The 1,135,382-nt window shown below is 43.0% G+C and overlaps 2 long non-coding RNA genes and 1 pseudogene across 2 annotated transcripts; 1 reads left to right on the top strand and 2 right to left on the bottom strand.

The window, feature by feature from the left end:
* Window positions 1–93,203: 93,203 nt before the first annotated feature.
* On the bottom strand, window positions 93,204–93,520 carry LOC117363681 (annotated as a pseudogene).
* A 76,309-nt stretch (window positions 93,521–169,829) lies between these two features.
* On the bottom strand, window positions 169,830–718,185 carry LOC117364316. The gene is made up of 3 exons (XR_004540210.1): window positions 717,972–718,185; window positions 318,284–318,495; window positions 169,830–170,327 (listed from the first exon to the last, which is right to left on the bottom strand). It is a non-coding gene; the product is annotated as an uncharacterized LOC117364316 (long non-coding RNA).
* Window positions 718,186–826,648: 108,463 nt separating this feature from the next.
* On the top strand, window positions 826,649–831,619 carry LOC117363820. The gene is made up of 3 exons (XR_004540131.1): window positions 826,649–826,718; window positions 828,857–828,881; window positions 831,531–831,619. It is a non-coding gene; the product is annotated as an uncharacterized LOC117363820 (long non-coding RNA).
* Window positions 831,620–1,135,382: the final 303,763 nt, after the last annotated feature.

The following is a 1,135,382-nucleotide window of genomic DNA, read 5'->3' as shown; positions in this document are numbered from 1 at the left end:
AAGGAACTTTGACATGACGAGACCATAGCAATGCAGAAGCTGAGGATTAAATTCTGTTTGACCGGGATCCTATAGATCAAAAGCATAGCCATACTGTACGTAGGCTATGATCCTTCCACCTTGGAGATGGACCCAGCCATGTCAACCTCAAGTCCCACTGAAAAATAAGCCCTGGCTACACCACTGCTCTGAATGTTGACCTTCAATGATAGGACAGCTGTGAGTGAAGGATGAAGAATAAGGAATGTTCAATGTGTGATTTAAAAAAAAAAAAAACAACCAAACACCTTTCACCATTAACCTTGCAAACCAGATGTTCCTCCTGCTAGGCAATTAGCATTTTATTTTCTCACTGTAATAAGCTGTTCAGTAGATGTGCGAGTGCTGTCCTCTGGAATGGGGCTGAATTCACGTTGAAGGGAATATTCTCATAAAACAAAACAACAATTGAAATATGGGAAGTGTGTTTGTTACTCTTACCTCATGAGGGTAAGAGTTTAGGGTTCCGTTTAAAATTGCATGTATGGGCCATAAAGCCATATATGGAGAAAACTCAGCCAGTCTCACTTCTGCCATCCCAATCTTACAGTCCTTCAATTACTCGAGGACAACTCAACGCTGGAAGCTACCACTCCCCTCCCCATGCCAGGTCTGGAGGAAAGCTCTTTTCGAGACCGCCTTTGAATTCCAAGGACCCAAAGTCTGGAATGAACTCCCAAGCAGCCTACGACGACTTACCACACACTTCCAGTTCAGGAAGGCACTGAAAACACATCTATTCTCTTCACGTATTCATGTACATGTGGTGTACATATCTGTATCATTTCTAATATTATGTAAGCCGCAATGATTCCTAGTCAACATTTGCGGGATACAAGAATCTGTATGGTATGGTATGGACTCACATTTGTTTTGAAACTGAAAACCCACCTCTTCGACACCTAGTCTTTCTCTTCCGTTTCCCACTCCTCCTAACGTTTGACGTTCGACGTTCCTCCTCCGCTAGCTCCTCCTCCGCTAGCTCCTCCCTCCCACCAGCTCACCTGGAGGTTTGCCATTTATTTATTTTTTGAATCATGGGTTCCTGAGGAAGGGACGTGTTCCCGAAACCAGGCTTGGTTGAACTTGGTGTTGTGGTGTTCCATCTGCCTTGTCCTCGCTCCCCTGGATGCTGGATGAAGTTTCATTGAAGCTAAGTTGTTTGCTTTTGATTTTTCTGGGAGTTGGCTGGGGGGGTTCCCTGAGTGATTGCCGGGACTGAATTCATCTGTGTTCATTGTGCACTGTTTTTTATGGTGGTAGTGTTATTTTCACTTTTAGCACACCCCAGGTACCCAATGATGGTGTGAAGGCGGTGGCTTATTGGTCTCCACCTAGTTGCGTGAAGCTTTGGAGCATTGCTCCCGTCGCTGACCTCGTGCACTGAGGGTACCTAATTTCACTTTAAATACCTTTATGTTACTTATTGATTTGTAATTTCTTTTGTTAGTTAGTACTTCTGCGGTGTCTTCCTGTTTCTTGCAATCACTCACGGAACCCTTGACCATTTTTTGCCTTGCTGTTGGTCTCTGTCACATAAGTACAGCAGTGTAGTAAAGGGAATGGATGGGGTCGGATACCCAAGCTTCACCTGCTGAAGGCATCTCTCTTCTTTCGCCCCCAGCAATAAGGAGGCTCTTAACTGTCCCCGGTACCTCTTATCCTGTTATTCTTCACCAGCAGTGAGCAGAGACTCTTACCCACTGCTCATGTAGCCCCAAGCGGCCCTCTAATGTAACTTCCTGTCTGCAAGACCAGGAAGTTACATCAGAGGGAAGGTTTGCACTGGTGCGAGCAGTGGATAGAAATCCCTCCTTGCTGCCAGCAAATAATAGAACTAGGTCAAAAAATCACTAAAGAGGTAATTAACTCAACGGCTATATTATTATTGTTGAGTGACTAAAGAGGTATCTGTATTTCTCAAAAAAGTCACTACATGTAAAGAATAATAGGCATGGATTTCAACTCAATATTCATAAATTTGTTTGCATATCTAAATAGAACTCTGCTCAGAGACATGAAGGCTGATCTTTCCGCCTCACCACCCAATCATTGCAGTGTTCAATGCCAGGCTACTCCAGGTAGCATACATGTAAATTATTACATTGCTAGCCACTACAGCTATGCCAAGATTTCTTTCAAATAATTTGATGAAGCAAGAAGTATTAAAACTTAGCTTTGAATAAATGACTGGTTCCGACATGCCACGTTTCGGTACTGCGTCAGGGAACCGACAAACAAATACAGTTTAGAACTGGAGGTGAAGACTCACTAAATGTTAGACACGGTTTCAACTTGCCACTCAGTAGTTCAAACGTTTGAACTACTGAGTGGCAAGTAAACCAACCAGATCTACCAGTTTTATTTACCAGTGGTAAATAAAACGAACCAGATCTACAAATATTTTTCTTAGAAATAAAAAAATAGATTTGAAAATGAGAAACAAGGTAAGCCGGTGCTAAGCCAAATAAAACTTTAAAACAAATGCATCCAAATTTAAATAACACCCTAGACATGTGTAGGTCGCTGGGGAGTAATTTGAGGAAAGCATGTGAAACAGTGTTTTATGCATGGCAAAAGTTTATAAAATTATCTCCAGAGTGTCTGAATTTCACTGCTCTCCCGAGATTCTATATATGGTGTCTAGGATTGTATGCATATCTTATTCCAAGATGCAAGTGTAGCTTAATTAAGTAACGAGCCCTTAACCCTAAAAATTGGGGTTCCAACAACCAATTGATCATTTGCGCTCATTAAAAATTTGTACAAGCATCTTGCTGAGTGTTATCTTGCAAGGCATGGCGCCTAACTCACCCCCTCATACCACGCTAGCGTCTTTAGCATTGGCCGCCGCAGTAACTGCTCCGACACTCATACAATTCCTATGAGCATCCGAGCTGTTACCGCCATGGCCGACGCTAAAACTGTTAGTGCAGCTTTGTAAAGGAGGGGTCTACTAGCACATATGTCAAAAGGGCGCATGTCAGGGGCATTCAGAAAAGTTGCATGTGGAACTACAGAATACAGGAGATAAACAAGAAATGGGATGGGACAACAAACTTTCCACGGTAGAAAAAGTCAAAAGGATCATGCAAAACAAGCATTTATTATGGCCATCCACAATAGTATCAACCCGACACGGAATGGTGTTTTGATGTAAAATACACCTGCCTCAGGGGTCAAATGTACACTGAGCAAAAATGTAATGAATTAAATCAACACCGCTCATAAAAAGGAACCTTGGTAGACCTATAGAAATGTAAATGTTCACAATTTGCCCAGTAAACTTTGAAACACTGAACTTGGTTGGTCTGAGAAGTGATGATACCCTTATGAGTGTACATAAAGAGGGTTACATAAAATAATGAGAATTACCTGGCATAACTGTTTGTTTTGCATGATCCTTTTGGCTTTTTTTTACTGCAGAAAGTCTGTTGTCCCATCCCGCCTCTTGCTTATCTCCTGTTGCTATCGTGGGTTTGTCTTCTGCTGGACTCTTTGTGGAAGAACTATAAGAATACAGCATCAGTGCATTTAAATTGTATGCCAGCATTTGCCAATGTACAAGAGCAGAAGAGCTGGGTCTTCAAACTTTAATAGCAATAGGAGGACATTTTTTTTTCTCTCAGAGAATAGTTAAGCTCTGGAACGCGTTGCCAGAGGATGTGGTAAGAGCGGACAGCATAGCTGGTTTTAAGAAAGGTTTGGACAAGTTCCTGGAGGAAAAGTCCATAGTCTGTTATCGAGAAAGACATGGGGGAAGCCACCGCTTGCATGGAATGTTGCTACTCCTTGGGTTTTGGCCAGGTACTAGTGACCTGGTTTGGCCACCGTGAGAACGGGCTACTGGGCATTGATCTGACCCAGTAAGACTATTCTTATCTTCTTATGTTCTTAGTCAATCAATCAGTCATAAAAACCTCTGGCAGACAGCGGCACAGAGCTGATAGTGTTAAAACATTTTCTTAAAGTGATATTTGTGGACAACAACTGAATGGTGAATATGTTATACTTTTAAAACTACTTTGGCGAAGAAAGAGGAGGAGAACAGGTGGATTGGTGTCCCATGCATGCAGGACAGTTTCTAGGTAGCCAGTGAAGTGTCCTGTAGTAGGCAAAGATGTGGTCACGTTTCTTTAAACTGAAAATCAGCCTTATAGCAGTGTTTTGGATCAGTTGGAGTTTATAAGATTTCTGTATGGAACCCACAGTAGTTTGGTCTGCACTGGAGGATGACACGGGGACAGATATGTCCCCGTCACCACGATTTCTGTCCATGTCTTATTCCGAAGCTTGTGCAGATGAGGACAGAGCTTGCAGGAATGGGGCAGGGAGAGGGACAGAGCTCATGGGGACAGGACGGCGATAGAGGGATCCTGCAGAGACGGGGAAAATTTGTCCCCCCTGTCATTCTCTAGCTGCACCTCTAATTATGCATAGAATGCAGCAACTTTAAAAAAAAAAAAATTTCAGAAAAGACATATGGTGAGAATCGGTGCTGAATGCATAAACCACATGTCAGGGCCTGTGTTCCTTTGGCATCAGTGTTACTATATATATTCCTTAAGACTTTATATTAGCATAAGTAGTACATCCAGAAACAACCTACCCTTTTTTTTCAAGGATGAAACTTTTGGTTAAGTATACCCAGGGGGAAAACGATGTAATTAAACCCTTAATCAAATAACTCATGCAGACTCTTGTTATGTCAGGATAGCTGCTCTGTTGAGGCTTGGACTCATTTTGCACCTGTGAATTGCTCACATTTTCTTCCCATTAGCAACGTAAGAGCAAATAATAATAGCTAATGAGATGCAAAGGTGGTTTGGCATAGCTTTCTATGTACAGAAATAGTACACTAGAACAAGTGTTGTGCTCAAAAGAGATACCAAAGTAATATAATAAAAATAATAATTTATTTTTCTATACCGCCTAACCTGCAGTTCATAGCGGTTTACACAATTAGGTACTCAGCATACAATATAATAACAACATCATACATAATAAAATTCTAAGTAACTAATACAATATAAAAAAAACAATATAAACTAAAAACACAATATAAACTAAAATAAGTATAGATTAAAAGTACATTATAACTACATGATAACATGAAAATCAATAATGTATATTATATTGTTTAAATAAATGGGTTTTAAGATCTTTTCGAAATTAACAGTAAGTAAGAAATGGAGAAACAAGGGACAAGATGGCGGCGGCGTGATCGCACTCGGAACTGATGTCCCATCTTACCTTGCTGGTTTTGTCTTCTAAACGTTTTTTCCTCACTGAAAAAGGAAAATGCCCCATACTAAACACAAGGGCGTTCTCCGGGGGGGACTCCTCTGCCCCCGGACAATCGCTGATGGATCGGTTCCTGACGAGCTCCCCGGCAATAGAAGGAGGAGGAATCGTGCCCGCTGAAGCCCCGATGGAAGGAGCTGTCGGAGCGCTGGGCCTGGAAACATCTCTCTCCCCTCCAGCAGCGCGTTCACTTCCGAATCCGGCGCAGTACAGTGCTTTGCGTGAGAGAACCGAGCAATCGATGAGCTCGGCGTCCTCACACGGAGGGGGCTATAGCGCTGGACAGGACGCCGAGGCAACATTCTCTGGGGTCAAAGAGAACTCAGACACCTCTGCAGTGACTCTTGGAGCTATTTGGAAGAGTCTTCAGAGACTCGAAGTTGCTGTCACAAAATCATCTGAAGATGATTTAATCTTTGTCAGTGCAAAATATTCAAGCTGAAATGCAGAGAAAGTTTGATCTGGTGGATAAGGAGATTTCCTCATTAAAATCTTTATCTTCTACAATGGTTCAAGATAGAACTTATCTTCAATGAAAAATTGAAAATTTGGAAAATTTCAATAGAAGACTGAATTTAAGAGTTTTGAATTTTCCTTAATTAGCTCTTGGGACACCTACTGAAGTTTTCAAAAGATATCTTCTTGAGACTTAAAAAATTCCATCTAAATGTATTCCGCCTATAAATAAAATCTATTACCTCCCAAGAAAAACACAGAATTCCCATCCTCAAGAATTAGATTTGAATAATTTGACTACTATTCTTGAAACTACTCAGGAGGAAATTCTATATAGAGGAACCATGATTGTTTCATTAGTGTTTGAGCAGGACTTAAATATGATAATGAAGAACTATTTTCGTCTTTCCCCAAATTTGTTTCTTGGAGAAAAAATCTGGATTTTCCCTGATGTAACAAAGTCTACCCAAGAGCGGAGGAAATTATTCTTAAGTATGAGGGAAAAAATAACAAAAATGGAAGGGTCCTTCTTATTAAGTTATCCTGTAAATTTGTGATAAAATATGCAGGGAACAAATATATCTACTTTGCACCAGAACAACTTCGTAGTTTTCTGGACTTTCAAAAATTGATTAAAACAACTAAATAAATAAGAGCTGCTAGATAAGATTATACCGGGAAACTATGATAAGCCTTTTACCTAAAAAGTAGTCTATATAGTTGTGAGATCTCCTTATCTTTTTTATCATCTTGTCTTCAAAGAGAGTTTAGTAGTCTAAGAAAAAGTATATAATTGACTATTGGGAATATTGCATATCAAAATTTTTTCTTTTAATGTTTATTATCATTCTTTGTTATTCCTATTATAATATGCAATATCTATATTTCATATTTTTTGTTTAACTTTATCTCTGAATTTCTGTAACAAGAGGATTCTTGTAATAAGAATATTAAAACTTATAAATAAATAAAAAAAAAGAAATGGAGAAACAAGAAGATTCAAACATAAATTCATTAATCCTGCTTGGAATGCTAAGGTCCTATCCCCAAATTTTTTGGAACGACATGCATTTGCTGAAGGAAAATAAAACCAACCAGATCCACGAATATTTTTCTTAGAAATTAAAAAAAAAACTAAAATGAGAAACAAGGTAAGCTGGTGCTAAGCCAAATAAAACTTTAAAACAAATGCATCCAAATTTAAATAACACCTTAGCCTTAGTAAACTCTCACAAGTTACCTTTAAGAACGTATTGCAAAAAATGTCTGCATCAATTTTACACTCCCCCCCCCCTATTTTACTAATCCAAAGCAAAGGTTTCTACTGTGGCCCGGAGTGCTAAATGCTCCGATGCTCATATGAACATCGGAGCATATTGCGCTCTGGGTCATGGTTGAAACCTCTACAGTGGCTTAGTAGAAAAGGGCCTTAGGGCTAGATTCATTAAGCAAATCGATAATGAACCGATCGGTTTGTGAACACTTTGCGACCTGATTTTACTCTGTCCCGATTCATTTACCTCTCTATCGATCCGATTCCAATCCGCTTATGCAAATGAGGGGAACGGCATGCAAAGTAGGCAGGGATGTGATTCACAAAACAAATTTCGCGATCCGACTGGCCTGGCCAATCAACCCAAGAAGCAAATGTCCTTTCCAACTGTCCAGCTCCATTGCTGACCTGCTCTTTTCACGCCCTGCTCTCTGCTGCCCCGAATCTCTCCTGCCTGCCGCCCCGATGCTCTGCCCCGAATCTGTCCTGCCTGCCGCCCCAAAGCTCTGCCCCGAATCTGTCCTGCCTGCTCTGCCCTGAATCTCTTCTGCCTGCCGCCTCGAATCGCCGCCCTGCTCTCTCCCGAATCGCTGCCCTGCTCTTCCCTGAATCTCTCCTGCCTGCCGCCTGAATCTCTCCTGCCTTTCTCCGCACTGTAAGCCCTTGGTTTTAACCTGCGGGTTTATAGCAGGTTAAAATCAGGGGCTTGCTGGGCTACTAAAAGTAAAGTAAATTTTTTTTTTTAAAGTCACAGATCAGACGGGTCTTAGACACATATCCAGACCATCTACAGATGGTCTGCACATGCGTCGGGATCGCACACCAGCGATTCGTGTTGGTGGATGGGGGGTGTTCACCCATTTGAATATTGCTGGTTTGTGAATCCATTGGACTTGCCCGGATCTGACACGGATCGGTCACGATCGGGCAGGTTAGTGAATCTAGCCCTTAGTTTGGTGTGAGGGGTTGAGGGTGAGAAATTTGTCCATGTGTTCCCGATGCTTCTGTGCACGTTGTCCACTAAATCAGAGGGATTGTATTAACTGATGAGTTGGAAAAGTTTGACTCTGTTAGAAAGGGGAAAGGGAATGGGGACTTGTATACTTCCTTTTTGTCAATTTGGCATTTGAAAGCGGTGGGCACTGGAGGATTAGGTGACTTGCCTGGGGTCACAAGGAGCAGTACCGGGATTTGATCTCACAACATCCGGGCGCAGAGGCAGCCACTCAGCCAGTGAGCCACAGCCCTTCCATGCAATGATAAAATGTACTGAGGAAAACTGCAGATCCAGTCAGATTCCGTGAAGTGTGGTACCTCCAATTTATTCTGCGCTTCAAAGCTGTCGATTTTTGCAAAACAGTAGTTCTGCATTCAAGATGTAAACAGGAAAATTAGAGTCTGAGCACATCTTCTAAAGAAACCAGTTCAAGTCTTTTATTGTTCAAGAAGATAATTTCTACAACAGAAATACTGCATCCGTTAAGTACTGTTTCTTGCAAGAAGGTGGCTATTTGTAATAGAGAAAATTTGGGCTATGTAGTACAGGGTTATAATCAATAGCAAATGTAGAATGCTAGCATTCTTACACCGACAATGTTCCTTCCAAAATATCTGCACAAAATACATTTATCAGACTAGAAACTTGCTTTCAGAGGATTGATAAATGGATGAATGTCAAATCTCCTAAGAGAGATTCTATAGATTGGCAAAAAGGGATATGTGGTTCAAATTTTAAGAAATTGTTTTCTGTCGCATATGGTCCAAAGCTCAGGAGTTGTGATTGACTCTGCACTTATTATGGCAGACCAAGTATGTGCTGTCATTAAAATGGCATTTAATAATCCGTGTATAGGCAGATTAAACCTTTCTTTGTCAATCAGGCCTAAGGCAGATTATGCAGGCATCAATATTGTCTCATGTGGACAACTGTAATTTAGTCTACTTAGGTATTTCTGAAAATACATTAGCTGGGTTCCAGCTAGTGCAAAATACTGCTGCAAAGATCATTACTGGTGGGAAAGAGCTACCTTTCTCCTTTATTCCTTAAATTGGCTCCTGGTCTAGCACAACATTCGTTTTAAGCTTCTCATTATCGTTTTTAAACCTTAGAGGTATAAATCCTACAGTTCTTGGGCAGTATACCAATCAATAATGTATTCCTGCATGGGCCTTGAGGTCGCAACGAGATCTGTGCCCTACAGTAAGGGCCACCAAAAATTTTCATGATCAAAATTGCTCTAAGACATATTATTCAAGGATGAGCCTCACTGGTTTGAAACGTTCTCCTTTCTCATTTAAAGTCTGAGCTAAGCTATCTCGTTTTTAAGAGCAGTGAAGTCTCTTTAAAGTCACGTATCAGATAATGGAAGAGTTTAATTAACACTACCTGTTGTAGATATTGCTCAAGGGGTTTAATCTTTAGAGTTATTGCACAGGATTAATTATTGTGATTGTGGAATACAGAGCTGAGGATCGCTTAGCATAGGGGTGCCCACACTTTTTTGGCTTGCGAGCTACTTTTAAAATGATCAAGAAAAGTCCTGGACTTCATGGTATCATATCAGGAAAGAAAAAGGTCAGAAGAGATGGATCTAATGATCCCTATTAACCCTTGGTGTACTACTCTGTGCTGTTGTCCCTGTGTAATTACCACCACCTTACTTGATCAGACCAATGATCCATCTAGCTCAGTATCCTTTTCCAACAGTGGCCAATCCAGGTCGCAAGTAGCTGGCATAGGGTTACAAGATTTTATGTTTATAAAATCCGGACCCATGTCCCTGCCCCCAGACCCAACCAGTTCCACCCAGCCCCGCCCTGTTCCACCCACATCACGCCCCAGCCTCACCCCCTCAAGTGCTTGGAGCCGTGTCGGGAGGACATCCGCCATTGAGCAGGCCTGCCCCCGGAAGTAGAATGTCCTGTGGTTGACCTGCTCGTTGACGCTGTGCAGCGGCTGCCCCAAAAATTTAAACTACAACATCGGGAAAGGGGTGGGAGGGCGGGCACCAATCAGTGACCGCCAATTCTGGAGGAGGCCATGGCCCCTGTGGCCATGTCTGTTCCGATGCATATACTGCGCTGCACAGCGTAAAAGGTTTTACTGTCGGAGGTCCTGTGGTAAGTCTGAGTTTAGCGTGCACACTCCACGTGCTAAAAAATATTTTCAGGTTTTTCACAGAGAAGGTGGCAAGTGGGTGTGCCTATACTGATGAATTAGTGTACCATGCGCTAACTGATTAGCGCACGATTAGCTAGTGAGCCTTTGCCGCCTACAAAATAGGTGTCGGTAAGTACTCATGCTCTAATTTGTATTAGTGGGTGCATACTAACGCAAAATTAGCATGTGGCCACTGACTAAAAAGAATGGGGAATCAGTTATTTTATTGCTGTGAGAGAAAGCGGCGTTAGCGCATGAGATATGGGCACACTGAGGGAGGAATTCATCAAGGGACAGTAACTGATTCAGCGCATGCTAGCTGCATTAACATGTGGTAGAGATTATGAGGTGCTAAATGCTAAGATGTCCACAGGAATATAGCAGGCATCATAGTGCTGATCGCATACTAATCATTACCTGCACTAATGCGGTTAGCGCGCACTGAGGACCTCTTTTACAAAGGCATACTAAGCATTTTAGTACAGATTTAGCAAATGCTAAATCAATGCATTTATGTCACAATCCTGGCACCACCTACCCAAAGGACTAAGCCAAGTGTCCACCCACCATCTACCAAGGCATCTTATGCTCAGAGAGAATTTTTGGGCACCACCTACCCGAAGGACTAGGCCAAGTGTCCACCCACCAAGGCATCTTATGCTCAGAGAGGATTTTTGGGCTTACTGAGGATTAGGCACTAGGCCCACATTCCTCCCCTCAAGGTCACCCAGGAGCTCCTGTTTCTAGGAACTTCAACTATGCGCCTTTCTGCTGGGAGTCCATTAATGAATCCCCCCTGTCAGTTCAGGGTGAGGTCCTTCTTGACCCCCCCCCCCTCAAAATGTCCCCTCAAGGATTGAGGAGTCCAAGCCAGAGCTCCTCTCCCTATCAGGAGTCCAGTTTAAGGTTCTAGGAGTCTCTTTTCTTTACGAATCACCACTTTTCTCTACCACTTGATTCTTATGCAAATTAGGATGCAAATTAGTTATTCAAGTCCAATGGCAAGGTCATTCAGTCTTGACTATTGGGCAACAGAATACTCCGGAGCAATAGGGGTAGCTGGTTACTAACACCACCCACCTAGTCTTCCACTATGACTAGAACCACCCCAGTAGGAACTAGTTGAACCCAGCAATTCCCTGTTTAACCCCGGGTTACCTATTACCCATGGGCACGCTGGGGAGAGGTAGACTCCGATGTAGCCTTCCCTTGGGGCGGTACTCTCTCACATGATGGGACATACACCCCATCACAATGCGCTAACCACTAACGCATCCGTAGGATAAAATGTACACATTAGCATTTAGCATGTGTTTAGCGCACGCTAAAAATCTTAGTGCACCTTTGTAAAAGAGGGGGTAAATCGGTTAGTACCCCTTGATGAATTTCCCTCTTTAGGCCACTTTTTCCTGTACCTTTGTAAAAGGACCTGTAAAAAAAGTTTTTAGTTAAGTGTTCCTCCCTCCCCCCCACCACACCAAACAACTATTGTGCAGGATGGCAAGTCAAATGCGCGCAAGACAAATTCGCGTGGCCAATTGCGCGCAGACAATTCAGCGCAAGACAATTCAGCCAAGACAATTCAGCGCAATGACAAGTCAGCGCATCTGGTTACACAATTTTTAAAGAAGTCTGCCAAAGGCTATGTTTAGAAAGAGGATTGTCTTGTCAGTATGTAGTAGTTTCCCTTAAAGTTACGAAACTGAGTAGCTAAGATTCTTCCATCAAAAGACTGCATAAAAACAGTCAAAGTTATGCCTATTAGTATAACTCATTTAAATGGGATTTAAAGATTATAAGGCCAAACCTCTTCAGGAGATTTTAAGAAATGGATGGATTTTCTTTCTTTTTTTTTTTGCCTTGAGGGTCACAGGGAATGAGCAGGATAAGTCTGAGCTTTGACAGGTTTGGTCTTCTGAGCAGTTCGACGATGCTAGCTGCTCTGCTGCCCCTTGCTAGACAGGATTATGCTCATTTTGCTTTTGGTTTCTGTGAGCCGTGGCCTCTGAACATGTCTGCACAACTGATAGCTGAGCATTATAATATTACTGCAAAACCGCAGGTACCTAAGAGAAAATATTAACATAAGAGAAAATATTAATATGTATGGCCAGCATAGCATTATAGAGCTTGCTCTGTACATAAGGTACTAACACATACAGTACATTGTTTATTGTTTACTGAAAGCTTGTCTACTGCTACTAATAACAGGGGAGTCAATTCAGAGCGGTTTACATGAGCTTCTGTAATGGTGTTACAATACAGAGTTAACGTTTTCCAAGATGGTTTTCAATACAGACACAATTATACCATGGTTCATAGACAACCCCGCGAAAGACAAAGGCGCGCGCCGACAACTGAGCGCAAGATGGAGGCGCGCGCCGAAGAAAATTACAGTTTTTAGGGGCTCCGACGGGGGGGTTTTGTTGGGGAGCCCCCCCAGTTTACTTAATAGAGATCGCGCCGGCATTGTGGGGGGTTTGGGGGGTTGTAACCCTCCACATTTTACTGTAAACTTAACTTTTTCCCTAAAAACAGGGAAAAAGTGAAGTTTTCAGTAAAATGTGGGGGGTTACAACCCCCCACACCTCCTACAATGCCCCGACAACGCGGCGCGATCTCTATTAAGTAAAGTGGGGGTGTTCCTCCCCCCACGCCCCCCCATCGGAGCCGTAAAAACAGTAATTTTCTGCGGCGCGCGCCTCCGCGCTGCGCTCAATTGTCTGCACGCGCCTTTGTCCCGGCGCGCTTTTGACCTGACACCTTATACCATAGTCAATCATCCTACGTATATACACATACAATATTAGTATTGTGTACTCTGTTCATACTAAATCCTACTTATTTGCAGGTGGGTATACACATGGGTTGAGCAAGGGCATCCTCCACCCCAATTCTTCCTCTCTCCTTCTAAGCAGCAGCTTTCCTCTCCTCCCACCCATCCCCCTGTGCAGTATCTTACCAAGATAAGAATTTTCTTTTCTTTGAGGCTAAACAACTTTTAGAATTTATTGAATCAAAAGAAAGGTTGGTAACCATGTCTAGTGATGTATGACCTATCAGCTGTCTGTAATTCTGGAATCTAATGCCGTGACCTTAAATTAATTTTTGTTATTTCTGATGGAAGTTTATTTCTTTTTTTGATCCTCATTTTGGTGGACTAAATAAGAGATAGTTAATGTTTCCTTTATATGTTTTATTGAATATAATTTCTGGATCTGTAGCAATTTGCAAATGCAATGCTTGTATTAAAAATTGAAAATCTTATAAATAAATAAAATTAAATTAAAAAAAAAATTTTATTGAATAAATGCAAAAATAACTACAAAAGTGAACAAAGTGAAAAACAATTTCTGCTTGACCTTTTTAAAAAAATATATCTTTATTCATTTTAAAGCCAAAAATAAGTGCAACATATTATACAGATATTATACACTTGAACAGCACTTAAATTTTATCAAATTATATTTTATGACAAATACATATATCATCCCCTCTTTCTACATATCCAACAATTGCACTCAAATTAAAAGTATTTCCCCACCCTAGACGTGTATGATCAAAGGGCAAAATCAACAATCACTCCTTATATAATTTTGTCAATGGCTCCCAAACATCCATAAATTTCCTATAATGTTCCTGTTGTATGGCCATCATATGTTCCATTTTAAAAGTGTGGCATAGAGGTTCCCACCAGAAAGTATAATTTAACCGATCTCAGTTTTTCCAGTTCCTCAAAATAAGTTGTATGGCAACCCCTGTCATAATAAAGAGAAGTTTATTATTATGGGAAGATATTTGGCTTTTAGCCCTCATTAATGTGCCAAATAGCATGGTATCATACATCAATGCCACTGGATTTTCCATTAATTTATTCACTTGACCCCCAAATGGATCTCCAAAATTTAAGTATCAAGGGACAATAGAACAGTAGATGATCCAATGTCCCTAGACTTAGAACTATCCAATTTCTGTAAACGAACAGGGGTCCAAAAAGATCTATGTAACAAGAAAAACCATGTCTGTCTCAATGTCAATGTCAGCCTCCATTTGTCAGTCCACCTGCTTCATTATGCATAAAGCCTACTGGACACCTTCAAAGCTGGCTCAAATTCTTCATAACAACCCTTCCGATGTATGCTGGTCCTGCTCTATGGAAACTGGTACTCTTATGTATCTTCTTTTTTCTTGCCCAAATGTTCAATCCCATTGGACTGAGATGTGGATCAAAATTTCAACTTTATTGAATATAGGCACTATAAAATCATCACATTATGTTCCTCACATCCAAGATATTGAAATTCATCCATCATCTGTCGAGCTTTATAACATTATGATTGCCTTGGCAAACCACCTAATTATCTGTAATTGGAAAGACAATTCACTTCTTAGCTCTATTGAATGGTAGAATTATCTAAGCTCCATTAGAAATTATGAAGAAATAAGGGCAACTAAAAAATCATACTTTTTCCATTTTTTAATATTTTTTTTTAAATAAAATAGTATTTTTTCTTCTACAGAGCTCTTCTGATTAGATTAGTGCTTCCCAAGTTGGTGCTGGAATTCCCCTTTGCCAGTCAGGCTTTCAGGATATCCACAATGAATATGCATGAAATTGATTTGCATACACTGCCTCCACTGTATGCAAAATTTTCTTGCTTATTTCTTGTGGATATGCTTAAAACCTGACTGGCAAGGGAGTACTCCAGGACCGACTTGGGAAATCCTGGTCTAGATAACCAAATTTCCCTTTGGGTTTTCACTGTTGATTTCATATTTTTTTTGTTTACCTAAGATTGCCTTGAGGTTAATGCAGTAGGTTCAATCCCAGAGACATCCAGGTTGAAATCCTGTTTCTTCCACTGGGGCTTCTAGGTCTATGTTTTGTACTTGAGGCACAAGTTTACTAAAAGGTACTGGTATACATTACACTGGTCAACAAGCATTTTGCTATTGGAGTTCTGTTACCTGTACCTTAACAATGGCCACATTCTAACTTTAAATCTGAAAAACAGTTTTCGTCTATCACATCCTGTTTTTAAGTTATGCGTTAGTTTGTGTTTATATTATTTTTGTCAATAACGCTACCATGAAGCGTCGGTATTTTACTGTTTCTGTAACACAATATTGCATTTTAGGACAGCTCATCGATCACATAATACCAGTAATTTGAAAATTTATACTAAAAAGTGATTGTGCTGCTTTTTCTACCTGTGAATTTTTATATTTTGTTTGTTTTTGTCTAAGATATTATAATTATATGTTAACCATCCTGATTACTTCTGTAATGTCTGTGGACAAATTACTGCACAATCAGCACCTAAGGAGTACATTTGGTTTTGAAAAAAGTGAAGCCAAAATCAAAGAAGGTGTTTTTGTTGGACTCGAAATCCATGAACTGATCCTTGATGATGCGTTCAAACAGAAGTTAAACCCAGCTGAATCAGCAGCATGGGAAGCATTTGTGCTGGTTGTTCAGAATTTTCTTGGTAATCAGAGAATTATGCTATGCTTGTGGAGAACTTGCTGACAGCATATCAGCTAATGAGTGCTAGAATGTCACTTAAAATGCACTTCTTACATTCTCACCTCGACTTCTTCCCACCTAATCTTGGTGATGTCAGTGATGAGTATGGGGAAAGATTTAATCAAGATATCAAGTATAATGGAAGACTATTGTTGGATCTTGCATAAAAGCAAGTGCCTCAAGTGTCTCAAACATTTCTGAACCTACTGACATCACTTTTGTGTGCTGTAACATGTCTCCTTATTGTCTTCGTGTTTGTTTTCAGAGTAAACTCCTTAACACAAGTTTAGTGGGACACAGTTCATACTCGCAATATTGTGCCGATATGACAAACTGTCTAAAAAAAAATCAGTATTGTGTATCTCAGAATCCTGACGTGCTGGCTGAATTTCAATTGCAGATCTGAAATCAGCGTCATTAAATTAACTAAGAGCATAAGAACATAAGAAGTTGCCTCCACCGGGATCAGACCAGAGGTCCATCGCGCCCAGCGGTCCGCACCCGCGGCGGCCCATCAGGTCCATGACCTGTCAAGTGTTCCCTGCCCTAAAAAGCCTATCCTTACTTCTATCCGTATCCCTCAATTCCCTTTTCCTTCAGGAATTTATCCAAACCTTCTTTGAATCCCTATGGTGTCTTCTGCCCCACCACAACCTCCAGGAGTGCATTCCATGTGTCCACCACTCTTTGGGTGAAGAAGAACTTCCTGGCATTGGTTCTAAACCTATCCCCTTTCAGTTTCTCCGAGTGCCCCCTTGTACTTGTTGTTCCCCACAGTCTGAAGAATCTGTCTCTGTCTACCTTATCTATGCCTTTCAGGATCTTGAAAGTTTGTATCATGTCTCCTCTAAGTCTCCTCTTTTCCAGGGAGAACAGCCCCAGCTGTTCTAGCCTATCGGCATACGAAAGGTTTTCCATACCTCTTACCATTTTCTCTGGACCCCCTCAAGCAATGCTATGTCCTTCTTGAGGTACGGCGACCAATACTGGACACAGTACTCCAGATGCGGGCGCACCATTGCATGGTACAGTGGCATGATGACTTCCTTTGTCCTGGTCGTGATACCCTTCTTGATGATACCCAGCATTCTGTTTGCTTTCTTTGAGGCTGTCGCGCATTGTGCTGACGCTTTCATTGTTGTATCCACCAGCACACCCAGGTCTCTTTCAAGGGTACTTACCTCTAGCAATGTTCCCCCCATTGTATAGCTGAACATCGGGTTCTTTTTCCCAACATGCATGACCTTGCATTACTCTATATTAAAACGCATCTGCCACTTTTTGGCCCACTCTTCCAGCTTCATTAGGTCCCTTTGCAGGTTTTCACAGTCTTCCGTGGTTCTAACCCTGCTGCAGAGTTTGGTGTCATCTGCAAATTTGATAACCTCACATTTCGTCCCTGTCTCCAGATCGTTTATAAATATATTGAACAGGAGGGTCCCAACACCGACCCCTGTGGAACTCCGCTCGTGACCCGTTGCCAGTCTGAGTATTTGCCCTTCACTCCAACCCTCTGTTTTCTGCCCGCCAACCAGTGTTTAATCCATCGGTATACATCCCCCTCCACTCCGTGGTTCCACAGCTTCTTAAGCAGCCGTTCGTGGGGTACCTTGTCGAAAGCTTTTTGGAAGTCGAGGTAAATGATGTCTACGGGTTCCCCTTTGTCTATCTGGCTGTTTATTCCCTCAAAGAAGTGTAGTAAGTTTGTGAGGCAAGACCTTCCCTTGCAGAAGCCATGTTGGCTCTCCCTCAGCTGCCCATTTTTTTCCATGTGCTTGCAGATGCTGTCCTTAATCAGTGCTTCCATCATCTTACCCGAAACCGAAGTCAAGCTCACCGGCCTGTAGTTTCCCGGGTCACCTCTTGATCCTTTCTTAAAGATAGGCGTGACATTTGCTATTTTCCAGTCCTCCGGGATCTCCCCAGTTTTCAATGATAGATTACATATTTGCCGGAGTGTTTCCTTTCTCAGTTCTTTTAGTACCCTTGGGTGGATTCCATCCGGGCCCGGTGATTTGTCGCTTTTTAATCTATCTATCTGTCGTAGGATGTCCTCATGGCTTACTTCTATTCGCTCCAGCTTTTCATCTAGATCCCCACTTATGATCTCCTCAGGTTCTGGTACATTGGATGTGTCCTCGCTCGTGAAGACCGACGAGAAGAACTTGTTTAACCTGTCTGCTACCTCTTTTTCCTCTCTTACCACTCCCTTTCTGTTTCCATCTTCTTAAGTTCTCAGTAGCAAAGAAAAACTTTTTTTGTTATTGACCAGTGTTAACAGCTGATGTCATTTTGGACCAGATTCTGTTAACGATGCCATTTGTGGGTACTTAGATACGTCAATCACACATTAGGTGTCATTAACAGAATCATGCCTAGCACCACCTAAACTGTGCTTAGGCGCCGTTAGGCATCCCTATTTAGGCCAAGATTTTCTTAGCCTAAATAGAGATGATTAATGTAGGTGCCTACCTGCACCTAAGAATGCCTAGTGATGCCAAACTTTCAAATACGGCCCCAGTCCACCCATAACCATGCCTACTTGGTGGTAAGTGCCTCAGTGTAGGCGCCTACCTGAGAGGGGTAGGTGCCTCTGAGTTAGGTGCCTACTACCCAATTAAAATTAAATATTTTCAGACCCGGGATCCAAGATGGCTGCTGACCTGGTTAGCTGAGCTACACGCCACAGAGAGCTCGCTTAAAAAGCTTGTTTTTCACTGTAAGGCATAAATATTTACCTGAAAACATACCGAAGAGGAGGGGACGCAGTACCGCTGGTGCCTCACTGCGCTCCAGGATGACTGTCTTCAGCAACATTGAAGAGCCGATACAGTGAATGCAGAGTATACCAGCGGCATTGGCAAGTTCCCTGCTAGAGACGCTCCAGAGAGGCGGGAGGGATGCAATCTCATAGGGCTTGGAAACAACATTAAGCCACGACGCTAGAGCACCTCCCCCACTGCCTCAAATTACCAGCTGCCCGCGAGAGGAGGACCTTCTGGAAGGCGGCAGGCACCCTCCCTTGGAGGCACTGGAGACCATAGAGGGGAGAATGGAGATGGATTCCCTGCAACTGCAGGAGAGTCTGAAAGTGGATTCGGAGAATACAACAGCATTGGGGTTGAATAAACCCAGGAGAGTGAATACCAAAGGAAACTATCAGTTGGTGAGAAAACTGAAACAGGTAAATCTTTTCCTTTGATGAATAAGCCCCAAGAGGTAACTTTAGATTCCCTATGGGATCTCGTAGTGGGACTGGCTAAATCTATAAATCCTCAGCTTGTACAGCTGGAAATTAAACTTAAAGTTCAGGAAAATGATATTAAGAACTTAAAGGTCAAAATTGGTGATTCTAAGGCTTCAATAATGAGGAAGAATCAGGAATAAGACCTGCATGAAAATGTAAGCAATGAGGAAGAATCAAGAATAAGACCTGCATGAAAATATAGGCGAAGACCCCTGAGACCCCAAAAAGTTATACTTCTAAGAGAGACATTGTGCTTATGAATTCAAGCTTCTGGACAATACTATTTCTCCCTGTCAGCCGGAAACAATATGCTCTATGAGAGATTCACCCTTGCTCTTTAAACTGGCAGAGATCTGCTGACTGTGACATCATTGGATAAACTCAAGCAACAGTACAGGATAAAATGTCCTACCAAAGAATTATCAAAGCTATTGACAGAACATTCAATCAAGCTCAGGACAGAGGAGGCCTGCTCTCAGAAATTATTGACCTTAGTATTAAGAATGCAGTGTCAGAAATAGAAAGGTCAGTTTTGACACTAGGTGATGTCTTGTTTCAATATGGCTCCATGATAAGTGTATATAGACCATATAGCCAATAGAAATGATGCATGTGACAAACCAATGGAAAGTGAATATGTAATCTGTAACTAGGTTGTACCTTAGGCTACTGAACTAAAGTATATAAGTGGCATGCCAGCTGTCAAAAGTGGGGAACGGATCCATGAACAGAAGCTGGACACATGGTATGTATGTTATCCTTTTAGCCCAATGTGCTGTACTTTTGTTGTTTCATGTAAGCTGCCTTTTGTTTATTGCTAATAAACTGATATTATATACAGCAATTGGATTATTGCGAGGTCAGTCTATGAAAAGATCTGTAGCCTATCTTTTCCATAGAAAATGTTAATCAAGAATTAAAAGTTTTTAAACAAGTTACTGAGACATTAGTCAAGGATAATATCAGCCTGAGAAGAAAGCTAGAGTTGCTATAGAACTTTTCCCTTAATAATAACCTCAGATTGATTAATTTCCCTAGGGTTACTACGGTAACTCCTAGGGAAATGTTGAAACGTTATTTGATGGAGATTTTGAAGGTGTCTGAAGACTCATTACCACTGTTTACTCAAGTTTATTACTATCTACTAAGAAGCAAGAATCACCACAAGAGACTAATCAACAATCATTAAATATCTCAGCTATGTTGGAACTTTCTGGCAGCGGCAACGTTACTTCTAACTGTAGCATTGGCGCCAGATAAAAACGGGTTGCTCAGGATTTTCTTTAAAAATAAACAAAAATAATTTCTTGGCCTTAAGATACAAATGTTTCCAGATCTAGCACGGGATACTCAGAGACGTAGACGTGAATTTTTACTTCAAAAACCTGGAGTTATAGCTCTAGGGGCAACGTTCTATCTTCGCCACCCATGTAAATGTGTAATACATTATCATATGCAAAAGTATCACACCTGGATTCAGGAAAAACTTGAATGCTCTTAGAATGATTAGATGCTCACAACTCAGCTAACCTGTTCCTTTATCTCATTGCTTTGTTCCTATGTAACTCGCTTTAGTATACCTTGGATCCTAATTGAGGACTTGAGCTGAATTTAAGCGTAATATTATTATTTTTCTTCTTGTATGATAATTTAATTTAACCCTTTATCAAGATCAACTTTTCTTTTGTTGTATTTGGTAAATCTTTATATTTTCTTACATTTAAGGCTTAAAAAGGCTTTCTGTACAAGTGGATGCTTGATATATAATTTGAAAAAGTATAAATAAATAAAAATAATAATAAGTTTTTTCAATTATGAGCTTATTAAAGCTTATAATTGAAGCCTCTTAATCCAATTTGCTAATTGGTGGAGGCGCCTAAATTGAAGGCACCTACCCATGTAGGTGAATTCCCTCTGCTGCGAATTCACCGGCGGACAAGGCCGAAGCAGCCTGTTTAGAATGCTGCAGGCCCGACGCTCATTTGGAGGGTGGTACTGGTATGTAGGGCTCGCTCGCGGTTGGCAGTTCGGATGGGAGGGACGGGAGAAGCACTGCTGGCGAATCCCGACTAGGGCTTATTTTGGGGTAGGGCTTATTTTCGGGGAAACACGGTAGTACTATTTTATATTGTCTCAGGCTGAACTAGAAGCCACAGAAGGCTGTAGGTTCCCCATCACTATCCTTTAGGGATACAAGCAGACTGTAAATGTCTTATTTTAAAATAAATAATTCTATTTTTAAGTTACAGTATAATCTCGTTATAATGGATTTCAAGGGACCTGGAAAAACGGTCCGTTATATCCAGAGTCCGTTATATCCAGAGTTGCATTTTTTTAAAACTTTATTTAGGTCAACTTGAAACAACGTTCAATCAATGAATAACAGTCACTGCACAACCATATCAGCACCATCAAGAACAAAACTCAGCAAAACATTGGTATGGCACAAAATGATTGCAAAACCAGAACACTAAAAGATGGTCTAAAGCATTATGTCGTACTGTACTGGAAGTAAAAATACTCTGTCATTATCTTTTGGGCTGCATTTTGATACTATATCACCGGCATGCCACCCGCCTTGTAGGCGGAGCCTGCATGTCCATTATAGCCGAAGAAAACTACAGCTAAAAGCGGCTCTGGGGACCAAATTGGTTGCCCGTTATATCTGAAAGTCCATTATATGCGAGTCCGCTATATGTGATGATTTTCTGTATGTTTATAATGGTGCACGGCCGGGACCAGCGGACTTCATCCGCTATAGGCGAGATTCCATTATAAGCGAGTCCGTTATAACGAGATTATACTGTATTTTGTAAATTATGTTTGCATCTGCTTGCTTTGTTAGAGTGTCTTGTACAAAAGTGTAGAGTAATGACACCACTGTAAAATGATAATTAAACCAAGCATCTTAATAAAACATAGCATATGCACTAATACCATATTTGCCTGTGATAGTGTGATTTATTTGTAAATATGACTGATAATTTGGACAATATTAATCCAATTTCTCATTAAGCAATTTTGAGAATCTGAAAACTGTATTTCAGAAAAGACATCTTGCACAAGGCAGAAATAAAAACTGGAATGATTTGTTTTATAACATTTTTCCTTTCGCTTACAGTATCATTATTCACCCTAGACAATCTCTGTGCTACCTTCCCTAATTTGCATGAGTAATTGACATATTCTTAACAGCTCATTAAAACACTGGATGATACATAACAAAAGCATGATTCATAAGAGGGAATTCAGATTTCCCGTTAACTGTATTGAATATTCAACAGGATTCAAAGCTTCAGGTTACAAACAAAGCTTTTATATTTGCTTAAAAGAGGATTTAGGAATTTGTAGCGTGATGCATCGATATAAGGCTTAAGTTTAAATTTTCAGTAGCCACTTCACTACAAAAGTACATGTATCGTCTTCGGCTTGAAATTCAGCCAATTTTCAAATCTAAGGTACGTGCATAGATTGGAGGGTTATTTTAGAAGTCAATGTATTTTTAAAACACCGGCTGTGGCAGTCAAAACATAAAAAAGAATCAGAATATTCAGCACCACTTTCTGAAGGCCCTCTTTGCTAAGCCACGGTAGAGGTTTCTTTCATGGTCCGGAGCGCTAAATGCTCTGACGCTCATAGGAATCATATGAACCTCGGAGCAGCGTTGGAACATTTAGCACTCTGGGCCGTGGTAGAAACCCCTACCACAGCTTAGTAAACGGGGGTAAATTTAGGCAGCAACATACAAGTAGGAAGAGCTGTGGCTCATTGGTAGAGGTTGTGAGATCAAATCCCAGTGCTGCTCCTTGTGACCCTGGGCAAGTTATTTAATCCTCCAATGCCCACCACTTTGAATGTCAGCTTTGAAATGCCAAAGCCACAAAAAGGCCAGTATCCTGTGGCCAACCCAATGCCTAAGAGCCAAGCCCAGTATCCTGTGGCCAACCCAGGTCCCAAGTACCTGGCAGAAACCCAAAGAGTAGCAATATTCCAGGGCTGAGATTGTGATGTCGTAATGCCTCATTCCACCAATGCCTAAGAGTCAACCTCATCAGTGATGTCATAATGGCTTCATTATCCTATACTCGGCTCTCATAAGAACATAAGAATTGCCATACTGGGACAGAGTGAAGGTGTGGCTTGCTTGTAGAGCTGCTACCTCTGCACCCAGAGGTTGTTAGATCAAATCCCAGTGCTGCTCCTTATGACCTTGGGCAAGTCACTTAATCCTCCAGTGCCCACAGCTTGGAATGCCAAAGCCACAAAAAGGCAACATACAAGTTCCCATTCCCTTTCCATATAAATGAAAATGATATGGCTATGTACTATTCTGTAAGTGTTCATCAACCTTTGATGACATATACTTGGCTGGTGGGCATTCAGATGGGCAGAAGTTGGGCACCGTGGGGAGGGACAAGTGCATATATTATAGAATAATATGATTTCAATACATACTTTCCCAGTCTAGGTGTGAGCTCTATGACTGGAGAAAAGTGCTCCTCTTTGACTAGTTGCACTCAGTGGTGTCGTAAGGGGGTTGGGGATGGGCGGGGCAGACTGGCACCTCTTTGCTCCCCATGCCATCCTCGTGCCCTCCCTTCCCCACCCCCCAATACCTCTTTAAAATCTTCCCTCTGAAATCATTCTGGGTCGCGGGGCCAGGAAGTGACATTAGAGGCAAAGCCAGCATAAGCAGCAGGCTGAAGAAGTTGCTCATACTAGCGAAGATTTTAAGAGGTATGGAGTGAGAAAGGATGGCACAGTGTGGTGCAGGAGTATGGGTGGGTGGGTGTCTCCTACCCTCGCTATGCCACTGGTTACACTTGATATAAAAATAATAATAATAATTTTATTTTTTATATACCGCTCAACCAATAGTTCTGGGCGGTTCACATCAAGAAAACTGTTACAATTCAGTGAAAATACAGAGTCAGAGAATAAAACTATAAAATTAGCGTACAAATCTTTCAAACAAGTAAGTTTTCATCGACTTTCTAAATGCATAATAAGATTGTGTTTGAGCAATCAAAGAACTCATCCAAGAATTCGTTTTTCCAGCTTAAAAAACAAGAATTCCTTTTACTAAGGTGTGCTAGTGTTTTTAGCGCAAGCAGGATATTACCGCACGCTATGTGACTAGAACTAACGCCAGCTCAATGCTGGCATTAAGGTCTAGTGCGCGCAGCAATTCAGCGCATGCTATTCTGCGTGTTAATGCCCTAACGCACCTTAGTAAAAGGAGCCCCAAGTGTCTTTTCCAAAGAACTCTTGAAACGACAAGCTTTTGGAGTGGGATACATAAACATACCAGAATTTCTTGTATTCTTACTTGACATATACAGTGCTCCCCTGGTCATTCACGGTCGGCGGTTCGTGGTCCCGGTCATTCGCGGTATTTTCCGACCACGAACTGCTGACAAGGAGAGAACAGCTGGAGAGAGCAGCCGGAGCGCCAGTGAGTGCAGGAAATCACTCGCTGTATGCTTCGACCACCTCTTCCTGCACTAAGTCGGGCCTTACCAATCAGGAGCTGCTTTGACACGTGGTCTCGGGGATCCCGCAGGGTTCAATACAGCTCGAGCCATGAGGCTCGTCTTCTTTTCCTATCTGCCCTGCCGCAGCACACATAGCCGACCGGAAGTCTTCCCCGATGTCAGCGCTGATGTCGGAGGGAGGGCTTATGCAAAGCCCGACCTCCGACCTCAGCGCTGACATCGAGGAAGACTTCCGGTCGGCTATGTGTGCTGCGGCAAGGTAGGCAGGAAAGAGAAGACGAGCCTCGCGGCTCGAGCTCCATTTGGATGAGAGGTGGGGGAGGGAGTGCGTTTTTGGACACAAGACATGAACTTGGGAGAGAGGATGGAGGAAAGGAGGGAAAGAGGTGGGGGAGGGAATGCATTTTTGGACACAGAAGGGAGGGAAAGAGATGGTTGTGTACACGGGGAATGGAAGAAAGGATAATTTTTGATCACAGGGAGGGAGTGAGATACAGATGAGAGGGAGAAATATTGTGGTGGAACGGACAGATTGAAATGGATGCAAGAGGGAGGAATGTTGGACATAGTGGTGAAGGGAATGGAGGAAGAGATGAGGCATGGTGCTGGAGAGGGGTGATAGAAGGAGAAATGTTGGGCATGGGACTGGTGGGCAGGGGCGAAAGATGAGAAAGGGATAAATGCTGGACCATGGTAGGAGGAACCAATGAACAGCAACAGAAAAATTTACAGAAGATGGGAAAGCGGAAAAAAAGAAACTGGGACCAACTTTATGGAAAAATAAGTCTCCAGACAACAAAGGTAAAAAACAGAATTTATTGACTAAAATATGTTAGCTTGGGAAATGTATATAGCAGATGTCTTTGAATTGTGTTCAAAAGAAAAGGAAATGCATTTCTGGTTTTATTTCTACAGTGTTGAAGTACTTGCTGACCCTTGCTGTGACTGGTGGGGATCCCCAAGCACCGCCAGCAGAGGACCTCTTCTAGAGACAGCCAGAACTCCCCTCCACCAAGCACAACAGTCGCTGGCAACATCCATGAGCCACTGAGGTGCCAGCATCTGTGACTCAGGGATGCTATTGCTGCCTGCCAAGCTTGGCAAAAGGGACCCCCAGCCAACTGCAAAGGAAGTCCTCAGCTGACAGCTTGGGGGTTCTCATCAGCTGAATATTTATATTTTATATTTACATTAGAGGCTCTGGTAGAAACCCGTTTAAAAAGTATGTATTCTTCTCAATTAATATTTCCAAATTAATAATGTGTCTTTGCTTATTTGTAAATGGGTCTCTACCAGAGCCTTTAAATCAGTAGCATAATTAAATGAAATAACTATTTCTGAAGTTTATAGGGATGGGCGGGGATGAAGGGGATTCCTCGCAGGGACGGGTGGGGACGGAGGGGATTACTCGCGGGGACGGGTGGGGATGAAGGGATTCCTCACAGGGATGGGTGGGGACAGAGTGATTCCTCACGAGGACGGGTGGGGACGGGTGGGATTTCTGTCCCCGCGCAACTCTCTATTTCAGACTATCCTGTCTTCACTCACATTTGGTCCCTGCACTAAGGATTGGATTCAGTAAACAATCCTCAAAGCAGGGCACCGAAAAGATCCATAGTAAACTTGTATTCTATAAGGGGTGATCCAACCAAGTGGCATTTATAGAATAGGAATTAGCGTCGATTCCAGCATATATTCTTATTGGCCCCTTTAACCGGAAAAAATCTGGCAAGAAAAAAACTCCATACATCACGAGAAAAATTTCTCAGTCAAAACATTGGTTATGTGTAATCCAAGGGTTCATGAAAGTCACTGAACACAAAATACAAACAAAACATTATCAATCAGAGCTCTATGTAATTATATCCAGAAAGAGACTTATCTTGCTAACAATGTTCTTCCATGACAATTCAATTCGGAAAAGTTACCACCTATCAAACGATGATTGCAATCCAAAAAGTAGCGTATCAAAAAAGCCTCCAGTTTGCTCTTCTCAGGAGAAAAAACAAATCACACATCGATACAGCTCAAATTTCCACATTGAGATTCACAGCTGCTCCCTGGCACATATAGGCTTTGAAAAAGGCTCACTTTGACTAATTCTGTACATGAGGCATTTAGGGAGGTATCCTTCTTAATCCCCCATTGTTTATTCTCACCTCCAAGTTGAAAATAAAAATTGTACTTATGTTCTGAATTTAATTAGCAGCATTCATACATATAGATTTGGAAAATGGTCGACATACGTGTAGGTTGTGAAATACCAGCCTACATGTGTGCTGGCAGCAGCAGGTGTAAGTTGCTGTGTTTCCTTCACTGAATTTTTTTCCACCTGTATATTTGTAAAATGGATGCTTCTGCTGCACCTATCAGTACATATAAGTGGCATACCAAGGGAGGGGGGGAGATCAACCCTTGGTGCAGCCCTTAAGAGGGTGCTCCGAGCAAGGGCCGGTGTCATGGTCCGACTTGGGAACTTCTTCCAGCAGTGGCAACATTCAGAATTCTCTGTTCTTGCTGGCATCGGGCCTTCTTCTCTGCTGGGTCCTGCCTTCTTTTGAAAGGAGGGGAAAAGTGGTGTAAGACTGAAAGGGCTTCTTTTATCGAACTGCAGAAGAGCTTTTTACTGCGGGCCTACGAGGTAAATGCTCTGATGCTCATTCAATTGCTATGAGTGTCATGCATTTACCTCGATGACCTGTGGTAAAAAGCTCTACTGCGATTTGATAAAAAAAAGCCCAAAGTTAAGAGGTACTGTATGTTGATTGATGAGGAAAAAGCAACATTTCCTAATGAATTTCATGTATTTATCTACCTTATAGCCAGCCTTTCTAACAATTGAAGAGAGGTAATAAATAAAATATCTGAAATAATTGTCAGCAAATATAATAATATACTACCATATTTCTGTTTGGTATTCAGTGAGGGAGAGCCAGGGTCCGGATCACAAAATATGGCCACAAACAGAAAAGGAACGGATGTAGCCTTCAAATGATTTTCAAGAGATTGAGAGAACTTAGCCAGACTAAAAATAGACATAGCAAATGCGACTGGATGAGATACATACAAAGATTTTGAAGGAACCTGGGTTAGTTATGGCAGCTCTGCTGAATTTTTCAGTGCTTCGTTAGATTCAGGAGAGATCCTTTTGGTGAATAAGGATGTGCATTGGTTTGAAACAAAATGGATCAACATTTCCCCTCGTGTTTCTAATCCGAAATGATGGGAGAAAACCAAAACTTTTTTTTCGCTGTGCTAAATTTCAGGTTTTGTCTCCTCACTTCTAACAATAATTGTCGGGTTTGAGCCATATTCAAACCAGTGACGTTTGGTTTAGAGGAGCTTTGCCCAGGAAAATGGTGGAGAAGCAATTAGGGGAGCATTGATGCTGGATTTAGTACTTATGCACAGAAAAAAATGTGTCTAATGTCTAGGTGGAAGCCCACCTGAGTGGTATTGTCATCAAATAGTGTGGTTTGACATACAAACTGAGGTGGTGGAGTCCAGTTACATCATACTCAGTCCTGGATGTCAAATGCACTGAGACTTCAGCAAATTCAGCTGAAAAGTACCTGAAGGACAAACTGGCTGACTGTTCGGGCTGAATATCAAGCCCAAAAGAAATAGCAGTAGTATGCCCAGGCACAGTGGCGTAGTAAGGGAGGAGGGGGCGGACCGCCCTGGGTGCCGTCTTCATGGGGCGCTGGCACCTCTCCGCCCTGCCACACCATGCTACTCTCATGCCATCCTCCCCCCCCCCCCCCACTCCGCACCTCTGTAGATTTTTGCCAGCGCGAGCAACTTCTCCTGCCTATTGTTTGCACCAGCCTGGTTCCCCTCTGAATCACTTCTGAGTCACGGGGCCAGGACGTGACATCAGAGGGAAAGCCAGCGCTGGCGCGAACGGAATGCTGGAGAAGTCACTTGCGCTGGTGAAGATTTACAGAGGTACATGGGGGGAAGGGAGCGCGCAAGTGTGGAGTGTGGGGCACAGAAGGAGTGGGGGGGGAGGAGAGGATGATGTGGGGGAACACCACCTCCCCCCGGGCACCTCCTACCCTTGCTACGCCAGTACCCAGACAGATATTATAAAATTAACTAATGCACTCAGTGATATACGTACACCTTCCCATCCTGCCCTGGAGGCATATCTAGCCAATCAAGCTTTCAGGATTGTCACAATGAATATGCATGGGATAGATTTGCATATCCTGAATATGCAGATCTTTCTGGTGCATATTCATTGTGGAGATCTTAAAAAACCCTACTGGCTAGGAGTGCCTCCAGGCAGTTGCATAGCGAGGGTGACCGGCGGCCAGGACTGTGGCGCCCCTCTCCTGCCCTCTTCCTCACCTCCCCCCCCCCATCACCACAAGCACCTGCGCCCCTTCCCTGTACCTTTTTAACTTTAGTGTGAGCAGCGAAGAACTTGCTGCCTGCGTTGGCTTCAGAGCTCTCTTCAGGGACGGGGGGGGAAAAAAAAATTTGTCCCCGTGTCATTCTCTACTCTGAAAAACTACATCGTTGGCTTCAGCGCAATACAGACTAGCTTTTATCCAAAAAAGGTAAAGATGATGACTGTTCCTGCGATATGGTCACTGAACATTCCCAGCGATTTACAGGGGAATTCTATAAACAGCGCCAAAAGTTAGGCGCTACTTCTGCGCCAAATTTTCAGTGCAGGAAAGTGTTTTACTAGATGGAAGGTGCCTGTGTGTGCAGTGGTGGCTAAGAAAGCAACTAGAATGTTAGGAATTATCAGGAAGGGAATGGAAAACAAAGATGAAAATGTTATAATTCCTTTATATCGCTCCACAGTACAGCCGTACCTTGAAATAATGTGTGCAATTCTGGTCACCGTAGCTCAAAAAAGATATGGCAGAATTAGAAAAAATACAGAGAAGGACAACGGAAATAATAAAAGGGATGGGATGACTTCCTTATGAGGAAAGGCTAAAGCAGCTAGAGCTCTTCAGCTTGGAGAAGAGAGGGCTCTGGTGTGATATGATAGAGGTCTATAAAATAATGAGTGGAGTGGAAAGAGTAGATGTGAGTCGCTTGTTCACTCTTTCCAAAAGTACTAGGACTAGGGGGCATGCGATGAAGCTACTGGAGAAAATATTGCTTCACTCAATGTGTAATTAAACTCTGGAATTTGTTGCCGGAGAATGTGGTAAAATCAGTCAGCTTAGCAGGGATTTAAAAAGTCCTTAAACCATCATTGAAATGGCTTGGGGAAGTCCACTGTTTATTCCTAGGATAAGCAGCATAAAGCCTTTTTACTCCTTGTATTTGTGACCTGGATTGGCCACTGTTGGAAACTGGATACTGGTCCTTGATGAACCTTCGATCTGTCCTGGTATGGCAATGCTTATGTTCTAAAAACAAAAGGAATTGACCCCAAAATATCCACAAAGAAGAAAATCCAGAGAAAACCTAAAAAACTCTGTGGAGTGACGATGTTCCTAAATGGACTTTATTTGAAAGTATCAAAGTTCCAAAGGTACACTAAAATCATCCACATAAAAGTAAATCATCCACATAAGAGCCTTAAAGGACCTAGTCCGCTAGGGATACAGGACCCAACACGGTCCGCGTTTCGACAAAAAGTCTTCTTCAGGGGTCGCTGGGGGTCCTATAAAGGTGTGTACGTGGGAAACAATTGTGTGGTGAATCGGAAGCAAGCAGTGTCTCACTTCCGGTTCACCACACAATTGTTTCCCATGTACACACCTTTATAGGACCCCCAGGGATCCCTGAAGAAGACTTTTTGTTGAAACGCGGACCATGTTGGGTCCTGTATCCCTAGCAGACTAGGTCCTTTAAGGCTCTTATGTGGATGATTTACTTTTATGTGGATGGAATTATTTTATGTGGATGATTTTAGTGTACCTTTGGAACTTTGATACTTTCAAATAAAGTCCATTTAGGAACATCGTCACTCCACAGAGTTTTTTTGGTTTTCAATGCTTATGCTCTAAACAGGCATAGAATAGGCGCTTTATTTGGCATTTCACATAGGTGCCCTGCTATGTAATTTCAGCCCAGTGAATTATGAGATCATGCTTTTTTCTTATCCTAATTACATGACATTTTTGAGATGGCCATTGAACGAATATGGAGGAGAAACTCTTTTGTAATTAAAGGTTTTCCAATGTATAGTATAAATTTCTCAGTCAAATTCCATGGCTTTTAGGGTAAATGAGAGACAGGAGCTTTCCTACATTTATGTTGCTGAGATGTGATTGGAAAGAGAAATACCTTTGTGACTGGTAGACGCTTATTTCATGCAGGAGACTGTCTGTCTTGGTAATGTATGCAGGGAGATGTGTCTACCTCTATTAGTTTTCTGAAAGGAGGCAAACAATTTGCAGGTTTCCCTGTTTCCGCTGTACATTTGATTTGCACAGACAGCGTGCACATTATTATGTATCTTCTATCCATCCCCATACTGTTTTCCTGAGGTTGTTTTTCGTTGTTTTTTTTTTTTTTTTTTGCCTATTGAATTGAACAGAAGAAAAAAGTAATTTTACTTGTAAAATTAAAGTGAGGTCTAGTTAGGGAAACAATAGCGCTGCGGAGAATGGATAGTGATGAATCATTGCTGCTTGTGGTAACCTAATCTCCTTGCAAATAAAATTTTCTATAAAAAGCTCCGTTTTGGGAGTAGAGATACGCCGTTGCATCTGCTGGCTGGTTTGAAAGGAGGCTCAGATGTGCTCAGCCCTCAGCCGAGAGATAATGCGGTATGTGTGGCTTTCTTTTAACTCAAATTACAGTAAGATATGACTGTAATAAGAGCACATGAGCAATATAAAAAAAAAGACTAGAGTTTATTTCCACCCACTTGCTGAGAGACTGGTGCTCCCCGGCATTCATAAGACTGTGAATTTACAGTCTTAAGAGTGCTGGGCTCTTGGCTGTCTGACCAGTGTCATTTTTGTACAGAAATACAGCAGTCTGAATTGTCGGAAATTGTGATTGAAGGGGAAATGAATGACTTTCCATCAAGTCTTACAGTGGTGACTGACTGCGGCCTCAGACTATTACTTTTTAGTGGTAAAGTATACCCCCACGAATCTGCGGTTCGCGAATCGCGGACTCAGTCTTTCGCGGTAATTTCTGACCGCCTCTTCCGGGAACTAAAGCCAGGCTACACCAATCAGGAGCTGCTTTGACACGCCAGATAGCGCTATTCTGGGTATGCCACGAGATGCTGGCAAGGAAGAGAGGCACCTCTCAAAGCAAGAGGCATGTTCTGTACGCGGTCGGCTGGTAGATGTCCTCGTTGGCGCCTTTCCTCCTCTACACGCCTTTCCTGTTGCGGCAGCACCCCCCCCCCCCCTTTGCTGGCAGCTCAGGGCCCCATCTGGAGGGCCTTCAAGCATGCACAGATATCAACGTGATGATGTCACACATGTGCATGATGTCACCACGTCGACGTCCATGTATTTCCAGATGCCCTCCAGCCGCGGCACAGGGTTTAGTGTGCTGAGGCTTTTGGAAGTTTGCAAGACACTGATTTAATTGATGGATGGACGGATATATAGAAGTGTAAGCTTTGTTCATGCGGGTTCTGGATTACTGTAATACCCTTTTTATTAGGGGGGTTTTGGCACAATGTCTGAACAAATTTCATTTGCTGTAGAACTTGGCAATTTATAAAACCACAGTTAGCACTTTCTAGAATCACGTTTAGCACCTTTTTTTTGTTGACATCGTTTTTTAAGTGCCATTTGTAGAATTCTGTTCTAAACGGACACAAGTCCAACACAACAGAATTACCAGCTGATTCCAAAGAACAAGAAGGGAACCCCCCCCCCCAAAAAAAAATAGAGCTGTGGAGACAGTGTTCTTGATAGAAAAGTTTTAATAGCAGTAATTCTTCACAAATTAAAAGTGATGCAGTCAAAATAAGGTCAACCAATATAACATACAGCAAAGAGCTGCGGTGCGGACCCGGCACAGTCCGTGTTTCGGTTGTAATAACATTCATCTGGGGGGTCCTATAAAATAGGTGTTTATATATGAATGTACAAAAAAAGTCTTGATAATTTGAGATGGGACTGAGCAGTGATGGCAGCTCGCATTATGTTTGTTTAAGTAAATGCAATTTGAAGAGGCTGCACCTGATCCAGAGTACGAGGTACGAGGGAAGGGAAGAGGCGCACGCGTGTAACAGTGGGAGGCGGGAAGGAGGACGAGTGCCTGCACTCTTTACTGAGACCGCGCCCAGGAGTGGACCATCCCCCCCGCACCCCCCCTTACCACGCCGGCGAGCGTCTAACTTAAGTGCACACATTTAGGCCAAGAAAACCCTGGCATAAATTTGGGCATGGCTAAAAGCTAGGAAGTCTAGTAATGCTTAAGGCTACTTAGGTGGTGCTAAGCGTGATTCTAAAAAGTCCCCCTAATTTTTTTATAGAGCCGCACTTAGCGCCGCACTAGTCGGCATCAATTTTTGGAGCACCATATATAGAATCGAGCCTTGTGAGAACTTATGCATGATTTGGGGGCATCTCTCTTAGAAAGCGTGTACAGTGCTCCCCCAGAATTCACAGGGGTTCCGTTCCGGGAGCACCCGCAAATTTAAAAAAAAACATGAATGCAGTTTAGGAGCGGATCAGAGGCGGGAGAGGGCTGCAGGGGCGGTGTCGGGTGCTAAATGTGATTCTACGAGCATAAAGTGCTAACTGGGGTTGTATAAATTGCCAAGTTCTATAGCAAATGAAATTTGTTCGGACATTGTGCCAAAACCCCCATAATAAAAAGGCTATTACAGTAATCCAGAACCCGCATGAACAAAGGTTGCACTACTATATATCTATATATCTATATACACACACACATATATCATCTAGATCAGTGTCTTGCAAACTTCCAAAAGCCGCAGCACACTAAACCCTGTGCCACAACTGGAGGGCATCCAGAAATACATGGACGTTGACGCGATTACATCATGTGCATGTGTGATGTTATCACGTCGATGCCGTACATGCGTGAAGGCCTCCAGATGGGGCCCTGAGCTGCCAGTATGTGTGTGTGTGTGGAGGGGGGGGGGGGGTGCTGCAACAGGAAAGGTGCGTAGAGGAGGAGAGTCGCCAGCGAGGAGGAGATCCACCGGCCAACCGCGTACATAAAATGCCTCTCGCTGCGAGAGGCACGTCTTGTAGGCAGTCAGCTGGTGCCGGCGCCTCTCTTCCTCGCTGGCATCTCGCGGCACACCCGGAATAGTGTGCCGTGGCACACAGTTTGCGATACACTGATCTTGATACAGCTGAATTGATTGTTATCGGCGAAGATTCACCAATAGTACATCTGTTGTGACAAAGCTTCCTTGTAGAGTTCGTAAGATGTTGCTGTCCTATCTATGCGACTGGGATATTTTTGAGGCTTTTGCTGTCCTGTTCTTACAGTCTGTGTTTCACACAATAATGGCAGATGATCCACGTGGAGCAATTTTCTTATCTAAGGACGCCAGCTGTTTACTGAAGTTGAAGCTAACCTTTCCTGCTCAAATCTATGCCTGTCATTGGGAGGTTGAAATGTATATTTGACGATGATGATTTTCTCGCTCCCCGTGATGAATGCCGTTGAGATAGAAATATTTATCATAGAAATAGAGACCAGGCTTTGAAAACCAATTTAGAACTGGCATCCTTGTGATTATTGAAGGTTAATGAGCTTATTCACTGGTAGAGTCAATCTGTCCAGTGTCTTAAAACATTCCTTGTGTTAACTGTTGGGTTTCCTATTTGAATAACACGAGTGCATTGAAGGCAATAATTTTGTTGGCATGCATAATACCAGAAACGAGCTGAAAATAATGCTACTCTAGTCCCTTGGCTCCCAATTTAGAAAATGGTGATTCAGAACAAAGTAGAAAGAATGAATATATTAAACTGTGTTATATGTTCTGTACACAGTTTTAACGCTCATTTTGTAGTGACAAACTTAGGGACCCTTTTAATGCAGTGCATTAAGTTGCCAACAGTTCAGTGGCGTACCTAGCATATGTGACACCCGGGGCCCATCACTTTTTGCCACCCCCCCATTCAGCATTTGCTCTCCCTTCTCCCCACTTCCATCATCTGCCCTCTTCTCTCTCCCCCTTCTCTCCACTTCCATCATCTGCCCCTTCTCTTTCTTTCCCCCCACTTCCATCATCTGTCCCTTCTCTCTCTTTCCCCCCACTTCCATCATCTGCCCCTTCTCCCTCCCCCTTCTCTCCACTTCCATCATCTGTCCCTTCTCCCCAATTCCATCATCTTCCCTCTTCTCTCTCCCCACTTCCATCATCTACCCCCTTCTCTCAATCTCTCCATCCACCACAGACCCATCTTTCTCCCTTCCTCACCTTTCCGATTTTGGCAACAAGATCGGCAATGCCCCCCCCCCAACCCTCCCTGCGATGACACTTAAGATCGGCAATGGGCCTCCTTCTACCCCCGGCATCAACAGAACTTCAGATCGGCAACGCGGTGCTCAGTTAAAAGTGGAAACAGGAAGCTGAGTCAGAGGGAAGCTTTTGACGTGAGCACTACAGAATGACACGGGGAAAAAAATCTATCTCCGTCACTGCACCGTCCCCTTCACCGCTCTGTCACCGCCATTCCCTTCACCGCCCCGTCACCGTCCCCGCAGCATCCATACAAGCCTCTGTACTGCAATATTTAGCTTATTCCTTCCTTATAAATCAAAGTTCTGGCTGCTGAACTGGAGAAAGAGATGTTCAGCTGGCAGGGCTTTGTTTATAAATTTTTATCAACACAACTAATATACTACTTTATCCTGAAGCAAAAAAAAGAAAAAGAAATATAATTTTTTTTTCTACCTTTGTTGTCTGGTTTCTGCTTTCCTCATCTTCTCATTCAATTCCTTCCATCCACTGTCTCTCTTCTCTCTGTGTCTTCCATTTGCTCTGTTACTGTGCCTCTCCCTTTCTCCCCCCTTCCAAATTGGTCTGGCACCCATCTTCTTCCCTCCTCTCCCCCCCCCATAGTCTGGCATCTCTGTCTTCTTCCCTTCCAGCATCTTCTCCCCACTCTCTGTTCCCCATATCTCTTCAGCATCTTCTCCCCTTCTGTCTTCCCCATGTGCTTTCAGCGTCCTTCTCTCCCTCTGTCTTCCCCATGTGCTTTCAGTGTCCTTCTCCCCCTCTGTCTTCTCCATTTCCCTTCAGAATCCTTATCCCCCTCTGTCTTCCCCATGTACTTTCAGTGTCCTTTTCCCCCCTCTGTCTTCCCCATGTGCTTTCAGCGTCCTTCTCCCCCCTCTGTCTTCCCCATGTGCTTTCAGCGTCCTTCTCCCCCTTTGTCTTCCCCATGTGCTTTCAGCGTCCTTCTCTCCCTCTGTCTTCCCCGTGTGCTTTCAGCATCCTTCTCCCCCCTCTGTCTTCCCCATGTGCTTTCAGCGTCCTTCTCCCCCCTCTGTTTTACCCATTTCCCTTCAGCGTCTTTTCCTCTCCACCCCACCTTTCCTTCCTTTCTCCCTCCCTGCCCCTTACCTTCATGGTGTTTTCACCCCCCCTTACCTTCGTGGCACTTTCACCCCCCCCCCCCCAACAGGCCCGGGCCAACAAACCTCCATGCCCTGTGGCCGGCGATGTCTAAACTGCCTTCTTATGGCAGCCGGAGTGCTGTAGTTGCATAAGGCTGCCGTAAAGGTCGTTTCTGATGCAACTTCCAGTTGCGTCAGAGACGACCTTTACAGCAGCCATATGCAACTACAACACTGCGGCTGCCGTAAGAAGACAATTTAGACATCGCTGGCCACAGGGCAGGGAGGTTTGTCGGACCGGGCCTGGGGGGTAAAAGCGCCACGAAGGTAAGGGGGGGGGGGTGAAAGCGCCACGAAGGAGGGCGGCAGTAAGGAGGAAGAGAGCGCAATAGGGACCGGGCCGGCTGTGCACCCCCCCTAAGCCTGCACCTGGGGCAGACCAGCCCCCCCCCCCCCCCGCTCCTTCCCCTTGGTATGCCATTGCAACAGTTTATCAAATCTCTTTCGGCATAAAAATAGCTTGTACAATTCCTCCCCCCCCCATCCCATGTGTTTAATGCAGCAGTTAACATGCACTGCTAACATGTAGCTCAAAAACAAATTAACACACTGTGTTAACAGTATGTGCTAAAACTCATGTTAAGCATCTAACATGATTTAGTAATGGAGCTCTTAATATTTTTATCCTGATGTTTTCCAGTCTTCTTTCTTCCACAAAGTGATATTTTATGTGGTCAAGAATCACCCCTGTGTGAGATGAAAGACAGCATGGAAAGGTCACTGCTGCCTCAAGCAACTAAAATCCACCCACAATGCTTCCTATTGTGTGTTAAGACGAGGACAGTGTGCCCTGGAATGAGATGTTATAAATCTTGCACTGTGGGTAGGTATAATTATAAATCAAAACAAGCCCAAAAAGTGTCTGTTTTAGAAAGGCAAGGCGAGCGCTTATGATACAGACATGCACACCACAAACTCCACTTCTGCTGCACCCAGGTGATGTGCACGGGAATGCCTGCAAATAATCTGTGGAAAAGTGTGCACGGTGTTTTGATGCATGTGTTTTCTTGTGTACATGTGGAAAAACTTTTATGCAATGCACTGTATTAAAGTGGGCTTCTATGTTTATGGGAAAGTTATTACCAGGTTCTTTTATGAGCTTATTTCACGCAGAAGCAATTATTTTATAGTGGGGGGATCCAAACCCCTACCTGTCTCAAGTATGGACATATGGACAATACCTTGGACCACGCCTTTTGGCCATTCCCCACCATCAAGCAGTTCTGGACACGTCTCGTGCATTACATGTCAGCACTGTTGAAAAGGTGATGGCGAAAGCTAGAAGGATGCTAGGGGGCATAGGGAGAGGTATGGCCAGTAGAAAACAGGAGGTATTGATGCCCCTGTATAAGACTCTGGTGAGACCTCATTTAGAATATTTTGTACAATTCTGGAGACCTCGCCTTCAAAAAGAAGTCAGCCCAGAGGACAGCTTCTAAAATGGTACGTGATCTTCGCCATGTAGTGTATGGGGACAGACTTAAAGATCTCAATCTATATACTTTGGAGGAAAGGTGGGAGAGGGGAGATATGATAGAGACGTTTAAATACCTACGTGATATAAATGCGCATGAGTCGAGTCTCTTTCATTTGAAAGGAAGCTCTGGAACGAGAGGGCATAGGATGAAGTCAAGAGGTGATAGGCTCAGGAGTAATCTGAGGAAATACTTTTTTACGGAAAGGGTGGTAGATGCGTGGAACTGTGTCCCAGAAGAGGTAGTGGAGACAGAGACTGTGTCTGAATTCAAGAAGGCATGGGATAGACATGTGGGATCTCTCAGAGAGAGAAAGAGATAATGGTTACTGTGGATGGGCAGACAGGATGGGCCGTTTGGCCTTTATCTGCCATCGTGTTACAATGTTTCTATAACCATAAAGTTCTATGACATCACAATGCAGGTGTAAAGAGCCTTAGCCTATAGGAAGAGGAGATGCAAATGTTAAGAGCCTTAACCAATAGGGAGAGGAGGAGATAATAGTTACTGCGGATGGGCAGACTAGATGGACCATGTGGCTTTTATCTGCCATCATGTTTCTATGATGGGGCACTGCTTCTGAATTGGTGTTAGATCTGCCAGCAGCGTATGGACGCATGGATAGGGGACACCAGACACTCTGTCATAAAATGTGCTTACTTACAGGCGCCAATTTTTTAGGTGATGGTAGGCGCCCAAACTTGTTAAAAATAACGCCATTGAAACAACGTTTTCAACTGAGTTTCAAGGTGCCTACTGGTGCCTAAAAAGTCAGTGCCGGAATTGTGCCTACATAGGAGCTGTAGGCCACCTATCCAGTGACATAGTAAGGGTAAGCAGCACCCGGGGCGGTGGTGCCCCTCCCCTGCTCCCACTGCAGCACTTGCACCCCCTTCCCTTTCCCCATACCTTTTTAACTTCTCTGGCGTGAGCAGCATGCCCATCTCGGCGTCGACTCGACTTTTGACACCATTTCCTAGGCGTGGGTCCAGGAAGTGATATCAGAGAGGGCTCCAGTGCCAATGCGGGCAGCAACCTCATGCCAGAGAAGTAAAAAAAAAAACCTTAGCCTACATTTCCAGCGCCTACCTTTGCTGGAGGTGCGATTCTGTTCCTTGTGTGATTGACACGGGATCGGCGGCTGCTTTTAAGGCGGCCGCCAAAAATAGCCCCGGTCACAGAATCTGAGCCTCAGTTTCAGCAGCGATAGAGTTGGCATTAATGTCAGCACTGAAAAATGGCAGGGATGCAAATAATTTACAGTATTTGGCAAGTTAAAATGTCCCTTGCAAATACATGCTACATAAGTTAAGCAGGGTAGATTTGGGTAGGTTGGAGTAGGGCTTTGTTGACAGCTTCAGTTGTGGGAGAACAAGGCCGCGAGAGGCACATCCTGTAGGCAGTCAGCCGCCGCCGGCACCTCTCCTTCTCCCTAGCGTCTTGCGGCACATCTAGAATCTCGGGCTGCACACAGTTTGCGATACATGGCTTTAGAGTTTGTTGTTCTGTTATACTGTAGACTTGATATAATGTGGGTTTACTTGTAAGATGGCGAAAGATTTTCAATTTTGAACATCTAGCATTATAGCTACAGTGTATGCGATTATTCCCAAGGACTTTGCACCCGGCTGCATATTTCTAACATTCGACACTTGCATCACATCCATCATCATAAAAACATAAGAATAGCCTTACTGGGTCAGACCAATGGTCCATCAAACCCAGTAACCCGTTCTCATGGTGGCCAATCCAGGTAACTAGTATCTGGCCAAAACCCAAGGAGAAGCAACATTCCAGCATCTCAAAGAATAGCAAGATTCCGGAACCCCAATTAGAGCAACATTCTAGAGCTGAGATTGTGATGTCATAATGCCTCATTCCACAGTGCCTCAGAGCCAACCTCATCAGTGATGGTACAATGGCTTGATTGTCCTATACTTGGCTCACATAAGAACAGCCATACTGGGTCAGACCAATGGTCCATCAAGTCCAGTAGCCCGTTCCCACGGTGGCCAATCCAGGTCACTAGTACCTGGCCAAAACCCAAGGAGTCGCAACATTCCATGCTACCGATCCAGGGCAAGCATTGGCTTCCCCCATGTCTTTCTCAATAACAGACTATGGACTTTTCCTCCAGGAACTTGTCCAAACCTTTCTTAAAACCAGCTACGCTATCTTCTTTTACCACATCCTCTGGAAGTGCATTCCAGAGCTTAACTATTCTCTGGGTGAAAAAAACATTTTGTCCTATTGGTTTTAAAAGTGTTTCCCTATAACTTTGAGTGTCCCCCTAGTCTTTGTAATTTTTGATGGAGTGAAAAATCGATCCACTTGTGCCAGTTCTGCTCAGGATTTTGTAGACGTCAATCGTATCTCCCCTCAGCCATCTCATTTCTAAGCTGAAGAACCCTAACCGTTTTAGTCTTTCCTCAAACGAGAGGAGTTCCATCCCCTTTATCAACTTGGTCGCTCTTCTTTGAACCTTTTCTAGCGCCGCTATATCTTTCTTGAGATAAGGAGACCAGAATTGAATGCAATACTCCAAAGCGGGTAAAGCTTTGGATTCTTGCCCAGAAATAGCTAAGAAGAAAAAAAATAAAAAAAATAAAAAAAATTAAATTGAATCAGGTTGGGCAGACTGGATGGACCATTCGGGTCTTTATCTAACGTCATCTACTATGTTACTATGTCCAACAAACCTACTAGCAATAATTTGGTTGCAGCTTTATTTCATCACTTCAGCAAGAATTAAATATTACAATGAAATTCTATTCAACTCTTCCTCTCAGGTAGCCCCCCTCTCCCCCCTCCCCACCCCACCCCCGCTACCAACTACCCCTTCCCCATCAACTAGTCAGTAACGACATGGCTGTTCTTTTCAAACTAATCCATGAAATCACGTTCAATCTAACAAGTACCCCCCCTTTAGCAAGACCTGTGGTATAGCCTGGCCCCACTTCTACCTGTGGCGGTGTCACACACAAGTACACAACAACCATAATCCTTTATACACCTCACAGAGTATTGCCACCTGGAAGGACTCCTATTCTTAAACAGCTGCGACTTCCCCCAACCCCATCCCTAAAACAAGTGATAAAACCTCCCCTCCCCAACCTCTACACTCAACGCATGCCTCCAACAAAGAACCCTTCCCCCACACCCCTCCAACACAACAAGCAAGGGAGGGGCAAAACGGAAACAAATAAAACACCCTCCCTCCCAAAACCCCAAACTCCCTTGCTGCTCCCAAATCCCCTCCAACACCAAGCACACGATACACTCTCCTTTCCTCAAACACTGCTTCCCACCCAATCAGCAACTCCACAATGTCCCACAAATCCTAAACTATCTTTCCTTGCTAACCATCTAAGCTCCAAATTCCACCAATCACGTACCCTGAACCAAACAACCACACTCTCCTTTAACGTCCCCCCCTTCCCCCATTTTCACCAATCCCATCTGTGCTGTCAGTAAGCGTGGCCAATGTTATCAGCCCACTGTTCACTAGTACAGAGGGCTTCCCTAAATAATCTGCCTCTTAGAGCTCTTAGGAGTCCTGAAGAGCATTCTCAGCATATCACCAGATAAGATGCACATATCAGCCATAGATTACACAGTGGTCATGATTTCTCTGACACACTGAAGCTTCTGTAAATTTGTGACTATCTCATTTCCTTTAGAGGGATCTGGGACTCAGCTGTGATGTGTAGAACATTCCCTTGAAAAGTCATAACAATTATTAAGGCTGTCTGTCAAAAAAAAAAAAGTACTACACGGTGATCTCTGCAAGGTTCAGTAAAAAACTGTAAAAACAGTTATTAAAAATAAAAAGTCAAAATGTCATTCTCTGAAATATATAATTCTTCCTGTCAAAACTAAAGCAAGATATCTAACCTGAGAAGTAGGGGGCTAATGACCCAAGTATAACGTTTATATTTCTAAATTACTTACACATGAAATTCACAAAGGTCGTGTTTCATGAACCTTTATGTCTAATCATAGTCCACTGAAATATTTTAACAACCACTTACGTCAGAGAAACTTAACAATCTGGTATAACACTGCCGGCAGAGTACATCGTGGAGGCCTATTATAAACTTGTTCTAATAAAATCCTAATGCAGATATATAATCAAGAGAGATTCAGAGAGATGGAGGTACATTGGGCAATTTATAGAACACCTCTGTTTTTGTGTTGGATGAGCAAAAATTTCTGGGTGGCTCCACTCAAAAGTGTTTCTAGTTTTCTAAGTAAGTAGACTATGGGGCTCATTTTCAAAAAATATAAATATTCAAAAAGTGGAATAAACGGGCAATTCGCTATTTTTTTGAAACCCATACCTGTGCTGTTCATCTGCAGTATGTCTAAATATCAAGGGGAGGGAGGTTAGAGGTGTGGTGTGGGAGGGAATAGGGCAGGCTTATGACTTGGATATTGGTTCGAACATTTTAAGAATACAGTGGTGCCTCGCATAATGAACGCCTCGCACAGCGAACGCTGCGCACAACGAACTTCTTGTCTTGATCCGTACAACGGACTTCGTTTCACACAACGAAGTCGCCCGAGCTGCATCCGCGCCTACTGCTGATGCGTTGGGGGGGGCAGAGCTACTCTCGCCGCTTCCCCGATGCTAAAAAAAAAGAAAAGAAAAGTGGACGGTTTGCTCGTTAGGGAGCTTCGTTGCGTTTTAGACATAAAAGGCAGCCCTTCCACTCCCCGAGCAGGAAGTGAAGGGAGGAGCCCGGAGCTCGCGCCGCTCAGCTGATCCCACGCTCGCGCTCCGCTCTAGCCGGTGCAGCCCAGGGCCATTGGAAGAGAAGCAGCAGCCGCTGGCCGTCATGGAAGTGCAACTGGCTCCCTTCCGGGCCTGGGCCGACTTCTTCCCGGGCTCCGATCGCTTCGCCAAGCCCGATTTCAAGGACATCAACAAATGGAACAACCGAGTGGTCAGCAACCTGCTCTACTACCAGACCAACTACCTGGCGGTGGCGGCGCTGACGGTCCTGGTGGTGGGGTGAGTCTGATGGGCCCCGCCCTTTCGGACCCTCTCGAGCCACCGTTTGCTTTCTTCCCGGAAGGGTTTGGGGCTAACTTCAGCTTCTGTGTCTGGAGGTTTTCCAGTTCTAGCCCTATTTTACAGGGATGCTTAAATTAAGAACTAGGACTTCCAATAATGATTTAAAAAAATGGACGTTTAACTGCAGTATTGGGTCCCTTCCTTTTACTTTGCTGAACAGCAGAAGGTGGTAGATGCTGGATTTGGCAAGGCCTTAACGCATGGCACTGCCTGCTCACTCCATTAGGAAACATACAGTGAAGATGTGCAAGATTCGATAGACTCTACTTAGTCTGTCTTTAAATTTAAAAAATGTGTGTTTTTAGATGTATCTAAATGAAAATAATAACAAAAAATTTATCTTTTTTATGTCATCTTAGCATATTTTATGCTGCAGAACGAATTATTTTGTTTTACATGTATTGTTATGGGAAAACGCGTTTCACATAACGAACTTTTCGCATAACAAACTTGCTCCTGGAACGAATTAAGTTCGTTGTGTGAGGCACCACTGTACATCCAGGGCACAAGTTAGAAGTTTGGGACTAGACCTGCCCCCCCTCGACCTGCATGAGCAACGAGCGATGTCAGACGGCATTCATTCCTTCCCTGGTGTGACGCGATGATGTCACGTGCATGCGCGTGACATCATCACGTCGTTGCATCCACGCAGGCGCGAATGCCGTCCTGACATTGCTCATTGCCAGAAGCTTTTCAAATCATGGACAAAGTGCCTTCTGGAATCCCAAAGGCGTCTGGGGAAATCCGGACATCTAGTAACCCTACTCCCACCCCCCAAATATGCGAATGAAACAGTATATACCTGCCTGTTTGATGCTATGGCTAGTTCTAGTAGATAAGCAAGCAGGTTCCTGGTGGGTGGTGTAGTCAAACATAGAGATAGAACAAGCTCCGATCCCGTATAGGGAGGAGCGAGGCCAAATCGGCCGAAGCCGGAGCGAGAAGATGGGGGGGGAGGGGGAAGGGAGGAGGATAGGGAAACGCCAATCAGCGAGGGAAGCCGGGGGGAGGGGAGGTTAGGAGAAGAAGGGGAAGCGGAAGGGAGGTTGCCCCTTTTCCCGACGGCGATCCAGGGAGATCGACGCGACTTCCCTTCCGCTCACCCACAACAGAAACATTTGTTTTCTTCTCACCTTACTGGAGTGCTCCCGCGGAGCTAGAAGTCGAGAAGTCGGCAGCGCATCCTCAGGGCGCCTCCGGCTCCAGTATCCGTGAGCCAGTGTGGGCTGGGACGTTGGGCCGCTGCACACGCGGCCAGGAGCATTTCCCCACCCATCGGCAGCGGAAGGGAGGTAGCGGGAGACCTTTGCAGCCTGTCTCCAAAAAAATGTCTCCCATGGAGACTCGGAACCATACTCCACTCTGTCCACTCTAACCAACACACTTATGGTGGAATCTGTGAGCCTACCAAACTCCACCCTCCTACATCCCAATGGCTTGATTTGTGCATTTTTCATTTGAGGGTGGTTTGTTTTTTTTTGTTTTTTTTTGAATGGTTCCAGATGCACAAATCACATATATGGTATTTTTATTTTCCTCGTTCCCTTATTATGGAACGTCTACAGATTCTCCTATGCAAGAGGCATCCAGCAATTCAAACTTTCCCTTCCTTCCAGAAAAGGAATTAAAGGAGTTAAGATCTTTAGGGCTCCTTTTACGAAGCCGCGTTAGCGGTTTAACGCGCTTAATAGCGCACGCTATGCCGCCGGTCGCGCTAGCCGTTACCGCCTCCTCTTGAGCAGGCGGTAGTTTTTCGGCTAGCGCAGGGGTTACCGCGTGATGAAAAGTCGAGCACACTGAAGCCGCTAACGCGGCTTCGTAAAAGGAGCCCTTAGTCAATCTGTGGTTTTTAAACTTTTGCAGCTATGGAATGAACTCCCCTTAACTCTGAGGGGTCCGTGTCCTTTCCAATCTTTCCAAACATTTCTACAAACTTTTTTATTTGCTAAACATTTTGAAAATTAATCTCTTTTGAAACCTCTGTTCTTTCTTTTTCCAGTTCTTATTTAATTGTTGTAAACCGAGTCAAGCTTCCTTAGGTTGATGACCCGGTATATAAAGTTACGTTTTAGTTTAGTTTAGTTTTTTTTTAAAAACCCCACGATAGACATTTTACAGTTTTGAAAATGGTCATGTTTGCTACTGGATTTTTGTGCATATTCCGCAAAGCGTCTGTACTCTGATTTAGACGTCATATCAAAAATGCCCCTCCACATATGTAAGAGTCTCTTAGATGAAGATAGCAAGTGGCTGCCTGAATCAATACGTCGTGCTCCCTCCCTAGCAGCATTCAAATCCAAGCTAAAAGTCCACTTTTTAAAATCTGTTTTCAACTCCTATCTCCCACTCACTGTTGTCAGATACCTATACCCACTGTATCATTTCATTAACCATAATCTCCCCAACCCCGAAATGTCCTGTCTAAATTAGATTGTAAGCTCTTCTGAGCAGGGACCTTCTATTGTATGTTAAAATGTCAGATACCTATACCCACTGTATCATTTCCTCTACCATAATCTCCCCAACCCCGAAATGTCCTGTCTAAATTAGATTGTAAGCTCTTCTGAGCAGGGACCTTCTATTGTATGTTAAAATGTCAGATACCTATACCCACTGTATCATTTCCTCTACCATAATCTCCCCAACCCCGAAATGTCCTGTCTAAATTAGATTGTAAGCTCTTCTGAGCAGGGACCGTCTATTGTATGTTAAAATGTCAGATACCTAGACCCACTGTATCATTTCCTCTACCATAATCTCCCCAACACCGAAATGTCCTGTCTAAATTAGATTGTAAGCTCTTCTGAGCAGGGACCTTCTATTGTATGTTAAAATGTCAGATACCTATACCCACTGTATCATTTCCTCTACCATAATCTCCCCAACCCCGAAATGTCCTGTCTAAATTAGATTGTAAGCTCTTCTGAGCAGGGACCTTCTATTGTATGTTAAAATGTCAGATACCTATACCCACTGTATCATTTCCTCTACCATAATCTCCCCAACCCCGAAATGTCCTGTCTAAATTAGATTGTAAGCTCTTCTGAGCAGGGATCTTCTATTGTATGTTAAAATGTACAGCGCTGCGTACGCCTTTCAGCGCTTTAGAAATAATAAATAGTAGGAGGAGGAGGAGTTATGCTCCTAGTTTTGAGAGTTATGGTCCTTTTTTAAAAAAAATTTTTATTTATCAAATTTTACATTTTATAAATCAAGTATCCATTTGTACAGAAAGTTGAAGAAAAGCAGGAAAATAATACTCATAGGTAAAATACATAATAATCAAATCAAATAAAAATAAATGTTTAGCTTAAATTCAGCTCAAGTCCTCTAAATTAGATCCAAGAAGGATGAGGCGGACATATTAACAAATGCTAACAAATATCAATTCAAATATTAGGAAAACAAAATCCCTTAGCTGAGGAAGGATATCATTTATTCAATTGCACCTCGCTTGATTTCCCTTCATCCAGTCGAGTTCCTGCCAGAAAGGCTGTCAACTGGAATGGCTCAAAGAATACATATTTCTTCATATGGTACTGTATTACACATTTACAAGGGTGTCGTAGGAAAAAAGTCCCTCCAAGAGATATAACACCTGGCTTCATCAAGAGAAATTCTCGCCTTCTTCTCTGGGTTTCCCGTGCCAAATCTGGAAACATTAATATTTTATGTCCAAGAAATTCTTTCATTTTATTTCTAAAGTACAATCTAAGTTTTTATCTGGTGCAAGAGCCACCGTAAGAAGCAATGTTGCCGGAGATGCAAGCTCTCTATCCGAAAGTTCCAAGATTGCTGAAACATTAAGTGGTTGATTGTCCTCCTGTTGTTTAAGTGGTAATTTAGTAGTTTTCATTGGTAGGTAGTATACTTGAGTAAATGGTGGTAATGTATCCTCTGGAATACCCAAAATCTCTACCATATAACGTTTCAACATATCTCTAGGTGTCACCGAGGCTATCTTAGGAAAATTAATCAGGTGGAGATTATTATTACGAGAAAAGTTCTCCAAAGTTTCCAATTGTCTACGCAAACTTGTGTTATCTTTTACCATTGCTTCACTAAGCTGTTTTGATGCTTTTAACTCCTGTTGTATATTCACAATAGAGTTCTTGGATTCATCAATTTCAACTTTTATATTTTTTATCTCAGTTTCTTGAAGAGTAATTTTATTTTCCAGCTGCAAAAGCTGGGGCTTAACAGACTTGGCTAGGTCAGCAACTAAGTCCCAGATTGAGTCCAGTGTTACTTCTCTGGGTTTTTCAATAACATATGAAAGATTAGAAATTTGAATAGTCTCACCGGTTATCAGCTGTTTCTGGCAATCCTTCTGCTGGGCTGAAATGATCCCTGATGTTTCCAAATCCTCGGTACTTCTTGGACTCACTTGAAAACTCAGGGAGTTCATCTCCACGCTCCCCTCTCTGTTCTTCCTGGCCTCCGAGGGTAGGTGCTTGCCTTCTTCCGGGAGCTCCTCCACTCGTGGGGAGCTGGTAACCTGAGGAGGTGGGGGAGGTGCCCTAGCGTCGGGGCTCAGCGTAGTCTCTAGCCCCAAGGAGATCACCTCATTTCCGCCCCTCTGAGGCGTCTCCAGCGGGGGGGGGGGGGGGGGGGGGGTGCCGACGCTGCCGGGATATCCTGCATCCGACACAGGAGTTCTTCAATATTGCCGAACGAGGGGACCGCTGAACGCCGCGAGGCTCCAGCGGCGCTGCGGCCTCTCCTCTTCGGCATCTCAAGTAAGTAAATCACTCTAAAAGAAATTTTTCAAGTAGTCTTCTCCAGCGTGCTACTCAGCGTCTGGGACTGTCGGCCGAGAGTTATGGTCCTAAACTGGTTTCTGAAAATTTGTTAGGGCTGCATGCCTAAACGTATTCAAAATTTCACTAAACTCCTAAATAGGATCAGAAAAAGTAGGATGGCGGCACAGGCTGATGTAGGGTGAGGAAAGAATTTAGGAGCGGAGTACTGATTTTCAGCAACATGCTAATAAATTAGGTTCGTATATCTAGGCAAATAAATGACAGGCCTAAATTTATTTATAGGGGTAGGGATATCAAACGTCTGGATTTTCCCAGACATGTTCTCCTAGCAACGAGTGATGTCTGGATGGGATTTGCGCATGCGTGGACGCAACGCGGTGACATCACACGCATGACATCGATGTATCACACCAGCGCATGCGCGAATGCTGTCCGACGTCGCTTGTTGCTCATGCAGGTTGAGGGCGTGGGCCTGGGAGCGGAACGAGGCGGGCCTGTGGGTGGGGGCGTGGGTCCGGATTTTCCGTTTGGAAAATCTGGTAACCCTGTACAGGGGGGTCAACATTCAAAGGGGCTCAACTGGGCAGGAGAGGATCCTGACCTGTTAAACCTCATTAAGCCAGCCAGGTGCCACCATTGAGCAGCTTTAAACTGGTCAGTTCCGTTGGATTTTGGTATAACTGGCCATGTGCAAACCAGCTAGGTTGGGGGGGACGGACCACTGCTTAGCTAGTTAGTGGTGATATTCAATCCAACTGGCCAAGGAAGTGGCTAAAGTTAAGACAACAAAAATGCTTTCCTAACTTTGTGCTGAGTTAACCGGGCACTGCTCTGATTATTGGTTGGTGCCCAGTTAATTTCCTTGTTGTTGGACAAAGGGGTCCTTTTACTAAGGCGCGTTAATCGATTTAGCGCGCGCTAAATGCTAAGGCGCCCATTATATTCTATGGGCGCCTTAGCATTTAGTGCGTGCTCATCTGTAGCATGCGGTAAATTGGTTAGCGCGCAATACATCGGTTAGCATGCCTTAGTAAAAGGACCCCAAAATGAGCATGTTCATAGTGGGGGATGTAGGAGAGTCGATCCTCCTGTTTTACTAAGATGTGCTAAGCGTTATAGTGTGCGTTTACTGCGCGCTAAATCTATGCGCGTGCTAAACGCTAACACGTCCATAGACTAACATGCACGTGTTAGCGTTTAGCGTGTGATTAGCGCGCGCTGAAATGCTTAGCGCACCTTAGTAAAAGGAGCCCCATGAGTCTATTATATTGTTATTATTTATTTTGTATATTGTTTTGTAAACTGCCTAGATTTTAGGCAGTACGGAAATTTTTTAAATGAATAAATTCATCATGGGGCACTAATTCGATTAGCATCTGGTAACGATTTGCATGTGCTTAACACTAAGACGCTTGTTATATTCTTATGGGCATAGTAGCATTTAGGAGGACATTTTACAAACAATGCCTAAACTTAGGCGCCAGTAGGCACCTTACCGGTACCTTGCCGGCCTGCGCTAAAAAACACTATCACAGTTTTGTAAAAGGGAGGGAGGGAGGGGGGTTTAATTAAAAAATGCCTAAAAAAAGTGGCACCGGAATTGCGCCTCCGTAGGTGCTTTAGGCCGCGTAATGCCACTGTGGACGTGGCTAACACCGGAAGTGGCGAAAGCCCACTTTTCGAAGCTGCGTTCAAGTCCTAACTCTACCAGTCGGTAAAGCACCACATTTGTTTAGCATTCCCTCTGTAGTCCTCTACCCTCGCTACCTTTTCATCCCTTTGCATTTCCCTACATGAGCAGCATAAATTGATTGAAAAATCTTGCGCTGTAACTATGGCAAATTTAACCTGCATGCTGTATATAGCTGGTTTTAAGAAAGGTTTGGACAAGTTCCTGGAGGAAAAGTCCATAGTCTGTTATTGAGAAAGACATGAGGAAGCCACTGCTTGCTCTGGATTTGCAGCATGCAATGCTGATACTCTTTGGTGTTCCGGAATCTTATGTTGCTCTTTGGGGTTCTGGAATCTTATGTTGCTCTTTGGAATTCCATAATCTTGCTATTCTTTAGGGTTCTGAATGGAATGTTGCTACTCTTTGGATTTTGGCCAGGTACTAGAATCTACTAAATGAGCCTTAGCCTCACCACTCACCGCCTCAAAATCCTTTCATTGCGGCAAGCTTAACGTGGTATTTTCCTCATCGGCTCTTTACACTACTTAATTTTTATTTTGTTTTCAATTCTTTTTGAAAGTGCATATGTGCACTAATCCCTATGTTTAAATCATTATGTGTTAAAGTGCTCCGTGCTTACTTAACTTTCACTTTTATAAATATATAAATAAATAAAGCAAATAACTTAGCTTAATTTCATGCTGCTTAATTCATGCTTAGCTTCTTTCAACCTTCAATTTACTTTATTCGGCTTGGGAGGGCTAAACCCAACATGTTTCGACTGATGCTTTTTCAAGGGTCCTCCCTATTGCAAACAAAACAATACGTATTCATAAATTCTCTTTCATCATATACGTAAGCCTTCACCTTTTAACTATTATCTTAGCAATTTAAAACTAAAAATCTTTACCACAACCGCCGGCATTAATCCATCTTCTCTCGAACCTCAGTATTACAGATGGCCGCGGCGTCCTCTAACAAGTATATTTCAAGCATAGAAACATAGAAAATGACGGCAGAAAAGGGCTATAGCCCATCAAGTCTGCCCATTTCAATTATCCGCCCCCCAGCGTTCACTCTCCTAGAGATCCCACATGAATATCCCATTTCTTCTTAAAATCCGTCACGCTGTTGGCCTCAATCACCTGCAATGGGAGTCCATTCCAATGATCCACCACTCTCTCGGTGAAGAAGTACTTTCTGGAGTCGCTATGAAATTTCCCTCCCCTGATTTTCAGCGGATGCCCTCTGGTGGTTGAGGGTCCCATGAGACAGAAGAGATCATCTTCCGACTCGATACGTCCCGTGATGTACTTATACATTTCAATCATGTCTCCCCGTTCTCTTCTTTCCTCAAGTGAGTACAGCCGCAACTTTTTTAGTCTTTCTTCATACGTGAGATCCTTGAGCCCCAAGACCATCCTTGTCGCCATTCGTTGAACCGACTCGATCCTCAGTATGTCCTTACAGTAGTGCGGTCTCCAGAACTGAGCACAGTACTCCAAGTGAGGTCTCACCATGGATCTGTATAACGGCATCATTACTTCAGGTCTCCTGCTGACAAAACCTCGGCGGATGCAGCCCATCATCTGTCTTTCCCTGGAGGAAGCCTTCTCTACTCGATTGGCAGCCTTCATATCCTCACTAATAATCACCCCTAGATCGCGTTCTGCAGTGGTCTTAACCAATGTTTCTCCATTCAGTACATAAGTTCTACGCGGATTACTCTTGCCCAGGTGCATTATCTTGCATTTTTTAGCATTGAAGCCTAGCTGCCAAGTAGTTGACCATCTTTCCAGCAGCAGTAGATCATGTGTCATATTGTCAGGTAGTACGCATAGCTCATTAACAACTCACCCCGCCTCCTATGTTTCTTCTGGGAAAACATCAACCCATCAAGGAGCCCCATTCAACTTCTGTGTTCAAGCCCCTCTCCCCCCCCCCCCCCCCGATTCTACTGTTCCTAATTGGTAGATCCATCTTTGTTCTTTTAAAGTTCAACATTCTTTCCACGTTTCCTCCTACCCACCCTTCATCTATCATTTCCATTACCCTCCATCTCATGGCTTCTACCAGATGTTTTTTTTTTTTGGAGCTATGGTACAGACTTGCATGGTCTGTGTCTGTATATGGCCGTTTGGTGGAGGATGTGCTGGGGAAGGCTTCAATGGCTGGGAGAGTTTAGATGGGCTGGAGTAAGTTTTAATGGAAATTTCGGCAGTAGGAACCCAAGCACAGTACCGGGTAGAGCTTTGGATTCTTGCCCAGAAATAGCTAAGAAGAAAAAATTAAAAAATTTAAATTGAATCAGGTTGGGCAGACTGGATGGACCGCTCGGGTCTTTATCTGCCGTCATCTACTATGTTACTATGACATGCACACAAGTTACTCACTTATCCGTATGCCTAGACCACCCCACTGAATATCAACCTCTTACATTTTTAAATCTACTTTGGCTCAGATTAATTTGATGTTTTTCATATACTAAACAGCTTGTAATGGGAACAATCATTTTAACTGTCAGGATGGCAGTTTGCTAAATAAACATTTATCTTTCACCAGTCCAAGAAAAACTTCCCCTTGCTGACTTGCAATAAGCATCTAAACTGTCATTTAAAAACATACAAACCATACAAAACAATAAGAAAATAAAATGTTCTAAATGTAAAAAGCAAAGGGGGGATACAATGAAGCCACTAAGGGCTCCTTTTACAAAGATGCGCCAGGGTTTTTAGCGCACGCACAAAATTACCGCGTGCTATAGCGCGCGGTAGCCAAAAATCTACCGCCTCCTAAAAGGAGCCCTAAGTAGTACATTTACAACAAATTGGAGAAAATATTTCTTTACTCAATGAGTAATTAAACTGGCATTCATTGACAGAGCATGTAGTAAAAGCAGTTAGCTTAGCAGGGTTTAAAAAAAGGGTTGGCTAATTTTCTTTAAAAAAAAAAGTTCACAAGCCATTGTTAATTTATTTATTTTAAAAAATTTATGTACCGCATACAACTATGCAGTTTCCATACCACATACATAAAATCTTGTTTCCTTCCAGTTATCACAAATAACATAGACATGTCTAAACAACATTGTTAATCGTCCCTGTTATAATAGAGATAGAGCATAAATTCAATCAATTCAGAAATACAAGCAAGCTTTAAATCATACATTGATGTCAGAAAAATTATAAAAGACAATAATCAACTGAAATATACTGTTTATTTCTAAGATTGGCAGCATAATATCTGTTTTACTCTTGTTTTAGTATCTTGCCAGATACTTGTGACCTGGAACAGAATACTGGGTATGATGTACCTTCAGTCTATTACAGTAGGGCAAAGCTTATATTTTTATGTAACCCTCAAATTAGGAATACAAATGTATATTACCTTCAGTGCACTAAAATCCAAAAATGTATTAGATAAATTCCTGAAGACTGGCAATTTAATTTTTAAGGAGGAATTGCTTTCAGTTTCTTTCAAAATTGAAGCCAACAGGTACCTGCAGATTTTATATCTGGCTTATTGTAACTGTAAAGTATACACTGGGGAAGTATGTGTTGGAGTTTCAGAAAAGATCTATGGATTGCTATGTTGATTTTTAAATAAAGTCCATATCAGGAACATCGTCTCTCCACTGGGTTTCTTTGGTTTGTCTAGGCCAGTGGTAGGCAATTCCGGTCCTTGAGAGCCGGAGCCAGGTCAGGTTTACAGGATATCCACAATGAATATGTATGAGATGGATTTGCATGCTCTCTCTCCTTGAGTTGCAAATCTATCTCATGCATATGTATTGTGGATATCCTGAAAACCTGACCTGGCTCCGACTCTTGTGGACCGGAATTACCTACCCCTGGTCTAGGAGTTTCAGAAAGAAATCTGTGCACTTTGGCCCTGATTTTTGTATGGGGTGCGCTAAAGTTAGGCAGCTGTACGCACGCTATCGCTGCCTAACTGACCAATCACAGTGCACGTTTCCCTCCAGGATGTCTTGCAAAATGTATGATTATCCCTGTAAGACGTCCATGCCCAACCTGCCCTTGAGACTGCCTATAACACGCCCATCTCGTGCTCTGAATGTTCATAGCCCGGAGCACCTTGCTAGACGTACAGAAAACCGATTTTGATTATCGGCACTTGAATGTCCTGGCGATTAGGACGTCCAAGTGCTAATTTAGGATTCATTTTGGACGTTTATGGTTTTTGATTATGGGCCCCTTAACCTCTAGGAGCAGGCATTTCCAGACGCTAAGGGGTCCTTTTACAAAACCGTTCTAGCGGTTTTATCGCACACACACCGGATTAGCGTGCGCTATACTGCGCGCTAGCCAGAAATCTGCCGCCTGCTCATAAGGAGGCGGTAGCGGCTAGCGTGTGCGGCAGTCTAGCGTGCGCTATGCCACGCGTTAAGGCCCTAGCGCGGCTTTGTGAGAGGATCCCTGAGCGTGTTTTCTGCTCTTTGCACTAGAACAGAAAAATGCACAGCTGCTTTGTAGAACAGTCTCCAAACAGGCCCCCCCATAACCAGCCCCTGTGGCAGAAACTCTGTGCATGATGCCAAAAATTAGGCACTGATCAAATCTGACGTGCTCGTTATGGAAAGCATAGAGTTCCAAATTCCTTACTTAACTTTGGGTGTGAGAACTTAACGCCAGCCGAAACCTGGTCTGCATCCTGGTCGGTGAGTTAGGTGTAGATGCCTGCTATTCTGTGACACGGTGATCGCCCCCGCCACGGCCACACCTCCTTTCGAGTTGCACGCAATCCGATATAGGGCAATCATAGCAGCAGAATAGTGAGCAGCCAAATCAATGTCCACAGTTAAGTGCCTGTTAACGTCAATAAATTAAAATCACTGGAGCCCATCAACTAATTATTATGGGCCCTGATCTTGGATGCACGCCCAATTCTGGGCGACCTTTATCGAATTTGGTGGTTAAGGGGCATCATGTTGTAGAATTACTCTGATATGTCATTAACATATTTTTTTTTTTTTAAACGCATTATTAAAGTATAAGAACATCTGCTATTTCTTTGGCAGGGGGTAACGCTATGGAATATCTTGACCAGACCATTGAAAGCTCTCTTGGATTTTCCAAAATTCAAAAAGACACTAAAGACCACTTTGTTTGTAGAAAAGCATTTTATTGATTGCCCAGTGAGGCTTATGAGGATGTTATTGATGATAGGCAACCGTTTGCTTTATGTATCTGTTTCTCTGAATGTACTTAGGCCTAGATTCACTAAGGGCACGGATCCGATCCGTGTCCGGGAGGGAGGGGCTGATTCATCAATTGCCCTCATGCAAATGAGGGCGATCGGAATCACGCCCCCGACCGACTGAATCGGATCGCTGAACAGCGATCCTTGAGCATGCGCAGACCATCTGTAGATGGTCTACGCATGCTTAAAGAGCAGAGACCTTTTTTTTAACTTTTTGGTTTTACTTTTCTTCGCGAGTCTGTGGACTAGGCGCCTAGCTGAAAGTGGTAGACACCTAGAAAGCAATTAATTTTAATTTAAGCCAATTAAGCTTGTTATCAGCACTGATTAAGCTTTTTAAATAAGTTAGATGCCTAGACTGGCTAGGCACACAGATCTAGGCAACTATAGGTGTCTTTTATAGACTCAGGACTTAACCTCTAAGAAGCCCACTGCCTACCTATGGGCTTCTTAGAATTTAGCATGCGTTGATTCTGTTAATTCTAATTCATGCGCTAAGCTTTAATAATGCAGTCCTGACTATATGGCTGGTTTTCTACCTGCGCACGGTACTAGCTATCAGCCCTACATGGATAACTTCTGGATGGCACCAAACACCGATATTCAGTCCCAGTATCTGGATAGGTGCCAGCACTTAATACAGAAGTCTAATTCTGCCTAGAGCAGAGCTGCCAAGGAGGTCGACCTGCTGTGCAGGAGATGTAGGCCTCGGTCCATTCTGCCCTGTTCTGCCCATAACTGCCCCACCTTGCCTGCAGCTCTACCTAGTCCCGCCTATAGCGACACTACAGGTAGCCTCCCCTTCCTTCTTAAAATGTTATCTCCTGCTGCTCCTGGAAGGGGGAGGCCGCTCAGTGAGAGATTCCAACTCCTCAGCGGGAACACAGAAGATGGCCCCCAAAAGCCAGACAGGAGACTTTGGCAGGTCTGCTGGAGTGGTCAACACTGTCAAAAAAGCTGGCTGCTGCAGGCTCAATATCAACTGGATGAAATTTAGCTTTTATTTGCATTATGGGTGTTTAATCTATTTATTTTGTTTTCTATCACATTCTTTCCCAAAGAACTCAGAATGGGTTACATACATAATATACAGTTACAATTTGCCATAGTTACAGGAGAGTGTGGCGCAGAGGTTAAAGCTACAGTCTCAGCACCCTGGGCAAGTCACTTAGGGCAGGATTCACTAAAGTCCTGAAATCTATCCAATTCGTGTCCTATCCGTTTCTGAGTCATTGTAGCCGATCGATTCAGTAAAACTTGTCCATGCAAATGATCTAATCATAAACACGCCGCTATTAGCACAGAAACATCAATCGACGCGTGTGCGCACTGTACCCTTGTTGGTTTTGAAGCACACAACGCATGCGCTAGCTCTTTTGGACGTGATAATCTAGCTGGAAGGAAAGGGGGAGGGATAGCTGGCCCTTAAAAGTTATATTTGATTTTGGATTTTTTTTTTTATTTGCCATTGATTTTTGAAATGTATAATGCGCAAGGAGAGCATGGGGTTAATCTGTGATTTTCTCGCCCTGCGCATTACAAATCCGAGATTCACTCCGGCGCTCGCTATGTGCATTCCAAAAAAAGAAAAAAATATATTTCTAATGCTTATGTACATGAAAGTTTACATATATTTAAAAGTTTAGATATATTTTGGATTTTTGGAGGGGTAGATATATATTTTTAATGGGGTTCTTAACATGCACACGTCAGTCAGTCAGTCAGAAATAGTCGGCGAGGATGTAAACGACTGATCCTCAGCAGTCGTAACTTTTTTGGACAGGAAAGGCCAGTCGGTTTTGACGAAATGGTTCATGAATCGACGCGTTAAGAAATTTACATGCCTTTTTACTCATTTGCATGCGCAGATCGGATCGGGTGCAGATGTGGTCTGGAGGAAGGTTAGTGAATCGAGCTGGAGTCAGAAAGTGAGTGCAAACCAATCGGTACACGATCGGTTTGCTTAGTGAATCTAGCCCTTAATCCTCCCATTGCCCCAGGTACATTAGATAGATTGTGAGCCCACCGGGACAGACAGGGAAAAATGCTTGAGTACTGAAATAAATTCTGAGCTCCCCTGAATAGATAGTGTGAAAAGATTCTGGTAACCAGAGCTGATACTGTGAGGTCACAATGCCTCATTCCACCAATAAGAGCCAACCGCATCAGTGATGTCACAATAGCTTGACTGTCCTTTACTTGGCTCACTTCTAATACATTTTGATTTCTAGAGTGGTGCAGTGGTTAAAGCTACAGCCTCAGCACCCTGAGGTTGTGGGTTCAAACCCACACTGCTCCTTGTGACCCTGCGCAAACCACTTAATACCCCCATTGCCCCAGGTACATTAGACAGATTGTGAACCTGCAAGGACAGACAGGGAAAAATGCTTGAGTACCTGAATAAATTTATGTAAAATGTTATGGGAGAACAGTATCGAAATTGAATAAAAAATAAATACAAGTTTTTTTCGATTCAAGTTTTTATCCTAACGCGAGACATACCGAGGGTTCTAGAACCAAATACATTTCTGTGAATCCATTGGTCGTGGGAAGGGGAGTTAGGTGAAGAGGTATGTTTATATTGCTTTCCTTTAGCCGAGGAATCCTTCAAGGGCGGCAGTCGATTCCAGTGGCTCGGTATGAAGTGGGAGTAGGTACGTCGTTTGGCAGTTTGCAGTTGGAGGGCACAACCAGGGGGTGTAGTTCGTCCTGGGAGTGGAGGGACCTGTTTGGCACGCACGGGGGAAGCTTGGTGGTCACGTAGCCTGACGCCTAAAACCAAAAGCCCTGGTTGTGACCAAGTGCTTGTTGTTTATTTCCTGATGTCCTGTGGGTTCTTATTGTCATCTAATAAATCTGCCTGCAGGACGATGCCCTGATTAAAGACAGGATTTATGATTGCAGATGATGATTTTTCAGCTCACTTCTATCATTCAGAGAACTTTAAATTCATGTCTTCTCTAGCTTTAAACCATTTTTCCATCTCTAGCACACCAGATGTATTAGCATGAAGCTTCATTTCTCTTACTGATGGTGGCACGCCTTGAGCCTTGAGTTAGAATGATGATAATCCCATGTGCTTGGGGCTCTTCTGGTCTATGTACTTAGTTAAAATGCGTCTGGGAAGTTTTCCTTGTCTAAAATTGTGAATACACTCTGTTTGTGGCAAGAGGAAGTTGTTTGATTTCACTGTGGTCCCTGACACATTCTCAGCTCCCATACTTATAGACACAAAGTGCTTCGAGTACAAAAATTCATTGTTTATCATTTGGAGCGCAAGGCATATGGATAGCTGAATAGAAAATTGTTCTATCCAGCAATTTGTCATGAAAACAGAGAACAGAAAACTACTCAAAATATCAACAAAGTTGTTCAGAGTATCGTATATACTCGAATATAAGTCGAGACCCCCCATTTTCCCCCAAAAGGAGGAAAATGGTTGACTCGAATATAAGTCGGGTGGCTTAATATTCAAGTTCACTGCCCTACCAGAATCTACACCCAACGCACCCTCCCTCCCTGTCAAGCTCTGCACCCAGCCCCCTCTTTGCCAGGCACTGCACACAGCCCCCTTCCCTCCCTCCCAGGCTTACCTCCTTGTCCCCCATCCATGCCATGTCCGTTGTACCTCCTCTGCTGCTGGAATCTCTGGTGGTCCAGAGGTGTAGCGGGCAGGAACAAATTTTATGCCTCCTGCCTCACTGCTAACCCAGTTGGTCGCTGCCGCAAATTTGGCTTCAGCCATTGAACGGTACTGAGCAGGGGTGCACTTTGTCACTGCTGGTTGGTGCTAAGCAGCTTCCTGAATGGGTCCCGCAAATTCCTATGAGTAGCGGCAGAGGAGGTGGGCAGGGCAGGAAGGGGGACAGGGTGCAGAGCTTGGCGGCTGGGCGGAGGCCTGTCCCACTGCTAACCCGGATGGTCGCTGCTGCGAGTTCGGCTTCAGCCACTGAGCGGTACCAAGCGGTAGCTGCTGGTTAGCGCTAAGTGGCTTCCTGAATGGCTTCTGCAAATTCTCGTGAGTACCGGCAGAGGAGATGGGCAGGGCAGGGAGGGGGGACAGGGTGCAGAGCTTGGCAGCCTGGCGGAGGCCTGCAATAAGTCTGGGAGGGGGTGACAGGTATGCACTGGATGCTGGCCCGAATATAAACAGGGACCCCCATTTTTGGACCAGCTTTTTGGCCCAAAGATCCCAGTTTCTATTTGAGTATATTCAGTAAATCCCAAGAAGTGACAGAATTAACCTATTGACAAATGCTAGACAAACAAGTGGCTTGGACCCACTACATTATTGTTACATTTTTGAATCCCCACAAACATTAACCATCTAGTTTTGTGAGAGTCATCAGCCCATATGGTTCCAGCTACAAAGGAAAGCTGACTGTTAAGGAGGCAGTGGCAGTTAAGAAGCACTGCTCACCAACTTTTCCTGATGGTAGCTGAATAATGCCCAGGGAGCATGGAGAATAACAGAATTCTTTGGAAAAACAACTCTGGCTTGTCTCTGCTCTTCTCTCTGCCAGCAGCTGGGGGCATGCAATGAAGTTACTAAGTGGTAGATTTAAAAACAAATTGGAGAATATATTTCTTTACTCAACATGTAAGTAAATTCTGGAATTTGTTGCTAGAGAATGGTGTAAAAGCAGTTAGCTTAGCAGGGTTTAAAAAAAGGGTTGGATACCTTTCTAAAAGAATTACAAGACTAGGGGACACTTGATAAAGTTATAGTCAAATACTTTTAAAGCCAATAGGAGGAAATATTTTTCACTTAGAAATAGTTAAGCTATGGAATGCATTGCCAGAGGTTGTGGTAAGACAGGTTAACGTAGCTGGTTTTAAGAAAGGTTTGGACAATTTCCTGAATGAAAAGTCCATAGTCTGTTATTGAGACAGACATGGAGGAAGCCATTGCTTGCCCTGGATCAATAACAAGGAATGTTGCTACTATTTGGCTTTTTGCTAGGTACTAGTTACCTGGATTGGCCACAGTGAGGAAGGGCTACTGGGCTAGAGGGACATTGGTCTGGCTATTTTTATGTTCTTATGCTTTTAAAAGTTTATCAGCCATTATTATGATGGACATGGGAAAATCCAATGCTTATTCCAGGCATAAAATCTTGTTTTATTCTTTAGGATCTTGCCAGGTACTTGTGACCTGGGTTGGTCACCGTTGGAAACAGGATACTGGGCTTGATGGACCTTTTTTCTGTCCCAGTATAACAACTGTTAGGTTCTTCTGAGTTACTGGGGGCAAAATTCTGTTTAAATCCTTGACCTCAAAGAAATACAGCAAATTATCCCAGGAAAGCAGGCAGCATATTCTTAACGCATGGGTGACGTCACCGACGGAGCCCCGGTACGGACCTTTTTAACTAGAAAGTTCTAGTTGGCCGCACCGCACATGCGTGAGTGCCTTCCCGCCCGACGGAGGAGAGCGTGGTCCCCAGTTTCTTCGTTTCCGCGGAGCGAAGAAGACGCATGTGTTTCAACGGCCGTTGAAATTTCAGATTTTGCCTTCCCGCTCGCGAAATTCTCTTCTTTTTTTTGTTCTTTTTCCCTTCGGGTTTCTTTTTCGTTATTTTTTTGTAAAAAAAACAAAAAAAACCCTTTATTTTCTCTTATTTTTCGGGCCGGCCCCGGCAGGGCCTGTTGCCACCATACAGGCCTCCGGTTTTGATTTTGCGGAGGCCGTGTTTCCCTTCATGCCCCTTCAGCCGGGCTTTAAGAAGTGCCAGCGGTGTGCACGCCCGATATCTCTCACTGACCCACACAATTGGTGCCTACAGTGCCTGGGTCCAGAGCATCGGGCTGACACCTGCACCCGCTGTGCTACTCTTAAAAAGCGTACATTGAAAAATAGGCAGATCCAACAGAACATCCTGTTCGGTACCGGGTCTGCCATGGAATCGGCCGTGCCGTCATCGGCACCACAAAAGTCGGCACCGACTACTTCGACGACGCCTGATCCATCCTCGGGGTCGCTGGCACCAGGTAAGCCGGCTAAGAAGCCTTCCATTTCCCTTGAGCGCCCTCCTGCCACACCGGCGACGCCGGTCCTCCCGGCATCACGCCGACCCCGCAAACGCTCCGCCCCAATCTCGGTGAGTGCCTCGTCATCGGCCTCCTCATCGCCGGGGCATGGAGCGGCACCTATGGTACCGAAAAAGAAAAAAACGGTACCGGTGCCTCCTCTGGACGACCGCATTGCGGCCATACTCCATAGTCAATTGCAGGAACAACTTCAACAGCAACTCCAGCACTTGTTGCCTGCAATATTGGCCCCGCTCCTTCCGGTACCGGACTGGCCCGAGCCTCGCACCACACCACCGGTGTCGACACCATCGGTACCGTTGAACACCTCCGTGCCGGTACTCGCGGCTGAACCACTTCATCCTCCGGTGCAACCCCGCTCTGATGCAGACCCTCCCCGACATCGAGACCGACAACAGTCCCCCCGTGACCAGGACCGGCACCGGTCTTCTTCCCCCGGTACCGTCTCGATGCGCTCTGGCAAATCTCTCTCTAAGACTCGCCACACTGAGCCGTCCGCACCACCGTCCCGCCCCGTGCACACCGACGTCAGGGACCCGGACTTATGGGAAGAATCCCCACCCGGTACCGATGATGAGGCTTCATCAACAGATGAGGAACCCTCGATGGTCGATACCAGTTCCAAACCTGAACAGTCCTCGTTCACAAAATTTCTAAGGGAAATGTCGGCAGCTCTATCTATCCTTTTAGAGTCCGACTCTAAGAAATCCCAGGCTTTCCTTGATGCCCTGGACTTCGAACAACCTCCCAAGGAATTTTTAAAGTTACCCGTACACGACATCTTACGGGAAACTTTTTACAAGAATTGGGAAAACCCCCTCACGGTAGCGGGTGCCCCTCGAAAACTGGATAGTTTGTACAGGGTCATTCCTATCCCGGGGTTCGATAAACCTCAACTGCCCCATGAATCCCTTCTTGTGGAGTCCACCTTAAAGAAAACCCAGGGTTCAAGTGTCTATGCCTCCACACCTCCTGGCAGAGAAGGCAGAACGATGGATAAATTTGGCAAGCGCCTTTATCAAAATTCCATGCTTGCCAACAGAGCTAATAATTACACCTTCCACTTCTCCTTCTATCTGAAGCATTTGGTGCAACAACTCTCCTCCATCCAAAAGTACATCCCTGAGCGTAAGATCCCGATTTTTCAACAGCAAATTTCCAGCTTACTCCAACTCCGGAAATTTATGGTGAGATCCATTTATGACTCTTTTGAACTGACCTCTCGAGCCTCTGCCATGGCTGTCGCCATGAGGCGCTTGGCCTGGCTGAGGGTTTCTGACCTTGATATCAATCACCAGGACCGTCTAGCCAACGCACCTTGTCTTGGTGATGAACTCTTTGGGGAGTCCCTGGACTCAACTACCCAGAAACTCTCGGCACACGAGACCAGGTGGGATACCCTGATCAAACCCAAAAAGAAGACTCCACCTGCTCGCCCCTACAAACAGCAGTCTTCCTACCAACGCAGGTTTTCGGCCAGACCCCTCAACCCGCCTCAGCATCAACAGCCTCGCCGACCTCGTCAGCAGCACCAATCTCAAGCACGTTCACAGTCTCACCAACCGGCCAAGCCTCTCCCACAGTCAAAACCATCTCAGCCCTTTTGACTCTTTTCTCCAGAGCATAGCCAGTCTCCAATCCTCGGTGCCTCTTCCTCAACCTATCGGAGACCGCCTCACAATTTTTCTCAACCGTTGGGAGGTCATCACATCAGACCAGTGGGTACTCAACATCATCCGCCACGGCTACTCCCTCAACTTCCAGACTCTTCCACCAGACAATCCTCCCGTAGAGTCTGCTTCTCATTCCTCCCAAACTCCACTCCTCCTGAGGGAGATCCAATCCCTCCTTCTTCTCAATGCCATCGAAGAAGTTCCCCCAGACCAAAGGGGTCAGGGATTCTACTCCCGCTACTTCCTGATACCCAAGAAGACGGGAGACCTCCGTCCCATCCTCGATCTCAGGGACCTCAACAAGTGTGGTCAAGGAAAAGTTCAGGATGCTCTCCCTGGCCACGCTTTACCCTCTTCTCTCTCAACACGACTGGCTATGTTCCCTAGACCTCAAAGAGGCCTACACTCACATTCCAATCCATCTGACTTCACGTCGCTACCTCCGATTTCAGGTACAGCACCGCCACTATCAGTACAAAGTGCTTCCCTTTGGCCTCGCATCATCGCCCAGGGTGTTCACCAAGTGCCTTATTGTGGTGGCGGCCTTCCTCAGGTCTCACAACCTCCAGGTGTTCCCCTACTTGGACGATTGGTTGGTGAAAGCACCTACGTCTCCGCTTGTGCTACAAGCCACTCAGCACACCATCTCTTTCCTCCATCTCCTGGGATTCGAGATCAACTACCCCAAGTCGCATCTGCTTCCCACACAGCGACTTCAGTTCATTGGAGCAGTTCTTGACACCACTCTGATGAGGGCGTTTCTTCCCTCCGGCCGCCAACGGACCCTGCTCCATCTCTGCCGTCAGGTGCTCCTTTGTCGCTCTATTCCAGCTCGGCATATGATGATCCTCCTGGGACACATGGCCTCGACGGTCCATGTGCTTCCTCTGGCACGACTCCACCTCCGGACACCTCAATGGACTCTGGCCAACCAATGGTCACAGACCACAGATCCTCTTTCTCATCCCATCTCTGTGACATCGTCTCTTCAGCAATCTCTTCAATGGTGGTTGAACTCCTCAAATCTTTCCAGGGGTCTCCTCTTTCATCTGCCCCCTCACTCCAGGATCATCACCACGGATGCCTCCCCCTATGCGTGGGGAGCTCACCTGGGAGATCTGCGCACCCAGGGTCTCTGGACCCCTCAGGAGCGTCTACATCACATCAATTTCCTGGAACTGAGAGCCATGTTCTATGCTCTCAAGTCCTTCCAGCACCTTCTCTACCCTCAGGTTCTTCTCCTGTGCACAGACAACCAAGTCGCCATGTATTACATAAACAAGCAAGGCGGCACCGGATCTCCCCTCCTCTGTCAGGAGGCCATCCACATCTGGACCTGGGCCACGGCCCGCAGTCTCTTCCTCAAGGCCGTCTATATCCAGGGCGAACAGAACTCCCTGGCCGACAATCTCAGCCGCATCCTTCAACCTCACGAGTGGACCTTGGATCCTCCCACACTCCACTCCATCTTCACTCTCTGGGGCACTCCTCAGGTGGACCTCTTTGCAGCTCCTCACAACCATCAGCTGCCCCAGTTCTGCTCCAGACTCTACTCTCCTCATCGTCTGGCCCCAGATGCATTCCTGCTCGACTGGACGGATCGGTTCCTCAATGCCTTTCCTCCACTGCCTCTGATGTTGCGGACGTTATTCAAACTCCGCAGGGACAGAGCCACCATGATTCTCATCGCTCCTCGGTGGCCTCGCCAACACTGGTTCTCCCTCCTGCTCCAGCTCAGCTCCAGGGAGCCCATTCCTCTTCCTGTGTTTCCTACTCTACTTACACAGCAGCATCAGTCTCTACTACATCCCAACCTGTCCTTGCTCCACCTGACAGCTTGGTTTCTCTCGGGCTGACCTCTCCAGAGAATCTGTCTCAGCCTGTCCGTCGCATTTTGGATGCCTCCAGGAAACCGGCCACCCTCCAATGTTACCACCAGAAGTGGACCAGGTTCTCCTCTTGGTGTCTACTGCATCATCACGATCCCACCTCATTAGCGGTGGAAACTGTACTGGACTATTTGCTCTCTCTGTCCGACGCTGGCCTCAAGTCTACCTCAATCAGAGTCCACCTCAGTGCCATCACTGCGTTTCATGAGCCTATCCTTGGAAAACCTCTCACGGCTCATCCACTGGTTTCCCGGTTCATGAGAGGCCTCTTCAATGTCAAACCACCTCTGAAGCCTCCTCCTGTCGTCTGGGACCTGAATGTGGTTTTATCAGCCCTCATGAAACCCCCTTTTGAGCCTCTTGCCACAACTTCGCTCAAACTTCTAACATGGAAGGTGCTTTTCCTCATTGCCATCACCTCTGCCAGGAGGGTTAGTGAGATGCACGCACTGGTCGCCGATCCACCGTTCACTGTTTTTCACCATGACAAGGTGGTTCTGCGTACCCATCCTAAATTCCTTCCCAAGGTGGTCTCGGCTTTTCACCTCAACCAGTCCATTGTGTTGCCTGTCTTTTTCCCTAAACCCCATACTCATCCTGGGGAACAGGCGTTGCACACGCTGGATTGTAAGCGTGCCCTTGCATACTACCTTGACCGTACCAGGGCTCACCGCTCGTCCCCTCAGCTCTTTCTGACCTTCGATCCTAACCGTCCAGGTCGTCCTGTCTCTAAACGGACGCTTTCCAACTGGCTTGCTGCCTGTATTGCGTTCTGTTATGCTCGGGCCGGTCTCTCACTGGAAGGTGCTGTCACGGCCCACAGGGTCAGAGCTATGGCTGCTTCTGTGGCTTTCCTCCGTTCCACGCCCATCGAGGAAATCTGCAAGGCTGCCACTTGGTCCTCAGTTCACACGTTCAATACTCACTACTGTCTGGATGCCTTCTCCAGACGGGATGGTCACTTCGGCCAATCTGTGTTACAAAATTTATTTTCCTAATGGCCAACCATCCCTCCTCCCTCTCTGTTAGCTTGGAGGTCACCCATGCGTTAAGAATATGCTGCCTGCTTGTCCTGGGATAAAGCACAGTTACTTACCGTAACAGGTGTTATCCAGGGACAGCAGGCAGATATTCTTACGTCCCACCCTCCTCCCCGGGTTGGCTTCTTAGCTGGCTTATCTTAACTGGGGACCATGCTCTCCTCCGTCGGGCGGGAAGGCACTCGCGCATGCGTGGTGCGGCCAACTAGAACTTTCTAGTTAAAAAGGTCCATACCGGGGCTCCGTCGGTGGCGTAACCCATGCGTTAAGATTATCTGCCTGCTGTCCCTGGATAACACCTGTTACGGTAAGTAACTGTGCTTTAACCAAAAACTCAATTTGATTTCTACATGGCTTTATACCAATCATTTATCGCTAAAGTCTTAAAAATCTAAAGCTATGCTCTTTTGTACAAAAGATAATCAGGCACTTCCTTCTCCATTTTCTATCCCAAATTATCTTTCCAACCACAAACTTCCACTACTGTACAATGCAGCTATTACAAATTACATCTCATTGGCCCGATATCCCATCTCCTGCTTCACTCTGCTATTAAAATTATTGTCCATTTCTTAGTAATTAGTACACTCGATTACTGTAATTCTTTATATTACAGTATTAGACTCAAAGATTTACATTGTCTACAATTAGTCCAAAATACCTCTGTAAAACTAATAACCGGAGAAAAAAAAATGTGATCAGCTCACTGGTTACCTATTAACCACTGCTTAACGTATAAGATCTTGCTTTTGGTCTTTAAGACACTATCTACTCGATCTCCTTCCTACCTTGATAACTACTTGTTACTATACTTACCATCCATACACTTTGCTCCCTCCAACAAAATCTTCTCACAATTCCGTCTATAAAATATATTACTGTACATATGCATCCCCTGGAGAACGTATCTTCTCAGTCTATGGTCCACAACCTTGGAACGCCCTCCCAAATCACATCAGACTTGAATCCAAACTTTAACATTTTAAATCCCTTCTAAAAACCTTCTTTTTTTCAGACACATTTGGCTATCAGCCCTCTTTTACTCTCTCCACTTTGTTTCATATAGGGTCCAGCGGAGATGACTACGAATTTAGAAGTTTCAAGTTCAAGTTTATTAAAATTTGATATACCACTTATAAAAGTATCTAAGCGGTGTACATAAGCATAACATTAAAATTGTATAATAAAAGGTAATCACAAGAGACAAGACAAACTGATACATATAAAATCCTGTGAGAAGGCTAAGGAGTCCTTTTACTAAGGCGCGCTAACCGATTTAGCGCTCGATAAATATTAGCGCGCACTAAACGCCAACACGTCCATTATATTCTACTAGTGTTTAAGCCCGTTACATTAAGGGTGCTAGTAAAGCCTCCTTCCCTCACATGTCCCCTATTTTCAGCCCCAACTCCAAACCCATTTTTACCCCCCGCCCCTTCTCCCATCTTTTCCCTTTCAGCTTCCAGCCCCAGCCCCCTTTTCTCACCAGCAGCATTTCCCTCTCCCCCCCCATTTCCCTTGCAGCATCAGCATTCCCTCCCCCTCCATTTCCCTGTGCAGCACTATTTCTGTTTGTTTCTGGCTGGCTCCCTTACAGTCCCTTGCCAAAGTTATTTTTGAGTTTAAAGCTGCCGCCGCGGCTCCTCTCATGATCCGTGCCTGTGCGGAAGCCTTCTCTCTGACGTGACATCAGAAAGGCTTCCGACGCAGGTGCAGCTCGTGAGAGGAGTCACCATGGTGGCTTTGAACTTTAAAATAACTTCGGCAAGGGACTGTAAGGGAGCCGGCCAGACCACGGGCCACGCTGTGTTAGACGGAGTAAGATCGGGAGGTAGGAGTCGCCTCTGTGCGTCCTGCTTAAGGTGCCTCCGTATGCGCAGAAGAAACCACCGCTGACTCCTTCTACTGCACATACGAAGCCACGGAGCTACAGAGCACAGATCATGCAGGTAGGAGTGCGCATGTGCGCTTATGGTTTTATTATTAGTGATGAACACGTTAGCATTTAGCGAGCGCTAAATCGGCTAGCGCACCTTAGTAAAAGAGAGGGTAAGTTAATTAACAATCGAAAGCGTCCTTAAACAGGAATGTTTTTAAGTTTAATTTAAATATTATGAGATTGGAATCTTCCCATAGAGATGAGAGCAAAATGGGGGCAGTAACAGAAACATTTGATTTCCTGGTTGTATCATATATTATATGTTGAATAGATGGAATCTCCAATAGTTTATCAAGTTTATTTAAAATATTTGATATAATCGCAATATCCAAATCCAATGCGATTTACATAAGTTAAAAATTGACAAAATAAAATTCAACAAATAGGTCATTAAAAACAATTCAATCAAATAGTACAATTGAGAGAGAAGGGATTTTGATCGCTTGAGCGCAAGGATCATACAGGGGTGTATGGGATAAGATATCTATGGATGAATCCTGGTAGCTGTATCATTCGGGTTTTAAAAGTAAGGAGTAGACTTTTATAAATGATTCTATGGGAAATGGGGAGCCACTGCGCTCTGATTAAGAGAGGTGTTACTTGATCGAATTTAGTAGCTTTGAATAATAATTTGACGGTGGTGTTCTGAATTAATTGTAATCGCCGGAGTTCTTTTTGGGTGATATCTTGATAAAGGGCATTACAATAATCCAATTGAGATATGACCACTGAATGTGTAAGGATGTTAAGAGATGATGTTTCAAGATGTTTACTATTACTATTAATTATTTCTATAGCGCTACCAGATGCACGCAGCGCTGTACAGAGTCACAAAGAGTAAGAAAACAGTCCCTGCTTGAAAGAGTTTACAATCTAAACAGGCAAAACAGACAAACAGGATGTCATGGATAAAGGTTAAGGGGAACGGTTAATCTGCTGGCTGGGATGGAGGGCAGAGGGGAGTACAGGACAATCAAGCCATTGTGACATCACTGATGAGGTTGGGGGTTATTGGTGGAATGAGGCATTATGACATCACAATCTCAACTCTGCTTCCCAAAGACAAACAGGATGTCATGGATACACTTAAGGGAAACAGTTAATCAGCGGGCTGAGTTGGAGGGCAGAGGATTAGAGTTATGGGTTGAAGGCTATATCAAAAGGTGGGTTTTCAGTCTGCTTTTAAACAAGGAAAGGGGAAGGGGCTTGATGGACAAACTCGGGTAATTTATTCCAGGTATAGGGGGCAACTAGATGAAAGGAATGAAGTCTGGAACATAACATAACATAATAGCAGATTTCTAGACTGCATAGCCATAAGTTCAATGCGGTTAACAAAAGATTATGTTATGAGAAAATACAGGAATTATATGATATACAGAAATCTAATTGACCAGAAATTTAGGAAAAAGAAAAGTTTTCAACAGTTTTCTGAAATGTACATAAGACGTGGATCTAATTAATAATGGACAGAAATCTTTGTCACAGTAAGGAAAGACAATGCCCATGATGTTTCTTACTTTTACAGCCCTTGGCTGAAGGGAACGTAAATAGGGCATGAGATTTTCTACTATTCTTATGTGCCACAATAGCAAATCTGTCGGCAAGGTATACTGGGGCAACACCGAAAGCAACTTTATAGTATAAGCATCCCAACTTAAAGATCACCCGGGCCTCAACCGGAAGCCAACGTATCTCACAGTAATAGTGGGTTACGTAGTCATACTTCCTCAGACTATAAATCATTCTTACTGCTGTATTCTGAACCAGGGTCAATCTAGCCAACTTTTTCTTAGTACTTGTCAAATATACAATATTACAATAGTCCAGTATACTCAGAAGTAGTGTCTGAACTAAAATTGTAAAAGCAGGGGCATCGAAATAGGATCAGATGGTACGTAATTTCCATAAGGAGTAGTAACCTTTTTGAACCACAGCATCTATCTGATTTTTCATGGTCACGCACTGATCAAGAACAACTCCCAAGATTTTAATTGTAGGGCTTATTGTATATGGCATTGAGGAGAAGAAGGGTATTGCTAAGAGTGACTTATCTGAGGAACAGAGTTCTCTGGGAGGTGTATAAGGAGAGAGATGGAGAAGTTTAGAGATGGAATGGATCATACGAAGCGATTTGCTGATGATAAGATAATCCAAAGTCTAATGTCACGCCCAGAAGCACACTCCTGACTCTCCACTATATTTTATTCATCTTTACTACCAATTATGTAGTTCCATTTCCACTATTCCTTCCTACTGCAACCTAATTCTATCCCTCCTTCTTAAATTATTACATTACCTTATTGAAATGCAAACTGCATAGATGCTTTTGCCAATGCGCTATTTCAAACTTTAAATAAACTTGGAAATGTGCATATCAGTTAGGAACTGCTTAATTAGCATGTTTAACATAATTTCCCTAAAGGACTGGGCCCACGGTATGTGCCTGGTTGTCAATGCCTTAATCCAGCCCAAATCGGGGTATTTCTATAGGGGGGCAGATAAATATTGATTTCATTTTCAAATTCCCTGGTGGTTAGAAATAGCATGTTGGGGTTTAATATTAAATGATTGAACCAATCAGAAATGGCTTCTGGCCAGTAATGTCACCTGTTTGGGGCTAACCACTAATTTTCTGCAACTCCAATTGGCCAGATCCCTTAAGCCACCATGGGAGTGGCCTATGGAATCTGGCCAATCGGAGTCCTAAGCCCAGGCCCAGGCCAGAATGCCCTGGGACAGAGGCCTAAGATTCTGGTTGGCCCCTCCCTGATGCAAAGGCCCACTATTCAGTGGAGGCAGGCCTGCTGGCTGGAGTAAGCATCCCTCCGTCTGGCCAACTGAAGAAGGTACTGGTGGAGTCTGGATGGGGTCGGGATGCTGGGTGATGTCTCGGGAAGGTGAGGGGTTCCAGCAGGAGGGACTGAGCATCACTCCTGCTGATGATCTTAGGAGGGGTAGGGGATGGCGCTAGGAGGGACTGGGCATCCCTCCTGCCAGGGGATGTCTCAGCGGGGTGGCAGCAGGAGGAATTGAACACTCCTGCCGCAGACATTTGGGGGTGGGGGAGGTGGTTTTAGGGTTTCCAGCAGGAGGGACTGGGCATACCTCCTGCCAATAGTCTTTGTGGGGGGGGGGGGGGGTGATGGGTTCCCTGCCATGGCCACTAAACTGATTGAGGCAAAGAGATTACCTTGCCGCAATCAGCTCAGCAGCAACCCAATTCTCTAACTGGCATCTGTGACATAGATGCTAGTTAGAGAATCATGGTGTTAGGCGGGCTTAGACGTTTGTCCATGAGGACAAATGCAATTCTATATAGGACGCTTGTGTGTGATTCTCAAAAGCCACTAGGGCAGGAGTATGTTTATAGCCCAGAGAAGTGTTGCTAGAGAGACTTTTCCCTGATGCAGCGGGGGGTGTAGTGTACCCCACGTTGGATGACTGAAAGTAACAAGCAACGGCCTTGGTTATTTAGAGCAGGAGCTAAGCACTTTAAGCTACAAAAGCTGGAAATGATTTGAAGCAGTTTGCAGCACGAATGCACTTTTCAATATAGCACTTAAAAGCACCAGTGTACTTTTTCAAGATAACTACAACTTTTTATCTGTCGGTTCTGTGTTCTGAAATGAGCTGTGAGGTTCTTTAGTATTAAGTATTTAAGTGGTTGAGTTTAGTATGAATTGAGAGATCCAATTTCGATGAATTTTACTATAAATTAATAGAAGATTAAGAGTAATTAATTAAATTAATTAATTAATTAATTGAGTTAAAGGTAGGGAGGATGGGTTCAAGCCAGTGATGCAAACAGGAGTAAGAGAACAGATTTGTTTGTCTCTTTGAGAAAACCCAGAATGGGTGAAACTCCATGATCTGAGGCTTGTTCCTTTATAAAAAATACCTTGTGTCATTTTGGTCTGTATTGGTGGTTTACATATATGTTCTGTCATTTTGTTCTTTATAATAGTCTCTACAATTTTGACTGGTCTATAATTTCCTGGATCACCTCTGGAGCCCTTTTTAAAAATGGGTGTTACGTTGACCACCCTCCAGTCTTCCGGTTTGTTGATTTGGAGATATGCCTAATGAATGAGAAAACTCTGATAATCACCTTTAAGATCGCAGTACGGGCATCTCCATTAATTCTTTTCCTAGGTGGTTTTCTTCCCTGAATGTGTACGTAAGGCACCCAAGTACTCTTGCAGCCGTCCTGAATACATTCTGTCTCATAATATGTTTTTAAGGCTATGATTGAGGTACCTGCAGTGACGTGCAGACAGGGCCTTCAAGGGATTCACCCAACCCCCTGAAGGACCTGAGGGCACTGCTCTGAATTTGATTGGTTGAGCAGGCAGCAGGCAGAAGCTCCTCAGCCTATCGAATTCAGAGCAGTACGGTCAGGGGCCTTCAGGTGGTTGGATGAATCTCCAGCCCTAGAACCCTGCTTTTTTTTTGTTTACTTTTTGCTTGATGCAATTTGACTGGATGAGCAGGCTGCCTGCTCAAACAAATCAAACTGCATCAAACAAATAATAACAGAAAAAAAAGCAGGGCTGGAGAGTTGGAGATTCACTGAATCCCCTGAAAGCCCTGACTGCACGCCACTGAGTACTGTGTTAAAGGACAGATGAATAGCATTTTGTAAAGCGAATAGAACAGAGGACATCTTTGAGGTTAACTTTTACCACTGTATGGAAGTTTCATGATGTCTCATAGGAACTCTGCCCTGATCCATTGAATAAAAGGCCAATAAGCTGGTTAAAGCTCCTTTAATATGACCATTGCAAATTGAACACCATCTTTCTTATGTTCTTAAGAAGGTGACAAATTTATGGTCTTTATGTAGAAAAATGAAATATATTTCCTGTGCTAGAAGTTTATTTGTAATACATCTATCATTTTATGACATGAATTCAATATCTGTAATATGCAGACAATCTTTCATTGTTAAGACAAGAAATTTACGGAGGATTATAATAACTTACAGCTAGAAGCATCCACATATTGTCCTCTTGTTATTAAATGATATATAACTTGGAAAGAAACAAATTATTTCCAATTCAGAAAGACTTTAAATGTTTAACTGGTCTCCAGGGAAACACTTATACAGTAGCACCTTGGTTTTTTGTTTGTTTGATTTTTATTGATTCAATATTTTTAATTGCATGTATTAAGGGATTAATTAATATAGAGTTCTATATATATATATATATTTTTTTTTTTAATGATGCCACTGAGCAGGAAGGTTGTTCAGATGTTCAGCAGAATTTTATTTATTCAATTTGCGATACTGTTCTCCCAAGGGAGCTCAGAATGGTTTTACATGAAGTTATTCAGGTACTCAAGGATTTTTCCGTCTATCCTGGTAGGCTCATAATCTATGTAATGTACCTGGCGTAATGGGGGATTAAGTGACTTGTGCAGGGACACAAGGAGCAGCATGGGTTTGAACCCACAACCCCAGGGTGCTGAGGCTGTAGCTTTAACCACTGCGCCACTCTAGAAATCAAGATGTAGTAAAAGTGAGCCAAGTATAGGACAATCAAGCCATTGTGACATCACTGATGAGGTTGGTTCTTAGGCATTGGTGGAATGAGGCATTATGATGTCACAATACCAGCTCTGGTTATTAGAGGCTGAAACTTTTCACACTATTCAATTTGCTATACTGTTTTCCCAAGGGAGTTCAGAGTGGTTTTACATTAATTTATTCAGTATTCAAGCATTTTCCCCTGTCTGTCCTGGTGGGTTCATAATCTTATGTAATGTACTTGGAGCAATGGGGGAATTAAGTGACTTGTGCAGGGTCACAGGGAGCAATGTGGGCTTGAACCCACAACTTCAGAGTGCTGAGGCTGTAGCTTTAACCACTGCACCACTCTAGAAATCAAAATGTAGTAAAAGTGAGCCAAGTATAGGACAATTAAGCCAATGTGACATCACTGATGAGGTTGGCTCTTAGGCACTGGGATGTTACAATACCAGCTCTGGTTATCAAAGGCTGAAACGTTTCTCACTATTCAATTTGCTATACTGTTCTTCTGTGCTCAGAATGATTGTACATGAATTTATTTAGGTATTCAAAGCATTTTTCCCTGTCTGTCCTGGTGGGCTCATAGTCTATGTAATATACCTGGAGCAAAGAGGGGATTAAGTAACTTGTGCAGGGTCATGGGGAGCAATGTGGGTTTGAACCGACAACTTCAGAGTGCTGAGGCTGTAGCTTTAACCAGTGTGCCACCCTCTCCCCCCTTGTGAGTGACACTGAATATACCCAAGTAAAGTTTATCCTGAAATCTTTAGGACAGTGCTATTTTACCAGCTCGACATCACTTCCTAACTTGATCCAGTCAGCGGTAAATATCAGCGCTGACCAGATAAAGTTTAACCATTCCCTGGAAACACCCCCGTCACCTCTTTAAATCCAAAGTGAACTGTGTGTTCCCTGTGGCTTACAGGGCACTGGGAGGGGGAGTTTGTCCTGCATGCCTTTTGAATTGGTGCCTTGGAAGACTTCACCTTACTGAATTCAGTGATTACGGCATTTCAGAAATACATTTAATAAGAAAAACAGTAGGAATTGGTGGATCAAATCCTCCTTTATGACACTGGGAGGTCATAAAACATCTCAGTGCAATAAATATTTGTATTAGACATTAAATAATCAACATCTTATACAGATTCATTGTACTTTTGATAAGCTGTATAGGTAGAGAAGATTTTCAGCTGTACAGTATATATATATACTAGTGTATATATATATATATATATATATATACAGTATATATGCAGAGTGAGATAAATTAATATATGCACACAGATCAGACAGTTTAAACGTGCTATACTTAAGGCACAGTTACTCTATAGTGTGCTATGTTTGGTGGTGCAAAAAAAGGGAGATACCTCTTCTCCCCCCCCCCCCCCAATCTTATTACCAGCATTTACCTGTTTCAATTAATTTTGGTACTGTGCTTTTTCTTTCCTTCACACCGACAGTGATAGCACAAGTGCTTTTTAACCACAATAGATAACAGTTCTTCAGCCAATCTGTGATTTTTTTTTTTTAAGTATTTGTGTTGGGGGGGGGGGGGGAGGCGGTGATGAAATCACTATGGAAACCGCAGGAAGGATTTAAAGCTCTCTTTATAAAGTAAACGTCTACTGTTTGACTTCAGGGGTAAAAACAAAACAATCCTAAATCTGTGCGCTGCTATCATTTCTGGTTTGTTATCTCAGCAAACGCCAAGCCTTAAACAATCTGACCTTAGCTTTCTTGTGTGTGTTTCTTTTCAAAAAGAGCTACTATTCGATGGTAGGAAGACTGGAATGCTAGAAAGGGGGGGGGGGGGGGGAGGAAGAAGAAAAACTAATTTGTGTTGTTTTTTTTTTTTTTAACCAATTATTTTCCAAGATCCCGCCGCCCTCGAGTGTGGCGGTAGGAAGGGCACAGCGCGTTCTGCGGCGAGGCAGCGACCCGGGGAACGGACCGGGAAGCCCAGAACTCTGATCTGTCCAATTGCACGCCCGCCTGACATCTTGGAACTGAAACCCTCACCCACTCCCTCCAATCCAGAGGCGAATAAATACTACAGGAGCAGAGAGGCGTCCGTTGAGTGCGCGCGCCGGGGCCTCCGAGGCGGAGAGCCGTTGGTGACTTGTCAGCGCGAGAGCTCGGCGGCGAACCTGTCTAGGGCTGCGCGCGGCGCTCAGACCCGTCTCGGCGGAGGCGCTCGAGCGGGCGGCCGGTCGCTGTGCGCACCTGCGGCTGCGGAAGACTAAGGCGGGCGGGAAGACCCTCGGATGCCTCCTGACTCTAAAAATGCGTCGCAGCGCTGAGAAAGACGGTCAGGAGGAGGCTCCGGGTAAGTGTGCGAACACACAGCTTTTTTTTTTAATTACACCGCAATTATGTCCATTATGTATAAACAAAAAAGCATGTGCGTAGGTAGCATGGCAAACAGAATACATGGTTTCTTCCTTTCTCTCCATATTTCTTTTATCTTTTTAGAATCCTAGACGCTGATGATGGGTATAATTCACTAGTAAATTCTTCTCTTTTTTTTAAGACAACACAAATTTTGCTGAAAAGTACATGAGCTAAAACCGTGCAGAGAAGGCGTAACAACAGTGGAGAGAGAGTTTTCTAGGGTTTCTTTTATCATCTGTATTGTAGGTCGCTTCAGAAAACCAATTATATTCAAGAGTCTCTTTATCAAATTGCCAACCCTTTGGGTAGAGTTTGGAGAGGAAGTGTTTTGAATGTTATCATGTTGCATTGTACGTAGTCACAGGCTTATTCAGAGCAGAAAAAGGGAGCTGTAAAATCCTCGCCCAAAAGAAGCATCTAAAAGTATTTTTACCAAAAAGGGCAACATGGATTACACATTTCTATTTTGTTGCTGGAGTAGATAGTAAAGCTTAGAGAATGCTGTGGCTGCGTGGACTGATGAGAATGGGGGGAATATATATATATATAAGTTGTAAGTGGGTTATATATATATATAGCCCACTTACAACATCAATGCATCTGAGTCCCAGAAACAGTTAAGCGTGTTTGCTCTCATTGCATCTCGTTATATACATAAAGAAAGCCAATTATGTGTGGGGCAAAATGCAACTGAGTGAAATGAAAAATAATAATAATTGCTTTTTAAAGACTTCCTTCAGCAGCCTAAGCCAAAGAGATGCCCCCAATCAGTTTAGCTGTGGACGCTTTAGCATCTCCACTAGTAAATCACCCTGCGTTCTTACCTTTATCAAAAGATTCTGATGAGGAAGACTGCACACGGCTGGATGAAGCCACCCGGGCAGCTGCGACTGTGACCCTCCCCTTCCCCCATCAGGCTACTCTACTCATGGCCTTTCGAGACCAGCTTCACCTACAGAGCAGTGCTTATAGAGGTAAGTGAGAATGGCATTTTTGGCAAAATGTATTCAATTAAACAAAGTGTCTGCCTATTTGTATGAATAAGCTTAATAAATTCTGATTCTACCAATAGTAGATAGAATATTTGTGGCGCTCACAGATATAATATTGCCTTAAAAAAAAAAATCAGTTTTGAGTTCACAGACCGGTAGAATGATGGCAATTGTGGGGTTAATGGGCGCTTACTTCTAAAACAATGATTTAATTGTGAGTATAACACAGAGAATTCAAATACCGCCTGTTCTGTATCTTGTAACTAATGTAACAGCATTGTTGATGCTATAATGTTTTCAGTTTGTGAGACTGGAAGGTCTTTATTTATTTATTTATTTATTTTTAGCTCTTTCAGCAACAAGTAAATGCCAATCCTCCCCAAATTACTCGGAAACCTCTTTTTTTTTTTTTAACCAGGTCCGTAATGCAGTCTGCTCCGTCTAATGGATCTTTCCCAGTAGATAATTTGTTTTCTGCGTCTGACTTAATTGTAACAAAACACTGCAAAGAATGTGAAATGGTGTGAGACTGGTGTGCTTCGCATTCAAATGTCCTGCCTTTGTCACAGGGCTGCTTAGTTATAACCTTCTGCCATTGTCTTGCAAATATATATATATATGCTCAAGCTATCTTTCAGCAAATGTTGAAATAACACCGTGTACGAGAAAGATCATACATTTTGGCACATTGCACTGCTAAAAGAAAAGAATGAAAGAAATATGTTGCTGTTATTTCATCCTTTCAGTTCTGTATTCTGTCTTAGAATGCACAGTTTAGTCAAACGAGACCCAAGGTTTAGACCCAAACAGTCTTGCTTCCGAGTTTTCCTTTTCCTCCACATATCTTACTTCTCGAGCGTCCACACAAAACTAATCCAGCCCCTCCATAGTATTGAAGTATGATGTTTTACCTGGAGTTTGTTGTCCAACATATTCTTAATCCTTGTGTCTTTGTTTTATAGTAAACTTAGCTGATCACTGAGTGCAGAATTCCTACTAAGTAATGCAGTGGACTTGTTCGTAGGGGGAACATGAATTTAGGACGTACCTAGGGAACTATCCTAAAGTTACCTATTCTATATCTCAATTTGTTAAACATTAACACATACTGCACTTACCTGCTTTGTACCCTGATAAAAGTACATTTGTTTTTTGCTTTTCATTTAAAATGTCATATACAGAGTACGCCAAACTTACAATTTTGGTCCAGGGACACTGTGAGCTGGAATGAATGTGCATATATATTGGAAACAATTTTCAATCTGACGCTTAGATTTAATACATGGAATCCAATTGTATCCTAGCAGGATCATTTACAGCAAGAGATGCTGCATTTAAAATAAACATTGAATCTCAAGAGGGCAGAGGGACACCTGATACCAGTATGTGCTTTTATTTAAAATCTGAGGTTATGACATTTTTGAATTAGAAGATGCTCAATGTATTCTCAGGTGAACGTCCCAGACTCCATGTGCAGAGGAGATGATTTAACCTCTTTGCAGGAAAAAAAAAACAAATTTTTGAGTCTCTCAGGTTAAGTATATTAGGCATGCTACTGTATTTCTGCTTTTATGAAGCTGTTAATGTGATTGAAGATAACTGAGGACAGACTAGGTTTCCCCCCATTGGCAAATTAATCTGAATTCTAACCTTTTTTTTTTTTAATGTATTGTGCAGTGCCACAGTGCATGACCAGAGAAGGTTGCTTATGGCCATCCTCACTAGAGGGAGAGGTAAAAAAAGAGGGTTCAAATGGAAGAGCTCAAGCGAGGCTCGTCAAACAGCACGAAGCATTTCATACCATAGAACAGGGATGAGCAACCGTGGTCCTCGAGGACCACAACACAATCAGGCTTTCAAGATTTCCACCATGAATATGCACAAGATCTATTTGCATGTGATGGAAGCAGCGCGCGAAAATCAATCTCATGCACGTTCATGGTGGAAATCTTGAAAAAACTGACTGGTTTGTTGCCCTTGGACTACAGTTGCCCTCCTCTCCCCCGCCCCTCCCTGCTATGGAACAAATTACTAGAACAATTCAGAACTAAAACTGTCTTATATTTGGTGCCCGGAGTCCCCTTTGGTTGGTGTGTATGTTTTCTCTCCCTCCCCACCCCCACCTTTTTAGCTGTTGAAAAGCTGTTTGATATCCCCTAGCTAAGGGGGAGGGGGTTTAAACTCCAGTCCTTGAGGGCCACAGACCAGTTGTGTTTTTAAGATATCCATAATGATTATGTCTTGCATGTACAATGCTGCGTGTACCTGGTAGCGCTATAGAAATAATAAATTGCTGATGTTATTTAGGAGATTTGCTGCCACTGTTTGCAAATCTCCCTTTTCTATATCCCTAGGGGATAGCCTAAACACCCAGAGTTTAACATCTGCTTTAGGTTTTTTGAAGATACAGGTGATCACAAATGCATTGTATATAGTAACGTGATAAATGACGGCAGATAAAAACCTGAACAGTCCACCCAGTCTGCCCATTAGTTATTTCATTAAAAATACATGATTAAATTAACTTGTCCCTTCTTTGATATTTCTGGGCTATAGACTAAAGTCCACCTGGCATTCTCCTAGGTTCCAACTGCTGAAGTTGCCGTCTAAGCTCACTCCAGCCTATCCAACCATCCCGTTGTTTGCAGGATATTTACTCTAAAGTCTGGCCAGTGAAGTCCTCACGTTCCAAGTTAGTGGAGTTCCCATTGATACCCTCCCCAGCCCAATCTATACCGAATCACCATATACAAAGTACTTTGTACCCCCTCATCAAGCTTCAAAGCAAAAAGTACTTAGGTGCTTCCACTGTGTAAAATTATGGGCTAAGAGTCTCCGTGTGGAGAGTCTGAAAATTGACCCCTGTGAGTTTGATGTGGATGAACATCTATCATAATCAGATGAAGATTCTGAGAACTAAAGGTATTTTAGCAACTGAAGAAGAAAAGTGATGAGCGATTTACTGGACATGTTTCATATTCTGTCCACATTCTTATGATTTCGACTTAACATCATAAATGGGAAGGATCCTTAGTACTATAGTATTTAAAATCAGCATTGAAGCATGTGGGAGTGTGTGGTGCAGTGGTTAGAGCTATAGCCTCGGCACCCTGAGGTTGGGGGTTCGAATCCCACTCTGTTCCTTGTGACCCTGGGTAAGTCCCATAATCCCCTATTGCCCCAGGCACATTAATGGGAGGCCACCAGGACAGATAGGGGAAAATGCTTGAGTACCTGAATAATTTGTAATCCACATAGAATTGTAGGCTATGCAGAATATAAATTAGTTTTTAAAAAAGAAAGAATGTTTTAGAAAATGGCACAAGACAGTGAAGTAACACTGATTCTGATTTCAGTAGACTCATAGTCATCAGCTATAGCTGATGGAAAATTTTGCCGGTGCGCCGACATCTGCGTGCAGGACCAATGCGCACCGCCGGTTTCACGCCTTAGCGGTAGTGTTATGGTGGGGACCAGTACACTTAGAACTGGTCGTGCTCCCATTGGAGTGGGGGGGGGGGGTTGGGAGGGAGAACTTCTCCAGTACACTAAAAACTTCTGTTCTCTCGCTGTTCAGGAGTTTTCAGTGTAGTGGGGGGGTTTCCCACACACTCCCCCCCTCAGAACACTAACGGTAAGGTGTGAAATCAGCGGAGCCGGTGCCATGCATTGGTCCTGCGCGCAGATGTCAGTGCGCCAATGTCTGACGCGCTTTTGACGTGCCACCATTTTGCCAGGTAGTTTACCGGCCACCACGAGGAGCAGCATGGTTGAGGCTTCACATTGTGGCCCGTGATATACTACAACTGTCCTGTCTGTCCTTACTGTTGCCCTTTTGTTGCAGTGTATTTTTAATCCTCTTCGTTTATTCTGGACAATTTTCAAAAACCTGGGAAGATTAATATCTAAGCATTTTCTACCCTTTGCCCAGGCAAAAGAAGCACAAGGATCAACAAAGCATTATTATTATTTTTCTTTAGCTGGGGAAAAAGTAGGTGAACCTGAGGATGTGTGTAGGGAAAGGCAATACATGCCTAGATTTCATTTTCCAAACTGCATGTTATTTTTGAATATGGAAAATATCTGCAGAAAAATAGGTGCATAGCACTTCAGGAGCTTGTCCCGTCGGCATTTTTCAAAAGAAAAGTATATTTGAACTTCCCCCAGTACAAAACTCACCGATTAAATACCTGTAGACTTTGCACTTGTGCAGGCACGTCAGAAAAAGACCCCAATGTGTTTAAAGCATGAATTTGAAGAAAATTGCCCATGCTAATTAACGATAACAAAATATTTTTTTCTTAACATGAGGATGTTATTGGCCAGACTTATGCAAACAGGATGGTTGGATTGGCTGGAGAGAGCTTGGATGGCAACTTCAGCATTTGGAACCTAGGACAATACCAGGTGGACTTTACAGTCTACGACTCAGAAATATCAAAGAAGAGACAAGTTAATTTAATCATGTATTTTTAATGGGAATAACTAATGGGAAGATTGGATGGATCGTTCAGGTCTTTATTTGCCGTCATTTACTATGTTACCTGGTAGAAACTCAAAGAGTAGCAACATTCCAGAGCTTAGATTGTGATGTCATAATGCCTCTTTCCACCAATGCCTAAAAGTCAACGTCAGCAGTGATGTCACAATGGCTTGATTAGATGACAACTTCAGCAGTTGAAACCTAGGACAATACCAGGTGGACTTTACAGTTTACGACCCAGAAATATCAAAGAAGAGACAAGTTAATTTAATCATGTATTTTTAATGGGCATAACTAACAGGCAAATTGGATGGACCGTTCAGGTATTTATCTGCCGTCATTTACTGTATTACTATGTTACTATGTAACATTGAAACGGAATAAAAAATTACAACTTTTCATATTTTATTTTGAGACATGGTCCCCTTTTCTCCAACAGCTGCTGCCTGTGAAAAGCGGGTGATGAGTTACCATGCATAGGAGACCGAAACAAAAATGAGAACAAGAATGTCCATTTCCAGTAAAACGTCTTGGGAATGATTGGCAATGACTAGTCTAGACATTTCAAATGATTCGTATCTTCAGTGGCACTACGCATGCTGCTAGCCGTACTGAATTTGTTTAATATAAATTACATGTAGACGTATACCCGAGATGGGCAGCCAGAAAAGTTTGATTTTTTTTTTCTTATCGTTCCTAAGCCATTTCAGGGAATGTTCATTTTATTTTTGTTTACCCGTTTTTTTATCTCACAGGAGCAAAGTCATTGGAGTGCGCACACTTTCTGAAAGAGTGCCGACTATGCGTGCTTGCGCAGTGGTTTGTGTCAGCGCGATTGCACATGTGCTATAGGCACCTTCTTTGAAAATAGCACACACTCTTGAAAGAATGCATTTATTATCTGCGGACAGTATACATTAATTCGTGTGTGGGCTTTTTCTGGTCATGTTCATTTGATAAAGACATGCAACAACTCGGGATATGTTTTGCTGCAAAGGAATGCCCATTCCTAAAGTAATACATATATGCATATGTTGAATCTCTGCATATTGTGGCTTCTATGTATAAGATATACCCCTCTCTTTTACTAAGACACGCTAGCCGATTTAGCGTGCATTAAATGCTAACACGTCCATAGAATATAATGGGCGCATTAAATCAGCTAGCACGCCTTAGTAAAAGGCCCCCATACAGAAAAGGCCCTGAATGTTGGCACTGTGGGAAAATTCTATAAATGACACTTACCCCCTCTTTCACAAAGGTGCGTTAAGTTTTTTAGCGTGCGCTAAATATTAATGCACGCTAAACATGCGCTAAACGCTAACATGTGCATGTTATCTTATGGACGCATTAGAGGTTAGCGCACATGTTGATTTAGCGCGCGCTAAATCTGAGCTAAAATGCTTAGCGCGCCTTTGCAAAAAGGGCCTTAAAAATGCGCACTGAATAATATCAGCATTAAGCGTTATTCGACAAAGGGTGCACAACATCTCCTATGTATTCCATCTATAAATCGTATCAACACAATGCGCACATCTATAGTTCCAGTAACATCACCCTCCCTATGGAATGCTGCGGCTTTGGATTTAAGGGAGGAAACGTCCTTGACTCGATTTAAATTAAAATTAAAGACGTTTTTATTCAAAGGCACCTTCAACAAATAATCGTCCTATTAAGGACGCCCTGTGAATAGTTCACATTTTTAACCTGATTTTTAACCCCTTACCTTTTTTGGTTTTTTTTTTAACCTTATTTGTAACTTTTCTATAATGCAGTTCCTGCCCTTCACCTATTGTTCCCGTTGTATGTGAGTTTTATTTAAGTCCTTTGAACATTGTATATGTGTAAAACCAAAATTTTATTGTTCACCACTTAGAAACATTGTATAGACAGTAGGTAGGATCTATCATTTGACATTTTCCCTTGTAAAAATTTTGAACAATCTTCTCTCAGAAATTAGACTCCTTCCCTCTCTGATAATTTTTTGGAAAACTTTAAAGACTTATCTATTTCAGAAATTTTTAAATTGTAAATAAGGGATTGCAATTGATGAGTTCTTTGTCCAACTATTCGCTTTCCTTGTCTTTTCAATAACTTTTTGTAAACTGGATTGAGCCCCTTAGTCAGGATGACTTGATATATAAGACTAAGGGCTCCTTTTATCAAGCCGCGCTAGCAGTTTTAACGCGCGCTAAACCGCGGGACGTGCCAGCCGCTGCCGCCTCCTCTTGAGCAGGCGCGGGGGTTAACACGTGATGAAAAGTAGCCTTAAGATTTGGATTGGATTAACAAATTTTTAAATAAACTTGAAAACTTTAAAGAACACTCAAAGCCAATTCCTATGCCTACCTGTAGTCAACAGACTTATACATGCTGAAATCTGGTATAAATGCTGGCACTCAAGTTAGACACGCTGGGGCAGTATTCTGTAAATATGAATGCAACTTTTCAGAATGCCGTTGACTTGTCCCCTTTTGAATTATGTGCGAGCAGAGTTAGGTGTCTTGCCTTACACGAGTGTGTGCAGCCAGATGCATGCACAAACGCGAAAATGATAACAATGGCTTTCAATAATTGGCTTTTAGCACCCAATGATTGGTAGTTAAGGATAGGGAAAATCCAGACGCCTAGATCTGCCCCAGACCCACCCAGTTCTGTCCATCCCTGCCCTGTAACGCCCTAATCCCGCCCCTAGTCCCGCCCCTAGTCCCTCCCCTTGCCTGACCTCCACAGCTTGCTCTTGTCTGGCAGGGAGGAAGTCCGCTCATGCACGGACGCCATGTGATGATGTCACGCGCATGCACGTGATGTCATCATGTGATGTCCATGCATTCGCAGAATTCCTCCCTGCCTGACGCAGTTTGAGGAGTCTTTTCAAAACCTGGACAAAGTGCTGGGTTTTGAAAAGCTGTCTGGGAAATCCGGACATCTGGTAACCCTAGTTAAGGATTACTTAATCAGTTTGAATGTACATTTTAGGCACTTGCGAACATTTGACACAAATTTGTGTGCCATATATAGAATCTAAGGGTATTCTTATACGTTATACATTTGGTTCAGATGCCTCATGTTAAATCTGGTTTTGAATCAAGCCTATAATCTAGAGAAGAACGACTCTATAACTAGTCATTCATGCAAGGAAAGTTGGCATTAGAGAATTACAAGGGGACAAATTTGTCCCCATCTCTGCAAGAACTTAATTTCTCCGTCCCGTGAGTTTTGTCGCTGTCCCTGCCCCATTCCTGTAAACTCTGCCTTAACTGCACAAGCCTCGAACACTTATGATTTTAAAGTGTTTGAGGCTTGTAGAGGTGAGGCCAGAGCTTGCAGGAATGGGGCAGGGACAGGAAAAGAACTCGCCGGAACAGGACGGGAAAATGAGTTCCTGCGGGGATGGGGAAAAATTTGTCCCCATGTCATTCTCTAATTGGCATCTATGAGTACAAGCACCCTAGATGGTTTACTATAGGTGTGTGCATAAGTCCTATGGCATGCAACTGTAAGGAGGAGGAGGCGCAAAAACGTGGGTGGAAATGGGCATGGTTCCGCGTTCAGTGCTTACTTTTATACAGTACTATAAATTGTGTGTGCCCTTGCAGTAGTTAAGCCCCTGAATGTACGCAAGTGTATGTTCGATGCAACCGAACATGCCTAGATGTAAGGTGTACCTATACAGTGCTGTGTTAATAATCTATAATGGCACCTTGGCATTCAGATGCTGCACTTATAGAATGCCACCTATACATATAGAGACTATACTATAATCTAAACACAAAAACCATCCAATAGAAAAATAAATCATGATGAGGACAAAATTCAATAAACCACAGCAGTCAAACTTAAAGATGAAGAAAAGACCTCAGTGTCATCGGGGTTATAGAGAGCAGCTGATATCCCACAGATTAACCTGTTTGAACTAAGCCACAAATTTGGTCTTGGAGGATGAGATGTACAGTGTCTGCATCTATGAGACAAACTTGGTTCTTTTTGTTGCATAGAGCATTTTGGACCCCAGTTCGATTACAAAAGTTTGATAGCTCTAAGTCTAATAGATGCTGGCACTGTAATCTTGAAGCAGGGACTCTAGATCATTTATTATTTTATTGTCCCTTTATTATGGCCTTTTGGAAATCAATTTGGCCCCAAATTAATTGTTTTTTGGAGAATCATGTGGCATTATCCTATGATACGATTTTATTCGGTATGTCAGTGAGAACAAAGAGCCAAATTTCATCAAAGAATAATAAACTTTTAATGATTATGACAGGAGTCGCCATGCAACAGATCACAAGTAATTGGAAAAATTGGAATAGACTTAATTATAAATTCTGGTGGAATTCGATATGTCACATTTACAAAATGGAAAGAACAATAGCGGTACAAAAAGGGAATTTTAATAAATTTGAAGAGATATGGGGGCCATTAACAAAATATTGCAATGAATAGATACCATTTTACATTATAAATATAATTTAAGGTAGAGGGGATGGGAGGGGGGAATTTGAATTTATTAAATGATTGGGTCATTAGGAAAGATTATTTATGTGATGGATTTGATTGAATGTAAGATTGGAAGGGTGGGAGGGATGGAATAAAATTTTTTATCTATTAGTATCATAAATGATAGAATTTCAAATGATGTATTCATTGACAAATGTTTAATATATGTACTTGTTGTAAGATGAAAAATGAATAAAGATTAAAAAAAAAAAAAAAAAAACCACCCTAGAATACTGAAGCAAGAAAACACATCCCAAGTCTGAAAAACTCCACCCATTCTGTTTACGTGTTCTAAATTTCTCAAAGCACTATTTCTTGTGAATTGCAAAGTACAAAGAGCAAAGAACTTACACTTCCCCCTCCACATTTGCAGTGATAGGGGAACGACAAGGCAGCGAATAGAGAAAAATCGCAAATAACTTTTCATATGCCATTCGCGGTTTTTCTGTAAAAAAAACCCAAGCAAACCACGAATAACCTTACCTGTTCCAGTGAAGAAAGTGCAGCTGGGAGCAGCGACTTTTCTCTGTGCAATGCCGGGAGCAGCGATTTCCTGTGATGTAAATTTGGGGGCAGGGCCTTCGATCAAGAAACCGCGGACCGTGAAGCTGCAAATACGTGGGGGAAGTGTATTTGTCTGGAGTCCACTGTACCATGGCGCTGAGCAGAGGGTAGCAGAATTCTAGATCCCGGAGCATGCGCAAAAATTTTTGCAGTCAATGACTACCACTGAAATTAGATTTTCCAACTCCGCAAAATGGGATTCCCAACAGGGTCCCTATTTCCCATTCAGTTTGTATATAGTGATCTTATACTACAACCTATACATATTGACTATAATCTGTACATATTTGTGACCTTGCTCCTGCAATGTCCTCACCCTAGCCTTTTTGCTTTATGCATTGCTCTGTATTTACAGTGGATTTATATGTCTAGCATAAGGCACTATGTAGGATTTACCTGGTCATGTCCTCTTTTTAGAGAGCAAGTCTGGACATCCAGACAGCTTATCAAAACCCAGCACTTTTTCCAGGTTTTGAAAAGCAAATCGCGTTGAGATGAGCAGGCTGAAGTGGGGCAGGACTAGGGGGTGAGGCTGGGGTGTGACTGGGGGGGGGGGGCGGGCATAGGGGGGGGGTCTGGATTTTACAAGTGTAAAATCTGGTAACCCTAGCATTATGAATGTTTAAAAAAGCATTTCAACGTTGTGTAACTGTTGTTTGAGGCTGGTGTAAACATGTGCACATGTTCTAAGAAAGTACACATGTATTTCATAAATTATGGCATATTGTAAACTCTCTCCTCAGCCTCTGGAACACCAATGCACTCTGCGTGCAAAGGTTCAGGGCTTTGATATACTGTCTTTTTGGTGTACAACCAAAACAGTTCTGTTTTTATTATATGTAGGTAGTTTCTCTGTCTCTGCTGGGCTCACAATCTAAGTTTTTGTACATGGGGCAGTGGAAGGTTAAGTGGCTTGCCCAGTGTCTCAAGGAGCCACAGTGGGAATTGAACCCAGATACTCAGGCTCTCAGCATTATTCATGGAGTGTGTACACGTGGAGGGCCATTTTCAAAAACACCCCCATTTAAGTCTGATTTGGTCGTTTCCCTGCAAATCATCCAAAATCGGGGGTGGAGAAATGCACATTTTTGAACGTGGCACCGCTAGATGTTTAAAAATATTTTGGGGAAAAATCATCTATTTGCATTTCTATGTCGCTGGGATGTCTAGGCCGCCAGAATGTCCAACTTTATACCCCATTTTCGACCACAGAAATACCCAACTTAGAAGCTTCCACATGCTCCCATTTAAATGTGGGAGGGGCCAACAATCTGATGGACTGGCCATAGGGTTACCATATGGCTCCAGAAAAAGGAGGACAGATTGAGACATCTGGGTTTTACTTTCATTAAAAGCAATGGAAGTAAAATCCGGATGTCAATCTGTCCTCCTTTTTCTGGACCATATGGTAACCCTAGCCATAAAGATATGCACTTATAATTTATGGTAAGCCCTCCACAGCTCCCTCAAATCCTACTATACCCACCTGCCTACCATCCCAATAGCCCTTATGGCTGTAGGTGGCACCTACAGGGCAGTATAGTAGGGCTTTGGTAGGTTTTGGTGACCTCACACTTTCCACCATAAATGTAGTGGTTAGAATGGCTTATGGGCCTGGCTCCTCCTCTCTTTGGCTCAGTAGCCCACCTACCAGGCTACTTAACACACCTGCAAAATGCTCTATTAGGGTTTCCCATACCAGATGATGCTGTTCTAGACACAGGTAGCTACTATTTCATTCTGATTTTGGGTTGGGTGGGAGTGGGTTAGTGATCAGGGGGGAGTATGCGGGATCATTACTTTATCCCTCCAGTGGTCATCTGGTAAGTTTGGACACTTTTTGGGCACTTTAAGTGCTTGTAAAACAGGTCTTGCCTGAAACCTCTAAGTTCCATCCAGTACGTGTTTGGAAAAGTTTGATTATAGCCATAAGACGTCCAAATCTAAGCCCGCCCAGAACTCGCTCATAGTCGGTCTCTAACACACCCCTTTCCCGCATAGACGTTTTGAAGGGAGAACGTCTTGCAAAACGTCTAATGTTTTTTGTTTTAATTATCGGCACTTGGACGTTTCTGTGAGAAAAAAGTCCAAGTGCCAATTTATTCATTTAAAAAACAAATATTTTAGAATGGCCTTTTTATATGTGTAAGAAAGGCTTCATATGGGAACAACCTTTCTAAAATGATCTCTATAAGGAACAAATATCTTGATTACCTACATAAAAAACTGAAATCCCTTATCTGCCCTCTCCCCACCCCCCAAAAAAAAAATCAAATTGATTTCTAATGTGACAAAGCTCAAAGCAAGAGCCACAGTTTGCTAATTAATCTGATTTTTGAATAAATATTGCATCTCACTTTGGACTTGTGATTCTCATTGTTCGAAAACCTTTCTGTTCACTGTTCCTTGCCGTGCACGGATGCCTCTCATCAAAACTGAATATCTCTTTCATTCCTCATGGTCTCCTTCAGGAATATGACTCTGATAATGTATAAACAAAAAGTGTTGGGTTTTTTTTAAATCTACAAAACTGATAATGAAAGGAGTAGCATAATCACTATTTGAAAGTGATATACAGATAGATATGTATGTGTGTGTGTGTGTGTATAGAGATAAACACATACGCACGTACATGGTCTGTAGTTTCATATATGTTAAAATAAATGGTTTATAATCAAGTGTGCCTTCATATACCGTATTTCCTCAACGATAAGCCGCCCCACATTATAGGCCGCCCCATTCTATAAGCCGTATAAAATGCTCCTTTATGTTTTAAAACTCCAAGATAAGCTGCCCCGTGTTATTAAGTGCAACGTTACTGAAGCAAAAAGCATCTAATTTGGCACGCCTCTGAAACAATGATGGCATCATTCTTAATTGACATAATTGTTTTATCTACTGGACAATTAAGAGCAAATTAAAAAGCTTTCTTTTTAAGGATGCATTTGATAATTAGAATAGGAGTCTCATTCCAATTCCATTCTATAACTTCCCTGAAGTACAATGCTCTCTCCCTTCCTATTGTTTTTTTTTCCCATAGCTGTCTTATCTACTATCATCAATTTGTATTTCTTTTCCCATTCTTTCCTTTTGTAAGGTTAGTCTTTAATATGTTTTGCAAGGTTTAGTTCTTCGTTTGTTTTGTTGCCCCCTAAAATTTTTGTAATTCTATTGATGTGTACATCGCTTAGAATTTCGAATAAGTGATCAATCAAATTTATAATAAAACTTGAATTCATAATTCATATGTTTTTCGAATGGTGGTCTTACTTATTTTAACCGTATCTATGAACATTGTCGCTATCTGTGATTTCTTTTTTTTTTTAAGTAAACAGTACATTTAAATTCAATGAATCATTTGGGTATGTTGTCTTTTTTGTGCACCGAATTATACTTTTAGCAAACGAGTTTTCATGTTTTTAGTTAGGCCACCCCATTTAAGCAAGCCGCACCCAATAAGCAGGTTTGTACAATTTAAATGTATAAGCCGCGGCCTATCGTTGGGGAAATACAGTATACATGCATTATGAAAGATACTTTTTTTTCCCCAAGAAGAGTCAGCAGCTGAAGGGTTAAAAGGAAGGCATGCTCACTGGCTTCCTAGAATCTGTCAGAGTGCTGAGTGGTTGGCTACATGTCTCTCTCTCGAACAATAGGTACCTGTATTCAGCGCAGACTGCTTTGCAGGCACCAGCTATCTTCTTGAAGGCCTGCCTCTGTCAAAAGGTTTTTAGCGAGAATCCCTGATGACAGTCCTACATTATGGTGGTTAAAAAAAAAAAAAAATTCTATCTGCTATCCTGTTGAAGGACAGAGCTTTGATGCCTTTGCTGTTGCCATTATGATTCAGTGGTGGCTTGGCCCGAGGTTTCCGTTCCCAGTCTAGAATTCAGCCTGCTCTCCTCTCTCTTTTTCTCTCTTTCTATCCCTCCCCTCACAACTCTTCTCCTCATTTCTGGGCTGGTGTGAGCGGGCAGATTAGTGTCACAGCTGTGACTGAGGCACAGAGCATAATCGTAGCAGAACCAATCTCCATGGGGGCAACAATGGAAAACGGTCTTTCCTCTGGCATATTTTAGGTAAGAGAATATTTATAATCTGTTAAGCATTTTTGCATCCTATTGAATGAGTTAAGTCGGTTAGGTTTAGAATATACCTCGTTATAAAAAAAATAATAAAAATTGAGTACAATGGTAAAGAGAACGCATAAATGAAATCCATCACAACAATGTAAGTGCACAGTTCAACTCTACAGACATCCAAAAAAATCATAATGATGCTGTTCAGACAGTATGTAATACGCTACTCTCCACACACCAAATTTTCATTTAAATAAACAGTCTCTCATGCTAGCCCTCCTCCCACACACACACACTCTAGTCCCCCATCTATCAAGGGCATAGCCATCATCCACACCACACAAACACACACTCCCTACTCCCCCCCCCCCCCAACCACACAGTGTTAATATCCAAACAGTTACTACTCTGCAGAAAGGCAGCCCGTGACTTTTGTGCAAGTTAATTTAGAGAATTAATTGTGACTTCCCCCTATCCTGATAGCATTAGCTGACCTACTTTTTGGCTGCATTCACGTAAGGTGAAGGTGGAGATTGTTTTGTCCCAGAAATGTCTTGACAAAACAGTTTCCTGGGACTAATGTGACAACACACGGTGTTGAAAACAGCACATTAATGCATAATTATTTTTCACAATTTATTAGCTGCACTTGCGGGGGTCACAGAATTGCAAAAACTAATGAGACTCCCTACTATGCCCACACAGTAATGATCTACACAGGCTGTTGGAGAAAGATACAATTATTCCTGCATAATTCTAATATCTGATTAAGTATAGCTGCCGTAGGCTCCCTTTTATAAAGACGATTATCACGGTGGGCTGTGGTAATCGCTCCAGTGCCCGTAGGGATTCAACAGGCATTGGAGTATTTGCCACGCAGCAGCCGCTACTGCGCCTTTGTTAAAAAAAAAAAAAAAGGGGGTTGTTAGTTCCTATATACTGGTCTTTGATCAATGTTAACTAATGAATATAACATGAATAGGTGACCCGTCAAATGAGCGCAGGGCAATTGTGCCCTGACAATTACGCGCACGGACAAGTGCGCGCACCAACAATTGCACACATGGACAAGTGTGTGCATGGTGGATAATATTTTGGCTTTTTGAGGGCCACTACACTTTAAAACTACACCTTAAAAATTCATTTGCTACTACAAAATTACAAAAGTATATAACAAGGCACAAAGCTTAAAGGAAATATATATATACAGTGGAACCTCGGTTTGCGAGTAACCTGGTTTGCGAGTGTTTTGCAAGACGAGCAAAACACTCAGCAAACTTTTGCCTCGCAAACCGAGCATGTTCTGGTGTATGAGCAACCCCCCCCCCCACGAATAGGCTCCAAGTTTAAATGATGCCAGGAATTTTAATGGGATATAGTTAAAAAGAACTTTAGGCCCTCTTTTACTAAACTGTGGTAGAGTTTTCTACCATGGTCCAGGGCGCTAAATGCTCTGACGCTTTTCGAACGCTCATAGGAATTCTATGAGAATTGGAGCTGAGTCAGAGTATTTAGCATCCCAGGCTGAGGTGGAAATCTCTATTGCAGCTTAGTAAAGGATGTAGGGTGGTTGGTACACCGATGAAAGCACATTGGTGCATCGACACCTGTGAGCAGGACGAAAGCGCATCACCGGTTCCGCCGCTTTTACACCTTACCGTTAGCATTCTGAGGGGAGGTGGGGGGGTGGAATTCCCCCAGTAAACTTATAACTGTTCACGCTCCCGTTGGGAGGGGGGAAACCACCCCCCCAGTACACTGAAAACTTCCATTTTTTGCTGTTCGGGAGTGTTCAGGAGTTTTAAGTGTAGTGGGGCATTCCCAACCCCCTCAGAACGCTAAAGGCAGGCACACGATTGTCGGCGCATGAATGACCGACACGCTTTTGACGTGCCACTGGGGTGGTTAGTGTTAAACTCTCTGTTGGATGAATATAGGGGAAATCCTAAAAACTCTTTGAACTTGAATACATAGTAATACATGATAAATACATTTTATTCAAAAGTCTACACTTTACAGGATCCTTTCTCAGCTTCCTGTGATATTGTTATGTAAATACAGCATAGCAATGGAAAGCAGTGCTTCAGAGATTCAATTTACTTTGAAGGATGTTCATTATGGAAAGGATGAATGTTATTTATTTGATGCGATTCTAAGGGTAGAAATGATTTTTTTCCCCCCATTATGAAGTCCTTTGTGATAGATGCAGAGCGATCTTATCTTTTAAATTTTGGCTTTCACGCCAGTGGAGATGGAAAAAAAAAATAAAAAATATGAGCTCATTTATTGGTTGCTAAGTCCTTCTGGAGACCTAAGTACCATTCTTGGTTGCCATGGCCCATATGATCTCAATCTATGCAGTTTAGGGGCTTAAGTAGCCCCTTTCTTTTCTTTTAATTTAGAAACATGTATCTTGAATTGTTTCCAAAATTGTGCCCAAATGTCTTTGTCTACGAGTGATAAATGGTGAAGTGCAATTCAGCTTTTACAGGTAAACACTTGTCCCACTAGAAAATGTTTTGTTCTGTGTTAATGGTGTGAAACGAGTTGGTTTCCACAAATGGGCATCTTTTATTGTACATTTAAAAATAAAAGAAATAAAAGACACTGAAACTTGGAGCAAAGTGGAGGAAATTGGCATTCATTTTTTTTGTGCATTAACATTTCATTTGCAGGACGGACTGAACGCAGACTGACAATGAAAAGCTAGCCTGCCATGTCCCCTGCCCCTTTTTCATTTTACCACTGAATATATAATGGGTCAGATAAGAATGCATTTATTTGACGAGGGCAGTAAAAGTCATGAGTGGTTTGTCTGACACCTATGTACAAGTCACAACATTATTTATAACTGTTGGAGTGCATTACAGCAAGTGTTCTGCAGCATTCGGTGAAGGAAATTTTGGTTTCATGCACATTTGTGCCCTTTCAATTACAATAATGATAGTTATTAGTTGCTACTTAAGGCAAAGGGATTTTAGACAGTTCACCACTTTCAGTTGTACCTCGAGGCAAGTTACATTCAGGTATAGTAGGTATTTTTCTGTCCCTGGAAGGCTTACAATCTAAGGGTCATAACTAGTTATTAATGTGGTGTATCATTAAGGGATCCTTTTATTAACATTTGCGCATGCTCAAAGCCTTCTGGTCTCGCTCTCTCCGAGATTCTGACAGTGCCAGACCGGGGGGTGAGTTAAAGTTTATTGGGCGGGGGGTTCCTGTTCTCGCTGGGTGGAGTACCGATTCGGGGGGGGGGGGGGGGAGCGATGCCGGTTCTCGTGCCGGTGCAAGAGGGGGGGGGGGTGAGTTCAAGATGGTTGGGCAGGTGGTGCTGGTTCACGTGGGGGCAGGGAGCAGCGCCACTGGCCTCAGGGGAGCGGGTGGGAACGTATCAAAGTGAGTTTCCATCATTTCCTATGGGGAAACTCTTTTTGATATACGAGTATTTTGGTTTACGAGCATACTTCTGGAATTAAATATGCTCGTAAACCATGGGTCCACTGTATATATATATATATTTTTTTTTCTGAAAACTTACCCCCTGTTTTACTAAGGTGCGCCAACCGATTAGCGCGCGCTATATGCTAACACGTCCATACACTAACCTGCACACGTTAGCGTTTAGCGTGCGCTAAATGGTTAGTGCACCTTAGTAAAACAGGGCCTTAGTCTTTATTCTGCCAAGACACAAAAACTGGCTGTACATTAACATGTGAATTCATGAAACAAGAATGTTTGTTTTGAAATTGGTCTTCCTTACACAAAGAATGCATCATGACACAGTAAATTAAGAAGTATGTCATGAAGATGTTGCTTTTTTCAAATATGCAATCAGACCTGCTCGTTCCTCTTTCTTTTCAAGACCCGAAAAAAATCATTTTAGTTCCAGGAATATACTTCTTAGGATTCTCCAAGTACTTCATTAGTGTACATTCTCCCCAGACAATACTTTTGCTCTTGTTTGCATCTGTGTAAGTGAATCCTGTAGCTTGTCCTGTTTTGCGTCCAAACAGACCCCAAAGGTTTGGGCCTGCTTTGTGTTTTCCACCTTTTTTAACTGTGAAACTGAGCACATTTCTGTACAAATAATTTATTTCCTCTTTCAACATCACCCATTTTGTCCCAATAAGATCACCACCAGTAGTTTCCTATGTTCTCACCCTTCTTCCTAGTTTTGTAAATGTAAATTAGGAAAAGGGATCCCCTACGAGTGTCACCCAATCATCATATTTTAAAGGGTAACTTAACCGCTGCAGAATTAGCTAAATATGAAAAGGCTTTCTTGGGGTATCTTTTAAAGCAGGGGTCCCCAAAGTCCCTCCTTGACAGTCGAATCCAGTCGGGTTTTCAGGGTTTCACCAATGAATATGCATGAGATCTATGTGCATGCACTGCTTTCAATGCATATTCATTGGGGAAATCCTGAAAACCTGACTGGATTTGGCCCTCAAGGACGGACTTAGGGGACCCCTGTTTTAAAGGATGCTCTTAGGCAATCTCAAGAAACCAGATGTATGTTTGGACTTGTTTTTTGGCCTTAACAATACCTGTGAAAGGCAGCTAGTGCTAACGACCACTGGGGAAGAGAGACGTAACGAAGACATATTTAATAAATGAGCCAAGTATAGGGCTATCGAGCCATCGTGACATCACTGATGAGATTGGCTCTTAGTCATTGTGTAGGATGAGGCACTATGAAATCACAATGTCAGCTCTGGTTACTAGGGAGTGAGAGCTAGATGCACTAAACCAGTGGTTCTCAAACCTGTCCTGGAGAACCCCCAGGCCAGTTGGGTTTTCAAGATAGCCCTAATGAATATGCATGGAGCAGATCTGCATTCCTGGCATCTCCATTTTATGCAAATCTCTGTCATGCATATTCATTAGGGCTATCTTGAAAACCCGACTGGCCTGGGGGTCCGCCAAGACAGGTTTTGGGACCTTTGCACTAAACAGTATTGGCAATACCGCGTGGGTCTGCTTTGATCCAATTTTTGGCCGATTCCAAAAATGCGATTGATGCACAAAGTTTACATGCAAATGATTTGCACAGAGCACCTTAATCCCCATCTCTCCCATCCAATAGATCATTGTGAGAGTGACTCTCACACATGCGCAGAGTCGGCAGGGGAAGCCCGAACAGCTGAGAGGCAGGGGAAAGCTGTGTCGGGGCAGGAAGAATTTTTTTTTTTTTTTTTAGCGAACACAGATGTTGTGCGTGTTACCCATGCACAATATCTGTTCCCTTTTTTTTTTTTTTAAGTCATGCCAGCCCCCGCTCCTGACCGTAGCCGTTGCAACCCTCCTAACGACACCCATGGGTTCCCAAACCCCCTGATGATGATGGTTGTCCCCACGAGAGACAGAAAGGATGCCCTCTCCCTCCTGCCAATGGAGGCCTCTCCATACCAGGCACCATCCCTTCCCCTTTCCCACCTGCCACCTCCCTCCTTCCATCAGATGCTCACACGACCCCCCCTCCCCTGTACTTTTGTCAGAAGTTAAGAGCAGGAGGGACGCTCAAACCCTCTGGTTCTGAGGCTCACCTGTCCAAAATGGTGGGCCTTCCCCTCCCAGTGTATCACGTGTCATAGGTGTTCTCCAATTTATACATGCAGTTATAGAATAAGCAGATCCATTCCTACTTTAGACATGAGGATTGATACCACATCTATAAAACAGTGCCTAACTTTGAGCGGCATTTATAAAATAGTGATAAGCGCTATTCTTTTGAGTGCTGATTTTTGTAGATGCCATTTATAGAAAGTCCATAATGTCATGTCATATGTAATTTTACTTGCTGTAGGGGGAGGCATTCCTTGGGATGATGTTGGGTCATAGTTTGGAACTGTATGCATATTCATTTTAATTCTAAAAGCATGAGTGCATTTATTTCAGTAAAAGGATTTACACTTTTTCTTTTTCAAATTATTTATCTTTTCCAAGTCCAACCAAGTCATATATTCAGATACAGTCGGTAGGTTCCTGCTCAAGAAAGCTTATAAGTACATAAGTAGTCGCCTCCGCCGGGGCAGACCAGAGGTCCATCCTGCCCAGCGGTCCGCTCACGCGGCGGCCCATCAGGCATATTGCCTGAGCAGCAGTCCCTGACTAATTTTATGCCTACCTCTACACTTATCTCTAAACCTTCCACTGCTCTTATCTGTACCCCTCAATCCCTTTGTCCTCCAGGAACCTATCCAGGTCTTCCTTGAAACCCTGTACTGTGCTATTTCCTATCACGGCTTCAGGAAGGGTGTTCCATGTGTCCACCACCCTCTGTGTGAAAAAGAATTTCCTTGCGTTTGTTCTAAACCTGTCCCCCTTCAATTTCATCGAGTGACCCCTTGTTCTTGTGGTTTCTTTCAAATTGAAAAATCTGTCCATGTCAACCTTTTCGATGCCCCTCAGGATCTTGAAGGTCTCTATCATATCTCCTCTGAGTCTCCGCTTCTCCAGGGAGAACAGCCCCAGCCTCTTCAGTCTGTCAGTGTATGTAAGGTTTTCCATACCCTTAATCAGTTTAGTTGCTCTTCTCTGGACTCCCTCAAGCATTGCCATGTCCTTTTTGAGGTACGGTGACCAGTACTGTACACAGTACTGGTTATAATCTAACTTGTACCTGAGAATGAGGTGACACCCCTGAGACAACATGGGTAGATGTTGACATGAGTAGATGCTACTTCTGTACACCTATTTGTGGCAGAATCTTCAGGTTTTACATACTTATATGTGGGAAGAAAGCATTGGGAAAGCACAGGATTTTACTTGTATGTTCTGTCATACATGTGTAAGTTGCAAAATAGCCCCCCTCAGCTGTTCTGAACCATCTTCTCACCCCCTGGCTGCCTTAGACCACTCACACACACTTATGACTTACCTAGAAGGGATACTAGTGGTCTAGGTGTTGGGGGTCAGGATTGGTTCTCCTATGCTTCTGCCTCATCTGGCACAAGGAGCAAAAACTGGCACCCAGGACCCCTAATGGTACTCTCACTGTACTATCAATAGGGACCAACCTTATCTGGAGGGCCTCTTAAGGTTGACTCTTAAAGGACCTGAATTATTCAAATATATTTATCTATCTATCTATTCTTCTGCTTTCTCATGGTGCCCTATTTAAAGGCACCCCACTTTGTCTTGCGTGACATGAACTCCAGAACCAAAAGTTCTCTATCATCCCAGAAGACAGATGCCAAGACTTTGCATGCAGATTTTTCTGTCTTGAACTTTTTTTGGGGTGGGGGATGACTTGTGCTTTCACTGCACTGACTCGATTTTGGAGTCAGGATCTCTGTGATAGTTTCACCTCCAGTCGCCAAACAATAAAATAAATTCACTTGATCTTCACAGAGCCTCTCCAAGCTTTCATGATAGCACTGGAGACTCGTGGCCTTCTTACATGGCATCAGCATTCTTGGAACCCATCTTGCACTAACCTTGGGCATGCCCAGCTTTTCATGAATTATTTTCCAACTTGTACCTGCCAAGATGCCCATTTCTTCATCTATTCAGGAAACCTTAATTCATCTGTCTGCTAAAATTAAATCCTCAACATTTCTGTGGAAGTTGTTTTCCTCAGGCCATCCAGTGTGAGGTCATCTTCACTGGACTTTCTACCCCACTTAAACTGCTTACTCTAAAATTTTACTTTCTAGCATGATGGGAAAACTCATCATAAACTGCAGTCATGTGTTCATGGATCACCTTTGGCTTTTTCCCTTTCATGAGAAATTTTATCCCTGAATGGTGCTCCAAATCTAGTAGTTTCTTACTTGATTTGCACGAGGACTCTCCTGACATCCTGTCTCTTGGAATGTTAGACTCACACTGAGCTGCAACTGTGCATGAATAACCTTGAGACATGTCATAGCATGCACAGACTTGTTTCAACATACTTGCTACTTTCTTTAATACTCGGGTACATTATTGAACACCCCTCGTACGAGGTTGATGTCCACAGTTCATCCCTGATCCTATCTAAACTTTTCTGTACTTTGAACTATAACAACAAATAAATTGGTGCACAATATTATAGACATTGTCATTCTCATAAGTCCCCATGCTCTAATTCAAGCCATTTATGTGGTTCTATCACGTTATAAGCCTTGAACCAATATTCATTGGTATATATACCACAAGGAGAATGTATGCCCCATACTCTTTATTTTTAATTTACCTAGTGTAATATGGAGTACGTTTTTTTTCCCATAGGAATTTCATTGTTCCTTTGTACAACTTTATAAAAGGTATCCTTAAATAGTATAGGTATCTTATTTAAGATATATGTTATTTTGGGAATAAGTGCCATTTTTAATTATTTCAGTCTTCCCTGCCAGGAAAAGTAGAGGGGGGACCAGCAGTTAAGTATGTCTGTCGAGATAGGAATAACAATCTCTTCATTATGTGCCATTGTGCCCTCCATTGAGTTGTAAAACTAGACCCCTAAATATTTAATCCACTAGGGAATCTAACATAAAGAATATTGCTGTATCTGTTCTTCAACACTGACACAGTTAAGGGTTAAGACCTCAGTTTTATCCTAATTAACTTTATAACATACTACCTGCACATAACTCTGAATCATCTCCAGGATGGATTCTACTGCCACGTAGGCTAAGATCTCACTATCTTACAAAGACGACTTACTGTCCCCGGTTTTTAATGGAAATCCTTTAATGCTGTCATGCTAATTGCTATGGCTAAAGATTCTCATGACAGATTAAAAAGGAGTGCTGAGAGAGGACAACCTAGTCTAGTTTCTCATTTTAATCTGAAACCAACAATGAAAAAAAGTCATTGACCAAAGCTGGGCTGCAGGAGAAGTATAAAGAATGTGAACCTGATAAAACATTCCCACAGTTCAAACCATGCCAAAATGTGAAATAAATAACCCCATTCTACTCTGACAAAGGGACATGGCTATTAAGGGAGTATCTGTCTAGCTGCTTGAATAGTATTGCAAAAGAGCCTAATACAGCTTCTCCCTAGCATGAAACCCTTTTAATCATTATGGATGTGCTGGCCAATGAGGTTTTGTAAGTGCAGGGCCAGAATCTTAGCATAAATGTTTGCATGAACATTTAATATAGGGTTACCAGACTTCCGGATTTACCTGGACATGCCCTCTTTTTAGGGATGTCCGGATGGCTTTTCAAAACCCGGCATTTTGTCCAGGTTTTGAAAAGCTTCTTCTTTGGGACCGCGTCAAGAAGGCATATGCGCATGCGCAGATGGAACATGGTGACATCATGCACACACATGTGACACCATCACGTTACATCTGTGCATGCACAGATGCCCTCCCGACGAGAACAGGTTGAGGGGGTGGGGCTTGAGGACCGTGATGTGGGCGTAATGGGGCAGAACTGGGCGGGCCTGGGAGTGGGCCATGAGTCTGGATTTTAGTCAACTGAAATCTGGTAACCCTAATTTAATAACTAGATTGGGTATAGTTCTGCGCATACAAGGGGTCTTTCCTTGGTCTTGCAAGTTTCACAATACCCATCTCCATAAAGAAATCGGAGATTTCTTGTGTAGCGACAAGTGTATCATATAAAACCTTCAGCCTTTTAATCAATGTGTACCGAAAGCTTTGATAAAACTCTACAGTAAAGCCGTTAGGTTCTAGAAACGCATGCATTTAATTGCTTGCCTGATCTCCTCTAAAGTTATATCCTGTCCTAATCACACTTGATCCTTTGGTGATGGTGTAAAATGTTGGAGATCATCCAGGTATTGACTGACCTTATCTGTATCATAGAAAATATCAGATTGACAAAGTGATTGAATAAATTCCCTGTAATATTTTCATCAGTGAACCCTTTTATCTCCCAGAGGGCTGCAAAGGGCCTTGATTCTCATACTGTTCCTTCCGTTCTTTAAATATTGAACCTGCAGTTAGCCACTCTTGTTGGAATCATAATATCAAACCTTTTGAACAAATACAACTAGATGAGTCAACACTATATTATATTATACTTCTATTTTGCAAGTTGTTTAACATTTTGATCTTATATATTGCCCCTCAGCATTTACTACATCTTTCTAGCTCTTTCAAACTCTGTCTATCCTTATTAATTCCTACCGAATAATTAAACTGCAAGGTGGCTTTTAATGCATCCCACCTTATTGCTGGAGACATATCAGTAGATAAATTAAAGGTAAAAATTGTAGCTGAACTTGATATTCTTGAAACGTGGGCTCTTCTAGGAGCTGAAGCATCATTAAGGATTCCTACATTGTTTAGTAAGTCCCCAGGATGACAGTTCTGTACCTGTATGATCAGAGACTATGGCATCCGTAAACTTGAAAATAAGGATATAGTTGATGCAAGTATAGTTTGGTGAGGAGGGAGTAATGCGTACACTGGCCCTCAGGCTATATTAACCCTCCAATTCTATAAAAAGTGCTAAATATTGAGCATACAACTTGGGCATCTGTCCAATTTGCACATGGAATTTAATTTAGTGATGAGCCAATTAGCACCAATAATTGATGCTAATTAGTTTAATTAAAAGCTGCATCTGTAAATTTAGGCACAGGATCCATGCCTAAATTATATACACAAGTTAAAAATGAGGGGAGTGGAAATGGAAGGGTCGTGAACAGATTGGAGGGGCTCCTTGGATTTATATGTTTTGTTATAGCATAAGAGGGATCCACATCTAATTTAGCCATGAGGATTTGCACCATGTTTCAGTTGGTGCAAATAGATGGTTCTTGGGTATAAGTGTTATCCTATAAACCAAGCCTAACTTTAAGCGTGATTTATAGAATGTGCTCAGCCTGGTTTATTTTCTTAGGTTCAGATTTTTTTTTTTTTGTAGGCACCATATATAGAATCTAGCCCTAAATGCCACAGGTCTCAAAAAATCTGTTTCAGAAATAAGGGGCATTAATGAGGCATAAGCTCTTGTTTACCACTTGTACAACTTGATCAGCAATTTAAGTACACATCAAGGGATAGAGTAAAACCATCAACTAATAATGGAAGTATCTTCCTTGTCAACTATTTGGAATGCTAAGTTAAAGAAGCTGGGGGAATCAGCAGTAGGTCATAGATACTGATAATGCAATATCTAACTGTTCTGTATTCTACTGATACTTTAAGCCATCACCCCTCATGGTCTGATTTCTGGGGCACAACTCCTACTTTAGAGTTGTTTTCTTTTAAGAATTACTCTTTTTTATTCAAAGCAACAAAAAACAAAGTTTTGGCAGTCCACTTGGCTTTTAATTTCCACCTACAGTATATTTCAATTAAAAATGCATCTCTTGGAAAGAATTACGAGTATTTGCTTTCTGCTTCTGAACAAAATTTAGGCCTGGTGTCATAGAATAGGGGTTGTTTACACACCCGACCGCTATTAGTTGTGCACCAGAATTTACACCAGGTTTCAGCAGGCAATCTGGCTGACATTTGGCTCTATTTAACTGGCCAGATGGCCGCTGCATAATAGTGCTTAGTGTCTAGCTGGCTAGCTGCAAAATTTAAAGCATTAGTCAGCTAAGTTTAACTGCGTAAATAGCTGGTCTGTCTTTGCCACTATAAACTTAGCTGGCTAGTACTGAATATTAGCCAAAAATAAGTCTAATATTTAGTGCCAGTCACCAGAAATGGGTCTAACCGTGGTAGCCAACTAACTCCCCCAGTCTAAATATCGGCCCAATAAGTACAGCTCCCAAAGTTAGGCCAAAGATCTGCAGGCTAGAGAATGACATGGTAACAGAATTTGTCTCTGTCCCTCTGGATTAACCACGGGAAACCATCCGGCGTCATTCTTTAGTGTCTATCTCAATCTCAGTCCTTCTATACCAGCATTCTTCAATGCAAGGCATGAGGGTGAGTGGTTGAGCCCATTCATAATCTAATTATTATGTGATCCAAGTATAAGATAATATGCCATTGTGACATCACTGATAAACTTGGCTCTTGTTGGTGGAATGAGACATTATGACATCACAATATCTGCTCTGGATACCAGAGACTGTCATTTTTTAGCTTCTATCTCAACCTCAGTCCTTCTACACCATCATTCCTCAATGCAAGGCTTGAGCTTCAGTGGCTGGACCCATCCATACTCTGATTCTTCCCTCTCTCCTTAACCTTTTCCTATCGTGTGTCCCGGATGATGGGACATTCCAAAAATGTTGTTGCCATCATGGATAAATAGTCTGTATGGACTAATAAAGAGCCAAGAACACAAAATATTTGAATTTACAGACTTATGACTTATTTACATTATGTTTACAATAGCTGTAAATAATAATGGTGAATAATACAAAACTTTGCTAAAATAATTACGATTGGAACCAGCGTAACGTAAAATTTATTACGATAGGAAAAAGTTAAAGAATGACATGGGGATGGTTTCCCGCGGTTATCCACAGGGATGGTGACAAATTCTGTCACTGTGTCATTCCTCTGCACTAAAGTAGTATTCTATAAAGGGTGCAACACTTTACCAGCAGTTACGGCCTGAATTAATACAAGTTTTGGTGGCAGCATAATAACTATCACAGCCATTTTCTAAGGGCTCCTTTTACAAAGCCGCACTAGTGGTTTTATCGTATGCACCGGATTAGTGTGTGCACTATTCCGCACGATAAGGCCTTAGCGCGGCTTTGTAAAAAGAGCTCTAAGTTTCCATACTCAAATTCACTCCAGCATATATGAGCAAAAGGGCCCCTTAATTTGATTAATTCAGAATGAATGAGTTGCTGTGATGCAAGATCATGCAGAGTAGCTCGTTAATCTTTAATGTTCCTCAAAGTTGACTCTGTTCTTCACAGCGGTTATCACAAATTAAGTTGACATCTACTAGGAACAGAGTTTTTTGTTATGTTGGCCCCGTATTACAGAATTCCTTGACTGTTGAAATAACTGAGATCTCCAGTTATCTCAGCTTTTTCTAACGCTGTGAAAACTTGGCTTTATACAAACTCATATGCTGATGATTTATTGTAAACTGCTTTGATACTTTGTGTTAAGTGGTGTATTAAGTGAATAAATCATCTGAGGGATTATAAGAATATCTTTGAAAGCTGGTTTTGTCAAACACCTCAGTAAGGTATAAGAACATAAGAATTGCCATACTGGGACAGACCGAAGGTCCAACAGTAGCCATCCCAAGTACTTAGTTAGATCCCAAGTAGTAAAATAGATTTTATGCTGCTTATCCTAGGAATAAACTGGATTTCTCAAGACATCTCAATAATGGCCAATAGACTTCTCTTTTAGGAAATTATCCAAACCTTATTTAAACCCCGCTAAGCTAACTTATTTCACCATATTCTTTGGTAATGAATTCCAGAGTTCGTACATTATCTAAATAAATATTTTCTCCAGTTTGTTTTAAATCTATTACTTAGTAGCTTCATCGCTGCCCCCTAGTCCTAGTATTTTTGAAAAGAGTAAACAAGTGATTCACATCTACCCTTTCCACTCCACTCGATATTTTATAGACCTCTATCATATCTCCCCTGAGCCGTCTCTTCTCCAAGCTGAAGAGCCCTAGCCGCTTTAGCCTTTCCTCATAGGGAAGTCTTGTCCCATCCCTTTTATCTTTTTTGTTGAGCTTTTCTGTACCTTTTCTAATTCCGCTAAATCTTTTCTTGAGATATGGTGACTAGAATTACACACAGTATTCGAGGTGTGATACATAGAGCGATACAAGGGCATTATATCATAGTTGTCTTTTTCTGGTCTACAACCATGACTTACTATCAGACTTAGCTGTTGGGTGGGAACTTCTTGAGAAAGCGTTCCTGTGGGTTAGCATATCAGCCTCAAATGGTGGGAGCAGAGCAAAGCGAACAGTGCTGGCAAGTAGTGAGCAAGTGACGCTGAAGAGTGTTTTTCAAATATTAACTTTAAATTATACCATTGCCTTCAGCCTAGGAAAGCACAAAGCATATGATATTGGCTAAACTTAATTTTATGTTTTTAGAGGGCTGTGCTCAATAAGAACGGTTGCCATAGGCAAAAATGAGATTGAACCCAAAGTGCAATTTCTCCAACAAAAATGAGCCATGTATCACTTACATGTGTTCTAAACTGATTGTACTCGATACATGACATCACATTATTGAGTACAGTGGTGCCTCACACAATGAACTTAATTCGTTCCAGGAGCAAGTTTGTTATGCGAAAAGTTCGTTATGTGAAACGCGTTTTCCCATAACAATACATGTTAAAAAAAATTATTCGTTCTGCAGCATAAAATATGCTAAGATGACATAAAAAAAGATAAATTTGTCAAAATGGTGAAAATGGTGGTCTTGCTGAGGCCAAACTCTTTGACGAGGTCACACTGTTTTACCCCACATTCACTCCTTCTAATTATTTCCCGTTTCATTTCAACAGAAATCACCTTCCTGCTTTTTTTAGAAGCCATGATATATAAAAAATATTGAGTTTATCTTAAAAGGACGACTGCCGTGATACGTGCGTGCGTGCGTGATTTAATTCGTAATGAAGAACGATTGCCGCGATACGTGCTTAAGTTAAGCGCAGTGACTAACGACTGCCTGCAGTGCCTGCGCGGAAGGATGCAATACATCGGCAGCGATCGTGGAAGCTCGGGCGACAGTCGTTGTGTGAAACGAAGTTCGTTGTATGAATCATGACATGAAGTTCGTTGTGTGCAGCGTCCGCTGTGCGAGGCGTTCTTTATGCGAGGCACCACTGTATTATAAAACAAATTACATTCTGTCCTTACAAAATGCTCCCGTGCTCAATATCATAATAAAAAAAAACAGTACACATGTAGGTAATATATTCCTTTTACATTGCTGTAGAAAAAAATGCCACTTTAAGAGGGCAGTTCCATAAAGGCAACTAATACTTATGCGCACAAAACTTTTATTTATTTTTTAATGTACAACTTGCTGTTTTATTCCTATTTGGCACTCAACAACCATTATCATCTGTTTCCGTGCCTACAGTTGGGTGCTGAATTTATCGCACAATACATAGCATTACCCCCTAAGTGTATACAGTGCTCCCCTGTGAATTCGCAGTCCCGGTCATTCGCGGTATTTTCCGATCACGAAGGGGAGGCAGGAGAGGGAAGCTGGAGAGGCAGGAGAGGGAAGCTGGAGAGGCAGGAGAGGGCAGCCGGAGCGCCGGCGAGTGAAGGAAATCACTCGCAGTATGCTTCAACCGCCTCTTCCTGTACGAAAGTTGGGCCTCACCAATCAGGAGCATGCCGCGAGTGATTTCCTTCACTCGCCGGCACTCCGGCTGCCCTCTCCTGCCTCTCTGGCTGCCCTCTCCTGTCTCCCCTGCCTAAAAACCGTATTCACGGTTTTTCAACATTCACGGGGGTTCCTGGAACGGAACCCCCGCGAATATCGGGGGAGTACTGTATTTGTTTTTTTTAGGGCCCTCTTACTAAGTTGTGCCCCCCCCAAAAAAAAAAGTCCTAAGCTGTGCCCCCCCAAAAAGTCCTTTGCGCCCTTGCAAGGCTTTTCCCATGCACTAAGGCTATTTTTGCCACAGCTATAAAATGGCAGACTTTCTTTTTTGCCTTTAGCACATGGCCCTTAACGTAAATTACTGTGTGCATGCATACCGCCACTTATTTTGCAGGCAGTAAGGCCCTGATTCTGTAAATTTATTTATTTATTTAATTTGTTTTCTATCCCGTTGTCCCCATAGAGCTCAGAACGGGTTACAGATTCAACATACATAATTTCAGTACATGTTTACGATACAAGTTTTTATCCTAACTTAATACATACTATGGTCAAATATTAATATACATAGAGGGGCATAATCAAAACAAATGTCTAAGTCCGATTCAGACGTATGGTGCTAGATGCCCAAAGTTGGCAATGTGGAAATGCCCATTTTCAAAAAAAAAAAAAAAAATAAAAATGCAACTAGAATATATACATATATTTTTAAAATTTGTGGCTTCTAACTCATAGGCACTGTTCAACATGGTTGTCAATCATCAGTTAAGCACTGTTTATAGAATCACGTCTAGCAGTGCCTAAGCAGACTTAAGTGCCGGTAGGCATGGAATCCTTAGGCGCACTGCTATTTAGGTCAGGGTTTTCTTGGCATAAATAAGTATGCCTAAGGTAGGTGCCTAGCAGTGCCTGTCAAATCATGCCCAAAATCCATTCCGAATCCACCCCTAACCATGCCTACTTTCTGGTAGGCACCTACTGAAAATTTATTAATTTGTTTTCTATCCTATCCTCCCCAAAGAGCTCAGTTTGTAATAGTTTTTTTTAGTTTTTTTAATGATGTTCAATTGTCAGCACTGATTAAGCCAATTAAAAAATGAAGTTAGGCGCCTAGATCAGCTAGATATGCTGAGCTAGGCACCTAACTTTAGGCATCACCAAGATCCTATGGGGCTCAAAATCAAAACAAAAATACATCTAAAATCCTGCCTAAATTGGTACTTGGACGATCAAAAAGACAGGTTGTCCAAGTGCTGATAATCGAAACAGGTTTTAAACGTATCTAAAAACAACTTAGGCCTTTTTAATTTTGCTGTACGCCCAGAGCTGAAAGGGGCATTTTAGGAGGAGTTGTGAGGGCTGGATTTGGGCAGGATGTGGGCCGACCTAGACTTAGTTGTACTGCAAGCATAACCAAAAGTTTTAATGAGACTGCATAGGCAGAACATATACATAGTGACTTAGGTGATCTAAAAACAGGTCTAAGTGCCCAAAAGGTATCCAAAGTGACCAGATAACCACTTCAGACACAAATTACAGACACCCACACACTCCCCCAGTGATCACTGACCTCTGCCCTGCCATAAAAATCAGAATAAAAATGTACGTACCTGACTCCAGAACATCAGCACCTAGCATAAGAAAGTCTAGTAGAGCTTCACAGAAGTGGCTTAAGTAGTCTGGGGGATGGGCTAGTGAACCATAGAGAGGAGGACCAGGCCCATAAGCCACTCTAACCACTGAATTCATGATGGAAAAAGTGAGTCCACCACAAACCCTATTGTACTGCCATATAATAATAACTTTATTCTTATATACCGCCAACAATCTTGCGACTTCTAGGCGGTTTACAATGAGGTGAAACTGTACAGACAGCGAATTACAGAGTATAACAGTGAACATCTGATATTAACAACATTAATAATAACAACAATTTATATACTGCCGGACCGGGAAGTTCCGTGCTATTTACAATGAGTTAGAAAAGTTTCATAGATTGATTGGAACATTCATTGTTTAGAGATTAGAGGTTAACAGTTTGCAAGATCCGATATGGGTGGAATTACGAAGGGGGCTATGGTCCTTATTCGTTACCTATGTAATTCAAGAACAGGTATGTTTTCAGGTGTTTCCTAAATTTGCTATAGTTGTTTGAGTGTGTGATTAGTTTTCCTAGGTCTTTGCCCCATAAGGCTGCTTGGTACGATAGAAGTTGTTGATGATGTCTCTTATATCTGCATCCTCTAGCCGGTGGGGAAACGAATTTCAGGTGTGTGCTTCTTTCATGTCTGTTAGTTGGGAATGAGAAGAGGTCTATTATATATTTAGGGGCTAGACCTGATAATACCTTAAAGCAGAGACATCCTAGCTTGAACTTCGTGCGAGCTTCCATTGGCAGCCAGTGCAGGAGTCGGTAGGAAGGGGTTATGTGATCGGACTTCTTCAACCCGAAGATCAACCTGACTGCTGCATTTTGTATAAGTTGTAGTCTCTGCATTTGCTTCCGAGAGATTGCCAGATGGGTAATGTTGCAATAATCAAGGTGGCTTAGTATTAGGGATTGTACCAGAATTCTGAATGCTGATGTGTCGAAGTATGCTCTAATGGACCTAAGTTTCCAGAGAGTAAAAAATCCTTTTCTGACTAGGGAGTCTACATGGTCTTTCATAGTTAGACCTTGGTCCAGCATTACCCCCAGAACCTTCATTGTTGGTTGAATAGGGTAGTTGAGTTTGTTAATGCGTAGTGATTTTGTCGTGATATGTGGGTGTGGCGAGGCTATAAAGAATTTAGTTTTATCTGAATTGAGTTTATATAGGTGGCACCTGCAACTATAAAGGGCTATTGGAGTTATAGACAGGTGGGTATAATAGGTTTTGGGGAGCTCACCATGACCTATAAGGAAGTTGTGGTGAAATGTTTATGTGGCACCCTTTTTGTGAAATTCACAGCATTGCCCTGTAAGGTGCCTCACTACTGTGTTGCCATGTCTGGGTGCCAGTCCATCACTTTTCTGAACCCTCCCATATTTAAAAGGCCTTGTTCTAGGTGTTTTTGACTTGGACTATTTTTTGGACAAGAATGGGATATAAATATAGATGACTTAATGGGCTGGACAATCAAACGACTGGACGTACAAGTAGATGATTCTTGAAAAACAAAAAAAGTTGAATGTATTTTTTGAGAATGGACTTTGGACGTGTCTGACTTTGGGCGACTGGCAACTTAGGCCCAAAACGGACTTAGACGTATTTTTTATTTTGTCCCTCCACTTATCCGGTGCCTTAACCATCTTTCACTGTCACCTGCCTCAGCACATTTGACTTTGTCAGTAATGAAGAACTTGGCACTTGAAGGTTTTTGGCTCAGGATCACTGACACTTGCTTGAGAAGCATGTTACTTCTCGCTGGATTCTTCCTCAATATTTTAGAAAATAGCCCTCAAGTCAGATGAGAATGTCTTCATATAGTTGGTCAAGAAGGTCTTTTGTGGCTTGCCCATCAGTGAAAGTTCTCCAGGGCCAATTGCCTCTGATGCATACTGAGTTCAGTAACTAGATTCTTCATCCTATATCTAAGATGTGTGCTGTTCAAAGGCTGAGCCTTGCTTTCCTTGACTAGACAATGATTGGCTGAGTGGTAGACTTCAAAGGGTGATGGTAAACGGTACCCTCTCCAAAACATCGGAGGCGACCAGTGGGGTACCGCAGGGCTCGGTCTTGGGTCCGATCTTTTTCAACATATTCGTAGGGGACCTAACTCAGGGGCTTCAAGGTAAAATAACATTATTCGCTGATGACGCCAAATTATGTAACATAGTAAGTAAATACAATCTGTCCGACAGTATGACGCAGGACCTGCTTTTGTTGGAACATTGGTCCTCAACCTGGCAGCTGGGCTTCAATGCCAAAAAATGTAAGGTCATGCACCTTGGCAGCAAAAATCCGTGCAGAACTTACACCTTGAATGGTGAGACCTTAGCTAGGAGTACAGCAGAACGAGATTTAGGAGTTATCATTAGTGAAGACATGAAAACTGCCAATCAAGTTGAGAAGGCTTCATCCAAAGCAAGACAAATGCTGGGTTGTATCCGCAGAAGTTTCGTCAGCCGGAAGTCCGAGGTCATAATGCCATTGTACAGAGCCATGGTGAGACCTCATCTGGAATACTGTGTACAATTCTGGAGGCCACACTACCGTAAAGATGTGCTGAGAATCGAGTTGGTTCAACGGATGGCCACCAGGATGGTCTCGGGGCTCAGGGATCTCGCATATGAGGAGAGGCTGAATATATTGCGGCTATACTCTCTCGAAGAACGTAGGGAGAGAGGAGACATGATTGAGACTTTTAAATATATCACTGGTCGCAATGAGGTGGAAGATGATATCTTCTTTCTCAAAGGACCCTCGGCCACAAGAAGGCATCCGCTAAAACTTAGGGGCAAGAGATTTCATGGCGACACCAGGAAGTATTTCTTCACTGAAAGAGTGGTTGCTCATTGGAATGAACTTCCGGTGCAGGTAATCGAGGCCAGCGGTGTTCCTGATTTTAAGAATAGATGGGATCTCTAAGAGGGCAGGGTTAAGGGGATGGGTCATTAGGGGAGGGATGGGTCATTAGGGGAGGGATCTCTAGGAGGGTAGAATTAGGGGGGTGGGTCAGTAGAGTGGGCAGACTTGATGGGCTATGGCCCTTTTCTGCCGTCATTTTTCTATGTTTCTATGAACCAGAGTTGGTGGTTCTGCAGCACCAATACTTTTCAGTATCCAGTGATATGGAAGAGGTTCTTCTAGACCTTCTAATAAATCTAATCAAGGAAGGTTCTTTCCCCTTTCAAGAAGTCAGTGAGCCAGGGGTAGATGTCTTTGGACTTTTGCAATATTTAGATGGTCCAAAGGAGTCAACATCTGCTACAGATGCACTACTACAGAAGTTTCAAAAGTGCGACAAAATCCAGCATCATGCCTACTAGTGAGGAGTCTGAATCTTAAATATGGAATCTAAGTCTGTCTAGTGTAACCTGCACATTTGCAGTTATAGATGCAGTCCTGAAGAAAGAAAAACAGAACTTCCTTGATAGCCATAAGGGGTAGAATGTTAGCTTAGTTTAGATCAACAAGCCTCCCTGGTGATATTCATAACAGGCTTGCAGATATCCCTGTATAGGTTAAAATCTGTTTGACAAAAAGTCAAATAATATGGTTAACTTAATAAAGGTGTTATTTAAAACGAGGAAAAGACCTCAAGATTATGATTGCTTTGCCTTAGTGTCAGAACACCACATTAGGGCATGGATTCTTATCATGTGTCAAAAACCTCTTATATGTGCGTACTTCTGTTTTTTTCTTTTTGTGTTGCTATTTAAAGAAGTGATATCAATATCAAGCAGCTTCATTAACAAAAAGAAGCTGCTCGAGACTGATATCACTTCTCTAAATAGCAACACAAAAAGAAAAAGAAATAAAAAATAGAAGTATGAAAAAATGGGATTGCACACTGTGGCGGGGGCGGCTTGCCAGACCCCTACACCCCCGACATAGGCACCAGGCCGAGCAAACCTGGAGTGGCCCGGTGGAACTGGAGTGCAATATTAAAACTCAGACACTGAATCTAGGCCAAACTTCCACACTGGGTTTATTTGCCAGGTTTATTTGCACACCACTTTGAGCCAATCAAAGTCCATAACCAGGTCCTGTGCAGTCACTTAGATACATCTTTTACAAAATTATTATTAAATGGATGGAACTCCACTAACAATATATCCCTCTCTGGCTTAGAGAAATATATAGTATAAAGAACTATTAATTTGGGGAAAGTTAGCTCGTTTGATTAAAACTTAGCTCTATAACAATAATTAAATATATAATATATGTGAATATTTATTCAAGAACTAAGACTCAGAACATTTATAAGCAAACTGAAAATGTATTTAAAAGCATTAAAATCAAGCAGGTAGAGCAGTAGGATCATTAAGCAAAGATAATTGTATTACGCAAGACAAATGTTGCTAAAGCAGAAGGATCAATTTATCTGGATTCAAAAAGTTACTCACAATCTGAATTGTCCTTAAAATGGAGAAGAGGCCGCCTGGTAGGCCCGAGAGTGATGTTGCAACTTGATCCAGGGAGAAAAAGAGTTGTTGCAGCTTGATCGAGGGCTGGTTCCAGAGAGAGAGTGAGCGTGTTATTAGAAAGGATTTCCCCTCAAAGTTATAGGGCTGAGACATGTTCTAAAAATAGAATCTATTCTCTAGACCCATGATGCATAGCAGTTCAGCCTTTTTCTCTCTTCATCTGATTGAATCTTCTTTGAGTGGCTTAAAATGGTTTAAAAGAGCTTCTAGTCCAGAGATGAATTTGGTGTGAAGAGCTACTGTTGATCTTGCAGACTGGAGTAGTCTAGAGATGAATTTGGTGTGAAGGGCTTCTGTTTAGCTCTGGTATCTACTCAGGCCATGTCTTTGTCTTATCTGAATAGGTGTACTTTACACTTTCTGAAGGTAAATGGCTCAGTTCTTTCTTTTGTACTCCATTGAATGGGTGCATTTAACACTTTTCTGAATGGATGGCTGTGCTGGCTCAAAGACCATATCAGAAATTCACTTTTAAATCCATCAAATTAATATACTTTAACTCCAAGCAGAATTATAAAACCATATCATTTTTACTTTAAGTTCCTCTGAATTAATAATCTCTTGGGTCAGGCAATAATTCAAATTCAAAATGAATAACTCCAGCAACATTAACTGTTACATTACAATATCATGCTACATATTTGAACTCCAAGCAGAATTATAAAATCATTTCATGCTACACATCAATCCATTCAGCATCAAACAAGTCCCAATGTGCAGCAATGTTCTTTGGCAAAAATCAGTCCTAAGACTGTACTATCAATAGGGAGCTTCTTAGACTAACCTCTTCCGGTTTTCTTAATCCGGCTGCTTGGGCTATGAGCCCTGGGCTCCCACCAGGCTCGTGGGGTTTAAAATCCTGCCTTAGTAGATTTTGAGTCTCTCTCTTATTCCCGCATTGCTATGAGCTGTAAGCCCTTTCTCTCTTAACTTCTCCAATAGCAAATCCTCCCGCCCTTTTGTGAATCTCCCTGCCTTCAATGAAGAATGTGGTGAAAGCTAAATTCCTACTTCCCAGCTAAGGATGAGAGAAAAACCTTAAGAAATTACAGGTACTCCAAAACACAGCAGCAAGATTTATCCTTTGCAAAACTAAATATTAGAGGGCAAGTCCATTACTTAAGGAATTGCACTGGCTACCAGTCAAAAGCAGGGTTCAGTTCAAAATTGCATGTATGGTCCATAAAAGCCATATATGGAGAGAACTCGGCTAGACTCACTTCTGCTATCCCATTATTACAGTCCTTCAATGACTCGAGGACAATTCAACGCTGGAAGCTACCACTCCCCTCCACTCGCCAGGTCTGGAGAAAAGCTCTCTTTGAGACTACCTTTGAATTTCAAAGACCCAAAGTCTGGAATGAACTCCCAATTCAGGAAGGCACTGAAAACACATCTGTTAACTTCACTGCACTGACCTGTTATAACGTATTCGTGTGTATGTGGTCTATACCTCTGTATCATTTCTAATATTTTATAAGCCACAATGATTCCTTGTTGACCTTTGCGGGATACAAGAATCAGTATGGTATGGTATGGTAGAATTTTTTTTATTAGTGAACCAGCGGCACCATAGGCTGTGAAAAAGATTTTTTTGTGAAGCAGCAGTACTGAAGATATCTCACTGATGCAGCAGTTTGTATTGCTGCAAAATGCTGCACCGACAAAGGTGGAATTATTGTGGTTTATCTGCTCCTGATAGCCACGAGGGGGATGTCAATGAGGAGTGCAAAATGCTTGTTTGAACTAAGTGGACTTTTTTTTATGTTATTCATTGGCTGATTATGAGTTTTTAAAAAGAAAGGAAATTACATATTAGGAGGAGAGTCTGATATAGTGATTAGAGCTACAGCCTCTGCACCCTGAGGTTGTGGGTTCAAACCCTATACTGTTTCCTGTGACCCTGGGCAAGTCACTTAATCACTACAAAGATATGTCAACCTACTCCCAGCGTAAGTGAAAGTTCTCTTCAGGCGTATCACTGTAGAGTCCTCTACGCTGGGCGTAGGTTTACATATCCACAAAACCTTTGGAGAGACTAATTGGGACCCCCGAGGAAGACCTTTTTGGTCGAAACATGGATCGTGTTGGGTCCTCTCCAATAACCCAAGTTGTGGATGAACTTTACTATTTTAAAGATTGAATATACTTCTGAATTTTAATAAAGCCTGTATCAGTAAACATCGGACTCCACATTTTCTTTTGTTCTAGGTTGGGATATGAGCCCAGGTCACCCTTTCTATGATTCACTGCACCACCACCAACCAGGCTACTCTAGATACCTGTTTGCTTCTCTACTATGATTTCCTGTACCAGGGTGAGAGCGAGTCGTTGACCACTGGGGGATTGTGAGAGATTATGATGTAATCCCTCCAGTGGTCACCTGGTTAGTTGGGGTATCTTTGTGGCACTTAGATACTTTTAAAACGGGTCTGGCTCAGGACATCTTGTATGTCTTGGGAAAAGTTTGATTATCACTACAAGATGGCTAAACGCTAAGCATCCCACCCATAACATACCTTTATCATGCCCCCTTGAAATTTGATGCAAAGTGAGCATAAAGCGTAGCAGGACGTCTAGGAAGTAAGCTTCGAAAATCAGCCGGTTTTTTGGGATGTCTTTTTTTTTTTTTAAACGAGGCCCATAGATTTTTATGAGATATCTGATTCAGAGGTAAGACAAATGCATATCAGGTTAGAAAAGATTCCCTGGGATTTTTATACCCTTTAAAGTTATTAAAATACAGGGCTCTGGTGATGTACCTCTGGGTTTTTGTCTTGTTATGTTTTTACTTGTCTTCATATGTTGAATTGTTAGCTAGTTTTGTATAAGGAGGTTTTCCTCCACAATTCACCTTATTTTGCATTCTACTTAGAACTGATGACTTGTGGAATATAACCCCCTAATTCTATAAATGGTGCTTTGAGTTGTGCTTGCAGATCTGGGCATTTGCCCAAATTGCATGTGCAACTTGATTGAATAATGAGCAGGGTCAGCTCAAGGGACTATGGTGCCCTGAGCCAACTTTTACATTGGTGTCCCCCCCATCCCATAGCTGTCCCCACAATCTGGTACCTCTCTACTTCCCTCTCCCAACCTGTAATCTGGTATCTTCCCATCTCTCTCAAGTCTCTCCCTCCTGCTGGACCAGGTGAGACATGGACTCAGGGCACTGTTGCTAACAAAATGATAAAATTCCAGTCTGCAATATATCCCTCTAGAAAAAAGATAGCTGAGAGATATGATTGAAGTTCACAGAATCCTGAGCGGTGTATAAATGGGTACAAGTGGATTGATTTTTTTACTCTGGCAAAAATTACAAAGACTAGGGGCCCTCGATGAAGTTACAGGGAAATGCTTGTAAAAACAATAGGAGGAAATATTTTTTCACTCAGAATAGTTAAACTCTGGAATGTGCTGCAGGAGGTTGTGGTAAGAGCAGCTAATGTAGCTAGTTTTAGGAAAGATTTGGACAATTTCCTGGAGGAAAAGTCCATAGTCTGTTATTGAGACAGACATGGGGGAAGCCACTTCTTGCTTGGAATGTTGCTACTACTTGGGTTTTTGTCAGATACTAGTGACCTGGATTGGCCACTGTGAGGACGGGCTACTGGGCTAGATGGACCATTGGTCTAACCAGTATGGCTATTCTTATGTTCTAAAGCTAGACGGTAGACCGGACTGGGATTTTGGAGCCCTTATCATCAGTTCCCTAGGCCAGGGCCTCACCTGGTCTATAGGTTGATCCGTCCCTGATAATGAGCCAATTAGCTCTGATAATTGGCTTAACAAACAATTATTGTGGTTAAATATTTTTAATTTAAATTTATGTACATAAATTTAGGCATGGCGTCAAAAAGGAGGTTCCGGAAATGGGAAGTTCACGGGGGCATTTCTCAAAGTTATGTGTGTACTGTGATTACAGAATAAGTGTCATCTGCACCTAATTTTAGATTTGAGGTTTTGCATTACGTTTCCGTTGGCACACATAATCGAGCATAAAGTTTAGGGGCCATTTATAGAATATTACTTAGGCATTTTTTGGCACCAATTTTTTAGGTGCGGTCTAGAGAATTGAATATAGTAAATTAGATATGGTGTATTTAGATTTTAACATAGCCTTCAACAGTGTTCCACGCAGATGTATAATAAACTGAATGCCCTTGGGTAGGGCCCTAAAGTGACAGATTGGGTCAGAAACTGGTTGAGTGGAAATTGACAGAGGGTAGTGGTCAATGGAGATTGCTCTGAGGAAAGGGATGTTACCAGTAGTATGCCTCTAGGTCTGGTTCTTGGGCCTGTTCTTTTTATTATATTTGTAAGCAATATTACTGAAGGGCTTTCTGGTAAGAATTGTCTCTTTGCGATTGATACCAAATTCTGCAGTAGAATAGGCACCCCTGATGGTGTGGATAACTTGAGGAAGGACCTTGTGAAGCTTGAGGAATGGTCTGAAATTTGGTAGCTAAGATATAATGCTAAGAAATGCAAGGCCATGCATTGGGCTGCAAAAAAAAATCCGAGGAAACGGTTCAATTTAGGGGGTGAAGAACATTTGTGCACGAAAGAGGAGAGTGTTGTGTTAGTATGTGATGATCTAAAGGTGGCCAAACAGGTTGAAAAGCTAGAAGAATGCTTGAGTGCATAGGGAGAGGAATGCCCAGCAGGAAAAAGGTGGTATTGATGCCCCTGTATAAGACTTTGGCGAGACCTCATTTAGAATATTGTGTACAATTTTGTAGATCACACTTTCAAAAAGATATAAGCAAGATGGAGTCGGTCCAGAGGAAGGCTACTAAAATGACCAGTAATCTTTGTCATAAGGGATACAGGTACAGACGTAAATATCTCAGTATGTATACTTTGGAGGAAAGGCAGGAGAGGGGAGATATGATAGACGTTTAAATACCTACATGTCATAAATATGCATGAGGCAAGTCTCTTTCAACTGAAAGGAAATGCCAGAGTGTGAGGACATAGGATAAAGTTAAGGGGTGATAGGCTCAGGAGTAATCTAAGAAACTACTTTTTTTTACAGAAAAGGTAGTAGTTGTGTGTAATTGTCTCCCGGTAAGGGTGGTGAAGACAGACTGCGTCTGAATTCAAGAAAGCATTGAACAGGTACAATGGGATCTCTTAGGGAGAGGAAGAGATAGCGAATGCTGGAGATGGGCAGACTGGATGGGCCATTTGGCCTTTATTTGCCATCATATTTCTCTGTTTCTGACTTCTATGTAATATAGGGGTCCTTTCACTAAGGTGCGCTAACCGATTTAGCGCACGCCAAAGATTAATGCACACTGAATGCTAAGGCGCCCATAGAATATAACGGATGCGTTAGCATATAGCATGCGCTAACTCGGTCAGCACGCCTTAGTAAAAGGACCCTCTAGAGAAGTAAATCCTAAATGTTTTCAATTCAGTTATATATATATATATGCCCCGAGTGGTATGAAATACAATATCAACTATAAATAGCAAAAAACCACTCAACAGAAGTGCACTAAACAGGAAAAAGGCCTCAGAGATGGAGCCTACGCACAGTCATAGACTGGGGAATTCAGCGTAGTTTGTCAGCTCCTGGCTCCAATCATTGGCCAAAAAACCTCTATTTTATTTCCTAACTTTTTAATTAATTATTCATTTAAAACAGTTTTAATTTATTTAGTTTTTTTAGATTTTTTAGTTTTTCAATAACCTTAAAACCTTATCTATATTTTCCCACCATTCAAAGTGTTAAACATATTGCAAAACATTTTCAGATGAGTTTTGCAGTAAGTGTTTTCATGCGAGGTAAGCGCGTGTTAGGGTTTACTGCTCTTTAGTAGATATTTCCCATAGCAGGTCTGCTTTAGAGCTGGTATGAATTAGTGCATTTGAATCTGTGCACTCCTGGGGCAGCTTCCGGGGGCTCTTTTTAAAGAGGCATAACATAGGCAACCTAATCTCATTTTTAAAGGCACACATAAGAACATAAGAACATAAGCAGTGCCTCCGCCGGGTCAGACCATAGGTCCATCCTGCCCGGCAGTCCGCTCTCGCGGCGGCCCAAACAGGTCACGACCTGTCTGAATCACCAGAAGGGGCTCCCTTGCCACCTTGGTTTCTCATTGAAGTCCTATCTTCCCATCGAAGTCCTAACCCTCTGGTCTTGCGCATGCACGACCTGGTTGGGTTTCTATACTTATTACCTGGTTAGCTTTCTATACTTGTGTTACATCCCAGCTCCTCCCTCAGTATCCCACGATCCCTTTATCCCTCAGGAATTCGTCCAATCCCTGTTTGAATCCCTGTACCGTACTCTGCCTGATCACTTCCTCCGGTAACACACTGTTATGAAATTCTTCTTTAAGCATCATTAGTCCAGGAAATGTATCCAGTGGTTGTCATTTCAGGAATCTGATAAAGTTCTAAGATGTGATAATGAGGAAGACTTGCAGTTTCATTTCAAAGAACTGTCATTCTGTCTCATTTGCGTTCTTCTGATGTGGTGTATTTGAAGAACGCATTTTCTCTGGCAAGAGGCAAAATACTTTGAAATAGGATTTTTATTAATGTGTAAAAAATCTTTTTTTTATTCCTTTTTAGTTAACTTGCTCTTTCTATAGCTTTACTGCTACTTAGGCACAAGGATAATTTACCCTTTTGTATAAAATTGTTGACCAGCAAATTAAGCTTAAAGGCCTTGATTCTATCCAGTCCGTCTAAAGTTAGACACCGGTATTGGGACTGATTCTATAAAACTTAGGTGCCCATCATAGATGCATACTTAATGTCAACTAAGCTTGCTTAAGCAGTGCTTGGTGTCCTAACATTTAGGCTTTCCTAAACAGTTTAAGCCAGGGTTTTCTTCACCTAAAGGTAGGCGCCAATATCGGAGCCTAATGACACCTGATCCACAAAGAGGTACCTAACTTGAAAACACAGCCATGATCCGCCCCCTAACCATGCCCACTTTTAGTGTAGATGCTTTGGGCTATGCACTTACTATTTAGAGCAGGGGTGCCCAAAACGTTGATCCCAATCGACCGATCAATCGCTCAGGCAACGCGAGTCGATCACGGAGCCATGTGGTTTCCCTTCTCTTTTTCCCCCCTCCTGACCGGCGTGCAGTTAATCCACCTCTTAGAGAACACCGGCCAGAGTGCTGGTAGGGCAGGGTTAGAAGGTCAGTGGTGGATGGAGCTTAGTGCCGTAGTACACGAGACAGAAGCGTTGCGCAGGTGTTTGGGCAACCAGGTGAAGCACTTCCAAGCTCTGGGCATTTGTTGCCTGTTTGAATCCATGTAAAAATAAAAGAATTGGCCTCCCGATTTGGTGACTGACCCTCCCCCCTTGCCCCCTAAAGCAGGATCGGCAGCATTGCCTCTTGCTCCTGCTTTAGAGGGCGAGGGGGGAGGGTCGGTCAGGAAGTGCTGTGGTGTCCGGCTTTCTCTCTGGCCTCCCACACATCCCTTTACCTAATTCCAGCAGGAAGCAGCCTCCAGAGAGGATCGCCGGTACTTTAGCGATCCTTGCAGGTTGCCATAGGCCTCAGAAGCTGTCTTCCTTTTGATGTCAGAGGAGGGGCAGGACCGCAGCAGAGGGAAGACAGCTCCTGAGGCCTCTGGGAACCTGCAAGGATTGCTAAAGTACCGGCAATCCTCTCTGCAGGCTGCTCCACTGCTGGAATTAGGTAAATGGATGTGCGGGAGGTCAGGGAGGAACATGCAGGCCTTCCAAGGGGGGTGGGGGAGGTGCAGTCCTTCGGGGGGGGGGGGGTGGACAGGCCTTCAGAGGTGGTGGGTCAGGCCTTCAGGGGGGTAGTGCAGGCCTTTGGGTGGGGTGGGTGCAGGCCTTTAGGGGTGAGGTTCAGGCCTTTAGGGATGGGGACAGGCCTTCAGGAGGGACGGTGCAGGCCTTCGGGGGGGGGGGACAGGCCTTTGGAGGAGGGGGGCCCTGGTGTAGAAGTACACGGAGGGAGGGAGGAAAGGGGGTTCAAAGAGACGTGCCTATGATGGACTTTGGGGGGAAGAATTAATGGGTCTAAAAATAGAGGAGAGGGAGAGAGAAGAAGGACAATGGGATTTAGGGAGGGATAGGAACAGAAAGGGAGGGAAGTTGGACACAAGGGATGGTGTGGAGGGGAAGATAGAGATACTGGATAGGAAGATAGTTGGGAAGAGAAAGGGAGAGATGGTGGACCCTGGGGTGGTGGAGAAGGAGGGAGAGATGAAAGATGAAAGGGTAGTTGAGAAAAGGTGGATCTGGGAATGGAGACGAAGAAAATGAAAGATGCCAGACTTCCAGGGGAGGGAAGGGAAACAGAAGGGGAGGACAGAGATGGAAGATGGATGATTAGCACAGAGAAAGAAGAAAACAACAAATGGGCAGGAGACCCTGGCAAGCAAGTTATCAGAAGACAACCAGAGCCTGGGACCAAAATGTAGAAAAAATAATTTTATTTTTTATTTTGTGATTACAGTATGTCAGATTTGAAATGTGTATTCTACCAGAGGTGGTTTTAGACCGCAAACGTGAGCTAGGATTTAACAGAGAGGAAAAGTCTTTTGTTTTGTTTATTTTGTTTACACCACAGCGCCAGTGTGGATAAGAGAGGGCAAAGGGGGGTGAAAAGACTATAAAAGGGGTTAAGAGGCTATAAAATAAACCCACCAGGATGTTTGAAAAAAAACCACCCACTTGGGCAGGAAAATTGATTTGAACAGAATTATAAAGTACACTTGGTGTGTGTGTGTGTGTATATATATATATATATATATATATATATATATGTTTATGTATATGTTTAGCATTTTTATTGCTGGAAGATCATTTTGACTTGGTCATTTAAAAAATAGCTCGCTAGCCAAAAAAGTGTGGGCACCCATGATTCAGAGCATCAACGTTTTCAAGTTAGGTGCCTAACTATCAGTTAAGTCCAATTAAAGCCAATTGTGAGGTGTTGATTGCCATTATTGGCACTGATTAAGCCTATTGCTCTTTGGTGCTTAATGTTAGACGGATTTTATAGCATCAGGGCCAAAGTGCCTTGTTTTCAGCCATGTCCAATTTAAGATCTTATTGCTGACCTACAAGTGTGTTCATTCTGCTTCCCCTCAATATCTCTCCTTGCTTCTCTCTCCTTATACACCTCCCAGAGAACTCCGTTCCTTAGATCAGCTGCTCTTAGCTGTACTCTTCTCCTCCACTGCCAATTCCAGACTTCGTTCCTTTCATCTAGCTGCCCCTATGCCTTGAATAAATTACCAAAGTTTGTCCGTCAAGCCCCTTCCCTTCCCTTGTTTAAAAGCAGACTGAAAACCCTCCGTTTTGATATAGCCTTCAATCCTTAGCTCTAATCCTTTGCCCTCCAACCCATCCAGCAGATTAACTGTTCCCCTTAACTGTATCTATGACATCCTGTTTATCTTTGGAAAGCAGAGGTAAGATTGTGATGTCATAATGCATCATTCTACCAATAAGAGCCAACCTCATCAGTAATGTCACAATGGGTTGATTGTCCTGTACTCCCCTCTGCCCACCAATCCAGCCAGCAGATTAACTGTTCACCTTAACTGTATCCATGACATCCTATTTGTCTCTCTTGGCTGTTTAGATTGTAAGCTCTGTCGAGCAGGGACTGTTTTCTTCTTTGTGACTGTGTTAAAGGGAAGCAGCCGGCAAGGGAGGAGGTGGGACCGCTGGATGACAGAGACAGGAAAGGAGTGGTGAAGGAGGAAAAAGAAGTGGCGGATAGACTAAACATGTTCTTTTCGTCAGTATTTACAAAAAAGGACACATCTAACATGCCGGAACCTGAAAAAATCTTCACAGGAGATCAAGCAGAAAAATTAACATCAATGGAGGTAAGCCTCGAAGATGTACATAAGCAGATAGATAGATTAAAAAGTGACAAATCTCCGGGCCTGAACGGAATCCACCCTAGGGTTTTGAAGGAACTAAAGGAGGAAATAGCGAACTACTACAGCGGGTTTGTAATCTATCCCTGAAAACAGGCACGATCCCGGAGGATTGGAAGATAGCAAATGCTACATCTATCTTTAAAAAAGGATCGAGAGGTGACCCGGGGAACTGCAGACCTGTAAGTCTGACTTCGGTTCCGGGGAAGATGGCGGAAGCGCTGATAAAAGACAGCATCGATGAGCATCTAGAAAGAAATAAACTGATGAAAACAAGCCAGCATGGCTTCTGCAAGGGAAGATCGTGCCTAACGAACTTATTGCACTTCTTCGAAGAAATTAACAAACAAATGGACAAAGGGAACCCCATAGACATCATATACTTGGATTTCCAAAAAGCCTTTGACAAGGTACCCCATGAATGTCTACTACGGAAACTGAAGAACCATGGGGTGGAAGGAGAAGTACATAGATGGATCAAAAATTGGTTGGCGGGTAGGAAGCAAAGGGAAGGAGTAAAGGGCCACTACTCTGACTGGAGAAGGGTCACGAGTGGTGTTCCACAGGGGTCCGTACTTGGGCTGCTGCTGTTCAATGTATTTATAAATGATCTAGAAACAGGGACGAAGTGCGAAATAATAAAATTCGCAGACGACACCAAACTATTTAGTGGAGTTGGGACTAAAGAGGACTGTGAGGAACTACAAAGGGACCTAAACAAGCTAGAAGAGTGGGCGATGAGATGGCAGATGAAGTTTAATGTTGAGAAATGTAAAGTCTTGCATGTAGGGAACAGAAACCCGAAGTACAGTTATACGATGGGAGGGCTGGTAATGGGTAAAAGTACCCAAGAAAAGGACTTGGGGGTAATAGTGGACAACACAATGAAGCCATCGGCACAGTGCGCAGCGGCCTCTAAGAAGGCGAATAGAATGCTAGGTATTATCAAGAAAGGCATTACAACCAGATCGAAATAGGTCATCCTGCCATTGTACCGGACGATGGTGCGTCCGCATCTGGAGTACTGCGTCCAATATTAGTCGGTGTACCTTGAGAAGGATATGGCGATACTCGAGAGGGTTCAGAAAAGAGCGATGCGACTGATAAAAGGTATGGAAAACCTTTCATATGATGAAAGATTAGAGAAACTGGGGCTATTTTCCCTGGAAAAATGAAGGCTTAGAGGGGACATGATAAAAACTTACACGATCAAAGAGAAAGTGGAGAGGGACAGGCTCTTCAAACCTTCGAAAACTACAAGAACAAGAGGACATTCGGAAAAATTAAGAGGGGACAGATTCAGAATCAATGCTAGGAAGTTCTTCTTCACCCAAAGGGTGGTGGACACCTGGAATGCGCTTCCAGAGGGTGTGATAGAACTGGATACGGTATCGGGGTTCAAGAAAGGATTTGATGAATTCTGAAGAAAAAAGGGATAGAAGGGTATAGATAGGGATCACTATACAGGTCCTGGACCTGATGGGCCGCCGCGTGAGCGGACTGCTGGGCAAGATGGACCTCTGGTCTGACCCAGCAGAGGCACTGCTTATGTTCTTGTTCTTATGCACCGTAGTAGTAGTAGTAGTCCTGAGTAGATTGTAGCTTGCCTAGAGAATCAATGGCTGAGGGGGGTTCTTAAACCCAGAGTGTAAAGAAATCTGTCACTGTACACATTGAAAACAGATCAGACATTTTTCCTGCAAACTGCATTGTAATCATTTCATCTGTCACCCTAAGTGCAGAAGTCTGGCGTACTCAGCTTTTATCATTCTTTTTTTAGTTTTCATTGTATACAAACAATGTCATATGCAAATCTCAATCTAGTACCAACTCTTGATAGAAGGGTAATTGAACTGCTCTTTTTTTATCCACAAGCTGAAATAAAATGTACATTGTGTGGTCCGAGGTGAGAAGTAAAAGTGACTATCATGTTGGATTTCTTTAGTAAATCAATTAACACACCTGTCTGTAAATGAGCGGTTCCCAGCTAAATGATATCCTGGAAGTAGATGCATAAATGCAATTGGGCTTACTATGCAGGTGGGAGTTCATATGGATAGAGCTCACAATTACATATACCTGACAAAATTCAGCCCATGCTAGTCAACTTTTTTTTTTTTTTTTAATAATACTGACTTCTGCAGGAAGAATCAGCCCTGGATATTCAATGCTGGCCCATATACAGGCATGAGCATTGAATACCCAGAGATAATTTGGTAAGCGCTGGTCCCGGCCGATATTCAGCTGGAACCTACATAAGACATGTGGGCCCAGACTGAATATCAGCTAAGACCTATATTAGAAGAAGCAGGTCCTCCCCTCCTTCCTATCCCCCGAAATCAATTTTTTTCCCTCCCCCCACCCCAAGATATCGCAATCCCTGGCCAGACATCTCACCTGTGTAGACTCCCCAGCCTACCTTTAGCATTTGTTGGTACAGGAGTTCAGCGACAGGAGTGATGCCCAATCGCTCCTGCCTGAAAATGGCTGCTGCGACCTCTAGTGGCAGTTTCTTGGTACTAGCACTGCTCCCAGAGGTCACAGCAACCATTTTCAGGCTGGCAGCATGAGGTAGAAAAAGTAAGTGGGTATCATTCCTACCTGCTGGATCCCTATACCACCACCAATACTAAAATTCAGGACAGCCTTTTTTCTGGACTAACCTTTTACACTTATTGACTGAATTTTGCCATTAAACAGCTAAGTCCTGGCTCCGCCAAAGCTCTACCCCCAGACCACCTCTAACCTGGCTGGTAAGGGAATAGTCAGTAAGCAGTGATATTCAGCATCACTACCTGGTTAAATGCCACTAAATACAGTGGTGCCTCACACAACGAACTTAATTCGTTCCAGGAGCAAGTTTGTTATGCGAAAAGTTCGTTATGTGAAACGCGTTTTCCCATAACAATACATGTAAAACAAAATAATTCGTTCTGCAGCATAAAATATGCTAAGATGACATAAAAAAGATAAATTTTTTGTTATTATTTTCATTTAGATACATCTAAAAACACACATTTTTTAAATTTAAAGACAGACTAAGTAGAGTCTATCGAATCTTGCACATCTTCACTGTATGTTTCCTAATGGAGTGAGCAGGCAGTGCCATGCGTTAAGGCCTTGCCAAATCCAGCATCTACCACCTTCTGCTGTTCAGCAAAGTAAAAGGAAGGGACCCAATACTGCAGTTAAACGTCCATTTTTTTTAATCATTATTGGAAGTCCTAGTTCTTAATTTAAGCATCCCTGTAAAATAGGGCTAGAACTGGAAAACCTCCAGACACAGAAGCTGAAGTTAGCCCCAAACCCTTCCGGGAAGAAAGCAAACGGTGGCTCGAGAGGGTCCGAAAGGGCGGGGCCCATCAGACTCACCCCACCACCAGGACCGTCAGCGCCGCCACCGCCAGGTAGTTGGTCTGGTAGTAGAGCAGGTTGCTGACCACTCGGTTGTTCCATTTGTTGATGTCCTTGAAATCGGGCTTGGCGAAGCGATCGGAGCCCGGGAAGAAGTCGGCCCAGGCCCGGAAGGGAGCCAGTTGCACTTCCATGACGGCCAGCGGCTGCTGCTTCTCTTCCAATGGCTCTGGGCTGCACCGGCTAGAGCGGAGCGCGAGCGTGGGATCAGCTGAGCGGCGCGAGCTCCGGGCTCCTCCCTTCACTTCCTGCTCGGGGAGTGGAAGGGCTGCCTTTTATGTCTAAAACGCAACGAAGCTCCCTAACGAGCAAACCGTCCACTTTTCTTTTCTTTTTTTTTAGCATCGGGGAAGCGGCGAGAGTAGCTCCGCCCCCCCAACGCATCAGCAGTAGGCGCGGATGCAGCTCGGGCGACTTCGTTGTGTGAAACGAAGTCCGTTGTACGGATCAAGACAAGAAGTTCGTTGTGCGCAGCGTTCGCTGTGCGAGGCGTTCGTTATGCGAGGCACCACTGTATTGGCATCTGACCAGCTGAATGAGGGGTTTCCAGTCAGGAACCTATGGTTAAACCCTTTTGAACTTCAACACATATGTTTCTAAAAAGGCTGATGTAAAATGCTTGCGATCTGGCACAAAAATGTTTATTTTGCTATTCCATAATATTAATGTGTATCTTATGCCACATGATAGTTTTTGCCCACATTGGTCTGTTGATATTTTAGATGCTAATGATTCTAAATTGGGTGGTCCTTCCACACGTAGCTGGTGTATAAACATCCGTTTCTCCAGGCTGGCTTAACCATTAGACAAACTAGGTGGTCACCAAAGGTGACACCTTCAATGGGGTGGCAAAGCACAACTTTTGGGCCCCTTTTATCAAACTGCAGTAGAGCTTTTTACCACGGGCTGGTGAGGTAAATACATTCAATTCCTATGAGCGTCGGAGCATTTATCTCGCCAGCCCACGGTCAAAAGCTCTACCGCGGTTTGATAAAAGGGGCCCTCTGAGAGCAAAATGGATCCCGAAAGCCCACAAATTCAGAGAACCATCAACCTGTGCTTGTAAGTGTTTAATATTTCAAGTATAATGTCTTGTTCTTGGAGGGATGATATTACAGTGATCATCACTATTGAGTTTCATTATTAAAATCTTAGGGAGGGGGCCAAGCAAGGCTGAAGGTTTGTCTAATAAGTCTAAGCCCACTAGGGACAGATATAATGTGTATAGTGCTGCGTATGCCTAGTGGGAGTGTGTGGCGCAGGGGTTAGAGCTACAGCCTCAGCACCCTGAGGTTGTGGGTTTAAATCCCTTACTGCTCCTTGTGACCCTGGGCAAGTCACTTAATCCCCCCTCATTGCCCCAGGTACACTAGATAAAGTTTGAACCCACCGGGACAGATAGGGAAATATGATGGACATGACAATGAAGCCAGCGAATAGAATGCTAGGTATAATCAAGAAGGGTATTACTACCAGAACGAAAGAAGTTATCCTGCCGTTGTATCGGGCGATGGTGCGCCCGCATCTGGAGTACTGCGTCCATTATTGGTCGTCGTACCTTAAGAAAGACATGGCGTTACTAGAGAGGGTTCAGAGGAGGGCGACACGTCTGATAAAAGGGATGGAAAATCTTTCATATGCTGAGAGATTGGAGAAACTGGGACTCTTTTCCATGGAGAAGAGGAGACTTAGAGGGGATATGATAGAGACTTACAAGATCTTGAAGGGCATAGAGAGAGTAGAGAGGGACAGATTCTTCAAACTTTCGAAAAATAAAAGAACAAGAGGGCATTCGGAGAAGTTGAAAGGGGACAGATTCAAAACAAATGCTAGGAAGTTCTTCTTTACTCAACGTGTGGTAGACACCTGGAAAGCGCTTCCAGAGAGCGTAATAGGGCAGAGTACAGTACTGGGGTTCAAGAAAGGATTGGACATTTTCCTACTAGAAAAGGGGATAGAAGGGTATAGATAGAAGAGTACTGTGCCTGGACCTGTTGGGCCGCCACGTGAGCGGACTGCTGGGCGCGATGGACCTCGGGTCTGACCCAGCAGAGGCAATGCTTATGTTCTTATATGAAAAAGTACCTGAATGTAAACCACTTAGGATATAAGTGGTATATAAAAAATTAAATAAAAAAGTAGTGCTATAGAAATGATTAATAGTAGCAATAGTGGCTGTCATTATTACTGACTAGACAAATACACATGGGGTCACTTTTGAATATATTGAATGCTTTCTTTTTTATAAAATGTGGTTATATACAGTATATAGGCCCTCTTTTACCAAGGTGCGCAAACCGATTAGCACACGCTAATCAATTTAGCGTGCGCTAAACGCTATGTGCATGTTAGCCTATGGACGCGTGAGCGTTTAGTACAGGGGTAGGGAACTCCGGTCCTCGAGAGCCGTATTCCAGTCGGGTTTTCAGGATTTCCCCAATGAATATGCTTGAGATCTATTTGCATGCACTGCTTTCAATGCATATTCATTGGGGAAATTCTGAAAACCTGACTGGAATACGGCTCTCGAGGACCGGAGTTTCCTACCCCTGGTTTAGCGCTTGCTAATCAGTTAGCACACCTTAGTAAAAGAGGGGGTTAGAGTTAAAAAATATATATATATTATTAAGTGTGAGTGGGGGATTATCCACAGAAAATTCTTTGAGAATTGCCTTCATTACACACAAGAAATCTTTTAACTAAAAGTAAATTCTTTCTGTATTTTGCATCTGCTTTGGAACTATGCATCCTCAGATGTCTGGATAAAATTCAGATGGACTACAGAAAGAAAGAAAAAAACCCAACAACACATTTCTGCTTTTTATTAACTCACAAATCTGTTCTACTACTGACCCTAAAGTCACTTGGGTTTTCAAGATATCCACAATGAATGTACATGAAGGAAAAGTGAGTGTATTGGGGGGTCCCGGTGTACTCCAATATAGCTCATGTATATTTATTATGGGTTTCCTGAAACCCCATCTGGTTGTAGGGTCAGAAGCGCTTTGGAAAAGACTGAGATACGAAGGGCCGCTGGAAAGTTCTCAGCCCAATCAAGACAAGACTGATGTGGAGCCTTTGCTGACTTGGATACGCGACTGCCATTTGTGTGCGAACAGCAAGCGATGGTCATGTTCACGTACTTATTGATATGCAGATAATGTGTGTTATGTCTGACTGTTTTATGGAATTTTGGGGTCCGTCTACTAAGGCACGCTAGTGCGTCTTATCACACTAAATATTAGCATGTGCTAAATGCTAACACGTCCTAAAGCAGGGGTGCCCAACGCGTCAATCGCGAACGACAGGTCGCTCGCTCAGGCGACCCCAGTCGATCGCAGAACGGGTTCCCTTCTTCCCTTCTCTTTTTTCCCCTCCTGACTGGCCCGCTCCTGAATTCTGCTGCTGCCTCCGCTGCTCAACATTAAAAAAAAAACAACAAAAAAAGGCTTGGAGAACTTATGCTCCGGGGGCTAACATGTGCTTGTACGGCTTCCCTTCGCTTCCCTCTGAAACCGGAAGTTATGTCCGGGGAGGGGGAGGGGGTAAGAAGGGAAGCCGGCACGCACATGTTAGAGCCCTGTTCGCGGGCTAAAGCGGGAGACAGGTCAGTGAAGCTTGCGATTTGCTCTTCTTGCTGCCAGGTCCTGCCTACTTTCTGTTTCCTCAAAGGCAGGACCCGGCAGCATTTTTCCTAAAATGTCGATCTTGGGCCGATCAGCCTTCCTCTTCCCGACCTCAATTGTGCCGTCGGAGAGGAAGTTCTGGCCAGCGGAACTTCCTCTCCGACGGCAAAATTGACGTCGGGGAGAGGAATGCTGGTGGGCCCGAAGCAAGGAGAGCTTGGCCGGCGGCGGGTGGCTTTGGGGGCCTGTTATCCGATGGCAGCGGCAGAAGCAGTGGCTTGTGGGTGGGCAGGGAGGGAGAAAGAGGGCAGGCAGGGAGACAGAAGGAAAGAAGAGAAACAGAAAAAAAGAATGGGGGCACGAAGAGAGAAAGAAAGAGAGGGCAAGGAGAGAAGAAGAAAACATTGGGGGGGGGGGGAATGAGGTCAGGAAGAGAGGAAGCATACAGGCTAAAAGAAGGGAAGAAAGATTGGATGCACAGTCAGAAGAAGAAAGTGCAACCAGAGACTCATGAAATCACCAGACAAGGTAGAAAAAATGATTTTATTTTAAATTTAGTGATCAAAATGTGTCTGAATTTATATCTGCTCTCTATATTTTACAATATGGTCCCCTTTTACTAAACCGCAATAGAGGTTTTTAGCGCAGGGAGCCTATGAGCGTCGACAGCAGCGCTGGGCATTCAGCGCAGCTCCCTGCGCTAAAAACTGCTATCGTGGTTTAGTAAAAAGGGAGGGGGTAGGTATTTGTCTAGTTTTGTATGGTTGTTACTGAGGTGACAGTGCATAGAGTCATCTCCTTTGACCTCTTTGAAAAAACCCCAGAATAGGAATGATAATTAACAATTGTATGCGTACAGTGTGCGTTGTGTTTTTTTTTTAAATTTTATTGTTGGTAGATCATTTTGACTTGGTCATTTTAAAAGTAGCTCGCAAGCCCAAAAAGTGTGGGCACCCCTGTCCTAAAGTGTCCATTATATCCTATGGACGTGTTGCCATGCGTTAGCATTTAGCGTGCGCTAAGACGCACTAGTGTGCCTTAGTAAAAGGGCTCCTTTACGATTGTTTTTGGTACTGGAAACTGCCTAGACTTATGATGGTATATAAATGTATTAAATAAATAAAATAAATTTATTCCACACCTTTCTTGATACTTTTTGTTTTGATGATATGAAATGAAGTGAAAAGTGTGGAATAACTTGTATGTTTCATGGATCAACATTATTCTCTTCTTTATTTTATTTCTATACCACTTAGTTATACCACTTATTTATATATCACTTATTTTATTTATATACTACTTATTTATATACCACTTAGCCTAAGTGGTTTACATTCAGGTACTTAAGTATTTTTCCCTATCTGTCCTGGTGGGCTCACACTCTGGGCTCCTTTTATGAAGCAGCGTTAGCGGCTTTATCGCACGCACCTTTTTAGCATGCGCTAGCCAAAAAACTACTGCTTGCTCAAGAGGAGGAGGTACCGGCTAGCGCAGCTGGCAAATTAGCGCGTGCTATTATCCCAGGACAAGCAGGCAGCATATTCTTGACTGATGGGTGACGGCACCGACGGAGCCCCGGTACGGACAATTTTAGAGTGATTGCACTCTAAGAACTTGGAAAGTTCTAGTAGGCCGCACCGCGCACGCGCGAGTGCCCTCCCGCACGATGGAGGCGCGCAGTCCCCAGTTTCTTAGTTTCCGCAGAGCTAAGAAGACGCGTCTCTTTCAACGGCTGTTGAAAGATTTTTTGGTAATCGCGTTCCCGCTCGCGTAAACCCCTTCTGGAAATAAAGTTTCCTTTATTTCTTTTCTTTTCTTTAGTTTAAAAAAAAAACACTTTACTTTTTTCTTCAGTTATTTCGATTCGCCCCGGCGGGGCCTGTTGCCACCATCGAGGCCTCGGCCTTCGATTTGGCAGAAGCCGTTTTCACTTTCATGCCCCCTCAACCTGGTTTTAAAAAGTGCCAGCGGTGCGCTCGACCAATTTCACTGACAGACCCACACAACTGGTGTCTGCAGTGTCTTGGTCCTGACCATCGAGAGTCCACCTGCACCCGCTGTGTGACTTTAAAGAAGAGAACTCTAAAAAATCGCCAGATCCAACAGCGGTTGTTATTCGGCGCCGAGATGTCTGACTCCGCAGCACCGGCACCGACATTGGCCCCATCTCAGTCGGCACCTACTTCGTCGACACCGCGCGATACCGCGCCGGCGTCGCATCCCGCAGGTAAGCTGGCTAAGAAGCCTTCCCCGTTGGAGCGTCCTCCAGTCTCAGTAGCAGCGAGTCCAATCCTGCCGAGCTCGAGGCGCCCACGGAAGCACTCCGCTCCTATTGAGGTGAGCCCCTCGACATCGGGTTCCTCATCCTCGGAGCGTAGAGCGGCACCACAGGTACCGCAGAAGAAAAAGGCGGTACCGGTGCCTTCGCTGGACGAGCGGATTGCTGCTGTCCTGCAAGTGCAACTTAAGGAGCAATTGCAACAACTCCTTCCCGCACTTTTGACACCGAGCCTCCAGTCCCGGTCCGGTCTGAGCCACCGGTACCGGCAGTGGAGCGCCCTCTTTTATCGGCATCCACTTTGTCGGTACTGGTTCACACCTCGACTTCGATGCCAATCTTAGCACCGGAACCGAGAGCTCAAAACCAGGCGGTGCAGACCTCGGTACCAACGCAGCATGTCACATCTCCTGGTACCGTGTCTATGAGGTCGGGTAATTCGGCGCGCAAAACCCGACACCTGGAACCCTCCACTCCAGAGTCTCAAGACCGTGGCTCTCAGATTCGGGACCCTGATTTGTGGGGTGACTCTGAAGAGCCCTTTCTGTCTGAGGGTGAGTGTTCCTCTGATGAAGAGGATCAACTTGTTGCTGATCCCTCTTCTAAACAGGATTCCACATCTTTTACTTCATTTTTAAAAGAGATGTGTGAATCTCTTTCTATTCCCTTGGAGGCTGAGTCAAAGAAATCCAAGGCATTCCTTGATGCTCTGGACTTTGACCAGCCTCCAAGGGAATTTCTCAAACTTCCTCTCCATGACATCTTACGAGAGACTTTTTATAAAAATTTAGAGACTCCCCTCACTGTACCAGGAGCTCCTCGTAAACTGGATTCCTTATACAAGGTTATCCCTATTCCTGGTTTTGACAAACCTCAGTTCCCGCATGAGTCTCTTTTGGTAGAATCCACACTTAAGAAATCAGCGGGAGCTAGTGTGTATGCCTCAGTCCCTCCTGGCAGAGAAGGAAAAGCCATGGACAAATTTGGCAAACGTTTATATCAGAATGCCATGTTAGCCAATAGGTCAGGGAACTACGCTTTTCATTTTTCATTTTATTTAAAGCACCTCATTCAAAACATGGCTGCTTTTGAAAAGTACCTCCCTGCCTGACCATAAGAAACCTGCTTTTCATGCCTGTTCTTCCTCTCTTCTCCAGTTACGCAAGTTCCTAGTTCGGTCAATTTATGACACTTTTGAATTGACTTCTAGGGCCACGGCTATGTCTGTTGCCATGCATCGGTTGGCATGGCTCAGGGTCTCAGAGCTCAATGTAAATCATCAAGACCGCCTGGCAAATGCTCCCTGCTTGGGGGATGAGCTCTTCGGTGAGTCCATGGATTCCACTACACAAAAGCTTTCTGCCCATGAGACTCGGTGGGATACTCTCCTGAAGACTAAGAAAAAGACCCCTCCTGCTCGGCCTTTTCGCCAACAATCGGCCTACCAGCGCCGCTATGCTGCCCGTCCCTTGCCACCGGCTACCCAACAGCCTAGACGTCAGCGCCAGCAACAGCGACAACCACCTAGGCCAGCCCAGCAGTAACAGGTGAAGCCTCCTCCACCACAAAAGTCTACCCAACCCTTTTGACATGATTCTCCAGGGCATAGCCAGTATTCCATCTGCCCATCTCCCTCGACCCATAGGAGGACATCTTTCTTGTTACATCAGCCGTTGGGAGAACATCACATCGGATCAGTGGGTCCTCAACATCATCCGCCACGGCTACTCTCTCAACTTTCAGACACGTCCTGCACAAAGTCTGCCAAGAGAGTCTGCTTTGAACACCTCTCAGTCTTCTCTCCTTCTTCAGGAAGTTCAATCCCTCCTCCTCCTGAACGCCATAGAAGAAGTTCCTCTAGATCAGAAGGGGCAGGGATTCTACTCCCGTTATTTTCTGGTCCCCAAAAAAACAGGGGATCTCAGACCCATCCTAGATCTTCGCGATCTCAACAAATGCTTGGTCAAGGAGAAATTCAAGATGCTTTCTCTGGCAACCCTTTATCCTCTTCTCCATCAAGACGACTGGCTATGCTCCCTCGATCTCAAAGAGGCATACACTCATGTACCCGTCAATCAGTCCTCCAGACAGTACCTCCGCTTCATGATCAATCACTGTCATTACCAATACCCTTCGGTCTTGCCTCCTCACCAAGAGTGTTCACCAAATGTCTGATTGTGGTGGCTGCCTTTCTACGCTCTCACCATCTTCAAGTCTTCCCTTATCTGGACGATTGGTTAATCAAGGCCAATTCATCTCAAACAGTGCTCCTGGCCACCAACCAAACCATCCTGTTTCTACAACTTCTGGGGTTCGAGATCAATCTACCCAAATCTCATCTCATACCCACTCAGAAACTTCAATTCATTGGAGCGGTGCTGGACACAGTCCGCATGAGAGCATTTCTGCCGTCCAACCGTCTTCAAACTCTTCAATCTCTATGTCAGCAGGTGCTTCCACAAAGTTCCATCTCTGGCAAGCAAATGATGATACTCTTGGGTCACATGGCCTCCACAGTTCATTTCACACCCCTCGCACGTCTTCACCTGCGCACTCCTCAATGGACCCTAGCTACCCAGTGGTCCCAAGCGACGGATCATTGCTCACGACACATATCTGTGACATCATCTCTTCGTCAGTCTCTACAATGGTGGTTGATATCCTCAAATCTCTTCAGAGGTCTTCTGTTTCATCTACCTCCGCATCAACTTGTTATCACCACCGACGCCTCCCCTTATGCCTGGGGAGCTCATTTAAACGAGTTCCAAACTCAAGGACTTTGGACAGCCCAGGAAATGAAACATCACATCAATTTCCTAGAACTCAGAGCGATGTTTTATGCCCTCAAGGCCTTTCAACATCTACTCTTTCCTCAGGTCCTTCTGTTGTGCACAGACAATCAAGTTGCGATGTACTACATCAACAAGCAGGGTGGGACAGGCTCTCGCCTCTTGTGCCAGGAAGCCCAGAAGATTTGGGCTTGGGCCACAGATCACCAACTATTCCTGAAAGCTATCTACATTCAGGGAGAACAGAATTCCTTAGCAGACAAGCTCAGCAGAATTCTCCAGCCTCACGAGTGGACACTCGATCCCTTGACTCTTCAGTCCATCTTCGATCAGTGGGGCACCCCTCAGATAGACCTTTTTGCAGCTCCTCACAATCACCAGCTGCCCCTCTTCTGCTCCAGGCTCTACTCTCCTCACCGTCTGACAGCGGATGCATTTCTCTTCGATTGGTCCAATCTGTTCCTGTACGCTTTCCCTCCTCTGCCTCTCATGTTAAGAACCTTGTTCAAGCTCAAGAGGGAACGAGCCACCATGATTCTGATTGCTCCACGATGGCCCAGACAACATTGGTTCTCCCTTCTACTTCAGCTCAGTGCCAGGGAGCCTTTTCTTCTTCCATTGTTTCCTTCGCTGCTTACGCAACATCAGGAGACCCTTCTGCATCCCAACCTTCAGTCTCTGCACCTGACAGCTTGGTTTCTCTCGGGCTGACTTCTCATGATACTCTTTTGTCTCAGCCCGTTCGTTCCATTCTGGATGCCTCCAGGAAACCGGCCACTCTGCAATGTTACCATCAGAAGTGGACACGGTTTTCTTCCTGGTGTCTTCTTCATCATCATGATCCCACTTCCCTTGCAGTGGAGACCTTGTTGGATTATCTTATTTCTCTGTCTGACTCTGGCCTCAAGTCTACTTCAATCAGAGTCCACCTCAGTGCTATTGCTGCTTTTCATGAGCCAGTCCATGGAAAACTCTTCTCAGCTCATCCCTTGGTGTCCAGGTTCATGCGGGATCTTTTTAATGTGAAACCACCTCTTAAAGCCCCTCCTGTTATCTGGGATCTCAATGTAGTTCTTTCCGCCTTAATGAAGCCTCCATTTGAACCTTTGGCTCGGGTTTCTTTCAAGTTTCTCACTTGGAAGGTACTTTTCCTTATTGCTCTTACCTCTGCCAGGAGGGTCAGTGAGCTACATGCACTAGTTGCGGATCCACCTTTTACAGTCTTCCATCATGACAAGGTGGTTCTGCGTACACATCCAAAGTTTCTCCCTAAGGTTGTCTCTGAATTCCATCTCAACCAATCCATTGTTCTGCCTGTCTTCTTTCCAAAACCTCATTCGCATTCTGGAGAACAGGCTCTGCATACTTTGGACTGTAAGCGGGCTCTAGCTTACTATTTAGACCGTACTAAGCCCCACAGATCATCTCCCCAACTCTTTCTGTCCTTTGATCCGAATAAATTAGGACGTCCTGTTACTAAACGTACGTTGTCAAATTGGCTTGCAGCGTGCATTTCTTTTTGTTATGCTCAGTCCGGACTGACACTGGAAGGTTCTGTCACGGCCCATAGAGTTAGAGCTATGGCAGCATCTGTGGCTTTCCTCCGTTCCACGCCTATTGAGGAAATCTGCAAGGCTGTTACATGGTCCTCAGTTCATACTTTTACATCTCACTATTGTCTGGATGCATTCTCCAGACGGGATGGACACTTCGGCCAATCTGTTTTACAAAATTTGTTTTCCTAATGGCCAACCTTCCCTCCATCCCTCTTTTTGTTAGCTTGGAGGTCACCCATCAGTCAAGAATATGCTGCCTGCTTGTCCTGGGATAAAGCACAGTTACTTACCGTAACAGGTGTTATCCAGGGACAGCAGGCAGATATTCTTGCGTCCCACCCACCTCCCCGGGTTGGCTTCTTAGCTGGCTTATCCTAACTGGGGACCGCGCGCCTCCGTCGGGCGGGAGGGCACTCGTGCGTGCGCGGTGCGGCCTACTAGAACTTTCTAAAGTTCTTAGAGTGCAATCACTCTAAAATTGTCCGTACCGGGGCTCCGTCGGTGCTGTCACCCATCAGTCAAGAATATCTGCCTGGTGTCCCTGGATAACACCTGTTACGGTAAGTAACTGTGCTTTATGTGCGTAAAACCGCTAATGCGGCTTCGTAAAAGGAGCCCTCTATCTAATGTACCTCGGGCAATGGGGGATTAAGTGACTTGCCCAGGGCCACAAAGAGCAGCATGGGATTTGAACCCACAACCGAGGCTGTTGCTCTAACCACTGTGCCACACACTGCCCCTTCTTGGTTGGGCTGAGAACTTTTCAGCGGCCCCTCGTATTGCGATGTCATAATGCCTCATTCCACCAGCGCCTAAGAGCCAGCCTCATCGGTGATGCCACAATGTCTTGGTTTCCCTATACTTGTTTGTGTCCATTTACTAGATGCTTTTGCCTCATTGAAACGAAAAGTGTCTTGTAAGTTTCATGACTCCACATCATTCTCTTCTTGTTTGGGCTGAGAACTTTTCAGTGGCCCCTCGTAATGACTTTTTCTATCTGCAAAGGCTGCATATTTCTAAATAATTGCAATGTATTCATCTTGTACAAATGAATGCAAATTCTGTAACAAACAATTATCTATTAGTGGTTTCAGTGAAATTAGATGGTAACTAATACTTAGAAAATAAAAGTGGCAAAGTCATTTCATCCTAAATCTATTCATGACCTTGTTAGAACTCTACAGTTGGTCTCGGGGAAGATATTGATCTTGCATGGCATCCTTCCCCCTTTAATTCCTCTCTCCTGGAATTCTGTAAGATCTGATATTACCAGATCTAGTCAAAAATTTAAATTGTCCTTTCCAACGTCGAAAGGCGTTATCTACATTGGCAAACTAGGGAAATCTCTACTTCTCAAAATTACTGAGTTGTGGAATCATTTTTCTGTTCAACTGCGCGATCTGGACTCTTTCCAACTATTTTGAAAACATCTGAAAACTTGGCTATTTTTAAAGTTGTAAATTCAACTCCTCTCCATACTTTTCCAAATTCATATTGTACTTGTTCTTTTTTCTAATTTTTGTAAACCATGCCGAGCTCTATTGTTATAGAGAAGATGTGGTTAATAAGCCTAAGATTTAGTATAGTGTAGTTTAAAAGCTGTTTCTGTAGCATTAGTAACATCCACTTTATGGTAGAATATGACGTCAACATAATGGATGAAGGCTATAAAGCACAGACAAAGAAACCTTTTGACTGCTATTATCATAATGCTGTGTATTCAGATTATTTAGATGTATTCTTGTCACCTTAACATTGACGCTCTCTTTACAGAATTTCTGTACCCCCTTATTGTGTAAGTTCATGGGCCTGCCAGCAAAATTCAAGATTCAAGGGACACTACTAAAAAATCGTGAATAATAGGTCTTAAAGACATATGGGCAAGTGAATTGAACACACCAATTTCTGAGGAACAGTGGAATTTTATTCTACTTAAGCTCATTAGAGGCTGTTAATTGGCGTCAATGAAACAATTTCATGACAAGAAGAGTTAACTGGGCTTTTGTTTTCCTGTTATGCTGTTGATTGCACTAACAATAAAAATTCTTAAAAAAAAAAAAAAAAGAGTTAACTGGACCCCTGTTAAGATAAATAAGATTAATATAGAAAACTCCTTTATGTTGATCATGCAGGAGTGAAAAAGGAACATTAGATTATATGCTCTTCCATTGTTCAATAATACAATCCTTTTGGTGACAGATCTGGAATCATATTCAAATTTTATTATCTATAAATATACCCTTAACATATGCAGGAGCAATATTTAACAAATTTGACACTTCTATTGATATAAGTAAGAATAATGTAAGATTGTTAGCGATATTAACAGCTGTGGCCATTCAGTCTATCTTGAGAGTATAGAAAGATTCTTCTGCATTTTCATTTCAATTCTGGTGGAACTCATTTTGTTTAATTTGAAAATATGAAGCAACTGTACGGTAAAAAAGAGGGAAAAAGGGAAAACTTGATAAAGTATGGCTACCCATTAAAAAAATATGTGGAAAGTAATAAGATTTGAATGGTATAGCTGAAAATGTATGATTTTGTGTGCCCTCTCTGTATGTGGGAAAGGGTGGGATGGGTTATGTTTGAGTTGCAAGTGTATCCCTTGCATGGGATGGGAATATTATAATTATAAAAATATTTGGGATGTATATTCTTCTGTTCTAAATATTTTGTTGGAAAAATGTTTTTCAATGAAAATCTTTGAACTTAAAAAATCGTGATTGGGAAGCCTGGAGAATACAGTTCTGTCCGTGTGATGCAGTGGTTATAATATGGTATTATTATAGCAATCTCAGTGCAAATACTGTATACTTACAAAACATTAATGAACACATTAAAAATGAGCATAAAACAGTTTGTATCCAAAAAGGTTAGAGAACCCGGACCCGACACGGTCCGTGTTTCCAAGAAACACTCCTTCCTCAGGGGTCCAAAAAAGTGTGCTATGTACTGGGGAACCTTATGGGTAACAACTGGAGACAACAGTGTCTTAAGCTGGGTGAGCTTCTTCGCAGTGCAGGTGCAAAAACGAAAGTGAAGAAGCTCACCTAGCTTGTTTTTTTTTTTTTTTTAAGACATCGTTGTCTCCAGTTGTTATCCATAAGGTTCCCCAGTACATGACACACTTTTTGGGACCCCTAACGAAGGAGTGTTTCATCGAAACACGGACTGTATTGGGTCCGAGTTCTCTAACCTTTCTGGATACAAACTGTTTTATGTTCATTTTTAATGTGTGTTCATTAAAGTCTTGGCGTCTTGTACACCATTCCTGCAGTTTTTTCCTTTGTTCCTTGTTGACATATCACTGCAGTTCTGTTGGAATTTTTGTTTGTCTACTTACAAAACATTACAATGTAAAAAAAAAAAAAAAAAAAAGGCCTGTTATAAAACCAATGATAGCAGACTTTTGTAAGTTACATTCCAAACCTCCAGTGTATTGCCATCAATTGTATAAAATAAATGTATCACTGTGTCTTCTGTGGTACAGTAAATCGTGTTTAAATAAGTGTTACCTGTAAGAGATTTGTATGACACAAGCAAGCAAATATACTGTAGTGGAGTATTTCTCCTGGGAAAATGAAAAGTCTACAGTGCATCAGTGCAAATTGTGTTGTCAGCTAGGAATGAAGAACTAATGCATGAAGGGAAAACAAAGATTTCTTTTTATTAAGATTACCCAAATGTCCTTCCATCCTTTCTCTAGTGGCATGTGGTTCTACCTCTGTTTTTAAAACCCTTCTGTACACGCCTGGGGTCATTTTGACCTCAGTCTGACAAATTAGTTTAGTTGCTTACTTATAAATTGTAATTTTGATTTCAAATTCCAGGTATCTTTCCGATAGTGACAGACAATGCGTTTCCTGTAAGCTGTGATAAATACAGCTTTTGGTTTTTGTTTTTTTTTAAGCTAGTTTAATGTGAATATACTGATTATACACACCTGGGGTCAAATTGACCCCACAGCTTTATGAAGGCAACATTGTCAGCAATGGAATATAGCACTGAAAAAGTCATACTGTATCTCCAAATCGCCAAAGTAATGCCCAACAAATGAGATCTGAGAAGTTGAAAATTTTGAAAATATTTTGTTAGGTTTTGTTGTAAAAGAAACACTGCTAACAGCCATTTTTTACAACATTTGTATAGCGATTGTGCTGAATAAGAGAAGAAACAGTTTTAAAACATTATCGGAACATCAGCGGTTGTGCTGTAGGCCTAAATATACATTTTATAAACATAAATGTTTCACTTGAGTGCCATGACAATGAGAATTTGCTAAATTATTAAGCTGAATCAACTTTCAGCGCTTATAAGTGATGGGGTCAAAATGACCCCAGGTGTGTAAAGTTTTCGATAATTTAACTTATGCATGGAAGGGTTAAGTGTTACAGGCATTAAGTCCCAAATTCTGTAACCAGTACCTAATATTAGGCACCTATTTTGGAAGCGCCCATCTAGATAGGTGCCTATCTAAATTGATTAACAAGCTCAATTAAGCTTTTTAATCAGCAATAATTGAAACTTGGGCGCCTTTCAAGAAAGAACGATTCAGCAACAAGGTGCCTTTAAAAATTTAGGCGGCCTTCAAAAAAAATAGGCACTATGCATGTTAGGCGTGGGCGTGGCTACGTGTTAGGCGCTTAATCGCTCTCATGGGTGCCTAAGTTTTAGTTGTGCCTGGGTGCCTCCAAAATAGGTGCCGCTCAGCATGATTCATTAAACAGCACCCAATTTTACTTGAATCGCGCTGAAAAATGCATGTATCGGTGCCTAACTTTTGGGTACTTCTTATAGAATTTTCCCCTAAGTAATGTTAGTGAGGAAGAACACAGGAAATAATTTTACTTTAACTAAGAACAAATTATAGATAATGATGATGACTTTGCAATGCTAGGCACAAGACTTTTTACCTACAAACGTAGATAGTAGCATACATGGGGACTGAAACAGGGGAAAGAGAACTGGATCAGCAGGATGAGCCGGTCTGTATAAATTTGCTGCTGTATCACCATTTTAAACATATCCGCTGAAGTGTGACGTACTTTGATGTTAAATCTTTCAATGGTGCATTAAAAATATATAATTCATCTTCTGTTATTAATTCTTATGGGGGAAAAAAATGGTCCAAACTAAGCAACATAAAACATAGAATTTTGTCTGCTGGAAATTCCTATTTTACCTACCCTAGCTGTGTTCTTTTCAAAGTGAACCTAAAATATACCCATTTGAGGACCTAAAATGAACCTAAAATATACCCATTGTAGGTTACAGCGACTGGCATACTGAAATAATTTATCTGTTCACTGTTCCATTTAAGAGTACATTAAATTATGGTGGCCCAAAATACCATCATCTTGAATGCTTATCTTTTGTTCAAAGAACGGTTTCATACTATTCATTTCACAGTATCAACAATCTATCTGATTCATTACTTTAACTTCAACAAACACTGAAGGTTCCTTTTACAAAGCCGCAGTAGAGGTTTCTACTGCGGGCTGGTGAGGTTAAGCGCTCTGATGCTCAGGAATTTTATGAGTGTTGGAGCATTTACCTCGCCGACAGCTTTCTTAAAAGCCAGTGTGAGTCTAGAGCTAAATTGTAGGTAACTTCCTAAACCAATTTCAACATTTAAAAAAAAAAAAAAAAATGCCCTTTTCTGTCAAAAGCCTTCATCTCGTGTGCCCCCTTTGTATTTTTATTCTTGCTCTTAATAAAAAGGCAATGGATAAAGCCTGAATAATTCAAAAGTAATTTTGTAGTCTTCTGAATCCTTTTCTCAATTTTCTTTGCAATTTACTCGCTTCGAGTGTGTTTCCCCGACTCCATGAATCCTTCCCATCTCACATTTCATTTTGCTGCTCTTCACCTCTGCTTTGATTTTCTCCCGTCTTGTTCATTTTTAATCTTCCGCTCATGTCCTACGTTCCCTCTCAATCTGACTTCCATCTCTCTGTCTCCTACCCGCTTCTTTAAATTCTTACCATTCTCTTTTTCTCAACCTGTTTACATATCACATCTTGGGCCCTTAACTGCATCTAAGCCTTCTACCTTCTTTCTCCCTTTCGTAGTCAATCTTAGGGCCTGTTTTACAAAGCTGCGAGGCAACAGCACTGAAGCTCTTTAAATCTCTATGGGCTTCGGGGCCGTTACCGCGCTGCAGCCGCTAGCGCGGCTTTGTTAAACAGGCCCTTAGTGTTTCATCTTTCCCTTGGAGAATGCACTCGAATCTTTTAAACTGAGGTCAAACTTGAATATCTCCATTATGAGTACTAATTAAAGTACAAACATTAAAGACCTCTTCATAGAAATTTCAAACCCAGATCCTCGGCGACACTGCACTAGGCTCAAAAAAACTTTCATTTGCCTAGAGATTCACGTGTCAAATCCTCACTGGATCTAATTATTAATCAGGTGTCCTCCTCTCTTAATGCCCTTCACGTTGTTCTGTCCCAGTCTCACTCATCATTCCCTGCTGTCCCCCTGCCCTAGCCTCTTTCATCCTCGTCCAGTAGGAATTGCATTCATTTTAAATGACATTTCTTGCGTTTCATGTCACTGGGGAAAAAAACAAAACAAAAATGAGCAGAAAAAATAGTTAAAAAATAGTTTTTGCTAAAAGTGAGCAATTTTCCCAATGAGCATGCATGCATTCAAAAGAGCACACACACTTTTTGCAAAGGGTATGTTTTGTTCACAAATTCACTGATTCTATAAAGGATTGTGTTTGGGCACCCAAATTTGTGCATGATTGGGATTTGCTCATATAACTAGGCTCCCCCCCTTTACAAAGCCGTTACCGGCAATAAAAAAGCCTAATGTGGCTTCATAAAAGGGGGGGGTGTAACTTAGTTAAGAGCCATTAACAACCAATAATTGCTAACAATTAACAGCTTACTATAGAGTTCAATTTAAAAACTTGAAAGTTGTTCAACAAGGCATTTATGGTACCTTGCCTGATTTGAACAAGTGCTTGGCGCTGTATAAATTTCTTCCTCTGAATCCACGGGTTGAGTACCCGCAGATTCGGTTATTCGTGATTTTTTGCCCTGGACCTAGTATTTAAAAGCCGAATCACCGCATCCCGGACCTCCCCAGACCTTACCTGGTGGTCTAGTGGTAAAGGGGGGATAGGAGCGATCTTCTTACGCTCCTGCCCCATGCAGAGCTGTCATCAAAAATGGCTGCTGTGAGTTCCCATTGTAGTCTCGTGAGACCACGGGAACTCATGGCAGCCATTTTTGATGACGGCTCTGCACGGGGCAGGAGCGTAGGTAGATCGCTCCTGCCCCGCGTCACCGCAAGACCACCAGGTAAGGTCTGGGAGGCAGGAGAGAGGCGGGGTGGGTCAGAGTCAGCCTAAAAAGTTATTCACAAATGTTCCATATTCACGGGCTGGCTCTGCCCCTAATCCTCATGGATTTGGAGGGAGAAGTGTAGTCTAAATAGATCTTTGAAATTGGAGAATTATATGTTATTAGACTGTAAAAGGATAGCAGTGAAATATGCTGTGACCAGAAAGTCTTGTTTTTCATTGACAGGCCCAATATTATGGAATGGAATTTCAGGAGTAATGCGATTGTGTAAAAATGTTCAAAATTTTCAGAAATTGCTCATCCGCATAGGTAGCATAGAATCAAAGAAAGCAAATGTGGATATTATCATTAATGTAAATGTGCACGAATCGAGTCTCATTCATTTGAAAGGAAGCTCTGGAATGAGAGGGCATAGGATGAAGTGAAGAGATGATGGACTCAGGAGTAATCTAAGAAAATACTATTTTACAGAAAGGGTGATAGATTCATGGAACAGAATTCTGGAAGAGGAGGTGGAGACAGAGATTGTGTCTGATTCAGAAAAGTGTGGGATAGGCACGTGGGATCTCTTAGAGAGAAGGAAGAGATAATGGTTACTGTGGATGGGCAGACTGGATGGGCCATTAGGCCTTTATCTGCCATTATGTTTTTGTGTTTATCCAAGGACAATCAGGCAGCATATTCTCTACATGTGGGTGATGTCACCGACGGAGCCCCCTAGCGGACGTTTTCGCAAGCAGACTTGCTTGAAGATCTTCAAGCTTGCGACTGGCCCGCGCATGCACGCGTGCCCCTCCCACCCGGTCTAGGGCATGCGTCTCCTCAGCGTGTCCTCAGTTATCTGTTTTGTGCGGAGCCAGAAGCACTGCTCCCTTGCCTCACGCGATATCGTTGTCCCTCTTGCATCGCGGTTTGTTTGGTTAGTTTCTTTTGAGTTGCTGTGCTCGCGTCTGTGTTTTTTCTTCTTTTTATTTGTTTTTCGGTTCGTACCTTTTTGACCGGGTTCTCGGTCTTACTCTGGCTGCCTGGCCTCGTGGGGCCGCGGCCGTCTTTTTTCTTATGTCCCGGCCTCGTTCCGAGTTTAAAAACTGTGCTAAGTGCAACCGGGTTATCTCCATCACCAACCCTCATCATTGGTGTGTAGAGTGCCTGGATGCAGAGCACCGCGCTGAGTCGTGCCCCCAATGTGAGACTTTGCAACCGCGGGCTCTTCGTCGGAAGGTGGCCAAGATTCTCCAACTCTTTGATCCCATGGATCCTGCGGGACAGGCCTTGAGCTCGGCGCCCTCATTGGGCGCTTCGGCCTCGAAGTCCTCGGCCTTGAAGTCCCCGTCGGCCTCGAGGGCTCCAGCCTCGGCCCCTCCAGTTACTCCGGCCTCGTGTAAGTCTCCTCTTTCCTCCTCAGGTGTGCCGGCAAAGAAGCCTACCTCCGAGTCTCATGCCAGTGCTGCCTCGTCGGCATCTTTGAGACATCACTCTAAGCGCGCCTACTCACATAGGGAATACTCTTCCTCGAGGTCGCCTCCGAAGGAGCTCATACCTGCACCTAAGACCCAACCACCGTTTGATCTCGGTGCCTATGTTCGAGGACATGCTTAAGGCTATTCTTACCATGCAGCTTTCCTCGGTGATGAGCCGACTGGTGCCGACTTTGACGCCTCTGACCTCGGTCTCGATCCAGTCTCGGTCTAACCAGCCTGAGCATCCCCTCGTTTCTCGAGGCCCTGCCTGCAAGACTCGCCGGGTTCCCTTGAGTGATTCTTCATTCCCCAAGTCATCTGTAACTTTTTGGGGTTCCAGACCATGGAGTCGTTTTTCTCCGCTACTTTTTCGAGGTTTGCCCCTCCTAAGAAGCCCTGGGTTTCTCCGCCCGCAAAACCTTCTAGACACATGCTTGTCCTCGAGTTGTGTTCCCCATCGAGGCAACTACCAGCCATGGCAACAAGAGGGCATCCGTAGAAAATCAGGGGCGGGAAATAACACGGTGACACCAGGAAATACTTCTTCACCGAAAGGGTGGTTGATCGCTGTAATAATCTTCCACTACAGGTAATCGAGGCCAGCAGCGTACCTGATTTTAAGACAAAATGGGATCGTCACAGAGAAAGGTAGGGGAGGGTTATTGGGGTGGGCAGACTTGATGGGCCGTGGCCCTTATCTGCCGTCTATTTCTATGTTTCTATGTTAAGGGGCCTTCTTCGAAACCGGTGAAAGACTTCTCCTTTATTCAGTCTTCACCGAGGCGTCGCCAGTTACTTCCTCGGACACCGGGGTCTTCTCTGGCCCACCTAGCACGGGGTCGTTCCTCGACGCCCCCCAGACACTTTAGTCTCCCATTCGCGGGACTCCGAGGCCCCGGCTTACTATTCGAGAGAAATTTCTCCCTCTTTCTCAGCTGCCCTCAGATCTCACTCGGGTTCTCCTCAGGAGGATGAGTCTTCTTCTGGAAACTCCTCCTTTACTCGTTTCATCTCTGACATGGGTAGGGCCTTGAAACTGGACCTCCAGTCTGAGTCCCGTTATACCCAGGAGGAGATGGGTGTTGATCATCTGCCCCGCGAGGCATTACGCTTGCCTTGGCACCAGGTTCTCCGGCAAACCTTTCTCCGGAACCTGGAGACCCCTTATGCAGTCACGGCCATTCCTTCCAAGTTGGAGTCCCGTTACCGGACGATTCCGGTTAAGGGGTTTGAGAGTTCTTAGCTTTCTCATCAGTCCTTGGTGGTTGAGTCTTCCTAGAAGAAGTCTAACCTCTCTAAAGTTTACGCTGCCGTCCCTCTGGGCCCTGAGGGCCGAACGATGGACAAGTTTGGTCGCCGTCTTTACCAAAACTCAATGATGGCGAATCGTGTCCTCAACTATAACTTTCTCTTCATGTCCTACCTCCGGTTCTGTGTGGACACCCTCCGCTCGTTCTGGGAGGACGTTCCTGGAACCTCAGCGTCGGAGTTTTGCCTCCTCGAGGAGACCCTATCCCAGCTCCGCCTCTATATGTACCAGGCGGCCTACGACGCCTTCGAGTTGTCCTTGAGGGTCACAGCCTTTGCAGTCGCCATGCGTCACTTCGCTTGGCTCCGTCTTGTGGATATGGATCCGAATCTACAGGATCGTCTTGCCAATCTCCCATGTGTGGGTCATGAGCTCTTCGATGAATCTATCGAAGCGGCCACCATGCGCCTATCAGACCACGAACTGTCCTTTGCCTCTCTGGTGAAACTTAAACCAAAGGCTCCCCCGGCTCGGCAATACAAAATTCCTCTCCGGAAGTATCCGCAGAGATCTACTCATGCGTTCTCTCGGCCTCCCCCGAAGCGGCCTCAACAACAGCAGCAACATCAAACTAAGGCCAGCCGCCGGCTCCGGGGAGGACTGGGCCATCTTTATGACAATTCCGGTCCTAACCTTCAGGCTCCCTTCCTCATGGAGCCTTCCCCCTTCCCCATCGGAGGTCATCTCCATCATTTCTATGCCCAGTGGGAAGGTCTTACCACTGACAGTTGGGTGCTTTCCATCATCCGGGAGGGGTACTCCCTTCACTTCAGTCACGTACCCCCAGACCTGCCTCCAAGAGAGTTTCCTTCTGCTCAGTCTCAGCTGCCTCTCCTTTTGCAGGAAGCTTAGGCCCTTCTTCGCCTTCGGGCAGTCAAAGAGGTTCTCCCGGACCAATGGAACACCGGATTTTATTCCCAGTACTTTCTGGTACCCAAAAAGACGGTGGATCTGCGTCCGATCCTGGACCTCTGCGCTTTGAACAAGTTTCTGGTCAGGGAACAGTTCAGAATGCTCACCTTTCCTACTTTGTACCCCCTCTTGGACAAAGGGGACTGGCTGTGCTCACTGGACTTCAAGGAGGCGTACACGCACATTCCGATACACTCGGCCTCTCGCCGGTATCTGAGATTCCGGGTGGGGGATCTCCATCTCCAGTATCGTGTTCTTTCCTTTGGCCTGGCGGCCTCTCTGAGGGTTTTCATGAAATGTCTAGTGGTGGTGACTGCGGCCCTGCGTCTCCACGGCCTGCAGATGTTTCCCTACCTCGATGACTGGTTGATCAAAGCGTCCTCTCGCCACGAAGTTCTGCGAGCGACGAATCAAACCATCTTGCTCCTTCAGAGCCTCGGCTTCAAGGTGAACTTCCCCAAATCTCAGCTCTGTCCGTCCAAGTCTCTGGCATTCATCGGAGCAGTCCTGGACATGGCTCGTCTCCGCTCCTTCTTACCTCGGCCTCAACAGGAGACCCTTGTTCACTTATGCCAGAGGGTAGCCCATCTGTCTTCGGCCCCGGCTCGGCTCATGATGGTCCTCCTAGGTCACATGGCCTCCATGGTTCATGTGACTCCTTTTGCCAGTCTTCACCTCCGTATTCCTCAATGGACTCTAGCGTCCCAATGGAACCAGGATCGGGACCCTGTCTCTTGACTCATTGTTGTGACTCCTTTGCTGAGGCAGGCTCTCCGTCGGTGGATGCTCTCTTCCAATCTTCCCAGAGGTTTTCTGTTTCATACTCCTCCTCCACAGAAGCTCCTGACTACGGACTCGTCGGCCTACGCTTGGGGGGCTCATCTGGATGGTTTTCGCACTCAGGGTCTTTGATCCAGTGCTGACCGACTTTTTCACATCAATCTGCTGGAGCTTCGAGCGATCTTCCTCGCCCTGAAGGCTTTTTGTCACCTGCTTCGCGACCGAGTGGTGCTGGTCCGCACGGACAACCAGGTCGCCATGTATTATATCAACAAACAGGGGGGAACGGGGTGCCGGTCCCTGTGCCAGGAGGCGATGCGGCTCTGGGATTGGGCCATTCGCTGCAACATATTCCTTCGAGCAGTCTACATTCAGGGCCAACACAATTGTCTGGCGGACAAGTTGAGTCGTCTGCTGCAGCCTCACGAATGGTACATCCATTCGTTGACCCTGCATCAGGTATTTGCTCGTTGGGGGACGTCGATCTGTTCGCGTCCCCCCACAATCACAAGTTGCCCCGCTTCTGCTCCAGGGTCTACACCCCACTCAGACTCGAGGCGGATGCTTTCCTGCTGGATTAGAGGAACCTGTTTCTGTATGTGTTCCCTCCATTCCCTCTGATTCTGAAGACTCTCGTCAGGCTCAAGTCCACGAGTGCCACCATGATCCTGATAGCTCCTCGGTGGCTCAGACAGCCGTGGTTCTCCCTTCTGTTGCAACTCAGTTCCAGGGAGCCTCTTCTGCCTGTTTTTCCTTCTCTTCTTACACAGAGTCGAGGTTCTCTGCTTCATCCCAACCTTCAGTCTCTGCACTTAACGACTTGGTTTCTCGAGACTTAATGCCCTCATTCCAGTTCTCACATCCGGTGCTGGATGTCCTGGAGGCGTCTCGGAAGGAGTCCACTCGCCATTGTTACCATCAGAAGTGGACCCGTTTCTCTTCCTGGTGTGCTACCCGATAGCAGGAGCCGTTGTCTGCCTCCTTATCTGCTGTCCTTGACTATCTATTACACTTGTCTGGCGCTGTACTCAAGTTTTCCTCGGTTCGAGTCCACCTTAGTGCGATTGCTGCTTTTCATCAGCTGATTGACGGGAAGCCTATCTCTGTTCATCCTTTGGTTTCCCGCTTCATGAAAGTCCTTTTCTACGTTCATCCGCCCCTTAAACCTCCTCCTGTGGTTTGGGATCTTAACGTGGTCCTTGCTCGCTTAATGAAGCCCCCGTTTGAGCCGCTAGCGTGGGCTCACTTGAAGTATCTTACTTGGAAGGTTGTGTTTCTTATTGCTCTCACTTCTCCTGTCGGGTCAGTGAGCTTCAAGCCGTGGTAGCGGACCCTCTTTTCACTGTCTTCCATCATGATAAGGTGGTGCTCCATACCCATCCTAAGTTCTTGCCTAAGGTTGTTTCTGAGTTTCACATCAACCAATCCATTGTTCTTCCTGTGTTTTTTCCGAAGCCCCATTCTCACCCTGGAGAAGTGGCTCTGCATTCTCTTGATTGTAAGCGTGCGCTGGCCTTCTACTTGAAGCGCACCGCTCCTCATCGTTCTGCTCTCCAGCTGTTTCTCTCTTTCGACCCTAATCGTTTGGGTCACTCTGTTTCTAAGCGGACCATTTCTAACTGGTTGGCTGCTTGTATCTCCTTTTGTTACGCTTAGGCTGGTCTCTCCCTGCCGGGTCGCGTCACAGGCCACAAGGTCAGAGCGATGGCGGTGTCAGTTGCTTTCCTCTGCTCGACTCCACTTGAGGAAATCTGTAAGGCTGCCTCTTGGTCCTCAGTTCATACCTTTACCTCACACTACTGTCTGGATACTTTCTCCAGGCGTGATGGCCATTTTGTCCAGTCCATTTTGCAAAACCTGTTTTCCTAAATTGCCAACTCTCCCTCCATCCTATTCTGGTTAGCTTGGAGGTCTTCCACATGTAGAGAATATGCTGCCTGTTTGTCTTGGAATAAAGCACAGTTACTTACCGTAACAGGTGTATCCAGGGACAGCAGGCAGATATTGTCGCAACCCACCCACCTCCCCATGGTTGGCTTCTTTGCTAGCTATCTGAACTGAGGACACGCTGAGGAGACGCATGCCCTAGACTGGGCGGGAGGGGCACACGCGCATGTGCGGGCTAATCGCAAGCTTGAAGGTCTTCAAGCAAGTCTGCTTGCGAAAACGTCCTAGGGGGCTCCGTCGGTGACATCACCCACATGTAGAGAATATCTGCCTGCTGTCCCTGGATAACACTTGTTACGGTAAGTAACTGTGCTTTCTAATCCTTTGGAAAAATAGAAATTGAGGTGATTAAATTTGACACTAAACTGTTCAAAGTTGTTAAAACACATGCAGATTGTGAAAATTGCAGGCAGACCTTAGGAAATTGGAAGACTGGGTGTCCAAGTAGCAGATGAAATTTAATGTGGACAAATGCAAAATGATGCACATTGGGAAGAACAACCCAAATCACAGTTACAAGATGCTAGGGTCCACCTTGGGGGTTAGTGCCCATGAAAAAGATCTGGGTGTCATTGTAGACAATACAATGAAACCTTCCGCTTGGTGGCAGCGACCAAAAAAGCAATCAAGATGCTAGGAATTATTTAAAAAGGGATGGTTATTTCAGTCTTGTTGTTAATTCAGCTTATAGCCAGAGATACGAGAATATTTAGCCATGGTTTGAAGTAGAGATGGGATGGAATCCAGGGAGATGGACAAGAGGATGTCGTCTGCGTGAGCAGACAATTTTTTTTTTCTATAGTGCCAAATTTGAATCCAGAGATAGAAGAATTGTTACGTATTGCTAATAGCAGAGGTTCAAGGTCTGCCTTATTCTCCTATTGCAAAACTAATTCTAATATGTGACCTTGGTGCTGCTATACTTTCTCAAATTGTAGTGTACTAATTCTCATTTATCTTGTCAACCTCATGTTTTACACTTTACTATATGCAGCTTGTTATAAATCTGTTTCTTGTGATGATCTCTCCATAATACTATGTTCCATAGCACTCTGTTGTGACAACATGTTCCCTTACAATTTATGCATTGTTCTTTTTATATTAGCTCAATAAATAAAACTTTTTGAACTTAAAAAAAAGGGATGGTTAACAAGACTAAGAACAGAGCCTAACTACACCCTGTTCCGGAAGAAACTGAAAATCCTTCTCTTTGACACCTGAACTTTAAATGAATCTAGTTAGACACTTTCCGTTCCTCCTGCTCTTTCCCTTCCTCCCTATCCCTGCTCTGCTCTCTTACTGCCTTCTCCTCTGTAAGTCGCCTTGAGCCTGCATAGGTATGCGTGACACCCAAATAGATTAGATTAGATCATGCCACTGTATCGTTCCATGGTGCGACCTAACCTGGAGTATTGCGTTCAATTCTGGTCTCCTTATCTGAAGAAAGATATAGTGGTGTTAGAAAAGGTTCAAAGAAGAGTGACCAAGATGATAAAGGGGATGGAACTCCTCTCGTATGAGGAAAGACTAAAATGGTTAGGGCTCTTCAGCTTGGAAAAAAGATGGCTGAGGAGCAGATATGATTGAAGTCTACAAAATCCTGAGTGGAGTAGAACGGGTACAAGTGGATCGAGTTTTAACTCCGTCAAAAATTACAAAGACTAGGGGACACTCAATGAAGTTACAGGGAAATACTTTTAAAACCAATAGAAGGAAATATTTTTTCACTCAGAGAATAGTTAAGCTCTGGAACACATTGCCAGAGGTTGTGGTAAGAGTGGATACTGTAACTGGTTTTAAGAAAGATTTGGACAATTTCCTGGAGGAAAAGTTCATAGTCTGTTATTGAGAAAGACATGGGGGAAGCCACTGCTTGCCCTGGATCGGTAGCATGGAATGTTGCTACTCTTTGGGTTTTGGCCAGGTACTAGTTACCTGGATTGGCTACTGGGCTTGATGGACCATTGGTCTGACTCAGTAAGGCTATTCTTTTGTTCTTATGAATAAAAAATAATCAGAATAAGCACTAAGAATGATGTATTGTATATAAAAAAAACCACAACTAAAAACATCAGAAATATAGGAAGAAAAATGAAATAAGCGATGCACAGACCATTATAAAGAAACATTGCAAAGAATATTATATGAACTGATGAAAACAGAGTTGTAATGAAAACCTTATATCTGTAAATTCTGCCGAACATTGAGGCACATAGGTATGCATTTTGAATGGAGCCAGAGAGGGGTGCTGCTAATCAGAGTGAGTACAATTTAAGCTATCTTGTCCATCTAGTAAAGGTATTAAAAGAAAAAAATCTTTTGGTCAATCTCTGTCCTTCAAGTTCACCCAACTTTGCGAAGTTTTAGTTCTCTTTCTTCTTTTCGCAAATCTTTGAAAACCATTGTGTTCACCAAACACTTTGGTAATTAATTCCTCTCCTACTTCTGCTATGTTACTATTTGCTTAATTTAATTACTGTTTCATATTTTCATTACCTTATCTAACTACTGTAAACCAAGTCGAGCTTTCTTGGATTGAAGACTCGGTATACAAAACTAAGCATTAGATTAGATTAGATTAGATTAGTACTAAACATACTGCTGAAGTGGCAAAAGAACGTTGCAAAAAATAAACATTGTGAAGATTGCGTTGAGAATTTGCCAGTGTCTCTACCTAAAATCCAGTTGGTGGATACATCAAGTGCCAACAAGAAGTATGCCTATATTCATATTTGTAGGACCCCTGAGGAAGACATGTTTGTCGAAACATGGACCATTTTTTACTCTGCCTTTTTGCTTTAAGCACGTTGGATGATACCGCTTCTATTTGGTTTGCAGTGCTGAGGTTCCTGAGGAAGGGGGAGTGGCCTTCAAAACAGAACTCCGTTGGACTAAACACGGCATAGACATAGACCTGAGATTATTCAATCATATTATTGAGATAAGCATGATTTTTGAAAAATTATTTTCCTGCCTATTACATCAGTGATTTTGATAACAACTGCAATTGGCATAGATATGATAATGGATATTAAGATGTTTGATAGATTTCATTGAATATTGGATTGTAGCGCTTGAAATTTGCTTCGATGAGAGAGAAAATGTACATGGACTTATTTTTTGTCATGTTGTTAGTACACGCAGCACTATTGCACATTTCAGAGCGATCCTGGGATGTTTCACACGTCGATACCCTGTTGGATTTACCGAGTGCTAACTCCAATTTAGGGGTCCGTTAGACTTTCCTCTTTTGTGAGTTGTGAATACTGAGAACTCTTTAGCATCAAAAATTTATACATATATAAATATTTATATAAATATTCACACATTTCAGCCGGTCTACTCTCCATTATATAAAAATTGGAAGAATCTTTAGTCCATTAAGTTCTTATTTTATGCATATGTAGATTCTCATTGGATTTGGATTTTTACTACATTTTAGGCACCTAGGTTTTAGTTAGGCACAATTCTGTAATGAGAAGGCCCGAGGAGAAGGGGGTACAGCCGGTACATCCCTCCAGGGCCTATGAAGCACAAGGGGGCCAATGAAGCCCAAGAAACATCATGGAAACTGAAATGTGTAATTGTCTTGAGAAGGAGACGTCCTTACAAACTAAGACAAAGAACGGCAAAAGAACTTTCGTGTGCAAGATTGTGAAGCGTTGAGTGAGCACGAAGCAATAGAAGGCCGTCACAATGATAAAATACTTTTAAGTGACATAATACGGTGCATTCAAGATTAATTCAGATTAATTTTAATTATGTAATTCAGAGTTTCGCTAGGAAAAAGGCCAGGAAAGTACCTTTGTTTGGCAGACAATAAATGCTATTATAAACGTCTCTTACTATTATAAATATATTAATTATTATTACAGTTACTAGTGTTTAAGCCCGTTACATTAACGGGTGCTAGAATAGATGTCTGTCTGTCTTTCTCCTGCCCCCCTGTCTCTTTCTTCCTTTCTTTCTGTCTCTCTCCCTGCCCCGTTTATCTTTTTTCTTTCTGTCTCTCTCCTTCTATCTTTCTTTCTCCCTCCCGCTTTATTTCTTTCTTTCTATCTTTTTTTCTTTCTGTCGCTCTCCCTGCTCAGACCCTCACTGAATAGGCCGTTACATTAATGGGTGCTAGAATATATATGTGTGTCTGTCTTTATTTATTTCTCTCACTGTCTCCTTAGCCGCTTTCTGTATTTCTGTCTTTCTTTCTTTTTGTCTTTCTTTTGGCTGTCCACCACCACCCCTTGCATGCTCCCCCTGTCCATTCTCCCTTCCTTTTATCTCCCCTGTGTCCACCACCACCCCTTCACTGCTCCCCTTATCCAGCAGCAGCCCTTCTCCCTTTGTTTTACCTCCCCCCTGTCCATCAGCACATTTTCCTGTTCCCCCTGTCCAGCAGTAGGCCTCCCTTCCTTTCCCCCCCCCACCAAGCAGTCTGCAATAGTTACATTTGTGAACTTCAAAAAAGCTGAGAACATTGTTATCGAGAAATAAATGCTTCAAGTCAAGCAGACCTTGAAAATCCAGCCCTGTTCCATTTCTGCTGGCATGTTTGTGTTGGGAGTGGCTGCTCCCTGTCGCTTTCAGGCCTTTCCTGGGGCGCTTTAACCTGTGGTAATGTGCGCAAACGGCTCCAACACCGGCTTCTCCACCCGGACCCTGGGCACGCACCGCGCCCCTTAGCTACCCGGAAGTACCGGGCTTCACTCGCCTGCTCCCGGATAATAGCCCGAGAGGGTGGGAGGGGGGAGCGGCTGCCGTGGTGATCTTGCCGACTCCCTTGCCGGAGTTATTTTTCAGTTTAAAGGTGCCACGGCGGCTCCTCTAACGATCCCCGCCTGCATTAGAAGTGTTTTCTGAAGCAGGTGTGGCTGGTGACAGGAGCCACGGCGGCACCTTTAAACTGAAAAAATAACTCTGACAAGGAAGCCGGCTAACTGGCAGTTCAATTGGGAGCTTCGGTCTGGTCTTGCCTTGCCGTATTTTTTTTTTAGTTGAAAGACGCGGTGGTGGCTCATCTCATGATCACAACCTGCGTCGGAAGTCCGACGCAGGCGGGGATCGTGAGAGGAGCTACCACTGCGTCTTTCAACTAAGAAATACAATACGGCAAGGAGCAGCAGGGAGCAGGCCAGAAGGAAAAACGGAACCCTAAGCAGCGCATGCGCACTCCTATCTGCGGGTCGCTACAGCTCACGGAAAACAGACGCATGCGATGGGAGTGCGCATGCGCGGCCTAGCGTTTTATTATATTAGATACCTATGCATACTTATCTAAATGTATCAATGTAATCTATGATTGTTAGAAATAAATAATAATATACATACATACATGTGTGTAGAATTTTGTATAAGGTCCCGCACACCTTCTTTGAACCGGGGCCCGGATTTTCTCTCGGCGACCCTAGTAATGAGTGCCTAAGTGTGATTGACATGGAACAGGTGCCTATCTTTTTAGGCATCCAATTACAGAATCTGTCCCCAAAGCTAGTTGGGTTGTCAGGATATCCACAATCAATATACACAAGAAACTTCAAGAATACGAAGGCAGAAAATGTTTGGGTTTTTTTTCCATTTCATAGTTGTGTTTCAAATAAATCTTTCCATATCATTTTGTAATAGGTGTTATAGTGTAAGCTATGATGCAGTAAGCCTCACATGCAATTACTATGTTTCTTAGGGTCAGATGCTCGAAAATGGGTGAAGGGAAATATCAGCATTAAGCACTGTTCTGTAATGGCATGTACCCTTTATAGGACAGCACTTACCCTGAATTCTATAAAGAACACTAAACATCGCACATTCATATTGGGCACATTCTCAATTTGTACGTACAATTTCATTGTATAACAAGCCCATTAGTGCCAATAGTTGGAATGTTAATTAGCAATTCTTGGCACTAATTAGTTTTAATTACTTGGTTGCTGGTCTTACTGCATGGAAAATGTTGACAATAAGGTTATGTTGACAAAACAGCTTGGCTGAGTTTAAGTGTCTTTGGAAGCAGCATCTGTTTATACAGATATTGATGGACCACTGAGATCCGAGTTCCTCTAATGTTGATCTGTATACTTGTTTTGTAGTATCTGTTTTCTTATGTACACTCCTCCCTCAATATTCACGGGGGTTAGGGGCAGAACTGGCCCGCGAATATTGAAAATTTGCAAATAACTTTTGTGCCGACTCTGACCCACCCCCGCCTCCCTCCCGACTTCCCCCCAGCATCCTGAACCTTACCTGGTGGTTTTTCGGGGCAGCCATTTTGGATGAGTGATCTGCATGGGCAGGAGCGTAGGAAGATCATTCCTGCCCCCGAAAGACCGCTAGACCACCAGGGGAGATCCGGGAGGTGGGGATGATTCCGGTTTTAAGAAATTGTGAATAATTGAAATTGCGAATCCTAAAACCGCAAAATTGGGGAGGGGGAAGTGTATTTTTATATTAGGGCTGCAGGAAGATTAAAAATTGTAATTCTGATTTATTGTGTTGTGGTGTTAGCAATTCATCACAATTAATATCTAAGATATTTTTTATGAAAATACTGTACAACAAACACAAATCAAAACAAATCCTGAGATCAAGCCTAAACCACTTGTTTATCTGTAGTTTTCTCTCTATCTTTCATCTACGACCTAGTCCTCCATTTCCTTTCACCCTCTCAGCTCTTATCTTGGTTTCTCCTTTCTCTTGCCTCCAGGCCAGTGTGTCTCTTCTTTTCCCCACACACCTCACATAGTAGCTGCAACCTTAATGTGGCATCTATAACGGCAAATGCTGGGAAGTCCCCCAACAGTTGCCACACTAAGGGCTGATTTTATCGAGCAATGGTAGAGCGTTTTACCGCAGGCCGGTGGGATTAAGAACATAAGAATTGCCACTGCTGGGTCAGACCAGTGGTCCATCCTGCCCAGCAGTCCGCTCTCGCGGTGGCCCCCAGGTCAAAGACCAGTGCTCTAAATGAGTCCAGCCTCACCTGCGTACGTTCCAGTTTAGCAGGAACTTGTCCAACTTTGCCTTGAATCCCTGGAGGGTGTTTTCCCCTATAACAGACTCCGGAAGAGTGTTCCAGTTTTCTACCACTCTCTGGGTGAAGAAGAACTTCCTTACGTTTGTATGGAATCTATCCCCTTTCAACTTTAGAGAGTGCCCTCTAGTTCTCCCTACCTTGGAGAGGGTGAACAATCTGTCTTTATCTGCTAAGTCTATTCCCTTCAGTATTTTGAATGTTTCGATCATGTCCCCTCTGTCTCCTCTTTTCAAGGGAGAAGAGGCGCAGTTTCTCCAATCTCTCAGTGTACAGCAACTCCTCCAGCTGTACACTGAGAGAGCGTCAGAGCATTTACTTCGCTAGTCTGTGGTAAAATGCTCTACCGCTACTTGATAAAAGGATCCCTAAATTTGCAGCTACTGTGCTCTAAAGCCCTGCATTAAGCCACGATAACGTCAGACCTTACTGCAGTATAGGAAATGGGTCCCATACGCTGTGCTATTAAGAAAAGTAAACAATATGTAACGAAAATGCACGGCTGTACTAAATTTGAACATGCCGAGTCTCCACTGTATATATTCACTGTGGATATCCTGATAACCCGATTAGCTGTAGGGTCCCCTGGACAGTTTTGGAAAGCTGTGGAATAAATTTATAAAGTAAACATGTATTAGGAGAATTTTTTTATTTTGATATGGTTGTAACATGCATGGAATGGGGATTATAGCCTTGATCACCTTTGTAGGCAGATGGGATGGGCCAATGCGGTCTTGATCTGGTGTCATCTGCTGTGTTAGTATGGTCACACCATTGCTAACGAAATAGAGTTTATTGCTTTAAATCAGTGTCCCATAAACTTTTTGATGCCGCGGCACACTCAACTTGGGGCCATGGCTGGAGGGCATCCATAAATGCACGGACATTGATGCGATGATGTCACATGCATGCATGACTTCATCACGTCAACTTCTTCGCATGTGCGGAGGCCCTCCAGACGGGGCGCTGAGCATTCTATCACTACAATGCTGGAGGTTGCTGAAGGAGGAGAGGTGAGGAGAGGCGTTGGCGCCGGCTGACTGCCAACAGGACATGCTTCTCGCCGTGAGAGGCACGTCCTGTAAGCAGTCAGCCAGTGCCAGCGCCTCTCCTCCTCGCCAGTGCCTTGTGGTCCACCCGGAATCTCACCATGGCACACAGTTTCAAGTTTTATTAAAATTTGATATAGTCACCTATTAAAATATTTCTAGGCAAAATACAAAATTAAAAATTTTACATTGTTAACCCCTGCAAAAACAAACAAACAAAGAAACAAAAAACACCATAGACATAATGCCAAGCAAACTAGACATACTGGAACATGGAGGGAAGAAGAAAATGAATAACATTTATTATAGGATAGTTGAACAATTAAGGTAAGAACGACAATGTAAGGGAAAAAATTAAGGAGAATTTTAATTTGTTTGTGATGCACTGCTTTAAATAATATGGAGGTTGTTGCCAGGGCAATGCTGTGGGGAGGAGCTAAAAGTTTTCTGCATGCCAGTGACGGTTTCAAATCTTTCTCCATTTAAACAGAATAGACTGGTCTGAAAATTCAACATACAGAGAAAACGCTCGAGGGCTTATTTATTTTTCCAGCAGTCTCATTTAGTGTCAGTCAATAGGAGTTCGATTGGAAGACACAATGACCTTTGATGCAATGAAGTCCCAGCTGTCCTTACTCGCAGTTCTTGTGGCTAATTGGAACCTTAACAGCCAGCCAAATCACATATAAATGAGACTTTATTGCACCTGTTTCATAAACAATCATATTGGTAGAAGGAAGACATGATATGTTGCGTTCTTAATCAGTCTTGGTACTATGTAGGTGCATATACTGTTATTGCAATATAATATTGTATATAGATCGATAGATATATCTCCCTGCCCATCCATCTACTGTATGTACAACATTTTTCCACATATAATAGCTGTGTGAGCTCAGCAATCACCATTTATTATTTTTATTTAAGCAATCATTTAAATACACTTTCACAGGGCATTACATAAATTTGCTTGTACATATATAATGTGTAGGGCTCATTAACTGTCTTGTAAAATCCTTTTCTTTGACCAACCATGAAATGAGCTTCCAGGAAGCATTAAGGAGGACTGCTAGAAATTCTGGCTGGAATAGTTTGGTCAGTGGTAGGATTATAACTGTGGAAACCTAGAAAGATGTCCTGTTTTTTGACATTTTTTTGAGAAGTTCACTCAGTAGGAAGAAATGTATTTTGAGTATGCCGCCTATATGGAATAGTTTTTATTGATAAAAGGGGTGAAAATGTAAAAATTCTTCAATTTTTCTGTGTTCAGGGATATCTTTTTTTTTTTTTTCCCCCTTTTTAATGTACAAAGCACTTAAAACTTGGCACTACATTAAGTAATAGGTATATTTTGCCATTCTCTGCATTTCACATTGAACTTTTCCAATTATGGCCGATCATGGATGAAATGAGTTTTCAAATTTGCAGAATGCTTATAAAAGCAAAATTAAACTTTACTTTTTAAGCATCTTTATCTGCAACTTGTTTGCATTCCCAAGGAAATAGATGCAATGGGTACTTATAGGGTATAAAGCCATAAAACTGCTGCTTGACAGCTATAATCCTTGGAGACCCAAAACTTGTCGGGCCTTCAGAATAACCCTTACGAATTTGGGATATCCTGAAAATCTGACAAGTTTAGGACTGCTGAGGAAGTGATACCATTCTTCCCTACCATACACGAGTTTGGTACAAGTACTGATCTATTTGATTTATTACATGCATAATAAATCAGGAAAAATTATAGGCATATGCTGATACCTTATGAAATCACTTGCTGATGTTCAAGGCAATTGTATACATTGACATTTAGGACTCCTTTTACTAAGCTGTGCTAGCGGGCTTAGCGCACGCTAGACGCCAGTGCCTCCATAGAGCTGGCGTTAGTATTTTTCGCGTATCAGGGAGGGGGGTTAGCGCGCGCTAAAAACGCTACCGCAGCTTAGTAAAAAGAGCCCTTAAAGTTAGGTGTTAATAGTGCACCTGGTTTATAAAATACTAGTGCCTAGGCGTTTGTTTGATGCCAATAATTGGCAATTATGTGCTTAAGTGTCAAGAGCTGTTCTATAAACATGCACTTAAACCACCTAGGGGGTAATTTTATCTACAGAGCCAAAAATATCAGTGCTAAGCCCCTTTTCTATAAAGGGTACCCAAAACTTTAGGTTGTGCCTATGATTTGATGCTGCCGATAGGCATGCTATAATTTAGTGGGGGATTCATTAAAGTGTGGTAAAGGTTCAACCTTTACCGTGCCTTGATGCCTCACAAGATTCAGCAACCTGCGGTATCCCAGTATTGCGGGCTCTGAATCCCATTCTATAGGAATACCGCTGTCAGTGAGCCACCTCACAAGCAACGTTATTCCTGTGCCCAGGAGTATCGGACCACACAGAGCTGTGGCCTGATGCTCCTGGATTGCATCCTGAATTTCCCACTTTGTTAGTGACAGCCCCCTCCACCAGAGATACCCCACAAGAACCCCCCCCCCCCCCGGCAATTCCCCGTTGACAGTAAGCTCCCCTGCCAAACCCTCCTGCAGAGCCTCCCCCCAGTCCTCTCTGCCCCTGAACCCTCCTGGATTCAGGAGGAGGTTGCCAGGAACAACTTCCCATCGCTCCTGACCTCTCCAGCATTGCTACCAAAATAGCGCCCCTAGTGGCCATCTCACAAAATGGCCGCTAGGGTTCATATTCCCATATAAGGAAACATTTGCATGTTTCACATCTCATTATTGAGTAACATGTGGAAACTTAAAAATAGCTGTGCAATTTTTAGCCCTGCAGTGTTAGGGCTGTTTAAGTTGTGATAAGTGATATATACCGTGACTTAAAACCCTAACGTTGCTTGATGAATTTCCCTCTTAGGCCCAGATTCTTTAAATGGCACCTATATTTGAGGATGCCCAGTGACGCCTAACAAAAATCCACATGCAACTCAAATAGTGTTAATTAATTTAAATGGTGTGGTAATTGACCATGCCATTGAAGTAAATGGAAAAAAAAAAATTAATCAATAATTAGATGCAGAACTCAGAGTGGCGCCTAGCATTGCCTAAGTCCAGACACCCTCTAATGCTTAAAGATTTCTACTTGAAAAGTAGGTGTGGTTAGGGGTGGAGAATGGGTGTGGTAGACTTAGGCCTAATATACTGGCACCAACCTCTAGAAAGCCTAGCTCGGCTTAACTCTGCTTAGGTGTCGCTAAGCTGGATTCTTTAAGTGGCGCCTAATGATTGATTGTAAACTACACAGAGTGGCGGCTAAAATGTAGGCGCTGTTTATAGAATCTGGCCCATAGCATCTAAATCTGTGAATGCCCATGACCCATCCATGCCCATCCAATGGCCACATCCACTTTTGGGATGTGAATGGGAACAGTTAGGTGACAAGTTATAGAATACTGCGCCCAACTTGAATCAAGAACCAATTAATTGATCAATTAGTGCTCATTCCCTATCTGTCGGCGCTATATATAGAATCTGGGTCTAACATGCAACTATCGGGGGGGGGCATACATGAGGGCGGAGCAAGAGTGTGTCACCAATTGCCATGTACAAGTGAGAGAATGTCCATCAGTTACATGCATTGCATGACCCACTTAGGCACGCCCATTTCTGCCAGCCTTTGACCTATCCTAAGTAAGTGCAGCTTTGCACTTAGAATTCTATAATGGTGTAGGTGCTCCCTTAGGCTGTGTTAGATTTGATGCTAAGTGCATCTTTTGCCACCAGTGTGTATCTGTGTCATGGAGAAAGATCCATCAAACTCACTCTCCTATCTTTTTAGACAGACTGTTAATTCTCTTTTCCATCTCTAGAGCACTACATTCGAATGCTCATAATCTCCTTTCAGTACCTTCATTTAAAATCATCAGCACCAGGCGTAACGAGATCTTTTCTATTACCGCATCCCAGCTGTGGAACTCGCTCCCAAATCATCTTAGAGAGGAATCCATACTAGGAAAATTCAAGAGTTCCCTGAAAACTTTTCTCTTTAAGGACACGTTTGAAACCTAAACTTTCTTACCTCAGCACAGCTAAACAACTGTTTGGTTAATCATTCAATTTCCTCTATTTCCTTAAAGATTTTTCCAGTCATGTCCCTTTCCCTTCGTCTTATCATAAGAACATAAGAATAGCCTTACAGGGTCAGACCAATGGTCCATCAAGCCCAGTAGCCCGTTCTCACGGTGGCCAATCCAGGTCACTAGTACCTGGCCAAAATCCAAAAGTAGCAATATTCCATTCAGAATCCTAAAGAATAGCAACATTCTGGAATCCCAAAGAGTAACAAAAGATTACGGAACCTCAAACAGTAGCAACATTCCATGCTACCGATCCAGGGCAAGCAGTGGCTTCCCCCATGTCTTTCTCAATAACAGACTATGGACTTTTCCTCCCGGAACTTGTTCAAACCTTTCTTAAAACCAGCTACGCTATCCGCTCTTACCATATCCTCTTGCAACGTGTTCCAGAGCTTAACTATTCTCTGAGTGAAAAAAAAAAATTTATTTCTATTTTAACTCTATTCCTTCTTAATTGTTAACTTTTCTGTATACCATTGTAGTTCTCCCCCTCTGTTCCTTCTGTTCCTGTAAGTTGTTGTCCATTGTTTGTCTTGTATGTATGTCTGTATGTTTTTGTACCCCATTTTTTTTTTATTATGATCAGTGCTTAGAAAGTTTTATAAGTGTTTTTATCAAATTTTAAATAAACTGTAACTGTAACATATAGTAATGTAATGTAATTTTATTTCCTATATACCTAGTAACATAGTAGATGATGGCAGATAAAGACACGAATGGTCCATCCAATCTGGCCAACCTGATTCAATTTAAATTTTTTTTTACACACTCAACTTTGGGCAGCCTATATAAAATCCGGCTAATATTGATATTGTGCATTGCCTAGGACACGTTACATAGAAACTGGTATTATAATAATCATGAAATAATATCACAGAAGATCAGGGCGCCCCAAAATATGTATGATGTGGGTGCATCTAAAGACTGGTTAGATTCACTGTGATCTTAGAACGTATACAAAGTGTTTTCAGTAAGACAGGTTTCACATTCACAGCCTATTTATTCTGTTCTTCTAGTCTGCTTTTCTCAGCTAAGTTTCATGGGTCAGATCCTCTGCCCTAGATTTAAACCTATGAACTGTTTCTTCTTTCCAAAATTGTGCTTACTTGCTGCTTTTTCACTTGCTACTGAGTAACAACCTTGCATTCTGGTGCTAGTGTGTTCTAGTGACCCTGGCCAAGATGTCTGACTTTATTAGCACTCCCAAATAAATCATTCATTGTGCAGTCTGTTTTGGGATCCATGAAACAGCTATACTGCAGATTGAAACTTATTTTTAAGTATTTCGTATTTATATACCACTTATAGCCTAAGTCAGTGTTCTTCAACCTTTTTACACCTATGGACCGGTGGAAATAAAAGAATTATTTTGTGGACCGGCAAACTACTAAGACTGAAATAAAATAAAACCCCATGCTTGTGAACTCGTTTCCCATTTCCATCCCATGTACAGGGAGTGGGGAAAGAGAGAGAGATTCATGGTGCATCTCTCCCACTCCCTCTACTGCCATATCCAACATTTTTCCCTCTCTCATCCCCCGGATCATATGCAGCATTTTTCACTATTGCCCATCAGCCTCATGCCCAACATTTCTCCTTCTATCACCCCTCTCCAGCACCATGCCACACCTCTCCCTCCTTCACGATGTCCAACATTCCTCCCCCTTGCATCCCTTCAATCTGTCCCTCTGTTCCCTCTCCACCACCATATCCAACATTTCTCCCTTTCATCCTTCTCTTCCCCATGTATCTCTTCCTCACTCTTCTCTCTCTCTCTCTCTGCCCAATGATTTTCCTCTTTCTTCCTATCCCCCATATGCACCATCTTTTCCTCTCATTTACACACTCATTCCCAACAATTCTCCCTTTCTAACCACTCCCTTGTGTCCCAAGTTCATGCCTCCTCTTATCCTTCTGTGTCCCGAGTTCGTGTCCTCCCTCCCTGCCTTCCAACCTTTGTCCCAAATTCACTTCCCTCCCTTATCCTAACGCCCTCCTCCTCCCCCTTTCTCGCTTACTTGTTCAGGGTCGTCCAGCTTCTCTCCCTTGTTCAGGGCCATCCAGCCTTTGCCGACGCTGGATCAGTGTCCCCTGCAAGCGCGTATCCGTCTTGGCTGCTCCTTATCTTCAGCGCCAGCTGCACTTGTTTGCCGGGACAGCGCGCAGTGGCTCGTGCATGTTGCTGACCCGGTTCTGGTTCCGGGTCAGCCACGTGCAAGAGCCACTGTGCACGGTCCTGGCAAACAAGTGCAGCTGGCGCTGAAGATAAGGAGCAGCCAAACCGGAAGGAAGAGAGACATGCGCTTGCAGGGGACAATAATTGTTCACGGTCCGGCAGGAAATTTTTGCGGACTGACACCGATCCGCAGACCAGCAGTTGAAGAGCACTAGCCTAAGTGGTTTACATTCAGGTACTCAAGCATTTTTCCCTATCTGTCCTGATGGGCTCACACTCTACCTAATGTACCTGGGGCAGTGGGGAGTTAAGTGACTTGCCCAGGGTCATAAGGGACAGCATGGGATTTGAACCTACAACCTGAGGGTGCTGAGGCTGTAGCTCTAACCACTATGCCACACACACCCACAAACTGGAGCAGATTTTGTCAACGTTCCCAGGCTGCAAAACTGAAAAACAGCTGAAATCTACAATGTGTCTCGTAGTCATGTTTTCACTACTCAGCATAACTTACAAGCACAGAGATAAAGAAAGACATGAGCAATTAATTATACAAAGGTACTAGATCAAAGAATTTAAAAGATTACAACTTATTCAAAATACCACTATAAAGCTAATAACTGGCATAGGAAATTTGATCATGTTATCCCTCTCCTGAAATCATCCCATTGGTTACCTATATCATATCGCATTACCTATAAAATCCTTTTATTAGTTTTTAAAATTTGCAATGCTGATGGCCATCTCAGTAAACATTTAACAGGGCCTGATTCTGTACAGGACGCCGGTCTCGGCGGCTGCCTAAGAAGTGGCTGAGAATCGCCCATTGGCGTCCTATGCAGAACCACATCTACCCTAACGAACAGATGCCTAACCCCCCTGATTCTCTAGCCGGCGCCCATGTCGCAGGCACTGGTTAGAGAATTGCGCCTTAGCCTGATCGCAAAGATATGTGGCTCGGTGGATCACGGCAAGGGAATCCCCGATTGGCTGAGCAGGCAGGAATCCCTGGAGTTGGGCCGGAAAATACCCTGTCACAATCAGCTGAGCTGGCTGTGGCAGAGGACCCCCTACACCAGGGGTCTCAAAGTCCCTCCTTGAGGGCTGCAATCCAGTCGGGTTTTCAGGATTTCCCCAATGAATATGCATGAGATCTATTTGCATGCACTGCTTTCAATGTATATTCATTGGGGAAATCCTGAAAACCCGACTGGATTGCGGCCCTCAAGAAGGGACTTTGAGATCCCTGCCCTACACCCACCCACCGAAATCGGCAAGAGGGATGCCCATTCCTGTGGTATTTTTCTGCTCTGTGGAGTACAGTTCAGGAGTACTAAGCATTGGCCCGTGAACCATTTAGATTCTGTGCCTGTGTTGCCTGTCATTACCAATTTGATTACCCCATGACATATAACAAAGCAAATATAAGATTACATTCACCAAAATGCTAAAATAAACAAGGTTTTATTCTTCAGAATAATATACATACAGAAAGCAATCCAGATGGGAGCTGCCAAAGTGCTGTAAAGTGTTCAATACGAGTCTCATGTGGGGAGACTTAAGGACCTAATTTATGCCGTAGAAGAGAAGTTGACATAATGGAGACATTCTGATGTGCGAACGATAAAAGCATAGGACACAAACATTTTTCAGTGGAAAGTAAATTGTAAAACAAAAGATCCTCTTAGAAGGCTGGAAACAAAAGACCCAAGATAGCAGTTCTTCACAGAGGCAGTGGCAGGTGCATAATAAATCCCCCCCTACACCTCCCCTTCATCCCAGTGGATGTGATGGGGAAAAGTTGTCAGGCAATTAAAGCGACTACAAATGATACTTATTGGTGAGGAAAATGAGAGGTCAGGTAAGGTCTGCAGCATTGCAGCAGGAAGGGCAACCAGGCAGGATAGATGTGCAGACATACTGTATGGCTCTGTGTCTTAAAAGATAGGATAGATATCAATTACACTGGGAAACATTCAGGTAATTACTGAAGTGTAAAAATTAATCATGTCTCCCATTTTGATTGTGTTTTTAGGTTTCTTAATTCTAGACCAGTGTTTTTCAACCTTTTTAAAACTATGGACCAGCATAAATAAAAGAATTATTCTGTGGACCGACGGTTGAAGAACACTGGGCTAAGCCGTGGGCCAGACCCTGCCCATCTCTACCCAATCTCCACTCCAGACCCCGCCCCCATAATAGTACTAATTGTAACACTATTTTTTTTTTTCATTTTTCACAAATACATTTTCACAAATACACAATATAATTTTTTTAACAACACATAATGGTTAATCATAAAATTAAATTACACAAAGCACACTGACAGCAGATGTAAATTCTCAAAATTGACATAATTCGATCACTAAATTCAAAAATAAAATAATTCCCCCTACCTTTGTTGTCTCCATCCATCCATGGTATGCCTTACCTTCTGGCCTGTTCCCGCCTGGCCATTTTATGCCGCCCCTGGTATTATCTTCAGGCCAGCTCCCTCTTCCTCACTGATGCTGCTGCTGTAGGCAGCAGTTCCTTGCGTGTCCCGTGCCTCATCTGGAAGCCTTCCCTTTGACGTTGCAACGTCAGAGAAAAGGCTTCTGGTTCAGGTGCAGGACGCGTGTAGGAGCCACTGCCTGTGGCTTTGTGCACTGAATCAGTGAGGAAGAGGGAGCTGGCTTGAAGATAACGCTGCATCGATGGCACCATGGACTGGTGGTTGAAGAACACTGTTTTGTGCCTGATGCATGTGCTGGCCCTGTGGACCAGCAGGAAATTTCTGTAGACCGGCACCGGTCCACGGATCGGTGGTTGAAGAACACTGTTCTAAGCCTATTTAGTTTAGGCTTTTGGGAGTGCGCTTCCCAGTCACTAGCGGTGACTAGCGGTGTACCCCAGGGCTCGGTTCTTGGACCCATCTTATTTAATATTTTCATAAATGACCTGGAAGAAGGAACATCCAGTGAAATCATCAAGTTTGCAGATGACACAAAGCTATGCCGGGCAATCAGATCGCAGAAGGTCAGCGAGGAGCTCCAGAGCGACTTAAATCAATTGGAGAAGTGGGCGGATAAATGGAAGATGAATTTTAATGTGGAAAAATGCAAAGTGATGCATTTAGGCAGAAAAAATAAAGATCATAAGTATAGTATGTCAGGTGTAACTCTGGGAAAGACCGAACAGGAAAAGACCCTGGGTGTACTGATAGATAGAACCATGAAACCGTTGGTGCAATGTGCGGCGGCAGCGAAGAAAGCAAATAGAATGCTAGGCATGATAAAGAAGGGAATTATGAGTAGATCAGAGAAAGTTATAATACCGCTCTACAGAGCCATGGTCAGACTGCACCTGGAATACTGCGGAGGAAGCTGAGGGGGGACACGTCCAGGATGAATATCAGGAAGTTCTGTTTCACGCAGCGAGTGGTGGACACCTGGAATGCTCTCCCAGAGGAAGTAATTGCAGAATCCACCGTTCTAGGATTTAAGGGTAAACTAGATGCACATCTCCTTAAGAGTGGCATAGAGTGATACGGGCAAGGGTAAATTAAATGCACATCTCCTTTGAGAAGCATACAGTGATATGGGGACTAAAACTATGCCAGGGTACATCTGGCGGGGCCTCCGCGTGTGCGGATCACTGGACTTGATGGACTCAGGGTCTGATCCGGAGATGGCAATTCTTGTGTTCTTATGGATTTATTGTCCTTGATATACTGCTACAACAGATATATTTAGTGATCTACAATGCTAAGCGAAGAAAAATTACCATTATATTACAATTTTAAAAAAAAATGCAATATAACTGTTTCAAAATAAAGTAACAAATACTCCTTTATAAACAACCCTAATCCTTAACACTCAATAGGTTCTGGTTCTATAATATTGTTGGAATGAAGTAGACTTCAGTAATTTAGAAACTGGCCTCGCCACATAGGAAAGTCAGAAACACAAATGGGCAGTGGCCTGGCACTTAGCTGGGGATAGAGTTTGGAGGCGGGTAGAAAATAAGGGGCTGGGTAGATCTAAGAGGATAAAACAGGAATCAGAAAATGGGAGGGAGCTAAAGGTATTTGAGGGGGACGGGTAGCTGCAATCAGGAATGAGGGGAAGTCTAAGAGGCGGTGTCAAGGGTGGAGACTAGTAGCATGAAGAGGGGCGTGGCTTTAACACTCAATAGGTTGTGGTTCCATAATATTGTTGGAATTCAGTAGACTTAAGTCGTTTTTAGAAGGCACAATAAACTAAACTAAAACTTAGGCCCTCTTTTACTAAGGTGCACTAAGGGCTTCCTTTACGAAGCCGCATTAACGGCTTTATCGCACAGGACTTTACATCACGTGCTAACCCCTGCGCTAGCCAAAAAACTACCACCTGCTCAAGAGGAGGCAGTAGCAGCTAGCGCAGCCGGCAGTTTAGCACGCGCTATTACGCGGCTTCGTAAAAGGAGCCCTAAGTGTTTTAGCGCGTGTTTAGCATGTGCTAAATCAATGCATGCGCTAACTGCTAATGCGTCCATAGGATAACATGCACGCATTAGTGTTTAGCGCGTGATTAGCATGCGCTAATATTTATCGCGTGTTAAAAAGCATAGTGCACCTTAGTAAAAGAGGAGGTTGATTTTGTATACTCGGTCATCACCAAATGAGGAGCTGAACTCGGTTAACAATAATTGAAAAAAAGGTAAAGAACGATAATAGAAAGAGAAAAAAAAGGAACCAAAATAAAAAAGTGAAAGACTAATGAGAGTGATTTCATGAAAACCATTCAGCAGTAAATTCCAAAGAGCTGGCCCAATATATAAAAAAAAGCTCTATTTCTAGTAAGCTCAAGTTTGACTTCTTTTGGGCCAGGCGCCCTGAATAAATCTCTTTGTGGAGACTTCAAAGGCTTCCCAGGCAGATATCTAGATAATTTCTTACTCAGGGGATAAAAGATGCCATGCTTTGAAAAGTAAACAGAGCAACTTAAACTCAATACGTTTGAAGGCCGGCAACCAGTGCAAATTTGTATAGAACTGGAGTTCTATGATCATTTCTATGTACAGCAGTCAATAGACTAGCAGCTGTATTTTGGATCAGATGCATGTGATATAAATTGACCTTGCTCGATCCCAGAAACAAAGTATTACAATATTCTAAATGAATAGTAATAAATGCACGAATCAGGCCTATGAGCACCATATTCCCCAGCTAGAACCCTTAGATCAGCAGATCAGTACTTGTTGACCATTCCATCATTGAAAATAATTGGCACTAGAAGAACTACAACTTTTTCTATCTTGGGACCCCAGCTTTGGAATAAACTTCCAATTTTTCTGCGCGCTGTAACCTCCTTAGAAAAATTTAAAATCAAACTAAAAGGCTATCTTTGTAAAGACTCATATGAATCTTAAATCAGATAATCTTCTTTGATTTTCCTATTAAGCCTTTTTTTTTTAAAACATTTTTTCCAAACCAAGTTTCATTAAAAAAATTTTTAATACACTTCCTGATGTTGCTCTTTTCCCAAATGTTTTTATTTTCGTTTTTTTTCTTTTAAAACAAATGTAGTTTATCCTTATATTTCTTATGTATCTTTATTAACTATGGATAGGTTTTGTATGTTTTTTTATCTCAAATGATTTTATTTGTTCCCCCAAATTTTTAATATTGTTATACGCATTGAAAATATTTGATATTGCGTTTAAATCAAAACTACAATAAACTTGAAACTTGATAGTCTAAACCAGCACTAATTGCCACAATAAACGAAGAGGAGAAAAACAAGATTTCACAACGTGATGGGGTCATTTTTGCTGAAATGCAGTCATGAATTAGTTGTTGGTGCATGACCATTAATGTGATGATTGAAGGAAATCCAATAAAGGTCATCCAATGTGGAGAAATACGGTAGTTTGTTTAAAATAGTTTGTTTATTATACCACAACAACCGTACAATTAAAAACGGTTTACAATTAAAATTTAAAGAACAAACCGGTAATCACTGGGAACATAACAAATAATTACACAGCACACAAAACAATATTGTCAAAGAATTCACACTATCGGTTCTCACTGTGAGTTCTTTGACAAGTTTCTTTAGAAGCTTGACTGTCGGTACTTTTTTCAGTACGTTCCTAAAGGTCTTTTGCAAGACTACCTGGAATAGAGATACTACTGTAATATCCTGTTATCAGTTTGGTATGTCCCCTGAGGAAAGCAGTGTTCTGCCGAAACCAGGATCCTAGTTGGGACTTCCCATAGGAACTTTCAATAAAATCCCTTGTGTTGTATTTTGACATCAGCCTTGCCTTTCTTTTGATTTGCTTCTTGCTGTGCTGGGGCAAAGGAAGGCACCTCTTTTTCTGTCGTATCATTTGTTCATGGCCATTAATATGAGAAACAGAAAATTGCCCCATTTTCCAGCTTTGGTTATCGAACCGGGTTTTAGACGTATCTCAAAACGGCTTAGGGCCTTTCAGTGCTGCTGTACGCCCAGAGCTAAAAGGGGCGTTTTAGGAGGAGTGGGGAGGTCGGGATCTGGGTGGGATGTGGGCCGGCCTAGATTTGGTCATACTGCAAGTATAACCGAAAGTGTAACAAGACTGCCTAGATGGAAATTGTGCCTTGTGACTTAGGCCATATAAAACCAGGTCTAAGTGCCCAGAAGGTCTCCAAAGTGAGCAGATAACCACTGTAGACACAAAGTACAGACCCCTACACACTCCCCCAGTGATCATTGAGCCACCCATCTCCATAAAAAAACAGAATAAAAAATTTACATATCTGCCTCCAGAACATCAGCAGCTGGCATAGGAAAGCCTAGTAGAGCAGCACAAAGGTGGCTTAAATAGTCTGGGGCATAGGAGCCGGAACGGAGGGGGGGGGGCACAGGGGCCACGGCCTTCACAAAAATTTGATCCCTGGTGGTCCAGGGGAGTAGCGGGAAGAAGCAAGCTTTCCGTGCTCCTGCCCGCTGCTAACCCAGTCGGTGGCAGCTGATTTCTTCTGCCACTGAGCGGCAACTAGCAGGAGCATGCTTTGGCACTGCCTTCTTGGCTTTCAGCGACTTCTTTGATTGGCTCACACGAATTCTCGCAAATCGCAATCAAAGAAGCCGCTGAGCACCGAGCAGGCAGCGCCAAAGCACGCTTCTGCTGGTAGCCATTCAGTGGCAGAAGAAATCAGCTGCCACTGACCGGGAGGAAGTAGGAAGATGGGCAGGGTGTACTGCAGAGCTTGGGAAGGAGGGGGGGGGGGCTAGGTGCAGAGTGACAGGGGTTGGAAGGGAAGGAAGGAAGGGGGCTGGGTGAAGAGCCTGACAGGAGTTGGGAGGGAATGGAGCTGGGTGCAGAGTCTGACAGGGGTTGGGTGAAGAGCCTGACAGGGCAGGAAGGGAAGGAAGGGGGCTGGGTGCAGGGCCTGATGAGGGAGGGAGAGGGCTGGGTGCAGGGCCTGTCAGAAAGAGGCTGGGTGCAGGGAGAACAGATGTTCAGGGGGTTGGGAAAGACAGATATTGCACGTACTGGGAGAGGGTTGGGAGGAAAATTACTTAAATTAACAGTAAAATAATATGTCTTAATGGTAGCCCATGTTGATAATATCCTGCTTAGTTAGGTATACACTATCAGTTTTCCTAGCCTGTATTAATTTCCATAAATACTTTTCCCTTTTCCAGCCTTTGTTGCTCCTTTCTTCCTTCACCATTTCAGTTCCTCTCCCTTACTTCACTACTCTTTTGTGTTAATGTTCTGGCACAGGTAGAGCAGGAGTGACTGGAAATCACTCTACCCACCCCCTTGCAGGCTACAGATATGGAAGGCAGGAACCGGAAGATCCAGAGAACTAGGAAAGGGAATGACAGCAAGACTGGAGACCCTTTTTTGTGGTGGTGGTTTGATGGTGGTAGACCAGAGGAAGAGGAGGTAGCTGGAAACATGCCTAAGAGCCAGAAGAAAATCCAGTCTAGTCCATTTTTCTTCCATTTCCTAGTGAAAAATGAAATAAAAAGGACATCAGATTTTTTCCAAGTTTTATTTAAAATTTGATAAAATGCTTTTATAATAAATTCAAAGCGATATACATTAATAAAATAAGCAAATAGAGACGTAAAATAGACAAACATTAGACATCACAAACTAGAAGGCATTTTCATTTTCGTTTTGAATGAAACTATGTTCCTGTTTAGTGAGGGTTACCATATGGCTCCAGAAAAAGGAGGACGGATTGAGACATCCGGATTTTACTTCTATTGCTCTCAGTGGAAGTAAAACCCGGATGTCTCAATCCGTCTCCTTTTTCTGGAGCCATATGGTAACCTATGTTCAGGAGAACACCAAGGAGAAGTGAATGTGGGAGTTCTGCTTACCACCTAAATAATGTGCTTGCCTTTTGGGGTCTTTATTTTCTGCCAGTATTTGAATGAGCTTAGCGGGGTTTAAAAAAGGCTTGGATAACTTCCTACAAGAAAAGTCCATAGGCCATTATTGAGATGGCTTGGGGAAATCCACTACTTATTCCTAAGATAAGCAACATAAAATCTTTTTTACTACTTGGGATCTAGCTAGGTGTTTGGGACCTGGGTTGGCCACTGTTGGAAATAGGTGGCTTGGTGGACCTTCGGTCTATCCCAGTATGGGAATTCTTATGTTCTTAAGTTAGTTTACTTTGGATTACTAAGCTATAACTTACCAATAAGAACATCGCTGCTGCTTCTGCCTTGCCTCTTTGGAAGCTCTTGTGGAACCTTGGCACCAAAAATGTTTTGTTTGACCTGCTCCCTTGCCAAAGGTGCTTTGTGAACCCAGATTGCTATTCTAAAACAAAATATTTTCCTCACCTTTAGTTTATCTTCACTCTTCTTTTCTGTGAGCTCAAATTTTTTCATCATTGTTTTCTGCTTTTCTTCTTTTCACTGCTGAACTGGTTGGCTTTCAAATTTTCAGTGGCATAAGGGTGCACAATGTGACAAAATTTTTTCTTTCTTTCCTGGCCTGTTTGACAGGCCGACGGGATCTGACAATCAATCATGTCTCTTACTTTTCAGAAAGGAATTGTTTACCTGTCATTCAGCTGCCACATTCCATTATTTATTAATTATTTTTCCCATTCCCGCTGTGCCTTATCCAGCTGTGCATGCAGACAGTCCTCAGCTTGATAGTGCTATATTAGCAATAATTTCAGGATTGATTTTAAACCAGGTGAATATCGTATCTCTCAGCATCATTTGGAGAAGAAGCCCACTGGGATCAACGGAACTGCCCTGCTGTTTATTTGTGTGAAGTGCTTAAAACAGGGAAATGATAAAAGGAAGCTGGGCATCAAAATGGCAGATGGACATTTAACATGAGCAAGCGGGAAAGAGGACCTCGAACTATAGCTACAAGACGTTAGAAGTCACTGCCCAGAAAAAGGCTGTAGGTTGGAGAATGACACGGGGACAAATTTGTCCCTGTCTCCGCAGGAACTCATTTTCCTGTCCCTTCCCCATTCCTGCAAACTCTATCCTCATTCGCATAAGCCTCAAACACTTTAAAATCATAAAGCAGGTGGGATCTCTCGGAGAGAGAACAAGATAATAGTTTCTGCGGATGGGCCGACTAGATGGGCCATTTGTCCTTTATCTGCCATCATATTTCTATTTTTTTTCATTCCAAAGAGAGTGCATTATTGACAGCACACAAAAATGCAAATTTTTGTGGGCTTTTTTCCCTGCTGGTTTTTGTTTATCAATGACATAGAGAATATCATTGATATTTACTATATCAAATGCACACCCTTATGTGTCACTGTGCCTACTTTTATGCAAATTACTTGGGAATAATTTTATAAAATGTCCTTTACACAGGGTTTACATGCAAAAATCCTTTATAAAATCACTCGCTCCCCCCAGGCAAATAAACATATTTGTGTAGTGTATCTATGTATGCAAGTTTACTTGCAGTTGAGAGATTTTTAAGAGTGGGATTGGAAAGGCACATATGGAGATGCTTTTGAATATGCATGTATTTTTTTTTTTTTGTATTTGTTTTAAATTTTGCATGTATTTTTACCCCATGAAAACTATCCTTATAGGCGGGTAGGTGTAAACATATGCTAATTATTGACCTGGGGTAATTTTCAAAACATAATTGTGTATAGTTTCACTTTAAAAATCCAGCGGACCTCACAGGGAAATGTATGTGTGCACTTTCATTAATATAAGCACTTATAACATTACTGCTGAAGGAGGCCATTTAAGAAATGGCTGGTGGAAGTGGTGGAGATGAAAACAGTGACAGAATTCAAAAATGCACAAACCAAACTTTAAGGCCCTGATTCTATAAAGGTCGCCTAAAGTTAGCTGCCTAGATCGGCGTGGGTAGCTGACCTAGGTGCTTAATAATTATTTTAAAACTTAATTGGGGCAATAACAAGCAATTAGCAGTTCATAATTAGCTTACATTAAAATCAATTGGTTGGTAGGCGCCCAACTCAGTAGGCGCCTAAAGAAAGCATCTGTGGTTAGGGGAGGATTGTGGGTGGATCATGGGCATGTTTTCTGTGTAGACACCTAAAGTGGGCGGATCCTGGATATGTTTTCTGTGTAGACACCTAAAGTGGGCGGATCCTGGACGTGTTTTCTATTTAGATACCTGAAATGGGCGGATCTTGGGCGTGTTTTCTGTGTAGATACCTAAAGTAGATGGATCCTGGGTATGTTTTCTGTTCAGATACCTAAAGTGGGTGGATCTTGGGCGTGTTTTCTGTTCAGATACCTAAAGTGGGTGGATCTTGGGCGTGTTTTCTGTGTAAACACCTAAAGTGGGCAGATCTTGGGCATGTTTTCTGTGTAGACACCTAAATTGGGCGGATCCTGGGTGTGTTTTCTGTGTGGACATCTAAATTGGGCGGATCCTGGGTATGTTTTCTGTGTGGACATCTAAATTGGGCGGATCCTGGGTGTGTTTTCTGTGTGGATATCTAAATTGGGCGGATCCTGGATGTGTTTTCTGTGTAGACACTTAAAAAGTGGGCGAATCCTGGGCGTGTTTTCTTTGTAGACACCTAAAGTGGACTTAGGCGCCAGTGTTTAGGCCAAGAAAACCCTGGCATAAATAAGGGGTGCCTAAGTTCACTTTAGGCACTGCTAGGTAGGATTCTATAAACTGCTCCTATCTGAAGTTTGACTGGTGCTATGCACCACGTTCCTCGGCACCTATGTTTTAGGTGCTGTTTATAGAATCCAGATCTAACTGCCCAGTATTCCGTGTTATTTAACTGACCACAGTGGCATAGTAAGGGGGTGGGGAAGTTCGTCCCGGGTGCCATGTTGGTAGGGGCACAGGCATTCTTCCTTATCTCCGCCCCCGCCTCTTCCCACTCCTCCCCTCGCCATGCATGCGCCCCCTTCTCTTCCCTCTAGTTGTTCATCGCTGCAAGCGCCAACTTCAACGTGCTCCTCGTGACTGCATCATCTCTCCTGCTGATTTCATTTCCAGGTGCCACGCACAGGAAGTGACTTCAGAGGGAGAGCCGACGGGGTCACAAGGAGCACGTTGAAGTTCTTGTTGCTTGCGGTGGTGAACAACAAGAGGTACGGGGAAGGAAAGGGGGGAACATGCGCATGGTAAGGGGGATCAGAGAAGGAGCAGGGGGTGGAGATGAGAGCAGATATTGCCGCCTGGATGTTTCATCGCCATCTAAAACTGAATATGGCTAAGACTGAGCTCCTTATCTTCCCACCTAAACCCACTTCCCCCCTTCTCTATCTCTGTGGACGACCCTTTACTCCTTCCTATCTTGTCAGCTCGCAACCTCGGGGCTATCTTTTCTCCATCTCTGCTCTGATCCAACAAACTGCTAAAGCCTGTTGCTTCTTCGTCTATATTACCAAAATCCAACCTCTCCTTTCCAAGCACTCTGCCAAAACCCTTAGCCACAGTCAACACCTCTTGCGTAGACTACTGCAACTTGCTTCTCTCAGGTCTTCTGCTCAACTCTCTCTGCTCCCCTTCAATCCATACAGATTTCTACCACATGACTTTTTTTCTGTGAGAGCCACCACACTCATATTACCTCTCTCTTCAAGCCATCTCAATGGCTCCCCAGCCATTTCCAAAAACAGTTCAAACTCCTGTTACTGACCTACAAGTCTACATACTCTTTAGCCCTTCAATATCTCTCCACATTTCTCTCCCCTTATGCTCCCCTCCATGAACTCCATTCATCAGGCAAGCCCATCTTATCCACACCATTCATCTCCCCTGCCACTTCCATGCTCCTTCCCTTCTATCCTGCTGTGCTGTATGCATGGAACAAATTCTGACAGTATTCAAATCCAAGCTAAAAGCCCAATTTTTTCAATGCTGCCTTCAGCTCCTAACTCCCGCTCACCATAAAATTAATTGTCCATCCTATCATTCTCTGCAATAAACTCCCCAAACCCTATATGTCCTGTATGTCTGTCCAAATAGATTGTAAGCTCTTCTAAGCAGGCACCGTCTATTGCATGTTGATTGTACAGTGCTGCGTATGCTTTTCAGTGCTATAGAAATGATAAATACTATGGTCTGTGCCTGGTATATCCTGAAACCACTGATTGAGTGGGCCTCGAGGAATGGGTTGAAAAGCACTGGTCTAGAACAGGGGTAGGCAATTCTGGTCCTCGAGAGCCGGAGCCAGGTCAGGTTTTCAGGATATCCACAATAAATATGAATGAGATAGATTTGCATCTCAAGGAGTCAGTGCATGCAAATCCATCTCATACATATTCATTGTGGATATCCTGAAAACCTGATCTGGCTCCGGCTCTCGAGGACCGGAATTGCCTACCCCTGGTCTAGAACATCCAATAGTCTTGCACTGACCCCAGCTGAATATCATTGGTTGCAAAGTAACCCTTAAATTGACAGCAGGGAGAAGAAATAATTAGCTTAATTTATAATAGGCTGCAATGGAAGCAGAGCTTGTGACAGTGAAAGTCAATCAAGGGAATAACAAGTGAAAGCTGAAATGTGCAGTTAACTGTATTTGGCAGAATAGCTGTTTGTGCAGGGTTCGGACATGTCATGTCTTGGCAATGAACTTGTCATAGCCTAACTCTGGCTGTATCATTTTAAACCAGGGTGTCACATGCATTACATAAAGCGATCCTTACGGAGCGCCTTTTCGTTGTTTCTCAGGATTTGCTGACAGAGCGTCGGAGGTGCTGAAATTCTGTGCTGTGCTTTCGCTTCTGCAGATACCCAAGGCTTATCGAGCAATCTATCGACCCCTTTGCGGTGACTCCATTAAGTGAAGAATGGCTACAGGGAATCGACATCCCCAGAGATCTACAATGTGGGAAGAATCCCTTTAGGTCTTAACACAGGTGTGTGTGTATGGTTTCCAAAACATGGCTTAATGTTGTCTTTACATTCGTGTTTGGCAGGCGAGCTGGGAGAATTATGCCAATGAGTTTTGCCCTCGGCGCACGCACTGTGCTCTTCTGTCAAGTAAATGAGAGGGCTCTAATTATTTCTTGACAAATAGCAATTAACACAGTTTTATAACTGAGTAAGTATGTGTGTGTGTGTGTGTGTGAGGAAATCATGATTTGGTCATATTCTTTTTAGGTTGAAAAGGGATAAAGGTAAGGTTATTTTTTTTTTCCTCTGGTTACATTATTTATGGAGGAAAAAACAAAGACAAATTTAGAAAAAATGAATGGTGAACAAATCTGGATTTACTCGCATAAACATTCCCCTCGAAGAGGAGAATTTTATAAAGTCATTTTATTTTTATTTTAAAAATGTCTTTTTTGCATACAACCTAGGCGGATTACAATAAAACAGACACAGAATATTTCACATAATCTTCACAACTAAACTGCAACAAGTAAACCTATATCATTCCCTCTTCTAAAATTTCAAATATAAAATCTCACAGAGCTATTTAAGTCAAAAAGGAATATTTCACAACATTTCACTCTAGAAAAAAACTTGTATAAATAAGTAAGTTTTCAATTCCTTTTTAAAAGATTTTGACTCCCTACATAATCTCAAATGAGCTGGCAACTGGCTCCACAATCGCGGACCTGCAACTGAAATTGCTGTTGTCTGTGCCCTTTTATAATAAGTCTCCCCAACTGACTCAAATCGACAATCGCATCACTGTTTCAGATCTTAACGAACGTGTTGGCAGGTACTTCCTCCGTGCATGTGTTAAATACCAAGGTGTTGTGCCGTCAATGATCAGAGTCACAGCTGTCAAAACTTTATATTCAATCCTAAACTCCATCAGTAACCAGTGTAGTTGTTTTAACACTGGCGAAATACGCTCATAGCTAGGTACCCCAGAAATCAATCGCGCTGCAGTATTTTGCACAACCTGCAGAGCTTTCACTCTGTATTTTATGATACCTAAAAGCAATGCATTATGGAAATCAAGTTTTGTAATTGCCAAACTCTGTGCCACCATCTGAAAATCAGACACATCCATTTTCATGCATTTGTGTCGTCCACTTAAATAATGGCTTATAAAATAGTGCAAGGTGTAAATGATTGTGTGCTGGCATGACACTATATACTTTTGCTGTAGGTACTGCTAGGGCTGCTGGCTGTGTAATGCACAGGAGGTGTTCTCAGGTACACATAGCAACATAGTAGCATAGTAGATGACGGCAGATAAAGACCTGAATGGTCCATCCAGTCTGCCTAACCTGATTCAATTTAGATTTTTTTAAAATTTTTTTTCTTCTTAGCTATTTCTTGGCAAGAATCCAAAGCTCTACCTGGTATTGTGCTTGGGCTCCAACTACTGAAATCTCTGCCAAAGCTCACTCCAGCCCATCCACACCCTCCCAGCTATTGAAGCCCTCCCCAGCCCATCCTCAACCAAAAGGCCATATACAGACACAGACCGTGCAAGTCTGCCCAGTGTTGGCCTTAGTTCTTCAATGTTTACTATTATTTTCTGATCCTCTGTGTTCATGTTGATTTATAAAATATCCTGTTCTAACTTTACGTGCAAACACTGACACCTGCTCTTGAGCTGGTTTAAGTGTTCATATCTGCACCGGAGATACAATTTCTGCCAAAATAGAATTATATAAAGGCAGATAAGTGCACGGCTATTATTTTGCAACTATATCCATATGTAAATAGTGGCATTTGGGAGGAAAATTTTATTAACTGCTGTTATTTATTTATTTACAGAACTTATAGCCTCCACTATCCAACGATCTAGGTGGGTTAACAGGATATACATACACAAATCGAAGTAATAAAATAAAAAAAAAAACAAATGAATCCATAAAGGACAGACCATTAAAATATGAAAAATATAATGACTATCGATTATAAAATAAATCTGTATGACAAATGAAAACCCCATAGTCAAAGTCAAAACTGCTCAAGAAGAAATGCCATATGAATAGCAGTTTTGATTTCTCTTTTAAAGGACTGAAAACTCGTCAGAGCACGAGTTTCTCGAGAGAGAACATTGCATAACTCAGGCCCTCTATCTCCAGAAAAAGATTTTGTATAACAATCTAAAGGTATGAAAAGTAGGAACTTCCATAAAGAGAGCATCAGAAGAACAGAGAGACCTAACAGATAAAGCTTCAACATAGATGTCAAAATTGGAGAAGTCATTCCTTTCAGAGATTTAAAAACCAAACAGAGAAGCTTGAAAGTAACCCTTAATTCAATAGGAAGCCAGTGTAATGATATCAAAACAGGTGTAATGTGTTCAAATCTCCCTGTACCAGTCAGAATCCTAGCTGCAAGGCTTTAAGGTATTTATTTGGTAAGCCTATCAAAAGGCCATTACAATAATCAAAACAGGGATATATTATTATCCCAGGACAAGCAGGCAGCATATTCTCTACATGTGGGTAATGTCACCGACGGAGCCCCCTAGCGGATGTTTTCGCAAGCAGACTTCCTTGAAGACCTTCAAGCTTGTGATTGTCCCGCGCATGTGTGTGTGCCCCTCCCGCCCAGTCTAGGGCATGCGTCTCCTCAGCGTGTCCTCAGTTCTATGTTTTCCTTGGAGCCAGAAACACTGCTCCCTTGCTTCGCGCGATATCGTTGTCCCTCTTTCACTGCGCCTTGTTTGGTTAGTTTCTTTTGAGTCGCTGTGCTCGCATCTGTGTTTTTCTTTTTTTATTTGTTTTTCAGTTCGTATCCTTTTGATCGGGTCCCGGTCTTATTCTGGCCGCCTGGCCTAGTGGGGCCGCAGCCATATTTTTTCTTATGTCCCGGTCTCGTTCCGGGTTTAAAAACTGTACTAAGTGCAACCGGGTTATCTCCATCACCAACCCTCATCGTTGGTGTGTGGAGTGCCTGGGTGCAGAGCACCGCGCTGAGTCATGCCCCTATTGTGTGACTTTGCAACCATGGGCTCTTCTTTGGAGGGTGGCCAAGATTCTCCAACTCTTTGGCCCCATGGATCCTGCGGGATAGGCCTCGAGTTCGGCCTCGGCACCCTCGTTGGGCGCTTCGGCCTCAAAGTCCCCGTTGGCCTAGAAGGCTCCAGCCTCGGTCCCTCCTGTTACTGTGGCCTTGGGTAAGTCTCCTCTTTCCTCCTCAGGTGTGTCGGCAAAGAAGCCTACCTCCGAGTCTCATGTCAGTGCCGCCTCATCGGCATCTTCAAGACATCACTCTAAGCGTGCCTCCTCACATAGGGAATACTCTTTCTCGAGGTCGCCCCCGAAGGAGCGCACTGCTGCACCTAAGACCCAACCACCTTTGGTCTCGGTGCCTATGTTCGAAGACATGCTTAAGGCTATTCTTACCATGCAGCTTTCCTCGGTGGTGAGCCAACTGGTCCCGACTTTGACGCCTCTGACCTCGGTCTTGACCCAGTCTCGGTCTGACCAGCCTGAGAGTCTCCTCGTTTCTCGAGGCCCTGCCCTGCCCGGGTTTCCTTGAGAGATTCTTCCTTCCCCGAGTCACCTGTAACTTTTCGGGGATCCAGACCAGGGGGCCGTTTTTCCCCCGCTACTTTGTCGAGGTTTGCCCCTCCTAAAAAGCCCCGGGCTTTTCCGCCCCTTTGGGGCAGGTCTCCGACCGCAAAACCTTCTAAACACATGCTTGTCCTCTAGTTGGACTCTGGGTTGTGTTCCCCATCAAGGCAGCTACCAGCCTCTAAGGGGCCTTCTTCGAAACTGGTGGAAGACTTCTCCTTTACCCAGTCTTCCCCGAGGCATCACCAGCTACTTCTTCAGACCCCGGGGTCTTCCCCGTCCCACCTAGCACGGGGTCGTTCCTCGACGCCCCCCAGACACTTTAGTAGAGCCTCTTCAGTCTCCCATTCGCAGGACTCCGAGGCCCCGGCTTACTATTCGAGGGAAATTTCTCCCTCTTTCTCGGCTGCCCCCAGATCTCGCTCGGGTTCTCCTCAGGAGGATGAGTCTTCTTCTCGAAACTCCTCCTTTACTCGTTTCATCTCTGACATGGGTAGGGCCTTGAAACTGGATCTCCAGTCTGAGTCCAGTTATACCCAGGAATATCTGGAAGAAATGGATGTTGATCACCCCCCACGAGGCGTTGCGCTTGCCATTGCACCAGGTTCTCCGGAAAACCTTTCTCCGGAACCTGGAGACTCCCTATGCGAACACGGCCATTCCCTCCAAGTTGGAGTCCCGTTACTGGACGATTCCGGTTAAGGGGTTTGAGAGTTCTCAGCTTTCTCATCAGTCCTTGGTGGTTGAGTCTTCCTTGAAGAAGTCCAATCCCTCTAACATTTACGCTTCCGTCCCTCCGGGCCGTAAGATGGACAAGTTTGGTCTCCGTCTTTACCAAAATTCAATGATGGTGAATTGTCCTCAACTATAACTTTCTCGTCCTACCTCCGGTTCTATGTGGACACCCTCCGCTCGTTCCGGAATCTCAGAGTCGGGAGTTTCACTTCCTCAAGGAAACCGTCTCCCATCTCCGCCTCTATATGTTCCAGGCGGCCTACGACGCTTTCTAGTTGTCCTCGAGGGTCATGGCCTTTGCGTTCGCCATGCGTCGCCTCGCTTGGCTCCTCCTTGTGGATATGGATCCAAATCTACAGGATCGTCTTGCCAATCTCCCATGTGTGGGTCATGAGCTCCTCGATGAGTCTATCAAAGCGGCCACGAAGCGCCTATCGGACCATGAATGGTCCTTTGCCTCTCTGGTGAAACTTAAACCAAAGGCCCCCCCGGCTAGGCAATACAAAATTCCTCTCCGGAAGTATTGTCAGAAATCTACTCCTGCATTCTCTCGGCCTCCCCCGAAGTGGCCTCAACAACAGCAGCAACATCAAACTAAGGCCCAGCCGCTGGCTCCGGGTAGGACTGGGCTGTATTTTTGACAATTCCGGTCCGAGCCTTCGGGCTCCCTTCCTCATGGAGCCTTCCCCCCTCACCATCGGGGGTCATCTCCATCATTTATATGCCCAGTGGGAAAGTCTTACCACCGACAGATGGGTGCTTTCTATCATCCGGGAGGTGTACTCCCTTCACTTCAGTCACGTACCCCCGTACCTACCTTCAAGCGAGTTTCCTTCTGCTCGGTCTCAGCTGCCTCTCCTTTTGCAGGAATATCAGGCCCTTCTTCGCCTTTGATCGGTCGATGAGGTTCCCCCGGACCCGTGGAACACCGGATTTTATTCCCGGTACTTTCTTGTACCCAAGAAGACGGGGGATCTGCGTCCGATCCTGGACCTCTGCGCTTTGAACAAGTTTCTGGTCAGGGAACAGTTCAGAATGCTCACCCTTCCTACTTTGTACCCCCTCTTGGACAAAGGGGTCTGGCAGTGCTCACTGGACCTCAAGGAGGCATACACGCACATTCCAATACACCCGGCCTTTCGCCGGTATCTGAGATTCCGGGTGGGGATCTCCATCTCCATTATTGTGTTCTTCCCTTCGGCCTGGCGGCTTCTCTGAGAGTCTTCACAAAATGTCTGGTTGTGGTATCTGCGGCCCTGCGTCTCCACGGCCTGCAGGTGTTTCCCTACCTCAACGACTGGTTGATCAAAGCGTTCTCTCGCCACGAGGTTCTGCGAGCGACTAATCAAACCATCTCGCTCCTTCAGAGCCTCAGCTTCGAGGTGAACTTCCCCAAGTCTCAGCTCTGTCTGTCCCAATCTCTGGAATTTATCGAAGCGGTCCTGGACACGGCTCGTCTCCACTCCTTTCTGCCTCGGCCTCGACGGGAGGCCCTTGTTCGATTATGCCAGAAGGTGGCCCATCTGTCCTCGGCCCCGGCTCTACTCATGATGGTCCTCCTCAGTCAAATGGCCTCCACGGTTCATGTGACTTCTTTTGCCAGACTTCACCTCCGTAATCCTCAATGGACTCTGGCATCCCAGTGGAACCAGGTTTGAGACCCTGTCTCATGACTCATTCTCGTGACTCCTTTGTTGAGGCAGTCTCTCCTTTGGTGATGCTTTCTTCCAATCTTTCCAGAGATTTTCTGTTTCATGCTCCTCCGCAAAAGGTCCTCACGATGGACTCGTCGGCCTACGCTTGGGGGGGGGGGGCACATCTGGATGGTCTTCGCACTCAGGGTCTTTGGTGCAGTGCCGACCGCCTTTGTCACATCAATCTGCTGGAGCTTCGAGCGATCTTCCTCGCCCTGAAAGCCTTTTGTCACCTGCTTCGCGACCGAGTGGTGTTGGTCCGCACGGACAACCAAGTCGCCATGTATTATATCAACAAATAGGGGGGAACGGGGTCCTGTTCACTGTGCCAAGAGGCACTGCGGCCCTGGGATTGGGCCATCCGCCACAACATATTCCTTCAAGCGGTCTACATTCAGGGCCAGCACAATTGTCTGGCGGACAAGTTGAGTCATCTTCTACAGCCTCACGAGTGGTCCATCCATTCCTTGACTCTGCGTCAAGTATTTGCTTGCTGGGGGACTCTGGACGTCGACCTGTTCGCGTCCTCCCACAATCACAAGTTGCCCCGCTTCTGCTCTAGGGTTTACACCCCGCTCAGACTGGAGGCGGGTGCTTTTCTGCTGGATTGGATGAACCTGTTACTGTATGCGTTCCCTCCATTCCCTCTGATTCTGAAGACTCTCGTCATGCTCAAGTCCACGAGTGCCACCATGATTCTGATAGCTCCTCAGTGGCCCCGACAACCGTGGTTCTCCCTCCTGTTGCAACTCAGTTCCAGGGAGCCTCTTCTTCTGCCTGTTTTTCCTTCTCTGCTTACGCAGAGTCAGGGTTCTCATCTTCATCCCAACCTGCAGTCTCTGCACTTAACGGCTTGGTTCCTCACGGCTTGATGTCCTCGTTCCAGTTCTCCCAGCCTGTGCTGGATGTCCTGGAAGCTTCTCGGAAGGAGTCCACTTGCCAGTGTTACCATCAGAAGTGGACCCGCTTTTCTTCCTTGTGTGCTACTCGACAGCAGGAGCCGCTGTCTGCCTCTTTATCTGCTGTCCTGGACTATCTGTTACACTTACCTGGTGCTGGACTCAAGTTCTCATCGGTTCGAGTCCACCTTAGTGCCATTGCTGCTTTTCATCAGCCGATTGACGGGAAACCTATCTCTGTTCATCCTGTGGTCTCCCGCTTCATGGAAGGCCTTTTCCACGTTCATCCGCCCCTTAAACCTCCCCCTGTGGTTTGGGATCTTAACGTGGTTCTTGCTCAGGCTCACTTAAAGTATGTTACTTGGAAGGTTGTGTTTCTTATTGCTCTCACTTCTGCCCGTCGTGTCAGTGAGCTTCAAGCCTTGGTAGCGGACCCTCCTTTCACTGTCTTCCATCATGATAAGGTGGTTCTCCGTACCCATTCTAAGTTTTTGCCTAAGATTGTGTCATTGTTCTTCCTGTGTTTTTTTCGAAGCCTCATTCTCACCCTGGAGAAGTGGCTCTGCATTCTCTTGATTGTAAGCGTGCGCTGGCCTTCTACTTGAAGCGTACCGCTCCGCATCGTTCTGATACCCAGCTATTTCTCTCTTTCGACCTTAATCGGTTGGGTCACTCTGTTTCTAAGCGGACCATTTCTAACTGGTTGGCTGCTTGTATCTCCTTTTGTTACGCTCAGGCTGGTCTCTCCCTGCTGGGTCGAGACACAGGCCACAAGGTCAGAATGATGGCAGCGTCTTTTGCTTTCCTCCGCTCGACTCCAGTTGATGAAATCTGTAAGGCTGCCACTTGGTCCTCGGTTCATACATTTACCTCGCACAACTGTCTGGATACTTTCTCCAGGCGTGATGGCCATTTTGGCCAGTCCGTTTTGCAAAATCTGTTCTCCTGAATTGCCAGCTCTCCCTCCATCCCATTCTGGTTAGCTTGGAGGTCTCCCACATGTAGAGAATATGCTGCCTGCTTGTCCTGGGATAAAGCACAGTTATGTACCGTAAAAGGTGTTATCCAGTGACAGCAGGCAGATATTCTCGCAACCCACCCACCTCCCCATGGTTGGCTTCTTTGCTAGCTATCTGAACTGAGGACATGCTGAGGAGACGCATGCCCTAGACCGGGCGGGAGGGGCACGCGTGCATGCGTGGGCCAATCGCAAGCTTGAAGGTCTTCAAGCAAGTCTGCTTGCGAAAACGTCCGCTAGGGGGCTCCTTCGGTGACGTCACCCACATGTAGAGAATATCTGCCTGTTGTTCCTGGATAACACCTGTTACGGTAAGTAACTGTGCTTTACATGTAGTAGCTTAGCACTTGGTCGCAGAATAGCACTTGGTCGCTCTTCAATGAAGACTCTCGAGAATGTATTCAAAGACAAGCAGGTAACACTCCAAACGAAGATCAGACTTGTCCACCCTCATTTTCTCAGTGGTCAGTTAAGGATGCAAAAGCTGGACACTACGGAAACAAGACAGAAAGAAGATTGACTCATTTGAGCTTTGGCGCTGGAGAAGGATTTTAGGCGTACTGTAGATTGCCAGAAGAAATAACAAATCGATTCTGGAAGAGAACAAATCGGCTATGTCACTCAAAGCCGAAATAATGAAGTTACAACTGTCTTATATTGGTGACACCATGAGGAAGAGTACCTGGTAGAAACCAAAAGAGTAGCAACATTTGAGAGCTGAGATTCTGATGTTATAATGCCTCGCTCCACTGATGCCTAAGAGCCAACCTCATCAGTGATGTCACAATGGCTTGACTGTCCTATACTTGGTTCATATAAGAACATAAGAATTGCTAGACTGGGACAGACCAAAGGTCCATCAAGCATTGTATCGTTTCCAACAGTGGCCAACCCAGATCCCAAGTACCTAGCTAGATCCCAAGTATCAAAACAGATTCTATGCTGCTTATCCTAGGAATAAGCAATGATTTCCTCAAGCCATCTCAATAATGGCCTGTGGACTTCTCTTTTAGGAAATTATCCAAACCTATAAACCCTGCTAAGCTAACTGATTCCACCACATTCTCTGTCAAAAAATTTTCAGAGTTTAATTACATGTTGTGTGAAGAAATATGTTCTCCAGTGGACAAACTGTAGCTTTTTTCTAAACTGCAGGTACGCATTCTTCCTCAAAAGACTTATTAACAATGTAAGTGAAATAAGACACACTCACATCTTTTAAGGCTTTAACAACCATGGGGAGGGGGAGGGGGTTTCAGGAATCCAAAATACAGTAATAATTTTTGATCTGAGAAAATACTTGTGCAATATCACCCAACATTACCTTTTGAAAACAATCCCAACAAATGTTCTTAGCAGATAATATAGAATGTGGGCGATTGTTAAGATGTACTGTATTATTTTATGAACCCTGGTTATTAATGACTAGGTCTCATTCCATAAAATGGGAGTACTACGATAGCACGAGTTAAGGTTACCAGACGTCCGGATTTCCTCGGACATGTCCTCCTTTAGACACTTTGTACAGGTTTTGAAAAGCTTCTGGCAATGAGCAGTTACAGTTTTTAAAAAAATGTTAAAAACTCAATTTTACATGGAGGCTTTTCTTTAAAGTTTTGTCGTAGTGAGATACCCAATGAGAAACTTGAACAATGATTGTCGTTCTATAATTACTGAGGTTGATATGTAATTCCCTCCAGTTTTCAAATGCTATTTTTAGTGGGCTAATGTGTAACATGATTGCGTTGTACTGAAAGTATTTGTCATGTATGTTGTCCTCTGAACCATTGTGAATGTTTTATTTATTAACCTCTTAGCTTCAGGTGGTCAAGAAATTTTAGAAATAAATAAACATTTGCGCATGTGTGGATGCAATTCGGTGATGTCACATGCATGCGTGTAACATCATCGCGTCACACCAGCGTATGTGCGAATGCCATCCAACGTTGCTCATGCAGGTTGACGGGGTAGGGCATGGGGCGGGCCTGGGGGCAGAATGGAGTGGGGCAGGCCTGGGGGCAGGCCATGGGTCCAGATTTTCTAGTTGGAACATCTGGTAAACCTAGCAAGAGTTAGTTGTAAAATAATGCATCATTAACATAATCTACATTGATAATTTCTCCCCTTAGTGTGAAGAGTTTCAGTCTCTGGTAACAGAACTGATATTGTGATGTCATTGGGTCAGATTCTATAAATGGTGCCTCAGTGTGCCTACATTATTTTCACAAGTAAATTATGAAAATACAAGGGTATCTGCAATTCCAATGACAGGGGTGTCATTGTGGAATAAATTGACAGGACCATTAAGAGCACTTTTGGATTTACAAAAGTTTAAGAAAGTACTGAAACTTACTTTGTGAAAGCTTTTAAATGAATACACGTCCCCCTACGAATCCGCGGATTTGGTTATTCACGATTTTAAAACAAAAAAACCATTTAAATTTTTCAGGCTATTTTAAGCCCTGTAAGCCCTCCCTTAAGCCTTACCTGGTGGTCTAGCAGGTTTTCAGGGCAGGAGCGATCTTCCCACGCTCCTGCCCCGTGCAGATCACTCATAGGAAATGGCTGCCTTGAGCTCCCGTAGTCTCTTGATCCATTTACTGTGAGCGATCTGCACGGGGCAGGAGCGTGGGAAGATTGCTCCTGCCCCGATAACCCACTAGACCACCAGGTAAGGCTTAAGGGGGGGCTTACAGGGCTTAAAATAGCCGGGGGGAAGCGGGGCTTAGGGGCAGAGCCAGCCCAAATATTATTTGCGGGTTTTTTAATATTCGCAGGCCGGCTCTGTCCCTAACCCCCGTGGATACAGAAGGAGAAGTGTAGTAATATTTTTATTGAGACAATGAGATTATTGCATCTTTTATATATATATGTATGTTTTAACATTATGATTGTATTTTGTGAGCTGCTTAGGTATACGTGGGTACGAAATTTTTTAAATAAATTGTTGGCGCCATTCAGCATGGGTGTCATTTATAGAATCCCATCTAGCAGCCCCTAGGTGTTCTAGAGATAGGTGCCTGTATATTAGGCCAGGTTTTACAAGCACATAACTCGGACCTTAGCGACACCTAAGTGGAAGCACCCTCCAATGCCTAACGATGCCTACCTGAAAAGTAGGTGTGGATAGGGCCAGAGAATAGGCATGGTTGACTTAGGCCTCTATTCACTAAACCATGTTAAGTGTTTAATGCAAGTTTTAATGCACATTAATTAAAAGCTGAAAATACAGTTAATATGTCAGGTTAATAATTAGCATGCTAACATAAAATTTTTCTGTTGATAGCAAAAGTTGGGGAGTACACCTTGCAGTTAAAATGGATGTTAATGCATGTTAATTGCTAAAATGGTTTATAACATGGAACAATTAACTTCATCTTCAAAGCTGGCTTTGTGTCATACTTCCTTAGTGGCCGTATAGGTGGAGAGTAGATTCATCAAGCAGCGCCTGATTAAGAGGACAAGTCGGATTCCAAGGAAGAAGACTGGACAATCAGCGAATTACAAATAATCAACGAATTACAAACAATCCAAAATATAGCTCTAAGACTCATCTACTCATTGAGAAAACATGACCATATTACAGAAGCATACATCAACTCACATTGGCTACCAATCCAAGAAAGAATACTATTTAAATTCTACTGTATGTTATTTAAAACCTTAAACGGAGACAGCCCAACCTACCTGAACAACCGTCTCATCCAAACTACCTCAGTCAGACACAGAAAAACACACACCCCATTCACACACCCTTCGATCAAAGAAGTAAAACTATACGATGGCCTCCTAGTCACTCAAGCAGCTAAACTAGATAACCAAATCACCAATCTACTGATAACGACCCCAGACTACAAGATGTTCAGAAAAGAAATAAAAACTATACTCTTCAAGAAATTCCTGAAACAATCCTAACATCAAACTTACCGTCCTTCCTCCCTCCTTCTTCCCGCCACACAGAAACTACAAGACCTACTCTTTACCTCTCTAGAAATGACAAACGATCTTCCATTGTAACCACCATTTTTAACTCTTTTGTAATCTGCCTTGAACCGCAAGGTAATGGCGGAACAGAAATCTCTAATGTAATGTAATGTAAAATACAATTTTCTTAAATATACTCAATATCAGATTATCATGACTACAATATCCACATTTTAACACTCATAAAAGATATGTAAACACACCATGCCAGGATACCCCAAAGCACCAAAACCAACAAGAGAACACTTCTGAAGCTCAAGTATGGATAACCATCACAGAAACACCCTAATTCTGTACTAAAGCTCATATATCATAGCTTAGAAACATAGAAAATGACGGCAGAAAAGGGCCATAGCCCATCAAGTCTGTCCACTCTAATGACCCACCCCCCTGACTTTACTCCCCTAGAGATCCCACCTGAATATCCCATTTTCTTTTAAAGTCTGACACGCTGTTGGCCTCAATCACCTGCAGTGGGAGTTTGTTCCAATGATCGACCACTCTTTCATTGAAGAAGTACTTTCTGGAATTACCATGAAACTTCCCTCCTCTGATTTTCAGTGGATGCCCTCTGGTGTTCGAGGGTCCTATAAGACAGAAGACATCATCTTCTGCCTCGATACAGCCCGTGATATACTTAAATTCATGTCTTCCCTCTCTCTTCGTTCCTCAAGTGGGTACAGCTGCAATTTATTTAGCCGTTCATCATACGTGAAATCCTTGAGCCCCAAGACCATCCTGGTGGCCATTCGCAGCACATCTTTCCGGTAATGTGGTCTCTAGAATTGAACACAATACTCCAAAGGAGGTCTCATCATGGATCTGTACAATGGCATTATGACTTCAGGTCTCCTGCTAACAAAACCTCTACGGATACAACCAATCATTTGCCTTGTCTTTGAGGAAGCCTTCTCTACTTGATTGGCAGCCTTCATGTCATCACTAATGATCACCCTTAAATCATGTTCTGCCGTGGTCTTAGTCAAGATCTCACCATCTAGTGTGTAAGTTCTGCACGGATTTCATTACCTTACACTTTTTAGCATTGAAGCTTAGCTGCCAAGTCGATGACCACTGTTCCAGTAGTAGTAGGTCCTGCGTCATACTGTCAGGCAAAGTGCTTTTACCTACTATGTTGGATAGTTTGGCGTCGTCGGCGAACAGTGATACTTTTCCTCTAAGCCACAGGTGTCAAAGTCGGTCCTCGAGGGCCAGAATCCAGTCGGGTTTTCAGGATTTCCCCAATGAATCTGCATGAGATCTATTTGCATGCACTGCTTTCAATGCATATTCATTGGGGAAATCCAGAAAACCCGACTGGATTCCGGCCCTCGAGGAGGGACTTTGACACCCCTGCTCTAAGCCCTTGGGTCATATCTCCTATGAATGTTGAATAGAATCGGGCCCAAGACCGAGTCCTGTGGCACTCTACTGGTCACATTTGACGTTCTGGAGTGGTACTGTTTACCACCATCCTCTGAAGTCTATCACTCAGCCAATCCCTAACCCATGGAGTTAGTGTGTCCCCTAATCCCAGCGATTTCAGCTTGTTTAATAACCTGCAGTGTGGGACGCTATCAAAAGCCTTGCTGAAGTCCAAATATACCATATCCAGGGACTCCCCGGCGTCCAGTTGTCTAGTTACCCAGTCAAAGAAGCTAATCAGATTAGATTGGCAGGACCTGCCCTTGGTAAATCCATGTTGGTGGGGATCACGTAGGTTTTCTTCGTCCAGTATTGTGTCAAGTTTCTGCTTGATCAGTGTTTCCATGAGTTTGCTCACTGGTCTGTAATTTGCCGCCTCTGTCCTGCAGCCCTTTTTGTGGAGTAGAATAACGTTAGCTGTTTTCCAGTCCAAGGGGACTCTTCCCGTGCGTAGGGAAAGATTGAAGAGCACGGCTAAAGGAGCCGCGAGGACTTTGTTCAACTCCCTGAGCACCCTGGGGTGTAGGTTGTCTGGTCCCATGGCTTTGTTTACCTTGAGTCTTGAAAGTTCGCATTAGACGCTGCTGGACGTAAACTCGAAGTCTTGAAACGGGACTTTCTGGCTGTCTCTTGTCCGTAAATGTGGACCGGCTCCTGGCGCCTCACAGGTGAAGACTGAGCAGAAGTATTCGTTTAGTAGTTCTGCCTTAGTAGAATCCGATTCTGCATAGTTTCCGTCCGATTGCCTAAGGCGTTCTATCCCATCTTTGTTTCTTTTCCTGTCACTAATATATCTAAAGAAGGATTTATCCCCTTTCTTAATGTTCCACGCTAGATTCTCCTCTATTTGGAGCTTGGCCTCTCTGACTGCCTTTTTGACAGCTTTAGATCTGTCCAGATAGTCTTCTTTCGCCTCCCGCTTCCCTAAATGTTTGTAGGTGATAAATGCTTCTTTTTTCTCTTTAACGAGGTTCGAAATTTTGGTACTGAACCACTGGGATCTTTTGTTTCTCTGGCACTTGCTTACTGTTTTTATGTAGCGGTTAGTTGCTTCGTGTAGGGTGGATTTCAGAGTTGACCACATAGCCTCCACATTGTCAGTTTTTGCTTGGTTATGCAGCTCCTGATGGACAAAATCTCCCATGCGGTCGAAGTCTGTGCCTCTGAAGTTGAGGACCCTCGTCGCTGTGTTTGATCTAGAGAAATCTTTCTTGAGGTTAAGCCATACCATGTTTTGGTCACTAAAGGCCAGCGTATCTCCTACTGAAACCTCCAAGACGTTGGTGAGTACCAGGTCCAGTATCGCCTGGTCTCTAGTGGGCTCCAATACCATTTGTTTGAGTCGTGCACCTTTTCTTCTGCTGCCACATGTAGTCGCGGAGAATGTGTTCCAGTCTGCATCGGGCATGTTGAAGTCCCCTAACAATACTGTGTCCCTGCGCAAAGTGATGTTCTCTATGTCTTTGATTAATTCCATGTCTTTGTCTTCCTGCTGTCTTGGAGGTCTGTATACCACACCAAGGTATAGGCATTTTCCATTTCCTCTGGCCAGGTTCACCCAGAGGGATTCTCCAGTGTATCTAACATCTGTGATTCTGGTAGTTTTGATGTTTTCCTTGGTATATAGTGCTACCCCTCCTCCTAACTTGCCCTCCCTGTCACAACGAAGTAGGTTGTAACCTGGTATAACCATATCCCACCCATGTGAGTTTGTGAACCAGGTCTCGTATATTGCCATCACGTCTAGGTCGGCGTTCATTATCTTCGTCTCTAATTCCAGAATTTTATTGCCTAAACTGTGTGCGTTAACATACATAGCCTTCCATACCTGTGAAAAGATTCCCTTTTGGAGTGGCTCCTAAATTATCGTGTGTAGTTTGTGTATTTACCTTAGACTCAGAAGTGTGGGTGCGGCTCGCCTCCTCAGGGTAGTTTCTTACCGCTCTGGAATGTGAATATATACCCTCCCCCAACTTACCTAGTTTAAAGCCCTACGAAGTAGACGGGCTATATGTACTGTAACACCTTTACTGAAGCTCGTGTATTGTAACATCTTTATAAAATCTCTTAAATTGTAACTCAAGTATTTTAACACCATTACAGAAGCTCGTATATTTTAAAATCTAAGTGGTTTACAATAAAAAATGGGGAGGGGGAAATGACCGCAAACAAATAAACAATAATACTGACTGGACAAGCATGTCTTGAAACATTAGGAAAGAGAAGAAGGGCAAGTTACATTTGTGCAGTGGGAAAGTGAAGGGATAAGAACATATTTTGCTTTAACAGCTGCTTTTCTTTGCTTCTCCAGAGGCTGCCATCCAGGGCAAGCACCTAGACTGCCTATCGATTCATCCAGCCCTGATTATATTGTTGCTTTTGTTCGTGGGTATTTGGTATGGGAATTAATCACTTTGCTGGGACTATGAATAGTCACCATTGTAGAAGTGCCTGTTTTATGGGGTTAGAGAAAAGAAACCTTTCAGAAATGTTTTACATTTCACGTCTTTCAGTAGTAGTAACAATCTCTGGGCCAGACATGCGGCCTTTATTGACAGAACAGTTGAAACTCTCCACCTAGTCAATAGCTGCCAAGTGATGCCTGGAGGTCTCATTGGCTGAATACACAAGAAAGAAAATGATCCTAAGAATCTTTGCTACAAATCAAAAGTTAACTTTTAGCATACAGTTTGTATTTAATCATCTTTTACAATTGGTTTTTCTTTTTAAATGAAAATAGCTCTTGTAATTCTTGCATCGAATGCCAACCTTTGTGTTACTATACTCTATGCTAAAGGAGGCAAAGGATGTATAAATTCTCGCCATGCGGCAATCGATATCTCTTTTGAAGCTTAATTTTTCATAGAATATTGAGATGAGACATTCTTTGATTTTGCATCATTTAGACTGTTGGTCCAGTCGCTGATCCTGAGCTCACTGGATTACTGCAACATAATCTACCTAGGGTTGCACAAAATATCCATCAAGAAACTGAGGCTAATCCAAAACACAGCTGTTCGTCTAATCTTTGGCCTGAAAAAAATCCAACACATCACCCTATATTACAAGAAACTTCACTGGCTACCCATTGAGGCCAGAATAATCTTCAAATTCAGCTGCCTCTGCTACAAGGCACTCTTCGGCATCACTCCCACCTACCTTCTGAAACACTTCGTCATACAGGACAAACTCCGCTTCCCACGCAGAACATTCCTGTTTACATTCCCCTCCCCCAAAGGATGCCGATTCAAAAGATTCTTCAACAGGACTCTCGCCTTCCAAGCAGGGATATGGAACACCCCCCTAAGCGACCTAATCCTGACTTCACTAACATACCACATATTCAGAAAATCACTAAAAACACACTTATTCGACAAATTCGTCTGAACTGCCAAAATAGTTCAACACCTACCTCTTCTTACACGTTCCCCCTCCCACCCAATATGTTGCCTAACCACTTACCCCTTCCCAATTCCAACTCGCTGTTATCAGCACCTCTTATTGTACACCGTCTTGAACTGAAAGGTATGATGGGATATAAATAAAATAAAATAAAGCTATTATTATCAGGTCAGGTCAATTTCCTTGGTATTTTACGAAAGGCTGTGCAGGAACACAAGAGTGCAGGTATTATCTGCCGGCACATCCAATGGTAGGAGGAAATGGGATCCGTGTCCTGTCCTCAAATCTCCATGCATGCAGATATTTAAGGGGGGTCCTTCTACTAAGGCAAAGTGGCTTAGCGCGCCGCTTACATATGTCTTTCCAGTGCATTAAGGTCACTTGTGCTGTGGCCGAAAAATGGCTGACTTTCCCATATTCTACATTAATGGCTGCACACCAATTTTGCCATTGGCATGCGGCCATTAAAAAGAGTTACTGCGTGAGCTCTTACTGACATCTGTTTTATAGGCAGTAGGAGCCCATGCGCTAACCCCCTGCTAATCAATTAGCGCATGGCAATGCATCACGTGCTAACTGATTAGCACTGTCATCCCCATTCTCCACCCCCCTTAGAGAAAATTCAGATAACTTATTTTAGTGCACAGTGTACTTCCACAGATAAGCAACTTTACCATAGGACGTACGGTAAACAAACACTAGTGTTTATCGCAGTTTAGTAAAATGACCTCCCAAATTGCTGCATGCTGCAGCATTGATCCTCTCTCATTCCCACACTCCAAACAAATTAAGAACCCCCTGAATTCCCTGACACATTGACATTGATCTCCTGTTCCCTCAAACCCCCTGACATAGAAACATTGATGGCAGATAAAGGCCAAATAGCCCATCTGCAGCATTCACTATCTCTTCCTCTCCCTATTGGCTAAGGCTCTTTACACCTGCATTGTGATGTCATAGAACTTTATGGTTATAAAAACATTGTAATATGATGGCAGATAAAGGCCAAATGGCACATCCTGTCTGCACATCCACAGTAACCATTATCTCTTCCTCTCATTAAGAGATCCCACAGGACTATCTCGGGTGTTCTTAAAATCAGACACAGTCTGTCTCCACCACCTCTACCGGGAGACTGTTCCATGCATCTACCACCCTTTCTGTAAAAAAGTATTTCCTTAGATTACTCCGGGGCCTATCACTCTTAACTTCATCCTATGCCTTCTCATTCCAGAGCTTCCTTTCAAATGAAAGAGACTTGATTCATGCACATTTGTCACATAGGTATTTAAACATCTCTATCATATCTCCCCTCTCCTGCCTTTCCTCCAAAGTATATAGATTGAGATCTTTAAGTCTGTCCTCATTTGCCTTATGACGGAGACCACACACCTTTTTAGTAGCCTTCCTCTTGACTGACTCCATCCTTTTTATATCTTTTTGAAGGTGCGGCCTCCAGAATTGTACACAATATTCTAAATGAGGTCTCACCAGAGTCTTATATAGGGGCATCGATACCTCCTTTTTGCTACTGGCCATACCTCTCCCTATGCACCCTAGCATCCTTCTAGCTTTTGCTGTCACCTTTTCAACCTGTTAGGCCACCTTAAGATCATCACATGCAATCATATCCAAGTCCCACTCTTCTGTTGTGCACATAAGTTTTTCAACCCCTAAACTGTACCGTTCCTTCAGGTTTTTGCAGCCCAAATGCATGACCTGCATTTCTTAGCATTAAATTTTAGCTCCTAAATTTCAAGCCATTCTTCAAGCTTCACTAGGTCTTTCTTCATGTTATTCACACCATCTGGGGTGTCTACTCTATTGCAGATTTTGGTATCATCCGCAAAGAGGCAAATCTTACCTGACAGCCCTTCAGCAATATCATTTATAAAAATGTTAGAAGAAACAGGCCCAAGAACATCCCTTTTCTCAGAGCGATCTCCATTGATCTCTATCATCTGTCGCCTTCCACTCAACCAGTTTTTGACCCAGCCCTTCACTTTGGGACGTATCCTGAGGGCACTGTTTCTTTATTAGACGTCTGTGTGGAAAACTGTCAAAGGCTTTTCTAAAATCTAAATATACCACATCTAACGCACTCCCTCTATCCAATTCTCTGGTCACCCATTCAAAGAAATTGATCAGCTTTGTCTGACAAAACCTACAGTATCTCTAGTGCATCCATGTTGCCTCCCGTCCTGTAATCCAAGATTCCAGAAACTTTACCATTCTCTGTTTTAAAAGCTTTTCCATTAATTTACTTACCACAGAAGTCAGACTTACCGACCTGTAATTCCCTACTTCTTCCTTACTTCCACTTTTGTGGAGAGGGTCTACATCTGCCCTTCTCCAGTCCTCCAGTACCACTCCCGACTCTAGAGACTCATTGAAAAGGTCAGTCAGCGGAGCCACCAGAACTTCCCTAAGTTACTTAAGCACCCTCGGATGTACACCATCTGGGCCCCATCACTGTCTAAATATCCATCACTTGAACCCGTGTCTCTTGAACCTCTCCCAACAGAGTACATAAGCAACATCAAGAACTTCTAGAGTCCCTCCATTGACATGGGCAACTATCCTGATAGATCCCTAGCCTCTACCTAGGTCTTACCTAGGTAACGAATCTGGACAATAGACCCCATCACAATCCCACCCCCAAATCTGATCTCGTAAACTGTTAACCACTAATCTCTAATTATGAATGTTCCATTCAATTTGTAGAATCTTTCTAATTCATTGTAAACCGCATAGAAGTTCACGGTCCTGCGGTATATAAACTGTTATTATTATTATTATTACCTGGAGTCTCATTGATGTCTAGTTGGGGTCTGAAAGGATCCCCAGTCTCATGAAACCAGAGGATCTACTGCCACCATTTTTGAACCTGGTAAGACATGGGGAAGGGTTAGGGATGAGGATCTTTTTCATGGAGGCTCAGAAAGAGGATGTTTATGTATGTTGTCAGCTGGTGGACTTCAGGGGAGGAGAAAATGTTTATATATGCTATCAAGGGGTTTGCAGGAGGGTGGAAATCAATGCTGTTGGAAAGTTTGGGGGAAAGATGATTATATAAGCCGTCAGGGAATTGGAGAAGGAGGAGGTCAATGTTACTGATGTCAGGGGGGGTTGAGGAAGAGGAGGAAATCAAGATTGTTCGGGGAGAAGTTTCTGTTAGTCTGTGCAGCTGTTGGGTAGGAGTAAACTGTGATGTGGAGGTTTTTAGATCTCCATTCCTTTTGTAAAATGGGGAATACGCATGTAAATTATCAGCATGACCAAACCACACCCATGCCACACCCTTAAAATCTGTATGTGCTGTGGCTCTTCGCCTGTAAATAGCAGTTTTCTAAAATCTACACAAGTAAGAAGTATTTACACACAAAGTTGCTTCTAAAATAACCCCCTATTTACTATTTGGGCCCAGTGGAACAGGAACATTTGGCACTGAAATACCTCTAAAGGTGGATGAAACAATTCATTTAAGCCCCCTTTTATGAAGCCACATTATCGTCATCGGTGGCGGTATTAGTTCTGATGCTCATAGGAATTCTATGAGCATCAGAGCTTTTACCGCCATGGCCGGAAATAAAAAAGCCTAATGTGGCTTCATAAAAAGGGGTGGGGTAATTTGTTTATTATTTCTTTACAAATATTGCTTCAACACAGACCTCACACGGCTGAAATGACTCTGCTTTATCTTTCCTTTGGAATTAGCTGCATTAGGGTTTGGAAAATTTTATTTTGAAAATAAAAATCAGAGGAAAGTAAACAGACATAGAGTGGAACCTTGGTTTACGAGCATATTTCGTTCCAGAAGCATGCTCGTAAACCAATTTACTTGTATACCAAAGCGAGTTTCCCCATAGAAATTAAGGGAAACTTGCTTGATTCGTTCCACCTCCCATCCCCCCCCGGCCACCGGTGCTGCTGCACCCCATCCCACCACACCACATCCCCAAAGACCCCCCCCTGTCCCCGAGGCCACTAGTACGCTTTTACATCTCCCCCCGCCCGAACTGGCATCCCCTGCCCAAACTGAAAGCTTACCCCCCAATGTGGCACCGGCACGCAGCACCAACCCACAGGAAGTGCCGGTGCCCGAAGATCATGCCTCTCCTCCGACTGGGCCTTGAACATCTGCGCATGCTCAAGGCCTTCTGGCTCCTGCCTCTCTCCAAGATTCTACAGCAGTCAGCAAGTGTTTGGCCCTTATAAGGGCAGTTAAGTATCAAAGGAATCTTGGAATAGAAATGTTTTCAGCTTTGTTTTAAAATGGAGTAGAGATGATTCTTCACGAAGGTAATTAGGAATTGAATTCCAAAGAGATGGGGTAAGTGGGTTTTCAGCCTGCTTTTGAGCAAGGTAAAGGAAGGAGTGTGACGGACGGACTCACGAAGTTTATTCCAGGCATATGTGGCAGTGAGATGAAAGGAATGAAGTCTAGAATTGGAAGTGGAGGAGACGGGTACAAGCAATGTGCCTGAGAAACTGAGTTCTCAGGGTGGTGTAAAAGGAGAGACAAGAGAGGAATGATACTGAAGGGCTGCAGAATGAACACACTTGTAGGTTAGTAATAGGAGTTTGAACTGTATGTGAAGGTGGATTGGGAGCTAGTGAAGTGATTTGAGGAGAGGAGTGACATGAGTGTAACGAGATTGGCAGAAGATGAGTCACGCAGTAGAGTTTTGCATAGACTGCAAGAAGGAGAGGCGGTTCAGCGAGAGACCTGTTAGAAGTAAATTGCAGTAGTCTAAGCATGAGGTTACGTGAGTGTAAACAAAGGTCCTGTTAGTGTGCTCAGAAAGGAAGGGACATATTTTGATGATGTAGAGGCAGGAGCGAAAGGCTTTAGCAGTCTGTTGGATGTGCATAGAGAATGAGAGGTCGGAGTCAAAGATGACTCCAAAATTACGAGCAGAGAAGACAGGAATGATAACAGTATTATTTACAAAGATTTATTTATGTTTTCATTTTTATTTATAATAAACATTTTAAATCAACTTATCTTTGCTGTATTAGTGTATTGCTTTCTTCTGGTCCTGGTCAACAGGGGCCATGTTTCACCTACGCTGCCTCAGGGCACAGAAATAACAAAATAACTGCTGTCTCCTCATATTTGTCATGCAAACATGTAAATGTTGATGGGGAAATGTGAACTATATATGCACAGTATTTCCGACTTTAGCAAATACCGTATTTGCTGGCGTATAGGATGTAGCGGTGTATAAGACGTATCCCCTTTTTTATACACATTTTTAAGAAAAAAAAATATGCGTGTGTACGTCCCCCTCCACTGTCAGGCTTTGCACCCAGCCCACTCCCTTCCAGGCACTGCATACAGCCTCCTTCCCTCCCAGGCTTTCCACTCCGTCCCCCCTCCCTGCCCTGTCTGTCCTACCTCCTCTATTCCTGGTGGTCCAGATATGAAGGAGCGAGCTTTCCGCACTCCTGCCCTGCTGCTAACCCGGTCAGTCAGTCGCTACCATGGCGGTCCTGAGTTCTGGCTTCTTCAGCTGCTGAGCGGTACCAAGCAGGGGTGCTGCTCGGTGCTGAGCAGCCTCTTGAATGGCTCCTGTGAATTCTCATGAGAATTTACAGCAGCCATTCAGGAAACTGCTCAGCGCCGAGCAGCAATGCCAAAGCACTCCCCTGCGTGGTACTGCTCAGCGGCTGAAGAAGCCAGAACTGGCAATAAAAAACTCCACCAAAAAATCTTAACGGGACAATCCCCATCACTGTGCACAGGGTATAGTTTTTCAAAAATATAATATAAATCCACTCATCTTAAGCGTTGGCGTTGTTCACTGTGGCATCACCTGGTCATCATTCATTCCGGGGCGTCCTCAATGCTGAACGTTCCACTATACTTCAAGCCTAAATCCTCCAAGCCTTTCCGACAAGGCCCTTGTTTTGCCACTGTGTGGCTGTGTCAGGGAAAAATTGCTAAAGCTCAGGAGCTACAGGCGGGCTGACCTTGCTATTCTCTATATGCCCGTGCACTGCAATGCAATGACATCAACGCATATGTGCATATGACATCATCATGATGCCGGCCACACGTGCGCAATTGCTTCCAGATGCAGCTTCGAGATCAGTACTTCTAAAATGACAAGCTGCCAGGTTTTGGAAATCCCTCTGGGTGCCCAGACAGTCCTCTAAAATATAAAATGAAGAGGACATGTCCGGGTTTTCCCGGACATCTTGTAACCCTAATCATAGGTACAGGCAGTCCCCAGGTTAAAAATGAGTTATGTTTTTAAAGCTGCTCTTAAGTCGGATTTGAATGTAACTCAGAACTTGTAGATTTTCAGATTCTTGCTGCTTACCTCTGCTCCCAGTTGTCAAAAGGGCCAACTGCCCCTACTAGTGTTCCCTCTAAGGCAGTGGTCCCCAACCCTGTCCCGGAGGACCACCAGGCCAATCAGGTTTTCAGACTAGCCTTAATGAATATGCATGAGAGAGATTTGCTTATAATGGAAGTAACAGGCATGCAAATTCATGCATATTCATTAGGGCTATCTTGAAAACCTGATTGGCCTGATGGTTCTTCAGGACAGGATTGGGGACCACTGCTCTAAGGTACAGCAAGCACAACCACACACTGTTCTTAATGTGGCCATGCATCATTCTTGAATCTGCCACTAGAAATATTGCTCAGTGAAATCAAATGAAGCCACAACCTCGTTCTTAAGTACGACTCGTACTTAAGTCGGGTGTCTGTAACTCAGGGACTTCCAGTATATATATGTAAGCAGCAGCTTTTCTAAAAATCATTACTTAGGGCTCCTTTTACTAAGCTGCAATAGCGGTTTTAGCGCGCACTAAATTGCTGCGCGTGATAAACGCTTATGCCAGCATTGAGCTGGCATTAGTTCTAGCCGCATTGCGCAGGTTTAGCGTGCGATAAAATTCTGCGCGCGCTAAAAACGCTATCGCAGCTTAGTAAAAGGAGCCCTTAGTCTAAATCAGTTTTTTCCACGTGTGAACGGTGTCTACCACTTTTCAAGTGATCTCCAATGTGCTTAACTCAAAATTTACTTGCATTAATTTGCATTAACATGTGGTAATTCATTAACTCACATTAGTAAATGAGGCCCGTTGTAAAATATGGCTATAAATTTGAAAATTAAAATAAATTAAGTTAAATTATATGAAAACCACTCGGAGATATAATCCTGTAAGGTTTTCTATAAATTTTCCAAAGTAAGACAGGATAGAGAATTTATTAATTCATTTATACTATATCATACAGTAGGTCCTGAATGCGTACTAATAGCACAGAAAGGCCTATCAAACAATATTGAAATGCCATAGAAATGTGTTACCAACTTAATGTAAAGAATCAATTACTATTACATTGGGCGAACGATTGATAATTTTGAAGGTCTTTTCAGCAGAGTCTATTGTGAAATACTGGGAGAATTGTGGTCATTGAAACCCAGACATGGGCAACTCCGGTCCTCGAGGTCCGGATTCCAATCAGGTTTTCAGAATTTCCCCAAAGAATATGTATGAGATCTATTTGCATGCACTGCTTTCAATGCATATTCATTGGGGAAATCCTGAAAACCCGATTGGAGTCCAGCCCTCGAGGACCAGAGTTGCCCATGTCTGTTGTAATCTGAACATCCCTATTCCTACCTAGACATACTATACAAAATATGGCTTCACATGTCTTTCTTTTTTTTTTTTTTTTCCAGTGCTGTAACTGCTCATCAATGATTTCAAGCTTTATTTTGAAATGCTCTTCTGAAATGTTCACCTATTCCGTTAGAATAGTGGTTCTCAAACCTGTCCTGGGGGTTGGGTCTTCAGGATATCCCTAATGAATATGTATGAAACAGATTTGCATGCCTCCCACCTCCATTATAGGCAAATCTCTCTCATGCATATTCATTAGGGATATCTTGAAAACCTGACTATTTGGGGGTCACCCAGGACAGGATTGTGAACCAATGGCATGTCCAACCTCAGCCCTCACCAGGCCGGGTTTTCAGGATTTCCCCAATGAATTTGCATGAGATCTATTTGCATACACTGCTTCAGTTGCATGCAAATAGATCTCATGCAAATTCATTGGGGGGAAATCCTGAAACACCTGACAGGATTGCAGCCCTCGAGGACCGATTGACAACCCTGCTTGAGAAACTTTTGTGTCTGCAAGCAGATTCATCCATGCTGCTTTTCTCTGCTTTACAGAGAAAATAGATTAACTACAGATCCACTTTATGTATAACTATAATCTGTCTGCTATTCAGTGCTGTTTAGCTGGCGAGGAACAGCTGCTGACAGGCTAAATAGTGCTAAGCTGGCTAACCGCTAATATTAATTTATGGTTATCATATGGCTCCAGAAAAAGGAGGACGGACTGAGACACCTAAGTTTTACTTCCACTGAAAGCAAAAAAATCCTTGGTATAATACATCACTTCTTCTTAAACATCAATTACGTTCCCTAGAACGGAAATGGCAAGCAAATCTCACACTATCCAATCTTGAAAAATACAATGAACATTCAAAATTTTATAAACAATGAATCTGGAAAAGAAAAAATATTACAAAAAATGTATTTCAAAAGCAAAAAACTCCTCAGCCTTATTTTCCATCCTAAAAAATCTGACACATTTCAAACAAAAACAAAACACTAAAAGTTATTCCACACCCACAGTCCAAAGCCTGGCAAACTTTTTCCAAGCAGAAATCCAAACCATAAGAAATTCAATTAAAAAAAAAATAATAATAAATTTCAAAGCTTCCATAATACAGAAGATAATACTATAAATCATCTATGTGCAACATGTTCTCATTTCAATCTTCCTTCTCTAAATGACATTCAGCGCATTATGCACTCTTTAAACCCTAAAGGTTCAAATTCTTATTCCATCCCATCATTTATCTTAAAACACCACTTCTCTATCTTTGGCCCATTTATACTCAAATTAATTACCAAAAGCCTTACCACTGCAACAATGCCATCAGCCTGGAAACATTCTCAAATTTATCCTATAATTAAAAACAGTATAGGCCGGTGCCGAGTTCGCCCTGCTTCTCTTCCCCGGGGGGCCAACCAACTCTCGCCACCCGACGTCAATTCTAATGTCGGAGAGGACGTTCTGGGCCAGCCAGGCAGCGATTGGCTGGCCCAGAACGTCCTCTCCTACGTCAGAATTGATGCGGGTGGCGAGAGTTGGTCAGCCCCGGGGAAGAGAAGCAGGGCGAACTCGGCGCCGGCCTGTTCCCAATGGCGGCGGTGGCACTCAAGTGGCTAAAGAGACGCAGTTTGCCGGCCTAGGAAGAACACTGTAGGGTGGCCAGCTGTGCACCCCCTTGGGGCATAAACCCGGGGCGGACCACCCCACCCCACCCTGGTATGCCACTGTCTGTACCTCACTCCCTCCCTATGACCAAAAATTCTCCTTTCTTCTATTCCCCGTGTACACAACCATCTCTTTCCCTCCCTTCCTCTCTCCCAAGTCCATGCCTTCTTGTCCAAAAACACATTCCCTCCCCCACCTCAGCATCTCTTTCCCTCCCTTCCTCTCTCCCAAGTTCATGCCTTCTGTGTCCAAAAACCCATTCCATCCCCCACCTCAGCATCTCCTTCACTCCCAAGTCCATGCCTTCTGTGTCCAAAAACACATTCCCACCCTCACTTCAGCATCTCTTTCCCTCCCTTCGCTCCCAAGTCCATGCCTTCTGTGTCCAAAAACGCATTCCCTCCCCCACCTCAGCATCTCTTTCCCTCCCTTCCTCTCTCCCAAGTTCATGCCTTGTGTCCAAAATGCACTCCCTCCCCCCTTTTATGTTCTGCGTGTGCCTCCCAGCCCATCTTAGCAACTTTCTCAGCAAAATAGAGCTTGAGCCGGGAGGCTTGTCTTCTATTTCCTGCCTGTCCTGCCGCGCACACAAAGCCGACCGGAACTCTTCCCCGACGTCAGCGCTGACGTCGGAGGGCAGGCTTTGCTTAAGCCCTCCCTCCGACGTCAGCGCTGACATCGGGGAAGACTTCCGATAAGCTATATGTGAGCAGCAGGGCAGTAGGAGCAGAAGACAAGCCTCGCGGCTCAAGTTATATTTAACCCCGCGGGTCCCCCGTCCAGCTCTCTCATATGCACCCCCTTGGGGCGTGCACCCGGGGCGGACCGTCCCCCCCTAGGTACGCTACTGCTATGATGTACAGTATTCCTACAGGAAATTTGCATTCAGTCTCAAGCTTTCTAATTTAGAGGTGTTACAGTTCTGCAGCACTTGCGGGCTCATGCATGCTCACTAAAGCATCCTAATTTTTAACTTTAAAAAAAGCACCATTAATCAAAATGGTTAGTAAAAATCTAAATTGAAATTCAGACTACCTTCTTTTTATATTTGGGTACTGTATTTTTCGCTCCGTAAGATGCACCTCACCGTAAGACGCCATTCTGAACCAAATTGTATACTAATATATACCCGACACCTTTAAATTCTACACCCTGCTCCCCCAATCAATCATCACTTTTATATACCCCCAGCATCTTTAAATTCCATCCCAGCCCCCCAGCACCTTTAAATTCTAACCCAGCACCCCCCAATCAATCATCATTTTTACATAACCCTCAGCATCATTAAATTAAATCCCAGCCCCCAGCACCATTAAATTCCATCCCAGCCCCCCCCCCTCCCCTCGCGGTACCTTTAAATGTTGGAGGTCAGTGGACGGCTGCCTGCTGCTTGTCAGGGCCTGCGGCGCACAAGCGCGTTAATGCCTGGGCCCGGACACTTCCCTAATTGGGCCGGTCGCTGGTGCTTCGCAGGGCTGCTGCCTGCTTATTACCGGCACATCGGGGCCAGTTCTACTGAGGTAGCCATTTAGAAGTGGTGCCCGCCCACGCAGCAGCGCACTTGTGTGCTGCTGGTCCTGACGTGCCGGTAATCAGTAGGTAGCAGTCCTGCAAAGCACCAGCAACCGGCCCAATTAAGGAAGTGTCCGGGCCCAGGCATTAGCGCGCTTGTGCACCGCAGGCCCCGACAAGCAGCAGGCAGCCATCTACCTGTCCTCCAACAATTAAAGGTACCGCCGGGGTTTGTTTGTTTTTTTGTATATTCGCTTCATAAGACGCACCCTTATTTCCACCCACTTTTTTGGGGGGAAAAAGTGCGTCTTATGGAGTGAAAAATGCGATATATGTATGAAAGCAGAAGGTTCCCCCTCTATCCACCCCCTTTTCTGGAAGTTATTCCTTTCCTGTTGCTTGAATTCAGTTTTTAGAGCTTCAATAGAAATGATTTCTTCAGGCATTTGTAATAGCCATTGGCTTAATTTGTGTGCTGTGATACATAGAAGCGATGAATGTGACAAGGGCATTTCATAAAGCCTATCTAGTCTTCCCATCTTCACTTCCTTTTCTCCTTCAAAGACTATTTGTTTTTTTTTTAGGTCTCCACCACCTCTGAGAAGCTGTTTCACACTTCTACCACTCTCTGCTATAAAGAAATAATTCCTTAGATTCCCACTGAGTTGTTCCCTTTCACCACCATTACTGTGTAATGTGCTGCTTTGCCTTGAGCTGATGTTACAGGATCATGTGACGGGTCCTGCCAAAAACATTGAAAATGGTCCAGCAAAAATAAGCTTTACAAAATTAAAAAAAAAGAACAGTCTCTAAGCTAGATTTCTGAGTGAAATGGTGTGGTGGCCATGTTTGTCCACTTTCCAAGGTGATATATAGAAATAAAACAAAAAAACAAAGGAAATAAGGTAATAAGGGAATATCTTTGTTATTGGACTAGCTCAATGCATTTTATGATGAGCTTTTGAAGGTAACCCTTCTTCAGATCAGAAATAAGCAATGTACTGAAGTTACAGAGAAATACATTTAAAACCAATAGGAGGAAATATTTTTTCACTCAGAGACTAGTTAAGCTCTGGAAAGCATTGCCAGAGGTTGTGGTAAGAGCAGATAGCATTGCTGGTTTTAAGAAAAGTTTGAACAGTTTCCTGGAGGAAAAGTCCATGGTCTGCTATTGAGAAAGATATGGAGGAAGCCACTGCTTGCTCTGGATCGGTAGCATGAAATGTTTCTACTCTTTGGGTTTTGGTCAGGTACTAGTGACCTGGACTGGCCACCATGAGAACGTGTTACTGAGCTTGATGGACCTTTAGTCTTACCCAGTAAGGCTATTATGTTCTTAAATGTTGATAAATATCAGTATATAAGGAAAACATTTCAGGGATAGTTTCACAGGAAAAGGGAGGGGTGGGTGGGTGAACAGGAGACAGAGAGGTGCCAAAGCAATTTTAAATGTCTTTGGGCTAGATGCACTAAAGTTAGCGATCGTTGCTAAACCTGTTTTCACAGCTTTAGCGATAATCGCTTTTGCTGACTCGATGCGCAAAACAGCTTACAGCGTGTTTTTCCACTCAATCACCCATTTTTCGATCCGGCCATGCAAATTAGCTAACACACCATGCAAAGTAGCCAAGCGATTGATGTACTAACATCGTTTGGCTATGAAAACCCCCCTAAAACAAAACAGGGATTTTAGCTATCGGAAAAAACTGACCGGTCTGATTGGCTCAGATGCCTAAAGCCCCTTGTAAGGGAGCCAATCAGGGCCTTAGGCTCCTCCCCGTGCATCACATGGTGCACCGGGGAGGGGAAGGCCCATCATTTTCCATGGGCGGGGCTTGGAGCTGGAGAGTTGTGCTTCCCTCCAGCTTCCAGCGTTTAGCAAAGGTGTGTGTGTGTGTGGGGGGGGGGGTGTTTCAGGGGAGCATCTGGTGGCAGGAGGGAGTGGCCATCCCTCCTGTCATTTTTTTTTTCAGGAGGAAGGGGGAGGGTAGGGGATGTTTGGGGGGTTGGTGGCATGGGGCTTCAGGACTGGGTGGGGGCATGGCATGGGGATATTTGGCCAGGCAGGAGGGAGTAGGATCTAGTCGGTATTACCGACCGACTTTAGTGTATTTAGCCCTTTGTAATGGCAAAGGAAGCCCAGATCTTTGTTAAGCCCTGTCTGGTAGGTGTCAAAATATTTCAGCATTTTCATTTGAAAGGTCTTACGTTCTCGGATTGTCTTGAAGTTCCCTTTTACCGTAGTATTCTTACCCTAAAGTCATTGGTGCAGGGGTCGGCTTTTCCAAAGTGTTCCAAAATGATGAAACATTTGATACCTACCAGACAGGACTTACGATCTGAGCTTCCTTTCCCATTTTGAGGGGGGAACTTTCTCTGACTAATCTGGCCCATTTCTTAACTTGGTGGAACTTTTCCATGGCTTTTTTCCTCACCAGATTTGTTGCTATTCTTCAATTATTTTGACCCCTGACAGATGGATAGGCATTCTTAACCCCTTATGTATAATTTATTTCCAATATTCCATTGGGTTGGAAACCATAAAATACCCTGGCTTTTCCCCTCTGTTCTAACAATGTCATGCACAGTGGCGTAACGAGGGTGAGCGGCACCCGGGGCGGTGACGCCTCTCCCCTGCCCCCTACGCTGCAGGCGCGTGCTCCTGTTTAACTTTGGCGCGAGCAGCCACCAACTTACTGCCCGCGTCGGCTTCAGAGCTCTCTCCGATGTCACTTCCTAGGTGCAGGTACCGGACGCGACGTCAGAGAGCGTAATGAAACCAAAGCGGGCGACAAATTGGTGGCTGCTCGTGCCGAAGTTTAAAAGGGGCGGGGGAAGGGAAAGGGCACTCACATGGCAGAGGGAGGAGTGGTAAGGGGGATCGGAGGGGTGCCGGTGCGCCCCGAACAAGATGGCGCCCAGGGTGAATTGCTCCTTCGCCCTCCTTTACTACACTACTGGTCATGCACCCCTGAAAAAGAAGGGTATCAACCGAGGAGTTGGGGAAACCTATTTGTCCCTTCTTAGTGCTCAAAAGAAACGATTGCCTTACTCTTAAAAGTTACTGCCTTCTTTCTACTTTTCACATCTGCAATCTCTGTCTTCTATAAATTCTAGTGTCATTGCTTTTGTATGTACACTGGCTTTTTCCCAGTCTGTTTTGAACCTCCATAACCTGTAACCTCACTTCTCAGATGCCTACTTCACACATTCCTCTGACGGATTGTTTGCCCTGCTATCTCCACTTTGCTGCACCCGCTGAAGTATTGATTTTCACAGCAAGAGCTGCTAAAAAAAAATCAATTGCTAGGAAAGCAACATAGAGTGATGGTAGCATAGTGTAGATAAGGGTATGCTCCTGTATTTGTATCCGCAAAGCCTATAGCTTTCTTACTTCTCAAATTGATCACGCTCTTTGGAGACCCTTTACTAAAGCGTGGTAAAGCTGTATTCTTACTGCAGTGGTAGAGATTGAGGCCCTGGTCCTATAAATGTCATCTAACTCGTAGGCGCTCTTCTGCACAGTTGTTAATCAACCGCCAGGTGCTGTTTATAGCATGGCACCGGTAGGCATTGAAACCTTAGCTGCGCTGCCATAGGCCCACTTGCCATTTAGGCCAGGGTTTTCTTGGCCTAAGGTAAGCGCCTACAGGCACCTGAGTCAATCCATGCCCAAACTCCATCTCAAATCCACCCCTAACCGTGCCTGTTTGCTGTGTAGGTTGCCACTAGGCTCCTCGGTGTAGATGCCTACCTCAAAGTGGTACGTGCTTACCGGCAAATTAAGTTTTTTATCGTTTTTTTTAATGGTACTTTCAATTATCAGTGCTGATTAAGTCAATTTTAAAAATTAAGTTAGGCACCAAGATTGGCTAGGCATGCCGATCTAGGTGCCTAACTGTAGGCGTCTTTTACAGAATCAGGGTCTAAATCTATAAATGGCTGCCTATTTTTAGATTATAAACAAAAATTGATAGAGCCAAGACGCCTATACTCTTCTCAAATCAGATGACTAACCTTAGTGTAGCATAAATATCCAGCATTAAATAAGGAAAGGAAACTCAAACTTAGCTTCACTTTAGCGCTGTTCCGTGGTGCAGTCCTTTCCAAATAGACGATTCAACCGACGATTGTAATCCACACTTAGGCAAAAACTTACTGCTAACTCCCTGGAACATAAACTTGCCTCTTTAGTTGTAAACTTGAAATTCCTTTAGTGTTGGGTGATCTCCTTTTGTGGTTATTAAACACCAAATTTATCCCGGGTCTGAGCCAGAGACCTTTCCGCCCTAAAATCAGGTTAATTCCTTTTGTAGCCTTTTTGGCTCTGTGAGTGATATCCTTTGGATTCTGAGGTCTGTTTGAAAAATAAAGTGTGTTTTTTGGATGATCTCCCGACACTGAGGTTAGACATCTGATTTGAGAAGTGCCTATTTTTAGATGCCATGAGCACATCTATATGGAGTCTGTTCTATAAAGGAAAGGAGGCACCTACTTTATAGAGTACTAAGTATGGGCCGCTCCAACACCACTGTTTTCTTTTTTTCATTTCAAAATTAATGTCATTAATAGTGTGCTCTATTTGCGTATACCCCCAGATTCTCTAGGTTTCCCACACGGGGGCATTGATCGCAGGTCTACGTGTAAATTCATTAGTCAAGTAGGCACTAATAAGAACATAAGAACATAAGAAGTTGCCTCCACTGGGTCAGACCAGAGGTCCATCCCACCCAGTGATCCGCTCCCGCGGTGGCCCACCAGGTCCTGTGAAGTGATTTGACCATTTTTATATCCTACCTCTGCTTCTATCTGTACCCCTCAATCCCTTTATCCTTTAGGAACCTATCCAAACCTTCCTTGAACCCCTGCACTGTGGTCTGACCTATCACAACCTCTGGAAGAGCGTTCCATGCGTCTACCACCCTCTGGGTAAAAAAGAACTTCCTAGCATTTGTTCTGAACCTGTTCCCTTTCAATTTCTCCGAGTGACCCCTAGTGCTTGTGGTTCCCCACGGTTTGAAGAATCTGTCCTTGTCCACTTTCTCTATGCCCTTCAGGATTTTGAAGGTTTCTATCATGTCCCCTCTAAGCCTCCTCTTCTCCAGGGAGAACAGCCCCAGCATTTTTAACCTGTCAGCGTATGAAAAATTTTCCATACCTCTTATCAGTTTTGTCGCTCTTCTCTGGACTCCCTCGAGTACTGCCATGTCTTTCTTGAGGTACGGCGACCAGTACTGGACACAGTATTCCAGGTGCAGGCGCACCATTGCACGATACAGTGGCATGATGACTTCTTTCGTCCTGGTTGTGATACCCTTTTTGATGATGCCCAGCATTCTGTTTGCTTTCTTTGAGGCTGTCGCACACTGTGCCGATGGCTTCAATGTTGCGTCCACCATCACCCCCAGGTCTTTTTCAAGGTCGCTCACCCCTAGCAATATTCCCCCCATTTTATAGCTGAACATTGGGTTCTTTTTCCCTACATGCATGACCTTGCATTTATCCACATTGAAACTCATTTGCCATTTTTTTGCCCACTCCTCTAGTCTCGTCAGGTCCCTCTGCAGGTCCTCACAATCCTCCTTGGTTTTGACCCTGCTACAGAGTTTGGTGTCATCAGCAAATTTAATGACCTCACATTTCGTCCCCGTCTCCAGGTCGTTGATAAATATATTGAACAGGAGTGGTCCCAACACCGATCCCTGAGGGACTCTGCTCGTGACCCATTGCCAGTCTTAGTAATGCCCTTTTACTCCAACCCTCTGTTTTCTGCCTGCCAGCCAGTGTCTGATCCATCGGTGTACATCCCCTTGCACCCCGTGATTCCACAGCTTCTTAAGCAGCCTTTCGTGAGGTACCTTGTCAAAGGCTTTTTGGAAGTTGAGGTAGATGATGTCTATGGCTTCCCCCTTGTCCATCTGGCTGTTTATTCCCTCAAAGAAGTACAGTAAGTTTGTGAGGCACGACCTACCCTTGCAGAAGCCGTGCTGGCTTGCCTTCAGTTGTCCATTTTTTTCTATGTGCTCGCAGATTGTGTCCTTGACCAGTGCTTCCATCATCTTTCCCGGGACCGAGGTCAAGCTCACCGGCATGTAGTTTCCCGGATCTCCTCTTGATCCCTTCTTAAAGATGGGCGTGACATTTGCTATTTTCCAGTCCTCTGGGATCTCCCCAGTTTTCAAGGATAGATTACATATTTGGCAAAGTGTTTCCGCTATTTCGTTTCTCAGTTCCTTTATTACCCTTGGGTGGATGCCGTCCGGGCCTGGTGATTTGTCGCTCTTCAGTCTGTCTATCTGTCATTAATCATTGTAGCTAACAAACACTTAATTTGCAGTAATTAGGAGTTGCGCATGGATGTGGCCTGTGCCCTATTCTATAACATGAGTGCCTAAATTCCAAAGCACACAGCTCAAAAGGGGGTGTGGCCATTGAAGGGGCAAGGATGGGTCTAGGGCACTGCTAGAAATTAGGCATGATGTTATAGAATACCTGCATTTGTGAACATAACTGAATCAGTTGGGTGCCAGCATTTACCCAACATTTTGGCAGGCAAAAGTGCTTGCGCCCAGATTTAGGTATGAGAAGCACACCAAGGTAGTATTGTGTAAAGGGTGTCATTTATTGGATCTGCACTTTTCATAAAGACTGTGCACTCTTTCCCGCTAATGCACACATGAGTCAACCATTATACATGTGCGAACAATTGCACATGCCTCTCCGTATGTTCACACTTTTGTGAAAGAGTGTACACAATGGCCCTGATTCTATAAATGGTGTCTTAACGACTAGGCACCTTTTGACATGGTTGTCAATCAACCACTAGGTGCCTAGCAGCGTTTAAGCGTTCTTAGGTGCTGGTAGGCGTTAAATCCTTAGGCACACTGCATGCAAATCCATTTCATACATATTCATTGTGGATATCCTGAAAACCTGACCTGGCTCCGGCTCTCGAGGACCGTAATTGCCTATCCCTGCACTATGCTTACAGATTGTGGACCGATCAGTTTGCGACCCCTGACCTGATTCCGATCCGTGCATGCAAATGAGGGGAAACGTCATGCAATGCAATTCACTAAACTTTTTCAGGAACACCGACTGGGCTGGCTGATCAAAAAAAAAAAAAAGTGACTGCTGGGGACTCATGACCTTTTCTGCTCTCTGCCAACTTCTCCTGCCTTGCCGTGCGCACTTTTCCTGCCTTTCTGCCCCAACTTCTGCCTTTCCGCCCCGACTTCTCCTGCCTTTCCGCCTGCACTTCTCCTGCCTTGCTGCCCAGACTTCTCCCTCGCCGCCCTTCACCCCGAATCTCCTCTTGCTGCCCAGATTCTCCTGCCCTTTCCCCACAGTGTGAGCCTGTAGTTTTAACCCAAGGGTTAAAACCACGGGCTCACTAACTGTCAAAAAAGTAAAAAAGAAAAAAAAAAGCAGCTTGCAGCTCTGTAAGCATGCGCAGACCATCTACAGACAAAGAAGATGGTCTGCGCATGCTTCAGCGATCCATGTGGTTGGTGGGGGGGTGTTCCTCCGATTGCCCCCATTTGCATGCTGACCCTTTGTGAATTTGTCGGATCAGGCACGATCAGGCAGGTTAATGAATATAGCCCAAGGTCTTTCTGCCCCCTCCCCCCTTATAAATTGTTACACTTGAAAAGATATTTAACCAAGTCATTCTTAGGTCCCCAGGAGGCAAAAGTTGAATAAATCCAGTGCTGCAGAGATTGGACCATAGTGCAACTCTTTAAACCTTTTATGAGAGCACTATTACAGAAGGATGATTGGAAATGCTTGCCCTTTTTTCGGTTGATACCAAAAACTGTAACAGGTTGGAGACACTGGAGGTACAGAAAATATGAGTGTGTGGCACAGTGGTTAGCCTGAGTTCACATTCCACGCTGCTCCTTGTGACACATAATCCCTCACTGCCCCAGGTGCATTAGATAGAGTGTGAGTCCACCGGGACAGATAGGGAAAAATGCTTGAATACCTGAATGTAAACCACTTAGGCTATAAATACTAAAAATAAATAAGTGAATGAAGAGGCACCTATCAAAATGTGAAGGATTGTCTTAATGGAGGTGTCAAACTGCAATCCTGAAGAGCCCTGATATTCATGAGAGAGATTTGCATGCTATGTCTCCATTGTATACAGATACATCTTGTGCATATTCATTAGGGATGTCTTGAAAATCTGACTGGTTTGTAGTCTTCCTGGATTGTGGTTTGACACTTCTGATATAGAGTTTGATAGCTAAAATGTAATGCACAAAGTACTGGCTCATCCATTTGGAATTCAAAAATCTAAGAATGGTGGAGTCCGTGGTATAAGGTTCTGAGCAAGAACAAGATTGGGATCTGATTGTAATTCAATCTTATGACCATAAGGTAGCCAAACAGATAGCTACGAGGGGGTGCTGAAAAGTTTTCAGACCAACCAAGAAGGGAATGACATGGAGCTGTGAAACTTACAAGTTAATCCACATATTTGCCCCTAAGTTCAAAACACTTGGCACATTGTTTCTGTAACCCTTCCAAAAGATACTCTGATATCTAGTCACTGAAATACTGCTCCACTGCTGCAACCATTTCCAAATCACTCGAAAATTGTTTTTAAGGTTCCAAATCACTTAAAATTATTTTTAAGGTTTGGAAACAGAAAATAGTCAGATAGAGCAAGATCTGGTGACTAGGACAGATGGTCTACGCACTGAAACTCCAACTGTGTCAAAACATCCATCGTATTGCCAGCCTTGTGAGTAGGTGCATTCTCTTGAACCTTCCCCCCCCTCCTTTCTGCAGCTTCCCTCACCTTTTTCTTTTAATGCCTCCTTTAATCAACACAGCAAGTTACCGTAGTATTCTGCATAAACTATTTGACCCCTTGTAAGATGGTCATTACAACACCTTCCTGATCCCAAAACACTGTGGCTATGACCTTTCCTTCTGACTTTTGTGTCTTGAATTTCCCTGGCCTTAGAGAACCTGAGTGCTGCTATTGCATGGATTGTTGTTTTGTCTCAGGATCATAGTGGTGTAACCATGTTTCATCAACAGTAACTAGTTGTTCCAAAAGGTTGACACCATCTCACTGAAAATACTGCAAAATCATCTTGAAAATGTCTACTGAACTTCGTTTCTCGTCACCATTCAAACATTTGAACATCCACTTGGCTGACAGCTTCTGCATATCCAGCTGCTCTTGGATTATGCATCCAACACATTCCCTGGATATCCGTAGTGTCTCAGCAATTGTTTTAGCTGATATTCGCCAATCTGCCAAAAATCAGGTCGTGGACATGGTCAACAATTTCAGGAGTTTAACACCGTTCGAGGCCTCCCAGACCTTGTTGCATCTTCAGTCTAGAATTCGCCACACTGAAAGTTTGCAACCCACTTCTTCACTGTGGAGTATGATGGGCATTTGTCACTCAATGTTTGCATCATGCATTCATGGATTTCCTTTGGAGCTTTCTTCTGCAGGAATAGGAACTTCATGACGACTCAGTGTTCCAAACTTGAAAATTTCACACTTTTTGCTAACATGGTTCATTCAATAGTCACTTTTATCAGCTACAGTAGGAAAATAACACTCAGAATTTAGAAAGTTGGTTAGACTGAGAACTTTTCAGCACCTCATAAGACAAAGATGATGGCTAGAAGGACGTTTAGAGGCATAGGAAGAAAAATATACAACTGGGAAATAGAGATGGCATTGTCTCTGTATAAGTGTCTACTGAGAGCTCATTTGGAGTACTTCGTAATATTCTGGAGACTACACTTTTGAAAGGATATAAATTGAATGGAGTTGTTCTAGAGGCTGGCTACTAAAATGGCATGTGTGACTATGTCACAATGGGTAATAGGAAAGACTTAAAGATATAAAAAGGTTTATATCCTGGGGAAAGACAGGATAAGAGAAATATGATAGATACTAGTCTTTAAGTCCGTTACATTAACGCTACAATAAATGTGTCTGTCTTTCTTTCTGTCTCTCTCTTTTTTTGGCTGTATACCACCACCCCTTGCCTGCTCCCCCTGTCCAGCAGTAGCCCTTTTCCCTTCCTTTTCCCTCCCCTGTGTCCAGCAGCACCTCCTTTCCTGTTTCCCCTGTCCAACAATAGGCCTTCTCCCTTCTTTTTATCTTCCCCTTGTCCAGTAGCAGCCCTTCTCCCTTCGTTTTACCTCCCCTTGTCCAGCAGCACCTCTTCCCTGCTCCCCCTGTCCAGCAGTAGGCCTTTTCCCTTCCCCCCCTGTCCAGCAGCACCCCTTACCTGATCCCCCTGTCCAGCATCCAGGGGGTGAGAAGAGGCATCCTGGCAGCGGCAGCGCAGGAGTCAAACCACCACCACTGCTGAAATGGCTGCATGTGCTGCAAGCCGGCGCACGCACCGCAAATAGAACACGGCACAGAAGCAGAAATCACAGCGTCAGGGATTAATTGCGCATGCGCGGGTAAGAGATTTATTATAGAGGATTTGAATACATCCAAGGTATAAATGCACTAAAGGGAGGCCTTTCACTGGAAAGGAGGCTGTGAAAAAATGATCATGGGATGAAGGTAAAGGAGGCAGAATCAGGAATAATCTAACAAATTATTTCTAAACAGAAAGGTTAGTAGATGAATTGAACAGCCTCCCAGTGGAGATGGTGAAGAGTGGTAAATAGTTGTTGTAGATGGGTAGAATGGATAGGTTCTATGATATTTAATAATAATAAATTTTATTCTTGTACTAGTTATTTAGCCCGTTACATTAATGGGTGCTAGAATAGAATTGTAGACTTAGGCATTTCTTTCTTTCTCCCTGGCCCCATCTGTCTGTCTTTCTTCCTTTCTGTCTCTCCCCCATGTCCAACAGCACCCCTTCCCTGCTCTCCCTTCCTTTTACCACCAATCACACCCCTCCCCCCCCCAAGGAAAGCAAGATTGCTCCCTGGGCCCCTTCCCCAGCACCCCCCCCCCACTCTGTCATTTACCTAAATCAATGTACAATAGTTAACAGCTTCCCTAGCACACACCCTTCACCCAAAACAAAATGCAAGTATTTTTTTCCTGCCCAGCAAACTGCTTTTTTTTAAAAAACAACAAACAACCTTTTCTTCAATGTCAGTGCCTTCGGCAGCAACCGTTGAATGCACATGCTATTACCACGGAGGTGTTCCAGCTGTAAGGGTATTATCCCAGGACAAGCAGGCAGCATATTCTTGACTGATGGGTGACGGCACCGACGGAGCCCCGGTACGGACAATTTTAGAGTGATTGCACTCTAAGAACTTGGAAAGTTCTAGCAGACCGCGCACGTGCGAGTGCCTTCCCGCCCGACGGAGGTGCGCGGTCCACAGTTTCTTAGTTTCCGCGGAGCTAAGAAGACGCGTTCTTTTCAACGGCCGTTGAAAAGATCTTTATTCGCCTTCCCGCTCGCGTAAATTTTGTTAGGAAGAGTATCTTCCTTCTTTTATTATTTTTTCTTAGTTTTTTGAGTTAAAAAAAAAACAAAACTTTATTTTTTTCTCTCGGGTTCGCCCCGGCGGGGCCTGTTGCCATCATCGAAGCCTCGGCTTTCGATTTGGCAGAGGCCGTCTTTACTTTCATGCCCCCTCAGCCAGGGTTCAAAAAGTGCCAACGGTGTGCATGGCCCATTTCTTTGACCGACCCGCACAACTGGTGCTTACAGTGTCTGGGTCCGGATCATAGGGCGTCCACCTGCACCCATTGTGTCACTTTAAAGAAAAGAACTTTGAAAAATTGTCAAATTCAACAGAAATTACTGTTCGGTGTCGACATGGCTGATTCTGCGGCATCGACACCGGCATCGGCTCCTTCGCAATCGGCACCCACTTCTTCGACGCCGCGCAACACCACGCCGGCGTCGCACCAGTCAGGTAAGCCAGCTAAGAAGCCTTCCCCGCTCGAGCGCCCTCCGGTTGCTATGGCAGCGAGTCCAGTCCTGCCGACCACGAGGCGCCCATGCAAATGCTCCGCCCCCATAGAGGTGACTGCATCGTCATCGGGCTCCTCATCCTCTGGGCGTCGAGCGGCACCACAGGTACCGTGTCGGGCAGAGCAAATCAGGGCAGTAGCAGGCCACGAAGCAGCGTGTTTAGAGTGCTGCGGCCCCTGCTGGAGTAAGGATGTTTGTCGGGACCGCGGGGCGGGAAGAGAAGAGGAGCGGCAGCAAGGGACTAAGGGAGCCGAAGGTAGGGACAGATAAGAGGCTGAACGGGGGTTCGGGTGTGCCGGAGAGAGGAGCGAAGACGCCGACAACGACCAGCCAGAGAGAGAGATTTGCGCACATGCGCACTCCTACCTGAGGTGCCCTACAGCTCACGGAAAACCGGCGCACGCAGGTTTTATTATATTAGGTACCACCCAACCATGAGTTCCGGCCGGTTAACAATCAAGAAGAACTGTACAATCATTGAAGCATACATGTAAACAGGTTAAGAAAATAATCATGATACAAACTTATCAAACAAATAGGTTTTCAACAACTTTCTAAAGGCATGATACGATTGAGTTTGAGGAACCAAAGAACTTAACCAGGAATTCATCTTTCCTAACTGGAAAGCGAAGGTCTTATCTAAAAATGTTTTGTAACGACAAGCTTTTACAGATGGAAATAAACATACAGACGTTACAAATATTTTTATTTGACATATATTTTGAATTGGGAGGATAGATATCCTGGAGCCAGACCAAAAAGAGCATTAAAGCAAGTACAGCCAAATTTAAAGAGAATTTGCGCTTCGAATGGCAACCAATGTAGTTGGCGATAAAAAGGACTCACATGATCATATTTTTTAATCCAAAGATCAGGAGCACAGCCATGTTCTGTATTACTGGAATACAATTTAAAGTTTTCTTATAAGATGCTAAATAGATGATGTTACAATAGTCAAGAGCAGATAGAATTAGTGATTGAACTAATAATCTAAAGGAAACAAAGTCAAAATACTTTTTTGTTGTTCGAAGTTTCCAGAGGATTGCAAAGCACTTTTTTATCATCAGATCAATATGATCTTCTAACTTTAAATAATGATCTAATGCCACCCCTAAAATCTTAATTGAGATGGCTATATCAAAATTCTGATTGTTAATTTGAAGTTTTTTGTCTGTAATACTATCGTTTGGACTTGCAAGGAAAAATTTAGTTATTTCTGAATTAAGCTTAAGTTTAGATTTAAACATCCAGTGTTCTATCTGCACTAGAAGAGCAGCAATCTGATCTTTTAAGCCATCTGGATTTACTAATCTAAGATGAACTATCTGTAGGTTATAAATCCTTGCTCTGTATCTGCTAATTTAGGATGATCAATTGTATGAGATGAATATCACTATAGTCTTATTGCCTTAATTATCTGTATCTCATAGGTTTATTTATGTTACCTTGTAATCCATTCTGAGTGCTCTGGGGAGGATGGGATATAAACCGGACTTAATAAATAAATAACTGGCACTAATTACATTTACCCCCCTCTTTTACAAAGGTGCGCGGTAAATAATATTGCATGCTAAACACGCGCTAAATGCTAATGTGTGCATGTTATCCTATGGACGCGTTAGCGGTTAGCGCACACGTTGATTCAGCGCGCGCTAAATCCGCACAGTGCGCCTTTGTAAAAGAGGCCCTTAAATCCTACTATCTAAAGCTCCACTCTTCCTGGATAGAGCCATTATCCCGTATAATCCTTGCCATACTTTACGATCAGAGGATAAAAATCTTCTCACAATCTCTCCCCTACAAACTATAAACACTAGGTGAATCACACTTTTTTCAGTTACTGCTCCCCCAAATCTGGAACTTACTACCGGCTTTGGTAAGGGAAGAAAAATTAAATCAAAATGAAAAAGCTACCTATACAGGGACGCCATTAATCAATCCTATTTTTGGAGTCCATCTGACATCTCCACTCGAAGCCTATATGCTTCTCCCTCCGTATTTGCGGTTTCAGCATTCACGATTTCGATTATTCACAGTTTTTTAGCTTGCTGGCTCCTCCCCCCCAATTACATCAGCTAGCATAGAGAAATCGCTGATTCCAAGCGTTTACAGAGAAAATCGGTGATTCCCAGCACTTTCTTCACCGTGTTTTGCCTCTCCATCAGGAACAGGCCAGGTCTCCCACCATGTTATTCACGGTTTCACCGTATTCACGATGTTTTTTAATAGAAAACAGCGAATAACATATGAAAAAAGTTATTTGCGGTTCTGTTAATCCCTTATCACAGCGAATATGGAGGGAGAAGTGTAATGATTTGTAGTTTCTCCCTCCATTTCCCTCGTGGGAAGTATGTCTGTTATTCCACCCCCCCCCCCCCCCCCCCCATTTTTTATTGTTCATTGCTTTGTAATCTATGAAAAAAGTGATTTTATCAAAACCCAAATAAACTTGAAACTATAGCCCTCAACTTTGTCGGTTGGGCTGCGAACTTTTCCAGTGGCCCCTCGTAGATTTCAATGTCTTAACAAACCCATTGAAATTATGAATTGCTGGAACCTGAAAACCTAAATATATCAGAAACACTGACTGTTCCTACATCTTTTAGAAAGGAGGGCATGCATTTCTTTTCAAAATAGATTTTCCACCAGTAAAAATCCCAATTTTTTTTTTTAAGTGCTTCCTTCACTTTCTATTTTATCCAGAATATAAAAGAAGGAGATAGATTATTTATTTAACAATGTAGCTGCACTTATGCTTATCTTCTGAATATAATGAAAGACTCTCTTGCTGACATGGTTACCCTGAATAAAGTATATTCCAGTGGAAATCAGAAGAAGAGAATCTGTGTGAAATTCGAGGACATTCAGTTAAATCTCATCTCATTTTAACCTTCATGGTATGTTATATTTCTAGGTTGGAATGTTTGGAAACTATTTTTTTCTTTTCACATGAGCATTTGCTCATGAAATAAAAATTCAGTTATCAGTAATGCACAAATAATGTTAAAGAACCACAGGAAAAATCAATGTGTCTCTTTCTCACTGGGAGAGACGTGTTGATTTAAAAAAAATAAAAAATATATATCTTAATGCTTGATAATGATCCCTTGCATGTCTTCAAAACGGGGCATAAAAATGTAAATCTGTCTTCTACATTTCAAATGAATCAATAACACGCCAGTGTTTAGAATTCTGGTCTGCTTCTGAAGGCATTAATTCTCGACTATTGTCAAAAGCAGCAGGGAAAAAAAAGATATCTGAATGAAAATAAGTGCATAGACTCTTCCGACAAATTGTGTTTGAAAAATCAGACATGCAAGACTTGATAGCAACAAGTGAAAGCTGCTGTTTTGTGAAATAAGAGTTAATGATATTCCTCTTTCTAATAACACTTCATCCATCCTAGCATGAATTGCACGTGAAATGTAGAAATATGTGTGCTCACAATGTCAAGTAACACCTAGCGCTTGTCATTAGTGGCACCTTAGTACTACATGTGAATAAATAAGTGAGATTTCCTTGTAAAATAAAAATTATAGATTTCTGGTAAGCATGCGTATGCTTTTTTTTTTTTTTTTTTTAGTATAGTAACAGTTTAAGTAATTTATGATGTCTTTATTCTTAACATAACTGCCATGTATTAGTGGTTTTTTAAATATTTAAGTATTTTTAGTCTATTTATTTTAATGCATCCCTTATCTAAATAGAATCCCCAAAGGCTTGCATGCCAGAAGCTGTTCTGTTACAAGTATCATTACTTATTTCTACAATGCTCCCAGACATAATGCAGCGCTGTAGACAAACACATAAGAGACAGTCTCTGCTCGAAAGAACTTACAATCTATTTAGGACAGATAAACGAGACAAATCAGGGATTAGGTAGTCACATTTATTCTGATAATGATTAAAACAACATGGGTATTGAACAGGTAAATAAGGGGTTAAAGTGCCCTCTAAGTAGTGCAAAAAAGTGTCAAACACGTGTCTTTCCTGCATGCTAAGGCCCATAGGTAGCAGAACGCTGCTTTGTTTGGGAGGGGGACCCAGGAGCTCTGGCCTAGCGTACAACCTCTCTACAGCTCCCGAGTGCCCCACCCACCTCCTCCCAGTGCTCTAGTTTTAAATCTTTGGGCAGCCGCCATGCAGCGTTTGCAAGCGGGCCTGCCCCTGGAAGTAGAATGAAGGGTTCCAGGGCAGGCCTGCTGTTTGACGTTGTGCGGTAGCTGCCCAAAGATTTAAAATCTAACACCAAGAGATGGGGAGGAAGGGCAGGCAACAATCAACAACCAAACATTTTTGGGGAGGTTGTGGCCCCTGCGGCCTCCCCAGTTCCAACGCCTATGCTAAGGCCACTTTTAGCACTGCCGGGAAATGGCTGATTTTTCTGTTTCTACAAAAATGGCCACCATTAGCACATGTTCTTAGAGAAACAGGGGATGACAACTTCCCAAAGAATGGAAAGAAAGAACAAACAGCAAAGGAGACTCTGGTGTCTAATCACCTTTATTGTATCTCAAGACTCCACCCAATTGTGCTTCGGTCCCAACTGGGCCTGCCTCAGGAATCTGAAAGTTTTTTTCAATGTATTATACCTTCACCAATCCTTTGACAAAAATGGAACGCCTATATGCAGTCCTCTGAAATATAGCTCCGCAATCTGACATGAACACCTTTCTCAAAACCGAATGGCCTGCCCCGTTCCGACGCCTAAGCTAAGGCCACTTTTAGCGCTGTTGGGAAATGGCCGATTTTTTTGTTTCTACAATAATGGCCACCATGGCCATTACCATTCTGTAAGGCTGCCTGCCGCATGTCAGTCACAGACAGGTGCTGCTTACAGAATCGCGGCTAGCAAGGACCCCAGGCCCTGGAAATGTAAGCCGAGGTTTTAGAGACCTACATTTCTAGTGCTTAAGGGCAATGCAAAATTATGGCAAGCGGTGCCTAGTGACCCCGAAGTCTGGCACCACCTCTACTCATGCCCACTTCCAGGCTTCCGCATCACTAGGCGCTGCTAGGCCCAGAGTCCACCTAGTACTGCCTAATTTTTTTTAATAGGTTTTTAATGGCACAACCAATTATCATGCCACTTAAAACCAATTAAAACACTTAAGTTTGGCACAGTTGGGTGCGATCTAGGTGCCTGTTGGCACCTAACTTGGCAACTTTTTGAGAATTTGGCCCTAAGGGTCACGTGCTAATTTGGCCCTAAGGGTTGCGTGCTAATTGGTTAGTGTGCGTCAATGTAGGCGGGTTAATTGATTAGCGCAGAACACACCTACTCCCTGCCCAACGCTAAAAATAAAAACTATTTTTAACCCATAGGTATCACGCACACATACAGAAACCACCACAGGAAACCCGAGCACACCCCAAGATAGTGCATTTTAACCTGCGGTGAGCATGTGTAAATGCTTACCACAGCTTAGTAAAAAGGCCCCTAAGAGCTTTTAAGTTCCTAGGTTGCTTTATGAATTGAAAAAGAAAGGAGGTGATGCTGATAAAGAGCCTCTTTTACAAAGCTGCAGTAGTGATTCCGGCAGAGCAAATGAGACATAGCCCATTCATTTCCTATGGGCTGCATCGCATTTTCCGGAGACCCGTCAAAAGCACGCCTGACATTGGCGCCCTGATAATCATGTCCTAACATTTGCACGCAGGACAAATGTACGCTGCCGCTTTGACCACTCTGAGGCCTTCCCGTTTGCGCTCTGAGGGGAAGGGAAACATCCCCCCCCACGTCATATACAACTCCTCACAGTCCCATTTAGGGGAGTGGGGGGGGGGGGGACCCCCACAGTACACTTAAAAGTCACGCTTTCCTTCCGAAGCTCAGCTCTTCTGTGTGTGGGGGGGACCCCCACTACAATTACGCTCTCGTTCGGGGGATGCCGAACCATTCTCAATTTCAACATTGCCGCAAATCCCTCCCCCCACTACACTTACAATTTTGCCCCGAAAATCCCGTTCCCTTCATGTGCACACTTGTCAGTGCGCGCATTTGACGAAGCAGAATTGTATGGGCGCAATTGTCCTGTGCACTATTGACGGTGTACCCATTTACCACACCGGGACTCGATACCGCGGCTTTCTAAAAGGGGCCCAAAATTACTATACCTAGGGCAGTATGAGACCCAAAGAAATAAAATGATTCTTTCAAGTTCTCATATAGGCCGAGTGGCCAAGATTACACAGGGTGACATTAGTCCTAATGCCTATGTTCTAATTACTATTGTCACTTCTGATTTGTTTTTCTAAGCAATCTCAAGGCAAGTGTTGTGTTTTAGAGTTTTGAAGAGAACTTCATAGGTGTTGTTAATTACAAGGGGCCGCTGAAAAGTTCTCAACCCAGCCATGAAGAGAAGGATGAGGAGCCCTGAAACTTACAAGTTATTCCACACTTCTCTTGACACTTTTTGTTTCAATTAGGCAAATGCATCTATTAAATGGGCACAAGTATAGGGAAACCAAGACATTGTGGCATCACAGATGAGGTTGGCTCTTAGGCATTGGTGGAATGAGGCATTATGACATCACAATACGAGGGGCCGCTGAAAAGTTCTCAGCCCAATCAAGAAGGGAATGATGTGGAGCCATGAAACTTACAAGTTATTCCACACTCTTCTTGACACTTTTCGTTTCATTTCATATCAACAAAATGAAAAATGTCAAGAAAAGTGTGGAATAACTTGTAAGTTTCATGGCTCCACATCATTCTCTTCTTGGTTGGGCTGAGAACTTTTCAGCAGCCCTTCATATACATGAGTTACTAAAAATATTGTATTTCATGTTTAGTTTTTAATGAAAAGCCTAAGAACATAAAACAGGTGTGATTCGGGTTTCAGTTAGCATTTCTTTCCCACTGAGCTCAGCAATCATATGGGGATAATGTACATAAAACATCTAGCTTTAAAGTTGCTCATGGTTTCATAGAATGGTATGTTGATTATATGAGTTTCAAGCAAAGTCCTGGAAATGATTTCTCCCATATATAATCTTTTAAGGCCCTATTCACTAAAGAACTGTATTCGCTGAAGGCACAAAGTCATAGAACACATTAGTAACTTAACTAGAACATTAATTTCTCCCCACTGCCATCAAACACAATATCTATTTGCATAGGAAACTGATTTATAATATGATCCTTTTCCTTTGACAGTTCTTCTCCGAAGCCTTTATTGCAAAGAATGTTTGAGAAATAGAGTTCACCTGGATTACATTCATTCCTCCTTCTGAGTTTTAGATGCATAATCATGAATAGAAAAGCCTGAATTATAATCAGGGCATGACTTTAAAAGGACAAGTGTGCCTTTGTGTTTGAAAGTTAGAGAACTGCCTGTCTACTCAACAAAATGTGCAAGGGCATTTCTTTGCGATGGTTATTCATCCTACAACCCATGAACCTATTTTCTCATAAATGGCAATCTATTCAAATGCACAAATATTAATTTGTGAAGCTTACGTTGTATGATATATTTCATCTGCCAACCTTCGGTTGATTTTCTGGTTTTCTATTAGCTTGCCTGAAATTGCTAGCAAGCTAAATTTCTCTAACAGGCTTCAATTCTCTGCATTAAATGTCTGTTCTGCTCTGGAAGATATATTGATTATTTTTTCTCTGCAAAGTGACAAATACCATTTTCATGACTATAATAGAGATTGATTACAATTTTATGAAACAGAAAGAGAGCTGATCCCGCTGAGGCATCCTTGGAGCACACAAAAATAAAAAAATAAATACATTTCATTTGAATTAATACAGCAATTAATGAATTCATCTTTTGCAGGTGAAGTCTAAGAAGCATTTGTTGGATAATGAAAAAATAGATGCAATCTCATTACAGAGTTTTTAAAGGATTTTAATAGTTCGAGCAGGTCACAATCTCAAACTAGTTCTAACTTAACTGAAAGATCAAACTAAGAGCATATTTTTAAAAAATATTCTTTAATTAAAGGAACACAGCCAGTGTTAATGAACTGGAAATGGTTTCTTTTCTGATTTGTTGTACAGAAGCAAAATTATCAAAATAAATGCACATACATGGTGCCATTTCATCAGAAACTAGCGAGGTAGGATTGACCAATCCAACTAGTCACTCACACTTCATCAGGACTGGTTTGTCACACACCTTCTACCTTACTTGAATATATTTATAGCTTAACCTCAAGAAAGCTATTATGGATGTGCAGGCAAAAAAAAAGGGGGGGTTAGTTTCAGGGTTTTTAAATTTTGTTTTATTGCTTTTATAAAATTTTGTTTCATTGCTTTTATAAAAAAAATTTTTGTTTTTACATAATTTATAGGGCACCAACTGGATAAGAACAATATTGAAGCAACAGGAAAAAAAAAAATCACAGAGTTGAGGCAGAAATGCTCAAGCCTGCCCTGAGATGGTTCTTCCTGGGCCAAAAAGGAGACGAGAACTAAGATTTCCAGAAACAGAAGACACGACTAGGAATGGGCCAGCAATAGGTTCTCAAAAGGCAAGATAGCTTCTTCTGGAAGGTAGGTGTCTTCTAATCTGATGGTTACAGGTTCAAAGCTAGCTTGTTCATGATACTGGAAAAAATGACATTATAAAATACCTCAATTATATAAATAACCGATTCCCTCCCTATATCATTTTAAACTTAATTTGCCATCCCATATTTGCAGGGTGGAATAATGTTGATGGTTATTACATGCTCTACTTTTTCAGTTGCTATCTGCAACTCAAAATTGCTTCTTATGCATTCTCTTGTCCATCTGTTATGGTATTCTCCAGTTTATTATTGGCTATTTTACACGATTGTTGCCTTCTACTGGTCATTTAGCATCTATTTTTATGTATTACAAATCTGTATTTTTATGCCTCTGTCTTATGCATATCATATGTCTTATGGTTCTCATGTTACTTTGCCTCTTCTATATTGCCAACATTGTAATGCAAGGTTTATTTGTTTCATGCAACGTTACACAATATTATGGTTGACTCAATATATAATGTATGTTGTTATACAGTTCGATTTTGTAAGGTTCTTCCATATTAGCATACTGTTTTGTTCTGACCACAATACGGTTCTGTATGCTCTAGATCCAAAATCTAAGGTTTATTATCTCTTTCTCCACTACTCTTCCAGATTGTTGGTGGGAGTCTTTGTTGCCCCGCTGTTTCTGGTTTGGCAAACTGGATAGTGCTTCATTCTTACCATCCTCCTGGAGAGGGCTTTCTACTCTTTTCCTCAATTTGGCTACTTACTACTCCTATTTTTCTTTTATAGCTTTGTATTGGCTGGACATCCTTTCGAAAACGTTTTATTTGGCTCTCTTACTATCATACCATACTGACGTCACTTAAATTTGCCTCATGGAATGTCAACGGTATTAACCAATCCCTTAAATGCAAGAAAATAATGGACTATCTTCGCTTAAAAGATTATGATGTTCTTCTATTACAGGAGACATCTCAATTCCAGAGATTGCTCCCTTCTCAAAGTACCTGGGTACAATCTACATTTCTTCTCTCCTGCTATACATAAGAAGAGAGAAATCTCTATTCTGTTCAAAAATTCCATTAAGATCCAAATTCTCCACCAATCCTCTGATCTGGAGGGTTGATGGGTTGCTGTCACTGTTCTGTTGGGGTCTGTACAATTTTCAATTGCAAATCTATATGCACCTAATATTGATATACCCTCTTTTATGACTTCTCTAAGAGAAACTCTTTTGAATGTGTCCGACCATCCTATCTTGGTTGGGGGTGATTTCAATCTTCCGCTTGATGTTCAAAAAGACAGACAATCTTTTTCCCAATTCCATGTCTCTAACATGTGGACAGAACTTCACCATATTATCCAAGACATGGGCTTATGTGATCATGGAGATTACTTCACATAGAGGAACGTTCCTTTACTTTTTATTATGCTCCTCACCGGTCTTATTCCAAAATTGACTACTTCCTTATTTCTAAGTCCTTACTTCCAAGTCCTTACTTCCCTTAGTTCGTGCATCCCAAATTCATCCAATCATTCTTTCGGATCACGCCCCTGTTGGATTACACATTGAATTGCACCATTCATGTCCTAGACGCCAGTGGAAGATGAACACTTCCATTCTTTCTGAAACCACTTTCTTAGGTAAAATTCGCAGTTTCATCTCTGATTTTTTTTCTCATAATGCCAATTCTGTGTCCTCCTTCAACTCTATTTGGGAAGCTTTTAAGGTGAGCCTACGGGGGGAGATCATTAGTTATGTATCATGGAAAAAGAAGACTGACTCTTCTAGACTAGTTGCTTTGGAACATGAAATTTCCATACTGGAAGCAAACCAGGTTTCTGCTAATTCCCCACATATATCTTCTGACTTGATAAAGAAAAAGGTTGAATATAATCTACTCTCCCGAAATAGGGCACAGCAGGACTTTTTAATCTCTAAATCGGGTACATATGCTTCTGCTAATAAATCCAGGCGCTTTCTTGCTAGATATCTTGCTAACCGCAAACAACTCTCCAGAGTTGCAGCTATTATTGGAGATGATGGTAACCCTGCCACTGATGATTCCTCTATATCTCAAGCCTTTGCAACCTTGTATGAGAAACTGTATACATCCTCAGCGGGCTCCTCATCTCTATTAGATACACAATTCTTTTGTGATCTCTCTCATCCTTCCCTGTCGCACTCTCAAGCGTCTAATCTTGGGGGTCCCATTGACGAAACTGAAATATTGGAAGCAATTAAATCTTTGGCGTCGCATGAATCCCCTGGACCTGATGGGTACCCCACAGAATTCTATAAAGTGTTGACTACTGAACTTGTACCATTATTGAAACAGCTATGAGACTATCTTTTCTCCTCTCCTGATGACCAGAGTCATTTTGCGGAAGCTCATATCATAGTATTACCCAAACCTGGTAGGGATGATACTAGGGTAGCGAACTATAGACCCATCTCACTTCTTAATACGGATTGTAAAATACTAGCAAAAGTACTATCTTCCAGACTGGACAAAGTCCTAGGTCTTCTTATTCACCCTGACCAAATGGGATTCATGAGAAATCGCTTTATCTGAGATAACGCTCGTACCTTTCATGCAGTCATAGATGTTGCTCACTCATCTGCCGCACCGAGGTGGCCCTTTCTCTAGATGCGGAAAAGGTTTTTGATATGGTAGAATGGGCTCATTTATATCAAGTTCTTCATTGGTTTGGTTGTGGCACTAATTTCGTGCAATGGGTCCACCTGCTGCATGCCAAACCCTTTTCTAGATTGCGAATTAATGACTCTCTATCCACGCCGGTATATCTTCACAGAGGCACTCATCAGGGATGCCCATTGTCTCCTCTCCTGTTTAAATTGGCCCTTGAGCCTCTTCTTCTGGCTATTTGTCAAAATTCAACTATTGCCAGTATTCCTGTTGAACCCTTCCAGGTCAAAACCTTGGCGTATGCCGATGATTTACTCTTATTCCTATCTAGTTCTGCCACCTCTATTCCTGTAATCTTACAACTGGTCTCGGAGTTCTCCAGATGTTCTGGATACCGTATCAACTGGGACAAATCTGAAATTATGCCATTAAATGATGTTACTTCCATATCAGATTGCGGCCCCATTTCCTTCAAATGGGCGCATTCATCCTTAAAGTACCTCGGGACCCTCTTCCATCGGGATAAAGATGTTATGATGTCTCTTAACTTATCGGCCATATCAGATAAAATTGATGTCCTGATGAGGAGGTGGTCCCCTCTGTCCCTTTCATGGTGGGGCCGCCTGGAGGCGATTAAAATGACTATTACCCCAATTGTTAATTACTATCTGTCTATGCTTCCCAAGTTGGCGCCGAGAGCATTTTATAAATCTATCGAGAAAAAGTTGATTGACTATCTTTGGTGTAAAAAAAAACCCCCGTATTGCTCTGACTATACTCAAAGCCTCAAAAGAGGATGGGGGAATGGGTTTCCCCGACTTCTATCTTTATCATATTGCTACTTTTCTTCGATACGGCTCCTTTTAGACTCAAGGTTCACACCCAGACATTCGTCATTCTGCTTGGATTGATCTAGAACAATACCCGCTAATCTCATCACTATTCGTGACACTATTCTTGCAATAAAGTATTTTGACTCTGCTCTTCAATCTAATCGATGGCTTTCCACCTCCTCACCCCTGTGGTACAACTCTCATTTCCAAATTGAAAATCACCCGATTCACTGGCAGGCTTGGATGAACAGGGGAATATGGACACTTTCTCATGTTTTGTCTGATGGTTCACTCTTATCCTTTTCTCAGCTCATGGAGACCTATACCCTTCCCCATCAGAATGCTATCACTGGATCCAACTCTCCCACTGTCTAAAATCATGTTCACCTTCTATTTTTGAATACCCCCATATGTCTACTTTTCTCACTTCAGTTTGCTTAGGATTAGCATCAGGTCATACCATGTCCTTCTTCTACAAACAAATGAGATCCCATGTATACCCCAGGTCTAAAAGATCCACCGATATCTGGTCAGCTGACACTGCCTGGCGAGGCTCAGATAGGGATTGGGATCACTACTTTAGCAAAATTGTTCGACCAACGGCTTCCTCTAGTCTTTCCCAATCTTTGTATTTCTTTGCATACAAGGTTTTTTGGACCCCTAATAAACTGTTTCAAGCAGGATTAAGGGACTCTAACCTGTGCTGGCATTGCTTGTCGGCTCTGGGGGATCTTCGACACATGATTTTTGATTGTCCCCTTCTGGTCACAAGTCTGGAATATCATCAAACTCCTTCTTCCGATCCGCTCTGATATATCTCTGGACGTTATTGTGTTTCGAGCCTCGGCTGTTGATGACGCCCTCAGTTCCAACCAGAAATCTCTCCTAAATATCTTACTTGCTCTAACAATACAAATTATTTTACATAATTGGAAGTCGCAGATTCACTAAATATCACTTTTTGGTGGAACACTGTACTTATGATACATTTATATGAGTCGAAGGCAGCAGAATTTTCCAATAGAACTGCTACCGTATCCAAGATTTGGGATCCTATAAGGTGTTTCCCCCATGACCGTTGACATATCCTATGGCTTTTTCTACCTACCTTAATTCGCTTACCCAATTTGCTTGTCTTGGAAACTCTCTCTGGTTTCGGATGTCTTGCCGGTATCAGTCTGCCTTAGTCTTCATCCCTATTAATTGTTCTATATGTCTATAATATTTTCTTATTCTTCTCTCTTCCCTCTCCAGGTTGCCTTTAGCCCCTACTGGGGCTTTCTTGTACATATTGACTGACTTTTTGCATTGTCTATGGTTCACTATACTGCTTTATATTGATGACAGGTCCTTTCTGGACCTTATATTGTTTGTCCATTGATTTTTCCCTTCCCTGGTTTTCGTTTGTAAAACTTTAATAAACATATTTGAACGCAAATAAAAACATAGTAGATGATGGCAGATAAAGACCCGAATGGTCCATCCAGTCTTCCCAACCTGATTCAATTTAAATTTTTTAAATTTTTTCTTCTTAGCTATTTCTGGGCAAGAATCCAAAGCTCTACCCGGTACTGTGCTTGAGTTAGCATTTTCTGAGACGGTTTTCAATACAGGCACATAGGATCTCTTAGGGAGAGGAAGAGATAATTGTTATTGTGGATGGGAGGACTGAATGGGTCATTTGGCCTTTATCTGCCATCATGTTTCTATTAATATCATAATCAATCATCCTACTTATATACACATATATTACTAGTACAATGTACTATGTTCATACTAAATCCTACTTATTTGCACACAATACCTGTATCGTGTTCTATGTTCATCTTAGATTTACATATATCCTGATAATTCTAGTTATCTGTACTTTGTTTATCATATCCTCAACAGTTCTGAGTATCTCTACTGTGCTCCTCCTATCATGTTCCTAGTGGGGACTAGCCCGCTATCTCCTCTATGTTACATTATTAAAGTAGTCTGTGAAAAAAAAAAAAAATATATATATATATATATATATATAAACTAACTTCGGAAGTGCTTAGAACTTGCAGGTAGAGAAGCCGCAAACAGGGACAAGCCCCAAAATGCAAACCCCCTTGGTCTATCACTATACTTCCTCCTACACTGACAATCTGTTTTATTAATCTTATTATATTATTTTATTGTGATTTTCTTCTTTTATATAAAGTGCTTAGTGCTTGAAATTCATGCTTAAGATTTCAATCATTTCATATGAATGCTAAAGAAGTCCATAGCCTGGTGAAGTCAATGAAGCTGATTGTGATGGTACTATCAGGTTCTGACGCATTTCGCCCTCGCGGGCTGCCTCGGAGAACCCGCCACTTCTTGTGACAACCAAGAAGACTACTGCTTCTCCTTCTGTTCTTCAGTGCTGCATTTCCTGTTAAGATTAATTAAACAGATTGTCAGTGTAGGAGGAAGTGCAATGATAGACCAAGGGGGTTTGCATTTTAGGGCGTGTCCCCATTTGCGGCTTCTCTACTTGCGGGTTCTGAGCACTTCTGAAGTTAGTTTACATATAATGTATTAAGTTTAAAATGATATAGGGAGGGGATTGGTTATTTATATAATTGAATTGTTCAACATTTGGATCCACCAAGCATTAGATTTATATACCCCGAGTTTGATTTTAGGTCATTAGAAAGACACCTGCCATTTTGGTTTTTTTCCCCCTATCTTTCAGTTTAAACTCAAATTTAGATGAATTCTTTTATCAAATTTTTTTATATTTAGGTGACTGAGCCAATCTTTCAGTACCTTTACTTTGGCTGATTCGTTCTGTCACAATGGGCAAGATTCTACAAATGGCGCCTGCATTGAGGATGCCTAGCAATGCCTAATGAAAATTAGCTAAAATGGCATGTAATTGACCACCAAAGGCCTGCCTCAGGAGTCTAAAAAATGGAACAGGTAACATGATATATTGATGTTCATCTTTATGTTTCTATGAATGTCTCTTTGACTATTCATGTAATATGTTTTTAAAGGATGCTGACATATTTGTGTATATTTCTGTTACATGTTCCATTTTTTAGACTCCTGAGGCAGGCCCTTGTGAGCCGAAACACGATCGTGTCAAGTCGATCACAATAAAAGAGACTGAACACCAATTGGTCACCTTTGTTGTTTTGTTTGCTGTTTCACTGGTGTGAAGGCAAGTTCTCCTGTTTGTTTTTCATGTAATTGACCACGCCATTGAAGTTAATTGAAAAAAAAAATAAAATAAAAATTAACCAAATAAGTTTGATGTGGAAATCAGAATGGCACCTAGCAACGCTTAAGTCCAGGCTCCCTCCGACACTTACCTGAAAAGTAGGCATGGTTAGGGATGGAGAATAGGCGTGGTTGACTTAAGTGTCACTAGAGCTGTTGATTGACAACCATGCCTAGGCACTGCTTGTAGAATCTAGCCCAGTGTATCTAGCAGGGACTCCTGGAACTTGAATACTAGTTTAAAATAAAAGAGGTTTGCTCTGGTCTAGTGTTCAAGCTTCAGGAGAACACAACTAAAGGAAACTGGGCAAAAATATTCAAACTTGTTTTTGAGCTGATTCCTGCTGGGCCAGCCTGGAGACAGAAACTAAGATTACCAGAAATATAAGACACAGTTAGACATAAGCTAACTATACTAGACTCTGAATGGCAAAATATCTCCTCCTGGAAAGAACTGCCTTCCAATACAAAAAGCATAGTTTTGAGGGTTGAGTTTTTTTTCCCCAAAAATATTTTATTAAAATTTAAATAGAACATTACAAATAATACTTACACAATCTAACTAAATAAGAAAATAATGATCAGAGTTGTCATAACTCAATGAAAACAGAAAAATTACTCCATCATATTCAAAACACAGTTCCAAATTTTTTAAAATTTCCGTACACTGCCACACTTACACCCCCTTTTATTAAACTGCGCTAGCATTTTTTAGCTTGGGGAGCCACGCTGAATGCTCCACGCTGCTCCTGATATTCATTGAGTTCGTATGAGCATTGGGAGCAGTGTGAGGCATTCAGCGAGGCTCCTGGCGCTAAAAACTGCTAGCACAGTTTAATAAAATAAGGCCTTAATTGCATATATTTTCTCATAGTTATTATATAAACATACCATATTCCACCAATTTAGAGAAATCCTTCCAGTTAGATAAAATTGTTTTGATAGCTAGCACTAATAAATTCTTAAGTAATTGTTTTTTATAGGGGCTTAAAGTAGATTTAAACCCAAATTCTCCCAGAATAATTATCGAATAAGTTAGTGGTTCTGTTATGAAAAGTAAATTTGATACTGTTAACCAAATCATACTCCAATACAACTCAACAAAATCATAGTTTTAAAGCTGGATGGAGCCTGATAGCCAGTAACACTGAGGAAAAATGTGGAAATTTAGCAACACCGGAAAAAAGCCTACCAGTTCAGTGCTCATCATTTCAGATTAGAAACAACATAGAACCCATTTCCCATGATTTAAGCAAATGCAGTTCAAACCTAAAAGAACCAAAAATAAGCAGCACTGCCAATCCGGACAAGCAGAGACCCACACATTAGCCACCAAATCTTTCCCTGTCCTTTAAACACTCCAAAGCAATCTAATATAATAAAACCCTAAGCCGCGCATGCGCACTCCCACCTGCGTGCTCCCGTTTTCTGTGAGCTGTAGGGCACCGCAGGTAGGAGAGCGCATGTGCGCGAATCTCTCTCTCTCTTTCTCTCTTCCCCCCAGGCGGATGTCGGCCACCGCGACTGTCGGCAGCTGCAGACCGCGGAGGCTGTCGGTGGCTTTTAGGCTGCGGTGGCTGTCGGCGGCTGCAGGCCGCGGCGGCTGTCGGTGGCTGCAGGCCATGGCGGCTGTCAGCTGCCGGTGACTGCAGGCTGCGGCGGCTGGTGGCAGCTGCAGGCCGCGGCGGCCGAGCACGCAGCACGGAGCCACCAGCAGCGGGTGCCAGTCAGCCCGAGAAACCCCTGACAAAATGAAAACCAGAGGACTGAGACAGAACAGAAATAGTACCAAGACAATCAATTAAATTACTGGAGACCATCCACAATTATGAAAAGAAGATGAAAGATGTTCATGGATTCCAGCTGGAGCAATTATATCCAGCTTTAAAATAGGACACCAGATTAATAGTTGCACAGGGAAGTAGGGAAGGAGATAGGAAAAAAGACACAGGGACAGAGGCAGGGAGAGAGACAGAAAGACAGACAGACAAAGGGGGCCAGGGAGGGAGAGAGACAGAAAGAAAGACAGCAGGAGGAAGAGAGAAAGAAAAAAACAGGGGTAGGGAGAGAAACAGAAAGAAAGACAGACATATATTCTAGCACCAGCGGGAGGAAGGGAGACAGAAAGAAAAGAAGAAAGACACAGGGACAGACAGACAAAGGGGGCCAGGGAGAGAGACAGACAGAAAGAAAGACAGCGGGACAGAGAGAGACACTGAAATAAAGACAAACAGACATATATTCTAGCACCCGTTAATGTAACGGGCTAAAATACTTGTTAAATAATAAATGTCTAATAAGTGAAGACGTTTCCTCAGTGTGACTAAACTAGCATAAGGAGTGGAGAAAAACCGCCATTCCAGCGCTGATTAGCGGCTCAAAAGATGGGTCATAAGCCTCGCCTGAACTCGCACGCCATCATAGGAAACGTCATGTGACTGTGCAATAAAGCAATAAATTTAAGCATACCTGTATACAAAATAATAATCACGGGAGCGATTTGGTGGTTGAGTACCAACACACTTTCAAAATGTGAGGCTCAAAACAAGTCCCGGCCCCATCCAAAGGGTTGAAAAAATTAACAAGTACTTAGCTGGATTGCATAGAAGATTTAAGCAGTACAATGTTGTACGTGACTGAGGTTACTTGTAACAATCAAAGACCTCATAGCAGATCTGACCGAGCTGGTTTCAGGGCAAAAAAGCCCTTTCTTCAGGAACTGACGTTGTCCACATAGCACCTCAGGAATTTTTTCAATCCTTTGGAGGGGGCCGGGACTTGTTTTGAGCCCGCTCCCCTTAACTGTATCCATGACATCCTGTTTGTCTTTGGGAAGCAACGCTGGGATGGTGATTTCATAATGCCTCGTTCCACCAATAAGAGACAACCTCATCAGTGATGTCACAGTGGCTTGATTGTCTTGCACCTCCTCTGTCCACCAACCCAGCCTGCAGATTAACCATTCCCCTTAACTGTATCTATGACATCTTGTTTGTCTTGTCTTGCCTGTTTAGATTATAAGCTCTTTTGAGAAGGGACTGTTTTCTTATTCTTTGTGACTCTGTACAGCGCTGCGTGCGTCTGGTAATGCTAAAGAAAGAATTAATACTAGTAGTATCTCAACTGAAAACATCCCTTCTGCTGCTTATGAAGAGGTTTTCTTGTATTGTGCTGATATTGCAAGAATCATATTCTGATTATACGACTATACTACTGTGCTATTTTAATGTGTATAGTACTGACATTGTATCAGACTGTTGCTTCTAGTATAATTTAATTTGCCTGATTTCAAGGTAACAGAAACATGATGCCAGCTAAAGGTCAAATGGCCCATCGAGTCTGCCCCTTCACAACATGCACTATCTGCGGGTTTTGTCGCTTTCCCTATCTGTGTCCCATTCCTGTAAGCTCTGCCTTAACTGCACAAGCCTCAAACACTTATGATTCTAAAGAGTCTGAGGCTTATGCAGATGAGGACGGAGCTTAGGCATTGGTGGAATGAGGCATAATGACATCACAATCTGAGCTCTAGAATGTTGCTACTTATGATTTTAAAGGGTTTGAGGCTTGTGCAGATGAGGACGGAGCTTGCAGGAATGGGCAGGGACAGGAAAAGAACTCATGGGGATCGGGATGAGAAAATGAGTTCCCACGGGGGACGGGGAAAAATTTGTCCCCGTGTCATTCTCTAATCCCATGTCTTCTTGAATTCAGGCACAGTCTGGCCTATCTTCTCTAAATAGCACCTTAACTTAGGTGCCAGTAGCCTCCCTACGGCCGCCTAAGTTAAGTCCATAATGCTGTTTAAAATGGTACTTAAAAGAAAAAGAGAGCAGGATCGCGCCTACAGAGGCGCCTACTGGTACCTAATACCACTCTAGCGTGACTAATGCCGGAAGTGGCATTAGGCGCGATTCACATCAAAGGTAGGTGCCCAGAAATGTAGGCCTTGAAAACCCTGGCCTACATTTTTGGTACCTACCTTTGCCGGAGGTGCAATTCTCTAGTCGGCACCGTCACGTTATTTACATGCAATCCGTGGCTGCTTTTAAGGCGGCCGTTCAGAGAATCTGAGTTTATCTCAACCACCTCTACCGGGAGACTGTTCCACGCATCTACCACCTATTCTGTAAAAAAGTACACTTCTCCCTCCGTATTCGCGGTTTCGATTATTCACGTTTTTTAGCTTTCTGGCTCCTCCTCCCAAATTACATCAACTTGCTTAGAGAAATCGCTGATTCCAAGCGTTTACAGAGAAAATTGCCAATTCCCAGCACTTTCTTTACCGTGTTTTGCCTCTCCTTCAGGAACAGGCCAGGTCTCCCACCGTGTTATTCGTGGTTTCACCATATTCACGATGGTTTTTAATAGAAAACAGCGGATAATATAGGAAAAAGCTATTCGCGGTTTTTCTGTATTTGCAGCTCTGTTAATCCCCTATCAAAGCAAATACGGACGGAGAAGTGTATTACCTTAGATTACTCCTAAGCCTATCACCTCTTAACTTCATCCTAGGTCCTCTCATTCCGGAGCCTCCCTTCAGATGAAAGAGACTCGTTTTTGTGCACATTTATGCCACATAGGTCCTTCAACATCTCTATCATATCTCCCTTCTCCCACCTTGCCTCCAAAGTATACAGACTGAGAATTTTAAGTCTGTCTCCATATGTTCCTCTGTTCTAACTATGTAATATGCTGTCTTTTTTTTTTTTTTTTTTTGGAGGGGGGAGGATGGATCTGGAGTAAGGTCACACACTTTTCTCAAGGTGAGTGACATTCAGGTACAGATGATCATTTTACAAGTACTTACACTGTCAAAATACTATACAAGCTGCTTATATAAAACTGTACCTGTGGTATACAGGCTTGGGTGACTCTCTTCATAAAGGGGTCCTTTTACTAAACTATGGTATAAAATGGGCTTAGCGGATCTTAACGTTGAACTTTCCTGTTTAAGTCCATTTTCATTGTGGTTGTAAAATAGTTTGGGGCTTTCTTTTCCTCTTTATGGTCAAACAATTTTTATTGATGATAATGCCATTACATGCAGTGAACTGAACCAATAGTACACAAATGTCACAGAACATAAGAACAGCAAAACAGGGCTATGAAGATTATCATCATCAAGTTTTACAATATCAAGTACAGCGCCTACCACCCCCCTCTCCTCCCAGTCCCTCCCAAAACCCCACCACCAAACACTTCCAAAATACAGTGGTACCTCGGAATCCGAACTTAATCCGTTCCAGAACCCCATTCGAGTTCCAAGACAATTTTTCCCATTGAAAATAATAGAAACTGGATTAATCCGTTCCTTGATCCCACAAACTCAGATTTTCCGCTGAGGCCTGAGGGCTGTGCAGGAACAATGTGCTGCGGCATAGATAGCAAAATCGGGCACCCCAACTGGCAGATACAGCAAGATTGGGCCCCCACCGGCAAAGATAGCAAGATTGGGCCCCCGCCGGCATAGGCAGCAAGATTGGGCCCCCGCCGGCATAGGCAATAAGATCAGCAATGGCAACTGAAAGCGGTGCTCTGCCCAAAGATTCCCTCTGACGCGAATTGCCCAGGCGGAAACAGGAGGCTGTGTCAGAGGGGAAGCTTTGGGCTGAGCAACGCTCGCAGTTTCCGTACGTTTGGATTCACAAGCAGCGTTCAGATTCTGGGGCAAAATTTAATTAAAAAAAAAAAAAATAGTCTGGATTCCAAGTTGTTCAAGTTCTGGAGCATTCAGATTCCGAGGTACCACTGAACCCCTGAACAGAACCTTTAGCAAAAAAACATCCACTTCCCTCCCAGGTCCTCATTCCCCCCTCTCCCTTCCCCCCATCCCTTCTATCCCTCATCCTACATCAGGGATCTCCAAGTCCCTCCTTGAGAGCTGCAATCCAGTCGGGTTTTCAGGATTTCCCCAATGAATATGTATTGAAAGCAGTACATGCACATAGATCTCATGCATATTCATTGGGGAAATCCTGAAAACCCGACTGGATTGCGGCCCACAAGGAGGGACTTTGAGACCTCTGTCCTACATCAATTGTCAAGTCCTAGGTACAGTGGGAAGAAGATGAAGAAGCAGTGGAATGCGTAGCAAAATCGCCAAACTTATTGAAAAAATAACTGCCTGTATGTGGAGGCAGCCTATGAATATAAGGACACCAAATAGAATAAAAACGTTTAGAGCATTTAAAGGTGAGGTTCAAAGCCCGAAATTCAAAAATTTTTGGTGGCCCGTTTTAATTTTTGCATTAGTCAAACATACCATGCTCAGCCCTGTTGATACCAGTAATTGTGGTGCAGCAACTTTTCCTAATTGTTAACCATAATCACTTTATATAGACTTCGGTGGTGACTCATTTCACATTAGTACTACACAACTGCTTCGTAACTCTCCAGTATCGTCATATTTTATTCATACAAAATAATTTTTTCTTTGTTTTCGGAAACAAAACAAATGTTCATGTTGCCAAATATGTTCCTTAAAAAAAAATGACTATGGGGTCCTTGACACGCACGTGCTCATTAAGATAAGTGCCATTTTTAAAGGAATATATTTGGCAAAATAAACATTGTGGTTTCTAAAAACAAAGAAAAAAGTTTTGTATGAAAGAAAATGTAATATTTACCGTTAACGGCTGAATTGCTTGAGCAAGCACAAGCAAAGAAGAAGGACCTAGAGATGAAACTGAGGTACGAAAGCACAAAGTAGAACGCAAGTCTCTCGATGTCCAGGAAAAACTGTTTACTCAAATCGTCATTAAAAGTCATTTAAAAGTCAAAATAAAAATAAAATCAACTTCAGGATATATTAGGTACAGAACGTTTCAATGATGGTGCATGCTCACAAAGGGGAGACTCAGACCCCACACGGTCTGTGTTTCGGCGTGTGATCAGCCTTCCTCGGGGATCCTAGACGGTTGGACACAATGTGTGTGGTATCTAATGCCTCAGATAAACTTTGGAGATGATTAGCATAAGGAGATGTCCTCCTATAAAGTGTATTCTTTCCATTAGAGCAGTGTTTTTCAACCTTTTTACATCTATGGACAGGCAGAAATAAAAGAATTATTCTGTGGACCGGCGGTTGAAGAATATGGGGCTAAGTCGTGGGCCAGACCCCGCCCATCTCTACCCAATCTCCACCCAGACCCCGCCCCCATAATAGTACTAATTGCACCTTGCACATCCCGTGCCTCATCTGGAAGCCTTCCCTCTGACGTTGCAACGCCAGAGAGAAGGCTTCCGGTCCAGGCGCAGGATGCCCGTAGGAGCCACTGCCCGTGGCTTTGTGCACTGAATCAGTTAGGAAGAGGGAGCTGGCTCGAAGATAACGCCGCATCGATCGTACTGAGGACCGGCAGTTGAAGAACACTGTTTTGGGCCTGATGCACGTGCTGGCCCTGTGGACCGGCAGGAAATTTCTGTGGACCGGCACTGGTCCATGGACTGGTGGTTGAAGAACACTGCATTAGAGCATAAGACTGACAAGAATATTCATGCAAGAGCACTTAGGACCAGATTCTATAAACAACACCTAAGCATGCCTAATTTGTAGACGCCACACAGCGTGATTGTCAATCAACCACTAGGCCAGGGGTGGGCAAACTGTTTGACGCGTGAGCCACAATGGGTTCTTAAATTTGACAGAGGGGCCGGGCCCGGATGGGGGTGTCTTCAAAGAAGATTAAAGGGAAAAAAAATAACCGGCCGCCTCTGTCGTCGACTAATTTTTAAAAAATGAGTTCCCCCCCCCCCCTTGCTTTGCCGGAGGTGATTAGGCTGTGTTCACTCTGGGACAGGTGGCAGTGCAGGTACCATTGTCCCTCTCCTCTTAGCCCTCCAGCTCAAGGTTATTTGCCCTTGCAGTTAACACAGCAGTGGAAATAGTTTGGAAAGTTAAGTTTTATAGTCCGGCCCATGTGCCAAACGAGCGCTCTGCGGGCTGGATTAAAAAACTAAATGGGCTGGATAAGGCCCGCGGGCTGTACTTTGTCCATATCTGCACTAGACACTGCTTATAGAATCCTGCCTAGTAATGCCTAGGCATCGCTAGACATTCTAGAGGTAGGCGCCGGTATATTAGGCCAGGTTTTACTTGGCCTAATTTATTGCCACCTAACTCGGACACCTAGTAACGCCTAAGTCAACCACGCCAACTCTTCGCCCCTAGCCATACTTACTTTTCAGAAGGGCATCAGAGGGCACCTCGACTTAAGCTAAAAACTGGTGCAGTCAATTAGCATGTCAATTAAGCCAATTTAAAAAAAGGTTATGCACAGATTCCAAAGTTTGGCTGTTGGACTCTCTTTCTGATTGCCTCTTTTACAAAGCCATGGGAGTGAGTCCCGGCATGGCAATTATGAAGCAGCCTATAGGAAATGAATAGTGTGTATTGCATTTGCTGCAAAGGAATCATTACCATGGCTTTGTAAGAAAGGCCTATTGTTAATTAGCATGGGTTGAAAACAAATTTCATTGTACATTCCATAGGCAACAGAATGCTTTTTTGTTTGGGGGGGGGGCTAAAAGCTCCACCCAGCAGGATCCTGAAGCACGACTTCTTTCTCCAGCTCCCGACTCCCCCACTCACCTTCTCCCAGTTGCTGTAAGTTTGAGTCTCCAGGCAGCCGCTGTGCAGGATCATCGAGCAGGCCTGCCCCAGAAGTGTTTATTCTGCAATGATACTTGTTGATGCTGCTTGGCGGCTGCATGAGGACTTAAAATTATGGTGACTGGGAGGAGGTGGGTGGGGGAGTAAGGCCGCCCACAACCGACTCCTCCAGCTGCCAATTTTTTGGAGGCCTTGGCCTCTATGGTCTCCCCGTTCCGACACCCCGAGTACATTCATAGATTTCTTTTTAAAGGAATGTGTGAAATAAAACAAAAGCTGAAATCTGGTAGGGGAAAACCCATTAAGAACATAAGAATTGCCACTGCTGGGTCAGACCAGTGGTCCATCGTGCCCAGCAGTCTGCTCATGCGGCGGCCCTCTGGTCAAAGACCAGTGCCCTAACTGAGACTAGCCCTACCTGAGTACGTTCTGGTTCAGCAGGAACTTGTCCAACTTTGTCTTTACCGTATTTTCGCGGATATAACGCACACCCGTGTAAAACGCGCACACGGGTATAGCGCGCGGGGAACACAAATCTATGTAAAAAAATTTAATATAGCGCGCACACGCGTATACCGCGCATGCTAAAACCTCTCCCGCCTACTCCGAACCGACATCCTCCCCCCCGCTAGCTTACCCGCGTTTTACAACTTTTTTTTTTCAATCCGATCCGGCATCCCCCTACGAACCGGCATCCTCCCCCCCCGCTCACGTCACACACCCCTCCCCCGCGATCCTACATCCCCCCCCCAGCACCGCAAAACATGTCTTACCCGATTGGGCACCGGCACCAGCACCAATGCACAGGATGTGCCAGTGCCAGTGCCCGAAGATCCTCCCTCGTTGGTTTGGGCTGGGCTGAGCTGGGCGGTGCGGTGCAGGAGAGATCCTCCTTCTTCCTGCGCCGGGCTGGACTAGGCTTTGAGCATTTGCGCATGCTCAAAGCCTTCTGGTCTCGCTCTCTCGAAATCTCGGAGAGAGCGAGACCAGAAGGCTTTGAGCATGCGCAAATGCTCAAAGCCTAGTCCAGCCCGGCGCAGGAAGAAGGAGGATCTCTCCTGCACCGCACCGTCCAGCTCAGCCCAGCCCAAACCAACCCAAACCAACGAGGGAGGATCTTCGGGCACTGGCACTGGCACATCCTGTGCATTGGTGCTGGTGCCGGTGCCCAATCGGGTAAGGCATGTTTTGCAGTGCTGGGGGGGGATGTAGGATCGCGGGGGAGGGGTGAGCGGGGGGGGGGAGGGGAGGATACCGGTTCGTAGGAGGGATGCCGATCGGATTGAAAAAAAAAAAGTTGTATACCGCGCTCACGCATATAACGCGCGAGGGGTATGCGCGGTAGGTAAAAACGCGTATAACGCGCGCGTTATATCCGCGAAAATACGGTAATCCCTAGAGGGTGTTTTCCCCTGTGACAGACTCTGGAAGAGTTTTCTACCACTCTCTGGGTGAAGAAGAACTTCTGTATGTTCGTACAGAATCTATCCCCTTTCAATTTTAGAGAGTGCCCTCTCGTTCTCACTACCTTGGAGAGAGTGAACAACCTGCCCTTATCTACTAAGTCTATTCCCTTCAGTACCTTGAATGTTTCGATCATGTCCCCTCTCAATCTCCTCTGTTCGAGGAAGAAAAGGCTCCGTTTCCACTGAAAACAGCCTAGAGATTTTTTGCCCTGTGAATATCCCTAATGCATATTAGCAAAACTTTTCCTGAGGTCATATTTGTAGACTAAATTTACAGCATTATCCACAAAACAACAGCAACAACAAAAAGTTTGCATTCTCCTAGCTGTAATGAAGCAAAACAAATTCCAAGGGCACTTAATTATTTGTTCCTACAGATTCTGACAAGACCTGTCTAGCAGGCTGTAGGCAAGGCAGAATTTTAAATATGGCTCTCAGTTGTCATGGCTGCCTATTAACTTTCAAAGGAACAAGAGCTGAAAATTTTAAGAATACAGTTTCAGTAAGGATCTCGATCTCTTAATGATTTTGTTCACAATTTTGTGGGCTAATCAGGCATCGACAATTAAACTCAAGATTAGTGTAGGTTCTGTAGGTTCTGCCGAGCAACTCGGCACTAGGGGCCAGCACGCACAAATCGAGTATGTCCCTATTCTGGGTAATCTGCATCTTCTAATTTTTCAAAATTCAATAATAAAAATAATTGTAATAATAACAATTCTATAGCGTGCTGTTATATACAAGGGCTGATTGAAATGTAATGAGACAGCCTTGTTTTCTGAACCTGCAGTTGGACTGCCATAGTTTTCATTGTTGGGTCACAGCGAGAGGAAAAACGTTGTACATTTCATCATGGTAGATGAGAAAGACATGCGTGCGAGAGTACTCCAGAGGTGTGTGATTGAATTTTGTGTTGAACTTGGAAAGAGAATCACCCCCCTCCTTTACCAACGCGTAGCATGGGCTTTAGCACTGGCAGTGGCGGTAACTGCTCTGACGCTCATAGAATTCCTATGCATGTCGGAGCAGTGACTACTGCTGCCGGCGCTAAAACTCGCACTATGCATTAGTAAGGGAGGGGGTTAATGAAGCTCTTGAAATGCTGTGCGCTCTCACAGACACGTCTTTTTCATCCTTCCTCTTGCTGTGACCCAGCAACGAAGGCTACAGCAGTTCAAATGCAAGTTCAGAGAAACAGAGGCGGTCTCATTACTTTTCAATCAGGCCTCATATATGGCAGTTCTGACACTTGGAATAGCAATTCTTGTGTTGAGAAGACATAAAACAGTGAGTGGTGGTGAATCTGGACATTGTAAGGCAAATTGTTTCATGAAAGTGAGAAAAGTCCATGTTTTCAGCTTGTTCAGTTAGATAGAATTATCAATCATTCAAACGCTCAGCACTGTTGATATATTTTTTTTAGTACAAGAGCATTTCAAAAAGTAACAGCAAATTGAATATTTTAAGATATATAATTCAATTGAGATACAAATTATATGTTATTTTCTACATAATCACCCTCCTTTTCAACACACTTCTCACACCGTTGTACCAACTTCTTTATTCCACTGGGACCCCCCCACACACACACACACACACCATTTTTGGTTGTGCCTTCAGCCAGGAATGCACAACTTCTTTGACCTCGTCATCGCTTCCAAGTCTTCATCCTCTCTAAGCGTCCTTCAAGGGCCCAAACACATGATAATCAGAAGGAGCAAGATCTGAAATTTCAGTCTCTGAATGGTGTCAAGAATTGCAGTGGCTGTGTGAGGGCATGCTTTATCACGCCATAGTCTGTTTTTCAGAAAGATAAGGGGGAAGCCACTGCTTGCCCTGGATCGGTAGCATGGAATGTTGCTACTCCTTGGTTTTTGGCTACCATGAGAACGGGCTACTATGCTTGATGACCATTGGTCTGACCCAGTAAGGCTATTCTTAATAGCACCTTTAGACAAAAGTCCTCTGCAACGGCTCCATATTTTTGGCTTCAGCTCCTCTTCCAAAATTGCACTATATCAGGTACTATTCACTGTTTCACCCTTTTCCTGATAGTGTTCCAAAAGTGGTCCATTCATATCCTGGAAGAGAGCGAACAAGACCTTTCCAGCAGGGAGTTGATACTTGAAATTCTTCTTGACTAGAGATGATGTGTGATGCCATTACGAAGACTGCCTCTTGCTTTCTGGCTCATAGTGATGCACTCAGGTTTCATCCCCTGTTATGATATAAGCCAGGAAGCTAAGGCCACTTTTACCATAGAGGTAAAATGGCAGTATTTGCTACTTTCTCTTTTAATGACCACATGCTAATTTTTCCATGAGTGCATTTCCATTATAATGTGAGCCACTAGTGCCACATATAAGTAGTAAGGGTTCAAGTACTAACCACATGCTAATCGGTTAACATAAAAACATAAGAAGACTAATCAGAATAAGATGTTGCAATTGGAAATTTGTATAATTGGTTACTTGTATGAGTGTGAACTTTACTATAATTTATTGGTGTTCCTTTAATTGATTTTAAGTATTTATTGTAAGCTGCCATGACCACCTGCACTGGCGGGGCATCAAATAAATAATAACCATAAACATAAGAATTGCCATACTGGGACTGTCTGAAGGTTTCATCAAGCCCAGTATCCTGTTTCCAACAGTGACCAACCCAAGTACCAAATACCTGGCAGAATCCCAAAGAGTAGCAACATTCCATAGCTGAGATTATGATGTCATAATGCCTCATTCCACCATCATTTAAGAGCCAGCCTCATCAGTGATGTCACAATGGCTTGATTGTCCTATATTTAAGAACATAGGAGTTGCTATGCTGGGACAGACCGAAGGTCTATCAAGCCCAGTATTCTGTTTCCAACAGTGGCCAACCCAGGTCCCAAGTACCAAGCTAGATTCCAAGTAGTAAAACAGATTTTATGCTAATAAAGAAAAGGCTGAATTGCTTAAAAAATATTTCTGTTTTGTGTTCATGGCTGAAACGCCGGGATCAGGACTGCAGAAGACAAACATGAATAGGGATGGAGGAGTGGTCGATTTTCAGAGGGTTGTGGTTTATGAGGAGCTAACTAAAATAAAGGTAGACAAAGTGATGGGGCTGGATGGTGTACATCTAAGAGTGTTGAAGGAACTTAGGGAAGTTCTGGTAGCTCCGCTGACTGACCTTTTCAATGAGTCTCTAGAGTCGGGAGTGGTACCGGAGGACAGGAGAAGGGCGGATGTGGTCCCTCTACACAAAAGTGGTGGAAGTAAGGAAGAAGTAGGGAATTACAGGCCAGTACGGTAAGTCTGACTTCTGTGGCAAGCAAATTAATGGAAATGCTTCTAAAACAGAAAATGTTGAAGTTTCTGGAATCCTGTGGATTACAGGACTGGAGGTAACATGGATTCACGAGAGCTAGGTCTTGTCAGACAAATCTGATCAATTTCTTTGACTGGATGACCAGAGAATTGGATAGCGAGAGTACGCTAGATGTGGTGTATTTAGATTTTAGCAAAGCCTTTGACAGTGTTCCACATAGACGTCTAATAAATAAACTGAGTCCTCTCAGAATGGGTCCCAAAGTGATGAGCTGGGTCAAGAACTGGTTGAGTGGAAGGCAACAGAGGGTAGTGATCAACGGAGATTGTTCCGAGAAAAGAGATGTTACCAGTGCTGGGCCTCAAGGTTTTGTTCTTGGGACTGTTCTTTTAAACATTTTTATAAACGATATTGATTAAAGGCTATCGGGTAAGATTTATCCCTTTGCGGATGATATCAAAATCTGCAATAGAGTAGACACCCAGAATGGTCTGAAATTTGGCAGCCAAAATTTAATGCTAAGAAATGCAAGGTTGTGCATTTGGGCTGTAAAGATGCAAGGGAACAGTATAGTTTAGGGGGTGAAGATCTTATAGGCATGACAGAAGAGCGCGACTTGGGTGTAACTGTATGTAATGTTTATAAGGTGGCAGCGAAAGCTAGAAGGATGCTAGGTTGCATAGGGAGAGGTACAACCAATAGGAAAAAGGAGGTATTGATGGCCCCGTATAAGACTTTGGTGAGACCTCATTTAGAATATTGTGTATAATTCTGGAGGCTGCACCTTCAAAAAGATATAAAAAGGATGGAGTTGATGCAGAACAAGGCTACTAAAATGGTATGTGGTCTTCATCATAAGGCGTATGGAGACAGACTTAAAGATCTCAATCTGTTTACTTTAGAGGAAAGGCGGGAGAAGGGAGATGCGATAGAGACGTTTAAATACCTATGTAATATAAATGTGCATGAGTCAAGTCTCTTTCATTTGAAAGGAAGCTCTGGAATGAGAGGGCATAGGATGAAGTTAAGAGGTGATAGGCTCTGGAATAATCTGAGGAAATACTTTTTTTTACAGAAAGAGTGGTAGATGCATGGAACAATCTCCCAGAAGAGGTGGTGGAGACAGAGACTGTGTCTGAATTCAAAAGGACCTGGGATAGGCATGTGGGATATCTCGGAGAGAGAAAGAGATTACGGTTACTGCAGATGGGCAGTCTAGATGGGCCATTTTCCCTTTATCTGGCATCATGTTTCTATGTTTCTTGCATATGCACATTTTTGTACTGTAGACCAGTGTTTTTCAACCGCTGTTCCGCGGCACACTAGTGTGCCGCGAGATGTTGCCTGGTGTGCCGTACGGTCAGGGCCGCCATCAGGGCAGTACCACTAGTCTAGGGAGAGGGGCGATCCGCCCCACGTGGACAGGAGAGAGCTGGACGGGGGACCCGCGGAGTTCAATACATTTCGAGCCGCGAGGCTCGTCTTCTGTTCCTGCCTGCCCTGCAGCTAACATATAGCCGATCGCAAGCGTTCCCCGATGTCAGCGCTGACGTCGGAGGGAGGGCTTAAGCAAAGCCTGCCCTCCGACGTCAGCGCTGAAGTCGGAGAATACTTCCGTTCGGCTATTTGTGCGCGGCAGGGCAGGCAGGAAGCAGAAGACAAGCCTCGCGGCTTGAGCTTCGTTTTACTGAGAAAGTTGCAAAGATGGGCTGGGAGGCAAACACGGAACACAAAAGGGGGGAGGGAGTGCGTTTTGGACACAAGGCATGAACTTGGGAGAGAGGAAGGGAGGGAAAGAGATGCTGAGGGGGGGGAGGGAATGCGTTTTTGGACACAGAAGAAATGGACTTGGGAGAGAGGAAGGGAGGGAAAGAGATGCTGAGGTGGGGGAGGGAATGCGTTTTTGGACACAGAAGAAATGGACTTGGGAGAGAGGAAGGGAGGGAAAGAGATGCTGAGGTGGGGGAGGGAATGCGTTTTTGGACACAGAAGAAATGGACTTGGGAGAGAGGAAGGGAGGGAAAGAGATGCTGAGGTGGGGGAGGGAATGCGTTTTTGGACACAGAAGAAATGGACTTGGGAGAGAGGAAGGGAGGGAAAGAGATGCTGAGGTGGGGGAGGGAATGAGTGTTTGGACACAGAAGGCATGGACTTTGGAAAGAGGAAGGGAGGGAAAGAGATGGTTGTGTACACGGGGAATAGAAGAAAGGAGAATTTTTGGTCATAGGGAGGGAGTGAGGTACAGATAGTGGCATACCAGGGTGGGGGGGGGGCGGTCTGCCCCACCCCGGGTTTACGTCCCAAGGGGGTGCACAGCTGGCCACCCTCCAGTGTTGTCCCTAGGCCGGCAAACTGCGTCTCTTTAGCCACTTGAGTGCCACCGCCGCCAACGGTGTTGTTGGCGGTGGCAGCATTATAAAATACTTTCTTTGTGTTTATTTGATTCCTATTCAAGAGAATTACTTTATATATAGTCAATATAGGCACAGAGTTAAATTTTTTAACATTTTCTAATGGTGGTGTGCCTCGTGATTTTTTTCATGAAACAAGTGTGCCTTTGCCCAAAAAAGGTTGAAAAACACTGCTGTAGACATTATAGTTCAGCTTTGTAAAATTGAAATTTAGTTATGTATGTTATATACACATTTAAATTAGGTTATGTTCATGTCTAAAACCTAAATAGGGTTTCTAAATAAGTGCCAATATCATTTTCAGAGCTGAATTTTTCTTTCTATAGATGTCAATCTTGATTCAGCCCTAGATAAAAAAAAAAGAAAATACTGAAAGTGTCATATTTTAAGATCCTGTACTTTGGTACAATCGTCAAATGAGAATGTTTCCCCCAACTGTTAATTAAGCATGGTGGGGGCTGGAAGGAGGAAGAAAAACAACAGCTGATTGTACTTTACACTACAGCTGGTTTAGAAATACTAATGTAAAACAGTTGTACAGTGTTATCAAAAATGCATTAAAGGACAGCCCCAAAACAAAATTGATATATCACTGATACTTAACTGTTGTTTAGATTAATGGATCATTTTAATGTAATCTGCATGACAAAATTGGACCAGAAAGATAAGATATTTTTAATTTTTTCAGTATGGTAGCTATAATATTTTTAAAATTTATTTTATTAAATATTTATATACCGCCTATCAAGGTTATCTAAGCAGTTTACAATCAGGTACTCAAGCATTTTCCCTATCTGTCCTGAAGGGCTCACAATCTGTCTAACGTACCTGGGGCAATGGAGGATTGAGTGACTTGCCCAGGGTCACAAGAAGCAGCATGGGATTTGAACCTACAACCTCAGGGCGCTGAGGCTGTAGCTCTAATCACTACTAGGCCACTCCTTCCTATATTAGAGCCCAATATCCCTATTAAATGGCTTTAAAATTTGTGTAGTAGCCTTCTGCCATTTTAGTGTGCACTATTCCCCAAATTCAATGACGTCCACCTAAAGTTAGGTGCCTACATTGGCGCACTTAGCCAATGTAGGCGCCTAACTTAATTGATAGACTAAATTGATGCATATAATTGGCAATTAACACCTAATAGGTATTAGTTGGACTTAATTGAACATTAGGGACCTAACTTGGTAGGGACCTAACTTGGTAGGCACCTGGTCCAAAGCGCATAGTAATAAGTGGGCGTGGATAGGGGGGATGATCGTGGTTGTGTTTTTGACTTAGGTGCCCTTGTGCGCATAACTTAGGTGCAGGCATGTAGGCCAAGAAAAACCCCTGACATAAAAATGGTACGCCTAAAAAGTTAGGATGCTTAGCAACACCTAACAGTGTGATTCTATACAGTGCACCTAACTTTTGTAGAATCACAGCACCGCAGTAGTCGTTACTGATTTTTTAGGTGACATATATAGTTTCAAGTTTCAAGTTTATTGGTTTTTGATATCCCGATCATAAAACAAATATCTGACCGGTTAACAATTAGAATAAAAAAAATTGTAATTTTAAAATAAGGGAATAAGAACTAGTTATAGATGTGTTAGAAATAGATTAACGGAACATATTAGACATGTACAGACAAACGTGACTGTGAGGTAAAAAAAAAAGAAAGGGAGGGAAAAGTTACATAAAATAAAAGAAAGTGAGGTAGGGAGGAAGGGTAAAACATAAGGACGGGGAGCTTGGTATAAGAAATATGCTGAAGAATAACTGGGATGTAAAAATAGGTGGTTAGAGAAGATTAAGATTTATTAAAAGCATCTTGGAATAAATAAGTTTTGAGATTCGTTTTGAATTTAGCTAAATGGATTTCATCCCGTAAGAATTGAGGGAGGGAGTTCCATAACGTAGGTGCTGTTATGGCAAAGTTGGTCTTTCTTGTATAATATGATTCTTTGAGGGAGGGGATGAAAAGAAGTTTTTGGTCTGTGGATCGTAGAATTGGACCATATTATTCTAGATATGCAAATGAGCCCCAAAGCGCAACAGAGACTTAAACATGTTCTCCCATAGGTTTTCAGCTCTCAACGTACCTGGCCTCATCTCCACCCCTCCCCTGTTCCAGCAGGGGAGAGAACTAAAGAGCACTCAGCACTAAACGGCACTCAGCACCAGCGGCCAGTTTCAGGAGCCCTTTCCAGCAGGGCACCTGGCCTCATCTCCACTCCTCCCCCGTTCCAGCAGAGGTGAGATCGAAAGGGAAGCAGGGGAAACTTTTCTCCCTTCAAACTTTTCTCCCTTCAAGCGGCCAGTTTCTCCCTTCAAGCAGCCAGTTTCGGGAGCCCTTTCCAGCAGGGCACCTGGCCTCATCTCCACTCCTCCCCCGTTCCAGGAGAGGTGAGATCGAAAGGGAAGCAGGGGAAACTTTTCTCCCTTCAAGTGGGCTATCGCCAACTGAAACCAGCGGCCACATCGGCGGGTCTCAAGCACCGCTCCGCCCACCCCCCGAGCCAGCAGGGGAAACTTTCCCCATGTTTAAGTCTAATTGTGTAATCTTTCATCGTTAAGCATAATCGTGAACCCATCCAACTGTAAAGTTCATTTACTAGCTCTCAAAAAAATATATATATATACATAAAGCAAAAGTAATCAAAAAATTATCTTAAATACCTGTTGAATCTTATAATCTATTAAATGCTTGCTGTCTTCTTAATTTTTGTCAATTAATTGTTGTCAATTCTTAACTAATTTGTTAAATGCCTATTGTATCCAAAAATCTATGCTAATTTGAATACCGATTTGATAGCCAGATTATCTTCATCCCCCTTCCACGAGATCATTTTCAGAATAACTCCAATTCAGAAACGCTTTACTAGATCTGTCCAATATCGTTTGTGCTGATACCTAGTACGTTATTACCTAGTCGCTCCTCCATCCTTAACCTACTCTTACTCGCCTCAAACAGGCCATCTAACCCATAGATCTCTAATCTCTCATCATGAAGCCACCTTCATGGCTCCTTCTTCTCCTACTCTGCTCTTTTCTCAAACTCTTCCCCTGTCTGACATCCCCTGCCCCCAACCTCCTCGACTCTACAAATGCTCGTAATATCTGCCCTGGCCTCAGAATTCCCACGCTCATTCGCCCCAAACACCACCCATCCTACAAAAACCCTCGCAAAGTCAACCATGCCTCTCTAAAACCTGTCCTCGCTTCCACTCCCCCCAACCTTGCCTCACATTCTCTCACCCCAGTCCCAACATTCTATTGCAATGCCAGATCCGCTTGCAATAAGATACAAATCTTGAAGGACCTACTCGAGGATTCTGACCCCAGATTCCTATTCATCACAGAATCTTGGATCACAAAAAATGACCAATTTACTCAAAATGAACTCTGTTCCCACGGCTACCAAGGCCTCTTCTCTCCCAGAACCAACCGAAGAGGAGGCGGCCTAGCCCTCCTTTTCAAATCATTCTTCGATGTCCAACTCCTTGAAAAGGGCAGCCACTCCTCATTAGAATATTTGTTAGCCTCAGTCAATGACGAATTCCACCCTCATCCTCTGGGTATTCTGCTTCTATACTGCCCACCTGCCCCTTGGAACAATTCCTCCGAACTCGTCTTTGAAACCATAACAAACACCTTCCTCAAATTTCAAAGATTACTGATCATCGGAGACATCAATCTCCACCTTGACGATGTCACCAACAAGGATACATCCAAATTTAATAGCTTTCTCTCCGCTTTAGGCTTTCCCCCCCCCCACACACACTCTCCCCAACCCATGAAAAAGGCCACACACTAGACCTCATCAGCTTTCTAGATCTTACTACTCACAAAACCTCAACTGACGACATTCGCTGGGAAATTGTCCCCTGGTCCGACCACTACCTATGGGCCTTCTGTCTCCCCATTTTCATGTCACACCTCAGGCCCCCACCTTGCACCTCAAATTCCATTACCTTCCGTAAAAAAATCTCGAGCAATCTGTTCTGGATCAATTTTCTCGACAAATTTTGCCCCATCTCTAAATCTGCAGAACCAGAATCTAACTGGCAAAACTGGGTCGCCCTCTCCGAGTCCACCTTCCATTCCCTCACCCCTCTTTCCACTAAAACTATTTCCTACTCCCGTAAGGCCCCTTGGTACCTCCCATACAACAGAGAACTGAAACAGAAATGCCGTGCTCTGGAACGAAAATGGAAAAAATCTAAATCCCCTATAGACAGACTCTCCTGGAGGGTCAACATTAAAATCTATAATACTGTTCTAAAAAAAGCAAGGAAAAACTTCTACGGTGACAAAATCTCCAAATCCAACAATCAGAGTAGCACATTATTTAACATCTGGCGTTCCTTAACCTCCAAAAATGACTCCATACTTCCCTCCTCCCCCTCAGCCGATTCTCTAGCAAACTTCTTCAACGATAAGGTCTCCACCTTGAGGCGCTCCTTCCCACCTGCAATCTCCTACAAATCTCTGATTCCAATTGACCCCAACCCTATCCCAACAGACTCCTACCCTATCCCAGCAGACAGATCCTGGTCTTCCTTCGAACTTGTTTCCGAATTCCTGGTCTATAATCTCTGCCTCAAATTGAAATCCTGCAACTGTACCTTGGATCCTTTCCCCTTCTACCTCTACGAGAACACTCCCCCTCAGGCCATCTCATCTCTTACCATTCTCATAAACTCCACCCTCCATTCGGGTCTCTTCTCCCCAGAAATGGGCCATATTTCCTTAACCCCACTACTGAAAAAACCTGAGCTTGACCCCTCTACACCATCCAGCTACCGTCCAATAGCTAACATTCCCCTTCTTACCAAGATGCTAGAGTCCATCATATCCACTCAACTATCTTCCTACCTTGAGAAATTCACCATTCTTCAACCCTACCAATACGGCTTCCGTCCCAATTTCAGCACCGAATCCCTTCTGACCTCCTTAATCTCAAAAGTTCAATATCTCCATTCTCGCAACAAGTTCGCCGTCCTTCTTCAATTCGACCTCTCTGCAGCTTTTGATGTCGTCCATCATGATATTCTAATTTACCAGCTCACCGAGATAGGCATAAACTCCACAGTCCTTGACTGGTTCTCGAAGTTCTTACGCTCCCGCTCCTACATAGTCAACATGAAGGGCACTTCTTCCTCCCCCTGGAACCCGATCTCACCTCTCTCTCCTATCCGCTTCAACATTTATATCGTAGACTACTGCAACAGCCTTTACCTACCTTGCCCTATCAACACAATAAAAAAAGTACAGACCGTCCAGAACACAGCCCTCAGACTCATATACTCACTCAGCAAATACGACCACATTACCAATGCATACTTAGAATCTCACTGGCTACCAATAAAAGCAAGAACACAATTCAAACTCTACTGTCTCCTATTCAAAGTAACCCCGGCACGGCACCCAGTTACCTAAACAACCGTTTTCACTACTACCTCTCACCCAGAAGAAGGAGAACACAGAACCTTTTCACCTACCCACCTCTCAACGGTACTCGACGTAAGAAACTTTACGACAACCTTCTGGGGACACAGGCAGCTAAAATTGACTCTAACATCTCAACACTACTGACCAAAACAACAGACATAAAAGAGTTCCGAAAAGAAATAAAAACACTACTGTTCAAAAAATATCTCCCATCACTCTAACCACCATCTAATGAGTTTCCAATCAACTCCTTTGGGAACACCCACCTATACTATCTCTTTGTTCAACCCAAGCTAAACACTCTACAGTCCATATCATCAACATTAAGTAACCAACATCATACAATCATCAACATTATAAATACACCTCGCTTACAGTTATATGATGCTACTCTCCACCTGAAGAAACTCGATTCAGTTCATGTAACATCTTCTGTGATCTAGAATGTATTGCAATTCTTTTATTCTCTTGATTCAGTTGATTCTCTTGATTCAGTTGATATGTATTATCTTCTGTGATATTGAAGTATCATAATTCCTTACTGTTCTTGTAACTTACTCTTCTCCTGTAATGTAATTCTACTGGAAATGCCCAGATATCTTCTATTTTGTAATCCGCCTAGAACCGCAAGGCACAGGCGGAATAGAAATCCCTAATGTAATGTAATGTAATGTAATATGTCCTCCCTTAAACTCCTCCATCTCTCCCCCCTTGAAACATTCTACACTTATGCAGACGACATCTTTGTCCTCCTCGAGACTGACCGGAACCTCACCAACCTCTCGGCGAACATATCCTCATGTATATCGAATCTTCAATCCTGGGCCCACACTGTGCAGATGAAACTGAACGAATCTAAAACAAAACTTCTCTGGCTCGGCCCAAAATTGGACCAACTGCCCACCTCCATCCCACTGTCCTCTGGCCCCACTCTGCATCTTGAATATTCTAGTAAAGTTCTGGGAGTGATCATTGACTCTACACTTTCCTTCAATGACCACCTCAACTCCCTAGTAAAAAAATGTTTCTTCAGCCTTCATATGCTGAGAAAAGTGAGATCCTGTTTCCATCAAAAACACTTTGCCGTCCTTGTCCAATCCACCATCCTTTCCAGACTGGACTACTGTAGCTCTATCTACCTTAGCCTAAGAAAGAAAAACCTTCAAAGACTCCAGCGGATTCAGAATACCACTGCTAAGCTTATCTTCGCAAAAAGCAAATTCGACCACTTCTCGACGCTTTTATCCAAGCTCCACTGGCTCCCGATTATCTCCAGAGTCCACTTCAAATGTGCCTGCCTCACTTTCAAGATCCTACACGGTATCCTCCCTCCCTTCATTCCTCTTTCTTGGAACTCCTCTAACCCCAGTTCTGCCAGATCCACCCAAAACTGAAACTTTCCTTTCCCTCTCTAAAAGGCGTTTCATTTGTAGGAAAACTAGGTTCTTACCTCCCTTTCAGAATCACTCAGCTCTGGAACAACCTTACCTCCCCTCTTAGGAATCTGAGCTCCCTCCAACTCTTCCGTAAACATCTGAAAACATGGTTATTCTCAAAAATGTAACTCCTCCTCCCTCTCTGGTTATTCTAGTCCTCTAAATTTTCTCTTCATTTTGCCTCTTCCCTCCACTGGAGTTCCTTTCTACCCTAACTCTTGTTAACTGTGTCGAGCTTTACGAATGTAGAGATGATGCGGTATACAAACCTAAGGTTTAGATTAGATTAGATTAGGTTTATATACCGCCTCTAATTTGCCAAAGTTAATGGAACGGAGTGAAGGAATGACCTAGTGATAAGAGCAGCTGCCTCAGCACCTTGAGGTTGTGAGTTCGATTCCCACTGCAGCTCCTTGTGGCTCTGGACAAGTCACTTAACACTTCATTGCCCCAGGTATAAAATAAGTACCTGTTTAAAATATATAAACCACATTGTAACCACACAGAAAAAGCAGTATATCAAATCCCATCTCCTAATGGGATAGAACTGATTGAACCTGTACCGCAAGTCTTTAACTATGAATCAAATTTTACCAGTAACAAAACTGTACTAATCACATCAAGAGGTTCATAATTGAAAAAGAAATACTGTACATCTATAAACACGCCTAAATCAGCACTTGAATCAGCACTTGACCTAAAAGACAGGTCGTCCAAGTATCGATAATCGAAACGAGTTTTTAGACATATCCAGGGACTTTTTAGGTCTCTGAATGCCGCTGTATGCCCAGTGCTGAAAGGAGCATTTTAAGAGGAGTGGTGAGGGCCAACCTAGACTTAGTCGTACTGTAAGTATAACCAAAAGTTTTATGAGGCTGCTTGGATGGAACATATACATTGTGACTTAGGAGATCTAAAAACAGGTCTAAGTGCCCAGAAGGTATCCAAAGTGTCCAGATAATCACTGTAGACACAAAGTACAGACCCACACACACTCCCCCTGTGATCACTGACACCCCCCCCCCCCCCACACCGCCATAAAAATCAGAATAAAAACGTACATACTTGCCTCCAGAACATCAGCACCTGGCATAGGAAAGCCCGGTAGAGCTATGCAGAGGTGGCTTAAGTAGTCGGGGGGGAGGGGAACCATAGAGAGAAGGACCGAGGCCTTTAAGCCATTTTAACCACTGCATTCATAGTGAAAAATGTGAGCTCCCTCCAACCATATAGGTGGCACCTGCAGCAATAAGGACTATTGGGGTTGTAGACAGGTGGGTATAGTAGGTTTTGGGGGGGCTCACCATTACCTGCAAGGGAGTTGTGGTGAGATGTTTTTGTGGCACCCTTTCTGTGAAGTTCACAGTAGTGCCCTGTAACTTGCCCCGTTACTCTGTTGTCATGTCTGGATGGCCAGTCCATTACTTTGCTGGTCCCTCCCACATCCAAAAGGTCTTGTTCTAGGCGTTTGGGACTTGGAAGATTTTGTGGACCAGAATGCGGTATAAAGATAGATGACTTGGCAGTCTGGCCGATCAAACGACTGGACGTAGAAGTAGACATATATATATTTTGGACATATTTTTCAAGAATGGACTTTAGACACTGCCAACTTTGGGCGACTAGTGTCCTAGGCCCAAAGCAGACTTAGACATTTTTTTTTATTATGCACCTCCACTTGTCCAGTAGGTAATGCATAATACATTTAACTATACATCTAGAGTGGCTGAACTGCTGTGCATTATTTACTGTGTTGACAATTAACAATAGTTTTGACCCACATGTTAGCTATAAGATGCACTCCCAGCCCTAACGAAGAATATGGAACACTTTGCAAACGATCCCTCCTGAACTAAAAGCCAAGCCAATGTACCTCAATTCTGATAACATGCACTGCTCCAGGATTTAGCCCAGAAAGTCCTGTTTGCAGATTTTCTCCACATTTCGGTACAGTGGCCGCGTTGATAAACTAGTTCTTGAGAAATAAAAGTAAATTTTTATAGATAGTCATTTTGCTGAACTGAGAATCTCTTGCCAAGCTAAAAGGTATGCATTTGGGACCTCTTTGGTTCTTCTGAATGATAGCTATTTAGTCCATTAGTGGAATTTATTCTACTAGGCTGGCCTCCTGTTGATTTGACTATGGAGAAGCAGGTGTGCACTTCCAAAGTGTCTTTACAAGTGGCTCAGCAGGGCTCCTCAGCCGTACGTTGGCAGGCGAAGGCTCTTCTGTTTAATCCTTATGTTTTTGTCAACCTTTCTTATTATGCAGGCAGAGTTCCTGAAGCTCAGCTGGATTTTGACTCTCCGAACGAATTGATGGAGCTCTTTGATCTTAGCTGTATATTGCATCGGTCTCATCTTTCATCTCAATGCGTGATCTTCACAATTTTAACCGGTGCCCTCTTTTCTTTTATGAACTCTGCCAGCCTTACTTTGTTCTCCTCTTCGGCAAACGTATTGTCCCTTTTTTTCATTCTTTTCAACGAACTTGATTGCAAAACTTTAATTTAGCTTCAAGTGGCATCAATTACGTACAGGCTGTGACGGAAAGAAATATATCTGAGCTACACATCTAAATACAGTAGAACCGGGTCAATGTTCAAAACGGTTTAATCAGGTGGAAGAGGCTTCTCCCTGACTGAATCATGCTGGGTATCCCAGTTGCCAATGTTCAGCGGCGTGTACCCAGATCTGGCTGCCAAAGTTCCCTCTAAAGAGTTGCTTGGTGCATGCAGATTGTTTTCCTTGTAAGCAGCAAGTTCTGAAAACCAATCATTTTTGGTCCCCCCGAATTAGCAATGCATTTCTGTATAAGGCACTAAAAACCATCACAGATATGGTAATTGATGTAGTTTAGTTTAATTAATTTTTTAGTTTAAATTTTGGTTGAAAGTCAGATTGGATCAGGATTTTTGCGAGTGACCACGTAAAATGTATGCAGTGGCGTAGTAAGGGTGAGCGGCACCCAGGGTGGTGGTACCCCTGCCCCCCCCCCTGTCGTGTGCATGTGTGCCCCCTTCCCTTTCCCCATACCATTTTAACTTCTCCAGTGTGAGCAGCAAGCTCATGCAGGTGTTGGCTCACCCTTTGACGTCATTTCCTAGGCCTGGGTCCCGAAAGTGATGTCAGAGAGCGCGCCAATGCCAACGCGGGCAGCAACCTCGTGCCAGGGAAATAAAAAAAAAAAGGTACAGGGGAAGGCAAGGGGCATGCACGCACAGCAAGGAGAGGAACAGGGGGGCGGAGAGGAGGAGGGGTTCTGCGTTCTGCACCATTAACATGGCGCCTGGGGGCGGACCGCTTCCCCCTTATTACGCCACTGAATGTATGAGCAATTGCTCGTGTACTCTACTTAGAAGGAACACAGCTGGCTGCTAAATATTATGCACTGTCCACTACAGCACCTGTTAGTATTGGTGCAATCTGGAAGCAGAGTTCGGACAGACCTAGAAATTATCTGGGCATGCAGAATCCAGTATCAGTGCCCGGATATATATAGCATGCTTTTAAGGGCAACTGAGTTCAACATTATTTATAGCAGCCCCTCCTATTGTTTTTTCCTTAATTGTTCTCTTTTACTTTGACTATTGTAGTTCTTGCCTTTTTACTTTTTATTCCTGTTTATCTTTGTTTTTAAAAATCTTCGAAAGTTAATGTTACAGTTTGGTGATGCAATGTCAGCTTAAACTTGTATTTTAGCTAAAGTATGTTTTATGTTTTTCTGAATTTGTACACCGCCTAGAAGGCTGATTGGGCAGTATAAGAAATTTTAAATAAACTTGAAACATGACTGCATTAAAAACAATCCTAACTGTGCCCAGTTAGCTTCTGGCTATGCAACTGAAGATCAGTTATGCCCAGATAACTTCTACAAAGCAAGAAATAATGGCATATTCAGTGCTGGGACCTGGATAGGTACTGACCCTGAATATTCATGCCTAATTTAGCCTGTGAGAAATACACCAGAGGGAAAAGGGTAACACAAAGGCCCATACTCTAGAAAAAAACATATGAAAGGCTGCTGATGGAACAATGAGGCGGACCCGACACGGTCTATGTTTTGGCAAATGCCTGTGTCAGGGGTTGAATTGTTGCCAACCAATATATGAACTCTTTCAACAGAGAAATTTTTAAAAAAGGAAAACAATACTGTCTATTGGACTAACTTGAATGTAGTTTATGATTAGCTTTCGAAGGTAACCTCTTCTTCCTCAGATCAGAAAAAGATCTGGGTGTCATTGTAGACAATACAATGAAAACTTCTACCCAATGTGTGGCAGCGGCCAAAAAACCAAACAAGATGCTAGGAATTATTTTAAAAAAGGGATATTTAACAAGACTAAGAATGTTATAATGCCTCTGTATTGCTCCACAGTGCGACCTCACTTGGACTAATGCATTCAATTCTGGTTTCCTCAGGAAAGATATAGCGGAACTAGAAAAGGTTCAAAGAAGAGCAACCAAGATGATAAAGGAGATGGAGCTCTTCTCATATGAGGAAAGACTAAAATGGTTGGGGCTCTTCAGCTTGGAAAAGAAACAGTTGAGGGGGGATAAGTTTGAAGTCTACAAAATCTTGAGTCGTATAGAATGGGTACAAGTGGATTGATTTTTTACTCCGTCAAAAATTACAAAGACTAGATGACACTCAATGAAGTTGCAGGGGAAACTTTTAAAACCAATAGGAGGAAATATATTTTCACTTAGAGAATAGTTAAGCTCTGGAATGCGTTGCTAGAGGTTGTGTTAAGAGCAGCTGATTTTAAGAAAGGTTTGGACAATTTCCTGGAGAAAAAGTCCATAGTCTGTTATTGAGACAGGCATAGGGGAAAGCCACTGCTTGCCCTGGATCAGTGGCATGGACTGCTGCTACTAGTTGGGTTTTGGTCAGGTACTTATGACTTGGATTGAAGAAGGGCTGAGAGCTCATGGCGAAGGAGGATCCATTGGTGGGAGTTGCAAAGAGGCTCTTTTGGGAAATGGTTTGGAGGTGGTTTCAACAAATGAAGGACATAGCCCTGTTTCATTATTTGATGGACGCAAAGGTCCAATGTGATCAGGGACCAATGCTGATTATAATGGGTGAGGCGACCTCCAATGGGTAGAGTCTGAGGTGAAGGGCAAGGAATATTGGCTATGCTCTCTAAGACCATGTCGAAAGGACTGCTGTGGTTTAGATTGCAGTGGTACTAAAGGTTTCTGAGATCTCTGATGTCTGGAACATTGCTAAGTTCCTGGATGAGCAGATGCAGAAGACTGTTTATAATCTGGACTAAAAGAAGGAGCATTTTTAATATTTGAATACCTTCTGGGCAGCTAAGACTGTCGCCTTGATGAGGATAATGAAATCTGGTCTCTGAATAAATCACCCCCCCTACACACAGGATATGTTATTGAGACAGTATTGAACATTACCCTTACCGGTGTCGGTAAGGGTAGTGATTGCACTGGGACCAGTGTTGGTAGGTTTCATTGGGTGTCAAAGCATCGATAACCTCGCTATGGAGGTGCACCTCAGAGTAGCCACCAGTTCACTCTGCAACTGCTCTCTCTGCTGGTTTAGCAGTGATAACGCTGGTACCAATGGAGGCGCAGGTTCTATCGGGTGTCAAAACACCAGTAACTTCACTATGGAGGCACGCTTCAGAGTTGACACCAATTCAGTCTGCAACAGCTTTTTCGGCTGATCCTACAACAATGGTACCGGTACAGAGGACACAGGTTGTGTCAGGTATCAAAGCATCAGTAACCCCACTAAGGTGGAAGATGGTGAGGATGACTGGGATGATGCCAATACAGGTCTGGAGGGGGAAAACATGTCTCTTCTCTTTAGTTCTTTTGCGAGGTTTCCCCAATGGAGGCAATACCACCGAAGCTCAAGAATGGTGTGTGTTGGCATCAGACATGACCCGAACATTGCTCGCCTGGGAACAGGCCCAAAAGGGAAGCACAGAAATGTGGAAAATGGACGCACTTAGAGGGAGACTAAGAATGTCTTCTTCGCTCCGCTGGAGACAAAAAAACTGAGGACCTTAAGGGCCGACAGTGGATATAAGGGCACAGGATCAATGACATGCCAGATAGAATTTCTTTCTATTATTTTTAACTTAAAATGAAAATCAATTCAGTAGAAATTATGATTGGATTTATTGTGGATGCTTGCTATTCAGTATTTAAATGGTAATTGTTTAATACATATGATATATTGCAGATTCATTATCAACATCTATTCGTATCAGTCTAGCTATCTATAACTATGGGGCAATTATGAAAATAGCTGCGCCCATCAGGGAAAAGTATGCACACCCATTTCCCTACCTGGATTTAGCTAAATTTTCAAAATGAATGTGTTTTTACTTCAACTTTTGGTAATTATCCATGGCAATCTATGGACACATTTACACTTGCTGGGGGAGGGAGGGGAGATGACATCGTTTTCTGTAAGACCATACGCACACATTTTTTAATTTTTTAAAGTTTATGTATAAGTGAAAATCCCTCCTCCCATCCACTCTGGGAATGTTTTAGTTTGCTGTAGGAAAAACATGTACCTATAGGGCTGTATGTATACACTTTCACCTCTATGTCTGGCAGACAATTTTGTAAAGCCCCTTTCTGTTGCTTTTATCCAAATAAATGGTAGGAACAGAGGATGTGGTAAGAACAGTTAATGTAGCTAGTTTAAAAAAAAGGTTTGGACAAGTTCCTGGAGGAAAAGTCCATAGTCTGCTGTTCAGACCGACATGGGGGAGCCACTGCTTGCTCGGTGGCATATGCTGCTGCTAGTTGAGTTTTAGTCAGGTACTTATGACTTGGATTGATCTATGTGAAGTAAAGAAGTAAAACGGAAAAAACTACATGATGGCCTCCTAGCCACTCAAGCCGCAAAACTAGATAACCAGATCTCTAACCTACTGATAACCACCCCAGACTACAAGATATTCAGAAAATAATTAAAAAACATTCTCTTCAAGAAATTCCTGAAACAATCCTGACATGATCCACTCTTTACAACTCTTGAATTGACAAATGATCTACTCTTTACAACTCTAGAAAGGACAAATGTTCTTCCATCGTACAACCTGAAAAACAACAAATGATTTTCCCTAGTTTCCCTTTCTTCCTAAATTTCTACCTACATTTTTTACCATTCAAATACTAACAAATGTTCTACTCCATACAACTCTTGAAATGACAAATGATCTACTCTTTACAACTTTAGTAATGACAAATATTCTTCCATTGTAACCCCCTTCATAAATCTTTTGTAATCCGCCTTGAACCGCAAGGTAATGGCAGAATAGAAATCTCTAATGTAATGTAATGTTATATTACTGGACTGGATGAACCATTGGTCTGATCCAGTGAGGCTGTCAACATTGAAATATTTGCCTGTGGTATATTCTCTGTTCGGTGTGATATTTGTTCATTTTAAATAGAAATTTGAGTGTATGGAGGGGAATCTGTTTATTTCAGTTTTATTTATTTATAACCCACCAATTGAGATTTGTAGGCAGGGAGCAACATATAAGAAATAATAAAATACAAAATAAATATGCTAAAAAGACAAAAGTTAGACATTTCTCTGCTATAATGGAAAAAATCCTAAATATCCGGGGCAAAACTTGAAATGATTTTATTTAGACCAGTGGTTCCCAACCCTGTCCTGGAGGACCCCCACGCCAGTCAGGTTTTCAGGATAGCCCTAATGAATATGCATGAGAGAGATATGCACATACTGGAGGTGCCAGGCATGCAAATCCACTCCATGCATATTCATTAGGGCTATCCTGAAAACCTGACTGGCCTGGGGGTCCTCCAGGACAGGGTTGGGAACCACTGATCTAGACTTCTTTTGAACATGACTAAGTTGCAAAAAGGTGCCCTAAATGATCCAATGATTACTGAAGAAATTAAGGAATGACCCCCCCTTAATTCCACAGTGGTCACTGACCTCTTTCCAACCCCCCAAATATGACTCAGAGGTCTGTATTGCTATAGCAATGAGTACATCTATTTACTTATTAGATGAAATAAAGCAACTGACCTCCAAATAACTATTTTATAACTCAAATCAGACCAAATACTCCCCCAAAACAGGATTCGCTCTCGAAGTCTATACCAGCCCATCCAGATCTGTCGTCTGGGCAGAGACCATAGAAGTCTGCCAGACACTGACCTTTATTACCCAGTTAGTGTTTAAGCACCACTAAGGCCTCCTCTTATGAAACTGCGATAGCAGTTTCTAGCGCAGGCAGCTGCGATGAATGGCCCGCACTGCTCCCAACATTCATTGAGTTCCTATGAGCGTCAGGAGCGACGTGGGCCATTCAGCGTGGTTCCCCGCACCAGAAACTGCTATTGCAGTTTAGTAAAAGAGAGAGTAAGTTTTGTTTTGTTTCCGTTCTTTTTCCATAAAGGAATCCTTTGAGTTTATCCCGTACATTTTTTAATTTTGTTACTGCATTCGTCTCTACCACCTTCCATGGGAGGACATTCTAGGCATCTACCACTCTACGTGAAAAAATTACTTCCTGATGTTATTCCTAATCACCCCCCCCCCCCCCCAAACACACACAACCTTAATTTGTGTCTGCTTCCCCTTCTATGGAAAAGATTTGTTTGCATATTACATAGTAGCATAGTAAATGACAGCAGATAAAGACCTAAACAGTCCATCTAGTCTGCCCAAGATAAATTTATGATTAAATTGTCTTTTTTTTTTTCTTTGATATGCCTGAGACATAGGCTGTAAGGCCCTGATTCTGCAAAGCGCGTCTAATGTTAGGCATCGTTTAGATGTTTAAGATAGGCGTTATGTAAATGAATCAAAGGACGTCTATATTGAATCATCGCCCAAACCACGCCCACACCTATTGTGTTAGGCACGAGTTTTAAACATGGGCTTTCATAAAATTGTGGATACATTACATTACATTAGGGATTTCTATTCCGCCATTACCTTGCAGTTCAAGGCGGATTACAAAAGAATTATCCAAGATGTATTACAACAAGAACTTACAAAAAAAAAAAATTGGTCATTTTCAAAAAGAGTGAGAAATGGGTAAGGTTATTTGTTTGGGGTAGTTGGCTTTAGTGAGAGGTGGAGTTTGAGACTTGCGGTATTATTTCTTTTTTCAGAGTTTTCTTGAAGAGTATGGTCTTTATTTCTTTTCTAAAAGTCTTGTGTGGTGTCCATGTCCTTTGGATGCCTAAGTACCAATTATCGCTCATTAAGGCTCTTAAATGGTTCATTACTCACTTACTTTGGATGCCTGCCTAAGTCATGCTCAGTGTTAGGCGCGATTTAGGCGCTCTTGATAGAATCAGGGCTTTAAAAGTCTACCTGGTACTGTCCTTAGGTTTCAACTACTGGAGTTGCTGCCAAAGCTCACTCTAGCCTATCCAAACTATCTTATCATTTGCGGGATACAAACTATAAAAGACTGTCCAGCACTGCCCTCATGTTCCAAATTTCTGGAGTCTCTGTCGAAGCCCTCCTCAGTCCATCCTCAACTGCTGAAGCCCTCCTCAACCCATTCTAAACAAATTGCCAAATAAGGGACATAGACTGTGCAAGTCTGCCCAGTATTGTCCTTAGTTCTTCATTTTATACCATGCAGTGTCTAATTAGAGAGCCTCTTTGTTCATCCCACACTTTTTGGAATTCCCTCACTGTTTTCATCTATACCATCTCTCTTGGGAGGGCATGCCAGGCATCCACCACCCTCTTTGTGGAAAAATAATTTACTAATGTTACTCCTAAGTCTACCACCCCGCAACTTCAATTCATACCCTCTAATATTACCATTTTCTCTTCTCTGGAAAAGATTTGTTTCTATATTAATACCTTTCAAGTATTTAGACATCTGTATCACAGCTCCCCTGTCCCTCCTATCCGCTAGAGTATACATATTCAGGTCTTCCAGTCTCTTCTCGTATGTCTTTTGGCGCAAACCTCATACCGTTTTCATTGCTTTCCTCTGTATCGCTTCAAGTCTTTTTATATGCTTAGCCAGATATGGCCTCCAAAGCTGAATACATTATTCCAAGTGAGGCCTCACCAATGATTTGTACAAGGGTATCAACACTTCCTTTCTTCTGCTGGTTACACCTCTCTATATTAATACCTTTAAAATATTTAAATGTCTGTAGCATATCGCTTCTATCCCTTCTTTTTTCTAGGGCAGGGGTAAACAACCATAGTCCTCGAGAGCCAAACCAAGTTGGGTTTTCAAGATTTCCACAAAGAATATTTATGAGCTCTATTTGCATATAATTGAAACAGTACACATGCAGATCAATTTCATGCATAGTCACTATGGAAATCTTGAAAACCCTACTGAGATGTGGCCCTAGAAAATCATGGTTGCCCGCACTTGCTCTAGGGTATACATACTCAGTTTCTCAAGTCTCTTCTCATATGTCTTTTGGTCCGAACCTCATAACGTTTTTGTCACTTTTCTTTAAACTGCTTCAAGTCTTGTTACGGTCTTAGCAAGTCACAGCCTTCAAAACTGAATAAAGTATTCCAAGTGGGGCCTCATCAATGACTTGTACAGGCACATCAAAACCTTTTTCTGTGTAATCTAGCATCCTTCTGAATTCAGCTACCACCTTTGCCAAATTGTTTTGCCACCCTGAGATCCTCAGACATGATCCCCTAAGGTCCCTTTCCTGAGCTGTGCTGATCCGGCTCTCCCCTCCAATCTGGTATGTCTCCTTTGGATTTCTGAATTCCAAATGTATCACTTTGCACTTCTTTGCATGAAATTTCAACTACCAGTCCTTAGTATAGTACTCAGTAATATTTCAGTGTTTGATACTACCCCCTCATGATCTACAACTTCAACTTAATACTTAGGCCCTCTTTTACAAAGGTGTGCTAAGCGTTTTAGCACGCATTTAGCGTGCACTAAATCAACGCATACACTAACCACTAATGCGTCCATAGGATAACATGAACGCGTTAGCGTTTAGTATGTGATTAGCTCGCGCTAATATTTACCACACGCTAAAAAGCATAGCTCACCTTAGTAAAAGAGGGGGTCAGATAAGAGAAAAAGAGAGGGAGATACCCTGCTAGCACAGCCTTACAATTTTTTTAAAAAACTGAATATGTAGACAAACAGTGTAGCTGACCAAGAAGACAACGGTGCTATTTATTTCAAAAATGCATTTTTTTATTATATTGGCTCAACACATGTTTCAGCCTGTCTGGCCTGCCTCAGGATCCTTATACTTGTCAATGTGTATCTTTTGCAGTGTAAATTATATCCCACTAGTATTTTTTTAGCCCGTTACATTAATGAGTGCTAGAATAGATGTGTAGAGCTAGGCATTTATTTCTTTCTTTCCTTCTCTTTCTTTCAGTATGTCTTTCTTTCTTTCTCTCTCCCTGCCCCCTTTCTTTCTTTCTGTCTCTCTCCCTGGCCCCCTGTCTGTCTTTCTTTCTTTCTGTCTTTCTCCCTGCCTGTCTGTCTGTCTTTCTTTCTGCCTCTCTCCCCCTGTCTGTCTTTCTTTCTGTCTGCCCCCTGCCTGCCTGTCTGTCTTTCTCCCTGCCCGCTGTCTGTCTTTCTTTCTTTCTGTCTGTCTATCCCCCCCCCTGTTCAGCAGCATGCCTTCCTTGCTCCCTCTGTCCAGCAGTAGCCCTTCTCCCTTCCTTTTACCTCCCTCCTGTCTAGCAGCACCCCTTCCCTGCTCCCCCTGTCCAGCAGTAGCCTTTCTCCCTTCCTTTTACCTCCCCCCTGTCCAGCAGCACCCCTTCCCTGCTCCCCCTGTCCAGCAGCAACCCTTTCCTGCTCCCCCTGTCCAGCAGTAGCCCTTCTCCTTTCCTTTTACCTCCCCCTGTCCTGCAGCACCCCTTCACTGCTCCCCCTGTCCAGCAATAGCCCTTCTCCCTTACTTTTATAACCCCCCTGTCCAGCAGCACCTCTTCCCTGCTCCCCCTGTCCAGCAGTAGCTCTTCTCCCTTACTTTTACCTCCCCCCTGTCCAGCATCTGCTAGCCTGGGCAGCCTCGGGGCTTTTGCTAGGCCAGCCTACCTCGCATTATCAAGGTGGGCCGGCCTAGCAAATGCCCTGCGGTTGCTTGATGAAACTGCGGCTGCTGCCACTGCCGGTCCAGGGGTGAGAAGAAGAGGCGTCCCGGCAGCGTAGTCAGAATGCAGAAAATCAGCCGGCGTCGGAGATTGGGGCAGGAAATCAGCTGAGGCAGGCACTGCGCATGCACGGCACGGAGCATGGAAGCACAGAGATTGAAGTGCGCATGCGCGCAAAGGGTTTTATTATAGTAGATTGTAGGTGAACATCCAAATGATACTATAATATGACGGTTTTGCAAACCTGCTGTGAACCAAAATCCCAGCCCCACCAATCCTCCGCTATGTTACTTCATACCTGCGGGAAGAATTAAGTGGCACTTCATCATTGGCTGTCCATACACGCTATTTTATTTCTTCCATAAATAATTATAAATAATCTTATATCTAATATAATAAAACCCTAAGCTGCGCATGCGCACTCCCACTGCGTGCGCTGGTTTTCCGTGAACTGTAGGGACCCGCAGGTAGGAGTGCGCATGCGCACTTAGGGTTCTGTTTTTCGTCCTGTTTTTTGGTCTGGCCTGCTCCCTGCTCGCCTTGCCGTATTGTATTTTTTAGTTGAAAGACGCGGTGGTGGCTCCTCTCACAATCTCCACCTGCGTCGGACTTCCAACGCAGGTGGGGATCATGAGAGGAGCCACCGCCGCATCTTTCAACTAAAAAATACAATATGGCAAGGCGAGCAGGGAGCAGGCCAGACCGAAGCTCCGACTTGAACTGCCAGTTGGCTGGCTCCCTTGCCGGAGTTATTTTTCAGTTTAAAGGTGCCGCGGCGGCTCCTGTCACGAGCCACACCTGCTTCAGAGAAGACTTCTAATGCAGGCGGGGATCGTTAGAGGAGCTGCCGCGGCACCTTTAAACTGAAAAATAACTCCGGCAAGGGAGTCGGCCAAATCACCATGGCAGCCACTCCCCCCTCTCGCCCTCTCTCTGTCTGCTGAAAAAAAACCCCAAAAAACCCCAACAATCGCTGGCATGTAGGGGGAAAGGGGAGCTTGCAACAACAAAAACTCCCGATGCCCGCGACTGTGACTCCCCCCCCCCCAAAGTAAGCTCCCCTGGAGCACGGGGGGAGAGGGAGATCATTCCCATCTGTCCGAAGAAGGAACCGGCAGGTTAGACGGTTAGTTGGGAGCAGGAGCAAGGGAATCAATCATGAGATGAGGGTGGAGGACAAGGAGGAGAATGATAGTTGGGTGGGGGCGGAAAGAGATACCTGATTGGGAGTTGGGGCCTGGGTTGGTGAGGAGAAGAGAGACATGGGATAGCCACTAGAGAGAGAGGCTTTGGGCGGGTGAGAGAAGCAGGTAGGAGAGAGAGAGTGCATGGATGGGGTGGGCCACCACCACCTCAGCGAACGAGAGCTAAAGGAACCCCTCTCCCCCCCCTCCCCGCCAGGAGTGTGCGGGCAAGGGATCCCTTAGCTGGCACCGCTGGAAGGCAGCTTCAGTGAGGGTCTGGGCAGGGAGAGCGACAGAAAGAAAGAAATAAAGATAGACATCGGGAGGGAGAAAGAAAGATAGAAAGAAATAAAGAAAGATAGACAGGGCAGGGAGAGAGACAGAAAGAGAAAAAGATAGAAGGGGCAGGGAGAGAGACAGAAAGAAAGAAAGAAAGAGACAGGGGGGCAAGAGAAAGACAGACAGACATCTATTCTAGCACCCGTTAATGTAACGGGCTTAAACACTAGTAGAAAATATAAAATGGAAATGGCTAGAGCAATAAATAGGTAGGGACCCAGACAAACTAGGCTTTGAATCTCACTTCTTTCACTAATGCTGCTCAATACCTTAGTAACTGACTATATCTGAGCAAATGAGGGTTCAAACTAAAGGCTAGATTTATTAACGTGTTAATTTGTGTATTACTAGTTTTATATATTTTTTTCTTTTTATATATTTATTTATGGAAGAAATAAAATAGCGTGTATGGGCAGCCAATGATGAAGTGCCACGTAATTCTTCCCGCAGGTATGAAGAAACATAGCTGAGGAGTGGTGGGGCTGAGGCTTTCTCATAAGTCTACTAGCTGATAAGATTCTTTAATATCCAGTTCCATATGATAAGGACGACATACGAGTGATAGGACTGGAAATAGACATATATTAAAATTATTGCCATAGATTTTTGGGCTTATAGTGAACCAAAATCTAGCATCCAGCCTTTCAACGCAGTTTATAATCACAGTACGCCTATCGGAGAGTTTACAGCTGTAGTGCAGGCGTGGCGTGATTTTATGTCACACGCTTAGGCGACGGAGTTTCTAAACTATTGAAAGGTTGGTTGCTGGTTTATGGTTTACAGCAGATTTGCAAGACTGTCATATTATAGCAGTGTCTCACAAACTTTCTGGCCAGTGGCACACTAAATCTGGTGCCCCGGCCGGAATGCATCTGGCAGTGCACGTATGATGATGTGATGACATCATGATGATGTGCGTGCATGCGCGGAGGCCCATCTGGCCATGACCCGCTTCTGTGGAGGGATCCTGGACTTGCGGTGAGAGGAGGAGAGTCATCTGCGCCAGCTGACTTCATACAGGACGTGCCTCTCACCATGAGAGGCACATCCTGTAGGCAGTCAGCCAGCGTGGACGACTCTCCTCCTCGCTAGTGTGTGGCGGCACACCTGAAATTGAGGCAGGTTTGCATATAATAGAGGCGTGCATTCTTGAGCAGTAGTAAGCACTACTGGGTATGGTTAATATGGTGAACTATTTACACAATGGTATACACTAGAGAATGACGGGTCAAATTTTTCCCCATCCCTGCGGGAACTCAATTTCCCTGTCCTTGCCTCATTCCTGTAAGCTCTGCTTTAACCGCAGAAGCCTTTAACACTTATGATTTCAAAATATTTGAGGCTTGTGCAGATGAGGACAGAGCTTAGGCGTTGGTGGAATGAGGCATTATGACATCACAATCTGAGCTCTAGAATGTTGCTACTTTGATTTTAATGTGTTTGAGGCTTGTGCAGATGAGGATGGAGTTTAGGCATTGGTGGAACGAGGCATTATGACATCACAGTCTGAGCTCTAGAATGTTGCTACTTTGATTTTAATGTGTTTGAGGCTTGTGCAGATGAAGACCGAGCTTAGGCATTGGTGGAACGAGGCATTATGACATCACAGTCTGAGCTCTAGAATGTTGCTACTTATGATTTTAAAGTGTTTGAGGCTTGTGCAGATGAGAACCGAGCTTAGGCATTGGTGGAATGAGGCATTATGACATCACAATCTGAGCTCTAGAATGTTGCTACTTATGATTTTAATGTGTTTGAGGCTTGTGCAGATGAGGATGGAGATTGCAGGAATGGGGCAGGGGGAGGTAAAGAACTCGTGGAGACAGGACAGGAAAATGAGTTCCTGCGGGGACGGGGAAAAATTTGTCCCTGTGTCATTGTCTGTACAGACTATTGACAACACAGAGAAAAATCTGAAATTTCAGATTTTCCTGTTGTCATGGCTTAAAAGCAACATGAAATGACATAAAAATTGTCCCTGACATTTCCATGTTGTTCCATGCACATCCATACTGTTCAGTCACATATTTTGTACATGCACCTTAAGATGTTGAAGGTGGGGGAATATTGACATTTTTAACATTTTGTAGCTAGACCTTTCTCTAATGAAAGTAACAAACAGAAGAAGCTGGAAGTGAATTGTCATTTAAATTAATATGTAGTACTCAGGGGCATTCAGATAGAAGCAACAAGATTTCTTCTATTTTGAACGATTTTAGCTTCATGTAAAAACAAAGACTTGTATTGCAAGAGTCAGCTGTCTTATGGTCTTTAATTTAATCGAGTTGCATATTATACATTTTTTAATATGCCAAGTTACAATTCATTCTAATTTCTTAACCTTCTGTAGACGTGCTCTTTGGGTGTACATACTTTTAGCCTGTTGAGGAAAATGATGTCCAGAGATCAGTCGTTAATGGCAGCTAACGGCTTCTTTGGGCCCAATTAAGACTGCCCTACTGTGAAACATATTCCCGTGAGGGATACTATAACGAGCTTGCCCATAATATTTTTGATAATACCTAATGCTATTTTAAAATTGAAGTTTTCTAATTTTCTTTAATTTTTAAAATTTGTCTTTAATATATATATATTTATACATACACACACACACACTTTTTTTTCTAATATTAATATGCATTTACAATAAGGTCAAGCTTGAAACCCCTTTGTGTGGTTTTACATATGCACCACAGACTGAACTTGGAATCCTCAGTAATTGTGCCTGAGATATGGATGTGCTCTTGGTCCCAAATCAATCTTGTCACTCCTCAGAAAGCAATGAAAGATAATAAGTAGTATTCACCTGATTGCCTTCTTGCTCTGAGACAGCTGGTGACGCTTGTCTCCCTGATAACCAGGAGTTTCAGATCTAAGGCAGGGATAAACTAAAAGCTAGAGCTTGCTGAATCTAAAATTGACAGTCAATGGCTACAGAGAGGGTCAGGAGGGGGGTAGAATCCGTGACACATATAAGAAAGGAGCAAAAATGTATCTGTCTCATTGTCTGGCTCTCTTACAGCGGATGATTGATCGTGCCCGCCAGCTGACTAATATCATAATTAGCGAAGTTGCTGCGACATCTGAGAAGTTTAATCGAAAAAATTTACCAGCACTGTGATAGCATTGTCAGTAGGATTGCAAGCGTTGCTGTGTCGGCTTCTTCCCTGGTGGAACGGCAAAAGTATCTAGCCAGTTGAAGGAATGCTGAAATTGCACAGTTGAAGGTAGGTTTTATGCACTTCTCCACCTACTTTGTTGGGGTGTGTGTTCGTAGCATGGCAGAGGTTTCTTTGAGTTGTTTTGGTCTGAGCTAAGAAACCAGTGCAGAACTTAGGACGTGTAACAGCAGGCTGTTTCTCCTGAAAAATTGAAATGTATTATCGTGGACAATCAAAAAAGAAATGTAAAAATGTGATCAGGTACATAAATGGACAGCATTAGGAAGGCAGTCAGCTATTATTGCTCTCCTCGTTTTCTTTTTAAAAACAATGAATGTTGCAATTATGCTTGCAAGCGTTTTCCTAAATAGCTATTAGTGGCAAAAAAATAATTTCATAGCTCAGTGCCTTGGCGTTATGTTGTTTTCTGTATCTATCGCTTCCTCTTGATTTATTTTGCCAGTGCCTCCTGGTTATGAGAGGAAGAATAAGCATCAAAAGCAGTCGTCTTTTCAATTTTGCTGTAATTAAATAACATTTTAGTCAATTGAAGTGATTTAGAGGCGTTATTAAAATGGGCATTATTGAAGACTTCTCTATCTGGTTCCTTAATTATTCCTTTGAATATTGGTGTACGGCATTCTTCTGAAATCTGAATGACCCACGGAAGCTTTTATGGGTTATGAGTGTTTGTCTGCTCTGTGCAGTTCTTGGTTGTGCAGATATCGCTGCTTAATATGTGATGAAAATGCCAACCTGACACATTGTCACATTATTAATGAAGGCAAATGTTGACCATAACGGCTGTAGAACATGTGGCATATTTTAGAAAAAATAAAATAAAAGGGGGAGGGAGGGGATGAAGCATATCTTGTTTTGATTTTGTCAAAATGCTTTTGCAGGTATAAATATGATATGGGGTATAAATAGGGTAACCCGTAAAAAGTTCTTCCACTTACTCTAAGAGGTTACCAAAGCTGCTACATCACAGCAGAGAAGGCTCATTTGTCTCCTGTCTGTGTTCGACTTGGTGCCTGTGTGACGGTAGCTTTTGTGCGCACAACTTTGCAAACAAATTTCATTGTGCTGCGCTCTGTCTTCTCGTTGGCATTACACTTACAGAGGTTTTGCGCATATCACTTGATTCATAAAAGTAAAGATTGTGATGCGTGTTCTTATTTGTAAAGTAAAAGTTGATTTAACCATGTCAGGTGGTGCTGTAAGGATGCGTAAACTGCGCAATCATTTAAATGAAAAGATTTTGACAACCCTTTCTTTTTAACATTCCGGCTTTGTAAATAAAGTTGTTAGCTGATCATTTAAGGAACTCGCAATGCATAGCACATGAGTCAACTTTTCAAAATCATGGGGGGGGGGGGGCGCTAAACCCAATGAGAATTGCACCTCCCTTGACCCTGTCATGGAATTTACTAAATATTTGGGGTGCTCAAGCATCAACAGAGCTAGTTGCTATGGTTAGCATTAAAAGGACATCATAATTCTAAATAGTGCCTTTCTATGCTTTATCTGAAGATTGCTTTCTCTTTTAAAAGTCAGTCATATTCTTTTCTATTCTTAGTAAAAAAATAAGAATTTGCAGCAGAAAATCCTTTTTCCTAACTGGGCTATGCATCTCTGTCCAGGGGATAGCATTCTTCATGGAATTCTTCTGGCCAGAGAGGATTAGGAATTAGACTAATAATCTGTATGCTTATATGAACATTTTTATGGAAAAAAAAGGCCTGCGAGTGAAGTTAATTAACTATGTCACTAAAGGCATTAGGGAAGATTAAGTTACTAAAACACTTGAATGGGAGATGTTCTAAATCCTAATATTTTCGGTAATGAGTTTTTGTGTACAGTTACAGCTCAGAGTATGAAAACTGTCGAAGAGTCCATGGAAGCGGTCTCTCGGTAGATGTACCTAGTTTTTATCCGGATTATGTCTTAAAATGGGCAGAGATGGACGCTAATAATGGTTTCCCTGAATTAATAAGTTGAATACAGTGTTAATGGTGGCAGTGCTGCTGTAAAGAATTAGGAGATTAGTGATGGATAATGAAAGTAAGGCACTCTTTTTACATGGACGTGGTAGTTTAATATTGAAGCTGCAGCCATATTTTTTTATTAAAGATTAACATTTGATTGACCTATGTTAGAGTGATTAACCCTTCTGAAATAAAGAAACTGAGCTAAATTATTCCACCCAATTGAAATGAAAACCACGAGAAGAGAGATAAGCCATTCAGTCACATTTATTTTAAAATTACTGTTCTTATCATTTTTGCACATTCCAGCGAGATGTGATTGTATAGTGTGGGCAGAACTGGGCACATGACTTTAGGAGGGATTGAGACTTAACCACCTTTTCTACTTTTGCAACTACATTCAAAGTGGTTTACATACAGACACTTCATGCATTTTCCCTCTCTGTCCTGGTGGGCTCACAGTCTATCTAACGTACCTGGGGCAGTGGAGGGTTAAGTGACTTGCCCAGGGTCATAAGGACTAGCATGGGATTTGAACCCACAACCTCAGGGTGCAAAGCCACACTCTCCTGATATAGCTGTCATGGGCAAGAAATTACCAAACAGAAAAATCTAGAAGTTTATGGAAGTCGAATGAATAAAACCCTATCCTTAAAGCTCATGGTGCTGGTATGTCCCATTTCAAATGAGTATACAATTTGTCAAAATACTTCTTTAAAAAAAACAAACACATCTGTTAATGATGTGCATTCTTCCTTGATACTTTATGTAACCACAGCTAGGAAAACTGAGATGGATTTGGTTCTCTTAGAAAATAATAATAATAACTCCCACAAGATTTTGGAAATATAAAATATATTGCTTATTAGGGATTAAACACCATGGTCTCCTGTATGTTCTATTGTACGGTACATGATTTTATATATCTCATGAAATATTTACTATTCTGGAACACCGTAAACATCTAATTTTTTTTTCTTGATAAGTCAATCTGTCATAATTTCTGAAATTCTCCTCTCCATCCCATAGCTCTGCGAATAAGAATAGTTTCCTTGTTCACTGTGTGCGTTACATTGTTCTCTCTAGTTATTATTCTCTCGTGGCAAAAGAGGGGACTCCTGAGAAATGGAGCACTGTATTTAGAGTCCAAACCACATTCTGTCTTTGCAACATTCAATGTCGGTCAAAGGAAACGGAGAAGCTTCCTACAGGACTCCTTGCGAAAACTGGAAATGAAACTTGCTCAGCTAAACGTCTGATTGAGAGATGCAAATTGAATGGCTGGTAGGAAAAGGACTAGATTAATTTTCTCCAGCCTTGATTTATTTCTTAAAGCTCCCTCTGTGGCATGTTCAGCTTCCAGTTCCATTTATGGAACGATCACTGTTTAACTGTTCTTGATGAGACTGTTGTTCTGCTATATGTTTGTAAGCATATGAGCCATACAGCATCTAGCCTGGTGGGAAGGATGCCATTAGGTTTTTTGGTTGTTTTTTTTTAAGTTTCAGGCAGCTCCTATATCAAACTTTAAACACACTGAAACATGACGAGCTCCATTCTCATGGAGATGATGCGGTATATAAACTTAAGGTTTAGATTAGATTAGATTAGATGACAAGACTCTTTTACTAAGCTATGCTTAAAAAAAAAATAGCCATACTTGGTCAGACCAATGATCCATCTAGCCCAGAATCCTGTTTCCAACAGCGGCCAATACACAAGTACCTGCCAGAAACCCGAATAGTAGTGACAGTCCAGAATCCCAGAGTTGCAAGATTCCAGAGTCCCAAAGAATGGAAAGATTTTGGAATCCCAAATGGTAGCAGCATTCCATACTACCAATCCTGGGGCGAGCAGGCAGTGCTTTTCTTGCATGCCGAGACCATCAAGTTTCAAGTTTATTAAATTGTTTGATTAAACGCTTTTCCAATTTCAAAGCGTTTTACATAATTAAAAACAGAGTTTAAAAAACAAAACTAACTTTTACATAATGTTATACTACACAAACTAGGGTAACATCCTTTGGACAAAAAGAAAACTAGAAACAGTGGGAAAATAGGGAAGAAATGCAATTTTTGTTTAAAGAGAACATAAAAGGAAAACACATTAGGGAGGTAAGGAAAATAAAAAGGCCTAAAAAATGTCATTATAAAAGTATAAAGGTATATATTTAAGGGAAAAGAAGTTAACTGATATTATTGCTCAGGAATTAACTGATATAATTAAAAAAGAGAACTATCAGTTAAATGCTTCATTAAAAAGAAGACACTTTAAGTTCTTTTTAAAAGTTTGCAAATCTTGTTCTAATCTTAAATACAAAGGGAGAGAATTCCATAACATTGGGGCAGTAACAGAGAAAATTGAAGCACGGCGGGTTCCGATGTTTTAGCGCAGCTGTAAAATGGCCTCGTTTCCTGGTTTTCTTATCAATGGCCATCTGCTAATTTCCCTATTAGCAGATGGCCCTTACTACATGAGTCCTTACCGCCACCTATATTTCAGACGGTAAGGGCTCCCATGTTAATCATTCAGCGCGTGACAATTTACCCGCATTAACCGATTAGCGCAGGGCACACCTTCTTTCCACCTCCAAATGCCCCAGTGCTAAAAAATATCTATTTTTAACATGTGGGTAGCACGTACCAACCACAGAACTATCACAGGACATCCAAGTGCATCCCACGGTAGTGCCTTACTGCAGTTTATGGGTCCTTTTACAAAGGTGCACTAGTCGTTTTAGCGTGTGCTAAATGCTAACGCATCCATTATATCCTATGGATGCATTAGCACGCGTTAGCACTTAGAGCTCGCTAAGACGCACTAGCGCGCCTTAGTAAAAGGACCCCTTAGTGAAAGGTCTTTAGTTAGGCATGACAAGTAATCTGAGTAAGATTTTTTTCAGGGGGGGGAAGTTAAGTGGTAATTGAAGTTCAGAGCCAGAATAGTATTTCCATGCATAAACAAAATCTTATAAATGGAAATGGTGTTTTTGGAAAATTGCTCACCCAAATCTGTGTCTATATTTTTTAATGTATAGCTGATATTTTGCATCTGTGCACTGGGGAGGTTAACCTGGGGTAGGGTTGGAGCTGTGAATGCAGGCCCATTCATTCTTTTGTATTTTCAAAAAAATATGCATATTGGTATTCATGGAAAAAGTGGCCACCAAAATAATAAGATTTTTGCATGCACTTTTCCCGTGCCAATTTTCAAAACTGGAAATTGCTCTATCTTCTGTAGGTTTAATGTACTCACAGATTTAACACTTGCACATACTTTTTGAAAGTTGCCGCTTTAGATATAATTATGGTATGAATCAGTCTATCTGGCATTTTCATCACTTAGGGCCCCTTTTATCAAGCCGTGGTATAGTGTTTTAGCGCAGGCGAGAGAGGTAAATGCTCTGATGCTCATTCAGTTCCTAAGAGCATCAGAGCATTTAGCTTGTCAGCCCGCACTAAAACGCTCTAACGCAGCTTTATAATATGGGGTCTTAGCTATTTATCTACCAAATAGAAAGTCTTTGCTATTTCTAGACTTTAAAAATGGTCTCTTACTTCAAATCTGAATTAGTTTCATAAAATTCCTTAACCTTGCCAGTGGTGGGCACTTAACTGGCTGTTTTTATCATAACTTAGCCAGAAAAGTAAATATCCTAAGACGTAAGAATGACAGATTTTCCAATTGCACATCACTGTAAAGCACAATGACATATCGTAATAATGCTCTGGAAATCGTACTAGAAAATAAAAGGCTAAAGCTGGCCTAAACCCAAGTCATTTATTCAGTTAATACAGCAGTTTGTGTCAACATATTTTTTTTGTTGATCTATATTGGAATGGAAAGTGTTCTTGCCAGATACTCAGCTGGGGGAGTTCCAGACCCCCCTGTTTGACAGTAGAAGCCTGTTGGAGTTTCAGTTTAAATGACAGTTAACAGAAAAAAAAAAAAATTTTTAAAAATGTTCTTACCTTATTTTTTCAAATTGATTATCGAGAGCTTCTATACCGCTACTAATGACTGGGGAGTCAATTCATGAGCCTCTGCAAAGGCGCTACAAGACATGAGCTTCTGTAAAGATATTATGATACATTAGCTTTCTGAAACCTATAGTATATCAGGGTGAGGACTATTACCAGCATAAATTATTTTGGCCATGAAGAATGCCTTCTTTTTTGATTAAGGACTTCTAGTCGGAGTTGAAGGCAAATATATGTGACAAGACTTCCCACTGCTCCTGGGATTACTACTACTTATCACTTACATAGTGGGAGTTTGTGGTGCAGTGGTTAGAGCTATATCCTCGGCACCCTGAGGTTGTGGGTTTAAATCTCACACTGCTCCTTGTGACCCTGGGCAAATCACTTAATCCCCATTGCCCCAGGTACTTTAGATAGAGTGGGAGCCTGCCAGGACAGTTAGGGAAAAATGCCTGCGTACCTGAATAATTTTAATCCACATAGAATTGTAGGATATCCAGAATATAAATTATTAAAATAAATATAGCACTGAAAGGTGAACACAGCGCTGTACATTATGACAATTATAGATGGTTCCTGCTCGGAAGAGCTTACAATCAAACTTGGACAGACATGTTATATAGCGTTGGGGATGCAGAACCCAAGGTGAGAGGAGTTAGGAGTCAAAAGCACTCTTGAAGAGGTGGGCTTTTAACTGGGCCTTGAACATTGCCAGAGACGGAGCCCGCTGTAGGGATTCGGGCAGCTTGTTCCAAGCATATGGCGCAGTAAGGCAGAAGGGATGGAGTCTGGAGTTGGCAGTTGAAGAGAAGGGCGCAGATAGGAGGGACTTACCAGCTGAGCAGATTAGTACCTTAATAAAAGCTCACTAAACTGAAAAAAATCCCAGAATATTGATATCATATTTATTGTGCATACTCAAATAAAGGGAATAGTCTGAAAAATAATTATCCATACTTCTGATCAGTGAAACAAAAATCAGACCTTTTTATTGGTAAGCTCACTAATTTAATGCAACAGTCTATAGTAAAAGACACCGCTCCCCACAATCAGCATGAAGTATTTATAATAGAAAGCTTTACTAAGTATAGGGGAGATTGTGGCGCAGTGGTTAAAAGCTATGGCTTCAACACCCTGAGATTGTGGGTTTGAACCCACAATCTCAGGATGCTCCTTGTGACCCTGAGCAAGTCACTTAATCACCCCATTGCCCCAGCTACATTACACATTGTGAACCCACCAGGACAGACAGGGAAAAATTCTTGAGTACCTGAATAAATTCATGTAAATAGTTCTGAGCTACCTTGGGAGAACAGTATAGAAATTGAATAAATAAAAAAGTAGAATGTTTTATAACAATTTCCTTAGAAAAAAATCAGGCATGGAGAGATGCTTCATAAGACTAGCCATATCAGTTTTTTTCCTCATTTGAGAAACTATGGATATCTGTTCATTTAACACATCATATGATACATGAAATATATGGTCCTGTCATAAGAACATAAGAATAGCCTTACTGAGTCAGATCAATGGTCCATCAAGCCCAGTTGCCCATTCTCACAGTGGCCAATCCAGGTCACTAGTACCTGGCCAAAACCAAAATAGTAGCAACATTCCATACAGAATCCCAGAGGAATAGCAAGATTCTAGAAGCCCAAAGAGTAACAAAAGATTCCGGAACCCCAAGGAGTAGCAACATTCCATGCTACCGATCCAGGGCAAGGAGTGGCTTCTCCCATGTCTTTTTCAATAACAGACTATGGACTTTTCCTCCAGGAAATTGTCCAAACCTTTCTTAAAACCAGCTACGCTATCTGCTCTTACCACAACCTCTGGCAAGGCGTTCCAGAGCTTAACTATTCTCCGAGTGAAAAAATATTTCCTCCTATTGGTTTTAAAAGTATTTCCCTGCAACTTCATCGAGTGTCCCCTAGTCTTTGTAATTCTTGACGGAGTGAAAAATCGATCCACTTAAAGCAGAGGAAGCAGAAATGGTGGGGTGGTAATGTTACATCAGTCACTATTATACATCTAAATTTGTGTGACAAAAAACGTGTGCTGAGCGCTATGCCTACATTGTAGGGGCTGCTTTACTTGGTTGTTAATCAACCGCTAGGCTTCCTTTATATAAAGGGCCACTGAAAAGTTCTCAGCCCAACCAACAGAGTTGGGGTAGTCTCTATCATGGGCAATACACTTACCCCCCCCCCCTTTATAAAACCACAGAAGTGGTTTTTAGTGCCAGCCAGCACGTTGAATACGCCACACTTCTCCGACATATCGGGAGCCGCGCAGAGCATTCAGCGCGCCGGCCAGCACTATAAACCACTTTGAGAGTTTGTAATAGGAGGGGGGTTAGGTCAGTGATTTTCCACTTTTTTCATTCCATCGGAAAAATACGGAATATAAAAAGTAAAAAATCGTTGGACTAAGTGTATAGCTCTTGACGGAGACTGCCCCTGCTTTGTTGGTTGGAACCTTTTAGCAGTCCCTATAGAATCCTGCCTAGGCGTGCTTAGGCATCACTAGGCTTTCTAGAGGTAGGCGCCGGTATATTAGGCCTAATGCACCAGCGACTAAATTGGACGTCTAGTAATGCCTAAGGCAATCACGCCTACTCTCTACCCCTACCAATGCCTACTTTCAGGTAGGCATTGTTAGGCATCTCCTCAACTTAGGCATTGCTAGGCATAGCTCTAAGTTCTTCATGGAACTCTTAGTTTGTTTGTTTTTAATTCATTAACTTCAGTGGTGTGGTGAATTACTACACCATTTAAGCTAAATAAAACAATTTGGGTTGCATATCGATTTTATTGCTAGGCGTCCGTGGTTAGGGCACCTAGTGGTGCCTAATGTAAGTGTCTTTTATAGAATCAGACCCATAGTGTTACGATCTATGCACAAGTTTTAGTAACATAGTAAATGACAGTAGATAAAGATCTGAATGGTCCATCCAGTCTGTCCAGCCATACATACTCCATAAATGAATCATTTAATTTAAATGGTCCTTTTTCTTAGGCATTTCTGAGCCAGAAACCCAAAGCTGTGCCCGGTCCTGTGCTTAGGTTCTATCTACTGGAGTCTCCATCGAAGCTCAATCCCGCCCATCTAAACCATCCTAGCCATCGAAGCCCTCCCAATCCCGTCCACAACCGAATGTCCATATTGGACTCAGACCGTGCAAGTCTGCCCAGTACTGACATTAGTCCCTTCAATATATGCCCATTATTTTCTGATTAGAGATCATCTGTGTTCATCCCATGCTTGTTGAACTCTGTCACCGTTTTCCTCTCCACCCCCTCTCCCCCTCAGGAGCACATTCTATGCATCAACTACCCTCTCCGTAAAGAATAATTTCCTAACATTACTCTTGAACCCTGGTGTAAATCCCCACACCTAAATTAGGTGTGTGGATCCCTTGAATTCTATAATAACAAATGGGCAACTCCATGTCAACTGGTCCAATTTCAAGGAGAGACTCCACTCGATATCTTCCATGGATATAAAAAAGTGGCCCAAAGAAAGGGGCCCCTAACTCTGGACCAAGTTGAGACCATGCCCCAAAACTTCGGATATCTTCATTAGAAGTCCCTAAAAAAGTTTCATCAATTTTTGAGATGGTCAAGTAGGGAGCTCTGGATCACTTGACATTGAATGATTTGCATTCCCCCTTTTCAGTTGAATGCTAAAAGATTTGCATGTGCATTTTTATAGAATAGAGCTTAGCAAGATGCACATGTAAATCCAAATTTTTGCCAATTAATGCCAATAATTGTTAGTGCCCAATTATTGGCGCGAATAGGCTCGATACTCATTGAGCACACACCCAAATTTGCATGCGTAATTTTAAGTGCCATTTATAGAATTCCCCTGCACAAGGATATTCCTATAACTGGGTGCCTCTATTTAGGTGACTTGAAGCTGCATGGTAGGATCGTATTCTATAACGGAACCAAGGCACCAAGGTTCTGTTGAAGAATTCAATGTAACCTGCTATCAGCACACCTAACCTCTAGGTGGCAGCACTTACACCAGCCATAGAGTCCTGCCTATATCCCACCCATGATCTACCATAGTATGCTTTCATCAGAATGGAGGAATAGCCTAATGGTTAGTGCAGTGGCCTGTGAACCAGTGGAGCCAATTTCAGTTCCCACTGTAGCTCCTTCTGATCCTTGGCAAGTCACCTAATCCTCCATTGCTCCGGTACAATAATCTTTAGACTGTGAACCCACTAAGGTCAAAAAAGTACTTGTATATAATATTTAAACCACTTTGATTGTATCACAGAAAGGCATTACATCAAATCCCTTCCTCCTTCCTCCTTCATTCCAATATTCATTGTATAAGATAGTCAGATTTTTACAGATTGACAGTAGGAGTGTCAGCACATGCAGTATGTATGTATTTGTTAGGGTTACCAGACGTCCGGATTTCCACGGACATGTCCTCCCTTTGAGGACATGTCCGGATGGCTTTTCAAAACCCGGCCAATTTGACCGGGTTTTGAAAAGCTTTCCTTCGTGCAGGAAGGCTTCCGCGCATGCCTGGAGACGACGCAGTGACATCATGTGCACGTGACATCATTGTGCCTTATCCGCGCATGCACGGATGTGCTGCCCGACGAGAACAGGCAGCTGGGGTGGGGGGGCTGGGGTGGGATTGGAGGTGGGGCTGGGGCGGGCTTGGGGGCATGACGGGGCGGGAGGTTGACTGTATGTGAAGGTGGATAGGGAGCCAGTGAAGTGATTTAAAGAGAGGGGTAACGAATGTAGCAAGGTTTGTAGAAGATGAGTCGTGCAGCACAGATTGCAGGGGGGAGAGGCAGCACTGCTGGAGACCAGTTAGAAGTAGATTGCAGTAATCTAAGCATGAGGTTACAAGAGTGTGGACAAGGGTCTGGGTAGCATTCTCAGAGTGGAAGGGGCAAATTTTGGTGATAGGCATCAAAGGTGTAAGCAAAGGTAGAACACGAAGACAGATAGAGTAATGGAAGCTAGAAAATAAGGGGTCTAATTTAAAGAAGGTTGCATGTGAAATCAGAAAGGTATATGAATAAAATCTTAGCTTGGGTAGGAGTGGATAAGAAAGTCCTACTCCAGTATGTACAATTAACTTGTATTAGTCCTTGTTTGTGTGTGACCAGCTTTCACCTGCTTTCTAAAGTAGTTTTGCATTGAGCAAAGCCTTTCAGGGAGCGCTTTCCTTGAATGTGGGAGCTAATTGGGAGAAAGCTCGCTGGTGGGCGTCCCATCCTGTGATGTGCTTTCGAGAGGGTGTGAATAGGGATATTCCTTAGTGACCTTGGAGGTATTTAGAGGGAGATCCTGTTCCTCAAGTACTCTGGTCCATTTCCTTTAAGGGCCTTGAAGGTCAGAGATTGGAATTTTAGAACAAATAAGGGCCAGATTCTGTTAACGGCATTGATATTGGCGGCTGTCTTAAAAGTGACCGCCGATTACGGGTTAGTCATGCATCGGCGCCAGTTTCAGATTCGCACCTACAGGAAAGATAGGTGCTGGAAATGTAGGACAGGGTTTTCTGGACCTACATTTCCGGCGCCTGTCTTTGCATGAATCATATCTATGTTGGCACTTTAAGCCACCTAACGCCACTTCCGGCATTGGCCACGCCTACTTTGGCATGCAGCGGCCTAAATCACTTGCATACGCACAATTCCGGCACATTTTATTTAGGGGTCGGTAGGTGCTTCAATCTTGCCATTTTTTGCCATTTCTAATGGTGTACTTCAATTAACTTAGGCGCCTACCAGCGCCTAAGTTCAGGCACCTGTTTATAAAAGTCTTCATCTATATTTTATGGTCCGTATCTAGAAAAGTTGATGTTTATTGGTAAAGAACTTATGTAAAAGGGTTTGGTTTAATATTTTTGTTGTATCATTTATTTTAAAAATTTATATACTGCTTAAAACCAAGCAGTTTACATAATTTACATACAAAAACTGAACTAGAACGAAGCCAGGCTCTGCTTACAATGCAACACCACAGAAACAGTGGTGCATGTCCCCTAATACTGTACAAAATATAAAGATAGCAGATATAGGTTTGAAAAAAAGAGAAATAGCAAATCACTTTACAAATTAACAAATAAAAATGAAACAAAAAATGCAGAATAAGATAATACCATTTTATTGGACTAATACATTTTTTAATTAGCTTTCAGAGGTCAAAACCTCATTCCTCAGGTCAGTAAAGTATACTGCTGTTACATTATCCTGTCCTGACCTGACTAATTTTAATACATTTTTGACTAACTTTCAGAAAACAAATTCTCCTTCCCACATCCCACCATAGCCTCATCATGGGGTCCTTTTACTAAGGTGTGTTAGACATTTTAGTGTGCGCTAAAAAATTAGCACGCACTAAATGCTAATGTGTCCATAGACTTATAATGGGCGCGTTTGCGTTTAGCGCGTGCTAAAATTGCTAACGCACCTTAGTAAAAGGACCCCCCATATGACTAGCTAAAGTCAACTGCTCAAGACATAGCACCTGTTGCGCCCATTTGGTTAGTGGCCAATAGAACATCAACAATCACCAACCAATGACTGTCCAAATGGGCCAAAGCACAAACTGTCCTCTTTTAAACAGAACAATTGGTTCAGATTCCCAGGAATAAAACACAGTGAAAAAACACCATTCTGAAAATAATTCCTACACCTAAGGCTGGGATGGAGAAGGTGTCAAAATGTCAGAATGCCCATATGGCACCACTATGAGCTTAGACTATACTGTATATAAGTTAAAGTTTTCAGTTTTATTAAAATTTTATAAAATTGCTTATCAGGATTTCTAAGCGAGTTACAATAAAAAGATTTTTTTTTGGGGGGAAAGAAAATTACAATACAAATAACAGAACTAAAATTAGACATTTGACTAATGGGAAATGCAAGGATGGAGGGGGTGAAGTACAATTGCAAACAGAAAGGAAGACATTCAAGGTGAGAACAAAAGGACTGGGGCAAGACTGTGTTTCCTTGATAGTTTGTGGATAGAGTCTAGGAACGAGGGTTGTCATAGTGTAAATGCTTCTTTAAACAAATAACTTAAGTAAACCTCTAAAGCGGTAGAGATTTTTTTTGGTTCTCAAATTGGTGAGAAGCGAATTCCAGTATTGGGGAGCGACAACAGAGATGTCCAGGCGTTTGGTACTAATTATTCTTAATGATGGAATAGTCAATAATTCAAGATCAGTAGTTGATCTGAGTGTTCAGGATAGTTCATAGGGAATGAGAAGTTTATCAATGAATTGAGGGGTCTTTATTATTAATGTTTTAAATGTTAATAGTGAAATTTTATAAGAAATTCTGTATTTTATTGGGAGCCAGTGAGCTTTTTCCAGTAGAGGGGTGACATGGTCATATTTTTTAGAATTTGTAATAACAATTTTAAGATTGAAAATGTGGTTGTGATGGGGGAAAAATTGCCAGTAAAAAAGGAGATGACTGTTTTGGGAGTGTGCCTGGATAACTGTTTGATGATGGGAAAGCAAATTTTAAAAATGATCCGGCAGGGCTACTTGCAACTGCAATTACTTTATAGATTGAAACCTTTGTTGCCAGCTTTCGATTTTCGCAGTGTTGTCCAAGCTCTAATCCTGAGTAGAGTGGACTATTGCAAATCTCTCTATTTGGGAGTTGCTAAAGGGAAACTGAGGGCATTGCAGATGTTAATTAATTCTGCTGCTCAATTGATTATGGGGGTTCCAAGGAGTGCTCATATATCTTCTGTATTGAAACGGTTGCATTGGTCGCCTATGCAGCAAAGAGTACATTTTAAGATTCTTGCAATTATTCATCAGATACTGTACCATGTCTTTCCAAAGGTATTACGAGAGATATTTGAAATTTACCAACCTAGAAGAAATTTAAGATCTGAAAATACAATGAAATTGAGTATGGAGGGCCAGATGTCTATTGTGCATATTAGGATTGGCGCATCAGTGATGTCTCTGGCCGGCATGAAACTTTGGAATGCCCTGCCTGGCATTCTGCGATTCTGTGCGGGGAAGATCAATTTTAGGAAAATGTTAAAAATGCAGCTTTTTGTCAATGCTTTCCTATGCTAACGTTTCAGTAGTCTCTTAGTTTTAATAATAATAATAGTAATTTATTTTCTTATATACCGCCCCACCAACAGTTCTAGGCGGTTCACAACAGTAAAACTGAACATTTCAGTTAGTAATACAATTTCAAAAAATACAGCTATCATAAGATATAGCGTTAAGAATATTTCTGCCTTGAAGGTAATAGTTAATGCTTCTCTGCATTTTACATTACATTACATTAGAGATTTCTATTCCGCCATTGCCTTGTGGTTCAAGGCGGATTACAAAAGAATTACAAAAAACTTATTACAAGAAGAAGATATCTGGTAATTTCTAGAGGAGATAAAGAGTAGATGAGGTTGCTTTGGGGAGTTGGGAGGGTATTGGGAAGTGGGAAGGAGCTAGTGGTATTAAGTTGTTTACAGGAATTTCTTGAAAAGTAGCGTCTTTACTTCTTTTCTAAATGTTTTGTAATCTGGAGTCATAAGTAGTAGATTGGAGATTTGGTTGTCGAGTTTTGCTGCTTGTCTGGCTAGGAGGCCATCATATAGTTTTTTCCGTTTGACTTCTTTGATTGGAGGGTGCGTGAATGGAGTATGGGTTTTCCTGTGTCTAGTTGATGTAGTTTGGATGAGGCGGTTGTTCAGGTAGGTTGGGCTGTCGCGTTTATGGTTTTAAATAGTAGACAGAAGAATCTGAATAGTATTCTTGCCGGAATTGGAAGCCAGTGTGAGTCGAGGTATGCCTCCGTGATGTGGTCGTGTTTCCTCAATGAATATATAAGTCTCAGTGCTGTGTTTTGGATTGTTTGTAGTTGTTTTATCATTGTTGCTGGGCAGGGGAGGTAGAGAATGTTGCAATAGTCTAAGAGACCTAGGACACATAAATTTCTCATCCCCCCCAAAGAAAAATAATACTATATCGAAACAAATATTGCCAAATCATAAAATCAATACAGGCATTATTGAATCATGGATGAACATGGATGAAAGATCATAAACTGAAGCTGAACCCAGACAAAACAAAATTCATCCTCCTCGAAAATTATGCAGTTCCAACTATAACCAATATAGAAATTAACTCAATCAATTACCCCATTCAACCCACCTTAAAACTACTAGGAATGACGATAGATAGATGCTGCATCATGCAACCACAAATCAATAAAACAATACAGAAATCATTCGCAGTTATGAGAAACTTAAGACAAGTTCAAAAATTCTTTGATAAAACACAATTCTGGCTCCTAGTACAATCCCTATTGTCCTTTGTTTGTATTAAATGTTTGGCGTCTAAAGGGCAATCAGGATAATATGTATGTAGCCAATGTGTAAACCGCATAGTTTTATGCGGTATATAAATTGTTAAATAAATAAATAAGATTTTAATGGCTGCAATTTGTATTATTTGAAGTCACTCTTCCACCCCTTCAACAGCTAACCCAATCATCCTACAGCCGACAATCTTAAAAATTGAACATCAACACCTCCAACTGACCCTCCAACCTACCACCCCAATCTTGTTTCCCCCCCCTTCCCTCCAGGCAGAACAAATCCTGCTAAGGTCTGAACGAGTAGGCCCAGCTCAGAACCTGTTACTAATGACTGCTTGGACTCAGCCTAGCCTGTCCTATCTCAAACCTATTGTTAATCTATTTTCTCATCTTTCTGCTGATACTGGGTCACAGATGGCTAAACATGACCTGCCCATAAAGCTCAGTTTACTTACCTCTGGAAAAATATGTTTAAACTTCATTGATTAATACAGCAAACATGCATTTGGTTCCTGTACTGCCTGACGTATTGGATAATGAGCAAGATTCTTGGCTGAAAGTGGAGCGTATCTGAATTGTGGGATGTAGGATGTTTGATTTTTTAGGAAAATATATGAGACCCTTTTTCACGTAAAATCTATTTTGCTTTATATTGTTTTATTAGGCAAGCAAGAATTAGCCCGGGGTAGGTAAAATGATATATTAATCTTACATATCTGCCCACAATCAATAACTGCCCTTTGTAAAATGTTCTCCTCAGGTTCAGAATTTATGGAAGACTAGCTGCGAACTGACAGAGGCCTTTCATCATCTCGAATTCCACAACCCTTTGAATGCAGCTACCACTATTAAAAATAAAGCTAGGAAAGTTTAAAATCAGCATGCCACTTATAAATATTCTGAATACACGTCGGATTAATGTCAAGGCATTGGAATATGATAAGTGAAAAAGGTAAGTGAACACTGTCTATAGATACACATATATATCCATATATCAAATGCTTCATTGTTGGTTCACACATTTTTAGTTTTTTTCTTGTGCATTTGAGTAGTCTGTTCAGGCTATAAAGTATCTTTCTTGTATTTTAGTAAATGTTCTTTTTTTATTATTAAGAATTTTAAATGATATTACACACAAGGTAAGGAATATGACATAAACAAGAAAAATAGATTTTTATATATTTATATCTTTAAGGCAAATCAATTAGCCCACAATACTGAGAGAAAGATATTCCAACTATTTTAAGGGAAAAAAACTAAAGAAAATAATTAGAATAATTGTCCCAAAATTTACCAGGCACTATCATTTTAATTATGTCCCCAAGTTTAAGTCGGAACAAATCACTTCAACTTATTTCTCATTAGCTTGAATAAATGACTCTAATTGTGTTGGATCCCAAAAAAACATTTTTTACATGTAGCAGACACACAGAAATTTGAAGACTCGCAGCTCTAGGTTTCAGGGCCAAAAAGGCCTTCCTCCTAAGCTGCGTGGGTCTGGCCACGACTGGAAAAAAAAAATCAAAATCCTATCACCACAAAACTTTGTTTCTTTCTTGTTAAAATAAAATTTCATAATCAATATTTTATCCGATTCATTCATACAGGTGAGCAACAGAGTGGATCTTTCCTGTATCATATCCTGAGAGTCCTCTAAGAAATCTTTATGATTGAATTCGATAAAGACAAGTTAATCCTCTCCTTGCTCAGCTGTTCGTAATCATATAATAATAATTAGGAAAAGTCATAAGGCTCCTTTTACTAAGGTGCGTTAGGGCTTTAACGCGTGGAATAGCACGCGCTAAATTGCCACGTGCGCTAGACCTTAATGCCAGCATTGAGCTGGCGTTATTCTAGAAGCATACCACGCGGTGTAGCGCGCAGTAATTTCGTGCGTGCGCTAAAAACACTAGCGCACCTTAGTAAAAGGAGCTCATAGTGTCTGCGTTTTATAAACCTGATACCTCCTTAAGATACTTCTGAAAAGTATCTCAGTAAATGTTCTTAAGATGCATTTGAACCTATGTAAATGAGTTATATGCCGCGGTCAGACTGATTTTTGGGCTTAGGAAGTTTGACCAGATAACGCCTTTCTTTCGGGAGCTGCATTGGTTGCCGGTGGAGGCCCGAATGAGATTTAAGCTTGATTGCTTTTGTTACAAGGTTTTGTTTGGGCTCGCTCCTAAATACTTAACTGATCTCTTTTCTCTTACTACTAACAAATATAAGAGATGCTCGCATTTGAGTTTTATTTTTCCATCTGTAAATGCCTACAAACTTAAAAGAAATCACCAATGTTTACTGTCCTATCAGACAGCTCTATGGAGCAAAGATTTGGATCAATTGATTGTGACTTCTAGTACTTATCTAGAATTCAGGGGGCATTTAAAAACATATCTATTTGTTAAACACTAATTCTCTTCATTTAACTGTAAATTTCATCTTTTGTGAACTGTATAGAGCTTCACGGGCCTGCGGTATATAAGCTGATTGTTGTGTTATGTTATATTATGTGGTAGAACCATGGCAGTTTGTAACAAAAAGGTGACTTTGCATCCCTTGTTCCGGCACTGTTGAGGGAAAACATCGGCGTGGTGGAAAGGAAAATTCTGGCATTGGTAATGAAAAGGAAATGCGCCATTCAGGGCCAGCTAATGACAGTGAACACACAGATGGGGGAAGCAGAGCCATTTTAGCAACTTGACTTCAGATAGTCAAAATATTTGCGAATGCAGTAACCATTATCCAGTCCTGCTTGATACAGGCGAAGTGTCTGCTTGAGAATCGGCTTCTTTTTTTTTTTTTTGTGCGCAGAAAGACTGCACATCATATTTAAAAAGTAAAAGCATCAATTTCTTTTTAAAAGAGAGGGCAATTAGATACAGATTCAATTTTTAAAAACGGTGTTCATGTATAGCTTGTCATATCTCTTCAAATGCTGATTTTCTTCTATTTTTTGTATCATTTTTGGGAAAAAAAAGATACTCTAGGTTATTGAAACATTGCTAAAGGAGCCAGCTTTCCCCCCCAAATTATAGACCTTGTGCATAAATGTGCCTAATTACCTGAATTCAGTTTTGATTAGCAGTGTTAATTGATGCAGCTGTAGATGTTATCTGTTTACCTAAATTACCATGTGCAAACAGCAATATGTCTGAAAGTGAATATGCTACACTGAAAATACTAATTAAGCAAGACAGATTGTTATTCAAATCACATCTCAAAGCTTTTTAATGAAAGCCTGGATGTGTCAGGGTTTTATGATATTCAGACAGAAATGTCTATATTACATATGATTTCTAAAATTAATTCCCGGGAACAGATGGGATGTCGTCCAGGGTTCTCCGACATTACATCTAAATACCGAGGTGAATATTTTTGTCTTCTGGAGACACGTTCATATGTGTTTTTGTTTGGTGGAAAATCTAGTATGTGCTTGTGCCTCAGAACTTTATCACTATTTCCATTGTACCACGTGCTAAACTAATCCGTGAAAGTAAGGACATGAACTAATGAATGAAATTGAATCGCAGAAGGAAAAAAACAACAACCCGTGTGACTTTTATTAAAATGGAGCTTTGGTTTGATTTTTTTCTGCTGAACGTTCATTTGATCCTTCTATTTCAGAACTCATGACCTAACAAAAAAATATTCTACATGTTTAAGTGAACCTCACGAAGCCTGATTTTCCATGGGTGGTCTATGCAGAAAAAAGGAAAATCTAGTTGGGACATTCAAAATGTTGTAAGGTATTTTACAAAGGACTCATTGGAGTCTTTTGTAAAATACCCATAAAGGTGTAGAAAGCATAATAGGGTTTATGGCCTGTACAGCGGGAACAACCGTTTTACAAAGAAACATTTTCAAAAGAGAGCAGCACTACTCAGGGGCTTTGAACATGTAAGTAATGGTACTCACATATGTGTGCATTTGAGTATTCTACCTACCCATGCGAGCGCTCCCATTTGTGCATATAAGCATCAGATTGACTGTTGAAGTGGGGAAATTGATGGCTTTTTGGAATGGATTTATACATTCCTCCCTAGCTAAGTGAAAATGAGCTGTTAGTTGATCCTTATATAAGAAAATTAGAATAGCCATACTGGGTTAGACCAATGGTCCATCTAACCCAGTGTCCTGTTTTTCTCATTGTTGACCTAGGTCACAAGTACCTGGCAGAAACTTAAATAGTAGCAAGATTCCATGCTAATGATCCCAGGACAAGTCTCAATAGCAAACTATGGACTTTTCCTCCAGGAACTTGTCCAAACTCTTTTTTAAACCCAGCTATGCTAACTACTGTTACATATTTCTTTCTGTTTGTTTTTAAAGGTATTTCCAAGTAACTTCATGGAATGTCCCCCTAGTCTTTGTACTTTTTGGAAAGAGTAAAAATTTGATTTATGTTTACCTGCTCTACTCCACTCAAGATTTTGTAGACCTCAAACATATCCTCCCTTAGCCGTCTCTTTTTTCCAAGCTGAAAATCCCAAACCTCTTTATCCTTTCATAAGAACATAAGAATAGCCTAGCCCAGTAGCCCGTTCTCACGGTGGCCAATCCAGGTTCCTAGTACCTGGCCAAAACCTAAGGTGTAGCAATATTCCATGCTACCGATCCAAGGCAAGCAGTGCCTTCCCCCATGTCTTTCTCAATAACAGACTATGGACTTTTCCTCCAGGAACATGTCCAAACCTTTCTTAAAACCAGCTATGCTGTCCGCTCTTTCCTTATATGAGAGGTGTTCCATCCTCTTTATCATCATGGTCCCTCTTCTTTGAACCTTTTCTAATTCTGCTTTATCTTTTTTTGAGATACAGCAATAAGAATTGCATGCAATACTCAAGGTGAGGTTGCACCATGGCATCTTGTGCATGTAAATATGCATGCTAGGGAGCTATGTAAATCTATTGTTTATACATGCAAATAGCACAGAACTCTTCTAAAATGATTTTCTTTGTACAGTATATCATACAGCATAAAACCATTTTATTTTGCTTTGATTTAAATTGTTTGTTGCCTTTTCCCTCTCTGTATCCCCTCACAACATTTGTAATCGCTGTTACTATAAGAGCTAATTGCATGACACTTTCCTGTCCATTTGTCACAGGTTGGTCCTTCTAGGTCAGCTCTCTGGGTCAGGAATTCAGCAAGATCTTCCCTTTTCCATAGATAAAGAAGGACACTGGTGTGCTATTTACATTCTTTAGTTGCATATTTAGGCGGATGTTTCACCATGGACTTCTAATCAGGAACTTTCCCAGGCAAAATTAAAGACTTCCTGTACGACTTAATCCAGAGTGCATTTCAAATAGACGGTGTATCGCAAATCACAACTCAAATAGTAGAGGAACTGGAGTAAATATTAACCAAATAAATTCAAACAACCTCCAGTCTGATCCTGATTCGATCGTAAAACAGCGAATGCTTTTTTGCAACTTGAGAGCCCTGAGGAAACGATTTTGTGATATCGTGAAACGGCCATCGTTGGCAGATTATAACAGTGTTTACCAGCGATAATTTTCCTGCATAGAAGTAGCGTCTGTGATCAAGGAGTGAATGCGGTGGAACACTTAAAAATAAGCTATATTTGCTTTCCACTTTGACTACATATTCAATTTGTTAAGATAATTATCAGAGTATTTGAACTTTAAATATCATATATAAAGGGTTTTTTTTGGTCGATGATAGAAGCATTGGGGGGGGGGGGGAAGCTGATAATTACATCTAGCTCTCATAGGCCTGGTGCAAACTTGCACCCCTTGGCTTCCGAGGCCTTTTTTCCTCTTAAAATTTTCCTTTTGGAAATTTAAGGGTGAATTGTTGGCATAATACCCAGCATTTAATTAACTGGAGGTGGTTTGAATTTAGTTTTTCAAATAGACAGTATATTTTACAACTTTCAACTTGTCTGAGTCTCTTAAACCTGCCCCTCTATTAATTCCACAGCCGTGACTAACATTTACAGTAGGGCCAGATTACAATAGGGCCTAATGTAGAACGCCTACATTAGGTACCTAATCGAAGTCGCCTAACTTAGAAATCTGCACGCAACTTAAAAAATTGGCTTAATTGATGTGGTAATTGACTACACCTGTTTTCAGCCAATCAAAAAAAAAAATAAAAATTTAAAATTACCACTTAAGAGTTTGGTGCTGAATTCTTAGGACACCTAGCAATGCCTAAGTCAAGGTGCCTTCTGATGCCTACCTGAAATGTAGGTGTGGTTAGGGGCAGAGACTAAGCGTGGTTGACTTGGACATCGCTAGGCATCCGAGTTAGGCACCGGTAAATTAGGCCAAGTAAAGCCTGGCCTAATATACTGGCGCCTACTTCCAGGATGCCTAGCGACACTCAAGCTTGCCTAGGTGCTGCTAGGCGGGATTCTATACATGGCGCCTAGAAGCTGATTGACAACTGCATCGAGCGACACCGCTAGGCACTGTTTATAGAATCTGGCCCTTAATTCCTAGGGCAAGCAACAGTTACACCTTCAGCTCAGCTCATTCTCCTTCAGCTCATGTGCTGTAACTTGACCAGCTATCAGTTTCACAGCCATGGACTACTTCTTATCTAATGAAGGCTTAAGAACATAAGAAGTTGCCTCCGCTGAGGCAGACCAGAGGTCCATCTCGCCCAGCGGTCCGCTTCCGCGGCGGCCCATCAGGCCTGTTGCCTGAGCAGTGGCCCCTGACTATTTCTATAACCTACCTCTACTCCTATCCCTATAACCTACCTCTACTCCTATCTGTACCCCTCAATCCCTTTGTCCTCTAGGAACGTATCCAAACCTTCTTTGACGCCCTGTAACGTGCTCCTGCCTACCACAGCCTCCGTAAGCGCATTCCATGTATCCACCACCCTCTGGGTGAAAAAGAACTTCCTAGCGTTTGTTCTAAACCTGTCCCCTTTCAATTTCTCCGAGTGCCCCCTTGTACTTGTGGTTCCCCATAATTTGAAAAATCTGTCCCTGTCTACTTTTTCTATGCCCTTCAGGATCTTGAAGGTTTCTATCATGTCTCCTCTAAGTCTCCGCTTCTCCAGGAAGAACAGCCCCAACTTTTTTAGTCTGTCAGTATATGAGAGATTTTCCATACCCTTTATCAGCTTAGTTGCTCTTCTCTGGACTCCATCAAGTACTGCCATGTCCTTCTTGAGGTACGGCGACCAGTACTGGACACAGTATTCCAGATGCGGGCGCACCATTACACGATACAGTGGCAGGATGTAGCACTATTACGTACCTTCCTTGTACTCTTACCTAAATGTAGGCTCAGAACTTTCTGATAACCAAGCCTTTTTTTTGCATCTATCTCTTTACCCTTCCCTCTGCCCCCCAAAAAAACAATTATGCAAACGAGTGCCTCCATTTATGCGCTCTGAGGGCATGTAGTAGGAAAAAGTTGGGTACAGAACTTAGGTACCTAACAAAGAAACATAGAAAAATGAAGGCAGATAAAGATCATATGTCCTATCTAGTCTGCCTAACCATGCCATCTACTATCCCTTCCTGTCCCTCAGAGATCCAAGTACTTGTCCCAAGCTTACTTGAATTCAGATACACTTTCTGTCTCTTCCACCTTCACTGGGAGGCCATTCCAAGCATTCGCCGCCATTCCAAGCATTTGCCACCCTTTCCGTGGAAAGTATTTTCTGAGGTTACGTCTGAATCGATACCCTTTCACCTTCATCCTACACTCCCTCATTCCAGGGTTTCCTTTCGTTTGAAAGAGATTCACCTCATGCGCAGCCATAACCTTGCATTTCTTAGCATTACATTTTAGCTGCCAAATTCCGGACCATTCCTCAAGCTTTGCTAGGTCCTTCCTGATGTTATCCACGTTATCAGGGGTGTCTGCTCTGTTGCAGATTTTAGTATCATCCTCAAAGAGGCAAATCTTACCAGAAAACCCTTCATTAATATTGCTTACAAAAAGGTTAAAAAGAACAGGCCCAAGAACTGAACCTTGTGGCGCACCACTGGTAACATCCCTTTCCTCAGAATAATCTCCATTGACCACTACCCTCTGTCGCCTTCACTCAACCAGTTTCTCACCCAGTCTGCCACTTTGGGGCCCATACAGAGGACACTCAGTTTATTTATTTATTTTTTAAAAAAATTCTTACTCACCTATACCTAGGCATCTTACAAAATGCAATCACAATATTAAGATATACAAACAAGTTAGAGAATGACACGGTTGATGTTACCCGCGGCTAGCCGTGAGTAGCCGCGGATAACCCACCAAAACGGTAGAGGGGGGAAAGGTGCTCACCGCAGGTATGGGAACAAGACCATGCACCACCCCATGGAGCAGTGAATGGCCTTGTCCCTACAGTTAAGAGAGGGAACGCGCGTGACCCCCCTCCCTCCTTTCTACCTACCCACCCACCCAAATCTATCTATCTCCCTCATCTTCATGGCGTGTTTTAAGTTTGCCGACTTGTTGAAAGCCGCCGGAGCGTACGTGCAGTCACGTGTGTGTGTGGGCAGAAGTTTCTCCTCTGATGCAACTTCTCTGCTGTTTTTGGAAGCAACTTCTCTTCTCCTGTTTTTGGAGGCCTCGGAGCGGAGGTATGTCAGTCTCGTGGGAGGGTCAGTGGGGTTCTGCTGCACAAGAGGATGGGTGACAGAGGAGGAAAGATGCTACACATGTGGGGGGGGGGGGGGGAGAAAGGAAAGAGGAAGAATTGGGGTAGAATAGAGGAAGGGAGAGATGATTGTTGTACAAAAAAAAAATAAGACATCCCCCGAAAATAAACCCCAATGCGTTTTTTTGGACCCCAAATTAAGATGACACTTCCTTATTTTCAGGGAAACACGGTATTTTGATAGCCTTTCTCCGGATTGCCTCTGCTCTGTTCATGTCCCTCCTCCTGAACTGGATTCAGAACTCCATGTGAAGCCTCGAGAAGAACTTGCTCAAAGAGCGCAAGTGTGGAGTGGGGGGCGGGAAGTAGTGTTGGGGGGACACAGAGAGGAGAGCGCAGAGGAGGTGCCTCCTACCCTTACTACGCCAATGGATAGGCCTGACTAAAGCAGTGGCCATTATCTGGATCCATGACTTTGGATAGTGACTGGTTAGAAAACATGGAGCAATGTTATATGTTGCCTCACTTCTAGTCCCAATGTTTATTTTATGATGTATACTCCAACTTTTCCTTCCTCTCCAATCCTCTTGCAGCCCTCCTCAAGCCTGAAAACAGATTTGATTGAACTAGATCAGTGGTCTCAAATTCACAGCCCGAGGGCCACATGCCAGGTACTATTTTGAGGCCCTCAATATGTTTATCATAATCACAAAAGTAAAATAAAACAGTTTCTTGATCATATGTCTCTTTAGCTATAAATGACAATATTATTCTTAAGACTTAGCCAAAAGGAAAGATTTATAAACCATAAAGAAAGTTTACCTCATGCAAAATTTTCATTTCTTTAAGAAGACATTAACTATTTTTTTCTGAGGCCCTCCAAGTACCGACAAATCCAAAATGTGGCCCTGCAAAGGGTTTGAGTTTGAGAACACTGAACTAGATGCAGCTGTATGAAGGGGAGGGACATGCACAAAGACCCATTGCAACACACAACCAGTGCAGACTGATCTGATAAGCCAGGTGCTTGTGACCTAGATTGGCCACGGTTGGAAACAAGATACTGAGCTAGATGGACCATTGGTCTGACCCATTATGGTTATTCTTATGTAACTGGCACGTGTACAGTTAACTTGAGTTCACTTCCCACCTCCTCAAGAGGAGGCGCTAACTGCGTTTGTGTTAATTGTGGCCAAATTCAACATGCACTAATGAACATTTATTTATTCAATTATTTAGCCTGTCCTCCCAAAGGAGCCCAGAACGGGTTACAAAAGTACAACCACAATATAATCGAGACAGGACAGAGATGACATAATTTGCAATATAGACATGACAATAAAACAGAGATGACATAATTTGCAATATAGACATGACAATAAAACATAGACACTTTTCCCTCCGTATTCGCGGTTTCAGCAATTGCGCTTTTGATTATTTGCGGTTTTTAGCTTGCTGGGTCCTCCCCCCAAAATGACATCAACTTGCATAGAGAAATCGCTGATTCCAAGCGTTTACAGAGAAAAATTGCCAATTCACGGCACTTTCTTCGTCGTGTTTTGCCTCTCCTTCAGGAACAGGCCGGGTCTTCCACCATGTTATTTGCGGTTTCACCTCCCAGCTGTATTCGTGTAGTTTTTCAATGATATTCCCTATGTGTGGGCGAGCGTTGTTGTGAAGAATGAGTGGCCCAGCCAAGAGCAACTGAGGTCGAGTTTTGTGCATTTTTCTGTGCATTTTTTGCAAAATATCATGATAATACACTGCTGTGACACTTCTTCCACATGGTATTTTGTCTGTGATAATGATGCCTCCATGATCATAAGCAAAAATCATCATTTGTTTGACTTTTGATTCAGCTCGTCGAAAAACTACACGAGTACGGTTGGGAGGTGTCATCCTCATGCTCCCTACAGTCCAGACATGAGTCCACCAGACTTTGACCTTTTTCCAAAGTTGAAGCAACCTATGCGTGGACATCGTTTTGCATCTCTGGAAGAGCTTTCTTCCGCCGGTACCCGAGCCATTCAGCAACTGAACAAAAACGGTATCTTGGATGGAATAATGAAGCTTCTCTGATGTTGGGACTCGGTCATTGCAAAGCAGGGAGACTATATTGAAGGATTGTAAAAAAATATTTGAAAAAAAATAAATAAATAAAACGTAAATTAAAAAAAATAAATAAATAGTGTTCATTATTTATGAAATGATCCTCATAGTGCTGATAAAGATATTGAGCAGAACTGATTCTATGTAGATCACACAAATTGGGGATGCACAAACCAATAGAGCAATTAACAACAATCAATAATTGTTCATTGGAACTCATTTGGAGTTCTGCATTGATCTGCCCAGCACCTTCCACCCTCCACTATAGCATGCATATCTAAAGTCTAAATTTTATAGTCCTCAACGTGGGGTTACCATGTCCTTTTGAAGACATGTCCAGGGGTACGGACAGCTCCTTAAATCGCGTCAGGCATGAAGGAAGTCCGCGCATGCGCGGATACCATGTGGGGGGGGGGGCTGGGGGCAGGATTAGGGTGGGCTGGGTGGAACTGGGTGGGCCTGGGGCGGTTTTAGGGGAGTCCAGATTTTCCGATTGGAAAATCTGACAACCCTAGCTTCACCCAAAATGGGGTGTGGCCATTGGAGGGGCATGGTCAGGTCAAGGTCATTCCTAGAATTTAGGTGTGATGTTGCAGAATTTAGGTGTAACTGCTGTGCCTAACTTACCCCCTATTTTACTAAGGTGTGCTAACCGATTAGCGCGCGCTAATTCAACACGTCCATAGACTAACATGCACGCACTAGTGTTTAGCGCGCGCTAAATCAATTAACGTACGCTAATCGGTTAGTGCGCCTTAGTAAAAGAGGGCCTTAGGTGCAAGATCCACTCTAAACTATTATTCTGCAAAGGATGCTCTGCGCCAGTGGCATAGTAAAAAAAAAGGGGGGGGGGCCTGCTCCAGGTACGGTCTTGGTAGGAGCACCGGCACCTGTCCACCTCTCTGCCCCCCGCTTCTTTCCGACACCCCCTGCCGCGCATGTGCACCCCCTTCCCTTTCTCATACATCTTTCATTTTTCCCTGCATGAGCAGCATTACAAACTTGCTGTCCACATCGGCGTTGCCTCTCACTTCCGGGCCCCGCACCTAGGAAGTGATGTCATTTTCTAGCCCCACACTCAGGAAGTGACATCAGAGGGATAGTCGACATGATGCGGGCAGCAAGTTTGTGATGTTGCTCATGCCTGGAGAATTAAAAAGATATGGAGGAAGGGAAGAGGGGGCACACGTGCAGCAGGGGGGGGCGGGAAGGTGCCAGGGGGGCAGTGAGAGGCGCCACCACCCAGGGTGCCACTCACCTTCGCTACACCACTGCTCTGTGCAGATCACTCTTTGCAGAATACGAAGGGGTCCTTTTACTAAGGTGCGCTAACCGATGCAATGCACGCTAACTGATTTAGCGCATGCTAATCAATTTAGCGCATGATTAGCGCACGCTAAATGCTAAAGCGTCCATAGAATATAATGTACGCGTTAGCATTTAGTGTGCGCTAATCGTTAGCACGCGCTAAATCAATTAGCACGCGCTAAATTGGCTAGTGTGCCTTAGTAAAAGAGGGGGAAAGCTAGCACAGATCTTTTTGGGTCTAACTTTTTGTATTGAATCTCCCCCCCCCCCCACATACACACACATCTGTCTTTACTGATGGTGAACTCTATTTAATAGCATGCTCTGTTTATCCATCAACCAGTTTCTAATTCACTAACTTAGCTTCCACCTGTATACCACTCTGTTTATTTATAAGCCTCCTGTTTGGAAAAGTATCGAAGCCTTTGCTGAAATTCAAGTATACCTCATCAAGTGTTTGCCCCCGACCTGATGCACTGGTCATCCAAAGAAAACCAACCTCCCCCCCCAAAAAAAAAAACAAAAAAAAAAACCTCTGTGGAGTGGCGATGTTCCTAAATGGACTTTATTTGAAAGAGTCAAAGTTACATCAAAATCATCCACAGAAAATAATTTCATCCACATAAAAATAAATTCATCCACATAAAAATAGGTTATCCACATAAAAGCCTTAAAGGACCTAGTACGCTAGGGATACAGGACCCAACACGATCTGTGTTTCGACAAAAAAATCTTCTTCAGGGGTTCCCTGGGGTCCTATAAAGGTGAATACGTGGGAAACAATTGTGTGATGAACCGGAAGTGAGACACTGCTTGCGTTTGCAATAGAAAGGCACTGGTCATCCAATCAAAGAAATCAATCAGATTCTTCTGAAAAAGGCCTCTCACTCTCTCTGATAAAACCATGCTGCCTATAATCTTACAACCCACTGGATTCAAGATGATTAATTGCTCTTTCCTGCAGAAGAGTCTCTATTAATTTTCCTGTCATTAGTTATACTAACTGGTCTGTAATTTCCAACCTTTAGTATTTCTCTCTCCAGTCCCACAGAAACCAGTCCTTTCTCTCAAGATCCATTGTTTTGAATTCTCTACAAGTTCTATGACTGTGTTACAGTCTAGGGGACCTTTTTGGTTTGTTTGCCTTTTGCTTACCAAAATCTGACCCTTCCTCTCTGAGCACACTACCAAAACATTTATCCATGCCCTCATCACCTCGGGCTTAGACTACCGCAACTCGCTATTCTCAGGCCTTCTGCTTAGCCATCTCACTCCCCTCCAATCCATCCAGAATTCGGCTGCACAACTTATATTCTGGGAGAACTGCTTTGCTTATGTTATCCCTCTCCTAAAGTCACTTTATTGGCTTGCAATCTGTTTCTGAATACAATTCAAACTACTCTTACTGACCTACAAATGCACTCACTCAGCTGTCCCTCACATTCTTTCTTTACTTATATCCCTCTATGACCCCCCCCCCCACTGTGAACTCCGCTCAACTGTTAAGTCCCTCCTATCTGTGCCCTTCTCTTCAACTACCAACTCCAGACTGCGTCCCTTCTGCCTTGCTTTGCCTTATGCTTGGAACAAGCTGCCCGAATCCCTACGGCAGGCTCCATCTCAGGAAGTTTTCAAGGCCCAGTTAAAAGCCAACTTCTTTGAGATTGCTTTTGCTTCCTCTCACCTTGCGTTCTGCGTCCTCAACCTTATAAGTCATGTTCGTCTGTCCAAGTTAGATGTTTAAAAAAACAAAAAAAATCACGCTTTTGTGTTGTATATTGTAAAGAGGAAACATAAGAAAGACCAGATGATCTTATACAGAGGATTCAAAGTCCCTGAATGAAGAAAGGAATTGTCGATTGCAATATAATCAAAAAAGGAAACATTAGCAAACAAATCAGCCTTCTATAAGTATCACCCTTGTAACTATTTATCGCTGTGGGGGAAGCAAAGGGATCTATCTACCTTACTGAAAAATTCTTGAGCAGTAAAGATACAACGAAAGCCTCTGTTTTAATCTGAAAGGTAATACATTTCTTAGGAAATTTACCTCGTCCCATGAGCCAAACCCCCAAGAATGAATCGCAAGGAATTGCCAACTGATAGGCTGTGTTTCTTGGAGCTATACAGCTAGAGGGTATGAAATGAAGCAGCAAGGAGGGAACCTTAAAGGCAAAACCAGGAAATACTTTTTCACAGAGAGGGTAGCAGATGCCTGAGTGCTCTGTTGTGGGTGGTTTGAGTGTGTGTGGGGGGGAGGGGGGGGGCGGAAGGTGAAAACAAAACATTGACTTTTCAAAAAGATATGGGATATCTAACGGATTGAATATTGACAATTATTAGATGCTCTCTCTCACTAAAATCAGTGAAATCCTTTTTTCTTTTATCTTGCGTCCTCTTCTTATCCCCTCCCCCGTGCCCAGACCTTAATTGTCTCCTGTCCTATAAATTTGGCAGTTCTTCCCCATTTGACCTCATGTTTATGGGTTAGTCGAGTCTGGTTTGCCTATATGCGTTTTTTTTTACACGTATGTTTCTATGTTCCCCTTCTTTTAACATTGTACATTGCTTAGAAATCTTGATAAGCGTGTGTATCAAATGTTAAATAAAACTTGAAACTTGAGTCCCCAGGACAGGTTTAAGAATCGCTGGTGTAAAGCATTTTCACTTAAAGATTAAGGGCTGGATTCTTAAAAAGCTGCCCCAAATTAGTCGCCAGCAGGTGCTTAGATGGTGCTTACTGGCGACTAACTTAAGGATTTTAATTGGTTCTAAGTGGTGCAATAATTTATTTATTTATTTTAAAAAATTTCTATACCGTTCAAACTTAAACGGTTTATATAATTTTACATATGCAAAGCTATATATATAAAAAATAAAATCAGACAAACATGAACAAATAATCCTCAGAGAATCAACTAAAAAAAATGAAAGCATGAAGGCCTATACAAATAATCATAAGTTCTTCTATCTGAAAGTCAATCTTCACTTTCAAAGTTTAACTTGACCAAAGTAATGCAAAGATTGGTTCTTAGTAGACTGGACTACTCTAACATATTTCTGATTGGATTGACAAATAAGTATGTTCCTGGCAACACTGCGGTATGTATTGCTTCAGGCTACGAGACAAGATGACACCTATCTGGCATAACTCTATTGGTTACTTATCAAGTGCCACCACATTTTAAATGAGTTATACCTTGCATAGAAATCTATGAGATGAAATGGAGCCAAATATATCAGAGTAATTTGGATTGCTGTTTGACAGGACGTACTTAATGATCACCCCAAGGAGCCTTGTTGGCTCAATTTAAAGGCAACTCGACAATATGCTCTTTCACATATTGTATCATATTTATGGAAATCATTAGCAGTTGATGCTCAAACCACCTGTGATTTTTTAGTTTTGTGAAGATGATTAAGACTGCTGTTTTTAGAGAAGATTTAATTGGTTGTCTTTACAAATGATGATTTAGCATGGAACCCGTTGTGATTCAGATAAGTTTGGATGAAACTATTGGTCACTTTTTCCATTATATATTTTGAATATTTTGAACTTATAATAAGGGGACAGGGTTTTGAAGCGCTCTCTTTTTTCCCTTCTCAGCACTCACTCTAAGCGTTCGCTTTTTTGTATTAAAATTTGATTACTAATTATTCACTAAGGACTTTATGATGTATGGGGCAGGACTTATTTAGGCTTGTTAATCTGGTGCTTGTCACCTATATGTTTCCTGCCTGGGGCCTTATAAGTTATTAACAAACATTTGGCCCGTACTGAAAAGTCTCTTTATTAGATATTTGTTCTTTGAGGGAGATTTGTGTTTTTTTGGTATGTCTTTTTGTAACACAGATTTCCGAGAGTCCTCAATATTGCTTTATTAATATTATTGCTATTTTATATTCTATAGGAATATAAGAATAGCCTTACTGGGTCAGACCAATGGTCCATCAAGCTCAGTAGCCCGTTTTCATGGTGGCCAATCCAGGTCACTAGTACCTGGCCAAAACCCAAGGAATAGCAACATTCCATGCTACCAATCCAGGACAAGCAGTGGCTTCCTCCATGTCTTTTCTCAATAACAGATTATAGACTTTTCCTCCAGGAACTTATCCAAACCTTTCTTAAAACCAGCTACGCTATCTGCTCTTACCACATCCTCTGGCAACGCATTCCAGAGCTTAACTATTCTCCAAGTGAAAAAATTTTTCCTCCTATTGGTTTTAAAAATATTTCCATGTAACTTCGAGTGTCCCCTAGTCTCTGTAATTTTTGACAGAGCGAAAAAATGGATCCACTTGTACCCGTTCTACTCCACTCAGGATTTTGTAGACTTCAATCATATCTCCTCTCAGCTGTCTCTTTTCCAAGCTGAAGAGCCCTAACCATTTTAGTCTTTCCTCATACGAGAGGAGCTCCATCTCCTTTACCATCTTGGTCGCTCTTCTTTGAACCTTTCTAGTGCCACTATATCTTTCTTGAGATAAGGAGACCAGAACTGAACGCAATACTCCAAATGAGGTCGCACCATGGAGTGATACAGGGGCATTATAAGAACATAAGCAATGCCTCAGCTGGGTCAGACCTGAGGTCCTTCGTGCCCAGCAGTCCGCTCATGCGGCGGCTCAACAGGTCCAGGACCTGTGCAGTAATCCTCTATCTATGCCCCTCTATCACCTTTTTCCAGCAGGAAATTGTCCAATCCTTTCTTGAACCCCAGTACCGTACTCTGCCCTATTACTTCCTCTGGAAGCGCATTCCGGGTGTCCACCACACGTCGGGTAAAGAAGAACTTCCTAGCATTCGTTTTGAATCTGACCCCTTTCAAATTTTCCGAATTCTTAGTCTTCTTAACCATCCCTTTTTTAATAATTCCCAGCATCCTGTTTGCTTTCTTGGCCGCCGCCACCACACATTGATATATTATTTTAATTTGACATTGATGATATTGTGATGATTAATTTTTCACTGCAAGTTACCAGCTGGTTGATATTCAAAACGAATTAACGAGCCAGAAATGGCCACTGACCAGTTAAATCGCCTGCTTAGGGCTATCCGCTAATTTTAAGCGGCACAAAACTGGTTGTCATCACTGAAAATTAAACATTAGCAGTTAGGCCCAGGTTCTGTAACTGGTGCCATTGTCGGCGGCCGCCGATCACATGTCAATCGCGCGACGGCACCGGGTACAGAATTGCGTCTCAAGCAAAGGTAGGCGCTAGAAATATAGGCCAGAGTTTTCCTGGCCTACATTTCTGGCACCTACCAATGATGTGAATCACACCTCCGTAGGCGCTTTAGGCCATCTAACACCACTTACGGCATTAGCCATTCCTACAGTGGCATTAGGCTGCCTAAAGCACCTATGGAGGCGCAATTCTGGTGCCAATTTTTTAGGCGCCTTGAAACTAACCCCCTGTTTTACAAAGGTGTGTTAGACGTTTTAGCGCACGCAGTAACACGTCCATAGACTAACATGCATGCGTTAGCATTTAATGCGTGGCTAGCGTGCACGCTAAAATGCTTAGCACACCTTTGTAAAAGGACGCCTAAGTTAAAACCGTTGCTTCAATGGTATTTTTTACTGTCTACTGGTATTTGAGTGTCTACTGGTGCCTAAAAATTGATGCTTTTTAGAGAACCCCCCTTAGCTCCTAAGTGAAAAGTGGCATTCCAGAGGCGGAGTCAGCACTTAACCAGTTAAATACCAATATTCAGCACTTAACAGGCCAGGATAATCATGCAAATTGGACCACATAAAACACAGTCCTTGCTGGTTAAGTGCTGAATATCAACTTAAGCAGCTATGAGTTAACTGCATTGCAAAGCCCAGACTTGGCACAGCGTTGAATATCCATGAACGCTGATGGCAATCAATAAAATACTCACTGCCGCCATCTGGATATTGCTGGCCACGATATACAAGCTCCTTTAAAGAAATACAATGAGCCCAAAATTCAACTGACAGCAATTAGCTGACTGCCGATGGGGTGAAGCCTGAAAATTCAATGCTGGGCCATGTACAGGCGCAGGCACTAAATTGCTGGATTTCTGGAGCTGACTAATGCATAGCCAATTAAGTGTGATATTAAGAGGGGTATTTTCAATAAGACATCCAAGTCTGAGTTTGGATGCTTTGGGAAAGATGTCCAAAAATCCAGCAGAGAAAATGTCCATGTTCGAAACTGCAAGGCATCTATTTTTTTTTTTCCGAAAATAATCTATCTAGAGTAGACGTTTTGACCCTTAGGGTTCCTTTTACTAGGGTGCGCTAGCGTTTTTAGCGCATGCAAGAAATTACCGTGCGCTACACCGTGTGCTATGTGGCTAGAACTAACGCCAACTCAATGCTGACGTTAAGGTCTAGCGCGCGCTATTCCACGCATTAAAGCCCTAACGCAGCTTAGTAAAAGGAGCCCTTAGTGTGTTTCAGCTTTTTTGGCCATTTTCGAATATACAAGTAACCAGCATTCTTAGCAAACTGGCCATATAGACATCTAAGCAGAGCAGAACAGAGGGGTACTCTAGAGAACAGAGGGTACTGAAGTGAACATCACATTAAAGTCCCAGTTCAACATCTTGCATGGTGAGTCCTCCAAAATCCACCCAAAACTTACTTTTGTACACCAAAACAATAGTCCTTATGTCTTCAAGTGTCATCTGTATGTAAACTAAACTAAACTTAACCTTAAGTTTATATACCGCATCCTCTCCACGGAAGTGGAGCTCGGCACGGTTTACAAGAACTTAAAATATAAGAAGAGAAAGGAAAAGGTTTACATGAGCTTATATATAGAATGGAAGAGTAAGAGGGAAAATAGAATTACATGTTAGAGAAGAGCCAAGTTTTCAGTTGCTTGCGGAATAGTTGGAGAGAGCCCAGGTTCCGCAACGGGATAGTAAGGTCGTTCCAGAGACCTGTGATTTTGAAGAGAAGAGATTTTCTCAGTTTACCTGCATAGAGAATACCGCGTAGAGAGGGTGGGTTTTTGTCAAGAACAGGAATCCAAAGGTATGTTTTGAAGAGTGAGACATTCATACAAGTCAATTGATGTTCGGCCTGATGGTCTCTCTTTACCTTTGACTGTAAATGTTACTTCTGTAGCATTTGCAGCCCCAGCCACCCATGGATCCTCTGTAATGTGAATACACAGCAATGGCACTGAGCCGCCAGGCTGTTCTGTAGATTATTTTTTTTGCCATGAAAGATGACCGATGCATCTTACTGGGAACCTTCCTTGTTCAAAGGTTACAGGAATGACCATCAAAGTGCGCTCAGCCCCTTATTTACCCGTGCCTCAAATGATGTTGGAATGCAGTAGATTTGGTTTGCATGTCAATATGTTTGAAACCTAAACAGAATGATCTTTGCAACTTATTTGATTGAATGATAACTTAAATCTGCACTGCAAGCCACAAGCATATTTCTTGCATGTACTTTGAAGAAACAGTTGTGAAGCACAAGACTCTTATTAGTCCAGCAATGTCCGTCTTGATGTCAAAATCAATATGAAAGCCATTTATTTTAGTGGAAAACCTCTAAATTGTATTTTACTTCAAAGCGGTGGCAAATAGGGCCTGATTTAATGGCGAAAGGAGTTGTGCTTGGCCGTTGGGTTATAAATTACAGCAGTAGTAAATCTTCACAGTTTGGCTTATTCAAAGTTTTCCTTTAAGTTGGGATACAAAACTGAACAACTAGTCAGAATGCAGGGTTTCACTTTAAAACCCTTGACTACACTATACCACACTGAGGAGGGAAGTTATCAAGGTGTGATAAAAGGCAAACTTGCAATATATGTTTATCTGTATTCTACATTTAATATCCCGTTTAATGCAGTAGATCAAAGCGGCTTACAAACTGAAATGAAGTTAGGTACTTGAAAAACACTATCCTATCTGTCCCAAAAGAATCACAATCTAGCTAAGGTACCTAATTAAAATAAAAAATATATATATTTAATAAAATTCCAAGGTGACGATAAGCTACACTTCAAAAAGAAATTTTAAAAACTTCAAAAATAATTCAAGATCAAAAAATTAGAAATAAAGAAAGAAGATTAAAAATAAATAAATAAAACAAATTTAGAGAGACAAAAGGAATAGTCCTGAAGAGGCCTGATAATAAGTTCAGTCAGTAGATCAGCACAAGATATAAAGTACTAGGCAGGGCCAGACCATGGACGGGCAGCAGGCTCCTCATCATCTGACATCAAAACCAGGTCAACGGGCTGTCGCCAACAAAGCAGGGTTAATGCAGTTAAATGCTATACTATAATAATCAATCAAGTTGAAGACTCCCATGGTAAATGAATAACACTACTTGCAAGCTACCATGCAAGCAGTGTTATTCCAGTGGCCCAGGAGCATTGGGCCTCAAAGCCCTCGAATGACATTCCCCAACCCCGGATTATGATATCCTACCCACCCCACCCCACCCCAACAAATGTAGGGTTACCATATTTTTCTCTGGGAAACCCTGGACACATGACCCCACCCTGTTCCACCTCCAACCCCCCCCCCCACAAAGCCTCCTTTCTTCTTCCGGACGAACTCCAGCCACTTCTGGAGGGCCTGGAGCATGTGCGGATGGATGTGTGTGACATCATCCATGAATGCTCAGAGGCTCTCCAGATGCAGCTGGAACATGTCGGGGCTTTCCAAAATCCGGACAGATGCTGGGTTTTGGAAAGTCCGCCCGGGAGCCCGGACAGTCCTCTAAAGAGAGGACACGTCCAGGTTTTTACAGACATCTGGTAACCCTACCCATTGGGCTTTCTGCCATCCTCTTGGGCCTACAAGCCCAATACTTGGTGGGCCTAGTGGTCATCGAACAGGAGTGATCCCCAGTCACTCCTGTCCTGCTGGTGCCATATCCAAATTGGCACCTCTAGTGATAGAGACAAAGAAGAATGTCCAAATCCAGCATGAGGGAACAGAGTCCCATGCTGGACAGACTTGTACAGTCTGTGTCCCACATGTGGCAAGAGACAGATGAAGGTTCAGCTGCAATGTGTTGATCATTTTATTATCATGTACTACAAGTGAGGGAATTGTGCAGCTTAGGAGGGCGGGAAAGGCATCTTGACTGGTCAATTGAATACTGTCAGCAATTCACCCTGTATCAACCCCATCATGTTTGGTTGCCTATATGGTTGACATGGTAGTGACTTCACAACCAGCATTTAAACATGGGTGTCTTGGGCCTATATGGAGCTGTGGGTGAGGCTCTGGCTACCTTATTGGGTAGACTGAATGGACCATTAGGGTCTTTTTCTGCCGTCATTTACATGATGCTTAGGAGCCCTTTTACTAAAACTTAGTGCTTGCTAAATGCTGAGAAGCCCATAGGCATCAAAGGATTTCTCCTATTTTGGGTGATATCCATTAAGTTGCACCTCATTGCTGTGATTTCAACAGTATCCCTGGATCAGTGATTCAGGATATCCACAATGGATATTTATGAGAGAGATTTGCATGCAATGGAGGCAGTTCATGCAAATCTCTTTTATGAATATTCATTATGAATATCCTGAAAATCTAACTGGCAGAGAAGCCTCAAAGCCCAGGTTTGGGAACCACTGGCCTAGGCTTTAAGGTGCTTCACCAGCTTTCCAATAAAATATAAGGGTGCATCCAATCACTTTGAAAATTTGTTTTGCATATCAGGGTGTCAGTACGAATTATAATGTTCTGAAACAGTATAATATTAATGTAAAAACGAAAGGTTGAATAATGTAAATTAATCACTTTTCATTTCTGATACTATACATTTCACTTTTAATGTCTCTTTTTACATACTGGTGCTAAATGCCTCCAAATTTCATGCAAGTCAATTATTTTCTGTATTACTGGAAAAATATTAAACAGTCAAAAAATGTTAATGTGATGAAGTTAGTGAACATTGCAGCTGTTTTACTAAAGGTCACATGCTACTATGCTGAGTTTTTAAATTCTATAAGCTTCTGATACATAATTTTTACTATCCTTTAGTTACTTCCATTTAATGGTAAGACTTGTTTTTTTATTTCTAGGTTGGGCTCCACGTTGCCCACCCCCCACTCCTCCTGCCACACAAGAAAGATTGTCTGTCCCTCTTGGAACAGCATGGGTTTGAAAACTACTGTGAAAATCAAAATCAAATTAGCTGCCAAGCTAATAAAGATTATTCTCTGGAGAAATCCCTTAACAGCATAGAAAAAAGACTGGGAAATATTTTAATCTGAGAACTTACAAGACAGAAGAATCTATATTCTATCACCTACAAATGATATTCAGGTAGAGTTATATCCCTGGAAGAGATTTGGGCATCTTTCAAAGCAGATTCATCGTACAAAAGCTATAGATTTGAACTAACTTGTGAATTTTGTTTGCAAAATTAGCAAAGTTGGGCCCTCTGTGTAAATAAACTTTTGTAATAACGTATTTTTCATGGAATGCTATTAAACTCAAAATTACAGTCCCTTCTGCTAAAGGGAATTAACCAATTAATACATACTGTATGCAAAGGTGTATAGGGAGCCAGTGAAGTGATTTAAGGAGAGGGGGGGTAACATGAGTATAGAAAGGTTAGTAGAAGATGAGTCATACAGCAGAGTTTTGCACAGATTGTAGGGGGTGGGGGTGGAGAGGCAATATAGCAGGAGAAGTAGATTGCAGTAAGATAAGCGTGAGCTTACGAGAGTGTGGACAAGGGTTTGGGTAGTGTGCTCAGAGAGGAAGGAGTGAATTTTGTGATGTTGTAGAGATAGAAGTGACAGGCCTTAACAGTTTGTTGGATGTGCGTAGAAAATGAGATGACTCCAAGGTTGTAAGCAGATGAGACTGAAACAATGACAGTATTATTTACAGAGATGGAGAATGGAGGGAGAGGAGTGGAGGGTTTAGGAGGAAAAACAGAGAAACATGATGGCAGATAAAGGCCAAATGGCCTATCCAATCTGCCCACCCGCAGTAACCATTATCTCTTCCTCTCTTTAAGAGATCCCACATGACTATCCCAGGCTTTCTTGAAGTCAGACACAGTCTCTGTCTCCACCTCCTCTTCCGGAAGACTGTTCCACGCATCTACCACCCTTTTTGTAAAAAAGTATTTCCTTAGATTACTCCGGAGCCTTTCACCTCTTAACTTCATCCTATGTCCTCTCATTGCAGAGTTTCCTTTCAAATGAAAGAGACTCGACTCATGCACATTTATATTATGTAGGTATTTAAATGACTCTAACATATCTCCCCTCTCCCACCTTTCCTCCAAAGTACACAGATTGAGATCTTTAAGTCTGTCCCCCATATGCCTTACGACGAAGACCACGCAGCATTTTAGTAGCCTTCCTCTGGACCGACTCCATCCTTTTTATATCTTTTTGAAGGTGCGGCTTCCAGAATTGTACACAATATTCTAAATGAGGTCTCACCAGAGTCTTATACAGGGCCATCAATACCTCCTTTTTCCTACTGGCCATACCTCTCCCTTTGCACCCTAGCATCCTTCTAGCTTTCACCATCACCTTTTCAGCCTGCTAAAATTTAATGCTAAGAAATGCAAGGTCCTGCATTTGGGCTGTAAAAACCTGAGGGAACAGCACAGTTTAGGGGGTGAAGAACTTATGTGCATGACAGAAGAGTGGGACTTGGGTATGATTGTATGTGATGATCATCACATACAATCATACCCAAGTCCCACTCTTCTGTCATGCACATAAGTTCTTCACCCCCTAAACTGTGCTTTTCCCTCGGGTTTTTACAGCCCAAATGCAGGACCTTGCATTTCTTAGCATTAAATTTTAGCTGCCACATTTCAGACCGTTCTTCAAGCTTCGTCAGGACTTTCTTCATGTTGTTCACACCATCCTGGGTGTCTACTCTATTGCAGATTTTGGTATCATCAGCAAAGAGGCAAATCTTACCCGACAGCCTTTCAGCAATATCATTTATAAAAATGTTAAAAAGAATAAGCCCAAGAACAGAGCCTTGAGGCACACCACTGGTAACATCCCTTTCCTCGGAGCAATCTCCACTCAATCAGTTCTTGACCCAGCTTTAGAATTTCTCTTTCTCGGGGAACATAGCATGGGCAAATATTGGGCATGGAATGATTTTGACTGTGAACCTGCTGCCCTTATCGTGTGCTAACTGCCTAATACACAGTTAATAAGGGGCCCCTTCCTAAGTAGAAAACAGTAAGGGCCAGATTCTATAAAGGATGACTATGTTAGGCGCATACATTAATTACCTAAATGAGCTTTAACATAAATGGTAGGCACTTCGTATGGCGCCTAGTGCCACTTAATGCCTAAATGGGCGTGTTTAGGGCTGGAGACGGAGATAGGTGCCGTTAGGCGCAATTTTGAAAAGAAAATTTAGGTGCTTGCAATGTAGGCCAGTAAAACCCTGGCCTACATTTACCGGTGCCTAAGTTTTGAGATAGGCATGATTTTGTAAATGGCACCTAAGCATGATTGAAAAGCAGCTGGTGTCTCTTTTCAAAGTGCCTGCCAATATGGTACGCCATCAAAAGCGCACCAGACTTTGGCGTGCCAGCTATCCCATGGTGACATTTGTGCGCAGGACGTATGCATGCCGCCGCTTCCGCTTTCAAGGCTTTCCGTTAGCGCTGTGAGGGGTTGTGTGTGTGTGGGAACCCCACACTACATTTACAAGTCCTCACGCTCTCGTTGGGGGGAGTTTGAGAGTGGAATCCCCCAATACACTGAAAACTCCTGTTTTCCATTCCGCTTTTGCTGTTTGGGAGTTTTCAGTGTAGTGGGGAGTTTCCCCCCAACCCCCCCAACGGGAGCATGAGGACTTTTAAATAAAGGGGGGAGCAGGGTTCCCCCCTACACACACACACAGCTCTAACGCAAAGGCATAAAAGCAGTGGCGCGCGTATGTCCTGCGCACAAATGTCACCACAGGATTGTCAGCGTGTCAGAATCCAGCACGCATTTGACGGGTCACCGCCACTGTAAACACCATTTATAGAATCTGGCCCTAAGTTCTTCTCCATTAACTGGGAGCAGGTACCATGTTATATTTGAATGTCAATACAACCTACAATAAAAATATAATGGGAATGCTTTTTCTTGATACAACCATAGTTTCTGTATAGGACACCGGTGTGTAGTTCTCAGCCACTTCTTTAGACGACTGCTGAGACCGGCGTCCTATACAGAAGCTGCCCCTTAGTTTCCTCTAAGCTGAGTTGGAATCCTCCACCTATAGTCCTACCAGTGGGGGGCATTGTTTCACTGTCACATTTTCAATAGTGGGGGACTGGCAAGTTTTGTAGGACAGAAGGGAACCTGCCTGCCCTTAGTGACTGAAAACATATTACATAAGAACATAAGAATAGCCTTACTGGGTCAGACCAATGGCCCATCAAGCCCAGTAGCCCGTTCTCAAGGTGGCCAATCCAGGTCACAAATACCTGGCCAAAACCCAAAGAGTAGCAACATTCCATTATCTCAGAGTAAGCAAGATTCTGGAATCCCAAAGAGTAACAAGATTCTGGAATCCCAAAGGGTAACAAGATTCCATGCTACTGATCCAGGGCAAGCAGTGGCTTCCGCCTTGTCTTTCTTAATAACACACTATGGACTTTTCTTCCAGGAACTTGTCCAAACCTTTCTTAAAACCAGCTACGCTATCTGCTCTTACCATAAGCTCTGGCAACGCGTTCCAGAGCTTAACTATTCTCTGAGTGAAAAAAATTTCCTCCTATTTGTTTTAAAAGTATTTCCCTGTAACTTCATCAAGTGTCCCCTGGTCTTTGTAATTTCTGACGGAGTGAAAAATTGATCCACTTGTACCCGTTCGACTCCACTCAGGATTTTGTAGACTTCAATCATATCTCCAAGCTGAAGAGTCCTAATCTCTTTAGTCTTTCCTCATATGAAAGAGGTTACATCCCCTTTATCATCTTGGTCGCTCTTCTTGACCTCCCCCTCCCCCACCATCACCACCACCACTGGCAGCAGTTCACTTGGAAGATTCCTGCTCAGCTTAGAGGGAACAGTGGTTAGTGGCATTCTGGATATTCAACAGCAGTATAGATAGTGCTTCAGAATATCCTTCCCAGAATGATTTGGCACTGTTCAGATAGTGCTGGAGCATGGATAGAGGACGCTGTCCAGAAATAAACGTATAACGGCAAAAAGCTCCATATCGTCACTATCCCAATAGTGCTGCAACTTGCTTCTCTATCTGGGCATTCAGGCCCTGATTCTATAAACGGCATCTAAGTCCTGGGCGCCATTCATTGTGATTGTCAATCAACCTCTAGGCGCCATTTATAGAATGACGCACTGCCATGGAGGCCAGGGTTTTCATGGCCTAAATGAGTGCACTTAAGGTAAAGCACCTACCGATGTATAAGTGAATTCACGCCCAAACTCTGCCTCAAATCCACCCTGAATCTACTCTCAACCATTCCTACTTGCCTGTAGGTGCCTTGGTGTAGGCGCCTATCTCAAAGTGGTAGGCGCCTACTAGCAAATTAATTTTTAATTGTTTTTTAATAGTGCTTTTGATTCTCTACACTGATTAAGCCAATTAAAAAAAAAAAAAAGTTTGGTGCCTGGATAGGCCAGGTAGGTCCATTCTAAGCAACTAACAGTAGGCATCTTTTATAGAATCAGGGCATCTGTGACACCGAGCATTCTAAATATTGGCCCTGAATATTCAGAATATTTTAAAATATAGCAAGTGAGGTTTAAAAACATGTTACTTCAGTATTAAGCGAAAAGAGTTTTAGTAACCCTGTCCCTGATATTCAGCGACTGACCAGTTAAATAGCATTTTTGCAGCTAACTGCGAATATTTAGCTGGTTATCTCCTGCTGAATATTTATGGTTAGCGCTTACCAATAAACATGACTTATCTGGTTAGACACAGATTGGATACAATTAGTGGTTAAATTGAACTACATAATACAAGCCCTATCTTTAACAGCTATAATAATAATAATAATAATAATAATAACTTTATTCTTATATACCGCCAACAATCTTGCGACTTCTAGGCGGTTTACAATGAAAAATTGCACAGACATCGAATTACAGAGTGTAGCAGTGAATATCTGATAGTAGCAGCAATAAAAATAATAACAACAGTTTATATATTGCAGGACCGTGAAGTTCCATGCGGTTTACAATGAATTAGAAAAATTCCATAAATTGTGAGGAACATTCATAGTTAGAGATTAGAGGTTAACAGTTTACAAGATCTAAATTGGGGAGGGATTGCGATGGGGGCTATTGTTCTGATTCGTTACCTAGGTATTTCGAGAACAGGTATGTTTTTAGGTGTTTCCTAAATTCACCATAATTGTTTGTGTGTGTAATTAGTTTTTCCAAGTCTTTGCCCCATAAGGCTGCTTGGTATGATAGAAGTTGTTGATGGTGTCTCTTATATTTGCATCCTCTGGCTGGTGGGGAAACGAATTTCTGGTGTGCTCTTCTCTCATGTCTGTTGGTTGGGAATGAGAAGAGATCTGTTATATATTTAGGGGCTAGACCGGATAATACCTTGAAGCAGAGACATCCCAGTTTGAACTTCGTACGTGCCTCCATTGGCAGCCAATGCAGTTAAGCTATAACTTAACTGGTCAGCCACCACATATTGGTTTAGCCGGTTAAGTATTTAGAGCCCCCAAAAATGGATATTGAATTCCGGTCCCTGAAAATGGTCTAGCATTGAATATCCAGGTTTAAGACTGGTGGCAGGCAGTCGAAGTGCCGCCTTTCACCAGTTGAATATTGGGGGGATGGGGGGGAAGGCCTATGCAAGATTTTGTATAGGTTGTCTAAAGTAGTATGCACAATTTTGGGCACATATAGTAGATCTACATATAAACTAATTATTTATTTATTTATTCAATTTTCTATACCGTTCTCCCAAGGGAGCTCAGAACGGTTTACATTAATTTATTCAGGTACTCAAGCAGTTTTCCCTGTCTGTCCCGGCGGGCTCACAGTCTACCTTAATGTACCTGAGGCAAGGGGGGGGGGGGATAAAGGGCTAGATTCACTAAGCAAACCAATTGTGTACCAATCAGTTTGTGAACCCTTTGCAACCTGATTTCCCTCTGACCCGATTCACTAACCTGTGTACCGATCCGATCCTGATCCCTGCATGCAAATGAGGGGAATCGGCATGCAAAGCAGGAAGGATGCAATTCACTAAACTTTCTTCTGGCATACCGACTAGCTGGCCGATCGAAAAACTAGCGACTGGTGAGGACCAATTGCTTGTGCTAAAACCCTGCTCTCTGCCCCGTTTCTCCTGCTCTCTGCCCTGACTTGCCTGTCCTGCTCAGCTCTGATCTGCCTTCCCTTCTCCACAGTGCGAGACCGTGGTTTTAACCCGCGGATTTAAAGCGGGTTAAAACCACAGGCTCGTGAAGTAAAAAAAAAACAAGTCAAATAGTTTTAAAAAAGTAAAAAAGCTCTGCTGGGCACAAAGGGCCAGCGCATGCGCAGACCATCTACAGTCAAGGAAGATGGTCTGCAAATGCTCAAGGATCGCTCTCCAGTGATCCGTGTGGTCTGAAGGGTGCATGCCAATGATCGCCTCCATTTGCATGCAGGCCTTTAGTGAATTTGTCAGCCTGCATGTAATCGGACACGCATCTCAGGTTAGAGATTCACTAAGCAAACTGATCGTATACCGATCGGTTTGTGAGCCATTTGCTTACCTCCTGCAGTATTCACTAACCTGTTTTGCGGATCTGATTCCGATCTGTGCATGCAAATGAGGGGAACTGCATGCAAAGGAGGTAGGGACGCGATTCACTAAACAAATTTCCAAATCCGACTAGGCTGGCCGATCAATCCAAAAAGCAACTGCTGAGGACCAGTCGCTAAAGCCCTTTCCGACTTCCTTCTGCCGCTCTGCTCTCAGCCCTGTCAGCCCCAATCTCCTGCTCCCCCGATCTGCTTGCCTTCCCCGACTGTAGCTGCCCTGATCGCCTGCCTGCCCCGAGCTTCCCTCATCGCCTGCCTGCCGCGACTTCTCTCCTACCCTCCCCCGCAGTGTAAGCCCGTGGTTTTAACCCACAGGCTTTAAGTGGGTTAAAACCACAGGCTGTAAAAAAAGTAAAGAAAAAAAGTGCCTGTCCGGAGGTCCAGTGCATGTGCAGGGATCGCTGTAGAGCGATCCGAGCCGGCAGATGAGGGCGTTCCTCCGATCGCCCTCATCTGCATGTTGCAGTTTTGTGAATTCGTCGGACCTGCCCGGATATTTTGCGGCCTATCTTAAAAAAAAAAGCTGACAGAGCCCTGACAGCAGTGACAGGAGGCTGCTTCTCTTGTCACTACTGTCAGGGCTCAATTCGATTTGTGCAGTCTGTTGGGGTCGTGCCACCGATCACCTCCATTTGCATGAAGATGGTTGGTGAATCGGTCGGCCTGCCTCCAATCGCACACGGATCGGAATGTTAGTGAATCTAGCCCTTAATAAGTTAATATCTCTTCAATAATAAACATTTAATATGTACTTAATAATCAATCTTTAACAGTGAAAGGACATTCATTCCATCATCTTCAAAAATAATATATTACTTACTTAATAGTAAAAAAGCACTTATCTCTTTTTCTTTAAGATACAAATTGATATCAGAATGGGGGGGGGTTCAACGACCGACATGACTCATGTTTTGCATTTGCTGCGTCATGGTCTCTCCCCCTCCTCAGCAAGTACCATGGTCACCTTACATCTTAATTCTTATTGCACTTGAGGTATATAAGTGAATATCAACTGTGTAAGCTGTCAGTTGATAGAACAATTATTGGCCTTAAGAGGCACTTACCCCCTGTTTTACTAAGGTGCGCTAAGCGTTTTAGTGCAAGTTTAGCACACGCTAAATGTGCGCGCTAACTGCTAACGCGTCCATAGACTAACATGCACGTGTTAGCGTTTAGAGGGCACTAAAACGCTTAGCATACCTTTGTAAAAGGAGCCCTTAGTTTGCAGTAATTAGGAGTTAGATATCTTTCTGTCCTACGCCCTCTACTATAATATGAGTGCCGAAATTTCATATGTGCAACTCCAAAGGGAGTGTGTCCATGGGAGAGGCATGAATGGGTCGAGGCATTCCCAGTAATTAGGTGTAATGGTGTAGAAAGCCATATTTGCATGCCTAAATGTCATAGGATGCAACTCTAAAGAGGGTGTGGCCATGAGAGGGCCATGGGTGGGCCAGGAACATTCTCAGAAATCAAGTGATGTTATTGAAAACCGTATTTGCATGTCTAAATTTCATAGGATGCAACTCCAAAGGGGGTGTGGCCATAGTAAGGGCATGGATAGGTCAGGGGCATTCCCAGAAATTAGTTGTGATGTTATCAAAAGCCATATTTACTTGCCTAACTACCATCAGTTGGGCACAAACATTTACAGCAGTCTTTGGCAGGCATAAAGTTAGGTGCACCAAGCTAGAGAATGAAACGGGAACAAATTTTTCCCCATCCCTTGGGAACTCATTTTCCCGCCCCATCCCCACAAGTTCTTTTCCTGCCCCTGCCCAATTTCTGCAAGCTCTGTCCTCATCTGCACAAGCTTCAAACACTTTAAAATCCTAAGTAGCAACATTCTAGAGCTCAGATTGTGATGTCATAATGCTTCATTCCACCAATGCCTAAGCTCCGTCCTCATTTGCACAAGCCTCAAACACTTTAAAATCATAAGTGTTCGAGGCTTGTGCGATTAAAGCAGAGCTTACAGGAACGGGGCACAGACAGGGACAGCGACAAAACTCGTGGGGACGGGACGGGGAAAAATTTGTCCCTATGTCGTTCTCTACAGCAAGCTTGTATTTTTTAAAGGTTGCTCCATGCAGAGCACCCCTTACAGAATACTAGCTTAGCTGATTATCCCCGTGCCTAACTTCGGATACCATTTATTGAATCCCCTCCTTAACAGTAAATGAAAAATGAAGTATCCTTAGGCAGATCCACTTGGCCATCTGGCCTCTTCCCTCCTCTGCAAAGGAATTTATAGCAAATAATGAGTTTGAGCTCACAAGAAGAAAAGCAGCATCTCAAAGCTCTTTCAGCTGAAGACATTTGCCAATCTTTCCATAAAATGAAATCTGCCATGTGGGTAATAAAAGGGCTCACTGACATCCTCTCCTCTTCTTTTTAAATAATGCTGGAGAATTTCATACAATTTGCATTTCTTCAATTATGCCCTTTCAATCACAGTATTACGCTAACTGTGCCTTCAGCGATACTAACTTAACCGTGCTTGCAGTAGATTAAAAGGATGAGCAAGGCAACAGGGAGATAATAAAAGATACTAATACTGATTCTTGACTTTGGGCTGAATTAAATAGGGATCCTGTTCCATTACTTTTCTGGTTGAAGAAAGACTTCCTATAGGTCTGTATTCCCCACAGTTGAAGGTATCGTCTTATGAGCCTCAGCTCTACAGCGCACAGTGTCTTACATTCTGTGCGGAACAAAATGTCTTTTCAGGTCACAATGCAGTTTAGGAAGGGCACCTTTTGCCTAGCCAAAAGAGCAGGAAGTCATAAGAATTTGATTTGTGTTGCATTTTGTTTGCTGCGGGTTGTTTACTGAAATGTCACAGTTTGAAGTAGAAATTAAATGGAATAAGGATGTGCAAAGCAGAGAATGACATGGGGACAAATTTGACCCCGTCCCTGCAGGAACTCAATTTCTCCATCCCTGTGAGTTTTTTCGCCGTCCCTGTTCCATTCCTGTAAAGCTCTGCCTTAACCGCGCAAGCCTCGAACACTTATGATTTTAAAATGTTTGAGCTTGTGCAGATGAGGACGGAGCTTAGGCATGGGTGGAATGAGGCATTATGACATCACAATCTGAGCTCTAGAATGTTGCTACTTATGATTTTAAAGTGTTTGAGGCTTGTGCAGATGAGGACGGAGCTTAGGCATTGGTGGAATGAGGCATTATGACATCACAATCTGAGCTCTACAATGTTGCTACTTATGATTTTAAAGTGTTTGAGGCTTGTGCAGATGAGGACCGAGCTTAGGCATTGGTGGAATGAGGCATTATGACATCACAATCTGAGCTCTAGAATGTTGCTACTTATGATTTTAAAGTGTTTGAGGCTTGTGCAGATGAGAACCGAGCTTAGGCATTGGTGGAATGAGGCATTATGACATCACAATCTGAGCTCTAGAATGTTGCTACTTATGATTTTAAAGTGTTTGAGGCTTGTGCAGATGAGGACAGAGCTTGCAGGAATGGGGCCAGGACAGGAAAAGAACTTGTGGGGATGGGATGGGAAAATGAGTTTCTACGGGAACGAGGAAAAATTTGTCCCTGTGCCATTCTCCAGTGCACAGTGAAAAACATTTTGGTTTGTTCATGGTTCATTTGGCCATTTTTCCCCCTGATCTCCAGATGTTTTTTCAAACCATCACAGATTTTTTTTTTTAATGTTAAAAATGTATGCACGCACTTAATTTTTTCGATATCCATCTAATAAACCAAATTTACACTAATGATTGCACAAAGATGGAATTTTCCTTGAAACTGCATTAAAATTATTGAAATAAATGCTTACCGCAACTTAAAATGGCGTACTGTTGGGAGCACTGAAACTTGCTGTGGTACTTTAGACATGCACATGTACTACTAGTGCGTTAAAAAAAATATTTTTTCATTGAAGGGACATATCTGGGGGTAGGGAGTGGGCATGTCTACTTTAATCAGTTATTTAGTCAGATTACCGTGCGCTGATTAGTGCAGGATTAGCATGTGAGCCCTTTCCACCTACAAAATAGGTGGCTAAAAGGGCTCATACACTAATCTTTTTTAATGGCACATGCTAACGGCAGAATTAGTGTATGGCCATTAATAGAAAAAATAGAAAAATCTTTAATCTTTCTGCAGTGGTAAAAATGGCCTTAGTGCACAGGATAGACCTGAATAAGGGTGCGCTAAGGCCACTTTTTTTTTTTTTTTTTTTACTGCAAATTGGTAAAAGGGCTCCCTTGGAAGAACTGAGCAATAATACTTTATCTTTCATTTTAAAGCAACAGAACCAGCGTGAGCGTTCCATATCTTCAGGAACCTAACAGAAGCGGCAGCATTAGCTGTTTGTTCTGCTCACTTGCTCAGACCTTACCTTCAGTGCCAGGGAATTTCTTCTCGCTCTCTTTCTGCTCGGGGCGTTGTGAAACTCGTCCGTGTTACCGTGAAGTGAAAGTAATACGTGTTGATCTTCCGAATAAATGGAATGTGTTTGGTGGAAATAGATGAAGCCCAAATCCAGATGAGCTGCTGGTTCTTACAGCGACGCTTCTATATAATGACAGGAGCACAGAACCCGGAGCCATCCTGAAAAAGGATGGAAATTGAAATTGCGTTTCAGTACATGAAGCTGTTGAAACAAAGTTCAGCTGTCATTTTGAAGCCTGGGTTTATTTTCTGTAGGATGTTTTGTCTAGACTGGAAAGAGAAAAGTGCTTTTATGTTTGTTTTTAAATATAAAATCAGGGCTATAGAGCTATCCTTGACAATCAGGACCGTGCTATATGAGGGACAATTTTATAACTAGGCACTTCTGGCTGCGTGGTGAGACACTGTTCTATAGCAGTATCTGGGCACCCAGATTGGGCCAGATTCTATATATGGTGCCAGAAAAAATAGGCATGGAAAAATATGCTTGGTGTTATTCTATAAAACCAGTGTCTCTCTAACTGTGTGCCATGGCTTAGTGGTGCACCCCAAAGAGAAGCTAGGTGTGCCCCGAGAAATTCCAGAATTTTACTTTAATTTAAAAAATTTCCTTCAAAAGAAGAATAGATGACATGTACATCACATGCTCATAACATTGACAGACTCTTGTGTATCTGTGTGCGTAAGGATACAACCATCCAGACAAGCATCATTCTTTGACATGATTGGTCTTTGAAAATTAACGTTAAGGTTTCAGCAGACAAAAGTCTGTTGCCTGAAGTTAGGCATGGAAATTAGCACTAAGGGGAGAATTCTATAATCTGCGCCGATATAGGCGGCCGTCGACAGCATATCAATCATGACGCGGCGCCGATTATAGAATTTTGCTTTGTTTTTACACCGGTGCCTTAAATGTAGGCCAGCAATTTTAGAAGCCTACATTTAAGGCGCTGGTGTCGCACTTACAGAAGCACCCAGGGGTGCAAGGCCACTTCAGGTGCAAGCCACGCCCATGCTAGCCTTAGGCATCCTTATGCGCTCCTAAGCACTTCTGTAAGCTTGACACTGCCTTCATATTTTTAGAAACTTGCTTCTGGATTGGTTAGTTAGCCGGTGGTAGGGCGCCCTACCGCCGGCTAACCTTCGGCATGTATTTGAGAATTTTCCCCTCATTGCATTTCTAGAAAGGGTGAACATAAGATTTACTGCTGCTGGGTCAGACCATTGGTCAATCGTGCCCAGCAGTCTGCTCACGCGGCGGCCCTTAGGTCAAATCCAGTGCCCTATTTGAGGCTAGCATTACTTGAGTACGTTCTGGTCCAGCAGGAACTTATCCAACCTTTTCTTGAATCCCTGCTTTCCCCTATAACAACCTCTGGAAGAGTGTTTCAGATTTCTACCACTCTCTGGGTGAAGAAGAACTTCCTTTCGTTTGTACGGAATCTATTCCCTTTTAACTTTAGCGAGTGCCCTCTGGTTCTCTTCACCTCTGAGAGGGTGAACAATCTCTCTTTCTCTAAGTAAATTCCCTTCAATATCTTGAATGTTTTGATCATGTCCCTTCTCAGTCTCCTCTTTTCAAGGGAGAAGAGGCCCAGTTTCTCTAGCCTCTCATTGTACGGCAACTCCCCCAGTCCCTTAACCATTTTTGTCACTCTTCTCTGGACCCTTTCGAGTAGTACTATGTCCTTTTTCATGTATGGCGACCAGTGTTGGACGCAGTATTCCAGGTGGGGGCGCACCATGGCCCGGTACAACGGCATGATAACCTTTTCAGATCAGTTTGTGATCCCCTTCTTAATCATTCCTAGCATTCTGTTCACCTTTTTCGCTGCCGCCATGCATTGCACTGATGGTTTCATTGACATGTCTACAAACTCCCAAGTCTCTTTCCTGGGGGGGTCTCTCCGAGTATAGTACCAGACATCCTGTATTCATGCATATGATTTTTGTTACCGACATGCCTCACCTTGCACTTATCCACGTTGAACCTCATTTGCAAAAAATTGTGCTTAGATTTTTTTTTATAGCACCTATTTTGAGCGCTGTTCGCTGGATCCAGCCCTGTGCCATTTACATGCTCTCCTATAGAATAGTACTTAGGTACCCTGCTAGCATTTACATGCTTACCTGCAAAAGTGCTATTTATTTGTGCACACAAAGGACACATGAACGCAGACACCCAGTTGTAGAGTTGTCCATCATGTAATGTAATGTAATGTAATTTATTTCTTATATACCGCTACATCCGTTAGGTTCTAAGCGGTTTACAGAAAATATACATTAAAATTAGAAATAAGAAAGGTACTTGAAAAATTCCCTTACTGTCCCCAAGAAAAAGGTACATCTGCCTTTCTCAGAGGTCCTTTTACGAAGCTGTAGTAAGCACTAATGTGTGCTCACCGCAGGTCAAAATGGCAGCACCACGGGATATGCTCAGGCATCCCATGGTAGTTTGGGGATTGGCGTGCTTCCCACATGCTAAGAAATAGATTTTGTTTTTAGCGCAGGGCGTATTTGGGGCATGGAGTGGGCATGCCCTGTGCTAATCAGTCAGCGCAGTTACATTGCCGAACACTTAGCGCGTGGTTCACACAAGAGCCCTGACTGCCTACAAAATAGGTGACGGTAATGGCTGATGCGCTAATGGCCACATGATAATTTTGAAATTAGCACATGGCCGTTTTAGTCACATTAAACGGTGACCTAAGCACAGGGGAAACACGTGCTAATAATAGCACAGGCCACCTTTCAGCACAGCCTAGAAAACCTGAGGTTTTAGAAAAATAAATGATTTAAACATGGACTTCTATTTCCCTTTACAAAATTGTCTGTCTGAAAGCTCCACATAAATTTGTATAGATATACATGTATTTTAAATCATGATGCACTGCACATTATCCTCCCCGTGCTGGTGATGTTGACATTATTCTGCTACACAGTGCATATCTATGCTTGTGGTATTGAAGTTGTACTTGCCACGCAGTGCATATTGCCCTCCCCCCCCCCCTGCTTTTGTGGATGGGGGTGTACCTGCTGTGCTTGCAGAATAAGCCCCTATGCTTGTGTTATAGGAATTATACCTGCTGCACAGTTATGAGTTCTCTATACTTGGTTTGCATCATCTTGCTTTTTAAAAGTTCACCAAGTATATTCAATGCCTTTTTGGATTCTTCCCTAGTTTGGGGTTTTCATCACCACCCTTTCCATGGAAAAATATTTCCTGATGTTGTGTGAAGCCGCTCTTAGCTGTACCCTTCTCCTCCACTGACAATGAATATGCACAAGATAGATTTGCATATCAAGGAGGCAGTGTATGCAAATCCATCTCATGCATATTCATTGTGGATATCCTGAAAACCTAACCTGCCTGTGGCTCTCGAGGACCGGAATTGCCTACTCCTGCTCTAGGGTATACAAATTTAGGATCTCCAGTTATGTTTCTATGTAATATATATACTCCAGTAACCTTCAGAATCTTTACTATGAAAAGTCTTAAGAAGGTTCAGTTTATTTACTATACCGCAAACATAGAACCAAAGTAAATCTAAACGGTTTACAATAAAATGTAAAAATAATTTTTAAAAATGAATAAAAAAAACCAAGAATAAAAAAATAAAATAAAATAGGGTAGGAAAAAATAGACTAAACAGTAAGACAACCATAGAAACATCAGGAAAGTAACAAAAGAGGAAAGGTTGGGGAGAGGGAAGGCATTAACGATGTGGTTAAGGATGGAACAGAAAAAAATTGAGTTCTTAAACCTGTCCTGGGCCAGTCAGGTTTTCAAGATATCCCTAATGAATATGCATGAGGCAGATTTGCATGCCTGTCTCCTCTGCTATATGCAAATCTGCCTCATGCATATTCATCGGGGATATCTTGACAACCCGACTGGCTGGGGGTCCCCCAGGACAGGTTTAAGACATTAGGACTCAAGTTCTGTATTTCAGAAGCCAGGTGCAGTGTACGATGCATCAAAGGTCAGTGAACAATGAATAATATCCATTTTATTCCTTCCTCCTCCGCCCCCTTAAGAAAGTTCACGTGTAGCCTCAGACTGAATGCAAAGGACAAATCCAGATTGTTCAATTAAAACACGGCATAAAACTGTAAGAGTCCCTGAATGAGAAATATTGATAGGCGATATATCTTATCTCTCTTTCCTGCCTCCTGCTTGTCTGTCTATCTCGGCACGGGGAAAGTCAATAAAAATGATTAGACTTGGCATCTCACAAATGTACAGCCTTAAACCATGAACCAGTAATGCTGTGCGGGAAAAATTTTTTTCTGACCTTTTCAAATTACATTCAACCATCTGGGGAATTTCTCAGTCACTAGAGGTAATAAGGTTCAATCCGTTTTACTGGTTGGCTTCAAATTCAGTTCCTCAGAAGCTCTAACTTATCTACTCGTTTTATCTCGGCATTGGCAATCATTCAGTACTGTAATCCACGAATCTAATCTTTTTTCTCCCCCGTCTCCCTCCTTCTCATTTCCGCGTCCCCCAAAACTCAGGTTTTGCTAAAGGATCACATTGTGAAACATACAACCATGAAAGAATCTCCATTTATTGCACCGTCTGAAAAAAGAAATATTAGCATGGGAGACTAAGTTGGTATGTTGCCTTTTGAGAGGCCTTTGTTGAATTTAATTAGCTTTTAGATTTCATCTTCTCAATTTTCACCACCCAATGTGATGTATGCTTCAGCGACTTCCCAAACTTTGCCTCGCCATCGGCGTCCTCTAGAATATTAAGAAGAAAAGAAAAAAAAAAGGTCTTTTATGTTAAATTGATTTCACTTTGGTTTTTATTATCTGAGCCCAAATGCAATAGACACAGTCACCCGGCAAGTGAGTGAATCATCCAAGTGAGACGCACAAAGAGGCAGCTGTGTTGGCTCAGTCTCTACTGCGCTTCCAGAAGTAGAACAGAAGAGAGACGTAGAGAATGCATTTTTGAGTCTTGTAAGAATGCAAGGTTTTGTACCTATTTTAAAAGCACATTTGGTTTTCAGCGTGTGATGCAAAGTGTGATTTGCCTGACAACATAGCATGGTGTTCGTGCTACGGCACTTTTTAGCAGCAACCAAAATAACAAAGCATAATTCTTTTCTTTTGATTTTGTTTTTTCCTTTTGATTCCTTCCTACTAGTGACTTATGTATGAGACTTGGAATGCTGGCTGAGAGTTCTAATGACTTGGATGTATCTGGCACTGAGTTTTGGCCTGGAGGATATATGTAACTAAATACCTGTGGAAGGAAAGTTTTTGATGGGAATCGGTAAGCATTCTTTTGTTACCAACCATTTTTGCTCTTGTTTTCGTGGGGATGTAACCTGTCCCGTTTCATAGTAGGAAATTGTGGTTTGCAATGCATGTATATCAAATACCCATTAGAAACATCTGTTTTATGAATTGCTCATACAGAGGTCTGCTCACCACAGAGGTAATTGCCAATTAATGCTCATAGTTACTGCTTGGTAAACTGTAGTACAATATTTAGAAATGTAGGAAGGACTTGTAGGAAAGTCTTGCTGCAGTATTGTCTGTATCTTAGTCGATAAGTTGTTTTTGGGGGTTTTTTTTGTTTTTTTTTTAATGTTGCTCCTTGAATTTCTTTCCTGCTGTTAAAATCAGATGACAAATTGTTTTTAGAGCTGTCTAATTCATTTTAGTGTCTGAGGTATCATACCGACACACACACACACACACAGTGGCAAACCCAGGTCACAAGTACCCGGCAAGATCCCAAGGAATAGAACAGAGTTTATGCTGCTTATCCTAGGAACAGGCAGTGGATTTACCCAAGTCCATCTTAATAATGGCATTATGGAATTTTCTTTTAGGAAATTATCCAAACCTTTTCAAACCCTGCTAAGCTAACTGCTTTCACCACATTCTCTGGCAATGAATTCCAGAGTTTAATTATACCTTGAGTGAAGAAATAGTAAATCTACACGCTTCTGCCAAAAGTGAAAAAGTATATGTGTTGCCCATTATGAAGTCAACAGTTAAATTTGTTGCATTTCTGCAAACCCTGTGCGTATATTTTACCTGGAGGGTTTGCTGGAATCAAAATAAAACAAAGCAGATAGTTTTGCTTTGATTATCACTCCATAAGAGTACCTGCACAAATTTGCACATGACTTTTTTTTCAAACCAAATGTGTGTAGTTTGGATTATTTAATGATGGGGGTCATTTATTAATGTTTAACATATACTAGCAACATTATTGTTCCACATGGGCCCTGATTTCATTATATTTTAGTCAACATATCGCCTGCACTATCCACCACTCTAGGTGGCATACATAATTAACATGAATAATATGAAAATACATCACACCAGCATATATTGTTTATCATTTATTGATTTGATATGCCACTTCTTTCATAAACGAGTCAAAGAGGTTTACAGAAATGTACAATTTGTAATATATCTAATCTAATCCTTACCCCCTCTTTTACAAAGGTGCGCTAAGCTTTATAGGGTGCGCTAAATATTAGCTCATGCTAAACGCCAACACATGCATGTTATCCTATGGACGAGTTAGTGGTTAGTGCACAGTGCATGCTAAAATGCTTAGCACGCCTTTGTAAAAGAGGGCCTTAGTCTTATATACTGTAACTGGTTTAAAGAAAGGTTTGGAAAAGTTCCTGGAGGAAAAGTCCATAGTCTGTTAGTGAGAAAGACATGGGGGAAGCCACTTCTTGCCCTGGATCGGTAGCATGGAATATTGCTACTCCTTGGGTTTTGGCCAGGTACTAGTGACCTGGATTGGCCACCATGAGAACGAGCTACTGGGCTTGATAGACCATTGGTCTGTCCCAGTAAGGCTATTCTTATGTTCTTGATCATCTCCTAAAAAAAATAGGAGCTCGATTCAGTTTACATAAATAGATCACAAAGAAAGATCCGTTAACATTCATTGGAGCTATTGTCTAAGAAGCGATGACACATAGTGGTTTTTAAGGTTTTGCAAAAGATCTGAAGAGATAAACACGATCGAATTTGAGGAGGTAGTCCATTCCATATCGCAGATAGTAAGTACGGAAAGGAGTATGAAATTTTACTACTGGACTTGATTCCTCTCAATGATGGAAAAGAGAGCTTTATACATGTGAGTTGTTCTTATGCCTGAAGATCTCATGATGTTTAGAGATAAAGGCATCAAAGGAACAAATAGTCCATGTAAAATTTTAAAGACTACAGTCACATCTGAATTGAAATGGAAGCCAATGTAGTTTCCTCAGCAGAGGTGACATGTGCTAACTGTTATTAAATAAGCCCCACACAATGTCTCCCTGACCTGTTTCTACCCTGACAACTCCTCCAAAACCCCACAAGGATGGGCAATCAAGAAAGTTAAAATAAATAAATAAATGCAAACAGATTTCTACAAATAAAACAGCATTTTATAAATGGAAAAGACCTTGAAAAAAGCCACAGCATGATGGCTGAAACGTCGGTTCCACTTATTCAGACATGGCTCCTTTTACTAAGATGCGCTATGGATGCATTAGCGGTTAGCGTGCAATTAGATTTAGCGCACATTAAATGCATGCTAAAATGCTTAGCGCATCTCAGTAAAACAGGGGGTTAATAAACTTAAAGGTAATATAAAAAAGCTGGGGAGGGGACACCAAATGCTTTTCTAATGGGCCCTGAAAAATATATTGAAAATTATTAAGTTTATTAAGTATTGACCAATGAGGAGGCTTGCTGCAATAAACTTGAACTTTACATGAAATATGCCGTTTGAATGTAGCCGCTGAGATCATTATGGAAATGTATTGCAAAATAATGAAATATGCTAAATGAAGTGCTTATGAATCATTGAGAAAAAAGTTGCGTGCATAAGTTGGATGTAAGAGTGCAGCTCTTTGATTGGATTGTTATATCAACTTTTGCTTCACTCAGAAAAGAATATATTGGGAGAGAGTATTTGGTGATTATCAATACATTACAAGTTGGCACATATTTAAGTCCATGCCATCTTATTGATGCCCTCACTTATTCAAACTCACAACTTTATAAGTCATTTTCCACATGTAAAACATTCTTTACATGTGGAAAATGTTCTATAAAATTGCCTCAATTAAGGGAAATGATTTGTTCAGAAAAGGACATGTGAGCGCATCGGTGGCATTTTCAAATTTCTGCACACAATTTTCTAGGAAAATTTTACCACGTGGGGAAAACAAAACAAAACACACAGATACAAACTGCAGAGTATATATATATATATAAATTAGTGCAAAGCCTGTGGTAAACACTGTGTACGTCCTTTGTCTCCATGTGGACAGTTTAGAAAATGTCCCCCATATGTAGATCTCAATCATGGCAGCTCGACAGCGAATCCAAGACAAAAAAAAAGAGAACTGCAGACCACTGTACAAGATGCAGGCAGTGTTTATTCCAATACACAATTCGTTGCGTACAAATGGACCACCTTATAACAGGTAAAGGGATCTGACATGGTCCGTGTTTCAATCAACACATCCACAAATGCTTTCTGACCTTTTAGGCCCTCTTTTACTAAGGTGCGCTAACCGATTAGCGCACGCTAATCGATTTAGTGCGTGCTAAATGCGTGCAGTCTACGGACGTGTTAGCGTTTAGCGAGTGCTATTCAGTTAGAGCACCTTAGTGAGAGGGGGTTAGTTTAACATCCCATGACCTACATGGCAATGTTCATAATTGCATATATGACATCATTAGACACCATTAGGTCCTTGGAATGCACATTTTATCTTAGCACTTCTATTTTATAATGTTTTCGTACACAAGATGTGCACTTATCATAACTCTGCATGGGGTTTCCTTTGAATGACCCCCCCCCCCAATCACAGACCATTTACCACCACATGACAATATTTTACACTTTTCCACTGGTTCCAATTTTCCACATATTTTGTGCCGGCACCATTATTCACCATCACACTGATATACACTTTAGTGGGTGACCCATCAAATGCGTGCACGACAATCGCGCCCCGACAATTGTGCGCACGACAAATGCATACACTGAATGTGTCAAATGCGCCCCGACAATTGCGTTCCCCAATCACAATCCACAGCGAGCAGATACTATTTTGAGGGGGGGTGGGGGGTCACAAGAACAAAATTTTTATCACGGCCTCCAAATAGTTGTTTTTAGCCTCTTAACCCCTGCCCTATTGTGTGTAGCTTTTTTTATGTACTTCTTTTCTATAATAATTTTGCAGCTCTATCCCTCCCTTCCTGTACCTCTAGTAAGTCATGTTGATGTCATTTATTGTTGGTCTATCCCTGATTTTACTATTATGTAAATCGCTTAGAAAGTTGATAAGCATTGCATCAAAATTTTATTAAAACTTGGATTTTTGATAATCGAATTTTAAGCAAGTCCAAGAGTGTATCAATATACAAGCAAGTGTCGATATACAATATAATTGAATGTAACAGTAAAGAAAAAGCACAAGAACCAATATGTTGAATATAGGGGTCCTTTTACTAAGGTACGTTAACTGATTTAGCGCATGCAAACGATTAGAGGCACTAAATGCTGACCAGTGCAACTCGAGAAAAACGAGGAGAGAAATCCTATAATTTGCAAACTCTCCTCCAACAATGCAACGCAGTTGGGAAAAAGGATGGGTACATAATTGAGCATGCCTGTCAGACTTGTCAGAAAAAAAAGAAGAGATAAGTTTAATAATGTATAAGGTTGTACCAGCAATACTTCCAATTGGGCCCAGTGAGATTGGGTAAAAGGTTTAATCCAACATTGGATAGCTCTGAGGCAAGCTGTCCAGTAATACCAAAGTGGATTGGGAAGCCCCAGATCCCCTAATTGTTTAAGTAAGAATAGTAAATTAGATCGAATGAGGAGTCTCTTCTTTTGCCAGATATATTAAAGCTTGACATTATAGTTTAGCAAAAAATCCCCTTAGTAAAGAAATAGGTGAATTAGTAATTAGAAAGAGTAGCTTCAGAAAAAATAAATAAAAATATTGAGCCTACCTAACCAGGAAATAAATCCTTCCTTATTTTCAAATGATAAATCTTTATCCCTAAGCATTTGCAACAATTTTACACGTGTAGATACAGTAATTAGAAACATATATCCCCAAATAACAAAATTGAGAGGTTCATCACAAACCAGATAAAATGGAATGATAAGAATGCATCAGAGAATGGGAATTACTGGGTGTAATTACAGATTTTTCAAAATTGACCATGTATCCTGAGACTATGCCAAACTCTTTGATGGCAGCAAACGAGGCAAGAAAAGAGCTGTTCAAGTCCCTTAGATACATTGAAATGTTGCCACCATATAATGATAGTTTATACAATTGCTCTATTTTTTTTGTAATTATATGGTTGACTATCAAAATGGTACCATATGGAACATATATTGCCTAGAGTTAATGACCTTCATAAAGGATAGTCATTGGCTTTTATTCTGGCCCTTATGGTGATTTCTCCAAGGGATCAAGTGATGGGATGTCTGCTCTGTTACTCTGGTTCTCTCTGTGTTTTGTTATAAATTAAGATATAGAATTATTTGGTTTCTCCATAGAATTATTCTAGGCATGGTCAATATAGGAAAACAAATTTGTTAGATTTATTTATCATGATAAACAGCATTGGACTTCAAGGAAGTACTGGGATAACCTGAATGGAGAGGCAATTACTATCCTGTACAGCATTGGTTCAATAACATTAGGGACCAAGAGGGTTAGTGCGATCCGCATGACAGGACCAGCATTTTCTATTAGGATAGAGAAATTAGGTTGTTCTAGCAGCCTCACTACTTTGGTTGTTGTAGAGAGTTTAATAGAACGTGGAAGAAAGGAGCCTGTGTGTTGGTTTAGCAAGTTCAGGGATATCAGAACCTGGAGTGTCTTCCTAGCAGAAGTGGTAGAGGCCATCTCTGCAGCATACTTGTGGGCACTCTTGGCATGGATGTGGAAAACAGTGGTGGTTATAGTGGAATGTTCCAGAAGTTTAACAGAATATTCAGGGAAAGGGGAGTTGGTATAGGATTGTATAGGGGAGTTCATATATACATCTACTTAAATTGGACAAATGCCACCTGGAAAGACTGGATGGACTATTTTAGTCTTTATGTGCCAATATACTCTCAACTGTAGAGTAGAGGAGTATCTTAATGGATAGTGTAATGGACTGAGAATCAGGGAAGCTGGGTTCAGTTCCCACTGTAGCTCCATGTGACTCTGGGCAAGGCACTTAACCCTCCTTTGCCCCAAATCCAAAATAACATAAAAACATGATGGCAGATAAAGGCCAAATGTCCCATCCAGTTTGCCCATCCGCAGTAACCATTATCTCTTCTTCTCTCTAAGAGATCCCAGGTGCCTATCCCAGGCTTTCTTGAATTCAGACGCAGTCTCTGTCTCCACCACCTCTTCCGGTAGACTATTCCACACATCTACCACCCTTTCTGTAAAAAAGTATTCCTTAGATCAGGGGTGTCCAACCTGCGGCCCCGTGAAGTATTTTGTTTGGCCCCGGTCGAGGGCGATGCAGTGTTTTCCTCTGCTGTCCCCCGGTGTTTACTGTCTTGCTGGCTCCCTCCTTTGTCTTGCTGCAGTGTTTGTACATTTGTGCAGAAAATTTTTTTCGGCCAATGCGGCCCAGGGAAGCCAAAAGGTTGGACACCCCTGCCTTAGATTACTCCTAAGTCTCTTAACTTCATCCTATGCCCTCTCATGCCAGAGTTTCCTTTCAAATGAAAGAGACTTGACTCATGCGCATTTATATCAAGTAGGTATTTCAACGACTATCATATCTCCCCTCTCCCACCTTTCCTTCAAAGTATACAGATTGAGATCTTTAAGTCTGTCCCCATACACCTCATGACAAAGACCACATACCATTTTAGTAGCCATCCTCTGGGTTAACTCCATCCTTTTTATATATTTTTGAAGGAGAGGTCTCCAGAATTGTACACAATATTCAAAATGAAGAATAACCAGAGTATTATACAGGGACATCAATACCTCCTTTTTCCTACTGACCATACCTCTCCCTATGCACCCTAGCATCCTCTTATCTTTCGCTGTCACCTTTTCAACCTGTTTGGCCACCTTAAGATCATCACATATAATCACACCCAAGTCCCGCTCTTTCGTCGTGCACATAAGTTCTTTTACCCCCCTAAATTGTACTGTTCCCTAGGGCTTTTGAAGCCCAAATGTTTGGCCTTGCAATTCGTAGCATTAAATTTTAGCTGCCAAATTTCAAACCATTCTTCAAGCTTTGCTAGGTCTTGCTTCATGTTATTCACAGCATCCAGGGTGTCTACTCTGTTGCTGTTTGTGGTATCATCCGCAAAGAGGCAAATCTTACCCGACAGCTCCTCAGCAATATCATTTATAAAAATGTTAAAAGAACAGACCCAAGAACAGAACCTTGAGGCACACCACTGGTGACATCCCTTTTCTCAGAGCGATCTCCATTGACCACTACCCTTTGTCACCTTCCACTCAACCAGTTCCTGACCCAGCTGCTTTGATTGTAACCACAAAAGAGTAATATATCAAGTTGCATTCTTTTTCCCTTCCCTAAATGTAGGTATCAAATTATACCACAGACAACCAGTAAGGTCAGTAATAGAGAATGACACGGTGGATGTTACCTGCGGCTAGTCGCGAGTAGCCACGGGTAACCTGCCAAAACGGTGGAGGGGGAAAGGTGCTCACTGCAGGTACGGGGACAAAGCCATCCACCGCCTCGTGGAGCGGTGAATGGCCTTGTCCCTGCAGTCAAGGGAGGGAACATGCACGGTCACTGATCACGTGCGGCCCCCTCCCTCCTTCCTACCTACCCAAATCTATCTGTCTACCTCCCTCCCCCTTACCTTCGCAGCATGTTTTAAGGTTTCAGACTTGTTGAAAGCCACTGGAGCGTACGTGCACTCACGTGTGTGTGTGGGCAGAAATTTCTCCTCTGACGCAACTCCCGGTTGCATCAGAGGAGAAGCTTCTGCCCACATACGCACACAACTGCATGAACACTCCGGCGGTTTTTAACAAGTCTGAAACCTTAAAATGCGCCGAGAAGGTAAAGGGGAGGGAGGGAGATGCACGGACCGCGTGAGCGGTGCCGAAGGATAGTGAGGTGGCGAGAAGGAAGGGTGGATGCTATGGGGACAGGGTGGTGACAGGGGCAGATTTTTTCCCCCTGTCATTCTCTAGTCAGTAAAACTCAGTAGATTGATTTAAAGAGTAGCTGTTCAGATGAGAACTAGAGATTGATATCAGCAGGTGCTTTTTTCCTTTCTACTTTACTGTATTCAGAAATAATTAATTGAAAACCTTGGCTTTACAGAATGATTGAGTTTCTTTTTAAATTGATATTCCCTTTGGAGGTTTTCTAATGATACTTTTCTAATGATACCTAGATCACAAAGAAGTGTGGAGCCTTTCAAGCTACAGAAAGAACTTAACCTAAATCAGAACCATGATAGAAGACTGACCATTATCAAAATAGCATCAACTAAGATAAAGTCGTGCCCTCCCCCCCATAGAAAGCTAATTGATATTAAATTAAGCTTCTGTGCAAAAATAACATCAAAAACAATTCTCCTCCGGTAAGGCAATATTTGCAAAGTGCAATGAGCTTCCTTCATTGTCTAGTTGAAATGTTTACTTTTAATCTCAGAGCACCAGCCTGCCGTCCTTCACGTGAATTTATCATGAATCAAAAGAGGTTCGCTGTTTTTCTTTTATAAAATAAGTTTCCCATGACCACCCAGTTCACCCTTTGTGGCCCCCATTGTGTGTGTCTTATTAGGTAATTTTTGTTGTAGTACTCATATGACCCCTCCCCCTCCTTGCATGTTTGGATTATCTCTGCATTCACTTGTTTACCCCTGTGTTCTTTTTGTCTAAGTTAAGTTAGATTTCTATACTACAAAATCGTGTTGATCTCTCAGGTGATGGAATATCAAATGCAAGAGAAATAAATTAATACATTAGGCTCGACTGGCTAGTGGAACATCAAGTTGGCCTCATGCCACTAAGATTAAACACTAAAGACAAACAGGCTGATCTTGAAAGAGATTTAAATGGGCAGGAGAGGCTCCTGCCTGCTTAAATTCTCTGGGGCCGCCTCCCCCCCTCCCCTTCCCCCCCTCCCCAATATTCTGCAGCACTAAACCGGGCAGAGTCACTGAAAATGGCCTCTAACTGCTCACAAAAAAAGTAGGTAGGTCAAGGGTGGAATAAGGGGATGGTCTTAGGGAGGAGTCTTGGGTTATACGGGTACCAGTAACATTCAACGCTAGAATCCTCGTAGCTAACTAGTCTAATTTAGGACAGCTCAAAAGCTGACACTGAATATCACTGAATACACCCCCTTACAAATCCCTTCCCTCTCCCTAGTTGCAATGATTTTCCTTACTCCCCCCAGGAGATCCTATCCCCTCTGCGGTATAGGCAGGCCGCCCCGGGCTTATCTGGTGGTCTATGAAGGTACCCTTCCTCTTGTGCCCACAAAGAAAATGGCTGCTGTGATTTCTCTCGGCAGTTCACAGTACTTTTGCGGCACCATGAGAGATGGCAACCATTTTCTTCTAGCGGCTACTAGGGGAAGGAACAAGTGGCCTTCACTTCTGCCCCCAATGACCCCCAGGGCAACCAGGGACATAAGATCCGGTATAAAGTGGAGCCTACCTGTACTGTGGGATTGGGAGTTCAATCTCGAAGGGAGGGAGATCATTGCGGCGGGCTAGGAGGGAAGGGGAGAGGGAAGGTGGGGGCTTTGAAAGGGGATCAGGGAGCTTACAACCCCCCCAAAAATTAATTTATGTGGCTCCTTGCCAATATTTAGCTAGGGTCCCCAAAACTCTCCTATGTGGGTCCTGACTAATACCGTGTTTCCCCGAAAATAAGACCTACCCCAAATTTAAGCCCTAGTTAAGATCAACAACCACAGCCCCTCCCTCCTCACGAATGTCCCTGACACTCCCTGACTCCATTCCTAGTTAAAAAAATAAAAAATCCAGGCTTCCACTATTTCTGGGCTGCTGCCCACCAGCAAGAGGAGAAGATAAATACATACCCCAAAAAATCAGACTCGTCAATTCAGCGATCCCCCCCAACCCTGGTGAGATCTAACATAGCTCTGCTCTGAGGCCTCCTAAAGCAGCAGCGACATCATCAGTGACGTGGCAGAGGGAAGGCCACAAAGTGGCCGCCACTGTTTTTGGATGCCGTGGAGGCTGCCTGCAAAAATGGCACCGGTTGCCTGTCAGTCATGTTACAGCACTGTTTGCAGAATCATGGCTAATGCCAAAGGTAGGTGCTAGAGTATGACACGGGGATAAATTTGTCCCCATCCCGCCCTGCGAGTTTTGTCACTGTTCCTGTCCCCGCCCCATTCCTGCAAGCTCTACCTTAACCGCACAAGCCTCAAACACTTATGATTCTAAAGAGTCTGAGGCTTATGCAGATGAGGATGGAGCTTAGACATTGGTGGAATGAGGCATTATGACATCACAATCTGAGCTCTAGAATGTTGTTTGAGGCTTGTGCAGATGAGGCCAGAGCTTGCAAGGATGGGGCAGGGACAGGAAAAGAACTCGCGGGGATGGGACAGAAAAATGAGTTCCCACGGGGATGGGAAAAAATTTGTCCCCGTGTCATTCTCTAGTAGGTGACAAAAAATGTAAGCCAAGGTTTTGAAGGTCTACATTATCAGCGCCTATCTTTGACATAGATCGCATCTACAGAGGCACCTATGGTAATTTCCAGTGCAAACCACGCCTACTTTGATCTTAGGCACTGCTAGGCAACTCTGTAGATGTGATGTCGGCACCATTTTTTTTAATGAGTTTTTAATTGTTTTTTTTAATTGGCTCAGACAAATGACTGCTCCAATTGAACCAATTAAAACAATTAATTTAGGTGGCAGTAGGATGCCCACCATGACCTAACTTACAGTGCCATTTATACAATTTGGGCCTTAATGTGTGAATTAACTAGTGCTGTTATGCTCATTTGGTAACAATTACCATGGTCACACACAGTAAGTATATGTTAATACACATGCCGTTTAGCACATTTCAGAAAAAGGGCTCCTAAGTTTTGTGTATAGTACCGAACAAAAAGCTAAACAACTTTAAAATGACCAATTAGAGAAAATGGTGGTGAAGCAGATTGTGCCATGCAATAAGGCATACCCGACTTTCCAAAATCGAAGAACTCTCATTTTTCAGCTGCAGCAGCCTCATACTTATTCCGCCATATTCCTCAATCCATTTATAATCTCAAGCTGAGAATAAATCTTCCAATTTCCAAGAACAAGCTTTATTGACAGTGATATTCCACCTGTCCAATAGTTTCCCTTCAGCTGGTGGCAAATTGCTAGCTGAAGCCTTCAATTTCCAAATAATAATTTTGTAATTCAGCAGCAACCAAGGCCCCAAAATTTCAGAAATGTTCCCCCATACTGCTTTTCAATAGCCCCGCAAATTATGGCATGAAAATAGCATGTAGGTTAGGCTGCCTATTTCCATAAAACAAAACAAAGAGATTCCATCCCCCGGGCTAAGCTTTGCATGTTTATTAGATGTTCAATATACTATGTGGGCTAAAAAGTACATCGATTGAGTAAACAAAGTCAAGAGCGAGGCTCTTGCGATTTCTCCTAGAACTGAGCTCAACCTACCTCATTCAGTGTAGTCCCCTAAATCATATCCCCATTTTCAGTACCTTTGCAACCCAGGCAATGGAAAGTTCTGTGCATTGTACAGAAATCAGCTCACTGACTCAAAAATGTGTCTATACACTTAGACTAATCCGTTCTATAACATCTGTTCTTGAGCCCTCCTCTATTCACATTCTAATTCATTCCTTTGTTATTTCACATTTTGATTACTGCTACTCACTATATTGTGGTACAACTCAAAAAGAAACCCATCGATTACAACTGATCCAAAACACAACCATCAAACTTATTTACAAAGCAAAGAAAAATATGATCATGTCATTCCACTGCTCCGCGAAGCTCATTAGTTACCAGTTTCCCACCGAACAATGTACAAAATACTCTTACTCGCCTTCAAAATCAAACTCCCTCCCTCCCCAGCCTTCTTAGATAAATACTTCATCCCTTACACATCCTCACGGGCCCTGAGATCCACCAATCAGAATCTGTTGACTGTCCTCTCAATCAAGAAACTTTACTATACCCGTAACACCATCTTCTCCGCCACGGCCCCTGTTCTATAGAATTCCCTGCCATCTAACCTCCACCTTGAAGAATCTCTTGACAAATTTAAAATCAAACTCAAAACCTTCTTTTTTCAAGATGCTTACCTCAATACATGCTGAGATCCATTCCCCTTTACATTAACAGTGAACCAGAACCGCTTTTAAGAAGCGACCTCCCCTCTCCTTTCATTCACCCCTTCCCCTCCTTACCTCCCTTTAAATTTTATTTTTCTTTGATGTAATTTTGAATCTTACCCTTACCCTAGTGCCTATTGTATCAAATCGTCCTTGTCTTGTCCAACAACCATGTAATTTGCGTACTGCCCCCTTTTATTTTCTTTTATAATTTTTTTTAATTGTTAGTATTGTAAATCAACCAGATACTTGTTGATGGTCGATATATCAAATAGTAAATAAACTTGGAAACTTGGAAGAGCTGTCATGAATCTCCAGGTCAACACTATATCAAATTCTTTTGATAATACCATTAGATCAGAATTTGCATGTGATAAACCGGTGCTTAAGCTGTATCCATGAAAAATATTGAGAAGCAGGCGAGTCATAGGTTTACATCATTTATTGAAAGGATTTGAAATGATTAGCTATCAGGAATTCGATCTAGGGATCGATATTCAGTCACCGCTGGTGTTATTTCTGGATATCCAGGTTTGCAGAGCTGGCTAACACATAGCTGGTTAAGTTGATATTCAACATTTAACCAGCCATGGGTTACCACACAACGATATGACTGACCATTATGGGGTCCCATATCTTCTAATGTATTACAGTATTAACCCATATATCCAGACATTGTACATACTGGGATACTCATATAAAAGAAAGTTGTGCCAATTCCTCTTTTCTGCTAGAACAGTTTAAAGGGAGAATCTCAGAAGTCATCCAGTTACTCTTGTATCCTGAGAAAGTGGAGAAGTCATTAATTACAGCCATTACCTAGGAGATGGAGTCCACTGTGGTATAGGTTTATCTATCAGCTCAGAGATATTTTGAATTCAAGGTCATTATACTGGGTCATTGGAGCCGAGTATGTCTGCATGCTGCCGAATGACCAACATCACCGGTTCTATAGCAAGAACAAATAACAGGGAGAAGCGACATCCCTGATGTGTCCCCATTTAGTGAGAAGACTAAGGGAGAGTCTGGTAGTAAGCCCAGCTTCTAGAGGCTAATTCTGGGAGTAGCCAATCAGTTGTAGTCGTTTCCATGTCTAGGTTATCACTTACAGAATACTTAGAGTTACCATATTTGACAATGGAAAAACCCAGATACATGGCCCCCACCATATTCTGTTTCCATCCCCACCCCATTCTGCTTCCAACCCCGGCCCGTTCCACTTCCAACCCTGCCCCCTAAAGCATGTCTCTTTTTTCCTGACCTCCAAGCCGCATCTGGAGGGCTTCCAGCATGCGCGGATGCATGTGACGTCATCTGCGCATGCTTGTTGAAGGCCCTCCAGATGCGGCCAGAACTCAGGGCTTTCCAAAACTATGGATAAACTGCCAGGATTTGGAAAGTCCATCCGGGAATCCAGTAAGTCCTCCAAAAAGAGGACGTGTCAGGGTTTTCCCAGACGTCTGGTAACCTTAAAAATATTGATTGGTGGAAAAGACCGAGTGTGGGCAGATATGCATATTAATTATAGAACACAGATATGCATATTAATTATAGAATGCTAGAATGTAGTCATATTTTAGCTCACACCTAGGTGCAGGCATTCACTTAGGTGTGAGCTACAGGGCTGCTTAGAGTGACTGCACCATATCTTTAAGGAAATTTTAGGCTGCTTGTGCTTTTCCATAAAGAAAAGTAGGTGCTTTAGATTTGAAATATTATAGGTACATTACTAAATCCTTTAATGGGCTAGATAAGTGGTCTCAAACTCACAGCCCAGGTGCTACATGTGGCCCGCCAGGTACTATTTTGAGGCCCTCGGTAGGTTTATCATAATCACAAAAGTAAAATAAAACAGTTTCTTGATCATATGTCTCTTTAGCTCTAAATTACAATATTATTATTAAGACTTAGCCAAAAGGAAAGATTTATAAGCTATAAAGGGTTTTAGGAACAATATTAGCCTATAACTCTTGAAATAAATATGGGATGCATTCTGGCTAAGACAGTCATTAAGGCCTCTGCTACTGTGACCTTGAAGGACCCCTGCTAAAACATATTCCCAAAAGATCCAGCACAACTGGAATATCAGAATTTCATGAAAGACCTGGCAGAATTCAGTTGTCCAGAACATTTTCTAGAAGTCCCATGATCTCTCATGCATAGATCTTACATGAGGGGTGTGAGGAAGTCTACAGTATACCGCAGTGTTTCACAAGTCGGTCCTGGAGTATTCCCTTGCCAGTCAGAGTTCCAGGCTATCCATAATGAATATGCATGAAAGATATTTGTATGCAATGGTATATGTAAAGCTCCTTCATAGGATTACCAGATTTTCCGTTTGGAATATCCGGACCCCTAGACCCGCTCTCAGGACCACCTAGTTCCATCCATCCCTGTCCCGTTACGCCCCAATCCCGCCCCCACCACCTGCTCTGATCGGACAGGGCGGTATCCGCCCATGCACAATGACATCACATGCACGCGTGCACCATACTCTTGTAGAAATCTGGAACCAAAAGAACCCCTGGGTTAAATTATTTATTTATTTAAAAGACATATACCACACTATCACAAAAGTCTAGGTGAGTCACAAACCATCACATATACAATTTAAATTCAAACAAACATTACATAACAAGCTTCGATTCTGGATATCCCTCAACCTCTTGTAATGCATACTAACATTGCGGACCCATGACATAAAATATTTTATTTGCAATATTGCTCCAAAGGCATTGACAGTCTGTAGCAGTGTCCCACAAACTTTTTGGCACCGCTGCTATTCAATGTATTTATAAATGATCTAGAAACGGGGACGAAGAGCGAAGTAATACAATTCGTAGATGGGGCTAGGACTAAAGAGGATTGCGAAGATTTACAAAGGGACCTAAACAAACTAGGGGAGTGGGCGATGAGATGGCAGATGAAGTTCAATGTAGAGAAATGCAAAGTCTTACACATTGGAAACAGAAACCCGAGGTACAGCTACACAATGGGAGGGCTGTTATTGAGTGAGAGTTCTCAAGAAAGGGACTTGGGGGTAATAGTGGACATGACAATGAAGCCATTAGCACAATGCGCAGCGGCTGCTAAGAAAGCAAATAGAATGCTAGGAATAATCAAGAAGGGTATTACAAGCAGAACGAAAGAAGTTATCCTGCTGTTGTATCCGGCGATGGTACGCCCGCATCTGGAGTACTGCATCCAATATTGGTCGCCTTACCTAAAGAAGGATATGGCGATACTCGAGAGGGTTCAGAAGAGAGCAACGCGTTTGATAAAAGGTATGGAAAACCTTTCATAAGCTGAAAGATTAGAGAGATTGGGGCTTTTTTCGCTGGAGAAGGGGAGACTTAGAGGGGATATGATAGAGACTTACAAGATCACAAAGGGCATAGAAAAAGTGGAGAGAGACAGATTCTTCAAACTTTCGACCACTACAAGAATGAGAGGACATTCCGAAAAATTAAAAGGGGACAGATTCAGAACCAATGCTAGGAAGTTCTTCTTCACCCAACGGGTGGTGGACACCTGGAACGCGCTTCCAGAGGGAGTGATAGGACAGAGTACGGTACTGGAGTTCAAGAAGGGATTTGACAATTTTCTGAAGGAAAAAGGGATAGAAGGGTATAGAGAGAGGGCTAGTATACAGGTCCTGGATCTGATGGGCCGCCGCGTGAGCGGACTGCTGGGCATGATGGACCTCAGGTCTGACCCAGCAGAGGCATGGCTTATGTTCTTATGTTCACACTAAACCCAGTGTCATGGCCGGAAGGCAGCCGGAAGTGTGCGGATGTCAACGTGATGACATCGCATGCATGCATGCGTGGAGGCCCTCTGGCCGCGATCCTGAACCTGTAGGGGGAGAGGAGGAGAGATGCTGACGAGGAGGAGAGTCGTTAGCGTTGGCTGACTGCCTACAGGATGTGCCTCTCGCCACTAAAGGCACGTCCTGTAAGCAGTCAGCCGGCACCTCTCCTCGTGGCATATGTGGAATATGCCACAGCACACAATTTGCGATACACTGGTCTAGAGGGAATCACAAATAATCTTTGGTCACTAGATCTCATAGACCAAGATGGTTGGTAACGGTTCACATAGATGTAAGAATAACAGATACAAAATCTTGAACTCAATATGAAAGTCCATTCCAAGCAACATCAAGTAAAATAGTGACATTCTCTGAGAACCTTATATATAGAGGTGTCAACAATGGGAGAAATAGCCATATGGAGACCAAAAAGTAATCTCTTCTAGTATACAGCATGTTTGATAAGATGGAAAGTAAAAAGCATACTCTATTCCAGTGAAGTTAGCCATTCACCAGGGATCCAATAGCCCCTCCTCATGCATTATGAAAAGAGCTTCCCTTTGCTTTTGGTTTGTTTATCCAGAGTCAAATCTAGGGTTTGGTTGAAGTTGTATCTCTCTCAGTGCAAGAAATGTATGACAACCTACTAGCGACGCAAGCAGCGAAACTTGACCACTGCATCTCCAAAATGCTGACAACAACGAGCGACTTCAAATCATTTTGAAAAGAAATCAAAACCCTGCTATTCAAAAAATTTATCTAGATATCAAAACTCTTCCACTTGTCCATCCCCTCTCTTGTAAATTTCCACTCAAAGTCTCTACCACTCTTGTAATTTTCCCTTCAAAGTCTCAATCATATAAACAGCTCCCTAAATTGTAATTTTCCTGGAAAAGTCCAGTTATCTTCTTTTGTAATCCACCTAGAACTGCAAGGTACTGGCGGAATTGAAGTCGCTAATGTAATGTAATGTAAGTTATGCAATTAGTTGAACTATTTCTCTAATAATATCAGCATCTTCTCCATGTCCCATCTTTAAAAATCATTAGCACTCATAGGGCTTCTTCATTTGCAACTTTTGCCCCCACAATCGGGAACTCTTTACCTTTACTTTTAAGGTCTGAGAAAAATTTAGATAAATTTAAGGGAAACTTTAAAAGTTTCCTCTTTAAAGACGCATATGAATGCTAATGATCTCTGGGTTCACACACTACCGTTTTTTTACTATTCTCATTCATCATTGATATGATTTCTCCCATTGTCCTTTTGTTTTTAACTTTAATTGTACTCTTTTCTTTTTAAATTGTATTTCCCCCTACTATCCTTTTGTTTTCATGTAAGTTATGTCTTGTCTATAACAAGTATGTTAGTTGTGCCCATTTTTAATTAACGCTTGGAATTATGATTAGCGTTTCATCAAATTTTAATAAACTTGAAACTATAGTATAGACCACTTGATAAAGTGCTTAAATGTTCAGCACTTATGAGGATTTTAATAGGAGGAGGTCTAGTTAATTTAACACCTTAAGAAAACTATATTGATGGCTTTGATGGAGGAGTTGCAGTTCAGCAAGAGATTAGAGAAATTGGGCCTCTTCTCCCTCGAACAGAGGAGATTGAGAGGGGACATGATCACAACATTCAAGGTACTGAAGGGGATAGACTTAGTAGATAAGGACAGGTTGTTCACCCTCTCCAAGGTAGGGAGAACGAGAGGGCACTCTCTCAAGTTAAAAGGGGATAGATTCCGTACGAATGTAAGGAAGTTTCTCTTCACCCAGAGAGTGGTGGAAAACTGGAACGCTCTTCCGGAGTATGATATAGGGGAAAACACCCTCCAGGGATTCAAGATAAAGTTAGACAAGTTCCTGCTGAACACGGACGTACGCAGGTAGGGCTGGTCTCAGTTAGGGCGCTGGTCTTTGACCTGAGGGCCACCGCGTGAGCGGACTGCTGGGCACGATGGACCACTGGTCTGACCCAGCAGCGGCAATTCTTATGCTCTTATGATTGCGAATATAAATGACCCTCCTGCTTAGACTATGAGGCTTATTTTCAAAAGAGAACATCCCAAGAAATGGCATAAAAGTTGCATTTGGACTTTTAGGGGGTCCTTTTATTAAGGCGCGCTAACCGATTTAGCGCACACTAACAATTAGTGTGCGCGAGATGCTAAGGTGCCCATAGAATATAATGGATGCCTTAGCATTTAGCGTGTGCTAAATTGGTTAGCGTGCCTTAATAAAAGGACCACTCAGTTTGTTTAAATGTCCAAATTGTCATTTTCAAAACACCTTTATTTTTTAGACTTTTTTATGATACTTGTTTGAAGCACATCTAAATCTCAAGGGGATGTTTTAGGCAGGATTAGGGCAGACTTATGATCTGGATGTTTTTCTTCAACAGTGAGACATTTCAGAAAACATCAAGGGCTGAGGAAGAATCCTATTAGAGCATCAAGCAGGTCTCTGGAGTAGCCTGGTGGTCAGTGCCATGGACTGCAGAGAAGGGGACCCTGACCCATAATTCAATCTAACTAGTACACTTGTGGTGGATAGTGTGAGCCTTCCAAAACCCACCAAATACCTACTGCAGTGTTCTCCCCAGAAATTTTTTCCAGTCGGGTCTTTTACTAAGGTGCGCTAGCATTTTTAGCATGCGCAAACCCCTGCGCTACGTGGGAAAACTAACGCCAGCTCAATGCTGGCATTAGCATCTAGCGCGTGTGGCAATTCCTCCGCGCGCTAAGCGCACGCTAAAACCACTATCATAACTTAGTAAAAGGAGCCCTAAATGTGTACTATTTTTATTAGTTAATTATTATTATTTTCCAATGCTCAATATGACTTCCTTTTTTAAGGTTTGACACTTGTGCCAGAATATTTTTACTAAATTTAAGAAGTATTTGCCCTCTTTCAAATGGTATAGAGGTTAAAAAAGGGAAAGGCATTAATGAAGTCATTAGGTTCATTCTAGCCATTTATTTCTGCATGAATTTAAACAACTAAAAAAAAAGATAAATATAGCCCAGTCATACAAGAAATGCCTCTACAGCAGGGGTACCCACACTTTTTGGGCTTGCGAGCTACTTTTAAAATGATCTACCAACAATAAAATTTTTTTAAAAACACAAAGCACACTGTACGCAGAGAAAATGTTAATTATCATTTATATTCCGCGGGTTTTCAAAGAGGTCAAGGCAGACGATTCTATGCAATGTCACCTCAGGAACAACTATACAAAAATAGACAAATATACCCCCTCCCTTTTTACTAAATCGCAATAGCGGTTTTTAGAGTAGGGAGATGCACTGAATGCCCTGCGCTGCTCTCGATGCTCATAGGCTCCCTGCGCTAAAAACCGCTATTGCGGTTTAGTATAAGGGGGCCATAGTGCAAAATATAGACAGCAGATATAAATTCTCAAAACGGACACATTTTGATCACTAAATTGAAAATAAAATCATTTTTCCTACCTTTTTGTCTGGCGATTTCATGAGTCTCTGTTTGCACTTCCTTCTTCTGACTATAAGTCCAATATTTTTTTCTTTCTGCCCCTCCCCTTTTCTTTCTGTCTCTCTCCCCCTGTCCCCCCAAGCCATCGCGCCAATTTCTCCACTTCCCCGATTCTTTCCCTACCCCCTAAGCCACCATACCGATTTCTCCCTGCTTCCACGAGCCAGGCCAGGAATGTACAAGCGCCGGACTCACAAGACTTCACCTCTGATGTCAATTCTAATGTCAGAGAGGAAGTTCCAGGCCAGCCAGGCAGCGATTGGCTCGCCCAGAACTTCCTCTCTGACGTCAGAATTGACGTCTGAGGTGAAGTCTTGTGAGTCCGGCGCTTGTACGCGCCTGGCCTGGCTCAGGGAGGCAGGAAGAAAAAGATTGCCAAGGCAACACGATCAACTCACATTGCCTTTGCGATCTACTGGTCGATCGCGCTCGACCATTTGGGCACCCCTGCTGTTATGGTATCCTGTTTCCAGCAGAGGCCAATTCAGGGCACAAATACCTGAAAGAACCCCAAAATGTTTTAATATTTCCCCAGGTCTACTTTAATAACAATTCATAGATTTTTCTTACAGGAATCTGTCCAGACTTTTAAACACAGGCTACATTAACTGCTTTAACCACTTGGTCTAGGAATGAGTTCCAGAGCTTAACTATAGGTTGAGTGAAAAAATATTTTCTCCTATTTATTTTAAATGTGCTACTAACGTGTTTCCCCGAAAATAAGACAATGTGTTATATTAATTGGGGGACAAAAACAGGGCTTATTTTCAGATGATGTCTTATTTTTTATTTTTGTGTAGAGCGATCACCTCTCACTCATCCCCTTGTGCAGCATCTTTCTATCCCTCTCTCTCCCCCCCCCCCAGCAGAACCCCAAAATCAATTTCATTGTGTTGCGTTAGATCTAATCTAAGCATTGTTCTTGTATGCCACATCTTCCCTACAAAATAGAGCTTTAATTGGTTAATAAACAAATTACAGATCTTCCTTAAACAAACTGAATTTCAGATGTCATAACATTTCTAAAATAAAAAAGGCTTGAGATCTTTGTGGAACAGATAATACATAGGCTTTTCAGAGGTAACTACAATACCAAACAGCTCCAAAGGATAAGCCACTTGCCTGTTTACTGTAATGGAAGCCTGTGCTGAAGTGTGTCTGGCACCATTTTGACAACTTGTAAAAGACTGTTACACTCAAGTGTTTGGGGTGTCGCAGACCAACTAAAGCTAGCATTTGGGGCTTGAAATCCCAGGACTGCTGCAGTGGGTGATCTTCACTAATTTTGGGATGTTGTACAGATAATACAAATCCATTTCCCCCGTGCAGCAGAATCCCGATGACCCCGCCAACTCATCCTCCTGGGCAGCATCTTTCCATCTCTCCCTCCCATCCTCCCGTGCATCAGAACCCCACCGACATATCTCTGTTCCAAACAGAGGCGGCGGCAGCACTGAACCCTTCCCCACTGGGGCCTTTCCTTGTGCCGCATCACCAATGACATCATCAGTGATGTGGCAGGGAGGATGGGAAGGCCCCGGCGGGGAAGGCTGCAAAGCAGCTTGTTCAGTGCTGCCACCACGGTGGGAGGGTTGGCAGGGTTCTGCTGTGCAGTATGGGAAGGAGGAACGGAAAGATGCTGCACAAGGGAATGGGTGAGAGGGAAGGAAAGATGCTGCACATGGGGGGGATGGAGGGGGTGGAGAAAGCTCTGCCGCTGGTGAATCGGGGAGTGTCATAGACATTCGGGAGGGGCTTCAGGGGTCGATCCAACTAGGACTTATTTTTGGGGTAGGGCTTATATTAAGACCTACCCCAAAAATCATGCTAGGGCTTATTTTCGGGGAAACATGGTATGTAACCTCATGGAATGTCCCCCTAGTTTTTGTACTTTTTCATAAAAACCCTTGTAAGCAACCTAGATGACTTATCAGTAGTCAGTATATCAAATAAATATGGAACTTGAAACCTGTGGCACTCCATTCAGGATTTTACAGACCTCTATCATATCTAACTTTGGGGTCCTTTTATTAAGGCGCGATAACTGATTTAGTGCATACTAAAGATTAACGCGAGCTAAATTCTAAGGCATCCATTATATTCAAGGGCGTCTTAGCGCATGCTAACTCGGTTAGCGTGTCTTAATAAAAGGACCCCTTTGCCTTTTTTCATAAGAGATTCATTCCATCACCTTAAATCGTTTAGGTCACCTTTGAGATGCCGTCACCAGAACTGCATGCATTACTTAAGATGCAGACTCACTATGGAATGATAGAGGCATACCAATATTATCTTTTATTCTCTAACCCTTTCCTAATAATTCCTAATATTATGTGCGCTTTTATGGCTGTCACCACAAACTGAGCATAAGATTTCAATGTACTGTCCAGAATGGCGCCTAAATCCTTTTCCTCAATAGAGATTCCTAGTGTGGGGAATCTAGCATCATATAGCTATAATTTGGGTTGTTATCCCCATGTGCATTAGTTTGCACTTCTCCATATTGAATTTCATCTGCCTCTTGGACGCTCAGCCTCCCAAGGTCCTCCTGCAATCTTACATGTGTTTATATGTGATTTAGGGGGCAATTCATCAATCAGCATTAGGACTGTAAATCATGTTTATTGACTCTTAATGCGACCAAAACAGCTCTAATGCCATGTTTCTAAAAATATTTAAATCACCTTGTGTTAGGGAGTAATGAGATGCAAAAATAGGCTACCTTTGGAGCAATGTTAGGAAATTCTTCTTCATGGGAAGTGGTGGAGAGGGAAACGGTGATGAAATTCAAAAAAACGTGGGATAAAAATAGAGGATCTCTAATTCGAAAATGAAGGATGTAAATTAAAGAACTAAGTCCGGTATTGGACAGACCTGCATGGTCTTTGTTCCATATATGGTGTTTTGGTGTAGGGTGAGCTGGAGTGGGCATCAATGGGAACTCCACTAATATGGAGGATGTTACTGACCAGCCTTTAAGGTAGATATCCTGCAAACAACGGGATGGTTGGATAGGCTGGAGTGAGCTTGAATGGTAACTTCAGCATTTGGAACCTAGGACAATACTGGACTTTATAGTCTACAGCCCAGAAATATCAAAGAAGAGACAAGTTAATCTAATCATGTATTTTTTAATGGATATAATTTATGGGCAGACGATGGACCGTTCAGGTCTTTATCTTCCATCATGTACTATGTTACGGCCGAAAAACCATGTTAAAATGACCATAAAGCTCCTGGCTCGATGCTCCTGGCCTGCTCCTGATGCTCCCCTCCCCCCAAGCCTGACCTAAACCCCTAATGTTCAGCCCCCTTATGGCTACCTAACTTATCATTGGTGGTCCGGGGGGGTCCAGGGAATCTGAGGAGGTCCACTTGGGGTGGTCCTGGAGTGGCCAGGATGCCCAGTCACTCCTGGTCACTCCAGCACTGTCTTCAAAATGGTGCCCCTAGTGGCAGTCTCGCATGACTACCACTAGGGGTCATAGTTCCTTATATAGAACCTTTACTGCATCATAATGACTAAATAGTTTCGTGTCATTTGCAAATTTGATCGCTTCAATTGTTCCCATTTTCAGATTATTCATAAATATGTTAAATAGCCTTAGTACAGATCCTTGTGGCTCTCCTACTGTTCATTTTCCTTCATTGAGAGAAATGACTATTTAACCCTACCCCCTCTTTTCTATCTTTTAACCAGCTCCCAATCTAGAACAGAACATTGCATCCTATCCTATGGATTTGTTAATGTTATGCCTTCAAAACATTTAGCAAATTGGTGAGGCACAACTTCCCTTGGCTGAATCTATGTTGACTCTGTCCCATTAAACCATGTTTGTCTCTCTGTTTAGTAATTTTGTTCTTTATAATAGTCTCTACCAATTTGCCCAGCGCTAACGTCAGGCTCTCTGTAGTTTCCCAGATTACACCTGGAATCTTTTTAAAAAGTAGATTGATGTTACATTAGTCATTTCCCAATCCTTAGGTACTATGGACAATTTTAATGACAGTCTACATATTATTAATAGTATATCTACAATTTTGTTTTGTAGTTCTTTCAGTACCCTGGGGTGTATGCCATCTGGTCCAAGTGATTTGCTGTTTTTTTCATTTGTAAACTAGTCGTATTGTATCTTCCAGATTTACAGAAATTTTGTTCACTTCCTCTTTATCGTCACCCTTAAATTCTGTTTCTGGTATAGATAGGTCCCTTACATCCATCACCTTAGTAAACATAAAAGTAAAGAATTCATTTACTCTCTCCAGTATGGCCTTGTCCTCCTTGAGTGTTTCTGTAACTCCTTGATGATCTAATGGTTCAACTGACTCTCACTTCTGCTTCTAATGTATCTGAAAATGTTTTGATGTAAGTTTTTGCTTCTATTGCACATTTCTTTTCAAATTCCCTTTCAGCCTTCTTTATCAGTGCCTTGCAGCTGATTTGCCAGTGATTATACATACATTATGATGTTTTCTTCAGATCATTTTCCATTTTTTGAAATTTTCTTTTAGTTCATATAGCCTCTTTCACCTCATCTTTTAACTATGATGGCTGTCATTTTGCCTTCAGCCATTTTTGACACATGGAATACATGGGCTTTCAAGATGGCATTTTTAAGCAATGTGCATGCCTGATTTAAACTCTTAGGGGCTCATAATCAAAACTTAAACATATCTTAAAACCTGCGCAAGTCGGCACTTGGACGACCTAAACCGCCTAGAAGTCGCAAGATTGTTGGCGGTATATAAGAATAAAGTTATTAGTCCAAGTGCCGATAATCAAACTGAATTTCTGGACATATCCAGGGACCTCTGAATGCCACTGTGCGCCCATAGCTGAAAAGGCATATCTGGAGGAGTGGTTAGGGCGGTATTTGGACAGGATGTGGGCCAGCCTAGACTTAGGGCTCCTTTTTTTCTTTTTCTTGGCAAGCCCAAAGGACAAAATCACCACAACAACAATACACCTAAAGGGTCACAATCATCCAATATCAAAAAACATAAAAATACTAGGACACCCACCTGACCTTGATCAATCACACAAACCTGGTGACAAAAAAGTGCTTCTCCACACTTTGGAAATTAAAAACCATCAAAAAATATTTTGACCCCTTATCCTTCAGATTACTGGTACAGTCATTGATACTATCCACCCTAGACTACCCTAGACATAATTTACGTGGGTATACCTAAAAAAACCGTGAGAAAATTAAGAATAGTGCAAAACACGGCTGTCCGCTTAATATTCGGACTAAAGAAAAGTGATCACATTAGTCCCTACTACAAACTTCTACACTGGTTGCCAGTTGAGGCACAAATTTTATTCAAATTCTCTTGTTTTTGTTACAAACTGGTGTGGGGAATGGCCCCCAATAACCTCTCACCTCATTTCGAACTATACACTCCCACAAGAACAACCAGAAATCGCAATCTCTTTGCCTACCCGAAGATCACAAATTGCAAATACAGAACCTTTCTGGAAAGAACATTTAAGTTTCAAGCTAGCAGACAGCAAACCTGGCTAGGTAACTTCATTGATAGAGCCAGATTGACTTACGGCGCCTTTCGGAAAGAAATTAAAACTGCTCTGTTCAATAGATTTATTTCCTAGTCAAAATACTCCCTCCTTCTAAAACTATTACTCTTCATGCTGATACTACGCTCCCTCACTAATTGTATTCTGTACTCTCTGTCTGTTCAGTGTCTTCCTCTCCATTTGTATTCTGTAATTCGTTGGCCATCCAGCCCCTTCACTGTAACATGTTAATACTATATTGTAGTTTGCTGATTGTTAAGATTGTAATTCATTGATCTTTAAGATTGTAATTCATTGATCTTTAAGATTGTAATTCGCTGATTGTACAGATCTCTTTACTGTGAACCGCCTAGAAGTCGTAAGATTATGGCGGTATAGAAAAATAAAGTTATTATTATTATTATTTTACTAAGGTGCACTAGCGTTTTTAGGGTGCGCTGAAGATTAGCACGCGCAAACCACACGCTAAATGAAAAATACTAATGCAAGCTCTTTGGAGGCATTAGCGTCTAGCGTGCGCTAAAACCGTTGCGCACCTTAGTAAAAGGAGCCCTTGGTTGTCCTGCAGGGATAATCGAATGTTTCACGAGACTTCCTGGATGAAACTTATACGTTCTGACGTAGACAATGTAAAAGCAGGTATAAGTGGCAAAAAGGTATCCAAAGTGACATCGTAAAGACCCACAAACACTCCCCCAGTATTCACTGACCGCCTCACAGCCCGGCAAAGATCAGAATAAAAACGTACATACCTGTCGCCAAAACATCAGCACCTAGTATAGGAAAGGCATAGTAGAGCTGCACACAGGTCTCTTAACTAGCCTGGGAGGGAGTGGGGGGTGGGGGGAGCTGAGCCATTGAGAGGAGGACCCAGGCCCATAAGCCACTCTAACCACTACATTCATGGTGGAAAATGTGAGCCCACCATGCGTTGGAGCTTGTACCACCATGGCCGGCAATAAAAAAAAACGCTAATACAGCTTTGTAAATAAAAGGGGGGGGGGGGGGCGTGGGTTCAATCAGTTAGATTAGTTTGGATTAGAAACAGCTCAGAGTAATCACTCATAAGAACCTAAAAAGGGTGACATTTTTGTGGGTATCCTCCAGCTCTTTCTTATTAAAAAAAAAAAAAGAATCTTGTATCTAAAAAACAAAAGAGTTTTATTGATGACAGGGTGAATCCTCAAGGATTTGAGATTCCAGTTGCTCCCAATATCTGAATCTACTTCTGTGGAATTTCAGCCTTCAAGTATTTGCTGCTGAAGTTTTCCCTTTCCTCTTCAGCCCAAGGAGAATTTGCTTCCTCCGCCCAGATTTTTCCTACTCATAGATAATATTGAAAGATTTAAGCTGGCTTTTACAAAGCCTCGGTAGAGGTTTCTACTGCAGGCCGGTGAGGTAAATGCTCCAACATTTATAGAATTCCTATAAGAATCGGAGCAATTAACCCGCCGGCCTACGGAAGAAACATCTACCTCAGCTTTGTAAAAGGGGCCTTAGGCCCTCTTTTACAAAGGTGCACTAAGCGTTTTAGCGCGCGCTAAATCAACACGTGCGCTAACCGCTAACGTGTCCATAGGATAACATGCACGTGTTAGCATTTAGCAAGGGGTTAGCGCATGCTAAAAATCTTAGCGCACCTTTGTAAAAGAGAGGGTTAGTCTATAAGTTTTGGACTTTGAGATTAGTGCAGTTTGTTTTCCCTTGTTGGATATTTCATTGTCAAGAATTCTTGATTGTTGTTATTGTTAAAAGCTTAACTCCGATTGCCGTCAAGAGCCCGGCTAGAGAGCCGGATGGAACAGAAGCCCAAAAGGCATCCAGCCTTTCTCTTTTTTTTCCACCACCTAAGGATACAAACTTACAGTTTCAGCTAACGTGGGAAAGGGGATGGCGACAAAATTCTGCCATAGGTTTTCTATAAAAATAGGCTAATGCTGCTGTTTACGCTAACCATGACCCTGTTTTAATTTGTTTACCTGAAATAAATAATTTACCAGCTGTAAAAAAAAAAAAAAAAAAAAAAGCTTAAATAAATAATTAAAAAAGAGAGAAGAAGAAGAAAAGAATCTTGGGGTTCTGTTCTTAAGGGAAGGGGTAAAACGCAGACCTTACGGACCTCGCGGATCTAAACCCGCACATCCTTAAAAATCCGTGCCACTTTTAGTCTCAGCATTGCTTATGGCTCTGACAGACCTCTAAGACAATTTAGTTCTGACGGATCCTAATGCTTTTCTGTCCTTTAGCTGAAACTAAAAGTGGCACGGACCTCAGGGCAAAAGTTTTGCCACTTTTAGTCTCAGCATAGAGAGGGAGAAGCATTAGGGTCCGTCAGAGCTAAAGTGTCACAGATTTCTGACAGAGCCATAACCTAGGCCAGCGATGGCGAGCCTATGGCACGCGTGCCAGCTGTGGCACGCGAAGGCCTTGCAGCTGGCACGCGGGAAGGTCCGCAATTAAGATATGCGGCGCGGTGGGAGGCGAGTGTGTCGGTGTCTGCTTTGCAGCTCACCTGGCAACAGGGCCGGACTGGCCATTGGGAGGACCGGGCATTGTCCCAGTGGGCCGCGGCCCATCCTCCTGTGCTGGCTGCAGTCCTGTGAGTGGATGTTTAGCCTGCCTGTCTTCCCCTTAGTATCCTATGAGCCAGGCAGTGTGTGAGGGGGAAGTGGGGGGAGGAAGAGAAGCTTCACACTGAGTCTGTCACAGGAACTCAGTGAGGCTGTAGTGTGACTCCACATGTGACATCTGTAATCAGGAACAGTTCCTAGTGCTCCCATGCTACAGAGGTGAGGATATGGGGGGATGTTAATGTGTCTAATAATGTGCTCCTCTGTAAAAACCTCTGTATCTTCCATGGGGGACATGCTAAATTCGAGGAAATAAAAAAGCTGCTTATGATGATTGCATAGAGAAGTTCAGTAAGCTGAGAGGAGGGCTGGGCTCTCTGTGAACAACCAACACACTAATCCTCTGCGCTGTACCTTATGGAAAACTCAATATAGCAAAAAACAGTAAAGTGTATATGTGGCTCTTCACAGTGCTTTTGTAAACATCATAATAAAATAACAAAGGCTCCAATAATGAAAAATAAAAGTCCTTTTCCCATACACTCAGGTCACCTCTTAATTAGTTGTTATTGTGATGAATCCAATGTTGTATAGTCATTAATGCGATTAATCCAGTTTGCAGGTCATTTTATTTGGGGAATCGCAGTCACTTCTTATTAGTGGCTGGCCGTGCCTCTCAAGGGTGCTTCTGCATTTTAGCCCTGCCCCTGGACTTCAATGGGCGGGGCTTGCGTGAGGTCATGTGTTTGGGCTGCTCAACCTAAAATGCCCGGGCCTATTTTTTGTCCCAGTCCGGCCCTGCCTGGCAATGTGTTCCTCGCGGCTGCCTGAACCGCTGCAGGGCTGTGAGACAGTATACTTTTTGCCCAAAACGGATGTCTACAATTAGTAAAATTCCCTAATCACATATTTTTTTATGGGGACGGATTTGTATACAGCACTCATTAGATTTTTTTTATTATACAAATTTTATCTTTTTGTAGACTTGAAGTCTTGAACAAAAAAAATGAGTACAGCAAAAAAAGCAAAAACAGATAGTGGAAGACCATTCCAAGAGGCCTGGACAGAGACATATGGAGTGATTGAACGCAGTGGGAAAGCATTGTGTATTATGTGTAATGAAAGTGTTGTGTCTCGCATATCAAGTGTCAAAAGTCACTTTGAGACAAACCATAACAGTGTTGCTGAACTTGGTTTAGCTCAAAGAAAAGAGTTCCTTGTAGGAAAATTAAAGAAATATCACTCCCAGTCTCTTAGTTTTAGCAACTATCTTTCAAAAACTAATCATCTTACAGTTGCCAGCTTTCAAATTTCACTGTGCATGGCAAAACATGGTAAGCCCCTCTCTGATGGAGATTTTATCAAAAAGGCAATTTTGGCTGGGAGTAATTCACTCTTCCATGATTTCCAAAACAAGGATAAAATTGTGCAGCGCATCTCTGAGATGCCACTAAGCAGAAATACTGCAAAAGATAGGGTTCTGCGAATGGCTGCTGATGTTAGTCAACAGCTTACTTGCGACTTACAAAAAGCACCCTTCTACTCCATGTGCTTGGATGAAAGTACAGATATTACTAACCATGCAAGACTAGCGCTCATTTTGCGTTATGCTACTGGTGACATCATGAGAGAAGAGCTGGTAAAACTGCTGTCTTTGCCTGGAAGAACACAAGGGATAGATATCCACAATGCTGTGATGGAGGCTTTTTCATCACTAGACATAAGTCCAGAAAAAGTGGTTTCAGTTACTACGATGGAGCACCTAGCATGGTGGGGACAACATCAGGATTCATTCATTTATTTGCTAAGGAAGCAAAACATCCACTGATTCAATTTCACTGCATAATAAATACATCAAGAGGCTCTCTGCGCCAAAGAAAGCAGCAAAAAACTTGACGATGTCCTCAAAGATATAACAAAAATGGTGAACTTCATTATGGCGCGTGCTCTTAATTTTCGACAATTTCAAGCCCTTCTTGATGAGGTTCAGGCACAATATAACACTTTACTGATGTACAATAATGTCCGGTGGCTGAGCAGAGGACGAGTGTTAGAGAGATTTGTGGCCTGCTTGGAAGAAGTTAGGCTATTTATGAACGAAAAGGGGGAAGACTATCCTCAACTCACCAACATGGCCTGGCTTACCAACCTCATGTTCTTTACAGATTTTACTAACCACTTTAATGTACTAAACAAAAAATTACAAGGCATGGGGAAAACAGCAGAAAGCATGTTTAGTGACATCAAAAAGCTTTTGAGAGAAAATTGCATGTTTTTGAAAAAGACCTTGAGAGTGGACAGCTAAAATATTTTCCCAACCTAAAAATACATTTGGATAATTCTACAACATTTGTGGACAGTCATAAAAAACACCAGGAAATCCACAAAGCATATTCCACCATTGTAGCCGAAGCAAAGGAGAATTTTAGTAAAAGATTTTCTCAGTTCCGTAAGATGGAGACAACCCTTTCATTTATAACTTCCCCAGAAAAGTCCACATTTGAAGATCTTGATTTTTCCTGCTTACAGTGGTTGGATATTCAAAATTTGGAAATGGAGCTACTGGAATTTCAAGAAAGCTCTATCTGGAAAAGTAAATTCAATGACCTGCGTGTGGCTCTTGAACGTATTGAGTGTGAAAGGGTGACAAATGAAATCACTGCTAGCAGTTCTGAAAATTTTAAGTCCATGAAAGCACTTGGGATTGCTCTTCTTACTTTGTTTGGGTCATCCTATGCTTGTGAGCAGCTGTTTTCGGCTTTGAATCATATAAAATCTGATGCTAGAAACAGATTAATGGATGACATGAGTGCTGCATGTGTTGCTCTGAAATTAACGCACTATGAGCCAAGGATTGACAAGTTATCAGCATGCATGCAACAACAAAAATCACATTAATTTTTTTCAGAGCATGCCCAATGCATATGTTTACATGAAGCAGTGTTTTCAGTTTGCAGTTAAGACACTTTCTAAGTTATTTAAATATTATTTAAAGATGTTATTTAAAAAAGGGACTTTACATGGCCCTGTTGTATTCCAATCTGGAATTTCCAATAAAAACGGTTGGTTTAATTGAAAGCTCTTGTGTTTTCTTTACATCATATTATTAGAAATGTAATGATTTAACTATTTTCTAATTTGATTGTAAATTTTACAAAAAAACATGTATTGACACAGTTAACAGTTTTAAGAAGTTTATCTTTTTTTTTACTCAGGATACATTTGACATGTTATGTGAATAATACATTTAAAATATATTGTGTAACTGAATCAAATTCTTCCTAAATTCATTAAATTGAATGAAATCATTAATTGCCAATAAATTGAAATGAAAACCAAAGGATTGTGAATCAAATTGATTCTCTGACAATACAAAGATTCCAACCTTTAAAAATGATGTTACATAGTTCAGGCAACTTTATAAAGAGTTTTTAGATACTAAAATCTTGTTATTAAGGTTTAATTGACGTGCTGGCACTTTGAGGAAATTCTTTGGTTTTGTGCGGCAGTTTGGGCATTCGGGCTCAAAAAGGTTAGCCATCACTGACCTAGGCTGAGACTAAAAGTGGCAGGGTGCTGGGTTAGTCTGTTTTGTATTCTGGCTCTACTTTGTTGTTATTCCATGGTTGCCTATACTTTGGAGGTTGCTTTTCTGTTTGAAAATAAAAATTGATTACACATTAAAAGTGGCAAAGACCTCAGATTTTTAAGGACGTGCAGGTTAAGATCTGCGAGGTCTGGAAGGTCCGCGTTTTACCCCTTCCCTGTTCTTAATGAGGCAAGAAGAAATTTCCAAAACTTCCTGGTGGACTGAATGCTCATTTAACCTTGTCATTTCACTTGTACAATCAAGAAGCTCGACCCAGAAAATATGGTTTCCAAAGCAAAGTCTCTTTACTTGATGAAAGTGTTAGGAAACAATTGTTTACAAAAGAACACTTGTACTCTTCCTTGAATTTAAATTACATATTTCAACACTGAGGAAAAATACTTCATCAAGTAAAATAATTTATTTTCATCATCAAGATGAAAGTACTCGATGCAGTTGGGTTTTTTTTCCTAAAATGATCCTTTTAAAAAAAAAAAAAAAAAAAAAAATCAGACTTCTGCACATATTACTGTTAAAAAAGGTACTCAGTTCACTTCTCATAATCTTCCCTGTAGGTTTTAATCGTTTTAATCTTTGCTGTAGGTTTTAGATGGCGTTAGACTGAATGTAGCTCAGAATAACAATGGCTTTCCTCTTTTCTCACTGGAAAAGACAAGAACTAATTTTTTTCCTGTTATAAGTGTTTCATCTGCTTATCTCTCCTCTTCACTCTTGGATTTACTGCTTATCTTCCTCATTTCATGGGATTTACTTAAGAGTTGATTTCTTTTCTCTCAAAAGTTATCTGCATTAAAATTAGTAATGTAAGTTCTGTATCACTTTTTTTAAAAAAAAAATTAACATATTATGCACACATGTATGTATGTTTTACAACTATATCTCAAATTTTTTTTAGCTATGGCACACGAAATGGAGCAAATGCTTTTTGTGGCACATTATAATTGAAATTATAAAATTGCAAAACCAGAAAGAATATTATACCCTATGGAATTTACGCACTATTAGACCCTTCTTTGAGGCTGCTGCCTTCAAAATTCTTGTTCAATCACTACTTTTGGGCCTATTGGACTACTGAAAAGCACCAAGAAAAACATGGCTAGATTGATCTTGGTGCAGAATACGGCGGTAAGACTGATATATGGCCTGAGGAAATTTGATCATGTGATACCTTGTTACCTCAAACTGCATTGGCTTCTGGTCGAGGCTCGGGTAATTTTTAAATTGGGATGTTTATATTATAAAGTAGCCTTTGGACTTGCCCCACAATATCTTGTTGACAGATTTGATATTTTGTCACAGAATAATGAAAAATCATATGCTCTGTTTACGTTTCCTTCGGTAAAGGGCTGTAAAAGTAAGAAATATCACTAACATACTCATGCTTATCATGATAAAGATTTCTGACTACTATTAGTTAGATCTGCTTCATATGAACACTTTAGAAAGTTGCTGAAAACTTTTCTTTTTTCTAAATTTTTGATCAATTAGTTAACTTTGTTATTCTTTATAATATCATTTGTTTTCTTTTCATTAGTAGAATCTTTTGTTAACTGCATAGAACTTACGGTTATGTGGTCTAGAAATCTGCTGTTATGTTATGTATGGGTAATTGTAACAATGGTGAAACTAAAGTAGATAGAATAGAATTGCTAATATGTATTGGTTCAATCAATCATTTTGTCAAGGCTGGATTACTGCAATTCAGTGTATTTGGGTCTTTCAAAGGTCAGTCTGCAGAGACTTCAGTTAATACAGAACACTGCAGCTAAACTTATCTTTGGTAAGAGTAAATTCGACAACATAACCCCTCTGCTCAAGGAACTACATTGGCTTCCAGTGTATCTCAGAATTCAATTTAAGTGCATTTGTATTGCATTTAAGATCCTATTTGGCATTTTTGCCACTTTGATTCCTTTAGACTGAAATGTTCATTGATCTCATCTTGCCAGAAGTTCTCAAAAATTAAAACTTACTTTCCCTCTCTCAGTGGTAAAAACAAAACCGTTAAGAGATTTAGTTATTCTTTTGCTTTTAAATTAACCGATTTCTGAAATGCTTTACCGCATACATTAAAAAGTTTAGGTTCTTTTGCTTTATTCCGAAAAGTTCTGAAAACTTTTTTGTTTGCTAAACATTTTAGAAATTAACTATTTCAATCTACTTTTTCTTGTCCAATTTATGTATTATGTTTTACATTATTGTAAATCGAGTCGAGCTCCTCTTGGTTGATGACTCAGTCTATAAAACTAAGTTTTAGTTTAGTTTAAATTAACTCAAAATGCTCCTTGATAGTTGACAAGCAAAAACGCATTTCATCATCCACCATCTGCAGTCGTTCACTTTTAAAAAAAAAATTTACCCCCTCTTTTACAAAGGTGCACTAAGCTTTTTAGCGCACGCTAAACGCCAATGCGTGCATGTTATCCTATGGATAGCGGTTAGCGCACGCGTTGATTTAGTGCATGCTAAATCCACGCTAAAACGCTTAGTACACCTTTGTAAAAGAGGGCCTAAATTTCTGTCAGAGCTGAAAATCCAACTCCCCCCTTATAGAAATCAAAGCGTGATTTTTAGCTTCGTCTGCAGCAGTAACTCCGATGCTCCTAGAATACCTACAAGCGTCAGATCTGTTACCGTCATGGCCAACGTTAAAAGCCACGGTCCGGATTTCTAAAAGGGGAAGCAAGTTCACAAAGATAAGAAGATCCAAATGGTAGCAAAGCCTTAATTGCTTTGTTGCTCAAGTTAGGATAACTACTGCATACAAAATAAAAATAAAATTACTTGCCGTTAGTTTTCAAGGACCAATCACGTCAAAGAATAATGCTTGTCTGGGCGGTTGTATCCTTATGCACACAGACGCTCATAAAATTGACAGACTCAGGCATATGCAACGTACATGTCAACTATTCTAGTGTATTAAAAAAATTCTAGGGAATTAAAAAAAATTAAAGTAAAATTCTGGAATCTCTCGTGGAACACCTGGAATCTCTTTATGGCACACCATTGCGCCGTGTCACACAGTTTGAGAGACACTGTTTCACAAGGTCATAGATGAATACATATTGGACTCAATTAGGTAAAGACACCCAGATATGGGCGCTGATAAAAATTAGTGTGCTTAGTGTTATTCTATAAACAGGTGCTGTTTACAGAATAGTGCTTGGACAGGATTCATGTCCAATTTGGGTACAAGGTTTTATATCAAGTAAAACCTGGTGTAAATTCTGTGCCTAAAGGAGGCACAAGAATTCTATAAAACTGCGCGCAAATTCCAGGAATACCCCTGATCTGCCTATGTCCCCTCCCATGGCTGTGCTCTCTTTTAGGATCTGCTTCTCCGGCCTCCTGCTTGCACTGGCGTTGGCTTTCCTCCTGATGTCATTTCCTGGCCCTGTGACCAGGAAGTGATTTCAGAGGGGAACCAGGCCAACACAAGCAGCAGGCCGGACAAGTTGCTCGCGCTAACAATGATTTAAAGAGGTACGTGGGGGCGGGGAAGGGAGGACTCGAGCTTGGTGTGGGATGGCAGAGAGGTGCCAGCACCCCCATCAAGATGACGCCCTGGGCAGTCTGCATCCCCCTCCCTTACTACGCTACTGCCTATGGCTGATATATGAGAACACGGTCAAATGGTCCATAAGAGTTTCCTTAGTATTCTTAGAAACTGCTCTTTTCTCTTGAGATGCTTTAATAAAAATAATCCTTCCAGCCAACTTGGCAGTGTTGTAAGATTTAATAAATGCCACCTGAGTTTAAATCTCTCAACTGTCAGGGCTGTTAGATATAACCAACAGAGATTAGGCATAACAGAACACCACGGCGACACCAAGAATCCATTCCTCAGATAAGCCGCTCTTAGCGTTACCCTTCTTCTCCACTGCCAATTCCAGACTTCTTTCCTTTCATCTAGCTGCCCCCTAGGCCTGGAATAAATTACCCGAGTTAGTCTGCCAAGCCCCTTCTCTTGTTTGAAAACCCACCTTGTTGATATAGCCTTCAAGCCATAACCTTACTCCCACATAAAGAAGGACATAGTACGACTCGAAAGGGTCCAGAGAAGAGCAACTAAAATGGTTAAGGAGCTGCAGGAGTTGCCGTACAGTGAGAGATTAGAGAAACTGGGACTCTTCTCCCTTGAAAAGAGAAGACTGAGAGGGGACATGATCGAACGTTCAAGATAATGAAGGGAATAGACTTAGGGTTCCTTTTGCTGGGCTCTGGTAGTGTTTTTAGTGCGCTATAACCCCCGCGCTATGCGCCAAGAACTAATGTCAGCTCAATGCTGCAGTTAGCATCTAGCGCGCGCAAGGACTAGTGTCACAGCTTAGTAAAAGGAGCCCTTAGTAGATAGAGACAGGTTGTTCACCCTCTCCAAGGTAGAGAGAACGAGAGGGCACTCTCTAAAGTTGAAAGGGAATGGATTCCGTACGAACATAAGGAAGTTCTTCTTCACCCATTGTGTGGTGGAAAACTGGAACGCTCTTCCGGAGGCTGTTATAGGGGAAAACACCCTCCAGGGATTCAAGCCAAAGTTAGATAAGTTCCTACTGAACCAGAACGTACACAGGTAAGGCTAGACTCAGTTAGGGCACTGGGCTTTGACCTAAGGGCCGCCGCGTGAGCGGACTGCAGGGCACGATGGACCATTTGTCTGACCCAGCAGCGGCAATTCTTATGATATCTGTATGATGAAGTAACACCTGCTGAGGAAGAGGTCACTGAAGGGCTGAACATCAGAAGAAGATATTCTTTAACTATCAGCCAGTAAAAGAAAAAAAAAAAAAAAAAATCAGTGGTTTACCCAGTATGGTTACTAAAATCTGATAGGTCAGTACTGTGTTCCCCCGGTCATTTGCGGTTCATGGTCCCGATCATTCACAGTATTCTCAGACCGAGACTTTCTGTGCTAAAGTCAGGCTTTACCAATCAGGAGCTGCGTGTCAAGGATAAGCACTTTAGTGCAGGAAGAGGCGGTCGGAGCATACCGTGAGTGATTTCCTGCACTCGCCGGCACTCCAGCTGCCCTCTCCTGCCTCCCCAGATGAAAAACCGTATTTGCGGTTTTTCGATATTTGCGGGAGTTCCTGAAATGGAACCCCCATGAATATCAGAGGAGTATTGTATTCAAACTGCACTTGCGTGTTTTGTGCTATGCTTTGTAAATATCCAGCACCCAAATTTGGGTGCTGAGACAAATTGGTGCAGAGTGCAATTCTATAACACACTCAGTGGCGAGGTAAGAGGGGAGCGGGGAGGTGCAGACTGCCCTGGGCGCCGTTTCAGTGGGGGCACAGGCACCTCTCCGCCCCGCCGTGCTCATGCCATCACTCCCTCTCCCCACCGCACACCTCTGTAGATCATCGCTAATGTGTGCAACTTCTGCCTGTTGCTCACGCCAGCCTGGTTCCCCTCTGAATCACTTCCAGGTCACGGTGTCAGGAAGTGACGTCAGAGGGAAATCCAACGCTGGCACGAGGAGCATGCTGCAGAAACCACTCGCGCTGATGAAGATTTAGAGGTACGGGGGAGGGAGAGTGTGGAGTGCAGGACAGGAAGCAGCAGGGATGTGGAAAGGAGATGTAGGGGTGCTTCCTACCCTTACTTCACCACTGAACACACTCTCACTGTTTGATGAGGAAACACGGCCGTGTCGCGCCCTCTTTATTATATGTCTGTGAATAAAAGACCTTCCCTGATTTGATAAGAAGAGCATCTTTTGCTGAGGGCCTGATTCTACAAACCCTTAACATGGGTGACCTAGTGAAGTCTAACTTAGTTCTGCGTTGAGCCAAATTGTTTTTAATTTGTTTAAATGGCATGGTTATTGACCCTGCCATTAAAAACCAATTTTAAAAATCATTAATTTAATTATCAATTTAGGTTGCATGTGGATATCCGGGCGGCGCCTAGCGAAGCCTAAGTCGACGTGCCCTCTGATGCCTAATGATGCCTACCTGAAAAGAAGGCGTGGTTAAGGGGTGGAGAATGGGTGTGGTTGACTTAGGCATCGCTAGGTGTTTGAGTTAGGCACCTGGTAAAACCTGGTCTAGTATACCAGCACATACCTCTAGGATGTCTAGCGACGCCTAAGTCTGACTAGGCACCTCTAGGGGTGATCCTATAAATGGTGCCATGCGGTTGATTAACAACTTCGCAGAGCGACACCTACAAGTTAGGCACAGTTAGATGCCGTTTGTAGAATCAGGCCCTCAGTGTCCAGGTGGATAAAAAACTCCTCCTTCATATAGCATTGACTGGAGGCCTTTTGAGTTTTTATACCTTGCTCTTTTAACTCTTTACTGCATTTTGAGCACCATTTATAGAATTCCCCCTATAAGTATAAATTATGTATATTTGACTGAGACTTAAGAAAAACCAGATTTAACTTTAGCCTTGGAAGCCAAATATTAATTATGGGGTAATGGGGAGACGATATCAAAATGGGCTATTGTTAAGTCAGAGTATTTTACCAGTGGCATAGTAAAACGGGGGAGGGGGGGCAGAGAGCGCACTGCCCCAGATGCTATATTTATGGGGGTGCCGGCACCTCTCCGCCTCCCCATGCCAGGCTCGCACCCTCTCTTCCCCGCTCCCATACCTCTTTAAAATCTTTGCCAGTTCAAGCAACTACCCTAGCCTGCTGCTCGCATGGGCCTGGCTCCCTCAAAAAGATATAACAAGAATGGAGTCGAACCAGAGGAAGGCTACTAAAATGGTGCATGGTCTTCGTCATAAGGTATATAGGGACAGCCTTAAAGATCTCAATCTGTATACTTTAGAGCAAGGGTCTCACAGTTCCTCCTCGAGGGCCGCAATCCAGTCGGGTGTTCAGGATTCCCCCAATGAATATGCATGAGATCTATTTGCATGCACTGCTTTCATTGTATGCTAATAGATCTCATGCATATTCATTGGGGGAAATCCTGAAAACCCGACTGGATTGCGGCCCTCGAGGAGGGAGTTTAACACCCCTGCTTTAGAGGAAAGGCAGGAGAGGGGAGATATGATAAAAGACATTTAAATACCGACATGATGTAAATGCGCATGAGTCGAGTCTCATTTGAAAGGAAGCTCTGGAATGAGAGGAAATAGGATGAAGTTAAGAGGTAATAGGCTCCAGAGGAATCTAAGGAAATACTTTTTTACAGAAAGGGTGGTAGATGTATGGAACAGTCTCCCGGAAGAGGTGGTGGAGACAGAGACTGTGTCTGTATTCAAGAAGGCATGGGATAGGCATATGGGATCTCTCAGAGAGAGAAAGAGATAATGGTTACTGCGGATGGGCAGACTAGATGGGCATTTGGTCTTTATCTGCCATCATGTTACAATGTTTCTATAATGTTAAAGTTCTATGACATCACAATGCAGGTATAAAGAGCCTTAGCCAATAGGGAGAGGAGGAGATAATGGTTACTGTGGATGGGCAGACTGGATGGGACATTTGGCTTTTATCTGTCATCATGTTTCTATAACCATAAAGCTCTATGACATCACGATGCAGGTGTAAAGAGCCTTAGCCAATAGGGAGAGGAGGAGATAATGGTTACTGCGGATGGGCCGACTAGGTGGGTCATTTGGCCTTTATCTGCCATCATGTTTCTCTGTTTCTATCACCACAAAGTTCTATGACCTCACAATGCAGGTGTAAAGAGCCTTAGCCAATAGGGAGAAGAGGAGATAGTAGATTCTGTGGATGGGCAGACTGGATGGGCCATTTGGCCTTTATCTGCCATCATGTTTCTATTATAGGGCCTCCCCAGTGTCCTATACAGAATCTGGCCCTAACTGCAAATATTCAGCAGCACTAACCACTTAAATGCATTCAATATCCACACTTAGCCTCAGACCAACTATTTAAACAGCCAGGAGCCTGGGTTTTATGTACAATTTAAATGTAGAAACCTTGATATTTGGATATAATGTCTTCCTAGGTTATCCACACTTACAGTATATACCATATCTCCCATGCTATGTGTGCAATGCCATGTTTGTAGATATAATACTATGTTTGCCGTGCTATGTTTTGTTATACAATGCTCATCATGCTATATTTCACCATACCATGTTATGTTATATTTTACCATGCTTTAATTGTTTTACCATCTCTATCAGACAATGTCCTGCCATACCATGTTTGCCAACAACCTATATAAATCCATATTAATATGCATGTCTTGTTTATTGTACATAAGAACAGCCTTATTGGGTCAGACCAATGGTCCATCAAGCCTGGTTCATAGTCATTCGCGCGCGAGACTTCGGTGCAAGACACCAGCATGCCGCCTAAAAAGTGACTTTTAAAGAGCTCCTATGCAGGGTGTGATCACCCGACGTTGCCCAGATATCCCATTCCTGGATATCTCAATCTCAGTAGCAAGAATGGCCCTCTCTATGTCTCAGCGAGCCCAAAACCTATGGAACTTATCTTTCATATCCTGTAGTCAGGTCTCACGCTGTTGTACTATCTCTGAAGCTCTAGATGTAGCAGCTCTCTTTTTCATACCCTGTAGTCAGGCCTTATGATGCTGGACTGTCTTTGAAGCTCTAGGTATAGCTTTGATTATATTACGTTTCCTTGGAGGCATTGTTGCACAGCACAGTGTGACATCATTCCCAAGTTTCACACAATTGGTCAAAGCAATATCTGTCTTTTTTTTATGATTCTTTACATGTCACCCCCTTCCCATCCCACATGTTTCCAGATAGTAAGTGATATGTAAACCCAAGTTTGGTTGAAATCTGTCCATGCGTTTCGAAGTTATGCTGGAACATACATCCATCCATCCGATTTTATATATACAAATGGAGTGAATTCTATATATTGCATCTAAAAAATCAGCAACAAAACCCCTCCGCTTAAGCACTATTCTACAGATGGTACCTAAAGTTAGTTGTAATTCATAGAATTGCGCTTCTGTCCAGGATCTGCACCTAACTTTAGCCGCTGCCATTTGTACCAAAGGAAATATGGTACAAATCCCCGTGCCTAAAATTAGGCGCAGATGCCCCTTGTTCTTTAATTGCACATATAAATGTGAGGAACGGCCCCAATCTGCCCATGACTCTCCTCTTTCCATGCCCCCTTTTTGGTGCCACTCTTAAAATTTAGCAGCGGATCCAATGCTTAAATTTATGCACATAAATTTAAATGAAATCCAATTAACACTGATAATTGCTTATTAAGCCCATTACTCCAGTTGTACAGAAACTGCTTTAGATCCCAATTAAATTTCGAATACAATTTAAAATTTTGAAAGTAATTCAACAAGGGATTTACAAAACTATGCCTGACTATTTGAGAAAATGTTTCATAATGTATAGACCAGGTAGAACATTAAGATCGGAAAATTATACATTATTAGATGTACGAAAAAGGGACGATGTGAAATATGCCAATACTAGAAAATCCTGTTGTTTAGTTGCGGGTCCAGTTTTATGGAATGAGATACCTGGAGCAATACAATTCTGTTAAAATGTTTTACAGTTAAGGAAATTGCTTAAAACATACAGTGGAACGCTGATTATCCGAACTCCAATTATCCGGATGTCCGATTATCTGGATTGCTTCGCCTAACGTCCCCCTTCCCTCAAACCGGGAGACTTTCCCCCACCAATGATTGGACATTAAATTTTTGTTTGTTTGTTTTAATAATTAATAAAAAATACCTTCAGCATACTACCCCCCCCCAAGACAAGAAAAGGCAGCATTCCCCCCTCTCCCTGAACAGGTACCATCAACCGCCTCCTGGAGCCAGAGGAAAGAAAGAACCCAGGCCTACCTTGTTTCTCTGGTAGTCTAACATCAGCACTGGGGCAGGAGCGATCCTATTCGCTCCTGCCCATGCTCTGTCAGTGCCAAGAATAGCTGCCGAGACTTCCAGGGGCAGTCTCATGAGGCTATGAGTAGCCTCACAAGACTGCCGCTGGAAGTCTCGACAGCTATATTGTCAGGGGGGGGATGCGCTGAAGGTATTTTTTATTAACAATTATTAAAACCTAAGAAAAAATTAATGTCCAATTATCCGGATTTTTAATTATCCGGACTACTCTCTGCCGAGGTTAGTCCGGATAATCGGCGTTCCACTGTACTTTGTCCAGGCTTTTAATTGATATTAGTAATCTATGTCTAGAAGTGAGATGGTGGAACCTGATCTAGAAGAAAAGTTAGTGCAGAATTCTGATTTCTTTGTAGCAGGGCTAGAATTTTAAGTCTAGCTTAGTAAAGTCTGATGAATGGAGTTTTGTCTAATGATCTTATGAATGTGATATTGTGAGCCGCTCAGTTTATTAAGCGGATTAGAAATATTTTAAATAAATAAATAAAAATCAGCGCTAATTGGCTCACTGTTCAATTAAGTTATACAAGCAAATTGAGTGTGTACCCAAATTTGCATGCACAACTCAAATTACCATGCACAACTCAAATTACCATATATATTGAATGGCAAAATATATAAATTTATACATATACATTCCCAATATTTAGCTGCTCATGGTCAGTAATATTCATTGTCAGGCCATAAACAGGCACTGGCACTGCATGATAATTTTGGGTGGTCTGGCTGCCCGAAACTTATGCAGCCTGGCTGATATTCGGCCAGCTGCACAAGTTTCTTCTTTTTTTTTTTTTTAAATAAAAATAAAAACCCTAACCCGTTCTTTCCCCCTCGCAACTCCCCCTTGCAAGCTCCCTGCACTTCCCCCAGATTACAAACAACTGATCACCCACCCCAGAAGTCCCCCCAACCCTACCCAATGTATAGGTAGGTTCCCCCAGGCCTAAATGTATCCCTCATAGTCCAGTAAAGGTCGGTGGGTACAGGAGTGCAGACCCCTCACTCCTGCCCATAGTGGCGGGTCTTCAAGATAGCTGCCACAGTGTCTCATGGCAGCTCACTGGGGCCTTCCAGGGGTGTGGATAGGTGGTTGGTTGATCACAGCTTGGAGGGAGAGAGCAACGGGCATATATTGTGTGGGTGCCGACCCGGTAGTCAGAACTGGCACCCGCATAACCTGAGGCTCCTTCCCAGTGCCATCCCCAGCACCACCTTTGGCCTGCCCACTTGTACTTGGGCAGTCTTAGGGAATATTCAATGGCATTTCTAGTTAAGTATTGCTGAATATTCCCCCTTAGGCAGTGGCAAGCGATTTACGTGGGCAGGAGAGCTTCCTGCCCACTTAAATCGCTCTGAATATCAGCTCCATAATATATACTTACATATTTGGTGACAATCACTATATGAACAAGTGGTGCTGAATACAGAAATAATTTGAAAAGTCTGCCGGGTTTTAGTAAATAGAACAAAACACAAAAAAACCCTCTCATCAATACTGAGCAAGTTTCTCAAATAGTATCTTCATATAACATTTAAAGGCTTTAAAATATTTAAATGTGCTCATAAGCTCTTCAGCAAGGCGCCACAGCAGCAGTAGAATGTCGCTGGAAAGGTGCTTGAATTTTAATCATAACACATTGCATGGAGCAAGGATACTTGCTTCTACTGGAGTTGGAAATGTTATGGCTCTACAAAAGTTGTTTAACAGTAGACCACTTATCTGAAAAGGTCAGTTCACGGCTCCAACAGTCTGTGTTTCGCTAAGCTACATCAGGAAGCTGGAAGGATAAGCTTTTTATATTGATTTTATTTGTTGTGTTCAGTGCCTGAGTCCTTTGGTCTACACACTTGATGTTGAAAAAATGGCAGTAGAGATGTCTACCATGGGCCAGCAAGTTAAATGCTCCAATGCTCATAGAATTCCTATGAGTATCGTAGCTTTTAACTTGCTGGCCCGTGGTAGAAACCTCTACCGCTGTTTAGTAAAAGAAGTCCTAAATTAGGCCCTCTGTTACTAAGCCGTGGTAGAGTGCCTGATGCTCACAGAATTCCTATGAGCGTCAGAGCAGCATATATTGGTCCGGGCCACAATTATCAATTTAGGTTGCATGTGGATATCCGGGCCTTTTCGCTAGGTGCCGCATTTAGCGCTTCGGGCCGTGGTAGAAACCTCAATCGCAGCTTAGTAAAAAGGGGGTAAGACATTTCTGATCATTTCCTGACCCTTTTTTTTTTTTTAGAAAAACTTACCTGTGTATTCTCAAATAAAAAGTATAATTTAGATGTTAAATATAAGTTACAGTGCCAAAAAGACACTGTAGTCCATATATCGGAGCTTAGTTCATTTTCCGTATTTGCTCCTGTTGTGTCATATGCTTTTTGTCTTGTGTTGTCTCTGTGTTCATTATTAAAGTCCATGAAGTCTTAGTAATTAGTTCACTAATTTCTTGGGGACAAAACATGTTAATTTATTGAACTGATTACAAAACAAAAAAAAACACAACCCTCACAGAAGATCAATCTGACATTGTGGGCTAATAACACGGAAGAAAATTCAGTCATAATTAGATGAAAATAAAGGTATTTCCTTGCTCTTTCCAGTTTATCATAAAAGCCCCTCAAGAAATAATGCATTCATGCCAAGTAGAATTACCGCCTAGCAGTTTCTAGTTATTGGTAGCTTAAAAAGCAGCTGCGTTTTTGTAAAATGCAATGAATGTGACAGACCTACTTAAAGGTAGACGAGAAAGAATACCCCTTGTTTTGTAATAAGGGGATTTTCAATTTGAGCGAGAGAGAGAGCCTGTTGTGTGAAGTATGGTTATTACATTCACTGTATTCTATCTCACCCACCAGGAGGTTAATAATGAAGTAGTCCGTGAAGGAGGGCCAGTGTATGAGGGTTATCTTTCAGCCCCAGATGCTGGATAAGTTGAAGGAGGCAGAATCGCTTTGGGATGACATTCAGAAAGGCCTGAATGATTACACAGAGAAGAAAAGGCTATTCTTTCCGAGGTAAACAGTCCATTTCATCTGTCAGCGGTGTACATTGGTCTAAAATATGTTTATATAGATAGCTATGAGGTTTATTTTTTATCGTGTTTATAGGTTTTTCTTCTTCGTCAGTCATGAGCAGCTAGAAATCCTTTCTGAGGCAAAGGATCCACTGCAAATCCAGCCGGACCTGAGGAAATGCTGGGAATGAATAGCACAGCTTACTTTTAATCATGAGAAAGAAATTGTACCCACACGGAGTCGGCAGTGAATGAAAAAAGTGGAGTTCGTGCTGTGAATAATTCCATAGTGTGCTAAGAGGCCAGTTGAGAAATGGCTTTACAAGGTAAATATCTTTAGCTCTTACTTAAGATTTAAGATTTATGTCTCTTTAGGGGAAAAAATGTATATCATAACCATGTTTCCGTAGTAATGGGATAGCTGTAATCTAGCCTAATCATTCTCGCATGTCAAGAATAATCATTTTTGTTACCGAAAACTTTCAGGACATGCGAGTATTTAGATGCCAATGATCCAGTCTCGTATAGGGGTTGTTCACAATTTATTTATTTATTTATTTATTTCGATATCCCGTCCTCTCAGTAGCTCAGAACGGGTTACAAGCAAACATTCACAGTGGAATACATTGACAATACAAAGACTACAGCAACTTAAGTATAGGTTAAGAATGGAGGAGTGGGTGCAGGAGGAAGGGGGAATTTTAGGGGGCGATGGGGTGGATTGCAGTTGGAATTTTAGTTGAAGAGGAGAGTCTTTACAGCTTTCCGGAAGGTCATCAATGAGTTCTGTAATCTGATTTGCGGGGAGAGTTGGTTCCAGAGTTGGGGGATGAAGTGGCTGTAGGAGCGTTTGATGAGTAACCTGGGCTATTTGTTCTAACTTGGTAATCGATTATTCAGTTTAGAATGCAATGGACTCTTTTTATTCCCTTTTTAAGAGTACGATTACAAACAATTATTTATTTATTTGGATTCAATTTGTGGCTTTTTCAGTTGCTGCTCACTTATTTTTAGGTACAGTGGATATTTCCCTGTCTGGAGGATTTACAGTCTAAGGGCCTTGGGGACTGATATTCAGACCGCCGGAGTTAGCCAGGCTGAACTACTGTGGTCAGTGGCGAACCCGGAAATTTAATGCCAGGCTGTATCTGGCGACCAGCACTAAATTTCGGTCTATTTATAGTCTTGAAGTCATCTTCAATTCTGACCTCTCATTTTCTACACACATCCAACTGCTAAGGCCTGTCGCTTTTATCTCTACATCACCGAAATTTGCCTTTTACTCTCTGAACACACTACCCGGACCCTTGTCCACACTCTCGTAACCTCACGCTTAGATTACTGCAATCTACTTCTAACTGGTCTCCCTGCAATCTGTGCAAAACTCTGCTGCATGACTCATCTTCTACCAACCTCGTTACGCTCATGTCACCCCTCTCCTTAAATCACTTCAGTGGCTCCTTATCCACCTTTGCTTATAGTTCAAGCTCCTATTGCTGACCTACAACTGTGTTCATTCCACTGCCCCTCAATATCTCTCCTTATACACCTCCCAGAGAACTTCGTTCCTCAGATAAGCCGCACTTAGCTGTACCCTTCTCTTCCACTGCCAATTCCAGACTTCATTCCTTTCATCTAGCTGTCCCCTATGCCTGGAATAAATTATCCGAGTTTGTCCATCAAGCCCCTTCCTTCCCTTGTTTAAAAGCAGACTGAAAACCCACCGTTTTGATATATAGCCTTCAATCCATAACCCTGCCCTCCAACCCAGCCAGCAGATTAACTGTTCCCCTTAACTGTATCTATGACATCCTGTTTGTCTGTCTTGTCTGTTTAGATTGTAAGCTCTTTCGAGCAGGGACTGTCTTCATTGTGATTCTGGAAGAGATCAAACCGTTTATTTCACTCAAAGGCCAAATGATGAAGTTAGCGAAGGTCTTATTTTGGTCACACCATCAGAATGGAGAAATCACTAGCTCAGTTTCCTGTTTCGAACAGTGGCCAATCCAGATCACAAGCACCTGGCAGAAACCCAAATATCGGCAGTATTCCAGAACCCCAGAGTATCAAGATTCCATGCAGAATCTCAAAGAATAGCAAGATTCTGGAATCCCAAATAGTAGTAACTTTCCAGAATCCTAAAGAATCACAAAATTCCAGAACTCCAAATAGTAGCAACATTCCGGAATCCCAAATAATAGCAACATTCTATGCAGAATCCCAAAGAACAGCAAAATTCCAGAATCTTAAATAGTATCAACATTACATGCTACTGATCCCAGGCCAAGCAACAGCCTCCCCCATGTCCGACTGTTTAACTTAGCCGTCAGCCAATGAATATTGGCGCTAACCAGTCGTGTTGCACGACATAACCAGTGACCAGCCTAGCTGTTAAGCGCTAATACTCAGCAGCCATCTCGCACTTTAGCTCTTAACCAGCTAAGTGCTATTAACCAGCCAGGAACCATTCCTGGTCAGTTAAATAATGTTGGATATCAAGAGGTCTTTTACTAAAGAGTGATAATCTTTAAAGCATACTTAGCATTTGAAAAACAGGCTAGCGCAAAACGGGTTAAAGCGTTTGTTCGGCATTTTGCTTGTTTATGCTCACTAACTTGTGTATTGCTTATTTTTTTCAAAATATTTTTTATTTATTTAAAAAAATTCTAACCCGCCTAGACTTAATTTACAAAACGACAAATATATCATGTAACCAACCAACAAACATCCTCAATCCAAATCCTAGGTCAATCAAGAGAATGCCTCCACAAACAAAGTTGTTTTCAATAGTTTCTTAAATTTTTGAACATCAGAAAGCAACCTCAGCTGTCCCGTTAGATTATTCCATAGTAAAGCACCTTCAACTGATATTATAGATGTTCTCAAATTAGCATAATGTACATTCGCTAATCCATCTGTTGATAGTCGAAACTTTCCCTCTGATCTTAATGATCTAGACCAGTGTTCTTCAACCTTTTGACACCTATGGACCAGTGGAAATAAAATGATTATTTTGTGGACCGACACCGGTCCGCGGACCGGCAGTTGAAAAACACTGGGCTAAGTTGTGGCCATCTCCACTCAATCTCCGCCCCAGACCCCGCCCCCATAATAGTACTAATTGTAACACCATTTTTTACATTCATTTTTCATATATACACACAATATAATTGTATTAACAACACATAATGGTTAACCACAAAATTAAAATACACAAAGCACACTATGTTTTTTAACATTCATTCTTACCAGAAACAGATAACCCCATACAAATACAGGACCAAAAACTAAAAGTACTAATATTTACAAACAAACCCTAAGATTCAAGACTCTACAAGCAGTACAACCCCAGAGGAAAATAAACAAACGCATTTCTTCCTGAACAGACAAATCAATCACTAAATAAAAAAATAAAAGCATTTCCCCTACCGTTGTTGTCTCTCTCCCTCCATATGCCTTGCCTTCTGGCCTGCCCCCCGGTGTTATCTTTGGGCTGGTCCACGGTGCAATGAACGCGGCGTCTTCGGGCCGGTGCCCTGAGTGCTGCATTGCACAAAGCTGTGTGCAGCATCCCGCGCCTCATCTGGAAGCCTTCCCTCTGATGTTGTGACGTCAGAGAGAAGGCTTCTGGTTCAGACACAGGATGCGGGTAGGAGCCTTTTCCCATGGCTTTGTGCACTGCAGCACTCAGGAGCCGGCCTGAAGATGCCGCGTTGATCGCACCGTGGACCAGCGGCTGAAGAACGCTGTCTTGGGCCCAATGGATGTGCCAGCCCTGTGGTCCAGCAGAAAATTTCTGCAGACCGGCACCGGTCCACAGACCGGTGGTTGAAGAACACTGATCTAGATAGCTGATAAAGCCTCCTCAATTGTTTTAGATACCAAGGGATCTTATAATGAATGACTTTAAAAGTTAATACCAGAACCTTGAAAACAATACGAAATTTGACAGGCAACCAGTGGAGTTTTCTCAGACTTGGTGCAACGTGTTCAAATCGGCTTCCACATATCAAATGTATGACTGCATTTTGAATTATTTGCAAGGCCCCGCACCGTGATGACAAAATGCCTAAATAAAAAGCATTACAATGATCTAATTTTTGAATTACTGTAACAACATAACATAACAATCAACTTATATACCGCAAGACCATGAAGCTCTATGCAGTTCACAAAAGAATAAAGTATACAATTGAATAAGGAGAGTTAGTTACCTAAGTATTTATCAAATAGATATGTTTTTAAATGCCCTCTGAATTCTAGGTAAGTACTAGAAGTCATGATTAATTTATCCAAATCTTTGCCCCATAAAACTGCCTGATAGGACAGTAGATGTTGGTGATTTCTTTTAAATTTGCAGCCATTTACAGATGGAAAAATAAAACACGAATGTGAGCATCTCTTGTGTTTGTTAGTAGTAAGTGAAAAGAGATCAGTTAAATATTTAGGAGTAAATCCAAACTTGAATTTCACTCGGGCCACCACCGGCAACCAGTACAGCTCGCAAAAAAAAGGCGTTATACTGCAAGTCAGGGTGGATAATAAGTGTGAAGCATTAACCGGCTAGCACATTAGGATTACTGTGCACTAGTGCTGCCCGATTCACTGATTCAAATCAGGTGAATCGATTCGAATCAATTCATTTAAAAAAAAAAAAATCAGCCTCCCGATTCAATGGCCGACCCTTCCCCCATGCCTTCCTAAAGCAGGAGCTGCAGCGCTGCCTCTTGCTAGCCATCTGCTGCTGCTCCTGATTTAGGGGGGAGGGTCGGTCAAAAAGGCCTCCTCCAGCTTGCCCACTCTTGCCTCCCCCAGCTTCCCCGCTCTTACCTCCTTTATGCTAATAGGGCAGCTTGCAGGCTCGCTGGTGTTATAATGATCCATGCAGCTGCCCGTAGTCCTCAGCGGCACGTTCTTTCTGCTACATCCTGCCCCTGCTCTGACATCAGGGGCAGGATTGAGGCAGAGAGAAAGTGCCGCTGAGGACCACGGGCAGCTGCAGGGTTCGCTATAACACCAGCGAGCCTACAAGTTGCCCTATTAGCGTTAAGGAGGTAAGAATGGAGAAGGTGCAGGCTGCGGGGGGAGCAGGCGTTCGTTCGCGGCGGGGGGAGGAGAAAATGTGCCTTCTCGGCGCAGGGGGGGAGCAGGTATTAATTTGCGGGGGGGGGGGAGCAGGCCTTCACGGCGGGGAGGAGGAGAAAATGCGCCTTTGCGGCGAGGGGGGGGAGCAGCCCTCGTGGAGGGAGCAGGTCTTCACATGGGGAGAAAGTGCCTTCCTGGGGGGAACAGGTCTTCGTAGCAGGGAGTAGGCCTTAAGGACAGGGAGGCAGGCCTGTGCAGAGGGAGGAGGAGGAAGAGTTCCTTTGGCGGTGGGGAGGCAGGCCTGTGCAGAGGGAGGAGGAGGGAGGAGGAGGAGGAAGGAGTAAAAGAGGGGAGGGGAGATGCCAGACCTGGGGTGAAATGAAGGGAAGAGAGAGACCAAAAAGAGGGGGAGGAAAGCAGAGGAGAGGTGCTGGACTAATGAAGAGAGGGAGAGAGAAATGCAAGACCACAAGGGGAAGGGTACAAGAGGGACAGATACTGCTCCAAAGTAGATGGGCAAGGTGCAGGATGGCAGGAGCGATAGTAGGAGAAAGCCTGTACCTGGGGAAGGGGATACAGGAGGTAAGGAAGAGAGAAAGAAGAAGCTGGATATGGGGAGAGATAAGATGCTGGGCATGGAGGGAGCATAGGAACAGGGACACAGAAGAGAGATGCCGGATGAAAGGGTAGATAAGAAAAGGAGAGATGGTGGATCTGTGGATGGTGGGGTCCATCACTGCAGCTGCGGGGGGATGGAAATGAAAAAAAGGAAAGATGCCAGACCTCCGGGGGAGGAAAGGGAAACAGAAGGGGAGGACAGAGATGGAAGATGGATGGTTAGCACGGAGAAAGAAGAAAGAAGGAGAGCCTGATCAGAAGACAACCAGACCAACATGGAACCAACAAGATTTTAAAAATGACCAGACACAAAAGGTAGGAAAAATAAATTTATTTTCTGTTTTGTGATTAGAATATGTCAGATTTGAAATGTGTATCCTTCCAGAGCTGGTGCTGGACCGCAAATGTGAGCTAGGATTTAATAGAGAGAGGAAAAGTATTTTTTGTTTGTTTATTTTGTTTACACCACAGGACCAGTGTGGGTAGGAGAGGGTGAAGAGGCTATAAAATATACCCACCAGGTTGTTTGGAAAAAACACCCAATTGAGCAGGAAAATTGAATCGAATTGAAAAATCGATTCAATAGGCTGAATCGAATCAAAATTATTTTTCCTGAATTGGGCAGCACTACTGTGAACTAACCTTCCGATCTGTGGCCGATCCGTAGGCAATTTGGAGGCAGACCGACCGATTCACCAGCCATATTCATGCAAATGGGGGAAATCGGAGGCATGCCCTCATCCGACGACACGGAACGCTGGGTAAAGATCCCAACGCATGCGCAGACCATCTACTTTGTAGATAGCCTGTGCATGTGTTTGCTGTCCGTTTTTTTGTTTCACTTTTTTTTTTTTTTTTTTTACTCGCCCCAACATTTCCCTTTCTGCCTTCCTTCCCCTTCTTGCCTCTGGTGTACTGTTTTACTTTTTTTTTTTTCTCTTTGCAAGCCCGTGGTTTTAACCTGCTTTAAACCACAGGCTTGCACTTCAGGGAAGGGCAGGAGAGTTGGGGCAGAGAGCAGGAGATCGGGGCTGAGAGCAGGGCGGCAGAAGGCAGGGCAGTCGGAAAATACCTGAGCGACTGGTCTTCAGCAGTCGCTTATTTTTGATCGGTCAGCCCAGTCGGTGCCTCTCATTTTTTTTAGTGAATCACTGCCTGCCTACATTTGCGTGCTGTTCCCCTTCATTTGCATGCACGGATCGGAATCGGATCGGCACAGAGGTTAGTGAATCGGAGGAAAATCGAGTCGCAAAGGGGTCGCAAACCGATCGGTGCACGATCAGTTTGCTTAGTGAATCTAGCCATAACGCTGCATTAACATGGGAACACTTAGTACCAGATTCTATACAGGACACCTAAGGGGTCCTTTTACTAAGGTGCGCTAGCTGATTTAGTGCACACTAAATATTAGCGTGTGCTAAATGCTAACTCGTCCATAGACTATAATGGATGCCTTAGCGTTTAGCGCACGCTAAATCACCTAACGTGCCTTAGTAAAAGTACCCCTAAGTTAGGCACTGCTAGGTGCCCTAATCATGGCCGCCTAGCTTTGGGATCTGCATGCAACTTTTTTTTAAATTGCCTTGATTGGCGTGGGAATTGATTATGTCAATCAAAAAAAAAATTAAATTACCTATTAAAAGTTTGGCACCGAATTCTTAAGATACCTAGTGGCGCCTAATTGGGGGCACTCTTCAACGCTTATCGATGTCTACCTGAAAAGTAGGCATGGCTAGGAGAAGAGAATAGGCATGGTTGACTTAGGCTTTGCTAGGTTTCCAAGTTAGGTGCTGGTAAATTAGGCCTGGTAAAACCTGGCCTAATATACAGGCCCCCTACCTCTAGGATGCCCAGCAATGCCTAAGCATGCCTAGTCCCGCTAGGCGGGATTCTGTAAATGACACCTAATGATTTGCAACTGTGCCGAGCAGCGCCTACACTGCAGGCGCACTTAGGTACTGTTTATAGAATCTGGCCCTTACTGCCTCCTAAACGAGAGATGCTAAGTGCTTTTGCGTTAACGTTTTTCAGGTACTGCACGCTAACAGCAACATTAGCACAAGACCTGCAAGAAAGCCAAAAAGAAAATGCTTTTTATTTAAATGCTGCGCAAAATCTGAGCTTAGCCCATGGTGAACGCCTATGTTAGAATGTGCTAAGCCCAAATTTGTACCTGAGGCAATGGAGAGTTAATTCACTTGCCCAAGGTCACAAAGAGCAGCATTAGGATTTGAACTAAGCTTTCCTGTTTTCAGCCCCTCCTCTAACCATTAAGTTACGCTTCCATGCATGATTGTTAGTTTAACTTTATGACTATGTGTGATATATTGTTTTCATGGGGAGGGGGGCAGAGGCTTCATTTTTCCCTATTATTAGAGTTATTCCCTGTGCTGCTGTAAATGTTCCTCACCAAAATGATTATGTATGTAGTCATTTTAGTTTTTGGATTTGTTGTCTTTCTTGGCCTGGATCAGCGGGAAGGGGGGGGAGGGATAACACTTGCCATAGCAGTATATCTAGCACTACTATCCAGATAGTGAGTGGTGATGAGCATCCAGGTAAGGTGGGCCGCACTGCTGCTTTTCTGGATAGTGGCCATATCCATCATCTCATCTGGACAGCTATCTGGAGAAAGTTGTTGTTATTAGGTGCCATTGACTCGTGCTCGAGTCCTAGTGACTTTATGAATTGCAGATCTAAAAGAAATCGTTTTTGTGCTAGCCTGGAAAGGTCCTCCAGTGTCATCCCCATGGTTGTTTTCAACGTGTCCAGCCATCTGATTGGAGGGTCACCCTCTTTGCCTGATTCCTTCAATCTTCCCAAATGTGATGTCTTTCTCCAGTGATCTCTCTCTTCTAATGGTGGGACCAAAATAAGACAGTCATAATTTCATCATTTGGCTTTCTAATGACATAGCTGGTTTGATTTCTTCCAGAATCGATTTGTTAGCTCTCTGGCGGTCCGTGGCATGCCTAAAATCCTTCTTCAGTACCAAAGCTTAAATGAGTCAGTCTTCTTCCTGTCTTATTTCCATAGTGTCCAGCTTTCGCATCCGTAACTGGTCGCTCTTCAATGAAGGATCTCGACAAAGTAAAAGGAGAAAGTTAGAACAGCTTTTTTTCTGGCCTATCTTTATCCGTATATAATTGTTGCAGTTATCCGGGTCTCGCTACACACCCGGAAGAAAGCCACAACACAATGGCTGAAACATCAGTTCTGCCTACCCAGATGTGGTGAAACCTAGACAACCGCAAGAGTCATGACACCAGCCTTGGAAGCCTAAGAGAACGTTTATCCATATAGTTGTCTTGACAGTGGTTTGACCATTTGTCAGTGACAGTGGTCAGATTATTTGTTGCTCTGTCCATGCTTCAACCCACGTGCCTCCTCCGCTTCTAAAATTTGTGCACAGTGTTATAGAATACCGGGGATCTGTGCCCAAATTGGGCTCTGGAATGTTTCAGGAGGCGTAAGTCCTGGCATGGGTCCTGAAATCGCACTCGGTGCTATTCTATTATTTGTTTATTTAGCCCGTCCTCCCAAAGGAGCCCAGAACGGGTTACAAGAGTACATTCATAGTATGGGCAGGACAAACTTTAGTGAGAAATACAGAGTTTACAGCATTTACAGTATAGACAAAGGGGTTTAGATTTCAGCATTTACAGTGTGGATATAACATACAGACTTAAAATATAGACTTAGTGGACATAGGGTTTTCAGTGTAGATGTAACATGGAGGTAAAGTAGCTTTTCTTAGGTGGGCGCATCTTTGATTGCTTGAGAATGTGGTACTAACTATGGTTATATTTGCGCTGGCAAGCGAGTTTTAGTGAGATTCCGTTTGGTGTATTTGGTGGTGTCTTTGTGATCCATCCATCAGGGATGCGGATGCGGGCCGTTAAGGAACTGGGTTTGTAAAGAGAAAGGTTTTCATGGCTTTCCTGAAGTTCCAAAGTCTGTCTAGAGATCTAATGGAGGGGGGGGGTGGTGTGCCATAATTTAGATAAGTGATGTGAATAAGAGCGTCTTCTGGCTGTTTCAGACTTGAGTGAACGGCCAGGTGGCAGGATCAGCCGTTTTTCTGTTTGGGATCTCAGTGATTAGTTGGGGACATAAATTTGTAGTTTTGATGCTATGTAGTTTGGTACAGAACCAATGCAAATACTGCTATTACCCAGCACTACACTTCTACATATAAGCCCAAACAACTAGAAGGGCTTGGGTCTCAGAAACGGAGCCTACGCGCAGCAGTGACACTCACAAACTGGAAGAAATCAGCGTAGTACAATTGCTCCAACTCCAATCATTGACCCCCATACATATTTTTTTAAAGCATTTTCAGAAAGCACTTAAAACAGCTAACCCACAATCGGGTCGCAAAAAGGAAGTGTAAGCTAGACACTAAGAAAAACAGCAACCAAATTACTTAGCTTTTTAGTGGTTGACTTTGCTGATTTTGCTGATTTAACTTTATAAAGGAGTGCAGTCGCTAGTGTAAATTTGCCGACGCGGCCAGCGTTTCGCGGAATCATTAATCAAAAGTATCCGCTGCGTCAGGGCCACCAGGACATTCAAGAAGTCAAAGCTTCATCTCTTAGTGGGAGCTCTCCTCCTGGAACTCCTCTCCTGGATAATCTGTACTTCCCAAGGCTTGTATCAGCCTCTTGCTAGGGAAGCTCTCTCTCTCCCTCCCAGGGACCTCCCAGGGAGGGAGAGAGAGAGCTTCCCTAGCAAGAGGCTGATACAAGCCTTGGGAAGTACAGATTATCCAGGAGAGGAGTTCCAGGAGGAGAGCTCCCACTAAGAGATGAAGCTTTGACTTCTTGAATGTCCTGGTGGCCCTGACGCAGCGGATACTTTTGATTAATGATTCCGCGAAACGCTGGCCGCGTCGGCAAATTTACACTAGCGACTGCACTCCTTTATAAAGTTAAATCAGCAAAATCAGCAAAGTCAACCACTAAAAAGCTAAGTAATTTGGTTGCTGTTTTTCTTAGTGTCTAGCTTACACTTCCTTTTTGCGACCCGATTGTGGGTTAGCTGTTTTAAGTGCTTTCTGAAAATGCTTTAAAAAAATATGTATGGGGGTCAATGATTGGAGTTGGAGCAATTGTACTACGCTGATTTCTTCCAGTTTGTGAGTGTCACTGCTGCGCGTAGGCTCCGTTTCTGAGACCCAAGCCCTTCTAGTTGTTTGGGCTTATATGTAGAAGTGTAGTGCTGGGTAATAGCAGTATTTGCATTGGTTCTCTACTATATATTTATATATACTGCTGGGGTATTGTGTTGTAGTTTATACGCTATGTAGTTTGGTGTCATCTTGTGAAAAGTCTTGAAGGCTTACACCAAGGCTTTAAAAGGCATTGTTTTTGGATAGGCAGCCAGTGCATGGAAGTTAGTGCAGGGGTGACATGGTCGCTGAAGCCCAGGTTTTTTAGGAGTCGGATTGCGGCATTTTGCACCCCTTGGAGACGGGAGAGTGTTTTTGCTGGTAGGCCCACTGATTTTGGGTTATTTTATTTATTTATTTATAAGTTTCCACATTTACATATCAAGTAAACACTTGTAGGCCCACTGATTTTTGAGTGTCCATTATAGAAAGCATTGAGTGATATTTTTTCAGCACCAGTTCTTGAGTTGAATTTATAGAATTTTCTCCTACACGTCTTGCACTGCTGAATAACCACGGAGAGCACTAGCTATAGGAATTATCCAGATATTAGACATCCAGATAATTTCTTTTGAATATCAGAACTGCAGTTTGTTTTCTCTTTTTGTTTGCTTTGTTTATTTTTCTGCTTCTGTGAGCCCCATAAATGCTGGGGTATTTTATCCTTATGTACTATTGGGATATGATTTAACTCCTGCGGTGTCATTGGAATTTGATATTCAGTCTTTTATCTCTGTTTGTGACACCTCCACCCCCCCCCACCCCCATACACACCAGAGGTGCTGAATAATGAGACATCTGTGAAGAGCCCACCCATGTTGTCACGTCATGACCCCAAATGGGGGGTCCTGAGCCATGGTTCTGGAGCTCTGCTCTAGTTTAGGGTTTCCCTGAGCATGGGACAGTATCCAATCCCTCAATAATGATGATCTTCTTCTGTTTTCTCAGCCTTTGATACCGAGAAGATCTGAAGGCAGTTTCACACTGTTGAAAATTTGAATTTAAGATTTCTGCCTTTCAGGACCTATGCTCAGTGAGTTAAAATCCCATTACTGTAGGTAGATTCCTGCCCCAGAGAGGACTTCCAAAGGGCAAAGCAATTTATTCAATGTCGCAGGATGCATCAGTGGGAGACGCATAAATCTGAATCCTGGCTTGCTTTGTTCTAACTAGTAGGCCACTCCTTTTCCTGCCTTCCTTCTCCCAGTGCCCACATGCAGCACTATTGGAGAAGTCACTGACTAGGTATTTATTACTTCCAATCTTAACCCCAGCTCTTTCATGCAACAGAGCCACAAAAATGTTTATCAGTTTGATAAGTAGAACATAAGTAATAAATAGATCATTTAGGCAGGCGTTATCAACCAGCTATCTTCTGTGGTCAGTGGCAAAACTAGAAGTTCAATGCCAGCATGGACTACCCAGGGTTTTTATTGGCCGGCCAAGACATAGCTGGCTACACCAATATTTGTCAGTTGGCCAGCTAAGCTAAGCTAAATCTGATTTTTTTCATGGGTCTATCTGGCTGCCAGTGGTGTGCAGTGAAGGCGTTCAGGAGATTTGGTGAATCCCCATCTCTACAGCCCTTCATTTTTATTGTTTTGTTTACTTTTTGCTTAATGCAGTTTGATCTGTTGAGTAGCAGCCTGCTCAACCAGTCAAACTGTGTCAAGTAAAAAGTAACCCCCCCCCCAAAAAAAAAAGCATGGCTCTTGGGCTAGTGATTATCCGAACCCCCCTGAAGGACCTGACGGTGCTAATCTGAATTTGATTGGCCGAGCAGCATCTGCCTGTTGCCTGCTCGACCAATTAAATTCAGAGCAGTGCCCTCAGGGCCTTTAAAGGGTAGGGAGAATCCCCTGAAGGCCCTGACCACACACCACGGCTGGCTGCTGAACTTAGCTGGCAAGCTGATGAATATTGCCGGTTGCCGGCTACGTTGAGTGACATAACCAGTCACCGGGCTAGCTGTTGACATGGATGCTCAGCAGAAGATAACTGCCTATCTCTCAATGACTATTAGCGGATATGCTATTTCGATGGCCAGGAGCTGTTCCTGGCCAGCCAAATAGCACTAAATATTGACTGGATGATCTATATCATGCTGTCCCTAGGTGAATATAGTCAAAGCTTGTATTTCATGGTCTTCCTCTTCTTCTGTCTTCATCTCTAAAGGTAAGCTTGCTATCTGGCGTTTCCAGTATAAACTTTTATCTCCTTTGGAGCTGATGAAGCTAAAGCACTGTTTTGCAGCCATAACTTCATCCAGCTGAGGTAAGATGCCTCTGCTCATAGTTTTACCAGGAAATCAACAAAAGCTCTGCTGGTTCCCTGCTTAAACAGGGACCACAGGGAAAATGAGCAGCTGTGTTTATTTTAATACATCTCATTTAACCCTCACCTAAAACAAATTGAAGGGTTAGGAGTGCATTAATCTGGACCTAATTAACACCTCTTATTCTCTCAAAAGTGCAACCTAAGATTAATGAATATCAACTAGAGTTTCAGGTCCAATCTTTAAATCATTTGCATGTTTTATGCATGATAATTGAATTAATATATGTATTTCCTTTCTTTTAATGATTTCCCATTCTTCTCTATGCAATCCACATTGTGCCAGGCAGGACACAGAAGGGGTGACAGGTCAAATGCACGCAAGACAAAAGAGTGCAGACAAAAACGCCAAGACAAATCAGCGCAAACATAATAGCGCTCAAATATAACAGCGCGCAAGACAATTGAGCGCAAGGATAACTCAGTGCGAGACAATTGAGTGCAGGGATAGCTCAGCGCAAGACAATTGAGCACAAGGATAAATCAGCGCAACGACAATTCAGCGCGCCTCAAAATGGCGCGTGGTGAAGGAAGGGCACGCGCATGTTCAGCACGTTAACATGTGATCACGTCACCACGTTATCAGCATGGATGGTTCCCTTGCCTCTTTGTGTTTTGAATATAAGTCACGTTAATGCATTTTCGTTACTATGGTTACGTTTCCTCTTTATATATGTGCTCAGAACAGCCCGCCTTCCTTTCACTGCCTGACCGTGTCCGATATAAGTAAAGCTCTGGTTTTGCTAGAACTTGCTCTATAACGGATATTTGTCTTGCGCGGATTTTACTCGCCTCTGGTGAGAGCAACAGTACTTCCACATTTCAGATTTCTTCATTTCCAGGTATGTTTATATTTTCGGTTTACGCACCCGTTTGTTCGCGCGCTGTTGTCTTGCGCGCATTTGACTATGAACCCACAGAAGGATGTGACAGGCAAGATTAGAGACCTACTGTAAGTTAAATAATATTAAATAATTTAGTGAATTTATAGAGACTAGGTTGAAGATCATAGGATTTGAGCTATGAGGCAAATATGGTTGTTTTTGTATTATCTTGAGCAATATTTAGGTGTATTTGTATTAAGATGTTGGTTTGACCCAGAAAAGAATCCAAATTGAAAAGCTAAGAAGAACTAAACTGTCTATGGAAGTAGCACCAGCCTCTTTGGGAAGGAAACCCAGCCATCACACAACAGCGGCACCAATGGCTGGATTAAAGGCCTTTGATTGCAGCATTGGGTAAGGACCTGTGGTACTTGGGACCTGGCTAGAGCATGTTTACTAAAAGTCATTAAGAATTTATACTTACCATGCCATAACTACACAAATTAATATATGGTAAGTGCAAAGGTTGTGCGATAATTGTTGGGAACATGCCCAGCATATCCTCTGAAGTTACCACACAGAAATGTTCAGTAGCACACATTAAACCTGGTCATATTCTGCCTCTTTCCTCTTCCCTCCCCCCCCCCTCAAAAGAAAAGAAGCTAGCTTCTTCTTTTACTTTACTACGTGATTTTAATATGGTACAAAACTTCAGAATAATGACCATTTTCAAAAGTTATAAAGATTTTTGTATACCACTTACAGGTTAGGTGAACAAACAAAAAACCCAGCCCACAGCTCTCTGCAACCTCCTGCCTCATCCCCTTATTCAATATAGCATATACAATGATATCCCTAATATTAAAAATCCTAAAATTCATTGTGAAATGATCAGAAAAATCACATTTCAGTCTTTAAACACATTTATTCAAATGTATTTGAAACTCAGAATGCTATTGCAATTACTGCCAGGAAAAAGTATGGTTGTATTACACCATCTTTCACTTGCCCTTCAATGCCAATTTATACAGTAGCAATTATAAGTAAACTGGGTTGCTCCATTCAATAGCTATAAGGTTTATCCTTTCCCTTATTATTTTTAAGCAATGGACACTATCATGCAAGATGTATATTTGTTTTCTTTGTGCTGTATAAACAGTCCATTTAATGAGCAGGGACAGGCTAGTTTATGTATCAGTGTTCAGTCTGTATGTTTTACAGTTCATGATTTATATACCATGCGGTTATATTCCCTCTTCTTGTGAGCAGTTCTTGGCTAATTTACGGCTTATACAAAGACACGTAGAAGGTAATTCTTGTCCTGTGTGCCATTGGCTGTCTCTAGTCTCGGTGCCCCAGGTATGTAAAGATGCATGTGGTGTAATTTTTTTTACCTACAAAATTCTCTTTTTAGTGTTCTGTTTATTTTAGTGAATTCCCTGTTGTGAGTTTATGATATAATTTTGTGTGTGTGTTTTGCATGCCGTTGAGCTGTATTGAAAAAAGTGTTCAGTAACGTAGCATGAAATTATTGGTTCCCTTGGAAATGGATGTAAAATCACGTGAAGAAAAAAAAAAAAAAAGATAAGTATTGCATCCGGCGGAGATAAATTCACTCTGGTGCTTTATGGCTTTTTATTCCTATGTGATTGTCATAAAGTCTCATGTAGGGATGGAAGCCATGAAATACGTTGTGAAAAAATCTATCATCTCAGATGAGAAACACCCATGCAGAGTGCCTCATTTTCTATAGTTCAGAGAAATGTGTTTTTATTTATTCTATTTATTTATTCAATTTTCTATACTGTTCTCCCAGGGGAGCTCAGAATGGTTTACATAAGTGGTCTCAAACTTGCGGCCTGGGGGCCACATGCGACCCGCCAGGTACTATTTTGAGGCCCTCGGTATGTCTATCATAATCACAAAAGTAAAATAAAACAGTTTCTTGATCATATGTCTCTTTAGCTATAAATGACAATATTATTATTAAGACTTAGCCAAAAGGAAAGATTTATAAACTATAAAAGAGTTTTACCTTATGCAAAACTGTCATTTCTTTAACAAGACAAATATTTTTTTCTGAGGCCCTCCAAGTACCGACAAATACAAAAGTGGCCCTGCAAAGGGTATGAGTTTGAGACCACTGGTTTACATTAATTTATTCAGGTACTTACTTGAGCATTGTTCCCTCTCTATCCTAGTGGGCTCACAATCTATCTAATATACCTGTGACAATGGGGGGATTAAATGACTTACCCAGGGTCACATGGACCAGTGTGGGTTTGAACCCACAACCTCAGGGTGCTGAGGTTGTAGCTTTATCCACTGTGCCACACACTCCCCCATCTCCATCTCTGCTCATTTTCCCTTTCACCCTTATCCCTTTCATTTTTAGTAACTGAATAATAAGATCACTAGTTTATTGATGTTGGGTAAAGATTGCTATCGACAGTCAAACAGTATTTGGTGGTATTTTAAGCTCTGATATCTATCGGTCTATGTATTTATCTCTAATGTTTGTATCTGCCTGTCATTTATTGTACTATATGTACTACAATCAGAATTGGCATTTGGCTTTTATGTTTCTGGACTCAGTTTTCTTTCAATCACGTCCTGTTCATGGTTGTTTCAATGCCCCACATCTGACCTTGGTGCATATACTAGCTTGGAAGGTTTGTTGAACTGAACAGATGCATTATTTCCTCTGAGCAGGTACTTTGCTGTTCCCATTGTGGCAATTAGAAGGCTAATGTTGCAGTTGATAGAGCAGAAAAGCATAGCTGAATACAGGAGACCTGTCTGTAATGGTGAATCATTTGTCTAGCCTCATATCGTATTAGCCTTGGTATTTTTTTTATTTTTTGAACTGTGGGAATGATTTAATAATGCTTATCATTTCCTGTAACTAAATTTATATTCCTATTCTTACTTTGTATTTTTTTGAGAATAAATACCAATAAAAAAATATATATTTTTGTATATTTCTCAGTCTCTTTATTTCTCTTACTGGAGTGAATATTTTTTGGTCTGTTTGTTTATGTTTTCTAAAATGGCTGCACACACCTGCGGGTTTTAAAAAGATTCATTACTAATAAAAGAATATATGACCACCATCTGTATTTTTTCATCACATTTGGAGTTTTCCATATACATGGATTCAAATAGTTGACTGCTCCAGTGCATATAGGCCCCCTTTTATCAAGCAACGTTAGGGTTGTTTTTTTTATTGCCGGCCGCAGCAATAAAAACTCCTACGCTCATAGAATTCCTATGAGTGTGGGAGCTTTTACCACCGTGGCTGGTGCTGAAAGGCCTAACGCAGCTTGATAAAAGGGGCCATAGTTATTGCTGCAGAAAATTGATTTGCTATTTGTTTTGAAAACTATGGGGTCCTTTTACTAAGGTGTGCTAAATGCTAAAACACCCATAGAATATAATGGGCGCCGTAGCATTTAGCGCATGCTAAATCAGTTAACACGTGCTTGGTTAGTGCGCCTTAGTAAAAGGACTCCTATGTTAACCACCCACATTTTCAAAATCACAATGAGGTTCTTTGAAATGAGCAATCTTTGTTAACAGGGAAGTTTTTAAACTAGGATGTGCTAATACTGGACACAAAAGTGCATAAGGCCTGATTCTACAAACACCGCCTAACTCAGTTGGTGCCATTGGAAGCAACATTTACCCACATGTCATTTAAAGTTAGGCCCAAATTCAGACCAAATGGAGGAACTGGAGTATCAAAATACACATGTACAATACAGACCCCCGTTTGCCTTGGCTGAGTATACTGCCTTATTATTTCCTGCCTATACACGACACTTCATCTAGTAGGAGGAAAAAGGCCTCAAAAGCCATAGGGAGAAGTACTTCCTCAGAGCTGCGAAGGAAGGAGCTACGTGTGTACACAGGCTTCCCTGCCCGCTTCTATCATTGGCCACTGGTTTTTCTAGCAGCCAATGAAAGAAGCGTGCGGGAGAGCCTATGTATACATGTAGCTCCTTCCTTCGCAGCACTGAGATAGTACTTCGCCCCCTGGCTCCTGAGGCCTTTTTCCTCCTACTAGATGAAGTGTCGTATCTAGGCAGGAAATAATAAGGCAGTATACTTGGCCAAGACAAATGGGGGTTTGCATTGTATGTTTGTATTCAAAGTTAGGCACCACACCTAGAGGCACCTAACTCAACTTAGGCCTGGTAGGCATCATAATGTTAGGAACCAGTATATTAGGCCAAGGTTTTCTTGGCCTTATTTACCGGCACCTAATGGCACTGTTCAATTAACAGTGCCAATTGAACCAATTATAAAAATTAAGTAGGCGGCCCAATCTAGGCGCCTACCATTAGGCACTGTTTATAGAATCTGGGTCATACGGCCTGTTTTACAAAGCCATGCTAGCAGCCCCGAAGCCCATAGAGATTTAAAGGGCTTCGGGGCTGCACGGCTTTGTAAAAGAGGTCAATAGTGTCATCACTTTATTTATTTTTTAAAAAAATTTCTATACCGTTTTTTTTCTAAAACGGTTTACAAAAAGTTACATACATAAAATATTATTTTTAAAAAATCAGAACAAGATAGGAACAAAAACAGACAGATTCAATCTTTACATAAGGCCAATTGCTCAAAGAAATGCATCTACAAATAGTTGTGTTTTTAACATTTTCCTGAATGAGTTCCTGTCTCTACACTTTTCCATTAAGAATCAAAATATCTGTTGCAGAGAATTGACAACAAAAGATGCCCAAAACTGGAAGCTTTGCAAAGAACTAGAGAATAGCACGGGAGCAAATTTGTCCCCGCAGGACCTCTCTCCATCCCCATGAGTTCTGTCCCTGCCCCATCCCTGCAACCTCTGTCCTCATCTGCACAAGCCCAGAACACTTTGAGATCGTAAGTGTTCAAGGCTTGTGCAGATGAGGACAGAGTTTGCAGGGATGGGGCAAGGACAGAACTTGTGGGTATAGAATGGGGATGGAGATAGATCCCACGTCATTCTCTACAAAGATCATAAGTGGGGAGGGGGAGGCCATATGTTAACATTTACTCACATTATTGAGGTGCACTGGTTGGATCACCACAGGCTCATTACATAAGAATGGACCCTACAGTAAAAAATTTGAATGCAAGGGGGAATTCTATAAATGGCTTCAAAATTATGGGTGCAATGCTCATATTGTATAAAGGCAAAGTTGGGTACCATATCTGTTACAGAATACTTGTGTAAATTCACAGTTGCATGTCAAACTTTAGACATGACCCATGAAGACTAACCCGGATAAGACCAACATACGAGCTCGTATCGTGGGTAATGAATGACTCATTAAATGCAGGGCCTTTCATTTCCCTCAAGGAAGAGATTAAGATCTTTGGGATCTGGATAGAATCATATTTAACAATGTCAACACAAATAAATAATGTCCAAAAAATGTGGTGTTTTTTTTCATAACTGAAACATCTTTGTCATGTTAAATATCTGCTGGACTCAAAACATTTTCAGATTATGGTGCAAGCTTTGGTTCTTACTGCCTAGAATTATTGAAATATCATGCATAAGGGTCTTCCAAATAAACAATCGAGGAAGTTGCAGATTATATGAAATGTGCCGACAAAACTAATAAGAAAAGGGGGGGGGGGTTGAGCAAGTCACCCCATGCCTGGTAAAGTTGTACTGACTTCCTTGAAAAATGAGAGTGGAATTCAAACTCTTGATTATGATTTTCAAAGGTCTCTGTGCTCCCATCCCTAATTATTTACAAAGGTTTGTGCATTTTTATCAACGAAACTAGGGTTTTTAGATCCTACATGACATCAGATTGTTATCACCTACCCACCAGGAGCGTCATTTGAAAAAGACTTTTAATTCAACTTTCTTGGCAAGGGAAGCGAACTTTAAGCATGGAATCCTCTGCCTTTGGAGGTTAGATTGACATCAAACGATTTGTGTTTCCACTGATTAGTGAAAACCTGGTTACTCAAGAAATCATCTAATCTAATCTTCCATTTGCGAGTCACACATACCTATACAGGTTCAAGGCGACAGAGCAAAGAGGAAGGGGAGAGTAGTAGGGGAGGGGGCATGGAGAAACTTTAAGAGGGGGGACCTAGAAGTATGGGGTGCTATTTAGATATGAAGACAGTTAATTGTCAAAGAGGTGAATCTTCAGGTTTTTTCTGAATGTGATGTAGTTTGTCTCTTTCCTGATAGCTTCAGGCAGGTCATTACAGGTTTTTACACCCAGATAAGTTAACATAGAGTGAAAAATTTGCTTGTAGTGAAGGTATTTTGTGGATGGCAGGTTTAGTTGGATTCTGTTAAGGATTCTTTTTGAAGTCGGCCAAACATTAGAGAATAATTGGATGAGAGGGGCTGCTGAGTTTCCGTATAGAATCTGGTGTAGGATACATGACGTTTTGAAAATTATTCGGGATGATATTGGGAGCCAATATAGTTGCCTGATGAAGGTTGTGATTGAATCATATTTCTTTAATTTGTAGATTATTCTAACGGCTGTGTTCTGGATGAGTTGCATATTATGAAATGTGAATCGAATTGGACTTTAATGTATATATTCGGTGGGATCTGGGGATCAATTCTAGATTAGGGGTCAATACTAGGCTACATTATGTTGAAAACACAAGATAGATTTATTTATTTAAAATTATTTATAACCGGCCTATCTACAAATCTAGGCGGGGAACAATACACACATACAAAATCATTCTAAACAACAAACAAATGAAATACAACAAAAACAAAATTAAAAGAGCCTGCACATCCATAAGCTATAACATAGCTTACCCCCCCAATAAAAAAGAAAAAAACTCAAAAATAGTACTGATCCTCAGCCTTGTTTACATTGTTTACCTATGCTAACCTATGTTTATTGCAATTATGATTGCATGCTAGTGCACTTTCTGTATAACGATGTTTTAACATTGACTGTCCCCCACCTAGAACTTGGTGGATAATCCAATTATAAATGCCAAAATTAAATTAAACATATCTATGGCTGATGTAAATGCTGGTGCATAAATGCAGCGATTCTATAAAGTAGTGTCCAGCAGATTTGTGGAGCCGTAGCACACTAAACATAGTAGCCGTCCAGACAGGCCCTGAGCCACCAGTGCGGGGGTGCCAGGGAGGAAGAGGGCCGGAGAGGAGAGGCGCTGGCGCCGGCCGATTGCCTACAGGATGCGCCTTTCACTGCAAGAGGCAGATCCTGTAGGCAATTGGCCGGCACCTCTCCTCCTCCCCAGTGTGTCGCAGCACACCTGAAATCTCAGGAGGCACAAAGTTTGTGATACACTGCTATAAAGCATGTACTGAAAGAGTCGTAACACCCATCTACTTCCTGTGGGAATTCACCCTTTCCAATTACATGCTAGGACACAGGTGCCAAGTTATAGAATAGCATTTCGGTGCACTATGGCACCTAACTACCATTTCAGTTGCCACACTAAGGGCCTGATTCTTTAAACAGCGTCTAACGGCACCTAACTTGTACGCTGTTGGTGCGGTTGTCAATCTACTGCACGGTGCCATTTGTAGAATCACGTCAAGCGTCACCTAAGCAGACTTAGACTTCGCTAGATATCTTAGAGGTAGATGCTGGTATATTAGGCCAGGTTTTACCTGGCCTAATGTACTGGCATCTACCACAGACCCCCTAGCGATGCCTAAGTCAACCACGCTTCTTCTCTGCCCTTAACCATGCCTACTTTTGTGGTAGGTGTTGTTAGGCATCGCTAGATGTAGTGTGGTATTCCGTTCAAAGCCGAAATTGATTAATTTTTAAATGTGTTTTTAATCAATTTTTATTGGCATGGCCAATTACTACGCCATTAAAACCAATTAAATTCAATTTAGTTCCACACTGATTTAAGTTAAGCATTACTGGGTGTCCCTAATCAGGCCCTAACTGTTGGAAGTCTAATTCATGCCTAATGCTTGGTTCACTACGAAGGGCTGCTGAAAGGTTCTCAGCCCAACCAGGAAGAGAATGATGTGGAACCACGAAGCTTACAAGTTATTCTGCACTTTTCTTGACATTTTTCGCTTCATTTCAAAAAGTGCAGAATAACTTGTAAGTTTCATGGCTCCACATCAATCTTTTCTTGGTTGGGCTGAGAACCTTTCAGCAGCCCCTTGTATTGTGATGTCATAATGCCTCATTCCATCAATGCCTAAGAGTCAACCTCATTGGTGATATCACAATGGCTTGGCTTCCCTATACGAGTGCCCTTTTGCTAGATGCATTATCCTCATTGAAATGAAAGTGTCAAGAAAGTGTGGAATAACTTGTAAGTTTCATGACTCCAACTCATTCTCTTCTTGGTTAGGCTAAGAACTTTTCAGTGGCCCATTGTATTGCGATGTCATAATGCCTCATTCCACCAATGGCTAAGAGCCAACCTCATCGGTGATGTCACAATGGCTTGGTTTCCCTATACTTATGCCCGTTTACTAGAAGCATTTGCCTCATTGAAACAAAAATTGTCATGAGAAGTGTGGAATATCTTGTAAGTTTCATGGTTCCACATCAATCTTTTTTTGGTTGGGCCGAGAACTTTTCAGCGGCCCCTCATATATAGAATTACTCCGTTCATGTGTTAGCAAGCACTGTTAGTAAATGACCACCAACATGAGCTAATTTTTTTTTCTTTCCATGGGGTGTAGTTTCAATTTTATTAAAAGAGGAAATATCCATCTTCTCTACCCTAAGGCATGTTTAAATGTTTTCCTTTCATGTGACTGCTTATTTCAGAAAGCAGAGAAATCTAATATAATAAAAGCCTAAGCCGCGCATGCGCACTCTGACCTGCGTGCTCCCGTTTTCCGTGCGCTGTAGGTCCCCAAAGGTAGGAGTGCGCATGCGTGCTTCCACGCATCTCTCTCCCAAGGCAGATGCTTTGGGCTTTGGGCTGCGTGGAGGCTGTCTGCCACCGCTGCTGTTGGGGGCTGCAGGCCGCGGTGGCTGTCGTTATCTGCAGACCGCGGTGGCTGTTGGCGGCGGAGGGCAGACGCGAGGTAAGGGGTGCTGCTGGACAGGGGAAGAGATGGGGGGGTAGAAAAGGAAGGGAGGCCTACTGCTGGACAGGGGGACAAGAAAGAGGTGCTACTGGACAGGGGAGAGATTAAAAAAGGGAGAAGGGCTGCTGCTGGATAAGGGAAGCAGTGAAGGGGTGATGGTGGACACAGGGAAATCTCCTTTTTCTTCAAACGCTTTCTTCTGCTTTCTCACTCCCGATCCAAGAGTCTCTTGCATAAGTGCATTCCATAGCAACAGCAGCAGATGAATCCAGAGACCAATGGGATAGCTCACATCTACCAGCAGGCGGAGATAGAGAAACTGATTAACAGGTGGTCCTATTGGCTGGCACTCCTCCTGTTTATCCAGTATTCTCTATCTCCCAGCAGGAAAAAGTCGCTATTCAACTAGCTCCTGAATTCTGGCTGTGGCTGGAACTTCATTTTCTCCTGTTGAGGTTTCTCTTCAGTGAGACTGCCATTCTGTTTCTCCTGTTGAGGTTTTCTCTTCAGTGAGCTGGCAGTGCTATTTCTCCTGTTGAGATTTTCCTCTTCAGTGAGACAGGGGTGTCCGACTGAACGGTGCCGGCTTTAGAGGTTACACTAGGGCCCCCCCTTGTCCCTGCATCACCCTCCCTCCATTGCTAGAGGGTCTGACTGGGTCTCAATTTTTTTCTTCTTTCCCTTCTCTGTGTAAAAAAAAAAAAAAGAGACCACAGTTGTTACATTCTGCCATGCTTTTGCTGCAAACTGGCTTCAACCAGCCCTAACAACTAGCTTGTGAGTATGTCTGGCTTTTACAGTTGTTTGAACTTCAGGTTCTGTTTGGGAGTCTTAGTACTGTGGGTTCGGTCATCGTACATTTAAGGCATGGATATTTTATTGAGGCTAAGTTTTATGACTAGAAATCCGTGGAGGGAGCCGGGACTTCCCGCCCTTTGCATGCACGCGCTTGGTTTCCTTGTTGGTTACAGCGCGGCAGTAGCGGTGCGATTTCTTGCTCGCACTTGTTCTCATTGTTGGGTTCAGTGCAGCAGTAGTCCTGTTTATTCTGAGGCTCTCTTTCATCGGTGTTTGTCATGGCCATGTGCAGCTGATTGTGCAGGTGCCGGTTTATAGCAGCATGAGATGGGACATGTTTTTTTCCGGCGCTGTGGGCCGTTCTTCTGGTTATTCCCTGAGTCTGATTTTATTTCTATGCAAGCCGCGGCAGGGTAAATTTTGCGGGGCTTGAATCCAACTATGTTTCTAGGAGCGTTGATGCAGCGGCCACGTGTCAGTGAGAATCCGGCGTGCGCTTGGGTCTCCGGCGATGGCGGGAGAGCTGCAGCGTTCTGGTAGTTTGTTTCCAGCTGACTTTGGTCAGGGTATGCCGGGGCTTCTCTCCTTTCCAGTTCAGACAAGTTGTATGTGTGTCACCAGCTTTGGGACAAGCTTGGGCAGCTTTATATGTCTATGTCTGTGTTCCTGCTGTACTCCCTTGAAGGAAGCTGCTTGTTTAATCGGACTCTGGGGTTAGCACTCAAGGGGTTTACCAGAGAGACTCTGCCCTGTGCTAGGTCACCCAGTCTCGGTTTGTCTCCGGACTGGGGCGACATACGGCAACTCACGGCACGGTGAGATCAGCAGTAAGATAGTGCCCTGTATTTCACACAGGTATCTCATTGTCTCTCTTGGGGTCCCTGCAGATTGAGCCTTTGTCTGTTGGTAACTGTCCTTATTTGGGCCTCTGTGCTGAGCTGCATGTGTCTAGTAGTGGCACAGGATATATATGCCTAAAGGTAGTACAAACAGTTTCCAAGTTCGGGCTGTCTCTATGTGCATGATGACACTGCGCATCTTCCTGCGGCCAGGACTCTCTTTCTCTATTTCTGAGGGGGCCTGGACTTCAGATTTCCATGCTTATCACGCTGGTTTCTCCTGTCGCCATTTTCTCATGGCACATGCTAGACGGGCCCCCCGACCAGACAGGAAGGGCTGTACAGTTCCTTTTAACCAGGAGCCAGTTACCTGTTCTATCAAACCCGTGGAGGATCACGTGCTATGTGGCTGTTAGCCTCATCCCTGAAGCTCTCATTAGCGATGTGAGCTTTGTCTGATACCTGTAAGGATGCTGTTGTTTTCCACGGGGCGGTAGATGCAGCATCTTGATGAGTGTAGTATGTATTCACTTTAAAGGACATACGTATTTCGCTCATGTTACATGGGGTTGGTACTGTTTTCATGGTTCCAGTATATTCCTCTTTACATTGTGAAACTTGAATTTTCCTAGGAGAATCTTCTTGCAGATCCTACAGTCTCATCCTGCCATTCCCTGACCTTCTGCACTTCATTCTGAGGGGATCTTGACTTCTTTCAATGACTCTTCAGGCTTTCTCATGAGGGAGAAGACGCTATAATGTCAGGTCAGGGGGCTGTGAAGATTTTTCAGGATGCTTGCATCTTTGCATCCTCCTCAGGTTTCCAGTTCGTTCTTGGAGTCTCTATGTTTTGTGTTTCCCTTTTCAGTGTTACTGGTCCTCAGGACAGTTCTTGTAGTTCTTCGGGAACTATGGGACGTTGTTCCACTTACTGCATGGTGCCCGAGATGGGGGCATTGGGCAGGCTGGATCCCATTCTTCTGAATTAGTTTCTCGGGGTTACACATTTCTGCAGACAACATGGTAGTATATTTACATTTTCTCTATGGACTCCGAATCGGCACTGGGTTTGCCTGCCTCCCTTGGAGCAGCGCTTTCGGTTTTGGCACATGCCAAAGCCTACCCAAGGCTTCACGAACGTTTTAGGTGATGTGGGCGGTGGTACCGTTTTGGCGCTACCAGGCAATTCATCTAATTTCTTCTTGACTGCCTGCTTGATTCGGATGACTTCCAGTCGGGCCATTTGACTGACACGAAAAGGGTGGTATCTTTTCCTCAGTTCTTTACACGTGCATCTTCAAATTTGCACAGCGCTCTTTTCCCCTGTACTATTTATAGGTATATCGGGGTAATGTTTTTATTCATATAGGAGAGACATGTGTTTCTTTCCGGAGACTTGGGCGTGAGGTCTCGGTCTCAGATTGGTATTCTTCTTCGCTTACCATGACCAAGAGTATGGGATTCTGTACAGTTTCTGTGATCCATATTGCTGACTCCACTGGGAACTTCGGCTTGCTTTCCCCTTCTTACGCTACAGCAGTCGCTTTTGTTCCGGTGGTTCCCGGTATCTCAGGGCTCCAATTATTTGGTATGCTCCTCCTGCATCGCTCTGTATGATTTGGTGGCTCAGCGCGATTTCTCTTTTCAAGACATGCCTCGTTCTTTGCTGGACTAGCTCATGACCACCGACCATCCCGGGCTGTCGGGTTAGGGAGCTCGGTGGCTTCCATCCTCAGCTCCATGAGTCTGGTCTTCAGAGGCGACTCAGTACTTGTTCATTCTTCTACTCTTGAGCAGGGTCAGGCTACCTTTCTGGAGCTTCAGATCATTCTTCCAGATTGCCGCTGAGGGTCCTTTTGGTCAGTATTATGATGGGGGTATTTCTCTACAGCTTGGGCAGTAGGTGTTGTACTCAGTTGGCAGGTGAAGTTGGTCTGCTTCAATGGGTGGACTCTCATCTTCGTCTTCTGTTGGCAGATCCTTTTATGGATCAGGATAAGAGTTTGGATAGACTTTCTCTCCGCGGAATCTGAGCATGGCCCATTTCTTATATGTTACAGTGTACAGCGCTGTGTACGCTCTGGAAAGTGTGCATGTTAGTAATAGTGTAATCTTCTGCATCCTGGATATTGAGATTTGTGGCTCAGGCGTTCTAGCTCTTTTTATGGACGTGAGATCTCCTTGACCTAGACCTCATGGCCTCGTCTCTCAATTCTAAGCTTCCTAGCTTCTTCGGCGGGCCCAGGAAGTGGGAGTTAGAGGGGGTAGCTGCATGGCTCCTTTCTCGCCTCTGTCTTCTCTTTTTTCAGTGTTTTCCGCTGGCTGATGATGGCTTGGATTTGCCATCTCGAGCTCGCTTTCCGGGCACAGTATTTGTAGAATCTCTGGATTGGCGGCGGATTTGATGAGTCTTTCGACAGCCTGACTAAGAAGTTTCCTGGTATTTCCGGCTTTGCTCGCCTAGGGTCCGATCAACATGGATATTCGTACTACTTTAGTATTACGACCTAGTTTTTTGAAAAATCTTGGTTGCGTGTAAGGGTTATGCGAAGCAGGTTGTTTCTTCTCTTATCCAGGTGCTACAGACGTCTTCTCCTGTGGCTTCTGCTTCCTTTTGGAGGTTTTTCCTTTCTTGGGTGCTTCTTAACGTTTGAAACACTCCAGAGTTCCTTTTTGGCACAAGTGTATTGCCGAGGGCTTAGCTTTCAATTCGCTTCAGCTTCTAGTGCCATTCTTGGCTTGTTACAAGGGCTAGGTATATTGCTCTTCACTTACTTCTCAGCTTCATGTAGTTCAGTTCCTAAACAGAGTGTGGTATATTCATGTGCCTCTTAGAAAGCCCGGTTTGGAGTACAATCTTCACGTACTTCTTCTCAGTTTACCGAAGGCTTCATTTCATCCTTGTCTTTTGGGACTCTAAAGGGCTGTGCCGTTGAACATGGGGTTTCTTGTGGCCATGGCTTCAGCTCTGCAGTTTTCTATGTTACAGGCCTTGTTTAACGGGGATTCTTATTTCTGATTTCCGAAATATGGGGTATCAGTTCGGATGGTACCACTATTTCTTTCTAGGGGGGTGTCATCCTTTCTTTTATGTCATGCTCGCTTTTCCTTCCTTCTTCCTGGGAGGAGAAATTGGAAGCAGTGCTTTTATTCACTGCATTTTTTGATACGTACGTAGCGTTCTCCGCGAGCTCGGTTTCTAACGACTTTCAGTTGTTTATATCTCCTTTTTGTTTTCTTCAAGGGACGCCTCAAACGTATGGCGGCGTCCGAAGCCTCCATCGCTCAATGGGTCCAGGAGGACATTTTTTATGCTTGCTTGCTGGCAGGGAAGCGGTTGGCGAAAGAACTTTATGACCATTCCGCCAGAGCGATGGCTACTTCTTGGGCTCGGCCCAGAGGTTTTTTCCTTGGAGGAGATTTGTCTTGCGGCTAATTGGACTTCCGAGAGTGCTTTCTCTCCACATTTCTGCTTGGATGTGGGGGTGCATGCGGTAGGGGCGTTTTGTGCTTCGGTTGTTGCGGAGGCGGCGTTTGCTTCCCACCCAGATTGAGGATTGCTTTGCTACATCCCATTGGTCTCTGGATTCATCTGCTGCTGTTGCTAGGGAAGGAAAAATTATGTTCTTACCTGTTAATTTTATTTCCCTTAGACGCAGCAGATGAATCCAGAGCCCCACCCTTTCTGGATATTGTCTCTCGGTTTTTTCTTTTGCAACTTTCGCAGTTTGTTATTATGGCAGGTTGTTTTCTGTATTATTGCATTTTGAGATTTGTTATGGGAAAGAAGTTTTTTACATGCTATGCCTATTGATGGTTACGGATGCTTGGGCAAGGAGCTATACTAGATAAACAGGAGGAGTGCCAGTCAATAGGACCACCTGTTAATCAGTTTCTCTATCTCCGCCTGCTGGTAGATGTGAGCTATCCCATTGGTCTCTGGATTCATCTGCTGCGTCTAAGGGAAAGAAAATTAACAGGTAAGAACATAATTTTTCCTTATGTTGTGATACGGTAACAGCATACGATGTCTTCTTTTTACTTATTCATCGGACTGTTGCTAGAAGACCCTGTGGTATGAAACGATCCTTGATATAAAAGATCAGGCAGCTCAAAAGGTTCTTGTTTCATTGTTGGGAAGTTTTCTGATAGAAGGATCACTGTGCGCTGTTCCATCAGCGGTACAACCTGTAGACATATCCTGGCACCAGAGCGAAAGCCGAAGAAAAGTGGGCTTTTCTATCTAATTACAAGTAAAAAAAAGTTTCATTTCGCCAGCCTTTTGTTCAGCTTGTTAGCAGAGATGAAGTAAGGAGATGAGATGTCAGCTCTAAAGAGTTCTCTGTGCTCTGCCCCAAATTAAAATGGAAAAAGTTCTACAGAAGACAGAATGGCAAAGAAAGGCAATGGAGTGGAATAACAGCTTTTGTAAATCCAGCCTGGGTCAGTTCTTGTGATCAGGTTACCATAATGCCACAAATACACTTTTTGGGGACGTGTCTAAACAAGAAAAAAAAAAAAAAATCAGGGGTCGATAGTCAGCCTAACTTACGTGGGTAAGGCAGGCTCCTGCCCACTGAAGTCACACTGAGTGGGCCAGCCATGGGCGTTGGAATGTGGGAGGCCACAGGAACCATAGTCTCCCCAAAGATTGGCGGTCGCCAGTTGGTTCCCACCCATCCATCCCCCTTCCGGTGCTATACAGTTATTTTTTTGCACCTACCCCTCATCCCACATCTCTCCTCCACAGCCTCAAGGCATTTGCCCTACGACCTTTGAACCCCTTACCTCCCCTGAGAATTTTACAGGCATCCCCCAATGCCAGCAGCATTTCATTTTTGCTGCTGTTGCTGGCCCCCACACTAGGTTTCCTTTTGTCATGTCCCGCTGGACAGGAAACAGGAAGTGATGTGAGCAAGGGTGGGACATAGCAGAGGGAGGCCTGGGGAGGGGGGGGGGACCAATGCTGGCAGCTAAAATAAATCACTGTTGGCACTGGGGACCCCTGTAAGGTTCTCTGGAGAAAGATGGGATCCAGAGATCAGAGGAAAAGTGCTGGGAGGCTGCAGAGTTGAGGAGAGGGCAGTGTGGTGCCATTGCAGGATGGGCCTAAGCCAAGAATGGGTAGGCCTGGACCCACCCATAGCTTTTTTTTTCAACATAGTTACCTTGATAGGAAGAAGAAAATACCTTATAGACAGATACAGTATTTTAAAATCCTTTGGACTATATTTGTTAGGAATGGGATGGAGGACAGGGAGACTGGGGAAAGTTGTTGAATAAGGCCCATCAATATTTCTGTGGTTCTATTTACCTTTGGTAGAACTTGAGCTGACGAGTGATGGCTATTATTGCTTTCTCACTGTACTTTGTAAAAACACAATTAACTAGATTTTATGCTTTTGATTAATTTGTTTTCCCCCTCATCTTAGTATATGGAACCCACTTTTCAGCTATACATAGCTCAATTACTCTGTAGCGATTCCATGTAATTAATTTTCTGCTCTTAAAATATAATGCACTCTCTGTAACCTCGAAATCAGCTGAACTGGAACAGAGTGAGTCAGTGGAATTTAAAGTGACCTATGTGTAAACAAGCTGTGTGCCAGGGACTTCCCAACCTTTCCCATTAGAAACTTCTGTGGAGCCTGAAACACAATGAGCCACACTTTGAGGTTTAAAAAAAAAAAAAAAAATTTCCTCAGATATGCTGTCAAATCCGCTTGGTGTTAGTCTTAAGGCCTCCTGTAGGACACATTCCCATACTACAGAACGCATTCTCTGTCCTCACACAATTTGCACTTAACATGTCTTTTTTTTTTTTCCGCCCAGATCTTTCTTTTCACTCCGCAGTTTTGACTCAGATCAGCTCCAGATATGGCCCTATCCGCTGCCTCCACATTGCAAAAGTTGGCTACACTCAACAGCTTTGTTTTGTCTCTAAAAATATTCTTTTAAAGACAGCTATTAGTTGGATGCAACGGTTTATATATTTGGATATATTACAGCATCCTATCTCATAACTGCTTGGAATTACTATATGCCTTCATTAAGCACCCCATGTCTACTTCCTAAGAAACAGTTTCTGTCTTAAACAGCCACTTTAAACGTTCCAGTTTAAAACAGAAAGCCTATTACCTCTTAACTGTATATCTCCCTCTGTTACCAGATCTCCTTTAATTCTGCAAGATTATTTCATGAGTTATTTTTACCCTTTGGAATTACTGCAATGCTCTGGAATTACAAGTGTGTGTCCCATATTGTGCTCACGCCTTGTCTTCGTGCCGTGTGTATTCTTTGGCCATGTGAGGGCTTCAATCCACCAGGGAATGCAGGAAAAAAAAAGCCAGAAAAGGTTTTGAAAACTTCAAATGTCGGCTGCGGAAGTTAAATTAAAACCAGACGGTGAAAGCATTAGGCTCATATATTTTCATATTTCCAGCTGCCTGCTGAATTATTGAACACCTTTAAACTGGTCTAGAAGGGCAGCGTTCAAAACATGAAGGTCCCGTAATAAAATGAAATGCATTAAAACATTGCATTTTTTTTCAGCGCAATTTGCTTGCCATGGAAATTAGGGCCCTCATTCTATAATCTTACCCTCAAATTCAGTATGTGGTGCCTTAAGTTGTATGCGCAAATCAGTGTGCACAGACGATTTGTGCAGACAACTTATCCCCCTCTTATACAAAGGTGCGTTATGCTTTTTAGAGCGTGCTAAACACGCACTAAATGTTAATGCATGCATGTTATCCTATGGACATGTTAGCGTTTAGCACGCACGTTGATTTAGCGTGCGCTAATCATGCGCTAAAATGCTTAGCTCGCCTTTGTAAAAGAGGGCCTTAATTGTTTAGCAAGTGTAATTGGGGCCAATAATTGGTAATTAATACTTTGTAACTGATGCTAATTGGTATTAATTAGAAGTTATATGTGCAACTTGATAGGCGTATTCTATAAAGTGCTGCGTGACAGTTTTAGTGCATGAAACTGAGAAGGGGGCATGGGTGGATCGTAGGCGTACGCACTGTTATAGAATACAGTGGAACCTTGGTTTACGAGCATAATTCATTCCAGAAGCATGCTCGTAAATCAAGTTACTCATATATCAAAGCGAGTTTCCCCATAGGAATGACTGGAAACTTGCTTTGATTCATTCTACCTCCTCTTCCTCCCCCCACCTGAGGCTACCGGCGCTGCTTCATCACCCCCTCCCCCCGCTCTAACCGGAAAAATATGATTGAAGTCTACAACATCCTGAGTGGAGTAGAACGGGTAAAGGCGGATCGATTTTTCACTCCGTCAAAAATTACAAAGACTAGGGGACACTCGAAGTTACAGGGGAATACTTTTAAAACCAATTGGAGGAAATTTTTTTTCACTCAGAGAATAGTTAACTACTGGAACGTGTTGCCAGAGGATGTTGTAAGAGCGGCTATTGTAGCTGGTTTTAAGAAAGGTTTGGACAAGTTCCTGGAGGAAAATTCCATAGTCTGTTATTGAAAAAGACATGGGCGGGACATGGATATTTGACACATGAAGGTAACCAATAGAATACTGTAAGTTAGGTGCTAAAACATGCCATTTATGTGCTCACCTTTAGCCTGTCTTTTACATGTCTTAAGTGTTGGCACCTAAATGTTGCATGCAAATGCTGACATGATCTATTACGGCCATTCCCAATCCAGTCCTCGAGGCACACCTAGTTCTGTTGGATTTTCAGGATAGCCACAGCGGATATCAATGAGTTAGACTGGTATGCCCTCGAGGCAGTGCATGCAAATCAATCTCATTCCTATTCATTCTGGACATCCTGAAAACTTGACAGGACTAGGTGTGTCCCTAGGACCGGAATGGAATGGCTGCTCTGTCCCATAACAGAATCCAGGCGCCCAAATGCAACGGTAGAATTTCCATTTGGCACCCAAATTTGGGACACATTTACAAAATTGATTATGTTTTATGTTAGATATGTTTTATTGGAACTCATTTAGATTTTTGACATAGTCCCCTTGTAGAAAACCGTAGCACGGTTTTTAGCGCCGGCCAGGGCGGTAACAGCTCCGACGCTCATAGGAATTCTATGAGCATCGGAGCTGTCACCGCCACGGCCAGTGCTAAAATCCATGCTTTAGCTTTGTAAAAAGGGGAGGAGGTTATGTCAAAAATCTAAGTGACTTTAAAGTGACTGTAAAAAAGGGGAGGGGGATAATGTGGGCTATAAATATTTTTAATTAATTGCCCCCCAAGCTCCCTAGCATTTGCTCAAATGGATCTGAACAGGAATATATATAAATTTCAAAGTGTGTGTGAGATGGGGGGGGGGAGGTTTCAAATTGTATTTTTACAGCAACATTGTTACTCAAAAATGAATCATTAAGTAATTGCTGTGGTGACAAACTGTGCTACACTTGAATTAATTACTTGGCAGTAATCACAAGCTACCGTACCTTGAGACTCCCTACAGCCTTTCATCTTCTGGTGTACTAAGTAGATTATTTGACATTTTGGCAGAGACATGATATCAAGGTACCACAAAGACTCCTTTCATTATTCATTTGTGGCTTCCTTCAAGCGTATGCCTTTTCTGGGAAAAAAAAAGAAAAGGCATTTTTCTTTCTATTTTTACTAAAGTGAACAGTACTCTTTTCTTTGTTGATGTGGATGTATGAGGGAGTGCTGAAAAGGTCTCAGTCCAACCAAGAAGAGAATGATGCGGATGGAGAGAGAAAATCGCTTTGGTCTATTTCTCAATGTCATAAACATCGGCTGATGGACTTCAGCTTATCCTTGTTTTATCACTTAGAATTATCTCAATTTACATCAATAGAATGGTGGGTGAAAGGATTACGCAAAGATTACTTTCAAACAAATGACGTAGAGAACTGTGATTTCTCATTGACCTACAATTTTCTTAAAAAAAAAATTGTTAGGAGTGAAGATATGGATAAAACTTTTCAAAGCAGTTTTGCAAGTAAACTAGAGTTGGGTTCTATAAAATTAACCACCTATATGATATAGAGCAGTGTTTGTCAACTCGGTCCTGGAGTATCCCCTTGCCAGTCAGGTTTTCAAGATATCCACAATGAATATGCATGAAAGACATTTGCATATAATGGAGGCCGTGTATGCAAATCAAGTTGATGCAAATTCAATGTGGATATCCTGAAAACCTGGCTGGCAAGGGGGTACTCCAGGACCGAGTTGAGAAACACTGATATCGAGATCATGTTTACATAGTCAACCCGTGCACAAGAATGAGTGAAGGCATTCCTAAGGATAGGGTTGGGGAAGGGTTGATATTTATGCATTCACTTTGAAAAATACACAGAAAGTAGCCATAGAAAATTTATGTATGCCAAACATCAGGTGGAAATGTAAATGCATAAATTCCCTAGGGAAATTTTTGCAGCTGAAATATACCTGTAGCTTCACTTTGAAAATTTACCAGGATGGGTCAATCCAATCCAAACCTTAGGCCCTCTTTTACAAAGGCGCGCTAAGCGTTATAGCGTGGATTTAGCAAATCAATGCGTGCACTACCCGCTAACATGTCCATAGGATAACATGCATGCGTTAGCGTTTAGCGCGCTATAAAGCTTAGCACACCTTTGTAAAAGAGGGGGTTAGTATTATATACCGGGTCATTCCCTCTAGAGACTCGATCTGGTTCACAAAACTAATTAAAAGACAAAAGGAAAGCGATGGTTTAATAGAAAAGTCATCTATTACAATCCCTTATTTATCAGTTAAAAATTTCTGGAAAAGATACAGTATGTCTTTAAAGTTTTCTGAAAAAATGTCAGAGAAAGGAGAAGTCGCATTTCTGAAGGGAGATCACTTCAGATTTTTACCAAGGCATATGACAGAGTGAGAAAGCCTACCTAAGGTTTTAATACCCCTAATAGAAGGGAATACTAATTTAAATTTGTGTATTCCCCTGGAGGAAAGAGGCTGTTGGGAACTGAAAGAAAGAGAAAGTAGTGGGGGAAAATAATCCCATATAAAATTTTAAATACAACTCTGGCACACTTAAATTGGACCCTCCAATAAACCAGAAGCCAGTGCAATGCCTTCAGTAGTGGAGTAACATGATCATGTTTACTCTTACCAAATATTAATTTGGCAGCTGTGTTCTGAATAAGTTGCAATAGTGGCTTACCTAGCATATGTGACACCCGGGGCCCATCATTTTTTGGCACACACCCCCCCCCCATCTGTACGAAAAACATGATTTTTAGTAACAAGCCACATGTCACACATGAGTACCTAGGAAAAGGCAGCATCTTACATACAGCAGTGAGCAGTACTACATCAATACACCCATTGTAAAACTAAACAAGCCAGACTAGTACAGATCAATCCTACACCGTCAATCCTAACAGAAAACCATGTCTTTCGAATACACAGAATACAGAAAACACTTTCGCCTAGTATGGAATATGTCATCACAAACTAACCTTCCCCCTTTTACAAAACTGTAGTGTGGATTTTAGCCACAGTGGTAACAGCTCTGACGCTCATAGAATTCTGAGCATCAGAGCTGCTATCACCATGGCTGGCGCTAAAAAATGCTCCACAGTTTTGTAAAAGGGGGGATAAAATAGAAATACATAGACTAATCTAATCTAAACCTTAAGTTTATATACCGCATCATCTCCATGAGTATGGAGCTCGACACGGTTTACAAGAACTTAAAATAGTGGGTAGAGAAGAAGAAAAAGGATTACATGAACTTATGTGTAGAAGGGGGGAGAGAAAGGGGGAAGGATAGAGTTACAATTTGCTGAAAAGCCAGGTTTTCAGTTGTTTGCGGAATAACTGAAGGGAGCTCAGGTTCCGCAACGGGGTGGTGAGGTCGTTCCAAAGACCTGTGATTTTGAAGAGAAGGGATTTTTCCCAGTTTGCCTACATAGTGGATGCGCGTGGAGAGGGGAAGGCTAGTTTATGCCTTTGGGCAGTTCTGGAGGAGTCAGGACTGGAGGAGTTGAAAGACAGTGGGATAAGAGGATGATCTTGAAAGCCAGGCAGGAACATTTGAAATGGATTCTGGAGATTATTGGGAGCCAGTGAAGTTTGGCAAGGAGTGGGTAGGCATGGTCAGATTTGCGTTTTGAGAAGATCAGTTTGGCTGCAGTATTCTGGATTAGCTGGAGTCTTAGAATACTTTTTTTTGATAGATTTAAGTAGATGGCGTTGCAGTAATCTAGTTTGGAGAGGATGATGGATTGGACAAGGATGGCAAAGTGTTGTTGGCTGAAGTAGGATCTAGCTTTCCTCAGCATGTGAAGGCTGAAAAAGCATGATTTTGCCAAGGAGTTGAGGTGGTCATTGAGGGAGAGAGAGGAATCGATAGTGATACCAAGGACCTTGCATGAGATTTCGAGCTGTAGTGTATCGCCTGTGGGTAGTGCGAAAAGTGTTAAATTGAACCAGCAAGAAGCTGGACTCTGCATACAATGCAACACCACAGAAACAGTGACACATGTCTCCTAAAGCAATAAATAAATAAAAAAAATTTTGTTCTACCTTTGTCTTCTCTGGTTTCTGCTTTCCTCATCTTCTTGTTACTCTCTTCCTTCCATCCACTGTCTCTCTTCTCTCTGCATCTTCCATTTGCTCTGTTACTGTGCCTCTCCCTTTCTCCCTCCTTCCAAATTGGTCTGGCACCCATCTTCTTCCCTCCGCTCCTCCCATAGTCTGGCATCTCCGTCTTCTTCCCTGCCAGCGTCTTCTCCAAACTCTCTCTTCCCCATTTTCCTGCAGTATCTTCTCCCCACTCTCTGTTCCTCATTTCCCTTCAGCATTTTCTCCCCACTCTCTGTTCCCCATTTCCATTCAGCATCTTCTTCCCACTCTGTCTTCCCCATGTGCTTCCAGCGTCCTTCTCCCCCCCCCCTCTGTTTTACCCTGTTTTCCTCTCCACCTCACCTTTTCTCCCTTTCTCCTTCCCTGCCCCTTACCTTCGTGGCACTTTCTCCTCCCCCCCCCGGCCCGGACAACAGGCACGGTTCAACAAACCTCCCTGCCCTGTGGCCGGTGATGTCTAAACTGCCTTCTTACAGCAGCTGGAGCATTGTAGTTGCATATGGCTGCCGTAAAGGTCATCTCTGATGCAATTTCTGCTTGCGTCAGAGATGACCTTTACGGCAGAAACACGCAGCTTCAATGCTCTAGCTCAGGGGTGCCCACACTTTTTGGGATTGCGAACTACTTTTAAAATGACTAAGTCAAAATGATCTATCAACAATAAAATTTTTAAAAAAACCACAACGCACACTGTACGCTGAGAAAATGTTGATTATCATTCCTATTCTGGGGTTTTTTCAAAGAGGTCAAGGCAGATGACTCTATGCACTGTCACCTCAGTAACAACCATACAAAAATATACAAATACCCCCCTCCCTTTTTACTAAAGCACAATAGCAGTTTTTAGCACAGGGAGCTGCGCTGAATGCCCAGGGCTGCTCTCGACACTCAAAGGCTCCCTGCGCTAAAAATCGCTATTGTGGTTTAGTAAAAGGGGGGCCATAGTGCAAAATATAGACAGCAGATATAAATTCAGACACATTTTGATCACTAAATTTAAAATAAAATTATTTTTTCTACCTTGTTGTCTGGTGATTTCATGAGTCTCTGGTTGCACTTTCTTCTTTTGACTGTGCATCCAATCTTTCTTCCCTGCTTTCAGCCTGTATGCTTCCTTTCCTCCAGACCTCATTCCCTCCGCCAACTTTTTCTTCCTCTCTCCCTGCCCTTTCTTTCTCCCTGCCTCCCTTTCTTTTTTTTCTCTCTTCATGCCCCCTTTCTTTTTCTCTGTTTCCTTCTGTCTCCCTGCCTTCCCCCTTTCTTTCTCCCTGCCCTCCCCCAAGCCATTGCCGCCGCCATCGGGGAACAGCCCCCCAAGTCACCGCCTTCGGGTAACATGCCCCAAAGACGCTGCGGCCCCAAGCTCTCCTTCCCTGCGTCGGGCCGACCAGCATTCCTCTCCCCAACATCAATTTTGCCGTCGGAGAGGGAGTTCCGCCCAGCTAGGCAGCGATTGGCTGGCCCTAACTTCCTCTCCAATGGCAGAATTGATGTCGGGGAGAGGCAAGCTGATTGGCTCGGTAGAATTTTCCGGTCCTGGCCAGCTGTGCACCCCCCCTAAGGCTGCACCCGGGGTGGACCTCCTCCCCCCCCTCCCCCACATCCCCTTGGTACGCCACTGAGTTGCAATCTCTTTAAGTTGCACTTACTTAAACTGATATAAAGAGAGTTTACATAATCCAAATGGGGTAATAGCCTGGACCAACACGGTGAAATGTTGCTGATGGAAAAAATGACGGACCCTCCTCAACATCCGAAGACTAAAGAAACATTTTTTCGATATATTGTTAATTTGATTAGACAAAGAAAGAGCAGAGTCCAAGAAACTGGAAAAAGAATGAACCTGGTGTATGATTACAGGATTCGGAACGTCATGGCCAGACAAGTGATTTGGGGATGGAGTGGAGGCTGAGCCAAAAGTAGGTGGTCCCATAATTTTTTCTCATCCTCTGCCCTTTCTTTGGTGGTCCCTGTCCCCTGCCTGAATGCAAAATATACAAATACCTGAGCTAGTAGGAATCCCCAAGTCCTGCCTGATGGCCAGAGCTCTCCATATCAATGTTTCATCCTCCCCTATGCATGCTTGGTTTTCACAGTAAGGGTTGGATCCCTGCTAGTCACAACAGGGAAGACAGCTAATTTTATTTTATTTTTTTTTTGGGGGGGACTGCCCATGGTTATGCCACTGGTTCCATAATGACAGAGCATGGTGAGTTAGGAGGGAATACAAAATAGCAAAGAGAGTCTCCCAACTAGTTCCGAACAAAGGCTTGCGGCACCACATCCCAGCACCAGTTGACTGAGCTGGAAGCTCAAAGGAACGGGAGATAAGTACCGTATTTCCCCGAAAATAAGGCCCTCCCCCTGCAAGACCGGCGGTATCGGCAGCACTCTAAACAGACTGCTTCACTGACTTCTCCCACCAGGGCCTTCCCTGTGCCGCGTTGCTGATGACATCATCAGTGATGCGGCAGAGGGAATCACCGGCAGAAGACCACAAAGCAGCCTGTTGCCGACGCTGCTGTTAAGAGGGAGGTATGTCGGTCATCTCGTGGTGGGAGGGTCAGCGGAGTTCGGATGGGAGGGAGAGATGGAAATATGAGAGGGGGGAAGCACTGCTGCCAGTGAATCCAGGGGCTTGGGTTAGGCTTCCAGGGTCGATATAACTAGGGCTTATTTTTGGGGTAGGGCTTATATTAAGACCTACCCCAAAAATCATGCTAGGGCTTATTTTCGGGGAAACACGGTAGCTTCTGGGCTAATAGAAAGAAATAGAAAAGAATTTCAATCTGAGAAGCGAAGGAAAATTTGAAAATCGTATCTCTGGCAGGACCTTGCCTTTGAGTTGATGGCAATTTCATGCTCAGGTGGTAATAGGAAGACATTTTAGTGTAGCTGGGGTAATGAGATGAATAAGGAAAAAGAGATAAAAATAAACATCCGTGGTGTGTGCAGAATATACCTGATATAGAATAGAAATCTTCAGTTCCAGCTAATGTTTTAAAACCTACAGGAGATTCACTTTACAGGTTACAGGTTTCATTTATTTGATATACCGCTTTTGCACTTACATGTAAATAAAGTGGTTTAAAATAAAAATATTTTTTTAAAAAATCTAAATCAAATAGAAAAGAATTCCATCATAAAAAGAAAAGCCCATCCCAAAAGCCTCCCTATAGTTAAACCCCCAAAAGACACCATCATACCCATTCAAAACCCCCATCACACCCATAAGCCTGTTGAAATAAATAGGCTTTAAGGGATTTTTAAATTTAAGATAAAGATAAATTTTTAATGAAAAAAGAAGTAAATTCCATAAAACCAGTCCCATTTTTTTTAAAAAGTGTCTTTCTTGTACATTCCAATCTTGCATCATGTGCATTTGGCAGGTCCCAAAAACTGAGCTTGACTGGAATGCTAACTCAGGGGCTTCAAGATAAGGTAACGTTATTCGCTGACGAAACCAAACTATGCAATATAGTGAGAGTATGTCACCCGATAGTATGACACAGGACCTACATTTGTTGGAGCTTTGGTCCTCGACCTGGCAGCTGGGCTTCAACGCTATGAAATGCAAGATCATGCACCTCGGCAGCAGAAATCCGTGCAGAACTTACACTTTGAATGGTGAGACCTTAGCTAGAACTTCAACAGAACGAGACTTGGGAGTGATCATCAGCGCAGACATGAAAACTGCTGATCATGTGGAGAAGGCTTCATCTAAGGCAAGACAGTTGTTAGGTTGCATCCGCAGGAGTTTTCGTCAGCCGGAAGCCTGAAGTCATAATGCCATTATACAGAACCATGGTGAGGCCTCATTTGGAATCTGTGTGCAATTCTGGAGGTCACACTACCGAAAAGATGTGCTGAGAGTAGAGTCGGTGCAACGGATGGCCATCAGGATGGTCTTGGGGCTCAAGGATCTATCGTACGAGGAAAGGCTGAAAAATTTGCGGCTGTACTCACTCGAGTAACGTAGGGAGAGAGGAGACATGATCGAGATGTTTAAGTATATTACCGGCCGTATCGAGATGGAAGAAGAGATTCTCTTTCTCAAAGGACCCTCAGCCACAAGAGGGCATCCGCTCAAACTCAGGGGCGGGAAATTTCATGGCGACACCAGGAAATATTTCTTCACCGAGAGAGTGGTTGATCCTTGGAACGAGCTCCCGGTGCAGGTGATCGAGGCAAACAGCGTGCAAGAATTTAAGAGCAAATGGGATGCCCATGTGGGATCCCTTAGAGGGTTAAGCCAAGGGAACCTGTCACCAGGAGTGGGATCCCTAGGATAGTAGACTTGGGGGTGGGTCAGTAGAGTGGGCAGACCTGATGGTCTATGGTCCTTATCAGCTTCTATGTTTCTATGTTTAATATGGTTCCAACAGTTTGAAAAGACTTCCTGCTACTCCAGTATCCAAAACTTTAAAAACAATTAAAGTTAACTTGAACTGAACCCGTCCTCCTCTCTGCCCCCCTGCTCCTTCCCCGACCTCTACTGCCACATGTGCACGATGCTTCCCTTCCCCCGTACCTCTGTAACGTTCCTGGCATGAGCAGCAACACCCAACTTGCTGTCGCACCAGCATCGGCTCTTCCTCTGACATCACTTCCTGGACCCACACCTAGGAAGTGATGTCAGAGGAAGAACCAATGCTTGCACAACAGCAGCTTGGGGGCTGCTGTTCATGCCAGGAATTTTACAGAGGTACAGGGGAGGGGAGGGGAGGGAAACGGTACACGCACAGCAGGATGGGGCAGGGAAGAAAGCATGGAGGTGAAGGGAGGGGGGGCAGGGGAGGAGCGCCACTGCCCCGGGTGCCTGTCTCCGTCACTACACTACTTGCAGTGCAATTTCTGCTTTCTTGTGTAAACAGTTGAAGTCATAAAAATTAGTTCAGACAATTGCTAAACCACAGAAAAAGCCTTGTAAAGAAAATGTAACTTTAACCTCTTATGAAATGTCCTAAGTCTCTTTGGCACATATGATGGAATGTGGGAACATCTAGCAGATTCAAATGTCAATATGGGGGGACCAGGGTGGTCAATAAATTCTTAGTACAGAACTAATACAAAGAAGAACTTTGTTGGCTCCGAGCTTGAAATGCTAGAATCAAGATTTTGAACTGGACTACTAGCAGCCCTTAAACCCATAATTCATAAAGTACAAGGGCGATATGATCTGTTCTTAAGAACCAATCAAAACATGAGCTGCAGCATGAGCAAACAAGTTGAATTGTCCTTGAAGAAGCAGGAAGGCCCATGCACATACAATCCATGACGATAATCAAGGCCAGAGATCATCAATGAGTGTAAGAGATGGCTCAGGGGTGATACGACAGAGGTCTATAAATTACTGAATGGGTAGATGAGAATCGCTTGCTTACTCTTTTCAAAAATCCTAGTACTAGGGGGCATGCAATGAAGCTACTTAGGGCTCTTTTTACTAAGGTGTGCTAGTGTTTTTAGCGCGTGCTGAAGATTAGTGTGCGCAAACCATGCGCTAAATGAAAAATACTAACGTTTCAGCGTCTAGCGCACGCTAAAACCGCTAGTGCACCTTAGCAAAAGGAGCCCTAAGTGATACATTTAAAACAAACTGGATAAAATATTTCTTCTCTGGAATTCGTTGCTGGAGAATGTGGTGAAAGCAGTTAGCTTGGCAGGGCTTAAAAAAGGTTCGGATAACTTCCTGAAAGAGAAGTCCACAAGCCGTTATTAAGATGACCCACTCAGCCTCCATCTGCCAATCAACTTTTTCTCATCATACATAATTATTACCCGACTCCAAATAAAATTGCTATAATTCTCTCTCAATCCTCCTCCAATCTACGTTGGTCCTGCTCCACAGAGCCTGTTACATTAGCACACCTTTTACTTCACTGCCCTAATGTACAATCCTATTGCATGGCATAGAATTATACATTCTTCTAACCCTGGCATTATTATCCTTAATCACCAAATAAAACTTTTTTTTAATATATTCTACTTGCTACTGCTACTCATTTAATCATTTGTAACTGGAAAGATAATACCAAACTTAACCCCTTCCTTTACAAAGCTGCGCTAACATTTTTAGCACCAGCCACGGTGGTAACAGCTTGGACGCTCATAGGAATTCTATGAGCGTCAGAGTTGTTACCGTGGCAGCCGGCGCTAAAAACGCTAACTTGGTAAAGGAGGGGGTCAACTTTAATGAATGGTGGAGCTACATAAGTTCCATACATCATTATGGAGACATCATTGCTATTAAAAATCATACATTATTACATTTTAATAAAGTATGGGCACCTATGGACAACTTTTGCAATACACTTAATTCAATATAAATTTTCTATTCATAAATCAGATCTTTAAATATTTTAATATTCACAGCTTATTTATTTATATACCATTTATGTCCTAAGTGATTTTATATTCAGGTACTTTATCATCTGTCCTGGCAGGCTCATACTCTATCTAGTGTATCTGGGGCAATGGGGGGGGGGGATTAAAGGGCAAATTCTATAAGAAGCGTCCAAAAGTTAGGTGCCGAAATAGGCACTGTTCAGCGCGATTCAAGTAAAATTGGGTGCTGTTTATTGAATCATGCTGAAAGGCACCTATTTTGGAGCCGCCCATTAAATAGGCCAGCTCTAGGCACAACTAAGAGTTAGGCGCCTCTATGAGCTCTTAAGTCGCAAGGAGCAGTGAGGGATTTGAGCCCACAACCTCAGGGTGCTAAGGCTGTAGCTCTAACCACTCACCACACACTCCCTTCCGCTCCTTTGCCATATCTATTACCCTCATAAGCACTCATGTTTATGTATAACTTTGTATAGTTCAGTTTTTCTGTATTTCCCTTATAGATTGTTATTGTAACATCTAAAATCAATAAAATGTATTGGAAAGGAGAAAAAAGATAAACTTGAGGAAATTCACTGCTCGCTCCTAGGCTAAGTTGCATAAAATCCATTTCACTAGCTAGGTACTTGGGAGCTGGGTTGACCACTGTTGGAAACAGGACACTGGGCTTGATGAACCTTTGGTCTGCCCCAATCTGGCAACTCTTATGTTAGGCTCTTCGTTCTAATGTTAACCATTGTTCGTCTTCTACTGGCTAATCAATGCGACGGATGTGCTTATTTTTGAGTGCAAATTAACTCAAAGCACGGCTCAATAGTTGACAAGCAAACATGCATTTCATCATCCACCATCTGCAATTCTCTTTTTTTCAATTTAATTTCTGTCAGAGCTGAAAGAAGATTCATACAGTACCAAAGCCTTAACTGCTTTGTTGCTCAAGTTAGGATAAGTACGACATACAAAATAAAATGATTTGCCATTAGTTTCCAAGGACCAATCATGTCAAAGAATGATGCTTGTCTGGGCAGTTGTATCCTTACGCACACAGACACTCATAACATTGACAGACTCTTGGGTATGTGGCGTACATGTCATCTATTCTAGTGTATACCTATGAAGGGAATTTTTTAAAATAAAAATCTCTGAAATCTCTTGTGGAACACCCGGAATCTCTTCAGGGCACTCATTGTGCCGCAGCACACAGTTTGTGAGACATTTTACTAATCTATAAGGCACATGTAAGTGGCACTATGGACACCTTCCAGGGGGCTGTACATGCAGACAAAACTTGAGACAATACTATGAAACCTTTTGCCCAATGTGCGGCGGCGGCCAACAAAGCAAAGCTGCAAAACTAGACAGCCAAATCTCCAATCTGCTGATAACGACCCCAGACTACAAGATGTTCCGAAAAGAAATAAAAACTATACTCTTCGAGAAATCCCTGAAAAAGTCTTAATTCCACAAATTCCTTCCTTCCTTCGTCCCACTAACTTCCCGACTCCCCGAAACTACCTGATCTCCTCTCTATTATTTCCTGGTAATGACCTAGTTTCTTTTGTACTCCACTTTCTATAACTCTTTTGTAACCCGCCTTGAACCGCAAGGTTATGGCGGAATAGAAATTTCTAATGTAATGGTATGGAATGGATTTTTGAATGGTTGGGAAACACTGAGCACTTGATTGGACTTGAAGCAGTAGCCGGAACTACAAGATGTTCCGAAAAGAAATAAAAACTATACTCTTCGAGAAATCCCTGAAAAAGTCTTAATTCCACAAATTCCTTCCTTCCTTCGTCCCACTAACTTCCCGACTCCCCGAAACTACCTGATCTCCTCTCTATTATTTCCTGGTAATGACCTAGTTTCTTTTGTACTCCACTTTCTATAACTCTTTTGTAACCCGCCTTGAACCGCAAGGTAATGGCGGAATAGAAATTTCTAATGTAATGGTATGGAATGGATTTTTGAATGGTTGGGAAACACTGAGCACTTGATTGGACTTGAAGCAGTAGCCGGAACAACAAGATGTTCCGAAAAGAAATAAAAACTATACTCTTCGAGAAATCCCTGAAAAAGTCTTAATTCCACAAATTCCTTCCTTCCTTCTTCCCACTAACTTCCCGACTCCCCGAAACTACCTGATCTCCTCTCTATTATTTCCTGGTAATGACCTAGTGTCTTTTGTACTCCACTTTCTATAACTCTTTTGTAACCCGCCTTGAACCGCAAGGTTCAATGGCGGAATAGAAATTCTAATGTAATGGTATGGAATGGATTTTTGAATGGTTGGGAAACACTGAGCACTTGATTGGACTTGAAGCAGTAGCCGGAACTACAAGATGTTCCGAAAAGAAATAAAAACTATACTCTTCGAGAAATCCCTGAAAAAGTCTTAATTCCACAAATTCCTTCCTTCCTTCGTCCCACTAACTTCCCGACTCCCCGAAACTACCTGATCTCCTCTCTATTATTTCCTGGTAATGACCTAGTGTCTTTTGTACTCCACTTTCTATAACTCTTTTGTAACCCGCCTTGAACCGCAAGGTTCAATGGCGGAATAGAAATTTCTAATGGAATGGTATGTAATGGATTTTTGAATGGTTGGGAAACACTGAGCACTTGATTGGACTTGAAGCAGTAGCCGGGGCTCCTTAATAACAAAGCACACCAGCTGAGATAAGTACTCCTCTACTTATACACTTATATCAATTTACAGCTTCAGCTTTAGCTTTTTGAAATCTTTAAAAGTTATAGTGGTAGGAAGGGAGGAGTGCTATGATGGATTTAAGCCAGAACTGGTAGAGTCCCGTGCTCTTCATGCCTTGAAGTTCTGAATGGCTTTCACTGAGCACTATCATTGAATATTTATACTCTTAATATATTTTATTAAAACATTACATTTTCTTTTTTGTAGAAGGTGTAATAAAGCATAACATATTGTAACAGGGAACCTATCTGATGAAGTCTAATTTCCTCAGCCGAATGCCCAACAAAGTACCCCGTTTCGTTTTCTTCTTCTTCAGGGGTAAACTCAGGGGCACAACCCGCTGTGTTTTTAGTATTGTTGCATCTGCCCACCAGACTACACTAGACACCTGATTGATGCTCTACTAGGATTTCCCATAATTTCTGCAGTTTCTTTTATTCATAGTTGCCTATGATTTCTAACTCTCCCACCAAAGAAGAACAATGAAGGAAGAGCATAATCCCTCCCATTGTATTGACCTTTTTATAATAATAATAATAATAATAACTTTATTCTATACCGCCACAATCTTGCGACTTCTAGGCGGTTTGCAGTCAAGGATGCTGGACATTCAGCGAAATACAATTTGCAGATATTCAGAGGGAATAAAGAGAGCAGAGACCTTAAGAAGGCAATAGTATAGAATACAATTTGCTGATCAAAATATAAGATGTACATTTTAAGCAACGTAAAATTGCGATTAGATGAAGATAACAGATTATATATATCACAGTGATGCAAAATCAGGGGGATAATTGATGGGGGAAGAGAGAGGGGAGAACGGGTCAATTGTTTAGGTATTTCTGGAATAGGTATGTTTTTAGGCGTTTCCTATTTTATCTCACTATCCCTATTGCAATATGTATTTCTTCCACCCCTCCCCCCCCCTTTCCACATGTTTATGTATTTTGTCATTGTTCATGTCTTAGTCATGTCACCCTGATGTTTTATGATCATATATTCTTTTGTTCACCGCTTAGACAATTTTTTGAGCAGTATATCGATTTTTGGAGAAACTTGAGTTGGTATGTACTGTTTCTTTCACATCTTGGGGGGGGGGGGGGGGGTAATAGGGGATCAGTGACCACCAGGGGACTGTGGCAAAATCGTGCCTTCATGCATCCGGTGGTCATCTGGTCAGTTTGGGTACCTTTTTGGCCATTATTTGCTTTTAAAACCAATCTAGCTCCAAAGGTCTAAATGACACCCTGGACGTTTTCAAAAAGGTTTCATTATTGCTGAAAGACATCCAAGTCCTAAAGCTACCCTAATCCCTTCCAAACACATGCTCCCTTAAGATTTAGCGTTTTAGCGTGGACTTAGCGTGCGCTAAATCAATGCGTACGCTAACTGCTAACGTGTCCATAGGGTAATATGCATGTGTTAGCATTTAACGCACAATAATATTTAGCGTGCACTAAAAAGCTTAGCACACCTTTGTAAAAGAGGGAGTGGGGGGAATGCCCTGTATGACATCCAAAAAGTCAGTTTTGAAAATTAGCACTTGGACATTTTGGCGATTAAAACATTCAAGTGCCAGTTTATGCTGCCTCTTGGACGTTTTTCTTTTTTGAAAATGAGCCCCATAATCTGATGCCTGGAAAATTGTTTCATTTTTCTTTCCTATTTGTCACAAATTGTTCTCAACCAAAGGAAAAGCCAGAACTCCCCCCCCCCCCCCCTACCCTCAGGGTACCAAGGAAACTACAGGCCATTGAAGAAAGTAGCTAAATCTTGCATTTGGTTTTTTCACATTTCTGCTGTTGAGTTTGTATTCTGCCTGGTTGTGACCTTTTTCACTTTCAATAGCAATATATATTTTTTTAAAAAACACAAAAAACAAAGGAAAAAAAAACTTCTATGAAACTTTCAATACAGGTTTATCTTTAAGGAAATCTTCTAACTGAATAGGATCCATAAATACATATTTATCACTTGCATAGGCAATCAAGCATTTACATGGGAATTTGAGAAAAAAGGTTGCTTCCACTGCCAAAATCTTAGGCTTAAGCTGTAGGAACAACTTTCTTCTAAGCTGAGTCTGCCTAGAGACGTCTGGAAACACATTTACTTTCTGACAATGCCTGGTTATTGGTTTTTTTGTGGGATTTTTTTTTTTTTTCAAAAAATGGCTAATTTATGCTTGTTCCTGTTAGAAACATGATTTAATTAATATATTTGCTTTCTGCTGGTATATTAAGCGACTACAATAATGTGCCTGCATTTTGTTATTTTTGAATGTCACAAATATAAAATAAAGTTTAAAAAAAAAAAAAAAAAGAAAATTGTTCCATTCACAAAAATGATCCTTACCTCTTGACCAATTTTTCATCAATTGGAATTTGTCAGTTATGGTCCCACCCTCGGAAGACATTGCTTTCACGTACAAACAGTTGCTGTTTGAAATGTGAATGCCCATGACATGCATTTTTATGAATATGCAGATAGTTATAGATTGTTGAATGTTGTGTTCTGTAGCTGTAATAAAACCCTTCATTAGTTGAGAAATTAGCTACTGTAGGTAATTGTCCTGACAAATAATGGAGCACTTTGTGTATCTTGGGAATTAATAGTTCTTTATCTCATTATCAGCCAAACCTGATAATTAGAGCTACTCAAGAGACATTTAAAAAGTTGGCTTGACGATGATGATGTGTCATTAACTCTCTGGAAACCAGGCATTTCAGTGCAGCACCTGCAGAGACACAAATACTGTACCAAGATATCTCATGGAATGGAGGACGCATCTTTTCACGTTCAAATTAAGCTGCAGCAAAAACACAAGAGAAAGGGAAGAACCTGTGTTCCAAAACAACTAGTAATTCCAAAACGACACAAAATGGAGCAATAGTCTTTGGAAGTGACGGGAACCATAGGTGATGAAGTTTATTCAAAATAAATTTCCAACTGCCAAAACATATATAAAAACTATTACACGAGCTAAAGATCACTCAAACTATCGATTGCTCACTAGGGTAATAGCACATAGTGGACCCTACATGGTCCATGTTTCGGCTCCTTTGCCTTCATCAGGGGGTCCTAATAATGGGGTCCTTTTGCTAAGGCTCGCTAAATCGGTTGGTCTGCCTTAGTAAAAGGACCTCAATATGATATGTTATTGGACAATATACAGTGGTGCCTCACACAACGAACGCCTCGCACAGCGAACGCTGCACACAACGAACTTCATGTCTTGATTCACACAACGAACTTCGTTTCACACAACGAACTTCGTTTCACACAACGAAGTCGCCCGAGCTGCCGATGTATTGCATCCTTCCTCGCAGGCACTGCACTTAACTGCCCTCTCTCACTGTATACAGTCGTCCTTTTAAGATAAACTCAATATTTTTTATATATCATGAAGCAGGAAGGTGATTTCTGTTGAAATGAAACGGGAAATAATTAGAAGGAGTGAATGTGGGGTAAAACAGTGTGACCTCGTCAAAGAGTTTGGCCTCAGCAAGACCACCATTTTCACCATTTTGACAAATTTATCTTTTTTTGTCATCTTAGCATATTTTATGCTGCAGAACGAATTATTTTTTTTAACATGTATTGTTATGGGAAAACGCGTTTCACATAACGAACTTTTCGCATAACAAACTTGCTCCTGGAACGAATTAAGTTCGTTGTGTGAGGCACCACTGTACCTTGTGATGAAAACAATAAAGTACCTGACTCCTAAAACAGTAAGGAATGATACAAGGTTCGCGTAGGTGAACTGAGAATTACTTCCTTTATCTTTTCTTTATTTTTTTGTCGAATGTAGTATCCTGTCTCCCCATTTAGTGGGCTTAAAAAGGATTTATGTATGATGTATGATGTATTTTGTTTGCAGATTCTCTTTTTTTCCTTTATATAATTGGATAATGTACTATTCAAACTATAATAAAAAACTTATTGAACACACACACAAAAAAAGGGTATTGGTGGACATGACAATGAAGCCGACGGCACAATGTGCAGCGGCCGCTAAGAGAGCGAATAGAATGCTTGGTATAATCAAAAAGGGTATTACAGCCAGAACGAAAGAGGTTATCCTGCCGTTGTATCGGGCAATGGTGCGCCCGCATTTGGAGTACTGCATCCAATATTGGTCGCCGTACCTTAAGAAGGATATGGCGTTAGTCGAGAGGGTTCAGAGGAGAGCGACGCGTCTGATAAAAGGTATGGAAAACCTGTCATATGCTGAGAGATTGGAGAAGCTGGGTCTCTTTTCCCTGGAGAAGAGGAGACTTAGAGGGGATATAATAGAGACTTATAAGATCATGAAGGGAATAGAGAGAGTAGAGAGGGACAGATTCTTCAAACTTTCGAATAATAAAAGAACAAGAGGGCACTCGGAAAAGTTGATAGGAGACAGATTCAAAACAAATACTAGGAAGTTCTTTTTTACCCAAGTGTGGTGGACACCTGGAATGCGCTTCCAGAGGACGTAATAGGGCAGAGTACGGTACTGGGGTTCAAGAAAGGATTAGACAAATTCCTACTGGAAAAGAGGATAGAGGGGTATAGACAGAAGATTACTGCACAGGTCCTGGACCTGCTGGGCCACCGCGTGAGCGGACTGCTGGGCACGATGGACCTTGGGTCTGACCCAGCAGAGGCATTTCTTATGTTCTTATGTAACCTGACTAATGCGACAATTTGATGTTAAGGATATAACTTTTAACAGAAGTGATGAACAAGCGATATGGAATTTTTGTGATCCCGCTTCTCAGGCCGCTAGGTAGTTGAATGCAGAGATACTCACAAATACCAAGATATTTCATAAAATGGAGAACGTATCTTATCATGTTAGCGCAACTCTTTTCAGACTGTAACCTATGTGCACCTATTTCATTTCTTGTTTTCATTGCCTGCCTGTTGGTCCTTGCAATAAAGGACACCCAAGACAGAGTACAATGGTTTAAAAACGGGAATGCATGTAGCAGAATCAAAGAAAAGAAATATGAACACGAGCAATAAACAACACGGAAACACAAAGTTCTACCAGTATGTGGATAGCATTGAACTATTTCATTCATAAAATCTAAATTTACATATTCATGTACAACATAAAAGAAAGAAACATAAGATACTTAACACAAAGTTATGCAGGATACTGTGCAAAACCTTACATAGGTACAAATGGGGCCTAGTGGTTAGAGCCCCTGCCTCAGCACCCTGAGGTTGTTGGTTTAATCACCAAGTTTATTTAATCTTTGATATACCGTTTTATCAGATATATACCTAAACTGTTTATCAGATATATACCTAAAATGTTTAGGGTTAAGAACATAAGAAGTTGCCTCCACTGGGTCAGACCAGAGGTCCATCGCGCCCAGCGGTTCACTCCCGCGGCGGCCCATCAAGTCTGTGACCTGTGAAGTGGTTTCTGACCATTTATATAACCTACCTCTACTTCTATCTGTACCCCTCAATCCCCTTATCTTTTAGGAACCTATCCAAACCTTCCTTGAACCCTGTAATGTGCTCTGGCCTATCACATCCTCCGGAAGCGCGTTCTATGTGTGGTAGACATGTGGAAGATAATTGTATAAAGGGGTTACCAGACATATGGATTTCTCCGGGGGTCCGGAAGGCTTTTCAAAACCCAGCACTTTGTCCGGGTTTTGAAAAGCTGTGACAGGCAGGGAAGAAGTCCATGAATGCCCAGCTGTCACACAATAATGTCATGTGCACGCATGCGTGCGTGTGATATTTCGTGACGGCCGCACATGCGCAGACTTCCTCCCTGCTCGACAAGAGCAGGCAGTGGGGGGCGGGGCTAGGGCGGGCTTGGGGGCGGGACTAGGGCAGCAATGGATAGAACTAGATGGGCCTGGATGTGGGGCTAAGGGGATCTGGATTTTCCAATAGGAAAATCTGGCAACTCATCAATTTTATTAAAAAGAAATTTAAAAAAAAAGAAAATTAGAGGGGAGAACAATACAAACTGACTTACTGGAAACAAAAAAGGAAGAGGCGGGAACTGGTAAGTGAATAAGTACTTCGAGATGAAAAAACAAACAAACCATAACAGGGAAGGATGCGAGGGAAGGGGATTGAAACAAGAGGGAAGGGTAGGGTTCGCTTCAAAAGAAGCGTTTCAATTTAGTATTACCGGCTGGCGTGGAAAACTGTTAGGACTCTAATTGAAATGGAAAAAAAATCAAAAGTTTTTGAGCGTCAGAGCAGAAGCGTCAGAGCATTTAGCGCTCCGGGCCACGGTAGAAACCTCTACCGCAGTTTAGTAAAAGGGGGGAGGAGGGTATAAGTGAGATACTCAGCACTTAATCAGCTATGACAAACTGCATATACATAGGACTAACTTCTACAAGGTCCTATTTATGTAGTTACCTTGGCCGGTTAAGTGCTCTATTTCGGCACTTAACCGGCCAAATGCTGACTCTGCTCCTGGAATGCCCCCAGATAAGTGATGCTGAATACGCAAGTTTAAATAGCTCAGGATCTAGTAAGCGTTCATACCTAAAACACAGGTGCATATTTCACCTTCTAGTCTAGTATGCTATAAAGAACGGTTCACAGTCATTCGCGCGCGGGACAAAGCCGTGCCGACATTTAAGCCCAGACAATTGGGCGCAAGACTCCAGCGCGACACTGTACAAGTTAATTTTAAAGAGCTCCGACAGGGTGTGTGAGGGGGGGGGGGGTTTGGGGATTGGAACCCCCATTATAGAGGAAACAACTTTTTCCTGATTTTTTATGAAAAAGTTAAGTTTTCTGTATAATGTGGAGGGTTGCACCCCCCCCCCACCCACAGCCAATGGCAGCGTGAACAGTATGAAGTAAAATGGGGGGGGTTCCCCCACAACCCCCGTCGGAGCTCTTTAAAATTAACTTTTACAGCGGCGCGCTGGAGTCTTGCGCCCAATTGTCTGGGCTCAAATGTCAGCGCGACTTTATCCGGCGTGCTTTTGTCCCGTCACCATAAAGAACAGTAGGTTCCAAGCAGGCACCCCTTTATACAATTATCTTCCACAAGTCTACCACACTCATAAAAGCATACAATTATTACCATGAAAATAAACAGAATCCTTCCTATATTATTTTATTGTCACTGGGAAGTAAAAGGTGCCAAATTACATGAAAAATTCTTTAATATTAATAAAAATATAGTCCTCAGTATTCACTCCTCTCAAATCAGGACAAGCCTGTAATAAGAGTCGTGAGCCATTGTCACCCAACGGGGTAAACGAACGTGAAACATCCTTGGACCTAGTGCACAACCTCAAGTGTCAAAAACAATAAGTGCTCAAAAATGTGGCAAAATGTTATTTCTTCTTTCTTTTTTTTTCTTGCTTTATCTTTAAAACAATGCCAAAAACACTTCCAATGTGCAATAACATTAATATTACAGAATTTTTCATGTAATTCGGCACTTTTTACTTCCCAGTGGCAATAAAATAATATAGGAAGGATTCTGTTTATTTTCATCAATTTTGGTTATTCTTTCTTTATACGTTATACAATTATTACAAAACATTTTTGCAGTGAACCTGGTTGTTTGTTTGTTTGTTTTTTTTACAAATTCTCAAATGAAACTCTGTCCATGAGACCAATACCATACATGGAAGCATTAGGTAGAAAGGTAAACTAATGTGGATGTATAAGTATGATGTTTTAGTTATCACATGAACACCATGTAATATTTTGAATTGACAGGTACAGTAACACATTCTAAAATAACCAATCTACTACTGTTCATCGAAGGGGTGAATAAACATGTGAATAAAGGTGAGCCGGTTGATATTGTTTATTTGGACTTTCAAAAGGCACTTGACAAAGTACCTCATGAAAGACTTCTAAGGAAATCAGAAAGTCATGGGCTAGGACAGTGGTTTTCAACCTTTTTACACCTATGGACAGGCAGAAATAAAATAATTATTCTGTGGACCGGCATCGGTCCGTGGACCGGCGGTTGAAGAACACTGGGCTAAGTTGTGGGCCAGACCCCGCCCATCTCTACCCAATCTCCACCCCAGACCCGGCCCCCCATAATAGTACTAATTGCACCTTGCACGTCTCGTGCCTCATCTGGAAGCCTTCCCTCTGACGTTGCGACGTCAGAGAGAAGGCTTCCGGTCCAGGCGCAGGACGCCCGTAGGAGCCACTGCCCGTGGCTTTGTGCACTGAATCAGTTAGGAAGAGGGAGCTGGCTCAAAGATAACGCCACATCGATCGCACCGTGGACCGGGGGCTAAGTCATGGGCCAGACCCCGCCCATCTCTACCCAATCTCCACCCCAGACCCCGCCCCCATAATAGTACTAATTGCACCTTGCACGTCCCGTGCCTCATCTGGAAGCCTTCCCTCTGACGTTGCAACATCAGAGAGAAGGCTTCCGGTTCAGGTGCAGGATGCCCGTAGGAGTCACTGCCCGTGGCTTTGTGCACTGAATCAGTTAGGAAGAGGGAGCTGGCTCGAAGATAACGCCGCATCGATCACACCGTGGACCGGCGGTTGAAGAACACTGTTTTGGGCCTGATGCATGTGCTGGCCCTGTGGACCGGCAGGAAATTTCTGTGGACCGGCACTGGTCCATGGGCCAGTGATTGAAGAACACTGGGCTAGGAGGTAATGTCCTATTATGAATTAAGAACTGGTTAAAAAATTAAAACCAGAGAGTAGGGTTAAATGGTCAATATTCTCAATGGTGAAGGGTAAAGAGTGGGGTTTCCCGGGAGCTATGCTGGGAGGCTGCTTTTCAACATATTCGTCAATAATCAAAGAGATGGGAATGACTAGTGTGATAATTAAATTTGCTGATGACACAAAATTATTCAAAGTTGTTAAATCTTAAGAGGATTGTGAAAAATTGCAAGAGGACCTTGGGAGGACTGGGCATCAAAATGGCAGATGAGTAAGAGCAAAGGGATGCATGTGGGAAAGAGGAACCCGAACTATAGCCACATAATGCAGGGTTCCACGCTAGGAGTCACTGCCCAATACAAGATCCAGGTGTCATCGTTGAGGATATGTTGAAACCCTCGGCTCAGTGTGCTGTGGCAATTAAGAAAGCAAATAGAATGTTAGGAATTATCAGAAAAGGAATGAAAATCAAAGCTGAAATTGTTAAAATGCCCTTGCATTGCGCCATGGTATGGTCGCACCTCAAATACTGTGTGCAATTCTGGTTGCCACATCTGAAAAACGATATAGCAGATTCAGAAAAGATAAAGAGAAGGGCAAACCAAAATAATAAAAGGGTTGAGACGACTTCCTCATGAGGAAAGGCTGAAGTGGCTAGGGAGAAGAGACGGCTCAGGAGAGATACAATAGAGGTCTATAAAATACTGAGTGGAGTGGAAAGGGTAGATGGGAATCGCTTTGTTTATTCTTTCCAAAAATACTAGGAGTAAGGGGTTTGTGATGAAGCGACTAAGTAGCATATTTAAAACAAACCAGAGAAAACATTTCTTCACTTAACATGTCATTAAACACTGGAACTCATTGCTGGAGAGTGTGGTGAAATCAGGTAGCTTACAAGGGTTTAAAATAGGTTTGGATAATTTCCTAAAATTCCATAAAGCCATTATTAAGATGGAACTGCTTATTCCTAGAATTTGCAGCATAACATCTGTTTTCCTCCTTGGGATCTTGCCAGGTACTTGGGAGCTGGGTTGGCCACTGTTGGAAACAGGATACTGGGCTTGATGGACCTTCGGTCTGTCCCAGTAGGGCAACTCTTATATTCTTAAGTATAGGACAGTCAAGCCATTGTGACATCACTGATGAGGTTGGCTCTTAGGCATTGGTGGAATGAGGCATTATGACATCACAATCTCAGTTCTGGAATGTTGCTACTCTTTGGGGTTTCTGCCAGGTACTTGTTGGAAACAGAATATCGGGCTTGATGGTCTGTCCCAATATGACAACCCTTATGTAGCAAGCTACATGACATGACAAAATAACTTTGATTTGGAACTTTGATGCCCCTAAGAATATGGTTTTATAGCATTTTTAGAACATGTGTCTCTCCATCTGTCTGTGACCTCATTTCAGCATACAAGCCAAGAACGGATTCAGGTACTCCAGATTCCGCAAAGTGAGAAATGAATGTTCCTTCCACTTATGTAGCCCCAGTAGGTAAAATCCTTTATACTTGGTTTATTAGTGAATGCACTGTAGAAGTATGCTGTACTTCACTACTTAGGTATTTTAGATGTTGCATAATAGAGTCAAAGACTATGCAATAACACAATCTTCCTTAATAAAGACTTTTCCCCCCATAAATACAGAGAAGAGAAAATGTCTTTCTGAAATAAAGTGAAAATGAAAAGAGAAAATGTCTTTCTGAAATAAAGTGATATAGGCTGAAATATCACGCATGGAAAAAGCCATCCTGCATCATTATAAAATTTAATGCTGGTTGTTAAAGGCCTATTTTAGAAAATACCCTATTGAATTACCTGACTGTTTAGCAAGACAAGTGCTGAGCTGCAGTATTTTGCTTCGTTTCCAAAGATTTCCTCACAGATGAAGCAGACTTCAACAGATGTAGATTTTCTACCTAATTTAAAATGCATTCCCTAGACCAAAAAAATAGATGGCAAGAAAAAAAATATATATATATATCTCCAAGTAAATGAGTTCCCGATATAGAATCCAAACTAGAAAGGCATGTTTGGTTACAGAGGAATTCAGTGAACTGGGCTTTGGAAGATGCATTGTAGATTTCAGATGTTCACTGGAGCAGAACGGCCGTGTTTACACCTCAGGACAAACTGCGGAAAGTGTGTCAAAATCAGCAGCGTAGCGAGATTGAGAGGGACAGAGGGGTAGGGGGTGGCAGGGCACCCCTCCCCCCTCGTCTCCTCCCCCGATCCCCCCTGCTGCAGGCGTGCCCCCTTCCCTCGCACCTCTAGTTGTTCACAGCCGCAAGCAACAAAAACGTCAACATGCTCCTCACGACCCCGTCGTCTCTCCTGCTGACGTCACTTCCTGTGCACTAGAGGTGCGGGGGAAGGGGATGCGTGTGGTGAGGGAAGAAGTGGGACGAGGCGGGGTCGGAGAGGAGGAGGGGTGCCGTGCCCCCATCAACATGACGCCTGCGGAGGACCGCTCCTTCCTTGTTACGCCACTGGTCAAAATGTGCTGCACACCTGAAACGCAGGAAAACAGAATGCGGCAATTACATAGCCCGTAGGATTCAGCGATGCCCGATATAATTATGATCTGATTTCATTTAGCAAAATGCATTGATAAAGCTTTCCCTAAGTGCTTTGCAGTTATTCTATTGCATTCATTAGAACAGACATGAATATATGTTGGATCATGTATGGATATGGCAAGACTGATCAAATTAGAGTTGATGCCTCCTTCCTATTGAACGTCTACTGAGTGGTAAAGCCAAATGTGTCTTCAAGGGCCTGATGCTAGCGTTGAAAACCTTGCACGACACGGCTCCTGGGCTACATGACGACCAAGCTTCCTCCATATCTGCCAAACGGATCCCTCCGCTCCCAGGATGAAATATGCCTCAAAACGCCCCCTGGTCGAGCCTTTTCAACTGCAAACCACCAAACGATATTCCGACTCCCCACTTCCTACCAAGACACTGAAATAGATTGCCCCCCCCCCCCCCCGGATCAGATCCCTTAAAGGACTCCTCAACTTTAGGAAAGCAGTAACAACAAACCTCTTCACCTAACTCCCCTGATTACAAAGAAATAATAAATAATAAATAAATAAATAAAAAATAAATAGGATAAAAATTTATATTGATGAATATTACACTGTAACTAGGTCAACCTATAAACTGTATTTTAGGTATATTGGTATTAGATCCCTAGTATGTGTCGAGTTAGGATACAAACGTATTAAAAAAAAAAACAAACCCAAAACTTGTAATATAACTATGGAAAATTATAACCTGTCCACTGTATATTATGTATGTTAACCTGTAACCCATTCTGAGCTCTTTGGGAAGATCAAGATAGAAAACAAATTAACATCCCTTTTACAAAATCGTAGTACGTTTCTTTTTTTAGCACCTGCCATGGAAGTAACAGTTCTGACAGCTCACAGGAATTCTATGAGCGTCAGAGCTGTTACCACCGTGGCCGGCACTAAAAACCACGCTACAAATGGGGGGGGAGGGGTAAATAAAGAATTAAAAGTACTGATTTTCTGTGAAATGGGGGTGGGTGGATAAATGTTTATGTTTATTAAAAACTTTATATACCGCGTACATAGCCAAAATGGATCAAGATTGTATTGAGTACACAATACAAACCATTTCGAAAAGAACTCCATTCAAAATAGAAAAGGGAAGAACAGAAGAAAAAATTAAAAACAAAAAACATAATATTCCATAACAGTCAAAATATCAATAATAAAAATTAACTAATTAACACTGACCAAAAAATTTTATTAAAAATAAATGAATAAATAAATACAGACTGCAGTCCCAAACACATGGGGGTGTAAAAGTACAGCTGTTCTGTGATACAGCCAAGATGGTTTACATGTGTTATATGCGGGTACTTTCTTTGTCCCTATTGGGCTTACAATCAAAAGGTTTTGTACCTGCAGTAATGGGGAGGTTAAGTAACTTGGCCAGGTTCAGAAAGAGCAACAGTGGGATTCAGACCCCTAGTCCCTAGATTTTCCGCCTACTGTGCTAACCATTTGGCTATTCCTCCACTCATTTGATACTTCTACGTTTTTCATGGGAATTAAACACACACTATTTTTTTTTTTTCTAACTATGGTTAAGCAACCGGGCTCACCATTAGCACAATACTTAATATTAGAGTAGAACTGGAAAATGGCTTTTGGTTAATGATACGGTTACAGAAGACAAATTGGATTTTTTCATTCCTCTGGGAGATTTGGCTGGAAAAGTGCAGAGAAGTTAATAAGGCATTTTATATCCTCTGGGTTTCTCTTATTTTCATCCACTGTGACAAAACAAAGAAGGAACTGCAGACATTTTCAGAGACAGGACTCCTCTGTTATGTACAGCGGTGGTTAAAGCATGATGGGACCAAAAGGTTTACTATTGAAAAACGGAGTCAAACAAGTTGCCCTCAAAGCAGAACAGTCCTGTTGGGAACTGCTAGTAGTGTATTTTAAAGTTTGCAAGTCACAGATGTGTTCGGTTTAAGGGATTTTAATGTACAGTTCTCCCCCGATATTCACGGGGGTTCCATTCCAGGAACCCCCGCGAATCTTGAAAAACCGCGAATACGGTTTTTCGTGGGGGAGATTGGAGAGGGCAGTGGGAGAGGCAGGAGAGAGCAGCCGGAGCGCCAGCGAGTGCAGGAAATCACTCGCTGTATGCTCCGACCGCCTCTTCCTGCACTAAGTCGGGTCTTACCAATCAGGAACTGCGTGTTAAAGCAGCTCCTGATTGGTAACACCGACTTAGTGCAGGAAGAGGCGGTCGGAGCATACAGCGAGTGATTTCCTGCACTCACCGGTGATCCGGCTGCTCTCTCCTGCCTCTCCAGCTTTCCTCTCCTTGTTGGTGGTTCGCGGTCGTAAAATACCGCGAATGACCGGGACCGCCAACCGCCAACCACGAACGACCGGGGGGAACACTGTACAGTCAAACCTTGGATAGCGAGTAACATGGTTTACGAGTGTTTTGCAAGACAAGCAAAACATTTTCTTAAATTTTAACTCGATACATGAGCGTTGCCTTGCAGTACGAGCACGTATACCTGCGTCACGTCAAATACGCACAATATATGTATGTCGCATTACTGATTGGGTCTGAACATAATACACGCACCTGCAGTTCAAGCACGCACAACATACGCACATCTCACGCTGAGCGTGGCTGAACGTAATAAAAACATTACCCGATTTACCCGCGGTATATTGAGTGTTTGAAACAAGTGAGATCTTGCAATACAAATATGTACAGTACTGTATTTTCTATTAACGTTTTTGGGATGTGGAACGAATCGTCCGAGTTTCCATTATTTCCTATGGGGAAATTCGGTTTGATATATGAGCGCTTTGGATTATGAGCATGCTTCTGGAATGAATTATGCTCGCAAATCAAGGTACTACTGTACTTACTTCTTTGAACGAACTTTTGCCTAATTGTGAAGACTAATGGAGAGCACATTTGTGCAGTGTTGGACTTTGAATATTTTTATGTTTCTTTTGTATGAATGTAGTATACTATTCTATTTTTAAAGGTGCTCTATTTTCATTTTATTGATGTACAGTACTCCCCCGATATTTGCGGGGGCTCCGTTCCAGGAACCCCGGCGAATCTTGAAAAACTGCGAATACGGTTTTTAGCGGGAGAGACAGGAGAGGGCACCTCTTGATTGGTGAGGCCTGACTTTAGTGCAGGAAGAGGCGGTCAGAGCATACCGCAAGTGATTTCCTTCACTCGCCGGTGCTCTGGCTGCTTTCTCCTGCCTCTCCAGCTGCCCTCTCCTGCCCGGTCATTTGTGGTCGGAAAATACCACGAATGACTGGGACCGCGAATCGCCGACTGCGAATGACCGGGGGAGTACTGTATTTTATTGTAAACTGCTTTGAATTGTGCTGCAACTAAGGCGGTATATCAAGTTTAATAAATGATAAACGATATCGACTATCTTGAAGATGAGAAGGCAGGTTTTTTTTTTCATGTCCTCCTTGGAGATGGGAGATTTGGTTCAATCAATGGAGAAGTCCACATACCAGGAGAGTCATATACAGGATGAATCGAGACATCCAGAATGGGATGTATCAAGTTCACTAGTATTTTAGAACTGGTTATGCCAATGTAGAGCCTGTTCTAAGATACATGGAGAAAGGTACATTTATGACCCAGTCTTGTGTGGTATGGTCATCAGTTTTGGAACCATACACAAGAAAAAATATCATTAGTGCCAAAATAAATCCATAAACATTTTTGTTCTGAAATGCCACCCTACACTGTAACATTGTGGAACTCATACGAACATAAGAATGGCCTTCCTGGGTCAGACCAAAGGTCCATCAAGACCAGTAGCCCATTCTCACGGTGGCCAATCCAGGTCCCTAGTACCTGGCCAAAACCCAAAGCGTAGCAACATTGCATTCAGAATCCTAAAGAATAGCAAGATTCTGGAATTTCAAAGAGCAACATAAGATACCGGAACCCCAAAGAGCAACATAAAATTCTGGAACCCCAAAGAGTAGCAACATTCCATGCTACCGATCCAGGGCTAGCAGCGGCCACTTTAGAAACATAAACAAGCAGATCAGCAATTTAGAAAGGGCGTTCAGCCCAGAATATGGACATCTAAACCAGTTTATCACATACGGATGTCCATTTCTCTTGTATTTTAGAACGGAATCTGCTAACACATAGCCTGTTCTAAATTAAATGAGAAATGGCATCCATGTGCTGGCTGTCTTTGTGGCAGAATAGGATTGTCCATGTTATAAAATGATCCCATAGACACCTATGCACAGCAGTGGTAGCCTTACTGAAGTGGGTTGAAATGCGGAGAATTCAGGTTCAAATCCCACTTCAGTTATTTGTGATTATTTTAAAATTGTGAGCCTTCCAGAGACAAAAAATACCTACTGTACCTAAATGGACTGTGAAGAATTGCAAAGGGACTTGAACAAACTAGGGGAATAGGCGATGAGATGGCAGATGAAGTTCAACGTTGAGAAATGTAAAGTGGGAAACAGAAACCCGAGGTACAACTATACGATGGGAGGGATGTTATTAAATGAGAGTACCCAAGAAAGGGACTTGGGGGTAATGGTGGACATGACAATGAAGCCGACGGCACAGTGCGCAGCGGCCGCTAAGAAGGCAAACAGAATGCTAGGCATAATCAAGAAGGGTATTACAACCAGAACGAAAGAAGTTATCCTGCCATTGTATCGGGCAATGGTGCTTCCGCATCTGGAGTACTGCGTCCAATATTGGTCGCCGTACCTTAAGAAGGACATGGCATTACTCGAGAGGGTTCAGAGAAGAGCGACGCGTCTGATAAAGGGGATGGAAAACCTTTCATACGCTGAGAGATTGGAGAAACTGGGTCTCTTTTCCCTGGAGAAGAGGAAACTTAGAAGGGATATGATAGAGACTTATAAGATCATGAACAGCATAGAGAGAGTAGAGAGGGACAGATTCTTCAAACTTTTGAAAAATAAAAGAACAAGAGGGCATTCGGAAAATTTGAAAGGGGACAGATTCAAAACGAATGCTAGGAAGTTCTTCTTTACCCAACGTATGGTAGACACCTGAAATGCGCTTCCAGAGGGCGTAATAGGGCAGAGTACGGTACTGGGGTTCAAGAAAAGATTGTACAATTTCCTGCTCGAAAAGGGGATAGAGGGGTATAGATAGAGGAGTACTGCATAGGTCCTGATCCTGTTGGGCTGCCGCGTGAGCAGACTGCTGGGCACGATGGACCTCAGGTCTGACCCAGTAGAGGCATTTCTTATGTTCTTAACTTCCAGGCTTGCAGAGTTCTTATATAATCAGGTACACTAAACATTTTTCTATAAATCTGTGTTCTCAGAACTTACAACCCATTTGGTTCTAGAAAGTTAGAACATAAGAACTGCCATACTGGGACAGACCAACGGACCATCAAGGCCAGTATACTGCTTCCAACAGTGGCCAACCCAGGTCCCAAATACTTGGCAGAAGTCTAAATAGTAGCAACATTCCAGAGCTGAGATTGTGATGTCATAATGCCTCATTCCACCAATGCCTAAGAGCCAAACTCATCAGTGATGTCACAATGGCTTGATTTTCCTATGCTTGACTCACATAAGACTTTCCATACTAGGACAGAGCAAAGGTCCATCAAGCCCAGTATCCAACAGTGGCCAACCCAGGTTCCAAGTACCTAGCTGGAGCCCAAGTAGTAAAATAGATTTTATGCTGCTTATCCTAGGAATAAGCAGTGGATTTCCCCAAGCCATCTCAAAAATGGCCTATGGACTTCTCTTTTAGGAAATTATCCAAGCCTTTTTTTAAACCCTGATAAGCTAATTGATTTCACCACACTCTCTGTCAAAAAAAATTCCAGAGTTTAATTACACATGTGAAAAAATATTTTCTAGTTTGTTTTAAATCTACTACTTTGTAGCTTCATCACTTGCCCCCTAGTCCTAGTATTTTTGGAAAGAGTAAACAAGCGATTTGCATCTGCCCTTTCCACTCCCCTCAGTATTATATACACCTCTATCACATCCCCCCTGAACCGTCTCTTCTCCAAGCTGAAGAGCCCTAGCCACTTTAACCTCTCCTCATAGGGAAGCCATCCCAAACCTTTTATCACTATCTTTTCCTTCAGTAGCATCTGCATGACCTTTTCTAACACTGAGGTAACCTGTAATTTTCTATCTATTTTGTTGCCACTGCTGTGAAAAAGGACCCACAAAAGCCTTTCTCCAATCTTAGGGAGCCTCCTCCTTTTCCAAGCATTTGTTAGATACATCCTTTAGAGCAGCGGTCTCAAACTCAAACCCTTTGCAGGGCCACTTTTTGGATTTGTAGGTACTTGGAGGGCTGCAGAAAAAAATAGTTAATGTCTTATTAAATAAATGACAATTTTGCATGAGGTAAAACTCTTTATAGTTTATAAATCTTTCCTTTAACTGTTCAGCTGTTAAAGGAAAGATTTATAAACTATAAAGAGTTTTATCCCATGCAAAATTGTCATTTATTTAATAAGACATTAACTTTCACCTCCTCCAGCACCGGACTCACGCACAAGCTGCACTGCCTCCAACCATTGCTCCAATGGTTAACTTCCGTTCTGGAATGTTGCTGTAACCTCACGCAAGCGCTTTCCTGCGCCTGCTTGTGATTGGACTCCACCTCACAATCATGTACAGACGCAAGAAAGCGCTTGCATGAAGTACAGCGACCGCCGGACACTTGTGGAGTGGACAATCGCTTACAGATCGAGGGCCTCAAAATAGTACCTGGTGGGCTGCGAGTTTGAGACCGCTGCTTTAGAGGGCCCGTCAGAACCTCTTGGAGCTCTGTCGGTATAATGTAAGTTCTTTATGAACCATATTCTTCTGTGAATGGTGTGGTATATACCCCAGTCCCTCATGTGCTCCGTCAATCATTTTTAGTTTTCTTCAGGGTTTTTTCTTCCATAAACACTGAACCGAAGTATTTGTTTAGTATTTCTGCTTTTCCTCATCACTCTCCACACACTGTTCCCCAAAATCTTTTCTTGCAATTCGACTCTAGCCTTCCTTTTCTGCCCAACCTACAGTACATCTAAAAAGTCTTGTCACCTTGCTTTATATTTTTAGCCATCTGTATTTTGCGAATTCTACCTAGGAACATAAGAAGTTGCCTCCGCTGGGTCAGACCAGAGGTCCATCGCGCCCAGCAGTCCGCTACCGCGGCGGCCCATCATGTCCATGACCTGTAAGGTGATCCTTGTCTAAACCCTTTAATCCCCCTTGTCCTTCTATCTATATCCTTTCATAACCTATCTCTATCTGTATCCCTCAATCCCCGTATCCTTCAGGAATTTATCCAATCCTTTTTTGAAACCCAGTAGTGTACTCTGTCCTATCACAACCTCCGGAAGTGCATTCCAGGTGTCCACCACCCTCTGAGTGAAAAAGAATTTCCTAGCATTGGTTCTAAACCTGTCCCCTTTCAATTTCCCCGAGTGCCCTCTTGTTCTTGTGGTTCCCAATAGGCTGAAGAATCTGTCCCTTCCTACCTTCTCTATGCCTTTCATGATCTTGAAAGTCTCTTTCATGTCTCCTCTGAGTCTCCGCTTTTCCAGGGAGAAGAGCCCCCAGCCTTTCTAACCTGTCTGCGTATGAAAGGTTTTCCAGACCTTTTATCATTTTCGTCGCTCTTCTCTTCTCTGAACCCTCTCAAGTATCGCCATGTCCTTCTTGAGGTACGGTGACCAATATTGGACACAGTACTCCAGATGCGGGTGCACCATTGCGCAATACAGCGGCATGATGACTTCCTTCGTCCTTTTTGTAATACCCTTCTTAATAATACCCAACGTTCGGTTTGCTTTCTTTGAGGCTGCTGCACATTGTGCCGTTGATTTCATTCTTGTATCCACCAGCACACCCAAGTCTTTTTCAAGGTTACTTTCCCCTAGCACCGATCCCCCCCATTTTGTAGCTGAACATCGGGTTCTTTTTCCCTATATGCATGACCTTGCATTTCTCTTTATTAAAGTTCATTTGCCATTTATTTGCCCACTCTTCCAGTTGGTTTAGGTCCCTTTGTAGGTCTTCACATTCTTCCGCGGTTCTAACCCTGCTACAGAGTTTGGTGTCATCCGCAAATTTTATAACTTCACACTTCATCCCCGTTTCCAGGTCATTTATAAATACATTGAACAGCAGCGGTCCGAACCTTTATCTTTGGAGTCACTTCTTTTGGAGAACCATATCGGATTTTATTATTTTTCTCTTGCTTTTATTTATTTTTCTTAGATAAACATCTGAGGCAACAGCTCTAACTACTAGGCCACCTCTTCTAATCCATTCACTGGCTAGCAATTAAGGGCCATATTCTATAAATGGCGCCGGTGCCCTAATTGCAGCTGCCTAACGTTGCCTATGTTCTGGATCTGTGCCTAATTTTTTTTAATTGGCTTAATCGGCATGGCAATTGACCGCGTTGAGTTTAACCAATCAAAATTAATTAAACAATTTAAGAGTTTGGTTCTGAAATCTTAGGACGCCTAGTACCACCTAAGTAGAGGTGCCCTCCCGTGCCTAACAACGCCTAATGATGCCTATATGAAACAGTAGATATGGTTATGGGTAGAGAATAGGCGTGGTTGAATTAAGCATCATTAGGCATCCTACATAGGCGCCACCAAATTATCCGCCTCCCTTTTTTTTTTTTTACAAAACTGTGCTAGTGTTTTTAGCACCGGCATTGGCAATAATAGGAATTCTATGAGTGTTGGAGCTGTTACCGCTGCGGCTGGCACTAAGAACATAAGAATAGCCTTACTGGGTCAGACCAATGGTCCATCAAGTCCAGTACCTTGTTCTCACGTTGGCCAATCCAGGTCACTAGTACCTGGCCAAAACCCAAGGAGTAGTAATATTCCATGCTACCGATATGGGGCAAGTAGTGGTCTCTCCCCATGTCTTTCTCAATAACAGACTATGGACTTTTCCTCCAGGAACTTGTCCAAACCTTCCTTAAAACTAGCTACGCTATACGTTACGGTTTTGTAAAATGGGGGTAAAGTGAACAGCTGACCTAATGGAGTGGGGGCCAAAGTCTAGGACGCCTAGCGATGCCTAAGACCACTTAGGTGCCGTTAAGCATGATTCTATATACGGTGTCTAGTGGTTGATTGACAACCGTGCAGAATGGTACCTATAATGTAGGCACCGCTGGGTGCTCTCTATAGAATCCGGGGCTTATGTGCTAATATTCAGTAGCTATGTCACAAATACAATATTTTCAGCTACCATTCCTGACCGGCCAAACAGCTCTGAATATTGGATGGAGCCTTCCAAAACACACGTATATTCCTTACACACCCAATTCATTCCCAGAACAGAAACTTCCTCCAATTGCCTCCGAAACTCATCTGCATCCTTCCCTTTCCCTAGCACAGGGGTAGGCAATTCCGGTCCTCGAGAGCCACAGGCAGGTCAGGTTTTCAGGATATCCACAATAAATATGCATGAGGTAGATTTGCATCTCAAGGAGGCAGTGCATGCAAATCCATCTCGTGCATATTCATGGTGGAGATCCTGAAAAGCTGCCTGTGGCTCTCGAGGACCGGAATTGCCTACCCCTGCCCTAGCGCTACCTATCTCCTGGAAAGACCATCAACCTTTCACTCATGTCCTAACCTCCTTTGTTGATTCTTCAGATCAGGTGCAGCCTCAGCTGAGAGTTAAGGGAGTCCATATAACAGAAAAATTGAATGTCCTGCCAATACTGCCATCCGGAGCACATCTTGTGTGAGGAGTAGAAATAAAAATAAACTTTAATTGATTTACTAGTAAGAGTGCTTGGAATACTTGTAGATTAAGCTTGTTGAGGAGTACTCAAAAACTGAAGCTTTCATTCCCCCCTCATAGGGACATTAGATCCATTGGTAAATTAAGTAAGTCTTATATTTTCAAGCTAACGGAAATATGGAATAGCATTCCACTAAGGATAAGAGAATCAGATCATTTTCAATCATTTTGTAAAAATCTTTAAAACTCTGCTGGTTTTAAAACAACTAAAGAATTAGTTTTGTTAAGTTCTTTTGGTTAATATCAACAATCTTGACTCTTTTTATTATTTTTTGTCATCTTATTGTAATTTCTAATTAATGACTGTTAACCAAGTCGAGCTTCAATTTATGGAGAATGACCCGGTCTACAAATACAAGGTTTAGTTTAGAACACTTTTTGAGCTTTTAAGAAAGAAGTTACAGAATTGTTTGGAGCAGCATTTCAAGTCAAGACACTTATAGCCAGCTGGAGAACATTTAGAACTAAAAGCCATCTGTGCAAATTGTGAAGCAAACATTTTTTTAAATAAGCAGATTAGAGCATAATATATATAAAAAGAAACATGTTTCATGGTCAAAACAATTTTATCTTTCAAATGTCAGAATCGTTTATCACTGCCCTTCAGTACGAAAAGAGAATTGAAATACACGCGAAGTCACTTTTGATCAATCCAAGAGTGAAGAACATGCTCTTATTATTTTATTTCTATTCCTAACCTATTTTCAGGTTTTTTGCCAGCTGCCTTAAGTCAGAAGAACAAATTATGCTTAACATAAAGCAGCAGGCAGGAAGTGAGAATTAAATTAAGTTGTTCCACAGTGTACAATGCAAAGAAAGCCACTGCCCTTTCTCAAATGAAACAAATTTGGAAAACATGGTTTTCTGAAAGATCTGCAGATGAGTATGAGGAACTCTGATGGTCACAAATATTCCCTCTTATCTCCACAATTAGATACCTTTATTTTTTTTTTCTTCCAATAACAATAACCAACACATGCTAAACTTAGCTGAGAACAAAAAAGTTAAAGTGATAGTTCTCAAATTAGAGAACCCAAGAGCTTGTCTCGATGGGCGACTATAACAATGGGCTGGATGGCCCAAGTAGTCACCCATGCTGAGACAGTTTGAAAGGGCATGGGGAAGATAGTAGGGTAAGAGAGGATAGGAGGAAGAAAGGAGGAACTTGGTCTCCCGCCAGGAAGGGATAGGTTGAGCAAGGTGAAGCAGGACATGATGGGAGGTAGGGTTACAGGATGCATGTAAGTTACAGGCCTGTGGCGGTAACCCGAGCTACAAGGTTTTGGCTCATCGGAAGATGAGCGGGTATTTGGCAGTCAGCTCAGTGGAGTGATGATGCCATGGGTCAGGTGACCCTGTAAGGGGGGGAGGGCATGATGGCCCATGCCTACACCTCTAGACTCATCAGGGGAGAAGCAGTTAAAGGGAAGGGAGCTCAAGTGAGCGAATGTGTCTTGAGGCCCGTGGCATGGAATAGGGGCATGGAGATCCATACCACCCCTAGGCTCTTGCTGATGTAGCAGGGTCAGGGGAATACAATTGTGAGTTTTGTAAATTGCAATGTCTTGTAGCTCGGGGTGAAGCAATTGTTCATTGCTTATTGGTAGTCCCAATAAACAAAGCTGCGGCCTGATTATTACCATCAATAAAGTGTCTGTGTTTTATTTATCGCTGACATTATTACTGAGAATATAAATGCGTGAGTACAGCGAGGGGGGTTTTGTAATCAGGGGGTTGGTGATGGGTTAGAGGGGGTGTGAGGAGATGACAATTTGGCCATTCCAGATCCATATGTTATACAGCATGAGCAGCAGAAAAAAAAAAAGGTGGCTGAATGGTGTTCAATCTCGTTTATTGAATAAAAAGACTCGACAGGATCGTGTTTCGGCCCTTGACAGGCCTGCCTCAGGAGTCTGAACTTATATCGAGATGATATTAGTAAAATTCTCCAGTCTTCAAAATTTATTTCTGTATTACAATATATGTATGCCAATGATTAAAGAAAACCCGGCATCCAGAAAAAGTCCTTCTGACTCTGCCTGACAAAATGCGCCATTCTTGATGTGTAAACAAAAGACAATTTTACTAATATCATCTCGATATAAGTTCAGACTCTTGAGGCAGGCCTGTCAAGGGCCGAAACACGATCCTGTCGAGTCTTTTTATTCAATAAATGAGACTGAGCACCATTCAGTCACCTTTGCTGTTTTTTTCTGCTTTCACGGTCTGTGAAGGTAGCATCTCCTGTGTATCCTGCATCTAAATTAATACAGCATAGCATATAACATTTTTACGGATTTCAGTTTTAGAAATTGAATCAAAAGCACAGCAACTAAGGCTAGTCAAACCTTACTTCAACAACCACCACTTTACCATACCACCACCAACACATTCAGGAACTTTCAGGCTATTGACCACAGAGCCCTCTCCACTGCTGTCTCATCCCTCTCCTCAACTACTATAATCACACAAGACTGTCGACGAAGTTGTCCTCTCTTATAATACCATTCTCATCCCATCTGTTTCCGAATAAATTCAAACTCCTCTTACTGACCTACAAATGCACTCACTCAGCTGCCCCTCTCCCCCTGTGTGCTCCGCTCAGCTGGTAAGTCCCTCCTATCTGTGCCCTTCTCTTCAACTGCCAACTCCAGACTCCGCCCCTTCTACCTTGCTGCGCTGTATGCTTGGAACAAGCCGTCCGAATCCCTACGACGGGCTTCGTCTCTGGCCAGTGTTCAAGGCCCAGTTAAAAGCCCGCCTCTTTGAGAGGCCTTTCGACTCCTAACTCCTCTCACCTTGGGTTCTGCATCCCCAACCCTATATGTCATGTCTGTCTGTGCAAGTTAGATTGCAAGCTCTTCTGAGCAGGGACTGTCTATAAATGTCAAAATGTACAGTGCTGCGTACGCCTTTCAGCGCTATATAAGTGATGAGGAGTCGAACTAGTCCAAATGCTCAGCCTATCGCAACTTGATTATTGCAACTCTCTATATGCTGGCATAATAATAATAATAATTTATTTTTATATACCGCCATACCCGAAAGTTCTAGGCGGTTCACAACAATTAAGCCTAGTACAAACAATGCAAATCATTTGAGATTCGGCAAGTTATATGCATACAATAGAGGGAGAAATACATACAATATAAAAAAAAAAATACAAGCAATTTTAAAATGAAAAAAAAAAAAAATGTTAAAGTAATAAAAATACATTAAGAACCCAATCTGTTGAATTGAGTTTTTATCTGTTTTCTAAAATCAAGATAAGAGGAGGCTTCTAGCACAGTATTGGCAAGCCATAAATTCAGTTTGGCCGCCTGAAAAGAAAAGGTTCTTTCAAGGAACCTTCTAATATGCACAAACTCCAAATGATTCAAAACACGGCAATCGGATTGATCTTTGGCTTACAGAAATTTGATCCCCCTTCTCTGCCTACTGCTAACAACTTCAATGGCTACCCATAGACAATCGAATTTTGTGTAAACTGTCCTGCATTGCCTACCATGCCCTTGACACCAGTGCCCCTGAAAAAATAATTCACTTGTCCTCCAATTCATCCTTCACATCATCTAGAATCATCAACACGCACCAACTTCTCCTCCCATCATCCAAGGGAGTGAAGTATAGACAGATATTCAATACCCTATTCACCTTTTCGGCCACAAGAACCTGGAACAGTCTCCCCCACGTCAATAAGGACAGAGTCAAGTTGCCTCACCTTCAGGAAAAGGCTGAAAACCATTCTTGTTTGATAAATTCCTTCCTACTCGGTGACTCAGCCTGCCTTCGATGCCAAGAGCCATCTGCAATTGTTACCTCTTCTGACTCAGTTTTTACACTCCCCATTCTCCATCTGTAATCCTGTGATTGCCTCCCTCTCCATTGTTTATTCAATCCTTCTATGCGATGCTACCATCCTCCCACTTCCCCATCTACTTGAAACATTGTATCCTTTCTCATTGATGTGATGTATCCACTATTTTCCATACTATGTTATGGGCCTCTTAACTTGTAAATCGTCTTGAACCTATACTGCATAAGTGAGATACAGAAATTCAGATTAGATTAGTGGGCGAAGCATAGCAAAAAAAAATAGAACAATGGGTCCCACTAATTGAAGCAAGGAACAAAATTCATTAGAGGACCCAAGAAGGGATGTGTTTTGACAAGATGAGAAGGCTAAGATCCATCAGAAAATACTTTACAACAGAGGCTTTCCGATTTTAGTGCAACCCCTAATCCTATCTCGATTAGACTACAGTAATGTAACAATAGTTCTTTACTCTAAAATGTTGCTATTGTGTCTACAACTAGCTCAAAATGCAGCAGTAAGACTCGTATATGGACTATGGAAATAGGAACACCTACAGCCCTACTATATGAAACTACATTGGCTGCCCATAACTCTAAGGATCAAGTTTAAATTAGGCATCACTGCTTTTAAGATCCTGACAGGGAATGCCCCAACTACCTAATAGAGAATGACACGGTGAAAAAATTGGTCCCCGTCACCGCCCCGTCCCCGTCTCACCATCCTCTGCACCGCCCCGTCACCGCCATTCCCTTCACCGCCCCGTCACCGCCACTGCCACCCCCATTCACCGCCCCGTCACCGCCACTGCAACCCCATTCACCGCCCCGTCACCGTCACCGCTGCATACATAAAAGCCTCAAATGGGTACGATTTTATATACTTTTCTAATATCTCCCCTATGTATCTGCCATTGCCCCCCCCCTGTGTCCATATTCCATCCCCATGGCATGTCCCCTTTTTGTCTCTGTCCCTATGCCCCATGCACATAATTTCCCCTCTTTCTGTTACCTTCCTGTGTCCAGATTTCCCCTATCTTCCTCTTCCATACCAGTGTGTCTCTTCTTTTCAACCCCATCTAGCTTTTTTCCCTCTTTCTTCCCCCCCCCTGCTTCTAGCATCTGGCTCACCTGCCTGTCCTTCCCTTTCTTTCCTGCTGTGGGTTTTTCTTTCCGTTTTCATCACCTTGGCCCAGAATCCTTTTCCCTTTCACTCCCTCCTTACAGTCTGAGCCGGGAACACTAGCGATCGCACGGTCCTCGCAGCCCCCACCCGCCTGCCCAATCGATCCTAGTGTTTAGCCAGCTCTCTCCCTTCTCCTCACCTTAATTTGCAGGCTTTCTTTTTCAGCGACCTGCACGCTTTCCCAAAGAGCCGCACACGCGCGGCTGCTCAGTGTTCAATCTTCTGCTCTGCTGCAACTTCCTGTTTCCGGTTGCGTCAGAGCAGAAGATCGAAACTGAGGAGCAGCGGGTGCGCGGCTCTCTGATAGTGTGCGGGTCGCCGAAAAAGAAAATCTACAAACTAAGGTGAGGAGAAGGGAGAGAGCTGGCTAAACACTAGAATCGATTGGGCAGGCGGGTGTGAGCTGCGGGGACCGCGCGATCCTTCATGCCTCACTGCGGGGACAAGACCCATTCACCGCCCCGCGGGCGGTGAATGGCCTTGTCCCCGTCGCCGCAGCGACTGCTAGTTTTCTTCCCCGTTTTCGGCGGTGACCCGCGGCTAAAATGTGGTGGCCGCGGGTAAACCGCCACCGTGTCATTCTCTACTACCTAACAGAGTTGGACACCCTCCTCCAAGGTTGCCTCCAACAGATATTCCATCAGAAATCTTTCCACATAAAATTCCCAGCATGCAACAATACATAGTCTACCAGGCAAATTCCGTTATCCATCTACTATCAATTAGCAAAATGCTGGAACCAACTACCATTTACACCACGATCTTGTGACCACTTTTCCATGCATTTCTGTACCAAGACAGGGAGCCAACCCAGAAATACCTGAAAATGATAATTGTAAAAGCCCATTTCTAAACTGTCCAATGCAACTTCTGGGACATAACAATGTAGTGGAACCTTGGTTTACGAGCATAATTCATTCCAGAAGCATGCTTGTAAACCAAATTGCTCATATATCAAAGGAAGCAAGGGAAACTCACTTGATTGGTTCCCCACCCCACCCCACCCCCTAAGGCCACCGGTGCTGCACCACCTTACCCCCCACCCCCGAGGCCACCAGCGCTGCTCCATACCCCCCCCGAGAACTGGCATTGCCCACCCACCCCCCCGCGATCCGGCATCCCCCACCCACCCAAACACAATCTCTTACCATGATCTGGCACCGGCACCAGCACCAACACACAGGACATGCCGGTGCCCGAAGAGCCTGCCTCTTGCCTGGGCTGGCCCTTGAGCATCTGCGCATGCTCAAGGCCTTCTGGTTCTCGCTCTCTCCGAGATTCTCGGAGATCTCCGAGAATCCCGGCAACAGCGGGAGCCAGAAGGCTTTGAGCATGTGCAGTTACTTGAGAGAAACGTCTCATTCGAGCATAGTAAATGCAATTGAAGATAATGTGCGTGCATTGAGACTGGCACGGTATCTTCAATTGCATTTACTATACTTGAATGAGACGTTTCTCTCAAGTAACTGATAATTCTGAGCAAGGCTCCCGAGGCAGGCCATTTTGGCCGAAACACGTGCGTGTCGAAGCCCCCGCACAGACTTTTACGATTGAAGAATAAATTGCAATACCAACATCATTTCGTATCTCCGCTGTGGTTTTGTTCATTTCTGTTGACGTTTAGGAACATTAAAGCTGGTTATTAGTAATATTTTGAATATGAGAAGACTAACTAAAGATAAGAAGATTAACTGGTTATAACAAGAGTAGTTGAAACATTCGGAGGTGGAGGATTTTATGCCACTGATCAAAGCTGAAGCTGCCCAGTGCGAGTGCTCCAAGTCTGAGGATTTTCTTCCCCTTTGTAAAAATAAAAAGACAATATTTGGTATAATATGTTTCAATCATTTTTATTGATAGTCACCAATATAACACAGTATGTCAAACAGTACAGGTTTACATCAGAACAGAACTCCAAACCCCACCCCCCAACCAGCCCCCCACCCACCCTCCCTCCCATCCGGCAGCAGCGGCAACGGCAAATCTACGAAGGTAAAAGCAATGGTTACAACACCACAGGTCATCTGTGGTGGATTAATACATTATTATACTGTATGTACAATTTAATGCAAGGGGCCATGATGCCACTTAGAATTTTTGAAAGCTTCTTCAACTTAGCCAGATTCAAAACAAATGCCAGGAAGTTCTTCTTTACCCAGCGTGTGGTGGACGCCTGGAATGCGCTTCCAGAGGACGTAATAGGGCAGAGTACGGTACTGGGGTTTAAGAAAGGATTGGACAATTTCCTGCTGGAAAGGGGGATAGAAGGGTATAAATAGAGGATCACTGCACAGGTCCTGGACCTGTTGGGCCGCCACGTGAGCGGACTGCTGGGCACGATGGACCTCAGGTCTGACCCAGAAGAGGCATTGCTTATGTTCTTAATAGCAAAGTGGTTCTATCTGTAATCACCTCAAGGCAAAAGAGTCATCGGAAGCAAGATAAATCAGCTCAGTCACATCAACTATGAAGACAGTGGCATACTAAGGGGGTGCAGGGGGGGCCACCCCTGGCGCAGTCTTCCTAAGGGTGTGGCACCCCTCCTCTTCTCTGCCCCCGCTCCTCTCCTCGTCATGCGTGCACGCCACTTGTCTTCCCCCATACCTTTTTACTTCCCCGGCGTGAGGTTGCTGCCGCATCAGCGTTCTCTGACATCACTTCTGGGACTCGTGCTTAGGAAGTGACATCAAAAGGCGAGACGAGACACTGACGTGGGCATGCTGCTTATGCTGGAGAAGTCAAAAATGTACGGGAAAAAGGAAGGGGGGCGCGCGTGGTGGTGGGGAGGGGAAGAGAGTAGGGAAGGGCGCTACTCACCCTTACTACGCTACTGTATGAAAATATTACTACTACTAATATTAATTATTCCTTTAGCGCTACCAGACATACTCAGTGCTATACAAAGTCACAAAGAGTAAGAAAGCAGTCCCTGCTCAAAAGAGCTTACAATCTAAACAGACAAGACAGACAAACAGGATATTCACAGATACAGTTAAGGGGAATGGTTAATCTGCTGGCTGGGTTGGAGGGGGAGTACAGAAATACAGGGGAGTACAGGACAATCAAGCCATTGTGACATCACTGATGAGGTTGGCTCTTATTGGTGGAATGAGGCATTATGATATCACAATCTCAGCTCTGCTTCCCAAAGATAAACTGGATGTCATGGATACAGTTAAGGGGAATGGTTAATCTGCTAGCTAGGTTGGTGGGCAGTGGGGAGTAGGGTTATGGATTGAAAGCTATATCAAAAAGGTGGGTTTTCAGTCATTTTATCTTTACGAACTTGGATTTTCAGCTCTGACAAATTAAATTTTAAAAAAAAGTGAACGACTGCAGATGGTGGATGATGAAAATGCGTGTTTGCTTGTCTACTATCGAGCTGCGTTTTGAGTTCATTTGCACTCAAAAACAAGCACATTTCTCACAATGGATTAGCAATTCTATTCTATCTACTTTAGCTTAAATAACTTTCAGTAAATAACTCTCAAATTTAATTTTTTTGTTGGTTTTGCAATTTTATAATTTCAATTATAATGTGTCACGAAAAACATTTGCTCTATTTAGTATGCCGGAGCTAAAAATGTTTGAGAGACACTGGCCTAAGAGATAAACAGTACACTGGAGAAAGTCCATTTATATGGTTGCCAAAAGTCATCTTTGTCTTGATGGCACTTGATCATCAAGAAATTACAGGAAAAGTAACCTGCACTTTAAAGCAAGGACAACCTTAACCTCCTTACCAAGTAGACTGAATGGTCCATATCGCCCTGAGAATGCCCCTAGCACTCTTTCAAATGAACTGTGTTATAAATACAATTATGAGCAACAGACAAAAGCTAGTCATTCAGATGTATTTTAATGGCTATTACATTTATATCATCTAATTACAGTAATATTGTTGGTCAAAACACCTAAATACCTAACTCTTTAAGCATAATAGGTTGGTAAGAATCACGCACTTCTAAAAATTTTGGTGGTGAATGTTTAAATTTGCTGAAAAACACAGTGACATATGAATGCAGCTTTTATTAAAAAAAAGCCAAAGCATTTTGCAGCCCTTTGGTTTCCTTAATTTTCTTTTGATAATGTTTTCAGCCCCTTGGGGTCTTCTCAAATATTATAGCGCTCATCGCCTTTTAAGTTTTCCATGATATGAGATATTAAAATTAAGGCTGGTGTTTACTGTTCAGCTCCTTTATACATATTCTGACATTCACAGCAAGATATTATTTCCCTTGAAAATGCTTTCTGTCCTTGCCAGTTACTGAGCGAAGTCAGATAGCTTTGCGTGGGCTAGCATACCAATTGACTGTCTTGTCTGCTTTATGTGTTATTTTCTGCTTTGAAAACAAAGTTGCTCCATGCACAGACACACACACATATATACAGTATATACCCAACAGCCTTGGGTGCAAACTTCAAACCTATAGCATTAATAACCTGTGCTAATTAGTATTAATGCATAGTAAAGGGATAATTTTATTAAATCGTTTTCTCCTCTATGTGATCTCATAAAATACTGGCCATCATAAAAGGATATGTTTTGACAAGCTGGTAGATGTGTATAGGGGAGGGGTTTGGGAAGAATGAGGGTGGAGCACATATGTATATACATTATGATCGATTAACAAATAAAGCATGAAAGCACTAATGTTACAATACCAATATCTGTCTCTGCTGCAGGAACCATTTATATATACAATGATATCTTGATTTGCGAACATAATTTGTTCCAAAAGCATAAGAACATAAGCATCGCCTCTGCCGAGAAAGACCACAGGTCCATCATGCCCAGCAGTCCGCTCCCGCGGCGGCCCCCCAGGTCAATGACCTGTAAGTGATCTAATGCTCCAAGCATTTTGTATTGTATAGTAACCCTCTAATTCAGTGGTTCCCAAACCTGTCCTGGGGGACCTCCAGCCAGTCAGGTTTTCAAGATATCCCTAATGAATATGCATGAGAGAGATTTGCATATAATGGAAGTGACAGGTATGCAAATCTCTCTCATGCATATTCATTAGGGATATCTTGAAAACCTGACTGGCTGAGGGTCCCCCAGGACAGGCTTGGGAACCACTGCTCTAATTGTACCCTTCAATCCCCTTTTCCTTCAGGAACTCGTCCAATCCCATTTTGAAACCCAAAATCGTACTCTGCTCTACCACCTCTTCTGGAAGCGAATTTCCAGGTGTCCACCACCCTCTGAGTGAAGAAGAACTTCCTAGCATTTGTTCTGAATGTCTCCCTTCAATTTTTTTGAGTGCCCTCTAGTTTTTGTTGCCCCCGCCAGTCTGAAGAATCTGTCCCTCTCTACCTTCTCCATACCTGTCATAATCTTGTAAGTTTCTATCATATCCCCTCTAAGTCTCCGCTTTTCCAGGGAAAAGAGCCCCAGCCTCTCCAGCCTCTCAGCATAAGGAAGGTTCTCCGTGCCCTTTATCATTTTTGTTGCTCTTCTCTGGACCCTCTCGAGTGTCGCCATATCCTTTTTAAGGTACGGTGACCAGTATTGAACACAGTACTCCAGATGCGGTCGCACCATGCTCGTAATCCAAAGCGCTCGTATATCAAAGCAAATTTCCCCTTAGGAAATAATGAAAACTCAAACGATTTGTTCCACATCCCATAAACTTTAATAGAAAATACAGGACTGGACGTACTTGTATTGCAAGATCTCACTTGTTTCAAAAAGTCACTACACTGTGGGTAAATTGGGTGCGATGCTTTTATTACGTTCAGCATCGCTCAGCGCGAGATGTGCGTATGTTGCGCGTGCTTGAACTGCGGGTGCATGTATTACGTTCAGCCATGATCAGTGATACAATTAGAGAGTTGCACGGGGACAGAAATCCCACCCATCCCCGCCCGTCCCCGCCAGGATCCTCTCCGTTCCTACCCATCCCCGCCCGGAATTACCTCCATCCCCGCCCATCCCCATAAAAAGCAGCAATTACTTCTGACAGGATCATCAATTCAACCGTTTCTTCTGTGTTTGCGCTGCTGTTTTCCTTGTGGAATCTTTTTGGTGGAACCCTTTTTTTTGTTTTCTGTTCAGGTAATTAACTTATAAACCTCCTCTTTTACTAAGGCTGATGTGTCCATTATATTATATGGATGAACCCTGCTTCCAAAGCCTTCCATCCCCGTGGGAGTCCCGTGGGCCAGAACTCGCTGGGACTGGACGGGAATATTGAGATCCCACGGGAACGGGAAAAAATTTGTCCCCATGTCATTCTCTAACTTTACCACAGGGATAAAATGGCTGATTATTCTTTTTTCCCCATATTAATGGCCATGCACTAATTTTCCCATTAGTGCATGGACATTACTGGGCGGTAATGGCTCATGCGCTAATTGGTTAGTTACAGTGGCAATGTAGTCAACAGTAACTGATTAGTACATTGCATGTGCGCTCTCCTTCTCCAGACCCACTCCCCCAGTGCTAAAATATAGATGTTATTTCTTTAACAAGTGGGTAGCACCCACCGATCCTAAAATTATGCCTTAAGGCATTTTTACCCATGCTAAGCACGCATTAGTGCATACCATAAACTAAACTAAAAGCTTAACCTTATATACCGGGTCTTCAACCAAAGGAAGGCCGACGCGGTTAACAATAAGTTAAATGATAAGCTAAAATACAAGGGAATTAATTTTCAAAATGTTTAGCGAATAAAAAAGTTTTTAAAGATTTACGAAAAGATTGGAAGGCGCTGGGACACCTCAAAATTAGAGGAAGTTCATTCCATAATTGGGGAAATTTAAACGCCAGAGAAATACTAAAATTCTTAACTCCTTGAATTCCTTGAGTGCCTCTCGCATATGAAAATCTATAAACATTCCATAGAAGAGGAACAAGCGGAACAAAAATGCCATTTAAAAATTTTAAAAAATAATACATAAACATTTAAACTGGATTCCGAGATAAACCCGGGAGCCAATGGAGACTCAAAAGCAAAGGAGTCGCGTGATCGAATTTACTCTTTCCGTAAATCAGCTTTACGGCGGCATTCTGAATCAACTGTAGTCTTTGTAGGCAGTTCTTTGTGATGCCAAGATAAATGGCGTTACAATAATCTAACTGAGATGGCATAATTGATTGGACCGAGACAGAAAAATGACATTGATGGAAAAGAGATCTTACCTTCCTCAGCATTCGTAAACTGAAAAAACATTTCTTAACCAGAGAGTTTATTTGATCCTTAAAGGACCCCCTAAAACACTACCTTAGATTAATAAATCACTTTCTTAGACTGTAAGACCTCTGGGCACGAGAAGATGCTTGCTGTATTTAAATGTCACTCAGCTTGAGCTACTGATGAGATGGCATAAGCTGCAGTTTATCTAATTAAGTAGATAGATGGAAGACATATAGATAGAATATACATCTCTTTTAAACCTAGATTTTACCTTTTAAAATGCATTATATCACTCCTACATTTAGAATGATTAAACGTCGCGGTGACTAGGAAACACAGAAATGAGCAAGACGGGAAAAAACGCCTAGAGGAGGCTCTGAAAAATATTCAGTAAGCTACCAAGTCTATTAGTTTTGCACCGAAATCTATCATCGCTGAGATCTGTTCCTGAACAGTGGGCATTCATCTTTGTTATAAGTTGACGCGATTTAATGAGCAGGCTACAGACATTATCCTGGAAGAAATGTCCTTAAAATTAGCACACTGGAACTCGCTGGAAGGGGACAAGTTTAGAACCAATGCCAGGAGGTTCTTCTTCACACAGAGGGTTGTGGACACATGGAAAGCGCTCCCGGAGGAAATGGTCGGGCAGAGTACGCTACGGGGATTCAAAGAGGGATTGGATGGATTCCTGAAGGATAGGGGGATTGAGGGGTACAGATAAGGGTAGATAAGAGTATGGAAAGAGTAAAGATAAAAACAAGGGGGCTATAGGACTAAATTAAGTAAACATGACAGGTCATGGATCTGATGGGCCGCCGCGGGAGCGGACTGCTGGGCGCAATGGACCTCTAGTCTGACCCGGCGGAGGCAAATTCTTATGTTCACACTGTACGAGGATAAAAAAGTCTTTTGCTCAAGTGACTCAGAAATTTTCAGATCCAGATTACTTAGGGATAGGGCTTTTACAAAAGGCGCGTCAGGGCCTTAACGCACAGAATAGCACCTGCTAAAATGCCGCATGCGCTAGCCCTTACCGCCTCCTCTAATCCAGTGCTACGCTAAAAACACTAGCGCAGCTTCGTAGAAGGAACCCCAAGCCTTTAAAACAGCCAGGTACAAAAATAAGAACAAAATTTTAAACAACACATTACATTATTGTACATCTTATATTACTGTTATTCAGTTTTGAATGATAAGATATATAATAGTCAATAAAATAATGTAGGTAATAGAAATACAAATGTTCAACTTTGCCTTCTAGACATCACGTGCTAAGCCAGCACCCCATGAACTCTCATATTGGATCTATATATTCTCGTGTCCATTATTAAGGGCTGGGGGTGTGGTGGTGGTGGGGGGGGGGGAGTGGGGAGGGTATGGGAAGAAGTATCTCTGCATCATTTTAAAACAAAGCTAAAAACATTTCTGTTTCAAGACGCATTCGATACCTAATTGCCCTTATAAGGGTTAAACACATGTTGACTGCAGATGGCAACATCCTTCCCCTCCCTGTCATTTTTTCCTGAATTGTTCTCTTTTTCAAAATATTATAGCTCCTCCCCTTTTTCCATTTGGTTCTGACCGTCACTGTTTGAATTTATGATGGAGATTCTATTTGTCAAATGTTCACCCCTATTTTATATGACGAAAGCTATTTTATATGACGAAAGCTATTTTATATGACGAAAGTAATTTTTATTGTGCACCGCTCAGAAGTCTGATTGAGCGTTATAAGAAATTTTAACTAAACTTGAAACTTCTTGGGGGTTTTTTTCTGTTGAGATGAGGTATCATTGTTGCATATGCCTTTGTATATTTTGTTTTTTTTATATTGATGCCTCTGGTTATTTGTACAATTTTATGCTGAAAAATAAACAATAGACTGCGAAAAGATTGCCCACTATTAATAGCTACAACTCCACTTACTTCAAAGCGTAAAAAGTGCTCAGGACCAATAGGATGGTAAAAAGATCACGAGCGGGGTTTGTACCCCATAAGCTGTGCCTTTTTTTTATTCAATCACTGCACTTTAGTCACTTAAGTGGTCAATAAACGATCCCAAACTTCACAAATATATTAATAGTTGTATTCATCTCAAAAATGGGTCCAATTCCTTCAGTTTCTGATGCGTTTCGTCAGACCGGCTTCCTCAGAGAACCTACTGTGCTGATAAATCCTTTAATACTAATGTGATCTCATGTCTTTAAAGAGGAAGTGAAGTCTTTAAAGACATGAGATCACATTGGTATTAAAGGATTTATCAGCACAGTGGGTTCTCTGAGGAAGCCGGTCTGGCGAAACGCGTCAGAAAAATCTCTCTTAAAATATCATCCTATGTTTCTTATTTCCTCCACATGACCTACACCTGGGATTCTCAATCCAGTCTTTGGGGCATGTAATCTGTTATGGGTTTGTTTGTTTTTTTTTTTTTTAATTATCTATTCTATTTTTGGGTCCTGGGTTCAGTCCTTAGAGAGGCAGCGGGAAGTGGAATTATGAAACAACTAATTGGGGCATATAAAGCATATTTTGTATAGAAATAAGCGGAATATTACAAAGATACAATGCTTAGAGAGATGTGCTATAGAACTGCTTCTTTGGTTTTGGTGAATGAGAGAGAAAAGATAGTTTGTATGAATGGATGTGCTGAGTGACTGTATGAATAGGTGTTGTGTAGAGGTACTGAAGGGGGAAGAGAGAGACACGGGGGGAGGCTTTTACCCTGTTTTTATAGGTTTGTGTTTGTTCAAAAAAATAGTTACTTCCAGTATCCTCTTCTGTCATAATTTGGTATCTGTTTGAAACAATGGTTCTCAATTGACAAGAAGCGTCTGTCTTTAAGAATAGGTAGCTTGAGCCATTCCTTAAACACCTCTCTTTATCACATCTGCTTGAAAGTCCAGGGCTGTGCAGGATACTCCCAGTATTATCCAAAGGGTTCATTGTTAATTTCAAATACTGGTCTTTTAGAGTCATTTAATGGCCATTCAGTTTATCTGCGGACATTCACAGGGTCAGATTTGTTTAATATACTGTATATACTCGAATATAAACCGGGATTTTGGGGCCAAAATATTGGCTCAAAAATGGGGGTCCTGGTTTATATTTGGGCCAGCGCCCCCCTCCCAGAATTATCGCAGGCTGCTGCTGAGCAAGAATTTGCGGGAGCCAGTCAAGAAGCCGCTCAGTGCTGAGCAGGAGCGCCAAAGCGCACTCCTGCTCATTACCACTGAGTGACAGAAGAAACCGGATCTCACGGCAGCTACCACCGACCGGGTTAGCAGCGGGGCAGGAGTGTGGAAAGCTTGCTCCTGCCTGCTGCACCTCTGGACCACTAGGGATCGGCAGAGGAGGTAGAACAGGTCAGGGAGTGGAGCAGAACCTGACAGGGAGAGAGGGGGGCTGGTTGCAGAGTCTGACAGGGGAGGGAAGGAAGGAAGGAAGGGGGCTAGGTGAAGAGCCTGACAGGGGTTGGGAGGGAAGGGGGCTGGGTGCAGAGTCTGATAGGGAGGGAGGGAAGAGGGCTAGCTGCAGTGCTTGACAGGAGAGGGACGGAAGAGGGCTGGGTGCAGTGCCTGCAAGGGAGGGAGGGAAGAGGGCTAGGTGCAGTGCCTGGCAGGGAGGACAGGGCACTTGAATATTAAGCTGCCCAACTTATATTCGAGTCAACCATTTTTCCTCCTTTTTGGGCAGAAAATGAGGGTGGGGGTTCCGACATATATTTGAATCGACTTATATTCGAGTGATTAAGGTAATATTCCAGAATCCTTTCCTTGCACTCTGGACATAGCACACAGTAATGTAATGCTGACAGGGCATAAAACAAAAGGAATTGACCCCAAAATATCCACAAAGAAGAAAATCCAGAGAAAACCCAAAAAAACTCTGTGGAGTGACAATGTTCCAAAATGGACTTTATTTGAAAGTGTCAAAGTTCCAAAGGTACACTGAAATCATCCACATAAAATAATTCCATCCACATAAAAATAAATCATCCACATAAGAGCCTTAAAGGACCTAGTCCGCTAGGGATACAGGACCCAACACGGTCCGCGTTTCGACAAAAAGTCTTCTTCAGGGGGTCCCTGGGGGTCCTATAAAGGTGAGTACGTGGGAAACAATTGTGTGCTGAGCCGGAAGTGAGACACTGCTTGCATTTGCAATGGAAAGGGCAAATGCAAGCAGTGTCTCACTTCCGGCTCACCACACAATTGTTTCCCACACACTCACCTTTATAGGACCCCCAGGGACCCCCTGAAGAAGACTTTTTGTTGAAACGGGGACCGTATTGGGTCCTTTAAGGCTCTTATGTGGATGATTTATTTTTATGTGGATGGAATTATTTTATGTGGATGATTTCAGTGTACCTTTGGAACTTTGACACTTTCAAATAAAGTCCATTTAGGAACATCGTCACTCCACAGAGTTTTTTTGGGTTTATGCTGACAGGGCATACCTATTCAGTTGTTTTTTCAGGATATCCACAATAAATATTGTAGCCACCACCAGAGCCTCAAAGCAGGATTCTTCAGTGCCCCTAGTGGCTACAGCCAAAATTGCATGAGCGTGTGACCCATAAAGGAGTCATCCTGTAGGGACTGAAATAATGTAAGTAAAACAAAAAAAACAATACACAAAGGAGGGACCTTGAGACCCCTGGAAACCTTAACATCTATGTCCCTAGCCCTCCTGTGTGAATGGAAGTGGCTGTGTCGGTTTTCCTCTTCCCCCCCTTCTGTGGCATCCTCCAGTGGGTCGGATTGGTACTGGGAGCTGGCCCTGGAAACCCCCTTTTTGGGGTTCTTGCCACCTTTTCTCCCCGCTTCACCAGGGACCAAGGCAGGCACAGAGCCTGCCTGGTCACAATATACACAAGATAAATTTACATACGAATGAAACACCGCATGCAAATTTATCTGATGCATATTGATTGTGGAGGTTCTGAAAATCCGACTGGCTGACTGTTTCTTAAGGGTTGAGAATTACTGAGCTAAGCATGCCACCAAAAAGTCCTCCCCTAAAAGCAGTTAGAAGCATGAACATATTTTCAGCCAGTTGACTTGTGCCTATAATGCATTTTTAAACCCATTTAACTGACTTCAAAAATTGTCCTTCAGAGGTACTTGTTTCATTAGTATTGTTTCATTAGTATTGTTTCAAAGCTACATCTAAATCGCTTAAAAGTGGAGCTTCCCATCTTTACAGCTCATGGTGAAAACATCCTTTGATTGAAAAATATGATTCACTGAAGTTAGCTAGTATTGAGGGAAGTTCTCTGCTGGAACTGACTGCATCCTTTCAGTGTTTCAGCAACAGAGGAGCAGTGTCACAAAGCCCTCTTTGAGAATTTCCCTAACATCACCATTTTGCTGGTTCAGGCAGACAATAGATAGATTTCAGGCTCAGCAAGGTACCTTTTCAAAGGTAAACTTGCTCGCATTCTTCTCGGGTCTAAAGCTTACTGCATACACAGGGAACAGCTTTCACCTGTCTGGACAATAGGACACCAAGGACTTTGGAACTTCAGCATTCTCTTTCAGACAAGGAAGTCTCAGTTTCCTACTGCCTTGATCGTTATTACAGGGCAAAAGTCAGGAATGGAGTCTAAATTACTCATGAGAGCAGGAGATGGAAGAGGATGACTAGAGGAGAAGAAAGAGCAAAATCATTATATACTTATATAATATAGGATTATTAGTTAACAGATTTCAGGTTGAGCAAAATTTTTATTTTTTAATGCAGAGACAGGTTCAGGTCAGGATGGGAGAATGAGAGAAAGAGACAGAGAGGGGGAGAGAAACTGGGTGGCGGAGGAGTGAAGATCTCAGCAGCTAGCTTCTGAGTTATTGGACTGGCTCCAAAGTCCAAAGTAAAGTTTGTTAACGCCTGGTGTGAAATGGTGTGGTGGCTGTGTTAGTGCACTTTTCAAAGTAATGTATAGAAATACAACAAAAACATAAAGGAAATAAGGTAATATCTTTTCATTGAACCAACTTAACCAGGGCCGGATTAAAGGGTAGGCCCAGCAGGCACGTGCCTCAGGCCCACTGGCGTTAGGGGAAGGCAAACAAGCTGTCCGGGCATCTCTTCCCCTCCAGGGCCGGCGTTAGGGGTGGCAAACAGGGCAGCTGTTCTGGGCCCCACAGCTCAAGGGGGCCCCGCGATCCAGGCAGCTCACTTAGCTGCCATCAGCCCTGCCTTCGGTTGCGGTACTGCTACAATGGACGGCAAAAACAAAGACAGAAGCCGCGGGACTTTTCCTCTTGCCTGCGTTGCTATTCGCTATAGGCTCTGCCGATCTTGATCCCGCCCCCCTCTGAAATGACTTCCTGTTTTTGAGGGGCAGGCTTGAGACCGGCAGAGCTTATAGTCAATAGCAATGCAGACAAGAGGAAAGGTCCTGCGGCTTCTGTCTTCTTTTTTGCCATCTGATTTAGCGGGACCACAGCTGAAGGCAGGGCAGGTTTTGTCTTTGAAATTGCTGCCCAGTTTAGCAGGACCAGGGTCGAAGGCAGGACTGATAGCAATCACATGCTGGAAGAGTGGATCGGGGCCAGCAAGCCAAGGGAGGGAATAAGAGATGCTAGATTTTGAGGAGAGGGAAAAATGTGTTGTAGGAAGGGGATGGTAAACCCAGGAGGTGATTGGTGTGACAGAAGGGAGATGGTGGATCCCCTTGGGGGAGAACAGTTATTGGAACCAGGTGGGAGTTGGAAGACAGATGCTAGATCTTGCAGGGGGCAGAGAGACATGGAAAATGCTGGACATGAGGATGGAGTATAAAAGGCAAAAGTAAGATGTTGGAAATGGGTAGAGGGAGTAGGGAGACAGAGGGGATATGCTGGGCATGGTGAAGGGAGAATAGGTAGATAAGGAGAAGATGCTGAATAAGGAATGGAAAAAAGGGAATATGCCTGCTTGGGATTGGATGTAAGATAGTGATCATGGAGGGAGTAGGGTGATAGAAGTTATTTGCTGGATTAAGATGGAGAAAAGAGGGAAGGTACTGGAATGGGATGGGGGAAGATGGTGGGTTGGCTGGCTCAGAAACGGGAAGAAAAGAGCTACTAAATCAGATAAGAAAAAAAAGAACATAGGAAGATGCTGGACATGGAGGTTGTAGGGCAGGGGTGTCAAACTCAATCACATAAGGGGCCGAAATCTGAAAAAAAAGCTAAAGTTGCAGGCCAAATTTTTAATTAAGATAGTTAGAGGTCCTTTTATTAAGGTATGCTAACCGATTTAGCGTGCATTAAATGCGCACTTTAATAAAAGAACCCCTAAGTGACTAAGGCTTAGGGCTCCTTTTACTATGCTGTGATAGCGTTTTTAGCACATGCAGGATTTTAGCATGCGCTAAACCTGCGCTATACGGCTAGAACTAACGCCAGCTCAATGCTGGCATAAGGTCTAGCATGTGCGGCAATTCAGCGTGAGCTAAGCATGCGCTAAAACCGCTATCGCAGCTTAGTAAAAGGAGCCCTTAGTCTTAGTAGAAGTATAGGGTTACAACGTCTCCAACCCTTCGCCGGCTCTGTGGTGTAAACAAAATAAATAAAAAAGACTTTTCCTCTCTCTGTTAAGTCCTAGTTCATGCTCGCTGTCTAACACCAGTTCTGGCAGGATACACATTTCCAAATCTGACATATTGTAATCACAAAACAGAAAATAAAATTATTTTTTCTACTTTTTGTTGGTTCCAGGCTCTGGTTGTCTTCTGATAACTTGCTTGCCAGGGTCTCTTGCCCATTTGTCATTTTCTTCTTTCTCGGTGCTAACCATCCATCTTCCATCTCTGTCCTCCACTTCCGTTTCCCTTCCCTCCCCTGGAGGTCTGGCATCTTTCCTTTTTTTCATCTACATCCAGTGATGGACCCCACCCTCCTTTTCTCAACTACCCTTTCATCTAGCATTTCTCCCTCCTTCCTCACCACCCCAGGGTTCACCATCTCTCCCATTCTCTTATCAACTACCCTCCTATTCAGTATCTCTATCCCCCCCTCCACACTATTCCTTGTGTCCAACTTCTCTCTCTTTCTGTTCCTTCCCTCCCTCCATCCCATTGTCTATCATCTCTCTCCCTCTCCTTTGTTTTATTTCTTCCCCACCTCCACCTCCTTCATCCACCACACCCTCTCCCTTCCCTTCCATCTCCTCTGCTGCTAATGGCATCTGTTCCAGTGGAGGACCTAGCCTGGCATGTGTTCTTTATATATATATGTTTTATTAAAGCCACACACATAAACATCCACTCATTCTCTTCACTCTAAAGTTTGGCATTGAGATTTGTGGTCTTTATTGCAACCTGGTTCTTGGAATAAACACTGTGGGCAATTTCTGCGCAACAGGACTTGTTACTCATCATGAGCACCTCAAGCTCCCTGATGTGCACCAGAAACGTGTGGAATACTGATGGCAAACGTGTTTGTTTTCCTTGTTGCTCCCATAACCAATGTTTGCCATCAAGATCTGGTCCTTGAGTATTCTGAAAACTTTATTATCAATACTTCAGTAGTGGCAAATTAACTTCTTGGTTCTTTTCCCCCTTCTTCTTCGCGGTCTCACTTTCCGATTGAGCCCACCGCGGGCCAGGAGTAGGAAGACAGGTGGGAGATGCTGGACACGGGGTGGATGCAGTAAGAAGAAAAAGGAGGTTCTGGATATTGGAGTAACTGGTAAAAGACAGGAAGGGACAGAAGTGGCAGATAGACTGAAGACCTTGGAAAGAAAATTAAGAAAATACAGAAGAAAGCAGAAACTGGGATAAACATGAACAAAATGGCCAGACAACAGAGGTAGAAAAAAATCATTTTATTTTTAATTTCATGAACAGAAAAAGTTGTTTCTTTTTCTTTTCCAAAGTGTAGAGTACTGTTTCTCTTTCTCTAGTGTTGCACTTCATGCAGTGCATGGCTTCTTCAGGTTTAATTTTTTTGTCTACATATTTTAAGTTTGTTACAATTGTGTTATTCTATACAGGGACCTTTTTGCAAATATGTTAGCTTTTTTTGTGGGTTTATTTATTTGCAGATAACTTATGGGAAGGGTGGGCAGTGGCACTGGTCCCAAAGTGGGTGGTTACCAAATTTTCTCCTCACTCTCTCCCTACCTCCTGCTCAAATGCAAAATATAAATTGTTGGGCTTCCCAAAGCCCTGCCAGCTGAAGATCTCTTCCTCTAGGTTGGTCAGAGATGTTTGGAGGTTGCATAGAAGAAAAGCTACACTGGCACTGGTATGATAATCTTTGTTGTTTGTTTTGAATTTTAAAACTATAAGAAATAAAAAGTACACTTCTCCCTCCATATCCACGGGGGTTGGGGGTTAGGGGCAGAGCCGGACCGCGAATATTAAAAAACTGTGAATAATATTCAGGCTGGTTCTGCCCCTAACCTGCCCTGAAAGACCCCCCTTAAGCCTTACCTGGTGGTCTAGCGGGTTTTTGGGGCAGGAGCGATCTTCCCATGCTCCTGCCCTGTGCTGATCGCTCACAGGAAAAGGCTGCCTTGAGCTCCCGTAGTCTCTCGAGCCATTTCCTGTGAGCGATCTGCACGGGGCAGGAGCGTGGGAAGACCGCTCCTGCCCCCCCCAAAAAAATAGAGGGGGCGGGGAGAGAAACAAAGAAAGATAGACAGCGGGAGGGAGAGAGACAGAAAGAAATAAATTCTACACATCTATTCTAGCATCCATTAATGTAACGGGCTTAAATACTAGTGATTAATAAAACATCAAAAGTATTAGGAGTAATTCTAGATTCCAATCTTACCATGGGAGAGCAGATTACCTCACTGTTCAAAAGATTTTTCTTCAGACTGAGGCAGTTGAGGACGATAAGATCAGTCCAAAGCCCGCCTAGTTTTCGGACAGCGACTCAAGCCATTCTACTTCCATATCTAGATTATTGCAACTCTTTATTTTGCAACATTCACAAAGAAAGGACTTCAGAGGTTGCAGCTACTCCAGAACACAGCAGCTAGGCTGATTTTCTGTAGGCCCAATTTGAGAGGGCCAGTCCACTGCTGATAGAACTATACTGGCTGCCAGTGTAGTTTCCTTGGAAAGATAGTCTCAAACTTATTTTTCCCATTTCTATTAAGAGTATCACTCTACAGTTGATAAGTAGCATTAAGATCTTAGGGGTTATCTTCGACGATAAATTAACCTACCATGATCATATTAGTATCATTGTTAAATCAACTTTTTACAGACTTCATCAAATCCGTTCAATATCAAAATTTTTATGTCCAAGGTCTCTTAACATATTAATCCACTCCTTGGTTATTTCAAAAATAGATTATTGCAATGCCCTATTCAAGGGAATAGCACAAAAGGAAATCAGACGTTTACAGATCATCCAGAACGCATCAATCAAACTTATAATGAAAGCTAAGAAATTTGATCACGTGACTCTTCTTCTTAAAAAAACACACTGGCTTCCCGTTGCACATCGCATAATGTACAAATTAAGTTTGCTTACCTTCAAATCTCTGATATACAAAACTCCGGCTTTCATTTACAAATCATTGATATACCTCATCCAGATTACTGAGGTCCAATGACCAACACTTATTAGTCATCCCCTCACTTAAAATTATTAATACACGACGGCACTTCATCTTTTCTGTCACAGCTCCTCAAACATGGAATTCCCTCCCTATTTACTTAAAAGAGGAAAAAAATTTGGATAAATTTAAGAGCAAACTTAAAAGCTTTCTTTTTATAGACGCATTTAATGACTAAAAGGACTGTCTAGGAGCTTCATTTTATTTTCATAACTTCTTTGAGATTCTTTCCCATCCTATTGTTTTCAACCATAAGTGTCTTTTCTTCTATCAACCAAATTGTATTTCTGTCCCCATCCTTTCCTCAAGTTTTATTATGTTTAAGTTAGTCTTCAATATGTTTTGTAAGGTTCAGTTTTTTTGTTACTTTTGTTTGTCCCCCCTATGTTGTAATTTTATTGATTTGTTCATCGCTTAGAATTTTGAATAAGCGATTAATCAAATTTTATAATAACCTTGAAACTTGAAACTATATATGGCGAAAGCTGAACTGGGCTTACTTCAGCCATCCAAGTTCCACACTCCTTCTATAACTCAGAAATGACTCAACGCTATAAATTACCTTTTCCATCTCCACGTCAAGTTCGGAGGAAATCACTCTTCAAATCCACCTTCGAGTTTCAAGGCCCTAAAATCTAGAACTGCCTCCTGACCTGCTTACATCAGACCTCCTCCTAGCTTCAATTTAGGAAGGTGCTAAAAATGCACCTGTTTTCATTATAGTCTTGCTATGATTCATAATGTCTATGTTGCTAACTTTATTAATCTTATGTAAGCCGCAATGAATCCCAGTTGACATTTGCGGGGTATAAGAAACAATATGGTATGGTATTTAGTATTAAAATGAGCACTCTAATGCACAGCAAGGAACAACCAGGTTTTAGTATGCAAAGTTTTCCTGCAGATCTGAGCTCTCGTTGCCTTACTGTCCTGTCAGGGGCAGATGCACAAAACTCTGGGGCTGTAGAACTATAGCGCCAGAGAAACCAATGCTTAATGCATATGTTCAGTTTAGGAGACCGTATCTGGCGAAGGACGTAAGAAGACTTGAAGTGGTCCAGAGGAGGGCGACAAAAATGATAGGAGGCTTGCGCCAGAAGACGTATGAGGAGAGACATGGAAGCCCTGAATATGTATACCCTAGAGCAGGGGTGCCCACACTTTTTGGGCTTGCGAGCTACTTTTAAAATGACCAAGTCAAAATGATCTACCAACAATAAAATAATTTTTAAAAAACCCCCACAAAGCACACTGAAAGGCAGAGAAAATGTTAATTATAATTCATATTCCGGGTTTTTTTTCAAAGAGGTCAAGGCAAATGACTATGCAATGTCGCCTCAATAACAGCCATACAAAAATAGACAAATATACCCCCTCCCTTTTTACTGAACCAAATAGCAGTTTTTAGTGCAGGGAGCTGCGCTGAATGCCCCACGTTGCTCTCGACGCTCATAGGCTCCCTGCGCTAAAAACCGCTATTGAGGTTTAGTAAAAGGGAGCCATAGTGCAAAATATAAACAGCAGATATAAATTCTCAAAATGGACATATTTTGATCACTAAATTGAAAATAAAATCATTTTTCCTACTTTTGTTGTCTGGTGATTTCATGAGTCTCTGGTTGCACTTTCTTCTTCTGACTTCTTCTCACTTCACTCTGGCTGCACTTCTTCTTCTGACATCTTCTGACTTCAGCCCACTCCTGCATCCAATATTTCTTCCCTTCTTTCAGCCTCCTATATGCTTTCTCTCCTCCAGACCTCATTCTCCCCCCAACTTTCTCTTTCTTTCTCCCTGCCTCCTGTTCTTTCTTTCTCTTTCTCTCCATGCCCACTTTCTTTCTGTCACCCTGTTCCCTCTTTCTTTCTGTTTCCCTTCTTTCTTTGTCTCCCTGTCTCCCCTTTTTTCTGTCTCCCTGCCTGTCCCCTTTGTTTCTTTCTCCCTGCCCTCCCCCAAGCCACTAGGTTTTCCACCGCTACCGGGAAACAGGCCTCCAAGCCACCACCGCCCCAAGCTTTCTTTGCAGAAGCCTTGCGCTGACCAGGGTTCCGCTCCCCTTCAATTCTGATGTGGGAGAGGAAGTTCCGGGCCAGCCAGGCAGCGATTGGCTGGCCCAGAAATTCCTCTCCGATGTCAGAATTGACGTCGGGGAGAGGAATGCTGGTCAGCGCGAGGCTTCTGCAGGCCCAAATCTCCGGATGCCCAGGGCCGAGGAAAAGAAAAAAGCCAGTCTATAAATCCTTCCATGAGAGCTGTTCCAGTCTCCTTTCAGCACGGCACTTACAAAAATGCGTAGCCCCCCCCCCCCCCCACCAACTTCCCATTTTCAGGCTCAATATGCCAGAGCAGCAGCAGTTCTTGCATTTTTGGGCAGAGCACCTCCTGCTCCTGAACCGCCTTTCTCCAGTCTGGCGGCTTGATTCCGCCAGGGGCAGCCGGCGCTCAGCTCTCCAGTGACGTGACTTCCCTAGACCTCCCTCCCGCTTTCTCCCGAAGGAAGTGACATCATCCCCCAGTCTATCAAAGATTTTCTACGGGACAAAGCAAGGGCATCAGGTCAAAAGCGCGCCGGGACAAAGGCGCGCGAGGAAGACGGGTTCTGGCAGTCGGGCAAGGAAGGACGCAGCGAGAATGGGTGTGCATGAAGTGATGACCGGTGGGGAACCACAGGGAGAGGAAGGCTGATCGGCTGGTCGATCGGGACGGCAACATGAGTCTATCACGGAACCCGGGATGGGTTCCGTGATCGACTCGCATTGCCTTCCCGAGCGACCGGTCGATCGCGATCGACGTGTTGGGCACCCCTGCCCTAGAGGAAAGGAGGGACAGGGGAGATATGATTCAGACGTTCAAATACTTGAAGGGTATTAACGTAGAACAAAATCTTTTCCAGAGAAAGGAAAATGGTAAAACCAGAGGACATAATTTGAGGTTGAGGGGTGGTAGATTCAGGGGCAATGTTAGGAAATTCTACTTTACGGAGAGGGTGGTGGATGTCTGGAATGCGCTCCCGAGAGAGGTGGTGGAGAGTAAAACTGTGACTGAGTTCAAAGAAGCGTGGGATGAACACAGAAGATTTAGAATCAGAAAATAATATTAAAAATTGAAATAAGGTCAGTACTGGGCAGACTTGCACGGTCTGTGTCTGAATATGGCCATTTGGTGGAGGATGGGCTGGGGAGCGCTTCAATGGCCGGGAGGGTGTAGATGGGCTGGAGTAGGTTTTAACGGAGATTTCGGCAGTAGGAATCCAAGCACAGTACCGGGTAGAGCTTTGGATTCTTGCCCAGAAATAGCTAAGAAGAAAAAATTAAAAAAATTTAAATTGAATCAGGTTGGGCAGACTGGATGGACCATTCGGGTCTTTATCTGCCGTCATCTACTATGTTATTATGTTACTATGCTTAATACTACCGCAAGGGTGTCCAACCTGCGGCCCCGTGAAGTATTTGGTGAGGCTCCGGTCGAGGGTGATGCAGCGTTTTCCTCTGCTGCCCCCGGGTGTTTACCATCTTGCCAGCTCCCTCCTCTATCTTGCTGCAGCATTTGCACCCCAGAAACATTTTTTTCGGCCAATGAGGCCCAGGGAAGCCAAAAGGTTGGACACCCCTGTACTACCGTAACAGCATACGCATTATATGCATACTGTTAATTTTGAGCATTGGGCGCTAAAGATCTCAGAACTTCCTGGGGAATGCCCACAAGAGCTATGTGGTAAGCAACCCCCTTCCTGAATAATAATTATAATAATAAAGACCCCCCACCCTCAAGCCCTCAACACATTATCCCTGGTGGTCTGGTGACATCATCTCGTTTTTTAAAGTTTATTTTATTTTTCTCTTCATTACCTTTAAAAGTGGACTAACGTGACTACCACATCATTTCACTTTAAAAAAAAAAAAAGTTCAGCAAAGTCCACAGAATGAAAATATGTAGGTACTGGAATTTCTTTGGGGCCTATTCATTTTCCCACAGTTAGCCTTTTTTTAAAAAAAATTCCTGAATAGGCTTCAGTTACCTACCACAGGATTTGGCTGACTGAGAAACTGCAAAATGAAATGTATTAAGTGCAAAATGTTTTAACTAAATTTCTTTTGCAATCAGTCATTAAAGTTTGATTTTTTTTCCCCCCCTATCTGTACTAATCATTCCATTGAGATCTTTGTTTAATAAAGAAATTAGCTTCCTATTGACTGTATAAAAAGAAAGTTATACTAATCTGAAAGAATAATTGTTTCATTTGAGAGCAGCGGGGAACTCAATACAGTATAATTGGATGTTAATACAAAGAAATATAAATGAGCTCAAGAGTGACTACATGACAAGCAATCAGCATCCGAGTATGGTAGCCCATAATATGCGTGTCTTCCAGCAAAATCGTCCTTCCGAAATGGGAGCTTCAGGTCAATGAAAGGAATAGAACTGACATAAACTGGTTTATCTTGCACTGAATTATATTGTCAAGTAGGGATGTATGCAGACATTAAAAAAAAATAAAAAATTAGTTTTAAGTCCTGTCCCCCCCCCCCCAGTTTTCAAGGCTCTTTTACTAAGCAGCAGTAAGCACTAATGCGTGCTTACCGCCGCCTAAAAATGGCGCTAGTGGCATGTATTCAGGAGCCATGCAGTAACTGTGGGTTCAGGATAGGCCACCCCACACATTACAAAATACATTTTGGCCCCCTTTTATCAAGCTGCATTAGGGTTTTTTAAAAAAAAATTGCTGGCTGCTGCAGTAAAACCTCCGATGCTCATAGGAATTCTATGAGCGTCAGAGTTTTTACCGCAGCGGCCGGCGATAAAAAAAAAAAAACAACAACCCTAATACTTTGACAAAAAACAATTCAGACCTCTGGTCCAGTCCCTAGTTCTAGGACTCCTAGACTACTGTAACATCCTATACCTGTCGTGCCCTGCCAACATGATAAAACAATTACAAACAGTGAAAAATACAGCCCTCAGACTGATATATTTGTTGAAAAAAATACAACCACGTTACTACTACCTTCCAAGGCTCACACTGGCTCCCTGTACAAGCACGCATACTCTAGAAATTCTATTGCACGCTATTCAAAGCCCTGAATGGCGATGGACCAACCTATCTACACAATCGCCTAATCAGAAACAACACATTCAGACCAAGGAGAACACAGGCACCCTTCACTCACCCCCCAATCGAAGGCATACAACGTAAGAAAATGTATGACGGCCTACTAGCCACCGAAGCAGCAAAACTAGACCAACACACTCCAACCTGCCGATTGCAACATCCAACTACAAAACCTTCAGGAGAGAATTAAAAAACAAGTTATTCAAGAAATGTGTCAAGTCAGACTAACCTTCTCAATATATCCCTGGACCCTAATGCTTCTTCTAATCCTAATCTCACTGTTCTTTTGTAATCCGCCTAGAACCAAAAGGTATTGGCGGAATAGAAGGCACTAATATAATGTAATTTTGTGTGGCGGCAGGCGCTTGTGGGTGGAAAGTAAGCATGTCCTGAGTTAATCGGTTAGCGTGGGGGCATTGATAAACACTGACAGATTAGCTCAGGAGCCCTTAACATCTACTAAATAGGTGCATTTGAGGGCTCACATGCTAATGGCCATGCACTAATTTTGCAATTTGCATATGGCCATTAATAAGAACGTGGCCATCTTGGAGCCACACTATAAAGAGGCCTCAGCACATGAAAAGCCCATACACTAAAAAAAACAAAACAAAACCCAGCACTGGCCACTTTTTAGCGTGGCTTGGTAAAAGGACCTCTTCATGTGTTATTTTATTTCACACATTTATTTTAATAACAATCTATGTTGGCTCATGGCCTTTTAATATGCCCTAATCAAGGCATGTTAATTTGTAAATTAGGAGAGAATTCATCAAAGGGTGCTGCCGTGTTAGCACGCAGCAACAATTAGTGCGCACAAAGGCCCGGATTCTCAAACCAGCACTGATTTTCTAGGCGTCAGTAGGCGCCCATACCTCCATTAAAAACGCCATCCAAAAACGCCCATACCTCCATTAAAAACGCCAGCACCTAGAAAATCAGCCCTGGAATCGCGCCTCCATAGGTGCTTTAGGCCACTCAACGTCAAAGTAGGCATGGCCTACGCCAGAAGAGGCTTTAGGCAGACTAAAGTGCCTACTTAGGTGCGATTCGATCGAAGATAGTTGCCAGAAATGTAGGCCTGGAAAACCCAGGTCTACATTTCCGGCGCCTATCTTTCACGGCAGCGCGAGTCCGAAACCGGCGCTGAGACTTGATTGACACGTGATCGGAGGCCACTTTTAAGACAGCCACTGATATCGGCGCCGGTTTAAGAATCCGGGCCTAAATGCCAAAAACGCCCATAGGAATATAACGGATGTCTTTAGCATTTACCACATGCTAATTGGTGCATGCTAACTCAATTAGCAGGCACCAATGTGGGAGCGCCCTTTGATGAATTCCCCCCATATTAACAGACATCTGGATTTCCCCAGACATGTCCGGGGGTCCGGACGGCTTTTCAAAACCCGGCACTTTCTCTGGGTTTTGAAAAGCTTTCCTTCGTGCAGGAGGACATCCATGCATGCGCAGATACAATGCTATAATGTCACGGGTATGTACACACGCGCGTCCCGTCATTGCATCTCATCCGCGCATTGTAGGCAGGCCTTGGGCGGGTCTAGGGGTCTGGATTTTCCAGATGGAAAATCTGGTAACCCTAATATTACCTTGTATACTTAAATATAAACCTATCCAAATATAAACCAAGATAACATTCCCTCCCCCCCCCCCCCCTTTTTAGGAGAAAAATGTTAAAGCGATCCTAAACCAAGGGTTTATATTCAAGTAGTCTTCTCCTTCCTCCCTCTCCCATGATGTTCAAAATTGTTGTCTCCTCCTCCTCTCGCCCCAGGCCTACCATTTCACAGGGTGGTTTAGTGAAGATTCGGGGCAGAAACTATTGCCATGTGCTCCTGCCCTTGAAGTCTTCCTCATTGAAAATGACTGCCATGAGCTCCAGAAGCAGTCTCTCGAGATTGTGATGTCAGAATTATAGCTGCTACTGACAGGGGCACTGCATTATATGTACTGGTGAGTAGCTTTGAAGCATGCCAAGCCATGTAGTGTAGTGCCAGCCCAATGTGGAGAGTGGAGGAGTGGCCTAGGGGGAGAATGTGACTCAGTGGTTAAAACTACAGCCTCAGCACCCTGAGGTTGTGGGTTCAAACCCATATTGCTTCTTGTGAGCCTGGATGAGTCACTTAATCTCCCCCCTCCCCCCATAGATTGTGAGCCCACCGGGAGAGGCAGGGAGAAGTGCTCAAGTACCTGAATAAATTCATGTAAATCATTCTGAGCTTCCCCTGGGAGAACAGTAAAGAAAACTGAAAAAATAAATAGTGGTTAGAGCAGCTACCTCAGCGAGGTTGTGAGTTTGATTCCCACTGCAGCTCCTTGTGACTCTGGGCAAGTCACTTCACACATCATTGCTTCAGGTGCAAAATAAGTACCTGCCTAAAATATATAAACTGCTTTAAATGTTTAAACCCCAGTAAAAGCAGTATATCAAGTCCCATCCCCTTTGTATAAAAAAAGAACATCCCAGACCTCCAGTCCAATCTTCTCGTACAACATATACCCCTATCTGATTCTACTGCCCCCCACCCCATTCCTCCATGCACAGAACCCCACTCTGAGCACTAGCCCTGTCTCCAGCACAAAGCCAAATTCCCCAGGACCCCCCCCCCTGAGGGTGTGGTGTCCCCGAAAGTTTAATGGCCCAGGTCAGAGCATTCCCACTCTGATCTCCCCTCAGCTTACCCAGGTACAAAATTGCACCGTTAGTGGTTGTCTCACGGTACTACTACAAGAAGTTATCTTTCCATGTATGAGGAATCACTCCTTATATGACTGGTGCAGCAGGCCTAAGCTAAATGGATAAATTATCCAGATAGCATCTGAATATTGCTACTACCCAGATAATTTTAAAGCCTGCCCTCGCTCTCTCATAGCTTTGCCCCCTTCACAATCCATAAAATTGTTTACAACACATGAATAGTAAAGTTGCATGTTTACCAGCTAAATGTTAATTTCCACAGTGCATAGATTAATAATAAATCTAACATCTGTTCTTTTGAAAGGCTATTCCCATACTTCTGCAGCATCAGAAATGAAAATGAAATACAGGCATTTGAGCACATTTGAGAAGAGACCCATCTCATATTTCCTTTTAATTAAAAAGTATGATTTTAAATGTCTAACCAGAATAAAATTATCCATCTGCTGTACTTTTAGTTCTCATGAGGGTGTTTTCAGTCCATCATGCAAATGTGATTAATCGTGAAGCTCTTGCTCTTAGGATACAGGTGAGGCGAGTTAATCTTTCTTCTTCAGCCTTTGTATTTTTGACGTTGCGAAACTATCTCCCACAGCAAAAGCTGACTGAGGCCGACTCAGCTGTTCTTGTAAAGCAATCCAATGCAACTCCAAATCGAAACACCTATTCCCCCAAACCAGGCGAGACTTCCAGTCCAGACCACACACAAAGATTTGTTTAGATATGCTGTTAGATATAGATAGATTAACTGAGAGCTATAAATAGCTACTGTGTATTTGGAGAGATAGAGAGAAATAGCTGGAGATATAGTGACCTAGTAATATAGTAGATGATGGCAGGTAAAAGACCTGTGCGGTCCATCTAGTCTAGGGTTACAGACGTCTGGATTTTCACGGACATGTCCTCCTTTTGAGGACATGTCTGGGGGGTCTGGACGGCTTTTCAATACTTGCCACTTTGTCCGGATTTTGAAAAGCCTCCTCAAATCGCGTCGGGCAGGGCGCGCATGAGTGGACTTCCTCCCTGTCTGACAAGAGCAAGCAGCAGGGGGCAGCACTAGGTCTGGACTGAGGTGGGATTTGGGCGGATCTGGGGGCTGGGCTAGGAGGATCTGGATTTTCTGACCAGAAAATCTGGCAACCCTAATCTAGTCTGCCCATAGGAGCATGTGATGTAATATAACATATATATTCTTGATCTTGATCTGTCCTTGACATTTTCAGTGCATTGACCAGGGGTGGACAACTCCGGTCCTCGAGGGCCGGAATCCAGTCGGGTTTTCACGATTTCCCCAATGAATATGCATGAGATCTATTTGCATGCACTGTTTTCAATTCATATTCATTGGGGAAATCCTGAAAACCCGACTGGATTCCGGCCCTCGAGGTTCGAAGTTGTCCACACCTGGCATAGACGTCTGCCTAGCCTAGGACATACTCCCAAAGTACTGAAGTTGCTGTCAAAGCCCATTCCAGCCCATAATTGGGACACAGACCCCAGAGTTACCGTCTAAGCACCACTAAGTTTTGTTTTGATTCCCCTAAACTAAACCTATATACCACCTCTTCTCTATAAACATAGAGTGCAGCACGGTTTACAAAAATTAAAAGGGAAGTACAGTGGGAGTTGATGGTAGGGAGAAGCGGAAATTTACATCTTTGAAAATAGCCAAGTTTTCCGGTGTCTTTGGAATAGTTGGAAAGAACCCAGGTTGCGCAGCTGGGCAAGGAAATTATTCCAAAGCTCTGTAGTTTTGAAGTGAATAGATTTCCCTAATTTTCCCAGTGTAGGTAATGCCTTTTAGTGAGGGGAAAGATAATTTGAGCTTTTGGATAGATCTAGTGATGTCAGTTCTCGCAGCATTCCAAGATAGAGGAATTAAAGGGGGGGAAGAATGTCGTGCAGGATCTTGAAAGTTAGGCAGGCACGTTTAAAGTAAACCCTGGAAATTACTGGGAGCCAGTGGAGTTGTAGCAAGAGCGGTGAAACATGGTCAAATTTGCTCTTTGCAAAGATCAGTCTAGCTGCAGTATTCTGGATCTACTGAAGTCTTTGAAGACTTTTCTTGGTCAGACTTAAATAGACCGAGTTGCAGTAATCCAGCCTCGAAAGAATGATTGATTGAAAAAGGACAGCAAAACGTTGTTGGTAGAAACAGGATCTCACTTTCCTTAACATATTCTACTCTCTGTCTATATAGAAATCCTTTGAGGCTTGTTTACAAAGCATTTAGACACACAGGGGCTAATTCTGTAGAGGACACCGGTCTCAGCAACTGCCTAAGAAGAGGCTGAGAATTGCACACCGTGTCCTATACAGAATCGCGTCTGACTTAAAAAACAGACACCTTACCCCTGATTCTCTAACTGGCACCCATGTGGTCGGGCACTGGTTACAGATTCTTGCCTGCCTGATTGAGGTATCTCTTGACTTCAGCTGATCATAGCAAGGGAATCCCTGATCAATTGAGCCGGCAGGCCTCCATGAAGCTGATCGGGGGGGGGGGGGGGGAGAGATGATACCCCTGCCGTGATCAGCTGAGCCAGCTCCAGCAGGGGATCCCCACCACTGCACCAAGGAAATTCCAAACCAAGAATACCAATTCTGCTCATCTAAAGGAATCTTATGAGAATATGAAGAATTTACCAGAAGCAATCAGTTATAAAACATATCAGAGAAACGTCTATAGCGATCTGAAGGTCATTGGCATGCTAATGGGAATGCAAAGAGGATTCACTAAATACTGCTGTTTCCTGTGCTTGTGGGATAGCAGATCTACAACTGAACATTATGTCAAGTGTGTCTGGCAGCTGAGAGATGCCTATAACCCAGGGACAAGCAGTATGAAATTTATGCCACTGATGGATCCTCATAAAATATTTCTTCCACCTCTTCATATCAAGCTGGGGTTGATGAAGAACCTGGTAAAGGCCATGGGTAAAACAAACTCGGCAGGTTTTCAATATCTTGTTAAGAAATTTCCAAAAATCAGCACTGCAAAACTGAAGGAATGGATAGTATAGGCCCTCAGATCATGTCTGTTATGCAGGATGAAGATTTTAAGCAATCATTCTCAGCAGCTGAGCTTGAAGCTTGGGAGGCATTCAAGTGGTTAGTGGAAAACTTTCTGGGCAACCATAAGTCTCCTTCATACAAGGAAGGCGTTTAGAATCTCCTTGACTCATATCAGAAACTTGGTTGTTGCATGTCATTAAAATACACTTTTTGCACTCACATCTTGACTTTTTCTCGGAAAATCTTGGTATGGTGGGTGACGAGCAAGGAGAACGTTTTCACCAGGACATTCAGTTAATAGAGCATTGTTACCAAGGTTTCTGGAATGAGAGTATGATGGCCGACTACTGCTAGATGTTGTGCTATGGCAATCCAGACACAACTCACAAAAAAGAAATCACACTCTAAGCATTTTTGAAGAAATATTGGTTGCTAAGTGACACAGTCCAGTATAATTATGCTATGCTGTGTGCTTATTTGACTTTGGACCGAAGATACTGCAACATTTCTTATTTATAAATGATCTGGAAATTGGAACGACGAGTGAGGTGATTAAATTTGCAGATGACACTAAACTGTTCAAAGTTGTTAAAAACACATGTGGATTGTGAAAAATTGCAGGCGGACCTTAGGAAATTGGAAGACTGGGCATCCAAATGGCAGATGAAATTTAATGTGGACAAATGCGAAGTGATGCACATTGGGAAGAATAACCTGAATCACAATTACCAGATGTTATGGTCCACCTTGGGGATTAGTACCCAAGAAAAGGCTCTGGGTATCATTGTAGACAATACAATGACAGGGACAGATTCTTCAGACTGTGGGGAACCATAAGTACAAGGGGGCAGTCGGAGAAATTGAAAGGGGACAGGTTTAGAACAAACGCTAGAAAGTTATTTTTTACCCAGAGGGTGGTGGACACATGGAACGCGCTTCTGGAGGTTGTGATAGGCCAGAGCACGCTACAGGGATTCAAGGAAGGTTTAGATAGGTTCCTAAAGGATAAGGGGATTGAGGAGTAGAGATAGGTTATAAGAATAGTCAGGGACCACTTCACAGGTCATAGGCCTGATGGGCCACCGCGGGAGCGGACCGCTGGGCGCGATGGACCTCTGGTCTGACCCAGTGGAGGTAACTTCTTATGTTCTTCCGTCCAATGTGTGGCGGTGTCCTAAAAAGCAAACGGGATGCTAGCAATTATTAAAAAAGGGATGGTTAACAAAACTAAGAATGTCATAATGCCCCTGTGTCGCTCCATGGTGCAACCTCATTTGGAGTATTGTGTTCAATTCTGGTCTCCTTATCTCAAGAAAGATATAGTGGCACTAGAAAAGGTTCAAAGAAGAGGAACCAAGATGGTAAAGGGGATGGAACTCCTTTTGTTTGAGGAAAGACTAAAATGGTTAGGGATCATCAGCTTGGAAAAGAGACGGCTGAAGGGAGATATGATTGAAGTCTACAAAATCCTGAGTGGAGTAGAACGGGTACAAGTGGATCGATTTTTCACTCTGTCATAAGAACGTAAGAATTGCTGCCCCTGGGTCAGACCAGTGGTCCATCGTTCCCAGCAGTCCGCTCATGCGGCGGCCCTCTGGTCAAAGACCAGCGCCCTGAGACTAGCCCTACCTGTGTACCTTCCGGTTCAGCAGGAAATTGTCTAACTTTGTCTTGAATCCCTGGAGGGTGTTTTCTCCTATGACAGACTCCAGAAGAGCGTTCCAATTTTCTACCACTCTCTGGGTGAAGAAGAACTTTCTTATATTTGTACGGAATCTATCCCCTTTTAATTTTAGAGAGTGCCCTCTCGTTCTCCCTACCTTGGAATTACAAAAATTACAAAGATTAGGAGACACTTGATGAAGTTACAGGGAAATACTTTTAAAACCAATAGGAGGAAATTTTTGGTAGCATGGAATATTGCTACACCTAGGTTTTTGGCCAAGTACTAGTCACTCTGTCAAAAATTACAAAGACTAGGGGACGCTCGATGAAGTTACAGAGAAATACTTTTAAAACCAATAGGAGGAAATTTTTTCCATTCAGAGAATAGTTAAGCTCTGGAATGCATTGTCAGAGGATGTGATAAGAGCAGATAGCGTAACTGGTTTCAAGAAAGATTTGGACAAGTTCCTGGAGGAAAAGTCCATAGTCTGTTATTGAGAAAGACATGGGGGAAGCCACTGCTTGCCCTGTATTGATAACATTGAATGTTGCTACTCCTTGCGTTTTGGCCAGGTACTAGGGATCTGGATTGGCCACTGTGAGAACAGGCTACTAGAATTGGTGGACCATTGGTCTGACCCAGTAAGGCTATCCTATGCATTTTTTAAATTCTGTTACCATTTTTATCTCCACCTCCTCCCCCTCAGGAAGGATTTCCAAGCATCTGCCACCATCTCTGTGAAAAAGCACTTCCGAAGTTTACTCTTAAGTTGACTCCCCTGCCATACATGACATGAGAAACCAAACAAAATAAACATTTTTTTTACCCTGCATCCCCCTACTTTAGAGTTTAAAACTAAATGGATAAGTTATACAGATAGCAACTGAATATCACCTCTACCCAGATCATTTTAAAGCCTGCCTTTGCTCCCTCGGAGTTTTGCCCCTTCACAATCCATATAATTGTTTATAATTCATGGATAGTGAAGTTGCATGTTTACCAATTGAATGCTAATTTCTAAAGTGCACAAATTAATCATAAATCCAACATCTGCTCTTTTGAAAGACTGTTCTCATACTTCTGCATCAGAGTGATGCATAAAATTTTACTCGCAGGCAGGTTTGGCAATATTCATAGCTCCACGGCCCTCCCCATGAGCAAGGCAGGATTAATTCTTCGAGGGCCCCTAGGCACACAAGTACACTGGGACCCTCTGGCCCTGCCCACACCCCGCTCCCATTCGTTTACCTGTTTTCTTATTCACTTCTTTATTTCCACTTGTATTTCTTTTTTTTTCTTTTATTTTAAAATTCAAAACAAACAACAAAGATTACCATACCAGTGCCAGTGTAGTTTTAGTTCTAGTTCTATGCAAGCCCCAAACATCTCTGAACAAAACCCCCCTTCCTTCCCTTCCCACCTACTTGCTCAAGACTTTAACTCTGAACCCTTTCCTAATGTATATAAGAGTGTTCAAATGCATTTGATTCATTTATATATTTTTTCACACTGAGCACTGTTGGGTGCACTTTAACCACTTAAATTAGCACGGAGAGAGCCCAGGGATGTTTCACAGTTAACACTCTTCTGGGTGTAAGCAAATGCATTGTAAAGCAGTAATACTATCCGAAACATAAGTCTATATTAATAACCAAGTTTGCAACTCCTCTCAACTGCCTCACTCTGTCACCCAACTTTAACCCATCATGTGCCCTCCTTTTATTTATCCCCTCCTTCCATCATGTGCCCTCTTTCTCTACCCCTTCCATCTAGCTAAAGAAGCACTGCCTGGGCTTTGCAGTCCCCAGTTATGTCTCTAGCAGGAAATATATTTCAAATCTGATATATTCTAATGACAAAATAGAAATAAAATGATTTTTTTCTACCTTTTGTTGTCTCTGGTTTCTGCTTTTATCTTCTTTTCACTCTTTTCCTTCCAGCGTCTGCCCTGTCTCTTCAATCCAGCATCTGCTCGTTCCATCCACTGTCTTCCCCTTCCAGAAACTATCTGTCTCCCTCTGCAATCTCTCCTCTAGGCTCCTCCCTTTGGTCTGGCATCCATCATCTTCCCTCTGTTGCCTCATGGTCTAGCATCTTTCTCCTTTCATCTTTCTTTCCCTCCCCCCTGTGGTTTTTAGCATCTCTCTCTTCTCATTTCCTCTGCTCAGATCTGATATTTCTGTCTCCTTCCCCGTTCTCTGGCATCTCTCTCTCCTCTCTCTTCCCTTTCCTTCTCTGGTCTTCTTTCTTTATTTTCTGTCTTCGTCTAAACTAAATTCTTTCTTACTATGCAGTCCTCAGTTTCCCTCATTTCGCTGTGTCTACTCACAGCATGCCACCCCTTTCCTTCACTCCTCCACTATCTCACTAACTCTATCTTCTTCCCCCATCCAGCATATGTCCTTTTTCTTTATCCCCTCCTTCCATCCAGTATGTGTTCTCTTTGTCCACTTCCATTCAGCATTTGTTCTCCCTTCTCAAATGGCATCCATCTGCCCTCTTCTCTCTCCCCATTCTCCCCACTTCCATTATCTGCCCCCTTCTCTCTCTCTCTCCCTTCTCCTAATTTCCATCATCTGCCCCCCTTCTCTCAATCTCTCCATCCACCCCAGGCCCATCTCCCTCCCTTCCTCTCACCTTTCTTTCCGATTTTGGCAACAAGATCAGCAATGGGCCCCCCCCCCACTACAACGGCACTCAAGATCGGCAATGAGCACCCCCCATGATGACACTCAAGATCGGAAACGGGCCCCCACTGGCATCAACAACACTTCAGTTCAGCAATGTGATGCTCAGTCCAAAGCTTCCCTCTGATGCGAACTGCCCGGGCAGAAACAGGAAGCTGTGTCAGAGGGGAAGCTTTGGGCTGAGCACCGCGTTGCCGATCTGAAGTGCTGTTGATGCCCGGGGAGGAGGAGGTCCATTGCCGATCTTGAGTTCCATCGTGGAAGGGAGGGGGGGGGGGGCTCGTTGCCAACGCCACCCATCATTATTTCAAAAAAAAAAAAAAAGATTCTCTCTTTGCCCTCCTTCAGTGGGCCCCCTAACAATTTTGGGCCCTAGGCACATGCCTACTGGGCCTATCCTTTAATCCGGTCCTGCCCATGAGCACTTTGAAGCCTATTTGCTAAAGTGTGGAAAGATTTTGCAGTTCTCAGAGATGTAATGGTCAAAATTAACACAATATTTTGCGTTTCGGTTAATGAAAAGTTCTTCAGCACATGTTAACTAAATGCAGATAATGCATTGCAGTTGTCTAAACATATTTAGGTGGTATTAATGGCAATACGTTATCCGTTGCATTAACAATTAATGGAACATAACATGGAACATCGCTGTATACGTACAGTCTCTTCTTTAGTATATGCCTTTTTATTACTGCTATTTATGTAACATCTTTGTAAATGTAATAACACTGTAATATGTATCATCGCTGTAAATGTACAGTCTCTTCTATTGTTAACCGCATTGAACTTCCATGGTATTGCGGGATACAAGAATAAAGTTATTATTATTATTATTATTATTATTATTATTAATGTTTGATAACTATCTCCATTACTATAAAGCACATTGTCAGCCCTTTTCCCTTCCCTATTAGGAATTTTACATGGGAATTACTTAAAGTTCACACTAAGATAAATCTATAACATAGATGCTAATATTTATATGCATGTTATACACATATTTATTTATCTATTCATTCAATTTGCTATACTGTTCTCCCAAGGGAGCTTAGAATGGTTTACATGAATGTATTCAGATACTCAAACATTTTGTCCTTTCTGTCCCTATGAGATCACAATCTATTTCAGGGGTGTCCAACCTTTTGGCTTCCCTGGGCCGCATTGGACGAAAAAGATTTTTCTGGGGCCACCCAAACACTAACACTAGCTGATGAGCAAAAAAAAAAAAAAAAAAGGCTGAGCAGGTCCCAAATTTGCAATCACTAATATAGAAGATGTACGTATCTAATAATAAACCTTCATTAAAGGGACACTGTGGAGAGGAACTCAAAAAAAGCAGTAATACGTACTTTACCGAATGATCCTCCACGTGCACCGCTGACAGTGGGATCAGCTACAGGCTTCTGCATCCCCACTCTGATGATTAGGAATGCGTACTCCTGGTTTTCCCATTCACTTCTATTACAGCTACGGTGAGCCTCTTCAGAGGTGAGCCTCATCGGAGCGGGGATGCTGCATCAGCTGTCAGTGGCGCACGTGAAGGATCGTTCAGTCAGGGTAAATATTGCTGCTTTTTTTGGGCCTCCCACTTTGAGCTTAGGCTCCCTCAAAATGAACATCTCCCCTGTTGTAGCTAGTAGGGATCCCCAAGCCTCACCAACTGACGACCACCTCCTCCCCTCCAACTTCCCAAGTTCTGTAGCTGGCAGCAATATTGTGGAGCTGCTGCCTTCTCTCCTCCCTGCCCCCCCCCCCCCTTGGCTTTCATGCATGCAGGAAAGCAGTGGCAGCTGCAAAGCTTGGAGATTTTAGGTTGCCAGACTGGAGAAAGATGTCTTCAGGTGGCAGGGTTTGGGAAACCCCAATAGCTCAAGTATTTGTAAATTGCACTCAGGCGGGGCAGAAACTTTGGTGCCCATCCACTAATTTTGGGCTCCAGTCCCTCCCCTAAATCAGCTATATATGACTACGCCACTGAATACAAAAATAATTGTGATGCACATATCCCAAAGCTAACATATTCCAGTTAATAAATTCAAAATAAAACATTTTTTTCTACTTTGTTATCTGGATGTTTTGTTTTTCCATCATCTTGGTCCCAGTTTCTCTTTCTGTTTTTTGTCTATCTTTAACTAATTCTCTTTCCAGTGTCTGCTGTTCATTTTTTTCTCCTCTCTTGTTCCATTTCCTCCTTATGCCTGTCTCCAACGTATTGATTTTTTCCCTTTCAGCTTTCTTAACTTTTTCTTTTCTTTTTTGCCTCTGTCCACTCAAATTTTGCCTTCTTTCTCGCCCTTCTTCTTTTTAAATGTTTAGCTACCTCTCAATTCTCCATCTTCTCTCAGTCCCTAGCTCTCCCATTTCCCATCTCACTCCTTTCCCAGCCTCCTATTTCCTGCTATCTACTCCCCATTACCACATTTTTACCACTGTACTCACTGCTCTCTCACTCATCTTGTCATCTCCATTTTGACCTCATTCACATGGCTCACCACTTTCAGAATCCCCCTCCCTCTCTCCACTGGTCAGGCTATAACTCCCTGTTCCTTTCTTTCCATCCCCTTTCTTATCCCAGCTCTCTTCCCTCCTGCCCTCCCATGAGACCATCTCTCCTCACCTATCACCATGGTCCAACATTTTGCTCCCTTTCTTTTCTGGTTTTCTTCTTCCCTCCCCCCCTTGATGCTGAACAATGAAATGGAGGGGAAAGAAAGAGAGATGCTGCATCTCTCTGCCTTCCATCCACAGGCCTAAAATTTCTTCCTACCTTCATTCCCCAGATCCAACTTCTCTCCCTTTCTCTTCCCAACTGTCCCCCACCCCATCTCGCCCCCTGCCTGCCTGCCTTCCTCCCCTAGGTCTACCATTTCTCCCTTTCTCTTCCCGTTCTCCCTTCAAGTATTTTCCTCTTCCTCCACACCACCCCAGGTCCAACTTCTCTCCCTTCAGACCATTGCCCACCATCTCTCTCTCTGTCCTCTGTTTCTGGCCCTATAAGCTCTCCACCCACGCCCAGTCTAACACTTCTTTTAATACCCTCCCCTTCTGTACTTAAAAAAAAAAAAAAAAAGAGAGTCCAGGAGGCTTCCTTGGCTCAGCATGCTCTCCCCCTCCTCTCCATGCCCATGCATCTCTACCTCACTCCTCTCCCACCACCATGTCCAATAATTCTCTCTCTCCCCTCCCTCTTCTCTCTGCCCAACAGTTCCCCTCTTTCTTCATCTCTCCATGTGCACCATCTCTTTCCCTCTCTCAGACACCCAATTCTCCCTTACTGTTCCCTCCTCCTCACTCCCTCCATTCTTCAATCCTATGGCTCATGCGCCCTCCCTCCTTCCTTCATTTGTCCAAAGTTTGTGATCCCTCCCTCTCGAGTCCCAACACGACCTTCTCCCTCCCTCCCTCCCTTCTGGCCGGATCCCATGCTGCAATTGGTTTTCTACTGAAAGCTGCGGGCAGTGGTGGCTAGCTCCTCACGCGATCCGTGGCTGTGCTGGAAGTGTTTATTTTATGGCGGTCGGCGATCCGCACCTATGCTGGAAGTGTTCTGTGCCTCCCGGCGAGTATTTATTTTCTGGCCGGCTCCCTTGCTGCAGTCGTTTGCGGGTGGCATCTGCTCCTTGCACGCGATTCGGAAGCCTTCTCTCTGACATCGGGATGTCAGAGGACCGCTTCCGACACAGCCAAAGATCGTGCGCGAGGAGCCAATGCTGCCCGCGGACAACTGCAGCAAGGGAGCCAGCCAGAAAACTACCTGCCAGAGTGAGGCACAGAAGGGAGGGAGGGAGAAGCTGGGCCGTACAAAAACTCCTTGTTGGGCTGCAGATTGGACACCCCTGATCTATCTAATATACCTGGGGCAATGGGGGAATTAAGTGACGTTCCCAGGGACACAAGGAGCAGCATGCGCGGATCTCCTCCTGTCCTCCCAGAGCAAGCAACAGGGCGGGGCTAGGGTGGGTTATAGGCAGGACTGGGGTGTAATGGGGTGGGGATGGGTGGGCCTGGGGGAAGTTCTAGGAGTCCAGATTTTACACAAATGTAAAATCTGGCAACTCTATGTTAGTTGACATTTTTAGGGGCATTCAAGTCATCCTTCTCATCTCCCTGAGATGGGACTCACAGCTCCCTCTTTATCCTCCCTCACCAAGCTTGATCCTCTCCAGTTACCTTTGCCCACAGATGCCATTACTCTACCAAGTCTCAGATCTCCCTAGTTCTCCCTGGGAACATTCCTATACCCAGCTTCAACCCTACTACCCCACCACCACCACCACCACCACCACCAGGGTTACAATATTTTGAGCGATAAAACCCCGGACACAAGTCCCCGCCCAGTTCCGCCTCCAGTCCTGCCTCATTTTGCCTCCTGCCCCTGCCCCCCATTTTGCCCCCAGTCCCGCCCTCACAAAGCCTCCTTTCATCTTGTCCGACGAGCTCCGGCCGCGTCGGGAGGGTTTAGAGCAGTGGTCTCAAACTCGCGGCCCGGGGGCCACATGCGGCCCGCCAGGTACTATTTTGAGGCCCTCGGTATGTTTATCAAAATCACAAAAGAACAATAAAACAGTTTCTTGATCATATGTATCTTTACCTATAAATTACAATATTATTATTAAGACTTAGCCAAAAGTAAGATTTATAAACTATAAAGAGTTTTACCTCATGCAAAATTGTCATTTCTTTAATAAGAAATTAACTATTTGTTTCTGAGGCCCTCCAAGTACCTACAAATCCCAAAATGTGGCCCTGCAAAGGGTTTGAGTTTGAGACCACTGGTTTAGAGTAAGCGCAGATGTGTGTGATGTCATTTGCACATGCTCAGAGGCCCTCCAAATGTGGCACCTGGACAGTCCTCTAAAAAGAGGACATGTCTGGGTATTTGGTAAACCTAAACCCCCCTCCCCCCAACCCAAGCTCAAATCCACTATATACCCTTTTACATCCTGTCCTATACTGCACTCTCACCTTTTAGTCCCATATGGGTCACATATGCAGCCTTCTCTTTCTAGTCACACATGGATGACAGCTGTAGGCTTCTCTTTTTCCTTTTGACCCTGTGCAGTTCCTGGCTGCAGCCTTCTCTTCTTGGCCTTCCATGGGTCGTTGCTGCAAACTCCTGCCTTTCCCAGTCTCTCAAAGTTTCAGAGGTGCTGCTTCTCCTGGGAACACAGGCAAATTCTGTGCAAGGGGTTGCAGTTCTACGCCGGAGGAGAATTCTGCACAACTCCAGCCCGGTGCATTTTCACAGGATTCCCCCAAGATTAAATCTTTCCCTCCATTCAATCTTTTCTGCTACTCTGGTTAAGTCAGAGAATTATTGCTTCATAAGCAATGCACAACTGTAATTTAAAATCAATATTCTCTTCAATACAAATTGTTCTAATTAGATGGAAACAATAAAATGGCTGACCTTTTAAGAAGCAAATTAGCTCTCGGTATGGTTAGGAGCTTTTATAGATCTTGCAGGGACACTGTATTGAAGACCTTACAACAGAAACTTTAAGAAAGGAGGACTCATAACCATAAAAAAAATAAGAACCGCACTTGCTCCTCGAATTAAAACTTGCCTGCTCTTTTTATATTCTGATTCTTGAAGAGATGGTTAGGCCTACACCTTAACCTCTATTCATCTTTGAGATTTTCTGATACAAGATTGAATTTCCTTTATTATTTGGTACCGGCAGTTCTTCTGTGTTGCGGTTGTACCATTTTTTTCTCTTTCTGATGATCTCAATTCCACTCTTTCACTAGAATTTTAATTCTGGCAGTTCTCCATATCTAGTGCCTTTACATTTATTCAGCTGCCATTATATTCTTATCATTTATGGAGTTGATATTCAAAGCAATCTAACTGGCCAGAAATGACTCCGACCCTTCACTGTGCATAAATGTAAGCGGTGGAGAATAGACAGGATGTGGGTGGGGCTCTTTCACACATATCTTACAGAATCCTGTATGTTCCACACATTGGTACTTCATGTAGGTGAAACAGAATCATGATGGCAGATAAAGGCCAAACGTCCCATCCAGTTTGTCCATCTGAAACATCCACTATTTCCTCCTCTCCCTATTGGCTAAGGCTCATAACATTTGCATCTCCTTTTCCTATTGACTAAGGCTCTTTACACCTGCATTGTGATGTCATAGAACTTTATGGTTATAGAAACATAGTAAAATGATGGCAATAGAAGGCCAAATGGTCCATCCACTCTACCCATCCGCCATAACCATTATCTCTTCCTCTCTCTAGGAGATCCCATGTGCCTATCTCAGGCTTTCTTGAATTCAGACACAGTCGGTGCGTCCACCACCTCTTCCGGGAGACTGTTCCATGCAGCTACCACCCTTTGTGTAAAAAAGTATTTCCTTAGATCACTCCTGAGCCTATCACCTCTTAAATTCATCCTATGCCCTCTCATGCCAGAGTTTCCTTTCAAATGAAAGAGACTCAACTCATGTATATTTACAACACGTAGCTATTTAAATGTCCCCTCTCCCACCTTTCCTCCAAAGTACAGATTGAGATCTTTAAGTCTGTCCCCATACGTCTTATGATGACCACACAATATTTTAGTTGCCTTCCTCTGGACCGACTCCATTCTTTTTTTTTATTTTATTTATTATGAATTTAATGCTTAACAATATCAAATGATATCAAAGAAAAAGGTATTCTCATACAAATTTTTAAATACAAATATAACACAAACAATCCTTTTCAAGCCCACAATATTGGGAAGACATGCTGCTTTTCTACTATGTATTTAAAGGAAAACAAAAGAAATGGATTGAATTCATATGAATCCTAATCATTCCCTACTATATGGAACTATTGACATCCACATTCTCAAATTTTTTAACTACAGATTGTGAATAGTCCAAAGTTTGTTTCACTGATTCTCTGAGAAACCCTTCAACTCTAGAAATACCTAACCACAAATCTTTAAGGGTAATATCTTGTTTTTCCACTGTTTGTGGTTGCTCCTCTACTACACCTGTAAATTCAGGTGGTTTAGGTATGGGGGGATGGGGGGATCGTATGCTATAATCTGGGTATGAAATGAGAGTAGGGGCGTTTGCGGGCAGTTTCGGTTTTGAGGGAGCGGCCAGGAGGTATGGTCAGTCGTTTCTGGAAGATACTCAAGATGTTATCCAGAATAGGTCCACCTTGGTAATAACATGCATGAGTGAGATAGATAAAATGTTGATAATGAAACTTTATTTTAAAAATAGGCTGACAAAATTTTGTGGAGATTTGGTTAGAATTTTTCCTGATGTCTCAAGAGCTACACAATTAAGAAGAAAATAATTTTTGAAATTAAGAATAAGCTCTTGAGGCATCTTTTTACCTAAAATTTCCATGCAAATTGCTTATTAAGATACAAGACACTGAATATGTATTTTGGGATCCCATCCAATTGCAACAATTTTTGTTAGCTCGAGAACAGAAGTGAGTTTTTATTTTATTTTCTTTGCTTTTAAGATTCATTACTGAGAAAATGGTAGGATGTCAATAGTTCCATATAGTAGGGAATGATTAGGATTCATATGAATTCAATCCATTTCTTTTGTTTTCCTTTAAATACGTAGTAGAAAAGCAGCATGTCTTCCCAATATTGTGGGCTTGAAAAGGATTGTTTGTGTTATGTTTGTATTTAAAAATTTGTATGAGAATACCTTTTTCTTTGATATCATTTGATATTGTTAAGCATTAAATTCATAATAAAAAATAAAAAAAAAGAATGGAGTCGGTCCAGAGGAAGGCAACTAAAATATTGTGTGGTCATCATAAGACGTATGGGGACAGACTTAAAGATCTCAATCACAATGCCACTTTTGCATTTCCTTCCTATCACTAATATATCTATATAAAAATGTCTTGTCTCCCCGTTTTACCGTGTCAGCTATTTTTTTTTCCATTTGCATCTTGTCTTTCCTGACTTTTGTCAATTTTATGGCTGGTGTAACTGCAGATACTTAAAAGTTATGTGCATCAATAACTCCTAATTCTATAAAAATCAGTAAAAATTTTCACACATGGAAATTTGGCTGCATACCCACTTTAATTGTATAACAAGCTAATTAGCACCACTAATTGATGATTTGACAAGCAATTATTGTTGCTAATTAGAATCAATTACAAATTACAGCCTAAGAGTAACTCTCGACTCAACCTTATCAATGACAGGTCGCGTATCCAAACTAGTTATCATCCTCCTTCTACTACCTCCGCCAGCTAAAATCAATACGTGCATACTTTTCAGAACCCGAATTCGCCCAACTACTGTACGTTTTTTGTCCTAACCTGTTTAAACTATTGCCTGCCTACCAAAACTCTCTCCCGCCTCAAAAGGGTGCAAACCGCCTCCTGAAAAACCTTGGCATTTGCGACCACGTTACCCTTGCATTAGCTTCGATGCACTGGCTGCCCATTCAAAAACGTTGCACCTTCAAGGCCCTGTTCCTCGCTTTCAAAACCTTCCACAAAACAATTCTACACTACATGACAACTAAACTACAAATCGACTTCCCAAAACGACCAAAACGACTGACCATACCTCCTGGCCGCTCCCTCAAAACTGAAACTGCCCGCAAACGCCCCTACTCTCATTTCATACCCAGATTATGGCATATGATCCCCCCCATCTGTTAGAACACTAGATGGACTTTGGAGCTTCAGGAAGGCCGTGAAAACCTCCCTCTTCACAAACACAGCGCCTTAAGGACATGCACCCAGAAATGCCATTCAGAGTCAACGCACCTACGCCACCTACTCTCACCAGATGCTACTTAGTGTATACGTTTTATTGTCATATCTATAATTATGTCATCTCTGTCTTGTCTAGATTATATTGTGGATGCACTTTGTAACCCATTCTGGGCTCTTTTGGGAGAACGGGCTAAATAATTGTGCAAATAAATAAATAAATAAACATTTAAGCATGGAATCTGCACCTAAATTTTACATATAAGTAAAACAAAAAAGGGGCATGGAATTGGAGTTGTTTCTTGGATTTTTCAGATTTTTTTCTGGGATGTGTAATTTTATGTTGCTGACGTGATTATCTTCCCCATTTATTTATAAATGTCTTCTCTCTCCTCCGTTTCCTCTATCATCCTTTCTTGGTGACCTTTCGTCGTGGGCTTTGACGTCTTCACCTTCTCTCAATAAAACTTTCATCTTTCCAGATGCTTCTCAGTCTGGATATTTTCCCTAACAACTTTATTTTCTGTACCACATCCTTCAGTTAGCTTAGCAGGGTTTTTAAAAAAAAGATTGGATAATTTTCTAAAAGAGAAGTTCATAGGCTATTATTGAGACAACCTGGGGAAATCCACTGCTTATTCCTAAAATAAGCAGCATAAAATCTGATTTACTACTTGGGATTTAGCTAGGTTCTTGGGACCTGGACTGGCCACTGTTGGACACAGGATACTGGACTTGAAGGACCTTTGGTCTGTCTCAGTATGGCAACTCTTATGTTTTTCAGGACATTCAAGCCATTGTGACATCACTGATGAGATTGGCATTTAGGCATTGGTGGAACGAGGCATTATGATATCACTATTGGAAACAGGATGCTGGGCTTGATGGACCTTCGGTCTATCCTAGTATAGCAACTCATATGTTCTTATTGTCCAAAGATCGATACCCTTTGAATAGAATATATATTTGTCACACATCCAGAACAAAGAGATTAAAGTCTTGGCGAAAGCATCCAATGCAAGATAGCCAGAATCAGAAAGTATACCAGATGAGCAACCAGAGGACAGATTAACAGTGGCGATAGACATGATGATACAGTATCTTCAAGCTCTCTTGGATGCTTGTGTTGAGATTTCTTTCTTCCTTGTATGTAATACAAGCCATAAACTTGATGGAACATTGGATGACAGACTTCAAACTCAAGCTCAATACTGAGAAGACAAAATTCTTTATCGCTTCACCGCGCCCTCTTGACACCAAAACCCTACTAGACATCAACAAACATAACTACCCCATACAGCCCACCATTAAAATACTGGGTGTAACTCTGGACCAATGCCTCACCATGAAAGATCAGGTGGACTCCCTAATCAAAAAGAGTTTTTTCACCCTCTGGAAACTTAAATCCATTAAAGCATACTTTGATAACTCTGCCTTCAGAATCTTGGTACAATCCCTCGTATTAAGTCAACTCGACTACTGTAACATCGTCTACTTAGCAATCCCCCAAAATAATATGCGACGATTACAACTAATGCAAAACACTGCGGTCAGGCTAATCTTCGGTCTAAAGAAGTTCGATCTCGTGACGCCATACTTCAAACAGCTACACTGGTTGCCGATGGAAGCTCGTGTAAAGTTTAAGTTCGCCTGCCTCTGTTTTAAAGTTTTCTACGGTCTAACCCCTAAATACATCACTGACCTATTCTCCTTCTCAGCCAACAAACACAAGAGAAGTTCCCACTCGCACTTTGTTTCTCCCCCGGTTAGAGGATGCAAACTAAAAAAAACACCATGAGCATCTTCTCTCACATCAGGCTGCTCTATGGGGTAAAGACCTAGAACAACTCCTATTGCCCACCACTTATGAGGTATTCAGGAAACGCCTCAAAACCCACCTATTCCTGAAATACCTAGACAGTTAACCCACTTCCCTCTTTCCCCTCCCTTGCCCTTTCTCCCCATTGTTCCCCACATCCCTTAAGTTAATTCAACTTGTACGTCAACTCAGCTTGTATTCCACTAATCTTTTGTAAACCGCATAGAACTTAACGGTATTGCGGTATATAAACTGTTATTATTATTATTATTAATTGGTAGTTGTCATTTTGCTATTCTAATCCTGTTTTAAAGGCTAGTAAATCAGGGATTATAGCGACAAAAAGGAACTTTTTCAAAAAAGCTCTCTTCCAAATTCCCATTTTTGCATACCTGTAAGTTTAAAAGTTTTTTATAGCTTCTTTTATCCACCACCACCCTTCCCCTTTTTCTCATTGCCAACCTTTCTGCAAGCATTGAGTCAAACAGATGAAACAGTCTGCAAGAAACAGATTGCAACCTGAAATCATTCTTTATTAGGATTTATTTACCACTTTTCTGAAGAAATTCACCGAAGACAGTGTACTGCAAGAACAATCTGGATTATCTAGGCCAGGGGTCTGCAACCTTTAAGACATAAAGAGCCACTTGGACCCGTTTTCGAAAAGAAAAAAAAACTTGGAGCCGCAAAACCATTATAAAACAAATCTAACACTGCATATATTGTTTCTTATCTTAATGCTATATACAGGATCACTAAATTGAAAATAAAATCATTTTTCCTACCTTTGCTATTTGGTGATTTCATGAGTCTCTGGTTGCACTTTCTTCTTCTGACTGTGCATCCAATCTTTCTTCCTTTCTTTCAGCCTCCTGTATGTTTCCTCTCCTCCAGACCTCATTCTCTCCCCCAACTTTTTCTTTCTGTCTCCCTGTTCCCCCTTCTTTCTGTCTCCGTGCCGTCCCCCAAGCCACTCGGTTTGCTGCCACCGCAATCGGGTCCCCCAAGCCACCGCCGTCCCAAGCTTTCCCTGCAGAAGTGTTGCGCTGACCAGCATTCCGCTCCCTGACGTCAATTCTGACGTAGGAGAGGAAGTTCCGGGCCAACAAGGCATTTCTCCTCATTCCATCCAGCCTGAGCCCCATCTCTCCTTGATCCAGCATTTCCCTTCTGTGTCTGTCAGAATTACCATTCCACCTATTTTCCAGCATCACCCTTCTTTGTGTCCATCTCACCTATATCCCTATCTCACCACTTTTTCAGAATCTTCATTTGTCTCTGTCCTTATCTTTACGCCATGTTCACCATTTGCCCTTTCAATGTCTTTATCTCCCCCCCCCACACACTTTTTCAGCATTACTTCTATGTCTCTATTTCACCTCCTCTTCATGTCCCCTCTGTATCTCTATCCTTATTCAGTAGGTCCTGCTTACCCTTTCTCTTCTTTGTGTCACTATCTCCATTTTCAGCTTTCCCCCTTTTCCTTTGTTACTGCACCCTGTAGCTAGAATCTTTCCACCCTCCCTCCACTCCGGCCCAGCCCAGTATGAAATATTTCCTTTTGTTTCCCTCCCCTCTCTCTTTCTCTCTCTCTTCTCCTCCCTCACCCACGAGTCCTGCATCTAGCCCTCTCCCTTCTACCTGCACCTGGCAACACCCCCCTGCTCCGCGGCTCTCTTCAGCAACTCGTCAGCAGCAGTGATCAAGACAAGCTGCCGACATCGAGGCCTTCCCTCTACGAGTCCCGCCTTTGTGGAAAAAGGAAGTTGAAACAAGCGGGACTCGCAGAGGGTAGGCCCCGACGTCAGAAGCTGCTGCTGAGTTGCCGAAGAGAGCCGCGGAGCAGGGGATGTGGCCGGAAGCAGGTAGAAGGGAGAGGGAGATAGGAAGGCTGTAGATCTCCGGAGCATGACACCGACCCCGGCCAGGATGATTTCTTTTTCAGGCACCTTACAAGTCCAGCGTCGCGGCGGGAAATAGCCATGCTGAGCAGTGAGCTCAGCACTACACAGATGAAAGCCTTGCTTGCTGATTGGTCCGGCGGGGCGGGGCGGGGCCGCCGGACCAATCAGCAAGCAAGGCTTTCATCTGTGTATGTGCTGAGCTCACTGCTCAGCATGGCTATTTCCCGCCGCGACGCCGGACTTAAGCTGCATGCCTGCGTGACACACTACCGGAGCCGCAGCAAAGGTGGAAAAGAGCCGCATGCGGCTCTGGAGCCGCAGGTTGCCGACCCCCGAATTCTAGGCAATAGATAATTACGACAGAAAAAAAAAAAAATTAAAATCACAGTACGTAGTTTGGCATTGTATGCTGCTCACAATGTCAACACAATACGCAATAAAACATCTATGCAGACAGCATAAGGTGTAAGAGGAGTTGGGACACAAAGACAGATAAAAAAAGAGCAACTCAGGAATTCAGCGAGGGCAGGAGTGGATAACCAAGCCCTGCAGCTAGTGCTAGACTTTGTGTGTGCGTGATGTGGCTAAAATGTTTGTCGCTTCTTCCATTAAAGGCTTGGGAGACGCTAGAAAGTCCGTGTTTGAAGGGAAAGAGAATAATGACGGGGTTATGCCTGGCCAGAATGAACATAAAGATGATGAAATGGTAGCAGGAACTGGGGGACGCTAACAAATTTTGCATAATTATCATCATGAGCGATTTCAATTAACCCAACGTTGGCTGTAAAAATGCTAGTTGAAGAAATGCTAAGGAGGTTGCAAGGGCTGGGGGGTGGCAAGGGAGGGAGAGAGAGAGAGGCCTGCCTCCAGTTGGCTGTCTGGCTACAACGCTGTCATATACTGCTTTTTCTGTGGTGTTTACACATTCAAAGCAGTTTACATATTTTAGACAGGCACTTATTTTGTCAATGGAGCGTTACGTGTCATGCCCAGAATCACAAGGAGCTGCAGTGGGAATCAAACCCACAACCTCAGGGTGCTGAGGCAGCTGCTCTAACTCCTAGGCCTAAGGCTACCAGATTTTGTCCAGAGAAACCTGGACACATAGCCCCGCCCTATTCTGCCTTTAGCCCTGCCCCGTTCTGCCTCTAGCCCTGCCCCTGCAAAGCCTCTTTGTTTTCTGACCTCCGGGCCAAGTCTAGAGGATCTCTGAGCATGCGCAGATGCATGTGACATCTTCCGCGCACGCGCAAAGGCCCTCCAAACGCGGCCAGGAGGTTGGGGCTTTCCGAAACCCATAAAAAACTACCGGGTTTTGGAAAGTCAATCCGGTCACCCAGAGAGTCCTCTAAAAAGAGGACATGTCTGGGTTTCCCCCAGACGTCTGGCAACCCTACCTAGGCCACTCCTCTAACCACTAGGCTATTTAGCAATAGTGATTATAATATGATTAAATCTGACTTAACTAAAATGAAGTCAAATTTAATAAGTGTTCCAGGGGTGAGTCAGAAAAATACAGTCCATTGAGCTAATGACAGTGCCACACTGAGGATGGGCAGGGGAGGGCTTCAATGGCTGGGAGGGTGTAGATGGGCTGGAGTAAGTCTTAACAGAGATTTCGGCAGTTGGAACCCAAGCACAGTACCGGGTAAAGCTTTGGATTCTCGCCCAGAAATAGCTAAGAAGAAGAAAAAAAAAAAAAAATTTAAATTGAATCCGGTTGGGCAGACTGGATGGACCATTCGGGTCTTTATCTGCCGTCATCTACTATGTTACTATGTCACACAAAATGGTAAACACTATTATAAAGAAGAAAATTACTGAACACAAATAGACCGTTTAGTGGTACAGAGTCAACGTGTAACTAGCCAAGGGAGATATTGCCTCACCAATCAGCTATATTGTTTGAAAGCATGAACAAACATGTGGATACAGGTGAGACAGTTGATACAGACTGTCTAAATCTTCATAAAACTTTTGACAAAGTACCTTATGATTTATTAATCGTCATATAACGCCTTTTATAAATACCGTCTTATGAGTGACTCCTGAAAAAATTAAAAGGTCGTGAGATGGGAAACAACATCCTACTACGGATTGAGACATGGTTACATATAGAAAAAAGTTGTTCTGAGTTCTTTGGGGACAACGGAATAGAAAACGAATGAAATAAGTAAGAAAACCGAGTAGGGTTAAATAACCAGTTCTCTCAATGAAGGAAAGTAAATAGTGGAACATCTCAGGGACCTGTAGTAGGATTAGAGCTTTTTGCATAGAAACATAGAACCAGAGAAAATAATAGTAGATAACGATCATATGGTCTACCCCAGGGGTAGGCAATTCCGGTCCTCGAGAGCCGGAGCCAGGTCAGGTTTTCAGGATCTCCACAATGAATATGTACGAGATAGATTTGCATGCACTGCCTCCTTGAGATGCAAATCTATCTCATGCATATTTATTGTGGATATCCTGAAAACCTGACCTGGCTCCGGCTCTCGAGGACCGGAATTGCCTACCCCTGGTCTACCCAGTCTGCCCATCACACAATCTACTATCCCAGGGATCTCAAAGTCCCTCCTTGAGGGCTGCAATCCAGTCAGGTTTTCAGGATTTCCCCAATGAATATGCATGAGATCTATGTGCATGCACTGCTTTCAATGCATATTCATTGGGGAAATCCTGAAAACCCAACTGGATTGTGGCCCTCAAGGAGGGACTTTGAGATCCCTGTTCTAGATGAACGCCTATCCTCCCAAATCTCAAACAAAAGTAAACAATGCAACTGGTTCCTCCAATGTCCAGAAACTTGGAGATTCTTTCTGTAACCAAAATTGCATAATGCACAGCATGCGTCTATAAATGTTAGGCATACTGTATAGGATGGGGGGGGGAGGGGGGGCAACTCCGGTCCTCGAGGACAGAATCCAGTCAGGTTTTCAGGATTTCCCCATTGAAAGAAGTGCATGCAAATCGATCTCATGCATATTCATTGGGGAAATCCTGAAAACCCGACTGGATTGCGGCCCTCAAGGAGGGACTTTGAGATCCCTGTACTATCCCTTCCTTTCCCTTAAAGAACCTATTTGCTTGTCTCATGCCTTCTTGCATTCAGATGCCACACATTCACCACCTTTTGCATAAAGAAATATTTCTTTATATTACTGCTGAGTCCATTCCCTTTCACCTTCATCCTATTCCAGAGCTTCCTTTCAATTGAATCCTGTGCATTTATGACGTGTAAGTATTTAAGCATGTCTACCATATCTCTTCTGTCCTGCCTTTCTTCCAAAGTATACATATAGAGCAGTGGTCTCGTACTCATGGCCCGCCAGGTACTATTTTGAGGCCCTCGATATTATAAAGAATGATTTTTTAATGGGAAACTTGTGCCTTAAGTGTTCGGCGGCCGTGTCCAGTGGTCACTGGAATCTCACGCAAGTGCTTTCCTGCATCTATACGTGATTGTTAGGTGGAGTCCAATCGCGGGCAGGTGCAGGAAAGCGCTTGCGTGAGGTTACAGCAGTGAGGCGGACAACGTTCCAGAGCGTAAGGTATCCATTGGAGGCAGTGCAGCTTGTGCGTGTGTCCGGTGCTGGAGGAGGTGAGCGCTGAAGGTGGTTGCGGACGCGACTGCTGGACAGTTAGAAAAGGCACAAGTTTTCCATAAAGAATCATTCTTTATAATCTCGAGGGTCTCAAAATAGTTGGTCCAAAATCTTGTCTCTTGCAGTTGATACTTTGATAGTTTTTCCACTTTCTGCATGTTGCACTGCTTTCAGCTGTGTAAAGCTGAAATTATCAGAAGTAATTAAGGAAAGATTTATAAACTATATGACAACTTTGCATGAGGTAAAACTCGTTATAGTTACCGGTGAGCGGTGAAGGAGGAGAAAGAAGTCGCAGAAAGACTCAACATGTTCTTCTCGTCTGTATTTACAAACGAAGACACAACCAACATACCGGAACCTGAACAAATATTCAATGGAAATCAAGCAGAAAAATTAACATCCATGGAAGTGAGCCTTGATGATGTACACAGGCAGATAGAAAAACTTAAAACTGACAAATCCCCGGGTCCGGACGGAATCCATCCCAGGGTTCTGAAGGAATTAAAGGAGGAGATAGCGGAACTACTGCAGCAAATTTGCAACCTATCCTTGAAAACAGGCATGATCCCGGAGGATTGGAAGATAGCCAATGTCACGCCCATCTTTAAAAAGGGATCAAGAGGTGACCCGGGAAACTACAGACCAGTGAGTTTGACTTCGGTTCCGGGGAAACTGACGGAAGCACTGATTAAAGAACACATCGATGAACATCTGGAAAGAAACGAACTTTTGAAAACAACCCAACATGGTTTCTGCAGGGGGAGATCGTGCCTAACGAACTTATTGCACTTCTTCGAAGGAATTAACAAACGGATGGACAGAGGAGACCCCATAGACATCATATACCTTGATTTCCAAAAAGCCTTTGACAAGGTGCCTCACGAACGTCTACTCCGGAAACTGAAGAACCATGGAGTGGACGGAGACGTACATAGATGGATCAGAAACTGGTTGGCGGGTAGGAAACAGAGGGTAGGGGTGAAGGGCCACTACTCGGACTGGATGGGGGTCACGAGTGGTGTTCCGCAGGGCTCAGTGCTCGGGCCGCTGCTATTTAATATATTCATAAATGATCTAGAAACAGGCACGAAGTGTGAGATAATAAAATTTGCGGACGATACAAAACTATTTAGTGGAGCTGGGACTAAAGAGGAATGCGAAGAATTGCAAAGGGACTTGAACAAATTGGGGGAATGGGCGGCGAGATGGCAGATGAAGTTCAACGTTGAGAAATGTAAAGTATTGCATGTTGGAAACAGAAACCCGAGGTACAACTATACGATGGGAGGGATATTATTGAATGAGAGCAACCAAGAAAGGGACTTGGGGGTAATGGTGGACATGACAATGAAGCCGACGGCACAGTGCGCAACAGCCGCTAAGAAAGCAAATAGAATGCTAGGCATAATCAAGAAGGGTATTACAACAAGGACAAAAGAAGTTATCCTGCCATTGTATCGGGCGATGGTGCGCCCGCATCTGGAATACTGCGTCCAATATTGGTCTCCGTACCTTAGGAAGGATATGGCGTTACTCGAGAGGGTTCAGAGGAGAGCGACACGCTTGATAAAAGGGATGGAAAACCTCTCATACGCTGAGAGATTGGAGAAACTGGGTCTCTTTTCCCTGGAGAAGAGGAGACTTAGAGGGGATATGATAGAGACTTATAAGATCATGAAGGGCATAGAGAGAGTAGAGAAGGACAGATTCTTCAAACTTTCGAAAAATAAAAGAACAAGAGGACACTTGGAAAAGTTGAAAGGGGACAGATTTAAAACGAATGCTAGGAAGTTCTTCTTTACCCAACGAGTGGTGGACACCTGGAATGCACTTCCAGAGGGAGTAATAGGGCAGAGTACAGTACAGGGGTTTAAGAAAGGATTGGACAATTTCCTGCTGGAAAAGGGGATAGAGGGGTATAAATAGAGGATTACTGCACAGGTCCTGGACCTGTTGGGCCGCCGCGTGAGCGGACTGCTGGGCATGATGGACCTCAGGTCTGACCCAGCAGAGGCATTGCTTATGTTCTTATGTTCTTATGTAACTATTTGTTCTGCGGCCCTCCAAGTACCTACAAATCCAAAATGTGGCCCTGCAAAGGGTTTGAATTTGAGACCACTGATATAGAGGATCCAAAATGACCACACTTAACTTGACACCCGGTTTGTCTCTTCCTTATTCCTTATTTCATCTCTTAGTTTTCTCAAAACGCCAACGCGATGGGAGAAGACCGCCGCTAGAGCCTCTCAGCATTCGGCGCCAGATGCAGTAGGCCTGATTGACAATTTTGTAAGGATGACATGGGCTGCTCGATCGGCGGCGAGCAGCCCGTTGGAACAAGGTGGGGATTCAGCAGGATCTAATCTAAACCTAATCTAAACCTTAGGTTTGTATACCACATCATCTCTACATTCGTAAAGCTCAAAACGGTTGACAAGAGTTAGGGTAGAAAGGAACTCCAGTGGAGGGAAGAGGCAAAATGAAGAGAAAATTTAGAGGACTAGAATAACCAGAGAGGGAGGAGGAGTTACATTTTTGAGAATAACCAGGTTTTCAGATGTTTACGGAAGAGTTGGAGAGAGCTCAGATTCCTAAGAGGGGAAGTAAGGTTGTTCCAGAGCTGAGTGATTCTGAAAGGGAGGGAAGAACCTATATCACTCTTAGCCCTGACACAAGAGCACCTCCCCCTGTCGGTGACTAGGTCTGCACAGATTTTATTAACGACGGGAGAGAACAAAAGTGCTTTTAGGAGTGCAGTGGAGGAAATTGCAGGAGGACCTTGGGAGACCTGGAAAATTGGACATCCAAATGGCATCTGAAATTTAATGTGGCTAGTGCAAAGTGACTCATGTAGGGAGAGAGTGACCATAATTATAGTACACGATGCTGGATTCCAGATTATGAGTCACCGCTCAGGAAAAAGGACGTAGGTGTCATCGTGGATAGTGTATTGAAGTCTTTGGCTCAGCATGCAGCACTGTCCAAACAAGAAAGCAGAATGTTAGGAATTATTAAGAAAGGAACAGAGAATAAAGCAAAGAACATCACAACGCCTCCGTGTGACTCCAAAGTGCCACCACAGCTTACGTACTGTGTGCATTCTAGCCACAAAACAATATGGCAAAATTAGAACAGATATAGAGAAGGGCAACCAAAATGATGAAGGCGATAGGAACAACTCTCATATAAGGAAAGGCTAAAGAGATTAAGGTTCTTCAGCACAGGGAAGAGATGGCTGAGCGGAGATATAATAGAAGTCTGCAAAAGTGAAGTGGAACAGGCAAATTTGAATTAACTTGTTTTATTCTTTCGAAAAGTACAGACTAAGAGGACATACAGTGAAGTCACAAAAAAGCACATTTCAAGCAAATTGGAGAAAATATATTTTTTTCACTCAGCACTCCAGCTCACTTAAATTGCTCGTCTGTGGCTAATCACCTGATATTCAGCAGTTTTTAGCCAGTTAGGCCCGAATTCTATAAACAGCACCATTGATGGCATCTGCATTAAAAACGTCCCATCTATTGCACTTCAATCACGTGATAGCGTCATTTATAGACTTGCGGCTTCGGGAAAGGTAGACGCCGGACATGCAGGCCAGGGTTTTCAAGGATTACATTTCCGGTGCCTATGGAGGCACTTTACGACGCCTAATGCCCTTCCAGCATCAGCCACGCGTACAACGGCATTAGGCGTTGTAAAACGCCTCCGTAGGTGTGATTGAGGTGCCAAAATGTTTTAGGAGCCTACTTTTTTTTTTTCTTTTAAATGCTTTTTAAAGTATTTTTAGACAGCGTTTTCAACTTAAGTTAGGAGCTGGTCGAGCACCGACCAGCGCCATTTATAGAATCCGGGCCTTAGCACCCCTGAAAATTCACAATCAGCACCTGTGCTGAAAGTGGCTATCTTTTGGGTATTAGGGGAGCAGAGTTGGTATTTATGTGGTTGCGCTGATATTCAAGGAAGGGCAAAGTGGAAAAGTCCAATCGAGATGGTGCACAAAAACAGTGTCTTTCAACTCATCTGATAAATCCAATGGTCTTTATTAATCCAAAACAAAATCGTACATCCAAAGCAACTCAATGACTCGATATGATCATGTTTCGGCCATCCGGCCTGCATCAGGAGTCTTAGAAGTCTTTGGGTAGCAAGTAGTCTTTAAATGGCAAATGGTCAAAAGTGAAACAATCATACCATTGCTCCAAGTCTGTAAATGCTACAAAACCACACAGCCATGCTAACCACCATGCCACACTCTCTTGGTAACAAAGGCGCTGAACTAGTACGAGCATGGGAGCAGTGATGCAAATCGTCATGGTTTCAATCTTGGCTATTGTCATATACATTCATTTTTCACTAGTTCAGTCCCCTTGTTAAAATCTGTCAACAGGGAGAGCATTGTGCAATGGGTTTGTGGTGGCGATGGATTTGATTGGAAGTCTAAAACAAGAAAAGAAACTGTAGATGTGATGTTCCTTGATCAGATGATTTATTGGAAATATAATCCACTATCGATAACACTTTATTCCATACAAACAGGTGCAATATGGACCCGACGCGGTCCCTGTTTCAGCATAAAAAGCCTTCCTCAAGGGTCCTAAAATAATTGAGATATGACTACTAAAATATTCCGTGTGAGTGGTAATGAGGTGACAATGTGTCATGTGGTACCCAAGATATATAGAGGATTGTGAACAGCGTGATTGGGTGTCAGGTCCGTATTGCACCTGCTTGTATGGAATAAAGTGTTATCGATAGTGGATTATATTTCTAATAAATCATCTGACCAAGGAACGATGAGTCCACGGTTTCTCTTCTTGTTTTGGACTTCCATTTGTTTCACTGTGAAACCACTGTGCATTTTTTTCCTTTTGACTGTCGATGAATTTGATTACCCAATGAGAGAAAAAGAAGGAGCTGGGAGTAAAGCAAATTTTTTTTAAAGTGTAGCTGAGATGTGGTTCTGCGGATAGAGTAAAAAGAAAAAAGAAAGATTGTTCTACACATCCAGGAGGGACAGGGGAGGGGGGAGGGTTAGGGCGGGAGGAGGTGTTTAAATATCTTTAAATTATTTGTTGGAATAAAGTGCAATATGTTATATTACTTGATTGGTCAACTGTTTGCACAAAAATGAATAAAGAATTAAAAAAAAAAAAAAAAATCATAAAAACATGTAGCTTTTCGGAAACACCACAAAAGTACTCCTACGAGCTCCATTGTCTGCGGTCCAATGTGCTTCCTTCTGTTTTGTTTTTTTTGCTCCATTAAATACATCTGATGAAAGTTTGACATTTAGGTGTTTAGACATCTAGGCATTTCTCGCCAATTGTGTCTGAAAACGGGTAAATGGAGTAAATTGCATTCCATCTAAAAACAATGCATAGCTCAAAGCAAGATGCACAGAAGCTGTCATTCTTGAAAAGGGCTGCAAAGTTAAGCGCTCTGAGTTACTTTCCGTGGTGGCAGATGTCACATCTGTAAGAGTCAACCACAAATAAGCCAGAACACGGATTTAGCAGCTCAATAATAAAGAAAAAAAAAAAGAAGGCCTTTCGAGTTGTTAATAAATGCATACCAGACGCGGAGAGCAGGTTGGGGGCTGCTTCAGATGGAACGACATGAAGAGTGGACGGCGGTAAGAGGGAGGAGGAGGCATAAAAGGAAAGAGGGGAAGAAGGCAACGGATGCAATTTTGAGCGAAAGTTCCTCCAGAGTGACGGGAGCGGAGATAATTTACGGCTACCTTTGTAGAAAAGGGAAAAGCCTTTTAACATGCGGACAAAGCAAATGGCAAAACGCAGGCTGCGCCATTATCTCGAACACGCAGGTACTGCTCCCGCTGTTGCTCAGAAGAGGAAAGCTTTCACTGAAGAAGTGACGTGATACATGTTCGTTTCACTGCTGCTGCTACTGACGGTCACGTGAGGTCAGCTCAAGCCATGCAGTGAGCCACAAAGTAGGTTGGGGTTTTTTTTTTCTCCTCCAGAGCTTCAACTGAGACACAAGAGAATTGCCAATATTATCAACAGCCGAGTTCCTCTTCAGTTCTTGTTACCTGCAATTGTAATCATTTTTTTTTTTTTAAAGGTTATTCTTAGCTTCTATTTCTGCCGGCTTTGTCAAGCCAGTTTAGATATTGCCCAGTGGCATTTAAAATAGAAAATACAGCATTAGTTAAATTCTTGAAAAGATTTTAATGGTCTCGGTGCCGTTGAATGCTCTTGTACTGTCAGCCCTCTCACCTGCCATCGTTATCCTAATCTGTTCTCTTCTTTTGCAGAATGTTTGCAAATTTACAGAAGTGATTCATCATGAAAAGTGGGAAACATGGAATAATTAAATTAGAAGTCATACCTCCCTTATGACTCCTTTTATAAAAAACATAAGATCATAAGCACAGGCATACTGGGTCAGCCCAATGGTCCATTCCTAGATTCCTCTTTCCAACACTGGCTAATCCAGGTCTCAAGTACCTGACAGAAACCCAAATAGTAGCAACATTCCTTGCAGGTTCTCAAAGAATAGCAAGATTCCAGAATCCCAAAGAGCAACAACAAGATTCCGGATTCCAAAGAATAGCAACATTCTATGCTACCGATCCCAAGGCAAGCAGTAACTTCCCCCATGTCTGTCTTAATAGGACACGGACTTTTCCTCCAGGAACTTGCCTAAACCTGTTTTGGTTTTTTTTTAAAAAAACCCTGCTAAGCTAAGTGCTATTACAACATCCTCTGGCATTGAGTTCCAGAGCTTATCTATTCAGTGAAAAAAATATTTCTTTCTATGTGTTTTAAAGATATTTCCGTGTAACGTGTCCCCTAGATTAGCGCCATACTGAATGTGAAGAAGCCTATTCAATTCCAATGGCCACTTTGTGAAAGGAGCCCATAGTACCCCAAATCAAAAGAAACAAAAATACACATTGCACACAAGCCCACAATGCAAAAGGGGAGGGGACATGAAATTAATATATGCTTAAAGAAACAGTTACATTTCAATGTTCACCTTTATTTAATACACTGCAAATAATAATAAAAATATCTAAGAAGCTCCCATAATTAAAGTCGGTTTGGGAAGATGCATTGGTTAAAAAGTTACAATAAATTGTAGCAAAGTAAGCATAAAATATACACAGATAATTAAAATTAAAGATCACAATAGGGAGAAAGGTAGTGAGAAAGGATTTGACAACGATAATCAAGCAAGATGAAAACTAGGCTGAGTTAGGGGAGAAATGCAGATAAAAATAGTAGGGCATTCATTAGATGGAGGGCAGCTCAGCTAACTCCCGAGGGTTGGCAGTGAGTCCAAATTTTCAATGCCAGATCATTTCTAGTGACGCACTAGATATCTGGGTCTTGTGGGGGGGGGGGGGGTTTGGCCACTTTTAACTTAACTGGCTAGGTGGATATTCAGTACAGGCTTGTTAAGTTAAAAATGGCCAAAGATACACGTACTATTTCCGTGGCCCAATTTGGCTGCTCAACTTACCCCACCCCCACCCCCCTTTTTACAAAACCACAATAGTGTTCTAGTCAATTAAACATGGATCCCCTGAATTTTATAACAGCGTGAGCATCTTTTGTGAACTCCCCTGACCCACTCACGAGCCTCCTTTCCACTTGCGCACTAAAAGATGTACACGCGCATCGTACTAGAATAGCACCTAGCGAGATGCCCAAATAAATCCCATTGGTTGCCAATTAGCTCCAATAATCGATAGATAGTGCCCTGTTATTTTGGCGCTAACTTGCTGCTCAATTCAATTACGTGGGCATGCGCAACTTTGAGCACCCGGGGGGGGGGGGATTTGCGGCTCCAACCTCACTTAATCTAGAGCAGTGGTCTCAAACTTGCGGCCCAGGGGCCACATGCAGCCTGCCAGGTACTATTTTGAGGCCCTCGGTATATTTATCATAAGAACATAAGAATTGCCACTGCTGGGTCAGACCAGTGGTCCATCGTGCCCAGCGGTCTGCTCACGCGGCAGCCTGTAAAGATCAGTGCCCCGAGTCTAGCCTTACCTGCATACGTTCTGGTTCAGCAGGAACTTATCTAACTTTGTCTTGAATCTCTGGAGGGTGTTTTCCCCTATAACAGCCTCCGGAAGGGCCTTTCAATTTTCTACCATTCTCTGAGTGAAGAACTACTTCCTTACGTTTGTACAGAATCTATCCCCTTTTACCTTTAGAGAATGCCCTCTCGTTCTCTCTGCCTTGGAGAGGGTGAACAACCTGTCTTTACCTACAAAGTCTATTCCCTTCAGTATCTTGAACGTTTCAATCATGTCCCCTCTCAGTCTGCTCTTTTCAAGGGAGAAGAGGCACAATTTCACTAACCTCTCACTGTACGGCAACTCCTCCAGCCCCTTAACCAATTTGGTCGCTCTTCTCTGGACCCTTTCAAGTAAACCGGGTCCTTCTTCATGTACGGTGACCAGTGCTGGACGCAGTACTCCAGGTGAGGGTGTACCATGGCCCAGTACAGCAGCATGATAACCCTCTCTGATCTGTTCATAATCAGAAAAGTAAAATAAAACAGTTTCTTGATCATATGTCTCTTTAGCTATAAATTACAATATTATTAATATTATTAAGACTTATCCAAAAGGAAAGATTTATAAACTATAAAGAGTTTTCCTTCATGCAAAATTGGCATTTCTTTAATAAGACATTATGGGGCTCCAGTGGCGTACCAAGGGGGGGCAGGGGGGGAGGTCCGCCCCGGGTGCACGGCTTGGGGGGGTGCACAGCTGACCAGGTCTTCCTGCCCTTCCTTTCCCCTGGCCCCGCCGCTACAATCCTACCTCCCCTGCCGACAAGAAGTCTTTCTGATGTCAATTCTGACATCGGAGAGGACGTTCCGGGCCAGCCAGGCAGTGATTGGCTGGCCCGGAATGTCCTCTCCGACGTCGGAATTGACATCGGAAAGACTTCTTGTCGGCGGGTGGAGGTAAGATTGCAGAGGCGGACCGGGAGAAAGTAAGGGGAGAGGCGCTTTTTTTTTTTTTCCACGGTAGGTAGTGCAGGATGTAGGCAGGCAAGCTGGCTGGCTTTAGTGCAGCAGGAAGGGAGGGAGATAGGTAGGCAGACAGGCAGGCTGGCTTTGGGGGTGGAGAAAATCTGGAAGGCAGTGGGGGGGGACATAAGGAGGCACTGGGGGCACTAAGGACACGGGAAGGAGGCACTGGCGGCACCATGGACAAAGGAAGGAGGCACTGGGGGCACTATGGACATGGGAAGGAGGCACTGTGGGCACTAAGGACACAAGAGGGGGCACTGGGGCACTATGGACACAGGAAGGAGGCACTGGGGGCACTAAGGACACAGGACGGGGCACTGTGGACACAGGAAGGAGGCACTGGGGGCACTAAGGACACAGGAAGGAGACACTGGGGGCAATAAGGACAAGGGAAGGAGACACTGGGGGCACCATGGACACAGGAAAGAGGCACTGGGGGCACTATGGACACAGGAAGGAGGCACTGGGGGCACTAAGGACATGGGAAGGAAGGAGGGAGGGAAGGAATAGAAAGGGACAATTGTTGGGCCTGAGTGCAGAAAGAAAGAAATGAAAGAAAGGATACACAATCAATGAATAGATGGCCCCTTTTGATGAAAAAAATAAATGGTCACGTTACCTCTGACTTACTTTTTCTGCAGCAGAGTCGGCAGCTGCGCTGAGGTGCAGGAAGGTCCTGTGATGACTCATCTGCTGGCTTTGCTCCGGAAGAAGTAAGTTACGTCGGAAGGGGTGGACCCGGCAGATGCAGTCATTGCGGGACTTAGCCACAACTATCTGAGTCTGCCGGGTCCACCCTCTCCGATGTAACTTACTTCTTCCGGAGCAGAGCCAGCAGACAAGTCATCACAGGACCTTCCAGCATGCGGCTGCTGAGTCCACTCCAGAGCAAGTACGTCGGAGTGGGGTGGACTGGCGGGGGTGGGTGGGGGGAGGGGGGTTGGAGATCACAGGGCCAGGAGGACTTGGGCTCCCTTCTGGCCCCATCGGACTCAGCGGGGGGAGGGGGGGTGGGGATCACTGGGCAAGAGGGCTTAGGCTCCCTCTTGCCCCAAACGTAATCGGGGAGTCGGGGTGCCATTGGCCAGGAGGGCTTGGGCTTTCTCTTGCCCGGATCGTTGCATCGAGGGCAGGAGGGCCTGGGATCCCTCCTGCCCGTATTTTAGTGGAGGGTGGGGGTAGGGGATGTCGCCAGGCCAGGAGGGCTTGGTCTTCCTCCTGGCCGGATTGTGGGTGGGGGGAGGGGGGTTGGAGATCACAGGGCCAGGAGGACTTGGGCTCCCTTCTGGCCCCATCGGACTCAGCGGGGGGAGGGGGGTTGGGGATCACTGGGCAAGAGGGCTTAGGCTCCCTCTTGCCCCAAACGTAATCGAGGAGTCGGGGTGCCATGGGCCAGGAGGGCTTGGGCTTCCTCTTGCCCGGATCGTTGTAGGGGGGGGGGGGGGGAATTCTGTAACCGGTGTTGTTTTTGACAGACACCGGTTACAGAATCCAGCTTTTAGGCGAAGGACTGGCTCCTCCTTCACCTAAAAGCTCTTGTTTTGGGTGTTTGGGAGTTAGGCTTTTATTAGGTTGATGATATGGTGTTAGTGTAGAAGACGTAGTGGCGGTCTGGGCGTTTAAACAGCTGAACGTAGAAGCAGGCCAGTATCAAAAAAACCCTCCTTTTGTACGTTTTTTAAAAATAATGGACATGTTCCCTGCTTCTACTTTCAACGTTTAAGACCTTAGGCCAAAAGGGGACTTAGACGTTTTTTTAAATTTTGCCCCTCCACCTATTTTTTTCTCTCAGGCCCTCCAAGTTCCGATAAATCCAAAATGTGGCCCTGCAAAGGGTTTGAGTTTGAGACCGCTGATCTAGAGTAATATATTTTTCTTATTTCCTACCTTACATCATATTTGTCACATCCTCTGTCTCATACACTGTTGACATTTAAGTGATCTGTCACTAAAGTTCCTTGTTATGGTGCTGCCTCCGAGATAAATTCAGCCTTGGCTAGTCCTTTTTTTTATTGATAGCTACAGGGCTATCACTGCTCTTTGTGAAGCTATAGAGAGGGAGTGTTGGCTTTAAATATGCTTTCCCCCATTAGGAAAATGAGAGGGGACATTTTAATGTAGCGACAAGACCATTTCCAGTTCAGGGCGCTGCGTGATGCCCACATTACGTTCTGTGAAAGTGGGCATTCTGTGATTTGGAAACACTGGTGATTTGGACATTTTTTTTTTCACTCTTTAAAATGTTATTTATTTGAAAATATCTTTATTGATTTCAACCTCAGCGTACAATATAAGAGGATGAATTATCTATATTAACAACATAACATCCAAAACATATGTTACAATCTTAATACCATTTCCCCCCGTCAGAACCCCTACCCACTTAGAGAAAGCTCCTTTTTCTTCTTTCACTTTAGTTTTTAAGAATATAAGAATAGCCTTAATGGGTCAGACCCATGGTCCATCAAGCCCAGTAGTCCGTTCTCATGGTGGCCAATCCAGATCCCTAGTACCTGGCCAAAACGCAAGGAGTAGCAACATTCCATGCTACCAATGGCTTCCCCCATGTCTTTCTCAATAACAGACTATGGACTTTTCCTCCAGGAACTTGTCCAAATCTTTCTTGAAACCAGTTACGCTATCCGCTCTTACCACATCCTCTGACAATGCATTCCAGAGCTTAACTATTCTCTGAATGGAAAAAATTTCCTCCTATTGGTTTTAAAAGTATTTCCCTGTAATTTCATCGAGCGTCCCCTAGACTTTGTAATTTTTGACAGAGTGAAAAATCGATCCACTTGTACCCATTCAACTCCACTCAGGATTTTGTAGACTTCAATTATATCTCCCCTCAGCTGTCTCTTCTCCAAGCTGAAGGGCCATAACCGTTTTAGTCTTTCCTCATACGAGAAGAGTTCTATCCCCTTTATCATCTTGGTTGCTCTTCTTTGAACCTTTTCTAGTGCCACTATATCTTTCTAGAGATAAGGAGACCAGAAATGAATGCAATACTCCAGATGAGATCGTACCATGGAGCGATACAGAGGCATTATAACATTCCTAGGGCTCCTTTTACGAAGGCGCATTAGGGCCTTAACGCACGGAATAGTGCACGCTAAATTGCCGTGCGTGCTAGCCGCTACCGCCTCCTTTTGAGCAGGAGGTAGAGTTTTGGCTAGCGCGCGCTAATCTAGTGTGTGCTTGAGAGAAATTTGCATAAAATGGAGGTTACAATTTAAACAAACATAATCTCGTTAAAATAAAAGCACATATTCCTTAAAGACATACACCAGCTTAAAATGGACTAAAAACCAGCAGAGACATCAATAAAAAATGTAAATAAAATGTGTCTTCAACCAAGATATTAAATACTAGTCTTTTAGCCCGTTACATTAACGGGTGCTAGAATATATGTTTGTCTGTCTTTCTTTCTTTCTGTCTCTCTCCCTCCGTCTTTCTCTCTCCCTGGCCCCCTTTCTTTGTCTGTCTTTCTATCTCTTTCCCTGCCCCTGTGTCTTTCTTCCTTTGTCTCCCTCCCTCCCACTCTCTTTCTTTTTATTTGTCTGTCTCCCTTCCCCATATGCAGCATTCCTTCCCCCTCCATTTCCCTGTGCAACAGCATTTCCCCCACCCCACTTCCCTGTGCAGCAGCAACAGCATTTCCCTGCCCCCACTTCCCTTTGCAGCAGCCGCAGCAGCATTCCCTCCCCCTCCATTTCCCTGTGCAGCAGCATTTCCCTCCCTCCACCCCACTTCCTGTGCAGCAGCCGCAGCAGCATTCCCTCTCCCTCCATTTCCCTGTGCAGCAGCATTTCCCTCCCTCCACCCCACTTTCCTGTGCAGCAACAGCAGCAGTATTTCCCTCCCCCTCCACGTCTCTGTACAGCAGCAGCAGTATTTTCCTTCCCCTTCAGGTCCCTGTGCAGCAGCAGCAGCATTTTCCCCACCCCCCTTTTCTTCCCGCGGTCTGGCCTGCTCTGTTATTTCCTTGTCGGCCCCCCCTTCCCTTCCCGCAGTCTGGCCTTCTCCGTTATTCCCTTGTTGGAGAAGAGCCGCCACCGCGGCTTTTGATTTAAAAATAAACTTTGGCCGGTAGGGCTGTATTTCCTGGCTTGAGGAGGAGGAGAGCAGGTTCGGTCGTATTTCCTGGCTTGAGGAGGTGGAGGACAGGGAGTTCAGCGCTTTTCATTATCTCTGTCGGCCACTGGCACAGCTATGTGCGCATGTGCACTCTTGCCGGCCACGGACATACGGATCACAGATCAGGGATCATGGATCACGCAGTTAAGAGTGCGCATGCGCACTTAGCGTTTTATTATAGTAGCTACAGCAGTAGCAATCCTAACTGGATTCTGAAAGGATCTGGACTCCATAAGGCAGGGATCCCAAAGTCCCTCCTTGAGGGCCACAATCCAGTCGGGTTTTCAGGATTTCCCCAATGAATATGCATGAGATCTATGTGCATGCACTGTTTTCAATGCGTATTCATTGGGGAAATCCTGAAAACCCGACTGGATTGCGGCCCTCAAGGAGGGACTTTGAGATCCCTGCCATAAGGCATCAAAAAGCCTCTGCAAAAAATATGTCTTAAAACATTTCCTGAGCCTTAGAGCCCATTACCACACTAAGGGCTTCTTTTACTAAGGTGCGCTAACCACGCGCTAAACGAAAAATACTACCGCAAGCTCTATGGAGGCATTAGCGTTTAGTGCGCGCTAAAACCGCTAGTGCACCTTAGTAAAAGGAGCCCTAAAAGTTGGGTGTCAGAATTTATGTTAGCTCAGGGGTAGGCAATTCTGGTCCTCGAGAGCCGGAGCCACGTCAGGTTTTCAGGATATCCATAAAGAATATGTATGAGATGGATTCGCATGCACTGCCTCCTCGAGATGCTAATCTAACTCATGCATATTTATTGTGGATATCCTGAAAACCTGACCTGGCTCCGGGCTCTCGAGGTCCGGAATTGACTACCCCTGGGCTAGCTGAAACTTCAACGTGCTCCTCGTGACCACGTCATCTCTCCCGCTGACATCACTTCCGGATGCCGTGCACAGGAAGTCAAAAAAAGCATTGGCAGTGCCCTGCATAAAACTCTCAAAGAATATTCACTGGCTACAAATAAATCAATAATAACAAAATTCAATGAACTTGAGACACCTCAGTACGGGCCTAAATTGGAACATTAGTGACCAGCACCCATGAGTCTTCTGCCCGGGGCCATGAAAGTCCCTAATGTTCCAATTTAGGCCCGTACTGAGGTGTCTCAAGTTCACAGAATTTTGTTATTATTGATTTATTTGTGAATATTCTTTGAGAGTTATATACAGGGCACTGCCAATGCTTTTTTTGTCTTGTTATATTATAATTTTGGCAGTTTTTGCAGAGTTTTTTTGAGTGCATAGGAAGTGACAGCAGGAGAGACGACGGGGTCGCAAGGCGCAAGTTGAAGTTTTTGTTGCTTGTAACGGTGAATAACTAGAGGTGCGGAGGAAGGGAAGGGAAAGGAGGTGCGTGTGCGGCAAGGGGGATCGGGGTAGGAGTGGTGTGCAGAGATGAGGGTGAGGAAAGGGCGTCTCACACTCGCTATGTCACTCGTTAAGACCGCCATAGTCCCTCCATTATCCCGTTCTGTGGGCCTCAGAGGGGTTGCCTTCAAGGACCATGGTTTCCTACCCCTGCACATGCTCCAAATCTCTCTTTCATGTCTGCTTAACTTGCTGTTTTATTCTCCCACATACACCAACTAGTCATCAAATAGCCTCAGTTATGAAATATACTCTTCAACACCTGATATTTGGCTACTGTTGCCTTTTAACGGAGGCCAAAATCTAGTGTTCATATGTGCCTTCTTTTCACAGATCTGTCTGATCCAGTCCCAATTTTATTCCACTGCATGCAGGGCCTCAAGAGAAAATCAGAACTACATGTCCCTGCATGCATTGGGGTAAAACCAGGACTGGATTAATCTGTTCTGGGTGAAAAAAAAACCTAAATCCTGTTGGGTTTAGCTCATTTTATACTATTATTCTATGAAAGGGAATATGCTTGGAAAGCTGCTCACAGATGCATTGTTAGTGTCATCTATGTTTCCCCCCTGGGCCCTATATACTGTGAGCAAAGTTGCACACACAAATTGCAGATCTGCATGCACAACTTAATTGGTTTACAACTCAGTTAGCTCCATTAATTGCCAATTAACAAGCAGTTATTGGCACTAATTTGAATTTACACACACAACTTTCTAAGCATATGTATTCTATAAAGTAACGCGCGTAAATTCTAGTGCTTGAATTTCAGAAGGGAGCATGGAAAGGGGGAAGAGCATGAGCAGGTCATGGGCATTCCTAAAAGATAGGCACGCTGAGAGAATATGCCCAGTCCGGGCTCAGCTTAGGTGCAAGCATTTAGGCCTGTTTTTCGTGGCCATAAATGCCTGCTCCCTATAGTTAATTGCACAGATGGGTGCTATGTGTGATTCTATAAACCATTGCTAGCCATTTCAACTGGAATAATGAATTATTACGCTTATACAAGCTAAGTACTGTTCAATATTTATATAAAACAGAGAGTACGTGACCCTGGATGTGGAAGGATGGAATTCACTGTGGTTGTCCATTGGGAGGATCCTACATTCCTCTACAATGATGCAAACAGCTTTCTTTGTTCTTCACAGAGCCTACTGGACCCCTCACCGCCTTGCTAAAATTGTTCCTTCGCTTTCTAATCAATGCTGGTCTTGTAATACTGAAGAAGGTACCCTTCAACGCATGCTCTTCGATTGTTCCTTACTGAGGAAATTTTGGAACCGCATTTGGACAACGATCGAGGCGTCATTGTCTAATGGTCAACCTCTTTCCTACGCTATTATCATTTTTGGAGACGCTGCAACAACACGCTCCCTTACTGTCCCTGAACCTCTTCTACTAAGAGGCTTAATTGTTTTGGCACTGAAAGTAATTCTATCTAATTGGAAGGAGTTATCCTCTGCCACGTATTCTGCCTGCGTCTCTACCATAGTGAAATACGAACGTATTCATGCTGAAAAGTTTGGCTCTTTGAGGAAATTCCATGAAGTATGGGGATCTTATTTTGGACTTATAGACTACATACCCTACTTATGATTGTGTCTAACGCAGTTGTTGCTAATCTAGTCTTCTTTTTCATACTACTGAGCTCAGTCCCTATCCTTTGACATTGAGATTTCCGATGTCTGTCTTATCACTGTTAGAACTTTCATTTTGCTCAAAGATCTCCCCGACCGGCACGGTCCACCCCTGGGAGATCTTTGAGCAAAATGAAAGTTCAACTGGCAAGTTAATAAGCCTTTTCATTACCCCTGAAGAAGCCCATTAGTGCGAAACGGACCGGGCCTCCGTTGGGTTATTAAAGATAAGTGCTTACTACTTTCTAAATATAAGCATGACGATTATTATGGTATTGAATCAATAGTTGCTGGTCATTTGAATGCTCATTTGTCAAGAAGGAAATATTGATAGGAAATTGATATACACTATATTTATCACAAAAGAAAATTTTTAAAAACTAATTAAAATTAAAAACATTAAAAAATCAAGGGTTTTTGACCTGTGATGATACCCAACCCCAAAACAGTTGTGACTTCATTGATCACACTATAGGGGTATTTTGAGGTCTTTTTTCCCTTGATCAAAATCACATTATATACACTATCAGTGTTCCATCAACTTTGTTGGATTATATTATTATTTGGACACCACATTTTGTTTTCCATTTTTCAATTCAGTTGATTGTGTTTTTATAAACCAATAAAAATATTGAACACACACAAAAAAAACAGAAAGTAAAATTTAAGTATCATTAGTTTATAGGCGGACTGTTGAAACCAGTGATAGTCCGCAATAGGCAGATTTGACTAAGACCAGTTCTAAAAATCAAACTGCGGCGAGCACTTGAGGTTTCTTTATCCCCAGCTCAATTTCAAGTTCAATTATAAGTATTTTCAGTTGAATATGAATGATACTATGATTGGTTTGAAAAAGTACTAATATGAAAAAATATAAAAAAATAAATATTAATCGCTATAAGAAGACTGAAGAAGAAATAGACAAGTAGATACATTTATTTAAAAAGGAAACCATTCCTCTGTTTCATCAGTCTTATGATAAGGGAAATTTAAGAACATAAGAATTGCTGCTGCTGGGTCAGACCAGTGGTCCATCGTGTCCAGCAGTCCGCTCACGCATCAGCCTCCAGGTCAAAGACCAGTGCTCTAAATGAGTCCAGCCTCACCTGCATACTTTCCAGTTGAGCAGGAACTTGTCCAACTTTTTCTTGAATCCCTGGAGGGTGTTTTCCCCTATGACAGACTCCGAAAGAGTGTTCCAGTTTTCCACCACTCTCTGGGTGAAGAAGAACTTCCTTACGTTTGTACAGAATCTATCCCCTTTCAACTTTAGAGAGTGCCCTCTCGTTTTCTCCACCTTGGAGAGGGTGAACAACTTCTCTTTATCTACTAAGTCTATCCCCTACAGTACCTTGAATGTTTCGATCATGTCCCCTCTCAGTCTCCTCCTTTCAAGGGAGAAGAGGCCCAGTTTCTCTAATCTCTCGCTGTACGGCAACTCCTCATTGACATTGTGAGAATGTGGGTCATTCTATAAACCGTGCCTAACTCTGGAGGTGTTTTATAGACTAGCACTAAGAGGCGCATTCTATAAAGAGCGCCTAAAGTTAGGCGGAATTGGTAAAATACCCTTAATGAGCACAATATTTGGACAAAAATATATAATTGTGTGATAGGCACCTATCTGAATTTATAGAAGAAAGGCGCCTGTTTCATGGTATTAAGCGGTGCCTAACGCTTAAGTGGGCATTTTTATGGGAATAGAATGACTTAGGTGCCACTAAGCGCGATTCGCTGAAAACTTAGGCGCCTGAAATGTAGACCTTTAAAACCCTGGCTTTCATTTTAGGTGCGTAAGTTTTTACATAGGCGCCGCTAGCTACGATTTCGTAAAGGGCACCTAAGTGGGTTTGATGTGCGGCCGGTACCATATTTTTAGGCGCCGTTTATAGAATCATCCCCTAAGTGCCGATTTTCTCAGCTCTGATTATTTTAGGCAACATATATAGAATTTAGTCTTTTATCGGCTCAATTATTTTCCCTTTTGCCTTAGAGAAGATATCTTTTTTACTAAAACTTTATTTTATAGCCTTGGCTTGGTGAAGAAACTACTATAAGCTATTTGGAAAAATGATCTCCTCACCACCCCCTTGTTTAAATTTCCTTTTGTCACTATTGCTTTAACCCTACAAAGGGGAGGGGGGAGGAAATGGTCAAAGCTACAGCCTCAGCACCCTGAAGTCATGGGTTCAAACCCTTGCTGTTCCTTGTGACCCTGGGCAAGTCACCCAATCCCCCCATGCCCACCAGGACAGACAAGGAAAAATGCTTGAGTACCTGCACAAATTCATGTAAACTGTTTTGAGCTCCCCTGGGAGAACAGTATAGAAAATTAAGTAAATATGATGTGGAGCCATGAAACTTACAAGTTATTCCAGATTTTTCATTTCAATGAGGCAAATGCATCTAATAAATGGGCACAAGTATAGGGAAACCAAGCCATTGTGACATCAACGATGGGGTTGGCTCTTAGGCATTGGTGGAATGAGGCATTATGACATCACAATGGGAGGGACTGCTGAAAAGTTTTCAGCCCAACCAAGAAGGGAATGGGGAGAGTGCGGTGCAGTGGTTAAAGCTACAGCCTCAGCACCCTGAGGTTGTGGGTTCAAACCCACACTACTCTTTGTGACCCTGGGAAAGTCACTTAATCCCCCCATTGCCCCAGGTACATTAGATAGATTGTGAGCCCACTAGGACAGACAGGGAAAAATAATCAAGTTCCTGAACAAATTCATATAAACCAGTGGTCTCAAACTCGTGGCCCGGGGGCCACATGCGGCCCGCCAGGTACTATTTTGAGGCCCTCGGTAAGTTTATCATAATCACAAAAGTAAAATAAAACAGTTTCTTGATCATATGTCTCTTTAGCTATAAATGACAATATTATTATTACGACTTAGCCTAAAAGAAAGATTTATAAACTATAAAGAGTTTTACCTCATGCAAAATTGTCATTTCTTTAATAAGCCATTAACTATTTTTTCTGAGGCCCTCCAAGTACCTATAGATCCAAAATGTGGCCCTGCAAAGGGTTTGAGTTGGAGACCACTGATATAAACTATTCTCAGCTCCCTGGGGAGAACAGTACAGAAAAGTGAATAAATAAAAAAAGAGTTGACAGGTTTCATTTTTTGCAAAGTAAAGATTATTTTTTGTATTAAAACACTTGGAAAGCTGGCGAATGGCACCTTTTTAAAGGTATCCTTATTCCAACAAGAGATACAAGAGTCGTGTGAAAAATCTCAGCACTTATCAGAAATGCAAATGTGGCATTTGTTCAGCTTAATGTGAATCCTCGTGCACCAGGCAACAACAACCAAAGTGCCAATTAGAATGCAGTCGCCGTTCCAAAAATCCACCCTTCCTTTTCAGTTAATATGACATTTTTTTTCCTTTAAAGAAAAAAAAAAAAGACGCTGTATCAGCTACCATCACTCAAATGCCAAGGCTGCCTAATTGTTATCTTAACTAAGCAAACCAGGGTTGTGAATATTTTCACAGTAAAGATGACGCAAGAAGGAGGTTCCGAGGCCAAATTTCAAAAAAGTTTATCTGAGAAATTGGCCTAACTGAAAATTGCAGATTGACGTGTTCATAGATTCCATCACAGGCACCCTTCTTTGCTGCATTAAAAAAAAAAAAAAAAAAAGAGATGCCCCTCTGGGCATGTTTGACCAGGAGAGGAAACAGTACAGGCGCATTTGATTCTCAGATGGGCCCATACTTTCTCCGTCCACCACCTACTCAAATAATGGGTGCAAAATGCAGGGTTATGACTAAGGAGCATACAAATGAGGTTCGCGGAGAGTCATGGAGGGTCGCTAAATTTGCATGGGATGAGTCGTCGGTGAGAGCGATTGGCACAAGCGCAAAATACACCTGCAAATTTTTTAAAAGAGAGACATCAAACCGAAGATTGGCAGGAGGGATGCCCACTCCCTCCTGCTATTGCCATCGTACAGCTCCCCCCCCCCGACACACCTCAGCAGCAGAAGGGATGCCCATTCCTTCCTGCCACCACCGTCAAACAACCCCCTGACCCCCCCCCCCAGCAGTGGAAGGGATGCCCACTCCATCTCACCGCTGCCGTAGCACAAGCCCCCAACACCCCCCTGGCAGCAGGAGGGATGCCCACTCCCTCCCGTCACCACCTTTACCATTGCCCAACCCCCCCTAACATGATCTTGCTAATTTTCAAAGAGAACCAACCTGGATAAGTTCTTTCTAAATATCTGCATAAAACACATGTAGTTTGCAACTTGCCCCTGCTTTGATGGAGGGTATTTTTAAAGCTTTCTCCACTGGGGTGGGGGGGTTTCTTTAATAATATTCTCTGTGATTTCTGATGGATCTCTCAGTATTGAGGATTAAGTAGATGTTAAATCCAATTGAATTTCTTTTATTTTTTGCTCGATTTCTGGTTTCTTAGTGAGTGTGTGGCGCCGTGGTTAGAGCTACAGCCTTAGCACCTTGAGGTTGTGGGTTCAAATCCTTCGCTGCTCTTTGTGACCCTGGGTAAGTCACTTAATCCCTTCATTTCCTCAGGTACACTAGATAGAGTTTGAGCACACCGGGTCAGATAGGGAAATATGGTAAAATACCTGAATGTAAACCACTTAGGATATAAGTTGTATATAAATAAATAAAATAAAAATATAAATTATTTTAAATGTTTTGAAATCATTAATAACAAGAAAAAAACCACAAAGCTTTCTTCACAAGTAAACAGTTGATTACCTACAGGCAAAGACCTGCTAAAATTGCTCCCCTGTTCTCGCAGTGCAGGGGAAGATATTTGTATAGGTCACAGAGTAGGGCTTTATTAATAATAATAATGTAATATAATAAACGCTAGGCCGCACATGCACACTCCCATCTGCGTGCGCCGGTTTTCTGTGAGCTGTAGGGCACTGCAGATAGGAGTGCGCATGCGCGCGAAGCTCTCTCCCTCTCCCCGAGGTGGATGTCGGCCGCGGTGGCTGCTGGCCGCCCGAAGCTCTCTCTCTCTCTTCCTCCCCCCCCCCCGAGGCGGATGTCGACTGCGGCGGCCCGAGTCGGATGTCGGCCGCGGCGGCCCGAGTCGGATGTCGGCCGCGGCGGCCCGAGTTGGATGTCGGCCGCGGCAGCCAAACCCGGAAAGCATTTTAACGTAAGTAGGGCATGGAGTTCAGGAGGAAGGTATGGGGGAGAGGAAAATACTGCACAGGGAAGTGGGGTGGGAGGGAAATGCTGCAACACACGGAAATAGAGGGGCAGAAAAGGGGTTGATGGACAGGGGAAGAGGTGCTGATGAACAGGGAGGGGGCAGAAAAATGAAGACAGGCCTACTGCTGGACAGGGGGAGCAGGAAGGAGGTGATGATGGACAGGGGGAGGTAAAACAAAGGGAGACAGGCTTCTGAGCAGTGATGGGGTGGTGGAGGACCCAGGGGAAGTAAAAGGAAGGGAGAATGGACAGGGGGAGCAGGCAAGGGGTGGTAGTGGACAGCCAAGGAAAAAAAAAAAAAAGACAGACAGAAATACAGAAAGTGGCTAAGGAGAGAGAAAAAAAATAAAGACAGACACACACACATATATTCTAGCACCCGTTAATGTAACGGGCTATAAGACTAGTAATAATAATAATTTATTCTTATATATCTTCAAACCGTCAGTTCAAGGTGGTTTACACAATAAGAAAAACTAGACAAACAGCGAATTACAAAACAAATATTAAATACTTCTCAGAAAAATACAAATTGCAATTAAGTCAAATATTTTTCAAACAAATAAGTTTTAAGAGTCTTTCAGAATAGATAATAAGACTGAGTTTAGGGAATATGAACATTCCAACTTGAATTCATTACACTAGCCCAAAATGCCAAGGTTTTTCTTATAAATCTCTTATTACGACATGCTTTTACTGATGGAAGCAGGTTCTTCGTGTTTTCTTGTTTGAATTAAAGAATTCAAAGTGGGAAGAGAGATAGGTTGGGGTCAGTCCAAATAAAACTTTAAAACAAATGCAACCAAATTTGAACAAAACTCTGGCCTCGAATGGCGACCAATGGAGATTTAAATAGTAAGGACTTGCGTGATCATATTTTTTCTAATACGGTACAGTAATATATGAGTGGCATAGCCTCCTGGGGGGAAGTGACAGAGTCAGGGATGGTATCAGAATTCAAGAATGCGTGGGACAAGCACAGAGGATCTTCTCCTTCAGAGAAGCAAGGGATGCAGAAACTGGGCTGTTGGCTTGGAAGGGTAACCTGGAAGACTGCATGGTCATTTTCTGCCACCGCTTTCTATGTTGCAAAGCAAATTTCTTTTCTAATCACTTGCATGTTTGTGCTGCTATGGGAAGAGACATTTTTAGCCTTGAAGATATTAAAGTATGCATACATTACGTTTAAAAGGAGTTCTCTCATGACATGCTTGTGAGAGCATCCTAATGCCACATTTCAATATAAATTAGGTTTTGAACGGAGAGTAGCAACTTTGATATATCTGTGTCCAAATATTTCATTTAGAAATAAAATAAAATGAGTAGGAAATAGTTTGATTTGGAACTTGGCTCTTAGCTGTCTTTCCGCAATTATATAGGCATCAAGGAATCTTGATCAACATAAACCATGCGATCTGCCATGAAAGACTTACTGGAGGTGGGGAGGGGTGGGGGGGGGGAAATGAGCAATGTACAGAAGATTCATTTAAAATTTGTTAGGTGATTAATGAATATCTCGCAAGGGCATTTGTGTGATGACCTCTGTTAGTGACAAAGATGAAAGGCACGTCTATTTAGATAATGAGAAGACAAAGTGAGGATGAGTTATCTCCGAGTCTTGTGCAGGAGTACAAGGATTAATCTGTGCAAAATGTATTACTGTTTCCAGGGGTTGTTTGAGATAACGGAGGCTTGAGAGATCAATAAATAAAGTTTGACATTCTAAAGATGCCGAGCGATAAAACTTGATAACTGTGGACGCTAGCCGTGCATTCTGGGGGTTTGTTAGCCATGTGACACACGCACTCTTGATTTGCCAGAGCTACAAGTCTCTTGTCGATAAGGGAGATGGGGATGAGCATGGAGAAAGGAGGGGGCTGCAGTCACTACAGTCAGATGACAGTAATCCTTTGACACACCTGACCTTGGGATTTATTAGATGTGAACAAAGAAAAATCTTTTTGCCTCTAATACAATCAGCTTTTCATCCCTTCATATCGGTATTTAAAAAAAAAAAAAAAAATCAAAGGTGGCTGAGGTTGGCTTTTTGTCTTTCAAACATAGAATTCTATTTATTGTCGAGTTAGTGAGTGTATGGTAAGTTAACTCGAAAGCTTTTGTAGTAATATCTGGTAATATTTTGTGACATATAATATGTGATGAGGTAGCACAATTTTCCTTCATGACTGTAGAGAAAGTAGGTATATAACAATAACGTTTAGAAGTCTCAGGTGATAAAAAAATACGATCATGTTACTCCACTACTACGAAAAGCTCATTGGTTACCAGTCATACTTAGGATAACATATAAAATTGCCCTTTTAACTTTCAAAACACCCCCCAGTATTCATTGACAGACTTCTAATCCCATATGACCCACCTAGAGCCCTTAGATCCACTTCTCAACACACTCTTAGTGTCCCATCCCTAAGGATAATAGGTACTCACCGTACCACAATCTTCTCGGTAACTGCGCCTATGATTTGGAAATCTCTTCCTATATATATAAGATCCGAACAAAATATACAAAAGTTCAAAAGTAATCTAAAATGCTTTCTTTTTAAAGATGCCTATAATTGACTATTTGATTTAGTCCAGCAAATATGTTAACTTTTCCCTACCCTAATGTACTTTCCTTTTATGTATCTTTTCTCGATAAATATTGTAGTTCTCCCCTCCCTCCCCTCCCACTGTACCACTAAGGTCTTAATAGTTAAGTAAGAAAACTGTCTGACTTATTTGTTTGTCTATAAAAGTTTTTATTATTATTGTACAACGCTTAGTATCCTAGGATAAGCATTTAATCAAATATATGAATAAACTTGAAACTTGATATTACACGCAAAATAATGAATGTCTACAGATAAACCAAAGACTACACAACAAGTGGAAATCCAAATTTCATATGCAAAATTAATCAAAACACTTGCTGTGGAGGAAGAAGCCTCAGCAGTCCAGGACTTAAGACAACTATAGAACTCGTTGTCAAAAGAAGAAACATCCACAAACTGGCATAAACCAGCACTTGGGACGTATTAATCGCCACAACAACTCCCGACTCCGTCTCTTCTGCCTTACCGTGCCATATGCCTGGAACAACATGCCTGACTCGGTACGTCGGGCTCAGTCTCTGACAGAGTTCAAATCCAGGCTGAAATCCCACTTGTTTTGAAGCTGCGTTTAGGTCCTAAACCAGGGGTGGACAACTCCGGTCCTTGAGGGCTGGAATCCAGTTGGGTTTTCAGGATTTCCCCAATGAATATGCAAGAGATCTATTTGCATACACTGCTTTCAATGCATATTCATTGGGGAAATCCTGAAAACCCGACTGGATTCCAGCTCTCGAGGACCGGAGTTGCCCACCCCTGTCCTAAACCTACCAACTTATAAAGCACTATATTTGTTCGTCATTCCCTCTGTAAAACGCATGTGCTGAAGAAGTAAATAAAAGAACGCTTAACTTACATGAAACACATTATTTTTTGTGTTCTTTTAAATCTGTCACACGATTCCTCAATCATGCGGCATGTTATCTTTCAGACCCACAGATCCAATCCGACGGGACCTGTTTTGCCCTACACATTGGGCTTTCTCAAGGAGATTACTGGGTCTACCCTATTGGAGCGTAATAGCTACCGTCTACTTCACATGTTTCAAGTTTCAAGTTTATTTTAAAATTTGATAAAACGGTTATAAAAAGAATTTCTAAGCGAAGTACATAGAAATGGGAACTATCAAACAATTAAGATTAAAAACAGACTTAACGAAAAATAGACGTTTTACAAACAGACACATGACGGAAAAAGGAGGGTAGAACTACAATGTTTATAGGAGAGATAACACTAATGGAAAGAGGAAAGGGATCGGGGGCACAACAAAATCAAAATCTTCAATTGCAAATGGCAGCCAATTATCTAAAGCTCCACTGGTTGCCATTCGAGGCTAGAGTTCTGTTTAAATTTGGTTGCATTTGTCTTAAAGTTTTATATGGATTGACTCCAACCTACCTCTCTTCCCACTTTGAGTTTTATAATTCAACCAAGAATACATGAAGAATGTTCCCATCGGTAAAAGCATGTCGCAGCAAGAGATTCTTGGGGGAAAACTTTTGCATTTCAGGCTAGTGCAATGAATTCATGTTGGAATGCTCTTATTCCCCAAGCTCAGTCTTATTATCTATTTCGAAAAATTCTTAAAACTTACCTGTTTGATAAATATGTGACTTAATTGCAATTTGTATTTTCTGAGAAACATTTGACGCTCATGTATGTAATTCACTGTTTGTCCAGCCTCTTCTTGTTGTGAACCGCCTTGAACTGATGGTTTAGCGGTATATAAGAATAAATTATTATTATTAAAGACGCCAGCGCATGCCGTATCGAACTGTTTGACGTATATAAAACACATGCTTTATATAAGTTAACACCCTCTTCTACGAAACCGCGCTAGCAGTTATTAGCGCAGAGAGCCGCGCTGAATGGCCCGCGCTGCTCTCGACGCCCACAGAGTTCCTATGAGCGTCGGGAGCAGCGCGGGACATTCAGCACGTCTCCCCGCACTAGAAACTGCTAGCGCAGTTTCATAGAAGAGGGAATAAGTTCTTTTATTTACTTTTTCAGCACACACATTTTTTTGCACTTTAACATTTATTTTTTAAAAGAAAAAAATGTCTGGGACACATTAGCGTTACATTTTTGTAATTATTTAGAACAATTTGATGAAAAGACAGCAATTTGAATATGCTGTTTAGGTATTCCGAAGGTTTTTCTGGATCCACGAATAAGCCTATGAGATTGAAATGATCTTTGGTGTGGATTTCTGAGATCCTTTTCCTTCCGTTTTTGAGCTTTTTTCCTTTCAGTAAATCCCAGTAGAGTATCTAGTCAAGCAGGGATCTCAAAGTCCCTCCTTGAGGGCCGCAATCCAGTCGGGTTTTCAGGATTTCCCCAATGAATATGCATTGAAAGCAGAGCATGCAAATAGATCTCATGCATATTCATTGGGGAAATCCTGAAAACCCGACTGGATTGCGGCCCTCAAGGAGAGACTTTGAGACCCCTGATCTAGTGGAAGTGTTGGTTTATTCCATTTTTGTCTTTTTTTTGTGATATATTTTTGAGAGATTTACCCACAGGGTACACTGAGACATATTGTTGCAATTTTTTGGATTGTGTGCACTACCAAAATAATTAAATTTATTTTCTAGTGCTGGGGTGGGTCTGGGGGCAGAAAGTAGGTGTGCTAATTGACACATAAGCATTGCCATGAACTGATTAGCACAGGTTTACACTGTAATCCGCTTAGGCACTAAGCGGAGAAGAAACTTATAAAATAAATTTTAAAATCTACAAAATAGGTGGTGGTAGGGGCTCACAAGCTAATGGCCAATTGCTAACAGGAAAATTAGCATGTGAGCATTAATAAGATAAATACAATAATCATCCATTTTAACCAAGCAGTAAAATATGGCCTTAGCGTGTGGGAATGATCTGTTTAAAGGTGCACTAAGACCGCTTCTTACCGCTATTTGGTTAAAGAGCCCCTAAGCTACTGCTACTACTATTAATTATTTCTATAGCGCTACCAGACGCACACAGCGCTGTACAGAGTCACAAAGATGAAGACAGTCCCTGCTCAAAAGAGCTTACAATCTAAACAGACAAGACAAACAGGATGTCATGGATACAGTTAGGGAAACGGTTAGTCTGCTGGCTGGGTTGGAGGTCAGAGGGGAATACAGGACAATCAAGCCATTGTGACATCACTGATGAGGTTGGCTCTTATTGGTGGAATGAGGCATTATGACATCACAATCTCAGCTCTGCTTCCCAAAGACAAACAGGATGTCGTGGATACAGTTAAGGGGAATGGTTAATCTGCTGGCTGGGTTGGAGGGCAGAGGGAAGTACAGGACAATCAAGCCATTGTGACATCACTGATGAGGTTGGCTCTTATTGGTGGAATGAGGCATTATGACATCACAATCTCAGCTCTGCTTCCCAAAGACAAACAGGATGTCGTGGATACAGTTAAGGGGAACGGTTAATCAGCGGGTTGGGTTGGAAGGCAGTGGGGAGTAAGGTTATGGGATTGAAGGCTATATCAAGGTGAGTTTTCAGTCTGCTTTTAAACAAGGGAAGGGGCTTGATGGACAAACTCGGGTAATTTATTCCAGGCATAGGGGGCAGCTAGAAGAAAGGAAAGAAGTCTGAAATTGGCAGTGGAGAAGAAGGGTAAAGCTAAGAGCAGCTTATCTGAGGAATGGAGTTCTCTAAGAGGTGTATAAGGAGAGGAAAGCAAGGAGAGATATTGAGGGGCAGCAGAATGAACACACTTGCAGGTATGCAAAGGTAGATAAGGAACCAGTGAAGTAACCTAAGGAGAGGGGTGACATGAGCCTAGCGAGGTTGGTAGAAGATGAGTCATGCAGCAGAGTTTTCCACAAATAGTACTGTGAGAGACCAGTTAGAAGTGGCATTGCAGTAATCTAAATGTGAGGTTACGAGAGTGTGGACAAGGGTCCGGGTACCATGCTCAAAGAGAAAGGGGTGAATATTGGTGATATTTTAGAGATAGAAGCTCCCAGGAACACTCAATAATTCTTTCCGCGATGATGCCCTGTTATTTGCCCAGTTCTTGTCTACTTCTGAAGCTTCTTTAGATCACATCCTTCTCAGTCTGTCAATTCACTCAGTTGCATATCTTACTGACATATTGAAAATAAAAACCAAACCATTTTTTTCCCTTCGCATCCCTCCACTACAGGTGCCGTTTCTGTGGATGCAGCGAGTGCTCATCTACTCACACTGCTGGCTAAATTCCTTCACTGTATCAATAAAGAGGTCATTCATTTGATTTTCATGACGCTTGCTCCGATGCCCTCCGCCATATGGCTCAGAAAGATGAGCAGAATTGGCCCCAGGGTATATCTCTGAAGACTTCCACCGATCACTCTCCTTGCCTCAGAACAAATTCTGCTCAGAATTTATTTCTGTTCGCTATCACTCAAATAAAGGTCCCTATGGATTATAATGGGGATCCATTTTTAATTCATTAGACTCTCTTTAAACATGCAAATTCTAGTCTTATGAAACTGCTCAAGAGCCATCTGCTTTTATCAGGAAATAGTAGCGATGGTGGAATCACCAGCTCTTGTGTTCTGATTTATTCATGGCCCAGATATGACATTCCAAACAAAATGATTACAGATGTGACATTATAATCTTCTGTGCCAGGTAACAATGACTTTATTTGCCTCGCTCTATACACTTCTGACTGCAAAGTAGCTTATCTGTACACTTCATGCACTGAAAGATTAATGGTACAGGGAAAATTTCTAGGACTTTTCAAATCTTGCTGCCCAGATTCTAGCATGAACTAAGCAGCCACGTTTTCTCAGAGCATGCTGAGTCAGAACAGGCTTTTCCTCCTGGAGTTTGTCCAAACCTCCTTTGAACCCCACTATTGTTAATAGCCACATCCTCCAGTAACAGATACCACAACTTAATTATACATTGCATGGGAAAAAAAACCCCAAAAAACATTCTGGGCTCCTTTAACTAAGGTGCGCTAGTGTTTTTAGCTCATACAGGATATTATCGCGTGCTATGCGGCTAGAACTAACGTCAGCTCAGTGCTGGCGTTAAGGTCTAGTATACACGGTATTCTGCGTGTTAATGCCCTAATGCAGATTAGTAAAAGGAGCCCTCTATGTTATTTTTTTTCATTCTGTTCATTTTTTTTTTTTTAGTTTGATGATGCATCTTCTTGTTTTAGTGTTGCTTGAAAGGTTTAAGAAAAAAAAAAAATCCTTTATTTAACCATTTTATGCCACTCAGGATTTTATGAACTATCATGTATCTCTTTTCTAAGCTGCAGAACCCAATCTATGAGTTAGCCTTTCCTTCATAAGATTTTTTTTTTTCATTCAATTTTCTATACTGCTATCCCAGGGAAGCTCAAAATGGTTTACATGAAAGAAGAAAGAGAATTTAATCATGAATTTATAATGTGTGTAATTATTGGGCAGACTGGATGGACCATTCAGGTCTTTATCTGCTGTCTTTTACTACTTTATCTGCTGTCAGGTACTTAAGCCTTTTTCCCTGTCTGTCCCAGTGGGCACGTAAGTAAAAGTAAGAGGAAAAGAAAGCCGCTTTGGTTCTCAAAAGTAGTAGCTGAGACGGTAAAGAATAAGAGGTCAGCTTTCATAAAACTACAAAAGATCGCATAAAGAAGAAGACAGGCAAAAATATCTAGAAAAGTTAAGAGAGGCTGGTCGAGTAGGCAGGAAAGCAAAGATGCAAATGGAAGAAAAAAATAGCTGACATGGTAAAACAGGGATTCAAGACTTTTTTTTTTAGATAAATCTGTGATAGGAAGAAGTGCAAAAGTGGCATTTTGAGACTCAAAGGTGAAGGGGAGAAATTTGAAGAAGCAAATAAAGAAAAGGCAGAATTTTCTTAACAAATATTTATTTTCTGTGTTCACGGCTGAAGCGCTGGGGGGCAGGACCGCAGAAGACAAACGCGGTATGGAGAAGTCGTAAACCCTGATCGATTTTCAGAGGGTTGTGTTCATGAGGAATTAGCTAAATTAAGGCAGGCAAAGTGATGGGGCCTGATGGTGTGCATCTGAAGGAACTTAGGGAAATTCTAGTGGCTCCTCTGACAGACCTTTTCAATTCGGGAGTAGCACCAGAGAACTGGAAAAGGGTGGATGTGGTTCAAATCCACAAAAGTGGAAGTAAGGAAGAAGTAGGGAATTACAGGCTGGTAAGTCTTCAGTTCATGTAAGTTCACTCTATCTATCAACTCTGTAAGCTCCCTGGGAATGCCCAGAACTGAAAGGTATTGACGGGATTGAAAACACTAATGTAATGTAATGTAAGTCTGACTTCTATGGTTAAAAAAAAAAATTTACTGGAAATGCTTTTAAAAACAGAGAATTGTGAAGTTTCTGGAATCTTGTGGGTTACAGGCCCGGAGGCAACATGAATACACTAGAGGTAGGTCTTGTCAGACAAATCTGATCAATTTCTTTAACTGGGTGACCAGAGAACTGGATAGAGGGAGTACACTACATGTGGTATATTTAGATTTTAGCAAAGCGTTTGACAGTATTCCACACAGGTGACTTCAGAATGGGCCCAAAGTGTCGGACTGGGTCAGGAACTGGTTGAGTGGAAGGTGACACAGAGGCTCTGAGGAAAGGGATGTTATCAGTGGTGTGCCTCGAGGTTCTGTTCTTGGGCCTGTTTTTTTAAACATTTTTATATTGCTGAAGGAATGTCAGGTAAGATTTGCCTCTTTGTGGATGATACCAAAATGTGCAATAGAGTAGATACCCTGGATGGTGTGAATAACATGATGAAAGACCTAGCGAAGCTTGAAGAATGGTCTGAAATTTGGCAGCTAAAATTTAATGCTAAGAAATGCAAGGTCATGCATTTGGGCTGCAAAAACCCAAAGTAACGGTACAGTTTAGGGGGCGAAGAACTTATGTGCACGACAGAAGAGCAAGACTTTAGGTGTGATTGTATATGATGATCTTAAGGTGGCCAAACAGGTTGAAAAGGTGATGGCAAAAGCTAGAAGGATGCTAGGGTGCATAGGAAGAGGTATGGCCAGTGGGAAAAAGGAGGTATTGATGTCCCTGTATAAGACTCTGGTGAGACCTCATTTAGAATATTGTGTACAATTCTGGAGGTCACACCTTCAAAAGATATAAAAAGGATGGAGCCGGTCCAGAGGAAGGCTACTAAAATGGTAGGTGAATTTCATCATAAGGCGTATGGGGAGGAAAGGTGGGAGAAGGGAGATATGATAGAGATGATTAAATACCTAAGTGGTGTAAATGAGCATGAGTCAAGTCTCTTTCATTTGAAAGGAAGCTCTGGAATGAGAGGGGATAGGATGAAATTAAGAGGTGATAGGCTCAGGAATAATCTAAATAAATACTTTTTTACAGAAAGCGTGGTAGCTGCATGGAACAATCTCCTGAAAGAGGTGGTGGAGACAATGATTGTGTCTGAATTCAAGAAAGCCTGGAATAGGGATGTGGGAACTCTTAGCGAGAAGAAGAGATATGGTTACTGCGGATGGGAAGACTGGTTGGGCCATTTGGCCTTTATCTGTCATCATGTTTCTATCTCATACTGAAGACATTTTTTGGTGGCTTCTATATTTGTGGCATAGTAGGTTATCGCAAAACACAGAGGAAACAAATCCACAGGAAACAGAATAGTAGAAACAAGTGGAATTGTCCAATAAGAAAAGGTGCACAAAATAAAAGTGTCTTTCAACTCATCTGGTTAATCTGGTTATTCTTTATTCTTCCAAAAATACTTGACCCGACATGTACATGTTTCGGCCCTACGGCCTGCGTCAGGAGTCTTGGAGATCTTTGGGTATATATAACCACGAGTATGGACCACTTTAGAATACCGTTTATGTCAGAACGCCGTCGTGTTGCTACTTGCTGTAAAGCAAAAACCGAAAAATCATAAGTGGTCCATACTCTTGGTTATATATACCCAAAGATCTCCAAGACTCCTGACGCAGGCCATAGGGCAGAAACATGTACATGTCGGGTCGAGTATTTTTGGAAGAATAAAGAATAACCAGATTAACCAGATGAGTTGAAAGACACTTTTATTTTGTGCACCTTTTCTTATTGGACAATTCCACTTGTTTCTACTATAGTAGGTTATCCACACATTACCATTGAAAATTCACCGATAGGCCACTCATCTTTATAGCAATTGTCAATTTATGGATAAATACTTCTGAATATTGCATTCATAGAGGCCCTTTAACTAAAGCGGTGATCTTAGTGCACACCTTATGTGGTTCTTTCCTTCATGCTAGGGCCACTTATGGTATGGCCGGAAAATGGCTGATTCTCTCATTTTCCAAATTAATGGCCAAGCATTAATTTTTCCATTAGTATGCTGCCATTAAAAAACTTTCTACATGAGCCCCTACTGGCACAAATTTTGTAGGCAGTGAGGGTCAGATTCTATAAACAGAGCCTACATTAGGTATCACTAGGCGCCCTAGTCAAGAACGCCTAGCACCACCTAACTAAAATTCACACGCAACCCAAATTATGATAATTAGCTTAAATGGCATGGTACTTGACCGTATCATTGAAGTTAATCGACATAAACAATTATCTTATTAACCCCCCCCCCCCATTACAAAACCGCGGAAGCATTTTTTAGGGCAGGCCGATGCGCTGAACGCTCTGCACTGCTCCCGACACTCTTAGGAACTCTATGAGTGTCGGGAGCAGCACAGAGCATTCAGCATGCCGGCCTCCGCTAAAACCGCTTCCATGATGTTGTAGAAGGGGGGGGGGGGGGGGAGAGAGCCCTTGACACCTAACGACACCTACCTGAAAAACGTGATAAACATAAGAACATAATAGCCTTACTGGGTCAGACCAATGATTTAACAAGCCCAGTAGCCCGTTCTCCCAGTTGCCAATCCAGGTCACTAGTACCTGGCCAAAACCCAGAGTAGCAACTTAAGATTCCGGAACCCCAAAGAGTAGCAACATTCCATTCAGAATCCTAAAGAATAGCAAGATTCTGGAATCCCAAAGAGCAACATAAGATTCCGGAACCCCAAAGAATAGCAACATTCCAGGCTACCGATCCAGGGCAAGCAGTGGCTTCCCCCATGTCTTTCTCAATAACAGACTATGAACTTTTCCTCCAGGAAATTGTCCAAACCTTTCTTAAAACCAGCTACACTATCTATAGTACACAACATTTTGAAATAGGCATATCCATGTTTAAAGATCTCCTGTAATATTGATGCAAAATATAATAACATTTTGTATAACATATATTTGCAACATTGATTTTTCTACCTCATTAGCTCTTGGTTTTTCTCCTTTCCCTGCTCGTTTCTATTCTGTACGCTACCCTGTCTCCTTAAGGGGCATATTTACTCAAATGTAATAAGATTAATGGTGCCTGTCTACTAACAACACATGTTAACGCACATCAGCTTGTGTTATTGCATTTTAGGAAATTTTTCCCTGAAGCCCTTTTCTCCTCTTCATTTTCTTCTTAGCTATCCCATAAGGCTAAGGAATGAAATTATTGTGAAAAAAAATCCCATCTAGTATAATTTGTAAGGTTTATTTTTAAATTTTTATGCATATCTAAGGACGGAGTCCAGATTTTAATGCTAAGCCTCAATAAATAAAGTAATGAACTATTTTTAAGATTAATGCACTTAAAGTATTCCTTGTTTTGGACCACAAGATCACAAGAAACTCAGGTTCATAAGTGAATCCTGTTTCTGTCCCATTGCACATTTAGGCCTCCTTTTACGAAGGTGCGCTAGGGCCTTAACGCGCGGAATAGAGCGCGGTAAAATGCCGAGTGCACTAGCCGCTACTGCTTCCTTTTGAATAGGCAGTAGATTTTTGGCTAGCGTGCGCTAATCCGGTGTGTTCAGTAAAACCCGTAGCGCACCTTGTAAAAGGAGCCCTTAAAGTCCTTTTCGGAAGCTGCAGTAAGTTCTAACACAGGGGGTGCCCACACTTTTGGGGCTTTGCAATCTACTTTTAAAATGACCAAATCAAAATGATCTACCAACAATAAAATTTTAAAAAACACAAAGCACACTGTACGCAGAGAAAATGTTAATTATCATTTATACTCAAGGCAGATGACTTTATGCAATGTCACCTCAGGAACAAGTATACAAAAATAGACAAATATACCCCCTCCCTTTTTACTAAACCACGATAGTGGTTTTTAGCGCAGGGAACTGCGCTGAATGCCCTGCGCTGCTCTTGATGCTCATAGGCTTCCTGCGCTAAAAACCGCTATTGCGGTTTAGTAAAAGGGGGCCATAGTGCAAAATATAGACAGAAGATATAAATTCTCAAAACAGACACATTTTGATCACTAAATTGAAACAAAAATCATTTTTCCTACCTTTGTTGTCTGGTGATATCATGAGTCTCTGGTTGCACTTTATTCTTCTGACTGTGCATCCAATATTTCTTCCCTTCTTTCAGCCTGCTGTATGCTTCCAGACCTCATTCCCTCTGCCAACTTTTTCTTCCTTTCTCTCTGCCCCCCTCCCTTTTCTTTCTTTCTGTCTCGCTGCCCCTCTTTCTTTCTGTCTTTCTGTCTCCCTGCCCCTCTTTCTTTCTGTCTTTCTCTCTCGATGCCCCTTTCTTTCTGTCTTCCTGCCCCCATTCTTTCTTTTTCCCTGTCCCCCCTTTCTTTCTTTTTCCCTTCTTTCTTTCTGTCTCCCTGCTCCCCCTTCTTTCTGTCTCCCTGCCTGCTCCCAAGCCACTGCCGTCGCCATCGGGGAACAGGCCTCCAAACCACCGCTGCCGCCATCGGGGAACAGGCCTCCAAACCACCGCCGCCGCCATCGGGGAACAGGCTTCCAAACCACTGCTGCCCCAAACTCTCCTTACTTCCCCACACAGAAGCGTCAGGCTGACGAGATTTCCTCTCCCCGACGTCATTTCTGAAGTCGTAGAGGAAGTCCCAGGCCAGCCAGGCAGCAATTGGCTGGCCCGGAACTTCCTCTTCAACGTCAGAATTGACGTCGGGTGGGGGAAGTTGGTCGGTTCGGCGCTTCCGAGTCGAGTAGCAAGTAGAACGTTAAGGCAACGCGATTGACTCGTGCTGCCTTCGCGATCTACCGGTCGATCGCAATCGACCTTTTGGGCACCCCTGCTCTAACTCATGCTTACCGCAACTTAAAAGGTTTACCATGGGGTATGCATTCAGGGATTCTAATATGTTCCCGGTTAGTGTGCATATATCATACACTAAAAAATAACTTTTAGGGGTCCTTTTACTAAGGCGTGCTAGAGGTTTTAGCGCACACTAACGCTAATGCGTCCATAGAATATAATGGACGTGTTAGCATTTAGCACGCACTAAAACATATAGCGTGCCTTAGTAAAAGAGGGGGTTAGTTTTACGGCAGAGGGGTCCATGACTGCGGGCAGGAAGTGGGTGTTTCTGTGGTAATCAGCACAACTGCATTGCCGCACACTAAGAGCTCCTTTTACGAAGGTGCGCTAAGCGTTTTAGCGCACGCGCTGGATTAGCACGCGCTAGCCGAAAATCTACCGCCTGCTCAAAAGGAGGTGGTAGCGGCTAGCGCGTGCAACAATTTAGCGCATGCTATTCCGCGCGTTAAGGCCCTAGCGCGGCTTTGTAAAAGGAGCCCTAACTGATTAGCCTGTAATTAGCATGTGAGCTCTTACGTTTACTAAATAGGTGGCAGTGAGGGCTCGCATATTAATCTTTTATAATCAATAAATCCTAACTCCTTGGGAATCTGATTTTTAATAGGACACCCTAATTGTATAAATTAATTCAATTATGGTGCTTACACCTAAATAACAGCTAAAATTAAATTAAAAAATAAAATAAATTGTTGGGATAAAGTGTGGAGTGTACTCAGTAACCCTTCACCCATCGGTCACTTTACAAAAAAAAAAAAAAAAACACAACAAAAAAACCAGACCAATGAACCGGAGAACCATCATGGCATCACTCAGTTCTCTTGAATCCCTTACCTTTAATTGTTAATTTCTCAAAGGAGGTCTAAAGTCTATGGCTGAAGCTACAAAAAGAGTCTAAAGCATGGGAAAAATCTGTAAAAAAAAAAAAAGTCACTTGTCTTTATATCGGTAGATGAAGAAAATCAAGCTGTTGGCTGTGTCACACGACAACTGCCATATAACATTAGTTTGACATTTCAGACGCTGGTTCCCGTATGAACACTGCTTGAGTATCCATTGAAACTCAAGTAATAGGTGGCGTGATTAGCGACCATCCACGCTCACCCCTCCCCTGAAGGAAGATATTGAAAATCGGCTGGACTCGAGGGGAGTAGCATTGTGTTTATGGCGACACAGGATTCACGGACTGTCGCAGGAGTGTTTGAATTTGTCACAAGACTTTGGGTTTTCACACTATTGGAGGAGTTTGGAATCGGCTCACCATCGGACCCTTGTAATTGAAGAACCTTTTCTCTTTGGAGGAAAGGCAGGAGAGGGAAGATACGATAGAGACGTTTAAATACCTACGTAATGTAAATGCGCATGAGTCAAGTCTCATTTGAAAGGAATGAGAGGGCATAGAATGAAGTTAAGAGGTGGGCTCCAGAGTAATGTAAGGAAATACTTTTTTACAGAAAGGGTGGTAGATGCATGAGATAGTCTACCGGTAGAGGTGGTGGAGACAGAGACTGTGTCCGATTTCAAAAGGGCCTGGGATAAGCACGTGGGATCTCTCGGAGAAAGAAAGATAATGGTTACTGCGGATGGGCAGACTAGATGGGCCACTTGGCCTTTATCTACCATCATGTTACAATGTTTCTATAATCAGTGAATATGTATCAAAAACGTATTGTAGATGATATTTAGTAGCAGGGAGTCATTCATGCCACATATACAAGAACTATTGACATAACACCATCTGTATGAAAAATCATAATACGACGGAGAAAAATAAACCTCAATTGTGAGAGGCCGGGACTACACAAGTACCCAAACCTGTTCACATCATCACTGGTTTATAAAAAAAACTCTGTATACATATAAATAAATAAATAATTTCCATTCATACAGAATCAAATTTTTCAATATAAGCAGTGTAAGCAAAGTTCAATGCACTAGAACGTGTCAAAAAAGTGACCAAAATCCCAAACTAACTAAAATATTAGCGAGGGCTACAGCTCAACTTCACTTATGTAAACGGTTGTGGAGGCGAGGGGCATAGAACAACAGTAGAAGAGAAAAATGCACTCATCTGAAGGTGTGGAACTTCTAAAAAAGCTTGTCCCAAGGAGTTAGAAGCTTTTTTAGAAGTTCCACACCTTCAGATGAGTGCATTTAAATATAGGGCTCCTTTTACTAAGCTGCGTTAGGGCTTTAACGCGCGGAATAGCGCACGCTACATTGCTCCGTGAGCTAGACCTTAACGGTGTAGGGCACGGTAATATCCTGCGTGCGGTAAAAACGTTAGCGCACCTTAGTATAAGGAGCCCATAGTCTTGCTTTTCTCATGGAAACCAAAAGACCTATATCGTTCAGAGGAGATCCAGGACTGGTTCAGACTGTCCCTTACGATTTTTCAAGTTGTTTTACAATTATCAGTGTAAATTAGAGCACTGAGAACAGACTATTTATATGCCCGGTTCATTTGGTAAATGTGTGTTTTAGAAGAAATGGAGGGAGTCTGAAGACCTTCAGATATTAGCATTTTGAGTTTCTGATATTTATGACAGGCACTTAATATACAGCTCGTGAGTAGGCTCTTTGTGTTGTTTGGGACTTCATTAACAAAGTAGCGTGAATCACGTTAAGACATTTAAATGTATTTCCCTGGTTATGTTTTTGAATTAGAAATTGCTAATAAAAAATGTCTACTTTTAGTGCTGAGTGATTAAGTAGTGTGAATATATTCAAGCGTAATATAATTTTTTAGCAATTACTATCCATCAGTTCAAACTTGGAACGCATTTATGCTTTAAGCAGTAAGCCACGACAGGAGCATGCATTTACTGGATGGGGGTTATTACATGGTTGGATGAAGATACGCACTCTTGGCATGTCTCATTATTGTTATGAAACGGCTCAAATGGAAATAAGATCTGAAAATCTCCCTGTGCACTTACTGGCTATTATTTGTATGTCTGGAGAAGTACAATTACACCAACAGATTGGACCATTGGAACCCCAAATGCTTTCTTTTCTGCAGAGAATATAGTGATGCTCTTGAAAAAAATGTAATGTAATGTAATGTAATGTAATTTATTTCTTATATACCGCTACATCCGTTAGGTTCTAAGCGGTTTACAGAAAATATACATTAAGATTAGAAATAAGAAAGGTACTTGAAAAATTCCCTTACTGTCCCGAAGGCTCACAATCTAACTAAAGTACCTGGAGGGTAATAGAGAAGTGAAAAGTAGAGTTAGAGGAAAAATAAAAATAAAATAAACATTTTAACAAGACAGCATTGATCTAAATACTTTGGAAGGTAGAAGAGAGGAGAGAAAGGAATAGAAGCATGATGAAGTGATGAAGTGGAGCAAGTAAGTGTAGGAGAAATGTCAAAGTAATGGTACTAGAAGCTTTCGCTAATTTCTTTGTTTATCTACAGTACAGTGCAATATAATCAAGCTTCCCTATCCTACCCGGCCTTAGTTGTTATCACTTACAAAAGAAGAGATGTTGTCCCCGGTTTTTTGAAGGAGAGTTCTGGTTCCATTCCAACAATTTCTTTGCTTTAGTTACCAGCCAATTAATGCCAATTAACACCAAATTGTTAGAAAAGTGAGCTCTTGACACAACAAGGTGCCTCCTGCCTTTGTCATTCGTGGTATCTGGGTGATCTCCCTCTCTCCGTGCTTTGTTGGATCTTTCTTCAGCTGGCAAGTAGGAGTTATTGATAGGGACCATGGAAGGGTGTTGTCTTCGGTCCAATTGGAGTTGGGTCTGCGTATTTCTAGTATTCAAAGTGGGAGAGCGGGAAAATTGATTGGTTAGGTGGCTGGGTGTGCTGTGCTATTGTCTGTACGTTTCCAAGACTGTGCTCAACTTCAGGAAGTGGGTGAAAGTCTGTTTTTTTCTGCTCAAGACTTTAATATATAGGCGACCGACTATACACTCAGGCCCAGATTCTGGAACCAGCACCAATATCAGTGGCTTCCTTAAAAGCCAATCGTGTGTCAATTGCATGTCGGCTGCCTCCATTGTATGCAAATCTCTTTCATGCATATTCATTGTGGATATCCTGAAGATCTGACTGGCAAGGGGGTACTCTTACTAGATATCATAGTTGGTTTCCATGGAAATGGCTAATACATGGTCACTTACATATGGTCAATGACCCCTGGATTCTATACACAGCACACTATTGGCTAACGAGCTCTTAACCATCATTAATTGGCTGCTAACAATCAAGTGATGTTAATTGGCACCAGTTAGGATTTAAGTATAATCTTACCAAGTCACCTCCAGTGGTATAATGAATAGCCTCCACTGTGCAAGATCCCAACGTACTATGTAGTATATACGTACTATGTAGTATATACTGTCTGACCATGCCATGTTTTGCCATACTGCTGTTCAAACTGAAATGGCTTTAGAAAATAAATCTCTGTCCCAACTTAGAGCTCTCAATATAGATTTCCACAAATTATCGCTCTGAGTACAAATCTTTTGTTACAACTCTTCAATTTTTCTTCTTCATGTTATATATCATCTTATTTAATTCCAAGAAAAGACTTCAGAAACACCACTCCTCCGTCCCATGTATTAGGTTCACTTATGTGTTAGATCCTCATAGGTCAAAGTTGAAAGTACTGTAAATATATTCAAACTATTCTCAACCTAAAAATTTTTTAAAATGTACTTATATATTTTTATTTCTTCAATGTTATTTATTTCTTATTACTTATCTTGTAGTAATCAGTCTTTGCTGTGTGTTAATAGATTAAGCGGCTGGACCCGACCTGTTTCACTATGGCTTTGTCAAGGATCCATCCATAACCACTGTCATCTTTGCAAGAGTATTTATGGGAGTCGGAAGAAATAAAAGTACATTTAAAAAATTTTTTAGGTTGAGAATAGTTTGAACATATTTACAGTACTTTCAACTTTGACCTATGAGGATCCAACACATAAGTCTCCCCAAAAGTGAACCTAATACATGGGATGGAGGAGTGGTGTTTCTGAGGTCTTTTGTTGAAATTAAGATAAGATGATATATAACATGAAGAAGAATTGAAGAGTTGTAACAAAAGATTTTGTCTTACTGTCACCTTTTCTCCCTCACTCTACTATACTATTCGTCATATCTTTCCTGCATAGGGCTGGAGGAATGGAATAAGCTCCTGGTACACAATAGGAGACAGGATGATGTAGGGAGGTTGAAAAAAAACAAACCCAAAACTGTTGAAGCACCACTTATTTTACTAAATGAAATATCAGGGTGGAATAATGAGACTATAATCACGGGGAGATTCCGCTTTTCTGCTTTAGTTATGGCTGTACCAAACAAGAGAGAGCCCAAATATTCCACAGTCAGAAAGGAGGACCAAAACAAACAAAAAAAGGAACAAAAGACTGTGAGTTCCAATGTTCTTGATGAGGTGTTTATTTAAAATTAGATAAAATCAGAAAAAAAATAGAACAATCTCCAATCGCATCTCATCCCATGTCAGTCACTCCATGAATTGGAGTTTACATTACATTACATTAGAGATGTCTATTCCGCCATTGCCTTGCGGTTCAAGGTGGATTACAAAAGAATTACAAAAAACATATTACAAGAAGAAGATACCTGGTAATTTCTAGAGGAGATAAAGAGTAGATAAGGATGCTTCGGGGAATCGGGAAGGTATTGGGAAGTGGGAAGGAGCTAGCAGTATTAAGTCGTTTGCAGGAATTTCTTGAAAAGTAGAGTCTGGGGGTCATAATTAGTAGATTGGAGATTAGGTTGTTGAGTTTTGCTGCTTGTGTGGTTAGGAGGCCATCATATAGTTTTTCCCGTTTGACTTCTTTGATTGGAGGGTGCGTGAATAGAGTGTGGGTTTTCCTATGTCTAGTTGATGTAGTTTGGATGAGGCCGTTTATGGTTTTAAATAGTAGACAGTAGAATTTGAATAGTATTCTTGCCGGAATTGGAAGCCAGTGTGAGTTGAGGTATGCCTCAATGAATAGATAAGTCTCAGTGCTGTGTTTTGGATTGTTTGTAGTTGTTTTATCATTGTTGCTGGGCAGGGGAGGTAGAGGATGTTGCAGTAGTCTAAAAGGCCTAGGACTAGGGATTGTACTAAGAGCTGGATTGTGTTCTATCGAATAATTTTTGAACTTGTCTTAAGTTTCTCATAACTGCGAATGATTTCTGTATTGTTTTATTGATTTACATTACATTACATTACATTTGTGATTTCTATTCCGCCTGTGCCTTGCGGTTCTAAGCGGACTAGAAGAGTTAAAAGAGATCAGGACATTACCGAGAGAATTACATTGCAACGATTTAAGTAAATTACATGTTGTGGTATAGAAATACAAGTATAAGATATCTGGATTTATCGATAGAATAGCTTGACAGGGTTCAAGTAGTTACAAGGTTCAGTGGGGAAAACAATATAGGCAACTGAAGAAAGATACCTAACTTTGAAGGAATCAGTTGAGTGGATACCTAAGGGAGATGCTTATTTAGGAGAAGGTTAAATGGATACCTAAGGGAGATGCTTATTTAGGAGTTTGGATATTTTTGGTAAATGAGGTTCAAGGGGATGACTAGTGCATGTGTGATTGGGGAGGGGAATATTAAGTAAGGACGTGTTTTTTGAAAAGAAATGTTTTGATTTCTTTCCGAAACACTTTGATGTCTGTTGTTTTGATCATCAGTTTGGTGATGGTGGGGTCAATTTTCGCTGCCTGAGTTGCTAGAAGGCTGTCGTAAAGTTTCTTACGTCGGGTACCATTATGAGGGGGGAAGGTGAAAAGATTCTGAGTTCTTCTTGATCTGGGTAGTCGGTAGCGGCAAAGACGGTTGTTCAGGTAATTGGGGGCCATACCATGGGTTACTTTGAAAAGTAAGCAGTAGAGTTTGAATTGAGTTCTTGCTTTTATCGGAAGCCAGTGATTTGTGGTTGCATGGTGCAGCATATGTCTATCATCATTCCTAGTAGTTTTAGGGTGGGTTGAATGGGGTAATTGATTGAGTTAATTTCTATATTGGTTATGGTTGGGACTTCGTTATTTTCGAGGATGATGAATTTTGTTTTGTCTGTGTTTATTTAAAATTAGATAAAATCAGAAAAAATAGAACGAACACCTCATCAGGTCATTGGAACCCACAGCCAATTATGGCTGTAAAATGTTATGTTCTTAGGATTGCATTTCGTTATGTTGATCTGTAGTTTTGAATAAGTGTTTGGTTGTATTGTGTATATTAATTTTATTGTGTATGTTTTCCTTGTTCTCCACTTTGAATTAAAGCAGATTATAAATAAATAAACCATATCTGCCATACTATGAATTCTCATGCTATGTCTATCATGCGATGTTTGCTATCCTATATCTATCGTGCTAGGTCCTATCAAGTTACATGACATACCATCGTGTCATACTAGGTCAGCCACGCTCGTAAAACTATGTTTGCCACGCTGTTTTGCCATACTCTGCCCACCATGTTATATCTCACCATACCATGTTTTTTTGTCATGTTATATTTTACCATGCTTTGTTAACTCTGTCTTGTCATCTTTGCCAGACAATGTCTTGCCATGTAATGTTTGTCATCATTTTGTATAAATACACCTTAATATGATAAGACCAAGTTTCTTTGTTGTGTCTCCACATAAAATTTCACATGAACCATCAATTACCATACATAAAACACTGCATGCAATTAATCCAACGATTAAAAAATTGGGAGTCGTCTTTGATCAACATTTGACCATGAAAAGCAAGTGGACACAGTGGCACAAAAGGGTTACTAAACATTATGGAAATTGCATACCATAAAACCATATTTTGAGTTTTCTTTTTTTAAACTCTTAGTTCAATCACTGTTGTCGAGTCTTCTTGACTATTGCAATATACCGTAGTCTATTTAACAAGCAGTAAGAAAGAGTTGGCTAGGCTCAGATTAATTCAGAATACGGCAGTGAAATTGATTTATGGCTTGAAGAAATACGATCACGTGACACCCTTCTACTGTGAATTGCTTTGGCTTTTTGTTTTGTATAAATTGGGTTGTCTTTGCTACAAAGTCGTGTATTGAATTGCTCCAACTTACATGACTGATAGATTCCTTATAGCATCTTATAAACACAGAAGAGGATCACACGCTTTGTTTATTCTTCCATCTGCTCAAGGTTGGAAGAGTAAGAAATCTCTAGAACATACATTAGCATTACAGGCTAATGACAGGGAATTTCGACCATTGTTACGCAGTGCTTGTTCTTATAAACATTATAGAAGCCAATTTAAAACTTATCTCTTTTCAAAGTATTTGGTGAACTAAGCTATATGTTTCTTATGTTAAGCTATTATTAATCTTTTGTTAACCGTGTTGAACTTACGGTTACACGGTTTATAAGTATGATGTTATGTCTTGTAAACGTGTAACCTGTTCTGAGCTCTCCCGAGAGGATGGGATATAAAACCAAATAAATAAATCTGACTGTTCGCTATTCTATAATGCTGGGTGCCTACATCCTAAAGTGTGTTATCTCCAAAGGGGCTGTAGCTATGGGAGGGGCATGGGCATGTCAGGGGCATCCCAAGAAATTGCAAGGATTGTCACTGAATAATGGGCCAGCGCACACAGCTTGGATGCCAACATTCATACCAGGTTTCAGCAGGCCTAGCTCTAGCACCCAAAGTTAAGGCACTGAAATTGGTAGCACTAAGCATGGGAGGGGCCTTAGGCATCTGAGCCAATCAGAACCTTAGGCTCCTCCCTGGTGCATCCATGAATTCACTTGGCTAGAGGGTGTGACATCCCTCCAGCTGGACTTTCTACTACAGAGGTACAGGGAGGTGTCAGGTGGTTGCCAAGGGGTACAATTGGTTGAGGGGTTTGGAACTTCCAGGAGGGACTTCTCGGAGGGGGGCGGCAGTTCTGGTAGTAGGGATATGCCCTACTACTAGGTATATGCCTAGGGCTGCTTAAGCTCACCTAGGGCTGATGAAACCACGCCCAAGCTCAGCCTTGGGTGAGATTAAGTGTCCTGATGCATCTCCCTCAACTGCAACAAACACCTACAGTATAGGCGTCCTACTTTGGGGGTGGGGGGAAGAGGTTAAATGTGCATCTAGAATGCCTAAATCGGGACACCCGTTTATAGAATCAGCCCCATTGAGCATGAAAACATCTAGCTCAAAGCAATAAACAAACCAGAAAGTCAGATATTTTTCTGGTTTGATTATGGCTGTAAGCTAGATTTTTTTTCAGAGACTTTTCAGCAAAATGTCTCAATTCGGACTTAGTTGTCATATTGAAAATGTCCCTCTATATGGCATGAAGTATCTAACAATAGCCTTAGCCTTGTATGTGATGCCTCCAAGTATCTCAGACTTCAAGTCGGCTGATACGGAAGGAGAAAAGAATACCCCCCCACCACACCTTTTTTTAATCAAGCCACGCTGCTGAGCAATGCGAGCTAAATGCCGAGCTGCCCATTCTATTCCTTGGCAGTGCAGCTTGATAAAAGAAAGGGAAAATTAAGAAGGTATTCCAATATAATAGGCTTGATGGGCTAAATTTAATTCTCACTAAAGTAGTAACTAATGATGAGTTTCATGATAAGAAGACGTAAAATTATAAAGAAACCTCACAGCTGCGTTTTATAATTCCTACTATGGGCATCCAACAAGCAAAGAATTACGGTAATCTAATCTATTAATGAGTGCATCAAAAGTTTGGTTGCCTTAAGAGCTAAAGATTGCTTTAAAGTGCATCGTTTCCTTAGATAAAGGATTGAACTTCTGATTATCCTTGAAATGCACTCGTAATATGAAAACGTCAGCTGCTAATCCAAAATCATACCCAGACATGATTATATATTTAATGGCAAGAGGACTTTTTGTATTCCGAGATATGTAGAAATAAAAAGCAAAACAAAAAGAATTAAGGCAATACATTTTTTTATTGGACTAACTAGAGCATTTTTAGCTTTCAAAGGTGATCCTTCTTCTGCAGATCAGAGAACCTGATCCAGATATCCAAAGCATCTCATTTAGAAAGATTCCAAAAAAACAATCTAGGCTCACCTAACCGATGCTTAATGTGGTCCAGTTTACTTTCTAAAGCAGTACGATGACCTGAACATCTGCAACGCGTGAGCCATTACCGTTTATTTCAACTCTAGCAGCAATTACAGTATGTTGATAGTGCAATCAAGTACCAAGCTGAGAGTTGCCGTCTTTTCTATCCCCCCCCTTACAAAATCGTAGCACAGTTTTTAGCGCCGGCCACAGCGATATGAACTCTGACCCTCAGAGGAATTCTATGAGCGTCAGAGCTGATTACCGCCATAGCCTGTGCTAATTACCGCGCTACGGTTTCGTATCTACACTTCTGTGCTCTGCTGTTGCAAAAGTGTTACTTTTGAGGATGGGTGGCCCATCTCTTTTCCATTTCTTTACTCTGAATCGTACGAATGCTTTATTTCCCATACTCCTAGGCCATCCCAGCTATCATGAATTACATTGCCCAGATTCACCCTTGTATCACGATCCAATTTCCTTGCCTGTTTGGATAAGACAGAGACATTTTTTTTTCCAAAGCTATTTCTTTTCTCAAACAGATTTTCCAAATAATATAGAAACAGACTTCAAACAGTAATATAGAAGTTTTGCAAGCCAGCAGTCTTGCACATCCTCTTTTCTGGGTTGCAGAGCTGTGATCAAATCATCCTTAAATAATTCATAACTCACTGAACCTATTGTTTCTCTTCAATATTGAAATAAAATGTAAGCCTATTCCTGTACAGCTAGTGATGTAAGATAATTCTGTGCCTGGAGCCAAAAGTAAGCTTCCAGACAGCTAAATTAAATAGCTACAGTATTAAAAGTTTTCTTTCTTGCGTGTTAAAATTTCCCTCAAATTCCAGTATTATAGCTGTGAATACCATTATACAAGATAAAACTCGGAAGTCTCTATAGAATTATTAAAGAGGCTCTTGGCAGAGCTTTCCTGTTGGCTCGGTAGTAAGGTCATGCCTGCCATGGAAAACATGTGGGGGTTTAATCTCAACAGTGTTGTTCTGTTCCTTGGATCAGCTGAATCCTGGGTTATGGTAGAGGAAAAGTTGTGAAGGAAATCTTTTGGCTCAGGATCTTGTTCTCAATACAAGTCGATGCGGAGCAGTGCCGGCATCTTCTCCACATTCGTTCAGTTTCAGCCTTCATTTTGGACCCCTGAGGGAAGGTGTTTTACCGAAACACGGACCATGTTGGGTCCATTCCATTCCAATGTGGACAGTGTTTTTAGTCTTTTTGAAGAAATAAAACAAAGTTTTTGAACACATTTTGGTTTTCTCACAGTTTTGTTTTGTCAGGATCTTGCTTGCCAGATTCTGTATAGGTCACCTAGTACTGGGAGAGCAAATTTGGGTGCAGATCACAGATCTGTACATAAACTAATTTTTAAAAAAACTTTTAACATTTTTGTAAGTGATATTGCTGAAGGACAGTCTGGTAAGGTTTGCCTCTTTGTGGATGGTACCAAAATCTGCAATAGGGTAGACACATTTGAGGGTGTAGAAAACATGGGGAGGGACCTAACAAAGCTTAAAGAATAGTCTGGAATTTGGCAACTAAAATGTAATGATAAGAAATACAAGGTCATGCTTTTTGGCTGGAAAAACAAAACAGAGAAAGATATAATTTAGGCCCTAAGGGGGTGAAGAAGTTATGCGCACGAGAGAAGAGCGGGACTTGGGTATGATCGTTTGTGATGATCTTAAGGTGGCCAAACAGGTTGAAAAGGTGACGATGAAAGCTAGAAGGATGCTAGGGTGCATAGGAAGAGGTATGGCCAGTAGGAAAAAGGAGGTATTGAGGCCCCTTTATGAGGAGATCTCATTTAGAATATTATATAGAATTCTGGAGGCTGCATCTTCAAAAAGATATAAATAGAATTGAGAGAGTCCAGAAGATGGCTACAAAAATGGTCAGTGGTCTTTGTCATAAAGCATATGGGAACCAGACTTAAAGATCTCAGAACGTATACTTTGGAGAAGTGGTGGGAGAGGAGAGATGCAATAGGAATGTTCAAAAATCTATGAGGCATAAATGCACATGAGGTGAGTCTCTTTCAATTGAAATGAAATTCTGGAATGAGGGGGCATAAGATGAAGGTGAAAGGGGATAGACTCAGAAGTGACATAACATAACATCGTACTTATAAACCGCATAACCGTAAGTTCAATGCTGTGAACAAAAGATTAAAAATAGCATAACCTAAGGATGATTCATGGAAAGGGCAATGAATGTGTGGAACTGCTTCGAGGTGGAGATGGTGGAGCTGAAAACTGTATTTGAGTTCAAGACAGCTTGGGAGAAGTACATTGAATCTCTAAAAGAAAGGAAGGGATGGACAGACTAGATAGGTCAATGGTCTTTGTCCATAAGAACATAAGCAATGCCTCCACTGGGTCAGACCCGAGGTCCATCATGCCCAGCAGTCCGCTCACGTGGCGGCCCAACAGGTCCAGGACCTGTGCAGTAGCTTCCTATCTATACCCCTCTATCCCTTTTTCCAGCAGGAATTTGTCCAATCCTTTCTTGAAATCCAGTACCGTACTCTGTCCTATTACATCCTCTGGAAGTGCATTCCAGGTGTCCACCACACGCTGGGTAAAGAAAAACTTCCTAGCATTTGTTTTGAATCTGTCCCCTTCCAATTTTTCTGAATGCCCTCTTGTTCTTATATGTTTTGAAAGTTTGAAGAATCTGTCCCTCTCTACTTTCTCTATGCCCTTCATGATCTTGTAGATCTCTATCATATCTTCATGTTTTCTAATTAGCTAATTAGGCATTAACAATAAATAATTGGTGTTAACAGGCATATAATTAACAGTAATTAGGAATTATGTGTGGATCTGCCCTACATCCTCTTCTATAACATATACGACAAAATTCCATGGTTTGCAATTCCAAAAGGGATATGGCCATGAGAAGGGCATGGGTAAGTCAGTCTTCCCAAAGGGCTCATGCCCAAAGCTAGGCACAAAACTCCTAATTCTATAAAAAGATGCAAAAATTGTACATGCAATTTTGGCCACATACTCAAATTTTGCACACAATTTAATTGAATAAAAAGACAATTAGTGCTAACTGATATTTTAATAAGCCGTCATTGGTGTTAATTAGCATCAATTAAGGGTTACACACATACATATACGCACTGGATCTGCGCCTAAATGATTGTTGTTTAAAAAAAAAAAATTTCATTTATAACTACATTGTTATTACAATCAAGAAGAGTAATTACAACTTGGGATAGATCAATTAAACATAATAGAAACACCCAAAAAACAGGAAAATAAATTAGGATATTTAGCCCACAATATTTGAGAAAATCAACAGGAAATAAAAACTCAAATGAAATTATCAAACAACAATAAAGAAAGCGGCAATATTCTGCATTACCTAAAGCCGGTAGATGCTCCTCCTTCTCTTAATTCAATAAACTCTAACAGCTGTTTGGGTTCAAAAAATAGAAAATTCATAGTCTGATAGGTAACAAAGCATTTACATTACATTAGTGACTTCTATTCCGCCTGTACTATGCAGTTCTAAGCGGATTACAGAGTAAGATAACTGGACATTTCCAGGAATTACAAATAACAGTATAAGGTAGCTGGACATTGCCAAGAAGTTGCCTTTTTGGGGATGATTACATAGTAGATGCAGGGGACGCTTATATAGTGGATGCAAGGGAATTACAGAGTAAGGGTGTTGAATAGAAGGGAGGAAGAAATTTTAACAAAAAAGTTCCACCCAAGGCTAGGATTCTTGGCCTTAATGGCAAGAGCTCCTTTCCTCGCCTCTGGGATTTTTGAGCCATATCAGGAAATATACAAATTTTGCCCCCCCCCCCAAAACTGATCATTTAAATGCCGAAAATACAAACGTAAAATATAGTCCCTGTCACTTTCCAAAGCTGACAAAACTAACAGGGTTCTCTTTTCAATTACCACCTCCAATGAGCTCTCCGAGAAGGTTGTTAAATCCATATCTGCCCCTTTATCTCCTTGAATCTCATTAGGGGTAGAAGCACTCACAGGACTTTTTAACTCTAGATAAATCATCAGGTGGAATACACAATACTTCTTTATAATATTTTCTAATCATCTCAATAGGAGAGATCACGGGGGATTTAGGAAAATTCAAGTCTCAAATTATTCTACCTTAGCTGATTTTCAAAGCTCTCCATTTTCCTAGCCATATATGTTCTTTCTTTTAACAATCCAAATTCTATTTGTTTCATTTCAGAGAGCTTCGTTTTCTGTTTCTCTACTTTTTCTTTTAGTTGAGCAGTATCCAAACCCTGTTGCTCAACTTTAGAAAAGACGGATCTGTAGTCAGTAGATAATGTAGAAAAAGTTAACTTGAGATTAGCATCCATAACAGATATAGCATGCCATAGTGCCTCCATGTCGACTTTTGCAGGTTTCTTCAACATCCCCAAATTGTATGGTAGTCCCTCCCGAAGCACCTCTCACCTCTGTCCTGGTGCGGGGTATTTGCTGAACTTCTCCCTGCTCTCCTTCTGCTATCAAGGCCCGAGCTGGGATCCCTCCAAAGCCGGGAGGCCGAAGATTCCATTCTGGGCAACGACGCCTCCAGCTCTCCTTCCACCAGTGTACTTCCGGGTTGGGATGGTATCGTCCGCTGCTCAGGGCTCAATGACGCCCTTTCCGCTTGCACAGGTTCGTCCGATGAAGCCAGGCTCTCTCCCGAAATAGGTTGTGCAGATTCGCCCCGATCGGAAAAAGGCCTCCGCTATCATCGTCTGCACTAACCGCTGCTGGGTTGCCACTGCCGGAGGGTTAACGAGGGGTGCTCCCTTTCTCTTCCTCATATCCTCAGGTAAAGGAAGGCTGCTCAGCGATACCGTCATGGCTCAATAGCGGAGCCTCCTCTCAAGCATCCGCTTCCGATGCCATCTTTGATTTTCGATCCTAAATGTTATGAGTGAGCAGTGGCGTAGCGAGGGTGAGAGGCACCCAGGGCGGTAGCACCCGGGATGTTGCTGCCCTTCCCCCACTCTCTTCTCTGTCCCCCCACCCCGCCCCATCCACTCCTTCCCCATACCCTCCTGCCACGCGGGCACTCTTCCCTTCCCTATACCTCATTAACATTCACAGCACGAGCAGCAACCCCCAACCTGCTGCTCGTACCAGCGTTGGTTCTTCCTCTGACATCACTTCCTGGGCACGGGTCCAGGAAGTGATGTCAGAGGATGAGTCGATGCTGGTGTAAGCAGCGGATTGGGATTGCAGCATGTGTCGCAAACATTAACGAGGTATGGGGGAAAGGGAAGCGGCGTGCACACGCGGCAGTGGGAGGGAGCGAGGAAGGAGCGAGGGGGGGCAGAGAGAAGGAAGGGCGCTAGCATCCCCATGAAGGCATCAGACCGCCCCCCCCTCCATTACTACGCCACTGTTTGTGAGTCAAAAACAGGGACATGGAAATGGATGGGTAATGGGCAGACTGAGCGTGTTCCTTTAAATTACAAGTGCAATTGTAGAATGCATACTATATATATTACATTACATTACATTAGGGATTTCTATTCCGCCATTACCTTACAGTTCAAGGCGGATTACAAAAGAATTATCCAAGATGTATTACAACAATATATATCAAATCTCACAAACAGTGGTATAGATAGTAGGACAAATGGTTGTGCCTAGATTTGGTTATGCTTCTTGGGCATATGTGCTAGACTATAAACTGAGCCTAACTTTAAGCACAGTTTATAGAATAGTGCTTTTTTCAGCACTGATTGTTTGGGGTGCAATATATAGATTTATTGATTGATTTAATTCATTTTCTAGCCCGTTGTTCCCAAAGAACTCAGAACAGGTTACAGTTTAAAATACATAATTTCTGTACAAGTTTACGATACAAGTTTTAATCCTAACTTGATACATGCTAGGAGCTAATAATAATATACAGTTTACTGGTTACAATTTGCTATGGTTGTCCTTACGATGCAAGGTCTCCAGTCCAAGTTATACCTAATTTGACACACAGAAAGTTACAGTGTATGATACAAGTTATCCTTATGTGACACATACTGGTTCTGGTACCAATATACATCTCTTTGTAGTCTACTGGTCAACGGTTGAGGTTTAGGAGAAGAGGTATGTTTTTATTGCTTTGCTAAAGCTGAGGAGCCCTTCAAGGGATCTGATTTGCAGGGGCAGTTGATTCCAGTGACTCGGTATGAAGTGGGAGTACGACCGTCGCTTTGCAGTTTGCAGTTGAAGGGCATGACCAGGGGGCGTTTTGAGACGTTTTTCATCCTGGGAGTGGAGGGACCATTTCGGCAAATGCGGAGGAAGCTTAGTCATCACGTAGGCTTGGGCCATGCCATGCTAGCATCAGGCCCTTGAAGATACAATGTTTGACTGGAGGTTGCCAGTGAGCCGATGCTAGAGCTTGGGAGACAGGGTCGCAGGCACGGAGGTTTTTCAGAAGCCTGATTGCCGCATTTTGTCCAAAATGCGTGCTAAATTAATATTCTATAAAGGATCTTCTACGCAGTGTATCTTTACAGAATACTAGCCTAGTGGGGTTATCCCAACACCTAACCTTGGGCACCATTTACTGAATCCCTCACTCCCCCCTTTCCTGCTGCCAAGCTCTAGCTGAGCTGGAGGCCCAAATAAGCATGAAAAATCAGCTAAATAAAAAATTAATAAAGGGAGGATCGTGGTTATGAAACTTGAATTAAGATCTTTTGCAAATGTTATCTCATTGGGGAATTTTTCAGTGAAAAACATTTTGCTGTCTCCCTCTGGCTTTCTTATGACTATTTACTTAAATTCATAAATCTGATACAGAGAATCCAAAACATACACTTAACTAACGCCGGCTTTTACAAAGCCACGGTGGAGGTTTTTACTGTGGGCGAGCGAGGTAAATGTTCCGACGCTCATAGAATTCCTATGAGCGTCGGAGCATTTACCTCGCCGGGAGCCCTAGCCATCGACTCGCCTTCGACTTGATGATATCATCAAGTTTTGATGGCAGAATGCAGAAGTAGATTGCCGGGCTTTTCTTCTGCGCAGTATAAATTCAATGATGTCGCCGTTGTCACATCAAACGCAATCCTCCGCCTCCTCACACTGCCCTGATGGATGGTACATTGTTAATCTGACATCTCAGCTAAAACCAATCCCCCCCCCCCACCCAGTGGCATGACAAGCCCATGTACAACGATTGAAGTAAGTTCCCTATACAATGAGAATATTCAGACTAGAGAGTTGTGCGGGGACAGAAATCCCACCTATTCCCACCTGTCCCCGTCAGGATCCTCTCCATCCCCGCCCGTCCCCGTCAGGATCCTCTCCATCCCCGCCCGTCCCCGTCAGGATCCTCTCCGTCCCCGCCCGTCCCCCTCAGGATCCTCTCCGTCCCCGCTCATCCCCCTCAGGATCCTCTCCGTCCCCACCCATCCCCGCCAGGATCTTCTCCGTCCCCACCCGTCCCTGCCAGGATCCTCTCCGTCCCCACCCATCCCCGCCAGGATCCTCTACGTCCCCACCCATCCTCGCCAGGATCCTCTCCGTCCCCACCCGTCCCCGCCAGGATCCTCTCCGTCCCCACCCATCCCCGCAAGGAATTACCTCCATCCCCGCCCGTCCCCATAAAAAGCAGCAATTACTTCTGACAGGATCATCAATTCCACAATTTCTTTTGTGTTTGCGCTGCTGTTTTCCTTGTGGAATCTCTTTGGTGGAACCCTTTTTCTTGTTTTCTGTTCAGGTAATTAACTTATAAACCCCCTCTTTTACTAAGGCTAACGTGTCCATTATATTATATGGACGAACCCTGCTTCCAAAGCCTTCCATTCCCGTGGGAGTCCCATGGGCCAGAGGGGGGATCCCATTGGAGTCTCTTGGGTTAGGGGGGATTCCCGTGAGACCACCGTGGGACCCGTGGGATTCCCGTGATCCCCGTTCTCATGCAGACCTCTAATTCAGACCCCAGAGGAGATTCTCATTAAAGCATATGAAACCAAAGATGTATACCTGACGAGGAATCCTTAGTTTAAGTTGCAATATAGAAACAAATGTGTCCCTGCGCTAATTGAGCCACCAGGACACTGACCCTTGCTACAGTATAACGCACCACGTTCTAGCACTTTCCTTCCACACAATATCCTAGGACTCCAAATTACCTACATTTAAACCTTCACGGAGAAATAATATTCACGTACAGGAGATAATCGTTGTCAAGTACACTAATACATACTAACACACATCAAGCCTGTTTCTATAAATGGCGTCTAACTCCTAGGCGCCATTGAGCCCGATTGTCAATTATCCGTTAGGTGCCATTTATAGAATCATGCCTAGCGATGCCTAAGTGGTCTTAGGGACTGGTAGGTGTTGAATCCTTAAATGCCCTCAGTGGCGTAGCAAGGGAGTGTGGGGGTGGGCAGTCCGTCCTGGGTGTGGTCTTCCTCGGGGCGCTGGCACCCCTCCTGCTCTCTGCCCCCTCTTTCTCACTCCTCCCCCTGCCGTGTGTGCGTCCCCTTTCCCCATACCTTTTTTTTTTTTAACTTTGTTGCGAGTAGCCACGAACACGTTACTCACGTTGGCTTCGGCACTCTCTCCGACATCACTTATAGGACCCGTGGCTAGGAAGTGATGCCAAGAGAGAGCCGCCGACGCTGACGGGAGCAGCAAGGTCGTGGCTGCTTGCGCAGAAGATGAAAAGGTACAGGGTAGGGGCGTGTGTGCGTGGCAGGGAAGCAGAGACCGTCCTGGGAAAAAGCTCGCCCCCCCACTACGCCACTGGGCACCGCCATTTAGTTTAGGGTTTTCTTGGCCTAAACAAGTACACCTAAGTTAGGCACTTGCAGGACCTAAGTTAAACCATGCCCAAAACCACTCCAAACACACCTAGAATCCTACTCTATCCACGCCTACTTGCTGGTAGGTGCCTCGGCGGAGACGCCTCCCTCAAAGCGGTAGGCACCTTTTGAGAATCTATCGTTGTCTGTAGCAACTGCTTGTTCTCGTTCTGGAAAACGAACGTATCTGGGAGGGTGAGAGGCACCTGAGGTGGTGCTGCCCCACCCTCTTCTCTACCCCCACACTTCCACATGCTCCTTCCTCATCACCTCCTGCCGCACGCATGCCGCTTCCCTTCTGCCATACCTCTGTAATGTTCCTGACATGAGCAGCAACCTCCCCATGCTGCCCTCGCCCCAGCGTCTACAGGTCCAGGAAGTGACATCAGAGGAAGAGCCGACACAGGGGGGGGGGGAATCGCGCAGGGAAGGTTACAGAGGTATGGGGGGGAGGGAAACGGTGAGCATGCACTGCAGGGAAGGAACAGGGGGACAGAGAGAAAAACAGGTGCCTGTGCCCGGGGCGGACCGCTCCCCCACCTTCCCTATGCCACTGTTTGGGGAGAGATCCCCCACAAGTTCAGGGGGTTATCAGGACAGATGTGGAAAACCCCTGCACAAAGCCATTAAAAATAATACAGTGCCTCCTGGTGATTTTAAAACAAAACAGTTGCACTGACTTGCAAGACAAAATGAACATATGAAATCCAATGTTTCCCTGAGGCGTGCTTTAGCTTTTCTGCTCAAGAAAACTTTAAAAAAAAAAAAAAGAGTTTAATTTTCTTAAAGGACTCAGCTGCCAAAAATGCCAGCCGAGTGCAGTGTAGCATGTCCCATTTCCTCTTACTCAGGATCTTGGACTAGTCACGCTCTCAGCCACCCCACTGGGTGCTTTTGAACCAGCACCCAACAAATGACTTTGAGCACAATAAATCCCGGAGGAAATAAGGTGGCAGGCTAGGCTGCGCCTGATATGCTCTCGGAGCCAAGTTAATTTCCACATTATTAAAGCTCTCATTCAAGTTTCCTCAAGCTGCAATGAATAAAGAAGTTGAGGAAACATTATTGTTCTGCCTGCCTTCTTCTGTTTTCTTGTTCTGTGCTGATTTGCTTTTTCGTTCTTGCCTTGAGCATCCTGCACCCTGGCTTTGAAGATATTTAATGAAATCGGCTGTTCACATGCAGCTCCTTCTCCTTTCCCTGCTGCGACATTCCTTGAAGTTCCTTGACGGTAACAATCATAAAAGAAGCAATTATGACAAAATGAATAGGAAAGAAAAGAATTTCCAGGTACGCAACAGAAAACATTTGCAGTGTTTGGGAACGGTCCAGTGCGTGGGAACGCAAGGATCCGATCTTTGTACCATGGACAAAGAAAAAAAATGCAGCCTAAGAAGGTTTTAGTCATGTCTGATACAAAAAAAAAAAAAAAAAAAGACAGCATAACTATAAAGTAAAATTAAAAATGTCTTCCAATTTTAGCTTCTCACGAAGAAACTCGAGCTAGGTTTGGCAGACTTTGTAGCTCTGGGTTTAAAATGGCAAAATGACTCAGGGCTGGATTCTCAAAACTTACCGTACCTTTAACGATGGTTGCTAAACCAGTTCCAGATGATTTAGCATGCGGGTCCCGGAAGTGACGTCAGAGAGCGCCAAAGCCAACGCAAGCAGCTACTTCATGGCTGCTCACGCTGGAGATAAGAACATAAGAATAGCCTTACTGGCTCAGACAAATGGTCCATCAAGCTCAGTAGCCGTTCTCACAGTGGCCAATCCAGGTTACTAGTACCTGGCCAAAATCCAAGGAGTAGCAACATTCCATTCAGAATCCTAAAGAATAGCAAGATTCTGGAATCCCAAAGAGAAGCAACATTTCATGCTACCGATTCAGGGCAAGCAGTGGGTTCCCCCATGTCTTTCTCAATAAGAGACTATGGACTTTTCCTCCAGGAACTTGTCCAAACCTTCCTTAAAACCAGCTACTCTATCCACTTTTACCACAAATGTACAGGGAGGAGGGAAGAGGCATGCGCATGTGGCTGGAGGATGGAGAGCAAGAGGAGTTCCAACACTCAGAGGAATACCGCGCCTGGGGCGTAACCCCCCCCCCGCACTTTCCTTACTACGCCACTGTGAATCATTCAGACCATCACCACTCATCACCGCCATCACCGTCCTTATTTGTTCATTTCCCCGATTTTACTTTTGTTGTAAACTGCATAGTTGCCATTTTGGATCAACTGTGGTATATCAAGCACATGGAATAATGTAATGTAATGTAATGTAATTTATTTCTTATATACCACTACATCAGTTAGGTTCTAAGCGGTTTACAGAAAATATACATTAAGATTAGAAATAAGAAAGGTACTTGAAAAATTCCCTTACTGTCCCGAAGGCTCACAATCTAACTAAAGTACCTGGAGGGTAATAGAGAAGTGAAAAGTAGAGTTAGAGGAAAAATAAAAATAAAATAAACATTTTAACAAGACAGCATTGATCTAAATACTTTGGAAGGTAGAAGAGAGGAGAGAAAGGAATAGAAGCAGAAGGGGGAGCCGTTGAACAGTAGAATTCTGGAGAAATTTAAATGATAGAAATAGAACAAAACAAAGACAAAAGGCAAAACAATAGATAAGATTAAAGATAAATCATAAGCTGGAAAGAAAAATAAAATAAAACTTTGTCTTCAATCCATGGTTTCAGCGTCAGTGATGAAGTGGAGCAAGTAAGTTTAGGAGGAGCAATATAGGAATAAATAACATAAATAAAAACACTGTGATCTTATACTGAAACAAGAGTTGCATGCTTCAGTGAATGCAGTTTAGCTGCAATTGTTATGGCTTTCGTGTACAGGTTTCATCTATAAACGACCCCCTAGTGGTAGGTCTAATTTGTAGGGATTCCACCTGCCCTGCACAAGACACCAAGGAATCTGCAGTATGAGCGGGGGATGTTATCAGGAAGTACTTGAAGAATGCTGGAAGGGGGGATAGCTATGAAGGGACTGGTGCACTGGAAGGAATGTCAAGAGGGCTGTCATGGAGGTGGGAGGATACTAGTATACAAGATCTCGGAACTCACCGATGACATTCCGGAGAGTAGCGAAGACCATTCTTTTCATCTAAACAGACATTCCTCCCCCTTTCTATAACCCACCTTTGTGCCTCTATATTTAATGACCAATCTCAAACTTAGCCTCTGTGAAATTTCAACTATTTCCTCCCGTAATTTCTCCCGTAATTTATGCGTGACTATAGCCAATTGTGTACTTGTGCTTAAAGTTAGCAGCAATCTGAACTGACCAATAGTGATCGTAAGTCTCTCCCGATCTCAAACCTTTTTAGCTCCGGCACACTAAACAGAGCAAATGTTTTTGCAGCACATTATAAATTAAATTATAAAATTGGCAAACTAACAAAAAAGTAAATATGAGAGTTATTTATTTGAAGCTCTTATGTATGGGTAATTATAACAACTGTGAAACTAAAATAGATAGAATAAAATTGCTAATCAATGTGATGGATGTGCTTGTTTTTGAGTATAAATTAACTCAAAAACGCAGCTCGATAGTCGAAAAGCAAACACGCATTTCATCATTCACCATCTGCAGTCGTTCTCTTTTTTCCCAAATTTAATTTCTGTCAGAGCTGAAAAGCCAAGCTTGCAAAGAAAAGAAGATCCAAACGGTAGCAAAGCCTTAATTGGTTTGTTGCTCAAGTTAGGATAACTACTGCATAAAAAATAAAAATTAAATTCTTATAACACTTATAAAATCATGAAGGGCATTGAGAGAGTAGAGAGGGACAGATTCTTCAAACTTTCGAATAATAAAAGAACAAGAGGGCATTCAGAAAAGTTGAAAGGGGACAGATTCAAAACGAATGCTAGGAAGTTCTTCTTTACCCAACGTGTGGTGGACACCTGGAATGCGCTACCAGAGAGCGTAATAGGGCAGAATACGGTACTGGGTTCAAGAAAGGATTGGACAATTTCCTGTTGGAAAAGGGGATAGAGGGGTATAGATAGAGGATTACTGCACAGGTCCTGGACCTGTTGGGCCGCCGCGTGAGCGGACTACTGGGCACGATGGACCTCAGGTCTGACCCAGCAGAGGCATTGCTTATGTTCTTACCAATAGTTTTCAGGGACCAATTATGTCAAAGAATAATGCTCGTCTCGGCGGTTGTATCCTTACACACACACACGCTCATAACATTGACAGACTCTTGCGTACGTGACATACATTCTAGTGTAAACTTATGAAGGGAATTTTTAAAAATAAGGTAAAGTTCTGGAATCTCTCGTGGCACACTCGGAATCACTTTGGGGCATACCACAGTGCCGGGGCACACCATTTGAGAGACTCTGCTCTAGGTATACAAAATAAAGGGATTGCAATAACGGGCAAGAAGATAATTTGAGGACATAATTTGAGGTTGAGGGGTGGTAGATTCAGGGGCAATGTTAGGAAATTCTACTTTACGGAGAGGGTGGTGGATGCCTGGAATGCGCTCCCGATAGAGGTGGTGGAGAGGAAAATGGTGACTGAGTTCAAAGAAGTGTGGGATGAACACAGAGGATTTAGAATCAGAAAATAATATTAAAAATTGAACTAGGCCAGTTACTGGGCAGACTTGCACGGTCTGTGTCTGTATATGGCCGTTGGTGGAGGATGGGCTGGGGAGGGCTTCAATGGCTGGGAGGGTGTAGATGGGCTGGAGTAGGTTTTAAAGGAGATTTCGGCAGTTGGAACCCAAGCACAGTACTGGGTAGAACTTTGGATTCTTGCCCAGAAATAGCTAAGTAGAAAAAATTAAAAAAATTTAAAATGAATCAGGTTGGGCAGACTGGATGGACCATTCGGGTCTTTATCTGCCGTCATCTACTATGTTACTATGTATGTTACTATGTCTATTGGACAGTACCCAACATTTTTCCCTACATGTTTGTTTGGTGTTTTGTTTTTTTAGTAGTCGAGGCCTGAGCATTTACACCAGTTCATGGCTAGCATAAGAGGTTGTGCCTAAAATATACATGTTGATTTGCCCTTTTAAACTAGTATTCTAGATCAGTGGTTCCCAACCCTGTCCTGGAGGACCACCAGGCCAATCGGGTTGTCAAGCTAGCCCTAATGAATATGCATGGAGCAGATTTGCATGCCTGACACTTCCATTATATGCAAATCTCTCTCATGCATATTCATTAGGGCTAGCTTGAAAACCCGATTGGCCTGGTGGTCCTCCAGGACAGGGTTGGGAACCACTGTTCTAGATAAATGACCAATGAGAGGCTGGGGGGCTGCAAATGCTGGAGTATCAACACAGCAAACGATGTAGAGCAGGGGTGCCCACACTTTTTTGGCTTGTGAGCTGCTTTTAAAATGACTAAGTCAAAATGATCTACCAACAATAACATTTTTAAAAAAAACCTCAAAGCACTCTGTACGCAGAGAAAATGTTAATTATCATTTGTATTCAGGGTTTATTTCAGATGTCAAGGCAGATGACCTTAAAATATGCAATGTCACTTCAGTAACAACTATACAAAAATAGACATATATACCCCCTCCCCTTTTTTTAAACTGCGATAGCAGTTTTTAGTGCCGGGAACTGCGCTGAATGCCCCTCGCAGCTCTTGACGCTAAAAAACGCTATCGCGGTTTAGTAAAAAAGGGGGCCATAGTGCAAAATATAGACAGCAGATATAAATTCTCAAAATGGACACATTTTGACCACTAAATTGAAAAAAATCATTTTTCCTACCTTTTTGTCTGGTGATTTCATGAGTCTCTAGTTGCACTTCCTTCTTCTGTAAATCCAATATTTCTTTCTTTCTTTCTGCCTCCTCCCCTTTTCTTTCTGTCTCTCTTTCCTTCTCTCTCCCCTAGCCCCCCTCTTTACTTCTGTCTTTCTCTCTTCTTGTTTTCTCTGGGTCTGGACTGCTACCGAGTTTCCCAGAAAATAAGCCCTACACCAAAAATAAGCCCTAACATGATTTTGGGGATATATCTTTTTTTTTTTTTTTATTTTATTTTAATTATTTATTTATACAGTTTTATAAAATTTTTCCAAGCATAAACATCTTGTACAGAAAAGTACGATCAAGACACTTCTATTTTAAATTAATTTTCAATTCTGAAAAGTAATTCACTCAAATTATTATAGCAAAAGGAGAAAAAATTCAGCTTCCTTTGGTCACACACCAGTCCTCTAAATTAAATTAGATCCAAGATTTAAAGAGTATCTTAATTAAATGCAAACAAATATAAAGAAGCACTTTAACTACTACTAAACAGAGAACTAACTTCCAATAGGAGCTGTTACTTCATTCTCAAGGCGTTTCATTGAGATAAATCTTATCAAATGAGATGGATCTACAAATACATATTTCAACGAATGATATCTAACGACACATTTACATGGGTATCTTAAGAAGAAACCCCCCCCCCCCCCCCCAATTTGAGTCACTCCAAGCTTCAGATTCAGGTATTCTCTTCTTCTTTTTTGAGTCTCTCTTGAGACATCTGGAAAAATTTGAATATGGAGACCCAGGAAATCCTTGGATCTATTCTTGAAGTAAAGATTTAGGATCCAGTCCTTGTCTGGAGCCAAAGCCACAGTCAACAGAAAAGTGGCTGGCGTAGCCACTTCTCTGTCCGATTGTTCTAATATAGCGGAAATATCCAATGGATGTTAATGAGGTTCTTCGACTTTTTCTTTTTGAAGAGTTTGAGCTTTAACAGGAAGGTAATAAGCCCTTGTAAGGGGAGGTAGAGAATTTTCAGGTATCTTAAGAATCTCCATAAAATATCGTTTTATCATATCTCGAGGGGAAACTGATAAAATTTTAGGAAAATTTACAAACTGCAGGTTATTAGCCCGAGTTTTGTTCGGATAGATCTTAATATAAGCCCTACTCCTGAAAATAAGCCCTGGTCACCGGCGGCAGCTGTACTTCCCCCACCCCCACCCCGGGAAGCTGCAAGGGCTCTGCTGCACAAGCGATGGGCGGGAGGGATAGAAAGATACTGCACAAGGGAATGGGTGAGAAGGGAGGAAAGATGATACACATGTGGGGGAGAGAAAGGAAATAGGAAGAATTGGGGTGGAGGAGAAGAAGGGAGAGATGATCACTGTACATGAAAAAAAATAAGGCCTACCCTGAAAATAAGACACTGTCTTATATTAATTTTGAGCCTAAAAAAGGCACTAGGTCTTATTTTCGGGGAAACACAGTAGATAGAGTACTGTGGATAAATTGTTCTTTTAAATTGTTATTTTACGAATGTCGCTATTTGTAAGCCGCCCAGTAATAGGCGGTTGAGAAATTTATTAAATAAATTGGCAAAAAATAAAATCAATTGGGTACCTACCACTTTCATGGAGGCACCTAGTCCAAAGTGCCTACCAGAAAGTAGGTGTGGTTAAGAGGCAGATCGTGAGTGGATCTTGGATGCGTTTTGCATTTGGGCACCTTCATTGGGCTTAGGCAATGATATTTAGAACAATTTTGGCGCTGCTAGGTGCGATTCTATAAATGGCGCCTAACTTACGATTGGTATGTGGCTGCGCTATGTGCCACAGTCCTCGGTGCCTACTCAACAGCTGTTTATAGATTCAGGGCCATTGGGCATATGTTTAACTGATCTGTTCTTCAACGAATTGTCTGTTTTTTGCTTCATTTGCATGTGGTCTGCTTCTTCTTTATGCTACACTAGCATTCTAGAAAGGAAAATGGACATCTACTTTTCTTTATAGCTCCCAATAACTAACTTTTTGGTACCCAAAGATTGGCATCCCTTTATAGCAGTGGTTCCCAAACCTGTCCTGGGGGACCCCCAGCCAGTCAGGTTTTCAAGATATCCCTAATGAATATGCATGAGAGAGATTTGCATACCTGTCACTTCCATTATATGCAAATCTCTCTCATGCATATTCATTAGGGATATCTTGAAAACCTGACTGGCTGGGGGTCCCCCCAGGACAGGTTTGGGAACCACTGCTTTATAGAATTACACTTCTCCCTCCGTATTTGCAATTTCAGCAATCATGGTTTCGATTATTCACGGTTTTAAGCTTGCTGGCTCCTCCCCCCCAAATGACGTCAGCTTGCATGGAGAAATCGCCAAATTCCAAACGTTTAACAGAGAAAAATCGCTGATTCCCAGCACTTTCTTCACCGTGTTTTGCCTCTCCTTCAGGAACAGGCCAGGTCTCCCACCATGTTATTCGCGGTTTCACCACATTTACGGTAGTTTTTAATAGAAAACAGCGAATAACATATGAAAAAGTTACTCGCGGTTTTTGCGTATTTGCGGTTCTGTTAATCCCCTTTCACAGCGAATATGGAGGGAGAAGTGTACTCTCCATGTGGAAATTTTATTAATATTCTCTATAAAAGGGTAAGTAGGTACTAGTGACCTGGATTGGCCACCGTGAGAATGGGCTGCTGGGCTTTATAGACCATTGGTCTGACCCAGTAAAGCTATTCTTATGTTGCTTTCTAAAATATAAGTATCAGAAACTGTACCTATTTAGTAGTATAAATGTCCGTGCCTGGTTTGAACAAGTATGTCCACAGATTAGTATAATGAATACCACCAGCCCCAGGGCTGATCCCTAAGTCGCTTCATTAAGCTTTGCTCTCTCTTCAAAACGAATTACTTTTACAAATACTCTCTCGCATCTGACAACCAACCAATTACTAATCTACTTCTCTGCCATGGGACCCTTCTCCTACATATTCAGCTCATGCGCTTGCTAGTTGGGACCGTATCAAGGTCTTTGCTGAAATCCAACTCACTCACCTTCAATCCATGTCCTTGATCTAATTCTCTAGTTAACCAATCAAAGAAATTAATCAAATTCATTCAGACACTATCTGCCTCTGATAAAAACCATCCTTCAGCCCACCAAACTGTACAGAGTTTGCTGCCCCTTCTTTCTTTAGGGTTTCCTCTCATTTCCCACTACTGAGGCAAGATTAATTTGCCTGCAGTTTTCTCATCCTTCACTGTTTCGACTTTCATGAGTAGGGAAAACATTCATTCTTCTCGACTCTTGTGGAACCACTACAGTCTCCTCAAGGGTATCAATATTTAAAGAAGAAGAACTCTAATTACAAATGCTATTCTTATTTAGTGCAAATATGTGTCGAAAATCCACCTAGTCTGCTTATAAACCATAGTAACATAGTAACATAGTAGATGACGGCAGATAAAGACCCGAATGGTCCATCCAATCTGCCCAACCTGATTCAATAGCTCAGTTACTGAGAAGTTACCTGAAGTCTGCCCAGTAACTGGCCTAGTTCAATCTTTAATATTATTTTCTGATTCTAAATCTTCTGTGTTCATCCCACGCTTCTTTGAACTCAGTCACAGTTTTACTCTCCACCACCTCTCTCGGGAGCGCATTCCAGACATCCACCACTCTCTCCGTAAAGTAGAATTTCCTAACATTGCCCCTGAATCTACCACCCCTCAACCTCAAATTATGTCCCTTTCTCTGGAAAAGATTTTGTTCTAGAGAAAGGAAAATGGTAAAACCAGAGGACATAATTTGAGGTTGAGGGGTGGTAGATTCAGGGGCAATGTTAGGAAATTCTACTTTACGGAGAGGGTGGTGGATGCCTGGAATGCGCTCCCGAGAGAGGTGGTGGAGAGTAAAACTGTGACTGAGTTCAAAGAAGCGTGGGATGAACACAGAAGATTTAGAATCAGAAAATAATATTAAAGATTGAACTAGGCCAGTTACTGGGCAGACTTCAGGTAACTTCTCAGTAACTGAGCTATGATGAGGCCCGCTCTCTGGAGAGAGGCTTTTGTTTATTCTTGGTATTTGAATTGGCATTGCATTCTGGTATATGTAATCCTCCATGTTCTATTTCAAATCAGCACTATAATTATCCACAATTCCAAAAATGGGCCACAGTACCAAAGAGGAGGGGGTTCTAAAGGTTAAAAAAAAAAAAAAAAGCGCAGATAAACCAGGACTGGTCTAAACTCTCCATCCTGAAACAGGGTATCACAGCCATGGAAATTCAACAAATCAACACAACCTGTGAACTGAAATGCATCTGTTATTAATAAAAACTAAGGGGGGAAGTTATCAATGTGGGCTACTGTTAAAATGGGTTATTTTACTATTAATCTAGGTTATTAGTAACTAGGGGTTCCTTTTACTAAGGTGCGCTAGCGTTTTTAACACAACATTACTGCGCGCTATACTGCACAGTATGCTTCTAGAACAACGCCAGCTCTTAAGGTCAAGCACGCATGGCAATTTAGCGTGTGCTATTCCGCATGTTAAGGCCCTAACGCGGCTTAGTAAAATGAGCCCTAGGTCTCTTTGCATAAAATGAGATCTGTGCTAAAATAGCCCATCTTAATGGTAACCCACTTTGATAATTTCTCTACTTTTTTGTGCAGAGTTTCACTCTGGTAATAGAGATGATGTTGTGATGTCATAATGCCTCATTCCATCAAGATCCATCCTCATTAGTGATGACAAAATGGCTTGACTGTTCTCGTATGCTTGGCTCACTTTTTTATTTATTTTTTTTTACATACATACAGCAGTGATTTCAATTTCCAGCAGTGGTGTGTGGTCAGGGCCTTCAGGGGATTGGCCCCATCCCTTAAAAGTCCTGAGTGTGCTGTTCTGGATTTGATTGGCTGAGCAGGCAACAGGCAGAAGCTGCTCAGCCAATCAAATTCAGATCGGTACTGTCAGGGCCTTCAGGGGGTTCCGAGAGAATCTTACTATTTGAAAAATTGAGAAGCATATGGTAGTTTCACCCACATATATATATCAAAAAACATATGCTAGACACTTATCTCAGTCTATCTGGTGTACCAGACCACGAGGTGAAACAAGCCCAAACTGTATCAGTGCAAGAGGAAAAAAAAAAAACCTCAGTTAACTCTAAAATAGTTGCTACCACTCGGGTCAATAAACTTCTGTGTCTTAAACTCTTCAATGTATAGCAAATTATTGCTCTGAAGCACTGTCTCAGCTGGTACCCACAAAGTCTATTCCCAGAAGATCGATTAGAATCAACATGTGCTGCTAGTCACAACTGCACAGCCCCGAAAATCAGAAAAACAGAAAGGGAGACTTACCCCCCTCTTTCACTAAGGTGCGTTATGCTTTTTAGCGCACACTAAACACGTGCATGTTATCCTATGGACGTGTTAGTGGTTAGCACACGCTAAACATGAGTTAAATCAACGCTTAGCTCACCTTAGTAAAAGAGGGCCCTAGCTTCTGCAGGGATCCAGCAATATTCAGTTTTTCTGCCGGTTCCACTCTCCATACAGGCTCCAGACATCCCCCTTCCTGAAACTCCCAGCCCAAGAGCCCTGCTTTTTTTTTTTTTTTTTTTTTTTGGGGGGGGGGGGTTACTTTTTGTTTGATGCAGGCTGCCTACTCAACAAATCAAAATGCATCGGGCAAAAGGTATACAAAAAATATATTAAAAAAATTTCAGGGCTTTATTATTCAAATTATAATAGCCGATACCCTCAGAACAGAGTCTAGCTACACCTTGTTCTGGAAGAAACTGAAAACCCTTCTCTTTGACACCTGGACGTTATTAGTTGAATCTCTTTCTATATCCTTCCCACTTGTTAGTCTCTTTCCCCATCTCCTCTTCCCCATCTTCCTTTTCTGTTTTGCTCTCTTTCTACCCTCTTCTCTCTGTAAGTTGCTTTGAGCCTGCAAAAGTATGCGTGATACGCAAATAGAAGATTAGATTAGATATCCAAATTTGCAGCCAATTGAGTCACCATTATCTGTCGGTCTTCTCTAATCGAGGCATCTGCCCTGTCAATGTGCTCTTCTGTGCACGATATTGATGGGCAAACAGAATGACCTTCGTCGTTTATACCTGTTCTTCCCACTTTAAACCTTTTTACCCACCTTTGGTTGATTCATGGCGCTATGTCCACACTGAGTCAATATCCGATGGTGAATTTCCGTCTGTCCAAAGAAAGTACACTACTGCACGTTGCTCTTCGATGGTGCAATCTTGCAATGGAGCGTCCATGTTTCCGACTTCGTGGCTGCCACATGACTAAAGGCCAAGGGCTGTGCATGGGCGAAGTATCCAACAGGCAACGTACGAGTGCGTATGTTGCATTTCGCTAGCTCTCCGGCTATCGCGTAATTGAACAATTGCCTTTCATTTTTGATTCGCCCTTGCGCCGAGTGCCAATTTTGAAGCCACCATATATAAAATCGGGCCCTAACTTGCTAATTTCATGCTACTTTAAAAAAAAAAAAAAAAGAGTTAGTCTTGCCCATTATCCTAAGGCACAGTGAAGTTTAGTCTCAACTCCTGTAGTTTGCTTCATATAATATTCAAGAGTTGTTACTATGGAAAGAATGCAATTACTGCTGCTAGGTATTTAGTTGTGCAAGTAGAAATTAAATATTCTAATTAAGACCCTGTGAATAAGTGACATTTATCCCAGGTAGGTGTTACTGTAATCACGACACTCCAAATGATGACTTCTGGCAGTAATAGGCATTTCTTACAGCTTACACTGTGAGTTATGTGTTTGTTTGGGAAATTAACTGATAATTTTAATCCAGGTTCAAGCCCTTTTGACTGACTAGCTATATTTCTTCTGTCACCATTACCCATGTAAGAGGGAGGTAATAATATAATTTTTCCACAGCAGTCTCAATTGTCACGCTTTGCCATGGTTGCAAGCTAATTGCATGTTTTTAAAATATGCTACTTTTTTTTTTTTTCGGGAATGTGCACAAAATATCTAATCCTTCAATCAATTTATTTCAATCCAACTGCTACCAAGCAAATTTTAAAATGACAAACCTTGCCTTCTTTTCTTCAACGGTCGTGTGAAAATGTTTAATGATTGCATGTTAAAAGGTTTCTTCCTCTCCGTACTGAAAGCACCACATCAGAGATCTGTTATAGACTCCCTTTGAGGTAGGTTGTCAGGTCTGATTAATAGATAACTTATTATTGATGAAATCCCATCACTTGAACCGCATTAAAGCAAATAGAAAAGAGGTTTGAAATTAGTTGGGTTTCATGCTTTGATGCAACCCACCACATTATTTGATTTATTCATCTGCCGCATCTTTTTCCTAAGTCGTTATTCAGAAAGGAGTATTACAAGTCTATTTGCAAAAACGCGGGTGAACAAATTGAAGATGTCGTCAACTTGCTAAGAGGTAACTTAACCAAAATGGAATGCATTCCTCTAGGGGCACTCATCACCACTGACATCTGTGGTATCTGAATAACATTCAGCCTCAAACTTTAGATAGACTTTGTTTCTGGAATTATTCCTGTAAGTGCTTTATCATGCAGGCAAATCATCTTCCAGACCCATTCTTCTTCAGGGAACAAATGTGGAAGGATCAACACTGAGTAGACGGCATCTGCAGAAGCCTGGTTGTGTCCTGCAAAGCAATGATGCTGGAAAGGAACTAAGGTCAGACTTGGGGGCTGGTGCGATAAAGTGCCCTAAGCTTTAGTGTACAATTTTGGGAATGCATAGCACAAAAATATTCGTAGACGGCACATTTAGATCCATGGTAAAGACGTTATAATCTGTTCTACGTAGGCTTACCAGACGTCTGGGGAAACCTGGACATGTCCTCTTTTTAAAGGACTGCCCAGAGTCCCAGACAGACTTTCCGAAACTCGGCAGTTTGTCCGGGTATCAGAAAACCCCAACGAGCTCTGGCCACATCTGGAGAGCAACTGAGCATGCATGGATGATGTCACACACATCTGCGCATGCTCCAGGCCCTCCAGATGCGGCCGGAGCTTGTCGGGGGAAAAAGAGAGGAGGTTTGTGGGGGCGGGGCTGGAGGCTGAACTGGGAGGGGCTGAGGAAATAATGGAGCAGAACTAAAGGTGGAACTGGGTGGGGCTGGGACAGAACGGGGCAGAGCCATGTGGGTTTTTGTGGCCCAAAAAATGGTAACCCTAGATCTACGCAGATGCAGAGAAGTATGCAGAACACCCAAAGGCTGAGCACTGGGCTCTCTAACACTGAATTTTAAACATAAGCTCCAAAAAGGGATTAGCTCATTCTTCTGTGGTCAGCGCTAGTGAAAAATTTATGACCATTTCCTCCCTTTAGTTCAAGCAATCAGCACGGCTTTAGCAAAGGTAGATCGTGTTTGACGAACTTGCTGCACTTCTTTGAGGGAGTAAACAGACAGATAGACAAGGGCGACCTGGTCGACATTATATATCTGGAATTTCAGAAGGCGTTTGACAAGGTTCCACTTAAATGACTACTTCGGAAAATTGCGAGCCATGGAATCGAGGGTGAAATACTCACATGGATTAAAAACTGGCTGGAGCATAGGAAACAGAGAATGGGGGGTAAATGGACAATACTCGGACTGGAAGAGTGTCACCAGTGGGATGCCACAGGGCTCGCTGCTCGAACTCGTGCTCTTCAACATCTTTATAAACAATCTGGACATAGGAACGTCGAGCGAGGTGATTAAATTTGCAGACGATACGAAGTTATTCAGAGTAGTGAGGACACAGGGGGATTGTGAAGATCTGCAACGTGACATAATCAGGCTTGAGGAATAGGCATCAACATGGTAGATGAAGTTCAACGTGGATAAGTGTAAAGTGATGCATGTAGGTAACAAAAATCTCTTGCACGAATACAGGATGTCCGGGGCAGTACTTGGAGAGACCTCCCAGGAAAGAGACTTGGGAGTCCTGATCAACAAGTCGATGAAGCCATCCACGCAATGTGCGGCAGCAGCAAAAAGGGGCAAACAAAATGCTAGGAATGATAAAGAAGGGGATCACGAACAGATCAGAGAAGGTTATCATGCCGCTGTACCGGGCCATGGTGCGCTCTCACCTGGAGTACTGCATCCAGTACTGGTCGCCGTACATGAAGAAGGACACGGTACTACTCGAAAGGATCCAGAGAAGAGCGACTAAAATGGTTAAGGGGCTGGAGGAGTTGCTGTGCAGCGAAAGATTAAAGAAACTGAGCCTCTTCTCCCTCAAACACAGCAGATTGAGAGGGGACATGATCGAAACATTCAAGGCACTAAAGGGAATAGAGTTAGTAGATAAGGACAGGTTGTTCAACCTCTCCAAGGTAGAGAGAACGAGAGGGCACTCTCTAAAGTTGAAAGGGGATAAATTCCGTACAAACATAAGGAAGTTCTTTTTCACCCAGAGAGTGGTAGAAAACTGGAACGCTCTTCCGGAGTCTGTCATAGGGGAAAACACCCTCCAGGGATTCAAGACAAAGTTAGACAAGTTCCTGCTGAACCAGAACGTACGCAGGTATGGCTAGTCTCAATTAGGGCGCTGGTCTATGACCAGAGGGCCGCCACCTGAGTGGACTGCTGGGCACGATAGACCACTGGTCTGACCCAGCAGCGGCAATTCTTATGTTCTTATGTTGCAGCTTTTTCTGGATTCCCTGAAGAGGAGGAGCCGAGTATCGTGTATTAGGACTTTGACGTGCATAAAAATATATCTGTGCTTATGCTGGAGTGCTTTTCTGTTTGTTCTGCACCCATATTCACGGAGGCAGGTTGTTTGGGCCAGATTCCAATCTGTTCACATACTATAATACTCAAGTCCCACTCTTCTTTTTATGAACAAATGTTCTTTGCCCCCTAAACAGTACTGTTCCCTCTGGGTTTTCCAAGCCCAAATACTAAGGGAGGTGGAAAACTTGATATGTTTGCAGTGGTTTTCTACAGGCAAGAACAGAAAGCCTACAAGAAAATACTGAACATCTAGCGAGAGGAAAAGGAAAGGGGAAATGCTAAAGTACAGAAAAGAAATAAAAAAGCAAATTAACCCACTGAGTTATGCAGGTTCTGGCAAGGATCTGCACAACTATCTTTTAACTTTAAAGCCTCCCTAGCCTTCAAAATAGCCCCCTCCTTCCTTCTCCTCTCCCTCTCCCAACCCACAGGAATCACAGCTCTACCCGTGGAACAAGCCTTCCGACCCCCAAACCCTCCGAGGTCTAGGTAGGCTCCCCATGTACTCAGTGCTGCCCCTTGTGGCTGACCTTTGAACATGGCTGCAGCAACCTCTCATGGCAACTCACAAGGTTTGTATATCGAGTCACCAGTTGTCTGAGAAAACCCAGGCATGTCCTAAGAAGATAGGCACCTATCACTCAATTAATTGTCATTTTTTCAATGATCTAATTAACCTCTCCTTATACATTTTTATTATTTTATTAAATTACAATAGTGTAATACATTTAATTGAAAATAGTAAAATATTACAAATAATACACTATTTCAAACAAATGTTACAGAATCATAACTATATCCAACCCCCTTCCAACAATTATTAATATTGACAATACTAAACATCTTTAATATGAAGATTTAATATCCAATTTTCAGTACCTTTCCCTACCCCCCATCCCAACCCAGATGTGTAATGAAAAAACTCAGAAGACAATATATTATTTTTTATATAATAATATATAGTGTGTGTTTTTTAACAGCAGCAGCGGTAACAGCTCGGACACTCATAGGAATTCTGAGCGTCGGAGCTGTTACTGCCGGGTCCAGAGCTAGAAAAACGTGTTACGCTTTCATAAAAGGGGAGGGTAAGTTAGGTGTCTAAATAAATAGGTGGATAACTTAGTTAGAAAATTGAAAAAAAAAAAAAAATTGAATGATAGGTGCCTATCTTTTAAATAAGGTGCCTCACTGCTGTGCTAATTCCTCTGATAATTGCTTAACACTTTTCAAGTTTTCAAGTTAATTAGGATTTTATATACTGCTTATCAAGGTTATCTATGCGGATTTTACAATCAGATACTCAAGCATTTTCCCTCTCTATCCCGATGGGCTCACAATCTATCTAACGTACCTGGGGCTATGGAGGATTAAGTGACTTGCCCAGGATCACAAGGAGAAGCGTGGGCTTTGAACCCGCAACCCCAGGGTGCTGAGGCTTTAGATCCAACCACTGCGCCACACACTCCTCCTTTTCCACATTCCTGGTAATATTGAGGGAAGTATAAGGCTAAGCAGATGACATTTTAGACAACAAGGAAACATGTTTCATGCATTTTCTTTAGATGTTAGTCACCTGTAGCAGACCAAGATATGGTTTTCATAGAAAAACTAAAACCAAAATCACATTGGTGTGACCACATAATATCATTTCTAATCTAATCTAATAATCCAGTTCTATACCGCCTAACCAAAATGTTCAATGCGGTTTACAAAAATTTAAGAACCGTACAAAAGAATCAGAATTAATTAATTACCAAACAGATAAGTCTTCAGTTGCTTTCTAAAATGATACTAATACTCAGAACTTAGTTTAACAGAAGTTTTAATTCCCATCCCAAAGAGCCACCTGGTAAGAGAACAAATGTCGACGGTATTTTTTTTGCAACAATATCCTTTTATGGATTGAAAATTGAAAAAGCCATGAGTATTTCAGAAATGTTTAGATTGAACAAAGGAAAATGATTCAAACAGATAAGTGGGAGTCAAGCCAAAGAGAATGTTGTGGCAAAAATACCCAAACGTCATTAGAAGGCAAAAGGGGTTATAGAAGGGGGTTTGGTGGGGGCAGCAGGGGTAAACTTCTCTCAACTTGTACTTCATTAATCTTTTGTAAACCGCATAGAACTTAACGGTACTGCGGTATATAAACTGTTATTTATTATTATTATTAAAGGAGAGAAAAGGCAGAGATCACGATTTCCCATTTTGTGTTGATGTGGTTGAGGTTCTCGTTTTGTCCTGGGCAGGCTTTATTTCTCAGAAAGTCCAGTTTATATTGCTTCAACGCATTTCAGCAGATGCCACCCCATGTGCCCTTTTCACCAAGCACATCCCAAGTTCACTGACACGGTTAAAAAGATTCTGTTTTTTGCCGAGATCATCCAGTATGAGGAGCGGCAAAAGAATTGCTCTCTCTTTTTCAATGAATAAGAAAGAAGATTGGAGCTTGAAAATCAATTTAAATGGTTAGGACAGAAGTTAAGTCTGATGCTCACTACCTAGATGGTGCAATAAATATATATAAAGAAACTTTTCTTACTTTTTTATAGTTTGCTCTGTCCTCTCATCAGTGGCATCAATAAAGTTATAACTGAGTTGGCTCTTTTCCTTCCACTCCAAAGGAAAGAAAATGATCAAAGAACATTTTCTTTGCTAAATCTGTGTTTGGGCTGCCTCATTAATTCATGCTTATGTATATGTTCTGTCATTTTGATCTTTATAATGGTCTCTGCTAGAGAGTTACGCAGGGATAAAAATTCATCCCCGTCCCACCCACCCCCCATCCCCACAGTCTTCATTCCCCCCCCACCCCATCCCTGCTCAAAGCAGAAATATGATTTTATGCAATTTTATGAGCCTAGGGCATTGCAAATAAACATTATGGGGCAAATTTTGTAAGAAGCGCCCAAAAGTTAGGCGGCGAATTAGGCACCGTTCAGCGCGATTCAAGTAAAATTGGGTGCTGTTCAGTGAATCAGGCTGAGCGGCACCTATTTTGGAGGCGCCCAACTAATAGGCCAGCTCTAGGCACAACTAAACGTTAAGCGCCTATGTGAGCGCTTAAGCACACTCAAGAGCAGCGGTTCTGCAGCAAGGCGCCTAACACATAGCCACGCGCACGCCTGACACACATAGTGCCTATTTTTTTTGAAGGCCGCCTAAATGTTTAGAGGCGCCTTATTGCAGAATCACTCTTTCTTGATAGGCGCCTAGGTTTCAATTAGAGATGATTAAAAAGCTTAATTGAGCTGGTTAATCAATTTAGATAGGCGCCTATCTAGTTGGGTTCATAGACAAAATCGCGTGAGACAACGGCGCACCGACAACTGAGCGCAAGGTTGACGGCGTGCCGAAGAAAAGCACTATTTTAAAGGATTTCGACGGGGGGTGTTGGTGGGGAACCCCCCTATTTTACTTAACAGACATCGTGCTGGCGTTGTGGGGGGTTTGGGGGGTTGTAACCCCCCTCATTATACTTGAAACTCAACTTTTTGCCTGTTTTTTAGGGAAAAAGTTCAGTTTTAAGTATAATGTGGGGGGTTACAACCCCCCAAACCCCACACAACGCCAGTGCAATGTCTGTTAAGTAAAGTGGGGGGGTTCCCCCCCACACACCCCGTCGGAGCCCTTTAAAATAGTGCTTTTCTTTGACGCGCCATCAACCTTGCGCTCAGTTGTCTGCACGCCGTTGTCTCGCGCGATTTAGTCCCATCACCATCTAGTTGGATGCCTCCAAAATAGGTGCCTAAAAGTAGGCGCCAGTTACAGAATTTGGGCCTTTAAGCCTATCCATCGCTAAGGGTATTTATGTTTTATGTGTTTTTAAAATACTATGGCGTCTTTTATCAAGCTGCGTTAGCGGGTTTTTTTTTTTTTAATTGTGGGTCGCTGTGGTAAAAGCTCTGATGCTCAAAGGAATCCTACGAACGTCGGCTTTTACTACAGCGGTCTGCAATTTTTTTAAAACCCCTTACGCAGCTTGATAAAAGAAAGCCTATAAGTTTTGTTTTTTAAGTTTTGAAAACAAATACATTTCTGACTTTTAGGTCTGGGATAAATGAGTGGTATTTTGGAATGTGGGTGAAACAAGCAGAGGTTCTTCGCCGAACGGCTCAATTATCACCAACGTGCTAAAAAGTTTTCAAATGTCTGAATTTTTTCAATAAATCTAATTGAGCTGGGGTTAAACCACATAGAGCACAGAAACATAAATTTGATTCCTTTCATTCCGACTAATACTCAGGTTTGTAATTTTTTTCCCCCAGCTGTAATAACCTCTAGACTTCAGCAAAATTGAAAACCTTTAAATAGCCTTTCACAACCTTTCAGCGTCATAATGGAGTTTTAAGTACTCACCGGGGATTTTCAGTTCAGAAAAGATCTTCGCAGTAGTAGATATTAAAATCTAATGTTTACATCAGGTCTCTCACAGTCTAATGGGTTTCCTTGACGGTGTGATTTTTAAAAAGTCTAGGTTTCATTTATTAATACACTATCCTCGCCCTGGGCTTCTTTTTTTTTTTTTCTTGAAGACACTAATGGGAGTGCCTGCAGTTAAACCTTGGTGGTGCTCCTGAAGGGCTGACAGAAACAGGGAAAACAAATATACAAAGACGTGATGTCTTGGCTAAGCAAGTGATTGTTACACAGTCTAAATGTCGCAAGCGACAAAAAGCAAATTAGCCTCCGATGTCTTTAGTATACACTATGGGAATGATAATCAGCCAGAAGCACTTAGCGCTTTGCTAACTGCCACCGGTATTATCTGAGCCAGCTTTGATGGCCATGCCCCCCCCCTCCCCAGCAGAACCCCTCCCCACAACATTTAAGCTCCCCCCCACACACCTCAGTCCAGCATTTTTCCATTTCTCTCTTCCTCCCTCCTCCTCCCCCTAGGGCCCTCTAACTATTACCTTGCTTGCAGGAGGCTTTTAGCCAGCTCTGGGTCTTCCCTCTGCCACATTCCTCCTCTCCTCTGATGCAATTTCCTGTCGGCAGAAAGTAGCAGATGGAAGATCTAGGGCTGTCCACAAGCTTCCTGCTGTGCATGCAGTTGCTACTGGCAAGCAATGAAATATTTAGAAGACCACGGGTGAAAGAGGAGGGAGGAAGAGAGGAGACAAAGCAATGCTATACTAGGGGCTGGAGAGATAAGGGGAGAAATGTTGGACCAAGAGAGAAGGGGGAGAAAGCTTTGGACCAGGTGAAGCGCTGGTGATGAGATTAGGGGCTGGAGATTATGGCACTCCATATCTCTAGTGTCTAGGCTAAAGCCTTTCCTGGTCCAAAGCTTGAGCCAGCCCTGGGTATTATGCCCAGAAATTCAATTATGGGTCATTCCTGAGTTTCGACATTGAATTTCCAGGTTTCTAGAACCAGCTAAACTGTAGCTGGTTCAATGGAGGACTGCATAAAAATAGGCTATTAAAGCCAACCCCCCACCCCCCCATCCTTTAAAGAATGGAAAAAGGATTCAAATGAATAAAATAAGAACTGACATGAGCACTGGTAAGTTAGAAGCAAAGCATTGATAAGAAAAGCTAAGAAAGAATATGAAGAGAAACTTGCCAAAGAGGTAAAAACTCAAAGTAACAATTTTTTAGGTACATCAGAAGCAGAAAACATTTGAGGGAATCCGTGGGACTGTTGGATGATCAAAGAATAAAAGGGGTGATCAGGGAGGATAAGGCCATAGCAGAGAGACTGAATGAATTCTTTACGGATGAAGATGTAAGAGATCTACCTGAACCGGAAATGGTTTTTAAGGGCGATGATGCGGAGTAACTGAAAGAAATCTCCATAATTCTGGAAGATGTATGAAGCCAAATTAACAAGTTAAAAAGTGATAAATCACCTGGACCAGATGGTATACACCCTAGTTTACTAAAATAACTCAAAAATGAAATTACTGACCTGCTGTTAGTGACCTGTCACTAAAATTGTCTGTAGTACTTGAAGATTGGAGGGTGGCCAGTGTTACGCTGACTTTTAAAAAGAGCTCCATGGGAGATCCAGGAAATTATAGACCAGTAAGCCTGACTTCAGTGCTGGGCAAAATAGTGGAAACAATTATAAACACTGTGAGGTGGTCACTGTGAGGTGGTCTACGTCACCAGGACTGTCCTACCAACCACAGGAATGGACCTAGGTACCACAGATATCGGGTTGTACAGAAGACAGAATGTGGAATCAGTCCTGGACTTCCAAGAGTTTAAAATTGTAAAGTTTATTGGTGCAAAAAAAATAAATAAAATGTATCACAAACTCATACAACATTTAAAATAAATAAATTGCACTGCATTAATAATGACCAGACCCTACACAGGCTATGTTTCGGCTTTTTCAAGCCTTCCTCAGGGGCCCTAAAGATATATGATAATGTTATGAACAGGCAACATACATACAAAATAGAAAAGAACAAGTCAGAACATGGTCAAAACCAATCAATATACAATCAAAGTACACATTGACATATACATTGATATGCAAATGTATGTGATAAAATAAGCTTAAAATACGACAGGCATTCAAAAAGCAATAAGTCCAACAGACATAAACATAATTGAACTTAAGGAATGCAATCATTAAGGAATGTGCCCATTATAGTCTATGGATGTGTTAGCGTTTAGCACACGCTAAATCAGTTAGCACGGCTTTGTAAAACAGGGTGTTAGTTGTGTATCACTAAATGTGAAAGGTATACAAAATCCCATCAAAAGACGGAAATTTCTCTCTTATTTAACCAAAAAAAACCCAACCTGACATTGTTCTACTACAGGAAACTCATTTGAATGCCACCGAGGCTTCTAAATTGGTTAGTAATTTGATCTATCACATTATTATTTTCTCCTGCTTATGGTAAGAAAATGGTGTTTCTATCCTGATAAGGAAGCATCCAGATATTACATTGTTATCATCTACAAATGCCTCGATAGGAAGATGGATTATGGCAAAGTTACAGATCAAGGGCGAGGTTTTGAACATTATCAATTTATATGCACCCAATAACGATGATCAGGTCTTTTTTGATTCAGTTGCTGATCTATTAGCATCCATCGAGGACTCTCCTATTATAAAAAATCTTTTTATTAAAAATTGCAGGCTGCAGTGCTAGTAAATCTGAACCATATCTGAGCTGTCCAACTGGATAGAAAAGGCCTATTCAAAAAGATAAGCCTTTAATAAAGATCAAAATCTTAAATATGTACGTTCAAGATTAAGTTTAAGTTTAAGTTTATTAGGATTTTATATACCGCCTATCAAAGTTTTCTAAGCGGTTTTACAATCAGGTACTCAAGCATTTTCCCTATCTGTCCCGGTGGGCTCACAATCTATCTAACGTACCTGTACTGGATGTACTGGAGATGGTGGACGTAGCTAATGCTGGAAGTGGCGCTAGCCAGTAGGCATTGTAAAGCACCTCTGTAGGCATGATTCACGTCAAAGGTAGGTGCCAGAGGGGAATCAAGATGGTGTCGAGGACGGATGCTTGAGCGGGGCAAAGCGATCAGCGAGAGGTTTTTTTCCTCTGTAAATTTAGCACTGTGGCATAATTCTCACCCGAAATGGGTAAGAGAAAAGAGACTGTCCACCCTAACCCTTGGTGCTCGGGACCCATCAGCACTTAACCCAACCAACAATTTTGACCGCTTTTGCCCACTCAGCGGAGGAGAAACATCCTTCCTTGGAGATGAACCCGGAGCAATCCCTCCCCAACCTGGAAGTAAATTGGTGCAGGGAGCTGCAGGAGCTCAGCAGCCTGGTGAGGGAAGGCTACACTCCAACAGAGGATGGACGCCAGCACTGGAGCTCCAATAAGATGACGTTGGTGATTTTAGCCAGCTATCCCCTACTACCACAGAGAGGTGAGAGGTGCTTCTGGAAGGAGCTGAAGAGACCAGAAAAAATTGACATGGAAACGCTCTGGCAGGCCATATCTATCATGGACGCCAACCTTAAAATGAGTCTTTCAACTATTAAAACTAACTATGGGACTATCTATTCCAAAGTGACTTGTTAACTTAAGTGAAAAATTGGAGAAACAAGAAGAAAATTTAAAGGAAGTAAAGACTATCCAATTGGAAATGGTTAAAGACCCTTTATTTCCCACAAGTTGGAGAACTTTGAAAATTCACTTCGGGCTCCTTTTACTAAGGTGTGCTAGCTTTTTTAGTGCACGCTGCATTGCCAAGTACGCTAATCCTGCGCAATGTGCCAAGAACTAATGCCAGCTCACTGCTGGCATTAGCATCTAGCGTTTGCAGCAATGCAGCGCACGCTAAAACCGCTAGCACAGCTTGCTAAAAGGAGCCCTTAGAAAAAAATAACTTAAGGTTTTTGAACTTTCCTAAATGTCCCATCATCTCACCAGTAGAGATGGCAAGAAAATATTTTCAAGAAATTCTTGCCATTCCATTGGAAAATCTTCCTCCAATTGTTAGGGCTTATCTGATTTCAATTATTTTTATTAGAGTTTTATCTCATACAAGCAGAAAAATAGAGACAATAAGGTATAATGAACAATGTCCACACAGGACCACTCAAAGAAACGAGGTGAGAAAATAATACAATAACAATAGAAATGAATCTAGCGGTACATATAGAGTAGTTCCATGAAGGACTGGAGGGCAACCTGGTGAGGGAGAAGAAGAGAGGTAAAGAAAAGAAAGGAAGAGGAATGTAAAAGAGGTCACAGCAACACATGAGTGGCATCGAGGACCAAGAAGGAGTAGCGAGACATGAGTCAATGCAAAAAGTAGTGTAAGAGTGAAAGAAACTATCACTTAGAAATGTCAACAGTTAAAACAAGAAATGTGCAATAGGGTCCCAGATTTTTGAGACAACTTTATGTCTGTTAGAATATTCCGCAGCTTTCGTCTCATAAAGTATCATAAGTATCATAAGTACTATGTGCCACCAAAAGGTAATATTGAGTGAGTCAACAGATTTCCAGTTTTGGAGAATTTGTTGGATAGTTATGGCAATTAAAATGTTAAGAAGAGATTGCTGGTCTGCTGTAAGAGAATCATTAATAGCTAGGGATCTAAAGAGAAGGATATCCAAAGAGAGGTTTGATTGAATTGGGAGAATACGTTTAATGGTATTCCAGAAGGTGGACCAGAAGGGAACAAGAATAGGGCAAGCAAATATCATGTCTCAGGTCACCAATATCTGAAAGACAATGCCAGCAAAGATTAGAATCTCGAAGTGCTGCCTGAAACAATTTATTGGGGGTCCAATATACTTTATAGGATAAGAAGTATAACGATTGAGAGAGACTGGAGGAAGCCGTGGGGCGGATGATTTTACTAAAATAGAGTTTCCATTCCTTGTCCGAACCCCGCCATGACGTAGCCATAGACCAGTCGTCAATCGTTTTTGTGGACCTAGGATACAGATGAGATCTAAGTTTCTTATAAAAAAGGGACATGGTATGCCCCAAATGGGACGAGTTGAGAAGAGAAGAAGATGAAGAGTATTCATAAATAGAAGGTGAGCATTTCTTTAAACAATGGGAAAGTTGAAACCAGCTAAAGTATTCTGTCTGAAGGAGGGAAAATTGATCCATAAGTTGAGAGAAGGATAGTAATGAATTGTTATCTATAATCTGATTTAATGACCATATACCTTGGTCCATCCATTTATGCCAGTGGATAATATTATTACCGATATGGATATATGAATTAAACCACACAGGAGAAAACGTGGTGTTGTTAGGGCTTATCTGGATATTAAGAGACCTCAAGGGAAATCAACTCCTTAAAAAAAACAACTTAAAGATAATGCTGACATGAATTTGTCTTTATTTTTGGAAAGTTCCCTTGAGGTGATTACAGATAGAACCACTTTGCTATTAAGAACATAATAACATAAGCAATGCCTCCGCTGGGTCAGACCTGAGGTCCATCGTGCCCAACAGTCCGCACATGCGGCGGCCCAACAGGTCCAGGACCTGTGCAGTAATCCTCTATCTATACCCCTCTATCCCCTTTTCCAGCAGGAAATTGTCCAATTCTTTCTTGAACCCCAGTATCGTACTCTGCCCTATTACGTCCTCTGGAAGCACATTCTAGGTGTCCACCACACGTTGGGTAAAGAAGAACTTCCTAGCATTCATTTTGAATCTGTCCCCTTACAACTTTTCTGAATGCCCTCTTGTTTTTATTTTTTGAAAGTTTGAAGAATCTGTCCCTCTCCACTCTCTCTATGCCTTTCATGACCTTGTAAGTCTCTATCATATCCCCTCTAAGTCTCCTCTTCTCCAGGGAAGAGAGTCCCAGTTTCTCCAATCTCTCAGCGTATGAAAGGTTTTCCATACCTTTTATCAGACGTGTCGCTCTCCTCTGGACCCTCTCGAGTAACGCCATATCCATCTTAAGGTACGGCAACCAATATTGGACGCAGTACTCCAGATGCGGACACACCATCTCCCGATACAACGGCAGGATAACTTATTTTGTTCTGGTAGTAATACCCTTCTTGATTATACCTAGCATTCTATTCGCTCTCTTAGCGGCCGCTGCGCACTGTGCTGTTGGTTTCATTGTCATGTCCACCATTACCCCCAAGTCCCTTTCTTGGGTACTCTCCTTCAATAACATCCCTCCCATCGTATAGCTGTACCTCGGGTTTCTGCTTCCCACATGTAGTACTTTACATTTCTCAATGTTGAACTTCATCTGCCATCTCGTCGCCCATTCCCCTAGTTTGTTAAAGTCTCTTTGCAATTCTTCGCAGTACTCTTTAGTCCGAGCTCCACTAAATAGTTTGGTGTCGTCCGTGAATTTTATTATCTCACACTTCATCACTGTTTCTAGATCATTTATAAATATATTAAATAGCAGCGGCCCGAGCACCGAGCCCTGCGGAACACCACTTGTGACCCTCCTCCACTCAGAGTAGTGGCCCTTCACTCCTACCCTCTGTTTCCTACCCGCCAACCAGTTTCTGATCCATCTATGTACGTCTCCTTCCACCCCATGGTTCTTCAGTTTCCGAAGTAGGCGTTCATTGGGTACCTTGTCAAAGGCTTTTTGGAAATCTAGATATAGCTTAGGAAAGTGATAGGGAATATGTCTTGCGTTTATATTTCTGACATATTAATGAGAAGTTTTTGGGCTCAAATGTTAGAATTTTTCCAGACTTAACTCAGAAAACACAGAGGTGTAGGAAGGAGTTCTTGGACTGCCGGCCAAGAGTCCACGCTCTTGGGGCTACTTTTTTGCTTAAATTTCTGACAAAATGTTATATTTCATACCAAAATTAAAATTTCCTATTTTTTGAGCCCAAATAGCTGTTTTATTTTATAGGACCAAAAAAGGGTTGGTATCTTAGTCCACCGATAAATGACCTGCCACCCGGCTATAGGATGGATAACCATCGCCATTACTCCAATATAAATAATTGTGTTTAGTTTATTGAAATTTAATTTCTTTTCTTGATTCCAATAATGTTGGACTAAATAGTAGATGATATTTCTATACACATATCTTTGTGTTATTTGATTTCTTTTTGTGTTATGTATCTGATGTTTCAACATTGTAATGCTTGATTAAAAATGTGAAAAGGTTATAAATAAAGGAAAAAAAAAAAAAAAGGTAGGTACCAGAAATGTAGGCCTTGAAAACCCTGGCCTACATTTCTGGCGCCTACCTTTCCCAAAGCCCTAATTCTATATATGGTGCCGACTTGTGATTGATATGTGATCAGTGGCCATTTTTAAGGCAGCTTATGCTAATGATATTGTTTATAGAATCCGGGCCAATAAGTATTACAAGATTACATAAGGAGAATTCTAGTACATGATAATTTACAAGCAAGAAGACATTACAGAAATATGGTGAGATTCAGTGGCGTTAAAAAGTTTGAATACACTTTAAAGGATGGATAAGAACTACAAAGTCAATGGACTCGGTTATCAGAGGTAATATATTGCAAGGGTCAGTTATTGAGATGAGGATTACATAAGAACATAAGAAGAGCCTTACTGGGTCAGACCAGTGGTCCATCTATTCTAGTACCCCATTCTCACGGTGGACAATCCAGGTCACTAGTAACTGACAAAATCTCGAGGAGTAGCAGCATTCCATGCCACCGATCCAGGGCTAGCAGTGACTTCCCCCATGCCTGTCTCAATAGCAGACTATGGATTTTTCCTCCAGGAAATTGTCCAAACCTTTCTTAAAACCAGCTATACTATCTGCTCTTACCACAACCTCGGTAATGCATTCCAGAGCTTAACTATTCTCTGAATGAAAAAATGTTTCCTCCTTTTGGTTTTAAAGTATTTTCCTGTAACTTCATCGAGTGTCCCCTAGTCTTTGTAATTTTTAATGGAGTAAAAACAAAAAAATATCCACTTGTACCCGTTCTATTCCAGTCAGGATTTTGTAGACTTCAATCATATCTCCCCCTCAACTGTCTCTTTTCCAAGCTAAAGAGCCCTAACCTTTTAAGTCTTTCCTCATACGAGAGGAGTTCCATCCCCTTTATCATCTTCTCGCTCTTCTTTGAACTTTTTCTGGTTCCATTATTCTGTATATTTCTTGAAATAAGGTAACCAGAATTGAACGCAGATGAGGTGGCACCATGGAGCGATACAGAGCCATTATAACATTCTTAGTCTTGTTAACCATCCCTTTTTTAATAATTCCTAGCATCTTGTTTGGTCTTTTGGCTGCCACCACACATTGGACAGAGGGTTTCATCATATGGTCTACAATGACACCCAGATTTTTTTTCTTGGGCTCTACCCCCACCCCCCTTTTTACAAAATCACACTAACTGCTGCTAAATGGCATCAAAGCCCATTAATTCCCAGTGAGCTTCAGTGCAATTACCGTGGGCCGCCACAGTAATTGGCTGTGTAAAAGAGGGCTTAAGTTATTTCAGGCTGTTCTTTGATTAGAGGGGAGGTTATGTTGCTGGGTTGTAAGAATCTGTCAAACAAGTAGGTTTTCAGGGTTTTTTTTTTAAGCTAGCTTGATTCAGTTCTAATAGTTGTAGGAAGACCATTCTAGGTTTTTGTGGCTACATAGGTGAATAAGGTGTAAAATATACATTTGTATTTGACACATATAAATATGCTTCGCACATGGAGCATTCTTAATGGGACCATCCCATTTTTAGGTAGCCTATCCCGTTGTACCCAATCACAGCTTCCAGATGCCGAAATGGCACGTTTTCAGAAAGAGAGCAACCCACTGTAACAATTTTTTTTTTTAAAGGCGCTGCGCTTAGGGACAACTGAATGCAACTTTACAAGCGGCGGACCCACAAGCCTTTCCGCCCCTCCCCGACGTCAATTCTGACATCAGAGAGGAAGTTTCGGGGGGGAGGGAGGGAGAAAGGCTTGTGGGCCCGCCGCTTGTAAAGTTGCTGCACGCACCTGGCCTGTTGCTGCGTCGGCACTGGGGAAGCAGGAAGAAATTGGTGTCAGGAGGGGGGGAGGCAGGGAGAGAGAAAGAAAGACAGAAATCTACAATGTTATTACCTAAAAATTATTAGATGTCCCATTTTGAGGAAAAAAATAAATAGTCACGTTAAGCACGCTTTAAAAAATTACTCCCGGTGTTAACTTTCTCTACCGCTTAGTTTCTAATCCCTTTATTGGTTTAATATTCATTTCCTTTTCATTCCCTTTGAACCACAAAGGTGGCTGCATAATGAACAGTTCTGTTCAGTTCAATTTATTTCAATGACCGATTATATATTCTGAATCTCCCTCTGCTCTATTATATCAACATTACATAATCCATTTGTTATGATACACACTATTATGCATACTTCTTCAATGTATCACTTTTTTTGATGGCGAGGGAGCTAATGTATTTATTTCACATAGGCAGTATAATGCATGACAGTGACGGATTCATTTGGATCTCGCTTTGGCCAGAGAATCCTCTCCTTTGAATACAGAATCCACTTGTAAGGGAGAAAATAGCAGGAGATGAAGGCAATGCCACCTGAAACAAATCAGCTGAAGCCGAGCCAAAACAGAGCATCTCTTCAATGTTTCCCCCCCCAAGGAGCTTCAGAATGTAAAACTTGAAGTTGTGAAAGTGTCCTATCAGTTGAAATGACGCTATGTTGATTCAAGTCAGCAGGTCCCCAGGAGTGTGGGCAACAATTCAGAGAAATATCTCCATGACTTGGCATGAGAGCCACAAGGTCTATTTCTTCAAAATGTGTCCCGTTGACATGTAATTTTCTTGTATGAGTGCCCCCCTTGGATAAATGAATTCTGCAAACTGATTGGCTGAGAAGACAGAAGCATTTTCTGTTTATTACCGCACTTGATATCCGAACCGCAGAGCTTATAAATACAGTAAACAGATGGGTAGTTTTTATTTCATTTCGTGGCAAGCACACCGTTTCCATTTAACCTCCTAACAAGTGAATTTAAAATGTTTGCTTTGTGGGCTTCAGATATAGATGAGTAAAATGTACATGAAACGATGCAGTTCAAAACCAGATAAGGGACAGTTAAATAAGATCTGTTCTCTAGATTTTATCTTGTATGCTGTTGCAGCCTTGTTAACCTTCCTCCCCCCCCCCCCCCTTTTATCAAGCTGCACTGCCGAGCACTGCGAGCTAACTGCTTATATGAAATTAAACATTGGATGACCTCGAAGAAACATCAACTGAACGCCTCCAAGACTGAACTACTATGGATTAGGAAAGACAAATGCTCCTACACCTGCCCCCCCCCCCTAACCTGGGAATCAACTACCTTGATGGCAAAAGTAATGTGACCATACATCCCGTTTTGAACGGAACCATCCAGCTTTTTAGCGCGCACTAAACGCTAACACGTGCATGTTATCCTATGGACGCGTTAGCAGTTAGCGCACACATTGATTTAGAGCTAAATCCACACTAAGACACTTAGCACGCCTTTGTAAAAGAGGGCCTAAATGCTGTCCTTTCGGCACCAATTTTTTAGATGTCATATATAGGATATGGCCCCGTGTGACGGAATGAACCAGCCATTGTAAAGGTACTGAAAAACTCAGTCACTTAAATGAAAAGAAGCCGATAGAAGAGCTCAGCTTAAATTGAATGTACGGTAACCTGAAAAGATAAGAAAGGCCCCCGCCCCCCAAAAAAACAGAGAGAGAGAAAGTTTCTTTTTGGTGCCTTTAAATTTCAACATTTTTCCTATGCTAATACCTACCATACACAAGCCAGCCTTGAACCTGTGACTGTGACCTTTAAGCTTGGAAGGTAGCCATATTCCAGAAAGAGTAATCTGCCTCTTGAGAGGACATTAGAGAATGACACGGTGACAAAATTCATCACCGTTCCCGTCCCCACGGATAACCGCGGGAAACCATCTTCATGTCATTCTTTAAGGAGAGAGGGAAGAATCAGAGTATGAATGGCCACAACCACTGACCCGCAAGCCTTGGTTTGAAGAATGCTGGTGTAGAAGGACTGAGGTTGAAACAGACACTACAGAATGACAGTCTCTGGTATCCAAAGCAGATATTGTGATGTCATAATGCCTCATGCCACCAGTGCCTAAGAGCCAATCACATCAGTGATGTCACAATGACTTCATTATCCTTGGCTCACATAAGAATCAGAGTATGAATGGCCACAATCACTGACCCGCAAGCTTTGCTTTGAAGAATGCTGGTGTAGAAAGACTGAGGCTGAAACAGACACTAAAAAATGGCATGGGATTATTTCCCACGGTTATCCACGGGGACGGTGATGAATTTTGTCACCATGTCTTTCTCTAGAGGACATGTCTAGCTATGTCTTCTAGTTCTAGCTATCTTAGGCTCCTCATTATTCGCTGACTGTCCAGCCTTCTTTCAATGTGAACCGCCTAGAAGTCGCCTGACTATGGCGGTATAGAAAAATAAAGTTATTATTATTGTCTCTGGACTGCATCAGCAAGAACCAGCTCAGGGCAGGCTTAAGCAGATCTGCTCCTCCTCTGGTCTTCTTTTCTGTTGCTTGCATCTAGTTATTCCATTAAAACATACTGCATACATAAAACAAAATGAAACAAAACAACCTGCAAATGACACAGGAAACTAAACAAAATGAATTTTGATTGTCTGCTTAATGGACTGTTAACTAGCTGCATGCATAAAAAAAAACCTAAAAGTGAACCAGTCTCCTTGCAATCATATTTGGTTCTCACATACGGTTTTCCAGATGCTCAGATTCCCCCGGACATGTCCTCCTTATGAGAGCATGTCCGGGGGTTCCGGACAGCTTTTCCAAAATCCGACACTTGTCTGGGTTTTGAAATGCTTCCCTCCACATCGCGTCGGGCACGTGACGTCATAGAATTATGAATCTGTTAACTCAAATGCCATTGAAAAAAATACTACAACCTTTAATTGTGACTTAAAATTCTTTTGAATGATGTTTCAGCGCGTAAAGATAATGGAAGAGAACTCCACAAAGTAGGAGGGGCCATTTCCGAAAAGCAAGAATCCCTATTTACATCCAAAAATGTTTGCCTGAAAGAAGAATGAAGATTCCTTTAAGGGAGGTAAGGAACCAAAAGAGCTGGCTAAAAATGAAGGGAGGCCCAAAGACTGAATCTGAAAAGAGAGGATGTTGTACTTGAAAGACATTCTATAACCGATTGAAAGTACATGTTCAGACTTAAGCAAAGGAGTAATATGATCATATTTAGACAGATGATATACCTCTCCTTTGCCAACACGTAACGCGGGTTTCCTATGAGCGTCAGAGCAGTTACTGCCGCTGCCAGCGCTAAAACCCACGCTACGCATTGGCAAAGGAGGGGGATTAAAAACAAAACGCAGTATTTTCCACGAGCTGAAGTCAACGAAGCCGATATTGCGGAAGACCAGTTTTAGAGAGAATTACAATAATCAAAGTTTAGAAAAAACAAACAAACAAAGAATGCAAAAGAATTCGAAGTGACTTCCAATTTAAAAGTGGACAAATGGAATGTAACTGACAAAAGTGTTAAAACAAAGACAAGAAAACCAGTGGCACCCCTCCCCTGTCCTCTTCACTGCCCCCCCCCAAAGTCGCTTTTTAATTTTCCAGGTGCCAGCAACAGCACGGACTTGCTACCCGCATCATGCCGGCTATCCCTCTGAAGTTGGAAGTCAAAGAGAGGCGACACCGTCGTGGGCAGCAAGTTCGTAATGCTGATTTCCCCAGGGAAAGGGGCGAGCGCGTGAAGCAGACCATGCCACTGGAGAGAATTACATTAACGGGTGCTAGAATAGATGTGTGTCTTTGTGTTTATTTTTTTCATTTTCTATCCTTGGCTGCTTTCTGTCTATCTTTCTTTCTTTCTATCTCTCTTCCTCCTGCTCTGTCTTTCTTTCTGTGTCTCTTTCCTTGACTGTCCAGCCCTTCTCCCTTACATTAACGGGTGCTAGAAATATATATTTGTCTGTCTTTATTTATTTATTTCTGTCTCTTTCTGCCACTGTCTTTCTTTATTTCTGTCTCTCTCCCTGCCCCAGTCTCCTTCTTCTTTTCTTTCTGTTTCCCTCCCTCCCACTATCTGTCTCTCTCCCTGCCCCCTATGCAGCAGCATTTCTCTCCCCCTCCACTTCCCTGTGCAGTAGATACATCAGCATTCCTTCCCCCTCCATTTCCCTGTGCTGCAGCATTTCCCTCCCACCCTGTGCAGCATTTTCCTCCCCCTCCCCCACACACACACTTCCCTGTGGTCTCTCTGTCTGTGTTTGTTTTGGTATTTGTCTCTTTGCCTGCTGTATGTGTGTTTGTTTGTTTTCTGTGTGTGTTTGTGTGTGTTGGTTGGCAGGTTAACTTGCTTCCCAGTAGCGGTAGCAGCAATTTGACCGGCCCCCCCTCTCTGCTGCTCCCCCTTCTCCCTCGCGGGTCAGTGAGGCTTCCTTCGCTCTCCCTAGCGCATGTGCATTCGTGAGAGCTGGGTGAGGAAGGCTGCCGCAGCCTCGCGGCTTGCCCCAGCTGTGTAATTTCATGTTTTAGTTCAAAGCCGCCGCCGCAGCTCCTCTCTCGATCCCCGCCTGGTGCGGTTCGAGAGAGGAGCCGTGGAGGCGCTTACCATGAGAGCCGGGTGAGGAAGGCCGCCTCAGCCTCGCGGCTTCCCCCCAGCTGTGTAACTTAATTTTTTTAGTTGAGGGTGGGGAGTCGTTATGGGGATCGCCGGCCGCCATCGCTCAGGCGCACCGTGAGAGCCGGGTGAGGAAGGCCGCCTCAGCCTTGCGGCTTCCCCAGGTGGGGAAGCCGGGGTTGTGCGAGCGCTGAGCCGCACCGTTGGAGAGGCAGGAAAGGAAGGCCGCCGCTCTTCTTTGTCGGCTCCTGAACGAAGGCGAGTTGCGAGTGTGGGGCCTGCAGCGGCGCGAGGTGGAGAGCAGGGAGGCTGTGGTGACGTACTAAGCGCGCAGGCACACTCTCATGTCAGCGACGGATCAGGGAACACAACTTTAGAGTGCGCATGCGCGGCCTAGCATTTTATTATATTAGATGAGAATAACCAGGATCAGAGCAGCCTTCAGCTGCGAGCGGCTCAGTTGCCACTTGCCACTGCGGGCTGAATGCCGAGCCGTCTGTTTATTGTTTATGTTTTCTATTAAGGATATCTGCTTGCAATTTTGATGCCATTATATCGCTTTTGAACAAGCAAGATCCAATCCATGCAAATTTGAGGGGGGGAGAGACATGGTGTCTTCATCAGTATGCACATATTTCTTTTCCTAATGTGTTGTGATTAGCTGCTCTAATGGGCGAGATTGCACAGCCATGGGGGAACGTCTTGAAAGACGTGGCACGGTCTGAAGTATTTACTTGCATGATACTAGAGGTACTTCTAGCAAAGATTTTTTCATAAACTAGGTATTCATTGAATGTGGCAGGTCTGGCAACTTCGTTAGCAGAAACGACATTAAATCACATTGACTGAAGCTTATTATCAAAGGGGAACGTACAGGACAGTTTCCGTAAACTTTTAGTCAAATGTAGCCAGGATACTGAATCGAACTTTCCTTTGTGTGTGTACTATATGCTACCATTGTTTGTTTTTTGGGGGGGGTTTGTTTGTGTGACCATTTTCTATCCTATATAAGGTAGGGTTGCCAGATTTTACTATTGTAAAATCTGGACCCCCCCCCTAGACCCGCACAGTTCCACCCATCCCTGCCCCGTCACGCTCCCAATCCCGCTCTAGCCCTGCCCCCCGCTGCCTGCTCTTGTCAGGGAGGAGGAAATCTGCGTGATGCGTGTGGCATCCGCGCTTGCGCGGATTTCTTCCTGCCCGACGACATTTAGAGGAGGCTTTTCAAAACCCGGACAAAGTGCCGGGTTTTGAAAAGCCGTTCGGACCCCCGGACGTGTCCTCAAAAGGAGGACATGTCCGGGGATATCCGGACGCCGCTAACCCCAATCTAATGGCTCCTTTTACTAAGGTTTGCTAGTGGGTTTGGCACATGCTAACAATTAGCGTGCCCTAAAGCTCTTATTCTATAAATGGAGCCCATCTAAGAAATGGTTGCTAATTGCATGTCAATCACGCATCGGTGCCATTTGTACAATCGCGGCTGGGTTGTTTTTTGTTGTTGGTTTTTTTTTTTAACACAGGCGCTTTAAATGTAAGCCAGTATTTTAAAGGCGCATAGGGAAACCGAAGGCCATTTCCGGCACAAACCATGCTCCCGCCAGCCTTAGGCGCCTGTTGGTGTCCCTATGCATCTCTGTAGGCGCAAGACTGGTGCCTTGGAGCGGTGCCTTCAATTTCTTTTAGAAACGTGCCCACTGATTGATTAGTTAGGCGGCTGCCTAATTGCAGCACGTCCTGTACAGAATCTTGGCCTAAATGCTAAGAAGCCCACAGTATTAAAATAAAATAACAGGCAGCGGTGTAGAAAGGGGGGGCGTGGGGGCAGTCCAACCCAGGCGCTGTCCTCTCTGCCCCCCACTCCTTCCCCCCTTCCACTACCACACACGTGCACCACTTCCCTTACCCCATACCTCTAACATTTGCAGCGCAAGCAGCCACCCCCAACCTGCTGCTCGCGCCAGCATCGGCTCTTCCTCTGATGTCACTTCCTGGACCTGCGCCTGAGAAGTGACATCAGAGAAAGAGCCAACGCCGACACGAGCAGCCAGTTGCGGTTGCTGCTCGTACTGGGAAAGTCAAACAGGTATAGGGGAAGGGGCGCATACAGCAGGAGGGGGTGGGGAAGGAGTGGATGGGGTAGGGGGTGGAGAAGAGGGTGGGGGAGGGGTGCCACCACCCCGAGCGCCTCTCATCCTCGCTACGCCACCGATAACAGGATTCAGTTTATGGTGCTGAAAAAAATTAATTCTGAATAGTATTCTGTATAGGGCATGCATCCAACTTTGGGCATTAGCATTTACATGAGCTGAAACTAGGTGGAAATCCTGGTGCACAAGTTGGGCTTCGATCCCCCAACTCCATAACATTTCGTATACTTTATGAAAATGTTGCTCATTCACCCATGTTCCTCTCATTGATACGCCTCCTTTTTAGATCCGTGCAAAAACAAGTGGAGGGGCATAAGCAAAAGAAACATCTAATTCCTTTTTGGGCCTATGTCGCTAATCGTCCAAAGTCGGCTAAGTAAAATGTCTATTCCCAAAAAATACGTCCAAAATATCCCCCCGCCCCCCACCGAAAATCGTCTAGTTGGATGACCAGCCGTTTGATCGTCCAGACTGCTAAGTCATCTATCGTTATACCCCGTTCTTGTCCAAAAATTCGTCCAAGTCAAAAATGCCCAGAACAAAACCTGTTGGACGTGGGCGGGGTCAGCAAAGTGATGGACTAGACACCCAAACATTGCACCAGAGTAGGGGGGTACCTTACAGGGCACTGCTGTGAACTTCACAAAAAGGGTGCCACAAACATCTCACCACAACTCCCTTATAGGTCATGGTGATCCCCCACAAACACCCCCAGAACCTACTAGATCTACTTGTCTACCACCCCAATAGCCCTTATGGCTGCAGGTGCCACTTATATGGCAGTACAAAAGGGTTTTGGGGGAGTTTTGAGCGGTGCACATGTTTCACCATGAATGCAGTGATTAGAGTGGTTTATTGGCCTGAGTCCTCCTCTCCATGGTTCACTAACCCACTCCCAAGACCACTTAAGCCACCTCTGTGCAGCTCTACTAGGCTTTCCTATTCCAGGATGCCAGGTGTTGATGTTCTGGAGGCAGATGTGTATGTTTTTATTAGGATTTTTATGGTGTTGTGGGGGGGGGGGCAGTGATCATTGGGGCAATGTGTGGGGGTCTTTACTTTGTGTCTGCAGTGCTTATCTGGTCACTTTGGATACCTTTTTGCCACTTAGACCTGTTTTTACATGGCCTAAGTCACAACGTACAACTTCTGTCCAAGCAGCCTCGTTAAAGTATCGGTTATACTTGCAGCCCACGTCCCGCACAAATCCCACCCTCACCACTCCTCCTAAAACGCCCCTTTTAGATCTGGTCGTACAGCAGCACTGATAAGGCCTAAGTCGTTTTTAGGTATGTCTAAAACCCATTTCGGCACTTGGACGACTTGTCTTTTAGATCGTCCAAGTACCGATTTAGGCGGGGTTTTAGACGTATTTATTTTTTGATTATGAGCCCCTTAGGCGCTATTTTATAAAAGGGCCCAAAAGTGTATTTTCATGTCAGTTTGCTGATTTGGAGCTATTTCAGTAGCTTGCTTCTGTTATAGCGCTTTTTTCTGTGCTGAAAAATCAGCATGGAAATAGTGGATAATATAGGCACCTTATATAGAATTCCTTAGAGGATGCCCATTTATGCGCATAAATAAGTTCGTCTCAAACTGGCCAAATGCTAATCTCTGGGTGATACAAGAAAGGTGACAAAAGGTGAAAAAAACGTATAAAAAAATGGAAAAAAAAAATATAACAATGGTATATATGTTTTCCAGTTTTCCCGGTTATAGTACGCAATTCCACCTCCCTCTTTTTTTGTTGCTTAGCCAATTGGCCTACATCAGATTTTTTTAAATGACTAGGAGCCTTTCTTGGCCAACTGAATACCTTAACCATCTTGTTCGCCATGGTTTTTATTGTAGAACACTGTGGTAACCACTTTTTAATACTGATGCTAGAGAAACAGCACCATCAGTAGGCTCATCCCTAAAGCAAATTATGTCCATCTGACGACGGGGTTTCACTATTGTACAAAGTCTTTTGTTAGCCGCATTGAATCCTTGTTGAAAAATTGTGGGATACTATAAGTTGTATCAGGCCAGAGGTCAGCTAAAGGACCCAGCTTGGTAGACACTCATCTTTCTGTTCAATTTCACTCTAGGTGTTTCAAAGGACCAGTGATCCATCTAGATTTGTAGGCACTCATTTGTCTATAGAGTCCACAAATGACCCTCAGACAGGTCTCTAGGAGAGCAACTTGGCCTGGCTATTAGCAGCATATATCCATCATCTAGATGGGACACAGGGAATGATATTGAACCAGTAAATGCCATTAATGTTTCAGGCAAAAAAAAGGTCACGAGTTCTTCTCTCAATACTGATCCACTTTTTAAGAGGCAATAACTTAGCATCAACACACAGTGTGGAACTAGAGCAAAAGGTGCAGGATGCGATTGTATCACAGCTGATGGATTTCTCCAGCAACTCACATTGCCTCTTCTAAAATCTTTTCTCAATGAATATGGACTCAAACTATTGGAGTTAAAAATTAGCAAAAAGGTTGAACAGGTGGATGCCCAGGTTCATACATATTGTGACCGGGTAAGGCCTGGCCTGGCTTAGACCAGAGCCCTGACCTGGGTCACCCAAACTTCAACTGAGCGGTAAGGCGAGGTATGGAGGGTAGAGGGGGTATGCAGGTGAAATAAGTGTCAAGGCAAAAATATTCAGCGTGAATTTTTCTTTATACTCTAGTGCAGGGGTGGGCAACTCCGGTCCTCGAGGGCCGGAATCCAGTTGGGCTTTCAGGATTTCCCCAATGAATATGCATGAGATCTTTTTGCATGCACTGCTGTCAATGCATATTCATTGGGGAAATCCTGAAAACCCGACTGGATTCCGGCCCTCGAGGACCGGAGTTGCCCACCCCTGCTCTAGTGCAATTATTCTTGAGGGTAGTAACAACCCCTCAACAATTATCAACTTGAAAACACTTCATGGTGACTTCATGGCCCACCATGCTTATTCTGTTTAAAGTTTTCAAGAATCTGGCCGTTTTCCAATAGCTTGCCTCTAGAGCAGTGGTTCCCAACCCTGTCCTGGAGGACCACTAGGCCAATCGGGTTTTCAGGCTAGCCCTAATGAATATGCATGAGAGAGATTTGCATTTAATGGAAGTGACAGATATGCAAATCTGCTCCATGCATATTCATTAGGGCGATCCTGAAAGGGTTGGGAACCGCTGCTCTAGAGCAGAGGTGTCAAAGTCCCTCCTCGAGGGCTGCAATCCAGTCGGGTTTTCAGGATTTCCTCAATGAATATGCACGAGATCTATTTGCATGCACTGCTTTCATGGTATGCTAATAGATCTCATGCATATTCATTGGGGAAATTCTGAAAACCCGACTGGATTGCGGCCCTCGAGGAGGAACTTTGACACCCCTGCTCTAGAGAAATTCTCAGGGAGTAACTAGACTTTCCACCCTGAACATGGGATTCTTTCACCCTTATCAGATCTGGGGTTTTCAGATCCCCTGCCCAAGTAATCCCAACTAGTTGGTAATACAAGGCTCCAAAGGTGCCTTCCTCAGGCTGTGCTCTGCCAGCTTCAACTTTTCCATTTCAAATCCAGGATCCTGCAACCTACCTATACTGCATGGATCAGGTTGCTCACAGTTCCACTGCGATTGTTTAAATCAGAAGCAGTAACTTTTAACTCTTCGGTTCCCTTGATTGGTGAGACACCACATTACTAGAAACAGTATTCTCACTCCCAAAATCTTCACTAGGTGTCCATTCCTTCAAACATGCACACTTCATCGGGCTCCATCGGAAGAATTATTAGAATCCTCAGTCCAGAGGTTTCCTACCTGATTTCTGTGGGGAGTAATAGTTTCTGTCCTCTGAATCCTTGCATGCACAGGTCTGCTTAGAGCACAGGTGTCAAAGTCGGTCCTCGAGGGCCGGAATCCAGTCGGGTTTTCAGGATTTCCCCAATGAATATGCATGAGATCTATGTGCATGCACTGCTTTCAAAGCATATTCATTGGGGAAATCCTGAAAACCCGACTGGATTACGGCCCTCGAGGAGGGACTTTGACACCCCTGGCTTAGAGGATTTCAGGTATCTTGCGGGTTTGTGGCTGCCTCGCTTGCCTAGAAGACACACCCTCTTCACATGCTCTGGGTTGATTGCACCTGAGCTCCTAGAGCTCTCTGCTACTGAGCCCTGGTAGCTTCTCTGTGGACTAGCCCTGCCTATAGCTGGACTGACTGCTGAACATACTAGAATCCTAAGCTTTGCCATCACCTGCTGGGCCTTGTGGGTTTCTGTCCCTAGCTGTTCCTAAGCTATTACTAGGCAAGGGTAAGTGGGTCAGTGTAGGGCTGCCCTCCTTTGGGGATTTGTTGACCAGAGGTGTTTCTTTGCCCTGCTTACTTCTGGGACTGCACTGCAGGGTTTCTTCTGTTATCACAGGGCTCTCCCTGTGACAATATCAACTTATCATAAAGGATATACTGTATACATATCCTAGTAGTATTATAATACATGAGCTACAAAATATAAGCTTTGGTACAGAGTTAGGGTGTTTCTGTGGTGGCTTTCCATACTTGAGCTTCAGAAGTATTCTATTGGGTTTGGTGCTTTTGGGCATCCTGATGTGTGCATTAACATATCCTTTATGATATTACATATATATTACATAAGCACAAATGTTATTAGGAGTATATATTTAAAAAGTCCCCTGTGTAGTATAAAACCAAACACTATAACACTGTATATACACATTATCCACAATGAATACACCATGAGATAGATTTACATACCCAGGAAGCAATGTATGCAAATCTATCTCATGAATATTCATTGGGTATGTCCTGAATACCCGACTGATTAGCTGAACTGGATTAAGAATCACCGCTTTAGCTGATTTCAGGCCTAATGTACAACTTAGAATTTTAGGAGTGGCATTATAAATTATCCATAGAGAGGAAGAGGTCGATACTTAGCCAAATGGAGACAATAACTGAGCATTAACAAGATCAGTACTAGAGAATGGCACGGGGACAAAACTTTTCCCTGTCCCTGCAGGAACTCATTTTCCAGTCCTGTCCCGGCAAGTTCTTTTCCTGTCCCTGCCTCATTCCTACAAGCTCTGTCCATGGTGAGACCTCATCCATGGTGAGACCTCATCTGGAATATTGTGTACAATTCTGGAGGCAAAAGGATGTGCTGAGAGCTGAGTCGGTTCAACGAATGGCCACCAGGATGGTCTCAGGACTCAAGGATCTCCCGTATGAGGAACGTCTGGGTAAGTTGCAGCTATACTCACTCGAGGAACGCAGAGAGAGGGGTGACATGAATGTGACGTTGAAATATATTGCAGGCCGTATTGAGGTAGAAGAAGATATCTTTTTCCTTAAAGGACCTACGGCAACAAGAGGGCATCCGTTGAAAATCAGGGGTGGGAGATTTCATTAAGACACTAGGAAGTATTTCTTTACCGAAAGGGTGGTTGATCATTGGAATGATCTTCTACTGTAGGTAATTGAGGCCAGCAACGTGCTAGATTTTAAGAAAAAATGGGATAAGCACGTGGGATCACTTCAAGGAAGAACTTAGGGGGGAGGGTCATTAGAGTGGGCAGACTTGTTAGGCCGGTGGCCCTTTTCTGCCATCATATTCTAGGTTTCTATCTGCACAAGCCTCAAACACTTTAAAATCCTAAGTAGCAACATTCTAGAGTTCAGATTGTGATGTCATAATGCCTCATTCCACCAATGCCTAAGCTCCGTCCTCATCTGCACAAGCCTCAAACCCTTTAAAATCCTAAGTAGCAACATTCTAGAGTTCAGATTGTGATGTCATAACGCCTCATTCCACCAATGCCTAAGCTCCGTCCTCATCTGCACAAACCTCAAACACTTTAAAATCCTAAGTAGCAACATTCTAGAGTTCAGATTGTGATGTCATAATGCCTCATTCCATCAATGCCTAAGCTCCGTCCTCATCTGCACAAGCCTCAACCATTTTAAAATCATAAGTGCTCGAGGCTTGTGTGGTTAAGGCAGAGCTTACAGGAATGGGGCACAGACAGGGACAGCGACAAAACTCACGGGGATGGGATGGAAAATTGAGTTCCTGCGGGGAGGACATTACAACCATGAGTAGTTGCAGTAGTTGCAAATTTCTTACCTGTGAACGCTACTTAAAACTAGTGGTCTTTAATTAACATACCAGTACTGCACACAATAAACTTTAAGTGTAACAGAGTTCCCGCTGCTAACTTCCTACTGATTCTTCTAATGGTTCAGGTGGCTTTGGGCTGAAACATTTCAAGGGCGGTTGAGTTCTTAGATCATTGTATCTTCTTCACTGTTTCCTTATGTTACTTCTTTTATTCTAGACAATCAAACTTAATTAATTGGAATTTGCTATGCAACCATCCCATGAAATCAACATTGAATGCATATTTGAGGCAAAATATTAAAGACCACTCATGCATTCTCCAGAATTCTCATTCCATTATAAAATGTGATTATTTTTTCAGTAGAAAGCATTAAAGACAATTAAATTCTGACTGTGGATTGAAGTAGCAGTTTGTAAAATAGAAAGAATATGGGCTTTCAAAGTTCCAGGGTATTTATTAACTCATAATAAACTGTTCAGCGAAATACCTTGCAATTTTTATAGAAATATTATTACTTCATTTTCACTTAAGATAAGAACATAAGCAATGCCTCCGCTGGGTCAGACCCGAGGTCCATCGCGCCCAGCAGTCCGCTCACGCGGCGGCCCAACAGGTCCAGGACCTGTGCAGTAATCCTCTATCTATACCCCTCTATCCCCTTTTCCAGCAGGAAATTGTCCAATCCTTTCTTGAACCCCAGTGCCGTACTCTGCCCTATGTGTTGCCGTTTGTCAGCTGGCATGCCATGATTGTTAATAATCCTTTTAACAATTCATTAGGCAGAAAGGATTTATAGCTTTATGCACTTATTACATTTAGTTCATTCAAATATCATTTTTCTGCTAAACAATGCATTTATGTTTGTTTCCAGAGAGTTATTGGAAAGACATTTCTGTTCGCCTTCTGTAGGGTAATGAATTTGTATACCGCCTTTCTGTGGGAACAATCAGAGAGGTTACGAGGGGCCGCTGAAAAGTTCTCAGCCCAACCAACAAAGTTGGGGCAGTTTCCATCGAAGGCTATACACTTAGTCCAGCAATTTTCCACTTTTTTCATTCCGTCTGCCCTTCACCATCTCTCTTCACTTATCTCCCCTATGATCCCCCCACCATGAGCTCTGCTCAGCTGATAAGTCCCTCCCTTTCTGTGCCCTTCTCTTTAACTGCCAACTCCAGACTCCGCCCCCTCTACCTTGCTGCGCCGTATGCTTGGCACAAGCTACCCGAATCCCTACGGCGGGCTCCGTCTCTGACAACATTCAAGGCCCAGTTAAAAGACCACCTCTTTCAGAGTGCTTTCGACTCCTAACTCCTCTCACCTTGGGTCCTGCATCCCCAACCCTATATGTCAGGTCTGTCTAAGTTAGATTGTAAGCTCTTCTGAGCAGGGACCGTCCATAAATTCCAAAATTTACAGCGCTACGTATGCCTAAGTAGTAGCAGAATATCGCTGGACTAAATGTACAGCCCTCGATGGAGACTGCCCCACTTTCATTAGCCCCTCGTACATACTTGTATAGTAAATACAGGTACTTTTTTCTGTTTCTACTGAGCTCACAATCTAAGGCCCCCTTTTATCAAGCCTCGGTAGAGTGTCTTAGTGCTGGCCGGGCAAAATAAATGCTCCGACGCTCATTCAGTTCCTATGAGCCTCAGAGCCTTTACCTCGCCGGCCAGTACTAAAACGGATTGATAAAAGGGGGCCTTATTTCTGTACCTGGGGCAAGGGAGACTTAAGTGACTTGTGCAGGGTCACAAGGATCCGTGGTGGAAATTAAACCTAGATTCTCAGTTCACAGCACGAACCATAAGACTACTCCTTGGAGGAATCTCCTCTACTCCATTTTTGCCTACCCTCGATGGCATAGAAAGGGAGGGGGCGAGGGGGGGAAGTCCACCCCAGGCACCATGTTGGTGGGGGCATCGTTGCCCCTCCTCCTCTCCTCCCCTGCTTCTTCCCATTCCTCCCCTCCACGCGTGTGCCCCCTGCCTTTCCCCCATACCTCTAGCTGAAGTTGTTGTTCGCAGCGGTTAACAAGAATGATACTCGTCTGGACAGTTGTATCCTTACGCACACAGACACACTGACAGACGCTCAGAATTTAGGAAGTTGGTGGGTTGGGCTGAGAACTTTTCAGCACCCCTTTGCATGTAATAAGTGAGCCAAGTGTAGGACAATCAAGCCATTGTGACATCACTGATGAGGCTGGCTCTTATTGGTGGAATGAGGCATTATGATATCACAAACTCTGGTTACCAGAGACAGAAACTCTTCACGCTACCAGAGGGGTGTTGAAAAGTTCTCAGCCCAACCAAGAAGAGAATGGCGTGGATAGGGGTCAATCAATGATCTGAAACAATGTCAAAACATAGAATTTTGTTTCTGCAGATTGGCACTTAGCAAAATAAGATAACACTCTTTTCGGCTACAGTGGCAAAATAACGCTCAGAATTTAGGAAGTTGGTTGGGCTAAGAACTTTTCAGCATTCCCTCGTATTTTATATTGAATGAAATAAAGAACCTGATTTATTAAGGGTTTTTTTTCCTAACGGGCATGTGGAGGGTAATTTTATCTTTCAATGTACTAAAGAGAGCAAGGAAGAATGAAATAAACGTCAAAACTGATTTAATATGGTGGCAATTTAGTAGATATTCTATAAAGGCAGTTAGGGGTAAGTTATCAATGTGGGTTCTGTGAACTTAGGTTAATTTACCATAGTAACATAGTAGATGACGGCAGATAAAGACCCGAATGGTCCATCCAGTCTGCCCAACCTGATTCAATTAAAATTTTTTAAAATTTTTTCTTCTTAGCTATTTCTGGGCAAAAATCCAAAGCTCTACCCGGTACTGTGCTTGGGTTCCAACTGCCGAAATCTCCGTTAAAACCTACTCCAGCCCATCTACACCCTCCCAGCCATTGAAGCTCTCCCCAGCCCATCCCCCACCAAACGGCCATACACAGACACAGACCGTGCAAGTTTGCCCAGTACTGGCCTTAGTTCAATTTTTAATATTTAGATCCTCTGTGTTCATCCCACGCTTCTTTGAACTCCGTCACCGTTTTACTATCCACCACCTCTCTCGGGAGCGCATTCCAGGCATCCACCACCCTCACCCTTACCACAAGTTGGCTCATTTTAGCACAGGGTCTCATTGCATAAAAAGAGACTTTGTGCTAAACTAGTTTGATTTGTGATAAAATACCACAACTTGTTGAAACCTGGAAAGGAGGCTGACTTACCTGAGTCCTATCGTCCCATTTCCTTGATTAATGTGGATTTGAAACTCTTTGCTCGAATATTGGCTGATCGGCTTGCTCCCCATCTCCCTACGCTCATCCATGAGGATCAGGTTGGTTTTGTTCGGGGCCGTCAATCGGTTAACAACGTCCGGAAGGTCCTCTTTGCAATGGCTCATTGTCATTCTTGCCATATTCCTGCTCTATTTGTTAGTCTCGATGCTTCTAAGGCATTTGACAGCGTCCATTGGCCATTCTTGTTTCGTACCCTGGAACATGTTGGGTTGGGCGGGGTTTATCTTGATGCCATTCGTTCTCTCTATTTTAATCCACGGGCTTCGCTATTGGTGAACGGGTCCCGCACGGACTCCTTTCCTATTCTTCGTGCAACGCGACAGGGTTGCCCTCTATCTCCCCTGTTGTTCCTTCTTTCTCTGGAATCCTTGCTTTGTACTCTTCGAGGGTTTGCGGAGGTGCAGGGCCTACGGGTTGACGAGCTTGAGTTGAAGACCTTAGCGTATGCGGATGACATGTTTTTGATTTTTACTCGACCTGCAGATTCTTTACCACTGGCGTTGGATTTAATTTCTGAATTTGGCTTTCACTCGGGTCTGTCCCTTAACTTGGATAAATCTTTGGCCTTACTTTTACCACCCGAGTTGCGGGCGGAGTGGAGGGGAGTTTTTCCCCTCCGTTGGGCTGAATCCCATTTGAAGTATTTGGGGGTTACTATTCCTCGGGATTTATCTAGTTTATATCGATTAAACGTGGATCTGTTGTTTCATGCCCTTCAGAATAAATTGCAACTTTGGGGTACTTTCCCCTTTTCACTTTTGGGTCGGGTGCATCTGTATAACATGCTCATAGTCCCCTGTTGGCTCTATGTCTTTCAGGTACTTCCTCTCTATCTGACTTCCCGAGATGAGAGACGACTAGAACGCCTGGTCCAGAGATTTCTTTGGCCTGGGAGGAGACCCCGCTTGCCTTATAAATGGGCGGCAACTCCATGATACAGGGGTGGTTTGGGCTTATTGAACCTCAAATATCTGACTATTGGCTGTGGCATGCGCCACATTAATGATCTTTTTAGGGGTACTTCGTCGTTCACCAATACTTCTCTTGAGCTTTCCTGTTTTCATTCTACTCACTTTAGCGCTTATTTTCATTCCCTTCCTTCTCTTGTACTTGATTCTCTTCCTATGAAGGTGCTGCACAGTCCTTTGCGGAAGGTTTGGCGCTGGATCTGTAAATATCACGCTCTTTCTGCTTCTGTCTCTCCCTTCCTTCCTATCCGCTTTAATAGCTCCTTTCTACCTGGTATAGATGGGCCGAGTTTTACTCGGTGGGAAATGAAGGGTATTTATTATGTACTTCATTTGGTAGATGATGATGGGAACCCTAAATCCTTCACTCAGTTGCAAGAGGAATTTGATCTTCCCCAACAAGATTATTTTGCTTATATGCAAGTACACCATTACATTTCTTCCTTGCCCTCTAGTTCTTTAAAAGCCTTCTGCCAAGAGACATTGTCTACGGCCTTTACCATTGGCTCCCAGCTTCCTGTCCCCCCTCAAGTTCCATCATCGCCACTTGAAGGATGAGTCCCCTTTGTTTGATCACTCTAAATTGCGAGAGGCTTGGTCTCGTGATCTTGCTGCTGAGTTGCCCACTGATGTTCTATTGCAGGCTGTCCGTCACCTTCCTGCCTTTCGTAAATACACCACCTTTTGGGAACAACATTTTAAGTTGATTTTTTGTTTGTATATTTCCCCTAAGAGGGCTTATCTGTCCCACTTCTGTGAGACTGCTGCCTGTCCTCGCTGCCAGGCTCAGGAAGCGGGCTTGGGACACCTGTTCTGGTCTTGCCCCTCTGTTCAAGCCTTTTGGAGTGTAATTTTTGTTTTTGTGGAGCGCATTTGGAACATTACTATTCGATGTTCCCCCTTGCTCTTATTTGGAACTGTTCCCCACTACTTCCCTCGGACCATTTCCTCAAGTGGACTATTCTGATTGCCCTGAAATGTATTTTGCTGAAATGGCTTGAGGCTGATGCTCCGGACTATTCCCTGTGGCGTTGCCGTATGATTACTCTCCAGATGTGGGAAAGGAGGGATGTGAAGGATCTTTCTTCTTTCCCAGGCCGCATCTTTCAGCGTACTTGGGAACCTTTTTGGACTACCTTGACTCCTTTGGCTCGTAACCGGGTGCTTAATTGTTGATTTTGATTTGTGATTTCTTTTGTATAGAATGGTATACCTCTTTCTTTGCTATATTTTTGCTACTGTATATTTGGATGGAGGACCTGGGGGGGGGAGGGGTTGGTTGGGATTGTTTGGGGCGGGATGGGGGAGTTATTTTCAAAAATATTGAGCTGCTTTATATTTGTTACCTCTGTTTTGTGGTAGTTCTATTTGCTCAATAAAATATATTTGACTATAAAATACCACAACTTAACAGTGGCACGCATTGATAACTTCCCCCCTATTGTGGATAAGTGCCATTATACCATCTCAATCTATAAATTATATCTCAACCGCTCATTTACTATATTACTTCAATCACGCAGCACAAATCTAATAACCTGCAGAAAAGATGATATTCAGAAAGTAAAATATTAACTCAAGGGAGCAGAATATTAGCTTTAAAAAGCTTGAACAAATAGCTCTTAAGCAACTTTCTAAATTGCAATAGATGTCGACAAAACCGTAAGGTACCAGACCATGCATTCCACATCAACGGTCCAGCTATAGAGAAACATGACTTTTTGGTCCGTACATTTCGTAAAATATTCCCCTCTGATGTGTCTAACAACCAACAATTCTGTGACCTCAGTGTCCTTGGCGGAGTGTAAGGCATTTTGCCAAATAATTCGGCAGGGATGTCAAACCCCTTGTTGGACAAATTTCAAAACTTTGAATTGGATACGAAACAACATCGGCAGCCAGTTCAATCTTTTTAAAATAGGTGCAATGAGCTCGTATCCCGACACTCCTGCCAGTAACCAACAATTCTGTGACCGCAGCGTCCTTGGCGGAGTATAAGGCATTTTGCCAAATAATTCAGCAGGGATGTCAAAAACCTTGTTGGACAAATTTCAAAACTTTGAATTGGATACGAAACAACATCGGCAGCCAGTGCAATCTTTTTAAAATAGATGCAATGAGCTCGTATCGCGATACTCCTGCCAGTAGCCAGTAACCAACAACTCTGTGACCGCAGTGTCCTTGGCGGAGTATAAGGCATTTTGCCAAATAATTCGGCAGGGATGTCAAACACCTTGTTGGACAAATTTCAAAACTTTGAATTGGATACAAAACAACATCGGCAGCCAGTTCAATCTTTTTAAAATAGGTGCAATGAGCTCGTATCGCGACACTCCTGCCAGTAACCAACAATTCTGTGACCGCAGCGTCCTTGGCGGAGTATAAGGCATTTTGCCAAATAATTCAGCAGGGATGTCAAAAACCTTGTTGGACAAATTTCAAAACTTTGAATTGGATACGAAACAACATCGGCAGCCAGTGCAACCTTTTTAAAATAGGTGCAATGAGCTCGTATCGCGACACTCCTGCCAGTAACCAACAATTCTGTGACCGCAGCGTCCTTGGCGGAGTATAAGGCATTTTGCCAAATAATTCGGCAGGGATGTCAAACACCTTGTTGGACAAATTTCAAAACTTTGAATTGGATACAAAACAACATCGGCAGCCAGTTCAATCTTTTTAAAATAGGTGCAATGAGCTCGTATCGCGACACTCCTGCCAGTAACCAACAATTCTGTGACCGCAGCGTCCTTGGCGGAGTATAAGGCATTTTGCCAAATAATTCAGCAGGGATGTCAAAAACCTTGTTGGACAAATTTCAAAACTTTGAATTGGATACGAAACAACATCGGCAGCCAGTGCAACCTTTTTAAAATAGGTGCAATGTGCTCGTATCGCGATACTCCTGCCAGTAGCCGGGCAGTTGAGTTTAGTATTATTTGATAACTAAACCAGATGATCATCCCTCAGTAGAGCGAATAAGATTAGAAATGATGACATGTCAATAGTTTTATGGCTTCTTGATGTCATGCTGCCAACGACAGGAGATGGATGAGTAAAAACGCAACAGCGGTAAAGTTTCTTTATCCTACATTTTGAGCACATGTATAACCCAAATGTCTACATGAATGCTTTTCTCGTCTGTGCACCTTGCCTTTTAATTTGTCATTTGAAGAGATTTCCCCCTAGACCTGACACTAAGCTGCATTTCATTAGCACCCTGCGTTCATTTTACATTTTAATTAGAATAGATGACTAGGAGGCCTTCCCATTTAATTTCTATCACTCGCTAATGAAAGCCCGAATGGGTACCTCTGTTCTTATGAAAAGATTAAAATCTGCTTTACTATTTCATTTCTGGATGACTCTTTAGCCTGAGATGAGAGATGTTCTATTTAAATAAAGTAGAACGTAATATGCAGTACATTTGCGTGCAAAGGTTTAAACACCTCTGGTCAAATTGTTTGTTTCAGAGAGACCCTAACGTGAACAGAAGCTGGCACACGGTGCAAAGCAAAACAACAATTTTTTAACGCATAGTTAACGTGTATTTGCAGCTGTTGCTTCTTAAACACAGTATAAAAGCTCTGAACATGGGAGGTGCAAAATATTTGGACTAGAGATCATAAATTGAAACTGGCAAAGGAGAGAGCTTAAAATCAATGTCAGGAAATCATTTTCAGCAAAAGGGTGGTGGATGCCTGGAATGCCCTCCTGTTGCAGGGGGTGGGTGGCACAAAAATAGTGAAAATTTTTTTTTAAAAAAAGGGATAAATACAGAGATTCCCTATCTAGCAAGAGGAAGGGATTAAAGAAATCATGGCCCCCTTTTATGAAGCCGGGTTAAGCTTTCTTTATCACCAGCCATGGCGGTATTAGCTCTGACGCTCATAGGAATTCTATGAGCACTGGAGCTTTTACCACTGTGGCCGGCGATAAAAAAGCCTAACGCGGCTTCATAAAAGGGGGGTGGGGCAAATGACATAATGGAGTGTAACCTGCATGGAGCAGAAGGTTCAATCCAAAACAGAGGCATAGCACGGTTCAGTGCTTTTTCATGCAGTTGGCATTAGGATATGCTCATGTGAGACCTGAGCTCGAAGTAGTGCCACTGACTGCCATGTTTCTTTACTTCTCAGCTGGCTAGGGCAGTGGCGTGCGGTCAGGGCCTTCAGGGAATTTGCCCCACTCCATAAAGGCCCTGAGGGCCACTGCTTTGAATTTGATTGGTTGAGCAGGCAACAGGCAGATGCTGCTCAACCAATCAAATTCAGATCCGTACTGTCAAGGCCTTCAGGTGGTTTGGAGAATCCTTAGCCCTGGAACCCTGCTTTTTTTGTTGTAGTAGTTCTTTACTTTTTGTTTTCCTCATAGCAGAGGGTATGACTCTATCCTTGCTGGACAGACTAGATGGACCTTGGCTAGTCTTTTTGTTATTTTATAATAAGAAAACCCCCTTCTCAGAAAGGACATTAACAATAAGGGCTAGATTCACTAAGCGACCCCCGATCTGATTCACTAACCTCGTGACCGATCCGATTCCAATCCGCGCATGCAAATGAGAGGAAGCAGCATGCAAAGCAGGAAGGACGCGATTCACTAAACTTTTTCAGCAACACCGACTGGGCTGGCCGATCAAAAAAGAAGTGACTGGTGGGGACCAGTCTCTCATGACCTTTCCTGCTCTCTGCCAACTTCTCCTGCCTTGCCGCCCCGACTCTCTTCTCTCCGCCTTGCTCTCTGCCCCGAATCTCCACCCTACTCTCACCCCGCAGCCGTGAAATCCGAACTTCCCTCTGCTCTCTGCTGCCCCGACTCTGGATCTCTGCCGCCTTCCCTGCAGTGCGAGCCCACGGGTTTGAAGCGGGGCTGCCCTACGGCGTGCTCCAGAGCACGCCGCAGTGCAGCCCCGTATTAAACCCGTGGGCTCACACTGCAGGGAAGGCGGCAGAGAGCAGGAGCATCAGGGCGGCACAGACTTCCATTTTGGTTTCTGCTCCCCTGACGTCGCGCTGGGCACACAAGTGACAGTCTGCAAATCAGTGGGGGCCCCAGCTGGAAGAGCTGGTGTGCGTTTCGAAAAGGTGGTGGGACAACAAGTCGGCAGCACTCGCACACCAGCGGGAGGGAGGAGACCCGCTGCCATCCCTCTTTCTTCCCCTTTGCTGCTCCAGCTTTAAAAACTGCCTGCTCCCAATTTATTTTCAGAGCAACAAAGAGGTATGTTCGAGCAGGCAAAGAAGATGGTCTGCACATGCGCCGGGATAACTCAGTAGCAGTCCATGCGGGCGGTAGAGGGGCGTTCCTCCGATCGCCCCCATTTGAATATTCTCCCGTCGTGAATTGGTTGGCCTGCTACGGATCGGTCACGATCAGACAGGTAAGTGAATCAGGCCCTAAAACGCATCATTAAAAATCCTTTAGTAACATTGGAAATGACTATTACATTCATAATTTGATCAGCTTTTGAACTACAGCTGAAGCAAGAAAATAACTTTATCCGAGCTTGCTTGTCTCTTTATTGACCCAGCAGAATCACCTATTCTTTCCAAAACCTCAAACCCCGCTTTGTAGTTCCATCATTAATTCTCTTTTACCCTTTGCTGCAAATTGGACTTTTTTTTTTTTTCTTTTTCCTTCTGCATTTCTTTTCTGTTTTTGAAACTTGCAAAACATTCTTTGGGTGTTTATTTTTCTCGCTTCCCTAATGCCAATGGAATCATTTCATTCTCACTCAATTTGTTAGCATTTGCTAAACTCTTTCAGGGTCAACAACACACGGCAGGAATAAATCACGGAAACTCTACCATTTAATTAGATATTTAATGGAAGAATTGAGGTATGTGAGTCACTCACATTTTTCTTAAGCGTTGTGGCCTTGTGACAAGAGAAACAAGAAACATGGTACATTGATATTTTTTACATCTTAAATAGACAATAAATTTCCCTTTTCCCTCTGTTGACGTCATAATACATGAAGCACGATAGTGTCATATTATTGAAAATAACATTTATAATGTTGCTAATATGATTCTTGAACAGCTGGTAATAAATTCAAATTTCAATATTTCTAGCTACTCATCTATCCTGTTTCCCTGAAAATAAGACCTATCCCGAAAATAAGCCCTTGCATGATTTTTAAAGATGCTCCTAATATAAGCCCTAGTTAAGATTGACTCCCGAAGTCCCGTTCCCCCCCCGAAAGTACCTGACACTCCCTGACTCCATCCCCGACACTAGTGCTACCTGATTTGCTGAAAAAAAAACTGAACTTGTTGATTCAGCAACCCCCCCACTCCTGCTGCTTTAGGAGGCCTCGGAGCGGAGGTATGTCAGTCTCATGGTGGGAGAGTCAGTGGGGTTCTGCTGCACAAGGGGATGGGTGAGAGGGGAGGAAAGATACTGCACATGCGGGAAGGGGGGAAGAAAGAGGAAGAATTGGGGTGGAAGAGAGGAAGAGAGAGATCATTGTTGTAATGAAAAAAAAATAAGACATCACTGAAAGTAAGCTCTAGTGCGTTTTTAGACCCAAAATTAATATGACACTGTCTTATTTTCAGAGAAACATGGTAGTAAGAGTTTCAAAAGGAAAGTTTATTTTTAAACAAGTTACTATGTTTTCTTTCCTTCAAGTGGTGAAGTGAGAACTGAATTTTTTACGGGGAAGGGAAGGAGTAAAGTTTAACATGTGTGGCCACTAGGTACCAAGCAACCTACTTCCTCTGCCTCCCCCGCCTCATCTGTCACTTGCTCTACCCCTCCTACCCCACCAAAATTCAAATAAAAAATACCATAGCCGACAGTGATCCCTAAGTCCTTCAATCTGCTGTTGCTGCACTGACAGCATGTTTAGTAATGGCAGGCCGGCACAATTCAGAGCTCTTTCATACAGCCAACATTAGGATGTGCTCGTGTGAGAACTGACCACACTCACAGTGCCAGAATCAGTGGCTCGAAGTAGTGCCACTGACTGCCACGCTTCTTCTCAGCTGGCTGGGGCAGTGGCGTGCGGTCAGGGTTTAGAGTATTTGATCCACCCTTATAAAGGCACAGAGGGCACTGCTCTGAATTGGATTGGTTGAATAGGGAACAGGCAGATGCTGCTTAGCCAATCCAATTCAGAACAGTACCGTCAGGGCATTCAGGGGGTTCAGAGAATCCCTAGCCCTGGAGCTCTGCTATTTTTTTTTTTTTTTTAATGCAGTTTGACTGGTTGAGCAGGCTGCCTACTCAACAAATCGACCTGCATCAAGCAAAAAGTATACAATATATATATATTCAGGGCTGTAGAGCTGTGGATTCACTGACTCCCCTGAAAGCCCTCACCACACACCACTAGACTAGGGCTCAGGATTTCTTGTGCTGGTAGAGCTTCAGGATCCCCGACAACTACAGCAATGGTATACCTGGTTTCTGAGGGAATCTGAGACAAAAGGGAGATAAACCCTGTTGCTCAAGTGAAAATGCAGCTTGGGTAGGTTTGTTTGAAATGTCGTGGAAAAAGTCAGTGAGTGGCCTAGTGGTTAGAACTCTTGCCCCAGTCCCCTGAGGTTGTGGGTTAACTCCTGGTATATAGCTATGCTCTTCAACCTTTTGACACCTAAGGACTGGCGGAAATAAAATAATTATTTTGTGGACCGGCATCGGTCCACGGACCGGCAGTTGAAGAACACTGGGCTAAGTCATGTCCATCTCCACCCAATCTCCGCCCCAGACCCCGCCCCCATAATAGTACTAATTGTAACACCATTTTTTCCATTCATTTTTTATACACACACACACAATATAATCGTATTAACAACACATAATGATTAACCACAAAATTAAAATACACAAAGCACACTGTATGCTTTTCAACATTCATTCCTACCAGAAAACAGATAACCCTTATGCAAATACAGGACCAAAAACTAAAAGTACTAATATTTACAACCCCAGAGGAAAAGAAACAAATGCATTTCTTCCTGAACAGACAAATCAATCACTAAATTAAAAAAAAACAGACAAATCAATCACTAAATAAAAAAAAAATAAAAGCATTTCCCCTACCGTTGTTGTCTCTCTTCCTCCATGCAGTGCCTTGCCTTCTGGCCTGCCCCCTGGTGTTATCTTCAGGTCGGTCCATGGTACGATCAACGCGGCGTCAGAGATAAGGCTTCTGGTTCAGGCACAGGATGCACTCAGGGAGCCGGGCCTGAAGACGCCGCGTTGATCGCACCATGTACTGGTGGCTAAAGAACATCTGCCCGCTGGATGTGCTGGCCCTATGGACCGGTAGAAAATTTCTGCGGACTGGCACCAGTCCACGGACTGGCAGTTGAAGAATCCTGGTATATAGTGCACGCCTTCCCCCTCTTTTACTAAGGCGCGCAGGCCAATTTAGTGCACGCTAAATGCTAACGCGTCCATAGAATATAATGGGCGCATTAGCATTCATTGCGGGCTAAATTGGATAACGCACCTTAGTAAAAAGGACCCCTCTGTGAAGTATGCACTTTTTACAACATTGCCCCGAACCTCCTCCCCCCCCAAAACCAATCAAACAAAATAAAAATGTACACAAATGACACAGGAAACGAAACAGAGCAAATATTTTTGGGCTACATTAGCCTAGTACATACCGGGAGTTGGCACACTCAAGTCTGGGAAGGGAGGGATGATGAATGCCACTTCTGTGGCGGACCCTGTCAGCCAGCGAGTGGTACCGAGTTGGCACCAGTGGCATAATAAGGGAGGGTGGGGCGGAGACGGACTGCCCCGGATACCATCTTGGTGGTGGAGCCAGCATCTCTCCTCCTCTCTGCACCCCCGCTCTTTCCCACCCCTCCCCTGCCACACACATGCGCCTTCCCTCCCCCCCCAGTACCTCTAGCTCTTTGCCAGCATGAGCAGCAGCTCCAACCTGCTGCTGGCGCCAGCCTCGGCTTTCCTTCTGACGTCTTTTCCGGGTCGCTGGACCAGGAAGTGACGTCAGAAGGAGAGTCAAGGCCAGCGTAACTAGAAAATTGGAGATGCTGCTCATGTCGGAAGAAGTTAAAAAGGTATGGGGAGGGGGAAGGGAAGAAATGCATGTGGAGGGGGCGTTTCCACGGGCGCTACCGCCCTGGGGCACCTTTCACCCTCATTACGCCACTGGTTGACACACTGGAGAAAGCATTCTTTGCCACTTTCTGCCACAGAAATCACCTGGACTCACTGTTTCCTCTAAGCTGAATGGGAGTCCTCCAACTGCATTGCAGCCAGTAGGGGGCGGTGCTTCAATATTATGTTTTCAGTCACCAAGGACAGGCAGGTTTCTAGGAGTCCTGCAGAGCTTGCCTGTTCTTCAGTATTGAAAATGTGATAGTGAAATAACAAAATCTTTATTTGAAAATAAGGTCTCAACAAGGATCCTAGTTTGGGCAGATAAACAACGCCTTCCTCAGGGGACATTGATTCTGGAAGACCGTAAAAACTCTGGATAATGTAGAAAAATGGCTGTGAGGGCAAGCTCTGTATAGTGAAATAGCGCCATCCACTGGCAGGAGTGTAGGTAGAGGACTCTCAGCTTAGAAAGCACAGTGCCTGGACCACTAGGAGATAAAGGGAAAAGGAAAAAAAATGAATATATAACACTATGAAGTGTTAGAAGTTACTTCACGATTACAAAAGATTCTCTTTCAATGGTAATCGTATTTGGTGTAGTTACTTGTCACAAAGACTTACCTTTATTTTCTAATGTACAAGCCAACAGTGGGACTGACCAGAAAATCAATGAAAAAAAGTGTGTTTCTTTGAAGAAATACTCATACAGAATAACACTGTTTACTCAGAATCTATTAAATGGAAACTTGCATTATCCAGAGGGGAAAAAAAAATATGCCCGTTCTGAGCCATAATCTATTCTGAAGAAAATATCTTAATTTTTCAAAACCCTCCATTAGTCAGAAATCCTTCTATCTGGAATGGCCTTGGGCCTTGCCATTTCAGATAAATGATGCTCTGTTGTACATACTGTACTATTGGTGAAAATAAATGACTTGTACAACAGTTTCGTAGGCTGTGGTACTCTCTGTTGGAGTGATGGATACCATGCAGTGGACATTATAAATTTGTCACAGGTATGAGCTCTAAATTTTATGAACAATAAAGAGCTTGCTCCCGCTTGTGATCTATCAGTAGTGCAACCCTGTAAAACCCAAGGTCTCATCTTACAAATTCCGGAGGTCATCACACAAACACCAGTAGTTCTCAAACCTGTCTTGGGGAGCCACCAATTAGTCAGGTTTTCAGGATATCCACAATGAATACGCTCAAGAGGGATTTGCATGCAAATCCCTTTCAGGTATATTCACTGTATACGTATATCCTGAAAACCCGCCTGGCTGGAGGTCCCCCAGTAACAAAAGAAAAGGTATCCAAAGCAGAAAAAGCACAATGGGCCTCCATGCATTAACAGGAAACCCGACACAGGCCGTGTTTCAGCAGAACATTTGTGTCAGGATCGTCAATATCAGCAATACAGCATGGAATGCTTTTTCTGTTTTTTGTCTTTTCTTCAATGTAAATAAGCAATGCCAACATATACAATGGTGAAAGTGACCTTTGATAAAGCAATGATGCAAATGCAAACACTTAACAAAGGGTGAGTTACCTGTCGGGGCAGCAAAAATGCTATTATGCTAAGCTTTTGCACTTGTATCACTGCTCTATCAAAATGATTTGGTCGCATCGCTTTCATCTTTCTATTTGTTGCCATTTCTTATTTACATTGAAAGAACAGAGGAAACATTCCAGGCTTTACTGCAGAAACACAGCCCATGTCAGTTTCCCTATTGAGGTCTGGATTAAAAAATGACATGGGGACAATTTCCCCGTCCAGTCCCCACAGGTTTTGTCGCTGTCACTGTCCCGCCCCATTCCTGTAAGCTCCACCTTAACCGCACAAGCCTCGAACACTTATGATTTTAGTGTTTGAGGCTTGTGCAGATGAGGACGGAGCTTAGGCATTGGTGGAATGAGACATTATGACATCACAATCTGAGCTCTAGAATGTTGCTGCTTATGATTTTAAAGGGTATGAGGCTTGTGCAGATGAGGACGGAGCTCTATAATGTTGCTGCTTATGATTTTAAAGGGTTTGTGCAGATGAGGACGGAGCTTAGGCATTGGTGGAATGAGGCATTATGACATCACAATCTGAGCTCTAGAATGTTGCTGCTTATGATTTTAAAGGGTTTGAGGCTTGTTCAGATGAGGATGGAGCTTAGGCATTGGTGGAATGAAGCATTATGACATCATAATCTGAGCTCTAGAATGTTGCTATTTATGAGTTTAAAGTGTTTGAGGCTTGTGCAGATGAAGACGGAGCTTGCAGGAATGGGGCAGGAACAGGGAAAGAACTCGCGGGATGGGAAAAAATTTGTCCTCGTGTCATTCTCTAGTTTGGATGCCAACCAACCCTTGGAAGCCCACAGTGATTTTTCTGTTTTGTTGTTTTTTTAGTGGTCTCCCAGGGCAGGTGTGAAAGAACCACTGGTCTATGATAACAACATATAGTGCATCTGGCCCTTAAAATCCTATATTATTGTTATCTGTTCAATTTATTTATTCAATTTTCTATACTGTTCTCTCAAGGGAACTCAGAATTAATTACATTAATTACATTACATTACATTAATTAAATTAATTACATTAATTTATTCAGGTACTCAAGCATTTTTCCCTCTCTGTCCAGTTGGGCTCACAATCTATCTAATGTACCTGGGGTTATGGGGGGATTAAGTGACTTAAAAGGAGCAGTGTGGGTTTGAACCCAAAACCTCAGGGTGCTGAGGCTGTAGCTTTAACCACTGCACCACTCTAGAAATCAAAATGTATTAGAAGTGAGCCAAGTAAAGGACAGTCAAGCCATTCTGACATCACTGATGCAGTTGGCTCTTATTGGTGGAATGAGTCATTGTGACATCACAGTATCAGCTCTGTTTACCAGAATCTTTTCAGACTATCTATTCAGGGGAGCTCAGAATTTATTCCGGTACTAAGCATTTTTCCCTGTATGTCCCGGTGGGCTCACAATCTATTTAATGTACTTGGGGTAATTGGGGGATTAAGTGACTTGCCCAGGGTCACAGGGAGCAGTTTAGGTTTGAACCCACAACCTCAGGGTGCTGAGGCTGTAGCTTTAACCACTGCGCCACCCTCTCGAGAAGAATAAAAATGGTAGCTGATATATCGGTCTTGTCAGATACTTGGAGATTGTGATCTTTTTTATAGGATTAACCAAAATTAATCCTTTCTACTTTAGAAATAATTCAATCATTCTTTAATCCTGTCATTCATTATTGTTTGACGTTCATTTAGCATTCAAGTCTTCCTACATATTTTCTATTGACAGCCATGGTTGCATAGATCAAACACTTTTCTTTCTTTCTCATGCTGTTTCATCCCCTACTTGAGAGACACCTGTCTATTTATCCCCCTCCCCTATATCTCTCCTTTTCTAAATACTCCTTAAGATCTATATGTCAATTGCTTACAGCTGTCCTCAGTAATAAAGAATAACAATTATATGGAAACATTTTTGAGTACCAAAATCTGCCTGTTGCAGAGACATCTGAAAGGATTCAAGAAAACTTAATAAACAATATTATCCATGTACAATTTTTCTTCCTTAAGCTAATGAAGATATCATGGTTCCATGGTGGTATCAAGGTGCATGACCACACCAGCACTCGCAAATTGGAAAAGTCCAATAGGGTGAAGCTGGAGCAGACCTTCCAAGTCTCCCCTATTTAATGGAAGACCCCTGATTTCATGAGTCATCTACGAAACTCCTGTAGGGGAGCAAAGAACTCTTGCTCAGCAGTTTCTGCCTCTATCTGCAGAGGGAGATGCACTAAGAAGATATCATCTCCTACTGATCACTTATATAGCGCTGAAAGGTTTACGCAGCACTGTACATGTTGACATTTATAGACGGTCTCTGCTTGGAAGAGCTTACAATCTAACTTGGACAGGGAGAAATGACATATAGGGTTGGGGATGCAGAACCCAAGGTGAGAGGGTTTAGGAGTCAAAAGCACTCTCAAAGAGGTGGGCTTTTAACTGGGCCTTGAAAACTTCCAGAGATGGAGCACGCCGTAGGGATTCGGGCAGCTTGTTCCTAGCATACGGCGCAGGAAAGCAGGAGGGATGGAGTCTGGAATTGGCAGTTGAAGAGGAGGGCACAGATAGGAGGGACTTACCAGCTGAGCAGAGCTCCCGGGGGGGGGGGGGGGAGGGAAGGGAGGATCATAGGGAGAGATAAATGAAGAGAGATAATGAGGGGCAACTGAGTTAGTGCATTTGTAGGTCATGATAAGTTCTCATGATAAGAACTGAAAAATCTCTTAGCTCTTATTGTGGAACTAGTCATGTGGCAGCAAGAAATTACATTTTATTAGGGAATCTCTAGCTGCCCGAGAGGGATATGGCTTATTGGCTCCTTGGCCGCAGAGTTGGTTTGTCATGGGGTGGATCCAGGAAGTAGAGGGAGGCGTGGCTTTATAAGGATTTTTTTCTCCCTTGCACTTTTCCCTGTCCTCCTTGCATTCAAACCTTGCCCTACCCTCCGTTGCTCTCCCACTTGAACGTTCCCTCCTTCGCTGCCATCCAATCTTGTACTTTCTCCTGTCCCTGCAACCCCCTTTTGTTCCCTTCCTTCTTTCTCTCTCCCTTTGTGCATTCTCTTTTCTCTTCCCTGCCACCTACCTTGCACTCTTCCAGTACTGCCTTCTCCCATTCCCTTCCCTTTTTTCCTTACGATGCTCATCCCTCCACCCAGATATCCTCTGCTATCCAGCTGAGATACACTTGGCCATGGTTCTTTCAGGTGAGTCCCTCCATACAGACATGCCTAACTCTATAAAAGTACACGTTCCAAACTGTTTATAAACTATTTGCACCATAAAGGAAATGCGTCCAAAAAGGAAATACGTCCAAAAGACGGCACTTGGACATCTTACCAGTGAAAACGTCTAAATGGGCATTTTCAAAACTGACTTTCTAGACATATTTCTGGTTGTCTTGTCTATAGTGCATCTAAATTTTAAGTGGGCTTGTTAAGAGCCGTGTTTTGGGCGGGATTAGGGAAGGTTTATAAAAAAAAAAAAAAACAATCAACATAACAATCCACATAAAAACCATAAGGACCTAGTCCACTGAGAGCGTTGGACCCAACACGGTTCGTGTTTCGACAATAAGTCTTCCTCAGGGGTCCTTGCTAGTCCTAGGGTAGAAGATACATGGAAAAGCTAAACAATCCAAATGTACTAATGCGTTGAAGCTCTGCGTAAGACGCGTTTCAATAACCAGATCAAAAAAAAAAAAAAAAAGGAAGACTTATTGTCGAAACACGAACCATGTTGGGTCCAACGCTCTCAGTGGACTAGGTCCTTATGGCTTTTATGTTGATTTTTTTAAATAAAGTCCATATCAGGCACATCGTCTCTCCACAGTGCTTCTTTAGTTTATATAAGATTAGAAGTCTAGCTGGACAAAACATCTCACTGGACCATTTAAAAAAAAATAAAAAAAGTTAAAATGTATTGCTGGTTTGAAAATGGCCATTTCTTCCGCCCGATTTTTGGATGTCTTGTGCGGAAACGTCCAAAGTCGTACTTAGATGTCTTATCAAAAATGGCCCTCCACATCTATAGTATCTAGGATCCTCTACAAGGTTTCTTTAGAACATGGGTGGTTGTGCAGCTTCATTTTTAAGTATTTTTTTGTACTCGTAGCTGAGCTGGTATTTAAGTGGGTAGATATTTACAAGAGACACTTCAGAAAGAATTTTTATATGATAAATTGAGTGTTAGTGGATGAGGAGGCAGAGCAATAATTCTGAGCTTAAGTTCAAGATGTATTCCCTTTAGGAAGAATGGATAAGAGATATGATAGAAATATTCAAATATTTACCAGGTATGAATAAAGTACAAGAAAGCATTTGAGTCCTTTGAGTAAATATTTGGTTTCCTTTTAGTGTTCTTTGATGTGTATAGAATGAATCTTCAAGGAAAATGGGATTTAAACACTTCATTTAATTTTTTTTGTGTGTGTCTCTGTATCTTATTAAAGGTTTATACGTGCTTAAATTTGTCACCACTTCTATATTTTCTTATTTTTTATACTTACTTCTGACTGTTTCAGTAAAACCTGTTTTAAGTAGAAGAAGGTCTATTTTACATAAAAAGGAAATTCATGGTTGGAGGGTCACGTTATGAAATTGGAGGAGGAATTACAAGATGGCAACTGCAAGCTGAGAGCTTTCAGGCCAATGTCCTTATTTTGAGTTGTACAATACTAGAAAGGCTGTAAAAACTCCAAAGACGTACAAACTAGATACAACCAAGTCAAAGAGGATTTGGACAACATCAACATTATGGTGACAAGCTAAATTTATTGAAGTAGAGAAAAAAATTCCCACAAATACACAGATGAAGAAGAGCAGTGGTGGTGACAGAGGAATGACAAATTTTGAAAAAGCCTGAGGGGGGGGGGAGGGGGTTGACTTGTGCGGCCCTTTATAAGGGACGCTACTGACTAAGATTCCATAAGCGGGATCGAGTGAATTGTGGGCATTACTGATTACCAATCTGAGGTAGAATCCTAGATTTACACTATTTTAAAGTTGTTGACACCCTGGCACAAGTAGACTACACCAAAGCGGAGCCATGGTGAGTCATCTTGATTATTACCATCCTACCTTTTGATTTCACAATTAAATTTGAATCCTGATGGATACCTAAGGGCTCCTTTTATAAAGCCAAGATAGAGGTTTCTACCATGGGCTGGTGAGGTAAATGCCTACGCCAGCCTGAGGCATCCGCGGGCATATGCCTAGATGCCTCCATATATGCATGAATGCCTACATTGTAGGCGTCCTTTGCCTTGATTTAAAAAACGTGTCCCGATCGGTCTGTTAGACGGGGGTAGAACACCTACTGCTGCCTATAATCAGGATGGCATTTTTAGAATCAGGCGCTCCGTGCAGATATTCTGAAAGAAAAGTATGATGAACCCCACATGTCAGTGCTAAGATCTTAAACTGTACTCTATAAGATACTGGCAACCAAAGATAGCAGAGGAATAACTTGCGAGTCCCATATATGTTTAGTTTTTGTTTCTGTGAGTTATAATGGAACATAATGCTTGATTTTTTTGCTATGGATTTTGAGACCGACATTCTCAATTTTTAGAGGAGTGGTCACTGTGGGCCTGATTCTATAAGAGATGCCTAGGATAGGCGCTACTAAGTGCCAACATTGAGGACACCTAGCGCCAATGGCATAGCAAGAGAGGGATGGGCAGTCCCATCCTGGGTGCCATCTTGGCGAGGGCGTCGGCACCCCTCCCCTGCCATGAGCATGCCTTTCCCTACCCTGTACCTCTTTTAACTTTCCTGGTGCAAGCAGCATCACCAACTCGCTGTCGGTGCCGGCTCTCCCTCTGATGTCATTTCCGGGTCCCGGGCCTAGAAAGTGACATCAGAGGGAGAGCCAACACCGACATGAGCAGTGAGTTAGTGATGTTGCTCGTGCCGGGGAAGTTAAAAGAGGTATGGGGTAGAGAAAGGGTGCACACGAGGGGGGGGAGGGGTTGAGAAGAGGGTAACCACCACCCCGGGTGCCTCTTACTTTTGCTATGCCACTGCCTAGCGTGCAACTCAATTGACCTTAATTGGTTTAAATGGCATGGTAGTTGACCACATTATTAAAGATTTAGAACAATTACTTAAAGTCGTGCTTGGAATACCATGTGGAACCTAGCGATGTAGGCTTGGTTGGGGGCGGGAAATAGCCGTGGCTGCCTTTGATGTCGAAATGCATCTGTGTTAGGCATTGTTAAATTAAGCCAGGAAAACCCTGGCCTAATGTACTGGCACCTACCACTAGGGGGTCTATTGATACCTACGTCCACCTATGCACTTCTAGGCGTGATTCTAGAAGCAGCACCGTGTGGTTGATTGACAACCATGCCGAGCAGCGCCTACAAGTTAGGCCCCACTAGGCATCAATTATAGAATCAGGTCCTAAGTGGCTGATTCTAGAAGCGGCTTACAAAATGGGTGCCTGCCATACATCAAACACCGAAAGGTGCCGCTTCCAGAATCGCGGCTTGGTGGGACCCCTAGGCGCCGGCAAAATGTAGGCCATGCTTTCACAAGCCTACATTTTCGGCATTTTGGGCAATCGTGGTCAGTGGTGCATAATGACGTTGAAGTCTGGTGTTGCTCCTAACCATGCCCCCTCCTGGGAGATAGGCACCGGTAGGGCAGGCTGCTTAGCAGTGGCTACTTTGTTGTTTTTTTTAATCACTTTTTAATTGGTTTAAAACGATGTGGTCAATTACAGTGCCGTTTACCACCGATTAAAATAGTTAAGTTTTTCAAGTTTTCAAGTTTTATTAAAATTTTGATGTATCGCAATATCATTAATTCAAAGCGATTTACAATTAAAACAGGGTCTTAATTATTGACTAAAACCAGCACAGACGGACATGACGTACCAATACATAAGGGAAGAAGGGAGAACTACAATAAGCATAGTAAAGGACACGTGAAAGGAAAGTACAAAAGGAGGGTAAAAAAATTTTAAAAGTATTGATAAAAATTGAAGAAAAAATTAAGAATCTTTTTTTTTTTTTAAATAAATTTCTCTGAGCCTAAGACAGAGCACATGCGAGTTTAAGCAACGAATGGGATCAAAAGAGACTGATGATTAGGTTTCAAAAGCATCCTTGTAGAACCAGCATTTTAACAATCCTTTAAATTTATTTAGTGATTTTTCTTCCTTAATAAATGCTGGTAAGGAGTTCCATATTCTGGGTGCCGTCACCGCAAAGATCGTATCTTGTCTTGTATTAATTATATTAAGTGATGGAATTACTAGGTTTTTAATCCTCTGATCTCAAACTTCTAGTCAGCCCCTAAATATACATGAGACTCACAAATGATTCCTCTGCTGTCATCTGCAGAAGCTTAAGAGAAATTTTAAAGTCACCTACACAATTGAAATCAAATCCCAAACTATGCGATGAGGAAAGGAAGGGAGAGAGCAGTTCCTCCAGGAGCTCCAGTGTCCAGCCCACTCCTTGATCTGTGAGTTTCTGTCTCTGGCTGGACACAGCGGTAAAGATTTAGAAAGTTTGACTGCAGCTGGTAATGAGAGAGAAGTTTCCCAACCTGGCTCAGAAGTTTTTGTGTTTTCTAATGTGATAAAAATGTTTGGCTCTTGGAGGTTGAAATGTACAGCGTCAGCATCTATGAGACAAACTTGGTTATTTTTATTACATAGGATTTTTTGGACCCCAGTTCGATTACAAAAAAATAGACAATTCTAAATCTAATAGATGCTGGCATTGTCATATTAATTTAGGGACTTTGGATCATCTGTTATATTTTTGTCCATTGATACTTGGTTTCTGGAAGTCAATTTGGGGACAAATTAACCTCATTCTTGAGTCATCTATTCTCTTCCCTTATGTGTAATTTGTGCTATATTACTTCATATTAAGCCTACTTTAGATAAATATAAAAGTCCCCTTTTCCTGATTATGATGAGAATCGTTGTTCAATTGATTGCACAGAATTGGAAAAATCATGATAGGATCAATTTCACTTTTTGGTGGGTAAGTGTGTGTACCACATATAAGTATGAAAGGATGATGGCGGAACATTTGGGGACTAGTAAGTCCTTTAATGATGTATGGAGTCCATTGACTACTTTTCTTGCATTACAGTAAGGGTCATGTTTCTTCCCTTTTCATTAGATTTCTTTACACATCCAAGGAGGGTGGGGGGTTGGGGGGAGGGAAATGTATTTTGAATAGTTAAAACTATTTATTTATAATTTGTAATCACATAAGAACATAAGAAGTTGCCTCCACTGGGTCAGACCAGAGGTCCATCGCGCCCAGCGGTCCGCTCCCGCGGCAGCCCATCAGGTCTATGACCTGTGAAGTGGTTCCTGACCATTTCTATAACCTACCTCTGCTTCTATCTGTACCCCTCAATCCCCTTATCCTTTAGGAACCTATTTAAACCTTCCTTGAACCCCTGTACTGTGCTCTGGCCTATCACAACCTCCGGAAGCACGTTCCATGTGTCCACCACCCTCTGGGTAAAAAAGAACTTCCTAGCATTTGTTCTAAACCTGTCCCCTTTCAATTTCTCCAAGTGACCCCTAGTACTTGTGGTTCCCCACAGTCTGAAGAATCTGTCCCTGTCTACTTTCTCTATGCCCTTCAGGATTTTGAAGGTTTCTATCATGTCTCCTCTAAGTCTCCGCTTCTCCAGGGAGAATAGCCCCAGCATTTCCAACCTGTCGGCGTATGAAAAGTTTTCCATACCTTTTATCAGTTTAGTCGCTCTTCTCTGGACCCCCTCAAGTACTGCCATGTCCTTCTTGAGGTACGGCGACCAGTACGGGACACAGTACTCCAGGTGCGGGCGCACCATTGCACGATACAGCGGCATGATGACTTCCTTCGTCCTGGTTGTGATACCCTTTTTAATGATACCCAACATTCTGTTCGCTTTCTTTGAGGCTGTCACACACTGTGCTGATGCTTTCAATGTTGTGTCCACCATCACCCCCAGGTCTCTTTCAACGTTGCTCACCCCTAGCAATGATCCCCCCATTTTGTAGCTGAACATCGGGTTCTTTTTCCCTACATGCATATGTATTATTATATTAAGAATGAAGATGATTGTTTAATGTAATAATTCTATAGTGAATAGTGTGTTTTGTGCAGTTTTTCTGATTTACCTTTTGTATTGCACTATTGAAGTTTGAAAATCAATAAAGATTTAAAAAAAAAAAAAAAGAATGTTTGGCTCTAGGTGCTAATATCCTATTACAGTTTCCCTGCGAATGTTTATTGAAGCTTAACACCAAGATATTTCGTTTTGCAGACCCTAAGAATCTGAGACGTTTTGGGGGGTTTTTAAATGGCAGATCTGCTCCTGAGAAGGTGATGATTAATGTACCTAACAGAAGTCTACGATCAGAAAACGTAAGTTTCAAGTTTAATCTTTATTTGATGAATCGCTTATAACAGTATCTAAGCGATGTACAGTTTAAAAACCATCAGAATGTGGTCATACATTTAGTTTACAAAAGTCACTTAAAAGACAGACAAAGTTGGACAAATCAGAAGGGGTGGGAAGGAAGGGGAAAAGTTACAATTTTGTTATATGTTAGAAATTGACATCAAAAGGAAAGCACATTGGGTAGTAATGGGTTAAGATGAGATAAGAAGCATATGAGAACCTAAAATGTTATGTTTCATGAGTCAAATGCGTCGTGAAATAAATATGTTTTTAAAATTTTCTTAAACGCGACGAGGTCTGTTTCGTTTTTAATAAAATTTGGAAGGGAGTTCCACAATGTAGGGGCTTTCACAGAGAACATATCGTTACGTCTTGTGCCTATGATTCTTAGCGAAGGGATAGAGAGCAATTGTAAGGCATGCAATGGTAGCAGCTGCATGGGGTGTAGCCACAAGGTCATGGGCATTTTTCATAGCAGGTGCAGATTTACGGAATGCTCTAGCACAGTGGTTCTCAACCCTGTCCTGGGGACCCCTCCCCCCTAGCCAGTCGGGTTTTCAAGATATCCCTAATGAATATGCATGAGAGAGATTTGCATAGAATGGAAGTGACAGGTATGCAAATCTCTCTCATGCATATTCGTTACACACTAAACAATTTCGGGATTTATAATATCAATTCAATAGCTCTACTACACTAAAATATAATTTATAAACACAAAGAGCTATATTTGTTACAAATTTATAAACTAAAATTCCCACACATTCATTAATCACTTCTTTTATTTTATACTTAAAAAATAAAAATAAAATTTACATCCCACACGTGTTAATACTTCATATCATATAAATAAATCTTAACAACCTACTCAACCAACCCACTAAAAGTTCATTTCAAAACTACTCTGTTGCAGTACTGTCCATAAAACATTTTTGGCCAGTATATGGACAGTACTGCAACAGAAAATACCGGAAATGACCGGGACCACGAACCCCAGACCGCAAATTCGCGGGGGAACACTGTACACTGATTGTATACCCAGTAATAATAAATTACTTATCTTTCTTGAAGCGGCTCTGCGGGAGTTCATGATAAAATAGCACAAATACACGTATGAGGACCAGCGCAATAATATTACGAACTATCGCAGAGCCGCAAAAGTAATCAACTGAAGGGACTGAAAGAGTGATATGATGGTCCCGAACTTATTTTTCAAGTGGCTCTAGTGCCGGAGATAAGGACACTGAACATTTTCTCACATACCACAGCACATGTGTAAAGTTGATGGTTGTTATCTAATCTAATCTAATCCTTAGGTTTGTATACCGCATCATCTCCACGTTCGTAGAGCTCGATGCGGTTTACAATAGGAGAAATAGGAAGGAACTACAACAGAGGGTTAGAGGTAGAAGTGTGAAGAAAATTTAGAGGACTTGGGATGCCAAGATATAAGAGTTTCCTTGATTCCTAAGTTGGAGGGAGACTTACATTTTTTGAGAAAAGCCAGGTTTTCAGATGTTTGCGGAAAACTTGGAGAGAGCTCAAGTTCCGAAGAGGGGAGGTAAGGTTGTTCCAGAGCTCAGTGATTTTGAAGTGGAGGGAGGTCCCTAGCTTTCCTGTGTGGGAAATGCCTTTTAGCGAGGGAAAGGATAGTTTTAATTTGTGGGAGGATCTGGTGGTATTAGGGTTTGAGGAATTCCAAGAAAGAGGGATAAAGGGAGGGAGGATACCATATAGGATTTTGAAAGATTATCTATTATTTATTAATTCAGTATTAATGTGTGACAAAAGGTCGTACCAGACTTTACACGGTCTGTGTTTCGGCGAACACACTTTCCTCAGGGGTCCTAAAAAATTAAATATGATTATGGAATCTTAGGTGTAATGTATAACAATGTAATAATAATAATAACAGTTTATATACCCCAGCACCGTGAAGCACTATGCGGTTTATAATGATTAAAAATGCTACAAATTGAGTAGAACTAACAAAGTTAAAAACTAGTGATTAACAGCTCTAGAGATCAGTTATTGTGGGAAAGATTGTACAAATCAGCTACCTAAGTACTTCAGGAACAGATATGTTTTTAGGTGTCTCCTAAATTCCCCATAAGTATTAGCAAGAATAAGCAATTGTTCCAGGTCTTTACCCCCAAATACTGCTTGATATGAGAGAAGATGTTTATGATGACTTTTGAATTTATATCCTCTAACCGGTGGAGATACAAAATTCAGGTGTGAGCTTCTCTTATGTCCGTTGGTTGGGAAGGAAAAAAGATCAGTTATATATTTAGGGGCTAAACCGAACAGTACCTTAAAGCAGAAACATCTGAACTTAAACTTCACCCGTGCCTCCATTGGCAGGCAATGTAGGAGTCAGTAGGAAGGAGTCACATGGTCAAACTTCTTCAACCCAAAAATCAGTTTGACTGCTGCATTTTGCACCAGTTGTAATCGCCGCATATTCTTCTGGGTAATTGCCAGATAGGCGATGTTACAGTAGTCAAGTTGGCTCAGTATAAGAGATTGAACTAGAATTCTGAATGATGAAGCATCAAAATATGCTCTAATGGACCGAAGCTTCCAGAAAGTAAAGAAACCCTTTCTAGTGATAAGGTGACAGAGGTGCAAACCATATGCATATTGTAAATGTGAGTGACCGAATGATATACATAAAAAGGTGATGACTAGTGAAGTATCAGATCCATATTTACCATAGAATACAAAAAATATATATAGACCAAAACATATATATATATATATATATATATATATATAATGTGCATAGAGTGCACGATGGAAATAGTGAAAATGTGCAATGTGTGCATAATGAAAACAATGAACACGTGAACTCCAGATGGTGACACAATAAAAGTGAACAAGGAACTAAATTGCCAGTCCTTCTACACCAGCATTCTTCAATGCAAAGCTTTAGGGTCAGTGGCTGAGCCCATTCATAAGCTGATTCTTTTGTGAGCCAAGTATAAGATAATGAAGTCATTGTGACATCACTGATGTGATTGGCTCTTAGGCACTGGTAGAATGAGGCATTATGACATCACAATATCTGCTCTGGATACCAGAGACTGTCATTCTGTAGTGTCTGCTTCAACCTCAGTCCTTCTACACCAGCATTCTTCAAAGCAAAGCTTGAGGGTCAGTGGTTGTGGCCATTCATACTCTGATTCTTATGTGAGCCAAGGATAATGAAGCCATTGTGACATCACTGATAAGCTTGGCCCTTATTGATGGAATGAGACATTATGACATCACAATATCTGCTCTGGCTACCAGAGACTGTCATTCTCTAGTGTCTATCTCAAGCTCTTTCCTTCTATACCAGCATTCTTCAATGCAAGGCTTGAGGGTCAGTGGCTGGGTCCATTCATACTCCGATTCTTCCCTCTCTCCTTCAAAAATGACATGGGGATGGTTTCCCACGGTTGTCCGCGGGGACGGAAACAGTAATGAATTCTGTCACCGTGTCATTCTCTATTTACCTACTTTTTTAAAACGATTTTTAAAATTGCATTTTAACGGCATGACCATTTACCACACTTATAAAGCCAATTAAAACAATTAAGTTAGGCAGCAGTAGGGTGCCTTCCACTACCTAACTTACGGTGCCTTTTACAGAATGTGGCCCTAAGGGCTCGTGCACTAATCCTGTGCTAATCAGTTTCCAGAAGGAGCCCTGGTCTGACCCAGGATGAAGAACATCAGACCATATAGCCTTCTATCCCCAGAGAACTTATCTGAAGGTGACCCTTAAAACTGGAAAAGCCAATTGAAACAACCAGGTCGTAAGTCCCAGTTTGAATATAAAGTCTGTAACCTTAGTTCTTCTAGACCAGGGTTGCCCAAGTCCGGTCCTCGAGATCTACTGGCAGGCCATGTTTTCTGGATATCCACAATGAATATGCATGAGAGAGATTTGCTTGCACTGCCTTCTTGGTATGCAAATCTCTCTCATGCATGTTCATTGTGGATATCCAGAAAACATGGCCTGCCAGTAGATCTCGAGGACCGGACTTGGGCAGCCCTGTTCTAGACGTTTACTATAGAGGCTTCAGGCTCAACAGGCAAATGTCCTTCTCCATGTCAGGATTAAAACATTACCCTGACAAGACCTAAGTGCCCATTAAATAGAGGAGAATGCCTCCATAGCACACAAAAGAATTTATGCCACCACCCCTTCCTACATAAAATCCAAGCTACCCATCTACATCCCCACCCGCACCCTCCGCTCAGAAACGGAGATACGCCTATGCATTCCCCCCGGAAGGTCCCTCCTCTCTTAAACCGCCCGCAAACGCTCCTACAGCCACTTCATTCCCCAACTCTGGAACCAACTCCCCCTCAACTCAGACTACAGAACTCACTAATGACAATCCGGAAAATGGTAAAGACCCTCCTCTTCAACTAAAGGTCACCCTCAGTCGACACCCAACCCCTTAAACCCCACCTCTACCCTTCTTTCTCCATTCTAATCTTCTGCCAAAAATTTCTGTATAGTCCACTCTCAGCCTATACTCAAATAACTTGTATCTAAACTAAACTACTTATATTTAACTTACTGTTCTTAATTTGCTGTATAGTCCCTATATTTACACTGCTCGTATGTCCAAGTATATTTAAATCTACTGTATAATCTTGTATGTCCAATTCACTCCATTATGAATGTTTACTTGTAAACCGTTCTGAGCTACTGGGAGGACGGGATAAAAATCTAATTAAATAAATAGATTTCTCTCATACTTATTCATTGTGGAAATTTTTTTTTAAAAAATTAACTGGCTGTGGGTCCCTCAGCATAGGTTTGGGAATCACTGGATTAGAAATTGGTTAACAGAAAACAAAGGGTATTTATTTATTTTAGTATTTATATACCACTTATAGCCTAAATGGTTCAGAATCAGGTACTCAAGCATTTTTCCCTATCTGCCCTAGTGGGCTCACACTAGAGAATGACACGGGGACAAATTTGTCACCCGCCCCCGCAGGAACTCAATTTTCCCATCCCGGGTGAGCTTTGTCGCTGTCCCATTCCTGTAAGCTCTGCGTTAACCACACAAGCCTTGAACACTTATGATTTTAATGAAGCTTGTGCAGATGAGGACAGAGTTTGCAGGAATGGGGCAGAGACAGGAAAAGAACTCGCCGGGACGGGAAAATGAGTTCCCGCAGGGACGGGGGAAGCATGTGTCCCTGTGTCATTCTCTAGCTCACACTCTGTCTAACGTACCTAGGGCAAGGGGGGATTAAGTGACTTGCCTGGCTCATGAGGAGCAGCATGAGATCTGAACCCAAAACCTCAGGGTGCTGAGACTATGGCTCTAACCACTGCAACACACACTCCCATTCCTCTCAGTGGAGGGAGGTGAATAGTGGAGTGCCATTTAACATATTTATGAAAGGTCTGGAAATGGGAACGATAACTGGGGTGATTAAATTTGCAAATGACACAAAAGTCCTCAATATACTTCTCCTAGTACTCTTCGCTATGACCAGTCTGGTCTCTAGAATAAGCTCAGTTATTGTCTACTGTAACCTATTTGTTGTCATGACTAGTCTGTTTTCAAACGATTGTGAATGTCTACTTGTAACCCGTTCTGAGCTTCTGGGAGAACGGGATAGGAACCGAAATAAATAAATAAAAAAAACTATTCAAAATTGTTAAAATGTATGTGGACTGTGAAATATTGTAGGAAACTGGAAGACTGAGCAACTAAATGGCAGATGAATTTTAATGTGGACAAGTGCACATAGGGAAGAATAATAGAAATCTTCCACTTTACATAGTAATATAGTAGATGACGGCAGATAAAGACCCGAATGGTCCATCCAGTCTGCCCAACCTGATTCAATCTAAAAATTTGTTGGGTTTTGGTTGTTTTTTTTTTCTTCTTAGCTATTTCTGGGCAAGAATCCAAAGCTCTGCCCGGTACTGTTCTTAGGTTCCAACTATTGAAGTCTCCGTCAAAGCTCACTCCAGCCCATCTACATCCTCCCAGCCATTGAAGCCCTCCCCAGCCCATCCTCCCCCAAACGGCCATATACAGACACAGACCGTGCAAGATTGCCCAGTACTGGCTTTAGTTATTCAATATTTACTATTATTTTCTGATTCTAGATCCTCCGATTCTAGATCCACGTTTTTTAAAACTCTGTTTTCCTCTCCACCATCTCTCTTGGGAGCGCATTCCAGGCATCCACCATCCTCTCCGTAAAGAAGAATTTCCTTACGTTGCTCTTGAGTATCCCACTTAAGTATCCAAGAAAAAGATCATGGTGTCATCGTAGGCAATACATTGAAATCTTCTGCTCTGTGTGTGGTGACCCAAAAAAAAAAAAAGCTAACAAAATACTAGGAATTATTAGGAAAGGGATCGATTATAAGACAAAGAATATTTATAGTGCCTCTGTTTTGATCCATAGTGTGCCTTCATCTTGAGTACTGTGGCAATACTTTTTAAACAAACAGAAGAAAAATATTATCTTCATTCGACAAGCTCTGGAACTTGTTGCCGGAGGATGTGGTAACAGCAGTTAGCATATCTGGATTTTTTTTTTTTTTTTAATTGCAGACAGGTTCCTGGAGGAAAAGGCCCTGCTCTTAAAGACAGACACGGGGAAGCCGCTGCTGCCCCTGGGATTGGTAGTACAGAATCTTGCTTTTTATTTGGATCCTAGCAAGCACTTGTTACCTGGATTGGAAGCAGGATCCGGGGCTAGGTGAACTATTGGCCGGGCATGAATGGGTAACTTCAAATCAGCTTCACAAAGAGAACAGCTCAAAGCATAAAATCCGCAGGATACACCAACCCGTGGATAGAGATACACTATTTTAAAGCTATCCAGATAATAGCCTCAGAAATTTTAAGGAGAGCAAGGCTACTATGTTATGGCAGCAGTTAAGGGAGTGAAGTTGAGTGGTATATATGTCTGAAGACACCAAAAGCTGAATATCATCAGCAAACATATAATACAGACTGAATAGAACAAACCTGCTTCTCTCTAAGTATTGCTCAGTGTGTGGCAATGGCTAAGAAAGCAAATAGAATGTTGGGAATTATCAGGAAAGGAATGGAAAACAAAGATGAGAGAGTTATAATGCCATTATATTGGTCCATGGTGCAGCCGCATTTCAAATACTGTGTGCAGTTCTGGTCGCTGTATCTCAAAAAAGATATAGCGGAATTAGAAAAGGCACAGAGAAGGGTGGTGAAAATGATAAAAGGGAGGGGGAAGATTTCCCTATGAGGAAAGGCTAAAGCGGCTAGGGCTCTTCAGCTTGGAGAAGAGATGGTATCAGGGGGAGATATGAGAGAGGACTGAGTGAAGTGGAAAGGGTAGATGTGACTCGTTTGTTTACTCTTTCCAAAAATACTAGGATTACAGAGGATGCAATGAAGCTACTAAGTAGTATCTTTAAAATAAACTGGAGAAAATATTTCTTCACTCAACATGTAATTAAACTCTGGAATTAATTGCCAGAGAATGTGGTGAAAGTAGTTAGCTTAGCAGGGGTTAAAAAAAGGTTTGGATAACTTCCTAAAAGTGAAGTCCATAAGACATTATTAAGATGGATGTGGGGAATCCACTACTTATTCCTGTGATGAGTAGCATAAAATCTATTTTTACTCTTTTGGGATCTTGTCGGGTGCTTGTGACTGCTGGGAAGAGGATACTGAGTTTGATGGACCTTCAGTCTGTCTCAGTATGGCAACTCTTATGTTCTTAAGCTTCTATTTCCTTTTTACAAGTGTCTGTCTGTATGTGTGTGTGTGTGTGGGGGGGGGGTTAATTCCTAAAGAATTGGCTAGGTTTAGGTGACAGGAACATGGTTCTATTCTACTCATTTAGTAGAATTGTGTAACAAATGTTTGGGGAGGCCATAGCCACTGTGGCCTCCCCTGTTTTGATGCCTATGCATTGGGTCGCCTTCGTTGCATACTTAGTCAATTTTGAGAGCTTTTGATAATCTCCAGATAAAAAAATAAAAGAGGACAGATTGAGACATCCGGGTTTTATTTCCATTGTCTCTGTCTTCCTAACTTCCATTGCTTTCAGTGGAGGTAAAACCCGGATGTCTCTATCTGTCTTCCTAACTTCCATTGCTTTCAGTGGAGGTAAAACCCGGATGTCTCTAACTGTCTTCCTAACTTCCATTGCTTTCAGTGGAGGTAAAACCCGGATGTCTCTATCTGTCTTCCTAACTTCCATTGCTTTCAGTGGAGGTAAAACCCGGATGTCTCTATCTGTCTTCCCAACTTCCATTGCTTTCAGTGGAGGCAAAACCCGGATGTCTCTGTCTTCCTAACTTCCATTGCTTTCAGTGGAGGTAAAACCCGGATGTCTCTAACTGTCTTCCCAACTTCCATTGCTTTCAGTGGAGGTAAAACCCGGATGTCTCTGTCTTCCCAACTTCCATTGCTTTCAGTGGAGGTAAAACCCGGATGTCTCTATCTGTCTTCCCAACTTCCATTGCTTTCAGTGGAGGCAAAACCCGGATGTCTCTGTCTTCCTAACTTCCATTGCTTTCAGTGGAGGTAAAACCCGGATGTCTCTAACTGTCTTCCTAACTTCCATTGCTTTCAGTGGAGGTAAAACCCAGATGTCTCTAACTGTCTTCCCAACTTCCATTGCTTTCAGTGGAGGCAAAACCCGGATGTCTCTGTCTTCCTAACTTCCATTGCTTTCAGTGGAGGTAAAACCCGGATGTCTCTATCTGTCTTCCTAACTTCCATTGCTTTCAGTGGAGGCAAAACCCGGATGTCTCTGTCTTCCTAACTTCCATTGCTTTCAGTGGAGGTAAAACCCGGATGTCTCAATCCATCCTCCTTTTTCTGGAGCCATATGGTAACCCTATGTACACCTGCTCTGAGATATGCTATGTACTCTATGCATGTCTACCTATGCTTTATAACATATTCACTAACATCAGAATTCCACCCTCCAAAAAGACACACTTTTCCTTCTAATCCTTCAGAAATATCACTCACATATTGGGTCACAGGTGTTCCTAAAAGTTAGGTGCACTATTACAGAATATGCCTAATCCGTGCACAACTTAGGCCCAGGCATTTAGATCTGGTTTTCATTGGCATAAATGCTTCCATTTAAATGCTACTTGCACAGATAAATGCTACAAGTGATTCTATAAACCGTGTCTAAACCCCTCTTTTACGAAACTGCGATAGCAGATTCTAGCGCGGGGAGCCGTGCTGAATGGCCCGCGCTGCTCCCGACGCTCATAGGAACTCAATGAGCGTCGAGAGCAGTGCGGGTCATTCAGCGCGGCTCCCCTTGCAAGAAACTGCTATCTCAGTTTCGTAAAAGGAGGCCCGAGTGCTGATTTTTTTGGCTCCAATTTTTTAGGCAACATATATAGAATTTACTCCTTGGTGCCTGCCCAGCCTCCCATGTCCCTGCGTTCTACCTTAAATCTCTGGGCAGCAGCTGCACAGCATCAAAGAGCAGCCCTGCCCCGGAACCCTTCATTCTACTTCCAGGGGCAGACCTGCTCCTTGATGCTGCGCAACGGCTGGCCGAAAATTAAAACTACATCACCGGGAGGAGGTGGATGGGTGAATCAGGCGAGATGTTGCAGGATTTCGCTGGGTGCAGGGTGCAGCTCCTGGGCCTGCCCCCCCCCCCTCCCCCAAACAGGACAGTGTTCCGCTGCCCATGACCCAATGTATCAAACGCCAAACAACCTCATTTGCAAGAGATTCCTAAGAGATAGACAACAAACACCAATGTTCAAAAAAGTACGATTAAATTATAAGAGAACTAGTCATTAAGCCCGTTACATTAACGGGTGCTAGAATATGTCTATGTATCTCTCTGCCACTGTCTCTTTTATCCTTTCTTTGTCTCTCTCCCTCCCACTGTTTGTCTGTCTTTCTTTTTGTCTGTCTCTCTCCCTGGCCCCCTTTGTCTGTCTGTGTTTATTTATTTCTGTCTCTCTCTCTGCCTGCTGTCTTTCATTCTCGTGCGCTGCCTGCCTGGCCCTCTTTTGTCTCCCCCCCAAAGCAAACCAAGATTGCTCCCTGGCCCCCTTTCCCTTCCCCCCCTCCCCCACTTCCCTGTGCAGCAACAGCAGCATTCCCCTCCTTCTCTGTGTAGCAGCAACAGCATCCCCCACACTTCCCTGTACAGAAGCAGCATTCCCCCTTTCCCTGTGTAGCAGCAGCATTCACCCCCTTCCCTGTGCACCCACCCCTTGCCTGCTCCCCCTGTTCCCTTCCCCCATCCATCAGCATTCATTTCCTGCTCCCCCTTTGCATACGCTCTACTTGCCTCAAAGAAAAGCGCTGCACCGCGCTGTTTCTGGCCTCGGTGTCTTCTCTACACTGCGGCCAACCCTAGCAGAAACAGGAAGTTGTGAGAGGGCGGGCCGCAGTGGAGAGAAGATAGTGAGGCCAGTGGCAGCACAGCGCAGCGCTTTTCAGTTAAACGCTGTGAGTAGGCGAGAGGGAGGAGGGGGAAAAATAGATGGTGGCAGGGGGGTTTGGAGGTTGGGGCGCGTGTAGCAAGCCGCCGCTCATGTCTGAAGATTTTAAAAAAGCGCTTGGCATTGGGGCACGAGCGGCAAGCCACTGCTCACGCCTGAAGATTTTAAAAGCTCCCCTGGATCGATCTGCCCTGCTCCTTACCTTAGTATATTTTTAAGTTGAAAGATGCAGCGGTGGCAGCTCCTCACAGGAGCAGGGCAGACCGAAGAACAGCACATCCGACAGCCGCCGCGTCCGACATCCGCCTCGGGGGAGGAGAGAGAGTGTTTCGCGCACATACGCACTCCTATCTGAGGTACCCTACAGCGCACGGAAAACGGAACACGCGATGGAAGAGCATATGCGCGGCTTAGCCTTTTATTATATTAGATTTCAGTAGTGGGAACTAACCTTTCTAAGGTAAAGGATCCCGATGGTAATGCATTTTGCGCTAAAAAGTGAAATTTATGCAGGTCCACCACTACATCATTTTCTCTCTTTAGTGAACATTTTTTAAAAAATTTAAATTTAATTTTGTATAAATCTTAAGAAATCTCTCATTATATATATGTAAATTTTTAGCGCAAAAAAAAACCAAAAAAAACTACTCGCTTGTTCACCAGTATATAATCTGATATTTCATGGAGAAATCACTTAACTGTTTTTTTTTTGTTGTTCTTTTTTTTAGAAAGTGCAGCATGGCTTCAAACTACCCAACAGATTTCTCCATTTCGTTACTTCATCATCACTAAGGGCTCCTTTTATCAAGGTGCGCTAACCCCTGCGGCAAGCCAAAAAACTAACGCCTCATCAATGGAGGCGTTAGAAACTAGAGCAGCAGGCGGTTGAACGCGTGGTATCCGCACATTAACCGCCTACCGCACCTTGATATAAGGAGCCCTAAAGAGAGAAAATGATGTACGTATAAATTTCACTTTTTAGTGCTAAATGCATGCTACCACTGGGATCCTTTACCTTAGAAAGGTTAGTTCTCCTTTTTCTGGAGCCATATGGTAACCCTAATAATAATAATAACTTTATTCTTCTATACCGCCACAATCTTGCGACTTCTAGGCGGTTTACAATCAAGAGAGCTGGACATTCAGCGAATTACAATATTCTGATAGTCAGAGGAAATGCAGAGTGCAGAGACTTTAAGAAAGCAAAATTATAGAAATACAATTTGCGGTTCATAGACAAAACCGCAGAAGACAAAGGCATGCACCGACAACTGAGCGCAAGACGGAGGCGCTTGCCGAAGAAAATAACAGTTTTTAGGGGCTCCGACGGGGGGTTTTGTTGGGGAGCCCCCCCCCCACTTTACTTAATACAGATCGCGGCGGCGTTGTGGGTGGTTTGGGGGGTTGTAACCCCCCTCATTATACTGTAAACTTAACTTTTTCCCTGTTTTTAGGGAAAAAGTGAAGTTTTCAGTAAAATGTGGGGGGTTACAACCCCCCACAACGCCCCCCATAATGCGGCGCGATCTGTATAAAGTAAAGTGGGGGGGTTCCCCCCTACACACACCCGTCGGTGCCCCTAAAAACAGTTATTTTCTTCGGCGCGCGCCTCCGCACTGCGCTCAGTTGTCAGCGCACGCCTTTGTCTTCCGCAGTTTTGACCTGACACCGCTGAATCAGCCTATTTTATAAGGACACATTGGTGCTTTTATAGACTTTTCACATAAGCAGTCTCAAGGGTATGGGTATGGAAAATCTTTCATACGCCGAGAGGTTAGAGAAACTTGGGCTCTTCTCCCTGGAGAAGCGGAGACTCAGAGGAGACATGATAGAGACGTACAAGATTATGAAAGGCATAGAGAGGGTGGGGAGGGACAGGTTCTTCAGCGTACTGAGAACTACAAGAACAAGAGGACATCCGGAGAAATTGAAAGGGGACAGGTTTAGAACCAATGCTAGGAAATTCTTCTTCACACAGAGGGTGGTGGATACCTGGAATGCGCTTCCGGAGGGTGTAATAGGTCAGACTACATTATGGGGTTTCAAAGAGGGACTAAATTCCTGAAGGATAAGGGGATTGAAGGTTAAAGATAAAGGAGAAAGAAAGGATATAGATTAAAAAAAAGGGGGTTGGAGGATATAAAGGATTAGGGAAGAACAGGTTCTAGACAAAAGATCACTTTACAGGTCATGGACCTGATGAGCTGCTGCGGGAGCGGACTGCTGGGCGTGATGGACCTCTGGTCTGACCCAGCGGAGGCAAATTCTTATGTTCTTATTAGGGGATCACAATCTCCAAAAGTAATATTTTTAGATACCATAAAGCCAAAGTAATGGGATTTCATCTCTTCTAAGGGCTCTTTTTACTAAGGTATGCTAGCGTTTTTAACGCACACAGGAAATTACCGCGCTACGCTTTTAGAACTAACACCAACTCAATGCTGGCGTTAAAGTCTAGGGCGCGTGGCAACGTAGCGCACACTATTCCGTGTGTTACAGCCTTAGCGCACCTTAGTAAAAGGAGCCCTAAGTATTACTGTAATATAAGAAGTCTCAAAAAAAAGTTCTACAACGCTGAGGTTTTTTTTGTTTTTTTTTCTATTCAATAATTTTTTATTGAGTTTTAAAAATAAAATATACATAACAAAAATCTTACAAAGAATATCATCTCAATTAAGGATTTTTTTTAAATGAAATGATATAGTTATAGGACAGGGCAGGGGGAACAGTTTTTAGCTGTCAAGACAATTGTTGCTTAAAGGTGATAATGTTTTGTCCTCCCCCATCAAAAGTAGAGGCTATGTCATAATACAGTACTTTACACTGGTCTACTGCTGAAAAATGCTGCTTTATTTTGACACATGCAGATTTGCAAAGGGTAATGGTCGATAGCGTTGTTTACTCTGCATGAAAAACAACGTTTCATCTGGATCTAAACTCTGACTTGCCAAATTGCCTCCTCTTGCTATCATTTGTGCCTTGGAAAGATCATTTTTTTTGCACCGTCTCTCTTACAATGATAGGTTAGCAGGAGCTCAGATGCATATCTGAACCTGTCGTTCCAGCAGTTTCACGCTCCGAACACAGTGTTATCTAAGGGTGCCTAAGCATCTTTGCATCCATCTTTAATAGGAGGATAAAAGAATGAACTTGACCTCACAATGGAATAATAAAAAAAAAACAAGAGGAAAGGATGAAACCAATGCACTGTTGTCTCTTCATTGTAAGACAGCGTGGGTGCTATTCTTTTGAATTTTGTGAATCAAGTCAGGGGCCCGTCAGGAAAATTACAGAAAAACAAGGTAGATATAAAACGGTAATTAAAGTCGTCAGCAGCTTTCTCCACAGGACATCCATCCTACTTTCAAGGATGCCTACCCCTAACTCCGTTCAAATGAAACTGGATCAAATCGGCCATATAGCTGCCCCATTGTGATAGCTTTTAGACCAATGAGCATGTACTCCATTCCGGACTCATCCGTTCGGCACTCTTCTTCCAGCTGCTCTAGGACCCTGGCGAGCACCTTCAAAGCAGGAGTTTCACCTCCTAGAGGATTTCCAGCCAACATGAAATCGCGGCCAACGAGCATAATGTTGACGGTCTGTCCAGAAATGTTACATTCGTCATGCTTTCATATTTGATCCCCAGGGGTTGCCCACTTTTCCCCCTCCCCAACTTACTAACTGTGCACATTTTAAACTTTGATGCCAAGAGTAATAAATTAGATGTGCTATCTTCTTGCAAAACAGCTTAGCCTTTATAAAATGGATTTTGAATAAGAACATAAGAATTGCCACTGCTGGGTCAAACCAGTGGTCCATTATACCCAGCAGTCCGCTCACGCGGCGGCCCTCTGGTCAAAGACCAGCGCCCTAACCGAGACTAGCCTTAACAGCGCATGTCCCTCTCCACCCTCTCTATGCCTTTCATAATCTTGTACGTCTCTATCATTTTCTTGTTCAGCAGGAATTTATCTAACTTTGTCTTGAATCCCTGGAGGGTGTTTTCCCCTATAACAGCCTCTGGAAGAGCGTTCCAGCTTTCTACCACTCTCTGGGTGAAGAAGAACTTCCTTACGTTTGTGCGATATCTATCCCCTTTCAACTTTAGAGAGTGCCCTCTCGTTCTCCCTACCTTGGAGAGGGTGAACAACCTTTCTTTATCTACCAAGTCTATTCCCTTCAGTACCTTGAATGTTTCGATCATGTCCCCTCTCAATCTTCTCTGTTCGAGGGAGAAGAGGCCCAGTTTCTCTAATTTTTCACTGTATGGCAGCTCCTCCAACCCCTTAACCATCTTAGTCGCTCTTCTCTGGACCCTTTCAAGTAGTACCGCGACCAGTGCTGGACGCAGTACTCCAGGTGAGGGCGCACCATGGCCCGGTACAGCGGCATGATAACTTTCTCCGATCTGTTCGTGATCCCCTTTTTTATCATTCCTAGCATTCTGTTTGCCCTTTTTGCTGCCACCACACATTGCATGGACGTCTTCATCGACTTGTCCCAAGTCCTTTTCCTGGGAGGTCTCTCCAAGTACCGCCCCGGACATCCTGTATTCGTGCATGAGATTTTTGTTACTGACATGCATCACTTTACACTTATCCATGTTGAACTTCATCTGCCATGACGATGCCCATTCCTCGAGCGTGATTATGTCACGTTGCAGATTTTCGCAATCCCCCTGCGTCTTTACTACTCTGAATAACTTTGTATCGTTCGCAAATTTAATCACCATGCTTGTTGTACCTATGTCCAGATCGTTTATAAAGATGTTAAAGAGCACGGGTCCAAGCACCAAGTCCTGTGGCACCCCACTGGTGACGCTCGTCCAGTCCGAGTATTGTCCATTTACTCCCACTCTCTGTTTCCTATGCTCCAGCCAGTTTTTAATCCACGTGAGTATTTCACCCTCAATTCCATGGCTCACAATTTTCCAAAGTAGTCGTTCATGCAGAACCTTGTCGAACGCATAATGAATTCCAAGAACGTAATATTAGATAGGCATGTATTTTGTGAACATTTCTGTCCACTTTCTAAAGCTGGGGGGAGAGGGGACTAAGGAAATCAGACTGTAAAATAGGTTTCTCTAGGAATATTAACATAAATTTGAGAAACGCAGATGATAACCTAAGAGGTTTCTTTTTAGCAAGGAAAGCTTTCCTCGTTTTCAAAGTATTCCCAAAGGAATCCTGTTTATCATCCCAGGTATTTATAAATGGAAAGGAAAAAATTGCAGTGGGAGATCTGAACATGTTATTTACATTTTTAATCAACTCAGATATTGTCAAAGCTTTTTTTTTTTTTTTTTTTACATTACTTCTCGATAAAATCATGTACAGAGAGGCATCTATTTTTTTTAAAAGAATGATATTGAAAACTTCTGACTTGTATAATCTTTGTGATGTACCAGGCTGCAGATCCATTTTCTGGATGATTTCCCTGATGGACACTTTCAGGTTGCCAGGGCCAGGACTTGGTAATACAACCCCAAGAAAGAGGTTAGAAATGATGCTATCAGAGAGAGGATTGTCATGGGACAAAAACTGAAAATTGGAAATTGAAAAAAAAAAAAAAAAAAAAAAAAAAGGAATTAAAAATTAAGGCTATACTGTAAGAGTTTCCCTCTGAAGTCATCAGTTTAGGTTCCTTCAAATAATCTCTCATCTACATTTATTAAGAGGTTCTAATGGTAAAAATCAATAAGGAAGGCAGAAAAACAAACGCGCACGTGTGAACCCACACACACACACACACACACAGAGCTAATTGACTTTTCATTATTTGAAATCTGCACACCACACAGAGGAATTCAGTTTTCTTGACAGATCCCTTAGGAATACCGCTGACAGAAATTCGACCATGCTCCTTCTGCACACACAGCACATATTAATTAAACCTAGCTACCGTTCTTTATCGTCTTATATTTAATGCCTGAAATGATAGTCCAAATTGTTTTAGGCACCTCAGGCAGTGTTAGAGGTGCCCTAGCCCAGTCCTTCTTCACCCTCTCCTGGAGGCATATCTTGCCGAGCTTTTCTAGATTGTCACAGTGAAAATGCATGAGACAAGTTTTCATATACTGGCAAATCTTTTTAGAGGTAAATATGACCTCGGGGATGCCCATGTAGGGCTGCTTGCTAATCAAAATGGCAAATGGTAGAGGAAAAGACCCGAGAGATCCACAGCAACTCACATTCTCCGCTCGACAATCAGGGCGCACATGTTGCTTTTATACACGGACCAAAATCTGGCATTGGTCAAAAACCTCCACCACATTCAATAACGTATGAATAACACTATCTCTTGGTTTCTGTATACTGTGGCTAAAGTTTCACATGCAAATCTATGCACATTGCAGATTTGTCGTGTGTAACTTAATTGTTTAACAAGCCAATCCACGCTACTAATTGCCAATTAACATGTAATTATTGGCACTAATTGTCATTAATTAGAATTTATGTGCAGAACTTTCTAAGTATATTCTTTAAAAGTGGTGCATATAAATTCTAGTGTGCGCATATCAAAAGGGGGCTTGGCCATAGGACAAACATGGGCGGGTCATAGTAACAATCCTAGATATAGCCCACAAATGCCAAATACAGATTTATTTCTTCGCAGATGATACCCAACTATGCCTATCGCTAGGAGAAACCTGTGACGGCCGGATCACCAAACTCCTAAACTGCCTCTCGGAAATTAAAAACTGGAAGTCCCTCAACAAACGACAACTAAACGCCTCCAAAACAGAACTCCTTTGGATCCGCGAGGAACACTGCAACTATACCCATCACTTGGTATGCTGGGACTTAGCTACCAGAACTGCAAAAGACCAAGCACACAGCTAGAAATACTCCTCGACTTCAACCTATCTCTCAGGTGGTATCTTCCTCATTTTTACTGCCTGCGACAACTCCGAAAGATAAGGAACTACTTTTTCAGAGTCTGACGCCACCCAGCTACTCTAAGCCTCTACCACGTGGACTACTGCAACCCGCTATTTCAACGGTCTCACGGCGAAGAACAAACGACGTCTCCAGCATGTACAAAACGCGGCAATCTGACTTCTAAAAAAACCTCCATGTCCTCAACCCTGTCTCGGAGGCTCTAGCGTAGCCACACGTTGCGTCTTCAAGGGCCTAATGCTAGCATTCAAATCATTATATGACATGGCGCCGGGCTATATGACGACCAAGCTTCCTCCGTACATGCCTAGCAGGTCCCTCCACTTCCAGGATGAAATACACCTCAAAATCCCCTCCCCTCTCCCCCCCCCCCCCGTCATGTCCTTCAACTGCAAATCGCCAAACGACGTTCCTACTCTCACTTCATACCAACTCACTGGAATCAACTGCCCCACAGATTAGATGCCTTGAAGGACTCCTTAACTTTAGGAAAGCAATAAGAACATAGCTCTTCACCTAATCAATAGATTACAAAGAAATGATTGATAGATTACAAAGAAATGTATATTGATACAAGTGCGTCCAATGGAGCGAAAAATACGGTAGATGTTAGTAAGGGCTCCAGTGATAACTTTGTTTAATGGCCGCATGGAAATGGTGAGAGTAACACGTGACCATTAACTGGGAAAATTGAAATGTCAGTCATTTTCTAGCTGTGGCACAAGTGGCCTTAGTGCATAGGAGAGACTCATGCAAGTAGCACACTAAGGCCACTTTTGCTGTGGCTATGTTTTTTTGCCCCTGAAGAGAGCATTTTCTTTCCTCTCTCTCTGTTCTGGAGTCAGCATTCGCCAACTCATTCTATACCCTGGTTAGGAGTTGTTCCATAATGCAAAATGACAGAGCCAACCCGTTCAGGAGCTAGCAGAAAATGACTTTAGACACTGTGGTTTGAGAGCATTCTCCACCAAAATGCCTTCAATTATCCAGGCATTCAAGAGGAAATTCACCAGACTGGAGGAAACATAGACAGGGAGGGGAGGAAACCACTGCTTGCCTTGGATTGGTAGCATAGAATGTTGCAACTCTTTGGGGTTCCGGAATCTTATATTGCTCTTTGGGATTCCAGAATCTTGCTATTCTTTAGGATTCTGAATGGAATGTTGCTATTTCTTGGGTTTTGGCCAGGTACTAGTGACCTGGATTGGCCACCGTGAGAACGGGCTACTGGGCTTGAAGGACCATTGGTTTGACCTAATAAGGCTATTCTTATGGTCAGACAAGGGAGAGTCAGCGGGGCTCCCTTCATCTTCCTTGCCCAGAAGTACTTTGCCACAGGAAATTAAAATTGGACTGGTTGATTATGATAACTTATTGTATCAACATAGCAACCTACATAGCATTTCACCGTTCCAGAAACCAGAAGAGCTCCCTCCCGAAACTCTACATAAACTCAACTGTATTGTACTTTAGACTGCTGTATTGTAATTCTAATGACAGCTCAATGTTCCCCTCTATTGAATGATTACTATGTCTCCTATCTCTGGTAACTACCTCATAATATACTGCTTACTTTATATTTCATTCTTGCACCTCCTAAACATAATATAAGCTTCTTCATTTGTAGGTCACCTTGAACCTAGACATGCCTACAACAACCCAGAAACGGAAGATTAGATTGGATTAGATTTTGCAGTATGGGAGTTTTCCTTATTATGACCGGGATAGCCATATAAATGATTACTCGCAATTGGAATAATTGGGATCACCTTAGTTTTCCTTTTTGGTGGGCGAGCTTATGTTTAACTTATAAATATGAGAAAATGAATGCTGACATGCTGGGGCATAATAAGATATTCAAATTAGTTTGGGGTCCATTGACGTCTTTTGTAGATTTGCTATAGTTGTCCTTTATCTTTATTTTCTGTTGTTTTTCACCCACACATCCAGGGAGGGGTGGGAGCAGGAGGGGGGGTTATATCTTTTGTTTTGGTATTATTCGTGATGGTAATGATGGATGGGGGGAGGGAATTTTTATCTTTTGTATAGATACTGATTGATTATAAGTGCTTGGTTGATTATCATTATTTGTATATAAATTGTATTGCACTTTTTATTGGCATTAAAAACTAATTAAAGTAAAAAAAAAAAACAACAACCCAACAAATACCCCGTAGCCACACATGAGACCCATCTGAAGAAAACACCCGCGTGTAACCTTTAAAACCTTTAAAATCCATGTTCTAGAATTTCTTTAATTTGTCCATGAACGTGTTTGCAACCAACGAACACGGTTCGATTAGAAAGAAGTCTGTATTAAGGTTTACCATGTGTGGAAGGCAGACTGCAACATTAGGCAAGAATAGATCATGAGATTATAAATCTGAGTGATCTAAAACGTTTTCCCACACATTTGTCCCTTCTTTGCAAATCGTCATCATTGAAAAGGGTACCAGTAGCCTTCACGCTGTACTATTTTAAGTAGAATGAAATGTGAATTGTAGAAAATGGGCTAAAACATCAAATATGGAAATTGCCACTTACTCAAAGAGAAAATTGCTTTGACTTTGAAGAAAATATAAGTTTATCATAGAAACCACAAATCGCAGTGACAGCTAAGGTCGCACTATTGCCTCTGAATGACTTGAAATGGGAGTCATTTTTTTTAAAGGGTTTCTCGCTGATATGGTAAATGTTATGTAAACAGCTAGAGCAGGTACCGACGTCCATTAAATATCAACATCCATCATCGGTAGTTTAGAGGTCAGCTGGAAAATCCGAGCTGTAAAATCAGCCAAACATGGGACCCTTGTGACTACTGGCCAGGAATCTGGTAGAGTAACAAGAGGTTTTGTTACAGCTTCCATTTGTCTTCAATTACCTACTGAATTTATTTCGCCAATGCTGATAAATCGCAGCTCCAGAACAGGTGACAGGACAAATGCTTGTATGAAACTGAATTTTAAAAATGGCAAAGATTTAGGGCTCCTTTTACTAAGGTACGCTAGCGTTTGTAGCGCAAGCACAAAATTACCACGTGCTAAACTGCGCGGTACACTTCTAGAATAACGGCAGTGCAATACTGGCGTTAAGGTCTAGCATGCGCTATTCCGTGCGTTAAGGCACTAATGCACCTTAGTAAAAGGAGCTCTTAGATACGAGCTGCATTTTGATGAAAAACTTTAATTGCAATTAATTGCACAAGATTATTTAATTTCTCTGTTTTCTTCTTTAAGAACATAAGAATTGTCACTCCTGGGTCAGACCAGTGGTCCATCGTGCCCAGCAGTCCGCTCCCGCGGTGGCCCCCAGGTCAAAGACTAGCGCCATAACCGAGACCAGCCCTACCTGCGTACGTTTCAGTTCCGAAGGAACTTGTCTAACTTTGTCTTGAATTCCTGGAGGGTGATTTCCCCCACGACAGACTCCGGAAGAGCGTTCCAGATTTCCACCACTCTCTGGGTGAAGAAGAACTTCCTTACGTTTGTACAGAATCTATCCCCTTTTAACTTTAGAGAGTGCCCTCTCGTTCTCCCTACCTTGGAGAGGGTGAACAACCTGTCCTTATCTACTAAGTCTATCCCCTTCATTATCTTGAAGGTTTCAATCATGTCCCCTCTCAGTCTCCTCTTTTCAAGGGAGAAGAGGCCCAGTTTCTCTAATCTCTCACTGTATGACAACTCCTCCAGCCCCTTAACCATTTTAGTCACTCTTCTCTGGACCCTTTCAAGTAGTACCGTGTCCTTCTTCAAGTATGGCGACCAGTGCTGGACGCAGTATTCCAGGTAAAGGCGTACCATGGCCCGATACAACGGCATGATAACCTTCTCCAATCTGTTCGTGATCCCCTTCTTAATCATTCCAAGCATTCTGTTTGGCCTTTTCACCGCTGTCCCTTGTGTCCTCTCAGGCTAGAGCAGGGGTGTCAAAGTCCCTCCTCGAGGGCCACAATCCAGTCAGGTTTTCAGGATTTCCCCAATGAATATGCATGAGATCTATTTTCATGCACTGCTTTCAAGGTATGCTGAAAGATCTCATGCATGAAAACCCGACTGGATTGCAACCCTCAAGGAGGGACTTTGACACCCCTGAGCTAGAGTATTTCATTTAACTTATCTTTTGTTAACGTGAAATACAAAAAAAAATGCAAAAAATAAAAATAAATCTATGATTACATCTTTCCCTTACAGTTGCAGCCTGGATTTCTTTGCCTATTGAACTCCGAAGTATTCCATCTTATCTGTAATTTTGAAAGGCTTTAAAAACATTCTTGTTTAAAAAAAAATATTTTTAAAGTTTTGAGTGCATCGTAACACTTGTTTTGTTGAAATTTTTTTGTCATCCACTTTGAACAAGCACCATTAGCATTACCATAGCAAGTAAAGGCAGTTTATTTTTTATTTCCCATTGCAACTCCTCGCGACTCTGGTCAAGTCACTTAACCCTCTATTGCTCCAGATACAAAATAAGAACCTGTATATAATATGTAAACTGTTTTGACTGTAGCCACAAAAAGGGAGTATATCAAATCCCATCCTCCTTCTCTTCCACAAAGGACTGATAGTCTCCCTCCCGTCCCGTCCCAGATCAACCACTTGGCCATAGATTCTACTTTTGGCCCCTCCATGTCTTTCTTTTGAAATACTTTTTATTGAAAATGCAGCCAATTACATAACAAGAACCATAAGTCAGGTCACAAGAAATCCAACAACAATGCAAACAATCCAGGAAGGGTTACAGAATATACAGCAAGCACAACAATAGAGGATCAGTAAGAAAATAACAACAAAGGCAAGGCCCACAGGATGTAGGAGAACATCAGAAAGCTTTCACCGCAATACAATATGAGCCACAATAGGAGTATAGAGATGCCCCTCCTGGAGAACTAACCAGGGCTGCAATAATCATTTTTGAAATAGTAAACCCAGTTCCTCACTCACACTCATTACCATTCCATGGCCCCTCCATTTCTACTCGCAGATCTACAGCTCTCTCTCCCCACAATTTGCTATCTGCTCTCCCCCCTCCCCAAGCTGGTCTATCTTAAATGTGGTCTTATGTTGGTCCTTGACAGTGGTAGTATTGCAAAAATGTTGTCGGCACCCTCTTTGAAGCTTTCCCTTTGGCAGTCCTGCCTCCTCTGACATCACTTCCTGTTTCGGCATGGGCAGGAGCAGTCCGAGAGAAAGCTTCAAACCAGGCTGCGGGAAGCAAATGTATGAATGCTGCTGCTGCCGTGGCGCAAGACGGGTGTGAGGGGTTAATGATGTTGAATTATGGCTGGTGGGGAAAAATGCTGGATCACATCAAGGACAGGGGTTGGGAGTGAAAGAGAACAGAGAACAAGGAGATGTCACAATATGACATTTTCTTAATCACAATTACTTTTTTTAAAATTGTGATTAATGCATTAATCGCAGAGTTAACTGCGATTAACTTGCAGCTCTAGTTTAGATCAGTGATGTGGTTAGCGGCTACACTGTATTTTAATAAGCAAAGTTCCATAAAGCAAGAGAAGGTAAACCAAGAATCCCGTTTCCATCTCATATCTGCTTAGTTGACTAAGATTTTCCAGTTCAACGGACATCATTAGGCAAACCAAGGGTCATTAAGATTTCCACCACACGAAAACATAATCAGTTATATGTAACGAGCTATAGGATGGATCAGGCACACAAAATATTGCATTCATTAGAGTACAGCAATTGATTCTCTGTTGGCAGATATATTGCAGTAACGCTTAGTTCCTGCTAAGCTTGATCAAACCAAATAGACTCCAGATTATACATCTGAATCAATATTTTGCAGGCTAAAGTCAAGCTTTCTGTTAAAAGGGGTATCTGCTTTACAGAAGAACTGACTGTAATGCATTATTAATGCAAAGATGATCAGATAAAAGTAGGCAAAGTATCAAATAAAAATGCAGAGTGAATCAAAAATTTATAATACTGTATTGAGATTACAATCCTATTAAGGCCAGAGTAATCATTTTTACCAAGGCACACTTCTCCGATTGCCTTACTGCTGAGACATTAGAGTGCCATGATTTAAGACAATGAAGCTCATTCTTTTTAAATATCATAAAATTAAAACCTGAGATAGCAAATCATAAATGATTTAGCCACAGTTAAAGAGTCTGATTGAATAAAGAGAATAGAATTAAGCACGAAGGCAGGATTTGTCCTTCCCCGGCTGCATTTTGTTGACATCTGTGAAAAATGGCCGCAGCAGATATAGCCAGGGTGCACGTCTTTGAAGAGTCGGTAAACTTAATTTGCACATGCATGCTCCAGCATTGTCACGGGAAGATGGCGTGCAAGAAAATAAAATAATAGGATGCTTTGATACAGATCGATTTCCTTTCTGTCACATTCCAGCCTCTAGCACAGAGACCCAATTGCCATACTGAGCTGGATAAATCTGGATTCCCTGCAGGTTGTAAGTGATATGTTTTATTACGCTGGTACCGAGAAAATGATGAAAAACTGAAGACAACGTGTCTGAGCTTTCAGGATCTCCTGCTGGCACTCTGGAGCCTCAGGAAACATTTTAGCTTTGACGGGTTAGGTTGAAATTCCCCCTTCAAGAGCAAAACTGCAAAGACGGTGGGAAACACTGTACTTTGAAGTTATTCTGGTCTTCCAAATGAAGCTAATTATGATTTTTCTTTTTCCATTCACTAGCTGTCATATATCTCTGGTGTTTCAGGACCTCGACAAAATATTTTCCTTCATTCTTTATGTGAATTGGAGCCTAGAGCTTTATTTTGTAGAGCTATTTGTCAGTTCATCACTGGTGTGCCTACGAAATTGAAATAACCGGAATCAAATTTGCATTATTCACATAATCTGTTTAAAATGATAGAGGCCATGTACAAGGATCAAAGAAAAGAAGGAGGAGAGGGGGTGTAGAAGCTAAAAAAAATAATTCCAGTTCCACATATTTTACCTATAATATATGAAAGGGGGAAAATATATGGAAGCATAACGCTGGTGGAATAATAATCCAAACAAGGTAAATTTAAGGATAAGACAAATATCCCACCATGAGAACATAAGAACATAAGAATAGCCTTACTGGGTCAGACCAATGGTCCATCCAGTCCAGTAGCCCATTCTCATGGTGGCCAATCCAGATCACAAGTATCTGGCCAAAACCCATTGAATAGTAACATTCCAGCATCTCAAAGAATAGCAAGATTCCGGAACCCCAATGAGAGCAACATTCCACAGCTGAGATTGTGATGTCATAATCCAGTGATGTGACAATGGCTTGATTGTCCTATACTTGGCTCACGTAAGAACATAAGAACAGCCATACTGGGTCAGACCAATGGGCCATCAAGTCCAATATCCCCATTCTTACGGTGGCCAATCCAGGTCTCTAGTACCTGGCCAAAACCCAAGGAGTAGCAACATTCCATTATCTCAGAGTAAGCAAGATTCCGGAATCCCAAAGAATAACAAGATTCCAGAATCTCAAAGGGTAGCAACATTCCATGCTACCAATCCAGGTCAAGTAGTGGCATTAGAGGATTGTGTGAGGAGAATAAACCCGCCTGTCCTCACCAGTATCCCACCTGTCTCTGCCCTTCCCCGCCAGAATCTCCTCCGTCCCTGCCTGACCCAAAGAGAAATCCCCTCTTATAAGAGAAATCCGTCCACCTTATAAAAGTTACCTGTCCCCATAAAAAGCAGCAATTACTTCTGACAGTTTTGATTATTTTTTTAAGTCTTAGTTTATTTAAACCAACAATAAAATACAAAATAAACAAATAACAGTGAACAGAAATAAGAGATGCATACATCACCGGAAAGAATTAGAATAGACATTAGGCCATGTGACTGTAGGGTCGACCATTTCTTGTTAAAAGAAATAAAAGAGTTGGATTTTTTGGCAATATAAAGCTCTTATCTGTAGAGCAAACAAATCTGGCTCCACCATTTGGCATAGGCAACTTGTGAGAGGTCCTTCCAAGATCCTCAAATGGGTTTTAATGCATAAAGAATCAAACAATATAGCATCAAAATCATTTAAAGCAGAATTGAGAGAGGCACTTTTCAGGACAATGGTTGCATAAGAAAAATGTGCCAAACTGAACTGGAAACCCCCAAACAAACTCATTTTGTACCATACAAAATTGGTGGCATAACCATGAGAGGGGCTGGGCCTCCCCCTTTGAGCTTAGCCCCCTCTCAAAATGAACATCTGCCTTGCTGTAGCTGGTGGGACAATTTGTTTTTCCACCATTTTGCCTATCTTCTACTAATTCTCTTTCCAGGCCTGGGGAACCCCGGTTCCAAACCTGTGGGAGTCCCGTGAGCCTTGGGGGAATTCCCGTGGGAGTCCCATAGATCGGGGGGGGGGGGATCCTTTGCAAAGCTCTAAGTGGCATCCCCCATGTCTATCTCAAAGGCAGACTGTGGACTTTTCCTCCAGGAAATTGTCCAAACCTTTCTTAAAACCAGCTATGTTAATCACTCTTAACACAACCTCTGACAACGTTTTGCAGACATTAACTATTCTCTGAGTGAAAAAATATTTCTGATGGCAATAACTAAAAATTTGACTACACAGTTTTTGTTCCCATTTCCATATCATTTATAAATATGTTAAATAGCAGAGTTCCCTGTGGCATGCCACTATTCACCTTCACCTTTGAAAGACTTAGGGCTAGATGCACTAAGCAAACCGACCGTGTACCGATCGATATGCGAGCCCTTTGCAATCCGATTTCCCTCCTGCAGTATTCACTAACCTGTTTTGCAATCCGATTCCGATCATAGAAACATAGAAACATAGAAATAGACGGCAGATAAGGGCCACGGCCCATCAAGTCTGCCCACTCCAATGACCCTCCCTATCTATCTTTGCGGATAGATCCCACATGTTTGTCCCATTTGGCCTTAAAATCTTGCACGCTTCTGGCCTCAATAACCTGAAGTGGAAGACTATTCCAGCGATCAACCACCCTTTCTGTGAAGAAGAACTTCCTAGTGTCACCGTGCAGTTTCCCGCCCCTGATTTTCCACTGATGTCCCCTTGTTGCCGCGGGACCCTTGAAAAAGAAGATATCCTCTTCTACTTCGATGCGACCCGTGAGGTACTTGAATGTCTCGATCATATCTCCCCTCTCTCTACGTTCCTCGAGTGAGTAGAGCTGCAACTTCCCTAACCGCTCCTCGTACGGGAGCTCCTTGAGTCCCGAGACCATCCTGGTGGCCATTCTCTGGACCGATTCCAGTCTCAGTACATCCTTGCGGTAATGTGGATTCCAAAATTGTACACAGTACTCCAGGTGCGGTCTCACCATGGATCTATACAGTGGCATAATGACTTCCGGTTTACGGCTGACGAAACTCCTGCGTATGCAACCTATGATTTGCCTTGCTTTGGATGAAGCTTGCTCAACTTGATTTGCAGACTTCATGTCTTCCCTGACAATCACTCCTAAGTCTCTTTCTGCTTCAGTTTTTGTCAAGATCTCGCCATTTAGGGTGTAAAGTTTGCGTGGATTTCGGCTTCCCAGGTGCATGACTTTGCATTTTTTGGCATTGAAACTGAGCTGCCAGGACCTAGACCAGTGCTCCAGTAGAAGTAGGTCATGCATCATGTCATCTGCCATTGAATTATTGTCTGTTGTGCTCTTGTTCACTACATTGCTTAGCTTGGCATCATCGGCGAATAAAGTTATTCTTCCTCGGAGCCCTTCTGTCAAGTCTCCTATGTAGATGTTGAACAAGATCGGGCCCAGGACGGAGCCCTGTGGCACTCCACTTATCACCTCTGACATTTCGGAGGGGGTGCCATTCACCACTACCCTCTGAAGCCTACCTCCAAGCCAGTTCCCAACCCAATTTGTCAATGTGTCGCCCAGACCTAAAGAACTCATCTTGCTTAGCAACCTGCGGTGTGGTACGCTATCAAATGCTTTGCTGAAATCTAGGTAGACAATGTCCAGGGACTCACCAGCATCCAGCTTCCTCGTTACCCAGTCAAAGAAGCTGATCAGGTTGGATTGGCAGGATCTCCCCTTAGTAAATCCATGCTGGCGGGGATCCCTTAGTTTCTCCTCGTCCATGATTCTATCCAATTGGTGTTTGATTAGGGTTTCCATTAGTTTGCTCACTATCGATGTGAGACTCACTGGTCTGTAATTTGCCATCTCCATCTTGGAGCCTTTCTTGTGGAGTGGGATGACGTTAGCTGTCTTCCAGTCCGCGCATTCAAATGAGGGGAACTGCATGCAAAGTAGGCAGGGACGCGATTCACTAAACAAATTTGCCGGTTCGACTGTGCTGGCCCATCAACCCAAAAAGCGACCGCTGAGGACCAGTCGCTGAAGCCCTTTCCGACTGCCTTCTGCCGCCCTGCTCTCAGCCCTGCCTGCCACGATCTCCCGCTTCCCCGATCTGCCTGCCCGCCCCGATTGTAGCTGCCCTGATCGCCTGCCTGCCACGATCTGCCTGGTGGGTTCATAGACAACCCCGCGAAAGACAAAGGCACGCGCCGACAACTGAGCGCAAGATGGAGGCGCGCGCCAAAGAAAATTACAGTTTTTAGGGGCTCCGACGGGGTTTTTTGTTGGGGAGCCCCCCCAGTTTACTTAATAGAGATCGCTCCGGCATTGTGGGGGGTTTGGGGGGTTGTAACCCTCCACATTTTACTGTAAACTTAACTATTTCCCTAAAAACAGGGAAAAAGTAAAGTTTTCAGTAAAATGTAGGGGGTTACAACCCCCCAAACTCCTCACAACGCCGGCGCGATCTCTATTAAGTAAACTGGGGGGTTTCCCCCCATGCCCCCCCCGTCGGAGCCCTAAAAACACAAATTTTCTGTGGCGCGCACCTTTGTCCCGGTGCGCTTTTGACCTGACACCGCCTGCCTGCCCTGACGCTGCCCTGATCGCCTGCCTGCCCCAATGTTGCAATGATCGCCTGCCTGCCCCGCCTCTCCCACCCTTCCCCGCAGTGTAAGACCATGGTTGTAACCCGCAGGCTTTAAGTGGGTTAAAACCACGGGCTGTAAAAAAAAGTTTTTAAAACGCGCCGGGCCGGAGGTCCAGCGCTCGCGCAGACCATCTAAAGATGGTCTGTGCACGTACGGGGATCGCTATAGAGCGATCCGTGCCTGCAGATGGAGGCGTTCCTCCGATCGCCCTCATCTGCATATTCGAGTTTGATGAATTTGTCGGACCTACCCGGATGGGGCCCGATCGGGCACCTTAGTGAATCTGGCCCTTGGTCATTTAAACTTACTCTCTATTTCCTATCTTTTACCCAGTTCCCAATCTACAACAGAACTTTGCCTCTGATCCCATGTTTTTTGGGTTTTTTATAAATTTTCTCAGGGGTCCCTCTTGAGAGACTTTTTCTGAAACTCTAGTTACACTATTTGCTGATTTCAGAAGCTCTATTCATGTTTTGGATGTGCCCGAGTCTGGACCAACAGTGCCATTGGATGCGAGTGTTGTATTGGGTTGCCAGTGACTTTTCTTTTTCCTTTTTTTCTTTTCTTCCTGCTCTGAATAAACTGCTGAAATTGGGGCTGTGGAGAAGCTGCTAGAATGTTGGGTAAATGCTAAAGCAGCTTTGAAAGTGTTCAAGCTAAAAGTAAAATACAATGCTTTAGAAACAGTGGGAGAAGGAGAGCAGAGAAACTGTTTGCCGATGATAATTAAAGAGCATTGCACAAGATGTCACATCCTAGCAGGCTGTTTGAATTGTTTGTTTGTTAATTTGAAGGGTTGTTTTTTTTTTTTTTTTAATTGTTTTGGGTGCTGCACCGCACCCAGAAGTCACAGTGTGAAACCCAAAATTGTGCGGCAGAATTCAATGAAGATCCTAGATGGGGGGTTTTCTTGTGAGCGCTTGTTAAAAGCCAATTCTATATAGCGAGTTCAGCAACTCTCCTCCCCCAACTCTCTGGAGTTGGGAGTTGCCAGGCAGCTGAGAGTAGAGTCGGTGCAACGGATGGCCACCAGGATGGTCTCGGGGCTCAAGGATCTATCGTACGAGGAAAGGCTGAAAAATTTGCGGATGTACTCACACGAGGAACGTAGGGAGAGAGGAGACATGATCGAGACGTTTAAGTATATTACCGGCCGTATCGAGATGGAAGAAGAGATTCTCTTTCTCAAAGGACCCTCAGCCACAAGAGGGCATCCGCTCAAACTCAGGGGCGGGAAATTTCATGGTGACACCAGGAAATATTTCTTCACCGAGAGAGTGGTTGATCCTTGGAACGAGCTCCCTGTGCAGGTGATCGAGGCAAACAGCGTGCAAGAATTTAAGAGCAAATGGGTCACCAGGAGTGGGATCCCTAGGATAGTAGACTTGGGGGTGAGTCAGTAGAGTGGGCAGACCTGATGGGCTATGGCCCTTATCTGCCGTCATCTTCTATGTTTCTATAATGAACTTGGATGAACTGTGTATACAGCTCCCCCACTCGCAAATTTGATTATTCGCTATTTTATTTTTGCCCCCTGTTTTTTTAACGGAGAAACACTGCTCCGGACATCCCCCAGACCTTACCTGGTAGTCTAGCGATCATGCGGGGCAGGAGCGATCTTCCTACGCTCCTGCCCCGTGCAGAGCCATCATCAAAATGGCTGCCGTGAGATCCCGTTGTAGTGTCTGCTGTGCTATATTAGTTTTGGTTTTTTTGAAAATTAAGAAAAAAAGAGCCTGGTGAAGAAAATGAACCGTGTCAAGCTAAAGCCCAGGTTCGTGGACAGAAAGGTGGAAACTGCATCACTGTTGCTTCTTTTCTGGGTTTTGTTTTTCAACTGTTTTTTGTTTTTCAATTGTTCAAAATTGTGTACTCAAATATAAACCGGGATTTGGGGGGGGTCCCAGTTTATATTCGGGCCAGCGCCCAGCCTCTCCCAGACTTATTGCAGGCCCCTGCCAGGATCTGCACCCTGAGCCCCCCTCCCTGCCCGTCGTACCTGCTCTGCCGATCCCTGATGATCCAGAGGTGCAGCGGGCAAGACCTAACCCAGGTGGTCGATTGCTGCCATGGCCGCCTTGATTTCCGGTTTCTTCAGCCGCTGAGCAGCACGAGCAGGAGAGCGCTTTCCCAGTGATCGGCGCTGAGCGGTTTTCTGACTGGCTCCCATGAATTCTCTTGAGCCAATTAAACCATGTCTACCTTTGAATTGAGCAATTTTGTTCTTTATAATAGTTTCTACACAAAAATTGAAATAATTTATAAAATTAGGCTAATTATCCTAATTAACTTATTTAAATGTTAATGTAAATTTTTCTGCTAATGAACAACATTCCCTATTTTAATGTTAATTCAAGCATATTACTGGGTAGAGCTTTGGATTCTTGCCCAGAACTAGCTAAGAAGAAAAAAAAAATTTTAAACATTTAAATTGAATCAGGTTGGGCAGACTGGATGGACCATTCAGGTCTTTATCTGCCATCATCTACTATGTTACTATATTAAAGGCTGCTTTATTGTACATTAGACCAGTGTTCTTCAACCACCGGTCTGTGGACCGGAGCCCGTCCGCAAAAATTTCCTGCCGGTCCACAGGGCCGGCAAGTGCATCGAGCCTCAGATAGTGCTCTTCAGCTGCCGGTCCACGGTGTGATCAATGCGGCGTCGCCTTCGGGCCGGCTCCCTCCTCCTCAGTGCTGCAGTGCACAAAGTCATGGGCAGAGGCTCCTACATGCATCCCGTGCCTGAACCGGAAGGCCTTCTCTCGGACGTCGCAACGTCAGAGGGAAGGATTCCAGATGAGGCGCCGGACACGCGAGGAGCCGCTACACTTGGCCTTGTGCACTGCAGCACTGAGGAAGAGGGAGCCGACCCAAGGACAACACCAGGGGGCAGGCCAGAAGGCAAGGCACAGCATGGAGAGATGGAGACAACAACGAATAGGGGGAATGATTTTATTTTTTAATTTAGTGATTGATTTACATCTGCTGTCTGTTCAGGGAGAAATGCATTTGTTTCTTTTCCTCTGGGGTTGTAAATATTAGTACTTTTAGTTTTTGGTCCTGCATTTGCATGGGGTTATCTGTGTTCTGGTAGGAATGAATGTTGAGAAGCATACAGTGTGCTTTGTGTAGTTTAATTTTGTGGTTATTCATTATCTGTTGTTAATACGATTATATTGTGTGTGTATGAAAAATGAATGGAAAAAATGGTGTTACAATTAGTACTATTTTGGGGGCGGGGTCTGGCCCACCACTTAGCCCAGTGTTCTTCAACTGCCAGTCCGTGGACTGGTGCCGGGCCACAAAATAATTATTTTATTTCCGCCGGTCCATAGGTGTCAAAAGATTGAAGAAAACTGCATTAGACAATAATAGGCACTATTGCTAACATAGTTTAGGAAGTAGACCCCATAAATGACTTCCTATATAGCAAATGTGAAAAATATCTCGATCCTAATAGACAATGAGTTTTATTTTGTAAATTATATTTGAGATAAGCTATTAAACTTACATTTAGATTTTTGTTATCGTTTTGACAGTTTATGACAAGATAAATGACGGCAAACAAAGCAAAATGAGATAGAAATATCACACTGTTGATCCATTTCTGTTATGAGCCAGGTTGCTGTATCTCTGGGGTAAAGATTCTCAAAGCTTCGCATCAAAACTGACAGGCCGCTGTTGAAACCATTCTTAGAATGATTTTTTTTTTTTAAAAAAAAAGGCGAGTCATTTTCCATAAACAATGTATGCAAATATGGTTCACGGAGCAGAGTGTAAGCTCTCTAAATTTACTTGAGATGAGTCGCTGATGGTAGCAATCAGCACATGTGAAGACTATACAGCATTTAAAAAAACAAAACAAATCAAAAATTGGCAGGAGAGATGCCCGCTCTCCTGCCATTTCACATAATCTCCCAACAACTCCTCCCATGCCCCTGATAACCCCCACCCTTCCCTACCTTATTCAGGGAAGCTGGCCGGAGGGACGCCTACCTGCTCCAGCTGCCCTCTTACAAAATGGCGGGCCTTCCCCTTCCCGGTACATCCTGGGATGCGCCAGGGAAGGGCCTAAGGCTCCGATTGCTCCAGGTTGCTAAACAGGAGTCCTCCACCTATAGTCTTGTCAGTACTCAGCCGCGAGAGCCGCGTGTGAGGGAGGGAAAGAGAAGGAGAGGCACAAGGGAGAAGGCGAAAGGCAGAAAGGGAGGCACAAGGGAGAAGGCAGGCAGCTTGGGGTAGAGGCGAGAGGGAGCTCCGCCCACCCCCACCGCATCAGAGGCAGCGTCAGCGCCTGGGCTCCCCCTTAAAAGGAGGCGCGCTGGAGCGCGAAGCACTAACTCAGCCACGAGAGCCGCGTGCGAGGGAGGGAAAGAGAAGGAGAGGCACAAGGGAGAAGGCGAAGGGTGGAAAGAGGCACAATGGAGAAGGGAGAAGGCAGGCAGCTTGGGGTAGAGGCGAGAGGGAGCGCCACCCACCCCCACCGCGTCAAAGGCAGCGTCAGCACCCGGGCTCCCCCTTAAAAGGAGGCGAGCCAATGGCGCACAACCGTTCGGTGCACGGTGAAGGCGAGCGGCAAAGGCGCTCACCTTAGCGAGAGCGCCTTTGCGAAGGGCCACGTCGTCAACACAAGGACACCTAGGAAACAGCAAGGTAAGAACATAGTTAACACAACTGAACTAACAAGCTAGAAGGCAGACCAACTAGCACATAGCTAGCGACAGAAAGCACCCAGCAGAGACACATAGCCAGCAACAGACAGCAACAGCCAACAACAGACAGCTAGTGTGTAGTTAGCAACAGAAAGCACCCAGCAGAGACACATTGCCAGACCACCAAAGACAAGATCAGGAATGGCAGGGAAGACTAGAAGCACCAAGACTGCAATCAAAATCAGCGCTCCGGCTGCTGAAGAGATCCAGATGAAGACCACAGTCTCCGGGCAGACCGAAGAGGATCCCCCACGATGGATGATGGAGGTCTCTGTGCAGACCGAAGCTGAGCCCCAGCTGAAGACTTTGGTCTCTGTGCAGACAGAAGAGGACACCCAGCAACAGCCCAACAGAGACATTCTGCAAGAACTGACGAGACTGAGGGCAGAAGTGTGGCGGCTAAGAAGTATCCGGGAGGGTGAGGCGTTCATCGATGAAGTCCTCCAAGAACTGTCTCAAGACTCCGAGCAAGTGCACGAAGACAGGTCCATCTTCGAGACACCCGAACCGACCAGACTTGCAGCATTGGAAGTAACTACTGGGGTACAAGAAGAGACTCGAGACGATGACACCTGGCAACTAGTCACCTCTGCAAGCAAACACAGAAGGCAGTCCTCCTCTTGGTTAACTTCAAGCAAGCACAGCAACCTAACATCGACACTGCAGATCACCCTGAACTACAGATTTCAGCTCCTACAAGAAAGACCCGCCAGCAGAACTCAGGAGGATATTCAGGAGCACATCCAGGAGTGTAATCTCGAAACCCGGCAGACGACCCCAACTCAAGAAGGAACGAATCAGCACCCCCTACCCCCCCCCCCCAAGAAGCGCAGAGTGTTTGTCATTGGGGACTCTATTCTGCGGGGAACCGAGGGACCGGTATGCAGACCAGATCTACAATCAAGAGAGGTCTGCTGTCTACCAGGAGCCAGGATCCGGGATGTGACTACCTGCATATGAAAAATAATCAAGCCCCAAGACCACTACCCAATACTCCTCATCAACGTGGGGGACAAACGACACTGCCAGGAACTCACCAGAGAAGATATAGGAAGACTTTAGAGACCTAGGTGAAAAGCTGAAGTAACTGGAAGCGCAGGTGGTCTTCTCCTTCATCCTACCAGTAAGAGACAAGGGGAGAGCAAGAGAAGAACAGATCAAGAGCACTAACGAATAGCTACGGGGATGGTGCAAAGAAATGAACTTCGGCTTCCTGGACCACGGAAAGGCACTTCAGGGACTGCAGGGACCAGATGGGCTACACCTAACCAGAAGAGGGAAGAATGTCCTGGGAAGACGCCTGGCTCACCTGCTCCGGAAGGCTTTAAACTAGGTGAGCCGGGGAAGGGGACCCATTCTCACACTAGTAGGGTAAGTAAATCCATCTTGGAAACTGAGTTAAGTAATCGCGCAAATACTAAAGGAGACAGAGGCAATGCCAAAGGAGACAAAGGCATAATCGAGGAAGGCGAATTATCTTGCATCAATACAGAGAGAGACAGAGCAAGAGACAGAGACTTAGTATCTGAGGTATGTAATCGAGTTGATAAAGTGGGGGACAGAGGGAGAAACGGAGACTCCATCTTGGAGTCAGAGGTAAGAAATCGCGTGAATACTAAAGGAGACAGAGGCAATAATAAGGGCGACAAAGGCAAGATTGAAAGGGACAAACTATCTCGGACAGAAAACACTCCATGCAAACAGAAAGAATGGACAGCCATGTATGCTAATGCCCGTAGCTTAGGCAACAAAATACTGGAACTGGAAACATAAATGAGAAACGCCGACCTTGATGTTGTGGCAATATCAGAAACGTGGTTCTCGGAGTCCAACGGATGGGATATGGTCATACCAGGATATAAACTTACTCCGTCGCGACAGAGAAGGCAAATCAGGAGAAGAAGTAGCTCTATACATTAGAGAAGACATCAAAGTTACTAAAATCACAGACATCAAGTATTCGGGAGAATCCCTCTGGGTGAACCTTGCCAGGGGCAATAACAAATGCCTATATCTTGGTGTTGTATACAGACCACCAAGACAAAAGGAGGATGCAGACGATGAACTAATTGAAGACATTGAGACCATCACACTGCGTGGAGATACAGTGCTGATGGGAGACTTCAATATGCCTGATGTGGACTGGAACAAACCTTCCGCTACAACCAACGGCAGCAAGAGGCTACTAGCCTCCATGCGAGGAGCACGCCTCAAGCAGATGGTATTAGAACCCACCAGGGATCAGGCAATCCTGGACCTGTTACTCACCAACGGAGACAGTGTCACAGAGGTATTGGTGGGAGAAACCTTGGCTTCCAGCGACCACAGCATGGTGTGGTCCCACCTCAAGAAAGGAACCACTAGGTCAAATACATCGACTAAGGTCCTAAATTTTAAAGGAACTAACTTTCAGGGCATGGGGGACTATGTCTACAAAGCGCTACAAAACCAAAGCACGACGAACAGTGTAGAGGTACTATGGTCGGCTCTGAAATCTACCCTGCAAGAAGCAACCAACATATACATAAAAACCGTGAGCAAACGACGCAGGAAAAATAGACCACTGTGTTTCTCCGCAGAGATCTCAGAACTAGTAAAGCAAAAGAAAAAAGCTTTCGTAACCTACAAATAATCACAATGACCGGAAGCTAAAGAAACCTATCTGGCGAAATTTAGAAAAGTTAAAACAACAGTCAGAGAGGCCAAACTCTGGATGGAAGAAAGCATAGCTAGGCAGATTAAGAAAGGGGATAAATCATTTCTTAAATACGTTAGCGACAGGAAGAAAAACACAAGCGGTATCGGGCGCCTAAAGAAACCTGACGGCAACTTTACAGACTCGGACGCAGACAAAGCAGAACTATTCAATAACTACTTCTGCTCAGTCTTCACCTGCAAAGCCCCAGGATCCGGACCTCAGCTACAGACAAAGGGGAGCTCGGAGGACCCATTCCGGGATATGGAATTTACCGCGAGCAACGTTTACCACGAGCTATCAAAACTAAAAGTAAACAAAGCTATGGGCCCGGATAATCTACACCCTAGAGTACTTTTAGAATTGAGAGATGTCCTGGCAGAACTGTTAGCTGCCAACGTTATCCCATTCCACAAAAAGGGATGCAGGTCAGAGGCTTAAAATTATAGACCAGTGAGTCTCGCATCAATAGTGAGTAAACTCATGGAAACGTTGATTAAAAACAGATTGGACACGATCCTGGATGACGAAATATTAAGGGATCCCCACCAGCATGGCTTTACGAAGGGAAGGTCTTGTTAATCCAATCTGATAAGCTTCTTTGACTGGGTAACAAAAAAAACTGGATGAAGGAGAGTCCCTGGACATCGTGTATTTAAACTTCAGTAAGGCTTTTGATAGTGTACCACACCATAGATTATTGAACAAGATGAACACATTAGGACTAGGAGAAACACTGTCTGCATGGGTAGAAGACTGGCTTAGAGGCAGACTTCAAAGGGTGATAGTGGACAAGTCAATGAAGCCGTCGACACAGTGCACAGCGGCCGCTAAGAGAGCGAATAGAATGCTGGGTATAATCAAGAAGGGTATTACAACCAGAACAAAAGAAGATATCCTGCCGTTGGTCAGGCAATGGTGCGTCCGCATCTGGAGTACTGCGTCCAATACTGGTCGCCGTACCTTAAGAAGGATATGGCGATACTCGAGAGGGTTCAGAGGAGAGCAACATGTTTGATAAAGGGTATGGCAAACCTTTCATACATTGAGAGACTGGAGAAACTGGGGCTCTTTACCCTGGAGAAGAGGAGAATTAGAGGGGATATGATAGAGACTTACAAGATCATGAAGGGCATAGAGAAAGTGGAGAGGGACAGATTCTTCAAACTTTCAAAAACTACAAGAACGAGAAGGCATTCGGAAAAGCTGAAAGGGGACAGATTCAAAACCAATGCTAGGAAGTTTTTCTTCACCCAGCGGGTGGTGGACACCTGGAATGAGCTTCCAGAGGGCGTAATAGGACAAAGTACGGTATTAGGGTTTAAGAAGGAATTGGATAATTTTATGAAGGAAAAGGGGATAGAGGGGCATAGATAGAGGACTACTACACAGGTCCTGGACCTGTTGGGCCGCCGCGCGAGCAGACTGCTGGGCACGATGGACCTCTGGTCTGACCCAGCAGAGGCACTTCTTATGTTCTTATGATGGTAAACGATATTCCCTCAAAAACGTCGAAGGTGACCAGTGGAGTGCCGCAGGGCTCGGTCTTGGGCCCGATGCTATTTAATATCTTTGTAAGGGATCTGACTCAGGGACTTTGAGGCAAGATTACATTATTTGTCGATGACGCTAAACTATGCAACGTTGTGGGCAGGGCAACAGAACCTGACAGCACAACCAGGCCCAACACTATGGAGCAGCACCTACTTTTACTAGAACAATGGTCCAGTACTTGGTAACTAACTTTAATAGACTAGAAACCCCTTACATTCAATCACATGTAATCAGAATATATTAGGCACAGATATAGATCAAGAATGATATGTGTAAATAAATATATAAATAACTTTTTTTTATAAATTACAAAATTTTTATTAATCTCAAAAATTCTCAAAATATCATCATATAATTTAATTTAAATAGAAACAGTTATCATTAACATATAAACACATAGGACAAACCACAAACCGACAATGACAAGGGCTTCATGATCATGAAAAACAACCAGGGATCCCAAGGTGAAAAATAATTATAACAAAGTCCAATCCAAAAATGTGATCATAAAAATAATTGGAATAAAGTAAACTCCAACACAAAAATGAAATCAACATGAAAATGATGCAACAATTCAAAAATTCATAATAGCAGTATTGGCAGAAAAGTGAAAAAGTAGAAAGTATGTCGTGAGCAACAAGAGTTCAAATAAGAACCAAATGAATAAACAAACAAAAAATCCAAGCAAAAAAGTCCAAATAAAATCAGCAAACACAACGCATAATTTTAAGATATAGTCCACAATCCAAAGAGTCAGGACCAATGCCAGGTGTTCATGCAGTCATAAAGCCCACAAACTATGAAAGACAGTTCCAAACGATTCTTCTTAACTCCTCCTTCCTCCTTGACACAGGCTGTGTTTCAAACTTTCTTTATCAAAAGGAGAAAATATCACTAAAACAGAAAATAATTATACATAAAAGTGAAATCATCAACAAGCCAAAATAAATAAAGAAAATGAACATAACAAAAAACAAAACAAACATACGAAAGGCAGACCTACCGGGCAGAAAGTCAAAGCATGGCTCGTCAGAAGCTCAACCTGCCGTCACTACGCAAAACGAATTGACGACAAGGAGAAGCAACTAGATTTAAATAGCCAAAAACAGCTGACAGTGTAGAAATAAACAACCAATCAAATGATTAAATTATCAGAGCGAGTCACCAAGCCAACAAGCAAGAGAAATACACACTAATGAGGCAGCAGCCATTCTGTTTCCCTATTGAGACCATTAGGGATCACCGTCCGCCAGGCAAAAATGAATCTTTGTTCATGATATGTGAGCAAACGAGACACATCACCACCCAGAGGTGATGCAAATCATTTGAGCACACAGAAGCGGAGTTCAGATACTGAATGGTTATACTGAGCCCAAAGATCAACTAGCGGGGCATCAGCCTTACATGTTCTAATACAACTCATGTGTTCAGCAATGCGAGCCTTGACAGCTCTCTTAGTCTGACCAATATATATTTTCTGGCATGGGCAGAAAATGCCGTACACCACCTGAGTGGAATTGCAATCGGTGTGCTGATGGAGAAAAAAATATTTATTCAATTTAGGAATGAACACTTTATCGGTATTCATGGAGTATTGGCAGTATCTGCACTGACTACAAGAAAAATGGCCCAAGGTGTCACTGGTAGCAACGGCAGTCCTCCGATGTTTCAAGCGTTCCCCTAAATTTTTTCCACGCTTGAAAGCAAATCGGGGACGTTCTTTAAATTTGGGGTGAAAGCTCAGTAAATGCCAGTGCTGACCAATGACCCTAAACTTTAATGCCAAAAAATGTAAAGTAATGCATCTTGGAAGCGGAAATCCAAGCAGAATGGTGAAAACTTAACAAGAACTGTTGCAGAAAGGGACTTGAGCGTAATCATCTGGGAAGATATGAAAGCTGCCAATCAGGTGGAGAAATCTTCAGCAAAGGCTAGACAAATGCTGGGTTGCATCAGAAGGAACTTTATCAGCCGAAAGCCTGAAGTCATACTGCCGTTATACAGATCCTTGGTGAGACCTCACCTGGAGTACTGTGTCCAGTTTTGGAGGCCACAATATCAAAAGGATGTGAAGAGAATGGAGTCGATTCAGAGAATGGCCAGTAGGATGGTCTCAGGACTTAAAGATCTCCCATATGAAGAATGTCTGAGCAGACTGTGCTTATATTCTCTCGAAGAGCACAGAGAAAGGGGGTTCATGATAGAAACATTCAAATACATCACGGGCCGCATTGAAGTGGAGGAAGAAATCTTTTTTCTAAAGGATCCCACGGCGACAAGAGGGCATCCACTAAAACTTAAGGGGGGAATATTTCATGGTGACACCAGGAAATACTTCTTCACAGAAAGGGTGATTGATCGATGGAATGGTCTTCCACGTCAGGTGGTCGAAGCCAGTAGCGTGCTTGACTTCAAGAGACAATGGGACAACAGGTGGGGTTGCTACAGTGTTATGCTTAAAAAGATGGATTCTCAAGGGAGGGAGGGTTCTTGAGAGGGCAGACTTGGTGGGCCGCCGGCCCTTTTCTGCCGTCATACTCTATGTTTCTATGGGTGGCATTGTTTCACTACCAACTTTTCAACAGTGATGGACAAGCAAGCACTGCAGGATTCCAGGGAACCTGCCTGTCCCTTGTGATTCAAAATACAATTTTGAAATACCACTCCCTATTGGCAGCAGTGCAGTTGGAAGACTTCTGCTCAGCTTAGAGGGAACAGTGCTGCTAAAAATCGGTGGTGGTGCCTTAAGTTATGCACATAGCTATAGAATAAGATATCCATGTCTAAATTTAGGTAAGGGCATTTGCATCACATTTCATTGGTGCAAATGGCTGTGCCTGAAGTTATACATGGTTCCCAGGAGTAAGCACTATTCTATAAACCAAGCCTAACTTTAAACACAGCTTACAGAATAGCGCATTTCTGCACTGTTCTTCTAGACGCCATATATAGAATTTACCCCATGGGGCTCATTTTCAAAAAAGATAATACAGCATAAACTGGCATCTTACTAGTCAAAACATCCAAGTGGGCATTTTCAAAACTGACTTTCTGAACATCTAGTGGGATTTCTTACCCACTGTGCATCCAGAGTAGAAATGGGCATGTTGGTAGGCGTGCCATGTGCGGGGAATGGGCTGGGGGGGGGGGGGGCTTAGAATTGGACATCCTGCAACTATAATTGAACCTTTCCCAAGACGTCGTAGATGGAACTTAGACATTTTCAACTAGACTTGTTTTGAGAAGCATCTAAGTGCCAAAAGGGTACCCAAATTAACCAGATGACCACTGGAGGGATTAAGTAATGAGCCCCACACACTCCCCCAGTAATCACTGACCCCCCTCCCACCCCCCCCCAAGAAAAAAAATTGAATGAACTAGTACATACCTGTCTGTGGAACAGTAGCACTTGGTATGGGAAAGCCTAATAGAGCATCACACAAGATCTTAAGTAGTCAGATGGGTAGACTAGTGAACCATAGAGAGCAGGAGCCAGGCCCATAAGCTACTCTAACCACTATATTTATGATGGAAAGTGTGAGCCCACCAAAACCCTACTATACTGCCTATATGTGCCATCTGCAGTCATAAGGGCTATGGGGGTGGTGGACAAGTGGGTATAGCAGGTTTGGGGGGAGTTTTGGAGGGCTCACCATATATTATAAGGGGGTTATGGTGAGATGTATTTCTGGCACTGTTTATGTGAAGTTTACAGCAGTTCCTTCTAATATGTCCTAATGCTTTGTTAGCATGTCTGTGTGGCCAGTCCATTAGAAAGCTGTCCCCTTCCATGTCCAAATGGGCTTCATTTGGCCGTTTTCTACTTGGTCAAAAATGGGGAAGAAAGATAGTTGTCCTGAGGTTGGACATCTAATTGAACGTCCTGGTGACTAAGACATTCAACGAGACGATTTTCACAACAACAAAAAAATTTGGACGTCCAGCATTTTTGAAAACGGACCCTTCTTGAAGTTCAGTTTTGGACATTTTGTGAGAAATGTCCACAGTCAGACTTACGGTAGATGTCCTATCAAAAATGCCGACTGTGTACAAGATGCAGGCAAAAATTTATTGTACCAAAATTAAAACGCAAATAAGTAAAATAAAACCCTTTTACCAATCAAGGGATCCTATTGTCTAGGTACGAACTCTGCCCAGGTCTCCACTCAGTTTGAATAAACGTATGCATATGCATATATAGTGGAAATATCCATACATTTAAGCGTATAAATTCTAGGCAAATTTTTAAAAGGCCATTTCAATGTATAAATCATTTCTAAATGCAGCACCTCCCCCCCCCATCCCCAATGGTTAATGTTATATTTTATTGTGAAAGAGCTGAATCTTTAGTGCAAAATTTAAAATTGATTTTTCAAGAGCTAGTTTGAGTGCACAATCCCATTCTTAATAACAGAATATTTATAGTATTTTGTTCCATTACAGTGATTTTATCACCAGTGGTCGACTGTGAAGGAAAGAACGTGATACGGTTATGATCATTCAATGGATTTGATTGTTTACTACATCAAAGGTCCACAAAGATAATCTCTGGGGCGCTAGTGAGTTGCCATCTGTTTCTCTTTCCTGTTCTCTTAGTTACAATCCACCTTGAAATCCATGAATTACTCATATGCACAGGTAGAAAATGTCTCCTTGTCTTGACGGTAGCTCTAGAAATTTCCAATACTGCAGATTCACTCCTTCAAAGAAAAAAAATAGCCCCTTATCCTGTTTTCCAACTAGGGATGTGCATGCAAATTGGAGGGGGGGGGTTGTTAATATTTATTTCAGGGAATTCCGCAATTGTGTTTGCCATGCATCAAATATGCTCATTATTTCCCAACAGATGCCTTGTGAGAATGGTACAACTAAGTTCTATTGGACGCAGAAGTTTTAAAACAGGTAATAAAGAACTTATCCCCCATGGGGATAAGTTATCAAAGCCATGGTAGCATTTTTAACACCGGCCGCGGCGGTAACAGGTCAGACGCTCATAGCAATTCTATGAGCATCGGAGCTGTTACCGTGGCGGTCAGCGCTAAAAACACTAACGCGGCTTTGTAAAGGAGGGGGTTAATAAATGTAATGCTATTAAGATATTTGTGGGGGCACCAAGACAGAATGGAAAAAAATAGACCCCAATGTGTGTGGCTCCTCGATTTATAATAAATCACATTGAGCATGTATCATCATAGGTCTGAAAAAAAAAAACCTCCATGTAACATTTAATTTTCAATTTACGAGGATCATTTAATAAATAATGCACACTATTTTTTTTTAATTTACATGTGTGTTTTTTTTAAGTATTTCTTTACAATCCTCCAATATAGTCTCCCTGCTTTGCAATGACCGAGTCCCAAGCTTCATTATTCCATCCAAGACACCATTTTTGTTCAGGTGCCGAATGGCTCGGGTAACAGCGGAAGAAAGCTCTTCCAGAGATGCAAAACGATATCCACGCATAGGTTATTTCAACTTTGAAAAAGGTCAGGCATTCTTGAATCGCATTGTTGCTATTGATGAAACGTGAGTCAGAGACTTTGAGCCGGAGCTGAAATCACCGTCCGACAAGTAGAGAGCTCCATCTTTCCCATGACCAAAATAATTTCGATGAGCTCAATCACAAGTCAAACAAATGATGATTTTTGCTTATGATCATGAAGGCATCCTCATCACAGACAAAGTTCCATGTGGAAGACGTGTCACAGCAGTGGTATTATGATTTTTTGCAAAAATGCACAGAAAAATGCACAAAAACCGACCTCAGTTGCTCTTGGCTGGGCCACTCACTCTTCACGACAATACTCACCCGCACATAGGGAATGTTGTCATTGAAAAACTACGCGAATACGGCTGGGAGGTATTACCTTATGCTCTCTACAATCCAGACATGAGTCCACCAGATTTTGACCTTTTTCCAAAGTTGAAACAACCTATGCGTGGACATCATTTTGCATCTCTGGAAGAGCTTTCTTCCACCGGTACATAGAAACATAGAAATTGACGGCAGAAAAGGGCCGCGGCCCATCAAGTCTGCCCATACCAATGACCCACTCCCTGACTTTTACTCCCCTAGAGATCCCACGTGGATATCCCATTTTCTCTTAAAATCTGACACGTTGTTGGCCTCAATCACTTGCTGAGGTAGCTCGTTCCAATGATCGACCACCCTTTCGGTGAAGAAGTATTTCCTGGCATCACCATGAAATTTCCCTCCCTTGACTTTCAGCGAGTGCCCTCTGGTGACCGAGGGCCCTGTAAGACAGAAGATATCATCCTTCACCTCTATACGTCCCGTAATATACTTAAAGGTACCCGAGCCATTTGGCAACTGAACAAAAACGATGTCTTGGATGGAATAATGAAGCTTCCCGAACGTTTGGGACTCAGTCATTGCAAAGCAGGGAGACTATATTGAAGGATTGTAAAGAAACACTTGAAAAAAAAAAAAAATAAATAAAGCATGTAAATTTTTAAAAAAAATAGTGTGCATTATTTATGAAATAACCGTCATATATTTTGTGAGAATGGTATACAGAATTAATGACATGGAGGGGGGAAAACCCAACATTTCTGGCTTTTTTCCTGTCATTTCAGGTTAAAAACAATATAAAAACATGGCATTTTGAACTGAGGTGTAATCCTTTATCTCTCAAACCTATTCTGTAGATTGTCGAGTTTTATGCTCCTTTAAAACAGTATAAACAGTTTTAGATATGGTCTAGTGTTTGTGCTTCAGCTTTTGATTTACTAAAGTAGACAACCAACACAGCGGGATTACTGAAACCCAGACACACAGATAGGTCAGCAAGATTGTCCCTTATCCCCTTCTTACTTTTGCATTAATTCTTATACGAGTTTTTGCGGCTATGGCTTCTTTAATCCTCTCAAGAATAAATGGTGAATTGCTTTAGTGATACAGGACTAGGTGAATTCACTTAAAATGAACTTGTTTTACAAACAAGAAAACTTGCCAACACAGCTTGACCTTGAGAAGAGGTGCTGGGAAGGTTTATATAATTCTTCTTGAATGTGGTTAAAAAAAAAAAAAAAGACAAGAAATCCTTGTTTTATGAAAACGCAGGTCATTCCTAGAGTGCTGCAGGGCTGGCACAAAACAAATATCTCAATTTTCCTATTTATCTAGCTCTGTTACTTCTGCATTGGCAAATACAATTTTTAAAAAAAATTGCATCCATAAACAAATTAAGGGGTCCTTTTAGTAAGGCACACTAAGGCGTCCATTATATTCTATGGGTGCCTTAACATTTAGTGTGCGCTAAATCGGTTAGCGTACCTTAGTAAAAAGGACCCCTATGTAAATTGTGAGAGAGAGGTACAAACAGAATGCATAAAATATAAGGAAATTAACAGAACGCAAAATAGTACCTCAAATAAGTCTATTATATGAGGGCTGTTCAAAAAGTATCGGACCTTTATTCATAAAAAATACTCTTATTCAGATACAACAATCTTATAGCAATCTCCTTCAAAGTTGTCACTTTGAGCTGCCACACACTTCTTCCAGCGGTTCTTTTTTTTTTTCAAAATCTTTATTCATTTTAACATATACATCAAGTGTACATTAAAATATGAACACAACATATTACATTATCACTTGATAATTCCATAACAATATATACCTAAAAGATTTATATCCCACCCCCATCTCATATCTATACATGAATAATATAATTCCTATGTATATTAATCAATTAAATTATGCACATATATATTAAATTATCATAACCCACCCATCCCCCATCCCCCCCATTCTGTCAATTATCATATAAGGAAAAAGAATAATAAATTAACATTAATCATTATGATAATTTATTATTGACCTCCACACATCTTTAAATCTATTAAAATGACCATTTTGTATTGCAAGTAAACGTTCCATTTTGTACAGATGGCACACTGAGTTCCACCAGAAGCTGTAATTACTTCTTCCGGCGGTTCTGCCACTGTCGGAAGCAGCGCTGGAACGCCTCTTTTGAGATTGCTCACAACTGGTCCGTCGCATTCTGCACGATGCCTTTTCTTGACTGAAATCTGGCATTTTCAGCTTGGGGGAAAAGGCAGAAGTCACACGGAGCCATGTCGGGAGAGTAGGGAGCCCGAGGAATCAAAGGTGTGTTGTGTTTGGCCAGGAAGCTCCGTATCAGATGTGAAGAATGGGCAGGTGCGTTATCGTGGTGGAGCTGCCAATTGCCCGCTGCCCACAGGTCCGGCCGTTTGCGTCTCACGGCGTTATGAAGGTGACGCAGAACCTCTTGGTAGTACTCCTTAGTGATGGTTGTGCCGTGTGGTGCGTACTCGTGATGAACTACACCACTGGAGTCAAAGAAGATGGTCAACATGACTTTGAGGGCCTACCAGAACGTGCTTCACGCTCCACTGATGTGCGGCCATCTCTGAAGCAGTTGTACCACTCCTTCATCTGTGTGGTGCCCATTGCTTCGACCCCGAAGGCCTGATGAATCTTGCGGATCGTTTCCACTTGGGAATCGCCAAGCTTTACACAAAATTTAATGCCGTAGCGTTGTTCAACTTTTTCTGTCATTTTGTCAAAAACAAAAAATTGGACGGCGCTCACTTATACTTCCTCACTCATCGGCGGTCTGCCAGCTACTGACAGCTTCTGTAGGCTGGAAAAAAATTAAAGCGTGCGCATTAGGGTCGCCTACATACGTGTACCAAACCACGCCTCCCTAGCTTTATTTGTTTACGCAAGAAAAATTAAGGTCTGATACTTTTCGAACAGCCCTCGTATAGAACAGCCCTCGTATAGGGAGAACCAACAAAGAAACACCTAGGAGTAGGTATTACGCAGTGAAATAAGGATAACTAGAAAAGGGAAGTTGGACATAACATAACAAATTCACTTATATACCGCCGTAACCTCCCAGTTCAACACAGTTAATGACAATCAAGAGACTGTATAAGCACAGTGTATTATAAGCACATTCAGAAAATAGATTACGTACAAACGTAAGGAAGTTCTTCTTCACCCAGAGAGTGGTGGAAAACTGGAACGCTCTTCCGGAGGCTGTTATAAGGGAAAACACCCTCCAGGGATTCAAGACAAAGTTAGACAAGTTCCTGCTGAACCTGAACATACTTAGGTAAGGCTAGTCTCAGTTAAATTAATCTACCGCAGCAAGTGGAATATAATAAATCTTCACTCAAAAAAATATTCCAATATATACCCACTACTACAGAGGAGTGAAATATGAGATAAGTATATATTTGTAAAAGGAGAAAAGACCTCAGTTTCTTCCAGTTTTTTTCTTTTTTTTCTTTTTAGAGAATCTGTGAAGCGGTAGCTCGATATTTCTATAGACCTCCCCTGATGCAGCGTTCTTTCAGCGAAACAGGGCCTGTCGGGAGTCTTATATATATATCTTTTTCCATGTTTGCAAGAAAGTCAACATGGTGGAATATCTATTGACCTGTTTGGATTCAGTTCCCACCTGGAGGACAGTGAATAAAAGAGATAAGTGATTATTGATATTCTGGACTGCAGATTAACAGTTTTTCAGATACTATCTTATAAAGGAGTTTTTTGACCAGGGATGTTTTTCCTATGCTGCCTGTAGTTGAATGTGGCAGACATAGAGATCCTCCAGGTGAACGTTTTTCTTTCCCTGGAAGAAACTGAGGTCTTTTCTCCTTTTACAAATATATACTTATCTCATATTTCACTCCTCTGTAGTAGTGGGTATATATTGGAATAGTCTCAGTTAAGCCACTGGTCTTTGACCTACGGGCCGCTGCGGGAGCGGACTGCTGGGCACGATGGACCACTGGTCTGACCCACTAGCGACAATTCTTATGTTCTTATTTGTCAAATAAGTAGGTCTTTAGCATTTTTCAAAAGGAAAGATAGGAGTTGGAGTTTGTTATCAGAACAGAAAAGGGTTTATCCTATGATCCAGCTTGAAAAGATACAATTCTATGGAAAAATCTTTTATAAATGCAAGCTTTTACAGTTGGAAATGTAGGCAATCTAAAATGCAGAGGAAAATGTTTTCTGTCAGTAAATTTAAAGTGATCAATAATATACACCTCCCCCTTTTTACAAAACCACGGTAGCGATTTTTAGCGCAGGCCGGCACGCTGAATGCTCTGCGCTGCTCTCGATATGGGATATGGGTGACTAAAACTACATCAGGTGTACACCTGACTGGGCCTCCGCGTGTGCGGATCACCGGACTCGATGGACCGTAGGTCTGATCCGTAGATGGCAGTTCTTATGTTCATATGTTCTTATCATAGGAACTCTATGAACAGTACAGAACATTCAGTGCGCCAGCCTGAGCTAAAAAACGCCATCGCAGTTTCGCAAAGAGGGGGGGGGGAGATAATATAGCCATTGAGGGGCATTTTCGATAGGACTTATAAGTCTGAGGTTGGATGTTTTGGGCAGGACGTCCACAAACCCAGGATAAAAATAGTCCATTTTCAAAGCTTCTGGATGTCTGTCTTTTATTCTTGATAATGACCTAGTCATACGTTTTGGCCATTTTCAAAAATAAAAATGTCCCCATGAAAAATCTCACAAAAGCAAGTGTTATAGATGGACCCAACTACCTTGTCTGATCGCAACAGAGGAATCCCTCATCAGCTGAGCCGTTTTCGGAAATTCCTACCGGCTCAGCCGATGGGGATTCCCCCTGCCAGGATCAGCTGAACTGCAGAGCCCTCCCCCCATCCTCCTCCTACCTTCCCCAAACATTTTTGGACTTACACACACATCACCCAACGCTCCCTTACCTTCCGCTGCAAAATTGGCAGGAGGGAAGTCCACTCCCTCCTGCCTCCTGGTCTCCCCCCCCCCCCGCCACATGGAGACACCCCCTTCTCCGTACCTTTTTAACTTTGGTGAGAGCAGCCACCAACTTACTGCCCGCATCGACTTTGGCACTCTCACTGACGTAACTTCCTAGACACGGGTCCTAGAAGCGAAGCCGGAAAGAACGCCAAAGCCAATACAGCCAGCAAGTTGGTGGCTGCTCGAGCCACAGTTAAAAAGGTATGGGGGAGAGGAAGGGGCGTGCGTGCGGCAGAGGGAGGAGTGGGAAGGTGGGGCAGAGAGGAGGAGGGGTGCCGGCACGCCGAGTAAGATGGTGCCTGAGGTGGACCCCCCTTACTACGCCACTGGAGGAAGCTGGGAACATGCAAATGTGAATTTTATTGTGATTGTGTTTGTTTTAAGTATGTGGTTAATTTTTTTTATTGATTTATGTATGTACAGTGGCATAGTAAGGCAGGCGGAAGGAGGACCACCCCGGGCGCCATCTTGGTGGGGGCGCCAGCGTCTCTCCGTTCACGATCATGCCCTCCCTTCCTTGCCCCCGTTCCTCTTAAAAATGTTCACGAGCATGAGCAACGTGCCAGCTTGGCTCCCTCTGAAATCACTTCCGGGTTGCGAGGCTAGGAAGTGATGTCCGAGGGGAAGCCAGTGCAAGCTGGTAAAGATTTAAAGAGGTACATGGGTGGGAAGGGAGGGCACAAGTGTGGTGCAGAAGGAGCAGGGGGTCAAAGAGGAGGGTGCGGGGGGATTGATGTAGAAGGAGCAGGGGGAGGGAGCAGAGAGGGAGGCGCGGGGGCACCACCTCCCTGGGCACATTCTACCCTCGCTATGCCACTGTGTATGTATATTTTTTTGTTTTAAGTGGGCTATTAGGTTCTTAAATAAATCAATTTGTGTCATAGGAGCCAACTTTTTAGAATTATTGGGGGGTGCTAAACCGCATGGAAATCTCCCCTCCCTCGACACGGTCAAAGTTTGTTTAATATCGGGGGTGCTCAAGCACCCACAGCACCAACAGAGCTGGCTTCTGATCTGTGTAAGGTATGGCTGTGCTGTGCTTGCCAGAGCCGATAGGGAAGTAGGTCATGGATATAACTCTATCCCCCTCTTTTACAAAGATGCGCTATGCTTTTTAGTGTGCGTGTAAATATTAGCACGCGCTAAACGCTAACGCACGCATGTTAACCTACGGACGCGTTAGCACGCCTTTGTAAAAGAGGGCCTATATGGAACCACTGCGTGCATCTTATTAGACGAAAGGTCAGAGTGGCACGTTAGTCCCGAGAGCAGGCTGTGGTGAATGCGATCAAAATTGGCTAAGGGGGGGATGGGAAGAGGTGACTTTGTAGCTGTTCTTTCCTAGGGTGCCTAATTATAGCACACTTGGGCTGATATGTGCGTTACCCCTACCAATGCCATTATGATATCAGCTGTACAGCTGGCCCTGTCCCCCGCCCCTTTCAGGGACACCCTTCACGATATTTTCTCTGAAATGCAGTGCCTCTAGGCTCCTTTTCTAATTCATTTGAGCTGTGATCTATAGCTAAAGACTAAAGAACCGGAGTGGTGATGGAAGCAAAGGTCACTTGAATGGTAGTAGTTAAGAGGTGGTAATGGATGCTGTGCAGAACATTTCAGCCTCACGTACAAGAGTTGTAACTAGCACGGAATTTAGCCAGACCACGAGGAAGGTGAAATTAACTAGGATGCTTTGGGCGGGACTTTTTTTGTTTTCCTTCAAAGTTTATAGAATTTGCCTCATTTCCTTTTCCACCTCTTTAATCTTGCAGCCGGAGCACAATGTAGTTTTAAGGACGCATTTTTTACTTGGATCAAAAATGTTACAAATATTTGCAAGAAAGACTGTGCTCTTTATAATTATTGTGCAGGGCTGACTGAGTGGGAATAAGCTATTAGTCTATCTTCGACAGCAGTTTATGAAATTGTTGAAGCGTCATCTTTATTTGTCAAATGAAGTATGCCTCTAATATTTGAACCGAGTCTCTCGGTTTTTCTCTGGCATTATTTTTCGATGACAATTTTTGCAATATTTATGTACTGTATTGGTGGTTTTCTCTTTGTATTGTCTGCATATTATGTATCGTGTTTCCCTGAAAATAAGCCCTACTTCCATAAATAAGCCCTAGTCCTGGGATTCACCGGCAACTCTTCAACCAGGCCCCACTGCGCAGCCGAACCCCTGCTGACCCTCCATCCTTCCCTCCCCGCCAACCGTGAGCTGGCAGAACTCTAAACAGGCTGATAGCCTTGTCCATCAAGGATTTCACTCTGCCGCCTTAATGATGACGTTGGAAATTTTTGGCTTATGCGGCGCTGTCTTTGCAAATCTCCAGTCCAAAAGAACAATTGCTTGATTAGTTATTCCACGTATCTACTACCACAGGACTATTAGGGACCCCTGAAGAAGACTATCTTGTCGAAACACAGACCGTGTTGGGTCCTACGCTCTCAGCGGACTAGGTCCTTAAGGTTTTTATGTGGATTATTTTACTTTTATGTGGATTGTTCACGTTGACTTTTGTCCATTTCAGGAATATCATCACTCCACAGTGTCTTTTGGTTTCTCTTGGATTTTCTTCTCTGTGGATCTCCTTTGTTTTGTTTTGCTTCCCTTTCCCCAATAGGGATGCGAAAGAGAGAACACTGTCACTACTGACTAATAGGGAGCTAGGGGGTAGCAGCGATGCCAAGGCTGCATCAGACAGGTATTACTTCATTGAGCAAGACACAGTTTAAAAAAAAAGAAGTCAAAAGAGTCTGCATACTGTATATAAGATCAAAAAAATCTGTATTAACTTAAATAGGAGCTCATTCCGAGACTCTCAGATCTGCTCTTGAATGGCCCAACTCACTCAGAAGTGCAAGCTGGAAGAATTTATCGCCAAAATAAACTTGGTGCATTTAGGGCCCGAGTCTATAAATGGCGCCAAGATTGGTGGCGCCGAGCCGATTCCCGTGCAGATCTTTAAAATATTTTAAAGTATATTACCTTCCAGATAAGAAACGACAGGAACATTTAGATCAAGACCAAAATGATCAAGATAAGCCTCTCGATGTTTCCGAATTGTTGGAAACTCCAGAGGAAATATTAGTGAAACCAGCAACTTTATTAGTAACAGTGGTTCTTGCTCCTGATAAGGAATGGATAATGAGGTTATTTTAAAAAAAATAAATCAAGAACATTTTTGGGACAAAAAATATCGATGTTTCCAGATGTCTCCAAAGATACTCAGAGAAGAAGGAGAAAAATTTTGCTAATGAGACCAGCAGTTACTTCTATGGGTGGAGTTTTCTTTTTGAGCTATCCATGCAAGTGCATAATCAGATATAAATCCTTTAAATTTGTTTTCTTTGATCCATCTCAGTAGTTTGTTTCTTATTTCTAAAACGCCTTGATAAAGTATAAGATATAACAACTTCATTTAACGTAGAATTATTCTCCTACCATTATAGGCTGTTCTTTTTCCTTGATTGACTAATTTGATTGTGTTATGTTTAGTCACTTAATGAATCTTGGAACCTCATAATTGAGGACTTGAGAATGACAGGAAATTTTCTGATCTTCTGGAAGTGTATTCTTTATTTTATATTTTTTCAATTTCTGTCAATCTTTCTGTTCAAGATGATTATGCTTGGAAATGTATTCGAAAACTAAAATAAAGACTTAATAAAATATTTTAATTGTCTGAAATGGCATGATAATTGAAAACAAACTCATATCAAGTTGATTTTATCACCAGACCTCAAACACCCAAGGCACCGCTTATTGATTTTACGTACTCTTACACTCTCTTGTAATTTCAACCTTAGATTACTGCAATGCCCTTTATCAAGGTATAACCCAGAAAGAACTCTGCCGTCAACAACTATTGCAAAACACTGCTGTCAAATTAATCTATCATGCAAAAATATTTGAACATGTCACTCCTCTCCTCGGTAAAGAACATTGGCTACATCACTCATCGTCTCACCTATAAAATATTCCTCCTCACTTTGAAAACAAGAAACTCTAACCAACCAGCATTTATAAATAAACTTTTGATCCCATATTCTTCATCCAGGGCCCTCCAATCTAACAATCAAAACCTACTTTCCATACCGTCAATACGCGAATTGTTTTATGATGCTACCTGAAGCCATTATTGCCATTCCCGTTAGCGCTGTGAGGGGGGTGGGGGAACCCCCCACCACTACATTGACAAATACTACACTGACAAATACTCGTGCTCACGTTGAGGGTGTGTGTGTGGGGGAACCCCCCAATTCACCGAAAAGTCCCACTCTTCTACTCTGACGGGCAGCATGGGGGTACACCCCCACACCCCCCCTCAATGTGAGCGTGAGCATTTCTCAGTATACTAGGGGGTTTCCCTCAAACCCCATCACAGCATTACCGGGAACAGTAATAACGGCTTCAAGTGGCAGCGTTCATCCCTGTGCGCAATTGTCTGAGCGGCTTTGTCGGAGCGCTTTTGTCCTGCGCTCAAACGTCGGTGTATCGGCTGGCTGAGGAGGTCCCCAGGACAGGTTTTGAAAGCCCTGTAACAGGGATTATCAAGGAATTAACTGTTATAATTATCCCCCCCAAAAAAAAAAAAGATTGTGCTTAAAACTTGTTCAGAAATAAACAGAGCCTTCAGATAAATCTTTCCTTTTGATTTTATGAAAAGGAGAGTAAACTGCATTTGTTTAGCCACAGAGCACAGGGAGACCTTTGCTCAGAAGTACCAACAAGGTTCATTAACTACATCTTCAGCCCGTATATTGTGTATTATTTATTATGTTTATTAAATGGTGTGAAGCAGACATTAAAGACACACAGCCTTTCAATATTAAGGAAATGTATTCCTTTTAAATCTTCTGCGGGAGCTTATCCACTTCGGCCAGAGTATGCTTCCATGACATAGGCATGAGTTATGCTTAAAACAAATGGGAACTGAAACGTGTTAGTCCATCATAAATCAGTATCTGGCTTTTGGCCAATCAGAGAGCTCATTTGACAGTGTTCTAACATTCTATAAATTTTCCATAAGAGATCTCATAGACAGGGTCTTTAAATCTTATGTAGTAGCTCACTCATGTTTTTTAAGTCAACGAGAGCCTTTTAATTGACATAGGAATTATACCATCCCTACTGAATGGATCAAGGTTCCCTGTTTAATCATTGAAAGATACTTTTACAGCTTTATTTAACACTTAACACTGATTTATGATACCTTAAAATGGTCGATGCATGGTGTGCTTGATTATTTGTGGGGGTGCATCAAGGCCAGGATTAGAAGCTGGTAGATTTTCTGCTCTTACCGGTTGATTGAGGTATGACTTATTTAAAATGTTTCTATTTGTTTACTCAAACTGTTCTTAAAATACAGAACAAAACATAGACCATTTTGTGATGGTTCTTGTTGATAAAGGAGATCCTGGAGTGGTGGACAGGTTCCCTGTGTAGAACAAGGTCCTCCATGTCCAGCAGAATATAGGTTGGTGGCCTTCTGCCTATAGCAACTCTTTCCATTGGTTGGAGCCCTCTAATGCTGGTGGCTGCCAGATCTTTGCTGCCACAACCTGAGGAGAGAATCGGAAACCAGAGGAACCTCAATGGAGGCACATGCGCAAGGCACTCGCCTATGATGAGCAAGGCGGTAGAAAGATTCCTGCCAGGTGCAGTAGTGACAAGATCGGGATCACAAAACATCTAAGGAGACAAGTAGAATCCAGTGAGAAGCAGGCAGCCAGGCACAAGAGCAGAGCAACTTTGCAGACCAAGATCTAGCATGGAACCAACAGTAACTGGGGTTATATAGGAATCCAGAACAAGATAGCTTCTGGCAGGAAACATAGAAAACAATAAGAAAGGCAAGGAGGATGTCTATTCAACCAAACAGAAGAATCTGTCCCTGTCCACCTTCTCTATGCCCTTCATGATCTTGTAAGTCTCCATCATGTTTTCCATACCTCTTATCATTCTTGTCGCTCTTCTCTGAACCCTCTCAAGTATCTCCATGTCCTTCTTTAGGTACGGCGACCAATATTGGACACAGTACTCCAGATGTGGTCGTACCATCGAGCAATACAGCGGCATGACTTCCTTTGTTCTAGTTGTAATACCCTTCTTAATAATACCCAACATTCTGTTTGCCTTCTTCGAGGCTGCTGCGCATTGCGCCGTTGACTTCATTGTTGTGTCCACCAATATACCCAGGTCTCTTTCAATGTTACTTCCTTCTAGTACTAATCCCCCCATTTGGTAGTTGAACATCGGGTTCCTTTTCCCTATATGCATGACCTTACATTTCCCTACATTGAAGTTCATCTGCCATTTATTTGCCCACTCCTCCAGTTTGTTCAGGTCCCTTTGTAGGTCCTCACATTCTTCCACAGTTCTAGCCCTGCTACAGAGTTTAGTGTCATCCACAAATTTTATAACTTCACATTTCATCCCCGTTTCCAGATCATTAATAAATACGTTGAACAGCAGCGGTCCAAGTACCGACCCCTGCGGAACTCCGCTCGTGACCCTCCTTCAGTCCGAGTAGTGACCCTTCACTCCAACACTCTGTCTTCTGCCTGCGAACCAGTGTTTAACCCATCTGTGTACGTCCCCTTCCACCCCATGGTTCCACAACTTCCTAAATAGCCGCTCATGGGGTACCTTGTCAAAGGCCTTTTGGAAGTCGAGGTAAATGATGTCTACAGGCTCCCCTTTGTCCAACTGGCTGTTTACCCCCTCAAAAATGTGCAGTAAGTTTGTTTGGCACGATCTTCCTTTGCAGAAGCCATGTTGGTTCGCTTTCATTAGCTTATTTTTTTCGATGTACTCACAGATGCTGTCCTTTATCGGTGCCTCTGCTTATTTTGGGTTGACTAGACATCCTCCTTGCCTTTCTTCTTGCTTTCTCTGTATATCTCAAGGCGAGGAGCTCTGCTGTGAACAAACATGATGTCAGTCTGTCAGATAAGGTACACTGACACCAACTGGTGGGAGGTCAAGAGTACGCCTGCATAACTCTCCCAGGAGAGGAGCTCCCTGCAGGCCACTGGCAGAACGTCACACACACTGATAATAAAACTGAGTTCCTAAGTTTGAAAATAGAGTACACTTTTCAACAAGGAACAGTCACTGCAATACTGTAAAAACATGTGTCATTTTTTTCAAACAACCCCTTCTTCATCCTCCTCATCCCAACCTAAGAGCACAAAGAAAAGAGGGAAGAAGTGACCCCTTTAGCACATGGGAACTATTGCATGGTAACTATTGCAAGGTGATTTCGTTCTAACACTATTAGAAGATTATATTAGTTATAGTCTATATTAGTTACCCACTTCTAAGAGGAAGATTTTTTTGGGTAGTCCTGACTTTAAACTTACAGCGATAACCCAAAATAGCGAACTCCTACTATAAACATACAGTAATACAAATATAGTAGTTCATGGCAGCTATGATCAAAAAGTCTGCTGCACACACGTTGCCAAACAGCTCATTAATATACAAGAGTTAAAAAAAAAATTTAAAAAGTGGAGAAAAAGAGAGACCTCAGAAAAATAATTCTGCTCCTTATTTTCAGTACATCAAGTCCTGCAAAGAAGCTAGCACAGTCATTGGTCCCTCAAAAAAGTCCACAAAAATCAACCAACTCTTTCCAATATTTTCAATAATAGTAATAAATATGCAGTTGGGAACTTATCCTCGTGGTTGCCAGGGTCTGTCCGAATGGTTGGTTTGCCTGTATTTTTCTATGGAGTGGAGACCAGTAACAGAATTTTCTTTCTGCCTGATTGACCGTCCCCGGCAACTATGAGGCATATTCTATAACAGTGCGTCTAACACTTAGAAATAGCTTTTGAGATCCGTGTCATAGAAAAATTGGGACAGACTCCATTTTACCTTTTGGTGGGAATTTTTATGTTTATACTATAAATATGAGAAAACTAATTCAGAAACATCGTGCCATAATAAGCAGTTTAAATTAACATGGGGTCCACTGGCAAATTTTATTCATTCTGATTAGTTGAATTATACCTTTATTTTTTCTTTTAAATTGCATATCCAAGATGGGTGGGAGGGAGGGGATAATTATTTTGTATTAATTTCTGATCGATTGTAAGTGCTATTTCTGATGATAATTGTATCTGCAATTTGAAAGCACTGTTATGTGCGCATAAATTCTAATTAGTGACAATTACTGTATTACTTGTTAATGGGCAATTATGGCTTGTTAAACTATGAAGTTACACACACAAATTGGGAATTCAAACAGATTTGCACACACAATTTTGGTCACACCAGTGGCATAACGAGGGTAGGAGGCACCCCTCCCCCCCGCACCCTCCTTTCTGCCTCCCCTGCTCCTTGCCCACCCCATACCATACTTGCACCCTCCCTTCCCCCCAGTACCTCTTTAAATCTTTGCCAGCACGAGGAGCTTCTCCAGCCTGCTGCTCATGTTTGCATTGGCTTTCCCTCTGATGTCATTTCCTGGCCCCATGACTAGTATTTTAATTGTTGAATGTACTATATACGAAATTGAATTTATGTTATTAGATGGTTTGAAAGGAACTTGGCTGGAGGACACCACAAAAAAAATTAATTTTGTCTGAATTTAATTTAAACAAAAATTGTTGCATCCAGACATTCATCTGTTGCATTACGGCTTTTCCAGAAATGTTCCTTTATGCCATTTTTTAAATTCTGTTGTCATGGGAGCAATGTTATAAATAATGTTCAAAGTTTATGGATGAGTGCACATTCTTTCTTGATAACACACCCATAACACACTGTTAAGAACATAAGAACATAAGAATTGTCGCTGCTAGGTCAGACCAGTGGTCCATCATGTCCAGCAGTCCGCTCACGCGGCAGCCCTCTGGTCAAAGACTAGCACCCTAACCAAGACTAGCCCTACCAGAGCACCTTCTTGTTCAGCAGGAACTTGTCTAACTTTGTCTTGAATCCCTAGAGGGTGTTTTCCCTTATAACAGCCTCCGGAAGAGCGTTCCAGCTTTCTACCACTCTCTGGGTGAAGAAGAACTTCCTTACATTTGTACAGAATCTATCCCCTTTCAACTTTCGAGAGTGCCCTCTCATTCTCCCTATGTTGGAGAGGGTGAACAACCTGTCCTTATCTACTAAGTCTATCCCCTTCAGTACCTTGAATGTTTCGATAATGTCCCCTCTCAATCTCCTCTGTTCGAGGGAGAAGATGCCCAGTTTCTCTAATCTTTCGCTGTACGGCAGCTCCTCCAACCTTTTAACCATCTTAGTCGCTCTTCTCTGGACCCTTTCGAGTAGTACCGTGTCCTTCTTTATGGACGGCGACCAGTGCTGGACATAGTACTCCAGGTGAGGGCGCACCATGGCCCGGTACAGCGGCATGATAACCTTCTCAGATCTGTTCGTGATCCCCTTCTTTATCATTCCTAACATTCTGTTTGCCCTTTTTGCTGCCTAATCTTATATATGTGCTAAAAATTGCACATGCAAATTTGGGTGCATGCATAATTTAATTACCAAACAAGCCAGAGCAGATAATTGGACACTAGCAATCAATTGTCAGCCTAATTGGCATTGATTGAAATTTATGCACGCATCTTTAGGTACTAGGATTTGCACATATGCAAAAAGGGGAGACACAGCCATAGGACGGGCATGTGGATCTGGGGCATTCCTGGAATTTGCACGCAGTGTTATAGAATAAGGAGGATCCATGCCTAGTGTAGATGCAAGAATTTACACCAGATTGCACTTGGTATAAATCGTCAAGCCTAAAATCTGATGTGGGTCCCAATGTTAAGCTCCATTCTATAAATGGAACGCAACTCTGAGCGCCATCTATATAATAGCGCCACGTGCAAACTTTTTCAGTGCTGATTTTTTGGGTGCCAGCTATTCATAGAATTTGGTCTTAGGTACAAGAAAAAAGGGTTTAACAAAAATCTCGCCCACAATGAATTCTCAATCAATATACGGTGTTCCCCCGCATATTCGCGGTTTGTGAATCATGGACTCGCTCATTCGCGGTCTGCTCCAACCACCTCTTCCTGTAGTAAAGTTAGGCTACACCAATCAGGAGCTGCTTTACTACAGGAAGAGGCAGTCAGAGCAGACCGCGAGTGATTTTCTTCATCCGCTGGTGCTGGTGCTGCCTTCTCCTGCCTCTCCAGCTGCCCTCTCCTGCCTTCCGACAGGCGAAACACCGCATTCGCAGTTTTTTCAAAATTCACAGGGGTTCCTGGAACGGAACTCCTGTGAATTTCGGGGGAGTACTGTAGTAAAAAGGGAAACTCACACCTCAGTTAAAATGTCTGTTATCTAAAGTTTTCCAAAAATCTTTAATCCAGCCGAGAAACTTAAATTTAAGAACCATCAACCAAGAGAAGGTGGGTATGTCTTAGTGCACATGACACTCAGATCAGAGGATCTCTTATGACGTATGTTATTTCAGATCCCCATCCTGGGATCTCATCTCTAATCATGTACAGTGTTCCCCCGCGAATTCACAGTTCACAAATTGCGGACTCAAGTCATTCGCAGTATGCTCCGACCGCCTCTTCCTATACTAAAGTCAGGCTACACCAATCAGCAGCTGCGTGTCAAAGCAGCTCCTGATTGGTGTAGACTGACTTTAGTAACAGGACGAGGCAGTCGGAGCATACTTTGAAACATTTTCAGCACCCGCCGGCACCCCAGCTGCCCTCTCCTGCCTTTTGACATTTGCAAAACCGCATTTGCGGTTTTTTTTAATTTGCGGGTGTTCCTGGAACGGAACCACCGCGAATTTCAGGGGAGAACTGTATACTCCACCCTTAAAGTAGTGTCGGTGTGGAGGAGCAGCTACTCCATCTCGGCTCGCTGTGCTTATCAGGCTCCGCCCCTTATAATCCACCTTTAGTTTAAATCCAAGTCTAACAATCTCATTACCTAATCCCCTTGTTAGCTCATAATGGCAACAAATTGATACAAAGAGCAAATCAAAGTATCAAAAAAAATGTCTATCTTGAAACTTAAAAAAAAGAAAAAAAGTCAACACTTATATTTAGAGGTCGACACCAGTTTCAGCGCTGATAGAGTTTAAATCACTCCCAATGCTCATGCTTGTTTTCACTTCAGCGTTTCAGTCACATCGGTCTTCAGGAAAGACCTCCGTTATCTGTTGCTAAACAACTCAACAGCTCAGTTCTGCAGAGACTTCTGATTCCAGCCTGAATCATTAGTCAAAATTTCTTAGGCCAATTACAAAACAGGAGGAACAGGCGACTCAAAGCTCTTCGAGTTATGTGCATGTGCCAAAAGGTCTGCAAACATCTGTTGTGGTACCTTGTCATTGGCAATCGGCATATATTTTACCATACTTCATACACTAAGACATGTTGACTCCTGAGGCAGATGGTTTCTCCATCGAAACACGACTCCGTGTCGAGTCACTTATTGATGTTCTGTTCAGTAAACCTGGTTTGGTATTGGAAGTCCATTGCCCTGACCCTACTTCTTTTGTCTGGATTTAGAAATTTGGCCATGGAGTCCTCTCTTCCTTGCGGTTCATTTTTTTACCTCATGGGGTACGTCATCAACATTCCTACCGTTTCAAACACCCCTGGTGGAACAGAGAAGCTGGATGCTCTGGAATTGGGCTAGGGCAGGGGTAGGCAATTCCGGTCCTCGAGAGCCGGAGCCAGGTCAGGTTTTCAGGATATCCACAATAAATATGCATGAGATAGATTTGCATCTCAAGCAGGCAGTGCATGCAAATCCATCTCGTACATATTTATGGTGGAGATCCTGAAAACCTGACCTGGCTCCAGCTCTCGAGGACTGGAATTGCCTACCCCTAGGGTAGGACTACTGGAAAAATCATTGCTAGTGACAAGGAAGCCAAAATGATTCACAGCAGAACAAAACCAGACAGTACAGGTGAGATGTGTGCATTCCACATATTGTTCTGGCAAGGAAAATAATGATTTTCCAAGGCAATCATACAAAAAAAAAAATTCCATCACACAGGCCTTGGTCAGCAGCCAGTCTGAATGTGATAAATAACAGGGCTGCTGGACAGGATGCGTTTTCTTTATTTTGATACCCTTACAGCCGTAATCATGCCTCTTGTCAGGTGTTATAAAGATAGAGACAAATGATCGCCCTTGCTCTGCTGTCACTGCATTCCAGCAGACGGCAAGACAAAGCACACCTGGAATATTCCATTTGTCTTGTCATAGCCTCTGAATCAAGAGTATCTCATTAGAACAGGATCCTTTGGACAGAAAAACATAAATCTCTTTGGTGTGACAATTCAGTTGCCACCTTTGCTTCTATCCCAAAAGTGGGATCCCACAAGTGTTAACTGTGTTGTCGAGGAATCTATTTCAGCAATAATTATCTCTCGAGTTCAGATGGACATCGTCAATTTGGAACAACTTTTTGTATCGTCCATTTCAGGTTTATTCAAAAATTTGATATACCGCCTTATCAAAATTCAAAGCGGTTTTACATAATATATAAAAACAAAGAGTAGAAAGGCATACGTTAAAAACAAATTATAATTATTAAAGCAGACAGTCAAACACACAGATGAACATTAACTTACCGAAACAAAATGAAAAAGGGTAGAAATACATTTGTGTAATGAAAAAGAGAGGGAGAAGGATCAAAACAAAAGGGGGGGGGAACAAAAAATAAATAATCTAGCACTTTGTAGAAAAGATTAAAATGAATAAGAAAAAGCAAGGAGCAAAGTTCCATTACAGTCCTTAAAAGGACTATTATACTCCAAATGCGTCTTTAAAAAGAAAGGCCTTCAAGCTACTTTTAAATTTATCAAGTGATGAACTTTCTCTTATATAATTGATGTCAGGTCAAAAGCGCGCTGGGACAAAGGCGCGAGCAGACAACTGAGCGCAGTGCGGAGGCGCGTGCTGAAGAAAAAGACTGTTTTTAGGGGCTACGATGGGGGGTTGGGGGGAACCCCCCCTCTTTACTTAATACATATCGCACCGCGTTGTAGGGGCGTTCTGGGGGGTTTGGGGGGTTGTAACCCCCGCATTTTACTGAAAACTTAACTTTTTCCCTGTTTTTAGGGAAAAAGTTACGTTTTCACTAAAATGTGGGGGGTTACAACCCCCAAACCCCCCACAATGCCGCCGCGATATATATTAAGTAAAGTGGGGGGGCTCCCCCCCACACCCCCTGTCGCAGCCCCTAAAAACAGTCTTTTTCTTCGGCGTGCACCTCCGTCTTGCGCTCAGTTGTCGGCGCGCGCCTTTATCTTCCGCGTTACTGTCTATGAACCATATAATTTGGTGCTGAGTTCCAGATGGTAGGGGCCGTGACAGAAAAGATATTAGTACGCATGGTGCCAATGTGTCATCGTTTCTAACATAGATCAAAAGAGGCATTTTTCTTTTTTCATTTCGCTAAGCGTTTCAGTCCTGTGGAAACCAACAGAGCAAAAATAAAAGTTAGATATGTCGTTTGTTTCTTTTCTTTTATTATTTCTGCGGGATCCTTTTACGAAGGTGCGGTGAGCGCTAACGCATGCTCACTTAGAGTGTTACCAGATTTTCCGTCTGGAAAATCCGGACCCCCTAGATCCGCCCCTAGGCCCACCAAGTCCCACCCATCCCCGCCCCATCACATCCCCGATCTTGCCCTAGCCCCGCCTCCAATCCCACCCCCTGCCGCCTGTCCTCATCGGGCAGCACATCCGCGCATGCGCGGATGCCCTCCTGTACGAAGGAAAGCTTTTCGAAACCCGGACAAAGTGCCGGGTTTTGAAAAGCCGTCCAGACCCCCCAGACATGTCCTCAAAAGGTAACCCTATGCTCACTGCAAGTTAAAATGGCGTACCATGGAGTGCCTTTAAAGCATCCTGTGGTAATTTTATTTACTTGCTTAGTTTTATATCCTGCCCTCCCCAGAGAGCTCAGAATGGGTTACAAGGTCACATATATACGTTTCGAGTTTATTAAAATTTTTGATTAAAATGCAAATCAAGATTTCTAAGCGTTTTACAAATTACCATAAAAAGAGGGAAACGAAATTGACAAAATGTCCACTTAACAACGCTTAACTGGCAAAAACATTAGGAAAATTGGGAGAACTACAAATTAAAAGTAAAGAATACAAAAAAGGTAAACCACAACAGGGTTGGGAAGCAGTCAGGATTATCGATCGACTCTGGCTATTATCGAGAAGGGAGTTCAAGAAGGGATTGGACAATTTTCTGAAGGAAAAGGGGATAGAGAGAGGGCTACTATACAGGTCCTGGACCTGACGGGCCGCCGCGTGAGCGGACTGCTGGGCATGATGGACCTCAGGTCTGACCCAGCAGAGGCATGGCTTATGTTCTTATTTAGGAGTCATATGCATCCTGGAAAAGGTAGGTCTTTAAATTTCCCTTAAATTTGGCTAAGTTTTTCTCCGACCTGATATACAGAGGTACGGAGTTCCGTATCGTAGGAGCTGTAACTGCGAAAGAAGTAGCCCGACGTGAGCCAATAATTTTCAATGATGGTATATGGAGAGGATCTTAGGACTCGTGTAGGTTCATGAGGGAAAAGAAGTTTATGGATAAAGGCCGGTTCTTTAGTTTCTAGAGATTTAAAGGAGGGAAGTGCTATTTTATAAACGATACGGTGTGGGATTGGTAGCCAGGCATAAAGTGATATTTGTATAATACAGTTGGTTCATCATAAATTAGCATTTTGACCTCTCAGACTTCTGGAGTTTCTCTTCAAAGGTCGTCATCAACATAGGTGCACAGGATGCAACATTTGATTCTATTATATGATTAGTAGAGCTGTACATCAATTTAAAATTTTATTTGCACAATTAATCGCATAAAGTACCTCCTCGCATTTCCTCCTGTATAGTGCAATATATAGATAGCAGACAGTGGAGTGCCGCAGGGGTCTGTACTGGGACCGGTGCTATTTAACTTATTTATAAATGATATAGAAATTGGAATGGCGAGTGAGGTGATTAAATTTGCAGATGACACTAAACTGTTCAAAAGTTGTTGAAACGCATGTGGATTGTGAAAAATTGCAGGCGGACCTTAGGAAATTGGAAGACTGGGCATTCAAATAGCGGATGAAATTTAATGTGGACAAATGCAAAGTGATGCACATTGGGAAGAATAACCTGAATCACACTTACCGGATGTTAGGGTCCACCTTGGGGATTAGCGCCCAAGAAAAGGATCTGGGCGTCATCGTAGACAATACGATGAAACCTTCCAACCAATTTGTGGAGGCGGCCAATAAAAGCAAATAGGATGCTAGGAATTATTTTAAAAAGGGATGGTTAACAAGACTAAGAATGTTATAATGCCCCTGTATCGCTCCATGGTGCGACCTCATCTGGAGTATTGCATTCAGTCTGGTCTTCTGGTCTCCTTATCTCAAGAAAGCTATAGTGGCGCTAGAAAAGGTTCAAAGAAGAGCGACCAAGATGATAAAAGGGATGGAACTCCTCTCATATGAGGAAAGACTAAAATGGTTAGGGCTCTTATGCTTGGAAAAGAGACGGCTGAGGGGAGATATGATTGAAATCTACAAAATCCTGAGTGGAGTAGAACGGGTACAAGTGGATCAATTTTTCACTCTGTCAAAAATTACAAAGACTAGGGCAGGGGTGCCCACACTTTTTGGGCTTGCGAGCTACTTTTTAAATGACCAAGTCAAAATGATCTACCAACAATAAAATAAATAAAAAAAAACACAAAGCACACTGTACCATAGAAAATGTTAATTATTATTCCTATTCCAGGGTTTTTCAAAGAGGTCAAAGCAGATGACTCTATGCACTATCACCTCAGTAACAACCATACAAAAATAGACAAATATACCCCCCTCCCTTTTTACTAAACCACGATAGCAGTTTTTAGCGCAGGGAGCTGCGCTGAATGCCCAGCGCTGCTCTCGACACTCATAGGCTCCCTGAGCTAAAAACCTCTATTGCGGTTTAGTAAAAGGGGACCTTAGTGTAAAATATAGACAGCAGATATAAATTCAGACACATTTTGATCACTAAATTTAAAATAAAATCATTTTTCCTACCTTGTCTGGTGATTTCATGAGTCTCTGGTTGCACTTTCTTCTTCTGACTGTGCATCCAATCTTTCTTCCTTTCTTTTAGCCTGTATGCTTCCTCTCCTCCAGACCTCATTCCTTCCCCCAACTTTTCCTTCCTCTTCCCTGCCCTTTCTTTCTCTCTGCCTCCCTTTCTTTTTTTTCTGTTTCTCTTCTTTCCTTCTGTCTCCCTGCCTGCCCTTTTTCTTTCTTTCTCCCTGCCCTCCCCCAAGCCACTGCCACTGCCATCGGGGACCAGGACCCAAACGCCACCAATAACAGGCCCCAAGCTCTCCCTGCTTCGGCCAGCCAGCATTCCTCTCCCCGACGTCAATTCTGCCGTCGGGAAGAGGAAGGCTGATCAGCCCAAGATCGTGATCAATGCTGCCGGGTCCTGCCTTCGCGGAAACTGAAAGTAGGCAGGACCCGGCAGCAAGAAGAGGAAATGCTTCATTTACTTGTCTCCCGCCTTAGCCCGTAGCGAACGCTTGCTTCAGGGCTCTCAACATGTGCGTGCCAGCTTCCCTTCTCCCCTCCCCCCCGGACATAACTTCCGGTTTCAGAGGGAAGAAAAGAGAAGCCGGCACGCACACTTTAGAGCCCGGAGCATAAGTTCGCTACGGGCTGAAATCTCCAAGCCGTTTGTTTTTTTTTTGGGGGGGGGGGGTTAATGTTCAGCAGCGGCAGATGACAGCTGGGCGGATCGCCCAACTAAAAGGGAGAACACTGGAGAGGAAGGCTGATCGGACCGTAGATCAGGACGGCAACACGAGTCTGCGATCGACTCACGTTGCCTTCCTGAGCTACTGGTCGATCGCGATCGACCCCTGGACTAGGGGGACACTCAACGAAGTTACAGGGAAATGCTTTTAAAACCAATTGGAGGAAAAATTTTTCACTCAGGGAATAGTTAAGCTCTGGAACACATTGCCAGAGGATGTGGTAAGAGGGGATAGCGTAGCTGGTTTTAAGGAAGGTTTGGACAAGTTCCTGGAGGAAAAGTCCATAGTCTGTTATTGAGAAAGACATGGGGGAAGCCACTGCTTGCCCTGTATCGGTAGCATGGAGTACTGCTACACCTTGGGTTTTGGCCAGGTACTAGTGACTTATATTGGCCACCGTGAGAACGGGCTACTGGGCTTGATGGACCATTGGCCTGATCCAGTAAGGCTATTCTTATGTTCTTATGACCCAAAATATGGAGGGGTTGTGAAATATGACCAAAAACACGAATAACCAAACGTGTAAGGAAAATTATGTGAGGCTAGTGCTATGATGTGCCGTGCAAGGAAAGCAAGTCTTGGTTCAAAGTAAAACCAGTGGACAGAAAGCCAAAGGAGAGAAATGCAAAATTAGTTCATAAGGTGAGAGAGAAAATAAGGAAACAATAATATGTGAAAAGTGACCAACATTGTACATTAACTTCATTCGCACTAATCCCCCCCTTTTTCTAAAACGCGATAGCGGTTATTAGCGTGGGGAGCTGTGCTGAATGCTCCACGCTGTTCCCGACACTCACAGAATTCCTATGAGCGTTGGGAGCAGCGCAGCTCCCTGCGCTAACTGCTATTGCAGTTTTTAGAAAAAAAAAAAAAAGGGGGGGGGAAGGATACATTTCAAAGAATCATCTGAGCTCTGTGGAAGAAGCGACAAAAAACATTTTGATTATTTTTTTTTCAGTTCACAGTGTATTTAATGAATATATGCAGATCTCTCTCTCTCCCCCCCCCCCCCCCCAACACACATACACATGGCAATAAATACTGATGACATAAGTCAGAAAAATCCTTTGGAAACACTTTTATGAAACAGAAACACTTTTTTTTTTTTAAACACATTATTTTTGTAGCCATTTATTTTCAAGGTAATGGCCAATTAACTGGTGGAAAGGTTGGTAGTCATAACAGACAATACTGCTTAAGTAGCAGAATAGGGAAAGAGCTTTGAAAAACATGCCCACTAAACTGTGATGTGTTATATTAATTGACTGTTAAGATATATTACAGGTAAATACATAGACGTCAGATGTGGTTTTTTAACTCATATTTCTGGGTATTACTTATGATGATAACTAAAGAACACTGTTGGAGCCCTATTTAACATAGAATATAAAATACATAAGAGTTCCCATACTGGGATAGACAGAAGGTCCAACAGTGGCCAATCCAGGTCACAAGTACCTGCCAAGATCCCAAAAGAGTAAAGCAGATTTTATCCTGCTTATCCATATCCTAGAAATAGACAGTGGATTTTCCTAAGTCCATTTCAATAATGACTTATGGACTTCACTTTTAGGAAATTATCTAAGCTTTTTTTTAAACCTTGCTAAGCTAACTGCTTTTACCACATTCTCTGACAATGAATTCCAGAGTTTAACTACATAGTGATGAAGAAATATTTTCTCCAGTTTGTTTAAAATGTACTACTTAATAGCTTCATTATGTTTATTGTTTATTGAAAGTTTCTAAACCGCTACTAATGATTGGATAGTCAATTCAGAGCGGTTTATATGAGCTTCAACAATGGTGTTATTATACATGAGGTATAATTTATGAACTTCTATAATGATGTTATAATACAAAAGTTTCAGAGCTTCAGTTACGGTGTTACAGTACTTGCCCCTTAATTACATTACATTACATTACATTAGGGATTTCTAATCCGCCATTACCTTGCGGTTCAAGGCGGCTTACAAAAGATTTATAAACAGGGTTACAATGAGATAACAATAGAATTGCTAGAGTGGTAGAGAGTAGATCTTTTGACATTTCTTTGGTAGTTAAGAACAGGGAGGTTTAACAGAAGATTTATGAACTACAATTGTCCTTGCTATGAAAGTAAAGGGTAGATCCTTTGTCTATTATTAGTGTTGTTGAGAGAGCATGAGGTTAGGGCTGTTTCAGGAATTTCTTGAAGAGTATGGTTTTTAGTTTTTTTCTGAATGTCCTGTAGTCTGGGGTGGACACCAGAAGGTTGGAGATCTGGCCGTCCAGTCTTGCTGCTTGAGTGGCCAGGAGGCCGTCGTGTAGTTTTGATCGTTTTACTTCTTTGGTCGGGGGGGGGGGGGTGGAGGGGTGAATGGGGAGTGTGTTTTTCTATGTCTGGTTGTGGATGCTGGGATGAGGCGGTTGTTCAGGTAAGACGGGCTGTCTCCGTTAAGAGTTTTAAATAACATGCAGTAGAATTTGAATTGTATTCTTTCTTGGATTGGTAGCCAATGTGAGTTGATGTAGGCTTCTGTGATATGGTCATGTTTTCTCAATGAGTAGATGAGTCTTAAAGCTGTATTTTGGATTGTTTGTAGTTGTTTGGTCATAAAGGTTGGGCATGGGAGGTAGAGGATGTTGCAATAGTCTAGTAGTCCTAGGATTAGGGATTGTACTATAAGCTGGAATTGTGTTCTTTCAAAGAATTTCTGAATTTGTCTGAGGTTTCTCATGATAGCGAAGGATTTCTGTATTGTGTTGTTTATTTGCGGTTGCATGGTACAGCATCTGTCTATGGTTATTCCTAGTAGTTTTATGGTGGTGTGGATGGGATAGTTGATTGAGTTGAGTTCTAGGTTGGCTATGGTTTGGATTTTGTCATTTTCGAAGAGAATGAATTTGGTTTTATCTGAATTGAGTTTAAGTTTGTGATCTTTCATCCAGGTCGTAATGGAGTCTAGTGTTAGTTGTAGTGTTTTGGTCAGGGAGGACGTTGATTGGTCATATGGTAATAGAATGGTATTGTCATCCGCGTAACTGTAGGTGGTTATGCCCATATTATCCAGATGTGTTCCGAGAGAGGCAGTGTATAGGTTGAAGAGGGTAGGGGATAGTGGGGATCCCTGTGGTACTCCGCAGGGGTTTGACCATGGTTTTGATTTTTCTTTATTAGATTTTACACTGTAGGTTCTGGATTTTAGGAAACCTTCAAACCAAGAGTATACTTTGTCTGAGATACCTATTGTATCTAATATTTGCAGAAGAATATTGTGGTCTACTAGATCGAATGCTGCAGTTAGGTCCAGTTGTATGAGAAGTATTTTTTTTTTCCTGTGCTTAGTTGTTGTCTGATTGTATCCATGAGGGAGCCAAGTAGTGTCTCTGTGCTGTAGTTTGTTCTGAAGCCGGATTGCATAGGGTGGAGTAGGTTATGGTCATCCAGATAGTTGGTGAGGAGTTTGGCTACTAGGCCTTCTGTGATTTTGACATATAGTGGTATTGAGGCAATAGGTCTGAAGTTGGATGGTTGATCTGGTGGACCTTTTGGGTCTTTTTGGATTGGGGTGATGATGATTTCGCTGAGGACCGAGGGGAAAATGCCATCTTTGAGCGTGGATTGAATCCATTGTAGAAGTAGAGTACGGAACTTTACACTGGAGGTAGTAAGGAGATATGAGGGGCAGTGGTTGAGGTCACAAGAGGCGTGGCTGTATTTTTTGTAGAGATAGTTGAGTTCGGACCATTGTATATTGGGGAAATGTGACCAAGTTCTGTCTGCTGCAGTTGAATCTTTGTCTGTGGGGTGAGTTGTGATTATGTTTAGGAGGGATGGGGTAGCATTGAGGGAGGCTCTGGCGTTTGTGATTTTGTTCTTGAAGTGTTCTGCCAGGAGGGTAGCTGAGGGGGGGAGGGGTATTATTAGTGGTTGTGTAGGGTTTGGTATCTGTGAGGTCTTTTAAGATTTGAAATAATTTTTTGGAGTCTTGGGTTTCTGTGCCTATAAGATTTGTGTAATGAGTTTTTCTCTTGTCCTTTAGTAGAAGTTTGTATTGTTTGTTGATTTGTTTCCAAGCGATTTTAGTTTGATCTAGGTTTGTTTTTCTCCATTTTCTTTCTAGTCTTCTACACTGTCTTTTGAGTTGGAGCAGTTCATTGTCGAACCATTGGTCTGATCTCCTGCTGGTTCTGGTTTTGGTTTGTAGTGGGGCTAGTTCATCAAGGATGTTGGTTGATAGATTTTTCCAATGAGAGATGAAGTCTGTTGGGTCGCAGTCTTGGATTGTTTCATCTACTTTTGACCAGAAAGTGGTTGGCTCGATATGTTTGCGTGAGGTGTATGTTATTTTATTGGATTGAGGTGTAGTCTTGGTCTTGGTCCAGTTGAGTTTGAAGTTGTATGTGTAGTGGTCTGACCAGAGGGAGGGGGACCAGGTTCCGTTGGGAGTTAGGATTGCTGGGGTGGATGTTTGGTGGGTCATGAATGCTGCAATGTCCAGTTGATGGCCTTTTTCATGTGTGGTTTGTGGGTTTAGGATTTGGAAGGATAGGGCATTGAGAAAAGATAGACAGTTTTTTGTTGGTGTGGAGGCTGGGTCTTCTAGGTGAAGATTTAAGTCTCCATGGATGAGGTTATATTCTGCTGTTAGAGAGTTTTGGTAGATGAAGTTTTCGAATTCCGGTCTCACTGTTGTCCAGTTACCTGGTGTTATATAACAGAGCATGCAGTTTAGTGAGTTTTTTAGTGTGGTGCTTGTAAGGTGACAGGCGAGGAAGTCCATTTGCAGGGTGGAAGTTTTTTCTAGTATGTTTAGGGTTAGGGAGTCCTTTATTATTATTGCTAGTCCTCCTCCTCTTTTTTTCTCCCTGCAGGTCACTGTTATTTTGTACCCCAGAGGGCATACCTCTGTTATTCTGGGGTCTGTTTCAGAGGTTAACCAGGTTTCTGTGAGGAAGAGGCAGTCTAGGTTTTCTGTTTTTATCCAGTTTTTTATATGTTCTGTTTTGGGTCCTAAGGCTCTGATGTTTACGTAGGCACAGTTCAGCGAGGCGATGTCTGTTTGATGAGAGTGAGTCGTTTTAGGGTATATGAGTGCTTTGGAGAGAGGTTGAGGTTTGGTTTTGGGATGCGTAGGTCTTCTTCTCCAGGTTAGGGTGATAGGATGTTGAGAGCTGGTATGATGGATTGAATTTCTTGTTGCGAGGGGTCTTCTGTTGAGATGCTGGGTATTGGTTGCAGTGGAATGTGTGGGTGTGGTGGGTGTGTTGTTTGCTTTTACTTTCCATCTGGTAATGAGGAGGATTATCAGTAGGGTAGCTTGAGTGTGTGTTTTCAGGGCTAGTTTCATGTTTGGTGTCTGGGGATGAGTGCTTGGAATGGATCAGAGTGGTGGCTAGTGAGTGGATTTGACCAGCGACGCTGTGGTTTCGGGGGGCGGAGCAGGGCTCCCACGCGGCCCGAGGTCTTTAGTGTGACTGAAGCAGCTCCCGGTGGCAGAGGAGCTGCTTTTGAGCGGGTAGTGGTGTCGCTGTGTTTTTCGGGGGGCGGAGCAGGGCTCCCACGCGGCCCGAGGTCGCCTGTGTAGAAGAAGCAGCTCCCGGTGGCAGAGGAGCTGCTTTTGAAGAGGCAGTAGTGTCGCTGTGGTTTTGGGGGGCGGAGCAGGACTCCCACGCGGCCCGAGGTCTTTAGTGTGGCTGAAGCAGCTCCTGGTGGCAATCCTAAAGGACTTGAGACATCCATGGTGGGGCATGCTCAGTTCCTATGGTATTATAGAAAAATCTCTGACAACATAGAATACCTCTTAGCATGTACAATAGAAGCTGCCATTTTGTAAATGGAATGAACCTGGCCACTTCTCTATGTGCAGTTCCATAAGGAGTTGCCCCAGTTTACAAACTGACACTTGTAAAAATCACCAAGTAGTGAGGTCACAATTTTAACTTAGTTTTATTTTGGAGGTGGATACAGAAACAGAAAAACTTATGGACCGATATTCAAAATGATTTAAATGGCTCGTCCAGGACTAAGTGGCAATCGGCGGCCTTCAAAAGGAAGTGATGTTGAACATTGTCTCTTAATAGCCAATCCCTAACCAGTGAGGATGGGGGATGGACTGGGGTAGAGTTTGGGCAGGGAGCAGCCACCTAACTTATTAAAGGGGATATTCAGCCAATTTGCTAGGAACCTGCATAAAAATAGGCTGTTCCAACTTTATGTGATGAAAGTAACTGGGATCGATTTGAAACATCAGCTGGTGCTTGGTTATTTTCTCGATAGTGGCTCCACCTGCCTCCACCCCCCCCCCCCTACTGAAATGGAAACAATCATCACCAGCCCAGTTCCCCCAAACCACTGCATGATAGGTCCAGGCTCCACCCCTCTACTGCCCCTTCCCCCCGGCCTATGTTGAACAGTCTCTGCTGATCCAGGTAAATGGACAGGAGCAACACCCACCTCACTCTTGGCTATGTCATAGTGGCCTCAAATTCATCAAAATAAGCCCGGGGATGCCACTGGTGGGGGGGTGAAGTCTACTTAGGTGTATATTTGGTGGGGGGTGCCAGGAATGGATCAGCCAGGGAAGATTCTTTCCATTCTGGTGGGGGGAGGGGGTGGATCTAGATCCAGGCAGCAATATTCAGATGGAACCCGCATAAATGTTTTATGGGAGCACTGGCTGAATATTGACTGGGACCCATATAAGCTCTAGTGGCCAGGTCCCTATGAATTAGCCCCAGACATTCAAGGGGAAATTCTACAAACAGCACCCAAGTTAAGAAACGCAGTTTAAAACAGTAAAAACACATTAGAGATAAAGTGCCTACCGGCGTCTAAAATATCTGTGCCAGAATCATGCCTCTGTAGGTGCTTTATTTATTTTATTTTTATTTATTTATTCCATTTTCTATACCATTCTCCCAGGGGAGCTCAGAACGGTTTACATGCATTTATTCAGGTACTCAAGCAGTTTTTCCTTCTCTGTCCTGGTGGGCTCATAATCTATCTAATGTACCTGGGGCAATGGGGGGATTATGTAGTTTGCCCAGGGTCACAAGGAGCAGCCTGGGTTTGAACCCACAACCCCAGGGTGCTGAGGCTGTAGCTTTAACCACTGCACCACTCTAGAAATCAAGATGTAGTAAAAGTGAGCCAAGTATAGGACAATCATGCCATTGTGACATCACTGATGAGGTTGGCTCTTAGGCATTGGTGGACTGAGGCATTGTGATGTCACAATACCAGTTGTGGTTACCAGAGGCTGAAACGTTTCACACAATATTTATTTATTCAATTTTCTATACTGTTCTGCCAGGTGAACCCAGAATGGTTTACATCAATTTATTCAGGTACTCAAGCATTTTTCCCTGTCTGTCCTTGCGGACTCACAATCTATCTACCTGGGGCAATGGGGGGATTAAGTGACTTGCCCAGGCTCTCAAGGAGCAGTGTGGGTTTGAATCCACAACCTCAGGGTGCAGAGGCTGTAGCTTTAACCACTGTGCCACACTGTGGGCGTGGCTATTGCTGGAAGTGGCATTAGGTAGCCTCAATAGCGTTACTATAGATCCGAGAAAACTCGAACATGTCCTCTTTTTAGAGGACTGTCCGTGTGCCCGGAGGGATTTCCAAAATCTGGCAGTTTGACTGGGTTTTGGAAATCCTGAGCTCGGAGGCCATGTCTGGAAGCCTTTGCGCATGCACCGCTGTCACCTTGATAATGTCATACGTATGTGTGTGACGGCATTGTGTTGATGTCCGCACATGTGTGAAGGCTGCCAAATGCGGCCTTGGGGAGATTAGGGGCGGGGCTGGGGATGAATGGGGTGGAGCTGGAGGCAGAGTGAGGCGATATGGGGCGGGACCAGGCATCCTCTTTTTTTCCAAAGAGGAAATCTAGCAACCCTAAGCCTCAAGCATTAGATGCCGGCAGGTGCCTCCAGAGCAGGGCAGGATTAACCAATAGGCCAAGTAGGCACGTGCCTAGGGCCCGAAATGGTCAGGGGGGGCCCGATGAAGGAAGGCATCAACATTATTTTTTCCAAACGGCGATATGCCTCTCCAGCATCGATCGGCAACACGGGTCCCCCCCCCCCGATCGGCAATGCGGCCCCCACCCCCGATCGGCAATGCCCCCTCCCTCATTGACAGAAAGTAAGACAAGCAAGCAATGAGGGTAAGAAAGGCAACAGGAACTGTAATTGTGCAAGCGGTGCTGCTTGCCCAAAGCTTCCCTCTGACGCAGCTTCCTGTTTCCACCTGGGCGCATGGTGGGGTGGGGTGGGGCGGGGCAGGGGTCCCGGTGTACTTGTATGCCTAGGGGCCTTCGACGAATAAATCCTGTCCTACTCCAGAGTCAAGAATCATGTCGAAAGGTAGGCACTGGACATGTAGGCCTTGAAAACCCTGGACTACGTTGCCGACACCCTTTGCCGGAGATGCAATTCTCTAAATGACGCCATTGCTCGATTGAGACATTATTGGTGGCTGTTTTTAATGTGCCTGCCGACAACGGCGCTGTTCAGAGAATCCAGGCCTCACCATTTTAAAACTTATGCACACCTTTCAACTTATGTACATCATTGCAAAATAGAAAATACACATGTATATAAGAACATAAGAACATAAGAACATAAGCAATGCCTCTGCTGGGTCAGACCTGAGGTCCATCATGCCCAGCAGTCCGCTCACGCGGCGGCCCAACAGGTCCAGGACCTGTGCAGAAATCCTCTATTTATACCCCTCTATCCTCTTTTCCAGCAGGAAACCGTCCAATCCTTTCTTAAATCCCAGTACCGTACTCTGCCCTATTACATTCTCTGGAAGCGCATTCCAGGTGTCCACCACACGTTGGGTAAAGAAGAACTTCCTAGCATTTGTTTTGAATCTGTCCCCTTTCAACTTTTCCAGATGCCCTCTTGTTCTTTTATTTTTTGAAAGTGTGAAGAATCTGTCCCTCTCTACTCTCTCTATGCCCTTCATGATCTTATAAGTCTCTATCATATCCCCTCTAAGTCTCCTCTTCTCCAGGGAAAAGAGACCCAGTTTCTCCAATCTCTCAGCATATGGAAGGTTTTCCATCCCTTTTATCAGACGTGTCGCTCTCCTCTGAACCCTCTCGAGTATCGCCATATCCTTCTTAAGGTACGGCGACCAATATTGGACGCAGTATTCCAGATGTGGGCGCACCATCGCCCGATACAACGGCAGAATAACTTCTCTCGTCCTGGTTGTAATACCCTTCTTGATTATACCCAGCATTCTATTCGCTCTCTTAGCGGCCGCTGCGCACTGTGCCGTCGGCTTCATTGTCATGTCCACCATTACCCCTAAGTCCCTTTCCTGGGTACTCTCATTCAATAACATCCCTCCCATCGTATAGTTGTACCTCAGGTTTCTGCTTCCCACATGCAGTACTTTACATTTCTCAACGTTGAACTTCATCTGCCATCTCGTCGCCCATTCCCCTAGTTTATTCAGGTCTCTTTGTAATTCTTCGCAGTCCTCTTTAGTCCGAGCTCCACTGAATAGTTTGGTGTCGTCTGCAAATTTTATTATCTCACACGTCGTCCCTATTTCTAGATCATTTATGAATATATTAAATAGTAGTGGCCCGAGCACCGAGCCCTGCGGAACACCACTTGTGACCCTCTTCCAGTCCGAGTAGTGGCCCTTCACCCCTACCCTCTGTTTCCTACCCGCCAACCAGTTTCTGATCCATCTATGCACATCTCCGTCCACCCCATGGTTCTTCAGTTTCCGGAGTAGACGCTCGTGAGGCACCTTGTCAAAGGCTTTTTGGAAATCTAGGTATACGATATCTATGGGGTCTCCTTTATCCGTCCGTTTGTTGATTCCTTCGAAGAAGTGCAATAAGTTAGTTAAGCACGATCTCCCCCTGCAGAAACCATGTTGGCTTGGTATCAGAAGTTCATTTCTTTCCAAATGTTCATCGATGTTTTCTTTTATCAGCGCTTCTGCCATTTTCCCCGGAACCGAGGTCAGACTCACAGGTCTGTAGTTTCCCGGGTCACCTCTTGATCCCTTTTTGAAGATGGGCGTGACGTTGGCTATCTTCCAATCCTCTGGTATCACACCTGTTTTCAGGGATAGGTTGCAAACTTGCTGCAGTAGTTCTGCTATCTCCTCCTTTAATTCCTTCAGAACCCTTGGATGGATTCCGTCTGGACCCGGGGATTTGTCAGTTTTTTAGTTTTTCTATCTGCCTGCGCACATCTTCAAGGCTCACTTCCATGGATGTTAATTTTTCTGCTTCATTTCCATTGAAGAATTGCTCAGGTTCCGGTAAGTTGGTTGTGTCTTCGTTCGTAAATACAGACGAAAAGAACATGTTAAGTCTTTCTGCGACTTCTTTCTCCTCCTTCACTACCCCCTTCCTGTCTCCATCATCCAGCGGTCCCACCTCCTCCCTAGCTGGCTGTTTCCCTTTAACATATCTGAAGAATGGTTTGAAATTTCGTGCCTCCCTGGCTAGCTTCTCTTCATACTCTCTTTTGGCTTTTCGAACCACTCGGTGACATTCTTTTTGATACTTCCTATGCTCCATCCAGTTCCCCTCAGTTTTGTCCTTTTTCCATTTCCTGAATGAATTTTTCTTATTGCCTATCGCTTCCTTCACTATTTTAGTCAGCCATACCGGGTCTTTTGTTCGACTCTTTTTGCTCCCCTTTCTGAATCTGGGTATGTACAAATTTTGCGCCTCGCTCACCGTGTCCCTGAAAAAAAGCCAGGCATGTTCTACCGTTTGCCATTTCTTGGAAGTGTTCCTAAGTTTCTTCCTTACCATTTCCCTCATTGCTTCATAGTTTCCTTTCCTGAAGTTGAAAGTTGTTGCTATGGTTCTCTTTCCTTTCGGTATTCCTACTTCAACTTTGAACTTGATCATATTATGATCGCTGTTTCCCAACGGTCCCATTACTTCCACTTCCTTTGCAGGGCCCATTAACCCATTTAGGATTAGATCCAGAGTGGCATTTCCTCTCGTCGGTTCTCTAACAAGCTGCTCCATGAAACAATCTTGTGTAGCCTCCAGAAATTCTGTCTCTCTAGCGCATCTGGAGCTTCCAAGTTTCCAGTCTATCCCGGGGTAGTTGAAGTCTCCCATAATAACTGTGTAACCACTTTTGCATTCTCGCTTCATCTCGGTTTCCATTTCTCTGTCGATATCTCCGGTTTGCCCGGGTGGACGATAGTATAGGCCCATCTTTATTTCATGTCCTTTCCTATCCGGTATTTTAATCCATAGCGATTCCAGCTTGTTGGTCATCTCCACTGTGTCCATTCTTGTCGATTGTATGCTTTCTTTTATGTATAGGGCTATTCCACCTCTTTTCTGTCCTGACCTGTCCTGGCGATAGAGCTTGTACCCCGGCAGTGCTGTATATATTTGGATATTAGGATATATGAACAGTCTTTATGAAGAGATTCACTCGAGGCGTTGTAAAGCAGGTACAACTCGGCATAACGCTTACAAGTTTAACAATAGTGAAACGACCACATTTAAACAAATGCAACCAATAGATTTTAGTCCCCCCCAAAGCACACGCTAACTACACCCCTTTGCTATCTTTGCATGGTATGGAACTCCACATGTATAAGCAGCTTTCTGAAATTGATATTTATACATAGACATGCTTGTAAAATAGCAGCCTTAGTCAACTGAAGAAATTTCTCTTCAAACTAAAGGGTTGTGGGCACTATTCCCTCTAAACTGGCCAGGAGTCCTCCAACTGCACTGTTGCCAGTAGGGGGTGATGCTTCAATATTGTATTTTCAATCACTAGGAACCATCAGGTTCCCTGGAGTCCTGCAGAGCTTGCTTGTCCCTTGTTATTGAAACTATGGTAGTGAAATAGCACCACTTACTGGCAGGACTGCAGGTGGAGGACTCTCCCTCAACTTCGAGGGACCAGAGGTTGTGTGTCAGATTTTAGACTCGATTGAAAGAACATTCACCTCATCTGCTCATGGCGAACTTTCTTTCACTTAGAGCTTCTAATTTTAAGGTTCTACTAATCTATTTCAAATGCTCAAATGAAAAAGCAACAGGAAACCTTGCTTAATTTTGAGATATATTTTCTGAGGCTGTACTCGTTATCTGAGCACCAGTTGAATTGCTTTTTTTTTTCATTCTGGGATAATGTTTGATCAGTGTGGAAAATAAGATAAATGACTTTCTTTCTTCAGTTCAAACACGGCTATAATCATTTGGAAAAAAAAAGATCACAAAAAAAATGAAAACATTCCTCACATCTTTTATTTACGGCTTTAACAAGTTCTTTAGAAATTTCTCTGATCATGACTTGAAGATCCTGAAGGGCAGTGAATTCCCTTGAGCTTTACAAATCCCCCAAAATGAAAGCATCTGCGATTCTGTTTAGCTTGAAAGATAGTTTCATCACGGTGAATGAGGAAATTTCACCTATCAAGAATGAAGATTCCACTAAGGTTTGAAATTATTATTATATGGAGAAATAGTACTTGAAATTGCAGAAACGGCAAACATAAAGATGCACTATTAAAGGGAAGGGAAATAAGATTTAATATACTGCTTTTTTGTCGTTACAAGTACTTATTTTGTATCTGGGGCAGTGGCATGGAGAGGGTAGGAGATGCCCCCTCACACCCTCTTTTCTATGCCCCCGCTCCTTCCATTTCCCCCTCTGCTCCTTTCGTGCCCCCCATGCCACACTCGTACGCTCCCTTCCCACCACCGTACTCCTTTAAATCTTTGTCAGTACGAGCAGCTTCTCCAGCCTGCTACACACACCGGCGTTGACTTTCCCTCTGACATCACTTCCTGGCCCACGACCCGGAAGTGATTTCAGAGGGAGCCAGGCCAGCACGAACAGTGGGCCAGAATAGTCGCTCGCGCTGGTGAAGATTTAAAAAGGTATTGGGGAGGCATAGAAATGAGGGAATGAGCATGTCATGGGGGAGGAGGAGAGGTGCTGGCGCTCTGACCAAGCTGGCGCCCGAGGCACTCCGCCCCCCTTCCCCTTACTACACCACACCACTGATCTGGGGAAATGGAGAGTAAGTGACCTACCCAGAATCACAAGGAGCTTAACTGAGAATCAAACCCTGTTTCTCAGGCTGCTACTTGTCCACTCGAATGGGGTTTTCAACCCAATTGACTCAAGTTGCCATAGTATTTTCAATCCAAAGACATAAAATCATCCTATGATTTTTCTTTTGTATCCGAGTTGCTTTGGAGACAACTGAAATTTAATTTCTTAATGTTGATACACAGGGTTCTTTCCAAACTGTAGTTAATGATGAAAAGGAATCTTAGAAACACGGACCAAAATTTTGAACAACACACTGAGCTCATCACCGACGATATCTTTAATTATGCTAAAACCAAAATGTAAAAGTAGCCTAATGGGAAATACAGATTACTTGTTAAAATTATTAACAGAGCTAATGCGCTTATATTTGTTTATGTGTATAGGAATCATCTTGAATATTGGACTGAAATGACAATGTGTAAAGATCAATTAAAAGTCATGGAGATGAGATATTGAATTTTCCAACCTTAATAGGATTCCATCTGCACTTGCTGTATTATGTTATCCACTTATAATTGAACTTCCATCAAATCATAGAATCTGTCACCTCACTGCTTCATTTTTTTTTTTTTTTTCCACTGTCTAATGAAACTTTTTTTTTATTTTCTGTTGAGAATAATTCTCAAAGTAGAATCCCATCAACAGTTCTTAAATACATGCTTGGTATAAATAAGGTTATCACTGCAGTATAGTTTTCTTCTGGTTTACTCTACGGGCCTCTTCTATTAAACTGCGCTGGAAGTTTGTAGCGTGGTGAGCCGCGCTGAATGGCCCGCGCTGCTCAAAACGCTCATAGAGTTTCTATGAGCGTCGGGAGCAGCGCGGGCCATTCAGCGCAGCTCTCTGCGCTAACAACTGCTAGCGCAGTTTAAGAGGGGGTTATGTCTTTCACAGGCGCGTGCACACACACACAATAATGTACTGGTAATTTTTTTTTTAGTGTAAACCTTTTATTTATTTTCAATAAATTTTATTGTATTTAAAAAAAGTTACTATCAAACGTACATAAAATATAAACAAAGCAATATTTAACGATTACAAACCTATAACAATGTATATCGAAATATATAGTCAAGCTGATAAACGGTTATAATATTTATCTAGTGGCGCCCAGCTTTACAAAAATGCGCTATTGTGCAAGATTTTGGGCTCCTTTTATCAAGGCGCGCTACGGGGGCTAGCGCGTCGGGACATTTTATCAAGCGTGAACCCCCCGCGGCAGCCTAAAATCCTAACCCCTTGTCAATGGAGGCGTTAGGTACTAGCGCAGCAGACGGTTTAACGCGCTGTATTCCGTGCGTTAAACCACTACCACGCCTTTGTAAAAGGACCCCTTTATAGCGATAACACTTTCATATTTACGTATAACACACACATAATACCACCATTCACTAAAGTTGAGTTTACATTACATTACATTAGTGACTTATATTCTGCCTTTACCTTGCAGTTCTAAGCGGGATATAGTATAAGACAGCTGGACATTTCCAGGAAGTTACAATTTAGGGGATGCTTACAGTTCTAAGCGGGATACAGCATAAGACAGCTGGACATTTCCAGGAAGTTACAATTTAGGGGATGCTTACAGTTCTAAGCGGGATACAGCTTAAGACAGCTGGACATTTCCAGGAAGTTACAATTTAGGGGATGCTTACAGTTCTAAGCAGGATACAGCTTAAGACAGCTGGACATTTCCAGGAAGTTACAATTTAGGGGATGCTTACAGTTCTAAGCGGGATATAGTATAAGATAGCTGGGATTTTCTAGGAAGTTACAATTGGGGGATGCTTACATAATAGATGCAAGGAATTACAATTTAGGGGACGTTTACATAGTAGATGCAGGAGGAGTACTGTATAGGGAAGGTTTAATAGAGGAGGCAGAGGGGAGGAGTTGGGGAAGGGAGGAGAATTGAGGAATACTAGTAGGGAAGAAGAGTTTAGGGTTGGTTACTTGTTAGGTGTTACTTGTTAGTTTAGTGTCATCCTTCCAATTACAAATTATAAGATGAGTGGCAGCAGCGAGGAGGATGTTAAAAAAAGTTTATTTCGATTAGCGGGAATGATATTCTTAGGATCTGAAGAACGCAGGATAAGAGTTTCATAGGTGAACGATGTGGAATTGTCAGTTTTCAATACTGTTTTAACTCTACGCCATATTAAGTTCCAGTAAATTTGTACATCGGGGCAATACATTAAGGGCTCCTTTTACGAAGGTGCGCTAGCGGTTTTAGCACGCACTGAAGATTAGCGCACGCTAACCCCGCGCTATGTGAAAAATACTAACGCAAGCTCTATGGAGGCGTTAGTGTGTAGCACGCGCGGCAATGTAGTAAAAGGAGCCCTAAGAGATGATAAAGTGTACCAGGTTTCACTTTTACAAGACCAGCATAAATTCGAAGAGGATTGTGATTTTATTTTTAATAATCGAGGGGTCCTTTTACTAGGGCACGCTAAATCAGTTGATCACGCACTAAATCAGTTAGTGCGCCTTAGGACTCCTTTCACAAAAGGTACGCTAGCATTTTTAGCGCACGCACAGGATTAGCGGGCGCTATAGCGCGTGCTAGCTGAAAAAATTACCATCTGCTTATCAGGAGGCGGTAGCGGCTAGCACATGCGACATTTTAGCGTGCCCTAAGCACACGCTAAAACCGCTAGCGCGCCTTCATAAAAGGACCCCCCGAGTGCCAAAAACCAAATATGAATACAATATAAAGAAAAAAAAAAAGCCCCAAGTCTAACAAATATTCCGTATTAACAAAGACCAAAAGCTTTAGATATGAATTTTTGGTGACGGGTCAAAAGCGCGCGAGGACAAAGGCGCACGGACAACTGAGTGCAGGGCTTAATTGCGCTGAAGAAAACCCGTATTTTAAAGGGCTCTGATGAGGGGTGTGGGGGGTGAACCCCCCCACTCTACTTAATAGGGATCGTGCTGCCTCACGCTGTCATGTTGGGGGTGGGGGGTGGGGGTGTAACCCCCCACATTATACTGAAAACTTAACTTTTTCCCTAAAAAACAGGGAAAAAGTTAAGTTTCCAGTATAGTGAAGGGGGTTATAACCCCCAAACCCCCCCAATGCCAGCGCGATCTCTATTAAGTAAAATGAGGGGTTCCCCATCAACACCCCCCGTCGGAGCCCTTTAAAATACGTTTTTTCTTCAGCGCGATGAAGTCCTGCGCTCAGTTGTCCGCGCTCGGTTGTTGGCGCGCCTTTGTCCTCGCGCGCTTTAGACTATGAACCGAATTTTTTGACAAAAAACCCCCAAACAAACAATCTAATAGAGCCCAGATCCTTCTAACCGCTGAAATGCTTCGCCTCTTAACTGCAGCAATTTCTCCATACTCCATTTTGGATGTTTTGGAAAAGAAAGTCCATTTTTTTTAATGGCCATTTCTTGGACGTGTTTGTTCTCGGTGCATGCATTTCAGGAAGCTGCTGAAAAACATTCCTCTTCCCCAAACAGGACGACCCAGTTTAAATGAACTACCATTCACATTGTTAATCTAACCCCCTCTTTTACTGAGGTGTGCAAACCGATTAGCGCGCCCTAAACGCTAACGCATCCATAGACTAAAGGCTCCTTTTACAAAGCCGCGCTAGGGCCTTAACGCACGGAATAGCACGCGCGACACTGCCGCGTGCACTAGCTGCTACCGCCTCCTTTTGAGCAGGTGGTAGATTTTCAGCTAGTGCGTGCTATAGCTTCAAAGTTTGGTAACTATCAACAGAGAGTGTATTTTTCTTGTATTTTCCAGATTGTTTGTATTTGCACATTTGGTTTTTCTGTTCTTCATGTTGCCCTGTTGTACCCTTTCTAATAAAAATGATTTAAAAAAAAAAAGTTTGTTGTACATGCAATATCATATACTTCAATGTGTATGACAATTTAAAATTAGGAGACAAAAAAAAAAAACCCCAGTTTGTACACGTAAACATACAATGTATGTACACAAGTAATTAGCGATACAAAAGGGAAAAGGGGTGAACTACAATCTTTGAGGAAAGTAAAAGTACATTTAAGGAAAAAACCAACATCAGGAGGGTAATGAAGAATGTTTTAGGTTCAAACAATTTTTATTGATGCAAACAACAACAAATACAATGCCAGGGCACCCCAAGGTGCTCAGTACAAACATATATGCATCATATATAATAGTAGAACAAACATAGACAAAAGAAAAGGAACATCAACCAAACTCTCCCCCCCCCCAGGGTGAGCGAGGGTAAGGAGAGCGGAAAGACACTCCGAGGCCCTGGACTCTTATGAGCCCCGAAAATGCCGCACCACCCCCTCCCCCCACTGAATCCCCCTCCACTATCCTTATCTGAGTTCCAGTACCCTACCAAACCCCTCCCCCCTCCCCAATCCTCCCTCCCCCCCCCCAATGGTACTCTCCACCCTTCCCCACCAGCATTCGCCAGTACTCTCCCAGCCCGACTATCCGGGCGCCCAGATTAGGACACCCATCTTAAGACCGCACTGTGGCCCTTTGATGAAGAATGTTTTATAAATATGGCTAAGCCTAAAAAGAGGATGGATAGGGGAGGTTGTGACCTATACATAAGGTCTAGTTAAAATTAGGTATTTGAGCCTGGGATTAATCCTATATAATAAAAAGCTAGCCGCGCATGCGCACTCAGACCGGCGTGATCTGTCTTCCCTGATCCGTAGGTCCGTGGCCAGAGTGCGTATGCGGCGGCTACACAAAGCGGGAGAAAGACTCAGGATGGGAGGATGCGCCGCAGCAAAGTGCTGCAAAGGTACTGCAGGGGAAGAGACACATAGAAGACACATATCGCTTCTACACAAACCTCCCTCCAGCGTTGGCAGTCGCAGCACGTTAAACAGGCTGGGTCGCGACTTTCTCCTGCAGTTGAGTCCCTCTGCCGTGTCACTAATGATGTCATCAATGACGCGACAGATAGACTCAACGGCAGAAGAAAGCCGTGACCCAGCCTGTTTAGTGTGCTGCGGATGCCAACGCTGGAGGGAGGTTTGCTATTAAAGTCATCTCGCAGGAAGGGTCGCAAAGTCAGCGGGGGTTGGGCTGAGAGGCGAGAGAACCGTCTGCCTCGGGTGCTTCAGGCAGCAGCAGCGTTTACAATTCGCTGCTGTTGCGGCTTCAGGCCTTCCTCTCTGGCCGGTCCTGCCTACTTCATGAACACAGGACCGGCCAGAGAGGAATACCTGAAGCCAGCAACAGCAATGAATTGTGAATGCTGCTGTTGCCCGATGAAGTAGTTGAAGGAGGAAAGTGAGCACAGGGGAGAGTGGCTTGGAGGGAAGAACAGATGGCAGGGCATGGAGGGAAGGAGGAAGGTTTGCCAGACCAAGGGAAAAGGAAAGAGGAGATGGAGAGAGGCCATATGGGACAGAGAGAGAGGGCGCGCACACTGGATGGAAAGAGAAGAGAGGGCAGTGAATGGAAGGGGCAACATAGAGGGTGAACAGTATTCTAGCACCCGTTAATGTAACGGACTTAATGACTAGTGATAGATGAATTATCCTATCTAGGACTCAAATGCATCTTTGTACAGGTAGCATTTTAATGTGCTTTTGAATTGTTTTAATGAGGTTTCTCCACGTAGATAGATTGGCAAGTTGTTCCAAAGCTGGGGTGCTATGGCTGAAAAAAAACCCGAGACGTGCGCTAAAACCGCTAGCGCACCGTCGTAAAAGGAGACCCAACACGCACACGTTAGCGTTTAGCGGGCACTAATCGGTTAGCACACCTTAGTAAAAGAGGGCCTATGTTTGGACCACCCCTTCTCATTATTTCACCCCTCACGTACCTCTGCAGTATTCCCGCTAATTGTATGCGATTACAACACTTAAGGAATAATACAGGTTTTGCAAATTTGCAGTTTTCTCCCCGTTTTTTCATTCTGTAGACCTCTTTGAACTGAAAGGCTAATGCAGTATATAAATAAAGATTTATGTTATGTTGCATTTATGCATCTATCTTAAAATTATTATTATTATCTTTCTAGACCACTGAAAAAAAAAAATAAATAAAGGTTCAAATGAAAATTGCACAAAAACCAACCACTGGGACATAGGAGGAGCCAGCATTTTAAGCAGACTGGTCACCCAGACATCCCAGCAGAACAGTGGGGCACCCTGGGGAATGCATTTAATTACCTGCTGGGACATTCAGAGGAGATCCAGAACGCTGCCCTGTGCCCCTGCAGCAGCACCTGAGCATCGAGGAAAATCGGGCAGGCATTGAGGAAGACGGACCCCTGACATCATCGGGTCCGTCTTCCCTGCTTGTGATTTTTGCCTTAAATTGAAACGCTGCCTACAGAGTCTTTGGGAGTGCATTTAATTAGCTGCTGGGACATTCAGAGAAGATCCAGAACGCTGCCCTGTGCCCCTGCAGCAGCACCTGAGCATCGAGGAAAATCGGGCAGGCATTGAGGAAGACAGACCCCTGATGTCATTGGGTCCGTCTTCCCTGCTCGTGATTTTTGCCTTAAATTGAAATGCTGCCTGCGGCTGCAGCCGCGCAGTTGTAGGGCGTGGCCGAAGGGGCATGCCCTAAGGGGCAGGTCCCGCCCCTTGGAGCAATGAGGAGCCAGGGAGCGGGAGCATCTTCTTTTGGTTCTTAACTTTTTGTTTGTTACCATGGGCAAAAGAAAAATTAAGCCTAAAAGTTCAACACCTACTGTTTTGGGACCTATGGACAGACATTTGACACTTTCTACAGAAACTACCTCACGACCTCTACTAGACATGAACTCTCCCATATCAGGAGCATTGATGAGTCCCCTCGAAAGGACCCCCCCCTCTTCATCCAGTATCTTGTGTTAGCGGGAATATTATGCCCGCTATGTCCACTGAATTAGGGGTATCTTCCACTCAGATAAGTAAATTAGATTTTTCTGAAATACCTAAACCACTTGATTTCTCAGGTCTAGTAGAAGATCAACCACTAGCGGTGGAAAAACAAGATATTACCCTTAAGGATTTATGGTTAGGTATATCTAGAGTTGAAGGGTTTCTCAGAGAGTCATTGAAACAATCTGTGAGTTATTCACATTCAGTGTCTCAAAAGTTTGAAAATGTGGATTCCAATTTAAGTATTTTGGATAAAAGATTAATTGTGGTTGAAAATCAAAGTAATACATTGCAAGCTGTCTCAGTATCTGTGGTTAAGGATTCTACGATGTTACATTCTAAAATAGAAATGTTGGAAAACATGCATAGAGTGAGGAATCTACGCTTGGTTAATTTCCCAGTGACTCACTTACTTTCTTCTGAAATTTTGTTAAGGAAATATTTTAAGGAAATACTGGGATTACCCAATTCGGAGAATTTCCCAATTAATAATTGTTGTTATATTCCACAAAAGAAAATACAATCCAACCAGGAAGTGGATCACCTGGTAGCAAGTGAAATAAACCTGACAGAGTTTTTGGAAGATACTCAGGATGTTATTCATAGTAGGTCCACTATGGTATTAACTTGCATGAGTGAGATAGATAAAATGTTAATTATGAAACTTTACTTCAAAAATAGGTTGACAAAATTTTGTGGAGATTTAGTCAGAATTTTTCCTGATGTCTCAAGAGCTACGCAATTAAGAAGGAAATAATTTTTGAAATTAAGAGTAAGAGTCTTAGCTCTTGATGCATCGTTTTATTTAAAATTTCCATGCAAATGTCTTGTTAAGTTACAAGACATTGAATATATATTTTGGGATCCAATTCAATTGCAACAATTCTTAATATTAAGAGAACAGAAATGACTTTCCTTTTAAAGTTTATTAATGACTCATTACTGAGAATATAGGTGGATTTAAGATTCCCAAATAGTATGGAATGGTTAAGATTCTCTTGGAATCAAAACCATTTCTGAATTTTCCTTTAATTTTGTTAATTGGATATTGAAATGCCTCTCCATTATTGTGGGCTTGAAAAGGAATGTTTGTGTTTGTATATGATTGTAAAATTTGTTGTAAGTAACCTTTATCTTTGATATCCTTGATATTGTAAATTTTTTAATTTATAAATAAAGTAAAAAAAAAGAACAGTGGGGCACCCTAGGGGGCACTGCAGTGAACTTCACATACAAGGTCCCAGGTACACATCTCATCATAACCCCATTATGGGGGTTGTGGGTGAGTTTTAGGAATTACCGTATTTTCACGCATATAACGCACGCGTTATACACGCTTTTACAAACCATGCGTGTTATACGCGTGAGCGCGTTTTACACCTTTTTTTTTACATAGTTCCCCCCCCTGACGTCCGATTCACCCCGCAGGACCGCTCGCACCCCCACCCCAAAGGACCGCTCGCACTCACACCCGCACCCCCACCCCCACAGCCTCCCCACCCCACCCCCCCATCATGGAGAAGCTCCTACCGTTGTCCTGCTGCTTCCTCTGCCGGCGGTCCCGGCCCTTCTGTGAACCCTGCGTCTGCGCTGCTTCCTCTTCCGGCAGTCCCGCCCTTTCTCTGGGACCGCCGGAAGAGGAAGCAGCGCAGACGCAGGGCTCACAGAAGGGCCGGGACCTCTGGCAGAGGAAGCAGTAGGAGAACGATAGGAGCTTCTCCATGATGGGGGGGGGGAGGCTGTGGGGGTGCGAGCAGTCCTTCGGGGTGGGGGTGCGGGTGCGAGTACGAGCGGTCCTTTGGGGTGGGGGTGCGAGCGGTCCTGCGGGGGGGGTGAATCGGACGTCAGGGGGGGGGGCATCAGGCTTTCAGGGTGGGGACAGGACTTCAAGGGGGAGAGGAGAGTCGGGGCGGGCGAAAGGAGAGTCGGGGTGGCCAGAGGAAAGTCGGGGCGGGCGAAAGGAGAGTCAGGCAGCGGCAGGAGAGTCGGGGCAGCATGCGCGGTATACGGGTGTGCGCGGTATATAAAAATTTATTTACATAAATTACAGTTTCCCGCGCGCTATACCCGTGTGCGCGTTTTATACGGGTGTGCGGTATATGAGTGAAAATACGGTACACCTGCTTTTTTGTCCTCTAATTTATAATTTTTAGAAATCTATTTGGAGTCAAATTAATAAATTACTTGAGAACCCAATAGCACTTTCATACGATACAATATTATTTGGTACATCAATGAGGAAAGAGAGTCAAATTTCCTCCAAACATAATAAACGTATTATGATTTTACTTAGAATGACAGGAGTTGCCATTCAACAAATTACAAGAAATTGGAAAAATTATGATAGATTAAGTTAGTTTTTGGTGGAATTCACTATGTCATATTTTCAAAATGGAGAGGATATTAGCTATTCAGCAGGGACGTTATAAAAAATTCATTGATGTTTGGGAGCCATTAACAAATTATAATGGAGGGAGGGAGAAATAGTATTATGATTTCAATATATGTAAGATTAATAAGTTATATTAAAGTGAATATGATGGTATTATTATGTACTTGTTGAAAATGTAAAAATGAATAAAGATTTTTTTTTTTAAAGGAATTACACTTGTTGAAAACCAGGTGCAATTCTCAGAGCCCAGTTTGGGCACACATCTTCAGTATTTTATAACACGGCATGCAAATTTTAGGAACGCTCCTGACCCACCCATGAGCCTTTTGGGTTACGTGATATGAGATTTGGGACACATAGCATGTATCAAGATCAGTGCACAGATTCAAGGTGGTGCCAATTGGCTCATAAGCCTCTGCCCGGAGGCTTAACCGGTGTGAACTCCGGTGGATGTTCCTATTAGACTCTATGGCCCCTAATGGGTTAAATCAAACTTCTGACTGGCTAGCTCAAGCGGATGTTTAGGTGTCTTGGGTTGTGGACAAGGGGTGTGTGGTTTTCAGTCTATGGCCCCGTTTAGTATTCTGTATGGGTCAGCTGAGTATTTCCCCGGAAGTGACGTCTTTTGGGTGGGGTATTTAATTCTCAGAGTCGGCAAACCTCGGCGTGCTTCTTTTGCCGATGGTTGGTATGTGACGGTTGTTCTGCATAAATGTAAGTAAAGCGATATTGCATTGATAAGGGAATTGTTTTTTAGCTCTGTCCCTAACATGGTGTATATGTGTGTTTGATATTTCAGTTTCCCCATTTCATCTTGATAAAGATTATCGAAACGCGTTGGCGTTTGGGGACTGTATTGCTACGTTATGCAAAAAAAAGCTAAGTAAAAGTTCTTTCACATTAGATATGCATAATACTTAAGAATTCCAATAGTAAAATAAGTAAAAAAAATGAACAAAACAGGAGGTGGAGGCACCGTTGGGTAAATGAGGAATTTTTCCGACAAACACAGTGGGTTTGATACCCGTTACAGGTCTTCCTTTACTCTTGATTTTGAACTTCTGTACATTTAACATTTAGACCTGTAAGAGTTAGATAAGTGACCTGCTAGTGTAAGCTTAGGACCAATAATAATTGTAGAAAGTTATAGAAGTAACAAATGAAAATTGTAGTTTTTGCATATATTAGTTTGCAAAAAGGGCATAAAAGTCCGTGTATTTCCTGTTTCTAACACTCTAGTAGACAGGCTATTAACTGCACTAGAGTCTGGTATACCGTAATAAATCTCTTGAACTTTCTTCACGCCTCTGACTTTGTGTGTCCAAGTGACCTTTCAAAACCATGCTGGAAATTGACCCCTTGCTTTATTAAATAGTATAAGCTGTGAGACGGTTGGCAGAAAATAACTCACTCAAATGCCAGCTTATACGTTTCCCATGTCCCATCGCCCACAATGCCAAGTTTTCCATTCCATAACGGAGATTTCTGAAAATCTTATTCCGCTACGTTATTAGAACCTGCAGCACTGATCTTATTGTCCACACTCAGGGACAAGAAATGCTATACTACCTTGGGATATAAACTCGAATCTAGGACTGGCCGAAGGGGAGGGGGGGAGGGGAAGGCTTCCTTTTGAAAGTGAGTAACTTGTGAGCACTGGTGCGGCGAGATTCAGTACCACTGAGTATATTCAGTAAGATAAAGCATATTTGTTAACTAATCAATCCAGTTTAAGCAGAGCTTGGAAAAGAAATTTAAAGTCTCAATAACAGTGCCAGGTACAAAACACGTATAACATAACCAGCGCTTCTTTGGTGACGTCCTGTTCATTGGTTAATATAAAAAAATGAACTCTTCCTTTCCATTCCTCTCTCCGACTAATCCAAGGATCGTTACTAAGCCCAGACTATCCCCAGGGCACGTACAAGCCTTTGAATCAGCAAACCAAATTGTATTCTGCGAGGTTTGATATTTATCACCGGATAGGGCTCATAAAAAGGAGTCGGAGTAGAGTAATAGCTACTTTAACCTTATCAACTTCCCAAAGATGGATCTTTAAAAAACAGACCTTAAAGATCTGCTTTAATAAATGAACCGTATGATCCAAACTTTATGCGACACTGCACTAATGCATCTTCTCTTGGGTCTCCTTTTTCCATCACTATCGCATGCTGAAGATTTCTCATTCTCTTTAATTATATTAAACTAATTATGACAATGAATTCAGTTGATGATGCAGCAATCAACTGTGTGCATTTTTCTGGCCGTGAAATCCCAGCATCCTATTGTTCGATGGCTTAATAGCACTGAATGAATTATTCAAAAAGACAAAGCCAACAATAATGAGAATATCAATAATGTATATGATTCTGTGTATGTACATAGTTCTGTATGTGATCATTTACATAGTTACAGTGTCCCTTGTGCAAAAAAAAAAAAAAAAAGGAGGTAGTCTCGAGGGGAAAGGAGGTTGAGTAGCATCTGCCCATGAAAACTGATCAAGATCTATTGGTCCCAACCTTACTGCTATATAAAACCACAAAGAAAGTGTCTTTCACACAGGTACTACTACTAATATTACTTATTTCTATAGCGCTACCAGACGCACGCAGCGCTGCACAGAGTCACAAAGTCCCTGCTCGAAAGAGCTTACAATTTAAACAGGGAAGACAGACAAACAGGATGTCATGGATACAGTTAAGGGGAACGGTTAATCAGCAGGCTGGGTTGGAGGGCAGAGGAGTAGAGTTAAGGATTGAAAGCTATATCAAAAAGTTGGGTTTTCAGTCTGTTTTTAAACAAGGGAAGGGGATTGGCAAGACAAACTCGGGTAATTTATTCCAGGCATAGGGGGCAGCTAGATGAAAGGAACAAAGTCTGGAATTGGCAGTGGAGGAGAAGGGTGACGCTAAGAGTGACTTATCTGAGGAACGGATGTGTATAAGGAGAAAGAAGAGAGGAGAGATATTGAGGGGCAGCAGAATGAACACAGCAATAAGATCTTGAACTGTATGCGATGGTAGAGAGGGAGCCTGTGAAGAAGCATGACCGTAGTGAGGTTGGTAGAAGATGAGTCAAGTAGCAGAGTTTTGCACAGATTGCAAGGGGGAGAGGCAACACTGAGGGATACCAGTTAGAAGTAGATTGCAGTAATCTAAGCGTGAGGTTATGAGAGCTTGGACAAGGGTCCAGGTAGTGTGCGCAGAAAGAGGTGAATTTTGGTGATAGAAGCGACAGGTCTTAGCAGCTTGTTGGATAAACGTAGAAAATGAAAGGTCAGAATTGAAGACCACTCCAAGGTTGCGAGCAGAGGAGACTGGAACAATGACAGTATTATTTACAGAGATGGAGAAAGGAGGAGGAGGAGCAGAGAGTTTAGGAAGAAAGAGGAGCAGCTCAGTCTTGAATTCAAACGAGGACAGCATATCAAGGCGTAAGCTGTGATTTACAGTATCAAAGGCAGCAAACAGGTCAAGAAAGATAAGGATAGAGTAAAGGCCCTTAGATCTAGCCATGAACAAGTCACTGCAGACCTTAGTGGGGGCAGTCTCTGTGGAGTGCTGGTGGCAAAAAACAGATTGTTGAGGATTGAGAATCTGTCGAGTTGAAAGGAAGTCCGGGTACAATACTCATCGTAGAAAAGGAAGATAAGTGAACTTGAAAATGAAATTTTGTTTTGGTATAAGTTTAATGAGTTGATGGTAGTACCAGCCACATTAGTGCTTTATTATAAAAAAAAAGTAGAGTAGGCCCTCCATATCCACAGGTTCTGCTTCTGCGGATTCGACCAACTGCGGCTCAAAAATATTCGGAAAAAAATAAAATTCCAGAAAGTTCCAAAAAGCAAGACTTGGGATTTGCCATATGCCGAGCTCTACGCTGAATCCATGTGAATGAAGTGATGTGTAGGCAACTCCTGAATTAGACACAAAAGAACCCTCTCCCCCCCCTCCAATCTGAAATTTAGGCTACGTTTAGCCCACACTAACCCCCTGTTTTACTAATCAAATTAGCACGTGCTAAATGCTAACGCATCCATATTCTAACATACACATGTTAGCGTTTAGCGCACGCTAAAATCAATTAGCGCACCTTAGTAAAACAGGGCCTAGGTCTTCAGGGGGCACAAATGTAACCATATTGAGGAGGGAGAATTAGAACTGCAGGAGCTAACCAGATCTGCCCCAAGATACACCTTAAAAGCCAAATGACATTTATAAAAAAGAGTCAGAACAGAGCTATCGGCAGCATTCATATATTTCAAATATGAAAGCTAAGGTTCATTGCCTGGAAGGGATTTCTAACAAATTAATGGAAAGAAGTCTTAAATCAGATTGTATTTTCTCTGAGTCACTCCCAAATATTTTGAAATGTGTTGCCCTTTCAAATAGATAATAAAAGAAAAGGAAATGAACTGCTGAAAGAGTAAGCTAAACTGCGTAGAACAACTACCATAAAGGCTGATCTGTTTAATGTGACGCCAAGTCATATGTCACAAACCGACACCACTGGTTTCAAGGAAGCACCTACCGAGATCCCCTAAAGAGGACGTACTGACAAGTAAAGAAAACACAAAATAATAATCTAATATAATAAAATGCTAGGCCGCGCATGCGCACTCAAAAGTCGTGTTCCCTGATCCGTCGCGGACATGAGAGTGCGCATGTGCGGCCCCGCCTCTCGCTGTGCATATGGCTTTCAAATAAAAAAAAAAGTTACACAGCTGCGGCGGCCTTCCTCATCCCCGGCTCTCAGTGCATGGTACCGGCTCCTCTCTCGAACCGAGAGGATCGAGAGAGGAGCTGCAGCGGCGGCTTTCAACTAAAAAAAAAATACACAACTGGGGGTCGCCACTCTCACCCGGCTCTCATGGTGCGGCTGAGCACTGGCGGCCGGCGAACCCTAATTGTGGCGGCGGCTTTCAACTCCAAAAACAAACAAAAAAAATACAACAGCTGAGGGTAGCAGCTCTCACCCGGCTCTCACGATCTCTCACAAGCCCCCAGCGCTGCTTCTTCAGGCGCGAGCGGCAGCTTGCCGCTCACGCCCCAACGCCAAGCGCTCTTTTAAAATCTTCAGGCGCGAGGGAAAGGGGGAATGCTGCTGCTGTACAGGGAAGTGTGGGGGAATGCTGCTGTACAGCGAAGGGGGAATGCTGCTGTTGCTGCACAGGGAAGTGGGGGAGGGGGGAAAGGGAAAGGGGGCCAGGGAGCAATCTTGGTTTTCTTTGGGGGGAGACAAAAGGGGGCCATGGAGAGAGACAGAAAGATAGGTAGGCAGCGCACGAGAATGAAAAACAGACACACAGAAAAACAGCAGGCAGGAAGAGAGACAGAAAGAAAGAAACACAGACAGACAAAGGGGGCCAGGGAGAGAGACAGAGAGAAAGAAAGACAGACAGTGGGAGGGAGAGAGATGAAGAAAGAGACAGGGGCAGGGAGAGACACAGAAAGAAAGAAAGATAGATAGACATATTCTAACACCCGTTAATGTAACGGGCTTAATGACTAGTAATAATAATAATAACTTTATTTTTCTATACCGCCATAGTCAGGCGACTTCTAGGCGGTTCACATTGAAAGAAGGCTGGACAGTCAGCGAATGATAAGGAGCCTAAAATAGAAAAGTTACATAGACAAGTTACATAGCAATTTAAGTTCCATGGGTAAAGAATACATGAAAAAGTGGAGCTTCCTGAGAGATTGAATAGCGTTTACGGGGGGTTTGTTTTAGTTTAAGGGTGGTCTGTTTTAGTCAATAAATTTGTCGAATAGGGCGGTTTTTATTGCTTTTCGGAATGCATTGTAAGTCATTTTGGGTTCATTTATGCAGTTTCGCAACCAGACTTGTCTATTCGCTTGGAACATGAAGGTTCTATTATCCAGGAAGGATTTGTATGTGCATGTAAAAGGCATGGGACTGGATATACTGCTTTTTTCTGTGTGGTTGCAACCAAAATGTCTGGAGCAAAAATCTCTTATTATTTCTCAATATTAATATCTATATCTCTCAGTGTTGACTAATTCATTGCAAAAAAAAAAATGCTTTTAAATGGAAGGCAGAAAGACCTCAGTTTCATGTATTCCCCAACTCATTATGGAGAGGCTCTACTCTGTGGGAATTAGTATAATCATTGGTCAACCACCTCCACCATAAATCAATACATCCAAATCATGAAAATATACAAAATTCTCATGAAACAAGGAACTTAGCTGTGTCAGAAACTCTTAGCACTGATCCCAACGGGGCCCGTTACGCCCTGGCTTCATCAAGAGATCAGGAACAAATTATCACAAAGCTATGTTCCAGACATTATTCAAACCCTATAATGCAAAAACATAATCAGCCAACATAGAAACATAGAAACATAGAAATTGACGGCAGAAAAGGGCTATAGCCCATCGAGTCTGCCCATACCAATGACCCACTCCCTGACTTTTACTCCCCTATTGATCCCATGTGAATATCCCATTTTCTCTTAAAATCTGACACGCTGTTGGCCTCAATCACCTGCTGAGGCAGCTCGTTCCAATGATCGACCACCCTTTCGGTGAAGAAGTACTTTCTAGCATCACCCTGAAATTTCCCTCCCCTGATTTTCAGCGAGTGTCCTCTGGTTATCGAGGGCCCTGTAAGACTGAAGATATCATCTTTCATCTCTATACGCCCCGTGATATACTTAAAGGTCTCAATCATGTCCCCCCTCTCTCTTCGCTCCTCCAGCGAGTACATCCGCAGTTTTTTTTAGTCTTTCTTCATACGTGAGATCCCTGAGCCCCAGGACCATCCTGGTAGCCATTCGCTGAACCGATTCAATTCTCAACACATCTTTCCGGTAGTGTGGTCTCCAGAATTGAACACAATACTCGAGATGAGGTCTCACCATGGATCTGTACAGTGGCATTATGACTTCAGGTTTTCTGCTGACAAACATGCACTCGCAACCCAAGTAAAACTATGGGCTCTTTTTCTTAAGTTGCGCTAGCGGTTTTAGCATGAGCTTAGCGCGCGCTAGATGCCAACGCCAGCATTGAGCTGGTGTTAGTTCTTGGTGCGTAGCAGGGTTAGCACGCGCCTTAGTAAAAGGAGCCCTATATGTAAAATTACACCCAAACTAGTCCGCTTGGAAAAACCAGAAAACCAAACTGGCAAAATGCCGTTAAAATGCACAATCATGTGTAGTTTGTATATTTTGATGATTTGGATGTATTGATTATGGTGGTTGACCAATGACTATGCTAATTCCCACAGAGTAGATCCTCTCTATATGAGTTGGGAAATACATGAAACCGAGGTCTTTCCACCTTCCATTTAAAAGTATTTTTTTTTTGCAATGCAATGCATAAATTGGTCAACACTGAGATATATAGATTTTACTGTAATATTGAGATATAATAAGAGATTTTTGCGCCACATGTTTTTGCATATTGTCCCTGTTTTTGTTTGCAACCAAAGCCATTCACATATTTTGGACAGGTACTTATTTGTACCTGGGGCAATGAAAAGTTAAGCGAATTGCCCAGAATCACAAGGAGCTGCAGTGGGAATCAAACTCACCACCTCAGGGTGCTGAGGTACGTGCTCTAATCAATAGGCCACTCCTAGTGATTGAAACAGCTGACTTCCTAGTGCACCATTTGCCAAAATATTAACATTGAGAGATCAAGGCAATGGAAATCCGAGGGTTGATATCTTATATTTCCAAGGCCCTGAAGCCCTTGCTCAGATTGATTAAAGTGGGATGTAGAAAGCTTTCAAGCAACATGTTATTGAACAATTTCAATTAATAAAAACATTGCAATCCTATATAATAAAACCCTAGCCGCGCATGCGCACTCTTACCTGCGTGCTTCCGTGATCTCTGATCTGTGATCAGTAGGTCTGTGGCCACAGGAGTGCGCATGCGCGAGTCCCCAGCCTTAAAGCACCTAACTACACTCGCCGGCAGGACTGGCCGCCAGCGCTGGACTCCCTGCTCTCTACAAGATCGCAGTGTCGGCTCCTCTCACGAGCCGCACCAGCGTCAGAGAAGGCTTCCGATGCTGGCGGGGATCGAGAGGAGCCGCGGCAATGCCTTTAAACTTTAAAAAAGTAAGTTCTTCGCTGTCTGACCCTCCCATCCTTTCCCGACCTCTAACCGGCTCACGTAGTCCCTTGCCGCCGCCCCCCCTTCCCTTCCCGTGGTCCCGACTCCAAACCTGCCGACCCCAGCAGCGTCTGCAGCACTCTACACACACTGCTTCGGGGCCTTCTACTGCCCTGATTTGCTCTGCCGCATCTCTGATGATGTCATCAGGGATGTGCCAGAGTAAATCAGGGCAGTAGAAGGCCCCGAAGCAGCGTGTGTACAGTTCTGCAGAAGCTGCTGGAGTTGGAAGGTTTGTCAGGACTGTCTGAAGGGAAGGGAGGGAGGGAGCGGCAAGGGACTAAGGGAGCCGACCAGACCATGGGATGGGAAAAGGAGGGGGTAGGGGAAACGCTGCTGCTGCATAGGGAAGTGCTGTGGGGGGAGGGAATACAGCTGCTGTGGCTGCTGCACAGGGAAGTGGGGGAGGGATCGAAATGCTGCTGCTGCACAGGGAAATGGAGGGGGAAGGAATGCTGCTGCATAGGAGGCAGGGAGAGAGACAGATAGATAGAAAGAAAAACAGACAGCGGGCAGAAGGGAGACAGAAAGAAAAGAAGAAAAAGACACAGGGGCAGGGAGAGACACTGAAAGACAGACAGACAAAGGGGGCCAGGGAGAGAGACAGACAGAAAAAAAAAAAAAAGACAGCGGGAGGGAGAGAGAGACAGAATTAAAGAAAGACACAGATATACATTAACGGGTGCTAGAATATAACGGGCTAAAATACTAGTTTATTTAGTAAGTGTTTGGGCCTGGTACGAGGAGTGTTCAATAATTTATATACCCGAATATGAAAATAAATAGCAAGTGTGTTGGAACACAGTTGTAGCTCAGTGTGAGTAACATTCCAAGAGACAGGATGTCAGGAGAGTCCTCATGCAAATTAAGTAAGAAACTGTTAGATTTGGAGCACTGTTCAGTGATAAAATTTCTCACACAAGAAGGGAAAAAGCCAAAAGAGATCCATGAATGCATGACTGCAGTTTATGGCGAGTTTGCCCCATCATCCTACAAAGTAAAATTTTGGAGTAAGCAGTTTAAGTGGGGTAGGGAGTCCATTGAAGATGACCCTCACGCTGGACAGCCTGTAGAAGCAACTTCCACAGAGATGTGCAAGAAAGTCGAGGATTTAATTTTGTCAGACAAATTCTCAAAAAGCTGAAGAAATGGGCATCTTGGCAGATACAGTTTTGAAAATAATTCATGAAAAGTTGGGCATATCCAAGGTTAGTGCAAGATGGGTTCCAAGAATGCCGATACTACGTCAGGCGGCCACGAGGCCCCAGTGCTGTCAGAACTTGGAGATGCTCCATGAAAACCAAGTGAATTTTTTTTTCATCATTTGGTGACTGGAGATGAGACTGAGGTCTATCACAGAGATCCCGAGTCCAAAATGGAGTCAATGCAGTGGAAGTACAAGTCATCCCGTACGCCAAGAAAGAAAAATTTGCAGGCAAATTCATAGCAACTGTCTTCAGGGATGGACTTCTGCTTCTGGAGTTCATGCCACACAAGGCAACCATAACCGTGGAGATTTATGCCAACACAGTGATCCCTTTGCAGGAGTCAGTCAAGGAGAAAAGACGAAAAAACTCACTGCAAGCGTGCTGCTTCTTCACGACATTGCGCCAGTGCATGTGTCACGACAATCACAGGCTGCCATCCAAGAATATAGGTTTCAGCAGCTGAACCATCCACCCTACACTCCTGATCTGGCTGCCTCAGATTATTTACTGTTCCGAGTTTTGAAGAAATCTCTCCATGAACAGTGATGAATGTGTCATGGAAGCTGTGAATGTTAAACAGAAGAATGCTTTTCAAAGAGGTTAAAGTCATTGCAGGAAAAGTGGGTGAAGTGTATGGCGCTATCATGGAACTGTATTGAAAAATAAATCACAATTTTTTTCCCAGACATGTCCTCCTTTTCGAGGACATGTCCGGGGCTCCAGATGACTTTTCAAAACCCGGCATTTTGTCCGGGTTTTGAAAGCTTCCTCGAAATCGCGTCAGGCAGGAAGGCATCCACGTGCTCACGTAACACCATTGCATAGCATCCACGCATGTATGGATGCCCTTCTGCCCGATGAGAGCAGGCAGTGTGGGGGGGGGGGGGGGACTGGTGCTAGGGTGGAATTGGGGGCGGGACTGGGGCGTAACAGGGTGGGGATGGGTGGAACTGGGCAGGACCAGGGGTGGGTCTAGGGGTCTGGATTTTACTGAAGTAAAATCTGGTAACCCCACACTGGCAATGACTATTGCCAGCTCCCATTTAACTCCCGGCTCCTCCTCAGCTTTGCCCCCTGTAATGTTCTCCTCCAGCCCACTTTCAACATGGCTGATTAGAGTCATTAATCAGCAGCCCTGCCAGCCTGAATACTGGGTGCCAGCCTGCTGAGTATGATTTAAGCGGATAGGAACCTCTCCTGTCCACTTAATCCCTTTGAATATTGACCCCTTTTTTTTTTAACGCACAGACGACATTAGAATTGGTTTACTTTAACATCTACCTAAGTGTATCACAAACTGTGTGCCGTGGCAAACTAAATGTGCCACGGCGAGATTCCCAGTGTGCCACGAGACGCCGGCGAGGAGGAGATTCACCAGCTAACTGCCTCTTGTGGCGAGAGGGACATCCTGTACGCAGTCAGCCGGCGTCTCTCCTCTGCCAGCAGCACCCCCCACCACTGGCGGCTCAGGACCCCAGCTGGAGGGCCTCATGCATGTGCGTATATCAACATGACGACATCACACATTCACGTAATGTTCCCGCATTTTCGGATGCCCTTCAGCGGCAGATAAATTATTATAATCTGCCCTTTAGAGGCAGATAAGTTATTGAACACCCTTCGTATATCTCAGAAAAAAAACAAATCTCTTTATGTGGGTCTTATGCTAAGTCCAACTTGGATTTGAGTAATGCATTAGTGGATTTGTTACAGTTGATATGTCTCTCATTATGCTTTTTCTAATAAGCAGATGCTTCTATGATATTTCAGGATCTGAAGTTAATAAGAAAACCATGCCAGACACGTTCCCACCCACGTTAGTTTGTACTGAGGGCATGAAGCCAAAAATGCTTGCCCACACTGCCTCAATTAAGCATATGTTGAGTTAATATTCAGCTGATATTTTCAGCATTTGTCCTTTTTTTTTTAAGCCAGTTGGGTTGGTCAGAAAATACCTGGATATTCTGCGCCATAATCCGGAGAGCGACAAATACTGAATATCCAGGTAAGGTAGTCAGTGTTATAATTTTTCAGGATAATTTAGGACAGCAATCTTCGCCAAGTTATCTGGATAGGTTATCTAGCCAGCAGACTGAGGGGGGAAGTTATCACTAATATGGATTATTGTAGTGTGAACCCCGGTTATTAGTAAATAGGTCTCATTGCATAAAATGGTAAAATAACCCATCTTAATGATAATCCAGGTTGATATCTTCCCCTTTTAGTGTGAAGTGTTTTGGTCTCTGGTAATAGAGCTGATATTGTGATGTCATTATGCCTCTTTCCACCAATGCCCAAGAGCCAACCTCATCAGTGATGTCACAATGGATTGATTGTCCTATACTGGGCTCACTTTTACTACATTTTGATTTCTAGAGTGGTGCAGTGGTTAAAGCTACAGCCTCAGTACTCTGAAGTTGTGGGTTCAAGCCCACATTACTCCCCGTGACCCTGCACAAGTCACTTAATCCCCTCTTTGCTCCAGGTACATTACATAGACTATGAGCCCATCAGGACAGATAGGGAAAAATGCTTGAATACCTAAATAAATTCATGTACAACCATTCTGAGCGCAGGAGAACAGTATAGCAAATTGAATAGTGTGAAAAGTTTCAGCCTCTGATAATCAGAGCTGGTATTGTGACATCATAATGCCTCATTCCACCAATGCATAAGAGCCAACTTCATCAGTGATGTCACAATGGCTTAATTGTCCTATACTTGGCTCACTTTTACTACATTTTGATTTCTAGAGTGGTGCAGTGGTTAAAGCTACAGCCTCAGTACCCTAAAATTGTGGGTTCAAGCCCACATTACTCCCCGTGACCCTGCACAAGTCACTTAATTCCCCCATTGCTCCAAGTACATTACATAAGATTATGAGCCCACCAGGACAGACAGGGGAAAATGCTTGAATACTGAATAAATTAATGTAAAACCACTCTGAGCTCCCTTGGGAAAACAGTATAGCAAATTGAATAGTGTGAAAAGTTTCAGCCTCTAATAACCAGAGCTGGTATTGTGACATCATAATGCCTCATTCCACCAATGCCTAAGAACCAACCTCATCAGTGATGTCACAATGGCTTGATTGTCCTATACTTGGCTCACTTTTACTACATCTTGATTTCTAGAGTGGCGCAGTGGTTAAAGCTACAGCCTCAGCACCCTGGGGTTGTGGGTTCAAGCCCACATTACTCCCCGTGACCCTGCACAAGTCACTTAATTCCCCCATTGCTCCAAGTACATTACATAAGATTATGAGCCCACCAGGACAGATAGGGGAAAATGCTTGAATACTGAATAAATTAATGTAAAACCACTCTGAGCTCCCTTGGGAGAACAGTATAGCAAATTGAATAGTGTGAAAAGTTTCAGCCTCTGATAACCAGAGCTGGTATTGTGACATCATAATGCCTCATTCCACTAATGCAGCGGTCTCAAACACGCGGCCCGCGGGCCACATGTGGCTCTTCAAGTTTTATTTGCGGCCCGCAGTCTGGACTGGATCATTCTCAAGTTTCAAGTTTATTTCACTTTTGATGAATCGCCTATTTCAAATTTCTAGGCGATGTACATAATATAATAAAGAAACTATAACATAATAACAATAAATTTCAATAATAACTAACATGAAAGATAGGAAAGAGGGTAAAGTTACAATAGAAAAGAAAAAAAAAAAAAAAAAGGGAAGAACAAAAGGTAGGGTAAAAATTTACCAAGGCACATTTCATAAATATTAATTAACACTGAAAAGAAAATTTAAGAATTTTATAAGTTAAAAGCATCCTTAAACAAGTAAATTTTTAGAAAGTTTTTAAAAGCTGAAATATCACGTTCTATTCTGATGTATTGGGGAAGGGAATTCCACCATTGTGGACCTGCAACAGTGAACATATCTGCTCTTCTTGTTCCAATGATTTTTAAAGAAGGCACAGTTAGTAAGTTTTGATCAGATGAACGCAGAGATCGTTGGGTTTCATATGGGATCAGCGATTTAGATATAAATTGTGGCTCGCTAGATGCTAGGGACTTAAAAATTAAAAACATCAGTTTATACAAGATCCTATGATTAATTGGTAACCAATGTGCGTCTATTAACAATGGGAATACGTGATCGAATTTTTTAGCGTTATAAATAAGTTTTATTGCCGTATTCTGGACAATTTGGAGTCTCCTTTTTTCTTTTTGAGTTATATTTAAAAATAGTGCATTACAATAGTCGATTTTTGCTATGATGAAAGAATGGATTAAAATCTTTAAGGAAGAGGGATTAAGAAATTTGGCAATAGATCTTATTTGCCGTAATTTGAAAAAACAATTTTTAACAATAGAGGAGACATGTTCATGGTAGGATAAATTATCATCTAATAATACCCCAAGAATTTTGACAGAAGATTCCATGCTGATAGGTATATTATTGAGGAGAAACGGTTTTAAAAGTGAGATGTCTTTTTTCCAGTTAAATAGGATAGATTTGGTCTTATTAATATTTAGAGCCAATTTGTTTAAATTCAACCAGTTATGTATTTGTTCTAATTTTTGGTTTATGGAGGAAATGTCTGTATCGTTTTCTGGATTTAGAGGATGAATCAATTGAATATCATCCGCATAAGAGAATGGAATAAAACCTATAGCCTGACAGATTTCTAACAATGGTGATAGAAAAATATTAAATAATAAAGGGGACAGAATGGATCCTTGTGGGATTCCGAATGTTGAAGTATAAGTCATTGTTGAATCTGACGGATGAAGTTCGGTTGTTGAGATAAGATTTAAACCAATCTAAAACTTTCCCAGTTATTCCTTTATCTTCTAGTCTATTTAGGAGCAATTCGTGGTCGATGGTATCGAAGGCAGCTGAAATGTCTAAGGAAAAGAGGATAACAGATTTATGATGATCTAGATAGTATTGGATATTAGTGGTTAAACCTATTAGGGAGTGTTCAGTGCTATGAAACTTTCTAAATCCTGTTTGATGTGGGTGTAATGCATTTGTTTTATCAATGAAATCAGAAACTTGATTAAATATTAGTTTTTCTGTAAGTTTGGCAAGAAATGGTATGTTAGCTATCGGACGGTAATTGGAGAGCTCATTAATATTAATTTTGTAGTCTTTAATAATAGGGGTAATTGGAGCAGCAGCGTGTCTGGCCGGTTCGTTCCATTCAAAGCCGCGGGTTGGCAGCTCCTTGCGCTATCCACTCCTGCATCGGAAGCCTCTCTGACATCACAACATCAGAGAGGCTTCAGACGCAGGCGTGGATCTCGCAAGGAGCCGCCACCCGCAGCTTTGAATGGAACGAGCCGGCCAGACACGCTGCTGCTCCATTGGCGTACCAAGGGGGAGCGATCCGCACAGCTGGCCACCCTCCACTGTTCTCCCTAGAGTGCGGCTCGTCTAGAACAGTGGTGCCCAACCTGCTTCCCTTCCCTTCTCACCGCTGCCATCGGGGAACAGGCCGGCACCATGCTCTTTGATCTCCCTGCTTCTCTCGCCGCCCGACCTCAATTCTGACGTCGAGAGGTTCCGTTCTAGGAACCCCCATGAATCTTGAAAAACCGCGAATACGGTTTTTCGTGGGGGAGACTGGAGAGGGCAGTGGGAGAGGCAGGAGAGAGCAGCCGGAGCGCCGGCGAGTGAAAGAAATCACTCGCTGTATCCTCCGACCGCCTCTTCCTGTACGAAAGTCGGGCCTTACCAATCAGGAGCTGCGTGTCAAAGCAGCTCCCGATTGGTGAGGCCCGACTTTAGTGCAGGAACAGGCGGTCGGAGCATACAGCGAGTGATTTCTTTCACTCGCCGGCGCTCCAGCTGCCCTCTCCAACTGTCCTCTCCTGGTCGGTGGTTTGCGGTCAGAAAACACCGCGAAGACCGGGACCACGAACCGCCGACAGCGAATTCACGGGGGGAGCACTGTATATATTGTCATCTGTATGTATTTCTATATTAATAAGTGATTAGGTGAAGTGCACAGTACACCAACATCAAGGTCATATCCGCAGATAGTTAGACCACGAGTATGAAGAGAACCATCACAGCACTCACTTGTTCCCCAATTGCCCGCGTACCATATGCAATTCAATTTAAAACTGTATAATATAGACATCAGGCTTCTCTCATAAGTATGTACTGAGGATTCTGATGGTTTCCGATGATGTTACACTGTTGTTCCAGCCTATTCATTGGTATTACTCGGTTCCACAAACTGCGTTGCCAAGTCCTTGGCAGTGAATCGCGCTCAATGTCCCAAAACACCTTTGTGAAATAAAATCATTCCTAACGTTGTCCATTCATCCTATTATGATGTCCTCCAATTTCCTCCTATTTCATCACTTATTAATACAGAAATACACCCAGACAAAAAGTATATAAGATTAGTAGACAGATGTACAAAGATGCAGACTAAATTTATTAAACCAAAATAATGAATGCGGTTAATGTTACCACCTTGAACCAAACCAAAGGACCCGACACGGTCCATGTTTCGGTAAATACGCCTTCATCAGAGGTTCCAGGTGGATAAGGTATCAAATCAAACCACAAACAAAAACTTAACCTCAAAAGAAACAAACAGCTATTGCACAATCTTGGCAGAGTATTCCAAAAGATTGTGCGATAGCTTTTGTGTTTCTTTTGAGGCTAAGTTTTTGTTTGCGGTTTGATTTGATATCTTATCCACCTGGGACTCCTGACGAAGGCGTGTTTACCAAAACACGGACCTTGTCGGGTCCTTTGGTTTGGTTCAAGGTGGTAACATTACCCGCATTCATTATTTTGGTTTAATAAATTTAGCCTGCATCTTTGTACATCTGTCTGCAGTTTTCTTTGTTTTGGTTTGCATTCTATTCACTGCAGATTGTGTTTGGATTTTTTTTTTCCCCTTTGTTGTTTCCTTAAAGATTAGTAGAGCATTGTTTTTGACACTGTTTTTACATGAATGCTCAATAAACAACATAATTCCCAATAAGTAGGTATAGGTTAAACTATTCATAGACCCTAACCCCCCCCCCCCACACACACACACACAAAAACGACGCCAACTAGGGCAGCACTCAGCGTGAGTCTATGTTCAAACATTTTATTAAAGGAATAGAGTAAAAATGCATATAAATTATACAGAAAGATATTCTTTACAAATAATAAATAATTCACAAATGTTAAAATTCTAATCCATCCATCTAATATAATAAAACCCTAAGCCACGCATGCGCACTCCCACCTGCGTGTTCCTGTTTTCTGTGCGCTGTAGGGCACCGCAGGTAGGCGTGCGCGTGAATCTCTCTCTCTTTCTCTCTTCCCCTGAGGCAGATGTCGGCCGCGGTGGCTGTCGGCAGCTGCAGACCGCGGCAGCTGTCGGTGGCTGCAGGCCGCGGTGGCTGTTGGCGGCTGCAGGCTGTGGCGGCTGCCGGCGACTGCAGGCCGCGGTGGCTGGTGGTGGCTGCAGGCCGCCGCGGCCGCACGGAGCCACCAGCAGCAGGTGGCGGTCAGCCCGAGAAATCCCTGACCTATAGACCGGGTTGAAGTTTAAAGTAGTGAGTGTAGGAGGGGCAGGAGAAGCTAGACTGAGGGAAAAAATGATGATGCACAGGGAAATGGAGGGAGAGGGAATGCTGCGGCTGCTGCACAGGGAAGGAGGGAAGGAGATATGAAGAAAGACACAGGGACAGGGGCAGGCAGAGAGACAGAAAGACAGACAGACAAAGGGGGCCAGGGAGGGAGAGAGATAGAAAGAAAGACAGCGGGAGGAAGAGAGACAGAAAGAAAAAGACAGGGGTAGGGAGAGAAACAGAAAGAAAGACAGACATATATTCTAGCACCAGCGGGAGGAAGGGAGACAGAAAAAAAAGAAGAAAGACATAGGGACAGGGAGAGACACAGAAAGACAGACAGACAAAGGGGGCCAGGGAGAGAGACAGACAGAAACAAAGAAAGCGGGACAGAGAGAGAGACAGAAATAAAGACAGACAGACATATATTCTAGCACCCGTTAATGTAACGGGCTAATATACTAGTATATTTATAAAATTCTATCATTCCTTCAAACATTTTATATAATAAACCATAATCCCCCCTATCCATTCTCCCCCATTTCCTCCCTTCCATCCCACAATCAATTCCCCCGTCCCCGGATGAAAGCTGACAAAAATAAAGAAAAATAAAGAACTGGAATGTAATTTAAACAACCTTAGCTTCAACGTAAATCATTGAGAATTAAACTTCTTGTTCTAGGTGAAAGGTTTTGAATATACGGATCCCAAACTTCCATAAAAAGACGAGTTCTTCTAGATCAGGGGTCTCAAAGTCCCTCCTTGAGGGCCGCAATCCAGTCGTGTTTTCAGGATTTCCACAATGAATGTGCATGCACTGCTTTCAATGCATATTCATTGGGGAAATCATGAAAACTTGACTGGATTGTGGCCCTCAAGGAGGGACTTTGAGATCCCTGTTCTAGATGAACGCCTAACCTCCCAAATCTCAAACAAAAGTAAACAATGCAACTGGTTCCTCCAATGCCAGAAACTTGGAGATTCTTTCCGTAACCAAAATTGCATAATGCACAGCATGCGTCTATAAATGTTAGGCATACTGTATAGGATGGGGGGGGGGAGAGGGGGCAACTCCGGTCCTCGAGGACAGTATCCAGTCAGGTTTTCAGGATTTCCCCATTAAAAGAAGTGCATCAAATAGATCTCAGGCATATTCATTGGGGAAATCCTGAAAACCCGACTGGATTGCGGCCCTCGAGGACCGGAGTTGCCAACCCCTGGTATAGGATCATGCTTAGCACTGCCTAAGTGGTCTTAGACATCGCTAACATCTGTGCCTATGTTAGGTCCACATCGGCCCATATTCTACAATCGTGGGCATAACTAAAAAAAAATCACCTGGGATCCACTCCTAACTGCGCCCACTTTTAGATGGGCACTTGAGATAAGGTACAAGTTTCAAGTTTATTAGGTTTTTACATACCGCCCATCAAGATTATCTAAGCGGTTTTACAATCGTTTATAGAATTACACCTACCGAGTTTTGCATCCAACATTCAATTAACATCAATTATGAGGTGTTAAGTGACCATTATTGGCGACCCGTCAATTGAGCACAGGACAAAAGCGCTCCGACAAAGACATTCTGACAATTGCGCGCAGAGCGTATGCACACCTCTGGTCCCATCGCTGTAAACCCGTAACATTAGCACTGTGAGTGGGGTGTGGGGGGGGGGGGGGAATTCCCACTACATGTACAAGTCCTTGCGCTTCCATTGGGGGGGAGTCCCCCCACCAACACTGAAAAACTCCCGAGCTCCGAAAACTGAACGATGTAGGTGCCATTAATAGAATCAGGCCCCCCCCCTCAATAATTTTTCATGCAATATTTTGCAAGTAGATGAAAGTAAAACCTGCAAGAGCCATTTGACTTAGGCTTCCGCTGCTGATCGTTGGAAACTACTGTCATCCAACTTGAAATAAACATGGTACAGAAGCCCACAAATAGCTGGGCAGATGAGCTTCCATCAAAAAAAGCCAGTTAATCTGGACAAGTCGCTATATACCTGAGTAAATGGCTTTGAAAATTTCCCTTCTAGCAGGTTTCTCTGCTTCTATCAAAAAGCAAGGGATAAGCACCGAGAATGAGAGAAAGGAAGGGAGGGTTGAGCATTTGGTATGGACGGACAGACTGGCAATGCCATATGGTCTTTATCTGCAATCATTTTTCACTGTGTCTATTTTTCTAGGGATAAATAATTGCTAAGAGCGTCACTTTTGAGACACAGCTGTCCACCCTGTCATGGATTTTTATAGACTAGGGAAGAAATCCTCTTTTCCTTGACCCGGATAGCTTCAGTTGTTAAAGCTTCAGACTTCTACTTGGCAACTAATTTTCCCCCCCAAAGTCCATAGCGAGGATTAAAGAAAAGTTTTAATACTTTTTTTTTTTTTTTTTTTTGCGACTGTATGTTCTCTTCTTCTGTATCTACACAGCGACGTGCCGCTTCTTTGCCTGCAGGATCAGTAACGGAGGGAGGAACCCCAGCCCCTTTCCCCGAACTGCAGCTAGAATATATAGAGTAGGGCACCCGACACTGTCTTCGCTCCTCCCCCATTCCAGCAGGGGAGAGCCGACGGAGGAGGGCTGCAGTCCGGCCATCAGACCAACGGTTGGCTCGGGGTCCCGTTCAGTTTTGACTGTTTTGTTTTTATTTTTACTTCTTTTTAGTTTATGATATATTTTTTAATCACACTTATTGTTTTACCACTTATTTTGTTTTATTTTATCATTCAAATTTCATTTAAATTTCCCCAGAATTCTATTGCTTCAACGATTCTCCCTCTGCATCTATTCTTATCTCCCCTCTTTTTTCAACCTTTCAAAGTCCTTTAGATCATTGTAGTCTTATTAGAATGTTTATTTTCTTATTTTTCTCATCTATTCTCTATTTTATTTCTTCATTACTCTACTAATTGTCATTTTTCCAGGTACTTTAGTTAGATTGTGAGCCTTCGGGACAGTAAGGGAATTTCTAAGTACCTATTTTACTTATAATTTTAATGCACCCTATTGTCTATTTTTCTGTAAACCGCTTAGAATCCTAACGGAGTTTAGCGGTATATAAGAAATAAATTACATTACATTACATAGGGGCAAAGTTTGTTTCCGTCCCGCCCGTGCAGGCTTAGGGTTGGCAGACGTCCGGATTTCCCCGGCACGCCTCTTTTTCGAGGACATGTCTGGGGGGGGGGGGTCCGGACGGATTTTGAAAAGCTTCCAGCTACCAGTGATGTCGGGGCAGCATCTGCGCATGCAACGCGGCGACGTCACACGCACGCATGCAACATCACTGCGTCACGCCAGCGCATGCGAAGATGCCCTCCAAGCAAGCGAACAGGTTGCAGGGGGGGGGGCTGGGCTGGTGATGACGGAATGGGATGTTATTCAAATGAGTTGGGCGGGGCAAAACTGGGTTGGCCTGGGGGGCAGAGCCATGGGTCTGCATTTTCGTTACTGAAAATCTGGTAACCCTATGCAGGCTGTGTCCGTGTTTCCAAAGGCTCTGTCCTAGGGGCACTGTCCCAGTCCCCACCCCATCCCCATAGGCTCCATCCTCAACCCCACCCCATCCTCATAAGAACATAAGAATGGCCTTACTGGGTCAGATCAATGGGCCATCTAAGTCCAGTAGCCCGTCCTCAGAGTGGCCAATCCAGGTCACTAGTTCCTGTCCTCATTTGCACAAGCCTCAAACACTTATGATTTTATATTTAAATATTTTTATTAAAGTATAAGGAGAGACAATATTCTGTACAACTGTTTATAAAATCACAAATGAAGCCTTCCATTTCTATCTGGTTTTGGTACAACCTTCCCAAAGATTCAGTTGCCCGTTACTTCATATGGGAAGGTAATTGGATTGTCTTTCAGACACGGATGTAGAAGATAACCTAAACTGGGTAGAGGATGAACAAGAAAATAAGGGCCGGATTCTGTACAGGGCGCCGGTTTCTGCAGCCATCTAAGAAGCAGCTGAGAATTGCAAACCGGTGTCCTATACAAAATCGCGCCCAGCCCTGCCTAACCAGCCTAATTCTCTAACTGGCGCCTATGTCACAGGCATCGGGTTAGAGAATCACACCTGACCCCTTGCCTTGATCAGCTGAGCGGCTGCAGCAGGGAACACCAGAACCCCCGCAAAGTCGGCCGGCAGGAAGGATGCCATTTTCTCCGTCACCGCTCCCTCTCTGGGCCTCCAACACGAAAGCCCCTTAGAAAAATTTAAAATAAAACTCAAGACTTTTCTATTTAAAGACAGACGCCTATACTCTTTAATTCCAGCTCTCTTGCTAGTGCGACCGTATGGCTCCAGAAAAAAGGGGACGGATTGAGACATCCGGGTTTTACTTCCATTGAAAGCAATGGAAGAAAGGAGAACAGATTGAGACATTTTGGTTGCTTTCAATGGAAGTAAAACACGGATGTCTCAATACGTCCCCTTTTTTTTGGAGCCATATGGGAACACTTTGACAAATCACTTTCTCTCTCAGAAATACTTTGGAAAATCAAAACGCGTCTTTTGAAACAAGTCCTACCCTGGTGTATCTTCCTTTATTTTTCTTACCTTTGCTTCCAGGCCTAGGCGGTTACCTAGGGCCACGTAGATGACCGGAAGATACCCCTGGTGGTAGGAGACACTCTAATCTTGTGTGTCCCCTACCACCAGGGGTATCTTCCAGTCTTCTACGTGGCCCTATGTAACCGCTTAGGCCTGGAAGCAAAGGTAAGAATTGGCATCAACCATCCAAATACAACACTCAAGCACAGGGGTGTCAAAGCCCATCCTCAAGGGCCGCAATACAGTCGGATTTTCAGGATTTCCCCAATGAATATGCATGAGATCTATTAGCATACAATGAAAGCAATGCATGCAAATAGATCTCATGCATATTCATTGGGGAAATCCTGTAAACCCAACCAGATTGCGGCCCTCGAGGAGGGACTTTGACACCCCTGCTCAAGCAGAATCTCTCAAAGTCAAGAAAGGTCTTTATTCTGACCTCAGTGGTCAAAAGGGTATATAGTATAAGGCAAAACTCATTCAGCTTTTCACAAAAGAAAATAGTTTTCAAAATAAAGTCCAAAAGAAAGACATATGCCTCTGGCAAACAGTACAGATACTATTATAAGCTTCCCAATCCAGCTTTAGTCCAGCACTACAATAGTGGTTTCTCAGCAATCAACTCCCTGCATGAAAGCATAGACCTCAGTCTTGATTGCAGGGAGTTATAACCCAAATGTAGTTTGAAAAAAAAAAAAAAAAAAAAAAACACATGCTTTTTTGTCTTGCCTGAGACCATCCACTCTGGCTCAGACTTCAAAACACACTGGCTTTCTGGAAACAAAAACTTCCTTCTCTGTGACATTATTTCTAAGCAGGAACAAGGTTTTTTTCACAACACAGTGCATATAAGAATGGTATCATTCCCAGCAGCAGACAGTTTTAAATATTTTCTCTCAGGCACAAAAACACAAGGTAAGCTTTTCTTGAGGCTAGCAGTACACATTAGTAGGCAGCTCAGCTGAAACCAGATTCTGTGATTGCTTCTCCACCACGGCAAACACAGTGAGTTTCAGCATACAAACAGTCACTCTGTCTCAAAGCCTTTTTGCCCAAAGTAAACACTCAGCAGATTGTAAAAATCAGGTAAGTACCCACATCTTGGCCAGCAATAATATCCAGCTCAAAAAAACAAGGAACTCAAAATACAAAGCATACTTTGAAAGAAAAGAAACCACCAGCTGCCTCACAGCTTCTCACCTTTCAGTTAAGTTCCACGAACTCTGCTTGGTCCTCTGAAGTTGGGCGGGCTTCCTGGATCTACATCTCCATAAAATCCTCTGAAGCATGAAAGTTGGAAGTAGGGCAACTTTCTTCTACCTCCTACTTGGGCCAATCTACCATCTCAGAATCTGCCTGCTCCCTCCAAAGCTCCTGCCTTGCTTCATCCTGCTGAAGTGTCTCTGCCAGGTCACTCTCCACTCCCCTTCTTGCTTCATTCATCGGACCAAAGCCACTCCCCTTCAGCCTGTAGAGGGGGGATGGGCTTTTGCTACCCTAGCTGTTGTACATGGGTGCACATGCTGGATTTCTGCCTGCTCATAACCACCCTGATCCAGCTTACCACTGTTCTTACAACAAGGACAAGGGAGGTCAGACTCAAGTTGCTCACTAGAGCTGATCTGGTCAGCTCTTCTGCACCGGATCTTCTTGGCAGTTCTAGGTGCAAATCCAGCACGGGTGCTTGGTTTGTCACAATTTACAAACCTCCCTTCCCTTATTTTCCCCTTGTTTCATGTATATCAGTGCATAAATGCTCCCGTACTTTTAGCTTTAGATATGATATATCTTTTATATTTGACTTTTTATTTTTTTAAATCTCATTTTATTAACCGTTTAGCTACCTGTATGATAAATGGTATGTCAAAAATAAAGAAAAAACTTGAAACTTGATGCCTACTTCCACCCACCAGAACCCCTGAACTCCCACTCGTGAAGTAAGCTGGGCTGGAGGGATGCCCTCTCCCTCCTGTCCCAGAATCTCCCCTCCCCCAAAGTAAACCTGGCAGGAGGGATGCTCACTCCCTCCTTCCACGGACTCCCCCCCCCAAAAAAAAAAAAAGCTGCTGTCCCCTGTGAAGTAAGCCAGGCAGGAGGAATGCCCACTCCCTCCTGCACCACCCCCAAACTAAAACCCCCCAAAACCAAAACCCCCGACAACCCCCAAGCCTCAGGTCCCCCCCCCCACTACCCCTAATTCTACCCCCCTCCCCTCCCCGGTACCTTTCAGTTGAATGTCTGGCTGGAGGGATGCTCCCACCCACCAGCCGGCTGGTCTGCCATTCCAAAATGGCGGGCCTTCCCCTTCCATTCTGAGATGCACTGGGAAAGGTCCTATTTATATATTCAATTTTCTATACCATTCTCCCAAGGGAGATCAGAACAGTTTACATTAATTTATTCAGGTACTCAAGCATTTTTCCCCTGGCTGTCCCGGCGGGCTCCCAATCTACCTAATGTATCTGGGGCAATAGGGGGGATTAAGTGACTTGCCCAGGGTCACAAAGAGCAGCGTGGGTTCGAACCCACAACCCCAGGGTGCTGAGGCTGTAGCTTTAACCACTGCGCCACACACTCCCCTAAGGCCCTGACCATTACATACATACACAGTACTTCATGGGCTCTTTTCTGTTTCCGTTGTTAGAAATCAGAATAGAACATAATAAATATGCATCTCGGCTAAGGTTTATTTCACATAGTACAGGAAGAAATGCACTTGTTTCTCTTTCTTTCAGTATTGCATTGCTCACAGTCTAGATTTTCAAGGCGTCTTTCTGTTTGCGTGATTTTGTTTCTGGTTGGTGGCCCTCAGTATCCATAGGGATGGGCTGTCATTTGCAGCAACGCAGGAAACGTCTGCAACATATCCCATACAATTGCATGTTGTTAGTGAACCAAAATGAGACTGCTGCTAGAGGTCATACTGGAGCCAAGAGGGGCAGAAGCAAGTGGGCATTGGAAAACTATGAATCTTAAAGTCAAGCCTGGATGAGCTTCCTGGGGTGAAGGATGTGAGATCTGGTTGGTGCGTCTATTTCCCTTTGAGGGGAAGGGGATTGAGAAGGGAGGGGCCTATTGATCTTTAGGGGCTCGAGAGGCAGGGAAGGATGAGCCAGGGAACACTATGACTACTTCAACGGGTACCCAGAAGTAATACCTGTGCCAGCTGATATTCAGCTCCTGTACCCACATATCTATCTGGACAAAGTTGGCACTGCTGTGTAAATGGTCCTACACGTCTTGTTATCTATGTGCACACTGGTATAGGGTTACCAGATGTACGGATTTCCCTGGATATGTCCGGGGCTTCAGATGACTTTTCAAAACCCGGCATTTTGTCCGGGTTTTGAAAGCTTCCTCGAAATCGCGTTAGGCAGGAAGGCATCCGCGTGCACACGTAACACCATTGCATAGCATCCACGCACGTATGGATGCCCTTCTGCCCGATGAGAGCAGGCAGTGGGGGGGGGGGGGGACTGGTGCTAGGGTGGAATTGGGGGCGGGACTGGGGCGTAACAGGGTGGGGATGGGTGGAACTGGGCAGGACCAGGGGTGGGTCTAGGGGTCTGGATTTTACTGAAGTAAAATCTAGTAACCCTACACTGGCAATGAATAATGCCAGCTCCCATTTAACACCCAGCTCCTCCTCAGCTTTGCCCCCTGTAATGTTCTCCTCCAACCCACTTTCAACATGGCTGATTAGAGTCATTAATCAGCAGCCCTGCCAGACTGAATACTGGGTGCCAGCCTGCTGAGTATGATTTAAGCGGATAGGAACCTCTCCTGTCCACTTAATCCCTTTGAATATTGACCCCTTTTTTTTTAACGCACAGACGACATTAGAATTGATTTACTTTAACATCTACCTCAGTGTATCGCAAACTGTGTGCCGTGCTAGACTAAGGGCTCCTTTTGGTGTCAGGTCAAAAGCGCGCCAGGACAAAGGCGCGCGCAGACAACTGAGCGCAACGTGGAGGCGCGTGCCGAAGAAAATGACTGTTTTAAAGGGCTCCGACAGGGGGTGTGAGGGGGGTGTGGGGGGGTGTGGGGGGGGAACCCACCCACTTTACTTTATACAGATCACGCTGCGTTGTGGGGGCGTTGTGGGGGGTTTCGGGGGTTGTAACCTCCCACATTTTACTGAAAACTTCACTTTTTCCCTAAAAAAACAGGGAAACAGTTAAGTTTCCAGTATAATGAGGGCGGTTACAACCCCCCAAACCTCCCACAACGCCGCCGTGATCTGTATTAAGTAAAGTGGGGGGGGGGGTTCTCCAACAAAACTCCCTATCGGAGCCCCTAAAAACACTCTTTTTCTTCGGCGCGCGTTTCCGTCTTGTGCTCAGTTGTCGGCGCGCGCCTTTGTCTTCGGCGGTTATGTCTATGAACCCTCCTTTTACTAAGGTGCGCTAAAGAAATTAGCGCACGAGTGAAATTACCGTGCGCTAAACCCGCGCTACGCTTCTAGAACTAACGCCAGCTCAATGCTGGCGTTAAGGTCTAGCGCGCGTGGCAATTCAGCGCGCGCTATTCCGTGCGTTAAAGCCCTAATGCGCCTTTGTTTAAAATGCCCTAAATGTGATTCCCAGTGTGCCGGCGAGGAGGAGAGTCATCGGCTGACTGCCTACAGGACGCGCCTGTACGCAGTCAGCCGGTGCCTCTCCTCCTCTCTGCACCTCTCCTTTGCCAGCAGACACATCCCACCCCCCACCACTGGAGGATCAGGACCCCGTCTGGAGAGCCTCCGCACAAGCGGGGATGTTGACATGATGACATCACACATTCGCGTGATGTCATCGCGGTGGCCCTGAGTATAGTGTGCTGCGGTTCCGGAGAGTTTTACGAGACACTGATCCACCCGAAGGGAGGATCCAAGCCAGCCGCTCAACACAGCTTAGTAAAGACCCCCCTCCCCTACCTGGTATCTGCGTGCAAAACCTGAGCGTTTTCTGCAGCATCCAAATATATATTAATATGCAAAGTAACCCCACACTTTAGATAAAGCAAAATATTTTTGACACTACATTTCTATTTACCTGGTTTCCTTTCTTGTTCTTTTTAACATAGACCCCCCACCCCACCCCATGTTGATTTTCTGTTTCTCCGCTGGATGTCTCGATGAGAAGGGACAGCCTCTTGTGGTGGGTAACTAGAGTAAAATTGCTTCTTTGTTTCTAGGCTGCTAATTATAAGCAGCGCTTACTTTGATTCTGGCAGCTGTTCCAAGCAAGAAAGCCACCCTACAGGACGATTGCCATGACAGCAGGAGTGTGAGACTGTACTGTAATTATGGAATATTGAAGCTAATGAGGGTGCATGCGAAAAGATTTCTTTTATCCCATGCTGACAGGAATGTACTGTGCCCAGAACGGTCTCTAAATTAGATCCTGGTGCCCCTATAAACTAATTATAAATAAGAATAATTTTATGATCCTTTTTTTTTTTAATGATTATTTTTCCGCTGCGTCACTGCAGATAGCTGTTCTATTGCGTAGATAACATCCTTATCTGGCACGGGAAGTAGCTGGTGCTCTCCGCCAGCTGTATAATCCAAGTGATTGAATGCCACTGTCTGTTTACTAATACTTATAAGACTGAACCCATTATGTGAATTCCAGAAGTTGTGAAATTCTTGAAAGTAACTTTTTTTCTGGTACATTCAAACTGGCGATAAGGGTTGGGACAATGCAAAACTGTTTCTGAGCATCATTACATTACATGGGTAGGAGAGGGAAAACAAGACAGAACTAAGGGCTGGATGCTCAAAACTTCGCAGTACAAACCGATGGGCCGCTGTCGCGGCCATTATTGTAGCAATTTCAAAAAAAGCGAGTCATTCTCCAAAAAATGTGCATGCAAATGAAGTTCGCAGAGAGCAGCGAAGGATTGAGAAATTTACACGAGATGATTTGCTGATGACAGTGATCGGCACATGCGCAGAATATACCATGAAAAAGGCGTAAATGCGCGCAGGTGCTGGGAAAAGCAATGCCATAAGTGGTGTGCCAATCATAGGCATGCCAGAGCTTTCGGATGAAGGGAAGGGAGGGGAGATGCAACAAGCGCGCCTAAAACTGCTATAATTCATGTAAATCTTGTGATTTGTTTTTAACGTCAAATTTTATCATGAACCACAGCCAGAAACCACATAAGACATGGCTATAATGCACGCGCTCAAGAAGCATGCTTTTGTTACCCCCACCTCCCAAAAAACACTATAATTTTCGTGAATCATGTAATTTTTTTTCATGAGCCACAGTCAAAACACACTCCAGAGATGTGTGTTTCACAGTAGAGAATGACACGGTGACAAAATTCATCACCGTCCCCGTCCCCGCGGATAACCGCGGGAAATAATCCCATGTCATTTTCTAGTGTCTATTTCAACCTCGGTCCTTCTACACCAGCATTCTTCAAAGCAAAGCTTGCGGGTCAGTGGTTGTGGCCATTCATACTCTGATTCTTATGGGAGCCAAGGATAATGAAGCCATTGTGACATCACTGATGTGATTGGCTCTTAGGCACTGGTGGAATGAGGCATTATGACATCACAATATCTGCTCTGGATACCAGAGACTGTCATTCTGTAGTGTCTGTTTCAACCTCAGTCCTTCTACCCCAGCATTCTTCAGCGCAAAGCTTGCGGGTCAGTGGTTGTGGCCATTCATACTCTGATTCTTATGTGAGCCAAGGATAATGAAGCCATTGTGACATCACTGATGTGATTGGCTCTTAGGCACTGGTGGAATGAGGCATTATGACATCACAATATCTGCTCTGGATACCAAAGACTGTCATTCTGTAGTGTCTGTTTCAACCTCGGTCCTTCTACACCAGCATTCTTCAAAGCAAAGCTTGAGGGTCAGTGGTTGTGGCCATTCATACTCTGATTCTTCCCTCTCTCCTTAAAGAATGACATGAAGATGGTTTCCCGCGGTTATCCGCGGGGACGGGAACGGTGATGAATTTTGTCACCGTGTCATTCTCTATTTCACAATACTGGCACCCCAAGACCAGTCACTGATTTTTGCTCACCAAAAGATGACGCTGCACTTGGAGAATTACTCGGCAATGATGAAGAATCGACCAGAGTGCTTGTTAAAATATTGATGAGCCCATTTGCATGGCAGAATCGGAGACTGCTAGGAAACTCGGAAAAGACCACAGAAAGCTGTTTTGATAATCCACCGCTAAAAATACGTGCATGCATTTAGCATGCATGTATTATAGTGGCTGGAACCAGTTTAGCGACCACGTTAAAGGCAATCTTAAGTTTTGAGAATATGTTAACAAGGATGTATTCAACCAAACTACAGTACAACCTTGGTTTACGAGCATAATTAATTCTGAAACCATGCTTGTAATCCAAAACACTCGTATATCAAAGCGAATTTCCCCATAAGAAATAATGGAAACTCAGACGATTCGTTCCACAACCCCAAAACTTTAATACAAAATACTATACGTGCTTGTATTGCAAGACTTTGCTCATTTAGAACAGTCACTACACTCTTGCAGCGTCAGAAAGAGAACAACCATCGGCTCAGTTGTGATGTGTGTATATTGTATGTACTCATATTGCAAGACCTTGCTTGTATATCAAATTACAATTTAATAAAATGTTTGGCTTGTCTTGCAAAACACTTGCATACCAAGTTACTTGCAACCCAAGGTTTTACTGTATATCAAAGTCTCTCCAGGGCAGAGTTTCAAATGGATCTAGCTGCCTGACTGCACAGTTAGGTGGGTAGGTCTGAATGACTGGAAATAGTCCCCAGGGAGCAGCTAAATACAATATATTTGATTTATTATATATCTATTATAAAACACTGCTGAAAGAGGATAACAGCAAATAAGATGCAACAGTTATAATCCAATATACAATACCAATATAAACAGGCATAAATGATAGCCATTAATTTTCGCCAGGAAGCAATGTTCAGTGTGTGGCGCATTGATTAAAGCTACAGCCTCAGCACCCTGGGGTTGTGGATTCAAATCCAAACCCCATATGGATACCAACATACACCTCTGCAACACTACCAGGCTTAAATCGTACACACCAACCACTCATACACTATAGAGCAACAGGGACACCACAGACAAACTAAAGAAAGAAAAGAAAGGTGGAGAAAAAGCCTCAGTTCAACTTCATCTGGCATAAAAAACTCCACCCTTCACAGCAAACCCTGCACTCAAAAGATTCCACAAGATGTAGAGAAAAGCACTGTGGTCGCCTGCAGAGTGAAGCTGAACGACACGCCAGGGCAAACAGCCCCCCAAATGTGAAAAAGTGAACAAATGAGCAACTCAAGCACTACAGTCCAGATTCTTGTGTCGAAGCCAGGAAAAAAAACAATCAACCACTTAGCTGCTTTCTGCGTCCAGGGTGTAACTCAGTCCAACCTCCACTCCCTGGGCCATGCAGCCACTGAACCCGACGGGGAGCCCTCCGTTTCACGTTGGTTGCTGCGTCAGGAGTTTTACTTGCACTGGTCCTCCAGGACACATTCCAGACCCACCATGCTGTACTGGCTCTCACAGATAACAGGGGAAACAAATCCACAAGAAACAAAGCAGCAAAAAAAATGAGTGGAATTGTCCAATCAGAAAGGTGCACAAATAAAAGTGTCTTTCAACTCATCTGATTGATCTTTATTCATCCAAAGTCACTCGACTCGACATGTACATGTTTCGGCCCTAAGGTCTTCGTCAGGAGTCTTGAAGATCTTTGGGTATATGAACTATGATGTAAACCACTTGGAATGCCGTATGTGTCCAAATAAAGCAAAACGTCGTAGTGTCGCGACCTTGCAGTAAATGAAAATCTTTCTGATTGGACAATTCCACTCATTTTTTTGCTGTACTGGCTCTCACAACACTTCACAAATTAATGCTAGCGTAATGAGGTGTATGTTGGTATCCATATGGGGTTTGGATTTGAGCACGAAATAGTGTTTAACTGACCCTTTTCCTGAGTTGATTTGTGTTGTGGGTTCAAACCCACGCTGCTCCTTTGTGACGCTGGGCAAGTCACTTAATCCCCCCATTGCCCCAGGTCCATTAGATAGATTGTGAGCCCACTGGGACTGACAGGGAATATGCTTGAGTACCTGAATAAACTCATGTAAACCGTTCTGAGCTCTTCTGGGAGAACAGTATAGAAAATTGAATAAATAAATAAGCTTCCAAAGCAGGCACGTCTAGGGTTGTGTTTAGACTGAGAAGGGGGGGGGGGGGGGGGGAGGGGGAGGAACCTTTATCATGTGAAGTCAAAATTTCAATACCAGTTTAACATACAAGGGGCCGCTGAAAAGTTCTCCATCCAACCAACAAAGCAAGGGCAGTCTCCATCGAGGGATTATGCACTTAGTCCATCGATTTGCCACTTTTTTCATTCCGTCAGAAAAATATGGAACGGGAAAAAAGTGGAAAAATAGCTGGATTCAGTGTACAGCCCTCGACGGAGGCTGCCCCGACTTTGCTGGCTGGGCTGAGAACTTTTCAGCGGTCCCTTGTATTTCACCGACTGAAAGCAAGCGCCCAACCCCTTTGCATGAATTTATTACCCTAACTCGGGAAAATGCTTTGACCCTAGTGATATACCAAGGGTAGGAGGCACCCGGGGTGGTGGCACCACCCCGTACCCTCCTCTCTGCCCCCTGTTCCTTCCACGCCCCCCCCCATGCCACACTCATGCCCTTACCTTCCCATCCCCATAACCTCTTTAAATCTTTGCCAGTGCGAGCGGCTTCTCCAGCCTGCTGCTTGCTCGGGTGTTGGCTTTCCCTCCGACATCACTTCCTGGCCCCGCGACCCAAAAGTGATTTCAGAGGGAGCCAGACCAGCACGAGGAGGGGGCCAGAGTAGTTGCTTGCATTGATGAAGATTCAAAGAGATGTGGGGAGTGGGAAAGGGAGGGCAAAAGTGTGGCATTGGGGGGGGGGTGGTAGAGAGGTGCTGGCACCCCCACCAAGATGGCGCCCAGGGCGGTCCACTCCCCTTTTACTATGCCACTGTATGACCTTGTCCAACACGTTGATACTGTGGGCTGTCTTTCGGTTCAATAGGAAGGACACTCAAGACCATTCTAGGCCAAAATCACACCTTATTAGGGTGTGTCAATTTTGGAGATGTCATAACTTTAAAAAACCAATCAATAATATTATATACTCTTTGTGTCTTTCTAACTTTGTGTCTTTCTAACTTTGTTGGTCAATAATATTATATACTCTTTGTGTCTTTCTAACTTTAAATAAGTTTTAAAAAAGTTTACTTTCAAAAAATTATAAAGAAAAATCACAAAAGCACAATATGAGCTGTGTATGAAAATATTAAAAAATTAATAAAGGCTGGACCGACGAAGAGGAACAGCAGCTGGGACCAGTATGGCGACCAGTGCTGTATGCAGAACTCAAGGTGAGGGCGCACCATGGCCCGGTACAGTGGCATGATAACCTTCTCCCATCTGTTTGTGATCCCCTTCTTTATCATTCCTAACATTCTGTTCGCCCTTTTCACCGCCGCCGCAGCACATTGCGCGGACGACTTCATCGACTTGTCGATCAGAACTCCCAAGTCCCTTTCCTGGGACTCCAAGTACCGCCCCGGACATCATACATGAGATTTTTGGTACCAACATGCATCACTTTACACTTATCCACGTTGAACCTCATCTGCCATGTCGATGCTCATTCTTCGAGCCTGATTATGTCACATTGCAGATCTTTGCAATCCCCCTGCGTCTTCACTACTCTGAATAACTTCACGTTGTCCATAAATTTAATCACCTTGCTCATCGTACCTATGTCCAGGTCATTTATAAAGATATTGAAGAGCATGGGTCTAAGCACCGAGCCCTGCAGCACCCCTGGGTGAAGCTCTTTCAGTCCGAGTATTGTCCATTTACTCCCACTCTGTTTCCTATGTTCCAGCCAGTTTTTAATCCACGTGAGTATTTCACCCTCGATTCCATGGCTTGCAATGTTCCAAAGTAGTTGTTCGTATTGAACCTTGTTGAACGCCTTACCATGAAACAAATTTTTAGAAAACTTAAAATAAAAACTTCATAAATACGTCCAAATGAAACAAATGATATTAATAATGTTGTTCTTGCGGTTGATTCTGAAATGGACTCCTCTAAAATCACAGATATATTTTTCAAATCAACCTGAGGTTGAATATTTCCCCCTTCCTGCATCTCCTGGGAATTTTTCTGCACAAAAGGCAGATAATAAATTTTATTTAAAGGGGGTATAAACTCAGAAGAAGAATTCAATATCTCCACCAGGTATTTTTTGAACTTATTGTATGGGGAAATCCCAGGAGTCTTAGGGAAGTTCAGAATTCTCACATTAAGGCAGGGGTGTCAAAGTCCCTCCTTGAGGGCCGCAATCCAGTCGGGTTTTCAGGATTTCCCCAATGAATATGCATGAGATCTATTTGCATGCACTGCTTTCATGGTATGCTAATAAATCTCATGCATATTCATTGGGGAAATCCTGAAAACCCGACTGGAATACGGCTCTCCAGGACTGGAGTTCCCTACCCCTACTTTAGAGCAGGGGTGTCAAAGTCCCTCCTTGAGGGCTGCAATCCAGTCGGGTTTTCAGGATTTCCCCAATGAATATGCATGAGATCTATTTGCATGCACTGCTTTCATGGTATGCTAATAAATCTCATGCATATTCATTGGGGAAATCCTGAAAACCCGACTGGAATACGGCTCTCCAGGACTGGAGTTCCCTACCCCTACTTTAGAGCAGGGGTGTCAAAGTCCCTCCTTGAGGGCCGCAATCCAGTCGGGTTTTCAGGAATTCCCCAATGAATATGCATGAGATCTATTTGCATGCACTGCTTTCATGGTATGCTAATAAATCTCATGCATATTCATTGGGGAAATCCTGAAAACCCGACTGGATTGCGGCCCTCGAGGAGGGACTTTGAGATCCCTGATTTATATGTATGTGTTTTTTGTAACCCGCGCTGGGTAAGGGCAGTATATCAATAAATAAACCATAAACCTATAGCATCTGTGGTAAATTAAGGTGTGGTAAAAATCTAAATTTTGCTACACTTTAATAATTAACCCTCCTCCCCCTATTAGTTTTCCTTTCAATCACATCCTCAAGCTCTAGCATCAATTTGAATCCCATGCAAAATAAAAATAGAACCCCAATTGCTAGGCTGGGAGGGGGGGTCAGAGATCCTAGATGAGAAATCATACATTTTACATCAACCCTATTGCAATTAAAACGCCGAAAAGCTAAAGCAATTATCAGGTTGGCCTGCTGCTTCGTAACAGACACAGGCCCATCATCCAGAAAATGCTACCAGCGGCTTCCCAGAAATGGCTGATTTTTGCAAAGCTTCAACTTGGTATCTTGTCTGTTTCTGTGTTTTAGACTCTTTGTTTTATCAGCCACCGTATACAGCTTAATAACTTTTCATTTTGGTGAGGATATTGGTTTGTGGAACTCTTGATGGTGTTTTGTTCCGTGAATCCTTTGTTGCTAGGAAACAGAATCAGTTCTGTCAAATTCCCTTAGTTCCTGATCATTTTTCTTGTTTACAGGCTCGTATATCCATGACCAACTAAAAAAAAAAAATAAAATAAAATGTGTGATCATACTTGTACTAGTTAAAGGCAAAGGAAACAGACACCTTTTACATTCTCATCCACTAAGTTTTATGCTTATCTGTATTATGTCTTGCATACATCATGAAACCGCCATTATGTACAACATACAGAGACAGACAGCAAATTAGTATGTTTTCAATGAGGGATATATTGCTTAAAATAATTTCAGAAATGCCTTCTTGTTCAAGTAACTATGAATGAAATTATGTGAGGGATGAAGTAGATACAGTTACCATGACTACAGGGAACTATTTTAAATATAATGAATAATGAAGCAGTCATTTTGTTTTTATCAAGTTCAAATCACCCCAGGATTTTCCAAAGTGTCTGGCAAACCATAAGACACAGCAATAGATACTGGATGGAGAGAATGACACGGGGACAAATTTTTTCCTGTCCCTGCGGGAACTCATTTTCCTCTTGCCTTGGTGAGTTCTTTTCCTATCCTTGCCCCATTCTTGCAAGTTCTGTCCTCATTTGTACAAGTCTCAAACACTTTAAAATCATACGTGTGTGGTTGAGGTAGAGCTTACAGGAATGGGACAGGGACAGTGACAAAACTCACGGGGAAGGGACGGGGAAATTGAGTTTCTGTGTGGACAGGGACAAATTCTCTAATTAGATGCACACTGCACAACGAGGCTGTGTTAGTATGTCTTTGTGTGCATGTGTACCCAAGGGAAGCATTCAGATACCCAAATTCAAACAGATCTAGCCAACTAACCATGACGTATTTACTTTGATCCCCAGAGATCAAGATCTTCCCTTATTGAGGGGATATCTTAGCTCTATCACTGATCACCTTAAATAAAGTGGCATACCAAGAGGGGGCGGGGGGTGGTCCGCCCCGGGTACACGTCTTAGGGGGGGGTGCACAGCTGGCCAGGTCCAGGTCGTCTGGTGCCGGTCCGTGCAGGGCCGGCAAGATCACATTAGGGCCATCGGCAGCGTCTGGGCTGCAACAGTGATGAACGGCATTGGTGGCCCCCCACGACTACGCAATTCATGATCGGTAACGCCCCCCCCCCCCCCGCGATGACACTTAAGATTGGCAACGGGCCTCCTTCTACTCCCGGCATCAACAGAACTTCAGATCGGCAACGCGGTGCTCAGTCCAAAGCTTCCCTCTGACTGAACTGCCTGGGCGGAAACAGAAAGCTGAGTCAGAGGGAAGCTTTGGACTGAGCACTACGTTGCTGATCTGAAGTTCTGTTGATGCCGGGGGTAGAAGGAGGCCCATTGCCGATCTTAAGTGTCATCGTGGGGGCGGAGCGTTGCCGATCTTGTTGCCAAAATCGGAAAGGTGAGAGGAAGGGAGAGAGATGGGCCTGTGGTGGATGGAGAGATTGAGAGAAGGGGCAGATGATGGAAGTGGGGAGAAGGGGGAGAGAGAAGAGGGCAGATGATGGAAGTGGAGAGAAGGGGAGAGAGAAGAGAGCAGATGATGGAAGTGGGGAGAAGGAGGAGAGAGAAGAGGGCAGATGATGGAAGTTGGGAGAAGGGGGAGAGAGAAGAGGGCAAATAATGGAAGTGGAGAGAAGGGGAGAGAGAAGAGGGCAAATGAATGGAAGTGGGGAGAAGGGACAGATGATGGAAGTGGGGAGAGAGAAGAGGGCAGATGATGGAAGTTGGGAGAAGGGGTAGATGATGGAAGTGGGGAGCAAGAAGAGGGCAGATGATGGAAGTGGAGAAAGAGAACACATACTGGATGGAAGGAGGGATAAAGAAAAAGGACATATGCTGGATGGGGGAAGAAGATAGAGTTAGTGAGATAGTGGAGGGGTGAAGGAAAGGGGTGGCATGCTGTGGGTAGACACAGTGAAAAGAGGGAAACTAAGGACTGCATAGTAAGAAAGAATTTAATTTAGACAGAGGCAGAAAATAAAGAAGGAAAACCAGAGAAGGAAAGGGAAGAGAGAGAAGAGAGAGAGATGCCAGAGAACGGGGAAGGAGACAGAGATATCAGATCTGAGTGGAGGAAATGAGAAGAGAGAGATGCTAAAAACCACAGGGGGGAGGGAAAGAGAGATGAAAGGAGAAAGATCCAGACCATGAAGGAACAGAGGGAAGGTGATGGATGCCAGACCAAAGGGAGGAGCCTAGAGGAGAGATGGCAGGGAAGACAGATAGTTTCTGGAAGGGGAAGACAGTGGATGGAATGGGCAGATGCTGGATTGAAGAGACAGGGCAGATGCTGGAAGGAAAAGAGTGAAAAGAAGATAAAAGCAGAAACCAGAGGCAACAAAAGGTAGAAAAAAATCATTTTATTTCTATTTTGTCATTAGAATATATCAGATTTGAAATATATATCCTGCTAGAAACATAACTGGGGACTGCAAAGCCCAGGCAGTGCTTCTTTAGCTAGATGGAAGGGGTAGAGAAAGAGGGCACATGATGGAAGGAGGGGATAAATAAAAGGGGGGCACATGATGGGGGAAAAGGATTGAGTTAGGGAAATACTGGAGGGGGTGAGGAAAAGAGGTGGTGAGCTGTAGGTAGACAGTAAAAAAGGAAATTGATGAGAGGGTAGTAAGAACGTAATCTAGATAGATGCAGAAAATAAATTGAAAAGGAAAATGAGGGAAGAAAGGGATTGCAGAAGAGAGGTGTGGGAGAGGGAAGGAGAGGAGAGAGATGCCAGACCAATGGGGATGAAAGGAGAGATGGAAGGGGGAGGCATACAGTTTATGGAAGGGGCATAGAAGGAGAGAAGATGCCATATAGGGGCAGAGAGACGGCAGATAGTGGATGGAAGGAAGATAGTAACAAGAAGATGAGGAAAGCAGAAACCAGAGAAGACAAAGGTAGAACAATAATTTTCTATTTATTTATTGCTTTAGGAAACATGTATCACTGTTTCTGTGGTGTTGCATTGTATGCAGAGTCCAGCTTATTGCTGGTTCAATTTAACCTTTGTCTATGTATTTCTATTTTATCCCCCCTTTTACAAAACTGTGGAGCGTTTTTTAGCACCAGCCGTGGGGGTAGCAGTTCTGAGGCTCAGAATTCTATGAGCATCAGAGGTGTTACCACCGTGGCTAAAATGCACACTACAGTTTTGTAAAAGGGGGAGGGGTTAGTTTGTGATGACATATTCCATACTAGGCGAAGGTGTTTTCTGTGTTCTGTGTGTTCGAAAGACATAGTTTTCTCTTAGGATTGACGGTGTAGGATTGATCTGTACTAGTCTGGCTTGTTTAGTTTTACAATGGGTGTATTGATGTTGTACTGCTCACTGCAGTATGTAAGATGCTGCCTTTTCCTAGGTACTCATGTGTGACGTGTGGATTGTTACTAAAAATCATGTTTTTCGTACAGATGGGGGGGGGGGTGTCAAAAAAATGATGGGCCCCGGGTATCACATATGCTAGGTACGCCACTGCTTAAATAGATAATAATAGTGCTATTAAGTGAACGCTCAGACCCACAATCTGAACTCTAGTGATTTTTCACGGAGCCAGTTGCAAATGAGACCATCATAGCATGTTCACTGTCTCTGTCACCTACAAACTCTACATAGATAAGAAGATTGTTACTTATCTGTATTGCATGGTGGCAAAAATTCAGCTCTGCAACTGCTCCGGGTACATTCTTAAATTCTAAACTGCCATCGTACTCTCTCTGACAACCCAACCTAGGTTTCACAGTTGGCTTCTTCAGGAGGGGACCTTGAGGAGATAAAACATAATCAATCAGACTACTACCCAGTGAAAAGAAGATTCTACCGTCCACTAAGCACAAGAAGCTCTAAAATACACCCTTACAATTCTCTTCCAAACCTTATAACATTCACTAAACTTCCAAATCACGGCTTACCGGGTAACAGGACTCCTCCACCCAGCTAACAGACAGCTCCAGCAACTCGATTCCAACACAGGTCACGCCCACTAAGTACCTCCCAGGGGATATCTTAGCCATATTGTTAGATTTTGGACATTCAGGCTATGGGAGTTGGTCAGGGCTGGCACTGATTTTCAGCTCTAGCCATCCCAATTTTAGCTGACTAACCCAGATCAGTAACATTGCTGTTTTAAAACTAGTCAGGTTTGGCCAGTCAAAGCTAATCCTAATTTTAAAGCCATCATTTTCAAAGCCCTGACAATTGCCCACAAGAGAATCTACTCCACCACCCCCTCCTACATAAAATCCAAACTTCCCATCTACAACCCCACTCGCACCCTCCGCTCAAAGTCAGAGATACGCCTATGCATCCCCCCCGGAAGATCCCTGCTCACAGAAACTGCCCACAAACGATCCTACAGCCACTTCATTCCACACCTCTGGAACCAACTCCCCCCCCCCAACTTAGACAACAGAACACATTATTAACATTCCGTAAATCGGTAAAGACCCTCCTCTTCAATTAAAGATCTCCTCTGTCTCTCCCCCCCTTAGGCCCCACCCTCCACTCTCCTATCACCTTCCCGAAATTCCAGTATGACCCTCTCTTACTCTATCCACTAACAAATTGCTCCTATACGCTTATAACTTTCCTAAACTAAACTACTGTATTTCCCCCTTCTCTCTCTCTGCTTAATCTCCCTGTATTTAATCCTCTCCAAAAACTATAAATTCAACCACTAAACCTGTTGTACCTTATATGTCTAGCTACTCCGCACTGTGTATGTTCATTTGTAAACCGTTCTGAGCTATTGGGAGGACGGTATAAAAATCTAAATAAATAAATAAATAAATAATTTTAGCTAGGTTGTGACTGAAATTGAGCCTAAGACAGTTAAAACATGGCAGAGAAGCTTGACTGGTCAACCATGAGCTGATTCAGTTATGTAGTAATGGCTTGTGTATACTTGGACCAAAAAAAAAAAAAGAGAGAGAGATGGGATTCTCAGCAGTAGATCGCCTGACACTCTTTCCATTATATAAAAGTGAACAAGACTTGGAGTTATATTTCAGTGGATTTCTGCCAGCAAACAAGTATTTTACCCACAGTAAAAAGGCCTTTTAAAATTTTGCCCTCAGTGTTTTATCACATATAGCTGATGCCCCGGCGTTGCACGGGTATTTAATTATAGCAATAACACTGTAAATGGATTCAAATAAAGATACTTTATAGTGGTGAATGAAATTATTTTTTTTACAGCTTAATAAAAAGTACAATATTCAAATGATAATGTGAAATATTTGACAAAATGAATACAATACAACTAACGCAAAACGTGATTATAAACAACAATTTTAGTTTCACCTCCTGGAGCAAGAACATATAAATTCTTGGGTGAACCCACCCTTGAGCAAGCAACATAGAGTTGTGGGCCGCGAGACCCCCAGAACATATCACCCCAGGTAGTGAGGGATCTGCATACCAAGTTTCGTTCAAATCGGTCAAGCCGGTTTTGAATTACAGTGAGAATGGCAGCTTTTTACATTTTTTCCATTGACATGAATGGGTGATATCTGATTTTCTGTTTGTAGCTCCGCCCATGTGTGCAGGTGGGCCGCGAGACCCCCAGAACATATCACCCCAGGTAGTGAGGGATCTGCATACCAAGTTTCGTTCAAATCGGTCAAGCCGGTTTTGAATTACAGTGAGAATGGCAGCTTTTTACATTTTTTCCATTGACATGAATGGGTGAAATCTGATTTTCTGTTTGTAGCTCCGCCCACGTGTGCAGGTGGGCCGCGAGACCCCCAGAACATATCACCCCAGGTAGTGAGGGATCTGCATACCAAGTTTCGTTCAAATCGGTCAAGCCGGTTTTGAATTACAGTGAGAATGGCAGCTTTTTACATTTTTTCCATTGACATGAATGGGTGAAATCTGATTTTCTGTTTGTAGCTCCGCCCACGTGTGCAGGTGGGCTGCGAGACCCCCAGAACATATCACCCCCAGGTAGTGAGGGATCTGCATACCAAGTTTCGTTCAAATCGGTCAAGCCGTTTTTGAATTACTGTGAGAATGGCAGCTTTTTACATTTTTTTCCATTGACATGAATGGGTGAAATCTGATTTTATGTTTGTAGCTCCGCCCACGTGTGCAGGTGGGCTGCGAGACCCCCAGAACATATCATCCCAGGTAGTGAGGGATCTGCATACCAAGTTTCGTTCAAATCGGTCAAGCCGGTTTTGCGTGATCGCGGCACATACACACATACATACACACATACATACCTCCGATTTTATATATATAGATGAATGCTTAGGGTTGCCAGATTTTACCATTGTAAAATCCAGACACTCTAGACCAGGGGTGGGCATACCTTTTGACTCGTGGGCCACAATGGGTTCTTAAATTTGACAAGAACTGTGGCAGAACGGGATCTAGGAGTAATCATTAGTGAAGATATGAAGACTTGTTCAATTTTGGAAGCCACATTATCAAAAGGATGTGCTGAGAATGGAGTCGGTTCAGCGAATAGCCACTAGGATGGTCTCAGGACTCAAGGATCTCCCATATGAAGAATGTCTAAGTAAGTTGCAGCTATACTCTCTCGAGGGACGCAGAGAGAGGGGAGACATGACAGAGACGTTCAAATATGTTACTGGCCGTATTGAGGTGGAAGAAGATATCTTTTTCCTTACAGGACCCAAGGCAACAAGAGGGCATCCATTAAAAATCAAGGGTGGGAGATTTCACGGTGACATTAGGAAGTATTTCTTCACTGAAAGGGTGGTTGATCATTGGAATGATCTTCCACTTCAGGTAGTTGTGGCCAGCAATGTGCTTGATTTTAAGAAAAAATGGGATAAACATGTGGTTTCACTTCGAAGAAGTGCTTAGGGGGGAGGGTTCTTCGAGTGGGCAGACTTGTTGGGCCGATGGCCCTTTTCTGCCGTCATATTCTATGTTTCTATGTTTCCGCGAGCTCGGTTCCTGTCCCCACCCCGTCCTTGCAAACCATCTGATCCCATCCACACAAGCCTCGAATTGTTTTATACTGAACTTATTTTTATTTATTTATAATTTCCAAAAATATATCAAGCATTCAACACTTGTACAGCAAGATAGATTAAGACAATATAGCTTATACATCAAAACCAAAATAATACCTATATCAAGAAATTAAATTTACTGCTTAATCTATCTCAAGTTCTCAGTTCTAATCTTGGATCCCTTTTGTCTTATTGAGGACTTGAGATAGAACTTATTTTATTAAAGTATAAAAAACCCCAATATTCTGTACAATTGTCATTGCTCTCCTCTGACGCAACTTCCTGTTTCCGGTTGCATCAGAGGAGGACTTTCCAACAGCCACACGCGACTTCAAGGCTCCGGCTCGCTATCATTTAATAATAAAATTTAGACAAATTCAGCGGGATGGATTAAAAAACTAAATGAGCCAAATATGGCCCGCGGGCCGTAGTTTGCCCATGTCTGCTATAGACCCACCCCCAGGCCTGCCCTAGCTCCGCCCTTCACAGCCTGCTTTGGTCGGGCAGGAGGCAATCCACACATGCCACGGGTGCCATGCAATGACATGACATGTACACGCACGTGTGTGTGACATCATCACGTGGCACCGGCGCATTCACGGATTGTCTCCTGCCCAACGTGATTGAAAGGAGGCTTTCCAAAACCTGGACAAAGTGCCAGGTTATGAAAAGTCATCTGGACCCCCGGAAATGTCCTCAACAGGGCATCTGGTAACCCAACGAATGCTGCATATCACAAAGAAATATTCCCTTCTCAAAGAACATATATTATGCATGTGTCCAGCAATGATGATCTATTATGCTACTCTAAAACTAGAGGTGGACAGCCAATACATATTCTGGTCAAGTTTTTCTCATTCTGGAATGAATGTCAGCAAGAATACACACTCCATGCAAAAGAATACACGCTATGTGCTGGATTCATTAAACGGCGCTGAAAGATAGTCCATGTAAAGTCAGCTCAGTGTTATTCTATCAAGGGTGCTCTGGGATAAACGCTGTTTATAGAATAGCACCTAACAGGGATTCGCATATTCAACTTTGGGCACGAGGACTTAGCACCAATTGAAACCTGGTGCAAATCCTGGCAACATAAATTAGATTGTGGTAAGAGCGGATAGTGTAGCTGGTTTTAAGAAGGGTTTGGACAGTTTCCTGGAGGAAAGCCCATAATCTTTTATTGAGAAAGACATGGGGGAAGCTACTGCTTGCCCTAGATTGGTAGCATGGAATGTTGCTACTGTTTGAGGTTCCAGAATCTTGCTTTTCTTTTGGAATCTGAATGGAATGTTGCTATTCCTTGGGTTTTTGCCAGGTACTAGTGACCTGGATTAGTTACCATGAGAATGGGCTACTGGGCTTGATGGACCATTGGTCTGACCTAGTAAGGCTATTCTTATGTTCTTAAGTGAGCCATGTATTGAGCCATTGTGACATCAATAATGAGGTTGGCTCTTAGGCATTGGTGAAATGAGGCATTATGACATCACAAGCTCAGCTCTGGAATGTTGCTTCTCTTTGGGTTTTGGCCAGGTACTAGTGACCTGGATTGGCCACAGTGAGACCGGGCTACTGGGTTTGATAGACCTTTGGTCTGACCCAGTAAGGCTATTTCTTATGTTCAGATCTCTGGAATACGAGGTGTTTACATCAGCAAGGAAATAAAGTTAGCGATTTCTATTTATTTATCTAGATTTTTATCTCATCCTCCCAGTAGCTCAGAACGGTCTACAAGCAAACATTCACAATGGAATACATTTGGACAATACAAAGACTATACAGTAATTTAAGTACAGGTTAAAAGTGGACTATACAGCAATTTAAGTAGAAATTTAGAATGGAGAAGATAGGGTAGAGGGGAGGGGGTTTAAGGGGGGTGAGGCGTAGATTGTGGTTGAATTTTAGCTGAAGAGGAGGATCTTTACCGCTTTCCGGAAGGTCATCAATGAGTTCTGTAGTCTGACTTGTGGGGGGAGTTGGTTCCAGAGGTGTGGGATGAAGTGGCTGTAGGAGCATTTGCGGGCGGTTTCTGACAGGAGGGACCATCCTGGGGGGATGCATAGGCGTTTCTCCATTTCTGAGCGGAGGGGGCGGATGGGGATGTACAGGGTTAGCTTGGATTTTATGTAGGTAGGGGTGGTGGCGTAAATTCTTTTATGCGCTATTACCAGGGCCTTGAATGCGCAGTGTTGGTTAATAGGGAGCCAGTGTTCAGGGCGGAGGGCTGGGGAGATGGGATCGTGGTAGTTGAGGTTGTGTAGGAGGCGGATTGCTGCATTTTGTACCCGCTGGAGGCGTTTGAGATCTTTTTTGGCTACTCCATTAAATAGGGAGTTGCAGTAATCCATCCTAGAGAGGACATAGACGTAGAGGAGTTGGGCTAGGTCAGGTGTGGAGATGTAGGGTTTGATCCTTCTCAGTTTCAAGCTGAATAGGTTCTTTCATTTCATTGCTCACTTACTTTATTTGTTTATTATTTTTGATTTATAAACTGCCCATCAGATAAATGTTCCACACTAAGGAAGCCTCCTCTCTCCCAGCACCTTCATATACTGGCCCCTTAATGAGACTTTTGTTGTATGTCTCCAGGGTCGCCTAAGATTTAATTTTGCTTGGGGCAAAAAAAGATCCAGAAGGATCCTCAGGCTGAGTTCGTTGCTTATTAAATTTAGCTGCTGTCAGATCACCATGCCAAAATTCTTAGGCTGTCTCCCTTGTCTAGAAGAACATATTCACTTGGAAATGCTGGTACTCAGATGCCTCCTATTACATGTAGGCGACCTTGGAGACATACAACAACTTTTCTACTTTTCAATTTTTTTCAGCCCTACCCTGAGTTTTGCTGGTCATGATGGTAGCCATAGCATTGCTGAACTGATGCTTCTGGACATCTGCAGCTTCAACCAGGACAATTCTTGCAAATAAGTTTTTAAATACAAATATTGAGAGTGAATTGTTAAGCCTTCAAAGCAAGTATACTATAACCCCCCTCCCCCCCCCAAGGAAAAAGGATCTCAAACACCCAAACACTACCAACCAGTCAGTGTCTTTACTGGGTATGAATATTATCATAGGGCCAAAAAACCTTGTTGAATTTTATCGTTCACACTTTGGTACTGTTTTATATTGGCATCATTAATATGACTGTACAACACATTCTGCAATAAATAGAATAAATAAATTTAAGCACTTAGCTTAGAAACATAATGGCAGATAAAGGCCAAATCGCCCAGCCAGTCTGCCCATCTGCAGTATCCACCATCTCCTCCTCTCCCTATTGGCTAAGGCTCTTTACATCTGCATTGTGAGGTCATAGAGCATTATTGTTATAAGCTAAGGGGCTTATAATTAAAAAAAAAAAAAAAAAAGCCAAAAAGCGGCCTAAGTCGGTACTTGGACGATCAAAAAGACAGATCATTCAAATACCGATAATCAAAACTGGTTTTAGATGTATCTAAAATCAGCTTAGGTCTTTTCACTGCCTCTGTATGCCCAGAGTGAAAATGGGCATTTTTGGAGGAGTGGATAGGGCGGGAGGCATTTTTGTGGTGTGAGAAGAACGTCATTAGTGCAGCACCATACAAGCTTATTTATTTATTTTAAAAATTTCTATACTGTTTTATATCAAAATGGTTTACAACGGTTTACATAAAATGTTAAAACAAATCAGGACAAGTGGAAACGATCAGCATTAATTCTAACAACAATCAATACTCAGAAAAATGCATCAACAAATAATTGTGTTTTTTAACAGTTTTCTATATGAACTCCTGTCGCTGCATTTCCAAATTTGGCCAACAGGGGGATGCCATAGTTTTACCCTTGCACATGCAAAGGTCATTGCATTGGCTGTGTGATTTTGAAGAGTCATGGCTCCTGAAGAAACTTGGCAGTGCTAAAGATAAGTGCTCTTCTTTACTTGATTTTTTTTGCACACCAGATTGATAGATTTCAGCCTGTATTGAACAATTCATTCACCAACAAGACCAGGGATGAACTCTTCACCCCAGTAAGGACACGAAGAAGAAATTCAGTTGTGTCTTGGGTGTTTGAGCTCTTGGGAAAATAAGAGTTTGAACTTTGCATCAGTTGGTTGTCAGTAAACTAGATTACCAAACTGTGTTTTTCCATATGATAACATTAGTGCATGGCATTAATTCAGACAATGGAAAATCGGCCATTTTCCAGCTACGGCAAAAAGTGGCCTAAACGTGAGCATAAGTGTGTGCTAAGGTCACTTTTTGCTGCAGCTTTACAAAAGGTCTTCTTTGTGAATAATCTGCACACTTTCGAAAGACAACACACTGTTAAGAACATAAGGGAAAAAAAAAACAACCTTAAAAAAAATTTCATTCCCAGAAACAACAGGGAAAATAACAAGAAACACCCCCTAGTGGTCAATGCCAGGAACAGTAAAGTCAAATAAGCGGACATAATCTGCACATAGGAAGAAAGCATGATGAGTTAAACTTGCTGCTCTGTTTCCAATCCTGATGTGTTTGTGTGCTGTCACTGCTCACAGCAGCATGTGCCGTGTGATCGCGCTGGCCTCTGACCCTCAACAATATCTGGAACCAATCGGGCAAGTGAAGCAGAGTGTAATCTTAATACAATTCTGCTGGATGTTTCTTAAACTAAAGGGAAGATGTGGGACAGGTGAAGTATGAAATAAAATATAGTGTGTGTTTTAATTGCCTTTTCTTATGTGGCAGTAATACCGAAAGTTATTTTTAACACAATACCTAGGTTATCTCTCGTCTGCTTGGTTGATTACCTAGCGTGCTTCGATGAAGATGTGCCAAATGCAACCATAGTAACAGTACTTTAATGCACTAAGAGACAGGTGAATCTGTTCATCTTAATTTTTTTTTTTTTTTTTATTTACATGAATTGTTTAACTTATTTATAAATGATCTGGAAATTGGAACGACGTGTGAGGTGATTAAATTTGCAGATGATGACACTAAACTGTTCAAAGTTGTTAAAACGCTTGCGGATTGTGAAAAATTGCAGGCAGACCTCGGGAAATTGAAAGGCTGGGCGTCCAAGTGGCAGATGAAATTTAATCTGGACAAATTGCAAAGTGAGGAATAACTCAAATCACAGTTACCAGATGCTAGAGTCTTCCTTGGGAGTTAGCGCTGAAGAAAAGGATCTGGGTACCATTTTTTTTTCTAGTAATTTATATTCCGCATATCCTACAATTCTAGGCAGATTACAGATTAATCAAGTAGTCAAGCATTTGTCCCTATCTATCTAATGTACCTGGGACAATGGGGATTAAGTGACCTGCCCAGGGTCACAAGGAGCAGTGGGGGATTTGAACCCCCAACCTCAGAGTGCCAAGGCTGTAGCTCTAACCACTGCACCACATACTCCCACAATCGTTTTGGGAAGGAACATCTGTGCACGCGCGGACGCAACATGGTGACGTCATGCGCACATGCGTATGTTGTCATTGCATCATGTCCGCACATGCGCGGATGCTGTCGGGAGGTGGGGCTGGGGGCGGAACTGAGAGTGATACAGGCAAAATGGGGCGGAACTGTGCGGGCTTGGGGGGCGTGGCCATGGGTTCGGATTTTCCTTTGGGAAAATCTGGTAATCCCACACAAGAAGGCATCACAGGCATATGTGTTGAACAAGGATTCCTGATCTTCCAGGAGCAGAACCAGAACTGGAAAAGTTGCTGATTGGCACTTTGTGCTGGTATGGAGAACCACTGCATCCCAGAAGGATCCAGGTAGAAGAGGGGAAGATAGAGTTTTACCTCATGCAAAATTGTCATTTCTTTAATAAGACATTAACTATTTTTTCTGCGGCCCTCCATAAGAACATAAGAACATAAGCAGTGCCTCCGCCGGGTCAGACCATAGGTCCATCTAGCCCAGCAGTCCGCTCCCGCGGCGGCCCAAACAGGTCATGACCTGTCTAAATCATCAGAAGGGGCCCCCATGCCACCTTGGTTTCCTGATGAGTCCTATCTTCCCATCAAAGTCCTAGCCCTCCGGTCTTGCACATGCACGACTTGGTTGGGTTTCTATACTTTCTCAGTATCCCACGATCCCTTTATCCCCCAGGAATCTGTCCAGTCTCTGTTTGAATCCCTGTACCGTACTCTGCCCGATCACTTCCTCCGGTAGCGCATTCCAAGTGTCCACGACCCTCTGGGTGAAAAAAAACTTCCTTGCATTTGTTTTGAACCTATCTCCCTTGAGTTTCTCCGAATGCCCCCTCGTACCTGTTGTCCCCTTCAGCCTGAAGAATCTGTCCCTATCCACCCTCTCTATGCCCCTCATGATCTTGAAGGTCTCTATCATATCACCCCTGAGCCTCCTTTTTTCCAGAGAGAAGAGCCCCAGCCTGTCCAACCTCTCGGCGTATGGGCAGTGTTCCAGCCCTCTTACCAGTTTCGTTGCTCTCCTTTGGACTCTCTCAAGTACCGCCATGTCTTTCTTGAGGTGTGGCGACCAATATTGAACGCAGTATTCCAGATGAGGACGCACCATCGATCGATACAATGGCATGATGACTTCCCGCGTCCTGGTTGTTATGCCCCTCTTTATGATGCCCAGCATCCTGTTGGCTTTTTTCGAGGCCGCTGCGCACTGTGCAGATGGCTTCAGTGATGCATCCAAATACTCTATTTTTTCTGCAGCCCTCACATTTAAAGTTTAATATCTTTTCTTTCTCAAAACTGGCACATTTCAATCATTATATGGAAAATAAAATCATTTTCCCTATCTTTGTTGTCTGGTGACTTTATTTTTCTGTGCTTCCAACTATGTTTCCAGGGCCTTCTTGTCCTTTGACTGTTTTTCTCTCCGTCTTCACTTTCTGCCTTGCATCCATCTTTGTTAAGACCAAACACAGGGACTCGTTGCATAAACACTAGTCAGTAAAATGGCTATGTTAAAGTGAAAAACTGACCGTAAAGTAGCAAAAACCAGTGAGGAGAAAGCGAAAGATTATATGCTCAGAGAAGCGAAACTCTGAAGAGGGGGTGAAAACCTCCTCTTGGGAAAAAGAGTTTACCATCCAGTCACTGCATATACTTCATAAAAAATCGCTCTCTGATCACTGTTGAAACATTTATGTCGCTTATAACCTTATTTTGCAAAGATGGCAATGGTATTCAAAATTTCAAATGCCAAATTGGTTGCTGGATTATTGTTACACTTATCTTATGTAAAGCGGTCTTAGGGGTCTCAACGCGGCCCCGTTTCGTGTTCTGCTTCAGGAGACCCAGAACACACTGTGAAACACGCTGTATAAATGTAATGACTTTCCAAGCAATTATCTGAAATACAAAAATTGCAAAAAAGATTCTTTTAACAAAACCACACACCACAGGACTAAACTCAAAAAGACTGTGATGTGGGAAAACTAGAACATCTTATTGGCAATAGCGGGGGAGAAACGTCAAAAGGTTACATACCAATTGCAGATTTCAGGAACTCCAAACAACGGAGAACGCTGACCGCCTCACCCGATTTAAACTACGGGAGAGGGGGGGAAGGGCCTCCGTTGTGGAGCGTGATGACGTCAAAACGTCAAAGGTTACTGTACCAGATGTACAACTGTCATTATGAATAAAGCTAGTTGAAAGTTGAAAAAGCGAACAAAAGCTAAAATGAAGGGCTGAAGTCAAAGAAAGGCAACCCATTCTATCTCATTGTTTAGTCCATGGGGTTGTAGCGTGTTCAATTCAAAGATCCATTTTTGTTCTTTACGCCACAAGAGTTTAGCAATGTCACCCCCTCTGGTAGTAGTTACAATGTCCAATGGGGGTCATAACTGACAGGGAATATAGATTTTTATTTTGTAAACATCCTAAAATTCCAGTCATTTATTTTGTCCCCAAAATTCACAAATCCCTCACTAACCCCCCGGGGAGACCGATAGTTTCAGGCATAGGGTCAGTATTAGAACCCCTGTCATCTTTTTTAGACCTTTACCTTAAAGACCGTGTTCCTCTAGCGCCTTCGTATGTCCTGGACTCAGCCAGCATGATTAAGTTTTTGGCTACATTCACCAACATTCCAAACAGTGCCATACTTTTCACTTTGGACATCACAGCTTTATACACAAACATTCCTCAACGTTAAGCTATAGATATTATTAGAGTTGAACTACAGGCACTAGATATCTCTGATACCAGGATAGAATTCTTAATACATCTCGCTACCATAGCGCTAGGTATGAATTACTTTCAGTTTGGAGATACTTTTTATAAGCAGGTCAAGGGCACAGCTATGGGAGCAAAAATGGGCCCGTCTATAGCCTGTCTTTATGTTTCCAAATTTGAAAAAACATTTTTATATCCTTCAGAGTATTGGCAACATCTTGTATTTTTGAAACGATATATCGATGACATTCTGGGAGTATGGACAGGGACTTCAGAAGAATTAGATCTTTTTCTAATATGGCTCAATAGTTGCGATGTCAATTTGAAATTCACCATGACTAAAGATTGTCATCAAGTGCTTTTTTTGGACATTAACATCTTGTTGGTAAATGGCATCTTTCAGACTAGCAGATATCGTAAACCCACGGACTGGAACAATCTTCTTCAATATGATAGTTTTCATCCAAGGCATCTGAGGGATAATATCCCATCGGGGCAATTTTTGAGGCTCCGACGGCTTTGCACTTCAGTGCAGGATTACATTTCTAAATCAGATGTCATGAAAGTTAGGTTCCGGGAGAAAGGATATCCTGCTGCAGTCATTCACAAAGCCTACAAGAGGGGGCTGTATGCCAATCGTTCACTGCTATTAGAATCTCATCCCAAATCAGAAGAACAATCTTTAGTATGTGTTTTACCATATTCTCAATTGTCGTTTCAAATTAAACGAACTATGAAACAACATTGGCACATTATGCAATACCACTCAGAGTTCCAAGAACTTCCTCGTTTTGCTTTTTCAAAAAATTTGAATTTGAAACAACGATTGGTTCACTCTCAGTTTTTGAATCCAGCTACAGGAGTTGCCACCACGGGGGGTGGTCACAAGCCGTGTGGTCACTGTAAAATATGTCAGTACAGTGTCACATTACATGAACTGAGTCTTACCACTAAGAAGAAACACACTCTTATGGATTCAGATTGCAACTCAAAACAAGTGATATACATAGTACAGTGCCCGTGTGCCTTACAGTATGTGGGGTGCACGATCCGCAGTGTTAAGATCCGGATCGGGGAACACATAAGCAGAATTAAATCTGGCGTACAGGAAGCTCCCCTTGTTCAACATTGGCTCCAATACCAGCATGATGTGACTGAATTGAAATTTTCTATATTGGACATTGTAACTACTACCAGAGGGGGTGACATTGCTAAACGCTTGTGGCGTAAAGAACAAAAATGGATCTTTGAATTGAACACGCTACAACCCCATGGACTAAACAATGAGATAGAATGGGTTGCCTTTCTTTGACTTCAGCCCTTCATTTTAGCTTTTGTTCGCTTTTTCAACTTTCAACTGGCTTTATTCATAATGACAGTTGTACATCTGGTACAGTAACCTTTGACGTTTTGACGTCATCACACTCCACAACGGAGGCCCTTCCCCCCCTCTCCCGTAGTTTAAATCGGGTGAGGCGGTCAGCGTTCTCCGTTGTTTGGAGTTCCTGAAATCTGCAATTGGTATGTAACCTTTTGACGTTTCTCCCCCGCTATTGCCAATAAGATGTTCTAGTTTTCCCACATCACAGTCTTTTTGAGTTTAGTCCTGTGGTGTGTGGTTTTGTTAAAAGAATCTTTTTTGCAATTTTTGTATTTCAGATAATTGCTTGGAAAGTCATTACATTTATACAGCGTGTTTCACAGTGTGTTCTGGGTCTCCTGAAGCAGAACACGAAACGGGGCCACGTTGAGACCCCTAAGACCGCTTTACATAAGATAAGTGTAACAATAATCCAGCAACCAATTTGGCATTTGAAATTTTGAATACCATTGCCATCTTTGCAAAATAAGGTTATAAGCGACATAAATGTTTCAACAGTGATCAGAGAGCGATTTTTTATGAAGTATATGCAGTGATTGGATGGTAAACTCTTTTTCCCAAGAGGAGGTTTTCACCCCCTCTTCAGAGTTTCGCTTCTCTGAGCATATAACTGAAGTATCTTTCGCTTTCTCCTCACTGGTTTTTGCTACTTTACGGTCAGTTTTGCATCCATCTTTGGCATTAACTTAATGTTCAATTTTTCTGCTTTCTTTTCAAAATCTACGTTTCCATGTCTTCCCTTCCCTTCCTATCTCTCTCTTCTTCCGTCCTATTTCCATGATCTGGCATCTCTTTCCTTCCTTTCTCTTCCTCCCTCCTTCCTTTCTTTCCCCTGGTCTGGCATCTGTCTCCTTCCCTTCCCCCATGCCCTGACATCCCTCCCTCCCCCTCCATGGTCTGATATCTCCTTCCCTTCCCTCCCATGAACTTGGCTTCTTCTCTTGTTCCTCTCCTCTCCCTTCTCCTTCCTTCCCTCTCTTTCCCCAATTGGGTGCAGCAGCAACAGAAGCAGCATTTCCCTTCCCCCTTTCCTGTGCAGGAGAGGCATTTCTCTTCCCCTTTCCCTCCCTCTCCCTTTCCCTGTACAGCAGCAGCAGCATTTCCCTAGGGTCCCCCTTTCCTATGTAGCAGAAGCATTTCTCTTTCCCCTCCCCTTCCGTTCTCTTCCTTGTGGAGCAGCAGCGTGTCTGGCCGGCTCGTTCTGTTCAAAGCCGCGGGTGGCGGCTCCTTGCAAGATGCGCGCCTGCGTCTGAAGCCTCTCTGATGTTGTGACGTCAGAGAGGCTTCCGATGCAGGAGTGGATAGCGTGAGGAGCTGCCAACCCGCGGCTTTGAACAGAACAAGCCGGCCAGACACGCTGCTGCTCCAAAAGGAAGGGAAAGGGGAAGAGAAATGCTGTTGATCGCGTCCAAACCATGGGCCGCAAATAACACCTGGAGAGCCACATGTGGCCCGCGGGCCGTGTGTTTGAGACCGCTGACATATACCATCCAGGCTAGAAACCTGTACCAGCTAAAAGACTGGTCACATCTCAGACAGAGGAATATTTAATTTAACTTGTCCAGCCACCTATGAGCACTGAAGCCTGACTGCTGTGAGCTGTCATCAAGCTGGCTGCTATTATTCCATCAAGGTACTGAAGCAGAATTATAACATCTGTAAAGAGGAAACAATAATCTAGTTAATAATACACATTTCTGTGCTGGAGAGGAGAAACAGAGGACATATGTCAGTGTGCCGCAAACTTTTTAAGCTGCTGGCACACTAATCTCGGGGCTGTAGGAGGGCACCCAGAAATTTGTGGAAGTCGATGCGATGACGTCAGGTCCATGTGTGACATCATCACATCGACGCACGCACAGATGTCCTCCAGCCGCGGCCCTGAGCCTCCTATTACTGCCAGAGGTGAGGAGAAGGAGCAGAGGCACCGTCTGACTCACCATGAGAGGCACGTCCCGTATGCAGTCGGCTGGTGCCGGCGCCTCTCCTTCTTACTGGCATCTCGGGGCACACTAGTGTGCTGCGGCACAATTTGCGATACACTGACTTATGCACTTAAAAGGTAGGCATCTACACCTACAACAAGTAGGCGTGGATTCAGGATGCATTTGGGGTTTGGTTTGACTTAGGTGCACTCATTTAGGCCAAGAAAACCCCGGGCCTATATATTCTCGCGGGCAGAGTAGCACAGAGTGGTCTAGAATGCCCTTAACCCCTGGCACAACCCATCATTGGACCTGTCTTCCTTGCCCAGATGATGCTAAGGCATCCCAAAGCCACATGGAGGGAAGACAGATGGGCAAAAGTAAAGGTTCTCAAAGTAAGAGGAAAAGAGGCTAGTTGCCAAACCAACCCTCGGACTGGAGTTTCCCAGGGGAAGGTAAAATGAGCAACACCTGAGCCCATAGAGGTGAACAACAAAGCCAGACTCACAGCTGAGATTGAGGATTTTCTTTTAGCTCCAAGAGTTTTTCACTTCACTTGTTAACCACTGCTGTTTGCTCTTCCTTTTTCCTTTTTAATACATGGAATATATCTGATCTGGGCTTACAGGAAGGTTTAAAAAAAAAAAAATAACATCCACAACTGATGTAAATTTTTGACCTTTGCAGCTGCTCCTCTAAGTTTTCTTTTTTTACCATTCCCCTCATGTTATCATAGTCTCTTTTTTTTAAAGTTAAATGCTCATCGGTTAAGACTCTCTTATCTGTACTCTTCTACAGACAACCCCAGACTGTTCCTTCTACTTTGCTGCGTTGTATGTCTAGAACAGACTGCCTGACTCGATACATCAAGCTCCGTCTCTGGCAGTATTCAAATCCAGTCTCAAAGCCCACTTCTTTGAAGTTGCTTTCACCTCCAAAATTCTAAGCACCAATATCTGTCTAATCATTCCTTCTATAATTCCCACACCTGAGCACTGTGTATTGATGCACCTTCTTGTTCAGTTTGTCTGACTCAGCTAGATTGTAAGCTCTTTTGAGCAGGAACTGTCTCTTCTATGTTTTGATGTACAGCACTACGTATATCTCGTAGCAATATAGAAATAAGTTCGCTCATCATGTTATGATCAGTGTTATCAAGTGGCCCCAGCACCATTAACTCCTGCACTAATTCATGTGCTCCATGCTTCACCTCTTGTCGGTTCCTGAACCGGCTGCTCCATAAAGCAGTCCTTAATTTCATCAAGGAATTTCACTTCCATAGCATGCCCTGATGTTACCTGCGAAACAGGGAGAGAAAAATGGTGGTCGCTACGGGGACAGGGACAAGGCCATTCACTGCCCTTTGGAGCGGTGAATGATCTTGTCTCTGCAGTGAAGGGAATGCGTGCAGTCACCGATCGTGCGGTCCAGCAGCCCCCTCTCACCCAATCGCCCCCATCCAACCATCTCCCTCCCTCCCCCTCACCTTATGTGGCGAATTTCATTTTTCTTCTCTCCCAGTGGCACGCTTTCCACAAGTCATGCACGGCTGCTTGAGTTGAATCTTCTCTGACAGAAATTCCTGTTTCCGGTTGCATCATACTACCCTCTCCTTGCTTCCCACCCAGGCTGGCCCTGCACTGGAGCGCCCCCAAAGTGGGATCAGTTCTACGGCTGTCCCGCCTTCACTTAGCCATCTAATTGCAAAAGCCACACTACACCAAAATGGCAGGGAGTGCACGGCCCGGATCGGGATCACACAAGGAAGGAGCCGGGAGCACACCACAGGGGGGTATCAGCAATGGCTCAACAGACAGCTCTCTTTGCTCTAAAGATCTGGAGCGTGTGTTCCCTCACAGTAGGAAGGAGGGAGTGAAAGGGAAAGAGATGCTGGGCCAAGGGGATAAAGTAAGAGGGAGACAAATATTGAACCCACAACAGGAAAGAGAAAGGGGAGAAGGACAAGCAGGTGAGCCAGATGCTGGAAGTGGGGGGAGAAAGAGGGGAAGGAGCTAGATGGGACTGAAGAGAAGAGAGACACATTGGTGTGGAAGAGGAAGAGAGAGGAAATCTGGACACAGGAAGGTAACAGAAACAGAGGGGAAATTATGTGCATAGGGACAGAGACATAAAGGGGAGATACATGGGGATGGTATATGGACACGGGGGGGGGGGGGGGGAAATGCCGGTCACAGGAGGGAGTATACAGATACAGAGGGGAGATATTAGAAATGTAGACATTTGGAACACAGAAGGGAGATGGTTTGTGCAGATGGGATCAGATGGTTTGCAGGGACGGGGCGGGGACGGAGACCGAGCTCACGGAGACTGGACGGGAATAGGGACTAAGCTCGCGGGGATGAGACGGGGATGGGGACCAAGCTCATGGGGACGGGCGGAGATGGGACGGAGATTTTTTCCCCGTGTCATTCTCTAAACTGATGTCACATTTACCCAGTCAATATCAGGGTAACTGAAATCGCACATTATTATTGTGTTACCCAGTTCATTAGCCTCCCTAATTTCAGAGAACATTTCATCATCTGACTGTTCATCCTGGTCAGATGGATAGTCAGTTACGCCTCTCACGATCATTTTTCCCTTTCCCTCCACCAACTCGATCCACCCTATCACTGTGATATAATTTGTACCCTGGTATCACAGTGTCCTACTGATTATCGTCCTTCCACCAGGTCTCAGAGATACCTATTATATCTATCCTTTCATTTAGTACAATATATTCTAACTCTTCCATCTTGTTTCTTATGCATTTCAAACAATGTTTGTCATTCCTATTTGCAACTTGCTCACCTTTAGATGTTTTCAAACAGGAGCTTAATAATTGAGTGGAGAGAAGGAGCATTAGTAGAGGCAACAATGCATGACAGTACAAGGCATGTAATTGGCTGCTTAAGAAGGCAGCTCATTGTGCTGTATATAGATCTTTATGCAGTCTCCGAGGTAAAGGAGATGTCCCCATGAGCCTTTTAATGTCTCGACAGTTCCATGCAGTACTGTGACAGAAGTAGCACGGTAGTGGACTGCTCGGAACGTCATCGTTTCTCTTGACTATTTCTGCACTGTTTTGAGAGCACAGAAGCTCTGTTGAGAGTAGACAACTCAAATTGGTTTTAGGCAGTTCATTGAACTGCTCACGATTTAATCATTTTGATTCATTTGCACAGAAACATATTACTGTTATCCACTCAGGACATAATTGTTTAAATAGTGGCTTCCCCCCTAATTGTAAGAAAAGTTAGCCAACTTCAAGTATCATTATATTACTGTTTCATCCATTTTAACAGTACAATTTTTTTTTTCTTTTTACTTGATGGAGGAATAGCCTAATGGTTAGACCAGCAGACTAAGAAACACAGAAGCCTGGTTCAGATCCCACTGCAGTTTCTTGTGAAGTTAGGCATAAGAACATAAGAATAGCCTTACCGGGTCAGACCAATGCCTGTCCTCACAGTAATCATCTAGGCACTTCTGGTCTTCTTTCTCACTCATACACCTTTAAAAACCCAACCAGGTTCCTCCGAGCTCTTCCCTGGTTGCAACAGGGTTCTCCAAACCCTCCCTTGGACTTCTGGGTGTTCGGGGAGCTTCCAGTTCCATTACCACTCTCTCCACTGGTTGCTACCGGCCCTTCAGGTGCCTTCACCGCCAGTCACTCACCAATCACTGTCAGTAGAGGGTCTCTTGTTCTTCACTGGGTCCTATCCATCCTTCATTGGTCCTCCGTATCTTCGGGCTGCTTCCTGTATCATTATCGGTTTCTCTGCTGGTCACCACTGGCCAACCTGTACAAAGTTCTGGGCTTTGAAAAACCATCTGGACCCCCCGGACATGTCCTCAAAAGGAGGTTATGTCCGGGGAAATCTGGACGTTTGGTAACCCTAATTAATGAACATGATATAAGCTGACCTACTAATGGATTTCTGGTATGTTGACATAAAGGTCCCAATTCTATAAAAGGAGGCTACCTATTCAGGCTCCTAGTTTAATTTTTTTTTATTGGTTTAATTGAAAGTGCCATTGAAAACTGATTAAAAAATGTTTAAAAAAATTATTAGCTGGTAGGCACCAATCGCCTCATGGTAGGCGTCGATACCGAGGTGCCTACACAGAAAGTAGGCATGGTTAGGGGGTGGAGTTTGGGCTTGGATTAAGTTAGGCACCTTAGGTGCCGGCATATATGACCAAGAAAACTCTGGCTTAATATAACAGTGCCTAACATTCCCCCCCCCCCCCTTTACAAAACCGCGATAGCATTTTTTAGCGCAGGCTGGCGAGCTGAATGCTCTGCACTGCTCCTGTTATCCTTAGGAACTCTACGAGTGTCGGGAGCAACGCCTACACAGGTTACCTCCACGCTCATCTTGGACTTTGTTTTTTCATCCATCTGGTTTTCTGATACTTTATCTACCTACGATTGGGACCCCTGAGGAAGAAGTGTTTCTTCGAAACACAGACTGTGTCGGGTCCGGTCCGTTTGAACATTAGGACCAGTTTTGGGGATGAATTTTTGTTGTTTATGTTTTTATCTTATTTTTATTTTTTGCTATTTTAATAAATTCCTGTACCCTGGACATTAGCCTGCAGTTTTTTGTTTTGTTTTCCTAAGGGTTAGCTACAGTAACCAATAAAGTATGTGCCTTTTATTAAAACAGAATTAAGAAATACACATCAAAACAAAGAACATTATCAACTCAAGGAAAAATGGTAGTAAAGCACCGAAATCAAAAAGAGCAATCAACAAGATTATGAACAAATCTGACTATCGGGTGTTATATCTCTAATACGGACCTAATTATCTCCTGTACACTGAGAAACCTAGGAGGAATTTTTACTTAACAAAAAGTTCTCCAAATGAAAGCGGTCAAAAGAGACAAATTGCTTCCCTTGCCAATAAATCAAACATTTACAGGGGAACCTTAGAAAAAGAAAAGAATCCCCCAGCCTCAATAATTTCCTTCATAGCTGTAGTCTTATCCCCTCTTTTACTAAAGTGCACTAACCGATTAGTGCACGCTAATTGAATTAGCGCGTGCTAAACGCTAATGTGTTCATAGACTAACATGCACGCGCTAGCGTTTAGTGTGCGCTAAATCGATTAGTGCGCGCTAAATCGGTTAGCGCACTTTAGTAAAAGAGGGCCTTAGTTGAAACAAATGTTTTTGGGGTGTGTATTCATTAGCTCACATTTACCCCCCCTCTCTTTTACTAAACTGCAATAGCGGTTATTAGTACGGGAGCCGCACTGAGTGCTCCTCGCTGCTCTCGCTGCTCATAGGAACTCTACGAGTGTTGGGAGCAGCGCGGAGCATTTAGCGCGGCTCCCTGCGCTAATAACCGCTATCACATTTAGTAAAACGGAGGGGGGTTAGTTCATTAAAGTGCTTTAAAAGTTTTAGAGTGTGCAAAATTGATTTTATGTGCATCGACTAATAAATTAATACACGCATGATCTACTTGCCCATGTTAAAAATGTTCTATTAACCTGGATGTGTGAAACAAATCATAGAAAATCGCCCGATTGGGAATACTTCTGAACATTCTCAAAAGAACATAAGCAGTGCCTCTGCTGGGTCAGACCAGAGGTCCATCGCGCCCAGCAGTCCGCTCACGCGGCGGCCCATCAGGTCCAGGACCTGTATAGTAACCCTCTATCTATACCCTTCAATACCCTTTGCCTTCAGAAAATTATCTAAGCCCTTCTTGAACCCCAATACCGTACTCTGTCCTATCACACCCTCTGGAAGCACATTCCAGGTGTCCACCACCCTTTGGGTGAAGAAGAACTTCCTAGCATTGGTTCTAAATCTGTCCCCTTTCAACTTTTCCGAATGCCCTCTCGTTCTTGTAGTTTTCGAAAGTTTGAAGAATCTGTCCCTCTCCACTTCTCAAAAGGAACTGTAAACTATTTTGGCTGTTTAAGGGGTCGCTGGAATGTTCTCAGCTCAACCAACAAACTTGGGGCAGTGTCCTTTAGGGGCTCAGGGGTAGGGAACTCCGGCCCTCGAGAGCCATATTCCAGTCGGGTTTTCAGGATTTTCTCAATGAATATGCATGAGATCTATTTGCATGCACTGCTTTCAAGTTTCAAGTTTTTTTTTCAAGTTTAATATATCTCTTGATTGATCGCTTAGTCAGATTTCAAAGTGATGAACAATTTAAAATACATTCATTAGCAATTACAAAATAAACAATACAATACAAACTTTGAATAGTAACGTGCTTTCAATGCATATTCATTGGGGAAATCCTGAAAACCCGACTGGAATATGGCTCTCGAGGACCAGAGTTCCCTACCCCTGGGCTATACACTTAGGTCCTGTTTTACTAAGGTGCGCTAACCAATTAGTGCGTGCTAAACTCTAATACATGCATGTTAGTCTTTGGACACGTTAACATTTAGTGCACGCTAATTCGATTAGGGGGTTAGTCCAGTGATTTTCTCCTTTTTTGGTTCTGTATTTTTCCCCCAAAATGGAAAAAAGTGGAAAATCACTTTACTAACCCCCCTTTTACAAAACCGCGGAAGCGTGTTTTAGTGCAAGCTGGCGCACTGAATGCTCTGCGCTGCTTCTAACGCTCATAGAGTCGGGAGCAGCGCAGAGCATTCAGTTCTCCAGCCTGCGCTAAAAACCGCTTTCGCGGTTTTGTAAAAGAGGGGGGTAAGTATATATATCCCCTTGATGGAGACTGCCCCAACTTGGTTGGGTTGAGAACTTTTGAGCGGCCCCTCATACACGTCTCTAATATTTTAATGACAGTCACAAAAACTTTTTTAAAGTGCATTTCGGAGCCCAAAATGTTTCAAAGTGCATCTAAAATAAAATACTCCATAGGATTTTACAAAAAATAAAAAATAAAAATCCCAAACAAACACATAGGTTAGTTTTCCCATCGCTAGTCTCTGCTGCTTTGCTCATAGGCTTGACTTCATGTTTTCCATACCTACTGCCAAGTTGAATTCTCCTTGCCAACAGTGCCACTAGGTTAACTATTCAAAATGGGTACTGTTCCATTTTTCTCACCAATTTAGTTCATTTTTACTGTAGTTTAAAATGTTGCCATTGTTTTCTATTCACTGAGTAATGAAACTGCTTCAGCGTGAATTACTCGTTTTTATTTTTACATCATAGCTTCGTGATATTATTGTGAGCCCTTAGGGGACTGTTATGTAGACATTCTTCCTGGAAAAGTTGCTGGTTCAGGACAAGGCACTGTTTTTTGTTGACCCCACCGGCACTGGAAAGATAGCTATTATAAACAGCTTCCTGTGACACTTACCTTTCTCTCCTCTCTTCTACCTTCCAAAGTATTTAGATCAATGCTGTCTTGTTAAAATGTTTATTTTATTTTTATTTTTCCTCTAACTCTACTTTTCACTTCTCTATTACCCTCCAGGTACTTTAGTTAGATTGTGAGCCTTCGGGACAGTAAGGGAATTTTTCAAGTACCTTTCTTATTTCTAATCTTAATGTATATTTTCTGTAAACCGCTTAGAACCTAACGGATGTAGCGGTATATAAGAAATAAATTACATTACATTACATTACCTCGTGAAAAATATGTTGTGTGTCAAATTAACTTCTCAGTGCAGACCTCAGCTAATCAGACCCAGGACATCTTTCTAACGAAACTTGAAAGGTACCAAGAGTTTTAATTAAAATCAAGTATGTAATTGTGCTTAGTTTATTCCATGGAGATTACTCACAAAATAATATTAAACACTCGGCTTCACTTTCTGACAGAGTAAATGAAAGCTGATTTGTCTCGCCCTGTAATGTTTATTACCGGCGAAACTACGTTTTAATTGTTGTTGACAAAGGTTCTGATTTATGGGGTGCAGAAAACAGAACACATTTTTAGCAAGCACGTCATGTGTCTCCTTTTCTCTATTCCCTCTCCCCCCCCCCCTTCAGAATTTTTCATTAAGGAAGTGGATGAACTGGCAGACTGTGTTGGATACTGTTTAGTCCAAGACACATCCAACTGAATCACCAGATTGCGTCCCAATGAGTAAAAAGTGCCATCTGTTAGGTAGAAATCTGAGCAGAAGGCCTATACGCTTGGCAACCCTGGTTAGGCAGGAAGTTCAACGTGAAGAATGGGAGTAGTGAGGAGCTCTTCCTGAAATTGGCTGGTCTCGTAGTATTGAAGTGTTGCATTTTTAACCAATCATATGTCAAAATTTGGCACCATGTCAAGGAACTAACACCATGGGTACTGTACAGTCGGTAGGCTTTTGTGAAACTGCACTGTACAATGGATTCCTTGCAGGTGATGCATTCTTTTTTTATTGCACCAATGTGAGAAATTGCGCAGTGGTTGTATACGTGAGATTACAAGACTGTACAGGCCATTGGTTCAGATATGATTGCTAAAATTAGGAAAGGAAGATCTTGTAATGGTGTCTTACATAGAAGGCTCATAAATAAACCGAGTGGCCTAGGGGTAGGCCCCATGTCAACTGGTTGGAGACCAGTTGAATCACTGTGTAACACAATTTTTGTTCCTCGGCAGTAAGTGTAATTTCCTAATTGCTCATGCCTACAAAGTGTACAAAATGTCTGTTATTTCCATAAAACGTTGCTTTTGTGACCAGGATAGTCATATTTTGCAATTTACCTATTTAAAACATGAAAATGCCGAATTATCATCTTTTGATTCTTATAAAGTCATAAAAAGCAACAGGTGAATCACAATTAACATATATTTATATTGAAGTTTTACAGAAATAACCACAGAAGATTTAGAAGTGAGTAGTTTTTTGAAATTTGTGATTATATTGTAAGGAACATGTTCTCATTGTCCTTGATAACAGTGTTCAAAGTCCAGTATATCCTGGTGGAAGAGCTTATCTTGCTCGAGTATGTTCCCATGTTCTCCCTGGATGTCTCAAGATGAGCACCAAGGGCATGGATTTTTGAGAGATATCTTACAGCCCATTTTACTGTAATTCTTCACCAGATTCTCAACCAATTCCATATAGTTTTTGGCCTTGTGATTGTCTGGGAAGCCCCAAACCACTGTGACAAGTTTCAAGTTTATCAAATTTTTTTAATCAAATCATAGATTCTAAGGGGTTAATAATCAAAAAAAGTGTCTAAGTCCCCTTTTGGCCTAAGTCCTTAAACGTTCAAAGCAGAAGCAGGGAAAATGTCCATAACCAAAACAAACGTCCTTGTTTTGATTACGGCCTGCCTCTATTAAACGCCCAGATCACCACTACGTCTAAAAGTATACCCCCACAACGTCTACACTTTTTGACCATAATGAACCAAAAAAAATGGCTAAGCCCCAAGCCAGTCCTTCGCCTAAAAGCTGGATTCTGTAACAAGTATCTGTCAAAAACAACACCGGTTACAGAACCCCCCCCACACACACAATGATCCAGGCAGGAGGGTGCCCAAGCCCTCCTGCCATGTCGAACTGCGAAACCCCCCCCCCCCCCCCGACAACATCGTGGCAAGAGGGAGCTCAAGCACTCTTGCCCCATCCAACACGTGACCCTCCCCCACCCCCCCGACAACATCAGGGCAAGAGGGAGCCCAAGCCCTCTTGCCCCGCCGATTAACATCGGGCCAGGAGGGAGCCCAAGCTCTCCTGGCCCCAGCAACCACCCCCCGTGACTGGATTGGGCCAGGTGGGAGCCCAAGCCCCCCTGGCCCTGGCGACCCCCTACCCCCACCCCCACTACATTACGGGCAGGAGGGATCCCAGGCCCTCCTGCCCTCGACGCAACCCCCCTCCTCCCAACGACCGCCCCCCCCAGAACCCCCAATCGCCCCCCCCCCCCGCCGGTCCGCGACACCCCGGCCGACCCCACGACCCCTCCACCCCCACCCCCCTTCCCCGTACCTTTTAAAGTTGGCCGGACGGACGGGTGCCAAACCCGCCCGTCCGGCAGGCAGATGACACCAGAATGGGCCCGGATTGGCCCAGCCATCCTAAAGCCCCGAGCACAGGTGGGGCCTAAGGCGCCTGGGCCAATCAGAATAGGCCCAGGAGCCTTAGGCCCCTCCTGTGGCGGGGCCTTAGGCACATGGCGGTTGGGCCAATGTGCCTAAGGCCTCGCCCACAAGAGGGGCCTAAGACTCCCGGGCCTATTCTGATTGGCCCAGGCACCTTAGGCCTCACCTGTGGGTGGGGCTTTGGGACGGCTGGGCCATTTCGGGCCCATTCTGGCGTCGGCTGCCTGCTGGACGGGCGGGTTTGGTACCCATCCTTCCGGCCAACTTTAAAAGGTACGGGGAAGGCCCAATCCAGTCACGGGGGGGTGGTCGCTTGGACCAGGAGGGCTTGGGCTCTCTCCTGGCCCAATGTTAATCGGCAGGGCAAGAGGGCTTGGGTTACCTCTTGCCCTGATGTTGTGTGTGTGTGTGTGGGGGGGTGATAGATCACAGCAGGAGAGATGCCTCATCTCCCCTACCGCGATGCCATCACTCCTCTACCGGAACTGCCATGACCCGCGGCAGGAGAGATAGGTCATCTGGCTGGTTAAATTCTGACTAGCGATAGTTATTTATTTAACTTTTTTAGCCTGATCTCTCAAAGGAGCTCAGATTTAGAGAATGACACAGTGACAAAATTCATCACCATTCCCGTCCCCGCGGATAACCGCGGGAAACCATCTTCATGTCATTCTTTAAGGAGAGAGGGAAGAATCAGATTATAAATGGCCACAACCACTGACCCACAAGCTTTGCTTTGAAGAATGCTGGTGTAGAAGGACTGAGGTTGAAACAGACACTACAGAATGACAATCTCTGGTATCCAGAGCAGATATTCTGATGTCATAATGCCTCATTCCACCAGTGCCTAAGAGCCAATCACATCAGTGATGTCACAATGGCTTCATTATCCTTGGCTCACATAAGAATCAGAGTATGAATGGCCACAACCACTGACCCGCAAGCTTTGCTTTGAAGAATGCTGGTGTAGAAGGACTGAGATTGAAATAGACACTAGAAAATGACATGGGATTATTTCCTACGGTTATCCGCGGGGACGGGAACGGTGATGAATTTTGTCACCGTGTCATTCTCTACCCACAATCTCAGGATGCTGAGGCTGTAGCTCTAACCGTGGTGCCAAATGCTGACTCCATCCCCAAAACAGCTGGTTCTGACTTTGGCGCTAACCAGTTATTTTCAACGGCGCTAACCGGTTACATTTTCCTGAAAAGGACCAGTCAGCCCCAAACAGGAGATTAAACTAGACAGGAGCTGCTTCTGGGTGGGTAAATCACACTGAATATATCAAACTCTTGGTGAACAATCTGTGGATTTTAAAGAATTATGGTATGCTATGGGAGAGGCAGGTTAAAGAAGTGGTTCATAGATCATAATAAGTGGTGAAAGAACATTTCTCAGTAATTTAGCCTCAAGAAACATTAATTAAAGGTATCTCAGAACAAGAAAATATGTGGCCATAAAAGTAATAACAAGGGATACATAGGCCAATTTCTATGTATTTTTTAGAGATGGGCATTCATTTTGAATGAATGGTAAAATGCAACGAGTGAGGGCATTTTCAGAAGAGGATGACATGTCCCGTCCCCGCGAGTATTGTTGCAGCCCTTGGCCCTGCTCCATTCCTGTAAGCTGTGTTTTAACCGCACAAGCCTCAAACACGTATGATTTTAAAGTGTTTGGGGCTTGTGCAGACGAGGACAGAGCTTAAGCATTGGTGGAATGAGGCCTTATGACATCACAATCTGAGCTCTAGAATGTTGCTACTTATGATTTTAAAGTGTTTGAGGCTTGTGCAGACGAGGACGGAGCTTAGGCATTGGTGGAATGAGGCGTTATGACATCACAATCCGAGCTCTAGAATTTTTCTACTTATGATTTTAAAGTGTTTGAGGCTTGTGCAGATGAGGACAGAGCTTGTAGGAACAGGGCAGGGACAGGAAAAGAACCCACAGGGATGGGACGGGATGGGAAAATGAGTTCCCGCGGGGGATGGGGGATGGGGAAAAATTTGTCCCGCAGGATATGGGGAAAAATTTATCCCTGTGTCATTCTCTAATTTTCAGTCTTTGTACTTTTAAACAAACTAAATGGCCCAGGTTCTGGAATGAGCTGAAAAGCCATTCATGTCCAATTGTTTTCATCACTATGAGGGGGGGGGGAGGTGGGGAGAAAGCGAGAAAAAAAACCCAGGAGCCACTTGAACAATCATAGTTAAACTTTTCAACAAGTAACCAAGCAAGCCTATTTCTGCCATGCTATTGTTGCGTCAACTTGTGTTCGAGTCCTAAACTACAGATCTAAAAAGAAATCCATTTTATGCTAGTCCAGGAAGGTCCTCCAGCTTCATCCCCATGGTTGTTTTTCAATGTGTCCAGCCATCTGATTGCAGGTCGCCCTCTTCGCCGGGTTCCTTCGTCTGATGATGTCAGCAGGAAACTAAACGCACCAGCAATTAGCACCATTTTCTGTCCTGCCTGGAAAGTGCTGGTTTCAGAAAAATTAATTTTCTGAAGTCAAAAGAGGATAAACAAAATAGGAAGGATTAAAAAAAAAAAAAATGTAGGATAGGTTTGATCATTTTCTGAAGCCTTTTTTTCCACAGCAGGGTTTTAAAACATGCCAGTTAAGTTTGTGACTCGAGCATTTTGTAAGATCAGGAGCTGGTCTCGAACAGGAGACAGCTGTTCTTTTTTTTAATGTGACAAAATTGCCCAAGAAGTCAGCGATGGAAATTGAAGATGAAGAATCAAAACGTTGATACAAGTAATTCCATTAAGCCTGTCCTAAGTTTCAATTCGGCGTTTGGAGCCATTTTTTTGTCAAGGGCATTTGTTTTGCCTTTTTCAAATTTATATGCGTAATATAAGCCAGATGAAAATAATTTAGGATTGGAGTATATCACAAATCCTCTGTCTTGCAGTGCGCTTTACATTCACAGAAATGCATATCAGTCAATTAGAATGACATATCCAGCAATTTCACTCATATAAAGCACCCTGCATGGCAGCAATGTGTCTAGGGTTTGGTCCCAGTTGATTTAAGAATTCATCATTTCCATACAATTGCAAGGCACATTTTAACTTGCCCTGAACTATTAATTCGGTGCCCAAATTAAAAACAATAAGTAAATGAAAGTTAACCAATACAATCCCATACACGAATACAAGATGTCCAGGGCGGTATTTGGAGAGTGCCCCCAGGAAAGAGAGTTGGGAGTACTGGTCGACAAGTCAATGACGCTGTCTGTGCAATGTGCGGCAGCGGCGAAAAGGGCAAATAGAATGCTAGGAATGATAAAGAAGGGGATCACGAACAGATCGGAGGTTATCATGCCGCTGTACTGGGCCATGGTACGCCCTCACCTTGAGTACTGCATCGAGCACTGGTCGCCGTACATGAAGAAGGACCCAGTACTACTCGAAAGGGTCCATAGAAAAGCGACCAAAATGGTTAAGGGGCTGGAGTTGGCGTACAGTGAGAGATTGGAGAAACTGGGCCTTCTTCTCCCTTGAAAAGAGGAGACTGAGAGGGGACTTGATCGAAACGTTCAAAATACTGAAGGGAATAGACTTAGTAGATAAAGACAGGTTGTTCACCCTCTCCAAGGTAGGGAGAACGAGAGGGCACTCTCTAAAGTTGAAAGGGGATAGATTCCGTACAAACGTAAGGAAGTTCTTCTTCACCCAGAGAGTGGTGGAAATCTGGAACGCTCTTCCGGAGTCTGTCATAGGGGAAAACACCCTCCAGGGATTTAAGACAAGGTTGGACAAGTTCCTACTGAATCAGAACGAACGCAGGTAGGGTTGGTCTCGGTCAGGGCACTGGTCTTTGACCTGGGGGCCACTGCGGGAGCGGACTGCTGGGCACGATGGACCACTGGTCTGACCCAGCAGCAGCAATTCTTATGTTCTTTTGTCTTCTATCAGTATTTCTCCTTGTGACCCTGGGCAAGCCACTTAATCCCCCCCATTGCCCCAGGTGCTTTAGATAGATTATGAGCTCACTGGGACAGACAGGGAAAAATGCTCAAGGCCAGGAAGTGACATCAGAAGGAAAGCTAACACCAGTGTGAGCAGCGGGCCAGAGAAGCTGCTCGTGCTGGTGAGCATTAAGAGAAGTGCGACAGTCATCCGGGGCCAGCACCTCCCTTCCTCAGTGCACACCAAAAATCTCAGAAGGCACACAGTTTGCGATACATTGACATAGGGCATCCAATACCAGAGAACATCCTGGAAGGTTGAAATGTTTTTGGACTTTGCCACTTCTGATGTCAGATTTGTGTCCATTTTTTCTTTTTCATTTTTTTTTTTCTTAAGGTTGGCTTGAGTATCCAGTGTTGACAGGAGAAGAACAATTACAATTAATTACAAAATCCTTCTACTGGCGTTTAAAATTCGTTCAAGTAACCAACCTAAATTCATCAACGGTCTTGTCATACCTTACTGTTCATCTAAAGCTCTACGTTCGACTCAATGCTGGCGTTAGCGTCTAGCACGTGCGGCAACTCTGCGCCCGCTAAGCGCGTGCTGAAAACGCCATCGCAGCTTAGTAAAAGGAGCCCTATGTCCGGATCGTTATAGCTTTAAGAGATTGCTTTAAACAAAGCTTTTTGTCGATGCATATCTGGGAATTGCTCTCTAGGATTTTATTTTGCGCCAAACTGTAATGATAGTGAAGGATGCTACCAAGGAGTTTTTTAGGTTCCACGTCTTCAGTTGCTTTGGATTATTGTACAATGTTACGTGTGTGCTATTTTTATGTATATTATCTTGGAAACTGCTGAGACTCCAGGCGGTATATATATTTTTAAATAAATAAATAATAGTGCTACCTAAGTTAATATGGAGACAGATTTGGCATTTGGGTTTTGGGCACAGCCTAGACTCTGAGTTACTATTATTATTGTAGAGCTTTTTGATTGCTGGTGGTTATGTTTGCGGCTAGGAGCTATATCCGTCAATATATAATGCTGTTATGCTTCTTATTGCTTTTTACTATTTTTTTGATATGCTTTCTTCTCTACAACCTTTATTGAGTGAAAGGCTCTTTACAATGTGCTCAGTGCTCCTCCACCCAGGTCATTAGCAAAACGATATACACTTCTCTCTGGGGCTCTTCTCTCTGGATAGAGACCTTCAAAATACTTAGGGGCATAGAGAGGGTGGACAGGGACAGGTTCTTCAGACTAAAAGGGACGACAGGTACGAGGGGGCACTCAGAGAAACTGAAGGGAGATAGGTTCAAATCAAATGCAAGGAAGTTTTTCTTCACCCAAAGGGTCGTGGACAAATGGAATGCGCTCCCGGAGGAAGTGATCCGGCAGAGTACAGTACAGGGATTCAAACAGGGATTGGACAGATTCCTGAGGGAAAAGGGGATCGTGGGGTACTGAGGGAGGTGCTGGGGTGTTGCATAAGTATAGACAGCTCACCAGGTCGTGCAGGTGCAAGGCCGGAGGGTTAGGACATTGATGGGAAGATAGGACTTCGATGAGAAACCTAGGGGGCAAGGGGGCCCCTTCTGGTGATTAAGGCAGGTCATGACCTGTTGGGCCGCCGCGGGGGCGGACTGCTGGGCGGGATGGACCTCTGGTCTGACCCGGCAGAGGCACTGCTTATGTTCTTATGTTCTCCCTCCGTATTCGCGGTTTGATTATTCACGTTTTTTAGCTTGCTGGCTCCTCCCCCCTCCCCCCCCCCAAATTACATCAGCTTGCATAGAGAAATCACTGATTCCAAGCGTTTACAGAGAAAATCGCCGATTCCCAGCACTTTCTTCACCATGTTTTGCCTCTCCTTCAGGAACAGGCCAGGTCTCCCACCATGTTATTCGCGGTTTCACCATATTCACGATGGTTTTTTAAAAAAAATAGAAAACAGCAAATAACAATATGAAAAAGTTATTCACGGTTTTTCTGTATTTGCGGTTCTGTTAATCCCCTATCACAGCGAATACGGAGGGAGAAGTGTAACCGTGTATGTGACTGCTGAGAACCATCATCACACATGTATGTTCCCACCTATATATATCTAATAAACTTCACAAAATATCCAACTTTAAATTGCTACTTATCTTTAGCATAGATGTTCCACGGCCTTTGATAGTGTTCCACACCGTAGGTTATTAAACAAGATGAACTCGCTAGGACTAGGAGAAACACTGACAGCATGGGCACAAGACTGGCTTAGCGGCAGGCTTCAAAGAGTAGTGGTAAACGGTATTCCCTCAAAAACATCGAGAGTGACCAGTGGAGTGCCACAGGGCTCGGTCTTGGGCCCGATGCTATTTAATATCTTTGTAGGGGATCTGACTCAGGGACTTCGAGGCAAAATTACACTATTTGCCGACGACACTAAACTATGCAACGTTGTGGACAGGGCATCAGAACCTGACAGCGCAACCAGGCCCAGCACTATGGAGCAAGACCTGCTTGTATTGGAAAAATGGTCCAGTACTTGGCAACTAAACTTTAATGCCAAGAAATGTAAAGTAATGCACCTTGGGAGCGGAAATCCATGCAAAACATTTACCTTGAACAGTGAAAACTTTAACAAGAACTACTGCAGAAAGGGACTTGGGAGTTCTCATCCGGGAAGATATGAAAGCTGCCAGTCAGGTGGAGAAAGCTTCAGCAAAGGTCAGACAAATGCTGGGTTGCATCAGAAGGAGCTTTATCAGCCGAAAGCCGGAAGTCATACTACCGTTATACAGATCCATGGTGAGACCTCACCTGGAGTACTGTGTCCAATTTTGGAGGCCACATTATCAAAAGGATGTGAAGACATCCCATATGAAGAATGCCTGATCAGACTGCGCTTATATTCTCTCGAGGAACGCAGAGAAATGGGGGACATGATAGAAACATTTAAATACATCATGGGTCACATCAAAGTGGAGGAGGAAATCTTTTTTCTAAAGAGTCCCACGGCGACAAGAGGGCATCCACTAAAACTTAAAGGAGGAAGATTTAATGGTGACACCAGGAAATACTTTTTCACTGAACGGGTGATTGATCGATGGAATGATCTTCCCCGCCAGGTGGTCGAGGCCAGTAGCATGCTCGACTTCAGGAGTCGATGGGACAAACAGGTGGGAGTACTACAGAGTTATGCTCAAACGATAGATACTCCAGGGAAGAAGGGTTCTTGAGTAGGCAGGCTAGTTGGGAGGGAGGGTTCTTGAGTGGGCAGACTTGTTGGGCCGTCGGCACTTTTCTGCCGTCATATTCTATGTTTCTATGATGTGCAATGAGGATCAGCAGTTCATAGTTTTTCGTTTGTACAAAAGTGCTCATGCAAAATCAGGAAATTATACTAAAACATTCTATCATTTCATTACTCTTTTTCTTAGTTCTCCGGTTCTCTGAGGTTAGGAGCTAACAATAAGCCAGGAAACATAGAGCTACTCCCCAAGGTCTGTTAAAGGCTAGCTTCTTTGACTAGGATGGGTTGTAGACAGGGCAGGATTAACCAATAGGCCAAATAGGCACGTGCCTAGGGCCTGAAATGGTCAGGTGGGCCTGATGAAGGAGGGCATCGACATTGTTTTTTCCAAACGGTGATGGGCCTCTCCAGCATCGATCGGCAATGCAGCCCCCCCCCCCCCCCCCCGATCGCCAATGCGGGCCCCCCCCCCTCGACAGAAAGTAAGACAAGCAAGCAACGCGGGTAAGAAAGGCAACGGGAACTGTAATTTTGCAAGCTTTGCTGCTTGCCCAAAGCTTCCCTCTGACGTAGCTTCCTGTTTCCGCCTGGGCGCATGGTGGGGTGGGGCGGGGCAGGGGCCCCAGGGGCTTTCGACGAATTAATCCTGCCATGGTGATATAGTCTAGTGGTATCAGATGGAAGCTGTAGGTGACACCAGAGAAGTTCTGTTATTTTCTTACTAAAACTGTAGTCCCTAAATCCCCAGACAGAAAGATACATACTGTTCACTAGACAGAGACACAAAGAATTAAATTAACATGGTCCAGTTCACAGATTTACCCCCTCAAAAAATGAGGATAGAAATATATAATTTCAACAGCACAGTTGTCTTCCTGGAGAAGTTATGCTCTCATAATTTCTCCCTTACAATAAAGAAAACTTCTATGACTGAGAAGTTAGTTGAAACTCAAAAAAAACATGAGATTTAAGTTCAATGTAAATGAACTCCTCTCCAAGCGAACGCCACGCATATTTCATTTCGCCCTGGAAGAAAAATGCATCATTTCCTCATTTTGTCTCTCTTTCACGCCGAGTGAAGTGTTTTGAATTAATCATGCTGCATTATTAATAGCTAGTGATTTGAAAACATTAGAGAAACTGAGTTAGGATGATTTACATGCTCTGCTCTGCAATTCTGCGACTTCCATGCAGTAGACTCCAGCGGACTGTAATCAAAGAAAAATGGCTCTGCCAAAGGACTACAAAGCTAGACTCGCTGGAAAGATCCGTCGACATACAAGGCCAGATTCTAGAAACGGCACCTAAGTGCCGCTCGGCATGGTTGTCAATCAACTGCTAAGCCCAATTTATAGAATCCTGCCTAGCGGTGCCTAGGCATGCTTAGGCATTGCTAGGCATTCTAGAGGAAGACGCTTGTTTATTAGGCCAGGTTTAACTGGGTCTAATTTGCCAGCACCTAACTAGGACACCTAGTGACGTCTAAGCCAACCAAGTAGGCATTGTTAGACATTGGAGCCATCACCAGGGGCTCCTTTTACGAAGCTGCGGTAGCGGCTTTAACGCGCGCGACTTTTAATCATGCGCTAACCCCCGCGCTAGCCAAAAAAACTACCGCCTGCTCAAGAGGAGGCGGCAGCGGCTAGCACGTCCGGCGGTTTAGCGCACGCTATTATGCGCATTAAACCGCTACCGCGGCTTCGTAAAAGGAGCCCTACGTATCCTAAGAGTTTGGCACTGAAATTCTTAATTGGTTATTTTTTTTGGGGGGGGGGGATTGGCTGAAAACTGGTGCAGTCAATTACAATGCCAATTAAAATAAAAGTTGTTTGTGAATCCTAAAGTTAGGCATTGCGAGGCAGCCACCATTAAAGCACTTAGCAGCACCTAACATAGGCGTCCTTTATAGAATTTGACCCACAGAGATTGTCAACATCCTAAATAAAGAACTACTATTATAATTGTCATAATTACATATATATTAGTATAGTCGCATCAGACATCTGTGATCAAAATTCCACTGCACATAAGAAACTGCACAGCCCAAAAAAGCAGGTGGAGAAAAAAAAGAGACCTCGGAAAATTTTACTCCTTATTTTCAGTACATTTAAGTCTTGTAGTAGAGGCAGCACAGTCATTGGTCTCTAAAAAAAAAAAAAAAACACTCCACCATGAAACTATTTACTTAATTTTCAGTTCTGCAATCTTAAATCCAATTGTGCAGCAAGGTATTTATCTTCATAGTTGTCAGGGACGGTCAACCATTGAAGTACATTTCTCCCTCCGTATTTGCGGTTTCAGCAATCGCGGTTTTGATTATTCGCAGTTTTTAGCTTGCTGGCTCCTCCCCCCCCCCCCCCCCAAACGACATCAGCTTGCATAGAGAAATCGCCGATCCCAAGCTTTAAAGAGAAAATTTGCCAATTCCCAGCACTTTCTTCACCGTGTTTTGCCTCTCCTTCAGGAACAGGCCAGGTCTCCCACCATGTTATTTGCGGTTCCACCATATTCACGGTGGTTTTTAGTAGAAAACAGCAAATAACATAGGAAAAAGTTATTTGCGGTTTTTCTGTATTCGCGGGTCTGCTAATCTCCTATCACAGTGAATATGGAGTGAGAAGTGTACACAGATGTTCTACCCCTGAAATCCATACAGTATAGGCTCCCAGAGAATGTTCAGGCAAAGCTACACTACGTCAGCCAGATGCAACAGCGGTCTTGTTTCACGTGGAGCTATATCAAGGGCTCTGGCCACCTATTCTCATTGGAATAATGGTAATCAGCTAATATAGTATATCCCGTCAAAGACTCACCACCTTTTCCCATTCCTCTCCTCCGTGTGCGTACCCCTCCCCTTCCCCCATACCTCTAGTTGAAGCTGTTCGTGGAGGTCAACAACCCCGTCTTTGCAACCCCGTCGGCTCTCCCGCCAACATTACTTCCGGGTACCATGCCTAGTAAGTGATGTCAGAGGGAGAGCCGACCGGGCCGCGAGGAGCACGTAATTGACCGCCAGAAGCAGCAACTTCAACCAGAGGTACAGGGGAGGGGGGGACGTGCAAGGCAGGAGGGATCAGGTAAGGCATGGGGGCGCAGGCAGGATGCGGGGTGGAGATGAGGGTGGGGGAGGGGAGCCTCTCACCCTCACTATGCCACTGATCATGTCTTTTATATTTCACATTTTTTTAAAGCTGGATATAATAAGATCTTGCTCTTATTGAGTCTCATGGAGCCTGTGCAGTGAAGTAGATGACAGTGCTCACTAATTAATGAGGGACATTGGCTAGCCAGTGCCTTGAAAATAATGCCAGCAAATTTGAATCTGGTCCTGTATTGAACTGGTAGCCTCTCTGTGCTGGTCAAAAAACCCCAAACAAACTAAGGCCAGTACTGGGCAATCCTGCACGGTCTGTGTCCCTTATATGATGATTTGGTTTAGGATGAGATAGGGAGGGCTTTGATAGAACCTCCAGTTGCAGGATGGGTAGGATAGGCTGGAGTGGGAATCTAAAGACAGTACCTGGCGGACTTCTATGGTCTATTGCCCAGAAATAGTATTTAAACATGAATATATAAAGAGCGTCACTATCTTCATCTAGAAGCATCTAGAAGCAGACTGGATGGACCGTTCAGGTCATTATCTGCTATCATTTACTATGTATGTTTATTACCGTGTTTTACCGAAAATAAAGACCTACCCCCAAAATGAGCCCTAGCATGATTTTCAGGGTAGGTCCTAATATAAGCCTACCCCAAAAATAAGCCCTAGTTAGATCGACCCCTGAAGCCCCTCCCAAATGTCCCCAACTCTCCCCGACTCCATCCCTGACAATAGTGCTGCCTGATTTGCCGGCAGCAGCACTTTCTCCACCCCCCCCACCCCCCGGTACAGCATCTTTCCCTCCCCTCTCACCCATCCCCTTGCGCAGCATCTTTCTAGGGGGGAGGGGGGAAGAAAGGAAAGCGGAAGAATTGGAGTGGAGGAGAGGAAGGGAGAGATGATCGTTGAACATGAAAAAAATACGACATCCCCAAAAATAAGCCCTAGTGCGTTTTTTTGAACCCCAAATTAATATAAGACACTGTCTTATTTTCGGGGGAACACGGTATGTACAGTATGTCTCTTATCTCAATGATCGTCTTGGAAAAAGAGTTCTGATTAAGGAAAAACTGTATCCCCCAAAGGTAGAGGAAGAATCCCCTCCTCCACCTTCCAAACTTGTACCTGTCAAAGAGAACTTTACCTGCAAATGACAATTACGGTGTTCCCCTGCGAATTCGTGGTTCGCGAACTCGCTCATTCGTGGTCTGCTCCGACCGCCTCTTCCTGTAGTAAAGTCGGGCTACACCAATCAGGAGCTGCATGTCAAAGCCGCTCTTGATTAGTGTAGCCCGACTTTACTACAGGAAGAGGCGGTCGGAGCAGACCGCGATTGATTTTCTTCACCCGCCGGCACTCCAGCTGCCCTCTCCTGCCTTTTGACAGGCGTGTAAATTAACAAATAAACAGTAAGGGTCTCATAATTGAAAGAGAAAAAGTCCAAAAACTGGCCTAAGTCGGCACTTGGACGAACATTTCTCAAAAACGTCCAAGTGCCGATACTAAAAACGGGTTTTAGTCCACAAATCATGGATCCAAGAAGTAATAACAGCGAGCATTAATATAAGAAAAAAAGAAAGAAAAAAACCCCAGGAAATTCAGGAAATCCAGTCAGCTGAAAAATATCCAAATTAATTCAATGAGCTCTCATGATGTCCCTGCATTCAGGCGTGTAGCCGACAAGAAGGTAGTCAGTTGTGTAGGGTCAAAGAAAACGTATTTTTGCTTTTGATATATTATCACACATTTACATTTTGTATTCTTTAGATAACTCTATCTTTCTGTACAAGTGGATACTTGATATTTTTTTATGGAAAATGTGATAAATAAATTAAAAAAAAAAAAAAAAAAAACGGGTTTTAGACGTATTTCTAAATGACCTAGGCCTTCATAGTGCCGCTGAATGACCAAAGCTAAATGGGGCATTTTGAGAGGAGTGTTGAGAGCGGGAGTTGGGCGGGACGTGGATCGGCTTAGACTTAGTCGTACAACATGTATAACCGAAAGTTATACAGCCCACGATAGACGGAACTTGGACGTTGTGACTTAGACCATGTAAAACATGGTCTAAGTCACAAAAACCCACCTAAACTCACCAGATAAGCACTGAAAACACATAACACAGAGCCCCACACACTACCCCAGTGATCACCGACCCCCCCCCCACCCCCATAAAATTATCAATCACATTTTTAAAATTCCGCCTCCAGACTATCATCACCTGGCTGCCTGGCATAGGAAAGCCTAGTCGTCCAGCACAGAGGCAGCTTAAGTCGTCTTGGGGGTGGATTAGGGACCCATAGAGAGGAGGACCCATGCCCATAAGCCCCTGTAATCACTGCATTGATACTTAAACATATGCACTCCCCTATACACCCCCCAAACCCTTTTGTACTGGCATATAAGTGGTTCCTGCAGCCATAAGGGCTATTGGGGTGGTAGATAAATGGGTCTAGGGGATTCTGGAGGTGGTTTGGGGGGCTCACCATAACCTATAAGGGAACTGTAGTGAGGAGAAGACATGGCACCCTTTTTGTGAAGTTTACAGCAGTGCCCTATAAGGTACCCCACTATTTAGGTGGCATGTCTGGGTGTTCAGTCCATCACTTTACAGACCCCTCCCATGTCCAACAGGGCTTGTTCTAGGCGTTTTGGACTTGGACGAAAAGCTAGACAAAAATGTGGTATAAAGATGGACGATTTAGCGACTTGGACGATCAGATCTGCAGCACGTATAATTAGACGATTTTCGAAAGTAAAAAAATTTTGGATGTATTTTTCGAAAATGTGTCCTAGGCTGTTTTTTTACTTTGGATGACTTGCGAGTTGGACGTAAACGGACTTAGACGTCCCTTTCGATTATGCCCCTCCATGAGTTTTTAACGCCATGTAAATTATATTCTTACCCTGTCAATGAGTTGACTTATTGTGAAAGTATGCTGAGAGGACTGTGTCTGAAGGAACTGCAAACAGCAAGAGGTTGTCTCGTACACCTAGAGCAGGGGTAGGGAACTCCGGTCCTTGAGAGCCGTATTCCAGTCGGGATTTCAGGATTTCTCCAATGAATATGCATTGAAAGCAGTGCATGCAAATAGATCTCATGCATATTCATTGGGGAAATTCTAAAAACCCGACTGGAATACGGCTCTCGAGGACCGGAGTTCCCTACCCCTGACCTAGAGTCTTAAGATCAACTCTCCCTTAAAGACATTTGGAGCACTGAGACAAAGCAGCAGATTTCTGCGTCTCAATGGCTACGAATTTGGACTTGGAGGATAAACTGTACAGCGTCGGCATCTACGAAACAAACATGTATTTTTTTGTTGCATAGAAGTTTTTGGATCCCTGTTAGATTACAAAAGTTAGATAGTTCAAAATCTGATAGATGCTGGTACTGTCATCTGGATACAGGGACACTGGATCATATAATTTTCTATTATCCCTTGATACTTAAATTTTGGAGATCTATTTGGAGATCTATTAATACAATCTTGGAAGTTCCATTTTCATTGTCATATGATATAGTCTTGTTTGGAACGTCATTATTGCCCAAGAGTCCGATCAATGCAAACCAGAACAAATTACTTCTCATCATGACAGGAGTTGCTATGCAACTTATTATGAAAAATTGGAAATCTTGGGATAACTTAAATTACAGTTTTTGGTGGGAAACCTTATGCCAAATATATAAGTTTGGAACATATGAATTTGTTATAATTGGGACACCATAGTAAATTCAAGGAGATTTGGGGTCCATTAACAAAATTTTGTAAGAATTAATTATTAAGTATTATTATCATTTCCCTTTGATTCATGAAAAGACTGCTGTGTACATCCAGGAGGGGCGGGTGGGAGGTTATGGGGAGGGGGGGGGTGTTAAGTACTTACATATTATTTGATTGTTTGGAGTGCTGTCTATTATATTATTTGCTTGTTAACCTGTCGCACTATATATTGGATTTCAAAAATGAATAAAGAATTTAAAAAATAAAAAAAAAGATCAACTCTCCCCCTCACACACACACAACCCACAAACTACCTGTGTAAGCCTTGAAATCATTTCAGACCTCGGCCCCTGGGGGGTCCACTGCTCAATTACTCTTAGTCTCCTCAAAGGAGCTAATTCTCCCACTGTGTACACAGTTCAGTAAAGATGGCTGCTGCGTGGGCACAGAATTTTTAATCAGTTTCCTAAGTATGACACTGAAGCTCATTTCTTCTGTTCCCTCTAGCTTGATTAATCCCGTTGCCTGCTATTCACCGACTCTGGGTTCTGTTGACATTGTTTAACAAAAGGTTCTAAATGAAATAAGTTTTTGTAAGCTTGTTTACTTCAGAATGACTTGCCATTTCTGATTAAATTCCGTGTGGATTTATGTCTGTGGTCTCGCTGTGTTTGTGTGACCTTTAAGGCACATCTGATAAAAACCAAAGGTTACGCATTTCAGGAGTGCCAGTTACTAACGATAAGGCAACACGGACCACAGTCCCAGTGAAAGTGATTCCCCCACCCCACCCCCCTCGCTACTTGAAACTTGGCTGAAAATTAACATGAATAAAATTAATGGTTTAATTTTGCAGGGAAAAGAAGAGAGTTTATGGTGTCCCACTGGGAAAAAGAGCTTTTTGTCTTTGTTGATGACCTAAACATGCCTGCCAAGGAGAAATATGGTGCCCAGCCTCCCATTGAACTGCCTAAGCAATGGATTGACCATGGCTACTGGTTTGACAGGTGCAATAAATATTAATTAGTGTGCTTGGCTACAGAGTAATGATATACACTGTTTCTCTGAAGCGTTAAATTGTACTGTTAGTCTTTATAATCCCTCATCTGCTCAGTCACAACAGGAAAACATTTTGAGTTACAGGATTCCCTGTATATGGAGAGAAATAAAGGTTTATATGCTGGCTTGAGTTATAGTTACGGGAAGGCATTCCTGAGCCTGGCAGCTTTGCAGCATGTATTTTCACATTTTATTTTAAATAAAAAAAATAAAGCCCAAAAGGTAGAAAGCTACTTTTGTATTTTGAGAGCCAGCCCTCGGTTTTCTGTCAGCACTTCCTAGGGGCATGTATTTGTTAAGCACACATTTGGATCATTAATTTTATGTGCACAAAAAAAGGTACATGCAACGTCAAATTAACATGCATTAACCTATGAATTAACGCACATAAATTCCAATTTCTCTGTGTTAAAAAGTTTACTATTCCTGAATAATTTTAGCATGCTACTTCTGACTTACTTTTTGTGAACTACTTTTGGAATAGTTATGAAAGGAATTCTATGCACTCTCCCCTCCATATTCACAGGGTCAGCACGTGCGACTTTGGTTATTCGTGAGTTTCTCCTCCCAGACCTCTCCACACCTTACTTTTAAATCCTGGTAGTCTACTGGTGAAGCGTGGCAGGAGCGATCTGGGGACCAGCGCCAAATATCTGGTTTCATTTTAATCATAGCGGTCGGCATTTTGCTTCCGTTTAGACCACTGTGGATAAAAATTGGGGGCGGGGGGAGAGGGAGAGAGAGAAGGATGGAAGAAGATGGATGGAGGAAAGATGAAGAGATATAGGACTCAGAGGGAGGGAGGGAAGAAAGAGAAAGATAATGGACTTGGAGGTAGAGAGGAGGAAGGAAGGAAGAAAGAGAGAGAGAGAGGTATTGGTTTCAGAGAGGGAAAATGGAAGAAAGGGAGGAGAGAGAGAAATAATGGACCTAGGGATAGAGGGAAATATGCTGTACAATAGAAGGGAAGAAGAGTTTATTTAACCTGGAGTCAGAGAGAGGGAGATATTGTGCCTTCAACCAGTGCTGTAGCCACAGGGGGCCTTGGGGCCCTGGGCCCCCCACTTTAGGTTCAGGCCCCCTCCAAAACAGCAATATCTATTCAATGGCTGATGGAGTAGCTGAAATCTACTTCTTGAGTTTGTGCATGAACTGAGCATGCTCAAGGAGTGCTGTCATCGGAAGCTGGAGGCATGTCACTGTCTTCTTCGCTCCTGAGGCAGTTTGAGGAGGAAGCGATGGCTTTGATAGTGCATTTTTTTGACTGGTTGGGCTTCAGCATGCCAGCAAAGGTATGATGTCTTATGTAGGTGTGGGGGGGGGGGGTAAGGAGAGTGAAATGCATGCTACCCCAGTCTACCTCTGTACCTCTCCAATGGCCTGCTGGCTACATCCCTGCCTTTAATCTCACGATTAATCGGGGAATTACAATTTTTAATCACATGATTAATCACTATTAAAAATGTTAATCAAAATGCAGCCCTAGTTTTTATATTTCAGTGCAAGCAGGTTTACCTTTTTTGAAATGAACTGATTGACATGACAAATGTTCCTCAGTTCAGTTACGAGAGAGCAATTAAAAGCTGCCTCTTTTCGAGTCTTCTTATATTTAGTCCAATGTATCTTCTACCTCATACATTATCCAGAGCCGTAATGAAATAAATGGATCTTATCTAATTGTTTACACCTGAAATATGAACAAAATAACTGTACATTAGTAGAACAAGTGGCATTAATTCAATGCTATTTCCAGTATCCTTAATTAAAATAGTTTATACTTGTACCTAAGAGCTCTTTCACAAGATTGATTTGCTTGGATATATTCATAACATTCATTTGAATATCTTGCTGCATAATGGAATAATTTTATTTATGTATTTTCTGTAGTAGAACGAGTTTGCAATTTGACAAGAAATACATATCTTAACCAGGTAGAGTAGTGTGGTTGCCGTATTAACTGGGTAGTGAATTTTGTGTACCAAAATCAATTTTAAGACTTAAGCTGTCACTACAGAATGACACGGGGACAAATATTTCCCCCTTCCTGTGGGAACTCATTTTCCTGTTCCATTCCAGCAAATTCTTTTTCTGTCCCTGCCCCATTCCTGCAAGCTCTGTCCTTATCTGCACAAGCCTCAAACACTTCAAAAGCATAAGTAGAAACATTCTAGAGCTCCGATTGTGATGTCATAATGCCTCATTCCACCAATGCCTAAGCTCCGTCCTCATCTGCACAAGCCTCAAACACTTTAAAAGCATAAGTAGCAACATTCTAGAGCTCCGATTGTGATGTCATAATGCCTCATTCCACCAATGCCTAAGCTCCGTCCTCATCTGCACAAGCCTCAAACACTTTAAAATCATGTGTTCGAGGCTTGTGCGGTTTAGGTAGAGCTAACAGAAATGGGGCAGGGACAAGGACAGTGACAAAACTCACGGAGACGGGAAGGGGAAATTGAGTTCCTGCAGGGCGGGAACAAAAGCTTTTGATGAATGACGGCAACGGACAGCGGCTTCATTTGATATTGGGATAATCTTCCTTCCGAAAGAAAACTGCACGTCCGATAATTATAAAGACCCCTGAGGCAGGCCTAGTGCCGAAACACTGGCAGTGTCTGGTCTCTCATTGAATTAATAATTATTGGTCCCAGTTCTGTTGGCTTTTTACACTCCTTTTTGGGTGTTATTGACTTTTTTTGTGTATTGTGATCCCTTTCTTGGTGTTGGACTAGAATGCATATACTTACAGCTATGGAGTGAAGTTGGTTTTTTCGTTTAAGGTCATTGAACTTCCAGGCACATTTGGGTTTTTCTTCTCCCACCCATTCATGAATTTGAAAGATTTATGGCTGCAATAGTAACAGTTTCCATTAAGCACATCTCTGAGTTCAATTGCAAACGAGCTTTAATTTGTGCTAAGCATCATCATATTTAATAACATAAGAATAGCCATACTGGGGCAGACCAATGGTCCATCTAACCTAGGCCCGGATGCATTAAAATCATCATTAAAACAGTGTGGGCCACCATGGGACCGATTAATTGTCTGATTTGAAAACGGCGGTCTATGTTCAAACGACTTTGCATGTAAATTAGTTTTGCAGAGGTCTGCCATAATCCCATCCCATCAGTCATTGGAAAAGTGACTTTGACACATACGCAGAGCAGGCGGGGGATGCCCAAACAGCTGAGTGGCAGGGGAAGCCTTGAAGCGGCCTCCTGCTACTCAGCTGTTTGGGGCAGGAAGACTTTTTCTTTTCTATTTAATGTGTTACACATGTACAATATCTGTCCCCATTTAAAAAAAAGGTGGTGCAGGCTCCCCCAACGATAGTTCCCCCACAATGACAGCCCCCCCCCAAAAAAAAGAGATGTAGGAGGGATGCCCACTCCCTCCTGCTTCAGAAACCCATACCCACATATCCTCCTGACCCCCCCCCCCCCATGAAGATCATGGTCACCCGGACCCCCATGCTCATGACCCCCCCCCCTATGAAGACTGTGGCCACCCGGACACACATGCTCCCAACTCCCTTTCCCCCTGCAAAGATTATGGCCACCTAGACCATCCTATACTCTCGACCTCCCCCCCAAAGAACAGCAGCAGGAGGGATGCCCATTCCCTCCTGCCTCGGTTACCCAGACCCTCCACATCCCCTGCCCTGCCCATGTACCTTATACTGAAGAAGACAGCAGGAGGGATGCTCAGTCCCCCGTCTGGCAGGCCCGCCTCTTCAAAATGGTGGATCTTCCCCTTCCCTGTGCATCCTGGGATGCACTGGGAGGGGCCTAAGACCCAGATTGGCGCAGACGCTTAAGACACATATTACACATACATGTACACATGCGGGCACACAAATATATGCATGCACACACCTCGTACACACACACACATGCGCAAGCACCCACACACAGAGCTCTGCCTTGTTTACCAGTTCCAGATCTTCTCCTTCTCTCATACCATCTCGTCCTTCTCACCCACCTTAGCATAGATCAAGCTTTAATCATTCATTATCCTCTGAGATCCTTGTCATAACAATATGAGTCGCATTTAGTCCCTAGATTATGGTTTCCATAGAAAAAATGATTTATAATTTGATAATATTTGTAGCACAATTCAAATAATGACTACAATATGTTGGGACATAGTAGATGATGGCTGATCCAATGTGTCCAGTTCTTCCAGTCTATACTTCTCCGGATAGAGCTCGGTGGTTTGTCATAGACCAGTGTCTCTCAAACTTTTTTGAGCCGGGGCACACTAAAGGTAGTGGCCATGGCTCGAGGCACCCAGAAGTGCGCGGACGTCACCGTGATGACATCACACGCATGCGTGACATCATCCCGCTGACATCCACGCAAGCGCAGAGGCCCTCCAGACAGGCCCTGAAATGCCAGTAGGGCGTGCCAGCAGGGAAGTCTAACAAATATCAACTGAGTACCCCCAACCACAGACCTCCCAAGCTCCACCCTAGACCTACCCAAGCTCTGCCCCCAGATCCCGCCCCCTTTACTAATTGTAATGCAATTTTTTCCATTCATTTTTCATATGCACAGAAGATATAAATTCTCAAAACTGACACATTTCAATCACTATATATAAAATCATTTTCCCTACCTTTGTTGTCTGGTGACTTTATTTTTCTGTGCTTTTAACTATGTTTCCAAGGCCTTCTTATCCACTAACTATTTTTCTCTCCGTCTTCACTTTCTGCCTTGCATCCATCTTTAGAAACCAAAAACTCACTCCAACATATCAAGTCATCCAGAAAAAGGCGCAGGGCTCCTTTTACTAATGCCTCCATAGAGCTTGTGTTAGTATTTTTCGTTTAGCGTGTGGTTAACGCGCGCTAATCTTTAGCGTGCGCTAAAAACGCTAGCTCACCTCAGTATAAGGAGCCCTTAATCAATGACTGGTGATACTTCCATGCGCTCAGAGAAGAGGAGCTCTACCGGGGAGTAGTAACCCCCTGGCGGAGCTCATCATCCAGTCATTGCGTACGTTTTTTTCACAATCACTTGAAATAGGTCTTTTCTTCTGATGGAAATAGTTTATCTTTAATTTATGCCCTATACCAGTGGTTCCCAACCCTGTCCTGGAGGAACACCAGGCCAATCGGGTTTTCAGGCTAGCCCTAATGAATATGCATGAAGCAAATTTGCATGCCTATCACTTCCATCATATGCAAATCTCTCTCATGCATATTCATTAGGGCTAGCCTGAAAACCCGATTGGCCTGGTGGTCCTCCAGGACAGGGTTGGGAATCACTGCCCTATACTCTTCTCTGTTAGGCTTGTCTCTTTTCCTTGTCACATATACATTATCTTGCAAACATCAGATATCAAGATCACGTAACATTAAGAATGATCTTCACTTAGCTCTTAGCTCAGTGTGGCCCCGTTTCGGAATCTGCTTCAGGAGACCCGATGTAGGAGTTCAAAGCTTGTTCTCACTGCGGCGCTACCGACTAGGAAGTCTGATGCGACGTTGCAATTAATAGTTCATTTTCTTTCAGTTTTGAGATTATAATCAGTGCTGGCACCGCCGCATCTTAATAGTAACGAAACAGCATCTTTCTCATCTCCTTTCCTGTTACCCTAACCTATTACAGTTGATTGCATCCATCTTTGGCATTAACTTAACACTCATTTCTTCCATTTTTCTGCTTTCTTCTCAAAATCTACTTTTCCGTGTCTTCCCTTCCCTTCCTAGCTCTCTCTCCTTCCCTCCCTCTTTCCACGGTCTGACATCTCTCTCCTAACGCGTGCATGTCAGTCTATAGATGCGTTAACGTTTAGAACGTGCTAAATCTATTAGCCCGCGCTAAGCGGTTAGCGCACCTTAGTAAAAGAGGAAGTTAAGGTTTCGTAAAAACTTGAAAACGTTTTTATATCACTTGAAATATTTTCATTTTCGATTGCTTCTGTATTTTCCTGTAGATTTTATGGCCTCTTTGAATGTAAATCGCCTTGAACTTTTTTGGTATAGGCGCAGGGGTGTCCAACCTGCGGCCCGAGGGCCGCATGCGGCCCGGTGAAGTATTTTGTGCGGCCCCCGGTCAAGGGCGATGCAGTTTTTTCCTCTACTGCCGTCGGATGTTTACCATCTTGCTGGTTCCCTCCTCTGTCTTGCTGCAGCATTGTGCGGCCCCAGAAACATTTTTCTCAGCCAATGCGGCCCAGGGAAGCCAAAAGATTGGAAGGGCGATGAATAAGTTGTGTATTAGATTAGATTAGATGTTTATCTATTTTAATAATTTATAGCCTGCATATCCAACAATTCTATGCGGATAACATCAAAACGCATATAATAAAATTGTGACAAAAGCATACACATACCATCAACAAATAAAAGCGACATAATAAAACCAGTAAAAAATAACACAGCAAGAACTAACAACAATCTTATCTCTAATTAACATAAACAGTAAAATCATTAAATCGAATACCAGCAAAACTATAGCTTACTAAATCGCACTAAAAACCCAAGAAATCAGCTCTTCCACAAATACTAACATTTAAAAGCCAACATACACTGATTCATGTTGCAAACATGCGTGCAAACAATGCAGTTACTATAATGCATATGTGTAAACACAAAGGACTTGAGTCTCTACACGGCACCAACTGTGCCTAAGTTCTAGACACACCTAAAACACGCCTACCCCCTATTTTGCAAAGGTGCGCTAAGCTTTAGAGCGTGCGCTAAATATTAGCATGCGCTAAACGCTAACGCATGCATGTTATCCTATGGATGCGTTAGCGGTTAGCGCGCACGTTGATTTAGCATGCGCTAAAACGCTTAGCGCGCCTTTGTAAAAGAGGGCCCTAGTGGGGCCTAAGCGGACTCAGAGGTGGGCTCCAGTATATTAGTCCAGGTATGTATATAAAGATGCCTAAGTCTATGACACCTATTCTCCACCCCCTAACCTCGCCTTCTTTTCAGGCATCGCAGGGCGTCTTGACTTAAGCGTTGCCAGGCACCACGTGGATATTTTTGTGCAACCGTAATTATCAAGTAAAATAAAATTCTAATAGTTTTTTTTAATGGTGCAGTCAATTACTATCTCATTTAACCCGTTTAAAACAATTAAGTTAGGTGCGAATTGTGGTGACGCGTCAAAACCGCAGAGGACAACGGCGCGCCGACATCTGAGCACAGGAGAAAAGCACACCGCTGCTTCCGCCGCTTTGAGGCCTTCCCTTTTGCGCTCTAAGAGGAGTGTGGGGGGGAACCCCCCACTACACTTAGAAGTCCTCGCACTCCCGTTGGGGGTGGGGGTGGGGGAGGAAATCCCCCCCCCACTACACTGAAAACTCCTGAAGACCGAAAATGGGAAGTAGAACGGGAAGTCGGGGGTTCCCCCCACACACACACCTCAAAATGTAAAACAGAACGCCTCAAAGTGGTGGACGCGGCGGCATGCTTTTCTCCTGTGCTCAAATGTCGGTACAGGATTGTCGGCGTACCGCGCTTTTGACGGCGTACCATGAATTTTAGCTAGGTGCTGCTAGGCATCCATCAGTGCATAATAAGGGGGGCGGTGGACCACCCCGAGCACCTTGGTGGGGGAACTGGCACCTCTCCTCCTCTTACCCCCCACTCCTTCCCACTCTTCCCCTGCCACATGTGCGCGCCTTCAATTCCCCGCCACCATACTTCTAGCTCTTCACTAGCGAGATTCAGCTCCAACCTGCTGCTCGAGACAGCCTCGGCTCTCCTGTCTGACGCTACTTCCGAGTCCCATGACTAGGAAGTGACATCGGAGGGAGAGCCAACGTTGACGTGGGCAGCAAGCTAGAGATGCTGCTCACGCCAGGGGCTTAAACAAGTATGTGGGAAGGGAAGAGAAGTGTGCGTGGTGGTGGTGGGGGAGGGGGTACAGAAAAGGGCGAGGAGGGGGTGTCACCGCCCAGGGCACATCCCATCTTTGCTATGCCACTGGCGTCTATAATTAGGGTGCTCAGCGATGCCTAACGTAGGCGCCATTTATCGAATCAGGCCCTAACTGCCCAATATTCAGCGCTGGTTAAATAGCGCTAAGCCGGTAATGGTGAATATTCAGCGAGAGATGGCTGGCTGTTTCTGCTGAATATTCAGTCAGCAAATAGCCCACTCACCCATCATGTCATGTGACATAGATAATGCGAGATTTTACTTAATATGCTGCTTTTTCTGTGTGGTTACAGTCAAAGAGCGTTCCAGTTTTCTACCACTCTCTGGGTGAAGAAGAATTTCCTTACGTTCGTATGGAATCTATCCCCTTTCAACTTTAAAGAGTGCCCTCTCGTTCTCCCTACCCTGGAGAGGGTGAACAACCTGTCTTTATCTACTAAGTCTATTCCCTTCATTGTCTTGAATGTTTCGATCATGTGTCCTCTCAGTCTCCTCTTTTCAAGGGAGAAGAGGCCCAGTTTCTCTAATCTCTCACTGTAAGGGGATGGAGGAGTTGCCGTACAATGAGAAATTAGAGAAACTGGGCCTCTTCTCCCTTGAACAGAGGAGACTGAGAGGACACATGATCGAAACATTCAAGTTAATGAAAGGAATAGACTTAGTAGATAAAGACAGGTTGTTCACCCTCTCCAAAGTAGGGAGAACGAGAGGGCACTCTCTAAAGTTGAAAGGGGATAGATTCCGTACAAACGTAAGGAAGTTCTTCTTCACCCAGAGAGTGGTGGAAAACTGGAACGCTCTTCCGGAGGCTGTTATAGGGGAAAACACCCTCCAGGGTTTCAAGACAAGTTCCTGCTAAACTGGAACATACGCAGGTGAAGCTGGACTCATTTGGAGCACTGGTCTTTGACCAAGAGGCTGCCGCGTGAGCGGACTGCAGGGCAGGATGGACCTTTGGTCTGACCCGGCAGCGGCAATTCTTATGTTCTTATTTTAGATAGAGTATCAACTGAAGAAAAAAGTGGAAACGTAATCAAGTGTCCAAAAAAATAAATCCTAAATTAACAAATAAAGTGGAACACTAAATGTTGCATATAATGTGCATTTAAAACAGAGGAGAAAAGACCTCAAAAAACCCCTGGACTACAATCAAATAGATCATAACCAATTGGGGTTGGTTTTCATCACAGGTCAAAAACCCCCTGTATATGAATTATTTAAATGATATTTAATAATTTTTATGTGAATGAATTTTTTTGTAATTCTTATGTTAATAAATATAAGATAATGATTAATTCTTAAAATCTCTCATAACATGTGAGCATCAGAAAAACCAGCTTGGAGATATAATACTGTCCCAAAAATATAGTTTTGTAACGTCAGGCACTTATCTTAATAACCCGATGGAGGCCCCATCCGTTTCGCTCCAACGGGCTTCTTCAGGGGTATTGATAAGGCTTATTATAGCGCTGGACAAAATCAAATTGTGCTCAGAAATTCTGCGATTTTGCTACATGATCCTTCTTTCGGAAAAAGTTAAGTTTACATTATAATGAGGGGGGTTACAACCCCCCAAACCACTCACAACGCCGCCGCGATCTGTATTAAGTAAAGGGGGGGGCTCCCCAACAAAAAACCCCGTCGGAGCCCCTAAAAACTCTCATTTTCGTCGGCGCGCGCCTTTGTCTTCCGCGGTTTTGTCTATGAACCAATAGAAAGTATATCGATTGAAGGACTGGAGCCGATCTAATAGACTTGGATACTCTGGTCCACGCTTTCCCTTTCCCTTAAATGTCTTCCCCTCCGATTCGGAATTGTAGTTCTCCCCCTCAACCCCTTGTAATCAAATGTATACGACACAAGCAATGTTCTGTCTGTTGTCCGTCCTGTAAATCTTAGGGCTCCTTTTATCAAGCTGCGCTAGCGGGATTAACGCGCGCGACTTTTCAGCACGCGCTAACCCCTGCGCTGGCCAAAAACTACCGCCTGCTCAAGAGGAGGCGGTAGCGGCTAGCGCAGCCGGCGGTTTAGCGTGCGCTATGACGTGCGTTAAACCGCTAGCGCGGCTTGATAAAAGAAGCCTTAATGTTCATTTTCCAATTTTTAAAATAATTTTATTATTGCAAACCGCCTAGAAGTTATTATAACAAATGATAATAAAACTTGGAAACTTTAAACAGAGATTCCGGAATTTGACTTTTTTATTGTTATATTTTTTATTTATTCATTTATCATAATTTCAACAAAATAAACTTATTGAAGAAACAAAAGTTTTCCCAATTTGCAATATAAAATAAAATACTCGTTCAAATTTTAGATACATACAAACTTTTGAAAATTAACACAAAAGAAATTAGTAGCTCGTCTACATTTTAAAATCAGACCAGTAAACATAGAAACATAGAAATAGACGGCAGATAAGGGCCCACGGCCCATCTAGTCTGCCCACCCCAATGACCCTCCCCTACCTTTCTCTGTGAATAGATCCCATGTGCCGATCCCATTTGGCCTTAAAATCAGGCACGCTGCTGGCCTCAATCACCTGTAGTGGAAGACTATTCCAGCGATCAACCACTCTTTCAGTGAAAAAGAATTTCCTGGTGTCACCTCGTAGTTTCCCACCCCTGATTGGGATCATTTGGAACTCTGCATTGTCACTCCCTTCCCTTCCAAGAAAAACTGCAATTGGAAGAGCTCATAAAAGACATGTGTTCAGATCCAAGTAAATCACAGGATATTCTTCCCTGTATGAAATTTTAAGACATTAAGGGGGGGAGGGGGGGTGGATATTTTTGATTATAATTGAAACAAATCATTTTCATAAATAAATAAGGGAGGGGGTAATATTTTATATTATGATGATCAATTTTAGGATTTCAAGTGTATTTGAATGCTTAAATTGATAAATGTCAATATTGTACTTGATTTAAGATTTGAAATGAATAAAGATTAAAAAAAAAAAAAAAACAAGGATAACGCAATTGAAATTTTGTCCCCAGTGTTTTAACATTTTCTTTCAATTCTAGGAATCTTTTCCTTCTTCGTTCTGGAGACATCTGAAAATATAAAAATCTTGCCATCCATATAGGAGACTTCTTTTAACCTAAAAAATAGGCAAAGAAGCGCTTCCTTATCTTGTAGAAATACAAATGTCATTAGAAGCGTTGTTCGAACTACAACTTCTTGTTCTGAAGTCTCCAGAATCCTATTGACTTTATTTTTTAAAATTCTCTTCATAAGTATATGCTAGCATAGATGGCATGCATGTCGCACACGCAAGAGTCTGTCAGTGTTAGGAGCGTCTGTGTGCGTCAGGATACAACCGCCCAGACAAGCATCGTTCTTTGATGTGATTGGTCCTTGAAAACTAACGGCAAATCATTTTAGTTATTTTTTTTTTTTTAATGCAGTAGTTATTCTTATCTTTGTGAACTTAGATTTTCGACTCTGACAGAACCAAAAGAGATCGATTGCAGATGGTGGTTGATGAAATGCGTGTTTGCTTATCGACTATCGAGCCGCGTTTTGAGTTCATTTGCACTCAAAAACAAGCACAACCATCGCATAGATTAGCAATTCTATTCTATCTACTTTAGTTTCCCCATTGTTACAATTACCCATATATAGCTTAAAGAACTTGAAATAAATAGTTCTCAAAACCCATGTTTACAAAACCGCAATAGCAGTTTTAAGTGCAGGCCGGTGCGCTGAAAGCTCTGCGCTGCTCCCGACAATCGTAGGAACTTTATGAGTGTCGGAAGCAGCGCAGAACATTCAGCGCGCCGGCTTGCACTAAAAACCGCTATTGCAGTTTTGTAAAAGGGGGGGGGGGAGTTAAATTTTTGCTGGTTTTGCAATTTTATCATTTCAATAGTGTGCCATGAAAAACATTTGCTCCATTTAGTGTGCCAGAGAGGCGCTGGTCTAGAAGAAATGTTTAGTAGTAATGCTATGTCTGCAGTCTCTCACCATATAAAATATCGTTTTAGTGATGTTTCTGCGCACCTGCGTAGTTTTGTGGTAGGATTCAAATACCTAGGAAAAAAAAATCCCTACTAGATGTATAAGAACTGGCTGTCCTTCAAATAATTTTCTTTTCAGGCTTTGCAAAGTCTGCTGTTTGCTTTGGAAGAACAAAACTTTCCCTTAAAAGTTTTGAAAGATAGATTGTGGCATTTCCTTTATAAAATAACTCTTCCTGACAAAATCTGGAAAATATTAGTCAATCACTCACCTTTTATTGACAACCTGTGAGCAGACATTCTTGCTTTCATTCTTTGTAGACATTGAATAACTTTTCCTTCACTTCAGTGTATTTATAGTTCTTTATACTTTCAGAACTTCTGTTAATGCTATGAAGAAATCATATCATGTTTGTTTATCCACAAAAAAAGTGACATTTTCTTTATTCAGTATTGCTTTGTACCAAAAAAAACAAAATGCCTTTGAAGTAATGTAGGTTTTCTTCATACAATAAAGACAGCAGTGCAATAGTTAAGGACATGTTGCTGGTTATAGCCATGGCGCCTCCTGGTGGTGGAAGACCTGCAGTTAAAAACTGTGAAGAGCAAATTCCAGAGGCAAGTCCACTGGCATTTCAACTAGGGCTTTGATATATCCCTGATACAATATTCAAGAGTAAAACAAAGCTGCTTTTCTGTGCTGGTCAAGTATTTTCATCTGTGGATAAACTGAACTGCTGCTAGTGACAGGGATGAAACATATTTTGTCTCAAGATTTCTGGTACGAGCACGATTCAGTTGGGTAATGCTGAGGGCTTGCGAATTCAGAAGTAATTCCCAGTGCACACATTTGCTAGTATTCTCATTTTATATAAAATGCACAACTTTGAAAAATGAAGACCATTTACTGAATAAAGATATGTACAGCATTAACTTACAAGCAGACCTAAACTAAATATAACATATTGAATATAATAAAGATTATTTAGTCTTGTTGCAGTACTGCAAACCACATTCAGAACATATCACACAAAATACTGTATAAGCAAACGAGTTTTGGTTATACTAATCTTTTTTTTTTTTTTTTGTCATCAGCAAATTTAATTATCTCACTAGTTATTTCCATTTCTAGATCATTGATAAATATGTTAAAAGCAGTGGTCCCAGAACAGACCCCTGGGGAACCTTTTTATAAAAAATTTTTTTCTTGATTTTCAAATTTTGAAAGTGTAATACAAATTTATTAAACATGAGCATTATGCATAACGCACTTAAAATGCACAAAATTAATACATTACCAATCCTATTCTCCCTCCCTTCCTCACATAACTATTACACTGCATATGCATATCTTATTGCAATATTATAGATAAATACCTTTAGCAAACCCAAATACCTTCCCCTCCCCCCACCCCGCCCCCTGGATGTGTAAGGTATCTGTAAAAAGGGAAATGCCTGACATTCATTGCAATTCAACATATGCATTCAATGGGCTCCACACACCTTATTGAATATCATACCAGACCCCAAACTCTGCATTCATTCTCTCATATTTATATGTGGAACAAATATTTGCCCATCAAAATGTGTAATTCAGAACATATCACACAAAATGTGTCTTTCTCTGATACTGTATAAGCAAACGAGTTTTGGTTATACTAATCTAATAACATTTCCCATCACAGAAAACAGCTTCCCCATCTGTAATTTCTATCCCAATAACATGATGGCACATTGTTTGAGGTGTTTAAAATTGAGTTAGGTATTGAAAAGCAAGTATAGATGTTTAAAATTTAGAAATACACAAATTAAAGATTGGGACAGTGTCGGGTGTCAGTTTTGATAAACTAGACTAACTAGATTGAAGAACAAACTTAGGTCCCTTTATTTCTAAGTGGTAGCTTTTGAGCTAAGCAAGCTACAGGCAGGAAATTACTTGGGTCTTCCAAGAAGGACATTTAATACATCTTCTGTCTTTAGCCATTAGATACGGCTGCATTGTGTTTACTGACTGATGGGTAAAGAGTGAGTTTAACTTTTAAACAAGGAACAATTGAAAAGTAGGAGATGGCTAAAGTAAGATGCAGACTTAGGAAAAAATTCAATAAAAGGTTCTCAATAGATCAGCGCTATAGAATCACACTTAAGGCCGGATTCTGAAACCGGCACCCAAGTTGGTGGTTGCCTTAAATGCTGCCGCCGATCGCCTGTCAATCATTTAAGGGTGCCGGTTACAGAATCGCACCTCTTCAGTCAAGATAGGCGGCTGAAATGCAAGCCTGGAAAATCCCTGGCCTAAATTTCAGCCAACTATATTTGCCTCTAGACTGCAGCAGCCTATGGTGGCAGGGGAATTCCCCCCCCCCATCAGCTAAGCGGCAGGGACTCCCCAAAGCTGCGATTCTGTAACTGGCACCCTAGAATAATTGATAGGCAATCTGCAGAATTGCGGCTTTGGGGAGTCCCTGCTGCTCAGCTGATGGGGAGGGGACAATTCCCCTGCCACGATCGGCTGCTGCAGTCCAGCAGCAAAGATAGGCGGCTGAAGTGTAGGCCAGGGTTTTCCAGGCCTACATTTCAGCTGCCTATCTTGGTGTGATTCACGGCTGGGTAGCTGCTTTGGCTCACTTAATGCCACTGCTGGCATTGGCCACGCCTACTTTTACATTCCGCGGCCTAAAGCAGATTGCCATGATTCCAGCGGCCATTTCAGCCACCTTTTATTTAGGCAGCGGTAGGCACTTCAACACTGCCATTTCTGACTGTATTTTTCAATTACGTAGGCATCGGTAGGGCGCCTATCGATGCCTAGATTTAGGCGCTGGTTATAGAATTTCCCTCTCAGTGCAGATACGACCTAATTTTGGGTCCGGACTTAATACCCAATGGAACCAAGTATAAATGCTGCCACTCAAGTTGGACACACTGAACCACCATTCCGTAACAATGCGCACAATTTTTTGGGAACACATGTCACTTGTCCATGCTTCTCCCATGTCCAAGCATCCTTTACATTACAAGCTATGGGATCTGGGCACCCAGCATTATAGAATAGCATGAAGCAAATGTACACGCAAAACCTAATTGTTGCCAATAATCACCAATAATTGGTTGTTTGCACCCAACTATTGATAGTTGATGGCTCGTTAAGCAAATACGTTACATGTGCATCTTGGTAGCAGGCACAAATTTGGGAACATATAGAAATCAGGGGTTACTGTGATTGAGAGACATCCCATCCATAAATCAAGTAATTTTATAGCATGATATGATTAACCTAAGAATTATATCTAAGGACTATAATTTCTTATACTGAACTCCGAATGAACTAAGGACATCTGGCTTCAGAATACTGAAAAACCATTATCAAACAGAATTCTACCCTCGAAGCAGGGCGGGATTAACCAATAGGCCAAGTAGGCACGTGCCTAGGGCCCAAAATGGTCAGGGGGGCCCGATGAAGGAGGGCATCAACATTGTTTTTTTCCAAACGGCAATGGCCCCACCCCAATCGGTAATGCAGCCCCACCCCCACCCCATCGACGGAAAGTAAGACAAGCAAGCAACGTGGATAAGAAAGGCAACAGAAACTGTAATTGTGCAAGCGGTGCTGCTTGCCCAAAGCTTTCCTCTGACTCAGCTTCCTGTTTCTGCCTGGGCGCATGATGGGGTGGGGCGGGGCAGGGGGGCCCAGTGTACTTGTGTGCCTAGGGGCCCTTGATGAATTAATCCTGCCCTGCCTCCAAGATATACACAACAATACAGATGTTACAATGAAACAAGAGAAAAGAACCATACCTAAGCAATTGGAGCTGGGGATGAAACAATAGGAATACCATCTACCTGAAACTCCCAGACAATGACTCTCTTTAGTTCCATCAGGGCTTTGCCCAGCTAGGAAGCATGTGACTAGTGAAACCAGTTGACATCAACAACCCAATTTTGAACTAAACTCCCGAATTATGATCAAACAGCTATATACCACGTTACTTCCAGCTGCTATAGTCTATAAAAGGGAAGATCCACCTACATTCCTTTCTCTTGGGATCACCACTGGACCTGCAACACACCTTGCAGGGCATTTCCTCTGCAACTAAGTCTTCGTGTTCCACTCCCAGCCGTTCTGCAACTGAAGAACCTTTCTTCTAGCAAGAATATCATCTCTGGGTGCGGGTCGCCGGACTGGATGGACCTAGAGTCTGATCCGGCGAAGCCATTTCTTATGTTCTTATGTTCAAGCCACTAGAAGCAACAATAAGAATATCTTTGGATTTTTATTAGAGTGAGTTATTTTTAATCCAGCTTAATTAATTAATCATTCTGCTTCACTAACAATATTTTATCTTGTGGCACATTCACCTTTTGTAAAGATCCCTAAAACTGAGAGCTAAAATCACCGTGTTGCCTGCACAATATTGTAAATAATGCTTGTCCTGTAAAATAAAAATCTAGTTATTTCATAATACTGTTACGTATATGTTCTTGAATATTATACAGAGCTAATTTATAAGTAGGTAATATATTCCCCAAATTAACATTTATTCATGTTATATTTTTATTTGTGGAGAATGTGGGCATCGATCTCACTGCCTCTTGCATGCATTCTTATTGTTGCTTCTGGTTAGAGGGTGAAGGCGGTCTGGTCTCACGGCATTCCCATGGTAATGGGGAGAATGGATTCCCTCTAAATTGCACCACCCTGCAGCCATACCGATCACTTTTACTGTTTCTTTAAACAAGCAACAGCAAAACAGCCCACCTTGTTCTCCTGCCTGTCCGCCCTTGTAGCCTCAGTCTGACCAGCAGCTGGCTCTGCCCCAGAACCAGAAGAGGACATTAGAGGCCAGTGGCGTAGCAAGGGTGAGAGGAGCCCCGGAGGGATGGTGCCCCACCTCCATCCTCTTCTTTGCCCCCCCCCCCACCTCCACACACTCCTTCCCCGCCTTCTCCTGTCGTGCATGCGATGCTTTCCTTCCCCCCATACCTCTGTAACGTTCCTAGCGCGAGCAGCGACCCCCAAGTTGCTGTCGTGTCAGCATTGGCTCTTCCTCTGACGTCACTTCCTAGGGGTGAGAAAGGCAGATGTGCAGACTGAGATGGCAAGTGCAAGCTGGCAGGAGAATGAGGTGGGCTATTTTGGCACAGCTGCTGCTTGTTTAGACACAAAAGAAGCAGCAATTGGGGTACAGAAGAGACAGGAGGGAGATGTGATGAAAGTGAGGAGAGGTGTGAGAAAGGGAAGTCACTGGATGGAAAGGGAGAGAGAGGCAGATGCTTTAGAAAAGAGGGGAGAGAGAGGAGAGAAAGAGGGCAGATGGTGTGAGGAAGAGGCAGAGGTGGAAGGTGATGGTAGGGGGAAGTGAAAGGAGAACTGCTGGATGGAAAAGAGAGAGGGGGCAGACACTGTATAGGTGGCAGAGAGGGGGTAGGAAGAGAGGTGGCCGACACTGGATGGAAGGGGAGACAGACAAGAGGAAGATACGGCGCAAACCCAATATGATTTTCTTCAGATTACTCCGAACTGCTTCAAGTTGTGGCCTCCAAAACCAAACTCGTTTTTCCATCTCCTCATCTCTGGATACTCTCAATTTAAGTTCTGAAAATACACCGATAGCTGATGGTGAATATATGATTTTCTTTGGAACATTTTTATAGCTTATTTAGAAGACATATGCAAAAAAAAAAAAAAAAAGATAAGGAAAGAGCTAATCAAAAACTCTTGATAGTTAAAGACTCAGCTTTAACAAATTGCTAAGCTTCAGTATAATATATTTCACAATTATTCAATTCAGTAAGTTAGAACTGTATTTGCAACAGAATATGTTTATCGCATTCTCTTCGGGAGTCTTTCTAAGCAGGGCTATTTAATAAGTAAGTGCTCTATCACTGTGTCAAAAGGAAGCAGAAAGGCCAAAAAAGCATTAAACTGTGTTGACCCCATTCCATCAAAATGAGTGAAATGGATAAGGTAGGCCAAATATTTAATCAGTTCCGGGAGCCTTCATTGCAGTCTTCTGTCTGAACAAAATTACTGTTTAAAACAAAAAAAAAAATAAATAAGCTGTCTGCTGTAGAAAAAAAAAGTTATGGAAATAAAACTAAAAATCGTTTCATTAATTGCCACTCTCGGATAGCTTAACCTTGAATTATATGGCATTAAATGCATCATTAAATAATTGCTCATACTATTCTCGTCATTATTATTATTGTTATTATTCATAGTGCTCTTAGGAGTAAAGATAACTTTTAGCAAATGTGGTTTCACACATTGGCTAAAGGATTGCTGACGCCAGTGGGGAATAATATGTTCACAGTTCATTGGCTAATTGAAAAAAAATATTTAAAGTAACAACACAGGGTGACCCTCATAAACACAACTTCCAACCAGCCGAGTCTAAGTAAAAAGTCTATGTCCTAGCCAGTGCTATAGAACCAGCATAGCAACTAGGTGACTGCATGCAAGGCTGACTAGTCAATATCATGACACTATTTTGATTTTGGCAATGCTGAAGACAGAAGGAAAACCGGCTCTCTTCTGCCAGCAAAAATGTTGACGACTCTGTGGGGTAAAATTGGTTTGATATAGGGGGGAAAAAAATGTTGTCAAGGTGGCCTAGATATGCTCGTATGCCTAGAGGCAAAGGGTGGAAATCCAGGCTAGAAGGATAAGTGATGCAGGTCTTTGAACATACTGAAGTATTGCAGCATTACTAGGCCATGCTAAGCCATCTTAAGTGATTTTGTTGACATGGTAACATATATAAATTGGAACATAAGGATTCAGAAACTCTCTGAAGTCTCTTCTCATCCCAAATGATGAAGATGTTTCTAGTAATGAACAAAACAAATAGTCACAAAAGCTAGTTTAAAGTTGCCAATCTATAATGGGTATCATTTTGTCTAAGCTTTTTTTTTTTGCCAAGCTTGAGTATCATGCCTAGAATAAATAATATGGGAATCTTTTCCTAAGCTGCAATAAGCACTAATAAGAACATAAGAATAGCCTTACTGGGTCAGATTAATGGTTCATCAAGCCCAGTAGCCCGTTATCAATCTAGGTCATTAGTACCTGGCCAAAATCCAAAGAGTAGTAACATTCCATGCTACCGATCCATGCTAACCATGGCTAAAAATGGCTTATTGCAGGGTGCATTGAAGTAATATCCCCGGTGCTCACAATCTTTGACTACTGCAATGCGCGGCGGCTATGAAAAAGGCAAACAGAATGCTAGGAATGATTAAGAAGGGGATCACGAACAGATCGGAGAAGGTTATCATGCTGCTGTACCGAGCCATGGTATGCTCACACCTGGAATACTGCATCCAGCACTGGTAGCCGTACAAGAAGAAGAACACGGTACTACTCAAAAGGGTCTAGAGAAGAGTGACTAAAATGGTTAAGGGGCTGGAGGAGTTGCCGTACAGTGAGAGGTTAGAGAAACTAGGCCTCTTCTTCCTTGAAAAGAGGAGACTGAGAGGGGATATGATAGAAAAATTCAAGATAATGAAGGGAATAGACTTAGTAGATAGAGACAGGTTGTTCACCCTCTCCAAGGTAGAGAGAACGAGAGGCCACTCTCTAAAGTTGAAAGGGGATAGATTCCGTACAAACGTAAGGAAGTTCTTCTTCACCCAGAGAGTGGTGGAAAACTGGAACGCTCTTCTGGAGGCTGTTACAGGGGAAAACACCCTCCAGGGATTCAAGATAAAGTTAGACAAGTTCCTGCTGAACTAGAATGTACACAGGTAAGACTAGTCTGTTAGGGCAATGGTCTTTGACCTAAGGGCCACCGCGTGAGTGGACTGCTGGGCACGATGGACCACTGGTCTGACCCAGCAGCGGCAATTCTTATGTTCTTATTTGATACAATAGACCATCCTTTACTAATTCATTGCCTATAGGAAATAGGCATTTCTGACCAGGTTCTGGACTGGTTCATTTCATACTTCAAAGATCGTTCGTCTAAAGCTTCTTTTAATGACACCCCCTCAAACATCTCGCCAAGCGAATTTGGCATACCTCAAGGATCGATTCTCTCCCCTCTCCTATTTAACATCTTTCAAGCCCCTCTAATCACTTTAGGACAGTCTATTGGCTTCAGCATTTTCGCGTATGTGGACGACATTCAGTTAACTCACCTGATCGACCTCGACAACCCTGATGACATTTGTTCTATAAATCAAAAGTTGGAGAAAATCAGTAATAGGCTCAATGCTAATATGTTATCACTCAACCTCAATAAATCAAAAATCATGGTTTTTCCCAGACAAGGAAGGTCTTACTCTCATCTCCCCTATCAAACTTAGATCTATTCCATTGCAATCAGTTCAGAATATTAAGTTACTAGGGGTTATCTTTGATCAAAAATTATCTTTCCGCAACCAAATAAGCACCATGGTCCAGAAATGTTTCTACTGGCTTCGACTGATTCGTTCTCTAGCCAAGTTGCTCGACCTATCATCGTTACATATCCTCATCTATTCACTAGTGATCTCAAGTCTCTGGACTACAGTAACGCCCTTTCTAAAGGATTTACAAAAAAAGAAACCATGCGTTTACAAATCGTGCAAAATTTTGCCATAAAAGTCATTTCTAAAGCAAGAAAATTTGACCACGTCACTCCCCTCCTGTATAACGTGCACTGGCTACCCATCGAGTATAGAATAACATATAAAATAATGTTGTTAACATTTAAAACTATAACAGCAGGTCAGCCAGAATTCATTAACAAATTTCTGATCCCTCATTCCACTCATCGTTTGCTCCGATCTGCTTTCCATTCCATCATTACAGCACATTAATACTATGAGACCTAATATATTCTCTGTTACTTCTCCCTCCCTGTGGAATTTGGCCCCAAGTCATTTAAGAGAGGCAACATCCCTAGATACATTTAAATCCAGTCTAAAAACATTTCTTTTCAAAGACACCTTTGAAACTTGACCGTCCTTTTAAGAGCATGTTAAAACAATATTAGTTCTGGCCTCCTGGCCGACCCTTTTTGTTACCCGTCCTATTGGGGTTTTTTTTTCCCATAAATGTTCTTTACTTTACATATATTGAAGTTCTTCCCCCCTTTTTCCTCTTGTTCCAATTTGTTTCATGTTTATTGTCTGTCTATGTCTTATGTTTTTACGTTCATTGAGTCAGTTCATTCCCCTTTTAAATATTTACTTTTTGCTGTAAACATGCAATTTTACTTTTGTAAAACCGCTTTGAATTTGGATAAGGCCGGATAGCAAATTTCAATAAACCTTGAAACCTTGCAGATGCAATGCGGTGATGTCAAATGCCTTCACGCATGCCTGTGATGTCATCACATCACACCTGTGCATGCACAGATGTCCTCCTGATGTGGCTCTGAGTACGAGAACAGGTTGAGGGGGTGGGGCTGAGGGGGGCGAGGCAGGGTGGAATGGGGCGGAGTTGGGTGGAACTGGGTTATCCTGGGGGCAGGGTCATGGGTCCAGCTTTTACAATGGTGAAATCTAGCAACCCTACTCACGGTCATTTGCTAATTTTGAACTTAGCACATAGCCATTAATAGGAAAAAGGAAATTGCGGCCATTTTAGAGCCATGCTAAAAAGTAGCCTCAGCACCTGGAAAACCCACAGACCACTTTTTAGCAGAGCTAAGTAAATGGATTTATTAGTGAGTTTATAATATCTCCATCCCTGTTGATTTTCACTTCTATTTATTTCCTTTCTCACTTGTATGTTTCTATAATACATGGTTTCTCGTCGTTATGATGTACTTATCTATTGCAAAGAAATACATGAGAAAATAAAGTTTCAGAAAAAAAAAAAAAGATAGGGAAGATACAAAATGATTGGTCAGTTGGGAATACCAGCCCTGGAATTGGAGGGGACCACTCAGGTCCCAACAAAAATAATCTATCTTTGCCTTTTTGCTGATGACACCGAGATTTGCAACAGAGCGGACTCCCCAGTGGGTGGGTGCAATATGAGAAGAGATCTACAGAAATTAGAAGAATGCAAAGAAGTGCAAATTGATGCATGTGGGGTGCAGAAAAACAAAATAGCAGTACAGTGTTACCCCGCAAATTTGCGGTTCGCGAATAGCAGACTCGCTCAATCGCGGTCTGCTCTGACCGCCTCTTCCTGTAGTAAAATCGGGCTATACCAATCAGGAGCTGCATGTCAAAGCAGCTCCTGATTGGTGTAGCCCAACTTTACTACAGGAAGAGGTGGTCGGAGCAGACCATGAGTGATTTTCTTTGCCCGCTGGCGCTCCAGCTGACCTCTCCTGCTTCCCCTGCCTTTTGACAGGCAACAAACCATATTTGCGGTTTTCTGAAATTCGCAGGGGTTCCTGGAATGGAACCCCCATGCATTTCGGGGGAGTACTATATGTGCTAGGGGGTGAGAAATTGACATGCACAGATCAAGAAAGAGACCTTAGGTGATGATGTCTGAAGACCTCAAGGCAACGAATGCTAAGCTGCATCGAGAGAGGCATAACCAGCAGAAGAAAGATGTGTTGATGCCCCTGTACAAGTCATTGTTGACAGTGGCGTAGCAAGGGTAGGAGGCACCCAGAGCAGTGACGCCCTCCTGCCCTCCTCTCTGCTCCCCCTCCCCCGCTCCTTTTGCACCACGCCAACCCTCCATGCCTTCCTCTCCACTCCTCTGCTCCTTCTATGCCAACCCCCCCTGCTCGATCCACACTCCCATACCACACTTGAGTCCTCTCTTGCTACTCCCATACCTCTTTAAATCTTCACCAGCACCGAGCAGCTTCTCCGGCCTGCTGCTTGTTGCTGGCTTTCTCTCTGACATCATTTCCTGGCCTTGCGACCCAGAAGTGATTTCAGAGGGAGCTTGGCCGGCGCAAGATTTTAAAGAGGTGTGGGGAAGGGAGGGTGCCAGCATGGTGTGTGGGGGTGGGGTGCGGTGGAAAGGTGCCGGCGCCCCCACCAAGATGGCGCCCGGCATGGTCCACCCCCCCTTACTACGCCACTGATTGTTGAGGTCACATTTAGAGTACTGTGTCCACTTTTGGAGGCAGAATCTCTACAAGGACATAAAAAGACTTGAGGTGGTTCAGAGGAAGGCAACGAAAAATGGTGCCCTAAGATGTATGAAAAGAGATGGGAGGACTTGAAAATGTGTACACTGGAAAAAAGAAGAGAGAGAGGTGATATGATACAGACCTTTAAGTATTTGAAAGTTATTAATATTCAAACAAACCCTCTTTCAGAGACATAGAAATGATAGAACTAGAGGACCTGAATGGAGGTTGCAGGGAGGTAGACTCAGGAGTAATGTTCGGAAATACTTTTTCACAGAGAGGGTGATGGATGCATGGAACACTCTTCTGAGAGAGGTGGTAGAGTCTAAAACTGGGAATGAATTAAACAATGTGTGGGATTGACAAAGGAGATGCTTAAATAGAAGGAAGATGGGACTGCGACATGGCTGTTGAAGTGTTACCTTTGGCAAGAATAGTAGGAGCTGAGGCTAATTCCCCCCATGCTGGATTTGGCCACTGTTCTTTGTCTCTCACTATATGTAGGACAGACCATTCAAGACAGACTTGAATGGTCTGTCCTGAATATAGTGTGAGACAAAGCAGAGTGGCCAAATCCAGCATGGGGGAATAAAGCCCAATGCCAGGCAGACTTGTACGGTCTGTTCCCGCATATGGTGAGAGACAGTGGCCAAATCCAGCGTGGAGGAATGGAACCTGATGCCGGAAAGTCTTGCATGGACTGTATCTCCCACATGACAAGAGACAAAGAAAAGCGGCCAAATCCAGCACGGGGAAATGAAGCCCGATGCTTGAAAGACTTGCAGGGTCTGTCCCCCAAACGTGGTGAGGGACAGGTAAAAGTTCGACAACTCTACTGTGTTGATCATGTTATTTTATTGGAGGGATGGGAGGGGGGAGAGAATGGCACCGTGCAGCTGAAGAGGGAGGGAAAGGCATCTTTACTTGTAAATTGAATATTCTCAGCAGTACACCATATATCATCCCCATCGTGTTTGGATGCATACGAGACTGGTGGTGACTTCACAACCAGCATTTATTTACACAAGAGTGACCTAGGCCTACACGGAGTGTTGGGCGAGGCTCTGGTCACCTAGTTGGGCAGATTGAATGGACTATGAGGGTGGTTTTCTGCTATCATATACTATCCCCCTCTTTTACAAAGGTGCGCTAAGCTTTTTAGCGCATGCTAAATATTAGCATGCGTTAAACGCTAACGCGTGAATGTTATCCTATGGACATGTTAGCGGCTAGCGCATGCATTGATCTAGCGTGTGCTGAATCCGTGCTAAAACGCTTAGCGCGCCTTTGTAAAAGAGGGCCTATGTTTCTGTATTTTGAGACGGTTCTAGTAGTTAGTCATTGAAGGGAAGGGGTAAAACGCGGACCTGACGGACCTTGCGGATCTAAAACCGCACGTTCTTAAAAATCTGAGGTCCGTGCCACTTGTCGTTCTGGCTCCGACAGACCTCTATGACGGATCCGTCTCAGCATAGGGAGGGAAAAGTATTAGGGTCCGTCAGCGCTAAATTGTCATAGAGGTCTGTCGGAACCAGAGACTAAAACCATTCCCCTTAATGAACTTTTGCAGAAAATCTCTCTTGCAAAAGATACCAGTGGCGGGGACCCAGCCCAACCATCTGGGCTCTATAAACATTCAATTATTGCCAGCAAAGTTGCACAAAATTTGCATTCACAGATTAGCATTAGCACGTATAAGATTTTCTGTGCTCTTTAAAGAGTATATACATTGTTGTTTTCAGTAAATTTAAAAATCTGAGGTCCGTGCCACTTTTAGTCTCTGGCTCTGACAGACCTTTATCAAGTTCAAGTTTATTAGGATTTTATATACCACCTATCAAGGTTATCTAAGTGGTTTTTACAATCAGGTACTCAAGCATTTTCCCTCTCTGTCCCGGTGGGCTCACAATCTATCTAATGTACCTGGAGCTATGGAGGATTAAGTGACTTGCCCAGGGTCACAAGGAGCAGCACAGGGTTTGAACCCACAACCCCAGGGTGCTGAGGCTGTAGATCCAACCACTGCGCCACACACTCCTCTATGACATGTTAGCGTTGACGAATCCTAATACTTTTCCCTCCCTATTCTGACGAATCCGTCAGAGCTAAATTGTCATTGAGGTCTATCAGAGCCAGATACTACAAGTGGCACGGACCTCAGATTTTTAAGGACATGCGGTTTTAGATCCGCGAGGTCCGTCAGGTCCGTGAGGTCCATGTTTTACCCCTTCCCATCACTGAAACATCAGCATATACCTGGGAGAGTGCAATGTGTGTTCAGAAGAGTATCAAAGTATATGCTGGCCTTCGAGACTGCTTTAGAGTAATTTTACTCAGGGGTGCTTATTTTTGCCTGCCAAAGGTCAAAGGGTAGAGGGTTTTCAGACAATTCAAGGTTCGTGTCACTCAAAATCCAATGGCAATTAGTTGTAAATAATTCAAAAACTCACAATTCTGAAATAATTTGATGTGCTTTACTCTCTCAATTGAGGTGGTATCAGTTCTCCAGGGTCTTAACAGATTCATAGGTGACTTAATGAAGGAGAATTTTTGGTCACTCTTTGAACTCATGTTAAACACAATGGGAAGAATTTTCATAAAGTTTGCACTTTTGCAACCTTATTAACACAAATCAATGAAATGCAAGCAATACTATTGATTACGAAGTTTATTGCTTAGAACCAGTTATAATTTTTCACTCCCCGGTGTGGGAATATGCAAATTTGTTGGCTTTTAGAAACCTCTACTGCAGCCAAAACTGTATTTGACCTCACAGCTGAGGCAAATAGGAAGATAGACTAAGAAAAAAAAAAAAATCTTTCATCAAGAAAATATAGTCAGATGTCTTCTTCTCTCAGGGGGCATTTTTGCTGTTAGAGTATATCGGGCAGCAACAGAAATATCAGTGGGTACTTTGACAAGACTGCTCAGGAGTTATGATCAAAGGCCAGAGGTTCATTACCCCAGAGCGAACACATTCTCTCACTCACAGTACATGAAGGCAGGACATCCACGTTCATTTTATCTAGAAAGGAATTCTAAGAGCTGCATGCTTTATAAATAGATGCTATTGACCTTAAATCTAAAGTTATTTATATATATATTTCTTTTTAATGCTGGACATGCTCTCCGATTCTACTGAAAGAAAATTTTCTTCACTTTTTCACTTTCTTCCATCTGATAGACTGACACGCAGTCATTCTGCGTGAATAGTTTAGCATATATTTTATTGGCATTTGTCTTATCTGTATATTTATGGAATTTGTGATGGCCCGGTGGTTCTGCGGCAGTGCCTTCGTTTGATTTGCACGCTCAGCTCCCAGAGTTGAACATGTTACAGAAGTAATATTGACAGCCTGGGGCTAGGAAAGAGAGAGAGCCTGTTATAGAGGTAGCATTCACAGCCCAAGACTAGGATAAGGAATTATTTCCATCATACCAAAGTTACACCTGGAGGAAAACTTGCACTTACCAATTGTCAAATGGGGCAGCTGCCCTGGGATCTTACATGAGGGGTGAGATGGACACCCAGTTGCCCATTGATAAATTTAGCTCTTCTCTGTCTCCTTCCCCCTTCTCTCCCATAAATTCCCTTCTTCCTCTGTCCTTCCTCTCCATCGCTAGTAGCAGCAGAAATTCAGCTGGCACCTTCTGCCAGATTTAGGGTCTTCCCTCTTGCATGTTCCGCCCCCCACCCCCTTCTGATGCAATTTACCTGTTTCTGCATAGGCAGGAAGTGCTAGGGGAAAGGGCTCCATGCCGAAAGAAGGTCACCGAGCTGAATCGCTGTTGCTACTGGCAGCGGAGAAGAAGGATGGATAACCACAGGGACAGGAGATCGACAGGACTCATGAGGGTTGGTAGACAGAAATAGAGAGACTATATTGAGAATTGTAGAAAGCAGTGGTCCTGAGGAGCCTGGGCCCCATCACTTTCAGCTCAAACCCCATATACTCTAATGCACCATGATAAAAACTTAGTCATTGGCCTACAGATTCTTTGAGAATGGGCCACCGTTGGTATCTTCCTTCACCTCCCCTCCCTTTTCCTAGTCCAGCAGCTTCCTTACTCCCTTCCACTGACAGCCCTGCTGTTTCCAGCAAATAAAGAAATGGCATTGCAAACGTGTGGAGCTGCTATCTAGGTTACACAGTTGATGGCTCTGCTGATCCAGCCCCTTCTGATGTAGACTGTGTTTTGGAGGGGCAGCTGAACCAGCAAAGCCATCAATAGCATATCCTAGACCAGGCGTCCCCAAAGTCCCTCCTTGAGGGCCGAATCCAGTCGGGTTTTCAGGATTTCCCCAATGAATATGCATTGAAAGCAGTGCATGCACATAGATCTCATTGGGGAAATCCTGAAAACCCGACTGGATTGCTGCCCTCAAGGAGGGACTTTGGGGACCCCTGTCCTAGATAGTAGTTATAAGCCTTCATGAAACTTTTTTGTTTTTTAGGTGATGCTAAGCGTGATTCTATAATAGAAACATAGAAACATGATGGCAGATAAAGGCCAAATGGCCCATCCAGTTTGCACATCCGCAGCATCCACTGTGCCCTCCTCTCCCTTTTGGCTAAGGCTCTTTACACCTGCATTGTGATGTCATAGAACTTTATGGTTAGAGAAACATTGTAACATGAGGGCAGATAAAGGTCAAATGGCCCATCCAGTCTGCCCATCCGCAGTAACCATTATCTCTTCCTCTCTCTGAGAGATCCCACGTGACTATCCCAGGCTTTCTTGAAATCAGACACAGTCTCTGTCTCCACCACCTCTTCCAGGAGACTGTTCCATGCATCTACCACCCCTTCTGTAAAAATGTATTTCCTTAGATTCCTCCGGAGCCTATCACCTCTTAACTTCATCCTATGCCCTCTCATTCCAGAGTTTCCTTTCAAATGAGACTCGACTCATGCGCATTTATATCAAGTATGTATTTCAACGTCTCTATCATATCTCCCCTTTCCCACCTTTCCTCCAAAGTATACAGATTGAGATCTTTAAGTCTGTCCCCATACGCCTTATGATGAAGACCACACATCATTTTAGCAAGCCTTCCTCTGGACCAACTCCACCCTTTTTATATCTTTTTGAAGGTGCAGTCTCCAGAACTGTACATAGTATTCTAAACGAGGAACCTACGCTTTATAGAATTGGTGCCGGCATCAGCGCTTAAATTTGGGCTGGCTTTATAGAATCAAGGCCTTACAGACTCCAAAATAGGTGGCGGGAAGGTTTTTTTTTTTAATATATAATGGCCGCTTGCAAAATTAGTTTGTGGCATTAACTCAGAAAATCAGTCATTTTCTGACTGCGGCGTATGTGGCCTTAGCGCACGGGGAGACCTGCGCAAGGGGTGGGCTAAGGCCACTTTTGCTGCAGCTTTAGTAAAAGGGCCCCTTAGTGAATCAAGCCCAATGTTATGAAAGTGAGGGTATATTATTAATACATATATCTTGCTCCTTTGACTTATTTGACAGAGTAGTGAGGACCCAGAAGGAATGCGAAGACCTACAACGAGGCATAAACACACTCGAGGAATGGGCTGCCAAATGGCAAATGAGGTTCAATGTGGACAAGTGCAAAGTGATGCATATCGGTAACATAAATCATATGCACGAATACAGGATGTCTGGTGCTGTACTCTGAGAGAGCCCCCAGGAAAGAGTCCTGGGAGTACTGGTAGACAAGTCAATGAATAGTAAGCAAACACCGGACTTGGATAAACTTAGTTTTTGAACAGAGCCCTCAGATACCTGTGCTGCTTGATACAACTTAAAGCAGATCTTTACAGGTCGGCACTTTCTCTTTCATTGGGCTACAGTTCACACTTTTTTTTAATATATTTTAATTGCATTTAAAAAATTTTTTTCTTATTGCATGTTTCTAATTTTAATTTCCATGCAAACAAAAACAAAGCGACACTTATCTTGTGTTTTGGTCGCTTGTCAGTTAGGCTCGAAGTGTTGGCCCGACGGGACCCGTTTCGCCACTACGGCTTCTTCTGGGGTCGATGGGTTCGAGCTACAATGATAATAGATATAAATAATACGTGTCTAATTTATTGAACTGTTTTAAAATGCATGTTTACTAAGTTCTAAAACTCGAAATTCTTTAAGGTACTCACCGCTCACAGCGTGATCTGCATTATCAGATCTGAAAAAATGGAGTCAGCAGGCACGCGAAAATGCGCATGCTCTTATTCAAACTGACTGTGACATCATCGTTGTTCTCCTTTTGTCATTGGAGATTTTAGACCAATTGTAAAAGGAAATTTTTTATTTATTTGTATCATTTATTAATATTATTGGTAACTGTTTCATCAAAAGATGTCATTTTTTTAAGATGTTATTTTTCAAAAAACGTTATTTTTTAGGATGTTATTTTTTCAAAGAAAAGCATACCAGTCTATAGAGCTATTCAAGCCGTTCGGCTTCAATGTATTGAGAGAAAAGATCCATTCACATTCTTTTTGATGTAATTTCTTTTGTCTATTACCTCCCCTATTTGTTTGTGCTATGGTGTCAAAACAAAAACATTTCAGATCTTTGAAAAGATGACCTTTGTTCAAACAGTGTTCTACTAAAGGAGCTGATGTTTTAGCATGTTTTAAATTCGATTTGTGCTCTGCTAATCTCTGTTTTAATGCTCGAGTTGACATACCAATGTACCACAAATTGCAAGGGCAAATAATTGCATAAATGATGTGGTCAGACGAACAGGTAAAAAAATGCCCTATAGTGAATTTTTTCCCGCTCGTTGGATTAATAAAAAACTTTTTTGGATCAACCACCTCACAAAACGAACACTTGCCACATTTAAAAAAACCTTTTGGAAGTACACTGGAAATTTCCCTGGGAGTTTGTATAGACTGTGCTGGACTGAGAAGATCTTTTAGATTCTTGTCTCGAGAAAAGGCTATTCTCAATTGGTCTTCCTGGAATAAAGGATGTGTCTTCATGATCTTCCAATTTTCTTTAATTATATTTGCAGGAATATTTCCTCTGGTTGAATAGCGCATAACGCATGTTTGAGTGTCTTCCTGTTGGCTATTGGTAGTTTTATCATACTCCTCCAGAAGGGCTTCTCTATTGTAGTACCTGGCTCGTTTATATGCTTGTTTTAAAACTATCTGTGGATAACCTCTTTGTCCCAATTTTATCTTTAATTTTCTTGATTGATTTTTAAAATTTCTAATTGAAGAACAATTTCTTCTTAATCTTAGAAATTGAGAGAAAGGTAAGTTCTTTCTTAGAGCAAGTGGATGGCAACTTTTAAAGTCTAACATGGAGTTCCTATCCGTCTGTTTGAAATGAACATTAAATTCAAAATGATCGGATATCTGTGTTATGATCAGATCTAAAAAAATGATCTCATTTGTGGCATATGTCATCGTGAACTGTGTGTTGGTGTCACAACTATTTAGCCACATCTTAAACTGTAAAAGATCATGCTCAGTTCCTGTCCACAGCATCAAAACATCATCGATGTAACGGTACCATTTGAAAATGTAATCCTCAAAAGGAGAATGTTTTATCCATGTTGTTTCAAAATTGTCCATAAAAAGGTTTGCTATAGATGGAGCAAACGTAGCACCCATTGCAACTCCCTTTTTTTTGTTTGTAAAACTGATTGTCAAACAGGAAGAAATTTTCACTCATTGCCATTCTCGTGAGGAAACATAAGAAATCTGTAGGAATAGAATGTGGACGACAACGGGTTTCTAAGATGTTTTTGATAACAGAAAGAGCCTCATCTTGAGGGATTGAAGTGTATAGGGAGACAACATCTAGGGAAACCAACAGGAAAGGAAAATGCTCAGTGGATACTGTGTTAAGTTTGTTGATAATATCTTTTGTATCTTTTATAAAAGATCTCATTTTCCCTACTTCTGGTTTCAAGAAAAAATCAACGAAAATTGAAAGTGGTTCTAAAAGAGAATTACGTGACGACATGATTGGCCTGCCTGGAGGTTTAGATAAACTTTTATGAATCTTTGGTAGCATATATAAGACAGGCACTGTTGGAAATTTGGAATTCAAAAACTTATGATCTTTATAAGTTAAAAAACCCTCTCGTAAGCCTTTATCCGTCTCTATCTGAATTCTTCTTTGGAGACGCTTTGTAGGATTTAAATGTGGCAAGTGTTCGTTTTGTGAGGTGGTTGATCCAAAAAAGTTTTTTATTAATCCAACGAGCGGGAAAAAATTCACTATAGGGCATTTTTTTACCTGTTCGTCTGACCACATCATTTATGCAATTATTTGCCCTTGCAATTTGTGGTACATTGGTATGTCAACTCGAGCATTAAAACAGAGATTAGCAGAGCACAAATCGAATTTAAAACATGCTAAAACATCAGCTCCTTTAGTAGAACACTGTTTGAACAAAGGTCATCTTTTCAAAGATCTGAAATGTTTTTGTTTTGACACCATAGCACAAACAAATAGGGGAGGTAATAGACAAAAGAAATTACATCAAAAAGAATGTGAATGGATCTTTTCTCTCAATACATTGAAGCCGAACGGCTTGAATAGCTCTATAGACTGGTATGCTTTTCTTTGAAAAAATAACATCCTAAAAAATAACGTTTTTTGAAAAATAACATCTTAAAAAATGACATCTTTTGATGAAACAGTTACCAATAATATTAATAAATGATACAAATAAATAAAAAATTTCCTTTTACAATTGGTCTAAAATCTCCAATGACAAAAGGAGAACAACGATGATGTCACAGTCAGTTTGAATAAGAGCATGCGCATTTTCGCGTGCCTGCTGACTCCATTTTTTCAGATCTGATAATGCAGATCACGCTGTGAGCGGTGAGTACCTTAAAGAATTTCGAGTTTTAGAACTTAGTAAACATGCATTTTAAAACAGTTCAATAAATTAGACACGTATTATTTATATCTATTATCATTGTAGCTCGAACCCATCGACCCCAGAAGAAGCCGTAGTGGCGAAACGGGTCCCGTCGGGCCAACACTTCGAGCCTAACTGACAAGCGACCAAAACACAAGATAAGTGTCGCTTTGTTTTTGTTTGCATGGAAATTAAAATTAGAAACATGCAATAAGAAAAAAATTTTTTAAATGCAATTAAAATATATTAAAAAAAAGTGTGAACTGTAGCCCAATGAAAGAGAAAGTGCCGACCTGTAAAGATCTGCTTTAAGTTGTATCAAGCAGCACAGGTATCTGAGGGCTCTGTTCAAAAACTAAGTTTATCCAAGTCCGGTGTTTGCTTACTGTTTGTATTTTGGGACTTGTAACCATTACTGTCTAGTAGTGAATCACTTCAAATCAAAAATGGTTGAGGAGTGGAAAAGCGCTCATAGTTTTTCGTATGACACTATGGGATCATTATTAAATGTTCCTACTCATTTTGACATCTCACAATTTACCAATTCCAATATTTCACCTTGGAATGAAGTCACTAAGCTATTCAAGTCTATCATCAGTATGGAAATTAATAGTAGTATGTTAATTGAATACTGCAAAATTGAGAGAATCCCGAGAGGCCTACGCATGAATAAAGCACCTCAAATTTTTAAAGAAGAAGCTGATTTTGTAGAAGTTTGGAATAAAATATTAAACAAGTGCTCACTGGACTTAATGTTGTTAATCATCCAATACAGTAATAAGACCATCAACAACAATAAATCTAAGCTGGATGCGGATTTAGTGAGCTTGAAGTCTTCCTTAACCAGTGAAGATTTTGATAATCATTATAAGAACCTTGAAGAAAACATGTCTAAATTCAGGGAGTCTATCAAAAGGAATAAATTCCGGAAGTTCAAAAGAGATGAACAAGACTATTCTAACAACAGAATTTATTCATGGATGTTAAAAAAAGACACACAAAAACCAGATGATATTTCTGTATCGGTGAGTTCCGAGGGTAATTCTATATCTTCAACAAGCAGTCATTCTTCTTCTTCCTCTTTTTTATCAAGAGGTCAACCGGCAAGGAGAGGTCGAGCAAGAGGCCGCAGAGGGGGACAACGCAACAGACCGAACACCAGGTCTCAGACCAGACAAAATCAATGGTGATTAACTTGTCAAAAAGAAATTTAGATGAACAAGAATTCTCTTTACTCTCCCATGGTCTTTCTTTTGTTCCAACTACTACGTTTAATTTTTTCCAATTTAATATTGATTTTGAAAAATTCTTAAGAAAATTACAAATTAAAGTATTTTTCAGTAACACAACAGTTTCTAATGATAAAACTATTGTTAGTCCTACTTCCACATGGTCTCCCCCCATCCCGTTAGATCCTGTGATAAATGCCTTCAAACAATGCGTTCTGCGTGACATTAAATTATGGTGTGATACAAAACCTCGTCACCAGGCAAATTTAACTGCCGCAGAACGCAATGCTTTATTTGAACTAAAAAAAGATAGTTCTATTATAATAAAAAAGGCAGACAAAGGAGGGGCCATTGTTGTCATGAACCAAGAAGACTATTTTCATGAAGTTTTTCGACAATTGAATGACCTGGAAACTTATGAAAGGTTAGCTTTAAATCCTACAAAGCGTCTCCAAAGAAGAATTCAGATAGAGACGGATAAAGGCTTACGAGAGGGTTTTTTAACTTATAAAGATCATAAGTTTTTGAATTCCAAATTTCCAACAGTGCCTGTCTTATATATGCTACCAAAGATTCATAAAAGTTTATCTAAACCTCCAGGCAGGCCAATCATGTCGTCACGTAATTCTCTTTTAGAACCACTTTCAATTTTCGTTGATTTTTTCTTGAAACCAGAAGTAGGGAAAATGAGATCTTTTATAAAAGATACAAAAGATATTATCAACAAACTGAACACAGTATCCACTGAGCATTTTCCTTTCCTGTTGGTTTCCCTAGATGTTGTCTCCCTATACACTTCAATCCCTCAAGATGAGGCTCTTTCTGTTATCAAAAACATCTTAGAAACCCGTTGTCGTCCACATTCTATTCCTACAGATTTCTTATGTTTCCTCACGAGAATGGCAATGAGTGAAAATTTCTTCCTGTTTGACAATCAGTTTTACAAACAAAAAAAGGGAGTTGCAATGGGTGCTACGTTTGCTCCATCTATAGCAAACCTTTTTATGGACAATTTTGAAACAACATGGATAAAACATTCTCCTTTTGAGGATTACATTTTCAAATGGTACCGTTACATCGATGATGTTTTGATGCTGTGGACAGGAACTGAGCATGATCTTTTACAGTTTAAGATGTGGCTAAATAGTTGTGACACCAACATACAGTTCACGATGACATATGCCACAAATGAGATCATTTTTTTAGATCTGATCATAACACAGATATCCGATCATTTTGAATTTAATGTTCATTTCAAACAGACGGATAGGAACTCCATGTTAGACTTTAAAAGTTGCCATCCACTTGCTCTAAGAAAGAACTTACCTTTCTCTCAATTTCTAAGATTAAGAAGAAATTGTTCTTCAATTAGAAATTTTAAAAATCAATCAAGAAAATTAAAGATAAAATTGGGACAAAGAGGTTATCCACAGATAGTTTTAAAACAAGCATATAAACGAGCCAGGTACTACAATAGAGAAGCCCTTCTGGAGGAGTATGATAAAACTACCAATAGCCAACAGGAAGACACTCAAACATGCGTTATGCGCTATTCAACCAGAGGAAATATTCCTGCAAATATAATTAAAGAAAATTGGAAGATCATGAAGACACATCCTTTATTCCAGGAAGACCAATTGAGAATAGCCTTTTCTCGAGACAAGAATCTAAAAGATCTTCTCAGTCCAGCACAGTCTATACAAACTCCCAGGGAAATTTCCAGTGTACTTCCAAAAGGTTTTTTTAAATGTGGCAAGTGTTCGTTTTGTGAGGTGGTTGATCCAAAAAAGTTTTTTATTAATCCAACGAGCGGGAAAAAATTCACTATAGGGCATTTTTTTACCTGTTCGTCTGACCACATCATTTATGCAATTATTTGCCCTTGCAATTTGTGGTACATTGGTATGTCAACTCGAGCATTAAAACAGAGATTAGCAGAGCACAAATCGAATTTAAAACATGCTAAAACATCAGCTCCTTTAGTAGAACACTGTTTGAACAAAGGTCATCTTTTCAAAGATCTGAAATGTTTTTGTTTTGACACCATAGCACAAACAAATAGGGGAGGTAATAGACAAAAGAAATTACATCAAAAAGAATGTGAATGGATCTTTTCTCTCAATACATTGAAGCCGAACGGCTTGAATAGCTCTATAGACTGGTATGCTTTTCTTTGAAAAAATAACATCCTAAAAAATAACGTTTTTTGAAAAATAACATCTTAAAAAATGACATCTTTTGATGAAACAGTTACCAATAATATTAATAAATGATACAAATAAATAAAAAATTTCCTTTTACAATTGGTCTAAAATCTCCAATGACAAAAGGAGAACAACGATGATGTCACAGTCAGTTTGAATAAGAGCATGCGCATTTTCGCGTGCCTGCTGACTCCATTTTTTCAGATCTGATAATGCAGATCACGCTGTGAGCGGTGAGTACCTTAAAGAATTTCGAGTTTTAGAACTTAGTAAACATGCATTTTAAAACAGTTCAATAAATTAGACACGTATTATTTATATCTATTATCATTGTAGCTCGAACCCATCGACCCCAGAAGAAGCCGTAGTGGCGAAACGGGTCCCGTCGGGCCAACACTTCGAGCCTAACTGACAAGCGACCAAAACACAAGATAAGTGTCGCTTTGTTTTTGTTTGCATGGAAATTAAAATTAGAAACATGCAATAAGAAAAAAATTTTTTAAATGCAATTAAAATATATTAAAAAAAAGTGTGAACTGTAGCCCAATGAAAGAGAAAGTGCCGACCTGTAAAGATCTGCTTTAAGTTGTATCAAGCAGCACAGGTATCTGAGGGCTCTGTTCAAAAACTAAGTTTATCCAAGTCCGGTGTTTGCTTACTGTTTGTATTTTGGGACTTGTAACCATTACTGTCTAGTAGTGAATCACTTCAAATCAAAAATGGTTGAGGAGTGGAAAAGCGCTCATAGTTTTTCGTATGACACTATGGGATCATTATTAAATGTTCCTACTCATTTTGACATCTCACAATTTACCAATTCCAATATTTCACCTTGGAATGAAGTCACTAAGCTATTCAAGTCTATCATCAGTATGGAAATTAATAGTAGTATGTTAATTGAATACTGCAAAATTGAGAGAATCCCGAGAGGCCTACGCATGAATAAAGCACCTCAAATTTTTAAAGAAGAAGCTGATTTTGTAGAAGTTTGGAATAAAATATTAAACAAGTGCTCACTGGACTTAATGTTGTTAATCATCCAATACAGTAATAAGACCATCAACAACAATAAATCTAAGCTGGATGCGGATTTAGTGAGCTTGAAGTCTTCCTTAACCAGTGAAGATTTTGATAATCATTATAAGAACCTTGAAGAAAACATGTCTAAATTCAGGGAGTCTATCAAAAGGAATAAATTCCGGAAGTTCAAAAGAGATGAACAAGACTATTCTAACAACAGAATTTATTCATGGATGTTAAAAAAAGACACACAAAAACCAGATGATATTTCTGTATCGGTGAGTTCCGAGGGTAATTCTATATCTTCAACAAGCAGTCATTCTTCTTCTTCCTCTTTTTTATCAAGAGGTCAACCGGCAAGGAGAGGTCGAGCAAGAGGCCGCAGAGGGGGACAACGCAACAGACCGAACACCAGGTCTCAGACCAGACAAAATCAATGGTGATTAACTTGTCAAAAAGAAATTTAGATGAACAAGAATTCTCTTTACTCTCCCATGGTCTTTCTTTTGTTCCAACTACTACGTTTAATTTTTTCCAATTTAATATTGATTTTGAAAAATTCTTAAGAAAATTACAAATTAAAGTATTTTTCAGTAACACAACAGTTTCTAATGATAAAACTATTGTTAGTCCTACTTCCACATGGTCTCCCCCCATCCCGTTAGATCCTGTGATAAATGCCTTCAAACAATGCGTTCTGCGTGACATTAAATTATGGTGTGATACAAAACCTCGTCACCAGGCAAATTTAACTGCCGCAGAACGCAATGCTTTATTTGAACTAAAAAAAGATAGTTCTATTAGAATAAAAAAGGCAGACAAAGGAGGGGCCATTGTTGTCATGAACCAAGAAGACTATTCTCATGAAGTTTTTCGACAATTGAATGACCTGGAAACTTATGAAAGGTTAGCTTTAAATCCTACAAAGCGTCTCCAAAGAAGAATTCAGATAGAGACGGATAAAGGCTTACGAGAGGGTTTTTTAACTTATAAAGATCATAAGTTTTTGAATTCCAAATTTCCAACAGTGCCTGTCTTATATATGCTACCAAAGATTCATAAAAGTTTATCTAAACCTCCAGGCAGGCCAATCATGTCGTCACGTAATTCTCTTTTAGAACCACTTTCAATTTTCGTTGATTTTTTCTTGAAACCAGAAGTAGGGAAAATGAGATCTTTTATAAAAGATACAAAAGATATTATCAACAAACTTAACACAGTATCCACTGAGCATTTTCCTTTCCTGTTGGTTTCCCTAGATGTTGTCTCCCTATACACTTCAATCCCTCAAGATGAGGCTCTTTCTGTTATCAAAAACATCTTAGAAACCCGTTGTCGTCCACATTCTATTCCTACAGATTTCTTATGTTTCCTCACGAGAATGGCAATGAGTGAAAATTTCTTCCTGTTTGACAATCAGTTTTACAAACAAAAAAAGGGAGTTGCAATGGGTGCTACGTTTGCTCCATCTATAGCAAACCTTTTTATGGACAATTTTGAAACAACATGGATAAAACATTCTCCTTTTGAGGATTACATTTTCAAATGGTACCGTTACATCGATGATGTTTTGATGCTGTGGACAGGAACTGAGCATGATCTTTTACAGTTTAAGATGTGGCTAAATAGTTGTGACACCAACATACAGTTCACGATGACATATGCCACAAATGAGATCATTTTTTTAGATCTGATCATAACACAGATATCCGATCATTTTGAATTTAATGTTCATTTCAAACAGACGGATAGGAACTCCATGTTAGACTTTAAAAGTTGCCATCCACTTGCTCTAAGAAAGAACTTACCTTTCTCTCAATTTCTAAGATTAAGAAGAAATTGTTCTTCAATTAGAAATTTTAAAAATCAATCAAGAAAATTAAAGATAAAATTGGGACAAAGAGGTTATCCACAGATAGTTTTAAAACAAGCATATAAACGAGCCAGGTACTACAATAGAGAAGCCCTTCTGGAGGAGTATGATAAAACTACCAATAGCCAACAGGAAGACACTCAAACATGCGTTATGCGCTATTCAACCAGAGGAAATATTCCTGCAAATATAATTAAAGAAAATTGGAAGATCATGAAGACACATCCTTTATTCCAGGAAGACCAATTGAGAATAGCCTTTTCTCGAGACAAGAATCTAAAAGATCTTCTCAGTCCAGCACAGTCTATACAAACTCCCAGGGAAATTTCCAGTGTACTTCCAAAAGGTTTTTTAAATGTGGCAAGTGTTCGTTTTGTGAGGTGGTTGATCCAAAAAAAGTTTTTTATTAATCCAACGAGCGGGAAAAAAATTCACTATAGGGCATTTTTTTACCTGTTCGTCTGACCACATCATTTATGCAATTATTTGCCCTTGCAATTTGTGGTACATTGGTATGTCAACTCGAGCATTAAAACAGAGATTAGCAGAGCACAAATCGAATTTAAAACATGCTAAAACATCAGCTCCTTTAGTAGAACACTGTTTGAACAAAGGTCATCTTTTCAAAGATCTGAAATGTTTTTGTTTTGACACCATAGCACAAACAAATAGGGGAGGTAATAGACAAAAGAAATTACATCAAAAAGAATGTGAATGGATCTTTTCTCTCAATACATTGAAGCCGAACGGCTTGAATAGCTCTATAGACTGGTATGCTTTTCTTTGAAAAAATAACATCCTAAAAAATAACGTTTTTTGAAAAATAACATCTTAAAAAATGACATCTTTTGATGAAACAGTTACCAATAATATTAATAAATGATACAAATAAATAAAAAATTTCCTTTTACAATTGGTCTAAAATCTCCAATGACAAAAGGAGAACAACGATGATGTCACAGTCAGTTTGAATAAGAGCATGCGCATTTTCGCGTGCCTGCTGACTCCATTTTTTCAGATCTGATAATGCAGATCACGCTGTGAGCGGTGAGTACCTTAAAGAATTTCGAGTTTTAGAACTTAGTAAACATGCATTTTAAAACAGTTCAATAAATTAGACACGTATTATTTATATCTATTATCATTGTAGCTCGAACCCATCGACCCCAGAAGAAGCCGTAGTGGCGAAACGGGTCCCGTCGGGCCAACACTTCGAGCCTAACTGACAAGCGACCAAAACACAAGATAAGTGTCGCTTTGTTTTTGTTTGCATGGAAATTAAAATTAGAAACATGCAATAAGAAAAAAAATTTTTAAATGCAATTAAAATATATTAAAAAAAAGTGTGAACTGTAGCCCAATGAAAGAGAAAGTGCCGACCTGTAAAGATCTGCTTTAAGTTGTATCAAGCAGCACAGGTATCTGAGGGCTCTGTTCAAAAACTAAGTTTATCCAAGTCCGGTGTTTGCTTACTGTTTGTATTTTGGGACTTGTAACCATTACTGTCTAGTAGTGAGACAAGTCAATGAAGCCATCCGCGCAATGCGCAGTGGCGGTGAAAAGGGCGAACAGAATGCTAGGAATAATTAAGAAGGGGATCACAAACAGATCGGAGAAGGTTATCATGTCGCTGTACCAGGCCATGGTGCGCCCCCACCTGGAATGCTGCGTCCAACACTGGTTGCCGTACATGAAAAAGGACATAGTACTTTTCGAAAGGGTCCAGAGAAGAGCGACAAAAATGGTTAAGGGACTGGGGGAGTTGCCGTACAACAAGAGGCTAGAGAAACTGGGCCTCTTCTCCCTGGAGAAGAGAAGACTGAGAGGGGACATGATCGAAACATTCAAGATGTTGAAGGGAATTGACTTAGTAGAGAAACAGAGATTGTTCACCCTCTCCAAAGTGAAGAGAAGAAGAGGGCACTCGCTAAAGTTAGAAGGGAAAAGATTCCGTACAAACGTAAGGAAGTTCTTCTTCACCCAGAGAGTGGTAGAAATCTGGAACGCTCTTCCGGAGGCTGTTATAGGGGAAAGCACCCTCCAGGGATTCAAGACAAGGTTGGATAAGTTCCTACTGGAACAGAACATACGCAGGTAAGGCTAGACTCAAATAGGGCACTGGTCTTTGACCTAAGGGCTGCTGTGTGAGCACAATGGACTCAATGGACCACTGGTTTGACCCAGCAGCGGAAATTCTTATGTTCTTATGTATGTTCTTATGCTGCAGACGAGAAAGAGTTATCATACAGCACTATTTCTTTTAAATCTTTATTTTCTTTGTTGTTGTTTTTACAGATTATTTAGGGAGTTCCTTGTTGAAGGCTGAACCTACATTAATGCAACCGAGATCCGTGGTGTCTGCTGGGTAATAAGACTTCTGGACATCAAAACAGGAAGCTGTTCTTCCAAATACTTAAGGTAAGAAATGCAAAAACAGATTCCTGGTGATTTATGTTAGGCGTACAGCAGAGATACCGTTTTATGTTTCAGTAATGTACCGATGCATTATTGAAAGAAACAATGGCTTTTCTCTCTTAGATGGTTACAATGTTGCCTAGATTAATGAAAGTCTATTTTTAAGCCCAGGTGCTTCGAGTTAAAACGAGACACAAGATTCATGGCATAAGTGTGGACGTCCTGCTGAATTAAATTGAATCAAATTACAGATGGTGTCATCAGGGCTAGGATGATACCAGAGCCACAGAAATGACAAGTAATGGCGAAAGAGCAGTACATCATTCGTGTCCCTCAGACTTTTTTGCCTTATAAGCTGGGTTATTTTAACTTTCCTAAAGTGTTTTCATTTTTATTTTCTGCTCCTGAAATGAGTATCATTTAATGCCAGCCCTACTGACCAGTGTTCCCTCTAAGCTGCGCTGGCGTGCGCTGGCGCACAAAATATTACATCTAGCGCACAAGTTTCACGTCACAGCGCACGGCGGGCAGGGCGGCGAGAGGAGAATCGGGCGAGTTGGCTCATAACTTGCTGGCGCCCGATATTTTTAGCGCACAGCGAAAAAAATTTTGCTCACAACACCCGCCCGCTTAGAGGGAGCACTGCTACTGACCCTTCTTTATTTTAAGGTTTACCCATTTCCTCGCAGGAACAAATACGGCAGGTCATTTCAAACACTGCTCTGCTATTCTATACTTGCCAGGATCGGGCTGTCAATTCGAAATGAGTGTCATTCATCGATACAATTGTCAAGAAAGAGTGCACACTGTCTGGGGAATTCTCTAAGGTCCGCCTAAAGTTATGCTCCTACATCAGCGCCCCTAGCCAGTGTAGGCGTCTCGTAACTTAATTGTTTAATAGACTTAATCAGTGCCAATAACAATTAGCATCTCATAATTGACATAAATTGCACTTACCGTATATACTCGAATATAAGTTGATCTGAATATAAGTTGAGATCCTCATTTTCCCCCAAAAAGAAGGAAAAATGGTTGACTCGAATATGTTGGGCAGCTTAATATTCAAGTGCCCTGTCCTGCTAGGAACTACATCCAGTGCAACCTCCCTCCCCTGTCAGGCTCTGCACCCAGCTCCCTCCCTGCCAGGCACTGCACACAGCCCCTTTCCCTCCCTCCCACCCGGGCTCTGCGCCGCAAAAGAGGCGGTGGGACCCCTGGACGACCAGGGAAGAAAAGGGTACATTAAGGAAGATAAACAAATTGCAGACAAACTAAATTCCTTCTTTGCGTCTGTCTTTACGGATGAGGATACCGCAAAAATACCAGAAGCAGTGAAAGTGTTTAGTGGAGTAATAGAAGACAGCCTCACCACAGTTGAAGTGGAGTTGGACCAGATATACTACCAGATCGACAAACTTAAAAGTGACAAATCCCCTGGACCGGATGGAATTCACCCGAGAGTCTTAAAGGAATTGAAGGTTGAAATCGGAGAGTTATTGCAAAAACTCGCCAATCTGACAATCAGAACTGGACAGATACCAGATGACTGGAAGATAGCGAACGTCACGCCAATTTTCAAAAAAGGATCGAGAGGAGAACCGGGCAACTACAGACCTGTGAGCCTTACGTCTGTCCCTGGAAAGATTGTTGAAGCACTGATCAAGGATAGCATAGTCCGGCACTTAGATACACACGAATTGCTGAAACCCAGTCAACATGGGTTCAGGAAAGGGAAATCATGTTTAACGAATTTACTTCAATTTTTTGAGACCGTGAACAAGCAAATTGATAGTGGAATGCCGGTGGACATAATATATTTGGACTTCCAGAAAGCATTCGACAAGGTTCCACATGAAAGACTTCTCAGGAAACTACAAAGCCATGGAATAGAGGGAGATATACAAAGGTGGATAGGCAAATGGCTGGAAAACAGAAAGCAGAGAGTGGGCATAAATGGGAAGTTCTCAGACTGGGAGAAAGTGACTAGTGGTGTGCCCCAGGGCTCAGTACTTGGGCCGATCCTATTTAATATTTATATCAATGACCTGGAAGACGGAATATCCAGTGAGATCATTAAGTTTGCAGACGACACAAAGCTATGCCGGGCAATCAGATCGCAGGAGGATAGCGAGGAACTCCAGAGCGACTTGTATCAGTTAGAGAAATGGGCAGAGCAATGGCAGATGAAGTTCAACGTGGAGAAATGCAAAGTAATGCATTTAGGTAGTAAGAATAAGGAACACGAGTATAGAATGTCAGGCGCAACTCTGGGTAAGAGCGAACAAGAAAAGGACCTGGGTGTACTGATAGATAGGACCCTGAAGACATCGGCACAATGCACGGCAGCGGCAAAGAAAGCAAACAGAATGTTAGGCATGATAAAGAAAGGAATCACGAGTAGATTGAGGAAAGTCATAATGCCGCTTTATAGAGCAATGGTCAAACCACACTTGGAATACTGTGTCCAACATTGGTCTCCAAACCTAAAAAAGGATATAAAACTGTTGGAGAGGGTGCAGAGACGAGCAACGAAGCTAATAAGAGGTATGGAGAACTTGGAATATGAGGAACGACTCAAGAAACTGGGACTGTTCTCCCTTGAGAAGAGGAGGCTGCGAGAAGACATGATCGAGACGTTCAAAATACTGAAAGGCATCGATAAAATAGAGCAGGAAAATAAATTATTTACATTGTCCAACGTGACAAGGACAAGAGGACATGGTTTGAAGCTAAGGGGGGACAAGTCTAGGACAAATGTCCGGAAGTTCTGCTTCACGCAGCGAGTGGTAGACGCCTGGAATGCTCTCCCAAAGGAGGTTATTAAGGAATCCACTGTGCTAGGATTCAAAGGCAAATTAGATGCACATCTCCTTACGAGAGGCATAGAGGGATATGGGTGACTAAAACTACATCAGGTGTATACCTGACTGGGCCTCCGCGTGTGCGGATTGCCGGACTCGATGGACCATGGGTCTGATCCGGATAAGGCAGTTCTTATGTCCTTCCTGCCCTGTCCATCGTACCTCCTCTGCCGCTGGAATCCCTGGTGGTCCAGAGGTGTAGCAGGCAGGAGCAAGCTTTCCGCACTCCTGCCCCGCTGCTAACTCAGCCAGTCGGTCACTGCCGCGAGTTCCGGCTTCAGCCGCTGAGCGGAACCAAGCACTTTGGCACTGCTCGGTGCTGAGCAGCTTTCTGAATGGCTCCCATGAATTCTCCCTGACCTGAATATAAACCGCGACCCCCATTTTGGGGCCGATTTTTTTGGCCCCAAAATCCTGGTTTATATTTGAGTATATACGGTAATTGGATGCTAGGCAGTTTGTTAGGCACCTTGTCCAAGGTGCCTACCACAAAGTAGGTGTGATCAGTGGCATAGCAAAGGGGTGGGTGGGGAGCGGACCACCATGGGCGACATCTTGGTGGGGATGCCAGCACCACTCTGCCCCCCCCCTCAGAGCAAGCAACTTCTCTAGCCTGCTGCTTACACTGGCCTGACTCCCTCTGAAATCACTTCCGGGTCGAGGGACCAGGAAGTGACATCAGAGGAAAAGCCAGCACGAGCAGCTGGCCAGAGAAGCTTTTTGCACTGGCAAAGATTTAAAGAGGTATGGGAGGGAGAAGGGAGGGTGCGAGTGGGGGCACGGAAGGAGCAGGAGAGGGGTGTGAAGAGGAAGCCACAGGGCGCCTCCTACCGTCACTATGCCACTGGGGGTGGTTAGGGGCAGACTGCGGGCATGTTTTTGAATATAGGTGCCTGTTTTGGACTTAGGCATTGGTAGATGCCTTAGATCAGGGGTGTCAAAGTCCCTCCTCGAGGGCCGCAATCCAGTTGGGTTTTTAGGATTCCCCCAATGAATATGCATCAGATCTATTAGCATGCACTGCTTTCATTGTATGCTAATAGATCTCATGCATATTCATTGGGGAAATCCTAAAAACCCGACTGGATTGCGGCCCTCAAGGAGGGACTTTGAGATCCCTGACTGGAGGAAGAGTTACTCTTTCTGGAAACAAAGAGGTCAAATTAAAATTGGACAAGTGGGAAGGGTTGGCCAAGCGCATTGGTGGCATGTCAAGGGGGAGGGGAAAACTGGGCTGAGCAAAGCCTACTGGCCTCGGAGGAGAGAGGATGGATCCAAGCCGATTATTTAAACCTGCAGTGCTGGACTTCTCTGTACCTGGATTTGTAAACATCTGGTTTGGAAAAATAAGGAATAGAAATTATCATTTGACAAGCTGAGCAGGAGAATATGTGATCTGCTGCGTTTATGTATGCTGAGTAGGGCGGCAAAAGGCAGGAGAATCGGGGCTGAATCGGGGTTGAGCAGGGTGGCAAAAGGCGAGAGAATCGGGGCTGAGAGAATGAGAATTGGGGCAGAGAGTAGGGTTTTAGCACAAGCAACTGGTCCTCACCAGTCGCTAGTTTCTTGATCGGCCAGCCAGTTAGTGTGCCAGAAGAAAGTTTAGCGAATCGCGTCCTTCCTGCTTTGCATGCTAATTCCCCTCATTTGCATGCGCGGATCGGATCGGTACACAGGTTAGTGAATTGGGTCGGAGGGAAATCGGGTCGCAAAGGGCTCGCAAACCGATCGGGGTGCTTAGTGAATCTAGCCCTTAGTTCCGATCTGCTCTGTGTTCTATGTAAAATGATTTTTCACGTGTACTAATGTCTAAGGCAATCTGAATAATTAAAGCTTTGCAGGCAGAAGAGCTATAAAAATTGAAGAAGCTATCTTAAAACTCCTAAAAACTGTACGATTAACTCTCGGAGCCTGATATGTCCGGTTAAATAATTCAACTGTGCTAATTACCCTGTTTCCCCGATGATAAGGCAGGGCCATCAAATAAGACAGCCCCCCCTTTTTAGAAAAAAATGTAAAATAAGGCACCCCCCCCCCCCCGCAAATAAGCCACCCACCGATACCTGCGCTTACCTGAATCGGGTGGTACGGTGGGTGACTCCGTGTGGTACCTCCGTCTACCGTATTTGCCTCCATGGCTGCGTGCCGCGCCTCGTCATGAAGTGAAGAGGAGGAAGTGACAGGACTGCAGCGCGCGCACGTGACTCCGCGCAAGGAAACACAGGCAGCTTCCCTCATCCCTCCCTAACGGAGACTGCAGGAGTTTGTTCACGGCCAGAACATCCAAAAGTGAGACACGCAGACAGGTTTCTTTTGCTGTGAGCAATACCACTTACTGTATATAAAGCCTGTTTAAAATGCATACGGTATATAAACAATGGTTTCACATTGTCAAGTCCCCTCTGATGCTGCACTACAGAATAATCTCTTTACTGTGTTTCCCTGATGGAGAACATTGGGGACATTAAATGGTACAATATATGGTATGATGGATAAAGCTGGCCATACACGGTACGATTTTTCGGCCGACCGATTCTTCAGCCGTCAAATAAGACAGCCCCCCCTTTTTAGAAAAAAATGTAAATAAGGCATCCCCCCGAAAATAAGCCCTAGAGCATATTTTGGCCTTCCAAAAAAAATAAGACAGTGTCTTACCATCGGGGAAACAGGGTAGCAGTAAATTTTCATATCTTATTCTCCTAAACAAAGGAGAGTTCAAGCTAATTGTGTTTACTGTAGTGACGGCATCGGGAGCGCTGGCAAAATAAATAAAAATCCAGGCAGAGGAACGTATCAAACATCACCAATCTGTTTACCTAGAGTGGATCCTATACAAAGGTGCCAAGTGTGGAGCTGAATCAGAATGATCTGTTTGGCAATTTACCTATCATTTATCATTGTGAGAGAGACCCAGTACTTTCACCATTAAGGTCTGTAGGTTGCTTTTAGATCTATCGCAAACATGGTAAATCTTAGGTTTAATTCTATGGCTGATCCTTGTGATTTTAGACAAGTTACTTACACACACACCTTTTTTTAACAAAACCGTAGAACAGTTTTTAGTGCCGGCCGCGGTGGTAACAGCTTCAGCGCTCATAGGAATTCGATGAGCATCGGAGCTGTTACCACTGCAGCCAGCGCTTAAAAACTGCGCTACGGTTTTGTAAAAGGGATGGGGGGTGCCTCAGGTACAAATTTAGGGGCTCTTTTACCCCTCCTTTTACAAAGCTGAGCTGGCGGCTGACACTGCGGAAACCGCCCCGAAGCCCATAGGGATTTAAAGGGCTTTGGGGCTATCGCCACACGGCTTTGTATATGAGGGTGAGGGGTGGGGGGTTACTAAGCTGCAGCAAAATCTGGGCTTAGCAGTTGCTAATGAGAGACTTTCCTGCACAGTAAACCCAGATTTAAGCACAGCAGTATATTAAGGATTTTTTAAATTGTTATACAGGCCCCTTGCTAATTTTTCAATTTGTGCATGGGACTTGCAAAAAATAAATGAAAGAATTTTAAAAATGGGAGAAATCCGCTTGATATTCAGCATGATTCAATCAGCCAGGAATAGTTCCTGGCCAGTTAAATAGCATTTGGTCATCAAACTGCTAATATAGAGCAGGTTTATCTCTGCTGAATTTTAGAAACTTAGACTTGGCCAGCCATATTGCACCATGACTGCCAATTTTAAGCACTGACCGGCCAGGTTTAGCAGCCAAATCTGGCCGTGCAAAAAGCAGGTCTATCTTTGGCAGCTAAAACTTACCCAGCCAGCGCTTAAAATTGACTTAGCTAGCCAGCCATAGATACTGTGGCGTAGCAAGGGTAGGAGGCAACCGGAGTGGTGCCACCTTACCTACATCCTCCTTTATGCCTCTCCCTTCTTCTTCTGTGACAGCCCCCCACTCCTTCCATACCCCTCATGCCAGCACTCGCACCCTGCCTTCCTGCCCTCATACTGCTTTGAAACCTCACCAGCATGAGCAGCTTCTCCAGCCTATCGCTTGTGCTGGTGTTAGCTTTCCCTCTGACATCACTTCCCGGCCCCGTGACTCGGAAGTGATTTCAGAGGGAGCCAGCGCAAGCAGCAGGTTAGAGTAGCTGCTTGCACTGGTGAAGATTTTAAAGCGATGCGGGGGGGGGGGGGGGACAGGGAAGGGAGGGCATGAGCGTGCCATGAGGAGCGAAGAAGGGCTGGTGCCCCCATCAAAATGATGCATGGGGGCGATCCCCCCCTCCATTATTACACTACTGTATAAATACAGTAGACTGGATATTCAATGACAATCTCTGGAAACAACCCAGTATTGAATATTGGATGTCAGCCTCAACCAGCCCCAACCAGGCCCCAACCAGGCTTCAACCAGCCCCAACCAGGCCTCAACCAGCCCTCCATAAGAGCAAGAAGAGCAATTACAGAAGCATGCATTTGATTAAACACTACAATATATTCTGATTTTTGGCACTTATAATCTTTCAGTTTTTAGGGCTTCAGAGAATCATGGGCTTTAAACAGGTCAAGGGCCATGTTCCAGGAAATATCTCAAAAAGCATGAACCAAACCATCACATTCCTTCCTCTCAATCATTTGCCCAATAGTTTTAGCAAAAGATGTTGTGCTTCATATCCCATATGTGAAATTAAAGAGTCTTTAAACAATCTTAAGCAGTCTTAAAGAAACAGGTGAGTACTTAGGCAGCAAGAGTTAATTAAAAGATTAAAGGGTCCTTTTACTAAGGCATGATGGGCTTTTGCTAAATGCCACGCAGCCCATAGGAATAGGGTTTATGGTTAGCTTTACTTGATATATTGCATTTCCTTCAAAGATAAGAAAGTGGTTTACAATAAATACAAAATTTAGGGAATGTCTACCACCCCAATAGCCCTTATGGCTAGGGCTGCCCGATTTCCTATTTGAAAAAAGAGGATGCCTGTCCCTGTCCCGTTCCACCCTCCGGCTCCACCCTGTTCTTCCCCCAGCCCCGCCCCCCACAAACCTCCCCGAGCTTGAAGGCCGCATTTGGAAGCCTTTGCGAACACGTGGACATCGACACAATGATGTCACACGCATGCACGCATATGACATCATCACATGCGCAAAGGCTTCCAGACGCGGCCTCCGAGCTCAGGATTTCCAAAACCCGGACAAACTGCCGGGCATTGGAACTCCCTCCAGGCGAACAGACAGTCCTCTAAAAAGAGGACATGTCTGGGTTTTTCCAGATGTATGGTAACCCTACTCATGGTACCTATATGGCAATATAGTAGGGTTTTGATGGGTTCACACTTCCCACCATAAATGTAGTGGTTAGAGTGGCTTATGGGCCTGGGTCCTCCTCTCTATGGTTCACTAGCCCATCCACCAGGTTACTTAAGACACCTGTGTGATGCTCAACTAGACTTTCCCATACCAAGTGCTGCTGTTCTAAGGCCGTTTGGCCTTAGAACAGCTTGGACTTTATCTAGTCATGTTTCTATAACCACAAAGCTCTATGACCTCATAATACAAGTGTTAAGAGCCTTAGCTTTTAACAATAATGCTCTATGACCTCACAATGCAGGTGTAAAGAGCCTTAGCCAACAGGGACAGGCGGAGATAGTGGATGCTGCGAATGGGCAGACTAGGTAGGCCTTTTGGCCTTTATCTGCCATCATGTTTCTATAACCATAAAGCTGTGACCTCACAATGCAGATGTAAAGAGCCTTAACCTATAGGAAGAGATGCAAATGTTAAGAACCTTAGCCTATAGGGAGAGGAGGAGATAGTGGATGCTGCGTATGGGCCATTTGGCCTTTATCTGCCATCACGTTTCTATGAAAGATCTTTCACCACTTCCAATTAGCAATTTCAACTGTCAGAAACACTGCTGAGAACTGGAAGTTTTGTGGAGCTGCTGAGATAAAGACAGGATCTGACATGCCATGAAAAATCTCTGATAGAATTATCTAGAAGCTGGTCAGATTAACAGATGATCTGCTGAATAGTTTAGCTGTCTCTGCAGTAGTTGTCCTCAGGTCCACAGTATCACACTATTTGTACATAGGTGATCTGCAAAAGTCATTCAGTAAATATGAAAAAGGAAAACTTTAATATGCCTGAATCTTCTTGGAACAATGTGAAAGGAAAATCTATAGACAGGTATGTGCTCTTTCATTCAGATTTTTGGGGTGTTGGAGGAGGTTAGTGAGGAGCTGGGGAGAGTACGTGTGTGTGTGTGGTGGGGGGGGGGGGGTCATATCTTAATGTATCCAGTGGTCTGGTCAGTTTTGGTAAAGATTCGATTATCACTGTAAGATGTCCAAGTTAATTACACCCAAAAGCCTGTCCAAAACATGCTCATAACACGCCTCCCAACACACCCCCTGGAGCTCTGGATGCACAGCGAGTGAAAAGTCTCACTTGACGTCCAGGAAAATGGTTTCGATTACTGGCACTTGAACGTCCCGGTGACTAGGACATCCAAGAGCCAACTCAGGCATTTGGGGGGGGGGGATGTTTTAGTTTTGGGGATTATGAGCCCTGTATTTTCTCAGACCGCAGGGTCTTGTGTAAACTCCACTGCTTGCACACTGAACTTTCTTCTCTCTAAGCTAAGTGGGAGTCCTCCAACTGCATTGCTGCAGTGGAGGAGGGGGGGGGGTGATGTTTCAATACTGTGTTTCAATCGCTAGGGACGAACAGGTTTCATGGAATCCTACAGAGGTTGTCGTTAATGAAAATGTGATAGTGAAACAGCACCCCCCACTGGCAGGAGTGTAGGTGGAGGACTCCCACACAGCTTTGAGGGAACAGAGCCTATCACACTTAGCCCGGCAAAATCATCTGCGGATTTGTTGTTTAGGGGAAAAAATACTTTGAATGCTGGTTTTAAGATGAACTGTGCTGTAAAGATTATTTAAAATGTGATTATTCACCTGTAACCCAAAAGGTTTGCAAAAGTCCTGTTTGTCATATTATGTGCATGTTATTACTGTAATGCCGCCTAGATCTAGGCGGTTGATAACATTTTTTAAATAAATAAATGAATAAAATTAATTTAAGGCATGACATGGCCTTTTTCTGAGGATATTAAAGTGACTTTCTGTACCAATGACTCAGTATTAGAGAGTTGCACGGGGACAGAATTCCCACTCATCCCTGCCAGGATCCTCTCCATCCCCGCCCGTCCCCGCCAGGATCCTCTCTGTCCCCACCCGTCCCCTCAAGGAATTACCTCCATCCCCGCCCGTCCCCATAAAAAGCAGCAATTACTTCTTGCAGGATCATCAATTCCACAGTTTCTTTTGTGTTTGCGCTGCTGTTTTCCTTGTGGAATCTCTTTGGTGGAAACCTATTTTGTTTTTTGTTCAGGTAATTAATTTATAAACCCCCTCTTTTACTAAGGCTGACGTGTCCATTATATTATATGGACGAACCCTACTTCCAAAGCCTTCCATCCCCATGGGAGTCCCGTTGGCTAGAGGGGTGTCCCCGTGGGAGTCCCGTGGGTTAGGGGGGATTCCCGTGGGACCCGGGGGATTCCCGCGATCCCCGTTCTCATGCAGACCTCTACTCAGTATACAAGCAATAACCAAGAGACACAAGCACTGCTCATAATTAAACAGCTCCCAGTTCATTTAATGGTTCCCTCTAGCCATTCAGTCTGCCTCTGACAGGCTTTGGAGTTACCTTGAAATCTGAATTGCAACAATGTCCCCCCCACCCCCCCTTCATTTCCTGTGGATTACAGATTCTACTACTTAGAAAAGATAGTTGGTACAAATGTACTAATATCAAACATATAATCTCTTTGTAAAAACACCCAGGTAAACTAATTCTAAACACAATTCTAAACAGTAAAACCATGCACAATTTTATTTGCATATATTGAAGTTCAAATGCCAGGAGATGTTTATTTAGCAATTATTTCAGTAAAACCTCTAAGGAATTGCCAAATGTCAGGGATAGAAATTAAAATATCAATAGATGACAGAAAGGTCAAAATAGAGGACAAATTAGAATTAAATTACCTCCCTTGCTGTAATCCTCATGCTGTCTGTGCCGGAGAAGAAATCATTAAAATACAGGTTACACTTTTTAGTTAATGTGTTTGCTGAGAAAGCCAGATGAATGTCATACCTCTGTTTCAGTCTGGATTCTGGTGGCGCAGGAAGACAAAATCACCCAGGGCCAGATTCTGAAAACTTTAGCACGGTTCTGGATTATTAAAATGGCTTACCGTGGTCTTTGACGAGTTTTTTAGCAGTCTCCGATACTGCCATGCAATGTAGTACAATGAGCTCATTAATATTAAAATGAGCACTTAGAGCAATTCTCTATCATCACCAAGTGATTCCCTAACCTTGTTATGCCACATCTGCAGCCAAAATTTACCGACAGGTCTGAGCTGTTGTAGCCTTACTTTCTGATCAGCTCCTGAGCGCTGATTGGCTCAGACACAGACAGGAAAGTAAGGTTTGACAGCTCAGACACACACACACAAATTAAAATTTTAAAAAACCCAAATAGATCGGCAGGAGAGATGCCCACTATGTAAAGTCCCATGCACCTGGGCAGCCAAAATCCATGCAAGACGTACACCTTTAATGGTAAAATCCTACAAAGGACTGTAGCAGAACGTGACTTAGGGGTGATCATCAGTGAGGACATGAAGACTGCCAAGCAAGTGGAGAAAGCTTCATCTAAGGCTAGACAAATCATAGGTTATATACGTAGGGGTTTCGTCAGCCGGAAGCCCGAAGTCATTATGCCATTGTATAGATCCATGGTGAGACCCCCATCTGGAGTACTGTGTACAATTTTGGAGGCCGCATTACCGCAAAGATGTGCTGAGACTTGAGTCGGTCCAGCGTATGGCCATCCGGATGGTCTCGGGACTCAAGGATCTCCCGTATGAGGAAAGGCTGAAAAAATTGCAGCTAGACTCACTCGAGGAACGCAGAGAGAGGAGGGACATGATCGAGACGTTCAAATATCTCACGGGCCGTATCGAGGTGGAAGAGGACATCTTCTTTTTCAAAGGCCCCACGGCAACAAGAGGGCATCCGTGGAAATCAGGGGCGGGAAACTACACGGTGACACCAGGAAATACTTCTTCACCGAGAGGGTGGTTGATCACTGGAATGATCTTCCACTGCAGGTGGTCGAGGCCAGGAGCGTGCCTGATTTTAAGTCAAAATGGGATCACCACGTGGGATCTCTTCACAGAGAGAGGTAGGGGAGGGTTATTGGGGTGGGCAGACTTGGTGGGCCGTGGCCCTTATCTGCCATCTATTTCTATGTTTCTATCTCCTGCCATGTTGCACAATCACTCAACATTGCTAACTCCCCCCCCTCACAGTGGGAAATGCCCAATCTTTTCCACCATCCCCCCGACAACTCCCCCATGCCTCCTACTCTACACCCCCTCCCTACAGGAGGAGAGATGCCCACTCTCTTCCGCCATCGCCCAAACCACCAACAACTCCCCCGTGCCCCCGACAACCCTGCCCCTCCCTACCTTATTCATGAAGTCCAGCCAGAGGTCACCTACCCTCTGGCTGACAGGCCTGCCTCTTACAAAATGGCAGTCCTTCCCCTTCCCGGTGCATCCTGGGATGCACTGGGAAGGGGGCCTAAGGCTCTGATTGGCCCAGGTTGTTTAAGGCCTCTCCTATGGATCAATAGGAGAGGTTCTATGTCAGAGGCAATAGCAGAGGTGATCTCAGGACTCTGGACCTTCTAGCAAGTCATAGCCTTTGCTCTGAAGACATGACCACTCCCTGGTCCTTAAGGATGTGCCAAAAACTAGAATTCTCGATTCCCAATTTTTTAAACACTCCACAAATATGTGCAGTTTCATCCGTTTTTCATAGACTATGTTGTGAAATTATTTGGCATGGTGGTCTCTATAGCCTTCTCACCTTATGCAAGGCATAAAAGTTAAAAATAAATAAAAGCATCATCTTGAACCCATTCCTAGTGGGCCTGCAAGCCCCTGGTGATCTAATGGGTCCTCCTAGCTCCCGATTGTGGAATTAATGGTAAAAGTTACTCCCCGGCCCTCCCCTTTTAAGCAGTCTTGGCTGCTCTCTCTACATATCCCACCCCCAAGATTATGGCTCCCCCTAAGGGACCGGGGTACATAAGGGACAGGCAGCAGCAGATGTCAAAATGGTGCTGCCTGAACCCTAGCCGCAGTATTGAAGTATTACCAGTAGGGGTCAGGCTACCAAATAAGGAAACTAAATTGGTGGGAAGGGGGTTGTAAAAACAATAAACACCAGGTATCAAAGAGCCCCTTCAAAGAGGACTGAGGGCCCTCCAAATTAGGTCATAAAGGCTATTTAAATCTTACTGCCACCACATGAAAACAACAACAACTGTGCTTCTAGAAGTATAGTTAGTTATTTATTTTTAAAAAAAACCAAAACAAAACAGGCCTTAGTCTATAACCATGTATATAAATTGCAGGATTGCCCTTGATCTACCTGTGACTCTTCCATAGCCACGCCCCTTTTTGGAATTTGCATCAGAGGGAAGGTTCGGGCTCGGAGAGGGCAAGGGGAATGAGTTGCTGCTCACTGTGGGTGAAGACCTAAAGGATTTAAAGGTACTGGGTGTCAGCCTTGCATTACTGAGTGCTGCTGTAGGCATCTTCTGTTGGCCTAACCAACGCCAGCAAGGGCCTATGAGATATTATATTAAACAGATCTGATCCTGGCCATGTCAGTGCAGGTAGACCTAAGGCTCCTGGCTAGTCTTAGAAAAGACATTAGCATGCCACTAAATGACTTCTAAATTAGCAGTACTTGAGGTTAACAAAAAACCTTGGCAGAGTGCTGGGAGGAGCCAGAGTTTCAACAGATGTGCTAAAGACAGATACTTAAGGTAACCAGCCAAAGAATGGTGCCAGCTGCCTGTTCTTAAAGACAGATAGTTATTGCCAATTCAGAGCCATTGTTTCAAACAGTTTCCAAATTATGAACAGAAAGATATCGGGAAAATATGTACTTAACAACAATAGATGCTATTTTTAGAACCAGTCTCAGACATATAAATGTAACTTAGAAATGTGATGGCAGATAAAGGCCAAATGGCCCATCTAGTCTGCCCATCCACAGTAACCATTATCTCTTCCTCTCTCTAAGAGATTCCACGTGACTATCCCAGGCTTTTTTGAATTCAGAGTCAGACACAGTCTCTATCTCCAGCACCTCTTCTGGGAAACTGTTCCACGCATCTACCACCCTTTCCGTAAAAAAGTATTTCCTTAGAATACTCCGGAGCCTATCACCTCTTAACTTCATCCTATGCCCTCTTAGTGCAGAGTTTCCTTTCAAATGAAAGAGATTCGACTCATTCGCCTTTACATTACGCAGGTATTTAAACGTCTCTATCATATCTCCACTTTCCCGCCTTTCCTCCAAAGCATACAGATTGAGATCTTTAAGTCTGTCCCCATATGCCTTATGACGAAGACCACACACCATTTTAGTAGCCTTCCTCTGGACCGACTCCATCCTTTTTATATCTTTTTGAAGGTGTGGCCTCCAGAATTGTACACAATATTCTAAATGAGGTCTCACCAGAGTCCTACACAGAGGCATCAATACCTCCTTTTTCCTACTGGCCATACCTCTCCCTATGCAACCTAACATCCTTCTAGCTTTCGCCGTCACCTTTTCAACCTGTTTGGCCACCTTAAGATCATCACATACAATCACACCCAAGTCCCGCTCTTCCGTCGTGCACATAAGTTCTTCACCCCCTCTGGATGCCTGCTAATTTCCCTCTCGGTCCCCTCTCTTCCTCCATGGCTCACCTTTTCGGAGACACAAAGGAAAAACTGCCTTTTCTGTCTTTCACAAAAGCACAGAAGCAGCTCTATAACAAAATATCTTCCTATACCTTAGTACCATGCATACATATGGTGTATCTTTCTTCTGATCATTGCATCTCTGTAATATTAAGCTTATTTCTACACAATATATTGTTATGCAACCACTCTTGGCTACTGTTGTCATTAATTTACTTTCCGCGGCACCTCTTTAAGGGAACTGAACCCAGGACTTCTCAGCACACCCGCAAAATAATACACAAAAAACACACACATTTAATACTGGGAGGGTCAAAGAAATGGAGTTAAGTAACCATTCCCCCCTCCTCCCCCCAACTGTTTGGGGGTGAACGAATAGATGCCGGTTGAGGGTGGAGGGGAGGTGGCTCAGAGCTGCCCACAATTGGGTGTCTAGCTACGCCCGTGTGATGCACAATTGAGCACTTTCCAAAACTCAGTCCATTTTTTGGCCAGTAACTTCAGTCATCTAGGCAAGATTCATTAAAATTTACCTTATTCTTGTGCCAAAACTGACTAAGTCCGTGGTTTGTTAATGGCTTTGTCGAATACTCTATGTAAAACTCAGCCCAAAAGCCACTACCTCTCGGGCAAAACTGACAAAAATGGGCTGGGTAAGTTTTGGAAAAGTGGTTCTTCAGTTGACAAATAAATGTAAGCGAGTTTCAATAGAACTGTCCCTTGATAATTTCTCCCGAAATGTGGCTAGAGGAAATAGTGGTTAATGTTTAAGGGAAATTTTTCCTTATTTTCTTGTTTTGTAAAATCCTTTCTTTATTGTTATTATTTGTATAATGATAAAGTTTAAATTTGAAAAGAAAAAAAAGAATTGTCCTTCACGTGTCTTATGATTTTGAGCAGGACTTGAGTGGTATTATCTTCTTTATTTTCAGAACTCTCAACAGTGGCATAGCGAGGGTGAGTCACGCTTGGGGCGGTGATGCCCCTCCCCCCTCTTCTCCAACCGTCTTCCCCCCACCCCCCGCTCCTTCCCGACCCCTGTGCTGTGCACACGCCCCCCATTCCCTTCCTCCATACCTTTTTTAATCTTCCAGGTGCGAGCAACGGCACAAACTTGCTGCCTGCGTCGTGTCAGCTATCTCTCTAACTTCACTTCCTAGGCGCGGGCTTTTTTTTTTTCTTTTTTTGGGGCAAGATATTTTGCATGTGTAATACGCACAAAATATCTCTGCCATAAAAAAAAAACAAAAACCCGGCAGAAGCCCTGACAGCAGTGACAGGAGGCTGCTTCTCCTGTCACTACTACATAAGAATTGCCACTGCTGGGTCAAACCAGCAGTCTGCTCACGCGGTGGCCCCCAGGTCAAAGACCAGTGCTCTAAATGAGTCCAGCCTCACCTGCGTACGTTTCAGTTTAGCAGGAACTTGTCCAACTTTGTCTTGAATCCCTGGAGGGTGTTTTCCCCTACAACAGACTCCGGAAGAACATTCCAGTTTTCTACCACTCTCTGGGTGAAGAAGAACTTCCTTACGTTTGTACAGAGTCTATCCCAGTGGTTCCCAAACCTGTCCTGGGGGACCCCCAGCCAGTCAGGTTTTCAAGATATCCCTAATGAATATGCATGAGAGAGATTTGCATACCTGTCACTTCCATTATATGCAAATCTCTCTCATGCATATTCATTAGGGATATCTTGAAAACCTGATAGGCTGGGGGTCCCCCAGGACAGGTTTGGGAACCACTGGTCTATCCCCTTTCAACTTCAGAGAGTGCCCTCTCGTTCTCCTTACTTTGGAGAGGGTGAACAATCTGTCTTTATCTGCTAAGTCTATTCCTTTCAGTATTTTGAATGTTTCGATCATGTCCCCTCTCAGTCTCCTCTTTTCAAGGGAGAAGAGGCCCAGTTTCTCCAATCTCTGCCCCAACTCAATCGCTCACTGGTACTGAGGGGGGGGGGTGTCCGGGGGAGGGTCCTGTGCCGTTTTGAGGAAAAAAATAAATGGTCACGTTAGATAAAACCCCGTTTGTGATCTTTTTACCATCAAATTGGTCCTGAGCCCTTTTTACACTTTGAAGAAAGTGGTTTAACTTTTAGGCCTTCTTCTATCAAACTGCGATAGCAGTGTTTAGCGCGAGGAGCTGCGCTGAATGGCCCGCCCTGCTCCCGACGCTCATAGAAACTCAATGAGCGTCGGGAGCAGCGCGGGCCGTTCGTCGCGGCTCCCTGCGCTAAAAACTGCTATCGCAATTTGATAGAAGAGGGCCTCAGTGAGTGATTTTTTTTGCAGTTTGCATTTCACGTATTACCCATGTGTTGTTTAACCTATTATCTCAAGTTTCGGGAGGGGGGGTGGGGTTTGGGGGGGGGGGAATCATACAATGGCACCATTTATAGAATTGCGGCTACCTCAAATATAGCAGCTGGAAATGTAGGCCTGGTTTTAGAAGGCCCTACATTTGCAGTGCCTAAGTTTGCCGTGAATTGCGTCCAGGAAGGTGCCTAATAACGCCTAAGGTCATTTCTGGCGTTGATCATGCCTACTTAGACCTTAGGCTCGACGAAGGCGCTGTTTTTTTTTTAAATGATTTTTTAAATCATTTTTGAAAGGCTTTGCCACTTGACCCTGCCCCTTTTTACGCAGTAGAGGTTTCTAATGGAGCCCCGAGCGCTAAATAGAATTCCTATGAGGGTTGGAGCAGCATCAGAGCATTTAGCACTCCGGGCCGTGGTAGAAACCTCTACCGCTGCTTAGTAAAAGTGGGTAAGTTAGGCGTCAGAAGGACACCTCAAAGTACCTCAAAGAACGAGACTTGGGGGTAATCGTCAGTGAGGACATGAAGTCTGCCAATCAAGTGGAGCAGGCTTCATCCAAGGCAAGACAAATCATGGGCTGCATACGAAGGGGTTTCGTCAGTCGTAAGGCGGACGTCATTATGCCATTGTATAGATCCATGGTGAGGCCCCACCTGGAATACTGTGTGCAATTCTGGAGGCCGCATTATCGCAAGGATGTGCTGAGACTGGAGTCGGTGCAAAGAATGGCCACCCGGATGGTCTCGGGACTCAAGGATCTACCATACGAAAAACGGCTTGACAAATTACAGCTATACTCGCTCGAGGAGCGCAGAGAGAGGGGGGACATGATCGAGACGTTCAAGTATCTTACGGGCCGCATCGAGGCGGAGGAAGATATCTTCTTTTTCAAGGGTCCCACGACAACAAGAGGGCATCCGTTGAAAATCAGGGGCGGGAAACTACGAGGTGACACCAGGAAATTCTTTTTCACTGAAAGAGTGGTTGATCGCTGGAATAGTCTTCCACTACAGGTGATTGAGGCCAGCAGCGTGCCTGATTTTAAGGCCAAATGGGATCGGCACATGGGATCTATTCACAGGGCAAAGGTAGGGGAGGGACATTAAGGTGGGCAGACTAGATGGGCCGTGGGCCCTTATCTGCCGTCTATTTCTATGTTTCTATGTTTCTATGTTTACCTAACTTTTGGCGCCCTTTATGGAATATGCTCCTAAATTAGTCCAATAAGAAAAGGTATTATCTTATTCGTTTTGTTTTATTTCTATTTAATTTTATCTATTATCTCAAACAGTGACTAACAAGGCTACCACCACACCATTTCACTCAGTTTGGTATTCCAAAATCATACGTGACTGGAAAGAGGATCTGGAGAAGGTGCTGAGAAGAGCCAGACAAAATGGGACTCCCACTGTGTTCCTGTTTGCTGATCATGAAATAAAGGGAGAACATCCATTATTGGACTAAGTTAAACTGTGAGGAAAATATATATATATATATATATTTTTTTTTTTTTAAAAAAAGCCTTTTACTTAAGCCCTAACCATTGTGGCCAAAGAAATAATGCGATAAATCCTGTTGAAATGGAAAAATATGGCCATAGAGGCTGAAAAACTGAAAGATATTTTGCCACAAAATTACAGTATTAATAGCGTGTGAAGCCTTTTGCTAAATTGTCTGTTCCTGGCATTCAGAATGCACATTAGGAAAATGAAAGTTTATAGCTGATCGTTAAGGAGAATGAAATAAAGATGAGGGTTTTAAACTATAAATCAGTTTCACAAAATAACTGCAATTCAAGAAATGCATGAAGGAAATTAATAGGGAAAGGATGAGTTTTTTTTTAAACTCGATTTTATCATCTGGACTGCACACGAACAACTGCCTCTTTTGCTGTAGGATGAGTCATTTTTGGAAGGCGTCAATATGATCCTTAATACCGGTTAAATCCCAACCTTATTTAAAAATGAAGAAGCAGCGGAGATCTCAGAAAAGGTTAATCTTTGGGGGTTATTATTATACAGTAGTCTGGGTAACATGCACGTTTTTCTTGAGCTGGTGCATGACTGTAATTTCACGATGTGAATGCTCCATTTTGCGTCAGACAACTGGGACATTCAGTTTCCTGAGTATTCTGCAAAAAGCTCTGTTTGAATGCTAACCCTTTTGTTAAATATGTATGGCAGCCTCCCCCCCTCTCCCCACCGCAAATATTCATGTATTTGCTAGAATGTAAAACAGGAAAGCAGTAATTTCACAAAAGCATAGACTCAAAAAAACAGCTGTATCACTTATGACTTTATACATGTAACGTACATGATGCAGGTACCACGATATACACTTGTAAGTGCTAATCTAGCAACATACATGAATTTGTCAGCATTGATATGCATAAAGGTTGTATTTCACAAGACTGCACATAAAAGAGATGAGTAAGAACATAAGAACATAAGAATAGCTGTACTGGTCAGAGCAATGGGCCATCAAGCCCAGTAGCCCGTTCTCACAGTGGCCAATCCAGGTCACTAATACCTGGCCAAAACGCAAGGAGTAGCAACATTCCTTTCAGAACCCTAAAGAATAACAAGATTCTGGAATCCCAAAGAGCAACATAAGATTCCGGAACACCAAAGAGTAGCAACATTCCATGCTACCGATCCAGGGCAAGCAGTGGCTTCCCCCATTGTCTGTCTCAATAATAGACTATGGACTTTTCCTCCAGGAACTTGTCCAAACCTTTCTTAAAACCAGCTACGCTATCCGCTCTTACCACAACCTCTGGCAATGCGTTCCAGAGCTTAACTATTCTCTGAGTGAAAAAATATTTCCTCCTATTAGTTTTAAAAGTATTTCCTTGTAACTTCATCAAGTGTCCCCTAGTCTTCGTAATTTTTGATGGAGTGAAAAATCGATACACTTGTACCCGTTCTACTCCACTCAGGATTTCGTAGACTTCACTCATATCTCCCCTCAGCCGTCACTTTTCCAAGCTGAAGAGCCCTAATCATTTTAGTCTTTCCTCATACGAGAGGAGTTCCATCCCCTTTATCATCTTGGTCGCTCTTCTTTGAACCTTTTCTTGTGACGTTATATCTTTCTTGAGATGAGACCAGAATTGAACGCAATACTCTAGATGAGGTTGCAGCATGGAGCTCTGAGGGGAGTGGGGGGATGAGGAAGAGGGAACAGGAGAGCAAGGCGTTATAAGTGTACTGGGGAGTTCCCCACACCCCCCCACCCCTTCTGAGCACAAATAGGAAGGCCTGACAGCGGTCACAGCAGCTGTGCGCATTTGTCCTGCCTGCAATTGTTGGGGCGTGATTGCCAGCGCGCCAATGTCTGGTGCGCTTTTGACGGTGTACCACCACCTCCTCTTGAGTCCAGTTGGTTCCAGTACACCTCCTCGAGGTCCTATTGGTCCCATTAAATCAGGGATCTCAAAGTCCCTTCCTGAGGGCCGCAATCCAGTCGGGTTTTCAGGATTTCTCCATGAATATGCATTGAAAGTAGTGCATGCACATAGATCTCATGCATATTCATTGGGGAAATCCTGAAAACCCGACTGGATTGCGGCCCTCAAGGAGGGACTTTGAGACCCCTGCATTAAATGATGACCATCATGCCAACTTTCATATCGGGTCCTGTGATGAGTTGGGCCAAAATGAATATCTATTCCACTATTTCACAACAAAGTTTGGATCTTTTCCAGATAAGCCCCGCCAAAAAGTTAACCCCCGCCACAGTTTTAGCTAACACCATGCTAAGTGAATACTTGGGGAAAGTAATATACAAGGGGGGGCTCTGCCCCCCCTTGGAACCCCCCCGAGTCATTATTCAAATCATGTGAATAATTTCCTCGGAGGGCTTCAATAGTTTAATAATTTATAAGGTGGCGGGGCTTAAGTTTTCGCCCGTGCACTTTTTGCTTTAGTGGCGGGGCTTATCTGTAAAAGACCCCAAAGTTTAGTTTCTTCTGAATTTGATATACCGCTTTGCCAAACAGATCGCAGCGGTGTACGAGAAGAGACATTTATGTGCTATTTAATGGATGTGGCTGTGCCAGCTTTTTCCCCCATCCAATTTTGAACATTTCCCTCCCCCCCCAAATGAACAATTCTGCTGCGCATAGCCAGCAAATAGATGCCCATTTCCCATGTGTTTTACAGTACCAAGAAGGCATTTGAAGTTATTTGATATTTTGCTTAGTCACTCAAAAACTGATTTTGTCAAATTGGAAAACTTCACATTTGCTTCATTTTCATGCTTAGTGGAATTCACTTTTGGTTCACCATAGTTGTGAACTTGCTATGGCCACCATAGATGTGAACTTGCTATGGCGGACAGGATGGGGACCCCTAGAGTGATTAAAAAAAAACCTGGTCTCTTCTATTCTCTTACTGTGACTCTAATTCTCATGATTGTTAATACAGTAGACCCCCCGCGAATTCACAGTTTGCAAATTGCGGACTCAGTCATTCATGGTATTTTCTGACTGCCTCTTCTAGTCACAAAATACAGGGAATGACTGAGTCCATGAATCAGCCTTCTGCACAGCTGATTCCTCCTCCTCTCCCCCCTCCCGTCAGCCAATCAGCCTTCTACACAGCTGATTCCTCCTCCTCTCCCCCCGTCTACCAATCAGCCTTCTGCACAGCTGATTCCTCCTCCTCATTCCTCCTCCTCTCCCCCCCATCAGCCAATCAGCTTTCTGCACAGCTGATTCCTCCTCCTCTCTCCCCCCTTCCCCAATCAGCCTTCTGCACAGCCAAACCTCCTGCCAGCCTTAATATAGTTTTTTTCATACCCCCGCTGCTCCTGCAGCCCTCTCCCGCCTCCAATCCACTCCTAAGCCGCATTCGCAGTTTTTAGAAATTTGCGGGTGCTCCTGGAACGGAACCTCCTCGAATTTCGGCGGAGTACTGTATTACAATGTTTTCTTTCTCATTGTATTGAGCCCTTTATGGATACTTAGAAGTTTATTATTACTTTTCCACATACTGTATATGTACTTTGCTTCCATTTTTTGTTTGTTATTTTCTTTTTTTTTCTCCAATATGTGCTTATTTAATACTTATGTTATGGACATTGTTTAGCATTTCTTGTACTAATGTTTTAAAAATTTCAATAAAATTTCATGGGGGGGGGGCAACAAAACATAAGAACATAAGAACATAAGAAGTTGCCTCCGCTGAGGCAGACCATAGGTCCATCCTGCTCAGCGGTCCGCTCCCGCGGCGGCCCATCAGGCCCATTGTCTGAGCAATGGTCTATACCTATCTATACCCCCCAATCCCTTTTTCTTCTAGGAATCTATCCAAACCTTCTTTGAAACCATTTACGTCGGTAGATTCTGTTCTAAAATATTAGTGACATTTCAGACATCCTGACTTGGACACCTAGGCTCCGATTCTATAAATAGCGCCTAAAGCAAAGGTTCCGAGGAACGCAGCGTATAGCGCATAGCGCATATCAATCACGAGTTTGGCACTGTTTACAGAATCATGCCTAGAGGCACCTAAATTGGACTCGGGCGCCAGTAGGCATCAAAATCATAGGCTTTCTTGGCCTAAAGGCTGCTACCTAAGTTCGGTTTAAGCACCTACATGGAAAACATGCCCACAATTCGCCTTTAACCAGACCCACTTTCTGGTAGGCGCCTTGAGCTAGGCAATTAGCTGAAAGTGGTAGGCGCTTAGCAAGATAGACACCTACAACTCAATTACTTTTAATTTTAAGCCAATAATTGAGCCAATAAAACTTAGTATCGGAGCCAATTAAGCTAATTAAATAATCAAGCTCCCTTTTATAAAGCCACGCTAGGCTTTTTTTATTGCCGGCCACAGCCACATTAGCTCCAACGCTCATAGAATTCCTATGAGCATCAGAGCTAATACCGTCCAGGCCAGCAATATAAAAAAGCCTAATGCAGTTTCGTAATAGGGGGAGGGGATAAGTTAGGCACCTAGATAGACTAGGAACACCAGTCTAGATGCCTACCTTTAAGCGTCTTTTATAGAATCTTGATCCTAATTTCTACTTTGAGTGTCCTTTCTAAAATGCCACTCAGGGGCTGATTCTATAAAGGGCATCTAAACTCAGGGCAAGATTAATTCGTCGAGGGCCCCTAGGCACCCAAGTACACTGGGCCTCCTGCCCCGCCCCATCCTACCATGCGCTAAGGCGGAAACAGGAAGCTGCGTCAGAGGGAAGTTTTGGGCAAGAGACTTGGCTATAGGGCTTCGAGGTAAAATTACATTATTCGCCGATGACGCCAAACTATGCAACCTAGTAGGCAAAAGCACAGCGCCCGACAAAAGCTCAATGACCGACAGTATGACGCAGGACCTACTCCTGCTGGAGCATTGATCAAAGACTTGGCAACTAAGTTTCAATGCCAAAAAATGCAAGGTCATGCACCTTGGCGGCAAAAATCCATGCAGGACTTACACCCTAAATGGTGAGATCCTAGCAAGGACTGTAGCAGAACGTGACTTGGGGGTGATCATTAGCGAAGACATGAAGACTGCCAAACAAGTGGAGAAAGCTTCATCCAAGGCCAGACAAATCATGGGTTGTATCCGTAGAAGCTTCGTCAGCCGTAAGCCCGAGGTCATAATGCCGTTGTACAGATCCATGGTGAGACCCTATCTGGAATATTGTGTACAATTCTGGAGGCCACTGTATCAAAAAGACGTGCTGAGAGTTGAGTTGGTTCAGCGAATGGCCACCAGGATGGTCTCAGGACTCAAGGATCTCCCGTATGAGGAACGGCTGGGTAAGTTGCAGCTGTACTCACTCGAGGAACGCAGAGAGAGGGGAGACATGATTGAGACGTTCAAATATGTCACAGGCCGTATCGAGGTGGAAGAATATCTCTTTTTTCTTAAAGGACCCTCAGCAACAAGAGGGCATCCATTGAAAATCAGGGGAGGGAAATTTCATGGCGACACCAGAAAATATTTCTTCACCGAAAGGTAGTTGATCGCTGGAATAATCTTCCACAACAGGTAAATGAGGCAAGCAGCGTGCTAGATTTTAAGAAAAGATGGGATTGGCATATGTGATGTCTTCATGGAGGAAGTTAGGGGGTGGGTCATTAGTGTGGGCAGACTAGATGGGCCGTGGCCCTTTTCTGCCGTCATTTTCTATGTTTCTATGTTTCTAAGCAGCACCGCTTGCACAAGTACAGTTCCCGTTGCCTTTCTTACCCGCGTTGCTTGCTTGTCTTACTTTCCGTCGATGGAGTGGGGCCCGCGTTGCCAATTTGGGGGGGGGGAGCCTGTGTTGCCGATCGATGCTGGAGGGGCCCATCGCCGTTTGGAAAAAACAATGTTGATGCCCTCCTTCATCGGGCCCCCCTGACCATTTCGGGCCCTAGGCACGTGCCTACTTTGCCTATTGGTTCATCCTGCCCTGCCTAAAGTTAGGCATGACACTTAGGCCCTCTTTTACAAAGGCACGCTAAGCGTTTTAGTGCAGATTTAGTGGGCGCTAAATCAATGCATGCGCTAACCGCTAACGCGTCCATAAGATAACATGCAGTGTTAGCGTGTAGCGTGTGTTTAGCGCGCTAAAAAGCTTAGCGCATCTTTGTAAAAGAGGGGGTTTCGTTGGTAAAATACTCTTAATAAAATAAAAATAATAGGGAAAAAAAGGCTGTCATTTTGAATGTAGAGATCACTAAGAATATATTCACAAAAATACAGAGATCTCTATTTGCAAGTATTATAAAGTCACCCAAACTTTGGTTGAAGCAATAACATATGCTCAGAGATGTGTAATCTTGCCAAGGACCGAAGTCCCTATAGCCAGACCCACCACCCGATCATCACATAGTAAATCAGTTAGGGTGACAGGTCGCTCTCAAAACTGCCCACTCTGTCATATGATGACGATGGTTTGTGATAGTTTGCGAAGCAGGAAGTGAATGCAAACTATCACGATAATCGTCTTTATATGACAGAGTGGGCAGTTTTGAGAGCGACCTATCACCCTAACTGAGGGTTCCTTGACAAAGACTATCGAAACGTGGTCCGCTTTGGGACCCTTGTGAATCCTGAGAGCTAAGTACAAGCATTTGCTCCAATAAGTTGATTATCTATTGAGAATTTCACGTTTTGAAATATTGACTAGCACCTTTACTCATATGCGATGATCAGGAGGTGTGTCTGGCATAGGGACTTCGGTCCTTGGCAAGATTACACATCTCTGAGCATATGTTATTGCTTCAACCAAAGTTTGGGTGACTTTATAATACTTGCAAATAGAGATCTCTGTATTTTGGTGAAAATACCCTTAATAGCCTCAATAATTGGAGAAAAAAATGTAATTGGAACGATTCTATAAAAGATATGTGCCTATCGCAGGGTGCTTAGCGGCGCCTAATGCCTAAGTGGGCATTTCTATGGGCAGAGCGTAACTTAAACGCCGCTAAGTGCGATTCTCCAAACACTGTAGGTGCCTGAAATGTAGGCCCCTTTAAAACTCCGGCCTACATTTCAGGTGCCTGTTTTTACCTAGGCGCTGCTAGCCACGATTCTGTATACAGCGCCTAAATGTAAGTGTTATTGACATGTGGCCGGCGCCGGCCAGTTTAGGCACTGTTTATAGAATCAGTCCCTCAACGTATACTGCTGCTTTAAAAAGGAAAAAAAAACCCCAGACTGTATGCTACAATATTTGATCGGCTCTGTGCGGGTCATTTTTTTTTCTACCTTTCATTCTACTCATTCTCTGCTAATGTGTCTCTCACTGTATCGGATGTTTGTGACCACCAGGCCTTTGCTTTCAGTGCAGCAAACAATTTCTCGTTAACAGGCTTGGCACTTGAGAAGGTGGCAAATCATTTTCTTGATGAGGTAGAAATGTCACAGGAGATCAGATTTGAGACCATGCGTATGTGCATGAAGGTTCCATCAAAGCGTTGCATTTTTTTTCCTGTCTGAAAGGTATTTAACCAAACCATTAACTCTCCATTATCACTTTTCAGAGATGTTGCTATTTCTTGTCTTTTTTTTTTCTCTCTCTCACATGTAGCAGCTTCTTTTCCTGGTTAGTGGCAAAAACAAGATCCGGTGCACAATCTAACCAGGGAGTGTGTTTACATTTCATGTATAGATTTTCATTCTTAAACCACTTCAACCGGAAATATTGGAACACACACATGTTTATTTTAAAATTCGATATACCGTTCACAAGAACGGGTACAAATAGATCGATTTTTCACTCTGTCAAAAATGACAAAGACTAGGGGGCACTCAATGAAGTTACAGGGAAATACTTTTAGAACCAATAGGAGGAAATGTTTTTTTTTCACTCAGAGAATAGTCAAGCTCTGGAACGCGTTGCCAGAGGTTGTGGTAAGAGTGGATGGCGTAGCTGGTTTTAAGAAGGGTTTGGGAAATTTCCTACCGCTGTCTAACCAGCCAATCAGGATGCACATTTTCTAAAAACAAATAAACTCGTGGCGCCTCTCGCGGGTGCAGGGAGGTGCCTAGGGATGCTTAAGCTTGTCTAAGGCTGGGCGTGGGCGTGGTTTCACCTGGAAGTGGCCTTAGGTGAGCTTAAGCACTAGGGGTCTCCCTAGTGCCGCAATAGGTGCCTGAAATGTAAGCCAGCAAAATGCTTGGCTACTTTTCAAATAGACGTGGCCGCTAAACTGATTGCGGCAAGGAAATCTCACTGCCATAATCAGCTGAGCAGCAGCGGCAGAGGACCCCCGAACCCCACAGCATGTCAGCCGGCAGGAGGGATGTCTACTCCCTCCTGCTGCCACACTCGAACCTCACCCCCCCACACACACACAGAACCACACACTGTCTGCGACACTCCCTCCTGCCAGAACCCCCAAAACAATCCCCCGCAGGAGGGATGTCCAATCTCTCCTGCTGCCAGCCCCAAAACAATCCCTGGCAGGAGCGATGCCCACTCCTTCCTGCTGGTACCCCCCAAACACATGACCTCCCCCAACACCACCCCCCCGTACCTATATCTGCAAGGCCTGCCGGAGGGATGCGTACTCCCTCTGGCCGGAAGACCCGCCTCTTCAAAATAGCAAGCCTACCCATTCCCAGTGCATCCTGGGTTCAGGGGTTCCCTGCCGCTGCCACTGCCACTCAGCTGATCACGGCAGGGAGATTCCCTTGCTGTGATCAGCTTGGCGGCAACGCAATTCTCTAAACGGCACCTGTGACATGAACACCGGTTAGAGAATCGGTGTGGTTAGGCGGTGTTTATGTTTATGTTTGTTTAAGATTTGATGTATCGCTTCTGCATTTTACTGACCTAAACGGTTTACATAGTATCAAACTAAAATGAAATTACGGTAGGTACTTGAGAAAAACCACCCTATCTGTCCCAAAGGCTCATAATCTAGCTAAAGTACCTGATAAACTAAAAATATGTAAGAACAACATATAATACATTTCCAAGATCAAAAATCAAAGAAATAGAAAATAGAAATAATGAAAGAAGATAAAATATTAAAAATAAAATTAAACAAATTTAAGAGATAGAAAAGTCTCTGAAGTGGCCTGGTAGCAAACAGTCATATTTTACCGGCACAGCACACTTCACTGGTCCGCCACTGGCAGAGCTTGAGAGCATCCGTTAGGACAGCCGTGATTTTATATAGGACGCCTGTGTGTGATTCTCAAATTCCACTTAGGCGGCCGCTGAGACCGGGCGTCCTATACAGAATCAGGCCCTTACTGCATAAAAGGCACACATTTGCATACAATGCCATGCGACCGCAATAACGGTTACCAGAGTTCTGCAGTAGCAGCACACGCTAATGCCTGCATTATCTGCAAACTATGCATTATATGCAAACTAAGCCTCTAGTTCTCTTGGGGGTATCTGGGAGGGGGGGGGGTTGTTTTTTCTCTTGCTAAATGATTACTCTCCACAGTGTTTAACTGAACTGATTGAACTTAATTTACTGTTCGGGACCTGCTGTTAGACTACTAGGCTTGGAGTCAGCGATGAATTATGGCTATTGATTATTTTTTGCCTTGTGCAGGCTGTTAATTTTTTTTCTTTTGTCATTTGTTTTGATTTGATTGTTTTATTTAGTCGATGTTAAATCTCATTCATCAGGCTGTGCAGTCAGCATGCTTTTCTCTCTGTCTATATATCTGACCCGAATGTTGTGTTTTATGGATAATTGCATTTTATGTTGTTTATTTATTATGTATTTTTAATTTGTAATCTGCTTAGGTTTTAAGCAGAAGATACTGTATATATAAGTATAATAAATCTGAAATCAGAGGAGCTCTGTTTTGTTCAGTCTCTGGAGGCTGCCACAGATTCTCTGTACTGAGACCAATGGCGCTGTCTGTTTTTTAGTCAGTCATTGTAATGGTCCAGTGTGTGCCTTACTATGTACTTTGGGTTACCAGACATCCAGATTTCTACAGACATGTCCTCTTTTTCATACTAGTCCATACTGACACCTATTTTGTAGGTGACAGGGGATATCTGGGGGTCCAGACGGCTTTTCAAAACCAGGCACTTTGTCCGTGTTTTGAAAAGCTTCCCTCAAAATCGCGTCGGGAAGGGGCATCCGTGCATGTGCAGATGCCGTCTGGGGGTGGGGCTGGGGGGGGGCGGAACAGATTGTGACAGGCAGAACGGAGCGGGCCTGGGTGCTTGGCCATGGGGGCCAGATTTTCCTTCAGGAAAATATACTGTATATTGCAACCTCTCACAAAAGCAGATAACTTTTGTATGCTCATTTGGAGGAGGAAAAAAGACCTCAGGGGTCCACCGGTGTCTTTTAAATCCTCACAAATCTACCCAAATGTCGGATTCATCTCAATCACTGGTCTGATAAAAACCTCCTCTCCATTATATGAAACGGAACAACTATATTATATTGATCCATAAATATTCATCAAAATCTTAATAACATACAAATGGTTACATGCAACTAGAAGAACTGGGATCACCTTAATTTTAATTTTTGGTGGGCAAATTTATGTTTAATTTATAGATTTGAAAAAATGAATGCGGATATGCTGGGACATACTAAGAGATTTAAGTTAATCTGGGGCCCTTTGACATCTTTTATGGATTCATTGTTGTTGTCTTTTCCTTTGTTCCTGTTGGTTTATTGTACACATAACCAGGGGGAGGGAGGGCGGGAGGGGGGATTTCTTTGTATGATTCTATTCCCTTATGAAATGTTGGTTGGGTAGGTTTTTTTTTTTTAATTGTTGTATGGATATTGATTGATTATAAATGCATATATGATTAATATTATTTGTATAGATACTGTATTGCATTTTTGTTGGTTTTGAAACTCAATAAAGATTTATTTAAAAAAAAAATAAAATCTTAACAGCCCAGAACTAGTGTCACTGTTTGTTCCGTTTAATATAATGGAGAGAAGGCTTTTTAGGCCAATGATTGAGATTGTTCCGGCATTTGGGTGGATCAGTGAGTCCCTTGTGAGGACTTAACAGACACTGGTGGATTTCTGAGGTCTTTTTTTCCTCCCCCAAACAAGCATACAAAAAGTTACCCGGAGTTGTGAGGGCTTGTAGGTGAGACTTTTGTCCTTCAGGATTCGTCCCATTTTTGCATAATTAAGGGTTCCTACTTCTGTATATAAATTGGACATCATTATGCTGCTATTGGCTACATAGGGCTCCTTTCATTAACATAAGAACATAAGCAGTGCCTCCGCTGGATCAGACCAGAGGTCCATCACGCCCAGCAGTCCGCTCACACGGCAGCCCATCAGGTCCAGGACCTATGTAGTAATCCTTTATCTAATCTAAACCTTAGGTTTGTATACCGCATCATCTCTACATTCGTAAAGCTCGACACGGTTGACAAGAGTTAGGGTAGAAAGGAACTCCAGTGGAGGGAAGAGGCAAAATGAAGAGAAAAATTTTGAGAACTAGAATAACCAGAGAGGGAGGAAGAGTTACATTTTTGAGAATAACCAGGTTTTCAGATGTTTATGGAAGAGTTGGAGGGAGCTCAGATTCCTAAGAGGGGAGGTAAGGTTGTTCCAGAGCTCAGTGATTCTGAAAGGAAGGGAAGAACCTAGTTTTCCTACAAGGGAAATGCCTTTTAGAGAGGGAAAGGAAAGTTTCCTTCAGGAAATTATCTAATCCCTTCTTGAACCCCAATACCGTACTCTGTCCTATCACACCCTCTGGAAGCGCATTCCAGGTGTCCACCACCCTCTGGGTGAAGAAGAACTTCCTAGCATTGGTTCTGAATCTGTCCCCTCTTAACTTTTCCAAATGCCCTCTCGTTCTTGTAGGTTTCGAACGTTTGAAGAATCTGTCCCTCTCCACTCTCTCCGTGCCCTTCATGATCTTGTAAATCTCTATCATGTCCCCTCTAAGTCTCCGCTTCTCCAGGGAAAAGAGCCCCAGCTTCTCCATTACGCACTAAAGCAATGTGTACAAACTTTCTAAACCGCGGCACACTCATCTCGGAGCTGCAGCTGGACTGCAGCCAGATGTGCACAGACGTCGACGCACATGCGTGACATCATCACGTCGAAGGCCTCCAGCCGCAGCCCCGATCCCCCTATTACCACAGGTGAGGGGTACTGCAGAAGGAGAGGTGAGGAGAAGGAGCAGAGTTGCAGGCGCCGGCTGAATGACTCCAGGACGTGCCTCTCGGCGCGAGAGGCACATCCTGTAAGCAGTCAGCCAGCACCAGTGCCTCTCCTCCTCGCCGGCATCTTGGGGTACACCTGGAATCTACTGGGGGAAACACAGTTTGCGATACCCTGCACTACAGTGTGCTTATCACAGCTGAGAACAGCTTACCACAGGACACACTGAGGCATCTGGGCGTGTCTGGGAGGCAGAGAGGAGGTTTATCTGTGCTAATCAGCTCAGCTACATTACCACATGCTAACTGATTAGCAAGGGATTAGCACGTGAGCCAAGGTTGCCAGATTTTCCACTCAGAAAATCCAGACCCCCCCTAGACCTGCACCTAGTCCCGCCCATCCCAGCCCTGTAATGTCCTATCCTGCCCCCTAGTCCCGCCCTAACCCCGCCCCCTGCCGCCTGTTCTTGTTGGGCAGGGAAGAAGTCCGCGCATTGGCGGACTTCCTCCCTGCCTGACGCGATTTGAAGGGGCTTTTCAAATCCAGGACACAGTGCCAGGCTTTGAAAAGCCGTCTGGACCCCCAGACATCTGGTAACCCTACATGAGCCCCTGTCACCTACAAAATAGGTGTCAGTATGGACTAGCACGCTAATTTTTAATAATGGCCGCGTGCTACGGGGGAGATTGCTTTGAAACAGCCCGTTTTGACAAAACATTAATTTGTGGCAGCTCAATTGACAACCCCCCCCCCCCCCCCCCGGTACAAATTCAGGTAAGTGACTAACTTTTAGTACATGTGGTGTACTTTTAACTCACATTATTAAAAATTTTTAAATCATGGAAAAATACAATCAGAAAACTACTCTTTTGAACTACTGAAGAGATATGGTGAAATGAACTCCCACTGACAAGTCACTGAGAGTGTCACCTCTGATGGCTCAAAGGATATAAATGAGATATTTTGAATAAGCAGTGCTACTCTATATCGTTAGTGCATGGCCATTAACTCAGAAAAGGAAAGTCAGCCATTTTCGGGCTGTGCTAGAAATGTCCTTTCTACTGCCGCTTAGCAAAAAGAGCCCACAGTGACAGTGGTATAGCCCCACACTAATTCCCCCCCCCCTGCCGCACGTAGCCTTACTGGGTCAGACCAATGGTCCATCAAGCCCAGTAGCCCGTTCTCACGGTAGTCAATCCAGGTTCCTAGTACCTGGCCAAAACCCATGGAGTTGCAACATTCCAGCATCTCAAACAATAGCAAGATTCCGGAACCCCATTGAGAGCAACATTCCAGAGCTGATATTGTGATGTCATAATGCCTCATTCCACAGTACCTCAGAGCCAACCTCATCAGTGATGTTACAATGGCTTGATTGTCCTATACTTGGCACACATAAGAGCATAAGAACAGCCATACTGGGACAGACCAATGGTCTATCACGCCCAGTAGCCCGTTCTCACAGTGGCCAATCCAGGTCGCTGGTACCTGGCCAAAAACCAAGGAGTAGCAACATTCCATGCTACCTTCTCCCCCCTTTTGTGGTCTGGCATCTTTCTGTCTTTCCCTTCTTCCCCTGCTTCCTCCTTCCTTTCCCCAGTCTGACATCTCTCTCTTCTTCCCCCTTCCCCATCCAGTGGTCTAACATCTCTTTCCTTCCCTTTCCCTCCTCCTGTGGTCTGCTATCTCTATCTGCCCCTTCCTTTTCTTCTCCTGGAGGTCTAGGGCATCTTTCTTTCCCTTTCCTCCCCATCCCCACTGTCCAGCATCTCCCTTACCGTGTGCCATGAACAACATTATGAACATGCTGCCCACATCATGTCGGCTATCCTCTCTGACATCACTTCCTAGGTGTGGGGCCCGGAAGTGACATCAGAGATAGGTGACATCGCCGTGGACAGCAAGTTCATAATGTTGCTCGTGCAGGAAAAATTAAAGAGGTACGAGGAAAGGAAGAGAAGAGGTGAACACGCGCAGCATGGGAAGTCGGAAAGGAGCAGGGGGGTGGAGAGGAGGATGGGTGCCGGTGCCCCTACCAAGATCGTGCCCAGGGCAGATCATCCTCCCCCCCCCCCCCCTTACTAAGCCACTGCATAGATGAAGATCAAAATGGCCCAGTCAGTGTACCAAAGTTACTCTGGTCCAGACTGTTAAGGACATAGGAGCTAGCTCTATGGGGGCTGAGCACTCCCAATATGGAGGGGCAACTTGGCACCCCCCCCCCCCCCAATAATCATTTTACAATATTGTCATGTCAACTGTTCATGCTAGAGATGTAATAGTGCATTCAGTATGGAGTGAGGTTTTATTGCAAGAAGAATAGTTAAGCTCTGGAACCCATTGCCAGAGGATGTGGTAAGAGTGGATAGCGTAGCTGGTTTTAAAAAAGGTTTGGACAAGTTCCTGGAAGAAAAGTCCATAGTCTGTTATTGAGAAAGACACGGGGGAAGCCACTGCTTGCTCTGAATCAGTAGCATAGAATATTGCTACACCTTGGGTTTTGACCAGATAATGGGTAACCTGGATTGGCCACCGTGAGAATGGGCTACTGGGCTTGATGGGCCATTGGTCTGACTCGGTAAAGCTATTCTTATGTTCTTATGTATCCTATCTCAAGAACACATTGAATGCTTGAGTGTTTGGAACGTACACCAAAGTGTACGTGCTTAGCTATTAGCGAAGTATGTTAAATTTCTGTTATTTTCCACAATAAAGTACAAATATCGAAGGTTCATTTAATAAGAAAAACGGAGCTTTATGTAGTCAGTAGCTTCAAGGGACCCCAGGATGGGCTTTAAAATTTTTTGAAGTTATTTTCTAATCAAGCACAATCAAATTCATAGGAAACACTTCAATTCGCACAGTTTTTTCAACCGGGAGGAGTCTTAGGCATATGAGTTAATCAGGGCCTTTGGCCTCTCCCCATGCATCCCGGATATAGAGGGAAAAGCCTAAGGCCCAGAGTGGCTCAGATGCCTAAGGCCCCTCCCCTGGAAGGGGCCTTAGATAACTGAGCCAATCAGGGCCTTAGGCCCCTCCCCATGCATCCCAGGATGCACTGGGGTGGGTCATCAGGGGCGGTCATCGAGCAGGGCCATCATTGCGGGGAGGCTAACACGGTATGGCTTTTTTTTAAAAGGGCAGATATTATATGTTTGTAACACACGCACATCTGTGCCATTAAAAAAAAAGAAGAACCAACAGCTGGGTGGCAGGAGACTGCTTTGGGACTTCCCCTGCCACTCAGCTGTTCGGGGTTCCCCAAACCGGCTCTGCGCAGGTCTGGAAGTTGCTCTCAGAGCGACTGGTCAGACGGGATTATGGTGAACCTCCGTGCACATCATTTGCATGGAAACTTGTTGGAACATCAATCGCTGTTCCAGAGTTGGCCAAAAAATCGGCCAGCAGCGACTCACAAGGTATTAATGACTGTGTTTTTGTGCATCTAGTCCTGATACTCTTCACACTACAAGGGGGTGCTGAAAATTTCTCAGCCCAATCAAGAAGAGAATGACGTGGATATGGTGCAATCGATGATCTGAAACAATGTCAAACACAGAATTTCATTTCTGCAAACTGGCACTTATTGAAATGAGATAACACTCTTTTCAGCTACAGTGGCATAACGCTCAGAATATTGATTGGTTGGGCTGAGAACATTTCAGCACCCCCTTTGTAATCGAATCACAGAGGAGGTAGGAATTAGAGAATGACACGGTGACAAAATTCATCACCGTTCCCGTCCCCGCGGATAACCGCGGGAAACCATCTTCATGTCATTTTTTAAGGAGAGAGGGAAGAATCAGAGTTTGAATGGCCACAACCACTGACCCGCAAGCTTTGCTTTGAAGAATGCTGGTGTAGAAGGACTGAGGTTGAAACAGACACTACAGAATGACAGTCTTTGGTATCCAGAGCAGATATTGTGATGTCATAATGCCTCATTCCACCAGTGCCTAAGAGCCAATCACATCAGTGATGACACAATGGCTTCATTATCCTTGGCTCACATAAGAATCAGAGTATGAATGGCCACAACCACTGACCCTCAAACTTTGCGCTGAAGAATGCTGGTGTAGAAGGACCGAGGTTGAAACAGACACTACAGAATGACAGTCTCTGGTATCCAGAGCAGATATTGTGATGTCATAATGCCTCATTCCACCAGTGCCTAAGAGCCAATCGCATCAGTGATGTCACAATGGCTTCATTATCCTTGGCTCACATAAGAATCAGAGTATGAATGGCCACAACCACTGACCCTCAAGCTTTGCTTTGAAGAATGCTGGTGTAGAAGGACTGAGGTTGGAATAGACACTAGAAAATGACATGGGATTATTTCCCGCGGTTATCCGCGGGGACGGGAACGGTGACGAATTTTGTCACCGCGTCATTCTCTAGTAAGAATGTAGACCCGCAGTGGAAGAAAGAAGGGAATGGAGCGGGTCATAAGGGATCAGGAGACTATATTTTATTTCTGCTTGTTTCCGTAAAACATGTCTTTCAGTTAATTCAGAACGTTTATCTAATTTTCTCAACATCAGTTTCCTGGTTTTGTCCAGTTCCCCCCCTAGGGTTACTCCCCCACCCTTCCTTTTCTTAATGCCAGCCACCGTAGTTTGTAACTTTATACATTTTTTTTAAAGCAGCGACTGTATCACTTAATGGAGATGAAGGAGCCGTTCAAAATGAATTCACCGGCAGGACTGTAGTAACTCTTTTTAATGAGTCACAGAAACCAAGGCGATGGCATGGGAAAGGCTGAGATGCCTGGGGGAAAGAGAAATTTTTCTCTTCTGATCCACAGTGTGCATGAAAATACTGCTCTTCACCAGCAAGCAAGCACTGATTTTGGAAATATTTTTTTTCACACCTGGCAGTATTGTGTTTGGAGGCATTTATTTATATATATATTTTTTTTTTTTCTTCCTTATTGTGCATCTGCCTTCCTGATGACACAAATGAAAAGCCTTATTACTGCCAGCACCCTGCTGAGGCACAGTACAAAGTGTCTGAAGCTCACAATAATGTAGAATCCCTTTGTATAAAAAATAGTTGTTTCTTTCTCTTTGGGGAATAGGAGGCGCCCGCTCTTATTTCGTGACCATGGTCCCTATTTTTGGAAACTTCTTCCCATGAAAAAAGCAGTCTGCCATTTTAAATCCATATGTTTGATTTTACTGCACCTGATTGTGGCAGCAAACAGCAGGGGACATATCCTGATTCTATTACATCTGTAATACATTTTATTCATAGCATAGCTTTTTTTAGAAGCGACCTCCCCCAGCCTAATTGTACCTCTCTCTCCCATTTCCCTCTTTTATTTTTATTTTTATCTCGATGTATTTATTAATCTTTCCTTCCCATCCTTTCCTAATGTATCATGTATGTTCATGCGTAAATGTCTCCCCTTTATTTTTTTAGTTTAGATAAGTTTTTATTCTTCCTTTAATTTTTACTACATATTATTGTAAACCGTTTAGATACCTATATGATAAACGGTATATCAAAAATAAAGAAATAAAATAAAGAAAGAAACCTGAAACCTGTTTTTTTGGGGAGGGGGTTGGAGGGGGGGCTCCTGAATCTTTTCAGTCCAGGTTTTTAGTGTCATCCAGGTGAATCTGTCAGGCCTCAGATGGAAAACTGGTAAGTTGTGCAATCGATGGGTGCCCCCTACTGGTAAGAAAGCAATGTAAATGAGTTAAAAAATATGTGCAAAACTCTTGTCTTCTAACATAGTAACATAGTAGATGACGGCAGATAAAGACCCAAATGGTCCATCCAGTCTGCCCAACCTAATTCAATTTAAATTAATTTATTTTTCTTCTTCTTAGCTATTTCTGAGCAAGAATCCAAAGCTGTGCTTAGGTTCCAATTACTGAAGTCTATGTCAAAGCTCACTCCAGCCCATCCTCCATCAAACGGCCATATACAGACACAGACTGTGCAAGTCTGCCCAGTACTGGCCTTAGTTCATCAATATTTACTATTATTTCTGATTCTAGAACCTCTGTGCTCATCCCACGATTTTTTTGAACTCCGTTGCTGTTTTCCTCTCCACCACCTCTCTCGGGAGCGCATTCCAGGCAAGGTGGACAAAGCGATGGGACCAGACGGGATCCATCCCAGGATACTAAGGGAGCTCAGAGAGGTTCTGGCGAGTCCTATTAAAGACTTGTTCAACAAATCTCTGGAGACGGGAGTGATTCCTGGGCATTGGAGGAGAGCGTATGTGGTCCCTATTCATAAAAGTGGTCACAGGGATGAAGCAGGAAACTACAGGCCGGTGAGCCTCACTTCAGTTGTTGGAAAAATAATGGAAGTGTTGCTGAAAAAAAGGATAGTGTACTTCCTTGAATCTAATGGGTTACAGGATCCGAGGCAACATGGCTTTACAAAAGGTAAATCGTGCCAAACGAACCTGATTGAATTTTTTGATTGGGTGACCAGAGAGCTGGATCGAGGACATATGCTAGATGTAATTTACTTGGATTTCAGCAAAGCCTTTGATACAGTTCCTCATAGGAGGCTGTTGAACAAACTTGAAGGGCTGAAGTTAGGACCCAAAGTGGTGAACTGGGTCAGAAACTGGCTGTCAGACAGACGCCAGAGGGTGGTGGTTAATGGAAGTCGCTCGAAGGAAGGAAAGGTGACTAGTGGAGTCCCTCAGGGTTCGGTGCTGGGGCCAATCCTGTTCAATATGTATGTGAGTGACATTGCTGAAGGGTTAGAAGGAAAAGTGTGCCTTTTTGCAGATGATACCAAGATTTGTAACAGAGTAGACACCGAAGAGGGAGTGGAAAATATGAAAAAGGATCTGCAAAAGTTAGAGGAATGGTCTAATGCCTGGCAACTAAAATTCAATGCAAAGAAATGCAGAGTAATGCATTTGGGGATTAATAATAGGAAGGAACCGTATATGCTGGGAGGAGAGAAGCTGATATGCACGGACGGGGAGAGGGACCTTGGGGTGATAGTGTCCGAAGATCTAAAGGCGAAAAAACAGTGTGACAAGGCAGTGGCTGCTGCCAGAAGAATGCTGGGCTGTATAAAGAGAGGCGTAGTCAGTAGAAGGAAGAAGGTGTTGATGCCCCTGTACAGGTCATTGGTGAGGCCCCACTTGGAGTATTGTGTTCAGTTTTGGAGACCGTATCTGGCGAAAGACGTAAGAAGACTTGAGGCGGTCCAGAGGAGGGCGACGAAAATGATAGGAGGCTTGCGCCAGAAGACGTATGAGGAGAGACTGGAAGCCCTGAATATGTATACCCTAGAGGAAAGGAGAGACAAGGGAGATATGATTCAGACGTTCAAATACTTGAAGGGTATTAACGTAGAACAAAATCTTTTCCAGAGAAAGGAAAATGGTAAAACCAGAGGACATAATTTGAGGTTGAGGGGTGGTAGATTCAGGGGCAATGTTAGGAAATTCTACTTTACGGAGAGGGTAGTGGATGCCTGGAATGCGCTCCCGAGAGAGGTGGTGGAGAGTAAAACTGTGACTGAGTTCAAAGAAGCATGGGATGAACACAGAAGATTTAGAATCAGAAAATAATATTAAATATTGAACTAGGCCAGTTACTGGGCAGACTTGCACGGTCTGTGTCTGTGTATGGCCGTTTGGTGGAGGATGGGCAGGGGAGGGCTTCAATGGCTGGGAGGGTGTAGATGGGCTGGAGTAAGTCTTAACAGAGATTTTGGCAGTTGGAACCCAAGCACAGTACCGGGTAAAGCTTTGGATTCTTGCCCAGAAATAGCTAAGAAGAAAAATTTAAAAAAATAAAATAAAATTAAAAAAAAATTTAAATTGAATCAGGTTGGGCAGACTGGATGGACCATTCGGGTCTTTATCTGCCGTCATCTACTATGTTACTATGTTACTATCCACCACCCTCTCCATAAAGAAGAACTTCCTTACATTGCTCTTGAGTCTTCCACCCCTCAGCCTCAAATTATGCCCTCTGGTTTTACCATTTTTCTTTCTCTTGAAAATATTTTGTTCTACGTTGATACCTTTCAAGTACTTGAATGTCTGAATCATATCTCCCCTGTCCCTCCTTTCCTCTATCCAATCCAATCCTTAGTCTTATATACTGGGTCATTCCCAGATGGGACTCAAACCGGTTAACAAAGTAGCTCAAAAGTACATAGGAAAAAAATAATTGAACCAGAAGAACATGCTCTAGGACTGTGGTTTCCAACCCTGTCCTGGAGGACCACAAGCCAGTCAGGTTTTCAGGATAGCCCTAATGAATATGCATGGAGCAGATTTGCATGCCTGTCATCTCCATTATATGCAAATCTCTCTCATGCATATTCATTAGGGTTATCCCCAAAAGCCAACTGGTCGGTGGTCCTCCAGGACAGGGTTGGGAACCACCGCTCTAGGGTATACATATTCAGGGCATCCAGTCTCTCCTCATATGTCTTTTGGCGCAAACCACCTATCATTTTTGTCGCCCTCCTCTGGACCGCTTCAAGTGAAGACCTTTTATTAACTTTATTTTTATTTTTTGTATACCGCATTACCATGGAAGTTCTATGCGGTTAACAGATGAAGAGACTGTACATTACAGCGAAGTTACACTTTTTTTTTTTTTTTGGCATAGCTACATTTACATTTTCGGCGACACTACATTTACGGTGAAGTTATTTTTCAGGTCGGTTACAATTGCAGAGAAGTTACATTTGCTGTAAGTTGCATATATATAGCGGAGTACATACAGTAGTGTTACATACAGCGGTGATATATACTGCGGAGTTCGATAAAGCAGAGCAGAGGCATTTAGTAAGGGAGGTAACGAAGAAGGGGTGATTAGTTGGATAGGGTGATCCATTTTGTTAAGCCATTTGGTGGCTGACAGGATTGGAGGAGTCGAGAGTCTGAGGTAAGTCAAGGTCCGAGGAGGAGGCAAGGAAGAGGGGGGGGGAGAAGTTAGATGAATTTATCAAAAAGGTAGGTTTTGATTGACTTCCTGAACATTTGGTAGAGGGGGGGGAATTGGAGATGAGTGCTGTGAGGCATTTGTTCCATTTGCCCGCTTGGAATGCAAGGGATCTGTCGAGAAATTTCTTGTAGAGGCAGCCTTTCAGGGAAGGAAAGGAGAACAGGTAGGTGTTTCGTGTATGAGAGGGGCCAGCAATTTCAAGGTACTTGGATAGGTAGATTGGAGAAGAGCCTGCTAGGGTTTTGAAGCAGAGGCAAGTGAATTTGAAAATGATCCTTGCCTCCACCGGCAGCCAGTGGAGTTTAGTGTAATAGGGGCTAACGTGGTCATATTTTTTGAGGCCGAAGATGAGGCGGACAGCAGCATTTTGAACTATTCTTAAACGTTTGATGGTGTTTTTATAGGATCCCAGGTATATGATGTTACAATAGTCCAGTATACTTAAGATTAGTGACTGGACCAGAAGATGGAAGGAGAGGTGGTCGGTGGCGTTTAATGGTGCGAAATTTCCAGAGGGAGTAGAAACATTTTTTGACCTGGGCACTGGTATGATCTTCGAAGGTCAAGCATCTGTCTAGGAGGACTCCAAGGATTTTTTTGGTGGGGTTGATAGGATAGTCTAGGCCAGGGGTCTGCAACCTTTAAGACATAAAGAGCCACTTGGACCCGTTTTCGAAAAGAAAAAAAACTTGGAGCCGCAAAACCATTATAAAACAAATCTAACACTGCGGGGCCGCCGGACCAATCAGCAAGCAAGGCTTTCATCTGTGTATGTGCTGAGCTCACTGCTCAGCATGGCTATTTCCTGCCGCGACGCCGGACTTGTAAGCTGCATGCCTGCATCGCCAGAATTTAGGTAGGCTGTTTTCATCCCCGTGGGAGTCCCGTGGGCCAGGGGGCGTCCACACTACCGGAGCCGCGGCAAAGGTGAAAAAGAGCCGCGGGTTGCTGACCCCCGGTCTAGGCCGTTCAATTTCAGGGAGGTGTTTGTAAGTTTATGGTTAGGACTTGCCAGGAAAATTTTGGTTTTTTCGGTGTTCGGTTTTAATTTGAATTGTGAGGTCCATAGTTCTAGCTTGGTGAGGACGGAGGAGGTGAGTTGTTCCGTCTGTTGTGTGAATGAAGTAAGGGGAATGATAATGGTGATGTCATCTGCGTATATGAATGATTTTAGGTTTAAGTCAGCAAGTGTCCGTGCCAGGGGGGCCAAGTAAATGTTAAAAAGGGAGGGGGATAGAGGGGAGCCTTGTGGGACTCCACAGGGGTTGCGCCAGTGATGGGAGAAGGTTCCATTGCTGTAGACCTGGTAAGTACGGTTAGTTAGGAAGCTTGAGAACCAGTTTAGTACTTGGCCGGTAATGCCAATCGAGTCAAGGCAGTTGAGCGGGATATTGTGGTCGACCAGATCGAAGGCGCTGCTTAAGTCGAATTGGAGTACTAGGGCGCTTTTGCCCAGTGAGAACAGGTGGAGGAGGTAGTTGGTCAGAGCAGCTAGGACAGTTTCTGTGCTGTGGTTTGTGCGGAAGCCGGATTGGGAGTCGTGAAGGATGTGGAACTTTTCTAAGTAGTTCATGAGGTCGTGGTTAATAAGGCCTTCCATGAGTTTTTGGAAGAGTGGGATGTGGCGATGGGTCTGTAGTTGGCGGTGGAGGAGATAGGTTCCTTGTTGTTTTTTGAGGCGGGGGAGACAAGAATGTGGCCAAGTTCAGTCGGGAAGTGACCTGTGGACAGGCATAGTGAGACCCAATTGAATAGGTCGGCTTTGAATGAGGGGGGGAGCGGATTTCATGATAGTGGGTGGGCAGTTGTCTAATAGGCAGTTGGAGTTAGCGTATTTTGAGTAGAGATTGATAAAGAGGTTCCAGTCTTGGCTTTCGAAGGAGCTCCAGGTCATGTCTGTAATTGAACCTATTGTGTCTGTTGCAGGAAGGTTGAATATTGGCTCAGGGCTGGGGGCTATAAGAGACGATTTTAAGGTGTGAATTTTGTTGGCAAAATGGTCTGCTAGGGTTGTAGCAGGGGGGGGGGAGGTCAGAGCAGGAGCGTTTGTGTGAATCTATGTCTAGGAGGGAGTTGACTATTCTAAAGAGCGCTTTACTATTTAGAGAAGGGGAATTGATTAGTTGGGAGTAATGTTTACTGTGTTTTTCGTTGATCAATCTTTTGTATTCGTTGACTTTCAGTCGCCAGTTGAGTCTATCGTTGTCAGTCCCTGATTTACGCCATGTTCTTTCACCTGACATGGTTATCAATGGTCAACAGAGGGAAGAAGAGATAGTTATGATTATTATTATTGTGCCAGGCACACATCCCACAGTACAGACACATATAAGAGGGAGACCCTGTTTTTACATTTTACAGTCTGATAAGAATAGCCTTACTGGGTCAGACCAATGGTCCATCAAGCCCAGTAGCCCGTTCTCACGGTGGCCAATCCAGGTCACTAGTACCTGGCCAAAACCCAAGGAGTAGCAACATTCCATTCAGAATCCTAAAGAATAGCAAGATTTTGGAATCCCAAAGAGTAACAAAAGATTCTGGAACCTCAAACAGTAGCAACATTCCATGCTACCGATTCAGGGCAAGTAGAGGCTTCCCCCATGTCTTTCTCAATAACAGACTATGGACTTTTCCTCCAGGAATTTGTCCAAACCTTTCTTAAAACCATCTACACTATTTGCTCTTACCACATCCTCTGGAACAGAGATAATGCACCAGGAAGGAGATGAGAATGATGAGAATAGGGTTACCAGAGGTCCAGATTTACCTGGACGTGTCCTCTTTTTAGAGGATATGTCCGGACAGCTTTTTAAAACCTGGCACTTTGTCTGGGTTTTGAAAAGCTTCCAGCTCGGGACCGTGTCAAGAGGGCGTCTGCGCACATGCGGATGCAATGCGGTGATGTCAAGCGCATGTGTGTGACATCATCGCATCAAACTTGCATGGATATCCTCCCAACATTGCTCCAATCACGAGAACAGGTGGAGGGGACAGGGCTGCGCTGATTCTGGGGAGGAACAGCGCGTGACTTGGGCAAAAGGGGGAGGGGCTGGGTGGAACTGGGTGGGGCTGGGGGAGGGGCCATTGGTTCAGATTTCACAGGAGTAAAATCTGGTCACCCTAGATGAGAAGGGATTGAAAGCTGTGATGGGGTGATTAGTAGAGGATACACTGAAGGGCAGTGATAATGACTGGAAGAGGGTTCAAAGTCTGGGGGATTCAGAATGTGCACTCAGTGGCATAGTAAGTGGGGGAGGCTTACCACCCCAAGCTCCATCTTGATTGGGGCACTGACAACTCTCCTCCCTCTCACACCATGCTCATGCCTTCTCTTCCCCCCCTACCTCCTTAAATCTTCGCCAGCACGAGCAACTTCTCTCGCCTGCTGCTCACCCTGGCGTTGGCTTTTTCCTTCTGATGTCACTTCCTGGCCCCACAACCAGGAAGTAATTTCAGTGTGAAGCCAGGCCAGCTGGAGTAGCTGCTTGCACTGGCAGTTTTGGACAATCTTGTTGGTAATCACCGACTTCTGACCACCAGCCTCCCTTATTATTTATACTATATTTTTATCTTTTTATATTCTTTTTTTTTTCAATTAATTATATCTTCTTACTACTTATAAAACAATAAATATTTTAAATATTCTAAATCTTTCAATCTTTCTTCCTTTTTCTTTAGAGGCAGTTCCTTCCAACTCTTCCGTTAACTTCTAAAAACTATTTTATTCGCTAAACATTTTGAAAACTAACTCTTGTATTTCAGTTTACTTAATTAAAAAAAAAAATTATTGTTAACTGCATCGAGCTTCCTTTGGTTGAAGACCTGGAGGGGCATAATAAAAAAAAACGTCTAAGTCCCCTTTTAGCCTAAAGTCTTAAACGTTGAAAGTAGAAGCAGGGAAAATGTCCATTATCAAAAAAAAGTCCAAAAGGAGGTTTTTTTTGATAATGGCCTGCCTCTACGTTCAGCTGTTTAAACGCCCAGACCACCACTATGTCTAAACTTACACCATATAATCAACCTACAAAAAGCCTAAGTCCCAAATGCCCAAAACAAGGGCTTTTAGGCGAAGGAGGAGCCAGTCCTTCGCCTAAAAGCTGGATTCTGTAACCGGAATCAGTCAAAAACAACACCGGTTACAGAATCCCACCCCCCCCTACAATGATCCGGGCAGGAGGGAGCCCAAGCCCTCCTGGCCCGCGGCACCCCGAACTCCCGACTACGTTCAGGGCAAAAGGGAGCCTAAGCCCTCTTGCCCCGGCGGCACCCCGACTCCCCGACAGCATCGGGGCAAGAGGGAGCCCAAGCTCTCTTGCCCTGCGATCCCCAATCCCCTCCCCCCGCCGAGTCTGATGGGGCCAGGAGGGAGCCCTAAGCCCTCCTGGCCCGGCGTTCTGCAACCCCCCTCCCCCCTCCACGATCCAGCCAGGAAGGAACCCAAGCCCTCCAAGCCCTAACCCCCACCCCCCACTAAAATACGGGCAGGAGGGATCCCAGGCCCTCCTGCCCTTGATGTAACCCCTCACGACTGCCCCCCCCAGAACCCCCGATTGACCCCTCCCCGCCGACCCCACCATCCCCACCCCCCTCCCCGTACCTTAAAAATTGTTGGTTGGACGGACGGGTGCCAAGCCCATCCGTCCGACAGGCTAGCCATCTCAGGAATGGCTGGCCTTAGGGCCTGATTGGCCCAGGAAGCTCAAACTCTGCCCACAGGTGGGGCTTGAGGCACCTGGGCCAACCGGAATGGGCCCAGTTGTCTTAGGCCCCTCCTGTGGGCGGGGCCTTATGCATATGGGCAGATCAGGCTTTTTGATCGTCCAAATACCCATTTAGGCCACTTTTTAGACATCTTTTTTTTTTATTATGAGCCCCCTGATGTATAAGGTTAAGTTTTAGTTTTAGTTTAGTTTAGTCATGGGTAGCAGGCAGTGCATAACGCATAGAGTTAAATTCGTCTTCATACTTTCTTCCAATAAAATTTTTTAAAAATTTAGAGTGGTACAAAATACTGCAGTCCGTCTGATTTTTGGACTGAAAAAATGGGAGTACATTACTCCTTATTACCAAAAACTGTACTGGTTGCCCAGAGTTTTATTTAAATTCACATGTATTTGTTTTAAATCCATTTTCGGGATGTCTCCAGGTTACCTGGTTTCCCATTTCTCTTTATTTATTTTTTTTTGTGTAGAGTTCATTTATTTTCTTACCCTACCGTCAAGTCGTGTTGCTTTAAGAGATTTCTCGAGAGGACCCTCTCTTTTCAGGCAGACAAAATGAATGTCTGGTTTGGTGAAATCATGCCAGGACACCCATCTTATTACTCTTTTAGAAAATTATTAAAGACACAACTATTTGACAAATTTGTAACCAAAGCTCCCTAATCTCTTTAAAAATATAATTATGTACTGTTTATACTTTTTAAGAAAATTGATGTACTTTTATGAATTCTATATTTCTTGAATGTTCAGCTTACTTGTTGTGAACTGCCTAGAACCATCCGTGGTCTAGCGGTATATAAGAATAAAGTTATTATTATTATAATGCTCCATTTATTGAACAAAACGCGTGTCTGGATCTTAGGCACTAACACACATTAGATTCACTTTCAGATCCGGAAAACACTTGCTGTAAAAAAAAGCGCGCTTCTAAATTTCAAGCGCTCACACTATTTCAAGCTTTCAGTACTTATCTTGAGATAATCAGCTTTGAAAATGCGACATTTCCAGCCGCTTCCAATCTCAAATTATCGATCACGCTCTGTGCAGCCGCCTCACTAAGCACCAACGCGGCCAGCGTTTCATGGTTCAACCAATTTTTTGAAAGCGCTGCTTCAGGGAATGGACCGTCAGTCTGTATTGGAGAAAAATATCCATTCAAAGAGAAAAACCCTGAAGCAGTTGGATATTAACACCTTATGAGTCTTCATACTATCTTCCAAGAAAATGTTTTTAAAATTTAGAGTGGTACAAAATACTGCATTCCGTCTGATTTTTGGACTGAAAAAATGGGAGTACATTACTTCTTATTACCAAAAACTGTACTGGTTGCCAATTGAGGCCAGAGTTTTATTTAAATTCGCATGTATTTGTTTTAAATCCATTTACGGGATGTCTCCAGGTTACCTGGTTTCCCATTTCTCTTTTTTTTTTTTTTTGCGTAGAGTTCATTTATTTTCTTACCCTACCATCAAGTTGTGTCTGAGGCTATTCCACCACCTAGTAGAATAGATAGTAAAGTTAGCTTTTTCAATGGTCTTATGACATTGTTTTCTCAATGGAATAAAAAACACTGAAACAATGTCAAACATATAATTTCATTTTGCAAATTGGCACTTAATGAAATAAGATAACACTCTTTTCAGCTGTAGTAGCAAAATAACGCTCAGAATTTAGGAAGTTGGTTGGTTGGGCTGAGAACTTTTCAGCACCTCCTTGTATGTAATAACAGTGAGCCAAGTACAGGACAATCAAGCCATTGTGACATCAATGATGAAGTTGGCTCTTATTGACAGAATGAGGCATTATAAGAACATAAGAAGTTGCCACCACTGGGTCAGACCAGAGGTCCATCCCGCCCAACGGTCCGCTCCTGCGGTGGCCCATCAGGTCTATGACCTGTGAAGTGGTTCCTGACCATTTCTATAACCTACCTCTACATCTATCTGTAACCCTCAATCCCCTCATCCTTTAGGAATCTATCTAAACCTTCCTTGAAACCCTGTAGTGTGCTCTGGCCTATCACAACCTCCGGAAGCGCATTCCATGTGTCCACCACCCTCTGGGTAAAAAAGAACTTCCTCGCATTTGTTCTAAACCTGTCCCCTCTCAATTTCTCCGAGTGACCCCTTGTACTTGTGGTTCCCCACAGTCTGAAGAATCTGTCCCTGTCCACCTTCTTTATGCCCATCAGGATTTTGAAGGTTTCTATCATGTCTCCTCTAAGTCTCCGCTTTTCCAGGGAGACATCGCCATCTCAGCTCTGGTTACCAGACACTGAAACTCTTCACATTACCAGGGGGTGCTGAAAAGTTCTCATCCCAACCAAGAAGAGAATGAGGTGGATATGGTTCAATCAATGATCTGAAATAATGTCAAAACATAAAATTTTGTTTCTGCAAATTGAAACTCAATGAAATACGATAACGCTCTTTTCAGCCGTAGTGGCAAAATAACGCTCAGAATTGAAGAAGTTGGTTGGTTGGGCTGAGAACTTTTCAGCACCCCCTCATACTATCCCTTCCCTGCCCTGCCTTAAGCCTCCAGCCCTGTTCCTTTTCTCTGTTGCTAACATTATATGCACTCTGAAGTGATGTGAACACATTTTGGCTGTGAGGGAGTGTGTGTGTGTGTGTGGGGGGGGGGGGGGGGATACAGTCTTCAAACAGTCAACCTAGCTACCTTAATCCAAATTAGGCTGGCTAGATGCTGCTCAAAATTGACAATGCTTTTGTTTTGCAAGCACAATTTTTTTATTAGAACTTATCAAATATTCATAAAAACAGGCAACAACCGTAGGGTTTTATCCTGCTGAACTGCCCTTGGGGATGTTCAGTTGGGAATTAGAAAAAAAAAAATAAAATCCCACATGTTAACTTGCTGAAACTATCTACTCGTGCTTGATTCTTACGGAAGCAGAACGGTCATTTTGTAGAATTAATGAGGGCAATATAGTCTTACCTCAGGCAGGCGTGCAACCGAAATAAGCATTTTTTCAGTTCGTCCTGTGAACAACGTTCATTCTGACACAGCATTTGTAGCTACTCTTTATCATTTCGGGTTGGCGGGCAGGTTCTTTGAATCCCTGCAGAGAAGACTCTGTGCCACACCGACGTCTTCTCTTAAACGAATTAAGATTTTTAAAAATTTATTTGCGTGTCACTTGGCTCGAATTATTAACCAACAAGAGCAGATACTTGGCTAGACTTGAAAAATTAGAGTTCGCTCCTTCATAGGTGAGTGAAACTGTGTTTGGTTTCCAAGTTTCCAGGTTTATTAAAGTTTGATTTACCGCTTATAGGCCCTGATTCTGCAAAAACACGTCTAAAGTTAGGCGCCATTTAGGTGTCTAGGTTAGCTGTCTTTTGTAGAATCAGGCTCAGCGGCGTTCAGCGCTGTTTAGACGTCTAACGTTTTAGGCGTCCTTTAAAGAATAAGGTTTTAGGTGGGATTTAGACGTCCATGTCCTTAATGTTATCATATTTTATTATTATGTTATTAGAATGGTGTTTTTATGCTGTTTTTCATTATAATTGTAATACTGGGAGTTGGATCTGTTTATTGCTTTTATTTATTTCTCTTGCATAGAACTCGGATCTATTTGAAGCCCAACTAAGCTCAAAAGTATACCTGGTTTTCATTCACCTACAATATAGGCATGATATGGACACCCTAGGTAGCTCAGTATTATGTAAATGAATTGAAGGACGCCCAAATTGAATCATTGCCCAAACCACGCCCATTCCACACCCACGCCTATTGAGATAGGCGCGAGTTTTAAACATGGGCATCCATGAAATTGTAGCAATTATCGCTTGTTAAGACCCTTAATTGGCTCGACGCCGAAAGCATGCCTAACTGTAGACATGACTTAGGCGCCCTTTATAGAATCGGAGCCATAATGTCTAAGATTACAATATATTCCTCACTGTATACTGTTTAACCAATTTTCATTTCAGATATGTATAATGCTTCTTAATGGACCTCAGCAATACCCTCCTCCATCCGTTATAACAAGTTTTTAAACGGGGAGTCTTGAGAGCAAAAATCCTCACCGGTCCAATTATTAATAACTTTTATGCTCCAACTTTTAAATTTTTAAATTATTGAATCTTCAATTATTAGATATGTACAGTACTTATCTTTTACATGCAGTGGTAGGACCCGACATGTTTCAATTCATAGTAGGATATTGGTAATATTGTACTGATATGAGCTATATTTATTTGTAGTATGGATCCCTGACGAAGCGGAAGCGAAACATGTCGGGTCCTACCGCTGCATGTAAAAGATAAGTACATATCTAATAATTGAAGATTCAATAATTTAAAAATTTTAAAGTTGGAGCATAAAAGTTATTAATAATTGGACCGGTGAGGATTTTTGCTCTCAAGACTCCCCGTTTAAAAACTTGTTATAACGGATGGAGGAGGGTATTGCTGAGGTCCATTACGAAGCATTATACATATCTGAAATGAAAATTGGTTAAACAGTATACAGTGAGGAGTAAATTTGAGACGGATTGAAGAGAGGTAGTGACGTTTTGTCTCAATATAAAACCATCAGCCTTTATTGGTGTTTTAAGATTACAATATAAACATTTAAAACTAAAATTTTGGGGACTAAAATGAAGACACATGACATAGAATGACGTACAGGAACAAATAATAATAATAACAACTTTATTTTCGTATACCGCAATACCACAAGAAGTTCTAAGCGGTTTACAAAGGAAGAGACTGTACAAAAACTTCCATGATTACGACAACATAATAAGATTCTGACAAATTCGTCAGGAACGGTCCAGAGAAACATCAGCATAGATAATCAAACAAATTTATTAAAAAGGCTGCTTCTCGTCATGACAGGAGTTGCTATGCAGCTGATCATGAAAAACTGGAAAAATTGGGATAATATAAATTACTAGTCTTATAGCCCGTTACATTAACGGGTGCTAGAATATATGTGTGTGTGTCCGTCTTTATTTTTTTCTCTCTCCTTAGCCGCTTTCTGTATTTCTGTCTGTCTTTTTTTTTTTTTTTTCCTTGGCTGTCCACTACCACCCCTTGCCTGCTCCCCCTGTCCATTCTCCCTTCCTTTTACCTCCCCTGTGTCCTCCACCACCCCATCACTGCTCACCTTATCCAGCAGAAGCCCTTCTCCCTTTGTTTTACCTCCCCCTGTCCATCATCACCTCCTTCCTGCTCCCCCTGTCCAGCAGTAGGCCTGTCTTCATTTGTCTGCCCCCCTCCCTGTTCATCAGCACCTCTTCCCCTGTCCATCAACCCCTTTTCTGCCCCTCCATTTCCGTGTGTTGCAGCATTTCCCTCCCACCCCACTTCCCTGTGCAGTATTTTCCTCCCCCCCATACCTTCCTCCTGAACTCCATGCCCTACTTATGTTAAAATGCTTTCCGGGTTTGGCTGCTGCGGCCTGCAGCCGCCGAAAGCCTCCGTGGCCAGCAGCCGCAGACAGCCGCCGCGGCCGACATCCACCTAGGGGGGAGGGAGAGAGAGAGCTTTGCGCGCATGCGCACTCCTATCTGCGGTGCCCTACAGCTCACAGAAAACCGGCACACGCAGATGGGAGTGCGCATGCGCGGCCTAGCGTTTTATTATATTAGATCATTTTTGGTGGGAAACTTATAAATTTTGGTGGGAAATTTATAAATTTGAACATATGAATTTGTTAAAATTGGGACGCTATAATAAATTCAAAGCAATTTGGGATCCATTAACAAAATTTTGTATGAAATGAACATACGTTATTTCCCTTTGAATTCTGTTATGCACATCCAGGAAGGGTGAGTGGGAGGGTGCGGGAGGGGGGTGTTATATATTTATTATATCATTTGATTGTATTGAGTGCTGATTATTGTAATATTTGTTTGTTAATCTGTTGCACTTAGGGCTCCTTTTATCAAGGTGCGCTACAGGGGTTAGCGCTTCGGACATTTCATCACGTGCTAACCCCCATGGCACACCAAAAACTAACGCCTCGTTAGCGACTAACGCGGCAGGCAGTTGAACGTGCGGTATTCCGCGCGTTAACCGACTATCGCAGCTTGATAAAAGGAGCCCTTAATGTTGGCTTTTGAAAATGAATAAAGATTTTTTTTAAAAAAGGTAAGTTCTAATTGACTTTCTAAAGGTTTGGTAAGAAAATGCATTTGAGATATACCCAGTTAAACTAGACTAAACTAAACCTTAAGTTTATATACCACATCCTCTCCACGGAAGTGGAGCTCGGCACGGTTTACAAGAACTTAAATATAAGAAGAGAAAGGAAAAGGTTTACATGAGCTTATATATAGAATGGAAGAGTAAGGGGGAAAATAGAATTACATGTTAGAGAAGAGCCAAGTTTTCAGTTGCTTGCGGAATAGTTGGAGAGAGCCCAGGTTCCGCAATGGGATAGTAAGGTCGTTCCAGAGACCTGTGATTTTGAAGAGAAGAGATTTTCCCAGTTTACCTGCATAGAAAATACCACGTAGAGAGGGGAAGGATAGTTTATATCTTTGGGCGGGTCTGGTGAAGTCAGGACTCGAGGAGTTAAAGGATAGTGGGATTAGGGGAGGAAGGATGCCGTGAATGATCTTAAAAGCCAGGCAGGAGCATTTGAAATGGATTCTGGAAATCACTGGGAGCCAGTGAAGATTGACAGGAGTGGGGAGACATGGTCAGATTTGCTTTTTGCAAAATATCAACTTGGCTGCAGTATTCTGGATAAGCTGGAGTCTTTGAAGACTTTTTTTTGTTAGGCATAAGTAAATGGCATTGCAGTAGTCAAGTTTGGAGAGGATGATGGATTGGACGAGGACGAAAAAATGTTTTTGGCGAAAGTAGGATCTTACTTTTCTCAGCATGTGGAGGCTGAAAAAGCATGATTTTGCCAAGGAAGATGAGGTGGTCGTTGAGGGAGAGAGAAGAATCAATAGTGATGCCAAGGACCTTGCTTAAGAATTCAAGGTGCAGAGCAGCGCCTGTGGATAGTGCGAAGATGGTGGGCAGGTGTTCTAACTTTGGGCCGAGCAAGAATAATTTTGTTTTTGATTCATTTAGTTTCATCTGTACCGAGAGGGACCAGGAGTGGAGTCTCATTATGCAAGATGTAATGTTCTCGTGGAGGTTGGTGAGGTTCTGGTCTGTTTCAAGGAGGACAAGGATGTCATCAGCGTATGTGTGGGGGAAAGTTGGAGGAGCTTCAGGGAGGACATGTAGATGTTAAAGAGAATAGGGGATAGGGGTGATCCCTGAGGGACACCGCAAGATGGTGTCCAAGGTATGGACATGGTGCCATTTGTGTTGACAGTGTAGGAGCGAGAGCGAAAGAAGTTTAAGAACCACTTTAGGACGGTGGAGTCAATTCCTATCTCAGAAAGTTGATAAAGTAGTATGTCGTGGTAGATGACATCGAAAGCTGCAGAGAGATCGAATTGTAAAAGAACAGCAAATTTGTTACGAGAATGTAGTTGTTGAACCTTTGAAATTAGGGAAACTAGGAGGGACTCAGTGCTGAAGCTGGGTCTGAAGCCGTGTTGGTAGGGGTGGAGAATGGAGAATCTTTCTAAGTAAGAAGAGAGCTGGGTAGCGACTATGGCCTCTAGCAGTTTAGTTAGGAGAGGGCTATTTGCTATGGGGCAGTAGTTTGATGGTAAGGAAGGGTCGAGATCGGCATTTTTCAGAAGAAAGGATAAGGCAATGTGTCCCGTTTCTGTGGAGAACAGGCCCGATAGTAGAGCAGTATTTATAAGACTGGTAAGGGAGGAGATGGCCTGCGCAGGAATGTTTTCGTAAAGGTAGGATGGGAAAGGATCTAGGATAAATTTGCAGGATTTCAGTTTGAGACAAAGTTTAGAGATCTGGGGTTCGGATACGAGTTTGAAGGCAGTCCAGGATCTATCAGCAGGGATAGGGTTGGAGTCATTGGGAGGCAGGGAATTGTAAGAGACAGGTGGGGGGAAAGAACTCCTTATGGTAGTAATCTTTTCGTTGCAAAATTTGGCTAGGTCATTTGTGGATGGGAGGGAAGGGGGAAAGGTGGAGTCGTTTTTTGAGGTTAGGTTGCGCCAGATGTTGAACAATGTACTATTTTGGTTTTTTGATCTGGTGATTTTATCTCCATAGAAATTCTTCCTTGCTTTTTTTAATACAGTGTTACAGAACTTGATATTATGTCTCCAGGATTGTCTGTCAGAAGGGGATTTCGATTTTTTTCCATTTACGCTCCAGGGCTCGACATTTCTGCTTCAATTCCCTGTGGTATGGAAGATACCAGGGAGCCTTGCGGGAATAGGAGATAGGCTTAGTAGATAAAGGGGCAAGAGCACAGTAAGTGGTTCCGGAAAGGGTTACCCAGTTGTGCCAGTTGGAATCTGGGTCGGCATGTTTAGGAAAAGGGGGAAGTTGGTTGAGAAATTGGGACCAGAACAATTTACTCGTGATTTTTTTTGCGGTAGGTAATAGAGTTAGTGGCTCTGGGTGGAGTGCCAAGGTGAGACATGAAAATGGGAAGGCAGATGGAGCCTAGAAGGTGATGAGACCAGGGGATATGTTCCCAACGGGCTTCTTCAGCAGATGTTTTATGTTCGGTCAGGTCGAGGAAGCTGATGATGTCTAGAGTATGCCCCTTGTCGTGGGTAGGGGTGGGCAAAGGAGCAGTGAAGTCTAGGGAGGTGAGGAAGTCTTTGAAATCAGTTGCATCCTTGTTGGTGTTATTGTCTAGGTCAAGGGTGTCCAACCTTTTGGCTTTCCTGGGCCGCATTGGCCGACAAAAATGTTTCTGGGGCCGCACAAATGCACAAAAGCTGCAGCAAGACAGAGGAGGGAGCCGGCAAGATGGTAAACACCCGGGGGCAGCAGAGGAAAACACTGCATTGCCCTCGACTGGGGCTGCACAAAATACTTCATGGGGCCACATGCGGCCCTCGGGCCGCAGGTTGGACACCCCTGGTCTAGGTGGAGGTTAATATCGCCAATGATCAATAGTCTCTGGAATTTTAGGAAGGCCCTTGTTATGGTCTCGAGAACAAGTTCGGAGGATTTGTTCCATGGGGGTAGGTGGGCGGTAAAGTAACAGGATACCTAATGGGTAGGGATGAAGTTCATCGTTGACTGAAGCTAGCATGAATTCTAAAGAGGTATGGCTGCCCTTTTCAAGAATATTTGTAAAGCAGAGCCAGGCCTCCTCCTTTCCGGTTGATTCTGGGAGAGAAGAGGTCATAGTAGCTAGAGGGGCAAAGTTTGTTTTGTGTGAAAAAATCATCTTTTTTGATCCATGATTCAGTGATGCACAAGAAACCCGGATCGAAGTCTCCGAGTAAATCTTTTAGTATTTGGATCTTATTTTGGACAAATCTGGCGTTATAGTAGAGTGTTGGGACTGGGGTGAGAGAGTCAGAGGTAAGATTGGGTAGGTTGGCTGGAGGAACATGCTTTAGAGAGGTGTGGTTAACTCCTTGGTGTTTTTTGAAGGGGTGGGTTCTGGTACGTACTAGTGCGGGGATTCTGAGGCCAGGGCAGGTGTTGTTGGAGTATGTGGAGTCGGGAAGGTTGGGGGGGGGGGGGAGGTTTTTGGCAGTGGGTGGAGTTTGCCAGGCAGGAGGGAGGAGAGTTGAGTCGGGTGAGGACTGAGTGAAAACGGGAGAGGGACAAAAACTAAAGAAGAATTTGCACCCAGTTGTTTCTAGTGAGATACAAACGGGTGGGACTTAACAATTGCTAATAGTGAGATACAGACTGAGGTGGAGCTTAGCATTTGTTACTAGTAAAATAGAAACAGAGGTGGTGCTTAGCTGGGGAACGGTGGTAACTAGACTGTACAAGCAGTAGCTATATATGCGGTAACAGTGATGGGCAATACAAGCTATATATGTGATGGCAAGCTAAACATGCAGTAGCTGGCTATACATGCGGGCTATACATGCAGTACAGACTATACATGCAGCTGTGGGGGGGGGGGGCAGTTTCGGTGGAGGTTCTGTGGAGGAGCTGGCCCGATTTCAAAAACGCTGCCGATTGCAGCTAGTGGGGGGCCCGTAGAGCTCTGTATAGAGCTCCTATATTAGAAGGTAAGAGAGCAGACATTTATTCCATTTAATAGCTTGGAATGATAAGGTTCTATCTAGGAATCTCTTAAAGACACAACTCTTCAAAGAAGGAAAAGAAACAAATAAGCACTGTGGCCCAAATTCTGTAAATGTTAGGCACCTATTTCGGAGGCGCCCAACTAGATAGGCCCGTATCTAAATTGATGAACAAGCTCAATTAAGCTTTTTAATCAGCAATAAGTGAAACTTACCCCCTCTTCTATAAAACCGCGCTAATGGTTTTTAGCGCAGAGAGCCGCTCTAAATGGCCCGTGCTGCTCCCAAAGCTCATAGGAACTCAATGAGCATCGGGAGCAGCGAGGGCCATTCAGTGCGGCTCTCTGTGCTAAAAACTGCTAGCGCAGTTTCATAGAAGAGGGGGGGTTAGGCGCCTATCAAGGAAGAGCGATTCTGTAACAAGGCGCCGCTAAAAATTTAGGCGGCCTTCAAAAAAAAAAAAAAAAAAATAGGCGCTATGCACGTTAGGCCTGGCTATGGGTTAGGCGCCTTACCTTTAGGGCTCCTTTTACTAAGGTGTGCTAGAGTTTTTAGTGCACGCACAAAATTACTGCGCGCTAAACTGCGTGGTACGCTTCTAGAAAAGGTCTAGCGAGCGGGGCAATTTAGCGCGTGCTATTCCGCGCGTTAAGGCCCTAACGCACCTTAGTAAAAGGAGCCCTTAGTTGTGCCTAGAGCTGGCCTATTTCTTGGGCGCCTCCAAAATAGGTGCCGTTCAGCGTGATTCATTAAACAGCAGCCAATTTTACTTGAATCACGCTGAACAGCGCCTAATGCGGCACCTAATTTTTGGGCGCTTCTTATAGAATTTGCCCTTAAGTGTACGAGTGTAACCGGCAAAATCAAAATGATATGAAAGATAAATTGGAGAGGATCCTGTTATAGTTTCGAAGCAAAGGCAAGCAGATTTTTTTTAAATATATTTAATTTTTATAAGCTTATACATAACTTGTTACAGATCAAGAAATATAATTTTATAAAAATGCTAAATATAGAAAAAAGAAAATATAACTCTTATTTAGTCCATAATATAAGAGATCAAGAATAGGAATTAAACTGAGGAAATTATTAACCTACTAGTCTTTAAGCCCGTTACATTAACGGGTGCTAGAATAGATGTGTCTGTCTGTCTGTGTTTCTTTATCTCTCTCTCTCCTTGGCCGCTGTCTGTATCCTTCTGTCTCCCCCCCCCCCCCCCCCGAGCAAAGCTGTCTGCCCCCAGGACACACCTCCCCCCAAAGCAGGCCCCTTTCCCTCTCCCTAACTGTCTCTCCATGGCCCTCTTCTGTCCCCCCCCCCCAAGCAAAGCTGTATGTCCCCAGTACACCCTCCCCCAAAGCAGCCCCCTTTCCCTCTCCCTATCTCTCCATGGCCCCTTCTGTTTCCCCCCAGCACACCCCTCCCCCCAAAGCAGCCCCCTTTACCTTTCCCCCTGGCTCCCGGTATTGATTCCCTTCTTACCCTCCCAACATCCAGGTGTCTTCTGGCCTGCTCCTCTTCACCAAAGCAGCCTGCGATCGTGGTGGCCGGCTTTAGCGAACCTCGCAGGCTGCTCTCCAACTCGGTAGCACGTTCCCTCTGACGCGATCCCGTGCATCAGAGGGAGCATGCTACTGAAGCTGGAGAGCGGCCTACGAGGTTCGCTAAAGCCGGCCACCACGATCGCAGGCTGCTTTGGTGAAGCCACGGCGGCAGCGGCGAATGAGGGCGGGAGGTGACACGGCGACTCCTTCTTCTGCACAGAGGTGGAGAGCGGCTTACGAGGTTCCTTACAGCGGCTGGCGAACCTCAGCAGGCCGCTTTGAAGAGGAGCGGGAGGGAGGAGGCGCTGGTGTCTTCTGCACAGTCATGCGCAGGCGCCGTGAGGACTGGCACAGAAGCACACCTCACGGCGCCACCGCTCACGAATTTTCAAGAGCGCATGCACCTCTAGCATTTTATTATTATTGATTGCAAGCAGATTTAAAGATGACCCTTGCTTCCACAGGTAGCCAGTGTAGTATTTTTTTTATAGTAAGGACTTACATGGCCTGATTTTTTCAGGAAGGGAGGGCTGAACTACAATTGAGAATAGGATAGAAGAAGAGCAATTGATAGACCCCCCCACCCCCACCCCCGTCCCACATATCTCAAAGGAAAAATCTTCAGGGCTCACTATAAACAGGAGCTGAGATTTCACAGTAGCCTATGGTGATTGAAGTTTCAAAACAGATGGACCAGATTTCTAGTGCTTTAATTAGATTATAATGCGCTGTCATTAAGAAAAAAAAAAAAAAAAAAAGCAAGCAGACCATCATTGAAATCACAAGAGCAATTGAAACTTCCTCCTGTGTAGAGGAATTTGTTGAGTTTTATTATTTTAATGGCATTAGTTCCTGTAATATGACATTCCATTTAAAGCAATGAGCTCCACAGTTTTTTGTTTCTGCTGCTTCTTACAAGGAAAATTGTTTCACGTAATATGAAACTATTCTTTTAATTATGGTCTATTAAAACCACGAAGAACACCAACGCAAGTTCTCTACCTGTACCACTTCTTTTCATTAGTAGATTAGCCTTTGGAAGAATGTCTTATTCATAATTGGGAATTCTTTTTTTCCTTGAGGTACTTGGACCTATTTGAGAGATACGGTAATTTAAATTTAATAGAACTGTGAGGATAATAATTATTTCTTGCAGTTTGGCTTCAAAAGCTTTATGAGAATTTTTAAAGAAGTAAACACTGGTTGAGGCCTAGCCAAGATTTAAGGTTTAAGGCAGAAGGCCGACTACAATATTATACTGACATAAATTTATCTCAAATAGCAAGAAATAATTTAAAAAATATTAAAGAGCACTTTTACTAAAGAGCATTAAGACCTTAGGGCTAGATTCTACATATGGCACAAAAAAAAATATATTCTATAAGCCACACTTAAAGTTAGGCCCAATGTCTAGAATAGTGCCTATACCCAGGAATCGCTAATAAATTTAGGCACAGCCATTTGCACCAGGGAAAGTGTGGTACAAGTACGGATGCCTGTATTCTATAATTATGTGCATAACTAAAAGGAACACCCCGATCCGCCCATGAACTACCCCCATTTCCATGCCCCCTCATTTGAGCCATGCATAAAATTTAAGCATAGATCCTGTACCTAAATTTATGCGTATAACTCTTAATTGATTTAATTAATGACAAAAATTGCTTGTTAAAATGCCAATTATTCACACTAATTAGCTTGATATTCAATTAAATTGCATGCACAATTTGGGTATACAACCAAAACCATGTACACAATTTTTAGCACTTTTTATAGAATTACAAGAGGGTTAATGTGCTGTTCGCATTAAATTTGATCTTAGCGCATGAGAAAGTCCTATGTTAGAACCTGCTAAACCCAGATTTTATTAGGCAAGTCTCTCTTATCTGTACCCTTCTCCTCTGCTGCCAACTCCAGACTACGTTCCTTCTCTCTTTGCTGTACCATGCGCCTTGAACAGATTATCTGAGTCAGTATGTCAAGCTCCATCCCTAACAGTATTCAAATCTAGGCTAAAAGTCCACTTTTTCTAGGCTGCTTTTAATTCCTAGCCTCTACTCACTTATAAAGCACCCGTGCCAGAGAAACTCCTTGATCTCCTACTTGTCCTGCTTATCTAATTAGATTGTAAGCTCTACTGAGCAGGGACTATCTCTTGAATGTTTTAATGTACAGTTCTACATACATCTAGCATCGCTATAAAGATGATAAGTAGCAAGTAGGAGTAGTACTTTAGTAAAAGGGCCCCTAAATGAACCTACACCAAAGAAAATCTGGTTAGTCCTTAGGAGACTGTCATTCTAAGGGGTAGGAGGATTTGTTATTCAGCCAATCAGAAAGTAACTGTTCCACTATGTCGGCCATTGGTACTGACTGAAAAATTGGTTTTAACATTTTTATACTTTTTTCTCAAAAAGCTAGGGTTATTTATATAGCACTAGGGATTGGGGGAGTGGCCAGTGGTTTATCGAGGGTAGTTATCCATGGGGACGGTGGTGAGTTTTGTCACCATGTCATTTTCTAGTTAGGCGCCAGCAGGCACAATCTAGACGTCTAAACAAAAGGTTGACCCTTAATGCTCCACAGAAATAAAAATCTGATAAAAACAAAAACACTGTGGAGAAGATGATGTTCAAGATGCAGGTTTTATTAAAAGTTCAATCCAATAATCCACAAAAGGAATACCTAGGACCCAAAACGGGGACTGTGAACCCAACACGATCCGTGTTTCGACAAAACTGTCTTCTTCAACCGCGCAGAGTTTTGCCAAGAGTCGTTTTTAACCTCTGAGCCACGAGTTTCTGTATCAGGGCCTTCAGGGACTCCTGAAGAAGACAGTTTTGTCGAAACACTGACCATGTTGAGTCCACAGTCCCCATTTTGGGTCCTAGGTATTCCTTTTGTGGATTATTTGATTGAAATTTTAATAAAACCTGCATCTTGAGCATCATCTTCTCCACAGTGTTTTTGTTACAATCTACGCGCCTGCCACTGCCTAACTTTAGGTGGCCCTTAACAGAATTTCCCTCTAAAAATGTAAATTCTAATATTAATTCTAACACTTCATGGATATATTGTAAAATTTCACTTTATTTTGTATCGTCGATAGCAAATTTCATATATGAGATACCTGATTTCCCCCCCCCCTCCCCGGTTTTACAGTAGCGTAGAGAGTTTTTTTGTGCCGGCCACGGCAGTAACAGATGCGACGTTCATAGCATTCCTAGGAGCATTGGAGCTGTTACTGCCAAGGCTAATGCTAAAAACCTTGCTACGGTTTTCTAAAAAAAGGGGGGGGGTTACACATTTAAGAGGTTGTTTTGCAGTTATTATATCAAGTGGGCAAAATTGAAATGAATGCATTTACAGGATTTGAAGAGCATTTCAGCCAACTATATGAGGGCCACAGTGGAGGACTTTGGGTGCAATCCAACGACGAAACAAACTGTGGACGAATCATAATGTTCTTGATCTTCCTTTATTCCTTTAATCATCGTCAAGATAAATATCCACATCAACCTTATTAAAAGTTAACAGACCCGACACGGGCCGTGTTTCAGCTAACAAAGCCTTTTTCAAGGGTCCAGGTGTTAGTTAATACGCTAGTATTGTGGAATTGGTTTCCAAGTCACAAATATCGATTTGTAGGAAGAAGTAGTGCTCACTGCCGATACACAGAAACTGCTCCCTGGGACTGCGCATTGGGGACCACTGCTCTAGTGATAAGAATAATAAAAGGACTGTGCAGCTGTGATTTGTGAATGGACTAGTATACTTTTCTTCCACTGTTGGATTTGATATATTTGATAAACTCGTAGTCTTGTTAGGACCAGACCTTGGACTGGAATTCTTGGCCATCTTGAGCCTCTGCTGCCATGTTAAAATCACAAACTTGATGCATTCCATATAAATTATAAGAAAAAAAAAATAAATCATGCACTGGAAACAGTGGACTGCAAACACAAACATGCATATAACTAGGGTAACAGAGTTCAAGAAAGCATAGGGCAGGCACGAGGGATCTCTTAGAGCGAGAGGAAGAGATAATGGTTACTGCAGATAGGCAGACAGGATGGGCCATTTGCCCTTTATCTGCCATCATGTTTCTATAACCATAAAGCTCTATGATATCACAATGTAGGTGTAAAGAGCCTTAGCCAATAGGAAGAGGAGGAGACAGTGGATGCTGTGGATGGGCCATTTGTCCTTTATCTGCCATCATGTTTCTATGTTTCTATAGCCATAAAGCTCTATGACATCACAATGTAGGTGTAAAGAGCCTTAGCCAATAGGGAGAGGAGGAGACAGTGGATGCTGTGGATGGGCCATTTGGCCTTTATCTGCCATCATGTTTCTATGTTTCTATCCATAACATTTTGAGCTTGGCACCCCTTAAAGACATACCGCAATATATGTATGAAGCTTTTGATCATTATTGATGAATAAAGAGCTATCCACTAATTAGACCAAGTAGTTGGGGTTTTCTAGGTGTGGATGGCCTTGATTAAAATGTGTTTTGCTTTCTTGCTCGTCAGGTAGCTGTTATCCAACAGGAAGTGACAGAGCTGAAGCCCCTGGCGACAGAGCAAAGCGAAGAACTTGTAAGCATCATTGCAAATGAGACTTTAGAGGTAGACCTATTTAAAAAGTGGAGGAGAAGCCGCAGCAGCTGCGCTAACAAGGCCACTCAGCCAACTAAAGCTATTAAGGCATGTTGACATAACATCTGCAAGTGTTGCAGGGACCACAGTTGTAAATTAGATTTAATATTGATCAGGTAGCTCGCAGTCAAGGCCAGAGGGAAAATTGAACACAAATTTCTTTGTAGAAGTTTGTGCTGTCAATTCCATTTGCTAATTAACATGGAACAATAGATAAACAGAAGTCTGCACGCTGATAGCATATGAGGAGAGTGTGGCGCAGTGGTTAAAGCTATAGTGTCAGCACCTTGGGGTTATGAGTTCAAACCCACGCTGCTCCTTGTGACCCTGGGCAAGTCACTTAATCCAACCATTGATTCAGGTACATTAGATAGATTGTGAGCCAACCAGGACAGACAGGGAAAATTGCTTGAGTTCCTGAATAAATTCATGTAAACCATTCTGAGCTCCTCTGGGAGAACAGTATAGAAAATTTAATAAATAAAATCTATATACAGTAAAACCTTGGATTGCAAGTGTTTTGCAAAACATTTTATTAAATTTTAACTTGATATACAGGGAATGTCTTGCAATACAAGTACATACAGTATACACACATCACAACTGAGCCGATGGTTTTTCTCTCTCTGACGCTGCGGGAGTGTAGTGAACGTTCTAAACAAACAAAGTCTTGCAATACGAGTACATACACTATACACACGTCACATCATCACAACTGAGCCGATGGTTCTTCTCCCTCTGACGCTGCGGGAGTGTAGTGACCGTTCTAAACAAGCAAAGTCTTGCAATACGAGTACATACAGTATACACACATCACAACTGAGCCGATGGTTTTTCTCTCTCTGATGCTGCGGGAGTGTAGTGAACGTTCTAAACAAACAAAGTCTTGCAATACGAGTACATACATAATACACGCGTCACATCATCACAACTGAGCCGATGGTTCTTCTCCCTCTGATGCTGCGGGAGTGTAGTGACCGTTCTAAACAAGCAAAGTCTTGCAATACGAGTACATACACTATACACGCGTCACATCATCACAACTGAGCCGATGGTTCTTCTCCCTCTGATGCTGCGGGAGTGTAGTGACCGTTCTAAACAAGCAAAGTCTTGCAATACGAGTACATACAGTATACACACATCACAACTGAGCCGATGGTTTTTCTCTCTCTGACGCTGCGGGAGTGTAGTGAACGTTCTAAACAAACAAAGTCTTGCAATACGAGTACATACATAATACACGCGTCACATCATCACAACTGAGCCGATGGTTCTTCTCCCTCTGACGCTGCGGGAGTGTAGTGACCGTTCTAAACAAGCAAAGTCTTGCAATACGAGTACATACATAATACACGCGTCACATCATCACAACTGAGCCGATGGTTCTTCTCTCTCTGACGCTGCAGGAGTGTAGTGAATGTTCTAAACAACCAAAGTCTTGCAATACGAGTACATACAGTATACACACATCACAACTGAGCCGATGGTTTTTCTCTCTCTGACGCTGCGGGAGTGTAGTGAACGTTCTAAACAAACAAAGTCTTGCAATACGAGTACATACATAATACACGCGTCACATCATCACAACTGAGCCGATGGTTCTTCTCCCTCTGACGCTGCGGGAGTGTAGTGAACGTTCTAAACAAGCAAAGTCTTGCAATACGAGTACATACAGTATACACACATCACAACTGAGCCGATGGTTTTTCTCTCTCTGACGCTGCGGGAGTGTAGTGAACGTTCTAAACAAACAAAGTCTTGCAATACGAGTACATACATAATACACGCGTCACATCATCACAACTGAGCCGATGGTTCTTCTCCCTCTGACGCTGCGGGAGTGTAGTGAACGTTCTAAACAAGCAAAGTCTTGCAATACGAGTACATACAGTATACACACATCACAACTGAGCCGATGGTTTTTCTCTCTCTGACGCTGCGGGAGTGTAGTGAACGTTCTAAACAAACAAAGTCTTGCAATACGAGTACATACATAATACACGCGTCACATCATCACAACTGAGCCGATGGTTCTTCTCTCTCTGACGCTGCAGGAGTGTAGTGAATGTTCTAAACAACCAAAGTCTTGCAATACGAGTACATACATAATACACGCGTCACATCATCACAACTGAGCCGATGGTTCTTCTCTCTCTGACGCTGCAGGAGTGTAGTGAATGTTCTAAACAACCAAAGTCTTGCAATACGAGTACATACAGTATACACACATCACAACTGAGCCGATGGTTTTTCTCTCTCTGACGCTGCGGGAGTGTAGTGAACGTTCTAAACAAACAAAGTCTTGCAATACGAGTACATACATAATACACGCGTCACATCATCACAACTGAGCCGATGGTTCTTCTCCCTCTGACGCTGCGGGAGTGTAGTGAACGTTCTAAACAAGCAAAGTCTTGCAATACGAGTACATACAGTATACACACATCACAACTGAGCCGATGGTTTTTCTCTCTCTGACGCTGCGGGAGTGTAGTGAACGTTCTAAACAAACAAAGTCTTGCAATACGAGTACATACATAATACACGCGTCACATCATCACAACTGAGCCGATGGTTCTTCTCCCTCTGACGCTGCGGGAGTGTAGTGAACGTTCTAAACAAGCAAAGTCTTGCAATACGAGTACATACAGTATACACACATCACAACTGAGCCGATGGTTTTTCTCTCTCTGACGCTGCGGGAGTGTAGTGAACGTTCTAAACAAACAAAGTCTTGCAATACGAGTACATACATAATACACGCGTCACATCATCACAACTGAGCCGATGGTTCTTCTCTCTCTGACGCTGCAGGAGTGTAGTGAATGTTCTAAACAACCAAAGTCTTGCAATACGAGTACATACATAATACACGCGTCACATCATCACAACTGAGCCGATGGTTCTTCTCTCTCTGACGCTGCAGGAGTGTAGTGAATGTTCTAAACAACCAAAGTCTTGCAATACGAGTACATACACTATACACGCGTCACATCATCACAACTGAGCCGATGGTTCTTCTCCCTTTGACGCTGCAGGAGTGTAGTGACCGTTCTAAACAAGCAAAGTCTTGCAATACGAGTACATACAGTATACACACATCACAACTGAGCCGATGGTTCTTCTCCCTCTGACGCTGCAGGAGTGTAGTGACCGTTCTAAACAAGCAAAGTCTTGCAATACGAGTACATACAGTATACACACATCACAACTGAGCCGATGGTTTTTCTCTCTCTGACGCTGCGGGAGTGTAGTGACCGTTCTAAACAAGCAAAGTCTTGCAATACGAGTACATACAGTATACATGTGTCACATCATCACAACTGAGCCGATGGTTCTTCTCTCTCTGACGCTGCGGGAGTGTAGTGACCGTTCTAAACAAGCAAATTCTTGAAATACGAGTACATACAGTATACATGTGTCACATCATCACAACTGAGCCGATGGTTCTTCTCTCTCTGACGCTGCGGGAGTGTAGTGACCGTTCTAAACAAGCAAATTCTTGAAATACGAGTACATACAGTATACATGTGTCACATCATCACAACTGAGCCGATGGTTCTTCTCCCTCTGACGCTGCAGGAGTGTAGTGACCGTTCTAAACAAGCAAAGTCTTGCAATACGAGTACATACAGTATACACACATCACAACTGAGCCGATGGTTTTTCTCTCTCTGACGCTGCGGGAGTGTAGTGACCGTTCTAAACAAGCAAAGTCTTGCAATACGAGTACATACAGTATACATGTGTCACATCATCACAACTGAGCCGATGGTTCTTCTCTCTCTGACGCTGCGGGAGTGTAGTGACCGTTCTAAACAAGCAAATTCTTGAAATACGAGTACATACAGTATACATGTGTCACATCATCACAACTGAGCCGATGGTTCTTCTCTCTCTGACGCTGTGGGAGTGTAGTGACCATTCTAAATGAGCGAGTTCTTGCAATACAAGTATGTATAGCATTTTGTATTGAAGTTTTTAGGTTGTGGAACGAATTGTCTAAGTTTCCATTATTTCCAATGGGAAAATTTGCTTTGATATACGAGTGCTTTGGATTACAATTGTGCTTCTGGAACGAATTATACTCGCAAACCAAGGTTCAACTGTATATATATAAAATCAGGTGTATGTATGTTCCAATTCATATAGTCATGCTACAAGTGCCATAGATATCTTATATAACTTGAAAGAATATCTGTTCAGGCCTCAGTTACATCCCTTCCTACCGCTAAATCATTTTGTTTATAGTGGGGAATTATGGGTGAAAAATCATCACCGGCCTTGTGTTGCTTCTTAATTAATCATTATTTATAGTTTTTATAATTTTATACTTTTTAGGATCAAATATTTTAAAATTTTAGACTGTTAGAAATATAGATATTGGTTTTCAATGTAGCTTAGTTTGTCACTTCATAAATCACAACCTGGGAGACATGGAGTCCCAACATGTTTCGCGAATGCTTTTTCAAGGAACTCCCTACCAGTGCCGTTCGTGTCATCCGACCCTCCCTAGTTCTTAGAGCAAGAATATAGCTACGAGTATAGGCGATATTGTAAAATTGACCATCATAGATTGAACTGTATGTATGTTCGAGCATAACTCTGAAACACATGGACAGATTTCAACCAAACTTTGAAAAAATACTGTGAGGGTGACATGTAGAAATAATCAAAAACAACAGATATTAGTGTCAAATCCATAGTTTTTGGGCTCACTGAGATGAATACTGACACTCCCGATGCCGTTTAAGTACAAGTTCAGCCCCATAGAGAGGGCCATTCTTGCTGCTAAAAATGAAGATGGCCACAATTCCTTTTCCTGTCTAACAGAACATTGGGATAAATAGTCGGGCAATGCTGGGAGCTCAGCTAGTAAATAAATAAATGTCCTGGCCACCATCCCGTTGCTTGAAACAATCTTTCTGGTATTCTTGGGGGAGGGGAGGTGTTATACTTTCTGGTATTATACTTTCTGGTATCTGGAACAAATGTGTCCAGAGTAGAATGAGTGCCCTTCCCGTCTGAGCAAGGTCATATTATGATTACCCCAATTATAAAAAATGTGAAAGAACCACCAAATTCCCCATCCAACTACAGACCGATCACAAGCATCCCCTTATTTACCAAAATAGCAGAAGGGTTGGTAAAGGCGGAACTCGCAGCATACCTTGAAAAATTCAACATCCTAAGTGTCAATCAATCAGGTTTCCGCGCAGATCACATCACCGAAACTATCATTGCCTCCCTGCTTGATCACCTCCATACGCTCTTCAGCAAAGGCTCAAGTGCACTGATAATACAACTGGACCTGAGTAGTGCCTTTGACCTGGTCGACCACACTATTCTACTAGAATGCCTGGCCCACATCGGCATTTCTGATCAGGTCCTCAACTGGTTCCAGGGGTTCCTAAGAAATAGATCTTACAAGGTTTTCCAGAACATACAGCTGGGACAACACCTGTGGGGTCCCTCAGAGCTCCCCCCTGTCACCCACCCTGTTCAATATCTACCTGGCCTCCCTAGGCAACCTGCTACACAACCTCAAGCTCAAATTCTTTATATATGCAGATGATATCACAATAGCCATCCCACTAACCAATTTCTCACAAAAACTACTTAACCACATTACAAACATTCTTAACCAGATTGAACTATGGATGCTCTCTTTCAGACTGAAACTTAATCCCGACAAAACAAAATTCTTCCTAGTCACCCCCAATGACAAAATCAAAAACACTACAATTCAATGGAAAGGAATTACTTTCCCTCTTGAATCCACCCTAAAAATTCTGGGAGTCACGCTGGACAAAAATTTATCCTTAGAAAACCACACTGACCACATGGTCAGGAAAAGCTTCTCCGTACTATGGAAACTGCGCACCATAAAAAAATACTTCGACGACACCTCTTTCCGCCTACTGGTACAATCTTCCATCCTCAGCATCCTTGACTACTGCAACATCATTTACCTTAACGCCACGAAAAAAACCACCAGGAGACTAAAAATAATCCAAAATACCGCCGTGCGTCTCATCTTTGGCCTTAAGAAATGGGAACATGTCACCTCCTTTTACCACCAACTACACTGGCTGCCATTTGAGTCAAGAGTCCTTTTTAAATTCGCATGCTTCTGCTACAAATCGGTAAATGGTTCTACTCCTAGCTACATCAACCCCCACTTCAACCTCTATCACATAAACAAGAAATCCCGTAGAACTCAACTGTTCGCCTTCCCCTCGTTAAAACTCTGTCACTTTAAAAGATTCATAGACAAAACCTTCGCCTACCAAGCAGCCAAGCTCAACCCATGGCTGGCCCAAATGATACTCGAGGCCCCCTCCTACTTCGACTTCAGAAAATCACTGAAAACCTACCTATTCAGTAAACAAGACCTCTAATGGCCCCACCCGTTCACATTATCACCTTGCCCCCCTTCCCCCCCCTCTCCCCCCTCTTAATAGCTTCTCTCTTCCCTATCTTCAACAAGCTCCTTCCATCTTCTGTCAATTTCGGTTTTTACTTATTACATAATCGATTATTTGTTTGTAAATCTGCTTGTTAACGTAGATCCTAATGTAATTGATGTAAACCGCCTAGAACTCTCCGGGTATGGCGGTATATAAAAAATAAAATTATTATTATTATTATTATTATAACATGGTCGAGCCTGCTTTTGACACCATTGAAATGTATGTGGCAGAGGAGTGAGTTGGGTGCGAGGAAGGGAAGAGACCAGCAGAGAGTCTGGCATTTGAGAATGAATGTGTGGCTCGTGGACTCATCGGGGAGGTGTAGTGTGAGGAGGGATAGGGAAAATTAGAATTTTTGCCATGTTGCTGTTATTCTTGGGCAGGGTCACTGAGAGTTTGTGCAAATTCTCACCTGTCTCACATGAGGAGGTGGGAAGGAGTTGAAGGTTTCAGGTGGCTATGGGCATATGTTTATTTAAGAAGGTGATTTCTACAGGTGGGAGTTGGGATGCCAGAGGTTGTGCTAAGAGTGGTTAATGTAGCTGGTTTTAAGAAAGGCTTGGACAATTTCCCGGAGGAAAAATCCATAGTCTGTTATTGAGACGGACATGGGGGAAGCTGCTGCTTGACTTGGATCGGTAGCATGGAATGCTGCTACTTTTTGGCTTTGGCCAGGTACTAGTGACCTGGATGCTATTAGCCACCATGAGGACGGGCTACTGGGCTAGATGAACCATTGGTTTGACCCAGTAAGGCTATTCTTATGTTCTTACTACTAATGTTCACAGCTAGCCAAGTAAGGGGGAGAGTTAATCTAGGATGAAGCCTTCAGTATATATTTGGTGTGGAGAATGGAAAAGAGCGGGGGTAAATGGGATATTTTCTACTTGTGTTACTGTCACTAGTAGGGGTGGACCCAGCATTACCTGGGTTCTCGCAGATATGTGGATGGTTTCTCAATCTGGCTGATGTGGGTGCCTTTCTGGAAGCTAGGTCAGTATGGATTGGCTGAGTTAATGATTGCTAAGAGAAATGGTTGCTTTGGGAGAGGGATGGAATTAATATAACAAAATTAACCTTAACATGTAATCTTACATGTGCCACTTGCTAAAATAAAAAACTGTGGCCAATATTCTGTTACATTCTACTTTATCTTGGTCTAATGTGTTATTCTTGGGTACATCTTGTTCCATGGTTGCACCAATTCATCACCGTTCCCGTCCCTGCGGATAACCGCGGGAAATAATCCCATGTCATTTTTTAGTGCCTATTTCAGCCTCAGTCCTTCCAAACCAGCGCTCTTCAAAGCAAAGCTTGAGGGTCAGTGGTTGTGCCCATTCATACTCTGATTCTTATGTGAGCCAAGGATAATGAAGCCATTGTGACATCAATGATTTGATTGGCTCTTAGGCACTGGTGGAATGAGGCATTATGACATCACAATATCTGCTCTGGATACCAGAGATTGTCATTCTGTAGTGTCTATTTCAGCCTCAGTCCTTCTACACCAGCATTCTTCAAAGCAAAGCTTGTGGGTCAGTGGTTGTGGTCATTCATACTCTGATTCTTCCCTCTCTCCTTAAAGAATGACATGCAGATGGTTTACCGCGGGGATGGGAACGGTGATGAATTTTGTCACCGTGTCATTCTCTACTGTGAGTGTTCTTTTATCTATCATTAAAGATGTGGATCACACTGAATTTACACCTAATGCTATTGAAAGATAGTGGGGATTCAGTAGGTCCTGGTCAGGAGGACCAAGATAGCGCCCCCCCCCCCCTGTCCACATGCCCCTCCAAAGTTCAACATCCACTTTATGATATGCACTCCTCCTGGGTCTGACACCCATCTCTCCTCTGCCACCCCCCCCCCCCCCCCCCCCCCCCCCCCCCTCCGCTCAGCTTCTTACCCGCATGCCAGGTCCTCCACAGCTATAGAGTCGGAGATGGTGCTAAAGGGACCTTTCTTCTGTCGCATCCTGCCCACAGGAAGTTCCAACGCCATAGCAGGATGAAACAGAGGGTAGGTCCCACCGGCAGCCTTTAGCGCTATCTCTGATGATGTAATTGTAGAGGACTCAGCGAGCAGATAAGTAACTAAGCGCAGGGAGTGGGAAGGTGCCAGACCTCAGTGCACGGAAGGAAGGGTTCAGCTGCAGGTGGCCCCTACCATTAGGTGGCCCTGGGGTACATTAGACAGATTGTGAGCCCGCCGGGACAGACAGGGAAAAATGTTTGAGTATCTGAACAAATTCATGTAAACCGTTCTGAGCTCCCCTGGAAGAACAGTATAGAAAATAGAATAAATAAATAGTGTGAAAAGCTTCAGCCTCTGATAACCAGAGCTGGTATTGTGACATCACAATGCCTCATTCTACCAATGCCTAAGAGTCAACCTCATGAGTGATGTCACAATGGCTTGATTATCACTTCTACTACGTTTTGATTTCTAGAGTGGTGCAGTGGTTAAAGCTACAGCCTCAGCACCCTGAGGTTGTGGGTTCAAGTCCATGCCGTTCCTTGTGACCCTGGGAAAGTCATTTAATCCCCCCATTGCCCAGGTACATTCGATAGATTGTGAACCCACTGAGACAGACAGGGAAAGATGCTTGAGTACCTGAATAAATTCATGTAAACCATTCTGAGCTCCCCTGGAAGAACGGTATAGAAAATTGAATACATAAATAAATAATAACGTCTTCTTCAGGAAACTAGACAGCCTGTGGCACGACCTTTCATAGAACAGATAGCAAATTCCTTCACTGTTATTTAAGGAAAATCCATGAAAAAAGTTGGAAGGAACAAGCTTGCGCGAGAATGCTCGGGACTGTTAAAGATTTGTTTTCTTCTTTACTGTAAAAGTACAGCACAGAGAATATTACTTTTTATAAATCAATACCACTGTTGCAGTAAAATAATTTCATCCAGTGGCCACAGATGAAACAAGTATAAGCCAAGAAAAATGATGTGATGTGGTATGAAAAACAACGTTACTGAGCCGAACGCTTCATCACCATCTTTCAGTGTAGTCTAATAGAGCAGAGAAGTTTGAAACCTGCAGGCACAAACTGGAGTCCCACTGCCACAACTTAATCACTGTGTTACTAGGAGCAAGTCTGCAACTTCCCTTCTTCCAACAATCTCTCCTCAGCCTTACTTCCAGCCTCAGAAATTACTGCTGCTGAAAGCATTTCTTGCCACTGTTGCTTTTTTGCATTGTCCGTATACCTACCGTATTTGCCGGCGTATAAGACGACTGGGCGTATAAGACGACCCCCCAACTTTTACAGTTAAAATATAGAGTTTGTTATATACTCGCCGTATAAGACTACCCCTTCTTCCGCACACCTTCTGCACAACCTTCTGCCTGCCTGTCCCCCCCTTGAAGGTCTGCACCCCCCGAAGGCCTGCACCCCCCCGAAGGCCCGCCCCACCCTGAAGGCCTGATGCCCCGACCCACCCCGAAGGACCGCTCGCCCCCCTGGCCTCCCCGCACCACCTATGAAGCAGCCGCAGCAGGATCGCGAAGTCAGCGTCAGCGATCCTGCGCTGCTTCCTGCGCCACGGTCCCGCCCCTCCTCTGACGTCAGAGGAGGGGCGGGATCGCTGACGCTGACTTCGCGATCCTGCTGCGGACTGCTTCACAGGTGGTGCAGGAAGGTCAGTGGGGCGAGCGGTCCTTCGGGGGTGGGGGGGGGATTGAACGGCAAGGCCGGGAGCACCCCCTTAGGGCTGGCACCCGGGGCGCACCGCCCCCTCCGCCCCCCCCCTTGGTACGCCACTGCATGTAAACAGTACCCGGCGTATAAGATGACCCCCGACTTTGGGGAGGATTTTAAGGTACTGAAAAGTCGTCTTATACGCCGGCAAATACGGGTAAGTTCCCTTTCTTTTTAACTGACTTTCCATAGAGAAGAAAGCTTATAACATTACTATATCTACATGCATGTGTCTATGGGCTTTATTTTAGAACCGCGATTCATGTTTTGGATGTCTGAAAGCTGGCAGTTCATAGAAACATGACGGCAGATAAAGGCCAAATGGCCCATCTAGTCGGCCAATATTGCACAGATGTACAAATCCTGATTTTATAAAGCTGGGATCCAGACACCTAAAACTGCAGTACATCCGTATGGCGAGAGGGTGTGGTCTGGATGTGTTTTGGGAGGGGCTAAAATATGGACATCTGGCTTAGAGAATAACATGGGGACAAATTTGTCCCTGTCCCTGCAGGAACTCAATTTCTCCGTCCCATCCCCATGAGTTTTGTCGCTGTCCCTGTCCCTGTCCCATTCCTGTAAGCTCTGCCTTAACTGCACAAGCGTCGAACACTTATGATTTTAAAGTGTTTGAGGCTTGTCCAGATGAGGACGGAGCTTAGGCATTGGTGGAATGAGGCATTATGACATCACAATCCGAGCTCTAGAATGTTGCTACTTATGGTTTTAAAGTGTTTGAGGCTTGTGCAGATGAGGACGGAGCTTAGGCATTGGTGGAATGAGGCATTATGACATCACAATCTGAACCCTAGAATGTTGCTACTTATTGTTTTAAAGAGTTTGAGGCTTGTGCAGATGAGGATGGAGCTGAGGCATTATGACATCACAATCTGAGCTCTAGAATGTTGCTACTTATGATTTTAAAGTGTTTGAGGCTTGTGCAGATGAGGACGGAGCTTAGGCATTGGTGGAATGAGGCATTATGACATCACAAGCTGAGCTCTAGAATGTTGCTACTTATGATTTTAAAGTGTTTGAGGCGTGTGCAGACAAGGACGGAGCTTGTAGGAATGGGGCAGGGACAGGAAAAGAATTCCCACGGGGACGTGGAAAAATTTGTCCCTCTTGTCATTCTCTAATTTGGCTTCAGTTTCAGAAGAGGAAAGGATGGCTAGTTGAAAAAGATGGGCGTTGGTATTTAGACATGGTACTAAGCACACTCAAGTTACAGAAGGGTGCTCTGATTGAGCAGCCATCCACTGAAGGGATTAAGGCAAATCACCTCCTTGATTCCCCAGTAGTTGCTGCCTCTCCCCCTTCTCCTAGAATTTGAAACTGGCGGGAGATACTGGGCTCTGCGACAGCCTCAGATACTTCATAGTACTGAAATATGGTGTGTTTTTTTAATTCAATAATTATTAAAATTACACAATCAATAACAGGAAATTTGTATAAGAATACAAAAGAAAAAGAAAACATTCTCACGTTATAGCAAGCAAACTCATGTCATGGAGCGCTGTAAAGAAGTGCAAAAGGCAATATATTAAAAGGAAAACTTGCTGGCTATGAGGGCTACAAGTGTTTTAAATAAATAAATAAAACCTAAAAATTGTCTGCAGGTTTGAAAGAAAAAAAAAAAAATCAACTCCATTAACTTATTCTCTTTACCACAGCAGTAATAGCAAAAACTTCTGCATTAGTTTGTGGAAAACTCTTTAGATGAGAGGGTCCAAAAATACAGGACTTTTTTTTTATTGCGTGTGACCAGGCACTTACAAGGAAATTTAAGGAAAAATGTGCCCCCCTCCAACTAAAAACCAAAGAAACACTCCAACTGGTCTGCAGTGAAAATCAATCAGAACAAACAAAGAAAAAACTGCAGACAAATGTACAAGATGCAAGCTATGGGGCTCATAATCGAAAGAGAAAAACGTCCAAAAACCTGCCTAAGTTGGTACTTGGACGATCATCTGCCAAAAATGTCCAAGTGCAGATAATCAAACTGGGTTTTTGCCGTATTTATAAACGACCTAGGCCTTCACAGTGCCGCTGAATGACCAGAGCTAAATGGGGCGTTTCAGGAGGACTGTCGAGGTCGGGATTTGGGCGGGACGTGGGCAGGCTTAGACTTAGTCGTACTGCATGTATAACAGAAAGTTATGCAGCACAAAATCGAAGGAACTTGGACATTGTGGCTTAGACCATTTAAAACATGGTCTAAGTCACAAAAAACCACCTAAAGTGACCAGATAAGCACTGCAAACACATAATACAGACCCCCCAAACTCTACCCCAGTGATCACCGACCCCCCCTAAAAATATTAATTACAACTTGAAAATTGTGCCTCCAGAACATCATTACCTGGCAGCCTGGCATAGGAAAGCTTAGTCGTACTGCACAGAGGACTCTTAAACCATCTTGGGGGTGGGTTAGGGACCCATAGAGAGGTGGACCCATGCTCATAACCCCTGTAATCACTGCATTGATATTGAAACATGTGCACTCCCCTATACACCCCCATAACCCTTTTGTACTGGCATATAAGTGGCTCCTGCAGCCTTAAGTGCTATTGGGGTGGTAGATAAGTGGGTCTAGGGGATTCTGGAGGTGGTTTTGGGGGGGCTCACCATGACCTATAAGGGAGCTATAGTGAGATGAAGACATGGCACCCTTTTTGTGAAGTTCACAGCAATGCCCTGTAAGGTACCCCTGTAAGGTGCCATGTCTGGGTGTTCAGTCCATCACTTTGCAGACCCCTCCCATATCCAACAGGGCTTGTTCTAGGCGTTTTTGACTTGGACGAAAAGTTGGATGAAAATGTGGTATAAAGATGGACGATTTAGCGACTTGGATGATCAGATCAGCAGGACATATACTTAGACGATTTTCGAAACAAAAAAAAAAATTTGGACGTATTTTTCGAAAATGTGTCTTAGGCTGTTTTTTTACTTTGGAAGACTTGCGACTTAGACGAAAACGGACTTAGACGTTCCTTTCAATTATGCCCCTCCAAGTTTATTGAAATAATTAACATAGAAACATGACGGTCAGGGCTGGATTTAGATGAAAAGAGGCCCTAGGCTATTCTACTTATGAGGCCCTTTCACCTCCCATTTTTAAGTTTGTAAATTACATGAGAGATAATAAAATACATCATTACTGTGATATATATCAATATGTTAAATGAAACATGTTGTTATTGGTACTAACCTTTATAAAAAATGTGACATGGATCTTGAAGCCCTAGGCTGAAGCCTAGTTAGCCCTATAGGAAAAATCCGGCCCTGATGACGGTAAATAAAGGCCAAATGGCCCATCTAGTCTGCCCATCCACAGTAACCATTATTCTTTCTCTCTCCGAGAGATCCTACGTGCCTATCCCAGGCCCTCTTGAATTCAGACACAGTCTCTGTCTCCACCACCTCTTCCGGGAGACTATTCCATGTATCTACCACCCTTTCCGTAAAAAAGTATTTCCTCACATTACTCCGGAGCCTATCACTGCTTAACTTCATCCTATGCCCTCTCATTGCAGAGTTTCCTTTCAAATGAAATAGACTTGACTCATGTGCATTTATGCCAAGTAGGTATTTAAACATAAGAACATAAGAACATAAGCAGTGCCTCCGCCGGGTCAGACCACAGGTCCATCCTGCCAGCAGTCCGCTCCCGCGGCGGCCCAAACAGGTCACGACCTGTCTGAATCACTAGAAGGGGCCCCCTTGCCACCTTGGTTTCCCATTGAGTCCTATCTTCCCATCGAAGTCCTAACCCTCCGGTCTTGCACATGCACGACCTGGTTGGGTTTCTATACTTATTTCCTGGTTAGCTTTCTATACCTTTGTTACATCCCAGCACCTCTCTCAGTATCCCACGATCCCTTTATCCCTCAGGAATCCGTCCAATCCCTGTTTGAATCCATGTACCGTACTCTGCCTGATCACTTCCTCCGGTAGCGCATTCCAGGTGTCCACGACCCTTTGGGTGAAAAAAAACTTCCTTGCATTTGTTTTGAACCTATCTCCCTTCAGTTTCTCCGAATGCCCCCTCGTACCTGTTTTCCCTTTCAGCCTGAAGAATCTGTCCCTATCCACCCTCTCTATGCCCCTCATGATCCTGAAGGTCTCTATCATATCTCCCCTGAGCCTCCTTTTTTCCAGAGAGAAGAGCCCCAGCCTATCCAACCTCTCGGCGTATGGGCAGTGTTCCAGCCCTCTTACCAGTTTCATTGCTCTTCTTTGGACTCTCTTTGGACTCTATCTCTATCATATCTCCCCTCTCCCGCCTTTCCTCCAAAGTATACAGATTGAGATCTTTAAGTCTGTCCCCACCTTTGTACAAACCAGAGGACCCAACACGGTCCGTGTTTCGGTTAACATGCCTTCATCAGGGGTCCCTAATTTGAAAGGTATCAAGGAAAATCGCAACAAAAAATAAACATGAGCCTGTGTGTTACAAAAATAGTCCAGCAAACCCTCCACGGAGATACTGTTGAGGCGACTAGTATTATTACACACAGGCTCATGTTTATTTTTGTTGTGGTTTTCCTTGATATCTTTCCAACAGTGGCCAACCCAGGTCCCAAGTACCTGGCAGAAACCCATAGAGTAGCAATGTTCCAGAGCTGAGATTGTGATGTCATAATGCCTCATTCCACCAATGCCTAAGAACCAACCTCATCAGTGATGTCACAATGGCTTGATCCTATACTTAAGAACATAAGAATTGCCCTACTGGGACAGACCGAAGGTCCATCAAGCCCAACATCCTGTTTCCAACAGTTGCCAACCCAGGTCCCAAATACTGAGCTAGATACCCAAGTAGCAAAACAGATTTTATGCTGCTTATCCTAAGAATAAGCAGTGGATTTCCCCAAGCCATCTCAACAATGGCCTATGGGCTTCCCTTTTAGGAAATTATCCAAACTCTTTTGAAACCACATTAAGCTGATTTTTCACCACATTCTCCGGCAACGAATTCCACATTTTAATTAGATGTTGAGTGAAGAAATATTTTCTCCGGTTTGTTTTAAATCTACTACTTAGTAGTTTCATTGCATGACCTCCCCCAGGTCCTAGAATTTGTGAAAAAGAGTGATTCACATCTACCCTTTCCACTTTACTCAGTATTTTATAGACCTCTATCATATCTAAGTTTATTAAAATTTGATATCCCACTATACGGTTGTAACCATCTAAGCAGCTAACAATCTATATAAAATTATCCTACCAGAGGATAGTATTATTTAAAATATCACACGAAAGTGAAGACCAAGGGAAGAACTACAACTTTAAATAGAATAAATAGGGAAGGAAAACACCCTTGAGCCGTCTCTTCTTCACGCTGAAGAGCCCTAGCCACTTTAGCCTTTCCTCATAGGGAAGTTGTCCCATCCATTTTATCATTTTCATCGCCCTTCTCTATTCCTCTCAGTAAACTTTGTATTTAGAGGTCAAGTTATCTATGTGGGCTACTGTTAGGTTGTGTTATTTTTCCACAACATATGCTGTTTTAGCACAGGTCCCATTTTATGCTATGAGTATGGTTTAGAGGTCTGCACGGGACCGGGGATCGCGGGAATCCCGCGGGTCCCCGTGGGAATCCCCCCGTAACCCACAGGACTCCCACGGGGACCCCCCTCTGGCCCACGGGACTCCCACGGGGACCCCCCCCCCCTCTAGCCAACGGGACTCCCACAGAGATGGAAGGCTTTGGAAGCAGGGTTCGTCCATATAATATAATGGACATGTCAGCCTTAGTAAAAGAGGTGGTTTATAAGTTAATTACCTGAACAGAAAACAAAAAAAGGGTTCCACCAAAGAGATTCCACAAGGAAAACAGCAAAAGAAACTGTGGAATTGATGATCCTGTCAGAAGTAATTGCTGCTTTTTATGGGGACGAGTGGGGATGGAGGTAATTCCTTGCGGGGACGAGTGGGGACGGAGAGGATCCTGGCGGGGACAGGTGGGGATGGAAAGGATCTTGACGGGGATGGGTGGGGATCGGAGAGGATCCTGGCGAGGATGGGTGGGGACGGAGATGATCCTGGCGGGGACGGGTGGGGATGGGGAGGATCCTGACGGGGACGGGTGGGGACGGAGAGGATTCTGATGGGGACGGGCAGGGATGGGTGGGATTTCTGCCCCCGCACAACTCTCTAGTACGGTTGCCAGATTTAACATTCATAAAATCCATACCCCCTAGACCCGCCCCCAGGCACGCTCATCCCTGCTTCGTTATGCCTCAGTCCTGCCCCTTATCCCGCCCATACTGCTTGCTCTTGCCCAACACAATTTCGGGGGAAGCTTTTCAAAACTCAGACAAAGTGTCGGGTTTTGAAAAGCCATCCAGATCCTCGGACGTCTGGTAACCCTAGTAATGAGTCCTGGTTACTAATAACTTGGGAGTTCATGTAGGCCCGCTGGTGGTGGGGCTGTTCTGACAGAGGGTGTAGTAAAGAATCTTGACTTGTCGGGGGGGGGGGGGTTGAAAAGAAGGGAAGTCTTTTCTTGTTGAGAGGGTAGGAGGAGCGCCACTTACAGATTCAGCTTCAAGTTTTATTTAAAATTTTATTCCATCACTTATCAAAACTTCTAAGCGAGTTACAGGTAGACAAAAAGGGGATTAAAATAAGCATCAATAAAATACAAGTAATTATATCATAAACATTTTAAGAAAGGTTTGGACAAGTTCCTGGAGGAAAAGTCCATAGTCTGTTATTGAGAAAAACATGGGAGAAGCCACTGCTTGCCCTGGATCAGTAGCTTGGAATGTTGCTACTCTTTGGGGTTCCGGAATCTTACTACTCCTTGGGTTTTGGCCAGGTACTAGGGACCTGGATTGGCCACCATGAGAACGGGCTACTGGGCTTGATAGACTATTGGTCTGACCCAGTAAGGCTATTCTTAAGTGCATTTAGAACAGATCTTGAGACGACTAACATAACTAACATGAAACGAAACGTAAGTGGGGAAGAAATACAATTAATACAGTAAAGAAGAACAATTAAGGAAAGAATAAACGGTATGGGGATGCTGAAAATTGTTTCTTATGGAAGTTAAAGAAAGAAGGAAAAAAAGTATCAGATTCAAGTTTTGAATGCTTCTTTGAATAAATGACTCTTGAGAAGGCCTTTAAGGCGGTCTAGATATTTTTTCTTCTCTCAAAGAGATGGGTAGAGTGTTCTAAAGCTGAGAAGCAATTGCTGATGGACCACTGGTCTGACCCAGTTGATGGACCACTGGTCTGATCCGCCAAAAAGAGTAGCCTCACTTCCTATCTTCTATACTTCATTTTTCTAGGGACCACTGGTCTGACCCAGCAGCGGCAATTTTTATGTTAACTACGGAGAAAGTGTCCTGGCGTTTGGCACCGATTATTCTCAGTGAGGGAATAGTTAATAGTCTGTGGTCTGTAGATCTAAGGATACGGGAAGGTTCATAAGGAATGAGATATTTTTTGATAAATTGAGGAGTTTTAGTTTGTAGTGTTCTGAAGGTTAATAGACATTTTGTAAGAAATCCTATATTTTATTGGCAGCCAGTGTGCTTTTTGTAAGAGAGGAGTCACGTGATCGAATATTTGATTTTAGCTTGATGGCGGCGTTTTGAACTATTCAGCCGCTTTGTGCTTTTTGTTTCAGTTGCTTCAATATACTTTGACCCTCTTTCTGTTCTTCTTCAAGTATAGGAAGGAAGCATGATAGTAAACAGGATATTGTAATGATTTTGACTTTAGCCATCAATTAAATTATCTACGTTTTTGGTTTTGCAAGCACTACCAGAAAAGTAATAGCAGACTCCTCTTTAACGAGAAGACCTTTTTAGCACAATAACTGCTTAGGAAATGATGAACCTCTTTCACTATTCAGGATTTTGCTGTTTACCATAACAACCTGTCTACTTGATTGCAAGATAGTGATAAATGTCATAATATTTTATCAGGGCAATAAAATGGAGCCTGAGAAAACAACAATTTAATTCTGGATGCAGAAAGCATCAGATCAGATGAATATTGAACAGATTGACATTAATTGATAAAGATCACTGCTTCCTCGAGTTTCGCTTGATGTTGAGAGCATTCACTCTACATGTTTAAAAAATGTTGCTTGAAAGTGCTACTTAGGGCTACATCCATTGACTTTTAACGTGTACACCTTTGTCACTTGCTTTTTTTAACTTTAGTAATCGTAATAAAGCACTTAGGTCCACATTCTTTAAACAGCACCTTAAATTAGGCGCCCTACTGGCGTGTAACTTAAGTGGCAAAGCCATTTAAAATTCATTTTAAAACAAAAAACCGACGCCTAGAATAAAACAACCAAAGACGGGAGGCAAATGAGATGTCAGGGGGGAATCAACCAAACAGTTACTTTATTATAAATACAAGTCACAAAATCACATAAGGTCTATAAGTCATGCCCATCATAACAAAAGATTCCCTTAAAATGTCCCATTTTAAGAGACTCTTTTATGATGACGTATTAATTAAAATTGTGTTCAAATTATATGGTGTTCAAAAAATATTGATAATTTCATATTATGTTAATATTATTCACAAACTTTATTTAATACTGGATCGTAATTGTATACTTCGCGGTATTTCTTCGTACTTGTTCGGCCTCGATCGACAGTGTCAATTGGCGGCTTGTAGGTAGCTCTGGCACTGTGGGCTCCTTTTATTAAGGTGCGGTAGGGGTTTAACGTGTGGAATACTGCGCATTAAACCGCCTGCCGCGCTAGCCGCTAATGCCTCCACTGACGAGGCGTTAGTATTTTGGCTTGCCGCGGGGGTTAGCGCGTGATGAAATGTCCGATGCGCTAACCCCGTAGCGCACCTTGATAAAAAGGAGCCCTGCGACTAATCTTTAAATTGAATCTGCGAGTTTATTACTACTCATTACAGTTAATTGTCCATAAAAAATACTTGCAGTGGTGCAATGAAAATATGAAAATTTGCTGGTAGTGTTCGTCGTCATGAATATACGGTAATTTAACCTCACATACTCTGTAATTAGTTTATAAAATTTTCTGCTTTCGATAAAACTCATATATCTAGAGTTATTTATCTTTTTCTTTTTTTTTTTTTACTGTGGCCCACTGAAAAATGCTGAAGTACCCAATGTGGCCCTCGTGGCGAAAGGTTTGGAGGCCCCTGACGTGGAGAAAGAGGTGACCTTCGAGCTCGGTGGAAAGTGGCTGGATTTAATTTGTGGTGTGTCTCGCTTGTGCCCACCCGGTGTGGCAAAATGAGCAAGAGCGAGGCGGTTGCATTTCAGCTTCCCAGAAGCGAGCCTTAAGTGTACCCCGGTTGAGTTAAAAAAAAAAAAAAAAAACACATTTAGCCAAAGTCTTCAAAAGCTGAAATGGAAAGCACTTGTGACTCCCATGCAGCGAGGTGGATGTTAATGGTGCTGGAAGAGCTGGAAACCATTAATAGGGCTGACAGTTAGAAGCAACACATGAAGTCCTTCATCTCCAAATCTTTTACCCTGTGTACTCTTTTCAGATCCTGCAAGATAACAACAGGTGCAATTTTGTTCATCAAGATTTTTTTTTTTTTGTTAAACCAGCTTCATATAGAGAATGGAAATTTTACATAATGCTCAGTGAGTTTCCTCTGCTGCTGAAAATACACAATAATGTTGTTTAAATGCTAATTTTCTTTACCATCAGGTTTAACAGGGCTAAGGCAGAAATCTATGCTCCCTTTGTGGCAGAGGAGAGCTAGCATGGAAATCTGTAGCTCAAATCCATTCCCCCTGATATTTCAACACCACGATCAGAACTGGCCTTATATGTTGGATGCAGCATTGAAATCCGTACCCAAGGATTTGGTGTTAGCCCAATATCCAGATACTGGTGCTGAATATAATGGGTATAGACCAGGGGTCTCAAAGTCCCTCCTTGAGGGCTGCAATCTAGTCGGGTTTTCAGGATTTCCTCAATGAATATGCATGAGATCTATGTGCATGCTCTGCTTTCAATGCATATTCATTGGGGACATCCTGAAAACCCGACTGGATTGCGGCCCTCAAGGAGGACTTTGAGATCCCTGGTATAGACTGCCTGGTGGAAGTTACCTGGGTACTGTCGCCAGCATCTGGTTAACTATGCAGCTGATTCAGAACAGGTGCTTTACTGGTCCAGCTAACTTAAGGGCACTGTTTCCTCTAAGCCGAGGTCCGTTTACAGCTTTGCCAGAAGGGGGTGCTGTTTCACTATCACATTTTCAATTGTGAGGGGAATGGGAAACCGCTGCAGGACTCCAGGGAAGCTGCCTATCCCTAGTGATTGAAAACTCAATACTGAAGCACCACCCCCTACTGGCTGCAATGCAGTTGGAGGACTCCCACTCAACTTAGCGGGAACTGTGTTGAGGGTCCTTTTACTAGTCTGTGTCAAAAAAAAAAATGGCCTTAAAACGCCCTTACACAATTTTTTCTTACATTCTATGGCAGTGGCGTACCTAGCATATGTGACACCCGGGGCCCATCATTTTTTGACACTCCCCATCTATATGAAAAAATATGATTTTTAGTAACAATCTACATATCACACAACAAGAGTGTACCTAGGGAAAGGCAGCATCTTAAACACTGCAGTGAGCACTAGAACACCAACACATAGATTGTAAAACTAAACAAACCAGATCCTGCACAGTCAATTGATCCTGTACTGTCGATGCTATCAGAAAGCCATGTCCCTTTCATACACACAGACAGATACACCCTTGCCAATATGGAATAATCACAAACTAAAAATAGAAATATGTAGACAAAAGTTAAACTAAACTGCCAAGAAACCAGACTCTGCATACACCACAAAAACAGTAATACATGTCCTTTAATACTGTGCAAAATATAAAGACAGTAGATGTAAATTTGAAAAAACTGATACATAACAATCACCACTTTACAAATTAACAAATAAAAATAAAACAAATAATGAGAAATAAGAAAATACCATTTTATTGGACTAATCCCCGTAAGCTCGGTCCCCATCCCCGCAAACCACCTGATTCCATCCACACAAGCCTTGAATTGTTTTATATTGAACTTATTATATTAAAGTATAAAAAGAAACAATATTCTGTACAATTGTCAATTTATAAATCAGCGTCTTTTCCCCACTCTCTGTTCCCCATTTCCCTTCAGCGTCCTCAGCCCACTCTCTCCACTTTCCTTCAGCGCACGCACATAAAAACAAGCAAGTAATTTTATATCATTTTCATTCTATTAATTCATAGAAATTAAAGTCTAAATAATGCCAGTCATATAACAAAACATGATTTTACAAAATAATTCACTGCACAGTCAAGCCTGCAAGGATTACTAGATGTATTTCAGCAAGCTCCCCTCCCTCCCCCCTCTTACCTTCATGGCCAAGTCAAAATGATACTACCAACAATAAAATTTAAAAAACACAAAGCACACTGTACGCAGAGAAAATGTTATTATCATTTATATTCCGTGGGTTTTCAAAGAGGTCAAGGCAATGTCATCTCAGTAACAACTATACAAAAATAGACAAATATACTCCCTCCCTTTTTACTAAACCGCAATAGCATTTTTTAGCACAGGGAGCTGCGCTGAATGCCCACGCTGCTCTCAACGCTCATAGGCTCCCTGCGCTAAAAACTGCTATTGCATGTTTAGTAAAAGGGGCCCATAGTACAAAATATAGACAGCATATATAAATTCTCAAAACGGACACATTTTGATCACTAAATTGAAAATAAAATCATTTTTCCTACCTTTGTTTGGTAATTTCATCAGTCTCTGGTTGCACTTTATTCTTCTGACTGTGCATCCAATATTTCTTCCCTTCTTTCAGTCTCCTGTATGCTTCCTCTCCTCCAGACCTCATTCCCTCCCCCAACTTTTTCTTTCTTTCATCCTGCCCCCTTCTTTCTTTCTCTCTCCATGCCCCCTTTCTTTCTCTATGTCTGTCTTTCTCTCTCTCTCTTCCCAAGCCCCATTTTTTTTCTTTCTTTCACCCTGCCCCCTTTCTTTCTTTCTGGCTCCCTGTCCCCCCCCTTTCTTTCTTTCTCGCTCCCTGTCTCCCCCCCCTTTCTTTCTTTCTCCATACTCTCCCCCATGCCACCGCCGCCACCACCACCATGCTGCCACCACCACTGGAGAAAGGCTGCCACTGGCCATCGGAAACAGGCCGGCGCCGAAATCGCCCTGCTTCGTTTTCCGCAGGCCGACCAACTCTGGCTGTCTGACGTCAATTCTAACGTTGGAGAGGACGTTCCGGGCCTTTCCCCGGTGGCAGGCCAGCTGTGCACTCCCTTGGGCCCGTGCACCTGGGGCGGACTGCCCTCCCCCGCCTCCCCTAGGTACGCCACTGTTCTATGGCCATTTTTATCACAGCACAAAAATGGCTGATTTTTATTTTTCCTATTAATGACCCATGTACTAATGTTGCCATTAAAAAGAATTACTGCATGAGCCCTTACTGACGCCTATTTTGGAGGTAGTAAGTAGAGAATGACACAGTGACAGAATTTGTCCCCAACCCCATCCCTGCGGATAACCGTGGGAAAACCATCCGTGTCATTTCTGTATCTCAACCTCAATCCTTTTACACCAGCATTCATCAGTGCAAGGCTTGAGGGTCAGTAGCTGTACCCATTCATACTCTGATTCTTCCTTCTCTCCTTAAAAAATGGCACGGGAATGGTTTCCCACGGTTAACCACAGGGATAGGTACGGTGACAATTAAGGACTCATGCTGTAATCCTGTGCTAACCAGTTAGCACATCGCAATTTGGCTGCAGTAACTGAGTAGCGCAGGAATGCCCACTCTCTTCCCCCTCCAACAAAAATGTTTAAATATTTTTACTGCACAGATTTGGAACTTACCGTAAGACACCTGAGCACATCCCATAGTACGGCATTTTAGGCTGTGGTAACTGCATGCTAACACCACAGCTTAGTAAATAGGACTCTTGGAAAGTTGTAGGGTTTCAACAGTGGCTTAGACAGCAAGCCAATTTTGGGTGGCCGTGAGCCTAGGGTTACCATATGGCTCCAGAAAAATGAGGACGGATTGAGACATCCAGGTTTTACTTCCACTGAAAGCACTGGCCTTGTCCCTGCAGTTGAGGGAACGTGCGCAAAATATTTAAAATCCAATCACGCGGTCCGAGCAGCTCCCTCCCTCCCTTGCCTTTACCTTCACTGGCAATTTTTCTCTTAACAAGCATCCGGAGCATTTCATGAAGTCGCGTGCGGCTGGCTAGCTGGCTGCCTGAAACATCTCCTCTAACGCAACCGGAAATAGGAAGTTGCGTCAGAGCAGAGGAGAAGTTTCAGGCAGCCAGCCAGCCGCAAGCGACTTCAGGAAATGCTCCGGCAGCTTGTTAAGAGAAAAATCGCCAGTGAAGGTAAGGGCAAGGGAGGGAGCTGCACGGACCGTGAAATTGGATTTTAAGTTGCCACAAAATGATTATCTAAAGCAGGGGTAGGGAACTCTGGTCCTCGAGAGCCGTATTCCAGTCAGTTTTTCAGGATTTCCCCAATGAATATGCATTGAAAGCAGTGCATGCAAATAGATCTCATGCATATTCATTGGAGAAATCCTGAAAACCCGACTGGAATACGGCTCTCGAGGACCGGAGTTCCCTACCCCTGATCTAAAGGAAGGGGAAACAATATTGATAAATAGCAAGAGGTGCTTTGGGGTTTGATGCCTCACACTTTTTTTGCTTATATATGTTCACTTCAGAATGGCTCTGTATTGGTGCCACATTCTGTCTGCAATTGTAAATTTTATAGGACAAACAGCATCTCACCACAGCAAGAGACACAACTTAGAATGTAAAATAGTTCATAGAGAATGATTTTACAGAGCATGTGGACATTGGTATCCACAATGGCAGTTATTTCTCTTTTTATGATCTCAACAGGCTGATGTATGAGAGAGTGCTGTATATGGACACGGGGGGGGGGGGGGGGGGGGAAGGGCAATGCCAGACACAGGAGGGAGTATACAGATACAGAGGGGAGATATTAGAAATGGGGAAAATAGGAACACAGTAGGGAGATGGTTTATGTGGATGGGATCAGATGGTTTGCGGGGACGGGACGGGGACTGAGCTCGCGGAGAAGGGACGGGGACCAAGCTCACGGGGATGAGCTCATGGGGATGGGGCGGAGACAGGGACAAATTTTTTCTCTATGTCATTCTCTAATCCAGATCCCCTAGACCCGCTCCCAGGCCCGCCCTAGTCTCACCCTGTTACACTTCAGCCCCCCCAGCTCCCCCCCTCCCCGCTGCCTGCTCTTGTCGGGCAGGAGGGCATCTGCACGTGTGCGGGTGCGACGTGATGACATCACGCGGATGCCCTCCTGCCCGACGCGATTTTGAGGAAGCTTTTCACAACCCGGACAAAGTGCCAGGTTTTGAAAAGCCGTCCGGACCCTTGGACATGTCCTCGAAAAGGAGGACATGTCTGCGGAGATCTGGACATATGGTAACCCTACCTATTATCAAAGCCACCGGCTGTGTGGCCAAGACTCCTCAAGAAGGCATAGTCCGCTACAGCATAGAGTCGTTCTCTGCAGAATTGTACCTCTTCTTTCCATCAATAAAGATTTCATTTGGACACATCCCGACTGACCCACTTGTTTCTGCCTTGATTTTTCTTCCTTTGATGGAGATCGCTCATGCCTATTCGTTGTGGGTTTCTAGAAACCAGAGAGGCTCAGAAAGCCCTAAAACTAGTGTTAAAGTTATAGGTTTGTAATTTGTTTGATGATGATGTAGAAGGCCTGTGTCATTAAAATTCGGTTTCTGTGCTTTATGAGGTGGGAATATTAATTTTCTGAACATTGATGTAGAGCAGTTGGTAACCAATTTCCATAATGATGTTTTCTGTTTCAAGGGCATTAAACCTAAAAAGAAGGTGGACTCTAGTGGAAAAACTGTAGATGATTATTGGCCAGCTGCCAAAAAAAAAGATTGCACAGGGAGAGGGAATTTTAGAAACGCTATAAGCTATTTTGCCTCTTTGTCCATTTTAAGTAAATATTTTTGTGTGCTGAAATAATTCACAGATAACTTTGCTGCACACTGAAGGAGATGTTGAAGCAGCATTCAGTACAGAATAAATTAGAATTGTACATTGCATTTTTGATTGCATTGTGTGCCAAACACAGTGGCAAATTCTCTGAATGCTGTAAGTAAAAGGTACATTTGTCTGTATTTCAAAATCAAAATAATTCTAAATCTAGTCTATTTGGTTTTATGTTCAAACATTTTTATTGAAGGAATAAAGTAAAAATACATTTATATAAATAGATATAGATATTCCTTACAAATGATTTCACAATATTTTTAAAATTCTAATCCATATATTCTATAAAATACATCATTCCTCCAAACATTTTAAATGACAACCATAATCCCCCCCCTTATCACCCCCCTTCCTTTTCCCCCTCCCTCCATCCCATTCCCCCCTCCCTCCCAGGATTGGTAGGTGAGAAAAAAGAACCAGGTTTTCTATTTGGTTTTAAAGAGGGTTACCAGACGTCCGGGAAAATCCAGACATGTCTGGGACTGTCTGGGTGCCTGGACGGACTTTCCAAACCTGGTAGTTGGAAAACCCCAACCTCCCGGCCATGTCCTGGAGGGTCTCTGAGCATGCGCAGATGGTATCACAGAAGCGGCCTGGAGGTTGGAAAACAAAGATGAGGCATTGTGGTGGCGGGGCTTGAGGTGGAACAGGGCAGGGCTAAGAGGCAGAATGGGGCGTGCTGGAGGTAGAAACCGGGCGGAACAGGGTGGGGCCATGTGTCCTGGGTTTCTCCGAACAATATTCTAGTAACCCTAGTTTAAAAGGCAAGAGTATTTAAGAAACACGGTACTATTTTGTATCATAACTCTACTGTACCTAGAGGAAAAGCACACAATGTCATACGATACCATGGCTAGGGTTACCAGACATCCAGAAAAACCTGGCAGTTTGTCCAGCTTTTGGAAGTCCCGAGCTCAGGGCCACATCTGGAGGCCCTCTGTGCATGCACGGACGTCAACGCAATGATGCCATACACCTGCATGCATGTAATTTCATCGCATCGACGTCCGTGCATGCACAGAGGTCATCCAGACCTCGGGGGAAGGAGGTTTGGCTGGGGGCAGGACTGGGGAGGAACGGGGCAGAGCTGGAGGCAGAATGGGGATATATACATAACTATCAAATAACATAAATATATATAGTACATTATATAATTACACTCATAAAATTAATCAGCAAATCATTAGCATTGCATTATTAGCATGAGTCTGGTTCATTACACATCTTTAAAAAATTTAGTGTGCATTAAATCAGTTTAATACATGGTAACCTAGAGGATGACTGAATTTCTGTATTGGTTTTCAACGATGTAGTAAAAAACAGGCCAAAATTTGGATTTGGCCATGTTTTAGTTTCAGACGAGAATGCTGGTACATTTTTTGGCTGAAACCAAACTAACCCTTCAACCAAAGCACCACCACCTACCTCTCTGTCCTCCCCTAGACAAAAAGTGCCGTCCTCTCACCACCTATAGGCCTTCTCTGGGCCTACCTTAGAAGCCCTGGTAGTCTAGTAGCCTAGTAGGCAGGGTTAACAGATGTCCAGTATCTACCCAGACATGTCCTCTTTTTAGAGGCAGTTGGTCCGGGCCTTGTCTCTTTGGGACCATATCTGGAGGGTCTCTGTGCAGGTGCGGGTATGATTCAATGACACTGCATGCATGTTCGCAATCGTATGGCATCATTGCATCACATCTTGCGTGTGCAGAGACCCTCCAGATACGACCCTGAAGAAATGAGGGTTTATGTGGGATTGGGTTGGAGAACGGAATGGGTCGGGGCTGTGGGCAGAACAGGGTGCGGGGCTGGAGGTGGAACAGGGCGGGGCCATGCGCCCTACTATGGTTGCGAGAAGCGACTTCCCATTGCTGCTGTATCATTCATCTCCATAGTCAAAAATAGTTGCCGAAGCCTGCCATTTGCAGAAACAAAATTCATCTATTTTGACAATTGTTTCAGGAGTCATTGAATTAACCTATCCACCTCAATGGCATGATTGTTGGTATGGATGAGTGTGATTGAGAAATTGTAGGATGTCGGTTGTATTAAAACTGGTGTCATGATCCTCTTTGTACAATGGGCAACAGACTAAATTTATGAATCATTCTAACTCTTGGGATCTAGTGCAATCAGTCCCTCTTAGCTGAAGGTATATTGATTGTTATCTAAGTTCAATTTTCATCCAATTGTTCCAATGTTCATCGTTTATTGTTTACTGTCATATACTGACACGTTTATATTCAAACATTTTATTAAAGGAATAGAGTAAAATACATATAAATTATACAGAAAGATATTCTTTACAAATAATAATAGTTCACACAAATGTTAAAATTCTAATCATCTATTTATAAAATTCTATCATTCCTTCAAACATTTTATATAATAAACCATAATCCCCCCTATACATTTCCCCATTTCCTGCCTTCCATCCATAATCAATTCCCCACTCCCGATGAAAGCTGACAAAAATAAAGAAAAATAAAGAACTGGAATGTAATTATCAACAACCTTAGACTTCAACATTAAATCATTGAGAATTAAACTTCTTGCTCTAGATGAAGGTTTTTTTGAATATACGATCCCAAATTTCCAATAAAAGATGAGTTCTTCTAGACCGAACGCCTAACCTCCCATATCTATAACAAAAAGTAAATGATGCAACTGGTTCCCTCCACTGCCAGCAAATTGGAGATTCATTTTGTATGCCAAAATTGCATAATACATTTATGCCAATCATACATTTCCTTTGACCAATACCCCACAAACTTTGCTTTACCAAAAATTACTCCCTTTGGAGAACCCAACAGGAACAACCTCCATAAAGAACACAAATATAATAGGATGGCAGACCAGAATGACTTGATTAAAGGACACAACCAAAAATCATGAGATAATGTGCCAAGATCCTTATCACATTTGATACAAAATAGGGAAATTTACCAAACCCGCATGAAAAGCTTGAATTTGGGAAAAATAAGCCTATGTAAAACTCTATAAGAACATTCCCTCCAAACAGATCTCGTAATAACTTTTGGTATTCTATTAATAGCTTGAGTAAAATCAAGAAGTGACATCTGAATTCCAACTCCTTATTCCAGTTTTGTAAATTTTTCATATGTACGAGAAGGAAGTAACATTCCACCACCACTTATGTAATAAAGAAACTGAAATAGGCACATCTTCAATTGAATAAAAAAAAAGAAAGAATTCTTATCTCAAACTCCACTTGAAAAATCCAATCTCCACAATTTTATTCAAATAATTCACCAATTGCATGTAAGCATATAAGGCCCCAGTACCCCCTCCTACTGAAACAGAAAGACAGGAAAACTCCTTATCTTCCCTGTCTCATCCAATACCTGTGCTAAATAATAAATACCTTTATGCCCCCAATTCCTAAACAATCCTAGATGTATACCAGGTTGAAAATCTCCATTACCCTGAATAGCTAAAATATATGTTATACGTGGATTGTAACCCCATAATTTAATTTAATTACGCCAGACTGACCTCATTGGAGTTAAATAGAATTACCTCTTAATGAACTGGGTAATATTAGACTGATATACCTGAAGAAGAAATAATAAATGAAAAGGGTAGATAAAAAGCTTTTTCATATGCTATTAGGAGTAAAATAAATAAACAAAAACTACATATAAGCTCCTCTAAGTTTGCCAAAAGGTGCTTAAAAAGATACAAAAAGGAGGCAAAAATGTCAATAAGGACTCTATGAGTGTGTCTGTCAGCTAATCACTCCTAACAAACCAAACCACACAGGTACCAAATATCAATTGAAGGAAAGGGGCGCTCTCAGTGTGAGGTTGTTAGCGACGGGAGAACAAACTCCAGCCGCTTCCACTTACCAGAGACGGAGGTGAATCACCCCGCCTGCACACCATCATCGGGCGTCCCTAGTGTGCAAAATCAACTGTGCAGAATTAATAACAATAAATAAGTCACAACAGTGAACTAGTGAGAGAGTGAATCAAACTGAAACCCACTCATAGAGTCCTCGCCTCAGCCTAATCCCCAAGATACAAAATGAAACCACAGCCAACTTAGCTTTTTAAAGCGAGCCAAATGAAGTCAATGAGCATTTGCGGGAGCCAGAATAGTCATAGGATCAACCGGTTTCGGGTGAAACCCTTCATCAGGATCATAAGGCTGGAGCAGAACCGGCTGCTCCAGCCTTAGATCCTGATGAAGGGTTTCACCCGAACGTTGCTCCTATGACTATTCTGGTCTCCGCAATGCTCCATTGACTTCATTTGGCTCGTTTAAAAGCTAAGTTTGGCTGTGGTTTCATTTTGTCTCTTGGGATTAGGCCTGGGAGGATCCTATGAGTGGGTTTTCAGTTTGATTCACTCTCCTCACTAGTTCACTGTTTGTGATTATTTATTGTTATTAATTCTGCCAGTTGATTTTTGCACACTAGGGACGCCCGATGATGGTGTGCAGGCGGGGTGATTCACCTCCGTCTTGTAAGTGGAAGCGCGTGGAGTTTGTTCTCCCGTCGCTAACAACTCACACTGAGAGCGCCCCTTTCTTCAAATTGATATTGGTACTGTGTGGTTTGTTGTTAGGAGTGATTAGCTGACAGACACACTCATAGAGTCCTTATTGACATTTATTGCCTCCTTTTTGTATCTTTTTATGGGTAAATAAAACACTCATCCAACACCCAATCCCTAATATGTCTTAGTAAACAAGCCTTCCCATAAATACGAAGATCCGGAAGACCCATGTCACCCCCTTATCCCTGATCCTAGTAAAAAAAATCAAAAGATAATTTTGGCTTTTTCCCGCGGCAACAAAATTTAGTGATAACAATTCTTAATTTCAGCCATCTCTACTTGTCAATTCCAGGGGAAGCATCTGAAAAGTATTATAACCATTTTGGAAAAAGAACCATTTTTAAAAAGAGCAATATGCCTACCTAGGGATAATGGCCCAAAGACTGCCATTTCAACAAATTTTTGTTTGTGTGACTCATTAAATCTGAAATATTAGATTTATATAGAAATTTAGAATCTACTGATATAAATTCCCAATATTTAAATTTATCTTCCATCATCGAAAGTGAAAAATCAGGACCCCACTGCAGGCGTAAATTATCATTTGTAGCCAAGCTTCAGATTTATCTATATTACTTATCGAATACAGAAAAATCACCAAACTCAACAAACTTTTCATATAAGACTGTAAATGAAATCTAGGATTTGTTAATGCACTAAAATATCATCTGCAAAAGCCGGCAATTTTAAGTTCAATAATGTTTTATTTTCAAACAAAGTACAAAAATAACATTGCACAAGAACAATACAGGAAAAATACAGAAGTGCAAGCATACCCGATACAAACGTACAGTAAGGCCTCCGCAGCAATAAGGTGCAGGCTAGGAAAGGCATAGGTAGTATACAGAAATGAGGAAAACCAAAATGCATGAGAAAGAAAACAGTTCAGGTTAAGGAGTTACAGAAATATCCAATAACAACTTCCAAGTATGCTCAAAGAGCGCAAGGCCCTTATTTTTAATGGCCGCTGCATTTCATATTTGCTCTAACACATATTTTATTCCACCACATAGAATAAGTCACCAGTGAGACATTCTATCCAATTTTTGCCGGACTAACTTGATAGCCAATTGCAACAACAGATTAAAAGTTTCGAGTCACTTACAACGGTCAATTGAAAGTTGGTGTGTGCCGAGGATAACAATGGCAGGAGTGAGAGGTTCACTAATATTAAATATCTCTAGAAATGGACTTCCTGATGGATTGCCAAAAGGGGTTAATCATTGGACAATAAAAAAGTTGGTGCAAGAAAGGTACCAGTGTCCTTTGTTACAGGACCAACATCGACCATTTTCAGAGGATTTAAAATGTGTGACAGCTTATGCGGAGTCCATATAGCCCTGTGTAGTACAAAGAAGAGAGATTGTTTGAGTGATGAGAACATGAATTTCCGTGTTAAGGAAAACCACAAGAGTCCAGTAAAGGAGGATTTGCAGATCCAAACTCCCAAGTGTGCTCAGTACCAGTGGCCGACTATGTAGCTCAGCTTGAAGCCATTTATACCATCGAGATGCAGAGCCCTTGGCGGTGTTCAGGTGGAGTACAAGGACAACAAACTTGGAGTTTCAGTAGTGAGATGAGTCAGGCGTATAGAGGAGGACAGGCAATGAACCAGTTGGATACCAACGCAAATGTTGTGAAGACAGTAGCGGTGTTGTAACTGATTAAAGGTCAGCCAAGTAGTTGTCTGTTCTCAAGTCTTGTACTGTCCATATGCCACATCTCTGCCATTCAGACCAGCCAATAGGTTCATTCTGTATTTTAAGGCAGCATTGTTCCATAGAGGAGCAGACATAGTAAGCGTCCAAGGATAAGGCAAGGATCTTCTCTATCACACCCAATTGCAGTCTTTGCACTATGAAAGATGGGACTCGCATTTTGGGGATGTGTTGAATGGCTTAAGATGAAGGGGTTGAGGAAATGTACAGGACGACTCCCATGACAACCATAATGGTGTATAGCAGGAGAGGTGACAAAAACAGTAGGAAGATTGTTGCATGATGAAAGCTATGTGGTTATTTATGAAAATCAGGGAAAATGACTCCACCACATTCTTTACTAGCCTTAAGCTTTTGCAACGTAATTCTGGGTGGTTTAGAGCCCCCCAAAAACGCAGTGAGAGATTTTTCAACTGTGGAGTAGAAAGAGAGGGAAAATAGGATTGGAATCATGTTCAGAAAATAATTTATCTTGGGAGCGATCATCATCTTTATTGTGCTCAGTCGTCCCCACCATGTAAGGCGTAAAGGTGTCCAACGTGATAGTAGATCTTTAATAAGGAAGGTTAGCTTCGTCACATTCAACAAGATGGTTTCATCAATCGTGGGTGCGAAAAATATGCCTAAATATTTCAGTACAGTGTCAGACCAAGTGAAGTCAAAGTGCAGAAGATCATGTTTAACCTCAGGATGATTGAGAAGCATAATTTCGGATTTGGATTGGTTAAGTTTATAGCCTGACACAAGGCTATAAACTTAACCAATCCAATCAGAGATAGCATGGAGAATGTGAGGTAGAGAGGCCGGAGTGGTGTAGAGTAATATATCATCAGCGTAAGCCAAGTACTTGACAACAGCAGAGCCCATGGTTATGCCACTAATGTTAGGATTGTTCTTGATAGAGAGTAAAAGCGGCTCCAATGCGATGTTAAATAACAAAGGAGAGAGAGGGCAGCCTTGACGAGTTCCACGGCTGGGATGGAAAGGAGATGATAATTGGTTGTTGATCAGGATTTGAGTGGAGGGGGAGGTATACAAGATCTTAATCATATCAATAGCTGGCTCGTAAAAACCAAAATGTCGCAAGGAATGGAAGAGAAAACTCCACTCCACCCTATCAAAGGCCTTTTCGGCATCTAATCCAAGGGCAACGTGAGATGTATCCAGGGTCTCCACATGTTTGAGTATATTAAAGAAGAGTCTTGTGTTGTCGTGCGATAGTCTACCATGCATAAATCCAGTTTGTTCGTTTGAAATCAGCTTAGGAATGATTCTTTGCAATCGTCCAGCAAGGATCTTAGCATAAAGCTTGGCGTCAACGTTTATCATGGAGAGAGGTCTATAGCTTTGAACTTGTTGTTTATCTTTGCCAGCCTTAGGTAGGACCACTATCACAGATTCGGTGAAAGAACCACAGACCTCATTGCGTATGAACCAGATAGTCAAACAAACCCAGCATTGGAGTGAGTAGGAGAGGTTGAAAAGCTATGTAGAACTCCATCGGAAGCCATCTGGGCCAGGCGTAAGATCATTCTCAGTAATAGGTGAGCAACAAAATATCGTATGTCAGCGCCAGTGATCACAGGTCCTTCCAAGTGATTGAAGAAGTTATCAGTATCATTAAGGGAAGGCGATTGCGACGTAATATAATGACTGATAGTAGTCATGAAATTCTTGCCAGTATATCTGCTCTATCAGTTAGGATAGAATCGTCAGCAAATTTTATTGATGTGATGAATGTCCGTTCTGTCTTTGCGACTTAATGATAACTAGCCAGTAGATGACCAGAAGAAACGTTGTTCAGCATAGTAGGTCGCCTCTCTCATAAATATGTCTTTTCGGCTGAGTTCGCTAGCAGGTTATTGTCTATTGCAAGCGTAACTTCATTAGCTGACCAAGAAGGGCCTTGTTATGCGGGTCGGTGCAGAGGAAGGTTTCCAGTGAATGTGTTTGAGACTCCAGAGAGGAACGGAGGAGTGCAGAGGATTTATTTTTCTTGGCCTTATAGGAAATGATTATACCCCACAAATAAGCTTTGAGCGTGTCCCAAAGAGTAGTCCAGCAAGTATGTTCCACAGAGTTGAAAAGAAAAAATTCTTTAATGCTGTTGGTGACAAACGTCACAAATTCAGAATCTTCAAGTAGAGATGAGTCAAATCTCCAACAAGGTTTTAATGGTGTGAGACCAATAGTGCTAAACTCCAAGCTGATCAGGGCATGGTCAGACACAGTAATAGGATGTATGAGCGTGCTGGAAACAAAAGGCAGTAATGAAGCAGATACTAGAAAAAAATCAATTCTTGAAAAAGAAGAGTGCGGCGAAGAAAAAAAAGTAAATTGGGATGAGTCCGGATGTGTGATTCTCCATGGATCAGCAAGGTTCAGATGTTGAATAATGTCAGAGAGAGCCTGCCAAGCCTTAGAAGACTTGGGGAGCGCAGAGGATTTCCTATCCAATGTGGGATCAATGACTAGGTTGAAATCACCACCTATGAGTGAAGGGGTTGCTCCCATCGCAGTGACAGCGTTAGCCAAGTCATGGAAAAAACCCGGACAGTCCTTATTGGGAGCGTAGATGTTAAAGATTGCCAGAGATGAATGTTGAAAAGAGAGTGTGACTTTCACCCATCTGCCCTCAATGTCACAAGCTTGGTCAGTGACAATGAGATCAGGATGTTTCTTAACTAGTATAATAACTCCATTTTTTTTATCTTTAGCAGGTGAAAAGATGGGAGGTAAAGCCCAGCTACACGTAAATTTTGTAGCTTCCTGTGCATCGAGATGCGTCTCTTGTAAGAGGACAATGTCCGGGTGAAGCTGGGAAACATATTGAGAGATTTTGATCTTCTTCAATGGGTTATGCAGTCCTTTCACATTAAGCGAAACACATTTAAGAGGCATCATATATGAAAATAAAATCAAATGCAATTACTGTACTTATAGTCAAGACAAAAGCAGCACTTCTGTATAATGTACACTCTCTGTGCCAAGAGGAAAACATATTGCACAGAGAATAGACCAACGGGTCAGTGAGTGAGGGAAAAAAGGCAAACATAAGCATGCAACAGCAAACCAATGCACTTAGCTACACATTCATATTGATTACATATGTTGAAGTATATAGCAGGCAGTAATATCAAAAATGAATTTGAGCAATAATATCCCATTAGAGAAAAGGAAAAGGACATAAATAAACCAAGCCATTAAATACTGAAAATGAGCGGAGGAGAGAAACTGAAAAGATGAAGACGCTGCCATAGGAGAACACTGAGAGCAGGGCAGACATCGAAAGTCACCAAAGGGAGAAAAAAGGACGAGTATGAAGAAAGTAAGTAGAGCAGATAGCCAGAAAATCAAAAGGAACAGAATAAGAGATATTAGTAATAAATTGAATATTAAAGGAGTTAGAGCAAAAATAAGAAAGCAATACAGGAGCCGATGGTTTTCAATCACTGAGAGAAATGCAGACTAAGAAAGCGATTGAAAAGTCAGGTAGCATCAATCGTGCTGGGTGAGATAGATTCCAAGTAGTCCCCAAGCAGGTTCGGATCTGTGAAGTCTTTGGTGCGGTTCTGGATCGTAACTCTCATACGAGCAGGATAAAACATCCCAAAGCGGGCGTTGAGGGCTTTAAGTCGAGGTCTGTATTCGAGCAACTGCTTGCTTAAACACGCAGATGATTTGCTCAGATACGGGACGAACATGAGATTCCGACCCTCAAATTTCAGCGGCGCCTTCAGTTTTGCTTTTTGCATGATCTCAATGGTCTGGTTAAATCGGAGAAGGCTCAGTATAACCGGTCTCGGGTAGTTCTCACGTGGGGTGCGCTGAGAGTTGATGCGGTGAGCGGCTTCGATCTCGAACGGTTGTGAGAAAGAAATATCAAGCAAGGTAGGTATGGCATCCTGCAGGAATTTTATTAGGTTTTGGCCTTCCGAAAGACCAAGGATACGAATGTTCCTCTTACGGGCCCTGTCATTCGCCTCGTTCAGTTCGGTCTCCAACGGTGCCACACGCTTAAAATGGCGCTGAAAGTCCTTCACATTTTCTTTGGTGACACGTTGTTTTGTCTCAAGTGACTCTACACGGGTGCGGAAGTGGAGGACATCAGTTTTCATGATGGACATGTCCTGTTTAATATCTTCGATATTGGTATTAGTCTCCGATATCATGTCCTTCAGTGCACGAATCTCCTCAAGAAGCGTGGTCATCGGAATTTCTTCCGATTTCGAGGCCTGCGGCTTCGAGGGAGAGGGAGGATCGATTTTTGTGCGTTTTCCACTTTTGGATGCCGATATCGTTGTAATGTCTCTGTAGCACCCGCAATGAGCAAGTAGGAGAAATTTAAGCGATGTTGAGAAAGCGTATTCTTAATTTTAAAGCAGTGGTTTACCGGAGCTCAAATTCAAGCTGCCATTCCTCCTGAAGCTCACTAGCGCCCCCCCATAAAGCAGCAATTTTAAAAGAAGAAGACCTGATATCCACTCTGCAAATATCTGGATTAGCAAGAATTTCACGAATCAATGGGTCCAGGGTCAATACAAAAAGTAACGGAGGCAGATTTCACCCATTCATGTCAATGGAAAAAAATGTAAAAAGCTGCCATTCTCACTGTAATTCAAAAACGGCTTGACCGATTTGAACGAAACTTGGTATGCAGATCCCTCACTACCTGGGGTGATATGTTCTGGGGGTCTCGCGGCCCACCTGCACACGTGGGCGGAGCAACAAACAGAAAATCAGATTTCACCCATTCATGTCAATGGAAAAAATGTAAAAAGCTGCCATTCTCACTGTAATTCAAAAACGGCTTGACCGATTTGAACGAAACTTGATATGCAGATCCCTCACTACCTGGGGTGATATGTTCTGGGGGTCTCGTGGCCCACCTGCACACGTGGGTGGAGCAACAAACAGAAAATCAGATTTCACCCATTCATGTCAATGGAAAAAATGTAAAAAGCTGCCATTCTCACTGTAATTCAAAAACGGCTTGACCGATTTGAACGAAACTTGATATGCAGATCCCTCACTACCTGGGGTGATATATTTTGAGGGTCTCGCGGCCCACAACTCTATGTTGCTTGCTCAAGGGTGGGTTCATCCAAGAATTTATATGTTCTTGCTCCAGGAGGTGAAACTAAAATTGTTGTTTATAATCACGTTTTGCGTTAGTTGTATTGTATTCATTTTGTCAAATATTTCACATTATAATTTGAATATTGTACTTTTTATTAAGCTGTAAAAAAATAATTTCATTCACCACTATAAAGTATCTTTATTTGAATCCATTTACAGTGTTATTGCTATAATTAAATACCCGTGCAACGCCGGGGCATCAGCTAGTGTTATAATAATAATTAAAATAATGGGGGAAAGGGAGGGAGGGGTAAAAGGGAAGGGGGTAGGCAACAGGGGGAGGGTATAGAGGTATGTAATGGGTAATATGGAAATTTATTTTGAAGGAACGATAGACATATGTTTGAAAATTAATATTGTGAACATAAATGTAATGATTATTTTATCTAATATAATAAAATGCTAGGCCGCGCATGCGCACTAAAAAAAACGTGTTCCCTGATCTGTCGGATTTTTTTTAGTGCGCATGCGCGGGTTGTACGTCACCAAACTCGGCAACGCAAGCCATGTCCGCCGTCGGCCTCGAGCTCCTGGGGGCCGGCGGCTCGAGTCGCCCAGCCGGTGCTGAGTCCCCCCCACTCCCACTTCAGCTGGCACGGACGGTTTGAGAATGAGGGAGAGAACAATGCAGCCAGACGGACCGCGGGAAGGGAAAGGGGGGGAGGGTTTCGAGGGAGCCGGCTGGCCGCATAAATTATTTTAATTTGAAATCTGCCGCCGTCGCCGCGGCTCCTCTCTCATCTTCCGACATAATATAAGTGCAGCTCATGAGAGGAGCCGCGGCGGCGGCTTTGAAAACGGCTCCCTTAGTTCGCTGCATTTTTTTTTTAAGTTTAAAACTGCCGCCGTGGCTCCTCTCACGATCCCGGCCTGTGTCAGAGAAGGCTTCCGACGCAGGCCGGATCGTGAGAGGAGCCGCGTAGGCATCTTTAAACTTAAAAAAAAATCCAGCAAAGAACTAAGGGAGCCGTTTTATCTCCATGCTGCTACGAAGGAACAGGTGAGGGGGAGGGAAATGCTGATGCTGATGCACAGGGAGCAGGCAGGCATGGCAGGCAAGCAGGGGAAGAGGGAAAGGGGCTGCTTTGGGGGTAGGGGTGTGCTGGGGGCACATAGCAGTCATGGGCAGGGGATCACAGAACAGGCAGGCATGGCTCAACAAGGGGAGAGGGAAAGGGGGCTACTTTGGGGTGAGGGGTTTCCTGGGCCAGACAGCAATCATAGGGGGGAAACAGAAAGGGGCCACGGAGCAGGCAGGCATGGCACAAAAGGGGGCAGGGGCATTGGGAAACGGGGCTGCTTTGGGGGGAAGGGTGTTCTGGGGGCACACAACAATCATGCCGGGGAAGAGAAGGGGGCCACAGAGAGATAGGCAGGCATGGCGCAAGACAGAGACACAGACAGAAAGAATGACAGACAGACAGACAGCATCCAAGCACAGAGAGAGAAAGGAAAAAAAAAAACAGTCGTCTACTCTAGCACCTGTTGCACAGGGGGAGAACGAAAGAGATGCTGATGGACAGGGGGTTGAAGAAAAGGAACGGAGGACTAATGTTGGACAGGGGGAGAAGGAAAGAGGTGCTGCTGGACAGGAGGGAGGTAAAACAAAGGGAGAAGGGCTGCTGCTGCATAAGGAGAGCAGTGAAGGGGTGGTGGTGGACACAGGGGAGGTAAAAGGAAGGGAAAATGGACAGGGGGAGCAGGCAATGGGTGGTGATGGACAGCCAAGGAAAAAGAAAGGCAGAAAGAAAAAAAGCGGCTAAGGAGAGAGAGAGAAAGAAATAAAGACAGACACACACACATATGTTCTAGCACCCGTTAATGTAACGGGCTTAAAGACTAGTTGTATTATATTATTGTATATTTATTGGATTTCTTCAATAAAATGTTATAAATTAAATAAACATGATGCTTAATGGAATATCATCCTCATATGTAGAAGCATATAAGAATCTTTCATCAAAGGTTACCACATGTAGACATGCTGAGGATGGAGTCATGGTAGTCCTCAAGCTGGTTCCTTGGATCTGAAGACAAAATTTGATAGTAAAAATAAAAATAATTGTCATCCTTGCAAAGTTACCCTTGCCAGAGATTTCAAACATTCTATCCTTGCAGTGGTTAGCTTGGTATGTGTATCTTATCCTATCTATGTATTTCTAGCCTACCTTCTCCAGATAATCACTGGGATAAGCATCAGTAGAATAATAAAATAATTGGGAATGTAAATGATAAAACTCAAATCAAATATATATAAAATAAAAAGGTTTTAAGTGGTTTACAAAAAGACATATAGGAGGATTGTTGCCGAAACCAAATCTGCATCTGAAATTTGCCATTCAGTTTTGGCCAAAATAACAATGGTGTCTTCTCCAGCCATGCAGAGAATGGGTCCAATCTTTCCCTTTAGCAGAGAGTGGGTCCTTCCTGCACCGACAGCCAGCCACCCTTCTCCACCCAACTACTACCTGAAGGCCTACCCCGGGCTTACCTTTAAATGCTCTGGTGGTCTAGTGGCCTCTTCTCGGAAGTTCTTGCAGCCATTTTAGCTGAGGAACCAGTGAGGTCAAGTACTACTGCTAGAGGCTGACCCCCCTAGTGGTAGTACCACAAGATTACCACTAGAGGTCCTGGCAGCCATTTTTAATTTATAACATTTTATTGAAGGAATCAAGCAATTCTGCAATAATAAAATACAAAGAAATATTCATTACCAGTAATTTCACAATTCTGATATTTCCATACATATTACTATCATTTCTCCCAAAAATTTTTCATATGACCTACTCTATCCCACCCTTTCACCCCCCTTTTTCCCTTCCCCCCTCTCCCCCTTCCCTTTCTCCCCTTTAAGTTTAATTTATTTATTGATTTAATAGGCCGGGCGCCACAAAGGCCAGAAATGAGTGGGTTTTATTCTCACCCTGACCACCATTAGACTACCAGGGCTCTTCAGGTAGGCCTAGGAGGGCCTACTATGACTTGGGGAAAGTCAGCATTTTCTAGAATGTGGAGGGCACAGATCACCATTTTGTTTGGTGGGCAGAAGGGAAAGGGATTCAACATGCTTGGGTAGGTGGGAGAGAACTGTCGGACTGCACTGATGTGGATCCTGGCCAATATTCAGCCTGGAGTGACCTAAGGTTACCATATGGCTCCAGAAAAAGGAAGACGGATTGAGACACTAAAAGCAATGGAAGTAAAACCCAGATATCTCAATCCGTCCTCCTTTTCCTGGAGCAATATGGTAACCTTAGTTCCTGGCTGAATATATGTTTTGGTGGCCAGGAGACCCAAATATTCAATGCCAGTATCCAGACGTGGCTTGACATTGAATATCTGTGGCTGATTTTGCCAGCATCAGTCAGCATTAAAAAAAAAAAAAACACTTACTGCCACCAACTGAATATTGGTTAATAATTGCTATATAGGTGAATAAACAGTAACATCGCCATCTTTCTCTCATTTAGATCTCCTTCACATGACAGGGTCAGTCAGACTGATGTGACTTGTTCATTCAGAATTCCAGTGGAAAGCTGAAATCTGTCTGCCACTTTCTGCTTATATGATACCACTGATGTGTTTTGGCATCATATCTCCATCTGCGGCAGCAGGGAAGACGCCCTCTGGCTGTTTTGCTCTTATTCACAGAATGAGACAGGAGAGAGGACTCCCATTGGGTACCGAGAATGCTTAGCACACAGACTGTCAAAAAGCATCTCATGTTCACAGGCATGGATTCTGTGAACCCCTTATAGACAAATGAACTTGGGGAAATTTTGGAGATCCCATAACGCTCTGGAAAATGGTTGAATTGCCCCAAGCTGGAAGCCTAGGGTTGCCATAAGGCTCCAGAAAAGGGAGGACAGATTGAGACACCTGGGTTTTACTTCCACAGAAAAAAATGAATGTAAGGAGGAGAGATAGAGACATCTGGGTTTTTTACTTCCATTGAAAGCAATGGAAGTAAAACCTGGATGTCTCAATCCATCCTACTTTTTCTGAAGCCATATGGTAACCCTAAATAGCACGGAGTTTTTTTTGTAACACATTTTTTTTGTATCGTTCAATGTTCTAACATTTTTATTGAAGGAATACAGTAAATATACAATACAAATAGATATTCATTACAAATGATTTCACACATTTTGAAAATTCTAATTCATACATTCTATTAAATACTATCATTCCTCCAAACATTTTTATATGACAAACCCTAGCCCCCTTTCCCTTCCCCCCCCCCCAGAATGGAAGGTGACAAAAACAGCCAGGTTTTGGGATACCTTGAAGGCATCAAAAGTTTCAATGTAATTCATTAAGAATGTTTGGAGGAATGATAGTATTTAATTGAATATATGGATTAGAATTTTCAAAATGTGTGAAATTATTTGTAATGAATATATATTTGTATTATATAAATGTATATTTACTTTCTTCCTTCAATAAAAATGTTAAAAACTAAGAATCAAACTTCATGCTATAGGTGAAAGTTTTCAAAAATAGGTCTGTTATTTCACGGAGGCTTGTAGCAGAAATGTTAGGAGACTTTTTAATCTTGTAACCCCTGACAAAGCTTCTGAAAGTGAAATGGCAGAACTCCCGTCAAGTTTAAGATAGGTACTTTAAAAAAAAAAAAAATCACTATTTATTGATAAGAAGAAAGTTCTCATGTCAAGTAGCTTTTATGAGAAATCAGAACTGATGATGATGTTCATACCTAAGGTGACCCGTTTTCGGATCCCCTGTCCTGTTGTCCCCACACACAGCTTCAGGACGCCAAAAAGTCCCGTTTTCAGGGCCAGCGTCCCGAAGCTGTGCACGGGGACCACAGGACAGGCGATCGCTTCCTGTCCCTCCCTGCCGCACCCAAAAAAAAAAAAGCCTCCCTCCAGGCCCGATTTAAACCTCCTTCCAGGTCCGCTGCCACTGCTCCTCTGCTTACCTCCCTGCTGCTAATCGCGCCCAGACGCCTTCTTCCTGACGTCAATTCTGACATGAAGAGGACGTTCCGGGCCAGCTAGGCAGCGATTGGCTGGCCCGGAATGTCCTCTCCAATGTCAGAATTGACGTCGGGAAGAAGGCTTCTGGGCGTGATTAGCGGCAGGGAGGTAAGCAGAGGAGCAGCGGCGGTGGACTGGGGGGAAGTTTAAATCGGGCCTGGAGGTAGGCTTTTTTTTCCCATGGTAGGGGGGGAAGGTGGTAGGCAGGCAAGCTGGCTGGTTTTTGCGTGGCAAAGAGGTAGGTAGGTAGGCAGGCAGGCAGGCAGGCTGACTTTGGGGGAGGTAGGCTAGCAGGCTGGCTCTGGGGGAGGTAGGCAGGCAGGCTTTGGGGGAGGAAGGCAGGCAGGCTGGCTTTGGGAGAGGTAGGCAGGCATGCAGGCTGGCTGGCTCTGGGGGAGGTAGGCAGGCTGGCTCCGGGGGAGGTAGGCAGGCAGACTGGCTGACTTTGGGGGAGGGAGGTAGGTAGGCTGGCTCTGGGGGAGGCAGGCAGGCAGGCTGGCTGACTTTGGGGGAGGCAGGCAGGCTGGCTCTGGGGGAGGTAGGCAGGTAGGCTTTTTGGGAGGGGGTGGGACAAAGGCTGGAAGGCAGTGAGGGGGACATAGGAAGGAGGGATGAAGGAAGGAGAGAAAGAGGCAGAGAAGGGGGGCGGTTATAAGTAGAAGAAAAACTAGAGAGATAAAGGCCTGGACCAAAGGGGAAAGACAGGAGGCAGAAGCAGGACTTTGGGAGATGCAGACAGAGGGGGAGAGCCCCTGAGGAAGAGCAGAGAGAGGCAAGATCATAACAGAGGAGAGAGAGAGAGGAAGACCTGGAACAAAGGTACAAAGGAGAACTGACACTGGATCTGGGGGTACTAAGGACATAGGAAGGAGGCACTGGGGACACTAAGGACATAGGAAGGAGGCACTGGGGGCACTAAGGACATAGAAAGGGGCACTAAGGACATAGGAAGGAGGCACTGGGGACACTAAGGACATAGGAAGGAGGCACTGGGGGCACTAAGGACATAGGAAAGAAGTAGGGAGGGAATAGTGTTGGGCCTGAGTGCAGAAAGAAATGAAAGAAAGGATGCACAGTCAGAAGGAAACGCAACCAGAGACTCATGAAATCACCAGACAGCAAAGGTAGGAAAAATGATTTTATTTTCAATTTAGTGATCAAAATGTGTCAGTTTTGAGAATTTATATCTGCTGTCTATATTTTGTACTATATTTGTCTATTTTTTCTATAGTTACTGAGGTGACATCTTTGAAAACCCCCAAGTATAAATGATAATAGGGTGCTTTGTATTTTTTTTAAATTTTATGGTTACCATTATGAAATAATAAGATATTGTGTGTGCATGAAAAATGAATGGAAGAAATTGGGGGCGGGGCTAGGGCAGGATTGGGGCGGGACTGAATATTAATAGATGTCCCATTTTGATGAAAAAAAGAAATGGTCACGTTATTCATACCCCAGTAAAAACACCAGCAAAATACAGGTGTTTGAGGTTCATTACTCACACAATGTGATATACAGTACATAGGTTTGTTCTTTATATCTTGTGTCAGAATTGTGAGGGCTATTTTTTGTTGAGCAAGACTATTGGTTTTGAATTTTGTGATTTGTGTCTTATATAGGGTTACCATATGGCTCCAGAAAAAGGAGGAAGGATTGAGACATCCGGGTTTTACTTCTACTGAAAGCAATGGAAGTAAGGAGGACAGATAAAGATAGGGTTGCCAGATTTTTCTTTCGGAAAATCCGGACCCCTAGCCCTGCATCCAGGCCCACCCTAATCTTGCCCCCAAGCCCACCCTACCCCGCACCCGCTGCCTTCTCTTGTCGGGCAGGGAGGAAGTCCACGCATGTGCGGACGCTACATGATGACAACACATGCATGCGTGCGCATGATGTCATCGCATGATGGCCGCCCATGCGCGGACTTTCTCCCTGCCTGACACAGCTTCTCAAAACCCAGACAAAATGCTGTGTTTCGAAAAGCCGTCCGGACCCCCTGATGTCTCAATCCGTCCCCCTTTTTCCTTAAGGCAACCCCTATAACCTACAAGCAATAGCACCCATCATTAAGAGTCAGTCTTTGCCGTCGCTGCGTTATTTCAATTGTTATAAATATTCATACATTCGCTCATCTTTCATGAACAGTCATACTCTCAACTGGCTGTACTTCACACTCCTACATCTGACACAGCAGGGGCTCAGGCAGGGAGTAGGAGATCAGACTGCACATAAAGCTTTCTTGAATAGCTTCTTTTTAATCTCGGCTCCTCTAGCATCTAGCCCATAGCTACCGAAGTTCATTAGGCACAGGCTTTAAGTAGTAGACAAAAAAGCAGACACCTCGCATGGGTAATCATTTTTAGCTGTAAATATCGCAGGAAGAATTTACTCGTGAGAAGCACAAAATGATAACGTGCCAAAATGGAGAGACACTTTTCAGAAACACAGCCATGCAGCAGAACAAGAGAGTCAAAAGAGAGAATATACAGTACACCCCTGAAATTCGCAGGGGTTCCGTTCCAGGAACCTCCACAAATTTTTGAAAAACCACAAATACGGTTTTTCGCCTGTCAAAAGGCAGGGGAGGCAGGAGAGGGCAGCTGGAGTGCCGGCGGGTGAAGAAAATCACTTGCGGTCTGCTCCAACCGCCTCTTCCTGTAGTAAAATCAGGCTACACCAATCAGGAGCTGCTTTGACATGCAGCTCCTGATTGGTGTAGCCTGACTTTACTACAGGAAGAGGCAGTCAGAGCAGACCATGAATGAGCGAGTCCGCAATTCGTGAACTGCAAATTCGCGGGTGAACACTGTAACAAAATTAATTGATTGGTCCCAGGCTCAGTTTAGCTGTACTGTCCATCAGGGCTGCTGGAGTTCTAGTATGTCCTACACTAAGCATTATTTATTTATTGATCGATTGATTAATTGATTGAGTGGGATTTATTAACTGCCTTTATGAAGAGATTCACCCAAGGAGGTATACTGCAAGTACAGTTCAACATAAAACTTACAATTTTGTCAACAGCATAACTAGGGTGACCAGATTTTCCGTTTGGAAAATCCGGACCCCCTGGACATGCCCCCAGGCCCGCCCAGTTCCACCCATCCCTGCCCTGGCCCGCCCCAGCCCTGCCCCACCCCCAATCCCACTCTAGCCCCACCCCACGCTGCCAGTTCTCATTGGGCAGGAGGCATCCGCGCATGCGCGGATACGACGTCATCAAGTGTCATCCGCACATGCACAGATGGCCTCCTGCCTGATGGCAATTTAATACAAGCTTTTCAAAACCCGGACAAAGTGCCGGGTTTTGTAAAGCCATCTAGACCCCTGGACATGTCCTCAAAAGGAGGACGTGTCTGGGAAAATCCAGACGTCTGGTAACTCTAAGCATAATAGTAGTAGAAAGACCAAATATAAACATAAATACAATAAGAACATAAGAATAGCCTTACTGGGTCAGACCAATGGCCCATCAAGCCCAGTAGCCCATTCTCACGGTGGCCAATCCAGGTCACAAATACCTGACCAAAACCCAAAGAGTGGCAACATTCCATTATCTCCGAGTAAGCAAGATTCTGGAATCCCAAAGAGCAACATAAGATTCCGGAACCCCAAAGAGTAGCAACATTCCATGCTACCGATCCAGGGCAAGCACTGGTTTCCCCCATGTCTGTCTTAATAACAGACTATGGACTTTTCCTCCAGGAACTTGTCCAAACCTTTCTTAAAACCAGCTACGCTATCTGCAATTACCACAACCTCTGGCAACGCATTCCAGAGCTTAACTATTCTCTTAGTGAAAAAAATGTACTCCTATTGGTTTTAAGAGTATTTCCCTGTAACTTCATTGAGTGTCCCCTAGTCTTTGTCATCGATCCACTTGTACCCGCTTGTACCCATTCTACTCCACTCACGATTTTGCAGACTTCAATGAATGAAGTAAACTCAAAATCAGCAAATCGAAACTTAAAACAATAGAACTACATGAAACAGTTTCAAAAGTATACTTATTTAATAGCCCTTAAATTCAAATAGCAGATAAATAATACACTTTGAGCGTAATACTTATGGATGGGTAAAGGGTAAAGGGAATGGGACTTGATATACCGCTTTTGCTATAATTATAATAATAATAATAATAACAACAGTTTATATACCGCAGGTCCGTGAAGTTCCATGCGGTTTACAATGATTAAAAGGTATTACAGATTGAGTGGAATAAACATAGTACAGAGTTGGTGAATAAGAGTTCTAAAGATCATTTGTTGAGGACAAAGATTGTATTGGTCAGTTACCTAAGTACTTCAGGAACAGATGTGTTTTTAGGCGTTTCCTGAATTCCCTATAAGTAGTAGGCACGAGCAGTTGTTCCAGGTCTTTACCCCATAATGCTGCTTGATGTGAGAAAAGATGTTGGTGATGACTTTTAAATTTACAACCTTTAACCGGCAGAGAGACAAAGTTAGGGTGTGAGCTTCTCCTATGTCAGTTGGTTGCAAAAGAGAAAAAGTCTGTTATATATTTAGGGGCTAAGCCATAAACAACCAAACTTGAAGCAAAAACAACCAAACTTGAATTTTTTTTAGACAGGTTCTTCTTTTGTACCTGGGGCAATGACAGTGGCGTAGTGAGGGTGAGAGGCGCCCCTGTTCCGCCCTCATCTCCGCCTCCCGCTCCTTCCTCAATCCCCCTGCCGTGCGCATCCCCCTTCACCTTCCCCCATACCTCTAGTTGTTCACCGCCACGAGTAACAGCTTCAGCGTGATCCTTGTGACCTCAGCGGCTCTCCCTCTGAGGTCACTTCCTACACGCAGCACTTGGAAGTGATGTCAGCAGGAGAGCTGACGCTGTCGCCAGGAACACGTCAAAGTTGTTGCTTATGGCGGTGAACAACTAGAGGTATGTGGGAAGGGAAGGGAGCAGGCGCATGGCGAGGGGAGGAGTGGGAAGAGACGGAAGGGGCGGAGAGGAAGAGGGATGCCTGTTCTCCCATCAACATGGTGCCTGGGACGGACCAACCCCCTCGCCACCCCCTTACTACACCACTGGACAATGACGTGTTAAGTGATCTACCTAGAGTCACAAGGAATTGCAGTGGGAACTAAACACACAACCTCAGGTCGATAAGGCAGCTGCTCTAATCATTAGGCCACTCCAAAACACCTAATAGGCAACCATTAAAACGTTCAAGTAACATAGGGGGAGAGTATGGCGCAGTGGCTAAAGGTACAGCCTCAGCACCCTGAGGTTGTTGGTTCAAACCCACGCTGCTCCTTGTGACCCTGGGCAAGTCACTTAATCCCCCATTGCCCCAGGTAAAATGGATAAGGAGATCCACCACCCAGCTCGAGCTGGTGGTGGTGGGGGGGGGATGGTTTTAAGTGGAGCCGTATGGGGGAGCTGTCAGATCAGGCCAGTCTATGGCAGGGATCTCAGAGTCCCTCCTTGAGGGCCGCAATCCAGTCGGGCTTTCAGGATTTCTCCAATGAATATGCATTGAAAGCAGTGCATGCACATAGATCTCATGCATATTCATTGGGGAAATCCTGAAAACCCGACTGGATTGCGGCCCTCAAGGAGGGACTTTGAGACCCCTGATCTAGTAGGAAAATCAAGAGGAGAACACATTTAGGGGTTCTTTTATTAAGGCACACTAAAGATTAGTGCGTGCTAAATGCTAAGGCATCCATTCTATTCTAAGAGTGCCTTAGCATTTACTGCGCGCTAAATCGGTTCGTGCACCTTAATAAAAGGATCCCTAAATGTGTTCTTTTGATTTTCCTACTAGATCAGACATGGGCAACTCCGGTCCTTGAGGGCCAGAATCCTTTCGGGTTTTCAGGATTTCCCCAATGAACATGCACTGCTTTCAATGCATATTCATTGGGGAAATCCTGAAAACCCGACTGGATTCTGGCCCTCGAGGGCCGGAGTTGCCCACCCCTGTACTAGATACTATCCTTATTCCATTCTGTGATTACATGTTTTACAAATTAACTTATCTCATTGGATGATCCTTTGGAAAAGGAGAAAAAATTGGTTTTTATTAGACATTACATTGCCACTGTTCCTTCATCGGATGAGCTGCCATTCTAAACTTATTCCATTCATGAATTCTTCTCTTTATCTTTTTTTAATCTTCTTTGTACTTTATTTTTTCTCCTTTGAGATTACATTAACAGTTCTCCTAATTCTGAAACCTTTTCAAGTCGATGCTCCTTTTGTGGCTTATTCATTTGCTCACTTTCCCTTTAGAGTCCTTTTAAGGCTTTGTTCTCTCTGCTTCTCCCTTGGAGTCTTTATCCTTCTTTTTTTCATATAGTTCACTGTGAATTCTTTCACAGCGTCTAGTGGCTAGGAATATAAAAGAGAAAGGGGAGGATGACCCAGCATGATGAAAATCAGAACCCCGCACAGGAAAAAAATGTGTTGACTGTTGCTGAAGAATTAGCTGCAATGAATAAATATATTTTGTTTATTTTTAGGTAGCTCATGCCTTTTTCAGAAGGAGATCAAAGCAAGCTATATTCAAGCATGGTAGTTATTGCCCTGGCCTCAAAAGACTTGCTATCTAACCCCCCTCCCCCTTTTATCAAGCCGCGTTAGGGTTTTTTATCGATGGCCACTGTGGTAAAGACTCTGATGCTCATAGGAATTCTATGAGTGTCGAAGCTTTCACCACAGCGGCCAGTGATAAAAAACCCTAACACGGCTTGATAAAAAGGGGGCCTTTAAATTTGTACCCGAGACAATGAAGGGATAAGTGACTTGCTTAAGATCACAGTTGTCATTAGGGAACTGAGCCCCTGTATCTCAATCTGCTGCTCTAAAATGTGGTAATTCATTGCACTTGCTAACAGCTCTCTGGTAAATGTAGGTGGCATGGCCACCATCTGCCTTACATTTACCAGAAAGGTCAGAGGGTTTCCAAAGAGGTGCCGTGCTACAAGCAATGCCAGATAGCTTGGGAACATTAATGCAGTGCAGGCCAAGACCACATTAATTAAATGCTGTGCACCAAGCTATGGTGGTACGCCCCACACAAACACGTTTCCTCTTTCCTGATCCCGCCAATGTTCCCCGGCAGGAGGGATGCCCAGTCCCTCCTGCTGACACACCCCTGAAATTTTGCCCCACTGAAAGTCTGCCCCCCTAGACCTCCCAAAGTTTGTCACCACCCCTTAACCCCCCCCCCCCAGGCCCCCCACCCCAACCAGGACCCTACCCAGACTCCCTCCAACCTTGTTTCATTGGACGAACGGTTTCTGCCTGCGTCTGGCTGGCATACCCGCCTTTGAAGGAATGGCAGCTTGCTCCTTCCCGGTGCATCTTGGGATGAACCAAGGAGGGGCCTAAGGTCCTGATTGGTCCAGGCGCTTAAGGCCCCTCCTGTAGGAGGGGCCTTAGGCATCTGGGCCAACCAAAATGTTAGGCCCATCTCCCAGTGCATTCTGGGATGCACTGGGTGTAGCCTAAGATTCCCATTGTCCAGATCCCCTAGGGTCCTCCTATGGGGGGTGGCCTAAGGGATCACAGATCAGAGAATTATGCTGAACTTGTGGAGAACTTGCTGACAGCATATCAGCTAATGGGTGCCAGAATGTCTCTTAAAATGCACTTCTTACATTCTCACCTCAACCCCACCAATCTTGGTGATGTCAATGATGAGCATGGAGAAAGATTTCATCAACATAACATAACACCGGACTTCTAGACCGCATAACCAACAAAAGTTCTACGCGGTTTACAAAATTTTATCAAAAAGATACAATAGAAAATATAGGATCAGAAATTTTGGAAAGAAAAAAGTTTTCAGTTGTTTTCTAAATTGTTCATAAGAAAAAGATGTACGTATTAAATGTCGAAAATCTTTGTCGTGATGTGCTGCTTGATAGGCCAGCGTGTGGTCAAGATGGAATGTAGATATCAGGGAAAGTTCTTGCGTAAAAGCAGGTGCCTCAAGTGTCTCAAACATTTCTGAACATGCTGACGTCACTTTTGTATGAGTTAAGAGAGGCATAAATATATGCTGTAACATGTCTCCTTATTCTCTTCGTGGTTTTTTTTTTTTTTATCAGAGTAAACTCTCTAACACAAGTTTGGTGGGGCATAGTTCGTGCTCGCAATATTGTGTCGATGTGGCAAACTGTCTAAAAAAAATCAGTAGCGTGTGTCTCAGAAACCTGACGTGCTGGCTGGATTTCAATTACAGATCTGAAATCAGCATCATTACATTAACTAAGAACACTTCGTAACTTTTCAGTAGCAAAGAAAAACTTTTTTTGTTGTTGACTAATGTAATTGCTGAAACACGCTTTTACACCTGCTTTGCAGTAAATCCTTCAAAGACGTCATCAAGTTTCAAGTTTATTGATTCTTAATGAATCGCCTATTATAGATTACTAGGCGATGTACAAAACCATAAAACATATAAAATAGACAATGGTGATAATGTAAAAACTAATTTTTGTTATAAATTAAAAAAGAAAAGAAAAAAAAAATTACAAACAAAAGTACTTACATATTAAAACAAATATTAGTTTTAAACAAAAACAAAACAAAAAAAAAAACATACAAGAGTTGTGAGGAAAAATAGGGGAGAAATTACAATATTTTAGCAAGAAAAGGAGGGTTACAACTATGGAAAAAACAAATAGGAGGGGAGGTTAAATTTGGTAAAAAAAAGGAAAAAAACAAAAAACAAAATTAAAAAAAACCTTAAGAATCATACGCATCTTTAAAAAAGAAAGTTTTTAATGCTTTTTTAAATTCGACTAAGTTTTTTAAGTCCCTAATATACTGAGGTAAAAGATTCCATGATTGAGGGGCCAATACTGAAAACATATCATTACGCCTAGTACCAATTACCTTTAAAGAGGGGACCGTGAGAAGGTTAGAAGAAGAGGAGTGAAGCGAACGAGAAGTATTGTAAGGGATTAACCATCTATTTATAAACAGTGGCTCATTAAAATTTATGGCTTTAAAAACTAGAAGTAATACTTTGAACGTAATGCGGTGATTTACCGGAAGCCAATGAGATTTTATTAATAGGGGAGTGACGTGATCGTATTTTTTAGCATTGTAAATTAATTTAACAGCAGTGTTTTGAATTAATTGTAATCTTCTTTTTTCCTTTTGAGTGGTATTAATGAGAAGGGAAATACATCAAATAAAGCATAACTCTAAATATGTGTGTGTATTTGATTGTACTCATAAGAACATAAGATTTGCCGCTGCTGGGTCAGACCAGTGGTCCATCGTGCCCAGCAGTCCACTCACGCGGCGGCCCTTAGGTCAAAGACCAGTGCCCTACTAGAGTCTAACCCAGGCATAGGCAACTCTGGTCCTCAAGGGCCGGAATCCAATCTGGGTTTCAGGATTTCCCCAATGAATATGCATTGAAAGCAGTGCATACAAATAGATCTCATGCATATTCATTGGGGAAATCCTGAAACCACGATTGGATTCCAGCCCTTGAGAACCGGATTTGTCCGTGTCTGGTCTAGCCTTACCTGCGTATGTTCTGGTCCAGCAGGAACTTATCTAACCTTTCTTGAATCCCTGGAGGGTGCTTTCCCCTACAACAGCCTATGGAAGAGCGTTCCAGATTTCTACCACTCTCTGGGTGAAGAAGAACTTCCTTACGTTTGTATGGATTCTATCCCCTTTTAACTTTAGAGAGTGCCCTCTCATTCTCTCCACCTTGGAGAGGGTGAACAATCTCTCTTTCTCTACTAAGTCAATTCCTTCATGTCCAGCCTTGCTCCATCCAAATTATATCTATCAGAGCTCTGGAATTCGTTGCCAGGGGAGGTGATTGAAGCAGTTAGTGTATCTGGATTTTAAAAAGATTTGGACAAGTTCCTGGAAGAAAAATCTTTAATATGTTAAGAAGATAGGCGAGAGGAAAGCTACTATAGCTCCCCCTCCGTATTCGTGGGTTCAGCACTCACGACTTCGATTATTCATGATTTTTATGTTGCTAGCTTCACCCCCTCCCCCCCCCCCACAATGATGTCATCCTGGAGTGCTGTGGAAAGGTTTGGCGCTTTTTTCCAACATGCACGGTGCAGAGAAAAAATTTCAGTGCTTCAGCGTGTGTGCAGAGAAAAGTTCAGCACTTCAGCATGTATTCGCGAGGGATTTAACCACAATACCGCAAATAAAATAGAAAAAAGTTATTTGCGTTTTTGTTTTTATTTTCGCAGGCTGGCTCTGCCTTTATCTCCCACAAATACGGAGGGATACAAATACTGTACTTATCCTTTGGATCAGTAGCATGGAATCTTATACTCTTTGGGGTTCTGGATTCTTGCTACTCTTTATGATTCCTGAATCTTGCTCTCTTTGGGGGTCCTGGAATCTTGCTGCTTTTTAATATTCCGGAATCTTGTTATTCTTTGGAATTCCAGAATCTTGAACTTTTGGGGATTCTTGAATCTTTCTATTCTTTGGGGTTCTGTCAGGTACTTGTGATCTGGATTAGCCACTGTTTGAAACAGGATACTGGGCTAGATGGACCATTGGTTTAACCTGCTATAGCTATTCTTATGTTTTTATCTTAAGAGGTGAATGTTTAAGTATGTGCTATTATGTCACCCTTACTGATGTGTATGCGTCAGAGAAGAAGCTTCCGCCCACACACACGCGACTACAGGCAGGCTCCAGCTGGCTTTGAGCAAGTTTACTTTACTAACGCGCCGCAAAGATAAGGGGGAGGGAGGGAGATTCTCGGGTCGCGCGAGGGGTGCTGAAATGCGGTGAGGTGGCGAGAGGGAAGGGTGGTGGTGGGGAGAAGACACTGAAGGGAAGAAAATGGAGAAAGGCAGAGTGGGGAGAAGATGCTGAAGGTAAAAAATGAGGAAGGCAGAGTGGGCAGAAGACGCTGAAGGGAAATGGGGAAGACAGAGTGGGCAGGAGACGCTGAAGGGAAAAAATGGAGGAAGGCAAGTAGGGGATAAGATACTGAAGGGGAAATGGGGAAGACCGAGTGGGGAGAAGACGCTGAAGGGAAATGGGGGAAGACAGAGGGAGAGAAGACGCTGGAAGGGAAGAAGGCAGAGGATGCAGACTAATGGGAGCGGAGGGAAGAAGATGAGTGCCAGACCAATGGGGGGGGGGGGGTGAAGGGAGAGGGCACAGTAACAGAGCAAATGGAAGATGCTGAGAGAAGACAGACAGTGAATGGAAGGAATTGAATGAGAAGATGAGGAAAGCAGAAACCAACAAAGTAGAAAAAAAAAATTATATTTATATTATTTATTTGCTTTAGGGTAAAGTAGTATATTAATTGTGTTGATAAAAATTTGTAAACAAAGCCCTGTCAGCTGAACATCTCTTTCTCTAGTTCAGCAGCCAAAACTTTGATTTATAAGGAAGGAATAAGCTAAATATTGCAGTACTGAGGCTTGTATTGATGCTGCGGAGATAGTAGTCGCGGGGATGGGGACGTGGTGGGGATAGTGGTCGCGAGGACAGGGCGGCGACAGTAGTCGCGGGGATGGGGACGGGTGGTGACAGGGACGGTGGTCGCGAGACGGGTACAAATTTTTTCCCAGTGTCATTCTCTAGTGTACATATATCGTGGAGTAATTTTCATATGCAAAACAGACTTTACAGTGAATAACCTTTCAAAAATGTATCCCTAAAATTTCATCTTGTTCTCCTTCCTACCTCAGTGTTTATTCTTCTTAATTTGCCCTATAATTCTTTGCTCAAACATGTTTATACCGTTGCTACAAACCGATTTGCTCTCAGGCTCAGTGTCCTTTCCTGAAATTTACTTTACGTGATCTGCTTCACATAACAAGACTCTGTCACTTCCATTCACTTCTGTCCTCTTATATTTGTCCTAGTGGTTTGATTTCTGTTCCCATTCTAAATTATTCATAGTGAACACATACGCCTGAAATGTTGCATCATTATATCGGGCTGTTCAGGATTTCATTTCGTCTTGTATTTATAGAGTGCCTTTTCCTCATATAGGGGCAAAAAATTATTTTCATCACAAATAAAAATTCCCTTACAAAAATCCCTAAAATAAACCAAAGTCATCCCCCATTCTTACTAGGAAGTGAACTAATAATACATTTCATATAACCTAAAATCAAGCAAGAGAAAGAATACCTTACTTTCTAGAGCAGGGGTGTCAAATGTTAGTCCTCGAGGGCCTCAATCCAGTCGGGTTTTCAGGACTTCCCCAATGAATATTGTGACAAACCCAGCACCAGCACTAGTCCGGTCCCTGATAGGATCGGATGCAGAAGAGCAGACCAGATTGATTCTGGCACTCACCTTGAGGCTGACCTCCCTTGCCCCCATAACCAAAGAGATAGTGAACTGGAACAGAGGTAGGCAGATTGGCAACAGCAGCCTCCTGGCTTTAGAGCAGCTAGAGAAGCCACGAGGAAGGTAGCTGCAGTAGAAAAACCTAGGCAGAGAAAAACTGCTGTAGAGCCAAAACCCATCCCCCGCTACAGGCTGAAGGGGATTGGCTCTGATCTGTTTAAAAGCAGGCTGAGTCAAGCAGGAGGAGGAGGAGCGAGTGACCAGGGCGAGTCACTCCCACAGCTCAAGGCAGGTGAAGAGCTGTGGAACAGAGCAGGAGAGGAAAACGTGCTGGATTATTCCATGCAGGATTTGGAGGAAATCCTGCCTACTTCAAACTACCAGGTTCTAGATCGTGTGGAAGGCATGGAGATAGAACTGGCTGGCCCTATGTTAGAAAGCCAGACGGAAGGTATGGAAGTTGCATGAAAGAATGCAGCAACTGAGAAACCATTAGTGGTTTGTGTTTCTTTCTTTCTTTTGCTGATGTTTGGTTTGTTTCTGCTGTGCAAAACTATGCCTGCAGAAGTTAAGATATGTTTGAACTTTATAAGTATTTTGAGAGTAAGAATAATACTTGCTTCAAACTGAGGAATGGAGTTTAAAAGCAAGTTTATGAACCTGAAGCTCAAACTGACATAGTTAAGTTTGGTTTTTGGAAACTTTAGAAATCCTGCTGTGACTCCCGGTCTGAAGCTAATTAGATTATCTGTCTCAGCTGTGTGATTTTGCCTGCATGTGTGAGCTGAGAGAAAAGCCTGAACTGTTACCAGAGTTTGCTGTGGCTATGTTTGCCTAAGGAGTTTTGATTTATTTTGAATTTGCAGTAAAGCTTTATGTTTGCAAATCTACTATTTTTGTTGAATGACCTGCAAAAGTGATGTTTGTTTTCTGTTGCATACTTTTGACCTGTGGGTCAGAATAAACAACTTATTCTTTCCTAAAGAACTTGTTTTGGCTGGTGATATGGTGAAACCTTTTTACTTACCTTGCATCTCTTAGGCCCAGGCAATTGCCTGGGCCACCTGAAAAAGTCCTGAAGGTACCCCTGGTTGGAGGGGACACGCCAGAATCCCTGTGTTTGTCACCCGACAGCCCTACTCTGCGGAGGGTTGGTGACAATATGCATGAGATCTATTTGCACGCACTGCTTTCATTGTATACTAATAGATCTGTTGCATATTCATTGGGGAAATCCTGAAAACCCGACTGGATTGCGGCCCTCAAGAACCGACATTTGACACCCCTTTTCTAGAGCAAACTTCTACAATGCAATAAAATAACACAACACATAATATCTAAAATAATAAATAGAAAATGTTTTTACTTTTTCTATTTACTGCTAGGTGCCACCGGTTAGTACAAATCTGATATCAGAACTGCTATGGCTTGGTCCAGTGGTTCCCAAACCTGTCCTGGGACCCCCAGCCATCAGGTTTTCAAGATATCCCTAATGAATATGCATGAGAGAGATTTGCATATAATGGAAGTGACAGGTATGCAAATCTCTCTCATGCATATTCATTAGGGATATTTTGAAAACCTGACTGGCTGGGGGTCCCCCAGGACAGGTTTGGGAACCACTGGCTTGGTCCAAAGCTGGATCATCTTCCCTCTTCCGTTTCATTACCGTCAGGGGCATCTTTACAGATTGAATTTTCCTCTATAATCTTGGGTGCTATCATAGATTCATCCCTTTCATTTAATGAACAAATTAATTCCTTAGTAAAAAAATGTTTTTTCAGCCTTCACATGCTGAGGAAAGTCAGGTCCTGTTTCCATCAGCAGCATTTTTCTGTTCTCGTTCAATCTATTATCCTTTCACGGTTAGACTATTGTAATTCTATTTATCTAAGTTTAACCAAGAAAAGCCCGCAGAGACTCCAGCTGAACCAAAATACCGCGGCTAGGTTAATTTTTGATAATCCGCTGCTGGCTACACTTCACTGGCGTCTGATACTCTCCAGGATGCACTTTTTTTAAATTTTATTTTATTTATAAAATTTTTAATATTTACCAAGCATAAACATCTTGTACAGCAAAGTGCAGTCAAAAACAAATAAACTGAGTTCCCAAACTTGAAATACACAGTTAAATTTAAATTAAAAATACATAAAGTAAATAAACTAATTTGGTCGCACACTAGTCCTCAATAATTGGATCCAAGATTTTAAAGAGTAGAGCGAAATAAATCAAATAAGTTAACAAGAAAAGCCATGTCTACTACAGTACTGAGAGTTAACCTTCCTTTGGCGCAGCTATTCCTTTCTCAAGACGTTTCACCGAGAGAAAACTTATCAAATGAGATGGCTCAGTAAAATATACTTCAAGGATAAGTATCTACCTACACATTTACATGGATATCTCAAAAAGAAAATACCCCCCTATGTGAGTCACTCCAGGTTTCAAAAGTAAAAATTCCTTTCTTTTCTTTTGAGTCTTTCTAGAGACATCAGGAAATATCTCAATATGATGTCCCAGGAAGTCCTTGGATGTATTTTTAAAGAAAAGTTTTAATATCCAATCCTTGTCTGGAGCCAAAGCCACAGACAACAAGAGAGTGGCTGAAACAGCCAATTCTCTATCCGATTGTTCCAGTATTGCAGAAATGTCCAATGGTCTATCCCGGGATTCCTCAACTTTGGATTGGGGTTTAACAGGAAGATAATACACTCTTGTAAGAGGAGGTAAAGAGCTTTCAGGAATTTCCAATATTTCCATAAAGTAACGTTTCACCATTTCTCGAGGAGAAGTTGATAAGATCTTGGGAAAATTTATAAATCTCAAATTGTTAGCTCGACCATTATTCTCCAGAGCTTCCAATTTCCTCCTAAGAATTACATTGTCTTTAACCAATAAGTCTTGATTTTGTTTTAATGATATTAACTCTTTACTTGTATTTTGTGTCTCTGTTTTTAACTGAAGTATGTCTTGTTTTATCAATTTTATTTCTCCTTTCTGTTCTTTCAATTCTTTGTCCAAACTTTTAATTTGAGGATTTAAGGAGTTCCCTAAGTTCACTACCAAATCCCATAGCGCTTCAAGTGTGACTTCTGGGGGTTTAATAGGAGAAAAAAGTTGCAGTTGTGTAGTATGAGACTGTTCTGAGATTAGATTTACTTCAATGAGGTCTTGTACTTCCCTAACCTCAGTTGTCCCAGTCGCAGGTCCTGGCAGAGAGAGCATATCACTCTGAGTTGTCTCAGTTGGCAAGCCTTCCATTACTCTGGCCTCTGGAGACGAGAAAACTTCCTCTTCGGGTGCATTCTGGTCCCATGGAGAGCTAACTTGCTTGCGGCGTCGGTTGAAGGGGTGGCGTCCTGACGTCAGGGCTAAGAGTAACATCGGGCCCTGAGGTTTTCACCACCACGCTACTCTCCGGCGGTGTCCCTAACGGGCTGGCTCCCAGCGCTTCCTGCTCCCGCTGTAGATGCCGAAGAAAATCATCAATAGTCACCGAAGGGGCTATGGGTCGCCGGGAGGCACCACCAGCGTTCCTGCCCCGTCTCTTCGGCATAATTATTATAAGTAAATTAGATCTCAGCGGCGTCCTCACTGCAGCAGAGATGCAGCGGCCATCTTGGATCACCCCAGGATGCACTTTAAGGGCTCCTTTTACGAAGGCGCGATAGGGCCTTAACGCACAGAATTGCGCGTGCTAGCCGCTACCGCCTCCTCTTGAGCAGGTGGTAGTTTTTCAGCTAGCGCACACTATAGCATGCGCTAATCTGGTGCGTGCACTAAAAACGCTAAAGCATCTTTGTAAAAGGAGTCCTAAATGTGCCTGTTTAACATTTAAGATCTTATTCGGCATATGCCCTTTACTCATTCCTCTGTCCTGGAACTCTCAAAGACTGGGCTTGGTTAGAACTATGCAAAAACATAAATTGTCTTTCCCTTTTCTTATGTTCAAACATTTTTATTGAAGGAATAAAGTAAAAATACATTCATATAATACATAAAGAAATTCCTTACAAATGATTTCACATATTTTAAAATTCTAATCCATAATCTATAAAATATTATCATTCCTCCAAACATTTTATATGACAAACTATAGTCACACCCTTATCACTCCCCTTCCATTTCCCCCCTCCTTCCTTCCCTTTCCCACCTTCCCAATCCCCCTTTCCCTCCCTCTCTTAAAGGTATAATCTGTATTGGGGAAACTGGGGAAATCTTTTTAATTTAAACTAATTGAATTATGGAACGATATCCCTCTATGGTTGAGAGATTTATGTTCATGTCAATCTTTCCGTAAAAATTTAAAAACCTGGCTATTTTTGAAATTGTATGTTATCAAGTTCATTGTTTCCCTCTCTAATTCTTCTATTTTATTTACTGTAAACCAAAAGGGAACTTAGACGTTCTTTTTTATTATGCCCCTCCACGTGTGTGTGTGTGTGTGTGGGGGGGAGGAGGGATTGGTGATAGAGTTCATTCCAGCAACAGACCTGTGGAGGAAGCCCTTAAAGCTGGGGCCATGGAAAATTACCTGCTTGTCTTCCTTTTTTCCCCAACCCCCTACCATCAGCCCTGGGAGAATATCCAGAAAAAAAGAGTTTTGTATATTTTTGTATATGGATCTTTGTAGTATAGCTTCATTTTCCAATTACTGCAAAAGCACAACTTAAAAGTATTTTTAACTAGGACAGACAAAAGATTTCACAATTTTTTTCAAACTTATGTGGTTAAGTCAGAGGAATTTAAAAAAAAATCATTTTCTATGGTGGTCTACTGCTGCTTAGAGAACAAATCTAGCACAATTGACTATATAATTAATGTTTTTCTTAGAAATAATTAGAAGTGAGATATGTTGGGGCCAAAAGAGCACACTTGCTGTTTTCAGTAGATAAAATTACAGATGGTATTTCATTTCAGCTGTGGTTTTATTGGAATAATTTGATAATTTCTCTTCAGTACTATAATTGCCATTTTCAGAAGCCTCTTTTTGAAACATATTAAGACCCGTTTTTAGATAGCATGCAGAAATTGGAATTGATATGTCCAGGTCGGGTCATATGCAATTTGAGTATAATGTTGATGTTGAGCAGAAATGCACATGTATGTCATGGTTGCATATGGCGGGAACAGCATTTTACAATCATTAACATGAAAAACATCAACTGGGACAACTAGGCAACTTAAATGTGTAATTGATGACAAACAAGTAAAGGGTATTTCAGAATGTTAATGCCCAGGAAAATGATCCAGGTGTCATTGTTGAGGATACATTGAAACTCTCAGCTTTATATGTGGCGGTAGCTAAGAAAGCAAATAGAATTGTAAGAATTATCAGGAAAGGAATGGAAAACAAAGATGAAAATATAATGCCCTTGTAGTATGCCCTTGTATGATACCCTCACAATACTTCCACAAATCTCACAAGGCTGCTACGTGAAGTCTCGGCAGCCATTTTGAAAAGGCATTGATGGTGCCTAAGCCAGCTGCAGTGGGCAGGAAAAAATAGGGGTCTTTCCTGCCTCTGAAGAAGCTACTAGACCAGTAGGGAAGGTAGGGAATGACCTCTGCCATCTGAATATTAAAGCCAGGACTTCAAGGACTTATTGCACAGTACTAGTTACCTGAGGTTTTTCACCAAAGCAGGAAATGTTAAATAATGCACCAGGAGTTATCAGTTTGATACCAATGCTGATGCATAAGTCGTCGTCTTCTTTTTTAATTTGCTCTGGTTCTGTGAATAATTTTATGCATAAGAACATAAGAACTGCCATACTGAGACAGACTGAAGGTCCATCAAGCCCAGTAGCCTTCCAACAGTGGTCAACTCCGGATCCAAATACCTGGCAGAAACCCAAATAGTAGCAACATTCCAGAGCTCAGACTGTGATGTCATAATGCCTCATTCCACCAATGCCTAAGAGTCAACATCATCAGTGATGTCACAATGGCTTCACTGTCCTATACTTGGCTCCCATAAGAACATAAGAATTAATATACTGGGACAGTCTGAAGGTCTATCAAGCCCAGTATCTTGTTTCCAACAGTGGCCAATCCAGGTCACAAGTACATGGCAAGATCCCAAGGAGAAAAAAACAGGTTTTATGCTGCTTATCCAAGGAAAAAGCAGTGGATTTCCCCAAGCCTTCTCAATAATGACCTATGGACTTCTCTTTTAGGAAATTATCCAAATCTTTTTTTAAACCCTACTAAGCTAACTGATTTCACCACATTCTCTGGCAATGAATTACAGAGTTTAATTAATTATTCACTTTTTTATACCATTCTACCAGGGGAGCTCAGAGCAGTTTACATGAATTTAATCAAGTACACTTCCCCCTCCCGATTCGCGGTTTTACGACTCGCAATTTTGAATATTCATGATTTCCTAAAACCGGAATCACCCCCACCTCCCGGACCTTACCTGGTGGTCTAGTGGTCTATCGGGGTAGGAGCGATATTCCTATGTAGGAAGATCGCTCCTGCCCTGAAAATTGCTAGACCACCAGGTAAGGTCCGGGATGCCGGGGGGAAGGCGGGAGAGAGGTGGGGGTGGGTCAGAGTCAGCCCAAAAGTTATTTGCAAATTTTCATTATTTGCGGGCCGATTTTGCCCCTAACCCCCGTGAATATTGAGGGAGGAGTGTATGCAAATATTTTTCCCCGTCCTGGCAGGTTCACAATCTATCTAATGTACTTGGGCAAGTCTGACAAAGATGGCAAAATAATGTTTACAAAGCATGTGTGACAGAGGTTCCTTGGGTTAGTTCAGCTCCTCAGAGAGAAGGTTTCCTGGAGGAACCTCCAGCACTCCCCCTCGTGACCAGCTGAAAGAAAGGCAACAACAGCTTAGAAAAGGAAACCGCTTCAGGAGACAGGGAGGGGAGGAAAGTGCCAAACCAGAAAGTAGAGGAGGAGGAGCGTTTAAAAGGTAGAGCCAGGATCAGAACCAGAGGTCCCACGGTGAAGGAAAGACATGGAGGAATAGGAGAGAACTGTACCTTATTCCCAACTGAGGTAAGAACCTGTTGTACTGAAGTTTTGGTTATTTTTTTGCTTGCACAGGAATAAGTATCTTAAAACCCTCTCAGGGTTGCATGAAATGTGCTCTTGGCTGGATGTGAAGAACTGTCACCCAGAACTCTCTGGACTGACTAATCCAGGGGTGTCAAAGTCCCTCCTTGAGGGCTGCAATCCAGTTGGGTTTTCAGGATTTCCCCAATGAATATGAACGAGGAGAGACTAAACAAACTACAGCTCTACACTCTAGAAGAACGTAGGGAGAGGGGAGACATGATTGAGACATTTAAATACATCACAGGACATATCGAGGTGGAAGATGATATCTTCTTTCTCAGGGGACCCTCTGCCACTAGAGGGCATCCGCTCAAACTCATGGCGACATCAGGAAGTATTTCTTCACAGAAAGAGTGGTTGACCATTGGAATGAGCTTCCAGCGCAGGTGATCGAGGCCAGCAGCGTGCTGGACTTTAAGAATAAATGGGATATCTATGTGGGATCCCTACGAGGATCGAACTGGAATATCGGTCGCTAGGTATAGACTTAAGAGGATGGGTCAGTAGGGTGGGCATACTTGATGGGCTATAGCCCTTTTCTGCCGTCATCTTCTATGTTTCTATGTTTCTATCTATTTGCATGCACTGCTTTAATTGTATGCTAATAGATCTCATACATATTCATTGGGGAAATCCTGAAAACCCGACTGGATTGCGGCCCTCGAAGAGGGCCTGGACTAATCTAAACTCATGCATAGACTTGGAGGCAGAGTTAAGAGCAGACTGAGCTATAGGTTATAGCAGTGGTTCCCAACCCTGTCCTGGAGGAACACCAGGCCAATTGGGTTTTCAGGCTAGCCCTAATGAATATGCATGAAGCAAATTTGCATGCCTATCACTTCCATCATATGCAAATCTCTCTCATGCATATTCATTAGGGCTAGCCTGAAAACCCAATTGGCCTGGTGTTCCTCCAGGACAGGGTTGGGAATCACTGGGTTATAGGTAGAGCGTGAAATTAAGCTGTTCTGAATATAACATAAGCCAACTAAATACAATTTTTTTCTTATATGCATGAATGGTGACAATGTTACTGCTTATATCAATTATGCTAGTCCAGGGACAGGCAATTCCGGTCCTCAAGAGCTGGAGCCAGGTCAGGTTTTCAGGATATCCAAAATAAATATGGATGAGATAGATTTGCATCTCAAGGAGGCAGTGCATGCAAATCCATCTCATACATATTCATTGTGGATATCCTGAACACCTGACCTGGCTCCGGCTCTTGAGGACCAGAATTGCCTACCCCTGTGCTAGTCCAATAAAAAAAGGTATCACTTTTTTTTGTTATTATTTATTAACACCTGTGTCCCTGCCCCCTTGCATTCTGCATATCCTGCAGCTTTATACGTGTAAATACTGTCTTCCTAAAATGGGATATTCTACAGGTATCCAAGATACACAGATAAATGCCAGTATTTACATGTATAAAACGTGACTAGGGCTTCTAAAATAACCACCATAACCACACTGCCTGAACCTCTGCCACTAATACTAGTAATTCATCTATTTTTTTCCCCCCTTTCAGGAATCTGATAAAAATATTTCCTTTAAGGTTATTGCCAGATAAGAAGAGATTTTATCAGCAATTGTGAATTTCAGCCAGCTGTCATTAAGAATATCTCTTCAGCCTGTGAAGGGCTTTGTAGCTGGGTCAGGGCCATTGAAGTCTATGACAGGGTTGCCAAGGTAACCGCTGTGTTCTAAGATTCTTCTTGTGCATCAAACTTTCATCGTGTTAAATTTGTATAGGCAAACTGCAGTGAGACGAATGTTAATATGCAGCCGGGACAGCTAGGTTCAGGTATCTGTGAAAGATTGATCCATATCTAGAAAGAGGGAAGTTTGCAATGTCATTTAGATAGGCAAATTTGTCTGGCTGAAAGTGACTGCCTTCCTGAGTCCGGCTAAGAGCGTGCATGGACTTCCGCAGTGTGTCTACAAATTTTAGCCAAGTTTAAAAGGGAGGCATTCAAGGAGGGGGGGGGGGGGAAGTTGTGTTTAGATCGGAAGGAGGAACCCAGGAACTTACATATGTGGGATTTCTGAAACCTCTTTCCCTTCCATCACCTCTACCCACATAGATAGCAGGTGTGAAGTACATAAGCACTTTTAAACCATGCTCTTTACCCTGCAAATGTGCGTGTTAAAAGCACTTACAGAAAGCATTTTGCAATTGAAATTCTTTGGCTGGTTAGCCGTGAGGGTGCTGGCTTAACTTTTGGGTTGTGGCCACAGGTTGCCACTCCAATCCTCCCAATCTCTCCAATGCCTCCTACTCTGATTCCTCAAACCATCCCCCAGACCCAATATCCCCCTCCATATCCTCCCCTTACAATCTCCCAATCTACTTCCTCAACCCTCCCCCCCCACATTCTGATCTCCCCAGTTCTGATTTCCACACCCTCTCCCAGTTCCGATCCTTCCAATCCCTGTCCCAACCCCTGGCTCTCCCTTGCCAACCCTAGGACTTATTTGGAGGTGATCCCTGGAAGTCTAGTGGGCTCATGGCAAGGACCAGGTGAGGCACCGGCTATGCCTCAAGGGCATCAAATGCCTGCCTCACCTGTTCCCCTGCAGTGGCTAAATCCTCCATCTCTAGGTCCGGCAATACCCCTCTCTCTCAGGCCACCCTCCCCCTGGTCTAACTTCAAATATGGTTGTCTCTTCTTGAGAACCAGCAATGTTTCACCTAACACTACCTGGAACAGACCAATATCTTCCCTTTGCCGCACCTCAATGGAAATAGGAAATTATGTCATAGTGGGGCTGAGTGCAGCGGAGGAAAGATGCGGAACTGATGCAGGTAGTGTTAGGTGAATTGCTGCCAGTGCTCAACAGGGGACGACTTCCCCCAAGAGGAAGGGTGGCATGAGAGAGAAAGAGGGGGCGTGTTATGTCATTGGGAGGGACAAAAACTGGCCCCAGATGCTCAAGGTGCCACATTTCCTTAAGCAGGCCCTGCTAGTGGGATAGGGCAGGAACTGTACCCTTTTTGCTTCTTTCCCATCTGGCTCTGGGTTCAAAATGGCAGTGATGACTCCTTAGCAGTAGTGGGCAAAAAAAGAAGAACCCCCTTATCTTAGAATAAAGATGCAACCAAAAAAGAAGACAAGGTAGATGTCTAAATCAACCAAAATCAATCTTTATTGAAATGAAGAAATGTTTATGAAGTCCCAACAAGGATCCCTGTTTCAGCGTTTTTTGCTTTTACTAGTTTTGCGTCGCACACTCTAAGTGGAGAAGGATACAATACAGACGGCTGTTTTATACCTTTTATTGTGGTTTACTTTATACCTTAGCAACCATGGACCTCTGAGGAAGGAGTGTTTTCTGAAACACGGACCGTGTCAGGGCCCTTGGTTTGTTATAAGGTGGTATTTTCAACTGCATAAAATATTTGGTATAATAAACATTGCCTGCATCTGGTACATAGGAGTCTGCAGTTTGTTTTTTGTTTTTGCTTTGGCTGGTGATACTGCAGTTTTCATTGGATTCCTTTGTGTTATCCTTAGCAATAGTACCATCATTTTGAACCCAGAGCCAGAGGGGGGGGGGAGGCTGGAAGGGGACTCCTCTTGCCCTACTTCACTAGACTAACAGAGATCACCTTGAGTAAGTCCCAGAGGTACCAATGATTCTGAAGAGAGGGTCTGGAGCTGGGTAAAGAGTCTGGGGGATCAGAATGGGGGGTTATAGAGAGATTGAAACTAGAGGCGGTTGGGGGAACTGACAGATCCCCTTATGCAGAACCCACATAAATGTCTGATGTGGACCCCAGCTGAATATCAGCCAGGACTCACATAAGTGTTGACAGCTAGCTCCTGGTCAGTCATGCTGATGCCATGTCATAGTCTGACATAGAATATCTGGATTAGAGAATGACACGAAGACAAATTTGTCCCCATCCCCATAGGAACTCAATTTCCCTGTACCATCCCTGTGAGTTTTGTCACTGTTCCTGTCCCTGCCCCATTCCTGGAAACTCTGCCTTAACCGCACAAGCCTCAAATGCTTATGGCTTGTGCAGATGAGGACCGAGCTTAGGCATTGGTGGAATGAGGCTTTATGACATCACAGTCTGAGCTCTAGAATGTGGCTACTTATAGTTTTAAAGTGTTGGAAGCCAGTGCAGATGAGGACAGAGCTTGCAGGAATGGGGCAGAGACAAGAAAAGAACTTGCGAGGACAGGATGGGAAAATGAGTTCCTGCAGAGACGGGAAAAAATTTATCCCCACGTCATTCTCTAATCTGGATCTAGTTTACTGTGCACTTTTATAGATGACACGCTTTCTTAAGACAATATATTTTGCCCACCTATTTATACCACCTTTTTTTTAATATTGGCTCTTTGTGTTATATTATTAATCTAGAGAGAAGTATATTGACTGGTTTTACCTCACTGTGCACCCTTCTAGAATGATATAATTTGTCCACATTTTGATGTCACTTGCTTTTACATTGATGTTCATTATTTAATTTAACCCAGGTCCCAAGTACCAAGCTGGATCCCAAGTAATAAAACAAATTTTATGCTGCTTATCCTAAGAATAAGCAGTGGATTTCCCCAAGCCATCTCAATAATGGCCTATGAACTTCCCTTTGATCCAAACCTTTTTTTAAACCCCGCTAACCTAACTGATTTCACCACATTCTCTGGTAATGAATTCCAGAGTTTAATTACATGTTGCTTCTTATACTGTTTACTATATGTGTCTGTTTTACATACATGAAAAACAAGGACAATATACTTCTCTAAAAAGTCAGCAAAGACAAACTACAAAAATGTGGAACAGGTATGTATCTTCTTTATAAAATCTCAAAATTTCATCCTTCTGTTAATTTGACATTCCTATTTAAGTGTTCTGACTGAATCTGTCTCACAAAAATATTTAGATCATGTCATAAATATAGCGAAGGATGGAAAGGCCTCGGAGATAAGGAGTTTAATCAGAAGTGTTATTCAAAGCTAAATTCTTTATATTTTTTGATAACTTATACCTTTTTGCATTACACGATTTTAATTGATTGCATAGTTATCACCTGTTCAGAAGAGGTGGTGGACCAATAATTAAAATTATTCCCACTGAGTAGATCAGCTTGTGCTGCTCTATAGTGAGTTGGGTTAGAGGAACCGGAGGTCTTTCCACCCTCCGCTATATTTATGACATGATCTAAATATTTTTGTGAGACAGATTCAGTCAGTACACTTAAATAGGAATGTCAAATTAACAGAAGGATGAAATTTTGAGATTTTATACAGAAGAAACATACTTGCTCAACATTTTTGTAGTTCGTGTTTTACACACATGCAAGGTTTATAGATATTTTTAATATGTTTTGCTTTCATGTTATGATTTTATCGATATTCCTTTCTGTTCTGCCCCACAGTTTGTTTGGCAGCCTCTTGGCGGTTTGTTTGATGCTGTCTCTTGGTGAAATATGGCCACAAGACCAACCAGAAACCGAAACATCTTTTCGTACCCAAAGATCACAGGCTGCAAATCCTTTTTGGACAGGACCTTCAAGTTCCAAGCAGGCAGACAGCAATCCTGGCTGAATAACTACATAAACAGACACAAGAGAAGCTCTCTTTCCTACTTCGTTTCCCCCCCAGTTAAAGGTTGTAAACTGAAAAAACACCATGAACACCTTCCTTCACATCAAGCAGCATTGTGGGGTAAACACCTATCAGGGGTGTCCAATGTCGGTCCTCGAGGGCCGCAATCCAGTCGGGTTTTCAGGATTTCCCCAATGAATATGCATGAGATCTATGTGCATGCACTGCTTTCAATGCATATTCATTGGGGAAATCCTGAAAACCCGACTGGATTGCGGCCCTCGAGGACCGACATTGGACACCCCTGACCTAGATCAACTGCTTTCGCCCACTACTTATGAGGAATTCAGAAAACGTCTAAAAACTCAACTGTTCCTAAAGTATCTAGACAACTGACCCACTCATCTTCTTTCTCCTCCATAGTGATTCCTCTGTCCTATTAATCTCTTTCTCCTCAACAACACATTTCCGGTCCTATTAACTCTCCTCTTCCCCCCTCTTAAATTCAATCAATTTGTACCTCGCTTAATCTATTGTAAACCGCATAGAACTTTATGGTATTGCGGTATATAAACTGTTATTATTTATTATTATTATTATTATTATTATAAACAGAGCCAGTCTGACCTAGGCACATTCTGAAAATCAATTAAAACCGCTCTGTTTGACAAATTCATCTCCTAAACAGAAGCTTCTCCACTCTCAAGGCTATTTTCTCTCTCTTTCACGATGTAATTTGATATCCTCTATCTATTTCTTATGTAACCCTCACTTCTTGTCTCCTGTAATTCGCTGATTGTCCAGCCTTCTTCGAATGTGAACCGCCTAGAAGTCTCTCGACTATGGCGGTATAGAAGAATAAAGTTATTAATATTATTATTATATTTGACTTTGAATTAAACATAGAAACATGATGGCAGAGAAAGGCCAAATGGCCCACCCAGTCTGCCTATCTGCAGTAATCATTATCTCTTCCTTTCTCTATGAGATCTTATGTGCCTATCCCACACTTTATTGAATTCAGACACAGTCTCCATCTCCACCACCACTTTCGGAAAACTGTTCTACGCATCTACCACCCTTTCTGTAAAAAAAAGTATTTCCTTAGATTATTCCTAAGCCTATTACCTCTTAACGTCATCCTCTATGCCCTCTCATTCCAGAGCTTCCTTTTAAATGAAAGAGACTCGACCCGTGCGCATTTACGCCATGTAGGTATTTAAACATCCCTGGGTACTCCTAGACTTAGGGCTCCTTTTACAAAGCCGCGCTAGCGGTTTTAGCGCACGCACTGGATTAGCGCGTGCTAGCTGAAAATCTACCGCCTGCTCAAAAGGAGGCGGTAGCGGCTTGCGTGCGCAGCAATTTAGCGCAAGCTAGTCTTCGCGTTAAGGACCTAGCGCGGCTTTGTAAAAGGAGCCCTTGGCCTACTTTCACATCACAGGTTTTGGATCTCTTTATGTGACTCTATATCCATAATGGACATTAGGATATACAACTTTGTTTTTAGTTTTTATGATTTGTACAATAAAGTATCTGATTGGTTGAATATCTGACATCTCATTTGCCTCTTTCCATTGTACGTTTGTGCTATTTGTGAGGCAAAATTCTTCTTTCCCCTTCTTCTTTGCTTGTTCATTTAAACGTCCCTATCATATCTCCCCTTTCCCGCCTTTCCTCCAAAGTATACATATTGAGATCTATAAGTCTATCCCCTTACGCCTTATCACGAAGACCACACACCATTTTAGTAGCCTTCCTCTGGACCGACTCCATCCTTTTTATATCTTTTTGAAGGTGTGGCCTCCAGAATTGTACACAATATTCTAAATGAGGTCTCACCAGAGTCTTATAGAGGCATCAATACCTCCTTTTTCCTACTGGCTATACCTCTCCCTATGCACCCTAGCATCCTTCTAGCTTCCGCCGTCACCTTATCAACCCGTTTGGCCTCCTTAAAATCATCACATGCAATCGCACCCCAGGTCCGCTCTTCTGTCGTGCACATAAGTTCTTCACTCCCTAAACTTTACTGTGCCCTCAGGCACCTCAGGCAATTCTTAGCATTTAATTTTAGCTGCCACATTTCAGACCATTCTTCAGACTTTGCTAGGTCTTTCTTCATGTTATTCACACCATCTGGGTTGTTTTATTTCTTCCTTGATTCATTCGTCTGCTATTTTTTTTTTTCTTTTAACTATATCATAAAATAATCTATGCACTTGATTATGTTAATCTGGCTAGTCTAAATTAGACCCTGTTCAGAATGGTTTGAATTAGTAATTCGTCTCGCATATATAGGGGGGGAGGGGAGAGGTCATCCAGTAGCCCCTAACCAGCCATAACTGGAAGCAGCAAAGACCAGTGTAAAGATTCAGACAGGAAAACCGATCAAAAAGCTGGCAGAGCTGAAGGAAATGGGCAGGCAAGCTGGAGCTCCTAGAGGAACAGCTGTCTCAGAAACTCTCAAAGATGAGAGCGCTGGAGGACAGCAGTCAGCCGACAGCCTAAGTGATTGATAATCTCTCATTCTTATCAAATGACCATCGTTATTCTTGTGAGCTCAGAACCTCGAGCAGGCTGCAATAGGCCACCAGGCTCCAAGTGCAAAACAGATTTATTTTTCTAATCATAGCCTTGTAAGCCCTCCTATGGCAAGACAGCAACCCCAGCTCCCGGGGGGGGGGGGGGGGGGGGGGAGGTGCAGCAGTGCTGTTAGAGATGCTGTTTGTGATGGGAATTCCTAAACTTCCCCGTTTCATTTGGAAGGGATGGAAAGGAAAACAAGCTATGGTTTGACTATGATGGAACAAACAGCATTTCCGTAATTCTTTTTTCTGTTTCCCAGTAGCTCATTTTGTGCCCCACCAAACCATCCCATGACAGGCACTAGCTAAATAGATAAATAACATATTAACTCAATAAATAAAAACAGCTGGAATGACAAAAATATATTTCAGTAATTTATGTCCCACAAATGTACAATATATATATATATATATATATTTTCTAGCACTTGTGAGGGCCAGCGGGGTTGTCGGTGCTATGCTAAAAAAAACCTCTGTGTTCTCAGTTACTATGGTTTCAGTCTTTCCCAGCTTCCACTGTTTTAAGCATTTCGATTCTCCAATTAGGTAGAATTTATGATCTGCTTTTCTCGCCACTGTACGGCTGCTTGGGGCAGGTAACGATTAAAGCAGGTGGGCGGAAAATGCTGGGACAACATGATCTAGGGCAGGGGTGTCAAACTCAATCACATAGAGAGCCCAAATCTGGGGCATAGGCTGGGTCGTGGGCCACATTTTTTATTGGGATACTTAGGGGTCCTTTTATTGAGGTACGCTAACTGATTTAGCGCACGCTAAATGCGCACCTTAATAAAAGGACCCCTTAGTCTTGGTAGAAGTGTGGGGTTGCGGCCTCTCCAGCCCCGCGCCGGCTCTGTGATGTGGACACAATGGATGGAAGAGACGTGTCTGTGCCGGGATGAGCCAACATGCATGGCTGACACCATTTGTGGGAAGTTTGAAAGGGAGGACCACCTGTGGAGTTGATCTTTTGTTCGGCAGAAACAGTAGGGCCCTACTTTTGGGGATGGGGGAGTGCTTTGGCCTCTTGTGTGGCCCTTGGCTTTGAAGAGGTCCGGCGGCACGGCCCCGGCCATCCTTCCTAGTAGATCCTGCAAGGCAGCCATCTTACTTCCTTCTGCTCCTCTGCGAGAGCAGCCTAGCCTCCGCATGGGGCACTTTGACATCTTTTCTCATCACTTGATAGGGCCCTGGGGTGGCTCTTGCTGGCTCCCCACGGTGTGCATGACTGGCATGTAGGCTCTGCCCGGTCGCTCTGCTTTTGTGGATCACTTCTCAGCCCACCATTGTGAAGCGCTTGTGCCTTCGGGTGCCTCGCGCATGTTCCCACACTTTTTGGCTCATCTTCTGAAGCGGCTGAGGCTTTGGAGGGCGGCAGTTCCAGCCTAGCACACCGGCACCTCTCCTGCATTGGGAGGCAGAGGTCGCAGTCCGTTGCTTACTCTGTCACCAATGGCAACATCAGGACAGTGGGCTGTAGTTCCGCCACTTGGCGCTGGTGCCTGTCTGCCGCAAGCCAGCTTGGCTGGGGTTTTGTGGTCATCTGGCGGGCCAGATTTTGGTGCACCACGGGCCAGATATGACCCACGGGCCAGTGTTTGACATTTTTGGTCTAGGGTAAAGGTGAAAAAGGGCACCAGTATACCTTAGGTCTTCAGCATCTGCGGATCAGTTTTAGATTTGTGTCCCCCACCACCATCAACCACACCACAAACCATTTTAAAAAGACCCCACAGGTAGGAGAGAGAGCATACTTCTGAGGTGTCTGAAGTTGGAGAGAGGGGCTTTTCTTGCCTATTACCTGCTGCTTCCCTGTCTTTTCAGCGGGCAGGCACTGAGAGGGGCACCTATACCATCAGCGAGGCCCCTGCCATCTGACTTAAAAACGCTGCAGCTTCTGTGGCACGTGGCCAAAGGGGCGTGCCCTAAGGGGCATGCCAGGCTCCTTGGGAGCTCCTCGTAGCCACTTGGAGACAGTTGGAGTGAGGTTAGTGAGTGGTCTCCCCTTTGATTTATGTCTGTATAATGATATTGCAAAAACTTTCTTCTAATGGGGAAACGTAAAGCAAAAGTTAAAGTCTCAACTCCTGTATCTTCAGGCCCAATGGATAAGCATTTGACATCTATTGAGGTTAATACTAAACAGACTAAGAGATCAGAACAATTTTCAGGAGCCTCACTTAGCTCTCCTAAAAGAACATCTCCTCGCTCTCCTTTAAATCCTGTTCAACTGACACCCAAAGTTGGTACTAGTGCTTCTAAGGAAGGCTCAGAGCCCCAGACTGCCCATGTAGTATCCTATGAAAAAATGCCTCAAATTATACCAATGGTTGAGGATCTGGAAGGCTCTGAAGAAAATAAACAGGAAGTGACTCTAAAAGACTTGTGGCAAATTAATATTAGGATGGAGAAAATGTTGAAATTAGTCAAGACTCAGTCTCAGAATTTTTCAAAGGAGATGGTAGGAAAACTAATGAATGTTGATTCTAATATTAAAGTTTTGGATGAACGCACACTTAACATAGAGAAGCAAGTTTCTAACCTACAAGCATCTTCCATGTCAGCAATAAAGGATTCACATTCTATACATGTTAAACTAGAAATAATGGAAAATGCTACAAGGGCAAGAAACTTGCGACTGATTAATTTTCCTGAAACACATTTGATCTCTCCTGAGATTCTTTTTCGTAAGTATCTCAGAGAGGTTTTGGGGTTGACTAACTCTGAATCAGTACCTATTTCAACACTCTATTATATACCTAAGAAACAAAAAGACCCCACACATTTGTTTTTTGATCTTCCAACTCCTCCTTCGGTGACCTCCTCAGGCCAGGGCCCCCTCCCAGTTCCCCACATCCTCACAACCTCCTCCCCCCAAAAAAAACCCAACCCCTCCTATATCTAAGCCAGAGGTAAGAAATTTATGGTTTATATTTTTCTTTCTCTTCAACAGTGTTTACAATCCACCATTTTTATTAATAGCATTTGGATCCAGTGAAGGTTGGCATAGAATCTGGACCATGGTGAAGGTAGGATGAGCAGCTCCATTAGACATTTCAAATTCTTTTATTAGTTGGGGGGAGGGCTACTTTGAAAGCCATTTACAGTGCAGACCTACCAATGAACCACTGGTTTTTGCATTTGGAACCACTTTTTAGCTCCTTCTGACTTATGCAAATGAGGTCCTGAAATGAGTCTCTGCACATGGCCCTGCATCGGTGGTGTAGCCACACTCCAAATTTTGGATGGACTTAGCACTGTAGGGGTGATTCCTGCTTTGCCTATTGGAACTCTGCCCCTATCCCAACTCAAATATCAAATACCTGAGCTGGCGGGGATCTCCAAGCTTTACCAGCCATCTGCAGAAATCCCAACTATTACTGAGTTTTTGAAAATTTTGATAACTTTATTTTAGCAATATTATCAATTTTTTGAAAATTTGATTGTAATGTTTTATGTTTTAGATTTTGAGTTTTATGGTATATGATATCTTTATAGATACATTGTGATGTATTGTATTTGAGGTCCGCAGCTTTTTTAGACTGCCTAATACTTTGGTATAAGTGGTATATCAAGAAATTAGATCCAATCCTATCCAATCCGCCAGCACAGCTGTCGGTGCATAAGCGAAAACACGCACTGGTTACTGGTGTTGGGGGCGGCTCACTTCAGCTGCCACCAACTGAGCTACACTGGAGGTAGTTGGAATGTCTTTGGCTGGTGGGGGCTTGAGGATCCCCATCAGCTGCAAAAAAGGTATGTCACTGCTGGATGGAGTTAAACTAGGGTTACCATATGGCTCCAGAAAAAGGAGAACGGATTGAGACATCTGGGTTTTACTTCTACTGAAAGCAATAAAAGTAAAACCCAGATGTCTCAATCCGTCCTCCTTTTTTTGGAGCCATATGGTAACCCTACACCATCTGTGGCTACGTAAATACCCTTCACATTTTTCACAGGTGACTACTGACCATTTATCCAGGTAAATAATGATTAAATCAGGACTACAGAGCTGTAGTCCTGAGTTAATCATTATTTTTAAATTAATTTATAACATTTTATTGAAGGAATCAAATAAATATACAATAATAAAATACAAAGAGATATTCATTATAATTAGATTCACAATAATAATATTCCAAATATATTTCTATCATTCCTCCAAAATAAATTTCCATATGACCTAATCCATTCATTTCTACACCCCCCCCCTCATTCTAAATGTTCAAACATTTTATTAAAGGAATAAGTACAAATACATTTAAATTATACAGAAAGAGATTCTTTACAAATAATAAATAATTCACAAATGTTAAAATTCTACTCCATATATTATATAAAATACTATCTTTCCATCAAAAATTTTATATAATAAACCATAATCCCCCCTATCCAACCCCCCATTTACTCCCTTCCATCCCATAATTAATCCTCCCTTCCCGGATGAAAGATGTCAAAAATAAAGAAAAATAAATTTAATCATTTTAAATTTGACCATTTGACTAAAAGTATGCATGGGGGTTCTAGAAAACACAATTTTAACTGCATGGACATTCTTGGCGTTTTCAGTTGGTGGAGAAAAAAATGCATGTAGAATGTGTTTTTAGATCTACTAGAAAAGACAGGGTGCAAATGTCTGAATACCCTAATCCCCTCCCATTGCACCAGATTTTTGCCACATCTGTACTGCAGAAATGAACATATCAATAATGCACCTTGAGCTCTAATTTTACCATTTCACACACATTAATTCTTTCATATATTTCTAAACAGGCCCCCCCCAAAAATGGATGTTCCCAAACAAACTTCAACTGAATGCATCCAAAACCAAATTTTTCTGGATATGTAACCGAAACTGCGCCTATCCGCGACCTTCAATTTCCTGGGACTCAACCTCACTAATAGCCAAGGAGAAAGTTGGCAGTCTGGGAGTGATACTCGATGCCAGCCTCTCACTTTTGGACCACATGTCCCAGGTAGTCTCCACTTCATTCTACTACCTTCAACAACTGAGGAAAATTCGAGCATACTTCTCTGAAACAGATTTTGCACACTTGGACTATTGTAATACAGCTGTTCAATATATTCATTAATGATCTGGAAACGGGCACGAAGTGCAAAGTTATCAAGTTCATGGACGATACAAAACTCTCCAACAGGGTCAAAACTGTTGAGGAATGCAAAGAACTGCAGAGCGACCTGAACAAACTGTGTGAGTGGGCAAAAAGATGGCAGATGAGCTTCAATGTGGAGAAATGCAAGGTCTTTCACATGGGGAAAAGGAACCCCATGTACAGCTATACGATGGGAGGAAGGGTGATGGGGAAAGGCACCCTAGAAAAAGACCTGGGGGTTTTGGTGGATACAACAATGAAGCCAGCGGCGCAATGTGCAGCGGCCTCAAAGAAAGTGAACAGAATGCTGGGTATTATCAAAAAAGGTATCACTACCAGAATGAAGGAGGTTATCCTGCCATTGTATCGAGCAATGGTGCGACCACATCTGGAATACTGTGTCCAATACTGGTCACCGTACCTTAAGAAAGACATGGCGATACTTGAGAGGGTCCAGAGGAGAGCAACTAGGATGATAAAAGGAATGGAGAACCTTTCATATGCCGAAAGGTTAGACAAACTGGGGCTCTTTACCCTGGAAAGGAGAGGAGACATGATACAGACATATAAAATCATGAGAGGCATAGAGAGGGTGGAGAGGGACAGATTCTTCAGACTAGCAGGGACAACAAAAACAAGAAGTCACTCGGAAAAACTGAGAGGGGACGGATTCAAAACGAATGCAAGGAAGTTTTTCTTCACTCAGAGGGTGGTGGACACCTGGAACACACTTCCAAAGGAGGTAATAGGACAGAGTACAATACTGGGTTTCAAAAAGGGACTGGATGACTTCCTGGAAGCGAAGGGGATTGCAGGGTATAGATAGAAGGTTACTCTACAGGACAAAAGCGAAAAGCGTATGTGAGTTTTAGGGTAGGAGCACTATCAGGTCCTGGACCTGAGGGGCCGCCGCGTGAACGGACTGCCGGGCATGATGGACCTCCGGTCTGACCCGACAGAGGCAAGTCTTATGTTCTTATGCTCTTATGTTCTTATTTGTAGGACCTTGTAGGATTATCCAAGAAAAACCAACAAATGCCTTCAGTGCATACAAAATGCACCTTTTTAGCATTTTAAAACAGGTCTAATATATTATATTTATGGTTTATAGTTGATTCATGATAATTATATTCTTTTGGAGGTTGGGTTTGGGGAGAAGTGGGGGGACATAGGGAGGGCTCTAGACTTTAGGTTTTTACAAAGTCAAGATATGGGTTTAAATTTTGGGTGTAATTATATGGGAAGTTGGGTTGGATTAGGGGGTGGAGGGGATGGGATAGATGGTGGTGGAGAATTTTGAAATTGTGGTGGAATGGAAGGATGGTTTGGATAATAAAAGAATTTGGGGTAATGGGGGGTTGGGAAAGAGGTTTTGGATGGAAGTTGAGAAAAATCTTTCTTTTTCTATTTGACATGGGGTGTGGAATGCTATGGAGTATATTTTTATTTAGTCTTGATGGGGACTGGTGGCTGGGACAGTTCCTATCTTTTGATTGGATTTTCATTTTCAATTTTTGTAGTATCTTTTTTTGGTCAAACATTCCTATGGTTTTAAAATTTATTGCTTGGAATGTGGGGGGTATTTCCTCTCCATTAAAAAGAAAAAAGATATTGCAAAGCTTAAATAGACATAATGCATCTTTTGGGAGTTTTTTTTACAAGAGACTCATTTGACATCACAAGAGCATTCTAAACTTCTAACTTGGTGTTTCGGTGATTATATTGAGGCCCCGGAACCTTCATAGAAAAGCAAGGGTAATTATTCTTTTTCATAAAAAATTAGTGGTTGAAAAGATACATGTTAATATTGACCCGGGAGGTCGTTATGTTATAGCAAAGGTTAAGATTAATGGGGTAAATGTTTAGCTTTGTAATTTATATGCTCCAAATTCTTATGATAAAAAGTTCTTTACTACAATTTTAAATTATTTTTTTGCAACAGGATTCTTGTCTTAATGTGATAGGGGGAGATTTTAATAGGATGGCAGATCCAATGATTGATAAATCGGTTCTTTGGGCAGCTGATAGGTTGGATGTAACTAAAGGGATTCCTTTATTTTGTGATTCTTTAAATTTATTGGATATATGGAGGGTGATGCATCCATTAGATAGAGATTATACTCATTGTTCCAGGGCTCATAATACTCATTCCAGGATTGATTATCTCCTTTGCTCTGATATTTTGTTTCCCAAAATTCAAGAGTCTGGTATAGGACCTACAGAGATTTCAGATAATGCCTTTGTTTGGGTTACATTGTCTTTGGTTTCTGAATCTTTGGGTCTTCCTCAATGGAGATTTCCATTAGATCTATACCATGATGTTAAATTTCAAAAACATATTCGTGATTGCTGGAATTCTTATCAGATTAATAATGATAATAAGATTCTCCTACTTTGATTTGGGAAACGGCTAAGGTGGTACTGAGGGGGAAATAATTGCTTATTCTAGTCAAAAAATGAAATCTCGTGATAGGGCTATATTATGTTTAGAAAAACATTTAATTAAAATTAGAGGTATTCAAGCTAGATGTGAGTCAGATGATAATTCGGCTCAATTATTAGCTTTACAGATTCAATTGAATGAACTCCTTCATCAGAGGGCTGTTAAATCTGTGAAATTTTATCAATAGAAATTGTATAAACATGGTAATAAATCAGGGAAATTATTGGCTCGTTTAGTGAAAGGAAAATGTTTGTCATCTAGGGTTTTGCGAATTCAACCCGTTCAGGGTCAATTTTTTATAAAAGATAATGATATTGGTAAAGTATTTCGGAGTTATTATTCTTCTTTGTTTCCTAATAGTCAAGATACAGGTTTATCCAGAATGGATTATTGTAACTCCCTATTTAATGGACTAACCAAAAATAATCTCAAACGCCTCCAACGGGTCCAAAATGCAGCCATCCGCCTCCTACACAACCTCAACTACCACGATCCCATCTCCCCAGCACTCCGTGCTGAACACTGGCTCCCAATTAGCCAGCGATGTGCTTTCAAGGCCCTGGCAATCGCCCACAAGAGAATTCATTCCACCACCCCCTCCTACATAAAATCCAAGCTTCCCATCTACACCCCCACTCGCACCCTCCGTTCAAAATCGGAGATACGTCTATGCACCCCCCCCGGAAGGTCCCTCCTCACAGAAACAGCCCGCAAACGATCCTACAGTCACTTCTTTCCACACCTCTGGAACCAACTCCCTCCCCAACTCAGACAACAGAACTCATTATTAACATTCCGCAAATTGGTAAAGACCCTCCTCTTCAATTAAAGATCACCTCTATCTCTCCCCCCCTTAAGCACCCCCTCTCCTCTCTCCTACCTTCCCCCTAAATTCCAGTACAGTCATCTCTTAGTCTATCCCCTGACAAACTGTACCTAATCTCACTTAACTGTACTTAAACTACACAACTACCTAATCTCACATAACTGTACTTAAACTAACTACTTATATTTGAACTCTACTCTTAAATTGCTGTATTGCCTGTACTTAAACTCACATCACAGTCTTGTAAGTCCAATCATCCAAACCTGTTGCACTTCTTATATGTCTAATTACCCTCAATTGTGTATGTTCACTTGTAGACCGTTCTGAACTACTGGGAGGACGGGATAAAAATCTAAATAAATAAATAAATAAATAAATAAATATCAAGTGATACTTATTTGTCCAGTTCAGAATTACCTTGTATTGGACAGGTGGAGCAGGCACATTTGAATTGTCCTATAGGGGAAGAAGAGTTATTATTGGCTATACAACAAAGCCCGTTATGTACAGCACCGGGTATAAATGGTTATAGAGCAGATTCTCGATAATAATATAGCAACTCCTTTAGTGTTGATGTTTAATAATCAGATTGAGAAACAAATTTTACCTAAAACTCTTTATCAGGCTCAAATAATTGTATTTCCAAAGCCGGGTAAAGATCCTACTAAGGTAGAATCATATAGGCCGACTTCTTTGATTTGCTATGAAGCAAAATTATTAGGCTAAGATTTTGGCTAATAGACTGGCAAAGTTGTTACCTAATCTGATTGCTGAACCTCAAGTAGGATTTGTAAAAGGACGTACAGCTGTTAAGAATATTAGATCTATATTATATTCTTTAGAGTGGATACGTTATAAGAATATACCATCTTTGTTGATTAGTTTTGATTCTGAGAAAGCCTTTGATAGGGTTAGATGGGAGTTTTTGTTTGCAGTTTTAACTACATATGGTATCATGGGTTATTTTCAGGATGCTATTAAAACCCTTTATTCAGATATTCAGGCTAGAGTATTTGTTAATGGTTGCTGTTCAGAATTTTTTGCAGTGGGACAAGGCATAAGGCAAGGATGTCTTTTGTCTCCTTTACTTTTTGTGTTGACCCTGGATCCATTGATTCATGACATTCTCGTTAATCCAGATGTTTGCAGAGTGGATATCAGGTCTTCTACCTTTAAAATTGCTGCTTTTGCAGATGATATTTTAGTACATTTAACAAATCCTAGGATTTCATTACAATCTTTATTGGAAAGTTTTGTTGAGTTTGGTGATTTTTTCAGGATTCAAATTAAATATAGATAAATCTGAAGCATTAGCTACTAATGATACTTTAAGATTGCAGTGGGGTCCTGATAAATTTAAATATTTGGGAATTTATATTCCAATAGATTCTAAATTTTTATATAGATCTAATATTCCAGATTTGATGAATCACACAAAGCAAAAATTGTTAAAATGGCAGTCTTTGCCTTTATCTTTAGATGGGCTTATTGCTCTTTTTAAAATAGTTCTTTTTCCTAAATGGTTATATACATTTCAAATGCTTCCCCTAGAATTGACAAATAGAGATTGGCGGAAATTAAGAACTGTTATCACTAAATTTTGTTGGGCCGGGAAATAGCCAAAATTATCTTTTGATTTTTTACTAGGATGAGGGACAAGGAGTGGCATGGGTCTTCCTGATCTTCGTATTTATGGGAAGGCTTGCTTGCTACGACATATTAGGGATTGGGTGCTGGATGATGTTTTATTTTCTCCTATAGTATATGAAAAAACCTTTTATCACCCTTTTCATTTATTATATCTCCTTCAGAAATATCCGTCTAAATTACCGGTTCATTTTAGAGGTAATTCTATTTTATCTTCAATGAGGTCAGTCTGGGGTAATTTAATTAAATTATGGAGATATAACCCACGTATAACAGATATGTTACCTATTCAGGGTAATGGAGATTTTCAACCTGGTATGACATCTAGGATTTTTAGAAATTGGGGGTTTAAAGGTATTTATTATTTAGCACAAGTATTGGATGAGATTGGGAAGATTAAGAGTTTTCCTGACCTTTCTATTACAGTGGGAGGGGGCCTTGGGTCTTTATATGCGTATATGCAATTGGCGAATTATATTAATAATTTGAGGAGATTGCATTTTTCTTGTGGAGTTCATGATAGAATTATTTCTTTTTTATTATTATTTATTTATTTCTAATTATACATCAAATTTTACAAGAATATATCTTGCTTCAATAAACACAGGGAGGAAAAACAATCCAAAAATAATACAAATACATTCTTACAAATATACTTTCTTTATCCCCTTCTTAGACCACTATAATGGGGGGATGAATTATTTCTTTTTTTTAATCAATGTGAAGATGTACCTATTTCAGTTTCTTTATTACACAAGTGGTGGTGGAATTTATTACCTACTTGTACGTATGAAAAAAATTTAACAAAATTGGAATGAGGAGTTGGGAATTCAGATTTCACTTCTTGATTTTACTCAATCTATTACTAGATTGCCAAAAATTATTACGGGATTTGTTTGTAGAGAATGTATCTATAGAGTTTTACATAGGGTTTATTTTTCCCAAATTCAAGCTTTTCATGCGGGTTTAATTGATACCCCAATTTGTATTAAATGTGATAAAGATCCTGGCACATTATCTCGTGCTTTTTGGTTATGTCCTTTAATCAAATCATTCTGGTCTGCCATCCTGTTATTTTTGGGTTCTTTATGGGGTAATCCTGTGGAGGGTTCTCCAAGGGGAATATTTTTGGAAAAGCAGCCAAAGGTTTTTGGCCAAAGGAAATGTCTTTTATTTCAGAAAGCGTGTATGATTGGGCATAAATGTATTATGCAATTTTGGCTACAGAAAGAATCTCCAGGTTTCTGGCATCGGAGGAATCAATTGCATCGTTTATTTTTATTTGAGAGTTGGGAGATTCGACGTTTGCCTAGAAAAACTCATCTTTTTATGGAGGCTTGGGATCCTTATATTCAAAATCTATCACCAAAACAAGAAGTTTAATTCTCAATGATTTACAATGAAGTTAAGGTTATCTAATTACATTCCAGATATTTATTTTATTTCTTTATTTTTGTTAACTTTCATTCGGGGTGGAGGATTTCATTTGGAGGGAAGGGTAGGGGGGTAGGGGATGGAATCAAGGGGATGTAGAAAGGAATGGATTAGTTCATATGGAAATTTAATTTGGAGGAATGATATAAATATGTATGAAACATACTATTATGATTCTTATTGTAATGAATGTATTTTTGTATTATCTTATTATATTTCTTACTGGATTCTTTCAATAAAAATTGTTATAAACTAAAACAGGTCTAGCTTCAAATGTCTAAAAAAAAAATAAAAATCCCAGGACCTTTTGTTAAAGGTTTGATCTAAGTCATGGGTGGGCAACTCCGGTCCTCAGGAGCCAGAATCCAATTGGGTTTTCAGGATTTCCCCAATGAATATGCATTGAAAGCAGTGCATGCAAATAGATCTCATGCATATTCATTGCGGAAATCCTGAAAAGTCGACTGGATTCCGGCCCTCGAGGACCGGAATTGCCCACCCCTGATCTAAGTCCTAAGCCCGCCCTAAACCTGACCAAAACATGCCTCTAACATGACCCCTTAATTTGTACGCACTGGAGACAAAACAACTAGAAAGGATAGTCATACATCTGAGAACCAGCCGCTGGCATAGCAAAGGGTGTGTATGTGGGGGGAATGGTCTGCCCCGGGCACAGTCTTTGTAAAAGGTGCAGGCACCCATCATCCTCTATGCCCCCTCCTTCCCACCCACCCCTGCAGTACACGTGCACCCCTTCCCTTCCCCTCATACCTCTTTCATTTTTCCTGGGCAAGCAATATTATGAACTTGCTGCCTGCAACCGTGTCACCGCTTTCTGACATTACTCCCAGCCCTGCACCTAGGAAGTGATGCCAGAAGGATAGCTGACACGACGCGGGCAGCAAGTTTGTGCTATTGCTTTCGCCTGGAAAATGAAAAAGGCATGGGGGAAGGGAAGGGGGGCGTGCGACCGGAAGGAGAGATCGGGAAAGAGCGGGGGGGAGAGGCACCACTGTTTGCTAGGAAAAAAATGTCCTGTAAGCAGCAAAAGATATTGCATAACAAAAAAAAACCACCCCTTCACTTCATCTGGCAAAGCTTTCGTTGCAAACCAATACTTTTTAAATGTGTGGGATTTTTTCCATTGGACTATCATTAGTCTGTCACAAACTGATTTAAGGAGAAAGTGTCCACGCTATTCTAGAACTATTAGGACTGCATAACCTACTTTGATGCTTTTAACGTAGGCGACATATCAAAACTTTTAAATAAATAAGTAAGTTTAATAGTGTGATGCCTGCAATTAAGGCTGAAACCGAATCATGCTGAAAAATTGATCAGCGGACTTGGAGAAAAAAAATATAGCATTGGACAAACTTCACAGTACAGCTGTAAGATATGCTGGAGATGCACTCTTAAGTGCTTCCTTGGTGGCTTATCTAAGCCCATTTGCTCCTCAGTTCAGACAGGTAATAATGAGCAATCAGTTTTACCTTTGGACAAAAAATTCACGGCGACTGAAAAGGTCTCGCTCCGTTGATGAGATCTGGGATTTTAGAACTGTAGCGGTCAGTTCAGCTGCTCTTACTTTTACCATTTAGTTCCCTTGGGAATGATGTATTGTTTAGAAAGCTAGTCATCAAAAAACTCCACAGTTTACTGTAAAGTCTCCGTTTCCACCAACTTTGAACTTTATCATAGTACTGTCTGTTTTATTTATTTATTTAAAAATTTATATATCGCATACATAAAATCTTGTTTCCCTACGATTTCCACATAGAATGTAGACATGTCTGGATGACATCATAGATATCCCCCCAATATAAAATATTAAAAAATCAAGGCGAAAACACGTACACATTACATTACATTAGGGACTTCTATTCCGCCTATAGCTTGCAGTTCAAGGCGGATTACAAAAGAGCTAACTGGATATTTCCAGTGAAGGTACAACAGTTTTGTTTTGGTTTTTTTTGTTACAAGGGAGGAGAGGTACCTGGATTAATTCCGGAAGAACTTGCAAATTGGATAGTGATCAATTCTAGGGTAGATAGCCACCCCAATTCACATTAGCATGCAATGCAAATCTAATACCATCAAAGCAGAAATACAACATGCTTTAAATCAGTGGTCTCAAACTTGCGGCCCGCCAGGTACTATTTTGCAGCCCGTGGTCTGTACTAGTGCTGCCCGCTCTTTGTAGCATCCTCCGGCTTCCCCCCTGGCCTCCCGCTCTTACCTTCAGATAATTACCGCAGCTTGCAGAGAGGATTGCCGGTGCTGTAGCGATCCTTGCAGGCTGCCGTCGTACTCCACAGCACGTTCCCTCTGCCGCGATCCTGCCCCTGATGTCAGAGGAAGGGACTGGACCACGGCAGAGGGAACGTGCTGCAGAGGCCGATGGCAGCCTGCAAGGAACGCTACAGCACTAGCGATCCTCTCTGCAGGCTGCGGTAATTAGCTGAAACAAAGACTGGGAGGCCAGGGGGGAAGCTAGAGGACGCTGCAAAGAAGGGGGGAACATGCAGGCCTTCAAGAGGGGGGGTAAGATATATAGACTATAAAGAGTTCTACCTCATACAAAATTGTCATTTCTTTAATAAGACATTAACTATTTTTTCTGCGGCCCTCCAAGTATCTACAAATCCAAAATGTGGCCCTGCAAAGTGTTTGAGCTTGAGACCACTGCTTTAAATCATACATTACTGACAGGGAAATCTAAAGAGGATATTATCAGAGGAATAAGCATTAGCTTAGGAAGGCATTGGCAAATAATTGCGTTTTCTGCATTTTCTTAAAGTTCATCCTCCCTAATAACTCAGACCCTATCCATGAATTTCCAATAACACTGTATATACGAGTAGGCATGGTAAGGGTGAGCGGCGTCCGGGGTGGTGGTGCCCCTCCCCCCTCTTCCCCGCCCCACCCCCGCTTCACATACACTCCCTTTCCCCGTACCTTTTTAACTTCTCTGGTATTGGCTCGCCCTTTGACGTTACTTCCTAGGCGTGGATCCCGGAAGTGACGTAGGAGAGAGCGTCGAAGCCGATGCAGGCAGCAACCTCATGTCGGGGAAGTAAAAAAAAGGTACAGGGGAAGGCAAGGGGTACGCGGCAAGGAGAGGAGCGGGGAGGGAGGAAGAGGAGAAGGGATGCTGCACCCTTAGGAAGACCACGCCCGGGGTGGCCAGCTACCCCCCCCCCCCCGGCACCTCCTTACTACGTCGCAATAAGTAGGGGCCCTTTTACTAAGCTGTGTAGGTGCTCTAGCCAAATGTGCATGTCATGGGGCAGAGAGTGGGTGTTCTTGCACTAACCAGTTAGGCTGGGATCAAACTCACAACTTCAGGGTGCTGAGGCAGCCGCTCTAACCACTAGGCCACGCCTCCACTCTTGAATCTGGTCCCAAGCCCTTCATGAAATTTTCACCTGGAGTAAAATAATCTTGAAAAGGATTAACAAAATTGAATCTGCCCAATATTCAGTGCTATTTGGCTGGCCAGGAACAGCTCATGGCCAGCCAAATAACATATAGCTAGATATTTAGTGGGAGATAGGCAGCTATTTCTCGCTGAAGATCCCAATCGGCAATACGCGACCTTAGAATTACATGGTTCTAACTGTACCGAAAGTTGGCTTGCAGTTAGAACCTTGTAATCCCATGCATAGACTAATTTCTGTCCTTTATTATATATATTTTATTAATTTTTCCAAATAATTTCCAAGTATACAACACTTGTACAGACAGTTATATTAAGGCAGTCTAACTTATAACCAATCAGGCAAAACCAAAAAATCAGGAAAATAATTTTCTCTTAATCTCAAATCCTCATATTGTCCAAGAGATCCAAGATTAAGGGCTCCTTTTATCAAGCCGCGCTAGCGGTTTAACGCGTGTAATATCGCGCGCTAAAACACCGGCCGTGCTAGCCGCTAACACCTCCCTTGAGCAGGCATTAGTTTTTAGGCCAGGGGTTAACGCGTGATGAAACATCAAGCGCGTTAACCCCGCTAGCGCGGCTTGATAAAAGGAGCCCTAAATCTGAGTGAATTTTAAATAATAAAAGATAATAAATGTATATAAGAAAACTGCAGGTTGCTGTTGAGAAGGAGACCTATTTCACTTCCTACAGCTATTGTGTTGGTTCTTCTCTTCCAAGGTGTTTAAGAGATATGAAACTAGATAAGTGAGAAGGTTCAAGAAAAACATATTTTAAAGATTGATATCTTATAACACATATACAGGGAAATCTTAAGTGGAATATAAACCATGTAATTTCTTATGAAATGAAGGAACAGTTAAGTTGCAATAAATCTTCATGAGTGTTGTAACATCTACATGTCAGATAGAACCCGGAAATTATCGGAGTTAAAAATACTGAAAATTGTCACATAGAACTCTATAATTCTAAGGTCGTGAATAGCTGGTCACCAGGTTAGGTCAATGGCATAGCTGTTCAATGACAATAGTCAGCAGCTAGCTGGTTAAGTTCAACGACCATATAGGCCCACCTATAAAGCAGGTCTTTCTTTGGCCACTAGAACTTAGCAGACAGACAATGAATATCGGCTTAGCCGGCTATGATTTGACCAGCCAAAAATAACCCGTAAATTCAATGCTGGTCATCGGATATGGCTTTGGCACTGAATTTCCAGTTTCACCGCCGATTGTGGGAGATAGCTGGTTGGCTCTCATGATCTGGATATTGCCCTCCACCCCCAATGTATCTAGAAGCAAAACAAAAGAAAGGCAAAGCCGATGTCACAATACAACACAAGAGATTTTACTGAAAGTTCCTATGAGAAGTCCCAACTAGGATGCTGGTTTCGGCAGAACACTGCCTTCCTCAGGGGACATACCAAACTAAAATAAACATAATAGATAAAACAATTATTAAACATGCATAATATGATAAACAAATCATATAAAAGATTAAAAACATCTAATCATTTTTGGAAAAGCAGCAGCTTGTGGGGTTTTTGGCCAAAGGAAATGTCTTTTATTTCAGAAAGCGCATATGATTGGGCATAAATGTATTATGCAATTTTGGCTACAGAAAGAATCTCCGTTTCTGGCATTGGAGGAATCAATTGCATCATTTATTTTTATTTGAGAGTTGGGAGGTTCGACGATCGCCTAGAAAAACTCGTCCTTTTAAGGAGGTTTGGGATCCTTATATTCAAAATCTTTCACCAAGAACAAGAAGTTTATGATTTATGATTAAGCTAAGGTTATTTAATTACATTCCAGATATTTATTTTATTTCTTTATTTTTGTCAACTTTTATCAGGGGAGGGGGATTTCATTTGGAGGGAAGGATAGGGGGAAGGGGATGGAATCAAGGGGGGGTGTAGAAAGGAATGGATTAGTTCATATGGAAATTTAATTTGGAGGAATGATATAAATATGTATGAAATATTATTATTATGAATCTTATTGTAATGAATGTATCTTTGTATTATCTTATTGTATTTCTTACTGGATTCTTTCAATAAAAATTGTTATAAACTAAAAACGTCTAAAGAACAGAACCATCATTAGTATACATAAGGAAATCATTAGTATACATAAAAAATGTGGTAAATATTGTAAATCATGGTCAACTTGTGCACCATACAATGAAACCACAGCACTTTGAAGAATGAAAATCCTGTTAATTAATTTAGCTCACTGTCTATTTGGGACCCAGTGCTAATTGAAAACCTCTTGGAGGAGCTTGATCCTATCCTGGAGTCTGTGATGCTGAGACAGGCATTTAAAGAAAATGGAGTGAAACAGATTCAACGGAGGGACAACGGAGGGATTTCAGACTGTACACGACCACCTGTCTTCAGAATCCTCATTATCTGCCTTACGTGTCAGTCAAAGCATGTTTCCTCTCTACACCATCTTCTGAGCAAGAAATTTCTAGGAGTTAAGGAACATTTACAAATGCAAGCAATTTCTGAAGAAGATATGGAATGCTGGGAAGATCTAATTGGGCTCTAGGTGTATGTTTTTTCATCATTCTATTGGTTACAGTCTTGATTTGGTTAGGGCATTTAATTTGCACAGCTATGAAACAGAAGGGGATAAGGAGGGGGGGGGGGGGGAGGAAAAGAGACCCAGACAGCAAAAAGGAAAATATTTTAATGAGATCCTATAGCTTGCATCAGTCAAATCAATTGATGTCATAATGTTATGTTTGCTTTCTACTATCAAAGCTGCTTTAAGTAAAAGCAGGATAGCATGACATTCACTGCAGCAGAGAGAGGAAGAGAATACTGATGTATGTAAATTTGACTGATATATGTAAATTTGACTAACACATACCTTGACACTTTGGGAAAACCAAAGCTCACACTGGAATATAGCATACATACTAAAATACCACATAGGGGTAATTTTGTAACAGGATTCCAATGTGAGAAGCTAAAAAAGGCATCTGTGTTAAGCCTACTTTATAACCACAATCCACTAAGGAGTTCAATAATTCAAAGCTTGTGTTAAAATACCACAATAATAAATACTCCACAAGTCAAAAATAAATAACAAAACCAAATACAAAATAATAATAATTAAAAAAAATACCATACAGGTACATGTAAAGTGCAAATAAAGTGCTCAGATCACCAACCTAAAGTGCTTATAAGTACAAATAATCGTATTAGCGCAGGTTTTCTGAAGGGACCATCAGAACACTATTAGGTCACACACACTACCCTGAACTACAGTTTAAACTATAATTATATAATTCAGCAAAAACTGGTATAGTTGTCACTTATCTTATACGAGTTTGACTTTGAAAATAGGACGATGTCTCCATAACTTTCTGCGCTCATACAGATATCCAACTCCAGTCACCCCAAATGAACAAATGTGTTTAAAAACCACTTTAGCAAACCCTCTACTCGAGTTTCGCATGTGCTTCATCAGGAGGAGGCGCTGCATGTAAAAGAAATTTACATATTATAATACCCTATAAGTCAATATCATGGGGTAACACGATTTTTGTTCCTGGGCAGTAAGAGTAATTTCCTAAATGCTGATGGCTAAAAAGTATACAAAATGTCTGTTATTTCATAAATCTTTGCTTTTGTGACCAGGATAGTCAAAGTTTGCAATTTACATATTTAAAATGTGGAGACGCCGAATTTTCATCATTTCATTTTTATGGTCATAAAAAGCAACATATAAACCACAATTAACATGTGTTGTCCATTCATTATGAATTTTTGGAAATCAATTTGGGACCAAATTAACTGTTTATTAGATAACCCTGTGGCATTATCATATGATACTGTGCTGTTTAGTATGGCAATGAGAATAAAAAGTCAGATATCTACAAATAATAACAAATTATTACTTCTAATGACTGGGGTTGCCATTCAACCAATTACATATAATTGGAAAAATTGGAATAGATTAAATTATAATTTTTGTTTGAACTCCTTATGTCATATTTATAAAATGGAGAGACTTATTGCAATACAACAGGGTTGTTTCAGGAAATTTCAAGATATTTGGGAGCCATTAACAAAGTATTGTAATGATTAGAAAAATCTTGTTTCCCTTAAATTTACAAGTTCAATTATGGGGTGGGAGGGGAGGGTATTTTTATTGTTACATGTTGTATATGTATTGTTTATATGATAGATAAGGGTGGGGAGGGGGGAGATAAGAGATTATTATATGTATCATTGTTGATTATTAAGTGATATATTTATGGTTATTTGTATGGATATGTTTTCATACTTAATATAAGTTTAAAAATGAATAAAGATTTATTAAAAAAAACAAACATGTGTTTATATTGAAGTTATACAAAGATGACCACAGAAGATTTAGAAGTGAGTAGTTTTTCCAAGATTTGTGATTATATTCGTATTATGTCACGTTCACGAATCAGCCCCCAGATGTAGTCTGACATCAGGTTCTCGTTATATTGTCCTTAGTAGCAGCTTTTGAAATCCAGTATATCCTGGTGGAAGCGCTTACCTTGCTCCTCTGAGTAGGCTCCCATGTTCTCCTTGAAAGTCTCAAGATGAGCATCAAGGACATGGACTTTGAGACACATCCTATAATTCTTCACCAGATTCTCAACCAACTCCACATAGTTTTTGGCCTTGTGATTGCCCAGAAAGCCCCGAACCATGGCGACAAGCTGTTCCAAGCCGCTTTCTCCTTCCTAGTTAACTTCCTGGGAAATTCCATGATCTTCTTTATCTTTGCTCCAACAAAAACACCAACCTTGTCCTGTACCGCAGACAGATTAGGGAAGATGGCTTCAAGGTACTTGAAGGCTCCTGAATCTTTATCTAGAACTTGGACAAATTGTTTCATTAGGCCCAATTTGATATGCAGTGGTTCCCATTTGACATTATTTCTTCCCACAAAGATCTCGGTCTGGTGTGGCCAGACCCACCTTTGGTAGTGTGTCTTTGTGTCCCTGCTATACCAAAAGCAAAGATAGCAGGGAAACGTGGTATAACCACCTTGGATAGCCATTAGGAATGCCACCGTTTTGAAGTCTCTGGTGACCTCCCAGCTATAGTCCATCATACTTCAAGGTGCTTAGTAAGGTCTTGATGCTGTTGTAATCAATGGCATAGAGAGGGTGAGCGGCACCCATGGTGGCGGTGGCTGAGGCGATGGTGCCCCTCCCCGCATGCCTTCCCTGATTCCCCCCTGCTGTGGGCGGGCCCCCCTTCCCTTCCCCCATATCTCTAGTTGTTCACCGTCATGAGCAACAAGAACTTCAGCGTGCTCCTCACGACCCCATCAGTTCTCCCTCTGACATTATTTCCTAGGCACAACACCCAGAACTGAAGGCAGCAGAAGAGACGATGCGGTCACGAGGAGCACATTGAGGTTGTTGCTCGTGGCAGTGAACAACTAGAGGTGCAGGGGCAGGGTGGAGAAGAGGAAGGGGTGGAGGCGGGGGTGGAGAGGAGGAGGGGGTGGAGAGGAGGTGGGGAGCTGGCGCCTGACCAATCCATGTCCGGGGTGGACGGCCCTCCTGCCCTTACTATGCCACTGGTTGTAATTCTCTTTGAGGTGCATCGAGTGAGCCAGTGGAAGAGACGAGTACTTGTTCCCATTATGGAGCGGCATGGCTTTAATGCTTCTAGATGAGCTGTCAGTGACGAAACTTCACTCTTTCAGGTTACAGGCAATTCCAGTTGCCTCGGACTGATCACATGGTGGCAGAGGCAGAGCCCATTTTGATGGGCGAAGAAGGTGGAAAAAGCTTGGTGGCACTTCCTCTGATTTGTGACTTGCGCACTTTCATCCAACAAGTTCTACTGCTCGAGTCTAGATGTCAAAAACGCAGCATTGGACTTGACCGGTGTGGTCTGGATTATTAAGAAGAGTGTTTGCTCCATTCTGCCAGAAGGAGTTCAGATCCCGGCTCAGGGCCCTACACATATACAGTATCTTGTGCCAAACCCTAGCCCAGCAGTCGGGTAAACAAGGGGTCTGTTACATTAGGAATTTTTAAGGTGAACTGTAAATAAAACAACCCTCCATACGACCGATCAATATTTAAACCATTTATCGTGAACTGTATTTGATGACAGTAAGAATGAAATATGACATCAGTATAGCTTTAAAGTAGAGACTGAAAGATAAGGAAGAAGAGCAATGTGAGATTAAGGAGCATCTTTGTGTATGTGATTTTTTAAAAAGGTTTTTAAACATTGAGTAACCTCTCTTGTTATAAAGAAAGCAGTTACAAGAGACAGAATAACAAATTCTGGAAGAGTTATCCCTATCCCGGGGAAACATCCCAGAGGATCTACAGACCGCAGATATTCTCTCTTCAAGCAAGAAACTATCCCAAGAGATTCAGCAAAGACAAGAAACAACAACCAAGACCCTGAAACAAATTGATGAAACCAGAGATTGCTACAGACCTGTAAATAGCTTTTCACACTATTACAGTTTAGGCTGAACTGTTTAGTTTTGCAAATGCAAGAATTTGTTTGCTTTCCAGCAAATGGTGCCTTTAAGTTTTGGAATGTAGCCTGGCATTCGGTAAGCAAAGAATTCACTTATGTGTTGAAGAGGAACTATTGGATGATGGATGATGTAATTTATGGGGTCACTATTTTTAATATTTTGCTAGGGATGCATTGTTTGATTTTTCATTATGTTGACTTTCATTGTGTCTTATTGAACTCGCTTGCAAACCATTCACGCATGCTATTTCTTTGACATCTCTAAGCTGGCTTACATTGATTCCATGTTTCAATGCTCCTTGGCTTGGGTTGTTAATCTATACATCAATTCAATCAACAATAGTGAACCCTCTCATTTATTATATGAAAGATAGACAACTTGAATGACCATTTCACACACAGGTTTGCTAGAATTCCACGTTTTTGGAATCCAAATAACCAAACTTTTATTCCTAAAGTTTGCAAGAGTCTATTCTATTTCTCTGATGGCTTCTATTATTAAAAAATGTCATTAAACAAAGACAGTGTTCTTCTTCTCCAGCGTTCTCATAAATCATAGGTAGGGTGCAATTATTTTCTGTCTCCCATTCTATAAAATTGAAAATTAGTCTGGGCATATTCCCCAAACACACCAGCTGCCAGCTGATGTGAGAAGCCTGTGATGAAAGGAATGGAATCGAGTTTTGTATATAATTCATTTCATAGAAACTCTATCTCACAGCACTTAAATATAGTCACTAATAGAGCAGAAACAAGGCAATGGTTTTGTATTCACAAGCACATTCCACTGCACTGGAAGGTTAGGGCAAGAATGATTGCATAAAACACAGAGAACAGTTCGGCCTCAAAAAAAGGTTCAGTGAATGACATGGAGGGGGTTTAAATATGGGATCCTAAGGGCTCCTTTTATCAAGCTGCGGTAGGCGGTTAACGCGCGTTCAACCGCCTGCCGCGCTAGTCGCTAACGCCTCCTTTGAAGAGATGCTAATTTTTTGGTGTGCCGCAGGGGTTAGCGCATGATGAAATGTCCAACGCGCTAATCCCCATAGCGCACCTTGATAAAAGGAGCCCTAAGATTCTGTAGAGCCAGGTATATGTTTGTTCCTAAGTTCCTGCTCCTGGGGTCTCTCTTTTACTTAGGGGCCCTTATACTAAAACTCAGGGTCTGATTCTAAAAACAAATAAAGCGCCAAACCATATGTGCCAAGGAACGCAGTGCCTAGCGCAGGTCAATCTTAAGTTGGGCACCGTTTATAGAATTGTGCCCAGCAGCTGCTAAAGTGGAGATAGGGTTTCCTTGGCCTAATACCAGCACCTAAGTTCGAAACAGACACCCACATAGAAAATCACACCCAAATCTGCCCCTAACCATGCTTACTTTCTGGTGGGTGCCTTGGCCACTAACAGTTATTGATGCTAGTTGACATCAATTTGAATTCTCATATGTATAAATTTTTAAGGGGAGGGGCACGGGCGGCTCAGGGGTGTTCACTTCAGATACACACAGCATTATAGAATAACGGGGATCTGCACTCCATTTAGACACTAGGATTTGCACCTGATTTCAGTTAATGCAAATTGGGCCAGAGTGTGGCGTACTGGTTAAAGCTACAGCCTCAGCACCCTGAGGTTGTGAGTTCAAGCCCATGCTGCTCCTTGTGACCCTGGGCAAGTCACTTAATCCCCCCCCCATTGCCCCCAGATACATTATATAGAATATGAGTCCACCAGGACAGACAGGGAAATATGCTTGAGTACCTGCATAAATTCATGTCAACCATTCCCAGCTTCCCTGGGAGAACAGTATAGAAAATTGAATAAATAAATAAGAATAAAATCCCAGCACTAAGCACGGTTCAATAAACCATTTATAGAATAGCATTCAGTGCTCATTTTTTTCGGCAACCAAATAAGTGCAAAGGCCTTAGAGCAGGGGTGTCAAAGTCCCTCCTTGAGGGACGCAATCCAGTCGGGTTTTCAGGATTTTCCCAATGAATATGCATGAGATCTATTAGCATACAATGAAAGCAGTGCATGCAAATAGACCTCATGTATATTCATTGGGGGAAACCTGACTGGATTGCGGCCCTCGAGGAGGGACTTTGACACCCCTGCTTTAGAGTGACTGTTGGAGATGTGTACAGCATCTCCCCTGTAGGTTCATAAGAACATAAGAACAGCCACACTGGGTCAGACCAGTGGTCCATCGAGCCCAGTATCCTGCTTCCAACAGTAGCTAATCCAGATCACAAGCACCTGGCAGAAACCCAGATAGTAGCAACATTCCAGAATTCCAAATAGTAACAAGATTCCAGAATCCCAAATAGTGGCAACATTCTGGAATCCCAAATAGTAACCAAGAGTCCAGAACCCCAAATAATGACAACATTCTGGAATCCCAAATAGTAACAGGATTCCATAACCCCAAATCGTAGCAATACTCCGTGCTACCGATCCCAGGGTAAGCAGTGGCTTCCCCCATGTCTGTCTCAATTGCAGACTATGGACTTTTCCTCCAGGAACTTGTCCAAACTGTTTTTAAACCCATCTACCCATCTGCGCAGAAATGCTCCCTAACATGCTTTACTTTCAGCTGCCAGGAGCATGGCTGCACCTAATGCTATCTATTGAGATGTATTATACAAATCCACATTAACTGTACATTTAACAATTAGCATGTGCAACCCAACCCAACCCAATCTCTGCTCATATCCTGCTCAGACCCCACCCCATCCTGTTATAAACAGCAAAGCATAGCTTAAGCAAACAGTATATTGAAAAGGTGTCGAAAAGTGGCGTCAGATCATAAAGTTGGAGTCACCCGCATTCCCAATTTTTACATTTTTGCCTTCATCTCCTCCCCTTAGCCATGACCATCAAACATACCACTCTCGAGGCCAAAACTGCAGCCAGCAATCCAAGAACATTTTATTGCACCCTTTCCCCCACTCCGGTCTCCTGCGTTCCCATCCTGCCATTTGTGCCATAAGCCATCCAGTGTTGCAACGAGGGCAGAGTGTCTCTGATCCGGTGTTCTAATATAGGACTTTTACTGTACAGATTGTATTAGTGTGTGCTAGCCCTGGGTAACTAGGTGACCTATTACTGAATGAGAGGACATATGGAAGAAAGATTGACTAAATAAGACCTTTACTCACTGGAGTAAAGCTTTTTACACCTATGGACTGGCAGAAATAAAAGAATTATTCTGTGGACCAGCATCGGTCCGTGGACCGTTGGTTGAAGAACACGGGGCTGTCGTGAGCTAGACCCCGCCCATCTCTACCCAATCTCCACCTCAGACCCCGCCCCCATAATAGTACTAATTGCACCTTGCACGACCCGTGCCTCATCTGGAAGCCTTCCCTCTGACATTGCAACATCAGAGAGAAGGCTTCCGGTTCAGGCGCAGGATGCCCATAGGAGCCACTGCCCGTGGCTTTGTGCACTGAATCAGTTAGGAAGAGGTAGCTGGCTCGAAGATAACGCCGCATCGATCACACCGTGGACCGGCGGTTGAAGAACACTGTTTTGGGCCTAATGCACGTGCTGGCCCTGTGGACCGGCAGGAAATTTCTGTGGACCGGCACTGGTCCATGGACCGGTGGTTGAAGAACACTGCTTTACTCCATTGTACCTACCCTTTTCCCTTGACTTAACTTTTATGGTGAGGTTTCAACAATTTTCCATACGTTGTTAAATTCCCTACACAAATCATGACTACAGTTCTTTTCAGATAATCAGAATGTTTCCCCAATGTTCATATGTGAACGATTTACTGATCATCAGTCCACCACCATCCTATTACACAACCCATTACTTTATTGAGTTTTCTTTACAAACCATGGATAAAATAAAAAAAATCCTTGCCACACAAACATCTATTTCTTCAGCCCTGCTGCCACATAAACCATTTACCAAAGAACAAGGTCTACAACTATAATTTACTTTCTCATTCCCTTATATCAATCAAGAGTTAAGGTCCTATTCAATACGGATTTTTATTTTTTTTTTCTTTTCTAAGAGGCACAAAATCGAGTCTATTGCTAATAGCTTCAGGAAGGAAAGTCAATTCTTCTGTCTTCAATTTCAGTTTTTCATGATTAGAAATCGCAAGGACCTCTTGAAAAGTTACATGAAAATAGCTATCACATATTTTTTTGTTCTGGTTTTTCACATAATTTCCCTCCCCCAAAAAGTATTGATTTATTTGCTTGGATTTAGCTTATACCTTTTTCAGCCAATAGTGCGGTGTGATTTAAATTCAGGTACATTAGCCCCCCTTCCCCACAATATTTAGTGTCATTTAACATAGAAACATGATGGCAGATAACGGACAAATGGCCCATCCAGTATGCTCATCCACAGCATCCACTGTCTCCTCCTCTCCCTATAGGCTAAGGTCTTTATACCTACATTATGAGGTCATAGAACATTATTCATATAAGCTAAAGCTCTTAACACTTGCATTGTGAGGTCATAGAGCTTTATGGTTATAGAAACATAGAAACACAACAGCAGATAAAGGCCAAATGGCCCATCCAGTCTGCCCATCCTCAGCATCCACTATCTCTTCTTCTCCCTAAGAGACCCTTGTGCATATCGCACGCTTTCTGGAATCTAGACACAGTCTTGGCTCCACCACCTCTACCGGGAGACTATTCCATGCATCTACCACCCTTTCCGTAAAAAAGTATTTCCTTAGATTACTTCTGAGCCTATCACCTATGTTCTCTCATTCCAGAGTTTCCTTTCAAATGAAAGAGATTTGCCTCATGCACATTTTTGCACATTATGCACATTGCTATCATATCTCCCCTCTTCTGCCTTTCCTCCAAAGTAAACATATTGAAATCTTTAAGTCTGTCCCCATACATCTTATGACGAAGACCACCGACCATTTTAGCAGCCTTCCTCTGGACCGACTCCATCCTTTTTATATCTTTTTGAAGGTGCGGTCTCCAGAATTGTACACAATATTCTAAATGGGGTCTCACTAGAGTCTTATACAGGGGCATCAATACCTCTTTTTTCCCACTAGCCATACCTCTCCCTATGCACCCTAGCATCCTTCTAGCTTTCGCTGTTGCCTTTTCAACCTGTTTGGCTACCTTAAGATCATCACATACTATCACTGACCAATTAAATTGCGTTTAACCAGCTACCTGTGAATATTAAGTGGGAGATAACTGGTTATCTCTGCTGAATGTGCGTGGTTAGCACGATATAGCTGGTTAGCGCTGACATATCATACTATATTAGCCATACTTTGTAATACTATGTTTGCTGTGCTATTCTCACTATGCTATGTTTAACTACACCATGTTTTGTTAACTATGTTATGCCATCTTTGTCAGACAAAGACATGCCATCTTTTACCATACTATGTCTGGAAGTGTGGTGCAGTGGTTGGAGCTGCTACTTGTAGCCCTGGACAAGTCACCGAATTCCCCCATTGCCCCAGGTACATTAGATAGATTGTGAGCCTGCCAGGACAGACAAGGAAAAATGCTTGAGTACCTGAATAAATTTATATAAATTGTTCTGAACTCCTCTGGGAGAATGGCATAGAAAATTGAATAAATAAATAGTGTGAAAAGTTTCAGCCTCTAATAACCAGAGCTGGTACTGTGACATCACAATGCTTCATTCCACTAATGCCTAACAGCCAACCTCATCAGTGATGTCACAATGGCTTCATTGTCCTATACTTGGCTCACTTCTGCTACATCTTGATTTCTAGAGTGGTGCAGTGGTTAAAGTTACAGCCTCAACACCCTAAGATCAGGGGTTCAAATCCACACTGCTCCTTGTGACCCAGAGTAAGCCTTTTAATCCCCCCATTGCCCCAGGTACATTAGATACATTGTGAGCCTGCCGGGACAGACAGGGGAAAATGCTTGTAAACCGTTCTGAGCTCCCCTGAGAGAACGGTATAGAAAATTGAATAAATATTCAGCACTGGATTTAGTGGTTAAATAAGAATGCATAAATAGCAGGCCTATCTTTAACTGCTAGGAACTTAACTGGTTAACGTTTAATATTGCCTTAACCTGTTAAGTTCCAGCAGCTCTCAATGTGCAAAGCAGTGATTTACAGAGACACATGGGAGGCAGTCCATATTCCTTAGAGCTTATAATCTAGTCAAGACAGACAGAGAGGATCTACAGACAAAAAAAAAATACTGAGAAAGTCTGAGCATTTCTCTAAAGGAGGGAAGGCTAGATGATGTGGGGAAGGAGGATATAGAACTAGAATAGACTTAATAAGGGGAGATTTCAGGTTATATTTCTCACAGATTTGTTATATCTGCAGAGTGAATTATTTTTTTATCCTTGTGCGCGAGTTTTGTCGTTCTAGTGACACATTTTGTTTCTGAGGCAGGCCTTTCAGCCGAAACACAGGACATCCAAGTGCCGATAATCAAAACCATCTTTCTGTACGTCTAGCGGGGTGTTCCAGCCTCTGTATGTTCAAAGTACGAGATGGGCACGGTGGAGGTGTGTTATGGGTGGGCTTTGGGCGGTCTCAAGGGTGGACGTCTTGCAGTGATAATCAAACATTTTGCAAGACCTCCTGGACGGAACTTATACGTTTGGAACTAGACCTGTTTTAGAAGGGTCTAAGTTGCCCAAACGGACCAGATGATCACTTCATGCATCAAGGTAAGTCACCCCCAACACTCCCCCAGAGCTTACTGACCCCCTCACACTCACAAAGATCAGAATACAAGCGTACATACTTGTCTCCAGAATACCAGCACCTGGTATAGGAAAGCCTAGTAGAGCTGCACATAGGTGTCTTAAATAGCTTGGTGAGTTGGCTAGTGAACCATAGAGAGGAATAGCAAGTCCCATAAGGCATTCTAACTATTACATTTATGGTGGAAAATGTGAGCCCACCGAGAAAAACCCAAAACTCTACTCTACTGCCATATAGGTGCCACCTACAGCTATAAGATCTATTGTGGTTGAAGATAGGTGGGTATAGTAGGTTTTGGGGGGCTCATTATAACCTATAAGAGAGGTCTGGTGAGATGTTAATCTGGCACCCTTTATGTGAAGTTCACAGCAGTGCCTTCAAGATGCTAGGTGCAAGGCCATGTCTAGGTGGCCAGTCAATTACAGCATTATAGGACTAGCCCCTCCCACGTCCAAATGGTCTTGTTCTGGGCACTTGGGACTTAGATGAAATTTTGGTCAAAAATGTAGTATAAAGATAGACATCCTAGCGGTTTGGGCATCCCAATGGCCTGGAAGTCCAGATAGAGGATTTTCCTTAAAAAATTATTTCTAGACATATGGTGGTTTGACTTTCAATAATAAGCATTTTTTTACTGCCGACTTTGGACATCTAGCACCATATGTCCAAATCGGACTTAGATATATGTTTTGAAAATGCTCCTCCCTGAATCTAAGTTTTATATCTAGAGCAATGGAGAATTATGGATTTGTCTCATGGGAACTGAATTTAGCCCACTATCGTGGCCATTAGACCAGGATTATAGACACAGGATGGGCCTGGCCCACCCAGTTTGGACTCGGTCCCACCCAGGCAGCAGCCACAGGCTACCAGCAGTGGATCCTACATATTTGTCGGTAGCTTACCTGGATGCCTTCTCTCTGACATGTTTGGATTTTGTGTCAGAGAGAAGTCTTCCGGGTCAGCTGCTGGCAGCATGTAGGAACTGAAAAGTAATGCTTCATGGGCTGGGCGTGGGAAAGGAGGGAGAGAGAGAGACTGCTGCACAGGCTGGGGGTGGGTGGAAAGGGAGCAAAAAGAGGTTGCTGCATAGGTTGGGAACAAGGGAAGAGAGATGCCCATCTACTTTGGGCTCAGGCCCACCCAAAATTGGTTATCTGGCTATGCCACTGTATTAGACTACTCTTCCACTGTTTTTGGGAACTGCATCAGTATGATTTTGTCACTTTTGTCCTTTCCCTTGCTGTCTAGTACATGCCTTACTTTTGGGGGGACCCACCCAATAAGGATGCTTTTGAGTTTTTGAGTGTTAAATTATAAGGAGAGTTATTTCTGAGATTATCAGACAATAAAAGGGCAATTGTATAATCTAGGCATCTACATTTGTATACCTTATATACTCGAAAATAAACTGAGATTTTGGGGCCAAAAAATGGCTCAAATATTGGGGTCTCAGTTTATATTCGAGTCCCTACCTGATGACAAATGATTTACCCTCCCCTTCCCACATGATTATCGTTACTATTGTACCCATGGCATTCCTGATATTTCCTCCCTTCCCCTGAAGAAGTTGCAGTCTTCTGAGGTTGCTGCAAGAATTTGTGGCACCCATTTTTGGTACAGGGACTGCATGGGCAGGAGTGTAGCAGGATTGTTCCTGCCCTAGCTCACTAGTGTTATAAGGTAGGCCCAGGGAGAAGCCTATGGGAGGATAAGGGGGCTGGGTGCAGACCAGCCAGACAGGGCAGGACACTTCAACCAGTGGCGTAGGGAAGGTAGGAGGCACATAGAGCGGTGGTGCTCCCACATTCTTTTATGCTCCCTGTTCCCTCTCTGTTTCCACCCTCCCCCCCCCCCCCCCCCCCCCCCCCCCCGCTGCATGCCTTCCCTTCCCTCTTTTCACTAGCATGAGCAGCATCTCTAACCTGCTGCCCGCGCCAGCCTTGGTTCTCTATTTGATGCCACTTCCTGTTTTTGGGACCAGGAAGTGACTTCAGAGGGAGAGCCGAGGCTTACCTCTGAAAGGCTCTAGCCATTTGTCTTCATACTATTACAAGTGTGAAACAAAGAAGTTAAATACCCCTTACAGTGAATACAAAAGATAGCTTGGTTTCATAACAGTGTCAAACAGAACTTTATTCTGGAAGATATGCACAATAATACAGTAGAAGGAACAGCAGTGTCAAACAGAACTCTATTTTCCAAGCTATGAACAGCAAATAGAGCATGGGTCTCAAAGTCCCTCCTTGAGGGCCGCAATCCAGTCGGGTTTTCAAGATTTCCCCAATGAATATGCATGAGATTTATGTGCATGCACTGCTTTCAATGCATATTCATTGGGGGAAATCCTGAAAACCCGACTGGATTGCGGCCCTTAAGGAGTGACTTTGAGATCCCTGAAATAGAGGCTGGAGCAGAACAAAAAGACACAGGATTTGGAGCAAAAGTGTTAATGCAAAAGCTGAGATGTAACATAAGAGATGCCAACTGCATGAAACTCCCAGACAATGACCCTCTTAATCTTGTCAGTATCTGGTCATCAGGAAACAAAGAACCAGTTTGAGCTGAATTCCTGAGTTGTGATTCGACACTATTCCTGACTTGTGATTGGACCTGACTTCCAGCTCCTAGGTCCATTAAAAGGGGAGTTTCATCTAAGCTCCCTCTCTCTTTGAATTGCCGCTGGACACCTGCCCACCTTGCTGGGCTTCTCATCTGCAGCCAAGACTCTATGTTCCACTCCCAGCTATTCTGCAACTGAAGAACTTTAATTCATGCATGAACGTCATCTCCTCCAGGAACTATTTCTCCCAAACAAACAAACAAAAGACCTCTTTCACCCTTCTAATCAGAAGCAACAATAAGAAGAAAAAAACCCCTTTTGAGCCTTTATCAAAGTGAGTTACTTTTAATCCATCTTAATTAATCATTCTGTTTCTCTAACAATATTTTATCTTGTGGCACATTTCCCTTGTTTAAAGATCCCTAAATTGTAACTACAATTACTGCATTGCCTACACAGTATCATAAATAAACTTGCACTGAGCAGTAAAATTCGAGTTCTTCCCTAAATGCTCTATTTGTTCTTAAATATCACACAGAGCTAAGTTTTAAGCAGGTAGTGCGATTCCCCAAATTAATATCTATTTATAATAATACATATATATATATTTTCTGGTTATAGTAGTACCCAGGGCAGTCCACCACACCCCCACTATGCCACTGACCTTGGGTAAGGGAGGGAAGGCAGGAAAGCAGATGCCATGGGGAGGGAAGGAAAGAGAGACAGAATTACTTGAATATACTGTATACCATCCGTTTACATTTGAGTTAACATTTTTCCCCTAAAAAAAGGGGGCAAGTCTTCTTGGTTTATATTCGGATAGTTTAATATTTGAGTACCTACAGTAAATGTGTAGAATACTAGTACCAGTGCATTATTATTACAAAAGTTGCATTTAATAACTAAAAAATGTGTTGTTTCAATTTTTTTTTTTTTAACTATTAGGAATTTTCATTTAATATAATACACAAAGCAAAAAATATGGAACAATCGCATAATAACATATAATTACAAAGAACTGCATAACCATCAAGCCCACATTATTGAGAGAAGACTGTTTTAACTTCAAAGGTAAACAAAAAGGCAAATAAAAAGAAAGGGCTCCTTTAACGAAGCCGCGTTAGCGGCTTTAGCGCACGGGACTTTTCATCACGCGCTAGCCAAAAAACTACCGCCTGCTCAAGAGGAGGCGGTAGCAGCTAGCGCAGCCGGCAGTTCAACGCGCGCTTTTACACACGTTAAACTGCTACTGCGACTTCGTAAAAGGAGCCCAAAGTTTCCCAATTGGACCCACTAGTTCCATAGAAAATTTCCTCTAAACTCTTAGCACTGAACATTTTTTTTGAAAAGACCCTTAGGGGTCCTTTGATCAAGCCATGCTAGCGGGGCTAGCGCGTCGGACATTTCATCACGCGCTAACACCCGCACCTGGCTAAAAAACTAACGCCTGCTCAATGCAGGCGTTAGCGGCTAGCGCAGCAGGCGGTTTAGCATGCGGTATTACACGCGTTAAACCCCCTACCGCAGCTTGATAAAAGGACCCCTTAGCCAAATCAGAATAAATCACTTCAAATTATTTCTCATTACCCTACAAGGGGGCACTTGGAGAAATTGAAAGGGGACAGGTTTAGAACAAATGCTAGGAAGTTCTTTTTCACCCAGGGGGTGGTGGATACATGGAATGCGCTTCTGGAGGTTGTGGTAGGCAGGAGCACGTTACAGGGCTTCAAAGAAGGTTTGGATAGGTTCCTAGAGGACAAAGGGATTGAGGGGTACAGATAGGAGTAGAGGTAGGTTATAGGGATAGGAGTAGAGGTAGGTTACAGAAATAGTCAGGGACCACTGCTCAGGCAATAGGCCTGATGGGCCGCCGCGGGAGCGGACCGCTAGGCGAGATGGACCTCTGGTCTGCCTCAGCGGAGGCAACTTCTTATGTTCTTATGTTCTATAAGAATGACTCTAGTTGTGTTGGTTCCGCACCTGGAGTACTGCGTCCAATATTGGTCACCGTACCTCAGGAAAGACATGGTGATACTTGAGAAGGTCCAGAGAAGAGCTACAAAAATGATAAATGGTATGGAGGACTGTTCATACGCTGACAGGCTGGAAAAGCTGGGGCTCTTCTCCCTGGAAAAGAGGAGGCTTAGGGGAGACATGATAGAAACTTTCAAGATCATGAAGGGCATGGAGAAGGTAGACAAGGATAGATTCTTAAAACTACGGGGAACCACAAGCACAAGAGGGCACTCAGAGAAACTGGAAGGGGACAAGTTTAGAACCAATGCCAGGAGGTTCTTCTTCACACAGAGGGTTGTAGACACATGGAACGCGCTCCCGGAGGAAGTGGTCGGGCAGAGTACGCTACGGGGATTCAAAGAGGGATTGGATGGATTTCTGAAGGATAGGGGATTGAGGGATACAGAAAATGGTAGATATGAGTATGGAAAGAGTATAGATAAAAACAAGGGGGCTATAGGGATAAATCAAGATAACCTGACAGGTCATGAACCTAATGGGCCGTCGCGGGTGTGGACTGCTGGGCGCGATGGACCTCTGGTCTGACCCAGCGGAGGCAAATTCTTATGTTCTTATTTTGTAACTGTATCAGACGCTTACAGGGGAACTTAAAAAAAACCCATAGCTCCCAGAAAAATAACTCTGGATTTTAATGCCAAAAAGTCCTTCCTCCGGAGTTGCATGGGTCTGGTCACGTCAGGAAAAATCATAATCTTGCCCCAGAGAATTTAGCCTCTTTATTTTTAAAGTTAAAGCTTTAAAATCAATATTTTATCCCCTTCATTTGAACGTGTTGTTTCAATTTTTAACGCCAGCTTCCAACCTCGCTACGCTCATGTCGCCTCTCTCCTTAAGTCACTTCACTAGCTCCCTATCTGCCATCACATACAGTTCAAGATCTTATTGCTGACCTACAAGTGTGTTCATTCTGCTGTCCCTCAATATCTCTCCTTGCTTCTCTCTCCTTATACACCTCTCAGAGAATTCTGTTCCTCAGATCATCTGCTCTTAGCTATACCCTTCTCCTCCAATGCCAATTCAAGATTTCGTTCCTTTCATCTAGCTGCCCCCTCTGCCTGGAATAAATTAACCGAGTTTGTCCGTCAAGCCCCTTCCCTTGTGTAAAAGCAGACTGAAAATCCACCTTTTTGATATAGCTTTCAATCCTTCACCCTATTCCTCTGCCCTCCAACCCAGCCCGCTGATTAACCGTTTAACTGTATCCATGACATCCTGATTGTCTTTGGGAAGCAGAGCTGAGATTGTGATGTCATAAAACCTCATTCCACTAATAAGAGCCAACCTCATCAGTGATGTCACAATAGCTTGATTGTCCTGTACTTCCCACTGCCCTCCAACCCAGCCAGCAGATTAACCGTTCCCCTTAACTGTATTCATGACATCCTGTTTGTCTTTGGGAAGCAGAGCTGAGATTGTGATGTCATAAAGCCTCATTCCACCAATAAGAGCCAACCTCATCAGTGATGTCACAATAGCTTGATTGTCCTGTACTTCCCACTGCCCTCCAACCCAGCCAGCAGATTAACCATTCCCCTTAAATGTATTCATGACATCCTGTTTGTCTTTGGGAAGCAGAGCTGAGATTGTGATGTCATAAAGCCTCATTCCACCAATAAGAGCCAACCTCATCAGTGATGTCACAATAGCTTGATTGTCCTGTACTTCCCACTGCCCTCCAACCCAGCCAGCAGATTAACCATTCCCCTTAAATGTATTCATGACATCCTGTTTGTCTTTGGGAAGCAGAGCTGAGATTGTGATGTCATAAAGCCTCATTCCACCAATAAGAGCCAACCTGATCAGTGATGTCACAATAGCTTGATTGTCCTGTACTCCCCTTTGCCTTCCAACCCAGTCAGCAGATTAACCATTCCCCTTAACTGTATCCATCACATCCTGTTTGTCTGTCTTGCCTGTTTAGATTGTAAGCTCTTTTGAGCAGGGACTCTTTGTGACTCTGTACAGCGCTGCATGCATCTGGTAGCACTTTAGTAATAATTAATAGTAGTAGTAGCTTCCATCTGGATTGGCCCAGTCTCACCACAGTCAGAAAGAATATCAGCCCTTTGTATCTCACATTTTCTCAAGTATGAGTAATGTAATGTAATGTAATGTAATTTATTTCTTATATACCGCTACATCCGTTAGGTTCTAAGCGGTTTGAAGAAAATATACATTAAGATTATAAATGAGAAGTAAGCCCAGTGATGTTTTAAATTCTCAGTTCATGCAGCTCATAATAATACATGGAGATCGATCAATCAAAATCAATCTCTCACCATGTGATATTCTTCCCAAAATGAGACAAATCTTTTTTAATTGATTTTTCGCCTCATATTTTGAAGAATAAAAAAACAACAAGCTCCTACAAATTTAGTTGACAGTAGAAAAGCTGAATTCTTCACTAAATGCATAATTTCTTTATTAGAGCATAATCACTCTAAAAGCAGCCAAGCTAATGTCCTAATTTATCATGTACAGTAACTGTCAGAATGGATTAGATTTGCCCTTAATAACTGAAGAGATCGTTAAACAGATTTTTTTATTTTGAGAAGAGATTAGTTATGGAATGTGCTTATATAGCCTCTGATCCACTCTGGGTGGTTATTTGGGCTTACCAACCCCAGAAGTACAGAAATGTGTAAAACCTCAGGATAAAGTGATTCTGGCGAGTGAGGAGAGCAGATGTCCCAAAACATTGAAGAGGTATTTCTACCATTTAGGGACCTTGAGGATCGTGTAGTAGGGACCTGATTCTATAAATGGCGCCTAGCAAAGCCTAACTCCTAGATACTGTTCGGCATGGTTGTCAATCAACCGTTAAGCATCATTTATATTATCACACCTAGCGGTGTATAGTTCAACTTAAGTGTTGCTAAGCACCAGTATATTAGACCAGGGTTTTCCAGGCCTAATTTCAGTGTTAGATAGTAACCAAGGGCCCCCTTTTATCAAACCATGGTAGAGGTAAATGCTCCGATGCTCATTCAGTTATGAGTGTGGGAGCATTTACCTCGCCAGCCCGCTGTAAAAAGCTCTACCGCTGTTTGATAACAGCGGGATCTAAGCAAATGTAACTAATTACTGTACTGAAGTAAAAGCTTTGATATTTTTACTTGTATAGAAATACATGAACATAAGACATAAGAATAGCCTTACTTTGTCAGACTAATGGTCGATCAAGCCCAGTATCCCGTTCTCACGGTGGCAAATCCAGGTCACTAGTACCTGGCCAAATCCCAATGTGTAGCAATATTCCATGCTACCAATATAGGACAAGCAGAGTCTTCCCCCATGTCTTTCTCAATAATAGACTATGGACTTTTCCTCCAGGAACTTGTCCAAACCTTTATTAAAACCAGCTACGCTATCCACTCTTACCACTTCCTCTGGCAACATATTCCAGAGCTTAACTATTCTCTGAGTGACAAAAAATTTCCTCCTATTAGTTTGAAAAGTATTTCCGTGTAACTTCATCAAGTGTCCCCTAATCTTTGTAATTTTTGACGGAGTGAAAAATCGATCCACTTGTACCCGTTCTACTCCACTCAGGATTTTGTAGACTTCATCATATCTCCCCTCAGCCGTCTCTTTTCCAAGCTGAAGAGCCCTAACTGTTTTAGTCTTTCCTAACTGTTTTAGTCTTTCCTCATCAACCAAGATGGTAAAGAGGAGTTCCATCCCCTTTACCATCTTGGTTGCTCTGAAGTAATAATTTTGCCAGTTTTTACTACTTTTATCTAGTTACATTTGATGCTTGAAGTAAAAAATAAAAAAACTCAAAGTGGAAGGGCGAACAGGATTTGGCGATTGCAAACCTTGTCTTGCAAACAGCGGATCTTTTCATCTTAAATTTTGCTGTTCAGTGAATATAGGAATATAGCCTAAAAGAGCAGTGGAGATGCCTATGCTTGAACTAGTTAGATGAGCTGGTTCACGTTAAAGCAGAGGTGGAAGCTGGTAGCAAATTCTTGATGTGGTACTTTTATTTTTTACTCAAAAAGTATTATTTAAGGTACTTTAGTACTTTTCTTGATGTTGTAGTTAGGTGCCATCAACTTGTGCTCGAGTCCTAGCGACTTGATGAATTGCAAATCTAAAAATAAATCGGTTTTGTGCTAGTCCGGAAAGGTCCTCCAGCATTATCCCCTTGGCAGTTTTCAACGTGTCCAGCCATCTGATTGCGGCTCTCCCTTTTCGCCTGGTTCCTTTGATCTTCCCAAGCATGATGTCCTTCTCCAATGATCTCTCTCTTCTGATGGTGTGACCAAAATAAGACAGTCATAACTTCATCGTTTGGGCTTTGGGTGACAAAATCGGTTTGATCTCTTCCAGAATTGATTTGTTAGTTCTTCTGGCAGTCCACAGCACATCTAAAATCCTTCTCCAGCACCAAAGCTCAAATGAGTCAATCTTCTTTCTGTCTCGTTTCCGTAGTGTCCAGCTTTTGCATCCATAACTGACCACTGAGAAAATGAGTGCGTGGACAAATCTGATCTTCGTTTGGAGTGTTACCTCCTTGCCATTGAACACTTTGTCGAGAGCCTTCATTGAAGAGCGACCAAGATTCTGCAGAGTATTTCCTCCCTGCTAATTTCTGTTTGTCAAATTAGAATATAACTTGTACTAAAAACCTTGCACCGTAAGGGCAACTATAGTAAATTGTAACCAGTAAACTGTATATTATGCATATTAATATTAGACCTTAGTAGGTATCAAGTTATGATAAAAACTTGTAAAAAATGATGTATGTTAAATCTGTAACCTGTTTTGAGCTCCTGGGGGACAATGGGATAGAAATTGAATTAAATAAATAAATAATTGCTTCTTTGTTTAAAAAAAGAGCCCAGGAGATTGAAATCCTTTACAACTTCTATTCAGTTCTCACTGCAGCTTCTCGATTTTCATATAGGCTCACTATCAGCTGAGTTATGTGTTTGGGTGTTTCCATTTGCACTAGAGTTCTCCATAGTTTATTGTGTTCCACACAGTCAAAAGTTTTGCTGTAGTTGATGAAGCAAAGGTATAGGGTTTTTTGATATCCTTTGCTCTTCTCCAATATCCATCTAATATTGGCAATAATGTCTCTTGTTCCTCGACCTTTTCTGAAACCATCCTGAACTTCAGGTCGTTCTTGCTCAATGTATGATTGGAGCGTTCATTATATTATTTTCAGCAATATTTTGCTGCTGTGTTGAATTAATGCAATTGTTCTGCCCTTGGTGTCACCTTTCTTCAGAATAGGTATGAACAGTGATCTTCTCCAATTGGTTGGCCATGTTTTTTCCTTCCAAATCTGTTGACACAGCCGAGTGAGAGCCATGATAGCACCTTCTGAGCCTTTTATTAATTCAATTGGAATACCATTGATTCCAGGTGACTTGCTTTCGATAAAGCTTTAGCCACTGCTATAACTTCCTCTTTTAATATGTCTGAGTAAATTTTTTAATTTATCATTATACATTTTACTTTTACTTAAGTATCAAAATATGAATTTACCTTCACTTTTACTTATGTATTTTGACCTAGTACTTTAAACAACACTGCCTAATTTACTAGTGCCTAAAACGGATGCCTAGTGAGGTCTAAATCATTCCATGCCTATTCTCCACCCCTAACCACGTCTACTTTGCAAGTAAGTGATGTTAGGTGCCTCGAATTAGGCATCACTCTTAATCGTTTTTTTAATTTTTTTTAATGTTTTTAATGGCGGGGTCAATTATCATGTCAATTAAAAACTCATTACATATTTTGAGTTCCACAAAGAACTCAGCTAGGCGTCCCCAATCTAGACACTTACTGGTATCTAATCTAGAATCAGGACCTAGGAGCCTATTTTGAGTTCCACGCAGAACTCAGCTAGGCGTCCCCAATCTAGACACTTACTGGTATCTAATCTAGAATCAGGACCTAGGAGCCTATTTTGAGTTCCACGCAGAACTCAGCTAGGTGTCCACAATCTAGACGCTTAGTGGTGTCTAATCTAGAATCAGGACCTAGGAGCCTATTTTGAGTTCCACACAGAACTCAGCTAGGCATCCCCAATCTAGACGCTTAGTGGTATCTAATCTAGAATCAGGACGTAAGAGCCTATTTTGAGTTCCACACAGAACTCAGCTAGGCGTCCCCAATCTAGACGCTTAGTGGTATATAATCTAGAATCAGGACCTAGGAGCTCATTTTGAGATCCACGCAGAACTCAGCTAGGCGTCCCCAATCTAGACGCTTAGTGGTATCTAATCTAGAATCAGGACGTAAGAGCCTATTTTGAGTTCCACGCAGAACTCAGCTAGGCGTCCCCAATCTAGACGCTTACTGGTATCTAATCTAGAATCAGGACCTAGGAGCCTATTTTGAGTTCCACGCAGAACACAGCTAGGCGTCCCCAATCTAGACACTTACTGGTATCTAATCTAGAATCAGGACCTAGGAGCCTATTTTGAGTTCCACGCAGAACTCAGCTAGGTGTCCACAATCTAGACACTTACTGGTATCTAATCTAGAATCAGGACCTAGGAGCCTATTTTGAGTTCCACGCAGAACACAGCTAGGCGTCCCCAATCTAGACACTTACTGGTATCTAATCTAGAATCAGGACCTAGGAGCCTATTTTGAGTTCCACGCAGAACACAGCTAGGCGTCCCCAATCTAGACACTTACTGGTATCTAATCTAGAATCAGGACCTAGGAGCCTATTTTGAGTTCCACGCAGAACTCAGCTAGGTGTCCACAATCTAGACGCTTAGTGGTATCTAATCTAGAATCAGGACCTAGGAGCCTATTTTGAGTTCCACACAGAACTCAGCTAGGTGTCCCCAATCTAGATGCTTACTGGTATCTAATCTAGAATCAGGACCTAGGAGCCCATTTTGAATTCCACGCAGAACTCATCTAGGCGTCCCCAATCTAGATGCTTACTGGTATCTAATCTAGAATCAGGACCTAGAAGCCCATTTTTCACTATGTTTCAAAACAAACAAACTATACAAAGCTTGTGTTCAGCATAAATGTCAAAACTTGACCAATTTTAATCACATTTAGGATATATCATCCTGAATAAATTTACAATACGCCTACACTCACACCGGCCACCTCACCTAAATGACATCAGCTCATTACCTGGTTCTTCAACTGTCACAATGTTTACTTTAGTGAGAACTGATCAGGCCCTACCATTTCCTGACTGGCAATCAGTTGAGCCTGTTGTTCACAATTTCTTCACAATATATTCTACACTTACCCTTCTCTACCTCTTTTTTGGAAACAGTTGTATCAGTCTATGAGAAAGATAACTTTTCTCCAGACACAAATTTTTAATAAGGGTTAGATCCTCCTGACAGAAAACCAAACCAAACTGGTGTCTGTGCATATCATGATGATAATTGCTTGGTGGTGACAATATTGTTTTAAGTGAGGTGGCTGGCATGCATTTAGGTTTATTGCACATTTATTCAGGATGATATATTCCAAATTTTATTGAAATTGGTCAAGTTTTGGCAGTTATACAGAAAACAAGCTCTGTGTAGTTTTTGGGTGGCTTTTTTTTTTTACACAGGGCCCTGATATTCAAAGGAATTTAAGTGGGCAGGAGAGGCCCCTGCCCACTTAAATTGCTCAAGGCCATCCAACTGCTGGTATTCAGCAGCACTTAACCACAATGCCACTGAATATTGCCTCTGACTAGCCCCAAAAATTAGGCAGGTCAGGAGCAGTACTGGGGGTGGCACTGGGGAGAAGCTGGCAGGTATGGACTGGATGCACTGAGAAGGGGCCTGATTAGCCAAGATGCCTAAAGCCCCTCCCATAGAATGGATCTTAAGTGTCTGGGCCAATCAGAGCCTTAGGCCCCTCCCCAGTACATCCCAGGATGCTTTGGAAAGGGGAAGGCCTGCCATTTTGAAAAGGCAGGCCTACCAGCTGGAGGGAGTAGGCATCCCTCCAGGTGGCTGTGGACCGAAAGGTATGGGAGTGTTAGGGGAGTTTGGGGCGGGTTGGGTATCCCTCTTGCTGGGGGTTTATTGGGAGGTAGGAATCGCTGGTGGGAGGGAGTGGGCTTCCCTCTTGCTGTCTTTCAGAGGAAGATTCTCAAAACTAATTGGGGGGTCTTTAAAAAAAAAAAAAATTGTGGGTGGAGGGGTCTGAGCTGTCAAGCCTTACTTTCCTGTCAATGCCTGAACCAATCAGAGCTCAAACACTAACTGGAAAGTAAGAGTACGACAGCTCAGACCCTGCCAGAAAATTTTGCTCACAAACATAGGACGAGGTTAGGGAATCACCCAATGATGACAGAGAATCGTCCAGCGTGCTCATTTAAATATTAATGACCTCATTGTAATACATTTGTATGGCAGAGTCGGGTAGAATACTTTTATGCTAAACTGGTTGGAACTGGTTGGGCAACTATCGTTAAAAGCACAATAGGTTTTGAGAATCTTCACCTTGAAGACATGCCGTGAAGTTACATAGTAATACTCTTAAAACAATAGGAAGAAATATTTTCCCACTCAACAAATAGTTGAGTTCTGAAAGGTTATGGCAAAAGCAGTTAGTTCTGTAAATGGAAACTAACTTAGTAAGTGCTGTTGAAAAAATGAAAACAAGAGAATTGACCCAATGATCTCCACAGGCTTTTCACTTGGCTTTTTGAGCCCATGTCCTGCACACAGCTTCTATGGAACAGTTTTATTTCCGACTGGCATTTTTATCCACGTATCTTTACCATAGGATTTCATAGGAACCCTTGAAGAAGACATTCTGTCGAAACACGGACCGTGTTGGGTCCAGGGTCCAAAGCTTTTCAGCAGACTGCGTCCTAGAGGGTTTTTATGTGGTTTGCCAAGTTTTAATATTATTTTAATATTAATAAAGTCCATCTCAGGAACATCATTTCTCCATGCTGTTGAAAAAAACAGCATCTATCACATGTCAAGCACAAGTTAAGTGCTATTTGTAAAACTGCGCCTAGCTAATTGCGTTAGGCACTGGTACCAGAAACCAGGGTTTTCTTGACCTAAAATACCAGTGCCTATGGTAGATGCCTACAAGCGCCTAATTCTATCACATCCCTCCTCCGCCCATAATCATGCCTACTTTTTGGGTAGGTGCCTCAGTGTAGACGCCTACCTGAAAGTTCATTTTTTAAATTGGCTTTAATGGTGCTGTTCAATTAATAACAACAATTGAACCAATTTAAAAAAATTAAGTTTGGTGCCTACACTGGTAAGCATCCTGATCTAGGCTCCTACTGGTAGGTATCATTTATAAAATCTGGGCCTTAGTGCACATGGATTTTTAAAAAAAAATATTTGGACAAATTCCTGGAGGCAAAGTCTATAAACCATTATTGAAGTAGACCTGGGGTTGGCCAGGGTAAATAAATGGAATTTTGCTAATTTGGGGGATTCTGCCAGGCATAGGCACCAGCTCTTTGGGCGCTATGGGTGCCAGAACATCTCCAATATTCTTTCCAGCACTGCCCAGACATCAAAGCTGAAATCTTCCTGCTAGAGAGCTGCAACAATAAGCAGGATGTAAGGCTGTGTCTTTCAAGCCACAGCTTCTGCCTCCCCTTGCAATCTATTGGTTAAACATTCCTTAGCCAGCCAATAAACTGCAAAGGTAGTAGGACTAGTAGCTTAGGAGACACCATTGGTCAGACATTCTTTAGCCAACCAATAGGCTGCAAGAGAAAGCAGAAGTGAAGGTTGGTGTTTTCTAAGCTATTGGTCTTGCCTCCTCTGCAGCTTATTGGCTGGTTAAGAAATATCTGAGCAATGAGCTAACAGCAGGGAGCAGAGGAGAGCGGCAGAGTAGGCCAGACAGACTTGCAGCTTTTGGTCTACCATAGAGAGGATGAGACAGAGGGAGGCACTGGGAGAGGAATGAGGAAGGAAAGAGTAGGCACAGGCATTGAGAGCTGGAAGACATGGGTTGTGAAGAGAAGAGAGGCTGAGGGAAGAGGTATTGGCATGTAAAAGGGAGAACAGAGCTGAAGTGAACGCAAGCTGGGGATGCATGGGCTGTGATACAAACAGAAGTGGATGGGGAATGTGTTGAAGAAAGAGAAATAGATGAGAACAGAGAGAGAAAGTGTGGGTTCAAAGAGGGGGGTTGATAGAGGAGATAAGTTGAGAGAAGGATTAGGTTGGAAGGATGGAAGTGGCAGGAGAGGTGAAACTAGAAAGAAAAATATATATATATCAAGAAGAAGCAAAGAAAAGATCATTTTCAGATTTTTTTTTGAGGGGAGGGGCATGGATGAATCTATCAGCTGCTACCCACAACTGAACAAACCGAAGAATCACTGGGTGGAAATGTATTACAGTACTCCCACGATATTCACGGATTCCAGGAACCCCCAAGAATCTTGAAAAACCTCAAATACGGTTTTTAGCAGGGGAGACAAGAGAGGGCAGCCGGAGAGGCAGGAGAGAGCAGCCGGAGTGCCGGCGAGTGAAGGAAATCACTCACGGTATGCTCCGACCACTCTTCCTGCACTAAAGTTGAGCCTCACCAATCAGGAGCTGCTTTGATACGCAGCTCCTGATTGGTGAGGCCCGACTTTAGTACAGGAAGAGGCAGTCGGAGCATACCGCCAGTGATTTCCTTCACTCGCTGGCACTCCAGCTGCTCTCTCTTGCCCGGTCATTCGCGGTCGGAAAATATCACGAATGACTGAGACCGTGAATCACCGACCGCGAATGACCAGGGGAGCATTGTATATTGTTAATCGAGATGGGTCAGTTATGGGTCTCTGCTCTTTTCTTCCAACCTTGCAGGCACAGGAATAAATAAGGTGCCTCATTGGAAGGACAGGGAAAGGGGGGGGGGAGGATATGAAAACATGGAATCCCATGAACTGGAAATCTCCCTTGTACAACTTACTTACTCTCAGCAGCTCTGGTATTGAGATTGGCCATGATCAGGGATTGAACTAAGCAGGGGTATATTCCCCATTATATCCCACAGGAGGTAGAAATGAGCACTGGGCTATGTGAGCCAAAAAAAAGTGGCATGGCAGCAGCAACAAGAAGAGGTGACAGGAGATCATTCACAAATTTGGAGGAAAGGGGAACAGGGAGCATATTTATTTTAGTGTTTATATATCACTTATAGCCTAAGTATTCAAGCATTTTTCCCTATCTGTCCTGGTGGGCTCATACTCTTATCTAACATACCTGGGGCAATGGGGGGATTAAGTAACTTGCCCAGGGTCATAAGGAGCAGCATGGGTTTTGAACCCACAACCTCAGGGTACTGAGGCTATAGCTCTAACCACTGTACCACACACTCCACAGTGGTGTAGTGGCTAAAGCTACAGCATCCTAAGGTGGTGGGTTCAAATCCCATGTTGCTCCCTGTGATCCTGATCAAGTCACTTAACCCCCCCATTGCCCCAGGTATATTAGATAGATTGTGAGCCTGGAAGAACAGGATAGAAGATTGAACAAACAAATATGATGTGAAGCCATGAAACTTACATATTATCTCACAAATCGTGTGCGCTTCTTGGTTTGGCTCACTGGCGTTTCTCGTGTTTAGTTGCTAAATCCTTGTTTTTCTTTTGGCTCTTGGCTCCCTGAGTTGGATGCTTATTCCTTGGCCACTGAAGCAATATCATGCAGGCAGTCCAAACATGCGGCTCAACATGAGTGCATGCTTTTATGCCCTGGGTTGTTGGAATATGTTTTCCCACTCAACAAGTCATTTCTGAGGTTTGAAACTGTGATCCTTGGTGGGCTTCCAGAGCTCTGGGTGAGCGTGTGGCAGAGAATCTCGCGTAGACTCTACAGGCAGAGGATGACATTGGCCTGGAATCTGTGAGCACCAGGGGAAGTGCTGCAGTGCAAAAGGGAAGGGGGAAGCAGTCCCAGAAAACAGGAATGTGCCTGGAGCCAGGTTGAGCAGAGCAGGGAAATAATCCGTGCCTGTGGTCAATAGGGAGTCACAAGCTGAAGATGAGTCAAACCTACCAAGGAAAGGAAGTGTCACCTGTGGAATGAAAAGCGGGAAGCAATGAAGAAGGGATGAATGAGCTTTTCCCATCGAACAGCAACTGGTTAGGGAAAATTGCACTGGAGCTTGCTGGGGTGGGTAGGAAAATAGAAGTCTGGGTCAAGGGAAAATGAGAAGCAAAACAGGCTACAAAGGACTTAGGGAGTGGAGCAAGAAGAGAGCTATTAGACTCCCTGCCCCCAAATATAAAACATCAAATTATGCCTGTGCAAAAGGAGAAATTTTTTTTTTTTTTAAAGTGCAGAAGGAGGAAGAAAGAGGACAAGTAGGAGAGAGGAAGAAAAAGAAATTGGGGGAAAGAGAAAAAAATTGAAGGAAAAGAATGTGGTGTGGATGATGGGCTGAGGGACTGGTTGGAGAAAGTGCAGTAGATGACCTGAATGAAGAGAGAAAGACAGAGAATCCGTGCCGAGCTCTACGCTTGTGGAGATGGTGCGGTATACAAACCTAAGGTTTAGTTTAGTTTAGAGAAAGAGAAAAAGAGAGAAAGAGAGAAAGAGAAAGAGAGAAAAAGAGAAGAGAGAAAAAGAGAAAGAGAAAAAGAGAAAGAGAGAAAAAGAGAGAGAGAGAGAGAGAGAGGTGGGGGAGGAGAGAGTGGCAGGACCTTATCTTTTGTTCACAATACATGCCCTGCTCTTGACATTTAGATACAGGCTGGTCATATTCACTACCAGATATATTTTGTTTTTATTTGCTGGGTTAGGGGAAATTTGTTGTGAGATTTGAGCTCAGCTCCCCCTATCATTTTCAAAAGTTGGCACTTGTGACCGGCCTTGCCCACCGTTAGAAACCAGGATGTTTGGCTAGATGGACCTTTTCCAGACCCCGTATGACAATTCTCATGCTCTTATTTATTTTGCAATCATTTCCTGGTGGCAGCGGGCAGGAATAAGACTTTTATTTTGAAAGAGAGTCTGCCTAAGTTTGGGTGATCCAATATTTTACCTGTTTGAAATGTATATTGTATCTTTTAACTTACAGCGATTTACAAGAACGTATGTCGTTCTCTGTCTGAGAAACCCAAATTGCTCATTTCTTTCCTGTTCTGCTTTGGATTTACAAAACAGCAATTGCCTGGTAGAAAATGATAAATGGCATTTTTACTGAAGGAGGATAGGAGTGCTGGTTTCGGAGATCCCCCCCCCCCACCCCTCCCCATGCCAACCCTGCTCCTGAAAGAAAGACCATGGCGATGAAATTATTCAACTTTCCACCCTACTGATTTTCTCTGGTTTTAAAGATCAATTTAGTACGAATGTAAGTTTGATAAAACACGATTATACTTTTCGTTCCAACAGCTAATTTCCTGCCCTTGCAGGGAGTCAATTTACAACTAGAATAGGCTTTTATTGTGAAATGAAGCGAAAATCTTGAGATTAAATTTTGCAAACATTTGAGTTAGCACAATAAGCTCCATTTAACAGACAGTATAACAGGTTGTGTGTTTCTTGTTTGTTTCACTGAAACACAGTTAATAGTTATATTACTGCCACTCCAGGATACTTAGCTTTTCATCAGGAGTTTATTGCATTGCAATATTATTTCAAGTGAATTGAAGTCATTTTAATTTCTGACATTATTAGGTAGATTCATTGGGTCAACACATAACAGTTTCTGACTGCCCAATGAGATAAAAATTAACTAAATTAAGTGAGACTTTGAGATAAAGTATGGTTTTGCTCAGCTTTTCTTGCAACTTGAGCTAAAATATAAAACTTAGAGACCACTTCTGTCAAATAGAGATGTATCATGTGAAGTGCAAATAGATCCAGGTAAATTTCAGTTTGGAGGGATTTCAATGGAACGTCTGCATAAGGCTGGAACTAGGGCAGGAGGATCAAGGAATTTCTCCAAGGTGTTGTATATTTTCAGGGCCTCAAACTCTGGTCTGTGAGGATGAGCATAAGAACAGTCATACTGGGTCCATCTAGCCCAGAATCCTGTTTCCATCAGTGGCCAATCCAAGTCACAAGTATTCATTCATTTTAATCTAATATAATAAAACAGTAAGCCGCGCATGCTCACTTCCTATGCGTGCATCCGTTTTCCGTGAGCTGTAGCTAGGAAGTGCGCATGCGCGGCTTACGGTCTGGCCTTCCCTGCTCTCCACCTGCGGAGCGACGTCTGCCGGCCGCTAGCACCCCCTGCCCTCTCTGTCGCCTGGCTCCCTTGCTGGGGTTTTTCGCGGTGGCGGCTCTTGTGTCCGGCCCTGTGTACTTACCCGCCAAACAATTTCTGCCGTTCCTTCCCTTACTCAAATCAGGTACAGTTTAGCTCTGCCTATGTTAAAAGGAGCTGCTTTGAAATTGGAGTCCTGCCGCCACCGTAACACGTTCCCTCTGCCGCGGTCCCATATGTCAGAGAAGGGGTGGGACCAAGGCAGAGGGGAAAGTGCTACGGCAGTGGCAGGCCTCCGATTTCGACGCGGCTCCTTTTAACATTGGTGGATTCACTGCACCTGATGGAGGGAGGGAAGGAAAGGTGGTTGTGCGCTGTTGAGCCCCTCTTTGCCCTCAGACCCTCTCCTAACTCACTATCTGCGCATTGTGCATGCTCTTGCATGCTCGCTCCTGTCTCAGACCACTGGGGGGAGGTGCCTGTCTTCAGCTGCCGGGATGGAGGGAGGGAAGAAGAAAGAAGGGGCCCTGGCAAGCGAGTTATCAAAAGCCAACCATAGCCTGGGACCCCTACATGATATGAATAATGACCAGACTACAAAAGGTAAGAAAAATAATTTTATTTTCTGTTTTGTGATTACAATATGTCAGATTTGAAATGTGTCTTGAGGGGGAGGGGCTGCCGCTGTGAAGGGCTTTGGTGGGGAAGCCAGCCAGACCGCGAGTGTGGGGCCGTTGTAAGCGCGGATTGGTCAAGGAGCCGCCCGCAAACATCTTTGCTCTGGGGGGGAAGACAGAAGGGGCCATGGAGAGGGTTAGGGGGAGGGGTGTGCTGGGGGGAGGCAGAAGGGGCCATGGAGAGATAGGGAAAGGGGGCTGCTTTGGGGGGAGGGGTGCTGGGGACAGACAGCTTTGCTCTGAGAGACATTTGGGGGGGAGGTGGGTGCTGGGGGCAGACGGCTTTGCTCGGGGGGGAGGGGGAGACAGAAGGATACAGACAGCGGCCAAGGAGAGAGAGATAAAGAAACACAGACAGACAGACATATCTATTCTAGCACCCGTTAATGTAACGGGCTATAAGACTAGTTATTTATAATCCGCATATCCTAGAATTCTATGCGGATTATAAATTATTCAGGTACTCAAGCATTTTTCCCTCTCTGTCCCGGTGGGCTCCCACTCTATCTAATGTACCAGGGGCACTAGGGAATTAAGTGACTTGCCCAGGGTCACAAGGAGCAGTGCAAGATTTGAACCCACAACCCCAGGGTGCTGGGGCTGTAGCTCTAACCACTGCGACATAAAACAAGGAGTGGAGATGTCCAATGAAGGCTGGTGAATTCAATCTTTCTTTAAAAAAATCCTTTATTCATCCAAAAAACCTCAGTGACTCAACATGTACCGGTACATGTTTTGGCCAAATCAGCCTGCTCCAGGAGTCTTAAAGATCTTCAGAATGAAGTGATCTTATAAAAGGACTTCCTAGTCGTTCATTTTATACTTATATCTTCTTGTAGAAATCATATACAGTATTCCCGTGGTATTCATAGGGGGGGGTTTAAAATTCTTTATTCATTTTTAAAACTACAGTTGTGCACAATAATTAGTACATTTACACAGAATATTAAATTAGAGCACAATAAACTTACAAAAAATTAATAACAAAAAATTATTTGCCCCCACCCACCCAATTAATCAATCAATAAATAAATAAATACCTGTAAACAACCTAAACATACCTCTTAATTCCATTCCAAAACGTACTCCCTCCCACAGATGTGTATCTTTTTCTTTTTAATCTTTATTCATTTTTATACGTACAATAAGTGTGATCATACATAAACACATTTGCACATTGAGAATATCACTTAATATTCAGCAATAATATCAGTCATAAAATCTTATCTCCCTCCCTTCCCACCCCTTCATAATAAGTAATTAAATTACTTTATATAAGATGTTATACTTAAAATCCCCCCCCCCACCCTGAAAAATGAACTTTAAGAATTAAGGGAAAAGTAACAACTAATCATTACAAAATTTTTTTAATGGCTCCCACACATCTTGAAATTTCCTAATATATCCTTGCTGTGTTGCTATTACACTTTCCATTTTATACATATGACATAATGAATTCCACCAAAAATTATAATTTAGTCTACTCCAGTTCTTCCAGTTATAAGTAATTTGTTGAATGGCAACCTCAGTCATTATGAGTAATAACTTGTTATTATTTGATAATATCTGACTCTTTGCTCTCATTGACATACCAAATAATACAGTATCATATGACAATGCCATTGGATTTTCTAATAAACAATTAATTTGGTCCCAAATTGATTTCCAGAAATTCATAATAAATGGCCAATAGAATAATAAATGATCTAAAGTCCCTGCTTCGAGATGACAGTGCCAACATTTATTAGACTTAGAGCTATCCAATTTTTGTAACCGAACAGGGGTCCATAATGCTCTATGTAACAGAAAAAACCATGTTTATCTCATCCTCCAAGTCCAAATTTGTGACCATTGAGACGCAGAAATTTGATGCTTGATCTCAATGATCCAAATGTCTCTCAGAGCAGTGTTTGGTTTTTTTTTAATAAATCCAGTCAGTAATTTATACCACCGGGCAGCCTGGTGACCCAGGAAGTCCGCCTGAAAGCATAAGAACTCCATACTATATTGATTATTAAGGTTTTTCCACTCAGGGAACCCCGCCTGAATGGCCTGCTTCAGTTGCAACCATCTAAAACTTTCTGATTTATTGAGGCCATATTTATGATGCAACTGTGAAAACTCAAGCAGTTTACCATTAGAGATAACATCTTTTAAAAAGATCATCTAAGAAGGCCAGTCTTTACAGTATTTAGTTAATGGTTCTCAAACATCCATAATTTTTTTGTAATTTCCCTGCTGAATGGCCATGCACTGTTCCATTTTAAAGACATAGCAGAGGGACTCCCATCAGAATGAATAATTTAATCTGTCTCAATTTTTCCAATTTTTTAAGCAGGGAAGATAGGAGAGGGCAGCCGAAGAGGCAGGAGAGGACAGCCGGAGCACCAGCGAGTGAAGGAAATCACTCGCTGTATGCTCTGACCACCTCTTCCTGTACTAAAATCGGGCCTCACTAATCAGGAGCTGCATGTCAAAGCAGCTCCTGATTGGTGAGGCCCGACTTTAATGTAGGAAAAGATGGTCGGAGCATACCGCGAGTGATTTACTTCACTTGCCGGCACTCCAGCTGCCCTCTCCTGCCTCTCCGGCTGCCCTCTCCTGCTCGGTCATTTGCGGTCTGAAAATACCATGAATGACCGGGACCGCAAATCACAGACCGCGAATTCACAGGGGAGCACTGTAACTGATAAAAGAAGAAGATATAAGTGTAAAATTAATGACTAATAAGTCCTTTTTTTTAAGATCACTTCATTCTGAAGATCTTTAAAACTCCTGAAGCAGGCCAATTTGGCCAAAACATGTACATGTCGAGTCACTGAGGTTTTTTGGATGAATAAAGGACTTTTTAAGAAAGATTGAATTCACCAGTCTTCATTGGACATCTCCATTCCTTATTTTATGTCATTGTGTTTTGTGGATTTGGTTCTCCTGTTCTTTGCTCTAATCACTGCACTAGATGTCACAAAGTAAAAACCGAGACAGGTGGCCCCACTTCCAGCCCCGCCCTGCTCCACCGCAGCCCTGCCCCATTCTGTCCAGCCCTGCCCTGTTCCACTGCAGCCCTGCCCCATTCTGTCCAGCCTCGCCTTGCCCTGTTTCACCCCAGCCCCGCCCCACACACAAACCTCTTAAGCTCGCGGTTGTGTCTGGGAGGGCCTCTGAGCATGCATGGATGTGGCGCCTGGTAATTAAAGAAACACCATTTAAAATGGCAGAATTTAAAATGGCACCATTTAAAAGGCACCCAAATATATATTCAGAAATAATTAATTGCCCCAAATGCATTAAAAGCTGTCTGTTTTGAAGTTGAGCATTTAAAAATAATCACCTGCGTGCACATTAGTTCATATCTGTTTACCATTTAAATGGCACCATTTAAAATAGTGCATAATTGTGCCTCCATAGGCACTTTAGGCTGCCTAATGCCACTGTGGGCGTGGCTAACACCAGAAGTGGCATTAGGTGGTCTAAAGCGCCTACATAGGCATGATTGTCAACAAAGATAGGCACCGGAAACGTAGGCCTGGAAAACCCGGCCTAATTTTCGGAGCCTATCTTTTGCGGGGGGAGGGGGTGATTCTCTATACAGCACCATCGCGTGACTGACATGCAATCAGTGGCCACCAATGTCACCACCCTATAGAGAATCTGGGCCATACTGTATAGGCCCCGATTCTATAAATGGTGCTTAAAAATTGGTGCAATTTATAGAATTGTGTCTAGTGGCACCTAAATTGGACTTAAGCACCAATAGGCGTCAAAACCATAGGCACTGCCTAGTCATGCCAGGGTTTTATTGACCTAAATACCAGTTTCCAAGTCCAAGTTAGGGGCCTACATAGAAAACACACCCAAGATCCACCCATGAACCGCCTTTAACCATGCCTACTTTCTGGTAGGTGTCTACTGAGTTAGACGCCCACCCGAAATCTGTAGACGGAGTGGAGTGCACTATATGAAAGCCTGAATATCAGCAATTTCTATAGCAGGGCCACGGATGTGGAATTTATTGCCAGGAGTCATACGTTTGTGTGGTGAAAAAGATGAATTTTAAGATGTTAAAGACCCACCTTTTTGTTCAGGCTTTTTATTAATTAGGTTGAACTTTTAGATAGTTGATGAAGTCTTGTAACAAAGATATTGACAAAGGTGCTATTTGTGTATGTGTGTTTCCTCTAAGTGTTATATGTGAATTTGTATGTTTTTACTGTAATCCGCTTTGCTCTAAAGCGGAATAGAAATTTTTTAAATAAAATAAATAATTTTGAATTCTGTATGTTTTCTCTTTTTTTGTAATCCACCTTCATCAGTGGTCTCAAACTCAAACCCTTTGCAGGGCCACATTTTGGATTTGTAGGTACTTGGAGGGCCTCATAAAAAAATAGTTAATGTCTTATTAAAGAAATGACAATTTTGCATGAGGTAAAACTCTTTATAGTTTATAAATCTTTCCTTTTCGCTAAGTCTTAATAATAATATTGTCATTTATAGCTAAAGAGATATATGATCAAGAAACTGTTTTATTTTACTTTTGTGATTATGATAAACATGCCGAAGGCCTCAACATAGTACATGGCGGGCCGCATGTGGCCCCCGGGCTGTGAGTTTGAGACCACTGATCTACATGTTTTTAAAACAAATAAATAAATAGCAGTGTACACATCTGTTCCCCATCCCCCCACCCCTTTTACTAAACTGCGATAGCGGTTCTTAGCGCAGGGAGCCATGCAGAATGCTCCGTGCTGCTCCCGACGCTCATAGAGTTCCTGTGAGCGTCGGGAGCAGCGCGGAGCATTCAGCTTGGCTCCCTGCGCTAAGAACCTTCTCTGCAGTTTTACCTCCTGAGTGACTTATCTCTTAATCCTTAAGTTCATTTATTAATGTGCTTTTACATATGATAATTTTTGAAATGTGTTTTTCTAGCAAAGATTTCCTTCATTCTTCATTTGAAGATACTCTGCTGTCTGCACTAAGCCCATGTATTTATGTCACTAGGTGACTTATAAGCCAAGAATGAATTTCTCAGTGGGGTCCCAGTATGGGAACTCATTAAAGCCCCTGATTAAATAGTTAGAGCCTTGTGTTCAGCAGATGTCAATAAGACATCCAGAGAGAATGTGTGCATTAACTTTTTTTTTTTTAACTCCTAATGACTGTTTCAAATTGTTTTTATTATCTAGTCTGGTGCTGGGGGTTACAAGCAATTCATGTCAAACCTTTCAACAATTACTGGAGAATAAGTGACATCTCAGTGCACATATTAAATGCAATAGTGCTCGAGAAGGCTGCCTTGCAACATTAACAGTCTCACAGCAAACTGCCCAGAACAAGAAGTTCATTTGTTTTTCAGCTGGTCCGTGATAAATTTATTCGAGCCATGATAACTGTTATCATGTACATATCTAAGTGTTCCCTCTTCTACTTTCAGGACCTCATTTCTGTGTTATAGTCTAATAATACAGTAGGTTTATACGGTAGCTGGGTTGGCATCAGTGACTTAGAAGTCCACAGAAATGAACTGGGTTGGTGCCATATTATACTGTTCAGTACAGTGAAAAGGAGAAAATGAGGGACAAGCGAATGAGGAGCAACTTTGTGAGGCTGTAGATCACTATATATCAGCTCCGAAGAACAAGGCCAGGGTAAACAAGTTGATCTTGGTGGGGGATAGTGGTGCCCCTCCCCTGCCCTGTTCACCCCCCCCCCCCACCTCCTCCTGCCGTGCGCATGCTGCTTTCCATCCCCCCGGACATCTATAATGTTCCTGGCGCGAGCAGCAACCCCCAAGCCGCTGTCGCGCCAGCGTTGGCTCTTCTTCTGATGTCATTTCCTTGGTGCGGGTCCAGGAAGTGACATCAGAGGAAGAGCAGACGGTGGCAAGATAGCAGCTTGGGGGGTTGCTGCTCATGCCAGGAATGTTACAGAGGTATGGGGGAAGGGAAGCAGCATTTACACATGGCAGTGGGGGGGAAGGAGCGGGGGGGCGGAGAGGAGGATGGATGTCTGCGCCCTCACCAAGATGGCACCCAGGGTGGACCTCTCCCCTGCCCCCCCTTACTACGCAACTGGTCAGGAACTGCCTTCAAGGTACAGGGAGCTCACCTTAACCCCTCCCATCTTCCCTCCACTCCCTGATATAACCCCTCTCAATTCCACCGCTCATCTGGTATTCTTTTCCACTCCAAAATATCAACCAAGAATACAGTACCCTAAAATGTAATGCTTCTGGAAATACCCAGCTATCATATTTGTTATCTTATTTGTAATATTGCCTAGAAATGTCCAGTTGTTCTACTTGTTATCTAATTTACAATATCTCCTGGAAATATCCAGCTATCTCAGCTCATTTGTAACCCAAAATTGTAACCTTTCTGGAAATGTCCAGTTAGCTCTGCAAGGTACAGGCGGAATAGAAGTCACTAATGTAATGTAATGTAATGTAATGAAAAAGCATAATTTGTTGTGGGAGAGTTAGAATATATTGTACTAAATGAAAATATAGATCTAATAGGTATCTCTGAGACCTGGTGGAAAGAAGATAACCAATGGGACACTGTCATACCAGGGTACAAATTATATCACAGTGATAGGGTGGATCAAATTGGTGGAGATATAGCATTATACGTCAAGGAGGACTTAGAATCACATAGACTAGAAATTCTATAGGAACCAAAACAAACCTTGGAATCCCTATGGGTAGAAATTTCATATGTAAAGGGGAAAAGGATAGTGATAACACACTTTTGGTGTAACATGTAAGCCCTCCGAAACCCATCCAAAACCTACTGTACCTACGTATAGGTGACACCTGCAGGCATAAGGGCGATTGCTGTGGTGTACAGTTGGGTACAGTAGGTTTTGGGTGGGATTTGGAGGGCGTACCATAAGGGGGTTATGGTGAGATGTGTACCTGGGACCTTTTATGTGAAATTCACAGCAGTGACCCCTTAGGTACCCCACTGCTCTGCTGGGAAGTCAGCATAGGCAGTTTACTACGAATGCTGGTACCTCCTATATACCCCAATGACTTTTTGTGTGCGTTTTCTTATTGGATATTGTTTTTCAAAAATGATTCAAAAACATAGACACACTAAGCCCCAAAACATCTAAGAAATGACCATTTTCGAAATAACAATATAGGCATTTACTGGTTTTGAAAATGGCTACATTTGCTACTGGAGTTTTGGAACGTTTTCTGCAAAACATCCAAAAAAATCAGATTTAGGCGGCATATTGAACACGCCTCTCCTCATATATTCACTAATGAACTAGGCTGTGGAAGTAGAGCCTAGAGAAATAATTATGTCTGCTTCCTCTTGAGTTTGGGATGTCAGAAGATGCTAAATTAAATTAAAATGATCCAATCCAATCCTTAGTCTTATTTACCAGGCCATTCCCCAGAGGGACTCGAACCAGTTAACAAAAGTTTACTCAAAGTAATATTAGGGAACAATAGTCGGACAGGAAAGTTCATCCATTACCATCTCTTATTTGTCATCTAAAAATTTATTGAACAGATATGTTTACAGGGTTTTTCCAAAACATGTCAAAGAGGAAAGAAGTCTGATTTCTGAAGGAAGATCATTCCAGATTATGACCATGGTAAATGCCAGAGAATGGGAAAGTCTGCTTAAAGCTTGAATCCCTCTAATAGAAAGGAATACTAGTTTAAATTTATGTATGCCTCTAGTAGAAAGAGGTCGATGAGAGTTGAAGGAAATGGATAAAAAACCCCCATATAGACTCTTAAATACTACATTGGCACATTTGAACTGAACCCTCCAATATACCGGGGCCAATGGGGTAACATGATCGTATCTGTTCTTACCAAAGATCAATTTGGCAGCCGTGTTCTGAATCAGCTGTATTCTCTTTAAGTTGCATTTACTTAAACTAATATAAAGAGAATTTGCATAGTCCAGAGAGAAGCCAATATAATAGCCTGGACCAATGCAGCAAAATGATGTTGATAAAACAAACCACGAACCCCTGGCCCTTTTCCTCTCAACAGAAGGAAATCTGAGAGCACAATGGTACTTCAGGAAGGTCTAGTTTTGTTTCTTCAGTAAATTCCCCTCACATATTACACAAGATATTCTGTTTGCAAACTTGACTTTGTCTAGAGATAGCAGATGTTAACCATCTCCCTGTCCAACATTAATGCTTCAGTACAAAATATTTCAACTCCTCATCTATGGCATATTGACATATTGCACATTAAATATGATTATGAGCTTGCTTGTATCAGATTTTTATGGGTCCATAAACTGTAATGAACACAAAGAGCGCCAACAAAATAATCCCAAAACTTGAAGTGAGATATTTTTCTGTAAGGATAGATTCAATTTATTGAAAAAAAAATTTTTAATACTGATATTGAGAGAAGAACAACCTGTCATTCACAAGGAAGCCTTCTAAAGATACATTATTTTCTTTAATATGTATAGATTTATCACATTTTCATTGTAAGCAAATTTTTATAAACATATAGGGCTCCTTTTACTAAGGTGCACTAAGCGTTTTAGCGCGCGCTAACCACATGCTAACCACTAACGTGTGCTTGTTAGTCTATGGATGTGTTAGAACTTAGCGCACGCATAGATTTAGCACACGCTAAACGTGTGCTAAAACGCTTAGCGCACCTAAGTAAAACAGGGGGATAGTGGATCTTGTCTGATTCTCAGTGCCTGCTATGCACCAAATCAGAGTTGGAAGCAGAGGATATACCCAGAAGGTACAAATTGCATCCATTTAAAGACATTTTGAACAAAAGCATGTGAAGCATGGTTTAAGAAATTCTTTCCAACTCTTCTGCATGTATGTATCTGTGGGTGTGCGCACGTGTTTGTGTTGTTTGACCTAGAGCAGCGGTCTCAAACTCAAACCCTTTGCAGGGATTTGTAGGTACTTGGAGGGCCTCAGAAAAAATAGTTAATGTCTTATTAAAGAAATGACAACTTTGCATGAGGTAAAACTCTTTATAGTTTATAAATCTTTCCTTTTGGCTAAGTCTTAATATAATATTGTCATTTGTAGCTAAAGAGACATATGATCAAGAACCTGTTTTATTTTACCTTTGTGATTATGATAAAGATACCGAGGGCCTAAAAACATTACCTGGTCAGGCCGCAAGTTTGAGACTGAAGGGACACATATCAAGTCCTTAGGCCTTGTTTTCAAGCTGTAAAAGCCAGACCCTGTTTGTCTTTCCTTTTTTGAAAATACTACAAGGACATGTATGTTTGAACAGAGATGTTGTGAAGTGAATTCAATTGTTTTGTTAAGCCGTATTTGCAAACAGATTTAGATTAGGAGCTTTGCTGGTCAAGGCTTTTTCTTACCTTTTGGACTTCAATCTCCAGATAGAAAAAATGCTGATGTGTTTAAAGTTTCATGTGACCTGTGTCCATATATGGTTTGTGTTTACGTCACATGCTGACAAACCTGATTCATGTAAAAGATATAAAAGATGTGAAACTCATAATAAAATTTGGACATATTTTGGAAGATGATTTCTGGTCTTTAAGATATGTCCCCAGGTACCTGACTTCCAAATGACAGAGACAGAGAAAGTATGGGGCAGGAATTGGGACCTAAATCCTTTTCAGAGACCACTGAATTAAGGGGAACGGTTAATCTGCTGGCTGGGTTGGAGGGCAGAGGGGAGAACAGGACAATCAAGCCATTGTGACATCACTGATGAGGTTGGCTCTTATTGGTGGAATGAGGCATTATGATATCACAATCTCAGCTCTGCTTCACAAAGACAAACAGGATGTTATGGTTACAGTTAAGCCAGTGGTCTCCAACTCAAACCCTTTGCAAAGCCACATTTTGGATTTGTGGGTACTTGGAGGGCCTCAGAAAAAAATAGTTAATGTCTTATTAAAGAAATGACAATTTTGCATGAGGTAAAACTCTTTATAGTTTATCAATCTTTCCTTTTGGCCAAGTCTTAATAATAATATTGTAATTTATAGCTAAAGAGACATATGATCAAGAAACTGTTTTATTTTACTTTTGTGATTATGATAAAGATACCGAGGACCTCAAAATAGTACATGGCGGGCCGCGAGTTGGAGACCACTGGCTTACACCCTTCCCTCACAGTGACCGGCACTTCTCTCTCACTTTCCCCCCCCCCCCCACGATGACCGGCATTTCTTACGACACCCTCCTGGCTGCTATCACTGACACTGACAGGGGAATGAAAGCAAAGTCTCCGAGAGGGCAGGATGGAGCGCCTGGGCATGTGCAGATACTCGAGGACCCACACTGGCCCAGCTTACTTTCATTTCTGTGTCAGTGGCGGCAGCAGCCATGAGGGAACAGCAAAAAATACTAGTCGCTGCGGAGAAGAGGGCAGAAAGTGAGAGAGAAGTGCCAGTCACGTTGGAGGGAGAGCGAAAGAAGTGGCAGTCACTGCATTCAGATTGGGGGGGGGAGAGGGGGGTAAGTGGGCAAAAATGCATATGCTAATGCCAGAAGAGCGGATATATAAATAAACAAGTATCGTGTGTCCCCAAACTAACCTACGTCTGCAGTTTTAAGCCTATGACAATAATGCAAGCTAATGTGCTATTTAGAGAATTAACTACAGGTATTTTATAGAAAAATTATAGTCTATGTGTAGCTTATAAAGCAATAAGTCATATATAGTATGTCTGCACTGCAAAACTCCCTGCTCTTTCTTATTTGAAAAATTCAATGGGAACTGCCTTAAGAGTTTTTCCCTAATAAACAGTCTCCTAAAATCTATAATTCAGTGAGACATTAAGTACTTATTTCTATACTATTGAATTCCATAAGCCCCACTGTGAATTCAGCAGGGCATGCTTGTGCTACCCAGTTTTTGTTTTCAGTATCTCCGCATGAATGAAGATTGTATTTTCTTGCTAATGGAACAAATCATGGCAAACTCGTTTACTCTTATCCCCTCCAAAAATTATGTGCAGTTTTAGCACTGGATTATGGAAAAATAAATTTTTAGAGGCAGATTTTGGGCCATGTCAAATTTCACTAGGGTGGTAATATCGAGAGGACTTTGAATTACCATCAACAATACTGGATTTATTGGTCAGATACATTAAGGGGGGAATTTATCAAGGGATGCTAAGGCCTGAATTCTATAAACAGTGCTGTTATCGGCGGCCCCCTAAAAAAACAGCCACTGGTTGCATGTCAACCACGCAACGGTGCTGTTTGCAAAATCGTGGCTACATGAAAGGTAGGCGCCAGAAATGTAGGCCAAGGTGTTAAAAGCTTACATTTCCAGCACCTATCTTTTCACGAGAATCGTGCCTATGGAGGTACCTTATGGCACCTAACACCACATCTGGCGTGCCAGGCGTCAAAAGGAACCTCCACAGGCTGAATAACGGCAGCCTTTTTTTGGAGGCACCCTTAGGTGCTTCTGCTTTTTAAAAATCCTATTTTAATTGTTGCAGCCAATTAGTGTGCTAATTAAGCCAATTAATTTAAGCGGCGATAGGGTACCTACCACCACCTAACTTCAGGCGCCATTTACAGAATATCGGCCTAACTGATTTAGCATGTGATAATCGCATTAGATGCGCTAAAATGCTAAGATGCCCATAAGAATATAATGGGTGTCTTAGGGCCTTAACGCACGTAATTGCGCGCCTTAAATTCCCGAGTGCACTAGCCACCACCGCCTCCTTTTTAGGAGGTGGTAGATTTTCAGCTACCACGCGCTATAGCGCGTGGTAATTTTGTGCGTGCGCTAAAAACCCTAGCGTACCTTCGTAAAAGGAGCCCGTGGTGTTTAGCTCATGCTAATCATTAGTGTGTGTTAAATCGGTTAGCAACCTTGGATGAATTCCCCCTGATCAAGTTTCAAGTTTTATTTAAAATTTGATTAATCGCTTAATCATACTTCTAAGCGATGTACATAATTTTAAAAAAATTTACAGCTTTCAGGGGAACAATGCATGCAACGTAGACTTGGCGTACAGGACATACGCTACAAAAGGAAAAAAAAAGGTAAGAAATACAATAGTTCATAGGAAATGAAACAAATAGGGAGGGTTTAAGCAGAAGGGTTAGAAGAAATCAGAGGTCAGAGTTTGACAGAGCAATCCAAATCTGGGGAGCATCTTTAAAAAGAAAGTATTTTAACTTGCTCTTAAATCTAAGGGGTTGAATTTAAACTTGAATGGATAATGTTGATCTAGTCTTACTATGGTATTGGTTCATATTGGTCATGCAATTGCCTTTTGAAGCTTTTAGAAAGATGCTGACACCATTTTGGTTAAGCTTTGATGAAGTTACTTGAGAGACATTCGCTGGCTTTTACAAAGCAAATGTAAAGGTTTTTACCACGGGCCAGCGAGGTAAATGCTCTGACCCTCATAGAATTCCTTTGGGCTTATACCTCGCCGGCTCATGGTAGAAACATCTACTGCAGCTTTATTAAAGGATACCATAGTTAAGTATCAAGAAGGAAGTATACCTACCACTAGGAGCAAATAACGATACCCAGACCTCAACCCTGCACAACTGCTTATCTGAAATTAAACACTGGATAACCTCTAACCTCAAACAAACTTCAACTGAACACCTCTAAGACTAAACTACTATGGATTAGGCAAGAAAAATATTCCTACACCTGTCCTTCCCTAACCTGGGAATCAACTACCTTGATGGCAAAAGACAAAGTATGGAGCCTAGGAATTACTCTCGACTCAAGCCTGTCACTCTCCAAACACATCTCACAAGTAGTCTCTTCATCCTTCTACTACTTCCACCAGCTCCGAAAGATAAGAAACTACTTCACAGAACAAAACTTCACCCAACTACTCTATGCCTTTGTCCTAACTCGCCTGGATTACTGCAACTCTTTATTCAATGGTCTTACAGCAAAAAAAACACCAAACAATTTCAGTGTGTTCAAAATGCAGCAATAAGACTACTGAAAAACCTACAAGCCCATGACCCAGTCTCTCCAACACTAATACCAGCCCACTGGCTGCCCATAAACATACGTTGTATTTTCAAAGGCCTAGTGTTGGCATATAAATCCCTCTACAATATTATACCCAAATACTTCTCAGACAAACTTCCTCTCTACACTCAAAAGACAACGCTACACTTCCATGATGAAATATGCCTACATACACCATCAGGACTCTCCCTCCAACTCCAGACAGCCTGAAAATGATCCTTTTCCCATTTCTTACCAAACTTCTGGAACATCATACCTCCTCAGAGCTCTTAAAGGACTTCTTAACTTTAGAAAAGCTGTAAAAATCTACCTTTTTGTCTAGTCACTCCCTCAACCCTTCACCAGCATCAGTAGGTAATCTTATATGAAGATATATTGTAACACACTGTATGTAAACCCTATATTGTAAAAATATTTATATGAGGGGCCGCTGAAATGTTCTCAGCCCAACCAAGAAGAGAATGATGTGGAGCCATGAATCTTACAAGTTATTCCACACTTTTCTTGACACTTTTTATTTCAATGAGGCAAATGAATCTAGTAAATGGGCCCAAGTATAGGGAAACCAAGCCATTGTGACATCACCGATGAGGTTGGCTCTTAGACATTCTTGGAATGAGGCATTATGACATCACTATAGGAGGGGCCGCTGAAAAGTTCTCAGCCCAACCAAGAAGAGAATGATGTGGAGCCATGAATCTTACAAGTTATTCCACACTTTTCTTGACACTTTTTATTTCAATGAGGCAAATGAATCTAGTAAATGGGCACAAGTATAGGGAAATTAAGCCATTGTGACATCACCAATGAGGTTGGCTCTTTGGCATTGGTGGAATGAGGCATTATGACATCACTATAGGAGGGGCCATTGAAAGGTTCTCAGCCCAACCAAGAAGAGAATGATGTGGAGCCATGAAACTTACAAGTTATTCCACACTTTTCATGACACTTTTTGTTTCAATGAGGCAAATGAATCTGGTAATTGGGCACTAGTATAGGGAAACCCAGCTATTGTGACATCACCGATGAGGTTGGCTCTTAGACATTGCTGGGATGAGGCATTATGACATCACAATATGAGGGGCCGTTGAAAAGTTAGCCCAACCAAGAAGAAAATAATGTGGGGCCATGAAACTTACAAGTTATTCCACACTTTTCTTGACACTTTTTGTTTCAATGAGGCAAATGAATCTAGTAAATGGGCACAAGTATAGGGAAATCAAGCCATTGTGACATCACCGATGAGGTTGGCTCTTTGGCATTGGTGGAATGAGGCATTATGACATCACTATAGGAGGGGCCGCTGAAAGGTTCTCAACCCAACCAAGAAGAGAATGATGTGGAGCCATGAAACTTACAAATTATTCCACACTTTTGACACTTTTTATTTCATATCATTGAAACAAAAAGTGTCAAGAAAAGCGTGCAATAATGTGCAAGTTATTCCACACTTAGACAACTGGCAATTGAATTCAGTGATTTAAAAAAACCCTGAGAAGATGCTTTTGGATTTAAATGGTGTCTTGTCTGCCTTTGATGTGGCAACTGGAGTCTTGTCCACTGACTAGATTCCTTTCATTTGTAATGTCCTTCCATCACGTGCCCAGTTGCTCAAGCGTCTTACTGTTATTGCAACAGTTTTGTCCATTGTTGCTGGCATCAAGGAGCATTTCCAACATTTGATATTTATTTTCCTGTTCATCCACTGCACAGTGTTGGTTCTCTTCTACGCCCATGTCGGAAAGACAATCCAATTGCCTTCCCAGATCGACATAGGAGGCTCTATTTGTGATTTATAAACAGTTGTACAGAATATTATCCCTTTTAAGAATTTAATAAAAAGATTTAAATATAAAATCATAAGTGTTTGAGACTTGTGCAGATGAGAACAGAGTCCACGGGGATGGGGTGGAAACGGGGACAGACCTCTTGGGGACAAAGTGGGGTTGGAAACAAAGCTCACAGGGACGGGATGGGGACAACTTTGTCCCTGTGTCATTCTCTACATCTGCGACCACCCCTGCTTCTAAAGAAGCATTGAAAAGGTCAGCCAGTGGAACTGCCAGAACTTCCCTTAAGTTTTTTCAGTGCCCTCAAATATATCCCATCTGATCCCATTGCTTAATCTAGCTCTTCACAAACACCTTTTTGAAAATTATTTAAAGTCTTCTACACTTTTGTTCTTATTTGCGTTTGCGTTTGTCCCCAAGAGGTCTGTACAACTGTGATCTTACTCCCTGCCCTTCATCTGTGAACCAATATCATGGAGGGGTAATTTGTGAACAGTGGAAGGTGCAAGTCTTACTGGGCAGACTGGATGGACCATGCTGGTGTTTATCTGCTGTCATTTACTATGTTACTATGTATGAGTACCGGTGAGCTCTTGACGGGATACACTAATAACTATTAGCTGTTTTCAAGGAGAACAGATGGCCAGAGCCCTTGATATACTGTATTTTCACACATATAACGAGCGCGTTATATGTGGTTTTTACAAACCGCGCATAACCTTGCACGTTATACGTGTGAGAGCGTTGTACAAAATTTTTTTTACATAGTTCCCCCCCCCCGACGCCCGATTCATCACCCGGAAGGAGTGCTCGCACTCCCACCCCGAAGGACCGCTCGCACCCCCACCCGAAGGACCGCTCGCACCCCCACAGCCTCCCCCCCTCCCCCATGGAGAAGCTGTCTACCTTGTTTCCGGATGCCAGCCCAGCTGCTTCCTCTGCCGGCGGTCCTGCCCCTTCTCAGAGCCCTGTGCTGCGCTGCTTCCTCTTCAGGCGGTCCCGCCCTTTCTCTGACATCAGAGAAAGGGCGGGACCGCCGGAAGAGGAAGCAGCGCAGCAGGGCTCAGAGAAGGGGCGGGACCGCCAGCAGAGGAAACAGCTGGGCTCGCTGGCATCCGGAAGCAAGGTAGACAGCTTCTCCATGGGGGAGGGGGGGAGGCTGTGGGGGTGCGAGCGGTCCTTCGGGTGGGGGGTACGAGCGGTCCTTCGGGGTGGGAGTGCGAGCGCTCCTTCGGGGTGGGGGTGCGAGCGGTCCTTCGGGGGGGGTGAATCGGACGTCGGGGGGGCATCAGGCTTTCAGGGTAGGGACAGGACTTTAAGGGGGAAAGGAGAGTCAGGGCGGGCGAAAAGAGAGACAGGGTCTCCAGAGGAGAGTCGGGGCGGGTGAAAAGAGAGTCGAGGTCTCCAGAGGAGAGTCGGGACGGGCGAAAGGAGAGTCGGGCAGCATGCGCGGTATACGGGTGTGCGCGGTATATAAAAATTTCTGTACATAAATTTGTGTTTTCCGCACGCTATACCCGTGTGCGCGTTTTACACGGGTGCGCGTTATCTATGTGAAAATACGGTAGCTCTTTGCAAAACAGGGCCGCTGTCAGGTCTGGCTGAAGCAGTTTGAGTTTGCCTGCATGTTCTCTGATGGTGGTGGTTGGTGAATGTCCACGAACATCAATGGCTGACCGTTTATGGCATCTACCAATATAAGTACTTGGCTGCATATCTGGATTTACTATTGCAGAATTGGAAAGTTATATAAAGAGTTTTTGGTGACGTTCTTTTAGAGACCAATGACTGTATTTGCTCCTCTACAGGACTTTAATGTACTGAAAATTAAGGAGCAGAATTTCTGAGGTCTCTTTTTCTCCACCAATTTTTTTTTATTTATTATGTGCAGCCTTTTGAACATTGAAGTCTGATACCACTATACTATTGTAAAAGAGATGAATAATTAGAAAAGTTCTGTGTTTAAGTAGTACTATGTTAGAGCATCGTTCTCTGGAAAATCTACTTCCTTTGATTTTCAGAGATGTCCCCATGTGTCCTTGTGATTTATAGGTTAGGCATTATTGTACCTCGTTAAAATTTGCAAAGGAAAATACAGTGTCTTGTGATAATTTAAAACCACTTAATGCAGGTTTTCTAGCCATTTGAGTTACAGTAATTATGAGTCATCTGTTTTCACCATAGGACCTGAATGTTATATATCCATGGAGACTTCATTATAATTAATGTGCAATTATTATTATTGTAAACTGTGTCATAGCAGCAGTTATTTCTACTGAAAACATTTTTTCAAAGAAAAGAAGTACTACTCCCACCTTGGTATAAAATAAAAATAGATACTAAATTGTTTAGGAGTCATTAAAAATTAGTCCTTCACAAGTTTTTATTTTTTCTCTACTTCTCCTGGAGCACAGCAGGCAGGTTTAATCAAAGGTCACCTAGCACAACATACCTTAAATTCAGCACTGTATTTCAAATAAAGACCATTATTAGGAAGCATTCAAGTAAAGATATCTTTTTCTGGGGAAAAGAGGGTTTGTTTTTTGGGTTGTTTTTTTTTTTAAATATCAAGTCCAGCTAGTCTGCCCATTTTTATTGCAGGCTATGCTAGTGCAAACATTACTTGATCTTCAAACCACCCTTACTTACAGGTTGGATGCCTGGAATGCGCTCCCAAGAGAGGTGGTGGAGAGGAAAACGGTGACGGAGTTCAAAAAAGCATGGGATGAACACAGAGGATCTAGAATCAGAAAATAATAGTAAATAGTGAATAACTAAAGCCAATACTGGGCAGATTTGCACGGTCTGTGTCTGTATATGGCCGTTTGGTGGAGGATGGGCTGTGGAGGGTATCAATGGCTGGGAGGGTGTAGATGGACTGGAGTGAGCTTTGACGGAGACTTCAGTAGTTGGAACCTAAGCACAGTACTGGGCAGAGCTGTGGATTCTTGCCCAGAAATATCTAAGAAGAAAAATTTTTTTTTTAGATTGAATCAGGTTGGGCAGACTGGATGGACCATTCGGGTCTTTATCTGCCTTCATCTACTATGTTACTATGTAACTGATTTTTGATCTCCACTATTTCTACTACACAACAATGGGGTCCTTTTATTAAGCTAGGTTAGGCACAGCTTAAAATGTATTTATTATTAAACTTATAGACTGCAAATCTAACATTCTAAGTAGTTAACATAAAACATTTATAATAAAATCTCAACAAAAAAAATCATTAAAAAAACACAAGATAACATAGTCATACACAAACAGCTAGATAACTATCAAGTTCCAGCAAGCATACTTACAACCAGAGACAAACTGTTAACTTATATTTATTTATTGGGATTTATTAATCCCCTTTTCATGAAAAGATTCACCCAAAGCGGTTTGCAATACATTGAATAGTACATGTGGGTTGCACTCAGGGATCCTGCGGTAAGTAAAATAGTGAGGCGAGGGAATCAAAGTACATAACAAAACAAAAAGCGAAGAAAAGCACCAAGGGCCTCATAGAACGGGACAAAGTACTCTTTTTGATTTTGATTGATCTGACATGGGTCGTGTTTCGATTCAAATGCCTGCTTCAGGGGTCGGTACAGAAAACAATGCAATGTAAAAAATGATCCAATAATAGAGAACCAAAGCAAACAAAGGCGGGGAAGAATCAACAAGGTCTGCAGTGAAGAATACCAAGACAAAACAAGGGAAACTGCAGACACAGGTACAATGATGCAGGCTGAATTTATTATATCACATAAGTGTGGTTAAAAACAACATATTAAAACAAACCAAAGGACCCGACACGGTCCGTGTTTTGATAACACGCCTTCAGGGGTCCTAATAAACCAAAAATAAAATGACTTAAAATGTACACATTAAAAATCATAAGAACTAGTCTTATAGCCCGTTACATTAACGGGTGCTAGAATATATGTGTGTGTGTCTGTCTTTATTTCTTTCTCTCTCTCTCCTCAGCCGCTTTCATTCTTTCTGTCTTTCTTTTTCCTTGGCTGTCCATCACCACCCCTTGTCTGCTCCCCCTGTCCATTCTCCCTTCCTTTTACCTCCCCTGTGTCCACCACCTCCCCTTCACTGCTCTCCTTATGCAGCAGCAGCCCTTCTCCCTTTGTTTTACCTCCCCCCTGTCCAGCAGCACCTCTTTCCTTCTCCCCCTGTCCAACATTAGGCCTCTGTTCCTTTTTCTTCACCCCCCCCTGTCCATCAGCACCTCTTTCCTTCTCCCCCCTGTCCAGCAGTAGGCGTCCCTTCCTTTTTCTCCCCCCCCCCCTCCTTCTTATCCCTATGATACACTTACCTTGCTCTGCCCCTGATCAGAGGTCCCGACAGCCGCCCAGTTGCACCCATTGGAAAAGTTCCCTCTGCCGCATCCCACACCCCTCCTGACGTGACTCCCGCTGTCTTTCTTTCTGTCTCTCTCTGTCCCTGGCCCCCTTTGTCTTTCTGTCTTTCTGTGTATCTCCCTGCCCCTGTGTCTTTCTTCTTTTCTTTCTGTCTCCCTTCCTCCCTCTGTCTGTCTGTCCAAAGCAGCATTCCCTCCCCCTCCCCCCACACCAGTTCCCTGCAGCAGCATTAGCGTTTCCTGTACCCCCCCTTTCCCTTCCCGCGGTACAGACTACGAACCTGGTGATTCCAGCGTGTGCAGCAGTCTGGCAGCAGTCTGGCATGTCACTGATGACATCATCAGAGATGCGGCAGAGCAAATCAGGGCAGTAGAAGGGCCCAAAGCAGCGTGTGAAGACTGCTGCACACGCTGCTTGAATCGCCAAAATAGTCAGATCCACGGGAAGGGAAGGGGGGCGGCAAAGGACTCGGGTCCTGATCCGGGGCGGAAAGTTGCTGGGCTCCGCGGTGGGGGTGCTGAGCGGCCGCGATCCCTCTCCTCCAAGACCCCCCCCCCCCCCCGCCTGCCCGCTCGAGGAACGGAGATCGGCGGCTGGCTGCGGTCCCGGCTTGTGGAGGCATCGGTGGCTGGTGACGTAAGCGCGCATGCGCACTCCTACCTAAGGTGCCCTACATCTCACGGAAAATGGATGCACGCAGATGGGAGTGCACATGTGCGGCCTAGCATTTTATTATATTAGATATAAAATTACATAGACATATAACAATGAACATATGAAAAAGGTATATAATAAGAGAATAATGAGAACTCAATACAAAAATTTAACAGATTAGAAAACAAGCACACAGACATCCAAAATTAAGTTAACAGAACATAATAAACAACCAATGTGCCATGCAACTTATAAAGAAATGATAAAGATTAATGTATAATAGAGCTGATAGAGGAATGGTAACACAAAAGAAACCAAAAGTAAAACTCAATCAAGAGTATATATAATAAAATGATTGAAAGATAATAAAGTACAGCATATGAATGATAAAGAAGTACCAATAGTGAAATGAAATAAAAAAGACAAGAAATCAAAAAAGAAATAAGATCGAGGAGGTAGAGAGTAAGACAAGAAAGAAAGAAATAAATGGAGAGAGTGAAACGTACCCAAGTTGAAAAAAGATCAAATGAAACCGCATCCAACTGTAAAATAAATAAATAATATTGCTGTTTAAAAGTGAACAAGTGATCACAAAATGTACACAAACTAAAATCCCAATGGCAAGAAAATTGGATCTAAAGCTATGGGTTGAGTCAATAGGCAGCAGAAAGACGTAACATAAGCCTCTTAAATAGCAAAATAATATGTGGCCCCAGCAGAACAGACCACGGGGAAAAATATATATATATATATATATATATTTTTTTAAACTTAATAAGTGCCACTAAAGAGTTAAAATAAAGTCATAAAAAACAAAACAAACTAAAATGAAATTATTAATGACTTTATTTTAGCTCTTTAGTGGCACCCTTGATGATATTATACATACCCTTGTTTGGCTCTCACCCCTGGTTCCTTTTGGCTTTATCATTTCTTTATAAGTTGCATTTCACATTGGTTGTTTATTATGTTCTGTTAACTTAGTTTTGGATGTCTGTGTGCTTGTTTTCTAATCTGTTAAATTTTTGTATTGAATTCTCATTATTCTCTAATTATATACCTTTTTCATATGTTCATTGTTATATGTCTATGTAATTTTATATTCTTAATATTTTTAATGTGTACATTTTAAGTCATTTTATTTTTGGTTTATTAGGACCCCTGATGAAGGCGTGTTACCGAAACACGGACCGTGTCGGGTCCTTTGGTTTGTTTTAATATGTTGTTTTTAATCGCACTTATGTGATATAATAAATTCAGCCTGCATCATTGTATGTGTGTCTGCAGTTTCCCTTGTTTTGCCAATAATAGAGAACATCAGAATGGTACCAAATTAAGGAACTAGTACCCACAACACAAGTATATGAGGTTCAAATAATCAAACAATACCACACCTTCAAAAACACTATAGCATTCCTATGCTCAAGATGAGCGTCACTGAGCCTCCAGAGAGAAATATGCAGTAACAATGATAGAGTTCAAAGACCAGACAACTAGCCAATCACAGAGCGGCACGGGACCAGACAGGAAGCGCAAAGGTTGCGCTCCTGTGTTGTGCGTCACTCTGCAAAGAGGCAGACAACCAGCAGGAGACCGCACTGGACTACCGCCACTTAAAAAAGGTACCGGGGGGGGGGGGGGGGCAAAGTGTACTTAGTCCATAAAACGTACCCCCTTTTTGGGGGGTGGAAAAAGTGCGTCTTATTGTCCGAAAAATACGGTAAATCTTGTTTAAATAGTTACCAAATAAACCAGGATCCCTATTTACCAAACTTCTCAAAAAATGCTAAATCAAAAAGATGCGTCTTAACTATTGATATGAATTTTACATAAGATTACTCAGAACGAATCGTAACTGGGAGAGATTTCCACAGGCGAGGAACTGCTGCAAAAAAGGCAGACTTTTGCATAGATGCCAAACGGACCAAATGAACAGCAGCAGGCAAAGCCAGTTGGTGAGCAGTCAATGAATGTAGGCTACGAAAAGGCTTATAGGGAGCTAATAATTTTCCTAAGTAATCTGGTTGACCTGATTGTAATACTTTATATGCAAGTGTTAAAGCCTTATGTATAAGGCAAAATTTAATGGGAAGCCAATGATAGTCCTTTAAAAAAGGAGAGATATGATCACACATCCGAGCTTTAACAACTCTGATAGCAGCATTATGAATAATTTGTAGTTTCTTAAGAGATACTGATGGTAATCCGATATAAACAATGTTGCAATAATCTAATTTGGGCATAAATGAGAGACTCGCAACTTGAAGTATCGATGTAAGTATGAATAGAGCAAATATTTTGTAACGAGAAAAAAAAACCAAGATTTCACAACTGATGGAAACAACGGGCTTGATGGACCTGTGATCTGGCTCAGTATGGCAGTCCTTCTGTTCTTGTGTGCTTTATGACACCAGCCTACTTTGTAATCTTGTGAGCTGTGCTACTTGTTTGTAGCTACTTAACTACTTGGATTTTTTTTTGTGTGTGTGTGTGACTTTTATGAAGAATATTTTAGACAGCCAAGGACCCTATAAGTCCCCTGAGGAAGACATTTTTATTTTGCCGAAACACAGCCTGTGTTGGGACATTTTTATTGTATACATTATTTGGTCTCTATCCTTCGGGGTCAATTGTGACTGTGCACACCCTTTGTAGATGTTTATGATTATTGTTTTCAAGTTACGTACTTGGACGCTTATTAAAAGGGGATAGATTTTGTACAAATATAAGGAAGTTCTTCTTCACCCAGAGAGTGGTAGAAAACTGGAACGCTCTTCCGGAGGCTGTTATACGGGAAAGCACCCTTCAGGGATTCACCACAAAGTTAGACAAGTTCCTGCTTAACCAGAACGTACGCAGGTAAGGCGAGTTTTAGTTAGGGCACTGGTCTTTGACCTAGGAACCGCCGCGTAAGCGGATGCTGGGCACGATGGACCACTGTCTAACCCAGCAGCGGCAATTCTTATGTTCTTATGTTCTTAACTGGTTCATGCAATCTTCTGTTCCACAATGTTTTGTTCTTTTGCTGCTTCATTTCCTTTGTGGAACCTTTTGGTGCTATTTGAATTTTGTTGTTTTGTCTTAATAAGCCAATATCATTTTTCGTTCTTAGACTTACTGTAGTCGATCAGTTTTCAGTCCCAGTATTGAGGTAGGAAAGATGTATCATTCTCCCAGACATTTTCTAAATAATCTAAATAAGTCTTTCTGGGCCTTAATTCCTTCCCAGATGAGATATATGAACTAATCAGTGTATTTAGTGAACAAACCAACTCTTTGTGCCAGTCCAATTCGACAAACAGGTTTTGGCCGCCTGAACAAGCAGTTTACCTCTAACTCTGCTTTCAGGAAGGATCACAATAATTGGCAGAATATTTCGCTGCTATCCATCCCCTGAGAAGCCTTTGATAGCATCCTATTGAGAAAAGATTTCGTTACAGGAGGAGCCGACCTTAGAAAACAACGAGCCAATTCTCACACAAGCAATTGAGTTGCTACTCTGAAAGCCTCCATTCTGCTAGAATGATGATGAAATTTGAAAAGCTTCTTTCCTCTCCCCCCCCCCCCCCATTACATTTGACAAGTGCTTCTGTTTAGGACAAACAACTCAGCCATCAAGTTTGCCATCATCTTGATGAGGATCTACAAAATTGTAGACTGATTACAGGAAGCAGCGTATCGGTTCAAAACTGAAATAGACATAAAGAGGATGTATCCCGTTCATAATGCTTGACAGAATTATCATGAGCGATTTACTGATTTGAGTGAACGCTGTATGTGCCGAGCTGATCAAGATGAAATCAAGGACGCGTCCTATCATCAGGGTCATTGTCTTGCAGAAGCATCTCTAGCTTCCAAAGGTTTTGCTGTAATTATAATACAGCTGTCCCCTGGCCATGTGAGTTTCTTTTAATTGGAAACAACACCTGAATACTGGTTCTAACTTACTGAACATGCAGGACAAATGTATCATTTTCAACCAGATTACATTATTTTAAAAGACCATGCCATTGCTTTGCTTCTATTGTTTCTTTGTGTTCTTGCCTTCACGGTAATCTAAAGCCATCCTAATGGAGCACGTCTGTGCCTTGTCGTCCTTCTCACTAGATTATAGTAATAAGACTAAAAGCGCACTTAGCAGGTAAAATCTTCATTAAAAATGTTATTTTGATTTCACAGGAGTCCAGCAATATGCAAAAGCCTGCAGAAATACAAGTCTGATATATTTGAGTGGGGTTTTGGTTGCATGAAACTTGCATTTTTGAGATATGCAGCTGTAAAGATAATATACAGATATATAAGATTTGGATATACAGTAAATTCTCTGTTAACCGAAACTCAAGAAAAGGACCTGGGTGTACTGATAGATAGGACCCTGAAGCCGTCGGCACAATGTGCGGCAGCGGCAAAGAAAGCAAACAGAATGTTGGGCATGATAAAGAAAGGAATCACGAGTAGATCGGAGAAAGTCATAATGCCGCTTTATAGAGCAATGGTCAGACCACACTTGGAGTACTGTGTACAACATTGGTCTCCCAACCTAAAGAAGGATATAAAACTGCTGGAGAGGGTGCAGAGACGAGCAACGAAACTAATAAGAGGTATGGAGAAATTGGAATATGAGGAACGACTCAAGAAACTAGGATTGTTCTCCCTTGAGAAGAGGAGGCTGCGAGGGGACATGATAGAGACGTTCAAAATACTGAAAGACATCGATAAAATAGAGCAGAAAAACAAATTATTTACATTGTCCAATGTGACACGGACAAGAGGACATGGTTTGAAGCTAAGGGGTGACAAGTCCAGGACAAATGTCAGGAAGTTCTGCTTTACGCAGCGAGTGGTGAACGCATGGAATGCTCTTCCACAGGAGGTTATTAAGGAATCCACTGTGCTAGGATTCAAAGGCAAATTAGATGCACATCTCCTTATGAGAGGCATAGAGGGATATGGGTGATTAGAACAATCAGGTGTATACCTGACTGGGGCCTCCGCGTGTGCGGATCGCCGGACTCGATGGACCATGGGTCTGATCCGGAGATGGCAATTCTTATGTTCTTATGTTCTTATGTTCAAGCAACCAGAACTCTGAAGCAACCAGAGGGAAAAAAAAAATATCAAAGAAATACTGTGATACTTTAAATAAAAATGAAAATAAAATCAATTTATGGCGTAAATTTAAGTGTAAACTTGGCACACCACACCTGAGTACGCCCACGCTTTGCCTAACACATGTCCAATAGTTTGTCTGGAACATTTTATGGCATGGCATAGTATGGGGTATAGTATTAGTTAGGCCTATTTTTAACAGTAACTCTCAAGCAACCGGAAACGACATTTATCCGGCTGTGGTATGTAAAGGGTTATTACACGCTATGGAAACTGCATACCATTAAACCTTTTTTTGAGTTTTCTGCTTTTAAATTTCTGGCACAGTCTTTATTATTGAGTCTTTTGGATTATTGTAATATCATGTATTTAACAATTCCTATGAAAGACATCGTTCGACTCATATTGATTCAGAATACAGCGGTTAGAATGATCTACAGTCAAAAAAATATATATATGATCATGTGACTCCATTTTATTGTGAATGGCATTGCTTAAGTTGGGTTGCTTTTGCTATAAGGTTATGTATGGTACCGCTCCATTTTATATGGTTAATAGATTTTCTCTAGCATCGTATAAAAATAGTATATTCACCTTTCCGTCAGTGCAGGGCTGTAAAAGTAAGAAATTTCTGGACCCTACTTTAGCATTCCAAGCAGCTTCACACGACAGAGAATTTCAATTGTCATTGCTTGGAGATTGTTCTTATAAATATTTCAGAACTCAACCGAAAACTTATCTCTTTTCAAAATACTTGGTCAAATAATTTTTGGGGGGTCATTCTTAAATTGTTTTTAGTTTATAATCTTGTGTAAACTGCGTAGAACTCATGGTTATGCGGTTAAGAAGTATGATGTTATGTTATCTATCAATCCCCATAGGTGCTGCTTAACTGAGAGTCTACTGTACATTGATATAACATAAGAACATAAGCATTGCCTCCGCTGGGTCAGACCCGAGGTCCATCGCGCCCAGCAGTCCGCTCACACGGCGGCCCAACAGGTCCAGGACTTGCACAGTACTCTTCTATCTATACCCTTCTATCCCCTTTTCTAGTAGGAAAATGTCCAATCCTTTCTTGAACCCCAATACCATACTCTGCCCTAATACGTCCTCTGGAAGCACATTCCAGGTGTCTACCACATGTTGAGTAAAGAAGAACTTCCTAGCATTTGTTTTGAATCTGTCCCCTTTCAAGTTCTCCGAATGCCCTCTTGTTCTTTTATTTTTTGAAAGTTTGAAGAATCTGTCCCTCTCTACTCTCTCTATGCCCTTCAAGATCTTGTAAGTCTCTATCATATCCCCTCCAAGTCTCCTCTTCTCCAGGGAATAAAGATAGATGTAATTGGCCTTGTAACTCATGTGCATCATGGGAAAAGTGTTACAAGCTGAAACTCCCACTGAGAAAATTAAAGTTGAAAGGGGATAGATTCCATACAAACATAAGGAAGTTCTTCTTCACCCAGAGAGTGGTGGAAAACTGGAACGCTCTTCCGGAGGCTGTTATAGGGGAAAACACACTTCAGGGTTTCAAAACAAAGTTGGACAAGTTCCTGCTAAACTGGAACATATGCAGGTGAGGCTGGACTCATTTAGAGCACTGGTCTTTGACCTAAGGGCCGCTGCGTGAGCAGACTCCTGGGCATGATGGACTACTGGTCTGACCCAGCAGCGGCAATTCTAATGTTCTTATGTTTTTAAGAGCTAAGAAGCCTAGCAACTATAAGATGATATTTTTTACTCTTGGGTAGTTGTCATTTCTTGACATGGTATCTGAAAATCTGAGACATTTTTTAGGGAAATTCTGTAAGAGGCGCCTAAAGTTAAATGTCTAACTTAGGCCCTATTTTGCTATGCCACGGTAGAGGTTGCTACCACGGCCCGGAGCACTGAATGCTCTGACGCTCATAGGAATTCTATGAGCGTTGGAGCAGCGTCGGAGCATACAGCGCTCCGGGCAGTGGTAGAAACCTCTACCACGACTTAGTAAATGGAGGGGGGGGGGTTAATTAGTAAATTGGCTTCAATAAGAAGCTCATAATTGAAAAAAATAAAATTTAATTGGGAGATAAGCACCTATCTTCTTAGGCATAATTCGCCAAAACGATAGGTGCCTATCGCATGGCGCCTAGCCACGGCGAACACCAAAGTAGTCATGTTTAGGGGTGGAGAAAAACTTAGGCGCCGCTAGGCACGATTCTCTAAAGCAGTGCGTTGCAAACTATTTAAGCTGCAGCACACTAATCTCGGGGCACCCAGAAATGGGCGGACGTTGTCGTGACGCCATCCACGTGCGTGGGTAATGTCGTCACATCGATGGCCATGCGTGCGCAGATGTCCTCCGGCTGTGGCCCCGAGCCCCCTATTACCGCCGGTGGTGGGAGTAGGGGGTGCTGCAGAAGGAGAGGGGAGGAGAAGGAGCAGAGGTGCTGGCGAGAGGCACATCCTGTAAGCAATAGCCAGCGCCGGCGCCTTTCCTCCTCGCTGGCATCTTACGGCACACCTGGACTCTGCCACAGCCCACAGTTTGCAATACATTGCTCTAAAGGACTTAGGCACCTATAATGTAGGCCTTTAAAACCCTTGCCTGTATTATAGATACCCAAGTTTTAAGTTAGACACCGCTAAAGGCACCTAATTGTGATTGACATGTAATAAGTGCCTATTTTTTTAGGTGCCAATTACAGAATCTGGCCCCCTATTAGAAACTGTGAGAACAAAAAATTCTTCAGCCTGTAAACTGAGAATAATTTCATGTTCAAGTGGGGTGTAGGGAGTATGAGTGAGGCAGGGCTTGGATCCTTGATAGACACATAGAGCAGTGGTCTCAAACTCAAACCCTTTGCATATTTTGGATTTGTAGGTACTTGGAAGGCCACAGAAAAAATAGTTAATGTCTTATTAAAGAAAGTCATGCAAAGTTGTCATTTCTTTAATAAGACATTAACTATTTTTTTCTGCGGCCCTCCAAGTACCTACAAATCCAAAATGTGGATTATTTGAAAGCTGAAATTATCAGAAGCAATTAAGGAAAGATTTATAAACTATAAACTATAGTTTATAAATCTTTCTTTAATTGCTTCTGATAATTTCAGCTGTACACAGCTGAAAGCAGTGCAACATGCAGAAAGTGAAAAACTATCAAAGTATCAACTGCAAGAGACAAGATTATGGACCAACTATTTTGAGGCCCTCGGTATTAAAAAGAATGATTCTTTATGGAAAACTTGTGCCTTAAGTGTCCGGCGGTCACGTCCGCAACCGCCTTCAGCTCTCACCTCCTCCAGCACCGGACACACGCACAAGCTGCACTGCCTCCAATGGATACCTTACGCTCTGGAACGTTCTCCGCCTCACTGCTGTAAACCCCACACAAGCACTTTCCTGCGTCTGTACGTGATTGTGAGGTGGAGTGGAGAGGACAATTGCGTACAGACGCAGGAAAGCGCTTGCGTGAGGTTACAGAAGTGAGGCGGGCAATGTTCCAGAATGCAACCGCCAGACACTTAAGGCACATGTTTTCCATAAAGAATCATTCTTTAAAATATTGAGGGCCTCAAAATAGTACCTGGTGGGCCGCAAGTGGCCCCCCGGCCATGAGTTTGAGACCACTGACATAGAGGATTAAATGGGAAATAAAGCAAAGTTACTTACCGGTAACAGGTATTATTCAAGGACAGCTGGCAAATTTTCTCACAAGTGGGCGATGTCCTCCAAAGAGCCCAGTACCAACTGTGTAAAAGTGCACTGTCTCTTTAAAAAAAAAAAAAATAACTTCAAAGTAGACTACCTGCACCACATATGAGTGAGTGCCTTTCCCGCCCGACACCAGCTCGTGGGCTCCTTCAGTTCAGTAACAGAGCTAAGAAGCCAACTACGGGAGGTGGGAGGGTTGACAGAATATCTGCCTGCTGTCCTTGAATAACACCTGTTACAGGCAAGTAACTTCGCTTTATCCCAAGACAAACCGCTCCTACCAGGGAAGTCACCAACAGCTCCAGACCAGCCGAAAATGTTTGCAGAGCAAGAGGTGGGCGTCCCTTGCTGTGCATTATAGAGAGTGCTCATTTTAATACTAATGAGCTCCTTGTAATACATTTGCATAAGATTCTTGGCGGCTGTTACAACGACTGCTATAGGCCCCCCGAGAACCCTTTTTGGGCATCAGAGGCTGTGCAAATTTGCAAGTAATACTGGCTACAACCAGTCATACTTGCAAGACAAGCTTGTGAGCATCAGGGCCAGAGAATGAAAACAAAGTAGCAAATTGGACCCAAACCATAGTGACAAATAAAAGATGAGCATTTTTTTCTGCGGACGATATCAGCTTCTGAAAAAGGAGACATGTTAATTAGAAGGTGACTTGCTTTCACATCTAAGGAAAAAAAAATACCTTTGAAAAGGGAACTTTTAGAATTCACCAAATAGCTAGAAATGGCATTTTTCTAATTAGGGAAAAATAAATGGCATACAGGACCTAAACAGAGACAGGGGTGATATAGTAGACATTTAAATACTTGAAAGCTATTAATGAGCAAACAAATCGTTTTTCAAAGGTGGGGAAGCTGTGGAATTATAGGAAATGAAACAGAAACAGAAAAATGAAAGCAGATAAAAACCCTATCCAGGCTGCCCATGCCTTCCACTCCCTTAGAGATAGGGTTACCAGGCATCCGTAAAACCTGGAGATGACCTCTTTTTAGAGGACTGTCCGAGTTCCTGGACAAACTTTCCAAAACCTGGCAGTTTGTCCACGTTTTAGAAAGCCCCAACGAGCTCCAGCCGCCTACGGAGGGCCTCTGAGCATAGGTGGATGATGTAACACATAACCGCGCATGCCCCAGGCCCGCCAAAAGTGGTCGGAACTCGTCGGGGAAGATGAGAGGAGGCTTTGTTGGGGCGGGGCAGGGGTGGGACCAGAGGAAGAACAGGGGGGGGGGGGCCATTGTACTTGTCCCAAGCTTTCTTGAAATCAGGTACAGCACTGGCCTCCAACGTGTGAACCCTGATGTCTTCCTATTGCAGCCCTCAAACAGTCAGCCGACATGCTCTTCAAATCTTGTAAATGCATTAAGTTCAATCTTGCCCACTTGATATGGTAACTGCAAACAATTTAGGTGTCTTGCTCAAAATTCTCCATTACAGCCCCCCAATTATGGAATTCGATGCCTAATCACCTCCGGGAGGAAATCAAGCTTGAAAGATTCAAATCAAGCCTAAAGACCTTCCTGTTCAAAGATGCATTTGACTTATAACTCTTGACAGCCATATCTTGTCTTCTATCACGGACGTAATTCACCCTTCTTACATGTGTTAATCTTCTATGTCTTCCTATCCTTTTTAAAACTGTATTTCTTTCCTTTTACCTCTTGTAATCGTTGTTAGTCCATAATATTAGTCCATAACTCTTCCTCGCCATGACCCTTCCACCTCGCCCCCTAATTCCAAGGCCCGAAACTAATTATACTTTCTGCCTTGAATCTCATGTACTGACATAATGTATCTTTATGGTAACCCACCTGCACCCCATGTACTGACAAAACGTATCTTTATTGTAACCCATGTACTGACTAAATGTATCTTTATGGTAACCCACCTGCACCCCATATACTGACAAAACGTATCTTTATTGTAACCCATGTACTGACTAAATGTATCTTTATGGTAACCCACCTGCACCCCATGTACTGACAAAACGTATCTTTATTGTAACCCATGTACTGACTAAATGTATCTTTATGGTAACCCACCTGTATCCCTTACACTGACAAAATGCACCTTGATAGTAAACCACTTGTATTGTAACCCACTTGCATCCCATGTACTGACAAAATGAATCTTTAATGTAACCCACTTGCATCCCATGTACTGACTAAACGTATCTTTATTGTAAACCGCTTCGAACTTCACGGTATAGTGGTATATAAGAAATACATTATTATTATTATTATTATTTATGATGTTTTGTGTATAACTAATGTTTGTATATCCCCTATTTTAAAAAAAAATAATAATTTTATTATGGTAAACCGCTTAGAAATTTGATAAGCGGGATCACAAATTTTAATAAAACTTGGGGCTCCTTTTACAAAAGTGCACTAGCATTTTTAGCGCACGCAGAAGATTAGCGCACGCTATAGCGCGCAACAGCTGAAAAATTACCGCCTGCTTAAAAGGAGGCGGTAGATAGGAAAAAACTGTTGAGCTGGTTTTGAGTTTTACATCCTTGCTGTGTTACATTCTTGTTTGCTCAATAAAATATATTTGATTAATAAAAGGAGGCGGTAGCGGCTAGCGGGTGCGGCACTTTAGTGCGCACTAAGCACGCGCTAAAACTGCTAGCACACCTTTGTAAAAGGAGCCCTTGGAATATCTTGGTTGAAGAAGAGTTTATTATAAGGAAATGTTGTGTGGCCACTAAGGTGGCCATGGAAAGGTGCGGAATGTACCAACCTCAGAATTATTACAGCGTACACCTTGAAAGTTTGCACACCCCACAAAGACATAAAGGCGAATAGAATTTGAGTGGTGCATGCCAAGTTTTCTGCAAACATCTGAAAACCTGGCTTTTCTCAAAAATTGTAAGTCTCCCTCCAACTTTGATATCCCAAGTCCTCAAAATCTCTTCATATCTGGCTTCCCTAGTCCTCTAATTATTCTTCAGTCTTCGACCTCTAACCCTTTTTTGTAGTTCCTTCCTATTACATCTCAAGTTTCAAGTTTCAAGTTTAATTTTATTTGATGTATCGCTTATTACAAACTAAGTGATTAACAAAATATAACAAACATTGTTAAATTATATAATATTGAACATTAAGGGGTAAAATAACAGTATCTTAGTACTACTTTAATTAAAAGGAATAAGACATACAAGACAAAATTAACATACTATGAAACATATGGAGTGAACATGAGGGCTTAAAGTTACAAAAATATTTTCCCGAGAGGGAGAAAAAGTGGTCTGTGAGGGGAGGGAGGAAACATTAGGAAGGGATTAAAAGTTCTAAGATAGAAATTAGCAGTGAAATGAATTTAGAGGTCAAAAGAGATTTTAAAAAGAAATGATTTTAAATTAGTTTTAAATTGATTTAAATTTTTATTTTTTCTGATATATAAAGGAAGAGAGTTCCAAGTAAGAGGAGCCACTACAGAGAAAATATCGTGGCGTTTTGTCCCTACTATTTTTAAGGAGGGAACCATTAATAATTCTTGGGTTTCAGAACGTAAAGAACGATTTGAAGAATGGGGGATTAATAAACGATCTATGAATTGTGGTTCATTAGTATTTAGTGTTTTGAAAATCAGTAGAGCTATTTTATACGTTATTCTGTTATTGATGGGCAGCCAATGTGATTTAATTAACAGAGGTGTTACGTGGTCATATTTTTTAACATTATGGATTATTTTAATTGCTATGTTTTGTAGACCATGCCGAGCTCTACGAACGTGGAGATGATGCGGTATACAAACCTAAGGATTAGATTAGATGAGAGCGGACAGGTGAGCCATGGTAGCAGACAGGTGATAACTACTGCTCTACCTGTACAAGTTCAAGCTCAAATGATTTAATATACCGCAAATATAAAACCAAACGGTAAATCTAAGCAGGATTCAAAGAGGGACTGGACAAGTTCCTGAAGGGATTGAGGGATATAGATAGAGGTACATATAGTAACATAGTAACATAGTAGATGACGGCAGATAAAGACCCGAATGGTCCATCCAGTCTGCCCAACCTGATTCAATTTAAATTTTTTTTTTTTTCTTCTTAGCTATTTCTGGGCGAGAATCCAAAGCTTTACCCGGTACTGTGCTTGGGTTCCAACTGCTGAAATCTCTGTTAAGACTTACTCCAGCCCATCTACACCCTCTCAGCCATTGAAGCCCTCCCCTGCCCATCCTCCACCAAACGGCCATACACAGACACAGACCGTGCAAGTCTGCCCAGTAACTGGCCTAGTTCAATATTTAATATTATTTTCTGATTCTAAATCTTCTGTATTCATCCCACGCTTCTTTGAACTCAGTCACAGTTTTACTCTCCACCATCTCTCTCGGGAGCGCATTCCAGGCATCCACTACCCTCTCCATAAAGCAGAATTTCCTAACATTGCCCCTGAATCTACCACCCCTCAACCTCAAATTATGTCCTCTGGTTTTACCATTTTCCTTTCTCTGGAAAAGATTTTGTTCTACGTTAATACCCTTCAAGTATTTGAACGTCTGAATCATATCTCCCCTGTCTCTCCTTTCCTCTAGGGTATACATATTCAGGGCTTCCAGTCTCTCCTCATACGTCTTCTGGTGCAAGCCTCCTATCATTTTCGTCGCCCTCCTCTGGACCGCCTCAAGTCTTCTTACGTCTTTCGCCAGATACAGATTAGGATAGAGGTAGAGATAGGATTATGAAAGGGTATAGAAAAAGGAACAATAGGGATTGAAAGGCTTTTAGACAAAGGATCACTTACAGGTCATGGACCTGATGGGCCGCCGCGTGAGCGGACTGCTGGGCGTGATGGACCCCTGGTCTGGACCCAGCGGAGGCAACTTCTTATGTTCTTATGTACAATAAAAGTTTAAAATAAATAAATATAAAAATTAAACAGGGCAGGGAACAAAACAAAATACGGTTAAACAGTCGAACCAACAAGGAAATATGAGGAAAGGAGGGAGTCGGTAGGTTACAATAAAACGGAAAAGATTGGGGAAAGGGAAGGAATGAGCAATATAGTAGGGGAAAAACTAAAGTTTGTTCTGCCTACATTAGTTGAGATAAAGTCAAAGACGGAGATTTACCCCCTCTTTTACTAAGATGCGCTAATCGAATTAGCGTGCGCTAAACGCTAACGCGTCCATAGACTAACATTCACACGTTAGACTTTAGCGTGGGCTGATCGGTTAGCGCACTTTAGTAAAAGAGTGCCTTAGAGAAAGGTTGCCTAGAAAATTAAGAACAGAAAGCCAAGGAGAAGTAGTATGCCTTTAATTGTGCCTTGAAATTCACATATGATTTTTCTGAATGGAGATTTTAAAAAAGGGCAGAGAATTCCAGAGAGTGGGAGCCACGACAGAGAATGAAGAATTCCTACAAAAATCGAGGACGAGCTGTCGAAATGAGAGAACGACTAATAACTGTCTCGCTTGCGATCTCAGTAATGATGGTGATTTTTAGGCAGAATCAAATAGCAGGATTTATGGAGTTTGCGGTGCGTCTGAGAGCCTTGACGGGATCTGGGCTGATCAGAAGATTGACTGATGGTGAAAAATAGGCCATTTAACTCTGTTTTTGTAACATCTCTCCTCTATGGCCTTGAAACTGTCAAGGGCTGATCAGAAGCGGCTTATGAATTTAAAGTGAGGCACATTTGTAAGAGCAGGGAGGTTTAGTGGCAGGGCTGGCTGACAAACGAGTACATTCTTAGCAGACCTTAGCAGGAGCACATCAGCAAAAAGGTGCATTGTTTGAGATAGCTTGCTAATCTTGGGGAACCAAAGAAGAATATTAAGTGTTTAAAGTGCAATTTTCAAAGCATTTGACAGAGGTTAAAAGCAATGTTAACCATCTGCCTCAGAAAAATAATTGTCCTCCCTCACTGTGACTGAAAAATATTACATGTATGTTAGTTAATAATGCATGTGCTTTTGCCTATACTGACAGGAGGCATTCCTGTGGTTGTGTACCAGTAGAAAAAAGTGCAGGTGACATTGCATTTTGTACCTATGGAAAGTTTCATACAAGAAGAAAGTGCATGCCAAAAAGGGGGCAATATAAACAGGTTGAAAATTGTCTTTAACAGGAAACCTATTCTTTTCTTGAAGTTGGGCCATTTTGCCTGTAGGGGGAGCTCTAACAAGCTTAAGGAAGGATACTATAGACAGGAAGTGAGGTCACATGAGTAGAGCACCTATGGGATATGTAATTTCCGAAGTTCTGAGCTGAGAAGCCAGCTGAAGGCAAATGTTTTATAACTTGCTAAATTAAACAGTCAGAGCTGAAGAGAAAGAAAGGGGCATAGGAACATCAGATCAGGGTCCTAAGCCTGGCCCAGAACTGTGAATTTTACTCTCTATTTAAAATTCCCTGCTGTGCTAACCCACAAATAGAGTGCTAAAGAGGATGGCAGAAACTTATCTAATTGAAAGTATGATCCTGGATTTAAATATCAACTAGACAGCTGCCTAGTAGTGCATGTCCTGAGTTTTGGGAATCCAATATATAACACATAGGGAACCTTTTACTAAGGTGAGTTAGCGTTTTTAGCATGCGCTAACCCCGCAATATGTGCCAAAAACTAACGCCAGCTCAATGGAGGCGTAAGCGTCTAGCATGCGTGCTAAAACCGCTAGTGCAGCTTAGTAAAAAGGAGCCCATAATGTCTCTGTTGTTGGGACCAGGGCTGGAACTGGTTTAGATCAGTTTTAACTCTAAGGGCTCCTTTTATCAAGGTGCGGTAGGCGGCTAACGCGCAGAATACTGCACGTTCAACCGCCTGCTGTGCTAGTCGCTAACGCCTCCATTGATAAGGCGTTAGTTTTTCGGCTTGCCGCAGGGCTTAGCGCATGATGAAATGTCCGACACGCTAACCCCTGTAGCACTCCTTGATAAAAGGAGTCCTACATAAAGAATACTAACGGTTGTCCTGCTTCATCTTTAGGAAGGGAGAAAAGGTGAGTTCCTGCTCAGAAGAGATAAGTAACGAGACTGATAGTGTATATCTGTCTAATAGTAAAGGATCTGTGTCATATGAATTCTACTAGCATCGAACTCAGAAAAACTCTCTGTGAGATCATATAGGACTACGGTAAATTCTATATATGGTGCTGTAAAACTCAACATGGAATAAAAATACACTATTCTGTAAATTCAAGGTGCTTTGTCTGATTTACAAGTTGGTTCATACACACTGTCCATTGGCAGTTAGTTGTCTTTTCAGTGAGTATCAGCCTTCCAAGCGGGCAAATGGAACAAATGGCTCACAACCCTCATCTCCAATTCCCCCCCCCCCCCTCTAATCAAATGTTCAGGAAGTCAATCAAAACCTACCTTTTTGACAAATTCCTCTAACTTCTCCCCCCCCTCTTCCCTGCCTCCTCCTATGACCTTGACTTAACTCAACTCACTGCCATACGTAACACTGCTATATGTAACACCGCTGTATGTAACTCTCAGCAAATGTAACTACTCTGCTAATGTAACCTAGCTGTAAAAATAACTTCACCGTAAATGTATCGTCAATAATGTAAATGTAGCATCGCTGAAAATGTAACTTCGCTGTTAACATCGGGATCTGGATAGTCCCTTCTGTTGTCATCATCCCTCCTTTCTCTGCACCCACCATTAATAAAAACAAAACACCTTATTGTGGTAAATAGCCGCAGCTCTTTATTACATCACATTAACCAATAAATTAACTTGCATAAATTAACATCATTAACATATTGAACATCCATTGACAATCAACCTCAGCAAGCTCCTCCCGAGCTACCCTGTGTAAACAGTACCTTTGCCCCCAACCCTGCCACCAACAGCAAGCGTCTGAGGGGTGGCATGACCTCATGCCCCTTTAACCCGGGTCACCTGACCCCAAGGCACGACTCCCAGCCGGCCCACCGCTCATCGCCGGATGAGCCCCAGCACCCAGTAGCTCGGGAGACCCGCCTCCCACGCCACGAAAACCTCAACCAAAATTCTGCCTTGGAGGACCTGCAACGAACTTAGTCCTCCAAGGCTCGTTCTAACAACCCAATGTAAAACGCCCCTTTTACCTACACTATCCAATCCCTGCCTCTCCTTTTGGTGCAAGCCCCTCCCCTTTTTCTTTACAATTCTTCCTTTCTAACGGTTCTCCACACACGTCCCCCCCCACCCTAACTAGCCTACATGCCACACGAGGGCCTCCCAGCCCCGTGTTAATCTACGCCCTTTGAGACAAGCTCTCGGGCTCCTTCAAATGTACAGTCTCTTCATCTGTTAACCGCATAGAACTTCCATGGTAATGCGGTATACAAGAATAAAGTTATTATTATTATTATTATTATTCTAGGAAACTGCATTCAGAGGAGCACTTCTGTTCGAACGTGCCCTCCTTGAGACATGTGAAATCAGGGACTCATCGATCTATGACATCAGTTCAAGGTACTGTGTTGTGGAATACTTTACCTCTTGAAATGGTGTCAGGTCAAAAGCACGCCGGGACAAAGGCGCGCGCAGACAATTGAGCGCAGCGCAGAGGTGCGCGCCGCAGAAAAGTACTGTTTTTACGGCTCCGATGGGGGGCGTGGGGGAGAACCCCCCCACTTTACTTAATAGAGATCGCGCCGCGTTGTGGGGGCATTGTGGGGGGTGTGGGGGGTTGTAACCCCCCACATTTTACTGAAAACTTCACTTTTTCCCTGTTTTTAGGGAAAAAGTTAAGTTTACAGTAAAATGTAGAGGGTTACAACCCCCCAAGCCCCCCCCAACGCCGGCGCGATCTCTATTAAGTAAACTGGGGGGGCTCCCCAACAAAACCCCCCGTCGGAGCCCCTAAAAACTGTAATTTTCTTTGGCGCACGCCTCCATCTTGCGCTCAGTTGTCGGCGCGCACCTTTGTCTTTCGCAGGGTTGTCTATGAACCCTTGAAATAAAGACAGTGTCAACCTTACTAAGGGCTCCTTTTACAAAGGCGCGTTAGGGCCTTAACGCGCGGAATAGCGTGCGCTAAAATGCCGCACACGCTAGCCGCTACCGCCTCCTCTTGAGCAGGTGGCAGTTTTTCAGCTAGCGTACGCTATAGCGCGCGCTAATCCGGTGCATGCGCTGAAAATGCTAGCGCACCTTGGTACAAGGAGCCCCCAAATTTTAAGAGATTATTGAAGTCAGAGTTATTCAGATGTTATCTAGCTTCATAATTTCTCTGGTGCGATAAGTGTGATTAGTGACCAGTTGATTTGCAGATTTGTTGTATAGTATGCATAACATTTTGTTGTCTGTATTTTTTTGCACTTATTTAATTTATAATATTTTATTGAAGGAATCAAATAAGTATACAATAATATAATACAATAAAATGTTTAATACAATTATATTCACAATACTAATTTCATACATATTTCTATCATTCCTCCAAAATATATTTCCATATTACCCACCTCATACCTCTATACATTCCCCCATTCCCATCCCCCCTCCCCATCCCCCCTTCCCTACCCCCTACCCCCCTTATTTATGTTTAAACATTTTATTAAAGAAATAGAGTAAAAATACATATAAATTATACAAAAAGATATTCTTAACAAATAATTCACAATTGTTAAAATTCTAATCCATATATTATAAAAAAAAAATTTTTTTAAAAAATTCTATCCCTTTCATCCCATAATCATAAGAACATAAGAACATAAGCAATGCCTCCACTGGGTCAGACCTGAGGTCCATCGTGCCCAGCAGTCCGCTCACGCGGCGGCCCAACAGGTCCAGGACCTGCGCAGTAATCCTCTATCTATACCCCTCTATCTCCTTTTCCCTCAGTATCCCACGATCCCTTTATCCCTCAGGAATCCATCCAATCCCTGTTTGAATCCTTGTACCGTACTCTGCCTGATCACTTCCTCCGGTAGCGCATTCCAAGTGTCCACGACCCTTTGGGTGAAAAAATCAATTTCCTACTCCAGCTTGGTAAAATTGAGGGCTAATTAGGTTGCATGTGGATCTGTGATCGCGATCTATACAGAATCTGGGGGTTACTGGTTATCAGTTTATATAGTGACTATGTTATCGTAGTGGGAATTGGGCGTTGGATGAACTCTTTCGGTTTGAATGATCTTAAACCCATTTATTCTTCGTGGAACAAATGCTGGCAAAGAAAAAAAAAAAAGTACGAATGCCCAAAGATACGCTGTACCTAATGCAAGTCCCAAAACTGAAGGTATTGGGGGTGGGGTGTTCTCTGAAAACCAATGCAAATTATGTGGCCAACAAAATAGCTGCCTACTTTTCCCCCCCATCAGATCTCCACAAGAGATGAAATACATGAGCTGTCAAGACCACTCAGTTTCTTTCTTCCGATGTGACACGAGTTACAAGATTTCACTTAATCCAGGGGAGGGACGAAGCGGAGGGCAGAGGGCTCCACCAAAATGACTGCCCTGCCTCATACAATCAATGCTCCTGAATGGAAGAAAGAGTTCAGTTCATTTTGGTTCCACTGCCATTGATTTTTAAGACAGAAAGCCAATTCCTTCTTGCCATCCTTTGGCTCTTTTAGAAGCGAGGACCCAGCGCACTAAATGAAAAGGAATTTTCTTCAATTTTACTGTCATTCTCACAAACCATTTCTGAAAGCTGCCCAACTTTGGGAAACTCTCCTGAGCTTCTAGTGGCAGATAGAAAACAGATAAAAAAAAAAAAAAAAAAAAGAAAACAGATCAAGACAAGCCACTATGGTTCAATCCAAAAGAACAATGACAAATAATAATGTTGCCTCAGAGCAGCTATTTGCATTTCAAAAGCCCCAGACAGATGCTTCATGTGAATTCTTTAAATCTCCTAATCATAGATTTCCACTCCTTCCACTGAGACCCCATCACCAATACACAAGCGCCGTAGCATCAAAACCTGATTGCCCATGACACTGGAAATTCTAATGACCCTATTAAAAATATCGATCACACAGTTGTCTCAATTTTACATAGCTTTGGTCAGTTGCCTAGGATTTCATTAAATGTGCAATAAACTCAATCAGATCAAATGAAGACCTTAAATGTTGTAAAATTTCTGAATCATATAAATGTCTGAACATCTGGAGACATTCAGCGTGCGACATTTGTCTTCGTGCTGCAAAAAATATGTATTCAGATTATCTCTTTGGATATTAAGCTTTGTCTTGGACATAAATTTTGTGGGATTTTTTTTTTTTTTTCAGGGGAAGAATTTTTGGGCCTAGAAGTTTCTTCTTGCTCCTTTGGGCTTTCTTCCTAGCCAAAATCATGCCTGAAATTTGACACCAAGAGGCTTTATTAATAACTACCTAAGAATGTTCCCTTATTTTAAATATTTTTATTTATTTTATTTAAAATATTTATAATCCGCTTAAGTCCTAAGCGGCTTACATTAAAAACATACATAGAATGAATGGACAGACATCAACATCAGATAAGGTGAAACCAGGTTAAAAACCCACACTTCGTCCCTTACAATTAAACTCTTCTTCAGAACCGATTCCAAAAATTCTCAACCCAATGGAATTTCTGATATCAATTAAACGCTTGAACAAAAAAATATGTTTTAAGCAATTTCTGAAAATGTAGAACAGTTTTACAGAGTCGTATTACTCCAGAAACTCCATTCCATAATATTGGACCTGTTACTGAAAAACAGGACTTCCTGGTAATAGCATATTTCACTATTCCTCTTTTACACACGTACAATAACATACAATTATCTGACTATACAATGCCAAGCACTTATTCAGATAGTCAGGTAAAGCACCATAAATACTTTGCTGGGCAATTTTCAAGATTTTAAATTGTACACAATAGTAAACTGGCAACCAATAAAGTTTTTTCAAAATTGAGGAAATGGCTTCAAAACGGGATGTCCCCATCAGGATCTGAGCTGCTGAGTTCTGCATACTCTGTAATGCTTTCACACGAGTCAAAGGCAGCCCCAGATAAATACCATTACAGTAATCTAGCTTTGATAAAACCATCGTTTGGAGAACTTGTCTCAAATCCTAATTCACTTTTGAGTTTGCTCCTCACCATAAAAGTTACTGAGACTCGTGCCCTGATCAAAAGAAAATTTCAACAGACTTTCCCACCAAAATTCAAATTCATGACCAACGGACTTTCCTGGCTGAAATCAGCTCAAACCCCACCCAATCAAGTTTAAGGACCTACTATATATAAAGACTTCACAGTCTATCCTGAAGAAAGCCACAGTTCTGGTTCCACTTATATCGATGAGGCAAGAACTGGAAAACTGTAACAAACAACAACAATTATTTATTATTTCTATAGCGCTACAAGGCATATGCAGCCTTGTACATTGTTATCGGTTAGAAATGTCCCCATCCGATGATTCAATAACGCACACTTTGGGGTCCTTTTACTAAGGCGCGCTAAATCGGTTAATCGGTTAGAAATGTCCCCATCCGATGATTCAATAACGCACACTTTGGGGTCCTTTTACTAAGGCGCGCTAAATCGGTTAATCGGTTAGAAATGTCCCCATCCGATGATTCAATAACGCACACTTTGGGGTCCTTTTACTAAGGCGCGCTAAATCGGTTATCGGTTAGAAATGTCCCCATCCGATGATTCAATAACGCACACTTTGGGGTCCTTTTACTAAGGCGCGCTAAATCGATTATCGGTTAGAAATGTCCCCGTCCAATGATTCAATAACGCACACTTTGGGGTCCTTTTACTATGGCACGTTTACCAATTTAGCGCGTGCTAAATGCTAATGGGCATTTTAGCGCACCCTAAATCGGTTAGCGCACGCTAAATCGGTTAGTGCGCCTTGTAAATGGACTCCTTTATTTTTATAAATAATATTGAAAATGCTATAAAATGTATGTGATTCCTCTGCATATAGTAAATCTATATTTTGGCACAATAACTATAATATATTCTGCACAGTTTTTCTCTCTATTAGAGAGACACAGAAATTGCAGTTATCCAGCATGGCTCTGTGCCCAAGGGAAATGTTGCTATCCATTGTTTTTCAAAATGCAACAAAATATCTAAGCGCTATATTTCTGTTGCAAACTTAAATGTGTACCATAAGGGACAGACATTTTTTTATTTTTTTTAGAAACCAGCATTTTCCATTTTCTTCTGATTTGGCAACTCCACTGATGGGGATGAAAGGGTAGTTTATCTTCCTAACCAATCATAAATGTCTTTTCTGAGATTGTCAACAAATGTGAAATTTATTGCCAGTGATAATGGATGTCTCAGTGGGTCTGGGCACCTGTCCACAGGAACTGCCTCAACTCCATCAGCTCATTGCACACAAGTCTCTGAATGGCCATCTGATTACTGTAGCCCAGAGGTCATTGTGCTTCCCAGCTGAATAGCACTACAATTTCTCCAGTTATGTATAGAATTACGGGTGAGCTTAAATGCTCTGTATTTACTGTTTTTTTACACAATGTCTGGAGTTAAGGAGAAAAGCTAATTTAACACCCAGGTATCATCTATACCAGGGGTGCACTACTCCGGTCCTCGAGGGCCAAATCCAGTCGGATTTCCCCAGTGAATTTGCATGAGATCTATTTGCCTGCACTGCTTCCATTGTATGCATATTGATCTCATGCATATTCATTGGGGAAAGTCTGAAAACCTAGCCTGGCGAGGGCCAAAGTTGTGCACCCCTGATCTATATTATTGGAACCAGTAGTGTAGTAAGGGGGACATGGGGGTGATCTGTCTCGGGCACCGTCTTATTGGGGGTGCCAGCATCCCTCCTCCTCTCCATACGCCCCTGTGCACCTTCACTTTCCACCAACGTACCTCTAGCTCTTTGCTAGCATGAGCAGCAACTCCCCCTTCATGCTCACACCAGCGTAGGCTGTCCCTCTGATGTCACTTCCGGGTCCCAGTCCCGCACCTAGGAAGTTACATCATAGGGAGAACCAACGTGGGCAAGTTGGTGTTGCTGTTCATTTCAGGGAAGGGAGCGGACACGTGGCGGGGGGAGGGGGCAGGGAAGAAGTGAGGGGTGGAAAAGAGGGTGGGGAGTGGCGCTACCATCCCAGGTGCCTCTCACCCTCGCTACGCCACTCAACGGCCCACTCAACTACTCTTTTAGAAGAACTGTGTCTGACGTCAGTTCCTCCTCCACTTTAAACCCTAATCAGATGACATATTAAAATCCAAAATGGAGAACCAACCCTCAAATAGAACGCAAATCAATAGCATCAGGTTGTATAAAATAAAGAAGATGTGAAAAATAAAGACGTAAGTTGCTGATTTACATTTTCGCATTAGCTTGAAAGAACTGTTTTTATAATGTACTACACAAAGTTGGCATCCACTAATCAACTGTTGAATGTGTTTCTAGTAATAAAAAATATTGGAGGAGCCTCGACTGGAACCTAGGCACCTCCGGCTGCGCTAGGGAGACCAAGTTCCTGGATACTGTAGGCGATTGAATCCTGGAACAACTCATCAAGGAAAATACGAGAGGAAATGCAATTCTGGACTTAATTCTAAATGGACTGTGAGGACTGGCACAAATGTAGAAATAGAAGGGACGCTAGGAAGCAGCGATCACAACATGATCTGCTTCAACCTGGATGCAGGTGAGAAATATCGGTCCAAAACGACGGCCACGGCACTGAACTTCCGAAAAGGGATGAGACTCATGGTGGGGAAGAAGATTAAGAAGAGGATAAGCACTGTAAAAACACTAGAGCAAGCTTGGTCCCTTTTTAAAAGACACAGTCACCAAGGCACAAAATCTATATATACCGCGTATCAACAAAGGATCTAAGAAGAAAAAGAACAAGGAACCGTCGTGGCTCACTGTAGAGGTAAAGGAAGCGATCAGAGACAAGAAAACTTCGTTTAAGGAATGGAAAAGGTCAAAAACGGATGAAAATTGAAAAATGCACACACAAGATCAACGCAGATGCCATAAGGTGGTAAAAGGGGCCAAAAGAAACTACGAGGAAAAAATAGCCAAGGAGGCGAAAAACTTCAAGCCGTTCTTTTGATATATTAATGCGAAATGACTGATGAGGGAAGTGGTGGGGCTGTTGCATGACCGTGGAATAAAAGGAGTGCTAAAGGAGGACAAAGAAATCGCTGACAAACTGAACACATTTTTTCCATCTGTTTTTATCGAAGAGGATATACACAGCATACCGGAACCCATCAGGCTAAATACTGGAAACGAAGACGGGAAATTGACAGGGATAATAGTCAGTCTAGAAGAGGTATGCAAGCAGATTGATAGGCTTAAGAGTGATAAATCCCCAGGACCAGATGGCATCTATCCGAGGGTCATGAAGGAACTGAAAGGGACTATAGCTGAACTGCTCCAGCTAATAGCCAATCTGTTGATCAAATCAGGAAAGATTCCGGAAGACTGGAAGGTGGCGAATGTACGCCGATCTTCAAAAAAGGTTCAAGGGGAGATCCGGGAAACTACAGACCGGTGAGTCTGACCTCGGTACCAGGAAAGATGGTAGAGGCACTGATAAAGGACCGCATCATTGATCACCTTGATGGACACGATCTGATGAGGACCAGTCAGCACGATTTCAGTAAAGGCAGATCTTGTCTGACGAACTTGCTGCACTTCTTCGAGGGTGTAAACAGGCGGATAGACAAGAACAACCCGGTCGACATTGTATATCTGGATTCTCAGAAGGCATTCGACAAAGTTCCACATGAACGACTACTTCGTAAAATTGCATGCCATGGAATCAAGGGTGAAATACTCACGTGGATTAAAAACTGGCTGGAGCATAGGAAACAGAGAGTGATGGTAAATCGACAATTCTCAGACCGGAAGAGCGTCACCAGCGGGGTGCCGCAGGGTTCGGTGCTTGGACCTGTACTCGGACCTGTGCTCTTCAACATCTTTATAAATGATCTGGACATTGGTACGACGAGTGAGGTGATTAAATTTGTGGATGATACAAAGTTACACAGAGTAGTGGAGACACAGGGGGATTGAGAAGATCTGCAATGTGACATAATCAAGCTCGAGAAATGGGCATCGACATGGCAGTTGAGGTTCAATGTGGATAAGTGCAAAGTGATGCATGTCGGGAACAAAAATCTCATGCACGAATACAGGATGTCCGGGGCGGTACTTGGAGAGACCTTCCAGGAAAGAGACTTGGGAATTCTGATCGGCAAGTCAATGAAGCCGTCCGTGCAATGCACGGTAGCGGCAAAAGGGGCAAACATAATTCTAGGAATGATAAAGAAGGGGATCACAAATAGATCAGAGAAGGTTATCATGCCGCTGTACCAGGCCATGGTGCACCCTCACTGGTCGCCGTACATGAAGAAGGACACGGTACTACTCGAAAGAGTCCAGAAAAGAGCAACTATAATGGTTAAGAGGATGAAGGAGTTGCCGTACAGTGAGAGATTGGAGAAGCTGGGCCTCTTCTCCCTTGAAAAGAGGAGACTGCGAGGGGATATGATCTAAACATTCAAAATACTGAAGGGAATAGATTTAGTAGATAAAGACAGACTGTTCACCCTCTCCAAGGTAGGGAGAACGAGAGGGCACTCTCTAAAGTTGAAAGGGGATAGATTCCGTACAAATATAAGGAAATTCTTCTTCACCCAGAGAGTGGTAGAAAACTGGAACGCTCTTCTGGAGTCTGTTATAGGGGAAAACACCCTCCAGGGTTTCAAGATAAAGTTAGACAAGTTCATGCTAAACTGGTGAGACTGGACTCATTTGGAGCACTGGTCTTGACCTTGGATGGACCATTGGTCTGACCCAGCAGCAGCAATTCTTATGTTCTAACATAAGAACATAAGAATTGCCGCTGCTGGGTCAGACCAATGGTCCATCCTGCCCAGCAGTCCGCTCCCGCAGCAGCCTTCTGGTCAAAGACCAGTGCCCTGACTGAGACTATCCCGAACGAAGAGAGAGGGGAGACATGATTGAAACATTTAAGTATATCACGGGCCGTATCGAGTCAGAAGAAGATATCTTCTACCTCAAGGGATCCTCGACCACCAGGGGGCATCCGTTAAAAATCAGGGGAGGGAAGTTCCATAGCGACTACAGAAAATACTTCTTCACTGAAAGAGTAGTGGATCATTGGAACAAACTCCCACTGCAGGTGATTGAGGCCAAGAGCGTGTCAGATTTTAAGAGACAATGGGATGTTCACATGGGATCTCTAAGGGAGTAAAATCAGAGGGGCGGGAATTTGGAATGGGCAGACTTGGTGGGCTATAGCCCTTTTCTGCCGTCTTTTCTATGTTTCTATCCCTATCAGGGTACGTCCTTGTTCAGCAGGAACTTGTCTAACTTTGACTTGAATCCCTGGAGGGTGTTTTCTTCTATGACAGACTCTGGAAGAGTGTTCCAGTTTTCCACCACTCTCTGGGTGAAGAAGAACTTCCTTTTGTTCATACGGAATCTATCCCCTTTCAACTTTAGAGAGTGCCCTCTCGTTCTCCCCACCTTGCAGAGGGTGAACAACCTGTCTTTATCTACTAAGTCTATCCCCTTCAGTACCTTGAATGTTTCGATCATGTCCCCTCTCAATCTCCTCTGTTCAAGGGAGAAGAGGCCCAGTTTCTCTAATTTTTTGCTGTACGGCAGCTTCTCCAAACCCCTAGCCATCATCGTCGCTCTTCTCTGGACCCATTCAAGTAGTACCGTGTCCTTCTTCATGTATGGCGACCAGTGCTCTACGCAGTACTCCAGGTATGGGAACACCATGGCCCGGTACAGCGGCATGATAACCTTCTCCGATCTGTTCGTGATCCCTTTCTTTATCATTCCTAGTATTCTGTTCGCCCTTTTCGCCACCACCGCACATTGTATGGACGGCTTCATCGACTTGTCGATCAGAACTCCCAAGTGCCTTTCCTGGGAGGTCTCTCCAAGTACCGCCCCGGACATCCTGTATTCATGCATGAGATTTTTGTTACCGACATGCATCACTTCTTATGTTCTAATTGAAACACGGACTTGTCGGGAGAGACGATCCTTGTAACGGTTTATTCAGATAAGTGAAATTACTAATTCAAATAAGGAAAAGTGGCTAATTTATAAAAGAGATAATTCAATTGAAAAAAATAAAAGAAATAAGAAAAAAAAAAAAAAAAGATGATCCAATGACGAAAGTGGCTAAAGCGTTTGAAAGCCAGCGAAGCCAGCTGAGGATCGATGAAATGAATCTACCTTTGTGGGGGTGAAATCTGTATTCTGTCTTAAGTGATTGTTTAGGGCTCCTTATACTAAGGTGCTCTAGTGTTTTTAGCGTGCGCTAAAGATTAGCGCGCTCTAAATAAAAATTACTAACGCAAGCTCTATGGAGGCGTTAGCGTTTAGCACGTACGGTATTGTAGTGTGCGTTAAGCGTGCGCTAAAACCACTAGCGCACCTTAGTAAAGGGAGCCCTTAGACTCCCCTTAATTTAGGAGCTTGTGGATATTTGGCTCGTTTATCTTGGGCAGACTGGATGGACTGTACAGATCTTTATCTGCCGTCATCTAGTATGTTACTATGGAGATCATTTTCAAAACATAGAAACATAGAAACATAGAAACATAAACATAGAAACATAGAAACATAGAAATAGACGGCAGATAAGGGCCCACGGCCCATCTAGTCTGCCCACCTTAATGTCCCTCCCCTACCTTTGCCCTGTGAATAGATCCCATGTGCCGATCCCATTTGGCCTTAAAATCAGGCACGCTGCTGGCCTCAATCACCTGTAGTGGAAGACTATTCCAGCGATCAACCACTCTTTCGGTGAAAAAGAATTTCCTGGTGTCACCTCGTAGTTTCCCGCCCCTGATTTTCAGAGGGCATCCGTTGAAAATCAGGGGCGGGAAACTACGAGGTGACACCAGGAAATTCTTTTTCACCGAAAGAGTGGTTGATCGCTGGAATAGTCTTCCACTACAGGTGATTGAGGCCAGCAGCGTGCCTGATTTTAAGGCCAAATGGGATCGGCACATGGGATCTATTCACAGGGCAAAGGTAGGGGAGGGACATTAAGGTGGGCAGACTAGATGGGCCGTGGGCCCTTATCTGCCGTCTATTTCTATGTTTCTATGGTTTAAAGGTTGAATTGGTTGAAAGTAAGGGACAAGATACATTACAAGGTACTGGTACATGTTTTCATGTGCTTACATAAGTTGGCCCCCAAACACCTGGTCCAGAGCATCTTGCCGCGTGAGCCGGCTCAACTGCTTCGCTCAGTTGAGCATTGCGATCTATCTGTTCCATCTGTGCGGGACTTAAGGCTTTCCTCTTCCAGGAATAGTGTCTTTCGTTGTATCGGCCCCAGGGAGTGGAACAACCTTCCAGGATATATTTGCCAACAGCAAAATTTACAGAACTTTAGAAAAATGCTGAAAAGAAACCTGGAATGCCTGTAGTGGCTCGTACAATCTAAGATTTTGTACCTGGAGCTATAGAGGGTTAAGTGACTTACCCAGGGTCACAAGGACCTATAGTGGGAATTGAACCCAGAACTCTACCAAAATTATTTCCTTTAGTGTATACTTTTTAATCTGATTATGTTGTTGAACACAATGAATCTTGCGAGAGATCAGGGACTACTGAACAACCATTCTTTCTGGGTCCTTTCCTATTGAGGGAAGATAGTTTTTCAAGGCCCCTAGGCTTCTGGGAAATCTTCTTGCCAAGTCCCAGTAAGACGATAACCACACCATCATTCTCTGGATGGCATTTTCCCAAAATTATAATACTTGATGTAGATGAATTATTTGATAAACTGTATATTTATATCTGGTACAATTGATACAGAAAATAGACAAATGCAACCTGCAGACACTAAGGCCCTGATTCTATAAAGGGCGCCTACAGAGCACCTAAGTCCTATCTAATGCTGAGCGGGACTTAGGGCTAGATTCACAAAGCAAACCGATCGTGTACCAATCGGTTTGTGACCCCTTAGCGACCAAATTCCCCTCCGGCCCGATTCACTTACCTCTCTGCCGACCATCCTCCAATCCGCACATGCAAATGAGGGGAGGGACATTCAAAAGTAGGGAAGGCAGCAATTCACAACACAATCAATCTGATCCGACTGGGCTGGCCGATCAACTGAAGAAATGACTGCTGGGGACCATTCAAAAATGTCTTTCCGACTGGAAGCCCTGCAATCTGTCCTACCTGCTTCCCCTGAATGCCACCCTACTTTGCCCTGATCTTCCCCCTGAATGCCACCCTGCTCGATCTTCCCCCCGAATGCTGCCCTGCTCTGCCCCGATCTTCCCCAAATCTCTCCTGCCCTTCCCCAGCCTGCAAGCCCATGGTTTTAATCCACAGATTTAAAACGAGTTAAAACCACGGGCTCGCAGGGCTAAAAACAATAAAAAAAAGTTAAAGTTAAAAAAAAAAAGTGGCCCCAGCTTGGACGGGCATGCGTACATCATCTACAGATGATCTGCACATGAGTGTGGATCGCATAACAGTGATCCATGCAGGCAGATGGGGGCGTTCCTCCGATCACCCCCATCTGCATATTGAGGCTTCGAGAATTCGTCGGACCTGCCTAGATCAGGCCCAATTGGGCAGGTTAGTGAATCTGGCCCTTAAGAGTCCAAACTAAGTGATTAATGAGCCATTTAAGGGCTTAACGAGTGATAATTGGCACATGGACATCCAAAGGATGTTGACGTCACTTTGTAGACGCCTCCACAATTTAATGGATGCCCATTGGGAAAACTCACGCCTAATAGAATAGGTGTGGGTGTGGCATGGGCATGGTTTGGGCGAGGCTTCAATATGAGCATCTTCTGAAAGACTCTAGCCATCTGTCTTTAGAACACTGAAAGCCTAAAACAAAGGGTGCTAATTGCCCATTCAGTGGATTACAAAAGAGAGGCAGGGTGGTGTACCAGTGTCAAACAGAATTCTACCCTCCAATATATGCACAACAAAAGGACATCAGTCATGACAACAGACCTTCAGTCTCCAAGATATGCACAACAATAATAGGTGCAGGTTAACAACCTCTATTCTCCAGGAACCATACCTAAGCAATCAGAGGTTGGAATGAGATAAAAGCCACTGAAATTCCCAGACAATGATTCTATTTAATTCCATCAGTCCAGCTAGGAAGCATGTGACCAGCTAGACAAGATATCATTACCAGACCTAGCAAGAAACCAATTTTGAACTATCCCTGAATTCTGATTGTGCTGCTAAACGTACCACCTGACCCTAGCTCCTGTAATCCATAAAAAGAGGTAGATTCGCCTAAGCTTCCTCCTCTTGGGATCGCTGCTGGACTTGCAACACACCTTGCTGGAATCTCTTCTGCATCTAAATTTCCATTCTGCAACTGAAGAACTTTTCTTCTAGCAAGGGACCATAATTTCCTCAAGCTATGCTCTGCAGACACTAGACCTCCATTACCAGAGTGAGTTACTTTCTTCCAGCATAATAAATTAGTTAGTCTCTTTCTAACAGTATTTTATCTTGTGGAATATTCTTCTTGTGTAAAGATCCTACATTGTAACTAAAATTACTGCATTGCCTGCATAATCTTGTAGATCAACTTGCTCTGTAAAAATAATCTAGTTCTTCCTTAATTGTATTGAATTGTTTATTTATTGTTCGCCTTATACAAAGCAAATCACAGATTAACACACATAATAAAATTTCAACATACAAACAGCAAAAAAAGATCAAACAATAAAATACTAAGCATAAAATAATGTCCCATAAAGCAAAATCCAATGAATCAGGCGCACTGCACCAATCCAGCATTGCACCTTCCGCCATACTTCATCGCACAGAAAAGATGACGCTTTAACAATTTTTTTAAAAAAATTTCATTAGATCCCTTGTTGTCGTATATACTGCGGAAGCTTGTTCCATGCCTCAGGACTAACACAGGAAAACACTCCCACCCTCATTGTTTGCATTTTGATCTCTTTTCTTGAGGGATCAAATAGATTGTCTTGAAATATTACACAGAGCTAAGATACAAGTAGGTAATGCCTTCCCTAAATTAACATCCATTTATATTATATTTTTTTGTTATACATTCAGTATGCACAATATTGGCCCCAGGACACAATTGTTAAGGGACTTACTCATATAGGAAAATATTACATAGCACATATTTTTGGGGTCCTTTTATTAAGGTGTGCTAACTGATTTAGCACATGCTAAAGATTAGCGTGCGCTATATGCTAAGATGCTCATAGGATATAATGGATGCCTTAATATTTAGCACATGCTAATCTTTAGCACCCACTAAATCGGTTAGTGCACCTTAATAAAATGACCCCTATATCTGGTACAATTGGTATAGAAAATCAGTCAGTATAGATCAGGGGTGGGCAACTCCGGTCCTTGAGGGCCGGAATCCAGTTGGGTTTTCAGGATTTCCCCAACGAATATGTATGAGATCTATCTGCATGCACGGCTTTCAATGCATATTCATTGGGGAAATCCTGAAAACCCGACTGGATTCCGGCCCTCGAGGACTGGAGTTGCCCTGCCCTGGTATAGACCAATGCAACCTGCACAAAACAATTGTTGCAAAATTTCAGCCTACTCTCTTCGAAAACATGGTTCAGAAATGGGTATGTGATACGGAGGGGCATTTTCAGTGAGATTCTAAATCTGAGTTTAGAAGTTTGGGGGGAAAACATCCAAATATCAAGTAGAGTAAATGGCCATTTTCAACTCAAAACAATTTTTATTGATGACAAAAGAACAATAATAACAGCATAAGCGAAAAGGAACAGTCAAGGCATCAACAGTTTTCCCCCTTGTTCCAAACTAAGACAACCCCCCTCCCCCCACCAACACATGTCTATAATCCCACATCCCAATGGCCATTAGCAAGAAGAAGAATAAGAAAAAAAAGGGAACAGACAAGAACCGAAGAGAACATCTAATTTCCCCCAACACTCTCCACCACAGGCTAGCCCCCCCCCCCCCCACCAATCCCCCAACCCCCCAGGATAGAGACGAGGTAGGAAAGGAAACCAAAAAGCAATGGAAAACAGGGTATACTTAAAGCAAATTCAAAATTTGGCTGCACTTTTGAGGTGGTAAAGAATTAAGATAGGGATCCCAAACAGCTAAAAAAATGTTTTTTTTCCGCTTAGAGGTGCCTCTTGCATCTTTAGCTTCCCAACACGGTAACTCAAGGATAGCCAGACTCTAACCCCAATATGAGGGGGGATCCTGTGAGGTCCACACTTTCAAAATCGCTTTCAAACCCAAAATACCAAGCTTCCGGACCCACAATCGAGCTCCCTTCCCTCAAACTAAATGGCCATTTTCAAAGCAGAAAAATATTTACATATATATTTTTAATGGCTATTTCCTAGATGTGTTTCTCCTCAGTGCAGCTATCTTTTTGAACTAGTTGTGAAAAAAAAAAGTCCAAATGAAAAGCACACAAAAATCAATCATGGGAATTGGATTGGGATAGGACAGGGGTAGGCAATTCCGGTCCTCGAGAGCCGGAGCCAGGTCAGGTTTTCAGGATATCCACAATGAATATGTATGAGATGGATTTGCATGCACTGCCTCCTTGAGATGCAAATCTATCTCATGCATATTTATTGTGGATATCCTGAAAACCTGACCTGGCTCCGGCTCATGAGGACCGGAATTGCCTACCCCTGGGATAGGAGGAGTCAGCATTCTTAGCAGACTGGCCTCACAGACATCCCAGTAGAGCAGTGGCGCACCCTAGGGGGCACTGCAGTGAACTTCACATAAAAGATCCCAGATACACTACACATCTCACCATAACCCCCTGAACAATTAGAAAACCATAATAGGAGGCTTAATTTACGTCTATTGAACTTTCCAAAATCTCTTGGAGTGACACTCTTTGAAATGTATAAAAAATATTTGATTAAAGCTTTGAAATTGTCCACTGAAGCTATTCCCCCTTTAAATAGTATATATTATTTGCTGAATAAGAAACAATCTGGTGCCACCCCTGAAGATGAAGATTTAAATTTGCCTGAACCTTTAAATGTTACTGAATTGTTGGAATCCACATTATCTTCAGACATGGAAAGAGCCACGCTATTGTATGGTGAGCCCTCCAAAACTCACCCAAAACTTATTGTACCCAACTGTATCCCTCCTAATAGTCCTTATGCCTTCAGGTGTCACCTATATGTCGGTACAGTATGTTTTATGATGAGCTCACACTTTCCACCACAAGTGTACTAGTTCGAGTGGGATATTGTCCTGGGTCCCCTTCTCTGTAGGCCACTACATCAACTACTCTAGAGTCCCACTTGCTGGTCTAATAGGCTTGGCATGGGGGGGGGGGGGAGAGAGAGAGAGAGAGAGGAGGGATGCCTCCAATGTTCATCTGGTCAGTTTGGCCACCTTTTTTTGGCACTTATTCATTATTGAAACAGGTCTATTTTCAAACATCCAAATTTTTCCCTGGACATTTTCTGTGATTTTTCCATTATTGCAGAAAAACATCCAAATCATAAGTCCGCCCTAATGCCACCCAAAACATGCCCCAACACATCAGACAAACAGCATAGAAAACCATCTAAAAATATGTTTCAAAAATGACAATTTGGACATTTTTAGCAAATAAAACATCTAAATGCCACATTTGGGGTGTTTTTCTCTTTTGGAAACGAGCCCTTTAGGGCTCCTTTTACTAAGCTGCACTAGCGTTTTTAACACGTGCCAGACGCTAGCGCCTCCATTGAGCTGGCGTTAGTTTTTTCACGTAGCACAGGGGTTAGCACACGCTATAAACATTACCACAGCTTAGTAAAAGGAGCCCCCAGTGTTTGTTGCTAAGATCCAAGTGCAGGGTCTCAGCTGGGAGCTGTGGATTGGCTGTTCTCAGCCTCTTAGTTGAGACTGACAAACAATACAGAGCATACAATATAGAGGCTAGTGCCCTGCTGGCTAGACTCACTGAGGTTACCACGATATAATGATCATTGCCAACACAGAAAGATTAAACACCCTGCTAATAGATGAATTAATTAATTAAGCGCAAAATGAACTTTCTAAAATACAGTAAATGACAGAGCTGTATAGATTGCTCGTCTCACCATAATATTCCTCTCAACGATGTGAGTGAGGAACAGGAAGACAAATACAACCCTGAAAGCCCAGCACTTAATAGAAGCCAGTCTTTATTTCCCAATGTCTGTTGGTTTCAGACTGTAGGAGCAAGCAGCCGTTTCCCCCCCCCCCCCCCTTTAGCCCAAACAGTGCATGCAAGGGGAAAACAAAGCTCAGCAAGTTAAACAGGTAAGAAATACAAGCTCAGGACAGCAGGAGTTATATTCAGAAAAAAACCAGCACTTAGGCATATCAGTAAGCAGGGCAGCAAAAAGTCCAAAACAAACAGAAACCACAGTTCTGACAGTTTCATCCGTAACGGCAGGAGTCAGAAATCCACAAAAAAGCAGTTCATGCAATTCCAAAAGTCATAGCAGGAATCAGGGAAACAACCCAGCAAACCTCCATTTTAACTTCCAACAGCAAGCCTATCTCACCCCATCCTCATGCTCAGTCCTGCAGGCAAATAGAGGAAACTAGTTAGCAGTTTCTTCAGGCTCCATCTGTTCTTGACCTCCCCGGGCTCTCTCTGCTTTGCTCTTGCCTGGCTCTTAAGAACATAAGAACATAAGCAGTGCCTCTGCTGGGTCAGACCAGAGGTCCATCGTGCCCAGCAGTCCGCTCACGCGGCGGCCCAACAGGTCCAAGACCTGTGCAGTAATCCTCTATCTATACCCCTCTATCCCTTTTTCCAACAGAAAATTGTCCAATCCCTTCTTTAACCCCAATACTGTACTCTGTCCTATCACACCCTCTGGAAGCGCATTCCAGGTGTCGACCACACGTTGGGTGAAGAAAAACTTCCTAGCATTTGTTTTGAAGCTGTCTCCTTTCAAATTTTCTGAATGCCCTCTTGTCCTTGAGTTTTTTGAAAGTTTGAAGAATCTGTCCCTCTCCACTTTCTCTATGCTCTTCATGATTTTGCAGGGAAAAGAGCCCGAGTTCCTCTAATCTTCCTTCCTAATGTTCCTTTAGATGTGCTTGCTGGAACTTGCCCACAAGATGGAGAGCCTCCAATCCAGATTCTTGATCAGGTAGAGAAATGGCCACCAGAGGGAAGGGTAGAGTTCCCTCAGTTGGACTCTGATCCTGAGGAGAACTGGCCACTAGAGGGGAAGGTCTGTATACTCCGTCACATACTCTATCTCTCAGCTCAACCTTGTCCGGTTGAGCAGCTGACTCGTACGATTCCACCACCCGAGAGAGGAAGTCTGCGTTAGCATGCTCCCAGCCTTTTCAGTGATGGACCTCAAAGTCAAAGGCCTGGAGTCGAATGAACCAGCACATGAGGCAGCCTTTGGATTCACGGTGTTGGGCAATCCATTGAAGGGGAGCATGGTCCATAATGAGGATGAAGTGGTGGCCCAGCAAGTAGTATTATAAGGCCTCGAGTGCTAACTTCATGGCTAGAGCCTCTTTTTCAATAGTGTCTTCTCTTGAGGTAATAGTTACAGCTGATAAAAACAATGGAATGTCCTTTGTCCCCCAGCTCCTGGGCCAAGACATCTCCAAGTCAACTTCCGAGGCATCCGTTTGAACTATGAATTGATTGGGGAAGTCAGAGTTCACCAATACTGGTTTGGAGCATATGGCATATTTAAGGGTATGGAAAGCTCTATCCAGGCCTTGTGGCCAATGAATTACCTCAGGGGCTGGTCTTCATAGCAGCTGAGTCAGGGGCTCAGCCCTCTCCATAAAGTCTGGGATGAACCATCTATAATAGCCGACTAGTCCCAGGATGGTTCGTACATGCTTCTTGGCTTTCGGTACTAGTGTGTAGGTAATGGCTTCTACCTTTTTGAGCTAGGGTTTTATCTGGCTCCTCCAACTGTATACACCAGGTACTGGATCTTGTGCCCCCCTGGGAAGCACTTCTTTGGGAATGCGGTCAAGCCAGCCTCTCTCAGACTATTCAGTATAGTTTCCACATGGACCAGATGCGACTTCCAATCAGAGCTATAGATTACTGTCATCTAAGTAGGCAACAGAATATGTTCTGTAAGGTTTTAGCAATCAGTCGACCATGCATTGAAATGTCCTGGGGACCCCATGAAGGCCAAGCAGGAGTACAGTGAACTGGAAGAGTCCATGTGGGATAGAAAAAGTTGTTTTTTCATTGGCTTGTTCGATGAGGAGGACCTGCCAATACCCCTTGGTGAAATCTAAGCTGGAATTGAATCTGGCTGTCTCCAAGCGCTCAATCAACTCATCAACCCAGGACATTGGATATGATTCCAGTTTTGACACAGTGTTGACCTTCCAGAAATGTATACAAATCCAGAGACTCACATTGGGTTTGGGACCAGGACTATAGGGGAGGACCAATTGGTGCTAGATTCCTCTATTATGCCAAGCTTTAGCATTTCTTCCACTTGTTGCCCTGAGGGGATTTGGTAGGGTTTTTGTTGGATTATAACACCTGGTTCCGTAATGATATATAGGTAACTAAGTGGGTCCAACTTAGGTAGGCTGAAAACACATCCTGGTTTTGTTGTATCAATTGGGCTAAGTCTTCATGGGGGGCTGGGGTGGTGGTTTTAGCGACAGGAACCTGTTGGGATTCCTGAATTTCTCCCACGGCGGGTCCAAAGTTTTCTTTTTGGACCAGAGCTAATGTGGTAGGAAACTAACTTTTTAACAGGTTGACATGGAGGATATTTTTTTTCTTTTGTCAGGTTGAGAAATCTTATAATGAACAGGTCTGATTCTATCTACCACCTCATATGGACATAGTAACATAGTAAATGTTGGCAGATAAAGACCTGAACAGTCCGTCCAGTCTGCCCATTAGTTATACCCTTGTCATTTACATAATAGTTTGTTCTCTGACATAGGTAAGAGGACCAGCATTCGATCACCAGGCTTGAAGTCTTGGGGTCTGGCCATCTTGTTATAAGCCTATCTTATATTTATGCTTAATTTGAAAATCAAGGATATACCCACTGCTCCCTTGGAAGCAATGGGAGAAAAGAATAGAAATATACAGTATTTTTCTTGCTACCCAAAATATTCCTAAATATAAAGGAAATAACAAATTAATGTTATACTGGAATGAATGAAGTATACAGACTGTAAAAGAGACATACGCGGTCTCCTACACATTGTACTTTCCCTTTGAAAGCATGGCCAGTGTACAAAGTATGAATACTTTTGTATGCATATACCGTATTTCACACCTGCTGAGGGCATGAAAGTACTTGTAGAGATTTCAAAATGAAATATGTGTGTACACTGTCACTCCCTTAGCCTAGCAGTGCCCTCTTTTCCTTCTGAAAATTTTCCAAAATACACTTTTATGTGAGTAAGCACATGTTTACCCTCATAAAATCCTTTGAATATTTCCCCCCATGCTGTTTTATTTCAGGTGACATTATATCTTATGTAAAGTCAGCTCTTAGTTGTGGAACGTGATCTCACCCAGGGTGCAAAAAAAACCAAAACCAAAACACTCTGCCTGTGGTATTCAATAAAAGAGGGTCCAGGGTATTAAAAAAATATATCTCATTGACACTCAAAAAGCCAGGTGGCAAGGTATAAACAGAGAAAGTTTGGAGAGCAGGAACCTGTTTAATTTCTAAATTTCAACAATCATAACAAATTGCCAGCAGGCAGGGTCTCAGCTGAGCAAAGATGGCCCAGATGGTGCTTGGAGCTGCTGCGCATTTTCTCAGAGGGGGACTCGAAAACACAATGATTTATTGTCGTGACTTTTAGATACACTTCTCTGTTCACTGAAATGTTTTTCGTTGATTTTATTTTTTTAGAATGACTGGTAGAGCATCCCTGTTCGCTGAAGGGAGGCACAGCCAGGACCATTGCCAGAGGATACTATGCCCTATGTAAAGAACATAAGACTTACCATACCGGGACAGAATGAAGTCCATCAGGCCCAGCATCCTATTTCTAACAGTAGCCAACCCAAGTCCCAAGTACCTGGCAGAAACTCAAAGAGTAGCAACATTCAGAGCTGAGATTGTGATGTCATAATGCCTCATTCCACCAATGCCTAAGAGCCAACCTCATCAGTGATGTTGTCCTACACTTGGCTCACATAAGAATTCCATTCGAAATTGGAAAACGTGGTAATCTTCATTATTCCCTATATAGCTTTACTACTGTTATTTTCTTTTTTCTTTTTAAATTAACTGATTAGTTTAATATCACTTAGCTTTTATCCTTGCTGGTTCCCCTTCCCGTCGCGTTTTGCCTATCTTTCTCAAGGTCGGGGGAACTGCAAAACAAACAAAAAAAGTCAATTAAACCTCTTTCTTAAAATACCGTGTCTTAATTCATTAAAAAATATATATATTATAGTTTATTATACCTTACCATTACTTTGAAGTTATGACACTGGGATGACAGTGTTATGACACTGGGATGACATCAGGGGAGGAGCTTATTTGAATGCTCTGTGTGAACACCACGGCCATCTTTGGGATTGCCAGTGGCAAATATAGATGGAAAAATTTAACTTCAAAATAATGGTAACGTGACATAATCAAGCTTGAGAAATGGCAAATGAGGTTCAACGTGGATAAGTGTAAAGTCACGCATGTCGGTAACAAAAATCTCATGCATGAATACAAGATGTCTGGAATGGTACTTGGAGAGACCTCCCAGGAAAGAGACTTGGGAATTCTGATTGACAAGTCGATGAAGCCATCTGCGCAATGGGTGGTGGGGGCGAAAGGGGCGAACAGAATGCTAGGAATGATAAAAAAGGTGATCACAAACAGATCAGAGAAGGTTATCATGCTGCTGTACCGGGCCATGGTGCACTTACTGGAATCATTTAGAGCACTGGTCTTTGACCTGAGGGCCGCCACATGAGCAGACTACTCGACACGATGGACCACTGGTCTGATCCAGCAGCAGCAATTCTTATGTTCTTAGTTTAATTACATGTTGTATAAAGAAATATTTTCTCCAGTTTATTTTAAATCTTAGTAGCTTCATTGCATGCCCCCTAGTCCTAGTATTTTTGGAAAGAGTAAACAAGCGATTCACATCTACCCTTTCCACTCCACTCAGTATTTTATAGACCTCTGTCTTATAGTGATAAGTGCTTGAGTCGTGTCTTCTCCAAGCTGAAGAGCCCATGCCACTTTAGCCTTTCCTCATAGGGAAGTTGTCCCATCCCTTTTATCATTTTTGTTGCCCTTCTCTGTACCTTTTCTAATTCTTCTATATCTTTTTTTTAGATAAGGCGACCAAAATTGCACCCACTAGTTGAGGAGCGGCTGTAGCATAGAGAGAAACAAGGGCATTATAACATCTTCATCTTTGTTTTCCATTCCTTTTTAAACTTCTTCGCATGACAAACGAGCCTGACTAGGGTATTTTAATCATTTTGCATTTTTTTGGGAGAGATGTATGTGTCAGGCCATTTTAAGAGAATTACAGTAGTCAAGACTTATGTGAGGAGGACATCCAGGGGGATAAGTGTGTTATGTTTTGTTACAATATGCCTGCAAACTGCTTTTGTTAAACAAAAGTTCAAACCATGGCAATTTACAGGGTAATCACAGCAGAAAATGCAATAAATTCCATGAATAATCTAAAAATCCATCAACTAGATGTTTCTTCTTTTGAAAAATGTCCTTTTTTTTTCACAGCTGCTGTTTTTATCTTTTTATGCTTTTAGGAATGTATGGTTCAGATCTGCAGACAATCTCTCTTGGCCCTGTTGCTCGAAAAAATGATTGAAATTGTACAATTCTGTCACAGTTATTAAAAAGAATAGCCTTTGGGCAGACTGCTTGGGCCAAGGGGTCCTTAGTTGGCAACAGCTACAGTGTGACTACGTTATGTCACCGGAATGGTTTAATTTCATTGTATTTCTTTCTTGTTATTACTATTCAGTCATTTCTGTAATCATTTTTGTACTTCTGGCTATTATTCCACACCTTACAATGGTATTTGATGCCTTTTTTTTTTGGGGGGGGGGGGAGGGCTCACTTTCCTGTGCTTCCCACTGCCTTTGTGGTGGCTTTATACGGCAAAAGCATGTAGGGAAATAAAACTTTATTTCTTCACCAGTGTTTCCTAATCTTCTGCATCACATTTAAATACTGTAGGAAGAACTTGTATCAAAAGGCCATGGAGTCATTATTTCTTCCTGATGACACTCATTTAAGAACCATTAAAATGCAAATAGAACTATGATTTTTAGATCAGAAAATTAACATTAACAGTTGGATGATTGATTAAAGGTCACAGCTACTGTATAACTTAATTTCCTGGATAATAATTGTACTCAGTTTTCTCTAGATTGTTTAGGTTTCGGAATTAATTTTATCTGTTGCTGAGCACTGACAGGTGCAGTAATTACTGGTAGATCCTCTTTGTTCATTGGTTTTTTTTTCCCCTTTTTATGTATTTTTCCTTCCAGACAACAGAGGAAGGTGCATGAGTGATATTCTAGAACTGTCATCTTGCAATAAGCTGGCACGAGGGTCTGGAGCTGATTTGTAAGAAGGTCAATATAAATACCACAAGCCCCAAAGGTTAATTTTGTTTGCAGCCGACACGTTACCTTTGCGGGAACTTTCCGGTTCCTCTTGCACAGAATGGAGTCAAAATGACCAATGAATCTCCCGAAGGGCTGAGATCTAACCTGTGAAGTCACACCTACACGATTCAGTTTCTAATCAGATTTTCTGTAATGGGGGCAGTCAGCCGCAGCTAGCGCTGCCGTCGTTATCCAGATGTGTGCCGGAAACCAAGCATGATAGGCAGTGACTTTGGCAAAAAAAAATATATATATATATATATATATGTAGAATATAAAAATGCAAGCAATATCTGATGCAAATGAGTTTTAGTTTTAATTAAATACTGTAAATGAAAGACAACACAGATTAAAGGGAATGCAAAGTTTTTTTTTAATCTAGGGACATAAAGAATATTTGACATTTCATAGCTGTGCTAGACAAGCTATACAAAGTGCATATTTTCTATATATGGATTATGTATTTGATATGCATATCAAGAACAATATTCAAAGCAATTTCGTTGTATTAAAACAGATTAACGTGTCTAGACTGCTCTGTCAGAAAACGATCCTTTTCAACCCAGCTAAAAGAGTATGCATCGTTAGCTGGGTGGTGATACGATATTCCTAAAGACATGCTTATGTCAGGCAGGAAAATAGGATAAGTACAGTCATTTTGGAAAAAAATGCATGCTCCATTCCACCTTTCAGGACAACCCTTAGCAGCTGCAAAGTGCACTGGCACTTTTCAAAGTGCACATTTATTAAGGTGCGCTAACCAATTTAGAATGCTTTAAATACTAAGGCACCCATAGAAACGGATGCCTTAGCATTTAGCATGCACTAATCTTTAGCACGCACTAAATCGGTTAGTGCGCCTTAATAAAAGGACTAATTCTCAAAGAAAAACCACCTGCAATGTTTACGTTTTGAAAATTTGCATAAAGCATCCAAACGCTTTACAACAATATCGATGACTTGAATATTTTGCTCCCACTGTGTTTGGATTTTAAATTTATTTTGCCTTTTCATTTCTCTGCCCAAGTGTGTTTGTCAGTCTTTTTCTACCTAAGGTAATGGAGGAAAAAAAAAATGACAGAAGTCACAAATGGGAGAAGACGGACCGGAACCCTGATTTTACTGATTCACAATATTATCTTAAACCACTAAGCTGCTTTTTCATTCCAGAACTGTAGACAGGGAGAGAAGAATATCAACAGCAAAGATAAAGACACGTGGAGGGGCATAATTTTTTTTTTTAAGTCTAAGTCTCTTTTTGGCCTAAGGTGCTAGGTGCTCAAAGTAGGCAGCAGGGAAATGTCCATTCTCGAAAAAACATCCAAAATGTGGAGTTTTTTTTTAGAATGGCTTACCTGTACGTTCAGGCGTTTAATCGCCCAGACCACACTACGTCTATCTTTAAGCCCTATTCCCGACCAAAAATTTGCCTAACTTCCAAACGCCCAAAACAAGACCTTTTAGGCGTGGGAGGAACCAGTCCTTCGCATAAAACCACAATTCTCTAACCAGCATCTGTCATAAGTGCCGGTTAGAGAATCGTGGAATTGTTCCCCCTCCCCCCGCAACAATCACGGCAGGAGGGATGTCAGATCCCTCCTGCTTGAGCCCGCCTGATCTCCCGCAACCTTCACCAGCAGGAGGGATTGGGCATCCCTCCTGCTGCCAATGCTGCAGGGGGGGTGGGGTGTTTGGGGTTGTCTAGTAGGAGGGACTGGGCATTCCTCCCGCCGGCGAATGTTGCGGGAGGTTGCAGCAGGTTCGGGAAGGAAGGACTGGGTATCCCTCCTGCCGGCAAACTTTCAGGAGGTTTGCGGCGGTTTGGGCTGGAGGGATTGGGCATCTCTCCTGCTGGCGATCGTTGCAGGGGGGGGGGGAACAGGTTGCCCGGGCTGCTACACTGATCATAACAGCTGCGATCAGCTCAGCGGCCTAAATCAGAACTTATACCTCTTTTGACTTGGTCTAAGTCAAAACGTATAAGTTCCGTCCAGGCAACCTCATCAAACTTTCGATTATTGCTGCCGGAATACTAAGTTTGGTCAACCCGCATCCTGCCCACTTCCCACCCTACCCACTGCTCCAAAAATGCCCCTTTTCGGTCTGGGAGCACAGAGGCAGGAATAAGGCCTAAGCTGCCTCTAGATACGTCTAAAACCCTGTTCGATAATCAGTACTTGGACGAATTGTCTTTTTGATCATCCAAGTGCCAATTTAGGTGGGTTTTTAGACATATTTTCTTTTCGATTATGAGCCCAGTAGTGAGAAATCTTTCTAACAATAGGCCTGACAGTTCAGAGATGATACCCAAAAAAATATGCTGTCATAACCAGTGCTCCCTCTAAGCGGGCGGGTGTTGTGAGCAAACTTTTTTCACTGTGAGCTAAAAATATCGGGCGCCAGCAAGTTATGAGCCAACTCGCCCGATTCTCCTCTCGCCGCCCTGCCATCTGCCGTACGCCTCTTCCGATCGCCCCCCTCCCTGCTCGCACCCCCACCCCGACGTCCGATTCCTCCCCCAGCCTCCCCTTACCTTTGCGACGCGTTACATGGACTGCCAGCTCGCCTGCCTGCAAGCACGTGTGTGCGCTGTGACGAGAAACTTGTGCGCTGCGATGTAATATTTTGTGCGCCAGCGCACGCCAGCGCAGCTTAGCGGGAACACTGGAACCAAAATGCCAATTTCTTAATGAATCCATCCTGATGATTGCCGAACATGTCTTCTTTTTAGAGAACTGTCCAGGATCCCGGACAGACTTTCCAAAACCCAACAGTTTTTCCAGGTTTTGGAAAGCCCTGACGAGCTCCGGCCGCATCTGGAGGGCGTCTGAGCATGGGCGGATGACATCACACACATCCGCGCATGCTCCAGGCCCTCCAGACGCAACCAGAGCTTGTCAGGGAAGAAGAGAGGATGCTTATGGGGGTGGTGCTGGAGGCTGAACTGGGAAGTGGTGGGGTGGAATGGGGTAGAGCCAAAGGCGGAACTGGGTGGGACCGGGGTAGAATGGGGCGGGGCCTGTGGAGGAACAGGGCGACCTGAAAAATCGTAACCCTAACCAGGATAGACAATTGCTTGAAGAAACTGAGCATTTTTAAAAAATTAAAATGCTATTTTCTGTCTAAGCCAGACATAGGCAAACTATGGCTCACGGGCTATATCTGGCCCGTTTAGATTTTCAATATGGCCCGCCGAACATCCAGCCCTTCTCCACAGCTTGTCCAGCGGGGTGGATTCGACACTAGGCGGGGCTTTTCCTGTGGAGCACCGGTCTTTTCTTCTCAGCTCTACTACTGATTGGTCAGAATGGTCCCTGGGGTGGGAAGAGTAAGAAAAAGGTCTGCCCTGTAAGCACTGATTGGGGGAGGGCTGTGCGTGAGGCGTTTCAGCTCCTTCTGGATCTCATTGGATGAGTATGAATTCATGTCATGTCCCCAAGTGCTTTTCCGGTCCCGCCTCCTCCTCCTTCCCTTCGCTCGGCACTCTTGACCTCATGCCACAGTAGCAGTTTAAAGATGTGAAGATGTTGCTGGAGGAGGAGATCCCGGGTGGCGGGCCTTGCTTGACAGCTTCATGAACCTGGAGAAGGTAGCTGACTACTGCGAGAACAACTACAACCAGGTGGGAAGAGGTTGCGGCCTTCTGGTCCCTTGCAAGCCCCCTTGTGATACAGATGCGAGTGCTGCTTGGAGGGGAGCCTTGGCCCCCGAGAAGAGGATGGAAAGAGAGCGGTTTTAAAGTAACAAAATGCAAATCCTGAAAAAATCTGCGAATCTGTGCTCCAATCAGAGGACGAGAAGGGCTTTTTCCCTTTCTCTTCCATACTGCTGAATCAAATGAGGTGAGGAGTCTATATCGGTGAGTGATTGGATACTTCTGAGCATTATGTATATATGACAGGGAAGTTTTGTGAACTGCATGAAATAATTAATTAAGTAAGTCGGTTGATGTTGGGAAATTATGCCAATGTGTTTTAAATAAGATACGATTGGAATATAAGTGGAAGTTTGGGAAGGTTTAACATGAAGAGAATTTTAGGAACTACAGAAATAGAGGTATAGTGAGGCGCGGGAGTGAAAGGGAAAGGCTCGCAGAAATGACAGTATCATAGCAACTCCTCACATATCGTGGGTCGCCCCCCCCCCCTCCCTGGTTGCCCAGCCCCTCTGTCAAATTTAAGAACCCATTGTGGCCCATGAGTCAATAAGTTTGCCCACCCCTGGTCTAAGCTATTTATCTCTTTGCAGATGACCTAATAGAAACAAAAGAAAAATGAAGGCAGATAAAGACCATATGACCTAACTAATCTGCCTATACATGCCATCTACCATCCCTTCTTCTCCCTTAGAGATCCAATGTACCTGTCCCAAGCTTTCTTGAGTTCAGAAACACTTTCTGTTCCTTATTCAAATAACAAAATTCAATAAAATATATTAAAAGAGATACACTTTTTCTCTCCACCACTTCCACTGGGAGGTTGTTCCAAGCATTCACCACCTTTTCCATGACAAGGAATACACAACACAGGAAGCAATCTACAAAAAATTAGAAAAATGGTCTAATGCAGTGACTCGCAAACGTTTTCAAGCCGCGTTTGGAGGACACAGACCTTGATGCAATGGCATCGTGCACATATGTGATCTCATCGTGTCAACATCCACACATGTGTGGAGGTCTTCCAGATGGGGCCATGAGCTTGCTATTACTATGCCAGTGGGGGGGGGAGGGGTGTGCGAGAGGAGGAGAGACGTCGTCACTGGTTGACTGCCTAAGGGACATGCCCTCTCGCTGCAAGAGGCACATCCTGTAGGCAGTCAGCTGGTGCTGGCGCCGGCACCTCTCCTTGCTGGCATCTCATGGCACACCCAGAATCTAGCTGCAGTGCACAGTTTGCGATACGCCGGTCTAATGTTCGGCAGATTAGATTTAATACGAAGAAGTGCAGGGTGAAGCACTTGGCATTTAGAAATCCTAAGGAGCTGGTGTGCACGGACCCAGTAAGGGAGAGGGCGTCCTGGTGGGGGTGCCGGCACCCGTCCTCCTCTCTGCCCCCCCCCCCACTACCATGCGCACGTACCCCTTCCCCTCCCTCGTACCTCTAACGTTCGCAATGTTCGCATCAACCCCAACCTGCTGCTCACACCAGCGTCGGCTCTTCCTCCGAAGTCACTTCCAGGACCTGTGTCTAGAAAGTGACATCAGACGAAGAGCCGACGCTGGCGCGAGCAGCAGGTTGAGGTCGCCTCTTGCGCGGTGAACGTTAAAGAGGTACGGGGGAAGGGAAGGGACACGCACGTGCGGCCGGAGGGGGCAGGGAAGGAGCGGATGGGGGTGGGGTGAAGAAGAGGGCAGGGGGGGGGCACCACCGCCTCGGGCGCCTCGTACCCTTGCTACACCACTGGATGGACCAGAAGAGCCACCTCAAAGAGACAGTATCTGATAATCTCAAGGTAGGGGGCCATAGCCAGAAGGATAGTTCTGTAGGTTGCATAGATGCCCTTTTAATAAATTGTGGCGGTATTTAGGGAGAAAATAAGCTTCGTATTATTAATGAGGCAACTTTTCCATGATCTAGGCTTTTTCCCAAAACGTCAGGAAAATGCACACACACACACACACACAAAAAAAAAATCACAATGCAAGTCATGGAAAATAGTCACAATAACATGGAATTAGGAGAGAAAACTGCTGCAAATGAGCTTATCGGAGGTATCAACCCGCTGAATGGAGAAAACATAAAACCTCCTTTGTGCTCGGCGTGAGAAACAGATACAGCCATGATCAGACGGCAGAGAACATCCGAAAAGTGTTCATGCCATTGCCCAATCACACCCGTCAACCTGAGTGACAGCTGCGGCAACAAGAGAGAGATTTCTATCCCTGCGGTCAGACTGGGCTGTTTCTTGACACACATCAGAAAAGCTTCTCTCGTTCACTTAGCTTTGCTTTCTGCTCTGAGTTCATTTTGGTCTGGCATCCATTGTGCAGCCTTCATTTCCTGTGCAGTGTTGAACAGCAGCTCTGTAAAGGGTTTGAGCTGTGTTTGTTGCTTCCTTCCCTCCTCTCTCTCCTTCCCCCCCCCCCCCACCCCCATCCCTGTTTCTGTCTCCTCAATATCTAGCCCATGGCAGTCAGTGATTTTAAAGTCACTGAGTGCTGAATCTATCCCAAATACGGATACCACCATTGAATATTCTCATCAACCACAGAACTGTAAATTAGAGAATGACACGCTGACAAAATTCATCACTGTTCCCGTCCCTGCGGATGACCGCCGGAAACAATTCCGTGTCATTCTTTAGTGTCTATCTCAACCTCAGTCCTTCTACACCAGCATTCTTTAATGCAAGGCTCGAGGGTCAGTGGCTGAGCCCATTCATACTCTGATTCTTAAGTGAGCCAAGTATAGGATAATGAACCCATTGTGACATCATTGATGAGGTTGGCTCTTAAGCATTGGTGGAATGAGACATCATGACATCACAATCTCAGCTCTGGAATGTTGCTGCTCTTTGGGTTTCTGCCAGGTACTTGGGACCTGGCTTGGCCATTGCTGGAAATAGGATACTGGGCTTGATGGACCTTCGGTCTGTCCCAGTAGAGCAATGCTTATGGTTTTATGTTCTAACCATCCTGTTTCATTCTTAGTGTCTATCTCAACCTCAGTCCTTCTACATCAGCATTCTTCAATGCAAAGCTTGAGGGTCAGTGGTTGTGGCCATTCATACTCTGATTCTTATGTGAGCCAAGGATAATGAAGCCATTGTGACATCACTGATGTGATTGGCTCTTAGGCACTGGTGGAATGAGGCATTATGACATCACAATATCTGCTCTGGATATCAAAGACTGTCATTCTGTAGTGTCTGTTTCAACCTCAGTCCTTCTACATCAGCATTCTTCAATGCAAAGCTTGAGGGTCAGTGGCTGAGCCCATTCATACTCTGATTCTTCCTTCTCCTTAAAGAAGGACATGGAGATGGTTTCCCACAGTTATCCGCGGGGATGAGAATGGTGATGAATTTTGTCACTATGTCTACTGTAAATTATCCACAAAAGGCAATCCTACTTGCTTATTAGACACCAGCACCAAATATTGCCATCTTCTCCCCAATTCTTCCCATAAAACACACCGGTCAGTGCCATGGAAGTCAGAGAGTAGCAGAACTGTGTGTATGATGAGGTGCCAGTGAATATCTAGGGACGGCCCACTGATCTAGAATGAAGCAAGCAGGAACCTCTTCTGCCCTCTTAAACCCCTTGAAATCCTACCCCTGTGTGTTTATGATTCTTTTTTCTAATGCTACTTTTTAAACCAATAGGAGGATATATTTTTTTCACCCAGAGAATAGTTAAGCTAACGAACGCTTAGTGGTATGAGTATGTGGTATGAGTGGCTAATGTAGCTGGTTTTATAAAAGGTTTGGACAAGTTCCTGGAAGTCCATAGTTTGCTAATGCTCTAGTTCATTCTCTTGTCTAGATTATTGTAACGCGCTATACAAAGGGATCACCCAAAAGGAGCTAAAGCGCATGCAAATCATCCATAACGCTGCAATAAAACGTATTGAGAATGCAAAAAAATTTGATCACTTCAAATCACTCCTAATAAAAAGCCCATTGGCTACCAGTATCACACAGAATTATATATAAAATACTGCTTTTGACATTTAAAGCACACATTACAAATCTCCATGAATTTTTGAGCAGACTTTTGATTCCATAGGCTCCTGTTAGAACCCTGAGTTCTAATGCACAATATCCGCTACTCATTACAACAGCTTACATAACATAACAATCGGCTTATATACCTAAGGACCGTAAAATTCTATGTGGTTTACAAAAAGTAAGGTGTACAATTTAGATGGAAAAATTAGTTGCCCAAATATTTGACAAATAAGTAAGTTTTTAAATGCCGCCTAAATTCCAAGTAAGAACTGGAGGACATGATCAAACGATCTAAATCCTTGCCCCATAAATCCACCTGATAAGACAAAAGATGTTGGTGTTTTTTTATTTTTTTTTAAGTTTACAACCTTTTACGGGTGGGAAAACAAAATTTAAATGCAAACTTCTCCTGTGTTTATTAGTTGCAAAAGAGAAAAGATCAATTAACTATTTATGGGTAAAGCCAAACAGAACCCTATAAACAAAAACAACCAAACTTAAACTTCACCCGCACCTCCACCGGCAACCAGTGCAATTCCCGAATAAAAGGTGTTATATGGTTATACTTCTTCAGTCCAAAAATCAATCCACCTGCGGCGTTCTCAATTATACATAGTCACTGCATATTTCTCTGAGATTTTGCCAAATAAGCAATTTTGCAGTAATCAAGTTGACTAAGTATAAGAGATTGCACCAAAAGTCTGAACGATGAAATATCAAAATAAGCCCTAATGGATCGAAGCTAACAGAGGGTAAAAATCCCTTCCTAACCAAAGAGTCCACCTGATTCCGCATGGTCAGGCCCTGGTCCAATATCACTCCCAATATCTTAATGGTTGACTGAACAGAATAGCTATGTTTATTAATGATCAAAGATGTATCACTATCGCACGGACATGGAGAAGCAATAAGACACTTTGTTTTTTTCTGACTTCAGCTTTAGTTTAAACTCAGTCATCCACTGTTCCAAATACTTCCGCTACCATTAGAGCTACTTCTGAGAGGGAGTCAGCATAGGGGATGATGATCGTAATATCGTCCGCGTAACTACACTTCTCCCTCTGTATTCACAGTTTCAGCATTTGCAGTTTTGATTATTCATGATTTTTAGCTTGCTGACTCCTCCTCCCAAATTACATCAGCTTGCATAGAGAAATCGCTGATTCCAAGCATTTACAGAGAAAATCGCTGATTCCCAGCACTTTCTTCACCATGTTTTGCTTCTCCTTCAGAAACAGGCCAGGTCTCCCACCATGTTATTTGCGGTTTCACCATATTCACGATGGTTTTTAATAGAAAACAGCAAATAACATATAAAAAAGTTATTCACGGTTTTCAATATTTGCGGTTCTGTTAATCCCCTATCACAGCAAATACGGAGGGAGAAGTGTAAATAATTTTATCCCCAAATGATATAACCCAGAGACAACATATAAACATTGAAAAGTAGAGGGGACAAATGGTGAGCCCATGAGGAACACCAGATGAGTTATTCCAAATTCCTGAGAGATTATCATTGAAACAAAACTGATAGGTCCAAAATGTGAGAAAGCCCCGAAACCACTCCAACACCTCTCCTCCAATGCCAATTGCATCCAAGCATTCCAATAGTTTGTTGTGGTCTACCAAGTCAAAAGCAGAACTCATGTCGAACTGCATAATCAAAGCATTTAAGACCCTTACTAAACAAGTTGCGTAAATTGTCCAAGATAGGAGCGATCACTGTTTCAGTACTAAACATAGGTCTAAAACCTGACTGGGATTCATGTAAAAGAGAATAGTGGTCACAATATTCTAACAATTGAGAGTGAACCAAACCTTCCATGAATCGATCAACAATCTTTTCTGTTAGAGTTCCTACTCTGTGGAACATAATACCCACCAATTTATGCAAAGAAACATCTTTAGAATACTTTAAAACAAAATTTAAAACATTTTTATTCAAGGACGTTTACGAGATTTAATCAAATCTTAGTAACGAATATTAGCTCTTACTTTTACTTTGACTCTTTCTTACAGAAGGGCCCCTTCCAATTGTGCTACCCTTCTCTATCCTATTTGACATGTAGTTCTCCCCCTCCTCCCTTACATTCCAGTATGTTGTATTGCCCGTGTACCCTGATTTTACTTTTTAATATACAGTGGAACCTTGGTTTACGAGCATAATTCGTTCCAGAAGCATGCTCGTAAACCAAATTACTTGTATATCAAAGCAAGTTTCCCCATAGGAAGTAAGGGAAACTCGCTTGATTTGTTCCCCCCACTATAAGGCCACTAGTACTGCTCCACCTTACTCTTCGCCTCGGAGGCCACCAGCACTGCTCCACCCCCCCCCCCGAGAACTGGCATTGCCCCCCTCCCGCGATCCGCCATCCCCCACCCGCCCAAATAGAATCGCTTACCCCAATCTGGCACTAGCACCAGGACGTGCCGGTGTCAGTGCCAGTGCCCAAAGATCCTGCCTCTTGCATCTGCACATGCTCAAGGCCTTCTGGCTCTCGCTCTCCCCGAGAATCTTGGCGAGAGTAGGAGCCAGAAGGCCTTGAGCATGCGCAATTGCTCAAGGCCCAGCCCAGGCAAGAGACAGGATCTTCGGGCACCAGCACATCCTGTGCGTTGGTGCTGGTGCCAGATCGGGGTAAGGGATTGTGTTTGGGCGCGCGGGCAGGGCATGGCGGATCTCGAGCGGGGGCGACGCGAGCGGGGGGCAATGCCGTTTTGCGGGGGGGGGCTCATAAATCGAGTCAATGCTCGGTTTGCAAAGCACGATTTGCGAGAATGTTTTGCTCATCTTGCAAAATACTCTCAAACCTCATTACTCGCAAACCAAGGTTTGACTGTATATTTACCTGCATTCCGCTTAGAAATTGGATAAGCGGAATATCAAATTTTAATAAAACTTGGAAACTTGCCCTGGAATGGAGTTACTATTCTAGAATCTTGCTATTCTTTGAGATTCTGCATGGAATCTTGATACTCTTTGGGGTTCCGGAATGTTGCTACTATCTGGGTTTCTGCCAGGTGCTTGTGATCTGGATTGGCCAGTGTTAGAGACAGGGCTAGATGGACCATTGGTCTAACTCAGTGTGACTATTCTTATGTCCTGCAGACACTGCACTGTTTAATGTTCTTACCTTTTCCTGCCAGACCTAACCTTTAGCTCACACCTTTCAAGTTGTAGCTCCAAGTGAGTTACGTTCAGATGCACTTGATATTTCCCTATTCACAAAGGGTTCACAAGCTGAGGGATCCTTGTACTATGCTGCAGTAAGCACTAATGCATACTTACCGCAGGTTAAAAAGCGCTATTGCAGGCTGTCACACCTGCCGGGGCCGCAAGGAGACTGCAGGGGACCACCAACAGGTGGCAGCACAGACCTTGGTGTGACTCACAAGGAGGGAGACCCTATAAAATCAATACCGCTCTCTGGTTTAGAAAACCCCTCAAAACAAACCAAAATGCTTTAAACAATTGCAATTCCTTTTAATCCACAGTTCAGGAAAACAAACATCCACAGGCTTTCTGCACTGACTGCTACTCAATTTCAATAGTTCCTCAGTGAGTAAAACCAAAACAATTTCACTGGCTTTTACTCTGATAACCACCAGTTCAAAGTAGCCAGTTTGTATTCCCAAAACAAACTTAAGAACTTCTCCCAGGTAAGTAACCCCAGAGTTCAAGATAATGTCCTGGGCAGCTTTATGCAGCTTCAAACAAGGAAAGACAAAAAAAACCCCACAATTCCACCACTTCTTTATAGAGACCTGGGCTTTGGATAACAATCCTTCTCTTCATCAGGCTCTTGCAATTTCAACACTAGGCCAAGGGAACTGGGACAGAATTGCTGGGTTCACCCTCAAAATCCCTACCCGAGATATTTGGTGAGCCCTGCCCAATTTTGGAACCCACTTTGTTGCCATAATCCACCTCAGTTCCAAGGCAATAAACAAAAAAAAAACCACACCAGCTTTCTCAATGCTCAGTCCCAGCTGGTGTACAGCAAATCAATCAGGGATGTGCACAATTCTAGCCCTGCTCCAGTCCAGCCCCTACTGCTGTGAAAAACAAACTTCTCCAAGACAGTTCCTTGGTATCCAATTCATTTAGCACATTGTCGCAACAAAAATATCCAAGAAAAAAAAAAGGCAAAATAAATCACTGGCAAGAAACTGCCAAACTTACATCCATTTGTTCTGAGTCATCTCCAGGCATTTCAAAAGCTGCTATTTCCATGCTTTCTTCTGAGGCTTCCAGCTCTGGAGTACTCTGGGAACTTGTTCTCCTGACAGGTTCTGGCTCAAGGATGGGTTCTGAGCCAGAGTCAAGCTCATTTCCTTCAGGATAGGCAGCCCTGACTTCTGCAGCCTCTGAGGCTCTATATTCAGCTGGTTTTCTGCCTCTGGGATCTGCTTTAGTACTGGACTTAACTCTGACAGGTTCATCACTAAGAATGGAAATGTCACAGGGCACACACAGGCATCCCACAGTAATTTCAGGATCATCAAACGCTTGGAGGGGGTGTTATTGGGGGGCAGAAAGTGGGGTTAGCAAGTGGGTATTGCCGTGTATTACAACAAAGAAAAATGGGGAGACCCAATGATCCACAGTGAAAACAATCCACCAATGAAAACAAAAACAAAAACTGTGGACACAGATGTTCTGGAGATAATTTATTTAACACTGACATATAAAACCATGAAAATTCAATTAAAAAAGTACAATGATAAAAAATACTGTGATAAAAATCCAACCAGACCCTACACGGTCCGTGTTTCAGCAAACACGCCTTCCTCAGGGGGGTCCAATGGTTTGCAACCTCACATATAAAGAATTGGACTGAAAACAGTCTATTGTCTTTATACATGTGAGCAAAGAACACCGCAGACAAGCTGAAGTAGCAAAAAAATGCTTGGAGGGGGTGTCATTGGGGGGGGGCGGAAAGTGGGGTTAACAAGTGGGTATTGCCGTGTACTAACTGATTTGTGCAGGATCAGCATGTAAGCCCTTGCTGCCTACAAAATTCGTGGTGCTAATAGCCCATGCTAATGGAGAAATTAGTGAATGGCCATTTTTGGAAAAACAGAAAAATCTGCCTTTTACCAGCAGTGGGCCTGCACATGGGAGAGACCCACGTTGAGGCTACCATAGGCCATGTTTTGGTGCTGCTTAGTAAAAATGGCCCCTAAGTTTGCTCTTGAGGGTTAAATGACTTGCCCAGGTTCACATCTCTCCGATGTAGGGCTCCTTTTATTAGGGTTATCATATGGCTCCAGAAAAAGGAGCACGGATTGAGACATCCAGGTTTTACTTCAATTACTTTTCAATGGAAGTAAAACCCAGATAACTCAATCCGTCTCCCCTTTCTGAAGCCATATGGTAATCCTACCTTTTATCAAACCGCGGTAGAGCTTTCTACCGCAGGCCGACAAGGTAAATGTTCCATGGCTCATAGGAATTGAATGAACATTGGAGCATTTATCTTGCCAGCCCGTGAAAAAAAGCTCTACTGCAGTTAAGAGACTTCTCCCAATGAACTGATGTTCTTCTGATGTTTTACCTTTTTTTGGGGTGGGGGGAGGGAGGGGGTTAGTAAATCTCAGGCATAAATTCATTTATAAGTAAAAAGACTTGTCCTCAAAATTAGGGCTCTTTTAACAAAGCTGTGGTAGCAATTCCCTCGCAGCAAATGAGCCAGCGCCCCATAGGAACTGAATGGGCGAAAGAATCGTAAAACATTTTAAAGGCAAATTAATTATGTACAGAACTCCTGAAGGTCTACTTTTTTTAAAAAAAAAGAGCTTTGATGCCATTTCAGATAAATCCAGGATTATCCTGGATATCACATTATGTATTAGGACTTACTTACCCACACCGAGCGTAATCTGGACATAGGCAATACAATTACAACTGCATAACAAAACATCCATACATACTTAGGGATATAATACAGTGATGCCTTGGAATCCAAACTTAATCTGTTCCAGAACCCCGTTCGAGTTCCAAAATGTTTGACTTCCAAGACAATTTTTCCCATTGAAAATACTGGAAACTGGATTAATCCGTTCCTGGGTCCCACAAACTCAAATTTTAACAGTAAATACACTGGATTTTAGGGGCAGAAACACACACATACAATGTGCAGGGCGTTTGGATTCCAAAGCAGAGTTCGGATTCTGGGGCAAAATTTACTACAAAAAAAAAAGTTCTGTATTCCAAAATGTTCGAATTCTGGGGCGTTCGGATTCCAAGGTACCACTGTACTTACAATGTCAACACAATACTCATTAGAACAGTGTCCCACAAACTTTTCAGCCAGCGGCCCACTAAACCCGAAAGGCACCCAGAAGTGCGCGGATGTTGACGCGATGACGTCACACACGTGTGTGATATTGCGTCGACATCCACACATGCGTGGAGGCCCTCCGGCCGCAACCCCGAAGCTATCACTTTGGTGGAGGATCCTGGAGGAGGGGAGGTGTGAGGAGAGACGCCGGCGAGGAGGAGAGTCATCGGTGCCAGCCGACTGCCTACAGAACGTGCCTCTCGCCACGAGAGGCACATCCTATAAGCAGTCATCCGGCGCCTCTCCTCCTTACCGGGGTCTCGTCGGGGCACACCTGGAATCTGCTGCGGCACACTAGTGCATGAGAACATCCTAACAGGCAGCATTAGGAGATAAGCGGAGATGGACCGTATGCACAAGTAAAATAGTGTAATAGGAGCTCTGATGGATGAAAAGCATGACTAACAAGGAAAAATTGCACCTGCAGTCAAAAACGGGCCTGCATCTGATGTCAGCTAGAGCAATGGCTTTCAAATCTGTCCTGAGGGACCACCAGCCTGTCGGGTTTTCAGGATATCCAAAATGAATATGCACGAGAGAGATTTGCATGCCTGTCACTTCCATTATAGGCAAATCTCTCTCGTGCATATTCATTAAGGACAGGTTTGAGAACCACTGAACTAGAGAACATGTGATAAGCAAGTCCTGCAAGTGCGGCTGATGTTAATTCTTTTGCACGTGAGTAGCTAGCTAGTTGCCTCCTTCATTAAAGGCTTGGGAGAAGAGCCAGGCTTCACCTGCTTGTTGTTCTTAAGTTTCAGCTTATTGGGGGTGGTTTTTTTTACAAAGACTAGGAGACACGCGGTGAAGTTACTTTTAAACACCAATAGGAGGAAATATTTTTTCACTCAGAGAATAGTTAAGCTCTGAAACGCGTTGCCAGAGGTTGTGGTAAGAGCAGATAGCGTAGCTGGTTTTAAGAAAGGTTTGGACAAGTTCCTGGAGGAAAAGTCCATAGTCTTCTGTTGAGACAGACATGGGAGAAGCCACTGCTTGACCTGGATCGGTGGCATGGAATGCTGCTACTACCGTGTTTCCCCAAAAATACGACAGTGCAATATTAATTTTGGGTCAAAAAAACGCACTAGGGCTTACTTTCGGGGATGTCTTATTTTTTTTCATGTACAACAATCATCTCTGCCTTCCTCTCCTCCACCTCAATTCTTCCTCTTTCCTTTCTTCTCCCCCCCCCCACCTTGTGTAGCATCTTTCCTCCCCTCTCACCCATCCCTTTGTGCAGCATCTTTCTATCTCTCCCTCCCCTCTCACCCATCCCTTTGTGCAGCATCTTTCTATCTCTCCCTCCTTCCCTCCCATCCCCCTGGACAGCAGAACCACACCGACCCTCCCACTATGACTCCCCTTTTGAAGGAAAAACACTGTCTACCTGTTAACCAACGAATCACATACAAAATAGCTCTACTTTCACATAAAATTTTAACAAACAAAGCCTCCGCTCCAAGGCCTCGTAAAGGGGGGTTGTTGAATCGACGAGTCTGATTTTATCAGCATGTCAGGCAGCACTAGTGTCAAGGATGGAGTCAGGGAGTGTCGGGGAAATTCAGGAGTCAATCTTAACTAGGGCTTATTTTGGTGGTAGGGCTTATATTAGGAGCATCTTTAAAAATCATGCTAGGGCTTATTTTCGGGATAGGGCTTATTTTCGGGGAAACAGGATATTTGGGTTTTTACCAGGTACTTGCGACTTGGATTGGCCTCCGTGAAGATGGGATACTGGGCTAAATGGACCACTGATCTGATCCAGTACAGCTATTCTTATGTTCTAATAATAAGTTCCAGTGTGACAGGAAATCTACAGCTCAGAAATGAGTTACAGTTTTTAATATCACTAAAAGGATGGTTTGAACATAACTTTTCTTTTTACCATTATCCTTTTTCTCGAATGGAGAGGTCTAGGATTTGTTTTCTCATTTTCTACAGTATAATCCTCCTATACTTTAAACAGCAGTAGGGAGCCCCGAGTGAAAGGAGGCATCCATGACATAGCACAGGACCCAGGGTTCTCTGGCAGCAATTTTTAAAGGGCAACAAAAAAGAACTTCTGAAGCGCTATTAATTAAATGCTTGACAGGAGCTGAAATTTATTCAAAAGGTAGGCAGGTGACGAGGGGAAAGGAGGGAATAAAGTCAATTACAGAAGCCATTTTCCCAGAGTACAGGAACTAATGAGGTATGGCCATCTCTGGAAATAGTAATGACCTGTATTCTACATGAGGCTGGCTCTTCCACTATGGCAACTAGGCAGTTGTCTAGAATGACAAAAACAATTTTTTTTTTTTTTTTGGGGGGGGGGGGAGAGGGCAAATAAATCCTGTAAACCTTCAAGTTCCATCCATAAAATGGAAGGCAGAGCACTGACCACAAACTCACCACCAGCACTCCCTGATTGTTGAGCTCAGATATCATGAGCACAGCAATGATGATGCTAGATAAGAACATAAGAAGTTGCCTCCACTGGGTCAGACCAGAGGTCCATCGCGCCCAGCGGTCCGCTCCTGCGGCGGCCCATCAGGTCTATGACCTGTGAAGTGGTCCCTGACTATTCCTATAACCTATCTCTACTTCTATCTGTACCCCTCAATCCCCTTATCCTTTAGGAGCCTATCTAAACCTTCCTTGAACCCCTGTATCGTGCTCTGGCCTATCTAAACCTTCCTTGAACCCCTGTATCATGCCAGCCCTTGTTTTAAAAATGTTTGTGGTTATAGCAGAGCGGGAGAACTTCACCTATAGTCCTCCCAGTGGGTGGCACTGTTTCATAACCATATTTTCAATAGTGAGGGACAAGCAAGTTCTGCAGGACTCCAGGGACCTGCCGGTCCCTAGTGATTAAAAATGCAATATTGAAGCACTGTCCCCTAATGGCAACAGTACAGTTAGAGGCTTCCAGCTCAGCTTGGAGGAAACAGTGGTTACAGCATTAAGCTGTTGGTGGATCCCATCAAGTCAGCAGCAGAGGCAGTGCTGGCTCAAAGAACTGAGTCAACCTTTGCTTTATATCCTACCTTGGTGTCCACATTAGACCACCGCGCCCCCCCCCCCCCCCCCTCAAGGAGTAAAACAGATTTTACGCTACTTATCCTAGGAATAAACAGTGGATTTTCCCAAACCATCTCAATAATGGCCTATGGACTTCTCTTTTAGGAAATTATCCAAACCTTTTTTAAACCCTGCTATGCTAACTGACTTCACTACATTCTCTGACAACGAATTCCAGAGTTTAATTACATGTTTTGTGAATAAATGTTTTCTCTGGTTTGTTTTAAATCTACTACTTAATAGCTTCATCACATATCCTCTAATCTTAGCATTTTTTGGAAAGAGTGAACAAGCGATTCACATCTACCCTTTCCACTCCACTCATTATTTTATAGACCACTATCATATCACTCCTGAGCCATCTCTTCTCCAAGCTGAAGAGCCCTAGCAGCTTTATCCTTTCCTTATAGGGAAGTCATCTCATCCCTTTATCATTTTCATCACCCTTCTCTGTACCTTTTCTAATTATGCTATATCTGTTTTGAGATATGGCAGCCAGAATTGCACACAGTATTCGAAGTTTGGCCTTCCATAGAGAGATACAAAGGCATTATAATATTTTCATCTTTTTTTTTCCTGATAATTTCTAAAATTTTATTTGCTTTCTTAGTCGCCGCCGCATGCTGTGCAGAGGGTTTCATTGTAGGCTACCTTAGTTGATCTGCAGATTACAATTTATAATGCTTTATATGTTGGGCTGATTGATTCTTGGAATGTTTGTTATAGGCTTTTCTATTTTATTAATGGGGTTTTTAAATAAGAACATAAGTATTGCCTCTGCCGGGTCAGACCAGGGGGTCCATCGTGCCCAGCAGCCCGCTCCCGCGGCGGCCCTCGAGGTCCATGACCTGTAAGTTCCCACCACCTGAATTGTTTATGCCCTAATCCTGAAGTACCCTGTATAGTACCCCTCTATCTATACCCTGTAATCCCTTTCTCCTTCAAGAAGTCATCCAGGCCCTTTTTGAAACCCATTAATGTAATGTTTTATCTGTTTTTATTGTTAATTTTTAAAGTAAATCTCTGTGTTCCATAGAAGTTAAGCGGTATATCAAATTTTAATAAACATAAACATCATGTGGAATCAGTAGTTATATAAGATAGCAATGCAATCCTGTACCACATGTCATTAACAGAATCTGAAATTTAACTCCTTAGTATTATGGCAAGCCAAACCTCTTCTCAAATCAATGGTGTAACATATTCCCAGTGTCTTGCACCATAGAAAAGCTTAACTACTAGATTACATAAGAACATAAGAATAGCCATACTGGGTCAGACCAATGGTCCATCTAGCCCAGAATCCTGTTTCCACAGTGGCCAATCCAGGTCACAAGTACCTGGCAGAATCCCAATAGTAGCAAGATTCTAGAGTTGAGATTGTGATGTCATAATGCTTCATTCCACCAATGCCTTAGAGCCAACCTCAGCAGTGATGTCACAATGGGTCACAATTGGCTCACATAAGAATAGCCATACTGGGTCAGACCAATGGTCCATCTAACCCAGTATCCTGTTTCCACAGTGGTCAATCCAGGTTACAAGTACCTGGCAGAAACCCAAATAGTAGCAATGGCTTCCTCCATGTCTGTATCAACTGCAATCATTTCAGATTCATTATTATCATTACTATATAAACTGAGTTGCAATAATTTAACCGGGGCAAAATAAAGGCATGTTATCAATACACACACAAAGTTGAGAGTTTGTAGTTGTCAGCCAAGTAAAAGATTATATTTCAAAATAGAATTTACTATTAACCTCTCCCAACATAGGTTCAGAAACAAACACTACAGAAACATGCTTGATTGATCCAATCTTAAGAGTTAGATCAGTATTAAGCACAGGTAAATTCAGAAAAATTGGAAGGGGATAGATTCAAAACAAATGCTAGGAAGTTTTTCTTTACTCAGCGGGTGGTGGATACCTGGAATGCGCTTCCAGAGGACGTAATAGGGCAAAGTACGGTACTGGGGTTTAAGAAAGGATTGGATAATTTCCTGTTGGAAAAAGGGATAGAGGGGTATAGATAGAGGATTACTGCACAGGTCCTGGACCTGTTGGGCCGCCGCGTGAGCGGACTGCTGGGCGCGATGGACCTCGGGTCTGACCCGGCAGAGGCATTGCTTATGTTCTTATGTTCTTATGTAAATAAATGTTACTACTTCAGTTTGATGTCTCAGCAGTATTTGACATGGTCGACCAAACTCTGCCGCTAAATAGACAAGCTGCAATAGGAATCTCGGACATGGTATAACAACAGTTCCAAGGCTTTCTGACAAAAAGATGCTACGGAGTGTTAAAAGATGGAGCTTTCTCTAACTACTGGTCTCTATCATATGAAGTACCACAAAAATCTCTCATCTTGCCGCTATTAGGGTTATCAGATTTTACATTTGGAAAAGCCGGACCTCTAGACCCGCCCCCTAGGCCCACCCAATTCCACCCATTCCTGCCCTGTTACGCCCTATTCCTGCCCCCAATCCTACCCTAGCCCTCCCCCCCCCCCAATGTGCAGATGCAACGTGATAATATCATGCATGCCATCCGCACATGCGCAGAAGCGCTCTTGCCTGGACAAAGTGCTGTCCAGACATCTGGCAATCCTAGCCATTATTATATAACATCTTCATGACCACATTGAAATCGATATGCCTCAGACCAGGGGAATGGCTTTTCTCATACGCAGATGATGTCTTTCTACTAATCCCTGCAATTCTGAACCAAGCGAGCATGACTACGATATTGTCCAGAATGCTAACTAAAATGCAAGAATGGGCGAAGAGATACCATCTCAAACTAAATATTATAAAAACCAAACTATTATGGTTTGGGCGACATACCAACCTAATCCCATCTTCGATTACTCTTACAACTGTAACCACCTTTAATAATGAGAAAACATCCAAAGTATTGGGAGTCACTTTAGATAGCTTGTAGAGAATGACACACGGACAAATTTTCCCCCATCCTCGCGGGAACTCAATTTTCCCATCCCGTCCTTGCAAATTTTGTCACTGTCCCTGCCCCTGCCTCATTCCTGCAAGCTCTGTCCTCATTTACACAAGCCTCAGACAGTTTAAAATCATAAGTGTTCAAGGCTTGTGCGGTTAAGACACAGCTTACAGGAATGGGACAGTGACAGTGACAAAACTCGTAGGGACAGGATGGCGAAATGGAGTTCCTGTGAGGACAGGGAAAAATTTGTCATTCTCTAATAGCTTGATAAGTTTTGAAGATCATGTTAACAACTTAGTCCGAAAATCCTTTCTTATACTGCAAAATCTAAGCAGGGTAAGACCCTATTTCTTTGAACAGCACTACAGAATACTCGTGCAGTCAAAGATATTGTCACTACTAGACTACTGCAATGCTCTACTCTCAGGTATCTCCATGAAATTGTTGAAAAAACTCCAACTGATACAAAACACTGCATCAGAACTCATATACTACAAATCAAGATTTGACCATGTCACACCACTGTTTACAGAACTCAGTGGTATAGCAAGGGTGAGAGGTGCCCCTCCCCCACCCTCTTCTCTGCCTCCCACCTCTTCATGCTCCTTTCCTGCCCTCTTCTGCCATGCATGTTCCACTTCTCTCCCCGTGCTTCTGTAACGTTCCTGGTGCAAGCAGCAACCCCCAAGCTGCTGTCATGCCAGCGTCAGTTCTTCCTCTGATGTCATTTCCTAGGCACAGGTCCAGGAAGTGACATCAGAGGAAGAGTCAACGCTGGTGCAATAGCAGGTTTAGGATTGCTGCTTGCAACGTTACAGAGATATGGGAGAAGAGAAGTGGCATGCATGCATGGCAGTGGGGGCCAGGGAAGGAGCGGGGGGAGTGGAGAGGAGGAAGGGTGGTTGCGCCCTCACTAAGATGGCACCTGGGGTGGACCACCCCCCTGCACCCCTTTACTATGCCACTGATGGAACTACACTGGTTACCAATAGAAAACAGAATAGAATTAAAATTACACATCCCCCTCCCCATTCGTGGTTTCCACACTCACGGTTTCATATATTCGTGATTTTTTTTTGAGGGGGAATCATAATTTACCACGTTCCCACCTCTCTCTAGCCTTCCTCCTGGCATCCTGGCCTTACCTGATGGTATAGCAGGCTTTCAGGGCAGGAACGAACTTCCTACGCTCCTGTCCCATGTAGATCGCCAATAGGAAATGGCTGCCATGAGCTCCCGTCGTAGTCTCAAGAAACTGAGGTAACACACAGCAGTCACTTCCTATTGCCGATCTGCATGGGGTAGGAAGATCGCTCCTGCCCTGAAAGCCTGCTAGACTACCAGGTAAGGCCGGGATGCTGGGGGGAAGGCGGGAGGGAGGCGGGGGTGGGTCAGAGCCAGACGAGAAGATATTTGCGGTTTTTCTCAATTCGCGGTCCAGCTCTGCCCCTATCCCCCGTGAATACCGAGGGAGAAGTGTAGTAACTTGCCCAGATTTACTGAACTAGGTAGACCTGTGGACCCCAGTGGAACTCTAATAACCTGACCCTATCGTTCCCAACTCTGAAAGATATAAAATACAAGACATCATACAACAAATCATTTAACTACCAAATAGCAAAATGTGGAATTCACTTTCCATCGAAATTCGCACAACCACAGTATACACACACTGTTTCTCAAAAATCTAAATATATGGCTTAAAAAAAAAATCCCTATGAGGGATCCAAAAAGACATAAGAACATAAAAATAGCCTTACTGGGTCAGACCAATGGTTCATCAAGCCCAGTAGCCTGTTCTCATGGTGGCCAATCCAGGTCCCTAGAACCTGGCCAAAACCCAAGGAGTAGCAACATTCCATTCAGAATCCTAAAGAATAGCAAGATTCTGGAATCCCAAAGAGCAGCATAAGAATCCGGAACCCCAAACAGTAGCAACATTCCAGGCTACCGATCCAGGGCAAGCAGTGGCTTCCCCCATGTCTTTCTCAATAACAGACTATGGACTTTTCCTCCAGGAACTTGTCCAAGCCTTTCTTAAAACCAGTTAAACTATCCGCTCTTACCACATCCTCTGGCAACGCATTCCAGAGCTTAACTATTCTCTGAGTGAAAATAAAATATTAAAAAATTCCTCCTATTGGTTTTAAAAGTATTTCCCTGTAACTTCATTGAGTGTCCCCTAGTCTTCATAATTTTTGACTCAGACTAGTAATACAAGTCACCCGAAACAAAGATAATGTTAGTGGCCAGCCGCTCTTTATGATATATTACCTCAGACTGTATGTATAATTTGATAACAATTTCATAACTTTATGTAGAATGTATAATTCTTTGTAACATACTTAACTCTATGCAAAATGCTATGTAACAATAAGTTGCCTGTAACCCACCTAGAACTCTAATTAATGAGGATTCAGCAGGATATAAGATTGCACATAGCATTATATCTACAAATAATCCAAAAGTAGATCATGCATTTCCTAACATTTGTGGCCACCTGAGCAGGAAATGATAGTCAGTTATCAATAACACCCAACACTATCACAGTGTCTTTAAGAGACACAGCATGCCAGCAATCTTTGGGATAAATGGAGGCGGTATCTGTGTCCTTGAAAAGCAAATAGCCCGATTTCATCGGATTCAATTTCAGACACTGTGTTAGTAATCCATCTTGAACAGCTTTCAAACATGAATGCAAATTAACTACAGTTTTAGGGGTATTTTCAAAGCACTAAGATGTCCAAAAAAGGCATAGATCAGCACTTGGGCAAGGGCCGATTTTTGAAACCATCTTTCTTAGGGTTCCCAGATTTTACTTTATTAAAATCCGGACCCCCTGTTATGCCCCAATCCCACCCGATTCGATTTTGAGGAAGCTTTTCAAAACCTGGATAAAGTGGCGGTTTTTGAAAAGCTGTCCGGATCCCCGGACATGTCTTCCAAATCTGGAAGTCTGGTAACCCTAATCTTTCTGGACATCTTGTGCCGATAGCAGGAGGGAGTGGGCATCCCTCCTCCCGTTTATTTTTTTTTTTGGGGGGGTGGGAGGAAGGAGCGCCGATGGCAGGAGGGAGTCGGCATCCCTCCTGCCATTTTTTTATAAGCGGTGGGGAAGGGAGTCCTGACAGCAGTGACAGCTTCTCCTGTCACTACTGTCAGGGCTCTGCCCTGACTCAGTCGCTCACTGAGCGAGTGAGTCGGGGAGTTTGCATGCAGACTTAATAGTGAATCAATCGCTGTTGGAAAATCGGCCAGAGAACCAGCCAACAGCGACTGAGTCGCTATTGTTAGTGAATCTAGGCCATTGTACCTCCAAAGTTGGTGCTACTCCCGTTACAGCTTCTGCACCAGTGCAGACTGATTGCTTGATCTAAGGTGAGGGACTGGTTTCATTTACAAGATCCTATACAGAAATAAAACAAAAAGCAAAGGAAATAAGGTGATACCTTTTTTATTGGACTAACTCAATGCATTTTATGATGAGCTTTCAACCCTTCTTCTTCAGATCAGAAATAACTGGGCAAATGTTAATAAATATCTATAATAATAAAACCCTAGAGCGCGCATGCGCTCTTGATACTTCATGATTCCTGGCGCCGTGAGGTGTGCCTCTGAGCCGAATTCCATTTTCGAACACGGAGGCAGGCCAGAACACAGAGCAACTCCCCCCTTGCCGTCACTCACCGCCAGAGTGCCACCTCACTGCTACCGCTGATTCGGAAGGGGGGGGGGCACAGGCACACCTGCCAGCATCTTCCCTCTTGCCTGCTCACCCACCTGCCGCGGCTCCTCTCTCGAACGGGCCAGGCGGCCCAAGACAGGTGGCTGCCGAAACGCACCAAGCTTACCCGGGGGGGGGGGGAAACGGCAAGCGACGGCGAGGAGGGAGTCGGAGCAGGCCGCAGAGGCTGTCAGTGCCTGCAGGCCACAGCAGCTTCAGGCAGATGTCGTTGGAGGGCAGAGTTGTTGCTGTCGGCTTCATGTGGATGTCGGTGGAGGTAAGGGTTGCTGCTGGACAGGGGAAGAGGTGCTGATGGACGGGGGGGGGCAAAAAAAGGAAGGGAGGCCTACTACTGGACAGGGTGAGTAGAAAAGAGGTGCTGCTAGACAGGGGGGGCAGAAAAAGGAAGGGAGGCCTACTGCTGGACAAGGGGAGCAGGAAAGAGGTGCTGCTGGACAGGGGGGATTAAAACAAAGAGAGAAGGACTGCTGCTGGATAAGGGGAGCAGTGAAGGGGTGGTGGTGGTGGACACAGGGGAAGAAAAAGGAAGGGAGAATGGACAGGGTGAGCAGGCAAGGGGTGGTGGTGAACAGTCGAGGAAAAAGAAAGACAGAAAGAAAGAAATACAGAAATAGGCTAAGGAGAGAGAGAGAGAGTGAAAGAAAGAAATACAGACACACACACACACATATTCTAGCACCCGTTAATGTAACGGGCTTAAAGACTAGTCAGTATATATAAAGAAAAGCATTTCAGTGATAGTTTCACTGGAAGAGAAAGGGTTAGGGGATTAAGTGGGACACAGAGAGGTGACCAGGCAGCTTTAAATGTCTTTGTAGTGTGAAAGAAAGCCCAGATTTTTCTTGAGTCCTGTCTGGTAGGTGTCACAACATTTCATCATTTTAATTTGAAAGGTTTCACGTTCTTGGATTGTCTTAAAATTTCCTTTCAGTCTTCTCACTATAAAACTGTTGGTGCAGTGGTCAGTTTTTCCAAAGTGTTGGTTGGTAGTAACCCAAATGCTCTCACACAAATTTACTGCTGCACTAAGGCAGATATACGCCAAGGCTGCCGACAGGCTCAAATTTGCAGAACAGGATTGGTCCAGACTTGAGTTTACCCCCAATGCATGTTGGGACTCGTAGTCTTGTTTTCGTAGGGACATCAATAAGGAAATCAGGACTACAAGTCCCTACATGTAGTGGGATAAACCCAGGACTGGATCAACTCTTGTCTTGCGAAGATCCAGTTGGCAGCGTGTGCACGTACTCGTGTTATATAAAGTTTCAAGTTTAATTAATTTTAATATACTGACCATCGACGAGCACCTGGTCGGTTTACAATGTTAAAAATGAAAGGTTAAAATAAATTATAATAGGGGGGGAGGGGAAATGTGAACATTAAATGGACAAATTACAAATACGAACCTGAGCTTGAGGGTGAAGGGGGAGGGGAAAGTTAATAATTACATCATTAAAAACAAATTAAAAAGAGTGGAAGAAGGGGGGGAGGGTATAACATCAGGAAAGGGGATCGCTTCTTAAAAGTGCATGCACATTGGAACTCTGTTCATACCCAGCCCAAATTACACCCCCGGTTTGCATAGTCGCTCCTGTAGGCAAATGTGATCATACCAAAGTTTACACTCGTGCGCTTCATGCTGGAAATGGCTTTATCAAATTACCCCCTAACTGCAATTATTATTATTATTAAATTCCCCTAATTGTGATGAACGGCCGGTATCTTTTTTTTCGGGTGACTGAAGTGGTAACATAGCTCTGCGACACATCTTTAGTTGTCGCTTCCAAGCGGCCTGAAAAAATTTCTCCCAACTTAAGCAGAATATATGAAGAGCCACTTTGGAAGGTCAAAAAAAAAGGGGGGGGAGGGCACTGACGTGCAACCTGTGCTTTTCTTTTGGAAGTACTGTAGCTCTATCGCATAATTACTCACAAGCAGACTTTGAGACTTCCGTAGGCTTTCAGCATCATAGTGTGGAAAGAGAGATAATTTGTTTCTTTTCTGCTGGCATAGTGGGAATTCCCGTTTCTTCTGTTAAATTGCCAAGCCAGATATTATTTGATATTATAAAATCTTGCAATCGTCAAAGGACAACAGAGCGTTCTCCCTGCTGCCAAGAAATAGAAGCGGCAACATCAAAAGAAGAATAAAGTCTGTGTCTTAGGTCACTTGCTTTTTAAGTCCTTCTGTAAAACTACTTCCATTTTAAGAGACTACTGCCATTGAACTGCTGTGGCTGAAAGATCTTTTGACCCAGGTCGGAAGCTCTTGATTAATAAAATGTCAAAAGTATTAGGAGTAATTCTAAATTCCGAGCTCGCCATGGGAGAGCAGATTACCTCACCGTTCAAAAGATTTTTCTTCAGACTGAGGCAGTTGAGGACGATAAGATCAGTCCAGAGCCCGACTAGTTTTCGGACAGCGACTCAAGCCAGTTCTACTTCCATATCTAGAGCATTGCAACTCTTTACAAAGAAAGGACTTCAGAGGTTGCAGCGACTCCAGAACACAGTGGCTAGACCGATTTTCCGCAAGGCCCGATTTGAGAGGGCCAGTCCGCTGCTTATAGAACTTCACTGGCTGCCATTCAAATATAGAATTCAATTTAAAACTGGATGTATGGTTCACAGGGCTATATATGGAGAAAGCTTGATTGGGCTAAATTCAGCCATGCAAGTTTCACATTCTGGTTCACAGGGCTATGTATGGAGAAAACTCGATTGGGCTAAATTCAGCCACCCAAGTTTCACCCTCCTTCTATAACTCAAGAATGATTCAATGCTATAAATTGCCTCTTCCCTTGCCACGTCAAGTTCGGAGGAAATCACTCTTCGAATCCACCTTCGCGTTTCAATGCACCGAAATATGGAACTGCTTCCCGACCTGCTTATGTCAGACCTCCTCCTATCTTCAATTTAGAAAGACTAAAAACACATCTGTTTTCATTATATATATATATATATTCCAAGAGCCTACAGACCCGATCCAGCCAAGAGTGTGAGCTCCACCTCCCCCTGCAGTCCACCAGGAAGATCAACTGTTTTTTTACACCTAAGCAGCAACAGGACCAGCAACCACTACCGAGAGCCCTTTGCCATGATCCAGCCAGACAAGTAAGCTCTTCCCCCAGCATTCCGTTGGAAAAATCAATATGCTTGCTTTTAAATATTATCAGAAGTAGGAGATCAACTGCTTTTACACCTAAGCAGCATCAAGACCAGCCGCCACTATCGAGAGCTTTTGTCCCAATCCAGCCAGACGTATATGCTCTTCACCATACAATTTGTTGGAGAGATCAATCTGCCTGCTTTTAAATATCAGCAGCATTGGGAAAACAACTGCTTTTACACCTAAGCAGCAGCGGGTCCATCCGCAACCACCAAGAACCCACAGACCCGAACCTGCCAGGAATGTGACGCTGAAACCGTGGATTGAAGACAAAGTTTTATTTTATTTTTCTTTCCAGCTTATGATTTATCTTTAATCTTATCTATTGTTTTGCCTTTTGTCTTTGTTTTGTTCTATTTCTATCATTTAAATTTCTCCAGAATTCTACTGTTCAACGGCTCCCCCTTCTGCTTCTATTCCTTTCTTTCCTCTCTTCTACCTTCCAAAGTATTTAGATCAATGCTGTCTTGTTAAAATGTTTATTTTATTTTTATTTTTCCTCTAACTCTACTTTTCACTTCTCTATTACCCTCCAGGTACTTTAGTTAGATTGTGAGCCTTCGGGACAGTAAGGGAATTTTTCAAGTACCTTTCTTATTTCTAATCTTAATGTATATTTTCTGTAAACCGCTTAGAACCTAACGGATGTAGCGGTATATAAGAAATAAATTACATTACATTACATTATAGTCTTGCTATGATTCATAATGTCTATGTTGCTAACCTTGTTAATCTTAAGTAAGCTGCAATGATTCCCAGTTGACATTTGCAGATAATATCCAGAGAGGAATAATCAAAAACAACGTCTAAGTCCCCTTTTGGCCTAAGGCCCTAGGCACATAAAGTAGGCAGCAGGGAAATGTCCATTCTCGAGAAAAACGTCCAAAATGTGTTTTGGCTTTTTTTTTTTTTTCCGAGAATGGCCTACCTGTACGTTCAGCAGTTTAATCGCCCAGACCGCCACTACGTGTATGCTTACAATACATTCCCGACCAAAAAAATCACCCAAGTCCCAAACGCCCAAAACAAGACCTTTTAGGTGAAGAAGGGGCCAGTCCTTTGCATATAAGCCCAATTCTCTAACTGGCGTCTGTCATAAACAACGCCGGTTAGAGAATCATGGAACCATCCCGTCCCCCATCCCCCCCCCTCCACCACCACCACCACCACGATCGTGGCAGGAGAGATGCCCAATCACTGCTGCCGGAATCCCCCAAACTGGCATGCTCTTCACTGCCAGGAGAGATGACCAATCCCTCCTGCCGGACACCTCCCCACCCCCCAAAGTGCTCTTCACCGGCAGGAGGGATATCCAGTAGAGAATGACATGGTGACAAAATTCATCACAGTTCCCATCCCCGCGGATAATCCATGTCATTTTTTAGTGTCTATTTCAACCTTGGTCCTTCTACACCAGCATTCTTCAAAGCAAAGCTTGCGGGTCAGTGGTTGTGGCCATTCATACTCTGATTCTTATGTGAGCAAGGATAATGAAGCCATTGTGGCATCACTGATGTGATTGGCTCTTAGGCACTGGTGGAATGAGGCATTATGACATCACAATATCTGCTCTGGATACCAGAGACTGTCATTCTGTAGTGTCTGTTTCAACCTCGGTCCTTCTACACCAGCATTCTTCAAAGCAAAGCTTGAGGGTCAGTGGTTGTGGCCATTCATACTCTGATTCTTATGTGAGCAAGGATAATGAAGCCATTGTGGCATCACTGATGTGATTGGCTCTTAGGCACTGGTGGAATGAGGCATTATGACATCACAATATCTGCTCTGGATACCAGAGACTGTCATTCTGTAGTGTCTGTTTCAACCTCAGTCCTTCTACACCAGCATTCTTCAAAGCAAAGCTTGCGGATCAGTGGTTGTGCCCAATTATACTCTGATTCTTCCCTCTCTCCTTAAAGAATGACATGAAGATGGTTTCCCGCGGTTATCCGCGGGGACGGGAACGGTGATGAATTTTGTCATTGTGTCATTCTCTAATGCCCAGTCCCTCCTGCTGGACACCTCCCCTAAAGTGCTCTTCACCGGTAGGAGCCCAGCTTGTGTATCTAAGATTTATTTCCCTATGTATATCACTTTCCACCTGTGTTCATTTGATTTCATTTGCCATTTGAATGCACTGGTTCCCTGCCTGTGGGGTCCTCCTGCTACCCTTACAGCATGCCTGTGTTTTCACAAATCGGAATAAGCCAGTGTCATTTGCAGATATCAACATCTCCCTCTTGCTGCCTTTATCTATAGCACTAATGACTATATGAAACTCTGCTGGTCCCTGTACTGAACCCTAAGTCATGCCACTGCCGGTATTTACTTTTCTCCACTGGGAAAGCAGATTGTTTAGACTGACTCTTTGTTTCTTATCCTTTAACCAATTTATCAATCCACTGTACAAGGTTGTTTCCTATCCCATGACTTTTAAGGTCTTCAGTAGTCTCTAATGATAGATGTTATCAAATGCCTTCTGCAAATCCAGATATACTCTTTATCGATCGGCTCAGCGTTATCTGTGTGTTTATTTGCATCTTTGACAAATTCTAATAGATTAGTAAAGCACAACTTCCTTTGCTAAATCCATGCTGGCTCTTCCCCAAACCATGTTTACCCATATGTCCTGTACTTCTGTTCTGAACAATCCTTTCCACAGTGTTCAGTGGTCATTTATCTACCTGTCAGTTTAAGCCAAAAATAAAACGGTATATATATTAAGAAAAAAAGAACTCTAAACACATTTGAAAGTCAAGTAGGAGTTTTACATACAGATAAATGCAGTTTTCAGACTCTTTCAATGCACTGACCCCCAAATTCTGTACATGGCGCCTAAGGAAGTGCGTGCAGATCGGTGTGTGTAGCTGACATGTGCGCACAACATAATTTATTAACTTATCTAACTGGTGCCAGCAATTGGCAAATGACACCTCATAATTGATGCAAATTGGCACGAATTAAAAGTTACATGCACAACTCAGAAAGCATGATTCTGTAAAAACTATGCGCCGGTTGCAGTGCGTGAATTTGGAGAAAAAAGGGGCGTGGCCGGGGCAGATTACGGGCGGATCGTGGGCGTTCCTAAACGCTAGGCACATTGTTATAGAATGCGCCTGATGCACGCACAACTTAGACCCAGGCGTTTAAATCTGGTTTTCGTTGGCTTAAATGGGCACGCCTAAGTCATGGGATGCACGCCTTGCACTAAGAGTGATTCTTTAAAAGGTATACACAACCAGTGGCGTAGCGGGGGTGACCGGCACACGGGGCGGTGGTGCCCCTCTCCCGCCCTCAACCCCGCCCCCTGCATGATCCTTCTCTGTAACTTTTTAACTTCGGTGCGAGCAGCGTCGGCTCTGGCGCTTTCTCTGACATCACTTCCAAGAGTGCCGAAGCCGACACTGTGAGGAGACCCTGCCCCTCACTCTCTCCAAAACCCACTGTCGCCCAATCCTCCTCCCCCTAGAATCTTCCAATAAAGGCCCAAGTTCCTCTCCAAACCCTGATGATAAGTGAAGCCTGCAGCCTGCTGACCATAACCCCTACCTTTCTGGAATGCTTCTTTACCATTTTAATAATAATAATAATAACTTTATTCTTGTATACCGCATTACCATGGAAGTTCTATGTGGTTAAAAGATGAAGAGACTGTACATTTACAGCAAAATTACATTTTCGGCAATGCTACATTTACAGTAAAGTTATTTTTACATACAGCAGAGTTACATACGGCGGAGATACATACTGCGGTGTTCGATAAGGCAGAGCAGAGGCATTTAGTATGGGGAGTAACGAAGACGGCGTAATTAGTTGGATTGAGTGATCCATTTTGTTAAGCCATTTAGTGGCTAACAAGATTGGAGGAGTCGGAGAGTCTGGAGGTAAGTCGAGGTCAGAGGAGGAGGCAAGGAAGAGGGGGGGAGAAGTTAGAGGAATTTGTCAAACAGGTAGGTTTTGATTGACTTCCTGAACATTTGGTAGGGGGGGGAGTTGGAGATGAGGGCTGTGAGGCATTTGTTCCATTTGCCCGCTTGGAATGCTAGGGATCTGTCGAGGAATTTCTTGTAGAGGCAGCCCTTCAGGGAAGGAAAGGAAAACAGGCAGGTGTTTCGTAAATGAGAGGGGCCTGCAATTTCAAGGTGCTCCGATAGGTAGATTGGTGAAGAGCCTGCTAAGGTTTTGAAGCAGAGGCAGGCGAATTTGAAGATGATCCTTGCCTCCAGTGGAGTTTAGAGGGAATCTGTCTTCACTACCAGATGGCAAAGGAGGGTTTTTCTGCCAGTACTGCCACCAAGTGATACAGCTTAACAGTGACAAAATTCATCACCGTTCCCGTGGATAATCACGGGAAATAATCCAATGTCATTTTCTAGTGTCTATTTCAACCTCAGTTCTTCTACACCAGCATTCTTCAAAGCAAAGCTTGAGGGTCAGTGGTTGTGGCCATTCATACTCTGATTCCTATGTGAGCCAAGGATAATGAAGCCATTGTGACATCACTGATGTGATTGGCTCTTAAGCACTGGTGGAATGAGGCATTATGACATCACAATATCTGCTCTGGATACCAAAGACTGTCATTCTGTAGTGTCTGTTTCAACCTCAGTTCTTCTACACCAGCATTCTTCAAAGCAAAGCTTACGGGTCAGTGGTTGTGACCATTCATACTCTGATTCTTCCCTCTCTCCTTAAAGAATGACATGAAGATGGTTTCCCGCGGTTATCCGCGGGGACGGGAACGGTGATGAATTTTGTCACCGTGTCATTCTCTAGTTTCTACTTACCATTAAATGGTTTACAGAGATTTACTCATCAATTCACTAGGTCAGATGGTCTGCAGACTGTCTTCATCAGGGATCTCAAAGGAGAGGTTTCTAGGGCTCTATTTCTCATAGTGTTTGTACAAAGGTGGTGACACTAACTGCAACCAATAATTGTTTTAATAATCCTAGCCTGCATCTTGTACTTTTATCTGCAATTTTTCTTTGTGTTGATTGTTGTTCACTGCAGACTGGTTGGATTTTTTTTTTTTTTTGGGGGGGGTTGGTTTTTGCAATCCTATGGATTTCAATATAGACATAATTAAACCTAATCAATCATCATATATGCATATATTTATACCATAATCAATCTACCTGCTTATATATACATCCAGCCCCACTTGGTGTTTTTTTGTTGTTATTGTTCCGCCTGAATTTTCAACAGCACTAATCTGTACTGTGTCACTGAAAATCCAGTTTATGACCCAAGGAGCAGTATTTACAGTACACTCACAAAAGTACGCAGGACATTGGCGTGCCGACACCTGCACGCAGGATGAAGGTGCACCGCCGGTTTCACCGCTTTTACACCTTATTGTTAGCATTCTGAGGGGGGGTGGAACCCTCCCCAATACACTTATAACTTGTTGCATTACCTTGGGGGGGGGGGTTGGGCGGCGGAATCCCCAGTACACTGAAAACTTCCGATCTCTTGCTGTTCAGGAGTTTTCAGTGTAGTGGGGGGGTTCCCCTCCCACACACACCCCCCACCAGTGGGAGCGCGAGCAGTTATGAGTGTAGTGGGGGGGTTCCCCCCACGCCCCCTCTCAGAACGGTAATGGTAAGGCATAAAAGTTGCAGAACCGGCAGCGTGAATTCGTCCTGCGCGCAGGTGTCGGTGTGCGATTGTTGGTGCACCAATGTCTTGCGTGCTTTTGGACATGCCACCCTATTTACAATGTGCTGAATATCAGGCCTGTGGTTCTGTGAGAAACAAAAGTAGCTCCACATAATGAGGCGTCTTTTGGGGCCATTTCTCCATTTCCAGTGCAACTGGACTGAGCAAACTAGATTGTAGAAGTGTTTTCCTCGCTTTTCCCAAGAGCAGTAAATGAAATGAGGTTTAGACATAGAATATTAACTGCCTCCCGTGGTCCAGCTATTGTGCTTACGTCTTTTGCCTACTTCCCCCGAGCCATTTTTAAAGACAGCTCAGCAAAGAATTGTCTCCTAGGGACTGACCTTTCCGCTAGTATTATTTCTTCCAGAGTAAGATTTCCTTGCTATTAAACTCTTTATTAGGGTTTCCTCGACTGCTCAGTTCTTTTAACCAGGCCACTTTAGAGATAATTTTATGATTTTTTTTTTCCTGGGTGTGAAGCCTGTTTTACACATGGAAAAGGGCTTTTGCTGTATAAAATCACAAGGCCAATTCTGGAGGCCGCACCTTCAAAAAGATTTAAAAAGGATGGAGTCGGTCCAGAGGAAGGCTACTAAAATGGTATGGGGACAGACTTAAAGATCTCAATCTGTATACTTTGGAGGAAAGGCGGGAGAGGGGAGATATGATAGAGACGTTTAAATACCTACATGATGTAAATGCGCATGAGTCGAGTCTCTTTCATTTGAAAGGAAGATCTGGAATGAGAGGGCATAGGATGAAGTCAAGAGGTGATAGGCTCAGGAGTAATCTGAGGAAATACTTTTTTACGGAAAGGGTGGTAGATGCGTGGAACAGCCTCCCGGAAGAGGTGGTGGAGACAGAGACTGTGTCTGAATTCAAGAGGGCCTGGGATAGGCACGTGGGATCTCTCGGAGAGATAAAGAGATAGTGGATGCTGCGAATGGGCAGACTGGATGGGCCATTTGGCCTTTATCTGCCATCATGTTACAATGTTTCTATGATGTTAAAGTTCTATGACATCACAATGCAGGTATAAAGAGCCTTAGCCAATAGGGAGAGGAGGAGATAATAGTTACTGTGGATGGGCAGATTGGATGGGCCATTTGGCCTTTATCTGCCATCATGTTTCTATGTTTCTAAAAGGAAGCTTGTCAACAAGATTGCACACACTTATAGGCACACTATGTGAAGGCATTCCAGGCGAGATGGGGCAGAGTTTAGGCTCAGTTGCAAAGTGTGCATGTATTGTATGAAATACACAGGTACACATATAGAGGACATGCATATATCTGCACCTTCTTCTGAACAGGCTTAAATTTGTGTGCTATTATAGTTAATTCTAGCTGCCTAGACTAAACGAAAAACCAAAAAAACACAGAAAAATGAAAGCAGATAATGACCATATGGGCCTATCCAATCTTCCCATGCAAGCCATCTACTTCTCCTTTCAATCCCTTAGAGACCCTATGTACTTGTCCCAAGCTTTCTTGAATTCAGATTCCGTCTCTACCACCCGCACCAGGAGACTGTTCCACAAATTCTCCATCCTTTCCATGAAGAAGTATTTTCACATGTTACTTCCGGGCCTGTCTCCTTTCACCTTTAGCCTGTGCCCCCACATTCCAGAACTTCCTTTGAATTGAGACTCGCCATATGTGCATTTATGCCAAGTAGGTATTTAAATAGATCTCTCTATCATATCTCCCAAGTCATAAAATAGATTTCTTATTATAAAATGACATCCTTTTAGGCCAAGGTAAAGCAAGAATTTAGTTTTTGTTAGAGACTTGGCTAATGTCTTAATCTTTACTTAACCCTCCCCCCCCCCCCCACCTCTTTCACAAAACAGTAGCGTGAATCAATACGTCGTGCTCCGTCCCTAGCAGTGTTCGAATCCAAGCAAAAGGCCCAATTTTTTGGAACTGCCTTCAACTGTTCACTCCCCCTCACTGCTGTCAGATACCTAGACCCGCTGTAACCTCCCCCAACCCTGAAATGTCCTGTCTCAATTAGATTGTAAGCTCTTCTGAGCAGGGACTGTCTATTGTATGTTAAAATGTACAGCGCTGCGTACGCCTTTCAGCGCTATAGAAATAATAAATGGTAGTAGTAGTTTTGCGCCAGCTGCGGCAGTAACAGCTCCGACGCACTGCGGTTTTGTAAAAGGGGGGGGGAGTAGGGTTAGTTTACAAAGAGTGATTCTATCATGCAGGGCTGGACCGCCACTCTTATGGACACCAGGGAAACCTATACTTGTGAACTCCCATTCACTCATTATACCTACCCTTGGGATTGCCATTCATAGTCTTCCTTCTCTTCTACCCTCACCTCTCCTAAAGAACCTTAGGGAAAATGCTGGCTCCAGGTGTAGTGGCAGTAGCAGTCAGCGATTGTTTATAAAGATAGCAAACACATGATCCCAGTCCCCCTCCCCCCCTTCCCCCAATTCTAGCACAGAACTGGACTGGAAGAATAGCCAGCTAGCTATAATAGAGGGCTAAAAACCAGACGATGGTCCTTGTGACCTTTGACAAGTCACTTTACCTTTCATTGCAGCATCAGGTTCAACTTAGGAGCAGTGGCACAGCTAGGGTAGCGGTGGCCCCCCCCCCCTTGCCCACTTCTCCACTCCTATCCACTCCTTCCCCGCCCCCTCCTGTCGCGCGTGCATGCGCTTTCCCGTCCTCCAAACCTCTTTAACATTCACGGTGCGAGCAGCAACCCCAACCTGCTGCTCTACCTCTGACATCACTTCCTAGGGGTGGGACCAGGAAGTGATGTCAGAGGACTGTTGATCTTGTGCTGTGAAAAAAAAGTACAGTATAGAGTCAATGGGCCTACTGTTACCTCTCTTAAAACTTTGCTTTATAATCACAGTGAATTGTATGTTTCTTTTGATCTAGATAAGGACAAAGCTTCAATTTGGGCTCGGCTGTCTCCATCCCCCCCCCAAAAAAAAAAAAAGATGAAAAAAAAAGAATTAAAACCCCCACTTATTTCAGTGCTGTTATGATTGAGAGCTTAGTGTTTGTGGGTATGGGGAGGGGGGAGAATAGCTGCAATATTTGTTCGTTGTGATAGCTTAGTGTTTGTCTACTGTACACTGCCAGGAGTGGTATATAAATTTGATTAAATAAATATTTGGTTTACGCAGAGCAAACCACAAGGAATTAGCAACTCTGATTTGAAAATCAGTGCCAAGTGGCTTCAGGTGTGATAGATACCTTTCCTCTGCTTGCCAAGCTCTTGTGTTAGAAATGACAGTACACAGCTGAAGGCTCTTGAAAGCAATAATCCAGTTTAAGCAACTCACATTGTCATCATGACAACCTTGTAGTGTGACAACCAAGAGAACATAAGTCCTTAGACTAAATCTTACCAGAAACTTAAACAGAATTATTTCATAAACAATTAGTAGAATGTGCTTTATTCGATCGTTATTACTCAATTTGTTTTATAAGTTATTGGTAACATAAGACCTACTCAGAGCTAATGGAGAAGATGCTAAAATGGCACAAAATGGAGTCAGAGACCAAGAAATGCAGCAGAAACATACAGAAATATTTCTCAATGTATTGGGAGCCATAGGCTTGACTGAAAGGAATTTTTAGGCATCCCTGGATCAGTCGCCATACAGGGACAGATCACAAAAGTCCATCAAGCCCAGTGTTCTGTTTGGAATAGTGGCCAACCCAGGTCACAAGTACCTGGCAACACAGGCACCAGTTTTGCAGCACTGCCCGATTCAAGGAAAAAAATTATGATTCAATTTGGCCCATTGAATTGATTTTTTAAATTCAATTTCATTCACTTTTCCTGCCCAATCAGGCGTTTATTTTCAAACGTCCTAGTGGGTTTATTTTGTAGCCTTTTCACCCACCCCATCCCCCTTTGACCTCTCCAACCCCACTCCTGTGCTGTGGTGTAAGCAAAATAAACAAAAAAGACTTTTCCTCTCTCTGTTAGGTCCTAGCTCATGCTCGCTGTCTAACACTAGCTTTGGCAGGATACACATTTCAAATCTGACATATTGTAATCATAAAATAGAAAATTATTTTTCTACCTTTTGTCATCTAGTTATTTTATTATTAAAATCATGTTGGTCCCAGGCTCTGGTTTCTGTTTTTCTTCTGTTAACTCCTGCCCTTTTAACGTTTACTTCTTTCTCCTTGCCCACCATCCATTTTCCATCTCTGTACCTTCCCTTCCAATAAGGGAGCCAAAGGAGGCCTCAACGATGAGACAATCAAGGCACAACAAAGGAGTCGTAAAGAGGAGAAGTCAAGAATTCAGCCATGGGTGTGCAGTTCAAAGTTCACTTTGTTGATAGTAGCACTGCGAGGATTTGAAGACTCACTGTCTACCATCTCTCTCTCTCCCTGCCTTGTGCCTTGGGTCCAACCTCTCTATTCCCCTCCACACAGCATCTCTCTCTTCCTCCCTTCCATTAACATGTGCAATATTTTTTTCTCTCCCCAAGCACCCTCTGCAATAAGGGAGCTACAGAGAGGAAAATGATCTCATAAACCTGTAGGATTGATCAGGGTAGACCTTAATCCAATTTTAATTACATTTCTATCATTGATCCTTAAAAACCTCTCTATACTCTTTTAATTATTATTTTTAAAATTTTACTGTGTTTTCTGTTCATGCAAACAATCTCATGCTAAAATAAACAGCCCACACTTATTTCGAATGTTGAAAGGCAGCCCTGGACTGACGGGACCCGTTTCGCCGTGCTTAACGGGCTTCATCAAGGGTTCTCTCAGGCTGCTACAATGTTCATACAACCGAACGCTGTCATTCGAAGGGCTGTAATGGGCAAAAATGGCGGAACCTTGACTAAGATTGGATTAAGGTCTACCATGATCAATCCTACAGATTTCTGAGATCCTTTTCCTCTCTATAGTTGCCTTATTTTAATATGAACAGTGGGACTTGTTTGTTGTGAAAGATCAAAAGAATACCCTAGCAGGATCCTCTTCTGACATTTGTCCTGAAAATCTGTTCTAGTTAGGACATCAGCTACAAAATTATTAGCGACACACAACACGTGCGCACACACAGATCCCATAATTCTTCTTATGATTCCAGCACCGGAGGAATATCATTATTATTCTCGTTTGTATAACACATATGCAATGCTGCACAAAGTCAACATGACAGACAGACCCTGCTCCTTGGAGATTACATTTTAATCAATACAGACAGACAAGGCAAACAAGATTAAAAAAAAAAAAAAAAAAGCAAGAGACTTTAAGGAAGAAACCAAGCCAGGTGGGAAAGAGGTACTTTACTGGATTAAACTTTTAAGGAATAAGGCATTATAGTAATCTATATGTTTTTATATGATTCTTAATATATCACACTTTAACAATGTGTATCAAAGCAGAGTACAAATAAAATTAAATAAGAGACTTAGAAATGAGTTCCATTATAAGTGAAAGAAAAGGGTTAGCAAGAAGGAGAAATCAAAGGATAAAGTTACTAGCGGTCTCTTTTACAAAGCTGCGCAGCAACAGCCCCGAAGCCCTTTAAATCTGTATGGGCTTCGGGGCCGTTAGCGCAGTGCAGCCGCTAGCGCAGCTTTGTAAAAGAGGCCGTAGGAGTTATAGGTAATGAAAGGAGAGAATGGCAGTAAAAAAAAACCAAAACGCAAACAAAGAGCTATCCAGGGTCCTGATCCTGAAATCATGAAAGGGAAGAATAAAGAAATGGGTTTTAAGGGCTGGTCTAGATTTTTGATAAGAGAACTCTGACCGTAAGGCAAGAGGGAGGGAGTTCCATAATTGAGGGGTGATTAAAAAAAAAAAAAAAAAAAGTGTATTGTCTTGATGTGTCAAGATAGGTTTGTCCTACAGGTGAAGTAGCGAAACAGCCATGCAATGAACCTAGGGGACAGCGAAATAGCAGTCATGTAATGAACACTATAACCAAGCATGGTTACAAAATACAATCACTGAGGAGAGAGAAGATGGAATGCCAGGATGGAAAGCTTTGTGTGCTAAGGTCGGAATTTTGAAATGGATGTGCAGCTGCTGATTAGAGAGCGGTGGTGCGACATGGTCGAATCACTGCAGGTTACAGAGTAGATGAATGGCAAAATCCTGGGCTACAATAACACAATCCACCACCAACTAACTCCCATTAAGTAATATGCAACATACAACGCCATATAAATGCAAAAAGGTGGAAGCTGATGCCTTAGTGCTAATGTCCAAATATACAGTACTGGCTTCAGCAATTGCAATCACTGGTAACCTAACCACCAAAGCAAAATAGTGGAGAGAAAAGCACAAGGCGGAATAAACTCCACTCATATTAAGATGTGCGGTAACTCTATCTAATGAAAATTAAAGATCATCTGACAAAAAAATGGCCAGCACCAGACAAAAAAAGGCAGCAAAAACCATAGAATATGTTTTCAAATAATAAACGTCTTTACAACTGATCAGTCCAGTTCAACAAGTGCTGTGCTCCAAAACCAGACCCAACAAAAGGGCCCCTTTTTTACGCCGAGATCTATGCCAGGGATAATGGTTAACCGGCAAAACCATAGATGCTTAATTTCATAGGCATAAACCTCTTTGCAGATGACAATAGTCTAGTCTAGACATATTCAATTTTCTTTTATATATATAAAATCTGAGGTATGTATGTGTGTATGTATGTATGTGCCGCGATCACGCAAAAACGGCTTGACCGATTTGAACAAAACTTGGTATGCAGATCCCTCACTACCTGGGATGATATGTTCTGGGGGTCTCGCGGCCCACCTGCACACGTGGACGGAGCTACAAACATAAAATCAGATTTCACCCATTCATGTCAATGGAAAAAATGTAAAAAGCTGCCATTCTCACAGTAATTCAAAAACGGCTTGACCGATTTGAACGAGACTTGGTATGCTGATCCCTCACTACCTGGGGTGATATGTTCTGGGGGTCTCGCGGCCCACCTGCACACGTGGGCGGACCTACAAACAGAAAATCACATTTCACCCATTCATGTCAATGGAAAAAATGAAAAAAGCTGCCATTCTCACTGTAATTCAAAACCGGCTTGACCGATTTTAACGAACCTTGGTATACAGATCCCTCACTACCTGGGGTGATATATTCTGGGGGTCTCGCCGCCCACCTGCACACGTGGGCGGAGCTACAAACAGAACATCAGATTTCACCCATTCATGTCAATGGAAAAAAAGTAAAAAGCTGCCATTCTCACAGTACTTCAAAAACGGCTTGACCGATTTGAACAAAACTTGGTATGCAGATCCCTCACTACCTGGGGTGATATGTTCTGGGGGTCTCGCGGCCCACCTGCACACGTGGGCAGAGCTACAAACAGAAAATCATATTTCACCCATTCATGTCAATGGAAAAAATGTAAACAGCTGCCATTCTCACAGTAAATCAAAACCGGCTTGACCGATTTGAACGAAACTTGGTATGCAGATCCCTCACTACCTGGGGTGATATGTTCTGGGGGTCTCTTCACCCAAGAATTTATATGTTCTTGCTCCTGGAGGTGAAACTAAAATTGTTGTTTATAATCACGTTTTGCGTTAGTTGTATTGTATTCATTTTGTCAAATATTTCACATTATAATTTGAATATTGTACTTTTTATAAAGCTGTAAAAAAATAATTTCATTCACCACTATAGAGTATCTTTATTTGAATCCATTTACAGTGTTATTGCTATAATTAAATACCCGTGCAACGCCGGGGCTTCAGCTAGTCTACTATAATAAAATGCTAAGCGCGCATGCGCACTCTTACCGCCGTGTTCCCTGATCCCTGATCTGTAGTTCCGTGGTCGGCAGAGTACGCATGCGCGCTTAGCTTTCCAGTGGCCTACAAGACAGATTGGAAAGCGCTGGCTTTCCTGCTAATGCAGACCTCCAGGAAAAACTGAAAATAACCTTCGCTGGAGAGAGCCCTGGAGCTGGCAGGAGGGGGAAGAGGTGCATGTGGCGTACACCATTACCCGGGTGCCCTGGATCGCCATCTCGGCGGCGGCTTTTTTTTTCCCCCCACCTCGACTCCTTCCCGGCGAATGGAGGGCTGTTCCACAGCACAGATAGAGGAGCAAGCAAGGCTGGGGAGGGAGGGGGAGCGGCAAACGGAGGGTTCAAATCCGCCCCTTCTATTGTCTGGACAAGTCGCCCCGCTGCATCTATTCCCATGGCTCGGAGGACGCCTCTGAAGGAGATTTCCAGCTGGGGAGGGGGAGGGGGAGCGGATGGTCGGGGCCTGGGCTGTTCGGTCCGTGCGGCCGCCATCAGGTGTGGGAAGAGAAAGGAGCTGCCAGTGGGTACACCCTGGATCGCCATCATGGCGGCGGGGTTTTATTTTTCCCCATCTTGACTCCTTCCTGGCGAGTGCGTTCCAGGATTAGGGATCGGCCTTTTCGGATGGTAAGCCCGAATGGAGGGTTCAAATCCGCCCCTCTGAAGGTGATTTCCAGAGGGGGAGGGGAAGTGGATGGTCGGGACCCGGGCTGCTCGGTCCATGCGGCCGCCCTCAGGCGTGAGAAGGAAAAGGAACTGCCAGCGGGTACCCATCGCCTCCGGACCCGGGGAAACCGGATGAGACTTTCCCATAACCTAATTTCTTTAATATACTGTATATCTATGTGGGTTTTGAGTGGGGGTTTTCATAAACACAAAGAGACATTTGGAAAGAAAGAAAGGGGGCCAGGAAGATAGAAGGGAGCAAGGGAGAGAGACAGACAGAAAAAAGACATACAGCCAGCAGCCAAGGAGAGAGAGAGGCAAAAACATCCAGTGGCCAGGAAAGAGAGAAAAAGAATGACAGACAGCATCCAAGGAAAGAGAGAGAGAAAGAAAAGAAAACCCCAGACAGCGGCCAAGGAGAGAGAGAGACAGACAGAAAAAAAGACATACAGACAGACATCTATTCTAGCACCCGTTTATGTAACGGGCTTAAAAACTAGTATATTTATAAAAGCATGTTGAAGAGGGCATCAAGATAACATTACAAGGAACATAGTTACCAAAACTATAAAAATGGACTTTCAAAAACAGAAGGTCTAAGCTGAAAATGATAACTAGCAATTGATAGCAACTCTGGGATATGTGAAAGAATCTACAGCCGATGTAAATGGATTATAGATATAGATCAGTGGTTCCAACCCTGTCCTGGAGGACCACCAGCAAGTCAGGTTTTCAGGACAGACCTAATAAATATGCATAGAGCAGATCTGCAAGCCTGTCTCCTCCATTATATGCAAATCTCTCTCATGCATATCCTTAGGGCTATCCCAAAAACCCGACTGGCTGGTGGTCCTCCAGGACAGGGTTGGGAACCACTGATATAGATTACAGATAATAGATTATATATGTAAATAGATTATATTTAGTTGAAATTTCCAACTTCCTTAGGAGGTGTGTAAAAATAGTGTATAGAATATTTATCTGCTATAGTAAACCTAGTCTTATATGTGTTTGTACGTAGGATGATTGATTTGGTATAAACATGTGTATATAAGTAGGATGATCAATGTGTAACTAACATAAGTAGGATGATGGATTATGTCATAATCATGCCAGTATTAATAACTCTGAATTGTAACACTACCACAGAGCTCTATGTGTTTCAGTACAGAGTCCATGTATTATAACACCTCACAGAAGCTCTATGCAACTCTGAATGGTAACATCTCTACAGAAGCTCAAGTATCATAACATCCTTACTTAAGCTCATTTATTGAAGCGCCTTTGGAGAGGCTCATGTAGACCACTCTGAATTGACTCCTCAGTCATTAGTAGCGGTATAGAAGCTCTCAATAAACAATCCTGTGTGTGTTGGGAAGGGAATGGGAGGGATCTAAATGGATCTGATCTGTTCCTCAGAAGTTATAGACTATCTCCATCTATCTCTCCTTTCACAGCAAATTGAAAGTTTTCTTGTATGAGGTAAAGCAACAAATACAACCAAAAACTTTCTTTATTGTGTGTTATCAATTATAAAACGGTAGGGCTACTTACTCTCTCTCCCCTTTGCCACCCCAACCCCATAGCTGTCGGTAGCAAGGCTTCCTGATCTTCTTGATATCCCAATATCAGTGTACAGGATGCAGAGTATCTGCACATATTACCAAAACTTCAAGCTATTCAACATTGTTCCATTTGCTCTATGTGTACGTATGCACCTATAAACAGAGGGGTAAAAATCTGTACCCCCCCCCCCCCCATTTCCCCATTGCTTCTCTTATTAACTAGTAACTTTAGAAGTGTGTACACCTTAGTGGTTTTCCTCCAGTGTGTTCACTTATAATGTGGATTAGGCTCCGCAGCACTGTCAGTGTCTCTGCAGTTCTTACATGGTTTTGGCCACATATTGTGATTTTTCATGATATAAAATGAAAGTTGCACATTTGAATTAGGTTATGAAGTTTGTATATAAAATATTTTAACCCATCTATACACAATTGCAAAACCACAAGAGATGGGGGGCCCCCAATAATGTGATCACTAGACATTGGTTCAACTTAAGGATGCTTCTGGATCTGGGATAGTCAATTGTGCTCTACAATATAGTATCTGAAATTCTGTACATTCCTTTGTGCAAAAAAAAAAAAAAAAAAGGTTAACATGTATTCCAGCACTTCAGTAGGTAAAAGATTCATTCAAATGAGCTGCAGTGATAAAATTATTTTCCCGTGCAGAAGCCTCTCGCTTTCATGTGCAACAATGCCATCTGCTGGCTCAAACGATAACTGAGAATGAAGTCAGAAATGGTAAAAGTACCTAGACTAATTTTTAGGACATGTTCCTGAAGCACAGTGAAAGATGCCCAAGGCTAACTACTGAATGTATCTTGTTTTGTAGTGGACCTACATACAATACAAATATGGCTTCAGAAAAATCTTCTTTTTTCCTTCTCTGGACCAGATGATCATAACCGTCACTTCCTGTTGAAACTTTTGGATACATTTTACCTGTGAAAGCATCAACAATAATGTTATTTGCACATTCTCCTCTAATGGGATTGAGTTTGCTCTCACGCGGGACACCTTATGACATTCATCAAATGATAACCTGTTAACACCAACCCAGAGGTCTCTTCTAAAGGACTTAAATGTGCTGGGAAGCTCAGTAAATCTACGGCATTTAAATTGGTGGAAATTTGGAACAGACTCCCAGATTGTTAGGTCAACTACATCAATTTTGAAAAAAAAATTTTTAAACTTGTTTGTTCACACAATAGTTATCCAAAATTATTAGCTGACGAACAGTAATTAAGTATATCTTACTTTTAACACTTTAACATCTATCTAATCTCAATTAATAGTATCCTTTCTATAAGGCCTATTAGTATGTAGGGGGAATTCTTTTTCCTTCCATTCACTTTTTTTTTCTAAAAACTGAACTCTGAAATATTGTCTTCTCACTTTATTATGTTTATTTGATTGTCCAGTAAGTTATGGGACAAGTCAAATTTGTTGGACTTCCAGAAAGCCCTGAAGATCAATTCCTTTAATCAGGTAAGGTTTTGCTATGCTGTCATGTGGAAAATGTGTATATAGTGAACACCTTTAGGAATTATATATATTGTGGCCGGGCTAGTTCCCAAGTAGGTGGGGAAGCCTGGCTCAGACCACAGGTAGATTTATTGTAGCGCCTTTTATGTGGCTGGTTGAAAAGAAAACCCGGAAGCCGGATCTTGAGTAGAATCCACCAAGTTTATTACTGCTCTCAGAATCATGGAAAAAAAAACCATTAAACTGGGTAGGAATTTTCATCAGTGTCCTTTGGTACCATTACCAGTATCACAGTCCAAAACTACTTTGCACTGGGCTTCAGGGTCAGAAAACAAACAGTGCTGGTTAAAAGAAAAAAGTCCTATTCCAAAACAATAATTCAAGTGGGTCCTGACTTCCTTTATACAGCTGAGCACAACATGTGCCAGCTCTCAGGTTCCTCATAAGTGGCTTCAGTTCAAGAGGAAAAACAAAACTATTAACTTTTCTTTTATAAGTTCCATAGAAATATGGCAAAACAAACTTCCCAGAATATCTTCCCTTAATTTGGCAGAGCTGCTTCTGCCCTGCTCCAAGCCTTGCTTTAGCTCAGGGTTTTAATTAACCAAGACTGGATTTCTCCTAGGACGGGACAAGGACCTTTCAGGTTTCACTCCCTCCTATATCCATGTCCTCCTCCAACTCCTTCTCATCGGGGATATTATTCATTTCCCATTCATTAGTCAGGGACTCCAGGCTGTTTCTCCAATCCCATATCCTAGGGCCTAGGCTGTTCCTCCCATCCCCCTCCTTGCCTGCTCATCAGCTCTTTGATAACATTTCCTCTCTGAGGCAAATCTCCTGGGACCCCCTCCCAAGGTTGGTTGAGCAAAGTACAGTACCTCCCAGAGATTACACTCTCCTTCCTGCTGGGCTGGCCTCTCGGTAACGTTCTAGGCTGGGGAATAGGACCTCCCTGGAAGCTGCAGTCAGGCGTGTGCCTGGCTCTCCTGATTAGAGCCACCTGAGCTTCCCTGATTGACCTGCTTGCTTCTTACTTGAGGCAATTTGTTTGACACACCCCAGGGTCTGACTCCACCCCCTCCTGGGTTGGTTTTAGGTTTCTGGGCTTGAGGAAAGGAGTAATAGGGGAAACTACTAGTTTTCAGTGCCCTCCCTATCTGGCTCTTGGGCTGTGCTGTTACCTGCCTTTTCTCTCTCACTCCTGGCTGAGCCAGCTGTCCTGGCTCCATGCCAGGTTTTGCAGGGACCAGGGCTGTGTGCCTGCTGGGTTTAGTAGTCCTTTTAGCTGGGACAGGAGCTTCCCTGTCACAATATATATATATATATATATATATATATATATATATATATATATATATATATATATATATATATATATATACTGTATATATATGTGTGCGTGTGTGGAGGGGGGGTGTCAGAGACAGGTTATTCTGCTGCATATTTAAAAATGTTTATTGGATTTTTATTTAATTGTAAATGAGTTAAATGTCTGCATTGTTTTTGACTTTTATGACATGCTTTTTATGTATGTTTCACAGGTACTTGCCAGGAATTTTGATGATTTAGTAGGAAATATTTTAAATACATGACTTGCATAATCCTGCTCTATTTCTCTTTGGATGCTCACATTTTTAATGGCTACCCTGGCCCATTTACACATTAGCTGTTTTCTGACCGATGCACCTACCGTATCATTCTAAGTGGGAAATATTGATGCTCGTCAACCTCAACATTCCAGTGGGCTTTGCCTTAAAAGGGGAGCTATCGTTTTAATCCAAAGTGGCTAATTATTTAGGAGAATCAACTAATGACAACACAACCAAAAGGCACAATGAAAGAAGTACGGAGAGTCACAGATGGGACTGGTAGACGAAGCCCTAAGTTGAAGAAAGCAAATTTTTTTGGGAAGGACCCAACACGACCCATGTTTTTTTTTTTTTCAAAGTGCCTGCATCAGGGGTTATAGGGTGGTTTCAAGAAGAGACTGATTCCTATATGTCACAGCCACAATTTTATTACAAAGCAGAAAGACACGGGGCAAGCCACTGCTTGCCTTGGATCGGTAGCATGGAATATTGCTACTCTTTGGGGTTCCGGAATCTTATATTGTCTTTGGGATTCCAGAATCTTGCTATTCTTTAGGATTCTGAATGGAATGTTGCTACTCTTAGGATTTTGGCCAGGTACTAGAAACCTGGATTGGCCCCCATGAGAATGGGCTTCTGGGCTTGATGGACCATTGGTCTGACCCAGTAAGGCTATTCTTATGTTCTTAAACTCTGTCGGCAATTCTATGATGTGTGTACAGAGGCAATATGACCCCCTGATGCAGGCACTTTGCTGAAACATGGGCCGTGTTGGGTCCTTCAATCAAACTTTACTTCCTTCAGCTTAAGGCTGAACCTATTAGTCCCATCTGTGGAACTCCTATACCTCTTTTGTTGTGTAGATACTGAGAGTCCCTTTTACTAAAGGGTGTTAGAATCTTGGCTTAGCGCATCTTAACATGGGACTAGGCCGCAGCTGAGCCCCGATTCAACGTTGCGTATTTTAAGGTTTTGTTTTTAAATGTAGATAGATAGATTTGGTCGTTCACTGTTTGCGTTAGCACACAGTACTGGTAAACAGTTAACATGGTAGGCAGTAAGGCCCCAATTCTATAAATGACACCTAAAAATTAGGCCCCAAAGAATGCAACGCATAGCACCTGTCAATCTTCAGTGAGGCGCCATTTATAGAATCATACCTAGCGGTGTCTAAAATGGGCTTAGGCACCAGTAGGTAGCTGTCAGGGTTTTCTTGGCCTGAATATTGGTACCTAAATCCATTTAAGGCACCTACATGAAAAACATGCCAAGATCTGCCCACGATCCGCCCCTTAATCATGCCCACTTTTTGGTAGACACCAACTGAGGTAGGCACCTAACACCCAATTCATTTTAATTTAAGCTAATTATCAAGCCAATTAAGCTTGTTATCGGTGCTGATTAAGCCTATTCAATAATTAAGTTAGGCTAGGCATGCCAATCTAGGTGCCTAACTTTAGGCTTCATTTATAGAATATGGACCTAAATGCTCCCACATTAACTCTGCATTAGCCAGTTAGCACATGGTAATTCGAATGTGCTAGCTTATTAAAGCTTCCACATCCATTCTCTGTTCATGGCATGGCCTCTCCCAAACATAGTTTTAAGAAATAGGTAATTCATGCGTTAGCACAAAAAAACCACAAAACACCCTTTAGTAAAAGGGTCCCTTAATCAGATGAAAGTACATCTACTACCTAGGGTTGAATGCTTCCTCTGGAAACACTAATTTTCCACTGCCATGGTTTAGCAACAACATCACCACGTCCCACTCTTGCTGAACATGGGGTACATCACTTATTCGCATCACTAACTGCTCTCCCAATGTTGGCGCAATAAAGATGTCCCCACCGGCACTAGCGAACCCTCTTTTTAAGCAAGCTGATATACAGTCCTATAAAACCATATTGCCTATCCAGGACCCTGCTTTCAGCTGGCTCCTTAATTATTTGCATTGAATTCTGAGCCGAAAAGTTACTCTTCAACCTGAAGCCTGTTAACACCTTATCACGATTTGTCAGTGGCAGAGCTTTCTTTATAATGCGCCAGACAAGAAATGCCACTCAGATAAAAGACAGAAATAGGTTCTATGAGGCGTCAAATACAAACTCTATTTCCAAAAGCCTTTGCGACCACAGACAAATCAATAATGCAGTCAACCCAGGCTGCATTGTTTATACTGTATGTTAGCACCCAATGCCAAAGAATGGCATACATGCAAGACTATAGATTAACAAAAACACAAATTTCTGTCTCTCAGTTTGTCCAGGCAACATGCCAGGCTACTGCAGTGGGACATAGGTACCCACATAAAATGCTAAAATAAAGTGCCAGGAGATCAGCCATCAGGCGAGAAAAGGAATTAGGAGATAGTGGAGGGATTTGTGCAAAGGTGTCTAGGAATCACAGGCTTATACTTTAAGCCAATGCTATGGTGTTAATTTCTATTATTGCATTTATTTGCAATGTATTATGGCTTCATGAAAATGGAAATATGACTAAAAAAGAAAAGGAACCTGAGGAGTTGCTTGGTAGGATAAGATACTGCATAAAGAGATCATGACACTGCATAATATGTGTTTGCTTCCACAGTTCTTCATCTCTGGGAAAAAAATTTATATAATCATCTTTCCTTTTAATTCACCTTGACAGTTTCTTTCTGCTGCTTTGGGCTTCCAGCTAAATCAGAATTGGCTTCTGCTTGAGCTATAATACCATAGACAGTTATTCAATATGGTGCTTTGTCTCCCATTTCTTAATCCTCCCCATCTAGAGTAGCTAGTCAAGGATCACAGACTACAGCTCCCTCCAAAGCCTGGTACACATGCTTCCTGATGTTAGCCAGTAGGTGTCACTGTTGAGCAGTGGCAGAGACACTCTCCCCCCCCCCCCCCCCCCCACATGTGCATTCCCTTTATGAATCAGGGCAAACATGTGTAGAATTTGGACCTGCCCGAGCCACACCAAAATCACATCCCCAACGCACCTCTTTGCAATTTCTAAATATTGTGGACATCCATGTGTAAACTGAGCCCTCTCTAAAATTGCCATTTACACGTAGATGCTGTTTCCACAAGGAAAAGCAAAGAGGGCTTCTAAAAGAACTGCCTAAATTGAAGTGTTCTAGGAGGCATAACCTGGTCTGGACTCTCTGGAGGAGATAATGCAGAGTAATGCATTTGGGGATTAATAATCGGAAGGAGCCGTACATGCTGGGAGGGGAGAGGCTGATATGCACGGATGGGGAGAGGGACCTTGGAGTGATAGTGTCCAAAGATCTAAAGGCAAAAAAACAGTGCGACAAGGCAGTGGCTGCTGTCAGAAGGATGCTGAGCTGTATAAAGAGAGGCATAACCAGTAGAAGAACAAAGGTGTTGATGCCCCTGTACAGGTCGTTGGTGAGGCCCCACTTGGAGTATTGTGTTCAGTTTTGGAGACCGTATCTGGCGAAGAACACAAAAAGGCTTGAAGCGGTCCAGAGGAGGGCGACGAAAATGATAGGAGGTTTGCGACAAGACTTATGAGGAGAGACTGGAAGCCCTGAATATGTATACCTTAGAGGAAAGGAGGGACAGGGGAGATATGATTCAGATGTTCAAATACTTGAAAGGTATTAACGTAGAACAAAATCTTTTCCAGAGAAAGGAAAATGGTAAAACCAGAGGACATAATTTGAGGTTGAGGGGTAGTAGACTCAAGAGCAATGTAAGGAAATTTTTCTTTATGGAGAGGGTGGTGGATGCCTGGAATGCGCTCCCGAGAGAGGTGGTGGAGAGGAAACGGTGACGGAGTTCAAAAAAGCGTGGGATGAACACAGAGGATCTAGAATCAGAAAATAATAGTACATATTGAAGAACTAAGGCCAGTACTGGGCAGACTTGAATGGTCTGCGTCTGTATATGGCCGTTTGGGGGAGGATGGGCTGGGGAGGGCTTCAATGGCTGGGAGAATGTAGATGGACTGGAGTGAGCTTTGACGGAGACTTCAGTAGTTGGAACCTAAGAACAGTACCGGACAGAGCTTTGGATTCTTCCCCAGAAATAGCTAAGGAGAAGAAGAAAAATAAAAACCCCAACAAATTTTTAGATTGAATCAGGTTGGGCAGACTAGATGGACCATTCGGGTCTTTATAATAATAATAATAATAACAGTTTATATACCGCAGTACCGTTAAGTTCTATGCGGTTTACAAAAGATTAGTGAAGTACAAGTTGAGTTGACGTACAAGTTGAGTTAACTTAAGGGATGTGGGAACAATAGGGAGAAAGGGCAGGAACACCGTTAGAGAGGGGAAAGAGAGAAGTGGGTCAGCTGTCTAGGTATTTCAGGAATAGGTGAGTTTTTTATCTGCCGTCATCTACTATGCTACTATGTTACTATGTGCATTGAAGGTTTAAATCAGGGGTGTCAAAGTCCCTCCTCGAGGGCCGGAATCCAGTCGGGTTTTCTGGATTTCCCCAATGAATAGGCATTGAAAGCAGTGCATGCAAATAGATCTCATGCAGATTCATTGGGGAAATCCTGAAAACCCGACTGGATTCCGGCCCTCGAGGATCGGAGTTGCCCATCCCTGACATAGACACTCTAATCCAGGGGTGTCAAAGTCCCTCCTCGAGGGCCAGAATCCAGTCGGGTTTTCTGGATTTCCCCAATGAATAGGCATTGAAAGCAGTGCATGCAAATAGATCTCATGCAGATTCATTGGGGAAATCCTGAAAACCCGACTGGATTCCGGCCCTCGAGGATCGGAGTTGCCCATCCCTGACATAGACACTCTAATCCAGGGGTGTCAAAGTCCCTCCTCGAGGGCCAGAATCCAGTCGGGTTTTCTGGATTTCCCCAATGAATAGGCATTGAAAGCAGTGCATGCAAATAGATCTCATGCAGATTCATTGGGGAAATCCTGAAAACCCGACTGGATTCTGGCCCTCGAGGACCGACTTTGACACCTGTGGTTTAAATATATACTCATTCTTTTTTTTTTCTAGCCTCACACCAGCCACAGAAACAGCAGGTACAAAATACAAATTTTGGAAAAGAAATAACGTGTGGCTTCCATTTCAAGTTTCACTAAAGATACACAGGTACAACAGCACTCATTCACTTTACCTCTCTGCAACTTACTGAAAACTGACATCAAACTGCAGTGTTTGAGCTTACTGTGGGATCAATAAAACCTATTAAATGCGACACTATGACATGCACCCACCTTATGTCACGCTAGCGGTATACAGACGCTTCTCCTAACTTGTTAGGTAGCAACTTGAGGCAAATTTAGTTTAATAACAAAAGCATAAATATGCATGAATACGTCAAGAACGCCTCTTTTGCATTTCAGAGGAAATATTCTCTACAAACACAGCAAGTCAATGAATTATACAAGCGGCTGTGCTTCAGCCATCACCTTTCCTCCTTCAGAACAAGCTTGTAAGACATGAGCAGAGCCCTCCATGGGCCTAGCATGATGTCTACTGAATATGAAGATGTGTTCGACAGAATCACGGTCAGAAAAGTAAATAGCTTACAGGCCAAAGTGCCTAAAGACTGTGTCTTAGCGCACTGGCAGATGCTGGAGATTAATATGCCTGGATTGTCTTTCTCCATTAAGTACTTCATCAATCTTCTTCCCTTTCAGAACTCAAGTGTTTCCCTCTGCCCTGTCATGTCTGCTTTCTCAGTAGCAGCGGGTAACTCTTGGAGACTAGCTTCTCTATTTGCTTGTTGCTACACAGCGTATTTGCCACGGCAGAGGTGATCAGGATATTTTTTTAGGAAAACAATCGTAAAGAATAAAAAGGGTAACAGCACTCCCATGTCAGTGTACTCTTGCCCTTGGTGGGGAATTTAGCTTTCCCTCCGGATGTTGGCCCGTCCATTTTTGGTCATTGGCGGGCTCAGGGCGTGGAGCAGTTACAGCATGTTCTGCAGGATGAGGGGGCCCTTCTTTCTTGTGATGACCTGGAGCGGCGGGGGGATTCCAGGACATGGCCTTCCTTTTGTCTATTGTCAACTCAGGCATTATGTGAGCTCTCTCCCGGGGGTTCCCTGGGTGGGGATTTTGGGACCCGCTTCTGTGCTTTTCTGGCTGTGGACCAGGACACTAGGGTCTCGATTTCTTATTTTCATATCCTGAATAGACTCCAATTGTAATCTGGTATACCTGTTTGACATCTAAACTCCCCCCCCCCCCCCAATCTGTGTGCTGTAGTATTCCTGTTGGTGAGGGAGGGAGGGAAGGGGTGGATTGGGTTCTTTCTGGGGGGTAGGGGTGTTGATCATGACCATGAAGGACATAAGAGTCCAGTTTTTCGTGGTAGCTCATTGCTATTGTAAACCTTGTTTTATGCTTTTGTTGTACCTGCTGTTGTCACTGTTTTAATTAAAAGATTTAAATATAAAAGGGGGAAATGGTCCTGTCTTTATCTTCCTTTATCTACTTGTAAGTTTGGTGCATTAAGGTGGTTCTCCCATTCTTCTCTCTGAGATTTGGAAAGAAGTTAGAAACATAGAAATAGCCACGTTGTTTTTCACCTACACATCGAGGGGGAGTGGGAGCGGGAAGGGGGTATATCTTTTGTTTGGGTATTATTCCTGATGGTAATGGATGGGGGAGGGAATTTTTATCTTTTGTATAGATACTGATTGATTATAAGTGCTTGGTTGATTATCATTATTTGTATATAAATTGTAATGCACTTTTTGTTGGCATTAAAAACTAAATAAAGTAAAAAAAAAAAAAAGAAACATAGACATAGGGTTACCAGATTTCTTAATGGAAAACAGAGGACACGTGGCTGCGCCCAATTCTACCCCATCCCCACCCAAAACTCATCTCTTTTTCCCCGAGCTCAGGACCACATCCGGAGGGCAACCAAGCATGCGCAGATGTGAGGCGATGATGTCAGACGCATGCGCGCATACCTATGTGGCATAAATATGCAGAGAGAAAGGGCATAGAATGAGGTGAAGAGGTGACAGATCAGTATGGCAATTTTTATGTTCTTATTACTCCTGAGCCTATCACTTCTTCACCTCATTCTACGCCCTCTCACTCTGGAGTCAATTGAAAGAGACTTGCCTCATGCGTATTTATCACTGTAACTACAATCCCCAAATATAACCCAAGAAAAGTGGGTATCACTACAACCGATTGCCTACAACCCCACAATAGTAGGAGGAATCAATAGATAGATAGATTGCCGGCGTATAAGATGACTTTTCAGTACCTTAAAATCCTCCCCAAAGTCGGGGGTCATCACAGTTCTTCAACCGCCGGTCCGCGGTGCCGGTTCGCAGAAAATTCCTGCCGGTCCGCACAGGACCGGCGAGATGGACCCGTTAAATTTTCTGCCCCGATGGTGTTTGCAGAAATCTTCTGTTCCTCCCAGCCTCGGGCGATCAAGACAGGCGGTCATTCCCTCTGTGAGTCTCGCCTATGCGGAAACAGGAAGTTGAAACAAAATAGGCGGGACTCAGAGAGGGAAGGTCCCGACGTTTGCAGCCTGTCTTGATCGCTGCCCCTGCTGAGTCGCCGAAGAGGGCCGCGGGGAAAGTGCAGGCAGAGAGAAGATGGTCAGCGTGCGCGGGGAGGTCAGCGTGTCGATTGGGGCCATCAGCAGCGTTTGTGGTGAGTCTGCCCACGTGCAGGATGCGGCGGGTAGGGGCCTCCGACTCGTCTTGGGCGGCTGGGCCTGCGGTGCAAAGCTGTTTTTGCCGGCTTGGGGAGGGGGGGTCGCGAATCGGAAGAAGGGGTAGTCTTATACGGCGAGTATATAACAAACTCTATATTTTAACTGTAAAAGTTGGGGGGTCGTCTTATACGCCCAGTCGTCTTATACGCCGGCAAATACGGTATATCCAATACATAGTGAGGTCTCAGTGCTACAGTCCAAGCTATAGTGCGCTGGAAACCAGGGCTCCTGGCTTAACATGTGGAGCGAGACTCAAATTAAAGTCACGATGTGCACCATCATAGTGCACAACTCATAATAATTAATAATATATAAAATGCTAGTGCTAATACACAAGTAATAACTTATAACAAAATATTGCAGTGTTATCAACGTTTCAAGTTTAGAGTTCAAAACTAGCGAAGTGAATATATTATTCTGAGGTAGCTGCCCAGTATTTGCATGTCCATTGTTCTAAATTGTTAATTCAATTTCCCAACTCGGCATAGCACAAACACCAAATTTAACTTAGGTCATGCGTATTTATGGCATGTAGGTATTTAAACGTCTATTAAGAAAGTGATTAGAAGTAACAAAATTATACTCGCAAAATATCAAAATGTTACTTACCAGAGGTGGATTACATTCCAGAGATAAGCATTAAATAAAAAAACTGGAGAAAAAAGCCTCAATAACCTTTGAAAGGCAGCAGAGTTGATTTGATTTTAAGCTGCACGTTATATTTTCATTGGCAAAGAAACTCCACCAAATAATGTACTTATCAACTGGAAGTAACATCCACCACTGTGCACAGGGTATAAAACTCTCAAATAGAGCAAAAAAGACTTTCAACTTAGCTTAAATATATGGCTTGATCTGAGTCCAACACCCTTTTTCTTCAAGTGCACTGCTCTGTTATGGCTCCAATGACTCAGGGAAAAGTGTAATCACAGTCAACAAGCCAAGTTTCTGCTCTCCAACAAAGGCTTTGTTTCGCCGAAAGTCAGCTGCATCAGGGATTTCAAGATGCTGAAGTTTCTAAACTGTGCTTCTTTAAATATTTAAGCTAAGTTGAAAGTCTTTTTTGATCTATTTGAGAGTTTTACACCCCTGGACGCATTTTACGAAGCACAAACATTGACCCTTGATACTTCATAGAACCGAAAAGCACCAAAAACAAAAACACTGGAGAAGTTGTCCAAGATGCAGGCTTTATTGAAGATACAGTCATTTAAGCCAAATGATGGGGACTATGGACCCAACACGGTCCGTCCTCCTCAGGGGTCCCTAAAAGTCCTATGGCACAAACACGTGGATCAAAGGCTAAAGACGGTCCTGCTCAAGAACTCTGTGTGGTAGAGTAATGCTCAAATGCATCTTGGACATCTTCTCCACAGTGTTTTTGTTTTTGGGACGTATTTTTCGAAAATGGACTTTTTCCCGTGTCCGACTTTGGGTGACTTGCGACGTAGGCCCATAACGGACTTAGACGTTTCTTTTGATTATGCTCCTCCACATACTAACCAAAGGAAGCTCAAATCTCACTAATTTTTCATATGATTCTGTGCAAAGGAAATACTTACTGTATTCAATATGACTCACCTTCAGCTACTCCTGGAAAGGTGTCAGCTAAATCCAAAGACAATAAGTAAATCTTAATTTCATGTAATTTGGTCTATAGCCGGAAGGATGCTGGGCTGTATAGAGAGAGGTCTAGCCAATACAAGAAAGGAGGTGTTGATGCCCCTGTACAGGTAATTTTGGTAAGGCCCCACTTAGAGTATTATGTTCAGATATGGAGGCCATATTTGGCTAAGGATGTAAAAAGACTTGAAGCGGTCCAGAGGAAAACAGCAAAAATGGTAAGGGCTTTGCGCCAAGACATAGGAAAAGAGACTGGAAGACCTAGAGGAGTGGAGGGACAAGGGAGATAGGACACAGAAAAACTTGAAAGGTATTAATATAGAACCAAATACTTCCCAGAGAAGGGAAAATGGTAAAACTAGAGGGCATGAATTGAGGTTGCAGGGTGGTAGACTTAGAAGCAATGTTAGGAAATTCTTATATACGGAGAGGGTGATGGATGCCTGGAATGCCCTCCTGAGGGAGGTGGTGATGAAAACAGTGACGGAATTAAAAAAGAGTGGGATGAACACAGAGGATCTCTAATTGGAAAATGAATGGTATAAAACAATCTGAAGCACTCTTGCATGGTCTGTGTCCCACATATGGCAATTCAGTTTAGGTTGGGCTGGGGAGGGCTTTGATTGAAGCTCCAATGATACGGAACGTGAGGACAGTGCTGTCCCACATATGACAGAATGGTTAGGATAGGCTGGAGTGGGCTTCATTGGCAACCCTGGTGATGGGAATCTAAAGATGGTAACGGGAAGACTTCTATGGTTTATGGGCCAGAAATATTAAAGAGAAAAAGACAATTTAACCATGAATGTATAATGCATGTGACTACTGGACAAACTGGATGGACCATTCAGGTCTTTATCTGCTGTCATTTACTATGTTATTAACATGCTTTACTTTAAGGGACCATGAGCTACATAAGGAGATCCAAATATGCAAATACATGCAAAACGCCTCATTATTATATACTGTACAGTATACTGAATAATGTAGCTTGTGTTCAATTCACAAGGTGCATTATTCCAGGAAAAATAACAGCTCAAAGATTGCATATTTTTCCTGCCTGGGACTATTAGTTTCCTACCCAGTAACCCTGGACCACCAGTTATTACTGAAGTAGGCCTAGGGGGTCTATGGGGGAGGTAGAGGAATTAAGGGGTCCTTGTGGTCCAACAAGGGGTGGGAGAGGGGCTTTATCACTTGGTCAGAAATGAGGGGTTTGATGGCATTGGGGAAAATAAGACCCCACCCCAGAACACTCTTCTATTTGCACTGCTCCGGCCCCTTTTAAAAAGACTCCCTGGAAGCAGGATCATGCAGCTTGTAAGGTTGACTGAAAATTTCACTGTTTGGACTCCGTCTCTGGCAGTGTTCAAGGCCCAGTTGAAAGCCCACCTTTTCGAGAGTGCCTTTGACTCCTAACTCCATCCCCAACCCTATATGTCAAGTCTGTCTGTCCAAGTTAGATTGTAAGCTCTTCTGAGCAGGGACCATCTATAAATGTCAAAATGTACAGTGCTGTGTATGCCTTACAGTACTATATAAGTGATTAGTAGTACCGTGTTTCCCCGAAAATAAGACACTGTCATATTAATTTTGGGTCCAAAAAAACTCACTAGGGTTTTTTTTTTTGTGTGTACAATGATCATCTCTCACCCATCCCTTTGTGCAGCATCTTTCTATCCCTCCCTCCCATTCCCCCCCCCCCCCCCGTGCAGCATCTTTCTATACCCCCCCCCCCCCCGTGCAGCAGAACTCTGAAAGCAATTTTATTGTGTTGCTGTAAAATCAGGGATCTCAAAGTCCCTCCTTGAGGGCCACAATCCAGTCGGGTTTTCAGGATTTCCCCAATAAATATGCATTGAAAGCAGTGCATGTACATAGATCTCATGCATATTCATCGGGGAAATCCTGAAAACCCGACTGGATTGTGGCCCTCAAGGAGGGACTTTGAGACCCCTGTGTTAGATCTAATCTAAGCATTTGTTCATGTATGCCACATCTTCCCTATAAAATAAAGCTTTAAATGGTTAACAAATAAACAAATTACAGATCTTCCTTAAAGAACTGAATTTCAGATGTCATAACATTTCTGAAATAAAAAAAGTCTTAAGATCTTTGTGGAACAGATAAAAATGGGCTTTTCTGAGGCAACTACAATACCAAACAGCTCCAAAGGAAAAGCCACTTGCCTGTTTATCATAATGGAAGCCTATGCTGAAGTGTGTCTGGCACTGTTGTGACAACTTTTAAAAGACTGTTACACTCAGTGTTTGGGGTGTCACAGCCCAACTAAAGCTAGCATTTGGGGCTAGAAATCCCAGGACTGCTGCAATGGGTGATCTTCACTAATTTTGGGGTGTTGTACAGATAATACGAAGCCATTCCCTCCCCCATGCAGCAGAACCCTGATGACTCCACCAACCCATCCCCCTGCGTAGCATCTTTCCATTTCTCCCTTCCAACCCCCGTGCAGCAGAACCCCGCCGACCCTCCCACCATGAGGCCGACATACCTCTGTTCCAAACAGCAGCAGTGGCAGCACTGAACAGGCTGCTTCGCGGCCTTCCCTGTGATGATGTAGCAGAGGGATGGGAAGGCCCCAGCGGGGAAGGCCGCAAAGCAGCCTGTTCAGTGCTGCCGCCGCTACTGTTTGGAACAGAGGTTTGTCGGCCTCACGGTGGGAGGGTCAGCGGGGTTCTGCTGCGTGGGATGGGAAGGAGGAATGGAAAGATGCTGCGCAAGAGGGATGGGTGAGAGGGGAGGAAAGATGCTGCACATGGAGGGAAAAGTGCTGCCGCCGGCAAATCAAGGAGTGTCGGGGACATTCGGGAGAGGCTTCGGGGGGTCGATCCAACTAGGGCTTATTTTTGGGGTAGGTCTTATTTTCGGGGAAACACGGTGGTGGTAGTAGTAGTTAGTGACTCCTGTGATAATTTGAGCTCCAGTAAATTGCTTTTTTTTTTCCCCCTCCCTCTTCACAATCTTTTAAAAAGAAATACAAAAGTACTTAGCAAATCATAACACAATAAAACAAAACTGGTAATTTAGACATTGTAAGAGATTTAGCACTAAGCAATTAGCTTCTGGAACAGCCAAGTTGATAACAGTTGACAAACAAGGAAATAATTTGATTCTTTTCTCAGCAATTCGGATAATTGGTTCCACAGGGATGGGGATCTTCCATGAAGGGTTAGATGACACTCCCTTGTTGAAGCCACACTTTGTAGAATAGCTTTGCTTCTGAAATGTTTCCATAAGGGATGCACATTCCAGCTTAAAATGAGATGAGAAATACAACAACATATGCTATTTTATTTCACCAAGCAACAAAAGAAAACTGCACAGGAAATCATGCTTCTTTTCCATTTCATTCCCCATTAAAATCTATGAAGCACGCAAGGGGAAGCCAAAAGGTTGGACACCCCTGCTTTATATTATATTCTGGAGGTCATAGGTAGCCAGTGAAGTTTGTGATTTCTTTAGTCTGAAGATCAGCCTGATTGCAGTGTTTTGACTAAACTGTAATGTGTGCAACTGGGTGGTGTTTAGGCCTACAAATAGGCAGTTGCAGTAATCAGAGGGTAGGGTAAAATGGCCATTTTTTTCAATGGAGGAGGGTAAATAGGGGAGTTCTGTAGGGATCTGTACTAGAACCGGTGCTATTTAACATATTTATCAATGATCTGGAAATTGGAATGATGAGTGAGGTGATTAAATTTGCAAATGACACTAAACTGTTCAAAGTTGTTAAAACGCATACGGATTGTGAAAAATTGCAGGCGGGCCTTAGGAAATTGGAAGACTGAGCATCCGAGTGGCAGATGAAATTTACTGTGGACAAATGCAAAATGATGCACATTGGGAAGAATAATCCAAATCATAGTTATCGGATGCTAGGGACCACTTCAGGGGTCTGCGCCCAAGAGAAAAATTCTAGGTGTCATCGTAGACAATATGCTGAAACCTTCTGCCCAATGTGTGATAGTGACCAATAAAGCAAACAAGATGCTAGGAATTATTAGACAAGGGATGGTCAACAAGACTAAGAATGTTAGAATGCCCCTGTATCGCTCCAAGGAGCAACCTCACCTTGAGTATTGTGTTCAATTCTAGTCACCGTAACTCCAAAAAATATATAGCAGAAGTAGAAAAAGTTCAAAGAAGATCAACCAAGACGATAAAGGGGATGGAAAGACTAAAGAGGTTAGGGCTCTTCAGCTTGGAAAAGAGATGCCTGAGGGGAGACATGACTGAAGTCTACAAAAAATTGAGTGGTATAGAATGGGTACAAGTGAAATCGATTTTTCACTTCATCAAAAAAATTACAAAGACTAGGGGACACTCGGTGAAGTTATGGGGAAATACTTTTAAAACCAATAGGAGGAATTATTTTTTCACTCACAGAATAGTTGAGCTCTGGAACACGTTGCCAGAGGATGTACTAATAGCAGTTAACATAGATGGTTTTAAAAAAGGTTTGGACAAGTTCCTGGAGGAAAAGGTCATGGTCTGCTATAGAGATAAACATAGGGGAAGCCACTGCTTGCCCTGGGATTGGTAGCATGGAATGTTGCCATTGTTTGGGTTTTAGGAAGGGCCTTAGGCACATGGGCCAACCTAAAATTCCACAATGTCAGGGGGGGTTGCAGCAGGTGATGGCAGGAGAGATTGGGCATCTCTCCTGCAGCAATCGTTATGCCGGGGGGGGGGGGGGGGCGGTTCCATGATTCTCTAACCAACGTTGTTTATGACAGACGCCGGTTAGGGAATAATACTTTTAGCGAAAGACTGGCTCCTCCTTTGCCTAAAAGGTCTTGTTTTGGGTGTTTGGAACTTGGGCGATTTTTGGGTTGGGATTGTGTTCTAAACATACACGTAGTGGCGGTCCGGGTGATTAAACTGCTGAATATACAGGTAGGCCATTCTTGAATAAAAAGTCCATGGACATTTCGCTGCTGCCTACTTTGTGCACCTAGGGCCTTAGGCCAAAAGGGGACTTAGACGTTGTTTTTGATTATGCCCCTCCACGTCTATTCAGAAATACAGAAAATGATGGCAGATAAAGACCATATGGTCTATCAAGTTTGCCCATCCATACCATCTGTTCATCACTCCTCCTGCAATTACCAACTATTCCTTAACAAATTAGAAAATGCTCAAACTTTTCCTAAGTACTTCTTAATAGTTTAACAATATGTTTCTTCCTATTATCATAACAACTCTTATGTAATCCGCCTTGAACCGCAAGGTAAAGGCGGAATAGAAATCACTAATGTAATGTAATGTAATATATCCTTTCCTCTCCCTTAGAAATCTTCTGTGCTTATCCCATGCTTTCTTGTTTCACCTCTCCACTGGGCAGGCTGTTCCATGCATCCACCATCCTTTCCAAAAAGATGTACTTCTTTAAGATTACTTCTGAGTATATTCTCTTTCATCTTCCTCCTAAGGCCTTTCTATCCAGAGACCTGTCTCCTATGGATTTATTTAGCATTGCTGGCATATTGTAAATGACTATTGTAAGAATATGCTATCCAAGGAAAGGTTGTGTTCCTCTGTCAACCAATCAAGGGACCCGACACGGTCCATGTTTCGGGCAAACCTTCGTCAGGGGTCCATGGTGAAAAAGGTTGGGACATACCATAAAAAATGAAGATAAGTAACAAAGTGCCTGTATATTGTGTTCGCCGAGGATTACTGCAAAAAGTAAAGCGTCTCATTTTTTATGGTATGTCCCAACCTTTTTCACCATGGACCCCTGACGAAGGTTTGCCCGAAACACGGACCGTGTCAGGTCCCTTGATTGGTAAAAGGGTTTTATTTTATTTTACTTATTTGCATTTTAATTTTGGTGCAATAAATTTTTGCCTGCATCTTGTACACAGTCTGCAGTTTTGTTTGTTTCTCCTGCTTGTTTTTTTCTGCAGACAAAGTTGGACTTTCTCCTTTGTTTTTTTCCTCTGTCAACAGCATAGGAGGAAATATTTTTCCACTCAAAGAACAGTTAAAGCTCTGAAACCCAATACTAGAGGGTGTGGTAACAGTGGTTAGCCCAACTAGGTTTAAAAAAGATGTGGACAAGTTCATGGAGGAAAAATCCATAATCTGCTATTAAAATAGACATGGGGAAAGCCATTGCTTATCCCTGGGATTGGTAACATGGAATTTTGCTACTTTGGGGATTCTGCCAGGTAGAGACCTGGATTGACCACTGTTGGAAGCGGAATATTTGGCTAGATGGACCATCAGTCTGACCCTGTATGGATATTCTCATGGTTTTATGTTCTGTGACTATTTCTTAATAGTTAGATGGGGTAATATGATTTATAAAAGTATACACAACAGACAAATAATAGAATAAATCCCTTAATAAACCAGAGTCTTCTTGTGTTGCAGATATACTCATTTCCGCTTCCTCAAGCATTATGTTTTGTCATTGCATTTTTATGTCTTCAAAGGGTTGTGGGTGGTCTATTTTAAATTCCTTATTTGCTCTATATATTCCTACTTTATTGTCTCTAGGTCTTGATTTAGCACAGGCATCTTTGTATGACAGAAAAGGGTTAATTCTTAAAATACGGCTGAAATATATTTTCCCACCATTCAATCTGCGATCTGCGAACCTTGAATGAAATAATGATCACAGGGCCAGATTGCAAAGCCTAAAAACAAACTACAAATCACTGGGCTCAGATTTCACGGGTCTCGGCTCCTGAAGCATGAATTCTCAAGCAGTCCACCTCCAGCTGAAATACCTTAAAGTTGATGAATTTTACTGAGAACAGGCAAGCATCACCCGTGCTTGAAATTACTACTCCGTTGCATTTCACCTGTGTGTTCAGATGAAGATGACTCAAAAAGTTACAACAGAAGAAAGTTAAAATAAAAGGTGCATTGTGTGCTCCTGCCTCTTAATTTATGACATTATTATGGTTTGGGAGAAAGTTATGTACCATGATGCCTAACTTTGTAAGAAAATTGATAACCTTTCAGGGGGCTCCTAATCAAAAAATAAAGATGTCCACAAACCGTCATGTCAGCACTTGGACGTCCTAACCACTAGGATAACCAACTGTCAATTTTTAGAAACATCTTTCTGGAAATCTTGCGAGGTGTTCTAGCAGCTGTGCATTCAAAGATTCAGGGGGCGTGTTATAGATTTCTAGGTTTCACTTTACTCAATGCTTTCTGACTAGTTTTATGCAGAAAAACAATTAACCCCCGTGGTATTATTATTCAAAATTACAAAAGTACACAAAACGTATACCACACTACTCAACTGGAGAAGTATAACACATTACATAGGCCTCAGAATCGGAGCCTATCCAATCACAACCGAAAAGTTCAAGTTCAAGTTCAAGTTCATTAGGATTTGATATACCGCTTATCAAGGTTATCTAAGCGGTTTTACAATCAGGTACTCAAGCAAGTCAGCGTAGTTATGCTCCTACATGCTCCAGTCATCGGCCAAGAACTAAAATTATAAATTCAACTACTGTACCTTATTTTAACTTTATTCTTTTAACTTTTTTATTGTTATAACTTGATTGTTCTATTTTGTTTTTCTTTTTACTTTGATTTAACCCCTTTAAAAACATAAATATATTACTAATGCGCATTTGCACTTCTCCGGTATATTGAAACGGTGACAAAAAAAGTCATTTATAGAAAGCAGCACGGCATGTGGCATTTATAATAAGCAGCACGGCATGTTGAAAGATAAATATAAAGATTTCTCAGCTAAACATAAGATAAGTGACTTCTTTTTTTGTCACCGTTTCAATATACCGGAGAAGTGCAAATGCACATTAGTAAAATATTTATGTTTTTAAAGGGGTTAAATCAAAGTAAAAAGAAAAACAAAATAGAACAATCAAGTTATAACAATAAAAAAGTTAAAAGAATAAAGTTAAAATAAGGTAGTTGAATTTATAATTTTAGTTCTTGGCCGATGACTGGAGCACGTAGGAGCATAACTACGCTGACTTTTCGGTTGTGATTGGGCAGCTGTACGTAGGCTCCGATTCTGAGGCCTGTGTACTCCGGTTGAGTAGTGTGGTATACTTTTTGTGTACTTTTGTAGTTTTATGCAGAAACATGCCAGGAAAAAGAAAATGTCCATAGTATTGCTGGGTCTACCCTTTCTGTCAGTTGGCTTTCTATACTATAGCAAGGAACTAATTAATGGGGGTGATGGGTCTTAAACGCGCGAGATAGACGCGTGCTGACAAATGAGTGCCGACAATTCAGCGCAGGACTTCATCACACCGAAGAAAAACCTTCTTTTAAAGGGCTCTGACAGGGGGGTCTGGGGGGGAATCCCCCACTCTACTTAATAGGGATCGTGCTGGCGTGGGGGGGGGATGGAACCCCCCACATTATACTGAAAACTTAAGTTTTTCCCTAAAAAATACAGAAAAAGTTAAGTTTACAGTATAATGTGGGGTTACAACCCCCCAAACCCTCCCCCCCAACGCCAGCGCGCTCACTATTAAGTAGAGTGGGGGTGTTCCCCACCAAGACCCCCGTCAGAGCCCTTTAAAAGAAGTTTTTCTTCGGCGCGATGAAGTCCTGCGCTGAATTGTCGGCGTTAGTTTGTCGGCGCGCATCTGTCTCGCGCGCTTAAGACCATGAACCTTAATGGGAAACTATATTATCTTCTGGTAATATCATTAATAATATCAAATAATCACCAATGCTGTTAATTTCTACAAAACAACAAAATAAACTCAAAATATATTGTGCTATTGTGATGTGCTCAGACCCTCAACCATAACGCCAAGTGAGGTAGCATGGCGACAGATGCCAACGAGACCATCACTGGTTTCATAGTCTCATACCACCTCAGCAGTTACTTAAACATACTATAACTACTTCTCTGAAGCTCTTCAGTAGTAATGTCACTTCCTGGCAGCCGCACCGTGCTGTGAAAGAATCCTTAGTGATCCTGCTACTACATTGTTCCCATTTCCTCGACCCCCCAACTCGAGTTTTGTAAGATGGTTCTTCTTCAGGAGGAGACACGGTCCACGGGCTGCTGAAACCAGTGACGGTCTCGTTGACAACCGTCGCCGTTCTACATAGGAACATAAGATTTGCCGCTGCTGGGTCAGACCAGTGGTCCATCGTGCCCAGCAGTCCGCTCACGCGGCGGCCCTTAGGTCAAAGACCAGTGCCCTATTTGAGTCTAGCCTTACCTGCTTATGTTCTGTTCCAGTAGGAACTTATCCAACCTTGTCTTGAATCCCTGGAGGGTGTTTTCCCCTATAACAGCCTCCAGAAGAGCGTTCCAGTTGTCCACCACTCTCTGGGTGAAGAAGAACTTCCTTACGTTTGTATGGAATCTTTTCCCTTCTAACTTTAGCGAGTGCCCTCTCGTTCTCTTCACCTTGGAGAGGGTGAACAATCTCTCTTTCATGGCGTTATGGTTGAGGATCTGAGCACTTCACAATAGCACTATATATTTTAAGTTTATTTTGTTTGTTTTGTAGAAATTAACAGCATTGGTGATTATTTGATATTATACTATAGCAAGCACATCATTTACTAGTGAAATGCACTCAAAAACAAATGTGAACAGTAGCAGTACAGTGTGAATGCAGAAATATTACCTCTTCTTCTTCTGACCCCCATGAGCTAAACTGATCCATAGCAGCCCCTGTACACTTTAACTTCATGTATAATGAATGCTCTTCTTCAAAGGTTAATTCCCATGTCATGGTGAGCATTTTTAACTTTTGCTCCAAACACCAATGAAGATGTAAGGACTACATTTGTTTTCACATATTAAAAAGTATCTTTATAACTGAGCACATGTGCAAACAGTAGACTCTTCCCTGTGTGGGTACCATCAAATGTTCCCACTGAAAGTAATGTCCAACTAAAGTTAGCTGGATATGTCTGGCCCCAAACTCGATGGGGCTCAGAATCGAAACAGAAATACGTCTAAAAACCGGCCTAAATTGACACTTAGACGATCAGTGAGACAAGTCGTCCAAGTGCCAATAATCGAACCAGGTTTTAGACGTATTTAAAAACAACCTAGGACTTCACAGTGCAGCTGAACGACCAGAGCTAAAAGGGGCGTGTCACGAGGAGTGTCGAGGGCGGGATTTGGGCGGGATATGGGCCATCCTAGACTTAGTCGTACCGCATGTATAACCGAAAGTTTTATAACACTGCCTAGGCAGAACCTGGACGCTGTGACTTAGGCCATCTAAAACCAGGTCTAAGTCACAAGGAGGTATCCAAAGTGACCACACACTGCCCCCCCCCCCTAAAAATCGTAGTAACAACTTTACATATCTGCTTCCAGAACATCAGGACCTGGCAGCCTGGCATAGGAAAACCTAGTAGAGCTGCACAGAGGTGGCTTAAGTGGTCTTGGGGGTGGGTTAGTGAACCATGGAGAGGAGGACCCAGGCCCATAAGCCACTCTAATTACTGCATTCATGGTGAAACATGTGCACCTCCAAAACCCTTTTGTACTGCCATATAAGTGGCTCCTGCAGCTATAAGGGCTATTGGGGTGGTAGATAGGTGGGTCTAGTAGATTCTGGGGGTGTTTGGGGGGGCTCACCATGACCTATAAGGGATCTGTAGTGAGATGTTTATGTGGGACTCTTTTTGTGAAGTTCACACCAGTGTCCTGTAAGGTACCCTACTACTCTGGTGCCATGTCTGGGTGTCCAGTCCATCACTTTTCTGGCCCCTCCCACGCCCAAAAGGTCTTTTTCTAGGCGTTTGTGACTTGGATGAATTTTTGGTCGAAAATGGGTTATAAAGATGGATGACATAGCGGTCTGGGCGATCAGACGGCTGTATGTAGTTGGACGATTTTCGGGAAAAAAAAAAAAAAAAAAGGTTGGACGTATTTTTAAAAAATGGACCTTTTCCCGTGTCCGACTATGGACGACTTGCGACTTAGGCCCAAAATGGACTTAGACATTTCTTTTGATTATGCCCCTCCACTTGCATAATTTTATGTGGGTATGTTTTATAGAAAACTTATCTGAATAAGTTCCACTGAATATTCAGATATAGTTAACCAGATAATTTTATTAGGATAATTTTTCCATTCTCTGGCTCAGGGCATATCAGCTCCAGTATATACACATGTTAACTGGGGCTTAGGGTTTTTTGTTCACTCTAACATAAAAGCAAATTCTTTCATATGGTTTATTAGATTTGTCTCATACTTAGAAAAAATTCATTGCTCAAATAAACATTTTCACCTGAATGTTCAGATGAGACACAAAGGACATTTGAGGAACATAACCATATATAACTAATAGTATTTATATGTGTAATTTGCATAATTGTGTAACAGCCGAAACCTCCAGGTACAACCTGCTTGATCTATAGGGTTCATTTTTTCATTATGTATAATGGATGATCACTGCACTTACTGGCAAATACACAGCATTCCTACAGGTATTTTAGACAGCAGATAAAGACCTGAATGGTCCATCCAGTTTGCCCAATAAGTACAAACATTATAAATTCATGATTAAATTAAATTGTCTTTTTGATACTTTCGGTCCATAGACCATAGAAGTGTGCCTGGTATTATCCTTAGGTTCCAACTACTAGATTTGCTGTCAAAGTTCACTCCAACCTATCTAAATCATCCTAAATTACTAAAATTCCTGTTGAGCCCATACTAAATCGAACAGCCATATATGGGACATAGACCGTGTAAGTCTGCCCAGTTCCGGCCTTGGTTCTTCAATGTATACCCTTCATTTTCTGATAAGAGATCCTTTATGTTCATCCCACACTTTTTGAATTCCGTCACAGTTTTGCTCTACACCACCTCCCTCTGGAGGGCATTCTAGGCATCCACTACCCTCTTTGTGAAAAAGAATTTCCTAACATTATTCTTGTCTACCACCACACAACCTCAATTAATGCCCTCTTGTTTATCATTTTTCCCTCTCTGGAAAAGATTTGGTTCTGTATTAATACCCTTTAAGTATCCTATCTCCCCTGTCCTTCCTATCCTCTAGAGCAGGGATCTCAAAGTCCCTCCTTGAGGGCCGCAATCCGGTCGGGTTTTCAGGATTTCCCCAATGAATGTGCATTGAAAGCAGTGCATGCAAATAGATCTCATGCATATTCATTGGGGAAATCCTGAAAACCCGACTGGTTTGCGGCCCTCAAGGAGGGACTTTGAGACCCCTGCTCTAAAGTATTATATATTCAGATCTTCCAGTATCTTCTTGTACGTCTTTTGGCTCAAATCCCCTACCATTTTTGTCACCTTTTTCTAGACCGCTTCAAGTCTTCTATCCTTTGCCATAAAAGGGCTCCAAAATTGAATACAATACCCCAAGCTGGGTCTCAGCAAGAACCTGTACAGGGGCATCAACACCTCCTTTCTTCTACTGGTTACGCCTTTCTCGATACAGTCCAGCTTCCTTCCAGCTACAGCCACCATCTTGTCACACTGTTTCTTTGCCTTCAGATCCTCAGACACTATCACCCCAAGGTCCCTCTCCCCATCCATGCATATCAGCCTCTCACCTCCCAGTAGATACGGCTCCCTCGGATTTCTATTCCCCAAATGCATCACTCTGCATTTCTTTCTATTGAATTTTAGTTGCCAGACATTAGACCATTCTAACTTTTGCAGATCCTTTTTCATGTTTTCCACTCCCTCAGGAGTGTCCACTCTGTTACAAATCTTGGTATCATTACAAAAAAGCAAACCTTACCTTCTTTTTTTTTTTTTTTTTTTTTTTTTTTAGTTCAATGGTTTTATTGAATATTATAGGAATTATAAACAGAAAGCAGTTCAAACATATAGATCATAATAAAAATCATGTATCAAATATTCGTATCTACAATCATTTGAATAAAACTAGATTAATGAGAAGGATCCAGAGTATCTGGAACTGCTTAGAAAAGGAATAGAAGAAGACAGAGAAGCAGGAGGGATAAGAGAAAGAGAGAGAAATATAAAGGAAGAGAAAGAGAATGAGAAATAGAGAGAGATATAGAGAGAGAAAGAGAGAGGCAGAAGTGTCTATAGAGCAGAACGAACATATGAATCTAGGAATGTCCAAGGTGATTTGTTTCGTGTCAAATTTGTGGAAGATCGAGAAAACAATTTCTTTTCATATGCATAAGATTCAAATTTATGGTACATACTCAAGGAGTTCCACCAAAAGGTGTAGTCTAGCAATGAGGATGATTTCCAGTTTTTCAGAATATGCATTAGAGCTGTCACGAACATGGTGTCAATGAGTTTAGGTGGGCAATTTGATTGTGCAAAACATGGGTGTTGAGAACGAAGAATTATAATATCCATGGAGATCACTTCTGAACATTTAGTGACAGATTTTATGGTATCCCAAATACGAAGCCAAAAGGAATGAACCATATTGCAAACCTTACCTTCTAACCCTTCGGCAATGTCGCATACAAACATATTGTACAGAATCTGTTTCAGCACCAATCCTTGAGGCACTTCACTACTCACCTTTCCTTCTTCTGAGTGAATTCCATTAACCATCAGCCTCTGGCGTCTTATCGACCAGTTTCTAATCCAGTTCACCACTTTGGGTCCTAACTTCAGTCTGTCAAGTCTATTCACAGGCCTCCTAAGAGGAACTGTGTCAAAGGCACCTCCTGGACTTTCCATCGAGAGAGTGCTGACACCACAGCCGATACAGCAGGCAGTGTGGTGGACATCCCTTACATCATCGGGGTCTTTACCATCCCTTTCCTTATAATTCCTAGCATCCTGTTTGCTTTTTTGGGCCACTGCCACGTACTGGGAAAAGGTGACTAAAGTAGCGAGTAAAATAGCGGATCCAAAATGTTGAGCGTGTGCAGATTTCTCATATCGTGGGTCCAATGTCTTTGGGAGATGTATCGACCTAGTAAAGCCCTACGATCTGCTGGTAGTATGAAACTCGTATGTCAATCATCTAAGAACATAAACTATGTGTCTACAGAAATAAAACTGTTTACGATTGCTGGGATGTCCTTATGGAACAGGTTATCTGGTCAAATAAGATTATGGGCGCCTTTTACTAAGATGTGCGAGGGCTTTAACGTGCAGAATAGCTTGCGCTACATTGCCGCGCGTGCTAGACCTTAACGCCAGCATTGAGCTGGCATTAGTTCTAGAAGCATAGCGCGCGGTGTAGCATGTGGTAATTTCCTGTGTGCGCTAAAAACGCTAGCGCACCTTAGTAAAAGGAGCTCTATGTGTGGAACATCCTGTCTTAAAAAAAATTGCTTAAGACCAAGCTATTTGTTGATGCTTATTATTAAATACGGATCGACAATTATTCCTTGGAAACTGTTTTGTTTTTCCTTAACTACAGCTGATAAGTATTTGATGATAGTATCATTAAGGGCATTTTCTTGTGTTGATAGCTATTTGTGTGATGCTTTTGGGTTGTTATGTTTTTAGTGTATGCGTGCTTCATGCTTTTATGTATATTACCATATTTTCTCGCATATAACGCGCGCGTTATATGTGGGTTTTACGTACCGCGCATACCCTCGCACGTTATATGGGTGAGCGCGTTGTACAAAATTTTTTTTACATAGTTCCCCCCCCAGCGTCCGATTCACCCCCCGCAGGACCGCTCACACCCCCACCCCGAAGGACCGCTCACACGCACCCCCCCCCCGAAGGACCGCTTGCACGCACTCCCACCCGCACCCGCACCCCCACAGCCTCCCGACCCCCCCCCCCCATCATGTAGAAGCTCCTACCGGTGTCCTGCTGCTTCCTCTTGGCGGTTCCGACACCCGATACGATCGGGGCAAGAGGGAGCTCAAGCCCTCTTGCCCCAGCCAACCGCGGCACCACCGACACGATCGGGGCAAGAGGGAGCTCAAGCCCTCTTGCCCCAGCCAACCACGGCACCCCCGACACGATCGGGGCAAGAGGGAGCTCAAGCCCTCTTGCCCCCCCGACTCCCCGACACGATCGGGGCAAAAGGGAGCCCAAGCCCTCTTGCCCCGCCGACTCCCCAACTCACCGACAATATCGGGCCAGGAGGGAGCCCAAGTCCTCCTGCCCTCGACGCAAACCCCCCTCCCCCCAACGACCGCCCCCCCCAAGAACCTCCGACCGCCGCCCCCAGCCGACCCGCGACCCCCCTGGCCGACCCCCATGACACCCCCACCCCCCTTCCCCGTACCTTTGTGTAGTTGGCCGGACAGACGGGAGTCAAACTCGCCTGTCCGGCAGGCAACCAACGACGAAATGAGGCCGGTTTGGCCCATCCGTCCCAAAGCTCCGCCTACTGGTGGGGCCTAAGGCGCCTGGGCCAATCAGAATAGGCCCAGGAGCCTTAGGTCCCACCTGGGGGCGGGGCCTGAGGCACATGGGCCCAACCCGACCATGTGCCCAAGGCCCCGCCCTCAAGAGGGACCTAAGGCTCCCGGGCCTATTCTGATTGGCCCAGGCACCTTAGGCCCCACCAGTAGGCGGAGCTTTGGGACGGATGGGCCAATCCGGCCTCATTCCGTCGTTGGCTGCCTGCCGGACAGGCGAGTTTGACTCCCGTCTGTCCGGCCAACTACACAAAGGTATGGGGAAGGGGGTGGGGGTGTCGTGGGGGTCGGCCAGGGGGGTCGCGGGTCGGCTGGGGGGGCGGTCGGAGGTTCTTGGGGGGGCGGTCGTTGGGAGGGGGGTTTGCGTCGAGGGCAGGAGGGCCTGGGATCCCTCCTGCCCGTAATGTAGTGCGGGGTGGGGGTAGGGGGTCGAGTGGCCAGGAGGGTTTGGGCTCCCTCCTGGCCCGAACAACTAGCGGGGGTGGTTGCCAGGGCCAGGAGGACTTGGGCTCCCTCCTGGCCCGATATTGTCGGGGAGTTGGGGAGTCAGCGGGGCAAGAGGGCTTGGGCTCCCTTTTGCCCCAATCGTGTCGGGGAGTCGGAGGGGCAAGATGGCTTGAGCTCCCTCTTGCCCCGATCGTGTCGGTTGTGCCGCGGTTGGCTGGGGCAAGAGGGCTTGAGCTCCCTCTTGCCCCGATCGTGTCGGGGAGTCGGGGGGGCAAGAGGGCTTGAGCTCCCTCTTGCCCCGATCGTGTCGGGGGTGCAGCGGTTGGCTGGGGCAAGAGGGCTTGAGCTCCCTCTTGCCCCGATCGTGTCGGGGGTGCCGCGGTTGGCTGGGGCAAGAGGGCTTGAGCTCCCTCTTGCCCCGATCGTGTCGGGGAGTCGGGACCGCCAAGAGGAAGCAGCAGGACACCGGTAGGAGCTTCTACATGATGGGGGGGGGGTCGGGAGCCTGTGGGGGTGCGAGCGGTCCTTCAGGGTGGGGGTGCGGGTGGGAGTGCGTGCGAGCGGTCCTTCGGGGTGCAGGTGCGTGCAAGCGGTCCTTCGCGGTGGGGGTGCGAGCGGTCCTGCGGGGGGGGGGGGAATCGGACGTCGGGGGTGGGGGGCATCAGGCTTTCAGGGTGGGGACAGGACTTCAAGGGGGAGAGGAGAGTCGGGGCAAGCGAAAGGAGAGTCGGGGTGGCCAGAGGAGAATCGGGGCGGGCGAAAGGAGAGTCGGGTGGCGACGGGAGAGTCGGGCAGCATGCGCGGTATATGGGTGTGCGCGGTATATAAAAATTTCTGTACATAGATTTGTGTTTTTCGCGCGCTATACCCGTGTGCGCGTTTTAAACGGGTGCGCGTTATCTACGTGAAAATACGGTAATCGTGCTTTTATGTATGTGAATTTGTAAACCGCTGAGATTTTTGGCGCTATAAAAATTTCTTAAATAAAAGCAGTCTGAGAAAGTTACACATTTGACCTTCTGTACCTTCATTTTTTTTTTTTCTCTTAAAAGGATGGGATTTGGATCGCTGTTTGGACAGATTGTTTGCTTTCACGGAATTCATTAAATCCTCATATATGTTTCTAGTGACTTCAGTCACCTTTTCCTAAAAAATGGTCACACATCACCAGAGTGCATTTGAATCTGGGTGTCTCGGTTCCAGTCTCTACCTTCTGTGTAAACTAGGGCTCTACAAGTGCAGTGTCAACATTTTTCAATTTTTTATCTGTAGGAATATAACACATAGATTCGGCTGCACTAAATCTGGGATGACAGTGCTATAAAAACAATAAACACTTCTCTGAAGAGAAATAAATCCTTATAAATTCATAATGTTTAAACATGAACACTTGGTTATGAGGGCTTTGCTGCATAATATATGCAGCAGTTTATGATATTTTAATATTTGTAGGAATAATAAATTATTGCAAAGAACAAACCAGCGAGGATAACGAAACCATTTATTTCAACTGAAGTGCTTCAATATTGTTCATAGCATTAACCAGTTATGAAACTAGAAAATACATATTACTTTTTTCCAACTTTGACTACTTTGTCGCCCTCTCAAGGAAATGACTAATTGATTTAATAGAAGAAATTAGAATAGAAATATATAATATTTATTATTATATAATCCATAATCTTCACTTTATAAATATTTCACCATCTGAGAATCATAATGTAAATGCATCAGCTCTAAACAAGATGAATAATACTATATAGAGAGCGGTTCAGAGCCAAAAGTTCTCTTTGAAAGAGCCATCGTATATAATTATAAGGGACTTTGTTTACTTAAGCACTTTTTCAGGAGAGACTCAAAATGGGACGAAGTTAAAAACCCTTTAGTGGCTCAGGTCCGTAAATTCAAGGCAACATATTTCCTGTCCTTAGGGGCAGGATATCTTGGCACATACTGTACACTTCTCCCTTCATATTCGCGGTTTCAGCATTCGCGGTTTTGAATATTCACGCTTTTTAGCTTGCTGGCTCCTCCCCCCCAAAATGACATCAGTTTGCATAGAGAAATCGCTGATTCCTAGCATTTACAGAGAAAATCGTTTATTCCCAGCACTTTGTTCACCGTGTTTTGCTCTCCTTCAGAAACAGGCCAGGTCTCCCACCATGTTATTCACGGTTTCACCATATTCACGATGATTTTTAATAGAAAACAGAAAATAACATATAAAAAAGTTATTTGCGGTTTTTCAGTATTTGTGGTTCTGTTAATCCCCTATCACAGCGAAAACGGAGGGAGAAGGGTAGGTATTATGAGAAAGTGGTCTTCATGTTTTTGCTACAAAGAAAATCTTTATGTACTGTGGGCCGGATTCTGAATACTGCGGCCAAAGTCGCGTGCACAGATGTGTGCACGCAGCTTAATTGTCTAACAAACCAATCAGTGCCGATAACTGCCAATTAAAGAAGCAATTATTGCCACTAATTAGAATTTACGCACACAACTTTTAAAGCCTATTTTATATAGCGGTGCATGTAAATTCTGCTGCACGGATTAGAGAATGACACGGTGACGGTTAACCGCTGCTAGCCGCGTTTAGCCGCGGGTAACCCACAGAAATGGGGAAAGAAAAATAGCAGTCGCTGCGGGGACGGGGACAAGGCCATTCACCGCCCCGTGGAGCGGTGAATGGTCTTGTCACCGCAGTAAGGCATCAAGGATCGCGCGGTCCCCACAGCCCCCACTCGCCCGATCGATCGATCGATCGATCGTAACGTTTAGCCAGCTCCCTCCCTCCACCTCACCTTAGTTTGCAGGCTTTCTTTTTCGGCGACTGGCAAGCTTTCAAAGAGCCGCGCACGCGCGGCTACTCGAGTTCAATCTTCTCCTCTGACGCAACAGGAAACAGGAAGTTGCAGCAGAGGAGAAGATTGAGCTCGAGCAGCCGCGCGTGCGCATTTGCAGAATTGGGTCCTTAGTGTGGCTTTAGCTCTCATATTCAAAAGCTTCTAAACTTTCTTTCCTTCCTTCTAGCGAAATTGGCGTAAACCCAGAGGTATTGATAATAGAGTTCGCAGGAGGTTCAAGGGCCAGATCCTGATGCCAAACATTGGTTATGGGAGCAACAAAAAAACCAAACACATGTTGCCCTCGGGATTCCGCAAGTTTCTGATGCACAATATCAGGGAGCTGGAGGTGCTCCTGATGAGTAACAAGTGAGTTGGGCCTATGGTGCAGAACAGCCTTTTGGAACTCATTCTCGTCAGATGAGGTGTGGATGGTCCATATCTAGCAATGCAGTAGGACTGCTCATATTGTACAAAACTGCTTTTCTTTCAGACAGGGAGCGTTGCCTTGTCAGTTTGTTTTGGCTCTGCAAGCCACCTTGAGCTGGTTTGGATCGTGTGGTATATCGGATTCAATTAAACATTATTGTGCAGGTGGTTTATTTGACCCCCACTCTGTCTTTTGGTAATATGCCTCCCTACCACTCACTAGCCTAATCCTTATGTGGCCAGGCATAGGTTTCATATTATCTTTCGAGAGACCAGGGCGTTTGTTTTCCTTTGTGTTATAACAGTTGGTAGTAGCAGACTACGTGGCCACCCTTTGCCTGGTTTTCTGTTACCACTGCAGCTGAAGGCTGATCCTTACTCCTTTTGCCATTAGGTGGTGGTCATGGCCAAATCATCCTTACACTCGTGTCAGGCAACTTGCTACCTGGCCTATCTACTACATGTCCTAATCTGTTTTATTCTGGCCAGTTTTGTACTTTCTCTTGGCACTTGATTCAGGCAAATTTCTGCATGGATAATCTGAGATAGGGGCAAAGGCTATATTTCATAGGCAGAATTTCAAGGAAATGGGGGAGGGGAGCAGAATCCTAGCAATGTGTGCCAGTCTACATCTAAGGTGAGGTGGAGGGAGGGAGATGGCGGAACGCTGCAATCGGTCGGGTGTCTGCTGTTTTTGTATCACTGCCTGCCTGTGCTCATGTTCCAGATCCTCCTGTTGCTCATTGTACTGCAGCATCTGCATGACTATGTGCTCAGGTGGGCATTTTTAGTGTGCACAATTGACCTGATTTGAGCTATAGGTGAATATGGGGGACACGTCATTGCAAGGGAGGACAAGTCAATTGATTTATTTTATGTTGTTTTTGCTACAGGGCAGAGGCACTGAAACAGATTCTCAGTGCAGTAGTAGTAGTGGCAGGACTCTCTTCTGTCTTCATGGTGTTTCACAGTACTGAGGCTTATATGGATGCTGCGGGGACGGTAACGGGGCGGTGAATGGGATGGCAGTGGTGGTGACGGGGTGATGAAAGGGATGGCAGTGATGGTGACGGGGCGGTGAAGGGAACGGCGGTGATGGGGCAGTGCAGAGGATGGTGGGCCGGGGACGGTGCAGTGACCGGGACAGATTTTTTCCCCGTGTCATTCTCTAGCACGGATCTCAAGAGGGATCATGGCTAGAGGAAGAGCATGGGCGAGTCATGGTCATTCCTAAAAAAATTAGGAGAATACACAACTTAGGCGCAGGCATTTCAGCTTGGTTTTCATTGGCATAAATGTCCGCACCTTAGTCATGCAGATGGGCAGTATGCACGATTCTGTACACTGTGCCTAACTCCAGAGGTGGTTAATAGAAACGTTAACCTTTTCAGTGCTGATTTTTTAAGTAGCATATATAGACTTGCACAACCAAATTTACACAGGGCCGGATTCTGTAAATGGCACTGCTGTTGGTGGCCCCACAGGAAAACGGCACTATGTGCGTGTCAGTCACATGAATGGTCCAGTTTACCAAATCATGGCCATGTCCAAAGTAGGCACCGGAAATGTAGGCCCGGGTTTTACGGGCCTATGTTTCTAGCGCCTACTTAAGCATCCATAGAAACACCTACCGGTGCCTATGACAAACCTCCAGCATAAACCACACCTACTATGGATGGAAGTTGAATGCTGGTATTTTTTTAATGACTTTTTAATTTGTTTTAAATGATGTGGTCAATTACCCTGCTGCTTATCACCAGTTAAAGCAATTAAGTTAAGGGACGGTACGTCACCTACCTCCGCCTAACCTAGGATACCATTTGTAGAATTGCCCCCTTACCCCCTCTTCTACGAAACCATGCTAGCGGTTTTTAGCGCAGAGAGCCGTGCTCAGTGGCCCGCGCCGCTCCCGACACTCATAGGAACTCAATGAGCGTCGGGAGCAGCGCAACCCATTCAGCGCGGCTCTCTGCGCTAAAAACCGCTAGCGCGGTTTCGTAGAAGACGGGGTTAGTTTACAGATTTGCACACACAGTTTATATAATATTGTTAGTTGCACACATAATTTCATAATTCAATGATAACTGGCATTAAACCAATTACTGATTATATTTAGTCTTCACTGGGGCTAACTGGCACTAACTAGTAGTTACATGTATAACTGCCATTAGTCGCTCTCCTATAAGTTGCATGCCTAACGGACGGGGAGAGGGACCTTGGGGTTATAGTGTCCGAAGATCTAAAGGCGAAAAAACAGTATGACAAGGCAGTGGCTGCTGCCAGAAGGATGCTGGGCTGTATAAAGAGAGGCGTAGTCAGTAGAAGGAAGAAGGTGTTGACGCCCCTGTACAGGTCATTGGTGAGGCCCCACTTGGAGTATTGTGTTCAGTTTTGGAGACCGTATCTGGCGAAAGACGTAAGAAGACTTGAGGTGGTCCAGAGGAGGGCGACGAAAATGATAGGAGGCTTGTGCCAGAAGACGTATGAGGAGAGACTGGAAGCCCTGAATATGTATACCCTAGAGGAAAGGAGAGACAGGGGAGATATGATTCAGACGTTCAAATACTTGAAAGGTATTATCGTAGAACAAAATCTTTTCCAGAGAAAGGAAAATGGTAAAACCAGAGGACATAATTTGAGGTTGAGGGGTGGTAGATTCAGGGGCAATGTTAGGAAATTCTACTTTACGGAGAGGGTGGTGGATGCCTGGAATGCGCTCCCGAGAGAGGTGGTGGAGAGTAAAACTGTGACTGAGTTCAAAGAAGCGTGGGATGAACACAGAAGATTTAGAATCAGAAAATAATATTAAATATTGAACTAGGCCAGTTACTGGGCAGACTTGCACGGTCTGTGTCTGTGTATGGCCGTTTGGTGGAGGATGGGCAGGGGAGGGCTTCAGTGGCTGGGAGGGTGTAGATGGGCTGGAGTAAGTCTTAACAGAGATTTTGGCAGTTGGAACCCAAGCACAGTACCGGGTAAAGCTTTGGATTCTCGCCCAGAAATAGCTAAGAAGAAAAAAAAAAAAAAAAAAAAATTTTTAAATTGAATCAGGTTGGGCAGACTGGATGGACCATTCGGGTCTTTATCTGCCGTCATCTACTATGTTACTAATATCCATCATGTGCAACTGCAAGGGAGGAGAGAAATCAGGCAATTACACGTGCTGGTTACAGGATACTATCATTTACATGCCCAACTGCTTCAAATAGGTGTGAGCATTTACATCCAATATTGAGCTAGTGTAAGTGTGCATGCCTAAAGTCAGGCACATAAATGTGAACTTAGGGCATGATTCTCAAAACTTGCGTCCCGATTGCAGGTGGCGGTAGGCATCCTACCACCATCTAGCAGCCAATTGGGATGCGTGTTGTTTGTTGTTGTTTTTTTAAGTGTCTGAAGCAGGACGTCCACATTGTAGGCCTCTGTAGCGTGTCTTCGGAGACGAACATAAGACCATAAGAATTGCCATCTCCGGATCAGACCTTAGGTCCATCAAGTCCGGCAATCCGCACACGCGGAGGCCCCGCCAGGTGTACCCTGGCATAGTTTTAGTCCCCATATGACTATGTGCTTCTCATAAGGAGATGTGCTTCTAGTTTACCCTTACCCTTACAAGTGCCCATGCTTAAGCATGCCCAAGGCGGGGCGTGGTTTTGCCCGTAAGTGGCCTTGGGCGGGCTTAAGCGTCGGTAAGCGACTCCGTAGACGCAAGACAGATGCCTTAAATGTAGGCCTGCAAAATGCTGGTGTACATTTCAAGTGTCTGTCTGGGAGTGTAGACACAATTCTGAACAGGATGCCGATGAGCGACTGACCCACGATTGGCCTCCACCAATATCGGCGTCTGATACAGAATCAGGCCCTTAAGCTCTATTTTACAGTATAAAGGCAACTGCACAGGCACATAACTTTAGGTGATCTGTATAGAATTAGCCCTTGTAAAAATTCAAATCATTGGTTGATAGCACCCAATTGACTAGTTAGTTTAAGCGTGGATTTGGGCTCTATGCCTACATTTGGGTGCCCACCTCTGGGGATTAGGTTAGAGAATTGCTGTTACTTGGCAGTCATTTGTATTTAAGAATGGATCTGCCCTGCACCCTATTGTGGAAAATGCACACCTAAATTTTATAGCATGCAGCTCAAAAGGGAGTATGGCCATGGGAGGGGCATGGGCGGGCCAAGGGCATTCTCAGAATTTAGACATGATGTGTATAGAATAGGATCTTTCCCAATGCTAAGAGTTGCGTGCCTGTATTTACACCAGGTATAAATGGGGCACCGGTGGCGTACTAAGAGGGGGAGGGGGAGGACCGCCCTGGCGCCATCTTGGTAGGGGCATCAGCACCTCTCCTCCTCTCCACCCCCCACGTGCCTTCAATTTCCCCCCACCATACCTCTGGCTCTTTACTAGTTTCAGCAGCAGTTCCAACCAGCTGCTCGCGCCAGCCCCGGCGCTCCCCTCTAACGTTACCTCTGGGTTCCGTGACTAGGAAGTGATGCTCGCACGGGGGAAGCTTAAAAGGTATGGGAGAAGGGGAGCATGTGTGGTGGGGGGGTGGAGAAGGAGTGGGGGAAAACAGAGAAGAAGGCGAGGGGGCACCTCCTACCCTCACTACGCCACTATGTGGCACCCAGAGTTAGGCATGAGAACTGCACTAAACAATTACTCTATAAATGGTAATGTCTACAGAGTACCCTTTGCAGAATACTAGTTTAATATGGATTTTCCCGGCACCGTACCTTGGGAAGAAGAATTAGGAAGAACGGTGTCAGGTCAAAAGCGTGCCGGGACAAAGGTGTGCGCAGACAACTGAGCGCAACGCGGAGGTGCGCGCCAAAGAAAATGACTGTTTTAAAGGGCTCCGATGGGGGGAGCGTTGTGGGTGGTTTGGGGGCTTGAACCCCCTACATTTTACTGAAAACTTCACTTTTTCCCTAAAAAACAGGGAAACAGTTAAGTTAAGTTTCCAGTATAATGAGGGTGGTTACAACCCCCCAAACCCCCCACAACACCGCCGCGATCTGTATTAAGTAAAGTGGGGGGGGAGTTCCCCAACAATAAACCCTCGTCAGAGCCCCTAAAAACACTCTTTCTCTTCGGCGCGCACTTTCATCTTGCCCTCAGTTGTCGGCGCGCGCCTTTGTCTTCGGCGGTTTTGTCTATGAACCAGGAAGAAAGACCGTTTTTGAAGTTGGAATTTTTGAACTTTGAACTGTTGGGCGATTGAGTTTGGACACCGAGTTTCACTTTTGGGTGAGCTCCCACAACGGAATTTGCTGCCTATGATGCCAGCGCTACCCCCTCACGAAGCTGGCACTCCTGCGGAATTATACGGACAAGATCACAACAAGATAAGTGCTTTCTTTTTGATTTTCAAGCGATTTGTTTTTAAACATTTTAGGAGGCAGGAAGGGAGTGCGATGATGCACCTTAATTGATTCACTATTGCCGGTGCTAATTGCTGTTAATATGAGTGAGCACAATCATTCACTATGTTATTCACTGAGTATTTTGTTACATAGGGATTATTTTAGTGAGTATTTATTGGACATTACTTGAAATCTCTTTGAGAGCTGTCTCCTATATTTTTGGGGTGGACCTTACCTTGGGTGCCATTTAAATGAATCCCCCCCCCATGTACCCCTTTTTTTTTTTTTTTAAGTTTATTAGGTTTTTATATACCGTCTATCAAGATTATCTAAGCGGTTTTACAATCAGGTACTTAAGCGTTTTCCCTATCTGTCCCGGTGGGCTCACAATCTATCTAACGTACCTGGGGCTATGGAGGATTAAGTGACTTGCCCAGGGTCACAAGGAGCAGCGCGGGGTTTGAACCCACAACCCCAGGGTGCTGAGGCTGTAGCTTCAACCACCGCGCCACACACCAGTATACTTTACTCGATGTAGGTGTAACGTTCTGCATGAGTATTTAAAGTTGTTGAGGCTGAGTCAATTTTAGCCTGTCATCCCGAAACACATAGAATGGGTTACAAAATAATATACATTTAACCATATACAAATAAAACAATCATATCACCAAGGGCTCCTTTTACAAAAGTGCACTAGCGTTTTTAGCACACGCACGCTAGCCGAAAAACTACCGCCTGCTCCAGAGGAGGCGGTAGTGGCCAGCGCGCATGGCATTTTAGCGCACGTTATTCTGCGCATTAAGGCCCTAACGCACCTTCGTAAAAGGAGCCTCCAGTCCTCCACATCAATATCTCAATTAAATGAATGCATAATAATCATTGAAAAACTTTAGGATGATTATCACCCAGAATTACTTGGTCATGAGAGGAGCTTCCTTCCTCTGTCAGATGGATAATTATTAAATCTTTGCTTTTAATGGTCTTTGCATTTCAATAAAATATACTGCATATTAGGTTAGAGTATGAGGGTGCACCAAGTACTGTCAACGTTATAAGCATTTAGTAGTGAAAAATGAAGTTTATTACAAAATGATGCAAAATGATTTTTTTAAACATAACTCAAAACCAGATCAATATTAATGCCATGTGGCTTTTTTTAAAGACTGATTTTATTAACATGCAATCCAGATAAGAACAAAATTATATCTGCAGGTAATTATTTTCCCTTAGAAAAATAAAAATTCATGGCTTGTATATCATTTTAATAAATACCAATGGAGAACAGATTTACTGCAAACATATTTCTATAAAGGATCAACTTTGATAGTTACCTTGAGGGGAATTTTAACAATGAGGCATCTAAAACTTTTTTTTAAAAAAAGAATCTATTTTATGCTTTTCTTTTTATATATAAAGGTTATAAACCAAAGACCTTAATAATCTCTCAAGAAGAAAATAGGAGCAAACAGAGCAAAAGCCCAGATGTTCCACAGTCAAAGAACGGAAGTCCATAGCACAAAAGAAGAAAAGATTGTGGAATACAATGATCTTGATAAGGCGTTTATTATGACGAGTCAGATAAAAATACAAATCCAAAATAAAATAATCTCCACTTCATGAATGTAGTGTGATATGGACCCTATATGGTCCGTGTTTCGGCAAAAAGCCTTCATCAGGGGTCACTCAATGGTATATAAATAAATATAGACAAAGCCTTGTCCGTGAAGTGCTTCAATTCATTTTAGCGTCTTCACAGAAAAGATTTTATCTGTACAGTTTCGCTATTCTGATCACTGAAGTTCCCACGGCGGTTACAGCAATATCACCGATGCACAGCTTTTCTGTTTGCGAATTTTACAGGACTCCTGAGGAAGGCTTAATTTGCCGAAACAGGGCCCGTGCTGGGTCTAGGCTCCAGTATTCGTTGGTGTAGTTTTAATATTTGAAAATAAAGCATTTGAACTTTATACTCCTGTGTCCAGGAACTGGCTCCACGTGGTGTGCTTTGTGGACGTCTCTTGTTTCTTTGTGGAAGCCTGGTCTTTTGCCTCTGTCTTGGGGTCTGCAGTTGTCACAGCAGGTCCCTTCAGTGATGTTGTGAATTGTACAGGTTCTATAAATGGCACCTTGCGGCACCTGCATTGTAAGCATTGCTCAATGCAGTTGTCAATAAACTGCTAGGCACTGTTTATAGAATCCCACCTAGCAGCGCCTAGGTGTACTTAGGCATCGCTAGACGTTGGTATATTAGGCCAGGTTTTACTTAGTCTAATTTATCGGTTCCTAACTCAGATGCCTAGCGACACCTAAGTCAACCATGCCTACTTTTCAGAGAGGCGTCGGAGGGCACTTCAACTTAGGCATTGCTAGGTGCCTTAAGAGTTTGGTGCCAAATTCTTAATTGTTAATCTAAATTTTTTTTTGATTGGCTGAACACTGACATGGTCAACTACCGTGCCAATTTTAAAAAGTTGTGCGCGGATTTCGAAGTTAGGTGTTGCTAGGCGTCCTTGATTAGGGTGCCTAGTGGCACCTAATGTAGGTATCCTATACAGAATTTGGCACTTGGTGCCTCGTTTATCAATTAAGTTAGGCGCATTAGTGCATTGTGCATGTGAATTTGGGCACGCAAATTTATAGAAAGAGAGAGTATGAGTGTGGCCTCTTTGCAAAGCATACATGTGTTTCCAAAGAGTATGCACTTTTCCCACTAGTGCACACATGCAATTCACTATTTGTAAAGCGGATGCACTATTATCGGTGAACAAAAAAATCCATAAAATGTGTTTTTCTGCTCATTTTCATCCATTAATAATAAACAACTACACAGGGCATGTCAACATTTTCTATCTCAGTACAAACAACAGCCCATCCCTAATTATAACTATATACACTTTTACCCCTTCAGTAAGGCTGTGTGAATTGCTGGGCGTAGCTTAGGAGACTCCGTGAACCGAGTCCCTGGGGACCAGATCAAAATGGCAGCCCCCTCCATATTCTACAGCGGAAAGTAATTGTTGAACTGCATTACTGTCTTCAATCATGCAGCTTCTGTCAAATATTTAACGTGTACAATGACAGAAGCTATGTTTCCATTGATTTTCACTCAACACGTGACTCATGCTACAGAGATGGATCTAGAAGCAATTTTGTATATTTCACCTTGTCAACAGACCTGGTTCAAGCAGTCCTTATGCACAAACAGGCTTATGCTCTCATTTTAATACAAAGGTCTCAATTGTCTTTGGATTTATATCAGAATCTCTAGGCATCCACCGCATTGACAGCTTTGAATCTGTACGGCAATGACCTGCAACGGCTGAAAACGTTGTATGAGCAACCCTCGGCTTCTGCTCCCCCGATATAATAAACATCAGCTTGCCACACCTTGACTGACTGAACCTAAATGTTAAAAGAACCGAAAGACAGCCAGCTTAAATTTCAGGAAGCCAGCGATAAAGTACAGGAACTATTTCCATAAAGCTGACAGGTAGAGTGACTCGGTGAGAGGTGGGAGCGGCGGGGGTGGGGGTCGACCTTATTAAATGAATTCATCAGACGGTTTTAATATTGAGAAATCACTGTCAAAGTAAAAGATGCTCGCTTGAGGTTCGCTTTGTGCTAATGCCTTGAAGAGATTTAAGATGCATCTCATCTCAGCCTTTCCTCTTGTCCTATCAGCTCTTTATATGGTAGTAATACATTTTAAGCTGCACTAAAGCAGCCAAGCAATTCCCAGGGATAAAGACTGTAAAGTGCACTGAAGTACAAAACTTCAAATATGAAGAGGACTTTAGCATTAACCCCGGAAGGTTGTTGGACTTCCATTAACAAAAGTGCAGAAGTAAGCGGTAAGCAACTTGCAAAATTTTCAATTTAGCATGCTAATATTTTAAATGCACTGCATGATGGAACAATTCAGAGCAGCAAAGGTGTGCAGACCCCCCCCCCCACCCCAGTTTTTATTTATTTAATTTGTTTTCTCTCCCGTCCACCCCAAATTGCTCAGAACGGGTTACAGGTTAACATAAGAATTGCTGCTGCTGGGTCAGACTAGTGGTCCATTGTGCCCAGTGGCGGCCCTTAGGTCAAAGACCAGCGCCCTAACCGAAACCAGCCCTACCTGTCTTCGTTCTGGTTCAGCAGGAACTTGTCCAACCTTGTCCTGAATCTCTGGAGGGTGTTTTCCCCTATGACAGACTCCCGAAGAGCGTTCCAGTTTTCTACCACTCTCTGGGTGAAGAAGAACTTCCTTACGTTCGTACAGAATCGATCCCCTTTCAACTTTAGAGAGTGCCCTCTTGTTCTCCCTCCCTTGGAGAGGGTGAACAACCTGTCCTTATCTACTAAGTCTATCCCCTTCAGTACCTTGAATGTTTTGATCACGTCCCCTCTAAATCTCCTTTGTTCAAGGGAGAAGATGCCGAGACGTTCAAGTATCTCACGGGCCGCATCGAGGTGGAAGAAGATATCTTCTTTTTCAAGGGTCCCACGGCAACAAGGGGACATCCGTGGAAACTCAGGGGCGGGAAACTGCACGGTGACACGAGGAAATTATTTTTCACTGAAAGGGTGGTTGATCGCTGGAATAGTCTTCCACTTCAGGTCATTGAGGCCAGCAGCGTGCCTGATTTTAAGGCCAAATGGGATAGACATGTGGGATCTATTCAAAAGATAGGTAGGGGAGGGTCATTGGGGTGGGCAGACTAGATGGGCCGTGGCCCTTATCTGCCCTCTATTTCTATGTTTCTATGTTTCTCTAATCTTTCGCTGTACGGCAACTCCTCCAGCCCCTTAACTATCTTAATCACTGTTCTCTGGACCCTTTCGAGTAGTACCGTGTCCTTCTTCAGTTAATAGGTTACAATATGCCATAGTGTACAAGTTTTTAGCCTAACTCAACACATACTAAGGATATAATACCAATATACATAGCATATAGTTGACAGGTTGCAATTTGCCATAGTTACGGTGCAAGGTTTTTCAATTCAAGTTTTTATCCTAACTCGACACATACTAGTTTTTGCAGGATCTAGCCCCTTTTGTGCCAGCCGGGCATTCAGTGGGATTATATTATTTGCTTGCAGCACAAGGGGTTTGATTCTATAAATGGTGCCTAGGTTAGGTGCCGTTAGGCACCCTGATCACGAATGCCTAGTGACGCCTAACTTAAATTCACATGCTGACACCAAAGCCGAAACAGCAGGCAGTGTGGTGGACATCTCCTACGTCATCGGGGTCTTTCTTCGGCAGACACAAGTCCGGCGTCCCTGTGGCATTTCAGAGAGGAGCATGCTGAGTGGCAA

The sequence above is a fragment of the Geotrypetes seraphini genome, chromosome 7 (genome assembly GCF_902459505.1).
Source record: "Geotrypetes seraphini chromosome 7, aGeoSer1.1, whole genome shotgun sequence".
Taxonomy (NCBI): Eukaryota; Metazoa; Chordata; class Amphibia; order Gymnophiona; family Dermophiidae; genus Geotrypetes; species Geotrypetes seraphini.
This window is presented reverse-complemented; position numbering and strand designations above follow the sequence as displayed.